The sequence below is a fragment of the Ixodes scapularis genome, unplaced genomic scaffold (genome assembly GCF_016920785.2).
Source record: "Ixodes scapularis isolate PalLabHiFi unplaced genomic scaffold, ASM1692078v2 PGA_scaffold2__306_contigs__length_199485367, whole genome shotgun sequence".
In the NCBI taxonomy this organism is placed as follows: Eukaryota; Metazoa; Arthropoda; class Arachnida; order Ixodida; family Ixodidae; genus Ixodes; species Ixodes scapularis.
This window is the reverse complement of record NW_024609857.1, coordinates 145,987,127-146,988,336: the sequence shown is the minus strand read 5'-3', so window position 1 is coordinate 146,988,336 and position 1,001,210 is coordinate 145,987,127. Positions and strand designations below refer to the sequence as shown.

The window sequence follows — 1,001,210 nt, the reverse complement described above, 5'->3', positions numbered from 1 at the left end:
CCCAGAGATAATTCCCCGCCGACTGCAAAGACATTGATTCCAATAAAGACATGTCTCGCGTGCGCCTGTTGCACGAACAGCACTCCGATCTAAGATCTATCGACGAAGTGGCAGCGGCAATTCGGAAGATACATGAGTCGACACGCCAGTACTTTAAAGATGTAGAGAGTGTCCTCAGGGTCATCCTGGTGATGCCAGTCTCTTCCTGTGAGGCGGAACAATCGTTCAGTGCCCTGAGAAGGTTAAAGACATGGCGGCGGAATACCATGGGGGAGACACGCCTAAGCTGCATGGCACTGGCACATGTTCATCAAGACGTTATAGGCGGCATGAAGTTGTCGCAGCTGATGGGCAGTTTTATCAGCGCATGCAAGAACCTCGCTCTCGTTTTTGAACCTAAACCGGGAAACTTAAGGACCTATTACGAATCCATATTTCAGTATCCCGGGTTGCCATTACGCATGTTACTCGCGAGCAATATTAACTAGAAAATTTCTGTTCACGCACTGCTGTTTTGTTATGATTGTGTTTTGTTTTGTATACATTTTTATTTTGGAATGGAATTGTGTCACTCCTCTTGTGTTTCATGTTTTGCTACCGTTCCTGGCAAAAAGGATGACATGGCCCTGTCAGGCACTTCTGCCTTTAGCCATGTCACCTGAGACATTTCTGTACTGTTCTGTCTCAATTAAAAGTATAAAGAAACAAAAAATGTAACATATAAGTTTCTTTTTTTTTTTCTCGCACTGTTTTTCTACATTTGTCTTGTTTCTGGGGGATAGATCTCATCGGTTCTTTTTTTTAAAATATAATTTGAGTTTGGGGGGGGGGGGGGGGGGCGACAAATCCCCCCCCCCCCCCTCCCGGAAAGTTGCATTATCAGGTTGCCTATCCTACTAGGGTAAGCATGCTGACGGCATGATACCTAAACAAATGTCTGCTTTTGTGACCCTATAGTTTAGCTGTCATTTTAGTTGTGATCAGTGAATTCCGTTGTTCAAGCGCACTGAAAGTAATGAATTGTTTCACCGTTTGGTAAAACAAAATGAGGCTTACAAAGCGTATTATGTCGTCTACTTCCGTAGGCTGCAGGTCCGCTAGAGGTGCCACTGTCGTCGTTCGCAACCACTTCCAATGGCTTTCGAAGGAATTTCCGGCACTAGCCTTTATAGTATTTTCTAATACTACGTAGGGTCTTCGAACAGGACTGTGCGAATAGTCAGAAAAATTCATCCACTCACCAGCTTTGGTGACTAAGTGACCAGAGCTGGTGAGTGGATACATTTTTATTTATCACTGGGCGCCAGCTTTCGATATGTGCGGTCACATAGGCGTACAGATGAGATTAATGAGGTCCACCCAGAGGTTCCGGATGTGATGGTACTTGCTTATCCGAAGAGCTCGGGGGAGAGGGGGGGGGGGGGGGGGGGGGGCCGCCGAGCCCTCCCGTAGTCGGCACCTATGCTTTTCTTCTTAGTGTGTGTTACTGGTCAATATATGTTATGTACTATTTTTTTTTTTGTTTTACTGCTGCACTTCCACACTTTGTGTGCTTCATCGTGAACATTGAACAGTGTCCTTCCTACCTTGGCCGCCCTACGGCTGCCGGTGGTATCAATAGATAAATAAATATTATGCCAATGTTCATCCAATGTTAGCAAGTCAAGGAAACTGACACGCCAACGTTGCCAAGCTTATGCCACTGTTCTTCCAGTGGAGGAGCTGGTTTTCCGATGGGGAAGCTATCCCATCACTGGAAACCTCATACAATGGCACAGCCAATATTGTTAAGCGATTTGCTCCACTGTCTCATCGTTGGTCCCTATTTCGCCAGTGTAATTCGAATATTGGCTCAACACCGTGTGCTGCCTGGGAAGCCGCCCAGTCAACCAGTGCTACGAACGTATCGGGTGACACAATTCCACTCCAAAATAAAAATGTATACAAAACAAATGTATACAAAGTAATTTACATGGGTAAATTACTTCCAACATGTAATTTAATTACAATTACTTTGCTCCAAAAGTAGTCTAAATACAATTACAATTAGTACTACGTAAAAAGTAATTAAATACAGCAACAAATTACTTTTAAAAGTAACGCAATTACTTTACAATTACTTTTGAGAGCGACCTAACTTGGGTTATATAACTTTTGACGAGTTGTTTAGAATGCAACGCATTTGTTCATTCGTTGCCCCAATGTTTGAGGAGACCTAAGCATTGCCGTATAAATGTCTCGTATTGTACTTTATTTTTGTGAATTTCGTTAAAATAATGATAGAACTTGACAGTTTGTCCGACTGAAGTCCTACGTTCTTATAATTTGAGTAAATAATAGTAAATTAATTCATATACTCAAAAACGCCAAACCGCTGAAGTATAATTGGGTTGACACACATTTGTTAGCCAGGCAAATAAAAATGCGACAATTAGTCATATCATATGAATATTTTAATAGCGTTAATATAAAACTACAATCCACACGCGCTAAAACGACCACATTTACATACACTCGTTTTATGTTATTGTAAATGATTTACATTGAGTTGAAATTATAATGTCTCGGAAATATATTGGAACCGAATCGGGACACCCGAACCAATGGTGACAATATTCACAGGTGCGAGGTCAGTCTCCACAAAGCTTATCCAAATAATATCTAAAAAAAAAAAAAAACTTGGAAAATATTACAAAGAAAGAAGCAGACTTTTATGTAACTTAACTACTCCTACTCAAGTTACTGTATCTTAAATACTTTTGTGAGTAGCTTGGTATCTTGCAAATACTTTCGAACGTCAGTATTTAGTACTCTAACTTGAATACTTTTTTCAAGTAAGTTGTACTCATTTTAAAGTTACTTTTAAGTTACTTTCTATATGTTATTTTCTTTAGAGGCGGGAAGCTTGGAAAATATTGAACTCCACTTATTTTGGCTAGGCGCCCTGCCATTGCAGATACATTTCGTGCCACGTAATACAGTGCACTTCCGTGCTTCTGCTGAAAGAGGTGACGCGGAGAAGCAGGTCTCGCAGCCTCAAGCCGAGCGGAAGCATGTTGTGTCTTCTAACTGGGCAAAACTTCAAAGCACATTTTCTTACAATTTGTTTGTGGCCAAACCCAAGAGCAACAGAGATTCCGTAGCAGAAGGGCATGCGGGTGAAAGCATAAGATGTGTACAAGGCTACAAGCCAGAGGGAGGGCACTTGTGTCGGAGAGAGGGTGGGTTCTACAATTGTCTGGTAAGATTCGACAGTAAACCGGAGTTGATTTTTCTATGTTATGGAGTGAAAGCATATGAAAGAAAGCCTTCCAGCTTCAGAAATGCCTTTGCATCCGCACGCAGTCGCACACACGGCTCGTTCGTTCCAGTAGGCTCTCTACGCACACAAGACTCGTAAGACGCGACTACACGGCTCCGATCCGGCGGCCCATCGCTCGCGGCGTACGCAACATTAGCGAGTTTTAGTAGACCGTGTTTCCCCCTCCGCTACGAAGAAATCGACACTGCGCCTGCATGCCTATGGCCTTGGCTGTAGAATTCCGGGTAGCGGAAGGGCTTAGCGGAGTGGGAAACACGGTCTATTAAAACTCGCTATTGTCTTCGGTAGCACGAATGACCGCCGGCGCCCACCGCGCTGGTGCCCGCTCTTCCCTGGCCTGGACTCCCCGACCCCCGACTGCACGGCACCGCCGGTGCACTGACGGGGGAAGCGGAAATGAGCACCTGCCACAAGGGGCGCGTCGGAGGCGAGCCTCTCTGTAGATACTAGATACTCCCTCCGCAGGCGAACGGGCCCCGCGCTGCCCTCGCCTATGTCATCGCTATAGCAAGGGTATAAAAGAAAAACATTTATTTTTGTTTCATTCGTAGTTACTTGGGACCTCCTAGAAGCCTGAGTTGCAGCCAAAGTCTATAGTCGGTTACAAGTCAAGAAGGTAGGAGAAGCTCCTCCCACAAGCGTGATGCGCCCGTTTCAAATCTCTCCGCATTCGAAAGAACAGTTCACTGGAAACGCTCCTTGTTCCGCTTCAATGGATTCCCACTTGTCTCCGATCCCACTTTTTAAGGAAGCGACCTTCGTATTCATCGGAGAGGGAACCAAGCCCCCGAAAGCAGCCTTTGTATCCATCGGGGGGAAGCTAATCCCCGAAAGTCGTATTTGTTTCCGTCGGTGGGGGAGAACTCTAATCTCCCTCTCGTGGCTTCCACAATGCTAAGTCAAAGTCGAAAGATAAAGCAAATATGTACAGAAAGGCAGGACCTCCTCGCGCGTTGTCCGCGACGTCACGGAAACGGTGGGACGCTATTGGATGCAAAGGTGGCGGAGGGATATCTGATTCCCTTTGAGGGGCATTTGCCGCTACCTTCTTAATTTGTAACTGACTATAGCTAAGAGAATTCCAGTAGATTCCATAGTAGCTGGGAGGAAGAATTTTTTCTGACTTCGGTTGTGCTTGACAATGAATTGCAGGGAAAATTGTAACTTGAGAGTATCTTGAAAGGAACGAGTTACTTTTTGGAGTATTTTGTACTTTACTCAATTACTTTCAAATTTGTGTATTTAGTACTCTACTCAGTTTCTATTTTTCGTGGTACTCAGTAACTTAACTTAAATACTTTATTGAGTGCCTTGTACAAGCTTGGAAATGAGTATGTGCCAGTACTGGAAGAGGGACGTACAAAAGTGGCAAAGAAAGAAAAATAACTTCATAAACAATTAAAATCCTCAACCTCGGCTGAAAGCTGAAGCCCAATTTCGTTTCTGTCAATATTTTGGCACGTTTACGCTACTGTTTTCTGCTCGCACCGCAGACGGCGCCACACGGCGACGTTGAGGTAGGCTCCAAAGAGGATTGTCTCTCAATTCGCAGTGTAAGCAACAAAACAACAAACAACGCGACGCTATTTTCGTTGGCCGTGGGTATAAGTGCGTGTCTATGTGTGCGAGTGTGTCACCGAGCGCTAAGCCGCTTGTGCGAGCGCTAAGGCTTTTAGAGAGGTTCCCTCGGCAGCGAGGGATCGATGGCCGAGGGAGTCTGAAGAAGACGACCAGCTGAATGGCCGCGTTGGAAATGGGCTTTGCGAAGGAAATCTCCACGGCTAAGTCTAGCCGGGAATATTCTGAAACCATTCCCGCTTCTGCCCCCCCTGCAGCAAGTACGACGGAGTACAAGATTTCACTGCCACTTATCCCGACGGTAAACTGCTTGAAAACTCACTGATTTTTCATGGGGATCCATCAGCCCGGCCATACCGCATCGGCGATTTCGGTCCTGCTTTGAAGAAACTCATTAGCCCAAACGAGCTTGCTTCGCTTGGTGCCATCCAGTACAATCATCTGTGGCTGCTCCCTGTGCGTCCTGCCAAAGAAAAAGAACGATTGCTGCAGCTCCGAGAGATCCAAGTAAAGAACAAAACATGTTTGATAATGGACGGGAGCAAGACTGCGCTGTCATTGAAGGTGCACTGGGACTGGGTTCCAACTCGCGTCCCAGATGCAAACGTAGCAAGTGCTTTTTCTACGTTTGGAAAAATAAGAAAGCATCGGTCGAGACAAGTGGTGCACTACTTCGGCTTCGAAGTAGTAGAGACGACCAAAGGAATACTGTCAATTGAATTGAACGAAGGGACAACTGCGGACAGCTTGCCGCGCCAGCTCAGAAACCTGGGAACCGCCGTCCTTGTCTCCGTGCCTGGCAGAGCACCGCATGTCTGCGATGCAGGCAAGTCGGACACGTCCGAGGCCAGTGCCGCGCTCCCTGGTGTAGCGCATGCCGAAAATTCGACCACGATCCCGAAGACTATATTTCAACATACGCCGACCGAACAACTGCATTTCTCCAGATTCCTACAGAATACTTGATGGACGCAGAAGAAACAGCACACACAGAGGTTTCGGCAGAGGTCAGCACCGTTGACAGCACATCCCACGTCGAGGCAGCCTCACGGATTGAGAAGTGCGAAGACAGGTCGGCGTCGTCACGCCCTGCAACGAAGGAGACAGTGAGCAATGTTGTCATCACCAACTCATTCAGTGCTCTTGACCCTGAAGACCATGCTGAAGAGCCAATGAATTCAGAGGAAGAGGCGTGGATGAAACCAGGGATAAATAAATGCTCGGGAAAAGAAAGGAAGGAGTTCTGCGCACGTCAAATCCTGGCTCCACATCTTAATGGGAGAGGGCAGAGCCAAAGAGGAGGAGGAAGAGGCGAACGAAATCTTTATCTCCCAAAGCTCCCATCACCGAGCAGGATTCGATCCTGCCCGGCCACGAGGTCCTGCCCAATGTAGCACCTAATGCTGTGCGAACATTCCCTGGATGTTCTGAATGTTGAAGGAACGTTAAAACACCATTCGGAACGTTATGCGAACATTCCCTACAAGGTAAGCTGCTCAACATTCTAGGAGCATTCGTTGGCGAACATTCTTATGCACAATGCTCTCGGAACGTTCCCCTTCGAACATTCATATGCGCAACATTCTTGGATCATTCGCTTGCGAACATTCCTAGAATTTTCGCTGGTGAAGACAACTTTACGGAGCTCTTACGCAACCTGTGGTTCGAAACACCATCCACTATATGCCACTTTGTGCCAAAAATATGCAAATTAAGTGGAGTTTCTGTAAACTTATAACATAATGGATCAGATTTATCTTATATGAGTCTACCGAGAAGTGTGATATAAGGTGTAGGAGAAAAGCAATGGTTTTGAAATCTTGGTAATGAACTTGGCACTCACTACGTATGTAAAGGGGCAGTTTTGAATGGACTAGATTTTTAGTATCTATAGTTTATAACTTTGAAAAAGGCATTTCCCAGTTGAGTGTGGGAACTTTTTTGCCCTTCTTCGCAGAAGTCCGTCCAGCGTCAGCAGCAGCAGCGGCGGGTCCCCGTGGCAACATGATGGCCCCGCCGAAGTCGCACGCCTTCGACGTCACGGTTGCTGCTGGGACACCCGTGGACGCCATCATCGCCGCAGCTGCGGCCATTGTAAGTCTGCCCAAAGTTTATGCGGTCCAACACCTGGGAGGCCCTACCTTCCAAGTGGTAGTGAACTCACGTCAAGCAACTGCCTCAAGCCAGAGAAGTTATTATTGCTGACCAAGCAATCCCGTTGACCCAGTCGGTCCGGTGATTACGTCGATAATATGCATGTTCCTCCCAATGCTCGTCTCGGATGAAACCTTGAAGAGCCTAGAACCTTACGGGCAGATCCTCGAAATTACCCATGGTGTGTACAAAGATAATCCCAGCGTCAAGACCGGAACCCGTTACCTGAAGATGAAAATGAAAGAAGACAACCCAGTCCCCAGTTTCGCACGCATAGCCGATTACCGTGTCACTTTTGACTACAGAGGCCTGGTTCGAGTGTGCCGGCAGTGCAAAAGGGAAGGACATTTTAAAGCACAATGCACGGCGGAATACTGCTCACGGTGCGCCATTTTCGGACACGACGGTTCAACCTGCACCGCATCCTGTCGGCGTTGTAGTGAGGGACACGCCACGGTTGACTGCACGAGTCGTCGAAGCTACGCATCCGTAACTCAAGAAACGATGATGGACTTTCCACCACTAGCAACGAGGCCGTCTTCAAGTGGCATGCGTCAGGAAGGACATGAAGGCGACTCATCAGATGGACCGATGCAGGCACCCCCCGAGAAGGCAACATCGGCGGCGACCTCAGCGAGCGAGCCGGACCAGTCACCGACACAAGCAGCCACCCCCTCACGAGCCACCCTCTAAGGACCAGGGTACGGACCATGCAGCACTGCTGCCGAAGAGTAAGACGGAGCTTCAACGGACAGCGAGGCGCTGGTGATCGACGAGGAGGTGCCGGACGACCGGAAGACTTTTCTGGAATCTTCTAGTTTCTCCTCGACGGTTAGCTCCGACCCCCCCACGGATCAAGATATGCCTGAGATTTCCGAGACGACCAAAAACCTGCCGCCCAGGACACTAAAAGAGGGAGGCCTGACAGCGGTGGCAGCAGTGGCCGTGCGGTAGATCGCCTACCTACCGAAAAGCCTAGAAAAATGATTCCGGGAGGCACGAAGGACACTGGTTCGGTGGAAAGTCCGAACAACTGAAACACGGTATGTGTCAAATTTTTGTTGATGGCTACACTTTTACGTATAGCCTCGTTTAATGTACAGGGCTTTAAGAATGTCAACAAGCAGATTGAAGTGACGCAGTTTTTGCGACAAAACAGATATGGCGTTGCATGCCTCCAGGAAACTAATTTTTCTACACAGCGTGACGTTCAAAACTTCCTGACCCGTTTCGGTGTGCACGGTCGCTTCGCCCTTGCCACTACAGTTTGCGGAGGGGGAGTGAGAATCGTAGTCGTAAATCAGACATTGTTGAACGCCAGCTTCAGCTCGTATGACACTGAGGGCAGAGTGATTTTGTTTGACTTTAGGTATGCAGGGCGCAGGCTTAGACTCGTAAATATCTACGCCACTGCCCGACATAAATTACTGTCAGACCTCTTTCGTGGCCTGGATGGCTTTCTTTTAACAACGCAGCCCTTAATAGTGCTTGGGGATTTCAACTGCGTGTTAGATTCGCGGGAGGTCACAGGGCCAGTCAGCTGCGTACGCGGCGGAATGCGCCAGGATGACAAGCCTCTTTAGCTTATCGGATGCAAGGCTGTTGCTTCACAACGATAGGTTTCAGCCTACTTGGGGTACTGATAGCTGCGGGTCACGCATAGATCGTATCTATGTTTCGCCCCACCTCAAGCCAGACGTTCAGAGGTGCGGTACAAGACATATGACAGCGACGCCAATTTATATCTCCGATCACCACCCATTGGATATTGAATTGAAGATTCCTTGCAACGGGCCTGTAGCCCGTCCTTCGTGAAAATTTGACACCCGTGTGCTGTACGACAAAAAAAAAAAAAAAAAAAAGAATGGCTTTTGGAACAACTGCACGACCTCGCACGACGCACGCCTCCTGACGCTGTTACCTGGGACGAAGTACTGGCGCTCTGGCAGAACCTGTGTAGAGAAGCCGGCCTGCGCCGAAGACGTGCTCGGAACACACAGCTGTGGGAGACTCTCTTGCAAATACGGATAAAATTACGAGGGGGAATAACCACCCAGCTAATGCGTGAATGCCTCGCCAGCCTTCAGACGCGCTACCATCGCCTATTGCTTGCTGAGCCAGCGGCCTCAACCGCACACCGTGCTAGCTATGGAGGCCCAGTGACACCGGGAGTGGTTAGATGGGCTCACCAAACATGGGTATCGAGCATCACCTAATCATCACACGATTTGCGAACCATTTCACCAGTCTGTACAACCCACCACACGAAGACACGCACGATGTCACAGCACAGCACAGTTTTTTTGCCGGACTTCCACAATTGCATACCGGAATGGGAATGGATCTTTACAAGCTGCCCAACAGTCAGGAAATTCGATGGGTATTAGAAAACATCAGGTGAGGCAAAGCAGCTGGACCGCATGGCCTCCCCGCGGAGTTCTTTCAGGCTTTTTGGCCAGCAGTTGGTCCTTTTGTGACCAAGGCAGTCCAGGAAGCCTTTCGCGAGGGCGTACTTACAGAGTCGATTACCACCGGCCGAATTACCTTGCTGCCTAAGAAACAATGAGACCCTGAAAATCCTAGTGCATGGCGCCCCAGAACGCTGCTAAATACATCCTACAAGATGATCACTGCCACCTTAAGCCGTCGCTTCCAAACAGTGTTGCCAGAAATCATCCAACCGGGACAAACCTGTGCTATAGCCTATACCGGGACGGACAACCCACACAATTACAGCTTTCACGCGGGACATTATAGAATACACGAATCACCGAAAGGCAACGGGGATCATCCTGTCCCTCGACCAGGAAAAAGCTTATGATCGAGTGCGGCACTCGTATATATTCGCAGCCCTAGAAGCATTTGGTTTTCCTCCACAGGTGATCAATCTAGTAAAGGGCTTATACACAAATATAGAGGCGAGTTAGTCGTCAACGGTAAAATGGTAACTAGAACAAGGATTTCCCAGGGCGTCAGATAGGGATGCCCGCTATCCCCGGTGCTATTTGTGCTTTCTTTGGAAACTTTCTTGCAGCAGGTTAGGCGGGATACACTAATCCGTGGCCTCCCTCAGCCGGGATTGCCGTCAGCAGTTGTGAACGCCTAAGCCGACGACATCACCGTCTACGTGCAGGACTGTGACAGTCTTCGAAGAGTGTGGAGGATTTTCGACGCTTACGCCGCGATCTCGGGTGCAGCCCTGAATTTTAACAAGTGTCATGGCATATCGCTGGGACAGGTTTCATTGTAGCCCTCGGAGATCACACGAAAACCCACAGTCAAGATCCTCGGCTTATGGTTCAATGCAAACGGTGCGTCCCGGAAAACGTGGCCGAACATATATCATAGGCTATGGAGGCGGAAGTCGAGAAGCTAGAACGGTTCAAGGTACTGTTGTGTCTGGTGATTTGAACCAGAAGAAAGAAGCCGGTTACGTAAACTGATAACCGTCTTTATTCATGGTGCCGGAAAAGTCCCCCTTGGATTCGCTCGCCTTTCTTTGGCTTACAGAACGGCTTGCTAAAATATCGAAACTGAAACCGAAACACAACATTCCCCCCTACCTTAATGACTGAAGCAAACTTAAGAGTGGTGGGAAAAAGAAGGTAAAAATGAAATACTGATATGGTCAAACACTTTCAACAGTTCACTGTCAGTTCCGGCAGCGTGGGGGCTTGAGCCCTCTTGAAGCTCTGGCAGGGTATCGACTGGCTGTCTGCTGACAGTTGTCTTGTACAGCCGTTCCGATGTTTTGTCCTGCTTGCTCTGTGGCGTCTTTAGCTGGAGGATGGAGATCGTCATCTTCATTGTCCTCTTTCTCGTGCAACTTTAGGTCAGCGTTTATCTTCTTAAAGAAACTTGCGTTTCGAGTTATGTCTCTTTCTCGTCGTCTTGCCGTGATCTTCGATCCTTGAACCTTTGTCACCACGTAGGGGTCTGGGTCGAAGTATGGCGTTAGTTTGTGCTGCTTCTTTTGTTTGCACAATACTATATCCCCTTGTTTCAATGAGCGTTGTCGAGTGTGGCGTCGCTCATCACTGTATTGCTTAGGTTTCCTTTTTGCGGCTTCGTCATCTTGACGCACATTGAAGTCCTCGTTCACTCCGTTGTCTGGGGGTCGTGGTAGTATTGTCTGCATCTGTCTGCCAAAGAGAAGTTCGTACGGAGATCTCTTAGTTGTGGCATGTGGGGTTGCTCTGTAGCACATCAAGAAGTCATCCATGCCCTGCGTCCAGTCTCTTCCCTGGACAAGCAGAGCCTTGATGGCCTTGATTAAGGTTTGAACAAAGCGCTCTGCCTCACCGTTGGCTTCGGGCCAGAGTGGTGTCACCCTGTGATGTGCAAATCCCAGTTCAGCTGCAAACTCCTTGAACTCGCTTGAGTTGAAAGGCGGCCCATTGTCGCTCTTGACTTGTTTAGGGATGCCCATTTCAGCGAATGTTCGTCTCAGGAATTGCAGAGTTGAGGTTGCGTTTGTCGAGGATACTTGTCCCACCAATGGGAAGCGCGAGTACTCGTCGATAAGAATGAGCAGGTACTTTCCATTCTGAAACGGTCCTGCGAAGTCGATGCACAGGTTTTCCCATGGCCCATGAGGGAGAGGCGTTGGCTCCACAGGATCGCGATATGATGTGGGTGTAGATGCCTGGCACGGAATACAGTTTTGCACAGCTTGTTCGACCAACGTGTCCATCCTGGGAAACCACACCGAAGTGCGTAGGAGTTGCTTGGTCTTTACGATGCCCATGTGACCTTTGTGCGCGAGCTGAACAGCATGTTGCTGAATACTTGCTGGCAGCACGATCCTTGTGCCTCGAAGAATGATGCCTTCAGGCGTCACGGCAAGCTCTGTCTCCAGGTGTCTGTAGGGTTTGAGTGTGGTAGCACTCCATAGGAGATGTCTCTCTGTACCCTTGGCTTGAATGGCTTGTCGCAGCTGGCAGTATGTTGAGTCTTTTGTGGCTGCCTCGATTACTTGTTTTGTCGTCATCGCCTTTGGTATCGCTGCCTGTGACAGGAACAGAAGGTACTCATCAGGAACCTTATCTGTCCTGTAACCGTTCCGAGTGAACTTCAGGGGGTGGCGTGACATGTAGTCAGATGGGTTCTCAGTGCCTTTTTGATGATGTACTTCAAAGTTGTAAAGCTGAATCCTCAGGCAGAGACGCTCAATTCTTGCAGATGGTCGTGCAGATGGGTTGGTCAGAATGTTGATCAGGGGCTTGTGATCAGTGTGAAGGCTGAACTGAGTCCCGTACAGATACACATTGAAGTGTTCGATTGCACACACGACAGCCAAGGTCTCTTTTTCGATCTGGGAGTAGTTGCGCTCCGGATCCGTCAGACTACGGCTTGCGTAGGCGATCACTTGGAGTTTGTCACCATCTCCCTGAGCTAGTATGGCTCCTAGACCTTGCGGACCCGCGTCCACAGTTAGGTGGGTAGTCTTCTTGCTGTCGAAGTAGGCCAGGGCGTGGCTGCTTGTGAGTGTGTCCTTCAGCTTGTTCAGCGCTGCCTGATGCTCCATGGTCCACTGCCAGTCAACGTCTTTCCTTGTGAGGTTGCGAAGAGGTGCGGTGAGGTCTGCCAGGTTGGGGATGAACCTTCCCGAGTAGGTGATCATGCCCAGGAGGCTCCTCACTTCTGCTGGCCTGTTTGGTGGGGCCATGTCAAGAAACGCTTGGACTTTTGCCGGGTCAGGTTGCATTCCTTTCGCTGAGAAGATGTGCCCAAAGAATGTCAATTCCCGTTGGGAGAAAGAGCACTTCTTCGGGTTGAGTGTGAGTCCACAATCCCTGAGGCGTTGTAGTACAGCTTCCAGCGAGTCATTATGTTCTTGATCTGTTTTTCCATATACTAAGATGTCATCACTGATGTTAATGACTCCTGGGATTCCAGCGAGCACTTGTCGGACCGTGTTCTGGAACAGCTCTGCAGCAGCATTAATTCCAAAGTTCAAACGCTTGTATCGGTAGAGTCCGATGTGGGTAGCAAACGTTGTGATGTGTCTCGAGTCCTCGTGCAATACTAGCTGGTGGTATCCGTCGTTGAGATCTAGTTTCGAGAACACAGACGCGCCATTGAGGCTTGTGACGAGATCATCCAGCGTTGGGGATGCATGCCGCTCTCTGTTGATGGCTTGGTTTGCTCGGCGCATGTCTACGCACATCCGAACAGTGTTTGGTGCATGTGGCTTTGGCACAACGACGATGGGATAGACCCACGTAGTGGGGCCCGAGGCTTTCTCGATCACATCGAGCGCTTCCAGTCGCCGTATCTCTTTTGTGACCAGCTCACGTATGTTGAACGGGATGGGTCGTAGCTTCTGTGCCACTGGTGGAATTGATTGATCAATGTGCAGTTTCACTTCAATTCCTTTGAGCTTTCCTAGTCCTCTGAATAGCTCGGGGTACGTCTCTTGGATGCTCTGCGAGGGAGAAACCTTGTACACGATTGACACAAGTCCCAGAGCTTCGGCTGACTTGAAGCACAACAGTGACTCACTTGGCGTCTTTGTTACCAATATGGTATCCCGCAACTTGGTGTCCTTGTAGCAGAGTTCAGCAGAAAACTTGCCCAATAAAGGAAGTTCTGTTCTTGATCCGTACGCAAACACTTTTGGTACTGGGCCACACAGGGTCGGTATGCCTGGGATCTTGCTGTATGTGTCATGACTGATGACGTTTACCGAAGCTCCTGTGTCTACAATAAAGTCAATGTCACGGTCACCAATGGTCAACGTAACTTTTGGAGCCTTTGAGTTGTTGCGCTGTAGCGTGAAAGCTTGGTCGTCCGAATCGGAGTCCGAACTGTGCTCACTCAGCCTGTGAGCCGTGTTGGGTCCACCTTGGTGGCTCTTTCCTCGACATACGTCTGCAAAGTGTCCTCGCTTTTTGCATGCTTTACAAGTTTTGTTCCTTGCTGGACAGAACTTTCCTTGCTCGTGGGGCCACAGTCCACCACAGTTGAAACACTTTCTTTCAGTTGTAGTTTGTTGCTGCTTTGACGTGTGGGTGGATCTCTGCTTCCAAGACTTCTCCTTGCGCATCAAGTGATTTACCTGGTCGGCCGCAGATGTCTCCATTTCTTTCAACTGCCGCGAGGTGACCTCGTACGTCCGTCCTTGTGTTAGAATCTTCTCGAGCGTCTCGTCGGTCTGGAGTGCGAAACGTCGTAGTTTCGTGGATGAAGTACCGAGCACGATTTGTGATTTTATCTCTGCGTCAGTGTCCGCAAAAGAACAGTGCCTTGCCATCGCACGGAGGCGCGTGTAGAAGGCATCGATGGTCTCACCATCTTGTTGGGTCGTTTTTCGGAAGTTGAAGATTTCGTAGTCTCGGTTAACCCTCGGCGTGAAGTGGTCGTGGAGCAGCTGTTTTGCTTTTTCGTAGTCATCTGGTGATCCAGAAGTGCTTCCCGCTTCGCTTTGACCGGTCTGTCCCGTAGTAGTAACTGTCGTGGTTACGCTGGGTTGCCGTCAACGGTGCGAGTGACGCGTATACGTCGTAGCCTTCCTCGCCGATGTAGTGGAGCAGCAGAGCCTTCTTTTGCTTTGCATCCTTGACCTTGAGCGCCGTCAACAGATTCTCGAATCTGTCGATCCAACGTCGCCACCGATCTCCGAGCGTACGGGTTATTACAACAGAAATATAATGTTTACAAAACATTAAAATAATGTTCTGGTAAACGTTATAGTAACATTCGAAAAACATGTTATTACCACATTATAGTCGGTGACAGGTCAAGAACCAAGTAGAAGCTCCTCCCACCTCTTTCCACTTGAGCAGAGCAAACGCTGGAGAGGAGGTCGCCTCCTCTCCAGCGTTCGCTCTACTAAAGAGGAAAGAGGTGGGAGGAGCTTCCACTTGGTTCTTGACCTGTCACCGACTACAGCAAAATGTATGCAAAATGTTCAGAGGAGTGTTCTGAACCATGAAGATAAATATATACTGTAAAAGTCTGGTTGAGACAGTTGTGTTTGACTGCATTGCCAGGGCTGTTGCCGAGAGACGGTGAATTGCCATGGCAACACCTGTCACGTACGGTAACTCAGTCGTCTTACCAAGGTGCAAGCCCTGCAACACAGTCAAATTAGTGTCTGAAGCAGCCTTAGTTCAGATGTGCCCTACACACAGTATATATATATGCCTTTATGGTTCAGAAGTGTTCCTCCAAACTTTGCAGACATTTCACCAGTGCAGTAACATTCTCTTCTGTTTCACAAGCTTTAACACTCCTTGAAACAATATATGGTGGGCCAAAACAATTCTACACAGCAATGACACCCTAGCTATTATTGAGTATTGTTTACTCAGAAGATGGGGGCTTTGCAATGAGCATAAAAATGTGAGGCACAATCATTATTAGACCTTTTCAAAACAGCAGATTAACACATTTCAATATTCCACACCAGTGAAAAAACTAAATAAAACAGACATGTATGGTTTGTCTTCGTGACTCTTAACAGTCCCTCCAAACATTTTTTCATAAGAGCAATTGCATTTTTTTTATGAACACTAACCAAGCTAGGTGCGCTTTTTGCTAATACAATCGTAAGAAAAAAAAAAAAAACAACAACAACAACAAAGCTACAGTAGGGTGCAACCTCGAACTATGTGTGCGCGTCCTGCCGGTGGCGTGGGGAACTATCCCCTCTAATACTGGCAGATTGCGAGATTAGTGACTATCACCACCCAGTTATATGACCTGCACTGCTGCCGTACTGACAGTCATTTGCCTAAAGTGGCGCACTGTACACTGACATTGAAATGTTTTGTCAGCTGAACAGACAATGCGCTTTTCAAGAACATTATTTGCAACGATGCATGTTTTTGGTTCAATATGGTTGTCGTGATGTGAATCAAAGCTTATTGTGCTTCGCTGGAACTGTAGCGAAAACAAAAAGGAAAGACATTCTGTTGCGTTCCGCAATTCCAAGTACACACGATCAGCTTATTCGATACAGATAACCAGCTTTATCGAGATGCAGTGTAGAGAGTGCCACTCTAGGCGTATGGTCTTTAGTATAGTAGCAGGGCGGCAGAGCAGGTCATCTTAACGGATGCTGACAGCAGCTAATTTCACAGCTAGCTGCAGCAGCCATCGATACTAGTTCTTTTCGCTGCCGTTATGAAGTGCGCGAGTATCTCGAGGCCGCACGCTCCTGTGGCTTCGTTGAATCTTTCCACGTCAGTACATATATGTCAGAAAAAAATTCTACTCCAAATGGCCTTTTAATTTATGATTATTGTAATATCTTTGCACTCTTCACCCAAAGTTTCAAGTGAGATCTAAGCAGAGAATGATAAACAAGCAAACAAAAGTTGATCTATGTTTATCATTCTCCCAAACTTGTCAAATCTGTTAGGCCATATACTGGTTGTCCCAGTAATTGAACGGAGTGTGTTTGTGAGAGGCATAATAATTTAAAATATTGAACACTAAACCATCACAAAGCTTCTTTGTGACAACAGATGTAATCATAAATGTAGAAAGACACTTGTTCTGAACATAAACAGCTGTGTGCGCCCACACTTTCCCGGGGAGGAATAATCAGAAATTCATTTATTCAGCTTAGCCATAATGCCACTCGACACATCACTAATTGAAGAAAAAAGTGTTCCCTTGGTAGAAAGTGTGGGATACAACCATCACCAGATTTAGCACAGCACAAACAAGCTACCATACAGGTGATTAATTTTAGAAGAACTTGTAGTTGGGCTAGTTGGCGAACGTTGGAAATCATAGTGTAAGGCGCAAAAAAGCAATGGACACAAGAGAGAAAACAGACATACAGGTGCCACTCACAACTGTACTTGAAAAGTGCAGAAAGAAAGGAATACATACATTGTCATCTTCATCACGTCCACGCATGCGCTTAGCCATGTGTTAGATGAAGCGTATATTCCATGGCTAAGCGCATGCGTGGACGTGATGAAGATGACGATAGATGTATTCCTGTTTTTCTGAACCTTTCAAATATATATAGTTGTGAGTGGCACCTGTATGTCTGTTTTCTCTCTTATGTCCGTTGTTTTTTTTGCGCCGAACACCATGATTCCCAGGTGATTAATTGCAGTCTACCCCTGCTGTGAAAGAAAACAGTTTGGTACATGTTTATGAGTACATTTATTGACTCTCCAAATTTGGAACATTGAAGTGTACATGAGCAGCGACAATATTGCTAGACTATGCAGTTAAAATTATTTTCCCTCTAAAAAAAAATTAAAGTGAACAATTATGAAAAAAATTCACACTTTCGAAGAAGCTTGAAGGCCTGTAAATTGGGTTTATGAAGCTCACATAATTAAAGAAAGGGGCGAGAAAACTCAACAGTGTTTCTCTACCGCAAAAATAAACTAGACATCACAACGACCTCAAACTCTGGTAGAATGTAGCCCTGGCGATTGGAGTAGGGTGCAAAAGTTTGAAAACACGACATTACATAGATCAAAAGATAATAAAAAAAAATTCTCTATGAGTTGACGTCCATTTTAAGCCCAATTTGCGGTACATAAAAAATAGCACCGAGAATGCTAGCACTAATTTTGGTGGAAAAAGCTTGCCATCATGAAAGAAAGCATAATTATCTTTCCTGCTCACAAACTTTCTCATTAAAATGAATGCTACAAGAACTAAAATGTCATCTTACGGTTTTACAGTGGACTCGCTTCATACCAAAATTGTTTCTCTTTATTATAATTTAATAAATGTTCTCAAAAGTTCACATCCTACTCCAACCGCGAGGGCGTTTCAGAGGAGTTTGAGCTCTCCGCATTCTCATACCGAGCAGCTATAAATGTTCAAGTTGCAAAAGTAAAAATAGAGCTATAAAAAGCTTAAAAACCTGTCTGGAACACATGATTAGGAAAAGGTTTTAAAAGAAATGTCCACAACTGATGACTAGATGAAAGCAAGACAAAAAAAAAAAGAACATTATTGCCATACTGAGCAGGTGGCAAATACTCATGAATAAATTGTTTTTAAATGATAAAATAAAAGTAAACACAGAATGTCGTCTTTCTAGAGCTGAGATTCGCACCAGCACTTCCTGCTTTGGACACGATGCTTAGGACTTCTTTGCCTGCAAACAAAACAACACAATACTAAATGCAAAACACGTAAACTTGTCAATAAGGTGCTATAAAGGAAGCATAGCATGCTTTCCTAAACTTACTTCGCTTAGTTCAATATTCAGCCCTTTGTCAAAGATTTGCAGGGATGACGGAGATAATGTGGGCAGTTGTCGACTAATAGCAAACATTTTTGTTGAAAAAGTAGTGCGAGTTGCACCTGTTTTCAAACAAGCTTCTCGAAAAGTTCTCCTGTCCTCCTTGCCATTGTGCATACCTGTGGGGACTGACATTTTCAGCTTTTGCAACAGGCAAAACAAACAGTCGTGTCTCCATGTGGGACCAGACCTCTCACTAGCATTTGCTCAAATTTCACGAAGAATTTCCAAAATCGCAAAGAAACTGCTGGGCACACCGTCGCACTGATGATCTAGCCCATGTCGCTACTATAGCTCGCTTGCCAAGCTCAAAAGACCTTACGACCGGATTTCAGTACCACCCGACTCTGAATCTGTGTCCACGCAAAGATCACTGAAACCGTTCGGTAGCACTGCTTAAAACCTCTTTCGCTCCGTTGTCGCTGTCCTCTGCTCTGTCGACCATCAAATCCCTATCCGCCGCCACAAAAACTGAGTTCGGAAAAATGTCTGCAAGATGGTCGCGGACGCTCTCGGCAATAATTATTTTTTGCCGGTTGCACAGACGATGTAACGGTTTTCTATGTCATTTCATTTTTCCCCCTCTTGTTACTTTTGAAACAAAGAGAACGACAGGATACCAGTTTACGTCAGATTGTTTTCAAGAAAAGAAGCACGTGCACAGTGGTTATCAAAAAGGTGGTTACTTACGGTTCTCGAGTCCCGCCGTCCAAAAGCTGTTCGGTTGTCCGCTTTATCAGTCAGCAGTCACCGTTGTGGACGCGGCTGGACGTAGCTTAATTGGAAATCAAAGTAACTCAAAGTTCAAACTAGTTCAAGCTATTCAAACTGTCCCAGAAGTTCGCTCGAAGAAATCGAACCGGCGAAACCAGCGGTGGCAGGGGCCACAGTTGCAGTGGCGGGAACGCGGATGGATGAATATTGGCTGTTCCGACTGGTCCCTTTATGGATGGATGGATGGATGAATACGGCTGAGCCCTTTGGATCGGGCGGTAGCTTACGCCACCTAGCCATTTTGTTTTACCATTTAAGCTTAGAATATTTAAATGTGAAATCTATATTCACTCCGCAGTGCAAAGAAAGTGAGGCTATGAAACCCCCTTGCCATCAGTGGATAAGAAAATACCTAGTTTCCTCTCGATTTCTGCCACCATTCACTTAATCTTTGCTTGGTAATCTCTACAGTCTTGAAATCCACTCTCCCTTCGCTGTCTCTAAAACCCAATGACTTTATTAAATCTATGTTGTCTTCGGTAGGCATAGGGTGAAGCACTTTACAGTAGAGTATCAAGTGCTCGGCCGTCTCCTCCTCCTCTCCACAAGCAGTGCACACTGTATCAATTTCCTGGTACTTCACTCTGTATGTTCTGGTTCGCAGAACACCCGTTCTTGCCTCAAACAGCAATGAGCTTCCCCTAGAATTGTCATAAATGCTTTCTTTGGCAATAACTCTTTTGTTTAATCTATAGCTTTCCAGAGCCGTCTTTGTCTGCATTCCCTCTAGCCACCAATCTCTTTCTGTGGCCTTAACTTTCTTCTTAACTGAGACTTGCTCTTCCGTATCTTCGCTATAGCCCAAAAACTTTCCTCTTAATTTCCTAGTGCGCTGTCTCCACTTTGTGTCTACACTCCTCATGTATAAATAGCTGAAAACCTTTCGTGCCCATTGCTCCCCGTTCATTTGCCTCAACCTATCCTCAAATTCTACCTTGCTCACCGCTTCCCTGCTCTCAAATGATGCCCATCCCATGTCTCCTTGTACTCCCTGGTTTGGCGTTTTGCAATGTGCCCCCAAAGCCAGTCTACCTACTCCGCGCTGTTTTATTTCTAGTCTCGCATGCACTTCGGATTTCATGCATAGCACTGCGTTTCCAAAAGTCAAGCCAGGCACCATGACCCCTTTCCAAATCTCTCTCACCACCTCATACCTGTTGTAATTCCAAAGTGCTCTATTTTTCATTACAGCTGCATTTCTGTTGCCCTTACCTATTATATACTTTTCATGGTCTCTGAGATATTCTGCACCATCACATATCCATACTCCTAGATACTTGTATTTACTAGCTCTCTCAACTGTAATATTCTGTATCTTCAGCCTCTCAACTTCATCCTCGTTAAAAATCATGACTGCCGATTTTTCGCTACTGAATTCTAAACCTAATTCCTCTCCTTCCCTACCACAGATGCTCATTAATTCCTGCAACTCTGTCCTGTTGTTAGCCATTAGTACAATATCATCCGCATACATCAATCCCGGTAAGGATTGCTGAATTTTTTGGCCTAGCTTACTGTAAGAAAGGTTGAACCCAAGCCCACTCTTCTCTAGTCTATCCTCCAATCCTCTCAGATACAACATAAACAGCAAAGGCGATAACGGGCACCCCTGCCTAAGGCCTCGTCTTATCTCTATTTTCCCTGTCGCCTTTCCTTCCCATGTTATAATCACATTGTTATCTTTGTAAATGTTCCTTAATAGTGCTGTTAGTCCTTCATCTAGGTTTAAGTTCTCCATTATGTCCCACAGGTTTCTTTGGTTCACATTGTCATAGGCACCCTTGATATCCAGAAATGCCAGCCAGAGCTGTCTGTTTTCTTTTTGCGCTATTTCTATACACTGTGTTAGAGAAAATAAATTGTCCTCCAACCTTCTTTGTTTTCGAAACCCGTTCTGTAATTCGCCCAGTATGCCCTCGCAATCTACCCATTCCTCCAGTCTGTTCTTTATAATCTGCATTACCAACCTGTAAATAACCGGTGTCACGGTTATAGGACGATAATTCCTAATATCAGACTTATCTCCCTTTCCCTTATATATCATACTCATCCTACTAAGCCTCCATTCATCTGGAATATTTCCTTTTGTTATCATGGTACTCACTACCTCCCTTAGTTTTGCCTTAGATTTAGGACCCAAATTCTTCACCAGCTTGATAGGGATACCATCTGTGCCTGTCGACGTGCCACTAGGGACTCTTCGTTCCGCGTTTTCCCATTCTCTTTGTCCAAAATCCGCGATGTCACAAACTGGACTGCTACTTCCTTCGGTTCTCCTATCTTCCACATGTAACCGTTCCCGAAATTTCTCCTCCATCACTGCTCCTATATATTGTATCGCATCATCTCCCTCTAATTGATCTCCCTGATGCGAGAGTATGAACCTCTGTCTAGCTTGCGTTGTTTCACCGAGTGAGTTCAAGTGCTCCCAAAACTTCTTGGCAGCGTTTCTATCTTTCTTACTTACATTACTCATCCATTCCTCACCCTTTCTCTGAATTTTCGCATTGATCAAACTGGATGCCTCTCGGCGACATGTTATAAAATTGTCCCATTTTCTTTTTACTTCCGTTTCGGACTCCCCACTACGCTTGGAATACCTGTGTTCTCTAGAGGCTTCCTGACGTTTTTGTATCGCTTGCTTCACTTCTTTGTCCCACCAGCTTTTTGGTCTATGTCCTTGCTTCCCCTTTCGTTTACTCTTAACTTTGTCTAGTTCTAGAGCAAAAAGCCTAGTTAGGCTCTCATAGGTCCAATCTGTATGCCGTTGCCCTGAAACTGCTGCCTCTATTCTTTCAACAACTATTTCCAACTCTTTGTCGCTGCAGAAAGTTTGCTTTGAATTATGTTGTCTAGTTTCAGCATTTACTTCTCTGGCAAAATTCAGCTTAATACGTTTGTGATCACTACCAAGACTTTTGGAACCTTCTTCATCTATTTTCATTACTTGTAACTTACCATATATTTTGTGTGACATGAGTACGTAATGTATAGTTGAATGCAGATTGCCAGTTTCCCAAGTTATGTGCCCGTCACACTTCTGACTGGTATTACATAAAACTAAGTCATGTTTTTCCACCAGTTCTAGTAATATGCTTCCAGTTGAGTCCGTATACCCATCCAGACCCTCAATATGGGCATTCATGTCTCCCATAATAATTATTTCGGAGCCTTCCCCTAGTTCACTAATGTCTCTTGATATGCAATCAATCATTTTTCTGTTTTCCTCTTTAGCACCTGTCCCTGTCCATAAGTAAACCACTCCAAGGACTGTTGATTCCCCAGCGACTTTTCCTTTCAGCCACAAATGTTCGGCGCACTCCTTTCTGATCCTTTGAAAGTTCATATTCTTCTTAATAAATGCTCCAATTCCACCTCCCTTCCTCGTTCCCTCCATTCTGTTGCATTCTTCCCACACATAGTCAGGGTTGCAAGGTGGCTGCTCCATGTCTCTGAGATGTGTTTCCACAAACCCATACACCATTAAATCCTCCTTTCTTAGTTGCTCCTCTACCTCTTCCCATTTTAACCTATTTCTACCACCCTGCATGTTAATATATCCAATGTCTGACTGTGCTGTTTTTTTATACCTGTTCTTACGTTTTCTCCTCTTTTTAACCCTGGGTGCCTCTCCTGACTTCGTTGGGTTTTCAATTACTTCAGTGCCCCCAGGGCCCTCGGTCCCCCCAAAAAAGCAGTCACCGTGCGGCCCATCCTATCCCCCACCCTGTAACCCGTGGCCTCACTGTAGTGAATGCCATCTGCAAAAGGGCGGGAGCCAGCCTCGTACACCTCTCTGTTTACTTCCATTACGTCGTACCGAAGCTGTCGACTCATACCCTTAATTACTCCGTTGGCTTCGACAACCCTCCTCTCCGTTAACCCGGACTGCCCCCGAACTTCTGGAATGGTGCACACAACCACATGCACATTCTCAGACACGTCCCTCAGCTTACGTATTCCCACGTTTAGCTGCTTTCCGAGGTTCTGGCTCCTACCCTTCAGCACATCATTAAGCCCCGCATGAACTATTACTAGGTTCCTTCCCTCCCGGTTATCCCACACCCCCTCACGTGCTGCGGTCATAGCATCCACCATACACTTCCCTGGCTGGACCTCTACGGTTACCCTCTGGTCTCCCTTCACCCTGTTATGTACACCCCTCCTAACCCGTGCTACGTTAGAGCTCCCCACTACCAGTACCCTAGATCCACCTGGTGCCTGCGCGCCTTTGTCCTGCGACTTATCTCCTGTCACCTGACTGCCCGACGCCTGCTGCTCGAAGGCGCCATTGAGCTGAGTTTCAATCAGCTCTCCAGCGTCGTCGAGCCCGCCTGCCAACAGGCCGGACTCCCGACCACCAGGGACCCCAGCCTGCAGACTGGTGGTTCGTCCCGCTAGAACTGACACTTCCTCCTTTCTTCCCTCGCTACTCTCACTCGCTCGAATTACCCCTTCCAGGCGCTCTACCCTACTGTCACACTCCCTCTTACGCTCCTCTAAACCCGCCTTCCATACTTCCCCCAGCTCTTCCGCCTGCTTCTCGAGGCCGACCCGCTGCTCCCTCTCATGATTAAGCTGCCTAGTCAGCTCCTCTACCTGGGCCTCGAGACCCACCCGCTTCTCTCCTTCTGCCTTAAGCTGGGCCTCAATCTCCCGAACTCTACCCTCCCATTCCCCAGTTACCTGCTGAAGCTTCACACAAAGCCGACACTCGAAACTCACCTCCGCCGCCACCTCCAGGCTCCTGAAACCCGTCTCCTCCAGGTAACACCACCTCCCACACCCCTCGCACTGCACCAACTCGTCCCCACCCTTGCCATGCCGACCCAAATCTAGACCCATGTCTAGACCGGGAACAAACCGTCCCTTCCCGCCAAAAATTCAAACAGAGCCTACTTTGCGAAACTAACGTTAACTGCTGCTGTTCAAACCTAATACTGCTACCGCATAGTCACTTCAAATCAACTCTCAAAAAAAAAAAAAAAGAGAGAGAAAAGAAGAAAAACTGGCACTTAGCTTCGGATGCTCGAGGAGAACCAGGAAACACGTCCGCTCACCGCAACTCCGCAACTCGAGATTATAACGGGCGGTAGCTTGCGCCACCTAGCTTCGAATTAATTAATTGAGAAAAATTTCCTTTTTTCTTCTTTCCGTTTTCTCCCGTACTTAATCCTCTTCCTTCACCTCCTTGCAACTATCACAGGGCAGGTAGAGTACTTTTCAAAAAGACCTTTAAAAAATCGGGCAAAAAAAAAGGAACCGGCGAACATATAGTTTTTACATTATTTTATTGTTTTACAAATAAAGTTATTTGAATGTTTTATTTTCAACATTATTTTATTGTTCTACAAATAAAGTGACATTAGCGTTTTATTATTAACACTGAAATATGTTAGTAATGAATCTTCCAAAATCATTATTTTAAAGTTCTATTTTTAACATTATTTGACAATTACATATGTGATGTTACAATAATGTTTCAATATTAACACAGAAATAACGTTAGTAATAAATGTTCCAAAATCATTATTTGAACGTTCTATTTTTAACGTTATTTCACAGTTACATATGTGATGTTACATTAACGTTTCAATATTAACACAGAAATAACGTTAGTAATAAATGTTCCAAAATCATTATTTGAACGTTCTATTTTTAACGTTATTTCACAGTTACATATGTGATGTTACATTAACGTTTCAATATTAACACAGAAATAACGTTAGTAATAAATGTTCCAAAATCATTATTTGAACGTTCTATTTTTAACGTTATTTCGCAGTTACATATGTGATGTTATATTAACGTTAATAACACAACATATAACATTATATGTTTTACTGGAACGTTATACTAATGTTTCAAATACAACTAAAACGTAATATGTTAAACTTGAACGTTACATTAATGTTCAGGTATAACACATAACGTTATTTAAACATACGCAACAATAAAATAACGTTACTACAATGTTTGGTGCTACCTGGGTTATGTCACGCTAAACGCGCACATAAAGGTTAGGCACAATGTCACTTCATTACTAATGCATGGGTTTTCTTTAATTTAATTTATCGTTGTATTTTAATGTCGTACGCATGCACCAAAGTTGTCCGTACACGTGTTAAGACCAACATGAAATTTTCTGCTGGTGAGCTTTTGTCCGGGTCTGTGAAAAAAATGGGTGAGCTTTTGTCCGGGATTCGCCCCATATACCTAAAACCGCAAGCCATCGGTATGTCGTGAACGAATCCCGGACAAAAGCTCACCGGACAAAAGCTCACCCATTTTTTCACAGACCCGGACAAAAGCTCACCAGGAGAAAATTTAATGTTGGTCTTAACACGTGTGCGGACAACTTTGGTGCATGCGTACGACAATAAAATACAACGATAAATCGTCTGACAGAGCACAAAAGAAACGTAAAGATAAAATCGACTAATTCCGAAATTGCGACACATGTACAAGAATGCAGAAACTGCTCAGCCGAGTTGTCCGGTACAACGGTAGTATGCAAAGAGGTCAATGGCGTCAAAAGGGTTGTAAAAGAGACAGTAAAAATTAGGTCGATCGGCAATTGCATAAGCCAGGCGTCTATGCTTCTTAGTAATAGAGCGAAAGCTTTTCTGCGAGTATGAATTGAACAGGTCTTGTGTTTTTCCACAGAGTTACCTCCTTTGTCATGATATTGTTCCGTTTGTATGCGCACGTAAAAGAAAAAAAAAAGAAGGGAAAAAAAAAAGGTGTAACAGGTTGATGGGTTCGAACTGCAGTCGGTTCCGTGTGGTTCGCTCCTTCGTTTTTTGTAAAGATAAGAGTGGCTGCGAGGTCAAAGAATGTTCCCTTCGGCCGAAGTTTTAATGTGTGTGTAGCTTTTGTTAGTTCAAAGTGGTTCGTTATTTTTTTTTTTTTTTTTTTAAGATTATTGTGGCTGCGAAGTCAAGACGTGTCCCCTTGGTGCCGTTGTTTGGAGTGTTTTTTTATGGTGACGATTTTGGGTTCAGGATGTATAAAAGGAGGGAGAACTGAATAAAATGGTTAGCTGTGTTTGAGACGTCGTCGTGTTTCTTCCACCCAGCCTCAGGTGGTCTAAAAAATGGTCGATACACTCATTTACGCGCCGGATTATCTTGCGCTGAAACCGGCGCTCTGCACTTGCCGGTATCATTGAGCCCTATGTGAATGGTGACATCTTAGCAGTGCGAGAAAGAGAACACTTAGCACGTTCGGAGTCATCTGCCGCTTCCGACACCATCCCCACCGATTGAAAAGGAACACTTACCACTCATTCACACTGAAAGCTGATCCGCGTACGCAAAGCGGTTGCGAACGCGGTTGTATAAAGGGTAACCGGACAAAAGCTCACCGGACAAAAGCTCACCCGTTTTTTCACTGATCCGGACAAAAGCTCACCTCATTTTTTTTTTGTTACCCCGGGTGAAACGCGGGCTGGGATAAAGTATGGACGCGATGGACATTCCAACATTTTTATGAGAACTGGCATCCCATCCCATGCAAAGGTGTCGACAGATAAGCCATTACAGGCAGAGATGCAACGATTTGGGACCAACTTTTAGGTCACTGAAATTGAATGGAGCTGATAAGATCAAGCTTGCTTGACTCAAAGTATGTCGGAGCACCCGTGTGCCACGCCCAAGAAACTTCGTGAACCGAAGTTTTTGAATTCGAAGAGTGACCGGAGAAACGAAGTCACCCTTTCTTGACCTCGCTTTTTCATTGCGCTTGTCACGCTAAACACGCACATAAAGATTGGGCACAATGTCTCTTCATTACGAATGCATGGGTTTAATTTAATTTATCGTTGTATTTTAGTGTCGTACGCATGCACCTAAGTTTTCTGCACACGTGTTAAGACCATCATGAAATTTTCTCCTGGTAAGCTTTTGTCCCGGTTTGTGAAAAAATGGGTGAGCTTTTGTCCGGTGAGCTTCTGTCCGGTGAGCTTTTGTCCGGGATTCGTATAAATATCCAGGACAATCGCACGCGCACTTGATGTCATCGAGTGCGCGTGCAATTGTGCTGAATCTTTATACAACCGCGTTCGCAACCGCTTTGCGAACGCGGATCCGCTTCCAGTGTGAATGAGCGGTTAATGTGCGGCGGTCTTGAATGGAAACAAAACTGCAAAAGAAACTGGCGAAAAAAAAAAAAAACCGAAAAAACGATGCGAACACGAACACCGCGAACACGAACTTTTTTGCGCGGGAAAAGAATTATCTGAGCTTGACCAGCGGCTTGACTTTGGCTGGATAGATGGATGTTACTGGTACACCCTTTCTAGCGGGCGGTAGCTTGTGCCACCTAGCCTAAGGATGCGGCTCGACAAGCACAATGTGGTCAACGTTTACTCAGTCGGAGTCTGAGTTTGCAATACAAAACAGTGCAAGAAAACACGTAGTAAATTATTCGGTTAAAAACAACCAATCGTGCGCTATTTCAATCCGTAATTACAATTTACCTAGACGTTTGACCCCATTTTACGTCTGTTCCGTACCCGCGTGAGTACACGCGCGTAAGTTTGCGTTCGTACGCACCTGGAAATAATAAAAATTCGGGGCACACGTAAGGGACATCCTGAGGACGTTTTGCGTTGTCTGGGATATGTCGCTTTTCCCGAATGGAGTTTATTGTAATTAGTCTTATATTTTGCACCACTATTTCTAAATTGCTCAGCAAATTCCCACAAATTCTGCCTCGCAATGCTCACCTTATCAGAAAAGTCCTCCGATATCCTGATTTGTGGAGACACGTTCTTCAGTTTAAACCGTTTTTAAGAACTTCTTTACTTTGATAGCGCAGGAATTTTATGATTATCAGTCGACTGGATCCTGATCGTTTTCTACCCAATCGGTGAGCTATTTCAATTTCGCCCATTTCTATGCCAAGTATTTCTCGGGCGAAGCCAGTGACGATGGTTTTAGCATCGTTCCATGACTCATCTTTTATTTCGAGAAAGCCTTTGAACATTAGATTGTTTCGTCTCATTTTGTTCTCCATGTCGTCGACAAAACTACTTATTTCAGACAGGTGGTCCCGAAAAGAAACCGAATCGGATTTAATACTATGTACTGTTGCTTCAACTGCGCTCATATTCTCCTGCATATTTGTGATTTCATGCGCTTTGAGTTCAAGATTTGTCACCCGGACTCCAAGAGCCGCGATGCCGCTGTTGATTTGGTTTTCAAGCTGATTCTGGGTGGACGCCGTAACCAAACTGTCAACCGTTCTTCGCAGCTTATCAATTTTTTCGGCATTCGTGGTGGTTCCGGTGTTAACGTCGACGTCACTGGCGGAGGTCAAAAGAATGAACATGACAATAGCCACAGTTAGCAACTTCACTGACCCGAACATACCTCTGACATGAAGGTGTAGAACCTTTGTGTGTAGAAGCGAGGTCGTTCTCTTTAGGTCAGTGTTAAACAAAATACTCAATAAAAGTATGTAAGTTAAGTTACAAAATACCAGCGTCATAAAGTATTTAAAATACTACTCAAGTTACTTTCACTGTACAGTATCTTGAATAAAGTACAAATACTAAGAAATGTATTTCAGTTACTTTTGAAGATACTTCCGCATTGCTTAATTTGTATCGACGTCATTGACAACAACAATTATCCGGCTACGCAAATCTGGGTTACCAGAATGGTTTATTAGCACGCAACAACACAACAAAAAAATTAAGTATCGTAGGGCTATTTTATGCGGTCCGACTATAAAGAGCAAAATATTGTCACGAATGATAAATGATGAGGCGGCGAATAACCGAAGAAATTAAACGTTTAATGGGGCGAACTTGTTCCCAAAACAAAAAGTGAGAAAGGCTAGCGTCGCAGGCGTTGATGTCGACGAAACAGCAGGATCGACCGCTGGGCTGAGATTGACTCCGGACCGCCACATCGGAGCACTTTTTGCACCCGCGTGTGTTTCTGGAACATTCGGCGTCGAAAGTTCGGCGCGCAGAACATTCGTAACTTGACAAAATTCTCGAACTTACCAGAATGTCAAGTTGAAGAAATAAATAAAAGAGAAGTCCGCTTCTCGTATCGAACCCGGAGCCTCCGCGCGAGAGCCTCCGCGCGAGAGCCAAGCGCGGTAACCATCCGGCCCCGCGCTCGCTAGGCAACGCACGTGGCAATATCACTGATAGATGTTACAAAACAGTTCTGCGACAACAAGAAAAAGGTCGCTTTAGCTACTGGGGAGGAGATCGGACCGTAGCGCCCCAAGCGGTTAACTTTAGAACTAGAGGAATGGGGACAACAAATACATTGGCTCAGCGCTCGGCTGACTTAACCGAACGCGGCGTCAGCGTTCGGCTGGAGATCGTGTTCTCCGGTGAGAGGGAGGACGGGCTCTTTTGTTAACACTGCGGCCTTCATGAACGATGCAGCATGCACCCTGCCCCAGCTCAGCACAAAAGCCCAAGTGGGTCAAGTTCGCATCCTCTGACGACTGCTGTCGGGGGAGATCCGGCACTTAACGTCACTTCACTAATTGTTGGTATTTTTTCATTACACTATGCCCCTTCGCTCTATTAAAAAAGTTGACACGAACATGCTCACAAGGCCTGTGGGCATGTGCCTTGTGTTGGGTAAACACCGAGGTGTGGGGGTGACAAACGGGTCAGAGCGCTTCACCAAAAGTGACATCGCTGAATATCACATCCTGCGGCGCACCTTAGACGCATCGTTTAACTACAACCCATATTCCCTATTGGGGAGGAGGACAGACCGTGACGCCCCAAGCGGTTTACTTTACAACTACACGGATGGGGACAACAAATACAATGACTCAGCGCTCGGCCGACATAACCGGACGCGGCTTCAGCGTTCGGCTGGAGTGCGTGTTCTCCGGTAGGGGGGAGGAGGGGCTTTTTTGTTTCCACTACGGCCTGCATGAACAATGCAGCATGCACGGTCCCAGCTCAGCACAAAAGCCGAAGTGGGTCAAGCTCGCCTTCTATAGATCCGGCACTTAACATCGCTTCGTCGATTGTTAGTATTTTTTACATTAAACTTTGTTGGCATTTTGAGAGGTCATCCAGCTCCTAGTTCGTTTCCTCTACTGTTTTCTGCTTATCAATGTTCGCTTACAGACAGTGTTCGCGAGAGCAATAAGTGCCGGACTGACAACACAAAAAAACAACCTCGACGTTTTTGCTTTAGCGGGGTCAAATATACAACAAGGAAAACAAAAATGTCTACTTTTTTGTGTGTGTCCACTTCTCATTTTCTTCTATTTGTTATTTCTTGACACTTAAGCCTGCATTCTTCTCGTAGGTCGTTTCCCGGTCTGCTTGCGCCTCAGGGTGGCATCTTTACTTCCGTAAAACCACACCTTTAATTTCAGGATTTTTTTTTTTTTTTTTTTTTGGGGGGGGGGGGGGGGGGGGTGCTTTATAGAAACAAAAGGCGCCTTTGGGAAGGCGAGGGGAGAACCTTCATTGTACGAAGTTAAAGGGCCCATGAAACGATTTTTGGGTTGAGAGAAATCATTTTAGATTGGGATTTTACTAATAGCGCATCGTTCACTGGGCCAAAAGAAAAAAGGTAGAAAGTCAAAAGCCTGACTTTCAGTGCAAAAATTTGAAAACAGAGCGGACTATTTCGTACCTCCTCCCCTTCGTGACCTCTCTGCCTTTTCACTGTGATACATCCGCGCTCCCAAAAGCGCGTCATCGGGTCCAAACTGACGTCACACGCAACCGGACCTCATTTAGTCCCTTCACCCCTAAGCTGACATTGTGGTGGAAGCTACGCGCTTGCCGGACCAATCAGCCGCCTCCGTTTTATCACCTGACCTCATTCTCTGCAGCCACATTTGCCACGCTCACGTGGCAAAAGTGTGGCTAGTCGCTTCCACAGCACTGTCAGCTTAGGGGTGAACGGGGTAGGGAAAGAAACTTTTGTCCGAGTTGTGAGCAGCGGGCTAATCTTCTAGGGGGACAATGGCTCTGTCCGAGCGAGGGGTGCCTCGCTTCTTTTCGTCTTCTTGAACTGTTTGGTGGAATGCGCGATTTATGAGTTGAGGAGGAAAGTGAAACAGGAAAAAGTTGGAAAAGCGTTTCATGACCCTTTAAAGCGGGAAACACATGTACGACGAAACCTTCCGATCCGACGTGCGGACTGCCGGAATGACCTTGGGGGGAGAGGGTTTTCGTAGCATCGGAGAGCGTTGAAAACCCTCGCCTCCGACGGTCGTATTGCGCGGTCGGACGTCGGATCGGACGGTTTCGTCGTACATGTGTTTCGCGCTTAAGGCTGAAATATGAGTCACAGTCGGCAAAAAAGCGATATTTTCACGAGCTCAGTTAAAGTCACCGTGGCTAATCAGAGCTAGCAACAGGATTCGGTTGCTCGAAAGAATGTTCACGTTTGCCCGTGCCACGCCCACCCGACTTCATACCGAAAAACTCGGAAAATGGCGGAATGTCAAAAATGTATTTAAGATAATGAGTACAAGATACTCGGAATTGTAATTAAAATAGAGTATTAACTACCCTTCATCAAAGGTATTTGCACGATACCAAGATACTCCAAAAAGTATTTAAGATACAGTATCTTGAGTAGAGTATTTGAGATAGGCACAAGTCTGCTTTAGGTACAAAGCGGCCGATACGGGCTCGGTAGGCAACTATGTCAACGGCCATCACAACAACCAGGCGTTAAAGCAGTAACAAAATTTGGGGTATTCACAGCATCTCGCACATGAAGCTTACCGCTCACCTGCGACGATAGAGAGTTTTAGAATAGGGGTCCCCAAAGCTTGGGGGCCCCAAAGAAATAGGGGCTCACCACTGCGCATGCGCAGAACCCAAAATCCGTTTGGGCCTTTGGGTTGGCGCTTGGGGCCGGGTTGCGTCGGCAAACATGGCGGCGCCCTTTCTGCTCGCTTCGGAGCAAATTCGTCATGGTCGCTGCGGTATTAGCCCATTTCAATGCCGATGAATTGTGCAACCGCTTTCGCTTTGCTTTATCTGGCTCAATTCACAAAGAATGAGCGGTGGGCTAACCCCATTTTAAAGACCGTCCCCAATTCTGGCCGTTTCTAAGCCTAAACATACGCGGTAACCGTTGACATGGCAACCGTATTGCTACTCCGTGGCTCCAAGTAGGTTTCGTTCGTGGCACGATACCTGTATTTTGAAAACAAGTATTTCAAGGCTTCAAAGTCGCTCCAGCTCAGATTTAAATAGTGCAGCTGCTCGCGCTCGCGTTCGTCTCAGTCTCGGCATAGTTGAATTCCAAAATCTTCGGCTGCATATGTTCAAAGCGCACACGAACGCCCAAAAAATTTGAGTACTAGCCATACCTAAAACAGCGCGCAAGCAAAGGAGAAGGAAAATAGAACACAGGAAAGAGCGCTGACTCCCAACTTATGTATTGTGAAAGAAAGAGGAAGAGGAAGCTGCAGACATGAAGCCCACGCGCACCCACAAGGTATAAAGAAGAAAGAATAAAAACATATAAATTACTAAGTTGCAGTAGAAAAGGAGAAAACTGACATTATAAGGTCACGACAAAAAAAAAAAAAAGATGCGAAAAAAGAAGAAAGAAAAACAACAACGTGGGCTTCATATCTAAAGCTTCCTCTTTCTCTTTCTTTCACAATACATAAGTTGGGAGTCAGCGCCCCTTCCTGTGTTTTGTTATCTTCCTCCTGTGCTTGTGCGCTGTTTTAGGTATGTCTTCTAAGTACCAGCTAGCTTAACTCTTTATGTTAGTATACGAGAACAAGCGCCAGATTAGAGCGCTACGGATTGGATTGTTTCGGCTGCACCCGAAGCGGGATGGCCGAACGAGTCGAGGCCGATCCAAGGCCAGAAGAAAATGGCGGAAGAGAAGGCTCCCGCGCGCGTTCGCTTCTTGATCGACGAGGGCATTTATGTGCTACGCGAAGTGTACGCCACTAACCCATTTCAGGATTCCAGGAGATGGACTTCAATTGCCGAAAGGGTGTCCGAAGCAATCGGAAGAAATTTCTCCACGCGGGCCATCCGCGATCGGGTCGACCTGCTGCTGGCACAGTTTAATACGAAGCACAGATTTCCCGGTGACTTTTCGTAACGTAAGAAAAAAAACGGGTCTGTGTGAACGAGACTTTTGCCACGGCGTAGCAATACGTCACCTTGTCAACAATTACGACGTATGTTTAGGCTTAGGAACGGCCAGAATCGGGTACGATTTTTAAAATGGGGTGAGCCCACCGCTCATTCTTTGTGACTTGAGCGAGATTAAGCAAAGCGAAAGCCGGTTGCACTATTCATTGGCAATGAAATTGACTAGTACTGCAGCGACCATGACGAATTTGCACCGAAGCGAGCGGAAAGGGCGCCGCCATGTTTGCCGACACAACCCGGCCCCAAGCACTTGGGGGGCCCCACGCTATTTCTCGAATTTCACGTTGGGGGCGCGAGCAAACCCAAAACCCCAAAAGGAGTTTGGGTTCTACGCATGCGCAGTGCTGAGCCCCTATTTCTTTGGGGTCTAAAGCTTTGGGACACCCTATTATAAAACTCTGTATAACTGTCGTGCTGCTTCAACTACAGGATGGGCTAAAAGCAAGCTACACCTACCAGCGTCGTGCCTGTGACCGGGGAATGGCCCCGTCGAGTTCGCAGATAATTCCATTAGGGCATATGATAGCCTGGTATTTGAGGGCGTGCACTCTCTTGTGACTAGGGTGCCCTCATGTGCGCTTTGCTTAGGGTGGAGACATCTGGCCATTTTGTTCCCACTTTTACATTTATTTTTTGTTCAGAAGCGCGTGAAAGAGCGTGTCCCTGCACGCGTCTGTGGCGCTGACTGTGCTATCGCGACATTTTGTTTTCGTCGATTTCTTTGTGTTTTCCCCGTGAGCGCGTGCTGTTGGCATCGGGTACTACAACGGGTGGCATCACCCTAAACAGAAGGTCATTGAGGCACCCTACTTGTGACCAGAGAAGTAAATCTTCTGATTCAGAGACGGTCGGCAGATGGGTCTTGCTGTGCCGTTCCAACTGGTGTTACCGTCCCTATTATTTGAACTGCGAGCCACAATAAAGTGTCGTTTCAGCGCAAATGTTTTGCGTTTTAATAATTTTTCACTGTTAAGAAGTTCGTTCGTTGTCCACAATGGCGCTGCATGCGAAAAAGGCGAGCGTGCCGCGTTGCGTCGTGACAAACCCTATTCTATAAGCACGCTGCGTGAGGTGTCGTTGCGTTGGGTACCCCAAAGCGTTGGGTTCCCCAAAGCGTTGGGGCCCCCTATTCTAAAACTCTCTAATATCGACGGTGCGAGCGTGATAGTGTCAGGGCCGTGAATCCCACGCTGGTTCTTCGCGGCGCTGGCTTATGTATAGTCCCGATCGCTGCAACGACGTCCGTAGCACGTGTCTGGCCACGGGGTTGGCCGACTCGCTGAGTCAGGCTGGTCCAGGCGGTGTTTTCTTCGGAAGGGGTGAATGGGCCGATCGTAAACACAAACTTCTAAGCAGCCCGTTCATGGAAAATCTGCGTCAATATCGACGTTGTGAACGTGACAATGTCAGGGCCGTGAATCCCACGCTGTTCTTCGCGGCGCTGGTTTATGTAGTCCCGATGCTTGCTGCAACGACGTCCGTAGCACGTGTCTGGTCACAGTCTTAAATACTTAAGTGCAGCGAATGAAGTCAAACACACCAACACCGTTGGTTCGATGAAATTTAAGTGATATATATCGGAAAGGCAGCGGAATACACTTTTTTGCATTTGTTAACAACCGCGAAGGATCAGCTTATTCGAAATGATAAAGTGCATACGGCGCACGTTTTCTGAAAAGAACATTGTGTCTAACATCGCATGATATGGTGCGCCAGTCTTCCAATAGTTTCAAGTTCCAAGAACTTGAGAGGCGTACTTCACATCTCAACATACCTGTACTGCACTGAACGCAACCTCCGGCATCATGCTCCGAGCTCAAAACAATTTTCAATAGAAAAGAATTCCGCCCACGTAAAGTCAAAGCAAAGCAGGTTGGACATTGTGAATGTTATACAACGGGATTTTAGGATACATGCTTCAGCATTGCAGACCGACAATTTCAGTCCCTCGCCTCGCGATGGCAAGATTCTCTTTCACGCAGTTCCACAATCCAACGATCTCACTTGGGAAATGTATGTACACCACTAAGCATTTTTACACTCTTAGGGGTGTAACAAGAGGGTTCCAGAGACTCACATCCATGACTCCATCCTTTAGCACCCCTTTTCAATCGCAAAATGGGGTGCCGTTGCATGGAACACTCGTCACTTTTGAAGTGGAAGAAGGGGGTTGAACAGACTCCCTTGTGCTGAGGGAATCCAAACTGATTTGGACTCCCTTAGATGCAAATGTGCTCATTTGACTCCAGTGGCGAGACTGTCACGGTGGCTTCACCAATTTTGGAGGGTCAAGTGACCCCCTCTGGGCCGAAGGGGGTCAGTTGACTGCAGGCATTCAAACATACTCATATGACCTCCGTGCTTTAAGGGAATCTAAACCGCTTTGGACTCCCTTTGGCTGAAAACTGGAGTCAAGCGATGCTGCTATGAATTCAAGGGGAGTCAAAAACGTGTTTGACTCTACCTGACTCCTTTTGTTTTTAGAGCGTAGGGGGGGGGGGGGTCATCGGGGCTCGTGCCCCCCCCCCCCCCCCTCACTTACCATGCCAACGTGACGTGGTCACGTTGGCATGGTAAGTGAGGAGAGTAAGGAGGAAAATGAGAAAGAGGCGAGGCGTCCAGGGAGCATGGCTTGTGGAGGCTACGCGGCTGGCGTCAAGCCCTCTCCTACCCTTCTATCCTCCTTGGGCCCGAGGCCCGGAGGAAGCGGCCTGTCGTCTGCTCCGAAACCAAGCGACTTCGGATGAACGTCCATCGCAGGAACATATCTGTCCGATAGAATAGCGAGCACTTCGGGAACAGTTTGTGACACAACCATACGATCAATTTAACCGCATATTGTGACGGGTGCTAATACCAGGGTAGAAGAGTGCGCTGTGTTGAGCGAGCGGAAATGGCCGATTACACGGCTGCGATCGCCGGCGATCGCCAACGGACACGGCGGATACGGATGAGGCGTACTTTTTTTTTTTGTTTAAATATAATTGAAATTAATAAATATGTGATTATTTATTTTGTTTATTTTTCGTGTCTCCTCGTTATAGACGGATCGCGCGAGTTCGTGATTCGTCTTCGTGATTTATGTTTTTTGTAAACTCACAGCCTTGCCAGTGATATATTTAGATTTGACTTGTTTATAAAACTACTTTGGGCCCTGACCTGATGCGATAAGAATTAAAATGACACAGCCCCGCCAACGTGCTGGCATTTTTAATAGAATTACAACATTTTTTTTAAATAAAACAAGTAGAGCATTTTAATAGAACAAATACACTGTCGTTCCAGCTGATCAATTCACCCAGGAATTAACCAAGCTCAACATGTCGCTAAAAACAATGAGTTAATATGACACTTGTTGCTATCCTGACGATTTTTACAACGACACTCGAACACATAATTCTGTGTTAATGGTAATATATTTTTCAAGGCGAGATTCCCGAGCTCGTAGCTTTACAGCCCGAGATACATTCTTCAACGAATATCTTGCGCTTGCAACCTAGTAGCGGAATCGTCGTACATTACAAAAAGGCTGGGAAGCAAAATTTTAATCAAAAGGCAAATGAAAACAGATAAGTATAAACTATGTGCATATATTAAAAGAGCAGAGTTACTCTTGGAACGAAAAGTAAGCGACGCGATGAGATCACTATGACTCATGCAATTTCTAGCGCTCGAGACACGGGAGCCGGGACTCGTAGCCGCTTGGCCTGTGGGCCACCTCCCAGCGAGTCGCGGGCCGCATACGGCCCGCGGGCTGCGTGTTTGAGACCCCTGGTTGCGGGGCCGCAGCCTCCACAGTTCGCCAAGTTATCATGACCCCACTATCCTTTCAATCAAACCCAATCAGAGCTCGGCGCAGGGTGTAAGATAGACAGGTGGGGAAACGAGAGCCAAATGAGCGACCGGATTGTGTCCCCCTCGGGTTTCTCTTTTTCTGTGGCGCCATCTATGTGGAGCACCGCGAACTCTCACTCCGGGTGGGCGACCGGTGGCGACCGGCTAAACTGACGGAGATGATTTCTCGTGGATTTTCAATGAAGGAATGTTGTGCTCTCGGTTTATTTTGCGCACGCTCCCACAAAGTTCCATGCAAATTCGATTCCGACTTTTTTTTCCTCTCGCCGCAGCGCCATCTGTCGCAAATCGGGTGTACCCGCAAGCAGACGAGTACACAATCCGGTCACGGCGCTGCGGTAGGCTTCTATGGGCCGTTTCCCCACCTGTCTATCTTACACCCTGGCTCGGCGTCGTTTTGATGTCACCGCGACTCCTGCGCACGAAGCAGACTTGCTCTCTCCATTGAAGAGTTGACCCTCGCTCGGGTGAAACACCTCCTGGCCGTGTTACATCACGCAATGGCGACCAGAATTGATCACCGAGGTGCTATATGACTTGACACTGTGCGACTACTTTATTTGGGGGTTAGTGAAATCCCATGGCGAAATTCAGCTACAGTATAATCCGGAAATGTTATCGAGAATTTCGTCAGAAGGGGAAGAGCACAGCAGTAATCTTAGGGGTACGTTTGTCAGAGATTGTGTTTCACAATTAATTGCCGGCAGGTCTGTAGAGATATCTGACATCACAGGCAAAGCATTGCCCAGCTCTACAGGGTGAAACAAGGAGACGCCAGGCTCTTTAAATCGACCGGAAAATTCGGTTTCTTAACCTATCGCGCTACGACTTTGTGCAGCGTTGCCCACAGATGGTGCATTTTTTTTTTGTAAAATTTGCGAAGAGCGAATATACCCGAGGAAAAAGTAAAGAAAGAAAAAGGCTTAGCTCCTAAGAAAACGCAGCGACGCCACCGGTCTGCAAACAACACGGCGCCGTTTCGCACGGGAGACAAGAGATGGCGCAAGCGGTCGCGACGCCAGCTGTCGCTAACGAACGAGCAGACGACGCCGAGAGCCGGCCCTTTTGCAGACAAGGAACTGCAGTTCCTTGCTGTTATCGCGCCTGTCTTTTTTGTTTCTGCGACTGTCGCCGCCTGCGGAACGCGCGCCGCTTTTGAGTCGAAAAGATCGTCTGCTAAAAAGGCCTGCTCTCGGCGCCGTATGCTCGTTCGTTGGCGGCGTTTGTTGCGCCATCTCTTGTCTCCCGTGCGAAACGGCGCCGTGTTGTTTGCAGACCGGTGGCGTCGCTGCGTTTCCATAGGAGCTAAGCCTTTTTCTTTTTTTTTACTTTTTCCTCACGTAAGTTCGCTCTCTGCAAAATTAAAAAAAAAAAAAAAATGCACCATCTGTGGGCAACGCTGCACAAAGTCGTAGCGCGATAGGTTAAGAAACCGAATTTTCCGGTCGATTTAAAGAGCCTGGCGTCTCCTTGTTTCACCCTGTATTTCGTTCACCTAGCTAGTAACCTAATGGCCATTTCACCAAAAACTAAACATCTACATTTTTTGCGGTTTCCACGCCTCTTGGGGTTCGGGCAAGCCAGCGGGCATAGAGAAAGTAATTAAATATCAGTGCGTCATAATTTAACCGGACGACGCGGAAACCCTCCTCCACCTACGGGGGCGATCCGCGGTGCCGAAAGCGCGCGATATGCGACGTCTTTGGTCCTGGGCGTACTACTGGTCAGAGCCGCTAAAAGCTTCTTTTTAGTCTAAATCAGGGTGTAAGATAGACAGGTGGGGAAACGGCCCATAGAAGCCTACCGCAGCGCCGTGACCGGATTGTGTACTCGTCTGCTTGCGGGTACCCCCGATTGGCGATAGATGGCGCCGCGGCAAGAGGAAAAAAAGTCGGAATCGGATAGGCGTGGAACTCTATGGGAGAGTGCGCAAAATAAACTGAGAGCACGACAGTTCTCCATTAAAAATCCACAAGAAACCATCTCCGTCAGTTTAGCTGGTCGCTACCGGTCGCCCACCCGGAGTGAGAGTTCGCGGTGATCCACATAGATGGCGCCACAGAAAAAGAGAAAACCAAGGGGGACACAATCCGGTCGCTCATTTGGCTCTCGTTTCCCCACCTGTCTATCTTACACCCTGGTCTAAATACAAAAATTAAGTGGCGCGAGCCGTTTCAATTATTTATAAAAGTAGTTTTTCTTCAGTATTTTAGATCAGAAAAGAAACAAATGCAGTTTATAAAGTACGGAAACAAGAAATGACCCGTCGACATACCCGCCACCAAGCGGTGGAAAAGGCAGCGCATACTAAAAAGGTGCAGTGGGATCAGGCACCGACGAGCGGCGAGTGTAGAACCCGGATGTACGCGGCGGCGCTGCAGTCGAGGATCCGACCGGTTCCAAGCGTTCCGAAGGCCTTCGGCGAGCAGCTCTGGCTTGCGGTTTGGCCCTTTGGCGGCATGGCAGCGCGAAGTGGCTCCCGTTTGAACTGATCTTTACCCAGTGTTTGTGGCCAATGAAGTGTCATGCCGAATTAGTGTGTAATTACGCAGTAAATGCAATGCGAGCCGCCCTGGCTGCCCGCTTCATACAGCCTATCCAGAACATGCGTTAGTGGCACCCTCTCAAGCCGTCGACACGGAGTGCGGCAGCCGTGAGGGCCTCGCTGAGCTCACTACCCCTCCTCTAGTTCATGGCCACTCAAGCGACCAAAGACGTCATGAAGGAAATTTTTTTGCTTGTCTTTGTAATATTAATTTGCCCATAACTTTTAAAATAAAGCACAATTCGAGAAAAGTTTCATCAAGTTACTACGTTCAGTGCGCTCAGGTTCGGTGCAAATTAAAAACCAGTAAAAAAGTCCTTGCAGGGCCCCCTTAAGGTAATCAGTTGGGTGATTTGATACATTAGACATGATTAAAGTTGTCTGTCCTTGTTTTTTTGTGCACAACTTTAATCATATTTAAGCTGATGTATGTAGGTAGGTATCTTTAGAGAAAAGTAGTCCTTAAACCCCCCCAACCATCTGCACATTACTTGTACAAAAAGCCATACAGTGGAGAATGGTTTTTCGAAACCCAAGAATGTGAGCGATGCTGTTCAAAGTTGGCTTCACCATAATTATAGTTTATAAAGTACTATTTTCTGTGGTCTGCAGTGTTTCCCATATGCAAGATTAACAAAACATAAGAAATATTTTGAGTAAAGGATGCCCTTGCAGTTCTTAGTACTGTATTTCAACAGGCTAGATCTGCAAATAAAATTGTGTTTTTAGAGGTATTTGCAATGAAAGCGCACACACAACAAACTTTTTAAAAATTACAAGGTAATTTTTATTAAAATAAGGTCATCTTGAGAAAAAGAAACATTAGACACAGTGCAGTAACATGTCCCGAAATGTTTGAGGAAAGCTTCAAGAGACACTGCAGCTTTGTTCGTGCCACACGTGAATTAGAAACAAGTGTGAGCAATAACACTTTTTAGAATATCTGGTCATTTTATACACTCTGTTATGTACAGTGCCAAAATAAATTTACAACAGTGCTTGTCAGAACAAAGCATCACAAGAAGCACAGTTCACTCATCGCAAGGCTGACGTCCAAAAAAAATTAATGTCCATACACAGCACAATGTATCGAGTGGTGAAGGCATATGTGAAGAAAAGAAGCAATTTTGTCCACGTGAAGCATTTATAAAAATAAATTATCGAACGATGAGAAACAGTTCATGCTGCTTTTAAGCACTTCCCTCAAATCAACAAAAAACACATGTATATGTATTAGAAAGGTAATTTGCCTTAGCAGCATGCGTTACCCACACAAGCACAGTGTGCCGGTACAACAACATATCGGCGTCTTAAGCGGTGACGTGATAAGCAACTCGATTGCAATGGAATGAACAGCCAACAACAACCGTAGTGCAACAGAGTGCAACAGGCTGGAAAGAGTATGTACAGATTTAACAGCGAGGAAACCATGATTTCTTCAAGCGGTTAGAAAACACTCCTTGACGCCAACTTAAATGCAGTCCATTTTTGATATGCCTTAGAGGGTTGATGTAGCACTTGCTTAGATGTACACCTTGCATCCTTGAGCACAGTTTCATTCACTATGTACACATGTGGCTTTGGCTTCGACGTATCAGGCACCAGACGACCACCCTGCCTCCCTGGTACTAAAACGTTTGGTGGCGCCACTGGAAGCTTGGTACCTCAACCCTTCGTCTAGACCACTCCCAGCGCCGAGGACCCAGTGATTGCTGGCAGTCTTTTCCTTCTGGCAGTAGTAGCTCCCCTCTAGGGATCAGTGGGGACTTCTGTAGACGAGATTGCACCCCTCTCAGCGCTTGGACTGCAGGGTGGGTCGGAGGAGCAAGGATCCGTCGATCCAAAGGTTAGGCCTCTCCAACATGGAGCGCCACAAAGTCAGCTCTTCTCCTTGCGAGTCCATCCAGTCCACGTCACGTCCATAGAGTTTTCCTGGAAAAGTGTTTTTGCGCAGTTGTTGACTCTGTTTTAAATACACAAAACTAGGCTCAGTGGCCGATCAAAAGCTCGATTACACAATTGCACCTGTTTGTATAATACTACTGAAGATATGACAAAAACAGCTTGCTGGTAACCTATGCCCACACTGCTAGCCAGAAAGAAAAGGAATGAGAGGAACCACAGAGCACTGATTGAGTCAGCTGGCTTAACATTACATGTCGTTATTCTGCCATTTCTTGTTTCTACTGGAAGTTGGGACTTAAAGGGGCACTCTGGCAATTTCTTCATGATCCCCGATTCGCTTGAAATTTTGCTAAACTCGCCAACCAACATTGCTAAAATACCGTATTTGCACGAATATAACGCGAGTTTTTTTTCGAAATTACGTGCTCCAAAACGCACCTCGCGTTATATTCGGAATCGAGTTCAGCCACGAGGCGCGCGAGTCTGGAGAAAGCCATCCCTCCGGCTCAATGCAAAATATCCGGTGTGAAAAGAAGTGGGGGTATGGAAGGGAATTTATTCGCTATTGGGCCATGTGAAGGGGCGAATAGAAAACATAAGAAAGCATTTTTATCGCTTTTACAACGCACGGACGCCGCAGAAACTAAGCACGCGCGCGCGCCATGCGGGCACTGGCTAATTCGAGCCAAGCCAAGCCGGGCCAAGTTAAGCCAACACAAGCCAAGCCAAGACCACCAACCGCGTTTACGCAATCGTGCAACACGAGGTATTTGTTTATGCAGAGGGACCAGAACAACAAGTGTGATCAATACGGTGTATCGGATTCAGCAGTCTTTTTTCTGCCTGTGCATTGTTTAGTTTCTGCTCCAGAGTGACCTGGTGTTTAGTGTTGGTGCTTCTAATTCGTGCCTTGTTTCGATTGTGGGCTGCCGAGGAGCTCGCACGGAAGAAAAGGGAGCTACCAGACAAGCAGGTGCCGTGCTGCTGCTTATCTGCGTAGCTGCCAAGTGGATTGTAAACGGAAGGACCTGAGCTAGCTGAGCAGTGAGGATGAGTGCAGTCAAAACAGGAACTGATATTTCTTCTATTTCCATTGACTTTTTACATCTGCTATGCCCCCGAGTGCGAGAAATTGACGCGGCCTCGGTTCGCGTTATAATAGTAATAACATAATTTTTTTCTTCTTGAGGGCATCAAAACCTGCCCTCACGTTATATTCGTGCAAATACGGTAGTATCCCGAATATTAGGTCAAAATAATTTTTTTTCACGAGGTTATTGAATTTACAGTTTTGGTCTTCACCGTATTTTCAAACTGAAAGTCTCTACTGGCAGCAACGAAAAAGTGACGTCAGTGGAAGGCAGGGGTTCACTTTTTGGACTGTAGAATTTGTTTTCAACTGATTCGAAGCAGTTTCATGATGTCAAATGAATGCTTTGGAAGCTCGCTCCAGTCCCCGCACTAAAGCACGGAACTAATGATTAGCATATTATATTTTTTAGACTGCTTGCTTGACTGGCAAGCCTGCCCGCCACTGACGTCACCGCACTGAAAAATGCGGGTATATTTGAATGTTGGTTTTTGCATCATTTTCATTTGCCAATTTCACAATAACTATAAGGAATTTCGCGATACTAAATAGCATACCGGAAAGGGTAAAAGCCGGGAATTCAGAAAATATAGTTAGTTGAAGTAGCTCAGAAAATCGCCGGAGTACCCCTTTAAAGGAGTCATGAAACGCTTTTATAACTTTTCCCTGTTTAGCTTTCCTCTTCAACTCATAAATCACGCATTCCACCAAACAGTTCAAGAAGACGGAAAGGGGGACTCCCCCCTTTCTTGGACTTTCGTTTGTGCACCTGGATACTGCCATTCTCCCCCTAGAAGATTAGCCCGTCGCTCAGAATTCAGACAAAAGTTGCTTTCCCCACCCCGTTCACCCCAGAGCTGACGGTGCTGTGGACGGTACGAAATAGTCCGCTGTTTTTTAAAATTTTCGTACCGAAAGTCAGGCTTTCGACTTTCTACCTTTTTTTTCTTTTGGCCCACTGAACGATGTGCTATTAGTAAATTCCTAATATAAATTGATTTATTCGAGCCCAAAATTCATTCCATGGGCCCTGTAAAGGGTTTGATTTGTCTGGAACTAGTGGTGTGCTTGCCACAAATACACAGACTGTGTTTTCAAATTCTTTTTCCCTTAACTTCACAACTCTGGTCAAATTCTGTGCAACTAGAGGGTGCCCAGAACCCTTGACATCAACAGGATGCAAGACTTCTCAGTTAACCTTTCTGTGAATTAAAATAAAACTGCAAGAAACAAAGGCCACCATTTGAGTCTCTCTTGTGGATTAGTTTTCTGGGCTCAAGACACACCAAATTTGTTTGAGGATTCTAAAAATTGTTCAAAATATCAAAAATTAAGGGAACTTCTTCAATTACTCTTACAACAGTCGGAGAATTTAAAACATTTGGAAGCTAATAAATTGTAGTGCACTTACAAATAAACAGAATTCCACAGTTTTAGTCTCAACGATGAATGCTATGTCTTTATGCAGTGTGTCGAACCAAAACAGGAGTAAACTGATACAGTAAACGAGTTAATTTTTGCGAGAACCTAATTTTTGTGAATTTCGCGAATCGCGTACAATTCACGAAAAATAGGTCCCGCAAACATTTTCGGTAAAAGGTAAACACGTTGGAATCTTTATTGAGATTGCCTCCGTGTCACGAAAATTAGAATCCGAGAATTATTCCAAAACTTCAGCCTTGACCTAAATCGCGAAATATTGAGCCCGCGAAAGAAAGTCGTTTACAGTATATCTTTTCTGCCATCGGAAACAATACACGGGCTGAGCAGTCGGAGCTTGGACATCACAATCCAAGGTAACTTATAGTTACGCTTTGTGGTTTACTGTAACTGTAACTAGATGTGTTTTAAAGACATAACTTTGTATTTTATGGATGTGAGTTCGAGTATACGTGTGACTAAAGATTGGCCTTGAGTAAGTTTGACTCCAAACGAGATCGAACGAGTTTAAATTTGGCTACCTGTACGAGCAAGTTTTATTTGGGTCTATGTGTGAATTTCGATTCGAGGTTCAGCAGCTTCCAGTAAAGCTTGATCATGAGGTTGGCTGTGAATTCAAGTACAGTTTGGCTACAAGTGTGGGACTGAGTAAGTTTGAGTCTGAACATGTTTGCCTGAGTTCTATGGGCATGGACATAAATTTCGGTTACAGCTTCAGTTTACAGCAAACCTTGTTTATGAGGCTGGTTGTGAATTCAAGTACAAGTTCAGCTACAAGTTTGATATTGAAAAAAATTAAACCTGAGCGACTTTGACCGAGTTATATTCAAGTTTAGACATAAATTTCGGCTACAGCTTTCAGTAAAGGCCGATTATAAGTAGGGTTCCATGTTTCTGGATAATGTGAGAAACCCAGAGAAACTCCCGCCGGTAATATTTTTGGCAATTCAGATTTATCCAATAAACTCCAAATTCTAATGTACAAAAAAAAAAACACGATAAAAAAACTATAACAACAACAAAAACAACAACAACAACAACAGTATTTTAAGTTTCGCAAGTGCACAGGGTCAATGTTCCCGAGGAAATTCCACCCCAGTTTTCATTCAAATCTGGGACCATTGACAAAAGGGATCTTGGCGCTTATCTCGTCAAGGTTAATTCAGAACAACAGGTCATTGTACTTTTGGGTCACGACAAAGACCACTGTTCCAGTTTCCAGTTTTGGCCACGCTATTTGCGCCGCTTAGAGGAAGGAGGGGTTGTTTCTGTAACATTGAAAGCAATGATCTATTGAGATTTCATAGAAGGGGGAAGAGGGGGTGGGTAGTTGAAGCTTCTATATTACACCTTCCGCTCCACTCCACAAAGCCGCGGGATAGGTTGATGGATAGGATGGGATAAATACGAGCTTCCCAGCGACTACCTCCAGGATTTTAATAATTTTAAGATGTCGACATGTATTGAAGCAACACTTGTTTGCAACCTTTGTAGTGGGACAAATTAGTACCGCAAATAAAAATGGCGCCCCCGCAAAATCCAGCTGAAGAAATAATGATTCATACAAGAGTGTTCTCTTCAATCGAGCATACATTTACAACCGGATATTATTTATTTTTATTTTTAAAAAGATGAGAAACACAGCAAAATTAAACTCAAAATTTTTGAGAATTGGAAATCAAACAAAAATAAACTCTGATAAACTCCACTTTTAAAATAAAACACCCTCAGAATTTGACAAAAGATAAACTCTGAAAACACGGAATTAGTAAGGTTCCGCGCTTTCCGAATTTAAAAATTTTTTTTTTTCATTTGGAGTTTATTTGAGTTTATTTGTGATAGATTCCCGATTCTCAGAAATTCTGAGTTCACAATTTTGCTGTGCGCACAATTTTCTCAAACTCAATATTGCGGCGCTCAGGGCCCAGCAAACAACGCTGGTCATGGAATTCTAAAAGATTCCTTTTCGTTCTTACTGGGGCACGTCACTTTTATAATTTTGCCTTTGTTTCTTGTTCTAGAAAGCGCCTGTTCATTCTTGCCCGCTCATCCTGAGCCTGCGATGATGATCATCAGGCCTCCTTGCCGAACATTCCAGACGCCCACACACTCCAGATAAGGAGCGGCGGGCGACCTTGTCGAGTCACTCTCGCTCTTTGTTACGCTGCCTGCCGAATCCCCACCTTTCTGCTGCTGCCTCCACGCTCTTTCTTATTTTATTTGGCACAGATTCGCCGATTAAACCTTCATGTTCAGCTCACTGTTCGTCTTCTTGTCAGCTTCATTCCTGGCAATATAAAAATAAATATTATCCAGACACAAATGTGCCCTAAATTCGTAAGAACTCCCGTGTCAAATGATATTTCTTCCGTTGAATTGGGCATGCGCACCCCTGTCAGCGGTAATACAGTGATGTCTCGCTCATATGGACACCTCCGTTCCCACCAAAAATCGTCCATAATGCGAGTTGCCCATAATAATGAGACAAAAATGCACATATTTTCCCAGTTTGTCCCCGAAAGTGGTGTCCATATAGCGGGGCATCCATATTAACGGAGTCCATATTAACGAGACTGACTGTACCAACTCACTGTCCCAGAACAAAACTTGCAAACAAATATTGCTTTATAAATGTCCACACTTTGAAATAATAATTGGGGTTCTGGGGATATTTATACAGCGTGTAGTTGGTCTGCCATTAAAGTTGCGACGAGTCACACGCTGTAGATGAGCAATTTAGCCAGTGCAGTACAACCGCTAGCCTGGGGTCTTTAACGTGCACCACGCAGTAGTGATACACGACCGCACGCCGGTACGATGCTCATCCAGATCGAAACGGGCAGGGGTGGGGCTCGAATCCAGGATCCCTGGGTTCTGCAGCGCGAGCTTTCGCTCCACGCGCGTCGAGCTGGGCGTGCGCTTCAGCCCACTCGGCCACCGATCCCCCCCACACTTTGAAATCATTGAAGTCCTCGACATAGTCTCTGGAAAGCTCGTTTTCTTCCCATCTCATTCCACCACTCCACCCTGCGACTGCTTGGGGTAGGGCGGTGAGATCGAACTAGAGCTGCCCCTCCCTCCTGTGATCATAGCCTTCCCTGTTGGAAAAACACAACCCCACCTTCCTCCAAGAACTGCAAACTGAAGAAAACAGCAGTGACTTTTGTCGTGATCCAAAGTTACAATGACCCATTGCCCTGCACAAAACTTCACAAGATAAACAGTAAAACTCCCTTTCGTCAATAGTCCGAGATCTGAGAGGAAGCTGAAGAGGCCCCTCATCAGGACCACTGGCTTTCTGCTCTGACCAAGCTTATTAATAGAGTAGCATGTTTTTTTATATATATTTTTCTTTTTGCCATTGTGACATTCAAATTTGGAGTTTCACAGACACATTTGGATTGCCAAAATTTTTTTGCTGGCAGTGTTTTTTTTTTGTTTTTTTTTTTATCGGATTGATCAGAAAACACGCAATCCTAAATATACGCTGGCTGTGAAATAAAGTATCTGGATACAAGTTTAGGATTGAGTATGTTTGAGTTGAATGAGTCTGACCGAGTTCTATTTGGGTTTGAACATGAATTTTGGTTAGAGCTTCAGCTTCCAGTAAAACTTCATTATTAGACTGGATATGAATTCAAATATATGAGCTTGGCTACAATTCTGGGATGGAGTAAGTTGAGTATGAATGAGTTCTATTCGGGTTTGGACGTGAATTTCAGTTAGAGCTTCAGCTTCCAGTAAAGCATCATTATGAGACTGGCTGTGAATTCAAAGTATAAGTTGGGCCACAAGTTTGGGATTGAGTAAGTGTGAGCCTGTGTTCCGACCGAGTTCATATGAGCTTGACAGAGTTCTGTTCAGTTTTGGGTGTGAATATTGGTTACAGACTCAGTTTCCAGTAAGGCTTGAACATCAGGCTGGCTGTGAACTGAAGCACGAGTTTGGCTGCAAGTCTGGGAGTGAAAAGGGTCCATTTGGTGAGAAAGTGTGAGAGTGGGGGCTAGAGGCTCACCCGTGCCGAGCCCCAAGCGGACGCCCCCGAGGAAGTCGTTGCTGGTGATCTTGTCATAGTCCCAGACGGTCAGCTCGAGGCACCTGTCCTTCAGTTCCTCCAGCGACACGTCCGGGTAGACAAAGGTGTGGTTCCACTTGGGGTTGCAGCTCTTCTTCACCACGGGGGTCTTCTGCTTGCTGCCCTTGGTACGGTCTGGCAGCAGGTAACTGCAATGGGTGTCCAGGGAGCCGACAGAGAAGGGAGCGTTGCTTTCTTTTGTTACGGCAGAGGTGTCATCTGACAAAATTCCCCCCTTTCTTTTCTTCCCCTTTTCTCCACTTTCTACGCCCTTGTACGACCAGAGCAACGGTGATGAGGCGGGCAGAAAATTGGGAAAAATGGTGAGGAAGAAGGCAAGAGTGGAGTTCTTTCTTTCTTGTTGGAGGTCGGTCTCTAATTACAAATTACAATGGACTGCAATAATTATTTTGACAACTGAAATTTCAGTTTTTCAAAACTGAAAGTAATTTTTTGGGGGAATTTTAATATTTAAGGAATGCTTTTTCCCTCACCAAATTTAAGTATAAAATAAAAGCAGAGTATGTGGAAATCACATCCAGCTTTGCATGCAATAGCTGTAGAGTGCATCTTTTTTATGTCTATAGCAAACGGTTTGTCTTTCCTTAAAACTTCCCAAGGGAATACCTGTTCATGAAAAAAACTTAACTGCTCAGAATTGTGGGACTCTCCCTTGAGCAAGCAAAACACAAATATAATTGCAGCCAGCACTTTTTCCTAGGAGCGAATCAATGGACAGGACTATATGTATGACATAAATTAAAACCGTGCTAGTAAAAAATCGGCGAGACACAGTCATATTGAAAGAATTCTACTTGCTATCTCCAATAGTTAAGTCTTCTAATTCTCAGACTATTGCAGCAATCTAGCTGACTTTTCAAGGTTTTTGCTGTCTATTATGTAGTAGCAATAGCAGCAATTACATAATAACAAAATATATTCACAGTTGCATGGTCCTCGAAAGCTTGATGGCAGACATGGTACATTCTAAAAGTAGAGGACATGTCCTTTCCGTAAGCACCAACACATGTAATAAATTTGCTGCATTTCTAGAAATGTTCCCAGCTTTCCAAATTTGTCAATCGTTCCATGCTCACTAAAATACTCTGACCAAATGTTTTTACAGCTGGTCACCCCCTAAAGGAAGCAGTCCAAATTCAGTAAACTGGACAGGCAAGTTCAAATTGAAGTTGAAGGTATTCGCACGAAGGAGAAATTCGTGAATGGATGTGCACGATGCCAGCAGCCGATCCAACCCCTTCGGCTTACCCATTTAGACGAACGAGACGCCAGCGGGAGGGTAACGGTGTTAGCCGGCGAATCTAACGGTTTTTATTGCCACAACTTTCATGAAACGATGACTGATTCGCTGTCAAACCAGAGATCATATGCACCGTGCGAGTATCCCCTCTGCCATTCCATAACAGAGTCAACGCCACAGCGTTGCATCGCAAAGGCCCGACCCTTTCGTTGAGTGACGCGCAATCATTGGACGAGCGTGACGAATTTCTCCTACATGCGAACGCTGCCCACTGAGCGGGAAAGAGCCTGACCTCTTGCAGAACGGGTCAGAGGTGCCGTTGGAGCGCGTTGCCATGAGGTTGCGTGCCTCCTTGACAAGCACGTGGAGGGAACCTCGGATGGGACCCTGCCTGGACGTGCGGTGCGTCACGTCTGGAGGCATGTACTTCAGTGCCAACACCAGGTCCCCCTTGTAGCTCAGGGGGGTCTCCGGGGACTCAAACTGCAACAAGGGGGACACGAGGCGACGTTTGAGCAGATCTGCGCGGTAGAGCCGTTGAAAAGCAGCTATGCTTAGAGTAGCGACAATGACTTGAATGACATATTCTCGACTACCAAGAGTCTTCCAGACATTGCCACAAGACATTTGGCACTGCTATTTTGTTGCTTAGTGCAGAGTGGGTGCAACCGACAACGTCTACAATACAAAAATGGGACTTCCAGAGCATTATATATGGCGTCAGGAAGCTCGGGTGACGTCGTTTTGCTTTGTTGCAAATTGTTTCAATGTTTCTAGAGGTTAAGTTGAGGCTTGGGCGAGTTGGTACAAACTTCGGAATTAAAAACAGAGCGAAAAGACTAGGACCAGACGAAGAAGTGGTGCGATTTTGAATGACGCTTCGGACAGCTGGCAACAATGGCTCTAAGCAACAAGATGGCTGAAGCGTCACATTACTTCGAAGTATAGCTTATATTTAGCAGCTCTAATGCGTGCCGCTTCCGAAGCGCCCAAGTGTCGCACCCTCCTTGTGGACAATGTGAGCTGCGACGCCCAAGCCAATATTCTGGTATGCTTGTGGTCGGCCCAAGCTACGTAGTCTCTAGATTTTGCTAAACCTTCAGACACTGCGACCTAACCTCTACATTCCAGCTCTAGTCTGAATGAAAACTTCTCCAGAATCTGGCAGGTACTGTGCCAACGATTCACGGCGGGCTGTTCACGCTCACACTGTCTGTGACGGAATGTCTGGTCATTGCCAGGTTAGTCGGGATTTGAGCGGATTGCGCCCCTATGTGATTTCGTGGTTCACTGACGCTAGTTGTGCTTGTGGCTCAATGAGGCCAGAGTAGCAAAATCACTGCACCGGTCAAATTGTTCCTGCTATGAACGGGGCCATCGAGCCTAGCTTTTAAGATAATTAATTGTATGAGGAATGTGCAGTAAAACATGCCGGACAAGGACCACAGCAGTGCATATATCTTGTGCAACTCAAGCTGCTTTGGCCAATAAAAATGTGTTTGGTATGAACAGTTTTCTTGCACTTTCTTCAATTCAATGTCTGGATAATTCAACACAATTTCAAGGTATAATCGAGGTTAAGTTACTAAGTTTACTGCAGTATTTTCTAAAACAAATTTTGTATACTAAGTTACAGAAACTTTTGAGAAGGAAATAAGTGTTTAGGAAACTATGCACAGGGCCTACAAAGATATTAACTGTGCAAGTGAGAAAGCTGAAAATGTTGTGCAAGGTAGCACCAGTGTGATGGCTGAATGCAAAAGCTTGGGCCAATATGTTATCATCTAAATCAAAAGTTACAATTAATTTTCAAAAGATCAGAAAGAAGTTAATCTTTTTTCTGATGTAGATGGAACCATTCTACCTGACATTGTGGCTCATAAATCGTGCCACCACACGCAATGCCAGAAGTCATTATCGTCCGCCTTCACAAAACTAGTTTTTCGTGCGCTGCAGTAGCTCGCAGTTTATTAAAGTTTATAGCACAAACATCTGCAGAGCCCTGCGCGAATAACAGTTTGAGTATCTGCATCCGATCCGCATATTTTGTAATACGCATTCGAACCGCATGCGTAGACTTTTTACATTACTGTGTCCGTATCCGCAATCCGCCAAAATCCGTCTAATCTTTATCCGCATCAGCCAGTTAACTGCAGATATCTGCTGATATCCGCAGATAATCCGTGGATATGAGGGGCTCTAAACATCTGCTAGTATATATGGTATAATATAATACAATCTCAGCTGAGCTAAATACAAAAACACTATTTCAAGACATTCATGAGTTATGAGAGCAGCCACATATGGAAATGCAGGACTTTCCTTTTCATATAAAGAAAATGGCATGTAAAAAAAGTGTGCCAAGCAAAGTTCTAAAATAGGTCTTGAAACAAACCAAAGCTATAAACTATCTTATAGTTATCTTCAGAAGAAGGTCTGAAGATAGAAGGTCCACTAAATTTAGCAGGGAAACTGAATTGAAGGAGGAAAAGGAGGAGTAGAGGGTATGGAGGAAGGCGAATAGCATACTTCCCCCCCTCCTCCTTCTCCTCAAGAGCTGTGCTCTAATTTCGCGTTACAGAAATTTGTAAACATCGTTCGTTTTTTTTTTTTTGGTGTCATTCTTTTCTTACAAAAGCCTCACCTATAATAAATTATATGTTAAAAGAAAACGGAAAAAACCTCAGTTTTAGTCTTTGACAAGATGAGAATGGCAGGGCATCTCTTTCCGATCCCCACCTTCCCAGTGGCGTCACAAAAGGGGGGGGCGGCGTGGGACCGCCCCGGGTGCAGCGCTCAAGGGGGTTGTCGCGGTGGGTTGGGGGTGGGGTGGGGGGGGGAGGGGGAGTCACGGCGGGCCACGCGAGAGCGGGGGAGGGGGGGGGGGGGGGGTCGCAGCAGGCTACCGCCCCGGGTGCTGCTGACCCTCGTGACGCTACTGCGCCTTCCTGTACGCTCTTGTTGCCCTCCACCATGCGCTCGTAGCCTTCTACCATGCTTTGGCTCCACTTGGACGCTCGAGGCTCACAAGAGGTGGAAACACTGTCGAAGGTAGGAAGCTGGATGCGGGACAACTGAAGCGCCTCCCTGCCATTCTCAACCTGTGAGTGACTGTAGTGTGCAGCACTTGGGCAGAGTGCCCAGAAACAAAGAGCGCCAGCACCCACCCTCTCTTGTAGAGAGTAGCACTTGACGTCGGTCTTCTCGAGGGTGTCGTAGGTCAGGGGCAGCATCACCTCGCCCAGGAAGTCATTGCGGCCAAACATGTCGCTGTGCCACACCGAGAGCCACAGGGTCCGGGCCTGCAGCTCACTCATGGTCACCCGGAACTGCAGGGCAACACATTTGTAGGTCACGTTAGGCACACCCCACAAATTCATCTCTTAACGACGCATCCTTAACTCGGGAAAAATATTTTGCATGCCCTCCAGGAGAGCAGTCAATTGCGTATGTGACTTGAACACTTTTTGCCAGTTTATTTGTTCTGTGCTAGTAGTATGACAAGTTTGATTTCAAAGAGTATAGACATTAAAGGGCAACTCCGGTCCATACTTTCGATTTTGCGATTATGACAGTTTTTAGTGCAGTCAGGCGCCCCTGAATTGCAAGGTGTAATTTTTTTCTCGTTATTGTGCGTAGTTTTAAAGATATGATGACTCAAAGTTTTGTTTGGGTCGCCGCCAGCAAAACCAAAACTAGCCACTCGAGGCCCCGGCAACACTGGAAATCTGCCGCAATGTGAACGTGATGTCAGGATCGTTCTCGTTCAACGAGTACGCAGGCCGAGCGGCACCTAACTCTGTTGCGCTAGCCGTCTAAAGATAGGAGGTAAGCTGATTTTATTTTAGTTCTGTATACGTGGTAGTTATTCAGCATATGTAGCAAGGGTTAGTGCGTATACCCAAAAGCTAGCGACGGGAAAACCCGTGAACTTGTTCGGTGCCGTACTCGGCGACCGCCGCCGTGCGTGCGCTATGCCGTACTCGTTGCTTGTATACCCAGAAGCTAGCGACTGGAAAACGAGTGAACTCGTTTGGTGCCGTACTCGGCGGTTGTTGCCGTGCATACGGTCTTCCGTACTCGTTGCTAAGGCTAAATTGTCATCGGGGCTCCGTCGATGGAGCGGCGTTGCTCTACGCCGCGCTGCCAGTGACGCACAGTACTGGGGGCCCTCTCGCTTTCCCGCTGCAGGTCAGTCGACACGAAGCTTTGAGGCTCTCCGGCGTGGGCCGCGGCGCCCAAACACATGTGTGCTGGGCTGTACATGTCTGTTTTTTTGTTAGTTTTTCCTCGGGCGCGTAAAAGCCGAAGTCCAAAGTCCACTCGTCGGACAGCGTTCACCCACACCTTTTCGAATTTCCGGTCCGTTGGAAACTTGTGAAAAAGCACCTCCGGGTTGCGCAGCGGGTTGTGTGAGCAGCCCACAGCGCTACAAGTTGTACTCGGCATCTTTCGAGGAACAGCTGGGCAGTCTTGGGCGCACCGAGTTGCTTGCTAAAACGAGTCTTGGAGTCCTCACAAGCAAATAAACAAAAGGCTATACCGAAGCTACACAGGCTACAGATAAAAGCAACGGCTAAACACGCCAATCACAAGCTGAAGAAGCGGTACTAGCGCCTCAAAAAAGCGGACTCTACGCAACACCCGGGCCGGAGAAAAAAAAAAAAGAGAACAATACGGACGTCACGGCCCAATGTTGCTTTAGCGATCGGCAAACCGCTGGCCGCCCGCTAAGGAGCAGCGGCTCGCGGCGGGTGGCATTTTTATTATCAGCATTAGTTGAGGATGCGGCGTCCCACGGACGTAATATTTTGGCTGGGGTGGTATTTTGTGTTACTACAGCGATACCAGTAATTTATATGACTTTAAAGTTTTGGCCGGAGTTGCCCTTTAAAAAGAAAGACCTTTTTATTTTTTACTTTTCTAAAACTAATCTGCATAAGGCCCTTTACTCTCAGCTCGCCTCACACGAGCTCACCTCTAGCTTGCACAGACACGTTGATGGACAGAGCTTTTTTGGGAGCAATGTGTCGCATTATTATATCACTTAAAACTATGATTTCTCAAATAGATACATCCTTTGCATTACATGTTTGTAGGTGCATGTGTTATGAGTCTTCGACTGTGCTCTAACCTAAGTAAAATAAAACAAACTATATATGATGAGTAGGTGAGTAAAGACACTGTGCAGAATATGTTTATAGCATTTTCCTTTCTTCCTAATTCTCTCAATAATAGGGAGACCAATAACAAAATATTTTTATGTTTTGCTTTACTTAAGCCTATATCGGCGCAGGTTTTGCGCAATTCTTAGCAAAAATGGCATTTTGGCGCAAGATGTAGCAAACTTTATTCATGGCGCAACGCTTCCATCACTGCAGAAAAGCGGAGGAAGCGAGGAGGTCAGTTGTGATGTTTGCTTGGTGGTATTCAAACAGAAATCGGACTGCCGGACTTGAACCGCTAATGACATTGCACAAACTGGGGCATTAAAATGTTAACATCCCAGGTAAAAGGGCCACACACTCTTTTACCATAAAATGAAGAGCCATAAGACACCAGATAAGGCTAAAAATTATAAATAGTGTGTGAAAAACAACCAATACATTTCTACATCCAGTGATACGTTACTGAATCTGAACATTGTGTTGTACTCTAAAGAGGCACTACATTGAACTTTCATTACGAGGAAGCAATAGAACTTCTAGCATGAGATTTATAGTTTCCAAAGAAAAGAGCTTTGGAGACCAAATAGCAAGACTGACTATAAGGTTTCTCACCTTCAGCACCTCTTCAAACACAGGGTTGAGGGTGTGCTTCTTCACTTTGGTTTTGCGCTTGCCACTTTTGGTCTTGTCCGGTAACAGGTACACCTTCACGTACCTGAAGATACAAAAGAGGAACACTTAGCGATAACGGCGACACGCATATAATGGGGGGATTGCACTCAAGTTGTCTATGAAGTGCTCCACTGCTCAATCTGCAGAAGCTGGCCAACCTCACAGAAGGTCTTTTCAACCTCAAAGAAGGCCTGACAGTCTTTATTGCAGATGGAATGCAAAAACCAAATTTACCAAACATTTAAAAAAAACAAAAACAGAAAACTTAAGACAAATGAATAAATATAAGATCATCGCACAACCTACAAAATTGCCCACCTCCTGGTGAAAATTAAACCATTTCCCACTCTTATTTCCTCCAAACCCTCCATGCACTCTTTTCTCCCTTCCCAAAGGGTCAGGCCTCTAAGCTACTCCCTGCCAAAAGGAGGAACGCAACTTTCTTTCTTGCAAACAAAGGAAAAAGCGAGGGTAGCTTTCCTCCTTCTTGGCTGTGTGTCTAACTGTAATAAAGAACTTGAATAAACAAAAAAAAAAAAAAAAAAGACAATGAGGAGACAAGATGTTGCCTGTTGCAAGTTAAGAATAGCGGAACAAGCCCCATGCACAAACCCCTCCACTCTTTTCACTTTAGTAGAGCAAACACTGGAAAGGAGATTAGTGGAAAGCAGGAAACGATCAATCACAAAGATCTTTGTGGGAGGGGCTTGTACTGCCATCCTGAACCTGCCACAGACTATAGATGCTGGAACTGGAAAAGCGTGGAATTCAAAAAGATGATATGCAGAGCCCCAAGGCCAACATAAAGCGAGACAAGAGAAAACGGGCCCTGCTTTCTGTGGGGTTAGCTACAAAACCTGCTGAATTTGGATGAGAAAGAAGCGAGAGTGAGAAGAAATAGTTTTCAATACGGTGTTTCTCTATAAGAAGGTCAACTCTGTTATTGAGTCTCCCTTGCTACCAAGCTCCTTCCACATTCCCCAACAACAAAATAGAGCTGCAACTTTTTTTTTTTTTTTTTCCCAACTTTGAATTGGGCTCTCCATTGACACACATGTAGCTTATGTATGGCAGGTTAGATAACCCCCTGACAAGAACTTCTTCACTAATAATTCTGAGGATTTAAGAGGAGTGTACTACAAATGATTACTCGTCATTTTTTTTGTCTTTTGTCGCATATATCTGCTTCCCTCTTAAAGGACACATGCAAAGAAAAAAAAATTTTTTTTTAGACAGCTTAGATGGAAAAAGGATGTCATAAAACGATTTTACAACGAAGAAACAAAATTTTTAGAGCTATATTTACGGCGCTATACGAATTTGTAGTTGGCGCTCGCGGGAGCCGCTGCTGGTCACGTGGTAGGCCCGCGCGCCGCCGCGCTGCGTCGCCGCCGCACGCTGAGCGTTGTGCGAACGCCGCTTCAACGCGTTTCTCCACGCCGCCGTCGCCGCCGCCGCACAAGTTCGTCTGCTTCGGGGCGCCGCCGCCGTCGTCTGACCGGCGCACAGGTCTATCACGTCTGCTTGCGCTTTTTCAGGAGTTTCCTTTGGGCTCTAAAAGTTACTTATTCGTCTTGGTTTTTTGTTATACTTCAAACAAAGATGAATAAGTTACCTTTAGAGGCCATAGGAAGCTTCCGAAAGAGCACAAGCACCACGTGATAAATAAAGACCAGTCACGTGATAAATACAGACCACTTTTCCGCGGTGCCCGCGGGCGCCAACTACAAATTCGTTTTGCGCCGTAAATATAGCTCTAAAATTTTTTTTTCTTCGTTGTAAAATCGTTTTATGGCGTCCTTTTTCCATCTAAGCCGTTTAAAAAAAATGTTTTTTTCCTTTGCATGTGTCCTTTAAGGCCTGCCAGCTGTCTGGGGACACAATAAACATGAATTGATTGATAGATAAAATGTCATAAGTTGGACTTTAAGAGGTGATGTATTAAACAAAATGAAACATGCCTTAAAAAATTTTTTTAAGTACTTTGTTACAAAGTTTACAACATATTTCATTGAAAAAATAACTTGTAGAGCCCTTCCACTTTACATGAAGATGGAGGACCTGTGAAGCTATTATTTTTACGTCTAGGACGATGTGTAGAGACGGACGTCTAGGACGACCTCAAGGACAACTTCAACCTCAAGGATGACCTCGACGATGACGCCTAGAGGATGACGTCTAGGACGACCTCAAGGACGACGCCTAGAGGACGATATTAGGATGACTTAAAGGACGACTTCTAAGATGACCTCGAAGACTACGCCTCGAAAAACCTCTCGGACGACTCTTAGGACGAAGTCTAGGACGACCTTAATGACGACTTTTAGGACAACCTCTCGGATGACCTCGAGGACAACGCCTAGAGGACGACGCCTATGATAACCTCTCGGGCGACCTCAAGGGTGACTCCTAGGACAACCTCGAGGACGATGCCTACAGACGATAACAAGGGGTCAGGACCTCACTATCTAATTATGCCAAGGAAGGTTGACTTACGCTGGTTGCCCCCTCTTTTTATTTTTATTTATTCATACTTGCCACGACCAATGGTGAGTTTTCTGTCAACATCTGCGGACGCATGTTTCCCAAATCCTAGAGCATAACAGCTTCGCTGTAAAATTTTATTAATGCAATATTTATGCCGTGAGACGCACTACGAGTACCAAGAGATTTCGTCGGATCGCACACTGGCTCAAAAGTGCCCCTTTCAAGGTCAACCTCACAGTGACGTCGAAGTCACGTTGTAAAAATTCCATTGGCTGGATTCAGCACGGAGGAGAGGTACGCCCATTCCTGTTTGCTTGTGTACAACCTCTCCTCTGCGCCTGTGCGTGCTGCAAAAAGACGCTACAAAGAAGCTTGAAAAGGAAGATTGGCTCGCATGCTCCAATCCACAGCTAAGTGTCTTGTGGCACAAAGTTTCTATTCGGGAAAAATGTATTTCGTAATGTGTGTGGCCTTTCAGGTAGCTTAAAAAAAATGCCTCTTGAGCATGCAGTGTGCCTTTGTAACGCACTAGGCCGAAGAACCAGGAACGACAAAGCGGAACAGGTACACAGGGCACGACGTAACTTTCAGCTGGATAATTTAGTAAAGAAAAACAAATACATAAAACGAACGCTTGCTTAGGGAACAGAATTCAGGTAAGCAAATACAAGGGCACCTGACTCCTGCCCTCTGTAGATAATTAAGTTCTTTGCCTGACAATGGCAGCCACCGTGCACTGATGCAGGCTTCACTGCCATGCGATTACATTATCGTAACATACTCAGCAAGTGCCCGCTCAAAATCGGGAGATAATCGTGGAAAACTGTGGGATGGGTGCCTGCTACATCCAAAAGCGAAATTGGAGAAGGAGCACACAATAGGGTGAGCTTTTGCTTGGTCCGACCACTGAACTCAGAACGGCCGTCGTTTGCGTAGATAGACGACCGTGCTAGCGCGTGAAAACAGAACCTCGGCATCCTTTTTCGCCGATGAAAAAGCCCCCTATGACGCTCAACGCAGTTCTCGTGCCATTGGCACTCGGCACAAAATCTGACAGAACCGTCCATAAGCCTAACCACTTTCACAATTTCACCGTCTGAAAACTGAGCACAAAATGTTCGTCGACATAAATATATCCGGCGGACGAAACATGTCCAAGGGCTGGGCAACTCCTTGACCCCAACTTTGTGGGCCATGTGGCATTGCTTCCACAACTTCCCACTTGCAGCCATAACTGGCGCATGTGTGCTGCCACGCTTGGTTTGGCTTGGCGGCTTAAATAACTTGGCGGCTGCTAGGGGAAAAGAAATAAAATGAATACTGACGATCGTTTTAGTTTCGTTATGCGAGACGGTTCGTTGAGAAAAAGTAAAAAGTGATTAGCTACGCACCATCTAGTCTTTGTCACTAAAGTCGCTTCACTCGTGCTATGCATTGGCTACTAAGGTGCTGCTTGCTGGCCGCAGATGTAACAGCTGCCACAGCCGACTGGGTGCTTGATGTGTCTTTTGCAGATTTTCTTAACTTGCTTAAAATAGGGGGTGGGCACTTGGTATGTTTTTTGATGATATTTGAAATGTCTCAAAAAAGTAGGCGGTGAACGCTTATTGTGACGTGGGCACAAGCTCTGTATTTTACGGTAAATGGACTTCCGTGTATTTCTCATACTCTTCATGTTTAAAACTGCCCTTTACATTGCTGTTTTTTGTTTTTTTTAATTTTGGCTCACATTCGTGGCAATTACGGTGCTCTGCTAGGTGGCCAGACAAAGACTGCCTGACTGTCAAAACGTGTTCATTGTTTCCGTCATTAGCACACCTCCTCCTCTGCCCGACGCATGCCCACCGACGCGGAAAGGAGGGATTTCATACATGACACTCCCAGCACACTCGCAGAACTTATTGCAGTGCTGCCTTACAAACACTTCTTCTGACATGGCCGGTTCATTCGTCAGCTTTGTTGGTCAGTCCTCGTCTAGTAATCAAGCAGTTCACCGTGACCATTGTAAATACAACCCAAAATTTAAAGGAAATAAAAACAATGAGAAACACAATGGGCCAATTCTTAGCAAGAAAAAGTATACAGCACGAGAAATATGCAGCCTATTTAATAAAATTGTACAGCAGCGATGCCTGCATCGGAGCACCTTCGCCGTCATTGTCGGACAAAGAGTTCCTGTCTACCTCTTCCTCCGTCTTGTCCGCGTTTTTTCGGTATAGTACGCTAAGGACGAACAACTAACCGCCTTAACTACAGTTGCCGACACGACGGGCACAACAGGGAGATCTTTCGGTAGTCCGGCCTCCAGTGCCAGCTCCCCATCGTCAATTGGGAAGGATGTTCAACCGTTGTGACCCCTACCGGCTAAGTAGGAAACTAAACCCACGGGGGCCACGACACAAATTATTCGTTCGTGTTTTGGACGCAGTCGAATGCCGCGTCAGCATTCGGCTGGAGCTCTAGTTCGATTGGTGGAGGGGGAACACAAGGCAAGGTTGGCTGCGGCGTTTGTGTCTTATCCGTGCGCTCGATTGAGGAAGGTGAAGTAAAGAATCCAGTCCACGAGTCTCGGGTAAACACCGGGCTCCGTGGAAAAGAAGTCAGACAAAGCGCTCTCTGCGGTTGGATCCCCTCGCCAATAGCACTTGGGCGTCTCATCAGCCCCTGGAGCGTGCACACACAGTCAAAGCTCTGCTTAGGGCAAAGAGTGCGTGCTGCAGGCATCTGAAAGAGGTGCCCGTTGCTTTCATCCCATCAGTAACCCCTGGCAAGGAGATCAAACCATAGGGGGTGGTTTGTCCAGATAATTTTTTACAGAGCTCGGTGTTTAACGAACACGAGGCCTGCAGATTGGACCCTTTACGCCATTTTCCTTCATCGATTATGGGACACGCATTGTACACGAGAGCTACGTCAACGGTCAGCTGAAACCCGCGTCGAATGGGCACTGACCGATTGAACGCCAGCATCAGCCGAGCGCCGAGTCAGCGTTCGGCTACGTCGGCCAAGCGCCACGTCGGAAACACAAATAAGTACTTAGCATTGTCGTCCCAACGGGTTCTGTACGTAGCCACGAGGGATGTTACGGTCGAACCTCCTTCCTGATAGCTGTTGCGAGCGTCCCTTTGGCGGAGGCAATCGACGTCAAACTCACGGGTCGGAACGATTTCGCTTGGTGTCGACGGGGGCCAGGTTGCGGCACTCTTTGACGTGCACCTCTAGCAGGCCGGACTTGTAGTTGTACACGATGGCGAAGAGGGCCTCTCCCGTGACGGCCACCGTGCCGTAGCGGCCACCTCCAGCGGCACTGTAGACGCTTGTCATGCTCTCGCTCCGTACCTGTTGGGCAGTCGGGCAACAGAGGAGTGCACGCCGGTCACATAAGAGGGCGGAGTTCTATAGTCAATGACAAGAGTTTGGGGAAAGCTCCTCCCACTTCGGCAGAGTGAACGCTGGAGAGGAGGCAACCTCCTTTCCAGCGTTTGCGCTGCTCAAGTGGAAAAAGGTGGGCGTAGCTTCCCCTCCTAAAGGGGGACTGCAACAAAATTCTAGCAGCTATTTTATCATCTATATGTCAACCATGTTCTGGCCACACCACAGATCACCAAGTTTTTGCTTGAAAGGCACCAAAACAATATTTAAAACGAATAAGCCGGTTACCAGGTTGAACCTGGTGGACGTTCCCAAGGCTACTTCGAATGTCATTACGTCCCACAACTCCCATAAAAGCAGTGCTGTTCCATGAAAGTACAGCACCGAGCTCCAAACGCTCGTAGGCCGTCAAACTTGGCCGAACCGGATTTCCATTCTCTTCTACGCCAATTCAAGTCCTGCAGGAAGCGGGAAGAAGGGTGTTCAAAGCAGAGGCAAATCACTTTTTCGCCTCCTCTTGAGGTGGTTTCCAGCCGTCGGGCACATCGATTGGCCAGGTTGCAAGCTTGGACGCCACCAAGTGGCGAAGCTCACAACCCTGCCAGCTGGCCATAGCCTTGCCCGTGAAGATAAACATGATGCCATGTCGGGAGATCCGATGCCACGGAGACGCCGGATCCCCCGACAGGCATTGCGCTCTCCAACAGCCACTCTTCGAGCGCTCGCTGGAATTGCCCACTTAGACCAAATAAATATAGCAATTCGTTCAAAACACAAATGTGCAGTTGTAATTGGCTGATTTTGTGGGTTGCGTTTAACTTATTGCTGAACGTGAGAGGCACATTTAAATTTAAATTTCAGTATCCTTTTAACCTGTGACCAACTAAAGCGCAGGAGTCCTAAAAGGTTTTAATCTCAAGGAACCGCCATCTTGGTTGACCGAAAGCCGAGGAATCCCTGCTGGTCTCGGCATCAACTTTACAAAATGGCGCAGAAGCCTGCAGACCTTGTACATCACTAGTGTTCCGCGTTTTCGGATAAACCCGAAAAACACTGACAAACACTCGTTGGTAAAATATCCGTCAATTCGGATTTATTAGAAAAACTCAGAATCTCGAGCCCGCAATGGCAAAAATAAAAGCAAAAAGGACGGTATTTTACACATAAATTTTGAGAGAGCACAAATTTGCTGGCTCCAAGGAGAGTTTTCCTTTGAAGTTTCTGACTATTCACAAAAGGGAGCTTCCCGTTTATCTCGTCAAGGTTCGTTCAGAACGACAACATGTTTGTATGGGTCACGCAAAAAGTCACTGTTCCCGTTACCAGTTTGCACCATACTATATATTGGCTTCTTGGAAGAAGGATGGGAATTTTTTAGAGTGGAGCTGTTAAGGGCTAGTGTCCCCAAGATCATGTCCCCCACAAAGAAATGAAGACACCAAACGCTGAACACCTACCGTCATCCATGAGCGACGGCGGCAAGCCACATATCTGGTTGCTGCCGTCGCTCATAGATGGCGGTAGCCTTTCCACTCTAACTTGCCGACTTGAGGCCGGCCATTACTTTCCATTGTACAGCTCCGCTGGTCTTCCTTCTTCACCAAAATAAAAAGGCTGAAAGTTTTTTTTGTTTTTTTTATGACAGTGAAAGCTATGAACTTGTAAATTTCCTAGGAGGGGACAGCATAGCTGAAGCTTCTTTGCTTAGGTGCTTAGTTAGTCAGTCCAGGTGTTTAGTTAGTTCCCAGGTGTAACTCCTGGTGTTTAGTTATTTCAAGTATTGACATTATTTGAAGGGACACTGATTTTCAGGATTTGTTGCGGGATGTTAGTATCGCCAATTGGCAAGGGTGCCAATGCCAAATGCAGCTGCAGACATATCAGTCGATCAGGTAAGTTCTTTTAAATTTTAGGTATGCTTGTGTCCGGATATTAGTTATATTTACATTTTCTTCTGAAAAATTCAAAACAATAAAATTAAACTAAAAACTAAAATAAAATTAAACTAAAAACAAAAATAAAATTAAACTAAAAAAAAAAAAAAAATAAACTAAAAAAAAAGAAAAATCTAAAAAAGAAAACTTCGGTAAAGTTTAAATTTTTGTCGACAAATAAACTCAGAAAAACTCCCCCCCAATTACAGGAAAAATGAACTAAAAAACACGGCATCCTAACCATAAGACACATAGCAGGGATTGTTTGAGGCACAGTAATGCATCAATGGATGGCTCACACATGCCAAAATAGTGCACAAACTGGAAGAACAATTTACTACTGGAAGAACAATTTACTTCAGGATTTTCAGGGAAATTTGGAAGCTCAGGGAGACCTCTAGGTTCCCAGGAACCCCGTTTGGAAAGCGAAGCTCTAGTGAACAACTAAGCCGAGATCATTAGGAAGTTCTCCGGAGCGTCGAAAACATCTCACTTCCTGTCCAAGCGTGCCTTGTGATTAGGGTTCCTCGTTTTCGGTGTTCCACGACAAATCCCAAAGGAGTAAGTGCCTGGAGCCGGTTTGTCGAAATTGGGGAAGAACCGAAAAACCTGGACAGAGACGTCCTGCCATAAGAGAAACCCAGGCTCCACAGGAAGAGATCTTTATCTACTGCTTTACTCTGTGTGGACCCGGAACACAGCCCCACTGAACTGTCCAGGAGGCTGCTCCTTTATCTTGTTTCCTCCTCTTATCTTTGCCGGGACGTTTTACAAGTATTCGGGTCACACGCCCATTCCCCGGAGTTTGCGGAATCTCCCAGCCCGCCCGCAGCATCCCCTGCTCTTCAACGCAGGCTGCCCTGAACGGCAATATGTTGTCAGACACCAAAAATACAGAAAGAAGCCGAATCTGTAAGAAAAATCAGCCCTTAAGAAAAAAAATTAAAAAAGAAACTCCGACAACATGGAACCCTATTTACGATGCAAACATATAGAGCTAGCGCCGAAATAAAGCCAGTTAGTATAGGCTAAAACGATACAGATAACCTTAAAACTAAAATAAGTTTTAAAAAATATCATAAAAAAAAATAATAACGTCCGTTCGTTTTATACTTCCCCATCAGCCCATTGCAAGGTCAAGATAGAAAAGATAAAATGAAAACTGCTTTGACCGAGTATGCATTGGTGGATGATGTGCAAGATCCCTTCAAAACATGTGAACATCAAAAAGGAAGCCAAAACTGGGAAATGATGTCAACAAAGTGCATTTGACCGACTTGACATAACAAGGCTGACCAGTTCACCGGAGGCTAGATTCCCAAAATAATCTTATGACAAGAAAGGTGCTTATTAAAAAACCCTAAGAACAAATCCATATACACAAAGTGAAGTTATTGCACGTTTTGCGTTAGTTACGATGCAATCCTACAACAGCTACAGATGTGTCTTACGCATTTTTTACAATCAAATCCACATGGCCAACAACCTCAACTGCTGACGTCATTGCAACGACCACCGGGCATTTATTTGCCTATGTGATCTCGACGCATGTCCAGACCCCAAGCAGCAAGGGAAAAGTAATAAGTACTTGTAGCTGAACGCCGTGGAAACAAATGCTGGAACCACAGACAGATTGAGGAAGCTACGACGGCAATGATCCCACCGACCAAACGAATGCCAAGGGCTAGCAAGAAACACGTGGCCTAGAAAGTCATCCCTTTGCAACGTTGTTCCAACGTCCCTGGCCATGATTGTCTGGTTTGCTGAATGGAATATGCCCGCACGACCTTTGTTGACCCTTTCCGAATAAATAGTTTGAACCCCGACCTCAATTTTTCAGGTAAGAAGACCAGTATCTTCGTCCCATCGTCCCCTTCTTTTCAGAGGAAGTGGTGGCAGACAATCTTGTCGAAAAGAAACATTCTCATTGAATCTTTTTCCTTGTTATATACAGCTCAAACAAATACCGTATGGATTGCATTATGCAACGTGTGTACATACACTTCTTTTACTTTGCCCCTTTTATTCCGACATGACGGTACACCAACACACCTCAAGTAAGAGCGGTATTTCGGAGCTACGCAATGCTGGTCCAACCTTCCACTGCCGAGCATCACGCTAGCATCGAGTTGTGTTGGAAAAGATTGCTCCCGAGGCGGTTCCCAAGATGCAGTTCAACAGTGCAGTGCCAGCGCGGTTCTGCTCCTAATATAAATAGGTATTTACGCAACTCCTGCTGACACTCGCAGTTCCAACCTATCTCTCTGGACGTCGGCTCCCTCCTGCATCTCCAAAACCACAATAAACGTGGCAGCGATTCGTCTCCATGCACGCTGCTTTGCAAAACCGTGTAGCAGTGCGGGCAGTCTCCTTTAGCAACAATGATAGTTGTGTTGACTCAGTAGAGATTGAGTCCGTAGCAGTCGACTTAAGTGGTTATCCCGTCCTCGGCAGAGCTGGGTATTCGGGCCCGTTTAAATCCAGGTTTCGTAGAGTTGACTTTACACCGCACGGACGCAATCCCCAAACAACCGTTGCCGGAAAGGCAGCCTACCATCATGTCGAGCTCTCCGATTGGCTGCTCGAGTTGCCAAAGGCGCTGTCGCCATAGCAACAGCACGCTCTTGCTGCGATGGGGAGCCTGTGGGAAGCCGGAAGTTCTCGTTTTCCCATAGGAGAACGTCCCTTTCCTCCTCTCACTCAAGAAAGCATTCGTGAATACCAATTTCTCCACTACTTAGAATGTGCGTGACTTACAAACTTCTTGGCTAAATTGTCATAACCTAAGACGTTCTTCGTCAATCTGGCCTCTGATGTCTCTCTCCCCATAGACGATGCAAAGTGAGAGGCTGGGACAGCTTTCGTGATAATTCCTCCAACAATGCTACGCAGACATCTCAGTGTGGACTAGATTTTATTGCAAGGTACTGGTTTTATGCAGACAATCAACAATTTCATTTCAATGCTGTCCAAGCTCCGATGTCTCTACTCTCACAAAGTGACACAAGCATCCCATCTCCCTGTAATGGTACACCAGTATAACTTCCTAAATGTGTAGCATTAGTTATCTTCCACCTGTGTTCCTTAGCAGAGCACGCACATCAACACAGTTTGTAAGTAGTCTCAATAGTTTTGAGGCATTCTCCTTTTCTTTTCTTAGTGTCAACTTTCGTATTTCCTCAGTCTCGGGTTTCTTCAAAATGTTCAATGGAGGTTTGCACACTATATTACCCAGGAAGTTGAGTAAACATATGGAGTGTGAAATGTCTTTAAACCTATTACTCCTGTCCCGCCGTCACCATAATAACTTCAGGTACACAACCAGCTATGTACCTACCAACAACGATGTTCAGCTCGTCTTTAGAAATATGGTGTTTTTGGGTCGCAGGGGAATGGCACTCACGCTTACGCCAATGGAAGACAAGCTTGTCTGGCTGCGGCTGCAGGAGGTGTAAAGACGCTCCAGTTCTTCGTCCCGGTGGCTGCTGTCTCTGTCCGTACTGTCTGCACTGCTCTTCATGGATGAGGTCTGCAAGAGGATTGAGATCAGTACCTGCTGTCGAAACAAATCACGGAAAAGGTGTGCCTACAGTCAATCTACACTCGCGGTGTGACAACCCAAGACTTAACAGCTTCAGGTTGTTGGGCCTCGAGTTCTTATTGACTTCGGAACAGCGGCAAAATCCGCTCCTCACTGTATTCCAAGAAAAACAATTTGCAGGCTATTTTGGTCATGCATGTCTGAGTTTTTGAATGCAGAATACACGCACGAATTTTCTATGCAGAGTCAACGAAACCAGTTTGGCGTGACATTACCTGCACAACCTGGCAGACTTCAGGGGACAGACGAAGGTAAAACATTTGTTTGGTCGTTATACTTTTTTTGGGGGGAAGGGGGGGGGGGGGGTGAAGGGAACCTATTTTACGTCAAAATTAGGTCAAAGCACTTCAAAAGAAAACACATGGAAGCCTCACTCATAGTTGCAGCAGACGTCTCACAAAGAGATTAGCACCTTCAGAGTGAAGCATTTAGTACAGACAAAGAGTCGGTTAACCAACACAAAACAGAGGCTCCACCTTGGCAAGTGTTTGACTCCACTACAAAATTGTCTGGCAACACAATAAAAGCAGCTACTATTTGGTGACCCAAGCAATCTTTGCCAGCGATGCACCTTCACAAAAATGTTCTCCTGTCAATCATTAGCGACTCTCGAAAATAAGAAAAGTTGCTAACCAAAGGTGCATCAGATGGGTGGATGGATGGCAGTGGCTATTCCCTTTATACCGGTTGGCAGCTTGCGCCAATCAGCGTAAGAATATTTACACCAGTCCCCTTTGATTTTTGCCATAGATTCCGCCTCTCGTTAAATAGTCTCACCCATCGTTTGGCATGTTGGTGACCAGTGTTCGTCGTTCAAGTCGAGTGGGTCAGGGTCCTTGCAGCGAGCAGCAACATGCTACGAGAGGTCCTTGACTTTTTTTATCAGTTGGCCTAGTGCTTAGGCCAGCAGACTGCACCCTCCCCCCTAACCTTGGCCATCCTTTTGCTCCACTTCCTCACAGAACGGCACAGCTCTCCCCTCTACTGAAACATTTACCTACCGTCCTGTACACTGCACGAAAGCGTTAGCGCTAACACAACATCAATGCTTTTTTTCATTTGACTTGGAAAAGGCATTGGCGAGCCCCAAATTTTACCACTTAGGTCAGTGCCCTAAATGAGCATGTTTCGTCACACTAGTATTTTTGATGACAGTTCTCCCTTGATTCTCAGGGAAAAAAACGGAAACCGCTTGTTCGCACTAAACAGTGTTGTGCAGTGTACATCCTTACAAGTTAATCACATCCAATTAAGCACTATTATCACCTCAGTGTTATGTTTGCTATGCATACCATATCCAGTAGTGAACTGAAAACCAGCCTGTTGAAACCTGCAAAGTTTTGAGAAGGGCAAGAGGCATCCTGCGAGCGAGCTGTCAATCTGTAGGCTACCGTCGACGATTAGAAAGAGGACAATAAATAGCAAGCATCTCCCCTCCCCCCCCCCCCCCGCCCCTTCAAAAAAAAAAAAAATAGGAGTCTTCTCATAACTGCAGTCTGTTGTAGGTTAAGAATAATAGAACAAGCCCTACCCAGAAAGTTTTATATTTGCTATGATTGGCAGTTTCCTCCTCTCCAGTTTCTCTCTGTAAAAGTGTAGAGTGGAGGGCCTTGTGAGGTTAGCCTGTCCTGCTATCCTTAACCTGCAACAGACTGTAAACCGTAGTTACAAATGGTAAGGTATGACGGTTGTGCAGGAGCAGTTACTGAAACGTCCAGTAGCATAGGGTGGAGGACTGAACAGTGTGGTGAGAAACCCACCCCCTCATTAGCCGCTAAATCTGGCATTCCCTGCATTGCTAAGATCAACAGAAGGTGAGTCACCTCATCGGCACCTACAATGGAGATGGTGGGCAGCAGTCTGTTGGAGTCATCGCTGCCTCCTGACGAGTGTCGATTGCGTCCCCTTAAGCGGTTGCGAGGTGAAGAACGGTGAGAGCCGCTGCTTTCGTCTGCTGAATGAAGATTGCAAACAAAATCACTGTCAGTAGTTTGCTTCAGCCAGCATAACACAACTCCCAAATGCTTAATTGTGCCATTTGGTGCTGCGAGCAGTCGTGCTGCGAGCAGTCGTGCTTGGAACAGCAATTCATGCAGGTTTAAGCTCTGTAATAATTTTATCCAGGTTTTGGATTAAAAAAATATATATACATATATTAAATTTTTGATGATATACAGACACTAACTATAATAAAATAAGAATAAAAAATCCCGGAACATCTTTCTTTAGGATAGCAAGATCAATGGCAAAAATTTTTCTTTCTGGTTTCAGTTATGTGACCTGAATATGTAAAAGGCAAATCCCAGAAAATCCTAATAATGTTAAACTTGGCTCAAGTTGGGTTGAATTGAGGTGCTGCTGCATCAGGTTAGTGAACTTTGCTGGCAAGTATCAGACAATTAAAAAATTAATACAGAGGTTAGAACTGAGTTGTTAATCAACACATTAATTTCTGCACACAAGCCACTCACTCTTTTATTACGTTAAAGGGGCACTAAGTTCTTTCTGTAGAAGCTTGATTTTGATGGTATATTCTTTGTTGTGATTTTCAATAAAAATGACCAGTTCTAGATGGCAAGACGTCCTAGTGAACTCACAGCAATAAAAATAATTACACGAGCACTATCTTCTCTTGGGGGCGCCATCCTAGGGTCTCCACCACCTCCATAAAATTTGACCAATGAAAATAGTTAATTATATGGAGATTCCAGAACATTACTATTATTGCTCTTTCTAGGCGCGTTGTGCATTATATTCTGACGAAAATCTCAAATCTTTGGATGTAGATGTAATACAGCCAAACCCGTTTATAACGTACAGCAGGAAACACTACGATCAGTTCGATATAGCAAGTAATTCGATATAGCAAAAACCATTTACAACGAACTTCCATGATGCGTTCGTTGTAAGGCGCGAGCACCTCTTCCTCTCTCATCTCTTCGCTTCCACCTTGTAACAATGCGCTGGAAAGTTTTTTTGTTTTTTTTTCATGCGTGCAGAGTTTTTTTTTTTTTTTTTTTAGCTATTTCGCTTTTTAAATTGCTTCTCTGGTTGTCTTGGGATGAAGTTTTTTTTCTGTGCGTGCGTACAGTGTAGTTTTTAGCTTTCTTCCCATTCTAAATCGCTTCTCTTCGCCCAATTTCGTTCGCAACTTGAGCTTTTAGAACTTTCTTTCTTTCCCACCTTTTTTTTTTGGTGGGGGGGAGGAACAGTCTAGAAGACGATATTTTGCACATTTTTGGAAGCCTTTCCGGGGCGAAAAGTTCAATATAGCCAATATGTTGTTCGTTATAAAAAGTACTTTTTACATGCATTTTTATTAAAATCTTCCACAAGTTCGATATCGACAATAATTCGCTGTACGTGGGTTCGTTCTAAACGGGTTTCACTGTACAGCAATTATCGTTTGAAAATTCCATCCAACGACACCCCCTGTTGTCTGCTCCAAGGCACAGAAAGAGGGGTGTGTCACAATCTTTGATTACACTTTTTAATAGGGAGATGGAGCACCCACAAGAGTAATTTCGGGTTTTTGAGGATGTTCTGAGCCCGCAGACTGACTTATCACCATAAATAGACAATCTCAAAATCCACTTGAGTGCCCCTTTAACTCGTAAAATGTTAGTCAATGCAGTTTATGTGTGACTCTCAGACTAAAGTAGAACTTGGTTACCAGCCAATAAGGAGTGATTGCCTAGGTCACAGTTAAGAATGAGTATATTTTTAAGAACACAACTTCACCCCTTTACAATATATTCAAATATGTTCTCACTGCTGGTATGAGATTAAGGCATTGCAAACTGTTTCGCAATTCTGTGTTGCACCAGGTTACAGCAAAACAAGAAATAACAATGAGGCATTGGATCGATTGCAGTGGTGGAAAACAAAATGGAAAGCCAAACAATGATGCAAGCAAGCAATGCAGGCAATGAAATTCATGCAGACACCCGCAACAGTGCAATGCCATACATACATGCAAAACCACATGACAACACAGCAGCACCTAGAGTCAACACAATGTCGTAAGAGCTTACGCAGTTCCAGCAAATATGAGTGGCGCTGTTATGATCATGTCTTGACACTGCGGCAGCATTTGAAATGTCATATAGTTTGAGAACTGGGCACAGACACCTAATTAAGCATTCTATTTATTGGGATTAATAAAGTCAGTCTAGATATCTATTATCCCCCTGAAAAATAGGATTTAATTGTCCCTACTATATAAGGGCTATTTTAAAGGTGATTAACTTCCATATTTTTGGAGGGGATAATAGCCTTCACACATTAAGGCTGTCAAGGAGCAAATACATCTATGTATATTTTTGTCTGAGAACTACTTTTTATCATAACACATCTCACTGAAGCTTAAGAGTTCGACATAAGTGAAAGTAAAAGCCAGAAAAGATAACAACTCAAAGCAACACTAGATGAGAACTGTTTAAACTCGATGGGCAAAGCGATAGCCTAGATAGACCAGGATACGCCCATAAACAGGTAGCACCATATATCTTTAAATAACCGCAGCTTGTATGCCTGACAAACACAGGTACAAGTATGACTGTTAAAAAAGTCCTAACCTCAACTGCCCTAAAAAGAGAAGCTGTACAGACTCAAGAAAGAAGAGCATCTGTCCTTTCTCTTTACCTTTAAGCGCCGTCAGCTTGCGCAGTACTCCAGAGGTAGAAAAAAAAGTTGATGAAAAGTGGCGCTGCCTCAAAACCATTGAAGACGAGTGTGGAGTTGGTCGAACAACTTTGCTGCGCAGATTCGACGGAAGCGTACTTGACTTGCAGTCGCTGTTCACGGCGAACACAGAGTCTGGAATGCTGCCCGAGCTTAGCGAGTTAGTTTTGGCCGAAGCAGGCCCCGACGTTCTTGCTGGTCGCACGGGCTCTTCTTCAACCTCAGGAATAGTTTCGGACGACTGGAGTGACTTCTGCTTGGTCAGCGAGCCGGAGGGTGGCCGACTGCCAGGGTCATCCAAGCTAAGGACACTCTCTTCAGACGACTTGAAAGAGTAATACCCCGTGTCACGGAAGCAGGAACTCTTCCCAGGGTTGCCCTCGAGATCTGTAATGTTACCCACGGATTTAGTGCCCAAGAATTTTGAGGTTGTTCGTTCTGTGTCCGGGAAGGTGGCAAGGGATAGGTTGTTCTCACTCGACGACTTTTCCTTGCTGCCAATTCTTTTGGCCAGACCATCGGCAGCTCGATTCGCATCCGAGACGTCCTCTTTGTCTTCGCTGGTTGTTGTGTCGGGTATGGAATGTTCGGATTTCGATGTTCCTCTCGATCGGAAGAGCTGCAGAGCTAGGCGAGACTCCCCGCTTGCCTTCTTGTACGGTGCAAGGCTGTCGCTGCTCCGCGTGACAACGAGCTTCCGCTGGCTGAGCCCCTTCCGTGCCTTAATGTAAAGAGACGATTCTGAACGTGACTTGTCGGCAGAGGTTCCAGTCGGAGAAACGCTGGGCTCAGGAGAGATGCCGCCGGCTTTGGGACAAACTTCCAAGACTGTTTCAACGCTCCCACAGAAGTCTAGATCCGAGCCTGTAGTTAGAGTCGACGAGCTGTCACATTTTCCGGCACCTCCGCTTGCCATACTGTACATACCAGGAAGCTCTAGCTTTTCTTCCACTGTCACTGTGCTTAACTGTGGAAGGTCACAGCTTGGCTCCAGGAACTCCAGCTTAGAGACTGCTGGATCACATGCAGGTATTAATGAGACTTCCTGTCCTGAATGCAACCGGAGGCCTGGAACTTGGAAGGGTGACAAAATGAAGTGGTCTGATGGCTCTTCTCCATCACAGCAGGAGAGCTTTGATAGAGAGATGTTGTCTGCTGGGGCAGCCCCCGACGACTCGAGCAGATTGTACAGTTCATCCATCTCGTTGGACATCTCTGATTCTGTAGCAGTGTGGTCAGAGTCATAGCTTGGAATGCTGATGCTAGTTGAGATTGTCTCTGATCCCGACTCTGATGGAGTTTTGTTCTTACCCATCTTCTTTTTCTTTTCTGAAAGGTTAGGAGAGTCCACATCTGAACACTCACTTGAGCCACCGGTAACGCCCAAAGGTTTGTTTCTTCTCTCTCGAAGTGGAGAGCCGTTACGGCTGGCATTAACAGTATGCATCAAAGCAACAATCTGGTCTTGAATGTATTCCTGAGCCTTCATATAGTCATTGTGGTTGTGGTCTGAAATAATGGGGGAAGCTTTTTTCTGGTCTAAACCAGCATGTTCATCCGAAAGCATCTTGAGTGATTGCATGAGTTGCCTACAGATGAACATGGTCTCTTCAGAGATGGTAGAATCGGTGCTGTGCCCACTTATGTTGTCTGCAAGGTGTCTCTCAGCTTCCTCATTGGAAGCTGGCTGCTTGCCAGAACCCCGAGTGACAGTTTTCTTGTGATGTCGCAGTTTGGGGGATCCTTCTTCATCAGTGGAAGAGTAAGTCCCGGACTCTAAAGTGTCACTTCCATAGTCACTGTTGTTGCTCCCAATGGTGCTGCTGCAACTGCTCTCTCCAGAGAGAGCGGCAGGAGACACCGTCTGCATCAAGCGCGTTATCTGGGACTCCAAGAGGGCCTTCCAGGGGGTGATGTTCTCGTCCATCTTCTCCGCTTCATCACTTGTTCCGGATATGTGAGCAATCACTCTGTTCACAATGTAGGCTGCTTCTTCGTCGGAATAGCCATCTGTGGAGGAAGAGCGGCTATGGATGCTCACAACGTCTTCATCTGTTGCAACACTTATTTTGCCCATCAGGAAGTTGTGGGGCTTGAACGTGGCTTCACTGTTCGAGCTATTACACATGCTTTCGATTCCTGATGTTAGCTCTCCTGCAGAATCCATTAAAGATGGCTGTCTTTCCACTTGCACGTCCCTCATGATTGGACTGATTGATGTTTCAAGGTTGTCAAGTTCAGCTAATGGCAATGAAATATTTGTACTTGAAGCCTCAAAAGGTTTCTCTTCCATGAAGTCTGAGTGATTCACTGTAGAGTCAGACTGGTCTAAAAGGCTGTCATCATCTGCTACTGAGGTGACATCAAGTCCATCAGCTTCCTTTTTCATAGTAATGTTAGTTGGTTCATTTGACTTTGTGTCAGCATTTTCTCTTTTTGTTGCATCCTCGTCCTTTTTTACAGCACCAAGGTCCACAACTTCAGTTGCTGGCACATCACCTGAGCCAACATCATTTTCTTTCTTTCTTTTGATGGTGTTGTATGAACCCTCAACTTCAAAAGCACTCCTCAAGCTGTCTTCTGTAACCTCCTCTTTCGCCTCAGACTTTTTGCCTTCATCCTCACTACTAACCCCTCCACTTTCATCCGTGTATTCGGCATCGTCCGGGTAGTGAAAGAGGCCATTCCCCAAGAGGCCAGATGTGAAATACTTCTCAAGCCTCGACGACGCCAGAACTGCTGGGTCCTCATCCATTACCTCGATGTCATCCACTCCGGATGTCTCAGATACGGAATCACTGAACTCTTCACTCGTAGCCACGGACCACCTTTTGTGGATTTCTTCCAGTGACGCATTGCCAATCGCAAAGCTAAAGTATTTTTCTAATTCTGAAGACGGGTTTTTCGTGATGGGAGTCGTCGCTCTAGAACTGCGCTCGCTCTCCTCACAACTTTCTTCGAGAATGGTGTGCAGAGAATAGGACAGCGGGTTCCCGTACTGCGCGGGATTGAGTCTGGGCATAGGCGAAATATACATCGCGTCGTCGGACGACGTCGACGCATCGCTGAACATGCCTTCTTCTTCTTCTTCCTCGTCGCAGGACGCGTCGCTCGCTTCGTTCGACCGAGGCGCCGTCTCCGAACTTGCGGGGGGTGTCGCGCTCGGAGCTGACGGAACGGCACGAATCTCCGAGTCCCGTATCGAAGGCGCATCACGGTGCACGTCAGACCCGCTGTCGTGACATTCGAACGATTCCGTGAAGTATTTCTCGAGCGTAGAAACTACGAGGCCTTCGAGATCAACGCATTTTTCTCTCATAACGGGGGTATCCAGCACCGAGTCCAACACAGAGTCCGTAACGGCGGCCGAGACGACTGCGTCCACGACGACGCTCACGGAGTCGTTCGACTTCGAACCGCCGGGCGCAAACTCACCGACCGTCGACTCGGAAGCGCTGTCCGCCGTAGTAGCGGGAGCACAAGTTGCCTGGGTCGCATCCTCTGCGTCGAGATCGACGCCCGCTTCGCAATCCGAAACACAAACCGCGGCCACCTGTTGGTGCACAACACACTCGCGCGCAGCTGCTGGCTCGGGGTCCGTCGCTGCGTCCGCGTCGACGGCGATGTCCACCGCAGCTGTGGCGACTCCTTCCGTTCCAGCGGCGGCCGAACTCATCTGCGGGTTGGCGGCAGCGGGGGCGCCGCTCTCTTCAAGCTGTCCCACTTCCCGCACACCTTGCCCGGTGTCCCGAAGAGCGTCGGCCATGTTGGCAATGGCCGTCTCAGGTGCATTGTCCGCCGCCGGCTGCTGTTCCTCGGAGGCGCGTTGGCGGGGGGCCTCCTCTCGCGGGCAGCCATCCGCGGACGGGCCGGCCGCAATCGGTTCGGGTCCCCGGGCCAACGTCAAAGGGACGCGGTCGACCATGATCGCATCGTCCCGAGCGAGCGAGTCTCTCGGCCGTCCCGCGATGGCGTCGTCGTCGGCGCCGCTGCCCTCTCCCGCTTCCGGCGCCGCTGAGTCAACGACAGGTGGAGCAGCGGCCAAGCCAGCAGCGGGGCAAACTTCTTGGCCCGGTTCTCCTACGCCGGCCGTCCCGCCGCCGCGTACGGCGTGCAGATTAGCCGGTAGAGACTCGTCCCGACGATTGTCCGGCACCCGCTGCTCTGCCAGAATAGCAACGACGGCCGAGAAACAGGTTGGGTCTTGGTCGTCGTCGTCACTGGGCGTCCCTTCTGGGCCGACGCGTCCTCCCATTCTGCCGGCGGCGCCCCTTTCGCCGAGCCCTTTCTCGCCTCTCGCCTCCTCGGGCGACCTTTGCTCGGGGTCGACCACCTGCGGTCCCGCGCCGACGCCTTGCCGCTCCTCCGCCGCACAACAGGGCGCCCCACCGCCGGCAACGTACGAGTCAGAACCTCCGTCCGACGAGCAGGACAGCGCCCAATCGTCCTCGTCGGACGCGAACTCCCAGTCAGACGTATCCTCGACGTACACGGAGCCCTCCGGCCCCAGCGCGAGTCTGGACCGTAGCAGGAGCCATACGCGAGACGCTTCGGCTTCGGAGTCTTCCTCCGACGAGTCCGAACTGATGAACACCAGCTTGTAGTCGTCCGGGGAACGGTCCTTGAGCTTCACCTCGCAGTCAGAGTCCTCGAACTGCCAGAGCCGGCTGTCGTAGCTGTTCTGGCTGGCGGGTCGAGACGGCAGCTCGGAGTCCGAGTTCTTGAGCAAGTCTCGGATGCGGAAGGACCTCCGTCGCAGCTGGTCCAGGCGCCGGGCCAGCGGCGAGCACGGTGGACTCGGAGCGTTAGTGGGAACGGAAAGAGGTTCGCCGGTTAGCGTCGCGTGGTTAGGGTCGCCGTGCGCGTCGCGAGAAAAGAGAAAGTCGTCAAAGACAAGCGGAGGGGGCAGGATGGGGAATGGGGGACTGTCGTCGGGGTCAGTGGGGGTGCAAGGGAGGGACTCGCAGGCTGCTCGGTCCATGACGTCGCCATCTGGACAAAGAGGGGGTTCACCCGTTAGGAATGCTCGTTCGTCATTGATTCCGAGGAAGCGCGCTCGCGAAAGCGTGGGCATCTCGAGAACGCTTGCCAAGAACCAGTACGCGTTTGAAAAACGTCCGCGATGAAGTCAGTGAGTGGAGCTCGTGGGCGATTCTATCACCAGGTAGCAAGCACTACCGCGTTTATTAAAGTGGTATAACCAATAAAAGTAGCACGGAGTCACGGACACCTCGGGTCTTTATCTGAACCGTTGCGATTTTGCATTACTCCGGTCCGGTGGACGTTTCTGAAACGTCGAGCTCGGTAATATATTTTAACGTGGCCCTGAGAAATAGTGGAATCATAATCAGAATAACACTTGGTCGGTATTGTGAGGTCGCTTTTTGTTATATACAGGGTGTTTCACGAAAGGTGGACAAATTCGACATTGCAAAAACTACGCGTCAAAAAAAAAAAAAAAAAAAAAAAAAAAAAGGTTTGTGTCGTTCTGGTCCCGGGCCAAGAGCCTAATTTAAGAAAATTATTGAAGTCCGGGATAATTATATTGAGAATTATTCTTGCGTAATTAATTTTTTTTAATATTGCAGGGGTGGAACTCATGAAATGTACTTGGGAGCAGCCACGGGAGCAGCTGAAACAGCTGTTTTGGAGCAGGTTGGGAGCAGCTGAAACTACATTCTGGAGCAGGCTGGGAGCAGTATTCATTGCACTTCAGCTTGTGTCTTAGACAAGCACGGGAGCAATTTCAATTGTGCTTAGCAGCACAGATAAACAGGAGTGGTTAGGGACCTAGGCAGATGGGATAACAGTGTAACAGATGCGAAAACTTGGATCTAAGTGAGCCTTGATATTTTCTGAGTGGCTTTCAGCTGCTTAAAATGCAAACCAGCACTGCTTATCGCACAGCCCACACGTGCTCGACAGAGTGATTATATGTGCGAACCACGTGACGCGTGTAAGCAACATACGTGCAGTTGCGCGGAGGAACATGGCAACAAATTTCTAGTTTCTCATTATGTGCAACTCAATATCGCAACAAAATTGGAGTTTATCTTATTGTGCAACTCAATATCGAAGCAGCAGACTATGATTAACGGGGTCATCCTATTCGAAGCGGTAAGCAGGAGAAAGGTTAATTAGGAAGGTTAAGACACCGAGCAGATATACCGCTTGCGTGAGGGCTGCTGGCCGGCAAGGTTTCGGATCGGACCGCGTCTCAGTTGTATCAAATCACGATTTATGTTGCGGGATTGCGGCTCCAACCTCTAACGATGAAGCGCTAAAAGGAATCTTTTGCTCATTTGTTTTCAACTCACTGCCATCCAGATTCCGGGCCACAGAGCCTTAGATCTGATGCTTAACGACTCGACCTCACCTCGGCCGACTTGCTTAACCGCTGATGGTTGAAGAATAACAATGCACTGGCAGGTGGTGTAGCGCTTGGAATACGACCCCAGAGTTTCTTTTCGCACACTTCCGACTCAGGATACACAGAAAGAATAAAGAGAATAAAGGATTGCAAGGCTGACCAAGCTAAACGCGATCATTGTGGCCAATTGAGTCGATAGAAACCGAAACCAAGACCAAATACAATTTTTTTTTTGGCGCACGTTTTGCGATTTGGTGCGTAATGGCGCGAGGAATTGGCTGTGGCGCAGTTTCCGAAACATGGCGCAGGATGGCGCAGACAAATGCGTCTGGCGCAAAATGGCGCAAATGGCGCAGCCGTTCCACCCCTGTATTGTGTTTAAGGGCGTGGCTTCAATTAGAAAATTGCTCAGCATCATCGAAAAACACTAAATCAACAAATTGCAGAATGATAGAAGGCACCCGCAGCATTTTACGGCTTTCTGAAAAACCGCACAAATTCGGCGGGTTTTAAAGTTTCGGTTTGCAATCTGAGCGCATCTCGGCCACGACGGCACCGCGCCCCGTGGAGAAATAGTGCAACCAGCCTCTGCTGCGTTGCGCGAGGACAGCGCAGCAGTGGTAGCAGTGGTTAGCTGCTCACAGCAGAAACTGTTGAGGTTAGCAGAGGCGCAGCAGAAGTCCTGCTTCCTGGTGGACGCGCCTACACCGTGGTCGCGCCGCAACCACTAGGAAGCAGGACCGCGGACGCATAGATGCGCTCTGATAAGAAACCGAAATCTAGAAACGTGACCAAATGGAGAGTTTCTACAGAACGCCGTAAAATGCTATCCCGGCGTTATAGCCTTATAAAAATAGTTGATTTAGTGGTTTTCGATGATGCTCAGCAAGTTTCTAATTGGAACTATATGTCTCCTTGCATTAATTAGAAAGTTCATTAACAAATTTTACTTAATTAGCCGACTAATAGTTGCAACTATCTCCCTATACTATGTCCTCCTGACCGTATAACTCACCTGCACAAGCCGCATAAGTATAGCTTTCACGGCTTTTTTTAAACAAATCTGAAAGGATAAGTAAAAACACCCTGTATAAACAAAAAGAAAAAGAAAAAATTTTAGCATTGCAAGTTGGCATTACAATTAGTAACCCCGGGGAAAGTTTAAATTTCTGTCACAAACGACGCCAACTTAAATCACACGTTTATCGAACCGGAGACGACGGCCGACAAAGGGTACAAGAAACAAACACGCACGTCTCAACCACGCTCAGGCAACTTTAAGCCTGTGTGTGATATGCAATCCTCCAGAAGACTGCGTGCAACGTGAAATTCCGCAGTAAGCAGTAATTTATCTATACAACACTTTCGCGTCATACGTGGACGCTTTACAGGAAATGCTCTTATTTAACACTCAACATTGTTGTAGTTGGTGCTTTTCTTCTTTAGTGCCATTCTTTTACATGTACTTTGGCCCCTATGTCTTTTGGGTGTAAAAGGATGCTCCGTCAACAACGCCCTAACAGTGCTGCTGGAACACCGTTGGGTGTTAACCCTGAGACAAACTGAAAAACACTCTTGGTGTCGAAAACACGTGTTTTTCAGTGCCGCCAGAGGACAGAAGAAATCTCCATAATCGCAAAAAGATCAATAAGAGGACAAGGTGCTGCTAATCTAAACAAGCGACTTTCCTAAATGCGCATCAAGAGCGCGACCAGAAAACAAGGGAAGAGTTTGGCTGCTGGAAGCTGACAACAGCGTTATCGGAGTATCGGTGCGCACGACCTCCCCTCGATGAAGCGGTTTGTTCCAATAGCGGCAGATAAGGCCTCACGGCAGTTTGTCAATTTGTAGCACGAGACCGCCGCGGTGCCCCTAAAGATAAAATCGCGCGTACGCACAAATTGCTACAGCCCAATTCCGCGCTACGTCGATCACAACAGCATAGATGGTGAGTCAGAGCCGGTGGCCCGCAACAGGCAATCCGCAATATTCGTCAAGGGCGAGTACACTTCGGAGAATTGCAGCTCGGCAATAGCCGTTTGTTCCGTCGAGGTATACAGTAAAAAAAGTCAATTTGGCGCTTTTTAACAGACTTCGTCCACGTGTGAGAGAAAGTAGTGGCCGTGGACTCGTTGTCGATGCAATCAGCCTAATTCAATCAGGTTGTTATTGTCGGGGGTGAGATTGAGAATATAAACTATAATCAGTGGCAGGTTTAGTGCGAACTTTTTGCCCTTGATAGCACCTCGTCGCACGCGCAGTCAGAGCCCAACTGAAAGCCATAGAAGGCAGTGTGCCATAGCCGCGAATAGCCACGAACTTATACTTTATTTTACTATATAAGAATCGCAACCAACTTAGCTATACTTTATTTTATTATAAGTGTCGCCACCAACTTAGCTATATTTTGTTTGGTAAGTACAGTGAACTCCGTAGAATGTATGAAACCGAGAGAGTATGACTTTTACGATATTTTTTTTTTGTTTAAATGTGTGCGCCCTAAACATTTATGATCACAATGATTTTTTTTTTTTTTGGTGAGTGTGTTGTTGCAATGTATTGTTAAGATTACTTTTGTTCACGCCTTTTTTTGTTTTTGTTTTCCTCTTCTGTGAATGCTTTAGCACGATGCTGCATAGTTGCCAATATTAAGGGTCTGTGGACCCGTCAAGCTGCAATGCTCTAGCTTTTTTCCCCAGCTCCTTCATCTTCTTTGTACAAGGTGAAAATAAACTGATTTGATTTGATATACTTTATTTTACTACAAGTCAAAGCGCAGCCGACGCTAAGAGCCAATGGGGTCAATCAAGCAACGTTAAAAGCGCAACGTCGCTATAGACATTTTCCACAGGAGCGCCGCCATCTTGAATTGTCGTCACTTCCAGTATGGGCGACGACAAAATAGTAAAACGTTTCAACCTGTTATTAGTAAAAAAATAGAGGGGAGCCAAAACCAGAATGTGTGGCGGTTAGGCTTATATCCTAAATGTCTTCTATTGGCGTGGTGACGGCAAAGTAATGTTTTCGCCCATACTGGAAGTGACGACAATTCAAGATGGCGGCGCCCTTGTGGAAAAGGTCTATACATCTCTCGTCTTTCCCTAAAACTGTTAATGCACCGTCCCCATCGAGCGCAGTGCACGTGTCGTTATCTTCCGCAGTACGCCTCCGTTTGCGTCGTATGTCTTCTATACCTTTGACTGCGCTCTGACTTGGAGATGAAACAGACACGTAGCCAGGATTTTGTTTCGGGGGGGGGGGGGGGGGGGGTCCGCCCATGACAAAATGCTGCATGAGGGGGAGGGGGGAGAGGAGGGTCCCAGCAAAATCGAAGATTTCGGGGGGGGGGGGGGGGGGGCGGGCCCCATGGGCCACCCCCCTGGCTACGTGCCTGCCATGAAAGATACATGTAATAACTGAACTTTTGGCAGTTACATTTCCTCGGGTCAGGAACAGAGAGAAAAAAAAAAAGTTTTCACCTGTCCTAATTAAATTGTTAAAACCTAGAAAATAAAATGGTCTAAACAACCAGTATCAAACACTTAGGCCGGATCAAACAGTTCGTCAAAAAATTGCAGCCGCCTCAGAGAATCCGCAGGAAAGTGCCTGCCTACAGTTTGGTCTGGATTCCGCGATGTACTGTGGTGAAGGCGCCACCTAGTCGAGATTTCGGTTGCGCCGCGCACTGAAGATCCCCAGAGGATCGAATGAATCCTCAGCACCTCGATGGGGCGTGTCAGATGACTTTCGTCGGTCTGACACGTAAACCTCGCCAAAGGGTATTGATTTCAGTTTTTTGTTGATAAAATTACACAGTAAGAAATTAAACAAGTTCATTAAATTCCTACCAAACCTTTTCTTTTTTTTGTTTCAATGCGCAAGGCGCAGTTCAGTAACCATTTCGCGTGAAAATAAACAAACGTCATCAAGCTCGTCAGCGAAAATCACGAAGGAAGAAATAAGCCGTGGGACGGTGATCGAAGCTGACATCCGAATAGCTAAATGCCGTCTGTAAACTATTAGTCGTCTGGGTGTGATAAAACAACAAAGCTCCATAATAAAGAACACGTAAGACTTCACGAGTAGTTACAACACACGCTCACCGCGTATATATCAACGTACCCATCGAACCGTGCACAACTCGACATAAAAGCCCGTGCCTGGCGACTGCTGCCGTCCCCATTGTTGCGAACTTGCGCAGTGACGCAAGCAGATGATGTTGGCAAGATTCGCCGTCCGAAACCCTGCGACATCTGTCACGTGGTCTCTGGAACGAATCTACACTCCGCTTCGAAACCCCTCCGATGAACCGCAACGGGCGCTACGAGCCGTTCCAGGCCAATCCAGCGCCGCGAACGTACCACGTGACCAGTAACCGTCCTACGCGTCGTTGCGCCCCTCCTGAAGGTCACGTGACACTCACCCGGCATTGGATTGGCATTGGATTGGCTTGGATGGCTCGTAGAAAAGCGTGCGGTCCATCGTATAAGGTGAAACGGAGTGTATCTGTTGCGCGTGAAAGCATGCTCCTCTAGAGGGTCATATCTCTTCGGCGTTCAGGGGCCGTGCGAAGCGGCTGGCGACCGACTGGACCGGAAATATCGGTCGGAAAAACTTGGATCGAGGCGAAATCGCGGAACGCCCACCGGTTGCGAGAGAAGAAAGACCGAAGACTGAGAGGCAAGGGGGGTCAGAAGTATATAGCGACAACGTGGAAAGCGAAAGTGATACGCGACGCCGGAGATTCGATGAATTTGTTTCGATCGAATTCCCTGTTCCGAGTCGCCAGCCGGAAGGTGAAGACGACCGGGGAAGAAAAGATGACGGTAGGAAAAGGCAACCCGAAAATATATTTCGGATTGCGTCAAGATTTTATCGGCTTCGTCAAAACGAAGCACACCGAGTGATCTAAAACCAAACGTTTCTTCGGAAGCTGAATATAATATCTGTTAGCATTCGGAATTCTGAGCTTGAGACTCGAATTCTCATCAACTGATATTTTCGCTTTTGCATACCATTCGGTTGCAAAGGAGAAAAGTGTTGGCACGCCATGCGACGAATACGGGAACTTAGATTCGATGTGCGAAGACCGCGAGTAATGTCAGAATAACGGAGAGGAAAATGGATTACTCTGAGCTTATTTGGAATCACTTCAACCATAGCCTGTCAAGCGTGCAAGTTTCGCTCATAAAACAAAAATATTTTGGTCGTAGTACGTGAGGGGCGATCTCTCCACACTTCCGGAGCAGTTTTGAACGGCATCCCGGACACGGAGAACACTTTTAAAGGAGCTCCATCGGCCGACAGAGGATTCTGATCTTTACAGTCATCTAACAAATAACGACGGGACCGCAGGACATAGAAATTGGCCTCAATAATCCACCAAATAGGCACTTTTGACACTACAAAGTTTGCGTCATGTAGGCTGATTCGATTGGATTCACGATCATGACGCAGAATCAAAGGAAAAGGACGGTACAGGTACGCGCACTGAAAGCGGCAATGAAGCGATAAAATTAATTGTATTGCCGCATGCTCGCGCACGAGTTTCATTCATCTTTACGCCGTTTTGTGACTTTCGTCATCGAAAACGGGCTCGTGCGACGGTTGCTACTGCTGGTCGTGGCTCGATGTTTTTTTCGCATACCGTGAGTCGGGAGGGTTAGAGGGGTACTTCTTTATAGAGCCCCCTGCTGCCCCCGCTCCGGTTTCTCTCGCGCATGCCTGCTTTCGTCGTCTTCGCTTCAAATATGTTTTGTCTCGTATGCCGTTGCTCTTCCTAGGTTCGTGTTCACTTAGGCTACAAGCCTTATATGTCCCGTCACGAGCAAAGGCGTCGGCGCTGTGCCCGAAAGATGGTCACAACAATACGTCATCAAGCACGCGCCGCTCAAGGTCAAGGCGAACGCGCCTCAGAAAGAAAACACAAAGAAAAGCGCAGCAACGCAGTTGCATCGTCACGGAAGCCGTGAGGCCGGAGCGCCGGGTGCGAAAGGAAGACGGGGCGCGCTGCACCCCAGAGGGGACAGGAATCGCTCAGGGAACACGACCAGTGGCGTACCAACTTGTTTTTGAGTGGGGGGGGGGGGGGGGGGGGGGGGGCAAACCAGAACAACCCCCCCCCCCCTATCCGGGGCGGTCCCTTGGTAAGCCTGTGGCACCGCCGGCTAGTGTTCGCCGTGCCCAGTGGCGGCTTTTTGAAGGGGGCAAAACGCATGCCTTACCCCCCCAATATGAGAACTGGGGGGGGGGGGGGGGGGGCAAGCGCTTGCCTCCCGGTTGGTAGGCCCATGAACAAGACCCTGCCCCCTGGAGATCAAACCCGTACGTCCGACCCCCTTCGGCTGCGGAGTCTTCCGCCCGCTATCTCGCCAACTTGGGGACAGGGCTGTGGTCGAGTTCGCTCGCCCGCTGTCTGTGTGGACCCTCGTTTGAGGAGCACCCGCTGATCAAGTAGTCGAGGAGGACGGCGGGGGGAAGACGCCCGGAGATGCAAAATTTCCACCCAAAAGTGTATCATTTTATTTTACGGTCAAAACATTCTCTCCGTCCCCGTTCAAATATAAACGATTATTTATAATTGTCCAGTAAACAAAAGACAACGTACGGTTTGCTTCGTGACGATACGAAGAATGCTGAAATCGTCTAATTACGTTCACCACGTAGTATATATTCCATATCGGTAATTGCGTTACTCGTTAGGTAGTTAATTACATTCGGCACTATCATTACCTCGTGGGAAGTTTGACGGAAGCGACGAATATTTGACAAATAAATATCCGAGCGTCAAAGGCTCAAATTATCGAGGAACACATACCAAAACAGCTCATATGAATAATAATAATAATAATAATAATAATAATAATGGAGCCAATCAACCAGTGCCAAAAGTGCATCATCACGGCACTCGTGATTGGTTTAGTCGGAGACTGCTGTTTGATTGGTTCCTTCGGACCTTAGCGGTTCTTCACGAAGCGAACGCTTGAAACTCGCAACAAAATAACGACAGCGCGAAAAAAATAAATAGAAAAGAAAGCGCGCGAAAGTCGTTGGGCAGCGTCATCGCCTTTGCCCTCCTTCAAACGCGCATTATCTCTTCCGCACGCCACCGGGAACGAAACCGAAATGCGACTCCGCCGCTGCCAGTCCGCCAACTTCGCCGTGTGAGAAACCTGTCGAGTTGAAATCCCCGCGCGCGGTGTTCGAGAGTCGAGAGAGAGAGACAGCAAGCAACCAGAGCGCGCAACAAGCATCAAATTGGTCGAGAGAACGTCTCACGTTCGCTCCTGCAGCGACGGCAACACGTCGACGAGTCAGACGACTCGTCTGGCAGCTCAATTCGACGCTCGCGGTGGTTGGTCGCCGTTCCCTCGGGAACACGAACTACAGCGCGGCGGAAAGAAAGAAAGGAAGAAAGAAAGCGGCGAGAGACGTAACCCGGACTTGGCTTTCTTTTTGTGTATCCCTCCACATTTAAATATAGGTAGAACGTGTAGAGGAAGGCAATGCGAAGATACAGTGTACGACGACACCTCGAGATATATTCTTTTCGTGCATGGCACGTTAATTAAGTAGTACCTGTAATACAACTCTTTAGGGAGGTGTCTTTACGCCAGATCGTACAATGATGGCCAGGTTCTTATTTTCTTTTTTTTAAATTTATGTAAAATAATATACATGAAAGTCTTGTTCTAGGGAGAAGCATTCAGCTGTATTAAAACGTTGTAGATAATTTTGTTCCGAACATATATTTCGAAGTTCGAGGTGTGGAGATTGCCAAGGTTTCACTATGACACTTTTGCACAGCCGTCAGTTTCACACCGAACCATGGACGTACTCATGATTTGTTCTACTTATTTTATGAAAGGTTTACAACCTCTACGCAGAATATTAAAAAAATTACAATACAAATAGAAAAAGAAAAAAAAAGCTACGAAGCACGTTAGGTAAACACGTTTTAGACGCATTTACATATTATTTCCCAACAAACTACTTTATATAAAATGGCGCAAAATATATAAAAATGAGCACGTTTAAATACATTTTACGAATGTATAGAAATATATGCTTAGTAATTATTGGAGTTGCGCTATTAATTCAAAAACGCAGCTGATTTCTCTGCGACAAAACTGCACATAATTAAAAAAAACAATTACATTTTTATCAACTTTTTTTTTAATCGTTTGCAGTATTTTGAACTAACTTGTGACGACAAACATTGAGTAACATATATGACTCCCCTCAAAAGAAAGCAACAACAAACCTTCACTCAAATTGCGCGAGCTTGTCTTCGTTATAGGGTCTTTGCTGCACGACGTCGGCTCCGAATTGAGACATTTTCTAGACCCGACAGAGACTGTACAGCGGCGCTGTTTTATCTCAGGGCGAAGAAAGGTGTGCTGTCCGAAGCTTAGCTTTATATCTGTGTTTCCTTGCGTTGCCACCTAAGAGCCCCCGACCCCGACTCCAATCCCGACCGACAGACCCCAACTCCTCCTCCCCCATTTCCGGGGAGAGGAGGAGAGCCCGCGCACACTCAAAATGGGAGAGGGGACGCGGGCCTCTACCTTCCACTGCATTGCCAAGAAAAGCATGCCTTTTCTGTGCGATCTGTACTTTTCACAGAAACTATTTTGCCCGCGTTTCGTAAAACGCCCTGTGCTGTAGGCGTATACAAATTGGGGTGTGTATGTTTATACAGCCTAGACTCCTAGAGCTTGGTCTGCTTCAGTGGGCATTTGGTGTCTCAGTTGTAGACGAGCAATTCAGCCAGTGCGGTAGTACAACCGCTAGCCTGGGGTCTTTAACGTGCATCACGCAGTACTGATACGCGACCGCACGCCGGTACTACGCACATCCTGATCGGAACGGGCAGGGGCGGGGGGGATTGAACCCGGAATCCCTGGGTTCTGACTTCTGCAGCGCGAGCTTTCGCTTCACGTGCTCCGAGCTGGTGTGCGCTAGCCCGACAACGCTTTCCGGTTCCCCCATAAAGGCGAAGCTTAAGCGACCCCCAAGTTTGTTTTTAGCTTTTTTTTTCTGGTGTATTGCGTTTGTTCAAATATCGACCCTGAACAATCCAGCGTCCACGATAACAAATCGATCACAATCACGGATACTTTAAATCCATAAGCCTGTTTCGGAAGAGGTCGGTCGACAGAATGCGTGCCACGAAAGCTGGAAGGCGCTGTTATTTTCAAAGCGGAATAACTTATCTCTATAGCCTCCCGGAGATATCATAATTCACTGCCTGAACAATGAATGAATCTACGCCGACCTCATGGCGCTTTTACGCCTGTCTCTTCCAATAAATATGTACGGAGAATAAAATATAGAAAAAAAGAAAATAAAATAAAGTTGGCGTCTCGACAGGGAAGTCCGCCAACGAGTTATCAATGATCAGAGCTGGCGGCGTGTGATGCGTCAGAGGACCGCATCCGTGAGCCTTCATTACGGCACGCTCGCGGATTCATTGAGGCCTCTGTAACGACGCCAGATCTATCGCCTCGCTCGTATTCAGCAGCCAACAAACGCGATTGCATTCAACGGCCCGTGTAATGACTCCGCCTAGGCTTCCTTCCGACGACCCGGGATATTTTTTGCCGCGTGATCGTAAGCCCATTCCGTTAGTAAGTTATTAAGAATACTTTGCGCGTATAAATAATAATAAAAACAACCAACCAACCAACCAACCAACCAACCAACCAAACAAACAAACAAACAAACAAACAAACAAACAAACAAACGTTTGTTTGTATGCAGGCAAGGAACGAGAAAACTATTCGACTTCAGCGTTTCAGTATCGTTGCGAGGGTAAACTATCCTACATGTTTCGTTTTTAAACTGTAGCCCGATTAACAGGACATTATGGAATGACATTTTATTCCGTAAGTAATTTCGAGCGAATCATTATAGTGCTCACTTGTACTCCAGTATTCGGTGCGCTAAACGGACATAGAGTTTTGAGTTTGGCACAGTCCTGCTTCTGAGGCAGCCTTTGCAGAGAGACAAAAAAACAATTAAAAATGAAAGACGTTTACACTATTCTTTGTAATGCCGAATCAGAGCGCAGCTCTTGAGGAGGAGGAGGGGAGGGTACGGAGGGGAGTGTTACGCTGAACTTAGCGGGAAAAGCTTCTGCAAAATCTAGCGGGGAAATTTTACCCTCGTGACGTCACGTGACGTGACGCTAAATTTGGCGGAAAAATTTTCCCGTTAAATTTAGCGGAAACAATTCCCCGCCAAACTTAGCGCAACAATTTTCCCGCTAAATTCAGCGGAAAAATTTCCCGGGTTGAGTGGCGTTACGTGTGACGTCACGAAGGTAAAAGTCTCCCGCTAAATTTAGCGGAAAAATTCTGCCCTCGTGAAGTCACACGTGACGTCATCATGGGAACGTCCCATAACGTAACGCGCAGTTACGGCGACGGCGACGCCGCTCAAGCCGGAAATGGGGGCCCAAGAGCTGCGCTCTAAAACAGATGAAAAGTCAATGTTAACTGCCGCGACGATAGTCGAAGTGTGAGGGCGAAGAAAAACACTGGTCACGAGACTGGACCATCGCGAAAAGCGCTTCGTTTTACACCCACCCATAGAGTGTAACGCAGATTTTAAGTAGATCGTTTCTGCGCTCCGGTAAGAAGAAGGTAACTCCGCCGGTGCCATTGCATATGCATAAAGGCGCCGGCGGAGTGTTTGGTAAAGTAACCGAACTTTCGGGGAACGGAATGTGGTCTGTGGCAGGTAAAGAATTCGCTAGAAGTTCCGCCTTCCACCGAGCTTTCGCTTCGCGTGCACCGAAGTGCTATAAAAGGCAGTAAGCTCCTGCTGAAGCCAGGCCATCTACTGTATAGGCCATAATCCGAGCACCAAAGAGCATGCTGCGAATGTAGTTACACGCGCTGCACACGCTGGCGTGTGCAGCAGTAACTGTTGTGAAATAAAAGCCTCAAACAAATGGCATCTTGCACGCGCGTTCGTCGACGCATTAATTTTGGTTATTTACTTGGAATCTTTGATACTGGGAAAGCGAGCGCGCGCGGCGCGCACGCTGAAAGGTCCAGAAAGCGTTGCAATAAGATTTTAAAACTAAGAGTTCGTCAACAAGGTAGAGGGGCTTAGAGCGATAAGCTGGTATCCCGTTCACCAGGCAAAAGTGAACTCCACTAGGCTGCCGCCATGCTGTACAATTTTGACCACTATATATAGACACGTGACCGTACCAAATCCTGATGCTTTTACGCAAAACTGAGCCGAGATTTGTATTCCGATTGCTGCAAAAAGGACAACAACACGACAAAAAAAAACAAAGAAAAAAAAACATTATAAACTATTTTTTCTATACCGTTAGCCCCACAGATAAGTGTCCAGCTCCGATAAAAACCCAAAATACAAAATACAGACGGCAAGTGGCGGAGGCATTGCGAAGCTGCCCGTGCTTTTGTCGTATAAGCACATTTTTGACTTAAAACAAACGAAACATAACTTATCTCGTGGGCGCTGTTATTAAAAATCAATAACCAATTATTTGTGCGCGGTACTTCATTAAAATTTAGACGTAAAACTATAAGGCTAAAAATGGTCAAAGTGGTCAAAAGTGTGCAACATGGCGGCGGCCAATCGGGGGTCACTTTTAGCTGTCAGTGTATCGCTCTCCTCTACCTCGTTGGAGTTCGTGCACATATCGGGTGCCTTCGTGTGTGTTTAAGACATATCCGACCAGTTTGTTTCTGGTGCTTTTTCTTTCCTTTCTTGTTCCGGAGCGCGCGAAAGCGCGTCTCCCTGCACGAGCTCTTGGCATTTACACTGCTACGGCGGCATTTTGTTACCGACTATGTATTTTTCTCGAGGGCGCGTGCTGTCGGCATGGGGTACTACAAAGAATGGCATCGCCCTAAACAGAAGGACATTGAGACAATACGTGCACCCACTGATCTCTATTGTAGTAGTAGTAGTACGTTCGGTCCGCGGGCCGCGCATCACGTTATCTTACGTCACCGTTCTTTGAGGTCCGCCGGCGGTCCGCGGCCCGCGCTTCTGAGAAATGCAAAGCGACTTTCTCGCCCGGACCTTGGCGGCGGACCGCGGCGTTTTTAGTATAATTGAAGCGCTAAGTCTGGCAACAAGCTGACTTTTGTTGTTTGGATTGGAATCCAAATCCAAAGTCGCTTTCTTTTGGCGCCAACTGTTGAAGACGAAGAAGACGAAACTTTTGTTGTGTGACGATGCAACTTTTTACTTCATCGCGCTCATGGAGCAATCCCCGCTCCGTGAGACAATAGTCGCGACGACTACCCAAATAATCATCTAAAGATGTCCCCATGCCTTTTTCGGTTCACTTAAGTCCTCCTCGTTCTCAATGGTCAACGCCAGGGCCACCGCGGCCAAACGTCTCTTTCGTTCAACCTCCATCTTGGCTCCAGCTCGCTGCATGCGTTTGGCGGAGCTGTGAGGTCGAGGGTTAGACCGGCCCGTTCGCTCTGTCGTCTGCTCTTTTGGTCCGCCGTGTGGATGCTCATTGCAGCCGGGCGGCCCGCGGGCCGCGCATCACGTGATCAATCGGTCCGCGGCCCGGTCCGTCGTGTGGATACACCTTAACATACTCAGTGCGGATCACTCCGTCTCTATCTGCTATGTTGACTTGAAGCATGATTTCCTACATGACCGCGTCGACAATGCCACAAAAGCAGCGGTATAATAGAAAAAAGAACCCCAAAAATAATTTATTGTTTATTTTTTTTTAAATTATATTTCAAAGCACAGCGTGGAGCACGCACTTCCGTAGCACGCTCCACGCTATGCATGCGCGTCGTCGCCACGAGCCAATCCAAGACAGCAGTTTGGGCACCGCGCACGCGCACGCAAAGTGGCGCACGCAAGGCTAATGCAAACACACAGTGCTTGCGTTCGTTCGTAGACGCAATACTATACCTAATTTCACCTGGTGATGTACCGGAGGAAAGGCTACAAGCGCGAGCTCCTTGCTCTAGGGCACATCTCGGTGGCACAAGCTCTCGTGCATTAAGGGCAGCTGCTACCAACGCTATGAGCTCGCGCTTCTAGCCTTCGCTGCGGTACAACATAAGGTGAAACGGAGTTTAGAACTCGCTAATAAGATGGCATCTTCTCGAGCGTTTTTGAAATTGTAAAACCGTTAAAAAAAAGAAAAAAGAAAGCAGTCGCAGCTCGGTTTGAAGATCGCGCTAAGCACTCAAACATCGCGAATTCAAGACCCACTCTTTACAGTTTCGAGACAGACAGGCATTTGTACGGATTGCATTTGTGCGCTTCGTATACTGCGTGATGCGCGTCAAACACGGTTAACAGCTGTATACTGCACTTGCCAACAAACTATAGGCAGACGAACTTCCTGCCGCAGTGGACCTCCAGGCAACAAATTTGGATTTTGAATAAACCACGGGTTACGCGTTGTGCGTCGGTATTACAGGCGCGTATCGGCTCGTCGAAATACGCGCAATTTCACCAACCCGTTCCGATGACAGGTTTCGAGCCTGTTGGTATAGTTGTCCGAGATATAGAAGTTCTTGAACGAGGTCTGTCGTTGTCCCTCCATGGGAAACTGCTTTCGTCTCTCGAACATTTAATGGAAAGCCGAAACATTTCACTAGACGAAATAACACTTCACCGCAAGAAAAATGTAAAAATTCGCACATGTTGCGTGAGCGGCGCACAAGTATGTATAATATTCCACAAACGGCGATCTCGACTGCATTTACAGTTTCTTGTTTGATATATATGTGTGTGTGTGTGTGTGTGTGTGTGTAGGGGGCCGGGGTGTCATGTATACCAAAGATGAGAATTAATTTACTAGAAATATGATTCTGACGGGCTTATGGGAACGAATTATCGCCCAACATGTCGGATCTATCCGATCAATTACAAAAAAAAAATGATATGTGTTCTTCTTTAAAAAAAACAAAAACAAAATACATTAGGTTCGTTTTTTTTTTCTTTCTTTTTTTTTTTGTGTGTGTGTGTGGGGGGGGGGGGGGGGCAGGGATGGCGTATAAAACCAACGAAGCTGGAATTGCCTCTGCGAGGGCCCGAGAATCTTTCGACGTGCAACTCTAATCGCAGTCAGGCGGCTCCTTTAACACAAAAGGACTTAAACAAACTGCGGGAACCTCAGTAGATATTCAAACTCACCAGCCGGTGAGTTTGACGAGCGTGTGGGTTACTATTCAACACACTTCGAATTGAGTATTCGTATTGAGTAATCACCTGGAAACGCGTAAACTCTGCTTGCGATTTCGCAGTTGCGACGTGGGGCACCGCCTCCACCACCCTCCTTTCTGCCACAAAAGCGATGTCGCAACCGCCAAACCTAAAGTAAAATCGCGCCATGCGAATCAGGCGCAACCCGGTACTTCGATCGGCGAGCATCGTCGAAACGAAACGAGAAAACAGGGGTGCATTGTTTTTTTTTATGTTCTTACCTACACCCTGTTTTTCCTCTCGCATTTGTTTGCAATTCTTTGTACGCCATTTTTTCGCCATTTTTTACTTGCCTCGAGGTAAAGCTCGCGCAGAACAGACAGCGGGACACACCGAGTGTATGCCAAAGCAATAAACGTCGATTTATTATGCAGATTTCGGGCGTCATTGGTCGTTTCGTCAAACAATATTCACCAGTCGGACGAGGTTTCAGCGCACCTCCGGGTACTCGACCGAAATTTGTGTACACAACCCCGAGGGGCTAAAAACTAAGGATGTGCGGTACACTGGTTCGAATCGAGTAGCACTGCGCCATTCATAGCCTTCACGGGACAAGGGTAAGCCACGAAATGCCAGCTGTCTTTGCAGTGTTCATCGAACTACGCGGGGAGCAAGTTCGTCCGCTTCCTTTGCAGGTTGTTGTGGTGACGTCAGAACGGCGCGCTCTGATTGGCTCTGATTGAAGGATAGGGTGTAGACCTCGAAGCAAGCTGACTCGAGGTCTACCCACTATCCTTCCATCCAATCAGAGCCCACCAGAGCTCGGCGTCTTTGTGACGTCACCACAACCCCTCAAAAAGAAGCAGACGAACTTGCGCTCTGCGAAGGGATGACATTGCGCCATTCAATTCGAAGCTTCCCACACGCCTGCCAAAAGTACGAATCTATCCACAAACACACTGTTTAAAAACAAGCCTGCGTTTGCCCATTTGCCCACATCGGGTGTAAACGTGCGCAGAAACCAGATCCGCGTGACGCCGCGCATGCGCAGTGCCGACAGCAGCGCCACCACAGTGTCGTGACGTCAGAGAGTTGAGTTGGTCCATCGACGCTCGCAAGTGCGGCCTCTTGGCGCCGCCATCTCGCTGCTAATGTGAGTAAAGATCATCTGACAGTCAAGCATTGCTGATGCGTGTCATGGCCTCGGCAATGCTCGACTATCAGACGATCCATCCACCCACACCAGAAGTAAGATGGCGGCGTCAAGCCGACGGTATACGATCTGTCGGAGACAGTCAAGCAGCGACAGAAGAGCACCGTGACGGCGCTCGTGGTCTTTGTGCGTCTGCTACCACCAGCCAGTGTTGTAGGCGTCACAAAGAAAAAAAAAAGAGAGAGAAAAAAGTAACGAAACACGTTGATTTGCAACGAAAAGGAAAGCGTCACCGACATGCGTTACCTTAGAATAAAAGAAACACGATACCGTTACCGATGAAAAATAACGCAGGTTACATTTGCGGTACGAAAACGCGGATGATAATCCCATTATCCGCGCTTTCACAGCTCTAGCGTTGCGCCCGCTGCACGAACAGGTAACTTAAGCGCCCTCCCACGCTTCCCACGTGCCTCAAATGCCTCAAAAACCGACTGAATTAGTTACTTTCGACGGTGATCATTAAGTCTGTAAATTAAATCGTACGTTTATTTTCACTAATAAAAAGTTCATGAACAAATTCGAATTACTTAATTGACATACTGTGACGATTGACCCCCGTATTATGTCACCCCTGGCCGTATAACTCACCTTCACAAACCGCGTTAGAGTACCTTTCACGGACTTTCTTAAATAAACTTCCCCAAATTAAATAACTCTCTTATCAATATCCGACGAGTGCAGGTCCCCCTCAGGCTCCGGAGGAGTGTTCTTTCCTACGTACGCGGAGGCGCTGCGGCGAAGCGACATACACAGAAGCGCGATGCACACCGCGGGTAGCGCTTCTCCACAGTGTGCCAGTGCTTGACAGGAAGCACACGAAAGGAACTTACTAGCCGGTGCGAACAGACACTCGAACGAGTAAGAATATATCGCGGAAATTTGGAGTAATCTCAGCGTATTATTGAATCGAATAGTACGTTATTCGAAGCGACAATCGAAAGTTTCAAAACATCATCCGAAGCGACAATCGAAAGCGCACAAGCCCCAGATGTGGGTACTCCGTCTCATTTTGAGCAGCTCTTTTCGCTTGAGTCTACATCCAATTTCGACGTGACAGCGGAGCATTCACCGACTTCTGCCCATCTGGCTTCTTCGTCATCGCCGTTTTGCTGTACCATGCCGATGATGAGGCGTAAAGAACTTCCACAAATATGTCTTAAGAGTGTATATGGGGATGTAAAAAGTTATTTGAGACAAATATTTTTTTTCTTCTTCTCGATGTTGCGTTCAGTGCGCACACACTAGAGAAACCAGTGGTACCTGAACAGCCGATGGCGTTTCACGAACTCCGTTGGGAATGTCACTTGACGTGAATGGCATTTTTGAGTTTTTTGCATATGGCGCAATGTAGTCGCATTTAAAACAAACGTCATTAGACATAATAGAAAAAAAAAGCTTTAAAGTGTCCATGTGACAGCGGTATAAACGATAATTATAAATTCTCCCCCCCCCAGAAAAAAAAAGAAACAAGAAAAAAAAAAAGTTAATTTGTGGGTGCAGATTTTAATGCTCTTCCATAGGATGAATTCTTCCACTTGTATCTTATGTAGAGAAGTGTGTGTGAATATTCGAGTTTCGAATTCGAATGAATAGTAATTGACCAATATATGAGCGAATAATTCAATTCGGCTTTCGGATTCCTAGTAATAATGTTTCCGAATAATTCGATTAATTGAATATCAGTACTGCTGACTCAAATTCTGGTTTATTCGCGCGGTTGCCATAGTCCTCACAGGCCTGCGCGGGATCATTAAGCCTGCGTTCAGAAGCCTTGGCCAACAGACCATTTCTCGAGAAAATGAGACCCGGCCCTTTTGGCCCGCTTAAATAAACTACGCATCGCAGAAAGCTGGAACTCTGAAAATGTGACGCAAGCAGTGGTGTCAACATGCAAAAATGTGAGCTCGGGACCAGGCACGTAGCCAGTGCATGCCCCCCCCCCCCCCCCCCCCCCCCCGAGATCTTACATTTTGGTGGAACCTCCTCTCCCCCCTCCCCCTCATACAGCATTTTGTCATAAAGTTTCATGACATTGTCATGTCATGAAACAAAATCATGGCTACGTGCCTGCTCGGGACGTTATACGAAACAATAAAAAAAATAATACGAAAACACTCGTTTTCCTTTCTACAGGACAACGTTTACCTAAGCCAGAATTCATCAAAACAGAATTTCAGATTGTGGGCGGCTGTAGCATTTATTTCAATTAAAAAATAGTGTTAGTAAGAAAGACGATATTGTTTTTTGTTTTGCTGACAAGTTTTTTTTTTATTGAAATAAAGGCCACAGGCGCCCACAATTTCAAAGCGTTTCGTGCAAATGGGGTCATGGCCTTCATAAAGCACAGTCAATGCTGAATCATTTACACGCAGAAGTCACCGAAACATCGCAGAAACACAGGCCCACATTTAGTCCTGCAACATTGAGCATTCGGATTCGATTCAACACCCGAAGTTTTGTCCAATATTCGGCACCATTTGATTCGAATTCAATTCGAGTTGAAATTTTACTTTTCGAACTCCTCCAACTTCATGTAGCGACCTCCAACGCAAATTTTACGCAACTCGAATAAACATATAAAGAAAAAAAAAATGCATAAAGAACCAAAAACGAGGATGTTTGCCCAGCCTGCCCACGACGCCGCCGACATCGCATCCAGTTTACGGCGGCCCCCTTCGCACGTGCCGCCGAGTCATATAGGAGCCGAGCGTCCGGGAGCTGCTCGGAGAAGGGATGGCGACGGCGCACCCCCCGAAGCAGTCTCTTTCCAACGGCAACTCGGAGAGACAGGTGCCCGCCGCCCCGTTCCGTCACGGAAGGGGGCAGACACGCAGCCGTACTAGGAACACGAGAACGGGAAAGAAGTCGAGAAAGTCGCTACCGCCGCCGCATGCAGCACGCAGCGCACCCTTCGAAACCCGTTCCATAAAGGCGAGGCGATTATAGAGCGGGCGCTTTTTCACGTCGCCTCCGCGCGCGCTCTCTTTTCTGCTCCGACGGGGCTATCGATGTAACGAAGGCGGCCAGATAAACCCGGAGAGTGCCGAGGTTTCGCAGTGCTTCCAGCAACTCGATAGGGGTCATGTGGTTTATGGGTCGGTAACGTTTGCCACGCGAGCTTCGAGGTGGTGAAGGAAAATCGACGACCGTCCGCGACTGCCTCCACCTTATCCCCAACCTTCTCGGACGTCAACGCCTAGCCAAATGCACTAAAGAGAAATTTTCTTCCGAAGAACAGCAAAATATCGCAATGTTCCCCCGGAACTATTTAAGATGACAGTCATAGAATATTATTAAGCAGTAATTAAACTTTTGGATCCGCGTATAGCTTAAGTATTTCACGGCTCTACAATTTCTCCCCAATGAATCCTATAGGCAACGTTCACAAAATTACCAATTTTCTGCTTTTATTGACAAAATGATCGTTAGCTTCCCTGCGTATCACAGAACGCGAATCGATTATAAAAATTAATATTTCCTCGAAAACGTTTTATTCCACGGACTGCCCCGCACAAGTCGGCCATGCTCTTCGCCCGCTTTTCTCCCCGCTAGGCGACAACGCAACTTGCCACCCATCTACTACTTTGGAATCGTCCGCCATTAACGTGCAAACACGCTCTGTGTGGTCTCAGTCACTCCGTCTCTGAAGTCTAGGCTCTTCCGAATAAACCCAGACGGCTGCTGCGCGGCCCGTACACTATACACTACGGCGCATTCCTGCACGACGAGGGCCAGCCGGACCGATATCGAACGGCGGCCCGGGTAACGAAAGAAAAAAAAAAAAAAAAAAAGAGAAGCAGTCACTGTTGAGCGTAAATAGACCGCGTGGCTCCAAGGCATAAAAATGTGACGGGCCTCCTCCCGCATTAGCACGCCTAGCTCATATGCGTATCCTATACGGTCGTTTCGTCTCATCGCCGCGCTTTCCTTGAACAGAGCCGACCAATGAACCCACAACGGATAAGAGGCAGAAAAACGAACCCGCGTCTGTTTCTGTTCACTCCCTGCGGTCCACTTTCGTCAATCGTATCTCATCCGAACCGCGCGTATTTTTTCTTCCTTTCTCGCGTTACTGGCATATTGTTTACATTATAGTACACGCCCAGGAATGGGTTCCTAAAGTGTTGGCACGAATCAAAAAGTGAATAACTTCTCTATACGGTCCGTCAATGTTTTAGTATTTTGAGCCGTAACAAAGCAATTCACGAGTACATACGTTCATTAAACGTATTAATTAGTGACAACTTCTGCTGGAAGGGAGCGTTTCTCGGAACTTCATATCTTATCTTGACAATGTACCAGGTGTCATACGAGAAGGAAGTCTCGGCGCTCTCGTGCAGCCGAGGTACTTCTTGAGCGCCCGAGCAAGGAGCTACGGCGTTCGCCTACAGTTCGGACGCGCTCGGCGATCCAATCGGTCTCCCTTTCCTCGCCTGACCCCGCACTCCGCGCGTGGGTAGGGGTGGGGAGCGTGATCACGTGGTAAAAGATGGACGTATGCGACCGGTCCAACGGGAGCGTAGCCTCCGTACCACACTGTCAGCTTAGGAATGAGCCGAGCATCGCGCCTGTATATAGACTTCGGGAGGCTACTGAAGGCGCAGCACCAGCATCGCGGTAAAAAGAGGACGGACGGCGTCACGCGACCCGTCCGAATGCGGTCCCTCCAAACCATACGCTCCCACGAAAATTCGAGTTCGCACACTTCGCCGTATCATTAAAAGAAAGAATCGAACGAAGAAAAGTTTCAGTTGGATGGAAGTACCCGCGTGCGGACGATTTACAAACGCCACCATCATTTCCCGCTAGAGCCGCGTCGAGGGAGGACGAAGGCGCGGAGAGAACAACACGCGCGCCCAGAGATGCACTCCAAGTGCGATATTTTCCGCCAAGACCATGAAACCATTACGTTGAAAGTGGGACAAAAAAAAATATAAATAAATACCCAACATAGAACGGTATTTTTAATGGTCGAATAAAAAGTAAATGTAATACATACATTGCTCCGCTGCCGTCAAGGTTTCGGTCATTTTTCGTTTTGTTTTATCAAGAGCGCTTGCGATTATTTCTTCAAAATGTGCAGTTGGCCAGAAAAAAAGAAGAAAAAAAGAACGGACATTATTTAGAGAAAAATACACACGTGTGGACCTTTCTATCGCTTATCACCCGGGCAAAAAGTGCTGAGTCACTGAGCTGTGGACGCATGCGCAGCTTCTGATATACCGCACAACAGAGAAATAACGCGTGCTCAGAAGGCGTTCCACAGCCCAGCAGACAAAGATGGCAGCGCGCAGAAGGCGATTTTTGCAAAGGTCTATACGTGCTGAGGCAATGACACACGTTTCTTGCATTTCGGAGCGTCTCGTCCTAGCTGCTTTCTCAACCTCCATGCAGCAACGGGCAGCATTGAATTCGCGATCGACTGACGGAGAACGAACACTCCGTTCTCCGCTCAGCTCCTCCGACAGAGCAATGGAAAACGAGGCAACTGCGCTCAGAGCGTACCAGTCAAGCAAGACACGACCGCAAAGCCGAAAATCGATTGGTCCAATAAGCCCGTAGCCTCCGCCACGGTGTCCGTCCGGGCCACTCCGCTTAGCCGTGGCACAGTTGAAACCCAGTCGCTCAGATCCAGAGACGGCCGTTCGATTCCGGTCCCGTGCTGGTAAAACCCAAAGCCGCACCCTTGCTCGCAACAATCCGCGTGCTTGCGTCAATGTCATCATCACCGAACCACTCTCGCTAACACAATCACCAATGCTGAGAGATCGTTCCGCCCTTCGAGATGAAAGACGCCAGGGTCAATCCACTCGGGGGGAAAAAAAAAGAAGAAAAACAACAACACGGCTACCGATCGGGGCGCTACGGTTTTAGACGAGCATAAGGAACAAGGAAGAACATAACCGTGTTTGTTTTGCTTCCCTCTCAAAAGCGTTCCCTCTGTGAGCCACCGAACGAAATCGCAGTTTCCAAAAACAACAGCAGCCAAAAATACAAATTCGGCGTTACTTATCCTTGTCGGAGAGAACGCCCTCCTTCAAGATCCCTCCACCGGTCCTTCCCGCGCGCGCGCACCCATGGCCCCCCAAAACCGGAAGCGTTCCGGTCACGTGACGGCGAGCGCGACCAATCGCGTACGCCCGAAACAACAAAACGGGGCGTTGTGCGCGGTTCTTGCACCGACGCGCAGCCGCAATAAAAGCGCGATTCGTCTCGATTAAAGTCACGGGCGTGCTTGACCCCGATCCAACCTGTTCCCCGGGGAGTAAGAGCAGCTGCCGCCGTCAGTGAAAGCGGACATGACGTCACGCAAGGGCAAACTTCCGGTGGCCTACATCCGGTGGTGGCACCCCTCGCCTCTGTCCAAGACCGGCTGATGCAGCGTGGTCCCTCCCGCCTCACCACCGGAACATTTCTCGCCACTCGACGTCTTTTCTTTTTCTTTTAATTCTCAACGCTACGCTGGGCCTCCTAATGCAGCTCGCTGGATCGTGCCGCTCGACCCTGGGACAGCGAGCGGTGCGTTGCGAGCGTGTGCGCAGCAGTAAGGCTAGCGCAATATTTTTTTTTTTTTCATCCGCCACAGCGTGAGTCGTACCAGCAGCACGGAGAAGCATTATCATGCTAATGGCTTCTCTCCCAGGGGGTTTTCATCGCGGGGAGTCATGCGGCGGGGACGATCGTCAGGGCGTGTGCCGCTCCGGCCGTTCCTCACGAAAGCGAAAGGATGCAAGGAGAACAGACATGCCGGTCACCCGGTTGGGAAGGTTCGTGGGTAACGCCATTAATGCGGTGCGCAAGTTCCTCTCCTTCTTTTGCGGGGGTTGTGGTGACGTCAGAACGCGAGCTTTGATTGGCTCTGATAGAAGGATAGTGGGTAGAACTCAAGGCAGCTGGCATTGAAGTCTACCCACAATCCTTCCAATCAGAGACGATCGGAGCTCGGCGTTCCGTGTCACCGCAACCCCTGTAAAAGAAGCAGACGAACTTGCGCTCCGCATAGCAAGACTGCCCGACCTCCAGCCACAAAGAACGACACTTTTTCCTTTCCCTCTCTAACCAATGTCTTCATTGGTTAGAGAGGGAAAGTCTTCAATCTTCAATGTCTTCACTGCTTTACAAGCGTTATCCTCATTACACACACACTACACACACTGGGGAGAAATAAAAATACTTCCACATCATCAATTTTGTTCTAACATTTTCATCCTTTAACGTATAAGAATACGGAGTTCCCTCCAACATCCAGGATGCGGAGAAGCTCGTTTTTACGCTCGCACTCTGATAATAAAAAGTATAACTTCCTGGGAAGGTGCACAGTCTGGATGTGGTGCAGTCAATTCCTGCATTGAAAACAGCAGATCGCAATAACGACACATAAATGGCTGCACCTAATGCTTTGTTATTTCGAACATCTGCTACCAAAGCCAACGGAGCAAACGAGCTTTGACGGCTGTCGGCGCAGAAAGCGGACGACGAGCAGATCACGTGACGTATTTACTCGATTTGATCCGACGTTACCCCCCGATCGAGGAGGGTAGCGTGAGTAATTATTCCGGAGTAAACAACCCGCTTCTTCAACGCGAGTTCTGACGTCCTCGAGTAAGCGCGAGTAAGTTTTGAAACGCCACGGTACGAAACCTTTACTCCGGAGTCGGATCGAGTAAATTTTGGAACAATATCATGGACAACCCGCGCTTGTTTTGCAAACCTCAAATTGTTCCGCGGCCGTACACAAGATGACATCGACCGGTGGATGAAGGGGTCCTAAGGACAAGCAAATATCAAAGGCCGTGAGACCTTTCTCGCTATTTGGGAGTTGGTGAGACGTGCTCACCAAACCTTTAGCTAATTTAGAACACGCGAACGGGTTCGAAATGTCTCATTCGTCAATTACGCGCAAGCTCTGGTGCCACGTCCAATCAGCAGCCGAGGACGCTCCGTTTTCCTAAATAAACATCTCCTCCCGAGATATCAGTCACTTTCCATGTCCAGAGTGCTGAAATTAGTCGCTTATTTAAAAAAAACAATTGACATATTCCCCTCAAACAAAATTTTCGACCAAATGAAAAAAAGAAAAAAAGAGTTTGTGACCTAGGTAAATGACTCCGCGGAAGTTCGGAAATGAACCGCGGGCGTAACCAATTTCTGATATCCAGTTCATCCTTCCCACTTTGTAAGCGCCCCTCCTGTTATCCAATAATATCCTCGTTACACAGAAACCCAACGTTACCACACTATACGTTTGGAAAAAATCGTTCTGTGGCTACGCAGTCAAAGTATACTGTGTTGTCAAAGCTATGGGCGCGCGTGCACTTGAGCCCACCAAACCTGTGCACGCGCGCTCTTTACTATACTTCTGAAATAGCTGTCGGAGAGTATTAGCGGCGAGATGTTTCGGTGGCGGCCTCGTTCGGTTACCTTTCGTGACGCCATTACCTTGTGAACAACGTGTTCGATGGTGTTTGTAATGGGCATGGTGGAAGCCTGAAATCAAAGGGCTCTCAAAGCAACACTGCCAACACCGTCAAAATTGAAGTTTTTACATTCCTCTTATTTGTGTCGATGATACATCCTTTGCTGACGTCATAGTCAGCATTCGGCCAATTCTGGTGGGCCGACCACAGCGACGCTTTCGATCGCTCACGTCGCCAATAGTGTGGTATCTGTGGTGAAGCGAAACTGCAGTTAAGGCTGACTTAACTGCGGCTAGGGGCGCCCATGTAACAAGGGCACAATAAGGGTTTAATTCACACGAGGGAGAAATCCCGGGGATTTCTCCCCGGCACGTGCGCATCACGAGATGAAAACGCGAGGCTTTTGCACATCGCAAAGCCTGACGTTTCCGTCGTGGGATGCGCGTGCCGGGGAGAAATCCCCGAGATTTCTCCCTCGTGCCGGGGAGAAACCCCCGTGAGTTCACAAAAAAAAAAATAAAAAATAAAATAAAAAAGCTAAACCGTATGCATAAAATAGTGAGAAGGAACCGAGAGACGAGGTAGACTTCAAGTTCGCGGCGTGCTCTGAATTTCGTTTGGATGGCCAGCGCCCGCTGCCATGCGCACTCCCTCGAATGAGTTTTTCTGACCTACGCTTCTGTTGCCCGGTTTTTGATAGTAGCAGCTAGAGTGCCTTCATACACACGCGCGCTTTTGCTTGAGTGGTGACATCTCAGCCATTTTTCCGCCCAATGTTTTTTTTATGCATTTTGAAGTGCGCGCAATCCGGTGTCACTCAGCTCGAGCGCGTAGCTTTGGCTAATGCATAGACGCCATATTACCGCCCAAGTCACGCACCGACTGCACGAGAGCGTCACGCGCTGGCACATTCAGTGCAACAATGGATGTCTTCACCCTGAGACAGACAGACATGTAGGCACCCTAGTAGCAGCGTTTCGGTAGCTCCCTCTTACGGCTCCTATGCTCCTATCTATGACGTCACGACTAGAATTATCGATCGCCAGCGACAATTTCGATGGTGAGCATAAAACGCGGTGGAAGCTTGTAGTCACCGCGGGTCCTAAACCAACGCCGTCAAAGTTGATAGTCTGGCGTTCTTCTTACTTCCATTATTGAAAGCAGAATTCATCATATTCAAGACGCCATAGTGGGCGTTCGGCCAATGGTGCAGCGACGCTCTTATACCCCTGTTACACGGGCACACTTAGCTGCAGTTACGCTAAACCACAATTAGCGCACAAGACTTGCCGACAACATTCTGCGGCGACGCCGTCAGAGCTATGGGCGAACGTGCGCTTGAGCATCTTGAGCACCCATCAAAGCAGTGCACGCGCTCTCTTCACTTCTTTTGAAATAGCTGTCCGAGGGTATAGTGCGGCATCTGTGCTGCCACGTTACCGCAGTTAAAGCTGAGTTAACCGCGGTTAAGTGTGCCCGTGTAACAGGGGTATTAGTCGCCCACGTCGCCAATGCAGAGCGCATGTTGGTCTGCTTCTTACACAATGGTTCCGATGATGTCAGAACGTCAAACTCTAAAGGCCCGTTCACACTCTTGCGACCTCTTAAACCTGGGTTCCTTAAAACTTCTTAAACCAGAGAACACACTGGCGCCATCTATTGGGAAGCAGTGTAAACTCGGCTGTCCGGCATATTTTTTTTTTATTTCTCGCGCATTATCCTTTCTTTCTTGGCTCGAAAAACTATTGTCAATGTTATAGACGAGCCTTTCTATGGGTATTACGCACATTTGACCTCGGAAATCCCGCAAAACCTTCGCTCTTGTGAAATGCAGTTCCAGGGTCACCGCATAGATAGCGCCACAATGCCAGTGTGTTCCCTCATTCTAAAAACATTTAAGAAGTTTTAAGAGATCTCGTCTCTCTCAGTCATGGTCGGTTGCAAGAGTGTGAACGGGCCTTTATTGGCTGATCAAAAAACAGAAAAAAACAACAACACATAATTATGGGTAGACCTCGGGGCATCTCGCATTGAGGTCTACCAACTATCCTTCCGATCAAAGTCGACCAGAGCTCGGCATCGTTTATGGCGTCACCGCAACTCTTGCGCGAGAAGCGGACGTCTCGCTCTCCGCTCTGGCGACGAGATTTTTCGGTGGAAGACATCAATTCTCCGTCCAAATTTAGCGGGGAAGGATAACTGGTGTCCAAGTCACGTGACATCAATTTCCCTGCTAATTTTAGAGGTGAAACTGAATTGGTCTGTAGGTGCCGTGACGCCAGGTCACGTGACTTCGCTTATATCCGAGCCACGGGCATTCGCTTCTCGCGCACCCGCCTTCGTCATGCGTCACGAACCCGTGGACGTAACTCCGGCTGCCACAAACAACCCATCTGGGACGAGTGCACAAGGCATGGCCTCTCAGTTATCACATCCCTCTCGTTTCTTGTGCCACCCCCACGTAGTTCTGCGGAAAGTTATGCAGCATAGTACATCTAACCTCCGAGCAATTTTTCGTTATGGTTATTAAAACAAATAAAAACAAAAAACAAAAACAACTGAAACACCTAAAAAAAAAAACGAGTTAGAGATGAGTTTCGGCATATCTTTATCCCGCGAATCCGAATATCACTTTCGTTTTCCCCCGAAGATGTAACTAAATGCGAGAAAACGCGAAAAACCTCCGACCAGTCGTGACTTCGTATACTAGGATCTTTGGGCCGCCAAGCCCGTGTCGCTCGTGTGGGCAGCGCGTGCAATTGCGAGCTTGCCAGGTCTATTTTCCCACACTGACACCAGTCGTGACGTCGCTTTCTGACCCTTTCGAAAATAGCGAGAGTGCGCGTGCATAGCTTTGACAGGCGCTGAAGATGCGCGAGAGCAGAGATCCCGAAAACTCCTAGTGTGACGTGACGTCCCGGGAAGGAGGGGCTTTGGCGGTACTTTAAAAATTAATTTCCGCAGCCACCGTGCACCAAATTGAAAAAAAAAATAATCTCGATATTCGTGATCCTGGAGGCCGAATGAAGGCCACTGAAGTGTACTTTCTCAAATACAGGACCGCTTCAGTTCTTCTTCAAAGAAGTGCACCAGTAAAGAGTCGTCAAACTGTATGTGGAACTCAAAATAAATGAATGAACGAAACAATGTCTCTTGTTGCCTAGTTCGAATTATCATCCCAGCTGGTGAAGGTTCGTAATAAGGTACCTGACATGTCTGTGAACAGTTTTTGTTTGCCGTTCTATAGAGAGACTTGGCCTTAGGAAGGCCAATGTTCACACCGACGCTGATAAAGGATCGGCTCCTTGTCGTCACAATAGGGCAGACTACTTTGAATGCAATCACCGAACGCATCGGCTCGGCTATTATTGGTCTAGCTGAAGAATGAGGAATCGATCATACTCAGAGCATGTGGCAGGGAAGCATTCAAAGGTGTAATCGAGAGTGCTCGCAGGCCCTGTTCTTTCCGGAAGCCCGGGGTCAAGTCCAGTGTTCTCGAACAAATTATACCGCTCGAGTCAACAAACACAAGAGCGCCGAGAAAGCCTGTTCAACCGTTCCAAAGCGCGAATGCCAACGAAGCCAGCCAAGTGGATGATACACTCGAGAAAGGTGGGCCGGACACTGACTCGACGTCTTTACAGCGCTGTAGTAGGTCCGAACAGTTTGAGAGCGTGTGTACGAAGATAGCGGCGGATCGAACAAGTAGGGAACGTTCATCAAAGGGACAAGAAAAAAAAAATGAGTTGGGAATTATTGAAGAAAATTTGTTAATGCCTTCCTCTCAGAGCTGTTGATACAGTCCCAGACGGTCGGGGACCGGCGCTGACGTAGAGTAGTAAAACGTGGACGGAAACTGCCGTGGCGACACAGTCGAACTGTGAAGGCGAGGAAAGGGTATACCTCGGGCACAGTCCTGTCGAATGCACAGGCGCGAGCTTGAATTTGAGAAATGCACTTGCCGCACGTAATGCCACGATAGAGGCACGTGCTGGGTCGCCATCTTTGCATTCGAAGTGTTCCACAACAATCACCCGACTGTGCCGTCACACTCGGCTGATTGTTGTAGAATTACTCAAAGTATGGAGAACAAGAAAACGACGCAAGCATTTGGATTCACTTGGCACCCAAAAACATGCTTTCGACTAAAAAAAAAAAAAAAAAAAAAAACGCGTTTAAAGGTTTTGGAGAAAAATGACGTCGTTTTCGTGATTCTCTTCGTTACAATAAAAACACGTCGCTTACAGAAAAAAAAAAGAAAAGAAAGCACACACACCCGAAAACTTCGTAGTTGTATTCAGTATTCTTATAAAAATGTTTTCTGACTGAAACGCATTCTTTTAATTTGTGTTTTGTGTGGATGTTCATACAGCCTGAAGCTAGTCGGCCTCAACGGGCGACTTTTCTCTCAGCTGTAGATGAGCAATTTAGCCAGTTCAGTATAACCACAAGCCTGGGGTCTTTAACGTGCACCGCACAGTAGTGATACACGACCGTAATCCGGGACGGTACTCGTCCATGTCGAAACAGGCAGGCGTGGGGATTGAACCTAGGATCCCCGGGTTCTTCAGCGCGAGCTTTCACTCCACGTGCTCCGAGCTGGTGTGCGCTAGCCCACTCGGCCACCGATACCCTCCCCCCAACTACGGTACCCTAACTTTTAAAACACACCGCCGTGCGCAGCGCGGCCCGACACAATACGATGTGGCAATGCGGAAAAGATCAATGAACCGAGTAATGACGTTTTCGACACTGACCAGTCACGTCCTGATTCGCAGGTGGGTCATGTGGTCAATGAGATGGACAGTTTTCGCAATCCCGAGATCACTACTGGAACGCGAGCCGCTACGCTGTGAACCGCACTAATGTGATCGTGTGGACTGCCGATTCGACAGTACGGATCAGAAATGAAGTCCACAGGCGACCGAGCTCAACCAGAAAAATCTTACCGAAACCAACAGGAAAAAAAAAAAAAAAAGAAAAGGCTTGTCATTGCTGGAAAGCAAAACGTACAGGAGAAAGGCACACTGCTTTTATTTTTGGTCGTACACGGTGATATATTATCCAAAATTACTTCGAGTCTTGGTCATAAACAGGGAGAGTAGTTTCAATAACGACACGCTTACGAGGCCGCTTTGAAAGCTAAATAATGCTAGCAGTTAATTACTCGTTTTTCTAACTTTTTAAATATTTCTTGCTGGCTAAGTTTCGAAAAACTGTGGGAGGTCTACCACCCGCATATGGATTTTAAAATGTTGACTGGATTTCACTCGTCAAACAAATCATTTCAGCGATGTGCAACAGTATTACACTGCGCGCTTCGAAAATTTTACATCATTGCTCATCAAACAAGTTGAACCGAAAAACCGAAAATCATACCTACCAAACAACTGTTGAAAAAGAAAAGAAAATATTAACAGCTGCTTAAAGGGCAACTCCGCTCAATTCCGAAAAATTTAGGCTTCCATGTGATTCACATTCACAAAGTAATACTCAACAACTCTACGTCTTCGGATTCGCGAAATGTGGAATAATATTTGTGTAATCCTAATTTAAACATCAGCAGATACCGAAACCGAAACTTCGGTTGCGTCAGGCAACACTGGTCTCGGGTCGTCACAGTCATGAGCACCTCACGTCGAACCACGTGGTCTTGTGACGTTCGGGAGGGAGCGAGAAACAGGACACGCAACGCGGACAGGTCCTTTTTTTTTTTTTTTTTTTTTTTTGGACGCGGGCAGGTCGTTTTGCATGGCGTGGACGGTGATGGCCCGGGGGAGAGGGGGAAAGGGAGAAGACGAAAGAGGAGAAGGGGAGCGGAGAAACAGACCGATAAGCGCGCAGGGCAGCGGTGATCACGTGAACGCCCGGTCAGCCAACACCAGGAGGAGAAACTCATGACGTCATCGTTAAATTTCGCTCTGAAAAGTAAAAACAAGCAAAACGTGAGAATGAAGTATGCATGCCTCTGACGTAGTGGTTCAACGTTGGCCGCTCCAACTCCGTGGCATTGACTGCGCTGATGATTGCGCCTCGCGCCGCACGCTAGAGTTGGCAGATTTCGGCGACTTGGCTCGCTTAAAGGCTCGCTGGCCAGTTTATTAAATATATAGACGGAATTAGATCGTAATATTTGACATGGGGTCTTCCTATATGATACTGAAGAGGGCTACATAGTTTGCTAAATATCAAAAATGAAGCGGAGTTGCCCTTTAATAAAAAAAAAAAAAAAAAGATTATTATATCTGAAAGCTGTTAAATGACATACATTATAATCATTTATCATATTCGAGGTCGCCAACAGCGTAAATACAAAATGGCAAATTACTATCTATAGACTATACGTGTAGTACATTGAAATAAAAATAGCCTTTGTTTAATTTTTGACGATTTCGTTTTATTTGAAGGCCACGATAAATTGCTTTTGAGTGCACATGTTTCTGTTACCACGAGTATTTCGCCAGTTTCTCAGCGCACAAGCAAATCCGAAGCCAAAGAATCACACACATTCGAATAAACAATTACACCCAGCGCGCACGCGGGAAATCAGGCAACAAAAAAATGGAGGCGGCTACCTGCCAGCCAACCCAGGAGCATCGACTTTAAAGAGATACTCACGCACACACTGGAACAATATCAAGGTGCGGCCCACACGGCGACAACACCGAACACAGCAAAGCCAAAGAGACACATCACGAACTCGAGCGTGGGTGCAGGTTGAAGGAAAAGGTGAAAGCGGCGCGGACGCAACACAACAGCAGGGACCGCAAACGAGCGAGTCCGCCCAGCATGCAGATGGGAACAAGGAACGCGCAGACAAGGCACAAGTGGGAGCGCCCACTCGACCGGAAGGAGCACAGCTGTGGCCCACTCACCATTGCTGTCCATCCTGACCTTGCTGAGGGTGACCCTCCGGAAGGCCACCTCCTTGGCCCTCTCCAGTCCGGTCAGTTCGGGTGCCGTCGCCTTGCGGACGGGCGCTGGGCGCTCGCCACCGTTCATCGAAGCTCGGGGTGGTCCGTCCTGGACGCACGGTGGACTGCTGTACGTCACCGTCAAGGCACTCCGGGCGCGGGCCCTAAATGCCGGGGACGCGGGCGCCGACAGGGACGCCGCCACGGGCGCCTTGGGCTCTGGAAGACGCTGATGCTGCGGCTCGCATTCGGCGGACTTCTCCTGGACTTTGGCCTGGCGCTGCGGGCTCTGCCGCTTCGTCCTGGGGAACGGCACTGGCGGCGACTCTTCGAGCGCCTCCTTGGTCCGGGGCTCAGCGGAGAGGCTGTCGCTGGACGAAGACAGGGAGCCCTGACGGGGCAGTTTCCGCAGAGGCGCTCTGAGGGGTCCCCTGAGCGGCGCCCAGCGGGCTCCCGTAGGGGACAGGTGGGCGGTGGGCGGCGTAGAAGACGCCGACGTCCGCTCGGAGGCGGCGGTTGGCTTGGACGCTGAGCAGCTGGCCGAGTCGTCGGCCGAGTCGGCCACTTCGGAGGACAGGCTGTCCTGCGCTGTGAGCAAGGACTGCGGCGAGTCCGGGTGCGACGAAGATGCGGCGGCGGTAGCACCGAAGGGGGCGGGGGGTCTCGGGTAGTAGGAGTCGGGGGCGTCACGTGCCCTTCCTGGAGATCCACGCTCTTGTGACGGCTGGCAGTCCCTGGAACACTCCAGGGCCCGGCCCAGAAGGTCTGTCACGGGCGGTCCGTTCAACTTCCGGCGTCGGCTCGACCTGCGGCACAGGTCCTGCATCCATTGGCCGGACGTTGCCTTGAGCTCCCTGCACACACAGGACACAAGGACTATAAGCATAACTGCAGCGCTCAAACTGTCCCGAGATCAAAGAATCTGAGAGAACACGGTCCTCAGAACATGCTCTAAAGTTGCCACACAATATAGTCATCACGGCATCATTTTAATTACGACAGCCTAATTAGATCACCCAAGGGCAGAAACAGTGACTGTGTTGTATCACTCCGTGAGAAGACAAGAAGTGTCCACTAGAAACGAGTGTGCTGTCATACTGGACATGCAGCTTTCTCGTTAAATTTATTCAATTTTTTTCATTTCATTTTTTTCTATGCTCAAACCAATAGTCTTGTGTCCTCTCTCATTTTCTGTTTTAATACAGAAAAGAAGAGAATTATAACGGATGAACAAATATAATTATTCACATTTTCCTTATTCGCACATAATGCCTAAATCTATATGTCCGAACATACTGGTCTAAAAATGCAGAGAACAAGGGGATCCTGAACCCGCGTCACGCAGTTTCTGTGCGAACGGAAAACGTTCGAGGTGCTTAGAACGTGTTGTGTTATTGTCGTTCACTAGACTGTTCATGTTGATTGAAAAAAAGAAAGAACTTGCTGTTTAATATCCTAACGCGTCTGTTGTACTTTTTTTTGTGATTTTAATTACCCGAATATTAATTGGTCTACCTTGCCATCTACTTGCACTTACTCTCAAGACTTTATAGAGCTTTGCATTGATTACAACCTACCAAATATTATCCCCCAGCCCACTGGAATTACTGACTGCTGCAGCAAAATTCTCGATTTGTGCTTAAAGGGGAACTCCGGTCAATAGTTTTGATTTCGGTATTACGACTGTTTTCGGCTAAAGCAGTACCCCTGAATTACAAGGGACAATTCTTTCTTCGATATTGTGTGTAGTGCTATAAATATCACGGCTCAAAGTTTGGTTTCGGGCGTCTGCGGCAAAACCGAAACTATCTGCTAGAGGGATGGCAACACTGATCATCAGCCGCACGGCGGCGACGTGATGTCACAAGGGCGCTGCGCCAGTGCTCCTTGACTAAAAGCTTACTGGTTTGCCGCCCGCTAAAGAACAGCTCTTTAAAATCGGGTTCAGAGGAGAACGCGGCTTCACTTTGACTTTTCGTCAGTGATCATATTCCATGGCAATAAAGCAATATCAGTCCTTTATTATGGTTTCGTTTTTGACCGGAGTTGCCCTTTAAGCAAGGAGCCTCCATTTTTAGCAGCGTCATATATTTACCAGAAATTAGGACAGTCTTGTCATCGACCTAACAAACTTTCTCTCTATATCTTTCTCTCTGTTCCTTGAAAATAACACTGTTGCAAATACATTCGCGATTACGCTACGGCTGACAACGTATCCATCAACTCATGCCTCGAGTACTTTTACCAATCATTCTTTGTTCATTTGGAGGGAAGAAAAATCTATGAAAACTGGACGCTCTGTAAAAATAAGCTAACCCACTTAGTTGAGCGTTTCATTCAACTGACCCGCATCCTATCTGATAACTGTCATCCATGGTATAAAAAAAAAAGTAAAAAGTCCAAAAGCATGCTAACAAGACAAAGAAACGGCTTTAACGAGCGAAGTCGCTTAACAGTTCAGCCTTGTGGGATGCATGTCACGCGTGTACTAGGACATACAAGACCACCAGAACTGATACTATAACCAAATTTTATATTCATGACGTCCCGACCGTTTTAACAAACAAACCCCAAAAAGTTCTGGAAAGTGGTCAATCCAGCTCTATCACTTCAACTGCAGTTCATAAATGACGACGGCATTCCACTTTCAGATTAAAAATAGCGCTCTTTATCTTAAAAAATATTTTTCACATCAATTTTTACTAACGAAGACTTGTTAAACGTTCCCGACTCGTGCACACTGTCTCACCCTCAGATGAATCCTATCATAATTGACCACGCAGGGCGTATGGTAAGCAGTATATAACCCAAAGATATCCTCGAGCTCTGGGGATGACCAAATTAGCTCGAAGGTATTAATAAACACTAAACATATTTCCTCTGTGACATATTCTCGCAGTCTCTCACGCCTTCCATAGTTCCGTGTTACTGGAAAATTGCTAACGTAATCCATGTTCACAAAACTGGTGATTGACAACTGATAAGTAATTACCGTCTCATTTCTCTCACCAGTGTTCCATATAAGCTCATGAAGCATATATATACTTAGCTTAAATATCATAAACTTTCTTTACTCTCACAACCTTTTTACACATCAGAACAAACTTCGACAATCTTTTACTAGGCTGAAACCCAGCTAGCCGCTTTCCTCACTGACATATTCTAGTTTCGATTCGAACGCACAAACTGCCATTTTCGTTGACTTCTCCAAAGCTTTCGACCAAGTTCCTCATCAACGTCGTTTAACGATGCTTAACGATATTAACATTCACCCCTCTGTTGTTAATTTCTGAATTCCTAACTAACCGCAAGCAATTATTCCTCCGTTAACAATGTAAAATATGTCACCTTTACCGTAACGTCAGGCGTCCCCCAGGGAACCGAACTCGGCTTCTGTTCCTGATCTACATTAATAATCTCCACCATAAAACAGCTTCTGTGCGCCCGTTCGCCGACGATTGTGTCATATACCAAACCATCTTTCATACCATGATCATCTAATTCTCGAGGAAGACCTTGCGTCTGTAATTCAGCAGTGCGAAAAATGGCAAATGACGCTAAACTTTGATAAATGTAAATCCCTGCCATTGAAGGAAGGAAGTCAATGCAGATAATATTTAGGAAGAACATGAATGTGAACTTTCTGTCGCTGGGAACAGAATGATTTTTTTTTTTTTTTTTTTTTTTTACGCACTGGTGTTTTTTTTTTTTTTTTTTACTTTGGGGGGATTGTTCTGTTAAAAATGAAGAAAAAAAGGAAAATTTTCCTGTCGCGTGATGGAATGTGGTAGGATTGACTGCGAATCGTCGCAGGGCTTTTTATGCCATTTATGTAAAACAGTAAATATATTGTCTGTTTTGCTGAGTGATCTGATTTCAAGAGGGGGCGGAGGGAGCTGTCGCTTTGTAAACTTCATCCATGCCTTTTGTGACGGTCCCCCAACAACTGTTTTTTATGTTGTCTGACTGGCTGTTCACCTCACCTCTGACCTATTAGAAGGAACTACACCCTCCGTAAAATGACTAGCGTATACTATTCTTATAAGATCCAAGTTAGAATAGGCCTCATCTATGTGGCATCCATGGCAGTCATACGTCACGAATCTCCTAGAATCTCTTCAAAGCGGAGCTGGGAATGAGTGAAGATTGACAAGTGCAGCTGTTGTAATATTGTGAACGAAGAGGGGAGAAAGTGATTATTGAATTTATTGCATTAAAGTTACGGAAAGGGGAAGGGAAAGAGAGCTGGCGAAAAATTGGGCCAGGAGCCCCAGCTCGTGGCCCAAAAATTGAACCCGCAACCTTCGCCTGTCCGGGGCGACGCCTTAACCGATTAGACCATCCCGGCCACTGGTTTCCGCGGACTCAATTTTTGACCAGCTCTCTGTGTACTATTAATTTCGAATTCGCTGAACAAGGTAGACGACAACCGTTGCTGATTTAATGTGCCTGCATATTAGTATTACGCCAATGAGCTAACCTTCATTCGCTTTCCCTTCGCCGCCGAGTGTCACTCCCCTCTCTCCTTCAACCACTTTTCTATTACAATACCACTCTCAGGAGGATCATTACTATCACCTTCCAATCGTATTTTCCCTCGTTCAGATCACACATGTAAATTACGTCCAATTCGATCATCAACTGTTTCTCATCAAACTTCCACACTACCACTGGCTATCGAGGATTGGAACTCACTACCTCACAACATCGTTTCTCTAAATGATACCGCTAAATTGGTTGAATCCATTACCCTCTTTCTACCTAACTTAGATAGCTACCTTACATTGTTATATTTGTGTTTACTGTTCTACTTCTTATTTCACTGCCAACCCACTGTATAATGCCCCACAGGTAATAATAATAATAAAAAAAGACGACGACGACGGCGGCGATGATAATGATGATGACGATTCTCTGGAAATGCCACGCGCTGGTATGTTCCTTCCATACGATGGTATACGCACTATCGTGATCAGGTGGCGAGCAAAACTGGACGTACAATAACTGCTTCTAGACATTCTTAGGTTATTATATATGACACAAGTAAGATAGCTTTCTAGCATGAAATACGCATAAATCAAAACAACTAACTTGATATGGACGACAAATGTAAGATCCAATACCGTACATCATCGCGCAAAGTAGCAAACGGAACCAATTCAAGTTCCGTCCCCCCCCCCCCCCCCCTCATTCCCCCTCTCTCTCTCCGAATACTTTCAAAATAAGCACACATAAAAGCACCTTGATGTATACATATCCATAGTATACTGGAAGCATTTTTGAATTATCGTGATATACGCATTAATCAAAGGGGGGAAAAATGAAACCAAACACTAGAAACTGGTCAGGATTGTGTCTTCAAGGAAGCATGAGAGCAGACGTTGCGTAACAACCTCACTTAAGATCGTGTGAGCCCCCCCCCCCCCCCCCTCCCCCCACCACCGTCAAAAAGATACAAAAAATAGAGGAGGAAGCAGAAGACCCGAGATACAAAGTATTTGCTTATGCACGACAGAGCGAAGAAGACCGAGACGTCATCCGTCTAACGGTTTTCTCCCATTTCTCGATGCAATCTTGGGTTTCCGAGAGCGCAAGGTGTGCGTCCCGGCGAAGATAAGGGACCACGATTTTCTCGGGTGGAGGGAGGCCCGACGCCAGTTCCCCCCAGTCATGCTGCCAAGGCACGTGCAGCTCGACAATCCGTTCAAACAAACCGGTCGGCCGCGGTTCCAGGGGCGCCTTCTCGCCGTCCGCCGCCTTGTAGATGCGACGCATGCAGCCCTCGCAACCTCCGATTGCTAGCCGCCGCGGTTGCACTGTACCGAGTCGTCCCAGACCACGCGCAGGAGAGACGCAAGAAATAAGCAAAGCTATTCGAGCGCAGTGTAACGGATATAGGTAAAGATGTCGCGATCTTTCGCCTTCGATGTTCCAGACAGGTTCGGCGAACCTTCGAATTTTCAGCAAAATTCGAGAAAGTTCGACTTTTGGACAGAGATTTCAAATTTTGGAAAACAAAGAATCTATAAAGTAGTCTGCCTTATGGTTTATAGAATGATTACCGAGGCTTACTAGCAATGTGCGAGTGGTGGTTTAAATATAATAGAACTGCGCCATTCACAGCCTTCCCAGTGCTAGGACACCCACGACATACCGCGGCTCCTTTTGCAGCGTCGGAGCTAGGGGATGATGCTGCCATGTTTGATTCGAATCAGTATTCGGACACCCGAAAAGCCGGGGTCACACTGCTTTTACGATACATCATACAAAAGACAGTCTTCGTACAGATTCGAACACGAGTCACCGCGAGATCCGTGCTTCGAATGCCGCGTGGCAACCAGTTCGAGGAGAAAGCTTGGCACGCGGCATTCGAAGCACAGATGTTGTGGCGACTCGTCTTTGCAGAGTCCCTTTTGTATGATGCATGAGAAGTGTGACCCAGGCTTAATATTTACACATTATAAAAGCAAATATAAACACTTTCGATCCTTTAGTTAGTTTGTTAAAAAAACCTTTGATGCCCAAAACTTTATATACTGGAGACCTAAAAATCGTGACATGGTTTTACAACACACAGAATAAAAAAAATTCTAATCTAAAAAATAAAAAAAATAAAACCTTTTCTTTCTTTTTTTTGTAATTATGTTTTCGAAACGTTGTTTGTGAACAACATTGGACAGTCGCAGCATTATTTTACGTCCAATGACTGGAAGCGCTTACGACCTGCGAATAGGCACAGGTGCACTTCGCATGTCGCACAGTAGCGACACTTGTAATGGGATTTGCAACATTTGCGACTATTTTTCTTCTCAGAGCTTCGAGGTCAGTGGTGCACGCCATCATACCTCGCATCCCCTGTTTGCTTTGGTTTTAAAAGACAAGTGATCTGTTTTGAAGATGCAATTCGATTCTTCGCTGCTAAACGCAGGTATCCTCGCCCTCGCGACAGAGGGCGCTAAATTTATTGAGGCGCGCATGGCGTGTCTAAATAAATTTGGGGAGCGATAACTGCAAGAAAAAAACACAAAAACAAATTTGTCGAATGTTCCAGGTGTGTGGAGTATGACACTCCACTTTCTCGCCCTCAGGCCACTTGGCGGTGCATTGCAATAGATGCGAGTGCACGCCACTTTTTTCTCGTTAAGATCCTCGGAAGGCACATAAATAAAACAAGAGAGATACGGGAAGCCTTTGAAATAAAAACGAGAGGCACGAGCAAGTGTGTCAGCGAGTAATCATTGGCCCTTCTTGCGAGTGAATTTGTATTTTTGCGGAAAAAGTGGGGACAAGGGTAATAACGTGGTGTGCTACGAACCGTATATAAGTGTGTGTTTTTCAAATTTAACTTTCTGTTGCGAGTACGCCCCCAACGTGTTGTCTCTTCTTCCTCTTGTCCTCGCTTTTTAGGCGTTCAGTTCAGATGGCCAATAAAACAGTATTAAAAACTCGGTATCTCCAGAAAAAAAAAAGAAGAAAAAAGAAAACGTTTTTACGTAAAACATTTTTCTTGAGAACAATGATGGTTCTGTAGTTCAACTAACTGAGGCTATTAATACCGTGCTAGAAGAAAGGCGCGCGATAGTCCAAGTTGTCCAGAAAAGCTTTAGATAGGGACTCAAGTTATCGGCGAGAAGATAACGACAGAGGCCCCTTTCAAATGCCTCTGCTCCCCCCAGCGCGCGCTTCCTTTCTTCCATAATAACGCTCCAACGTCTCGCGATCCTCGAGCATGCACGCGCGGCCAAGGCACGGGGACGGCACGAAGCGCGTGCTAGAAGCTGGACACTGGAAAAAAAAAAAAAAAGTACACAGGATGCAAGGGAGAATATTAAGAAGCCAAACACGACTAGGTACACAGTCGTGTCACGATACGAAGTCCGGCGGATAAAACAATCGCAATGTACGCAACGCCATAAGCCTATTCTTGAAAATGATTACGAGTCGCATTTTAAAGTAATGACTACAAAAACGCTTCGTCCGTAAAAGAAAGAAGAAAAAACAAGACTCAATTTGGGAAGCGAGACGCCAAGCGCTTTCCGGATTGCACGATAATTCGATCGTGAACTTAATTCCTTCACGGAAGCAGCCTGCGGGGGTTTCAGAGCCGCGATATTGGTTTATTTCGGAAGGCGCTTTATTGTTACGGTCTATGCGGAACACTTATTTATTTATTTTTTGCTATATCCCCGTGTTGTTATGTCACCCTCTCATAATGAGAGAAAGACCTAGAACAATCTCGCGTCAAACAAAGGCTCTTTCGTTTCGCCTGCGCGCGGCGCCCATTTCGTGGTTAGACAAAAGAAAACAGCCGCGGCTCGGAGGCCAGTGACAAAGGTGCGAAAGGAACGCGTCGCGTCCGAGCTCAAGAAACGAGGAGCTTACCGCGAACAACCAGGTAAGACCCCGTCCCTGTATACTGCCCAGAAAGGGACAGCGTTGCTACGAAGCGCGTCGTTGCTGGAACTTACTGGAAGCAGGCATTGTAAAATAGTTTGTTGTTGGGCGAGTTGGTGAACGTTTGGATACATGGTTTCGCGCAAAAAAGACGAACACAAGACGACTTTTTTGCGCAAAACCTTGTATTCAAAGGAGTCATTTGCCGTCTTATTCGCGGCCCGATATCCAGCGGGAAACGTGCGCGAGTCAGCGTGACGTTCGGTGTACCACCAGAGTAGAATTGCATAGTGTGTATTAGTTTTCTTCTTAAAGAAAGCTTCACTTGTTAGCGCTTGGCCATATAGCTGCGTATTCTGCACGGTGTAAGATATATCTTGCACCGTGGTGTTCTGTGATATCGCCTTCGAGTACTGTGCGTTGCTTCTGCCACGTTCAACGTAAAACCAAGCGTCGACTTTCTGACATGGTTATTTTGGCCCGCGTCACTGCGTCATCCTGCTAGGAAGACAAACGCCATACATTTAAAAGTACGACCAATACCGAAAAAAAAGAGCAAAAAACGAGACCACGCTTTTGGCCGACGAAACAAAATGAGGTCAGTGGCGAGCCTACCGTGTCTTCTGTGGTACCACAACCGGCTGTGCTCCGTTGACCCGTGAGCTGAGAGCAAATCGGAAGCAAGGTGCTCGTTCGAGCAGTCATGCGTCCATCTTCTGCGACGTCATCACGTCCCCGCCCACACCCAGGGAGCCAGGTCACGTGATGAAAGGGAGGCGACTGATTGGTCGGGCGAGCGCGTAGCTTCCACTGCGCTGTCATCTTAGTGTATAAAGCGTCTACAAGACGTTCTACACACGCGCCAGAATTGCAGCCGAAGCCCATCCAAATCCGCATGAGCGTCACGTGGCCTCCGTAAAGGGTCTAGCCACGTGCTCACGCGATACCTTTGGCAGCGCTGCATTGGCTGGGATGGCTTGTACCGTCCACCGCGGTCCACGGTATTCTGAAACCTTGTTTACCAAACAAAAAACGGGTCAAGTCAACCAAGCAGTTTTGTATAAATCACAGCCAATGGTTTGCTGTTCTTGTTTGCCTTCTTTTGTTTCGAGAGGACGTTGGTCCAGTTTGGCCCCAAAAAGACCGCCCCGAAACAAGTTATAATTGCGGTTATAAATTTCGCGATTCAAAAGATTGTGTCTGTTAAAAATACCGAAGGAAACGGTGGAACTGATAACAATGTGTGCCGCTCGCGCGGCTGACACACTAAAACGATCGGGCGCGGGACGGCTATTCCTGGTCCCAGTTTTGTGACTGAGAGACAAACAAAGGAAGTCAGATGGAGCTGAAGGCCTCTCTCCCCCATCTCGTTGCCCCGCCCGGGAGAAGAGAGGAGTAGATATAAACAACGATATATACACTTAAGCAAACAAACACAGACAAAAAAAAAAAAAAAAAAAAACACTCGATCTTAGCGCACGGCGTTGATATACTGCCAAGACCAGTTGCTCTCACTCTTTCCGAGTGTTCTCTCTTTTTTAGTATGCTTTTTCTTTTTAAGTGGCGGCACGTTCAACTCCGGATAAAGCGGGATCATAAAAAGCAGGGTTCCCTCAGCAGAAAAAGGGTACGCAACTCCATCTATCGAGCGCCACGCGAAACGTCCACACATTTCCTCTCCTCCTCGCAACCACCGGGTACAGCTTTCCTTTTCATCGTACCGACAGAGTGAGGGCGAGGGCAGGACGACACGGGAGCTACACGGAAGAGCGTAAGACGCAAAACGAAAGCTCTTTCTTTCTTTTCTTATTCTCTCGCTCCGTCCTCGCAATTCCCATCCCATTACGCATTCATTTCCGACGACATTATCCGCTCCTCCCAGCCTCTTTCCATTTTGGGCTCCGGCTGTTATGCTTTCAGATTTAGAACGCAAAACGGAAACAACGAAAAAAAAAAAAGAGATAAAAATAAAAATAGAAATGAACGATGTTCGACATCCCGCTCTTCAGCCGGGCACTGTTGAGGAGGGCTTGGATCAACTGCTACGACCCCAACCCGGATTACAGCGTGCAACTCGTTATAGAGAACCGGAGCTGCCCCCGAGGCTGTCTTTAATTCATTCAAAAACGCGAAAAAAAACAGGAAAAAAGATGCAGTCATTTTTTGATAAGAAACATGAGATGGCTTACCCGTTTTTCTTCTTCTTGTTTTCTAGCTACTACGGGACAGGATGAGAGAGATTGCCCGCCGTTTCCTGATAAACATTAAACATAACTGGGGCAAATTAAAGGGAATGTCAAACAACGATTTAAATAAAAAGAAAAATAAACGCGAAATTCGTGCTTTGCTTCCCTTCTCCAGTGATTTTTTTCGTCAGTCGAAGAGTATTTTTTGTTCGCGCACCTGGTAATGTTTTTTTTTCCTGACATTCTTTTAATCCCCAACCAAAATTGCCAATATACCGAAAAAAAAAAAAGACTCGCTAATGATTCGCGCCGTCTAAGGAACTAAGAAGAACGAGAATGAGAATCAACAAAAAACCCACGGAGGCGAGTCAAGGGCACAAACGGAGAAATATGGAAGGTAAAAAAGGCCGATGGGTCAAATTATCGGCGGAAAGGTTGAGGGAGTTCCTGCCCTCCGTTTTAAATTAAAAGGTGCCCGGAGGTGCGGTATTTGCAATCCTCGGTACATGTCTATCTGGGTTGACAACTGAACTTGGTTCCCCAGTAAAGTACAACATTGGGACACGAAGTTAGGTGGCCCGGTCCTTAATTGAAAAGGGAGAGAGGGGGACGGGAACATTCCATTCTGATGGAAAATAATTACATCCTCGGCAATTATAGAGGGACCAGGAAAATTCCGGAAAAACTTTAGAGCGTCCTAATAAACATGACTTACATATTGGTAGAAACAAATTATATATATATATTTTTTTTTCTTTTTTTTTTCTTTCGTACTTACATTCTTTTTAAGATACAACTTCTTTTTACTGGAAACATTTTTGTTGCACTGATTTTTTTTTTTTTGCTTTTACGTTTTTCAGAATGCCAAATAAACGTGCAGCTGTTTTGGAGCTGTTTCGTCAGTTTTCGCCAATGTGAAATTGTTCCATTGCTCAGGGTTTCCCGCCAAATCGTGTCTGAGGCCACAGAACGTTTTACGAGCTCGGCCAGGAAGTTGACTGCCACGGAAGAGGAAGAAAGGGTAAAAAGGAACTGAATCTCAAGTGCTACAAGCCTTGAAAACTTAAAAACTACTCGCGGACGAAAACAATCGAGTCCGGCTTGAAAGATGCCGCCAACTTCAATGCCGGACCGCAGGTATACGCGCTGGAAATGTACCCTCTTCACAGACGAAACGTTTTTTACGGATCTTAACTCGATGGATTAGAGCGTGTGGACAATCTTAGAAGGCCAGGGCTCGTGCTAGGCGCCAGGCAAGTTCGGAGTCTCTGAAGCAATCGCTGCGTCGGGAGTGGAGACGGAATCACGCCGGAGGGGCTGCGACCCATCGCCGAATATTTGGACTTAGAAACCTGGTGAGAATGTGCTTACTAAGCTACCATATTATTGTTGATCACTGATCTTAAATCTTAATTTGTTTATTTAAATAAAAGTATGATAAAAATGTTTGTGCGGAGTTTTTTGTATTACCCTGCATATAGTCAACTTCCTCTCCTTCAGGGGGATCGGTGGCCGAGTGCGTTTTAAAGCACCTCAGCTCGGAGTGCCTGAAGCAAAAGCTTCCGATGCAGAACGCCAGGGTTCAATCCCCACCCCTGCCCGTTTCGATCTGGATGAGCATCGTACCGGCGTGCGGTCGTGTATCACTACTGCGTGGTGCACGTTAAAGACCCCAGGCTAGCGGTTGTATTGCAGTGGCTGAATTTCTCATCGACAGCTGAGAAACCAGACGCCCACTTAGGCTAACTTCCGGCTGTCTAAACAAGCACACAACCCAATCATCCTCACCTCCAGTATTTCGGAGACAGTACCTTTAATTTCTTCGTTTCTACAGGATTTGCACGGGACGACGTCGTAAATGAGATGTTTAAATGGATTATAATTTATCAATGATCCATTTCTTCGGAACGAACCCCTTTAAAGGGGCACTGACACATCAAAATCATATTTTTTTTATTGTTTGAAAGGATTGAAAACGATGCGTGGACAGTATACCCTCGAAATTCGAAACTTGGGAATTTAGTATTTGTGAAGTAAAAAGACAATTTCCAAATGCCGAATTTGAAGTTCCCGCGCGATCCGCGCAAGCGGAGTGACGTCGAATTTTGATGGCTCCTGAGAGTCGAGTTTCCTTCGCGCCTCAGCCACCTCCGCTCCGAAACGTGTCAAAAAAAAAAAAAAAAAAAAAGAAAAGCGAGGAGCTGATAGCGGGAGAAGGGCGCCGGCGTCGCGGGAACCACCGACGCGGGAAGCGACGGGAAACCGGTTTCCTGCGTGAGTGCCGTGCTGCCTATCGCTTCGAGCAGACGACGGTGCACCGGCGGTGTCACAACCGAAACTACGATAGACAGACACCAAACCCAGTTGTCTTGACCATTTGACGATTTCCTTTTTGAAGTCGGAGAGGTCGTCAGGCACCTAAAATAGACCACTTTGTCCGATTCCCCGATTCACCGATCACCCTCTGCTACATGCGTCGAGCGCCGCCATGTTTTCCGAGGGAGGATAAAAATCCAGAAGGCGACATTACAACGGACTCCGATTTTTGGTATTTCAAAATGAAGGGCCGTAGTGCGTTCGCAATTGCGTTAAAAAAAAGTTTTACGCTTGCCGTTATTAAATGTTATAGAAATGTCGCCTACAAAGCTTCTAAGTTTCATGATTCTTGACGTCACGAACCAAAAGAAGCGAGGAGGCGAAAAGCGGTGGAGGAAAACGCGAAAAATAAAAAGGCGCGCGCGCACGTGAAAAACATTTTTTTCGCGATGAGATTTCTTTTTTTTTTTTTGTGTTTATGACTACAACGTGCATCGTTTTAGACAATAAAACAAATACGACCTTTGGGGTGTCAGTGATCCTTTAAGGAATTGGTGAATTAGCTCTCGATCTCGACTCTGTCCGTGCCCATCGGCGCGCACTAATTTGCTATTAAAAAAAGAATCGTTCTGAAGGATTCTTAAGTATCCGTAAAACAGTGTCCGCGAACCAGTCGAATTTAAGGTTTGACAAAAGTTCGTGACGTCCTTACTTTTCTACTGTGCTGCCGAGCAGAGTTTCGTTGTTGGTTCACTTAATAAAGACAATGCTCGCTGTTACGTACAAACAAACAAACAAACAAACAAACAAACAATGTTTGAGAATACACGCTGTGGGAGTAAGTTCTCAGAGGATTTGGTTGTCGGACATAAACGATACTTTTCGCGTAAAAAAACGTGTACACGAAAAAACAAACAACTGATTGTAAATGGACTTACGAATACCTTCATTCCCCGCGTAAAGGAGGAAATTAGAAACGCTCCGGTAGAGGCACAGCCTTTTTCGCAGGGATGGGCAAAATACACGCAAATATGTATCGAAATACAAATACAAAACACTTCGTCAAAAATGTATTTAATTACAAATCTAATTACATTTCCAAAAAAGCATTTAAGTACAAGATACAAATACAACCAAATGTATTTGGTCTCCTCCAAATACTCTTCCAAATACATTCTTTAAAATTTGCGTCAGCGACTTCAGGGCACCTGCAATGGGTTTCTGGGTATCTCATTTTAATTTTCCATCGCACACTCGGGAGTTAGTGTGCGGGGCTCTAGTAACGTAATAAAGATATAATCACAAAAAAAAAAAAATGTAATCAGCTTCGACGTAATCCGTGAAAAAAGTACAGAGCTTCAAGCAGCTTTTTTTTGTGGATTACATCTTGGTATAGACCAACAAAGAACCGAGGCCACCAAGACGCGCAGCACTAGGCTAGAGAATTTTTTATTGTTGCAACTCGCACCAGTTACGAAAATCTGGACGACCCGCGCATTTAGGATGTTCCAGGCAAAAATGTGGATGGAAATCAGGCTGGAAAGCATAACAAGTTGTCCCAGGCACTTATTTAGCCAGTCTGCCTGTGAACATCGATTTCGTCACTCTTCTTGCCCTGGACTAGCACCGTAATCACAAAGTCACTAAACGCTCGTGCTTCATTGAGAGACACTGCATTCGGTGCAGAACGTAGTTTTCTTCCTGCTCTAGACAGTGACAATAAATTTGAGGGATGTATTTTCGCTCACAAAACTGTATTTAATTACAATTGTATTTGAAATACCCACGTTTTAGTATTTAAATACACACGTCAATACATTACCCAATTCGTAATTAAATACAAATGCAAAATACACAAAGTATCTGAAATACGTATTTCAAATACTTGTATTTGAAATTCTGCCTATCCCTGCTTTTTCGTTACAGTCACTGTACCGCGGCCCCGCGGCCCCGCGGCTCTTCGCGCAAAACGGTGGCTCGGATTTTCTGTTCTTTCAAACCGCTCCCGCGTTTTCTTCTCCGCGTTGTTCACCCTCTCATTGTCCCCTTTCCATGGGACCGGTCGTTCGGCACGACACTCAAAGATGGCGCTACCCAACCGTAACGGGTGTAACGGGTAGGCAGACTCGTACGCAACGCGTTAAGAGTAATGGATTAGTTGTAATCGATTAGATTTTACTGTAACTTTGGGACGCTTCAATTAATTCCTTTAAAGGGGCTGTGCAACGACATTGGGTAGGAATATTTGTTGCTTTACACCAGCTTCCTGGCACTAGTGGGACCTAAGAATACTCGAACGCAACAACACTGACCAAGAAACGTCTTCGTCGCGGCGGAATTCAAACGATGAAAGCGGAGCTTTTCTTTCAGCCTCTCCTTCCAAAGCCGCCTTTTGCTCCTTCGCGAAATTTGGTGACGGAGCTGTGGGTCAATGGCAACAGTACGATCCCCGGGAATGCGTCATCGAGCTTTGCGGTGACGATATTCAAATGCTGCTCACACAGTGGACGCGAACACTGCGTACGCATTCGATCTGGGCTCGTGACAATCGATGCCTCGACATGCATTCGTGTCGTGGCCCGTGTCCAGTCGCTGCAACGACGACAACGGCCGAGCCATAACAATGTCTGGAACTCAGCGCGTGTCCTGTGCTTTGCCAACCCCAGCGCGTGGCTATGATCAACATTGGCGGCATATAATCGGCTCCAGATCACGTGGCCGCTTCTTCTGGCTGCGAGTTGAGGGGGTGAACGGTGCTCGTTTCTCTTAAATTTTTTTTTCTGGAACTTCTATTGCGTGGGGTGAAAAACGAACGCGTGTTTCATAGGTCATTAACGTCAGGGATCCGTTTTAAGCGGTATTTGCGCAAAGTACAAAAATTGTTGCCTCGCCCTTTTAAGGAGTAACGATCCTTGTAATTGAATTACTTTTTTGCTGTAATCGATTACAAACTTACCCCATTACAACTTTTCTCTCTTTCTTCTTTTTTTTTTTTTTTGGGGGGGGGGGGGGGGGGGGGTAAGATGTGCTGGAGTCACTCAGCCCTGAGCAACGGTAACATTTTTTTTTTTAATTTCTTTTTCGAAACCACTAAGCACGGGACCTCGAGGATTAGTGGGCCACTTCACTATGCTTCGTTTCCTGGGTACGTTCTTTTTTTGGTACACCGGGGACTACGTCCGGGTATGAAAAATGACCTTATCCAGCCTCTTGTGAGTAATGTATTTAAACAGCGCTCTTTTTATTTATTTATTTTTTTCACGAGAGGGGTTGGGTGTGTTGGCGTAACTCACCCAGCTGTAAACAAAAACGGTCAAGGCTCTTTTTTTTTTTCGGAACAACTGAGCCCGAGATTTTAAGGATTAAGCTACCGTAATATAAAATGTTGAATGAAAAGTAACGTGGGAAGTAGTCGATTGCTTTAGAGTAATGTTTCGATTATTTTTTGAGGCTGTAATTGTAATTATAATCTGTTACTTTTTACGCTGAAGTAATTGTAATTGACCTTTTTCAGAGATCGCTGGGCGCATGCGCCGACCCGGAGAGAGAGGGAGGAAAGGGAAAGGCGCCATTTTTGTTGGCTCTCTCGTCCGCTCGGTTGCACAGACAGTGCTGGTTCGGCTTGACTCCTCCGCTATTCTCGCGGCTTGGCTTCATAGTCGTCGCGCCTCACCACCGCGCAGCTGTAGGTTGCACAAATAAAAGCCAAAATGGTTCAAATGGAAGCCTTTATGGAGTTTCAGCAGCCTTTGCGGGTGGTGCACAAAAAGACTCGATGTCAAACACCCCGCCATTTTGCCCTGGTTTCAAAAGCCTAGGACGCGAATCGCCCGTGTCAGCCGGCTGGGTCATCAATGTGACGGCACGACATTCTGATTTTAACTAAAATACAGTAAATCGGAACATGATGGTAAGCCGGAAACGGGTAGGAAAACGAAAACGCAAAAGGAGGCTGAAAAAGGACAGGCAACGTCTCTTGAGACCATGCCTGTTCTTTTTTTGCGTTTTCCTTTTCCTACACCAGCCTCAGGATTAATGCTTAAAAATGAGCGTGTTGGGGAATAGATACGAATACATGAAAGGATAAAAGATCAAGGACACAGGACTTCTTAAAGGAAGTCCTGTTTCCGTCCCTGTCTTCGATGCATATTCGTATATCAAGTTTACCACCATGTTCAACTTACACCAGCTCGCCTACACTCTCGACTATTTTCCCGTTAATAGTAAATGTGCACGCGAGGTTGCGTGACGTAATCACGCCATACACGGCACTCAAGTAAAGAATAACACGATGAAGCTTTCCGTCTTTCAGGCGTGCGCTATAGACATTCGCGCCTTGCCATGTGAAAAGAGAAGAAAAAAACAGACAAAAATATCAGTCGCTGGCAAAACATTTAAAGCGTGGGAAACGAATTTAAGCTTCACGGAGACAGAACTCTGATGGAATGCCTTGGCAACCAACCGTGAACTCCTTTGTTTGCTGGGCTCACTTCGTCGAAGGTTCGTAAACGTGCTGAATTTAAAGAGAGATTGTTTCTAACGTACCTTTCCTTACTTTTTGTTGGTGCAGGCGAGCCTTCGTGATATCAAGACCGCCCGGATTTCACACCGCCCTAGTTTGTTTACAAATTCCCGAATACCGTGATGATCGTGCGTTCGCGCGGTACACAGGACTGCTAAGTGACGGACCCAATAAGCTCGAGTAACTTAGGCGATCAAGGGGAGGAAAATCAGCTGTTTGTAGTGGCCGGGCCTTATAAACGGGGCTCACAAGCTCCGCACAGGGTAGATGGTTGGGTCGGTATCGAAACTGGTCACCATTGCTTTCCTTACATAACACTCTGCGACTCTGCCTTGAAAGCGGACCCCACTTTTAGTAGCCAATTGCAAGACGCGATACCGAAGTGACGATTAAGTGGCTCCGAGTCGATGGTAGAAACTGACGCAGCGTCGGATGTCTATGCACCCTTGAAGGTATAAAAACGAACGAGGTCCTGTGTATCGTAGACAGTAGCTTTCGTTAATCCTCCACGTCGTCCTCAGCCATTTCGAAGAAAATATGCACGCCAAACGAAGACAGAAAGACACATTCAGAATGGGGAAAGACGGAACAACGTCACCAGAGAAGACACGTAAACACATGGACCGGGAGGCACGCCAGGCCTGGAGCGGACGACGGAGAGACGGTGCCAGAGCCACCAAAAGTGTTTCGAGCGATTCCCGCGAGGGCGCGCCACGATCGTGGCCGAACTATGAAAAAGGTCAATTGTAATCGGTTACTTCTTTCAGTAACGCGTACAAGTCTGCGGGTAGGGAAGGGGCTCTGTACTCCGTTCTCTACAGAAGCGAATGTGCTACACACAAAGCGATGGATTTTGCCCGGCGTCCGAGCACCTCCTTGGTCAGAGCCAGAGCCGTAAATTAACGACTTACATATAATTAAGTTACCGTAATTTGTTACATTTTCTGCAACTAAATATTTTTCCAAGTTACAAAAAAATGTTTGTAACTTTCGTGCAACTTGTAACTTGACCACTCTCTGAAGATCTCGAAGGAAGGTAACTAACTGGCTGCCGAACTCCGGATTGTATGAACGAGCTTCTACTTGCAAAGTCCCACTGCTCATACTCATCACACACAAGACAGTCTGCAAAGACGAGTCACCGCAATATCCGTGGTTCGAATGCCGCCGCGTGCCAAGTTTCTCTTTGAATTCATTGCGGTGCGGCATTCCAAGTAGAAACATCGCGGTGACTCGTGTTCTAATTTGTTTGCAGACTGTCTTTTGTATGATGTGTAAGCAGTGGGACCGAAACATTAGGGTTTTTGTTCTCGTTTTTCAGTCTCAACACCAGTCTACTAAACGGAGCTCAGGGCGAGCTTGCGATAAAATCATTTCCCAGTCACACTGCGTATACATCACTCAAAAGCCGTGGAGCTTCTCTGAAGACATGCTGACAGATTTATCCGCGGACAGGCCTCAGGCATATTCCTAGCACGCTTGCTTTCATACATACCTGGAACTTGTCTGCGGAGATGTTTTGTTAGAACAAGAGACAGGACCGCCGTACAAGGAAGAAACACGCTTCACACACTCTCTGCAGACTGTATCCTGCATGGTGTATTACATGCAGCGTGACCAAAGATTTCAACTTCATATTTAGTTATTATGTTTTTTTTTTCGGGGCTTAAACAGGTTTCTGGTTAATTAGTATTGCCGCTTAAATGATGCAGTGAAGATTTTTTGTTGACATACTTTTCTCTCCTGACAGGTACAATTGTTATTTCGCGTTTTGGATCTACTGTAGCGAAGCCAATGTGAGTTTTGTGACGTTTTACCGCAGGTGCTTATGTATTGTAATACGGTATGGTCACACATAAACACATTTATGATTACTGTATTTCAAATCACGAGCTCTACACGTTTGCCTTGAAGTCTGATTCGAGTAGTGAGTCAAACACGACGGGTCTGAAAAGTCACGTTTCTGGGAACTGAACGGCGCGTCCGTAATCATATCACTCAGGGGGTTGTCCGGTGATATCCGGAAGTTACTAAAATTTTGCGGTGGTCACGTAGAGAAGACTTAAATATAGTCATATTGGATAATTATTTCATTAAAAGACGTCCCAATACACCTTAAATCAATTATGAACATCAATACGAAACTTCTCACCAAATTTCACAAGTAGGCATGGCTGATCGCGTTGTGTGACGTCACATCAGGCATAATAACGTCAGAGTCGCGGGCGCTGACTTATTCCCGGTTTTGATCAACATGGTTCATGGTGCGTACAAAGATCATCGTAAAAGAACTGGGCTTAACTGGATACCGTAAATATTGTATTTCTTGGAACGAAGTTATTCTACAGAGACAGCAGTCAAAAGTTGAGGGGGTTCTCTTTCAACGTTGCTGGATTAGATCAGGTGTGGAACTCCCGCGGAAGGGAGTATATCTCCTCACTCACTGTCCGCCTCCCGTCGTTGGAAGCGCCATCCAGATTTTTGCTTCATAACTTTGTGTTCCAGAGAGTATGGTGGAACGCCATCTAGACGTTGTGCCTCAAAACAAACGTATTACACAGAATACGCGGCAGCTATCATAGCATGCCGCCCGGCGCGCCGGACGACGGGAGCGAGTCGCGGTGAGTGAGGGGGGGCACTGCCAATACCCCCTAGAAGACAAGGCCTGCGCATGACGTCGCCGTTAGTGGATCCCCGACCCGTCCCAAGCGGCAGGCAGACTGAAGCTTGGCGAGGGTATGGGCCACATCACAACTAAGTCGCATTCACTGGCGGCCACAGCTGTGCTTCCACAGTTCATTTGCAACGTGCATGCGACACCATCGAGATTGCCGGTCCTAGCAGCCTAGTAATCTGAGCTCGTTCTGAGCATGCGCTCTATACTCCGTTCGCCCTTAAGTTGAGACTGCAGCCAATGCTTCAGGCGCGAGCTAGGACGCGCTCCTGGCTTTGAGACGTGCATTTCTAGCGCGAGCGCTCGTTCTGAGGAAGAACGCTTCAAAGCAGCGACCTCGAGCTCTCGTGCTCGTGGCAGTGGCTGCATTCTCTGCTCAAGAGTAAACCCAGTATAGACGCTTTCAGGCGGCTGTGCATGGGCGCCGCCATAAGCGACCTTCAGTTTTTTGTTTTCTCTTATTCCGTTCGCTTCACTACATCATTGCCACAGCAGGACATGTTATTGCCACTTTATATGCTACTGTGTCCTTCTCCGCAGCATACGCCTTTGTAAAGGCTGGTCAACACCCGCTTCAGTGACTCGGCATCTCAGTAAGACCAGAGAAGGTCGGCAATGGCGGCTCAATCTGGCACGTGTTTAAAGCGTCTAAAACAACGCCCTCAAAAATGGCGTCCAGTGCCAGCGTCTAGCGCAGGACTTTGCAGCCCTTCGCACAGCAGTAAGGCATTTTCACTCATGCATTTGACGCTCCACGTGGAGGTCTAACTTCATCGCATGCTATAGCAACAAACACTCGGCGTGAGCACGTGTTTCATTATTTGCTACACAAACCACCGAAGCAGGCGATGGAGCAGACGATGTAGCAGACGATGTGCTCACCCGGGCTACCTAGGGGGCGCTGAAGAAATCTAAAATAACAGCTTCAGCTAAAAAAAAAACAAAAACAATAAAAAACAACTGAAAATTTTGGGTTTCCTCAGTGCACGCAGAAAAGGAACTGTTTATACAGGGCTTTTTTTTTTTGACGTCAGGGGATTAAAATAAACTTGCCATTTTTAAAAAAAATTTGCAATGAAATAACTGCCGAGCTAAAGAGAGCAAGATCATTATATTACAATCAGACATTTCGTGAGGCCGATCAATTACGCCCTGGTATTGTTTGAAAAAAAAAAAAAAATGAAGCCCTAAATCGCGAAAGAGGGCCCAGAGATAAGGTAAACTAAGCGTAAACAACCAACTTTTGTCTGAAGCCCAACTTGCAGAACATTTTAACCAACATTTTGTGAGTACAATAGCTAGGCTTCACAGTGACAGCGCTTTATGCTTTGTTCGTCATATAAACAGCGTCTTTCTGCAGCCTACAGATGAGCAAGATGTATTTAACATTTTTATGGGACTCAGAAATAGCAATTGCAGAGAAAGTGAACAATTTCAAAACAGACCCATTAAGTTCGTTACAGACATTATTACACCATGCTTAGTTCATGTATTTAACTTATCCTTATCATGTGGTCAATTTTTTTTATTCTTTTATCCCAAGAACTACTAATGACTGGAACCACCTGCCCACCTCCATCGCCACAATCACAGACGCTCCTGCATTCAAGTCTGCCATTGAAAACTATTATGTTAACTAATATGTGTTGAATTCTATTTTTTGTACTTTTGTTTTTCCCCCACTCCCTTCTGTAATGCCGTGTGGCCTTGAAGGTCTTGAAATAAATAAACAAATAAATAAATTTCCCGGAAATATGAAGCGAGCTGAAGTATCAGTTATCTTTGAAGGAGGTAAAAAAAAAAAAAAGCTTAACATAGACCTATATTTGTTCTTCCTATTTTCTCAAAGGGACTCAAAAAACTTATTTTTAAACGTCTCAAAATTTTTTTGTAAAGCATTTTGTGTTAATAAACTTTCAATTTGGTTTGCAAAGAGGCAAATCTACAGAAGCAGCTTTATTATTATAAAAATAGATTATACTTCCAAGTATTGAAAAAATCCTTTTAACACGTGGTGTTTTCATTGATTTTAGTAAAGCTTTTGACCGCCTTAATCACGAAACCTTGCTTGTAAAACTGAATAAATATGGCGTCCGCGGCACACCTTTTATGCTGCTAAAATCGTATTTGTGCAATCGCCAGCAGTGTGTAAATGTTGACGGTCACCAATCTTCGTTTTCGAACATCGTATGTGATGTTCCGCAGGAAAGCATCCTTGGACCTTTATTATTTAAGGTTTGTATAAATGACATTGTTAATAGTGGTGATCAAATCCAGTTTATAATTCATGCGGATGATACCACCTTATTTCTTACTGGCGTCGATGCTGATATCCTTATTAGGATGGCAAATATAGTTTTACACAAATCTTTTGTTTGGTCAGAATAGGAATAAAAATAAACACATTAACGTCTAAAGCAATTTTATCCAGGCCTAAAACTCGGAGCGACGGAATTAGAATTTGTTCTGAGGATATGTCATGAAACTCTCATTTTAATATTTCATTAAAAAGTTGTCCCAGGTAGTTGGTGTGATTACCAGGTGCCGCAATATCTTACCAACCAATATTAAACTGAACATATATTACGCCTTGTTTAATTCCCACTTAAACTACTGTCATTTGGTTTGGGGAACCACCACTAAAACAATCTTATATAAAATTATTTTGCTTAAAAAAGATTTCGCGTTATATTGCAAACGCCCTGTATAATTACTCTTCAGAACCTTTATTTTTGTAAATTTAAAGTAATTCGCGTCGAAAACATGTATAAATATCGTTTACTTTATTCGATTCGTTTTTCGTCTGCACTATTTATAGATTTCTTGTATAGTATTTCAGAAATAAAAAGGCACGCATGTATAATAATTTAGTACTCGTCACCCGGAGAAATGGATGGTCCCCCGAAACCGTACAAATTACAATTTACTATCCCTTCATTATAACCCCCCGACAGTTCTAAATGAATGGGATTAAAATGATAGCGATGTATTTGCATGCACTTTCAAAAGCTGATCTACACGATCATTTCATGTGTTGAACTACTTGCATTTTGTATAATACGTGACTAGACACCTTTTGTTGTTATATTGGATACGCCTTTGCTGTATCTTTTTATTTGTATGTCTTATGATAGCTACTCCTTTGTTACTTACTCCTTTATTGTATTTCGTATGAAGTGTAAACAGACAAATCGACGCTGTCGCCTCTGTAACGGGCTCTCAGACCCCGTCAAGCTGCTATTAGCAGCTTTTTGTCTCAGAGTCCCCCGAGTCTCTGAAAAATAAACTATATAAAGATTGAAAAAAAAAAAAGACGTTTAGAAGAGGAAACGCGCAGGCCTTGTGTTCTAGATGGTATTGGTACTGCTCGTGCAAGCAGCGTCTATGAGCAGTTCCGTAAGTGAGCTAATCTAATAACGTTGCTCTCTTTGCCTGATGTTACAACAGAGCTTCTGCTGTTGCCAACGAAAACGCTCTGTGTTTTGTAGGTGAAATCTCAGCAGTTGGGCTTTGTTTAAAATTGAATTACTCGTGTGGCGGAAGATTAAAGATTCGGATATTGTGCGGATGATATTCTTAAAAAGCAATTATAATACACTATATTTGTTTTCTGAAAGACAAAATTTTACCGGACAATAGCCATTCTTCATGCAATATACTACAAGTAAACGTAATTTGACTGAAACTCTAATAAGTTATAAGTCTTAGCTTGTAACTGTAACTTCATTACATTCCAACACATGCAACTGTAACTGATTTTTTTTTTTTTAATTCGTAATTTTTAAGTTTTGGTTAGAACAGCGACTGTTGCGCTAAGCAGAAAACGAACCTGCCACCATCGGGCGAAGTTCGTTAGTATTTCGCTGTATAATCGACTCACAAAGAAAGGGGCGCTAAAGGTGGATTTTGAGAACGTCTTTTGATAGCGCACACCCAACTCAATTTGTGTATCCTAACTTCTAAGCATCATAGAAAACCGTAAATTAAAATTATGCGTGACTCTTTACTTCTCTTTTCTATTAAAAATGCGACCAAATATTTCGACAGGCCCCTTCGTTTCGAAGATGGCAACACAGACCTTTTCCTCACCCCGTCTGGCCCCGCTCAACTAACAGCGGGGCAGGGATGCCGCGGAGAAAGTGAAACGAACGCAGAACAGCAATGGGCAGACTCGTACAGTACTCATTACAAGTAATCAAATTACTCGTAATCGATTACATTTTGGAGTAATTTTGAAATCGATTGATTATTCTTATCAGGAAGTAATTGCGAGAGTAGTCTGAAAACTTTTGAAAGTACTAAAATTACTTGTATTCCGTTACAGTTTTCCTTTCCCCTTTCTAATGACGCCCTTTGCACTAGTTTTCTACCGAGAAATTGGTGAACCAAATCTCTGACGGGAGAATGTTTTGTTTTTTTAATTGGCTAGTTGAGAATGTAAGTAGCTTATGATTCGGTGATTAGAATCCCATAATGGTTAGCGCGAACAACCCGATTTGAAATCGGCAGAAAAATGTGTCGTTTTGGAAATACAAAGTGATCGGAGAGTTGGGGTATTTTTTTAAGTAAACGCCAATTAGGTTTCTTCTCAATTAATCGAGTAATCTAATTCAATGCATTTTATGAGATAGTAATTGTAATCGTAATACATTACTTTTTTAGAGTAACCTGTACAAGACCGGTAACACAATTTGTACCAACAAGTTGAACGCAGCGTTGTGGGTGGAAGGGGTACGATTATTAGTCTTTATGCAGTGCCTTCCTACTGCAAACAGTTTTGGAAAAAAAGAAAAACGTTTCGGGCGCGATAGGATAAAAAAAAGAAAAGAAAAATACGTTTTCACGGCTGTCTTTCTTAGAGATGGAGCGTTCCTGAGAGGCGTAATCGCGCATCACAAAGGGATGTGAAGAAATGTATGCTGAACACTGTACTCGACGTCACTCTACAGTGCTACATTCCCTTACTGCTGCGCGAACACGGGGCATCGCCTTGCGTCGCATTCTGGCGCGCCATCGTGCAAGTATAGCCTGGACGGCGCTGTGCGAACTACTTTAGCGCATACATCATAGCGGAAGAACGTTGAATATAGACCGATCTCACTAAGCGCTTCACGCATGTGTGACGCCGACATAACTTTAGTCCGCAGTAGGCAGACGCCAGTGCACGCACGTGCTGGCTCGTGCTCTGTTCTCGCAGACCCGCGGGGTTGTCGCGCGTGCAGAAAGAGAGAAGTTCCCCCAATGCACACCGGCAGCGACGGCCTATAACAAAACTGGCGGGAGAAATCGGTCTAGTGCGCAAAAACCAAAACAAGAAAGAGTTCAAAGAATGCGCGTTCATCTCACATTTATTTTAAGAAAAAAAAAAGAGAAAAAGAAATTGGAAGCCATTCTACTCGGCGAAGGTGGATGACTAGCGAAGCTGTTTAGCTCCGCGTGACGCAGAACTTTGAATGAAGGTTCGAACACATGTACTGTCTTCATCGGTGGTCATTATTTCGCGTGGACTATGGCCGCCCCGAGGAGCCGGAGAAAAGTAGACACGCGCGACGGGAACGCCACCACGGGAGAGCGGAAGGAAAGGGAACTAGGCACGCAAGCGCTTGGAACGACGACAAAGATAACGGGGTGCGAGCGTAGAGATGGCAGGCGTGGGTCGCACAGCGGCAAATCATCGAGAAACCTTTATTATCTACCTGAAAGTCTACTGATCAGGAAAATGGTGTCTTTTGATAACTAATCTACTGAATAGACGTATCGCTAAATTATCCAAGCATTAAGGAGTATGCAGGAAACGCACGCCTTCACCGTATAAAAGACTCGAAGTAAATAAGCGAAATAAAGCGTTGACGAACGCGCGAGCAAGATGGCGTTTGTTTTAGGTTTTTGCTTTATAACAGTTACTGCTGCAGACGCCGACATGTGCGGCCCGTGGGTGCGGTCCGGCGTAGAGTTTTTGGTCACGCACACGAAAAAATCCACGGAACCTAAGCCATAAACAGCTTCGCTGTAAAAAAGAGAGAGAGAGAGAGAGAGAGAAAAATACGCGTCAAAATGAGCGCATTCAAATGTGACCGTTGCAGCGGAAATAAACGTCTCGCGCTGTCGGCATATAAGGGGCCGGTCTGTTATGTTTCACCAACAAGCTAGATCGTTCACCACACCTAAGCTGACAACGCGGTGGTAGCTACGTGTTCGTGGGACCAGTCATACGTCAATATTTCTCCACGTGAGCACGCATGCTCGGGCCCATACGCAGGAGCAAAGTGAGAGAGAGAGAGAGGGGGGTCAGCTGACGAAAGGGAGGCGGTACGATTGGTCCGGCGATCGCGCGGCTCCCACCCCACTGTCAGCTTAGGGGTGAGCGGAGTCTACAGAAACGCTTCCCGACAACGCATTCCCGGGTCGTGGAAGAGAAAGGAGCGACGGGCGCGCTCCGCCCCTTCCCGTCGTTTTTCATCTTTCACCTACGCGGGCAGGAAGAACATCCCCAGGTTCGGATCATCCATCAACTCCGTAACGAGTCATTCCGGCCGGGCAGTCACTTACACGCGCGTGGGCCGAGATGTCGTCCTGCCCGCTGACTTTGCAGCAATCCCGGGGTTCATTTACATAATGAGTGCGAAAATAGACCAGAACAGGAGGAAAGAAAATAACGAACTAATTAAGCGGCATTTGTCACGAGGGAATCTGTCACGGGGGAAGGGATGACAGGTCAGTTCGTCACAGCGGGGCACTCGTCCTAGAAATATTCGTCGAGGGAACTACAAGCCGTCTCGCTCTTGCAAAGCCGTTTCGTTTTTCTCGGGGGAAGAGTTAGTAAGGGCCAGTCTTGTACACGTTGCTAAATAAAACAACAACAAAGGTTATCAATTACAAGTAGAAGTACTCCCGGTAAAAAAAAAACAACAACAAACAAACAAAACAATTAAATTAGATTATTTGAGAAGGAAAATAATTGGCCATTACTGGGAAAAGAAACCGTTACTTTTCAATGACATTAGATTCTCTAAACGAGGATTTTTCCTGCCGTTTCGAAAACACTTTTTTTTTTGTTCCTGTCCATTAGTGGGTTAAAATCTTCGAGAAAAGCTATTCAGTTCTTAATTCTCCAATTTCGGTAAACCACCATTCTGTCGTAGACTTGCATCGAAGATTTCTTGGTAGGATACTCGTTGAAGCAAGGGGAGCCATTAGAAAGGGGAGACAAAACTAATAACGAATGACGAATAATTTTAGTACTTCCAAGAATAATCACATTACTCTCGTAATCACTTCCTAATAAATACATTCGAATAATTATAAAATTACTCCATAGGTCATCGATTGGAAGTAATTTTATGACTCGTATTGGGTACCGTACAAATTCGGTAAGGGCAGACTAGGGCAGACTAGGACATAAAAATACGGCGTGTCTTCCCTCGGTTCGAGGTATAATAAAAATCAGGACATCAAAAACCAGAATAGAAACTAAGCAAATCATAACGAGTAAACGAGGGAAAATATCGGTAACTTCATTTTCCCGCCTTACACAGAAACCCAGCAAGGAAGCGTCGAATGGAGTAGTAGCAATAAACGACTGTTACTCGTAAAGCCGCAGTCAGACTGCCTGTACGTTACGCAAGACACTGTGTTCGCTGAGGAAATGAGGACACCATTATGTGCGCTTCGAGTTTGTTGGAATCATGTTTGCTTCATACATCTGTATGCTTGGAACATGGATAGTTCTTGTATGACCGACGTGACAGAAGCTTCGTACAAAGAAGAAACAAGAGAGTGCCTACAGAGTGTCCTTTGTGGGATGTATGAGCAGCGCGACCAAGGCTACGGGTCACATCTTCGACGAGAGCGTTTTCCTGGGAGTTCCCCCGCCCTATCTAAAGAGCGTTTTTCTGGGAGTTTCTCGCCGAAGAAAGTGCACTTCTTAAGCGTACAGTCCCAAGAACAAAAGTTTTAAAAAATACCGAATCTGCTAACTCAGGGTCTTTTGATCCGCGTCCCGCAACAGAGATTACACGAATTCACGTATGTCCCTCCTCAAATCGAAACCTGCGGAAGAGAGCGTTGAACTCATTACATCGGGATTTAAAGAGGGAGCTTTCGGACCCGCGCCCTCTCCAATGAACGTTTCACGGTTTCCTCCGGTTTTCGTGGCACAGAGGAAAGTCGAATCGCGCTACACACAACCTGTACAACGGGGTAGAGAACGGAATGGGCCGCAGAAAACGTGAATGACGAAGAAGTTCTCGAGGCGCATATATTGGAACGGCGTGTAAAGGCTATGCATAGCTTAAGGTCGTCGGCTTCTTCCACATCGGTTACGACGCGATGTCAGAATGCATAATTCTTATTAACTGATTGAAAACAAAAATAGCGGGTGGACCTTAAAGTATTTAGTATTGATGTCCACCCATTATCTTTTCAATCAAAGCCAATCAAAACTCGGCATCGTTCTGACGTCACTGTAACTCCTGCGCAGTAAGCAGACGACTTGCTCTCCCCATACATTAACAGGCGGCTATGACGTCCCGCTGCTGCGGTGGCGCTGCTGTCGGCACGGCGCATGCGTAGACGGTTCAGCTCACGGGAATCTGGGTTCTACGCACGTGGAATGCTCACACCTGATATGCGCGAAGGCGGGCTCGCTTCTAAACAGTCGCCGCAATGTAGCGGATGATGATGATGATGCAGCTGGTGCGACTCTCGCGCCGCCTTTCAGCTAGAAATTTTCTGCCACTCTTTTGGACCGTTGAAACCTGCTCAGCGCGATTCTCCACCTAGATTCTGCGGTTTTGCATTCTAAGTTTTCTGGTCTGTCTCGATATTTGCCACTTAATATTTTTTATGCGTGCTGCGTACCCTTTTTTGTGTTATCTTCCACTGTGAGAAATTGGGCTGGTAAGTGCCTGCCAATCAAGCATTTCTGCTCGACATTCGCGGGAAACGAACGAGGGGAAGGACGCCGAACGGCCCTCGGCGCGATTTTGCGAACAATGACAACTGTTTTCCCCGCCCCAGAGATAATCCGCACAGTCTTCCTCAGTCATTGCCAAAAATAGTTGTTCGGGTTGGGGTGGGGAACGGGCCAGTCTCGTTCGTTCTTTTGCCTCGGTGCTGGTGCGAAAAAAAGGATGCTCTCTTAAAACCGTGCCCCAAAACGAACCCCTCTTGGCTTCTGTCCAATCGTCAAGATGTGACTGTCGTCGACACTATAGTGCTGTGTTATTTGATATCTTTCTCAAGTAAATCATTTTGGGACAACACTGCACCGTGCGGTATGTATACAATACACTGTCCGAATGTTCACACTAGCTAAAATGAATGTCCGAGTCCTGTCCATAGGTAAACACGTTATTTGTGCGCGTGAAATATGCATGCCTTTCGGCTATCTTTTGTCGTAAATTATTTTCGACAGCTAAGCACTCTGTCGTTTGACACGCGGCTGAACTGGCGGCGCTGTCAAAACTTATCGTAAAATAAAACAAACATTCAGTCGCATTCGTTCTGTCTCGAGCGCACCATACAACAATAGCTTATTATTTTATTTTTATGTGGTAGAATGTTAGTTTAGTGTCGTCGAAGAAATAATTTATACAATGAAACGCAAAAACAGCGGGAAAAGACAAGAATTTAGCTGCCAGCAGTGCTTGAAATTGCGCCTATCGAAATCATACTCCACTCGGTTAGGGTTAGCAAAAACGCCGGTGAGAGACTAGCCTCAAACAGAGTGACTGGGTTTGAGGCTAGTTTCTGCAGTGTGAACAGATCACACTGCATGTAATGTAGCGTCATCAAGCTGTGGGGCTAATGGATCCGACCAACCACTTCCAATTTATCACCTCTAGTCTCTCAACAAGACAAAAACGGGGAGACCTGTCGTTCCTTCGTCAAAAAGAACGGCCGAAGTCCTTGTGTACAGAACCGCCACAGCGGACGACGAGGCACGCCGCGAAGGTATTCTGTTACGGTCTTCATAGGCTTAACTGCCGGAGGAGTCGATGCAGTTAGGAAGACGGCGCGAACAGCAGCAGCCTCGGGCGTACGTTGGGACCACCGAGACACGACCCCAGGCACCGGCAGAGCACAAGGTGCAAAAGTATAACTCAGTCAAATGCGGCCGTTCTAATCAAGTCATTCCTTCTAGCATTGTGCGGCTGCGAAAGTACAGCCTTCCCTCCCGGGTGTGTTTGAGGCCTGTGTGTGTCGTCGAATCATCGAGCGAAATCTTACTTTTTCGCACCCGGCCCTTGTACTTCAGTGCAGTGCATCAGAGCGACCCACATATCTCTACACCATCAGCACAAGGCAGAGTGACGAAGGGTGATTTTGAGAGCATTCTTTGTCTGCCCACATTTGTTCTATTGTAGAGTTGTGCCTCTTTCCGAAAAAAAAAGAAAAAAAAGGAAAAAGAAGTTGGGGCTTCAGTTTACGCTGTGAAGCTGGTTGGCCAGCGAGCTGTGGCATCACCTGCAACGATTGGCCACTGCACTATACAAAATGCCGCCGCTGGTCGCAGCACGCCGCCACTGGTCGTATTGTCGTTTTTTTTTTTTTCTCTTTTCCGCTCCTCGTATTCGCGCTGCTCCTCGGGAGTCCCAACTATGCGTGGCCTACCCATAGCGGTGCTGCAAAAACAATGAAATCAGTTGCTAGGCGGGTTCTTCTTTTATATAGAAAATGCTAGTGACGCCACTCCCCACGTCGCAAGTTTCCGTCACCGCAGCAGTTTGCACAAAAGTAACCTTTACCGAGAAACGTATGCGGTGAGCGCTACGTGCTTCGTGTTGTTATAAGGAGCGCCTTATCATCAATGATCGTATTCGGACGCTTGTTTTCTGCTTGTTCTTTATTGAAATAAATGCTGCGCTGTATGTCGTAGAAGTGATGTATGCACTTCTCGCTTCAATCTTCAAAGATTTTTTACAAATTGTTTTTTTTTTTTTCACGAGGATGCCGACACGAAAGGAATCTGACCAACGAGTGATATACAGCTTCGCCGCAACACGTGAGAGGACAGAGAGTATGACGCTACCGGATTGTAGCAGGATCTTCGACAAACGAACTGGACGAACTAAGGAACTGCTACTTCATAACGTTTAAATAGCTTCCGCACTGACGACTCTAGTAGGCCAGCAGGGAGGTATGGCATCGCGTTTCCGTTATACTGTTAACCTTATCGCCACGCAGAACCGAACCCATGTCAGAAGCGTCGTCATATATCGAGGATTCCTTCCGCGGCAGCGCGGTTATTATATAAGTCGCTTGGCTAAACGTTTCCTTCGCGGTAAGCCTCCACTCCAGTTCCCGTTGTCCCGGCATGGTGGTTACGGTGACAGTTAAACAGTAACGGTATGCTAAAGTTTCCTAATATATAAATTTTATCGCCATGCGCCTTGGAGGACAGTAAGCATTTCCAGTTCACTCTAATGCTGCATTCACACCTGTGTTCGAATCGCAACCGCGAAACGAACCCGCTTGTTTTCATTACCAAATGCACGTGAAACTACACTGAATCTTTGAGCAGCCGCGTTTGCAACCGCTTCGCGAATGCCGTTCAACCGCCAGTGTGAATGAGGCATAATGCCGCATACCTACTAGCTGGCAGTTGAACCGCATTCGGATTTCACGACGCAAACGAATGGATCCGCCTCGCGGTTGCGATTCATTCGCGAGTGTGAATGGAGCATAAAGGCCGGTTTAAACAGGCATCTCGGTTCTGAGAGAACAAGCCAGGGCTCCATCAGCACAAATGTTAACCCTGACCTAAGTTCGCTGCATGCGCTGTGTCTATAGCGCCGCGCCAATCCCACCAAATATAACATAACGTTCCCAGCGAACTGAGCGCCAAACATGTTCGCTTACGCAAGCACATACTATGCACAGTGGCGTACCAACTTGTTTTTGAGTGGGGGGGCAAACCCGACCCTCTTCCCCACCCCCCCCCCCCCCTTAATCGAAAATTCGGCGCAACTTTTGTCGAAGTTTTCTAAAGATGTGGCAATGATTCGGCAAAATTACAACGTTACCAGACTTAACATTGATATTTTGTTTTTTCTCACGAAAACAATTTTGCTTCTTCTTCTTAAAATAAATACAACTTGTAGTGCCTATTGAAACAGTTATGATTAAATAAGGTGATATTCTACAAGATAATTGTATCGATGTCGCTTTTGTGTGTTTACTGGCAATTTTAGTGTTTGCTTGTAGAAAGTGGCGTGACAACGAGGTTGGGTAGTAGCCGGAGCAGTCACGAATCACACTACGAGAGTTTTGATTTTGAGGCTTCATCAGCGCACGCCTGCAAGTGTGTTTACATTGTTAAAATAAAGACAATCACTGCGTTCTTACTTTCCCTGGGAGTCACCGTTTCGTGCGCGAAAACGGATGCAACGGTTGTTTAGCCTTCACCAGAAGAGATAACAATACTGTAAATATGCATGTTTTTCGATTTGAGTCACTTGACGTCAACTTTGCATGAAAGTGCGCATTCCATATTCGCAACGTGCCGTTTTTAACCTTTAAAATTCCGGTTTCTGGTGTTAGGACACACACGGACGTTTAGGAAGATGGGGAGAGTTAGGAATGTCGGATGTGCAACGTCGAGCATGATAGTTCTGTGTTTAACGAATACTTTTCATCAGTGTTTACTAACGAGTGCTTGGACTTCGTCCCCACTCTCCCTGAAGAGCTTTACGAGCACATGCATCCTATTAACGTTAACTCCGCTGGTATTAAAACATTGATTGATAAACTTAAACTTACTTCGTCCGCTGGAACCGATAACATCAACCCTAAAATTTAAAAGAAACACCCGTGTTATTTCTAGTGAGTATTTGAAACTCATCTTCATTCAGTCCTCATCTCAAAGCTGCCTTCCATCTGACCAAAAGGTGGGAAGGGTAATTCCCAGTCTTTAAACAGGGCTGCCGCTCTTCCTCATCTAATTATCGCCCTAATTCATTGACTTCAATTTCTTGCAAACTACTTGAGCATATCCTCTACTCCAATATCATGAGGCACCTATCATCCCATTTCTTTTCTTTAAACAGCAGCACGGTTTTCAAAAGGTACTTTCCTGCGAAACGCAACTCTGCGACTTCATCCATGACTTGCACACTAACCTTCAATGTCACGTCCAAACTGACGCAGTTTTTTTTTTTTTTTTTTTCCAAAGCGTTCGGCCGTGTTTTCCATCAACGCCTTCTTTCTAAGCTATCATCTTTTTGCCTCGACCAATAACCGTTTGCATGGATTCGTGACTTTCTTTTTTCCCGTGTACAGGTCACGTCCATGATGATCATGAATCTTCCTTAATAAATGTATCTCCTGGTGTTCCCCTGGGGTTCGTACTTGGGCCCTTACTCTTTTTAATATTTATTAATGACATTCCCATTGGGATTTCTTCAAAAAAAACGCTTTTTCGCCGACGACTGCGTCATCCATAACAAAGTAACTTGTGTGCAAAATAATAACCAGCTTCAGGAAGATCTAGATAAAATTAACAATTGGTGCAAAGAGTGGATTATGTCACCAAACAAGTATAAACACAAACTAATCCACTTCACCAAGAAAAAAACCACTCTGTCATTTAATTACTTCTGGACTCCGATCTGATTGAGACCGCTACTGTGTATAAATACCTTGGTGTAAGACTAACATCTGACCTTCCCTGGAATAACCACATTGAAGTCATTACCGCCGATTCATCTGGAACTCTTAGACTAAGCAGACGTAACTTAAAAAATCGCTCCACCCTTTGTCCCTAAGCTAACCTTTAACACGTACGTCAGACCAAAATAGAATATGCTTCAACCATCTGGAATACCCATCGACTGTACCTCATCAATACGCTGTAGAGGCAGTTCAGAACAGAGCTGCTCGCTTCATTTCATCCACTTATGACTTTTCTTTCAGTGTCTCGGCGCTAAAAACTGAACTAACCATGTCCTCTTTGCAGCTTCGCAGGAAAGTCTCTCAGCTGTGCCTTATTCACAAAATCTACTACCACATTCCCGACCTCAAAACCACTTTGTTATTACCCCTCGACCGAACATCTTCTCGCCTCAACAACGTCTGCACCATCAAACACACTTCTGGCTCTACGAACGCTTTCAATTGGTCATTCCTTTCTCAAGCCATCAGCCACTGGAACAGTCCCCCATCCTCCATTGTCACCATCTTGGACCCTGCTAATTTCTCCTCTGCAGTAAAACTACACCTTTCTTGGCCCATGTGATGGTGTGCGGGGCTAGGCAGATCAGTGAAAACACTTACGCAGAGCGCTTGCCAGGCCAGACTTGTACGTAGTTCAACTACTTTACTCAAGTTACTGTAGTTTAACTACTTTTCTGGGTAGTTTAGTAACTTTTAATTACATTTCTATTATAGTAATCAGTAGTTTACTTTAACTACTTTTCCGAGTGACTTCCACTCAAATTACAAATTACTTTCTAATTTTAGTGGTTGTTTTGCCTATCAACAGAGAACAGAGGTCGGAAGGTCAGCTGATATTTTCAGAGGGGGAAGCATGCGGAGTAGAAAAGGGGGGGATGGGAAGGAAGAAAGTGATTTAGATAGTCCAAAAAACCCCAAAATTTAAACGAGCCCCCCCACTGCAACAACACTGCTACGAGGCGCGGGGAGCGAACAGACACGACGCAAGAGAGGTCGAGTAACTGTGGGATTAGTTCCGAATAGTGGCGTTTCTTTGTATTCCGAAGCTCAAGGAGACTTGACGCATTTGAAGAAAGGGCTTGTCCCCGCTTCTCTCCAATGTAGGAATTCTTGCCCACTACAGGAGGTGCACACACTGCTCCTTTTACGGTGCAGGCGATAGAACCCCTAACAACGACGCTCACGCCGGATGGGCTGCTCGTGTATCACTCGAAGCGCGTTAACCCACCCCCGCGCCTGCGTTCACGCCGCTTCGCGGTGACGGTGTGCGGCTGCTAATTACAAATCTATTAACCCACCTAGCCCCCCCCCCCCACCCCCCCCCCCCCCCCCCCCCGTACACGCCGCTTTGCGGCGTCCGGTCGGCAACCCAAGCCCCGCTGCCCCCTATGCACTTCCGTAAATAGAGTCGATACGATTTAGTTTAGCGATGTTTCGTCAACAACATTCGTTTTTTTTTAGTGTTAATGGTAAAAAAGAAATGGAAATATCGCCAAATGCCTCGACAAAACAAAATGTTCGAGAAAAAAAATAAAAAGAAGTAAGCCGGCCCACACCATAAATAGAACCCGGGTCTGACACGTATGAGGCAGACATCTCACCACTAAGTTACGCTACCTCTTCGGAAACTCGCATTGCATCCGCTGCGTATGTTGACGGCGGCAGCGCCTATCTCCAAGCAAGCAAGCAAAACTTTATTTTGTGTAAGGGCCTACGTCCTGGTCTGGACGGCCCGTCCGGCCCATGTCTCGCGGATGGATTCCGTAAGGTTACCGTGTAGCCTTGTTCGTGGAGCAAGGCTTTACGAACCAGCCAATCCGGCGTGCGTGAGCACCGTTGCTAGGGTTTGTATCGCCTGCGCGTTAAAAATATGCCCGCGCGGGTCGGGGGGCAGTGCCCTTGGTATTCCTTGGGCGCCGCCGGCCTGTGTCTGCTCTGCCCAGTCGCGGCCGTTTCAGGGGGGGCAAAACGCATGCCTTGCCCCCCCACTCTGAGAACTGGGGGGGCAAGTGCCCCCCTTGCCCCCCCGGTTGGTACGCCCATGACTATGCAGACCTGTCAGTGAATCGGCGACTCATTCCACGCCCCTGGAGGTCGCCACCAGTCGCATTCGCGCGAGAACCGATTCCCCGATCGTAAAGGAAGGGCTTGACGGCTGACATTGGTCAAATGAAGCGCTAAACACTGATTCGTTGCCTAATTTGAGCTCGACAATTCTCGTGCCTCAATCAACCACGGCGTACAAAAAAAAAAAAAATTATAAAGGCGATTGTGTTGCATACGTAAAACGTTCAAGCATCACGTAACATTAGGTCACGTGACGTCAATTTACATGCTAAAGTTTGCGGGGAAACTGAATTTGTGTATAGGTTACGTGACATGAAGTCATGTTACATAATTTTCCCCGCTAAATTTCGCGGGGAAACTGAATTGGCGTTGAGGACTCGTGACGTGAATTTTCATGCTAAATTTAGCAAAGAAACTAAATTTGTACATAGGTCATGTGACACGAAGTCATGTGACGTGATTTTTCCTGCTAAATAATATATAATAATGTTTATTTTTCCCTCAAACAACTGATGGAGGGAAACCGAGGAAAAAAGCTGCATCATGCAGCTTGACGAGCACCCCCGGCCCCCCTCTCACGCAAACAGCAGTGGCACAAGAAAAAAATAAACAAGACGCAGTGACATTCAAAAATTAATCAGGCGGCAATATTAACGCTTTTCTTAGTAACATGATGCATACATTGAGAGTTCTATGTAACTATGCATTTATGTAATACATGATACATACCATAGATACTTTGAAAGGATACATACACAGAAAATGTCATACATATATACATTTAGATATATACGCGGAAAACACAAAGTATAATACATCTGAAAGCTTTGGAAAGTACTACTAAAAAACCACACTGGAAAAAAATTCTCGAATATCTTTTCTGGATGACTTAATTGAAGCTAAGAAAATTAAGTAGGTTTGGAAGCGTATAAGATAACATTTGCTCAGCATAGGTCGTTCTAATATTGGTTAACTTCCAGTTTTGCAAACTTCGAGTGGGTTAAGTTGGCACTTTTGGAGCTAGAGAAGCCAGGTCGATCAGGTTAAGATGATTTATTTTTGTACTTCAGATTTAGAAAACACAAACGATATTTATATATACTATTAAGATTAATCAATTTTAAACTTTTAAATAAGGGTTCACTAAGGTGGTCGTATGGGACATGGAAAATGTTTCTTAGCATTTTTTTTTTCTGCAACAGAAGTAGCTTAAGTTTCTACTTGTACTATTACCCCCAAACTATAGGTGGCAGTAGTTAATATAAGAGGAAAATAAAGAGTTATAAATTAAAACTTTGACACTTCTTGGCAAAAGATGGCGGTGTCGATACAAGCCAACAACACGCGATAGTTTGAGCAAAATATAATTAATATGATCGTCCCATCGCATTTGATTCGTGAATACAACACCAAGAGTCTTAAAGCTAGTGAGGACTTCGATTTCAGTCGAATTTAAAACGATATCACAAGTAAAAGTAACATTCTTGTTTTTTGGATGAAATAAAACCGCTTTTGTTTTATTTTCATTGATTTTTAGAACATTGCAGCTACACCACTTAACAAGGTTTTAAGAGTTTCATTTGCGCTATTTATTAGTTCATTACAGTTATTACCTGCAAATAGTAAACTAGTATCGTCCGCGTAAATTACATATTTAATATTTTATTTAAGTTCACGATATCATTGACATATAAATTAAACAAAAAATAACCTAGAATACTTCCTTGGGGAGCTCCAGATTCAATTGGTTTTATATTAGAAGAATAGCCATTTATATGGACGTTTTGCTTACGATATAAAAGATATGACGCAATTAATGTTGATACCTGTCGACGAAAACCATGTTTCTAGTTTTTTTTATTAACAGATTAGGATTTAGATGATCGAACGCTTTACTAAAATCAATAAATATTCCAAGGGTCATTTTTTTCTGCTTAAAGTTTCCCAAAATATATTCTTTTCGTTCTAAAAAAGCAAGCTCGGTAGACCGGCCTTTACGGAAACCAAACTGCGAAGGATTGATTATACTGTGCTTCTCTGAAAACTTCACCATGCGTGAAAGCAATAGTTTTTCAAAGCCTTCCGAAAACACCGGTAAGATAGAAATAGGCCTCTAGTTTGCCATGTTGTTCTTGTCACCCTTTTTATACAATACGCTGACCTTAGCTATCTGGATATTCAGCGTGGAAACTGAATGTGTGTTGTGGTCACGTGACGTAAATTTTCCCGCTAAATCTAACGGGGAAACTGAGGTCATGTGACGTCACAGGCCACGGCTTCACAACATACGCCTTCTGGAAATACGACTTCACGAAATCCGGAGGCAACGAGCCAAATCTTTTTCACGTAAATAAATAAGAAGATTTGACCAAGCTACCGAGCAAAATTCTTCCACTTACGCATAAAAGAAGTAGCCGAGAGTACAGTCCCTCGATGTGGCGTGAATCTTATCAAGAGGCTTTCACCGAGACAAGTCTCGGCGGGAAAAAACTCGTGGGCAAAAACCGGCAGACGTGAGAAATGCGCAGCGATGTCGTTTTCAGTCATGCGATCAAAAAATAAAACGCAAACCTCGCAGCGTACGATTACTTCCGAGCACTTCCTCAGCCTCATGAGGTCAGGGTCCAGGTGGACAGAGTTCACCGGCGTTAACATTGTTCTTAAACTGTAATTGGTTCTGCATAAACGATTTCATTTGCAAACGTGCACGCTAATAACCATACAAACGCGCACACACAAACAAAGTACTTAGAAAGAAAAAAGGAGCAAAGGAAATAATTCATGCATGAGAGGGAGAGAGAGAGAGACAATGCATATATTACATGCGATGTCTCTCGTGCCATTATGAACGAGGCAGCTGGCCAAGATGACGCTGCTACTCTATTTGGAGTGTAGTTCTTTTTTAACTAGTTTTCCTCGCAACGTTTTCTTTTCCATAAACGGTAGCCGCCGTGTTGGACAAATCGTTTTCCAGCCGATTCAGGTTCCAGGGACTTATTCCTCGAAAGACACACCTCGTCGCTCTAAAGCAATCGGCGTCTATACTTCGTTTCACCCGATGGACCACAGCGGACGCTACGAACCATGAGAGCCAATCCACCGCCGTGTAAGTGTCACGTGGTCTTTGGGAGCTGCGCAGCAAGACACGGTGACCAAGCCACGTGGTAAGTTCACGGCGCTGGATCGGCTGGGATGGCTGGCAGCGTCCGCTGAAGTTCTCCGTAAGGTTCAACGGAGTATAGGAAATATCATTAGTTCGCCGAAACGGCCTCGTCAGATTAATACTCGGACGCTGGCAGTCCATCGCCCCGCATTCGGCACATCACTAGCCGTACGCAGAACCAACCTTGTAACAAGGGAACCGACCTTTCAGCGTTGCATAAACGCGCTCGCGCTAACGTATCATTAGCGCTACTTGACGAAAGGTTGCTTGCTACGCAACCTTACGCAACGCAAAAACTGCCTGTCCGGTACCAGCTAACAACCGGCGATCGATGGTTTCTGTTCTCTCCTTCGTTTCGAACGCGACGGACGGGAACAGTAGTGCATTGTTTTTTCTTGGTCTTGGGCTTTTTGTAGACGGCGATTGCTCATGTAAATGAGGCAGGTGTTGTCCTACGCTTAGGCATAGAGGCGCGCTACACCGAAAAAGATAACCATCGCGTTTGTTGTCAAAGCACGAGCGCATGCCTATAGTTAAGAGGCATCACTACAATGGCCATTTGCATACGTGGGCCCCTTCGAAAAATTCCCGCGCAATTCGGCATTCCAGCGTTAATGGCAGTCAGTCCTTGCTACCTCTAGAGCGCATAAAACGAGACAAACGTTTCCGCGAGCACGGTACAAGGACGCGGACATAAGCAAAAAGGGTCAAGTTTGGCTAAACGGTTCGCCAAATCCGAAGGGCGGCAACAGGTGTTCCGTAACATATTTACCTCAAGATGACCGCGAAGACGTCTCTAGGACGTATCGTCAACCACTCTGAAGCTTTCCTTTATTACAGCTTTATTCGGTTTCACTCCTCTAGTTGCGTAGGACAGAAATGTCTATAATGCAAGTGATTCAGATGAATGTTTTCACTTCGCGTGGAATTTCTATAAGATGACTCGCTTGCTTTTATAAACCAACGCGCTGATTACAAACAAGCCCGCACGAAGTGCCATGGGCACTGCGCATGCGCAGTGCCGAGAGCAGCGCCACCGCAGCGGCGTGACGTCAGAGACGCGTGTGGGTGTATGCGGAGCGCAAGTTCGTCTGCTTCCTGCATAGGGGTTGCGATGATGTCAGAACGCCAAACTCTGAAACTAATTGATATATATATATATATATATATATATATATATATATATATATAGTGGGTAGGCCTCGAGGCATCAAGCCTCGAATGTCTACCCACCATCCTCTCAGTCAAGGCCAATCAGGGCTCGGCGTCGTTCTGACGTCACCGCAACTCCTGCGCAGGAAGCAGACGACTTGCTCCCCGCATAGGGAGGAGCTAGAAATTGGTGCTGCAACGTTTGGTTAATGTTTATAGTAAGGGTGTAGTTGGCCTCTCGCATTCCGCAACATTCTGGCTGTCCCTTATCGAAAGAGCCACGAAACGTCTAATGATTGACAGTTGTTTAGGCGAAAGGAGGCGACTGCTCCAGATGTCTGTGAGCGCAGAAACGACGAAAAATTGGTACAGAGTGATTTAAACGAGATCAAAGGATGTGGGTTCTTCAAACTTAGCTGCTTCAAGAGAAAGAAAAGCATGCGAAAAGAGTGAAGATTAGTGTTTCTAATTCTCCGATCGCTCGCAAATCCCTGCCAAAAAATATCATACCCACACAGGTAAAAAAAAAAAAAAAAAAGATTGTTGATTCATTTGTTGGATGAATAGAACGAAGTCAAATTCAAAAGTCCTATTTGGGGTTTTTACGTGCCAAACCAACCAAGGGGATTTGGCACGCGCCAGCGGAGGGTTGATGATTAATTTCTAATACCTGGGGACTTTTTGACGTGCAACCGAAATCTCGGTTACGTGGCGCCTTCTCCGCAATAGGCCTCTATCAGATAGCGGGTACCTTTACCGGGATTCGTCCCCACGACCTGGGGACTCGCAGGCCAACAAACATGAACAAGAAAGAACAAGATATGCCTGCTGTGAAGTCTGTCTTTTGTGTGTAAAGTCACAACGACATTTTTACGGTCTGCAGTGACGTAAGAAACGTCTGTCAGTCTTACGAACCCATGGTAGACAAAGCTTAGAATTGACAGAAATCGGAAAGAGGGCCAAGCATGCATTCTTCTCAATCTCTCCTCCAAAAAATATTATAAAAAAAAAAAATCTTCGGTGACAATTTTTGCGGAGTTTGCCGCGTGTTGTAGTGTGGTCACTTCGGCATCCGGAACGCAAAGGTAATGACGCCCGGGGTTTAGCTAGAACTCAGTGTTGTGATACCGTGGACTATTACAAAAAGAGGGAACTTGCGAGCAAAAGGGAGATGGAAGCGGTGTCGCTGGGCAGGCATCGGAACCCTGGTATCCGACACTACTTTTTTTTTATAAAATAGTAGTGTACAAAATTTGGTGTTGACAACAAGCAATGGGCTAAAGGCAACCTAGGTTAAATGTTGAGAGCTGTCATACATAATGAAACGGCCCCCCCCCCCCCCTTTCCCGGCCTCCCCGCTCTCCCCTCCCCTTTCCCGGTTTATTATAACACGATAATCATTTCCATCTATTCAGCATTTTCCCCCCGCCATAAGATACGTGTGTATGTCTCCAAGGGTAGAGGCCTCGCGTTTGTTATTATACGATAAACTTCGGTGGCTGGAGGACGTAAGCGACGGGAAGAGGTGAGCGCCGGAACGCTTTTCCAAAAACAAGGACACACACGTTGCCGGGCCACCCGCGAGACTACTTTCCATAGAATTTACTGACGGAGTCCACAGGATTTGTTTTCCCGTTCCAACGCCATCCAAAAGAAAGCACCGCAACGTACGAGTGTTCGCCGTCTCAGATGTGTGGGTGGGATGTGGCGCGACAATGACACTTCACGAGGTTCGGCACTAAGAACGCAACCAGAAAAAACGAAACAAAACAAGCTTCCGAACTTCCAATACGACTCGTCTGCCAAGGCAATATACGGGGCGCTTCTCCCTCTTTTCTCAGTACATCTACAAACAAAGAAAGCAACAAACAAACACGAAACGGGAAAGCTGTCAAAGAAATGAGACCACACTGAGGGGAACCAGGCTACGGCCGCTCTATTTCTGAACCCTCTTCAGAGCCTCCTTGGGTCAACTCATTCCAAGTTCCTCGGGCGCTGCAGTCGGGCGCGCCCCAAACAAAGCTCTCTTCGCGGCTCTAAACTACGTACTCGGACAGAGCAATTCCGCAAAACAATCTGCGGACTTCCTTCGAGAGCGCCCACTATAAAAAAAGGCCGGCGCGGAGAACACACGGGACAGCGTCCAGAGAGAGAGAGGCACTTTCTGCCTCGTTCATCTCTCGTTCTGCGGGACCATCTTCGCACGCCCGCCGGGGACAAACCATTGCGAGCGAAAGAAGCACTCGGCTGCTCAGACAAGGAAGGCCCAGAGCGCCTATCACTCGGTGAGGGGCCCGAATGCAATTCGCTTTCGGACAAGTGCGGCACGGTGGCGCCGAAGAAAGGACAGCTCCCGTCTCTTCCGCGATTCATTCGGCGGCAGGCAAAACCGGCGATTGATTGCGGGCGCGACTCGACGGTTTCGCACAAGCCGCGGATGGATGGATCGGCCGCCACTTTCAACCAGCTTATAGAACGAAAGCGAAGAACCCGCCAGCGAACCATTTTCCCAAAGAGACGTACTGTAATAACATGACAAAAAAAAAAGTGGGAATTTAACGGTTAGATATCTCCGAGGGACGCAGGGTGTGCTTCCGAAACCAATCGGTTCTTCCATTTGTAAAAAAAAGAGTAAGATAAACTCGGATTATCAGACCAGCGGCGTGTGTTGTGCTTTCAAGCAAGTTTGCTTTCATGCTAAGTACGCGTCATGTACTTTACAAGACTCTTTTTTTAATTTTAGGGTGTAGACGACATTGAAAATATTTTCTGAACCTTCAACCACTGCCTAATCATGACAACTATCTATTCCCGTGTCCAACCACAAAGGTTTTAAGTGGCACTCGACAGCTTCGAAGTTTTCAAGCACTCGATACTATCCGATCGTCAGGTAAGCGATTGTCGCAGATAGCCACATGGTAAACAAGGGTACGAGGAAAGTTCGTGTCCACAAAAGCCTCGAACTGCCGTGGTACCGGAACGCAACCACGAAAGGAGCAAAGATTTTCAATCGGCAACGCCCAATCGTTCGGTACCTGTCAGGGAGCATACCAAACACTATTTGTATTCTCGACGCCCAAAACGTGACGGCGACAAATCACACTTTCCCCGTTAGGGGCGTGTGCCTGCCGTTGGCGACTTTGTTTGCAGACAGGATGCATGTCGCAAACACCCGAGGCGTGTATGATCGAGATCGAAACTCAGGGTGGCACAATCTAAAATAGAGTCGGCGTGCGTGACACAGAGCAGCTATCGTGCACTGCTCAGGAAGTGTTCCAAAATAATCCTTGACGCTCCGCTAAAAAAAAAAGAAAAAGAAAAAGAAAAAGAAAATCCACCCGCCCACAGGCCCCAAGCGAACTCAACCGCGAACGTTTACACGGTGTACACGAGCGAATCTGAATCGACCGGCTCTGAAAATTTATTTCCGCACCTGCCATCCATGGCTCTCGAGAGATACAATGTGGTTGGGGACAAATCATGGCGGCCATCAAACGTGTCATTTATTATCCACCTTAAGTTAACAGATAATGCAAATGTATAATTGTAGGCAAGATGAAAAAAGGAGATAATCCTCGCGTTTATACTGGCCGCGTGTCGGTCCAGGGAGAAGCGAGAGTGCATGCCTTCCGGTGGACTTTCCAGCGTGTGTCGTATCTCGTTCATCTATTTCGTCTTTTCGTATTTTTTGTAAGCCCTTTACGGTGCATGTTCCCGAAAAAATATACTAGACGAGTCAGCTCCCCCAAAAGCTCCGCTGCACGCTTCAATGTGCAGAGGTAACAAAGGTTTTGGACGGAGGTTTTCCACCGTCCAAAACCTTCGAGGAAACGAACGTGATATTCAGATTCACGGGATACAAATACTCTACAATTTACCTCTAAAGCGTTTTTTTTTTTTTTTCGTTAAGAACCTCTTCGGTTTCTCTTTAATTCTCACCCATCTCACTGCAAACATGTCAAGCTTTATGTTTTAAACTAACCAACAAGAGAAAACTATTTTTTTCTTCGTTTTTTTGCGGTTTAGTATTGCAGAGGGGGCCTAACTACTGTGAAGCGATTCATTAGCGTCCATCGCACTACTACCTGTTTAGTTGCGCTTAAGTAAAAACATCAGACACGTCAAGAAGATTATAGTAACAAAAGCGTTATTTTTTTAATGTAATAGGGCCTAAAGCACAACTTTCTTTTAAAAAGCCTCCTTGTTAATGAAGGTCATAACAGGAATTCCTGTGAATGGTTATTTTCAAGTATGAAATTAAAGTCAGGTCAAACAGCATTTAACCAAAACAGTGTCAAAATGATGATGATGATTAACTTCTTTTTTCATAAGGGTGGCGCCATGGTCTCATTGGGGGAAGGGGAACATAGGGAGGAAAAGTTTACATTCGGCGGTGCACTCATGTATAAAATATTTTGAATACATACTCGGATGTCTTGTTCTAGATCTGAAGGCCGCAAAGATCGTACAATTTTTAACTTGGTTAAAAAAAGAAAAAAAGCTTTTAATCATGAATATGGAATTTTACCCGTAGAATTTTATGATGACGCAAAATCAACATCTGGGCGCTAAGTACGCCGTTTTCAAATATCCAGCTCGAATCCGTAGGGTTATTTCCAGGCTGCTACAGCTAATCTCGTTTTATTTGAGCCTCGCAGACCGTCATCAGGCAATCGCAGTGCATGATACAAAATATCCAATATTTTATTTTGTAAAGTGTATCGCATGAAACAGTTGTTACACTAGCTAAAATCAAGTTATTCTCTTTTTTCCCCCACTACGTGACGCGCGCGCGCGCTCAATTGCACTTTGGAGGGGGGCTTTTCCCCTAAGCAAGCACCGTCGCTGCGGCGAAGCGAGATGCGCAGGAACGCGACGGCTGGCCCCTCGGGTGGTGCTTCTCCGGAGTGCACCAGTGCGTGCCAAGAAGCGCACTCAACGGAGTCAGATGGGATGCCCGAAAACAGACCACGATTCGAACTATGAGATAGACTGCGGAACTTCCGGGCGCTGTCAACGTTCGGTAACAAAATCAGGTCAAAGAGTACGTATTCAAAACGATCATCGAAAATTTTGAAAATCTGCGCAAGCCAGCCGTAGCGATCCGACAGTGTAGGAACTAGTTTTAGTATCGAGAAAGTGAAACAAGCTTTTACGTAATGTTGGCGCCACTTCCTCACATCTTGGAGAAATGCAGCAGGGTGTAGCCGGCTAAGCGCTTTGGCGCAGTTTAGCGCAAATGGCGTCGCGATCACATAACTGAAAAAATTTCGCAATTTTTAAAAATGAATTTTTTTTTTAATACGGAATACTTTAGTGGAAACAGGTTAGCAGGTTTTGGGCCTCATTCTAGGTCATGTCTATCATTGTGATAAAATCATAATGAAACACTTTTTTCAGTTCAGTTTTCAGACGGAACTTACGATATATTCAAATACAGATATGGGCCATTTGCTCTGTCACCATTCCATTAATTATAAAACAAAGGAAACAGGGAATGAAATTTCTTACACGGAAGCAAGTTTTTAATATTTCAACCCGAGCCAAGCAAGAAACCCCCCCCCCCCCCCCCCCAAACACACACACACACACGCACACAGGCTCCAATTCAATCACTAATTTAGTTCACAATCTCGTCTTTATATACGTCTTCGCTGTTCGCAACCACTTCTTCGAGACGGGGGGGGGGGGGGGGGGGGGGGGGGATGTGTGCGTGTGTGCGTGTGTGCGTGTGTGCGCGCGCGCGTGCGTGCGCGCGTGACCGTTGTTCCATTTCTCCCTTATCTCGGATTTCAGCATGGAAGCCATTCACCAGATTGCCTGCTTGTCTACTCTTTCACTTGATTTTTTATTGCTGCACAAAATATGATTTAGGGAATCGACACAGCGTGAGTAAAATACGAACATATCCGGTCATTTCAAAATGCCATGCCAATGTCAATTGAATGAAAAACAAAAATATATAAATAAAAAAATTCCAATCTTGACACAGGCTTTTTTGCTTCCGCTACGAACAGAGTTTAGGACAGCTTCGCGCTTCCGGCTTCCCAATCAAGACAAATTCCCCCCCCCCCCCCCCCCCTCGCCCCTGAATCCCTTGGGAACTCTGAGAGCGCGGACAAGCCGGAGAGACGCTGAGAGCGGCGTCCACTTCGCCGTCCCTCTCTGGGGCCAAATGGGACCGACCCCAAACACTGTTTATCTCCCGTCGGCCCAGGCAACAGTCCATCAGAATCAGACGCCCACTTGGACACCCACAAGTGAGGTAACAAAAGATGATAGCATAAACAGGAAAATGAGGCAACACGAAGATTTTCCAGCATTGTTTTCTGCGGCACACTGGAGGTCCTCGAGCTAATAATGCGCATTACAATGGAGGAGCGATCGTTATGGTCTTTCGGGAAATATATAGCGGGGCGGGAAGAGAGAAAATCCGTGGTGTTAGACAGTTCTGCACTATGGGCACAGTCTACACTGTCGAGACATCATTTCGAGGTGGGAGAGACGTCTGTACCATGCGTGCCCACTATTACACGTGGCTTTCGGCGCAAGGAGGGGTTAATCTAGCCAAGATTGACCTCTACTGGCGCCGAAAGAAACAGGAAATAGTGTTGATAGCTACGGCTCAATACATGACGACTGCATCCACTAGAACTGCAACCTGATGCATACCGCCGTAAAATAATAATGAAAGAAGGTTTATTATGAAATACGGATTATTTTTGCAATGCACTTATACATTTCCGAGCAAATCGATGTTTATAGATGAGAAGCCCTGCTCCCCGGTCAAGCCATCTGAAATCCCAACGTTAATAGACAATAAAAAGCACTTCAGTGCAGCGAAATGTCGCTTTATATATTAACCATGATAAAAAAAAAGAAAAAAAAAACAGCTGTAGCCGATGTTTGCTCGCAAAAGCAGTAAATTAGATGCAACGTTTCCGCTCATGGAATAAGACAGCAGCACAGACCAATAGATCATCAAAATTAAGAGCGAAAACCTTAGATGGCTTAAACAATAAAAAAAAAAAAAAAAGAAAGGAAAACCGCGAACGAAAATCGGGACCGTCGTAGCACCGTCTATCTCTTTATTTAATAATAATAATAATAATAATAATGACCCATTTATTTCCATCACACGATGAAAAATCTGCCTCCAGACAGCTTGGCGAGCCCCTCGGCCCGCCCCTACAGTAGCAGACAATAATCATAAAAAAAAATATGGACATTCATCAAAGAGCGTATCTAAGAAATGAATACAAGCATCAGCTAATTTCACACAAAAATGTCTTTCGACATCCTCTTGTTTGTTTTTCTTTTCTTCACAGAACTCCACGTATTTCTCCACAGGACTCTTCCTCACGTGACCTTTGTTTGCACTTCGACCGGACCTCGAGGCAGACCGGTTGGTGGCGTTACCCTTGGAGATACTATTAAGATCCCCATATGTTTCTCCGTACCACCCGGCCAGCCGGAAGTAACGGTAAGATCGCCGACAACATTAAGAGTCTAAAATATGTGCTCGCGAACAGTGAAGTTATCTCTGATCCTAGTACTATGGCTTCCCAATATAATGTTTTTTTTTTTTTTTTTGTTTTGTTTTTCACTCTGTTTCTTGAGTCACATTGTGATACACAATATCTGGAAAGCGTGCTTGAGGAAGCTTCTCGGGCCGATTTTGATACCTCTGTATCACAAGGTATTCGTTATCTTTTGCTGAACATTGATAGTAATAAGTTTGAAGGGCCCGATAATGTTCCTCACAAACTTTTGAAACGATGTGCGGAATGGGTGTCCAAATAACGGACAATAATATTTCGCGCATCTCTGCGGACCAGCATGTTTTTCCTACCGACTGGATAACGGGAAAAGTGTGCATAAGCCTGCCAGCAAACGTATACTTAAAAATACCGTTCGATTTGCCTTACCTGCGTCTGTTGCAAAATACTGGAGCATGTGTTATAGGGTTAACTCTTCGATTGCTTTGAGAGTTTAAATGCCTATCACCCAAACCAGCACGGGTTCCGGCGGAGGCTATCGACAGTCACACAACTGACAGAAACCATACGCAATTTTGCGACTTCGCAGGATGAGAGGGGATAGACGAATGTAATCTGTCTGGACCTTTCAAAGGCTTTCGATCGCCTTCCCCATGCACAACTCATTAAAAATCAATATACGCCGGTACAAATGAACGAGTACTGAGATGAATCAGAGCCTACCTCACCAATCGTACTCCATTTGTGGAAGTTAACGGTGCTAGATCTGACACACTTCCCGTCGTTTGGAGCGCCATCTAGATGTGCACTTCAAAACTGCGTGTTCCATAGAGTACGGTAAAACGCCATCTTGAAGCTGTGCTTAGAAACATACGTATTCCATAGAATACACTGCAGTTACGATAGCCGCCGTCCCCCCCTAAACGGTGGCGCGTCGAACGACAGGAGGCGAGTCGCGGGGGAAAGAGGGGGCACTGCTCGTGCAAGCGGTGTCTAGGGGCAGTTTCGTAACTTAGCTAATGTAGTAACGCTGGAAGGCACGAAGACACCGAGACGTGGGATCGCGCGGGGACCGACTGGGGAAATACAGAATTCACTGGAAAGCGTGCGACCTCTGCGTACGATACGGCTCTGCCTACGGCAAGACAGTGGCGTCACGGTGCTGATCCTAGCAGAAAAATTTCGCATATAGCATGGCCTCCGAGATTCCGAAGTGTGAATATAGACATCGAGTGAAGCACCCGACCTTAGATTCTAATCAATGTGAGCGTGCATGAGCCCAGCGCTGCACAAAGCGTTCAAAACCATAAACTTTTTTTTTTTTTTTTGCACAAGATTAGGAATTTGAGAACACATCCCTTCCATGCGCTGGCAGAAACAGCCGCGGTCGTTTAAATCTTAGCATACTCGATCCGCCCCAGCGAGCGAAGAGAGCTGTCTGATAATAAGAGGAGCGAGAAATACTTGTCACGTAGATTTGATCCCTTAGTGGCACTGGTGAATGTCGTCTCGTAGCGATTCCTGGGCCGCCATAGACAGGAACGCTTCGTAGAGGCACATACCAGCGCAGATAAACGAAAACCGTGGCGGTGTGTTGCGGTCCTTGCCTCTCAAACAATTGCGAGGGACATGATTGAACTCTATGGCCGAGGAACTCTTACGGGTCGAATGACGATAGAACACATACAGAGCGGCGTTTACGTCTCCGAATGTCAAGGTACCTATTTTTGCTCTGGTTCGAGATGGAGAAATGCGGCCGCGGGAAGGCGCAGACACGGCCAAGACGCCGCGGGTCAAGGCCTGAACGGGCAGACGTATAACGCGGACGCAGCGCTCTTAGATAGAGAAGTTTACGAGAAGCACAGAAGAGCGTTGTTCGAAAATGGTTCTTATCCGTTGCCTGCACGCGAGCAGGTATACGGGCGGAGAGCGTTCCTAGAGCCACCAGCGGCAACACCTCCACGGACAATGGACAAGGACCGTTTTCGAACGACGCTCTTTTCGAGCAACCTTTTGCGTAGACCTTATTGTTACCATGAAAACCGCGATAGAATCATTTGCCCCCGCAGGAAACGTGCATCCAACGTTTCACCGGTCCCGCCGCTTCTACTCGAAAGGGCGGGCTCATAGCCTCACCAAAAGGCGCCAGGCGCTTTATGTTTTCTAAACTGACATTCATCTACAGCGTGTGCACACTAACTCTTCGATCCCAATTCGGTTGTCCGCAGAAAACGGCTTTTTAACGTATAGCGTTAGGATGTACTACAGAGGTGCTCGAATTTCACAGATTTTTCAGTCGTAATAAACGCCACAATGGCTCCAAACAAATTTTCAGGCGAAAAAAAAAAAAAAGCTTAGCGATACATTTGTCATAAAGAAAACCAGATTTTATTTTATTTCTTTTGACTATGGAGCTTTGATGTATTCATTCTCTCGATTAATGAATGCCCCACCTTCGGGCACCTGAGTAGTAAATCCCAGCGCGATACTCTGAAAAACCGATGTTTGCGGACCGTCCAAAAGGGGATCGAAGCGTTGTGTACGCGCTGTATGTAACATTGACGCGGACGCTGTCGTTTGTTCAGCTGGCAAGGCGGATCAGCGCGCACCCTTTAGGTGTCGCACGCTCTCAATAGATTAGCCAATCTGAAGAAAGGTCTGCCACCGTGTTTCAAAAACAGTAATAATAATAATAGAAAAAAAACGAAAAAAAAAATAAACACTGGACGGCTAAAAACGATGGATGTTCCATTCTTTCTTTACGGGTACTCTCAGTTAATGACAGGCTTTCACGCCACTAAAGGACGAACCCAAAAAGTCAACAACAAACAAACAAGGCGGGTGTCGCCGTCGACGCGGCAATGGGCTTCTTAGGGCGTGTGCGCGCGACAATCGGCGGTAAATACAGTATGCATCTAAGCACGAAGCAGGCAACTACTCGGAAGCATCGTGGTTTACGTCTTGTGTTTATTTTTTATATATCTTTTTAGTGATGTAAAATTCGTTTTTGCTGCATCCGGACGCTCTGAGTGTGCCTCTTCGAGGAATACGCAATGGCGGCCTACATTTGCCTACTGTCAGTGTAGACCAATGATCCCGATGTCTCGTTCAGACGCTCGCTCAACGCCATCATATTCTGCGAATGCAAGTGACGCGCTCGATTCTGGCGCATCTCACTGCGCAACGACGAAGAAACGGTCGCTCACCGCCCCAGAGTCTAGTCGGCAACAAGCAGGTGTAGTAAGCAACTATGTCAATTATGAAGGGTAACCGATAATTCAGTGCGCTGTGGCATAGCTGGTCGTAGCATGGGCTGCCTTGCCTTTTCTGTGGCTGTCGTCAAACCACTGATACGGCAGATTAGAACTTTAAAATCGCGTTAAAATAAATAAGAAAATAAAAATAAAAGAGTCGCATTTTTGAAAGAACATGCTTTTCGAGTAAGTTTTTTCAATATATTTGGCGCTGGAGAAAACCAGCCATCTGCGTTAAATCGTTTATTCAAACACGAGCTTTTTTTTTTTACGTTGTGCTTATTGAAAAGCAGGGTGAAAGAGCCGAAGCACGCACCTGATTTTGTCACGCCACTCACGACAAAGTCTGTCTGGTATGGGCACAGTCACCATGACAACAAAGCGTCTGCTGAATGGACGCACATGACAACGCAGAGTCTGAAGACAGCAACTGCTGACGCCATTTTCCGAATACCGCCTGCTTAACGACGACGGAGTAACAGGTCAACAGCGACGGCGATATGGTATTCATGTCGCTGGCCTGAAATAAGGTGGAGTCTCTTCTGGCGTCTTTAATGAGTTTCCTTCATATGCTGGCGTTTCTGGAAACACTGAAGCTGACCGACTAACCGGTGAGGCGCATAATCAAGCTCTCGGAATTCGAAGTCCTGTTAACTTCTAGGTCTCGCCTTGCCTCTCAAGTAGTAATAAAAAGGCTAAAAAAATGTAACATAAAAAGCGGAAAAAAAGAGGAAAAAGACAAGATCCAATTTATTTCAATTATTACCGAGCCTATCAAGCAAATTTCTGCAAGATATGGTAAAATTGACATTAATCATATCGTCCAAACCAAAAATAATCATATAGCACTATTTCGTCGACAGCGCAAGGAGGAGCATTAAACACACCTTACCATATTAGATTTGTTAGTTCATAAAAAAGAAAAACAAACGATGAGGTGACAATGGTTGTTTGCATCCTCTATTCGTCATCAAACTGTTAGCATTGCTCTAAAAGCATAGACCGAATCAGCACCGTTCTGCTATTCAGTACGAGTTGCGCAGCAGTATGGAAATTAATCTAAGAAAAATGTATAAAAGTAAAGTTTCGAACACTTCAAAATCAGACGAGGGATGTGAAAACTTGGTGTTGCCTGAAATCCAGCTTTTTTTTTTTTTTTTTCATCTATCGGATATTTTTCCGGTTAATACCTTGTCACGCCCGCTTAGTCAATAAAAACCACGGGAATTGTTTAGCATGCGACCGAGCCTCCGCTACTGCAACAACATACCCACATATTTTTGTGTGATTTAACATCATGAACGGTGGCTGCAAGCTAACCGTTACAGTGAACCCAATACAGTAATTAGTATGACGATGAAGAGCGTATTGCTATTGCCAGATGCGTGGTCAAATATCTGCTAATTTGACGAAGCTCTCATAAATATTAAAATAAAAAAAAATAATATAAGGTAATAGCACTACCGCAAAAAGTGTCGAAAAACTCTCGCCGTTATTTGATAGATATCGGTATATTTTGAAAGATTGCTGGATTACTCTTGCTGAAACACATTTCCAAACATAAAAAAAAAATACTTTTGGAAATTTTTCATTTCTACTGTCAAAGTGCACATACCAAATCTCGCTCTTACTAACCGAACGGTATATCAGTCTTGCATAACCGGAGGATTTATTCGTAGAAAAAGCAGTCGTTTGATGCGTTTACGCACCAATAGCGTCTTTAGTAGATATTAGACAGTAGACAGTTTTAGTGGATCGTACGCTAAAGCCTTGCGTACGCAATAAAATTGCGGGTCGTGAGTGCGCTTGCGCAGAACGCAATAGAAGGGCTAGCGTATTGCGTACGCACGCAACGCTGGGGATTTTGCGAGGCGGGCTAGCGGGCTTTGCGGGATGCTCTCGAGAGATCTCGGACCCAACGAGAGCGCCAGTTTCAAGATGGCGGTTACCTGGACTGGCGCAGCAAGGGCGACGTGGTGTTTTCGAAGTTCTGTGTCACGTGAAATTGCGTGGTGGTCAGCTCGGCAATTCTTTCTGGAACCTACCGCGGTCAAATCAGATCGTCGTGCAGCTGAAGGAGTGCACAGTGAAAATGTTCGCCGCTCGGAATATGCTACAACGCTGCGATCTGCTGTCAGGTCAGGTCAGGTCAGACAACGTTTATTAAGAATGAAATTCTGCTGGCGGTTTACACTAGGGTAGGGCCAGAGGGGAGGGGGTTATAAGGATGATGGAAGCGCGTAGGGTTGTAATTGTGGCAGCTACAAGTCTCTACCGAGGTTGGCCGTCTTCAGAAAGTCGACCAGCGATCGGAGGATGAGGCTGCGTCGTTCTGAGTCTCCTGCCGGGTTTACCCATTCGTCGAGTGTTGAAGGTTTGTCTTCATGGTTGAGCGCTCCCAGGGCGTCATTGCGTTCTTGGTCGAGCTTTGAACATTCCCAGACCAAGTGTTGAGCGTCTGGTCTGAGATTCTCTAGGCAGTACTTGCACTGGTCTGGTTTTGGTACAAAGTCCGGATTCTTCTTCTTCTTTTTAGCGTCCGCCCATTTCTTCGTTATTGATGGGGTGACTGCAGCTCCTGCTTGGAGTCTTCTTAGCAGGACGGATTCGTGTCTTCGGAATCCCTTGGGAAGGCTTTCCCGTGCCACGTCTTTGTGCTTGTCGATAGTTTTCTTCAGAGCGATCCTGGCTGCTTTAATTTCCCAAAAAGGGTCGTAAAAGCCGTCAGGTTCGCTCTTTGGAGACTCGATTGGTTGTGACATTTGTGGTGGATTTCGATGGGTTCGAGAGGGCGCGGGGGCTTCGGAGTGGCATTCAAGGCAGCGGAGGAAGGAACGAGTTAACTCTCCTGCTGCCTCGTTGGCTATCTCGTTGCCCTCGATCCCTTCGTGACCCGGGATCCAGCGTACCGAGGCTCGGATGTTGCGCATCCTTAGCTTGATGGCCGTAGTCGTAATATTTCGAATCGCCTCGCACGTTTCTTGATGCGTCTTCAGTGAACGGATGGCGTCTTGGGAGTCTGTGAACATGATGATGCTCGTGCCGCATTGGGCTTCTTGTCCTAGTGCATTCAGGGCCTCTTCAATGGCCGTGATCTCAGCCTCTTGCGCTGTTCTGCAGTACGGTGCATGTTTTGTGCAAGTAGTTTTCGTGTTTTCAACGTACCACGCAAGAGCAGCATTTCCTCGTTCACTGAAGGCTGCGTCGGTGTAGCAGACGATGGTATGTGAGTCGTTACATTCGATGATGGCTTTTACTTCCTCGGCGTGCTTCATTGCCTTGTGTCGCCGTCTTTCTTTGTTTTTTTCGCCGTTCATTTTTCGTGGTATAGGGGCCGATTGGGCTATGTCGATTCTCTCCCATGGTGGTAGTTGGTCTGGTATGGGTGTATTGTTCTCGAGTTTCCAACCAAGTAGTTTGGCGATTTCTCTGCCTTGCTTGGTGTGTTGCATCTTGACTCTTTGTGCTTGTTCTTGCGTGGAGGCCAATTCTTTCAGCGACGGAAAGGGCACGCATTTGTGTAGTTCTATCAGTCTTGTTTGTCTCGGAAGGCCCGAAATACATCTTCTCGCGTCGTTCATCAGGGTTTCGAGACGGGCCCAATGATGCAGTGTCAATCTGTAAAAGCGACAGCCATACATGACTTTCGGTATGAGTGCCGCTTGAACTATCGTTCTGGCAATTCCCTCACCTGCTCCGCCGTGTTTATTCGCTATTCTTCTGATAATCGAGGTGCCGTGTCTCCATGTGTCGCGCATTCTTTTGATCCATTTGTCGGGATTGAGTTTGGTGTTGACGTGGATCCCGAGGATGGTGTGTTCGTCACTCTTTTCTATTGTCTGCTCGTCGAATTTTAGAGTGGGGTTGGTGTTGTCTCTTTCTCTACCAAATATCAGGAGTTTAGTCTTCTCTGCTGATGGTTTCATGCCTACTTCTTTTAGGAAGCTCGCTATGATGTGAAGTGCTGCCTGCAGTGTTTCGACCTGTTCCTCTTTCGTGCCTTGTGTCGTCCAGATTGTGATGTCATCTGCGTATATAGTAAAATGGAGTGTCTCTACCTCCTCCAACTTCCAAGCTAGCGGTGCCATCGCTAGATTAAAGAGCGTGGGGGAAAGGACAGAACCCTGCGGCACTCCAATGTCATTGCTCTTTGTGCTACTTTGATCTTTGCCCACTTTGATTACGTATCTTCTATTTTTGAGAAATGTCTTGATTAAGTTAAGGGGTCTTCCTAGGATTCCTTGTGTCTCCATGGTCTTGATTATTACGTCGTGTGGTAGCGAATCAAACGCTTTCTTGATGTCTACAGCCACCAACATTCTCGTACTGTGGGCTTCGGGGGTGAATTTCAATACTGTTTCTCTAAGTAGTATTAGACTGTCGTGCGTTCCTAAGTTCTTTCTGAATCCCGTTTGGGCCGGGTGGTATGTACCATTCTTATCCGTAAACCAATCGATCCTAGCAAGTGTCATCCTTTCGACGAGCTTGCACAGTATCGACGTCAGGGATATTGGTCTTGTGTTTTGAGGTTTGTCTGGGACTTTTCCGGGTTTTGGTATCGGTGTGACCCACGACATCTTCCAGTCCTCTGGCATTTCACCTAACTTCCAGATGATGTTGATCTGCTCCAATAGCGCAGCTCTCGCACATTCTGGTAGGTTCTTTAACATACTGTTGGTTATTTGATCAGGGCCTGGTGCACTTCTAGTCCTGCCGTTTGCAATTGCTGCTTCAAGCTCCCAGACGGTAAAGTCGCAGTTGTAGTGGTGTTGGCCTTCTACTACTGTTGGGGTGTAGATTATTGCGTTCGGCTTGGTTGCAGGTTGAGGGAAGAAAAGTGGGCCCGTTTCTTCAAGTACTTCTTCTAGCGTTTTGTTGCTTCGTAGGGCTATATTGGATGTGATACCCCACTCTTTCTTTTTTCCGAGCATAGAGTTACAAATACTCCACATTCGTGTTATTGACGTATGCTCGTTAAATGATTCGCATAAGTCGTTCCAATTGTCGATACATAGCTTATTGGCGTAAGATTGTGCTTCCTTTGCAAGCTTGTTTGCCTCAGTTAAGTCTTTGCGATTTCTGGATGTTCTATATTTGTCAATGAGTTCCTGTCTGTGTCGCCAGAGTGAGAGAAGGTGTGTGTCAGGATTTGGGCCATCCGCGTTTACTGCTTTCTGAATTGTCGCTTTTACAGATGCTTCTTTCATAGCGTGGGTTAGTTCGTCTATGTTAGTTATGTGGTATTCTTGATTCAAGATTGTTCTGAAATCATCCCAGATGATGGTCTTGCTGTTTCTTTTCAATTTAAGTTTGTTTCCGAGTTCTAGTGTTATGTGTATTGGGAAATGATCGCTTCCCCATGGGTCATTATTATCGCATTTCCAGGTTATTATAGACTTTTGTGATGCAAGGGTTAAATCGGGTGTTGTGTCTTTCTGTTTGGGCCCTTGTCCGAGCCTGGTTTTAATTTCAGGGTCATTCAGTAGGTTGAGCCCTGCTTTTTCATATTCATCTTGAATTTTGACGCCTCTCTCATTGGGTTGGTCTTGTCCCCAGTCCGCGTGCCAGGCGTTGAAATCTCCCCCAATTACGATGTGGTGCTTGGGATACGTGTTAACAAAGTGTGTTAGCCAGCTGTGCTCGTCGTTCGTGAAAAGTGCTGGTCTGTAGTATACCGATATGAGGATGATTTTGATGTCGTTATCTGTTGTGCGGACTGCTACTATTTCTTGGGTTTGGTTGCACCATTGAGTAGTGTCTAATTGCTCATATGGCAGTGGTTTTCTTAGGTACACCGCTACTTGGGCTCGGACCGTTTCTTTCTTGCCTCTTTTGTGGATGATTGAGGGTGATGTGAAGCTTCTGTATCCTCTAAGACCGATGTTGTCCCCATTTATTTCTTGTAATAGTAGTGCATCTTTAGGTTCTTGTTGCAGTCGTAAATTAAGTTCCGCCCTGCGAACTCGGAGGCCCCGGCAGTTCCATTGGAGAAAATCGAGTGTCTTAGTCTTCCGGGAATCCCTAGCTGGTTTGTTCTGCATTGTGGGTCGGGGTGGAGGTGTCCTCTATGCTGCATTGTTGTACTTGCGATTTCTGGAACTGCATAAACATGATTTGAAATTGCTGCATCATCTGCTGCATCTGTTGCTGCTGCTGTATTTGTTGCTGAATTTGTTGGTGTAGCATTTGCTGTGTTTGTTGCGTTTGCTGAGCTTGTGTTTCTACGAAGCGCAGCACTTTCTCTTCCCAATTCCCGCTTTGGGTAGCTTGGGTAACCGCACAGATCGGCGGGTTTTCTGACGGTGTTGGGTTCTTTGTGAAGGAGGGAATTAGCACCATCGTTTGTTCAACACTCTTCTTGATCGCATCTTGCTTCTTTTTTTCCAGTTCTGTTTGTCTGCGTTGCTTGGCACGTTCTTCTTCTTGTTTGTCTTTTTCAATTTCCACTTTGAGCTGGGCCACACGTCTTTCAAGTTCCTTTAATTGATTTTCTTTGGCTTCGATCGATGTCTTGTTCGTTGAAGACGTTCTCTTGGCCATGTTGGCATTGGCGTTTGGTATATCCTGTTTGTATGCCGTGCAGTTGGTGCCGGTGGGGCCCTTCTTGGTACTGCCGGTGTTTTCCAGCGGCGGAAACTCTTCGAGGTCTTGTAGGGTGGAGAAGCGGTTTTGGTAAAAGGATGTTCTTCCTCTAACTGTGCCTTGGTTGTGCAGGGCAGTAGCCATCCTCTTCCATGGAGACGCACTTGCCACATTTGTTGCTTTGCTTTTTGTCTGTGTCATTGCCTGTGCTCTTCTTTGTAGCTTTGCGTCCGTGCTTTTTTTGGTCTCGCAGTTGGGGTCGAAGGCTGTATGTCCCGACACATGGCAGTTAGGGCAATACGTATCTTCACATTGTTCTCCTTCTGGGTGAGGTTCACCACAACGCCTACATCTCTGCTCTCTCGTGCAGACAGCTGCCTTATGCCCGATGCCGTGGCATTTGAGGCACAGGACGGCTGTTGGTTTGTACGTGTATACTCTGAACAATCTTCCGCGATGCGTGATCTTCCTAGGAACTCTATTTCCATCGAACGTAAGAAGAAATGTGCCTCTCCTCCCAATGGGTCTTGCATGTAGGACATTGCAGTAGTCAGAGTCTGAGTAGTCGACAATGTCTTGTGCTGTGAACTCTGCATCCACGTCGTGTATTACTCCTCTGGGCATGAGGCCCGTGGTGGATCTGTATGTTTGGACCCCAACCTCCGTGCCGTCACCCAGCGTCAGAGTGCTCATCTGGAGGATGTCTCCTGCGTGCACCTCACTGTAAACAGTAATGGCTATGGTGTTGTTCCTGTGATTGGGATCGTAGCTAAGTCGGTCTCTGTTGCAAGGAATTGTAAAAAGCTGTTTCAGTTGGTCCATGAGGATCCGCGATGAGATGTTCGATATTCTGGTTTGCGTCGTGGGTTTCACCACAATCACAATCTTTGGTTCGTCAAAGCGCTCAAGGTGGGTTCCCCATTGTGGTTTTTGCTTTTTGTATGTGACTCGCGTCCAACTGTTTGTCGTTTCAGGAGGAGAACTATCGTTGATGTTAGCTATCCTGCTAATCTCGTCGTCGCTGATCTCGAAATTATCGTCCCGGTCCTGACTACGGAATCTTTTCGCCGGAATTATCACCTTTCTTGCGTTGTTCTTGTTGGTTTCTAGCTCCATGCTATTGTTTTCTTCGTTCTCGGTGCACCTTTCGATCGGCGTTGTTTCAGTACTCGCCATGTTCAGAATGCGGGGTGATGGGCAGGCCTAGTTCTGCCTACCCGTGGTCCGGGCCTACGGCGGCCTCTCGAGGTGAGAATTAAAAGAAAGACTCGCCTACATTTGGTTCTGCTGGAAGTCTTTCGATGGGTCGCCGTCCTTAGGTAAAAGATTTGGGTCGGGGGACCCAGTTGATGGCAGGAATTTAGTGGTGTTAGCGGAGCTGAAGCGAACGCTGCTGCTCCTCCCTGCGATCTGCTCAACGATAAGCCTATTCGCACAGTTCATCGCCGACGGACGAGCGACTCTAAAAGAAATCGCCGAAAATCTCGCTATGCACTGGACATCAGGGTCATGAATTACATTCCGCGATAGCATTGATAAAAGGTGCCGTTTCAAAGGGACGATTGACGGGGGCTCCGTGTTCGAATTTGGCTACGCACTGTGAAGCCTGGTTCAGACAGTTGCGTTTGACTGCGTTGCGACAGCGAGAAACCAGGACATCCCTGCTACTTATATCGTGTGCTAAGATGATTCTTTGAATTGGATTGCATGCTTCATACGAAGCACAGATGTGCCGGTGACTCGCTTTCGGTTCTCAATGCAACGCAGTCAAACGCACTCAAACGCAAGTGTCTGAACCGGCCTTTACTCGTAGCCTCTGTACCCCGCAGAAAAGCACGCTTGACGAGGCAGCTGCGGCTTGGTTTAATTTGAAATAAAATGATTGGACACGTTTTCATTTTCAATATTTCTTTCCAGGAGCATGGCTGGGCTATAAGCACGCGGAATTCTGCAGCTCTAGCAAATATTTAAAAAAAAAAATTGGGTTGTGTGTATGTTTATACAGCCTAGAACTTGGTCTGCCTCACAGGGGCGACGAGTCTCCCAGCTGCAGATGAGCAATTTAGCCAGTGCAGTACCACCGCTAGTCTGGGGTCTTTAACGTGCACCACGCAGTAGTGATACACGACCGCACGCCCGTACGATGCTCATCCAGATCGAAACGGGCAGGGGTGGGGATTGAACCCAGGATCCCTGGGTTCTGCAGTGCGAGCTTTCGCTCCACGTGCTCCGAGCTGGTGTGCGCTAACCAAGATCATGCGCGGTGTTCACTCGAAAACGTAACGCACAACTAAATTCGGTCCGAGCAGGTCATTTTTAGCGTACGCTATACTATTGCGTATTGCGTACGCAAGAGCCAGCAACGCTATACTAAAACTGTCTAATTTTAGTGGATCGTACGCTAAAGCCTTGCGTACGCAATAAAATTGCGGGTCGGGAGTGCGCGTGCGCAGAACGCAATAGAAGAGCTAGCGTATTGCGTACGCACGCAACGCTGGGGATTTTGCGTGGCGGGCTAGCGGGCTCTGCGGGACGTTCTCGAGAGATCTCGGACCCAACGAGAGCGCCAGTTTCAAGATGGCGGTTACCTCGACTGGCGCAGCAAAGGCGACGTGGTGTTTTCGAAGTTCTGTGTTGCGTGAAATTGCGTGGTGTTCAGCTCGGCAATTCTTTCCGGGACCTACGGCGGTCGAATCAGATCGCCGTGCAGCTGAAGGAGTGCACAGTGAAAATGTTCGCTGCTTGGAATGTGCGTCAACGCTGCGATCTGCTCAACGCTAAGCCTATTCGCACAGTTCATCGCCGACGGACGAGTGACTCTAAAAGAGATCGCCGAAGTTCTCGCTATGTACTGGACATCAGTAGGTCATGAATTTCATTCCGCGATAGCATTGATAAAAGGTGCCGTTTCACAGGGAAGATTAGCGGAGGCTCCGTGATCGAATTTGGCTACGCACTCTTAAGCCTGGTTCAGACAGTTTCGTTTGACTGCGTTTGACTGCGTTGCGGCAGCGAGAAACCAGGACATCCCTGCTACTTATATCGCGTGCTAAGATGATTCTTTGAATTGGATTGCACGCTTCACACGAAGCACAGAGGTGCCGGTGACTCGCTTTCGGTTCTCAACGCAACGCAGTCAAGCGCACTCAAACGCAAGTGTCTGAACCGGCTTTACTCGTAGCCTCTGTACCCCGCAGAAAAGCGCGCTTGACGAGGCAGCTGCGGCTTGGTTTAATTTGAAATAAAATGATTGGACACGTTTTTATTTTCAATATTTCTTTCCAGGAGCATAGTTCCGCTATAAGCACGCGGAATTCTGCAGCTCTAGCAAATCTAACCAAGATCATGCGCAGTGTTCACTCGAAAACGTAACGCACAACTAAATTCGGTCCGAGCAGGTCATTTTTAGCGTACGCTATACTATTGCGTATTGCGTACGTAAGAGCCAGCAACGCTATACTAAAACTGTCTATTTTCTACACAAAAAAGCTGTGGCCGATAGCCCACTGCGTAAAACGTAGATGTTTCGTAGTTTCTTCCTCGTGGTATACTACGAAGAAAAACGACTCAACATTTAGTTCTTCGTTGTGAGAATTATGAAGTGCTGGAAGTTGAACTCTTCCGCGAGCTGCTGTCACATTCGGCGTCACAACACCGGAAGCCGACGACGTTAGAGTCTATCCCTCTGGATCGACGCGGCGACGTCGTAAACTTCGGCGATTACTCCATTTCCTGACTTCTACGCTCCTGCCCGACAGGCTCCAAAGGCTACTTCACACGCTCGCGTTTGCTCACGACCGAGTTACGGTAATCTCTTATAGAACCAGGGGAGAAGAAATAGACTGGCACGCTGGCGCCATCTATGAGGTGGCCACGGAACCACATTTTTGACAGAGCGAAGGTTTTGCGGCATTTCCGAGATCAAATGTACCCCCTATTTATGAGAAATAGAAGTTTGTAATATTGTCGCGAGATTTTGGAACCAATAAACAAAAATAACGAACGGGGAGGAAATGCGGAAAATACGGAAATTACGAGTGCCGTGCGGCTACCCAATATATGACGGCAGTCTGTCCTCCCGTCGTACACAATTACGAGAGGAGCCAACGCACTTGGTAGTAAGTAGTCACACGCGTGTGAATCAACCTCCAAACTGCTCTTCACGGCAACGATACATCCCGCTAGTAACTGAGGACGCTCTGCCTTGCAAGAGCCAAGTGAGCGCATTTGTGTGCGTGTGTGTGTATATATCTGGCAGAAAACGCACAACGACAACGAGCGCCGTGACGACGCACTATTGGGACTGCTCGATTAGCTCCGTCGGATCGATTCATCGTCGGCAGCGGTCGGACTTAATGTGAAACACAGTGATACGTATAGTCTCTCAAACAGAACACCGAGTCTTCTGTGCTTTGTATGTAGTGCAGCACGAAATGTTTTCTCGTTTTTCCGTATTTGTGAACGTATGTCGAAGTGCTTCTCATAAGGTATGGGCTTTGCGAAGCTGACGCGCGCGCGTTATATTTTTGTTTCATTAAATTAGAGGTAGTATGCCAAACTTCGTTAGCTATGTAAGCGTTTAACGCGCAAAAAGGGGCCTCCCCAAATTGCCAGAGCAATACAAATGGTGAAAAAAGAAGAAGGGTAACGAGATACTTGCTGCCACGGAAGAGAACTCGATTCGTAAGTCACTAATTTATTTTCCTAAAACGTTTACACCTGCGCACGTAATTAAGTGCTTGTTCAGATGAAAGCATTTCAAGAGCACATACAACAAAACAAAAACAAAATTTTTTAAAGTATTTCCGAGAACTTAAATTCTGCAAGAAAATGCGATCTCATCGTCGAAAACACAGCACAACAACAATCTGATATATCCATGCAAAACGGACAATAAAACTTCGCAATCGATCCAAAAGTACACCTCAAGAAAACTGAGGCCCCCTTGAAGGTTACTTTTGAGGGAAACCCCCACAGAGCGTGACATACGGGATAGGGTTATTAAAAAAAAAAAAAAAAAAAGTGGACTTACATGCAGTATCATGTGAATAAAAATAAAATAGAAAAGACAAACAATATTCCGGCAGCAATTTTTCTACGTTCTTGACATGCTAGCGCCGCGACGACCCGTTTCGAGCAACGCAGTTAAGGCAAAGGAAAGACCCCGCGGCAGTTAAGTGAAGGAAATCAAAATGTGTACCTAAATATTCAAAAGTATTTAGATATAAAATATAAATATAAAAGTATTTAAATAAAGCCGTTGGGTTCCTTGGGCATTTGTAAAAACATAAATATATAAAAAATTCAAAATGAAGAGTCAGTATTAAACGGAGCGCGAAGCACTTATACGAAGAATGCACAAAAGAGTCTTCATTCGAATAATGAACATCTACGCGTATCCCGCGTTAGAGCAACACGGTCCTGAATTTCGAGAAGAGACTCGGGAAATTCTGTTCGTTCGAGAGTGAAAGTTTCTCCGCGCAGTATACATTACTTTTATCGTAATAACATCGGAATGGAACGCAATGCAGGCTTTGACAAAGAACGTCGCTTGACTTTTGGCTTGCCGGGTTCATTGGAACAGAAGCGAAAGGGGAAGATATTTATAAATACTGTATGAACGCGGGATAACGAATAAAGGCAGAAGTAGGATATGAGTCCAGTCGCGCTGAGTTAAGTACACCATTGATAAAGAGGAAATAAAAAATTCGTAATGGCGTCTTTATAAAATTTGGCAGACACTTAAGACTGCTCACCTGTAGGAATGCGAAAGTATTCGTACACGCAGCGCATTCCTACAAGCAGCGCGCCACGTCTTAATATGGCACACGGCGCTACGGCGATGACGTCACGCTCCCCCACTGCGCAGGCGCGGCGAAACCCCGCCGGCTCCACGGCTTCCGTGACGATGCATCTGCGTTGCTGCGCTTTTCTTTGTGTTTTATTTCTGAAGGGCGTCCGCTTTGACCTTGAGCGCGCCGCCGGCTTGCGTGACGAAGCATCCGCGTTGCTGCGCTCTGTGTTTTATTGGGAATGGGAATTTAGGTGCGGTTTTCTGCTGCAGATAGTTACAAACCACGCCGGCTTCGCTCCGTGGCAGGGCCAGCCCTAGGGGTGGGCGACCTGGGCGGGCGCCCAGGGCGCCATCAAAAGGGGGGCGCCGCCGCGCCCTCCTTTTGATTTTTTTTGTTGTTTTTTTATTTATTTTAACATGGCGCCCGATAGGACGCTGTATGCTCGATCGCCGTTCGTTTTTGGGATACGCTCCTCGTCTGACAATATTTATAAATAAAAAGCAAACGGGCACAGATTAAACGAGAAGGTGAAAGCAGGAATCTTACGGAAGACATCAAACCCGACCGACAAGGTTCGAGGTCTTTTATGTAGACTTTTCTTTCGATACTGGATATGCGTCCTGACTAGAGAGCAAATAAGCAACGCTATACGCTTGAGTGCAGCGACGCTTTCGACATCTTGGAGTTGAACATCGTGGTTGCAGAAAGCTAAAGCCGCACCGACACCGCTCACACTTAGTACAAAAAGGTATACGACGGTGTTCGCTGCAAACCTGGTGACAAAATTATCCGCGGAAACACCTAAAGCACATTCTAAGCATGCTTACTTCTCTCATAAGTATGCTCGAAATACGTCTACACTCGTTTCCACCTCAAGAAAGAAAAGAACTTTGGCGCATTGCTCATACGTCGCGCCAAGTATATATGTTCTTCCAAGATTTGGATGTCGGAGGAAGAAGCGACGCTTTTTGGCGTTCGAAATGTGTACGTCTTGATAAGCATATCTAATCTAAAATGCACCTACATATAACTTAATTCTCTACATAAAGGGGGAAATTAGTAACGCTCCGTAAAAAGCCGGATTTGTTTTTTATTATTACGGTTTTTGAGGTCAAAACGAGCATAAAGACAGCTTGCGTATGATAAATATAAGAACATCATACAAGAAAGAAACAGGCTGCGGACAGTGTCTAGAGATTGTATTTGGTACGGTGTATTGAGCAATGCGAACGCGGCTTTACGCTTCATCGGAAATCGCAGGAAACGTTTTCGCGTCCTCCAGAAATGTTGAAACGGCCCGCGACAGAGAGGAACGATACCGCCTTAGCTTTCTGCCACAGTGTAGACCAGGGATGACAAAACTACGGCTCGCGAGCCGCATCCGGCCCCTCGCGGGTCCGAGTGCGGCTCGCGGCTCCGTCGTAAGCGCGTGCTCCCCTTCCCCTCCTGTGTCCCCAAGATAAAAGTCAAAACTTAAGAAGAAAAGCTCGCAGTTTTGGCAGTTTTGTACTACACTACGTACATACAGCTGGGCTGCTTCTTGACACACAGATGTGTACAGTGACTCGGTTCCCTTTATTGTTCTAGACAGACTTTTGAGCCGGTACGCATAACGGTCGTCAGGGGCAGTGGCTGGCTAGCGAACAACGCACTCATTTTTGCTTAGCGGTTGAAGAAACGTTTCGCTGCCTGGTGTTATTTGTCGTAGCAGACATAGTACTCCTCCCTATTAGAGAGGACTATTCCCTGCATATCGTTTTTTGATGAAAGTATATCGTTCCTCCCCCTCTTTATTTTTTGTTTCCTGCGGCTTTCTGAGCTTTTGCAGTTTTGTCTGCTGCTCTAACCCCATGCCACTCTGGCCACCCCTGGTCTACATTTTGCTGCATGTTGAGTAAAACAGGACTAGCCCCCTCTCCAGCGTTCGCTCTGCTAAGGTGGAAAAAGTGGGGAGCTTTGCGTGAGGAGTTTGTCCTGCTTTTTTTAACCTGCAACAGAGTATAGGTCCTGGTAATATTCTATATATATATATATATATATATATATATATATATATATATATATATATATATATATATATATATATATATATGGATGCCAATAAGCAACCTTAAGCCACCATTCAGATATTCATATTGCACATCTGACATGTTTACTATATATTTTCTTACTTCTGTTATACACAATTCCTTCAACGTTCGCATGAATTTGAATCAGTCGATGCTAAGGCTGGACTCCATGGGGCAAATATGCTGCGAAAAATCGACGAATTTTGCCCGGCGGCTTTTACTCTGCGTCTGGCATCAGGAAAGTGGCTCTATGTCGCGCGCAAACCGAGAGTGCAGTCGGGCGAAGTTTGCGAGTTTTAACTTTTATGCGTCTCATAATTCGCTCCACGGAGTTCAGCCCTTAGAGTTACCATTTATTAAACAACGCTCGTTGATTTAATATTAAAAGTATTCAAACCAAGCAGTGCAGTAAAAAAAGCGTCTAGATATTGTTTCATTCTTTTGCGAAGATACATCCGCCAGCAATTTTAAACTCGTGCGAGAACGAGCGAGAATCCTGCGGCCACCGAGGTCTCGGAGAATTTTCAGATCTCCAAGCACGTCTTTTCGGGCAGTCACTCCGACAGCCCCATACTTCATCCGCTTAGGGACCAAAGACAATGATACACGAGGAAGGAGCGGCCAAAAGTCCTCGATTGCGTTTGCTTGGTTGGAGACAATGTTAGAAGGACATCTAGGCTTTAATTTGTCCCTGGTTAACTTAGCGAAATCACGCGCGACGCGCAGTTCCTTGGCGTGCAATGAAACATATAAAGCCCATACCAAAGACAGAGAGTTCGTTTTGTTTTCTAATCAAACTGTCGCCCCCCTCCCCGCTTTTCAAATTTTAAAGAAACAGAAGTTTATACAAGCTTGATCATGTTGACAAAGAAAAGTAAGCACATAATGTGCGACAGGTCTTTACGCTTTACTGTCTAAATAGCACACCAAGCAGTTTTTTTTTTTCACTTCCATTTTTGACAACGCCGTAATATGGCACAAAAACGCGGCGCAAAGGAATTCGTTTTTGAGTGCGAGGGTGAGTGAACAGCAGTCGGAAAAGTACTTGACTCACAAACTCAAGGTCGCGTTTTCAAGTTATACCGGCGACTTTCTTTCAAGTCTTCTCTTTGGTTAACGTTTTTGGGCCTGAACTTTTACGATGTCCACGTTATGGAGTGCGATGCAAACATATATGCAACTTAAAGGTATGTTCATGGCTACAATAAGGTAAATATGAACAACCTACGTGAGTGAGGTTTGCTTGACAATAATAGATAGTGAGGTCGAATCCTTAGATCGGGGAATGACTCTTTGGCAGTGTATCACTGATAGCATCGAGTTATTTGTTGCACAGGCGCAATTCCATCCTGAGTATGGTTTTCTTGGTTTCGTGTATAATGTTTCTTGGTTTCTTAAAAAATAAAACCAGTAAGTTGTTACCGTTCCCTTCGCCCAGTTTCTCACTTCGTCTGTGTCCAGTCGCGTTGTTTCAATATGAACATAAAAATAATAAGCCAGAATTTATTTGACCATCTGTTTTTTGCCCTCTCTTCCAAGGAAAACTTCCGCCCTCTAAGAAGACTTCCGCCCCATAGGAAAGCTTCCACCCTTCCACCCAACATGGAACCGGTGACATCTGTCGCATGCTGTCACCGGTTCCAACATGTGACAGCACCCGATCTCGGGAATAATCACGATGTCCGGTTTCCTTTTTTTTCATTTTGGACCACTGCTAACATTACATCTACCTGCGGTCCCCCATCACGAGAGTCAAATGCGGCTCACAGATTGAACCCCCGAGAAACGCGTCATTGCTCCGCTTGCGGAACGGTGCACTCAATTCGTCAGTAGATATTCGGGTTGGCGTTGGTGGTCAATTAGCGCGGTAACAAAAATCGCCACCTCTAGCAAGGCATCTATGCGAGTCTAGATTTACACAGAAACACGACCCATAAAAATCCTACAACAAAAAACACATATCTCCATCTCAAAATCCAGAAAGCCATCGGTCGAGAACCGGACACTCGCGGTTCAGGCAAGTCCAGGGCTTTCCCCAATCTCTTTTCATCAGGCACGGGTGATAACGTCAAAGAACTAGGGACCTTTGAGAAGAAATAAATCGTCTGAGGCCCACCTTAATAACAATGACAAAATCAATGCAACGTGATTTTACGACCATCGAAACGCGCGCGCGCACACACACACAAGGAAAAACACGGCCATTTAAGGAAACTTTCAACGCAACCCACGTGACTTACAGGGCCTCTGACGTCACGCGTCACTTTCTCAGAGCTGCTGCTCTAGATTTGGGTTCGAATTCCCTCGTTTTTCTCAGAAAATACGAGTGGTGCGTTCGCCACTGAGTTGGAAATGAAGTAGCGTCATCTGGAAGGATACATGATGGGAATAGTTATAATCGTACAATAACCTATGTGTAAGACGTAGTCCGGCGTCGCCAATTTCCAACCTTTCTATGAACGAAACTTAGTGACGCATTCTATAGCCACGTTATCAATACGAAGCAGGCACGGAAAAAGCTTAATCATTTACCATTTACCACCCTCGAGGTTGTTTGTCTCGAAAACGGATTTCAGCTTCTTAAGCTAGATGCCGCACTCAAGTTCAGCAGACTAAAGCGCTCGTACACTTTAGAAGAGAGCCCCCGAACGAATTGTGGGATTTAGCCCATGGGAATGGCATCATCCAAGCCGGCAGAATCTGAGAAGTGAATCTGGACAAAGAGGCAGTTAATTTAAAAGCGCATTCACCTGCGCCCGCTCAGAGGGAGTCGAACAAAGCGGATGTGAGGATTTCGAAACGCTTTGTCTAGAACACTTGTATCGTAAGCTTATAAGAGCCCATGGGAGAATTGCGCTTAGGGCATGTTATTTCCGCTCCGCAGCTACAGCTTATCTCGTTACGGACGACTTTGAACAGAAACTAGACACCGCAGCTAGCTGGAAACCAGATGGAAATGCTGAGACGGATGTGACAGTAAATCTGGAATCCTTAATCTTTGAGCCGCTAAAAAGTCACGTCGAAGGACAACATATCGACGACAAACACCTGGACGGTAAACCGGTATTTTTGACCGATCCACTGAGATCGCATCAGTATCGATCTTCTCTCATCCTGCTCTTCGGTCTTCTTTATTCTTCTCCAAACAATCGATGGAGACGGCTTCGCCGTGACCCCGATGTTGTTCCCAAGGCGGCTCGTGTAAGAAGGTGCATCGGTATACTCTCAAATACAAGCTCAATTGGTTGAACCTCTTTCGAAATATTCTATCACATTTCAAAAATGACGAACTTCAGGAGTTGAGTAATACACCTGCCACTCGGGCGTTTCAAATTCCATAACGCCATGTAAAGGCGAAATCTCGGCTGTGGACATTTCACTCGCCTTGTGCTTTTTTATATATTGCTGAACAGCACACTAACCTAATTTCAAACCTTGTTCTTAAAAAAAAAAAAAAATAAATAAAGGCTTTGTTACGAGTGCGAAAAGGAATGGGAAGATAAGTTTGTTTCAAACAATTAAACCTTTTTTTTTTTTTGTTAGTCGGGTATTTTTGCAGACTCGAGATCCAAGAGAAACAAAATATTTGCGGCGCTGTGTTCTTCATCACGCATCTAGTGATTCAACAACAATCAATTCATTGCGACGCACATTCGAGTGATTGCTGTAGATCGTTCATCAAAGCAGGGAGGGCAGCGTGCGCTTCCCGCGCGGAATCGTACTCGTCTCTTTGACAAAAGTGTCTTCACGTTTCAACTGTGCCCCCAGGGCAGTTTCTGGCAGTCGTACTAAAACAGGCAAATTTCTCCCACACAGCGGGCAGCGGTGTCTGACAGACCAAAATCATATTGTTTAATCATGTAAGGTCTAACATCCTTTCTCGCTTTCTTTTCTCATTAAAAAAAAAAAAAAAGAAGGGGGGGGGGGGGGGGGGAGGGGGTCGGGGCCATCACCATCAGCACTGTACTTACTGTTAGGTTGTGTTGGTTTCTGATGCCGCAGAGGCCGTGTCAGCAGCCCTGGCGGCATACCGCAGCAAACTCCATCGTCAATTGCAAACTTCCATGCCTCGAGTGAGAGTGGTGCAAAACAGTGATAGCTCAGCTCGGACAGGCCCGCTAAAGAATAAATGTTTTCAGAGCACGCTACTTTTTTCCATTACAAACGATCTGACGTCTAAACAAATGGGCAACAATTTCGAAGTTTTCTAGACCGCCCAGCCTTCGCAAAGACGTGGAGAAGTGGAAAAAAATTTTTTTTCTCCCCAAAAATGATTAACTTTGGTATACTGAACATGACGTTTGTCATGCTGAGTGTCCCACAGCAGAAGGTTACGCTTCTTCCGTAAATCGCAACAAATTGTTATTTAAAAAAAAAGAAAAAAAAAGAAAAAAAAAAGTTATTTTAGGTGGACACGGAAGACACGACATAGGTGCATTTGATGCACCTATGTCGTGACGTGAGACTAATACTTTTCTTAACACACTCACACGTAGGCTCGTAATATATCACACGTGTGTCTATTTGTACTCATCCTTTGCGATACTCCGAGACACCCGTGTACTTATCGTTCCTTCTTTAGAACTCAAGATATGCATCTGCACAAAAATACGGACGAAGAAACGAAGATTTATTTAACATGTTGGTAGCTGGAATGCAGTGAGGTCTCGAGCGCGCTGCTATGCCGAGCTCGCCACTTTGTAGATTCAAAGAAAAGTTTTCGAACTTTTGTTTTCTCGGTGTTTTAAAATAAAATACCGAGCGTTCAGATCTAGCTTCGAGCCAAAGTTAACACCATTAAAAAAAAAAAAAATGAACGGTTTTCTTTTTTGAAACGTTTAGTATATTGTTCTTTTAGTTTTTACCCGACCGACAACTTGGACAAACATCAGGTGAAAAAAAGAAGCAAAAAGCAACAGAGAGCGGCGGACCACCAACATCTCGGACAAACGTTTCATCAAAACAGGAAAAAAAAAGTTACAAAACAGAAAAAAAAAAACAAAAAACAAAGGTGGGCTTTGGTGTTTTTTTTTTTTCTAGGATAATTGAAAGCGATATTGAGACCTGGGGAAAGTCAAAGCGGCAAACACTTCCAGACTGTCCGATCGAGGGGTTCCTTCGCTCATCGAGCCTTCTGGCCTTTACTCGCGGGCACAAGTGTACGTTTCAAGCGTGACACGCAATCCTAGAGAAGGAGGGAAGGTGAACCTCCGCCAATAATTACGTGTTCGGTAAGTCGCAGTTGCAGTGCTCCTACTTCGCAAGAAAAATACGGTAATCGCTGCAAACAAATTTGATGCATGTTTTTCTCTTTTTTTCTTTCTTATTTTTTTTTTTACAGCAGAGCTGTTAAGGGCTAGTTTCCCCAGTATCGTGCCCGTCAGCAAACAAATGATGACACAAAACTCTGGACAGCTGCCGCCATCCATGAGCGACGGCGGAAACCAGACAACCGACTTGCCGGTTGTCTGCTTGCCGCCGTCACTCATAGATCGCGGCAACCTTTTCAGCCTTTCCACTCTGGCTTGCCGACTTGCGGACGGCCATTACTTCATTCCCACCACAGTACAGCTTCGCTGGTCTTCCTTCTTCACCAAAATAAAAAAGGCTGAAAGATTTTTTTTTATCTATAAGCGTGCTTTAAAACATGGCTGCGGGCAGTTGGAAGAAAAGACAGTCTGCAGGCCTCAGACCTTCAGACTGCCTTTTTGATGATGCGTTAGCGGTGTTGCACACGTTTTTCCAAAAACAGGAACGAAAACTCGCTCCTCGTTCCTTCTCAATCTCGGAACGAGTTACCGTTTCAAGTTCCAGGGGTTCGAAAGGAACCTGCACCCGCTACGTTTTTTAAGGTTGGAGGGTGTCCTTCTTACATTAATGTCACATTTGCGTATTTAATAAATATTGTGCCAAAAAATCCCCAAGCACAAAAAAAAAAAAAAGTCAGCGAGTAAAAATATTTACATCGTACTATACCTGTCGAGTGGCCACGATCGCATTTGTTCCACTTTCTTCGTTTTCGACTATTTTTCGGGCACTTCTCCATCCCTCAAAGTTGGAGGATGAAGAAGTCTCTAATCAATATTCTTAATCCCTACAAAATTCGGGTAAAACTGCAAATAAACAGACGAACAAAGAACGCCGTTGCTCCCGCAGTTCCCTCGTCGTAGGCGAGCTCGGCGGCGGCTATGTTTTGTCCGACTATACGCTGCTCTTCGTTTTCTGGTCTAATGTGTCAAAATCATGTAGGCCAACTTTATAGGCGTTCGCGAGTTTACCCATACCCTTGGTCGTGTGCGAAGACGGTTTAATACGGCAGACATCTTCTCTCGGCTTGTAAACTACATCATGCATTGCCGCGAAACTCTCGATTTTTCCAAGGAATGAAAGTCAGGTGATTCTGCGAAGAAAGTCGTCGAGTGGAAGCGCGGGAACAGAGCATAAAGTGAATCTCGTACATTATCCACGAAGTTCGCCAAGACGGAGAAAGAAGTCGACATGCTGCTGCACGACACAGAGCTCGAACAGAGCCGAGAACGCTGAGTGGTCAGTCTCTCTTTTGGCACACCCGAGTGGTCTGTTGATCGCCACAAGACGTCGGTCAGCTCGCCTGCCTCGCGTCTTTAGCCTGTCCTTTCTGGTGGCGTTCCCAGGCCGAGAACAGCCCCGCGAGAAACGTGCACGACGTCGAATGAATTGCCTTCCAAGGCGCGAAAAGGGGCAAATGTGTAGACGGTGCGAACGAGGTCGACTCGGCGGCGCCGGGGTCCCGCCCAGTGACGGCCAAGGTCCCGTCGTGAACCTACGGGAAACCGCTCGAATTTTTCCCCCCGAGCCAAGACCGATGAGCGCCGCCGGTCAGTCGCCGCGCTCGCAAAAAACCCCAACGTAAAAAAAATAAAAAAAAATAAAAAATAAAAAAAAAAATAAAACGACTGTTTTTTTCCTTTAATTATAAAGCTGTGGTGTACACAATGTGAGCTGCAAGCTTTGCATGCCTGCTATATTTTTATTTATTCCTTCAATTTCCCCATTAAATAAAACGGAGAAATTAAATTGGCGTCTAATTATACACCAAACCAGGTTATCCGGCTAAATTTCGTGCGGAAATCACGCGTTACATTGTAACGTTAAACTTTTTTTTTCTTTGGGAAAGGGTTGGGAGGTGGGGGGGGGGGGGGGTGGGACATTTTTTACAAAACTATACAAAAGTACACCGACATTGGTTAGAATGAACTTGAAGGAGAGTTCGCACCTTAATGTCGACATGTTCGCTGTCGTTACTATCCCCAACCTGAATAAGATTAGGATCGGTGTGTGCGTGTTTGCGAGCGACATAGCGTCGTTTTCAAAGTTGCTATGCAAACATCGAAACGAGGCTGCTTCAGTCGCTAGAAAACTTTCCACGACTTTCGCTTTTTCTTGGCATCGAGGACTAGTCAGACTAGACGAACACGCGACAAACACTGACTGCAGGTGCGCCAAATGTAAGCATGGTAACTGTACTCATTTAAGCCACGGTCACAATGCTCATATATCACAAAAAGACAGGGTGTCGCTGCAGGCATGCGTCAAGGAATTATGTGGAGAGACGACTCAATCATGTTAGGTGCATGTTGTTTTTCATGTGCTTAGAGCACGTCTGTAGACATTTTGTTTTTGTACGACCAACGTTACATGATCGTCATACAAGGAAGGAACACGTTTCAGAGGGTGTTTGGGCACTGCCTTTTGTATGACGTATAAGCAGTGTAACCGAAGCTTTAGGCCCGAAAATCGCCAGACGAGGGAGGGACTCCGGAGTGGCACTCCGCAACACCGGTGCAGGCCCACACTTCCCTGAGCTATCCCTTTGAACTAGAACAACGAGAATTAACGACATAGATAATATCACAAATACAGCGGCAACGCCAACAAGAACAGCAAGTTTTCTGTCAGGAAGGCGGGTGGACCGATGCGTCGGCGTCAGGAACGCACAGAAACGTCGTCTCGTAAATCAGCTCCGCGAGAGAGCAAACTCATAAAATGAAATAGGCTAATAACTTCCGAACCGACCCTCCCGAAGGTGGCTCCTCACATCACGAGCCGACGGAACAAGTGGGTCGACTCCCCGGACGACCTCACTCATTCAACGGTTTTAACGTTATTAAAATGGCGTATCTGGGTCGAAGTCTTTCAAGATTGATTGAGTTCCGATACCACCCAGAAAGCCGGGGGGCCACTTTCTTAATAACCCTACGGTACAGGCAAGGTAATTCACTTTACGACAACGCGGTTCACTGAATGGCACAGCTATAGCTGCGCGCAGCATTCAGTTGGAGGCTAATTAACGTGTACCGAAAAGAAGATACTAATTATCTCATTAGTGTGGCTATGCCCCGTTTTAACTTACGACGCTACGAGCCATCCAGTCCAATCCAGCACTGTGAAAGTGCGGCGCGACCACGCATCCCGCGCGTAGCATACGTTTCTCCCGAAGGTCACGTGACTCGCACATGGCACTGGATTGGATGGGATGGCTCGTAGCGTCCGCTGCGGTCCATCGTGAAGTAAAACTGAGCAGAGTAGATGCCGCAGCTCAGGCTATCGGGTGACGTGGAACGATGGAAAAATGTCCCGAAAGACGAAACTAATCAAAATTAAAAATCAAAAAAAGAAAAAAAAATAATAAAGAAGAGAACACCGAGCTACACGGCAGGCGAAATCCAGTCAATTGGTCCATCGAATGCCTTCCCTGGAATCCGCACATCAGGTCACTCTCCATTATAGACCGACACGCGGCGCGGCTGTGTTCAAGGCCGATTCACACGACGGACTAATCCGCGGAACGATTGATCACGTGACGACATGTCCGCGATTCGTCCGTCTCCCAGGCGAACCCACACGAGGTAGGCAACGAGCAGACGCCAGCGAGAACGGACCGAACCTGTTCGCCACCTGACAGTGCCGCGAAACTCCAACACCGCACCGTACCACCGTTCTCCAAGAAAGAAATCGACGTTCACTACCGCGATAAAAAATCGTACGCCGCTGTTAGACCAAGGCCAAACACATTGATAGGTTTTGCGCGAAGCTCCACTGGCTTTACTAACCCAAGGTATGACAGTGACACAGCCATGGCCCTTCTCGAGAAGGGTTCGGCGTAGGCGACGAAGTTCTAGGCTCGCGGAGAGGCATTTGGAGATGCCTTCACGCACTCCGCGCTCGTGGACAACACTCAAGCACGCCACAACCACAAGAAATGTCTTGCTCGATGAAAGCCTGATTGGACGTGCAAGAATTATCTCGGAGTGCTAGACCAGTTTTGAAGGGAGCTTCTTGACACGGACCCGGAGGAGTACCGGAACCATGCTTCGCGTCAGCCGGACAAAGTTTCTGCAGTGTCTTTCACGCGTGGAACCAAGAATCACGCGACAAAATGAGCCAGAGAACGCACAAAACAGGACGATGCGCAATTTTTGTTTTCATCATCCGGAAAAAAACAAGAAAACATTGTACCGTTGCCACACTAAACGTTTCCCAAGTCAATCTCCCACCAAAAATCTGCCAGTGAAAAGAGGCGCTCTACTTCATCAGTCCGTGCGTCCTCGGACGAGGCGCGGATCGCAGGAATCAGTGACGTGACGGTCACGTGGTACATGGCTCGCGGACGAAAATCGCGTTCGGTCCGTCGTGTGAATCGGCTATTACCAACACGGCCAAAAGACCGCGCATGCGCAGAAGCTATTTGGGCAGAAACGGCCAGGCTCTTTGTGTTTTCGCCATTCCGTTGTGTGGCGTCTGGTGGCATGCGCTCGTTGTTAACCGTTGTAGAGACGCCTCTAGATTGATTTGTGCGTCGTATTTCCTGCCAACGTATGTCGTATGTTATGCCCGACTATTTGAGCTCGCCACTCAAGCCTGAACGGCAGCGGTATACCGATACAAACTGTGCGTGGATGGCGTTGCGTTCGACGACCCGTACGCCGTACACAAAGCCTGCTGTTGTTCCTATGTAAAGTTTCTTCCACCGACGTCGATGGCTCACGTCGTCGTTTATTTAGTTTTTTCGCCAAGCCAGTTCACGGCCAACACGGTGCAGGCGTAAGTCTATCGAGACGGTTTCCGCGATGCCGGTTGGATCAGTAGACTGTAAGTCTGCGGATGTGCATTTATTAATAGATTAAATACACACAGCGTCCTTTGAGTCAAGGTATGATATATTTATTACCCTCATAACCACAAAGCACGAAAAGCGGTAACGCTTTGTCCGTTTTTCCGCCGATCTCCTTCCCCTTGATAGCAAAATTAAGCGTATAGCCACCGACGAGCGCTTGGCCTGTGCTTTGTGCGCGAACACCGCGGGAACAAAATCTGGGTGGTCTCGATTAGACGACGGTTTCCGTGCATATAAGCAAGCCTCGGGACGGAGATTGAAATGGATGCCACACTTGCCTTCAAGAAAGTGCTTGCCACACAGACGGTCGTTCGCGCGAGGCGACCATTCTTTACAATCCGCAGATATTATCCACCTTCTGCGCCTTTCAGGGTGCGCCGGGAACTTGTGGAAACTCACACCGCTACTTTTGCTGTACCTTTCGGTGCAATTAACGGCTACACAGCTTTGCGGCATGCTGAAATGCTATGACGCCCATGCAAAACGTGCGCCCTTCTGCCCACACCACCCGGCTCCGGCGCGATCGCAGCGCCGCCGCAGCTCTGTGACGTTAAGCCCGCGTACGTGCAAACGAATAGACGATTATCTTCCAACTTCGTTACTATGCATGGGCCAGCGTGTTCGAGGACTTCGAACAGGCTGGATGTCGCACCCACGCAATCGCTATTTTCTCTAATGATAGTCTGCCTGTGACGGAAAGTTCCCAACCCTTCATCGCACGGAAAAAAAAAAAAAAAAGGAAATAGAAAAGTAAATATTTTTGCAAAATTAATGGCGATTTCAGAGAATTGTTTTATGTTACAACCGGAACAGATCGTTATCGTTCTTTGCGCAATGTGCTACCGACCTAAGGAACTTGAAGACGATAATAGAGAATGTCTGTCGACCGTACGCAAATGCTTTCTTTGCTAGCGGGAGCTCGTGCAGACCTTGAGCTTGATTAGAGCAAGCGCCCGCAGGGTCCGCAATCCAAAACGGGCGATCTACAAAAGGTCATTATCGAAGAACGATGAAATGATCTCATTTAGTCTCACCGTGTGCAGCGTATTGCCGCGTAAACCCAACGTTGTAGAAGCAGTTTACTAAAAGCTTTTAATAGAGCATATGTACGCGAACCGTCATCGGAGCAAAGATGTCCCTACTGCCCCGCGGAAGTGTAAGCTTCTAAGCAGCCTGAGCAGTTCACAACAACGGTGGTCTAACGTCATTTCACGAAGCACTCGAAAACAGATTCCCTGAAATTCCTTGAAAAAAAAAAGAAAAAAAAGAAAAGCATTTAGTAGCGAGAACGGAAAACGGAAAATCTGTGTTCTATAATAATTGGACCATACGAAGAAACACAAAAAACACACAGAAACTAAAAATTTGGTGTATAGCAAAAAAAAAAAAAAATCGATCCGCCTTGAGGCTGATACACTTTGAACGAACGAAAAGATGAGCAGGTTTTTCTACCACACAAGGTTAAAGAAAAGTGGATTCCATATATCGAAATAAAGCACGAGGAAAGCGATCAATCGCCTTCAGAAGGGCAAGCGACGTCGCACGAAGAAAAGTCATCAAAAATAATGTAAACGGAAAACAAGCTAAAAAAAGTCTAAAAAAACAACAACAAAAAAACGAAGAATTAGATCATTTCTTTCAGGCAACAGTCCGGATATACCCTCAAGAGCGTCTTGGTCCCGTCCATGGAGTTTTGTTTCAAGGCTTCCGAGAGACAACGTGATCGGCGCAGCGTGGATATTCCGAGATCCGTTATCCGCTCCGGAAAGAGGCGACCCCCAAAAGCGACAGTGTATGAAATATGACCAAATGTCAACCAACAGCGAGCGAAAAAATCGAATCCCGTCCGGTCTCTATCGCCCTCGGTCTCTCGCAAGGCGTGAACAATCGGGATTAGGTTGGCGTTGTCCTCCGGTCGGTCTTTTGGAATGTGTGGAGACGGAATGGAAGACGACTCGCGAGTCCATCCTCGGGCCCCGCCACGTCAAGGACGACCGTCGACTCGGCAGGAACAGGGAACACTGACCGAGCCTTGCAGAAGTCGAGGCTCAAAGAACAGCAGCCAGAGCGGACAATGTACCCCCATCCCCACAAGAGAACACGTCGAGAGAGCAAGCCAAGCCCCAGACCAACTCCCTACCATTACACCACGTCTTTCACCCCATTTACAAACGTCCCGATTCCCCGACCTTCTCCAAGTTTGAAGATCCCCCCCATCCCTCACACCTAGTGGTCCTTTAAACGACCTACCCTTCCCACATCCCTCTCTCACACCTCTCTCCCACATCTAATCCTGGGAGGAATGGCTGGCTCCACCCACCGGGCACCGACTTACTCACCGCACTTCAGGCACTCGTCCACCACTCCGGTCCTCTCGCGGAATTCAACCGTGAGACGTGGATCGGACAGGGCCTATGCGAAGTGGACTTTCTCTCGCGAGTCCACTTCGCATAGGCCCAAGGTATTTTCTCGGCTTTTCGACTTCAAGGGAAGAAGAGCAGAGAACAGCGTTCTAGCGTACAGTCGCGATCAATATGGAATGAAACACCCGAAATGGCTTATTTCCGTGTCTGCGGTTCCCACAAGCTCTATTATCTCTCAATTTGTCAGAGTCCGGATTATGGGAACTCAACTTCGCATTCGATTCTCAATTAAAACCACCAATCTAAAAAAAAAAAAAAAAAAAAAAAACTGGCAGGCACGCCAAAGAAGCACGAAAAACTGTTTCAGCTCATATTGAACGCGATAGTACATTCGTTGAAATGTGAAAATAGGCTGTGTGATTCGAAACAATCGTACTCAGTTCACCCGTAAGCCGACAAGCCGGTGGGAGCTACGCGCTCACCGAACCAGTCAACCGAAATCAACCACCAAAAGCCCGTATTTTCAGGAACCACGAAAAGTACATGTTCATGAACCAGCTGACAAAAAATCGACTTCGATGAATATACCCACTTTGACAAACAATGACTGCATACGTGAGAGCATACAGCAAAGACTGCAGTTACTTGAAGGCAGACGGCAAAGACACCCAGACAAGGCACGAACAACCAAAAACATGATCACAAAAGAAAACATCGAGGCTTTTCGCGTTAGCAGTCGTCGTACTATAGCTGCGAGAAGGGTAATCACAGTCGCTGTCTGAACGGCTGCTCAATCTCCGTTACCGAGGCGTGCCGCGTTGTCAACGGCCTAGCAACAACAAAGAATACAATAAAGGAGAAAGGAGAAATGCATGATTAATTCCAAGCACTTTTCTTTTTTCATTCATTTTTTCGGCCGCTTATCACCAGGTGAAAATAACAAGGTGAACAGCATTTGGGAGGAGCAGGGCGTTCTGCCATCTTTCTGGCCCTGAACAAATCACGCGTGACTGCGGGCTTGCCAAAGCCTTTTGCATGCTGCACGTGCTTGCGCCTCGGCTGCAAGAACATACTTGCAGCGGCGGGAACACCAATAGCTGCTGGGTCGAGCTAGCGAGTTCCGGTTTGAACGTTATGCACGCTATCATACACGGGTGGATTACGTTGAAAATGTAATTTATTACAATTACCGATTTCAGTAGTAGTTAACTAAATTAATATTGCTGCAACAGCAAAATATTTAGTTGCAATAGCCCCACCAAGTTCTGGGCATGGCCTCCTATATACTAACAAAGCCTGGCAGATAGCCACGAGAAGCGGCCGCCAAAATGGAAAAGGTGGAGCGGCAGACAACGGATGAGAAGAGAGCCACGTGACTCGCGCACCGCTGCGGCAAGACGCTGCAGCCGGGCGTCTCGCCCTGCTGCGGCGTCTTGCAGCGGACCCGAAGCACAAAAAAGGTGTGCTTCAGGTCCTCGCCGCTGCAAGCGCTGTGGGCTGACTTCCAGATTCCCCGAGAAATGGTTCTTTGATGCTCTGTGCTACCTACCCTCGCGCTCCAAAGCTGCGGCCGGGTACTCTACGGCTCCGTCGTCGAAATGCCAGGCTTTGCGAGTATAGAGGAGGCTATGGTTCGAGGCATGCGTAACACCGCCGTAACTTTAGTCCACAGCAGGCAGGCAGCAGTGCACGAGACGCCTCGTATCGTGCACGCGCACAGCCGCAGCGAGGTTTTCGCACGCGCAGAAAGACTAGACTTCCATCGATGCATCACGGCAGCGGCGTAACATAAAGTAACTGGATCCAGAGCCGTATATGTGGAGAGTTTGGCCATTCATTGGGAAGTATAGACCGTTCCATTAGGGTCATAGCAGAGAGGGTAAAAGAGAAAAAAATGCACTCCCCCTCGCACCCCGCATCTCGTCCGCTCCGCCGAGTGGGCTGTAGCTAGCGTCCGGCTGGCGTGCAAACTCTGTTTAAAATAGCGTCATTTTGGAGCTTTCAAGCGCAGATGCGCAGATTTCGGTATGCCAGTTGTCGTGTAATATTATGCTAGATAAAAAGACTCACAGGGTCCAATTGCGCTGTTACCTGCGTGCAAAAAAAAAAAAAAAAAAAAATAGGGAAAACTGTGTCAGATTGGCCGGTCTCTTTGGCGAAGAGTAAATCCGGTTGTTGTACCTTTTTTACTATACAAAAGTTCGTACTGGTGTGGGCCTTTAACGACCATGAGTGGAAGTCTGAAATAATAAATAAAACGTGCTCTCCTGCCGCAATACAAGCAGTAGTTGAGGGTAGTACTGCCGGCTGACTCAACTGCTATTTAAGCAACGGAAAAAAGATATGCTAGTGGATCATTTAGCAAAATAGAACAACAGAGAGCTATAGGATAATTTTGGAGTAGCCACAACTATTCTAAGAACGCGAACCACTTCACAACGGCAGCCACGAGCGAGAGTTCGATGTTCGGTAGAGCCCGCCGATACAGCCCAAAGATGGAGAACGGCAACCTCCCGGTTTGTCGTCTGCTAGCGGAGTCGGGCGAGTGCCTTCTCTCTCGTTTTACCCCGCCGAACCCGCTGAACTTCCCGGATGTGTGGAGAGGGCGCTGCGGTCGAGCAAAATGGTGCCGCCCAGAGAGCGCTAAATGGAATTGTCTATTCGCGACTCCAGCAAAACGGACGCCGCCAAGCGGGAAAACCGGGAACCAGTCGGTCCAGGTCGCTCCGCGCCCCGCCGCGTCTCTGGTGTCTTTCGCGGACACGTGCTGTCGGCGCGGGGGCGAGCAATGTAATTTGACGAAGGTCCGAAAATTTCTTAAGTTTGCCTGAGTGTTCATTAGTGTGGTGAAGCCTCAGTAGATTGTTTCTTTCCATCACGTGTTTGAAAGCCCGTTTACTCCACAACACAACGTCGCGTGCTTTCAATTTTTTGGATGGGGAGGAATCACGGAAAAACGTTTTGATTTCTTGTCTGTCTCTAATCACATTCAATGTGACGACTGCCGGGTAACTGATAACTGGTTTCTTTATAAGGATGTACAACAGTGGACTGAGGTCGACAGACGAAGTGTTTCACTGGAGGGAACACCAATGTTGCAGTCAAGTGAATGGGAAGGTTCGATAGCTGCTTTTCTCGAGTTTGGTTGTGCTCGATTAGCTTCAAAATGCAGCCACTAACGCCGGCCGGTGCGTTGGCTATTCATCTTGGCTGCTTTTCGCCGAAAAAGACCACACTGAAGGAGTTGGGCTAATTTCGCAATTACTTGATTCAGAAAACCTGCTCGCTGCAAATGATGAATGAGGGAAATTATCTGCTTTCAAAAGGTGGGGGACGCGTCTCGCAAAGTTAGAAGCTGGCAGGACATTGGGATCTGTCGCGCCTCCAATATTTATATCATAATTCAAGTCGAAGCCAGCAGCAATATACGGCTACATTGCTCAGGTTGACCGGCTACAAAAAAAATACTCATTTTATCCGTTCAGGATTCGAAGTCAAGTTCAATGCAGGGAGGTCTGAGTGAATCTCCGATGAAGACTCTGCTCAGTTTGTCCGCATTCGTCTCCGTTCTACCGGCTAGAACCACTTGGCTAAGTTTAAGTAATATCTCTCTGCTTGTCAAATATACTTTTATTCAGCAGTTCACCTAATAGTTAGTCAACTAAGTTAATATTTCAACCCGAAGAATATACTAATATCGCTTTAGCGGGACATAGCACGTAATATAATTCATAATCCGCATATTCGTCAAAATGACTTGTCGATTGCTACTAAAACCTGAATTTAAATACGAGTATCAGCTGCTTAGTGAAGCGCCAGCGGGTTAACATGCTCCTTGGCTCAAAAAGCGCTTGCTTAATTTTCGTAATTTTCCTGCAGCCTGTGTTCTTGACCGAGCACACGACTGGAGCTGTTTCTTGAAACGCGGACACGCACAAAAACTCAATATCGCGGACAGATAAGTCGCATGGTCGAGGCATGCGATTTAGCTAAAAATTTCTCTCGGTGGAACGATTTTGTAGCCATTGCCGCTTTCCTTAGATGATCAAAACTAATTAGAGTCTATTACCGTTTCTCCGGAGCCCATATTTTCGGTTTTGAACGAAGTCGCCGAAACAAAAGTTTGACATGAAAAGAACCAAAAACACCGGGAAAACAAAACTATGCTCGGCAAGTTTATGCGCACCGGCTACACTTAACCGTCTCAGTTCAAATACCCATAAAATTGGGCATTAAACAAAAGAAAATCTGTTAAATTGAATGCGCCACCCATTCAGGCGGCCTGGCCTAGCCGACGCGACCTGGACCCAGCCGCCATGTTTGTTTGGTGGTGGCGCCCCCTATAGGTCGCTGGAGTCGCGAATAGGAGTCATAGGGTGCCTAGATGTCTGTCTGTCTCAGGGTGAAGACATCCATTGTTGTCCGGAATGTACCAGCGCGTGACGCTCTCGCGCACTCGGTGCGTGACTTGGGCGGTAAGATGGCGTCTATGCATCAGCCAAAGCTACGCGCTCGAGCTGAGTGACACCGGATTGCGCGCACTTCAAAATGCACAAAAAAACGATTGGGCGGAAAAATGGCTGAGATGTCACCACTCAAGCAAAAGCGCGCGCGTGTATGAAGGCACTCTAAGGAGTCACGTTCGGAAGCGCCATTGGCCGAAAGCGGGCTGGGCGTGTTCCAGGGCGTCTTCACAAATTCTAATGTGGCCAACCAGAAGCCGGAAATAATACCCTGCGGTGGGCGCAAGAAACAAACTTATTTAAGTGCATCGGAGTAACCCTTAAGCCTAGTTCACATGCAGCGGTTTTGGCCCTAGAGCGGCGCGATTTCTGCCGTCGCGGCGCTCGTGCCGCAGAATTGCTGGTGCTGGCCAGAGCGCCGCGACGGCAGAAATCGCGCCGCTCTAGGGCCAAAACCGCTGCATGTGAACTAGGCTTTAGGTGATTGAAATATGGTACACGTGTTGTTTCAATCACCGTCATCCAAAATCATGGTGGAAGAGTGAGACTAGCGGATCGATCGACATAATCCGTACGCCAGGCGCCGAGGGCCGGGAATCTGCCGTCCGAGCGGTCACACACACTCCGAGCAAAACAGAGTTAAGCTGCACATTCGTTTCTTACATCTTTCTGCATGATCATGATCGAAACATCATGTGCACCCTATTTTCGACCAAGAAGGGTTACTATATTTAACCATATACCTATGATTAAAACTGTTTCTCGCTACCACCGCTAGGGGATTCTTTTCGGCTTCGGGTTGGCCAAGAGAGCATGTCAAACCCTCTTTCTGCGTCTGGTGCACGCCCTGGCTCTGCCCGCGCCTCCCATTGACCAAACTCTCTCTATTAGCGGCGAGATGTTTTGGTGGCGCCCTCGTTTGGTTACGTTTCGTGACGTCATTACCTTGTGAACAACAAGTTCGACGGTGTTTGTAATGGGCATGGTGGAAGCGCTCGAAATGATAGCACTCTCAAAGCAACACTGCCAACACCGTCAAAATTCAAGTTTTTACATTCCTCTTAATTCCGTCGATGAGACATTTTTTTGCTGACGTCATAGTCAGCATTCGGCCACTTGGGGTGGGTCGACCACAGCGACGCTTTCGATCGCTCACGTCGCCAATACACGGTTCTGACTGGATCGTGGGAAAGTAGCGCCAGCCTCCTCGTATGGTCGCCATTTTGGCTCATGAAATTAGCGATTTCCCTATGACCTCTCCATTTTTGGTGAGTCAATCTAACTTCGCTGGTGACGGGTAGCTTTAGAGAGACTTGTGTACCGAGATTCTGCTATCCACACACCGGCGAAACAAGCGTACATCTTTGTACCGCCACCACATGCGGTGTCGGCGCTTGGTGGCATTGAAAAACAATTTTCCTGTTTTCAAATACGCAAGGCGAACCATATAATTGTACGAGATCCGTGGAGATGGCCATTATTGATACGTTGATTGCATACACAGTGCCAAAGACGCTTAGATCGGCGAGGAACGCCTTCAGTACCACGGTGCCCACGGTGATCTTGGTGCGACTCGATTAGAACGACCCTCTCGAAGCTACGAAGATTCGAAGGGGCCGAAATGGCGATTGCCATAGCAACGGAGACCGATTAGCACCTTGTGAGGTTTTGATCGTCTGTATATTAGTATATGTTTGTTTTCGGCTAGCAGGCAGGGAAGACAGTGGCGCTACTTTCCAAGGGTCCAATGACTTTAGTGACAGCCAAAGTGATTGGTCAGATCGGTCGATTATGCATTATTTATAGGAAGTAATTCAATAGAGAGTTTTAGTAGATCGTGTTTTCAGGCCACGTTAATCGTAGCGGGAGCTCGCGCTGCCACTTCGATGCATGCTTTGAAGCGCGCGCTCGTAGCGGTAGCGGGCCTTTGAAAACGATCTACTAAAACTCCCTAATAACCCCCCAATCACATTTGCTACTGTATTGTACAAAGTTTCACAATCACCCAATTTGGTGCCTTCTTTGAACAAGGTTTGCTGATATACAAAGGAAGTCAAGAATACCGGAGAAGTCTTTCTCATTAGCTAAAATACCGCGGAATCACCAACGAAACTAAAACAACGATAGGTGGATGGGGCTTCATACTGCCACGAAATAGACCTTACCGTCAACAAGTTCCAGTGTTCCCGACAAGAGACGAAATCCTCCGCGCAACTGACGACGGTTCTTGTCACTTTGTCTGGGGACGCTCTCAGACAACCCACTCCAATTACCGCCAACGGACTTGAAAAGCTGTCCCCCAAGCGGGCAACCACGCACACACCCACACACTCGCAGGCAACATTTTGAGGAGCATTCGACGTACCCGGAAGCCACTTCTTCAAAAGCCGGTCGGCTGGCCCGCAACAGCGACAACGTCGCGTCCGTCGCCCGCCGTCGTCTCGGACGTCGCCGTCGTCCAGAGCAGCAGCGAGCCAATCCCATCAAATCCTCGACGGGGGCCGCGCGACTAGCCCGACCGAGCAGACAATGCTCGCTTCAGCGGCGGAACAATCACACTTTTCCTTCCCTTATTGTTCTTTGCTTCTCCTAGGAAGGAGAAATAAATGAGATGATAATAAAAAGGGCCAGATGTAGCAAAACATGCTAGCATCACCGTGTCGTTCGCGATTTGGGCCATGGCAAAAAGAAAACAAAAAATAAGAAAAAAATATACCTGCGGAGGAAGCGTGGACGAGCTTCGAGGTTTGTTGTGTAGCGTGTACGCGGTCAAACGGACGAAATCGTCGCACGTTCTTCCTGTTCTCGTGTACGCGCTTTTGATTGAGGTATACGGAGTCCTCGGAGTATAGCGCGGACTTTCGATGGGCTCGATAGGGTCGTGAGGAAAGTGAGGCCGTTGTTGTGCGCGAGGGACCTTGAGCGAAGCGGCACGGAACGGCAGTCGAGGAACTGCATGCGGCTGCTCGAGGAAAGGACGACAATGGTAAAGTCGCGTTAAAGGCTCCCCCATTAGACGGCCGGATGCGCGATTACGCGTCACCGACGTAGCCTCTCACCCGGGCTGCAGGCGAGGTGAGCGGAATGGAGGTAGCGGTATCCCTTCGGTGGCCATAAGTGGAGGGACGTTAGAGATGCGAATGTCGGTAAGATTAGAAGTTCGAATACTGTAAAAAAAGCTCAGGTGGTATAAAAGCGCGAACAGGGCAGAAAATGGTGAAAGGAAACTAAATGGCTGTCATCGAGTTCTGGTTGAAGTCAAATTGCAAACTAAGGTGCTACTTAGAAAACAAGCCTACAGAAGACTCCGAAATTTGAACCGAACACTGAAGTTTTAGAGCGTTAAGCTTTCTTCTGAATATGCGAAGTACATTGAAATCAGAGTATTGACATCCCCGAATAGTACAGCTCCTGATGTTGTGCAATGTAAGGTTTGCACTGTCTTTACGTCACTACTGTAGTACACACGTGAAGCGTTTAACTTGATACGAGAATAATTATGCCACGATTGACCACGTACTCCAACCCTCTGACGCCACAAACTGTGAGCACAAAACAACACGAATCGGTTGAATCGAAGCTCGAAGCTCGAAGTATCTGTGCCGTTTCCTTTCATTTCGTAACTCCGCTAACGCGATTGTCTATTTTCGCATGACGTGACGCAGTGTTTACGCGACACCGACTCATGGGCGCTTCTGCTTCGACAGACAACTGCGCCTGCTTGAAACGAAAGGAAAAAAAAAATCTTTAGGCGAAATATGTCACCACGTACAAAAAGACAGAAAAAAGACTACTGTAAACAACACTACAAACCAAGGCGTAAATAGCAAAGCCGTAAGTTGCGTTATTTTGTAGTGTCTTCAGGTGCGCTCTGTTTAGAGTGGTGCATAGCCTCCTCTATACTTACAAAGCCTGGCAGATCGCCACGAAAGGCGGCCGACTATATTCAAAAGGTATACGAGCGTCAGACAACGGATAAGAGGAGAGCCACGTGACGGGCGCCCCGCTGCGGCGAGACGCCGAAACACAGTTCTCCCGAGCGATTAAATGCCCGCTCGTGATCCTCCCAGTTAAAGTTGTTGTTGTTGTTTCTCCCGGTGGTGTGGGAGGCAGGTTCCGCTTCGATGATCTGGAGCGTGGTGGCACGAACGTCGCTGAGTGACGGGTCGACTCACTGCTTGTAGAGAACTATGTGCATTTATTTACACTTTAGTTACAAGTCCCAACTTGGGAAATCATCCTGCCTCGTCTAAAGTCTCGACCCCCGTCCCATATTTCTCTCCATCAAATCCAAAGTCCGAATCTTTCAAAATCCTCTCCGCGCTCCTTTTGTATAGGCCGGTAGGGGCCTCCTTTCCCCTCAGGAACCGACCAATCTCTTCAAATTCCGCCACTCACACGTGGTACACTGTTCTCCAATGGTCGGCGAGCTGTCATTTTGGCGTCCTAACCGCCAAACCCAAACTCCTTGTAGAGTTGTTCTCTGCTATTTTCCCAGCCTGACTGGCGCCAACCTCTAAATTATTGCATCGGGCAAAAAGGACAATTTTACACTAAGCGGCAAAATCCTCTGCATACGCGCACATTCGGTTATAAGCCACAAGCATCTTCCAGCGCGGGCTCTTTCGGTCCCGGTCCGAGCAGACTCTCGAAACCCGAGACGCTTCTTAACGACCGCGGGGGGACCGCTCCCGCGTCGCGGCCGCTCTGGCCCCGCCGACCCAAACGTAGAAAGCTAAAAAAGAAAAACAATGCCGACTGAACTCTGGAAAGATAAGCTTTCCTAACAAAAGAAAACACCTTAATTAATAAGCATGATTTCTATATACTTAACTCTCCCGTTCCTCGCGGACCGCTTCTTTTCTCGTCGGGTTTGACAACCATGTTTTGGGTCCTCGCCGCTGCAAAAGCTGTGCGCTGACGTCCAGGTTCTCTGAGAAATGCTCTGTGCTACCAGATCCCCACGCTTAAAATCGGCGACCAGGCACTCTATCGCCCCGTCGTCGAACTGCCAAGCTTTGTGAGTATAGAGGAGGCTAATGGACAGTGGTATCATATAGACGTTTTCAGTTTCCTGTTGTTCTCAATCCCGTGAGTTCCGTATCTGGTATGCGGGAGGAAAACAAAAATAATACATTTCAACCTGGAATATGCGAGAAAATAGAGGTGAGGAAAAACAAGAGTGAGACAATCACACAATTTTCGTGAACGCCTTCTAGCGGCGTGGACATATCGATGTTTTACCGCAAACAAGAAGTGACGAAATTCAAGACGGCGGCGCCCTTGTGGAAAAGATGTATAACTTTCGCCGAGACGGTTTTGTTTTATTATTTTCCACAGGAGCGCGTGAAAGCACATTTCCTCGCACGAGCTCAGCATGCCTTTACACTGTGTGTGCCATTAGACTGTGGTACGGATTGGCTACGGCGAAATCATGCCAAACGATGACGCAGGCCTCGTTACATGCTCAAAGTATGTGAGCAAGCGCATTCTCGAAATTTTTAGAACGTTTTGAAACAAGGGTACCTCATACGTTAAAACGTATAAGTGCCAAACATTCTTTAGTCTCTCTCTTTTTCCTGCTTTCGTGCATTCGCGAATAACTTACACGCGTATTTCTTATAAATGTTTCCCTTTAGAGTGTGCAAATTTTCCCGTGTCGACGGCATTACCAGTCGGCGATGGTAAGTCGATGAATATTTGCATAATAACTACTTTCGAAAGACAAAAACAACAACAAAAAATTGATAACGAATTCCAGGCAGTAGAACTAAAGAAAACCCCGTGAACGTGGGAAACATCTCGCGTGTATACTGATAGTACCTCCCCGAGTACGTGGAATCGAGGCCTGCTCCAAATCACCGATGGGCTGTGCAAAGCGCTCAGTCGTACACGAACTCATTTGCATAGCTTATCCCGCTTGTGCTCTGGGTTGCTTCGTTGCTTGCTTTGTTTAGAGGCAAAGCGAGGCCCTCGGCAACCTAGTCCATTTAATCCCTATCGCGCACTGCTCGCGTTTCGCCGGATCGTCGGCAGGGTCGCTGCGATATTCGCTCGCACAAACGCACCGATATGTCTTTTGTGTTTCGGCGTGAGTTCGGCCGGTTTCTGTGGTGACGCACAGCCGAAAGGCGCCAGCGTGTGTATGCACAGCAGAAGATAAAAGTACGGTAACACACTAGCGAAAAACCGTGGCGGAACGCCTCGCGCTGCATGCCGCTTTCCCGCGTTGGAAAGAACACACAGACCTGCGTTTTGCCGCCACGGCAGTCACGGGACAACACACAACATCTTGCTCTCTCTCGAATGTAACGAGCGCCTGCGAGATGCTCCGTGTTTTTAGCACTGATCTCAATAACAATCGCTGGATCGCGCATCCCCGCTTGTTCGCTGCAGCGCGAGTGCAGCCACCGGACGGCCATCGTGCGCGGTAAATTTTTGTCGTTTTGCTGGCGTTTCGCTGAGGTTTTCCAGCGTGGTGTAGACACGTTTTCTACTCGTTCGTCGTCAGTCGCCGAAGAAGTTTTTCACGACTCTGTGTACCGTTGAGACTTGCCGTTGTAAACACGTGGAAAATTTTACGAAAGCGCAGTGTCGCAGGAAAAAGGCACAAGTCGTCGAAAGCAAGTTTCGCCGGTCTGGCGGCGTGTTCAAAGCTTCCTTGGCACGCCAAAGTGCCGTGTCTCTGTGCCTTCGCACGCTTGGATACCGACCAAGAATCGACGCCGTGTGGATGTGTTTTGTGAGTGCAATGTGCGTGAACCCGTATATGAGCCTCTGGATCAGCGTCTTACTTTACTCTGACGACTATGTACTAGAGGCACTCGCGGTCCAGAAACGAGCTTATTCCAGCGTCCAGTAGCGACAACAAAGGACTACAACTATTTTAAGAAGGAGCTTGTTAAGTTGCTTAAATAATCTCTTGTGTAATGATGTTCTTTTTCTCTATCTTTCTTGTTCTCATCTGTGTTTTCCCAATTTTATTATAAGTAATGTTAACTTGATGTCCCCAGCTTACGTAATGCCTCAAAGAAAGTCCTTAAGATAACGAAATAAAAAGTGAATAAATAAAGTTTTTTTTTTTTAATTTTAAAAGGAAAATGGGGCTCGTGACTGCCTGTTTTCGGTAACTGGCACCATTCAGCTTCGCGTATTCCACAGGTCCGTAGGCCACCATCTTCTCTCATTGCAAATCTAAATAAGATAACGGTTAGTTGTGAAACTTTGCCGTGTGGTTCGGATCACTAGCGCTACATTTGAGCGGGGAATGAGCGTTCGGAAACGTGTAATCTATTTTTGCAAAAAACAATTTTTTGTTTTGTGGGAACGTTGGAGCGCGTGGCCTTAGATCCATGCTGCGCTACCTCGAGGCCGATACAACTGGAGTGGAGCGGGGGCTGCGAGAGTGTGCGCTTACTCCGATATGTGCACACCCCACGCAGCCTCGGGTAGCCCAGCCAAGCCAACGCCATCAAGAATAATGAAAGCCTCTGCATGGTCTCCTCTCCCTCTATCAAACGTCATCAGAGCCGGATCGCGCTAACTCGGCTATTGGGCCCGAGGCCGACCTTGGACGCGCTGATTGGATACGAGCCCTAGCCGAACACTGACACAGCACTCGTGCCCAATCTCAAGCCTCGATCGATCTGACTGTGATGACGGTAAGGAGGCCTTCTGCTTATCTAGGTGGTGTTGGCCAAGCCCAGCCAAGCCCAGCACGTATCGAGGACTACGCGCTCCAGAGTTCATGCCCATATACTGTTCGCGATAGTACATCGGGCGGTAGTGACAATGCAGCTGCACGTGCTACAGGAATGTGATACGTTAAGACGCTCGGCAACTTAAATAAGGGCAGTCGGTGTGCTTCCAACTTTTCCGCAGAACACTGGAGGCCAATCACTGCGATGGACGAACGGAGCTTCTGTGCGGAACTTCGGGAAACAGTCACTCTCAAATAATAATAATATTAAAAAAAAAAATAAAATAGGTGGGCACTCTAGTGCCAGACGAATTTGCTGTGAAGTATTTCTGAACCGGAGTGCCGATGCCGGCGACTGGGTGGATTCTTACAAATTGGTGAAACGCCACGCAATACACAAGGGCAGAAAAGGGAGTAGACCGGACGAGCGCTGAGCAGAGCTGGTTCTGTTTATTGCGCGGTCTCATCCATTTGTAATATTTACGAGCTCGGGAAACTGGGGAAGTTCTGATATTTTTAAAGTATTCGTCTATTGAACGTCAAATATTTGTAAAAGAAGTAAGAAAGAAATAACAGAAGATAGGTTTTGTCAGAGGACAAACTAGTCTCTCTTTGTCTCTCTACCTCTATCTAATTTTCGTTCAAATGAAACAAATCCCCGTAAATAGATATGATCATTGCACAGATACGCGATAAAATAACTAACATCCACGAAAACCGCTTTACACCTGGGTGAGAGAGAAAATAGAGGCTGTGTTTGAAAACAAATAAAAAGAAGACAAAAAAAGGAAGACAGCTAAATAAAAAAAAAAACACAAACAAACAAAAAGGAATGTATTTAGAAAAATAATGTACACGGCAAATCTGGGTAGAGCTTATAATATCCTTTTAACCTGCAGATTAAATTCCCCCAAATTAATACGGCACGAGGAGCCGCAAGATCAAGAAGAATGCGTCTCACAATGCTTGCCGACGAGTGATGCTCTCATTTACTGAAACAAATTGAAACCTCAGAATCGGATCAAGTCAAGAAATAGCATTTTATAATAATCTCAAATTCGGCCTCCCTTACACAAAATGCCTAATTAAAAAAAAAAAAAATCCTAAACAAACTTTAGAAAAAAAAAAAAAAAAAGTAAACAAGGAGCGATTTTGTTTGCGCGGACAACTCATCGCGAGGTTTTGATATCCATCTCCTACAATCAAAAAGCTGCCATCAAAACTATAAGTGTTGTTTGCAGCGCTAACATATGATGTCTGCCAGTAGGTTTTCGAAGTGAAATGCAAAAGAAAAAAGCATAATGTCATGTTTGCGTCAACAATGTCGCGCAATTTACATCCTTAACCAGCTAACATTAAAAAACAAAAACAAAAAACAAACGAAAAAAAAAACGAGAATTTAGAGGGAACGTAAATCGTACAATAGGAGTGAAACCAACAATCAAAACATCGTCGCATGTTTCGATTTTATCGTGAAGATTGGGTCAATAACGCTAAACGGACGGGAGCTTCCCCAGGCGGACCTCGGGCAGAGCCGATGGCTTCGATCGAGTCCGGTGGGATGCGCAGCCAACCTTCCGACACGGTGACGCCTCCGAGAAACACAGTAAATACGGTCTGAGAAGAAGGGGAGGGAGAAATCTACCGAGCCGTTCGATGAGAAGCTGGGAAACCAGCGAGAACGAGGCTCAGTCAGTGGAACAGGCGCCTTCGATCTTACTTCCGTTGGAAAACGCACGGACGTCGTTCCAGGCCAGGCGTTGTTCCAGGCGGAGCGAATTAGTCCAGGGTCTTGTAGGAAGGTTGCTACCAATGCTATACTTTCTCGTTCCACCGTAACTCATCCTTCCGTGGGTGTGTAGTGACTGGATTGCCGTCGCCATCGGAACTTCCAAGTGCGCCTTAATTTCGAGGTCTCTAAATGGCCGAGAGGTGTGCCACACGCCGCAGCGCGAAGGCGAGAAATTTACCTTCTCGTCAGCAGGACGCACCGCTCGTATTAAAATATCAACGGTCACGCCTGCTCAAAGAAATGCCGTTTTTTATTGTGGAAAGGCCAAAAAGACTCGGCCACCAAACTGCGCACGCTGGAATTAGTCGAGGCCTGAGGCAAGAAAACAGGGAATTCGGTACAAAAAGAAAAAAGAAAAAAAAAAAGAAAGAAAATACTTGACCAAAGAAAAAAATCAAACGAAAAAAATAAAACAAAAATAAAAAAAATAAAAACCTGAATTCAAAGCAGAGACGTAATCAGCGATGCTGAAACTAAATCCGCATGCAGCCTTGTGTTCCGATGTCGTCCAGGCTTGTACCGAACGAGCCAGCGAACATCCGATTACGCTACGCTTTGTGCTCCCGCTCTAGACTATCCGCATTGCGCAGCTGTCTTAATTAAAGGGGTACGGAAACTAAATTACGTGGCCGTGAGCTCTCCTCGCGCTTCAAAATCGGCCAGCGAAAAGCGCAATGCGCATCGCGCTCGTCACGTCAATGGCTCTTGCAGGGCCAAGGGTACTGCAGTTGCGAGCGTTGCCGCTTGGTGGCGTCAACGCGTGACAATCTCGCCTGGTAGTAGTATCTGAGAACTGTACAGTCTAAGAAAAAGATAGGAAAAAAGGTAGCAACGGCGCATTTTCCCCCCTTCTACTGACGCGCCCCCAAGCGGACACGAGGAGAAGGGAGGAACGAGATGTTTTTCTCCTTCTCCAGGCAGACGAGAGAAAGCTTTCGCCCTCCCGACTTTCGGTTTCAGTTTTTGAGCACGTTGCGCACGTTGTTTATTAAATGTTGTTGAGTTGATTGAGCTTCAGCGTCAGCGAAAGCCGCCTGTAATTCCGTCTCCCAGTCCAAACGTGCAGAACATTTCGGTTGCATTGACATTTTTACCCCTAATTTTATCAAACGAACAAAGGAAGCTGCTAGAAACAGCGAAGTTCCGGAGCAGTGCCAGCAGTGCTACGTACACTGGGTAAGATGGCCGTCTCCGAATTGCGGGACCTATGCGGAACTACGCGGAACAGTGTCGACGTTTTCGACGTTATGGAAATCGCAGAAACTGCGTCCAAGACAGGCAGGTTTTGCTGCCGGGTGCCTGGGTGCCTTCTCTGCTGAGTTCGGTTCTGTTTTCCGATGCCGAGTGGCAACCGGCAATCAACGTGGTTCTGTATTTCTGCGTGTCAGCAACATCGTGATGGAAGAGTTGTGCGTTGTGAACATAATACTAGAATTATCGCCGACGTGACCGTGTGTTCGCATACCAGTGGTGTAACAACAAGATGAGATGATGTAAACTGTCTGGCACTGATGCCGTGATCGGAGGGGGCGGAATGTTGCAGATTGACCTTCCGCTTTACAGTGAAGAGTTGAAGACCCCTTGAGGGATTATGTGTAATCGATAGACGTGCGGGTAGTCATGTTGGAACGCTGGTCTTAACCGTAAGCTCCTATCGTACAGTGGCCAATGTGACTGTCGGTTGTTTCCTCCCCGAGAGCAATTGCGCTCTGGGAATAGGACTAAACAGTACGAAAATATGACGGAAAGTACGTATTTAGCATTAAAAAAGTTTTAGCATTAAAAAGTCATAGGTAAATCGAAGAGAAAAACAAGCTATCCTTTATTTTGCTGTTTAAATATCTACTGTTCCTGGAGAAACTGCCCTCAAAGTGGCGTGCTGGGATGAGCGCTAGAAGTAGAAGTTTTCAAGCTCGCCACGGCGTAGCTTCGTACACTTAACACCTGCCGCAAGTCGCGGCTTTGACTGCATTCAAGTTGATCGAAAAGCGAATTCTTCGCCCGTGAAGCATCACTTCCAGCTGAGTGAATATCCGCTCTACAGAGATTAATTCAAGGCGGCAATTGCAGCCGTGCGCGAGCAGCGCAAATAGAAAAACAAACACTACAATAGAAATACTGGCTACGACGTGCCGTGCGAAAAAGGAAACACATGGTTTGGAACCGCATTAGAGCGGCTTGATTTATCGGCTTTCAAATCATTACGGCATGATCGAGCGTTTACTTCTTACGAAGAGATTCATCCTCTGAGCCATTCAAAATTCTCTCAGAGGTATGACATGGCTGAAAAAAAAAAATCAACATGCTGGGAATATTTTACATTGCATAGGCAGTCACCGAGAAATTCCGTACGTTCAAAACGACCAGTATAAAAGACGGAAACGCAGAGCTCGGATGTTTGTATGTGCCATGTATGTGTATGCGCTCAATCTATGTTCAGCTGATGCTTGTAGTATGCGTAATGTGTCTGCATGTGTGTATAATAAAGGTTCCCGAAAATGCATTGTAAACATAGAAATAAAACAGCGCGAACAAACACAAGGACAAGTAGAAGGAGGGACACAGACACAGCGCTGCTTTCTTTGCAGCGTACCCATATTTATATTTTATTTTTATTTCTATGTTTACAATGCATCACCGACTAGCCCACCTCCAAACATTACTGCGTTCCCGAAGATCCCTACGCGCAATGGTGGCATAAGGAAACGAAAATATTTTTTTGTAGAACATGAATTGGGCGGTACCTAGCGCCCCCTAGCCTAGCTACTTGCAATTAGTCTGCTTGACCCTGCCATCTGGTGGCAAGCGGTTTAACCTTCTTTCGCGCTACGCGGTAAACAGCGGCTTCGAATTTGTTCTTTTGAGAGCGGCTTTTGGTTTCCCGGATTGGTTTGCCCTTCTTCCGTGATGTGCGGTTGACGAAGAAATTGTGACTGGAGGAATAACAAAGGTGAGACGTAAAGTGCGCGAAGTAACTGGGTATCGGTTGTCTACGTTTAACATTGCAGTGCTGACGACGAGAAGACTGCGCAACTGCTTTTGACACGCAAGTTTCTTTACCTGCGGGGGGATCTGGCTTCGGAAATAAACACAGTTCGCGGAAAGCTCGTGTTACGCTTCTATTTGCTGCTCCTCTCGTTCCGTACAGGAGACGTAGCGTAATCGCTAAGCCATATTAAGCTCAATTTGTTCGATTCGGGGCCGCCATAATGACATGCAGGCGACGGAGGAACTTTGCTCCCCTGCTTCAGGGACGAAAGTTTCTCCCCTTCTAAAGGAACATGGATTACAAGACCGGTTTTCCCCTTAGGGAGTACTATCGATACCCTTTTTTCAGAGAGTGTACTCCCTTGCTGGTAACCTTGCTCGTAACGTGATTCACGTTACGACCCCGCAATTGCGACGCATACAAGCTATATATCGAGTATCTCAAATACCGGCCAGGCTCTTTAAATCAAACGCAAAATTCGGTTTCTTAACCTATCGTGCTACGATTTTGCGCAGCGTTGCGCACAGATGGTGCATTTTCCTATAAAATTTGACAGGGGCGGACTTAGTTGAGGAACAAGTAAAGAAAGGAAAAGGCTTAACTCCTATGAAAATCCAGCGAAGCAACCGGTCTTCAATCAATAGGGCGCCCTATTGTTTCCCACAAAAGGTCCCAGGTGAGAAGTGGGACATTTTTTCCCACTTCCCACGTGAGACCTCTTCCTTCGGGGACATTTTGTCCGGGGACTTTTTTTACGGGGACATCTTTTCCGGGGACATTTTTTCCTGCACCCGTCCTCCTCCCCAATAGTTTGATCTTCTTGCCAGTAGCTAAAGCGACCTCTTTATTACTGTCCCAAAAAAATTGCAGTGGCTTAACTCGGCTATACCAGGATATACATAGAGTGAGCTTAAGTTCAGCTGGTTATTCTTAGCTTTCCTGGTTGTCTAGGATTAGCTTGATTATCATGCTTACCGCTGCTTCAACGACACACACACGGTATACGCATTATGTGACACATGTATATTTATTTATTTTTTTTTTTTTGCTCAACGTCTGGTTACTTCTCTATTGCCGCAAAGACGGCTCGGTGGTGAGTGTAGTAACACGCTGCCGTCTCTATGGCCCCAACGCAGTATTTGGAATCGATTGTCTGTCTCTGATACACAAGATCAATGGTAGTTCCCCATTGGGTCGTTTGTACAGTTGGAACACTGGCTAAGTCTAGGTTAAACGTGTCCTTCAAAAGAAGACCAAGAGAGTCTGGAGCACGATTGACGCCACCAGCCACCACACGCAGTTCACTTGCCGCGAGACTAGGTATAGACGTTCCTCCCTTTGCTCCGGTGTCTCCGCAGCACGTCTAGCCTTCTTCTGTTCGTTCCTCCGACGCTCAACCGCTAATCGCCAGGCAACTACCTCGGGATCCGATGAGTTACGCTTCTCCACTCTTCTGAGCCGCTGAGCTGCAATTTCGCTCTCCTTCTCCATGGCTATAGACCGACACGCGGAGCGGCTCTGTTTACCAACACGGCCGGAAGGTCGCGCATGCGCGGTAGCTATGTGGGCAAAAGCGACCCGGCCCTCCGTGTTTTCGCCATTGCGTTGTGTGGCGTGCGCTCGTTGTTGACGTTGTAGGGACGCTTCTAGCTTTATTTCTGTGTCGTGTTTCCTGACAAGGTATGTCGTTTTTTTGTCCCCACTATTTGAGCTCGCTACCCAAGCCTGAACGGCGGCGGTATCGAAACAAACTCTGCGTGGACGGCGTTGCCTACGAGGATTCGTACGCTGTAAACAAGGCGGGCTGGACTTCCGACGTGAAGTTGCTGCCACCGAGGAGGACGGCTGACGTCGCTGTTTATTTAGTTTTTTCGCCAAGCCAGTTCACGGCCGACACGGAGCAGGCGTACAAGTCTCTCGAGGCTTACGATTACTTCGATTCGGTTTCCGCACCGCCGGCGGGATCAGCAGACTGTGGGTCTGCGGAAGTGTATTTATTAATTAGATAAATACACACAGTGTCTTCAAGCAAAGGTATGCTATTTTACCTACTCTCATGACCACAAGGCATGAGGAGCAGTAACGCTTTGTCCGTTCTGCAGTCTTGGCGGTAACACGTTACAAGTAAAGGCGTTACCAGGAACGCGTTACTTTTTTCAGTAACGTAGTAACCTACTCGTTACTTTTTTGACACAGTAATGGGTACCGTACTTACGTTACTTTTCAAGTAACGTAGTTACGTTACTCGTTACTACAATTGCACTTCAATTTTTTCCGTGTTTTAAGCGTCAAGCCATGTTTTCCTTTGCGTTTTTTCTCGTGAGTATTTAGGTGAAACCGTAAAAAGAGATAAAGTAATTATGTTCAGTTTCTGCATGAACATAATGTTTCTTGATATATGAGCTTATGCATACCTGTAGCGTAAAAACCGTAAAAGTTTAAATCATAATTTAAAAAGTAACGCAGAAGTAACGTGCGTTACTTTTTATCGGTAGCGGTAACGCGTTCCTTTTTGTTTAGCAACGTAGCGCAGTAACGCGTACCTCTGATTTGCAAGTAACGAGTAATGTATTTGGCTACATTTTTTCGGTAACGCCTACAACACTACCGTTCTGTCGACGATCCCCTTCAGCTGGGTAGCACGGGCGTAGCGAGCCTCCGACGAGCGCTTGGCCGGTGCTTTGTGCGCGAACACCCTGGGAACGAAATCCGGGTGGTCTCGATCAAACGAAGGTTTCGCTGCACGTAAGCAAGCCTCAGGACGGAGATTGAAATGGAAGCCGCACTTGCCTTCAAGAAAGTGCTTGCCGCACAAACAGTCGTTCGCGCGAGGCGGCCATAATTTTCGATCCACGGATATTATCCACCTTCTATGCCTTTCAGAGGTTGCTGGAAACTTGTAGAAGCTCACTCCGCTACTTTTCTTGTACATTTCGGTGAGATTAACGGCAACATAGCTTCGCGGCATGCTGAAATGCTATGACGCCCATGCGAGACGTGCTCCCTTTTGCCCACACCCCCCCGGCTCCGGCACGAACGCAGCGCCGCCGCAGCGCCGTGACGTCAAGCCCGCGTGTCGGTCTATACCACACTGGCAAACGCCCCGCTATATATATACCCCACTGATACCTCCGCGCATGCGCACAAAATGAGAGGCACTATGAAGCGGCTCCGGTGCAGCGTGAGACTTGGCTACTGCGCAACGGAGGCGCACAGCTGGGCATGCGGCGGCGCCAGTGCGTCTGCAGCGGCTATGACGTCACCTCCGGAATGCGCAGACCGGCGAGGCGCGCGCGGCGGCGGCGGCGGCTTCGGCGCGACACCTGTGCGTCGTGTGACGTCACTGCGCCCCAACCGATGACACAGCCCAATGCAGCCGGGAAGCCAGAAAGCGACGACGACAAGTATATAGCACGGCGGCCGCACCGCATCCGGAATGCGCGTGCCTGCGCAGTTCGCTCGGTGACATTGATCTATCCGCCTTAACTCTACATTCGCCACGAGCATCTGACGTTTTGGCGCCCATCGGAAAGTGACAGTACCGCTATCCCCCAGAACTGCGATTTTGGATCGGAGAAGAAATCAGACCGTCGTTCCGGCGTGTTCTCGGACGGTGGCTCAGACCAACTACCTGTAAATAACAGCATCGTTAAGGTCAGCTCGTAGAACAAATTCGACACGAATGCTCCGTGAGCGTTCGGCTGGGCATGACACATTATGTTCGGAGGGCATGGCACATTATGTTCACGCTCCTAGCTTCGCGATTGGTTCCAAGGGGTTCTTATTGGCTCATGCCGCGATCCCATTGGTCCAGGTACGATAATAAGATGTTCCAGACTCCTCACCACGCCCCGCCTTTTTATTAAGTTGCCAGTGACCATAGTGAGGACCCGAGTTGTAGTAGAACCGGTGTTTTTAAATTCTGTCTCGCGCTGGCCTCCGACGGGTGACGAAGAAAATCGAGCGCTTCGGCCTTGCCACGAAGAAGGTGTTGCGCAGACGCGGCAGCGGGACGCTTATATGCATACGAGGGGGGTCTGGGATGCCCCAGAAATGCGAAAAGGGAAACCAAAAATAAAAATAAAAAGGGAGGCAGACGACTGTATAGCAGTGCACAAACCGGCAGACCGTTGACCCGGCAGTGCAGAGCAGAGCGCAGCAACCTGTTTCTCGGGGGCGACATGGTCGATGGTCGGAGGACGTGGGACTGCTGGGGGGGAGCGCACGGGGACCGGGCCGTCGCGCGACTTCTGCACATTGAAGTGTAATTGACTGCGTTGCAACCAGAACGGTTACCGCTCACGACGAGATAAGACTAGTGTGCCAAGATTTCAGTGCTTTCGACGATCGGGGTCACGTGGTTTATGGGCCGCATTTGCGACACGAGCTGCGAGGAGGCGACGCAAGCGTCGATCAGGCGTCTCCCCGCCTTTCCGCCCGCGCTTTCCTCATAGCCACGCGAAAAGGCAAACGAATGGGTGTTGGCGGCCAACTTCCCCAGCAGGCGTCCACCACAGAACGGCAAACGCACTCTATGGCGAGAGTTGTTCCCTCTCTTAAATCTCGACACTCTAGAGAACACACTGACGCCATCTATTGGTAGCCCTCGAACATTTTCTATCTACGCATAACTGAACTGATGACTTTGCGGTACTTGTGACACCAAATATACGCGCAGTCTGTCAGAATTGGTTGATTATAACACAGTCGGAATTACTTCGAACCCGAAGTGAAAGAGTGATGCGTAAAATATACGCAGAATCAGATTTCTTCCGGGGCAAGTCGGTGCCGTCTCGTCTTGAGGGGTCACAAGGGGCTGCACCGCAGTTCATCTCACTTAAACACAAAGGTGTGAGCTAGCCTTTAGCGACAACGGGCGACGTGCTAGCGAGGCATTAATGGCAACTCTGTTTGGTTTATCCGCCTGTTTGGTTGTGAGAACGAAGGCCATGAGAATTTAAAAAAGTAGGCTTGGAACAATGGCGGGGTGGAGACGGATGGACCGGGAAAAAGGAAGTCACGACAAACATACTATGCATCAGCTGGAAGGCAACGTTGAAAACTGCCATTAGAAGTTACAGTTTAACACAAAGATATATGCGTGACAGGAAACACCACGAACAGATAATAAACTGGTGATAGCTTAAAAGGGGTTGGCAAGAGTTCGATCCAGTTATACAGAATCCACAATGCCAATTTTTAGCACGTATTTCTAAATGTTGTAGCCGAAGAACTCTGTCAAATTTCGCAGCACTCGCGAATTTATACTAGCGAACCAGGCGCACGAAGGTTCTGAAATAAAGCTTCAGATGTAGATGATTTGGCAAATATCGCCAAAAAGAAAGACAATGAAAGCAACAACAGCAACAACAAAAAGGACATTTCGGATGAGCAATTGAAATCTCCTTTATAGCCAAAGTGAAACTTTCGAACACAGTGGAATCGAAGACCATATTGTCACGCATGACAAACGATGAGGCGGCAAATTAACTGAAGAAACTAAACGTTTAATGGGGCGAACTTGTGCCGAAAACAAAATAGAAGAAGGTTAGCGTCGCAGGCGTCGATGTCGGCGAAGCAGCAGTATCAAGCGCTAGGGCGAGACTGACTCCGGTTCGCCACGCGGTGCACCTTTTGATACCCGCGCGTTTTTCTGAAACATTCGGCGTAGAAGGTTCGGCGCGTAGAACTTTCGTAACTCGATCTGACGACAAGGTTCTCGAACTTACAAGAATGTCAAGTTGAAAGAATAAACAAAAGAGGACCCGGACCCGGGTCCTCTTTTGTTTCCGCACGGAAACAAAGCTTCCGCGCGATAGCCAAGCGCGGTAACGATTCGCCCACGCGCTCGCTCGGCAACGGGCGTGGCAATATATAGTTCGCGTAACATATTAACTGGGAATAGGTGGTGGAAATTTTTCACATAGGGTCTTGCTTACTACATTGGTAATCAGCAAGCTTTCCGCGCCATATTACAAATTTGTGTGCAGCGAGGTGTATTAAGAAAATCTCGTAACTAAATAAGAAGTCCATAACAAAACAAAAGCTGCAGCAAAAAAAGAAAACAAACAGAGCAAAGTTGTAACGTTAAAATAGCCCTCTTGTCCTGTCAAGTGACACCAGCTAGTGGTTAATTTTTCTGAACCAAATTAAATTGGACTTCGTGATAACCTCATACCCACCCAATAAAACAAAATATCGTCTCTTAAACATTGCATTTAGTTTAAGTCGACATCCCACGTTATTGTTGCCACAAAGCAATGTGCTCGAATTTATTGTTGATAGATGGGCGTGTGGTAAGGTAGTATACGTGGGCACTGCATATCTGGGAAAAGCTAAATAACGAAAAGGCGCCTATAGAATGTCGGAAAAGCACCATCGCCGCGAATCCGGATGAACATCGTACAGACGTGCGGTCGTGTATCACTACTGCGTAGTGCACGTTAAAGAACCCAGGTTAGGGGTTGTACTGCAATGGCTGAATTTCTCATTTCCTAGTTGACACAACTGACGTCTACTAAGACTGACTAACTACCGGCTGTCTAAACATACACAAATAATTATAATTAAGTGATGTCCCGGATACGAGATCATTTATATAGTCAGAGTAAAGTAAAAACACTAAAAGCTGGCAGGGACACCATTCCATCGCGTCCGATTATGACGTCACTTTGGCGCGATAAGATAAGAAGCAAAGTTGTAGCAGAGTTTGAGAACAGGGGCCCTAATCTGGGCACTTGGCGAAGAAGTCGGCGAGAAATCCGGGGGCTGTGATTGGCCGGATTCCCCCTGTACTGAGTCATGGCGTCATCGTAAACAAAAATGGCGGCGACCATGCCCGGTGGGATCAATGTCGACGGCATTGGGTTCGCTATACAGGGTGTTTTTTTTTTTAGCTGCACCAAATTTTCAAGAAAAGAAGAGCTGCGTTAGTGCACTTTTAGTTATGCCATTAGGATACCGCACCTGGCACCCACTAGGAACCAAGTATTTTGTGCAACTAGGCGACTAATTAACGGAAATCTCTTAATTAACTTTTTAATTGCTTTTAGAGGGCCTATTGCACTTACGAAATTGAAGCCCAACCTTAATATGCTCCAACCCCACAGCAAAATAAAGGCACAAAAAAAATTCTGCGCGCGTTTCTGGTTAAATTATTTCATTCCCGCATGCTCTTTCAAACCGAAACTGACCAGAACAAGAGCGTCAATGGCGTCGATATCTTCGCCCTCGCTTGGCGTCACAGCAGTGACGTCACCTGTGATGCAGGCACTGCCGTCAGCGCTTTTGCAATACGTTGCTCTCTCCGGCAACGTTAGACGAGCTTCCTGCGTTTTATTTGGGAAAAATATTTTTTTCAATGCTGGAGACTTCTGCTATCTATTATTTGCCACCGCAGCTTTATTTGTAAGTTCTTGCTTTTTGATGCATTAAACTAGCCAGGTTCTTTTTAACGAACAAAGTAATCATGCTTGTGTAATATCACTCGTTGGCCCCTCTGGCAGTTAAACTATTGCAGCGTGTAACAAAATAATCTTTGTTGTATGTTTTATGGGCTCTTAATAAATGAGGAAGGAGCCTTGCACCGGCGTCCTGCCTCACGTTACGGTAGTCATGTGCTGTGCGCGGCACAGTGTGAACACGCCATCGGCGCTTTTTCAGGTGTAGCTCAAACAGGGCACTGTTGAGAACTAAGTTTTACTGCCTCACTTAGAGCCCCAATAATACTGAAAGAATAAACAGAGGGACGGACAGAGCAACGCATCTTTCGTGCCTCTGTCCGTCCAGCTCTCTGTTTAGTCCACTGTCCGTCCCTCTGCTTATTATTTCAGTATTATTTAGTTTACCAACACGTTGACGTCTAACTTAGAGCCCCAAATTAGCACTGTTCACAGTACCAGTATTTTCTTCGGAAACCTTTTAGTTCGTCGAGAAAAGCAGGCCAAAATACGCCTTAGCGCATTTTGGTACTTAAAAAGAAAAAAAGAAAGCTTGGCAGCCAAAGTGATTTGGGCACGTGATAAGCCACCCAGCGTCTGCCGCCGCTTGGCCACTTAATGAAGCTGGAAACAGATGCGTTCAAAGCAAGTGCTCGAATTGAAGTCCATCTACAGAAACGCACATCATCAGTCGGCTCCGCATGGAACACAACTCGCGCTCGAGCATTTCAGGCTGAACTGCGGCACAGGCGGCGACGATTCTTTGTTTCAGGTTGTCCACGCTGAGGGGTTCCGTGGCGTAGACTTCATTCTTCACATAACCTCAAAGAAAAAAAATCTAACGGGCTCAGATCTGGTGATCGTGCCGGCCACGGAACTGGACCACTGCGTTCAATCCGCTACTCTGGAAAAGTTCGGTGTAGAAATCGAACAGCACGCGAAGAAGAATGCGCTGGAGCGCCGTCCTGTTGAAACCGCGTCTTCTTCAGCACGCTGAGAGGCAGGCCGGCAATAAACTCTTCCACGACTCCCTCGAGGATTCTCTCCGTGTATAGTTTTCCGTTCAGTGTGCCGTCAAAGAAATACGGGCCAATTATTTTATCATTAAATATTCCACACCATACGTTAATAGACCTTCTCACTTGATGTTTGTGCTGACAGAGTCAACGAGGATTTACGCTTGCCCAGTAATGGGCATTGTGGAGGTTTACCGTTGAATTTCTGCAGAATTGAGCCTCATCACTCCAAACAATTTTTTTCAAGAATCCAGGATCCCGGTCCACTTCAATCTGGGCCCAATTACAAAAGTCCAGCCGTCGTTGGAAGTCACTGCCATGTAGCTCTTGGTGCAAGCTAACGTGAAACGGATGTTGCTTCACAAGCACTTTCCACACTGTAGAGATCGTTGTCCCAGAAGACCTCGCAATTTCGCGCACGCTTGCTTCAGGCTTAGCTGTTACGTACGCGAGAACGTCAGTCTCGAATTTGCGGCTAAGGACATATTTTTTCTGTCTTCGCCCACTCACCACCGTGCCACCTGATGCAAACTTGTTGAAAACTGGTATGAAGGAAGTGTGGGCAGGAACGAAGCGACCTGGGTGCTGAGCGGCATAAAGTTGCGCAGCATGACGAACATTCTTTTGCATAGTTAAATATGCGATCACCATGTCTGTTTTTTCTTCAACCGAAAGCCTTGTCGCAATGAGCGACGCCATTCAGATGTGTTTCCTGCCACAGTCAGAGAAAGAAAGGCACAGCACTATGAATCGCATACCGCCAGTGTTATTTGTAGCCTTCGCCCTTCCAAAGATATGGGTGCAAACCTGCGTCTTTTACAACAGAGGAGCAAGTGACGCAGCGTTCGTCGCTTTGTAGCACCATTGGCACAAGTCTTCAGAGCAGCTTCTATCATATCAACGAAAGGAAAGGGTAGCGTCACGATGCCCGCTGGGACAGGGTGATTTACACCTGCCGCGGTAAGCAAAACACTAAGGGGGAAAACGTATAGCAATAACGCTGACGGCAGTGCCTGCATCGCAGGTGACGTCACTGCTGTGATGCCAAGCGAGGGCGAAGATATGGACGCCATTGACGCTCTTGTTCTGCTCAGTTTCGGTTTGAAAGAGCATGCGGGAATGAAATAATTTAGCCAGTAACGCGCGCAGAAATTTCTTGAGCCTTTATTTCGCTGAGGGGTTGGAGCCTCATTAAGGTTGGGCTTCAATTTCGTAAATGCAATAGGCCCTCTAAAAACAATAATTAAAAAGTTAATTAAGAGATCTCCGTTAATTAGCCGCCTAGTTGCGAAAAATACATTGTTTCAAGTGGGCGCCAGGTCGGGTATGCTAATGGCGTAACTAAAAGTGCCCTAAGGCAGCACATCTTTTTTTGAAAATTTGGTGCAGCTAAAAAAAAAAAAAGAAAAAAACCCTGTATAAGGGCGCACACCGATCCACAAAAGGGATTTTGACAGGTTCCATTTTATGAATAAACTTTTTCCCTCCATAACCGTCGCCAGTTTTTTTCTCTTTTTTTTTTTGACGTTAAGTAGATAGAGGCTACACACGGGACACCATACTGCTAGTCTTTGTTCACAGCGCATGCGCAGAACCGTTTCCAATTTATCGCCTGCCAAGAACAACGATTCCAATTGGGGGGGGGGGGGGGGGGGAGGGATATATGCACGTTGAAAGTGCATTAACGTGCGTGCCTCCTATTCAAAATATATGTTCTTGGCATATAATAATTGGAAACTAGTTCTGAGCACACACTGCAAAAAATGACCAACAATATGGTGTCCAGTGAATAGGCTGCCCTTCATATCCTGGAATGTAATTCGAATCGAGGTATACAAGTAACATATACATGTGTGGGCATCTCCAGCGCCGCAGTTTGATATCATTATGTACAAAAACAGTACATAAAAAAAAGAACTGCCAGCGACCTTGATCTCCACAGTCCCGTAATGCATGGAATGCAGCAAATGTGTTTAGGAATAATTAAGCAGTTGTTTCGGGTATTCAATTGACGTCACGCAGAGTGTCCACGTGATGTGACGGCACGGTGTTAAGTCCGCGGATGTAACGCCATACCATGACATGACGTGACGCTCGCTTCCCAGCTAAATGTAATCGGAAAAATAACGTGTGATGCGACTTGAATTAGTGAATACCAATACACGGATTTAAGAATTGAACTTGTGAATACCAATACACGAATTTAAGAATTTAACTTGTGAATACACAAATTAAGTTCCCCTCTTAAAAGAAAGCATTTAATTTATTTCATATTAAATGAAATAAATAAAATGAAAGAGGTTCTTGAAAAAAAAAGAGTAGAGGTGAATTTCTAAAGTATTTTTATCCCGTTCCCCGAAGATTTCACTAAACGTCAGAAGTGACGAAAAGACTCCGACCAGTCGGTACGTCATAAAAGGATATCTCGGCCACCAAGCGCGTGCGGCTAGTGTGGATAGCGCGTGCATTGCAAGCATACCAGGTGTATTCCCCCGTACTGACACCAGCCGTGACGTTTTTTTCTGACCTTTTTGGAAATAGCAAGAGTGCGCGTGCATAGCTTTGATAGGCGCAGGAGGTGCGCGAGAGCGGAGATTTCGAAAACTCCTTTCATGACGTCACGCTCCGGGAAGGAGGGGCTTCAGCGGGACTTTGAAAATTATCTGCTGCAGCCTCCGTGAGCCAAACTGAAAACTAATCTCGATATTCGTGATCCTGGGGGCCAGTCAAGACGATTTTTAATTTTTGAGGTGTTTTTCCTCAAATGTAAAACAGATTCGATTTCCCTTTAAATTTGGCGGGGAAATGTACACATTTTTGGGAGTGGAAGAAAAACAAAGAAAAAAAAAAAAAAGAAGGAGGAATCGGCAATATGTTAATACGCGCTTTTCCGGTATAGACGACTGAATATTTTTTGAGAGGCGCGTATTTGAGCTGGGATGAATACATCGAGTGTCGTTCGAATGAAATAAATATGGCCGCGTTATTAACAGTCTTTGCAGCGCAAATATGCGAACGCTCCTCGCCTGTTCTCGCCAAAATGACGGAACGCTGCCTGATTAGGCATGCCGTTGCAGCACTCCAACGAACAGAGTCCTCTCGCGCGAGCACTCGATCGCTCAGCTGGCGCTCCTTCGAATCAATGCTCTAAGTCCACAGCGTTCGCGGCAGCGCGCTTTAAATTCCGGGAAAATTCTGAGAGCTGAGAACTCAGGAAAGCGTCTATTTGCTCACCAAGTGCGAGAAAACTTTTTTTCTGGTAAGCGCCGGATAAGTCCATGGATTACTTTCCGGTCCGACGAGTCGGAAGGAGAGTTTCGGAGAGTACGACGACGACGATGACGTGCGAATGTTGATAGAATATCTGCTTTGCCGGATTTCCAAAAGGTCGAGTCCGCTCTCGAATGCTCTAGAACCGCGCCATACTGAGATACCCGGGCTAGCCACGCCCTACGGTTCTCAATTTGTCACGAACTACAACCGTTGCTTTTCCCAGCCAATTCTCAGAAAAAAAAAAAAAAAGAAAAAGACGGAGAAGGCCGCAGTTGGCTAAGTCCTGCCCCGTGCTTACACCGTTCTTTCATCTCTCACAGGCTGGAGAAATGATTGACGTGTAAAATGGTTTGGTTGTAAAATTGTACCTCCGTGACGTAATACTGTTTTAATCGACATTTTTTTAAATGATCTAGATAGAGTCATTATTGCGTTCAAAAGGGTTCTGAGATTGCCTTTTCCGATTTGGGCTAAAAGGATAAAAAAGGTGGCTGTAGACGTCTGCGGAGCCTGAGGAGTGCTCTACGAGCGTCCAGCTGGTCTATTTTTATAAGTGGAACGCCGCGACGACAGCGACACTCGCGTTCACTCGAGCTCTTCGCCAGCCTTTTTAAGTCTTACCGTCAGGATCGCGACATCCGACAGCAGGACACTTCGGTTTCTGTGACGTCATTTGTTGCAACTTCGGCACCACTTCTGATGTGTGGGCGGGATAGGACGCTGAACGCAGCAGTAGGACACGTGCATAGGCACCATACAAGGACGCCGCTTTTCATGGTCGCGTCTTGCAAACGTTGCAAAGGATTTTAAACGGGGACGACGCCGACGCGCCGCTTACATGGCCGCGACTTACGGGTGTTGCACACGACGATAGGGGCTGGTGGAATAGCAGACGATGCCGGAGGCTGCCGTGCGTCTGCTCGCGCGACTAGCAGGCGGTGTCACACGCCAGACTGGAAACACCGGAAGTCGCGACAGGAAGACACTAGGCTTGCGAGCTTGCTCGGCCAGGCAGCGAAGCCAATCCAGTATTAATGGGCACTGCCACTGATCTTTGGGCGGCGCTTAGAACGGGCCGTGACCTCCACGTAAATTGCATCTAACAACGTAAATATCTCGAAACAAAATATACGGTAAAATTGAAGTAAATATTACGTGTCCCATATTAGCAGCGAGATGTCTTGGTGGCATCCTCATATAATTCCCTGTCGTGACGTCATTGCCTCGTGAAGAACAAGTTTGATGGTGTTTGTAATGAGCATGGTTGAAGCTTGAAATCATTGCACTCTAAAACCAACGCTGCCGGCACCGCGATTCTTGAGGTTCTTCCATTCCTCTTACTTCCGCCGTCAAAGCGAAATTCTTTGGTGACGTCCTAGTCAGCATTCGGCCAATCGTGGAAGGCATCGACGCTATCGAAAGGGATGCCGAAGCGAAATTTTTATTTCGCAAAATAACGCCGCAGAAGCGTTGAACGGGAGCTACGAACTCCTAAACACCACTTGTACATCGATATCTCAAACGGATGGCCGTATTTCTGGAAAAGAAGGGCGCGATCAAGCGATGACTGACGTTTCGATCGTCCTGAAGCAGTTGAGAAAGAGGGGGAGAGCCGTGCTTTTCTTCCCCTCGCTTCGGTTTACCTGCCCGAGGCATTGCTCGAAGAGACGAAGCGAAGGGGAGAGAAAACGAGAATCGTGACGTGACATGCCTCGTCGGCCGTGTTCAATCGCGCACTTCTTTTCCAAAAATACAGCCATCCGCTAGAGATATCGCTGTAGGAGTGATGGATGTTCATGGGTTTTGCAGCGTCCCGCCTATCGCTCCTGCCTTGTTTTGTGAGCTCCGAAATTCGGTTTTGTATCCTTTTAAAATGTTTGTTCTCATTTCAGCTTCTTTTTTTTTTCTTTTTTTAACGGCTTCTGGGCGGTGCCAAAATAAGCGTTCATACGTATGACACGTAAGGTGCTCGCTTGTCAAGCGGTGTCCAAACAGGATAGTTCAGAAAGCGTGAAGCGATATTTGCCCGCCCTATGAAGTGAACGTCCGTCTTCCGTTTGGCTATGCACCAGACAAACATCACGGCTTTCCTCCTTGCCTTTTCTGCTTTTCTTTGATGATGGTGCTCGTCAAACTTGACGTCACACGCGACATGCCAATGGTGTGCCTGTTGCCTGTCCGTCTGTTCTGCAGCGCCCTCGTATCCTTCCCTTTCCCCTTTTCGGGGCTTGAACAGCAGCGGAGGCCTTGAGCGATTGACTGACAGCCAACAGAGCGTGTGAGTGGCCGTCCGGACCCATGTGATGAGCACGCTTTAGATCTCCGTAAAAGACGCAAGCGGACGTGAAAAAAAAAAAAAAGAACCATCTTCTTTTCTTTTGCCAAAAAAAAAAAAAAAAAAAGATGGGCGGATGATGACTGCCGCCAAGGAGGTTATAAGTACTAGGAGGGGGCACGTTGCAATATTGGTGAAGCCTAGACATAACAAGTTTAAACGATGTTTTGGCCCAACGTGAACGTAGATCCCTCTGGCAACTGGTGCGCGTGACATGTCACGTGTGAGATGGATGGTTGATTGTAGAATTCCTTGCAGGCTTGCGCGCTCCGTCCGGTAGGGTTTATCAGATCGAAGGCTAGACGAAAGCTAGCTTAGGTCACGTGATGTGGTCACGTTTGCCTGATAAGTGAGGAGAGTAAGGAGGAAAATGAAAAAGAGGCGAGGCGTCGAGGGAGCATGGCTTGTGGAGGCTACGCGGCTGACGTCCATGCCCTCTCCTATACCCTTCTATCCTTCTTGATTACCGGACTTCATATGGCGAAGTGACAGTTGACAGTGCTTTAAGTGTCCTGTTTGGACAGCCCTTTAGGGCATCCTACGCCAGACGTTGCCCTTATAGACCGACACGCGGCGAGGCTCTGTTTATCAACACGGCCGAAGGCCGCGCATGCGCAGCAGCTATGTGGGCAAAAGCGGCCAGGCTCCCCACGTTGTTGCCATTGCGTTCTATTGCGTGCGCTTGTTGTTGCCATTGTAGAGACGCTTCTAGCTTTGTCTGTGCGTCGTATTTTCTGCCAACGTATGTCGTACGTTACGCCCTACTATTTGAGCTCGCTATTCGAGCCTCAACGGCTCGAATAGCGAGCCGTTGAGACAATCAAGACAAACTGTGTGTCGACGGCGTTGCCTTCGAGGATCCGTACGCCGTAAACAAAACCTGATGCAGTTCCGACGCGAAGTTGCTGCCACCGACGTCGACGGCTCACGTCGTCGTTTATTTAGTTTTTTCGCCAAGCCAGTTGACGGCCGACACGGTGCAGGCGTACAAGTCTCTCGAGACCTACGATTACTTCGAGCCGGTTTCCGCACTGCCGGCGGGATCAGCAGACTTTGGGTCTGGTGAAGTGTGTTTATTCATTAATTAAATACACACAGCGTCGTCGAGTCAAGGTATGATATTTTTCCTACCCTCATGACCACAGGGCACGACAAGCCGTAACGCTATGTCGCTATGTCCGTTCTGCAGTCTTGGCGGTAACGCGTTACATGTAACGGCGTTACCGGTAACGCGTTACTTTTTTCGGTAACGTAGTAACGCAGTCGTTACTTTTTCAAAACAGTCACGGGTAACGTATTTACGTTACTATTTCGAGTAACGGGTAACGTAGTTACATTACTCGTTAATTGCTTCTTCTTCCCAAGTCTTAAATGAGTTACGCTTCAATTTTTTCTGTGTTTTTAGGCGTCAAGACACGTGAATTTCTGAGTATTCTGCGTTTTTCTTTGAATTTTTTTTCTCGTGAGTATTTGGGTGAAACCGTAAAAAGAGAAAGTAATTAGATATGTTCAGTTTCTGCATGAACATAATGTTTCTTGAAATATGATTTCATGCATACCTGTATTGTCAAAACATTAAAACGAGTTAAATCATAATTCAAAAAGGTAACGCAAAAGTAACGTGCGTTACTTTTTATCAGTAACGGTAACGCGTTCCTTTTATTTTGGGGTAACGTAGATCGGTAGCGCGTTACTTTTATTTGCAAGTAACGAGTAACGTATCTCGTTACTTTTTTTCGGTAATGCCTATAACACTGACGTTCTGTCGCCGATCTCCATCCGCCTGATAGCGCGGGCGTAGCGAGCCACCGACGAGCGCTTGGCCGGTGCTTTGTACTCGAGCGCCGTGGGAGGAAAATCCCGGAGGTCTCGATCAGACCACGGTTTCCTGTACATAAGCAAGCCTCAGGACGGAGATTAAAATGGAAGCCACACTTGCCTTCAAGAAAGTGCTTGCCGCACGAACGGTCGTCCGCGCGAGGCGACCATTACTTTCGATCAACGGATATTATCCCCCTTCTGCGCCTTTCAGAGTCCACCGGGAACTTGTGAAAACTCACTCCGCTACTTTTGCTGTACCTTTTGGTGAAATTAACGGCTACACAGCTTTGCGGCATGCTGAAATGCTATGACGCCCATGCAAAACCTGCGCCCTTTTTCCCACACCACCCGGCTCCGGCGCGATTCGAAATAGCTATTATATTTGACCGTACTGCCCGTTACTTAAACTTAGTAACGCAAGGGGGTTACTTGTTAGTCCGTCAAAACTTAACGCGTTACTTAGATTCGTTACCGTCCTGCAAATGTAACAAAATGCTTTTACCGTATCTTTCAAACATCTAACGAACGTTACTGTTAGTTACTTTAAATTTCAGTATTTAGCAGCGATAAGCCACAGTTACGAACTTCGACACCGACTGAAATTTTGTAGAGCGATTTGAGAATATTTTTATCCTTCGTTTATCAAATGTGTATAATTCAACGCAGTCCTCGATAGCGGATTGGCTCTTTCAATGAGCTGCAAACGTAACTAGTTTTAACGAAAAGTAACGAGTAACGGGTATTCTAATTTGAGAGACGCAACGAAATTACTCCTCGTTAGTAGTTTCGAATCCTAACGAGTACGTTATTACTTGACTGAAAAAACTAGCGCGTTACCGGTAAATTCGGTACTAGTAGCGTGTTACTTCCTACACTGAGTATATTTTTAGATGTCTTCCCGAAGCGCTGCATGCACCGGAGCTTCCAGACGTAAGATCGTACCCCCAAGCAGTGCTTTGCTTCTGGTTGGTATTCTAACTTATGTGTTCTCGACTGTTCGCGCCATGCTTATACACCTCTTGCAAAATGCGATGTCCTCTCCGTCTGTCCGGAATGAGAACTTGAAGCATAAGCGCGCGGACAGGCGATGACTCCGGCAACGAAAAGCAAGTTTAAGAGAAAAGGCAACAAAGAGGACCCAAAAGTCGGAATGTGCGAGGAATGTTTTGAGCTCGCGGACACATATCGTAACTCCTGGGATTGTCCCAGTAGTCAACAAGAGCAAAACACCGCCCTGAAGTCGCACTCGCCGCATGTAAGACCAAACTGCTTGAATGACTAGATCCTCGAGCAGGCGGCCTCCCCTCCGAACGCCGAAAGGCATTCTTAGATCTTCCGATCGGCAGCATAAAGTGGGCATGGCTTGTAAACTGCCTATACTTCCCTCTTTCGCCTGGCCCCTGTAACCATGCAATAACCATATTTAAGGGCTACGGGCGCGGGTCCATATCACAAAAGCGAATGACATTTTAGCGAACGGCGACATTTGAGCGAATGGTCGTTTTAGGGCGCGCGTTAAGCCATCCGTCGCGCTGCGCTTTACGCCGCTTTGCGGCGACAGCCTGCGGCAGCTCATTACAAAAGTATGAACTCACTTGGCCCACCCGAAAACGCCGCTTTGCGGCGTCCGACTATTCGCTAAAGTGTCGTTCGATGAAACGTGGGCGTTCGCTAAAACGTCATTCGATCAAGTGAGTGCCTCCCTTCTTGCCCAGGGGTTGCGGTGACGTCACAATGCCGAGTTTTGATTGGTTCTCATTGAAGGAGAGGGAGTAGACCTCAAGGCAGCTACACTCTAAGAAAAAATGGAGGAAAAAAGTAGCAACCGCGCGTCTTCCTCCCTTCTACCGACACGCCCCCAAGCGGACACGAGAAACACGGAGGAACGAAACGTTTTTCTCCTTCTCCAGGCAGACGGGAGAAAGCTTTCGCCCTCCCGACTCATCTTCTTACGGTTTCGTTTTTCGAGCAGGCGGCGCACGTTGTTTTATAAATAGCTGTTGAGTTGATTGAGCTTCAGCGGCAGCGAAGGCCGCCTGCAATTCCGTCTTCTACTCTAAACGTGCAGAACATTTCGGTTGCACTGACGTTTTTATCGCTAATTCTATCAAACGAGCAAACGAAGCCGCTAGAAACAGCGAAGTTCCGGAGCAGTGTCAGCAGCGCCACGTACACTGGGGGATGGACGTCTCCGGATTGCGGGACTCGCGCGGCACGGAACTACAGTAGCGAAACCACGCGGAACTGTGTCGACGTTTCCGACGTTATGGAAACCGCAGGAACTGCATCCAAGACAGACAGGTTTTGCTGCCGGCTGCCTGGGTGCCTTCCGTGCTGAGTTCGGTTCTGTTTTCCGATGCCGAGTGCAACCGGCGTTCAACGTGGTTCTGTATTTGTGCGTGTCAGCAACATAGCTACAACATCGTGATGGCAGTGTTGTGGGTTCTGAACAGAAGACTGGAATTATCGCCAATGTGACCGTGTGTTCGCGTATCAGTGGTGTAACAAGAAGATGAGATCGTAAACTGTCGGGCATTGATGCCGTTGGTCGGGCCGTGATCGGAGGGGGTGGGGTGTCGCAGGTTGACATTCCGCTTTACATTAAAAAGTTTAATACCACTTGAGGGATTACGTGCAATCGATCAACGTACGGATAGTCATGTTGGAACGCTGGTCTGAACAGTATATGCTCCTATCGTACAGTGGTCAATGTGACTGTCAGAACTGTCTCGTCCCCGAGAGCGATTGCGCTCTGGGGCAAGGACAACAGTACGAAATCGTGACGGAAAGTACGTATATTTACAATGTGGAATTTTAGCATTAAAAAACAATAGTAGGTAAAATCGAAAAAGAAAGCTACCCTTTATTTTGCTGTTTAAATATACTACGGTTCCTGGAGAAACTGCCCTCCAAGTGACGCGCTGGGATTAGCGCTAGAAGTTTTCGAGCTCGCCACGGCGTAGCTCCGTACATTTAAAACCTGCCGCAAGTCGTGCCTTTGACTGCACTCAAGTTGATCGAAAAGCGATTTCTCAGCCCGTGAAGCACCACTTCCAGCTGAGTAAATATCCGCTCTACAGTGATTAATTCAAGACGGCAATTGCAGCTTTGCGCGAAGAGCACAAATAGAAAAACCAACACTACAATAGAAATACAGGCTACGACGTGCCGTGCGGGGAAACAAACTCATGGCTTCGAACCGCATTGGAGCGGCTTTAATTATTGGCTTTCAAATAATTACGGCAATGATCGAGTGTTTGCTTTTTAATAAGAGATTCATCCCCTGAGCCATTCAAAATACTCTTAGAGGTATGACATTGCTGGAAAAAAATCAACATGCTGGGAATATTTTTTATTGCTTATTCAGTCACCGAAAAATTACGTCCGTTCAAAACGACCAATATAAAAGACGGAAACGCAGAGCACGGGTGTAGTGTTCGGGTCAATGTGGTGTTCCGTTGTATTGATATTTGTGTGTGCCGTGTATGTGCTCAATGTATGTTCACCTGATGCTTCTAATAAGCGTAATGTGTGTATAGACCTTTTTCGTGTACACTCGTCCCCAGCCACCTTATAGGCGTATCCGGTATGGGCGACGAAAAAATAATAAAACGTTTTAGCCTGCAAATAGTAAAAAACAGAGGGGAGGCAAAACAAGAATGTGTGACGGTTACGCTTGTATCGTAAATGTCTTCTATTGGCGAGGCTACGGCAAAACAATGCTTTCGCCCATGCTGGAAGTGATGACAATTCAAGATGGCGGCGCCCTTAGGTCTATAGACCTTTTCATCCTCCTCCGCATGGGCGCCGCCATCTTGGAATCACGTGACGCGGCAGCCATTAGGTTGCTTCAAGTTGCTGCTCCGCTCTCCCCTCCGCGCCTTGGCGGATGCGTTTGTAATCGTGTTTTTCGTCGCGTTTCGCCGCGCTTTCTTGCCTTAGTTCGGAAACTGGAGCCCGATACGTCTACTCGACGACTAAGACATCACGAGGGTTCAAAGGTCCTTGTGACAACTGAGGTTTGTTTACTAATAGTCGTGGAACATTCTCAGTAAGAAGCGCGTATATTTATATCGTGCATTCAGGATCGGAAGGCGTCAAGAATAGTCAGCGCAAGGAGACTATTTGTATTTCATGAAATTATCGTTCTTTGTATTTACAATATATCGAAATCTGTTTCTTTTGATTATCTGAGATAACTCGCGGAGGAGATAGGCAACGAACGTTTAACTTGTATATTATCTGAGGCTAGAAGTACTGCTACGTCAACATCAGGCGATTTGTTTGTTCATAATAAATAATAGCACACCTACATATGTGTATGAGGTTCTCAATCTTTTCTTTTGCGACGTAGTCGTTCGGTTGGTCGGTTTACTTACGAAGTTGAAAAAAATGTATACCGTGCTCGCTCCCACTTCGACAGTCATTTAAGTTATTTATTGATTATATGTAGATAACCAGTTGAGACTTCCCGCGTAAGAAACCGCCACGACAACAGTAGTGAGTTTTGGAATAGCGTGCACAAAGAAATAACTTCGTTTCTATTTGCTAATCCAAAACGCGGTTTGGGTTCAGCGCATGCGCAATGATGACGACACTTTTTTTTTTTTTTTTTTTTTTGCGTACGCTGTTTTAATTTTTGCCAGTATCTAAAATCCGCAAAATTTAACTCCGAAAAAAGAAAGAAAAGAAATAAGAAGCCGTTCGCATAACAATTGCTTGAGTCCAGGATTGTCGATGGCGAATAGAGCTTTACTTTTGGTGGCTGGCGACGCCGAAATTTGCAGAGCGAATCTGTTGAAACAAAGAAATGTTTGTTCACACAAATCTGTGAAGTGTTGCCTAGCGCTAAAACTCAGCCCAACTTTCCGAGGTATTTCTCCTCCTGCAGCCTTTAATTTTATTTGGCCAATTTTACGGAAGACAAATATCAGATTTAATTTGACGGGCCTGTCACTTATATCATTTCTTGAGTAAGCGAATGTTCATATAGAAATCATTTATTTCCAAGGATCAATATTGCGAAATGCTGCTTGTGAGTACTTTTAGCAGGGTTGATAATATAAGAAATTTCCTACTCGGCCTGTCAAAACATGCTGAAGTACTGAATTAAAAAAAAAAGGCCGAGACGATACTGCTTGTTTATATCAAATATCTGCGTCATTACACGATACGTTTTTAGTTTGCAAAGTTCACTAAAAATTGGGTGCCCACAAAAACCAAACAGTGAGTAGTAAACACGCGAGTTCATCTGCTCTGGCTGATTCAGCTCATTGCTAATCAAGCTGTCGACAAGCTTCTTTCTATTTACGTGTTAGTTTCTTCATGTGTTGGTTTTTCTGGAAACTGGTGGTCATCGGGCACGGGCGTAGACGATGGTAATCTTCCCTGTACGTACATCAGTCAGACGTTTCGCAACCGACCATAATCAGATACATCAAAAGAGTTGGTAAAAAAACAGCCCGCAATTTAGGCTCAAATACACCTCGTCATCGTCAAAATGGCTCAATACCAATGTTTCATTGGTTGTGTGCTACAAGGAAAATAATCGTATCAAAAAATTACGCAAAAAGAACGTAAAACGGCAACATAGCCGCGTTCATGTTGAAACCGAAACCAACCAAATTGAAGCAACCTAATGGCGCCGACTGCATCAGCGCCCTCTATCCGCCGGTGGGGCAACTACTAAAATGAAAAGGTCTATAGTAGAGGATCCCCAAGCGCAATAGTGGCCCGAGGAAATCACAGTATTTTTTGTAGAACATAAATTTGGCGGTACCTAGCGCCACCTAGCCTAGCTACTTGCCATTACTCTGCTAGAACCCGCCATCTGGTGGCTAGCGATTTAACCTTCTTTCACGCTACGTGATAAACAGCGACATCGAGTTTGTTCTTTCGAGAGCAGCTTTTGGTTTCGCGGATTGAGTTTGCCCTTCTCCGTGATGTGCGGTTGACGAAGGAATTGTGACTCGAGGAACACCAAAGGTAAGACGCTAAGTGCGCGAAGTAACTGGGTATCGGTTGTCTCCGTTTAACATCGCAGTGCTGTCGACAAGAGAGTAACTGCTTTCGAAACGCAAGTTTCTGTACCTCTGGGGGGAATCTGGCTTCGGAAATAAACACAGTTCGCGGAAAGCTCGTGTTACGCTTTTATTTGCTGCTCCTCTCGTCCCGTACAAGAGACGTAGCGTCCTCGTCAAGCATTATTGGGCTCGATTTGCTCGATTCGGGGCCGCCATATTGAGATGCAAGCGACGAAGGAACTTTGCTCCCCTGCTTCAGGGACGAAAGTTTCTCCCTTTCTAAAGGAACATAGGTTACAAGACCGTTCCTCCCCTAAGGGAAGACTATCCATACTCTTTTTTCTAAGAATTTAGCATTGAGCTTTACCCACTATTCTTCCAACCAAAGCCAATTTAAGCGCGGCGTTCTGGCGTCACTCTAAGCCCGGTGCAAGAAGCAGACGAACTTGCGCTCCGCATACACCAACGGTACTCGGCTCTGACGACACGCCGCTGCGGTGGCGCTGCTATGGGCAGACCGCATGCGCAGACGCTCCACTCCATGCGAACCTGGTTCCTGCGTAAGCGCATTGTCCTAACCTCATGTGGGAACTGGGTGTTTGCCCACACATCGTGTGGGTTTGTTTGTAAAGTGCGTTGTGTATTGCCTGTAGCAGGTTTAGAGTAGCAGAAGACGCCCCTTCTACAAAGTTCTCTGCTTGCCATGATTGGTGGTTTCCCTCTCTCAACTCGCCTCCTCTCCAGCATTCGCTCTGCTAAAAGGGAGTAAGCTGAAGGCTCTGTGGGAGGAGCTTTTGATATTCTTAACCTAAAACAGACTATAGTACTTTTTAAAGGTCGTACCAACACTATTCCAAATGAACCTCAGAGTACACGGATCACATTGCAGCCGTATTGTTTGTGCCATGATCTCCACTTTAATTAGCACGCCTCTTAAGTGCGACAGACGTAACCGTCGTGGACGTCACCTACTTTCGATTCATCTGTATGAGAGATCGCGACATTCGGTAGATGCAGCATATAGCCAACGAAAACATCAAACGGTTCGTTCACCAACGTGATCCTCCGCAAGACTCGCTTCACTTGGACCCGTCCAAGTGAACGTCGTGACCGAGTGCATGTGATGGCTTTTTAAAATGCGGACTATCAATCAACGTAAAGATAAGAAGAAAACAAAAACGAAGGAAGCGAGCAAGGACCGTCACCAATATGCGATCCATGCAGACCATTTCGCTCAGAAACCAGGAAACCGTCGGCGTGCAATCCATGTAAACCACCTCGTTCACAAACAACCAAACCAACGTAAACGAGCAGGAGGTCAGAGCAGCGCTTTGTATCGACAACGACAAGAGATTTATGTTTTCCCAAGGTTTCAGAAACATTCAGGATCGAGAGCACGATGCCGATTCATTCGTTGTTCTTTTTCTGTTGTTATTTTCGTTTCTCAGGACGCTGCGGTTCAGAGATAAGCGCCAAGTGAAACTCCGAGCTTCTTGCCCTAGCAGACATAGAAACGAGTATCGCGGCATATAGCCATAAATATGACAGACGCACGGCGAGCACGCTTTTAAAGTTCTTCTTTTTTTTTTTTTTTATGGCATTAGGCAAGAACGACGCTCGAAATAAACATTCTTCTATTTCGTGTACAGTATGTCTGTTCTGCTGAGGAGCCCTTAGCAAAAAGATACCGTACTTGAAACGAAGTTGAAATATATTGAATATGAATATTTATTTTGTATTCTTGCTGTATTGTTTTGTCCACATTCGAAATACGCGCGTAAGGTATTCAAAATATGTCGTAAATATTGTTCAGTAAAGGTTATAGATATACCAAAAATATAATTCCTTCCCCCTCAAGATGCCATTTGTGTGTAAAAAACCGGCTACACAAATTTTGTTATTTGGGATTTGTTTTAGTAAATGGTGTCCCTGTGGTATCTGAAGGCACTACTCAAAGTTCGACGAGAGCCCAACGGCCGTAGCCGTTAGGTATTGGGTATGGGTCTTCAGGGCGTAGGTTGGAAAGTGAGGTTCTCCGTTCCCGTTTAACAAGTTGAAGGCTATAAGTCTATAGGGTTCAGCGTTAACGCTGAACCCTATAGACTTATAGGCTTCAACTTTTCGATTTCCCCTTATTCCGACAAAAACCGACTCTCGGTAGCTACTTTTCGGGGTTTATAGGTTGCTTTTTTTTCTAAAATTTTAGAAAACAAAACAACAACAACTTATAAACCCCGAGAAGTAGCTACCGAGAGTCGGTTTTTGTCGGAATAGGGGGAAATCGAAAACCCCCGAATTGGAGCTCTGCTTGAATAAGAAAATATTTATCAACATATTTATTTTGTCTATGATCTGGAACCCGCAGGCTGTTTCTTCGCGCAGAGACCACATCCACTGGCCAGCTTTCAACTCTGCTCATCATTTACAGTATGTAGTGTTTTCTTAATACGGCGTGATGGAGATTTAATCGCTCTGACAACATACGCCACGACCAACGCTGATTTATTGCCGACCTGCAAAGTCGATACAGAAAAGCACCGAACCTGCGGGGAAAATAAACACCCAAAAGACGGAATACCCGTTGATTGAAAAGGCGGTGCAAGTGATATTTCCGCCCAGGTCGTATTCGACGTTGAAACAAACAAAACAAACACAAATGGAAGCTACAATAGGGGCGATAGCGTGGTCCACAGCGTTGGCCAGCTGACCTTCGTGCCGCATGAGTCATCTTAGAACTTCTCCTTGATTAAGTTTTTCTGCCTACTGATGTTATATTTTGTCGTTTTGATTCCGGCTCAGAACAATCGAACGAGCTCATCCACAATTTATTCCACACTTTTATCCCCGGCGCCACACGCGGCTCTGGTGGCAACTCTGCCGACGTGGCCATGCCATTCGGCCGAACTCTCTCTATTCAAGCCACTGCCGGATGTACGAATTAATGACACGGCGGCTGCACGAGCGCTCGTGCAGCAAGTGCTCTCGTCAAGGCAGTCAAGGCTGGCCGCTCGCGCTAGCACAGCCTTCGCGGTTAGTCCATGCTAGGGTGAGACGAAGTATACCCCCCCAGCGACGGGCGTAGTGCGTGATGCACAGAAAAAAAAAAGAAAGAAAGAAAGAAAAAAACGAAGGCGATGTCACCACCACGAGAGCACGAGATCGCGGCTTTGAAACGTTCCTCCGGAAAACAAGCGCTCGCGCTAGAAGTACACTGTACACTGTACTAGAAGGTCAATTCTCAAATCTAAGAGCGGGAGCCAACTCGCGCTTGTTGCTTTGGCTACAGTCCCATGGGCGACGGGTGAACGGGCCTTTAACGTGCACCACGCCGCACGCCAGTACGATGCTCTTCCAGATCCAAAGGGACAGGGGGTGGGGATGGAACCCCGGATTCATGGGTTCTGCAGCTCAAACTTTTACTCCACGGGGATCGGCGGTGGTCACGGTGACGAAAGCGTACTAATATCGAGGCCTCTGTGGCCGAGTGTGCAGCGCACCAGAGCTCGGACTGGCTGGAGTGGCTCGTATAGCGCCCTCTGTGGTCCGTCCTAAGAAGAAACGGGGCACGATATACCAGCAGCCAGGCAAAGAGGAACCTCGGCGCCCCGGTGTCTGCGGTGCGGCGACGAGTGGGGGGGCCGAAACCAGTTCAGGCGCGGCCGACAACGCGGCCACCGCCTCGCCAAGCAACGTTCGTCGACGCTCTCGGGCCCATGAGGCGCTCTGACGCCGACGCACGGAGAGCGTCAACCACGCCAAAAGCGCAATAAAAAAAAAAAAGGAAGAAAGGTTATTGAAGTAGGTAGGTCAGAAGACGCCGTTTTCTTGTGCCCGTCTCCCTCTTATAACCGTGAAGCCTCCAGCGTGGTTGTTTTAAACGACGGGTGTTTTGTTTCTAATAATCTTTATTTGTACAAGTTTACAAGTTATTTCGTGGGAGGCGTGCGAGGCAAAGCAGAAAGGCGAAAGCCCCGTACGCGCGTGTGACTTTCAAGGCCCATATTCCGAGAGAAGCCCTTAAAGGAGCTGTGCAACAGTTTCAGTGCTTTGCTTAAATAATTTGGGAGCTGGTGTCTCGACCTTTCTGAAGTAAAGAACAGGAAACCGTTTTTGCCTGCATGTCCTAGTTTTTTTATTTAAAAAAAAATGGACAAAGATTGAGGTTTTCGGCATTTCTCAACTCCTTCACCATCTTCCGAGTCACGTGCGCTGTGACATCAATGGGGTTTGCGCGGGGTTCCGGTGAAGCTCTCTCTCTAGAGCCATCAGTGAGCAGCGAGAACTCATCCGCTCGCGACCGCGTGACCACATGCTGGCGGGAACAGCGCGAACAATATGGTGAAAGGAGGAAAGTATGATCCGAGTCTGGGCATACCGGTCCCGCCCTGTCCCCCTCCCCCTCCGGCTTCTGGCGGCTGTTCGCGGTGGCAGATACAGCTGACGGTTTTGTAAACCTAAAATAGATGGCGCCACTAAAACTCCGTATAATAAGAGTTTTGTCGATGATAATAGGTGTTTGACGCATTTATATTTATGTTGGAACAACGAGATTTATAGAAAAGTTACCTTTTATCGAGCAGGCATTCGTACAACTTGCTATCTTTCTACAAGACCCCCATTGACGTCACGCCGCGTGTTTCTCATGGCCGCCGCTCGCGGCTGCAGGTCGGGGAATATTCTAATTTTTGCCTCGCGATTACGCGGCGGAATCGCAACATTTCGAAGGAAGGAAGTGCGTTTTCTGTACTTTGTGACAATGTGAATAATGTCAAAAGTAGAAGATGTCAATTCTTTCAACGTTAAAATCGTTGCAAAGCTCCTTTAAGCGAATTAATCGTTTAATTACGCAATGTCGCCTAAATTTTTCAGGAACTGTCGTTTTAGGAACTCTCGACAGAAAGATGCTCAAAACTGCTTGATGGCGCCTAAGACCCCGTCAAGCTCGTAGTACGGAGGTCTTTGTACAAAATTTCCTCCAGCGTTCATGGGACACAAATATAGATTTTATTGATTCTAAACGGCCTTGTCACATATTTTATGTTTCCCTTATGTGTTTTTGTTTTTATTACCATTGCATAGACTTCTACGCAACATATCTATTTCTGCCATCTAGATATGAGATGTTCTAGTATTCATCTAGATGGAATGTGAGCGTGCGGGTATAGCGGTTCCAAAGGGGTTGTAGTTACGTAAAAGCTCGAGCCTAAATTATATAACTCTCAATACTACACTTCGCGTAACACGTTGTGCGCAGGGTTAGTAAAGAGGCCGACGCGAAAGAGCGAATCCATATTCGGGTTGCACGCGCTTCCCTCAATGCTGCCAAGAACGTGTGATATTGAGTAGAGACGCGCACGGCGGCGGCGCACTGCCAGCAACTTCACCACAACGCGTTCATGGTCAAAGAAACACTAGAAACGTTTATATATATCGGCCACGAGAAACAGTGCCAACAAGATGCCGGCGTTCCTTTCTCCTCCGCTTTCTACGGGTTTCTGAGGCGATTCTGTCGTGTCAGTATATAGGAGGGCATACGATCGCACCCATGCAGTAAGTAATGACGACACACACAGTTTTTTTTTTTTTTTACGATTTACAAGCAACATTTTTTTTAAATTTCACTTACAAACGCACGATACGGTTGAAGCGCTTAAAGAACGCAGATAAAGAAAAGACACAAACAGGACATCACACTGCTGTGTTCAGTAACGCAGCGGTCATGCTGCACATACGTCATAGAAAAGACAGTTTCCAGACGCTGTATGATCCTATTCAGGTCCCGTTACACCGATCACACAAAAACTGTCCGCAGAGATGTTCGAAGCATACATACGTATAAAGCTAACACCCTTCGAACAGTCTTGAGGCGTCTCCGCGGATAATACTGTCATCAAGTCTGCAACGAATGTATCATGTATTATAAGCAAACAGCATGACTTCGGCCTCAGAAAGTTTCTGAAGATTCTTACGTAGCAGGAACACCGAACATCGAAGCGAATCGAAATATAAGGAGGCGGTCATATTCTCAATAAACAACTAAAAAAAAAAAAAAGAAATGGCGTTATTTTGTTTTTTAATGAAGGTCACAAGTGGTGGAGCTCGATTACTAATGACCAGAGTCCCAGAGGAAGGGGTAGAGCGCGGGGGCAACGAAATCCCCGGGATGTTATACGAAGCGGGAGTCACAACCCTCTCGATGACAACGTTTCCCTAACTCCACGAACCCACGCGATGCTGCATTATCAGGTAAGATGCGGCCGGTGATCGCCGCGATAACGAGTGCCCGTCCAATTTGTCATCGGGTTGAGGGGAAAACGAAGACGCGCGCGTCGGACCAGCCCGTTCCAAATTCTGGCCGAAGACATTTCGAAGATGGGTTTCCCGCGGACGACCCGCGCCTAACGAGGCAACTGGACGTGACCCACCCGCACCGACGACGAGGCTAGGTCACGTACCTGCCCCGTCTCAGTGTGATCTACTCTAGGAACAACCGAGAAACAAGATATCGGTTGTGCGGACTTTCTCGGTGCATTCAATTGTTTTTCTTTAGTTCCACACACGCGAGTTTTTCGATTGCCTCGTCTGACTTCCTTCTTTGTTATATAAGAAAGGCCCTCATGTTTCGCTCAAGGTGATCCAAAATTTGCTGTGTTCTAAGCACAATGAGTTGCAATTTAACTATATATGCGCGTTCTGGGTCGGAGAGCGCGCACATTACGAATCGCAACAATAATAACAGTAACAACTGAACAAAGGATAATTCCGAAAAAAGTACAAAATAGTCCGGCTACATGCGTACTAAAATAATCTACACGTTCGAGACAGATCTGAGAAAAAAAAAAGTCACTTGTTTATCATCTGTGCAGCGCTGCAAAACCTGCGCGAGAGAAAAAGTTGTTTTTTAAAACGCTTCGCCCGCGTCAGGGCTCACAATTCGAAAAGAAAACGCTTCGTAAAGCTCGGCTCTCCCGCTTGTGCTGTTATAAAAGAAAAAAAAAAAAATGCTTGCGAGATTTAGCGTCATTATATATTTTTTATGATCCACGGCAAAGCATTAATTATTGCTATATGAGGCGATTATATCAAATTACCTGCCGTCCTTATATACCCGCTACGAAGTAGCGATTACACGAACCCGCCACTTCTCTAGGTTATAAACTGAGCATAAACAACCTCCCTTCTCCATTTTCTTTTGTGTACGGGGCCCTCTTTGCCAAATAAACCACTTGGATATAAAAACACCGTTTAATTACGCAGATGGCAGCGTCTAAAGCATCTAGGGATAATTATCCAAATTCGGTGGCTCACCGACAGACACTTTCCACCAGAGGGAGCAGGGGTCCCAGGTTCCCACCTCTAAACGCGCTGAAAAGCTACGCGCTCGATGAATGTAGTTTCGTCCATCTCTCTCTCGCCACGTGTTCACGCTCCGCCTGCACACACGGGCAGTGAACGGAGTCGGGTGATGAAAGGAAGGCGGTGGATTGGTGCGAATGGTGAACGGGGTATAGCGTCGTACAGTCTCCAACAATACAAACGACCCATTCGACGAAACAGTTTCAGGAGGTTGTGCGGGATTCGCTTTGGCCAGACCCAGATTGCTTGGGGTGAGGAAATGATTGCACCTTTGTTCTATCCCCCCCGCTTTATACAAATAAAGTGCTTCTGGTCAGCGTGTGCTTAGCGCAGCCGTATAAATGCCTCGGCGAATGGAACTTTCTTATTGTTCACATTATGCAGTTCCAGAGTACGCAATGGAGGTATAGAGGTAGGAGAAAAAGCTGCAATAATGCAGCTTGGCAGGGCCGCGGTCCACCTTGATTTGGCTGCTCGGCGGACAGGAACACAATAAAATATTTCCCAATCAATAATGAACCGCAAACAAAAATAATACCAGCAAGAAAATAAATCTACACAATTTTGTTTACAGGCTCAATGCAAACACGTTGCTTGTAAAAAAGGAAGAAGAGAAGGAAAGTAAAATAATGTGGGTAGTGTGCGCCCAAACTACTGCAGCCCTTAATATGTTCGAGGGTCTGACACTCCAGGAACCTGCGCTCAGCACTCCATATGCAGTGTATCTTTTTTTTTTTTTTTTTTTTTTTTTTTTTTTTTAAGTTAGCAATTTGTTACAAAGAATGATTAGCCAATGTATGACATGCCGCATATACTGTAGCCAGCTTAGATTGCAATATACTTCTATTTCCATGACTCCATGCATACAACAGAGCGGTTGATTGTGCGAGTAACTTATGTATAAACTACCACTCAAGTTGCTCTTAAAAATGTAATATGTGTGTACCTGTTCTAGCTCCCCAGACTAGGTGACAATGAGATAACGAGTATCGAACAATGCATTATGAATTAAACGTTTACACTGGGTGGTAATACATGTCGATGTTTGCGAAGAATGGCCATGATACTTCAAATGTTAGCTTTTATGGTTTTGAATGTGAATGAAGTATCACACCTAATGTTTTCAGAGTAGTTAAAAATTTATTTTCAAAAAGAGTTTAATACCAATTAGACGGTGACGCTGCACAATGTATTCGTTGGCTTGAATATATATTACTTTGGTTTTACATTAATTTATTTCCGAAGAACTTCATACAGCCTACGAACTACGTTTTTGTAAGCAGTTATTTGTAAGCACTTCGTATGCAATCTGCGTCTTCGCTCGATTTCACTGTGATGGCGTAATACTTCTAGTGCGCGGGCTTTGATTACTCTAGGTGGTGTTGTTTGTAGTAGGTGCGCATGGACGCAGGGCATTCAAGGCTTTCGCGTTGCGCTTCATGGACACACGAGCCAGAAATGTCAACGAGGCAGGCCTCGCTTCGATTCGTCATATTTTATGGCAGTGATTCGGCCCATCAACGCGACCCGAAAATTTCAAATGACAGGCCTCGTTTGAAGCTCACCGAAAACATTCGTATTGAGGTATGAGTGGCATAAAACGGAACGCCAAAAATCGTCTTTTTTTTTTTGGTTCCTCAAATGAGAATAAAGAAAAACCGGACAACAAGTACTACACGAACGTCGAGTTCGGCCGGTTCCAACTTCTTGCCCATTTCCCGCTCTGGGACGCCACCCGCTTCACATATTTTTTTTCATTAGGCACTGACTATTTCTTACTCTCTCATCTTAAAAAAACATCCCTCTGTTATCGATTCTTTTTTTTTTTCCCCCACTCACGTCGACTCCCATAACATGTTTTCTGCACTCTACATAATCTTAAGCACGGAGAGCTGATTAATAAAGCTTGGACTTGGGTTTGGGCTAGTTGGTTGTACATTAATTCTTAGTCACGCGTTTGTTCTGTAGAACTTCGCAGCGCAGCACGTCTATCAACGGAGAGCTGACAATACAAGCACCATTCGTTCTTTATTATTTTTGTGGCCTAAGGCTATGTTTTTTTTTTTTTTATTATTTTTTATCTGAACTCTTTATTGTACCTACACCCGCCGCGAGAAAGCGAGAAAAAAAATTAAAATAAAAGTAAACGAAGACGCACCATCCAGCCAATCAGGGTTCTGCGCCACCCCCACGGCACGGCTGCGGCGCACCGAGAAACGCAACACGAACAAAGACACGCGGCGCAGCAGGGAGAAAAAAAGTACGGGGGGAACAGCTGGGTTAGACGTAATCATAGTAGCTCGGGCCGCGACGCTCAAGCCGAGCCGGTTCTCCCTCCGTGCAGCGTGCGTGCTCGCGTCACCAGGCAATTGGCCTTGTTCCCAGTTCGTTTAACGTTACCAGTCGCGATAGCGGCCTTGGTTGTTGGCGACGGGGACTAACGAGACGGACACACACAAAAGCCGGGCTGCCAGCGGCAAACGCGCCGACCAAAAACAAAGGCGAGACGCGCAGAGCCTGGATCAACGGTTCGCAAAGAGCGCACGCCCCCAGATCTGCGCGCGTGCGTCTTACCGAGACAAAGGAGAGTGGCTGCGCCTTCCTCCGAAGAACGAGGGATGAGTATCGACGGCTTGTGCTTCGTGTTCAGGTGGATGCTTCGTTGTCTCACGCCGCCGCCGAGACTACTACCCTAGTACGAAACGACCGACGACGCCTGTTCGAATACGGCGTACGCTGCTGCGCAGCGAGTCACGAGATTCAGGTGCATCGATCCGATCGGTTTGCGTGTCGAGTCTCGCGTGTCTCACGTTTCGGAAGGTCCTTGTAACAGAAGGCGACGTGCGGTAGGTCAGGGCAGAGGATGGTCAAGTTGAAAAAGTGCTTCAGGTGTCTCTCGTCGTACTTTCATGTTTTTGTTTTGTTTTTGTGTTTGTGTGTGTGTGTTTTGTTGTTTTCTGACGAGGAGATTGTTTGAATGGCTTCACATAGAGTTCGAAAACCCTCTCAAAGCTTCGCGGGAGTGACGACGGGTGACTCGAATAGCTGCCTTCAGTGCGGAAGGAGCGATTTGAGCGACCCTGCATATCGAGTCAACGTTTATTTTGAGTGCAAATCTTGAGCTGACAGCGAGGTCTCTAAATTCAAGGATCGCTCACACTAGGCATCGTTTTAATTGCTCAACAATGGCGACATTGATGCACCGTCCGGGCAATACAAAGTAAATGCTTCCTCCGAGCCCGGGGTGCCTGTTTCTGGAATGACCTCATAGACAAGTGAGTACTGTCGATCACTTTGAACCAGTCTTGTACACGTTACTAAAAAAAAGTAATCGATTACAATTACTATTACTCTTGGCTAAAACGTATTCGATTAGATTATTTGATTACTCGACAACAAAAGTAATTGGACATTACTTAAAGAAGTAATCGTTACTTTTCCGATTACTTTATTGTGTGAAGACACATCTTTAGCGCTCATAACAATGAACTACTTCCAACCTATATTTCACATTTTCACAAGTATTGAAGAAGAAAAACTGGCTCTCTCTTCGTGGTCGTTTCACCTTCACAATGCGGACACAAGCATAGAGTTCGTTTGAAGAAGTTTAATGATTTGAGCGTTCGCCAGTGTGTGTGTGTGTGGGAGGGGGGGGGGGGCGGAGGGGGTTCTAGATCTTGTTAAGCTTGAGCAAGGGTTGTCGCTCAAAGTTTGCGTCGCTCATTTTATTATTCACATGTGGATGAGCTCGCATGTTAAACAAAAGAGCAGCAGCTCCAGGATTTGAAACGGATCATGTGTAGTATCCATTAGCGGAAGAGATCGCCCCGACCACTTCTCAACTCGAAACCTTGCTTGTCACAAAGACCACGTAGGGGAAATGGGGAAATATTTCAACTGCCTTTGTTATATTTTGCATCCGCTTTAGGCATTCTTCGGTTCTAGTTCTGTGTCTGTGCGTGAGGGGGCTAGTTTGAACGAAGGACTCACAAAGCTACATTCTGCTTCCTCAAACTTGTCCCTGAATGGCCTTTGTCACGCACTATGGCTTCCCTGGGGCTTTCCACTCCCAGTCCATGCTCGAGGACATTCCACAGAAACTGTACGTAGAAAGAGATTGACCTCGTTTCCTACAGCTCCGCAAAAATCTTTCTCTTTTCCCTTCGAAAAAAAAAAGCAAATTTTATTATTGTGACTTTATAAAAAAAAAAGGCGTGTGCCGGGGGGGGGGGGGGGGGGGGGGTTTGTGCACAAATTGTAACGGTTACAAGTAATTTTATTACTTCAAAATGTAATCATATTACTCTTGTGATTACTGCCTAATAAAAGTAATCAACTCATTACAAAATTACTCCAAAAAGTAATTGATTACAAGTAATTTGATTACTTGTAATGCGTACGGTACAAGTCTGCTTTGAACCCTCCCAATGGTCAGCGAAATTTGAAGAAGCTTTCACCCGACGAGCAGCGAGCGAGTCGTCGGCGGATTCATATTTCCGGCGAGGCGCTTATCGAAGTCGAAAACAATTAATAGCATGGAGTGGACATGGCGTGAGCCAAGCAAACAAGCACTGTCTGGCTACACAAGCGTGTACTGGTACACCCGCCGTCCCCCACTGCGTGGCTCCGAAATTGGCGAAGAGGGACGTCGCCGGTGATCTCCCGTTGCTAAGTGTTACGTCACGGCGTCGCTCCCTATACACCAACTCATGTTTACAAACAAACCGGAGCGCCCCTAGCGGACGCCACCGGCGCCGCGCATGCGCGGTGGATGGTGGGCAAGAAGCCCGCCGTCGCCCATAAACAAACCATTGAACTGCGTTGTTGTCGGCGTCGGTGGGAGTCCCCGTGTTCGTTTTCGCGTTGGAATTGTTGATTCTACGTCCTCCTAACAATGTCTGACTACTTGAGCGGCTTCAGCAAAACTATCGAGCCAAACTTTGCGTGAATAATGTGACGTGCGGCGATTCATTTCACGTGGACGCCGCAGAATGGGCGCTAAAGCCCGACTCCCACGATGAGATTCTGCTCGCTATTTGCGGTCGCGACGTCGTTCGGACTGCAAAAGCGTGGACCGTAGCTGAGATGGTGGACATCGATACTGAAAACCGCAAGTAGAATCGGGCATTACAAGTCGGTGATGGCCACTGGTAACAATAATGATCAACATCTTCTTGTATCTGTTTACACCTTAGCCGACTTACCCCAACCAACCTTCAAAAGTGTTTTGAGGCCTGCACTTAGTTCTTATCGCAATTACCGGGTCAACGTTTGGTTTACGGGCCGCTGTCGTTTGAACGAGCTGACGACAGGAAGCAGCCAAGTTTGAAAGAGCAGACGACAGTTCGAACCCACGCGCAATGGAGTACGGGCAAGAAGCACCGCTTCCCGCGTCAACAAACCAGTCGAATGTCACGTTGTCGGCGTCTGTGTGAGTCTGCATACTCTTTTTCGCGTTGGAGTTGTCGATTCTGCGTCCTCATCGCAGTGTCTTACCACTTTAATCGCCTGAGCGAAATGATCAAGGCTCGTTACACCGCTAAACTTTCCGTAAATAATTTGACGTGCGGCGATTCATTCGCATGAACGCTGCAGAATGGACGCCAAAACCATGATGAGATTCTTGTAGCTATTTTCGGTAGCGACGTCGCTCGTGTTGCAAAAGTGTAGAAGGTAGCGGCGATGATCGACGTCGATACTGAAAATCGGAAGCGGGAACAGACCAAGCGTAACAAGTCGGTGATGGCCACCGGTACCAATGATCAACATCTTGTATCTACTGTTTACACCGAGCCTACTTAAGTCTTTAGAGGCCTGCAATTACTTCTTATTGCAATCACCGGGTCAAATTTTGGTCTACGGGCCGCTTTTGTTTGAAAGAGCAGACGACAAAAGCAGACGTTTGAAAGAGCAGACGAAAGTTCGAACGATCAGGCGGCCGTGTGACTTTGAAGACGCACTGAACCCGTGGGTGGTCCGGGCAACTTGGGGTTTTTCTCTCGTTCATGTTGGAACAAAGCAAATACATCTGGTGACCACAAATTGTGGCCCGCACACGCAATCGTAGTTCGACAGCGTCTGGTTTGCCCTTTTCACGGCTACTATCCACGTTCTCGGACGAACGGAGGGGGCAAAAACACATGAAAACTGATGTTCAAACCTTTCCAGACTCTCTTGGTACAGCCTCCGTCGCAGCATTTTGTCGAGAAGGCAGGTTTTTTGTCTCGTTTCTTCCAAAGGAACACGGGAATGCATGTCTGGCACGGCGACTTCTGCCCACCGCCCCAGACCGGAAGTGCGTCCGGCGCGCCACCACCGCGGCGTGACGTAGGAGAGTTGAGTCGAACTCAACTCTGTGACGTCACGGCGCGGTGGTGGCGCGTCGGTCGCACTTCCGGTGTGGGGCTGTGGGCAGAAGTCCCCATGCCAGACGTGCATTCCTGCGTTGTTTTGAAAGCAACCAGACAAAAACCTGCCTTCTCGCCAAAACGCTGCTACTGGGGCCGTACCAAAAGTGTCCAGAAAGGTTTGAAGGTCAGTTTTCACGTGCTCGGTTGGTCCGAGAATCGGCTGGATATGCGCCGCGAAAAGGGAAAAGCAGACGCTGTCCGACAACGATTGCTTTGGCGGGAAGCACTTTGGGGTTGAATTCACGGATACTTGTGGTCATCAGATTTATTTGTTTTGTTCCAACATGAACGCCAGAAAACCGTCAAGTTGTGCGGACCACCGGCGGACTACGTTCAGTGCGTCTTCAAGTTCAAACGGCCGCCTGATCGTTCGAACTGTCGTCTGCTCTTTCAAACGTTGCTGCTTGTCGTCTGCTCTCTTAGACGACGCCGGCCCGTAGACCAAATTTTGGCCCGGTATACTTGCGATAAGAAGTAAGTTCAGGACTCAAAAGACTTAGATTTGAAGGTTGGTAAGCAGGCTCGATGTAAACAGTAGATACAAAAAGATGTTGATCATTGTTACCAGTGACCATGACCGACTTGTTATCCCTAATTCACTTGGTCCGATTCTGCTTGCGATTTTCAGTACCGACGTCGACTATCTCAGCTACGGTTCACGCTTTTGCAGCCCGAGCGGAGTCGCGACTGAAAATTGCGAGCGAAATCGCATCATGCGAATCAAGCGTTAGCGAACATGCTGCGGCGTCCAGGCGGAATGAATCGCCACATGTCACATTATTCACGCGAAGTTTTGCGGTGGAACGAGCCTCGGTAATTTAGCTGAGGCCGCTCAAGTAGTCAGACATCGCCAGGAAGACGTAGAATCAACAATTCGAACGCGAAAAGGGGTAGGGGGACTCACACCGACGCCGACAACATCGCATTTCAGTGGTTTGCTTATGGGCGATGGCGAGCTTCTTGCCGACACCCCCATCGCGAATGCGCGGCGCCGGTGGCGTCCGCGAGGGCACTCCGGTTTGTTTGTAAACATGAGTTGGTGTATAGACCAGCCAATCCAGTGCGTCCTCCGTTGCTATGCTTCATATCGTAAAGCCTCACGAAACATGCACTTTGGCGCTATCTGTCGGCGCTTGCAGAAGGTGTTTCCTAGCCATTTTCCACAGCCAGTGGGGCAGTGGCGCCATCCCGTGTCGACGTTGCGAACTTTGAATACGTGTGCTCCAAACCAGTCCAAGGTCAGCGCATCTAGCAGGGCACTAATGTTAACGCATTTATTAATTCGCGCGAAAACGTATCCCGTCCTCTTTGTTTTTTTTAGCTTTCCGGTCCCCTCGCCGTGCGCACGAACAAGAAAGAAAGAAAAGGTAACAAGTAGGAAGTTCCTGTTCGTAGAACTATACAACAAATCCAGTACCTGCAGACAATATAATAGAATATAATAAACGCGGCTGAATATCCTGTATAATAAAAACGCGCCATTCACAAAAGTAACACGCCGGAACTCTATAAGGCATAAAGCCTTCGCCACATTGGAAAAACCTAAGCGGACTAGCGAGGACTCAGACTTCGTACGCCATACGCACGGAAACTACATCACAAACTTAACGAATACGCCAATAAACTTGAAAAACTTAGCATCGCCAAGTCACGACGTCGGATCAAAACATTTGTGTCCAAGCTTAAAGTCCAATCCCTCCCAGAGATGAACGGGGCTCCCCGGTCAATCCCCGCAAAGCCGCTCGACAACTCCGAGAGCATCCGCATCGATGAAAGAAACACACACACATATGTTCATTAGCATGAAACTCCCGAATCCTTTGTCGAGATTGTCAGGCAGTAGGCAGAGGGACAAAGGAAGCGCAGTGTCGAGGAAGCGGAAAAACGATGGGAAACAAAGAGAGCCGCAGAGGGCCATACTCCGTCCCAATGTAACTTGGCAAACAGCGGATGCTACGGTTCCAGTGAGCCACTCAGCGCGTTGGAGGGAGATACTTGACTTTACTCTATCGCACTAGTTGCGTGTAGTGCTGTCCAAGCCACGGGTGGGAAAGAGAGGAAAGTAACTTTTGAGCTAATCTCTGAGCGGGATGAAAGCAGCATCTGGTCCACATAGGAGAGGGCCCGGGTGAGAAGGAGTTCCTTATTATTAGTAAGGGCTGTCACGTGCTTCACCTCCATCGCTCTGATTGGCCCGAGCGTGCCGCAGCGTTCCCTCGTTGCCCAGTTGCGGTGGAACGAAGCACACACACACACAACAGCACGGATGGATCTCCACAGAGCCGTCGGTGCATACAGAGAGTGACATCCCGGTCGTGTCGAGTCCTCCTCCCCCCTCCGGAGTCGACGGCTCTATTTCGCAACGAAGCATCTGCCGACATCTCGGTCCTGCATACTGAGCAGATTGTGTCGCCGTTCCCTGCAACATCCCCGTCGTCCGAGGGAAGCAATGCGGCGAAGCGACCCCTTTGGGCCTGCTTCGGGAGCTCTATACGCGACCGTTCGGGACTCCGGATAAAGACGTTTGCAAGCAGCCGGGCTTCGAGAGCTAGTCTGGCCACCGCGGATGGAAATCGCTTTGTTTGGGCGCCGGTCTGGAAACCGTGGGTACGCCTCAGCAATGCTCGACTATCATACGATCTACCCATACCAGCAGCAAGATGGCGGCGCCCAGAGGCTTTACTTACAAACGTCTATCTGCGAAGCGATCAAAGAACAGAGACGCACAAGCAGACGTCGTCGTGCACACTGTTTTGTTTGCAAGCCAAGCTCATGCAGGGAGCATCTTCAATAAATCCACGCAGTCGCGTCCGTCCCTCCCATGACGTTGCACACAGCACACCCTTTTCAAAATCTCATCGAGCAACATCGGAGGTCGCCATTTCTTGGCCACGAAGCGAGTTATTGGATCCGAATCCTTGCCGAATGCTGACGCAGCCTTCGTGTAAAATACACGCTCAAAGTCCGTGCCCAAACAATGGCGGACTCTGGTAACGGGCGCAGCTGCCACTAGATGGCGCGCACGTTTGAAAATAAACTATTTGCGAGTCTTCAAATGAGCGGTTGAAGAGTTCTTTTTTGTTCCGTTTTTTTCGTGCGTGCTTTCATTAGACGAGCACACGTTCGACAGGGAGATTTATATCACACGAAAAGCTCGCATTCGGTCATGCAGAAACCAATGTGTTTGGGGAGAGGGGTCCTACTGGCGATTTCCAGCGGCTCCTTTCAGGCCTCCTGGGGCCTCGTGTTCTGAACGTCAGCTGCTGCTAACAACTGATGCGCTCTCGCATAGGAGAAAGTTTGTACAGTCATAATCACATTTAACTAGAGCACAAAAACAAATTTTCAAGCAGAAAAAAAAAATTAAATATAACAGCACCTCGAGTATTTTCGTGCAAACCGACGATATATCACAGAGGAAATTGAACACGAGGCAGATAAATAACTCGACGCCAGCACAAAAACATGGACCAGTAGGCAGAAGAACAAAAAAAAGTGAAAGCCGTTTACAACTTCCTGTAACGCCGAATTGGAGCGCAGCTCTTGAGGAGGAGGAGTGGAGGGTATATTCCTCCTCCTCCCTCGTGATCATGCCTGCTAGTCCTCCTCCCCTCCTGCTCCCCCTCCCTCTCCTTTACCACCTCCTCGTCCTTCAAGCTCCTCCCCTCCCCTCGCCTCCGCCTCCTCGTCTCTCCTCCCCCCTCCTCCACCTTCGTACTGCTTTCCTCCTTGCCGCTCAAGCCGGACAATGAGGGGAGGAGGAGGAGAAGGAGGGGGAGGAGGAGGAGGGGGAGGAGGAAGAGGGGGAGGAGGAGGGGAGGAGGAGAAGAGGGAGGAGGAGGAGGGGAGGAGGAGGGGGAGAAGGAGAGGGAGGAGGAGGAGAGGGAGGGGCGCGGTTACGCCGACGCCGACGGCGACGGCGACGCCGCTCAGGCTGGAAACGGGCCCCTAAGAGCTGCGCTCTAAAAATACACCAGAGTAAGCTGAGCGTTTGCTCTCGTCAAGTATAACTGTGGCGCTGTACCTGTCACCTGCCTCGACGGCGGTGCTCTGTGCTCCGTGCACCACAAAGCTGATAATGCGGTGGAAGCCATGTGCTCCTTGGACCAGTCAAACGTTTATCTTTCGTCACGTGGTCACACTCTCGCTCATACCCACGCGCGGAGAGCGGGGTCGGGTGATGAAATGAAGGCGGCTGACTCGCCAGGCGAGCGCGTGGCTCCCACCCCACTCTCGACCTAGAAATGAACGGAGCACACACAATTTCCACAAGGGTGCAGCCATTTTGAATGTCGTCACTTCTGGTTTGCGTTAAAACATTAGTTTGATCTCTCCAAGCCGGTGGAGGGTGCTTTAAAAAAAGTCCGTGATTGCGACACATTATTGTTTTGCCTCACCTTAATTTTCTCGCATATTCCAGGTTGAAATACATGTTTTATTATTATTTTTCGTCCCGCGTACCAGACATCGAATCAACATGACTGAAAACGAAAGAAAACAAAAACAAAAAAAAAAACCTCAACGCGAAAAAAAAAAAAAGATTTAAAGATGCCGAATGTTTAGCTTCGAATCCCAATGCCGGACTAATAGGCCTGCCTGGCGGATATCCTTAGCCCCTAAGGAGCTTCTCCCGAAAGAAGGTCGTGCTACAGAGTGCCGTGAATGCCTTTTGCTCTCCAGTGGAATTTTCGGGAAAGGAGCTAGCTAATGGCCTTTACCAGGTTTATCCACGGCAAAAAGGACCTTCGCCAGTAGCGCTGCTGGCATAGACGCATTAAACCTGAGATTGCAAAGCAAATTGTTGTGTGTATGTTTATACAGCCGGAAGTTAGTCTGCCTCAGTGGGCGTCTTTAACGTCTTTAACGTGCACCACGCAGTAGTAATACCCGACCGCACGCCGGTGCGATGCTCATCCAGATCGAAACGGGAAGGGGTGGGGCTCGAACCCAGGATCCCTGGGTTCTGCAGCGCGAGCAAACCTGAGATTGTGTCTTCTAGGTTTCCGCAAGGGGGCAATAACTTCGGAAAACACTGAAATCTGGTAATGACATGAAAATTTCTACTGAATATTGTTATTTGAATAACATGCATATTAGGAATGCGTTAGTAGAATTAACGGGATTAACTTCTAATATTTGAAGCGGGTGCAAAACTGATACTACTATTCTTTTTTTCTTTTTTCGGCATCAACTGCTCCGGTGAGCGCCAAAGCAGTCGACATCACTGGTATATTATCCCTTTGTCGGTGTGTGGCAGCTGTTCGTTTAGAAGAGGAGCCTTTAGTGGAAAAGACATTCAGTGAAAATGAAATTTAGGGAACCTCTACGACGGTGTGTACAAAGCGAGTTAATAAGTAACGACAGTGTGACCAAGTCTCATATTCTATTATCGAGTCTTCTCTTAATAAATAAGCGCTGTTGCGCTACCGACCCGGTGTCTTCCACACAGCGATGGTGACCTCAGCCAGCCGACCGTGGTGATCTCTTTGAAACTAAGCAGTTTTCAACGCATGACATTGTCGAAGAAAAGAGACCAGTCCATGCTGGGAAGGGTGGGAGTGCCAGATTGTCGATTTGAATGACACCGGTTACCGAAGCAGTGCAAGCGACTTCCAAACACCTCATGCCCGTACACACGTCAGTGTGTGTCTGGGTAAGTTTGAACGGCGTGCAGTTAAAGCCACGGCGACATGCATGACGGTCAACAGCGTTCGTGGTATACGTATGCATGCTATCATGTGCATCAGCAACAGGGATCCACATGATTCGTTGTGTATACATGCATCAGCAACTATCGTCCCATCTCGCTCACCAGCGTTTCATGCAAACTCTTGGAGCACATTCTCTATTCTAACATAATAAATTTCCTAGACTCTCATAACCTCCTTTTCAAGCACCAGCACGGATTTCGCAAGTCCTACTCATGCGAAACTCAGCTAACAGCATTTCTAACTGACGTTTACTCAAATTTCGATTCCAATGTTCAAACTGACGCCATCCTTATTGACTTCTCCAAAGCATTTGACAGGGTCCCTCATCAACGTATTTTAATGAAACTAAGAAATATTAATCTTCACCCCTCAGTAGTCAATTGGATTTCTGAATTCCTTACTAATCGCACACAGTACACTTCTATTAACAATAAAAAATCTACCACAAACGCAGTAACGTCTGGCGTCCCTCAGGGAAGCGTTCTTGGCCCCCTTCTCTTTTTAATCTACATTAATGATCTCCACCATGGCATCACTTCTGAAGTACGTTTGTTCGCCGATGACTGTGTCATATATAGACCCATTCATTCACGCCACGATCAGCTAACCTTGCAAAACGATCTCCAACTTATAATTCAGTGGTGTCATAAATGGCAAATGGCTTTAAACTATAATAAATGTAAATCGCTATCTTTTTCCCGCAGTTCACATGTTCTATCCTCCTCTTACCACTTTTCTGGCATCCCAGTAACTGCTTGTTCATCGTATAAATATCTAGGAATTCATCTGACATCTGACCTGTCATGAACCACTCATATAACAACTGTCATCGCCGATGCTAACCGCACTCTCGGATTTCTTCGCCGTAACCTCAGACAAGCTACATCCCCCCGTAAAACAACTAGCTTATACTACCTTGGTCAGAACTAAACTAGAATTCGCTTCTTCCATATGGTCACCGTGGCAGGCATACCTAACTAACAACCTGGAATCCGTTCAAAGTAGGGCCCTCCGTTTTATTTATTCCGACTATTCCCCATACGCAAGCATATCAGGACTTCGCCAATCAGCTAACCTTGACACTCTTTCTCACCGCCGCAGGGTGTCTCGTCTTTCTCTTCTTCATCGGATCTTTTATTACAACAGTCATCTCAGACGAAGTTTGTTATCACCTCCTTACCGCATTTTCCCTCGTCTCGACCATTCTTGTAAACTCCGTCCGATTTCATCGTCAACCGTCACTCACCAAATGTCTACTTTACCATTGGCCATTGACGACTGGAACTCACTGCCTGATGTAATTGTTACCTTATCTGATACTAAGAAATTTTCTGCAGCCATTAGCTTATTTTTTCTAACCCATAACTAGATTAGAGCGTGTTTTCGTAGGTAAATAGTTTTGTTACTTGTTTGTTTTTAAGTGTTCACTCCCTTGTGTAATGCCCCCTGGGCCTTTAAGGAATAATAAATGATGATGATGATGATGCTATCACGCGCACCAGCAATTTGGATAATCTGGTATTTGCTCGGACATGCGTATATGTACCACAGAATCGATTCTGTCCCAAGCAAAGTAGTAAACGTAGAAAAATGAGCGGTTGTATATCACCACATTTCGCACGGTACAGCCCACAGACACGTCTACTCAGATTGGTGCAGCAGAGAGCAGTGCCATGCAGACAGCCGAGAGCTACACATTCTTTACCACAAAGCACGGTAATTAGCGGTCAGTGAAATTGCGCTCTAACCACAGCCGTCAGATTGTGAAGGAAAGTCCGGCCTTATAATAAACGGCCACTTGATGCGTTTCCTTCCCCTTATTTTGACATGGACAACTACCGCTTTGTCGCAGTTGACTCTTGCAACATAAAATAATACATTGCAGCCCTCCTAACTCCAAAGCACAGTCTCAACAAACAGAAAAACAAACTCTTACGTGAGTTCGCCGTCGACACTTACGGCTCGGTCGGTGGCCAATGCATCGCGAAGGAACTGCCCGGTCATCAAGCGATGTGGACTTACCCGGTTATTACACCCATGACCCAACCGCAGTCCCGGTGGGGTAAGCTCGCCGCTGCTCGTACACCGAGAGCGCCGTCGACTCTCCTTTATGGTTTCCATGTCTTTGTAACGTAATGGAGTGGCGCGGCGTCCAAGCGGTGGTGTCGGCAAGCAGGGAGGCAGTCAACAACCTGTCTTCTCTTGGCGCGTTTATACGTCGACATCAGTGAGCCGAGTCACGACGAGCTCGAAATGAAGCCTATTATCGCGCGAAACGTCTTACTTCCGCTGGCCCGACTTTGTCGGCGGGGGGCCGGTGTCATACTATGCTTCATTCTACCCTACGCCGAAAAGTGCCGTGGAAGCGCGATCGTTGGAGTCGTCCATCCTTTGCCACATGATCACGCTCGCTCCTGTTTCGCTTTCATCGGGTGATAAGGGACCCGGTTGATTGATCCGGGAGTGCGAATACCTCTTTCCGCGCTATAAGCTTACACTATCAAGAAGAAAGGGTGTATCATTTCACCCTTTGTTCCATATAAAAATACACCCCAAAGCTTCAATTCGACGTACAGCGCCCTACAGTCAAACAGACGGCCCGAAATTTTACGAGGGGCTTGATAGCCGTGTGGTACAACTGATTAAAATAGCTAATGTACGTTTTACTGAACACGGAAAAAATAATCGGGGTTTTCTTGTCCCTACAGTAAAAACTCGGTGTTTTCTTTCTGTGCTCTTTGGCAGGTACTTTAGGTATTGATAAAGTTATAACACACCGTTATCAAGCCCCTCGTAAAATTTGGGGCCGTCTGTTCGACTATAGGGCTCAGTACGTCCAAATGACGTATTGGGGTGTATTATATAGGACAAAGGGTGTAACAATACACCCTTTTACACTATTTTTTCTTGAGAGTGTACGACGCAGCTCAGCAGTGGTGGACGGAGGACACTGCAACTGGTACCCTCCGTTCACCACTGAGCTGAGACTCCGACGGGAGTTACGTGCCCGCCGGACCAATCAGCCGCCTCCCTCTCATCACCTGACCCGGATCTCTGTGCGTCGGTATGGGCGGGAGCGTGATCACGTGACGACATGGAGGTGTGGTCGAGCGAGGACGTAGCTTCCACCACACTCTCACCTTAGGGGTGACGGGGAATATAGTTTCTCTGCGTTGGTGTAGTGCTGGTGGGACTCAATAATTCGTGGAATACGGTAGACGTCGACAGCCTAGGAACGAGAGGGTACTGGTAATGATGACGTGACGACATCTGTGATTTCCTGATTGGTACAGTTACTATCAGTTGGTACCGTGGCTTCCACGGCTGCTGCCTAGGGATACTATCACAGGCAGAGTGGATGTCAGTGACCATATAACGACGTCCGGGCCGTCGAATACTTGTGCTAATTTAATTTTTTAGCGCCGAGTGTAGAAGGTGTTCCCCCCGAAAAAAATTATTTTGTTTACAGCCCGCCCCCCCCCCCCCCCCCCACACCAAAAAAAAAAAAAAAGCAATGGATCAATAAGCGTTTAATCTCCGCCTAAATGTAGCCCTAGCGGTCCGAACCACACGCTAAAGTTTTAGAACAAACCGTTATCTTATTAAAAAGTTATAGACAATTTTCTTAAATCTTCAATGAAAAAAATGGGGACCATTTTCGCCTGTTTTCGGTAACTGGCCAGCGCCATAGGGCTCCGTCCGTTATAAGAGGTCCATCGGCCGCCATTTTCCTATTAAAATTCCCGAAAATCGGTTATAACATTTGGCTTAGAAACCTGTTAATGTTGAAACTTTGGAATCTGGTTCGGACCTTTAGCGCTACATTTAGGCGGGGTATGAGCGTTCCGTTCAGCATTGCGTAGTGTAATTTTGTTGCTAAAAAAAAAGAGAGAAAAAAAAAACTACATCTGTTTTTTTGTTTGGGGCGGGGGGGGGGGGGGGGGGACCTTGTACAGCGTAACTTCATTTGGCTCCTTTCTCTATATCCTTCATCCCATCGTCATTTCTTGCAACCTCAACAATTGTTCAACGGCTACCGCTTTGGTACATTTCTTGGCCATCACAATGATCGGTCAGGATATTTATCGAAGATTCTGAGAGTCACCGACTTCTCTAAGAAGTCAGGTTCTGCCCTGCCCGAGCTTTGTTCGAAGTGTGACACGCTAAAGACACCATAGGTTAGCTCCGTGTGCGCTGAGGTGATGTCTGTCATCGGTCTGTGTTACGCGAAGAGACAAGACGATCGCGACCCTGTACCCGCCGCGCACCTGTCTTTGAAAATGGGACGCCTACCCCGATTCGAACACCCAACAACAAATCTGTTTCCAAGTCGGAGGTTTTGCAGTTTACGCACTACAGGGCCAGACGCCCACGGTTCGGCCCGAGTGGCAGAAGATTACGGGCTAGGTCCACGTAACCGGGCCAATCGAGCCGAGCCGAGGAGTAAGATCCACACGACCCAGCTCCCCCTTCCTCTATATTTATACGGCACTGCGGCGGCGCGGATCTGATGCCAATCGCCCCCCTTGGGCGACACGATCCATGCCCCGTTTCACCTTACCATGGACCGCCGCGGACGTTGCGAGACATCCTGCAAGCCAATCGAGCACCTCAAACACATCACGTGACTACGCGCCCCGCGCGTCGCTGCGCCCCTCCCGAAGACCACGTGACACGCACGTGGCGTTGGGTTGGCTGGGATGGCTCGTAGCGTCCGTTGCGGTCCATCGTAAGGCGACGTATAGGCGAGCAGCGGCGGGCGTCGCTGAAGAAGGCGCGCATTGTGCGCGGCGCGCTTTCGTCACTGTTCTGGGCCGAGCGAAAGAGGCGCCCGCCGCTGCACGAGAACACGCACAGAGCGCGTGCACGCAAACCTGTTTTGAGATGCGGCGATGGCGAGAGCGACGTTTCGGTCGTCGCCGCGTTCAAACTGTCGTTAAACAACTCGGGGAAGGAACGCTCCGCAGCAAAACACTTCCACGACGACGTTCCCCCCACCATTGCGTGTTCTATACGCTCTTCGGCAACAGAGAGTCGGCCTCCGTGCTTCGTCGCATTTCGGCGGGATTATCCCACGGCATTGGAGAGAGCTTGAGAGATGGTTCTCGAGGGGGCTCGACGCGGAGAATCTCCGAGCAACATCGTGCCGTCTCCGACAAGTTGCGGCATCGGAAGGTTTACATGTGAGCTTAATGGGAGGACCTAACGTCCTGCCGTCCGCCTCCAAAAAAAAAAAAAAAAAAAAAAAAAAGATTGTTTGGGATAGACATTTTGTCAAATGCAACGAAGGAGCGATAACACTTGATGGCGGTGTTAACGAGCAGCGCTTGCGATCGGAATGATATGCAATGTTCCACGTGATGAAGGAATCGTGAATATAAGGCGTTTTCGCCTCCATTTATTCACCCTTTTGGGGGCATTGCATCGTGTCCTCTGAAATGCCGCAGTGCATACAATCTGACCGTGAGAAGCCTCCGCGCCTATCCAGATAACACACAGTTTCTACCCTGGGAGAGGGTCGAAGCACGGGAGAGAGAGACTCAGCCACGAAGCAGCGTCAAGTCGCGAAGAAAGTGTCAGCAACTGAGCTGGGCACCCTTGTTGACGATCACTCCAACAACTTTGCCTGCTAGAAGCGAAAGCTCGCACAGCAGAACTCAGGATCCTGGGTTCAATCTCCACCCCTGCCCAATTCGATCTGGATGAGCACTGTACCGGCGTGCGGTCGTGTATCACTAGTGCGTGATGCACGTTAAAGACCCCAGGCTAGCGGTTGTACTGCACTGGCTAAATTTCTCATCTATAGCTGGGAGACTCGTCGCCCATTGAGGCAGATCAAGTTCAAAGCTGTAGAAACATACGCACGTCAAACGCGAGCAAGGATGGCCCGTGGAGGGTTCTCGTATAAAACTACCTCATTAAAACCGGGAATCCAGAGAACCACTAATCTTGGTCAGGTCTTCTTTTTTGTTTTGCGATCAACTTGTTTTTACGACGCTACTTGGACAGAGGTAATGGCAACAGTGGAAAAAAAAAATTTGGGGGTCTTACGTGCTAAACCTACGACGGGCATCTGGCACGCCCCAGCGGAGGACTGAGGATTAATTTCGACCACCTGGGGATCTTTTGACGTGCAACCGAAAGCTCGGTTATACGGCGCCTCCTCCGCAATAAGCCTCCGTCATACTGCGGGCACCTCGGTCGGGATACGAAGCAACAGTGGAAAACGATGCATAGTAATGCAAAGGCGCGTAATTCTACATAACGTTTTATTCACGCTATTTACAAATATAGGAAACCACTTTGTTCGGAAGCATCGGGCGACGATGCGAATCTAGACCTCATGTGTCTTGTGACCACCATTTTTTTTTTTTTCACTACAGTATGATAGTACGAAGCTTTCCTAACTTTCTCGATCACGGCAGAAGCTTGAACCGCAGAATTTACATGCGCCGGTCTTCAACGAGTTACTTCAAAGTATGGCCAAGTTCTCGAGGGTGACATGTGAGTCAGTGGCATAGCCAGGAGGGAGGCTCATGGGGCTTCAACAACCCCCACCCATCGCCCCCCGCCCTGGGAAACATTTCTGGCTATGCAACTGATGTGAGTCTATAGAAAACAAATTAATCGAAGAAGATAGAATCAACGGTCAGGCTATGCCCACGCACGCGGTGCTACGACGACGGCTTTACACAAAACATAATAAAGAGAGATTAAAAAAAAAGCGGAAACGTATTAAAACGTGTTCGAGTGAACGAAAATGTTTCATAAATAACCTAAACGCGACTGCCTGAAAAGTAACGCGTTGGACAATTCATGTGGAGCAATATTTCACAAAGCTGAGAATGTGACGCCGCACACGCGCTTTTTTGTTAGAGACTATGCATTACTACGATCAAGACAAAATATAACTGAAATATGCAGTGTAACGCTGGGCTTCAAGAAGCTGCAAGGATGTAATATCAACCGAATCGTGATGCTACACCAAACGAAGACATAGGTGAATGAGGTGTATAGCCCAATTTCTCCGCGTGCAGAATACCTGCCGCAAAAGCCCCGTCGTCACTGTACCCGTGCCACCGGCTCCGTGCTTCAACCAGCATAGTTTCATGTCTTAACCTAATCGGTTGAGGGCCTACAAAGGGACTCCGAAGTAAGAAGAACAACAAAATAAGGCTAACTTGAACCGCCGCAAAATTTAGAATGACGTACATGTGGCCAACTGCATCAATCTGCATCACCTGCAGCGATGCCCTCCGCTGTCAGAGAGGTATACTTACACGCAGAATTATAGAGTTTATCTACACACTACAATATATATATTTTTTTAGTACGACATAAGAAAATGGGACTATAGTGTTTGGTGCTTTGATATTTATGGCGCCATAAGCTGCGGGCTAACAGTTTTGACAGAATCCACTTCGTCGGAACTGTGAATCCGCGCATGCTCCAGAGTCAACAAAAGCTTTGCATCGATGCTTATTCATAAAAACTGGCTTTAAATGTTCTCCCAGTGACTGATATTTTTTGTATGCTCTCACTTCTAACGTCACAAGACGTCAATGTCTATAGCGTACGCCTGAAGAACGGGAAGCTTTATCTAGTTATTCCTTACTTTAGTCTGGGGCACGGCATGACTACTTACATAAGGTCGCGTGCACACGAACTGTCTCTTAGTTAAAAGCAGAATGCTCCGCCGTCACGTTGAGGACCCAGCCACCTGACACAGGGGAATCGTGTCATGGGCTTCTGAAACTGAGGCTTATGAAAGCGGGGCAAAAAGGACGTGGCGCTTGCCGGGGGGGCATTTGACACGGGCCTTTTGACATCGGGGGCTTTCATGCACCACCCAGATGAATGTTAGGAGGCGACATTAAACATGCAATGAGATCAGCTAGTAGCTATTCTAGTCAGTGCACCCAACTTGGTCCTCGGGATCTAGGTAGCATTTCAATATGCGAATAACTTCGTCGCCTGACGAGCATCAGCTGGCGGAACTGTAATTCCTTTGTATGTTATCTTGAACTACTTAAAATACTATTACGTGTCAAAAGCCTCGTAATAGAAGAGAAAAAAAAAATACGGTCTGAAGAGATTGCAATTACGCCACCACCCTTGTGACAGCCCTGGTCTTTATCTATTCAGTCTACATATAGTGTAGAATAAATCACGGGACTCCTTGTGAAGCAAACATACATTCTGAAACAACACTAAAGTAACCAGGAAGCTGATAACTGCTTGTCTTTTTCTCTCCCCGAGATTCAAGAATGTCCACAAAAAATGATGAGCCATTCCACTTTGTGAATGTGGATGAGCAGCGAAGCTGTTTAACAGACGACACAGACCCGCCCCGAGGAGCCGGAGGAATCTAGACACGCGCGACGGGACCGCCACCCCGGGAGAGCGGAAGGAAAGGAAACTAGGCATGCAAGCGCTTGCAACGACGACAAAGAGAGGGCGGTGCGAGTGTAGACATGGGCGACGCGGGTCGCATGGCGGCAAATCTTTGAGAAACCTTATTTACCTGAGAGTCTACTGATCTTGAAAATGGTGACTATTCATAACTAATCTACTGAATAGACCTATTTCTAAATTACCGAAGCATCAAGGAGTACGCAGGGAGTGGTGTTCCACGCGCCGCACGTGCCGGCGTCTGCAGTAGTTACTGTTCTAAAGCAAAAGTTTAAAACAAATGGCATCTTAAACGCGCGTTCGTCAACGCTTACTTTTTGGGTTATTTACTTCGAATCTTTTATACGGGGAAGGCGTGCGAGTGCGGCGCGTGCGGCTGTGCGAGCGCAGAGTTTTTGGTCATGCACACGAAAAATCCACAGAACCTTAGCCATAAACAGCTTCGCTGTAAAGAGAAAGTCAAAATCATCTTTTTTCGTGCGCTCCTCGATATCAGGCTATCAACACCAATCCTCCCGCCAGTGGTGGCGGTGGTGGTGGTGGCGGTGGTGGTGGCGGTGGTGGTGGTGTTCGCCTGACGCGAGGTTTTTCTCACTGGCTGTGGAAAAGTTTCACTGGCTAGAGTTTTTGCAGTATTAATGAGAATAAATGCAGGGGTAAGGAGGGGGAACAGATGGTGATGAGAAATACAGGATGATGAAACGCAAGTTAGAAAATTAAAGTAAAATAAAGAGTCGGCAAGAAATCAGTCAAAAGTGAGAAAATGCGCAACAATATGATACTGGCGCAAAACATTTCGTGGACGAAACGAAAGTGGGCTCGAGCGGTTTCACTTAATGTGATCGAAGCTTAAATAGTGACCAATATCACACACACAAAAAAGGATAACATCGGAGTTCAACAAGATGCAGTCTGCAAAGCCGAAGCGCGCAACTCCCTAATGTATAGAGTCCACCGAGTCTATATTTGGGAGAGGCCGTGGCGAACAAGCGCTGCGTGCAGGTGAAGCGTCGCCCCCCAAAGCAATTTCGCGAATCGATCGGTGGAATCAATCGTCAGACGAAACGGTAGAGGCCACGTCCGGGGCCTCCCCAATTACCGCAGCATTCACGCGGGACGCCAAGTCGGTCGTCCGATGAAAGGAACCCCGGAGGGAAACGGTATTCCCTCTCAAGTTGTACGCGAGCCCCCCTTTGTCCCCCCCCCCCCCCCCCCCCCCCCCCCCCCCCCCCTCCCCTGCGGGTGCATCGCCGCCAACTTCATATACTACTACGCGAATAATGGGAACCTTTTCTTTCTATATTTTTTTTTAAATACTTTCTGACCTCGTTGTTGAACAAGAGCATTATTAAGCACGCTGTAGGAGTCTGTGATCCTGTTGTCCGTAGGAGCTAATTTTCTGGGGAGTTCGTTCTTAGGGGCCCTGTCGATGCGCCTTGAATTAGTATTGCATATTTAATACGTGCACGCTTCTTCATCCGTGGATTTCCTTATTAGTCGTTGAGTTTAAACGAGGGAAAGGTTTCTAACGTCGATACTTATGGTGAGCAGAAGCGCTCAAAACTTAACGGTTCTATAGCATTTTTATACTATACGTGTACGGTATACGTATATACTTTTGAAGAATGTTGTAACTATACACGTCGGCGGTTACTTCGAATGCAATGACGACTTAAGGTACCCCCCGCGAACAATATGAGCTAAAACGCCCAATCCCAGCTTTTTCTGCGTCTGCGGTTTCTACGAGCTTCTTCATCTCTCGTATTGTCGACGAGTTCAAAGAATGTGACTTAAACTTTGCCTTCCATCACTAGTTTGGACCAACGTTCTTTCAGAAGCCGAGAGACACGCGAACAAAACACGAAGAACCGTTTCCGTTAATACTGTTCGCGATAATACAGCGCAATGTCTGCTCTGTTCAAGTTCTGTACCGACAAGCAGGGGTGTCATGATTAATTTCTTATTTTTATGTTTCGTCTAAATTGTTCAGCTGTCCATATTAATAAAGGTAAAGTCTATCTTTTATAACGAGTGTACTTAAACTGTATCCAAATTTACCATAAGCACTTGTAAGCGTACTACTTTTTTTTGCGAAAGCGAGGGCCACCATCTAAACGAACAAATTAACAAACAAGAGACATTCATACGGGACAGAGAAAAAGAAAGAAAGAGAAAGAGAGAGAGAGATAGAGAGAAAGACAAAGTGTAATAATTAAAGCTAAGCTTTTTTTTTTTTTTTTTTTTTTTACGAAGAAAATTTGTTTAAAGGAGCTGTGCAACGATATTCAATTGGAATGTTTTTCTCTCTACACGAGCTTACTGGCACACCTGGGACTCAAGGATACTCACACGCAACGCCATTGGCCAAGAAACTCCTTTGTTGCGGTGTAATTTCAAGGACAAAAGCGATCATTTTCATTCAATCTCTCCTTTGCAAAATTTGATGACGTAACTCGGGGATCGCAGAACACCCAAGTGACGATATTTGAATGCGGTTCATAGATTGGACCCGAGCATTGCGTGGGCACTCGACTTGGGCTCGTGACAATTGCTAGCTCGAGAAGCATTCGGGTAGTGACCCGTGTCCAATCGCTGCAACGACGACAACAGCCGAGCCATAACAATGTCTGGAACTCAGCGCGTGTCCTGCGCTTTGCCAACCCCAGCGCGTGGCTATGATCAACACTGGCGGCATATAATCGGCTCCAGATCACGTGGCCGCTTGTTCTGGCTGCGAGTTGAGGGGGTGAACGCTGCTCGTTTTTCTTTAATTTTTTTCTGGGACTTCTATTGCGTGGGGTGAAAAACGAACGCGTGTTTCATAGGTCATTAACGTTAGGGATCCGTTTTAAGCGGTATTTGCGCAGAGTACAAAAATTGTTGCGTAGCTCCTTTAAGCTGGAATTGCGCTCTCGCTAGGGATAATGAATCAACGTCCTTAAGCCATAAATGGGAATAATTACCGTAAGTGACTTACATCCGATAAATAAAGGCCAGTATTTCACTTCCAGCGTTACAAATAATTCCTGCGTTAACTTTAAATGGGGTAGTTCTAAAAAATTTTAAAAACAGAAATTCGATGGTTAATGGAAATTGCGATGATGCGTTACGATTCCACTAGTTTCGAGACTTCAGGCGGAATTCAAGACCAATCATTCAAGTTTCATAGCTCGGCTATAAATGAACAAGTTCAGCCAAAATAAGCCCAGTTAAAATCAAGAGATCTTTGCCGACGCGGAGGAAGTTTGTAAATTTAATTTAGACAAACGTCGATACTTCTAGACTTGACGCAACCTTGGAAGGCGTTTTTGACTTCATTTCGGTTCTCGAGCGTTTCGCTCCTCAGAAATTGATCCATATATTAAAAACACAGGAACCATATCCGTTGAAGCAAGGTTTAGTAGTGAGTATGGTAGATGAATGAAGGTTTTATGTCCCAAAAGTATTCATCTTCTGTGCCGCGATTTATGGAACGTGTCGTAAGCACGCAATGTCTTGCAGGAGCATCGCGCTCTTTTGATTGGTCAAGACCCCATCGACCGCCGAAGTCCCAACTTTATTCAAAATGAAATTTACCATCTTTCATCATGCCGATAAGGAATTGTAACTTAGCTTATTTCGAATAAGTACACTAATTTAAAACCGTGTTGTGAAACTTAACAGATTTGTGTTGGAACTCCGCCAGAACTTTCCGAATGACTCCACAAATTGTACAGACGTCACCGTCTGTACTCCTGTACCGTAGATCCACAAACTTGGAACGTTAAAGTGCTAAACAAAACATCGACTTAAAAGCGCGCTACATTGCGCTGGTAACTAGGCGACGCGACAAAGTATTCCATTCGAGCTACAATAACCATATTCACAACCCCATAATAAGGAGTGTTGGTGGTCGCCGTATTTTCGTCGTCGCTCTCGGTGCGTAAAGTGTGATCGAACCCGAGCCCGAAACCAGGGCCCCACCGAGGCAATGATATGGGATCAAACCCCAAGCCGAACGCTGACGTCAGCACTCGCATCCAATCGCTACTAAAAAGATGGCGGCCTCGGACAATTGGCGCGACAGAATGGCAGACGTCATTCCGAACCGGACTCAGTTACTGTCGCGAAACTGTAACGTAGTAACAGATAAATTTTAGAGAAAGTAACGGATAACAAGTTACTTGAAGGGTGTACTACCTCAAAAGTCTGTTTACGGATTTTTTTTTTTTTTTTTTTTAGAACTGTAAAATTTACACTTATGCGGTTTGTGCGGATGAGTTATACGGCCTGGGGGACATAGTATAGGGGGATAAGGTTAGTTAAGTCTAATTTGGTCATTAGATTTCTAACAAGTAAAAACAGAGATATGCCTTTACTTGGAAACTTGCCGAGCGTCATCGACAAACACTATATTCGTCATTTTCAGAAACACTTCATGCGCGTGAGAAGCGCAGTAGTGCGCTAAAGTCACCACTCGTGCAGCAGGAGCGAGGCTATACCGGGGTGTGATAAGGCGCCCGCGCGATCTACCTGTCTCTTATCATAGCCCCACCTCGTGACAGTTGCACAGCGGTACCTTTAGCGCACTTCTACGCTTCCCACACGCTCAATATAATTACAAAATTATTTATTTAGTGGTCTTGTATGGACGCCTAGCAAGTTTCTTATTGAAACCATACGTCCATTTTCACAAATAAAAATTTAATTAAAAATTTACTTAATTATCCGACTGATTGCTACGATTAGCCCCATACTATGTCCCCCTGGTCGTATAGCTCACCTGCACAAACCGCGTAAGTGTAGCTTTCACTGCTCTTTTTAAACAAATCTGTAAAAAAAAAAAAAAAAAAAAAAAAAAAAAAAAAAACGCTTTGTGTATGTTTGGGTACACAGTGAATGATCTCGTCGGGGCCTGTCCGGCGAAGGCGGCGTCCCGCCAGGCGGCCTAATCACTACAATTATCTCCTGGCACTCGCCGTCAGCCCTGGAAGAATCATGAAGAGGGGCCGCGCCGTGACGTCCTCGGCGACCCCTGTGGTCCCCTCCAGCCCGACGTTTTCGGAAGACCGTTATATATAAAGAGGGTTCAGTGGTTTCGGGGTTTAATACGCTTGGAATTCCGAGGTGTTTATCCGGGGTTTTTGTCTCCGCAGATTCAGTGTTTTTCGATGTCTATTTCCGGTGTCGGAGGAAACGAGGCGTTTATCGCGGCTTATGTCGGAGAAAAAAGTAAAAAATGGCGTAGCATTCTCCATACTCTATAGGAAACATGTGCCATGAGTCGAAGACACGGAAAATGTTCCCGGTTCCCGACGCCTCGCGGACAGCCAACAGCGGGCTGTGTTCGGGGGCTACACAAAATCCTGTAAAGAAAGACAATTCTTCCCACGAAACTTAAGTTCCCCTATAGATCTCGGGGTTTATCGGTGTATACACCAAGAGTGTGCGAATATCGCTTCGAATCGAACAGTGCAGTGTCATTCCTATAGTTTTCGACACTCCATAGAGAGCCGGTAGGCTGCTGCGTTTCCTTGCACTCTAAAGGCCATCACTGACGCAGCGCGTTTTGATTAGAACTATTCTAATACGATAAAGCTGCAGTCGCACTCCTCGTACATGATTCAGAGAGCGCGGCGTTCGCTGCAGCATAGCCTCCTCTATACTGACAAAGCCTGGCAGATCAGCAGACAATGGATGAGAAGAGTGCCCCGTGACTGGCGCTCCGCTGCGGTGAGACGCCGAAACACACTTCTTCCGAGCGAACAAGCGTGTTTCGGGTCCTCGCCGCTGCAAAAGCTGTGCGCTGAGCTCCAGGTTCCCCGAGAAACGGCTCTTTGATGCTCTGTGCTACCGGATCCTCGCGCTCCAAACCTGCGACCGGGCACTCTATGGCTCCGTCGGCGAACTGTCGGGCTTTGTGAGTATTGCGACTCCAGCGAAACCGACGCCGCGTAGCGGTAACGCCGAGGATTTCAGGAGAGGAGGTCGTTTCGACTCTGTCGTCTGCTCTCGCTGCTTAGTTTCCGTAGGCAGCATAGAAACAAACATTGTTTCCAGTAATTATTTTTATGCTTCCGCCGCGTCATTCCTACGCACTGACTAGAAGAAGGTTTTTACCGTCCAAAAATCGCTTTGCTTTCATATGTAACACCGATTCTACGCTGCTGTGCAAGAAATTCACGATGTTCCGCGTGCTGAACGACGAAAACGACCTCCTTTCGTCCGCCATTTCGCCTGACCAGCGCGCCATCTATAGTTCGCTGGAGTCGCGAACAGAAGAGATTATGGCTGCAAACATGATGTCAAAAACACCTGCGCCTTTTCGAAGCATGTGTGCTTCATACAGCTTCGGATATGTCTGCAGACGGTCTTTTTTTAGCCAGTGTGCACATGACCTTTAAGCCCGGTTATGTTCGTACATCACACTAAAGGCAGTCTGGATACAGGTTCGAACGCGAGTCATCGCGAGATTTGTGCTTCGAATGCCGCACGGCAAGGATCGTGCAAGAAGAAACCTGGCACGCGGCATTCGAACCACGGATATTGCGGCCGGTGAGTCGTGTTTGCGGACTTTCTTTCGTATTATGTATGTGCAGCGCGATCGCGCGGCTTTTAGTGTGCCATATATCGAAAACACGGAGCCCCGAATAGTAGAAAGAAGCCGCGACTTGGCGGGACCGTCGCCTCTCTCCTGGAACGGAATTCGCACGCTCCACGGCGGTGACCCGAACGACGGCCAGCCGCGAAGACGAAGAACGATTAAGTGGGAAGAGAGCCACGCAGCAATCTCTCGGTAAAATCTTTACGGCCACAGCGTGTGTCCGCACCGATGACTCGTCGCTCCGCGACGCAGCTGCGGTATGACAACAGCGGCAGGCAGCATGAGTACAGAAGCGCGGGCGACCGACGCACAAAGCCAGAAGCTAGAACTAGTTTTCAAAGGCCTTCGCATTTTTAGACGCCATTAACGTAGCGTTTTTTTTTTTTTTTTTCTTGTTACGCGACGTTCAGACAGGCATTTGGTTTTATGTGTTTTCTTTCCCCGAGGAGACAAAATACGCTCACATACACGGGCACGATTGTTGCCGGCGCCGCATGCCGCGAAAGCCTCGAAGAATGCAGCGCGGAATTGTAGGAAAGTACAGCAGCAGAAGGACGCGGCTAGGAAGGTGAAACGAAAAAAAAAAAAATAATAAAATGGGGCTTTCGAGGCAGCGTTTATTTTACCTGGCTGCTCCGCAGTACTTCCCCCAGATGAACACTTACACGAGTTTGGGGGCCATATCCCTGTCCGATCGTGCTTCCTGGCCATGAGAGTGAAACATACACCCGAGAAATTTCCTCGCGTGAAAGACGTGCGTAACAGAAGGATGCTCTCTACCTTGCTTTATGACTTTGCGCTATCAGTGTGTTCGAGCATAGTTTCGGCTTTTATAGTAAATAACCTGAGATGGTGACGCCACGATGTGGATTAGTATGACGGAGCGTCAGTTCTTAACCTATAACACACAAGCCTTCCAATGACAAGGCAATGTCCCAAGAAGGGTGTTGTAAGTGCTCGACGGGCGGATTCAACCATTCCAGGGTTGACCGATTCGTACAATTAACCGCCCTGTCTTAACAGCGTTTCTTCGTGGCGGCTGCCATGTTGAATTCTCATGTAGCGTAGTTGGGTCAAAATAGCAAATAACTTTATTTGCCGATTGGAAGGCGCTAGAATTCAAGCGGTCTGTGTCAATAGTTCAATTGTTTCTGTTGACTATACTTTTTTTTTTACTGCACTAATGCCTAAACTATTTACTTTAGTGTCTCGCCCAACCCAACTACGTCATATTTTAACATGGCAGAAACCGCCACACGAAAGCGGTCTATACGTCGTGCAAGTGTCCCATAATTCGTCCTTGGTTCACGGGAACGCAACGAGAGGAACGCGAATCGAAGGGCATCGTGGAGAACGTGCAGGGGACGCGTGACGACGAGGCAGAACTCGCGTAAAAGTTGTCACAAAAGCTGTACGGTCACGTTGACCGAGTGTCAAATTTTTGGCTTGGGCCTGAACAGGGGCCCAAATCTGGACACTTGGCGAAAAAGTTTGCGAGAAATCTGGCCACTTTGATTGGCCGGCGCCAAAGGTCAAGGTCGGCGTTGGCCAATCACGGCCGCCAGATTTCTCGCCGAAGTTTCTCGCCAAGTGTCCAGATTAGGGCCCCAGGTCTGAATATAGACAAAATGCATCCTACTTTCATCACAATACCCCAACCTCGACGCGCAGCCTCCAATTATTCCCAAGACTTCATTAAACGTAAAAGGAAGACGAAAAATCATTGTGTGTTTTACCCATTAGCAGACTCATTGGAGGGAACAAGCAGAGATGCTATTTCTGACGCCATTATCACGCGGAGCTTGCGGATTTGGCGAGGAGTAAATCGACGCCAAGCCGGGCGGCGCACTCAACGAGGAAATGCTCCACTTCGTGTGCTACAAGCATACAATCCGTATACTTCCCTCTTAATATCGACGGTTTGTCTCCCTCTTGCGACGGCTCTTTGTCATGCCTTAATGTTGTCAGTTTCTTTCATCATCACGCCTTCCTTTCTTCGGCGGTCACGACAGCCAGTCTTTTTCTTCTTTTTTTTTTTTTTTCTCTCGCGGAGACGTGCGGCGTTGCACACTTTTCCTTTCCCAAGGAGCGCTACTGACAGAAGTTAACAATAATTAAAAAAAAAAAAAAAAAAAACAACGCAGAATTCCGATACACGGAAAGAAAAACACAGTGGTTTAGGATCTTAGGATCGCGGCTCTGAAGGTTGAGAACTTTGTAGCGGGAAATCTCTACGAAGTAGAACCACGAACCAACGACGGAGTGAATCATTTGGATGAATTTTACCCGAGACTGGGGCGAGAAAACTGGAAACATCAACCGTAGATGTCTCGGGCAATTCCTCAAAACGGTAAATATACGCCCGGTCGCCTGCGCTCTTCACAGTAATAACAGAGTGAAATTTTCGAGGAATACGAATAAGGTAGAAATGATAGAGCACCGGTCAGCCCGTTCACAATAAACCCCAGGAACGCTCAGCAGCGTACCATGCACGTCCACCAAGTGTGCTGAAACGCTCAAATCGCTTCAGTAAAGATCACCCATCGCCTGCCGGCACGTTTCGTTGTAATTTCGTGGAACTGGTTATATGTGTAGAAAAAACGTCAAGCGACTCCTATGTCTCGGATGGAATGTCTTTAATCACGCCCGCTCGCGACCACCTCAGCGTTTGTACATGGCGATAATGCTGCTAGCTAAAAGCAAAAAAAAAAAAAAAAAAGAAAGAAAAAAAGCGAAGCGTGTAATACTCGTGCCACACGGGCAACTCGAATGCCATTTACAACGAATGACATTTGAACGATCGGCTAATCAGCGCGCGACACTCCGAGCGTGGGGCGTTCCACGCGCGACAGATCGCGAGCCGATTCGTCGATCACACGACTGTCATTCGTCGTACATAGCATTTGAGTTGCCCGTGTGGCACGGGTGGGCTTCTTCAATATGCTACAGTTAATATTTGGGGTATAGAAGTACTGCTTCGGAGAGTATGCTCATCAGAGAACATTTTCTTCATCACGTTATTTAGAAACAAAACATGCAGTACTGCCAAAGTATCAACGGGTGCGGCGTCAGCAGAAAAAAAAACAAGAAAAAAAAAACAGGAACATGCAAATGTACACGAGCTATAAAGCATACTGTAAAAGCTGTCGTGAAAACTGACTGAAACACAAAAAAGGAAAATACAATTGAGAGTTAAAATCCAGGATTATATATACGAAAGAAAGATTTCAGTAATTATCTCCACTCATTATCGCAAAAACCCACTGAGTCACGCTATGAGAGAATAGTTACTCGCTTTCTCTTGGAATACCCGGCTTCAGACATAGCTAGGATTTTTTTTTTTTTTTAGCAATTTCCCTAATGCTATTAGAGGATGTAAGAATAGGGGGAAAAACACTTCGGGTCTTCCGAGCAGTTTGGGGCGTCGAACGGGGGATGTGCAGAATTTGTGTGCATGCGCAGTGCGACGCCTCATGCTCGCCGCGCGAGTCACGCTAAAACGTTGAAATCTTAAAGACCGTTATTATCCCGTACACGGTCGTAGGCAGCTGTTGCCGTAAGAGCCGCTTTCCGTTTCTACAGTCGAAACGCAAAACACAAGAGGAGTAAAGAAAAAGAAAAGAGTGCGAGGTCGACCGATGCCTCGGGGCGTATATCTGCTGCATCGATGCAAATGTTTGGCGCCCGCGACGTGTGTCTCCGAAGGACCGATACGTCGCCGACGGGAACCTCGGCCACTCCCTCGAGCCCCGTTAGAGAGATTGGCATCGCGCCCTCGTAATCGGCGTCACCCGCGACAGGGAGCACGGATCGTGATCCGCTCGCTGCTCAGTGTCGCGTGAGGCGTCCACGCGTCACTGCGAATCGGGTGCGTCGACGGAGACCGCTGCCAGACGGACCACCCCGTCGGCGACCTTGCCTCACGACGGTACTGTGGCCGTTACGGAGAAACAGTAACGAAACACGTTACTCGTTAACTGCCAATGAATGGAACGCTTTACTGACCTATGTTACTTCAAAAGAAACGGAACGCGTTGCCGTTACCGATAAAAAGTAACGCACGTTTCTTTCTATTTACTGTTTGGACGTTAAAGGCATGCATAATCGCCATATATAAAAAGAAAACGAAAAAAAAAAAAAACATCATGTGAATGTTGGGACTTAACATAATTACCTGATCGTTTTTACGGTTCCATCTGAAACTTACAAGGAAAAACGTGAAAACGCGACAATTCAAGTAACCTAACGCTAAAAGCCTAAAACAAACACACACACACACACACACACACACACACACACACACACACACACACACACACACACACACACACACACACACACACACACACACACACACACACACACACACACACACACACACACACACACACACACACACACACACACACACACACACACACACACACACACACACACACACACACACACACACACACACACACACACACACACACACACACACACGAATAGTGTGTTTTTGTGTAGGTCTTGGAAAGAACTAAGCAGTAACGTAGCTTCATTACCCGCGTTACTTGAAATAAGCATGTAACGTAAGTACATTCCCCGTTTTTTTGACGTATCGACGTTACAGGAAAAGTACCGCCTTACCGTTACCGTCGTTACTTTTAACGTATCGCGGCCAACACTGGCTTACAATCGCCCTGACGGAATCGCACTCTCGATCAGCCATTCCAATCACCGCCTTCTGTCAGCACCGACTATACGAGATACCGGTTCGTCCACTTCTTGCGCCCATCTCGTGCATTTGTCTCCCCTCTCCCCTCCTCCCCCGATTTCAACCAGTGTCGGCGCCAGCTAGTCTGCCTGTCATTGCTCAGTCCCTGGGCGTTCTTTATGTTGACCTCTGATTGGCAGGGCCGCCCTATAGCGTTCCGATGCGCCAGAGACACGTTTTGGAACACTTGCTCACGGTATGCGGAGAGCAAGTCGTCTGCTTCTTGCGAAGGAGTTTCGGTGACGTCACAAAGACGCCGAGCTCCGATTGGCTCTGATGGAAGGATAGTGGGTAGACCTCGAAGCAAGCTGTCTTGAGGTGTTCCCACTATCCTTCATTCAGAGCCAACCAGAGCTCAGCGTTCTGGTGCCACCACAACCCCTGCAAAAGAAGCAGACAAACTTGCTCACCGTATAGTCTCCGACAGCCGAAGAAACGCAGGGTGAAGCGAGCTCCGACGGAGCAAATCAGACAGCACCAAAAAGTGCATCGTCAGCGCGCTCGTCGTCCTTGCGCGTTTGCTGTCATCGGCTACACCAATCACGCGCAAAAGTCGAATGATCGCAACGTGATTAGCGAGTTTCAGAATAGCGTATATATATATACAGTAGCTTCGCGTATGGTATAGAGCCTATTCACATGACGTCAGACCGCCTTTTAATGTCGAGTCACTACACACAAGCATGGCCGCCGAAGGCCATAGCGGTTTGCCGATAGGCGAGTTTGCTTTGCCTTTTTTTATTTTTCACCAAACTCACGAATAAAAGTTCCGCTTTATCGCTCGGCGGCCATGTTTGTGGGTGATGACTCAGCAAGTGAATAGATTCTATAATAGCCTCGTCGTCACTGCGGCGTGCGCGGAGCCCAAACTGTGGTTAGCACGCAAGCGAACGCCAACGTGCAGAGCCAATTGCGTTTGCTCCAATACACAATGCTAAAACTTTCTATTCGTAGTTTAACCGGCGATTACGAACGCGCAAAGATGGCGAAGACGCTGACGATGCACTTTTTGATGTTGATTGGCTCCACTGGATCGGCTGCGCCATGGACAGGTGTTCTGAGTTCCGCAAAGTATCAGACACCGCGCGTTCGTCTGCAAACCAGCGACTCACCTGTTTTCTTTTTTGTTAGCGTGATAAGCGTTGGAAAGGTGTGAATACGGTTTCTCGCGAAGTTCCTTTTCGTATTCTCCAACGGTCGCTATGGTATACCACCTGGAACGTACGAACTCTAAGACGAATAAGCGTCTCCCCCCCCCCCCCCCCCCCCCCCTTTTTTTTTTCTTACCGAAACAGAATTGTGCAAATATGCGCGATGGCCCAATCGGCATTCGATGGAACGTTCTTTTTGGTGGGCCGAGTAGTGTCTTATGCAGTTCTCGTGTTGGGACGTACAGTCACCGACGAATGGATGAGGTGCAGACCCGATCACCTTATAACTGGACAGACCACGAGAGTGCACATCAGCTAATAAGAACAGTCAGGAAGTAATAGCCACACTCTTAATTAGACAGTCCTTTCGTTGTTAATTTGTCAATGACGATAAAATCCTGCGCGTCTTTGTTCAGCACGGGGCCGACACCTATGGAGATAACCTACAGTAAATGACGAAGAGCAAAAAAAAAAAAAAAAAAAATGGCACGGTCCCGAAATGTTATTTCCAGTGGATCACGGAGCAAGTGAAAGAAACATCCTTATCAATGTCCCAGCGCTAATAGCTTTTCCGGGGTCATACCATCATTATTAACTTTTTTTTTTTGTCTTCGTCGTTCCCTAGAGCTATTTTCCAGAGCTATTGCTTTCATGTGTTGTGCACAAAGCTCAAGACGATCTATACTCCCAGTGGAAGGCGCCCTGAACGTAGAGATCGTCTAAATAATTCAGTCTTGAAGCGTATGTTCGGTGTCACTGCATATTGATAGAGCTAGCGAGAAACAAACACCGGACGTAAAAAAGCGACCGACATTAGGCTTACATCGAAAAACGATCGATGAAAGTAGTCTCTTTACGACATGTTCTCTTCGTTAAGCGATTGCTACAACGGACGGGATAATACATCACAATGCCGAGGGTGGGGTGGGGGAGGCACACTATGATGCCTGGAAAAGAAGTCTACCAAATGCATGGAATATATAGTGCCTATATTGCCGGTGATTACTTAGTAGTAAACAAACGGCGCAGACAAACGAAATCGCAGACAAAAAGGATCGATATATCTTCACTCCGCAGTATACCCCTAACGGAGCAACCGGCATTTGCTAACCTCCACAAAAAAAGAAAAAAAGGTAATTTTGCTTACGCATTTTGATGGCAGCTTCGTCGGTATATTATAATAGGGGCGTGCTTACATAGATTTGTCAACAATTCATCATCATCATCCCTATCATCATTTATTATAGATACGATCATTACACGCGGGATCAACATTTGAAAGCAAGACTATAGAACTTGATCATAGGAGTGCTTACATTTCTTTTTTATAACCGAACTGGGCAAAAAAACAATTTGTGCCGTACTTTCCCCAGATCCGATCAATATGTCAGCGAGTTTATAATTTCGTTTGTACTGTACCACACTTGGGTGCGAAGCAGACACGCATTTAAGTTATATACTCATCCTTTCTTTCTTTAATAACTGATAAAAATAAATAAAAAGGAGACATTGGCTGTTGCTATAGCAGACCCGGCTAGTGCTTTGAACTCGAGTGATTAGTGTCCACTTCCTTGAGAGTTCACAGTTGTCACATAAACTAAACACTGCACAGAACACCCTGCAATACACTTCAGGTTATAAAAGTACACTATTTACATGAGTGTGCAATGATTTGGTCATGTTATTTACATATACTCATCCCAAATGCTTGCCGCGGGAACCTCGTAAGCTGACAAAAACTTTGAAATGCGGTATTTAGTGCTCAAATGTATCCGCAAATGAAAAACAAGAATTCTCACGGATTAATTCGCGCTCCTTCATTTGTATGCAGAGGGAAAGCATTGCCAAAACTCTAACCGTCTGTATCTCCAATAGACGTTATCGAGTCCTCCGCAAAATTGTGTCGACGCACCTCACCGGCCGTGAAAGTAACAGTCTTATCAGTAAACGAAATAGGTGCCGTGCCTACAGTAACAAAATTATTACCTAGTTAACTTCGAGGCAACGACACACACTTCTTTGAGTATCGTATACTCTGCTCAGAAACTTGGTCTGATTTGAACGTTCAGTTTTCATTTACCACATCTGCCGTGGTGATTGGCGAATGAACTGTGGTCACTGAGAACTCAAGAAAGCGCAGGGCGTGGAGAGGCATATTATAATCGCTCCCTGCTCAGCCAATGAGAATGCTGCATTGGCCGATAAGAAGATCGAACCATCAATCATGAGGCAAAAAAGCCTAAACCATAACCACACCTTACCTTTCTTACAGTTACGCTGTTACTCTGAGTATTTCTGAGGGTACCGTGTGAGTAAAGTTAGGACGAGCTCTTCCGTGCGTGTCAACAACGCTCACATGTGGTAAGTAAACAAAAGAGCCCCACTGAGCACCAATGTAACAAACACACAAGCGCAGGTTTGCTGAAATCGCGCCACGTCCTGTCGGGGTCGTTCGCACGCCTCCGCAGTAATCCAAGAACACTTTTACCGCTCGCGTTAGGTACCTACCGTCCCTGGAGATTCGAGACCATAACCACGGAGCACAAGACGTAAACCCGGGATCTTTTTCCCTCGCAAGGCATCGATCGGCCAGCGACGGCTTTACGGAGAAATAAAAGAAAAGCGATCCGATGACGAAGACATTAGGGTACTCGTAACTCGCTGCGAACGTTTTATCCGCGTTCCTCTGTCCGCGACGACAGTTACAACACCACCAAACAGGAACCTCGACTGCACGTTTTGGCGCACAAGCAAGGCCAGGCTAACGCCCAAACCACGACTAACGCAGACACAACAATGAAACAATAACAACCGGAACAACAACAACAACAACAAGAACGATGACGACGACACGAGCTCGATGAACCCGCAACAAAACAAACTCTAGGAAGGAAGCAAAACACCCGCGTTCAGAGGTCGCCGACATCACGACGACGGGTTCCGCCGCGTTGTTGTTCCCTTTGAAACAATAAGACCAGTAAGCCGTACACACACCCCAACTCGCCGATATCTTTGCGCGGAGGAACAAGAGCAAGAAGACGTCACTCACGCGTTCGATGCGTGCCGTTGGCCGCGCGGACGGTCCACAAACACCACCACCGACGACGAACGCGGCCGCAACAATCACAAACGCACTCACAACACCAACAACCGACGGCCGGGCTGTAGAGACCAACGGCACGGCAACAACAACAACACAGCACGGAGTCGGAGCGCGGGCGACACGGCGAGGGGCTGCGTCCGCAGCTAAGCTCCCCGGCCAACAGTGCAGCGCGCCAGGCTGACCCCGGCGGCGGCGTGCAACCCCTCTCGGCGCGGCGGCAAACTCACTTGGCAACCTCTCTCGCCGTCGCCTCACTCGCGGGGATACCGCAAAAAAACAAAAACAGGGAGAAATCTAGATAGCGGAGAGCGAGAAAAAAGAAAGAAAAAAGAAAAAGCAGAAATCGAGACCTGGACGGGCACATAAATAAAACTCGATCCTCCCTCGCCGGTCGCTATAGCACGCTGTGTGTACGTACTACGTACGCCTTATCCCCACCATCCAGCGTCGAAACAGCCGAAGTGTTCTCCGGAGACCGGGCAGGTGAAACTAGACTCCGCTTCTTACGGTGGACCGCAGCGGACGCTACGAACTTTTCAACTAATCCAGTGCCGCGAGCGTACCGTGGGACTACGCGCGCCGCTTGCACTGCGCCGTCTTTCTTTAAGATCGCGTGACACCCCGCTGCATTGGGTTGGCTTCCATGACTCGTACAGCGTCTTATTCGGTCAGTCGTAGGGTGCAACGGCGTGCACACGTTCGCTGCCGCGTATACGTGCGTCGAGGCGCTGGCCGGGTTTCCTGAGCGACGTCGCAGCCAACGGAACCGCGGGGCAACGTGTGCGCATTGCGGTCGTTGGTTGCGACGCGGGGGCCCGGCTGGAGAGTCTGCCCGACGTCGCGTCCTGAGAAAGAGCGGTTCTACAGCCAAAGAGAGGACTGATTTCCGAGTTCGACGAGGATTTTGACAACTTAAAGCCGTATAGAAGTATCTGCGTGCTGCATATACTCCTCAAGCAGGCCCCAAGCATGGTTGATTTGTATGCTTCGAACACGTCTGCAGAGAGCTTTTGCATTGTAACGAAGAAACTTGTAACGATCTTCTTACTTCATGGAATAAGTCGCTTTATACATAACGGGGGGGGGGTCCTGTAGTCCTATTTTCTGGCGACTTGTACTGTCGTCCTCTTGACCACAGCCGAACTCGACAAACACGTGTCCGCCCCAAAGCCGGGCGAGCCGAAGAACCTTCAAAGCCCTACAACGGGTCCCGAGTTTGCAACTATAAGCGGGCAAGTCCTTTGGTGGCTGCTCGTATTGAGTTTAGCAGCATTCCGGGGTCAGAAGAGCAGCTATAAACAATACAAAGCGCATTCGAAGACGGAGAAGTTGTACACGGAGGCAAACCACCCCAGAAGTGGAGATCCCCAAAAGCAGACATGCAGGAAACCAAACATGTCCGAGGCGGGGTCCAATAAGCTTAGTGCACGACGCTCAACGAAACGAAATGAAGCAGTGCTGCGCACGGCCTCGCTCGAGCAACCGTGTAGAACTCGCTCGAGGGGAGTAAACAGTTACTCCGACGTATAGAGCCAGCAGTATATACAGTTACTCCAGCCTCTAGAGTAACATAATGAATTCGCCATATGGTCGATTGGGTAATCGGTAGAGTCACTGTATCTGCGCGGCCGGGGCCACGCGCTCTACTGTTCCATTTCTTTTCGTTGAGCACTGTACCTTCACACGTTCAGGTTCGCACCAAATTCGGGGTCTCCCGACTCCGGCGGGCATCACGAGTAGAATCGTGGAGACGACCGCAAGTTCGGAGATCGTAAAAACATAAAGCTAGGCTAAAGACGCGTGCGAGCGCTACTTGGCGACAGTACGGGCAATGTGACAGGATGGCCACACAAGGAACCTGCCTCAGACAGTCTCTGCAGTCTGTCCTTTGCGCGATGTATTCACCGTGTGATTGCGGCTTAAGGGGGAAAGAAGTGACCGGCCTTCTAATATTTCGGTGCTCGGTCCCGATGCTGTAAAACGTACAGGATGATGTAATATGAACTGTTCCAGCGGCGTTCAAGCGGCCAGGGCCATATGCAGGCTATGTTGAAAGCCCTGGACACCTTAACTAAGCGGTTAAAAAAAGACGTTGGAATGCTGCCACATTTCCTCTTGTCGCAATGTGGCAGTCGGTTTCACTGCTTAGAATGCGGCATTTTACCCCTTTCGGCTAGCACTTAACTAGGCCAGCCCATATTGTCGCTGACTTTCATCTACATTCTAAAAAAAATCCCGTGCGTCTACTTTCCCGCACAGCACTCGGAGAGCCAATCACCGCAACTTACGGAGGCAGCTCAGCGAATGACGATTCCGAAACATATGTTTAGACCAAAAAACGCCGTCTGAGTTGTGACATTAAGCAATGCAAAACGTCCCGCTTGCATTGCTTAATGTCACAACTCAGACTGCGTTTTGTGGTCTAAACAAATGTTTCGGCAGTGTCATTCGCTGAGCTGCCTCCGTAAGTTGCGGTGATTGGCTCTCCGAGTGTTGTGCGGGAAAGTAGACGCACGGATTTTTTTTTTTTTTAGAGTGTAGCATTTCTTTACAGAATATGACGCGCAAACCTTACACATGTTCAAACTAGTTGGATTTGCAACAACTGTGACCGGAGCTGTAATGTTTTGCTGTTTACTGACAAGAACGGATTCGACGCAGTGAAGTTATGCCCGCACAAGAAAGGCTATCAGTGACAAAAGAACAAGCATCACCACGGCTCTGATGACCTAAATCCAAGCGACGCATTTGACAAGTTCCAGGAAGACTAATGACTGTTCTCAACCGACTTTCCTGATCCTCCACGCACAATTCAGAACGACAAACCAGCAGAGTATCCAAGGTAAATGCGGTTTTCGAAGAGAAGATGACGGCTATTTGAAGCGACAACGAGACGCCCAAAGTGTAAGGAAAAACCTCCCGTTTGGAGTGTCCCACCCCTTCAGTCAGAGAAATGGCACTCCAATCAAAGAAAGGTGAAGTTTCTTTCGCCGCAAGGAGCTGTCCAGAATCAATAAATGTGGACTTTTAGAGGATCGAGTAGAACGATACTTGGTATTTCGCGCTGCAACTTTGGAGCACACTTTGAACTTGTGTCCTGGAGGATGGTTTGAAATCACGCTTTACTAAACTTCTAGGATGGTCACTCGTGGCAGTAACTGCAGGGTTCAGCGACAGCTTCCAATCAGGGGAGGCCTAACCTACCTACCTCGTGAAGGCAGGTATATAGTTTAGCACTCGTGAAGCAGGTAATAAAGCCAGCATTGGCGAAACGCGGATGATTAGATCGTTATCGCGTTCCGCCACTGCCAGCTTTGCGCCTGCTTCACGATCGAGTGGTAACTTTGGCGCGCCCCCGACTTTCCCACGAGCTTCAAATCGTTCTAAAAAGAGGTGATTTAGTGGTTTTCAATGACGCTCAGTAAGTTACTAATTAAAACCATACGTTTATTTGCACTAATTAAAAGTTAATTAACGAGCTTAGTTAATTACTCACCAAACTGTGACGGTTGTTCGCCCCTCGAGTATCCGAGAAACATAGCGAAAACGGCATTCACGTAGCAATAAAGACGCTTTAAAAAATCTCTTTCGAATAAAATATATTACCCGGTATATTTGCCTAACAAACGCGTTGGCTCTGCGAGCGCGAGAATTGCGTCGGCACGTCCGCGGAGCGCGAGAACTGCGGAGGTATTTTCGTTTTCCACCGCACAACGCATGACGAACGACGCTGCTTAGACCCAGCTCCGCATGGCCCAATTTGATTGCCCAGAGATGCGTCAAAAAAAAAAAAAAAAGGAAATAAAAACAAAAAGATAGTCTGCGGCAGCGGCAGAGCGGCGAAAATCGCTCAAAAGTGCGAGAACGAGATGCTCGCTCCACGAGCAGGCTTGCCGGCACACAGGAGAGCAAAGCCAGTTTGTCCGGATAAACGAGCGAGCACGCGTCCCAAATGAAGAGCAATGCACGATGGAGCCGCGATACACGCCGCTTTGTAATGTCCACTCTAATTGACTCCTTTTCTTGTCGTTTGCACCACCCGTCGTTCGAATGCGCGGTGCAGGGGGACGGACACTGACAGACGAGCTTGAAAGCGGCACGTTTTTGTCAACGCAGCTACGTGTTCGGCAGGCAGGGGGTTATCCACTATCGTCAATTTGTGCGTGTGTGTGTGAGAAGGGAGGGAGGAGGGTCTTAAACATTTTTGATAGGGCACTAAGATTAAAATCGCCAAAAGAAAGGAACAGAGTAAAGACGGCAACAGCACGAGGCGCCTTGGCTTAATTTGCCAGTTAGCCCACAGGGGTTCCGAGGGGAGAAGAGAGAGGGAGGGGAGGTCGACAGCGGTTCTCCAGTGCAGTCATATCGGTGAGTGTTCACCAACGACGCCATTAGTCATGGCCAAAAATAACCGCTTGCAAGACGAAGCTGTCGTGCTACCTGGAAGCCCTACCAGTCGAAGGAGTTCTCCACATAACAGAGGAACACGAAGGACAAAGTGCAAAGACGTCCGTCTATGCGTGTCTACGCGTAGGCGTGTGTGAACAAATGTGTGCGTGCAAAGGTCAAACGTTCGTTTTCTTCAATAAACACATACGCGCGTGTTCACCTGTACATGTGAGTATACATTTGAACTGTACGCATGTGCTTCTCATATTTATATATTCTCGAGTGTAAATGCGGATAATGACGTGAGCGTGCGTCGGTGAACACGCGGACATAATTTGAATGGAGCGTTAGAGGCGATTGTGATTCCCCCTAGAAAGGACCTCAAAATAACCTAGACCTCTTAAAACACTCAACTATAGTAAAATGAATTCTCCCGCGCGTATATTTTTCTGCGCCAAAAGCACAATCAAAACTGCACGAGACCTTCGTCTTCATTGTAGGCTTCAAGCACTCCCTGTCAAGCATAGAGCCGAGCTAAAAGCACATTTGCTGTGCTGCAGTGAACTCGTGTTTGCCGGTTAGTGTCACCCTTTCTTGTTAGTAACACGCTCTGCAAAAACAACATAGAGCTTTTTCTGGGCATTTGTCACTTCCGTCACAAAGCATTATTTCTACCTTTGGTAGAAAAATGTCTGTAGCTCCCTCAGCAATTGCCCCGAAGGCGAATAAAAGTCCAGTCTTTGATATTTCGAGAGAAAAAGCTATCAAGCAAAATTCGAAGCACACAAAGAGGCAGTAAAAATCCTAAATGAAACGTGCCGTTACAAATGAGGTCAGGCCTCCATGATTAACAACAAAGAAATCTTTTAGAGCGCAGCTCTTAGGGGCCCGTTTCCGGCTTGAGCGGCGTCGCCGTCGCCGTCGCCGTCGCCGTCGCCGTCGCCGTCGGCGTAACCGCGCGGTGCATCATGGGAAATGTCCCATAATGCACCGCGCGAGCCCCCCCCCCCCCCCCGGGGTCACGTGACTTCGTGGGGGGGGGCACGTGATCCCCCCCCCCGAGGTCACGTGACCCCCCGAAGTCACGTGACTCCCCTGAGGTCACGTGACCCCCTCCTCGAGGTCACGTGACCCCCGGCGATGTCGCGTGACCCCCCGATGACGTCATCGACACTGATGACGTCACCGGCATCCACATAGTCATCGTCATCATCACTGATGACGTCAACATCAATGATGATGACGATGACGATGCGGATGCCGGTGACGTCATCAGTGATGATGACGATGACGATGTGGATGCCGGTGACATCATCAGTGATGATGACGATGACGATGTGGATGCCGGTGACGTCATCAGTGACGATGACGATGTGGATGCCGGTGACGTCATCAGTGATGATGACGATGACGATGTGGATGCCGGTGACGTCATCAGTGATGATGACGATGACGATGCGGATGCCGGTGACGTCATCACTGATGATGACGATGACGATGTGGATGCCGGTGACGTCATCAGTGATGATGACGATGACGATGTGGATGCCGGTGACGTCATCAGTGATGATGACGATGACGATGTGGATGCCGGTGACGTTAGCAACATCCGCATCGTCATCGTCATCATCACTGATGACGTCATCAGTGGCGTCACTTGATTCGTCACCGGCATCCGCATCGTCATCGTCATCATCACTGATGACGTCGTCAGCGACGTCACTGATGACGTCACCGACATTCGCATCGTCATCGTCATCATCACTGGTGACGTCATCAGTGACGTCACTAATGACGTCATTGGTACCCGCATCGTCATCGAAACTGATAACATCATCAGTGACGTCAGTAATGACATCATCGGCATTGGGGGTCACGTGACCCCCCAAGGTCACGTGACCCCCCCCTGGTTAGTCTAACCCCCCCCCCCAGCGCCCTTCCCTCCTCCTCCTCAAGAGCTGCGCTCCAATTCGGCGTTACAGGGAGTTGTAAGCGGCTTTCACTTTTTAATAATAATAATAATTATAATAATAATAATAATAATAATAATAATAATAATAATAATAATAATAATACGCAGCGATGAAAACCCTACTGGCTTTAGAACACCACAATATTTAAAGGTATAATGCAAAAAAAAAACACCAGCGTAGTCACTTTAGTTTTTTGGGTTTCCTTTTTATTCGTCTTGTCCAGGGAGACATCTTCGAAAGTCAGTATATCGCAATGTCACACTATTTCGCGTTTCTACATGACTCAACAAAATTGGATGGCTTTATGCGAACCTTGTTCGCCACTGTGACATGGCACCGGCGCCAGATTCCTCGCAAATTCTTCCTTGGAAGGAGTTAACAAGCTCACGTGGAAACATTTTTTAGAGCGCAGCTCTTAGGGGCCCGTTTCCGGCTTGAGCGGCGTCGGCGTCGGCGTCGCCGTCGGCGTAACCAAGGTCGCCCCAAGGTCACGTGACCCCCAGGACACGTGACCCCTCCCAAGGTCACGTGACCCCCCGAGATCACGTGGCCCCTCAGGTCACGTGACCCCCCTCCCCGAGGTCACGCGACACCCTCACCCGAGGTCACGTGATCCCCTTCAACCCGAGGTCAGGTGACCCCCCGGAGCATAATAAAGAATGAGGGGAGGAGGAGAAGGAGGAAGAGGAGGAGGGGTCTACCCTCCCCTCAGTACCCTTCCCTCCTCCTCCTCAAGAGCTGCGCTCCAATTCGGCATTACAGGGAGTTGTAAACGGCTTTCACTTTTTTTATCTGAGACATCCTACGTGAGTGATAGATTTCGCAATGCGAAAAGCAAAAAATAAATACATAAATAAACAAGCCTCACTGCAGGTGCATATTTATGGGTCAGGCTTGGCGGGGGCAGTGGGCATGCGGTTGGTGGGTTGTGTGTGGGGGAGTCTGTTGAGATATGACGTTATGGCCGAAACATTGCCCAGATGTGTTTTGTTGACCCAATAGATGCTATGTCACCCAAAAACTAAGCTTTTGGCTGGTGTACGTCAATTTATTCAATAACAAAAAGTAAACCTTGGGGGCTTCGGGGGCGGTCGCTCCCCCCTCCCCATAAATCCTCCCCTGCTTCACACACACACACACACACAAGTTTAGAGCGTAGAGTAACAGAGGAGAAACATTATATCCAGCACGCAAAAGGGACCCAGGTTAAGCAAACAGGAGTAATTTTGTAATAGCAGAAGGGTGAGCTGCACTTGAAAAACCGAATAACTTAGCGGTTTGGAATTTTTGTGTCTTCCATCTGCTTCTCTGGAATATTAGGTTTTGCGTACAACCACCACCATCATTCTGAGTTTCCGCGATAACAAATACACCATCAGGGCGCCCCGATTCCCACGTATCAATCGATCCCGACAAGGTAAATTGATACATTATGTATGAAGGGCCTTCCTAAATCTAGACTTGCTCGTCGAACAAAAGTTCGCTATAGAAAGATAGACGTTAAAATATGAACCGCCGATGCTCAGAATGGCACATTTATATCCGTGGTAAATGCGAAGCCAACGTGGTACGGACTTTCAACATCCAACGTGACAGAAATCTAAAGCTCTCAAACTTGACAGCTCGCAACTTCGACCTAAAAATAACAAACGCCGTCTGTCCCCAGAACGATGCCACGGCAACAAAAATAAATCAACAGAAAAAAAAAAAAAAAAAAAAAAAAAAAAAGGAAGGAAAAGAGTTATAAGTTGGATTCCGTGTTTTCAGAGTTTATTTTTCCTCAAATTCGGAGTGTGTCTTTCGGAGCTTATCTTTCATTGAAAATTGGGGTTTAAGTTTGTTTTTGCTAGATTCCCAATTCTCTGGAATTCTAAGTTTATTTTACCATGTTCCCATTTTTTTAAAATTTAAGGACAACATAAATAAAATCGGGGTACCATGATCCGTTGCGTTGAAGGAAATTTGAGACGCTAAAATGCAGACCCCATTTGTCAGTAGAGACGTGAAAGGAAACAGAAGGGGCATTTCCCGAGGACCTCTGACACGGTGGTGTTACGAAGTTTGTTTGTAAAACGGCGTGTTTTTGTTTTTCGTTTTTTTTTTCCTTGGGTCCTCAACACTGGTAGATGTTCGGATAAATCTGAGTTGATAAAAAATTTACCGGCGAGTGTTTTTTGGATTTCTCCGGATTTATGCAAAAACACAGAACCTTAGTGAACAGCCCGAGCTGAAAACTTCGAAACGCAACTCCCCCAGTGGGCGTTTTCCCGCGTGCACCGAAGCAATGCGGCCAAGCCTCACGTGTCAAAGCGTGCATTGCACAGACCAGAAGAATCGAAAGACAGCTCGCGTATAAACGCGACATATTTTGACACAAACGGGTCAATATATTTCTAGTCAGGCTAACCATTAAACGAGACCAGCCGGCTTGAGTTTTAATAATTCACTGAATTAAACGCGAAGCACGAACAGATCTCTCGATGTGCCAAACCGAGCAGAACGCTTACTCCTGCTGCTCGCCTCTTTCGGGGTCCATCCCTCTTTTTCTGAGTCAGAAAGGTCTGCTTCCACAGGTTCACTTTTTCCTGAAACAAGCTAGATACTACATAATTATAGTCGGTGACAGGTGAAGAGTCGAGGGGAAGCTCCCCCCCCCCCCCCCCCCCTCCCATTTCAGCAGTGCAGATGCTGGAGAGGAGGAGATTTCCTCTCCAGCGTAAAGAGGTGGGAAGAGCTTCCCCTCAACTGTTAACCTGTCACCGACTAGAGGGTTTTTACCGATAAACGCCGAAAGCTAACCCACGAGTAGTTTTTTTTCTTCTTTTTTTAAGTCAAAATCGGGGAAGACCGAGAAACCGCAACATAAAATTGTCTTCAAATAAAAAAGGAAAGAAAAAAAAAAGAATAGTGAAATAAATTTTTATTTACCGTTTTAGTTTGCGCTGACGCTCCCGGCCCGCACTGAACTGTCCGCGAGGCTGGATCGGTCTTCGGGAACCACGCCCCTTATGCCGTTTCCTTCTCTTATCGGTGCGGGGACGACTTTCAAGTAATTCGGGCAACCCCCATTTTCCCCCGGAGGACTGGGAATCGTACGTGTATGTCACGGCTCCTCCGACCCGAGCAGCGATAAACCTCCATTTTGTTTTCCCGACACCGAAAAACACCGAATCTGCGGGAGAAAAAAAAAAGAAGAAAAAAAGGGAAGAATCCCTCACTAAAACAAATCTAAATTCGAAAAAAATTGAAAAAAAAAAAAAACGCGGAGAAAAGCGCGCGGGATGCAACATTAGCGTAGCTCGCTTTAGTTCCGATTATCGAGCCGTCCTTTGTTCTTGGGAGAAGAGAGCAGCGCCTAAGCCCATTACAGAAAACGTTTTTCTCCAATGAGGGGAGGAGAAATGAGTGGATGATAGATGCTGCGGTTCCCCCCAAATCCCCGCCATCATCAAACTGCGGCGCTAAGGAGCTTACCCCTACCTCTCGGCGGCACCTCGCAAACAAAGTCCAAACGAAACAGAAGGAGGAGAACCCTCACGCGGCTTACTCACAAGGGAAAACAGTTTCCCTTTGTAAAACGCGGAGGGTTGAGGCGAAAGCAAATTAAAATGAAGCAAAAGTGCTCGACGCGAAAGGCTGAACATTGTTTTTCGAGGCTCTGACCAATCTACTACACCATTCGCACGACCACAAAGGCACCTTCAGCCAAGGGGCTTTTATTTTCGGCGGCACTTCAATCCACGACCCTCCGCGCGTGGCGTACGTGTGCTCGGGTTTCAAGAGCGCTCGCTGATTAGTCCATCGAAAAAGGGACTTATGTTAAAGGGACACTGACGAGGTATTTGTGCTCGCTCAGGTATTTATTTGTACGTGAACATACGAGAGCCAAACTATACCCGGAACACAATTTGCGGCTTAAAATTTGTTTTCTTTCCGGCCAAAAACCGCCGATTGAGAACTGGCCGATTTGAGTCGCGGTCACTCTCCTCTTTTTAGTCACGAGGCGTTTTCTATGCTTTAGACATAACCAGCCAACATGATCAAACTCGTGAGCCATCGAAGGCACACACTCAATACTAAAAATGGACAAAAAATATGATACCCAGTGTTTGTGGCTTTTAAAAAACTGCAAAAACGTTATATTAAAAAAAGAAAAAAAGTTGCACAGCCATTTGCATTTTGGTATCTTACTCCTGCTCTAGATTTATTCTTCCTCCAGTTTCGGTTTCAAAAAATTTAATTTTTTTACTTTATTGAAAATATACGCGACACTGTAGCAAAATATTGATTGGCTAGTCAGTCTTCTGACACCATAATGCATCGCCTGGCAAGACAAAAAAAATAAAAAAAGGCGGTTGTCAGCGTCCTTTTAAAGGTACCTTTTATGCTGACCATGTGAATGGGGAAATGTGAATGGGAAAATACCCCATTCACAGGGGCCAACATAAAAGCACCTTTAACATCGGTTCTTGCGCTCTTGGGACGCGAGCATATGACACGCGCAGAGGATGGGGAACTCAATCGCCGATGACCATGAAGGTCCCTTATCTAAAGGGACCTTTGTGATCGTGTGAATGGGGTATCACACACACACACACACACACACACACTTAAAAACACACACAGACACACACAACCAAAATCCCGGTTCCTTGTCGCATTCCGCAAACGAACCGCATCGTCAGCGAGGACGCCGCACACTGCTGCACCCATGTGCCGCGTGGAAATGTAGCGGACTTGCGTCCCGTTAGATTTGACGGACGGTATTCATGCGTCACTGCGACGTCGCGTGACACTATGACATGGCGTGACGCCACGTGTCATCATCAGCGGGTGACACTAAGTGCCAGCAAAATTTAGTGGACAAAGTTTCCCGCTAAATTTAGCGGGCCACGACGTGCACCGCTCGACACTAGTAGCGCTAACACGAATTCGGCGCATTGTGAGTCGAAAGGGTACTGACGTGCAGCAAAATGTACCACTTAGGTTAGCATCCCAAGTGATCACTTTATACCCAGTACGTTTGATGACAACCATTTCAACACTGACATAATCAAAACAAAAAAACGATAGCTTGTTCGCACTAACGGCGCCGCGGAGTGTACGTACGAAACGAGACCTCGCTATTAGATAGTTTTAGTACATCGTTCAGAAAACCCCGATAACGAGTAGATGCATGCGCAAAGGTGTCGACCGAGTATCGGGTATAGTTACCGAAGTCATCGGAACGATTTCATCTAAATTCTCTAATAAGGTCTATCGCCGTTAAAAAAAGAAAAAAAAAAAAAAGGATGCCAAAGAACGCCGTCGTAGCGAAATCGAATTCTGGAATACGACCCAACCGCAAATTTCCTTCCTCCTCCTTCAGCCGCAGATGCAGAGGGAAGAAAAAAGGGGGCGAGCAAGAGATCTGTCACAGCCGGCAACACCCCCTTCTCGAGCCACAGGTAAGAAAGAAAACGAGCGAAAAAATGAAACACGGTACGAGGGCTCGTAGCATCGCTCTTGCCGCATTCTCGGCCGCGTGCCCGAACGGATCGTGATGGATGCGGCGGGGATGTTCCCGCTCGACCAGCGGCCACCATTGTTGGGCGGTCGGGGCAGCGGTGACCGTCGCCCAACCAACACAATGCGGTGTGATCCGTTGGCGCTCCATCTTCGCCGACGCGTATACACAAACAATCTCGATAAGCAGAAACAGTACTTGCCGCAGTGTTTCGTGTGCCCCGAGTTTTCTCTTGTGCTCCGATCTCCCCCGAAGATACACCTTTTCGGCGTGGACAGAATGTTTCCAGCGTTTCTGTTCGTGTCGAGCGTTTGCTCCTTTTCTAGCCATTCGTGCCACCATCATTGCTACCTGTTACTTTGTTGTCCGGGGATAGCCGGCTGCTTGTTGTGTTCCTTTCCTTGTTACGAGTGTCTCCGTTCATGCCGTGACTTGGGCTTGCGCCGCATATCCTTCCCTTAGCCATTAGGCAACACTTCGTTTTCTTTTTGGAAAGCGTCTTTTTTGGTGTTTCTTTTTAAAGTTTTTACGCGATCCGATCTGGACGCATCGTTGGAGGGGTCTGCGCGTGCGCAGAGAAGGCATTTGAGAATATAAGGATTGATCATTCAGATTCCCGAGACGATGGATTACGGGGTGAATCCCGTGACACGACGCGCATACGGTGAGCAACCATAGAATAAATTCGGCTGCTAAGACTAATGAAGAACGTCATTGGAGCGCGGTAATTGGACGCGGGTATGAGGTGGGCGGGGGGAGGGAGTGGGAGGGGCGAGATATATGAATGATCAGGGTGTTGGGGGTGTGTTCAAACGATTGGTTGTTGCTGTGTGGAAGAAAAAATAATGAAAGATATGTAGAAGACAAGGTGAACAAGCTATGCACTGGAGTCGGAAAGACAAAACTAAGATTATGTAAATAGGTTATGTCAGTGACCACCCAGATCTTTTTCGATACCATATTACCGGACTGCATCCTGAGCCGTACGAAGCATGACCACACACCACATTAGTAGAAAGCAATATAAATAGTTGTTTGCGCATCAATTTAGAACAGATAACGCTAAAACGAGAAAAAACAAACACCAGATGGACTCAATTAATATACAGACTGGTTCATATCCTTCCAATCAGCGGTATTAAAAATACTGGTGGGACGGTTTTCTATGTATATACTATTATAATAAAAAATCGCACAGTTATATACGGATGCCTCGCGAAGGTGGTCATAGCTGCACCGTTGATGTAAGGCTCGTGCCAAATATTACTTCATTTTGGTTACAAAAACATGCACGCCCGCATACGGAGCAACATTTTGCTTGTCATTTTCTTGCTGCGCCGCCTGCTCACGACAACGCATCCGTGGTGTTCTTCGATAAAACTGCAGTTCGGCGCGCACGCTCTTCGTCGTTCATACTCGCAATGGGCACAGCGATGCAACAATTTTTTTTTTCGCTGAAGCTCACCGTCGAGTAATTAAATCTCAATACAAACCTCATTAAACACGCTAGAATAAAATATCAACCTGAAAATGAACAAGTTTTGCGCGTTCATGGAGAGAAAGTTCAATTAGTATCGGCCCCCTTATAATCGGAAGCAAGTATCCAGATTTCCGGTTGAGTCACTGAACATTCGCGTTACTCCGAAAATGCGCACAAACCACCTCAACAGCAAATACAGAGACTGCGCCCGTTCAGTGCAAAAACACGACTCCAAATCAAAAAGAAATGTTCTATTTATTTTAGCCACGCCTTGCATTTCTTGTTTCTTTCGATAAACTGTTTGAACGCAAACACCGAACGCGAATGCCGAATGCCAAACGCCGTCACGCCGAACGCCAGCTTCTGGCGACCGGCGTTCACGTCCGAACAGTTAGTAGTCTAGAGACCATTGTTGTAAGACGAAGCCAGCAAGCTTTGCGTCTGCCCTACCAACTGGCACAATAGAAGAATGTTGAGCTGACAATCATGGGGTCGTGGGTTCGATTCCTTTTGGGGCACTTTTAGAATTGAGTTCTATTTTCACAGTTTACAACCCTTTTGTACGTTACGTCCTATGGAGTACAGACATTGTCAAAAGAAATACGAACATCGGAGCGCGTGCCTTCCTGAGCATACAGAGCCTTCTGGCGAAACTTACTGGAACTTCTCGGACGAGATTATTATCGGTGCTTCACGCCGTGGTATTATCTTCACGCGATTGGAACGGCTATACGTGTCGCAGCATTCGCCGTTTTGATGTTAGGCGCACCCTTGAATTGCTGCTCTTAATAATCAAAGGGAAGTCAGTGATCGGGTAGATATAAGAGCATTATAAAATGCTCTTATCTGCAGTCCAAAGTGATCTCACAGCCTATTTTTTTTTTTGTTACAGTGAATGAAGGTCGTGTTTTATTGCAACATAATGATCGCATTGATAGCACACGATGTCACAGTGCCACAGGAATATTGGAGAAAAGAACCCCTCCTAAATGCAATTAGAACGGCTTCAACTGAATGACAAAGCGGAATCTGTCAATAAAATAAGCACCTCTTGCGACTGCACGAAAAGTCCCTGCAGTGCCACGAGACTCCTTGGGAAAAAGCGGCAACATTTTGGAAGCCGACCTGTCAAGAGCACAACGTAAAGGCAGCGCCATTGGCGGTGAATCACAACGGTCACAAAATCGGTGGCGGTGAATCGAAAAAAAAAATTGAACCGATCTTTTTTTTTCTTTATGCACTCCCCTCATCTGCCGCGATGTGACACCCTGATCATCGTTCGGTCGCCGCTTCGTTGTTCGTATTTTGTTTAACCATGACTCTACGCGCATTTTGTAACGGTTTCCATGGCGTTCCGCCAAACTTTCTCCGGGCCCCCAGGCTTTAAACACATTATATGTGAAAAGAAGAACTGAAGACGACATTAAACACGAATGCCGCTCCTCCCCTTCTCTTCAGACGGGTCCAGCAAATTATTTCTCATTTTTTTGTTCTCTTCTTCCAGCTTTTGCGGGAAAATTAATTAACTCGGTCGAACCGCGGAGACGTCTCCGCCAGAGACGCGTTATACAGCGGTGTTCGGGACTAATTTCCGCTTGCCCTTTCAGGTGATTTATCGAGCGAGCAGCTCGGAAGCAAAATTCCGATTTCCCCTCGCTTCAAGTTCGGATGTTTGTACCGCGCAATGCCGGCGCCCAATCTGCCCGCCTCCCGTCGCACGATGCTTTCCACCCACACAGCGCCGCGAAACTAAGCCATATCCGAAGGCTACAATTTCCGCGAAGAATGGCTATCAAGCGGTCGAAAGGACATTCCGTGTTCAACCACTGAATGAAGGCCGCGAGTTTTCCGACCCGATATCATCGGGGATGCGATGCTATCGTGGATACAAAAAGCGCTAAATAATAATAAAAAAATAAGCAAAATGAAAATGCTGCGTGTAAAAACATCGACAAACAAACATACAAACGAAGAGAAAAAAAAAAAAAAGGCAAGAGTGTGGTCGGGCACGTAAGTACTACCTACGTTGGAAGAAGAAAGAAGTTTCCGAACGGCACCGCCTCGCCACGGAGCAAGTGTGTCATAGGTTCGCCCGCAGTTCTTGCAAACGCCGTCAGATGCGCAACATGATTGAATTTGGCGACAAATTTTCTTGGCATTGGAGTGGAAGGTACAGGCACGCGTTCTCTCTCCCTGAATAGGCTTCTTGCACATGACGTCATTTCCGATGCCCTCCAGAGAAAAGGGGAAGAAGGAGCTCCCCTCTTATCAGGATCCTCCTTTCTGCCTCCCGGATTTGAACAGGCGTCGCTATTCTCCCCCCAGAAGATTAGAGAAGATTAACCTGTCACTCAAAATTCTTACAAAAGCAATTTCCCTCTCCTCCTTTTCCTTGGTGTTCAAAAGTATGCGATGTGACGTCAGTGCAAGGAGCCTATAAAGCTGTGCGCGGGCTCTCCTTCTCTCCCCGGAAATGCCAAGAAAAAGAAACCGTCCTTATTTGCGCATACCTGTTACAAACCACACGGCGCGTGATTGCACCTGCGCGAAAGACTCTAAACGGTGAGTGCTCCTTGGCAGGAGATGCGCGAAGCCCGAGCGAACTTTTGCCGGTGTGGCTAGTATTGTTTAGACACCCCTCACTTCTTCCACCGTGACTTACACTCTACAAATTTTGTAGTGTCTACTTTCCCGCAAAGCACTTGAAAGAGCAAATTAGCTGCAATCTACGGAAGGAGCGTGGCCAATGACAACGCTAAAAATATAAGGAAAAAAAAAAAACAGTCTGCGCTGTAGAGTAGGGTATAGTGTTGTAAGCGTCAGCGAAAACATTAACAAAATACGTTACTCGTTACTTGCAAATAAAAGGAACGCGTTACTGACTCACGTTACTTAAAAAAGAAAAGCAACACATTATTGTCGCGGATAAAAAGCGACGCACGTTACTTTTGCGTTACTTTTTATTCACGAATTAAAACGTTTTACCCTTTTGACGTTACAGGTACGCATAGGCGCCATATTTCAAGAAACATTATGTTGATGCAGAGACTTAACGTAACCACCTTATAGTTTCTCACGAGGAAAAAAACACAAATGAAACGCGGCAAATGCAAGAACTTATATGACTTGACGCCAAGACAACTCCCCAAGTTTGAAGCGTAAGTTTAGAGCGAAGCTCTATATGGCTAGGGTTCCATGCATTTTTGGTATCCGTGTGCAGAAATTAAATTGCATGTAAAAGCGCTCCATTGCATGGAAATGAATGTACGCGCTGTCGCAGCGATATGCATTTTGATAAGGAAAGACGCCGAAACGTGTAATAAAAGAGATACACCCGAGAACAATGGGCCTTCTGCCGCTCGAGTCGGGTGACGTCACTGCTTTACATACATAAAAGCAGCAGCTTTTATATATGTAAAGCATTATATGTATAAATTTAACTTTAGCAAACAATCTCACCAAAGTTGTAATGGAACCCATTAGTGTATATATAGTGATCACAAAGCCATAATCAGTACCATTTTAAAATGATCAATTCATACCTTAAATAACCAATTGGTGAAGGGTTTTCGTGTGTCTCTTAATGAATCATGTGTGGTGGTGCTCTACAGCTTCGCTGGCCAACCACCTTTACAGAGTGAAATGGCTCACAATTCTTGTTTTTGAAGTCGGAAAGAAGATGTAACAAGTAAGGCAACTATGTTACCAATTACTCAAAATAAGTAGCGTAAGTACGTTAGTGGTTTCCTATTAAAACGTAACCATGACGTTAGAACGTTACAAAAAAAAGTGTCGCATCGCCGGTAATGCCGTTACCCGTAAGGTGTTACTGCCAACACTGCCCTGAGCAGGACATTTCACCATGCTCACTGACACGGCGCACAGGTTTTTGTTTGTTTGTTTAGGTCTTAACATATAGCTCCCTGATTGGCCGAGCTCCTTCCTTAGACTTCATCGATTGGCGCTCCCGCATGCTGTGAAGGAAAGTGAACGCTCCAGATATCTTAGTGTGTACAGCCACTGAGAGCTTAGAAAAAACAGGAAGTGGCAAGTTTCCCAGTATCTTATCATCGCTCCAGAGCCAATGCGATAAGAACGCCTAAGAACGGATTACGAAACAAGAGGCGCAAAAAAGATACGCATCACCTTGCGGATCTCAAGCTATCAGTGGCTACAGCTGAGTGTGAAAGAAACGCTCAAGTATTATTATGTGTTGGTATGGACGCGCAAAAAATAGGAGCAAAAACTGCGTTTTGCAGTTTTTAAGGCTGCTACGAGCGCGCGCAGTTTTGAAACTCTTTCGGAAACTGCTCGGTCGGAAGAGTTTCCCGAGTTCAATGGTACTACGATTCAGAGGATAGAGTAGCCGGAACCATTTTTAAAGCAGCCACCCTTTCCACAGCCATTATTTATTCTCTCCCTCTTTCTCTCTCCCTCTCTATCTCTCAGCAAAAAAATAATTTTTCTTGTTCGCAGCAGCGAGACATCTAGCGCGTTTCAGTGCTGCCAACTTTGGCAGGTTCAGGTGCTCGTAATGTACTGATATTATCAATATCCGGGCTACTTTCAAGCTAGAATATGAGGCTGTCTGGTCAGTTCTGAACTCCTGGTTTCAGCACGAGTGGCCTGCGCCCCAGAACATCGAGTACAAGTGGCCTGCAACTGCGAAAAAAGCCCTCGCTCGAATGAAGACCAAATTTCACCCATGGTTCTTGACCCGTCAACTTAGACAACAGTCCACGCGTACGAGCTTGTGAATGACATTCATAGTAAACCCGAGCGGGTTTAGTATGGATGCCATTGCAGAGAGTGTGTCCTAGTCGGTACCAGGTCTTTTCCAGTACGGACAAATACCTCACATGGCAAGCTTACCGAAGTTACTCTGATGTGCACCAGCCAATGTTTTTACAATAGCAACTCCCCTCCCCCCCCCCCCCCTGGCTGACCTTTATTTGTTTCCGTTTTAACAAACTGGCAAGTGGTGAAAGCGCCTAAGCGAGACGCGTAAGAACGTACTCTCGAACTGCACCCATTCGGTGGATGGTTGTCACGGGCTTGGCTCCATCACTCTGATTAGAGTTTTAGTATATCATACGCTGCGTAAATGAGATACTTATTCAGTAGACCGTATTCTAGAGCTGTGCATTGCTAGCGGGAGCTCGTGCCATCACTTCGAAGCATGCATTGAGCACGCCACCGCTGGACCCGCTTTCCTCAGCGTACAATCTACTAAAACTCTACTAAAAATTTTTAGTATTCCAGAGCTACGGTGGTTAGAAGGGGAGGTGTCGGAATCGCGCAGCTTGCTCAGTGTGCGGCGCCGCGCTAGTGTATCATGACGACGATAGTTGGTGCGCTCATCGACTCTGAAATGCCAAATGCAGACGCCGCCGCGCCAGGAAAGGCTCGTTCGCGTCGCTAGAAGGGCTTGTTTGTGGCGCTCTTCCTGGAAAAGTCCAGATTGCCGCGATGGCAAAACGGCAAACACACTGCTTTGTTTTCAGACGCATTACAGGAAGAGGCGGATCCAGAACTCCGCTTTTTTTTTAGGGGGAGGGGGGGAGGGGCCGAAAAATTTGTAAGGATACTATTCTCCCATTCTTTTGTTGTGCACCGGAGGGTCCCCCCATGTAAAATTGCCCTCCGAGAAGGGGGGAGGGGGGGAGGTCGACTTCATTTGGGGAGGGGGGAGCGGTCGCCCCCGTCGCCCCCCCCCCCCCCCCCCCCCTTTGTATCTACCCCTGATTACAGGATACTTTTCTGAGAGAGAGAGAGAGAGGAAAGCCTCCCTCCTTGCCGTTCCCGACGACGACGACGGCGACAAAAGCGTCGGCAGGTTTATTCTTGTGTTACGTGAACCACAAGTCCAAAATCAACATAGTTTAACTTCGAAAAGTATTTTAAGGAGCGCATATCGCCCGCGATACTTAGCCGTGGAGCAAGAAAGCGGCCGAATCGCAGCGGACGCGAGCGGACGAAGCATCTCAGTGTCGACAGCAGCGCCACCACCGCTGCATCCTGACCGGCTGCTCCGTCTCTCGCGCGCCGATTCTGACATCTCCCTTCTAGCCACCGTACCAGAGCTACGCTTTACCAGCAGGAGCTGTTGTCGTCACTTTGAAGCATGGAGTGAGCACGCACGCGCCCGCTGGACAAGGCTTCCTCAGCGTACGATATACTAAAACTCTCTATTATGGAGGCCGTGGCGTTCTCACTTTGCCAAGGACGAAAGCTACTCAAACTGGCAATGACTGCAATGACGCGTCACCAAAAAAGGGGGATGGGAAAAGGGCAAAGTAGATTAGTTTTCCGTGCTCTCGATTTTTTTCTTTTCCTTACCGGCTCTTTCATGGTGGCTTATGTCCGGGTTTCCATTGGCCCGGACATAAGCCCCAGACAAATAGGGAACGCGCATATTGAAGAAGCAGAGTCTGCCTGGCAGCACGTTGCACCAAACGATTTTACATACGAAAGGAAAGGGAATCAAAACAGAATGGAACGACGAAAAGCTTAACCTGGGCGAAAATATAACGAAGTAAAGCAAAGCCAACAAGCAAACAAACAAATGTTAAGAAGACTAAATTACTCAAAATTGTTGGCACGAAGAAAAAATCAACCTAAAGAGAGATGGAGGCGCAGCTCCTTTGTTCTCATAAATACGATCCGCACGATGAAAAACAAACAAACAAAAGCCACAACAGTAGAACGTAATAATAATAAATATTTAGGTTTTCCTTTGGCCTATGTAGAATCAAAAAGGAGGCGGGTGCGGTGCGGAAGCAACTGCGGGAAGCGTATAATTTCCGCTTAGCGATTTGTAGGAGCCCTGTGTTCCGCATCTTATAGTCACTGTCAAAAACAGAAAGAAATAAAAACGAATGGGACATAAGAAATCAGCGCAGAAACAGCCGACGTTTTTTCGCACCGAAGCTTTTCTGAAATAAAATGGGCTACGTGGTAAATGCGAGCAGGATATACTGCAGTGCGATCAGCGGCTCGTTATTTAGCCTCACTTTCCGCCACACACGTTGACCTCATCGCCATGAAGTCACGTCTCTTGTCTTTGCGCCATAAGGCAGAGCGAATGGCGTCGTTGCCTTACCGACTACGCTTTCGTGGGACCGATTTCGACCATGGAGGGGACTAGCTGGGTCTTGGGAGGTCGGCAGCGCAGTGTACAAAACGCCGCGTCTTCTTGATTCATGTCCTCGGCTCAGAGAGTGTAATAAAATTTGTCGGATGTACAACAGAGCGCCATTTCCTGAGCTACGCTTCGTAACCAACATAACGCATTTGAGGATTGAGAACCGTTTTTATCGTTTCTGCTCACTTTCCGACACGGTAGGCGCGGGCGTCATTTTCCGGCGAGAGCTTTTTATTTTGCTCCGTGATGTTCGCGGTACGGGTTAATTAAGAAAAACAACGCAGGTTCCTTCTCGACCCCTGCTTTTTTGTTATAGTTGAACTTCCAATAAAATATATATAAAAAAAATGATATGACGTTAGTCTCCAAATGAGGGGCCAACTTTTATGCCCTAGGAGGTAAGATGAAGGGAAAGAAAGAAAGAAAGAGAGAGAGAGAGAAAGAAAGAGAGATTTTAAGTTGCTTGGAGTAAGGCAATGAGAGGTGGTGGAACAGGAAACTGTTGCCTTCATTAAAAGAAAACAAAAAGAAAAGTCGACGTTACTTGCTTAGATAGCGTAAGGTTGGTTTCTCCTTGTATGAAATGGCACCGTTAAAAGCTGTAAATGTGACATTTAGTAAGTGCTGTACTAATGCTAGTTTGGCGTTTTTAATCTGCAGCACGGAGTAGTGGCAATGCCCTAGTGCGTGCTGCAGACGCACGCAGTTGAGGCAGGAGCGAAATACGAGCACCCCTCATTTTCCCGGTTTTCTTCTCCCGAAGAATGATGGAAGGGGGGGGGGGGGGGGGGGGGGGGGGGGCAGCATAGAATTAACGGGTGTGCACAATTTTTATAAATATATATAGCGTGACAGAAAATGCGACACATGGAAAGCTTATTCTAAAAAAAATAATTCTTGAAGGAATAAGACACCGCGTGCCGTGCCAACCGAATTTAGTCCGACAGCGCCGGCCCCGCATTTTATTCGGTAAATATTTGATTTCGCAAGGAATCATTCGCAAGGACTGTCATATATATAAAATCAGCACTTTATTACGTTCGAAATGTTGGAAGCGAAAGCTCTTCCATTTTGATTAGTCAAATTTCCGTCGAAGACTCGTAACGTTAAAAACAAAAATGTAAAAAAAAAAAAAAATGTAAAAAAAAAAGAAGCTGAATTTGCACGATATTTAGGCGTGCGATAAATCCGCCATGCTATTTCCGGGAAAAGAAGGGATTCCGAAAATGGCCGCGTTAAAAAAAAAAAAAAAAAACACATTTACGATCTCTGCTTAATATCCCAAATGCTCCACATACGCTAATGACATAAACACTTTTTAATGGAATCTGAAAAATAACTCTACAAATTCAGGCAAATGATTACCTGAGGAAACTTTCAAAATGGCTCGAAAAAAAATCTACTTAAGCTTAATGTGGACAAAACGAATTACATTGTGCTTAGCCAAGTGAATAAGCACGAAAAAACCCCAATACCACTGCCAATTTAATGATATTCCCATATCTCAAGTACAAAAGCAGAAGTTCCTTTGTGTTTGGTTCAGGGAGCAGTTTACCTGGACAACTTATGTAATTAAATTAAATAGTCAATTATCGAAATTGGTCGGTTGCGTGGGTGGAATATGAAATTGAATACCCAACTGGCTTAAGAAAAATCTATATTATGTACCGTTTTACTCGAAATTTTGCTATAACGTTCTAGTCAGGGGAACAACAACAGTAACAAACAACAATAAATTACAGTTACTTCAGGAAAGGGTCCTTCCTAATTTTGAGAATTATCATGGTAATGTTCGCGATTTTCCAAGTAATCCACGCTTAAAAAAAACAAAAAAAAAAAAACATGAATTATTCAAAGCAAGCCAGATTTATTACTTCAAACTGATGCAAGTAATTTACGAGCAAAAGCTTAATTGAAAAGATGAAGCCTTCATACAACAATATGAATTAATAAATACAAAGCGAAAAACGACGGAGGTAAAAACAAATTACGGAAAACAAAAATTTAATTATCAAGTTCCTTCAGTGCCAAATATTTTTAACGAACATTACGACTTTTTAGTGTCGTTTCATCGATATAAGAGCGAAATAAAAGAACACGCACATTCACAACTAAATAGGTTTTGGAAAGCAAAAAATTTTTGAACTTCCGTGATGTCAGATTTTTACACTGAACCTATGCCTAATGCTCTAGTGCCTGCATCATTATTTCTTCCTTTTCGTTTCTCAGTATCAGCGTGTCTAAACAGATCGTTGTGCCCCAATAATAAGACCAGCGTGCTTTTTGTGACCCTATGACGAGTCAGCTATTTATTGTAATTTAAAAACTTATTTCTTGAACATGACATTATTTTCAATAATCGTAGAATTATCGCCTTGTGTCCTATGTTTTTAAAGGTGAAAAAAAATGTGACGGTGACATTTTGTGAAGCATACGTTAAAATATTTTTAAACAAGTGTATGTTTGTTACGCATAATTCTGTCAAGTGTAGCTTTTCTCGTCTCTGTGTGTGTGTATGTTTTTTTTTCTATAATTGTGTACTTCTACTACGAGGTGTGGAGGCATCAGTCAGGCAGGAAAGCATTTTGTTTCCACCTCCCTACCGTGAGATACCCGCAAAGATCCAGTTTTACAATTAAAAAAAAAAAAAAAAATGCCGACGCCTAGTTTCTTATTGAAAAAAGGACACAATGACGGATTTATTTGATTTTATTGTAATTTTACGCAAATTTGGGTTGCTTTTTCGCGCATGTGCTCCGGCCTCGATAAGATCTCACATTAATGTTGGTGTCATTCGCGTTGCACAGGCCACGAAATTCTCCCACTGCATTATCGCTCCCGATCTCCGGTACAGAAGAAGGGCAATACACTTGAAGGTCCCCCTAAGCCACCGACAGCAGGGCCTATTATGTTCACGCTTTGCACTCCCTGATTCGGCGTTGTAATCGGGTAGTACCGAAATCTCATTTATTGCGGTGCAATATTTAGGTGATAGAGACTGGCCCCACCCCGGATTTCTCGAGCTCTCAGCGACCCTAAAAGCCAGCATGGTATCGCGATAAGCCACGCGCTGGCTTTCGGCTGCGTCAATATTTCTGCTCGAAACGTGGTGCGCCCTTGTATTTTCTTTCCCTTTATATTGATACCTAAACTACATCTTCCACTCAAAATACCGAAGTACTGCTACCTATATAATATATCGATCAGTTAATATGGTCCACAGAAACACTAAAAAAATACAGTGCTTCTACTTTCGCGCAGAACACTTGAAAGAACAATTATGTTTAGAACAAAAAACAGTCTGAGCATCGTGCTCAGAGTGTTTCTTTAGGTCTAAACTATATATAGGGTGTGCAAAGTGTAAAAAGTGCAAAAAGTGAACAGCGCAGTGTAATCCCCGGCTTCAACACTGTTCAGATAACCGGTGCTCGCGGCCTTCCCTTGCAGTGCGAAGCCTCTAAATGTCGCAGATTCATTATATTCGAACCACTCTTTGCACACCCCTATAGACCTTTGCCTCGCTTATCACCCAAGCGATAAATGCTGAGTCATCGAGCTGTGAACGCATGCGCAGCGTCCAATATACCGCACAGCAGATCAAAAGCGCATGCTCGGAAGACGTTCCACAGCCCAGCAGACAAAGATGGCGGCACGCAGAAGGCGATTTCCGCAAAGGTCTATGGCCTAAACATGCGTTCAGCGTCGTCACTCCTGTTGACTACAGCGATTGGCTACCTCAATAGTTTCGCTGCTCAGTAGACGCACGGTATCTCCGAGGGTGATTCATAAATTATCCGCACAAACGTTTCAATACCCGTTTTTTGCACAAACGTTTCGAAACCCAAGTCTGTCGCGGAGTATTGCGTGGACAGAAAACCGATTCACGAATGATTTGTCTCATCATCCACCGTCACTCGTCTTTCCGACAGTTTAGGTGCACTCTCAATGTATCATCAGTCGCGGACGGCCTCCTTCTTCCTTGTGCGTCCTTCATTGAAGTTCCGTACCAGCTCAAACGCGCTTCTTTACGACAAGATACTGTGCGCGAAGTATCGGATTCAGACGCACCCTCATACTATACAAGAAACGAGCCACAGCACGCTGCTCTTCTTTCGTACACAAGTGGCGCAGTCAATGTTTCTCGCACCGCGGTCACAACTGAACTGACGCGTTCAAACCTGCACCGCATGTGACTAAAGAGACAGAGGTGTATACGAAAAGCGCCGATAAGACAACAAAAGTTTTAAGATAACCGGAGTAGGGATAATTTTACTCTCATATTTCTTAGAGTGAAACACCAGGGCCGGCTTGCTAGAAGTATAGTGTCTCAGTTGAGACTGCTCAAAGAAAGCGCTGCCAAGGCTAGGGCGCGGGAGCGTCTGAGACTCGGCTTAAGCTCGAGCGCTAGCCTTGACAGCGCTTTCCTTGAGCAGTCTCAACTGAGACACTGCTTTGAGCAAGCCGGCCCAGAAGTTCGTCAATTGCAGTGGTTACAGTACCGTCTTGACGTCACGTGCAAAGAACAAACGGACGTATACGCGAACGGGACGATCAACCGGTGTGGACGCTCGACGGCGGTCGGTATACTGACTCCCAAAAAATGCGGCGCCACTCACATCTGTTTGTGGCAGACGACGCAGAGCCACTGGTCCGAGCCTTCGGCGGCGCCCGGTTCGAAGAGCCGGCAGTCCCTGCAGACCTTCTTTCGGCAGGCCGGGCACGGGGCCCCCCTGTTCAGGATGCGGCCCAGGGCAGCCAGGCAGCGGGCACAGCTGCGCGCCGGGTCCAGGCCCGGTCGCAGGGCGCCTCGCTTGCGGAGACGCTGCAACTCCGCCTTCAGGTGTCTGCGAGAGAAACACGGACCAGGTTCACACACTCCAGTTTGCTCCACGCATTTATGTAAACTCCGTCAAAAATCCGAATGAACACCCAACCACGGTGGAGAGATAAAGGGAAAGAATTATAACGTGGGCGATCTTTCGGGGGCGGATATTTGTTCGGGATTCTAGGGTAATTCCGTTCGAAACTGGCGGTTGCATGTGTTTGATGCTACGAAACGTTCATGTAGTTATGGTGCAGGGGTGAAGACAATCAGTGAGGCAACGCAAGTTATACAGCGTATCTGTCGATTATACACTGAGGAATTAGCTATAGATTGATATGGGCCTACCTAGATGAAGCTCTGCGGATAAAACGTAACGAATCGCAATGCTCAGATGTCTAAAAAGACACCCAAAATGATAAACATTCAGATGATGGATTAGACACGGCCTCTGGATCACTGCTGCTTCGCTCCGGTACGCCTCTTCACTCGGAGATGCATTGAAACAGGGATCCAGCCGACTTTCTAGAGCTCGATGAGCTCGTCGCTGGAAGCGTGGAACAGCGGTCATGGGCAGTGGGGAGTTTTCGTAGACCGCGTTTCCCCCTCCGCTAAGCCCTCCGCAACGAAGAAGCCGCTACTGGGCCTGCGCGCCGATGGCCTTGACCGTAGAGTTCGGGGTATCGTAACGGGTTGCGGAGAGCGTTGCGGGACTGCGAAAACGATCTACGAAAACTCCCGATAGTCGAGCAATATGCTTTTACGCTCCTCGGGCCTCGCGCCGCTCCCGCTCGTTCACCACTACAAACGGTGACCGCTGTTCAGTGTCAACAGGCTGAATACCACTAATACCTTACTTACACGGGCACACTGAACTGCAGTCAGCAAATCTTTGCGTTGCGTTAGAGTTGCGAGCTCCACGCTGCGCATGCGCGTCGTCAGCATGCTCCAATTCGATACCACAACTTTGGACTCCGCCCACGCGCAGCGTGGGACACGCAACGCTAACGCAAACAAATACAGTGCTTGCGTTCGCTTGTACAAGCAGTACTAAAACTCACTAGTGCTTCCCCAGTTTTCCAGCGCCAACGAAACGTGCTGCAGTGAGCAGACGTGCAAGCGGGTAGGCATTCCTTCGAACTGGAAAGGCTGAAATCGGCAAAACGACGACGTGCAAAAATAAAAGAAAAATTCCAATTAAAAAAAAAAGTCTCCGTCGCGTTTTTTTTTTTTTTTTAGGTTTTTTTTTGCGTTTTCTTTTTTTTTTAGAAAAAAAAAAAAAGAAAAAAGGTTTGGAACGATTGGCGGCGACTTTGAAAGCTTTGCCGATTGGCAAAAGTCGCGACTTCGATAGCACCAATCGATTTACCCACAATTAATATCATATTACGTGGATTTTTCCGATTAGTTAGAATTTTTTAATTGCTTTTAGACTATATTCATTTTAGAAATTGTTAACAAAGATCAAGGTAACCTAAGCGTTCCTTGTGGGTTGTGAATGCGAAAGCATGCAAGCCGCTCGTCCGCTCCGTTTTTCGTCTGCTGCGTATACTTCTCGTCGCCGGTTGGCGCGCGTGCTCCCTTGGTGACCTTAAACGCGCGCGCTCTGATGGACACGCAGCGTCATGGGGTGAGCGGTCGTGGAAACTGACGATCGCAGCGGCCAATGGGAGCCCCGTCGACGCGCGCCAGCCAATGGAACCGAAGGAAACAGCCTGCCGTTTTCGCGTTTCAGACTGATGACGTCAGCTCGCTCCATGAAGCAGTTAATAGCGAGTTTTAGTAGACCGTGTTTCCCCCTCCGCTACCCGGAACTCTACAGACAAGGCCATCGGTGCGCAGGCGCAGTGGCGGTTTCTTCGTAATGGAGGGTTAGTGGAGGGGGTAACACGGTCTACTAAAACTCCCTAATTCTTTCGCATTAAAATGCTACAACTGGCACCAGTGATAATAATTTAAACACTCGGGATTGCCATACTTTTTCGCGCGTTTGAAATTAGAGCAAAAGTAGCGAATCATATTTGAACTTGAAAAACTACGTAATAAAATATCTTGGTTGTATTATTATTATTATTATTACAAATTGCGGCAACGTACGCCCCCAATCCGCGCCACGACCACAAATATTACGTAATTTAACCATAATAGTATTTCGAGAAAGGTCTCATTTTGTTTTCTTCTTAGCAGATGAAAAACTCTGGCATCGTTGTCGAGATAGACAAACAGTCAAACACTGGATGTAATGTAAAGTCATAATCGTCACGCGTTGCTTGAAAAAAAAACAGACGAAAAACATACACACTTGAATTGTTTGACTTGAATTCCTTCTTTGGGTTTTTGTAGTTTCTAAATTTATGCGTTTTTTTAATATATTAGAAACTCATCACAGGTGGTGATACTTAGTAAAATTTTGATTGATTCTGTTATTCTTGAGCTGGGAATAATGTTAAAGCAATGAATGATCTAAATATCCGAAAATCCATTAGAAGGCCCGCAGCCCCTTATTTCATATGACAATTATCTCAGCGAGAAAAGGCAGCGAAAATACAAAAATATCAGCACAGATATTTTCAACGAATACAATATTCTATGTTACCACTAAGCTGTATGAAGACCCTGTCTTTAAAGGGACACTGAACACTCCAAAACATTTTAAAGTGCCTGGGTCGGACAGCGTATCTCACAAAATAAAGGTTACGCGAACAAGTTCTTTGGCTCAATAATTACGGTGTGAGACACATCTTGAGTTATGAAAGAATCCGAAATTAACACGTATATAGAGAAATTAAATCCAAAATGGAGGTTAGTTTCGGTTTCGCTCCAGAATTAAAACGTGCCCCCTGGAGTAAATATTACGCTAAAACTAAACATTGTTTTTGTTTCTAGAATGGAGAGGTGACCTGCGCTCATAACATTCTAGTTTCCTCGTATAAGCAGGAATAATTTGTATCGCTCAATGAAACCAGCACACTAGGCAGGACCAGCAAGTGGTGTACCGCACGCATCTCCCACCCTCACAAATACCGCCATTTTGCAAATCGAGTGACGCCACCTATAGTGAATCGGAGTCGCGAATAGGGAGGGTGGGGCACGGGGGTCGTGCTGTTTTTGGACAAGAACTGCTGAACACTCAGTGTGCGGTGCGGGCAGAATGACTGCCCCAGTTGTGGCGACATGACAACGCGCCTGCCCAAACCGCGATGGGTGTTCAGCAGTTCTTAACCAAAAACGGCATGACTTCCCTCAACCTACCCACCCTAAGCACCCAAGAGTGCCCCCGTGGGACCTTCTTTTCTTTGTTTTTGTTTCCGCGGATGAAATAAGATTTCAAAGGCAATGTTTTAGCCGATCTGGTAAAAGTGAAACGAAAAGCGTCAAAAGCGCCGAAACGTGTCAAAATCGTCAAGTGTAATGGCTATTTTGGGCGTTGGGAGAAACGTCTCGACAAGTGTATTGCATTAGGCGAAAAAAAAACAACAACAAAAAAAAAACTTTTGAAGGTGACATTTATTCGACCCGTAAAAATAAATACACAATTTTGTGAAAATAAATTCCGCTTGTTTTCTTTTGGGTCCTCCTCGTACATGCAAAGATCAAGACACAGTTCACAAGTCATATGATATGGTAGTCCTACATTTTCACGATTTACCCTCCAGATGTTAAGTAAAAAATGATATCATTTTGATTGACCTAATTCAAAAAAGCACGCGCCAAAAAAAAAAAAAAAAGAGTATTTGAAGAAAACAATGTTTTTCTGCTATGATGTTAGTGGCTGGCCGTCGCTTCTCCATGTAACTTTGTGTGAACAAACGTAGCAATACGTTAGTTCAAACACTGGCAGCTTACCGTGTAGTTTTATTGTTTAAAAGACTGTTTCATAAAAAAAAAAAAAAAAAAAAATCCATACCACGGGTTATCGATAAGGACAATAAAAATTATTCTATACACTAAACAAACAATTTTCGTTTTGTTTGGAGCTGAAGTAATCGAGTACATAGTTCACGAACCGAATGACTTACATCTGTGCACGACACAAAAATATGGAGAACGTTGCAGTTCTAGCGTTACTGATTTTTGAAAGACGTGAAGTACCACGCCTGAAATCGTTCACAACTTTGCGGGTGACTGTCGATTCACCGGGAACTTTTAGCAAATTGTGTTTCTGCAGTTCACGAGGCTTGATATAAACTGCTGCGCACATGGAGCGGTATCGGGCCTGCAAAAACTAATGACTAAATCTCCCGATTGGCGAAACAGACTCAAGTGAACTAATAACGTCTACTGAACATGTTGAAAGTAGGGTATTTCCCTTTTTGGGAGGAGGAAAATGGGGGAGGGGAGGTGTAAGTAGAAAGAAGGAAAAAAAAAGTTGTTCTAACTGAAGTCGTTGTACCGACTCGTCGTGGAAACAAAAACACCGAGAAAGGATAGAAAAAAGAAGAAAAAAAACTACGAATAACACAAAAGACACAAGCGAGCTGGTGGACGCTCAGAATTATAAAAACTCGAGACCGAGGTACACATAATCCCCCGCAGAGCCGTCCGAAACAATAACAGAGCAAATGAGGACAAACATTCGCCGAAACGCAGCCAGCCAGCAGTGTACAGGCACAACTCGTACGGGAAAACACAAACGCAAAAAAGACAAAACTAAACCTGTTTGCCGGGATCATCACATAAGTCAAGAAGAAGCCGCCACTCCGCTCCGAACGTGAGACCATAAGTAAACACGGGAGCAGATTAAGCAGGATCTTGGTTTTTTTTCTTCGTCGCCCAAGCTCGGCACCATCTAAGATGCGAACCCCTTGGGCGGAAGAGTGGCGTCCTCACGTCGTTCACGGGCACTTTCGCGGAGAAGTGCCTCGCTAATCCGACCTCAGTGTCAGCCGGCTGCTCTTCAACGCCCAAGTGTGCCTAGATTTCAGTGTTTCGAGCTGCAAGATCGGGGTCGGGTCACGTGGCGTATGGGCCGAATTTTAAAAATAATAATATTATTATTAATCATATAGAATATCTACATTTGTACGAAATTATCGGGTAAAGAGGAAATAAGCTTCAATACGGAGCCTCACAACTCCTCCTACCCATAGGCAGTTAAGGTGCCCTAATAGTTTCTATTATGTATGAATACAAAAAAGTCGCTGTACACTAATTAAAGTAACAGCAGAAAATCAAAACTGGAACCAGAAAAAAAAAGTTTCACGTATGTACGTTCAAAAAGTTCAGTTTTGTTAAAACAACAACAACAACAATGGGCAACGTAAATCTGTTGTTGAAATTGTGCTGAGATATATGTCGCTGTTTCTAAAGTGATTTGCAAGCTACCATGGGAGAGGGGGGGGGGGGGGGGGGGGCGAAAGCGTTTATCGACTGCAAGAGCCTCGGTCAGTCTGACTGCTTTCCTTATCTGAACGCGAAAACACAACGCAGGCGTACCGGTGACCAAACCCCCCATGAGCGTCCGCCATTAAATTGCAAACGCTCTGCGCGGCTCGAGTTGCTTCCTCCCATACATCCAGGCGCTTTTCGCCGCCCTCGCGGTGGGCTCAGACCCGAGGCCGAGCAGTGAGCCGGTAGAAACCAAGGGGGTTGGCTCGCAAGCAGGCAACCAGCCCAGCCCGACCCGTCAACCGACTAACGTCATTAATTTTAACGGGGTGGTTTCTCCGCGTCAGGCAGCGAGAAAGACCGTCGAAGCTGCCCGACTCCGGAAGGAACGGGGGCACACGACGACAGGAAGTTAGCCGATGACTCAGGAACATCTAAACACCTTGAGAGCGAAAAAAAAGAAGAAAACATATAAATTTCCTGGCACTTTCTTTGGTGACTTTAAGCGCAGTTACTTCATTACCTGTATTCCAAATATAATTTTTTATTACTAGCCTGTGAGAGGATACTGATTAAGAGTGCAGGGTGGGCTCCTCCCACGAGGCACTATACACTCTTTCCACTTTAGGTGAGCAAACGCTGGGGAGGGGGCGAGCCGACTTGCCTCCTCTCCAGAATTCCCATCGCTGAAATGGAAATAGCCAAAGGCTTTGTGAGAGGAGCTTTTCCAGCTCTTTCGAACTGTCGAAGTGTGGACACGTTTTCACAAAAGGGAGGTTTGTCGGTTCATATCTCGATTAATATTATTTTATAGCGTGAGGTTCAGACCTCATTTAGACTTGGATCTAGTGTCAGCTCTCGTATAATGACCGCGAGATGTTCACGTAAGTGTAACGCTTCAACAGCGAACAGCTAAACGTCCATCTTCATCGCGAAGGCATGCATAAGCCGCTGCTTGCCTGCATGCTCCGTCAATGCCCTCGTTCTCGCCGTTACCATCGCGCCCCTTTTGTCTCACCCTCACCCTCAGATCTCACGTCCTGATCTCGACAGCGAATGTCCAAACGCGTTCGCGGATAGCCCGGAACCCTGACTTTGTCACTGATTTGATCGTAGGAATTTCTGCACAGTGAGGAGTAAAGTTTATATACTATTTCCAACTGGAAGGACCCAGCAGGTGATCTACGCAAAAGTGAGTGAAAACGTGTATTTGCCTAGCGGCACCAAGTAAAAAACAACTACACCAAAGTTAAAAAAAAAGAAGAAAAGATGTATAATTGTGTGTACAGCACTAAGAGTTCCACCACCTTAAAGGTGCCTTGAGAAGGTTACTGAGATCGCCTAAATATGGCGATAACTCACTCTGCTGGCTCTAAGCATTCTAGAAATTCCTAAATCATGAGGATACGCGGCCCATCACCCTATTAAAATCAATCAAATATAGCAACACCGATTGCATCTCCGGCGGTGGGAGGAGCATGTTCCGAAACCAAAAAAAAAAAAAATTGGGTTGTGTGTGTGTTTATACAGCCTAGAACTTGGTCTGCCTCACAGGGGCGACGAGTCTCCCAGCTGTAGATGAGAAATTTAGCCAGTGCGGTACAGCCGCTAGCCTGGGGTCTTTAACGTGCATCACGCAGTAGTGATACACGACCGCACGCCGGTACGATGCTCATCCAGATCGAAACGGGCAGGGGTGGGGCTCGAACCCAGGATCCCTGGGTTCTGCAGCGCGAGCTTTCGCTCCACGTGCTCCGAGCTGGTGTGCGCTAGACCACTCGGCCACCGATCCCCCTTCCGAAACCAGGACCACTAGTCCGTCAATAACAAGCGGAGGATGCTCGCGCTTCCGACCGCTGGAACCGCGGAGGGATATCTCGAATGCGCGCTGCTCGTTGCCCATTAGCAACATGAGCGATCGAAAGCGTCGCTGTGATCAATCTTCCACGATAAGCCGAGTGCTGACTATGACGTCAGCAAAGGATTTCCCATCGACGGAAATAAAAGGAATGGAACAACTTCAATTTTGACGGTGTTGGCAGTGTTGGTTTAAGAGTGCTATGATTTCAAGCTTCCACCACTCTATTTACAAACACCTTCGAACTTGTTGTTCACAAGGTAATGACGCCACGAAAGGTAACCATAGGAGGGCGCCACCGAAACATCTCGCCGCCAATACAGCCCGGATTACGATTCAACAAAGAGAGCGCGCGCTCGAGCGCTCGGGAGCTAACGACCGGACACATCACTCCCACACAAAGAAAAAAAAAGAGGAACAGTCTGTTGTTTTTGAGACTATTATTAGCGCCTCATGAGCGCTGGAAGCAGGGCTCATATGGCACCGACTTGCGCGTGACGTAGCGCTCCTTTAGGGCTTCAGCAGCGCAGTGTAAGCGCTTTCACGCTCCTTGCGTGAAAGCGAGTTTCGCTCCTTCTTGGTCAAACATGAGATACGTATTATGTAAATGTATTATTGGTTTTCACTTCTGCCTGCATATGTTGTTCTTATTGTTTTAAAGGTGAATTATGGGCAAGCAGTTTTTTCCTTCACCATTTTTTATTTGTCACCGTTTTAGATTGTCTTTTTGACTGACGATTGTAGAATATATGGCGTTTTTTAATCGTATAATGCTTTCCATACACAAGCGTTATACTCCTTTTTACACTATGTACTTTATATTATGTACTTCATGCTTATACTCATTTTTACATAGTATACTTTATAGGCCATTCTTTTGCCGTCTTATTTAAAAGATTGCGTTTCTTCTCTCTCACTCCCTGACAATGTCTAATGGCGGGCGATGTGATTTATTGTGCTTCCTGGTGTTATGTGTACGCATATGCAATTTTTTTTACCTTGTATGATGTCTGAATGTTATTACGATATTGTGTTGCTGTAGGCTTGTGTATGCGCGGATTCTTTTTTTTTTTTTTTTTGTATTTGCCACTGGATTTTGCCGTCCTTACCGGCCTCTGGCACCTCGTCAGGGAACTCGTTCGCCTTTTGTGCCAGCGGACCGTTCAAGGTGAATTTGTATTTGACTTGAAAAAAATAAAATGATTGATTGATTGATTGCCCCGTGCTTGCATGCTGCTGCGGAACAGCGCGTGCACTGCGATTTCGTTGTCGTTGTTTCTCCTTTGGTGGTGAAAGAAGAGGAAGTAAAAGAGCCACACTTCAAGCAAACGGACGGGCAGACGATTTAGAGTCATGAACATTGAGCGACTAATTGATTAAGTACGACCTCATCGCTCTCTATTCGACAGGCGTGACCCTGGTTTCAAAGACACGCAGTTAAAAATAATTCACCTTCGAAAGAGCTCTGTGTGTCGGTCCTTCAACCTGGGAACAAGGCTTGAGGGGTACCTGTCGGTATCTCGGTGGCGAAAAATTTCGTGCATCCAGAAGGCTCTGCCGGGCGTTAAGCCGTCCACACAGATATGCACTAATTTCGTATGTAACAGCATTTGTCGCGTTCCTATTTCAGCGTCCCACTTATCCGCCGTGGTGCTGCTGATGCACACCCACGGTGGAAGAAACACATTTAGGTGACGACTCTGGGCGCTCTTCCCACGGGGAGCGAGCGACCAGATCGTGTTCGGAGCTATAGCCTCAAACCAGGAGTATATAGTTCCGCGCCGTCGCGGAGGGCGCTGCGGTATGAGGTCCCTCCTCGGCGGCCATGGTGTCGGCGGCGTAGCGCGCTCGCCTTTTTCGCTGTGCGGTGGTGGTGTACGGCCAGTGGCTGGCCTCGTGTTTTGCTTTTGTGCTGTGTCGATCACAGGTGCCACCATCGTGCACGAAGGTGAGCCATAACCCGAAAAACAAGAAGGAAGAGAACCCAGATCTACGGACTCTGGCGACTTGGTGGCGGCGTGGCGGCGGTAAGGTACAACAAGAAGCGGTGAGCGAGGGAATGCGGGACCACCGCTGGGAGAAACAACCGCAGCGGTCGGTTTGGGAGGGACTCCATACTTGGGCTCCATCTACTCCCGTGCGAGCGAAGCGCGCTCGGTGCGCCGAATATAATGTGGCCTCCGCGTCGGACAGAGAGTCACCACCTACATGTGTTCCTTCCACCGTGCGCACACCCAACCACAAGAACCGGAACCGAAGTGCACGCGCTAATCCGCAGCAGTAACCGCGGTACAAGAAGCGCTAACAAGGCGCTAGTGAAGCGCTAACAAGGAGCTACTAAAGCGCTAATCGCGCGCTATATTAAAACTAAGGCACGCGGTAAGAAGCGCCACGCGGTGCTGACTGATACCCTTGTTACACGGGCAGACTTAACTGCAGTTAAGCTAAGCCACAGTTATACCCCTGTTACACGGGCACACTTAACCGCGGTTAACTCAACTTAACTGCTGTTTCGCAGCACCACAGATACCGCACTATACTCTCTGACAGCTATATCGCGGAAGAAGTGAAGAGCGCGAGCGCACTGCTTCGATAGATGCTCAAGATGCTCGAGGGCACGTTCGCCCATAGCTTTGACTGCATAGCCGCAGAATGTTGTCCGCAGGTATTGTGCGCTATCTGTGGCTTAGCGTAACTGCAGTTAATTGTGCCCGTGTAACAAGGGTATTAGCGCACAATACTTGCCGATAACATTCTGCGGCTATGCAGTCGAAGCTATGGGCGAACGTGCGCTTGAGCATCTTGAGCACCCATCAAAGCAGTGCACGCGCTCTCTTCACTTCTTTTGAAATAGCTGTCCGAGGGCATAGTGCGGCATCTATGCTGCCACGTAACCGCAGTTAAAGCTGAGTTAACCGCGGTTAAGTGTGCCGTGTAACAGGGGTATTAGCGCTCCGCTGTATGCGTGAACAGGTCTTTATGTTCCCTCTCCGCGAAAAATTAACCTTTTCGTCTACTCTCACTTGCTTCTATCATCTACAAAAGTATACACATATTGCAATAACAGCGTTGGCAATCTCAACGAAATGTCGCGTTTTCATTGATCACATGCCGCCCTGGCTGCCGGCGCAATGCTCCTCCCATCGCCGGAGATAATTTCGAACTTCGATTGCTCTTTTAATGGGGAAATCGGCAGCGCATCGTTATGATTTTTGGATTTCTCGGATGCTCAGAGCCGGCAGAGTGAGTTACCCCCTATTCAGGCGATCTCAGAAACCTCCTCGGGACACGGTTTCTGCTGAATAGGAGCGCGTGAATAGTGAAGGTAGCGTAGAGCGACTGCTAACCTAAGTATTTAACGTGCATCGTCACGTTTAGTCGAGAACCGACGGGAAATGAACTCATTAAATTAACTAGCAGTGTGAGGCTTAAATTCCACTTCAAGTCTTTAAAAGTAGCGTCTATGAAACTGCTCCGATTTTTGCCATAACAGCTGTTCTTAAAAGGCAGCATGTGTCACATATCATCTAAGAAGGATGAGGGGGAATATTTTGAAAACGCAGGTGGTATTGAAGTCAAAACTTGTCACTTCAGTTTCAAGATTCGTCTGTTACATTACACCTTTAACATTACAAATTCATATTTTCAGCGCGTCAATTTTTTTCTGATTATTTTCAGGACATTTACAGCAAACATTTCCGGTCTTCTTTTTCTTTTTTAAGGTGTTAGCAAGTCTTGGAGGTAAACGCATGAAACCGGGGCTTGAAAGCAGAGTGCGTTAACTCTACATATGGCTCCATATCACGTGGAGATAATGCCCGCGCTGCAGCCTCTTTAAATTGCCGCCCCTGCCGGTTTCCAAATGAATGTGATATTGTACCGGTGTCCATTCGTACAATAACTGCCCGTCGATGCACCCTATCAAGATCCCAGGTTTTGCTGTCATACTGAGAAGACCAAATTACCCCTGCACAGCAGAGAAAGAAGGAACGGTCTCAAGGCAGGTTGGCCTTCTGATAAGTAGAAACACATTTACCAGACCACAGGCGGTACTTTGAAAAGAGAGTCTTAAACAGAGTTTCATGATGTCCATTAAGTTCTTTACAAATTCGTAAACGAAATGTGCAGGTCTTCGATGAAAAGTTGGTTCTGGGAGGAAATAAATGACCGATCGTTTTCCGTCGCATTCGCATCTCATTGCTTGAACGTTTTCAGCCATGCGACTTGTGGCTCGCCGAGAACAGCAGGGATGGTAATAATACCAGAGTTGGGCGAAAGCGGGCTGTCCGCCCATGCGCTCAGAACCAGACATGTAAAAATTACTCAAAAAAGGTAGTAAGTTACTGAGTATCGACACCAAAAGTAATTGGGGTAGAGTAGAAGTTACACATTTGTAATAGTAATTGAGTAAACTACTAACTACTGTAAAAAAGTAGGGAGATACTTTGAAGTTACTTTCGAAGTTTCTTTTTACATTTTTGTGGTAGCAAAATGTACAGCAGTTTTGATCCGGGAAAAATCTTGCGAACTTAAAATAAATGCAGTAATTTTATGGCTTGCGTTTTCATCAAAATAATTTATTCGCTCGAAGAAGCAATTGAATTTCAAAGTTCTTATCGGAGAGTTTTCCCTTTTTCCTCCTAAAGACGTCCCCAGCCCAGCTAAGCAGATGTTCCACCGACGGGCTGGATGGAACGGCAGCGTTGAATTGCAGAAACAGGCTGTGCAGGGTCCGGTAAGCGAGTGTCGGCATCTTCGGTGTCTATGATGAAACATGTGAGGTTCGCCTTGGCTAGAGGGTCTTTTATAACGAACTCTCTTCCTTTTTTTAATTTTTCTTCGGCAAGTTGAGAATGTTATGACTGGCCCCTCTTTATTCCCACGACGTTCGGAGAGTACGCTGAGCGAGTGCACGTGATCGTCAAGGGTTCAAGTCTCGCACCACGACGATGAGATCGTCCGGACGACTGCGCGTCTCGTTGCAGTGCTAGAGCTACTCTACTGATTTTTTTAAACTAAGTATGCTTTGCCGCTGGCGCCGGGTCCAACAAGAGAATCTCCCAAGTGTGACTCGCAATCCTCGCGGGCGACTACGGTATCCTGACACGCCTGACAAGTAAAACGTTTTCAACAACGAGGAGGTCTTCCTGGCGTAAAAGGTCGGAAGGACGCGAAGGATTACGTCAACAAGCATCGTCGCTCGTACAGTTGCAGCTGGAAGCGGGAACGTGCTCTCATGAACAGATTATCCGTGTCTGCGTTTGTGCGTGGCGGAGTCCGACTTTGCAAGAAAGTATGCGCTGACGACGAGGCGACCATGGGAACAGGCGCCCAGATGCGAGGTCATTCCGGTGGCGTCTCCCGTGGAACCCCCAAACCGCTTGAGTCAGAACGCACTAAAGGCAGACAACATGAACACAACAACCCCTGGAGTGTCCCCGTCTTTCACGGTTGCAGCTGAGGGCGCGGCGCCTGCGTGCATTACCGGATTAGGTCAATACCCCACCAAAAGTTGTTAACCATCTGTTCCTGCGTTCGTGCGCGCCGGGGTTATGTATTTGTTGCTCGTCGCCACCTTGGCAAAAGGACACCTGTGATGCAGATTTTACGGCTGCCGAGTATAAGTGCGTGGGAACGGAATGTGAGGGGCCCCTTGTTCGGGAATGCCACTTCATCTGCCGGCGTCTTATGTATTTCTGCACTCAAACTTTTGTAATGAGCATTATTAGCACTATATTTCGAAGGTAGTTAGTAGTTTGAGTAGAAGCTACCTCAAAAACGTAGTTAAATTAAGCTGCTAATTACCCAAATAAAGTTGTAATTGAAAGTTACCAAGTTACTTGGAAAAGTAGTTAAACTACAGTAGTTTGGGTAGAGTAGTTGAAATACGTCCAAGTCTGCTCAGAACATTAGCGTCAATACCGCAAAAAGTATAATAACGCAAGCGGGCGGGTAATCAGACATACTTAAAACCCCTGCGACAACAAAATGTAGAAGTTCCTTTCTTAATTTTTTTTCATCGGCGTTTTGCGAATATACGGGAAGTGATTCTGCAATTTTCACAACCAACAAGAATTGCGAACACCCAATGAATATTCTCCATGGTCTCTTCAAAGAAACGCTCCCCCTCTTATACAAATGCCAGCCACGCCCTAAAAAAAAAAAAAATTATTGTACATAGTATTTGATTTTTATATAGCAGGTTGAGCTGCAGGTTTCCGGCGTGCAGTAATCGACGAGATGCGACTAATTACCATTAAACGAAAGGGGGCAGGCAGCGTTATTTTGCTCTGTTGGCGGTCGGGTGCAAAGCAGGCACAAACACCCCCGGAAAGAATCTCAGTTAGGCTAATGAGCTACACGCTGTTGCCCGGTGCGGCGCTGCGTTTGGTGTACTTAACTTGAAAAAAAAAGCGAGTCCCAATCTGAAAAGCTTAAACAACACTTTAAAGCGGCCCCACATATTTGATAACGCGGTCAGCCGACAACCTTCTTGGAAGCAATTTTTACCGTGTTATTTATGTTTATTTGTTTTAATTCCTATTTATTGCGTCCCTTTTAGCGCTAGTCGAGGGAGGTTCGGATTTTCAACGAACAGATGGGCGAGAGAAATCTTTGTCACGCGAGCAAAAAAAAGTGTACGTGGCAGAAGAGCACATGGCAGGGTACGCGCACACGCGCACACACACGCACGCACCACGTTTACACACACACGCATAGAGACAGACACGCACACATATAAAAGGGCGAAAAGAGAATCCAGCGCGGAACTGGAGGATCCTTTGCGCGCAAACATCCCTCGCGATGGGCTTATCTTATATTAAAAAAAAAAAAAAAAAAACAAGCAAAGAATAATAAAGAAAACAACCAACGTCACAAAAATTGGGCACGAGAAAAAACAACAAACGGCTTTAAAGAACCCGAGTAGGTCAAAAGGAAACTCACTACAAACATTTCGGAAAAGGTTTTACGCCGCCAAGTGTTCGCAACCAAGACAATATCATTTGCAGCGCAACCCTGCGTCGTGTTTTCAGTTCATCGTCGTCGTGTTCTTGCTTCTATTTCGACGTTCTTCGTATCGGCACGCGCCACAAGATGGAAAACACCAAGAACACGATAAAAGGTTGCCACAAAAGCAACGCTAAAAAGCCCCCCCCCCCCCCCCCCCCCCCCCCCAAAAAAAAAAGAAATATATATATATATATTTTTGAGTCGAAAGAAGAAAAAGAAAAAGACACAACAAGTTACAAAGGAAGGGAAAGAGAAAGAAAGAGGGAGAGAAAATGAAGCAGGTGAGCATTACCAGGGATAGAGGAATAGAAACGCACCGGCATGCAAGATTGGGAAGGAGGGAAAAACCGAAATTCCCGAGCGCGCATCTCTTTTCATCTCCTCCAAGATACAGTGAATAGTGCGTCGACGGAATCTACTTGCGGAAGGGAGAACTCGTTCCAGATTTCGGAAGATAAATTCAGCAGCTGCTTAAACAAAACAAAATAAAGATAACGGAACGAGAGCTTTTAGTTGAAGAGAGTTGGTTCGGCCTGTCAACACCCAATACTTATTTTTGCTGCGCAGTCTATCTATCTCGCTTCATTTCAAGGAAAAAGGGAGGAAGGACCATCACACATTGGGCACAGAAAGCTGCTGCTGGATTCACTGTATGTACACGCCCAAATGTTTGCAGAGTCTTCTCTTTTAAAGCCCACTTAAGAAAAAAAAAAAAAAGAAGAAGTGCGCTTGGGGGTTTTACATACCACGGGTAATTTTGTGCTCGCATTTAAAAGGACAAATGTCGTCGAAGCTCTTCCGCAAAGCGCGAACGTATTTCTTTCCAGGTGTCATGAGACGAGGTGAGGCGTCCTCGCGGTTTTTCATGGCGTACCGCGCGTGGGGAACAATTTGTCTCGGGTTCTATTCAAAGGTCCGACCCAGTTCCGCTGAAAACAACCGGTTTCACGGATCTCGCAGTCGTGACGAGTTACTAGATAAACCTATCTTGCGAATTCAATCGACAGCGATGTGGTGCGCGAGTCAAGCGATAAAGGCCACAGGTGCAAGCGTCATGCTTTAGAACGCCATTTGGCGGCACGAGCGCTCGTTCGGTGGGTGCGGTATACCAAGGCTAGCCACTCACCCTTGTGGCCAAACCAGGCACGTAGTCAAGATTTTGCTTCGGGGGGGGGGGGGGGGGGGGGGGCGCTTATAACAAAACATTGTATGAGGGGGAGGGGGGGAGGGGAGGCCCCCGTTAAAATTTCGGTATTTTAATTAATGCTTTTTATTCCTCGAGACTTTCGAATTCGGCCCGCTTTTTACCCCTGTAAAGTTAGCACTCCGCCGTGCACCAGGAAGCTTGCGGCCACGCTACCTTTACAAAGGCTTATCGAAAAAAAGATTTGTAGGATGCGTTTGTGACAGCATATTGACTAAGAATGTGGCGGTTATTATATGACTATATATTAATTAGATGTTTATAATCAGAATTTGTGCCCTGGATTTCAAATATAGGCAATTGTTATGTAGGGTCAGGAACACTTGCATTGTATACATTTTGCTTTGAATTTGCCTGCGTACGTAAAGTTTTAGCTCGGTTACAGACACAAACTGAACAAAATTCTTTCAGGCGCGTATAACTAGAAATAACTAGAAATATAACTAGAACGACGCGCCGCTGGCCGTTCAATTCTGTGTCTTTTTATCTATCTTATTTTATTTATGCATATATACGCGTATAAATAAAGTACACAACGACGACGACGTTGAGAGGATGACACACAGGGCGACGGCGGTGCCTCAATCTATGCCCTGGTTCCTCGGAAGCGGCAGCTTTGACTTTGTCTGGGCTACCTCCTTGGAGACTGATGCTTCGACCCCAGTGGACCCCAGTGAGAAACAGCGCCATCATGTTCCTGGGGCTCCTTCATGCACCGATCGAACGGCGTGCCAGGGGTGCTATGTTGCGCTTTTTGGACTCCCAGGCGACTAGGGAGAGGGAAGTGACGTCAACGACACAGCAAGCGCAGATTGGGTGTTGATTTCGTTTTCTTCTGTCAACATCCAATCTGCGTTTGCTCTAGTCGTTGACGTCACTTCCCTCTTCCAAGTCTCCTGGGAGTCCAAAAAGCGCAACATAGCACCCCAGATCCCCATTGCTTGCTGCAGACCCGGCCAACCCACCTCCACGAAATCTGGACTTCTGCGAATCGGACTGCCATCCTTCCCAATACCAACAATCCATGTCGTCGTCATCATGCATGTATATACTCATAACATGATCATGTTCACTAGACGCGGCACCCCGGGCCTCCATGGTACGGGCTGCTTGTCGCCTTTCCGCGGTGCCGCGGCTCTCCACAGCCAAATAAATAAAGACTAAAAACTAAAGACTAAAGACAAAATGCTTTGCTGACCAACAGCCGGTAGCACCTTAAAAGAAAGAACAATAGTGTTTCCTCGTTTAGAGAATACAAATTCCAAAACACCATACTATACTCCGTTTCACCTTATTTTGTACCGCAGCGAAGGCTAGAAGCGCGAGCTCATATATGGTTGGCAGCAGCCCTTAGTGCACGAGAGCTTGTGCCGCCGAGACGTGCCCTAGAGCAAGGAGTTCGCGCTTGTAGCCTTCCCTGCGGTACATCATAAGGTGAAACAGAGTATAGTGGCGCACATCACTGAAATAACATACGCAATACAGAAAATAACAGATTGTCTCTTGAACGGAAAACAGCAAAATACAGAACGCCTAAGAGGCTGAGCAAGCACGAGATGGTAGCCTCGACTGCCTTCACAGCGCTCGCACTGAATGAGCGCTCGTGCAACCGCCAAGGCGTGATCCAAAGCAATTAACTGACACTTGTAGAATCTCTGGCTAACAATAGTTCATGCTAAGGGGAGACAAAGTATAGAAAACTGCAGCTCTAGGCACAAAAAAACATACCTGCCAGTAACATTAGAAGAATCTAGGAGTTGGGAGTGGGGGCAATAAGCTTGAATTATGTGGGGATGGAGAATATAGCATCCCTGCCCACCTGTTCTGACGCAACTTCGCATATAACCATAACCCGAGCATGTGTAAAGATCTATATCAGAATCCCACCCGATCTGATTGGCAATCATAATCATAGTTTTATTTTCATGTGTTCAGTGAAAATGCAAGCCAGTTTTCAATACTCTACTTATATAATATTAGCTTTCCGTATTTCTTTTACTGCAACATTTGCATGGCGAGCATACTATTCCCCAGATCACGAGCGCCGCACACAACTATATAAAAAAAAGTTTTTTTTATAGCGAGCCTCAGTTTGGGCATCTAGGACGTAGCGTGTAGCTGATGTGCGTCTCGTACGCAGTGCAAAATCTGCGTAAAATGATCCAAACTTCTTTCAGAAAGCGCTGTGACCCAAGGGGAAATCGGTAGTCGAGGTTGGAGCGCCACAGCTCGTACGGCGAAAGGTCCCGTTGCCAGGGGTCCCCAACCTTACCCGTTTCGATCTGTTGCGAGTCACAAACCCCAGGCTAGCAGTCGTACTGCAGTGGTTAGTGGCTAAATTTTCTCAGCGTAAAACGGTGTCGCCAGAACCTAGACAGGCCGATCGCACGCTATTTAAAATAGCAAAGTCTTATTTTCTTCTGTTGCGTCCAAAATGACGACAGTGCATGTGATCGAAAGACCAACGGACAGGCTACCACTCTTGCCTCCGAATCGCTCGGGCACCTGCATTTGCACCATGATCGAAGAAACAGAAAGAAGCAAATAGAAGCCAGGGCAGCCGCGGAATTGTCCATGGTTGCCTGTCATTTTAACGGGGCTCGTTCTACGCGCATGCAAAATTTTTGCGGTAAACAACGTAGCGATTGACAAAAACGAAGTTCCCTCGCTTTCGAATGAGAGCTCGCCGATTTGCCATATCCTATAAGGTTAGTAAATAACTCAATATCAAAAAGCCGTGCTCTTCCTCGGGGTGATAGTTAATTACAGAGACCAAAAATAATAAATTACGACTCATTTTACCATAGCAGTCACAATTGCCGAACATTAATAATATCCGTCGACCCCACCTAAATATTTGACACACAGACAAAACTTCAAAAACTATAGTTAAACAGCCGCCCGGTATCGCTTTTAAATGACCACATAATTATGTGTTCAGACAATATAGAAATTCCGCGGGACGTAGCGCGGTCCTTCTCGGTTGCGTAACATAATTACAGTAATTTATGTTTAGATTTATTGGTTGCTGACTCCATTCGTAGTATCCCAAACAACTTTAATTGGGAAATAAACAATATATCTAAGTGTAAATCAAGAAATATAGTTTATTTGGTTCAGTGAAAGAAATGCATAATTCAATATACTGTAAACGACTTATTTTTCGCGGAATCAATATTTCGCGATTTAGGTAAAAGCTGGAGTTTTGGAATAATTCGCGGGTTCTAATTTTCGCGACTCAGTGGGATCTCAATATACATTCCAATGTGTTTCCGTGCTGCCGGAATTGTTCGCGGGACCTATTTTTCGCGAATCGTAGGCGATTCGCTATATTCGCGAAAATTAAGTCGTGTACAGTATAGGAGAAACGGGATCAAGCGCACGAATTTATATAAAGGTCACATTCGTGCACTTGTTCCCGGATCAGCTTCTCGTCACTCTAATGAACACAATGGAGTTTCTCATTTTAGTTTTATTATACTAGCTAGGTGACTTTAGAACCACCAGAGACCGGAAAGATAAGGAATGGAAATTTATTTATTAATGCAATACTTTAGAACCGAAGGGCCTTAACATTTCTAAAGGAGCATTGCCGTCCTTTCTCCTCGATATTAATTATAGATCTTCTAATCGATGCCGCACTGTTGTTTTCCTTTTTTTTTTTCTCGCTTGTATGTTTAATACAACACGAACGAATATGTAAACGAATGATCAACATGTTATGACACCAGGTATTGTTGGCTTCACGACGTCCCAAAACTGGTCTTACCGAGAATAAATACTTATATATACATTTTTTTTTTGTAAATATCTTAATAAGGTGTGTTTCCTTTTTAGTTCTATTGTATCAAACCACTAAGTGAGATGTTTCACCTTACGTCCGTACGCAGCGGTCGCTACGAGCTATCCCAGCCAATCCCGTTCTGCGGACGCAGCCTGTGATACGCTTTCCGCACGTCGCGGTGCCTCCTCTCTAAGGTCACGTGACACTCGAACGGCCTTGGATATCTACTATACTGCGTTTCCCCTTACGTCCGAGCGCAGCGGATGCTACGAGTCCTCGGAGCCAATCCAAAGCCGTGGGAGTGACACGTGACATTAGAGAGGAGGCACCGCGAAGTGCGAAAAGCGTACCGCAGGCGTGTATATATATATATATTATATGAACGAATATGTGCAGATGAATGAACCATACTTAATCCAATGAAATAAAGAATCGAAGTTTTCAGAAACCCGCCGAAAGCCAAAAATTGGCGGAGCCAGGATTTGAACTCTGGGCCTCCCAATGTCCGGTCGGGTGTGCTAACCACTACACCACTCCACCTTGGCCTTCTGGCATTTCCTACCTGTCTTATTAATGCACACCCGACCGGACATTGGGAGGCCCAGAGTTCAAATCCTGGCTCCGCCAATTTTTGGCTTTCGGCGGGTTCCTGAAAACTTGGATTCTTTAATTCATTGGATTAAGTACGGTTCATTCATCTGCACATATTCGTTCATATCCTCCTCGGAGACCACGTACGAGGACGTGAAGTGCCCGTGTTGTATATTCAATAACGTGGCTCTTGATTCTCGCAGATGATGATGATACCGTGTCTCTAAAGCTCATAAACAAAGAATACTACTACATGTACACGGGGAGAGACAAACAGTGGGAGGACTTCTGGAGCACAAACGAGCACGTACCACGTGACACTAAGCGTCGTACCGCGTTCCACGCGGCGGCGTGTGTTTCCAGAACACCTCCGATTGGATACATTTCGTTCCTTGTGCATTAATAAGACAGGTAGGAAACGCCAGAAAGCCAAGGTGTAGTGGTTAGCACACCTGACCGGACATTGGGAGGCCCAGAGTTCAAATCCTGGCTCCGCCAATTTTTGGCTTTCGGCGGGTTCCTGAAAACTTGGATTCTTTAATTCATTGGATTAAGTACGGTTCATTCATCTGCACATATTCGTTCATATCCTCCTCGGAGACCACGTACGATGACGTGAAGTGCCCGTGTTGTATATTCAATAACGTGGCTCTTGATTCTCGCAGATGATGATGATACCGTGTCTCTAAAGCTCATAAACAAAGAATACTACTACATGTACACGGGGAGAGACAAACAGTGGGAGGATTTCTGGAGCACAAACGAGCACGTACCACGTGACACTAAGCGTCGTACCGCGTTCCGCGCGGCCGCGTGTGTTTCCAGAACACCTCCGATTGGATACATTTCGTTCCTTGTGCATTAATAAGACAGGTAGGAAACGCCAGAAAGCCAAGGTGGAGTGGTGTAGTGGTTAGCACACCCGACCGGACATTGGGAGGCCCAGAGTTCAAATCCTGGCTCCGCCAATTTTTGGCTTTCGGCGGGTTCCTGAAAACTTGGATTCTTTAATTCATTGGATTAAGTATGGTTCATTCATCTGCACATATTCGTTCATATCCTCCTCGGAGACCACGTACGATGACGTGAAGTGCCCGTGTTGTATATATATTATATATACACGCCTGCGATACGCTTTTCGCACTTCCGGGGCCTCCTCTCTTATGTCACGTATAAAAGGTCATATATATATGACCTTACTATATATGACCTCCTCTCTAAGGTCATATATATATATATATATTTATATATATATATATATATGACCTTAGAGAGGAGGTCATATATAGTAAGGTCATATATATATGACCTTTTATACGTGACATAAGAGAGGAGGCCCCGGAAGTGCGAAATATATATATATATATATATATATATATATATATATATATAGTGTGTGGTGGAATATGCTCAACCTTGACACGTGGTAAAATTAGCTGTTCACCGGAACAGCGTCAGAGCAAAATGTGAAAGAACGTCTCGCTGCACGCAAGCTGTGTGGCTTTCAGCGCAATTGCAATCGACTGTAACCCTGGGGCGGCTGAAAACATCCTGTGTGCATTTCTTGCCGGATGGAGGGTTGAACATACTGTCTAGGTACATGTTTGGAGATCTCCGTTTCACATAAAACCATACTAACGAAATAGTTACCAAATTACTGTCGACCGTCTTTTATGATATATTCTACGGGATAGAAAACACACATCAGTGAACGCGTTCCTCCCGACCGGATGAAGCAAGGGAAAGGAAAGGATATTGAATGTTGTTGCGATTGTTCATATACAATATAATATACAATATATCGGTTCAACAGAGTCCAGTCAGTGTAGTACGGCTGTGTCTGTAACCTAATGCCATCTAGCTGATCACATTTTTTTTAAATTAATTGTATGCTAGAGGAACTGGGTTGGTTCTCTGTAAGGCTGGTTTTGCTGTACTTATATTCAGATTTGTTTTGAAATATTTTTAATCGTGGGACTATTTTCAAGCTCGACTCTGTACGCAAGAAACCGGTTTCAGAGAAGAGGACAACTATGTAAGCAACGATTCTTTAATTAGAGCTTTGGTCTTTCTAATTAAAATCACTTTCTATTATTGTAATGTTTTTAAATCATATAAATTGTCTTAAATATTTATAAAGATCATATTTTGTAGCAGACAGTGCGCACTTGCGCTATCTTTTGAAAGGTGGCTGAAATTTGAGGTTGAGTAGCTCAGGAAAAGTGAGCCTGAGTCTGTCCCTGACGCAGAGGATTCTCGTCTCAAATATTTCCTCACGCTTCTTTCTCGCTCTTGAAGTGAATCAGTTCGTCTGGAGAAAAAAAAAAGAAACGCGTCACAAAGGTCACGAGCAAGTTCTCGAAAACATCTAGTGCCTATAAATAAGCTGTCCAATGCTGCCCGCCATGTTCCGACACCACGAAAGGTGCAAATATTGAACTACATATGATAACGACGACGTAGGGGAGCCTTTTTGGGAGTGTCTATATCCACGCGCGGGGATGTAGCCAAGTCGGGAGGAGATAGGGCTCCATCCACGCACTACGTCACCTCCGGCGCCCTACGTCACTTTCTGCGTGGACGGAGGCAGTTTTCTTTCCGTCTTCTCTCATTTTTTTCCTTGTTTTTTTGGTCAAGGACTTTGACCCTTTGTGTCACGCGTCTGACATGCCTCGAGTTTTGGTTGCCGAGGATTCGATGGTGAAATACTTGTACCAGTATTTCTCATCGAATAACCGGGTGGCTGTCGAAGTGCGGGCGTTTAGTGGCACTACGATTGAGGCTTTCTGCTTGATTTTGATGCTGTAATTTTGTACGTAGGCACAAACAACACCAGCGTCTGTGCCAGCGCGTACATTGACAAGTACAGTCGGCTGGCCGCTCAGATCTCGGGACGCAATACGACGATGCAGATCGCCTTTTCTTCCGTCCTTCCGAGGCGGGAGAGCGTGCAGGTTTTCTTCGTTGAAGTGTCAGCGTAGTCAGAGTGCCGAGATCCAGGCGTTGAATGATCGGTACAGAGACGTGAACTGGCTCCTGCAGGAGTTCTGCCGCACGAAGGGCTTCGTGTTCATTGGTGATCTCGTGGACGAGTAGCATCGGCTACTGTTTTATTTGCCGTGGAATAAACTTTCTCGGGGATATTTTAACCAGTTTCCTCGATTGGAGACTCTCAGTATGTTTGTTATTACTGGCCGGGCCTCATGCATGTTTTCCCTTCTCTCCCAATCTTTGTGAGATTGCGAGCGTGCGCGCAAGTCAAGAACGTACGGAGCGGTGTGCTCGCACTTGTCCCCTTCGATGCACATAAGCTCGCACTAAAACGCCTCGAACCAGGTCAACCACACACACAACGAAGCCTCACTGCCTCGCCTCGGCAGCGATGCACACATGGGCGAAGGCCCCGGAGGCCGCACCCGCACCAAGCCAACCAATCCCGCACCACATTGCTGCACGCCCAAAACGCACGGATGGCACGCACGCCGCCCACACATGTGTGTGACTCCTGGACAACATGACTATAAAGATATCTATTGATACTATTGTTATGACGCATGATATTTGCTACTAGTCTTAGAAAACAGTGAAAAAATTGACCAATTGCCTAAAAATTTGCAAGGTCACGTGACATATTAACTTCAACACAACAATAAAACCTAACCTATTTATTTTTATATCCTATATTTACTCCTAAGAAAGCATAATATGTACATAAAAACGAATGATCTCCTTACATTATAAGTCACGTGACCTTTTGCGTAAATGGAGCCTTAGCTCCTCCCGACCTGGCTACGTCCCCGCGCGGGGATGTAGCCTCGGCCAATTTTTTTCCCTTCACTAAACGAATAGACTAGAATAGACATTTTTCTTCTTCTTCTTTTCTTTTTTTTAAGGTTCCAGCTTTCCACTTACGCTGGTTCTGTTTTGTTCGCCATCGTGCAGGGATTTGAGATTTTCAGTTTTAGCGTTACTCTACTCGCTCTACTCGCAGACAACTCATAGAGAGTGTTATGCCCAAACCGCAGTGACTGGGCCTCACGATAACGCAACGAACAGCTGGGCATCGTGGCTCAAATCCGAGTCTCACAAAAAAAAAGGTTTAGTAAACTCCTTTCCCATGAAGTGAGCAATCAAAAAGCGTGGCACATGGGCGAGACCCTCCCTAGGTCGTCTTTCTTCAGAATACTTTTTATTTCCTTTCTTGAAATAAGAATAATGTCAGACGATCAACTTTCACTGTGTTGGTTTAATAAGGCAACGACTCCCCAATCTTCCACTTTGCGCTTTACACCAACCATGACTCTTGTCCTCTGCAACTTATGATAAGCAGCCAGGGCCGACTTGATAGAAACAGCGTCTCAGCTGAAACTGGGGGAAAGAAAGCACTGCCAAAGCAAGCGCACGAGCTGAGCGGGACTTAAGCCGCGTCTCAAGACACTCGCGCGCCCCACCCTTTGCAGTGCTTTATTTCACTAGTATCAGCTGAGACGCTGTTCTAGCAAGCCGGTCCAGGATCCCAACTCGTGAAGTTTCCTTGCGCTTCCCTTTCGTTTTTGGGAGTCCCCGCAATCAGTATTGCGAAATAAAATCAAGCAAGATGCTTGGTGCTGCCCTGCCATGTTCTTCTGTGACCGGGCTAGAGAGCGGTTTTCCCTAAGGCCTTCACTCGCGCCTAGGAGCAATAATGGGACTTCTTTAGCCGCGTGGGGGTGCGACCGTATACCATGCCCAACACCGCCTGAGCCATCCCGAACAACTGTTCCCCGACCACTGCGATTGAAAATGTGTGCAATTATACTTGCTTGAAATAACTGTAAGGAGCCGATTGAAATACGTTTCGGCTTACGATGATTACATGCTTGTCAATACAAACTCGTTTCTTGAGTCGAAGAGAAATAGGTGCTCCGCATAAGTCCCTGCAGGCAGACGGCCTCATAACCTGCGGGTCTAATAACTCTAGAACCTTCTCCAACTCAACCCCGGAGCAAAGAGGACAACACGGCGAGGAGGGGTGCCTCTCAGAAGGAATGCGCTGTAGGTGCGGTAGGGTTACAGCGACCGATCGAGCTCCCGTCGCAGGGAACAACTACTCTGCGTGGAAAGGCCGTAAGAGATCGCGCCTGTTCACTCTAGCCCGGCCATTGTTCTTCCAACTGCTGAAGGAGGCAAGCGCGTGTTCATAAGCACAATTGACTTCAAACCTAAACACTTCAGGAGAATAACGTGGAGGGAAAACTTGCGCTGCAGAACACTGGAATCGTAGATCCAAACCACGCCGCTGCCCATTTCGATCTGGATGAGCATCGTACCGGCGTGCTAAATTGCCCACCCACGTCGAAGAAACTAGGTGCCTCTTAGGATAGTTTAACTTTCCACTGCCTAAACATTTAACAACAAATTACTTACCGTGTATTTGCAGAAACGTATTCTAAACAGAAATATGCAGACGTTATCGCGTTTCGAAGTTACGCATGTCAGATCATGAATGCTTGCTAATCTTCCTACTACGCCACTTCGCCGAGCTGGGGATTAAAACACCGTTCCGACAAAAAAATAATATCGCATCGAACGAAAATTTGATTTTGTGTATAAAAATAATGGTGGAATTTTGAAGCCGTCACCTTGTTGCACCAACAGCGACAAGGTTGACAATCTGATATTGGGATTAATTTTTCCTTCATTGAAGTAAATAGCAGCACCATCGGACTGTCAACTTCAACGTTGTTTATTGAGAATGCATTAAGCATCCACCATGCTTTTCACAAACATGTCAAGAAAACTAATCGAGCGCATCGTTCGACGCCATCTTACTTTACATGCCGCCGCCATGTTTCGGAACATGCTGCCGCCATGATCCGAAACCACGAATGGTGCAAACCTTGAACTACATATAATAGCTACGACGAAGTTGAATTTTTTTCACTACACTTCAAGATAAATAAACAGGCTTCTTTTTTTTTAAGGTTCCAGCTTTCCAACCACGTCGGTTCTGTTCTGTCCGCCATCGTGCAGGAATTCCTCAGCTTTCAACCTTACTCTACTCGCTGACAACTCGCGGAGAGTGTTACGTCTAAAACACAGTAGCTGGGCGTCACGGTGAGGCAAAAAAAAAAAAAGAAGCCAGTCATCGTGGCTCATATTTGCCACTCAGAAAAAAGGTAGAATAAACCGCTTTCCCGCGACGTGTGCTAAAGATAGGTCAAACGCTTATTGTGCCGTTTTCCTGCTGATTATTTTTTCTTTCTTTGATTTAAATAACCGAAGTATCGCTTTTATAACAGCAATTGCTTCAGAGCAACTTGACCCTCTAGGTCTTGCAAGCGCTGCTTGGTGCTCCCGAAAATTCAATTAAAAAGAAATATCTCGCTGTATACCTGGGTGACTAATTCAATAAACGTTTTCTGAAACTGAACCTCACAGGCATGCCGGTTTGGTGGTTCTAGTAGAACAATATTTATTTGAGTTTAGAAAAGTAATGGATTACTGGTAACTCATCACTCAAAAAAGTTTGAACTAAAGAATCGCTACAACTGAAGAAATGTAATGCAGGCGTTAAAAAAATGTCTATAAAATGTAATTGACTCCATGTAACTTGCAACGCGTTAGGAACAAGTTTGCCCGCAATCCGCACTGCGCGATCTACGAAAAGGCCCTAATAGAGACTTCTCGTAGATCCTAAACTGCGGAACGGGGGCCTAGCGAACGTGTGCTCAATCTGCACTCAATGTTATGGCACGAGCTCCAACTGGCTCCCGCCAGAGCCGTTTATACTGAGAGAGTTTGGCCGATGGGCGGAGCTTGTTGGCCGCTAGAACAAGCGGATTTCGCGATAACACAATATGGCGTTACTTCTTTGTCTTGTTCATTCCTGAGAAATCGCGTAGAGTTCCTATGAGTCAGATCCACAATATGGCGGACGGAAGTAGCCATCCCCCGGTTGCCAGACTACGCTGCTGTGGTTGTCAGACTGTTAAAATCTCCTTAAGAAGGCCAAACTCTCTCAGTATAAACGGCTCTGGCTCCCGCTAGCATCGCATAGCTTTTGTGAATGGCCTGAAGATTTCTAATGGTGATTCTGCTCGCTATTATCAGACGCGAAATCTCTCGTGCTTTGAAATAATTGTAGACGGAAACTGCGGCGCTTGACGTCGAAATTGATCGTTTCAGGCAGAATCGGATTATGTAAATCAGACATAACAAGTCGGCGTTTTCTACCGGATACAATATCCAACATCACCTCATATCTCCTGTTTACACTGAGTCAATTGAGCATGAACACCCATTAAGTTTATAAGTCTTTGGAGGCTTATTATTATTTTATATCGCAATTATTATGAAGACAGCGTGCATATATACCTTCATGTGCTCTACGGTTCGTTGTCCTTTGAAAACAGAAGCCAGTTTACGGTGTTTTGTCATTTTAACTTGGATGGATGTACGCGGATGTAGGCGGCGGCGCTGCGGTCGTATGTATACTGGCTCGAGGATCCGACCGGTTCCGAGCGTTCCAAAGGCCTTCGCGAGCAGATTTGGCTTGCGGTTTGGACGTTTGGAGGTATGGCAGTGCGAAGTGGCTCCCGTTCTGAACTGATCTTTACCCCGTGTTTGCTGTCGTATGTGGCCAATGATGTGTCAAGCCGAATTAGTGTTTAATCGCGCAGCAAATGCAATGCGAGCCGCCCTGGCTGCCCGCTTCATACAGCCTATCCAGAACATGCTTTAGTGGCGCCCTCTCGAGCCGTCGACACGGAGTGCGGCAGCCGTGAGCGCTCGCTGCGCTCACTACCCTTCCTCTAGTTCACGGCCACTCAAGCGACCAAGGACTTAAAGGGAGGTTATTATTTTCGATATAACGACACAGGCCAACGTCGTATGGGCAATATAGTCCCTTAGGGGCTATACTGCATTTTTTATAATTTTGACGTCAGAGGTAACGTCAAGATACCACGTCGCGACGGCGTGACGTTACGACAACGCCACGGCATCATCGCAGACTACAACGTTACGCGACGCCAAGATGCTGTCGTAAGGCCGTCGTGACATCGCGTCGCGTTGAGGACGACGCCGTTACGCGACATCAACTCGCCGTTGAAACCCGGTCCGTCGCGCCGCGTCGAGGGCGACATGGACGTGGTCGCCGATGTCGACGTCGGCGTCGACGCACCACGCAACGTCAAACATCGCTATGACGTCACGTTATACGTCGTCCTGACGTCGTCGTCAACGTCACAACGACGTCACGACGAAGCCTTGACGGCGTGTAAGTCGCAGTCTTCGCCAATATCAACGTCGACGCGCAGTCGCGTCGAAGTCTTGACGTCGTGTAACCACGTTAAGTTGTCGGGACGTCGTCGTGAAGTAGAGTTACTTTATGTCGACAACCTGACACCAATCGTCTTTATGACGTCGCATTGACAAGGACGCCGTCATCTCGACGTGGCGTGACGTCGTCGTCGTCAACGTCAACGTTGACATCGACGTCGTTGTCGACGCAATATGACGTCAGAACGCAGTCCTGATGTATAACGCGCGTTTTCAACGCCGATGACGACGTTTATGTCAAGGCGTTGTCGTCATATCGCATGGCGTTGTGACAAGTCAGGTGGCGGTGACTTTATGTATTGACGTGACGCCTGACGTCTAGGTTGTATAAAAAATATAGCCCGTCGTTTTATTGTTTCTATGACCTTGACCAGTGTGTCTGTCCGAGCTTGGCGTTGGAACGCAACGCGTGTTTTTTAATAAAAAAACAGCTAATCCGAATTACTTCGCTCGTACCGCCCGAGAGGGCGCTGCGAGCGAAGTGGCTTGGATTAGCCGTGTCTTTCCACATGAGGAGGTGCAAAAATAGCACTCCGGTGTCCCCACTCGTCCTTTCTGGTACACTCTGGTCGGGGTCACACTGCCTATTCGCGATGAGAAGCTCGATAGAGGCGCTTCTATGTCTTCCTTACTAGGGTGCCTACATGTCTGTCTGTCTCAGGGTGAAGACATCCATTGTTGCAATGAATGTGCCAGCGCGTGACACTCTCGCGCACTCGGTGCGTGACTTGGGCGATAAAATGGCGCCTATGCATTACCCAAAGCTGCGCGCTCGAGCTGAGTAACACCGTATTGCGCGCACTTCAAAATGCATAAAAAAACGATTGGGCGTGAAAATGGCTGAGATGTCACCACTCAAGCAAAAGCGCGCGTGTGTATGAAGGCACTCTATTCCTTACTAAAGCCCCTCGATGTGTTTGCGCTCGTCTTGCAAATAGCGTCAAATGCGCGAGTGCACGAGGCCAATGTCTCGAGCGGCCCTTGGAAGCAAATGACGGCGCAGCACTGAAATGAGCGGTCCTTGGAAGCGAATGGCGGCGGAGCACCCGCTCATGGCACGTGTCTCGCGCGCTTCCACAACAATGGTTGGCGGTACTTGTAAAAAACGTTTTTGTCAAGGGGCTTTATTCTTTACTAGAGTTCCTGTATACGCTCCCTACGGGAGGCAGAGTTGCGCGTTCGTCCCCGTAGCGCAGTCTTTCCTGCACGGCATGTTGATCCTGCTCCTCACGTGACTGAATTCGGCGAATAGCGGCGCCGTGCGTTCGAGGCACGCGGCGCGCTCAAAAGCAGGGGGACGTACTGTCAGGGCGCGTGCAGCGTCTTTTTCCTGCACGGCATTTTATCCGGATCCTCACGTGATCAGGTCTCGGCGAATAGCGGCGCGGCGGCACGTGGAGAACAGACGCGCAACTCTGGCTCCCGTAGGGAACCTATACAGGAACTATAGACGATTGCAAGCTGGGCGACTGGCCGCCGCCATGTCTCTGCTCGAGCAGGCACGCCCGTGCAATTACGAGCTTGCCAAAGCTACGTTCACCCGCGCGTTGCACGCGCTTGCACGCATGGGGCACCACTTGTGGCGCCATGCTTGCAATTGTCTATATTCCTTACGGCAGTGCACGTGCTACCCACAAGGTTATATTTTATTTTAGAGCTTAGAAGCTAAGCATTGCTCTTGCTTGCACCAGCAGAGGAAATTGAGGTATCGTCGCTCTGGGTTGGGAGAAAGATTCTAGCAGGTGGCGATACTTAAACTTTTCGCCGCGAATACATCATACAAACGACAGTCTGAAACAAAAATTCGAACTCGCGTCACCCAGACATCCATGCTTCGAATGCTGCATGGCAATGAGTTCAATGAGGAAACTTGGTACGCGGCATTTGAACCACTGATATTGCGGTGGTTTGTGTTTGCAGACTGTCGTTTGCATGACGTATGAACAGTGTGATCCCGGCTTTAGGATTCGGCAATTTCCGTCATTGCAGCGATCGAACGAGAGCCAGTACCCGAATGTTTGCCAAGGCATTCATTGTCACGAGCCAGTGCTCATGTCCAATCTGTGGGCCGCATTTACAGTCACACTGGCTGGGTTTACATCGATGTGATCGTAGAGCATCGAATCGAGCAGGGATCAGTCATGCGCACCCTGTCTCTTTACTTCTTCGTTTTCTGCCCATCTACTGCCAATCGAAATAGCCAAACCTCGATGCGATGCGCTACGGTCGCATCCATGTAATTGCAATTCATGTAAATGCAGGCACTGTGAATCCCCACATGGCTATAAACAGTGCCACCGCCATGTTTGCTCGGAAAAGGTCACCATACAGGGACTAATGCAGGAAAAGGCCCCGAGGAACAAAGAAGTATTTATGATAATAGTAAAGTTTTAATTTAGATGCGTGATGTGAGTCCTACGCTATTATCATCCCCGGAAATATTACGTTTCTTCATTGTGGCTAAAAGATATTCAAAATGTTGCAAAAATAAATCCATAAGACTCAATGAAAAAAAAGAAAGTCTGGCCCAGGAACAAAAAGTGCGCGTCCGTACGATTCGAAGTTATATTGATTATTACTGTAATATTGCTGTGTATTGGTATCCCTGGGATTATTATAATGTACAGAAGGTTTTCGACGAATTAAATTTTACAGTGTTTTAGGGAGAGCGGGCGAGAGAGGGCGCAAGGTGCTCATGGACAAGAAAGCTGGGGATCGGATTGCAAACGCACTAAGAAAACAAGTGCCGTGATGACGCACGTTTGGTTTTGCTTGATTGATTCCATCTGGTGTAGCGTTGGTTTCGGTCGGAATCGAACTTAAACGTACTATATGCCATACGCTCGTGCCCATGCCATGCCCCGTATTTTGAAAATACATAAATAAAAGTAAAACCACAAGAAAAAACAAGACTTAGAAAAAAAAAAGTGCGGTTGGTTTTCATGTGATCACTTCTTTATTTCACGCTCCAATGTTAGATATAATATGCACCGTGTATTAGCTTAACGTAATCCGTTAATGGCCATAATATAGGCGTATATTTTTTTAAATGTAACGAGTAATTTAAACACATTTGTTGCAAAAGAAGAGTAATCAATAAGGGCTCTGAAAGGATAACGTGGCCATTACAAAAGTACTCGAAAAAGTATAATGTATTACAAGCAGTCCACCTCTCGTAAAATTACTCTCAAGGTATGATTTTTACAGGAAGTATATTTACAGAAAGCAATCCTTCACCCCGAGTCGTCCACAATCACTGATTGCACACGTCTGTGAAACATATATTTCGCGATGATGGCCGTGAGTCCTAGTTTATCTGGATTTCTTATTTTTTTCCTTCATCATTTTTTAGCGTTTGTCACTATACGTTGTTAGTGTTGAACCGCTGTAGGGAATCGAAAACAGAGCCCCTTTTTGATTGATAATACAGTTAAATGCAAAGGTGCAAGCGAGCAGGACAAGAATGACGAAAATAATTCCTGGAGAAGGGGAACAAGGGGGACAAAGGACAAACACAAATCTCCAAACAGAACTAAATGACTGGTACGCGACCGAAAGAACAAAAAAATTCCGAGGACACCTAAGCACTTCTTATGAGTTGTGAATGCGAAAGCATGCATGTCGGTCTTTTGCTCCCTTAGTTCGTCAACGGTCTACTGGCATGGACGGCCACGTTTCGCTACTGCCCAGGTTGCGGCCGCTGACGATATAGATGGTTCAGGCGCCGCCAGGAAGAGGGCTTCCCCGTGGGCGCGCGCGTCCCAGCCAATGAACATCCAGGGAGCGGTTAGGACTTTCACGTTTCACGCGGTTGCAGCGGTTCCGGCCGCCGACAGGTCCTGGGAATTTCTTGCCGCCGGCTCCTCACGTTGTTCGCGGTTACGGACGTCTCCAGCTCCGCTCTAATGGGACAGTTAATGCTGTCCCATTGAAATCCGCCTGGTCATGGAATCGAACCAAGGACCTCTACATTTTCAGTAGAGCGGTCTACCAACTGAGCTAACCAGAAGCTCGACGTCAGTAGAGCACCAGTCACCTAGCTGTGTTTGGGGATTTGTGTTTGACCTTTTTCCCACTTGTTCCCTTTCTCTAGGGATTATTGCCCCTTTTTTTTCTCGTTTTCGGTTTGGTCTTGTTTTGTCGTGAAGTACTAAGCACTTTTAGCGCAACCTTACCGCAGGCTACCATACGGAGCGGCATTGTTACCGGAAGCTCGCGCTGCCACTTCGAAGCGTAAACACTGGCGCGCATGCCGGGAGTCGTATACCATGCCCGCCTGGTGTAAAGCTCTGTAAAAAAAACCGTTTAATTGTTCCGTACACGCAAAAAAACAAAAACCAAAAAAAACTATAGTTTGTTTTTGAGTGTCTGTTCATTGCAGCTATAGATATCTGATACATCCCACACCGGATGCAGCTAAACTGCGCCGCACAGATGTGAATTTTCGCCTCGTGGAAAGAGCTTCCTTTACGAGTCAACAGACAGAGACAAGCCAGCACTGCTAACAACGAAGCCCTGTCCGACATACGTTTCTTCCCCCCAAAAACGTAAGATGCGTTTCGGTTTTTCGGTGGTTGTGTTTTGCCGCGGATCAGCGCAAACGTGATGATACGTTAACACGCAGTAAACAAAAAAAAAAAAAAAAAAAAACTTGCGTTTGTTAACCCAGGGGAAGGTTCGCTTGTTCAGAGCAGGAAAGCCATCGGAAGGTCCGCTTGTTACTGTACCTACTGACAGCTTGTTCCTGTGGTCATTGTGGTTCGTGACATCTTTTGTGCCTGTATTTTGTGCGGTTCCTGACTGTTCCTGTTCTATACTCCGCGACAACTTTTCTTGGCAATGCAGTGGAAGGTACAGGCCCGCGTCCCCTCTCCCATTTTGAGTGTGCGCGGGCTCTCCTCCTCTCCCAGCAAGTGGGGGAGGAGGAGAGCCTGCGTACACTCAAAATGGGAGAGGGGACGCGGGCCTGTACGTTCCACTGCATTGCCAAGAAAAGTTGTCGCGGAGTATAGTAGTCCCTATAGTTCCTGAGAGCTCAGAAAAAGAAGGGTCCGGCATGTTTACGCTAGGGTGCCTTCATGTGCGCTTTGCTTAGAGTGGTGGCATCTCGCCATTTTGTCCCACACTTTTATTTTTGTTTTTTGTTCAGAAGCGCGTGAAAGAGCGTGTCCCTGCGCGCGTTTGTGGCGCTGACTGTGCTATGGCGACATTTTGTTTTCGTCGATTTCTTTGTATTTTCCCCGTGAGCGCGTGCTGTCGGCATCGGCTACTACAAAGGGTGGCATCACCCTAAACAGAAGGACATTGAGGCACCCTAGTTTACGCTTCTTGCTTCGCGATTCGTTCTTTGGAGTGTTTACATGGCAGTGCTGAAATTTCATTGGGCGCGAAGCGATAATGAGATTTTCGTGTCTCTCTCCAGTTTCTTCAGCTGTCATTGGCTAAAATTGGCCCGATATGAGAGATTGTGACTGGCGCGAAGGGATGATGAAGGCACTTTGGAAATTCTGTTTTTTTACAGGGGCGGGGCAGCGGTTCTTGACCTTTCACTAAATACTTTACGAAAATGAATCTTCGACCTTAAATGGACCATGAAAGGACTTTTGGGCTGGGATAAAAGATTTTAAATTGGGAATTTACTAATCGCAGATCGTTTAGTTGGCCAAAAGAAAGAGGGTAGAAAGTCAAAAGCCAGCTTTTCGGAACGAACATTTGAAAACATAGTTGACTATTTTGTACCTTCTTTCTTCCGAAAGCTCTCCGCCTTTTCACTATGATACATTCGCGGTTCCCAAAGCGCGTCGGCGGTGCCAACCTGACGTCAGCAGAGCCCAGCTCACGCATTGGACACGAGAACTGCGTCACTCGGACGTATGCGCTCGCCAACGATCAATCCGTCGGCGAATATTTGGATTCGCTTTCGTGACCAATGAGTGTCCTGACGGAACGCATCGTCACTGGCGAATGACAAGTTCTAGGGTGTGCATAAAAAGCACGGGGGAAGCTAGGAGTCATCGGACCGAATAACAGGCTGAAGTTGAGCTAGTTGGTACATAATTTAGGTAAATGGTCAGCTAAAACGAGAGGGACAAACTTTCTCCCTGTCTGTGTTTGTCCCTCTCGTTCTAGCTGACCATTTACCTAAATCATCGGACCGGTACCGAAGAATGTCACGACGACGTGATTTCAATATTCGCATTTGAGTTGAGGATTAAAGCTAAGGAGGAAGAAGTAGGAAAATCGTTTCATGACCCCTTTAAAATGGTGCCGATAATAATGCCGCCAGTGCTCACCCTAACCACGAGCCCGTGTTGACTAGTGTTGACAAGGCGCGGGATGGGTGCTGAGCTCGAAACATCGTGAGGGCGCTGCTCCCGCTACCGCGAGGCATTCTTGTATTTTTTGATCCTGTTATCCTGTTTTGGGGCTGTTCCGGGGGTGTAAAGCCGTGTCACACTGCTCATACATAATAAAAAAGACAGGCTGCAAACAGGAATCACCGCAATATCCGTGGTTCGGATGCTGCGTGCCAAGTTTCCTCCTTGAACTCATTGCCTTGCGGCATTCGAAGCACGGATCTCGCGGTGACTCGAGTTCGAATCAGTATGGAGACTGTCTTTTGTATGATGTATAAGCAGTGTGATCCTGGCTTAAGGGCACACATTGATAAGAAAATAAGATCTAACGCGTTTAATAATGAGCAAAAAAAAAACAACAACAACAAAAAAACACAACGTAACGGTACACATGAACACAAACAACTTTACAGCGCATGAACGCTGTGAAGTCGTAAAATGCAAAACCAACTAGCCTAAGCTGCTGTACGAACACAAATCAAAAGCAAGACACTTTCCGACGCACCGTGTAATAAAAAAAGAAAGCAAACACCAACAACAACAACGACATGAGTAGCACAGGATTAGGTTCACTAAACTTATTCAAATAGCATATACATTTATTTTGACAAGTTTGGTGAAGGTAATAAGTGCCACTCTCGGAGTTCCTTAAACTGTCGGTGGCTACACTGCAAATTGCATCGCGATGTATTTGGAACACCAATCACTTTTTATATAAATTTCGCCAGTGATAAAGAAGATCGGTGTTAGGCTCCAATGACTTGCAGTCTCGGTGACAAATGTTTGAACACCTTTGCTACCACAGACACTGCAGTGTACGATCATTAAGTGGCTAGACTGGTTCAAGAAAAGCACCTATTCAGGATTCCGTTTCGCGAGGCCGAAGACAGGCGGGAGCGTCTAAAATTCTATAATCAGCGACTGCTTAAGACACGCAGGGGGCGGCCCATTATGATCAAGCTGCTTGCTCCGTGGTCCGTTGTTCCGCTTTCTCATCAACTGATATCGCAACTTAGTTGGACATGAGGAGCGAAAATAAAATGTACAGGATTCGCCACGCCATGCTTTCATTATGCTGCCAGCAGCTAAAGTCGCAACCTATATGTTATCTGTGCAGGACACGCCATGGCAGAAGAGGTTTACAAGGACATTGAAGGTGTCCCCCTGTGCAGACCTCTAAACGACGAACACCATGTTCTTTCGGCGGTGGCCTACGAGCCGACAGCTGAAGACGTCTTCCTCGTCAGCTACCCGAAATGCGGATCAACGTGGCTGATGAACATCCTCTACAACATCCTCAACGATCGCCCGCCTCCGACCAACTTTGCGGACTGGTCTAGGGAACTGCCCTTGCTCGAGTTCCAGGGCGCGGAGTCTGTAAGAGAAATGCCCAGGCCCGGAGTCATCAGATCCCACCTGCCTTTCTACGTCAAACCGGTCTCGGAGGACGCTAGATACATCTACATCTGCAGGAACCCGTTCGACTGCTGCGTCTCCTATTTCTACCACTGCAAGAGCTTTCCGAGGTACAAGTTTGAAAACGGAACTTTCGACGAGTTTTTCGAAATGTTCATGACCGGAAAGTTAGATTTTGGTGACTACTTTGATCACCTGCTGTCCGGCTACGAGCACCGAAATAACAAAAACGTGCTCTTTCTAACTTACGAAAACCTTCGGAAGGACGTAGCCGCGGGAGTGCTGATGATAGCCGATTTTCTGGGCGAAGAGCACGGTAGAAGACTGCGGGATGATAAAGGACGCCTTGAGAGGGTACTGCTCGCGACGAGTGTGAAAACGATGCAGGAACGCATGAATGGACTGTTCAAGGCGTTCCAGAGGGACGAACGAATTTATATGGGCGAGACAATTGCACAAATCGGCGAGGACCTGCTTGAAAAACAGCCAGAAGCCAGTGGCTTTGTGAGGAAAGGAGCGGTTGGAGACTGGAGGAACCACTTTTCGGCTGATCAAGCGGAACGTCTCAAGAAGAAATTTGCATCTAAGACTGCCGGTAGCGGCGCGGCGAGCTTATGGGAGAACGTTGACATTCCCCAATAGGCCCGGGTCTCTTGCTAGGCCACGGAGCACGACCACATTAGAATGACGAATTAGTCAAGACCAATTGTAATCGTACTCCAAAAACCCGGAAATTCCTCCAGGGTAGATTGCATTAAGATCCATTTGGAGCACTAACCAATGGTTTATTTTTGTCAGTTCACACCAAACGGTAACAGAGATCTGTATTATTGTACATGTGAAGTGGCAACCTGAGTAAAGAAATATTGAACACTGAGGCCACCGGCTTATTTTTTCTCTTTAACGTGAAAGCGAGGCAATATACAGGCAGCGGTGTTTGTGACCATCATGTGCTTTGTTCCTTTCTTTGTACCTCCAGTCTTCGCTTCGTTTTTTTCCTATAAAAATCGATCGCGGTCTCAAAAATCGACAAATGGAAGACCTATAGCGATACCTCCTTCCCGTGTCATAAGAAGTTTGCTGTCTTTATCAACATCTCTTGAGATATTCAATATTTCATCTTCAATTTTGTGTGACCCTCAATATGTGCCACGCGGTTCGTTGAATTTATCTTAAGCTGACTTGATTTTCAAAACTGCTAGCCAGATAGACCTGTTACTTCCTTCTTTTTTTTTTTTTTGCGATTCTAATGCACCTAGGGATAATATAGGATCTTAAATTGCTTGGTCTGTAAACTATTTAGTAACGTTCACAAGGTACACGCTTGATCTTCATTCATTTCTGTAACCTGATTTTCAATGATGTAAACAAATAGATGCAAATGTTCTAGGAATGCTATTTCCCCCATTAACATTATATTCATTTTTTTTACATATGAAGCCTATTATACCTAGTTTGCATTCATCTGAAGCATTGCTTTAATGCTTTCTTAGATTGTGAGTCTAATTATACTTTACCATCGCTATTTAAATGCAACCTTAAATGGTTTATGTGGCACTTGAAGCACTTTGTTTCGTCCTTTCCGAAAGCAGCAATTTCACTGACTCGACTATCGGCTCTTATAAGCCCCCCCTTCATTTTGTTTGGCGCATTATGGCCACCGTTGCCGCTGCGCCATTAAAATTTTAATCCTTGACCTTATCAGCCCCGATGGGAAGGATAGTGGGTGGGGCTCAAGGAGGCTAGCATTGAGGTCTGCCCACCATTCTTCCACTCCGAGCCATTCAGAGCTCGGCGTTCCGATGCCACTGCAACTTCCGCGCATGAAACGGACAACTTGCACTTCGCCTATAGCAGAACAATTTGTGTAAGGGGCCACACAGGGACCCTTTATACGTCAAAAAAAGGAAAAAGAAAAGAAAACGTTTTTGTGTCAGGAAGGAAGCTAAAACGATTTTATTGAAACGCGTAATTACTGCCGTTTGATAAATATGACTTCCTCTTTAATTAGTCGATTCCGCACTACGGTACGTCCCATTGCACTACCTTACGCCTTGGAACGGATGACGTGAAATGTGACCTATTTACGGCATGGCGCCTTTTTCAGACGCCTCGCCGTGCCTTCCCAGCACGTATACGCTCAACGCTAACGAGACGCCAAAGGGTTATATAATCAACAACAACAATAATTATTCAATCAATCAATCAATCAATCAGCGTTCATTATAGTGTCCAGGAACAACCTATCGGTCTTAGTCCTGGCAAACGTTAAAAAAAAACACACATCCACACGAGTGCAGAAGGGCAACGTAGTTCACCTGTCTGAGACTAAGTAATAACAACTAAAAATAAATAATAACTAAATAATAATCATAATAATAATAACCTGTTCATTCACACAACGCTTTAGGTATGTCAAATGACGGGTCCGTCTTACCCGACAATGGCTTGCAGAACTGGACCCCGCAAGTTCGGATAGGGGAAAAATAGTACACATAAATAAACAAACACGTAAACAAAGCTCCGACTAACCGGCCTCTCAAGTCAAATCAAAATTAGGTACGCATAAGCGAGAGCTTAGCCAGTGCTTTTTAGCAATTTAGCCAGTGCAGCACAACCGCTAGCCTGGGGTCTCTAACGTGCACCACGCAGTAGTGATACACATCACTACTGCGTGGTGCACGTTAGAGACCCCATGGCTAGCGGTTGTACTGCACTGGCTAAATTGCTCATCTACAGCGAGTGACTCGTCGCAACTTTAATGGCCGACCAACTACACGCTGTTTAAATATCCCCATAACCCAATTTGCTTTTTTTTTTTGCACAATAATGAGCTTGCACAACCACAATAACAAAGCCACTTTTTCAACTGTCCTTTGCCAGTAATAATGAAAATGTCTTCAGGAAGGGGTATTAAAAATATCTGAGACGTAAAACAATCGCATCCCTTTTCCATACCATAGTGACATCTCTGTACTTCATACCGAAAAGTAGCTCTGAGGAGTCGGGAATGTTTATGATGCGTTTTAAAATTTTCAGTCCAAGAGCGACGTAGCACTAGAGTTTCAGTATACAAAGTACGTATTCTTGGCATCCGGAAATCTCTAAAAAAATCTTCACTGGATGAGAAACTAGAGTTGTACGCCACACTTCGCAAAGTTCCTTTCCAAATGCTTTCAATCATATGACATATTTACGGCATGGCCATGACATTATATGGTCCTGACATATAATATTACATAATTACGGCGTTTCAGATGCAGCGATATTGCTCACCCCCCTCGTTCCCCTGCCCCCATAGTACCGATACAGCTAGCCTTGGACCTGTGCTTGCAAAGTTAAAGTCCCCATTTCCTCTTCCCTTTTGTATCAGAACCTCTCCATGTTGGTGTGGTGTCTATATTGCCGGAATGGAACGACCACACACAAGCGCGGGTGACAAGGGACGGATCAGTTTAATCTTTAGTAAAGAATAATATTAATAATACATTAATAGTTTTATTAACCATTTAATTATGGTGGGATCTGGGGAAAAAAGCTGTCCCAGCAGCTTGACTGGTCCTCAGCCCCCTTACAGGTACACAGCGGTTGCAAAAGCTTACGGAAGAAATTATATAAAGCAAAAAAACAAAAAAAAAAAAACAATAAAGCAAATAGCAAACGAAAACACCTACTAAGGAATAAGTGTGATAACATAATTACTTTGACAGAAATTATCTCCTAATATCACAAATGCTAAAGGATTCTATATCAAGATTAGACCGGATAATTTTGTTCAGAAACGTCGGCAGTGTTCTCTAAACCATAGTCAGTACGAGATGCATCTACTACCCAGAAATCAGAATGGCAAGTGGAATATGTTATAGGTTTGTTTCAGAGAGATGCGAGGCGTATCAAAACGCTGTTCATACCTCGATAATCCTGTTTATATTTCACACACAGTCTAAAATCATAGTATTGAAATACATTCAGAACAGCCAGCCCAAAAAAATTTGATTAGTACGAAAGTTATACGGCAAGTTGCATATGGTCCTTAACACTCTTTCTGTAGTAAAAATAGTTTTTGCAGATTAGTTTCTTTGGTGGTACCCCAGACTAAATGACAGTAGTTCAGGTGAGATAAAAATAATGAGTTATGTAAATCAGCTTAACTCCAATAGGAAGAACATGACGATGTCTATGTAACATACCAGTTATACTGGCAAGTTTAGAAATTTAGAAATTGTGTAGTCCACATGTTCGGTCCAAGACACGTGCTTTAAGAAAATTACCCCGAAGTTTTAAATCTGTCTACTATTGCCATTGGTGAGGAGTCTAGGAAAATGTCTCCTTTTCAGGATAATATTCCTATTTCTGGGGCTTAAAAAAAGTCGCCTTAGTTTTTTTTTTATTATTTATGATAAGATTATTCGAACTAGCCTAGGTTTCTATACTTTTTTATGGTTTTATTAGTGAGACAAGAAATATCATTGTAATTTTCAGCTGAAAAAAAAGAGGCCGGTGTCATCTGCTTAAATGATTGATAAACATTACGCTTTCTGCTATGTTAACGATATCATTGGTGTATAGGGTGACCCAAGTCATCAGGCTCGATCTAAAATGGACCATAAAAATCGACGCCTGCACGTAGCAGTCTAAACTTTTCGTCAGAAGTGTATTTCACAGGTCGGATTATTCTTGTAAAATTACAAAGCGTAGCTTTCTTTCTGTAAAAAATAGGGTCAAGAAACTTGCCAGGGTCTACGGCGGGCGGCGACGCAGACGACCAAGTCCAGTAGCGGCCGGGTGTTTTCTGCGTTCGTATTGATAGATGGCGCTACCTCGTTATCGCGACTAGAATTCCTGTATAGCTCCCCCTGCGGGAGCCAGAGTTGCGCTTTCATCTCCGTAGCGCCGTCTTTCCTGCACGGCATGTTGATCCCCCTCGTCACGTGACTGAATTCGGCGAATAGCGGCGCCGCGCGTTCGAGGGCAATTGATCCGGCTCCTCACGTGATCGCGCAACTTTGACTCCGATACCGCTCATTAGGGAGTTTTCGTAGATCGTTTTCGCCGTCCCGCAAGGCCCTCCGCAACCCGCTACGATAGCGGGAACTCCACAGTCAAGGCTATCGGCGCGCAGGCGCAGTAGCAACTTCTTCGCTGCGGAACGCTTAGCGGAGGGGGCAACGCGGTCTACGAAAACTCCCTATTCACACTGGAAGCGGATCCGCGTTCGCAAAGCGGTTGTGAACGCGGTTGTATAAAGATCCAGTAATGTACCTTTAGTTACAAAATAAATGCGGACAATAAAAACAAAACTTAAAGAAACAAAAGACGTGTTTGCATAACGACGGCACTTTTGCTGCCAACGGATTTCGTCTGCGTGTTGTCTGCATTCTTTCGCTGGTCGCTGCACCTTCGGACGCTGCTCCCAACGCCATCTATCAAAACGAACGCCAAGGACACCCCGCTACTGGACTTGGTCGTTTGTGTCGCCGCCCGCCGTAGACTCTAGAAGGTTTCTTGGCCTTACTTTTTTACAGAAAAAGTGGTACGCTTTGTAATTTTACAAGAAGAAACTAACCTGTGAAATACATTTTTGACGAAAAGTTGAGAATGCTACGTGCAGGCGTCGGTTTTTACGGTCCATTTTAGATCGAGCCTGGTGACTTGGGTCACCCTCTATATATATATATTAAAGAGTAGTGACCCCAGTATACTGCCTTGTGGTACTCCAGATTTAATTGATTTTGTATCGGAAAAGTGACAGGTAATATTAACGAACTGTTGGCGAATTTCTAAGTATGATTTAATGAGGAGTGCTGATACTTCTGATACCACAAATCTCAAGTTTTTGAATAAGTAACTCGTGGTTAATATAATCAAATGCTTTTGCAAGGTCTATGAAAATGCCTAGGGCTACATTCCTATCTTCCATGTTGCGTAAAATATATTCTTTCTGGTCCAGTAAAGCTAGTTACGTATAAAGTTTCTTTCGAAACCCGAACTGGGATTTTGTAATGATGTTATGCTTTTCTATAAAAAGAGTAAGCCGATTATGTCTTTTTTTTTTCTTTTTCTAATCCTTTCGAGAACACTCGGCGAAGTGACACAGGCCTTTAGTTATTTATGTAATTTCTATCCCCTTTCTTAGCTATCTGCATTTTGGGGGGAATGTGGTGGTTTCTAAACAAAGATTAAAGATATATACGAGATAGCGACCAAAAATGTCCAGAACGTGCAGAACTGGACGTATCTGTATACCATCGGCGTCGCAGCTATGACTAATGTTGACGGTGTGGAATACTGAGGCCACCTCTTCTTCAGTTACTGGGTTTAAATAGATCGTTTCATCTACGTTTTGGCGGATATAAGAACAAGCTTCGGCCATGTTTGGATTCCCTCCTAAATTGCTAGAGAAATAATTGAACACATTTACCAGAGAACGAACGGTCAGTTCAACGTCATTATGAATTATTGATTCGATGCTACTCTGAGTTACGTTGCAATTCCAAACAGAGTTCAACTTTCTCCACATTACATCGGTGTGGTGAGATACCGCATTAAACAAATTGTGATAGTAGATAACTTTTACTTTCTTCAGTTCCTTGTTCAAACTATTCCTGTATGCGTTGAAAATAATAAGTTTCTCGGGGTCTTTTGTTTTGATCAAAATATTAATATAGTTTGTTCTTTTGTTTGAACCTTTGCAATTATTTATGATGTTATCCATGGTTTGCGAGCTTTCTGGAAGCACTTAATGTTTACATAAAATGAGTTTATCATAAATGGCTTTGAAAATTCGAAGATATACCTCATAAGCTTGATTCGCATCACCTTCATTCAAAACCTCAGTACAATCAGCACAGTTCAAACGATATCTGAAACGACTTAGGCTGTCGCTAATAATTCTTTGTACCCGAGTGTGAGACTTAGGATATTTCTGTTTGCTTATATTTTTAACTAAACAAAAGAAAGTTGCAAAGTGGTCACTGATATCGCAAGCTATCACACCTAGGGTGCCTTCATGTGCGCTTCACATAGAGTGATGCCAACTGCCTGTTTCCCTTTCCATCGCCGCCATTTTGTTCCTCATTGTTTCCCCGTGCGTTTCCCGTGCGCCGGAAAGTGGCCTTTGTGTCCATCGGTCACACGATCCGAGGGGGGAAATGCTAATCCTCCCCCCGTGGGTTCCACAACGCTGCTCCGAACTTGTGAGATAAGGTGCTTGTTTCCGGGAGGGTTATAAGCCCCACGGATTATCGCCGAGACCAAATTGGCTGCTGGTTTGTCGGCGAGTGGTATTACAAAGGGTGGCACCACCCTAGCAAAGCGCACATGAAGGCTCCCTAATCACACCTAGTTTTATTTTACGTAGCTCAATATTGGAAATGAATAAATCAATTACCATTTCTGACGTGGTAGTAATAGGTGTTGGTTGATTTATATAACGTTCACAGACCCATTTACCTTAAAAAGCGAAGTAATATCCTTTTCTGAACTACTATCGCTTAACATGTCAATATTGAAATCTCCTCCTGAAATTGCGCAGTACTTTGTTTCTTCTATAAACACAAAAAAAGAAATATCAAAAAATTTACAAAACTTCAAAAAATTTCCATTTGGGGGACGATAAAATACTGACACAACATGTGCATCTATTTTTGTCCAGACTACTTCATAGCCATCGGTAGAGAGACAATACTCAGATAGAAGTTCGTAACTTACTAATTTACCAATCAACATGGCAACACCATCACCACGCTGAGATGGCCCCTTTACGTAATAGGTATTGTAATCAGGAAGTTTGAAAAGATCACTATCACATTTATACCAAGTTTTCGAAAACAGGATTACGTCGAAAGAGACATCTAGCTCACCCAAAAAAGTTCCAAAGCAGCAGATTTATTTTTTGCAGATCTTGCCTTTAGATGAAAACATTTCAGTGAGAACGCGCATTTTACGCTCTAGCATAATTGAAGTTCTCGCGGTAATATAATGTTGGCGGTCGCCATCTCACGAAGATGACCTGACGTAACATATTAGACAAACAAGGATGTTGAATTATCGAACCCTTGTAAGGAGTTAAGTATTTAGGAGTCCTGCTTATTAATTAACGTGTTTTCTTTTGGTTAGGAAAGTTGATCTTTCCAGAGTTGCGTCGGCATTGTGTTTTTTTAGCTTTCTACGTTTGGGTCGGCGGGGCCAGAGCGGCCGCGACGCGGGAGCGGTCCCCCCCGCGGTCGTTAGGAAGCGTCTCGGGTTTCGGGGGTCTGCTCGGACCGGGACCGAAAGAGCCCGCGCTGGAAGATGCTTGTGGCTTATAGCCGAATGTTCGTGTATGCAGAGGGTTTTGCCGCTTTGTATAAAATTGTCGCTTTTTGTCCGATGCAATAACTTAGCGGTTGGCGCCAGTCAGGCTGGGAAAATTGCAGAGAACAACTCTACGAGGAATTTAGGTTTGACCGTTAGGGCGCCAGGATGACAGCTCGCCGACCATTGGAGAACAGTGTACCACGTGTGAGTGGCGGAATTTGAAGAGATTGGTCGGTTCCTGAGGGGAAAGGAGGCCCCTACGGACCTACAAAAAGAGCGCGGAGAGGATTTTGAGGGATTCGGACTTTGGATTTGATGGAGAGAAATTGGGGACGGGGGTCGAGACTTCAGACGAGGCAGGATGGTTTCCCAAATTGGGACTTGTAACTAGAGTGTAAATAAATGCACATAGTTCTATTAAGCAGTGAGTCGACCCGTCACTCAGCGACGTTCGTGCCACCACGCTCCAGACCATCGAAGCGGAACCTGCCTCCCACACCACCGGGAGGAACAACTTTAACTGGCGCAGTCGACAGGATGGTGGCGCAATTTCCGGTGAGACGACGTGGCGGCGACCTGCGGGCAAGTACGTGAGGTTCGGCTCAACGGTGGACGAGGCAGCATCCCTGTGAGAAGCCTCGTGGGCTCCGACCCGAAGTGACCAAGACGACATCTACGTGAGAGGTCTTGGGGGTTTCGACCCGACGTCAACGGTGGACGAGGCAACATCCACGTGAGAAGCCTCGTGGGCTCCGGCCCGAAGTGACCAGGACGACATCCACGTGAGAGGTCCTGGTGGGTTTCGACCCGAAAAGAAGAAGGCGACATCCCCGTGAGAGGCCTCGCGGGTTTCGACCCGATGTGAACAAGGCGACATCCTCGTGAGAGGCCTTGTGGGTTACGACCCGAAGAGAACGAGTGGACGGAGCAACATCCACGTGAGAAGCTTCGTGGGTTACGGCCCAAAATACAGCGACGACGCAGCATCGTCTACGTGAGAGGTTGCGTGGTGTTGCGACCCGAAGAGCGGACCAGCCGGGCCCGAACCCAAGACCGACTCCGGTGGGTGACGTCCAGCGACACCGGAGAGGCATCGCCTCAGGAGCGGCGCACTGACACAGGTATAGGACTCATTTCTGTTTCCTCCGGGTTTCGCATGTCAGTGGTGTCGCGGTCGATGACTAAAAGAGCTCGACGTACAATGAGTTAGAACGGTGATAAGAGCCGGGCGATGTTGGATGACGTATCAAAAGGGGGAGGGAGTGAAAGGGAGAACGCTCTCCAGCTAAAAATTGCATCTTTAAGACTCAAACTCGAGATAGCCAAATTTTACGCTAATCAGGACGAGGAGAATTGGCGCCGCGGTGGGAAAGATGAGGGCCAGGTTGGAGCGAACGGAAAATTCGAGGTGGTCGTCAAGACGGGCGAACAACACCTAGTGGAGTGGGAAAGTATCCTGCTGCCGTGGACGACATGCCCGGAACAGGTGAACATCGAGGCCCGCTGCGAAAGCGTGAGCGATGGTGACAGCGGCGAAGGGAGTGAGGGCGACAACGCGTTTGAGCTAAAAATTGCAGCTCTAAAAGCCAGGCTCGAGATCGCCCAATTTAATCTGAAGCAGGCAGAAGAGAAGTCACGCCGCGGTAGGAAAGACGAGGGCCGGGTCGGAGCGGGCGGCGCATCCGATGCGGTTGTCAAAACGGACAACGTACACTCCAAACCCACCGAGAAGATAGACGCGGACAGCGATGACTGCGGCGACATCGAGGTCGAGCCGGCGGTCCGGACGGGCAAAGGGCACCAGAAGCCCACCGGGAAAACGGACGACGCCGACGGGTTGCCCGAAATTTTGAATGAGTGGCAGAAGCTTAAAAATCCGGAAGAAGACCGCGAGGACAACGCGTATGGCGAGGACCGCGGCGGCCGCGAGGCGAAGCACGTTCAGAGGAGAGCTGGCGCCGACGAGGCAGATGCACCCGCCGGTGATCCGGTGACGCAAGGAGGCGAAAGCGAGAGCGGGAGCGATGGTGACGGCGGCGACGAGGGGACGAACCCGGTTGGCGACATCGAGCGCCGGGATCCAGGGAACCCCGGCGCACCGGTCACCGCAGCTCTGGGGATGCAAGGGCCGTCCCGGGCTGGAACGAAGCAGCCGCGCAAGAGGCGGATCGACAGGTCGGGGTCGGCGGTCGAGGGGTGCTCCGGGTCCGACCCTGCGTCGGCTCCGGGTTACGACGCAGACGGCCACGGTGAGAACCTGGACGACGGCGAGGTGACGGCGGAAAGGGTCGTGATCCCTCCGATCCAGGCGTCGAGACGGAGGCTTCGACTGTGGAGAGGCACCGACTTCGGGACCGCGGCCATGTCGTCGCCGAAGGTCAAGACGGCGGTGCATCGCAGGACGACTCCCGGGAAGAAGGTTGAGTCGAGCTACTACAGAAGGAGGAGTCTGGACGCAAGGGGCCGCGGGAACGGCAGGCGCGGAATGAGCACAAGGGAGAGGAGGAAGCCAAACCGGTCGGTGCCCGGGGCTCGCACGCTTGAACAGCAGACTTCAGGCTTGGGCTCGGGATCGGCGAGTGCCGCGGAAGCGACTGACTGCGTGCCGCCCAGGGCAGTCCTCAGAACGTCTTTAACGGCGACGAGGTGGACGACAAAACGGTCACGATTAGGGGGGTAGCTAGCCAGGCTACTAGATTTTTATTTCGACCTTAGTCTACTTTTATTTCACTGCCCTCCTGATTCATTTTTCTTTTGCTTTTCGGTTGGCCACTCGATGATTTATATGCTACGAAATATATATTTTTGTGTTCCGTCTTTATTCTCTGCGGGAGAAGTTTGAGTGTCTGCTCGTATTCGAAACGGTTTCGTAGCTTTACCGTTACTAAGCATGTCGCGGCCAGACAGGCATGGTTAGGGCGTGGTCATTATGCCACAGTTTTGAGAGCTCCCACCACTGATTTTGCGGGACCCTGGAATGTACAGGAGTGGGTCCAACTTGTGTGTGATCGTGGGTGGCAGTTTGACTTTGAACATGACAGCTATCACGGAAATTTTTCTTTTGTGTGCCCAGTCTGGTGTGTGTTGGACGTTTTGCCTGCGGCAGCCGTTTTAGTGTTTCTGGTTTTGGAATTGTAACCATTTTTCTTATTTTTATCGGTGCCGTTTGATTGTGTTCACATTTACGGATGATCAGTTGGTGAACTTTTAGAGCGTGATGTTGACGTTGTTGTTTTTAGTTAACTGTGGGCCAAGTAGTTGGTTCGAATATTTGCCAGTGCGATATTCGGGGAAGGAATTTATGTTGCGCTTACATCAAGTGTCAACGCAACAGTCTTGGTGGGGAGGACTTAAGTATTTAGGAGTCCTGCTTATTAATTAACGTGTTTTCTTTTGGTTAGGAAAGTTTATCTTTCCAGAGTTGCGTCGGCATTGTGTTTTTTTTAGCTTTCTACGTTTGGGTCGGCGGGGTCAGAGCGGCCGCGACGCGGGAGCGGTCCCCCCCGCGGTCGTTAGGAAGCGTCTCGGGTTTCGGGGGTCTGCTCGGACCGGGACCGAAAGAGCCCGCGCTGGAAGATGCTTGTGGCTTATAGCCGAATGTTCGTGTATGCAGAGGGTTTTGCCGCTTTGTATAAAATTGTCGCTTTTTGTCCGATGCAATAACTTAGCGGTTGGCGCCAGTCAGGCTGGGAAAATTGCAGAGAACAACTCTACGAGGAATTTAGGTTTGACCGTTAGGGCGCCAGGATGACAGCTCGCCGACCATTGGAGAACAGTGTACCACGTGTGAGTGGCGGAATTTGAAGAGATTGGTCGGTTCCTGAGGGGAAAGGAGGCCCCTACGGACCTACAAAAAGAGCGCGGAGAGGATTTTGAGGGATTCGGACTTTGGATTTGATGGAGAGAAATTGGGGACGGGGGTCGAGACTTTAGACGAGGCAGGATGGTTTCCCAAGTTGGGAATTGTAACTAGTGTGTAAATAAATGCACATAGTTCTCTGCAAGCAGTGAGTCGACCCGTCACTCAGCGACGTTCGTGCCACCACGCTCCAGACCATCGAAGAGGAACCTGCCTCCCACACCACCGGGAGGACTTTAACTTAAGGTAATCCAAACTCTTAGCAACAAAAGGTCGATTCCATCTCTTTCGCGGACAAGGATTTTTCAGTTTTCGCTCCATACATACTGGAATCGGTTGACACTCGCCCAGTCTTTCGCGGCGCGAAGGAGTTCCCTGTTATGCCGGGTCATGTATCTTGGATGTAGGTCTCACACCGATGCTTTCTTAGTTCATTATTTCTACTGAGCCATAGGTCTCGAGTTTGCTGTCTTGCAAAGCGAACAATGACTGCTGGAACTTTTCCAGGTTTCGGAGGGAGCCGGTGTGCTGACACTACCTTTGGTTCTGAGAGATCTGGTACACCTATCTTAGCTGCTACATCGCTTAACTTCTGGAGAAAGTCTGTCTGCATAGTCGTTCTGTATCGCTGTCTGCCTGCATAGCTACAAAAGGACTATGCAGACAGACAGAGATACAGACAGACAACAAGGCTATTCAGACAGACAGACAGAAAGACTATTCAGACAGACAGACAGACAGACAGATAGACAGATAGATAGGGAGTATTCACTACCGGCCAATGCTCTGTGCGCGATTGCTGAGCGCGTGCTGACAGCGAGTTTCCGAACTTCTTTTGTAACGTGCATTCCGCACCATGAAGAATGCCGGTCTTAGCAGCCAAGTAACCTGAGCTCGTTCTGAGCATGCGCTCTAAACATCGCCCTAAAATATGACGTCCAGACTCCAGACTCTCTCTTTAGCCAACTCGAGCTCAGTCCGAAAGTAATTTTGGTGTCTGGCTCCCAACGGCCAGTCTGCCGACCTCAAGCTTCTGCTTTCCAGGACATTCCTTTGGTAACTTTGCACTGAGCTTCGCATTCCCCGCTCGTCCGCTCTTTGTGCTCTTCGGGTCGCGGAGGCAGCACTCAGCCGGACCTCCCTTCGTACCGGTTGCTGTGGTTACGGCGAACCTGCAGCGCCCGTTCAGTCGAGATCTTAGTTTCCCCGGAAAGGTCAGTGTTACATTACCGACCCGGGTAAACTCGGTACTGCTTTTAGAGGACGGATATGTTTATGACTCGCTAATTTTATAATAAAAAAACAACTATAAATTAGCTAGCCCCAAACCAGATACTAGGCAATGTTAGTTAAAAGTGTGTACACAATTAAATTCATGTCCACCTTGGCGCTCAATAACCACGAGCTCACTACTATTATCTTCATTAAAAACCGTAATAGTAAGATTATTACTGTAGTGGGCGCTACTGAAGTGATGGTGTTTTTTCTTATTGCTCACCAGAGGACACCATCATTTATAGAGGATTATATAAGGAGCGGCGCGTGAGATTAAAGGGCTTTTTTTGGTTGTGGTCACGAGCTGAGCTGCTGTCACTTGGCCGTCGTCCGTTCCGAACGTTCCGAACATGGTGTCAGAAGTGAAGAAGTCAGAAGACGTCACCCTCACCTGCGGAAAGATTGCCCAGCGCGTAAATCGTCTTGCCATTTCTGCAAGAAGCAGGGCCATTTTGCAGAAGTTTGCAAAGCTAAGAAGAGAAAAGAACTCTCGGGCTCCGTGGAGCTTCACGCAGTCAGCACACGGCATGCAAGATACACCGAGGTGCGCGTGAATGGTCATCTTTCCAAGTTCAAAATTGACTCGGGTGCGGAGGTCACCGTTGTTTCACCCTCTTTTCCGGGGCTTCCTATTGTCCTGGACGAAGCCGACGGCGAGGTGTCGGGTCCCGGCAACCTACGTCTGAACGTTCTGGGGACTTTCAAGGCTACCTTGGAGTGGCGTGGCAAGTTCACGGTCCAGCGTTTCTACGTCGTGCAAAATCAGCACACGTCTCTTCTCGGACTGCCTGCCATTGAAGCTCTGGGCGTTATTCAGTTCCTGGACTCGACGGAATACGTTCCATCAACTCAAGCCAAGATTTTTCAAGGCTTGGGGGAACTCCAAGAGGAGTATCACATCCGTCTCCAGCCGAATGTTCGTCCATTTTCTCTGAGCGTTCCAAGACGGATTCCAATCCCTCTGCTAGGTGTCGTGAAAAAGGAACTGGATGACATGAAGGCCCAAGGTGTCATTCGAAAAATCGACACGCCAACTCAGTGGTGTTCCGGTCTAGTCGTTGTTCCCAAACCATCAGGCGGGTACAGACTGTGCGTGGACTTGACAAAGCTGAATCAAGTGATTCAGCGAGAACGTTACGTCTTGCCCACTGTCGAATACATACTGGGTCAGTTGGGTGAAGCTCAGATATTTTCCAAGCTCGATGCTAGGTCCAGCTTCCATCAGGTGAAACTTAGTCGTGACAGTGAAGAGCTCACGACGTTCATCACTCCCTTCGGCCGGTATTGCTACAAGCGTCTTCCATTTGGCATCGCATCGGCACCGGAGTACTTTCAACGCCTGATGTCAAGACTTCTTGAAGGTCTCTCGGGTGTCGTCAACATGATTGACGACATTCTAATCTTTGGGAGGGATCGTCGCGAACACGATCAACGTCTGGCCGATGTCTTGAGTCGCCTGGAACAAGCTGGGGTTACACTGAACGAGAAAAAGTGTGAATTCCGCGTCACCTCTGTCAAGTTCCTAGGCGTTGTAGTGGATGCCGAAGGAATTTCGCCAGATCCAGACAAAATCAAAGCCATCAAGAATTTGATGCCACCAGGAGATATCAGCGGTGTACGCCGGTTGCTTGGGATGGCTAATCACATCGGACGGTTCATTCCACACCTTGCTGACGTTACCACACCAATTCGCTCTCTGTTAAACAAGAACAGCGTCTGGATGTGGGGTCCTAGCCAAGAGGAGGCTTTCGCCCGCCTCAAGTCACTGCTTAGCTCTGAAACATGCATGGCAAAGTACCACCCGCGCTACCCTACCGTAGTATCTGCAGATGCCAGTTCTTATGGTTTGGGAGCCGTGCTGCTTCAAGAGCAACCTTCGGGGACTCGGCGGGCTGTCGCCATTGCTTCCAGATCCCTCACTCCCACGGAGGGTCGCTACAGTCAAACGGAGAAGGAGTCTCTAGCCGTAACGTGGGCCGTCTTACGGTTCGACCAGTATATTCGTGGTCTGAACTTCGAGGTCGAGACAGATCACCTTCCTCTCGTCGCCCTTCTCGGAGGAAAAGACCTGGAGCTTTTGCCACCGCGGGTGCAACGCATGCGAATCAAGCTGATGCGTTATCAGTACAACATGAAGTATGTACCGGGAAAGCTCTTGGCGACTGCCGACACACTCTCACGAGCACCTTGTGACGCGCCAGCTTCGAAAGAAGTAGGGAGTGTGGAACTCTTCATTGGCGAAGTCTTCAAAGACCTGCCGCCAGCGGTGACGAGTCGACTGAAAGAAGTCCGCCAGCACCAAACGCAAGATGGGGAGTGTTCCATGGTAGTAACTTACTGTGGAAGAGGTTGGCCCAGCAAAAACAAAGTGCCAGCTCACATTGCTCCGTATTGGAAGGAGAGAGAACGATTGAGCGTCTACAAAGGCGTACTACTTCTAGATCGCCGCATCGTCATTCCGTCCGCTCTCCGACAGAGTATCCTGGCCTTACTGCACGAAGGGCACCAGGACGTTCGCCGCTGTCAAGAACGCGCCAGAGAAAGCGTTTGGTGGCCGAACTGCAATTTACACATCGAACATCTTGTAGCCGAGTGTGCCAAATGCGTCGAAACTCGTGTGGTACACTCTGAGCCGATGATGCAGACTCCAACGCCAGAAAGACCGTGGCAGCGCCTCGGGATAGACCTTTTCCAGCTAAAAGGACGTGATTACGTTCTAATTGTAGACTACTACTCAAGGTTTCCTGAGGTCATCTCTCTCGGATCTACATCTGCGCAAGCAGTCATCTCGGCTGTCAAGAGTTGCATGGCTCGCTATGGGATCCCGGACGTCGTGCGGTCAGATAACGGACCGCAGTTTGCATCTCACGAGTTTGCAAACTTTGCTCAGGCGTACGGATTTCGCCATGAGACTAGCAGCCCGCGGTACCCCCAGAGTAACGGCGAAGTAGAGCGTATGGTGCGTACCGTGAAGGACTTGTTCGCAAAAAGTTCTGATCCGTACCTGGCCCTCCTAGCGTACCGAGACACGCCTGGTGTCAATGGCGTGTCTCCTGCACAGTTGTTAATGGGGAGAAAACTCCAAACTCGACTTCCTGGTTTACCCGAACGACTTGAGCCAGCATTGCCCAGCCATCAGAACTTTAAGGCGAGAGATGCCGCAAACAAGTTACAGCAGGCAAAGAACTACAATCGCCGGCATAGTTCAAGTCCTCTGACTCCCTTGAAGTTGGGGGAGGACGTGTGGGTTAAGGACGTCAATTGCCGAGGCCGTATACTCAGCCCCGCTCAGCGACCACGGTCATATGTGGTGGAAACGCCCAGGGGCACTCTCCAGCGAAACCGTTAGCATCTTGTCCCCTTCTCAAACGGCCAAGCAGAAGAAGAACCGTCGGCTAGTTCACAGCAGTCTATGTCTGTTGAGGGTCAACGAGTATCATCGCAAGAGCCTCAGCATGAAGGACTTCGGCTGAGGCGCACACGTTGCGGTCGTGAGATTCGACCGCCAAGGCGATTGGACTTATAGATCTTAAGAGGGGAGATGTAGTGGGCGCTAGTGAAGTGATGGTGTTTTTTCTTATTGCTCACCAGAGGACACCATCATTTATAGAGGATTATATAAGGAGCGGCGCGTGAGATTAAAGGGCTTTTTTTAGTTGTGGTCACGAGCTGAGCTGCTGTCACTTGGCCGTCGTCCGTTCCGAACAATTACTATTACTAATAGCGTTATTTACACACCCTCTTTTTCCGCGAAAGTGCTGAAGCATCTTGGCAGAATTGTTTGTCGCGTACGTATTACAAGATAGACCGCATCAATCTATGAAGTAATTTTTGTAATCATTTTATGACCTTGCATAAAGAGAAGAAAAATAATGGACGAGTAGGAGCTAACACACACTCGCGTATACATGAATGCACAATCAAACGACAACACGCCAAGATGTAAGGTCAGCATTAACTTGATCTGAAAAGCAACACACATTTTAGGCGTAATAATATGCTACGTTATTAAGAGCTGAGTAAACGCTTGCTTATACAACTTCGTTTGTATAAGCAAGATACCATTTAGAGTGAATCCTTGACGTTCTAACATCTGAAACACGCGCTAAGCCGGGGGCTCACTGCTTATGCCGGAGTCCCGCTAGAGCGACCAACAGATACAACAGACACCGAACAGCCTCAAACCCAAGCATCATGCACACAAAGGCATCTTTGGCAGGCTTGTATCCACTCCTGACCACTCCACGAACACGAAGACTGCAAGCCTACGAAAGGTACCATCGCGTGCATTCTGCACATGTTTCAGCTATTGTTTGAAGCTTATCGGTGCCGTTTGTTTCTGTTTGTCGCTCTAGTGGGACTCGGGCACAATACATCATACAAAAGACAGTCTGAATACATATTAGAACGCGAGGCAGACCAAGTTCTAGGCTGTATAAACACACACACAACCCAATTTTTAGAACGCGAGTCACCGCGAGACCCGTGCTTTGAACGCCGCATGGCAATGAGTTCAAGGAGAAAACTTGGCACGCGGCATTCGAACCACGGATATTGCGGTGACTCGTCTTTGTAAACTGCCGTTTGTATTATGTATGAGCAGTGCGACCCCGGCTTTAGTGTCTCTTCTCGTGCATTAGTATTCACAAAAGCCCCCCCCCCCCCCAAAAAAAAAAAAATAATAATAAAAAAAAATAAAAAAGAAGAGTAGCGTTCTTTTTTTCAACTCGCAGCCGGAACACGCGGCCACGTGATATGGAGGAGACTATTCGCTGCCTTCGGCGGGATTTGGTACCACGAGGGCGCCACAATATTTGGTGCCCCAGTAGACTTCCGGTAGTGTATTTATTTATTCGTCAGAAACGCACAATGATTGGTTAAGAAGAGTTTCCTTATGAGAAGTACCTGTAATACGTTTTCAAGAACAGGCGCGCATTATAGAACGTAATTCAAATAACAAAAGGATGTGATACAAAAGGAAAAGAAGAGGAAAACCGGAAGCGCGCAAGGGTCCGCCGATAGCTGGCGGCAGCGAGCTTGTTTGCAAACAAACATCGGTGAATATGCAGCCATTGTTTATCATAGCCACGCGCTAGGGTTGGCCAAGCAAAGGACACGCGATTAGTTTCAGACATTGTTAGGGTTCGGCTATTGTCCTCATTGCAGCGATTGGACACGAGCCACTACCCGACGGCTTGTCGAGCTATTGATTGTCGCGATCCAAAATCGAATGTTCACGTAAGGCTCGGATCCAACCTATGAGCCGCATTCAAATACTGCCACTGGGGGATACTAGTGCCACTAAATAAGCTAGGGTCATTTAGTGGCTCTAGGGGATACTATGCCGACACTGCGACCTCAAAACCACGTCATCAAATTCTGCAAAAAAAATAAAATAATAGTAAACAAATAAAAGAAACTCGCTTTTATTTTTGATTTTACTCCTCAACAAATAAGTTTCTTGGTCAATGGCGTTAAGTGCGAGTATACTTGAGTCTCAATAAGTTCGTGTAAAGTGAAAAAAAAAAAATTTCAATTCAATATTGTTGCGCCGCACCTTTACTATCCTCTTACTTCCACATCAGAAAAGTCTAAGTAAGCTCCATCCACGAAAGGGAAGGGCGACCCTCACGCCATGGTACCACCATCGCTGAAAATGGCGAACAGTGCTGTGAGAGTATGACTCCTGGCTGACACTGACAGGATGACAAGATAAGAACTTGGGAAACAACACGCCCACGAGGGTTTCCCGGGCCGTCATGCCACGGAACGAGCCCAAGGTGTACGGAACCAGGCAGAGCATGATTTGCAACCATACATATTTATGGCGACGGAGCCCGCATCAATATATTTCCTCTCTGGCAGGTCAATTTCGAGGCGTCGCCGCTCGCCACGCCTCATTGTCGCCCCAAAAAGCGTCTTGCCCGCATCACCCACGTTCTAATTTAAAACGACTGCCAAAGCTCTTTGAGTCTGCAAACACTTGGTTTTCTTTCGAATGCACTCACAATGAAAGCCACTGTCTAAGTACGACAACCTTGGGTGCCTTCATGTTCCCTTTGCTTAGGGTGGTGACATGTAATACCCGATGCCGACAGCACGCTGCCTCGAGAAAAACACAAAAAATATCCGCCAACAAAAAGCCGCCGTAAAACTGTTGATGCCAGGAGCTGAAGCCGGAAGACGCGCTTGCTCGCGATCAGGAACAGAAAAAGAAACAAAGGCATCAGGAACAAAATGGTCAGATGTCGTCACCCTAAGCAAAGCGCGCATGAAGGTATGTACCCTACGAAAACCACGGGGGGTGAACGTAATAACTTCATTTTGTATAAAGGGACGATGGGATTGACCACGACACAAACCGCTCGCGACTGACGCTCGGAATTTCTTGGCGTCGTAAATCGGTATCTGTGGGAAAGCTGTGAAGCCAAAGAACATTCTAGTCACGCTCACGCTGCACCCTTTGGTACTCATCGCGCCGAACAACCGCAGGCAACGCAGTAATACCTCATAAAGCGTAGATTTTCGGAAATGTTACCATGGTAGAAAGAAGTGATTCTGAGCTAACTCACGCACGGCGCACTATGCTTTGAATAGACGCGACGGGTCACGCAACAGTGTCTAGGCCTATGCGCTCGTATACCCTTTCCTGTTGCACGCCACATATGCTGGCTAAAGCCGCTAAATAAGCTGCGCTTAGAGTATCGGCACTATGTTCCCCGACATCGTTGTGGGCGCCGCCATTTCGGTTCGTATGCAGAACAGACGCAACTGCATATCGTCATTATTCAAAAGTGCGACTTCCTCAGCATTAGATTCGGTGTTAGGAAGCTCATGTAATACTGCTTTGCTCGTTTGAAAACTGTTTAAACACTTGTGGAGGACGGAAAAGCGACTCCTGTGATTTCAGATAAAGCTTCAGTAAAGCTGACAACCATCATTTTGAGCCACAATATGGGCGAGTGCCGTTACTCTGAAGCTTAGGTTGTTTAGTGGCATTAACGATGGCGATGAACCGGATAGAATCTTTATAAAGCGCCTCGTCTGCACGAAACGCACGCGCCGTGGCAGCACCTTTCCACTCGCGCTTGCACCATTTGGTGCAGTCCAAGAGAGATATTAAACGCGCTGTTTTCATTTCGCGGATAGGCAGCGGTTGTGGCAAGTACGAAGGCCATAAAGCGTGATGCTCGTCCGGACAAATTTCCGCCTCACACAGCCACTTGGGGTCAGACAACAATGTGGGGAGGGCACGGAAAAGGAAAAGAGACGGAGTACGCCGTTTTAAGAGGCGTGTCTGGAGCGACGAGGCACGTTTCGACTTTTATTACGTGAACGTGGGGAGAAACGGCCAAGCTACGTGGCACAGGCGCCCCGGACTGACGTCAAAGTCTGACCCGGATCCGGACGACATACACGACAAAAACAAACCGGGGCACGTCGTTCCAGGTGGGACGCTACACCTGGCCCGAGTGTATAGTGCAGCTATGGCCGCGTGGGAGTGCACTGCTCGATTAAAGTGCCTCCAGTTCGCCAGGAAGTGCACTCGCTTTTAAGAACGTAGGCGAGCGAGGCTTTCAGCGTCCTCTGCCAAGCCCGTAATCTCTTGGAGTTCAAGAGTCGGGCAGGGCTAAAGTAACTCAGGCCAACATGCTCGTGCCTGTAGCTTCAGACTCGCTCGCACATAAAGTGCAACATATAGTCCAACTTGAGCGATAAACAGTAACAACCGACAACGACCAATCTCAAGCGCGTACGAAGTTATCTTTGGAAGGCTTATACCCTTCTTACACGGGCAGACTTAACTGCAGTTACGCTAAGCCACAGTTAGCGCACAATATTTGCCGACAACATTCTGCGGCTATGCAGTCAAAGCTATGGGTGAACGTGCGCTTGAGCATCTTGATCATCCATCGAAGCAGTGCATGCGCGCTCTTCACTTCTGAAATAGCTGTTTGAGAGTATAGTGCGGTATCAGTGGTGCCGCGTAACAGCAGTTAAGCTGAGTTAACCGCGGTTAAGTGTGCCCGTGTAACAGGGGTATTACAATCTTTCGGTATTGGTGATGTACGCCGGCCAAGTTACCTTTGCGTGCCTGCTGAACGTGTCTGAGGTTGGTCGTTGTCAGTTATTGCTGTCTGTCGCTTTACTTTAGATCGCTAATGGAATGTCGAAAGGCTGGTGCTGTTTTTGTAATGTCGGGTACTTATTCCCGTGGAGACGGAAAACCACTGTGTATACCATCCACAAGCATTAACCTGAAAGTGAAGTTGATGGCACGAGCGTGGGCACCTTGGCTAATACCCTATAGTTACACGAGCGCTCTCAATGAACACTGAGCAAACGATCGTTGGTGTGTCCCGACTGTCATTGAGCTCAACGAAGTTGTCCGGTTTTACACTGCATATAGGCCTAACAACCCCAACGTTCGATTCCAGTTGAAACCGAAACGAAACCAAATTTGATTTTCAAATAACAATTTTTGTTTTCTAAAAGGTTTAAGAAATAAATTATATGCACGCTTTTCGTTCATTATAAACGTTTAACAGAAATTATAATTAACTTATTTTTAATTCTTAAGTAAACAAACGGTAATCCGAACGTTTCATGCGAATTCAAGCAAGAGAGACATAACCAACGTCTTATCGGCACCGACATCGCAATGGACGTGCTCGCCAGGTGTGGGTTTCTATGACATGCCATGGTCGTTTTAGCGGCAGCTCTGGCCCCAAATCATATTTCTTCGGACAAGATTTGCTGCCAGGATACTTTCGAGATACTTCCCCCTATCTTGGGCAATAGTAAGTGCTTCGCTGGCGCTGACCATCGGCGTGCGCCGATGGTCGCTGACGACGTATACAAAACGCAAGCTGAAGCGTTTTGTATAAAATGTACCAGTGAAACACACAATCTATCGAAAACCACCAGAAACTTCCTGACGAAAACAAATAAAGAATAAAATCGAACGATTTTATTCACACACACACACACACACACGCACACACACACACACACACGCACACACACACACACACACACACACACACACACACACACACACACACACACACACACGCACGCACGCACGCACGCACGCACGCACGCACGCACGCGCGCACACACGCACACACGCACGCGCACACACACACACACACACACACACAGAGAGAGAGAGAGAGAGAGAGAGACAGAAAGACAGAGCGCGCGTTTTTATTTCTTCTTACTGCTTTTTTAACGAAACGCCTAAAATGTTTGAAACTTTAAATCTGCAGGTATTGAGTACGACAATAAAAAATGAAATCAATTAATTCCACCTGTTCTGACCTTGTGCTCCAGTTACGGCAAATGTTGAAGGCCACTGCGGCCGGCTAATGAACAAGTGCTGAAAGTGTTTTTCGCGGAACCAAGTTCTGAATTTTGACAAGGAAATCACGGGCACAGTGTTCAGACGACTCCATTAGCGGGTCATGCCAAGATCACTGTCTCAAAGCTGTCTACTCAGACTACGTAAATACAATGAAGGCGCTTCGCTCAAGTCATAAAATTTGTCCCAAGGACCCCTGGGTCGTGCTCAGCGCAGTGTATCCTATATATCCGCGATAGTTCATGCTATTAGATCCTAATCATTTTGGAACGCTCGAAAAACATTTGGTCAAAGCGTAATAAATTAATACAGTAATTTAATGAATCCACTATAACCTTAACGTTCGTATCCTAAATATATTAGAAAACAGTTTTTGGCAGTTCTGTAACGCGTCTTTTTTTGTTTGTTTTGCTTTTCTATCGCCTGATTGCCGACTTTCTGAACTTAATTCTTACTCGATAGATTTGTGCAGAATATAGTGAACTGCTGCAACTCCTTCAAGGAACGTTCGCTAAATTGTTGAGTCGGTATGTTGCGAATTATCCTTATAAATTGGAGATCATTTTAGCCATTTTTTAATTGGGTAGTTCGAACGAAGCTGAGCCTAATTGCTTACTTTTTCTCCGCTTCCTTGTTTTGCTGAAAGCCGTCTGGACACCCGGACGATGCTCCTCTCTGTTATAGTCGACAAAGATAAGGTCGTATTCGTACGTCCTTAACGGAAGCAATCCATCTCTCCCAAAAAATATGCTCGTCCCGAATCTAGCAAGTGTCAGCGATAGCGTCCCAATCCTTATTATATAAGGCCGCGTTCACACCTGCGGAAAACTCTCTTTCCGCCCACCGAATTTACTGGGCGGAAAAAGACTGCGCCGTTCCCATCTGTTGCCACCCGCGCCGCGTTCGCGAGGCTCCGGTCTCTGGCGGATATCAGAGTAGACTGCACGGATTAAGCGCGACGATGTGACGACGGACAAACAGGATGGTGAGGCGACGCTCCTGACGCCCAACTCCTTCTATTTCTATCTCCTCCCCCACGCACCCCCACCATTCTCCCCTCACCCTACCGCAAGAGTCAGCGACAAAAGCGCACAGCGCGCGTACACGATTGACCCTATTTCCCCCCCTAATTTCACTTCAACGCCTACAACAACACCCCTGGCTCGAATGGTGGTCGAAAAGAATGCTCACGCATACTCCCCCTTGCAGTTAACGTTAACCCCGCAGCGCGGAGAAAATGCCCAACGTTCTGTCGGCGATACGAGAAGGCAAGAATAAAATAACGATCAAACCGAGACAACGTGTGTATCCGTATACCACTCACGCCAACCTTATTCGACGGGTCTTCTTTGTGGGCACTGTATTCGTCACTAAGATGCCTCCCGTCGAACGGGGTTGAATCATTTAGTCTAGATCAGCCTTCCTGACGAAAACGATACCAGCGAAACGGCGCCATTTTTACAAGTTGGGAACTCCGACAACTCCGGCGGCAACCCCTAAAACTCGGGCGACTCGACCGGGACGTGGCGACGGGAAGCGCCACTTCCTCCGTGCGTTCTGATTGGTTGCGGCGGCGCGGAAACATTTTCTGCGTGGGAAAAATCGGTCCCGGACCGATTGCTCCCGCCGTCGAATATTCCCTCGCCGGCGGCGAGGAAAGTCCCCATCCCGGCGCCAATTTCCCCGCGGATTCGCCGGCGAATTTGCAACTGACCGAGCCGTTATAGGTGGCCTAACCCGACATCCTAAAAGAAACACAGATTCGGGAGCAGGAATGCGCGAACGCGCTTCAAGCCCCCCGCGCCCGACACCAAATTCCTCCAGAGAGATGTCAAGATTAAAGTCACTCAAAACCAAAAAAAAAAAGAGTAAAAAAAAAAAAAAAAAGCAAAACACCAAATAGAGCCGCCGCCGCCACGCATGGCTGCCTCGCAGTGCCGCTTATGCACGCACCACATTTTCGCCGTCGAAATCAGTGACCCCGGCAAAACTTCGTTACAAGTTGGATTTTAAGTACGCCGCACGCGCACGCCAGCGACACACTCCACGCGAGACGGAGCAAGCGACCGGCTTCGGACTGACATCTGAGGCAGAACCGAGTTAGCGCCTCGGCGTGATTTATGCACGCGCACAGGTGAAGAGCGCGCGCGTGCATGCATGCTGCGTTCCGAGTCTCGTGCTCGTCGCGCTGGACATGTCGTTACCCGTCTCTTTCCGCCGAGGTTTATACGAAGGCCACGGCTCTTGCCGCTCACGGAACGAAGCCGAGCGCAGCGGAGCGCGTGACTCATTCGTGTGACAAACTGCAAATATATAAATAAAATAATGTACAATAACGTTTTAAGTTTTCCCGCTCTCAGCTAAATGTTTCTTGAGAAAGTTACGTGGTGGGTGTTACGAACGCTAATACTCGGAACATCGGGCGTGCTACTAAATTGTTTCGGTGGATGGCAGAGGGAAGGAATGTGCTTCGTTGGTATCTGGTTATTACGCCTTCTTGGAGCCGGCTGTTGCGTGATGCTCGTATGAAGTTACGCGGCGTGCCTAAAAAGAAGGCTACGAGCGCAGAACGGACGTGGTAAATTGGTATTGTGTGGCCGCTGCGAGCCTCGACGTTCTGTCAAGTGCGATTTTAATGGACGAATTGTCATGTTTCCAGCATCGGGTTACGGAAACTCAAAACATAAAAAAAAGCGAATATTTCGACAGCGACTGGCAGATCACGCACTGTTTGAGTAAGTCAAAGGACTGGAAAAGCGCCACCCATATTGGCGCTTTTCATCGCGTGTCCTTGAGCCTACGTACTTTCACAGCTTTCTCTTCAGACCGCCAGGCGCTGTGAATATCTTCGCTCGGTACGGCTGGCAAACAAACCTGAAGCTAGATACTTTTGTTCTAGCCGCAAGGTGCCGTCGATTTCGCCAAAGTCGAAATACGTCAAATAAAAAGGAGAAAAAAAAACTCGTTTGTAAATATTTTTGTATTTATTTGGTGACAAATGAGAGCACGACCGATGACCTATATCCCTTTCTGAGAAAGACAAAAAAGGAAACCAGAAAAAGAAAGCCAAATAGGTTAACCTGGGTTAGTCCTGATTAGCCACTCTGCGTGCGCAAAGGTAGACGGAGAAAACAAATAACTTATGATACGCAAATAAGAAAATAATTCATGCGCGCAGACATCACTGGTACACTGATATGGGCTGTTCTGCCAAACGGAATATTCGATTTTCGCCTCACATTTTCGACACGAAACGTTTGGTATTGGGTAGGCACACTGCACATTCCAGAGAAGCTTCGGACTGCAATGCCCAGACGTAGATTGTTTCAGTCTCGTTGCAAGAGACGGAGAAGCCTCAAGCTACATCACCGCTAACACTCTTTCAGCGAACGAGGTTCCCCATGACCGAACGTGAATAATCGCAGAATTAAGGAAGACATAAAAACGAAGTCTGCACGACGGCCGTCGCCGTCACCCGTTCCCGTTATACGGAACGGGTGACGGCGTTTCCCGTTATACGGGAAATATATATTTTTCTTTTGCAACGCGATAAATTAATTTTAATTTGTAACTCTATCAACGCTATGATAAAATTCGCGGGCATGGCGAAACACACTCTCAACAGAGCGATGTGTACCATTCGGCAGTAAAGACGAAAATTTAAAAAAAAAAAAAAAATGCAGCCGTTTTGTCAATTTTATTTTTTGATAAGAAATGCGCAACTCAATGATAAATTATTTGGAATCTCGTTTAGCTCACGTGATGGTGCAATGCTGTATAGGGTAAGTTTCTTTATCTATTTATTTCTATTACACACGTATTTTAAAAATAGGTCTTCAAAGTAAGCAAAAATAAATATGAATAAAGAGCGGTTAAAAACAAAAATACATCGCGGTGTCATTTTTGAAAAGGCGAAGAAGCTGAAAAGCCTGTTGTATCGCGCATGACAAAGGTGGCCAAACTGCGGCTCGCGAGCCGCATGCGGCTCCTTGCTGGTCCAAGTGCGGCTCGCGGCTCCCTGGCAAGCTTGCCCTCCTTCTCCACCCGTGTCCCCAAAACGAAAATTGTTGTAAAATTAAAAAGGAAGTACAATCTTGGTAGATTTGTATTACACTACGTATAAACAACTGGACTTCTTTTTGACACATAGATGTGTTTAGTGACCGTATCCGTTATTGTTCTAAAAAGCATTTCGAACCGTATACAGATAACGGGCGTCAGGGGCTCATATAGCTAGCGACCCATGCATTCATTTTTCCTTAGCGGAAAAAGAGACGTTCTGCTCCATGGTGTTATTTCTTGTAGTCGACAATTAAACTTGTCCCCTTTGAAAGGACTGTTCCCTCCAGGCCATTTTTGTTACAAGTAGCCCTTCCCCCCTTTTCTTTTTCCTGCGGCTCTCTGAACTTTTGTGGTTTGGCGTGCGGCTTTAATCCCATGTCACTCTGGCCACCCGTGGCATATGATATTCCAGAAAAAAAAATATTGTTGATTATAAAAACAAAAGCTGATTGTTGTGAATTTAGGGGAACAAGTTTCCCCCTAAATTTAGCGGGAAATTTAGCGGGGAATATTTTTTCGCTAAATTAAAGCGGGGACACTTTCCCGCTAAATCTAGCCGGAATTTTTCCCACTAAATTTATCGGGGAATTTTTCCCGCTAAATGTAGCGGGAAATTTTTTCCTCTAAATATAGCGGGAACTTTTTCTGCTAAATTTAGCGAGGAATGTTTTCATATATTTTCTGCGGGGAAATGTTTCCGCTAAATGTAGTGGAGAATGTTTCCCACAAAATTGAGCGGGGAATATATTTGCACTAAATTTAGGGGGGAAATTTCCCTCCTAAAGTTAGCGGGGAATTGATTCCACTAAATTTAGTGGGAAACTTCTGCCACTAAGTTTAGCGGGGAATTTTTTCTGGTAAATTTAGCGGGAAAAATTTTCCGTCAAATTTAGCGGGGAATTTTGTCGCTATATTTAGCGGGAAGACTTTCCCCCTACATTAACCGGGGAATTTTTTCGGCTAAGTTTAGCGGGGAATTTTTCCAGCAAAATTTAGCGGGGAAACTTTTCAGCCAAGTTTAGCGGGAAAATGTTTCCGCTGAATTTAGCGCGAAATTTTTTCCGCTAAGTTGAGCGGGGAATTTTTTCGATAAATTTAGCGGGGAAGTTTACCCATAATGCAACGCGCGGCAACGTCACGAGTTACGTCACTCGTGACCCTCGTGACGTCCTACGTGACGTCATTATGGGAAACGTCTCATAATGCAACGCGCGGTGACGGCGACGGCGACACACTCAAGCCGCAAACGGGCGCCTAAGAGCTGCGCTCTAAAAGGAAGCCCCCCCCCCCCCCCCTTTCCCCCCCCCCCCCCCCCCCTTCCCCCGGTGTCGTCCGCGTTAGGGACACCCCGCTCCCGAGAGAACGCACGCGCGTCGCACTGGCTGCGCTGTCGCGCTTTTGAGTTGCGTCGGGGTAGGGGGCAGCCGGGATACCGGATTTGCCAAGACAGCAGAGACGGCTGTTTCCGCTGTCTCGACGGCTGTTCACGACGACAGATGGTGGCAGCCACCACTCACAAATAAATGGGGAAAGCCCCGAGGCTGAGCGTGTCCTGCCGTTTTAACCACACAAAAGCTGTGGGCTAACACTCAATTCTATCCTCTCCCCCTCCTCCCCCCCCGTTTCCTCCCTGCCCCTCTCCCTGACACTGTGCGACCAACGCGAGCAAGCAAGGTCCATGGAAGGTTAACCCCATGGACATAAAGCTGCCGCTTTAAAAACGGAACCATTAGTTACGCCACTGTTGTTCCAAACCCAGAGATCAACGTTACACCGGCAACATTTTTACATGTACAGGTGCAGTCGCCACTCGGAAGAGGCGCCAGCAGCGAATAGAAAACCTTGTTTACAAAGTGCGACTCCGCGTAGAAGTAAAACGCGGTTTACGACGACCGCCCCTCCCAAACAGCTTGGAACGTAAAGCGAAACAAAAAAGAAGAAAAAAAACACAGCCGGGAAGCCCATTTGAGCCGTTATGGGATCTACACTACAACGACACAGAGATTCGCGCAACATAGCGAGGAACAACACCACGGCTCCAACACGACCACGAAAAACAAGCGGATAGGCTACGTTGGAGAGCTAAGTTCGGGCGAGAGAGTATAGGGTGAAATAAAGGAGATAAGGTCGTTAACATGAAGCTACTTTATACCTCCCCGTAAAGCGCACTTGTCATATATCAACGCACCCCTGCAGTGCGAGAGCGCCGTAAAGGGCCAGCACGTAGAACGCTTCCCAAAAACGTAAAAACACGAGAGAAAAAAAGGAGCTTCTCATCTCGACCCGCAAGGCGTTGTTCTATCAAATTAATTTTTTTTTTCTTTCTTTTCCTACGGTGTATTTGGGAGAAAACGCGAAATCTTGCTCCTAGTTCCACCTTTTCGTAACTGTTTTCTTGAGCGCCACTCGGGCGAACAAATGGGATGTTCATAATCCGGATACAAACGCGCGTCCCCCTCTACGACGCGAGCAGGGAAGTAGATACCAAATTGAAAATAATGTTATTCAAGAGCTCCCTTCAGGCCTTACGGGGTAACTGAAGCGGTTGTGCATTTCAGAAAAAAGCTTGGATCGTTACGATCATAATGATATTTAATGCAAAGGTGCAAGCGAGCTGGGGAAGTTGGTGTCGCGCTCCACTGGAAATGGAGAGGTCCCTAGTTCGATACCTGAACCAGGCGAATTTTTTCGGTCGCGCACCAGTCACCTAGCTGTGTTTGGAGGTTTGTGTCTGTCCTTTGTCCCTCTTACTCCCCTTCTCTAGGGATTATTGTCGTCTTACTTAGATCGCCTTCATTTGCCCTTCAGCTGACAACGAATATCAAGATTAGTTTTAAATTTGGCGCACGGAGGCTGCAGAAGATCAGTTTTAAAGTACCGCTCAAGTTCTCCTTCCCGGAGTGTGACGTCATACCCAGAGTTTGTAAAATTTCCGCTATCGCGCATCTTCAGCGCCCATCAAAGCTATGCACGCGCACTATTTTCAAAAAGCTGAAGAAAAAATACGTGACGACTGGTGTCAGTGCGGGGGATATACCTGTACAGTGTACTTAGTATTCTATAGTACACTGTAATACCTGTCAAGCTCGCAATCGCACGCGCTGCTCACACGAGCGACATCCGCTTGGCGATCGAAAAATCATAGTATGACGTAATGACTAGTCGGAGGTTTTTCGTGTTTTCCCGCGTTTAGTTACATCTTCCAGGAAAACGAACGTGATATTCAAACTCACGGGATTAAAAAAAATTAAAATTCACCTCAATTTTTTTTAAGAACCTTTTTAGCTTTTTTAAAAGATACTGGCGGTATTACCGTTGCAAATGTTGCCGTGGAACGGCGCTTCAAGTTCAGTAGCCATTTAAGTAGCCACAACTGGCCGTAACGGCTTCATAACAACGCTTCGAAGACTTCAGTATCAACATACCTTTACGAAAATATCTGGCGCCCACGCCGTCTGCTTGACGAACTGTGACGTTCCGATGTAAGGCACGTGAGATTAGTGTTGTGCCCGTTACCGAAAAAAAGTAACGAAATAGCGTTACTCGTTAGTTTGGTAAAAAGTAACGCGTTATCGAGCCACGTTCCTCTTTTACAAACGTAACGATATACCGTTACCGTTACTTTTGAAAAATAACGAACGTTACTTTTCTGTTCGAGTACATATGTTTGGCAGAGATGTATGATAAGCCTCCTTAGCAAACGAGAAGGCAAACAGCGCACAGTAAACGAAGACTAAAGGAAGTGCAAACAGGACAAGCGGTGACTCTCAACTGAAATTTAATCACACGAAAACAAAACAAACAGCAACTCCGTCCACATTAGATGATACATTCACCACGTGTCAAAAAAAAAACAAAAAAACATCTCTTTACTACTCAAGCCCAGTGACGTTTGGCTTACGCAGATAAAGATAAAAATTTACAGAGTGGTTTCATAGTGTTTTGATGCGCGAAGCAGCTTAATTTTCGGCATGTAGATTAGGCATTGAAACTGTAAATTACCTGATTCTGTCTCCTTTAGTTGATACATTTCATTCAGACCTGCTGGCCATGGCGACGGACTTTCGTTATTCACGCCCATCTCACGCGCAGAATGAGTCGGAGATGTTAGTCAATCGGCTTTTATAAACTACAGCATGCGAACGAGGATTGCTGGAACACACCCAGCCAACCAACACCCCTCATCTGTACGCCGGTTTTAGTAACAGTCCGGTTCATACTATTACCAGAGACTGATTTACTTCACTATCTGGAACAGGACACCGGTTACCACCACACTGACTATAATCACTTGCTGCCTCTTACCAGCAGTGGCTCTTAGTTTTTCTGTGAAAAAAAAAAAAAAAAAGGTTCCGTGTTTGTAATTTTTTTTTATTTTTTTATCATGACTTTAGGGAATTAAAGACTAATCAAGCGAAAGATTCTTCTGTCTACAAAAATGGGTCAGGAACTTTCAGGCAGCGAGGAGGAGAGCGAGGGTAAAAACATTCCACAGTGGGTTGTTTTTTTGTTGTTTTTTTAAACTAGAAAAATGAGCGAATCGCTTCGTCACTAGTTGTCCACTGCTTTAAACAGATGTCTCTCCACGGCTTCCCCCCCCCCCCCCCCCCCCCCCCTCCGCTGTCCACTTCTGCTGCACAAAGCAGGGTGGGGGGGGGGGGGGGAAGAGGAGGGAGGGGAGGAGGCTGTAACGCAGTCGTTCGTTCAAGATTAAAGATTAAAACAGCGCAAGGACACGGACAAGAACAAGAAGGTAGACAAACAAGGCGCTGACTTACAACTGAAGTTTATTCGTTTTAACAGCGAGTATAAATACTGTATTGTCACAACAAACAAACATGAATAAAAAGCTTGACCTGGATGCCACGTGCTCACTTTAATCAAGTTTAATCTTTACAACTGCTACTTTAATTAATACTACTGTTTTAATTAATTAATTAACTACTGCTACTCTAATTAAACTGCTACTTTAATCAAGTTCGTTCAAGCCTTGTGGGTGGTGACACTATAAAAAAAGAAAAAAAAGAAAGGAGGATGAAAGGATTAAGCTGGTAGCCGAAGGTTTTTTTCGCGTTCGAGAAGTGAGTTTTTTTAATATTTTTTAACTTTACTGGTGGAGGATGCTGGTTCCGTGCAACGATAAGCTGGTGCAGGATTTTGAGATAATGTCATGCAGGATTTCACCAGCTTTGGTCAAAAGTAACGAGTAACGAGTAACGAAATTTGACAGCCGATACCATAAAAAAGTAACGGAAATACTTTACTCGTTAGTCATTCAGAATACTAACGAGTATGTTACTGCGTTAGCGAAAAATGTAACGCGTTACCAGTAACGTCGTTACTAGTAACGCGTTACCTCCAACACTGCGTGAGATTGACCGCGAGTGGAAGACGAAGGTGACGTTGGTTTAACATTTTGTGATTCCAGAACGCCCAGAAGAAAGCAGGAAAGCCAAACAAACTTACAATGACCTAGTTTTGTAAAACAAATACGAAAAAAAAAGACGCAGGAAAATTTGTGATTTATTTTCATAATGATAAACCCGAGGCTGGTACAAATAAAAACAGACACGACCACACACACTGATGGTGTGTGGTTTTCCGTTTTTTTAGTTGTTCCTAGTCTCGGGTTTATCATCACATCCGCAACGTACTTCGCAATGTTCCCAGGGAACATTTTCGATGACAGTCACAAAATATCAATAAACATTAATTAAACGTTTGGACCCGTATGGTTTTTATTCCGCGGCTCTACAGTTTGTTCGTAGTAAATACTATAGGGCACATTCACAAAATTATCAATTTCTGCCTTTTTTGACAAGAAATCGTAGTGATCCCGAGGCCAGAATTTGCTTTGCTATCATAGAACTCAAATCGATTATAATCTTGTTAATTGAAAACTTCCTATTCCACAAAATGCCCCAGGAAGTTGGCTACGTAATCTCACTCTGTATTTTTTTTTTTTTTTTTTTGCGTTTTGAGTTTTAGTGATAACGAAGAATGAACCGTGACGCTTCTAGGATTTACGATACCTTCGAGTCGGTACGAGCGTCCATCGGAAACGCCCCACAATTCCCATCGCGCCGCGAGGTCTCCTCGAATTTTCCAGAAACGCCTATTGAGGTTCAATCAGATTGTGGGAAAGGAGGGGGGAGGGGGAGAGAAACCATTGACCGAGCGTGTTAAAACGCACCCCAGCTCGAAGCACGAGGAGCGAAAGCTAGTTCTGCAGAATCCAGGGAAGCTGGGCTCAATGACCCTAAAGTCTGGATGAGCACCGTACCGGCGTGCGGTCGTGGAATCACTACCTGCAATGCACGCAAGAAGCCTCAGGCTTGCAGCGGTACTGCACTGGCTAAACTTCTCAGCTACCGGGGGAACACTAGACGACAATATGGGCTGACTAACTTCTCGCTGCCTAAACATATGCCCAACACAATTACTTTTCTTTTTTTTTTTATCACGAAGGACAATAGAGAATTGCTTTAGTGGTTGTCCTCTTCAAACAACCACCGCCAACATCCTCGTGTGTCCAAAGATGTCCGCGAGTTCGTAGAAAGAAATTACCGGAAGAAACTTGAGCGGGTACAGTATGCAGTGGTGGTCCAGCCAGCTTCGAGTTTAAAGCAATTTTGGAGCAAAAAAAAAAAAAAAAAATCTCGTTATGGAGCACGTTTGTATAAAAAAAAAAGTTGCTTTTTTGAGCGGTATTGGAGCAGCACACAAGTAAGTTTGTAGCAACGTTACTAGAACCACTCAGTTGGAAAACTGCCATACAGACTGTTCTGAAAAAGTGGCACCGATCCGTACTCGAGAACCGAGCTAATGGTGATCACAACGCCGCCATTTCTCCCGCAGCGGTCACTCAAGGAAGTGCACGTGACATCCAATTTGGCTTTAATCGGCCATTTTGACACCGAAACAGATACGGTGGAAGGGGTTTCAGGGGCGACACCCAAGCGGACGCGCCGCGAATTACTATCGAAGTTAGGATGCACGTATAGGTCGGCACGCGCTACCTGAAGTCACCGCTACGGCATGGTTGTATAAAAACAATAGTAATTGCGCCAAAAAACCTTCCACACTAAAGATTTAAAAAACGTCACGTGCCCTTCATTTTGCACTAAACTCCAATAAAGGTTACTACAAAAAGAGTTTTTGCCGTTCGTTTTTACGCAAAAACACGCTTTCTAAGAACTCAAGGTGATCACAGTAAAGAAAAATGATAAAGAGTGGCGCTGTTGTCATATTTAGCTCGGTCTCGGTGGACGCCAGTGGCCCAGATTTCAACGGTGAGTTTCCCAACTGAGTGTTTTAGTAACGTTGGTTAATTTGGAGCAACATGCATGCCGGTATTCCCATTAGTGATACCGGCGTGCATTCATGAAATCTGTTACGTGATGCCCATTAAAAAGCCAAATTTAGCAGTTATGCTGTACTATAGTTCGTGACAGGTTAAGAGTAAAGTAGAAGCTCCTCCCTCCTCTTTCCACTTTTGCAGAGCAAACGCTGAAGAGGGCCTCCTCTCCCGCGAACTTTCCAGTAATGCCCAGCCGCGAGCCGGGCATCACTGGGAGGTTCGCGGCCATTTGCGGGCCGGGCGGAGCGCGTCCGCCGCTCGGGGTTTCGAGAGCCCTGCTCTAGATAGAGAGGTCAATTAGCACTATATAAAGTCTTATCACGTGAAACGAGCAAATAATCAGTAAAAATATTCTGGGTCTTCTCTAATGTATAGACATTTTAACGAGTTGTACGAGCAAGGATTCAGATCATTTGACGTGAAGAAAGGGCGACAATTCGTAACCAAGCAGTCCCGACCGAGCATGCTAACGAAAAAGAAACCATATGCGAGCACATTCGTATAAGAAAGGGTCACGCTTCTGAATATAAGCACGCGGGAAAAAAAAAATCTTGTGATTGTTAATTTTCAGTAGTAGGCTTCGAAATGCAACTAAAACTGCTAAAAGACCGGTGCGTTAGGAATGTCCGTAAAATAGGTGCGAACCCGGTGAAAGAATGCTGCGGAGCCGGAAACCGAGATTGGATTGTGATGGCCAAACCCCACTGGATTCCCACAGTTGCCAGACGAAAACGAAACCTCTTCCGAAAACCAATTCGTTCGCAGAGCTGTTCGCCTTGGCGCAGTTTGGCGCAATTATTCCCTTTGGGCGCAGCAAGGCGCAGGCAAGCGGGAATTTATCCGAATGGCACAAATGGCGCAACTAAACCACCCCTGAGTACGCGGTTTCACTCGCCGTTGAGAAGGTTTAACGGTAACGCGCATGCAACCGCACTTATCTTCTACAGCCACAGCGAAACAAAAATTCGGCCGAGGTAACCAAAACCTCGAAGTTTCGCAGCGGGCACGTCGACCGACGAGCCGGTGTAGTTTCAACCAGAGCCACTGAATCGGCCGCGCTTCAGAGTAACGACCGTCGAGCCATCTCGGTGCTTCAAAATCATTGTTGCCATTTATTAGAAGCTTTACTCGAAATCGCATGGAACAGCTTTCTGACCTCCAGAAAAGTTATCAGAGTTCGCGACAAAGAACAGGGAGATCACCCGCAATTCCCGACACCGTACGTAAGACTCAGGAAGCCGCGTGCTCGAATCGTATCATCGCTAATAGACCCTTTTCAAAAGTCGGCGCCAACGCCTGTCCGCCATTGCTTGATTACGTACTCGGAGCAAGTATTGGACAGGAGCGTTACGTCAGCGTTCGGCGTGAACTCGGATCCAGTCACGAGCTTTATGTCCAGGCAATGGGGACCGCCAATGTTGCCCGATGGACTTTTGGAAAGGGTATATCGCACCCGCTCTGCACAAGCACCGAGATGGCGGCGCACAACCGGGGAGTTGTGTGTCGAATGAAACTCTAACCGTAGCCTATTCGGTGGTTCTTGTTTCAACGCCCCTAAACACACCTACACACACACATACACAAGCACGCACGCACGCACATCCATCCATCCAAACACACATACACCTATTAGAAGCATGGGCCGGGATTGTAAAGGTTAGGTTCTCACATGTCAACAGAAATCTCTGCATTGGTCGTGGGGAGTATGAATAAATAAAAATAAAAAGAGGGAGCAACCAGCGTGATTCAGCCTTCCTCGGTATTATTAGATAGTGAGGTCATGATCCCTCGTTATCGTATCTAGGCATCGTCCTCGGGGTCTTCCTTGTGGTCGCCCTAGGCGTCGTCCTGTAGGCGTCGTCTTCGAGGTCTCCTAGAAGTCGTCCTTGGTCACCCTCGAGGCCGCCCTAAAGGTCGTCCTCGAGGTCGTCCTTAAGGCCGTCCTCGAGGTCGTCCTTAAGGCCGTCCTAGAGGTCGTCCTCTAGGGATCGTCTTTGAGGTCGTCCTAGAAGTCGTCCTTGAAGCTCTCCTTGAGGTCGCCCTAGACGTCGTCCACAAGGAATCGTACTCGAGGCTCACGAGAAGACGGGGGACCAGCTTCGCTGGCCCTCCTATTCACGTGAAGTTTAAGTACGATTCTTAGATCCATCTTCACGTGAAGTGGATGGGCTCTACAATTTTTTTTTCTTAATGAAAGCAATAAATTAAGTTATTTGAGACGAGTCAAAATGCGTGGAGCACGGTGCTGGCAGACAGGAATCCATAGCATGGCGACTTTGTTATGGTAAGGCCTCGTTCTTTCGTCAATCATTCCCAGCAATTACACAGTGGCTTAGAATATAGTGAATCATAATAATGCTGCCGCAATGATGAACACTTCATGATGTAAATATAATCTTTAATTTGATTCCCGTTTTTTTTTTTTTAAGTTGGGTTTCTGGATTTATACATTGTAAGGATGCTCGCTTTTCATGATACCCACTGAGTAAGTGTGTAGCTTTATGATGATAATGCAGTTAATGCAAACGCGCAAGCGAGCTGGACAAGAATAGCGATAATAATGTTTGGAGAAGACGAACACGGAGGAACAAAGGACAAACACAAATCTCCAACACAGACAGCTAAGTGACTTTCTCCCCTTCTCCAGGGATTATTGTTCTTGTCCAGGTCGCTGTCACCTTTGCATTAATTGCATTATCATCATAACCTTAAAATGCAGGCAGTTCAGCCTTGTTGGTAATAGAGTGGTGGCGGCTGTTACAACCCATCTGCTCCACTGGCGTCTAACTCCTGGTTAGCCCATTTGGAAGAGCGCTCCGCTGGAAATGGAGAGGTCCGTGGCTCCATATCAGGACCAGGCACATATTTTTCAGTCGCGCACCTGTCACCCAGCTCTGTTAGAGATTTGTGTCTGTCCTTTGTCCCCTTTGTTCCCCTTCTCTAATGACCAATTTGTCTGGTTCCGCATTGCACCGGTGCGGTGCGGTTCGTGGTACACCGAAGGCTAGAGGGGAGAGGGAAACTTCCTTCTCTCCTCGACAGCCTTTCGTGTATTAAAGTGGAAAGAGTTTACTGCACTGGACGGGTGCTGGGTGCCCCAGAGGAATAGGCTATGAGCTTTATCTTATCGAGCTTGCCACATGTCCCATTAACTTGGAGATGCGCAGTATGTGTCTCAAATAAGCTGTTCACAAGCTCCGTTCGTGGGACGCCACATGACGTCGTGAGGTCACATAACTCTGACGTCACGTGACAACCTGAAGTCAAGATTATGTGGCAAAACATTCTAGCGCTCTGTTTACAAACGACCCCTGATTTGCCAACCCCAGGTGTGGGAAACTGAGCATACGCACAAACCAGAGAGGTGCGAAGAGAAGCGTCTGCGCATGTGCCGTGTTGACAGCAGCGCCACCGCAGCAGCGCGACGTCAGAGCCGCGTGGCCTCCATACTACTTATACGACCTTGACCTGTGTGCCGTTAGAGCGTAAAGTCACACTTCCCACGCATGATACAAAAGACGCGGTGTTTGCTGCATACATGGTGACAGATTTTTCCGTGGATACGCCTCAGGCATGTTCAAAGTATGCTTTGCTTCGTACATACGTATGCTTCCAAGATGTCTGCAGAGAGCTTTTGATTCACCGACATGATACGATGGTGATACGACGAAGAAACACAGCCCAGACAGCGTCTACAGACTGTGTTTTGTATGGTGTGTTTGGTTGAGATTGCGGCTTAACGGTCGAGCGTATCGCGCCGCTTTTCTCGAGAGACCCCATCCCTATAACTCATGCAGTGCTAACAGAGTTTACGCACTGAATAACTAAAATATGAATAAACGTTAGAGAACCATTATACGCCTCCCACAGTAGGCCTCCTGGCAGTTTTCAATAGACCTATGTAGTATCCATCACTTTGTGTGCGGCGTGCTGGTATTCCATTGAAAGCGACACCGTGGAACTACCTAAAATATCGTTTCTAGATACACGCCCTAAGAATCGATACTTTCGTTATTCTCTATCAGTTGAGTAAAAATGAAGCGTGGCTTGCGACATACTTGTTCACGGTAACCGACCGAACATGGTGGGCCAATATCCCGCGTCGAGTAGCGCCGAGCTTCCGGTCTTGGTACCGTCATCGATTTGGCCTTTCTTTATGCAACGCCATAGTGTAGAATAGCAAGATTTCGAAACCCCATGGAAGTCCTCCAAGATGGATTGGTTCGCAGCAAGAATCTTGAAATTCGAAGTCTCACACGACGCGAAGTGCACGAATCCATCGTGCAGAGTGGTTCGGAATAAGAACGTGTTCTCATTCCTTTCACATGTTTTTCTTTTTTTATGTTTTGTATATTTGTTTTATGTTTTGCAATTAACTTGCAGCGAAGCTGCAATTTCGTCACGGTGTAGAAAGCAATTATTGCAAGAGGGTGCCCTAGGATGCGATGCGCTGGACGGAAACGCTAAAGCATACACTAGATCTAACAAACATTTGTGGTGCTGGCGAAGTTACGGGTGCCAGCGCGTCGCTCTAGAGTGCCTTGTATGCTCGAGTTCTTGCACAAATAAAATCATTCATCTGAACTAGGTTCACGCGACAGCGGCTTCGTCTGCATTGTAGACGTCTGGGAGATAAAAAAAAAGTAAAAAAAACAACAACAAAAAAAACACGACAATCTTTTTAATTAAAAAAGAAAAAAAAGAAAAGGGTTGAGGAGGGAGGGGTGGGGGCTCAACATTCTGAGGATTGCTTTCACCCCGTTGCCCATGCAAGCATATCGTCGTGAAGGCTCCTGGTCACCTCGTAACTCTTGGCACCCATCACCAGTTTACCCTTCAGTAGTCGTTATTTTTATTGGTGTTTCTTTTAGGGCGGACCGACAGTTATGTGCTGCATGCCTTGAGATTTGGAGCTCTACCTCGGTTTAAAGCGTGCCGCAATATACCAACAGATAGAAATTCCTTCCCCAAGGCTCGTGGATTGTAACGGAAGTTCGGCGTGAATTTAAGCATACTGACTCTCGTGAACAGCCCGTACATGTAACCCCAGAAAGTCTATCGAGAGGACGACGACTTGCTGCCCATTCAGTTTTTAATATATTGCACGATATTCAAATAATAGCTAGGCCCGGGAAAAGAGGTGTTTGTACTCGAAGAAAGTCCTGTGTATTCTCCATATTCTGTTTACTCACGCCTATTACGACAGATCCTTAGTGAGACTGGGAATGCCGCCCGAATAAGGGGGCTTTATACGCGACCGATTTTCGTCGTGGAAGCTAGCGCCATCTCCCGTTGTGGCGTCGCTCTAATAACTCTGTCTCCCGCAGACGAGGCTAGTGTCCAGCGTTCTCCACATTACAATATTTTTAAAGGTACAAACTACAAATGTTCAAGCTCTGAAGGGTGAAATTCACTTAGTCTCTAGGTTAATGTGTGTGTGTTTTTTTTTGTTTATCACCCTAATTATAGTATATATTGGAGGTCCAAACTGCTTTCTGGACGTATTTTGTGATTCCCATAGGCTGCACTTCATACGTCAACATACAATGTACAAGCCGCAGCCACCACGTACATACACAGAGACAACGAATACGAACGCCTTGAAGTATGCACGAAACTTGTACCACAACCTCTGTAACTGCTCCACGTCGCCTATATGCTCGATAAGGAAAAGACGCTGATTCGCCGGCGACCGCCTCAGCAATTCAGGTTACGAGTGTATTGCTTTTCGTTTTTTCTCGTCAATACTTCCCATAACTTGTAATTCCTCGAAGTTCAGAGAATTTACTTCCTGGTAAAAAGCAGAGACACAACTGCAATGGTTGTTTGACACGGTCGCTAAAACAACCTTTGATAATGCAGCTGGAAGCGTCCATATTGTCGCTTAACCACACTACACCGCAACACCCATTTCCAGACCCCTTTACAACCTGTCACAATTGAAGGGTGTTCTCTGCAAAAACAGTTTACAATTATAAAAAAAAAAATAACGCTTTGAAATGGTATATAGACATGGGCTTAAGTCTTTCTAAACAACCTTCACACAGCTTAAGATGTGTAAACAATGTCCATTGCTCACTGAGGCCAGTGTGTGCGCATAAGTGAGTTATTTATTTGTTCGCTGCAATACTTTCACGGCCCAACTAGAGTTACAGATGGGGAGCTATACGACATAAACGGAATATTATATGGCCCCCGCCTCCTATACTCTTTCCATTTACATACATACACCCTAAAAGGCAAAAAAAAGGAATTTTAACAGATTGGCTTCTCGTAGAACGATAGTGGAACCGTTAACGGCAGTGTCCCATCGAAGCCTGCATTAAATCTCGCCGACCGCAACGATACCGGGACATCCGTGAACTATTCGCTAAACCTCCCTAGGTACGTAATACACGGAAACGCACTTTATGCTTACAATCTCAGCGGCCATGTCGCCCTCTCGTCGTCGCACGCCAAGCCCCAGTTCCCAGACGCAGCGACTCTACAGCGTCGCGTCGGCGTTGCTCGGCCTTGCGGCAGGGCGACCACCCACGTGTCAAGGGGCCATCCGCGCAGTCCCAATTCGTTCCCGGTGTCGAGAGCGGCCGCCCACGCCGCCAGACGCTCGTAACCGGTGATTCAACCGCACCGCAGCGCGCCCCAACGTTCCCCCGGCGGACGCGCGCTCGCCTCTATCTGACAATGGTGCCGGCGCAAGATGAGGTCCGCAGGCGGCGTCGGTGGAAAAGGAGAGGCCGCGACGCCCACACAGAGACGTGCAAGCCGCCTTTTTCTTTTTTCTCTCTCCTTTGACCCAAGAAAGAAAACAAGAAAACCGGAGTTCTATACTACATCTATATTCTGCAAATCTCACGTGCCGTTGCAATTTGTGCCGCTAAATTTAGCGAGGAAACGCCTCACGTGACTGTTACAGTGTTAGTCGATGTCGCGTCATATGACGTCGCCATTTCCGCCCGCTAAGTTTAGCGGGGAAAATGTTTTCGTGGTCACGCGACGTCTTTAGCGGAACAATTTCTCCGCCAAGTTGAGCATGGAGCCGAGGTACTGGACGTTATGACCCCCCCGATGTCACAATAACCCCTAGATTTAGCGGCAAATAATCGCTTCGTGTAACGTTACAGTGTCACGTGGTGCTGTGATTCTCCACTACACTTAGCGGACCAGGCCGCACACCATGTACGCACCGGGAACCACCGCGAAACCTCGCCAGTAATAACTGTAGCCGTAAAAAATGAAGTAAAACTAGGGAAGCCCGAGTTCTATATGCTTATTGATGATAATGTCGATGAAGAGGCGAGCTCGTTTAAGTTACACAGTTGAAACAGGAGACGTCGGAAATAAAGGGACAAAACGACACGTCTCAATTCAGACGTGTTGCTGCGCTGTCCTTTTATTCCCGTCGTTTCCGCTTTTAACTATATGTTCTGTATGCCGCCTAGATAGCAAAGCGGTTGTGCTGTAGTTTGTCCATCACGCATGCACCACGGGCCAGCACAGGGCACAGATTTGCGGGCCGAGCTCTGGTCCTCGGGAAGGTGATGTGCGGCAGCGTTCGGACGGAAGTCGCACTCTAAGAAAATGTATATATGTGTTCACTCTCCCGCAGTACACGATGCAACCAATCACTGCGAACAGTAAAAAAAGCCAAGCAAATGATTAGAAAAAAAGAATCGATGTTCGTGAAATGTCAGCTCACTGTCCCTTCGACAGTAAAAGTGGCAATTCACTTCCTCGCTGTCCCTACGCCCATGCATCCCAATTTTCAGATGTAATCGTATTATTAGCTTTGTGATTTTATGGGGTTCCTTTATGGTTCGCCTTGATTGGCAGTTTCCGGGTTCTGCAATAAAGTAAACTCAGACATTTCTTTTTCACTGTGTGTATAAAGAATATTTGAATCAATTGCCGGGCTAGTAGGTAAACCAGCATATACACAATAGCGCAAGAGGACAGGAACATAACAGGGACAGGACAAGCGCTAAAAAGGTCCTTGAATTAAAAAAAAATAAAAAAAGTGCTTGGAAATGTGTTTGTATAGGCACCTTAAAAATAATGTCTTAAATTTTCTTTCGATCTCACTAGTAGGAGCGTCGTAATCTCAAATTAAAATGTCGACGACATGGCGACGCACCGACAGCAGGAGAGTGCGTGAGCGGAGAGAAATACTAGCGAAAGTGACGTCACCCGCGGGGTCAAATGAGCCTCGCTCGCCACTAAGCGGGTTGGGGGCTGCGGGCAGAGAACAGGCGGGGCTTGCGGCACGCCCAGCGAAAATTCCTGCGCGTACTTCTTTTTTTTTTTTTTTTAATGAATGCGGTTTAGGATTACACCTGCCCAAGTGCGTTAACTGAATTCACGGGACAAAAAGCTATACAAATCCGCTCCCTACTCAGATTTATTGAAAGAGTGCTTCCCTTTGGTCAGTGGGGACCCGAGCCCTAGCTGAACGCGGACGCACCACTCGCGGCCATGTGTTACCCGCTTATGACGTAGAAACTCCAACGGCCTTGCTACGTAGGAAGTGTTGGTTCTACTTTTTGGTTGGTAAAAACTTTATTGAATGCCTGCAGAGCTTTCGCTGACCGGGCCTAAGTCACCCGCTTGGGGGCGTTGCCGCTGGCCTTCTTCGCCCGTCTAGGGGCGTCGAAGTCCTGCCGCTTCACCGCCTCACAGGCCTGCTGGACGGCCCAGAGTTGATCGTCGAGGCTGGGGCTGCACAGGGCAGCGGACAGCCGCGGCGGGAGGGTTCCGGAGTGGGGCAAAAAGTCCACATATCTAGTAGTAGTACGTACCCAGTTGGAAAGGTGTGAGCTGTGTGACATCTGTGAGCACAGACATGTAATGAGCCCTGCAGCGAGCCCTGCAGCTTCATTTCCGATACGAAATGCCCGAAATAGGAGCGAATTTAGTTTTGCTTTGTGTAGCACGCGGGCCGTGGGTTAACTTCGCATTCGCTGTTCTTTAAAGGAGCTGTGCAACGATATTTAAAGGAGCTGTGCAACGATATTCAATTGGAATGTTTTTCTCTCTACACGAGCTTACTGGCACACCTGGGACTCAAGGACACTCACACGCAACGCCATTGGCCAAGAAAGTCCTTTGTTGCGGTGTAATTTCAAGGACAAAAGCGATCATTTTCATTCAATCTCTCCTTTGCAAAATTTGATGACGTAACTCGGGGATTGTAGTACACCCAAGTGACGATATTTGAATGCGGTTCATAGATTGGACCCGAGCATTGCATGGGCACTCGACTTGGGCTCGTGACAATTGCTAGCTCGAGAAGCATTCGGGTTGCGACCCGTGTCCAATCGCTGCAACGACGACAACAGCCGGACCATAACAATGTCTGGAACTCAGAGGGGGGATCGGTGGCCGAGTGGTCTAGCGCACACCAGCTCGGAGCACGTGGAGCGAAAGCTCGCGCTGCAGAACCCAGGGATCCTGGGTTCGAGCCCCACCCCTGCCCGTTTCGATCTGGATGAGCATCGTACCGGCGTGCGGTCGTGTATCACTACTGCGTGATGCACGTTAAAGACCCCAGGCTAGCGGCTGTACCGCACTGGCTAAATTTCTCATCTACAGCTGGGAGACTCGTCGCCCCTGTGAGGCAGACCAAGTTCTAGGCTGTATAAACACACACACAACCCAATTATTATTTATTATTATTTCTGGAACTCAGCGCGTGTCCTGCGCTTTGCCAACCTCAGCGCGTGGCTATGATCAACATTGGCGGCATATAATCGGCTCCAGATCACGTGGCCGCTTGTTCTGGCTGCGAGTTGAGGGGGTGAACGCTGCTCGTTTTTTTAAATTTTTTTCTGGGACTTCAATTGCGTGGGGTGAAGAACGAACGCGTGTTTCATAGGTCATTTGCGTTATGGATCCGTTTTAAGCGGTATTTGCGCAAAGTACAAAAATTGTTGCGTCGCTCCTTTAATTGGAATGTTTTTCACTATACACGAGCTTACTGGCACACCTGGGACTCAAGGATACTCACACGCAACGCCACTGGCCAAGAAACTCCTTTGTTGCGGTGTAATTTCAAGGACAAAAGCGATCATTTTCATTCAATCTCTCCTTTGCGAAATTTGATGACGTAACGTGGGGATCGCAGTACACCCAAGTGACGATATTTGAATGCGGTTCATAGATCGGACCCCAGCATTGCGTGGGCACTCGACTTGGGCTCGTGATAATTGCTAGCTCGAGAAGCATTCGGGTAGTGACCCGTGTCCAATCGCTGCAACGACGACAACAGCCGAGCCATAACAATGTCTGGAACTCAGCGCGTGTCCTGCGCTTTGCCGACCCCAGCGCGTGGCTATGATCAAGACTGGCGGCATATAATCGGCTCCAGATCACGTGGCCGCTTGTTCTGGCTGCGAGTTGAGGGGGTGAACGCTGCTCGATTTTCTTTAATTTTTTTTCTGGGACTTCTATTGCGTGGGGTGAAAAACGAACGCGTGTTTCATAGGTCATTAACGTTAGGGATCCGTTTTAAACGGTATTTGCGCAAAGTACAAAAATTGTTGCATAGCTCCTTTAAAGGGAAACTCCACTCCATTTTTACGATTTTTGGTTTATGATCTGTCTAGTCGAAGTCGGCGAGCCTGAATTACGAGATATAATTTGTTTTTCTGTAGTGAGTATATAGTTTCGTAGATATCGCGTATCCCAAGTTTCGTTCCGGCGGCACGATGAAACCGAAACTACCGGCTCGAACTGCTTGGCAACACTGATGATCAGTTGCGCGTAGACGGAATGACGTAGATCTCGTCCCGCGCTTCCGAGCCGATGCACTGACACGGCCTGCTCAGTCGCACGTGGAGTTCAAAAACAGAAGCTAAGTTGCACATTTTCTTTTTTACCGCTGCACTTCGTAAATCTGCACCAAATATAGTCAGTTTTAGTCTGTATTTATAAATTTGTCAGCCGAAAAGCGTATATGACTGCTATAAATAATATGACGCGGTCAGTGCGGGCGGCGTGACTGTATTTGTTTCTTGCTCGCGGACCAAGAGAAAAGGAAATAATGGGAGACAGATGTCTAAGTTGTTAAAGCTAAGGTGCCCTTATGTGTACGCTTGTTTAATCTGCTGCCACCTGCTGCGACCGGCCGCTCGTCCTGGAGTAGCCGGCTGACGGTACTCGAGCAGCGACGGCACCGCATCGTTCTTCAAATTCTCATATTCCATCAATAAAAGTTTTTTTCTCCCAAAAACGCATCTTTCGTGGAGAAACCCGCATCAGTCAGCAGCCGTAGATCCCGTTTGTAGCTGTCTGGCGTAAAGTGCTTGAAGCAAAGGTTCGCGTTGGAGCTTGGAGTCCACGGTCTTCCGAAGTCTATCCGGCGAACGGCACCGACCCACACCTTGTGCCTCTTCCGGTCTCTTGAGAACTGGTGGAACAGCAACTCCGGGTTGCGCACCGGACTGTTGGTGCAACCCATAGCACTACACGTCGTGCTCGGCATTGCCCAACGCAAGTCCGGCAAGTCTCGCCGGCTCGGCGACACGCGCGTGAGCGAGCAGCACCGCTTCGCCGTCAGCAGAATCGCAGAATGCCATGGGAAACGAAGCGTCCGCGGCGTCCGTACGAGGGCATAGGGCGAAACCTAGGTCATCGCCCAGTGTTGCTTCACTAGCTCAACCGGTGCCAGCGTTGCTCACCCGCTGTCCTGCCGCTAACCCAGATGGTAAAACAGTTTTAATATTGCTTTTAATCGAGAATGCGGCGTCGGTGTGACGTAATATTTTGGATATGACCGTATTTTGACCCCCTAAAGCGATATCAGACCTTTCCATAGGGTCGACTTTTAAAGTGGGGTTGCCCTTTAACCGTGTAAAGCGCGGCCACACACTAATACGTCACGCAGACGGCCACTTTTTCAAAACAGGCTCTATAGCAGTTTCTCAACTGAGTTGTTCTCCAGCAACGTTGGCTACAGCCCAGTAAATAAAGGCGGCGTCTCGGAGGAGGCGATTATTGGAAGAGTCTATGACTAGTCACAGCTGCCCGAAGAGTGGAACCGAGAACGAGATGTCCGAACAATCGAATTACATGCACCGGCATAAAAAAGAGTAGGCGCTCTAGCTTCCTTAGGTTTGGCTACGTGGGCTTTAGTTACAAAAGTGACGAGCGAAAGGCGAACGCCGGAAACGTCGAAACAGATTTATTTATATGTATACCCTCGGGGCCATTCAGGCGTTGCGGATACGACTGGGCTAGATCGAATCAGCTTTGTTTTGTATAGTTGTACCGGCTAGATTCTCTCGGATCTTGTCATATCTGTCAGTTGTCGATACGCACGAACGACCCCGGCGTTAGCGTAAGTGAAAGGGAGAAAGTTTGATAAAAGTAACGCAAAGAGATATGCAGTAAACGCGAATCGACGAGAGACGTGCGAGGCGAGCCCTGTCTATCCTTCTTCCAGTATGATAACTTTTTATTTTTTATTAAAGCTTTCAGTTTAGTGCTGTATTATTTGCAAATTATAAGTTTATTTTGCTCTTTAAGGTTGCAGCTCTTTAAACGAGAGAAAATAGCGAAATCATCGAGACATCAGCCAAAATCCAAACGTACATATGGCGATTTTCATCGCGTGTTTTAGAGCATACATTTACGGCTTCGTCATTAGACCCGCCAGGCGCCGTAAATATCCGATTCACTCGAGACGGCTGGCGAACGAACCTGCTGCGTAAGCTTTCTGCTCTAGCCGGTAGGTGCCGTCGATTTCGCCGGAGTCGCCATTACAATTGCGTCTCGTTATTGTATGGACCCCGTTAACAAGTCATGTATCGTTATGACGGACCTCGTTAATCGAGACTATCAAATCACTACCATCCGCAATTTTATTACTATCTTTCCTCTCTAACTAAGTCTTGCGTCAAGGATTTCTTCGCGGAGTATTTGTGTCGTACACATATGAGTGGTTACATGTCTGTATCAGCTACTCCCATGTATACTTTTTTACAATTACACTTACTGTAGTAAGTAAGCTGTGGGGGGGTTCGGGGTTTAAGCAAAAATATTGTCAACCGCAATTTAAACTAAAAAGACGCAATGCGTAGCGAGTTTTCAGCTTATTATCGCTTTACAGCCAATCAGAATGCGGCATTTTCCGACAAGAACGCCAAAGGACCAATCGCAATGCAAGAGGCGTGAACAACAATAAAACGCGCCCTGCCTTCCTTGACCTGCCAGCGACTATAACAATATAATGCACCTTTGGCCACCATTTCTTTACCCGGATCTGTCCGTTCTAAACTTTGAACATTCTAGATAAAAAGTTAAAAACGGGGCGAATTATTATTATTAATCTTTCTTGTGTTTTTGGTTACAATTCGCACCGAGCGGCCGGTGCTGTGAAAGCAGCGCCAACATCTCGCACGTTTCTTTCCACATACTAAACAAGAGCGGCTTAATTATGAAAGCAGCGGCCTTGCTTTTGCCCGATCGATGCCGAACCAATTTTCCCGAGGCCTCCCACCCGCTTACGGTCCACGCCCCCGAGGAGAAAGATTCGGGAGTTTTCGTGGACCGTTTTTCCACGTCCTCCACGCTCTTTGCAGCGAAGACGCCACAACTGCGCGTGCGCGGCGCTAGACTTGCCTGCAGAGTTCCGGTTCTCGCAGCAGAGAACGTGGCAGGACAGCAGAACCGATCAACGAAACCAGCCTATTAATGCGCTCGGAGGAAGATGCGCCGAGCCCAAATCTGCATCTCGAACGAACTTGACCACGGTTGTTCCTGCGTCGGCCTCGGCGCTCAAACGCCTCCCGCGGGGGCGAAGGCGCGGAAAGACCGGAGGCGAGCTAATCGACCCAACGCGATGAAATCTCGCGCAGGCCTCGGACAAGTTTCTTATAGGGATAAATCGAACCTCTCAAGAAGTTCGACAAAGTTCGACGAAGTTTGATGAGAAGTTCGACGAAGGTTCGACTATCTGGTGCCCGGAACGCGTCTTTGGCTGGTGTGTTTAGCATGCATGTTGTTTTCCCTAACACATAAGAAGTCCACCCTAAATGGCCAAAAATGGTGTCTCAGGAGACGGAGTATCATGCTTTTGAATGTCGCCATCGTGGCGGTTGTCCCGGCAAAAGGTACCAGCGAACCCGAGTGTTGCTGTCGTCGCGGTCTGTGAAGATGGAAGCGACCCGCAGCAGTAGAACAGGTGACTGCCTCATCCGCCGCCGCTGCTGGGACACCGCCAGGTTCGAGGCCGGCGACAGCATGACAACTCTTTGACGTCATCAGGCGGAAATCGAGGCATCGATTTTCACGACGCGGTAAACACACGAGTCAGAGACGCGTTCCGAGCAACATATAGTTCGACTAAAATTGTAAATTTGCGCGTGTGCAAAAAAAAAGAAAAAAAAAAAAAGAGCGTCACCCGCCCCGATCGCGACATCCCACGCCGGCTTGTACGACTTCATTCGTTGCCACTTTGGTACTCCGTTCCCATTTGATGCGTGGACGGGACAGGACGCTAAACACGCCAGTCGAATACTCGCGCTGCAGGCACTGTAGTAAAAGTTCGAAGGCTCACTCTGCCAGTCGAATCTCAGCGAACCTCGGGTTAAATAAAAGTTCGCGAAATCGTCAAGGAGCCGCGGAGGGCGCGAAAGTTTCGGGGTCGAAATCTCGGTCGTTCGATCGACGCGTCTTCCGGAGCATGCAGTTCCTCGAACAACCTTATCAGGCCCCGGGCATCAATGATGCATGAACCCGCGCCCAGAGTTTGCTCAGAGGCAACGCCGGAAAGGGAGGGCTTCACGCCAGCACACTCGAGCGACGGCCCGGCAATATGCGGCGGCGGTCGCGAGACTGTGCATCGACGCGGGGAGCAGCTTCCCGACGATAATATGACCGAATTGGAAGCGGCGTCTTTTCCACCGCAGTGCGAAAGAAACCCGGAGAGTGTACTTTCATTCCAAGCATTCGGGAGAGACATTTGCTGCAATTTAAGGAGATTGAGCTAGACATACCCAAACATGTTCAGGCGTACAATACAGTTTGCGCGGTAGCACTGAGCACGACCTTTCACAATGCTCAGCGCTACGGCGCAGTGTCTATTTTAAGTCTAAACATATTTTTGTATGTCAAGCTCAATCTCCGTAGATTGCAGCGAATGGCTTTTCCAATGGCTTTGCGGGCAAGTCCGCGCTCCAGATCCCTCGGAGCGCGCCTTACTTTTTGCATTTCGGTTTATTATGGTATAAAAATGCTACTGATCCCGAGAAACAAAGTGGGAGCTGCACTGGACACGCTTATTTCATACTACGAAGGATAAAAAATGCACCCCTTGAAACTATATATATATATATATATAATGCTAAACAACAGTGGCATTATTATTTTAGATAAAGAAACTCGCGGGTGCGTTTGCGGAAGTCGTGAGACAAACGAAACAATAAGAACGTAAAAGAAGGGGAGGAAATACGTGTTTCTGTCGTCCGTTGTCTTTCGTGGACCTTAAATCGAGAAGTTGAGCTAAGCGTAATAGTGAAACATAGGCGCTTGTAATATTGAAGTAAAACAAACAATAAAACTGGGAAGTAATATAATTAAGGAACCAATAATTAAACATTTTAAAGCAAAGATTTCGTGAGACGTTGACGACATTTTCGCCTCAATAAAACGCCCACCACGTAGTTCAAAAAATAATATATATGAGCACTCAGCAAAAAAGAACAAAGTAAAACTAAGGGGGCCAATTGAAGCGTTCATATACAATGACCGCGAACCGCGAAAAAAGAGGAACATAGTATAAATCAGTATCACATGTCGAACAAAACGAGACGGCAAAACATATGAACCCATTTTTCAAATTGGATCTCACATTATTCTGAAAATATTTTCGCTATAACACCGCCTAACGCTCCGTCAACTCAGAAGTATTAGCTTCCTAGAAAGCTTTGCCCTAAGCTTTGCCCTTTAAAGAAAAGTTCTACCCGGTGTAAGATGTAGAACCGATACAGTGAGAGACCTAACGAAGGGAGGCAGAGAGGAAAAAGCAATTTGAACACGGCTTCCAGAACCATTTGACCACTGGAAACCCCCCAACACACAGCCAGACACATGCACCTGTTATTGCTTTTGAAATTCGGACGGAGAAGCGGCTCGGAGAGTGAAAAGGCAGCTTAATGCGAATCGTGTTGTGATCCATAAAAGACACGAGAGACCAATGTTTACCAAACGCAAACAGTGGAAAGACCAGACTGAGAATTTGACTGACGGCAGTGAGCAGTGATAGTTTGACTTACGGTATCTGCAGCTAATACTGTGCGATGGCGAAGCGGAGCTACTTTTCCTGTTAGCGTTGTTGGGACGAAGGCTGACATGAATTAGGCGCGGTAGCAGTTTTATCAAATGCAAGTGAAAAGCGCGACGTAACAAATACTCGGCCTCTCGCTCGTTTCAAGATCTCCAGGAGTCGGAATACCGGCGGAAAGGAGCAAGTTTACATTTCGAACGTTGCAAACATCGGAGCACCAATGCGTTTCTTCCTGAGACCGTCCTTCGGGAATATCGCTACGAACAAAACTCTCTTTCGCAGTAAGGACGAAAACGTGGGCAAGCTAGTAAAGAAGGTGTTTATAATATATATATCGAGAGAAAGATGCAGAGTGACGGTAGAAAACAAACCAGGAGGATTTTATTCGACGGTTCGACTTGAGGCGGGTCTTCGTAAGGAATATATATATTCCGTTTTAAGTAAATTATTGAACTTTTTTTTTTCTGCTACCAGAGAGTATAAATATATACAATCCAAGTTAAAACGTAAAGAAGAAGCCAAAAACAATAACACACGGCATGTTTCAAAGCTCACGGAGGCTAGAAACACGGAGAATGCGATTTCCGTGGCTCAAAACTCCCGTTCTGATGAAACTTTTACGAAAACCTCAATGCGCAAACGTAACAGTAACCTCCCGTGGAGCGAAATCGTTTCCCGATTCACAATGCGGAAAACACGGGCCAATTCAGATTTCTTACATCGAATCTTCATGCTGCCGCAATCAACTTCAGGTGGCCCCCAACACAACCCAAACCTGCACCTCCAAAAAGAAGAAAAGAAACATAATAAAACAAAAAAGCGAAAAAAAAAAAAAACAGCCGAGGACAAACGAGACAGCGACCACTGCTGCGCAAAAGTCGGCTCAACTACACTCTGCGCGCCTTCATTCAATTATAGCGCCGTAATAAGGAAAGACCGGAGCGACGCCATTGATTAACATCACACCAAACAATGGGTTAACTATAGCCGCTCAAATCGATACCTCAGGAACGCCGGCAGCATCAAGAGCCACGGCAAAGCGGCGCCGAGGCGCATTCAGCGGTAAACCAGAGCTGACTAGCCTTCTCTGCAAGAGCGCCTGGGCTGGACAAGATTAATGCGTTTAGAGAAAGGGGGGGGGGGGGAGGTACCTAAATTGGAGCCCTTCCGGAAAGCGGCAGCCGGCAACAGGAGAAAGACCGCTTCCTATATTTCGCGTCAGCTTAAGATGGACCACAGACGACGCCACGAACCATTGCTAAGCCAATCCAATGCCACGCGTGTGTCACGTGATCTTCGGAAGGCGCGCCGCAGCGACATTAGAGTCAATACACTCAGAAATAGGAGGTGTAGTACTTACACCCCTTCTCCCATATGAAACACGCCAAGGTTATGTTGGCCCTGCTGGAAAACCTCAGTGGTTTTCTTTTTTGTAGTCCCTGGTACGTACATCATGAGCTATTTAGTAGGTTATATCACACATCTATGGAGCCGGTCGTAAAAATCGGTATCGTCAGTTCGACGTCGATGAACTGAATGTCGAAATGTAGTTTTGGGGTGCTATATATGGGACAAGGGGTTAAGTACTATACCCCTCTTATTTCTGAGTTTAGGAAGTTTTAGGGGGATCGTTCCGATAACTCCCATAACGATACTCTGCCGGCATCTATTGCGTATGCATGCTATCATTATCGGAGGTATCGGAAGAATGTCGTGAAGCTCGCCAATATATAGGGAGCAAGGTACCATGCATTCTGGCCGCTTCGGAACAACGGGGCACATAAGCGGGCATCGGTAGTTCCGATACGCCAATTTAGATGGCGATGCCTCAACATACGCAAAAATGCAGCGAAAACTCATCTGTAAGGTCTGTACCGAGCTCTTTTTCGAGCTTACTTTGCAGAAAAACACCGGCGTCGCGCCGTGTATACAAAACAAAAAATGAATAAGGTTGCCAAGTATTCGAACGACTTCAGCTCCTCGCGGCAAAACGAACACGTCCAACCTATCGTCTGCTTTCTTTTTCCGCTCTCCTGTCGCCCTCCGTCTCGTTCTTTCTTTCGCTACTATCAATGTCAGCGCTTACGATATGCCACGTTCTGCTCCGGCATTTACCCCCCCCCCCCCCCCCCCCCCCCTTGCTGCGCAGCGAGGTACGGGACGCGAAGTCACGTGACGAGTCCACAACGCTGGACCGGCTGCGATGGCTCGAATATGCGTCCGCTCCAGTCTGTAGAAGTGTGCAGAAAGGAGAGTCCCTCCCCGGTCAACGTACCTCGCCGCAGATCGATACCGGCGGCGTGGGCAACAGGTGGAGACGAAAAAGAGGGACCCCGGGCCCCGACATACTGCTCTCCTTCGATAAGCACGATTGTTGCGGGGTTTGTCATTAGGTTTCGTTCGGTGACGTGCGGTATCGGTTACCGGGGTTTCGATAGCAAACGTGTAAGAATATCGTTGGCCAACAAGGGGGCTAAAGTACGAAGGAGCGAGAACAGTCTATCAGGGGAAGGGTGCGCGAGAGTCATGCGCTGCTCTATGATAGACAACACGCGCTTGTTTTGTTTGTTTGTTGCTCTCCCTGTCACTGTATATGATGAGAGCCAGAGGATGGTCTCGGCGTTCATTGGGCGCGAAGCAAATTGGTGCTGAGTGGTCGGCCAATTTGTGATAAGCGAATAAGGCTGATCTGGCATATGACAAGATGAACACGACACAATGAACATTAATCGCATGAAAGTTACCGTAAAGAGGAATTTTGTTGAAATGCTCAAAGAACTGCAATAGATGTTTCAAGGCGCTTCGAAAGGGGCAAATTTAATCGTTAAAATGTTTCTGTTACGCTATGAGCTTAGAAAGCAGATGACATAAAGAAAGGGGTCACCGCGGTGAAAGGACGAATGAAACATATCCACGCCACTTATCTCTACTAATCACGTGGTCGCAATCACCGTTTGATTAAATAATGACTCGAGGAAGGACAATTGTGTTCTCCTTAGGAATGGGCCGTTTAGAACCTGACTCGGCGCGGTGATGGAGATAGGGCGACACAGTTAGCCCTAGCACTACATAAAGACCTTTTTTTTTTTTTTTTTTCGGATGGGGTATGAAAGATTACCGAAACTTTCCTGGTATTACGTGCGAGTGACCAAAATCCATCACACAAGCATCTAGTGTTGGTGGCAAAATTTCAGTTGTAAGAGAAAAGCAAAACCAAAAGACCACGACGGCCGGTCCGTGTTAACTCTGTCGCACTCAGTACGACGACGGAACTCTTTGACATTATTTGTTAAGCCTTAAAGTAAAATACCCTCCTTTCTTTCTCTCTTCCTCCCTGTATATTAGGTGATCTAGAAATACTCCACAATTGTTTTCAGGATTACCACAAAACTGCCAGGCTGACGTGTAGATATCTGAAGCAGTGATCAAAACAGAAACACGAAAAAATGATAATTAAAACAAAAACAAATGTAAAAAGCAGAATAACAAGTTTTAGAGACAGTAAAACACAAATGAAGGCAAACAGTTAAGTTACAAAAACCAAGGTCTCTGCATCTGCTCATTAAAAAGAAAGTTTTTTTTTTTGTACCGGTTAAAGGCTATGGATCGTAGAATACGTCTACGGTTTCTTTTGCTTCGCTGCCATCCTGCATGACATTCCCTTGAACAGCGTCCACAAAACCAGAATTGGACTTTCTTCTACTGTTAAAAGCATAAACAGCGCAACGATACGATTTTTTTTTTTAGTTTTTGTTTTATTGTGTTGTTAGTACTTTTTAGAATGAACTACAAGCTAGCCCAATTGTCAACAAGGCTCATCTATTGTTTTGTCAGTGAGATAGAGACACTGAAAATGTTTTCGAACACAACTTGCTAAGTCTAGCGGGGAAGTTTTGTCACTCAATTTAGGGGGAAAAGGTCAAAGGTCAAGGGCACACCGCTTCGCCGCGTAAGTCTCGCAGAAACTTGCCAAATTCACATAAACGTTTTTTGTTTTGTTTTGTTTTTTACGCTAAATATTTGTTTTTACTTTTATCCGGCCCCTTGAGGCTTGCACAGTACCTCGTAACCATCATCCGACCGAATTACATGAAAACTGCCGTAACACGTAGACTAACAGACACAAAGTATGACGAGGCCCAAGCTTGCGTGACCACAAAGAAAAGCAACAGAACTATCACATTTAAAATATCCTAAAGAATAGACCCTTTTCAAAATTCCATCGAGCAACATTGGCGGCCGCCATTGCTCGGGCACGTAGCGTGTGATTTCGCCCGAGTCCTCGATGAACGCCGACCCAGCCCTCGTTTTCAAAACCAGATGAGCAGAGTTCACGGCGCATGTTCACGCAATCCTCGTGTCCAATACATGCTCATAAGAAGTGATCAAGCAATGGCAGACAGGTGATGGTGCGGACTTTAAAATGGTCTATTACCGAAGAACATCGGCCGCCTAAACGTTATCGACTATCCGAAGCCCTCGCAAGGAAATTGCGAGGTTCGAGTTCTGCGAAGCCCCGCCCACGAGCTGTCTTCGGCCTACCTCATTTATCTTCGTCAGCCACCCCACGACCTTCCTGTTCCGCCGTAGAACATCATTTTCCTCGCCGAGCGACGCATGTTAGCTTGGTTCGCTGCGGGTCTGCGATCAATGCGCCTCGTACTGTCACGGGATGCGATTTTACAACCACGAGAGATCCCCCGCTTCTGCGTTCTGTTTTTAAAGCTGCAAATGTCTTCAAGCACTCAGATCGCAGTCAGTGAACGAGAGTAAAACTGACGGGTCTTTTTACATATTTCTTTTTTCTCCAATCGGAGGAGCAATTATAATGACTCGCGCCGACTGTAGCGAAGACAAATAGAACAAAGAAAACCAACCTTTTGAGACGACCCATGACAGGCCTTAAATATCGGGCCAGCAACTCGCACCGCGCGCGTGGATGGACATAGACTGCTTTGTTTGGGGCTCGTTGTTGGAGAGACAAAAAGAAAAGGTAATTGTGCTTGATTTAACTACGCAATGAATCACTCGAAAGCTGCAGCGTCCCTGCTGTTTGTATGCCTTCAATCGTCTCTGCCATTTTGTGCGCTGTGTAGTTAGGTGTAAAAGATAACAAGCTCTAGATCAAGAGATCTCGTGGAACAAACCGCGTTGCCTTACTCAAAAGCCAAGAATTGAAACAAAACATAAAAAAACACAGACGTAAACTCAGCTTACTAGCTCCGAAAAAGAAAATTTCGCGAAGAAACGTAACGTCAAATAAAAACACACACGCAAAAAAAATTAAAAAATGACAGTTTAAGTTTTGTGACCAGACACAGGCAGACACTCACAAAAACATGAAGGAACACTCGGTCAACTCGCAGAGTCCCCGGGGATGCCAGCAGAGACGGCATGGACGCCCTCGGAGCACGAACGTGCGAACGTGGGACAAACCAATATAACCAGGCTACCGCCCGAGTAAGATAAACATAACCTCCTGCGAGGAAAAGAGCCAGATCCGATCGGAAGCAATAGCTGTCTGGCAGGAGCTCTGCATTCTGGGGTCCCTTAGGTCAACAGGCCTCGCAAGACAGTGCCGTGCCTCGCGAATGTTGCGGGATGCCCGGAAGGCACCGGAAGTTTCCATTTTCCTGCACTTGACGTCGGAACGAAGACGGGAACCTGGACCGATTCTGCCGACCTGTTGCGATGAAACGGACGAGAGGGAAATAGGAACGGGTGGAAGTAGGGCCGGGGCGAAGCGAATCGGTAAAGGGAGGAAACCGAGAGAAAGGTCGAGTGGGCGTAAGAATCGTGACAAACGCGCTTGGTCCGTTCGGACTTTATTCGTGGTGTCCTTCACCGCCTCCTCCGATAAACGGGCCTTCTCGAGGTTTGTTACGGCAATGGCTGTTATTGGCGCTACATTTGGCGGGAAAATTGTTCCGCTAAATTTATCTGGGAATAACAGTGTCACGTATGACGTCACAATTTTCCCGCCGAATGTAGAAAAAATGTAGGGGAAATATGTAACGCCAACTTTTGCTGGAAATGTCGGTGTTACGTGACGTCATGGGCCACGTGACGTCATGGTGTTTCGTGATGTCACATTTTCAAGTGACGTCACAGAATCGCGTGACAACCGTCCGCTTGTCCAGCGCCTTGACCGTCCCCGCATTCAATTTATGGGAATCATTTTTATTCTCTAATTTGGAGGAATAAATGCTGCTTATTTTAGATGGCGCCGAATAACTCTTGGACGGCCGTTATTCCTCATGATCATTGACACCAGTTGCCAAGATCATGCCGAGAGAGCGGAGGTATGCAAATTGCCATGATATAGACGTGCAAAAGCGCTTTCTGAACACAAGTGTCTCTCAGTACATCCCTCGACGCTGTATGAACATCCTGCCAGGAACGCTGAATCGCTTGACAGACCAGATAGTGCGAACCAACGATAATCTAGCGCGAGCCAAGAGTACTTGGTGTTTAGAATAGCTCTAGAAGTCACGGGTGGGCTTCCCCTGCTGAACAGGTGAGACTATTTAGACAAATATTGACAGCTCCTCGATCTTGGACCATGGTTCTCTTAAAGCCTGTTCCAAAATTATCAAAAAAAATCATGTTTTTCTCCTAATGTTTTTTACGCACGTTTTTTTTAAAAATATAGATCGGAGTAATATAATTTAAATTACAGTAGCTAGAAAAATTCAATTTTATCACTAGACATATGTTTAAACATTACAAATTGAACATGATGGGAAACCTGGGACTGGGGTAGGAAAAGGAAAGCACAAAGGAAGACAGAAAAAGAACACGCAACGTCTCAAATCCGTCTTCCTTTGACTTTTTCTTTTCCTACCACAGTATCAGGTTCACATATCATGTCTTACTTGTAAACACCAGCTCGACTGCACTCTGACTCTTTTTACAAAATGAATTTTCAATCCGTATATATATACACTAAAGCTAAAACAAATGCAACTTGATTTTTTTTTTTTTTTTGTTAAAGTGCTGTTTTTGCGTTTTGATTTTCTTGCAATATGTCACCATTCTCTTAGTACTTGTTCCTTCCTTTTACTTTCTGAATTTCTTGCAGCAGGACATTACCTAACTCACGAATGAGGTGGAAGGCAAAGAGAAAGCTCAATCTATACGCCGATTTGCCCAGAACACCGCTTTTTACTCATTTTCAGCACGCTATAAATATTTCTTGCTCGATGAATATTTGATTTAAATACAAAACAAATACGCGTGGAAAGCATCAAACGACTAACAAAATCTTGATGAAAATTATTTCGGGGATTATTTCTGCACGAAAGGATTGATTAAATCATCACTGGAGACCGGTGTAACTTTAAATCAAGGTTTAAACCATGATAGAAATCATGCATCAAATCAACTTGATTTTTATTGTCCACCCTGGCCTGTTCACAAATTCGACCCAGAGCTCTTAGTCCGCGATGAAAATAAAGCTGACCTTGCTGATGCAGCGCTGACTTCGTATTAGTGCTGCACTAGCGCTGCAGCAATACGGCACCAGGGTTGCACCAGCGCTGCACCAGTGATGCACCAGCGCTGCAGCGTCGCTCTTCCTAGTGTTATTTAGGGCTGCGATGTATGTGTGAACCGGTCTTTATGATGCATGTAGACAGCACTCTAGGACTAAACAAGAGCGAATAACCCTCAGAAAAAGAAAGATAATACTTACAAAAGATAAAGGCAAATTTGACGTAAAGTTTTTGTACCTTCTAGGTAAGAGAGGCACGAAAATTAACAAAGTTGTACTTGATTCCTTAAATTCACACACTACTACCATGTTCTCTTATTTACAACTAAAAGAAATAAAAATTTCGCGGGTGTCTTTGTTATCTCACTGCGGAGCACGAGTGAAACAAATCGTTGAAACTGAATACGACTGCGGCGTTACGTAGTCTACAAAGAAACCAAATGATACAGTCCATCGTTTATCTGAGTAGACTGCGCGGACTCAACGGCTGAAACTCTTGCATTTCGAGGTAAACGAAAAATTCAAACTGAGAACAACGAACAGGCATGAGTACAACTCCCGCTAGACATTTTGTGCAAACACCTCGTCCGTTTGGCCTCTACGGGCGTTTGCAAATAAAATATCTCCTATTTTGAACAGAAAGGCGCGCCGCGCGCTGCTCTGCGAAGGACGTCTAGGAGGTCCGCCGGCAGCCGCTTTACGCTTTCTAAACGCAGCCAACTGCTCCTTTGGAGCCTTCGCCCTACCTCAGTGGCACGCCAATGTGTTCGGCGAAAAAGGACTTCTCAAAAATATGTTTGAATAGATTTTATAAATCTTCACCAGATACACTTCGACAAGGCAAATGATCGGCGTTTAGAAGTTTTAAATCGGCTCAAAAACGGCGAAATAAAGATATAATACTAATAATTATAATAATAATAATAATATCCTTGCTCAACCCTGGAGGGTTGCAGCACCACATATAGGCCACTGGCCCGTATTTGAGACCTGTGGCGCCGCACTACTACAAAATGTACTTTTAAACTTAAGAAAAAAAAAAAAAAAAAAGAATGACAATGACATGTCGAAGACACACACAGACAGCTCTGTTTGTGCGTTCCTTTGTTCGAACTTATTCTGCCCGTGGCAGGGGAGAGATCGATTCAAGGAAAACAAGACCAATCGTCGCCAGTTTGAGGCCGCTGACCAGAAGTCCTTTAAGCCGATTTTACATTCGTTCCACATTTTCACCGCAACGGTTTCATGGATATTATTCCCATGTTACAGCCCTAGATGGTGTCGCATAAAAAATATACTGAGGACCCGTGAAAGAGAAACTCACCGGCAACACAGAGACAGATCCACACTGCGTCCGGCTACGGCGCCGGCACCGCGATGCCCCGCGCCATTGCCGCGGAAGAACACGCAGCGCACCTCGCAAGCCCACCACCAACAACACAAGGAGCCGGGCTTCATGATGGTCAAAGTCGCGAGTCACCAGGGTAGCCAACACCGTCCACAGGGACGGCACGACGCGATCCAGAAGAGAGAGAGCAACACACGCACGCGACTGTCCACCGGATGACCGATACCCGGTGAACTGGGCTCAGCGAAGAAGAGCCCAAGTCGAGCAGAGGCGGAGCGTCGGAGGGGACGGCATGGCGCGCAGCTAACGGGAACTGCCGTTCCTCTGCGGCGGCGGCGAACTTTGGAGCGACGACGCTGCACGGAGGAAGAGACGTCGTGACCTCGGCCTCAACGCCCTCCCGCCCGCGACCGCCGGTCCGTGTGCGCGTACGCCCGCGCTCGGTCCCCGGATGCCAGTCGACGACGGAGACGCCCACCGAGTCGTGGAGGAAACGGCCGCACAGCAAGAAATAATAAAATACAGAAATTAGTAACAGAGGAGGATACAGAAATGAAGAAAAGGAATCGAGGTAAAAGTGTCGATTGTAGACCGTGTTAAGTTACGCAAGGACACTTGATATAGCTTCGCGGGGAAAGAATGACGGACACGTGGAAACGACCGCTACAAAGGAAAAAAACAAATATGTATTTGCTTATTTATTTATTAAGATTGTGCCCACGTCGCCACTGAAAACGTGTATGGAAGACGAAACGTGGAAACGCACTTTCGTGCCGTTCATCAATCTTGCCGAGAGAGAAAGAATAAATTACGTTCCGGAGTAGTTTCGCTGACGGATAATGAGGGGTGCACGGGTCAGATAACACCCAGGTAGCTCTAACGATGCGTTTTGCCAGTCGCCGGAGTCGCCGTCTCCGCATGACATCGTTCGTTCTATTCAAAGTTGACGAGCAGACGAAAAAGAAAGAGGAAAAAAAAAAGCTTTAAGACTCAGTCCTGTTTTTCCTAGGGAACATCTCTGCGCGCACACACACACGGTGCCGTAATAGGCCATATGCAAAATGCTTGCCAGCTATCATCATCATGCCATTCAAAGGCACCATTTTTGTTTTAATCTTCCAGCTGTGTAGGAGGCGCATCTGTATTTGACTCGGTTTTCAAGACATTGAGACAATGTATTAGTACATTACATGGGCTGCTATTTAGTTTTGGTACAAAGAAAAACGGCGGCGGAATTCCGGAAAAGGAATGGTCAGCAACGACGTCGCAAGACCCGTTGCTCAAGCGGTGAGCTGGGTCATCCAGGTCAGTGAACGGTCATTATCGAAGACATTGTGCGAAGAATTCGCACTGGACTTGCATACGTGATAATATTTTAGATCTACGACTCCTAATTTTCCGGTACCATTGTAGGTCGGGCAAAACTATCGGTACGAACCATCAATACGGCAGGAATTGTGATACTTGATTATGAGTACACTAGATATCACTTTCCTTTTCTAAAAATAATATATTATCTTCAAAAAAAATTGCGCACTCTATCAAATATAATTGGGAAAATCTAAATAGGAATCTTCTGGAAACGTTTGGGTGGTTGGTAGCCGACGCTTTGCTAAGAGACGCTACTTCTTCCGCCGAAAAACCGAAGTTTGCAGGCGGTACTTTCTAATTTCCTTTAATAATAATGTAAAAAAAAAAAAAAAAAAGGAAGAGCCGCCGCGATTCATGAATTTCAGCTATGTTTTCGGGCTCCGTGTTTGATTATGATCAGACAGAAAAAAACGACATCGGGTGGAAGAGGAAAGGAAACACGTCTTACGTCTTCGGCTCTCAGCGACCCGCAGTAAAAAATGCGCGTCACACACGCATGGTTCGTTACGCAAAACACCGCAAATGCGACGCTGTGTTTTCTTCGATGAGTACGGATTTCTCCCATTTCCTGGTCGTAAACGATATTTCTCCTCATATTGATGAATGGCCCTGTACCCAACTAAAAATTTTTAAAACTCAAACGCAGTAAAAAAAAGGGTTGTGTAGATGTTCAGATGGCTTGAATTGAGTCAACTACCTAAAGGTGGTTGACTTCAATCCTCTTTCAATGAGAAATTTGCCCAGTGCAGCGCAACTGCTAGCCTGGGGCTTTTCACGTGAACCTTGGAGTAGTAATTGAATGAAAGGAGGTTGGTACTATGCTCACCCAGGTCCTAACAGAAGTCATTAATCGCATGGCGAACAGGAAAAAAACTAGGCCTCGCGGCGATATAAATCTTGGGCTTACAAAGTTAGCGTAACACGACTGGACTGCGAATCACTCCGTTTACCGACCTTGACACGGAGTACGAAATAATAAAACAATACGAGAAAACCAAGAACGGACTAGAATAAAGCAATAGAGGAGCAATGAGGAAGTCAAAGAGGGACACAAGGCGGAGTTTGTAGCGAGCAATCAAACAAACTTGTAAAGCTAACAAATAGAAAGCAGACAACCGTGGGAAAAAGAGAAGAGCACAGCACTTTGCAGAGACCATTTCGAGGACCGACTTTCACTCGTAGGAGATCGCCCACCCGTTCGTAGCGGGATCACGGTACCGAGCGATCCGCCCTACGAGGGCAGAAAAATGGCGCGCCCACGTCGCCGCCTCACTTCCGTCACGGCAGTATGCCGTCTACGTCTCCTCGCTCATCATCCGCCGGCCGTCTCTCTCCCCGCACTCCCCCGTCGCCGCAAATTTCGAATAATAAAACTAGAGGAAAATGTCAGCCATTTTCCCCGTAAAAAGCAAACACCTCTGAACGGCGGGGCATCGGTGGGCCCAATCTACTTTCAATACGAAAGCATTAACTGTTTCATGGAGCGAGCTGACATCATCAGTCTGAAGCGCCAAAAAAGGCAGATAGTTTCCTTCGGTTTCATTGGCTGGAGCGCGTCGACGGGGCTTCCATTGGCCGCTGCGCTCGTCAGTTTCCACGACCGCTCACTCCACGGCGCTGCGTGTCCATCAGCGCGCAGCGTCCAAGGTCACCAGGGGAGCACGCACGCTGACCAGCGACGAAAAATACGCAGCAGACGAAAAAGGGAGCAGAGAGCGGCTTGCTTGCACTCGCATTCACAACTCACAAGGAACGCTTAGGTGTACTTCGATCTTTTATTAAGCATGAAACGGCAGCGGAATATCACTTGCAAGGCCGGTACCTAGGGCCACTGACAGAGTGAAAACGGCAGTCATTCAAACGCCCGCCCTGCAGCACGCGCCCCGTGCCTTGCGCCGAGCTTTGGCTGCACGAGGTGCACGAGACGGTGAAGCGTTGTCGAAGGTTTAGGAAGCTCGCGCTGGACGCGGTATAACTGAAACTCCTCCCTCCTTTCTCACCTACTCAGTGACTACGGCCGCTTTTAGCTGAATCTTGCAAGATTACACCTCCGTCGTGCTCGCTATAAAGAACAATCTAAACATATCTCGAATCTTATCCTATAAACGCAGAGGCGCATAGGACCTGTTGTGAATCAGCTGGACAGGAAAACTTTTCCTTACGCACGACACGAGGTGTCCTTATACTTATAGTGCAATTAAAATGCGTCCTTATACGTGGCTTGCACGTGACGTCATCGCGCCACGCCGGCGGCCCATCCTACTTGTCCCTGCCAAGTAAACGACCTCCATAGGGCGCAATGTATGCGGCAGAAGGTATGCGCTCAGCAGCAAGGCCTAAACAATGTCAGCAGATATGACGCCAATGCAAGTTACGTGTACTCTTAAAAATGGGGGACATCCAACCAAGTCCTACTTGCGAACCTTACGTTTCGACGCCTACTCGGCTTTTCTTCAGCGGTAACTATGTAAAAGAAGACTTTCGTCTTCTTTTACAGTGGTGCATCTCTTCTTGAGTTGGTCACGTCTCGAAGACCGTGGACGTACGTGGATGGTAAAGCGCCCATAGATGTATTCATCATGTTGAAATTAACCTGAGACTGGGGTAGAGAAGATATAGTCATGTTTTCGTGCGCAGTTTGTATGAGTAAAGGCTGAACTCCATGGGACGAATATGCTGCGAAAAATCGACAAATCTTGCCCCGCGGCTATTGCTCTGCGCGTGAAATCAGCACAGTGGCTGCTACGTCACGCGCAAAGCGAGCATGCCGTCGGGCGACGTTCGTCAGTTATTCGTCTCATAATTCGCTCCATGGAGTTCAGCCTTAACGACACCAGGAAAAGTAACTGTCGGTGGTTGGTTTTGACGTCGAGAATGCGGTGTTCTTAAATTCAAACATGGTTGCTGAACACTGCGACGTCAAAGAACACCGCATATACATTAAGAACACCCGCATTCTTCGTCGACGTTAAAATCAACCACCGACAGTTACTTCTCTTGGAGTCGTGGCACACACAAACTACGTCAGAAAACATACATAGATCTATCGGCGCTTTACCATCTGCGTACGTCCACGGGCTTGAGACGTGACCAATTCAAAAGGAAATGCACCACCGTAAAAAAAGAGACGAAAACACAGCTTCTGAACGGCCATCGCCGCAGTCACCCCCGAAGAAGAGTCGAGTAGGCACCGAAACGTAGGGTCCCCAATTAGCGCTTGGTTGGACGTCCCCCATTTTTAACTATTCCACCCAACCAGACCTCTCTCAGTCGAATGTTCCCGTTCAAGTCTTCACGTGTGGTCCGTTTCGTTGTAAGATGGCCAGTAGCGAACGATACGAGCTATCTTAGCCAATGCAGCGTCGTGAACTTATCACGTGATTACGCGCCATTCGTGTCGTGGCGCCGTCTCGCGAAGGTCACGTGACACCCACACGGCGTTGCATTGGCTTGAATGGCCTCTAGCCACAAGCCCGCATTTACCCCTACTAGGTGTGGGCCTGCACCTGGGGAGAAGCCAGATTCGCGGGAGGTGAAGCTACAGTTTGAAGGGTTTGCACATGCGCCGTCACGACAGCATTGACACAACAGCGCCGTGACGCCAGAACCGCGCGTCGCTCCATAGATGCACCAAATACGCGGCTTCAGAGGCCAGGACCGGTTATCGGGTGAACGCGGACATCTCTGCCGGTGGTATAAATAGCCACAAGAGATGTCTCGAGGTCACGTGACCGGCTTTGTAAGGACAAGGAGCTAGAGGTACCTAGCGTTCCAAGCAAATGGCTGCCAACGTCCGTCCTCACTTCGATTATTGGAGTCCAATTTTGCGCGCAGAAAGAGGGTGGACAGGCTCGAAATGTAGGTAAAGCGAATCGCATGAGTGTACTTTAGGAGCGAAGTAAACTTATTTCTGGGGAAGGTTAAGCGGGAGGCAAAGAAAACGACAGACGAGGCTTTTGTCTGCTGAGTGCCATCGACTGGAACGCTATACTCGTTGTCAGACGAAGAAGAAAGGAAGTTTTGCGCATTGTTCATACGCTCCGCGAAGTAGCTCTTAGAAGATTTGGTTGTCGGGGGAAGAAACGATGCTTCTTGGCGTTCAAACATGTACGACTTGGTGAAAGAACACATAGCTAGTCTGAAATGCCCCTACATACATCTGAATTGATCGTTGATTAGGGGGCAAACTAGTCACGTCCCGCGAGGAGACGGACTTTCATGTAAGTTTTCCCCGCCGGTCACGTGATATCCAAAATCCCTCTTGCTGCTATTTTATCTGCATTCACCAGCAAACCGGCCCAGGGCAGCACGCAAATGACGGGAGTAGACGGAGGAGTCGGCGCTCACTCACACGCGGGGTCTAACGTCGGAAGTGGGCGAGAAGGCAGTGCCGTCCACCCTCGTAGAGGACACGGCAGACAGGCATGAGGGAAGACAGGAGACGAGGACAAGCGGAACGAAACAGGAAGGCTCAAAACGCGAGCGCGATGGCGGGAAGTTGAGGCTCAAAAGTTTTGTCCGCTTCCGCACCCACCGAAACTTCACTTTCAAGGGGTAAAGTGCTTTGCCAACAAAACTGAAATCGTACCAGGAAAAAAAAAATTGAGTAAAACTCTATAGCAGTGTCGGCGCGCCCACACGGGTCAATGTAGAGCGATAACATCTCAGTCACCCCCTCTCCCCCTCGATCAATTCTCTTCTTTAGCACCAACTACAGTCGGTGTTTCAAAGAAAACTCTCCCCATCCCTTTCCACTTTAGCAGAGCGAACACTGGAGACGAGGCGACCTCCTCTCCACCATTTGCTCTGCTAAAGTTTAAACAGGTAGTAAACAGGTAGGAGGAGTTACCCCCACACTCTTAACCTGTCATTGACAACAGTTCCGTGCACCGTTCTACACCGTTTTACTCAAAGGAAAGACGACGTCGGCTACGTTAAGCCGAAAGCACGCCTATAATGCAGTTCACGTTAGGGTCAATGAGTATAAAGAAGCTGTCGAACCAGCTACATTCTAGAGTAATCGAAATCTCCATTTATCTTATATTTCTTATATACTGAAGAAGCGGACGTCCTTCGAATAGGTCCGAGGAGGCCGGCCTGGTCCGAAGCCACGAATAGTAGGACGACAAAACCGGTCGACTCAATGAAAGCACGAACCATTTCTCCGACCACTTTTTCCGATTTCCATGGCGAGAAAATAACCCCTAGTGACGACGGGCTCCTTACATCCTTTACTTCGGCATTCCACTAGCACACACCGTTCTACAAGAGGCCTTCTGGCAGCTGCCATTCTCGATGTTGGTGCTTCTGACGCATGCTTCTCTCGCCTGACAAAGTCGAAAGCCCGAGCCTCTGGACTGTTATTTTTGGTAAGTAGTATAGAATGGTTTCTAGGCTATTCTCCATTCTTGGGCGCAGTATGTATATATTCACTGACATGTTAAAAAATTTAGAGGGTCCTTTAATATGCTCACCAGTCTTTCTATGTAATTTGGCGTTCTAATGCCGCGATTTCATCGGCAGCGAAGTGACATTTAGATGCTCGGAAATTGCCACGTCCTGTGTAGCCGTCGGTAACAGTGTCTGTCATACGCCTTCGCGGCCGCTGCAAGATCCCAGATGTGTAGCTCTAACGTCGAATGTCTGTGACGATGCTTTTACAGCGGTTACTCTCTATGTTCGCCCGTATGCGAAATTAGAAAGTTGTGCGTTTCAAATATTTTGTTGAACACTGAAAGTCGCCTTTGATTCGCAAGTGTCACTCTGCATATAACGCTGAAAAAGAAAAAAAAAAAAAGGTCGAAGGGAAGTTTGTTTTTGTACTGACCCACGGCCACAACTACGGCCCTGTACTGGGCGGGACGTTAGAAAGAGAGAGAGAGAGAAAAATTGGTTTATTGGAAAGGAGAAGAGGTTATCCCGCGAAGATTGGCAGGATGGCTACTTCACACTTAGGGGAGGGAAAGAGGGGAGGTATAGATTATAGAGAGAGAGAGAGAGAGAGAGAAGAAAAAAAGAAAGAAAAAGGTATGTACACATATGTATACATACTTATATACATTCATCTATGCACCTATATACATGTATATACATATACACATGTATACACACACACACACCTATGTGCATATATATACATACAGACTTGTACGTAATCCGTTACAAGTAACGAAATTACTTGTAATCCGTTACATTTATCGGTAATTTAGTAACGAAATAATTACATATTTTCTAGAGTAATTTTAAAGTAATTCCCTTACATATTTTGCGTAACGGATTCCTTGTAATTCGTTACATTTTTTTAAGACCAGTCCCCCCCCCCCCCCCCCCCCCCCCCCTTCTAAAGAAAAAGTCGTTTTCATTTTGGTAAAGTTGAGCGCAGTGACACCGGGGAGGCTTGGCACTCTTCAGTTCCGCAAAGCCTTTATTTTTTTTTTTTTTTTTTGCAGCACCAAGTTTTTTATTCTACTTTTTTTTTAGACCCTAACAACAATGTCACAAGATCCGAATAAACATTTCTACAAAAAAAAAAAAAGGGGGGGGGGGCAAGTTATATTCGCTTTTTTTAGCGTCTGTTTTTTCTTTGCGATCGAAGGCAGGGAGAGGAGGACACCAAGTGATTGTGTGCCTCTTTGAGAAGCTCGAGGCCGTTAGTGCACAAACAAGAATTAGCAATGTCCTTCTCAGTTATAGTGACTAGGACAATTTTCATAATGTCACAAGAGAAGACAACGTGCCGTCTACCCAAAAATCTACTAAAAGAGATGTGATAATATGTGGAGGTGTTATTGCCACAAGCATCCTCGCTCGTCGATGCACACTTATCATCTCTAGAAAACAGGATGTATTTTTTTCCTGCCTCTTTCACCTTATTTGACCCTGTTTTAAAAGAAGTTTACTTTTTTTTGTAGTCCAACTTTTAGGATTGGCCCACTTTATTTGTGAATTGCAGCCAGGTTATCTGCATCTCAGTTACCCTTTTTGTGAGTCAGCTTTTTACGAGCACTTCGAAAAAGGTAATAGTCTTCCTTTTTTTTTTTTTCTTCCTGTTTTTACCCCAGCAGGACGCATCTTATCTCAAGCAGATAGTTTTACAAATAAAACATAATGGTGACTAACGTAGATTTGATATTCTGGACTTGAGGAGAGAGTAAAACTCGCGAGCGAGGCCATTGCGCGGCTTACTTAGTTCTCTGCCCTTCGCTGCCCACGACATCAGCGAACGTCTATTTGGAGAACACCGGAGTAAACTGCAGTCGGTCCGTGCTCCGTGCGTTTATGAACGGCACCAAGAAAGGTACACATGGCAAACGTGCGTTCACATTTCCTTGTTTTAACTAACGTTCTAATTAATTGTTGTTATGAGTGTCCTGTTTTGTTTTTATCGATTACTTATATTTAAATATTGGGAACTTTTTTTTCTGATTCACCAACGTCTCAACCGAGGCTCGACCTGTTCAGAACCAAAAAAATAAGAATATCGAGCCAAACCTTATTTATTGAAATTATCACTTTACTGTTACCAACTGTACTAAAACTATCAAACATCAGGCAACGGCTGCAACGACGAAGCTTAGCTCTATCTTCGAGGTAAATAGCACCTACCTTGCTTCGATGAAAAAGCCCAATGCAGAGCATGAAACATTCGTGAGGCACAATATGGCACTCCCACCCAGTGCCTCAGTTCAAATGGCGTTCAGCGTAGCAATCGACATATTGAGTAAGGAATAACGCAAAATGTCTGACGAGACATTCGAGAGTCAGGTATTGCTCAAAATACTCAAGGTCATTAAATGGAACAGGTGGCAACAATAAGAACTTGAACAACCTTCTTCCCTTTGTTTCTTAATTGAGGAAAATATTGTTGAAAGTAACGCCACGAAAGTAACGGATTACTTCTTGGGGTAACGGTCAGTTACTTTTATGGGAGGGTAATTGTAATTGTAATAAATTACAATTTAGCCTTGAGTAATTGTAACTGTAATTCCTTACTATTTTTCAGTAACGTGTACAAGTCTGTATACATATATATACATACACACATACATATACATAAATGTGCATAAAGGAAAAGAAAATTCTGTCCGTTATTGTTTGTTCATGTAAAAGTATGTTCTGGATTTAGAGTATTCGGTCCAGTTTTGTTTTCTGAAGAAAGCGGATGAAGGAGGTCGTTGATTTGACCCTTTCCGATGCGGAGTCCCATGGTCCGAGCAGGTGAGTCAGGGAAAGTGGTTCTCCGTTGGGAAGATGGAGAGAGTTTGCCAGTTCATTTCGTTGACTTGTGTATAGGCTACACTGGCACAGGACATGTTCGAGTGTGTCTGTGACGGCACAATGCTCACAGAGAGGAGAGTCTAGCTGGCCGATGAGGTTGAGATAGAATCCCGTTGAAGCTACGTTGAGTCGTATTCGGTGGAGCGTAGTTTCAGTCCGGCGTTTAAGGCCGCGGGGTGAACGAAAGACAAGGAAAGGGTCAATGCTGTGCAGGTGTCTGTAATAATAAAGCGGATTAGCCCAGAGGGAACTTATCATAGTTTTAGTAACACAGTCGATTCTGGCCCTATCATCTGTTCGTGAAAATGAGATTTTCAAACGAGAATTACGTCGGTGAGCATCCTTGGCAGCTAAATCAGCACTTTCACTGCCTTGGATACCACAGTGGCTTGGAATCCATTGAAGTATCAGACTATGCCCATTTTAGATAGCCTCCTGGTGAAGTTTCAAAATTTGATGAACGAGCTGTGCATTACTAATACCCGTGCCACGCGGGCAACTCGAATGCCATTTACAACGAATGACATTCGTGTGATCAACGAATCGGCTCGCGATCCCACGCGCGTGGAACGCCCCACGCTCGGAGTGTCGCGCCCTGATTGGCCGTCCGCTCAAATATCATTCGTAGTAAATGGCATTCGAGTTGCCCGTGTGGCTCGGGTATAAGTAAACCCCCAACCCCAGTCACATCGTTGCATTGGTCAGAAGTGCACGGTCCTTGAGGTGATTGTATTCTCGCTCACGCTTGTCCGGAGAAAGGGGCTTAGGTCATCACTGTGATATTTATTGAGCCGATGTTCCGGTGTTTGTCGGCTGACGCCGCCCATGGCTAGACTGTCCTCTTCCACCGTCACGCGCTCGTGCCCCGTGCCCTGGCCCCGCGCTTGCCCTTCGCACGCCCGCTGCATCGCAACCAGAGTTCTGTGTCCAAAATCCCTACAAGGTTAAGAAAATATCTAAGCACCGCAGCTTGGAACAGGTGTGGCGAAAGATCTCGCTGCAGAACTCAATGTCTGGGTTCGATCCCCACCTTTGCTTGTTTCGATCGGGATGAACATCGTACCTGCGTATGTTCGTGTATCATTACCGCGTGGTGTACGTTAAAGACCACAGGCTTGTGGTTGCACTACACCAAGAAAATTCCTGATATACAGCAAATGCACGAGCTGTCCATCGGGGCTGATTAACTTACAGATGTCTAAACATACAGACGAAACAATTAGAACTGTTCTAAACACGCAGAAGAATCCAGTACATGCGGCGAAGGGCAGCGAAATATTGTGGGATGAAAAAAAAAAATCAAAGTAAACGAACACCTACAGAAAGATCAAAAAGCGAGTTGGGTAAGAATGGCTTACGAACGGCTTGAGGGCATTAAGGGACTGGACACGCTAATCCGAAACTAATTATCATGTTTTCAAAAAGAAGATTATCCTCAAGAGCCGTTCGGCCCCAGTGAACCACTCAACGCAGTCATCTACGACGAACTTTCTTCATTGCTGCTCATTAAAACACACCCAGCGGAACCGCCGCCTTACGGCGCACGAAAAGGAACAACAAGCAGCCGCTAAGATATTTCCCGAGGGAACGAGGAGTTTGTCGAGCTTCTACACGGGAAAGTATGTGTGTTGTTTTCATATGAGTGAACCCTCAGTTTTCAAACTCGGAGGAGGAAAGTCTGAGTGCACGGGCGATTTTAATTACGCGAAATATAGTGATTAACGATCGCGTGAAACTGGACACCGCGGGGCAAGTTAACAAACAGTTGTTTTTTTTTCGCAGAGGCGGGGTTTAGTTTGTGTTTAATCTTCATATTACGTGATTATATATAAAAAAAAGAAAACGGTGGGGGTGGTAGCATGAATAAGAAGGCGCAATTTGCGCACAGTATGTCGTAATACGAGTAGAGTGTCAATCCACATACGCTTAAAAAAATATATCAGCAAAAATCAAAAGAAACATAGAAACAAAGTGACTTTCAAGCCCGTGAACATTCTAACGAAATCTTAATGACCTTTTAGCGACGTCACTTTGATCTCTCTTTTTATTTTTACACGCCGGGACGCTATAGTCCCCGACAGGAAGAACAATCAGAAATACAAAAAAGGCTGTCAATGCGACAAACAAATTAGAAAACAATATTTCATCAAGTTCAATTAAGAAACCTGGTTCACACTCTGCGCGGTACAAACATTATAATAAAAAAAAAGCAAGTGAGTGCATAAAAACAATATAAAATAAATCGCCACTCAAACAAAAATCGACAGTGGTGCAAAAATAAGCAAAATCACGAAACCTAAATTACATCTCGCATGCCAAAAAAAAGAAAAAAAAAAGTCATGTAAGTTGGAAGATACCTAATAGTTTGAAAATCCCTGATTAAGCACCCAGAAGTTAATGTCACGGAGACGGTATGCAAAACTCCCTTCGTTCACCAGTCGCACGAGAGGCCTTTCTAGAAGAACGCGCTCTACAGCAAAGCCGCTTCCCCGCACGGCATCTGCGTGAGGCGGGGAAGGGGATTTGACGACCGCAACGCGCGGCAGGGAGCCGTTCGCCACGCGCGTTCGATCGGTGATCAGCGGATCCACCGCCAACTACGCCGGTCACGTTCAACGCATACGCGCTCTTGGCGGTGCCAACGGTGCCGGGGTGTACACCCACGACCCGGCCATTTCTACGGAAGCCATGTTTACTCTTGCCCCAAGACAAACCAAAAACGACTTAATACCCAACAAATGCTTAAAAAAAAGACACTGGGAACAGATAAAGGAACGGACAAGCGCACAAATCGCCTCGCAACGCAGCTACTGATAATATGTCACAGTTATACAATCGTCCACCCTCCCCGAAGGTTACAAAATTCTCCGAAACAAGATAAGGAGGAAAAACATCCACTGCCGCGAGGTAACCCCGAACCATAAGCATGAACAACAAAGGAATGGACCCTCAGAACACTGACCGTTCACTGAAACCCATTGGTCAACCGCAGGAACATTTCCATTTTTATATTCATTGATAAGAACGACTGACTTGCACATTTTCCAGGGCCAAGAATCTGCATGGTTTCTTTTACAATTCGACTACTACACTATTCTCTTATGACACTCGTGTTTTTCCCAACCCGGTTTGTACCCATTACATTCTTCAACACGCTTTGCTAGCTCCGAAGCTAGTTCCTTGTTGTTAACCGCTTTTTTATGCTCCAAACGAAGACGCTACGAGCTATCTAGGTCAATTCAATGCTCTCTGAGTGTCACGCGACCTTGGGGAGGGGCGCGTAGACGCGTGACGCGGTCACGTCACTGGTTTGGCTGCAATGGCTCGTAGCGCCCACTGCAGTCCATCATACGGTGAAAAGGGGAGTGTAGCCACGGCCGCGGTGGCCCACGGAAGAGTGTGTGGTTGACAGGAAGACGTTTGCTGTTTTAAGAACAAAACATCCTTTATTCCCAGAATTAAAAAAAAAAAAAAAAAACTAAACGAAGCAGTTTGTTCGAAATAACCGTCCTGCTGCCAAGCTGGGCGTATCGGTGGCCGAGTGGGCCATAACTCCTGAGGAGGTTTCTGAGATCGTTTAAATATGGCGATAACTCACTGCGCGGCCGATTTCGCTACTAAAAAAGTTATCAAAGATCGAAAGTATTTCCGGCGATGGGAGGAGCATTGTGCCGGCAGCCGGGACAGCATCTGATCAATGAAAATGCGACATTTCGTTGATATTGCAAATGTTATGACAAAATCTGTACGCTTTTGTAGATGAAAGAAGCAAGTAAGAGTAGTTGAAAAATGTTAACTTTTCGTGGAGAGGGAACAGAAAACTGCAATAACTGTCTCAAATACAGCAAACTAAAATATATATTGTAACGGACAAGGAAAAGGAAGAAAAGGAAAAGAAGAAGACGAGGTCGTGTGGAGAATGGGGGACTGAATTCTGGGTTGCCCGTTTAGCCCATGAACTGAGACGCCCGCAACATTTGGTGGCAGCGGTGGGATCGGAACCCACGCCTCCGAAGAGACTGGTGTTCAAACGTCCAACTCTCCCTATCGTTTCGAGGAGGTGAACATTGTTTGTCAGCCGTACCAACTTTCAGCACTGGCGATCAGTCCAGTTGTTCTGCGACAGAGTTGCCCCAAGGAGATAGCGGGGGAAGCAAAGAAGCAATTTCCTGGAATTTTGAGAACTTATTCGATGGATTTATCCTAGCGTGGTCCAGCTTGAAAAACCTGACGAAGACCGCGGCAGCCCAAGTGTGTTCTACCGTCGCAACTGCTACGACATTTGTGTCTACACTAATGGCACCGATGGTCAATCGAAAACCACAGAAGGTCTTCCGTATGGTCGCAGCCTCGGACATTGTTGTACCTAAGTTATCTGCAGTTTGGGCTACAGCAATAATTCCAGGTTCAATGACGTCAAGAGATATCCTAGTTGAATCACTGCTACAATCTCGTCCGGGGATGGAGTTTGCTATACCTCGCTGCCTTGTTTCCTGCGAGAAGGGGAGTTTGATGCTTCCAGTTTTAAACCTGACGAATGGTGACCTGCTCCTGAAATCCGGTGAAGACTTCGGACCTGTGACATTTGCCCTGTCACATGCCACTGTCGCAACAATTAGTGCGGCACCAGCAATGTCTGTCCCGCAAGATTGCCTTGAAAAAGCTAGTGACCTTCCATGGTCGGAATTTAATTTCGGCCACAACTTAACAGAACAACAAAAGGCACAGATACAAGAACTGCTCTTGGACTTTCGGCAGTGCATTGCTATTACACCAGAAGAGCTAGGGTGCACACCACTTGTGCGCCACACCATCAATACTGGTGATCACGCTCCAGTACATCACAATCCAAGACGTGTTTCGATGAGAGAACGGGAGGAGATAAACCACCAGGTAGACGACATGCTTCAAAGGGACATTATAACTAGCTCCAACAGTCCTTGGTCGTCACCAGTTGTCCTGGTTAGGAAAAAAGACGGTTCTACAAGATTCTGCGTGGACTATCGGAAACTTAACAGCATAACAAAACCAGACGTGTATCCTTTGCCACGACTTGATGATGCCCTTGATCGCCTTCATGGTGCCAGCTACTTTACTACTCTGGATCTCATGTCCGGATATTGGCAAGTGGAGCTGGAGCCGAAAGATTCCGAAAAAAACTGCCTTTGTGACTCCTGACGGATTGTTCCAGTTTAACCGTCTTCCATTCGGACTGTGCAATGCACCTGCGACCTTCCAACGCCTTATGGATAGGGTGCTTGGACACATGAAGTGGACGATGGCGTTAGTTTATCTTGATGATGTCATCGTATATGCTGACACTTTTGAAGAACACCAGCACCGTCTGCGTCTAGTGCTGAATGCCCTCACCAATGCGCATCTCCGTCTGAAACCATCGAAATGCTTCTTCGGATGCGACACAGTCATTTACTTAGGGCATGTTGTCAACAAAGAGGGTATTCGCCCGGATCCAACGAAGCTGGCAGCGCTAGCCAATATTCCTGAGCCTACTACCACAAAGCAGTTGAAAAGCTTTTTAGGCTTTGCGTCCTATTTTCGTCGATTTGTAAGAAACTTCTCTCTAAGAGCTGCTCCACTGACTGAGCTTCTTAAAAAAGACACCAAGTGGCGTTGGTCCGCAAAAGAACAAGCTTCTTTTGCTGATATCAAAAGAGCACTTCTTGAACCACCAACCCTGGCTCATTTTTCAGAAGAAGCACCGACGTTCATTCACACTGATGCCAGTGGCGAAGGGCTTGGCGCTGTTCTTCTCCAGAGAGACAATGCAGGAGTAGAACATCCCGTATTATACGCAAGCCGCAAACTTAGCGAACCAGAAAGTCGATGCCATTCTTCAGAACTCGAGTGCCTCGCTGTTGTTTGGGCAGTGGAAAAGTTCCGTCCATACATCTACGGAAAGCATTTTACAGTCGTGACAGATAACTCTGCTCTCCGTTGGCTTCAGTCAAAAAACGATCTAACTCCAAAATTGACTCGGTGGGCAATGAAACTGCAAGAGTTGGACTTCTCGATCGTTCATAGAAGTGGGAAACAGCACCAAGACGCCGACTTCCTCTCACGGCACCCCATCGAAGACGCCAGAGTTGCTCCTGTACTCGCACTCCTAGATTTGCAGTCAGCGCAAGCAGAAGGATGTGACACATACAACATAATCCAGTTGCTTTCTGACGAAGTGAACGGGAGACCGCGACTTTCAGAACGTCGCTTACGGCGTCTACGAACGTACTACCAGCTTCGGGACGGTCTGCTGTGTCATCGAGCACATCCCTCAGGAGCGTGGCTCCCCGTAGTTCCCCCCAAAATGCGTCGGAACGTTCTTGAGATGTGCCACGATGCTCCAACTGCAGGTCACCTCGGGCAACACCGGACGCTCGACAAAGTCGCCAAGAGATTTTGGTGGCCGCACCTCAGGACGGATGTCCGACAGTACGTCGCGTCTTGCGCAACATGCCAACTGCGGAAAACACCACCGCACCCGGCGAAGATCGAACTACAGCAAATACCACCTCCAGGCAGCCCGTTTGAGGTAGTTGGAATCGATCACCTGGGGCCCTTTCCAAAATCTGATGATGGAAACAAGTACGTCATTGTCGCAACAGACTACCTGACGAAGTGGGTCGAAGTGGAGGCGGTCCCCGACACTTCAGCTGTGCATCTCGTCGCCTTCGTCAACAAACACCTTGTATTGAGGCATGGCACACCCCGCCGGATAATATCTGACAGGGGAACGTCATTTATGTCCCATACTTTCAGTTGTGCTCTGCGAGATTACGGAATTGAACATGCGGCCGCTTCACCCTACCATCCTCAAACGAATGGCCTAGTAGAGCGCACCAACCGCAGCATGGGAGATATATTAGCTGCGTTCGTCAATAAATCTCACAAGAACTGGGACACATTCATTGGTACAGCGGCGTTCGCTTTGAACACTTCCCAACAGGAAGTGACCGCCAAATCTCCATTTGAGCTTGTTTACGGAAGACTCCCGACGCTTCCGCAGGAATCATCGATGGGCGCTGCGTGGACCCGTCGGGCGCGAGAGTATGAAGAGAACTTCGCTGAACGACTAAGTGAAGCCAGAAAACTGGCTCGGCTGGCTATTCTAAATAAGCAATCAAAGTTGGCCGAACGTCACAACAGGGAAACCTCATTGCCGTCGTTTTCACCAGGTGATGTGGTGCTTCTTCGAAGGAACCTAAGATGTCCACAGCACTCGGAAAAGCTTTTGCCCAGGTACTGTGGACCTTTCAAGATTAGCAGGCAACTTGGACCCGTAACATACCGTCTCGAACACCTTGACAGCCTGCCTCAGCGTGGGCGACGCCGCACTTTGACAGCCCATTCAAGCCATCTGAAACTTTATGTCACACGTGGTGACTATCTTAGCATCGTCCGGGACGGACTTCCGAACGGGGAGGGGCGAGTGTAACGGACAAGGAAAAGAAAGAAAAGGAAAAGAAGAAGACGAGGTCGTGTGGAGAATGGGGGACTGAATTCTGGGTTGCCCGTTTAGCCCATGAACTGAGACGCCCGCAACAATATATATATATATATATATATATATATATATATATATATATATATATATATATATATATATATATATATATTGTGACGTGTATACTTCACGATGTTCCCTTCATCGTGAAGTATACACGTCACAATATATATACAAGGCTGGGGCTAGATAAGAGGCGGAAAAATCGCGCGGGCGCCTTACCGCAACCGCTAGCCTTGCACCTGCTCCACGAGTGGTAACTTTAGTGCGCCACTACTCGTCTCACGCGCTCAAAGTCATACTGAAAATGACTGATTTAGTGGTTTTCGATAACGCTCAGCAACTTTCTAATTGGAACCAAATGTCTATTTCCCCTAATTAAAAAGTTAATTAACAAGTTTTAATTAATTATCTGGCTAATTAATAGGTTTTTGGCAATTCCTGACGTCCGCCGTGGCTGGTAGTTTGTTCCCGAAGAGAGTTTCTTCTTTTTTCAATCGCCCTAATTTTTAGGATTTGTGAAAGTATCCGCAAAGACACCCGGTATATATATATATATATATATATATATATATATATATATATATATATATATATATATATATATGGTGGCGGGAAGCCGAAGGCGTGGGTATATAACTTAGAAGAAAAAACCCTCGGTGCAAACAGCAACAACGGACGATTTATACTTCGACGTTTCGGCCGCAGTCCGGCCTTCGTCAGGAAGATGACGAAGGCCGGACTCCGGCCGAAACGTCGAAGTATAAATCGTCCGGTGTTGCTGTTTTCACCGAGGGTTTTTTCTTCACAGTTATATATATATATATATATATATATATATATACACAACACGGGCACTTCACACCATCGTACGTGGTCTCCGAGGAGGATATAAACGAATATGTGCAGATGAATGATTCTTTGATTAATTGGATTCAGTACGGTTCATTCATCTGCACATATTTGTTTATATATATATATATATATATATATATATATACTTTTTTTTTTTTTTCGAGGGAGCGATGTGCGCGGTCGTTAGCTTTCGAACGCGCGCTCGCTGGGTTGAGTCATAGTCCGGGCTGTATGGGCAAGGAGCCACGCGCATTCGAGATATTACTCCGAGCTTCCACCGGTCGGAAGCGCGAGGATCCTTCGCTTGTTATTGACTGACAGTGGTCCCGGTTTTGGAACATGTTCCTCCCACCGCCGGAGATGAGATCGGTGTGTTACAAAATTTTTTTTTTTTTTTTTTTTTTTTTTTAAATAGTGAAGTCGGCCGCGTATCGACATGATTTATAGATTTCTAGGATGCTTAGAACCAGCAGAGTGAGTTCTCGTCATACTTAGGCGATCTTAAAATCCTCCTCAGGGCACCTTTAAGACACACTGTACTAAAGCTGAGACTGGAAGCTCCGCCTTCAGCGCGAGCTCGCTGGGTTGCGCAGTAATTTGGTTGCGCGTGTTTGCGCGTTCACACTTGGGTTAGCAAGGACAGGAAGCTCGTGCTGAAGGCGGAGCTTCTGGTCTTAACTTGAGGGTGAACGGCGTATTAGTACAGTGCACTAGAATACTGGGGTAGTGTTGGGACCGTAGCGGCTCGGCAACGGGAACTCGTGAAGGCGCGTGTATTGACAGTTTGTGGCAGCGCTGTAGTCGAGTTACCCGGAAAAGACCGCGCAGCCCGCCACGTTTGGCGGAAAATGCGTTTGGAGTCGACGACGTTATTGATTTTTTTTTGTCACTTTGAGCGGTGCGTGCGTCGGTAAGCCGACCTCGATTTCATAGTTCCGTGTGTTCGATCGAAAGATGTTTTGAATCTTGTGTGTTTTGATTTTCCGGACGGTGAACGCGCAAGTGTAGCGCCGAAATGCCGTCGTCGAAACGGCGACAGAACTTCTGCTGCGCATCTGGCTGCCAAACGGGCTACATCCGAGTAAAAGGCGTGAAAACGGCGTCTCTTTTCGGCGTTCCACAGGAAACAGACCCAGAAAAGATCTTCGGGAAACGAATCTGCAACGATCGGACAAGCGCCTTGAAGAAACAAGCGCTGTCCGCAAGCTGCACTTCGAGCCCCGCTTCATCCTTCGAGACTACGTCCACATAATCGGCGGAACGGAAGTGAGGATTCCTTGTGCACACCCCGCGCTTACGCCAGACGCGCTGCCGACTCTGCTGCCAAGTGTACCCCAAAACCTCAATGGTGACCCTCCCGCAATACGAAAGAAACCGGAAGGCAAATCCATCAGAGCTCATCGTTGCAAAGCGTTCAGGGCTGGCTTGGGAAACTCACCCGTTGTCACCAGCGGTGAACAGCGAAGCTCCTGCCGCGATCTCACAAGGCATCGATCGCAACGTACTAAGCTCCCTGAATGTGCTATCTCCCTACTGGGCTGTTCACAAGTTCAGCAACTTCAACGGTGTTGCTTCTTTGGAGACTGCCCTTGAGCCGGTCTCACAAGATCCGCATCGAAAGGGAGGTGTTCTTTTATCTTGATAACTTACCTGATGTGGTATGCCCGCCAAGTTTACCTCAAAACGACTACGTGGTATACCAGGCACACCTCAAGACGGCTACGTCACTATTCTGCGTATCATTATCATCACGCGGTTTCTGAATCATGCGAAGAAAGGCAAACTTTTAAAGATGAATTTCGCGAACTTCGTTGCCTTTTCGCGAATTGTCGAAATTTCGTTAGCCTTTAATAATGACTTGATTTAAAACTGCAATTGCAGCATGGCCAATTAAACCGTTAATGAACAAGTTAACTAACAAATTTTGGTTAATTATTAAACACTGCAACGTTCAATTGCCCATTTATTGTCCACCGAGCCCTACAAATATAAGTAAAGACGGCGTCCATGTATCTGCCACCTTCTTTTATGTAAGATCTGTAAAGTTCTGTAAATAATAAAACAAAAACACCCTGTATGTCTGCGTGAACCAGATACGACCCCTGTGGAACCATGGGTATTTCACTTCGAGTACCCAGCTCAGGCGAGACTTACCTGGCTGTTAGAAAGCAGCTGCCGGTTAGATGTATTGTTATGAGCGTGTGGGTTTCAGATGGTTTACCCTCAAGAGGATGCGCTACACATTGTAACTTTGCATGCGCTGCAGATTGTAACCATGTATTTCAATGCCGTGCTGTAAACTATTACAACTTTTACCTTGCCTGATTTACGTGTGTTGTTGTTTCTTGCTCTAAATGATCTGAAATTGTTGCTGGTTTTCTTCTTTGAATTTTATAAAGCATTACTTGTTCAGCCCACGCTGTCTCACTTTCTGGACTTAAGCTCAATGTTAAAACGCGTGATAAAAATTGTCACGGCTTATAAGCCATTTCTTACAAGTGAACGTCGGGTGGTCCTCGGATGATCGTGGCTGCCACGCAGAAATATAAGATTCTCATCTCTTTGCGACCGTCGCTTGGGTGGTTTGTCGCGTAAATGAACACAAATTGAGTGAAGTGAAGCGAGCTCATTAAGGACAAGAAGAAAAAGACTGTCAGAAAAGAAGACAGAGAAGTTAACCTGGGGTACTTAAAACATACTAAAAGAATCTCGGGCTTCAGTATATGCCGTTTTGTTCCACCATAAAATTAAAAAAAAAAACTGCTTTTCAGTTTTAGATATTCCCGCACAATATCGTTTGCCCTTTTAAAACAAGGAAATGAGCACTTTATTTAAAATACTCACCATCCGACGAACCGAAAATCGCAGCTAATTCTACGCGGAAGCAACTTGCAATCCCCTTTTTGAAAGTTGAAATTGTTTTTATGAGAAGGCAGACCAGAGTAATGTAGCTAGTACCGTCCAATACATTGAAGCATCATGTTGCTAACGATCGTGCCGCAGCGTAATTGATGCCGCGGTACGACCGCTGGCAGGTCGAAGCTGTACAAGAAATCCTATGTGCACTCAACGAAAGCGGCACCAAAGATTCATAATTTCGCGCCTGCAGCCGCGCATGCGCACAGCTTCTGGGCAACGCGCCGGTGTCGACACCTGTCGCGATCAATACAACGCGCCTCAGGCGATCCGCTCCGGTCCCAACACTACTTAAGTATTCTAGAACACTGTAGTATTAGCGGCGAGATGTTTTGGTGGCGCCATCCTATGGTTCCCTCTCGAGACGTCATTACCTTGTCAACAACATGTTCGATGGTGTTTGTAATGAGCACGGTGGAAGTTTGAAATCATTGCGCTCTGAAACCAACGCTGCCAACACCGCCAAAATTAAAGTTCTTCCATTCCTCTTATTTCCGTTAAAGAGAAATCCTTTGCTGACATCATAGTCACCATTCAGCCAATCGTGGAAGGCCGATCAGAGCGGCGCTTTCGATCGCGCACGTCGATAATAGCGCAAGCCAGCTCGGAGCTCGTGGAGCGAACGCTCACGCTGCAGAACCTAGGGATCCAGGGACGCTAAACTCGTCAAACACAAAGTTCGGGTCAATGTTCGCAGAGCGCGCTGATTGGACTCTCGTGACAATGGCGTCACACGGGACGAGATGTCAATCATCCAAACTCTCTCGGTGCTCAAATTCCAGCAAGAATGTGAAACACAAAGTTGTTGCAAGCTTCATCGGAGCGCGCGCGAGCAATACCGTGGGGTCAGTCGATTGAACGGCTGCACCGATGACGTTGCGCCTCTCAGAACTTCCTCGTCGCAAGATTGTCGTTTGCGGAAGGTATTGGTAACGACTAAGTGACATTTCACAACTTTGGGAAGGAGTTATTTGAGGCCAAAATCCTCGCTTCGGAATCGACGCAGATTGAACTTTGTGATGTTGTGGAGCCGTGCTCGGCGTACGCGGCTTTAGAGCTCATCTTTCGCCACTATCAACAACGCCACCGGGGTCACCCACAGGCGGTGTGTGCAGAGATGTCGGTAATGTCTAAAAGATGAGGGGGCGACGGAGGTATGGTAAAAAAAAGCCGAGGAAAGGGAAATAATTTTTTAAGACGTTTACAAATCTCTGTAATGCGAACTTAGAGCGCAGCTCTTGAGGAGGGGGAGGGGAGGGTATACCCCTCTTCCTCTACTTCTTTCCCCTCCTCCTCCCATTCAGTTTCCCCGCTAAATTTAGCGCGAAAAATGACATCACATGACAATCTAACGGGGAAGTGAATTGGTGTTGAAGTCACGTAGCGTGGAATTGAATTGGTGTTGAGATCCCGTGATGTCAATTTTCCCGCTAAATTTAACGGCCCGGTTACGCCGATGGCGACGCCGACTCCGCGAAACCCGGAAATGGGCGCCGAAGAGCTGTGCTTTAAAGAAAGGTACGACCAACACACACACACACACACACACACACACACACACACACACACACACACACACACACGCACGCACGCATGCAGGAACGGTCGTGGAAATCGCTGGGGAGAGAGAGAGAGAGAGAGGGAAGCTGATGGTAGTGAAGAAGGGCCTTTTCCCGAATGTTTTATTATAACTCTCTGGAATGCTATGGTTCGACGCTAGAGCGATACAACCCCCCCCCCCCCCCCTACAGCTCTATGCTCCTGCCCCCTCTTTCGACGCCCCTGCGGGAGGGGAGTAAATCCCCCCCCCCCCCCCCCCCCGGTCCGTCCCTCTGTTTCTACGACCCTGCTTAGAGGCGTTCCAACTGAGCAATGACGAGGAACAGCACAGCGTTCAATTGTCTAAATAACGGTTCTAGAGATTCTGGAATTAAAACTGTTCGCGTCTCGTGAACTCGCGAGCGGCCATGAGAAACCTTCAAGCGAGAGGTACGTGCCAGGGATCGTAGTGTGCGGGCGTGTTCAGTGACGTTCTTTAATAGTTCATACCTTTGACGTCAGGGTCAGGATTATCAGTTGTGAACGACAAATTTGATGGTGCGTGTTCAAATCGATGGTGACAAGTTTGGTTGTGTACGATGGGAGATTGGTGTCCTCGCGTTCTTGAAACATCACCGGAAATATTGACAACCTGACGTTTATTTCCGTTGATGAACACAGAATTAATCCCTGCTTGGCTAATCTTCGAATGTCTACCCTAAAATGATTTTATCCCGCCGATAAGGGGACAAGAGCCCCGAGGCGAAATCCGCCCCAAAAGTGGACAATGCTACTCGGAAGGTTGTGACCTAGCCACGTCGGACTACACTTTGGTCAGATCGATAAATAGAGAGAACGGCCGGAACGCTTTTTAGTAAATTCTGCTTTACCGGTGGAAATAAAAACGATACCAGACTATCAGCTCCGAAGGTGTTGATTTTTAAAATGCGATTCCCAAGCTTCCATCGTGTTCTTTCGAGACCATCATACATGTCGGTGGCAGCTGGTAATCTTTGTCGTGACGTCACACGTATGAACCCGGGTCGTCTCCACGCGCTCTCTCGTGCTGCTCTTGTTTGGCGCTTAAAGAGTGCTAGGGAGGTTTCGCCCCTTTAATGAAAAACGTCACGATGATAAACAAATTTGCAGGTTTGTGAGAAAACTTAGCTGCAATCTTTCGGCTCCTCCCCCCACTATGTCATAACTCACACAAAAAAAGAATCTTCAAGTTTGACGAGTTTAACGATCCTGGGTAGCTAAACTCGTGGAGCAAAACATTCTTCGCTTTCTGACGTAGCGGGGGGGAGTGACCAAAAGAACTCCGCAAAGTTTCCTCCTCCCTGCGCGCGCTCAGCTTCGAAACTTTTGACGAAAAATCCCCCGCAATCCCTAGGCGGTGCGGTGCACGAAAGCACGCGACAGCGCGGGGAGGCGAGTGTTCACGCCGCTCGCTGTACGGTGTCTTCGAGCTCTCTGGCGCCGACAATCCCGTCATGCCTCGCCCGGGCGAGGAGCGAGAGCAGACGACGAGAGTTCGTCTGCTACGATGCGGCATTCGCACAGCGGAACTGAAAGAAAAAGTTTGTTTTCTGCTCAAAATCGCGTCCCGCGGGCCGCAAACTCAAACGCGAGCTTGAATTGTAAGCGTCTGATATTTCACGAAGGGAGGAATCGACGACCCGTGTTTTATTTGCAAAATTTGAGTCGCTTTGTTGCCGTACAGACGCTGAAACATACCGGTGTGTAATAAAGGCTCAGGACCAACACAGAGGCCGCGAGATCTTGCATCATCTGTGTGCGGGTGAAAAGTGGAACATTTTTCGACAAAGCTCCCACAGCAGAAACCTGTGACGCATTCACTCAGCGTCCGGGAAGGCTAAACATGGAGACGTTGCCCGAGACTCAAGCAAAGTCACGGCAGCTATCTTCCCCCGTCGTATTTTGTTTGAGAAAGCTCTCGTTCTTAATGCCCTCACCAGGGAAATAAAAAGTCTTACGAAACGTATTCCTAGATGTTTCAAAGAACTAGATTTAAGCCGTATCCTTTCAGTGGTTCACTCATATTACTAAGCTTAAAACGAAGCAAGGTCTTGCGCGTACAGTGCCATCAATTTCCTCAAGTGTATACTGTTTTGTAGTCAGCTGGTTTCGGGAACTTACGCCGTCTGTAGATGTCTCTGACAGCCGAGTTCCTTAATTGGAAGTCATCGCAAATATAAGTTACACGTTGTAGCAACCAACGTTTATAGATAAACGATGGCAGCGACTGGCGCTCTCACATTCCCACCCATCACGTCGAACAAAAAGGCGCTAGTTTCGGTTTGAGGTCGGTACTTTTCTACAACATCTACGGCGACAGCATCAGTCTGCACTCGGTGCATTTGGCACGTTCGTTCGGGGCCTGTTCTCCGTGCAGCATTCCGCGGGTGCAGTGCATTAGAACTATCACAGTGCAAGTCTGGATCGCGGATCGGGAGCCCGCCACTGGCCTCACCAACGGCCATTGCTTGACAACAGGCAATACGCCGCGTCCTGTCTAGATCTCACTTCATTTTCGTCCTTATTGTTTTGGCGTATTACACTATGAGGCAATACACGCAAGTCTAAGGGAGAAACACGCAAAAAGAGGTAGCTTGTACGCGGTGCTCGAGGGCGAGTATTTTGTGACGTGCGGCGATGATTATATCTGGAGCTTGGAGATCAAATAGACATTCGTCAAACGTTCGAACATCGATTAAAAACAAAATGGGACAGAGGACCACCGACTTTAGCGACGTCGCTTACTTCGGTTGCAAAATAAATGGCACGTACAGCGACTGAATGGCACGCTCCGAGTTTCAATTTGTCCCGGAAGCCCTCACAGCAGTTCAAAGAAAAAGCTTTCACCATGAATGTACAAGCGGTTAAAACGATGCGAATGTCCCCAGTAAAGGCCTTCTAACTTATCGTTTGCTGAGCTTTGATGACTCCGGAATCACGGATGACTCCACAATAACTCTCGGTAGCCCTTGTCTCATTAAACACATCACAGTTAACGCCCAACAAAGTCGCCCTCGACCCTCAACCACACAACATTTAGTTAAACAAGATTGGTATTCTAACGTGTTTAATATTCTTGCCCACAATATTAACTGTTATTTGCGGAAACACGATAGAAGTTTCATGGTAGAGAACAACCTACTAACGTAAAAAAATTGAGTTTTCTCGTTTCTCCTACAGCATGCATGAGATCGTGTCAAGCGATGACTGCCGGTGGTGCCGCTCGACCCCAGCAATACAGGCCTCTATCCGCGATCTAGCCTCCTAAGAAATCAGTGGTGCCAGTGCTATTAGACATAAATCGTTTATTTGCATCGGTACACCCATACCTGCCAGATGTCGGGACGAGGCGTAAAACCGCACATCCGGCCAATATTGAAGCCGGTTTTCGGCCGAAATTGCCTCGACACCAGGGTGTAAGATAGACAGGTGGGGAAACGAGAGCCAAATGAGCGACCGGATTGTGTCCCCCACGGTTTTCTCTTTTTCTGTGGCGCCATCTATCTGGAGCACCGTGAACTCTCACTCCGGGTGGGCGAACGGTGGCGACCGGCTAAACTGACGGAGAAGGTTTCTCGTGGATTTTCAATGGAGGATTGTCGTGTTCTCGGTTTATTCTGCGCACTCTCACATAAAGTTTCATGCAAATTCGATTCCAATTTTTTCTTCTCGCTGCAGCGCCCTCTGTCGCAAATCGGGGGTACCCCCAAGCAGACGAGTACACAATCCGGTCACGGCGCTGCGGTAGGTTTCTATGGGCCGTTTCCCCACCTGTCTATCTTACACCCTGCTCGACACTCGCCAAGAAGCAACGTGCTCTTTCGGCGACCCGTTTGTGTAATTTATTTGTTCAGTCATATTATTGGGTCCCGGGCCACTGTGTACACCCCAAAAAAGAAAGTACTGTGCTAATTACACCTTGACGAAAAGCAGGCACGTAGCCAGAATTTTGTTTAAGGGGGGGGGGGGCGCGCCCATAACAAAGTGCTCTATGAGGGGGAGGGGGGAGAGGAGGTCCCAACAAAATGGAAGATTTTGGGGGGGGGGGGGGCCTTATGCCCCCCCTCCCCCTCCCCGGGCTACGTGCCTGACGACAAGGGGTATTGTACGTTTCCATCTTTATAAAAAGGTGTAGTGCATTATCACACGTTTTTAAAAAATCACACATTTTCGAAGGTGTGAGGTTTACATTTTTTTATAGCCTCTATAGCTACACATATTAGGGTGTTAGTTATTGGGCACCCCACTTAAATGCATAGCCTGGCGAGAAGGGTATTGTAGTTTTACATCTTTATAAAAAGCTGTAGTGCATTATCACACGTTTTAAGAAACGTGTTTAAAAATCACACATTTTTAGAGGTGTGAGGTTTACATTTCTTTTGTAAGGTCCATCGCTACACTTATTAGGGTGTTATTTAAGGGACACCCCACTTACATGCATAAAGGTTTGAAAATGTTTAATGTGTATATACCTCTAACGAAAGAAAATCTCTTATGTGATTACATCGCGTGCCGATGAAACGATCTGTCGATGAGACGTCGTTCGATGAACTGATTTGACCACCAATGAGTGACGACTGCCAGTAGAATTTCGGGGAAATAATTCTGCCGGCTGCCGGGAGACTCGACACTACCCAAGAACTACCCCGGTCCTTCTTTGTTTCCCAACATTCTGAATTGTATACCGACTTATTAGTACCTCTTCGGATATTACAAAAAAAAAACAATAGCAGCCGCAGAAACTCTGACAGCCCGGCTCACAGTCATGTGGGAGACTGACAGGTGCTCGTCAGTCGCCTGTCACCATGCCTTGAAAGCTACCGGTTCCGAAGAACCGGAGCGCGAAGAGAACTTGTTGTTCGACGGTCATGGTAGACGCGATTTTCCGCCGCCTCGAAGTCCGGGCGCCGAACGAAGCTCGTCGCAGTCAACGCACAACGGCTTTCGATAGCCGCTACTGTCGCCGAAAGTCGTCGTCGGGGTGTTCAAAGGCGTCCCCGGTGGTTTCAGTAGTGACGCCGACGGTGGCGGAAGATAAGCTCGGCCGCAGTGTACGGCACCGCCATGTTGACAAAGTTTAACTTCGCCTCGATCCGAAGCGAAGATCTCGAGCTCAAACCACGGCTCTCGCAAAGTTCGGAAACGTCACTTTGACGTCAGCGACAACTTCGACAAACGAGGTTTCTCTGTCACACAAACTTCGGAGAGATTTTGAGCGTCAGCAGGTCGCCTAGGGACAATCTGCAAAGCATTAATTTTAGCTTGGCGTAGGGATGTAGGGACAAATGGGCGCTACGTCATCGGCGAAGCCGTTCAATCAGCGGGCTCCTCGCGCCCCTCACGCGCCGCACGCGCGCCTCGATGAACTTTGCTACATTCTGCCTCTCTCAAAGAAATCAGCGTTCGAATGATTGACACCTCGCTCGGCGCGACGTCAGCGTCGCGAGAGTCCAATTAGCGCGTTCCGCAAACTTCGGGCACAAAGTTGTGTTTGACGAGTTTAGCGACCCTGGTTTCAATCCCCACCACTGCCCGTTTCGATCTGGATGAACACCGTACCGGCGTGCAGCCGTGTATCACTACTGCGTGGTAGACCCTAAGCTAATGGTTGTACCGCACTGGCTAAATTGTTCATCAACAATCGAGATACGAGACCCTTAGAAAGGTAGACTAACTTCCGGCTGTATACACATACACACAACAATATGCTTTGCATATAAACATACAATAGTTTGCTTTGCTACCAAACTGGTCACCGCTGTTCTCGAGCTGCTCGGTCTGTGTTCGAGACCGTTTGTCGCTTGAGCGCCGCGCATGGCACGCGGTGATGCGTTACATCTATGTGACTTCCCGGGCCAGACATGAGGCCGCCTAATGCTTGGTCGCTGCAAGGGACGTACAGTCTGCATCAGTCTGAAAGACACATTCGAAGATGCAGTTTCAAGCGGATGTTTGGGATTCGCTTCGAGTTGGCCTAGAGCCACTAAATGAGCTATGCTTAGAGTATCGGCACTCCGTTCCCCGACATTGTTGTGGGCGCCGCCATTTTGGCTCGTATGCAGAGCAGACGCAACTGCCGATCGTCATGATTCAAAAGTGCGACTTCCTCGGCATTCGGTTCGGTGTTAGAAAGGTTATGTAACATTGCTTTGCTCTGCCGCGAACTGTTTGAACATTTGTAGAGGGAGGAAAAGCGCTTCCTGTGATTTCAGATAAAGCTTCAGATAACTGGCAACCATGATTTTAAGACACAATATGGCCAAGTGACGTTACTCTGAAGCGTAGCTTATTTAGTGGCACTAAGTTGGCCCACATTGCTCGTGATGATAAAGTAAATCAGCATTTGTTATCTGTCTCTCTTAATATAGATTATGCCACTGGCCAACGCGTGCTCGGCACCGCCACATAAACTGTCAAGGCTAATGGGTTTTTCATAGTCAGGGAGACTGTACTCATTCTGAGCACCTCGTTATTATGTCGGCAGCCTGCCGAGTAACAACGGCAGCCCGCCGGAATCCAGGGTTCAATCCCCACCCGCGCCCGTTTCGATCTGTCTGTCTATGGTGGAAAAAGCGATGGAGAAACTGCATCGTGAAGTCGCCGTAGGGGAGGAGCCTAATCTCCATCGCCAACAAACTACATCGGAAGAGAACTGCACCGTGACGTGTCCGGTGACGTCGCCGAACTGTGGTGATTGAGTTGCAACTACATCGTTTTTTTTTCTCCCTACTGGAAATTTCGGAGAATCGCAAAACTCGGCAGTGAAGGGTTTTAGAAGGCAATACTCTTAGGTATCCGAAACGTATAGTGCAGAGCAATTCAATTAAACTATATTTTGTTGAAATTTGTCGCATGAAATATTTAGTTTACTTAAGTTACACAAAAACTATTAGCATTAGCTGCAGCCCTTTACTGTAATAAAGTAGAAAGTTGAGCTAGTTGGTTTTGGTTATACATAATGACAAATACACTGTGTATTTGTCATTATGTACAGCCCTTTACGTTACTAGGGGCAGGCAGTCATGGCCGACAACACGAAGAAGCGGGAGTAAAGTCCTCGCGTGTCGGTCCACCAATTAGCCTTTTGAACGACTTTTTGACAGAAAACCAAGCCTTAGTGAGGGCCGCCACTGAGAGTACTCTGACCAAGCCTGAGCGGGATGAGTAAAGGGACAGAATTGTGGACAAGCTGAACGCCCAAGGCCGGTCCATCGAAACAAGAGCAGAATGGAAAGGCCACTGGAATACTCGTGTGTGCCCGGGCACGGGATTTGGATATAGCGTGTGCTGCTCGGCCGTGTATCACTACTGCGTGGTGCACGTTAAAAACCTCAGGCTAGCAGTCGTAGCCTGCGGTTTTTAACGGGCACTACGCTAAATTTCTTATCTACAGTGGGTAACAATGTCGCCGTGTTCAGGCAGACTAACCTCCTGCTGTAGAAACAACTAACGACAAATTGGACTTTTTGAGTTTGTTCGACTGCGTTGGTGCAACTTCTCGTGCTGCACGAGAAAGAAAAAATGTTCCCTCGGGAGTTAAATTTTCAGTGAAGTAGGAAGCAAAAAAGAAGGAAAGAGAATATTTCCCTCAAGTGGGCTTCGAAGTAGAAGAGGAGGAAAAAGGGAACCAGCTGTTAGTCCCACGGTGTGTATGGTCTTTTCTTTATGTGTATGTTGATTTCAGTTCAGCTGGCCTTACCTGACGTAGTTGCTTTAAAATAAAGTATATATATATATATATATATATATATATATATATATATATATATATACCTGAAGTATGAACCAACTAGCTGAACTTAAGCCCGTTACTGTTGCTTGGCTTTTCGCTCAGCCAAATCGCTTATATGGGGTGCACTCAAATGAAAACACAATCTTGTTGAATCGTGTACGAGTATTTAAAACGTTTATCTATCACGCCGCTGAACTTGCATCGCTCGAAGAACTTACTTTTTGTGAGCGCCTTCTGCTTGAGTTTGCTGGAAACAGCCACTTCGCCCGAGACAATCGATGATAGCGTTGGTAACATCAACAAGTACGTGACTCACAGAGCACTGGTGAACACCAATGTATTCGTTGCTCCCGACGGTTCCGTGGAAGCCGCCAGCGACGTAGAAGCGTAGAGCTGCGAGGACTTGTTGTTCGACTGTCAGCACACGGGGCCCTTCGCGACGCCGCTGGAGCTTTCCGCGAAGCTGGTCGCACAGCCAGCGAGTCACCACTTTGGTCAGCCGTTATCCGCCCACAAACCTCGCATCGCTCGTGTCGAAAGCATCCCGGTGATTTCTAAAAACTCGATCCGCTGGCGAACCCAATAGTAGAGATGCATATGTTAGGATCGCAATCTTTTATGATGCAGAACGATCTCCGGCTTCGTCTCGACCACTCAGTTAACTACATCGTCAAAGTGCATCGTGACGACATCTTGACGTCACCGCTAACTGCATCATTTTACGAGCATGGCTTGAACTGCGCAGGGTAAAACTACATTTCAACGTCATGTCCCATGACCCAAGAGAATAGCCAATCAGTGCCCGATCCAGTTTTCTACATAATTTAGTTTGCGCTCCAGCATAGATAGACAGGATGAGCATCGTACCGGCGTGTGGTCGTGTATCACTACTGCGTGGTGCACGTTAAAGGTCCCGGGCTAGCGGTTGTACTCCACTGGGAAATTGCTCATCTACAGCTGGGAGACAAGTCGCCCGTTGAGGCGGACAAACTTCAGGCTGCATAAGCATAGATGGAACACAATTCAAATCCAAAGAGACAACAAAAACGCCAAAACTAATCGATGAATATTTTAAAATATATTACCTCTTCGCAAATTGTTTCAATTGGTCTAGTTTCTGATAATAACTGTCTTTAAAACTGCCATTATAACATTACCATAAATCAAATAATAAAAATATACTCCACAGACATTTGTTACTCTGACAACTTCTATTTACGGTTCTCCCGCATCTTATGTCCGCCGAGCCCTACAGAACCACAATGAAGACGGCACTCATGTCATTTCAATGGAACCCATTGTTAAAATATTATGTTTAAGTTAAAAACAAACAAGCAACCGGTGTTTCTTTTCAATGTGTATAACACCTTAGCTAGCAGGCACGGAGCCAGGATTTTGTTTCGGGGTGGGGTGGGGGGGGGTGGGGTGGGGGGGGGGGGCGCCGATGACAAAATGCTAGCAAAAAGCGCCGAAAAAATACAGGGACACAGACGAAGGGAAACAGGACAATGCTGTATGAGGGGGAGGGGAGGTCCCAGCAAAATGGAAGATTTCAAGGGGGGGGGGGGGGCGGGCCCCATGGCCCTCCCCCTCCTGGCTACGTGCCTGTTAGCTAGTATATTATCCCTCTATGTAAAATGGCCTCAAAGCCCATCTGGCCACACATTGACAACTATAAAAGAAATTTAATCTATTCATGTGAACTTTACTGAGACAAGCGAATAAAAATTTAGTCGAACACTACGTCCAACAGGGAAGCTCCACGCAAAGTATTTGAGGCCTTTGTTAGACGGGCTAATGAAGTGCACTTCAACCGATTGCATCTCAGCTTACCGAACGTCACTTGAAGTGTTTTGGTGCCACACTGGAAAAATTGGTGTCACTCGTAAATGATGGCCATAATGATGGGTAATGTACTATTAGGGACGTAAAATGTTAAATCAAAGGCATAAATGTCTCAGCGATATCTTGTCTATTTAATGAAGGCCCATTTCCAAGCAATGTTACATTAATTAACGATTTTTACGCCAACTGGATGATTCTGATCAATGATCGCAAGTCAAGACAAGGAAGAAGATCCAACCTTGAAGTTTCGCTTCGTCCCACGGAGGTCTACGAGGAGGCCCTGACACCGCCTTATTAGATCTTGATTATCATGTCGTCTCGTACAGCTACATGCTGAAACAAATCTAGGCTCTACCCTTTTCTGTTAACCAAGATAGCATTAGAATTACTGACTTTGATGTCGTCTTTTATCGATTCTCATGGCGCTCATCGTTCAGTCAAATACGATATAACTTCGCCGATACTGGAAACTCCTCGGAAAACCTATGGGAGCGGTGGCGAACGTGACAGTGGCGCCTCTAGCGGACTCGGAGTCTTCGGAAGCAGACGACAAAATAAAAAAGTCTAGGCTCTGCGACGTCCTCGAGCTTTGCGAGCCCCGTTTCTTCACCCCAACGGCTGAAACAATTAATTATGGTCAGTTCATTTGCAAAGCGGAATCCACTGATCGCAACTGCACCAACAAACAAATAACAACCCGCGCATAAACATAGGTGGAGCAGTTTATTTAGAGGTCTCAAACGCCACTTAGGGGGATCACACGCGTTTGAAGCGCATCTGGGAAGCAGAAAAAAAGGCGTTTAGCTACTCGAACTACGTCGTAAGAAGTTACTGTTTATCCGTTACAAACTGCGTTATCACAGTTTCTTATCTGAATAGGTGAATATTAAAACGTGAGCAAACAATACATTAAAATTACCAGAGCAAGCGCACCAGCCTCTGCAGCATTGCAAAAACAAAAAGTAACGAGAAAAATGACCGTGCAAACACTTTCCGAACTTTGCAGAAAAGATAGAGTCCACATGGCAGATGAAAATAAAAAGAAATGGAGCACAGTCGCGAACAACGGCGAATGAAACGAAGAAGTTATCAGACGATACAAAGATACAAATCACCCAGCAAAGACCTCCTTGAACGACGACGATCACACGGGGCGTCGGTAGGAGCATTGAAAATTAGCAGGTGGTGTTCGCCGTTGCGTTGAGCCCATAACAAACACAGCAAAAGCAACACAACAAAACTAAAAAAAATTTTGTTTCTTTTTTTAGTTGCACGTTACACGTTTGTTTATTTTCTTTCGCGGCGTTGGTAGGAACTAAGGGCAAAAGAGACGAAAGGAACAACTATAGTCCAGCTCACACTGCCCGGTAAATAAGAGTCGAACGCTGCAATCTGCTTCGTGCTAGCAGTGTGTGACCTGTTTTTGCTTTCGCATTTCTTTTCCCACTGACTATGGCAGGATGTTTGTTTGCTCGCTTGGCGCAGCAGTTCAAAAGTACATTTCAGTACTTGTTGGCGTACATGTCCAGGCACACCTTGGACACTGTGCCTTTGTTTTGAGTGTCGATCAGCGGTCTCAAGTGCGTTTTCAGCTGAACTTTTGCTTGGTGAAATATTCGTCTGTTGAGGTGTCAGTGGCGATTTTGAAGCCAGACTTGGATAGCTCTTCCAGTTTTATTTGAAGTAACTTAATTACTCACAAAAAAATAGTCAGAGTGCAGGCCAGCTGGTGTAAGTTGAACATGATTGTAAACCTGAGACTGGGGCAGAAAAGAGAACACAACAGAAGGTAGTATCTTCTACTACCTTCTGTTGTGTTCTCTTTTCTGCCCCAGTCTCAGGTTTACAATCATGTTCTAATTACTCACGTTTGTTTTGTCTTCGCGAAGCGGACGAAGGATTTTCCACCACATCAAAAAAAACTTGTTTTTGCAGTGGAGATGGCAGGCACACGGCATGCGTTCTATCTCCAAGTATGCGCTGGTGTACGCCCCAAGGCGGCTGGTTGATCAACCAACGATGACTCATAGCAGACGTGACCGCGTACTCAAATAAAATCCGAATAGATATGCATAACGAGCTTACACTTCTTAATATTATGTTTATATTAATAATATTAATTAATAATTAATTAAATAATAACTTAATTAATATTTAGTATTAAAAAGTGCATATGAAGATTTCGGATCAGAAACTCAATCGAAGGCGAACATAGGAAGTTATCAGAGACGACAGTGGAAACAACAACAACAACAACAAAGTTGCAGATGGCCCTCCAAATGTCCGGGCATAGCATAGCAGACGAACCAATGGAAGTGAGCGACGAAACAAAGGAAAACAAGAAAAACTAAGCCAAACAAGACAAAGCGAAAAAAAACGTGATGGCTTGAACGTCAAGTAAGCACAAGAAAGAAAGGAGGAAGAAAGACCGCAGCGGCGTAACGTCGCCTCAAACATAAAAAAAAAAAAATTAGACTTTGAAAAATGGAAAAAGATGCATAGACCGTCCACCGTTTTTTTGTTTTTTTTTTGTAACTCCGTTTTCATTAGTTTCAATAATAGCGTCAGATTTGCATGTGCACAATCGTCTTCTTCCAGAGCGTACTGACATCGCAGTAACGTACGGGGTTCGAAATTGCCTTTTGCTTCTACATCTGGAGACGATCGGGATTAGCCAGCTCGCCTATTTGACGAAACGGTTTTAAGCAATACATTCCTGAGAAATTGAAATTGTAACAGCCAAACGAAGTGATCGATATGAACAGTAAAGTTGAAACGTAGAAATGTTCTAAAAATATTTTACATTGCCCTTTTCAAAGAAACAGGGAGAAGGTACATTCGTGTTTTGCCTGGCTTACGCAAGTTCCGAGTGTGTTTTCTTCGGGAGAGCCCGAAAATTGCACCCTACAAGCTGTAACATCTTTCCCACGCGAAGAAAATGTCCTTGACTCAATGAGGAGGAGCCTACATTTTAACATTCAAAGCTGCGAACACCCGTGACAATTTTTTTTTCATTGGTCACCTCGCACGGAGATAGGCAAAACCAATGCGTTGTGGAGAATTCGTCTGCTAGCGGAGACTCCGAGCTCGCCAGGGGCGCTGTGATCACTTTTCGCCTAAGGGACTTTATTTTCGCCGCGATTCGCGAAAGTATTGGCTTACATGGCATTTGGTTCAGTCCACTCTTTCACAAATTTGTAATTCTTTTTATCATAGCATGACGCCAAATTTTTGGTATAAATAACAATAAAAAAAAAAAAAACGTTTTCGGTTCAAAATTGTCGAAAAACTGCCATCGAGGCCACGATGGCAGTGAAGGGAGTTTGTCAAACTCAATTGAAGCCAAGTGTTTTCTTCGGAACGAAACCGTGTGACACATTACAGAATTGCCATTAAAGCCCGGGTCACACTGGCCGTGTTCCAAAATTTACTCGATCATACTCCAGGGTAAAGGTTTTGTACCCTTGGCGTTCTGAAACCTACCCGCGTCCAGCGTTTTTCAATCTGTGCTGTCACGTGACACAATCCGCCGGAGTAACTCGGATCCATTAGGGTAAGATTTGGAACACAGCCACTGTTTATACATCATACAAAAGACAGTCCGATACAGATCCGAACGCGAGTCACCGCCAGATCCCTGCTTCGAATGCCGCATGGCAATCAGTTCAAGGAGAAACTTGGGCACCCGGCATTCCAACCACGGATACTGCGGTGACTCGTGTCTAAAGACCGTTCTTTGTATGACATATGCACAGTGTGGCCCCGGCTTAAAAGTGAATTGCACTTGATTGAAGTGCACTAGATTAGCCCGTCAGACACAGGGATATAAATCTATTGGCTTCTCCAGCCGCGAAGACAGCATCAAGAATGAAGCCTACGAAGTTGTCAAGTGAGGATCTCGTACTCCTTGGTTCTATACTGCATTAAATTCTTTGGTCGGCTGGCAGATAAAGCAGGAAGCAGCCAATTGAGTACGTGTTCAGAGCAAAGCTCCCAAGTCACGTCCGACGCACAGAGGTGGGAATTACGTTTGTGCACTGATACAAACAGCAAAAAAGTTATTTGAATGCCCTCACGCGGGATTTTAACGGACGCGTTTCAATGTATGGTTTTAATTATTCCGCCTTACACGCACGTCTGCCCCAAGACAAACAGAAAAGGCGCGAACAGCGTTTGCGCGGCCTAGTTAGCGACACGCCACTGTAGCAAACTGAACACGCTCGGCAGAGCTGCGCCCTCCATATCCTGTCGGCTGACGTAGGTAAACTATCAACCGCACATAGGGGCGGCACCCTCATAACGTGTATCGAACGCTTTTTCCTGTGCGCCAACCTGCCGCGCAGTAGGAAAAGAAACAACAACAAAGAGACCGGGTCTTCCTATTAACCCAGTTGATACCGCTCGATCGTGTCAGGGTTCGGCGTCTCGCTCCAGAAGACGGCCACAAGAGAGTCGAGGCAGCCCAGACTTCCGTCCTTTTCTCGGCGGCGGCCGCATTAGGGCAGACTGATTAAAGCGAGACGGAATTATTGCGTAGTAGCGATCGAAGATGATGATCGTCATAAGCGAGGATAACGACGCAAGAGTATAGAGGTATGTCGGCGGAGAGTCGCCGGTTAGAGAGAAATGAGTGAGGTTTCAGGGTCCGTATTCTGGAATTATGAAAGGGTAATAAGCCTCTAGTGCGTGAGTTTGCTGAATGGGATGAAAAGGATTATGGACGATCCCAATCTTACGTTGGTGCTCCCCGAAAGTCTTCTTGAGTTTTCATTTATTCTACGAAAGTGTGTGTGATGATACAGTGAGGTATTACGATCCCAGTCTGGACTCGTAAGTAATCGAAAGCTTAGGGAATTGCTTCGCAATTGAAGACATAAGTGCGAGGATATACCCAATCGAGTAATTTCACCCTTTTTAACGAAAGTTTAACAAATGATCAATGACTTTCAATTGACTTTCTATGGTGTTTCTAAAAAGTTAATTGAAACTCAATATAAACTCAATGTCTAATGAATTTGAGCATTAGAAACTCAATATCGATTCTATTGAATTTCCTCGTTAGGAATGCGATTCAGTTTGATCATTAGAAACTCAACACCGATTCTAATGAATTCACTAATTAGGAATGAAAAAGAGTTTGATCATAAGAAAGTCAATATCGATTCTATTGAATTTATTAATTAGAAATGGAATTGAGTTTGGTCATAAGAAACTCAATATCGATTCTATTGAATTTACTCATTAGGAATACAATTGAGTTTGGTCATTAAGAACTCAATATATAGTCTTTTGAATTCGCTCATTTAGAATGAAATCGGATTTTCTCATTAGAAATGCAACATGTATTCTTTTGAATTTACTCATTAATAAAGCCATTGAGTTCACTCATTATTAACTCGAAATATATTATTTTGAATTTAGTCAATAAGAATGCAATTGCGTTTGCTTACTTAGAACTCAATATCCATTCGTTTGAATTTTCTTATAAAGAATGCAATCGAGTTTGCTGATTATGAACTCAGTATCTATTCAATCGAAATTACTCATTATATATGGAAACAAGTTTTATTATCAAGAACTTAATGTCGACTATTTTGAACTTATTACATTTGCAAATGAGTTTCATTATTAAGAGCTCAATACTGATTATTTTAACCCTTTGCCTACCGCGAAAATTTTGAAAAAAAAAAAACCGATTTTGAAAATACCGCATTTTTTATGTGCCTTATAAATTTAGTGTGCAATACAAAGGCCAAAACAAATGCCAAAATATTTATTTGATGAGAAATCTTTGAACAGACTGCAAAAGAAAAAGGAATTAAAGTTCCGCTTCACTACATTACCGCAGACAGTTCACGTCACCTCGCACATGGACGTTCAAGCCGTAGCAGTACTGCAGACAGTTCACATCACCTTGCACGCAAAGTGAACGCAAAACGTGGAGGGGCTGGAGGGGGATTTTCTACATTGCTTCTAGTCTAATGCCGACAAGCCGACACGATGTCCTCATTGAAATCGGAGTCGTCTGAGCTAAAATCCAATAACTCAGCTGCATCGCTTTCGCTGTTAGATAAAAGTTTCATTTCCTCGTCTTCTGAACCTAAAAAGACGACACAATATCTTCGTTTTCGCCCCAATTTCGAGGCAAGATCGTCACTACGAACGCAGCGACCAGAAGTTGACGCCGCCATTTTTAAATCCCCTGTTGTCTGCGTTGGAACAATTTTCCGCCAAATAAATGGCATTCGTTGTAAATGGCATTCAAGTTGCCCGTGTGGCACGGGTACAATACCCGTGCCACACGGGCAACTCGAATGCCATTTACAAATGACATTCGCCCCAAATGTCATTCGACTGGTGCTACACGGCCTGCACGAATGGCATTCGCTGCAAATGTCGTTTGCCACCGAAGGGGTTCGGCGGAACTCATTCGCTTTCGGTCACGGGCCAAATGTGTAGCCTCTACCCCAGGCCCCAAGCAAAAAAAACGCCAATGTGACTACGTTAATCAAAGTATACCCGAACCAAAAATTATTTATTTGTGTTTGTTTTTGTGTATGCATTCTTATATGCTAGATTTGAAGCGCGGCTTGTCACATAATTGCTAGCTGCTACTCTCTAACCCAGCAGATACAGCCACTTCGCCAGCGTTGCCATCTTTATCGCGTTTCTTCTCGGTTTTGTTACGTTTTGTTCGAACTTCCAAGTTTCTTCCGATGGAGCCGCAAGCGCCGCAAGAAACCACCTTTGGTTTCGGGTACCGCCGACGCGATCGGTGCACTGGGCGGTGCGCAGCGAAAGCAGCAGCCAGAGCCACGGAGTTCGAGAGCAGCTGCTCTTCGACTTCACGAACGCGAGAGTGAGCGCCCTCAGCTTCGGCTTCGAGCCTCTGCTGCTCGGCACGGTGCTTGGCGCGTAAATAAATGAGGGCGCTCATTATCGTCGCGCCCGTTTACCGTCCTCCGGTGCAAGGACCGACACTCGCGACTGTACAGGCGCCATTTCCTTTCGCTTTGGTCAGCTCCTGTCCTTGGCTTTGGCTTATTGCGGCTAGAGCAACTAGAGCGTCACCAACAAATGAATTACAGCGGAAACAGAAAAACATAAAGTAATTGAGTGAAAACTTTGTTCAAGACTACCTATAGACACTTTTTAGAGACCATAACCTTGAACAAACGTATTTAGCTTACAAAAAACTTTATAATAGACCGATCTCCCCAGCCAGTTTGACTACGCCACCGCTGCCGCAATGCACCGAGGGAACTTCAGTCTTTTTGCACGTGCGACAACCTCGCTGGAGCTCTTCGCGTGTAGAGCACAAGAAGGCACGAGCCCTCGCGTGCACGGCCGTCTGCCTCCTGTGAACTAAGGTTATGGCTGCTTTACGCATGCGTCCAACGTTTAGTGAGATCGGTCTATTAGTTTTCTTCAGAGAGCAGGCGCTATCATCATCATGGCGCAAAATGACATTCGAAATGTACGTGTAGCACGGGCTTGAAATGTAATGTCATTCAGCGGCCGAATGAGATTCGCCCTGAATGGCACTTGCCATGTCCGTGCGGCACGGGTATAAGTTTACTCATTAGATATATAAATAAGTTTTATCATTGATTACATTGACCTTAGTCACTGACATGCACCTGAGTTTTAATACTTGACAGACATTTCTTTGTCTCCTCATTACATACTTAACCGAGTTTTTGTCATTGAATATAGTTGACATCAGCTGGCTTGCGCCCTTTGCTATTGACGAACCCAGCAAGGGCACAGCTGCAAATAACCATGAGTACACTTACTTTCACCGTAAACATATTTGCTCAGATTCATTTAATGGAATTCATAACTTTCGACACCTCCGAGAGCGTAGGGTAGATTACAGTAACTCTAAGGTCACTGACAAGGTGAGAACAACGGGGAGGAGCTTCACTTATCTCCCCTCAAGCTTGAGTCGCCCCCTCGAACACGCTTCAACGTCTCGTGCACATCAAGCGCGCGCGCTGTCAAAACACGGTGGAATGCATGAAGCGCGTGCTCGCTTCATGTGTTCGAAAGACACACCATGCCGTTTTCACTCTGTCAGATGATTATACAGTGACATCACTGAGCCTATTATACTAGTCACTTCGTACGAAAAAGATGCAATAAAATATTTTAAAGCGAGCAACTACCGTGCCTCGTCTCGTGCTGCGTGGTGCTATGCAGAGAAGCGAACATATCGGCTAGGAATCGCTTTTGTGGATTACAGCACAGAACAATTATTGCTCGTACCAATGTTTTTCAATTTAAGAGATGGAGACAAATGGCTTCGAAACACTGTTTATCGTTTATGAGACTTGCGAGGAGGAAATAGAAAACTGGGAACCTTAATAAATGTTGAGGTGGTAACCGACCAAATGAATACCTTTCTTATGGAGGGTATATAAGGCGGTGGGGTAGTCAAGGGGAGTACGATTAGTGTGTTGTTAGTGCTGAGTTCTTATGTTTGTGTTCGCTTCCTCCATGTGCTTTGCTTCCTTCATGTTGATGCTGCAAGGAATTATACAAAAAAAAATCTCAACAAATTACACAGATTTTTAAACGCAGTTGCAATAAATTCTATTGAAACACGTTGCAAAAATTCAATTGAAACTCAAGTGCAAAAATTCTATTGAAACACTATTGCCAAATTCAATAAAAATGCAATTGCTAAAACTTCAATTAAGTCTCAGCGGCCAATATCCTGTGACGGTTCAATTGTAACTCAATAATAAAAGTCTATCGAGTTTCAATCGAGACTGAATGCGGTGTATTGAGTGAATAGTATACACTTTCAATTGAAACTCGATTCATTTTTCGTAGGGGCTATGAAAAGCCGTTTTGCGAGCTTCAATGATACGCGACACATTTATAACGGGAGGGCTTGATGCTAGAGCAACCACCTCACAAAATAGGTGTCACGTGAACGTGCAGCAAAAGCTCCTCTTAAAAGTACGGTCTTCTATCTTAGTGCGCCTACATCTCAATGACGAATGGGCAGAATTCTGACCCGGTTGCTTCCAAATATATTACGAACGTTAGCCTCCAGATAGAAAGGAAGGAACGTACACAGAGAGGAAGAGACTCTACGCAGAGCTATGTTTACGGATAGTAATTTGTGCAGCACCTCGAAAAAACGGGAAATATTCCCCTCACCTCCCCCCCCCCCCCCCCCCCCCCAAAAGAAAAAACAAACAAAAAAACAGTTTTGATGTAGAAACCTGTTTCCTCCATCAGTGGAGAAAGTACCGAATAGGCCGTCCACGGCAGCAACCGACAAAAGGCACCGTTCTAATGCCTCGCCTCTTTTTGTATGTAGCTAGGACGCCGTCACTGTCTTTCGAGATGAGGCGCGGCCTCCTATCTCCCAAGTTGTCAGCTGTCGCAGGAGAACACCTCCTAGAGCGACCTCATAAACAGCTATCCCCTGTCCGCTGTAAGTAAATAATACCATAAGTAATAAAACGAGCAAAGAATAGAAGCAGCGCTAACGTGTCGTTCCTTTTACAAGATGAAAGGAGGTGACAAAGCTCGCTGTCACTCAAACGTTGGCTAGGAACCCGAAAACGGGCGCCCCAAATTGAGCCTCGTTCGCCAAGGAAAATTGTTTCAAAATGAAGATAAAGCAGTTCACCGCCTGTACGGATACCACCGAGTTCGCTCGAGTTAAACTGATCGTTTTATTATTTATTCTATAGCTGCCAGTCAAGATTAGCCACGCCAACAGGGTAGGTGTGGGTTTCTTCATACGAACGGTTATAGACACGCTTGAACCAGTCTCGGGGGAAAAAAAGGCGTGTGTACGTATTCGAAAGTAGCCTTTTCTTTAATACAGAGATCGATCGAAGAAAGGAAACAGGAATTTTCAACACGCAAAAATCGACTACGCTACGCAGAAAGCTAAAACTCCGCGAGAACGTAACGCAAGCAGTGGCGACAAAATGCGAAAATTTAACAACATGACGCTGCCTAGATAAAAAGATACAAGATAAAGAAATTTCTTTTACAGCAGCTAAAGTCCACTTTAATGCTCTTGAAACCAAGAAACGACATTGTGGGCGCCTGTCACATATAATTTACTTTCGGGAATTTACTTGTCAGAAAGAAAGGAAACAAGATCAACTTTCGCGTTTCATACAGGCGCCCACGTTGCAATTTTTTTATTTTTTTTTTTTTGTCTCGATGAATATTACGCTCAAGCGGAAGTCGGCTGATGGAGAAAGGCTGTTTTTCACTCGTATCTTTTGGTCTCGGTAACGTCATGCTCTCAAACTTTCGCATTTTGTCACCACCGATAGCGTCGTGTTTTCAAGGAGCTTCAGCTTTCTGCGATGCGTAGTTTGTTTTTGCGTGCCAAAAAATATCGTTTTGTTTTCTCGATTGTGCCTTGTAGAATAACAAAGCAGCGTATGTTCCGGATGCCCTCTGGCCCTCAACTTGGGAAAACTTTTTCGCTAAATTAGGCTAGAATGCTTATTAAGAATTCACTCTAGCTACTATGGTGGGTACGACCAAGCTGCATTGGGCCTCTATCTTTTAAGCTTAGTTTGTGACAGGATGAAAAATCAAGATCAAGATTACTAAAATCGCGAATTGAATCTAGAATCAAATTGTCATTCAAGTCGGACCAGTTTTACTACGATAACTTAAATCATACATTCACCAAGAAACTAATCCCGGAAATAGTTTTAGAGCGCAGCTCTTAGGCGCCCGTATCCGGCTTGAGCGGCGTCGCCGTCGGCGTAACCAAGGTCATCCCAAGGTCACGTGACCCCCAAAGTCACGTGACCCCCGAAGTCACGTGACCTCCAGAGGTCACGTGACCCCTCCCAAGGTCACCTCATGGTCACGTGACCCCCAAGGTGACCCCTCCGAGGTCACGTGATTTTCGAGGTCACGCGGTCCCCTCCCCAAGGTCACGTGACCTCCCGAGGTCACGTGACCCCTCCAGGTCACGTGACCCCCAAGGTCACCTCAAGGGCACGTGACCCCCAAGGTTACCCCCCAAGGTCACGCGAGGAGGAGGAGAAGGAGGATGGCTCTACCCTCCCCTCAGTACCGTTCACTCCTCCTCCTCAAGAGCTGCGCTCCAATTTGGCGTTACAGGGATTTGTAAACGGCTTTCACTTTTTTTGCTTATTTGCAGTTTGTCTATCATTTTATGCTTTCTATGCGCAGTTGTTTTGCATTTCAATCAAATAGCAATTCGAGCAAGTAAGGTTTATATTAGGCTGACGTCACAAGTTCGTCTTTTCTTAAAAGGACTGCTGACCGGACGCTTGGTCCGCGGCCTGGTGAAGTCTAGCCAATGAAGGGAACACAACACAGGCTTGCAAAAACAAAATTTTAGTTGAAATAGAAAATCGAATAGGTTAAAAATACCGGAACAGGCTCAAAAGTGCCGACCGGCGTTCACAACTGGTTCATGCAACACTTCACCCGGCCGGTGCGCGGGCGGAAAAAGAAAACGAAAAACAAAACAAGGAACTAAACACACAGTCACTCAAGCTTATACAAACGCTTAAATATTGCTCAAATTACACGACAATGCGAAAAGAAAGGCCAAGTTTCATCTGTCAGGCTCGGGAGCGTGCGCGACCTCTTGGGATGCAACGTCCAAGGAAGGAAGGGTGGTCCACCTGGCACCACGGTGGGCTAGCAGATGGCTCGATGCGGCCGATCACGCACGCATACATTCTAACAAATAGGGGGTGTATAGGGGTACATCCCTTGTCCCATATGTAACACCCCAAAGCAACAATTCGACGTTCAGTCCACAGGCGTGGAACCGACGACACCAGCTTTCAAGAACGGCTTGATAGTCGACCGATACAACTTATTAATATAGATAATGTACACATTAAAGGCTACAGTAAGACAATCAAGGATTTTATTTTTGGCCCTGCTGCAAAACCTGTGGTTTTTTTTTCGTTTTTTTTTTTACAGCGGAGCTGTTAAGGGCTAGGTTCCCCAGGATCGTGTCCGGTATGTCGACACAAATCTTCCTTGACAGCTACCGCCATCTATAAGCGACGGCGGCAAGCACACAACCAGTATGGCTTCCGCCGTCGCTCGTAGATGGCGCCAACCTTTCCAGCTCTAATAGAAGAATGGATAGTTGGGCACGTTAGTGGGAATTCATAGTAGCAAACAGCGCAAAAAACAGACGACGACGAAGAAAAGCACACAGTGTATCGAGTACAGCTTCGCTGGTCTTTCGTCTTCACGAAAATGGAAAGACTGAACTTTTTTTTTCGAGTTTTTGATACGCATATTAGCTATTTAGTACGTTATAACCAACCGCTATCAAGCCGCTCGTAAAATTTGGTATCGCCAGCTCAACGCCAGTGAACTGAACGTTCCAATGTGGTTTTTGGGTGTTACACATGGGACAGGGGGCCCCCATACACTTCCTATTTCTAAGGGTGTACACACACTTCTTGGTTGGCTTCCCTTGCCTGGACTTCGTTCGTAATTGCCGCGTTTCCCGGGCAGTAGGTGACAGTTTAGCGTCTTCCGTCCTCAGAGACTTCGCACACAGTGCCGCTTGCCCCGCATTCCGCGTACGAGCTGACCCGGTCGCCGGCTCGCCTATTACCCCCTGAGCCCCCACGACGATCTTCGGCCCGGACCTTCGGTTTCAACGGGTCCGTTTTTCTGAGAATCGGGAAGTGTAAGCGAAGAAGCAGCCCCGAGGCTGTCGATGGCCACCCCAACATTGCGTGCGAGCAATGTTGGGGTGGCCATCGACCGGACGTCCCCTCTAAGTTGGATACTGTAACAGTGCAGGCGGATTCTGTAACAGTGCAGGCGGATTTTGTGACAGCTGAACACGAGCAAAAACCAGTTGCTCTTTTGAGCAGATCGAAGCTTGATTTCTACTTTACACTTCGTTAGTCAGTTACGTAACTTCCTATAACAAGGAAATCAAAACGCGAAATCAAAACCAAATGCAATTTTTTTTAACAAGCTAAACAATGCAGGCGGTTTTTGTTTTGGTATGGTTGTATTTATATCACTAAAAGTTTCTAATCACACTGCACTTTAGATCACAGCAATCTCTTTCTTCCGGATTGATTTCAGTGATCGGAAGGACTGATTAATGAATCAATCAATCTGCCGAGTTTAAAAAGGGTCTAGGAGAACTCGTCCCAAGCCAACTCACCGCAGCCAACTCGTCATAGGCAAACTCGTCAAATAGGGCAAGTCGTCACAGGGCATCTCGTACACAGGGAAGTCGTAACAGAGGGCAACTGACCACTTGTCCTCTTCGTCACAATTTACCTTCTTCGCCGATCTTGCGTTTGCAATTCGGCGTCGATAACTGATGACAAGTAATAATAAAGCTGGCAGCTTGAAAGTTCGTGCGTATGGCGCGTGCTTTGCTTGCTTTCCGAAGCGACGAACACGCACGTGATGGTCAATAAATATTGCACACTGGTCCGTATCCTGAGAGTGGTGTATTGTCGGCGACAAGTAAATAACGCGCATGTTAGCATCCGTCATGCTTTGGTTGGGCGTGCCCCTTCGTGCTACCAAGGAAAGCAAACTCATTAGCCCATGACCGACTATAACAACCACTCTGAAACATGAGAATATTGGATTAGGAGCACTCGTCACAAGCCAACTCGTCACAGGTAAACTCGTCAAGTAGGGCAAGTCGTCATAGGGCATCTGAGGGTGGTTACTTTAACCTTGCAATGCTTTCTATCTCTACACACCCAGTACAGAGCGTCGGGGTATTCTCGGCTACGCGTATACGAATACCCTTCGCAAGGAAGCATTGGAGCGCCACGCTGGGTTTTAGTTAGCTCTATCTTACGAAACGCAGTCGTGCTATCTAAAGGTCCGCGCATTGCGGCCCTATTTACTATATACGTATTTGAAGCCGCCTCAAAGGAAAAAATACCCTTTGGAGTAGAGATAGAGAACAGAGAAGACGGCCCAAAAGACGAAACCTAACATACCCGTTTTAGCATCCCGGTGTGGAGGTCTGCATACCGCAGGGTGACCCTTGTTTTCTCATTGAGCAGTAAGTTCCCACCTAGCGAAGCTTCCAAAAAGGGTCTAATAACAAAGGGACGTCGAAAGTAAAGATAACACCGAAAAGCCGACCACAACCGCCTCCTACAAACAAACGAAGGGAGGGCCACGTTTGAGACTGAGACAAGTTCGATGCGACCACTTTTCAGGTTGAAACCACCCGCCACACCCCCCTCTAAAAAAACGCCTCTGACGAACTTTCCAAGAACGAGAAGGCCACTGCGACCGCTTTCCCTACTACGAGTTCACCTAGAACGAGACTTGGACGTAGTTCAACTACTCTACTCAAACTACTGTAGTTTAACTACTTTTTTGAGTAACTTGGTAACTTTCAATTACAACTTGATTTGGGTAATTAGTAGTTTAATTTAACTACTTTTTTCAGGTAACTTCTATTCAAATTACTAACTACTTTCGAAATTATATAGTGCTAATTTTGCCCATCACGAAAGTTTGAGCGCAGAAATGAATAAGACGCCGGCAGATGAAGTGGCATTCCCGAACAAGGGGCCCCGTTGTTCGGGAAGGCGTCCATGGGCCAAGGTGGCGACGAGCAGCCAAAACATAACACCGGCACGCACGAACGCAGGAAGAGATGCTAAACAAGCCTTGGTCGGGTATTGACCTAATCCGGTAATGCACGCAGGCACCGCGTTTCCAGCTGCAACCGTGAAAGACGGGGGCACTCTGAGAGTTGTTGTTTTCGAGCTGTCTGTCTTTAGTGAGTTCTAACTCAAGCGGTAACCATGTTGAAATAACCTGAGACTGGGGTAGAGAAGAAACATCAAAGCGTAGAAGGGACAGAAAATAGACAGGACGACGTCTCAAACTCAGCTAACTTCATTTATTTTGTCCACCTCCTGAGTTTGAGACGTCGTCCTGTCTATTTTCTGTCCCTTCTACGATTTGATGGTTCTTCTCTACCCCAGTCTCAGGTTATTTCAACATGGTTAATATTCACCAGCTCGCCTGCACCCTTACGATTTTTTTCTATCAAGCGGTAGGTTCCACGGGAGGCGCCATTGGAATGACCTCGCAGCTGGGCGCCTTGTCGTCGGCGCATACGCCTTTGCAAAGCTGGACTCCCCCGCGCACAAACCCTGGTGCGGATAATCCGTTCATGGGAGCACGTTCCCGCTTACAGCTGCAACTGTATACGAGCGACGATCCTTGTTCACGTAATCCTTCACGTCTTTCCGACCATCCATGCCTGGAAGACCTCCTCTTTGTTAAAAATGATTCAGGCGCGTCAGAATATTGTAGTCGCCGGCGAGGATTGCGTGTTACCCTTGGGAGATCCTTTTGTTGGACCCGGCGTCAGCGCCGAAGTATACTTCGATTCATTATCTGTTTAACCAAAACAATTTTTTTTTTTCAGTAGCGTGGCACTAGCACTACAACGGGACGCGCAGTCGTCCGGATGATCTCATCGTCGTGGCGCGAGACTTGAACCCTTGACGGTCTGGTGCACTCGCTCAGCATACTCTAAGAACTACGTCGGAATGAAGAGGTGCCAGTCATCACAATCTCAACTTGACGAAGAAAAAAAAAAAAAGGAGGAAAGTTTGTTATAAAAGACCCTCTACCCGAGGAAAACCTCACAAGTTTCGTCATGGACACCTAAGATGCCGACACTCGCTTACCCGTGCTTGCACAGCCTGTTTCTCAAATTCAACGCTGCCGTTCCATCCAGCCCGTCGGTGGAACGTCTATTTAGGTGGGCCGGGGACGTCTTTAGAAGGAAAAGGGGAAAACGCTCCTATCAAGAACTTTGAAAGTCAATTGCTTCTGCGAGCGAGTAAACTATTTTGGCGAAAACGCAAGCCATAAATAGACTGCATTTATTTTAGGCTCGCAGGGTTTTTCATTGATCAAAACTGCTGTTAATTTTGCTACCACAAATATATAAAAAAGTAACTTCGAAAGTAGCTTCAAAGTAACTCGCTACTTTTTACAGTAGTTAGTAGTTTACTCAATTACTATTACGAATGCGTAATTTCTACTCTACTCCAATTACGTTTGGCGTCGATACTCAGTAACTTAACTTAACTACCTTTTTTGAGTAATTTGTACATGTCTGCCTAGAACCAGATGCCTTCTTTGACTAGTTCACCAGTGACCAGTTTCCCTATGACAACTTGACTGTGACGAGTGGGCCTGTTTCCGTTTAGAAATATATGTAGCGGTAAATAATCACTTGTAACTATCTACAGTAATTTAAATCAAATTAATATCCAAATAAAATATATTTGAATAAATCAAATAACTGTGATTTAAATCAAATACATAATTTTAAAAATCCTCATTTATATGAATTTTAGTTTGTCGGAGCTTAACGAAAGCGCGGATAAAAAGTTAATAATAAGTTAGGTTTTAACAGCGTGAGTTTAGTCAGCCACTGTTTTACGACACAGTTAAATGCGATAGAAGATAAATTTAGTCAGTCGCAGTACGACTCCTGGTGCCTTTATCGCGCACCACGCAGATGAACGCTCGCACGCCGGTACGATTCTCATCCAGATCTAAAAATGCAGGGATGCGGATTGAATCAAGGCTCACTGGGCATTGCAGCATATCGAATCACCTTGAAGGCTTCTTCTCACAAACAGCGCAGCGCTACTTTAGGGAAATTAATCAGCGCCGAAAATAGCGCTGACCGATGCATGGTCCGACTTTGCGCAACATCAACGGTACACCGCTGCTTCAGTTGTAACCAACTTTCAATATAGCGCTGCCTAAGCGCTTAACTCAATATCAAAATGAGAAATCACGTGGTCGTGGCGTAGTATGTCACCCAATGCGGTGACTCTAAGCTTCCACCCTGTTCTTTAAGCACGTCATGAAACTTGTCATTTGTAAGTGATGATAAGTACCGTCACGGCACTCTGGCCACGAACGCGAATCCAAATATTCGTCGACGGATTGATTGTTGACGAGCGCATACGTCCGAGTTACGCTATTCTCGTGTGCAATACGTGAGCTGGGGTCTGGTGACGTGGTTTGGGTTCCGCGGACGTATCACAGTGAAAAGGCGGAGAGCTCTCGAAGGAAAAAATGAACAAAAGAGTCCGCAAAACTTTCAGATTTTCCTACCGAAAAGCAGGCTTTTGACTTGGTACCCTCGCCTGTTTGATAAACGATATGCGATTAGTAATATCCCAATCTAAAACCCTTAATCCGAGCCACGTCAGGTGACCCCGCGACCGTGCCGAAACGTCTCCATGCCGAAACGTCGCCGCGGTTACGCCGACAGCGACGCCGCTCAAGCCGGAAACGGGCGCCTAAGAGCTGCGCTCTAAAACTAAGGACTTTGTTGTGTCGTCCTTCGTTTTTTTCCCCTGTCTCGATGTTTTGTCTAAGAATACCGTTTCGCAGGAAGGCGCTGCGTGGTTGTTAAATAAAGTGCCCAGATAAAAGCTGGGCCTAAAGGGAACGGTATTTTTCAAACTGCCGACTAACCGCTCATTCACACTGAAAGCGGATCCGTGTTCGCAAAGCGGTTGCGAACGCGGTTGTATAAAGGTCCAGTACAATTGCACGCGCACTCGATGACATCAAGTGCGCGTGCAATTGTACTGGAACTTTATACAACCGCGTTCGCAACCGCTTTGCGAACGCGGATCTGCTTCCAGTGTAAATGAGCGATAATACCCCTGTCAGACGGGAAAGCAATCCCCGTGCCACACGGGCAACTCGAATGACATTTACAACGCATGCCATTCGCCCCAAATGTCATTCGACTGGTGCTACACGGCCTGCACGAATGGCATTCTCTGCAAATGTCATTTGCAACCGAAGGGGTTCGGGGGAACTCATTCGCTTTCGGTCACGGGCCAAATGTGTAGCCTCTACCCCAGGCCCCAAGCAAAAAAAACCCAATGTGATTACGTTAATCAAAGTATACCCGAACAAAAAGTTATTTATTTGTGTTTGTTTTTATGTATGCATTCTTTTTTACGCTAGATTTGAAGCGCGGCTTGTCACATAATTGCAAGCGGTTTGGACGTATCACTCTCCGTAAGTTGTCTACGAGCAACGTTAAAACTGAAAATCTCAAATCTCTGCACTATGGCGGACAGGACAGAACTGGCGCGGTTGGAAAGCTGGAACCTTAAACAAATGTCGGTTCGTTTATTTCGGTGTGAAGAGAACTAAATTCCACTTCGCCGTCGTCATCATATACAGTTCAATATTTGCACCCTTCGTGGTGTCGGAACATGGCGGGCAGCATTGAATAGCATATTATAGGCACTAGGTGTTTTCGAGAACTTGCTCGTGACCATTATAACGCGGTACTCGCTTTTTTTTCCACAAGATTAGTTGTGAGTTACTGAAAGAACGACGAAGAAGCGCGAGAAAATATTCGAGACAAGAATCCTCTGCGTCTGGGACAGGATCACCGCCACTTTTCCTAAACTTCTCAACCCCGCATTTCAGCCAACTTTCAAAAGACGGCGCAAGTGCGCGCCACAACATAGTCATTTTTGACAGTTACAACAATTAGTACGCTTGAAAAAAATTACAATAATGAAAAGTGATTTTAAATGGAACGAGAAAAGCTCTAATTAAAGAATCGTTGCTTAAATAGCTTTCCTTTTCCCTGAAACTGTTTTTTTTTTTTTTTTTTTTTTTTGCGCACAGACTTGAGCTTTGATATAGTCCCATGATTTTAAATTATTTTAAACAAATCTGAATATGAATACACTAAAGTCAGCCCCAAAGAGAACCAGCCTAGTTCCTCTAACATGCAATAATAAAAAATAAAAAAAAGATAAGATGCTAGATTGCTATTTGAGAAAACAAAAATCGCGCAAAGGAAATTCTTTTAAATTTTATCATAATCAAATAGCGTTTACAAAAAAAAAAAGAAAAAAAAAGACCTGCTGGCGATGGACTTTTAATATTTTTTATACTGAGTTTCTATGTTTACCAGGAGCATGCCCTTAAATGCCGTTGCTGCGTTATGATGTGCAACTGAGTTACGACACTTCAAAATGGGATAAAACAAAGAAAACACGTTTTGAACAAATATACAAACAAAAAATAAGTGTACTACTTAAGAAAGAAACGCAAGCACAGAACCACCCGAGTCCTTAATATACTTATTAAAAACTTAAGAACGCGACTTCGATGCATTACAAATCGAGAAACTTGAAATGCGTAGAGACATGTTCTTGAAACCATCAAAACTTGCACGTTTTGTTTCTTATTGTTCCTCCAGTTTTGACAAATACGTGTCATGTTCTGCACCAAGACACTAATGATGAAAATGCCTTTTATTTGCAAAAAGAACGAAATACGTGGCACGCGCTCAGAGGCGACATTTGCACCGGAAACAGGAGCGTTAGCACAGCTGCCACCGGCATCATGGTTGGGGCCGTGGGACCGCCACCTTACGAGCGTCTGCATGCGAGCGAACGAAGTGTTTATGTTTGTTGTTATGCTCCGTTTCAAGCACAGTAAAAATCTAGCATGCAATCACACAAGCACGAATACGCAGACATAACGTACGTTCTGAACGGCACAATTTCCGAGCTTATTCGATTATCGGCACCCCTCGATTGCTGACGTCGACCCGCAGCATTCGCTGCCCACAGACAGAAAATAAAACCGGGTATTCGCAACTCCATCCGAATTTTCCGTACACCACCAGATGGCGTCGGCGCATTTTGATTTGCTCTACACTCGCTAGATGGCGCAAGCCGCCACTCGATTCGGAGAGCTGAGCGGTATTCACCCAGAAGTAACGTTGCCCAGAAGTCAGTGGCTCACGGAACTTCGAGCTCGAAAGAAGCAAGTAACCGCGCAGACATGCAATAAGCGGAGTTGTCGTTTTAAAGCGGCGCAGAAGTCCGTTGTACACACATTGTTTTCGTTGTGTTTCGGATTGAACGCACGATCTGCAGTTCGTGCAACTCAAATCGAGGATGTTGTTCTTGCCAGACATAGTCGTGCCCTGTCAGTTTCGGGCGGCTATACGGCGGCCCAGTGCTCTTGGGTGAAGGTCTCCGCACCGCGTGTGGAGTCACGCCGGCGGCACCGCTTTGGAGTTTGACGGATTAAGCGGGATTAAAAGTACACGTTCCGCGCGGGTGGGTCGCTGCTCCCCCTTCCAGTCGCGTATACACAACTCTTTCCTTCACTTACAATTCCCGACTTATAATTCCCAAGTGAGCTTTAACAACATTCTTCGTTCTCAAGAGGTTATACAAGATCGGGTTAAGAGCTTGTACAATACTAAACCTCTCCGCGTTTCGATATTTTTTCCTCTTCTTTGTGTGTGTTTTGTTTTACGTAAAACAACTGACTTTGTTGTGGGCTGAATTCGGCAATGCAGCTGCTCCTTTCTTTCTTTTTGTTTTTCCTGGGGGGGGGGGGGGGGAGGGGGGGGGGAGGGGGGGGGGGAACTCCTGTTTGGAGTCGAACGCTTTCTTCGTTCAAAACCATGCGCTATAATAAATTCGCACCTCCCGTTTAAACAGATTCCAAGAGGCAGCAGCTTGTCTGGAGAAACCAATCGATCTGAAAGCGTTCGGTACAATGCGTTACTCGTCGCAATATTACAGTACAATATATAATTTCCGTTTTCCCCGGTAGTAGCTTGTATTTTCGGACAGGAACACACGCCCCACATTCATAATTGTTTGTTCTTTGTAGCTCAGAGACAAAGGAATATCCGGAAAAAATGTCGATCTTCCCTGCGGGGCAAGTCAACATCCGTCCAGATAATGGAGAAACCGACGATGGTTACTGAAACAAAGCAGCTCTTGCTGCCTTGATTCATTGTTTTATCCCATATTCATATTTATTTACTTGTCTGGTGCGTGGATGTACAGACGCATGTACTCGGCGTTCTAGGAATCGATCCCTTGAGGGATGATATCGGGTTGGGATTATTTCTCTTCGCAAAGGGGGAATGAAATGTGGCATTTATCGCGGATTTAGCCTTCTTCCCCTATTATTTGGTTCTTGCGCAGGTAAAAGTTCGCCGTCTTGGGTTCATGTTTTCCTTTCAGTTCTATCGTGCTAGCGCAGTTAAACTGACACACTGTATTGCGGTGCCACAATACGTTTGGAAGACGAGTTTGAAGCGAACAGAGATTAGTTCGAAATAGGGTACGCGTAAGGGGTCCTAGCACTCACATGTTCGTTTGTGCACTTGCATTTCTGTTTATGGTTATAAGGATAGTATTTCTGCAGAAATTTTTTTATTTTTTTTTTCGACATGTATGCCATACAGGTATGCATGTCGCATACCCGTCCATGTACGGCATGCCGTCAGCGTAAGGCATGCCGTATAGGCTGGCGGTTTTTTTTTTTTTTTTTTTTTTTTTACTTTGGACAATATATTTGCTGTACTCTCTTGTTATGGATTGTTTGTTCATATTGCGCACGCCGTGGACTAAAATACGCGCAGAATCTCTAATGAATGAACAAATACGCATAAGTCAATGAATATATAACTAAAATAGTGTGTGCGTTTCTCTCTCTGTCTGTGTATGCGTGTGTATGTGTGTATAGAGGTATACACGTGTATGCCCCAGTGTATGCATGTGTGCGCGTATTGTAAAACGTGTTTATGCGGCTGAGTGTTATTGTGTCCGTGTGCACCTTTCCCAAGTTACATATTAAAGCATACGAGCGCGCGATCGCCTGCTTTCGTGCGCACGTTTCAATGAGCTTTCGATACGTTAGACCACATCTCCCACGCTCAAGTACACAAGACTCCATTATTCATCACTACAATAAACAAACAACGATCTAACCTGAAACATGACCGCGCAGCTACAGTAAGCGCAGCCATGATGTCTCGCCAATTGATATCTTGTCGGGTGATGTTCACCTAAAACTCCCCGATTGACGTAGGTATACGAACATCAGACAACCATTCGCCCGAGGCTAACCCGTAGGTATATTTCATTTCATTATATCAGAAGTCAGAACGCAGACAAGGTCCAAACAACAAGCGACCATGGACAGACTTCCTAAAAGGGCGAGGTCACAGCACATTTCCCGCACTTCAGTTTCTTACCCGATCATATAACACCCACAGAAAGATTGTAAACGCCACGACCTTGTGCTTTTGGCGCTGTTTCATTGACCCTATCCGCTCGCAGCGTGTACCTCACCCTGACTTGGAGGTGCGCTAAAACACTTTCTGCGACAGTCAATTTAGCGTCATAACTCAGCCATGGGTTCTAAAACCAATCGCAAAAAAAGAACATCAGACTTATGCTTGGCCGATTTCTCTGTTTAACTGCTCGATTAGAGTCACGTGGTTTATAGGCCTCGTCGCGGTCGAGCCTCGGTCGTCTGCAAACGCTTCCGCCTTTCCGTCTACTCTCCTCCTCGCCACGCGGCAACGCAGCCCACGTGCACTTGCGACCAATCTTCGCAGGAGGCGACCGCCATTAAACTGCAAACGCTCCGAATGGTCTTAGATGGGCCCTCTCTACGATCTAGGCTCTCTCGGGAAGCCCTTCCCGCCCGACGGCGCTCTTCTATGCCTGCGATACTTCCGAGGTAATCGATCTCAGAACCCGATCGGAATAAAGAAATCGGGCACACATCAACGTTATGTTTGTTATTGTTATGTTTTTACGATGCTTAGAGCCCATAGATTGAGATATGACCCTAAATGGAGTATCGGAGAAAGCGGTTTATGCTCATTTAAGATGATACGAAGTGCAGTTGAAAACGGCTACACTTCATTGTGTTTAACGTAGCCTTGAGCTGATTAATGGTTGACTTTGTATCCTGTATATTTTGTTGTTTGAGCGCTTGTTCACTGATTTGTTTACTTGCTTTAATTCATTCAACATACACTCATACACGTGAATTTAATTCTGTATACTAGGTTTCGTTCTTGTTTATTTTTTTTATCCCCTTCTACTTGGGCTTTTAAGGGGTCCTTAAACTATGTCCGGTTGGAATGTTTAGGACTTTACAGAGGCGTACGGGTCCTAGTCTAGCCCAAGTATATTCGCACAGACCGCCACTAATTCAGAAGCTTCTTGGTCCCTGTGAAATTGCGAGGATAAAATGAGACTATTTCTTTCAGTCTTGCCTTCGCAAAGCTTGATGACGTAATTGTGGGACCGAAACCACCCGCCTGACGACAATCGAGCGCGGCTCATGGGTTGGACCCGAGGACTGCGTGAGCATTCGACTTCGGCTCGTAACAATCAATGCCTCGGCGGACACTCGGGTATAGTGGCTCGTGGCCAATCACAGCGGTGATGAGAATAGCCCAACTCCAAAAATGCCTGGAGCCCAGCATACGTTTTCTACTTTGCCGACCCCCGCGTGTGACTATGATTAATGCTGGCGGCATATTGTAGAGAAGAGGCCACGCGGCCGATTGTTCAGGCCCCGAGTTGAGGAGGTGGACGACGCTCATATTTCTCGCATTTCTTTACCGACTGACATTGCTTAGAAAGAAAAACTACGGCAAGTTTATTCGGCCATTAACTTTAGGGAGTGATTCCGGGTAGTATTTAGCAAAAGTAGAAAAATCATCTCATAGCCCCTTTAAATGGTCTTAATATCCCCTACATAAACCATCGTGCCATAACTTCTGGAAAGGTTGGGAATGCAAATAGATAACAAGCACATCTAAAAACGGAAAACTAAAGGTTCGTTCACAAACATATCTTTGCTTAGGACCGAACTCTCTCAAACTCTAACGACTGGAGAAAAACACTGGCACGCTTGCCCCATCTATTCGGGAGATTCTGAAACTTAATTCTACCAGAGGGACGGTTTTGCCATAGTTGCGATATCAAATGTCCACACTCCTAGCTATACGAAATGTCATTCATAAAATTGTGGAAAGCTTTTTAAGCCCAAGAAAAAACAACGATGCGAAAACAAAAACAGGAACATTTAAGAAAACTGCAAGTGTTCCACTTCTACCGACAGATGGCGCCAGTGTGTTGTCTCGTCGTAAAAGGTTTTAAGGGTTTTAGGGTGGACGGTCGTAAGCAGTCGCAACTGCGTGAACCAGCGTCAGGTTACGCGGGTCCACCGAAGCCAAGGCAGCTGACACGTTTTCCGCCGCCAGGCACAGCCCAGACCTGTGCACCAGCGAAACTCGAGAACCAGTTCGTGTCTGGCCCGGCTTCGAGAGGCGAGCATGGGAGTTCCATGTTCTTGCCTTTCCTGGGTTGCACCCGATCGTCCCACATGGACGCAGAAAGTCGACTTCCTGGACCCGGCCACGGGAGGTCGCCACCTTCGGTTTGAAAGCTCATTTGGTTTTCGCCCCGCCAAGCCGTGCAGAACGCATATTTAGTGCCGCGCTGTTTAGCATACCAAACCACTTTGTTAAAAGGAAAGCCGCCTTGCAACTGATCCGCTTCAAGAATGTAGATCTAAACAGTGCTTGCTGCGGTGACAAGGCGAGTACAGCGAACCAGAATGTTCCTCAACTCAGCCTCATGCATGCAGGGCATGGCATAGTTTATATGATGGCAGACCCGAGCTGAGTAGAGCTAATAACCACATATTCAATATGACCGCTTCTCGGTTCCAGGACTCAAGTTCAAGGATGCTCCCGCACACTTTTTTTTCTTTATTTAGCTACTCAAATTAGACGGATTTTCGAAATATTTAAGCTGCGCATTTTCCGACATGCTATTTATTATCTCTAGATTCAAAATAGCAAGTGCGAAAACGGCAAATGAGGGTCATGTCAGAAACCAAAGTTCAAATTTTTCCGCGCTATAAAATGGGATAAACGTGTTGTAGAACTTGCAAATCGAACAAACAGTCTAAAAAACACACACACGAAAACACACAAACACACACACACAATATTTTGCGTTCTTGTTTTCTCGTTTTGCCGGCACAAGCTTCGTCAGCGTTCATTTTACACGATCAAACTTCATTTAACCAGACGGGAACAAGCGGTACCACCACCGTATACATTACACCTGACATTATGTGCTCAGTGTTACCAGTACAACATAGACAGGCATACACATGAGTCATTGAAGAGATCTGGTTCTTAATAACCTGACGACAATATAGCTGAGAAAATGAGCAGGGAAGTCATATGAGACATTTCAAGGGTGGAGTAGTTAGACCTTGGTCCGACTGTACACGATACGTTTCGTGCGAGATCGGCCAAAGAAGAGCAGTGAATGAATTTCGAAATCAGCGAGAGGCTTTAAAGAGATGAGATGCACCTTCAACTTGTTCGGATTATTATATTCCGTGCATCCATTCTCTGCCCCTTTATTTCAAATTATGGCACCCGGAATATAATCTTGGGAGATTTCCCCAAGTCTGAATTTTTCATATTCTGGCGTGACCTCGACGCAAGCGGAAAGGCTCGCAAACGAGTCGTCCACAAGGCAGGTACTACGTTGAAACCGCTCGCACACTGCGCTTGAACTTCAAAGCCGGGAGAGACCCGCGAAACACGACTTATTTTTCTTTTTTCTTGGTGTGTGTTGTTGTTTTCTGGACGCGAAGAATTAGTTTCTAAATCCGATCGTGCGTCGCAATGGGCCCGGAAGATTATACTGTTTCCAAACTCCTGCTGCTCCCTTCCCGCGAATACCTGCTGCCGTGTTTGTTCGCTACTCAACCCCTCCGTGGCTTTAGAGTCTTGGTCCATATATAGGGTGTCGCAAGTCACTAGGCTCGATCTAAAATGGACCGTAAAAATCGACGCGTGCACGTACGAATCTAAGCTTTTTTGTCAAAGATGTATTTCACGGGTCGGTTTTTTCTTGCAAAATTACAAAGAGTAGCTCCCTTTCTGTAATAAATAGGGCCAAGAAACTTGCAAAGGTCAACGGCGGGCGGCGACACAGACGACCAAGTCCAGTAGAGGGGTGTGTTTGGCGCGGATGGCGTCGGGAGCAGCGTCCGAAGGTGTAGCCGACCAGCGAAAGAAAGCAGACGACACGCAGACGAAATCCGTATGCAGCAAAAATGCCGTCGTTATGCAAACGCGTTTCTTTTTACTTTAAGATTTGCTTTTGTCGTTTGCATTTATTTTTAAACCAAAGGTACATTACAAAACAGTTACTATCATTTTAATAAACCATGGTGGTCGCGAGTAGTCTCGATAAAGAGGTAGCGCCATCTATCTTTATGCGCGCCAAACACATCCCGCAACTCGACTTGGTCGTTTGCGTCGCCGCCCGCCGTTGACCCTGGCCAGTTTCTTGGCTTTATTTTTTACAGAAAGAGAGCTACGCTTTGTAATTTTGCAAGAAAAAAACCGACCTGTGAAATACATCTTTGGCGAAAAGCTTAGATTGATACGTGCAGGCGTCGATTCTTACGGTCCATTTTAGATCGGGCCTGGTGACTTGGGACACCCTATATTCCTTTATAAAGGAAAGAACGCTCTTGTCGCCTATAGGCTATGATCCATGAGAAACTGAGCAGCGTTGGTCCCTGCACACGGGAAAGCAAGGTTCCTCCATCGTCTGCGAAGCAATTTGGCGGCTCCGAATAGCGTGACTCGAGCTCCGTACAGCTCGATCCAAACCAAGGCGTTTTTTGTGCGCGCGTAGGCCGTGCGCTTCCCGGAAATGGCGTATTTCGTGTCGTCGCGCTCATTCCTTGCGCCTTCCGGGCCCGCGTAAGAAAGTTGGATGATTTCAACTTTTCTGAAGGCGCAGGAAAACGCGCTGTGACGTAGTAGAGCGCTCCTGCTCCCGGCCAATCGGTGGAGGGCACAAGTTCCGGCTCCGCGTTTCTTCGACGTCTGGCGCGCATTCACCTATTGGCCCTCTCCTCCCCCCATTTTCATTCACCACGCTTAGTAGTAGTAGACGCGTGGCGCAGATGACCTCCGCTCGCCCGAAGGCACACTGTCCTAACCAACGCGCATGAATGCGACTCAGAAAGCGCCCCGGAAACAGCAAAAACGTCACGAAATACGCAGTTTCCGAGAAGCGCACGGCCTACGCGCGTACATAAACGCGTTGGTTTGGATCGCGTTTAAGGCTTGACGAGGACGCCAGGACGCTACGGGTATCGTCGGTGTTTTACGCGGAACGCTGCCGCGATTCAATCGAAAAAAACTATACTAGGTTTCAGCTTAACTAAAAACGCAGTCGACATTGCAAATGGGACACACAAAGCAGCGTCAGAAGCGCAAGTCACTGGGTCTTTTCTGCTTATGATTGGTTCAGCAATGATAGAATACGTACAGGAACGTGACGAACGCCGTGATGGTGCCCTTTTGACGCTGTCTGATCGGTCCCATCAGCTCGTAGCGTCGGCTCCGTCTGGACTTAAGATGAAACGAAGCCTAGCATAGTTTTCGAACTGCCAGATATCTCGCGAACCTATAGCGGCACTTCAGGCCTGCTAAGCAGCTGTAGCAAAGAAACGCAGTTGACAGCTTCGCACACATCCACACAAGTCTCTGCTTTCGGAGCGAGAACTGTAGCAAATGAAAACATAAGGCCCACTTTTCACGAACTGTTTTTATTGCCGAAGCCGGCTTCCCGGGCAGGTACGGATGAATCTCCTGGTCAAAACTAAACATTCAAGCTCTAACTACTTGCGGCAGCTAATAAAACAACACGCTCAACCGCGGTTTCTACTTCTAGCGGGCAAGTGTTCGCTTCCCCGCAGGGCACGTCATAGACTGGCCCGAGGGATGCCAGTTTTACATCGTAGTATTAATTTTTATTTTTGCTCTGTTCGTCTGTGGCGGCAGTGGTCGTCGTGAATGAACACCCGTAAGGGGGTATTCACTCGGCAGCTAGAAGAGAGGTTTCACGGACAGAGAAATCGCTTTTCGACCAACATGAATCCGGTCGAAGTCACGATTTGCTGTAGGAGTTGTGCACGGTTAGCAAAGCCATGGTGCGTGCGAAAACAGGCAAATGGTGGGCATAACTTGCGTAAATAAGTGACTATGTCGAACACATACATCGTTAACGGAAGAAAAAAAAATATATTGGCCGGTTGTTGTGCCGGCGAATCAACGGAGCGACATCGATGACGCGGGCCACTCGGTGTTTAGAAGTCAACACTTTCTGACCGATGGTCAGAGCGTTATGTTTACGGTTAGCCTTATACGGTCAGGGCTAATAAATTTGGCATCGACGAGACGAAATGCACATTCGAAACTGAAGCGCGCTTTGAGCTCGATCAAGCAATCCGGAGTTCAACCTAATTGAAATTCATATCACAAGCGCAGTTTTGCTCCAAGAAAGAGACTGAACAGCCTGAGGTAGCTAAATACATGTATCATTAATCAGTGACGTGTAAATTGTGGATCGGTAAAGCACAAAAATCAAAAAGAAAAAGCTAGAACAGTAGCAGGTAAGTAGTCAACAGTCGACTACAAGCCGACTCTGGACTAAGACTATCCGGCTATAAGAGAAAACAAATTTACCTAGCATCACATCGGTAGTTCTGTCTGATTTCATTTAATTTTAATATTCAGAACTGTAAATACACGCACCTGCTTCCTTTTTCAAGCCTGTTCGGCCCTTTCCCGAGAGCCCAATCGTACTCGAGGGGACAGCAGGGCATTGTAGACGACAGTTACAGTGGTCAATGGACGATAGGAGCTACTTTTCAGGTCAGCGTTCCAACATGACTATCTGTAGGTCTACCGATTGCACCATAATCGCTTAAGCGGTCTTGTTAAACTATTTAATGTAAAGCAGAGTGTCAACCTGCGACCGTACACATAACCTTGTCTCGCCATTGCACCACTGGCACGCGAAACTCATGGAGACGTCCACGACGATTCCAGATTTCATTCACAACGCACAACATTGTCATGGCGATATTGGTAACTCACGAAAATACAAAACCACGTAGATCGTCTGATGTCACTCGGTAACAGAAAACAGACCCAAACCTAGCGCAAACGTGGACGAAAAGTAGCGGAGACGGCCATTTTAGCCCAGTGTACAGTTCACACTGAAAGAATAAAAACACACAAAATATACACGAGGGACAGACACACACAGTTCTTTCAACGAGCAACTACATTTAAATGATGTTCATTACACTATGATGAACCACCTAGGATATGAAGAAAATTAAGTGAAGACGAAAATACTAGAAGGTACTAGAAAAAGATAAAGAAAAAGAAAAAGAAGAAGAAAAAGAAAAAGGTAAAGATGGCGGAAATTTAACTTCCTGAAAAGGAAGAAGAAGAAGAAGAAACGGGAGATGTTTTCTATGACAATTCCGGCGCTAGGAAATCCATCTCTGCTGTCGATAACGACAGTGAGGGCTCGGAAACATTGTCTGTGGCAGTTTTGATCTTAAAGGCTTCGATGATCTCTCGCCCATACTTGTCGTTGTGTGAGCCTAGCACAGTAGTGTTTGCATAGCTAGGAGAGCAATCTTGGCAGGTGCGGGCGTGGACAACAATCGGATGGTAGGAGTCGGATGGCGCCTTGTTGGTTTGAAGAAAGTGTTCTCTAAGGCGAACGTTCAGGCGTCGTCCCGTCTGGCCAATGTATTGACTGCCGCAACTGAGCGGAATAGAATAAATTGGCTTCTCTTGGCATTTGACGTATTTGTTGACTTGTTTGATGGTGCATTCTGGTGGACGACTTTCGTTCTTTACCCTTTGGCACATTTGTTTTAGCTTCATCCGACATGTGAATACAACCTTCGTATCGAAGCGGGCAGCGAGACTCCTCAGGCGGTGGGAAGTATTATGCACATATGGAACACAAGCCGGGCTGTGTGGCTGCGTCCATTGTTGTTAGATTATCGGCGGTTGGGCCCTGTAATGAGACGCTGAAGGGTAGTACGGAGGAGGTCTGCTGGATACCCGGCTCGGAGAAGCCGGTCATGCTGACGTTGGACGCTTGTTGATGAGAGATGGGGACAGGATTTTGAACGGGAAGAGGCAAACAGGGTTCGAATAATTCCAAGCTTTACCAATTTAGAGTGGTTGCTGCAGAAAGGGAGGACCGGTTTTTTTGGAACGTTGCTGGAAACTCCAGCATATGCCTTGGGGATGAAGCCTCTGTATCTGGATTTAAGGCTCCATCTTCATCCCCAAGGCATATGCTGGAGTTTCCAGCAACGTTCCAAAAAACCGGTCCTCCCTTTCTGCAGCAACCACTCTAAATTGGTAAAGCTTAGAATTATTCGAACCCTGTTTGCCTCTTCCCGTTCAAAATCCTGTCCCCATCTCTCATCAACAAGCGTCCAACGTCAGCATGACCGGCTTCTCCGAGCCGAGTATCCAGCAGACGTCCTCCGTACTACCCTTCAGCGTCTCATTACAGGGCCCAACCGCCGATCATCTAACAACAATGGACGCAGCCACACACGCCCGGCTTGTGTTCCATATGTGCATAATACTTCCCACTGCCTGAGGAGTCTCGCTGCCCGCTTCGATACGAAGGTTGTATTCACATGTCGGATGAAGCTAAAACAAATGTGCCAAAGGGTAAAGAACGAAAGTCGTCCACCAGAATGCACCATCAAACACGTCAACAAATACGTCAAATGCCAAGAGAAGCCAATTTATTCTATTCCGCTCAGTTGTGGCAGTCAATACATTGGCCAGACGGGACGATGCCTGAACGTTCGCCTTAGAGAACACTTTCTTCAAACCAACAAGGCGTCATCCGACTCCTACCATCCGATTGTTGTCCACGCCCGCACCGGCCAAGATTGCTCTCCTAGCTATGCAAACACTACTGTGCTAGGCTCACACAACGACAAGTATGGGCGAGAGATCATCGAAGCCTTTAAGATCAAAACTGCCACAGACAATGTTTCCGAGCCCTCACTGTCGTTATCGACAGCAGAGATGGATTTCCTAGCACCGGAATTGTCATAGAAAACATCTACCGTTTCTTCTTCTTCTTCTTCCTTTTCAGGAAGTTAAATTTCCGCCATTTTTACCTTTTCCTTTTTCTTCTTCTTTTTCTTTTTCTTTATCTTTTTCTAGTACCTTCTAGTATTTTCGTCTTCACTTAATTTTCTTCATATCCTAGGTGGTTCATCATAGTGTAATGGGCATCATTTAAATGTAGTTGCTCGTTGAAAAACCTGTGTGTGCCTGTCCCTCGTGTATATTTTGTGTGTTTTTATTCTTTCAGTGTGAACTGTACTCTATCCAACGCGCTCTGCTATGTGTAGCCCAGTGTACGCAGCGCTGCTGGCACTGGCCTGTAACTTCGCTGTTTCTAACGGATTCCATGGCTCCTTTGTCAAAATTAGCGTTATAAGCGTGAATGCAACCGAGGTGCTCTGCGTGTTATACCCCTGTTACACGGGCACACTTAACTGCAGTTAGGCTAAGCTGCAGCTAGCGCACAATACTTGCCGACAACATTCTGCGGCTATGCAGTCAAAGCTATGGGCGAACGTGCGCTTGAGCATCTTGAGCATCTAGCAAAGCAGTGCACGCGCGCTCTTCACTTCCTCTGAAATAGCTGTCAGAGAGTATAGTGCGGTAACTGTGGTGCCGCGCAACAGCAGTTAAGCTGAGTTAACCGCGGTTAAGTGTGCCCGTGTAACAGGGGTATTAGAGCTGGGAGACTGATTTACAGGTAGCCTTCGTTGCCGCAGACGCACAATCAGTTCGATAACAAAAAACCTGTGCGACGTGTTTGAAAAACAAAACCGAAAGCAGATGAAGCGGGGGGGGGGGGGGGGGGGGCGGAACTTTCCTCCAGCGTCTCTGGAGAAGAAGAATAACAGCTCTTTCCTCCCTTCTCGTGGTGGGTTCGGGGCGCGTCAGCACAAGGAAGGAAAATGCAGCATTGCATTTCCTTTACGTTTCCATTATATAGGATGCATACAGTGATAGCGGCAAGGTTTTCGTAAAGGGGATGACTCGTAGGCACTAAAACCCCTCGATATAATTCAGGCCTCACGTTTCTTACAAGTACCGAGCCTCGAGGCATTGTTGCGCAAACGCGCGATACACGCGCCACGAGCGAGTGCTCCGCCGCCCTTTGCTTCCAAGGGCCGCTCACTTCAGTGCTGCGCCACGATTTGCTTCCGAGGGCCGCACGAGGCATGGGCCTCGGGCACTGGCGCATTTGACGCTACTCGCGAGACAAACACAACCAGCGCATCAGGGGGCTTTAGTGGGCCCGACTCGGCAGTGCGCATCAAAGTCGGATTTAGAACTAAGGCGCGAACGAGTACCATCGCTTCTGCCCGCTGGCTTGGCGGAACACACACATGCACTGCGCTCTCACACAAAGCTCCGTTTCACCTCGCGCTGGACCGCGGCGGACGCTACACGAGCCGTGCCCGCCAATCCAGCGTTGCCAACTTACCCCGTGACTACTCACCCCGAGCGAATTTGCGCTCCTCCTGAAGGGCACGTGACACTCTCACGGCCCTGGATTGGCTTCGACGGCTCGCATCGTCCGCTGCGGTCCATCGTGAAGTGAAACGAGGTGTATATAGTCCCTCCCACGAAGCCGTTATTCTGTCGCAACGAAGTTTCCGACAACGTATCCCGCCTAGCTTGTTTTATCTTTTTTTTTCTTATATATATATCTTTTTTTTTTTTTTTTTGCTGTTGTATTATACTTTAATCTATCTCACTTCGGGCGAATTAAAGGAGTTCGGTGATGAATAATCGAATGGACCTCCCCGGGAGCGAAATGAAAGGCTCGTCGTTGAGATGGGCAAGCTGGATGGATTCGCTCGTCATTTGAGTTGGGAACGGGCGGCACGGAATTGAAATCGAGGGGACCGCCGAATATATGCGCAGAGCCGGCGACTGAAAGTATATGTCGTAGCGTGTACTTTTTTTTTTTTTACTTGATTAGCTTAACATAGCGAGCACGGCGGTCGACTCATAAATAATGTCCTAGCACATAATTTTTTTTCTTTTTTTCATTTGAACATAGTTTTGAGACGGTGGGTCGTATTGGGCCGAAAATCGGCATGCACCGTGGCGTACGGGGTATTAACGCCGCGAATATTAATTTTCCTTGGGTACCTGCCAGAAGGGACGCATCCGGAAATGGGAAGTCGGTGAGGAGTGAGACTTCGGCGGACACGGCTGTGATTTTACGTTGGAGGGCAGTGCGTCACGTCTTCGTGCAGACCGCGGCAGTACTCATAATTCGAGAGTTTGAGAACTTGCAGAGGCCGAGTGCGACCAGGTTCGACTTGTTTGAACTCTTAACGCAAAGTTCGACACAGGTGTCGACTCAGGTTCGACTCAAGTTCGACTATTATGTGCACGCGCGGAAAATTAAGAACAAGCTCCGCCACCTGGCGGAGGATGGTTACAAACTAACAAAATAATGAAAGTATTGTATGGTTGCTGCTTTGATATAGCGCAAACATTGGTAATCATGCCCTAACGTTAGAACTAAACTACCGTTTAACTACACTGTTTTTGCAAAATATAAATACTTTTTTTTTTTTTTGCGTGTGCAAGTCGAGCGATACTGTTGAATGGCCGAACTTTGTCGTTATTTTACCAAGAGGTGCAAGGTTCGGCGAACCAGCCAAACACCGAGCTTAAGACTTCAAACTTGACGTTCCACAAAAGTTCGGGGCGTGCCTAGTCTTAATGGACTGCGAAAGCGAATCAACGATAAAACGAAGGCCGAAAAAAAAAACAATTAGCTGTTTTCGGCAGCGGCCCCACTCTGCTAATGCATCCTGCGAAAGGCGGTCTGCGTACACTGACTGAGGCTCTTTCTCGTATAAGTGTCAGATACGTCGTACAGAAACCACCTGCAGCAGACATGTTCGAAACAAACGAATGTACGAAGCAGACACGCTTGGAACATGATTGAGAATTGTGCGCAGTCAGTGCCTGCAACGAACACCGTCTGCTTTGTATCATGTATGAGCAAAGTGACTACGGCTTTAAGTTACACTCGCAACGCAACACGTACTCATGACTGCTCTCATGAGCGTCGCTGTTCTTGTCACTCGTTTTCCCACGAGTAACATAAAAGTCGCGGATCTTAAAGGGACGCTGAATTTTAAAAGGTCTACGCTCCATTATGAAGAATAGACCTTTTAAAATTCCTTAATGGAGAATAGACCTTTCCAGAAATACGTGCGGCCCCCAGCGTCTGCTCTACGCATTGCGACGTTCAGATGTACGGTACCTGAAATTCTCCAAGAAGCGAAGACGAAGTTTACGTCGGTCTAATAGTTCGTGATATCAGAACACAGGGAAGGCAGAAGGAAAACAAAACAGAATATGTGACGGTCTTCTTTCGCTTTATTTGTCTGTGAGTTAGGCGCTCCTAATGATAAGAAAGAACGCATCGTGCCGCTACTAGGATGTACGAAGCGTTCGAGCGGGCCCGAGCGTACATCCGAACAGCCCAACAATACCCCTCGTTGCAAGGTCTCCCGAGATTTTACGAGAATGTATATTGTATTCTTACCGAAGCGAACTCAAATTTTGCGTGCGTTCGTCGTGCATCGTGGCTTAGCACAAAGGAAGCTAGGAGAGTAGGCCCAGTCGGTCAGCCAAAAAACTCCCGCGCCGCGAACCAACTGCGCGTCTTGACGACACGTTACTGGTCGCCCCACACGTTGCAAGCTTCGTCTGAGTGCGTGCGTGCTCGGTGTGGACGCAAGAAAGCAGAGGAAAAACGACGAGGCCACCTTTCGAAAACACGCGGAAGCCCTAGCCGGGAAGACGGATACTGAACTGGAGCCAGCGTACTGGAGGGTCGGCTGCGTTTCTCGTAAAACACTTGACCATTTGATTCGTAGATTGAGATACAGCTGCAAATGTCTTACAGAGGTAGCTGTTGGCGCTCTTTTCGGGCCAAATACGGCGGGATCCGTACGCAAAAACCTACGTCATCGGGGGGAGAGAGTGCTAAAGCCGGCTGCCAGGCTTTCACTCTCTCAATCGCCGTCAAGCCTCGCGTTGCTCTCGCACAACCAAGTCATCTATGGCAGGGCATTAAGCTACTTTGCCTCTCTTTCCCTACTTCTCTTCTCTCTCTCTCTCTCTTTCTCCCCTCCCCTCCTCCCTCCCTCCCCCCCCCCCCCCCCCCTCCAAGAAACTCCTCACCGCCACCACCTAAGAGTTCTCGGAGATTCTTCAGCGCGTCAATACAACGCTCGATCGCTCAGTTCTCCCGACAGCCGAGATGGCCAGACCGGGCAGGATCATGCTCTTTCTTTGTGCGCGAAGCGGGAACAAGTGCGCCGTGCTGAGCCAACACCCCTTATAATAATCAAGGCCAGCGAACGACTTCTTCCTCCATCGAACGTCGTCGGGTGGCGCCCACTCGGCAATTGGACTCGAGCCCGATGCCGAGCGTTCTTCGACGCGTTGATTAAATACGAGGCCCAGTCGAGCAGTGAAGCAGCTCTCGTGTCGAATCAGCGTCTGCGCTCGATCTCCCTGCGATGACGTCACAATTCTGGCGCCTAGGCTTTGGTTATTCGAGGTGGCGCGTTGGCTGAGCAAAGGAAGGCCGCGGAGCGCCACGAGAACAGCAAAGGGCACAGGACCCCGACTTCCACGCACGAGGGACAGCGAGGAAGCGCCCTTTTACACACCTCCTAATACACATTTCTGACAACTATTCAACTACTAGCAAAGCTATTAGAGCAAATATCTCGAGGCATACCTTTTAACAGACGCAACAGACTTCCTATCAATAGCAGCACTCTTTCTAACGCCGTTTAGATTTCTTTTTTTAAAGCGATTAATAAAGCGACTAGCTTTCTTGGGATCTACAAGCCACTTTGAGGTATGTTTTTTGCCGGTTTAATTCCCCGCTAAATTTAGCGGAAAAGTGATGAAACATGACTATGTGACGTGACCTATACACAAATTCAGTTTCCCCGCTAAATTTAGCGGGGATAATAACGTCATATGGGTTGATGGCACCTGACCTATAAACAAATTCAGTTTCCCCGCTAAACTTCGCAGGAAAATTGACACGTGACCTGTCGCGGTCAGACTTGTGATGTAATCCGTTACTTTTTAAAGTTATTCGTATTTGCCATGTTACTTTTTTACGTCAGTAATTTTCAATGTCGTTTTGGTACTCGCTACTTTTTTAAAGATATGAGCATAATACAGAAACTGGAGTAATATGAGCAGGCAATTCAGCAGCACAAAAATAGCAACTTCAAGAGAATAGAAAACATTTTGAAGCGAAGAATAACCGAAAAGAAAACACAATTTCTTTCTTGTATAACCGGTTAATACAATCACTAGAACAACGTGCAATATATATACAAATGTGCAAAAAACAAAGATTAAGAGGACAGCGTTGAGGAGACGTTGCCTTCTTGATCTCCTAGCGGGGGTCGACGCTGCGACTGAGCATGCGCGCCACTAGCTTTGTCTGCAGAATTCAAGAAATCATTTCCAGTTGCCGTAAGCTAGCGGGATGGCGGGTGTGGTTTCAGCTTTCGCTACCCTAACAGCTTACAGGTACGTTCTTCTTCTAATGAAATAGAATATTTTATTTTTACAAGCACGACCATAATGCGGGCGTATAAAATGTGGAAAGTTGTGTCGCAGAACATTTTTGAAAACATAAAAATTTTCCCTATTGTCTTCTTGGTAAGTGAACGGGGAAAGTAAGGTAAAAGTAATTTGTAACGTAACAACTAAAGTAACCTCTTACGTTTCAGCGAAAGCAATTTGTAACGGTAATCCATTACAGTTGGGGTGCGGTAATTTGTAATTGTAATCTATTACATTTCTCAAGTAGCGGGCACAAGTCTGATCGCGGCTCCTTAATTTATGTCTGCAGCTAGTAACTTACTTAGACAAGAACATAGTTGGTTCTGCCCTTATATTGATTTGAAGCTATTCTTATTTTTTTCTCGTTGGCGTTCACGAGAAAACTTCGACCCTTTTCACGTTTCTGACAAGGTGTCCGCCGACTCCTCGCTTCTCGTCCCTGCAACCAAGCACCAATCGGAGAAAAAGTCCACTCCAAGCTATACGGCGCCCGTAGAGGAGCGTAAGACCGCGGCGACCACATGACGCCCTCCAACGCAGACCGTCGGATTCCCGAAGACGTTGCAGCTGATAACCTCAGCTCGTAAACGCCCGGCGGCCGTAAACAGCGGCAGAAGCGGAACACTAGGCGGCAGCGGCGGTCGAAATGACGCCATTTGCAGAGGCCCTCGAGCGTGGCCGTACGAAAACAGTCCAAATTAAGGGGCGTTGGGGCGAAAGGCGACTACATGCTTCTGCGGCGGTGAAAGTGGCCAGAGAAACGATAGACTCCGGAAGACGATTCTCCCCTGTCCGTTCTTGGTCACTCGCGTGACTGCAACCTCTCTCCGTTTGCCGCCGCCGGTTGGCGAGCTATAGTCGCCTGCATCCGCGGGCAGCGTTTTTTGTTCGTTTTTTCGCGTCTTTATGCGCCGAGAAACAGAGGGAGACGAGAGAGCGTGAGGACTTCAGAACACCGACCTCTGATTGGAAGGATTAGTGGGTAGATCTGAAGCTATAACGGCCTTTGTCTCCACTGCACTCATCGAAAACGTTAGAACGCAGAGCGCTGGCGTCCGGCGTTTGGCGCTCTCACTCGAACGCGTTCGATGAGTGCAGTGGAGACAAAGGTGGCTAGCTTCAGGTCTACCCACTAATCCTTCCAATTAAAGCTCGGCGTTCTGACGTCCTCTCTCGTCTCTCCTCTCTCTCAGCTTCTCGGCGGTTGCTAACTGCGTCCTGGGCCAGCTTCCAGTTCTTTTTCAACGTACGTTACGCATAATCGAAATTGTCGGCCTTAGCGCTTTATAAACATATCAGCTCATTCTGAGCACGCGATGTGAACAGCGCACTCCAAATAGGGCGTCTAGTAAATACATGTTCGTAGCAGTGTACAGATGCTTTCAGTGAGCCTAAAATTTGCGTCGTCCGTAGTGATCTTCCAATGTCTCAGTGAGCTAACCAGCCACTGGAAGTGGCAATAATAAAGACGCTCTCGCTGCGGTACCGACCTATAATTATTTTGCGTGTTTGTTTATACGGCCGGAAGTTAGCCTCAGTGGGCGTCTGGTGTCTCAGCTGTACATGAGAAATTTAGCCAGTGCAGTATCACTGCTAGCCTGGGGTGCTTAACGTGCATCTCACAGTAGCGTTGCACCACCGCACGCCGGTACGATTCCAATCCAGATAGAAACTGCTATTGGGGTTCGAAATTAGTATTTCACTGGTTGTGGAGGGCAAGGTGGTGCTCCCCGTGTTTTTATCGGTTTTGCGCTCACACGCCCTACACTAGGGTCATTGGACTCGGACATAACTGCCTAAAAGGCTGTATAGGTCCAGGGTAGTTCCATTTGTACGTAAAATTAAGCTTTGTTAAATGGGCGATGCTACTGAATAACCGTCGGAATCGACACTTTTTTTTTTTTTCTAGCAACTTTGCTTTTGCGATGCGTACAAACGTTTACGGAGTGACACATTGCCGGCTTGTAAACGAAGACAGCATATTTAATATTTCGCAATTCGTTATTAATAAAACTTAATTTGTCTCGCTTGACCGTATAGATAGTTATTGTACGTACAGAATAATGATCTAGCTTCCACATCACTTATCAGAATAGTTTCAATTCCCCATGGGTGCGCTACATTTCTGCTATGAGACAATAACTATATTTTTAACGGAAATGTTAGACCATCACACTGTTTGTGATAACAACGCACACACCCTCTATACTTGCATTGATTCTGCTTTTCGTTTCCGAACGCTTCGCAGTGAACGCTAGCCAGACTCGTTATATGTTCCACCTTAAAGGGAAACTGAAGCGGTTCTGTATTTCAGAAAATACACCTAAATCTTCTTCCTTTCGGATCACGAATATCGAGATAATTTTTTTCAATTTGGTGCGCAGAGGCTGCAGAAATTAAGTACCGCTTTAAAACCTCCTTCCCGGGGCGTGACGTCGCACAAGGAGTTTTCGGAATCTCCGCTCTCGCGCATCTTCAGCGCCTGTCAAAGCTATGCACGCCCACACTTGCTATTTTCAAGAAAAGGTCGTCAAAGCGGGGGAATACACCTGTCAAGCTTGCAATCGCACGCGCTGCCCACACGAGCGACACGCGCTTGGCGACCCAAAGATCCTAAGACGTCACGACTGTTCGGAGGTGGTTCGTGTTTTCTCGCGTTTAGTTACACCTTCGGGCAAAACGAAGGTGACATTCAGATCTGGGATAAAAATACCTCTATCTAGTTTATTTTTCAAAAAGTGCTCAGCTTCCATTTAAGCCCAGACGCAGTCGACATTACTAGATAATGGAAACAATTATACATCGTTAAAAACGCACACACATGGTGTTCGTCATGTTTCCACACGTCTTCTATAATCTCTGAACCAATCACGTATAGGGAATGCTTAATCACTCGCGCTCTCGCCACAGTTTGATTGGTCCCATCAGCTCGTAGCGTCGGCTGTGTGTGGACGTTAAGGTCAAACGAAGTATAGCCTAAGTATTGCGCGGACCACCAAGCAATTAAGAAAATTACTTTCCTTTATCCTCTCCCAAAAGTCTCATGGCAGTTGTCGTTCTTGTATAGTCAAAGCGAGCTCACTCCCCAATTCCGAAAGAAGGTCGGAACGCGATGAGAAAGTAAGCGCCGTTACCCCAGGTCCCGAAACTGAAGCGTCCCTTCGTGGCGTCCACGCGAGAGGAAGAGATTGAAAGATCGGGCCCATCGAACTCCCAAGGCGGCGTGTTGTCCATTAACGAAAGCAAGCCCAATTACCGCCCAAATGGAATCGGGAGGGAAAAAAACGGGGCTCCCAACGCGTCCCAACGTCGGATGACTAGGGTCGGGTGTGCCTCGACGCTCCGAGTCCCTCCGATACTGCACGGTGCAGTGCATGCGGTAACCCCTTACAAGGAACGGCGTTGTTGCTAACGCGTTACTTATTCGGTAACGTGGTAACGTACTCGCTAGTGTTTTTTAAAAGTGCGACGAATAACATACTTACGTTACATATCTCGAGTAACGTAGTTACTCTAATCGTTACATCTCCTCCTTCCCAAAACAACAAAAAAAATTGCACATAATGTTTTTTTTTTTTTTGTTTTTTTCTTGGCACCAAATTAGTCAAATTCTTGCGTTTTTTTTTTTTTTTTTTTTTTGTTGCTTTTTTTGCATATTCGCATTTTTGCTTGTGAATATTCAGAGGAACAGTAAATAAAAGATAAGGTAATTATGTAAAATTTTTGCACGGATACACCAATGCTCGGATAACAAGCAATTCAATCACAGTTACAACCTAAGTCCTTCGATACCTTCCTTCACAAGTAACAACACACACCACGAAGTACGTTTTGAAGGAATAAAATCACAATGTATTTCATTCTGCGGGTATCAGCCGCCATTCGCTTCCCAAAAAACTTAATCGTCAAGCAGTCGGGCTTCAAAGTAGGTCGCCGCTTTTTTATTCCTTATTCAGGTACCCACTTCGCCATCTGGCATTACAATAGGGGGAATACAAACAAAAACACAGGATCAAACTTCTAAGACTGGCCAAATGCTCTTTTCGTCTGGGAGCTTTACTTATACTACTACGTTTGGAAATGTAATAGTACTGCATCACTGAAAGAAAACCTGAGACTGGGACAAATAAGAAAAAAAAACGGATAGTTCTATCTGAGAGAATAAGCTTAAGAACAGAGCCTACACTTCACATAACCCTTATTATTGGAGGTCGCCGTCTCCTTGAGGTGTATCCAAAATTTCCCAGTGCTAGGGATGTTGGGAACCTGCTCAGCTTAGAGAATCATCGGGTTCGACTTTATCGAACATTTAACGCTAAGTTCGTCAAAAAGTCCACTAAAGTTTTACGGAAGAACAAAACAAGCTAACGTCGTCTGAATGAGGAGGAGTGGCCTATATATCGGGCATACTGCTTGACATAAAAAAACTAACTATATCCTTAAAAGTTAGCACGTTTTTTTTTTCGTAAACATCGGTAATTACCCTCAAATATAAAACAAACGGACACGCATTAGTATTATTTAATGTTGTTATGATTACATCTTTGTACAGATCTTTTTCGTGTACTCTCGCCCCCAGCCGGTATGGGCGACAAAAAAAAAAATAAAACCTTTCAATTTGTACATAGTAAAAAAAAATAGAGGGGAGACAAAACGAGAACGTGAGACGGTGGCGCTTATATCCTAAATGTCTTCTATTGGCATGGCGACGGCAAGCGAATATTTTCACCCATACTGGAAGTGACGACAATTCAAGATGGCGGCGCCCTCGTGAAAAAAAAATCTTTAGGAAGTCGAACCTTGTCAGCTTTTGAAAAAAGTTTCTAAAGTTCACGGAACCAGTCCAACTTTAGGTTCGACAAACGTTCGCGATATCCCTTCTTAGCACCTCTTTCTGGGGAGAGTGGTACGCATGCGGCAACTTTCGGCTTCTTTGCATGTCTCACACACGAAAAGCCGCGTCCTTACAGAAAAAAATAAAAAGACACGCATAGCTACCCTGAAAATAGCGCGCCAGAAATCAAGCCCCAAGAGCATTCTACCATCGCCTTCTCTATACTGACAAAGCCTGCTGGACGAGAAACGTCCATTTTTCCTCCACTCTCTTCTATTTGCTGCTTAAACAACACTACAGGAAAATCCTCGCCGTGAAAGGTAATTTGAGAACTGTCTCACCAATCCGCGACCGCGAGCAAGAGATCTGCTCCGCAGATACAATCGTGTCCCAACATCAACGGGCAAAACAAGGCGGTGGAGGCTCGTCTCCCCCTCCATGGCGTTTGCCAACCACATTTACTACGATCACCTCAATTGATTCTTCCAGCTGGTTGTTCAGCCCCTACACGTCAAGCAATGGAGGACTCTGGAGAAACACCAGAGAAGAAACTATGCCTTCCGTCAAAAGGAGCAAGCACTTCCGACTACTCAATAGGAGACCAAATTGACGTTGATCTTGATGAGACACCTTTCACAACAGTGACATACCGCAAAAAGCGCTCGAAAGGCATCCCCATCGTCTTCAAGTCAACGAAGGCGCAGTCCTTCTGGAAAGTGAACCCTAACCGAATCGCCAACGAAATTGTCACCACAGCACAAGAGAAAGTGAGCTCACATAACATCACCAAAGATGGAAGCCTTGTAATAAGTGTTGCCTCTTTGTCATCAGCAAATAAGCTTCTAGAATTGAAAACAGTTGCTGGAATTGATGTCGCGGCCAATGTGCCGCAGTCTTACTCAAGGAATCTTGGCAAGATAAAAAATGTCCCAAACGAGTACACAGAGGAACAACTCCTGGAGTATCTCACTGACATAGGGGTTACGTCTGTCAAACGGCAAATTGCCTACGTACCTCAAGGTGACGGAAGTGTCGTTAAGCAGCCACGGGACAGCGTCATCCTACAATTTAGAGAAGACTGCCCAATGCCCACACGCGTTTTCCTGGGATTCACCAGTCATCCGGTGGAGGAATACTTTGGACAGGCGGTACGCTGTTTCCGCTGCCAAAGGCATGGACACGTGGCTAATACGTGTCGCGGACAACAGCGATGTAAGGTGTGCGCAGGCCCACATAGCTATAAAGAGTGCAGCTCCAGAAACCACCCCAAGTGCGCAAACTGTGGTGGACCACATGCGGCGTCATTCGCGGGTTGTGTGCGAAACAAAGAAATAGGAGCATTACGTAAAGACAAACTGATTCACGGCAAGACGACTAAGCGTCATTCGCCATCACCAAATCCAGAGGGAGTGAGATCTGTCTCCTGCGCCTCCAAACCCAATACAGAAAAGATCAAGATATACCTACGCTGAAGCCATCGGAGCTGCCGGACCTAGGGCACCACCACCAGAGGCACCACCGGCACCGCCTCCACCACCGATACCTCCTCGACTTCCTCCACGGGTTCCTCCACGCAAGCCAGCAATACGTGACTCGACGCAGACGCCAACGCCTCTGACCACAAGAACAGTTGAGGCACAGACTGCCGACACCAACCCATATTCAACGTCTCTCCGACAAAACACAACTGCCCGATCCGAAAAGCTGGAAAAGCTGCTGCTCCCGATTTTGTTTGCTGCATTGAAGGCAATTGTTACAACACTACCGGAGGCTAGAGACCTTCCTGAAGTGCAAATGCTACTTTCAATGGAGCATATCCTTGCACGTTCGAGTGCTCCGATCAACTCAAATTCTACAAATAAATGATCGGTACCGACAGGCCTTTTTGTTCCAATGGCACGCCAATGGTTTGCGATCAAAGAGCGGCGACTTTCGGCAGTTTGTTGCCCTCCATCAGTTCCCAATTCTCGCCATCGCACGAGTCACAGCCCAATTCCGACTGCCCAACTATGTGACCTATCAAACGACACGACCTTCAGGCCCTAGTCGGGCAATGTTGTGTGTGCGAAAGGACCTGCCATCAACTGTCGTATCTACATCGAAAGAGGATGCACCGGAATATGTGGCGTGCAAAGTGAACATCGGTAAGATATGCATAGTCATTGTAAGTGTGTACTTTGAACCCCTTACACCCATCACTCTTACACAGTTTTCCCGTATGATCCGGAAGCTTGGGAAAACATTCGTAGTTGCTGGTGACTTTAACGCCCACAATCCTCTCTGGGGAAGTGATCGATGCGATATTCGTGGGGATATGATCTCCAACGCAGCTGAAAATCTTGACCTAACGGTATTGAATGATGGATCCGCAACATTCTTGCGCGGTCCTACTTATTCTAGTTGTTTAGACCTAAACACTCTGCTCCCACATCTTATCTTCTGGAATGGATTGGCGCACAGATGTCGAGACAAGGGGAAGTGATCATTTTCCTATCCTCGTGTGTCAACCTAAACTTTTGCAGTCTCCTCAGAAACGTAGAACTCAACTAACTAATTGGAAAGTTTATCGACACTTAAATACTAAAACCATAAATACAATTGGCTGCACACTTGAAAATCTTGTTACAAGCATTCGCACAAATATGGAACGCTCCACGCGGGTAATATCAGTTCCTCAAAGATGTATTGGAGTAGATGCCGAATATGAGAGGCTACGGGCTATCCGACGAAGGGCTGAACGGAAATACAATCGATCAGGGCAAGTTGAGCACTACTTAGAGGCTCAACGGACGCATGCCCTCATGCGTCGACAACTGAAAAAGCTTGCCAAAAAACGCTGGCGCAGTAACTGCGATTCTGTTTCGCCTTTTACACCAATACCCAAAATCTGGAACATACTCCGAGCACTTACAACTCCTGTCACTCAGATTCACCCATTCCGGGCTTTGGCATTACATCGGGATATCTCTGTTGCCCTCGTTGCGGACGAGTTTTGCCAACTGCTCACGCGGCCGGGCGCTGCGACATGTACTAAAGAATTCACAACATCATGCAACGCAGTAAAACAAAAAATAGATGCACAATTTTGGTCAACTCATTCAGAGTTGGATCTCCCATTCACAATGCCCGAACTAGAGACTGCTTTACAAACAATTTCCGGTAGAAAAACAGCGCCAGGACCAGATGGCATAACATACGGAGCCCTTTCGAACTTGGGACCTAAAGTAACCACGCTTCTTCTTCAACTGTTTAATAACATATGGCAACAAGAACGTCTACCAGAGGACTGGAAACTAGCGAAAGTTGTCCCTCTTCTGAAACCAGGAAAATCGCCCATGTCACTGGAGTCATTCCGCCCCGTGAGTCTAACAAGCTGCATTGGTAAATTTATGGAGAAATTAATTAACGAGCGATTGCAATGGTGGGTTGAAGAAAACAACGCACTTTCACCGCACCTTGCTGGCTTTAGAAGACGACGATGCACAATGGATTGTATACTGAACCTAGTAACGCATGTAGAACACGAAAGAAGCCGAGGTAACATTACCATAGCCGTATTTCTTGGCATCAAACGGGCTTTTGACACCGTTAATCATAGTCATGTTTTACATGGACTTCTTGAACTCGGTGTTCGCGGTCGCACCCTACGTTGGATAGCAGACTTCCTCAATGAACGCAAGATTTTTGTAGACGCAAACAAAGGCAAAAGCCAGGAACATACTCTTCGCAACGGGGTTCCTCAGGGCAGAGTATTGAGCCCCACTCTCTTCAACGCGGTTATGAATCAGCTGTCACGTCTCCTTCCATCAGAGCTAGAGTATTCCATCTACGCAGACGACATATGCATCTGGGCGTCAGCACTCTTTATAGATACTGTTAAAGCATCATTGCAGAACGGTCTAGACATTATTGTGTCATTCTTAAAAGAGCATGGAATGGACCTCTCTGCGACCAAATCGGCAGTTCTCCCTTTCACCTTAAAACGACTAAAAGACTTCAGACTCTCTGTAGACGGAGAACAACTAGAAATTGTCAAGACCAACCGATTTTTGGGTATAGTTATAGACCGAACCCTTACGCGGAACACGCACGTGACTGCGATGGAACAAAAAGTTAATAGGATAATTAATGCCTTACGCTGCATTGCGGGAACCAAATGGGGAGGCTCAACATCATCCCTCCTCCACCTGCACGTAGCGCTAGTACGTCAAACACTAGCCTATTCTATACCAGTGCTCCATGGCCTCTCGCGCACTGCCGAGACTCGTCTACATTACTTATTGGCTCGTAGTCTAAGAGTTTGCCTGGGAGTGCCTCGCGCAACATCCGGTACTCTAGTCTTTGCAGAGGCACGGGAGCCGCCAGTCTCGGTCCTTCGAATACAAGAAACCTGCAGGCATTTTTTTCGGTTAAAGACACAACATATCGACCATCCTATTTTTTATAACCTTATGAGCAGAACAGGCGCACGAGTACATAACGTTCTTTTAGAACATCAGCGCCACCTACCAAGTTACACACAATGGGAAGTACCGGCCTCACCTGCTCCCTGGACGTTGACGATGCCTAAAGTTCAGACCACAATAAATGGAATGGAGAAGAAAAGCTCAGTGAGCAGTATGGTGGCGGCACAACTGGCTCTCTTCCATGTATACAATCAGTACCCCAGTTTCACTCAAGTGTACACAGACGGATCTACCGACGATCAAGGATCAGCTTCTGCTTTTGTTATACCATCTTTAGACACACATCGTTCATTCCGGCTATCACATCGATCATCCTCTACTGCAGCTGAGTTACATGCCATACTGTCAGCATTACAATATATTCGGCATGGAAGCATGATAAAGAAATGGGTCATATGCAGTGACTCGCAAGTGGCTCTCATATCCATACAATCAATGAACTATAAAAGTAACAACGGCGGATACATTTACAAAATTCTGATTGAAATGACGGCGGCAATGAAGGCAGGCCACGACATTGCACTTCAGTGGGTCCCAGGACACTGTGGCCTCACGGGCAATGAAGCGGCAGACTGCCTCGCCAAAAAGGCACACTGGGACGGGCAATACCAACGAGTTCCCCTTTCCCGTGGAGACACTCGGGAAATATTAAGGACAATGGTAAGCACAGCAGGGTTGGGCAGCAATACTCAAAAATGTATTTTGAAATACAAATACTGGGATACATTGAAATAGTAGCTAAAATACTGATACTAAGATACATCTGTAAAAATGTATCGCGATACGTATCGGAAATACATTTTAAAAAGAGGCAAAAAGTATTTGGAAATACAAATACAGGAATACATTTTAGGGAGGCCAGAAATACAACTACAGAAATACTGATACTGCAATACATTTTCCAAATTTTTTGAGACGCCAACTGAGATGAAGCTTGAATTTGGAAGTGGATCTTTTCGATCCCGAAATTACTTTCCTGTAGGCTTGGCACTTTGCCTTGAAGATAGTGGTTTCGGACGACAAGGTGTCTTCAATGGGCCCAAAAAAACGTTATAACAATGGCTGACCGCGGTCCCTTCCATGACATCCTGTCTGTCTGACGAGAGAATCCTGTCAACATTGATCACTTTATGTCACGGCGGAATGAACTAGAATTCTTTATCTGTAGGTGTGGCCTTGAACATGAAACTTTACCACGCGGCTGTATGAAAGCACAATACGTACTTTCGTTATAGGCTACCTAGCTGAAGACCGTGCATGCAGTGTCATTTGGAATTTTTGAGAATAGTGGACCACCTGAAGCATCTTGGAATAGATGTCTTATCTTCTGTTTTACAGTTGAAAAAACGATACGGTAGCAACCCTGTTCTGAAGGTCCTTACTACCGACCCTCCGCCACCGACGCACGGATTGCAGTCCTCAAGTTTTGCCTAGCATTATCCAAACAGAGACCTCGTGGATTACGAGCTGATATTGCCGGCACAGGTGCGAGCTGTCCAACAAACAGCGGTCTCGAGACTAGTCGTGGGAGTACGTAGTCTGGGATGGCACAGCGATGCCACTTCTGGCCTCCTCCTGGGTTTCGGATCACCAGAGCAGCGGGTCACGTTCACGTTGGCTTATGACGTACCCTTGAGCCGTGCAATATTACGGGCGCAGCCGCAGATGCATTCGGATATGTGTTGAACTTCACAGCGTGAGTCTTCCTACTATTTCAAGTCAACCACCGCCTGGCTCGTGCTGCAACGGAATGTGACTCAGCTTTGCCGGCAGGGTGTACTCTGTACGTTAAGGCGAGAGAGACGGTTAGCAGCGGGCATTGGATGCCAGGAAACAATGACTCAAGGAATCCCTACCTAACGACCTGCGGCAGAAGATGCTCTGACTCCACTCCTGGCACGCCACCTGGTTCGAGTCACCAACTACGCAACACTTCTCAGAAGAGAGAAGAGGACGTATAGAAAAATAGTTTGCAGAATTAAAAGGAACGTTGGTCAGCATAGTAACAACACCCCAGAATCTCCTTGACTCCGGTGCCCTTAGAAGTAAAAAAAAAAAAAATGTGTTCGAACTTGTTTTTTCTTTTTTTTTTCGGAGGAGGGGGGGGAGTATTCTCAAGAAATGTAACGACATACATTTTATCGTGATTGTATCGCGATACAAAGCAACATTCAAAATGTATTTCGATACAGGCATACAGATACTGGTGAAAAAATTGTATCGCGATACAGAAATACAGATACGAAATGTATTTCTGAAATACTATCGCGATACATTTGTATCGCGATACTGCTTAACCCTGGCACAAAGTGTAGTTTCACGTGGTTTGACGAACAATCTAAACGCTCCATTCTTTTTGAAATCGACCCTCAGATAAAATTCCGCGTACCCATTTCTCTCCCACGCAGCATAGAAACATTACTACATAGACTTCGTCTCAATGTTGCTTATACCGCTAGTTTTTTATACCGCATCCATCGCGCAGAATCTCCAGATTGTGCGTGTGGAGAGTCGGTCGAAGATGAAACTCATCTCCTACTAAAATGCTCGAGATTCGTAAAGTGTCGAGAAGAGCTCAATGTACGGCTCATGGTACTTGACGACCGCCCCTTGTCACTAAAGAAGATGCTAGGACCTTGGCCTACGCCAGTTCTACAAAAGAGGGCTCTGTTTGCCTTACGCGATTTAATCTTGGAAACTAAAATAGTGGACAGTTATTGAGAGTTATACATCTTCAACAAGAACAACAGAAACGCAACACCAAAGTGGAAACATCATTATATGATAAATTTACGTTACATACATCCTTCAACTGTGAAATTCTGTATATAATACACCTTGGTTCTATACTATCGCGCTAAATTAAGCTTTTAATGTAAAAAGTGTTTGAATAATTTAATGTGCATACCGCCCTTTTTAATGTATATATAATGTACAGTGCACCACGTACGTTTGAGTGTAGGAATATATATAAATAGCATGACCAATCATTGCACCCTGATGTAAATAGTTTACTTTTATAACTTGGAGTGTATTGCAGGGTGTTCTGTGCAGTGTTTAGTTTATGTGACAACTGTGAACTCTCAAGGAAATGAACACTAAACACTCAAGTTCAAAGGAGTAGCCGGCGCTGCTATAGCAGCGGCCAATGTCTTCTTTTCATTTATTTTGATCAGTTATTAAAGAAAAGAAGAAAGACAAAGCCTGGCAGATCACCGCGAGACGCGGCCGCCGAAAGTGAAAAGGTAGAGCGGCAGACAAGAGTCATGTAACGGGCGCCCCGGTGCGGCGAGACGCCGAAACACACTTGTTCCGAGCGATGGAATGTCCTTCCGTGCTTCTCGCGTTCCTGGGCTACCGCTTCTTTTCTCGTCGGGTTTGAAAAGCATGTTTCGGGTCCTTGCCACTGCAGACGCTGTGCGCTGACGACCAGGTTCCCAGAGAAATGTTCTGTGCTACAAGGATCCTCGCACTCCTAATCTGCGACCGGGCACTCTATGGCTCCGTCATCGAACTGCCAGGCTTTGTGAGTATAGAGGAGGCTATGATCCTCAGAATGGCTCGCCACGAGCCACGGATCTCTCGAGACGATGGACCCCACATACCTTGCCTGTAGCCGCCATAGCAAAGCCGCTGCCAAGCTGCTCGTATGCATCCAAAACAATTTTTATTCGTGTGGAATAACAATATGAAAATAAATCAATGAATGAATGAACGAATAAAAGAGACACGGCGTTCGCATCAAACACGATGACAGAATTGTCTGCGGTCAAGCCTCAAGCTTGTTCGAAGCACGTTTGCTTTCATACATACGAATGTTCGGAAAATGTCTGCACACTGCCTTTCGTACGATGTATTACAGTGGAACCACAGCTTAAGAATGTACGGAACTCGCGGTCACGATCGAGCCTGACGAGAACGATACTACTGAAACGTGGAAGAAAGTTCAGAACCGGAAAGGCCTTCAGAGTGAGAGTAACCAGATGCACCTTGTCGCTCTGATAACAAAACAGTCTTAGAAGCACAAACTAAAAACAGAATTATAATTTAAAAAAAACTCAGTGCAAAGCCTGATCAAAAAATAAAATCACTTTTTTTTTTGTTGAGCGCCTTTAAAGTGTCAGGGACCGAGGAACGGCCGTGTCCTGGCTGTATCCACTAAGCAGATGGCAATGGAGGACCCAACATTATCGCGGTGGACGCAAGAAACGAATAATCGCCCCAAACAAAACTGCATCAGATCGATACACCCTGTCGCATACCTAAAATGTAAAACACTCGAATAAATCCGGACCGTCTACTTTCCCGCAAAGCATTTGAGAGAACCAACTGCCGCAATCAACGGAGGGAGCTCGGCCGATGGCGAGGCTCAACATATATTGCGACGCCGAAAGTACAGACCTTCGCGTCGCTTATCACCCGGGCGAAAAATGCTGAGTCACCGAGCTGTGGACGCATGCGCAGCGTCTGCTATACCACACAGCAGAGCAGCAGCGCGTGCTCCGAAGGCTTTCCAGAGCCCAGCAGACAAAGATGGCAGCGCGCAGAAGGAGATTCTTGCAAAGGTCTATACGCGCTCCAAACCCTTCAAGTCGCGATCGCACCGCTCTATATCACGCAAAAGACAGTGAGCAAACATTGTCCGAGGTGTTCCTCGTATGACGATGCTGTCCCATTGGTCATACAAACATCGTCTGCAAACACGTTGGAAGCATGCGTGTGTATGAAGCAGACATGCTCCCAACATGGCTGAGGCGTGTCCTAGCCATGTTGTCTGCCATCGTGTCAGCAGTCAATACCGTGTTTTTTGTATCACGTATGAGCGCTGCGTCTGCGTCTTTAAAGCCGGGGTCCCATCATATAAAAGACAGTCTTCGTACAGGTTCGAACGCGAGTCACCGCGAGATCTGTCCTTCGAATGCCGTGTGGCAATGAGTTCGAGGAGAGAACTTGGCACGCGGCATTCGAACCGCGATTAGCGTGGTGACTCGTGTTTCTCAGGCTGTCTTTTGTATGGTGTAGGAGCAGCCTCACCCCGGCCTCAGAGAGCATGCTCAGATTCCCGACTACCGGAGTTATCCAAGGCGGTGATAAAAGTAATAATAATGATAAATGAGAAAACTCGCTACGCCAACGCGACTTCCCCAAAACAAAAATTTGGTAAAGACGTCGTTCTTGACACAAGTTCGCGCGATGCTCGCTGGAGCGAGAGGAGAAGCGTATACCCCAAACGCTATTCCTGACATCAAAGCGCCCCGGAGAAACGAAAAAAAAAAAAATACGACCTTTAGTTTTGCGTAGCTTATTTTTGTACCCATTCGCTTCTTTCGCCACCGCGCACACGAAGGAGGGCGGGTGCATGGAGGCTCGCTAAGTAACGAACGTGTTGTCGGCGGGTTCACAAAGACGCTTCCATCAAACGTCTTTGTGAACTCGAGCGTGCAGTGTAGCTCCGTCAGGACGACGAAGCTGAACTGACTAAAGGGTGAGAGAAAAATGAGAACGCGAGGAGCTGAAGGCCCGTACGTCATCTCGAAAGGAGACCTGATTACACCAACGCTCGTCTGAACGTGCCGCCGCCATTTCAGAGACCTCCTGACGGAGCTACAACTCCTCAAGTTGTCCAGTCACGTGACCCGCGTCTTTCTTTCATCATAATTTTAAGGATTATGGTATAGGGACGATCACGTGACCATTGCCTAGAATCAAAAGACGCATGTGTCTGGTTTCTTATGTTTCCGCTTCTCGCTTTGTGATTACTCCTGGGCGTTGTTATCCGCTACTGTAGCCTGTTTGGGTCCTATGGTATACTAGATTATACAGTGGGTGAAATGGATCGAACTCAATTTAAACAGGCCGCATAAATCGGTTTCTTAACCTATCGCGCTATTATTTATTACAGGGGTGCTCGAAGCTGGTGCAGTTGTTCATTGAGAGCATGAATACATAAAACCTCCGGTGTCAAAAGAAATAAAATAAACATTGGTCTTGGTCTATGGAAAAATTACCGCTAGCCTTTTATCTCGAAATCACCAGAAAATCGTTCTGAGCTATTCTGGCGTCCACGAAAAATTTGTGGAATGGAAAGAAAATATAATTCGTCCATCTATTCTTCATTTTTTTTTTAGCCCAGAAAGCGCCACAGTAACACACATTGGTTTTAGAGTACATGCAGAGTATAAAGAAAACATGTTTTTTTTTTTCATTTTTCTTGATTTACTCAAGTGAGTTAATATTTCCACAATTTGAGCTAAAGCTTTCACTAACTTCAGGCACCTCTGTAGTAAATCCCAGCGCGATAAGTTAAGAAACCTATTTACGTGGTCAGTTAAAAGTGCGTTCAATCCATTTCGCCCACGCTGTAATTAGGGTCCTTCGTTTTCGGGTAAAACCGGATATTTTCCGATATTTACACCCCGAACGCGTTTCTCGAAAATCGGCTTAAAACCCAAGTTTTTCCCCGAACTGCGAAATTGGATTCCATTATTTTCCAAATAACTCTCCTCCGAAATTGTTTACTAAGAAACAAGATGTTAGTTTTAGGAACATGTGCGCTAGCTCCAGCTCTCGTAAACGAACCTATATAGGTTCTGCTGGCTTCAGTAAACCGCAGCCACATAGCTCAAGCCTCAAAATATCGCTTTTATGTCTACTGGGAAGCATATTTTGCCCTTTTCTTTCCGTTTCAACACGCGAAAAAAAAAAAAAAGAAAAGAGGAAGAAACTAAAACACTGAGAAACTACTCTGAACATTGTTTCGAAAGAAACAGGAGGTATTTTGTTTTTCTCGAACTGGGCGCGACATTGTGCATTGTAAATGTATGCGTAAGCTCTCAATTCAGAGATGCGTAAAGACCAAACAGGACTAAAGGTGGAGGAAGAGACGCCGCACATGCGGAAGAGTTGCATAAGCAAACTAAGAAAAATTAAAAAAAAATCCCAAGTCAGCTTTTATACCACGTTCCAATGTTATATCTTGCGTACTTTAATTCCCTGATTTTGTAAAAAGAAAAAAATATGTTCCATACATAAAAAAACTGATCAGCGCTCTTTATTTTTTTTTATACTTATATATTTATAAGTATAACTTAAAAGAACCCGAATTCCACAGAAAGCTCTTGGAAAACCAGGTTTGCCCATAATCACCAGCTTGGAGCAAAACGCGGTATATTTTACCCCCCGAATTAAAATAGAATGAAACCCGAAAACAAAGGTTCCTAATTATAATCAGTGGCAGATTAAAAAACGCTCCTCGCTTCATGAATACTTCTTCAACGTTCTTATCGGCTCATGGCGTAATCTCTTTGGCCGAGAGCGATAACGGGATTCCTGGGACTCGCCCAGCTCTGAAGTTTAACTTGTCAATGACCATATATTGTCAGCCAAGTGAGAATACGGCCTATACTCTTAACGAGCATCCATCAATTCCCGTACACACGCAAAATTGCGGATAAATTTGGAGCGATGCTTTTAGAGCTATCCAAAACTACCGATAAAGTACCTTATCAGCAAGCTACCAAGCGAGTTGCAGCGTACAGGCGTACCGCTTCTCCTTGGGTGTGACCTGCAATGGCCCCCTAAGTAGACAATTTGCAGAAATCAGCACCCATCCATTTTTATTCCGGATCCAATGCTACGATTATGGATTTCAATGAATCTTCGTAGACAGTATATTCCTCGAAAGTCACAAAATCCGTTCGCAGTCACTTCAAAGGAAGGCGCAGTGAGGCGAAGCGACTCTAAGCCCAAATACTTGTATCCGCACTTTCTAGAATGCCAAATTATTGCACCGGTGTATTTTCTTTTTTTCTTTTCACGGCACACACTTCTCCCTCGCCCGACGCGCGAAAACGGATCCAGAAAAACGAGCGTGGCCCCGGGGAGCGAATGATGGAAGGCCACTTCACCGCAGGGCCTGACTTAGCACCGGGGAGAAAACAAGCGGCAAACAAAAGAGAGTGCCGAACGCCGGGCATCGTGTTTGTCGGAACGCGAAGTCGTCGTCGATAGACGACGCCCGTGATCCATCACCGCTAAAATCACTGCCCCAGTCAACGCCTCGGCGCAGAAATCGAAGGGGGTGCTAGGAGGCTCCCACTCCCACGCCAAGAGGATACTTCTCCAAGCTGCAACCTTTCCACGAAAGCAAACCGATCGCGAACGCAGGAGTCAACAGCTAGCCCACGGTTTTAGGAACGCGTAGGCGTTTTTCTCGCGAGCCTTTATTTGTTTACTTGTACATCTCGAAGACAAGTTTCCTGGTATGACACAGGGAAGGATTTATATACGATTCAATCATTCCAAAACATATTGAAAAAAAAAGTAAGGATAAAGTACGGTAAAGGCCTACCATAGCCTCCTCTATATTCACAAAGCCTGGCAGTTTGACGACGGAGCCATGTCGAGTGCCCGGTCGCAGATTAGGAGCGCGAGGATCTGGTAGCACAGAGCATTTCTCGGGGAGCCTGTAGTCAGCGCGCAGCTTTTGCAGCGGCGAGGACCCCAAACATGGTTTTCAAACCCGACGAGAAAAGAAGCGGTAGCCCGCAGACCGCGAGGAGCACGAACGGACATACCATCGCTCGGAACAAGTGTGTTTCGGCGTGTCGCCGCAGTGGGGCGCCCGTTACGTGCCTCTAGGGAAGGAGAGGAATTAGTTTTAGAATTCAGTAGTGAAAAACCAGCAGTCATGATTTTTAACAGCGATGAAGTTGAGAGGCTGAAAATACAGAATATTACAGTTGAGAGAGCTAGTAAATACAAGTATCTTTTACTTTACTTTTAAAGTATCTAGGAGTATGGACATGTGATGGTGCAGAATATCTCAGTGAGCATGAAAAGTATATAATAGGTAAGGGCAACAGAAATGCATGCTGTAATGAAAAACAGAGCACTTTGGAATTACAACAGGCATGAGGTGGTGAGAGAGATTTGGAAAGGGGTCATGGTGCCTGGCTTGACTTTTGGAAACGCAGTGCTATGCATGAAATCCGAAGTGCATGCGAGACTAGAAATAATACAGCGCGGAGTGGGTAGACAGGCTTTGGGGGCACATTGCAAAACGCCAAACCAGGGAGTACAAGGAGACATGAGATGGGCGTCATTTGAGAGCAGGGAAGCGGTGAGCAATATAGAATTTGAGGATAGGTTGAGGCAAATGGATAGGGAGCAATGGGCACGAAAGGTTTTCAGCTATTTATACATGAGGAGTGTAGACACAAAGTGGAGACAGCGCACTAGGAAATTAAGAGGAAAGTTTTTAGGCTATAGTGAAGATACGGAAGAGCTAGTCTCAGTTAAGAAGAAAGTTAAGGCCACAGAAAGAGATCGGTGGCTAGAGGGAATGCAGACAAAGACGGCTCTGGAAAGCTATAGATTAAACAAAACAGTTATTGCCAAAGAAAGCATTTATGACAATTCTAGAGGAAGCTCATCGTTGTTTGAGGCGAGGACGGGTGTTCTGCGAACCAGAACGTACAGAGTGAAGTACCAGGAAATGGATACAGTGTGCACTTCGTGTGGAGAGGAGGACGAGACGGCTGAACACTTGATACTCTACTGTAAAGGGCTTCACCCTTTGCCTACCGAAGACAACATAGATTTAATAAAGTCATTGGGTTTTAGAGACAGCGAAGGGAGAGTGGATTTCAAGACTGAAGAGATTACCAAGCAAAGATTAAGGTGCAACCCCACCGTGCATGACGTTTTGGTCTTTTTTTAACGGCTTATAACTTTCGTTCTATGTATCTTACAATTATAAAATTAATGGCACATTAAAGAGCTGTTTTTCGACAATCCTTTAATGTCTCAAAATTACGATTATTTTTAGTTGTTAGTTAATTATTTATCTTTTAACAGACCACAGTCTCTAATGTTGAAAAAATTATTTCTCGAGTTATAACGTCCCATTGTCCACGATAATTTACGTGAGAGTTTGGTTGGATGTAATAAATGAAAAAGTAAGCAACGAACTGTACAGATAATGCATATTTTAAAATAAAAAATAAAGTTTAAAATAGCATTATTTTATGGCGCTATAAAAACGGAATTACGTCAACTAGTCCAAATAACGAGACATTAAATTATGAAGCATCCTTCGATATAACATTTTCCAGAACTTCCATATTGATATATTACACGCTAAAAATGTTATAAGACCTCCAACATTTCCCATTCAGTTACGGCAGATTGTAGTTTCTTAATATAAAGTACAGATGGCGACACACGTTCAAGAACAGCTTGATGTGCGCCTTCCGTCGTGTGCCGCTTGGAACGCCACGTGAGAGACAGAAAAAGCGCCAGATGTCAGGGTGTCAGATGCCTGGATGCCCGCAGTGGGCGTGCCAGAGATGTCAAAAACACAAGCGCGAGGCTGCGGGTGCACCACGGCTACTTTTGCGCGTGTTGTACTGTGCGTCGGTACACATTACCGACGGGATCCAAATGAAATAGGCGCCATGAAATGCATTCTGCCATTTCAGATTCCGCCACGTATGCGAAAACATTTTAATGGTTTTATTACTTGGAGACACCATTTTCGCAATCAAACTATGCTTGTCGGAATGGTTTGACTATATTTTGGTTCAAGAACCACCTCGGTGGCCCTTAAGTGGCAGTGATATTAAAACAAAACATAAAACATTAAATCGTCCCAGTGTCTCTGAGCCAACGCGCTGGCCCATGAATCCATATTTATTGGGTTTAAATATCGGCCGAGGTGCCCGCAATCCGACGGAGGCCAAACTGAGATTTCGGTTGCACGTCAAAAGATATCCAATTAGTCAAAATAAACCCGCAATTTTGTTATTTTTTTATTGGAGCGTGTTAAGTGATTTTTGTTGGTTTGGCTTGTGAAACTTTAAGATCTGAATATTTGCTTTGCTTTACCTTAGTTCGGAGCGCAGCCAACGCTACAGGCTGATAAAGCCACCGAAGCAGCGCCAAGCGCTCGAGGTCAAGTTGTTTGTTCTCTTTCTGTGCCTATGCGGTCGGGCTAAACTAGAACAACTAAGTAAGCTACGCTTCATATACATCTTGGTGCTTAAAATAGTGGTTTTCAGTTATCTGAAGCCTTTAAAATCATAAAAAACGCCTTTTAGTCCTCCACAAATGTTTAAACAGCTCGCGACAAAGCAAAGCAATATTACGCGAGCTGCCTGACACAGGAACTAATGCTGAGGAGGTCGCACTTTTGAATCATGACGATCGGCAGTTGCGTTTGATGGATTACTAACCACCAAGATGGCGGCGCCCATAATATCGAGGGAAAAAGTGCCGATACTCTAAGCGTAGCTCATTTGGTTTAGCTCACAAGCTAAACCAAGTGCGGCGGGGGATCGCTGGCCGAGTGTGGCATCGCAGATCAGAGCACGTGGAGAAATGCTCGAGCGTGAGCTCCGTTCAAAGCTCAGAGCAACGGAGCTCACGCTGCGCAACCTAACGTTTACGGAACCTGTAGGAACTAGGGTGCCTCAATGCCCTTCTGTTTAGGGTGATGCCACCCTTTGTAGTACCCGATGCCGACAGCACGCGCTCACCGGTAAAATACAAAGAAATCGACGAAAACAAAATGTCGCCATAGCACAGTCAGCGCCACAAACGCGTGCAGAGACACACTCTTTCACGCGCTTCTGAACAAAAAATAAAAATAAAAGCGTGAGACAAAATGGCCTGATGTCTCCACCCCAAGCAAAGCGCACATGAAGGCACCCTAGTAGGGACTAAATCCCCTCGATGTGTTTTCGTTGGTCTTTCATGTAACCTCAAAGGTGCCAGTGCACGAGGCCCGTGTCTAAAGCGGCCCTTGGAGGCAAATGGCGGCGCAGCACTAAAATGACTGGCCCTTGAAACGGAATGGCGGCGGAGCACCCGCTCGTGGCACGTGTCTTGCGCGTTTCTACAACAATGGTTGGCGGTACTTGTAAGAAACGCCTTTATCAAGGGGCTTTAGCAGGGACCCTGGGTTCAGTCGCCCATCTGTATCCTACCGTCGTGCGATCGTGTGCCACATATACTGCGTAATGCACGTTAAAGACCCCGAGCTAACAGTTGTACTGCACTTTTTATAACCTTCAATGGGTAACAATGTCGCCCTACGAAACTGCTGCTTTCTAAAAAAACTAACGACTAGTTTTGAATGTGCCGTTACATCGCATTTTTAATGTGCGTTCGCTTGTTCGCGTTTTTTGTTTTTTTGTCTACATTATGCGGCCCTTACTTATGATGAACCAGACTATAGGTGTCGGACTTCTGGAAAATATTATATTACTAAGAAAATGACACGTGAACGCAACAGACAAAAAAAAAACACATAGGCGCACTTAATAAAAGTAATTAAAATAATATAATTGATTATAATTGTGTTTTCAAAGGTTTGAGCGTACCAAGAGCTATAAAAACAAACTCGATGCTTTGGATGGTGCGTGGTTCTGGTCAAAATAAACACCCAGCTACCTAAATGAGACACCTGACCGCCCAAAAGATAGTTTTTTTTTTTTTTTTTAGGTGGTTAATTCCTAAAGCTAGAATTTTGGAAACCCAAGTATATTCCGTCATCTCGTTTTCCTGGAAATCCACAAAGAGCTAAACACATGCGCGACAAAAGACCGGCCCGTCATATTGCCGCCTCCGAGCCGAGAAAGCAACGCTCCGTCACGGGCTTCTATACTTCGTTTCAGCATCGGTCCGAGCGCGGCCGATGTTATGAGCCGAAGGGTCAATCAAACAGCGAAAGAGGCACAACGTCATGGCGTGCTCTCTGCAGTTGATAGGACCAGCCGGTATTTGCCGTCTCTCTGTGCGTGCTCCTCCGCCGGCTAGTCTTATCAAGCGCAGAGAGCATGCCATGACGCTGCGCTTTTTGCGGTGTTTGATTGGCCCTTCGGATCATAACATCGGCCGCGCTCGGACCGAAGCTGAAACGAAGTATGTACTCTGTCTCATCCTACGATGGACTAAAAACCAAAGCCACAGGCCGCCAGGCCCAATCACCGTTCCACGCTATACTATGACACGCTTAACATTGATTAGGGGTTCACGAATAATGCTCCGAATACAAAAGCGCCGCATCATTTCTATAGCTTCGACGCTGCAACGAGCCTGTATGTCCTGCCTTTCTTTGCGATGTAAAATTGTCGAGTCACTCAGTGCTCTTCGATTTGACTGTCCACCCGTCCCCTCATCAGTGATCCGAGACGCGGGCACCGATACGTGTATCTAAGTGGAATACCGCGCGATTTCTAAGTGGCTCGTGATTGGAACTGGCGGTTCGAAGCTTTTGCCTTTAGTCCATCGTAGGGTGAGACGAAGTATAGAAGATTCGCGTTCATTCTTGCACCAGACGTAACTTTCGCTCTGTTTTCTTGTTCTCGAAAGTGCCACTTCATCCTCGCCCCGAGCGCGCGACGCTCGAACCTTCTTTGCCGAACTTTCGAGATGGTGACGCACTGTAGAAAAGCAGCTGCCAGCGACCTTGTTGAATCACTCTCACCCTCGCTCTCTGTTACGCTGCCGAATCGCCGCCTGCTTTTCTGCTGCCTCGACGCTCTTTCCTTACTTTTTTTGTTTGGCACAAGTTCGCCGATTGAACCTTTATTTTTGAGTTCACTATTCGTCCTCTCGTCACCTTCATTCGTGTCAACACAAATCTGATCATATTAAAATATGTGTAATTGGCCTCTGAAATCTCCGATAACGGCGCACAGGCAATGGACCTATTCCGAGAAGCGTTCTGCGCACGCGCGAGCGCCCGATGCCAAGCGGCGGAAGTCGGAACGAAAAATCGAGGAAATTCGGAAGGAGGCTGTATATCAGCGAGTAAAACACGTAGCTGCAGCATATATATAATTGTGTTAAGCAAAAAAAAGAACGTCGACGGAAAGGAAAACACGACGTTTGGGTGGACGCCAGTCTTTAAAGTCGCGTTGGGCAGGCGCCGCTGCTCAGAGAGCGAAGAAACTGGTAGCGTAGCTCCCATTGTCGATTGGTAGCGCAGCTAGGTCTCTTCCTCGATTTTTAGTTCGTGCAGCCACCGCCTGGTGCCGTCGGTATGTGAAAAAGGTCCATTTTATATATTTCAAAGCGTCGGTGGTTTGGTTGCGCATGCGTCTCGTCATTTGGCTGAGGACGATTTTCGCTTTTTGTTCTATACACATTTACTAGAGACGTGAGCTCGGATCATAGGCAACTGGCCCCCTTGCACGAGAACTGGCGCAACCGTGCGCGTTCCAAAGAAAGCTCGTGCAGAGAAAAACAAGCAAGGGACCAGGGATGTCAAATTCAGGATATAGAAAAATACCCCACTGTGTCGAAGCGCCACCGCATACGATATCTCGGATTGATGTACAGGCCTGGAAGGCGATCCCACCGCCATCTGTTGGTCCAGAATCACACTAACCAAGGGTGGGGTTGCACCTTAAGTGAATGGTGGCAGAAATCGAGAGAAAACTAGGTATTTTCTGATTAACTGATGGCAAGGAATTTTTAAAGTCTCACTTTCTTTGCAGTGCGGAGTGAATATAGATTTCACTTGTAAATATTCTAAGCTTAAATGGTAAAACAAAATGGCTAGGTGGCGTAAGCTACCGCCCGATCCAAAGAGCTCAGCCGGATTCATCCATCCATCCATCCATACTCTCATCCGTTGTCTGCCGCTCTACCTTTTCACTTCCGGCGGCCGCGTCTCGTGGCAATCTGCCTGTCTTTGTCAGCATAGAGGAGACTATGGGCATACAATAGACACATTTCAAAGGTGCGCTTCGTCTCGCAATTGCTAATGCAATTATCCGTCTTCGACATCGTTTCGCCGCATACTCCGAGTCTCTGAGCCTGTATTGGACAAGAGGTCTGCGCCAGTATTCCGCGAGTATTCGGATCCAAACACACGCTTCGAGCGCAAGAAATGTCGACGGTCAATCTTGCTTGATGGGGTTTTGAAAAAGGGTATTATGAGACAATGACATTATTACGGCTCTTAATACCATTGCAAGCCTCATTACTACGATAAGCAAAGGCACTCAGCGTATCTCGAAATTTAGCGGTGTTAGTTTCTGTAACATTTTCATTTGGCAACGGGTTCCATTTCGTAGCTGCAAGCGGTATACTGCGGAATTTGCGAGAGAAACGAGGATGAGGCATAGAAAAAAAATTGATTTTGAACGCATTTCAACTTTGGCGTAAACTCGCCGAGTGGAACAAGTACTCGAGCACTTGGGTGTCAGTCAGCGGACGTCTTGTTTGCGTGCGTTTTCCTCGCGTCTTGTAAGGGCTCGACTTTACGGAGAGAATACGCTGCCTAAAAAGCGACGAATTGCACTTTCTGGCGTTTCCTCTACGCATGGCGGCAAAACACACCGCACGCAAAAACGACGAACGTGCCGATAGCCTCCTCTACACTGACAAAGCCTGGCAGATCACCACGAGAAGCGGCCACCGAAATGGACAAGGTGGAGCGGCAGACAACGGATGAGAGGAGAGCCACGTGACTGGCGCCCCGCTTCGGCGAGACGCCGAAACCCACTTCTCCTGAGCGAACAAGTGTGTTTCGGGTCCTCGCCTGCGCTGACATCCAGGTTGCCCGAAAAATGGCTCTTTGATGCTATATGCTATCAGATCCTCGCACTCCAAATCTGAGACCGAGCACTCCGTGGCTCCGTCGTCGAACTGCCAGGCTTTGTGAGTATAGAGGAGGCTATGACGTGCCTCCGGACGAATTTCGCCGGTTGTTCGCCACGTGTGTTTGCTCCATGTAGCCGTGTAGCCTCCACAAGCCATGCTCCCTTGTCGCCTTGCCTCTTTCTCATTTTCCTGCTTACGTTCCTCACTGATCGGGCCAACGAGACGCAGTAACCACGTGTTGCCGCGCTCCTATCGGCGCCTCCAGCGACCTAGGGGACGCCCCTATCGGGCAAATATAGCGGTCTAAAACAGGTCGTGCCGTGCCATATGCCAGCTCAGCGCACAACGCTCGGTTTTCAGCAGGCAACCAGCCGCCGACCACATGCAACCACGGAAGCCACAGGAGACGAGCAGAAATCGAGAAAGGACCTCTTCCATCCAGTTTTCTCGCTAGGTGCCGTCCGACTTGCTCGTGTCGCGAATAGCCACGCGGCTCGCCTCGTCTGCAAGATGATTGGCGAATCTAAAGACAGACGTTTTCGGCGGCGAAGGCGTCCATTGTTCGCGGCGCTTGTTCCGACGCCAGGCCGACACGGCGGGCCACGGTCCCACGCGTTCAATTAAACGGGCCTTCCCGCGACAGCCGTCGGCGGCAATTTCGTTCCGGTGCATAACAACGAGCCGAGAGACGCGCGGACCGACGCGCCTGAGACGGGATTTGGCAGGAGTTGGGTTCCACTCGCGTTCCGACGGCGAAATTAAAAAAAAAAAAAAAAAGTCGAGTTCGAGGTGAATTTTAGGGTATTTTTATTTCGTGAATCTGAATATTACGTTCGTTTTCCCGAAAGATGCAGATAAACGCAAAGGAACACGAAAAACTTCCGATCAGTCGTTCCGTCATAAAAGGGTCTTTCTGCCGCCAAGCGCGTGCCGCTCGTTTGGGCAGCGCGTGCGATTGCAAGCGTGCCAGGTATTGGCGACGTGAGCGATCGAAAGCGTCGCTGTAGTCGGCCTTCCACGAGTGGCCGAATGCTGACTATGACGTCAGCAAAGGATCTCTCATCGACGAAAATAAGAGGTATGTAAGAACTTCTATTTTGATGGTGTTGGAACTTGGAAGTGTTGGTTTCAAAGCGCAACAATTTCAAGCATGCAACATACTAATTACAAACACCCTCGATCTTGTTGTTCGCCAAGCAATGACGTCAGGTGAAGGAAACATAGGAGCGCGCCACCAAAATATCTCGCCGCTTTAAATTTCCCCCGCACTGACACCAACCGTAACACCTTTTCGTTTCTTTTTTCCTTTTTTTTAATAGCGAGAGTACGCGTGCATAGGTTTGACAGGAGCTGAAGATGCGCGAGAACGGAAATTCCGAAAACTCGTTTTATGACGTAACGCTTCGCGAAGGGGCTTCAGCGGTACTTTGAAAATAATTTTCTGCAGCCTCTGTGCACTAAATTGAAAAATAATCTCAATAATCGTGATCCTGGAGGCCAAGTGAAGACGATTTAAGTGTTTTTACTCAAACACCGAACTGCTTCAGCTTCTCTTTAAATCCGGTCTAACGTTGAACTGGTAAGCATTGGTATGTGCGTGATCCCTAGGCACCGGTCGGATGAAGCCAGAATAATGGTCCCGAATAATTGTGCTAGCCTCACAAAAGCCGATAAATAGACAATTCAATAAAATCTAATACGTCTCTAAAAAAAAACTTGGTTAGCTTGAGTAAGTTTTACTGATTCATTATAAGCAACACTCAAGAAATATAAAATAAAAAGGACCAGTGAAACAGCGGAGACAGACACAGAAGAGCCTTGATAGACTACTTCGAAAAATCCCTGCACGCAACATTGCGCGCGTTGCACTATGGGACCTCTTTGGTCATGAGAGGAGTGACATGGTTTTGGTTTCGATTACCCCGTTGACGAAGTACTGCATCTAAGGACTTCAAACAAATAAATTGTCAGAAGGTAGAGAGTGCAGGCGAGCTGGTTAGAAAACGACATACTTGTAATTTTCAGCCCTGAGACTGAGAGCCCCCGTTGAAACACGGACTTCTGCAACAGCCGTAGGTGCCTAGCGAGCTGTAGGAGCACGGCGGCGTCCGCGTCCCATGCCCTTCTGGCGTCCTGGCTACCAGTGCGAAGTGCAGCACACCTTACCGGCTTACAGAACATTAAAGAAGCTTAGGATATTAAGGAGACGATGGAACCGGAGGATCGACCTAGTATAACTTATTTTACCATGAGAAATCGTTGCCCTGCTTTTACATGCGCGCAAACTCGGGCACATCGGGAGTCCCCTCAAAACATTCTACACATATCTATGAGCAACCCCCACAGTAATACAAAATTAAAGACAGTCACATATTTTAAAACGCAAGCACTGTATTTGGTCGTGAAGAGATGCCGTGAAGTGAGGGTGGGAAATGGAAACCGAAACTTTGTGCCAAGGGGGTTCCCAGGATGCCTTGCGCGGCATTCCGCCGCTAGGATCGCTTCGATTTTGCAAAGAGGTCTATTGTTTGCCTTTATGTGTCTGCTCTGCTGCCCTGGTTTTCCTTACGCTGTTGGTGCCCATAACTTGTTACAGTATCGTGTTAGATGAAAATGTTTACGTGTATATTTCTCCCGGGCATCGAAAGCTCGACCTCCGCGCTACGCGGCTTTGGTCGGACCGGCAAAAGCCGGTGCATTTTGTTTTGAAACAATGCCGAAATTGGATGTAGACCAAAGCGAAACCAATACCCCTTTTTTCACTGGCATTTCGAAGGTCTTTAAACAAAACGCCTTTATGAAATCGGCGAATCATCTCGCGAACCCTAATCTGCGCGTGCCCCTCGGCGCGCGCTGCTTCGCCGATCTTATTGTCGACATGGATATTATCTTAAATACCTGCGAGAACCAGGCAAAAATAAGCGAATACAGCGAAAAAAGACGGCTGTGCCTTCCGTTCTGAGCATAGCTAAGCTGTACTTGCGATGAACGCATCAGGATCAACGCGTTCAGTCGCCAGCATCGATCAGGGGCCCTCAGCTGACGGCCACTCGGCGAGAAAGTCGGCGAGGTTTCCGACAGCCGTGGCGGCTCGCTAGCGCCGGCGCTGGCCCATCGCGGCGGCCAGAAATCTAGGCCGACATTCTCGCCGAGCGTCCAACTTAGGGCCCAACGAAGCGTAGCTCTGATCGACTCTTTTGAGACGCTTCGTCAAGATCAAACGTGAATTAGCGGGAGTGAGAGAGCCAAGTTGCGTATATTTGTCTGTAGAAAAGGTGCTGCGGTTTTACCATATCCAGCTCTAGAAATATCAATACCAAAATTCTTCGTATAACCAAATGCAATTCCGCCACTATCACGCCAGCAGTGACTCACTATGTTCCATTTCGAACTAATCGAGAGTAGACAGAGGCGCTGATATGTACAGTCTCCGGCAATATGAAAGACCCACTGGGAGCGCGTGGCCGAGGCGGTGGCTGGCGCGGGCGCTGCGAGCGCTCCGGGCAGTTCCATTCTGCTTCCAGGGGAGGACGCTCACTCGGGCTCAGCTAAAGCGAAACGCGCTTCTCAGTTTGTGCTGAGCCCCGAGTGAGCGTCCTCCCCTCGAAGCAGAATGGAACTGCCCGGAGCGCTCGCAGCACCCCCGCCAGCCACCGCTTCGGCCACGCGCTAACAGTGGGTCTCTCATATTGCCGGAGACTGTACACAGTGAAGGACGATGATGACGACTATTAATATTATTATTACTATTATTAAATCAAAGCCAACCGGGCATCCTGGGTACGAAGGAGCCATTAACCGATACATTATTGCTCAACACCGGAGAATTACCCCCTCTATAGTAATTACTTGAACGCAGACCGCCATCGTCACTGTCAATGCCAGTCATATGCATACACAGTATTATCACAAACGACAACTCCAGTTAGTTTCTAGGCCCTACATATATCTATAATGCTCTGCCTTCAAGTAAAAAATTACTTCATAGATTTAAAAAAAAATTATCAGAGTAACGCTAAATGCTGAATTAAAGCTACAAGGCGTTCCTGCCCGTAAACCAGTGTTGGCGGTAATGCGTTACATGTAACGTCGTTAACGGTAACGCACAACTTTTTCTGAAAACGTGGTAACGTACTCATTACTTTAACAAAACAGTAGCGGTAACGTGCTTACGTTACTTATTTCGAGTAACGGTTAACGTGGTTACGTTACTCGTTACATGTTCTTCCCAAAACCTAAAAAAAGTACGCTTAAATCTGTTTTTGTTTCTATACTTCGTGTCACCTTAACTACATACGCAGCCGACGCTAGGAGCTGATGACAGCAATTATGCACCGTCTAAAGAGCACCATCGTGGTACGTGTTCGCCATGTTTGTGTACATGTATCATCACTGAACCAATCATAAAGAGAAAAGGCCCACTGACTTGCGCTTTTCACGCTGCTTGATTCGTCCGATTAGCTCGTAGCGTCGGCTGCGTCTGTACTTAAGCTAAAACAAAGCATAGGCTCTAAGTCATTCATTATTGCACTCATTCCACATACCTTCAAAATTTTGCCCGTTGTTTCCCACGCAAAAAGTTCCATTTCAGATGAACCCTAACTCCCACGCCCATTGTCCCAATGTAAAAAAAAAGAAAAGAAAAAAAAAAGCGCTGTAGCACATAAAAACAAAAACACGCTGTTACCGTTAAGTTGTAGATAAGCAAGAGTAACGTGCATTACCTTTCATCGGTAACGCTAACGCGTTCCTTTTATTTTGAGGTGACGTAAGTCCCTAAAGCGTTCCTTTATTTTTCAAGTAACGAGTAACGTACTTCGTTACTTTTTTTTTTCGGTAGAGCCTGCACCACAAATCTAAGCCAAAAACGCAAATACAATACACATTTTCTCAATGCACACTACAAAAGAAACTAGAAAAAAAAAAAAGAAGCACATCGTAAGCATGCACGTCCTTTTTACCCAATTCATGCGAGCGGACCGCGTTAATCCTGTATTAAAAGAAAAAGGAAATAAAGAAGAGATAGTTGGACTTCTCCGGGGCCTTCATTCGAGGCAGACAGCGGAAGCGAACGAGGCAGAAAGAAGCGACGAAGACCGTCAGACACCCGTCCAACCTTCACATTTTGTTTGCGTGCCCGCGCCACGAAGCAAAATCACTCGGCTCCAAACGCGTTCCTGGCTCCATGTTTTTCCTTTTTTTTTTCCCCGACACCCGCTCAAACCGCGAGGGCTGCACAGCGTGTGTGGGAAGTACGAAAGACAAAAGGATAAAGAGACAGAGTGTGAGAGAGAAACAGAGAGTAAGTTTCAAAACAAACTAATTAAAATCGATGAAGGGGGCAAGAAAGACTGCCGTAAATCCTCATTAACCGCTGGCGAGGCACAATAGAATGGCACAGAAGGTGAAGTAATTAGTTGTCGTTTCTGTCTTTCATTCGTTTTTTTTTTTTTTTTTTTTTTTTTTTTTTTTTATTCTCGGCGCGGGCTGGGGCTCGGGCGAATGCATTAGAAAACCGCGCGTACGCGCGGATTTCTCAAGAACTAGAATTAATTACGCGTCGCAGACCCAACCGCGTACAACGACGACCATCCAGATATAGCAGCCATTTTGGTAGGGACAAGTGAGCCGCCAAGTTGCAAATAATCGAAGGGCTGACAACAAAACAGCTATAGTCAGCGAGAGAATTAGAACGGCAGAGAGGTGCTTCTGTTCTGTCGCCTGCAACGCAAGCTTCCTATCTTCGGTAACGCTTCGGTAACGCTTCGGTAAGCTTCCAGCGTGCGCGCGCAGTAGAAGCACGACGGAAGGCAGCGAAAGCGTGCTGAAGGCCGGGCCTCGGAAAAAGAAGCTTCGTCGTTCTCATCCCGTAGGTAAAAAGTGCTTCTTTGAAGCCCTAACCTAGAAAGTAAAATTTCATGCCCGCCATTAACTTCTCCACGATGGATGGATGGATGGATCAGGCTGAACCCTTCGAATCGGGCGGCGGCTTGCGCCACCTAGCAAGTGTTTTTTTTTTTTTTTTTGTTTCATAACATTTATTTAACATAGATATATATCTAGATAATTATTCTTCAAAGTTATACACGATTCATACGACGGAGGCACCCCTATATGCAACCGGGTGCACACACCTTCCGCCGTCGCCCGGAAGGGAATAAGAAAATAATCATCCTTCCCTCGAGCTACGCCACCGGTCAAATAATAGTTTCTTGGCTATCTCCACCTTACCTACGACTATTTTTCCCTCAATACCTCTAAATCCCAGTGCGTTTGTTAAATCAGTCGCCTCGTCAGCTACTAGAGCGCGAAGCCCTTAGAATGAAGTATCAAGTGTTCAGCCGCCTCCTCCTCCTACTCTCCAGCTCCGCACACCGTATCTACGTCCTCAAATCTAGCTCCCTATGTCTTAGTCCACGTAAAATCTGGAAAGGCGCTGATGTTCTATTCGCGCAGTACAATGCCTAAATCACAATCACTCGACAAAAAAAAAAAAAAAAATTTTTATGCAGCGGAAGAAGGTATTTTTATTAACCCCAAGTGTTTTTGGCCCTGCCTCATACTTCTTTCAAAAAACAATAAATTGGCTATATTTTATGAAGTATGCACGAAAGCACACGAATCAGCTGTAGTAGGGTTTTGTGAGAGAAACACAAACTACGCATCGTCGCCAGACGTTCAGTCACCATTCAAATGATCGTGTAGCGGTTGGAACCAGATGTTAAAAGTTTCCGAGCTCATCATTATGTGATTAAAAAAAAAAAGGATAAGCGACTTTCGGCGATCTTTCCGGAGAGAAAATGGGTCCCGTTCCCGGTGGCAGACGTCATTCATCTGCGAGTATTCGCGGGCTTCGGTGGCCGCCATTTTCTCGAGGAAAATTTCCGAAAATTTGCTTACAAATAGAGTTCCGTGTATTCGGGAAATACCGATAAACCCGGATAAATAACGAGCCAAATGATTTCCTCGGATTCGGGGAAAACCGAACAATCCCGTTGGGGCTTCCCTTACAATAAAAGAAAATCCCCACGTTAAACAAAAAAAAAAAAACATTTCTTTGTTTGGCCCATTATTATTTTTGTGTGAACCTGGACACAAATTGTTCTATAATCGTTTTCACGTTAAGAAACAAATTGAGTATTGTGCATTGTTCATACGCCGCGCGAACTAGTCGTAAAAGATTTGGTTGTCGAAGGAAGAAGCGGGTATGCTTTCGGCGTTTAAAGCCTGCACGTGTTGATAAGACAACATCTGTCTAACCTAAAATAGACCTTAATTCTCTACATAAAAGGAGAAATTAGTAATGGCCCGCGAGGAGCCGGACCCTTTTTTCTACTAGGGTTCTTGAGGTGCAAACGACCATAGCTGTATTTGAGGTTGCGTCTTTCTTGGGAACCACGTCCCTTGCAGCGTCTGCAACTGTTCTCCGTACATCGATGTTTTTCGAGTATTTGGGGCCATGGGCGGAAGTTCGATGGACGCCGGAAGAAAATGAAGACACGTAGGAAAGGGAGGCGGGCATTTGGGGTCACAAATTTATAAATTTTCAGTTGTTTTCTTTTATAGCATTAGCCCCGATAAACTGAGATTTCTTGCCAGGCACCGAAAATAAACGTCGAAAGTCACCTATTCAAAACAACCCCCCCCCCCTTTTCTTTTCCAAAAAAAAAAAAGAAGAAAACGAGGTGCAAGTAAAATGCATTGCAAAAACAAGGAACAAAACTTGGTTACAACGTCTGATTCAAATAACGATAAGGTCGGAAACGTTGGCATCTTGCCCCAAGAACTAGCGCTATACTTATGGGCAGAGTGCGAGAGTTCGGCAAAACGTAATTTATTTTGCGGGGAAAAAAAAAAGAAACAGGTTTTCTTTTCTTTAAAACACCCAGTATACCTAGCACATCATGCCACAAATTGAATATATAATCAGAAAAAAAATAAAATAAACAAACGAAAATGCACAGACCGGTTCAAGCGACGCAGATAGGAGCGCGTTGGCTGATCACGTTCAGCTATTTTAACGATAGACGCGTCTATCGTCTTCTATATTGAATATTTCTCCACGCCGTCGTGAAAGGAACTTCCAAACAAGATCACGTGAGTCGTGGCACGCACGATAGATGTCCCTATAATACAACACACATTTTGCTATACGCATCTTTACATATTGAACCGAATAAGTTTGCATTCAATACTAGACACGCGCGCTATTACGCGGATGCAGGCACCCGCAAAGTCGAGTGCTTCGCTCGCGGGCCATATGCCGTAAACTATGTTAATGGGTGTGAGACGGAACCGAGACGCACGCTGTGGTGAAAAGAAGAACTACAGTAAGGTCGAGAAACGGGTTAGTTGGCACGCGTTAGACGTAATTCAAGCGAGGGATATCCATCAGCGCCCATCGTGCCTCGTGTGTATTTTCGTAGTTCTTGAGCACTGTTCGGTTTTGTATGTTGGCTGGAAAACATTCCAAATAAATTCAACCGAAAATTGCACGAAATTCATTAACACGAGTTGCGCACCATAACCATAAACATTCAACAGGCGTGGTCATTTATCGTGAGGAAATCGCGACTATGCTTTTAAACAAGCCGTATTTGTAATTTAAGTGGAGTTAATACCCTTATTTCTCGAGAATAGCATGTAACGATACGTGAAATCGTACCATAACAAATTGTTCTAACAGGAAAAAATCCAGCGAGGGGCCGACCGTTTCCTCTTCAATAAATATCGCCGCGTTGACTCGCCCAACAAACTATGTGAACTTGCCAACCTTCCTTCATTTGAGTCTAGAACTAAGCTTGATAGGTTAAAATAATTTACCAAGTTATCTCTAATAACGTTAAAATGAATAAATTCGACTACTTTAAAATCCGCAAAAATGAATCAAGGCATCGCCATACCATGTTTAATCCAAGCCTATCTGTCCGTAATGATTGTTTTAAATTCAGTTTCGTCTCTAGAGCAATCAAAGAGTGGAATGCTTTACCCGATAGAGCTGCGCCATGTACATCTCAGTGAATTTTTAATATGGGTCGAAAAATTGTTTGATGACCAATACATGTCTCAATTTGGCAGTGATATCTTTTTGTCTAGGAAAATAAATGTGATATTTTTTTTTTAGTTTTTTGATGAATACTTCGATTATTCATGGCAGAATGTTGGCGTTTTTTATTTGGCAACTGTTTAGTTGTGATTTATTTATTTATGTTAAAGGCTATGTTTGTTTGTTTTTTTACATTGTGATTTTTATCTTTAAAATAGACCTGATGGGCCGACAGTGTCAATAAATGAAATGAAATTATGGAATTCCGTGCGACCTTCGGTCGGTTTTTCGCACACATGTTTCAGCTTTTAGAGGAGTGACGCGGCGTTCTAAGCTTTGAAGCGCAATGCAGCCTATGGGCGCGATGTGAGAGCCTTAAAGGTTCCCTGCAAAGCGTTTCTGGCCATTTTTTAATTTGCAACGTGTTCGCTGGAACTAGTGTGTGGGACTCTAGCAAAACATTAGAAATATAATAAAGAAGAAATCTGATGTATTTTAAACATTATATACGAAATAAGTTTAGAATTTTGAGCACATTTTTCATCGTTGATGACGTCCTTGGTCTGAACCAATGGAGAACCGAAACGACAAGAGCGTGCAAACACCATGCGCGATCTTCCAAACTGTTGAAATTAACATCCAGTTTTGAACATGCCCACGCCCTGCCGATTCACGGGTGTTCCAAGAAAACCATTTGAGTCACGCGTTTGAAAGCATCAGAAAGGGCCACGTGCACCATATTCATGCAGTCCTACCTCTAGAACTCTATGTCGTCATTATCCGACACTCCACAGCAATGTAGTAACGGAACGCTCGTGTATGACACTGAGAGACACGCCGCTCGCAGCAGCATTTGGTTTTCTCCGTCCCTCTGCAGTGCCCCTTTAACGCCTTTCTCGTGTGAGAGGGGGAGTATTCACAGGCTATTGGCGACGTGCGCGATCGAAAGCGCCCCTGTAGTTGGCCTTCCGCGATTGGACGAATGCTGACTGTAACGTCAGCAAAGGATTTCTCATTGAGAAACACTATTCTCTTTTATCTTAAAAGAGAAATTTATTGACGAGAACCACGAAAGTACAAAGATATTTGTTTAATTTCCTTTCAAGTCTCCTTTATCTATTTCGATGTCGGAAATAAGAAGAATGTAAGAAATTCAATTTTGACGGTGTTTGCAGTGTTGGTTTCGGAACGCCATGATTTCAAGCTTCCACCATGCTCATTACACACACAACCGAACTTGTTGTTCGGTAGGTAATGACGTCACAAGAAATAAACATGAGAGGGCGTCACCAAAACATCTCGCCGCTAATAGTTGTGTGCTCTTTGGTCGAGCAAATGCTGGTAGCGAGACTTCAGATTTCTTTCACACTGCCAAGACTGTTTGTTGTTCGTGGCAGACGACAATACGCTAGACCCATACGTCGTGCTAATGACATCTGAATACTTTCTACTGTATGTAAATATGTATGGGTGTATATCGCCGCGAGCACCGCATTCTTTCTCTCATCGCAGTTCAGAGCGCAGTCGTCAAGTGGGGATCGGGGTTATGCCCCGAAGCGGTTCAACACCTACACTGAACTAGCTTTCAGGGTACGGCAAATAAAATACCTTCCGCTCTCACCACGGATTCGGGCAGCAGTGCGGACTGACAGCCGGACGGACAACCGGTAAAAGGCCGGCATTGGAAATCGAAGAGGCGCAGAAGTGCCGAAAATGGCACTCACTTTGTGAGCCCCGGACGAGCAGACGCCGCACTCAGGGTCTGAATGTTTTCTCTTTAAACATGACGGTTCTCAAGCGCTCTGCATACCTTTACCAGATATACACATACACAATGACCAGGCGAGAAATTGATATTATCGTGCTCCTTTCAACGTAACAGGAAGAAAAATAAAATTGTCTCGCTGATTCACATAATCCCCAGCAGCACAGAACGTTTGGTGGATGCATTATACGAGTCCAATAATTTGCTATGTTTAACTAGGAAATGCTTCTGGTGGTTACAGATGAGCCGCACGCACGACACACTCATGTACTCCCCAGGTCTATCAGAATGGCCGAGACAAGTCCAAATTTATTCAGAACTCGTGACGTTGCGCGAACATGCCAGGCTTGATCATTCGGAAGTCAACCATGCGCGCCGACAGTTTCCCACTACCACAAGCTCCCTTGAGTGATGCTCAGTTCACCCTCTTGTTCTCCCGTTCACCTCCTGCTCATGGCACCGAGCAAAGGAGTCGGGTTGCAGATCGCATGGTCCAAGGTTCGATTCCAGTTGCGCTGCCTGGTAAATCTCGCTAATTTTGGCTAAGTAATATTCATTACGACTAAATATGCTTCTATATGATTATGCGTTACCTGCTACGAGCTATGCGTGCTTTATGTTGCCGTTGCCTGCCTGTAACGGCTTTCCGCTATACGTTCGAGCGTAACACTTTTGGCACAAAATCTATACCCATAAACATATTCTGCGTTAAGACACGCACGGTTAAGGAGGCCGCAGACAGATTTCTTTATACGACGTGTCAGCGGTGGCCAGTACTTTACTCTTTTGTCTTGTCTTCAAGTACGGTATGGGAACTTCTCACGACTGACATAACTCGCGTCAGCTATCGATCTCGTGCTCCTGCAAAAGCCATAAAACCGGACCCGCGAGTAAAAGGAAGATGGACAAGTCGGCGGACAAACCGAATTACCCGTTTATAAGCAGCGGCGAGTACGCACTCCCCTGCAGACAGTCGGACGAACCCAGAGTTTGCGACACTCATCCCGGCGAAACATCCGAAGAAAAGGACAACCTTGTGCATACTTTAGATGTACGCGCGGGCCTGTCTCCAGGAGGAAAGACGCCTTCTCGCGAGTTCCAAGGAGGCTAACTTAATAAGAGCCATTCTTAATTAAGAAAAAAGGACGGGGCTCTCAGTGGCGCGGCAGAGTCGGCCGAGCGCGCCCCTCGCGTCGCGAGCTCGAGCGGCCAGCGCCGGAACGAAGCAGCGACCTCGCAATCAACGTTACTCGATCAGTGATTTGACAAGCTTCCTAGAAGATCTGGTGCCTTTTCATGGCGCAGGTGCTCGGTGGCGCTCGCTATGCCATTAGCCCACCCTAAGGAAAGAAGTGACAGAACCGGTGGAAAGTTGAATCGCCTGCGATGTAAAGTGATTATATTGTGATTTTTACTTTAACTTTGCGAAAACTTCTGCGCAAAAATAGCGTCGTTTGAAAACGGTCCTTCTGCGTTGCCCGTAGATGCCTCGTTGCTGGTGGCGCTAGGAACGCTATTCGCCCGCACTTGTTCGCGCGCAGGCAACAGAGAAGGACCGTTTATCGTGGAGCTTGACGGCTGATAGATCTAAGAACGTTTCTCGCGATCTTCGCGGTGCTATGGAAACCATCGTGTGGGTAATGCCATGGCCACCGAGATTCTTGGCGCGCCAAGTTCTCCTCCGGCTGCTCCAAACGTTCGTTTGCCACAAGAAGGAACGTACAGCACAGCTTCTCAGGAGCTTTGCAAGACGGTGCTGATAAAGAGCCGTCCATGATGCTGATACCAGCAACATAGATGATAAGAAGCAATCCTGGGTGACCGCTGCACTGTTTCAAGCGCTGAACATGAATGTCTTGGGTGTGGAAGCCGTTTATTTTAACTGGGTGACCTCCTCCAGCCCGATTCCTCCACTGAAGTAAGCGACTACACAACCAGACCGACCGGACCATACGAGGCGTAAGCATCCGAAACCTCCATTAAACAGCCCGCAAGGTCACCTCAGCACGCTGGGTGACTCGCCTTAACCGTCCAAGAACTTTACTTTAGTTAACACTGCGAAGTCTGAGGCGCCCGAGCTCGTATACAAGTTGCTTTTTTTTTTTTTTTATTGAGTACAGGCATTAGAAGACAAGCCGTGAAAGTTACACAAATGCAGTCTCTCCAAGTGAGTTATACGACCAGGCGGACATTACGTTCAGCAGAAGACTCAAGTTCACGTAATGCACTACCGCCAGTCAATTTTGGACTGGTCGCTGTCTGCTTCAACTTGCAGCAGAGCACTAGCACTAGCACCAGCTGAGCCCCTAGCGTACATTATAATAATCCTATGGTAAAGCCCACTAACGCCCGAGTCCCACTAGAGCGACAAACAGAAACAAACGACGGCGACAAGCCCCCCACCCCTTGCAGCATGCTCGCGATGGCATCTTTGGCAGGCGTTTAGTCGTCCAGTGCTCGTGAAGTAAGCACGAGTGATTGCAAGCCTGCCAAAGATACCCTCGCGTGCATGATGTTCGTGTTTGAGCATAGCCTCTTTTATTCCGCAAAGCCGGCCAAATCGTGAAAGACTGGTTTGAGGCTTGCCGCTGTCGTTTGTTTCTGTTTTTGTTGCTCTCGTGGGACTCAGGGATTAGAAGGCGGACTGACAAAAGAAGTATAGCCGGCGCCATACAATCCGATATAGCCAATCAGGCAGCGCCGAAAGTGCACCATCACGGCGCTTGTTGTCTTTGTGCGTTAGCTATCACCGGCAAAATCTATCATTCACAGCGAATGCGTATCGACCCTGCGCCTTTACTGTGCCTGATTGGCTTTGCCGGTAGCAGCGCCATGACGACGCACTTTTGGGGCTGCTTGATTGGCTCGGTCGGGTGGCAGCGTCGGCTGCAGCCGGATTTATAATCTAAATCACAGCATACGATTCCCCGTATTCAGGGTTTGTTCGCAACATCACGGCATATAGAGGGCGCACTGGTGCCTACCAAGATAACTGCCATCTGGATGATTGTCGTAGAACAGCTACACTCTATTTCACCCAACGTCACTAAAACACTCAGTTGAGAAACTCACCATCGAAACCCGGACTGCTCGCATCCACCGAGACCCAGAGGAGTATGTAGAGAAAGTTTGGTCATTCACTGGGAAGTACAGGAGGCAAATGATTAGGCGCCATTGGCCGAAAGCGGGCTGGGCGTGTTTCAGAGCGTCTTCATAAATTCGAATGTGGCCGACCAGGAGCCGGAAATAATATCCTGGCGGTGGTCGCGAGAAACGGACTTAATAAGTGCGTCGGAGTACCCCAGGCTAGCGGTTGAACTGCACTGGCTCAATTTCTCATCTACAGCTGGGAGACTCGTCGCCCGTTGAGGCAGACCAAGTTCTAGGCTGTATAAACATACACACAACCCAATCTTTTCTCGAAAAAGCAAACCATACCGTTGAACTCGGCTCATGCCCCCTGTGCCTCTTTTCACCTTATACAGAGTAGTGCGACTCTTGTTCACACTACTAGACTCCGACAGACTCGTGTATAGAGTGTAAACTAAAAGTTGTACGTATTGTCATTCAAGCAACTTTTTTTTTTTTTTTTTTTTTTTTTTTTTTTTTTTTTTTTAAGGAAATGACATTTATTCTTTCCATATGCGACTATATAGCGTCCTGTCCATACAAAGCCACCTGCTACTCTTTCATTTCGAATTTATAGAGTACCACGAGAACAGTGCGCATGAATTCTATAATTAATTTAAAAGCCTATATCAAACTACAAAGCGCCCCCCCTCCCCCCCCCCCCCCCCCTTCCCCCAGAAAAAAAAAAAAAAAGACTGTGTGACATGAACAAAAAATTGGAAGCGGGCTCACATATTCGCGTGCAGATGAAACCGAAATGGCGTAGTTTTTATTTTGGCGGCAGTCCGTGTCCGCGGTGTCAGAAACGGCTTCCTAAAGTATTCCCTATGAACAGAATATATCGGTTGCAGAAAAGCTATTACGACGCTAGAAACATTTTTTGAGCCTCAAGAACTCTCCGATTTTCTTTCCCGCCATAAACATTGCATAAACAAATCGGTTTTTGAGAGCAGGGCAATACCATAACAACAGAACAGAGAAGCAGGAACACAGGGGGGATTGGGTGACAGCCATTAAATCGAATACCGATCTGAAACGAGTCCTGAGTAAATTCAGATGTCGGATACACGGCCAATGACAACTTGCAAAAAATTAAATGCACAAAAAAACTATTGGTGTACAATTTTTAGTATGCGTCGGGCGTAGGGACTTGCACGCCGTCTATCCACACGGCGTGTAAGTTTGTCTGCTCTATGCTCACGTCGTGCCCTTGTTTACCCGCCCAATGCGCCGCCCTGTCCCCCCCTCCCCTCCCCCCCTGATCAGAAAAGCGAGCGCTGGAGCAGAAGCCGGTCAGTGTTGCCAATTTAGCGGTTTTCCCGCTAAATTTACCGGTTTTCTACATTGTCTAACGGGGGAAATCAGGGAGTTTTAGTAGACCGTGTTTCCCCCTCAGCTAAGCCCCTCCGCTGCCCGGAACTCTACAGCCAAGGCCATCGGCACGCAGGCGCAGTGGCGGTTTCTTCGTTGCGGAGGGCTTAGGGGAAGCACGGTCTACTAAAACTCCCTATTGTCGCTTCCCGAGCGGTGGAATGTATTTTATTGGTTTTCAAATCATGTAAGCGTGTAGATTTTTTTTTTCTTCTCGCGGTCTAATTTGTACTTGAGGTTAAAGTCATAAGGGGAGGGGGATTTTTTTTTTTTTTTTTTTTACTCTTAGCAATATTATTGCCAGTTCAAGTAAACACTTTCCACGCCACTGAGATTTCACACTGGCCAACTTTGGAATGAACATTCAAATAATTTCTGCGTCAACGTATAAATTTGTTTTACAAGTCTGCCAGATGAAATAGGCTGAACTGCGCACAAAAAATTCAGAAGATATTGGGGTTAAATGATTCTGAACTTCGAGACCAGTCCCTAAAAGTTGAATGAGCACCGAAAGACGATTCGTATACCTCTACCGGAAAATAGAATGCTTATCAATGCATGTCAATTTGGTGACCGAAGCTTTGAGCTGCAACCAAATATTGTGCAAATTTTGGAACGATGGAGGTGCACGCCAGCAGGGATGGCAAGACAACAACACACATAGTAACAGTAATTTTTATGCAGTGTACATTGTTCTTTGAATGGAAGCGATCTGAACCAAAGAACTCCCTTCTAAGAGTTATTTTATTTACTTTACTCTTTAAACTGTGCTAAAAAGCATACTTGCCCTCTGCTAAAAAATGTAGCGCGTGTAGAGGTGTTTCGGGATACCTATTGCTGTTTTTTTTTTTGTGTTTCTTTTTTTGACAACAGTGTTTGTGGTCTTATATAGCTGTGCGCATGCGCCGGCACAACAGACTGATGACGTCAAAGTTTTTGTGGCGTGTTCACACTAACAGCTGTCGCTGTGGAAATGATAAGACCATAGAATCATAGTGTTCGGGGACACCAAGCTCGATGTGATAATCCTTAAATCCTAAGCCGCAATGCTTTGTTCGGTATAGACACCTTCAAACATTACGCCCTCTCACGGCCGGTCTGAAAAGACTGCAAAATGGCGTGCGCAAAAAAACACCGAGAAATCTGGCACGTCTATAACTGATAAGATACTCACTTCCAAGAGCTCGTATACAACTGGTAGACTTGCCGTTCCTACGGTGTCTTCTGCGGACGCCACTTTGCAATAGTTTTGGACCGACCGCAGGAGGACGTGATTATTGAGGGGGTCTATCGCGTAACTCACGGAGCTCCCTCCGCAGTTCGCAGTGACTGCCTATACACGAAGTATACTCTGACGTGGAACAGGAGACGTATGTGCATTTCTTTAATTAGCGGCAAAATAAAATAAAAAAACATAAAAAATTAAAATAAAAAAGTCGCCACTTTTTTTTTTGGATTATCGGCAAGAACACCAATTGAATAATCACTACCAATTGGAGCAAACGAGCGGACCAAATTGAGACCACGCTCAAAGAGAAAGCGAGTGGGCCCAGTGATAACATAGAGATAATTGACCGCCGCAATTAGCTGTACGGAAGCCGCACCTAGCAGCCCACGCCTGAACAGCAAACAAAAAACTGCCATCTGATTAAACATACCTCGGCAGACGGTCCCGACGTCGGTGGAGGCCGGAGGCAGGTGAAAGCGATACACCCCGATCTTCGATTAAGCGTTTCCTCCTTCGCTAACACTTATCGGGCACTGCTCCGATCACGGGAACTATTTCGGGAAGCCGCGTTCAACTATCGGCAACAGACGCCACTTACACACGACGTCAAATGCGTTCAGCTGCTGACGACTTCTGGACGCACACACAACTTCTAGAACTTCTAGGTCGAGGAAATGAACCGGATGAAACTCACGAAGAAAGATAAGCTAGTGTGCTCGACGAAATTGCCGTTGAGATAAAATCTACTGCCACTCCCACGATCGTTATTAGGCTATGCGTAGAAGTGGTAGCATCGAAGCTCAACGCTCTCGTTCCTTTTTGTCACTATTAAAGAAACATTCCCACACATCTTAGGGTCAAAGCCACGTGAAAAAGACCTCACGCTTTTCTTGGCGGCTTTTGTGAGATGGATCTGACTGGGAAAAGATGCACTCAGTTATATCTCAAACAATAAAATGATACTTTTTTTTTTTTTTTTTTGCATTTATGGCATTGCGAGCAAGAATCTCGCCGAAGGAGATATGCCGAGTCCCAAGCTGATGTTGGCGACTCGTTCCTTGTTCCCACCAGAAGGTTTTGCTAGAAAGCGCCGTAGGACCTCGGCTGTGCCAAACTAACGGTTGACCTTCCCGCCAAAAACCTCGGGAAGCAAGAATCCATTCACATTTCCGCAAAACTGCGCGCCTGAAAAAAGAAAGTAATCAAGCTGCTAATTGATTATGGGTCAATCGATATCTCTCCTGGTCTGGAAAGCTCGCGAAACTTGAACGCCTCAGTTAAAGGCCGCGGGCGGCGGGAGAGAGGCGTTAAACTTTACCGAATCACCGGTGCTCCGATCCCACGGCCCGGCCGCAGCGGGACCAAGCGGCGCAGAGAGACGGTTCCACGATCGTAAAAGCACTCGTCGACACGGCGACCCCTCCCCACCGCAGGTGGGCAAGTGGTTTTCTTATCGGGCGCAGCAGGTTAGCGGCCTGTCTGGCCGCGGCGAAGATGTATGGCCGGCGTCCCCGGTTCCGACGCGTTTAAGGAGGCGTGCCGGAAAGGGCGCCGATTAAGGCCCCGCAGATCCCGTTAACGACACGACACCCAGCTTGGCCGCCGCCGGAGTCCGTTACACTTTTGCGGCCATCGATTAAAGAGCGCCTCCTCCCTCGGAAGAGGGCGCACGGAAAAAGTGCCGCTGCGTTTTCGGAAGGTTGCCCGCGACGGCTCGCTCTCGGCGCCCCGACGAGTTTCACTCCATAGCGTCGCAACTGTTCCCGTCGTTTCCCGGTCTTCAACGTATCGCCCGGAGGGGTGGGTCCGCGAGTGCTAGCGCGGAGCACGTGGAGGCAGAGCTCGCACTGCACAAGTCGAGGTGCGCTGGGCTAGAAGGGCATGCGTGGCGATCGTTATCTTTGTAGCGACCAGACTTGGACGTAGTTAAACTACTCTACTCAAGCTACTGTAGTTTAACTACTTTTCCGAGTAACTTGGTAACTTTCAATCACAACTTTATCTGGGTAACTAGTAGTTTAATTTAACTACGTTTTCAGGTAACGTCTACTAAAATTACTAACTACTTTCGAAATTTAATCCTGTTTTCTTTTTCATCACAAAAGTTTGAGTGCAGAAATAAATAAGACGCTGGCAGATTAAGTGGTATTCACGAACAAGGGGCCCCCTCACATTCCGTTCCCACGCACTTACACTCGGCAGCCCTAGAAGCTGCATCACAGGCGTCCTTGGGCCAAGGTGGCGACGAGCAGCCAAAACATAACACCGGCGCGCACGAACGTTTGCAGAGATGCTTAACAGCCTTGGTCGGGTGTTGACCTAATCCGTTAATGCACGCAAGCGCCGCGCCTCCAGCTGCAACCGTGAAAGGCGGGGACACTCCGAGGGTTGTTGTTGTTGTTTTCATGTTGTGCCTTTAGTGAGTTCTGACTCAAGTGGTAGGATCCACGGTAGGCGCCACTGGAATGACCTCGCAGCTGGGCGCCTGTTTCCATCGTCGCCTCGTCGTCAGCGCATACTCCCTTGCAAAGCCGGACTCCCCCGGGCACAAACGCAGACACGGATAATCCGTTCATGGGAGCGCGTTCCCGCTTCCAGCTGCAACTGTACGAGCGCCTATGCTTGCTCACGTAATCCTTCACGTCCTTCCGACCTTCCACGCCAGGGAGACCTCCTCTTTGTTGAAAATGTTTTACTTGTCAGGCGTGTCAGGCGTGTCAGGCGCGTCAGGATACCATAGTCGCCGGCGAGTATTTCGAGTCACCTTTGGAAGATCCTTTCGTTGGACCCAACGTCAACGGCGAAAAACAATTTTTTTTTTCAGTGAAGTAGCTATAACACTGCAACGAGACGCGCAGTGGTCCGGATGATCTCATCGTCGTGGCGCGAGACTTGATCCCTTGACGGTCAGGTGCACTCGCTCGGCGAAATCTCCGAACGCCGTGAGAATAAAGAAGGGCCAGTCATAACAATCTCAACTTGCCGAAGAAAAAAGAAAAAAAAAGGAGAGTTTGTTATAAAAGACCCTCTAGCCCAGGCAAGCCTCACATGTTTCGTCATGGCATCTTTGGTGTACACCAAAGATTCCGACACTCGCTTACCCGACCCTGGACAGCCTGCTTCTAAAATTGAACGCTGTCTTTGCATCCAGCGCCACGGTGGAACGTCTCTTTAGCTTGACCGAGGACGTCATTAAAGGGAAAAGAGGAAAACACTCCGTTAACAACTTTGAAAGACAACTGTTTCGGCGAGCGAATAAACTATTTTGGAAGTCATAAAATGACTGCATTTATTTCCGGCTCGCAGGGTTTTTCACTGATCAAAACTTCTCTTCATTTTGCTGCCACAAAAAACATAAAAAGTAACTTCGAAAGTAACTTCAAAGTAATTCGCTACTTTTTTACAGTAGTTAGTAGTTTACTCAATTACTATTACAAATGCGTAATTTCTACTCTACTCCTACTACTTTTGGCGTCGATACTCAGTAACTTAACTTAACTACCTTTTTTGAGTAATTTGTACATGTCTGGTAGCGACCGGCATTGTTGCATGTGGAGGCGCACCGACCGCCAGGTTGCTCATGCATCACGGAGTGAAGTTGGAGCCCCAACACGCGCGCACAGAACGAATACGACGATCAGCATCAGTAGCTACGGCTCGGCGCTCCATGGACCGGCCCACATCTCAAGTAATCTTGTACACATGTAAATAAATAGTTAATTTGGTTAGGAATCAAAAAGGCTTCGACGACTACAGCTTCCTCTAGCGGCCAAGAGCGATCCCACGCGGACGCCTCATTTATCCGCAAAATCGTTGTACCCTCTGCATACTATACACCTTTCCAAAAAAGACTCGACCCCAGGGGCAACAAACCGTTTTCGATCCCAGTCACTGAGTTTGAGGCTAGACTCTCACCGGCGTCCCTCCTAACCCTAACCGAGTGGACTGTGATTTCAATAGGTGCAGCCTGCGTAGGCGCAGTTTCAAACGCTGCTGGCGGCTAAATTCTCGTCATTTCCGGCTATATTTTGTGTTTCATGGTACATGTATTTTCCCGAGTACATTAAGAAAGCATTGTGCCACATTTAAAAAAACAAAAAAGCAAAAAAAAACTGTAAACTATTTTTGTTGGGTACGCGCGCGACAGAACGAATGCGACTGTTAGTTTTTTTTTTTTTTTTTTTTTTTTTTAGGATAAGTTTTGACGGCGCCGCGGGATTTGCCGCAAATGAAACGACAAGGCGCTTTGCTGACAAAAATAAATTGCAAAAGAAGAGGGCCGAAAGGCGTGCATTTTTCACGCTCACAAATAACGTGTTTACCGATGGACAGGACACGGACATACAATTGAGGAAGTGTTAACATTCGAACAATATATCGTATGTACCACACGATGCAGCGTTATCCGAAAAGAATTTATATGAGAAAGATCTCAAATCACACAGTCACAGTCAACGACAGTCACATCTTGACGATCGGACGGAATCCGAGACGACTTCGTTTTGGGGCACGTTTTGGGGAGAGCTTTCTTTTTTCACAACCGCACCAAGGCAAAGAAACAAACGCGACTGACCCGTTTCCCACCCCAACCCGGACAACTATTTTTGGAGATGACTGAGGATTCTACGCGGATTATCTCTGGGAGGGGGTAGAACAATGTTCGCAAAATCGCGTCGAGGGTCGTTCGACGTCCTTCACCTCCTTCGCTTCCCATGAACGTCGAGCAGAAAAGTTTGAATGGCAGGCGCTTACCAGCCTTCTTTTTCACAATGGAAGCTAACACAAAAAGGGTACGCAGCACGCATAAAAAAAATTAAGTGGAAACTTTCAAAAGGGGCGAGGAAACGTCGAATACAAAACCGCAAAAATGCATGTAGAGAACCGCGCTGAGCGGGTCTTCACAGTCCCAGAGAGTGGCAGAAAATTTCTAGCTGATAGAGGGCGCGACAGTCGCACCAGCCGCATCAGCATCAGCAACATGGCGCCGGCCTAGGAGCGTTTTTTGGAAAGGTGTATAGCAGCAGCGCCAGAATGGAAAAAGATAAATTAATTCTTTGGAATTTGGGTTCCAAATAAAAACGGATCAGGCAAAATATATAAAAACATGAGGGGTCACGTTCCCATTTATGGCTAAACAATGCCTCTACAGAGGGGGATAAAACATTTAATGTGCTCATTTTCGTCAGCATTTTTTTTTCTTCTAGCCTCGGAGTGCAAGGTGATGCTGCTCTCTATGGATATGAATCGCGGGACCGCTCTCGCCTGTGTCTTTGCCATACCTCCCCTCTTAGCCCACCATATCCAGGAATCCTTGGCTCGATCCCCGCCCCGACCCGTTTCGATCTGGATCAGCATGGTACCGACATGCGTTCTTGTATCAAGGGCTAGGCGTCGATTAAAATATATACTCCAATTAATCGCCACCCTCTAATCGATTAATCAATTGGTTAGTTTGTCGCTTTGATTTCCAGAGATAATATGCCAACAGGGCAAAAATAAGTTTTTAGAGCGCAGCTCTTAGGCGCCCGTTTCCGGCTTGAGCGGCGTCGGCGTAACCATGCGGTGCATTATGGGTAAATTACCCCGCTAAATTTTGCGGAAAATTTTCCCCGTTAAAATTAGCGGAAAAACTTCCCCGTGAAATTTAGCGAAAAAAATTGCCTGCTAAATTTATCGGGAAAACTTCCCCGCTAAATTTATCGGGAAAACTTCCCCGCTAAATTTATCAGAAAACTTTCCCCCTTAAAATTAGGGGGAAAATATCCCTGCTAAATTTATCGGGAAAAATTCACCGCTAAAATTAACCAAGAAATTCCCTGCTGTATTTAGCGGAAGAAGTTTAGCGAAAAAATTTCTCGCTAAATTTAGCGGGAAAAATTCCCCTCTAAATTTAGCGAAAAAAATTCCGCGCTAAATTTAGCGGGAAAATGTTTCCTAATTGGCAGGCGAGCAGGAGAAAATGAGGGGCAAGGCCTCCTCTCCGTACCGTCCCCTCCTCCTCCTCCACAAGAGCTGCGCTCTAATTCGGCGTTAGAGGGGATTTTAAACGTCTTTCATTTTTTTTTTTCTTTCCGTGGAAAACGTTACATAGTACAATTTCAGTTCTGGATAAACATCTGCAATAAAATAATAGAAACAAAAAATTCTTTATTTATTAAGATAATTAAGATTTAAGATTATTACACCACTTGCGAAATCATAACGAGTTTTGTTGTTGTTTTGGGCATAAGGGAGTTTCTCGCGTCTTCACAATCATCCTTGCAGCTTGTTGCACTTCAGACAAACGCTCGAGCGACGTTTCAACCAGGAAAGACATTACTTTTCTCGCGACCGACACTGTCTGAGTACCGAGGAAGCACTATGATCGCCACCGCAGTTCACCGTTCGTCACGTCTGCTGTGTGGAAAGATGCAGCGGCACACACCCATGCCTCTCCGTTGCCCGTTCGACACCGTGTCCTGTCGCCCCTGAGCGGCGCGACAAGCGGTTGGAGTTGTGAAAGTGGCTGCTTTGAGAGGATCGACAAGGTCGGTAATACCAAACGAACATTTCACTGGGGTAATCATGGTGGAACCGACCTCAATGAGGAATCAGTGAAAATGTGTCCGCGGCCGTCGACGCCAGAGGAGCGGGGGAAGAAGCCCCAAACCTTCACAGGTGTGCATATGACTAGGTGCGCTACTAGTAAAAGTAAAGCTGCCAGACTGGAGCATTTTGTCCCGCTTGGGGAATTTTAGCGTGCAGGGAACATGCTGTCCTTGAGCCTAATGAGCTGTACTCTCCGCGCGCCTCGTGTCGTAAACAGGTCGTGGACGCTGTCGGCTTGTAACGCCAAGAAACGCGAGATGGGCTTTTTCTAAATTCGACACGGCCTTCGAGTTGGAAGCAGCTTTGGCTTAACCATGACGAATGATGCAGTGATGTCGTTAATTGTTAGTTTCTCACCGACGAACAGAATTCCGTTTGCGTTTTTTGAAGATGCCCTTACAAACATGGTCAATGAGTTTCAATTGAGTTTCTATATAATTGAATGACTTTCAATTGAAACTCGTTTCATATTTTTGTAAGGGTGGAGAGCACGTCAGTAAGAAAAACACAAAAATAAGTTTTATTTTTGTCTGTTAAATCGATTAACCAGTTAAAAAGCAGTTAAGCGCGATTAACGCATTCATTAATTAATCGAAAGGTTAATCGTTCGATCGCCCAGCACCACCATTGCGTGACACACGTCATAGCCCCCAGGCAAGCAGCTGTACTGCACTGGCTAAATTTCTCATCTGCATCATAGCATCTGCATCTTTGTCTTCTTACGTTGATCTGATTTAAGAAGACGAAAAAGAGAGTAAGTCCTGACTCAGCGCTGTGTCTGTGACCCTTCTTCTACTTGTCCTTGTGTTCGTTTGCGCTGTTTTGTTTACATGTTTACAATGCAGCACCGACTAGCCACCTCCATACATTACCACATGTTCACACTTTAGCATCCGGGCGCTGAAAACGTTTGCTGAACGTGCACGGTAACGTGGAACGTGGGTTTAAATAACACCTCCGTGTTAAAATCGTGCGAGAGCACCCGCAGCTAGTTCCTCTCGAAGTTTGGCCGCGACGCTGATAGAGAGAACAGGACGCCAGATTTTTAGCTGAAGGAAACTGTTCAGAAAACTGTTCAAATTTTAGAAATTACTTAGAATCGAATCACGCGCAGAAGCTTTATCGTTCTGAAAATCAGTTACTACGCGGCCAACGCTCTCCCTTTTAGGCTTCTCATACGGAGAGGTACCTGCAAAAGAATGCATCCCTTCTGCACGATTCCGCGCCGCCAGACACACGACAACACCGAGCGAGAATGGAGACGAACTTCATGTATCCAGACAGCATGTCTGGTGGAGAAAATATTACTGTCGAACTCGGGCCAGGCGCACGAGTGCAATAAAGGAAAAGTGTTGGTGACTGGCGTAGTCGGTAATTTTTAGTTGTAAAACAAAGCGCACTGGACACAAAAACAAAAATCGAGGAAAAAGAAACAGGTATGGCAAACGAGCGGTCGTTTCTCATACGTGCCTTTTTCTTTGTCTTGTTTCGCGTTCTGTTTATGAATAAAACAAAATAATTTTAGAATAATTTGACATTAAAAATAGTTTACTTGTTTTTTTGTTTTTATTGGTGCAATAAAATAAAATTTTAGTATTACAATATAATAGAAGCTGAACTACAGTCTGTAGCTAAACTTTTAGACCGCGAGGTGTACCACATTCGAAGCGTCCAAATGACGTGCTCCAGCGCACATCTGAAGTAATGCATATTTCGCCTAAACGAAACGTAGCCTGTATCATGTTTCCCTTCGTCAACGTAAACACCAATGTGTGCGAATAACAAACTAAATAAAGTGCCGTGTATAAAAAAAAAGTCTACACACCGTTGCACTTTTTAAAGCGTCTAGTCAAAGAAAGTTATTACACTGCATATCACCAACCGACAGTTTCAAATCGTGATCGAAGTGCCCGTGATTTCAGAAAAATAACTGTGGCGACTGCTCAAGTAAACGAGATATCGGTCGCACGCAAGTTTGCCACATCGGTCCCCAGAATTTCATTTCCAAGTTATTGCGAGTGCTCTGAACTTTTCGGATTCTTTCGGCGTTAGCTTCACTTCTGCGCACACAACCTGTTACTGCATCGTGCGAGAGAAAGGAAGGATAGTTGTTGCAGGAGCGAAGCGCTCGCTCGGTCCGGTCACGGTTTCCCCCGACAAGGTCGTGACTGTGACGACAGCCGGCTCGCTCCGGGCACACGCGTCTTCCTCCTCCAGTTTCCTGAAGTAGCAGGCAGCCTTCCTTGCCTCCCCCTTCCGCCGGTCCGGCAGGGACCCCGAGAGAAGCTGTTGTCATATAACAGCAGCAGCCAGGACTGTCGTGACACTCCCTGCCACCTCTGACCACGCGTTCGGGTTGAGCTCACGACTCAAATCGCCAGAAAAACACGTCCAGATGGCACCCCGTACCCTTCGAGAAGTACATCCCCCGACAATATGAGCTGAGACACTCGAGCTGGACTCTTGCTACACTTATACTTTCTCACAAATGTCCATTCTCTCTTAAACAGTCAAAAAGTTAAGAGACTGAGATCTAAGCTTACGCAAGTTCAAACCAAACATTTCCTTAAAAAAAAAACGACATCTAAGTTGTAGATTTATAGAGGGCTGTTTCAGCTCTTATTGCCCGCGCTAGTACACTGGCACATTGACCTCCGCGACAATGGGCACGTGAATCTGCAGCAGGCTTATCCAGCAAAAGTTCTGCAGGCTGTACAGTCCTTGTCGCACTTTATAGTCCGAGCGCGTCGCCGACGTTGCGAGTCGATTGGCCCTTCAATGAACCAGCGTCAAAAGAGCAACGTCACGTCGTTGGTCGTCTTTCTGGCTGTGCGTGCTCATCCGTCGCGTCGGCTCGTTCGTTCAATCAAGCCCATAGAGAAGAGTACGTTCAAATAAACAAATAAGGAGAGTCCCTTTTCGCCCGGCGCTTATCGCCCAGGTGATAAATGCTGACTCATGGAGCTATGGGCGCACGCTCAGCGTCCGATATACCGCACAACAGAGCTACAGCGCCTGTTCAGAAGGAGTTCCACAGCCCCAGCAGATGCAGATGAAAGCGTGCGGGGAGGTGATTTTTCGAAAGCCCTATGGCGCGCCGTCGTGATGTGGTGCGTACTTTTAGTCTGTGTACACGCGTCTGTGTGGCTTTGACAGTGCTCCGACTGCAGGTGGAACGTAGTAGTACAACTCGTGCTTCGATGCACCTGCCTCCCTTGCTACGGTTCTCAATACGGTAGGCCAGGGTCCCGTGTTTTCGGTAAATATTGATAAACCACGAAAGTTAAGCCGCAAAGTGGTTTTATAAAAATAAAAAAAAAAACGAGAGAGAAAAAAATAACGAATTAGTGCTGTCCACAACGAGAAAAACCTAGGCTTTCTAAAGAAAAAAATAATTTCAACTACATTTTTTTTGTTTTGTATTTACCTGGAACACAGCCGCACTAAACAGTCCGCGAGGCCGTGTCTTCGTTCAGGACCGAAATCATTATGTCGGTTATTTATTTTATAGATACGAGGTCGTTTATAAAGTGTTCGAGCCGCGATCGAGCATGATGCCTGGAGGCAGTGTTAATTCTACGCGTCCCTCGGAACGAGTTCCCGTCACAAGCTTCAGAGGTTCGAAAGAAACGGGTGCTCGCTAGCTCTCTAGAATATAGACGGGTTATTACATTAACGCTGGATTTGCGTATTTTAACGAAATATTGTACCGGATAATCTGTCGATAAGATAAAGGGAGCAAGTTAAAGTCATCGAACTATGTGTCGAGTCGCCACGAGGACATTTGTTTCCAGTTCTTTGTTTTCGACCAGATCTCTCGGACACTTCCCCACCCCTTGAAGTCGAAAGTTGAAACAGTCGATAATAAAATAGCCCAAAATGCCTTCTAAATCCGGGTGAAATTGCGGAAAAATAGACAAAAATAGAAGAAACGCCGTTCTTTACGCGTTCTCTCGAAAGCATAACGACTTTCGATTCCATTCCCAGAGATGCAAGATGGAACGGCAGCGTCCCTCCTAAAAGGAACGCGTTTCAGGAACGTCGTTCCATGAAACACCGTTTTTGTGCTACAATGTCTGGGGGTCAAGGAATCAAGCACACGTGCCCAAATTTCTTCCAACATAAGCACCGTTAAACGCCGATTTTTTCGTGCGACATTGAAAAATGACACCGAAAAACGCCGAATCTTTGAGAAATAATAAAGCCCAAGAAACACCCCAGAATTCCAAGAAACAAAAGAGAGTGAGTGAAAAAAAAAACAAAAAAAAATACGGGACTCTAACAATAAGCCGCGATGAACTCCCGATTTTTTCTCCTCACCCCAAAAATTTATACCGAAAAATTCCTAATCTGCCGGCCGAATATAAACCCCGAAAACACCGAACCATAGCTTTAACGAAGAGGGTCAACATTTTCGGTATTTATACTAAGAAATAAAAAACACTGCCCGACGGATATCTTTTCGTGCACACGAGGCTTTTGCCTAAATACTGTAAAATCACGAGTACCGGAAGAAACAAATGAAGCAACGACTGATGTTTCAAACTTCGTCACTCAGCAGGGGCTGCAGGGATGCTTGAAATCCAAGTGAAGCCAAACCCGTACCAAAGCGGGAGAGAGAGGGAGGAGGTGATCCAGTTCGTGCTCGATGAGATTTCGATAAGATCTGTATAAAGACGGTATCAGAGACCCTATGCTCTCTTTTCGGCAGACACGTTTTACTCGTCCGATAGAGATCTCGTTTCTGATACGCCCTTCTCGTGATTCGTCGTGGGAAGCCCTTCCGAAATGGAACGATGTCGAGGTGCGCGATAATGGCGTTTCAGGAAACGCCATGCTCGTTTTGATGAATGGGTCTCGACGCAAAATTCTCGAGTGGATTTCTTTTTTTCTTTTTCGGGACGTACATAGTGAGGTAGCTTGACAAATGGCACTCTCCGGCTTAAACTTGTCGTACGAGATGCACCTCAACGGATATCCGAGCCCATTCTGGTTTAAAGGCGGGAATTCTGAACCCGACCCTGAAACACTGTGCTTTCGCAAGATTCCGGTTCGTACAAAATCAATATTATCAAGTCTTTTAACATTTTTTTTTATGCGACAGTGACACCTTTTAGGACCCTGGGGCATGCGTCAAAAACGTACGTGTCAGAGGCGAATTTATGGGCCAGGTTCGGGGAAGAGGGGAGGGGGGTGCTTTGCAAAGTTACGTACGTGACGTCCCAGACGATTATAATTGCTCATTTCACGAAGAACGAGACATATCTTCCTAAAAAGCGGCGTGTTCTTTTCATTCCATTAAACAAAAAAATGGTCCTTAAGGGTTCAAGGGCGGGAAGGGGAAAGGGGAGGGGGCTTTCTGGAAGAGGCAGGTGCTGTATTACGCTTTCAAGAAGAGTCACCTGTCTGACTGAGCGCGGTTGTCTTATGCTGCGGTCACACTACGAATACGCATCATACAAAAGAGAGTCCGCAAACACACTCTGGGCTGTGCGTTTCTGTTTCTCCCTTATATGACGATGCGGTTATATTGGTCATACACAAATTACCTAGCGACATCTTCGAGGCCTACTCATGTATGAAACAATCGTGCTTAGAACATTCGAAATTTCGCGCGTTCGCGCGTAATTCAGTCATCACGTCTGTACCTAACACCGCGTCTTTTGTATTTTAATACATTTTTTTTATTTCCAGATTTTGTCACCGTGAGACCAAGGCAAGAATGGTACATATAATACAAAAACACCATCAACGTGATGAACAAAATAACATTATAAAAACGCTGGTTACTCATATGGACTATGCGGTCCAAATTGTTTTGTAGATGATGTGACATTTTTATAATTGACAATTATGCAGGAAGCGCGTTCCACTCATCTATACAAGGAACAAAAAAGAAATTGTTGAAACGATCTGTGGAGTACCAGTGGCGTTGATTATACAGATAGCTTTTAGTTCTATGTAGTAAAGCTTCGCGAAATGTAACGTATCTGAAAGTGTTCATCTTATTGTAACCTCGAGATACCTGCAAGAAAAGTTTTATCCTATCTATGGTCGTTCTTGTTTCAACACTGTTCAGGCATGCTCTGAACTTGAGATTAGCGACGGAGACTGTTGAGTTAGAACTGTCGTAAATACATACGACTGTTTGTTTTGTATTTTTTTCCAGACTACAGAAATTCTTACCGGTAAACGACTCCCATACTGGACTCGCGTAGTGGACGCTTGGGAAAAGTAGACACTTAAAAGCCATTAATTCGACACCTGGACTCGCATGGTATAACTTTCTTTTTAACGTCCACAAGTATTTAAACTTTTTTTTATACATGTTGAACGGGGGTGTTTAATGATCTATGAGCAGAGCGGCTAAGGCTTTAGGCGTGGTGTACTGAACATCATGTCCCTTCCGGTCCTGAGTCAGAGTGCCAGGATAACGTTTTCGCAGTTCTGAATACATTAGGAAAAAGGTCAACAAGTCGACAGACGAAAAGGATGGAATATCCCCGTGCTCAATCCCTAGGGGCGAACGGAGCACAGAACGAGATGTGCGGTTTCATCAGTTCACCTACGACGAGCTTTCCTGCGATAATTTTTTTTCCCCGACGAAGAGATATTTTGCGAAGAGTGGGCTCATTCTCACTACTAATGGGCCTTGCGAATTTCTGATTTGCGTATACGATGTTACCACACCAAGTTTCGTTTTTGCTCGTTACATTACCCCCCCCCCCCCCCCCTCCCCCAAAACTGGGACTCTCCCCATAATGACCCGAGGAAACCAAACATCTAAAACATAAAAAAAAAAAGACGCGAGCTCGCATATCAGGAGTAGGCAATTGCCATATGGCCATGACCAATGTCAAAAAAAAAAAAAAAAAGGAAAAAAGATAACGGGCAGAGAGTGTGCAGCTTTGAGGAAGACTAACGACAGCCATTTCCACTCAGGCAACGGCGGGGGCAACGACAAACTGAAAGGAAAGCGAGGGAAAAATAAGGGACAGAAGGGAGGCGTCAATCCCGAGTGGAGAGAGGGGCACTGGGTCGTTTCCATGACAACGCCGCAGCGTCCGGCCCCGGTCCTGCCGCGCCGGTACACTCTGTTTGCTTCAAAAAAACGAAAAAGAAAAAAATGCAGTCCACGTTGTTGACTTCGCAACCTCCGCGCATAACCGAGCCGCCCAAAAATAAAACCAACCTCGTCTCGCAATAAGTGCGCACGTATTAACGACGGTTAGTGCGCATGCAGTCAAGTCGGTAAACGCTTCCCTCGGGAAAATAGCCGCAATACGACGAGCTGCCGCGTCGGTTGGTCGACTTCCCGACTTCGTCGTCGGCCGCTCACGACGCGCACGGGAGGCGCAGGGTTTGGAGCTGCACGCTGCACTCTACTTACCCCTAAGCCGACAGTACGCTGGAAGATATATACGTGCTCGTGGGACCGGTCGTACGCTTATCTTCCACCGCGTGGTACCACACTCCAGGCTGCCAATCGTAATTGCGTTCTGTGTTTTGTTGTTTAGACAGCGAGAAGTTGGTGAGCCACAACGAGCGCCTTTTACCTCCGCTGTAGCAGAGAAACCTAGGCAGTACACTACGAATGCTAGCCTGGGGGGTCTCCTTCAACGCGCATCCCACAGCATTGGCTATATACAAATATACGCCGGCTGCTCATCCGGGTCGAAAAGGGCCGGGCTGGGGATCGAAGCACCACCGCCTAGAAGAATCAAAGCCTATGCACTTGAATTTCGGTGTCATCGCAGCGAGATCGTGCGGAGACACAAACGGGACGCGAGCGCTTCGTCAGCATTCGGTGGGTAATCGTGTTCAGTCAACGCTTCAGACGACGCTCGGCGTCGGGCTGGGACCCAATTGCTGAGTTGGCGCCGCCCGAGTTTGATGACGCTCCGTGGAAGAGGTCGTTCACGAGCTTCGATTATTCCCTGGATTCTCCAGCCATAGCCTCCTAAATACTGACAAAGCCTGGCAGATGGCCACGAAAAGCGGCCGCCGAAATGGAAAAGGTGGAGTGGCAGACAACGGATAAGAGGAGAGCCACGTGACTAGCGCCCCGCTGCGGCGAGACGCCGAAACACACTTCTCCCGAGCGAACAAGTATGTTTCGGGTCCTCGCCGATGCAAAAGCTGTGCGCTGACGTCCAGGGCCCCCGAGAAATGGCTCTTTGGTGCTCTGTGCTACCAGATCCCTGCGCTCCAAATCTCTGCGACCGGGCACTCCATGGCTCCGTCGTCAAACTGCCAGGCTTTGTGACTATAGAGGAGGCAGCGAAAGCTTTCGACCCACGTACTCCGAGCTGCCGTGTGTTAGCGCGCGCAGAGAGTGGGGTCACGTGATAAAAGGGGTGCGGTTGATTGGTCCAGCGAGCGCGTAGCTCCCACCGCGCTGTCAGTTTAGGAGCGAACCAAGTGTCCGCATTAGGCGCGTTTAATGAGCGAGCACAGCTTCGGCGAGAGCGAGATCGTCGGGCGTCCTCCGAAATGGGCGATCGCTCGGAATCTGGTGGGCGACGCGAAACGTGAGGTTGTTTACGAGGAACGTCAGGGCATTAGGCGTGTAGTTAGGCTTGCGCGGCCCGAAGCATCGCCCGGAGAGGCTCGTCCTCCCGACGGGTCGCCGGATAAACGACTCCAAAACCAATAAAACTAATTGGCACAGTTGTCGGATGTTTCGGCGAACCGGGGAAAGGCTAGACGGCCTTAACTGCAGCGTTATCTCTTTCACAGCGAAAATCTAGTCGACGTAGCGACTGATACTTTAGTTTAACTTCCTCGACGTCTTGAGAAAAAGAATAACAAAGAGAAGTAGTTTAAAGATGAATTTGATAGATATAAAGTAGAACATCGGAAGTATAAACGAAATTAATCGCCTAACCGGTGTGCGTTGGTACGGGGGACAATACATGGCTTGCACGTGACATCATTGCACTGTGCTGGTGGTCAGTCTTGCTCTTGCCGAGAAAAACTAATTGTACTGGAGGGAAATATATGCCGGAGAAGGCACACGCTCAACAGCGAAGCCACCACAATGGCCGATGGTATCACGTCAATGCGAGCCATGATAGGCACCAGCGGGAGAGATTGGAGCGCTGTCAGAATTCGCGCGTTGCTGGGAGGACACTGAAAAACAGGTCAGCACGTTTACTTTCCCTCAGAGCACGCAAAGTATTGAGGAGAAGCAGCTGCCCCAGAGCTTCGCGCTTATTCACCCCACGACAATAAATTGCAGTGTTTGGCTCACGGCGTGCTTTGCCCGAAAGCAGAGAAGTTACTGGTCACCCTTAGTAGAAACCTCCCCACTTACCGCCCCCCCCCTCTCTTACAGCGGTAGCTGTTAGTGGGACACTCGGCGGTTTCGCGTCGTCGATAGCACTCCGCCAAAACATTCCACGGGCTGCTGATAACAAGATAACGAGCAAACGAGATAACGTGCAAGGTCATGCATGGTAGGAAGATAACATGCATGGTAACCGGACAAAAGCTCACCGGACAAAAGCTCACAGGACAAAAGCTCATCAGTTTTTTCACAGACCCGGACAAAAGCTCACCTGATATTTTTTCGTCACCCGGGCGGAACACTGGCTGAAATAAAATGCGGAAGCGATGGACATTGCACCATTTTTAGGTGAACTTGTACCTCGTCCCACGCAAGGGTTTACTACGGTTGATCGAATGCCATTTTGTCGAAACATGTTTTAGAGAACGGGCACGTTTTATTGGAGCCCGGTTTAGAAAAAGCAGAGCCTCAGTTTAGAGATATGCCGTTTATCGAAAAGGGGACGCTATTTAAAAAAGGCTTTTCTACTTCGCGCGTGAATCACTGGCGCGCGTGTTAACCCATTCCCCGGCCGCATTCGCTAAAAGGAGGCTCATCGCCTTTTTTTCTAAACTTGGTTTCTCTATAAAACCAACATTAAATTTTCTCCTGGTGAGCTTTTGTCCGGATCTGTTAAAAAATGGGTGAGCTTTTGTCCGGTGAGCTTTTGTCCGGGATTCAACATGCATGGTCACTAAAACAGTCCCCGCCGGGCAATCTTTCAATGCACTGGGAGGTGCCCACGTGACCCCGAATTAGCGCAAACAAGAATTCTTGGGAGATACGCGAATTAAACTGCCTTAGAATTTTACAATGCATTGTGTATCAGGTAGCAAGGGGAAAACAAGTGCATTAGTGTTTTGTCGACGAACCTGACGGATGCAGAGTTTTACTTTCTAAACAAATAGGCAGAAATATGGTATTAATAGTGCGTGTTTGTTTCAATAAACTTTCATCTAAGAGCGCACTTCTTGTCTACTTCCTTGTCCCCGTTTATTTGACGCTTTCCGTTTAGCACGTGCGACTATTTGCACCAAAGTGAGGTACGAAAACACGCTCCCTTCTTACGCAGACAGCTGAAATGCTCTTAATACACCCTCCATTGTTTCCAAAACGCTATTGCATTTTCGTCCGGCGTGTCGCTCGGTTTAATACGAAACGCCTATGTCGACTCTATGGTGAACACTCGCACGTTTACCGTTCATTCAGTCCATCTGCTCCGAAATGACACTTTAGTGGCTCCGACGTTACACCTCAGCTGTCGCCGTGTTTCACCTTACGGGTTGCGAAATAATTTTTAGAAGTTTTTGTTTCTTTCGCACGCAAAAATGGGGATTTCCGATAAATAAATGCCTTGACAAAATTATTATTGTGTATTCTAATGCCGTTGCAAACCGAGAATTTCGGCTGTCCCAACCTCGGTACGACTAACAATCGTGCTATCTCCGAAACCGAACCGCAATACAGATATTGAAGAAAGGAGCGATTCAATCGAGGAGAGGCATCGCGGGTTGGCGGTGTCGTTTGCAGCCAACTGACATTTCCGGAAAATCCCAGGAGATCTTGCAACGAGGTAAATTGACCGATCTCACAAAGCGTTCGGCGTATGCGTGGAGCCGCCATAACTTTAGTTCTCGGGAGGCAGGCGGCAGTGTCCGAGACGTCTCGTACTCTGCACGCGCAGAGCTCCAGCAAGGTTGTGGCAAGAGCAGAAAGACTAAAGTTCCCTCGATGCATTGCGGTAGCAATGGCGTAACCAAACTGTCCGGTGAGATCGGTCGATTGTGGGGCTGTTCTGTTGTACGCGCGTGACGGCTCGAACGCTCCGTATATTCTGGTAGTGGCACAATTAATTATTTTTATCGCTAGGAGCTCCAAACACACAAAAAATTAAGCGAACGGAAAAGAGGGTCATTACACACTCTCTTTTGTTTGTTTACCTTGCCTTCCCTGCCTTCTGATATCACGAACTGTTAAACCAACGTCAACTTCGTGTTCGCTTCTGAGATAGTTTCACGTGCCGTATACATCTGAACGTCGCAATGCGTAAAGCAGACGCTGGGGGCACCACATATTTCCGGAAAGGTACATTTATCTTCCGAACCTTTCGCACGCAACCCTCGAAGAATCCAGCTATATATCTCGGTCGTGAACGGGTTAGTGTTCTTGCCTAACCACGGCGGTTTAAACCTCGCAACACACCATCGTACATCACAGAAGGAACAAAAAAAAAAAAAAAATCGGAATTCACTTTTTTTTTATTTATTTATTTCCAATACTACTAACCCCATTCGGGGTTGTTGTTGTAGGGTGGTACAGTTTGAGATATTACAAGCAGAAAAATAATATTCAACACACAATTTGCAGGTAAATATTCAAAGCAAATATAGAAGTCGCGAATGAAAAATTAGTAAACAACTTCAATGCAATAGATACACTGCACTTTTAAAAACAGCATAAAATATTAGTTTATGATGAAATGTGGGCATCTACGTAATCGAGGAAGATTTCAATAGAAGAGGAATGAACAACCTTTTGAGGCAGGTGGTTCCATTCGTTAATGGTTCGGGGAAAAAAAGAGAATTTAAAGCAGTTATTATGAGCGACGTCTTCCTCGTAAAGCTTGCCATGGTTGTACCGTGTTAATCGTTTGCTTGTATGGATAAGATCATTTTCTTTTGGTAGGTTGAAATGATCGTTGGCTAATTCGTATAGAAATTTAAGTCTAGCTGTTTTTGCTCTTTTTTCTAAAGAGGAGAGACCCAGTTGCCTGCAAAGTTCAGAGGGAGAGACGTGCCTACTATACTTATTGCAAATAAACCTCGCGGCCATTCTCTGAACTCTTTCTATCTTATTGATGCCGGAGACTGTGTGGGGAAACCAGACGACGTTGGCGTACTCGAGCATAGGACGTATTAAAGTTTTGTAGGCTAGTAATTTAGTGGCAGGAGATGCAAATTTTAAGACTCGTTTAAGGAAACTCAGTTTGTTTAGAGCTTTATTAGTTGTGGAGTGAATGTGTGAGTCCCAACGTAAATTTTGACTTATATTGAGGCCGAGGTATTTGTATTCACCGACTTGTTCCAAGAGGTTATTGCCTATCTGGTAAGGAAAGGAGTAGTGTTGTCTTTTATTGGTTATGGTCATAAATACAGTTTTATTCGAATTTATTTCCATCTGGCACCAATTTATGATGTGTTGAAGCGCATTATTTAGGTTAATCAGGTCATTTGGGTTATTTATTTGTGAGTAAAGTATGCAATCATCAGCAAAGAGGCGAATTTTTACGTTCACATCTTTGACCAGGTCATTTATGTATATTAGGAACAAAAAAGGTGCCAGTACTGATCCCTGTGGGACTCCCGATGAAACTTTGCCTTTGAATGATGAGTGCGCATTAAGTGCTACGTACTGGTAGCGATCTGAAAGGTAGTCTTCAATCCACCTGAGAATTTTTCCTGCTCCTAGTATAGATTCTAGCTTAAACAATAGCTTTGGGTGAGATACCTTGTCGAAGGCTTTTGACAGATCGATGAATATGGCGTCAACCTGTCCTCTATTGTTTATGACAGTGGAAAAATCGTGAATGCTTTCAACAAGTTGCGTCACTGTTGAAAGGTGACGTCTGAAACCGTGCTGATATGGAGTAAGTATTTGATTATTCTCGATGTGGGTGGAGACATGGTTCAGAACAATGTGTTCGAGCAATTTACAGCAAGTTGAGGTAAGGAGATGGGCCTGTAGTTCGCGAATTCGTTTTTGTTTCCAAACTTATGAATGGGGATGACTTTCGCTAACTTCCAGTCTTTAGGAAGTTGCCCTTTGTTAAGTGATTGTGTAAATATTATAACAAGATATTTTGTTACCCATTCGGCGTATCCTTTTAGAAATTCATTTGGTATATCGTCCGGCCCAGCACTTTTTTTGTGTGTTCAGGTTGAGTAGAAGAGATAAGATACCCTGTTCGGTAATTTCAACATCATTTACAGCCAAGACTGGAGAATTGGACGCGAATGAGGGTGCATTACCATTATCTGTTGTAAAGACCGAAAGAAAATAATCATTGAAGGCTTTTGCAAGATTTGCTTTGTCACCGAAGAGCGTTTCTAGACTCGATTTGTTTTTTGGGTTGACATAGTTCCAGAATTTGACGGGTGAAGATTGAATAAACGATTGGAGAGTGATATTGAAAAAATTGTATTTAGCCGACTTGATTTTTTGTCCAAGATCGCTGTTGAGTAATGCCATTTTGTTCTTATTTAGAAGAGTTCTGGTTTTCTTTGCCTTCTTACGAAGCCTATTTATTTTGCGCTTTACATGGATGATTTCTCGCGTTATCCAAGGGTTTTTCTTAATTCGTTTAGTTCGCTGTGGAATAAAACATGAGACACACGTGTTAACTGCCGTTTTGAATTCGTTCCAAAGCATATCTACAGTGTTACGGTCGCTCTTGGACAGTAGAAGAAAGTTATCGAAGTGTGTATCAAAGAAGTCGAGCACGCCAACGTCATCTGCTCTGTCAAAGTTCAGAACCTTACAAGTCTGGGGATTGCCAGAAGTTGGGATGTTCGTTTTGAAGCAGCACAAAACCATCTCATGATCAGATATACCATTTAAAACTTCTACGCTGTGTTCATCTTTCAGGAAATGATCGGTGACAAAGACGAGATCGAGCACTGATTGCGACGTTCCCTGAATACGGGTATTTTCAGTAACTATTTGGGTGAGGTTATAATGAAAACATAGATCTGTAAGGATATCTGCGCCGAGAGATGATTCTGTACATTTCGATAGAGAGGACCATTCAACGTTACTAAAACACTCAGTTGGGAAACTCGCCGTCGAAACCTGGGCCGCTGGCGTCCACCGAGACCGAGCTAAATGCGACAACAGCGCCACTCTTTTTCGTTTGTCTGTACTATGGTCACCTCGAGCTTTTTGAAAGCCTGTTTTTTGCGTAAAAACAAACGGAAAAGACTCTTTTTGTATGAAATTTATTGGAGTTTAGTACCAAATGATGGGCGCGTGATGTTTTTATCATCTTCAGTTCGCAAGGTTTTACGGAACAATTAATATTGTTTTTATAAAACCATGCCTCAGCGGGCCTTTCAGGTAGCGCGTCCCGACCTAGGTGCATTTTAACTTCAGTAGTTCAACGCGGCGCGTCAGCCGTGGAGACGGGGGCTCACCCCTGTCAAAGCCAAAAATAGAAGTCACGTGCAGTTTCTCGAGTGGCCGCTGCGCGAGAAATGGTGGCGTTGTGTTCGTCATTAGCTCGGTGCTCGGAGACAGATGGGGGCCATATTTTTAGGGCTGTCTCTATGGGAGTTTCCCAACTGAGTGTTTTAGTAACGTTGGGACCATTCTAAGGAAGGTCTATGTTTGCGGGAACAAGCGAACAGCGCAGATTGGAACATCATCAGATCAAAATTATCTCGTGTGCGCAGGAACGATAGGCATGGCGTTTCACTCGCACAATGTCTTCATGGCATTTCAGTTTCGTTGTTCTCTGGAATCCTTGGTTTGTTCGCCGTGATGGACAGTCTCCGTGGCCTGGAGAAAAGGAAACTCGCGGATTGTTTTTAGAGTGATAGTTGCTACAACAAACAAGGAATATACGACGACGCGATGACCTCATTCTACTTATGTCGCACGGTGAAGTGAATGCCAGCCATATAGAACGACAATTTTGTGGTCGGCGATTCTACTCGCGATCCTGACTCTACGGGTAGGAACTCAGGGAAAGAAGGACGAGAGCGCGCGGGTACGTCAGAACGCCGAGCTCCAGTAGGAAAGATTAACGAGTGAAAGCAGAAAGATAACTACCAATGTCTCTACTCCCTTTTTGAACGCGTTCATTTGCCGGCATCCGGCGTTCGTGTTCCAACGAATTCGAAAAGTGAGTAGAGACACAGACAGCTAGATTTGCGTCCACCTATGCTATACATTTCACCTAACCCTACAACGGACAAAAGGGGAAAGCTACAGACCGCCAAATACAATCGCGAGTGACTTAGAAATTGCGTGGTATTTCGCTTCGATGCACGTATTGGTGCCCGCGTCTCGGATCACTGAGGGATGGGCGGACGGTGGTTCCAATCGAATAGCACCGAGTGACTCGTGAACCTCGCATTGCAAAGAACTTTGCAGTGTCGAAACTGTAAAAGTGATGCCGCGCTTTTTTTATTCCGAGCAGTATTCGTCCACCCCTAATCAGTGTTAAAGGTCGACGTACACTTGGCGCTTTCCGCTTCTGCCCGCCTCCCCCTTTCCTATCTGCTCTGCACTTTTTACCTTGCCCCAACTTGGCTCCCCCTCGCAGCGTAGGAAAGAGGAGCGCTAAGAGGATTATCTTCCCTGCAAAAAGCCGAGGTTGTACGTCGGCCTTTAAGTATGTCGTATTTAAAGTGTGGAACGTGATTGGACCTTGCGGCCTTCGACTTCGTCGTTTAGTCCATCGTAAGATGAGACAAAGTCTAGCGAGTCTTTAAAGGAGCAATGCAACAATTTTTGTACTTTGCGTAAATACCGCTTAAAACGGATCCCTAACGTTAATGACCTATGAAACACGTGTTCGTTTTTCACCCCACGCAATAGAAGTCCCAGAAAAAAATTAAAGAAAAACGAGCAGCGTTCACCCCCTCAACTCGCAGCCAGAACAAGCGGCCACGTGATCTGGAGCCGATTATATGCCGCCAGTGTTGATCATGGGGGTTGGCAAAGCGCAGGACACGCGCTCAGTTCCAGACATTGTTATGGCTCGGCTGTTGTCGTCGTTGCAGCGATTGGACACGGGTCACAACCCGAATGCTTCTCGAGCTAGCAATTTTCACGAGCCCAAGTCGAGTGCCCACGCAATGCTCGGGTCCAATCTATGAACCGCATTCAAATATCGTCACTTGGGTGTACTGCGATCCCCGAGTTACGTCATCAAATTTTGCAAAGGAGAGATTGAATGAAAACGCCCGCTTTTGTCCTTGAAATTACACCGCAACAAAGGAGTTTCTTGGCCAATGGCGTTGCGTGTGAGTATCCTTGAGTCCCAGGTGTGCCAGTAAGCCCGTGTAGAGAGAAAAACATTCCAATTGAATATCGTTGCACAGCTCCTTTAATAGCGGCCAGGCTCATTTAATCGACCGTAATATTCGGTCTCTTAAACTATCGCGCTACGATTTTCTGCAGCGTTGCCCACAGGTGGTGCATTTTTTACATAAACTTTAGAAAGAGTGAACTTACCTGAGGAAAAGGCAAAGAAGAAAAAAAAACTACTATGAAAACCCAGCGAAGCCACCACCCTTCAATCAATAGGAACCCCTATTGATTGAAGACCGGTGACTTCGCCGGGTTTCCATAAGAGTTAAGCCTTTTTGTTTTTCTACTTTTTCCTCGGGCAAGTTCCCTCTTTGCAAAATTTATAGATAAAAATGCACCACCTGTGGGCAACGCTGCAGAAAATCGTAACAGGATAGGTAAAGAAACCGAATTTCGCGGTCGATTTGAAGAGCCTGGCCACTACTTGAGACACCCGGTACAATCTGTCCAGTTCAAGCCAAGCGTTCTGACGCGCCAGCGCGCTCTCCGCGACTCCTCCTCTCCCTCACTTTATACCCGTGTACGAGCGACGCCAGGAGTGGCGCGCGCTCATACTGGCCGATCGCTTAAAGGGAAACTGAAGCGAATCTGTATTTGAGTAAACACGCTTCATCGTCTTCATTGGGTCTTCAGGATCACGAATATCGAGATTATTTTTTCAATTTGGTGCACGGAGGCTGAAGCAAATCATTTTCAAAGTATCTTTGATGCTCCTCCTTCCCAGAGCGTGACGTCATAAAAGGCGTTTTCGGAATCTCAGCTCCCGTGCATCTTGAACGCGTATCGAAGCTATGCACGAGCACTCTCGCTATTTTCAAAAAGCTCCAAAAAAAGACGTTATGGCTGGTGTCAGTGCGGGGAAATATACCTGGGAAACTTGCAATTGCACGCACTGCCCAGAAGAGCGACACGCGCTTGGCGGTCGAAAGGTCGTAATGACTGGTCGGAGATTTTTCGTGTTTTCTCGCTTTTAGTTACATCTTCGGGGAAAACGAACGTGATTATCAGATTCACGGGATAAGAATACTCTAAAATTCACCTCTAACTCGTTTTTTTTTTTTCCTCAAAAAACGTTTTTTGTTGTTTTTGAAAGGGATTGTCCGGTAAAACGGTGTCTTTCAGAAAACAATTAAATTATATTGTCATTGCTTTGAGGAATATCATCCGCACAATATCTAAATTTTTAATCCTCCATTACACGACTAGTTCAGTTTTAGATAGAGTCCATCTGCTCACAATGCAGCTAAAAAGGCTCGAGGTATACACCTAAAGGCCCTGTCACACTGAGGCAACAGTTGGACAACTCTAGCCGGCAACACGAGGAAATCGTGTTGCCAGCGACCCTGTCACATCGCGGCAACAACAACAGTCCGGCAACATGTTGCTGCCACCCGGCAACCGTGTTGCCCGATTTGTTGTCCGACAACCCTGTCACACCGCGCTGACGGCGGGGACAACACGGGGAACATTTCGCCGCCTCGATTGTTTACCTTCGTTCGTGTGCGGCGCGGAGTCGCAGGAAATGTGACTCTACAAAGTGTTAGTGCGTTCGAAAAGCCGGAAATTACCACGAGACGACATTAACCAGTGACTGTGATTAGAAAACTTGACACGGGGAGTCTTTTCCGCTCTTTATTTTATCGAAATGTTCTTCATTCGCTGACAAAGCGGATAGCCCTAACCGAACGAAACCGCACGAAGTGTTTCTGTACGGTTCTTTCCTGCATGCAATTCCTGTTTCTACTGTAAAATTGAGTTAGCACCGGCAGTACCCCAAAGCGTATTTTGTAGCGCAGTGTTGATCGGCCTTCATAACAATCGGTGGAATAAATATTTTTCAACGCTGTCTATTTGCCTACCGCCTGCTTTTTGATCGCTTCATTCCCCAAAACGTCCTGGGTATTATTGAAATAAATCAGGTGTCTGGTGGCGGCAGTTTCCAAGTTCTAAGTATCAACAATCATGATCATAGTGGGCATTTAAATGCTTCAGTTTTTAAATCTTTGCGTTCCCGGATTATTTTTATTGTAATTTTATCACGTGACCAGGCATGCCATTTTATTTCACTAGCAGTAATGTGAGTCTCTACTCTCTAGGCAGTTCTAATTTCACCACCAGTCTGAACGTTCAAAACCGTAGCTGTGACCAATTCCACAATCACTTTCCGTAATTGCACAGTAAAAACCATCATGAAATTATTTTAGTAGCACGCCAGCCTTAATTATTGTTAAATAACGTTTTCGAAGCCTTTATTTGGGTAAGACGTTATTGATAGGGAACTAGCTCTGCCATCGAAGCTATCTTTGTTGTCGTGTTGCAGGCCCGAAATTAGATCAGCCAGCGATCAGGGCAACACACGTTGTCCAACACAAGAATTGCTACTGTTTTTGTTGTCATACCGAGGCAACAATTTTGTTGTCGTCCATGTTGTCCTGCTGTTGCCGTGATGTGACAGGTTTGTCGGACAACACGGGGAGTGAGCGACAAGTTGCTCGACGGTTGCCTCAGTGTGACAAGGCCTTAAGCACTTTTTATGACTTGTGAATGCGAAAGCATGCAAGTCATTCTTCCGTTCCTTTATTTCGTCTGCAGCGTATTTGTGTCTACGGCAGAGCGCGCCCTCTCCTCGCCGCTCTGACCTTGGACGTTTCGTGCTACTGGCACGCTGACGGACACGCAGCACCATCGGATGGCGGTCGTTGAAACTGACGCGCAGCGGCCAATGGGAGCCTCGTCAACGCGCGCCAGCCAATGAGGCCGAAGCCGAAATCCATCAGCTTTACTCCGCTCCTTTGGGACCGGGGAAACTAGGTGCCGTTTTGCTAGGCTTTTCGCGTGGTTTCATAGCTGGGAGCTGGCTTCACTTGGAGGAAGGATTTAAAGTGCCGTTTGGCGCGGCTTCAAAAATGAATGACGTCGGCTCACTCCATGGGACCAGCTAATGCTTTCGCATTAAAACACAGCGTTTTCGGTGGTAACGGCGGAAGCTCTGGCGTACCGTCAATCAAACAGAGCCACCTCAGCTTTTCGCTGCTGCCTCGGTAGAATAACCTCGTTCTAAGAAAGACAATATTTACGGCATTGAAAGAAGCTCAGTTCTTCGACGACGATCTTTGTACACACGATCAACCATGTTGATGAAAACCGGGAATAAGTCAATGCCCGCGACTCTGACGTTACCGTGCCTGATGTGACGTCACGACACGACCAGCCATGCTTCGGCGTGAGCTTTCGTATTGAAATTCATAATTGATTTAACGAATCTTGTGGCGTCTTTTAATGAAAGGAATCTAACATATGACTACATTTAGGCCCCCTCTACGTGACGAATGCAAAAACTTGGTAACTTCCGGATATCACCGGACAATCTCTTTAAGCTCGATGGAACTGGCATAATTTGCCGTGCAATAGGGCTATCAACACCCACTCTCGCTCAGTAGTTCCGTAAATGGGGAACTGATATGATACGATTTAATGTATTTATTTTAGTTTAGGAGAGCCGCAGTGCCGCAGAAAGGCAAATCACCCATACCTCGAAGGCCTGCGACGCCGCTTCTAATGATGATGAAATGGTATCGTACAAATGAATCGTGCGGATGACGACGATGATATCGTGCGGATGACGGCGATGATGATGATGGGATGGTGAAGAAGAAGAGGGGGCAAAAAGCGTCAGGCCTAGCAGCGGCCTTTGAATGCCATACGTGCCCACACAGATGAAAATCACTTGGCTGCACCTCACTCCTAGATTCGCAGACATGATGCGCATGACAGGGCGTCCCTTTCGGATGTTTCCTACAGCACGCGCGCATTGCCTTCCGTCGTGCCCTGGCGTCGTGCCCCGAGATGGAATAAAGAATCCCGTTTCATTAATCCGGTTCTGAGGAATCGTCCCCGCTTCCCAAGTCCTCGATCCCTTTAAATCCCCGCACGCAAAAAAAAAACAAAAAAAACTCCCGTTCTTTTTTTTTTAGTTTGTTTTTACGCACAAGTTCCGCACACGTTTCGATGAACAGCCAATAAAGGACCGACGGATTTCCCACGATTCCATCAAGTAAAACAACAAACAGAAAATAATAAAAGAAATTGACTTGCTTGTTGTTTTTTTTCTTGTTTTTTTTTTTAAGTTTTACTAACCAGATCATACTGAGCCATTTAACGTGACAAAGGCGTTTACTGTAAGTGACCCCGAATACAAGCGGAGTAGCATATTCCCCCAAATCCCCGCGACATTTTTTTTTTTTTTTTTTTAGGAAAGCGTTTTTTGGGGGATTTATTGGGAAAACTAATAAGCAGAGAGTGTGAGGAAATGTTTGTCAGATTCAATCCCGTGTACGAAAAAAAGTGTGAGATATAATTTTATTATCCTCGTAATTCGTTATCAAAACAGAAGCAATTTACCGTATACTTGAAACGCTGCTTTTTCAAGTATAGGGACAACGACCATTGCGCTTCTGAGTAACGAACCCGAAACGACAACAAGGTAGTAGTATACAACGCACTCTCTTAAGTTGAGAACGGTGTTAAAGAAATAAACAGTTTTCTCGAAAACAAAAACAACAAAACCTAAACACGTGGTTTGTTCGAGAGAAGACTCGTGCGACGCTTAACTATTTCACTTCCCGTCCGCAAGACTGTTTCACTTAGGGACTCAACCCAGAATCGACAACCTGAACCGAAAACGACTTAGGAGCAATAGTTTTCTAGAAACCGTGATTGCCATTTAGAATTGACGAATCAGAATACACCGAAACCGGAATCTAAATACCAAAACTCGGGAGAAAAATAGGCCGGGAACCAATGTATGATAGCGGTTATGCAGATACGAGGTAACCGCCTTAACTAACACGCCGTGGGCGAGAGGTATACCTCTAATAAGCTTCTCATACCCAACTATCCCGAACTTTCTACGCCTTTTTTTTTTCTCATAAATGTAAACCCAAAAGAGGAAGCGACCTCAAACCTCGCACTCGGTTAGCAAGTGGTTAAATCCAAATAATCCCAATTGTTTCATCGATTATAAATGCGTACTCACAAACGTTTCGTGCGATGAGCTTAATGGACTAAACATTTTAGGAGGCGTCCACACGGGATCGAATAACGGTGGGCTAGAAGAAGAGGTGTGATTACCGCACGGCCTACCACCTCACAAGGACTGTTTTTCGCTGTGACTCCTCTTTTCCATTGTGAGCACTCTTTAGAGTTCCTTTTAGAAGGCAGCCATTTGTAAGGGGGATGTTAAGGTTCAAAAGAAGAAATGTTTTTGTTGAACTGATTAAGGCGAGCGCGTTGAAGTGTAGAAACTTAAATTTTAAAGAATAAAAACACGAAGGACGAGGACGAGACAACAACATTCTTTCATTCAGCAACGACGTCAGATTATGTATACGAAAATTCGCGCTGTGCCCGAGACCACGGGCACAGCGCGTGATCTGGTACGGGGGCGTTAAAGAGGGGGCGAAATGGGGGAGGCAAACCGTGATAAGTCAACATTTCCTAGATAAGAAAGCCTTAGTGCTGAATCTTGCGTCACTAAAGGAGGCCACCGTTGGGCAGAGATTGGACTCGACTATACGTGAGCGTTCGCTACGAGTCGTGTCCAATCAAAGAGAACACGACCAATAGCCTACGATTTTTTTGCATAGTCGATGAGGAATGACCCCATGATTTCGAGTCCATACCGCTCTCGGTGTCCCCCCCTCTATCTTAGTACCGGCAAAGTTAGGTGGGCATTCGAGGCACTCTTCTGCGTGAACCTTCGTGTGTTTATTCTTTCCAATTGTAGGAATTTTTTTTTTCTATGGAAAACGCAAATGCGTTTTTTTTTTTTCGCGCTCGATTAAGAGGACAAATATTGCTTAGTGTTGCGATAGAACTAAAAGTTAGGAACGTTTTACAATCGGATGTACAAACATATGTGTCAATGCGTTCTTCTCTATAATTCATGGCGTCGAACACTGCGCTAGAACAGCCCAATACGCAGGTATAATACCTGTTGACATTGCAGGCTGCTATTATAGGGCACGTGTTTACGCATATAGTCAATGCTACGAACCACACGGAGTGAATCAGCTTGACAGAATGCCAAAAGGATGTAATATATGCCAAATCAAACAATCAAAACAGACGACAAGAACGAAGCCTGGAGTTATGGAACAAAGAACACGTACTGGGTTAGTAACAAACTGTGCATTAGTAACAAACTGCGTTTCCGTCATCTGAATGCTATTACAGCTTGAATAAACCCGACGCACTTTTTAATTGTTCTTTTTGCTTGAAATGACAGCTTGTATTGAAATGTCATGCTTTATAACATAGACCTGGACGTCAATATTTGCTAACTTAAACATCGCTCAGTAATTAAAAAAAAGCCATTAACTAAAAAAATTACACCTTTATAATGTGAACAAAGCTACATAGTACCCGTTACAAGTAAAGAAACTACGCTGATTTCTATTATTTCCTGGCGACGAGAAAAATATCACGTACGTTGTCCCATAGGAATACAGAGGAAGACTGGAAAAGTAGACTGGTTGCTGTCTGCTTCAATTTGAAACCGGAAGTCCCGTAGACACTGGCGGCAGCTGAGCCTCTAGCGTTTATTGTAATGAATCTACGGACCAACCCTCCCAGGGTACTTGAGACAACGCTCTGGCCCCTCATTGTCCAACACGTTCAAAACCTATTTGGCGAAGAGTGGGAGGCTACCACATCGGAACTCCGGACACGGGTCTAAAAAATTCTCTCTCCCACTTTCTATTTTCTCTCTCTGCTCATAACCTTTGTTCAAATAAGCCGCCAAAGAAGACAAGGAGAAAATAGAAACACAACAAATTCGTTAACAAACGCGCTAATTATGTACCCTACGAAATTTCTCCAAGCCTTGCGTTTGTGCGGGAAATACACGAAAAAAAAAAAACATAGAAAAGCGCGTGTCATTTGAAGCATGTGACGTGGATCAACTACAAAAACAGTCGCGGTCTATGCGAAGGCTTCCCATATGTATTACAAACGAAGCACCGGAAAGAGCGGAAATGCGAAAAAACAATCTAACCATGCCGTCTTTTTTTTTATTATTTATTTTTAAATCAAATTTGCGCGTATATCGCTTGTATGAACTGTATAAGCTCAATTAGCGAGGACGCAGGAGTGAATCCCCAACAAAGGGTCTAGTGACCGAAATGGAAAGCTACCATTACATCGGACAAATAACCTGCGCTGTCTACGCGCACGTATATACGGCGAGCAAGTGTCCTAAAACGCGTCTTTGGCGTACTGGAAAGCACAGAGGGGCACACCAATCGAATGGCAACGTAGATAACACGTAGAGAAGGTGCGATGACAAGGCAGCCAAGCTCGCTCCTTCGAATGGCTGAAGTCGGGGGTAAACAAACACACGAAGTACGCAAGGACCAAACGAACTTGCCCGCCGTATATATATAGGTCCAAAGTTCTCACTATCGAAACGCAAAAAAAAAAAAGCAAAAAATACAGGAGGACGCTTAAGCTTCACCTTTAAGAGTGAAACGCGATAGCGAAACGTATAAACATATGACCTCCCGCTCGTTCACAAACCATGCAAGCGTGACTTGCGTGGCATAGCCAGTAGCGTGTCTGGCTCGCAACAGAAGGGTCCTGGGTTCGAATTCCACCCAAAAGTTCTTCAGATGTTTCTTTAAGGGAAATGAATTACTTTATAATGAGAAATCACTTGAGACATGCGGCGACCTTTATTTCGCATTACATGTCACGGTTTTTAATCGCGTTCATTCCACGCGTTCCGTCCCGTCACATTTCACGTGAGCGTTGTGGGTTGTTTGAAATTACCGCGCGTTGTCATGTGGCTGTGACGTCATGACCCTATCGACCAATCAGGATTTTCGCGGCACGCCATCGATTTTCTGCGACACGAGCTCATTATAGCCGATTCACACGACGGACCGAATCACGATTTTCGTCCGCACCATGTACCATGTGACCGTTACGTCACCAAATCCCGCAATCCGCGCCTCGTCCCCAGGCGCGCACTGATAAAGTCGAGCGCCTTTTCACTCGCGGATAGAAGGCGGGAGATTAACTTGAAAAGCGTTCAGTCTGGCAACGGTACAATGTTTTCTTGCGTTTTGTTTTGTTTTTCGGACGAGTAAAACAAAAGTGGCGCATCGTTGTGTTTTGAGCGTTCGCTGGTTTATTTTGTCACGCGATTCTTGGTTCCACGCGTTAAAGACACTGCAGAAACTTTGTCCGACTGACGCAGGTTCCGGTACTCCTCCGGGTCCGTGTTAAAAAGCTTCCGTCAAAACCTGTCTAGCACGTCGTGATAATTCTTTCACGTCCAATCAGGCTTTCACCGAGAAGATCTTTCTTGTGGCTGTGGTGTAAGTACTTGAGAGTTGTGCACGAGCGCGGAGTGCGTGTAGACATCTCCAAACGCCGTTCTGCGAGCCCAGGATTTCGCCGCTTCTACGCCAAAGCCTTCTCGAGCAGGACCATGCCTGTGTCATTGTCATGCCTTGAGATAGTAAAGCTAGTGGCACTTCGCACGAAGCCTATCACGGTGTTCCGTGTCCATCTGTACGTATAAAAGCGGCGTACAGTTCTTTAACGCGATAGCAAACGCCGATTTCTCTCTTGGACAACGGTGTCACGGCACGACGTTAGAATTTCGCGGCACTGTGGTGTGCCGAACAGGTTCGGTCCGTCCTCGTTGGCGTCTGCTCGTCCTTTCCCTCGTGTGGATCGATGCTCATGAGTGACGGACGAATCACGGACATGTCGTCACGTGATCAATTCGCCCGCGGGTTAGTCCGTCGTGTGAATCGGCCATTAACGCTATCGCGTTGAAAAGGAGGGTGGCAGAGACCCGAAAATAAATCGAATAAAACGATTGTTCGCTATACGTGTTTTTCATTTGATCAATATAACCACGGCGCTGCGCTGCGCACAGTCAAACATTCTGGATCGCAGCTTTTATGACTAGGCAGTGTTGTAGGTGTTACCGAAAAATGTAACGAATTAAGTAACACGTTACTTACAAAGAAAAGGAACGCGTTACCAACCTACGTTACCTCAAAGTAAAACGAACGCTCTACTTTGAGGTGACGCGCGTTATTTTAAATTTACAAATAAATTATAACAATGTTTTTGGTGTTTCTTTTTTTTTTTTTTTTTTTTTTGCGAGTGCGCTTTTTGATTTTGGGACAAAGGCCGTGGGCATTTGGGCTTTTCTGAACTGGGACATTTAGCGCGGAGAAAATACTAGCAAAATTACGGAGGTGCGTGGAATGAGTGCCATGATTAACGACTTGGCGCCTATAGTTCGTTTCAGCCGAAGTCCAGAGGCTACCGACGCTACGAGCTAATCGGATTGATCAAGCAGCGCGAAAAGCGCAACTCACTGGGCCTTTTTCTATTTTTGATTATTTGAGCTATGATACAACAAATAGAGAAACATGACTAACACCATGATGGGTGCGCTTCTGATGCTCTCCGATTGGTCTCATTAGCTCGATAGCGTCGGCTGCCTCTGGACTTAAGGCGAAACGAAGTCTAGAAACGCGAACAAAAATTGAAGTACTTTTCTTTTTCTTCAGATCTTTGGAAGAATATGTAACGAGGAACCTAAGTACGCTACTCGCTCCTAGAAATAAGTAACGTAAGCACGTTGCCGTTAGTGTTTCGTAAATGTAACGAGTACGTTACTACGTTACCGAAAAAATGAACTCGTTACCTGAAACGTCATTTACTTGTAACGGGTTACCGCAAACGCTGCGACTATACGTAACGCGACGGATATATTACGGTATACGGTTCTATTTGCAGGCGAAAGTTATATAGATATCATCACCCAAGTTTTGTTCTTTTTCATTCGCCGAATAACGCCAGGCAATAATCGCCGGTTATGGCGCCCCGCGTTCAAAATGCCACCATTTTTCTTTTTGTGTGTGTGTTTTTTTTTTGTTTTTTTTTTTCTTCTTTCTTTTAGAACTCTAGTAAACAACGTTAAGGAACTGCTGAATTTGCCCGGAAATACAGGAAGAACAATCTTAGCCTCACTATACGTGAAATTGGAAATGTCCGGCTGTCTGAATGCCACCGACGAACACGGCAGTCATTTCAGTTGCTGGAATTTATTTCACTAATTCTATAGACACGCTCGCGACATTTCTAAAACTACATGAATGGATGGTAAAGTTGGCATATCTTGTTCCAATCTTAGTTAATAACTGCCCAATTATGAACTATTTTTTCTGTTCAATATTCTAGCTACCAAGACGTGCTCTTCGTGAGCACAAAAGAAATGAGAAAAAAATGTTGAAGTAACTGAATATTAACGTAGAATACTTTATAAAAGGCTAAGGGTTTTTCTTTCTTTATTTTTTAACACGACAGATATAGTGTTACGATATATATATATATATATATATATATATATATATATATATATATATATATATATATATATATATATATATATATATATATATATATATATATATATATATATATATATATATATATCAGTGTATCGAACCGAAAAAAATACGGGTTCGGTTACGGTTCAGGTTCAGGTAAATTTATTTTGTTCCGGTTCAGTTCCGGTTCGATTAATTCGATCCGCGAACCGGTTCGCGAACCGGTTCGGAAATTATAAATGACAAATTGCAACATCAAAATAACAAAATCAAAATAACATCAAAATAAAAAAAAAATTGCAACATCACGTTCTAGAAACGTGTTATGAAATGAGCACACATCAGCATTTAGGATTTACGAGATTGTAGAAATATGAAATCCGGTGACGCGATTTTTTTTTTTTTTTGCACAGCCTTCCAATTCTTTTTCTTCCGTGCAAGCCGCGACCAGCGCAATACTGGTTCCTATGTCAAGATTCATGGATGCAGCGTTTATATTCCTAAGACTGAGTGGAGACGAAAAATATGTAAACGAGGTATGTGTCAGTTGACGGCACTTAAAGGAGCTGTGCAACGATATTCAATTGGAATGTTTTTCTCTCTACACTAGCTTACTGGCACACCTCGGACTCAAGGATACTCACACGCAACACCATTGGCCAAGAAACTCCTTTGCTGTGGTGTAATTTCAAGGACAAAAGCGATCATTTTCATTCAATCTCTCCTTTGCAAAATTTGATGACGTGACTCGGGGATCGCAGTACACCCAAGTGACGATATTTGAATGCGGTTCACAGATTGGACCCGAGCATTGCGTGGGCACTCGACTTGGGCTCGTGACAATTGCTAGCTCGAGAAGCATTCGATTTGTGACCCGTGTCCAATCGCTGCAACGACGACAACAGCCGAGCCATAACAATGTCTGGAACTCAGCGCGTGTCCTGCGCTTTGCCAACCCCTGCGCGTGGCTATGATCCACACTGGCGGCATATAATCGGCTCCAGATCACGTGGCCGCTTGTTCTGGCTGCGAGTTGAGGGGGTGAACGCCGCTCGTTTTTCTTAAATTTTTTTTTGGGACTTCTATTGCGTGGGGTGAAAAACGAACGCGTGTTTCATAGGTCATTAACGTTAGGGATCCGATTTAAGCGGTATTTGTGCACAGTACAAAAATTGTTGCATCGCTCCTTTAAAAAACAAATGGCATTGATAGCACATTCATTGTCAACAGCGCGTGGCCGAACCGTTTTGACATGAGCCGGTAACCGTTATTTTTTTCCGGTTCAGTTCCTGTTCGGGTTCATCGCGATAACAATATAACGGTTCGGGTTCGGGTTCAGTTGCGGAAAAAATACCGGTTCGGTTCCGGTTTTCGGTTCGACACCCTGATATATATATATATATATAACGTAAGCGTTCCTGGGCAACGGCTAAAGTTATCTGGCCAACGTAAGCAATCTGATGACCACAGCGACAACCAATGGCGTTCTTATATTAAATTGCAGTATGACTATCGGCACATAAACGACAGCACCGAGATTTACCAACCCCCCAAAAATGTGTTTTAACTGCTACACTTTTGTCACGTGTCAACAAAGTGCTTTCGTAAATTAGTTTTCACGTGTTTTATATCACAATTATTAAAAATACGACACCTCAAGGTGTCTTAGTTGTACGCATTTCTAGCGGCATTTTGGTATTTTCATTTTCAATAAAGTATTCACACCGAGTGACCTTCGTTGGCACTTCAACTAAACAACATGCAGTTATTAGCCCTGGACACATATGTGACGCTGTATAGATAGATCCTGCCGGTCACAATCTTTTTTTTTTTTTTATTCTTTTTTTTTTTTTTTTTAGGCTCGAGAAAGAAAGAAGAATAAAAAATGGAAGCCGGGAGAGGAATTCGAGGAAACGTCAAACCGAATATTTTTGATGTCTACTAGGAGCGTATATGACGAAATCCGGCATTATTATGAAGCGCCCCACCTGTCTATTGTGAAATAAAATATCGGTGGATAATAAGAAAATTATCCGCGGAATTCCAAGACCGAAAATTTGAAAAATATATTCATTAAAAGTTATGAAATGATGCGCAATGATAACAATTGTTTACATGTACACAATCACAGTTACTCAAAACCTCCATCAATTCTGCTCACGTTCATTCGGCACTGCTATAACACGCGCACAGGAAACTGTGTACCCAATACGGGAGGGAGCCTTCGACGGACTTCATAATGTATACGGTATTCCGGGCAACCGCTCAGATTGTCAGATTATCCAAAGGTGACAAAGAACGACGTATTTAAACACGCGCGCAAACACACAGGCGCACGCACTTACGCACATGGGTGCACGCACAATCAGCAGGCAGGCGCCCGTACACACACACGCACACACACGCCCACACACGCAGGGACGTGAGTGCATTAAACAGCGCTCCACGGTTTTTTAATTCTCGAAAGTTCCAGCCCAATGGTGGATTTGATAAGCTTAAGTGCAAAGAGCCAACAAACGAACGAACGGAAAAAGGAAAGAAATCAAGTAAAAAACAGGAGACTTCGGACCGCGAAAGTCACTCGCACGACGAGCTAGCTAATTTGTTCTGGACAACGTTGAAACAAGTATGCGAGTGAAAACGACAGGACCACCGGCTAAGGGAGTGAAACGTTAAAAGGCAGACATATAACAAAAGAACTTCGCACCTCCAGGAAAAAAAGAAAACCCCACGAGCACGAACAAACAAATTTATTTTGCATCTCCCTATTTCGACTAGTAAAATGGGATATTAAAAGTTTCTATGGTATTCAAGTGCTGTTGAATCAAAGCAATGACCATAACAGCGCCCGAACTCCGGCTTTAAACATACGCGGATACGAGACCGAAAAACCGGTGTCGATCTAACAATGGATAAAGGTCAGACGAACGCAAGCGCAGAATTTTCCTCGGCAGCGCTTACGCACTTCGAGCGATACAAGATCGGGCCATTTTGGTTTGGTTTTTGCCACGCATCGTTACGTGATTAAGCGTAATAAGCGTTAGATAATCATATCTGCGGGGAGTCCCAAAACGCTTATGTAAATAGGAGAATGTGTTCAGGTACCAATATGGTACAGAAAAAAAAAACAAAAAAAAAATATTTCAATGATAATGCAATTAATGCAAACGTGCCAGCGAGCGAGCTGGACAAGAATCACGATAATAATCCCCGAATAAAGGGAACAATGGCGACGAAGGACAAACACAAATCTCCAAACACAGCTATACTTGGTTTCAGCTTCCGTCCGAGCGCAGCCGAAGCTACGTGTGGCCGGAGCCAATCACACGCCGGTAATAGGTCACGCGATCTCGCCTGCACTTTAGTATCACTCCGCTGCGCCGCTGGTCGTCCGTGCCGCCCGCGCTCGCCGAGTATTTCGTCTGCTACGGGTGTATCAACTGTATCGTCTGCAACGATTTAAAAAGGGCCCTTTCACGTTCTGAAATTTAGTAACAGGGGATGTCAATACGTAGGCTGGCCGCTGGCGTCTGTGTCCGAGCTTTCCTCCTGTTCGGCATTTCGGCATAGTTTCGAGATGTAAGTACACATTGCAAGGTGTCCGATGACCCGGCCGTTGATGTTTCCTTGTGTTGCCTGGATATACAGGGCTCGAGGCGCAGTACTCTCCACCAGCTTCTCGGCGTTCAATGTGATCGGCAGGTAAAGGGGTGCCCTGTTTTCGCCGAGTATCAATGCATTGTAGTGACCCGGACGCTTTTCTTGTTTACAACGCATTCGCGGTACGACGCGACCGGAGTCTCGTGCCGAATTTGAAAGTAGGCATTCTTCACGACCTCTCGCGCCTGACGAGCAAGCGTGCTTTAGCGAAAGCAGGTTTCGAAGCGACTCGGCGAGGAAAGCAACGAAGCACATGATTTGGCCATTACGGGAACAAATTCACACAGAAAAACCGAGCGCTGTAGCCGTGTTGCCAGCGGATGTACGTTTTACACCAAAACACATGCATTTACATATATTAATAAAAACATAAACTTCAGATATCTAATTCCTTTAGTTGCAAGTCATTCTCAGCAGTACACATCTGGAATATTGGGTAATGTTTAAGCACAAAACAGTTACTTAAAAAAAAAAAAAAAAAACTTTTGTGGACTACTTTGTGGTGCGTAGGAATGCTCTTCTCGAAGTTGCGAACAGTCCCTCAGCCTTTGGCTGCGCTCGGACGGAAGCTGAAACGAAGTATAGGTGTCTGGTCCGGGTATCGAACTTCGGAACTTCAGGGAAACAAGGAAAAGCTGTATGAGTGAGTGCACATACAGCTCACCTGCTGTATTTGGAGATTTGTGTTTTTCCTTTGCCCGATTTATTCCCCTTCTCTAGGAATTATTTTCGTCATTCTTGTCCAGCTGCCTCGCACCTTTGCATTTAACTGCATTGTCATCATAACCTTAAAATGCAGGCCGTTCACCCTTGTTGGTGCTAGACTGGTGGCAGCTGATAAAACCCATCTGCTCTACTTACGTCTAACTCCTGGTTAGCTCAGTTGGTAGAGCGTTCCACTAGAAATATAGAGGTCCCTGGTTCGATACCATGACCAGGCGGATTTTTTCGGCTGCGCAATAATCACCTAGTTGGGTTTGGAGATTTGCGTTTGTCCTTCGTACGCCTAGTTCCCCTTAAATTATTATTTTCATTTCAATGTTTACAAATTTGTGGCATAGCGAGTGCTCATAGAGCTCTTAGAACGCAAGCAGATCATGTGCGTTTATTGCGAGCACAAACTCAGAAGAAAAAAAAAAAAAAGCAGCGACCAGATTATCTCTTTTATAAAGGTCTCCATGAGTACAACGCTAATGTTCTTTCGTTGTTCATTTATTGTTCAGCCATATTCTCAAGTGTCGACCTCTTGTAGAGGGCAATGGAAACATGAGCGGGCTTTGAAATCTTTAGCAGAGGCCAAGAAACCATACTCGGTTTGAAATATACAGACATAGAGCCATCACGTGTGATGCAAGTACGGGTGACGCGTCTAAGCCATGGAGAACAAACGCGAAAAAACACATAAGCGTGGCACTTCTGGGTTCCCCTCAACCAAGCATGTCAACGTCGTCACGGGGATCAGCCCAGGGCGATGACAACTGAATGCGGCTTATGGGTCGGATTCGACCAAGCGTTCGACTTCGTCTCGAGTCCAATCAATGCCTCGGCGGGGCTCGTGTGCAGCTGGTGCAATGACAGAAATCCCCGAGTTCCAGGAATGTGCGGGGCACAGCGCCTGCCCTCAACACTGTCAACCGCAGCTTGTGAATTTGATCAACACTGCTGGCACATAGCCAAAAAAATTAGTTGACTGCATTTTTTTTTTAGCTATGGCGTTTAATTTGTTTTTGTATCCAAGCAATTTTTTTCCTTTTTTTACACAAGATCTTAGTCAGTAAATAGTTGGAGCATGTACATCTGACGGCCACAAGTTTCTGTCATTAATCGTCCGCAAAAAAAAAAAAAAAAAATGTTTATTTTTTAGCTTTTTATTCTTAGGATCATTTCGTGTGTCAATTTTCGAGTGATCTAGCATTGCTGAGCGCTGATAACATTGCGTGGGGGTTGTGAAGATGGGATGTCTAAGCTCCACACGTACCTCTGGTATCTTGTACAACTATTAACAGGTGTAAACAAATGACTGAAGCGCGCTCCTACACAGTTTTTCTATGCCTTACAGATTTGTTTGGAAAAGGCCGTAAAGTTACAGTTGTGGGGTGTTTGCAGGTGAGTTATACGGACAGGGGGACAGAATATACGGGATATTCATCACGGGAAGTCGGATAATGTATCAGTTATCTTTTTCATTTGGGAAAATAAACATATGGTTGAAATACGAAACAGGCTGAGCGTCATCAAAGATCACTAAATGGGTAAATTTCAGAAAGATGTGGGGCACGTGGGAAGCGCGATGGTGCGCTAAAGCACAGCCTCCTCTATACTCACAACGCCTGGCAGTCCGACGACGGAGCCATAGAGTGCCCGGTCGCAGATTTGGAGCGCGAGGATCTGGTAGCACAAAGCATTTCTCGGGGAGCCTGTAGTCAGCGCACAGCTTTTGCAGCGGCGAGGACCCGAAACATGGTTTTGCAAAATCGCCGAGAAAAGAAGCGGCAGCCCGATGAACGCGAGGAGCACGAGAGAGCATTCCATCGCTCGGTAGAAGTGTGTTTCGGCGTCTCGCCGCAGCGGAGCGCCCGTCACGTGCCTCTCCTCTCATCCGTAGTCTTCCGCTCTACCTTTTCACTTTTGGCTGCCGTGTCTCGTGGCGATTAGTGGCGATCCGTCAGGCTTTGTCAGTATAGAGGAGGCTATGGCTGAAGTCACCGCTCGTGCAATGGACGCAAGGCTAGCGGCGAAAAAACGCGCCCCAATTTTTTTTTTTTTTTTCCCCGCCTTGCGTTTCCGCATTGCCAGCGTCGGGATTACGACACGAATTATAACCTTAGCGCAGACGTGAAGTTTTTTCACATGTACTTATTTAGTGGTTTTCAATGAGGCTCAGGGTGCTTCAACTTAGATCCGTACTCGTACGTTTATTTTCAACAACTAGGAAGTTAACACATTCATCTTACTTAATTCTCCGAGGTATTGTGACGATAGGTCTTCACGGATTTTCTTAAATACAAATTTGTAAAGCATTAAAAACATAAAAAATAACCTTTTATATGACCAATAGGTATTCATCATAAAAGCTATTTGGCAAAGCCTCTAAAGAAATATCATTGCAATTTTAAAAAGAAGTAACGGCGGAGCGTTTTTCTTAAATTTCCCAGCCGCATAGTGGATTTAGCGATCCAGATATTTTATATTGTCTTTCATTTAAGAGAGTAGAAGAAAACAAACAATAACAATTTACATATTTTACCTCCGAGAAAATATTCAGTATTCACTGAAAATAGAGCTCCAGGAACTCCAAGAATTTAAAAATATGGTCCACTAAAATGCTCTCTTTTGAATTAAATAGCGAGTTCGTTTCACGGCACTCGTGCCCACGCGTGCCCACTCGCAGCGTGGAACGGATTCGTTTCGGCCGGCACTCCACGAGTGGTTGCACTCTCCGAGTTCGTTTCAGCGCGGACACCACACGCGTGCATGCACTCGCTGCACCGAGAAAATCGGGAGTGCGCCAAAATGCAATCCCGTCATGCCTCGCTCCGGTGGGGCCGGCGAGGAGCGGGAGCAGACGACGATGGTTCGTCTGCTACGATGTGTCGCGGAACCGAACGGAAAAAAAAAAAAAAGTAGATTTTCTGATAGAAATCGCGTCCCGCGGGCAACGAAATCAAACGCAAGCTTGGATTGTGAGCGTTTGCTGTTTCACGAAGGAAGCAATCGACAACCCCTGATTTATTTGCAGGTTTTAAATCGCTTTGTCGCCGTACAGACGCTGAAATAAAGTGTAAAGAAATGCTCAGAACAAACGCAACAGCGGCCCCCGAGATGTCTATCACCATCCGTGTGCGGGTGAAAAATTTAACATTTGTCGACAAAACTCCTCCAGCAGAAACCTCTGACTGCCCAATAAGCATCAGAGAAAGCTAAAGATGGAGACTTTACCCGAGGATTGGGCAACATCATCATGTTTAACATTTACCTACGTCAGCTAACTTGTCCCGTCGTATTTTGTTCGACGCCGTACCGTTTCAGTGGTCTTCTTCATAATACCATGCTGAAACGGATCAAGCTTCTGCTCGGACAGCAGCATCAGTTTTCTTCAGTGTAAACGGTTATAAGAATTGAAAGATCGCAACCAGTTGCTTTGCAGACGGCTGGTAGCGGAAATTTACGCCGTCTGTAATTTTCTCTACATCAGCCTAGCTGCTTGAAGTCATCGCAACTATAAACTACAGGTTGCCGCGACCAACGTTTGTAGATAAACGTTGGTAGCGACTGCATTCTCGCATTCCCACGCATCACTCCGAACAGAAAGGCGCTAGTTTCGGTTTGAAGTCAGTACCTTTTCTAGAACATAGATGGCGGCAGCATCAGTCTTCTGCACTCGGTGCATTTGGCGTGTTCGTTTGAGTCCAGTTTTCCGTGCAACACTCTGTGAGTGCGATGCATTCTGGGAGAGAACTCGAACGGTGCCAGTGCGTGTGAAACGAACTCGCTAAAAGAGAGTCGTAAAGAACTGCACAATTTGGTCAAAAGCTGCATCGCTTCAAAAATTCCTATAAAAATGCAAAGGAAGGCAACAGCCTGAACCAGTGGCGTGGGGAGGGGAGGGGGGGGGGGGGGTGGGGGGGACTCGGGCACCAGGAGTCCCAGTCACGGGGGGAGAGGGAGCTACCTCTAACAGCACGTACCCCGCGCCGCGCCGCGCCGCGCCCCGCCGCACCGCTCCGCCCCCCCCCCTGCTCTCCCACCCCCCTGCCCCCTACACGCTTTAGTGGTTGGTTGCGATCTCGCGGAGTGAATTAGGGATGGGGGGTTATTGGGGCGACACTACGCCACTGACCTGAACCCGTGACGAAGTTTCGAAACGCCCGGCCGCGGGCCATTGTAGTCGCACGCGAGCCACTCGTCAACACTGCGATCGACGGGGTGTACGCGCTCACACCTTTCTAGAGGTTTGTGTCGAGAAACCAATAAAAAGGGAATTGTAAGATCTCGAAAATGACAGGCGATGCCGAGAGCTTTCAAACACTACATTCGAGGTGAAGGTTGGCATCACCGGGCTGCCTTCCTTCGAGGCAAAGAGTCCTCTGACTTTTTGGCGGGCATGGCAGTTTAGCCGGAAGGAAGTGATGTCATTCAGTCGTTTTCGGCCGCTTTGAAGCTCTTTTCTTAGCGTCCAACATCTTGGGAACTTTTACACCTGCTCTTGGATGTGCCTTATAACGAAGGTAACGGAACTTCATCCCCACGAAATAGTTTTACAAAGGCACGAAGCGGTCAAATGTCCTTTATGCAAAGGAGCCGTGCACGGCAAAAGCCGGAGGCCCGCTTGTATGCGAGCGAGGACAGTCCTTTAGATGCCTTCACTTCAAGCTGATCTTCATTAAAACATTCATAGACTTATACACTAACACTGAAGAAGACCTACTGGCCTCCGCGCTATAGAATTTCTTCAAATTTCACCCTTATATTTACCTATCTTATAGAGCAACACGCTGCTTGCCAGCAGGGTTGTCAGGTCTTGGAGGAAAAAACAAGCTAAAAAATTGCCAAGAGTAGTAAAAAAAGCAGCCAACATGAGCCGAGGGTGTTTTTTGTAGCCAAACAGTAGCCAACACGCGAACACACGCAAAAACGTCGGGTATTATTTCTGATACGCGCAAAAAAGAGAGCAACATTGTTTTCGCTTTTCTTGCTGGAGTAACAATATAAAAGTAGTAGTATATATCACAGGAAGTTGTACATAAAATATATAAGTAAAAATGAAGTTCAGTAGCTCCGAAAGTTCACGCAGGCGCTTTATGGGCAAGTGGCAGGCGGAGAATAGAGCAATCTTCAGAGCTAACTTTTTGTTGTATTTTGTTTCAGTCGAATAGCAGGCTCGACGACACCACCCTCCCGCTGCTGATCGTTGGGTGTTACTCTATTGCGATGCATCCTTATTTCCGCATGCTTTATGAGATTGGCTGATTTGGATGAAGCTATAACACGGTTTCGCTTTACTGCACAGGGCGGAACAAACTGCGATCCGCGGTTCACGAACAACATCCCGCCCAACTGCTATTTAGATTCTTCAAAACACTCAAATCGTTTATGCAAAAGTGTCATGGCGTTACAAATTCAGGCTGGGATTCAGCGTTAAAAAGTAGCCAGAAATTAGCTAAGTAGCCAACCTGAATCTTTAGTAGCCGTGGACCTCAAAAAGTGGTCCATTAGGCGCAAAGTAGCCAAACCTGGCAACCCTGCTTGCAAACATGTCCGCGAATGCCCATACCAGATGTAGGCGTGAAGTCAAGCGCCTGCGCACATGCGCCGCGCCGACAGCAGCGCCACCGTTGAGGCTTGACGCGAGACTTGTTCGATGATGTACACGAATGGCGTCCGAACGGCACAGCAGCGACAAAGTACCAGCAGGCAAGTGCGCTCAACCGTACTCACAGGATGCGCCGTTCCTCCATCTTTCGCAGGGCCTCGTCGCGCTTGATGACGCGCAGGATGGCCTCTTTCTCGGCCAGGGTCAGCTGACTCAGGTCCAGATCCATGCCTCTTTCCGGCGGCCCCCGGGCCACTCCGGGCGTCATGAAGAAGCGGCCCGCCAGGTGCATTCTGGCGGCGCGGGGCCACAGCGCGCCTTCCTGCTGACCTCGACGCTGGTCGCCATGGCCGGGGCCTCCGCGGCACTCTGGCACGGCCGTCGGAGCGGGTCGTGCCCTCGACGCGCACTCGAGCACCACCACCTCCTGGCTAGACTCGCTCACGAGGAGACCACCGGCACAGACAACTTCCCGCACTCAGCAAGAGCCCGCACCCGGTAAGGGCCCGCACTCAGCAGGAATCGCTTCAGCAAGGGTCCGCACTCACTAGGAATTGCTTCCTCAAGGGAGAGCACTCGGCAGAAACCCACTCAGCAAGGACCACACTTAGAAGGAGTCGCTTCACAATGGCTTACATTCAGCAGGAGGGCCCAAACAGAGCAGGAATTCATTCAACAGAGGTGAAACTCTGGAGGAACTGCTGTAAAGAGGGAACACACCCGGCAGAAATCCATTCAGCAAGAGACACACGCAGCAGGAATCGCCTCAGCAAGAGGCTACACTCAGAAGGAGTCGCTTCGGTAAGGGCCCGCACTCAGCAGGACGGCGCTAGCAGGGCGCTTGAAGAGGCACAATCCCTTCGGTCACGACGTGTCTTGGCGACACTCCTCGGAATGTCCTTCCGTTTCGCTACACAATCGGCACTTTTGGAGGGTCAAGCTACTCGGAGACGAAGACCAGTGGGAAGGGGATTTTCGTATCCACGCTGCAGATAGAATTGACACTGATACCTGGCGAACTGCGCGTCTGGCCGTTAGATCCCCCCGTGGACCTCGCAGCGGCTCTTCGGGCTTTTCTCCCGATACACTTCGCGCACAATTCACACACACTCATACACGGAACGACCGACTTGAGAACACTCGAGATCGATCAGCGACAGGTGGGCGGGTGCCCAGGTAGTGAAGTTTCTCGTTCGTTTCTTTTTTCTCTCTCCCTCTCTCCCTCTCTCTGCGAAGCTCGTTTTGTTTCCGCAGCTCCGTCAAACACTAGCCGGCGGGAAGATTCGTCGAAGTTTCTCTCACAACCTTTCGAGCTTCAGGCTTGCGTATGTCGACGTCGTAAAGTGCCTACCTCCGTCTCTCAGAGTGACGTACTTCCGTTTCTGCTTAGGGAGAGAATCTCTTCTCCCCGCCTTTTCGGTTTTGTATATATGTGCGCGCCGACGATTCGTAAAGGCGTTCCGGTGCTCCCAGTTGCGTTCTCGGAGGGTGTCCCCCGGGAGGTCGCTCAAGGCACGGCCGTGCTAGAAGAAGAAGGCAGGGTGGCAGCTGTGCGCTGCGTTGCCGTCCACGGGGCCTGGAGGTGCGTCGTTCGCTCGATCCATTGTCACTGGCCCCGGCGTCTCATGTTGGCTCGATCTGTCACCTGAGGAGAAAAGATGACGCAAGCGTCACGTCACATATTCAACAAATGGTGAACAAAAAAAAATCCTTTAAAATAAATATTGTTTAATTTTTTTCTTCTTTTTTTTTTAAGCAGCTGCAGGTTTTGACGATATCCGACACATAGCTAGCTCAGCGAGAAACATACGGTTTTTTAAATGTTCACGTATCGCGCTCGGTTTTCTTCTTTTTTCCCTTTTCTTTTCACTTGCGATTCTGCAGCAGCTGCGCGCGTGTGCATGTATGTGCTGCAGATGCCGCGTTCGAATGTCTCTGCGAAACATTCAGTGCACACAAAACAAACAAAATGAAAAAAAAAGTCAAATTTACTTATCGCGGGTGAACTTTATATGACCTGGTGTTATATGCGAATGCTTTCAACGGGGCAGAGAAATCGCACGCGATATCTCTCAGTTTCATATTCAGTGTGACGAACCGTATAATAAGCGGTAACGAACTTTACCGCGATAATCAGTCGTCACGAGGTACCGCACAGACTCCGTGTGCTAAGCTCGCTTTCGTTTTTCTCCCCTCCAAATCGCTCGAAAGCAGTGTTTCCGCGGGTCGAGCATTATGAAATGTACCTTTAAGACAGCGATCACGCCACTCGTATACTTCACACAGGAGACACGGTGTCGCTGCAGACATGTATATATGACAATTATTTTCGGGCACACCTCAATCACCTTAGTTTTGTTTAACCCGCCTAACAAAACTATGGTTAACTTCCACCAGCTCGCCTGCACCCTTACAATTTTTTCACTCTCAATCACCTGTTTGCCTCATGCTTATGTGCATAATGCATGTTTCGAACATGTCTACACACAGTTCTTTTTATTCACCTATATGACGGGACCGACATTTAAGGAAGAAACACGCCTAAGAGAGTATATCTGTATACTATCTTTTCGTATAATGTATTTAGGGCTTGTTCAGACATCTCCGTTCGAGCGTTACCGACTGTGTTACGGCCGCTTGTATGATTGCTTTAGAGGAGATTTTGTTGCTATTGGCAAACGAGGTTCTCGCAGCAACGCTTCGTATACTGCAACGCAAGTAATCGTAACACAGCCGGTCACACGCAAAACACAACTGTGCGAACCAGCCTTCACGGTGTGGATAAAAGATGGAAAAAGCGCTAAAGGGCTGAACTACAAAACCACATTGCTCGGGGGCGGGGGGACGGCGAAAGTAGACCAGCAGGACATGGTATCCGGGTCCCACCAATCGCTCCCGCAATTCTCGGACCGTCGAAAACTTTTTCACATTTCGGTCACCAATAACGCGGCGTAGGTCACGCTGGTTCCCTTTTTACTCGAGTCTTCTGAAAGGCATATACGCAGTTCGCGCGCTGCGCCAATAACGTCAAAAAAAAAGAAAAGAAGAAAAAAGAATCGAGGCTTAAAACGCATTGAAAACGTATTGTCCGCGCATTTAAAGTTCGAGTTCTACCGACGCTCTACGTGATTTACTCTATGGCGTCGATGCAATTTGATGCGGACCGCACGCCACGTTTCCGCTACAAAAGTGCTCTAACACACCGCTCAAACCAGGTCACTCCATTTCTGCGAGAATGCAGTTCTGCAAAAACCAAAATAAAAAATTATAAAAAACACAAAAAACCCAATGCAATAAGGCAATAAAGATAAATAGTACGAGAACTTAATACGAGTGGGAAAAAGGTTTTGTAATAAGACTAGAGTAGGAACGAGGACGCCTGAAAAATCTCGTCATACGGAGGCTCTGAATAGGAAACACCTTGTTTGCACCTATGCAAAACGTTGGAAGAATCTGAAAGAGAAATATGGATCGCTCTATATTTATTTATTCGAGTAGCTTACAACGCATATTAAAAATTGTTGAGCTACGCAGTGTCTGACATGAGTCATCGATTCGTCATGAAGGTTTTAATATAAAATCAAACCCATGTTCATTCAGCGAAGCCAATTGGTACGAATGAAATATGTTTAAACAAATTTTACTATCTGAAAAAGTACATTTCCGTCGCACTCGCACAGCTGGCACCGGGAACAAGAAATTATTTTGAGACCGTTTTTCTACTTCTATTCTAGTGTATCGTCCCATAACCACGTCTTGCCGCTGACATCCCTTCATTCGATTCTGACATCACATATACGCGCAAGGTCTATTTCAACGTATGTACGAAGAAACTGAGGCAGAAAAAGTCACCGGGGGAGTACGAACGAAGATGTTAGCGCACTAAATGACTTCCACACGCTGCAGGCACAGCTTGGGATGAACCAGTGGTCGCATATTTATATGTACGGAGATGGGCGAAAGCGAGACATAAAAATTCAAATAAAGTGCACGGCTCAACCGCTCGAAACTACGTGTGAACACACTTCGGAGCGAGCAAACGCAGGACAAAACAAACGAGCAAACGCAAAGCGAGAAACCATTGGCAAACTGTCTTCCGCAGTATTTCACCCATGCACCACACGTGATACCTGTCGCTTCATTGCAGCGCGCAACACAAAAAAGGCTGCACAACTGACGAAACAACCATCCTCTCCCCGGAACGCAAAATATCACAAGGAATCGCTAACGACGCACACACCGAGAGCAAACTTTCCCCGACCTTCACTTTCAATCCAGGCAAAAAAGAATCCGCAAGAATGCTTCCCGGAAGCCTCACACACCCCAAAGCGCACGGCGACTGTCCGCCCGACCACTCAGCTAAGCAAACAAGTGGGTAGCTAAAGCGAGCCAATCCTCAGGGCAGGCGACGCGCCCGCGCCGTACTACTCACTCGAACGCTGCACCGGCCCTGGACGTGAAACGACGAACGAAGGCGAGCCACGGCAGGCGCAGGTCCGCTTCCCGGGGGTGGCTGGCTCGTTCCCACCGCGATCAGGGCGGCAACAAGCCCGTCGGCCGGAAAAGCAACACGAAGCGCAAGAGGCGGAGAAACGGAAGCCACGGTAGCGCCACCTGCCGAAGTTAAATGCAGCCCGGCGGCACCGGCGAATAGAACCGAGGTGGTGAGCTGCTCAGAGGCAACGACAGAGGGCAGTAGTTGATACGAACCAATAAATATCGTTTCGCTCAACAGGCACTCGGATCGAAAAGCTGGGGTGGCGAGAATTGAGGGTGTTTTACGAGCTTTTTTCTCTTCCGGCGTCTTTGCTGCGAGGACGAGAGGGATGAATGGAAGTAGCCCCCGACCGTTCCCCTGCTTCCACTTCGATCCGGGCTGAAGACCGAAGAGCGGGATGAAGGAAAGCGCATCAAATAATACCGGGTCCTCTTCTATGCCGCCAGCCACTTCGATTTTGGGAGCACGAGAGGGCATTTCTGGCCCGCATCAAGGAGCATAGCGGTCTTCCGTCTTTCATTCCACCCACTCTGTTACTTCCGTGCCGATTTTCTGCGAGTCGGACGGAGAAACGGGCTGTTTAGTCGTTCTCTGTATGTCGCCTACAGACAGGGAAAGCGAACAAGTGTCTTCAGAAAGCGATATCGACCGCAACTACTTACAGGGTGTTCTATGATTTATTCTCTCTAGGTCACGTGGGTACTCTGAACTTAATAATAAATAAACTTTTCTCTTTTTTTCTCTCTCTCTCTCTCGTATTTTGTGTACGCGCCAAGCCCGACCACGAGCGCATAGTATGTTCCCGCAGAGGACGTAAGATTAACAATATAATTGACGTCACCGGGTTACCTCAAGTGTGCGACGTAAAAGAGCACTAAAGTATATTTTGAGGTTGCTTCTTTATTGGTGATGACTCAAACTACGTGCCCTGAGCGTCATAAAGAAAAAAAAAATAACCTAATTACTTTCATGCGTGGCTTTTTCATTAATTAAAATACGCGACCAAACATCAGGACACCAATATTTCCTTAGATATATCGGGGAAATCGGCTGCGTTGTCGAAATCCACTCTAGTGCTGCCCTTTAAACCTTAATGACACGGCGCCAACTCGCCAACCCTGCGGTAACCCCGCCTCATGCCGGCACCTTGATCAGCCGGTCTTCGAACGGGCCCACTGGAAATGGCAGTGGCCCCGGTGGTCACGTTTATTTGATGACAGAATATTTTGCACGCCGTTTTAATTATACATTTCTTGCCATTTTCATAATCGTCTATCCTCCCTCACAATAGTGTCCCTTTTGAACATACATGATTGAAACAACAAAAGGAATGAGATCGACTTTTGTGCGCATTCAATTCAATGTTTTTTTTCTGAAGTGAAGAACATGTTCCCACTAAGGTGACCGGCTAGATTATACTATAGGATACTATGTATAATAAAAATGACTTAGAATTATGAAATATGTACGCGATGAATAATGCATTGAACTACGCACTTACCCTGAACTACGCACGTACCCTTGTAAATCATAAGAACGTACACAATTACACAATTAGTGGTTATGCGATAACGGCATATATGCACGCTCAATTAAAATAATCTAAAAGCTGACACAAGAGCGGAAATAAAGGTCATACTGAGCATTTCAGAATAACACACGCTTATGTTTTCCTCATTATTTTATTTAATAAATATCGATACTTTCCTAGAAAAGAAATTGGAGACGTGAGATTTAGAATTGGATATAACAATAGAGAGAGAGAGGGGAGAGAGAGGAAGAGGAAGAAAAGAGTGAAATAAAATGCGTCTGAATGGAAGTTTAGCCGCGCATTTAGTTCGGGGGCCACGAACCGCATTCGCGAAATAGCGAGAGTTCCTTTGTAGACACGCTCAGGTAGTACCAAGGAGGGGAAAAAAAAAAAGAGGCAACCGAAACAAGGAAACGTCGGCCTTCGGTCGAAACACTTCGCGCAAAGACGCTCCGCAAAACCTCCAAGAATATATATCTATAAAGAAAACCAGTAAACCGCGGTGAGGAAAAAAATAGAGAAAGGAAGGTTCCACCAGCGCCCATTCCAGACACTCCGATCCGTGCGAGCGAGGGTTGCACAGAAAGCAGCGGCGGTCATTAGCGAAAAGCAGACCGGTCAGGCTCTCTTTGTGTGCTCGGGTTCGAACGTTTTTTTACTCGCTGCTCCGCAAACCACCCCCGCCATTTTCAGAGCCCGCGAAACAACTTGGACAAAAACTGCTAAATCACCGTCATTACGCTTGCACCGACGCCCCGCAACCTTGGCGACGCGGTGGACTCAGTGGCATATACGACGCGAGAGATTTTGGGACGCCTGGCGTGTCCCACATTCGGATAATTTTCAATTCAAACCCGAAACGCTTTCCTGGGCGCGAGATTACGGAGGCGGGCATATGTATGACCCCGTGACTGTGTATGAAGAGGAAAAAAAAATATAGAGATATAGACGGATTGACGCAACTGGATATCTTGAGTAAAGAATCAAAAATGTATTTTATGATTTTTAGGTGTTTGCGGATCGTTCGACCCTTTCTTCATTGTGTACGGAATGCATAATTCTGAAAACAACAACAGAAAACTTAGGGCATCCTATTTTTCTTTGAGTTTGAAAGCGGGCGATCCCAAGATATCGGAACAAATTGTTCATTTCATCAGCAACACTTCTGCCTAGAATCATTTATCATCCAGTGCAAAATCTCGAATAAAAACTAATTGCTCCACACTAAAAAAAAAAAAAAAGTTTAAAGTTTTTTTTTTTGACAATGTTTGGTTTGAGTTGTCGAGAAGAATTTGTTAACCATTTGGAACTTTTCACAACTTCTTGACTTGACTTGCTCTTTCCTATTCTTGCACCTATCCGCGGGGGCAAAGTGTGCAGTCATTAATTGGCTCATAACAAATTTGCACGTGCTGGCTGAGGCATACTTATATGAAATATTGAATATCGCGAAAAACGACAAAAACAACAATTTTAGCAATTTAGACGAAAAGCTTACAAGTAGCACTCAATACAACTATAAAAACACTGTCAGGCCAGTTCCGGTCTCACAGATCAGTCGGGCTTATACTGCCGAGCATTAGGGATTGCCACTGCGACAGCTAGCCACGCAGGACATTGCTGCTTTCCACAACAGTACTCCAAAGAGGATAGAGCATTTTGGTAAAACCATTTATGACTTTAAATTTTTTTTTTTTCGTTGGCATTAGTAGGTGTCGAGAACTCGCGCTGCCACCTCGAAACAAATTATACGAGACGCGAATCCGAAGCGGATTAGTGCCTGCGGAAACCGGCGTGAGAAACAATTTGCGAAAACTTTCTCTCGTCCACGCCAGACGCATACAGGTGGTCTCATTTTCGGCACGCGGCCGAACATGCCGTTTACGGTTTGCGCCTTAGCAGCACACTTAGTTCTGTGAACATCCTTAGGATGTCCCTAGGACGTCCTAACGTTCGGGGATGCCCCACGAACGTCCTCAGGACATCCCCAGAACGTTAGGTTAGGACATCATAAAGGCATCCTAAGGAACTCACATAACCATACTCGGTTTCCCATCAAGATAATAGGCAATTTTGCGCATTGTTCATACGCCGGGCAAAGTGGTGTCTACAAGATTTTGTTGTCGAATGAAAAAGCGATGCTTTTGACGTTTAATACCTGTACGTCTCAATAACATATATCTCACATAAAATACACCTACATATATCTTGCTTCTCCACGTAAAAGGGTAAGTTAATCATGCTCCACTAAAAGCCGGATGTTTTTTTTACTACAGTTTCCGAGGTAAAAATGAGTGTAAGTGTGCTACAGGTGCGCACCTTGCACACTGCATGTCGGGCCCCGGGCTTATACCACGCGCGGAAACCTTTCTCAGGCTCCGCAAGTCTGCAGCCCCATGACTCGAGGCGAGAGTTTTCCAGACACTGTAATCCACCAGGGATGCATCCGTCAACGAGTGTCAGGGCGTTTCGCAACCTAGCGAAACCGCCCCCGTCTGTTGACCCCACAGACCCCTCGCTATGCTTGCGGGCCAATCATATACGCGGGGCTTTTGTGCACGTCTCGCGCCTGCTATTTTAAAGGGGCCCTGCAATCATATTTAAGCGTCTACCTTTTTGCGGTTTCCACGTCTCTCGGGGTTCGGGCAAGCCAGCGGGCACGGAGAGAGTAACTAAGTATCAGTGCGTCATTTTTTATCCGGACGGCGCAGAAACCTCCTCCACCGACGAGGGCGACCCGCGTTGCCGAAAGCGCGCAAAATGTGACGTCTTTGGTCCTGGGCTTACTACTGGTCAGAGCCGCTAAAAGCTTTCTTTTTCAGTCGAAATACAAAATATAAGTGTCGCGAACCGTTTCAATTATGTATGAAAGTAGTTTTTGTTCGGTATTTTATAGATCAGAAAAGAAACAAATGCAGTTTATAAAGTACGGAACCAAGAAAAGACTCGTCGACAAACCCGCCACCAAGCGGCGGAAAAAACGGCGCATACTCGAAAAGGCTAGTGGGGTGAGGCTCTGACGAACAGCGAGCTTAGAAAGGTCCCGGATCTACGCGGCGACGCCGCGGTCGTATAGGCTCCTTGCACATGACGTCATTTCCGATACCCTCCAGAGAAGAGGGGGAGAAGGAGCTCCCCTCTTATCAGGACCCTCCTTTGTGCCTTCCGGATTTGCACAGGCGTCGCTATTCTCCTCCCAGAAGATTATAGAAGATTAACCCGTCACTCAAAATTCTTACAAAAGCAGCTTCCCTCTCCTCCTTTTACTTGGTGTGCAAATGTGTGCGATGTGACGTCAATGCAAGGAGCCTATACACCATCTCATCTCTGTGACGTCACGGCGCGGTGGTGGCGCGTCGGTCGCACTTCCGGTCTGGGGCTGTGGGCAGAAGTCCCCATGCCAGACGTGTATTCCTGCGTTGTTTTGAAAGGAACCAGACAAAAACCTGCCTTCTCGTCAAAACGCCGCGACTGGGGCCGTACCAAAAGTGCCGAGAAAGGTTTAAAGGTCAATTTTCACGTGCTCGGTTCGTCCGAGAATCTGGATATGTGCCGTGAAAAGGGAAAAGCAGACGCCGTCGGACAACGATTGCTTGGGCGGGAAGCACTTTGGGTTGAATTCACGGACACTTGTGGTCATCAGATTTATTTGTTTTGTTCCTACATGAACGCCAGAAAACTGTTAAGTTGTGCGGACAACCTGTGGACTACGTTCAGTGCGTCTTCAAGCTCAAACGGCCGCCTGATCGTTCGAACTGTCGTCTGCTCTTTCAAACGTTTCTGCGTGTCGTCTGCTCTCTTAGACGACGCCGGCCGTTGATTAAATGTTGGCCCGGTACTTGCTATACGAAGTAAGTGCAGGCCTCAAAAGACTTAAGTTTGAAGGTTGGTAAGCAGGCTCGATGTAAACAGTAAATACAAGGAGATGATCATTGTAACGAGTGACCATCACTGACTTGCTATGCCTAATTGACTTAGTCCGATTCTACTTGCGATTTTCAGTATCAACGTCGACTATCTCAGCTACGGTACAAGCTTTTGCAGCCCGAGCGGCGTCGCGACTGAAAATTGCGAGCGAAATCTCATCATGCGAATCAAGTTTTATCGTACATACTGCGGCGTCCACGCGGAATGAATCGCCACATGTCACATTATTCACGCGAAGTTTCGCGGTGTAACGAGCCTCGGTAATTTCGCTAACACAGCTCAAGTAGTCAGAGATCGCTGCAGGAAGACGTAGAATCAACAATTCGAACGCGAAAAAGGGCAGGGGGACTCACACCGACGCCGACAACATCGCATTTCAATGGTTTGTTTATGGGCGACGGCGAGCTTTTTGCCCACACCCCCATCGCGCATGCGCGGCGCCGGTGGCGTCCGCTAGGGGCGCTCCGGTTTGTTTGTAAACATGAGTTGGTGTATACCGGCTCAAGGATCCGACCGGTTCCGAGCGTTCCGAAGGCTTTCGGCGCGGGCTTGGCTGGCGATTTGGCCCTTTGGCGGTATGGCAGCGCGAAGTGGCTACCATTCTGAACTGATCTTTACACCGTGTTTGCTGTCGTTTGTGGCCGATGAAGTGTTATGCCAAATTAGTCCTTAATCGCGCAGCGAATGCAACGCGAGCCGCCCTGGCCGCCCGCTTCACTCAGCCTATCCAACACGTGCTTTAGTGGCGCCCTCGCGAACCGTCAACACGGAGTGCGGCAGCCGTGAGCGCTCGATGAGCTCACTACTCCTACTCTAGTTCAAGGCCACTCAAGCCAGGACCTAAGACGTCATGAAGGAGGTTATGTTTTGCTTGTTTTTGTAATTCTAATTTGCCTATAACTTTTAAAAAAGCAAAAGTTGAGAAAAGAAATGTTTCTTTAAGTTACTACGTTCAGTGCACTCAGGTTCGGTGCAAATTAAAAAAAACAGTCAGAAAGTTGTTGCAGGGCCCCATTAAGCTGCGCTCAGGCTACAATAGTCCGTTGCAACCCAAGTAGCCCAACTACAAGCTCTTCTACTGTAGTCCGTTGCAACTCAAGAAGGTAGGGTGAGGGTAAGATGGGCCGGGGAGGAGGAAGCAGACGGAACGCTAAAGAGAGAAGGAGGTTTTTCCCTCTCTTCTCCAGCGTTCCGTCTATTTCCACCTCCCCGGCCCGTCTTACCCTCGCCCTACCTTCTTGAATTGCAACGGACAGTAGTGCATTACGCAAAAGACAGTCTGCGGGCAATGTCGGAGGCGTGTCTAACTGCGGAGACCGGTTCTCCAATGCAGCGAAGCGCTGATGTAGCGTTGCTCACGCGTCGTCAGCTACTTATCGTCTGCCAGGAGCAACAGTTCTGACGCTGCGATACAAAAGCTGGTGCGATACAAAAGCAAAAGCGCGAGGTCAGCGCTACGCTTGCGGCGCTCCACTACATGCGGGAACAGGCCTTTAGAGTTCCCTACTGTACCCTCGTCCACGCGTTGTGGCCCGGCGAGGCAGCCTACTTCGTGTTCCTGGTCGAGGTTCTGAACAGCGAAGTAGGTTGAGTGCGTTCGCTACTTAAGGTCTGGTTCTGATCCCGGGATTCTGAACCGTTGAGGCTGTTATCTGTAGCTTGTGACATGAGCCTCGATTTTTTTTTTTTGTTGTTGTTTTTATTGGTTAATGGGTGTCAATACTAAGGTCCAACGAGATCTATAGACAATTGCAAGCATGGCGCCACAAGTGGTGCCCCATGCGTGCAAGCGCGTGCAACGCGCGGGTGAACGTAGCTTTGGCAAGCACGTAATCGCACGGGCGTGCCTGCTCGAGCAGAGACATGGCGGCGGCCAGTCGCCCAGCTTGCAATCGTCTATACCAACAGGCCTGATCAGACAGGAGAGTTGTGGACGAGCGATCTGGAGGCCTTGGTGTTAACCCGTGAACGAGCAAAAAATCGTTGAGTTAGAATGGGTCTTGGAAGAGAATGGAGCTTGAAAGTCAAACGCGTTACCTGTGCGATGCATCGTGAGCACTACTTTTATTCAGTAGCCACTAGAGAGCCGGTATTACAGAAAAACTTCTCGATCGGGGTCATATGGTTCACGGGCCCCGCATTTGCATTACGAGCTGCGAGAAGGTGGCCCAAGCGTTGATGGTCTGCTAACGCCGTTTCCCCTGCTTTCCTCCAGCAGCAGTCTAACAAGCGTCGCTTTCAAACTGTTGTGACTATATGTGAGACGTGCTTGGCAGCCGGTTATTGTTTGTTTTATCTTCACCGTATTTATGTAATTGCCCTCTTGCATCATTAAAGTATGTGTTCGTGGTGTTAAACACCCAACCTCAGCGCAGTTGGTAACTCTCCGCTGTAGGCAAGAAGAAGCGAGGCTCCCTCAACAATTCCATCAGCGACCCACATCGTTTTCCGCGATTCAATCGGGCCCTCGGCGGCAATCGAAAAACGTCCCCATCCGTGTCCGGGGGAAAACGAAATATGAAACGCCACTCCACAGAAAATCGATCCAGTATTATGGCGCTAATAACATCCACAGCGGACATCCGCCCACGCTACTTCTCTCTCTTTTCTTTTATCATTTTTTTTTCGGGAAAACAGAAGTGTCCAGTTTACTCCTGGCACTAGCCTCCGACTGATGACGTAGGAAATAAAGTACTTCGATCGCAGACCCCTCTCCTTCTTCTCCCCCCTCCCCCCCCAAAAAAGAAACAAACAAACAGGCTTACACACGCATGCCGGCGTGCACACATACGCACGCGCACACTCACACAGACACGCACACACACAGGTACAGACAGAGACGCGCACACAATCACACATACAGCTCGCACGCACGCACGCACATACACGCGTGCACGCGCGCACATACACGCGTGCACACCCTCTTCGAGAAAATATTGGAAGACTTATGACAAATGGTATCGACAACTGAAAAATCGCTTCGACACGAATCACGCGACTCCTCAGCGTCGAGTCGAGACAAGCCACTTCCCGGAAGCGCTGATCGACGCTTCGATGCCTTGCGACGACGTCGACGTCTCTTTCCGGCGCATTTATTATTCGGAGCGACGAACGTCGATATTTGTCGAAACGACGACTCTTTTATCTACGACATACAGACCCGCGACATACAAGAACGCACTTCATTATTGAACAGACGCTTGCCCTTTGAGTCGTTCTATATACCCAACAGTAGGGAACGCGTCGTCACCGCAGGTGGCCCGCTCTACGATGGTCCAGATTAAAAAAATTAATACTATTTCCCGTAAAGATCGTTCGACGCCGGCGTTCAGGATATCCCTCTCAATGCGCATTTGCGAGCTCACAAAAAAACATACTTTCGCGAAGTCAGGCATTAAAATTACGTCAACATCGATTATAAAGCTGTTAAAAAGACACACTGATTGAAAGGAGTTCAAGATGTGATATGCAGAAATTAACTACACATGTATTCTTATTCATCAGATATATTTTTATATGCTAATGGCACAATCCCATTTTCTCTTTCTTTTTCTGGAATAAGCCTAGCAGTACTTGATCGCGAAACCAACGCGTGGCCGGAAAATTTATCATCCTTGCTCATAGTAAACCAACTTCCATTGAGCACAAAAAAAAAAAAAGTATAATATATTTCGGCCACGGAATAAATGTATTCAAGAAAATTTCAATTCGATTTCAAGGTAAAATCATCGGACGTATTTTATCACATAAGTTCCTATCTGTTTTGTTTCAGGAAACTCTAAATTGGTCTTTCCATGTGCAGAGAGAAAGAATGGAAATCTCACGATCTATCGGGATTATCTCTAGATTTAGAAATTTACTGCCTCACGGGTACAAAAAAGCATCTATGTATTATACTTGAGTTCATTCACTTCTTCACTACTGTCTTCTTGTATGGAAAACCAGAGCAAAGACAGATATGGAAACAATGCACATAATCCAAAAAAAGGCATTGGGCTTAATTGAAAATGCCCCTTACCAGAGGGAGTCACTCTGCTCCGCTCTTTAGAGAGCACCGAATATTAACTATTCAGGATGTTGTAAAGAATAAGTTATCTTTATTTATTTATAATCAGATTCAATTAGGACCAACTGCGTTTTTCATCCTTGGAAAGGTCATCCATACAATTTTCGGCTCACGAGCTACACAAAGCCAAAAATACGCAGATTAAATTGTCAAATACCGGACTTCGAGATGACTACCCTGATCTCCTGTCCATTATTCAGGGAGGTATATGTCTGTGCAAGCTTTAAAAAGGAACATAAATGTGCATTTGTTATCACGTCAAAAGTAACAACTTTTTAGTGTTTTGTTTCGTGCGCGAGTGCAGTCTCGTTTGTGCAGCATCTTCTGCATGTCTAGGGATTTTTTTGTTTTGTTTTCTGTAGAGATGGCTGGTTGACTTACGTTTTGCGGACGTAATTTTTCTCTGCTATATGTTGTTGCGCATGGCCGCATCGCTCGCCCTGTTTGTGCAGGCTTAAAGAAAAAAGAAATGAATATGCGTCGTTGTTTTTGATATGTCGTGGAGGACAGCCTGGATTTATTTCAGTGGTTTTGTCTTTTTATGCAGTGTTTGTTACTGCTAATCGGTTTTTATACTTGATTTGCCCTGATCAAGTAGTTTTTGTACTCTTTCAGACATTCATTATCTCTGGGCACGCTGGATGCTCTGCCAGTTAAAAAGAAAGGGAGGGGGCTGTCGCCTTTTTAGGCATGTCAATGCCTTTTGTGACGGCCCCCTAGAGAACTGTATTTCTAGACGGTTGTCTCAATAAACTTTGACCCTTGAACTTGAATAGTCGTGTCTTGATTTTATATCCACATCATAAAGCCCCCCCCCCCCCCCCCTCTTTCTCCCCCTCCCCCTTTCCCGACACACACGCTCCCTTCTGTGTACTGTACGTGAAGGAAACATGATTAGATAAATAAATAAAACAATCAGTTCTTCGACCCTATTATACGTAAAAGAGATGTGAACAAAAACCGCGTTCCATCGCATCGTCGAGTGGCGTAACCGAAGCAACCGCCACTGAAGCTATGGCGTGCGGCGCGGCACTGGGCGCGACGTCATCGCGTCCGCGGCGGTTGCAGTGGATGCACCGCGATTTTTGCTCAGATGTTCGTCATGATCAACGCTGCGATGATTACGCGGCTTGTTTGATGAAATATACCTTAAGAGGAAACAATGCATAATAGACCAATCGCTTCTTCAGTTTTGGCCAGGCGTGATCACGCGATAATATAGTAAGGGTGCAGGCGAGCTAGCGAATGTTAACCATGTTGAATAAACCTGAGACTGGGGCTGAGTTTAAGACGTCGTCCTGTCCTTCTCTGTTCCTTCGACCTGTATGTTAATTTCTGCCCCAGTCTCAGGTTCATCCAACTTGGTGATCACGTATGTACTTAAAACTGTCCTTTACAAAAGAAAAAAAAAATGTTACATAGAGTTTGCTCACAGCGAGCATCAGGTTGTATTTTATTCAAGTCCCTCCTGTAAGAATATGAAATTAACTCCTCTTTCGTCCACAAACCTTTCCGAAGTTGGAGACATAGCTATATATGACGTCACGACAATATTGATTCGTATAATCGCGTTTGGGCCGCAAGAACCACCGATGTTATTGTTCAACTGCTTCGATACGCTGAACTTACGCCACTTAGGAATAAGAACTTCTTTGGAACGGAAGCTGTGCTCCTCGGGAGCTATGTACTCCAAAATTCTATCGTTAAATGACAACCGGAAATTAGCTACTTCTAAATTTGTTTGGAAGCGTTGACAACTATGTGTCAAACAAGTAAGAAATGAAAACAACAGATTTTGGGCACTCGATTCATTGTGGACTAAAATACTCAAAATATCGCGTGATGCCAGCCCAGACATTTCTCTTCGTACATCATCACCGTTAGAGTTGCGGAAGGCACAGTAAAAAGCAAAATTATCAAACCGCAACGCATTATGTATACGCTACTAGTAACTATAGACCTGCGTGCCAGGGTAATACTAGACCGCGCGAAAATTGGACAAGCGACCGAAGCACGCTAGGAGCACCATTTCCGGGAGATTTGAAAAGTCTAAGCCCAAAACAGTGAATGCTTTCATTCTTTTATATTTTCATTTCCTATAAGGAACACAAAATAAGAAAAATTACCTCTAGCTTGTCAATATATCATTTATGCAAGATTCCATCCATTATTTGTTTTTTTTTTTATTTAAAAGGTATTATGCTTTGGTAACCGAATTCTTATAAAACAAATTTAAGAAGACAAAAAGAAATACAAGTTTGTCACAGCACAGTAAAACCCGTTTACTTTGCGCAAACTCTTTCGCACGCGGCATCACGCTTAATAAAAAAAAAAAAAAAAAAAGGGAGGCGGGCGACAGGCAAGTCGTTGACGGGAGTTTCACAAGGTTCTTCAGCATTCGTGACAAGTGACGGAAACGTGTGGCGAAGCGAGGACACAAACATAGCCCGGAATCCGTTTACTCCCACGTTCTGTAACTGCTCTCCATACTGCGCGTCCTGTTTTTTTTTTATTTTTTCATCTTTTTTAGCTATTTTTTTTTTCACTGCGAGCATCCTCCAAACAAACCGGAGCGCCCCTAGCGGACGTCACCGGCGCCGCGCATGCGCCGTGGATGGTGGGCAAGAAGCCCGCCGTCGCCCATAAACAAACCATTGAATTGCGTTGTTGTCGGCGTCGGTGGGAGTCCCCGTGCTCTTTTTCGCGTTGGAATTGTTGATTATACGTCCTCCTAACAATGTCTGACTACTTGAGCGGCTTCAGCAAAACTATCGAGGCAAAACGTTTCGTGAATAATGTGACTTGCGGCGATTCATTTCACGTGGACGCCGCAGAATGGGCGCTAAAGCCTGACTCCCACGTCGAGATTCTGCTCGCTATTTTCAGTCGCGACGTCGCTTGGACTGCAAAAGCGTGGACCGTAGCTGAGATGGTGGACATCGATACTGAAAACCTCAAGTAGAATCGGGCATTACAAGTCGGTGATGGCCACTGGTAACAATGATCAACAACTTCTTGTATCTGTTTACACTTAGCCGACTTACCCCAACCAACCTTCAAAAGTGTTTTGAGGCCTGCACTTAGTTCTTATCGCAATTACCGGGTCAATGTTTGGTTTACGAGCCGCTGTCGTTTGAACGAACTGGCGACAAAAGCAGCCAAGTTTGAAAGAGCAGACGACAGTTGGAACGCACGCGCAATTGAGTACGGGCAAGAAGCACCGCGTCCCGCGTCAACAAACCATTCGAATGTCACGTTGTCGGCGTCTGTGTGAGTCTGCATACTCTTTTTCGCGTTGGAGTTGTCAATTCTACGTCCTGATCGCAATGTCTTACCACTTTAATCGCCTGAGCGAAATCATCAGGGCTCGTTACGCTGCTAAACATTGCATAAATAATTTGACGTGCGGCGATGTATTTGCATGACCGCCGCAGAATGGACGTACAAAACCATGATGAGACTCTTCTAGCTATTTTCGGTCGCGACGACCCTCGTGCTGCAAAAGTGTAGAAGGTAGCGGCGATGATCGACGTCGATACTGAAAATCGGAAGCGGGAACAGACAAAGCGTAACAAGTAGGTGATGGCCACCGGTACCAATGATCAACATCGTGTATCTACTGCTTACACCGAGCCTAGTCTTTTGAGGCCTGCAATCACTTCTTATTGCAATCACCGGGTCAAAGTTTGGTCTACGGGCCGCTTTTTTTTTGAACGAGCAGACGACAAAAAGCAGACAACTTTGAAAGAGCAGACGAAAGTTCGAACGATCAGCCGGCCGTGTGAATTTGAAGACGCACTGAATCCGTGGGTGGTCCGGACAACTTGGGGGTTTTCTCTCGGTCATGTTGGAACAAAGCAAATACATCTGGCGACTACAAATTGTGGCCCGCACACGCAATCGTAGTTCGACAGCGTCAGGTTTGCCCTTTTCACGGCTGCTATCGACGTTCTCGGACGAACGGAGGGTGCAAAGCACATGAAGACTGATCTTCAAACCTTCCCAGACTCTCATTGTAAAGCCCCCATCGCAGCATTTTGACGAGAAGGCAGGTTTTTTGTCTCGTTTCTTCCGAAGGAACACAGGAATGCATGTCTGGCACGGCGACTTCTGCCCACCGCCCCAGACCGGAAGTGCGTCCGGCGCGCCACCACCGCGGCGTGACGTAGGAGAGTTGAGTTGGTGTATAGATCGGCGTGTCATCCGGGGTCCAACGCGCTAGAGAATTGCAGTATAAATTGTCCCGATGACTCCGATAACGATACCCGATACTCAGTCGCCGACTATGCGCATGCATCGTATCGTTATCGGGTGTCGTTATCGTGGGTATCCGAGGTATCGAAAGGATATTTACTAAAACTAGAGACCGCACGGTGAACGGTATACGATCCGTCCCAGCCAAGACAGTGCTGCAAACGCATCCCGTGTAGAGTTATATCCGTATACCCTAAACACGTGACCACGTGCCCGCATGCACCTCGTTGCGCCCCTCCAGAAGGTCACGTGACATTCATTCAGCACCGGATTGGCTCCGGTGGCTCGCAGCGTCCACTGCGGTCCATCGTAATGCAAAACGGAGTACGGTACTGCTGACCCCTGAGTGTGGCTTTAAAGAGGGCCCAGACCGGTTCGTGATAAGAAAGCGTCCCACCGTCATAGCTGGGCACGGTTTGGGAGCTACTTAAACGGTCGAAGAACAAGGATGAACTCGAAGAGCGCGAACTGTTATTTTACGCTCCCTGTTCTTATCTTGTTTTATTTTTTCAAAGCGAGCTTTCGATATTACCCAAAAGGAAAACGGAACTACGGTAACAGAGAACAGACCTAAAACTTGTCCAAACCTAACTTAAAAAAGAAAAACAAAACAGGTTTGTGGGTAATGAATGGGGCACTTGTAATTCGTTTCTTTTTCTCTTCAGTTGGAATTATCTGTCGCAGCAACCACCCGGACAGAAGTGTATACAGGATACAAACGTTAATGACAGGGATAAGTTAGTGCAGCCCGGCACAGCAAAGTTGCGAAGACGGCAAATAGTCCTCTTGCAGTCGCTGTAATGATGATACGCGAGAAAGGTTCGCTAAGAGCTGCGAGGCGATTCATTTACTATAGATTCTAATAAATAATACGGAGATAAACGCTTATGTGCCTGCAAATGTATGCTCACGGAAACGTGGATGAGTACGTCAGGAGACATGTTTTGCATCCGATCTCCGGCGAGAAAATACGCATGCAACCAGTATATTGAGTTGTGAACTACTATACTAACACAACTTCCCGTAAGTCATCAATTTTTTGACAGCTGCGTGACCATTTGTTTCCTCATTTGTATGGCATTTACTTTATAAAAACACAATAATTAGCATTTCAGCTGATCATAACCCAATTTTAATCCAGCCTTTCTGTTTTGGTTCGATTACGATCATCAGTCATTCAGATTTGAAAGTATTTTGCATTCTTGAACCTATTTTCAGTGACGCGTAAAAAAAGTTGCGCAAAAATCAAGTATATACACCAAAAAATAGAATGACTCGTAACAAGCACGTTACCTAGTAATACCGAACGGAACAAAGTAACGATTACTCTCGAATTACTGTTTCATTTAGTTTCGGGGTGTATAAAAATTTAGCAATTTAATGAAGCACTTTCCGATCCCTCAAAGAACGTGACCTTAGTTTATTCACTAAATTTATTCCACTAACACGTAAACAAAAAAAAGTACCAACAAAAATATTTTAGGCTACGATTGAGAATCGGACCGTCGAAGCGACCAGGATCACAGGCTTTACCGCACTCCGGATCCCGCATGATCCTTCCTTACCTCACACTTCCAACGCGGAACAAAGGGACGACGAGAACGTGAACACGCGCGCATTAGCGGGCTTCGTTCGCCGCACCCGCATCCATAACGCGTCGGCACGACCGTCGTCAAGCAGCCCGGTCCCGACTCGCACAGGAGGTACACGACACAGCTCATGTCCGCCCTTATTATATCGTCCATCGCGAGGGCCGCAGAGGCAGATACCTTTCCGTGCAGTTGCTAGATGGCAAACGACCAATTAGCGTGCCGCCGACGGTTCATTTGTCCTGTGCAGCTACCGCGAAATCAAAGGCCGTCTTCTAGGACTGCGGTGGATGAGACGGCTGCACCCGTCACCCCACAGACAGTGCTGGGGCAATAAAGTTGTATTCGTCTTCTTCTCCCAAAACAGCCTCGACGAAGGTACGCGTGAGCGCGCGGATGCTTAGATAATACGAAGCGCCAGTCTTCGGTGCACTCTGTGATCGCGCACGAAGAAGTGCGCCATTGTCCGACGACGCTGCCATCGCTGTGCAGCTCTATAGCGAAAAGATCCGTGTTGCTACCGTGCTGTACTTCAGAGCGCAGTCAAAGCATCGAACACGGATACACATACGAAACGCTAAAGTCACGAGGTATTCACTGTACTTGCTTAATTTATCGGATGATGCAACACGCGCAGAAAGATGACGAACGGCACGACGTCGCGCTTTTGGCGCTGTTTGACTGGTTCTATATTGGCTCGTGGCGTCGGCTCGGCTCGAACTTAGGCTGAATCTAAGTATAGGGTGTATTCACGGGACGCCATATTGTTGGACGTTGCTCGGAGCTAGCTCCCATCTATTGTCTTCCAAGAACAACGATTCCAATTGTCTGGAAAGGACGTTGAACGCGCGTCCTCTTCCATTCGTCGCGGTCAGTCAAGCACAAGCCAAAGCTATAGGGGTATCCCCGTGCGCTGGCGGAACGTGTGCGCCGATAAGAGCTGTAGTCACGCGATGCTCGCTTCTTCTGAAATGCCACAGAAAGTCGTCCTGGAGCATCCTTCTGAAAATGCGCTGCGAACAATGTCCTACAAAATGGTGTCCCGTGCAGCAGCTGCGCATGGGCGGCGCCACAACCGACCTTCAGTTTTTGTTTCCTCTTATTTCGATCACTTCGCACCATCACAGCAGAGCAGGTTATTGCCATTTTAGATCAGACTGTGTCCTTCTCCCCAGCATTCGACTTTGTGAAGGCTCGTCAAACCCCGCTTCAGTGGCTCGGTATCTCGGTAAGACAAGAGAGGGTCAGCAATGGCGGCTGTAATCCAGCGCGTGTGCAAAACGTCTACAAGACTCGGAAACCAGTCACTCCCAGCTTTCAGAGTCGGCGTTTTCGCTCTTATTCTGGCAGCCATAAAACCTTCCTATAATGACTCACCGGATGTCCATAACTTTACGAGAGATTTGGTGGACCGGAAACTATTCGTCATATTCACCTTTATTTTTCTTTTTTTCGTATGTCAGCGAGTAAATTTGCCGGGTCTGTCCATCGGCCTGGATGCGTTTCTACACTTTTTAAGCACGCTTCCAGCGCCACGGCGATTACAGGGTTCGGGGCAATGTTAAACTCCGTTTCACTCCGTCCTCAACCAATGATCTGATGAATTCAAGCAGCGTCAAGAGTGCGCCGTCAGGACGCTCGTCGTTTTTATGCATTTGCTATTTCCGGCTAAACGAATCACGCACAGACAAACGCGCAATTATCTCGCATGAACGAAACAAACACGATTAAATGGGGACTTGATCCCCAGTTATACTATACTGACGAAAACACGGCCAGCGAGAACAGTTTGATGCTGCAGGTTACTGAACTTGCGAGTAAGTGCTGATACATCGAATAGTTATTTTCATCGAGTTAAATTGAGGCGCGGCTCTGCCACATCAACCTCCGGTGTTCCACGACGTCCGGACTATTTGAGCAAGACCAGTAACAAAACACTCACTCACAGGTCCTCCCTTGTTCAGAAAAAGCAATCCCGAGGCTCGCAATGTAGTTCAAAGAAGGCTCTCGACCAGAGAACTCGGCTGTTTCCAGCAAAGTGCTCGGGCCCCGCGACACAATCGGACAATCTGCAAAAGCATCTGAGGCTTTGATACTGTTTCTCGCCGGTTCCGAACTCTCAACGAGACTTTCGGTTTCTTTTGTGTATGCGCGCGAGGGCGTAAGTGTGCGTGCGGGTGCGTATGCGTGTGTGTTTCTGCGTAATATTTAGCTTAATCTTCACAGTTTTTCATATCTTCATCTCAATCTTTTCATTATACTCCCTCATCCCTCTATCTCCCTTCTCCTTCTTCCCTTACACACCAGTGCAGAGTAGCCAGGGACAAACACTCAGATTAACCTTTCCGTCCATCTGACACCAGCCCACCAATCAGTCTCGTCAGGCGGAGGTGTTCCCTCGGTTCTGAAAGACTTGACCACGAACGCCGACAGTACGCACTCATCGCGAGCGGTCAACTGCCGCCGGACGACAGACCATCGTGTGGAGTGGCAGCAAAGTGCGTGGGAGGAGAACCGTATCGCTTATCAGCAGGGGTGGCAACGGAGACTTCCAGTGTGCACACATGAGTCCCGTGCCGCGTCCGAGAGCGGGCCTCCGCAGACGCCGAGGCATCCGGCGCCTCGCTCTCTAATGATCCCTTTTGTGCTCCCGCCATTGCCTCTTCCCCTCGATAAGAGGGAGAAGGAAAGAGAGGAAGTCGTTACAGCCGGGAATGTATGTGCGGGTGCATCGAACATTTCCGCTCTGCTCGAAGACTGTAACAGCTGCGGAGAACATAGTTTGAGATCCCACCCGCGCCATTAAACGCATACCTGTGCGGCACGTGCGGCGATCGTGTGCACTCCGGTTATTTCAGTGTTATCTGTCATTCTATGTAGTTATAATACAACAATTGTATCTCGGTTTTTTGGAAGCATCGAGCCCGAAATCCGATTGCTCTCACAGGTGACTATATCATCTTTGATCGTGACTTTGCAGGGTACCTAGAGGGCTTCTTCCAGCGCGGTGAGACAGATGGAAAGTTATTGAGACCCTTTCAGCCTCCGTCGCATGGGCGCTGCCATCTTAAAATCACGTGACACGGCGGCCTTTAGTTTTGCTTCAACTCGTCGCTCTGCTCACCTCTTCGCGCTTTATGCATTCTGTCATTATGCGCACAACTAATAATAATAATAACCTTTATTTGGACTTCTTGAGTCACGGGGAGAGGGCAAAAGGTAAACAGACTTTACCTAACAAGCCCCCCCCCCCCCCCCCCCCCTTATACCTCGCACAGCAGAAAAAAAGGAAATGGTGATAACACAAACAGACCAACCAGTTGCAAGCATAGAAACATTTGATTAACATATGCACATTAAACAGAAAAACATGTTTTACAATCAGGTTCAACTTGAATACAAAGAAATATAACGGATGGCGTATGGCTAGACGCTTCTCACAAAACTACAAATACAAATACAGAATACAAAATACACATCATTCATACATACATATCATTCATACATACATGCATTCATACACAAATACAAAACTATTCAGAGGCGTCCAAAAGGTAGTGTTTGATGGTCTTCTTAAATCTAGGTGATGAAGTAGGAGATTTTAATGCAGTTCGTTTTCTAGTGTGTTTTGACCGCTTTCCCCGTCGGCGTATCGAATGCTCGTAAGGATGAGGCACAGATATCAACGTTATCACTGAGTCACATTGAGTATGTAGATATGACTAAGCTAACACCAGGGTTCAAAATCCAGTTACTTATTACAACTCGGGTTTGCTTACTAATAGCGGCGAAACATTCGCTATAGCAAGCGCATATATTTATAGACAAGAAATAGCAAACGTAAAGAGACTATGTGTGTTTCTTGAAAGCACTGTTATTTCCATTCATAATAGGTCAAAAACAGTTGCTTTTGACTATATGGGAGAACTCGTGGATAAGATAGGTAGCACACGTTTTACTTGCTTTTTATTCCATGCTAAGAAGAATGGATACGTCAACATGAGGCGATTTGTTTTTTCGTAATATCACACCTATATTTGTGCCACGCTCTCTATTGTTTTTTTGCGATATAAACATTCGCTTGGCCGGTTTATTCATGATTTATTAAAATTAAAAAAAAAAATTATATATTTTTGGTTTTATGCTTGCAGCCTTTAAAGTGATTTGATGTTCTTAATTGGATAACCACCTCAATTAACTTAATTTATTTCACACTAAAGCGAGAAATTCATGCATAAGAAACTTTTCCCGACAGCTTGAAGGCTTCCAAGGACCACAATCAGCAAAAAAAACCTAAAAGAAAAGAAAACAAAAGAGGCCGTCTACATGAAAATTACCTGAGTGCAGCGTTGTCGATGGTGAATCAAGAAATACTTTCAGTGTCTGGCGACAACGCAATCTATAAAGAGGATATGTTCCAACAAATAAAAATCTGCATACTCAGGTTCATGATGTGCTGTCTTACGTTAGACTCAAGCCAAACTTGCCGATCTGTCTTTTCTTATGCCCTTTAATTTTGCTTGGCAAAACGAAAAACAAATGCCAGGCATTTACTGGTCTGTAACTTTTTCAATATCTTAAATACTAAGTGAATATTCATTTAACAAATAGCTTATTCTCCAAGGACATTATTGTAAAATTTCCTCAATGAGTACATTAACGGGCCAATAATAAACAGGCCTGATAAACAAATTTGCTACCAGGCCTAAGTCGGACTGTCGCATTATTTATCGAGTTCAAAAGAGGGCGAGACGATAGAACTTTTTTTTTTTAGATATCTACGTCATTATACGAGGCTTTTACAGTGTGCCAGGTTCACAAAAACTCGGTGTCCAGGAAACATCAGTGAGTAGTACACTTACGAGTTGATCCGTTCTTCGCTATTCAGCAGATTGTTCATCATTCTGTTGACCTGTTTCTTCACTGCGCGTTTATGTAATAAGTCTATTCATTTATTTGATGAAATCTAGTATCATCGGGTGCGGCCTAGATGATGGTAAATCTCTCCGTGCATCGGTGCATTCGCTTAACCGCCGAACATGGCCGAAATTAACGATGAACGTAATCAGATGCATCAAAGGCGTTCGTATAAAAGCTCGAAATTTAGACTGGAAACCATCTCGTGCTTCTCGAAGTGGCTCAGTGCCACTGTTTCATTGTTTCTGTGCTACAAGAAACACTTTATATCACAAAATGAAGGAAACACGACCTAACACGATCGCGTGCATGTTGAAACCGAAATTATCAAAACTGAAGCAAACTAGTAACATCGAGTGCGTCAGCGCACTGAAAAGAAAAAAGGTGTATAGTTTTCAATATTTAGCTCCATAGCGCAAAAACGAGAGAGAAAAAAAAAAAAAAAAGAAACAAAGTCTGGCACCGGCAACCAAAATGCACATAAAACGGCGTAACGGTGAACAAACACGAAATCTTAAGCCGCGAGGTATCACCGCTCATACATCATACAAGCACGAGTCACCCTAATATCCGTGGTTCGAATGCCGCGTGCTGAGTTTCTCCTTGAAATCGTTGCCATGCCGCATTCGAAGCACAGACCCCCGGTGACTCGCGTTCGAACCTGTGTGAAGACTGTCTTTTGTACGATGTATAAGCAGTGTGACGCCGGCTTTACGCGCAGACACGCATGCCTATGTAATGCAATTTGTGAAAAACATTTATTCACGATTGAACGTTACCCATTGGTAAGTCGCTTTCGGTATATCGGCAAGCGGTGTCGACTGGTTGCTTCTCTTGTGTTACTTGGTAATTAAACGAGCGTAGAAAATACACGCAAGCTACAATAATCAACCAACCTAAAAAATATCGAAAAGAGTCAGACTCCCCCCCCCCCCCCCCCCCCCCCCCCCCCGCCCATATTTTCGTATAGTACCCTCCAAATTCGAAACTTGAAAAGGAAACGCACCGTCGCGCTTCTTTTCAAACCAAGAAGCGATGAAAAGCCATCCTCCTTCCAAAACGGTAGCATCGCATTTTGCATGCCGTGAAAGGAACGTTGCAAGCTACATTGGGTCTGAAATAATTGGGAACTGGTGGGAACGTAAATATAAGCTTTACGGAGACTTTGCATATTAACAGGAATCGATGAATTTTGACCAACAGAGCCTTAGCCTGACTCAGATATTACGGAACGAAAGGTTGGCCAGGCTTCTTCGCAGCTTGAACGAAGGTTTCTATTATCATCCGTGAGTTTAATTGAGGAAATGTAAGTAAGGGTTTTGGCGAGGGAAGAGTATGCTATACATTAAGCGCACGGGGCTTCCCGCTACTTCTTTCTTTTTTTTTTAATGGTTCATTTTTGGAAGTACGGTCGTTTTGACCAACACTACAGCCAAGCGACGTTAACAACAAGTCCCGAGACCTTGACCTTCCGACGTCTTCCGTTTCCGGCACAGCAGAAGAGAGCACTGCACGCTGCTCGCGACTTCCTTATCAAGACGGATATTGCCGCGCGCAGAGCCGAACAAACGAACAAACAACGCACGCCCACGGAATTCTAGAAGATTCGCATTTATTAAAGCGAAAGCCTTAGATGTCTCATCGGTCAGTCGACCTTCAGAAAACACGTCGGTGACACGAAAGGTACCAATGAAACGGCGCCAAAAGTGCTTCGTCAGAGAGCGCGCTGCCTTCGGAGGTTCGCTATCACGTTTACGTGACCACTCAAGCGAATCCGAGGCAATGCAATTAAGGAGGATGAAAAAGCGAATTAAAAGAAATCAAAGGGAATTAAGTAAATCATGTGTACGTCTTTAATGCATTGGCGATTAAGCTTTCGCCTTCAAGTCATCTTAGGGATAACATAAGAGACCCTGTGAATTTTTCTTACTCGGCCGGGACGTAACTTTTATTATTTCGTCCAAGTTTCTTGTCCTCTAAAGTGCCTGTTCATTCTGATCCCCCCCTTGCTCGATGCTCGAATCATCTGGGCCAAAGTTTCGCGATGCCGACGCCCTCTAGGTAAGGATGCTCGATGCTCGAACCATCCGCGGCCTTCTCGAATCAGTCTCGCTTTGGCCTCCTGTTACGCCGCCCGCTTTTCTGCTGCCTCGACGGTCGATCTTCATTTTGTTTGGCACAAGGTCGCCGATTCAGCCCTTATTTTCAGTTCATAATTTATCGTCTCTTTGCCTTACTCCGTGACAATATCGCGCAGAACTATTGGAGGTGTGGGACAAGAACTGGTCTACAGGAATATCTGTAGCTATGATTGTGTATCCGTGTTCGATTGGGTGTATTACATGCGTGGTATATCGAAAGATTATCATTGTTTTATCCTTCCCTTTAAGTACATACACTTTTAGGATATTTATTTGTTTTTGTTACAGTTGGTGTGGTGTGGCCGTTACTGTGAAGGATGCGCCATTATCTCTATTTGTGCTCCTATACAAAAAAAAAATCCATGAAGTTCTTTTTTTTTAAGATGGGCGATTAATATAATGCTAAATCCTACAGGCAAGTGTATAGCAATGAACGGTAGGTGTTTGAATTACTTCGGGTTTCTTACAATCACAATTAGCAAAAGATAAGAACCATGTACGGGCGAGTACGTGCAGCAAAACGGTTTTTCTTTCCCTGTACAATCCCTCTACATCGGTTCCTATACCAGTTCGCTCAGTCATAGCTAATGTAGAGTTGGCAGGCAATCGATATTTATTACAGAATCTGCGTAGATTCCCGCCACACAAAGCAGGACAGTAATGAAAATATATGAATAAATAAAAACTTCAAAATGCCGAAGCTATAGCGTAGTTCCGAGCAACCCATCTTAAGAGCACTGCACACGGACATGTTCGGACCTTGCAGGAACGTGTAATATAATTACCTCGGCGCACGCTTTGTCTTCGTTGAGCTACCGTCTCATACAGTGCAGCGATGCATTTTATTTGAAAGCAACGAACACTCGAAAAGAAGTATATCCAAGGGATTATATATGCCCCCAGTACAACGTAGAAAGAAATGGTTATGTATCTTGTATAATATAAAAAAAGTAATATCTGGACCAGAAGAAAAGAGCAGAATTCGAGATATTTTTGGTTTTGTTTCATTTAATGTTGTTTTGATTTTAGTACCGCTATTTTGGAGACGCCAACCACATATTCGTGAAAGCCCTGCTAGGATGAGGCGTCATTTCAGCATGGTTGAAAAAACCCCGAGACTGCGGGTAAACGACACCAGCTCGTTTGCGCCCTTACTTTTTGTCATTTTAGCGCGTTTTAGTATACTGTACCCAAACAACTTTGCGTGCGCGAAGAAATCACGTCATCACCATGCGCCCATCCAGGACGGGGTTCGAGCTTGCCACACGCGCAGTGGCGACGACGCTATTTCTTTGCGTATGCAAAACATTTGGATACTCTAAAACTCGCCATTGATCGAACACAATTGCTAAAGTTCCGGAGAACAGCTCTGTCCAAACTACGTGTTCCTTTTAAGCCTGGTTCAGACAGCTGCGTTTGACTGCGTTTGACTGCGTTGCGGCTGCGAGAAACCAGGATATCCCTGCTGCTTATATCGCGTGCCAAGATGACACCTTGAATTGAATTTCACGCTTCATACGAAGCGCAAATGTGCCGGTGACTCGCTTTCTGTCCTCGACGCAACGCTGTCAAACGCACTCAAACGCAAGTGTCTGAACCGGCCTTTACCCGCGTTTGACGCCATGTCTTGCGGTTCAAACAATAAGCTTCCACTAGATAAGTTTTAAGGACCGTTTACACAGCAGCGTTTCCTTACGTTTGCTTACATTACGTTATGAATCACCGGTGCATCTACGCTACGAATCTCGCATGCAAAGCTATAGTTCTTGCATTGGCTGCCCGCTGATACGAAGCCCGGGGATGTCCCGTTGATTCTCGGTGTAAACAAGTTCCCGTAACAAAAACGCAACGTAAGGCACCGGTACGGTATGAACCGGCCTTTGAAACGTAATTTTTGCTGTTCATAACATACAGATGTGCAATATCTTTTTGTTCTGCATGGTGACTGTTACCAAAGACACCGGAGGACACCGCTAGGCTTGTCCTCAACTCGCAGTCAAAAGAAGCTGCTTACTTGTTACATTTTTGTGACCCGTTCTTGCTGATATTAAACAGTTGTAGCATAGCGTTTCCGCGACAAATTTTGGAATACTTGTTCGCCGTTTACGTCTTATTATAGTGGAATCCGAAACACGACTCTTTTTGAGTCGGCGCATCGTATTCGCCGAACGCGCAACCAGAGAGGTACAATGTGCAGCCGCACGAATGCGCACACACGCGCCAATGTGTACAGACATACGCACGTAAGATAAAACTTACTCGCATGCACGACTAGGAACGCAGGTACGAAACGCGGCTGGAAATACGAGCATCCATTTACAAACGGTGACGAAAGAAAAAATGGCAGGAGAGACGAGCGTCTGGATTGAATGGGCATGTGTAGCCCAGCGGTAGACCGTTTCCAAATGGACCGCGTAATCGGTTCTTCTCTCGTAACCAGCACTCTTGTCGTCCCGGTTTCCTTTGTTGCGGTAGTGGGCAAGAAATGATAACACGAATAAAATAATAAAATGCGACAATCAGCGCGCAGTCTAGAGTTTGGTTGGAGAGTGAACTCTCCATGATACACGAACGCTTCCGCTTGGCTAATGGAACCAGAATCCCAGCGCGGCACGTGCAGGAAGTGAAAGATCCGCGCATGCGTATTGTGACACACAAATCAATGTTCGCAAAAAAAGAAGAGAGGGATAATGTATTTAAATATTGCATCGACATAAAATCTGCTGTGCGAGGAGTAGGCCTGTCGTATTGGATATTGTCGGCTAGAGTCAAGCAAACAGAAAGCAACGAAAAAATGAGAACCAAGTATTATGTGTGTTAGATGTCATTCATTCCATATAATTACAGGGAGTGAAAATCACTCCTCTCTAGCGCCCGCGGAAAAATACTATTCCTTGCACATATTGCCATATTTCGTCAGTTATTGCCGTATGCGTTATAACAAAAGTAGGTGTTATATCTTTTTATGTCCAATTTTTTTTTCTTTGGACGTGGATAGTCGTAGATAATCAAAAACAAATTAGGCACTCAAGCATTCTAACAAAAGCCAACGGAGATTTCGTGTTCGTCCGTAGTGTTAACGTCCGTGGTGTCAACAGCGTGATTGGATCTAGTAAGGTTATGTGTCAAGTCGAGTAGTAACGATACGTCACGGTCTATCGGGACACTGTGTGACATGACGTAGCGTAACTTGACCTACGACTTGACCTCGTTACGTGAGGTCACGTGACGTCACGTAATTAATCGGTTTGTCAAGGAAAAAAGAAACGTCACGAAAACGCATTTTTTATACGTCTTAATTCTCCACATGTCAGAGTAACTGACAGATAATTGTTTTCCACAGAACCATCAACATGCTTTTTTTGTCACAAGCGTAATGATCGATAGATATCAGCGTAAAAAAATATAGCAAGAAAATGTACACTTCACAAAGAATGTTTTCCCGCAATACAGATGTGTATTGCGTGAAAGAAAACCTCGGACACTTTGGCGACATCGACGGGGGCTAGGTGGCAGGTTAAGAAAAACAGGACAAGCTCTTCCCCGGAGAGCCCTCCCCTCTTTCCCCTTCAGCAGAGCGAACGCTGGTGAAGAGGTGGAAGGGCTCGCCCCCCCTCCCACCTCCCCTCCGGCTTCCGCTTTGCTAAAGTAAAAAGAGTGGGACGCTCCGTAGCAGGAGCTGGCCCTGCTTTTCTGAACCTGCCACAGGATATATTGGCTATACTTTGCTTCTCTGATCACGGGCGTAGCGGAAGCTCTTCACTTGTACTGCGGAGCCAAGATGGCATCCCCGGCACATTGAAACACCATGCCATTTCGGTTCTGCGCCGCGATAATCGCGGGCGCGATCTTCCTGCTCGTTGTGGACTCCTTTCTTCTCTGATCCATGCAGCTCTAAACACACCCATGAACTTTGGGCAGTGTTGGAAGTAATGCGCAACAAGTAACGTGCAGCGCGTGATTTGTTTTTTTATTAACGCAGTAACGTACTCGCTAGATTTGTTAATGAGTATCGAATAAAGTATTTTCGTTACAATTTTACGGTATCGTCTATCAAATTACATTACTTGTTTCTCTCGACTAATATTGTTCTTATTTGAATGTAAATTCAAATTAATTCGCACTCCCAAAATGGGAATTATGACATATTCTTATGCGTCGTAACGTTTTCCCCAATTTGATTAAAAAACAATACTCTACAAATTGAATTAGGAAATGTAATGAACACTATGCTATTACTCCGTAAAATTTATAAAACGGTTCTTGAAGTTCATGTCCATGGCTCGTTTTTGCCAATTAATACCGATATCGAAATTAATGAAAGAATGACGTTGGTTAGGTTTTAAAAGTAAGGGTAAAAGCATTTCGCTACCATTGCAACAATGCGGTGACGAATCTCAGTAATGAGTTGATTTTTCACGAATTACCGAGCAACGCTGATTCGTTACTTATTTTCAGCAACGGGCACAACACTGATGTTTAAAAAAAACAAAAAAAAAACAGTGCATATATGAGACGTGAAAACTTGTCGAGAAATATTTCTCCTTCTGTCCTCGTGTTTATCATTCTCCCAGAACGCCAAGTATCGACTTGCAGCTGACTGGAGGCCCGGATATCTCCTCGCCTCTCCCTTTCTTATCACCCAAAAAATACGAGAACGAGCAGCGTCCCTGGAAGCACGCGCGCTCGTGCAGTCTAGGTATCTTGCAGGACCACCCTCTAGTGCTTGTAGCTTTGTTTTCACTCGTACATAAAGTGGTACAGATGACAGGGCACAAGGGTGTCACCGAAAGTTCACCCGCCGGTGTGTACGATCGAACGCGTCGAATATTTGTAGCGCCTGTCTCTCACAAAGCCACACCCCTATTGGCGGCGTGCGCGAACTACAGGGGGCGCTTCTCTAGCTATCATTATCATCGTTTGTGGTGTCACGGTTAAGACAGACTAGGACAAACCGCGCAGATCTTGGATCCCTCGACCCGTCAGCGCGCTTGATGCGCTGTTGGTTTTAACGCGCGGCAAAGCCTGTTTCACACATTGCGTGGTAGGACATTTTCTTAAAGCTTGAAACCGTGGTACGCGTAGTCGTGCTAACAAACACTTTTGACGCTGAAGTGTCAAAGCGCTGGGATGGTGGTGTGTTGTTTTCTACCCCAGTAGAAAAATGCTGGATGATGAACATAGATTATCCAGCACTTTACCCCACTACAAAATATACCACGGCAAACAGGATGTATTTTTTTATTTTATGATTCGGACAAAGTAAAACTAAGAAAGGAATGTCTCATCAAATTGAAAATACGAAGGCGATATTCGAGAAGTTCTTATGTGTGTAGTAAACACTTTTGTGAAAGCGACTCCGTGTATCACGTTGGTTACAATGTGTTCTGAGAGTACTGGTCTCTTATTAGTTCCAAGTTTAGTCCTTCTTTTAAATTTTGTAAACCACTAAACAAAAATTTCATCAAAAATAACTGGCAGGAAGAAGCAGGGACTGGCTTCCGGAGTCGTTTAATTAAATCCCTGCTTAGTCACCCGGTCGACGCGAAACTTGCGAGAGACCCCGGCGATCGATCGACGTCTTAAATCTTGTAAGTCGGTGACACTTCTGCGTCCCAAAATGACTACTACATCAAATGATGACGACTAAACATACTCTTCGTATGTTTAAAATTTTAGATTTAATAAGTGATACGCTTGTTAGCCAGTGATTTTAAATTTGTAAACAATTATTAGTAAAGATCAATCGCCTGATTTTGCCGGGCCATCTCTGAGAATTTAAGAATTTATATAAAAAAAATGTCTGCTTCTTTTCTGAGCAGAAGTCGCGATGTGACAAACTTCTTGGCCACGCATTCGATGCGGGAGGAGCTAAGCGCCAGTTGCTGACGAGCATTTGTTCGTCAGCAACTGCCGAGTCACAATCGTACAGAAGCGTTTCTATCGGCAAGCTCAATGTAGCTAAAACAAGTGTGCGACGCTTAGCAACGCAACTGTGCGCGCGTGCGTAACTAAGAAGGCAGCACGTCATTGACTTTGATGATTGTAAAAACGTTTTGTACAGCAGCGGTCACAGATCCGAAAACACAAGAATCAGAGAGGTTGTGAATGGACCGGGCGCACGCAGTGCAAGCTGTAATGTGAAGTTCCAGGCTTGTTTTTCAACATTTGAACGTTTTTTTAATATACAAACCGACTTTGAGACACTGTTATTCATTAGAAAGATCACTCACATAAATGACATACGCGTTTCTTTGATAGATAAAGCATTCTTAACCAGTATAGAGGCGAACTAACATGCACCACTCCGTGCTTTAGCATAGCGCGTCGTCTGCTCGCATCCTACCAGCTCCGTCGCAGGAGGGCGCCCGCGTGGTGGCGCTACCAACACATTTCGTCGCCAATAAGCAGGATTAAAACCACGTGCTTAAAATTGGCAATACCGATGAAAGAAAGGTTGAATCTTTCACATAGCATGGGGCGGAAGTTGCGTCTTTATTTTTTTACTCATTTCAAATTTGTTGGGTTCAAATGTTTATGTATGCTGAGAAGAAAGTGTAACCATTACAAATTTTTGTATTCTTCGTAGTCTTTCGGGTTTTCTAACTTATTTTTGACAACATCATCATCCAATTACTTTAGTGAGCATCTATTAAAAAATGAACGGTTGGTAAATACAACAATGTGATCACACGTTTAATGGGCCTAGATTCACAAAGACAGAAGTCCTGGTGAAGTTAGGCACCAATATTTAATTGCAACGGCCTACATCAACGTTGTTTTTTTTTCATATTATTCCCCGGATCAAGAAGAGTACGAGCCAGACAGTACACAATTGTCTGGCTTGTATAGAAATTTGCATGCAACGCGACGGACGGATTCCGTAACGGCTCGTGGCCATTGGCACTGCGCGCCTGTCACGCGAATATTAAAACCGGATTTTAGGTTATTCCAAAGATCTAAAGCATGGTGACCTAAACTTCGTAGCGACCGAATGACACGGTAATCCACAGCTGTGCCGTTTCCCGTACGGTGCCAGATGTCAGCTGTGGTTTTGTGCCTGGCACTGAACCGATCTTTCTGGTCGCATGGTCAATCTAAAGCCTCCATCACAGTTCTTGTACACCAAACGAACAACTATTCAATTGTTCTATCGCTTTCTCTTCTTCCGATTCTTGACGACACCGTATATAGAGATAGCTGAGTCAATGAAGGAAGCAAGGTAACTACAGTGCTATCCATGCTCCACTTTGGAGGTGACGCAAACTCCAAAACCGCCCCAAATCCGTTGGTGGATTTGGGGCGGTTTGCGAGCGCTTCTTATTAATATCTTCTCAGGTGTGCAAGCGTGCCCTCGTATCTACCGTACTAAAGGCGTGAGCACGGAGTGCTTATGGATCACCTTACGTCCACCAAGGCAATTCCACTTAAGTTAGAGCTTCATAAAACAATTCACTTTAGCGATAAAAACGAGAGACGATGCAAGGTGGACGGAAGAAAACAAGCAGAAACCAACTCGCAACATCGTAGCCAGGGCGGACGAAGACTGCAGCCCCGAAGACACTGTCACGACCACGATGTAATTTCGGTGGCTTAAGTGGGTTTAGAAAACCCTTCAACTACTGCCTTCCAAACACCAAGAGTTACGAGGATCAACTCCCGTAACACTTGAACCAAATAATCCAATTTGTCCTAAATAGCTCGCCGCCGCTGGCAAAGATTGGTCTACGAGTATTTGATTTGAAGCAACATCGGCTTCACGTTCGCAAAAATGGCGTTGTTAGAGCTTTTTCGAGCAACGAGTGACGTCCGGGGAGCTGTTTGCGGTGCGAACTACAAAGGGACATTCTAAGATATCTCCACCCGTCAGAACAATCGGTACTTTGCCGTTGAATCGGTTTTCATGGCTTTTCATGCTCACTATACTACCAATGCAATAAAAAAAGAGCGCGAACATGGGTGTTGACAATAGGCACTTTTAGCAAACCGTTAACATGTTCCGCACTACCGGATCCTTTGAAGTATGTTTTTTAAGCGCGCGCCCGGGTCATACTGTGACCGCGGGGCGCGCGCTTAAAAGCATGCTTCAAAGGTACCGGTAGTGTGCCACGCGGAACACGGTAACGGTTTGCTAAAAGTCCCTAAGAGAGAATTTTAGCAGGTCGTTTCCTCACGAACGGTTCGCCCTCGAACGCATCGGCGACGCCACTGCGCATGCGCGCGCGAGTCCTTGGGGCGTCGGGAGGCTCTTCTCGTTCGTTTCTCCCATTCCGGCCGCTGGAGTCGTAACCGAAACGCAGCCAGCACCGTTCACGACTCGTGTGAAAAAAAAAAATATATACATATATATATATATATATATATATATATATATATATATATATATATATATATATATATATATATATATATATATATATATATATATATATATATATATATATATATATATATATATATGGCGGTCGGTTTAGCGATTGACTTCGCCGACTCAGCCGAGCGTTAGGCTTAGGACAGCGGGAGGAAATTTGCCATCCTGTTAGTCTGCTACATTTGAGAGGTTGAATCAAACCATTTCGAGGACTGCTCAAATGGTAAGCGATCGTGAATGCTGTAGACCGCGCATGCTAGTAAATTCTCGCGATCTGCGGGCAGACTAGGTGCTCTGGCGACCGCGAGCAGACGAATAGATTTGGTTCGACGGCACACAATGTGAGCGATCGTTACTGTTCAAGATGACGGAGACACACCACATACCTTAACGGTCGTTCAGATACTTTTTATACTTTATCTAGCTTCGCAGCTCTTGAAATTCCAACCGGCAAATGTTACGTCGGCCATCTTGTTTACATCAGTCGTACGCCGGAAACACGAGCAGCCACGGATTTCTACGTTGTAGAATGTTTCACATGTTTCCTAGAAGATGGCACCACCGGTCAAACACAATCATCATCACCGTTTACACGGTTGCGCCAGTTTCACGATTCGCTAAAATATGCCAAATTTCACGTACGGTTTCACGGAACAGAGCAGCTGCAACGTTCGTGATTCCGGAACCGTGGGCTTGAAAAACGACTCGCTAAAACTCCCCAATGTTGCTCGTATGGGACGGTGCCTTCCGAAAACCGCGACGTCGGGAAGCAAGGTAAGGGGAAAGGGAGTACGCACGCAAAGGGGTTCGCAAGAAAAAAAAAAAGTTCAGGTTGCCGTGCAGCGACTTTAATAAATTTATGAAACCTCCTTATGATTGCGTGGATTTGACTCGGGAACGTTCTACCCTCGCCCAACTTGCGGTCTCTCTAATTTGTGAATCTTATTTTCAGCGCAAGGACACCTAATTCTATGGCATCGTCTAAAATGACGCGTTACCGCTCAATGCTCCGAATGGCTGTCAGCAGAACACTCCGCTGAACACGGATCGCGCACAACCACATCGCACACATGTATTTTCCAGTTAGACTTAGCGAATATAAATTTTACAGTTAAACATAGCGGATATATTTTCCTCACTTAATTAAGCGAAAAATGTTTTCCGCTAAACGGCACGCTGTCACGTGATGTCACAAAATCACGCGATACCATGACACCGTCAAGTGACGGGGTGAGGTCACGTGATGCGGTAGCGTGACGTCATGCTGTGAACCAAAGCCAGTGTCACACGATGTCACAATGTCACGTGACTTCATGGTGACAGCACGCGACGTTGTGACGTCACTTGACGAAATGACGTCGCGAGAGGTGATCACATGGCACCCTGACGTCATGTGACATCAAGTGACACTGTACCATCATAGCGTCACGTGGCATTGTGACGTCATCGGAGGTGGTGACGTGACACCATGACCTCATATGACGCTGACGCTGCGTGCTACGACCATCCCACGAGAACCACCCGGGGATCAGCGCCTACAACGGCTGTCGCCGTAAAAAACAAACATGCACCAAACGGACATTGCTCTAAACACGCGGATGAACGAATACAAACAGCTGCCACGGAAAATCAGGCAAAGGGGGGCGGCCAACACTATTTCACAAATCCTCGACTGATAATGCTCACAAAAGCCAGTGTTTTCACGTCGCAGCTCAGACAAACAAACAAAAACAAAATCTAAGCAAAACAAAAAGGTGTTATGAGAATACGCGACGATCGCATACACCCACCCAAAAGGACATCGGCGTCGATACATCCGGCCGGTTCAGCAAGGGACCAGGGATTCGATCGAACGGCTCGATTTTTTCTCGGGGCTGAGACTAAAAGCGTCGGGGGACTGGCTACACGGCAATAAACGCCGCTTGTACGATACTCACAGGGAGGGTGGGAGGAGGGAGGCGAACGGAAAGAGGGAAGCACTAACTAAAGAGAGAAGAGAACAACAGAGAGAGAGAGAGAAACAAAGGAGAGGAAACAACGGCTGCGGAGTAGCAAGGAGTATGCGGAGTACGTTGGCTCGTGACGCTCGTGGAAGCGTGGCGTCTGCGGGGAATTCATTGCACCTCGCGGGAGAAATGACGAGAGCGAGCACCTGCTCGGTATCGTGATTGTCGTTTCGCGAAGCTCGACAACGTCATAAAATGGGCATAAAAGATACGCGTCGCGTAAACGCCCGCGAAATCTGGCCGACGGCGTCGGTTCGACGAGAAGTTCGTTGTTGCCGACGTAAAACGTTGAAAAAATCGGGCTCTCTTTTCCTTATTTTCTTCTCTATTCTGCGGAGGTACCAAAAGAAGTGACGCATCTATGAAACGCGGCAGGCAGCACCGGTCCATCGCATGACGCGAAAATCTGCTCCTACGTGTAAATCGAGACACGAGATTTTCCTCGCAATAACGCCCCCAGCAAACACAGCTCGCTGCACGTCACCGTTGGATCAGGTTCGGCAAAAGACACTACATGTTCGATAAAGTCACTACATAATTTTGATGAGTTTTCGGAGCGCTCCGTCGAAACAAACTCGACCCTTTTTAAGCAAATGATTCGTTCTCATTCTCAGTATATTCCTTCTAAAACCATAATTGCTAAATCCTGTTCACCCTGGTTCAACTAAATGCTCCTAAAGCTTTCTAAGAAAGAACACAAAAAACAGGAACCCTTTTAAATAAATACGCCTACGCTGCTGTTGCTTACGAGAACGCTATTAAAAACGCTAAGCTGATTATTTTATAACCAGACCTTGCCATCAATGGTACTATATAACCTTCGACATTTTTGGAATAATGTGTCTGGCCGCGATAAGTTCGCTTCACTTCACTCAATTCACTCAAAACAATAGATGAATTTCGCATTGAAGAATCTTTGTGGGCTTCAATTTGTGGGCAAAATTAACTCAAAATTTCTAAAAGCAGCAAGTAATTACACTTCTCTAATATTTAGACGTATATTTCAACAATCACTCTGCTTTGCAGTTTTACCTAATGACTAGAAAATTGGAAAGGTCATCTGTTCAAAGTTGGCGATAAGCACTCCCCTAATAATCACAGGCCAATCTCACTAACTAGCATTTCTTGTAAGGTTTTTGAACACAAAATGTTCTCACAACTTCTAAACTTGCCTCAATCCAACTTATTTCTCCACAGCTCAACATAGTTTTAGAAATAATTTTTGGTACGTGAAAAACAATTGGTTCGTATCACTAATAGCCGCTTCCCACTAGAGCGACAGACAGCGACAAACGACAGCGACACACGACAACGAGCGACAGACGACACCGACAGACAGCCTGTTTGTCGAAGTCCGCCGTCCCACTTGGCGGGCACGACGCAGAACACAGGGACAAGGAAACTTGTTTCCTAGTGGGACTGGAGTTGTCAAGAAAACACTTCGAAATACACAGACAAACTGAGTCTGGCGACGCGGTTTTCGTGTTTTGCTCTTTGGGCATAAAACGCTCCGACAAACACGGTGTAAGAGGAGACGGTTACTTTATTTCTTGATTAAACGCTTGAAAATAATAAAGTAGCCCTTGTCTTCTTTTGGGCTTATCCTAGGCATTTGATACAATTAAAGCATTCACTTGTCTTCATTTGCCGTTGGCGACCTTTCGCAAACAGTCGTGACAATCGACACCAAGCTTTTTCCGAGCTAGAATACCCGAATCGTTCCTTTCTTGAGTCGTTCGAGGAATTCTAGGTGAGCGCCAAGGAACTTCACGCCGATTTCGAGGATGTTTATAACCTCGTATCCGAATGATCAAGGGCAGGCGTTTTTTTGGAGGACAATAATTCATCCCGATTATCCCAGAACGTAATGACAAGTCTCTCGTCTGCCGGAATGGCTTGCCGCAGAACGTGGTGTCCTACTTCGTGTTGAGAGGTCTTACTTTGGTTAGTCCTCGAACATGAGTGGTATCCAGTGGCGTAGCCAGGATTTTATTTCGGGAGGGGTTCAACGGCACCCCCCCCCCTCAATGACGGAGGGTGAGCTCACCGACACGGACGCACCGGCAAAGATTAGGGAGGCGCTGTTAAGATAAAACGGGCAACGCTGCATTGTCATTTTTCAAAACGGAGCAGGCTCCATTTACAGGAATACCGGCGGGGTGGCTCACTGTTCTAATGTCGTCGTAATTGCGGCCCACCAACTTTAAAAGCTTCCTCACAACACACAACTCCCTCCGCTTTTCGAAGTAGCACTGCAATACCAACGCGTGAAGGCCAGACAAAACACAAGGATAGATCTACTCTCATAAAAAAATAAAAAAATTAAACAGCAAAAAACAATTTTTTTGACACTGAAGAATTGGAGCAACTGACCACGCACAAACACCAGGGGCCCATATTTAGGGCGAAGGTAATTCTGAACAATCACAAAACCAAAATCTATTATCTATTAAAAGTTTAACATATTCGTGCCACAAAACCAGATGCCGAAGGAAAGAGAGTGTTATCTTTGCTAGGCCGTTTTATCTTGCAGCATGATCCAAAGGCAGCAGCAGCATATCTTCGGGGTAAGGAGAAGTCATCAGTCCGAACTCGTCGTTCCGTCACTCGGAGAAATGACTTGACGCACCACACAGAAACTACACGCCGAACGTGGAAAGGAACTTGACTAGCCTTGTGCCTGTTGGTAGTGAGAATATGAAGGCTTGTCTCTTCAAGTTTCTGATGTTCCCTGCAACGAAGAGATTATGCTAATAGTAATAAGGAATTGCTGCCACCTTGACATACAAAGCAGAAAGCAAGACGGACTTTATCGCATCCGTGAGGGACGATTTTCGCAGTCAGGGAAACTTCGCCAAAAATAGGGTAATTTTAGGCGTCCAATGCAAGAGGGAGGAACGTGAAGCGCCCGTCACGTCTGCGGTATACAGGCGGTCGCCCTCTGTCCGGAGGCCCTATTTCAGAACGTCCATCGTCTCCTCAACATCCTATAAGGAGTATTCACTGGGCGCCATATTTGTGGGTGTTGTCTAGAGCGCATGCTCAGAACGAGCCCACATTAATAGGCTGCTAAGACCGGCAATCTTGAGGGTGCGAAATGCACGTTACAAAAGAACTGTGGAAGCTCGCCATCAGCACGTGCTGAGCAGTCGCGCACACAGCTACGGCCGCCAGTGAATACTTCCTATAGACGCTTTCAGGCAGCTCTACATGGGCGCCGCCATAACCGACCTTCAGTTTTTGTTTCCTCTTATTCCGTTCCCTCCACTTAATCATTACCAGAGCAGGACACTTCATTGCCATTTTAGATTCTACTGTGTCCTTCTTCCCAGCATAGGCCCTTGTGGAGACTCGTCAACGCCCGCTTCAGTGGCTCGGCGTCTTGGTAAGACAAGAGAAGGGCGGCTATGGCGGCTCAATTTGGCGCGTGCTGAAAGCGTCTATAGTAAGTATTCACTGGCGGCCATAGTCGTGTGCGCGACTGCTGAGCGCGTGCTACTGGCTAGCTTCCAGGGTTCTTTTGCAACGTGCATTTCACACCGTCAAAATGGCCGGTCTTAGCATCCTATTAATGGGGGCTCGTTCTGAGCATGCGCTCTAGACAGCACCCACAAATATGGCGCCCAGTGAATACTCCTTATAGTGGCTCTGCCTTTCACAACGGAGGAAGCTGAGCGCTCGTTTTCTTCACTACGACGGTTGAAAACATACCTCAGAGCGTCCACTTCGAGTGAGCGACGCAGCCGATGCTACAGGCGCGAGCATGTGGCCCAGAACAGTGTTTGCACTGCACGAGCGCGCGTGCTTGGCACGGATGCTGAAAGCCCGGAGCTCGCGCTTGTAGCATCGACTACGTCTGGACCTAAGCTGAAACGAATTGTAGCGTTTTTGAATGTTAACCGCGACATTAAATTTCAAGCGGAGGACGTCCGGGATTTTTTTTTTTTTTCCGTGAACGCAGGCGGCTTCATTTTAATGTGTAGGCGCTTGGCATAAATAAGATGATGGAGAGAACCTGTAAATTGCATTCTAATATAACTAGACACAGTTACCTTTTTATTCGCGGTAATTTCTAGTCGAAAGCACGTAATTCTGGTCCCAAAAGGTGTGCGTGAGCGCAGCGCCACCCGTTGCTTACAGTGCGATTGTTTTTTTACAATTAATTTATTATTCCTTACATCACAGACATTGCTTTACATTATCACCGTGTGTTTTTTTTATTTTTTTTTATTTTCACACTGGTTTGATGGAACTGTGTATCTCAGTGAGGAAAGTTTGTTATTCTTTGCTTGGAAATTGCCATCCTTCACCGCACAAATGTTTCGAAATATCCATTCTCTATATATCTGAGATCAAGTTCCGCATCCCATCGAATAAACATGAATTAAGCAATATTCCATATTTTATAAATTTGAGCTTTCTCTACCCCACAAACAATTTCAAACAATTTTTCGGAAATCCTATAAGTTGGAGGTCGTCCGTGCTCCTCCGTTGCTCCGTGCCTCGTGCAAAACCGACTGCTTGAGCAGGGGAGCGAGCGGGCCCCGTTGGGGAAGGGCGGGGGGGGGGGGGGAGGTAGCTTTGGCAGTTCGGGAGGGGTTTCAACCCCCCCCCCCCCCCCCCCCCCCCCCCTCTGCCTACGCCACTGGTGGTATCCATCCTGATGCAGGGCCGTAGACCTCGGCGACTTGAAGCACCACCTCACGCACCAAGTTTTCGCGAGCAAAACCAACCACAGCAAATTCCCTTTCGCAACCCGACCGCCCGGCGCAAGCAAGCAAGCCGCGCCCGCGACCACTACGAGCAATCGAGGGGCCGGAACTGCGGGAACGAGGAGTGGCCGCCAAGGGCTTCTCTGAAGGTCGAGCGGCGAAGCGAGCCACGGGAGGGTGGGAGGAAGGGTAGAAGGGTGGGAAGGGAGGCAACAGAAGGCACAACCGGGCGAGGAGGATACGTTTGTCTCCGAGACATGTTCCTCAGTGGGACTGCTTGCTGCGTTTCAAGTCCAACGACAGACAAGGACTCGTCCGTCGTCGATCGTTTGTCGGCGCGTGTCGGCGATTGTCGCGGGCGTTGGTCGTTGTAGTGGGACAGCATCGGCGACACGGAACTTTGTGGTGTCGTCGGACAAAAATCGGTGTTTGTCCCTCTATTGGGACGAGGCTATAACGATTTTCATACTGTTTATGGTCAGGGATTCCAGGTGGACTCTATATTCCTTGATTTTTCAAGAGCAGTTGACAAGGTATCTCACAGACTTCGTCTTTATAAACAAGGTAAACTAAACATTTATCTTAACGAGAGTAACTGGCTGGCTGTATTTTTAGCAGATCGTTCTCAGTTTGTAACCTGCAATAATATTGGGAACCGGCCCACTCGTCACAATCCCATTCGTCACAGGACATCTCGTCATAGGCCAACTGGTCGCACCGGCCTTCTGGTTCTAGGTCATGTCGTCATAGGAACACTCGTCGCAAGATGACCGTATTTCGATAGAAACCCAGTCCGCCTTGCTTTTTCCAAAAGAACTGACTTCCTTTCTTTCGGTAATTTTGTTTTGTTCAACACTTCTAGCCCGAATTTGTGATACGGTTAGGACGGTATATATACTGACCACGCACGCCGCCTACAAAACGCAGAATACTCGTTGGAATTTCTCGTCTTCGCAAGTACAACATCCAGGTATGGAGGTCATGAAAGCTCAGCTTGGTGCCCCGATGCTACTCTACCAAGAATATTCGTATACTATTAGCGGAAATTGCCGTTCCAGCATGTATTATATATGTAGAGATACAAAACCCGGCAAGGCGAAAGTGACAACCGATCAGTCCATAAGCATTGTGATGGTCGAAACTGGAACTTACAGGTGTTTTTTTTTTTTCTTCTTTTAAGCTTTACAGATTTGTTTAAAAAAAGGCGAGAAAAGTTACGCTTATGCGGTTTGTCCAGGTGAGTTACACGGTTGAGGGAACATTATGTGGGTGGATAATCTTTGCGATAAGTTGGCTAATTCATTAAAATTTGTTAAATAACTTTTTATCTAGTGAAAATAGACATAGGGCTTCATTTTGAAACATGTTGAGCATAATCGAAAGCCACAATATCCGTCAATTTTAGAACGACTTGAGGCTCGGGTGAAACTTGGGGTCGCACCAAAGTTACCAGCCTTGCAGCGGGCTCGAAGCTAACAGTGGCTGAACGCGGATGATTAGATTATCATCGCGTTCTGTCACTGCTAGCTTCGCACCTGCTGCACGACTGGTGACTTTGGTGCGCCCCCGACTTTCCCACAAGACTCAAGTCCTTCTAAAATTGACGGATATGGTGGCTTTCGATTATGCTCAGTAAGTTTCTAATTGGAACTATATGTGTGTTTTCACTAATTAAAAAAGTTCATTAACTAATTGTTATTAATTAGCTGACTTATCGTAAATATTAGCCACCCATATAATGTCCCCCTGGCCGTATAGCTCACCTGCACAAACCGCATACGAGTAACTTTCCCGGCTTTTCTTAAAACAAAACTGTATAGCTTAAAGAAAAAAATTAAAAAAATCTCTGTATAAAGAAAACTGCGGGGGTGCGGGGTTCCCAACCCAAAGCAGAGTTTGCGGCCTAATGGCGTGAAAACATGAGGGAGGTTCTACACATCGTTAACAATATACCTGTTATATTTATTTCACATTCAGCTCTAACTATATTCACGATAAGTAACTATTAGCTATTTTCTGCTTTATTTTAAGACGCTCTGAGATTTCCGGGAATGTATGTCAAAATAATTATTTTGCTAGCAATTCAAATTGTGGGTATTACTGTTCCAAATATTAACTATTCCTATGCCGAAATCAAACTAAATTGATTTTTTATTTGCGAGAAAAAATAGTACTCGTGACCTTCGTATAAGAAATCAAGTCCTAATACGAGCATTCCGTGTGACGAGTATTCCCGCATAACAAAAATTCCTTGTACCAGGAGCTCTTTGACGGGTTGATTTACCGAACGAGTTCAGCAATGACCACTTGACCCGTGACGGGTCGGCTTGTGACGAGTTTCCCTAGAACCAATGGTATTAACTCTACTTTGGCACCCGTTTTTTATGGAGTGCCTCAGGGGTTTGTCTTAGGTCCATGAATCATGTCGTTTAACACCTGAGACTGTGGTGAAGAAAATTAAGAACTTTTAGTCGAAGGAGTAGACACAGAATGGAACATCTCAAACTCAGCTGACTGGTTTATTTCTCAAGCAACCTCTATGTACCCAAACAGGCATTCTTACCCACCTTCTACAAAGAGATCTCCTTTGGTGAAATCATTCTCAAATACAAAGGCAATACACATTCACAAGAGACCAAAGCGTTCAAACCCACAATACCATCATTGTCAACCACTTTCTACGCAGATATCATTTTCAAATACAAAGTACATATACAAGCGACCACGCAGCCAAACCCATAATACAATGCCCTTGTCATCAAGGACGGCGGGAGAGGGTTTCCTGGACCTGCATCTGGGTGACTTCCACAACATGGCGACTGCTGCGCTTTGCACCCCAACCAGGGCAAAGCTTCCCAAACATTAACACCACTCCAAATATCTTTCCTGTCTATAAAAATAATTGCCGTTTATAATCTCAGGAACTTTTAGCCATGGCTTTTAAGCTGCATCGAGGCTTGGCTTATGCAGTTTCTGATAGACCTTATCCTTATTGTTTCTTTCATAACTCTCTTTATATCATTCCGCTCTCTATGAAGAACTTCCGTCCCTGACCATTACGCAGTACAATTGTTGTATTTCTGAATGTCCTTTTCGATTTCTGAGTTCGACGCATTTGTGCATACATTTTTATTGTGTTCTAATGCCCTGTCGTTTACGCATCTCGAGGTTTGTCCGACGTACATGAACGCGCATGCTGACAGTACCTCATACACCACACTCTCTACGCAAGAAACTGAAGGTTCCCGATGAGCCTTCTGGTAGCCTCTATTGTTTGACTGAAGTGGCGTCGACCTGCTCATTTTGAAATCCGAAGGAAATACTATGTCTACTCCAAACTTCTTGGCGCAAGCCTTTAGCCTTTAGGTCTGTGGTTCTCAACCACTGATGTTTCGCGGACGCCTTGTGGATCGGCGGAAATGATGAAGGAGCCCGTTCGTGGCGAGGGGAAGGAAACGTTATTGGTTATTTATAATTGTAATTAAATAAATGAATATAACTAAGGGATAGTGTGAAGAAGACTTCGCTTATTGACATACTCAGAAGAGAACTCACCCGAAGATGGGAACATTTCTTATCAGTCTGAATGAATACAACTTTTATTGCCGGGCTGGACTGATGACGCAGGGCTACGTGGACCTCTAGAATTCCTTCGCGGACCCAGAGGACCCGCGCACCCCTATTTGAGAACCACTGCTTTAGGTTTTGGGAAACCCTGTGGAAATACGTGATCACTGCTATCTTCTTGTTTCATTTATTAATTTATTTACACCTTAAGGGCCCGTGAAGGGCATTATTTCAAGATTTATACAATACGGAAAACGCAAATACATAAAAAAAACACAAAGGAAAAAGAACACACTTAACACACTCAGGTCTGCTCATAATTACACAAATCATAAAACTAGTAAGAAGAAAAATGAAGTTTAATACATGATAGAAAATTATTCGGGTTCATAGTGGTGACAATGGATGATAGGAGGTTATTTCAGTCGCTGATGGCCTGAGGAAGGAATGATCGATTAAATGCGTTCGTCGAGCCTGAAATACGTTTGATGGGACGTGTGTTGCTAAGGCGGGATGATGTTCGGTCGGGGGGTGATAGCAGCTCATTTTTAAGGTCTGGAATATGGTAGTAGATTTTATGAAGAAGGCAGAGCTGAGAGACTTTCCTGCGGAGCTGCACAAAGTTTGCTTCTTTTGTTGATGGCAATTTAAACGTCGATTCTGATTGCCTTTTTATGAATTCCTCTTTCTATGTTGATAGAATAGACAGACTAATGAATAACACTTTTCAAGATGAAACAAGAAATTTTCGTGTCATAATCGCTGCCGTGAGGGAACTAGAAAGAAGATCGCTTCAGTTAATGCAACCTGACAAAAGTGGCATGTTTGCATTCTTCCGGAGGCAGTGTTTAAAAAAAAAAAAAGGTCAAAGGAAGCCCTCCGCACACTTTTTGTTAAATGAAGAGGGGACATGGGAAGGTAAGTAGACAAATTATTACAATCCTTAAGGACTATGAGATGGTATCTCTAGCAAGACAAGTAATGAGCCAAACAAAGTCTTTGTTAAGTCTAAGTGACTGAAGAAAGACTTAATAAAAGGCCGAGTGGGCTAACGCGTCTCAGCATGGAGCGAGGAGCGAAAGCACTGGGAACCTCTCGGGATCGATCCCCAACGCCCCGCCTGTTTCGATCTGGATGAGTTTCGTACCGGCACGCGTTCGTGTAATCACTACCGCGTTATGCACGTTAAAGATCCCAGGTTAGCGGTTGTACCGCAGTGGCTAAATTTCTCATCTCCAGCTAAGCGACCGGTCACCCGTTGAGGCGTACCAACATTAAGGCTGGATAAACATACAAAGCAAGACAATGGTAGCTCAGTTTGAGACGTTCCATTCTGTGTCTGTTTCCTCGACTAAGAGGTCTTAATTTTCATCACCACTGTCTCAGGTGTTAAACGACATGATTAGCTACCACCAGCTCGCCTGCGCACTCAGTCGTTTCACTATTAGGTCCGTTACTTTTTTTAAAATTTATATTATTACTTGCTAAGTATTCTTTCCTCCTCATAAAATTATTCAGTGATGAATGTGCCATATATTGAATAATTTTTAATGATTCTGATTCGAAACAATTACAGCATGATCTAAGTTCTATAACTATACTTCGTTTCAGCTTCGGTCCAGACGCAGCCAAAGCTACAAGCGCGAGCTCTGGGCTTTCAGCATCCCTGCCAAGCACGCGCGCTCGTGCAGTGCAAGCACTGTTCTGGGCCACATGCTCGCGCTTGTAGCATCGGCTGCGTCTGGACCGAAGCTGGAACGAAGTATAAATGGTGTGAAATGTGGTCAGTGAAACTAAATCTGAATGAATGTAAATTATTGCGTGTCGCTAGTACACCGGCCTTTACTACTGCTTATAACCTCAATAACACAACATTATAGCTTGTGGACTCGTAACAATATCTGTGACCTCTGATCTCCCCCGGAACGCACATGTTACGTACGTGAGTAATAACACCAGTCGCCATATTTGGTTATCTCAAACTTAAGTTATTCTTAGCTCCGTCATCGATAAAGCTCTTTTTTTTTTCTTTTGTAAAATATTGGTGCGTCTAACCTTGAATATGCAGTTTCCATCTCGAATCGCGGTGCTACTTACCTTATTAGAGAGTTTTAGAATAGGGGCCCCCAAAGCTTGGGGGCCCCAAAGAAATAGGGGCTCACCACTGCGCATGCGCAGAACCCAAAGTCCGTTTGGGGCTTTGGGTTGGCGCTTGGGGCCGGGTTGCGTCGGCAAACATGGCGGCGCCCTTTCTGCTCGCTTAGCAAATTCGTCAAGATCGCTCCAGTATTAGCCTATTTCAATGCCAATGAATAGTGCAACCGGCTTTCGCTTTGCTTTATCTGGCTCAAATCAAAAAGAATGAGCGGCGGGCTCGCCCCATTTTAAATATCGTCCCTGATTCTGGCCGCTTCTAAGCCTAAACATACGCGGTAACCGTTGACATGGCAACGTACTGCTACTCCGTGGCTCCGAGTAGATTTCGTTCGTGGCACGATACCTGCATCTTGAAAACAAGTATTTTAAGGCTTCAAAGTCGCTCCAGCTCAGATCTAGATAGTGCAGCTGCTCGCAGAGTATGCGCGCTCGCGTTCGTCTCAGTCTCGGCATAGTTGAAGGCCAAAATCTTCGGCTGGATATGGTCAAAGCGCACACGAACGCCCAAAAATTCGAGAACGAGCCATACCTAAAACAGCGCGCAAGCAAAGGAGGAAGAAAATAGAACATAGGAAAGAGCGCTGACTCCCAACTTATGTATTGTGAAAGAAAGAGAAAGAGGAAGCTTCAGACATGAAGCCCACATGCACCCACAAGGTATAAAGAAGAAAGCGTAAAAACATATAAGTTACTAAGTTGCAGTAGAACAGGAGAAAACTGACATGATAAGGTCACGACGAAAAAAAAGATGAGAAAAAAGAAGAAGGGAAACAACAACATGGGCTTCATATCTGAAGCTTCCTCTTTCTCTTTTTTTCACAATTTATAAGTTGAGAGTCGGCGCCCCTTCCTGTGTTTTGTTATCTTCCTCCTGTGGTTGTGCGCTGTTTTAGGTATGTCTTCTAAGTAGCAGCTAGCTCAACTCTCTATGTTACTACGACAACAAGCGCCAAATTAGAGCGCTACGGATTGGATTGTTTCGGCTACACCCGAAGCGGGATGGCCGAACGAGTCGAGGCCGACCCAAGGCCAGAAGAAAATGGCGGAAGAGAAGGCTCCCGCGCGCGTTCGGTTCTCGATCGACGATGACATTTATGTGCTACGCGAAGTGTACGCCACTAACCCATTCCAGGATTCCAGGAGATGTACTTCAACTGCCGAAAGGGTCTCCGAAGCAATCGGAAGAAATTTCCCCACGCGGGCCATCCGCCACCGGGTCGACGTGCTGCTGGCACAGTTTAATGCGAAGCACAGATTTCCCGGTGACTTTTCGTAACGTAACGTAAAAAAAAAAGGAAAAAAAAAAAAACGGGTGTGTGAACGAGCCTTTAGCCACGGAGTAGAAATGCGTCACCATGTCAACAGTTACGGCGTATGTTTAGGCTTAGGAACGGCCAGAATCAGGTACGATCTTTAAAATGGGGCGAGCCCACCACTCATGCTTTGTGACTTGAGCGAGATTAAGCAAAGCGAAAGCCGGTTGCACTATTCATTGGCAATGAAATTAGCTAATACTGCAGCGACCATGACGAATTTGCACCGAAGCGAGCGGATAGGGCGCCGCCATGTTTGCCGATACAACCCGGCCCAAAGCAATTGGGGGCCCCACGCTATTTCTCGAATTTCACGTTGGGGACGCGAGCCAACCCAAAACCCCAAACGGAGTTTGGGTTCTACGCATGCGCAGTGCTGAGCCCCTATTTCTTTGGGGCCCCAAAGCTTTGGGACGCCCGATTATAAAACTCTCTATAACTGTCGTGCTGCTTCAGCTACAGGATGGGCTAAAAGCAAGCTACACCTACCAGCGTCGTGCCTGTGACCGGGGAATGGCCCCGTCGAGTTCGCAGAGAATTCCATTTGCGCACATGGTAGCCTGGTATTTGAGGGCGTGCACTCTCTTGTGACCAGAGAAGTAAATCTTCTGATTCAGAGACGGTCGGCAGGTGAGTCTTGCTGTGCCGTTCCAACTGGTGTTACCCTCCCTATTATTTGAACCGCAAGCCACAATAAAGTGTCGTTTCAGCGAAAATGTTTTGCGTTTTAATAATTTTTCGCTGTTAAGAAGTTCGTTCGTTGTCCACAATGGCGCTGCATGCGGAAAAGGCGAGCGTGCCGCGTTGCGTCGCCAGAAACCCTATTCTATAAGCACGCTGCGTGAGGTGTCGTTGCGTTGGGTGCCCCAAAGCGTTGGGTTCCCCAAAGCGTTGGGGCCCCCTATTCTAAAACTCTCTATTGACTCACTTGAATCTATCCAGAACAAATCCGTACGTTTCATAATGGCTACATTGATGTTGTACGCTCAGAACGAGCTCACAATAGATAGTTTTAGTAGACCGTGTTTCCCTCTCCGCTACGCCCCTCCGCTACCCGGAACTCTACAGCCAAAGCCATCGGCGCGCAGGCACAGTGGCGGTTTCTTCGTAGCGGAGGGTTAGCGGAGGGGAAAACACGGCCTACTAAAACTCCCTGTAAATAGCCCGCTAAGACCGGCACTCTTGATGGTGCGGAATGCACGCTGCAAAAGAACTGTGGAAGCTCGCCATCAGCACGCAGTCAGCATTCGCGCACACAGCTATGGCCGCCAGCGAATATTCACTGGCGACCAGAGCTGTGTGCACGACTGCTGAGCGCGTGCTTATGGCAAGCTTCCACAGTCTTTTACAACGTGCCTTCCACACCATCATGATTGCCGGTCTTGTCAGCCTATTAATGTGAGCTCGTTCTGAGCGTGCGCTCTTAACAGTGAGTGAGTGAGTTTATTGAGCAAAAGAAAAGAGGGTAATGCGGAAAGAGAGATTAGTCTCCCAATACCGGGGTCAGCTTTCTCGTTCCGCTTGGGGAAAGGGAAACCAAGAGTGGTTAAGAGGAGGAGGATGGCTGACGCCCGTCAGTACAGCCTAGAGGCGTGTTGAGAGGCCAGTCTTTTGGAGGAAAAGAAGGATGACTTTGAATGTTTGCACCCTTAGTGCTTGTGGTCCTGCGGGAAAAAGAAGACTTCGGGTATCCTGGTTACTGCCGTTCGCAATAGATTTTTTCAGGACGTTTCTTGAATTGGCGTTTTGTGGGCATGTCCAAAAGATGTGGTCCAGATCTTCTCTTTCATCACATGCGGGACAGTTTGGGCTAGACGCTTGTCTCATGAGATGTAGACGAGAGTAGGTGTTTGCACAGTTGACTCGTAGTCTATGTAGCAACAATTGTTGCGGTCTCGGGAATTTGGTTTTAGGAATGGTTGGAGGAGGTAGTCCAGAAGCCGTTCCTGGGTGGGGGTGATTAGTTTGTGCTTCATTATGGATTATGATTCGATAGTTGTTGTATGGATGTATTTCTATTACTTGGGATACATTATTGTGGGCTTCATTTGCAAGGGCATCTGCTCTTTCATTTCCATGTATACCCACATGCGAAGGGATCCACTGAAAGTAGATGATTGATCCTTCTTTACCCATGTGGTGTACGAGTTGAACAATGGATCTTGCCAAAGGAGTTCCCCTTCTCAAGTTTTGGAGCTGTCGTAAGGCTCCTTTCGAGTCCGTGAAAATAGCCACTTTTTCATTTTCCGAAAGTGTTATTAACTCGGAGAGCGCGAGCCATATCGCAGCAAGTTCTGCTGTGGTCGTGTCGGTACAGTAGCTCAATTTGGCTGTAGAAGATTGATTAGATTCTGGTATGATGTAAGCAGCTGTGGTGGATAAGTCTTTCCTGCTTCCATCGGTATATATGTGCTTCATGTTGCAATAGGACTGGATGACGTCATTTGCGATGTCGCGTGCCATGATATCGGCGACGTGGCCTCGTCGTGGGAGGTCCATGATCTCTGTTGTTATGTGGCGGTGATCGTTCTGCCGGTGTGGAGGGGGGAGGGGAGGGATGTTCTCTGGGTAGCCGACGTGGTCAATGAAGCGTTTCATGGTCTTACTGAGGTAGGAGTGATGGCGTAGTAGTATGCTGTCAATGAGTGTCTCGTATGAGGGTACTCTGAGCAGTCTGGCTGCGTGAAGTAGTGTTCTCTCTTGTGATTGTGTTTTTAGTGGTGAGTCACCTGCCTCGACTATAGTGGAGACGTTATGTGACGAGCGTGGCAGTCCGAGACAAATCCTGAGTGCGTTGCGGTGAAATGTCTCGAGAGTTTTCCATTGAGAGTCCAGAATCTCCAGCAGGGGGAGGGAATATAATATTCGGTTGACGATAAGGCCGCGATACAGCGTAAGCATGACTTGTTGATTGGCACCCCAGTTGCGGCCTCCTATTCTTCGGATAGCGCCAAGTAATTTGCGGGCCTCATTTAGTGTATGTTTGACGGCTGGGCGCCAATTTCCTCGGTCGTCAATGATTGCACCAAGATATCGCACCTCAGTGCTTCTGCGAATCCGTTTGCGATCTACGCGTAGCGAGCTGAATTTTCCTTTAAGTCTAGCTCTTGGCCGATAGCTCAGCGCCGATGTCTTTGTTACTGACAGCGTGAGACCCGCGTGGTAGAGAAATGCGGCTGTTGTGTTCAAGGACTGTTGGAGTTTGGCTTGTATTGTAGTCGAGATGCGCGTTGGCCCCGTACACCAGAGCGCAACATCGTCTGCATAGATAGCGCAGTTGACTGCGATTGTGTCACCTTTAGGAAGCGCAGAAGGTAGGCCGGCCATCACGATGTTAAATAGCAAGGGACTTAAGACGCTTCCCTGTGGTACTCCCTGGGAAGAGTCGCGGGGCGAACTTGTATGCCCAGCTATTTTTACATGGAAGGTTCTTCGTTGTAAAAACGACGCAATAAACTTGTACGTTCTCCCTCTGACACCGATATGACGAAGGCGCTCCATTATCACGTTGTGTGGAAGTGCATCAAATGCTCGGTGAATGTCTAGAAAGACAGCATGAAGAACGTGTTTTTGTGCCTTGGCTTGCTCTAGTGATGATGTCAGATTTCCAATCGAGTCCGCTGTTGAGCAGCCCGCGCGAAACCCTGATAGCTGTGGTGGTAGCGCTTGTGCGTCTTCAAGTTGCCAGCTGAGCCGTCGGTGGATCATCCGCTCTAAAAGCTTGCAGACACAGGAGGTTAAGGAGATTGGACGGTAAGATGTTATGATGGCTTTCGACTTGCCTGCTTTTGGGACGGCTACTACAGTAGAATGTAGCCAGGAGGAAGGAAGTTCGCCGGATCACCAAATCACGTTGAGGTACTCTAGAAGAAGGGCGCCAATTTCCTCGGTCGTCCGTAGCGTCAATGTTTTTGAGGGCTTGGTTTGTAATGCCGTCGGCTCCTGGGGCACCCTTGCGGCGACAGCGAGTCAGGGCATAGTCTAGCTCTGGGTTTGTGAAGTCGTCGTTTATAGTGGCTAGGGTGAAATTTGGGACTGGAGGCTTCGGCGCTGGAGGTTTTCCTTGCGGTGGAGATACAGGCCTTGAGAATTCGTCAGCGAATTTTTCTGCGAGGTTAGCCATAGTAACGTTGTCTTTTATCGCTATCTCAGCAAAAGGATATGCTTGAGATACAGGCTCAAGTAAGCATCTCACAGTGGTCCAAGGTAGCCTCGACCCCGAATCAGTTTTAAGCGATTCGCTTCGAAGTTGCCATTGTTGTCTGCCTAGGCGTCTGGTATGACGACATAGTTTTGCGTCTATTCGCCTTGATTTTGTCCAGTCGGCGGGGGCATTTGTGCGTCTCGCAATCCGCTGAGCTCGTCGAGAGGCAGCGCGGATTTCGAGATATATAAGGTCAGGAACTGGGTTGTTCGCGGGTAGGGTGACTGTTTTGGTGGCTTTAGAGATAGCTACACATATTGCATCTTCCAATGGGATGCTACCCGTGCCAGTGGTTTTAAAGAGTTTTGCTAGTATTTGTCGATACATATCCCAATTCGTTACTGTATGTACACGATGTTTTGGTGCGAGGCCGCAGCGGGGAGTGAGGTGAATTGGAATATGATCTGAGCCCCATGTGTCGGGCTCGAGACTCCAGACTATCTCTATTTCAGGCGATACCAAAGTGAGGTCTAGGACGCTTGCTTTTTCAAGGTTGGGCCGTACTAGTGTAGGGTCTCCGGTGTTTATGCAGCGGAGGTTCAAATCAGCGATGATGTCCAAAAGTATGGTGCCTCGTCGCGTAGTGCTGTCGCTTCCCCATGCTGGATGGTTTGCGTTGAAGTCGCCACACCAGATGATGGGTCCAGAATAGCGTGCACGAAGTTTCCGGATTGCGTTAGGATTCCAAGGTGTATTTGGTCGAACATAGGTGGATATGACAGTAACTTCCTGCTTGGCTATTCGTATGATTGCCGCGACGTGTTCGTCATATGTAGAGTTGAAGTCTTTCAAAGGTATTTCTTTTTGACAGATTGATTTTTTTATGAATAAGGATGCACGAGATTTTCCATCGGGGTGAATTGTATCACTGTGGTACTGGACATATGGGGAGAATCGGTGAAGCCCTTTAGGTAAGTAAGTCTCTTGTAGTGCGAGAACATATGTTTGCAGTGTAAGGAGGCGGCGCCGAAGTTCAGGTAGGCGAGGATGAAGGCTGTTTACATTCCATTGTAGTATAGTTGGCAAAGGTTTTATGCTCTTGGCCTTTTTCGTTGATTGTCGTTTAGCTATTGGAGCAGAAAAATGAAAGCACTGGGCTTCGTGGAGGAGTTATAGACCTTTTAGTGCGAGTATGGCATGCTTGAGAATAGTTCAGAACGCCATTGAAATAATGGACTCTAATGAAAGGACTGCTGTGATCACTTGGTGGAGCGTTGATGATGGTGGTATTGTGTCCAATATTTTTCGAAGGACGGAGAAAATTAACGGCACTATCACTTTAATCAGTGAGGTAGGTGCTCTTCCATTCGTCTGGTTGGGAGTCGACGCATGTGTATGAGGAGACGAGTGTGAGAGAATGTCTTTGATGTGTTGTTTTTCCCAAAAGGATGGTTTCTGAGAATTTCCTAGTGTGTCTGATGATGTGGATGCCGCGGTGGGGTCATCTTCAGCCGTTTTCCCCGAGCTGCTCAAAGGAGGGAACGCCTCATCAGTCAAAGGTGGCGCTGCCGTACTGGCTATGTTAGGTCTCTGTATATGTTTTTCATTCACTTGCTTGTTGGTTTGACGTTTCGCGTACACAGCACTCCTTGCCTCACGAAGTGTCGTGTTATTTTCGTGTTGGTATCTCATAATTTCTGTTTCCCTTTGCTTGACCGGGCATTCTGTTGCATTCGAGGTGTGATTTCCTCGACAATTCACGCAGCTCGGGGTGGCCTCACATGCGCCTTCATGACTTTGCCCACACTGATAGCAAATTTGGAACTCTGCAGCGCATGCAACTGCAATGTGACCAAATTTATGGCATTTGTAGCATTGCAGGGGTCGTGCTCGATAAGGAATTACTGTAGTCCTCACAAGGCCCACTTAGACATGCTGGGGTGCCATTTTACCTGCAAATGCAACTCGCACAACAGGCGATGCTTTGCCTAGTCGCTTCACTTCTGGTACTCCAATGGAGGACTGTAGCTGCGCCTTGACGTCTTGTTCGGTATAGTCGGGATCAATATCTCGAAGTACGCCGAAACAGTTGGAGCGTTCTCGAGGTATAAAAGCTCTTACAGGCACGTCACAGAGTTTTGTTATCTTTAGAAGTTCGGCCTTGTAGAGAGGTCGTTTCACATCTACTGCAACGATGTTACGTGCTGCGTTCACTCGAACTACACTGACCATGCCTGGAGCAACGTTGTTGAGGAAGTCCGTGAGCTTTAATTTGCTGAGAGATCCCACTTTGTCGTTTGCTGCCGGGATGAACAGTACTGTGTATCCGACCTGTAAGTTGGTTTCGTTCGTAGGTGGTGATGCAGGGCTCTGGCTTGTCTTGCGTCTTTTCTTTCCATGCACTAGTTCGTACTGTGCGTCATCGGAGAGCATGTCGTCGTCGTCACGTAGGGATACAATTGTCGATGAGGAACTACTGTGTGAGTCATTTATGGAATCAGTAGGTGGAAGGTCACCTATGGGGCCCGTAGCCTGGTCTTCGTCCTCTTCCATGTGGAGTTGGTTCGGTGGGGTCAGAGGCTCAGTTGTCATTTCCGAGATTTTTCCGGCCTCCCAAAAGGAGGCCCTTTGAACACAAAGGTCAGGTACTTTTCTCTAGTGGTAGTCACAGAATTGGAGGTTACTCAAAACGAAAAACAGTAGTTTCTTACGATTACTTCGGAGAGCACAAAATGGGTTACCAGAGATAGGATCGTCGTCCGTTCATAACAGCGTTCTCAAATAGACGACAAGTTAATACTTCGGCAGATGCTCGAGAGTGAGTTCAACCCAGCTGTGTCCTCAAGCAAGGAGCTCACCCTTGTTGCCTTCGCATTCAGCTGAGTTAAGACTTCGAAAGATGTAATGCTAAAGCTCCCGACAGCACAAGAACGGCACGGCGTCTCTTTCGGGTGCCCGGCGTTCTCCTTACGTTGCCTTCTACCGTGCTTTGGCCCCACGCGTATGCGCGTTCGAAGCTCACAAGACGCCCACACGTTTTGGAAGGTAGGAATGCGCGCAATGGAGGAAGGGATGGCTAAAAGACCTCCCCGCCATTCTCATTTTGGCTGCAGTTTCATACTCGTATATTCACCTCGACAACCGTACTAAGAAATGTCCGGCTGCTCGTGGAACGTTACTGATTCCCCCTTTCATGCGTGAAATAAGGTGGAATTAATATGCGACTAGGATTAGTTTCAGGTTATTTTGTTAATGCGTACTCATTTCAAACGCCAAAAACATCGTTTCCTCCTTCGACAATCAAAACTTGTAATACCTAGTTCGCACAACGAATAAATAATGCGCAGAACTTCATTTCTTTTTTTAATGTGACAACGACTATAGCGGTTCTTACACGACGGGACAACATTTTGGGACTTTGTCTCATTCAAAAGTCAGAAACCATTTTTATATCTGGTGAATCGTCTGTGCAAGTGGGCACCATTTGAAGTTTAAAATTTTTCCAAAACAAATGTTGTTTAATATTTGAAACTGCACCGAAGTAAAGGAGGACTGGATGGTTGAGTTCATACGTCGGAGGCTATGTGTCTTACATAATTTATTAGCATGGCGTTGTCAGCCTCTAGCGTCATTGGCAACGCACCTCGAAAAAGGAACATCTTGAATCGATATAGGGGCAACCTTTTTTATAGAGAGTAGTTTTGTGCGCACGTATTTCGCCTCGCTTTTATTCGTGTATACATCTTCAATAATATCGAAGTAACCGGCTAGATTTCGAGGTGGCCTACGTGCCAATTTATTATACCATAGACACGGCGTGAGCGGGTCGATGTGCCCCTGTGGAGGCCTATATCGTTTTCTTTTTTGTTTACGTATACTAAATTATTCCGACACCTGAATGTCACTTCTACAGCACAGGGCTCCGCGTCGCGTCCCTCACCTAAAAGCAAAAAGCAGCGCCTGCGTCGAGAAACTCCGGACAAGCAATTGCCACGTTGTATATTCTATAAAGATACCAATCTTCGTGTACGTCCGCTATCTGATTCCAAAATCATCTTTCCTTTTCGAATTTCATGATCCTGTATCTCGCTACTTCGCGTTACTAAAATAAAACGCTTCGCAGAAAAAAATAATAAAAATACAGCGACGTCAATCATGTATGTAGGCACGCGCCACTGTGTGCAATTACGCACAAGGCTAGCATACGGCGGACGGGATACGCCTAGCAATATAAAGGCAAGTCTAGAGAAAATGGACGTTCAAAAAACAGTAGCGCAGCACGTAAGCCTCTGCAGCCAAGGGTGAGCCCTTTAACTGCTACAAGCAACGAGCAAAGCACGCGCAATGCGGACGGACGACAAGAATTGAGCGACGCTCGTTTAATCCTGAATATTGAGGTGTGCGCCCTGGTAGACGTCTCAAAACGTCGGAGGGAAAATTAAGAAGACTGTGGGACTCTCGAGACATTCCAAAGATGAAAATAAGTAGAAATTTTTTTGCTAGTTTTCAGCTCAATAAAGACTGTAAAAAACAAATACAAAAAAGGGTTTGGTTTTTTGCGGAGCACAATAAATTTACTTCTTTACCTAGTGAATCAAAAATCGTTATTAGTTAACAGTTCGACAGGGCTGCGGAACGCGTGGTTTTTCACTTTAGCTGCTCCATCTGGATGACCTCTGGGAGACTCGAGGGTCTTCCAGGTGGCATAGCGTGTAACAGAAGCATAGAGCAAATGTATACACTCCGCTTGTGGAGCGGCAGAGTATCGCAACGGTCTCAAATTTTAATCCGAAAACATGAACTGTCTCATGAAGCGAACCGGCGTTACAGCTTTCGAAGCCGTGGCAAACGGCACGTTCCACGTGCCACGCTGTCAGATGGAGCGAAGCCTGTAGCCTGTAGAAGCCGCCCCATTGGCTGGCCGCACAATGTAATTCCAAAAAACGCCCCCCCCCCCCCCCCCCCACACACACACACACACGCACAGAGAAGCCCTCTCTGTGGCGCAGCGGCCCGTCCGCCGGTAAGAGGGAACGGCCGGCTGCTGAGCCAGCAGAGCCCGGGAAGATTCCGGAGAGGCTGTACGGCCGAGCTCACCGGAGAGCGCAGCTTGTAGGAACACGCTACGTATATGAATGCATTCCAACACGTTAGCAGTCTTAAGTGCCTTTGTAATTCTTTTTAAAACTCCAAGTATTGTGGGAAAAAGAGCCGTCGTCCTTGTACCAGACGCAATAGGCAACACGACACGAAGTGATGATTCACCGCGCAGGCGACGTCGCGTATCTCCCGGGTCTCTGGAAGCATGGGCGCGTTGGCTTGGTCGTCATGGTTGTCATGCCTCCTCCTTGCCCTCGGTAACCTTTGAAACGGCGCCCGCGTTATAAAAAAGAACAGAATCACCGATATCGAAGTGACAAGCACAATGCCCGAAGGTTCATGAAGCTTCCTGCCACAATGAAAGAAACATATTCAGGTGATAAATCACTCGATCCGACGGAGCGTCAGGATTACGTTCCGCGCGCCTGGCGCTTCTCATAAACGCGGATAGGTGGCGCCCGAATCAGGGGCCCATGTATCTGCTTGATCCACATTATATCGGCACTTTTTTCCCATTATATCGGCATAGATATTTCTTCCTAGAGGTCTGATGACCTTTGTGGCATCACCGTAAATATATATATGTAAAAATCGTTCGCGAATGTGGGCCTCTTCTGCCTTTGCTTTTATTTCACTGTGTGTGTGTCTGTATGTGTGTGTGTGCGTGCATGTTTTCAGAGGACTCTCTTTGAAACAAGAATCTGTATGTATACGTATCAAAATCTGGAGAAATAATAACAAATTAAAGAAAAAAAAAGAGGTTTGCACGTGTGTTCAATTATCTTGTCTACGAATGGTGATTTGGTGGACAAGTGGGCCCCTTGGTTGGAGCGCCCTCTAGATCGGTGTGAAACGAACCAGTGCCGGTAAGAGTCTAGCACCGAACACAATCTTACCGCGCCTCCTCCCCGGACAGAGTAACGAGTGACATCACCTAAATGTGTTCGTTGCACCGCGCTTGCTGCTCCACGCAATATCTAAATTTCGCGAGCGGAATACGAAACATATGTCCTCCCTACCCAAACCCGGCGGCTTCGCATGGTCACTTCCCCGTAAGCGTCGTAGTCAAATTTGGTGCATGTGACCCAATCTCCGCTAAAGAGGAGTTTCCGGTGAAAGGAAAAAAAAGTCGATACAATGGCTCCACCATTTAGCCGTCACCCTCGGGATGATGATTCTAGATCTGCCATCATATGTTTAGAGAGAAAAAAAAAGCGAAAAAAGCGAACGTTAAAATATTTGTCAATATAATACATGTTCAGGATGTGGTGGAAGCATTTTATCGATTCATTATTTATCTTGCAGTTGTGGAGGAATTTAAATGGGACTCGCATCGACATCGCATCGCCTAGCATTGCGGGGTGCTGCTATTGATACGTTTTAACATACACAACATATTTTTGCACCTGAGATTTTGATTTTGATTTCTCCTCAAGAAAAAGTGGGAATGTCTCCCAGCACGGTACGATGACGTCAGAGTTCTAGCAGTAAGGTGGGAGCTATGGCGGAACGAGAGCTACCGCCAGTGACAAACAGGAGTTTTGAGCCATGTGTCGTACTTTCGCTACATGAAGTCGATCTCCCACCAGACGCCCGATTCATCCGTTTCAATCGACGACTTCAGCGAAAGCTAGATTAAGGAGACACCACCAATCATTTCGGGTCTTGGTGAGGCATGTAGCACTTTTCACTTGCGTTACGTGAAGTTCCTAGATAACAGCTTCCTGCAAGCAGCGACATATTCTTTGAAGCTCCGACTGCGTGACGGTGCAAATTTTAGGAAGTGAGTGGCGGCGCACAACAGAAGACTAACCTAAATAACGCCATTTTGTTCCAGCGGAATGTGCTTCGTCATTTGTATCGGTTGTCGTCACTTGCAAAGAGAAGCTTCAAGGGACTTTAGTGTTGGGAGCAAGTGTTTTGAGCGGTACCTAGGAAGAAAACTTTTTGAGTGGCCACGAGATGAAGTAAATCGACCTGAAAGAAAGAAACAATTACTGTCGCGTCTACGCCCCTAGAGCCGTCAATCTACTAAAGTATTAACGCAACAATACGTAAGTGTAAATCGCAGCTATGACTGTTATTCCTCAAGTATATAACATGTGAAACAAAGTATGGATACTACTCGGACGTTGTTACCCAAGACTAAGTAGAACTTTTGTAAGCTAAACTAATAAAACAAATGTTTATTAACGTGCTTTCTTATTTTTGCTGCACTTCGTGAAAATACACGGTAAAACCTGAATGCATTCGCACTTCAAATATGCACGTGCTATATCGCACCTCAACGCCATTGTGGGAGGATATATTTATGCGCGGACATTTCCTCTTTTCACGTCAAATTAATACAACAATAAAACAACATTGGATCAGAGGAAATAGCTCAGTGGAATCGAAAACAACCTTCACAGCCGTCGAGGGGCAATAACAAGGACGGTACTCAAGCGACTCCACCATAATCTCGGAAAGGAAATCCCATCCGAACAATTTCTGATGGAGTAAGGCATCTTAAACACTTTAGGCCCCCCCCCCCCCCCCCCCCCCCCCCCCCCACCGTTTTACCAAAGAGTTTTTCAGCCGCCATTCTTGACGCTGTTCCACTACCACCCTGAATTAACGATGCAGTCTTACCTTTTGCAAAAGTTCGTGTGCAGTTCCACTGTTTCGAGAAAGCGACTGTTCAGCGTCCAATACAAAAACAAGTCAGCGGCGTGAGAGAGAGAGAGAGAAAAAATATTTATTTTAACACGCCTAGTCCGGCGCTCCCAATATAGCTTTACCACTCTTCCCCAAGTACGTTGTGGACGTGCTGGATCAGTAGTGGCAGTAGGAGGTGTTGGTGATCTTTAGGTGGAGTGATCCAGCTCTCCCAGGAGTTTGGGTGTAGGTCGGGGGGCAGTTGGTGTAAGGTTGCAGATATGAGGGGTTTTACGTGTGGGCAATCCCACATCATGTGTATGTTGGAAGGGTGGCTTCCGCAATGGGGACAGTAGGGGCGTCCAGGGAGTCCTTGTATGTAGTGTTTGTAATGAGGGGTCATTAGAGTGTGAGTTTGAGCACGGCGTAAGATGGCACCCTCCTCGCGAGTGAAATGTGGAGGCGGATGGGGGAGAGTCGAGACGGTCATACGCAGTTCTTTGAGGATAGCCGTTCGAGCTTTGTGGAGTTGCTTGCGGTGTTCACGTGGGTCGTAGAACTCAGGCCAGAGGGTAGGAGGCCCCGGATTTCCTTCAGCGCGGGAGAGCGCGTGCGCTCTTGTATTTCCTCCCATTCCCTGATGGCCTGGTATCCATTGGATGGTGACGTTCAGATGAGGGTGAGTAGTTAGGTGTTGTTGGATGAGGGCGTGTATATGGGGAGGAAGCGTGTTGTCCCGAAACTGTCGACAAGCTCCTTGACTGTCGGTGCGTATGAGAATCCGATCGCGATGATGTGTGGGGATGATGATGGCCTCGGCGATGGCAAGTGTTTCGGCAGCCGTAGGAGAGGGTACACCTTCATGCAGAGTGGTATGGGAGTAGGTATTGTTAGTCACTGCCGTGCGACATCGGTCAGGGTAATAGCTGGCATCAGTGAAGTAAAGGTCTGTACCCGGCGGTTCCCCTTGCTTCGTGAGACGTTTGACACGATCTTCCCTTCGAGAAGAGTGGGCCTCCGGACACATGTTTCGCGGTAGAGGAAGGACATGTAGACGTGGCAGTGAGTCCCATGGTGGGGAGGTTGGAGGGATGGAGGGGAGCTGGGAGGTATCATAGTGCTGGTGGTCTAGTATTCGGCGGCCTTGTCGCGATGTACCTAGGCGCTCATGTTGAGCGTGGCGATGCATGGTAATGCGCTCGTCCAAGGTGTTGAAGATGCCAGTTAGAGGTAATAGGTGGTTGGGTGCGAACCGTGGAACGCCAAGTGTGAGTCGGGTGCACTTACGGAGCGCGGTTTCGAGTTTGCGGATTTGTGTAGTGGTGAGGGTGACATAAGGTAGGTTGTACATGACTCGGGTGTATACCAGGGCTTCGACCGTTTTACGCATCTCATGTTCTTTTAGACCTCGGTTGCGCCTGGATACTCTAGTGAGCATATGGTGAATTTCGTTTATCTGCTTTGTGATGAGTGATAACCACTCGTCCGCTTTGCCGTCCTGTTGGAGGAGGAAGCCTAGCACCCGTATGGTGCGGCGGCGAGGGATGAGGGTGCCATTTATATGTAGTTGAATGAGTGCGCGGTAGTCGTCTGCCTTCTGTCCCGTAGCGTTAGAGACAACAATGTATTCTGTTTTTGTGGGGGAGCACGTGAGGCCAAGTTGCGTTATGTGGGTGTGGATTGTGTCAAGTCCGGCCTGCACCGTGGCCTCCTGGTCTGCTGGGGAGCCGGTGCAGCACCACACGGTGATGTCGTCCGCATAGATATTGTGCTGTAGGTGCGGGGTTTCGTGAAGTTTACCCGGGAGATCCTTCAAGGCTAGATTGAATAATGTGGGAGAGAGAATAGCCCCCTGTGGTACTCCAGCTGTTAAGGTATGGTCAGGGGATATGAAGTCATTGACCTGTATCTGTACTGTTCGATCGGTTAGAAAGGCTTTGACATAATTATACATTCTAGAGCCGGGAGCCGTGTCCAAGAGGTTATCTAGTATTGTGTGGTGCGCTACAGAGTCAAACGCTTTGTGAATGTCTACGCTTGCTATGGTACGCAGTTGTGTAGTACTGGCATTCTGGTATATATCTTCGTATATACGAAGCATGGCATCTTGTGTGCTAACATGTGATTGAAAGCCCGTCATAGTGTATGCTAAGGAATCTGTGGTCTCTAGATGCCATTGAAGGCGATTTAGAGCCATTCTCTCCATAAGTTTGCCAACACAAGAGGTGAGTGAAATAGGTCGGAGGTTGTTGATCTGGTTGGGAGGTTTTCCGGGTTTCGGGATGGGTATGATGAGGGCCGTTTTCCACTCATGAGGGAGGATTCCAGTCTCCCATGCCTGATTGATTTGGTCGAGGAGAGGTTCGAGGAAGTGCTCGGGTAGGTTGCGTAGTGTGGTGTAGGTGATTCCATCCATACCTGGGGTTGTGTTCCTTTTCAGGTTGTGAAGAGCTGCTTGTATCTCGTTCATGCTGAAAAGGGAATTGATCCCGGTGGAAAGAGAGTCGGGAGATTCGGGAGGATGGTCGGGCAGTGGAGAAAGGTTTGGTTTGTGTGGATAAAAGAGTTTTTGTATGTCTCGTGCAAGGGATTCAGGGTCTGTTCCTGCATGCATGAGAAGCTTTGTTAGTGTGTGCTTAGGTTTAGCCTGTCCCAGGAGGGAGCGAAGGATCTGCCACACTCGAGGTGTGTGTAGTTGTCCGTTAAGCTGATCGCATGTCTGGAGCCAGTTTTCGGTAGTAAGGGTGCATGCATATTCCTGCGCCTCCTCAGTGATAGCCTGTATAGCTTTCTTGAGGGTGCGATTGGTCTTGCTCTTTTTCCAGCGTTGTATCATGCGGTGTCGTTTGTCCCACAAGGAGAGGAGGTGTGAGTCTACATGTTCCTGGTCTGGGGTGTTTATTATGTGCTTTGTGTGTTTGCGGTATGTGGAGTGTAGAATGTCTACCCACTCTTGGTAGGAGGAGGGGGTGGGTAGTTCGTCCAGTTCCGTTCGGAGTTTATCCCATTTGGTCATTTTAGTACGCAGTCCTCCCTGGGAGCTCTTTCGGCGTGTTTGAAGGTAAGTGAGCGAGGTCTGTAGGATGCAATGGTCGCTCCCCAAAGTTTCCTGGAGGTTATCCCATGTCGCTGGCACTGGTCCGTTGTACCATGTGAGGTCTGGTGAGCTGTCGTGTTCTACGCTGTTTCCTGTACGTGTGGGCAGGGTGGTGTCATTAAGAAGGGTATATTGATGAACTTCCATGGCCTGCGCTAGCTTGCGGCCATTCGAAGTGGTGCGTTTATATCCCCAGGAGGTGTTGTGGCTGTTAAAGTCCCCTGCTATGAGGACCGGATGAGACTGGTATCCTTCTGAGTGTTTAGCTAGCCATCCTAGGTTTGCGTTAGGGTGTTTAGGTAGCCAGTAGGCGTTCGTGATGATAGTGTCCTTGGTGTTGTGCCCTAGACGACATTGGACAGTGACATATTCATTGGATGGTGTGTTCAGGTGGGAGGTGTCAATTTGCGTAGCAGCTATGTGTTTTGATACATAGGTGGCGGTCATGATGGGGACTGAAACGCCCGTGGGTGACCGTTTGTCTTTGTGCGTGATGCTAGGTTGTGTGAATAATTCATATCCAGGAATAGTGATTGATCCGTTTGTTTCTTGAAGGAGAATAATGTCAGGTTTGGGGTCAGCCACCTTCATGTACTGAGTAAGGAGGCCCTTTTTGCGACGTACGCCTCTACAATTCCATTGCCATATGGTGTACGCTGCTTGTGGCTTGTTCAGAGAAGAGTTCAATGCGGTGGGTGGTGGCGGTGGAGAATTAGACATCTTGGTTCATATCCATATCTATCTTTGCTGCGCCGTGGGATGTTTCTCCTTGGCTGCTTCTAGTTTGTCGTTTGCGTGGTAGCTCCAAGGCATTTATGGCCTGTTCTAGTTTTAATATAGTGGCGGCTTCGTTATCGAGGCGACTAGCCAAGTGTTTGTTGTGTTCGATGATTTGCTCTATGAGTGCGTCTCGCCTTTGGTTGGCCTGTTGCATCTGCTGTGTGGTGGACTGAAGCGCCGAAATGGCGTTTACCAGTTTGTCTACTTTAGTCACAAGGGCATCTAGCTTCTCCTCTATCGGCGAGGAAGCGGCTGTGAGTGATGAGTGAGGTAGCAAGGGCTGTGGGATTTGCGTATAGGACGGGTGTAATGTGACTGATTTTGACACGTTAGGGGTTGGGAGAATAGGGGAGGAGTAGGGGGGTCCCTGGAGAGCTGGCTCGCTCACATTGGTGGAAGGAATGGTGGTTCTTTGGGCCGACCCTGGTAACTTGGGGTTTGGTGTCTTGGGTGGTGGTGGTGTCTTGGGTGGTGGTGGCGTCTTGGGTGGTGGTGTTGTCTTGGGCGGTGTGGTGGACAGCTCTCTTGATGTTTCGTCCCGGGTTCGGCTCTTGCTTCTGCTCCTTTGCGAGGTTTGAAGGGCTTCGAACCGGTTGTGGGTGGGTAATTCTGGCCACGCTTGAGGGGTCAGTGGTGCCAGAGATTGGAGTTGATGTCGTCGTTTCTGTAGGGCTTGCGTCTGAGCTGCTTGGTTTGCCTGCAGTCGGGCGGCGCAATTAGGGGAAGTGGGCGGGTGGTCTTCTCCGCAGTTTACGCAGTGTGGCTCGCATTCATGAGGAGTTGCAGGAGTTTGACCCACGGGGAACTGTTTGCTGCAGTTGAGGCATGTGGTGAATTGAGTTTTGTTGGGACAGACGTCGGCGCGGTGTCCGATCACACAGCAGAGCGTGCAAAGGATGCTTCGCGGCTGGTAAGGGTGCAGTCTTATGGCGACGCGGTTCATAAAGGCGTAGCGCGGTAGCCGTGGTCCCTCAACTGTGACCAGGATAGTGTTCGACGTGCCGATGCGGCGAAGGTGCAGGAGCTTGGCGTGTTCCACTTCGAGGGTGTTGCGGATGTCTTCTTCTGATAATGTCGCGGGGATTCCATGCACAACTCCGCGTGCGTTTGCTGGATCATTGGCCTTGTATGTCCTGATTTCATGCTGTTTGCCTTGGATATGTACGGTTTTCAGAGCAAGTAATTTGGTCTCGGCTGAAGGTCTGTAAGTGTCGATTGCGAGGAGGTTCTGGATTGTTCGTACTTTTATATAGGTATCTTTTCGCTCGATGGTGTTGAGGCCAGCGGCATGAAGCACGTCGGCTCCAAGCATATGCGTGTCCACGCTGCCCAGGTTGATGTTGTCGGATAGTTTCACAATAATGGTCGTGGTGTGGGGCTGCCGTGGCGCCGTGCCGACAGTCTGCCATTCATGGGAGTTTACTCGGTCAATATCCATGACGTCGGTGTTGTCGGAAAGTGTTGTTGGACCCTGGCCGAGCGGACGGCGGCCGGGCCGAGTGCAGGGTCGAGTCGGCTGTCTCACCGAATGTCAGGCTTAGCGAGTCGGTTCCCGCAGGGGGGTGAAGTTGACCTTGGGCGATAAAGTCAGGTCTAATAGGTCCGGGATATTGCTGCTCGAAGGTCCAGGTGAGGTATACTGACCTTTTGGTGCAGCTTGAAAGGTCACTGGTGAAGTATTCCGGGATTTTCGGCAAAAATTTGCGGAGCTCGGAATGCATCAGAGAGCACTGGTCGGTGCTTCGTCTTCTTTTTGCAGCGGCGTGAGCTTGGTACAGCAGCCAGCGAGGCAAGGCGCCGTTTGGAACGCGAGATACACGAGGCATTCATGATAAGGGCCCATGGCACGAATGAGTGTATAGGGAGTATTCACTGGACGCCATATTTGAGGGCGATGTTTAGAGCGCATGCTCGGAACGAGCTCACGTTAATAGGCTGCTAGGACCGGCAATCTTGGTGGTGCAGAATACACGTGGCGAAAGAACTGTGGAAGCTCGCCGTCAGCACGCGCTCAGCACTCGCCCACACAGCTATGGCCGCCAGTGAATACTCCCTATGAGTGCTCCTTCTGCTGCCTTAACCGATAAAAAGCAGGCTTTTGTAGGTCACTCAACAGTGACGGCAGGCTTTCCAGGGGGTTAAGGAAAGCCCATCATCTTTGCCCATGTGCGGTTTTCTTCTTCTTCCATGTGTTCTCTTCAGTAAAGTTCAGTTGCAAGTTACGCCTCGGGGGAGGAGAAGGGTGGCCCTGTGTGCTTCTTTCTTTGTCCGTGTTTTGAGGCGTATTTTCCACCATGCATAAGTACCAACTAGCCCAACTCGCAGTTTTAATACATTTAAACTATCTTTCGTGCCACAATGTTCACATATTTTTCTTCCGTTTCTCGTGTACAATTGGCAGTATGTATGTGTTTTTGCGTGTGCGTGATTGTGTCAGTGAGCGTGTGTGTGTGTGTATGTGTGTGTGCACGTGTATGTAAGTGTAGGTGTGTGTGCGTGTGTGTGTGCGGGCTTGCGTGAGTTTATGTGTGAAAGTGAGTGCGAGTGTTCGCGTATTTGTCTGTGAGAGTGTTTGTGAGATTGCGGGTGAGAGTTTGCGCGAGACTGTGTGTTAGTGTATGAGCGTGGATGTGTGCACGCGTGGGACCGCGTGCACGCGTAACTACCAAAAAACATGTTATAATCTACTGCGATTAAACGAAATACCCCCGCGCCGTTTATAAAAAAACAAAAAAAAAAAAAATAATCGAGACCTTAGCAGTAACAAAATCTGTTCGCCTCACCATGTGCTCGATTACGCCAGCGTTACCCAGGTTAACGAAACTCTCCAACTGTTCAAGGCATCCAGGAGCCTTCGCGTAATCGAATCTGACGTGTCGTAACGGCAGCAACGACATCTCGCCGCAGATATAAAAAGGGAAAGCATTTATCGATTTGGAGACGATAATTTGAACCGAAAACGTGCGCATAACCGTACGATTCAACCCAGGCAAAGAACGAACGCGACAGATGCCAGGAATCCCGTGGGAACCCTGATAGGGGATCCCTTTCTTCCGCGAGCGAACAGCGGACTGACGCAGCCGCCGCGTTTCCGTGCATTCTTCTCAGGTGAAGTAATTTCAATCCCCTGATACCCACCCCGACCCAGGGGCCCCTCTAACGCGAAAGACAGAAGAAAAAAAATTAACCACAGGTCGACAACGGCGGATGAGGGGAAATCAGCACGTATCGGCGTCACGTGAAGTGCTCGAAAGAAACCGTTGTTAAAGGGACCATGAAATGATTTTAAAATCGAATTTCATCCACCGCACGTCGTAAAAGGTGTGAAAATAAACACAAAAACACAAAAATAGGGAGCAAAAAAAATTATTTGCTATAGAACTTTTAAAAGAAAACTGGACTCTTTTGCGCCTTCTTCCCTTCGCCTTTTCACTACGATGCATCCGCGGAAACGGGGCACGTCAGCCGAATCCACGTCGCCTATTGCGTTAGAGCCTACCTCACCAGCACCGCGATCGTAAACAATAAATAGCCGGCGAATGTTTCCTAAAAGTTTTGTTAAATAATATTCAGATCCACATTTTGTAGCATAATTAGAGATGTGTGGCGAAAATTGCCAAATTTGATAATGCTGAGAGCCAAGCGCCATCTATCGTGTGGTAAACGAAGCAACTACTGCGCGTGCGCAGTAGGGCAGGGCCGAGTTTAGTTACTTGGGTTACAGCGTTCTAGAGGGTGTAGTGGCAAGAGCGGCGCCCGCTTACAATGAAGCGCGTGAAGACGGCCGACGTAGATACCGCGAGTGGCGCTAGAGTTCCGTGCCCTAGGAGAATTCATGGCCCGTGTGCGATGAACGAAGACGGCGAGGTTGACGCGGTACCCTTCTCCAAAATGTACCACCGTAGAACTTCTTTCGCAGCTATTAAGCCTGCGGCCCAAGTGATAGCGTTGCTGAACGGTGTGTCGGTACTGGGGGGGGGGGGGGGGGGGGGGGGTCATATTAATGAAATAATCTCCCTCAAAACACGCGAATATTTCAAGTATTCAAGTAGAGGATAGCACCCACTCTAGAGGCATTAGTCCAAAGGCAGAACTACAATTTACTATACTTAGTTTCACCTTACGTTGTACCGCAGCGAAGGCTAGAAGGGCGAGCTCACAGCGTTGGCAGCTGCTCTTAATTCACGAGAGCTTGTGCCGCCGAGATGTGCCCCAGAGCAAGGAGCTCGCGCTTGTAGCCTTTCCCGCGGTACATCATAGAGTATACGAAACAACATTAGCAGTTGTTTCGCACCGCGAAAAGCTCCAGTCAAACCACAGTAGTGAGCGCCAAACAGCGCTAATGATGGGGCTGACGGGGGCGCGCTCCTAGGGCACAGAACAGCAGCGCCATGGTGTCGTCTACGCGCAAAATCTTCACAAAGCGGCCGCCGTTCTTGCCACTACAACCCCCTCTAGAACACTGTACTTGGGTCGTGACGGCCGTCGAACGTTTTTTTCCTTTGATTTCCTTCCTCTCAAAACTCTGACTGACTGAACGTTTACTTTTCTACGTGTTCTTCTCGCGCGTGCCGACTTCAAGCAGCAAGAAAAAAGTACTTAAAACAGACCATGACGAACAAGAACGCTGGCCACGAATCTACCGTAGGGTGCCTGCGTGTCTGTCTGTCTCAGGGTGAAGACATCCATTGTTGCCCTGAATGTGCCAACGCGTGACGCTCTCGCGCACTCGATGCGTGACCTGGGCGGTAAAATGGCGTCTATGCATTAGCCAAAGCTACTCGCTCGAGCTGAGTGACACCGGATGCCGCGCGCTTCAAAGTGCATAAAAAAACGATTGGGCGGAAAAATGGCTGAGATGTCACCACTCAAGAAACGCGCGCGTGTGTATGAAGGCACTCTAATCTACCGACTCCGACGAAGCGAGCTGCTCAGAATATAGGCCTAGCAGGCACTCCGACTCGGCGCAGCGTTGCTTCGTCGCAAGACCGTCTGCCTAAGACCGGCTGGCGTGCTGAATGGAATATGCCCGCTCCACCCTTGTGGACCCTTCCCGCATTATAGTTTGATCGCTGACCTCAATTTTAGATTAAGAGGTGAGGTCAATCTCTTCCCCTTGTTTTCCGAGGCAGTGTTGACGAACACTCGTCAAAAAGGGACTCTCGTCGATTCTATCTTCTTGTTTTGTGTGATATAGAGCTGAAATAAACGCCGTATGGATTACCTTCGTAACACGGTATGTAGATTTTGTTATTGGTATGCCATTTTTTTTTCTGACAGACTGCACGTCACTGTTGAGCTATAACAGTTCGTGGGAGGTATACGTGCAATGCCGGTCCAACCTTTCTTTGCCGAGTGTCGCGTCAGTATCGAGTTGCAATTGTAAAAGATCGGTCCCGAAGTGCTTACCAACAGCGCGAATACAGCACTTCCATCAAACGCGCGCGTCCGCTCCGAGTGTGAACAGGTATTCACGTGGCTCTTGCTGACACTCGTAGTTCAAACGTATCTTTTTTAACGTCGGCTCGCTCCTGCATCTCCGAGGCCGCGAAAAACGCCGCGGCAATTTGTTTCCATCTGCGTCGCTTTGCAAACGACTGACACGGGCCGCCTTTTACCAACAATGACAGTTGGGTTGACTTCTGGAGTCTTCACCGGAAGACTCGCTGCACTTCCCAACAGGCATACCGGCGTATGGTACTAGTCCCATGCTGTCGCTGTAGCGGAAAATATCTCGTTGAATTTCGCTCAGCTGCGATGCGGCGATGAGAGGCGCCAATTCAGAAAATACGTCGGTGACATCAGCGCAGTAAAACCTACCGGCGCACCCCAACTCGTCGCCGCTAACGCTCCCATTCTCCTACTGCCGAGAGAACTTCCGGTCCCGGAAACAGCGTACGTCACGGCTTGTTTTGCGGTCAGTTGGAGAGAAACAAAAAGTCGATATTTCATTAATTTTTTGTGCAGAAGTTAATAAACCGAGACGAAAACGGATGCCTGTTCGGCATTCAGTGAACATTGACGGTTTAATGTAAAAGTTATCTGGAAAAAGTAAAAAGGTCATTTCATGGTCCCTTTAACTCCGTTCACCGCTAACCTGATAGTGCGGAGGAAGCTACGTGCTCAATGCGTCGGTCATATAGGCCTATCTTTCGCCACGTAATCATTCTCCATCATACCAGTGTGCAAGGAGGGGGTGGGGTGTCTGCATGAAAGGAAAGCGGTTGATTTGTCCTACGTGCGCATAGCTTCAACCGCCCTGTCAGCTCTGGCTCAAACACTTGCGACTGCTTACAACCCAAGAGGCTAACAAAAATGGTTGTAGCGTATTTGGTCGTACTTAAACTCGAGTGTGTGAACCAGCCTTCCGAATAAGGTTTTAAACATATTGTGACTGCTTCTTACTACTGGCTGCGGTGCTGCGCAGACGGTCGTAAGCAGTCACAATTAGTCGAGCCATATCCTTATGCATTCAGTGAACGTTTCCTCGATCATCTTCGGGTCATTAAGATATTTATCACGTAGTTCTGGGAATCACTAACGGCCAGAACCATTTTACAGCTACATATCCCATGTTTTCCTCATTTGTATTCAGGAACAAACGATGGAAATGACGAATTGAGCGTGCTAATGAGGCCACTTCTGTAACACTAAATAACGCCGGTTCGCTTCATGAGACCAGTTAATTCTTTTGCATTAAAAAAAAAAGCGGCAGACTCACGACCTGTTGGTAACTTCTCTTTTTTTTATATATAGGAATACGGTGGGCGGGCCTTCATGCTAAAGCCTTAGCATAAACGCCCGCCACCGCATTCATAGAAAAGAAAAAAAAAAAGACAAGAAGCTACAAACGAATTATGAATCTGCCGCATTTTGTTTTTTTAATGCGAACCATTAACTGTCCCAAAGAGCGAATCGGCGTTGTCAGCTTTTGAAGCCGTGCCAAACGGCACATAAACTCCTCTGTTCCGAAGAAGCGAAGCCTGTCGTCTGTAGCAGCGATTTGATGGATAGGCTCCCATTGGCTGACGCGCGTCATAGTTTTAAGGAGCGAGGCCCCCATTGGCTGGCGCGCGTCATAGTTTCAAGGAACGCCACCCCGTGGCGCTGCGGGCCCCGCGCCGGTAAAAGGAACACGATGGCGCGCGCTCGGCCGCTTCTGCTCCTCTCGACGTCGACCAACATGGCAGTGCCTCAAGCATCTACATCGTCGGCGGCCGCTATCTCGGCAGAAGCGAATCCTGCCCGTCCACGCAAGTAGACCGCAGACGAACTAAGAGAGCGGAACAATGCGGCACAACGAGCGAAGAAGCAGACAGCGAAATCCACCATCGTTGTCAAGTCTCTGAATACACGGCGGGCGGAACAAGGAACGGCGCAACGCGCTAGGAAACAGAACAAAGCCATTCGAAAGCGCGAGGCGCAAGCGGATCGCGATTCAAAGCGTCTCCGAAGCCCTTCGACAACGCGAGGCGGAAGCAATACGTCGCAGGCGGCATGCTTCCGCATTCAGAACTCACGAGAGGTGCTTAGGCGTCCTCGGACTTCTTTTTTATATCCGTCTTCACTCTAGCATTATGCCCAAGCACGCTTGTTGTCACATTAAGAAAAAGATAAGTTTTGCGTACATTAGTCATGCGCTTCGCGAAGTAGTTCTTACAAGATTTGGTTGTTGAAGGGAGAAACGATGCATTTGGCGTTCGAAACGCGTACGTCTTGATAAAATAACGTAAGGTTGATCCAACATGGAGTTTCTGATGTCTTAATTCCTAAAAAAAGAGAGCGAAAGGAGTAACGTTCCGCGAGAAGCCGGACTTTCTTTTTTCTATTACCGCTCTTGAGGTGAATGCCGGTACAAGTAGACGCAGTGCTGTAGGTAAAATATAATAGTTAAAGGCCCTTCCTGCTCGGCACCTGTCTGTATGTCGTGGATCCGGCGCCCGGCATCAATCATTTACGACAATACAACATTCCGCTTTCCACTTCGATGCGCGCATCTTAGGCGCGAAAGCAACGACGACCTTCTCCGCTTGCGGGCGGCGTTAGCAGAAAACGAAGGAGAAGACAATCTGAGCGCTGTGCTTCGCCTGTTGTTAGGTGCCACGTCCATTCGCCGCCAAGAAGGCGGCGGCCCGTCACAACAGTAGGCGATTGTGCTCCAACCAGAGCTCCACCATCTGGATACTGACAGTCTTGAACAACAACAAACAGGACATTCACAAGTGGCGCGTTAAAACAGACTAACTTCAGGCTGTATAAACATACACAAAACACATTTTTTTTAAACATGACATTGGAACAATACTTGGCCGTTTGGAAGACAGGTTTACGCGGCTCACCGTCGTACATCGATATGCGGTGATTAAGACTCTAATAACATTAAATTAAAAGAAAAGTAATATGTTCGATAGACATGTGGGAAGCAGTACCCTTGCCCCTTGCTGACCTTGCTGGGCGGCGGAGAAAAGCTCACCGGAGAAAACCTCACCGGAGAAAAGCTCACCGGAGATAAGCTCACCGGAGAAAAGCTCACCTCAAAACCGGCAGATGCGGAGAAAGGCTCACCGGCCTCTAAGCGGATGCGGAGAAAAGCTCACCAATTCTTTTTTTTAACTTAGCGGATTCTGCGTCATACGTTGCCATTCAACATAATTCGCATTCGTCACTTCATTAAAAATATGTCCACTTTTTTGCAATATTCTTGAAGTTCAATGGGAATATTTACTAATTCATCAGAATTTAGTAATCACCCATTCTGTATATTAATGAAGCCGCAAGTACAAAACCAGAACATCGTACACCGGTGAAAAAGAACAAAGTATTGACAACTGGCAGTGTGCCGCCGGTGGCTCTGTCAATTATAAAGCTGTTTGTTCTTTGCGAGCTAATATGAATAGCGGTGTGTGGACTATTTCAGTTCCAAATATTGTTTAGTGCCTCATAGATAAGTAGGTGTTTGTTAATGTAATCAGTGTCGGCTACGCTGTTTTTTTTCTGTTAATTTCACTAACAAAACTTTAGTTGCGAGAACAGATTCGTCCTGTCGTGTTTGTTGTTTTCACTCCGTTTTCGTTTGAGCGGTTTTCATCAAGTATAACATTTACCAACTCGCCCAATTCACAGAAGACTACTTCTTATAGAGGTCACGAGTAACAACGGTGCCAGTGTGCAGCTCTGATGGTCGTGGGTAACTCGTCGTAGAAGGGCACCATCACACGAAGGGAACGTCTGGAAACACCAGCACGAACGGCTACGATACGTGCATGTCCGTGGAAGAAAGAAACCTCAATATCCTACTGCCCGTTCTATCCTGTTTTTAAAGGTTAACAAAAACTTCAAAGAGGAATTCAGGTACCGCGTTGCTGCGCATGCACTTTCGGAAGTTCGCCATCGACAGTTCGGCTTTTTAGGGTTTATATAGACATCATTAAATTTTCAAACTTTTTCCTGTTCTCCAAGTGCATAAACTTTTGAGTTGGGCTTTCGTTGCCTACAGAGTATACCACAGAAAACACTCGCCCGCAATTATTAATTTGGGAGCAATATACCCCAATAAGCTTAACAAATAATACAAAAAGAGACATTTACTTTTTTACAAAGCTGACAAATTTTAATGATAATAAATTGATATATGTTACGCATGATCCAACAGCCTTCATATAAAGAGAAGAAGAAAAATCGGTCGTAATTCGTAAGAGTCATTCAGGGTGAAGGGGAGGGAGAGGCAAGACGGAGGGTGTACTCTTATTTGTGCTTTCGTAGAGAAGGCAAGACGGACGGAATCGTCGCTTTTGTGCGTTTCAGGCGCGCGTACAACGCAAAAAGATGCCCTTGCCTGCTTGACTTCACTGAAATTGCACGTTCAATTTGTTCCGCCTCTTCTCCGTCTAGGGTTGTCTCAACCTATCGGGGAAGGCATCTACTAAAACACATTACTCTAGAATCACACAACCAAACACACATTAAGGTTCATAAGTCTAGCGTTTGATACATTTTGAAGACAGCTGTTAACACAACTCTCGAAGTGGAAACAAAAACGCATCACGCAATCACCGCAGGCGGCGCTGCCGGTTTTAGTTTTCCCAGTGTTGCCTCATTTGGCCATGGCGTTGGTGATGAACCGACAGTGGCGCGTTCTGGAACCCTGCCCAGCACCTATATTGTGTGATCAAATCAGAAAAAAAAATAATCGCTCCTCCTCGTTCTAATAAATGCGCATAAAGTAGACGTAACGAAGTGGACAGGAAAGTGTTCAAGAATTGACCTATTCGCTAAATTTATTGCCGAAGTGAGCGAACAATTAAAAGCGAAAGCCTCAAGACGCCCATGCTCGAAAGCAAATATTAAGCTTCAATACGGAGGGTGTTGCACAACGCCCTCCGTCTCTACGACGGAATGTAAGGCCTTCTGTCGTAGTGTTGAATGTAGCGTCACGCAAACTGAAGGTCTGTCACGAAGTTAGCATTCCCGGAAGGTTTATTACTGGGGCAGAAACCATACGGTAAAAACAGTCGAAAGGGTAGCCACCCGGAAGGCGGTGCTCATCAAGGACTCACCGAGCGCCTCTCTGTCACCTCAATAGAACTGCATGACGCTTTTCTTTCTGGTGCACTACAGAGAAAAAACGACACAAAAACCCACGCGCTATCAGCAACAACGCCCTTCGCAAAAAAACAACCCCTACACCCCCCCCCCCCCCCCCCCCCTTCCAAAAAGAAAAAAAAAGGCGAACGAGTTTTTTAATAGAAACATAATCGAGCACTGAACATTTCTTCGCTTGTAAAAACAAAACAAAATAAATAGTAAAAAAAAAAAGCAGTAATGATTATAACAATCCTGACGGCTAGGAGGAAACAAACCGGCAATTCGTTCCTCGCATCAAAGTGATAATGGCGGAAAGATTTCTTTTCTATTAAGGACGCATCATGGGCGAGGACTATACTCACGGGACAAAAGTGTCCGAAGATCACAAGCAGCTTGCCGCCAAGAAGTCGAGATCTACTAATGTCCAGGGCGTACGTCCTCGGCGAACACCAACGCTGTCCGCGACTGCGACGTCTTCACGGTTCACAGAGATGAAGTCGATAAACGGCGAGAAACGAGCGACCATCAAAGACCCTTCAGTGTTTGCTCCCCTGCAGTTGGCGCATCACTGCAAGCACCGACCTCCACCTCATCTTAGGACCGTCTTCGAGCGACTCTTCGGGCGTGTCTGCTCACACAAAGGGGACGTGCACCAATCATTTAGTACTCCGTTGTAGACGTTCTTCGTATTTAGCTGCGGCTAATTGGAGCGTGCAAACGACGAGTTCTGATTTATTTTTCCCTGCAGCCTACAAGTATACAGACAGCCTTGACACATTTAAAAGTTAAAGACAGCACGCAGGAAATACGGGACCCAAAATCAATGTGCGTATCGAAAAAAAAATAAAAAAAGGCTATCGAGACTGGTAAGCTGGAACTGCTTACGTTTCACGAAATAACTTGCCTGCCAAATCGTGAACTATCTGTGAATGGAAAGAGGATGTCATGGGCGTAGATTTAAAGTCCCCCCCCCCCCCCCCCCCCCCCCAACCACTTCGAGCCGTGGGCAGTGAGCCAGTTGCGAAGCAGTACGCGGGTGCACATATCACACACGCGTGCGCGCACACCCGCTCGTAAATACTCACGAGCCAGTGTGCCGTTTTCTCGGCCCGTAATTGCTTCAGTTGGCCCCGGCGAGCGCAGCTCGGCCGCGGTCCCCTTTCCGAACAGTATACGTACAATAATAACGCACGAGAAAGGACGGATCAAAAACTTGTGACTCTATTCCTGGGTTATACAGACTTGTCCCTCCTTTAGATGACGTGCTGATGGCTAATTAAGTGGCTTTAATTTTTAAATATATATATTCTTTGCTACCTGCTCGCAGCGCCCAATGAGCCTTATTGCCAAATAATAACGAGCAAAAAAGACGATCTAGATAGTACTATCTAACTATCTTTCAATACGTGAACCGGATTAGAGCTAATACTGACATTGGAAATGGCGACAAACAATAAAAACACTGAAAAATGTAAAAAAAAAAGAGATCGCAAAACAATTCGCGAAGCAAGGTGTCAAAATGACGCCATTAGTTCTTAGACATCAAATGACAACAAACGGTAAAAAAATATTGAAGGCCTAATATGTCAGACTACGGAAATACTAAAAATAAATTGCAGACCCATTGAATTTGTGCCATACGTCGCCGGGCAATATACCTTATGTGGGGAAAGCATATTTCTCCTCTCCAAGGGTTCCTATCGTGAAACACTCCTTTCGATTGTCCTCATCGCAGCCGCAAACAGACCGCGCTTCGCTCAAAGGCGTAGCCCGGAGATAGCGCCATAAAGATTGGCGGCCTCAATGCTGTTTTCAAACAGCAGCTGCGAAGCATCACGCAGCTCACATCTGGGGAGATCCCGGACGCCACCGCCTCTGCGTATACCCTAAATGAGCAGCGCCGATGAAGAGAGGTATTAGGCGAAACACTCCCTGCGCCAGAAACGGGATGCGCGCTCTTGGCTGCCGCGATAGCCCAAGCTCCGTTTCACGGCCCGCAATGGGCGCTATCATCTCACGGAGCGAATCCATGGCTCGGGGCCATGTCACCTGACCTTCCGGTTTGGCCGAACAACGCGCAGAGAGCATAGTCACGTGGCCCGCGTGCAGGACTGGATTGGCTGGCATAAATCGTAGTGTCCGTTGTGGTTCATCGCAATGTGAAACGGAGTATAAGTGGATACACGCCATCACAGACTCTCCGGCGTTCGTTTCATCTCACAATAAAACGAAAAAAAAAAAAGGCCGCATATTTGAAGTTTTTGAAAATGTATAAGCATCCCCTCCTCGTAATAATGCCTTTTAGGCACTGCGAGGTAGCCCAAATAAATAGATAACGAAATATGTAAAATTATATAAATAAAGAAAAAACAGCAAGGGGCAATAACGTACGTGAAGAAAACAGAAAGCGCGGGTGACTCCACAGCTCGTGCGAACACCCGATCGGCTTGGCCGGATCGAGATCGGGCGCGTACTCGGCTGTTAATTGCTTCATCCGCTCGAGCAGCCCAGCAACAAAACACATCTACGCATTTTAGGATGTAGACTTCGCTGTGGTTCAAGCTCAAAATAAAAGCTGAGCGCACGGCAGCGCGCGCGAGCGACTCCCCCGCCTGCAGGAGCGCTACCGGCGGCAGTCACTTGCAGACTCAACGCCTCGCTTAGATTATTCTCCTTTTTTGTTATTTATTTTGAATCGACCTACTTCGACCGCAGCAACCGCAAGAGTCGAGCAAAAGAAAAAGAGGCGCCCAATGCGTTGCTCTAGATTTGGGGTCAAATGGGACGCCGAAAACAGCCTGGCTACTCCCCTGGGAGAGGCGTCCTGTTTTGGAGCTTCGAACGGGTTAAAATGATGCGCTTGTCGGGCGCAGTGCAGCCGCCATCAGCTGAAGGCTGAAGGCTGGAATTCCTCTATACATAGGTAGATTTATTCGGCTTTCTCAAACCCCCTGTACACTCCAAGAAAATCTGGAGCGTCCGCTTTCCCCGCCAAGCTCTTGGGAGAGCCGATCAATCTGAACGGAGAGAGCTTGGGCAATGACGATCTCGAAAATATGTCCACCTGAAAACAGCCTACGCTGTGGTACTGTGAATACTGTAACGTTATGCCCAGTGCCACAACGCGGACTGCTTTTATACGCGATAGCGTCGAAATGGCGCAGCCAATAGCTATCCATTCATTAATTATACGATACAAGGCACACTCTTGCCGGACGGAAGCGGCGGTCCATCGAGGAACAGTGAAGTAAGGTGGGTTCGTTCCGCTTCAACCTAGGGCTGAGTAATGTAAAGAGGTTCGTTTCTGTTTCCTCAGCGGAATATAACCTTAATGAAAAAAAGACAAAAAAACTTCGATATTTCATATTAATGAAGTTGCGTGTGTGTTCACACAAAGTTAGCCGGAAGTTAGCCAGCTTCAATGGGCGTATGGTGTCTCTGCTCTAGGTGAGAAATTTAGACAGTACAGTACAACCGCTAGCCTCGGGTCTTTAAAGGGACACTCTCAGGGTATTTATGCTCGCCGAGGTTTCTATTTGAACATGATTTATAAGAGCCCAGCTACCCAGAACAGAATTAGCGGCTCGAAATTTCTTTTCTACCCGCCCGAAAACAGTCGTTCGAGAATTGGCCTGTTTCAGTCGCTCTCGTTCTCGTTTGCAGGGTCACGTTGCTTTCGAACTATACGTGTACCTAATGTGTTCAAATTCGTGGGTAATCTAAGGCACACATTTAATATCAAAAATTGTAAAGATTATGCCCCATTTTTTGTGGCCTCCAAAACAACAAATGCGTTGAACGAAAAAAAGAAAAAGTCACACAGATCGCGAGAAGTACATGTACCACGTCATTCTCCATGTGGCGACGTACCGCGGGCTGGACGACACGATGGTAGTGCACGACGGATCAGCATTGAGATGGACGTGGGCCGCTACTTCCGAACTGTCGTTCGTGGTACCGGCCAATCGAGCTTCAAGCGCTGAACATCGATTAGAAATTCCCGGCTGAGCTCCCTCCGTAGATTGCAGCGATTGGTTTGCACTACCCGGGAAAGTAGGTGATCCAGATCTCTCAGGGTGCAAGCGTCAAAATGCCGACAAAATGTAAAAAAAAGAAAACCTATGGTTTGTTAAGAAGCTTTCTTTTTTAGGATATTCCTTCTTTCTAGTGCACATTTTATGTGACATATTTGTCACATAGCCCACATTTGTCACAGCTTCCGTTAAGCGCGAACAGAATTTATAAATATTTATGAAATGAAAATATGTTCTCTCATAGACAGTACGGCCTATTTAGGATTTTTATCCGTATATATCTACCATTAATGTATTTAATCCAAACAGACATATGACGAACTTCATTTCTGCTATCGTTTTATATTCAATAGGAAACCTTGTAATAATAGCAATACAAAGTTTTTTCATAACCCAAGTACTTTATACTTTACGGTTTGAGTGTTTTTAGCTACTCTTAAAGGTGCACGACGGAGTAATTATCATAAAGTGACAGGAGGAGCCTATTAGCAATATTTAAGTGTCACCGGAATGCTGGCGAACCTTGAACACTCTCTACATTCTTTTCGATTGTTATTTTTCTCAGAATCGCTCGTTGCAGCTCCTCTATATTTAGGGCCCAAACCTTTGTTCCATAGCAGGTTACACACCTGCTATGGAACAAAGGTTTGGGACTTAAATATAGTGAAATTTAACATCGTTCAGAGGTGAAAAAAAGATACTGCAACTAAAGCAATTACATTTTTACAATGACAATAAAGGTACATACTACTTGGAACTACCAAAATAATAAAAGTGATCCATGTTCTTTCCCGGCAAAGAGACAAAATGAACGCTCGTTTTCACATAGGAATGAACAGGAGCACCTCAAAAGTAGACTGGTTGCTGTCTGCGTTTAATTTGTATCCCATAGACACTAGCGCCGGTTGAACCTATAGCGTACATTATCATACCTCTATGGTAAGAATGTCGCCAACCGGTCGAGATTTCGGTTCGATGTTCGACTTTTGTGAAGTTTCCGCTCGAAGGTTCAACAGGAGTTCAACTATTTAATGCATACGCGTAAAAAAAAAAAAAAAAAAAAAAAAAGGTTTTGTGTATTCAGGATAGTCACAGCGATAGCCGCGATATGTCACGGCCAAGTTTTTGTGTATCGGCGTTCCGTTCACGCATCGTGGAGTGCGTGAACAAAAGCGTTAAATACGAAATAGACATGTAAGCATTTTGTTCCGAAGGCTTTTATTTCTTTGTTTGTTCCGTAGCGCGTGAAAGCGCGTCTCCCGGCACAAGCAGTTCCTACATACTGACAAAGCCTGGAAGATCGCCACGAGAAGAGGCCACCGAAGGTGAAAAGGTAGTGCGGCAGACGACGAATGAGAGGAGAGGCATGTAACGGGCGCCCCGCTGCGGCGAGACGCCGAAACACACTTTTCCCGAGCGAACAAGTGTGTTTCGGGTTTTCGCCGCTGCAAAAGCTGCGCGCTGACGTCCAGGTTCACCGAAAAATGGCTCTTTGATGCTCTTTGCTACGATATCGTCGGGCTCCAAATCTGCGACCGGGCACTCCATGGCTCCGTCGTCGAACTGTCAGGCTTTGTGAGCACAGAGGAGGCAAAAGCAGTAAGCATCGGATACTTAAAAAAAAAAAAAAAAAATTCTGTTAATTTTTGGTACTGTCACAGCAAGAGCTGCGGCATGTCACGGTGAAGTCGTTGGGCATCGGTGTAACGCTCACGCATCGTGAAGTGCGTGAACAAAAGCGTTCAGTACAAAATAGACATGCCTTCTTTCGAACACTTTTGTTTTGCTCCATTTAGTTCCGAACGCTTTTGTTTGTTTTGTTCTGGAAGGCGTGAAAGCGCGTCTCCCGGCACGATATCTCTTGCATTGGCAGGCTATTAGCGGCGAGATGTTTCGGTGGCGCCCTCCTATGGTTCCCCTTTGTGACGTCATTACCTTGCGAACAACAAGTTCGATGGTGTTTGTAAATAGCATGGTGGAAGCCTGAAATCATTGCGTTCTCAAAGCAACACGGCCAACACCGTCGAAATGAAAGTTCTTTCATTCCTCTTATTTCCGTCGATGGTATACCCTTTTTGACGTCATAGTCAGCTTTTGGGCCAATCGTGGAAGGCCGACCACAGCTACGCTTTCGGTCGCGCACGTCGCCAATTGTTTCCAATGATAGCTCTTATGGGCTCTTCCTACCACTGTAAGTGACGTTCGTTGCTGATGTTGTAGGTGTTAAAGGTGTAGTAGTTGTTGTAGTTGTAGATGTTGTAATTGTTGATTGTGTAGTAGTTGTATTAGTTGTCGTTGCCGATGTTGTAGTCAGTGGTTGTTTAGTTGGGGATGTAGGGCGTCCGTCGTCGCTGATATAAGTAATTCCGTTCACATTAGGCGACAGCTTGCGCCTGCTAGCCCGTCGTGACTAACTTCAATTTTGGTTTTAGGTAGGAACAGATGGCTCAAACTCATGCGTAAGTCGTAACTTTCAGAGCAGACTGGAAAGCATGCACAATGCAGTATAAGATTAGAGTAAAACAACTCCACTGAACAAAAAAAAAAAGAAAAAGAAAAGGAGGGTACAACCGAATAAGAAAATTGAGTAATGCACAAATATTTATTGCGACCACAAAAACAACCATAACAAAAATAACTGCTCTGCGGGTGTTCGTAGAACTGTGTACTGCACTTCACCATAAGTGCGAGCAAAGGAGTACCTAAGATTGAGCTCGACGTTTTAAACGAATCGATAATGCACGCACGCTCGTGAAGTGAAAATATCGTTCAAGACAAAACGGTCGTGTTTGTACCGTCACCTGCCTTGAATTTGTGGGAAACAGACGAGAGTTTTTCGACGACGGAGCTGGCGCTCAATAGACGCTCGAAACGCTTTTCACGTGGTTGCAGCTTCGACCGTCTTACCTTCGCCACAAAGGAAGAACGACGAGAAATCCACAGGAGAGCAAAAGCACGTCGCATCCGCATCCTCACCCCGCCAGACCACCACATGGGCTGCCGTTATGGCGGCTGCCAAGTTCTCCGTCTTGCCAAAGACCCAGGTGCAGGCGATGTAATAATTTTGAAAACGTTCGAAGCTACTAATAATTTTAGAAACATGCGAATTAAAATGAAGCTCTTTCTTAATGGTACAAGTATTACGAATGTATAAATAATTAGGCACCACTGCGTCAGGTAGCGGGTGTTGTGAATACTGACAGCTGGGTTGCGATAGGGTTTTCGTGGCCACTCTTCAAGTATCACAACATTACCTATGATCGTTAGCAATCAGAATGCAGTGTGTTAACCAGCCTTTACGGCTTCCCTCGTTCGGCTGACAGACCTATCTTTCGCCGTTTGGGGGCAAAAATACCGCCTTGTCCTGCGGTTTTTCTATGTGCGTCTTCTAAGGGCCGAGGGCAGAAGGCCACACTTTAACGCTGCTTGTGACCCGGTAACTCTACGTGAGACCTTGAATAGTTTGAAAGCGTTGCCCCTCTCGCTCAGCCGCAGCCACAAATACGGTTCTAAAGGAGCTAGACGTTACAAGGAAAATGTGCATCCACCAAAACACTTTCGCAAATCGAGGGTGCTGTGGTTCGCACGGTTCAAAGAATACATAACGGACTTAAAAACCGTAATGTTTGATCTTTAAACGCGAGGACAAGTTGCGGCTCAGACTTTCTTTGTTTATCGTCATATGAGTCGAAATAAAATTTAAAGAAGAAAATGCGTTCGTTTGTTTTTTAGTTTTATAAAGTGTATCATTTTAATTGCGCAAACGTTTTAGACTTTTTCGTACCGATAATAATTCATTTCTTTGTTTAATACTTTCACAAATATCTGATGCAAATGTTTTAGACTTGGTCGTACCACGATTAATTCATTTGTTTGTTTAACACTTTCACAAATATCTGATGCATTCGTTGTAATGCGCAAGAAGTAGCTACAGATTAGCCATGAATAACTTAGGCGCCCAATTTCTAGGCAAAAGCAGAACCCTGAATACCCCATGAACGAATAAGCACGATCAGTTTTGGAAAAAGAAGGCTTTGGGAGGAGCGGCACCAGACAAGATACTAAAGAAGCAATGTTACTTGCCGAACTCTGCCGGTATATCGCATGAATTTCTCTACGTCATATGCGCCAGCCCAGCCCTCCAGGATTGCTGTCGGTTATATTTTACATAAGCCGCGGTTCCACTGCTAATACATAAAAAAAGCACTCTGCAGACGCTTTCCGAGGGGTGTTTCTTAGTTGAATGACTGTCTTGTCTAATTCGCCACACACACACAAACAAAAACAACTTTCTACAGACATGTACGAAGCATTTCTATGTATAAATAAAACGTGATTTAAACATACTTGAGGCGTGTCCGGATAATTCTACCGTCATGTCGGCAGCCACCACCGGGTCTTTTGAGTGGCGTGTGAGCAGTGCAACTGTGGTTTCAGTCTCTCTTCCAGCCTTGCACGTTGGAAACCTTGCATGCTCACAAACCCAGTGTTCCTATGAGACTGGTAGATTCCAGGTAAACAGCCTATGTGTGTTCCGGTTATATATACATAAAAACAACAACAAATGTCCCAGAGAGAGAGAGAGAGAGGGAGAGAAAGCAGAATGCACCAGGACTGCCTAGAGAATAATAGCTTTTTCTCGATGAATAACTGACCGTCAGTCGATGGTTTAATCGGTTAATCTGCATCGCGTACAGGTTAATAGAATTGTTGAAGAATCGGGACATGATCAATATACCATTATACATATGTACACATCGCGACACTGTTAGCGCGAACAGTCGACAGGCGTCAGATTCGTACCGGTGGCGCCACCTAGCGGCCTCTGATGGCGAACCTCGCGCATGCGCAGAAACGTCATAGGGTTCGAGAGTATAACGACCTACTTCAAAACAATGTTCAGACCGGCTCATTTGACGAACTCGAGTTTGTTTTTCTCGCGATTTTGTATTTTTATAGCGGCGCGCCATCTGCATTTAATAGACTGTCTCGTCTGCTTCCACGTTCTTCGTCCGCGCGCCCACCACGTCTGCGTTGTCCGTGTTTCCGTTCTGTGCGTCCTTACGAACGTCTGCTTCGGGTTCCGCCGCACTACTCCAAGGTGAATTTCGTCGAGGTGCCCGCGTCGGCTAGCGGGCGTAGGGGTTCTTTTGGCGTCCGCATCAGCATTTTCGGCTTGTCGGCGCAGTTTCTTGACGTCGCGTCTCTCCGAAGGAAATGTCGTCGAAGTGCTCGCGTCGGCCAGCGGTCGTAGGGGGCTTTTTGGCGTCCTGTTCGGCGTGTTCGATTTATCGGCGCAGTTTCTTGACGTCGCGTCTCTCCGAAGGGAATGTCGTCGAAGTGCTCGCGTCGGCCAGCGGTCGTAGGTTTTTTTTTTTTGGCGTCCGCATCGGGCCTGTTCGGTTTATCGGCGCAGTTTCTTGACGTCGCGTCTCTCCGAAGGGAATGTCGTCGAAGTGCTCGCGTCGGCCAGCGGTCGTAGGGGTTTTTTTGGCGTCCGCATAGGGCCTGTTCGGTTTATCGGCGCAGTTTCTTGACGTCGCGTCTCTCCGAAGGGAATGTCGTCGAAGTGCTCGCGTCGGCCAGCGGTCGTAGGTTTTTTTTTTTTGGCGTCCGCATAGGGCCTGTTCGGTTTATCGGCGCAGTTTCTTGACGTCGCGTCTCTCCGAAGGGAATGTCGTCGAAGTGCTCGCGTCGGCCAGCGGTCGTAGGTTTTTTTTTTTTGGCGTCCGCATAGGGCCTGTTCGGTTTATCGGCGCAGTTTCTTGACGTCGCGTCTCTCCGAAGGGAATGTCGTCGAAGTGCTCGCGTCGGCCAGCGGTCGTAGGTTTTTTTTTTTTGGCGTCCGCATAGGGCCTGTTCGGTTTATCGGCGCAGTTTCTTGACGTCGCGTCTCTCCGAAGGGAATGTCGTCGAAGTGCTCGCGTCGGCCAGCGGTCGTAGGGGTTTTTTTGGCGTCCGCATAGGGCCTGTTCGGTTTATCGGCGCAGTTTCTTGACGTCGCGTCTCTCCGAAGGGAATGTCGTCGAAGTGCTCGCGTCGGCCAGCGGTCGTAGGTTTTTTTTTTTTGGCGTCCGCATAGGGCCTGTTCGGTTTATCGGCGCAGTTTCTTGACGTCGCGTCTCTCCGAAGGGAATGTCGTCGAAGTGCTCGCGTCGGCCAGCGGTCGTAGGGGACTTTTTGGCGTCCGCATAGGGCCTGTTCGGTTTATCGGCGCAGTTTCTTGACGTCGCGTCTCTCCGAAGGGAATGTCGTCGAAGTGCTCGCGTCGGCCAGCGGTCGTAGGGGTTTTTTTGGCGTCCGCATAGGGCCTGTTCGGTTTATCGGCGCAGTTTCTTGACGTCGCGTCTCTCCGAAGGGAATGTCGTCGAAGTGCTCGCGTCGGCCAGCGGTCGTAGGGGTTTTTTTGGCGTCCGCATAGGGCCTGTTCGGTTTATCGGCGCAGTTTCTTGACGTCGCGTCTCTCCGAAGGGAATGTCGTCGAAGTGCTCGCGTCGGCCAGCGGTCGTAGGGGTTTTTTTGGCGTCCGCATAGGGCCTGTTCGGTTTATCGGCGCAGTTTCTTGACGTCGCGTCTCTCCGAAGGGAATGTCGTCGAAGTGCTCGCGTCGGCCAGCGGTCGTAGGGGTTTTTTTGGCGTCCGCATAGGGCCTGTTCGGTTTATCGGCGCAGTTTCTTGACGTCGCGTCTCTCCGAAGGGAATGTCGTCGAAGTGCTCGCGTCGGCCAGCGGTCGTAGGGGTTTTTTTGGCGTCCGCATAGGGCCTGTTCGGTTTATCGGCGCAGTTTCTTGACGTCGCGTCTCTCCGAAGGGAATGTCGTCGAAGTGCTCGCGTCGGCCAGCGGTCGTAGGGGTTTTTTTGGCGTCCGCATAGGGCCTGTTCGGTTTATCGGCGCAGTTTCTTGACGTCGCGTCTCTCCGAAGGGAATGTCGTCGAAGTGCTCGCGTCGGCCAGCGGTCGTAGGGGTTTTTTTGGCGTCCGCATAGGGCCTGTTCGGTTTATCGGCGCAGTTTCTTGACGTCGCGTCTCTCCGAAGGGAATGTCGTCGAAGTGCTCGCGTCGGCCAGCGGTCGTAGGGGTTTTTTTGGCGTCCGCATAGGGCCTGTTCGGTTTATCGGCGCAGTTTCTTGACGTCGCGTCTCTCCGAAGGGAATGTCGTCGAAGTGCTCGCGTCGGCCAGCGGTCGTAGGGGTTTTTTTGGCGTCCGCATAGGGCCTGTTCGGTTTATCGGCGCAGTTTCTTGACGTCGCGTCTCTCCGAAGGGAATGTCGTCGAAGTGCTCGCGTCGGCCAGCGGTCGTAGGGGTTTTTTTGGCGTCCGCATAGGGCCTGTTCGGTTTATCGGCGCAGTTTCTTGACGTCGCGTCTCTCCGAAGGGAATGTCGTCGAAGTGCTCGCGTCGGCCAGCGGTCGTAGGGGTTTTTTTGGCGTCCGCATAGGGCCTGTTCGGTTTATCGGCGCAGTTTCTTGACGTCGCGTCTCTCCGAAGGGAATGTCGTCGAAGTGCTCGCGTCGGCCAGCGGTCGTAGGGGGCTTTTTGGCGTCCTGTTCGGCGTGTTCGATTTATCGGCGCAGTTTCTTGACGTCGCGTCTCTCCGAAGGGAATGTCGTCGAAGTGCTCGCGTCGGCCAGCGGTCGTAGGTTTTTTTTTTTTGGCGTCCGCATCGGGCCTGTTCGGTTTATCGGCGCAGTTTCTTGACGTCGCGTCTCTCCGAAGGAAATGTCGTCGAAGTGCTCGCGTCGGCCAGCGGTCGTAGGTTTTTTTTTTTTGGCGTCCGCATCGGGCCTGTTCGGTTTATCGGCGCAGTTTCTTGACGTCGCGTCTCTCCGAAGGGAATGTCGTCGAAGTGCTCGCGTCGGCCAGCGGTCGTAGGGGGCTTTTTGGCGTCCTGTTCGGCGTGTTCGATTTATCGGCGCAGTTTCTTGACGTCGCGTCTCTCCGAAGGGAATGTCGTCGAAGTGCTCGCGTCGGCCAGCGGTCGTAGGGGGCTTTTTGGCGTCCTGTTCGGCGTGTTCGGTTTATCGGCGCAGTTTCTTGACGTCGCGTCTCTCCGAAGGGAATGTCGTCGAAGTGCTCGCGTCGGCCAGCGGTCGTAGGGGTTTTTTTGGCGTCCGCATCGGGCCTGTTCGGTTTATCGGCGCAGTTTCTTGACGTCGCGTCTCTCCGAAGGGAATGTCGTCGAAGTGCTCGCGTCGGCCAGCGGTCGTAGGGGTTTTTTTGGCGTCCGCATAGGGCCTGTTCGGTTTATCGGCGCAGTTTCTTGACGTCGCGTCTCTCCGAAGGGAATGTCGTCGAAGTGCTCGCGTCGGCCAGCGGTCGTAGGGGTTTTTTTGGCGTCCGCATAGGGCCTGTTCGGTTTATCGGCGCAGTTTCTTGACGTCGCGTCTCTCCGAAGGGAATGTCGTCGAAGTGCTCGCGTCGGCCAGCGGTCGTAGGGGGCTTTTTGGCGTCCTGTTCGGCGTGTTCGGTTTATCGGCGCAGTTTCTTGACGTCGCGTCTCTCCGAAGGGAATGTCGTCGAAGTGCTCGCGTCGGCCAGCGGTCGTAGGGGTTTTTTTGGCGTCCGCATCGGGCCTGTTCGGTTTATCGGCGCAGTTTCTTGACGTCGCGTCTCTCCGAAGGGAATGTCGTCGAAGTGCTCGCGTCGGCCAGCGGTCGTAGGGGTTTTTTTGGCGTCCGCATAGGGCCTGTTCGGTTTATCGGCGCAGTTTCTTGACGTCGCGTCTCTCCGAAGGGAATGTCGTCGAAGTGCTCGCGTCGGCCAGCGGTCGTAGGGGTTTTTTTGGCGTCCGCATAGGGCCTGTTCGGTTTATCGGCGCAGTTTCTTGACGTCGCGTCTCTCCGAAGGGAATGTCGTCGAAGTGCTCGCGTCGGCCAGCGGTCGTAGGGGGCTTTTTGGCGTCCTGTTCGGCGTGTTCGATTTATCGGCGCAGTTTCTTGACGTCGCGTCTCTCCGAAGGGAATGTCGTCGAAGTGCTCGCGTCGGCCAGCGGTCGTAGGGGGTTTTTTGGCGTCCTGTTCGGCGTGTTCGGTTTATCGGCGCAGTTTCTTGACGTCGCGTCTCTCCGAAGGGAATGTCGTCGAAGTGCTCGCGTCGGCCAGCGGTCGTAGGGGTTTTTTTGGCGTCCGCATCGGGCCTGTTCGGTTTATCGGCGCAGTTTCTTGACGTCGCGTCTCTCCGAAGGGAATGTCGTCGAAGTGCTCGCGTCGGCCAGCGGTCGTAGGGGTTTTTTTGGCGTCCGCATCGGGCCTGTTCGGTTTATCGGCGCAGTTTCTTGACGTCGCGTCTCTCCGAAGGGAATGTCGTCGAAGTGCTCGCGTCGGCCAGCGGTCGTAGGGGTTTTTTTGGCGTCCGCATCGGGCCTGTTCGGTTTATCGGCGCAGTTTCTTGACGTCGCGTCTCTCCGAAGGGAATGTCGTCGAAGTGCTCGCGTCGGCCAGCGGTCGTAGGGGTTTTTTTGGCGTCCGCATCGGGCCTGTTCGGTTTATCGGCGCAGTTTCTTGACGTCGCGTCTCTCCGAAGGGAATGTCGTCGAAGTGCTCGCGTCGGCCAGCGGTCGTAGGGGTTTTTTTGGCGTCCGCATCGGGCCTGTTCGGTTTATCGGCGCAGTTTCTTGACGTCGCGTCTCTCCGAAGGGAATGTCGTCGAAGTGCTCGCGTCGGCCAGCGGTCGTAGGGTTTTTTTTGGCGTCCGCATCGGGCCTGTTCGGTTTATCGGCGCAGTTTCTTGACGTCGCGTCTCTCCGAAGGGAATGTCGTCGAAGTGCTCGCGTCGGCCAGCGGTCGTAGGGGGCTTTTTGGCGTCCTGTTCGGCGTGTTCGGTTTATCGGCGCAGTTTCTTGACGTCGCGTCTCTCCGAAGGGAATGTCGTCGAAGTGCTCGCGTCGGCCAGCGGTCGTAGGGGTTTTTTTGGCGTCCGCATCGGGCCTGTTCGGTTTATCGGCGCAGTTTCTTGACGTCGCGTCTCTCCGAAGGGAATGTCGTCGAAGTGCTCGCGTCGGCCAGCGGTCGTAGGGGGCTTTTTGGCGTCCTGTTCGGCGTGTTCGGTTTATCGGCGCAGTTTCTTGACGTCGCGTCTCTCCGAAGGGAATGTCGTCGAAGTGCTCGCGTCGGCCAGCGGTCGTAGGGGTTTTTTTGGCGTCCGCATCGGGCCTGTTCGGTTTATCGGCGCAGTTTCTTGACGTCGCGTCTCTCCGAAGGGAATGTCGTCGAAGTGCTCGCGTCGGCCAGCGGTCGTAGGGGTTTTTTTGGCGTCCGCATCGGGCCTGTTCGGTTTATCGGCGCAGTTTCTTGACGTCGCGTCTCTCCGAAGGGAATGTCGTCGAAGTGCTCGCGTCGGCCAGCGGTCGTAGGGGTTTTTTTGGCGTCCGCATCGGGCCTGTTCGGTTTATCGGCGCAGTTTCTTGACGTCGCGTCTCTCCGAAGGGAATGTCGTCGAAGTGCTCGCGTCGGCCAGCGGTCGTAGGGGTTTCTTTGGCGTCCGCATCGGGCCTGTTCGGTTTATCGGCGCAGTTTCTTGACGTCGCGTCTCTCCGAAGGGAATGTCGTCGAAGTGCTCGCGTCGGCCAGCGGTCGTAGGGGTTTTTTTGGCGTCCGCATCGGGCCTGTTCGGTTTATCGGCGCAGTTTCTTGACGTCGCGTCTCTCCGAAGGGAATGTCGTCGAAGCGCTCGCGTCGGCCAGCGGTCGTAGGGTTTTTTTTGGCGTCCGCATAGGGCCTGTTCGGTTTATCGGCGCAGTTTCTTGACGTCGCGTCTCTCCGAAGGGAATGTCGTCGAAGTGCTCGCGTCGGCCAGCGGTCGTAGGGGGCTTTTTGGCGTCCTGTTCGGCGTGTTCGATTTATCGGCGCAGTTTCTTGACGTCGCGTCTCTCCGAAGGGAATGTCGTCGAAGTGCTCGCGTCGGCCAGCGGTCGTAGGGGGCTTTTTGGCGTCCTGTTCGGCGTGTTCGGTTTATCGGCGCAGTTTCTTGACGTCGCGTCTCTCCGAAGGGAATGTCGTCGAAGTGCTCGCGTCGGCCAGCGGTCGTAGGGGTTTTTTTGGCGTCCGCATCGGGCCTGTTCGGTTTATCGGCGCAGTTTCTTGACGTCGCGTCTCTCCGAAGGGAATGTCGTCGAAGTGCTCGCGTCGGCCAGCGGTCGTAGGGGTTTTTTTGGCGTCCGCATCGGGCCTGTTCGGTTTATCGGCGCAGTTTCTTGACGTCGCGTCTCTCCGAAGGGAATGTCGTCGAAGTGCTCGCGTCGGCCAGCGGTCGTAGGGGTTTTTTTGGCGTCCGCATCGGGCCTGTTCGGTTTATCGGCGCAGTTTCTTGACGTCGCGTCTCTCCGAAGGGAATGTCGTCGAAGTGCTCGCGTCGGCCAGCGGTCGTAGGGGTTTCTTTGGCGTCCGCATCGGGCCTGTTCGGTTTATCGGCGCAGTTTCTTGACGTCGCGTCTCTCCGAAGGGAATGTCGTCGAAGTGCTCGCGTCGGCCAGCGGTCGTAGGGGTTTTTTTGGCGTCCGCATCGGGCCTGTTCGGTTTATCAGCGCAGTTTCTTGACGTCGCGTCTCTCCGAAGGGAATGTCGTCGAAGTGCTCGCGTCGGCCAGCGGTCGTAGGGTTTTTTTTGGCGTCCGCATCGGGCCTGTTCGGTTTATCGGCGCAGTTTCTTGACGTCGCGTCTCTCCGAAGGGAATGTCGTCGAAGTGCTCGCGTCGGCCAGCGGTCGTAGGGGGCTTTTTGGCGTCCTGTTCGGCGTGTTCGGTTTATCGGCGCAGTTTCTTGACGTCGCGTCTCTCCGAAGGGAATGTCGTCGAAGTGCTCGCGTCGGCCAGCGGTCGTAGGGGTTTTTTTGGCGTCCGCATCGGGCCTGTTCGGTTTATCGGCGCAGTTTCTTGACGTCGCGTCTCTCCGAAGGGAATGTCGTCGAAGTGCTCGCGTCGGCCAGCGGTCGTAGGGGGCTTTTTGGCGTCCTGTTCGGCGTGTTCGGTTTATCGGCGCAGTTTCTTGACGTCGCGTCTCTCCGAAGGGAATGTCGTCGAAGTGCTCGCGTCGGCCAGCGGTCGTAGGGGTTTTTTTGGCGTCCGCATCGGGCCTGTTCGGTTTATCGGCGCAGTTTCTTGACGTCGCGTCTCTCCGAAGGGAATGTCGTCGAAGTGCTCGCGTCGGCCAGCGGTCGTAGGGGTTTTTTTGGCGTCCGCATCGGGCCTGTTCGGTTTATCGGCGCAGTTTCTTGACGTCGCGTCTCTCCGAAGGGAATGTCGTCGAAGTGCTCGCGTCGGCCAGCGGTCGTAGGGGTTTTTTTGGCGTCCGCATCGGGCCTGTTCGGTTTATCGGCGCAGTTTCTTGACGTCGCGTCTCTCCGAAGGGAATGTCGTCGAAGTGCTCGCGTCGGCCAGCGGTCGTAGGGGTTTTTTTGGCGTCCGCATAGGGCCTGTTCGGTTTATCGGCGCAGTTTCTTGACGTCGCGTCTCTCCGAAGGGAATGTCGTCGAAGTGCTCGCGTCGGCCAGCGGTCGTAGGGGGCTTTTTGGCGTCCTGTTCGGCGTGTTCGATTTATCGGCGCAGTTTCTTGACGTCGCGTCTCTCCGAAGGGAATGTCGTCGAAGTGCTCGCGTCGGCCAGCGGTCGTAGGGGGTTTTTTGGCGTCCTGTTCGGCGTGTTCGGTTTATCGGCGCAGTTTCTTGACGTCGCGTCTCTCCGAAGGGAATGTCGTCGAAGTGCTCGCGTCGGCCAGCGGTCGTAGGGGTTTTTTTGGCGTCCGCATCGGGCCTGTTCGGTTTATCGGCGCAGTTTCTTGACGTCGCGTCTCTCCGAAGGGAATGTCGTCGAAGTGCTCGCGTCGGCCAGCGGTCGTAGGGGTTTTTTTGGCGTCCGCATCGGGCCTGTTCGGTTTATCGGCGCAGTTTCTTGACGTCGCGTCTCTCCGAAGGGAATGTCGTCGAAGTGCTCGCGTCGGCCAGCGGTCGTAGGGGTTTTTTTGGCGTCCGCATCGGGCCTGTTCGGTTTATCGGCGCAGTTTCTTGACGTCGCGTCTCTCCGAAGGGAATGTCGTCGAAGTGCTCGCGTCGGCCAGCGGTCGTAGGGGTTTTTTTGGCGTCCGCATCGGGCCTGTTCGGTTTATCGGCGCAGTTTCTTGACGTCGCGTCTCTCCGAAGGGAATGTCGTCGAAGTGCTCGCGTCGGCCAGCGGTCGTAGGGGTTTTTTTGGCGTCCGCATCGGGCCTGTTCGGTTTATCGGCGCAGTTTCTTGACGTCGCGTCTCTCCGAAGGGAATGTCGTCGAAGTGCTCGCGTCGGCCAGCGGTCGTAGGGTTTTTTTTGGCGTCCGCATCGGGCCTGTTCGGTTTATCGGCGCAGTTTCTTGACGTCGCGTCTCTCCGAAGGGAATGTCGTCGAAGTGCTCGCGTCGGCCAGCGGTCGTAGGGGGCTTTTTGGCGTCCTGTTCGGCGTGTTCGGTTTATCGGCGCAGTTTCTTGACGTCGCGTCTCTCCGAAGGGAATGTCGTCGAAGTGCTCGCGTCGGCCAGCGGTCGTAGGGGTTTTTTTGGCGTCCGCATCGGGCCTGTTCGGTTTATCGGCGCAGTTTCTTGACGTCGCGTCTCTCCGAAGGGAATGTCGTCGAAGTGCTCGCGTCGGCCAGCGGTCGTAGGGGGCTTTTTGGCGTCCTGTTCGGCGTGTTCGGTTTATCGGCGCAGTTTCTTGACGTCGCGTCTCTCCGAAGGGAATGTCGTCGAAGTGCTCGCGTCGGCCAGCGGTCGTAGGGGTTTTTTTGGCGTCCGCATCGGGCCTGTTCGGTTTATCGGCGCAGTTTCTTGACGTCGCGTCTCTCCGAAGGGAATGTCGTCGAAGTGCTCGCGTCGGCCAGCGGTCGTAGGGGTTTTTTTGGCGTCCGCATCGGGCCTGTTCGGTTTATCGGCGCAGTTTCTTGACGTCGCGTCTCTCCGAAGGGAATGTCGTCGAAGTGCTCGCGTCGGCCAGCGGTCGTAGGGGTTTTTTTGGCGTCCGCATCGGGCCTGTTCGGTTTATCGGCGCAGTTTCTTGACGTCGCGTCTCTCCGAAGGGAATGTCGTCGAAGTGCTCGCGTCGGCCAGCGGTCGTAGGGGTTTCTTTGGCGTCCGCATCGGGCCTGTTCGGTTTATCGGCGCAGTTTCTTGACGTCGCGTCTCTCCGAAGGGAATGTCGTCGAAGTGCTCGCGTCGGCCAGCGGTCGTAGGGGGCTTTTTGGCGTCCTGTTCGGCGTGTTCGATTTATCGGCGCAGTTTCTTGACGTCGCGTCTCTCCGAAGGGAATGTCGTCGAAGTGCTCGCGTCGGCCAGCGGTCGTAGGGGGCTTTTTGGCGTCCTGTTCGGCGTGTTCGGTTTATCGGCGCAGTTTCTTGACGTCGCGTCTCTCCGAAGGGAATGTCGTCGAAGTGCTCGCGTCGGCCAGCGGTCGTAGGGGTTTTTTTGGCGTCCGCATCGGGCCTGTTCGGTTTATCGGCGCAGTTTCTTGACGTCGCGTCTCTCCGAAGGGAATGTCGTCGAAGTGCTCGCGTCGGCCAGCGGTCGTAGGGGTTTTTTTGGCGTCCGCATCGGGCCTGTTCGGTTTATCGGCGCAGTTTCTTGACGTCGCGTCTCTCCGAAGGGAATGTCGTCGAAGTGCTCGCGTCGGCCAGCGGTCGTAGGGGTTTTTTTGGCGTCCGCATCGGGCCTGTTCGGTTTATCGGCGCAGTTTCTTGACGTCGCGTCTCTCCGAAGGGAATGTCGTCGAAGTGCTCGCGTCGGCCAGCGGTCGTAGGGGTTTCTTTGGCGTCCGCATCGGGCCTGTTCGGTTTATCGGCGCAGTTTCTTGACGTCGCGTCTCTCCGAAGGGAATGTCGTCGAAGTGCTCGCGTCGGCCAGCGGTCGTAGGGGTTTTTTTGGCGTCCGCATCGGGCCTGTTCGGTTTATCAGCGCAGTTTCTTGACGTCGCGTCTCTCCGAAGGGAATGTCGTCGAAGTGCTCGCGTCGGCCAGCGGTCGTAGGGTTTTTTTTGGCGTCCGCATCGGGCCTGTTCGGTTTATCGGCGCAGTTTCTTGACGTCGCGTCTCTCCGAAGGGAATGTCGTCGAAGTGCTCGCGTCGGCCAGCGGTCGTAGGGGGCTTTTTGGCGTCCTGTTCGGCGTGTTCGGTTTATCGGCGCAGTTTCTTGACGTCGCGTCTCTCCGAAGGGAATGTCGTCGAAGTGCTCGCGTCGGCCAGCGGTCGTAGGGGTTTTTTTGGCGTCCGCATCGGGCCTGTTCGGTTTATCGGCGCAGTTTCTTGACGTCGCGTCTCTCCGAAGGGAATGTCGTCGAAGTGCTCGCGTCGGCCAGCGGTCGTAGGGGGCTTTTTGGCGTCCTGTTCGGCGTGTTCGATTTATCGGCGCAGTTTCTTGACGTCGCGTCTCTCCGAAGGGAATGTCGTCGAAGTGCTCGCGTCGGCCAGCGGTCGTAGGGGGCTTTTTGGCGTCCTGTTCGGCGTGTTCGGTTTATCGGCGCAGTTTCTTGACGTCGCGTCTCTCCGAAGGGAATGTCGTCGAAGTGCTCGCGTCGGCCAGCGGTCGTAGGGGTTTTTTTGGCGTCCGCATCGGGCCTGTTCGGTTTATCGGCGCAGTTTCTTGACGTCGCGTCTCTCCGAAGGGAATGTCGTCGAAGTGCTCGCGTCGGCCAGCGGTCGTAGGGGTTTTTTTGGCGCCCGCATCGGGCCTGTTCGGTTTATCGGCGCAGTTTCTTGACGTCGCGTCTCTCCGAAGGGAATGTCGTCGAAGTGCTCGCGTCGGCCAGCGGTCGTAGGGGGCTTTTTGGCGTCCTGTTCGGCGTGTTCGGTTTATCGGCGCAGTTTCTTGACGTCGCGTCTCTCCGAAGGGAATGTCGTCGAAGTGCTCGCGTCGGCCAGCGGTCGTAGGGGTTTTTTTGGCGTCCGCATCGGGCCTGTTCGGTTTATCGGCGCAGTTTCTTGACGTCGCGTCTCTCCGAAGGGAATGTCGTCGAAGTGCTCGCGTCGGCCAGCGGTCGTAGGGGTTTTTTTGGCGTCCGCATCGGGCCTGTTCGGTTTATCGGCGCAGTTTCTTGACGTCGCGTCTCTCCGAAGGGAATGTCGTCGAAGTGCTCGCGTCGGCCAGCGGTCGTAGGGGGCTTTTTGGCGTCCGCATCGGGCCTGTTCGGTTTATCGGCGCAGTTTCTTGACGTCGCGTCTCTCCGAAGGGAATGTCGTCGAAGTGCTCGCGTCGGCCAGCGGTCGTAGGGGACTTTTTGGCGTCCTGTTCGGCGTGTTCGGTTTATCGGCGCAGTTTCTTGACGTCGCGTCTCTCCGAAGGGAATGTCGTCGAAGTGCTCGCGTCGGCCAGCGGTCGTAGGGGGCTTTTTGGCGTCCTGTTCGGCGTGTTCGGTTTATCGGCGCAGTTTCTTGACGTCGCGTCTCTCCGAAGGGAATGTCGTCGAAGTGCTCGCGTCGGCCAGCGGTCGTAGGGGGCTTTTTGGCGTCCTGTTCGGCGTGTTCGGTTTATCGGCGCAGTTTCTTGACGTCGCGTCTCTCCGAAGGGAATGTCGTCGAAGTGCTCGCGTCGGCCAGCGGTCGTAGGGGGCTTTTTGGCGTCCTGTTCGGCGTGTTCGGTTTATCGGCGCAGTTTCTTGACGTCGCGTCTCTCCGAAGGGAATGTCGTCGAAGTGCTCGCGTCGGCCAGCGGTCGTAGGGGACTTTTTGGCGTCCGCATCGGGCCTGTTCGGTTTATCGGCGCAGTTTCTTGACGTCGCGTCTCTCCGAAGGGAATGTCGTCGAAGTGCTCGCGTCGGCCAGCGGTCGTAGGGGACTTTTTGGCGTCCGCATAGGGCCTGTTCGGTTTATCGGCGCAGTTTCTTGACGTCGCGTCTCTCCGAAGGGAATGTCGTCGAAGTGCTCGCGTCGGCCAGCGGTCGTAGGGGTTTTTTTGGCGTCCGCATCGGGCCTGTTCGGTTTATCGGCGCAGTTTCTTGACGTCGCGTCTCTCCGAAGGGAATGTCGTCGAAGTGCTCGCGTCGGCCAGCGGTCGTAGGGGACTTTTTGGCGTCCGCATCGGGCCTGTTCGGTTTATCGGCGCAGTTTCTTGACGTCGCGTCTCTCCGAAGGGAATGTCGTCGAAGTGCTCGCGTCGGCCAGCGGTCGTAGGGGGCTTTTTGGCGTCCTGTTCGGCGTGTTCGGTTTATCGGCGCAGTTTCTTGACGTCGCGTCTCTCCGAAGGGAATGTCGTCGAAGTGCTCGCGTCGGCCAGCGGTCGTAGGGGACTTTTTGGCGTCCGCATCGGGCCTGTTCGGTTTATCGGCGCAGTTTCTTGACGTCGCGTCTCTCCGAAGGGAATGTCGTCGAAGTGCTCGCGTCGGCCAGCGGTCGTAGGGGACTTTTTGGCGTCCGCATAGGGCCTGTTCGGTTTATCGGCGCAGTTTCTTGACGTCGCGTCTCTCCGAAGGGAATGTCGTCGAAGTGCTCGCGTCGGCCAGCGGTCGTAGGGGGCTTTTTGGCGTCCGCATCGGGCCTGTTCGGTTTATCGGCGCAGTTTCTTGACGTCGCGTCTCTCCGAAGGGAATGTCGTCGAAGTGCTCGCGTCGGCCAGCGGTCGTAGGGGTTTTTTTGGCGTCCGCATCGGGCCTGTTCGGTTTATCGGCGCAGTTTCTTGACGTCGCGTCTCTCCGAAGGGAATGTCGTCGAAGTGCTCGCGTCGGCCAGCGGTCGTAGGGGACTTTTTGGCGTCCGCATCGGGCCTGTTCGGTTTATCGGCGCAGTTTCTTGACGTCGCGTCTCTCCGAAGGGAATGTCGTCGAAGTGCTCGCGTCGGCCAGCGGTCGTAGGGGTTTTTTTGGCGTCCGCATCGGGCCTGTTCGGTTTATCGGCGCAGTTTCTTGACGTCGCGTCTCTCCGAAGGGAATGTCGTCGAAGTGCTCGCGTCGGCCAGCGGTCGTAGGGGACTTTTTGGCGTCCGCATCGGGCCTGTTCGGTTTATCGGCGCAGTTTCTTGACGTCGCGTCTCTCCGAAGGGAATGTCGTCGAAGTGCTCGCGTCGGCCAGCGGTCGTAGGGGACTTTTTGGCGTCCGCATCGGGCCTGTTCGGTTTATCGGCGCAGTTTCTTGACGTCGCGTCTCTCCGAAGGGAATGTCGTCGAAGTGCTCGCGTCGGCCAGCGGTCGTAGGGGGCTTTTTGGCGTCCGCATCGGGCCTGTTCGGTTTATCGGCGCAGTTTCTTGACGTCGCGTCTCTCCGAAGGGAATGTCGTCGAAGTGCTCGCGTCGGCCAGCGGTCGTAGGGGACTTTTTGGCGTCCGCATCGGGCCTGTTCGGTTTATCGGCGCAGTTTCTTGACGTCGCGTCTCTCCGAAGGGAATGTCGTCGAAGTGCTCGCGTCGGCCAGCGGTCGTAGGGGTTTTTTTGGCGTCCGCATCGGGCCTGTTCGGTTTATCGGCGCAGTTTCTTGACGTCGCGTCTCTCCGAAGGGAATGTCGTCGAAGTGCTCGCGTCGGCCAGCGGTCGTAGGGGTTTTTTTGGCGTCCGCATCGGGCCTGTTCGGTTTATCGGCGCAGTTTCTTGACGTCGCGTCTCTCCGAAGGGAATGTCGTCGAAGTGCTCGCGTCGGCCAGCGGTCGTAGGGGACTTTTTGGCGTCCGCATCGGGCCTGTTCGGTTTATCGGCGCAGTTTCTTGACGTCGCGTCTCTCCGAAGGGAATGTCGTCGAAGTGCTCGCGTCGGCCAGCGGTCGTAGGGGACTTTTTGGCGTCCGCATCGGGCCTGTTCGGTTTATCGGCGCAGTTTCTTGACGTCGCGTCTCTCCGAAGGGAATGTCGTCGAAGTGCTCGCGTCGGCCAGCGGTCGTAGGGGACTTTTTGGCGTCCGCATCGGGCCTGTTCGGTTTATCGGCGCAGTTTCTTGACGTCGCGTCTCTCCGAAGGGAATGTCGTCGAAGTGCTCGCGTCGGCCAGCGGTCGTAGGGGTTTTTTTGGCGTCCGCATCGGGCCTGTTCGGTTTATCGGCGCAGTTTCTTGACGTCGCGTCTCTCCGAAGGGAATGTCGTCGAAGTGCTCGCGTCGGCCAGCGGTCGTAGGGGTTTTTTTGGCGTCCGCATCGGGCCTGTTCTGTTTATCGGCGCAGTTTCTTGACGTCGCGTCTCTCCGAAGGGAATGTCGTCGAAGTGCTCGCGTCGGCCAGCGGTCGTAGGGGTTTTTTTGGCGTCCGCATCGGGCCTGTTCGGTTTATCGGCGCAGTTTCTTGACGTCGCGTCTCTCCGAAGGGAATGTCGTCGAAGTGCTCGCGTCGGCCAGCGGTCGTAGGGGACTTTTTGGCGTCCGCATCGGGCCTGTTCGGTTTATCGGCGCAGTTTCTTGACGTCGCGTCTCTCCGAAGGGAATGTCGTCGAAGTGCTCGCGTCGGCCAGCGGTCGTAGGGGACTTTTTGGCGTCCGCATCGGGCCTGTTCGGTTTATCGGCGCAGTTTCTTGACGTCGCGTCTCTCCGAAGGGAATGTCGTCGAAGTGCTCGCGTCGGCCAGCGGTCGTAGGGGACTTTTTGGCGTCCGCATCGGGCCTGTTCGGTTTATCGGCGCAGTTTCTTGACGTCGCGTCTCTCCGAAGGGAATGTCGTCGAAGTGCTGGCGTCGGCCAGCGGTCGTAGGGGTTTTTTTGGCGTCCGCATCGGGCCTGTTCGGTTTATCGGCGCAGTTTCTTGACGTCGCGTCTCTCCGAAGGGAATGTCGTCGAAGTGCTCGCGTCGGCCAGCGGTCGTAGGGGACTTTTTGGCGTCCGCATCGGGCCTGTTCGGTTTATCGGCGCAGTTTCTTGACGTCGCGTCTCTCCGAAGGGAATGTCGTCGAAGTGCTCGCGTCGGCCAGCGGTCGTAGGGGTTTTTTTGGCGTCCGCATCGGGCCTGTTCGGTTTATCGGCGCAGTTTCTTGACGTCGCGTCTCTCCGAAGGGAATGTCGTCGAAGTGCTCGCGTCGGCCAGCGGTCGTAGGGGTTTTTTTGGCGTCCGCATCGGGCCTGTTCTGTTTATCGGCGCAGTTTCTTGACGTCGCGTCTCTCCGAAGGGAATGTCGTCGAAGTGCTCGCGTCGGCCAGCGGTCGTAGGGGTTTTTTTGGCGTCCGCATCGGGCCTGTTCGGTTTATCGGCGCAGTTTCTTGACGTCGCGTCTCTCCGAAGGGAATGTCGTCGAAGTGCTCGCGTCGGCCAGCGGTCGTAGGGGACTTTTTGGCGTCCGCATCGGGCCTGTTCGGTTTATCGGCGCAGTTTCTTGACGTCGCGTCTCTCCGAAGGGAATGTCGTCGAAGTGCTCGCGTCGGCCAGCGGTCGTAGGGGACTTTTTGGCGTCCGCATCGGGCCTGTTCGGTTTATCGGCGCAGTTTCTTGACGTCGCGTCTCTCCGAAGGGAATGTCGTCGAAGTGCTCGCGTCGGCCAGCGGTCGTAGGGGACTTTTTGGCGTCCGCATCGGGCCTGTTCGGTTTATCGGCGCAGTTTCTTGACGTCGCGTCTCTCCGAAGGGAATGTCGTCGAAGTGCTGGCGTCGGCCAGCGGTCGTAGGGGTTTTTTTGGCGTCCGCATCGGGCCTGTTCGGTTTATCGGCGCAGTTTCTTGACGTCGCGTCTCTCCGAAGGGAATGTCGTCGAAGTGCTCGCGTCGGCCAGCGGTCGTAGGGGACTTTTTGGCGTCCGCATCGGGCCTGTTCGGTTTATCGGCGCAGTTTCTTGACGTCGCGTCTCTCCGAAGGGAATGTCGTCGAAGTGCTCGCGTCGGCCAGCGGTCGTAGGGGTTTTTTTGGCGTCCGCATCGGGCCTGTTCGGTTTATCGGCGCAGTTTCTTGACGTCGCGTCTCTCCGAAGGGAATGTCGTCGAAGTGCTCGCGTCGGCCAGCGGTCGTAGGGGTTTTTTTGGCGTCCGCATCGGGCCTGTTCGGTTTATCGGCGCAGTTTCTTGACGTCGCGTCTCTCCGAAGGGAATGTCGTCGAAGTGCTCGCGTCGGCCAGCGGTCGTAGGGGACTTTTTGGCGTCCGCATCGGGCCTGTTCGGTTTATCGGCGCAGTTTCTTGACGTCGCGTCTCTCCGAAGGGAATGTCGTCGAAGTGCTCGCGTCGGCCAGCGGTCGTAGGGGTTTTTTTGGCGTCCGCATCGGGCCTGTTCGGTTTATCGGCGCAGTTTCTTGACGTCGCGTCTCTCCGAAGGGAATGTCGTCGAAGTGCTCGCGTCGGCCAGCGGTCGTAGGGGTTTTTTTGGCGTCCGCATCGGGCCTGTTCGGTTTATCGGCGCAGTTTCTTGACGTCGCGTCTCTCCGAAGGGAATGTCGTCGAAGTGCTCGCGTCGGCCAGCGGTCGTAGGGGTTTTTTTGGCGTCCGCATCGGGCCTGTTCGGTTTATCGGCGCAGTTTCTTGACGTCGCGTCTCTCCGAAGGGAATGTCGTCGAAGTGCTCGCGTCGGCCAGCGGTCGTAGGGGACTTTTTGGCGTCCGCATCGGGCCTGTTCGGTTTATCGGCGCAGTTTCTTGACGTCGCGTCTCTCCGAAGGGAATGTCGTCGAAGTGCTCGCGTCGGCCAGCGGTCGTAGGGGACTTTTTGGCGTCCGCATCGGGCCTGTTCGGTTTATCGGCGCAGTTTCTTGACGTCGCGTCTCTCCGAAGGGAATGTCGTCGAAGTGCTCGCGTCGGCCAGCGGTCGTAGGGGTTTTTTTGGCGTCCGCATCGGGCCTGTTCGGTTTATCGGCGCAGTTTCTTGACGTCGCGTCTCTCCGAAGGGAATGTCGTCGAAGTGCTCGCGTCGGCCAGCGGTCGTAGGGGTTTTTTTGGCGTCCGCATCGGGCCTGTTCGGTTTATCGGCGCAGTTTCTTGACGTCGCGTCTCTCCGAAGGGAATGTCGTCGAAGTGCTGGCGTCGGCCAGCGGTCGTAGGGGTTTTTTTGGCGTCCGCATCGGGCCTGTTCGGTTTATCGGCGCTGTTTCTTGACGTCGCGTCTCTCCGAAGGGAATGTCGTCGAAGTGCTCGCGTCGGCCAGCGGTCGTAGGGGACTTTTTGGCGTCCGCATCGGGCCTGTTCGGTTTATCGGCGCAGTTTCTTGACGTCGCGTCTCTCCGAAGGGAATGTCGTCGAAGTGCTCGCGTCGGCCAGCGGTCGTAGGGGACTTTTTGGCGTCCGCATCGGGCCTGTTCGGTTTATCGGCGCAGTTTCTTGACGTCGCGTCTCTCCGAAGGGAATGTCGTCGAAGTGCTCGCGTCGGCCAGCGGTCGTAGGGGTTTTTTTGGCGTCCGCATCGGGCCTGTTCGGTTTATCGGCGCAGTTTCTTGACGTCGCGTCTCTCCGAAGGGAATGTCGTCGAAGTGCTCGCGTCGGCCAGCGGTCGTAGGGGACTTTTTGGCGTCCGCATCGGGCCTGTTCGGTTTATCGGCGCAGTTTCTTCACGTCGCGTCTCTCCGAAGGGAATGTCGTCGAAGTGCTCGCGTCGGCCAGCGGTCGTAGGGGACTTTTTGGCGTCCGCATCGGGCCTGTTCGGTTTATCGGCGCTGTTTCTTGACGTCGCGTCTCTCCGAAGGGAATGTCGTCGAAGTGCTCGCGTCGGCCAGCGGTCGTAGGGGACTTTTTGGCGTCCGCATCGGGCCTGTTCGGTTTATCGGCGCAGTTTCTTGACGTCGCGTCTCTCCGAAGGGAATGTCGTCGAAGTGCTCGCGTCGGCCAGCGGTCGTAGGGGTTTTTTTGGCGTCCGAATCGGGCCTGTTCGGTTTATCGGCGCAGTTTCTTGACGTCGCGTCTCTCCGAAGGGAATGTCGTCGAAGTGCTCGCGTCGGCCAGCGGTCGTAGGGGACTTTTTGGCGTCCGCATCGGGCCTGTTCGGTTTATCGGCGCAGTTTCTTGACGTCGCGTCTCTCCGAAGGGAATGTCGTCGAAGTGCTCGCGTCGGCCAGCGGTCGTAGGGGTTTTTTTGGCGTCCGCATCGGGCCTGTTCGGTTTATCGGCGCAGTTTCTTGACGTCGCGTCTCTCCGAAGGGAATGTCGTCGAAGTGCTCGCGTCGGCCAGCGGTCGTAGGGGTTTTTTTGGCGTCCGCATCGGGCCTGTTCGGTTTATCGGCGCAGTTTCTTGACGTCGCGTCTCTCCGAAGGGAATGTCGTCGAAGTGCTCGCGTCGGCCAGCGGTCGTAGGGGACTTTTTGGCGTCCGCATCGGGACTGTTCGGTTTATCGGCGCAGTTTCTTGACGTCGCGTCTCTCCGAAGGGAATGTCGTCGAAGTGCTCGCGTCGGCCAGCGGTCGTAGGGGACTTTTTGGCGTCCGCATCGGGCCTGTTCGGTTTATCGGCGCAGTTTCTTGACGTCGCGTCTCTCCGAAGGGAATGTCGTCGAAGTGCTCGCGTCGGCCAGCGGTCGTAGGGGTTTTTTTGGCGTCCGCATCGGGCCTGTTCGGTTTATCGGCGCAGTTTCTTGACGTCGCGTCTCTCCGAAGGGAATGTCGTCGAAGTGCTCGCGTCGGCCAGCGGTCGTAGGGGACTTTTTGGCGTCCGCATCGGGCCTGTTCGGTTTATCGGCGCAGTTTCTTGACGTCGCGTCTCTCCGAAGGGAATGTCGTCGAAGTGCTCGCGTCGGCCAGCGGTCGTAGGGGTTTTTTTGGCGTCCGCATCGGGCCTGTTCGGTTTATCGGCGCAGTTTCTTGACGTCGCGTCTCTCCGAAGGGAATGTCGTCGAAGTGCTCGCGTCGGCCAGCGGTCGTAGGGGTTTTTTTGGCGTCCGCATCGGGCCTGTTCGGTTTATCGGCGCAGTTTCTTGACGTCGCGTCTCTCCGAAGGGAATGTCGTCGAAGTGCTCGCGTCGGCCAGCGGTCGTAGGGGTTTTTTTGGCGTCCGCATCGGGCCTGTTCGGTTTATCGGCGCAGTTTCTTGACGTCGCGTCTCTCCGAAGGGAATGTCGTCGAAGTGCTCGCGTCGGCCAGCGGTCGTAGGGTTTTTTTTGGCGTCCGCATCGGGCCTGTTCGGTTTATCGGCGCAGTTTCTTGACGTCGCGTCTCTCCGAAGGGAATGTCGTCGAAGTGCTCGCGTCGGCCAGCGGTCGTAGGGGTTTTTTTGGCGTCCGCATAGGGCCTGTTCGGTTTATCGGCGCAGTTTCTTGACGTCGCGTCTCTCCGAAGGGAATGTCGTCGAAGTGCTCGCGTCGGGCAGCGGTCGTAGGGGTTTTTTTGGCGTCCGCATCGGGCCTGTTCGGTTTATCGGCGCAGTTTCTTGACGTCGCGTCTCTCCGAAGGGAATGTCGTCGAAGTGCTCGCGTCGGCCAGCGGTCGTAGGGGTTTTTTTGGCGTCCGCATCGGGCCTGTTCGGTTTATCGGCGCAGTTTCTTGACGTCGCGTCTCTCCGAAGGGAATGTCGTCGAAGCGCTCGCGTCGGCCAGCGGTCGTAGGGGACTTTTTGGCGTCCGCATCGGGCCTGTTCGGTTTATCGGCGCAGTTTCTTGACGTCGCGTCTCTCCGAAGGGAATGTCGTCGAAGTGCTCGCGTCGGCCAGCGGTCGTAGGGGTTTTTTTGGCGTCCGCATCGGGCCTGTTCGGTTTATCGGCGCAGTTTCTTGACGTCGCGTCTCTCCGAAGGGAATGTCGTCGAAGTGATCGCGTCGGCCAGCGGTCGTAGGGGTTTTTTTGGCGTCCGCATCGGGCCTGTTCGGTTTATCGGCGCAGTTTCTTGACGTCGCGTCTCTCCGAAGGGAATGTCGTCGAAGTGCTCGCGTCGGCCAGCGGTCGTAGGGGTTTTTTTGGCGTCCGCATCGGGCCTGTTCGGTTTATCGGCGCAGTTTCTTGACGTCGCGTCTCTCCGAAGGGAATGTCGTCGAAGTGCTCGCGTCGGCCAGCGGTCGTAGGGGACTTTTTGGCGTCCGCATCGGGCCTGTTCGGTTTATCGGCGCAGTTTCTTGACGTCGCGTCTCTCCGAAGGGAATGTCGTCGAAGTGCTCGCGTCGGCCAGCGGTCGTAGGGGACTTTTTGGCGTCCGCATCGGGCCTGTTCGGTTTATCGGCGCAGTTTCTTGACGTCGCGTCTCTCCGAAGGGAATGTCGTCGAAGTGCTCGCGTCGGCCAGCGGTCGTAGGGGACTTTTTGGCGTCCGCATCGGGCCTGTTCGGTTTATCGGCGCAGTTTCTTGACGTCGCGTCTCTCCGAAGGGAATGTCGTCGAAGTGCTGGCGTCGGCCAGCGGTCGTAGGGGTTTTTTTGGCGTCCGCATCGGGCCTGTTCGGTTTATCGGCGCAGTTTCTTGACGTCGCGTCTCTCCGAAGGGAATGTCGTCGAAGTGCTCGCGTCGGCCAGCGGTCGTAGGGGACTTTTTGGCGTCCGCATCGGGCCTGTTCGGTTTATCGGCGCAGTTTCTTGACGTCGCGTCTCTCCGAAGGGAATGTCGTCGAAGTGCTCGCGTCGGCCAGCGGTCGTAGGGGTTTTTTTGGCGTCCGCATCGGGCCTGTTCGGTTTATCGGCGCAGTTTCTTGACGTCGCGTCTCTCCGAAGGGAATGTCGTCGAAGTGCTCGCGTCGGCCAGCGGTCGTAGGGGTTTTTTTGGCGTCCGCATCGGGCCTGTTCGGTTTATCGGCGCAGTTTCTTGACGTCGCGTCTCTCCGAAGGGAATGTCGTCGAAGTGCTCGCGTCGGCCAGCGGTCGTAGGGGACTTTTTGGCGTCCGCATCGGGCCTGTTCGGTTTATCGGCGCAGTTTCTTGACGTCGCGTCTCTCCGAAGGGAATGTCGTCGAAGTGCTCGCGTCGGCCAGCGGTCGTAGGGGTTTTTTTGGCGTCCGCATCGGGCCTGTTCGGTTTATCGGCGCAGTTTCTTGACGTCGCGTCTCTCCGAAGGGAATGTCGTCGAAGTGCTGGCGTCGGCCAGCGGTCGTAGGGGTTTTTTTGGCGTCCGCATCGGGCCTGTTCGGTTTATCGGCGCAGTTTCTTGACGTCGCGTCTCTCCGAAGGGAATGTCGTCGAAGTGCTGGCGTCGGCCAGCGGTCGTAGGGGTTTTTTTGGCGTCCGCATCGGGCCTGTTCGGTTTATCGGCGCAGTTTCTTGACGTCGCGTCTCTCCGAAGGGAATGTCGTCGAAGTGCTCGCGTCGGCCAGCGGTCGTAGGGGACTTTTTGGCGTCCGCATCGGGCCTGTTCGGTTTATCGGCGCAGTTTCTTGACGTCGCGTCTCTCCGAAGGGAATGTCGTCGAAGTGCTCGCGTCGGCCAGCGGTCGTAGGGGTTTTTTTGGCGTCCGCATCGGGCCTGTTCGGTTTATCGGCGCAGTTTCTTGACGTCGCGTCTCTCCGAAGGGAATGTCGTCGAAGTGCTCGCGTCGGCCAGCGGTCGTAGGGGACTTTTTGGCGTCCGCATCGGGCCTGTTCGGTTTATCGGCGCAGTTTCTTGACGTCGCGTCTCTCCGAAGGGAATGTCGTCGAAGTGCTCGCGTCGGCCAGCGGTCGTAGGGGTTTTTTGGCGTCCGCATCGGGCCTGTTCGGTTTATCGGCGCAGTTTCTTGACGTCGCGTCTCTCCGAAGGGAATGTCGTCGAAGTGCTCGCGTCGGCCAGCGGTCGTAGGGGTTTTTTTGGCGTCCGCATCGGGCCTGTTCGGTTTATCGGCGCAGTTTCTTGACGTCGCGTCTCTCCGAAGGGAATGTCGTCGAAGTGCTCGCGTCGGCCAGCGGTCGTAGGGGACTTTTTGGCGTCCGCATCGGGCCTGTTCGGTTTATCGGCGCAGTTTCTTGACGTCGCGTCTCTCCGAAGGGAATGTCGTCGAAGTGCTCGCGTCGGCCAGCGGTCGTAGGGGACTTTTTGGCGTCCGCATCGGGCCTGTTCGGTTTATCGGCGCAGTTTCTTGACGTCGCGTCTCTCCGAAGGGAATGTCGTCGAAGTGCTCGCGTCGGCCAGCGGTCGTAGGGGTTTTTTTGGCGTCCGCATCGGGCCTGTTCGGTTTATCGGCGCAGTTTCTTGACGTCGCGTCTCTCCGAAGGGAATGTCGTCGAAGTGCTCGCGTCGGCCAGCGGTCGTAGGGGACTTTTTGGCGTCCGCATCGGGCCTGTTCGGTTTGTCGGCGCAGTTTCTTGACGTCGCGTCTCTCCGAAGGGAATGTCGTCGAAGTGCTCGCGTCGGCCAGCGGTCGTAGGGGTTTTTTTGGCGTCCGCATCGGGCCTGTTCGGTTTATCGGCGCAGTTTCTTGACGTCGCGTCTCTCCGAAGGGAATGTCGTCGAAGTGCTCGCGTCGGCCAGCGGTCGTAGGGGTTTTTTTGGCGTCCGCATCGGGCCTGTTCGGTTTATCGGCGCAGTTTCTTGACGTCGCGTCTCTCCGAAGGGAATGTCGTCGAAGTGCTCGCGTCGGCCAGCGGTCGTAAGGGTTTTTTTGGCGTCCGCATCGGGCCTGTTCGGTTTATCGGCGCAGTTTCTTGACGTCGCGTCTCTCCGAAGGGAATGTCGTCGAAGTGCTCGCGTCGGCCAGCGGTCGTAGGGTTTTTTTTGGCGTCCGCATCGGGCCTGTTCGGTTTATCGGCGCAGTTTCTTGACGTCGCGTCTCTCCGAAGGGAATGTCGTCGAAGTGCTCGCGTCGGCCAGCGGTCGTAGGGGTTTTTTTGGCGTCCGCATAGGGCCTGTTCGGTTTATCGGCGCAGTTTCTTGACGTCGCGTCTCTCCGAAGGGAATGTCGTCGAAGTGCTCGCGTCGGCCAGCGGTCGTAGGGGACTTTTTGGCGTCCGCATCGGGCCTGTTCGGTTTATCGGCGCAGTTTCTTGACGTCGCGTCTCTCCGAAGGGAATGTCGTCGAAGTGCTCGCGTCGGCCAGCGGTCGTAGGGGTTTTTTTGGCGTCCGCATCGGGCCTGTTCGGTTTATCGGCGCAGTTTCTTGACGTCGCGTCTCTCCGAAGGGAATGTCGTCGAAGTGCTCGCGTCGGCCAGCGGTCGTAGGGGTTTTTTTGGCGTCCGCATCGGGCCTGTTCGGTTTATCGGCGCAGTTTCTTGACGTCGCGTCTCTCCGAAGGGAATGTCGTCGAAGTGCTCGCGTCGGCCAGCGGTCGTAGGGTTTTTTTTGGCGTCCGCATCGGGCCTGTTCGGTTTATCGGCGCAGTTTCTTGACGTCGCGTCTCTCCGAAGGGAATGTCGTCGAAGTGCTCGCGTCGGCCAGCGGTCGTAGGGGTTTTTTTTGGCGTCCGCATAGGGCCTGTTCGGTTTATCGGCGCAGTTTCTTGACGTCGCGTCTCTCCGAAGGGAATGTCGTCGAAGTGCTCGCGTCGGCCAGCGGTCGTAGGGTTTTTTTTGGCGTCCGCATCGGGCCTGTTCGGTTTATCGGCGCAGTTTCTTGACGTCGCGTCTCTCCGAAGGGAATGTCGTCGAAGTGCTCGCGTCGGCCAGCGGTCGTAGGGGTTTTTTTTGGCGTCCGCATAGGGCCTGTTCGGTTTATCGGCGCAGTTTCTTGACGTCGCGTCTCTCCGAAGGGAATGTCGTCGAAGTGCTCGCGTCGGCCAGCGGTCGTAGGGGTTTTTTTGGCGTCCGCATCGGGCCTGTTCGGTTTATCGGCGCAGTTTCTTGACGTCGCGTCTCTCCGAAGGGAATGTCGTCGAAGTGCTCGCGTCGGCCAGCGGTCGTAGGGGTTTTTTTGGCGTCCGCATAGGGCCTGTTCGGTTTATCGGCGCAGTTTCTTGACGTCGCGTCTCTCCGAAGGGAATGTCGTCGAAGTGCTCGCGTCGGCCAGCGGTCGTAGGGGGCGTTTTGGCGTCCGCATCGGAGTTTTCGGCTTCTCGGCGTGGTTTCTTCACGTCGCGTCTCTAAGGGGAATGTCGTCGAAATGCTCACGACGGCTAGCGGTCGAAGCGGCCCTTTGGCGTCCGCTTCGTCATTTTCGGCTCGTCGGTGCTATGTTTGTTTACGTCGCGCCTCTCCAAGTGGAATGCCATCGAAGTGCTCGCGATGGCTAGAGGTCATAGCGGTCTTCGTCACGTGTGCTTCGGCGTTTTCGGCTCGTCGGTATGTTTCTTGACGTCGCTTCCCTCCGAGGGGAATGTCGTCGAAGTGCTCGCATCGCCTAGCGGTAGAAGTGGTCTTCGTGAAGTCCCCTTCGGCGTCTTCGGGTTGCTGGCGCTGCATATCTTGACGTCTTTTCCTCCGCGGCGAATGTCGTCAACGTGCTCGTGCTGTCTTTGTTCCCCGCCATTGTGTTTGCGTTCGGCTGGCAGCTTAATTTGTCCCTCCAGACAATACATGTGTATTGTCCGGAGGGACAAAGTTAATTTGTGTGATCATCGAATGTAGATAATGCAACGTCAACACGAAAAATAACGCAAAAAGTGTCTGTGCGCTGTTTTTTAATTTTTTTTTTAATATAGGGGAGGCCCTCCTTATCGCTTTAGTACAGTTGTAGCTTCCACGACGGTGTACGAAACTTCTGAGTTCGGTCAAAATAAAGAGCACGGGAGTTGAAACAGTTATGTATTTGTATTTAGCCACGCACTATGCGCTTATACGGGGTTCGCTTTGTATCTAGTGTATCTAATGACGCTGTTAACTACAGCGTGAGCGAAACATGCAGTTTCACGTATATGTTTATTACATAAAGGAACCAGGTGACGATCTACCCGTGCATTTTATTTTTCACTTTTATTGAATAAATTTCACGAGCAGTTCTAAACCTGTCTCGCAATTTCTTTGAGTTTTTACATTTCACATGTACTGTCTGGAGGGACAAAGCTGCCAGCCGAACGCAAACACAATGGCGGGGAACAAAGACAGCACGAGCACGTTGACGACATTCGCCGCGGAGGAAAAGACGTCAAGATATGCAGCGCCAGCAACCCGAAGACGCCGAAGGGGACTTCACGAAGACCACTTCGACCGCTAGGCGATGCGAGCACTTCGACGACATTCCCCTCGGAGGGAAGCGACGTCAAGAAACATACCGACGAGCCGAAAACGCCGAAGCACACGTGACGAAGACCGCTATGACCTCTAGCCATTGCAAGCGCTTCGATGGCATTCCACTTGGAGAGGCGCGACGTAAACAAACATAGCACCGACGAGTCGAAAATGACGAAGCGGACGCCAAAGGGCCGCTTCGACCGCTAGCCGTCGTGAGCATTTCGACGACATTCCCCTCAGAGAGACGCGACGTGAAGAAACCACGCCGAGAAGCCGAAAACTCCGATGCGGACGCCAAAAGGCCCCCTACGACCGCTGGCCGACGCGAGCACTTCGACGACATTCCCTTCGGAGAGACGCGACGTCAAGAAACTGCGCCGACAAGCCGAAAACGCCGATGCGGACCGCTGGCCGACGCGATCACTTCGACGACATTCCCTTCGGAGAGACGCGACGTCAAGAAACTGCGCCGACAAACCGAAAACGCCGATGCGGACGCCAAAAAGTCCCCTACGACCGCTGGCCGACGCGAGCACTTCGACGACATTCCCTTCGGAGAGACGCGACGTCAAGAAACTGCACCGACAAGCCGAAAATGCCGATGCGGACGCCAAAAAGCCCCGTACGACCGCTGGCCGACGCGAGCACTTCGACGACATTCCCTTCGGAGAGACGCGACGTCAAGAAACGGCACCGACAAGCCGAAAATGCCGATGCGGACGCCAAAAAGCCCCGTACGACCGCTGGCCGACGCGAGCACTTCGACGACATTCCCTTCGGAGAGACGCGACGTCAAGAAACTGCGCCGATAAACCGAACACGCCGAACAGGACGCCAAAAAGCCCCCTACGACCGCTGGCCGACGCGAGCACTTCGACGACATTCCCTTCGGAGAGACGCGACGTCAAGAAACTGCGCCGACAAACCGAAAACGCCGATGCGGACGCCAAAAAGTCCCCTACGACCGCTGGCCGACGCGAGCACTTCGACGACATTCCCTTCGGAGAGACGCGACGTCAAGAAACTGCACCGACAAGCCGAAAATGCCGATGCGGACGCCAAAAAGCCCCGTACGACCGCTGGCCGACGCGAGCACTTCGACGACATTCCCTTCGGAGAGACGCGACGTCAAGAAACGGCACCGACAAGCCGAAAATGCCGATGCGGACACCAAAAAGCCCCGTACGACCGCTGGCCGACGCGAGCACTTCGACGACATTCCCTTCGGAGAGACGCGACGTCAAGAAACTGCGCCGATAAACCGAACACGCCGAACAGGACGCCAAAAAGCCCCCTACGATGCTGGCCGACGCGAGCACTTCGACGACATTCCCTTCGGAGAGACGCGACGTCAAGAAACTGCGCCGACAAGCCGAAAACGCCGATGCGGACCGCTGGCCGACGCGATCACTTCGACGATATTCCCTTCGGAGAGACGCGACGTCAAGAAACTGCGCCGACAAACCGAAAACGCCGATGCGGACGCCAAAAAGTCCCCTACGACCGCTGGCCGACGCGAGCACTTCGACGACATTCCCTTCGGAGAGACGCGACGTCAAGAAACTGCACCGACAAGCCGAAAATGCCGATGCGGACGCCAAAAAGCCCCGTACGACCGCTGGCCGACGCGAGCACTTCGACGACATTCCCTTCGGAGAGACGCGACGTCAAGAAACGGCACCGACAAGCCGAAAATGCCGATGCGGACGCCAAAAAGTCCCCTACGACCGCTGGCCGACGCGAGCACTTCGACGACATTGTTATGGAGTCGCCGACGCGCCGACGCCAGCGAGCTCCAAAGTCCGAAGCGACCGAGCGAGAGCAACCGTTCGCGCGCGGAGCCCGAGATATAAACATCTGTCCCGCCGCTTCGCGCGTAACCTGAGCGCCCCGTACCAGAGGCGCCTTTCTTTTATTTCGTTTTAGATTTAATAAACGAGACGTCAGTCTTCAGCCTGACTCCGGCACGAAAGGTTGTCCATGTGTGCCCTTCGTTAAAAGAACGTAAAACGAAACATGGTGTCAGAAGTGGGATCGCTCCGCGAGTCTACTAATGATTGGTAAAGCGCAGGATCGCTCCGCGAGTCTACTAATAATTAGTAAAGCGCAGGATCGACTTCAAACGAAGGAACAATGGACAAGTCCTCAACTTCTGCTGACAACGGTGCTACCGAACAAACGGTAACGGCAACTTTTCGCATCTCGCCACCCGAAGCCTTCAGTTTTACAACACCTAACGAATGGCCGGCGTGGAAGAAGAGATTCAAGCGCTTTCACAGTGCATCAGGACTGGCATCTCAACCATCATCACACCAAGTCGACGCTCTTATTTACATCATGGGACCACAAGCTGAAGACGTCTTACAAACCTTCAAGCTGTCCGACACCGAGGCTCAAGACTTCGACATGGTGATGGAGAACTTCGAACGTTACTTCATTCCTCGTCGAAACGTGGTGTATGAGAGAGCCATGTTCAACACAAGATCGCAACTGGAGACGGAAACCGTCGAGGAGTACGTCACTGCTCTCCATGGATTAGCCACTACGTGCAACTATGGACCACTGAAGGAAGAATTGATCCGCGACAGGCTGATTGTTGGTCTTCGGGACAGCAGGACTTCAGAAAAACTTCAACTGGATCCTGATCTGGACCTCCAGAAGGCCATCGCTGCTGCGCGACAATCGGAAGTGATTAAGAAGCAACAAGTGGAACTCCGACCGACAAAAGAAAAGGATGCCAACGTTGACCGTATAGCAGCCAAAAATGGGACAGCAGCAGGACCTGCTCAGCGAGGAATTGAACGTTTAAATGTTCGAACTCCTACTAAGAAGACCGCGACACCCAAACCAAAAGGCAAACTGTGCCGTTGGTGTGGTCGAGAAGCTCACCCGAGGAGTGTGTGTCCGGCGAAAAACGCAGGCTGCAACAGGTGTAAGAAAAAGGGACATTTTGCAACAGTCTGCAAATCTTCAACTACCGTGAACTCCCTCGTACACGAACAAGGATTCGTAGGAGCTGCAGCTTCTCCTCAAACAGCAAAATGGGACATCGAGATATTCGTCGACGAAACTCCTGTTGTTTTCCGAATAGACACTGGAGCAGACGAAACGGTGTTACCAGCTGCCACCTTTCAAAAGGTCTTCGCAAAGTGCCACAAGCTCTCCGAGCCCCAACGCCGACTTCATGGTCCAGACGGACGACCCCTTAAAGTCATGGGATCAGCTTGGATGAAGCTCAACTGCCGTGGGAAACAAGCACTCGAAGAAGTTTACATCGTGAAAGGACTTCGCAAACCTCTCTTGGGTAAGCCAGCTATCGAAAAATTTCGGCTTTGCCCTCAAATCTGCATGACTGCGAACAAAGCTTGCGAACCGAAGAAAGAGTTCTCTCACCTGTTTCAAGGACTGGGATCTCTCGAAGGTGCTCACGTTCTGAAGCTGAAACCTAACGCGACGCCGTTTGCTATCGCATCACCGAGAAGAGTACCGCTTTCGCTGTATCGAGAAACGCAGAAAGAGCTAGAAAGCATGCAGTCGCAAGGTGTCATCTCTCCAGTAGAAGAACCTACTGAATGGTGCGCGCCGATGGTCATCGTCCCCAAACCGTCTGGCAAAATTCGCATTTGTGTTGATCTCACACAACTGAACAAACACATTCAGCGCGAATATCACCCTATCCCATCAGTGGAGCACACGCTGGGAAGGCTAGCGGGAGCCAAGATCTTCTCAAAGCTGGACGCGAATTCTGGGTTCTGGCAGATCCCTTTAGACGAGAAGTCACGACTCCTGACGACATTCATCACTCCGTTTGGAAGATATTGTTTTAATCGCCTACCATTCGGAATCACGTCAGCACCGGAACACTTCCAGAGACGTATCACACAACTTCTCCAAGGAATGGAAGGAGTACTTTGCCATATGGACGATATCTTGATATGGGCGTCATCGTCCGAGCAACACGAGCAACGTCTGCGAGAAGTCCTCAGGCGACTCTCATCAGCAGGACTCACGCTCAACGAGGATAAATGCGTCTTTCGAGTGACAAGTATCAAGTTCCTAGGTCATCAAGTAGACAGCGATGGTGTCCGTCCAGACGAGACAATCGTCAACGCAGTGAAACAGATGCCCATACCGACTTCAAAGCAAGAAGTCAAGCGCATCATGGGTATGGCGACATACCTAGGACGATTCGTGCCACACCTGTCTGACCTACTGCATCCACTATCGTCACTGCTCAGTTCCAAAGTGGACTTCGTGTGGGATCATCCTCAGCAGAAAGCCTTCACCAAGTGGAAGGAAATCCTCTCAACCTGCCCCGTTCTCGGAATTTACGACGCCAACAAGCGATCGATTGTATCGGCAGATGCGTCATCCTACGGCCTGGGAGCAGTGCTGCGTCAAGAGCAGGAGGATGGATCATATCGCGTCATCGCCTATGCGTCCAGAACACTCACCGAAACAGAGAAGAGGTACGCCCAAATCGAAAAAGAAGGTTTGGCACTCACGTGGGCATGCGAAAAATTCCGAGATTACATCGTGGGAACGCACTTTGTACTGGAAACTGACCACAAACCACTCATTTCTCTGTTCGGATCACATTGGACGACCTAACCCCACGGCTGCAGAGACTGCGCATGCGTTTAATGCGCTACTCATTCGAAGTTGTCCACGTTCCGGGCAAGGAACTCCAAGCAGCTGACTCGTTGTCAAGAAGCCCTCTGCCACAGCGGCAAGACAGAGAGATGCAAGAAGAAATCGATTGCTTCATTCGACACATAGAGACGTCCCTACCAGCAACGCAAACGAGTCTCCAATGGATAACGGCAGAACAAAACAAAGACCCTGTTTGCCAATGACTCGCCAGCTACAGCCACAAAGGTTGGCCAAATCGTCGAGATCTCGGAACAGACCTCAAAGAGTACTACGAGTACCGTCATCACATTGCCGTGCAAAACAGCCTTCTCATGAATGGTTCTAGAATAGTGGTACCAGAATCCTGCCGTCCACATATCCTGCAACAACTTCATGAAGGACACATGGGCATAGGCAAATGCAAAGCACGGGCAAATGTATCGGTATGGTGGCCGAGGATAAACGATCATATCGAGCGCCTGGTCAAGAACTGCGAAAAATGCATTAAAACTGGCCAGAACCGAAAGCTCCCCCTCATCCCGTCAGAGTTTCCTAGTCGACCGTGGGAGAGAGTGGCGATGGACCTCTTCTTCATTCACGAGAAATGGTGGCTGGTCGTCGTCGACTACTACTCTCGCTACCCCGAAATCGCCCGACTGGAAAGCCTCACAGCAGCGTGCGTAATAATGCACTGCAAATCGATATTTGCCAGGCATGGCATCCCGGAAGTAGTGGTATCTGATAATGGTCCTCAGTTTGCGGGAACCACAGGTTCAGCATTCACCAAGTTCTCACAAACCTACGGATTTAAGCACATCACATCAAGCCCTCGCTACGCGCAGAGCAATGGGATGGCGGAGGCTGCGGTGAAGATCATAAAGAGATCACTCAGCAAAACGGAAGATCCGTACGAGACACTCATGATCTACCGTTCAACGCCTCTGCCCAACGGATACAGTCCGACAGAACTTCTCATGGGGAGAAGGATGCGTACAACCGTACCGATCGCCACTCAGCTCCTGGAACCAAAGCTACCCGACCAAAAAGAACTGCGTCGCTATGAGCAAGAAAACAGGAACCGACAAAAGCAATACTTCGACCGGCGACACGGAGTGCGTCAACTCGATCCACTCGGCTCTGGACAGCGAGTTTGGGTCATTGACCTAAAGCGAACCGGAGTTGTTCAGAACAAGGCCCATACTCCACGATCTTACTGGATAACGTCCGAGGGTCAAGAGATCCGAAGAAATCGCACGCATTTAATTCCTTTCCCCGGCGAACAAGATAAACAACGCATCGAAGAGTTCCCCGAAACAACCACGAGGCCCGAAGAAATGTGTGCCGACACCTCCCACAAACATTCTCGGCACGGCCGATGTCTAAAAGAGCCAGACCGTTTCGGCACTTCTTCGAAGCTCCCTTAGAAAGAGGGATGTTATGGAGTCGCCGACGCGCCGACGCCAGCGAGCTCCAAAGTCCGAAGCGACCGAGCGAGAGCAACCGTTCGCGCGCGGAGCCCGAGATATAAACATCTGTCCCGCCGCTTCGCGCGTAACCTGAGCGCCCCGTACCAGAGGCGCCTTTCTTTTATTTCGTTTTAGATTTAATAAACGAGACGTCAGTCTTCAGCCTGACTCCGGCACGAAAGGTTGTCCATGTGTGCCCTTCGTTAAAAGAACGTAAAACGAAACAGACATTCCCTTCGGAGAGACGCGACGTCAAGAAACGGCACCGACAAACCGAAAACGCCGATGCGGACGCCAAAAAGTCCCCTACGACCGCTGGCCGACGCGAGCACTTCGACGACATTCCCTTCGGAGAGACGCGACGTCAAGAAACGGCACCGACAAGCCGAAAATGCCGATGCGGACGCCAAAAAGCCCCCTACGACCGCTGGCCGACGCGAGCACTTCGACGACATTCCCTTCGGAGAGACGCGACGTCAAGAAACGGCACCGACAAACCGAAAACGCCGATGCGGACGCCAAAAAGTCCTCTACTACCGCTGGCCGACGCGAGCACTTCGACGACATTCCCTTCGGAGAGACGCGACGTCAAGAAACTGCACCGACAAGCCGAAAATGCCGATGCGGACGCCAAAAAGCCCCGTACGACCGCTGGCCGACGCGAGCACTTCGACGACATTCCCTTCGGAGAGACGCGACGTCAAGAAACTGCGCCGATAAACCGAACAGGCCCTATGCGGACGCCAAAAAAACCCCTACGACCGCTGGCCGACGCGAGCACTTCGACGACATTCCCTTCGGAGAGACGCGACGTCAAGAAACTGCGCCGATAAACCGAACAGGCCCGATGCGGACGCCAAAAAAACCCCTACGACTGCTGGCCGACGCGAGCACTTCGACGACATTCCCTTCGGAGAGACGCGACGTCAAGAAACTGCGCCGATAAACCGAACAGGCCCGATGCGGACGCCAAAAAGTCCCCTACGACCGCTGGCCGACGCGAGCACTTCGACGACATTCCCTTCGGAGAGACGCGACGTCAAGAAACTGCGCCGATAAACCGAACAGGCCCGATGCGGACGCCAAAAAAACCCCTACGACCGCTGGCCGACGCGAGCACTTCGACGACATTCCCTTCGGAGAGACGCGACGTCAAGAAACTGCGCCGATAAACCGAACAGGCCCGATGCGGACGCCAAAAAAACCCCTACGACCGCTGGCCGACGCGAGCACTTCGACGACATTCCCTTCGGAGAGACGCGACGTCAAGAAACTGCGCCGATAAACCGAACAGGCCCTATGCGGACGCCAAAAAAACCCCTACGACCGCTGGCCGACGCGAGCACTTCGACGACATTCCCTTCGGAGAGACGCGACGTCAAGAAACTGCGCCGATAAACCGAACAGGCCCGATGCGGACGCCAAAAAAACCCCTACGACCGCTGGCCGACGCGAGCACTTCGACGACATTCCCTTCGGAGAGACGCGACGTCAAGAAACTGCGCCGATAAACCGAACAGGCCCGATGCGGACGCCAAAAAAACCCCTACGACCGCTGGCCGACGCGAGCACTTCGACGACATTCCCTTCGGAGAGACGCGACGTCAAGAAACTGCGCCGATAAACCGAACAGGCCCGATGCGGACGCCAAAAAAACCCCTACGACCGCTGGCCGACGCGAGCACTTCGACGACATTCCCTTCGGAGAGACGCGACGTCAAGAAACTGCGCCGATAAACCGAACAGGCCCGATGCGGACGCCAAAAAAACCCCTACGACCGCTGGCCGACGCGAGCACTTCGACGACATTCCCTTCGGAGAGACGCGACGTCAAGAAACTGCGCCGATAAACCGAACAGGCCCTATGCGGACGCCAAAAAAACCCCTACGACCGCTGGCCGACGCGAGCACTTCGACGACATTCCCTTCGGAGAGACGCGACGTCAAGAAACTGCGCCGATAAACCGAACAGGCCCTATGCGGACGCCAAAAAAACCCCTACGACCGCTGGCCGACGCGAGCACTTCGACGACATTCCCTTCGGAGAGACGCGACGTCAAGAAACTGCGCCGATAAACCGAACAGGCCCGATGCGGACGCCAAAAAGCACCCTACGACCGCTATCCGACGCGAGCACTTCGACGACATTCCCTTCGGAGAGACGCGACGTCAAGAAACTGCGCCGATAAACCGAACAGGCCCGATGCGGACGCCAAAAAAACCCCTACGACCGCTGGCCGACGCGAGCACTTCGACGACATTCCCTTCGGAGAGACGCGACGTCAAGAAACTGCGCCGATAAACCGAACAGGCCCTATGCGGACGCCAAAAAAACCCCTACGACCGCTGGCCGACGCGAGCACTTCGACGACATTCCCTTCGGAGAGACGCGACGTCAAGAAACTGCGCCGATAAACCGAACAGGCCCGATGCGGACGCCAAAAAAACCCCTACGACCGCTGGCCGACGCGAGCACTTCGACGACATTCCCTTCGGAGAGACGCGACGTCAAGAAACTGCGCCGATAAACCGAACAGGCCCTATGCGGACGCCAAAAAAACCCCTACGACCGCTGGCCGACGCGAGCACTTCGACGACATTCCCTTCGGAGAGACGCGACGTCAAGAAACTGCGCCGATAAACCGAACAGGCCCTATGCGGACGCCAAAAAAACCCCTACGACCGCTGGCCGACGCGAGCACTTCGACGACATTCCCTTCGGAGAGACGCGACGTCAAGAAACTGCGCCGATAAACCGAACAGGCCCGATGCGGACGCCAAAAAAACCCCTACGACCGCTGGCCGACGCGAGCACTTCGACGACATTCCCTTCGGAGAGACGCGACGTCAAGAAACTGCGCCGATAAACCGAACAGGCCCTATGCGGACGCCAAAAAAACCCCTACGACCGCTGGCCGACGCGAGCACTTCGACGACATTCCCTTCGGAGAGACGCGACGTCAAGAAACTGCGCCGATAAACCGAACAGGCCCGATGCGGACGCCAAAAAAACCCCTACGACCACTGGCCGACGCGAGCATTTCGACGACATTCCCTTCGGAGAGACGCGACGTCAAGAAACTGCGCCGATAAACCGAACAGGCCCTATGCGGACGCCAAAAAAACCCCTACGACCGCTGGCCGACGCGAGCACTTCGACGACATTCCCTTCGGAGAGACGCGACGTCAAGAAACTGCGCCGATAAACCGAACAGGCCCGATGCGGACGCCAAAAAAACCCCTACGACCGCTGGCCGACGCGAGCACTTCGACGACATTCCCTTCGGAGAGACGCGACGTCAAGAAACTGCGCCGATAAACCGAACAGGCCCGATGCGGACGCCAAAAAGTCCCCTACGACCGCTGGCCGACGCGAGCACTTCGACGACATTCCCTTCGGAGAGACGCGACGTCAAGAAACTGCGCCGATAAACCGAACAGGCCCGATGCGGACGCCAAAAAAACCCCTACGACCGCTGGCCGACGCGAGCACTTCGACGACATTCCCATCGGATAGACGCGACGTCAAGAAACTGCGCCGATAAACCGAACAGGCCCGATGCGGACGCCAAAAAAACCCCTACGACCGCTGGCCGACGCGAGCACTTCGACGACATTCCCTTCGGAGAGACGCGACGTCAAGAAACTGCGCCGATAAACCGAACAGGCCCGATGCGGACGCCAAAAAGTCCCCTACGACCGCTGGCCGACGCGAGCACTTCGACGACATTCCCTTCGGAGAGACGCGACGTCAAGAAACTGCGCCGATAAACCGAACAGGCCCGATGCGGACGCCAAAAAAACCCCTACGACCGCTGGCCGACGCCAGCACTTCGACGACATTCCCTTCGGAGAGACGCGACGTCAAGAAACTGCGCCGATAAACCGAACAGGCCCTATGCGGACGCCAAAAAAACCCCTACGACCGCTGGCCGACGCGAGCACTTCGACGACATTCCCTTCGGAGAGACGCGACGTCAAGAAACTGCGCCGATAAACCGAACAGGCCCTATGCGGACGCCAAAAAGCCCCCTACGACCGCTGGCCGACGCGAGCACTTCGACGACATTCCCTTCGGAGAGACGCGACGTCAAGAAACTGCGCCGATAAACCGAACAGGCCCGATGCGGACGCCAAAAAAACCCCTACGACCGCTGGCCGACGCGAGCACTTCGACGACATTCCCTTCGGAGAGACGCGACGTCAAGAAACTGCGCCGATAAACCGAACAGGCCCGATGCGGACGCCAAAAAAACCCCTACGACCGCTGGCCGACGCGAGCACTTCGACGACATTCCCTTCGGAGAGACGCGACGTCAAGAAACTGCGCCGATAAACCGAACAGGCCCGATGCGGACGCCAAAAAGTCCCCTACGACCGCTGGCCGACGCGAGCACTTCGACGACATTCCCTTCGGAGAGACGCGACGTCAAGAAACTGCGCCGATAAACCGAACAGGCCCGATGCGGACGCCAAAAAAACCCCTACGACCGCTGGCCGACGCGAGCACTTCGACGACATTCCCTTCGGAGAGACGCGACGTCAAGAAACTGCGCCGATAAACCGAACAGGCCCGATGCGGACGCCAAAAAGTCCCCTACGACCGCTGGCCGACGCGAGCACTTCGACGACATTCCCTTCGGAGAGACGCGACGTCAAGAAACTGCGCCGATAAACCGAACAGGCCCGATGCGGACGCCAAAAAAACCCCTACGACCGCTGGCCGACGCGAGCACTTCGACGACATTCCCTTCGGAGAGACGCGACGTCAAGAAACTGCGCCGATAAACCGAACAGGCCCGATGCGGACGCCAAAAAAACCCCTACGACCGCTGGCCGACGCGAGCACTTCGACGACATTCCCTTCGGAGAGACGCGACGTCAAGAAACTGCGCCGATAAACCGAACAGGCCCGATGCGGACGCCAAAAAGTCCCCTACGACCGCTGGCCGACGCGAGCACTTCGACGACATTCCCTTCGGAGAGACGCGACGTCAAGAAACTGCGCCGATAAACCGAACAGGCCCGATGCGGACGCCAAAAAAACCCCTACGACCGCTGGCCGACGCGAGCACTTCGACGACATTCCCTTCGGAGAGACGCGACGTCAAGAAACTGCGCCGATAAACCGAACAGGCCCGATGCGGACGCCAAAAAAACCCCTACGACCGCTGGCCGACGCGAGCACTTCGACGACATTCCCTTCGGAGAGACGCGACGTCAAGAAACTGCGCCGATAAACCGAACAGGCCCGATGCGGACGCCAAAAAAACCCCTACGACCGCTGGCCGACGCGAGCACTTCGACGACATTCCCTTCGGAGAGACGCGACGTCAAGAAACTGCGCCGATAAACCGAACAGGCCCGATGCGGACGCCAAAAAAACCCCTACGACCGCTGGCCGACGCGAGCACTTCGACGACATTCCCTTCGGAGAGACGCGACGTCAAGAAACTGCGCCGATAAACCGAACAGGCCCGATGCGGACGCCAAAAAAACCCCTACGACCGCTGGCCGACGCGAGCACTTCGACGACATTCCCTTCGGAGAGACGCGACGTCAAGAAACTGCGCCGATAAACCGAACAGGCCCGATGCGGACGCCAAAAAGTCCCCTACGACCGCTGGCCGACGCGAGCACTTCGACGACATTCCCTTCGGAGAGACGCGACGTCAAGAAACTGCGCCGATAAACCGAACAGGCCCGATGCGGACGCCAAAAAAACCCCTACGACCGCTGGCCGACGCCAGCACTTCGACGACATTCCCTTCGGAGAGACGCGACGTCAAGAAACTGCGCCGATAAACCGAACAGGCCCGATGCGGACGCCAAAAAAACCCCTACGACCGCTGGCCGACGCGAGCACTTCGACGACATTCCCTTCGGAGAGACGCGACGTCAAGAAACTGCGCCGATAAACCGAACAGGCCCGATGCGGACGCCAAAAAAACCCCTACGACCGCTGGCCGACGCCAGCACTTCGACGACATTCCCTTCGGAGAGACGCGACGTCAAGAAACTGCGCCGATAAACCGAACAGGCCCGATGCGGACGCCAAAAAAACCCCTACGACCGCTGGCCGACGCGAGCACTTCGACGACATTCCCTTCGGAGAGACGCGACGTCAAGAAACTGCGCCGATAAACCGAACAGGCCCGATGCGGACGCCAAAAAGTCCCCTACGACCGCTGGCCGACGCGAGCACTTCGACGACATTCCCTTCGGAGAGACGCGACGTCAAGAAACTGCGCCGATAAACCGAACAGGCCCGATGCGGACGCCAAAAAGTCCCCTACGACCGCTGGCCGACGCGAGCACTTCGACGACATTCCCTTCGGAGAGACGCGACGTCAAGAAACTGCGCCGATAAACCGAACAGGCCCTATGCGGACGCCAAAAAAACCCCTACGACCGCTGGCCGACGCGAGCACTTCGACGACATTCCCTTCGGAGAGACGCGACGTCAAGAAACTGCGCCGATAAACCGAACAGGCCCGATGCGGACGCCAAAAAAACCCCTACGACCGCTGGCCGACGCGAGCACTTCGACGACATTCCCTTCGGAGAGACGCGACGTCAAGAAACTGCGCCGATAAACCGAACAGGCCCGATGCGGACGCCAAAAAAACCCCTACGACCGCTGGCCGACGCGAGCACTTCGACGACATTCCCTTCGGAGAGACGCGACGTCAAGAAACTGCGCCGATAAACCGAACACGCCGAACAGGACGCCAAAAAGCCCCCTACGACCGCTGGCCGACGCGAGCACTTCGACGACATTCCCTTCGGAGAGACGCGACGTCAAGAAACTGCGCCGATAAATCGAACACGCCGAACAGGACGCCAAAAAGCACCCTACGACCGCTGGCCGACGCGAGCACTTCGACGACATTCCCTTCGGAGAGACGCGACGTCAAGAAACTGCGCCGATAAACCGAACAGGCCCGATGCGGACGCCAAAAAAACCCCTACGACCGCTGGCCGACGCGAGCACTTCGACGACATTCCCTTCGGAGAGACGCGACGTCAAGAAACTGCGCCGATAAACCGAACACGCCGAACAGGACGCCAAAAAGCCCCCTACGACCGCTGGCCGACGCGAGCACTTCGACGACATTCCCTTCGGAGAGACGCGACGTCAAGAAACTGCGCCGATAAACCGAACAGGCCCGATGCGGACGCCAAAAAAACCCCTACGACCGCTGGCCGACGCGAGCACTTCGACGACATTCCCTTCGGAGAGACGCGACGTCAAGAAACTGCGCCGATAAACCGAACAGGCCCGATGCGGACGCCAAAAAGTCCCCTACGACCGCTGGCCGACGCGAGCACTTCGACGACATTCCCTTCGGAGAGACGCGACGTCAAGAAACTGCGCCGATAAACCGAACAGGCCCGATGCGGACGCCAAAAAGTCCCCTACGACCGCTGGCCGACGCGAGCACTTCGACGACATTCCCTTCGGAGAGACGCGACGTCAAGAAACTGCGCCGATAAACCGAACAGGCCCTATGCGGACGCCAAAAAAACCCTTACGACCGCTGGCCGACGCGAGCACTTCGACGACATTCCCTTCGGAGAGACGCGACGTCAAGAAACTGCGCCGATTAACCGAACAGGCCCGATGCGGACGCCAAAAAAACCCCTACGACCGCTGGCCGACGCGAGCACTTCGACGACATTCCCTTCGGAGAGACGCGACGTCAAGAAACTGCGCCGATAAACCGAACACGCCGAACAGGACGCCAAAAAGCCCCCTACGACCGCTGGCCGACGCGAGCACTTCGACGACATTCCCTTCGGAGAGACGCGACGTCAAGAAACTGCGCCGATAAATCGAACACGCCGAACAGGACGCCAAAAAGCACCCTACGACCGCTATCCGACGCGAGCACTTCGACGACATTCCCTTCGGAGAGACGCGACGTCAAGAAACTGCGCCGATAAACCGAACAGGCCCGATGCGGACGCCAAAAAAACCCCTACGACCGCTGGCCGACGCGAGCACTTCGACGACATTCCCTTCGGAGAGACGCGACGTCAAGAAACTGCGCCGATAAACCGAACACGCCGAACAGGACGCCAAAAAGCCCCCTACGACCGCTGGCCGACGCGAGCACTTCGACGACATTCCCTTCGGAGAGACGCGACGTCAAGAAACTGCGCCGATAAACCGAACAGGCCCGATGCGGACGCCAAAAAAACCCCTACGACCGCTGGCCGACGCGAGCACTTCGACGACATTCCCTTCGGAGAGACGCGACGTCAAGAAACTGCGCCGATAAACCGAACAGGCCCGATGCGGACGCCAAAAAAACCCCTACGACCGCTGGCCGACGCGAGCACTTCGACGACATTCCCTTCGGAGAGACGCGACGTCAAGAAACTGCGCCGATAAACCGAACAGGCCCGATGCGGACGCCAAAAAAACCCCTACGACCGCTGGCCGACGCGAGCACTTCGACGACATTCCCTTCGGAGAGACGCGACGTCAAGAAACTGCGCCGATAAACCGAACAGGCCCGATGCGGACGCCAAAAAGTCCCCTACGACCGCTGGCCGACGCGAGCACTTCGACGACATTCCCTTCGGAGAGACGCGACGTCAAGAAACTGCGCCGATAAACCGAACAGGCCCGATGCGGACGCCAAAAAAACCCCTACGACCGCTGGCCGACGCGAGCACTTCGACGACATTCCCTTCGGAGAGACGCGACGTCAAGAAACTGCGCCGATAAACCGAACAGGCCCGATGCGGACGCCAAAAAAACCCCTACGACCGCTGGCCGACGCGAGCACTTCGACGACATTCCCTTCGGAGAGACGCGACGTCAAGAAACTGCGCCGATAAACCGAACAGGCCCGATGCGGACGCCAAAAAGTCCCCTACGACCGCTGGCCGACGCGAGCACTTCGACGACATTCCCTTCGGAGAGACGCGACGTCAAGAAACTGCGCCGATAAACCGAACAGGCCCGATGCGGACGCCAAAAAAACCCCTACGACCGCTGGCCGACGCGAGCACTTCGACGACATTCCCTTCGGAGAGACGCGACGTCAAGAAACTGCGCCGATAAACCGAACAGGCCCGATGCGGACGCCAAAAAAACCCCTACGACCGCTGGCCGACGCGAGCACTTCGACGACATTCCCTTCGGAGAGACGCGACGTCAAGAAACTGCGCCGATAAACCGAACAGGCCCGATGCGGACGCCAAAAAAACCCCTACGACCGCTGGCCGACGCGAGCACTTCGACGACATTCCCTTCGGAGAGACGCGACGTCAAGAAACTGCGCCGATAAACCGAACAGGCCCGATGCGGACGCCAAAAAGTCCCCTACGACCGCTGGCCGACGCGAGCACTTCGACGACATTCCCTTCGGAGAGACGCGACGTCAAGAAACTGCGCCGATAAACCGAACAGGCCCGATGCGGACGCCAAAAAAACCCCTACGACCGCTGGCCGACGCGAGCACTTCGACGACATTCCCTTCGGAGAGACGCGACGTCAAGAAACTGCGCCGATAAACCGAACAGGCCCGATGCGGACGCCAAAAAAACCCCTACGACCGCTGGCCGACGCGAGCACTTCGACGACATTCCCTTCGGAGAGACGCGACGTCAAGAAACTGCGCCGATAAACCGAACAGGCCCGATGCGGACGCCAAAAAGTCCCCTACGACCGCTGGCCGACGCGAGCACTTCGACGACATTCCCTTCGGAGAGACGCGACGTCAAGAAACTGCGCCGATAAACCGAACAGGCCCGATGCGGACGCCAAAAAAACCCCTACGACCGCTGGCCGACGCGAGCACTTCGACGACATTCCCTTCGGAGAGACGCGACGTCAAGAAACTGCGCCGATAAACCGAACAGGCCCGATGCGGACGCCAAAAAAACCCCTACGACCGCTGGCCGACGCGAGCACTTCGACGACATTCCCTTCGGAGAGACGCGACGTCAAGAAACTGCGCCGATAAACCGAACAGGCCCGATGCGGACGCCAAAAAGTCCCCTACGACCGCTGGCCGACGCGAGCACTTCGACGACATTCCCTTCGGAGAGACGCGACGTCAAGAAACTGCGCCGATAAACCGAACAGGCCCGATGCGGACGCCAAAAAAACCCCTACGACCGCTGGCCGACGCCAGCACTTCGACGACATTCCCTTCGGAGAGACGCGACGTCAAGAAACTGCGCCGATAAACCGAACAGGCCCTATGCGGACGCCAAAAAAACCCCTACGACCGCTGGCCGACGCGAGCACTTCGACGACATTCCCTTCGGAGAGACGCGACGTCAAGAAACTGCGCCGATAAACCGAACAGGCCCGATGCGGACGCCAAAAAAACCCCTACGACCGCTGGCCGACGCGAGCACTTCGACGACATTCCCTTCGGAGAGACGCGACGTCAAGAAACTGCGCCGATAAACCGAACAGGCCCGATGCGGACGCCAAAAAGTCCCCTACGACCGCTGGCCGACGCGAGCACTTCGACGACATTCCCTTCGGAGAGACGCGACGTCAAGAAACTGCGCCGATAAACCGAACAGGCCCGATGCGGACGCCAAAAAGTCCCCTACGACCGCTGGCCGACGCGAGCACTTCGACGACATTCCCTTCGGAGAGACGCGACGTCAAGAAACTGCGCCGATAAACCGAACAGGCCCTATGCGGACGCCAAAAAAACCCCTACGACCGCTGGCCGACGCGAGCACTTCGACGACATTCCCTTCGGAGAGACGCGACGTCAAGAAACTGCGCCGATAAACCGAACAGGCCCGATGCGGACGCCAAAAAAACCCCTACGACCGCTGGCCGACGCGAGCACTTCGACGACATTCCCTTCGGAGAGACGCGACGTCAAGAAACTGCGCCGATAAACCGAACAGGCCCGATGCGGACGCCAAAAAAACCCCTACGACCGCTGGCCGACGCGAGCACTTCGACGACATTCCCTTCGGAGAGACGCGACGTCAAGAAACTGCGCCGATAAACCGAACAGGCCCTATGCGGACGCCAAAAAAACCCCTACGACCGCTGGCCGACGCGAGCACTTCGACGACATTCCCTTCGGAGAGACGCGACGTCAAGAAACTGCGCCGATAAACCGAACAGGCCCGATGCGGACGCCAAAAAGTCCCCTACGACCGCTGGCCGACGCGAGCACTTCGACGACATTCCCTTCGGAGAGACGCGACGTCAAGAAACTGCGCCGATAAACCGAACAGGCCCTATGCGGACGCCAAAAAAACCCCTACGACCGCTGGCCGACGCGAGCACTTCGACGACATTCCCTTCGGAGAGACGCGACGTCAAGAAACTGCGCCGATAAACCGAACAGGCCCGATGCGGACGCCAAAAAGTCCCCTACGACCGCTGGCCGACGCGAGCACTTCGACGACATTCCCTTCGGAGAGACGCGACGTCAAGAAACTGCGCCGATAAACCGAACAGGCCCGATGCGGACGCCAAAAAGTCCCCTACGACCGCTGGCCGACGCGAGCACTTCGACGACATTCCCTTCGGAGAGACGCGACGTCAAGAAACTGCGCCGATAAACCGAACAGGCCCTATGCGGACGCCAAAAAAACCCCTACGACCGCTGGCCGACGCGAGCACTTCGACGACATTCCCTTCGGAGAGACGCGACGTCAAGAAACTGCGCCGATAAACCGAACAGGCCCGATGCGGACGCCAAAAAAACCCCTACGACCGCTGGCCGACGCGAGCACTTCGACGACATTCCCTTCGGAGAGACGCGACGTCAAGAAACTGCGCCGATAAACCGAACAGGCCCGATGCGGACGCCAAAAAAACCCCTACGACCGCTGGCCGACGCGAGCACTTCGACGACATTCCCTTCGGAGAGACGCGACGTCAAGAAACTGCGCCGATAAACCGAACACGCCGAACAGGACGCCAAAAAGCCCCCTACGACCGCTGGCCGACGCGAGCACTTCGACGACATTCCCTTCGGAGAGACGCGACGTCAAGAAACTGCGCCGATAAATCGAACACGCCGAACAGGACGCCAAAAAGCACCCTACGACCGCTGGCCGACGCGAGCACTTCGACGACATTCCCTTCGGAGAGACGCGACGTCAAGAAACTGCGCCGATAAACCGAACAGGCCCGATGCGGACGCCAAAAAAACCCCTACGACCGCTGGCCGACGCGAGCACTTCGACGACATTCCCTTCGGAGAGACGCGACGTCAAGAAACTGCGCCGATAAACCGAACACGCCGAACAGGACGCCAAAAAGCCCCCTACGACCGCTGGCCGACGCGAGCACTTCGACGACATTCCCTTCGGAGAGACGCGACGTCAAGAAACTGCGCCGATAAACCGAACAGGCCCGATGCGGACGCCAAAAAAACCCCTACGACCGCTGGCCGACGCGAGCACTTCGACGACATTCCCTGCGGAGAGACGCGACGTCAAGAAACTGCGCCGATAAACCGAACAGGCCCGATGCGGACGCCAAAAAGTCCCCTACGACCGCTGGCCGACGCGAGCACTTCGACGACATTCCCTTCGGAGAGACGCGACGTCAAGAAACTGCGCCGATAAACCGAACAGGCCCGATGCGGACGCCAAAAAGTCCCCTACGACCGCTGGCCGACGCGAGCACTTCGACGACATTCCCTTCGGAGAGACGCGACGTCAAGAAACTGCGCCGATAAACCGAACAGGCCCTATGCGGACGCCAAAAAAACCCTTACGACCGCTGGCCGACGCGAGCACTTCGACGACATTCCCTTCGGAGAGACGCGACGTCAAGAAACTGCGCCGATAAACCGAACAGGCCCGATGCGGACGCCAAAAAAACCCCTACGACCGCTGGCCGACGCGAGCACTTCGACGACATTCCCTTCGGAGAGACGCGACGTCAAGAAACTGCGCCGATAAACCGAACACGCCGAACAGGACGCCAAAAAGCCCCCTACGACCGCTGGCCGACGCGAGCACTTCGACGACATTCCCTTCGGAGAGACGCGACGTCAAGAAACTGCGCCGATAAATCGAACACGCCGAACAGGACGCCAAAAAGCACCCTACGACCGCTGGCCGACGCGAGCACTTCGACGACATTCCCTTCGGAGAGACGCGACGTCAAGAAACTGCGCCGATAAACCGAACAGGCCCGATGCGGACGCCAAAAAAACCCCTACGACCGCTGGCCGACGCGAGCACTTCGACGACATTCCCTTCGGAGAGACGCGACGTCAAGAAACTGCGCCGATAAACCGAACACGCCGAACAGGACGCCAAAAAGCCCCCTACGACCGCTGGCCGACGCGAGCACTTCGACGACATTCCCTTCGGAGAGACGCGACGTCAAGAAACTGCGCCGATAAACCGAACAGGCCCGATGCGGACGCCAAAAAAACCCCTACGACCGCTGGCCGACGCGAGCACTTCGACGACATTCCCTTCGGAGAGACGCGACGTCAAGAAACTGCGCCGATAAACCGAACAGGCCCGATGCGGACGCCAAAAAAACCCCTACGACCGCTGGCCGACGCGAGCACTTCGACGACATTCCCTTCGGAGAGACGCGACGTCAAGAAACTGCGCCGATAAACCGAACAGGCCCGATGCGGACGCCAAAAAAACCCCTACGACCGCTGGCCGACGCGAGCACTTCGACGACATTCCCTTCGGAGAGACGCGACGTCAAGAAACTGCGCCGATAAACCGAACAGGCCCGATGCGGACGCCAAAAAGTCCCCTACGACCGCTGGCCGACGCGAGCACTTCGACGACATTCCCTTCGGAGAGACGCGACGTCAAGAAACTGCGCCGATAAACCGAACAGGCCCGATGCGGACGCCAAAAAGTCCCCTACGACCGCTGGCCGACGCGAGCACTTCGACGACATTCCCTTCGGAGAGACGCGACGTCAAGAAACTGCGCCGATAAACCGAACAGGCCCGATGCGGACGCCAAAAAGTCCCCTACGACCGCTGGCCGACGCGAGCACTTCGACGACATTCCCTTCGGAGAGACGCGACGTCAAGAAACTGCGCCGATAAACCGAACAGGCCCGATGCGGACGCCAAAAAGTCCCCTACGACCGCTGGCCGACGCGAGCACTTCGACGACATTCCCTTCGGAGAGACGCGACGTCAAGAAACTGCGCCGATAAACCGAACAGGCCCGATGCGGACGCCAAAAAAACCCCTACGACCGCTGGCCGACGCGAGCACTTCGACGACATTCCCTTCGGAGAGACGCGACGTCAAGAAACTGCGCCGATAAACCGAACAGGCCCGATGCGGACGCCCAAAAAACCCCTACGACCGCTGGCCGACGCGAGCACTTCGACGACATTCCCTTCGGAGAGACGCGACGTCAAGAAACTGCGCCGATAAACCGAACAGGCCCGATGCGGACGCCAAAAAAACCCCTACGACCGCTGGCCGACGCGAGCACTTCGACGACATTCCCTTCGGAGAGACGCGACGTCAAGAAACTGCGCCGATAAACCGAACAGGCCCGATGCGGACGCCAAAAAAACCCCTACGACCGCTGGCCGACGCGAGCACTTCGACGACATTCCCTTCGGAGAGACGCGACGTCAAGAAACTGCGCCGATAAACCGAACAGGCCCGATGCGGACGCCAAAAAGTCCCCTACGACCGCTGGCCGACGCGAGCACTTCGACGACATTCCCTTCGGAGAGACGCGACGTCAAGAAACTGCGCCGATAAACCGAACAGGCCCGATGCGGACGCCAAAAAAACCCCTACGACCGCTGGCCGACGCGAGCACTTCGACGACATTCCCTTCGGAGAGACGCGACGTCAAGAAACTGCGCCGATAAACCGAACAGGCCCGATGCGGACGCCAAAAAAACCCCTACGACCGCTGGCCGACGCGAGCACTTCGACGACATTCCCTTCGGAGAGACGCGACGTCAAGAAACTGCGCCGATAAACCGAACAGGCCCGATGCGGACGCCAAAAAGTCCCCTACGACCGCTGGCCGACGCGAGCACTTCGACGACATTCCCTTCGGAGAGACGCGACGTCAAGAAACTGCGCCGATAAACCGAACAGGCCCGATGCGGACGCCAAAAAAACCCCTACGACCGCTGGCCGACGCGAGCACTTCGACGACATTCCCTTCGGAGAGACGCGACGTCAAGAAACTGCGCCGATAAACCGAACAGGCCCGATGCGGACGCCAAAAAGTCCCCTACGACCGCTGGCCGACGCGAGCACTTCGACGACATTCCCTTCGGAGAGACGCGACGTCAAGAAACTGCGCCGATAAACCGAACAGGCCCGATGCGGACGCCAAAAAGTCCCCTACGACCGCTGGCCGACGCGAGCACTTCGACGACATTCCCTTCGGAGAGACGCGACGTCAAGAAACTGCGCCGATAAACCGAACAGGCCCGATGCGGACGCCAAAAAAACCCCTACGACCGCTGGCCGACGCGAGCACTTCGACGACATTCCCTTCGGAGAGACGCGACGTCAAGAAACTGCGCCGATAAACCGAACAGGCCCGATGCGGACGCCAAAAAAACCCCTACGACCGCTGGCCGACGCGAGCACTTCGACGACATTCCCTTCGGAGAGACGCGACGTCAAGAAACTGCGCCGATAAACCGAACACGCCGAACAGGACGCCAAAAAGCCCCCTACGACCGCTGGCCGTCGCGAGCACTTCGACGACATTCCCTTCGGAGAGACGCGACGTCAAGAAACTGCGCCGATAAATCGAACACGCCGAACAGGACGCCAAAAAGCACCCTACGACCGCTGGCCGACGCGAGCACTTCGACGACATTCCCTTCGGAGAGACGCGACGTCAAGAAACTGCGCCGATAAACCGAACAGGCCCGATGCGGACGCCAAAAAAACCCCTACGACCGCTGGCCGACGCGAGCACTTCGACGACATTCCCTTCGGAGAGACGCGACGTCAAGAAACTGCGCCGATAAACCGAACAGGCCCTATGCGGACGCCAAAAAAACCCCTACGACCGCTGGCCGACGCGAGCACTTCGACGACATTCCCTTCGGAGAGACGCGACGTCAAGAAACTGCGCCGATAAACCGAACAGGCCCGATGCGGACGCCAAAAAAACCCCTACGACCGCTGGCCGACGCGAGCACTTCGACGACATTCCCTTCGGAGAGACGCGACGTCAAGAAACTGCGCCGATAAACCGAACAGGCCCTATGCGGACGCCAAAAAGCCCCCTACGACCGCTGGCCGACGCGAGCACTTCGACGACATTCCCTTCGGAGAGACGCGACGTCAAGAAACTGCGCCGATAAACCGAACAGGCCCGATGCGGACGCCAAAAAAACCCCTACGACCGCTGGCCGACGCGAGCACTTCGACGACATTCCCTTCGGAGAGACGCGACGTCAAGAAACTGCGCCGATAAACCGAACAGGCCCGATGCGGACGCCAAAAAGTCCCCTACGACCGCTGGCCGACGCGAGCACTTCGACGACATTCCCTTCGGAGAGACGCGACGTCAAGAAACTGCGCCGATAAACCGAACACGCCGAACAGGACGCCAAAAAGCCCCCTACGACCGCTGGCCGACGCGAGCACTTCGACGACATTCCCTTCGGAGAGACGCGACGTCAAGAAACTGCGCCGATAAATCGAACACGCCGAACAGGACGCCAAAAAGCACCCTACGACCGCTGGCCGACGCGAGCACTTCGACGACATTCCCTTCGGAGAGACGCGACGTCAAGAAACTGCGCCGATAAACCGAACAGGCCCGATGCGGACGCCAAAAAAACCCCTACGACCGCTGGCCGACGCGAGCACTTCGACGACATTCCCTTCGGAGAGACGCGACGTCAAGAAACTGCGCCGATAAACCGAACAGGCCCGATGCGGACGCCAAAAAAAACCCTACGACCGCTGGCCGACGCGAGCACTTCGACGACATTCCCTTCGGAGAGACGCGACGTCAAGAAACTGCGCCGATAAACCGAACAGGCCCGATGCGGCCGCCAAAAAAACCCCTACGACCGCTGGCCGACGCGAGCACTTCGACGACATTCCCTTCGGAGAGACGCGACGTCAAGAAACTGCGCCGATAAACCGAACAGGCCCGATGCGGACGCCAAAAAAACCCCTACGACCGCTGGCCGACGCGAGCACTTCGACGACATTCCCTTCGGAGAGACGCGACGTCAAGAAACTGCGCCGATAAACCGAACAGGCCCGATGCGGACGCCAAAAAGTCCCCTACGACCGCTGGCCGACGCGAGCACTTCGACGACATTCCCTTCGGAGAGACGCGACGTCAAGAAACTGCGCCGATAAACCGAACAGGCCCGATGCGGACGCCAAAAAGTCCCCTACGACCGCTGGCCGACGCGAGCACTTCGACGACATTCCCTTCGGAGAGACGCGACGTCAAGAAACTGCGCCGATAAACCGAACAGGCCCGATGCGGACGCCAAAAAGTCCCCTACGACCGCTGGCCGACGCGAGCACTTCGACGACATTCCCTTCGGAGAGACGCGACGTCAAGAAACTGCGCCGATAAACCGAACAGGCCCGATGCGGACGCCAAAAAGTCCCCTACGACCGCTGGCCGACGCGAGCACTTTGACGACATTCCCTTCGGAGAGACGCGACGTCAAGAAACTGCGCCGATAAACCGAACAGGCCCGATGCGGACGCCAAAAAAACCCCTACGACCGCTGGCCGACGCGAGCACTTCGACGACATTCCCTTCGGAGAGACGCGACGTCAAGAAACTGCGCCGATAAACCGAACAGGCCCGATGCGGACGCCAAAAAAACCCCTACGACCGCTGGCCGACGCGAGCACTTCGACGACATTCCCTTCGGAGAGACGCGACGTCAAGAAACTGCGCCGATAAACCGAACAGGCCCGATGCGGACGCCAAAAAAACCCCTACGACCGCTGGCCGACGCGAGCACTTCGACGACATTCCCTTCGGAGAGACGCGACGTCAAGAAACTGCGCCGATAAACCGAACAGGCCCGATGCGGACGCCAAAAAAACCCCTACGACCGCTGGCCGACGCGAGCACTTCGACGACATTCCCTTCGGAGAGACGCGACGTCAAGAAACTGCGCCGATAAACCGAACAGGCCCGATGCGGACGCCAAAAAAACCCCTACGACCGCTGGCCGACGCGAGCACTTCGACGACATTCCCTTCGGAGAGACGCGACGTCAAGAAACTGCGCCGATAAACCGAACAGGCCCGATGCGGACGCCAAAAAGTCCCCTACGACCGCTGGCCGACGCGAGCACTTCGACGACATTCCCTTCGGAGAGACGCGACGTCAAGAAACTGCGCCGATAAACCGAACAGGCCCGATGCGGACGCCAAAAAGTCCCCTACGACCGCTGGCCGACGCGAGCACTTCGACGACATTCCCTTCGGAGAGACGCGACGTCAAGAAACTGCGCCGATAAACCGAACGGGCCCGATGCGGACGCCAAAAAGTCCCCTACGACCGCTGGCCGACGCGAGCACTTCGACGACATTCCCTTCGGAGAGACGCGACGTCAAGAAACTGCGCCGATAAACCGAACAGGCCCGATGCGGACGCCAAAAAGTCCCCTACGACCGCTGGCCGACGCGAGCACTTCGACGACATTCCCTTCGGAGAGACGCGACGTCAAGAAACTGCGCCGATAAACCGAACAGGCCCGATGCGGACGCCAAAAAAACCCCTACGACCGCTGGCCGACGCGAGCACTTCGACGACATTCCCTTCGGAGAGACGCGACGTCAAGAAACTGCGCCGATAAACCGAACAGGCCCGATGCGGACGCCAAAAAAACCCCTACGACCGCTGGCCGACGCGAGCACTTCGACGACATTCCCTTTGGAGAGACGCGACGTCAAGAAACTGCGCCGATAAATCGAACACGCCGAACAGGACGCCAAAAAGCACCCTACGACCGCTGGCCGACGCGAGCACTTCGACGACATTCCCTTCGGAGAGACGCGACGTCAAGAAACTGCGCCGATAAACCGAACAGGCCCGATGCGGCCGCCAAAAAAACCCCTACGACCGCTGGCCGACGCGAGCACTTCGACGACATTCCCTTCGGAGAGACGCGACGTCAAGAAACTGCGCCGATAAACCGAACAGGCCCGATGCGGACGCCAAAAAAACCCCTACGACCGCTGGCCGACGCGAGCACTTCGACGACATTCCCTTCGGAGAGACGCGACGTCAAGAAACTGCGCCGATAAATCGAACACGCCGAACAGGACGCCAAAAAGCACCCTACGACCGCTGGCCGACGCGAGCACTTCGACGACATTCCCTTCGGAGAGACGCGACGTCAAGAAACTGCGCCGATAAACCGAACAGGCCCGATGCGGACGCCAAAAAAACCCCTACGACCGCTGGCCGACGCGAGCACTTCGACGACATTCCCTTCGGAGAGACGCGACGTCAAGAAACTGCGCCGATAAACCGAACAGGCCCGATGCGGACGCCAAAAAAACCCCTACGACCGCTGGCCGACGCGAGCACTTCGACGACATTCCCTTCGGAGAGACGCGACGTCAAGAAACTGCGCCGATAAACCGAACAGGCCCGATGCGGACGCCAAAAAAACCCCTACGACCGCTGGCCGACGCGAGCACTTCGACGACATTCCCTTCGGAGAGACGCGACGTCAAGAAACTGCGCCGATAATCCGAACAGGCCCGATGCGGCCGCCAAAAAAACCCCTACGACCGCTGGCCGACGCGAGCACTTCGACGACATTCCCTTCGGAGAGACGCGACGTCAAGAAACTGCGCCGATAAACCGAACAGGCCCGATGCGGACGCCAAAAAAACCCCTACGACCGCTGGCCGACGCGAGCACTTCGACGACATTCCCTTCGGAGAGACGCGACGTCAAGAAACTGCGCCGATAAACCGAACAGGCCCGATGCGGACGCCAAAAAGTCCCCTACGACCGCTGGCCGACGCGAGCACTTCGACGACATTCCCTTCGGAGAGACGCGACGTCAAGAAACTGCGCCGATAAACCGAACAGGCCCGATGCGGACGCCAAAAAGTCCCCTACGACCGCTGGCCGACGCGAGCACTTCGACGACATTCCCTTCGGAGAGACGCGACGTCAAGAAACTGCGCCGATAAACCGAACAGGCCCGATGCGGACGCCAAAAAGTCCCCTACGACCGCTGGCCGACGCGAGCACTTCGACGACATTCCCTTCGGAGAGACGCGACGTCAAGAAACTGCGCCGATAAACCGAACAGGCCCGATGCGGACGCCAAAAAGTCCCCTACGACCGCTGGCCGACGCGAGCACTTTGACGACATTCCCTTCGGAGAGACGCGACGTCAAGAAACTGCGCCGATAAACCGAACAGGCCCGATGCGGACGCCAAAAAAACCCCTACGACCGCTGGCCGACGCGAGCACTTCGACGACATTCCCTTCGGAGAGACGCGACGTCAAGAAACTGCGCCGATAAACCGAACAGGCCCGATGCGGACGCCAAAAAAACCCCTACGACCGCTGGCCGACGCGAGCACTTCGACGACATTCCCTTCGGAGAGACGCGACGTCAAGAAACTGCGCCGATAAACCGAACAGGCCCGATGCGGACGCCAAAAAAACCCCTACGACCGCTGGCCGACGCGAGCACTTCGACGACATTCCCTTCGGAGAGACGCGACGTCAAGAAACTGCGCCGATAAACCGATCAGGCCCGATGCGGACGCCAAAAAAACCCCTACGACCGCTGGCCGACGCGAGCACTTCGACGACATTCCCTTCGGAGAGACGCGACGTCAAGAAACTGCGCCGATAAACCGAACAGGCCCGATGCGGACGCCAAAAAAACCCCTACGACCGCTGGCCGACGCGAGCACTTCGACGACATTCCCTTCGGAGAGACGCGACGTCAAGAAACTGCGCCGATAAACCGAACAGGCCCGATGCGGACGCCAAAAAGTCCCCTACGACCGCTGGCCGACGCGAGCACTTCGACGACATTCCCTTCGGAGAGACGCGACGTCAAGAAACTGCGCCGATAAACCGAACAGGCCCGATGCGGACGCCAAAAAGTCCCCTACGACCGCTGGCCGACGCGAGCACTTCGACGACATTCCCTTCGGAGAGACGCGACGTCAAGAAACTGCGCCGATAAACCGAACGGGCCCGATGCGGACGCCAAAAAGTCCCCTACGACCGCTGGCCGACGCGAGCACTTCGACGACATTCCCTTCGGAGAGACGCGACGTCAAGAAACTGCGCCGATAAACCGAACAGGCCCGATGCGGACGCCAAAAAGTCCCCTACGACCGCTGGCCGACGCGAGCACTTCGACGACATTCCCTTCGGAGAGACGCGACGTCAAGAAACTGCGCCGATAAACCGAACAGGCCCGATGCGGACGCCAAAAAAACCCCTACGACCGCTGGCCGACGCGAGCACTTCGACGACATTCCCTTCGGAGAGACGCGACGTCAAGAAACTGCGCCGATAAACCGAACAGGCCCGATGCGGACGCCAAAAAAACCCCTACGACCGCTGGCCGACGCGAGCACTTCGACGACATTCCCTTTGGAGAGACGCGACGTCAAGAAACTGCGCCGATAAACCGAACAGGCCCGATGCGGACGCCAAAAAAACCCCTACGACCGCTGGCCGACGCGAGCACTTCGACGACATTCCCTTCGGAGAGACGCGACGTCAAGAAACTGCGCCGATAAACCGAACAGGCCCGATGCGGACGCCAAAAAAACCCCTACGACCGCTGGCCGACGCGAGCACTTCGACGACATTCCCTTCGGAGAGACGCGACGTCAAGAAACTGCGCCGATAAACCGAACAGGCCCGATGCGGACGCCAAAAAAACCCCTACGACCGCTGGCCGACGCGAGCACTTCGACGACATTCCCTTCGGAGAGACGCGACGTCAAGAAACTGCGCCGATAAACCGAACAGGCCCGATGCGGACGCCAAAAAAACCCCTACGACCGCTGGCCGACGCGAGCACTTCGACGACATTCCCTTCGGAGAGACGCGACGTCAAGAAACTGCGCCGATAAACCGAACAGGCCCGATGCGGACGCCAAAAAAACCCCTACGACCGCTGGCCGACGCGAGCACTTCGACGACATTCCCTTCGGAGAGACGCGACGTCAAGAAACTGCGCCGATAAACCGAACAGGCCCGATGCGGACGCCAAAAAAACCCCTACGACCGCTGGCCGACGCGAGCACTTCGACGACATTCCCTTCGGAGAGACGCGACGTCAAGAAACTGCGCCGATAAACCGAACAGGCCCGATGCGGACGCCAAAAAAACCCCTACGACCGCTGGCCGACGCGAGCACTTCGACGACATTCCCTTCGGAGAGACGCGACGTCAAGAAACTGCGCCGATAAACCGAACAGGCCCGATGCGGACGCCAAAAAAACCCCTACGACCGCTGGCCGACGCGAGCACTTCGACGACATTCCCTTCGGAGAGACGCGACGTCAAGAAACTGCGCCGATAAACCGAACACGCCGAACAGGACGCCAAAAAGCCCCCTACGACCGCTGGCCGACGCGAGCACTTCGACGACATTCCCTTCGGAGAGACGCGACGTCAAGAAACTGCGCCGATAAACCGAACAGGCCCGATGCGGACGCCAAAAAAACCCTACGACCGCTGGCCGACGCGAGCACTTCGACGACATTCCCTTCGGAGAGACGCGACGTCAAGAAACTGCGCCGATAAACCGAACAGGCCCGATGCGGACGCCAAAAAAACCCCTACGACCGCTGGCCGACGCGAGCACTTCGACGACATTCCCTTCGGAGAGACGCGACGTCAAGAAACTGCGCCGATAAACCGAACAGGCCCGATGCGGACGCCAAAAAAACCCCTACGACCGCTGGCCGACGCGAGCACTTCGACGACATTCCCTTCGGAGAGACGCGACGTCAAGAAACTGCGCCGATAAACCGAACAGGCCCGATGCGGACGCCAAAAAAACCCTACGACCGCTGGCCGACGCGAGCACTTCGACGACATTCCCTTCGGAGAGACGCGACGTCAAGAAACTGCGCCGATAAACCGAACAGGCCCGATGCGGACGCCAAAAAAACCCCTACGACCGCTGGCCGACGCGAGCACTTCGACGACATTCCCTTCGGAGAGACGCGACGTCAAGAAACTGCGCCGATAAACCGAACAGGCCCGATGCGGACGCCAAAAAGCCCCCTACGACCGCTGGCCGACGCGAGCACTTCGACGACATTCCCTTCGGAGAGACGCGACGTCAAGAAACTGCGCCGATAAACCGAACAGGCCCGATGCGGACGCCAAAAAAACCCTACGACCGCTGGCCGACGCGAGCACTTCGACGACATTCCCTTCGGAGAGACGCGACGTCAAGAAACTGCGCCGATAAACCGAACAGGCCCGATGCGGACGCCAAAAAAACCCCTACGACCGCTGGCCGACGCGAGCACTTCGACGACATTCCCTTCGGAGAGACGCGACGTCAAGAAACTGCGCCGATAAACCGAACAGGCCCGATGCGGACGCCAAAAAAACCCCTACGACCGCTGGCCGACGCGAGCACTTCGACGACATTCCCTTCGGAGAGACGCGACGTCAAGAAACTGCGCCGATAAACCGAACACGCCGAACAGGACGCCAAAAAGCCCCCTACGACCGCTGGCCGACGCGAGCACTTCGACGACATTCCCTTCGGAGAGACGCGACGTCAAGAAACTGCGCCGATAAATCGAACACGCCGAACAGGACGCCAAAAAGCCCCCTACGACCGCTGGCCGACGCGAGCACTTCGACGACATTCCCTTCGGAGAGACGCGACGTCAAGAAACTGCGCCGATAAATCGAACACGCCGAACAGGACGCCAAAAAGCCCCCTACGACCGCTGGCCGACGCGAGCACTTCGACGACATTCCCTTCGGAGAGACGCGACGTCAAGAAACTGCGCCAATAAACCGAACAGGCCCTATGCGGACGCCAAAAAAACCCCTACGACCGCTGGCCGACGCGAGCACTTCGACGACATTCCCTTCGGAGAGACGCGACGTCAAGAAACTGCGCCGATAAACCGAACAGGCCCGATGCGGACGCCAAAAAAAAAAACCTACGACCGCTGGCCGACGCGAGCACTTCGACGACATTTCCTTCGGAGAGACGCGACGTCAAGAAACTGCGCCGACAAGCCGAAAATGCTGATGCGGACGCCAAAAGAACCCCTACGCCCGCTAGCCGACGCGGGCACCTCGACGAAATTCACCTTGGAGTAGTGCGGCGGAACCCGAAGCAGACGTTCGTAAGGACGCACAGAACGGAAACACGGACAACGCAGACGTGGTGGGCGCGCGGACGAAGAACGTGGAAGCAGACGAGACAGTCTATTAAATGCAGATGGCGCGCCGCTATAAAAATACAAAATCGCGAGAAAAACAAACTCGAGTTCGTCAAATGAGCCGGTCGGAACATTGTTTTGAAGTAGGTCGTTATACTCTCGAACCCTATGACGTTTCTGCGCATGCGCGAGGTTCGCCATCAGAGGCCGCTAGGTGGCGCCACCGGTACGAATCTGACGCCTGTCGACTGTTCGCGCTAACAGTGTCGCGATGTGTACATCTAGAAAACAGAACTGCTGGAATTCGTATGCGCCATTCCCAAGAAAGAGCCCCACCCCTACCCCTGAGGTCACGTGACCTCAGGGGGTAACCCTCATGACCCCCGTGAGGGTAACCCTCGTGACCCTCGAGAGGGTAACCCTCGTGACCCTCGTGAGGGTAACCATCGTGACCCTCGTGAGGGTAACCCTCGTGACCCTCGTGAGGGTAACCCTCGTGACCCTCGTTACGGTAACCATCTTGACCCTCGTGAGCGTAACCCTCGTGGGGATAACCCTAGTAAGCCTCGTGAGGGTAACTCTCGTGACCCTCCTGAGGGTAACTATCATAACCTTCGTGAGGGTAACTCTCATAACCCTCGTGACCCTCGTGAGAGTAACCCTTTTGAGGGTAACTAACCCTCGTAACCCTCGTGAGGGTTACGAGGGTTACTAGGGTTACTCTCACGAGTGTTACGAGGGTAACCCTCGTGTTCCTCGTGAGGGTAACCCTCGTGAGAGTAATTCTCGTAACCCTCGTAACCCTCACGAGGGTTACGAGGGTTACGCGTGGTTACGCCGACGCCGACGCCGACGCCAACGGCGACGCCGCTCAAGCCGGAAACGGGCGCCTAAAAGTTGCGCTTTGAAAAATTAAAAAAAAGGCCATTGTAGGCGCGTGAGGTCGTGTAAATGCGCGCCACTGCACTGGCTGAATTTCTCATCTACCGCGGAAACACCGGACGCCCATTAGGGGCTGACTTCCCGGTGTACAAACGTGCACAGCAGAATTACAATAGGGACCTTTAGCAAACCGTTGTCGTGCTCGGCGTGCCGCACTACCGCAGCCTTCGAAGCATGGTTTTAAGCGCGCGACCCGCGGTCGCGGTACCACCCGGGCGCGCGCTTAAAAGCATGCTTCAAAGGCTCCGGTAGTGCGGTACGCGGAGCACGGCAACGGTTTGCTAAAGGGCCGCCCACACTAGCGAGAAAACGCGCGTGGCACGCCGATCGCGGCAAGTAACAAAATGTCGCCGAAGGACAGTCAGCGCCACGAGCGCGTGCAGAGACACGCCCTTTATCTTCCCGCTTAACCGATTTATCGGCGCGCCGGGCGCGTTTTCTCGCTAGTGTGGGCGGCCCTTAACGGTCCCTATTGACAAATATGGCGCGGCCGGGCGGCTGAAATGTGAAACGCAGAAAAGGGGGCATTATGCGTACGCCGTAGAGTTCAGAATATCATTAGCAATGTATAAAAAGTGCCCTTTAATTAACCTATTTAATTCCGGATGTTTATTTAGCATACATTTAAATGGCACGGACTGGGGCAGGAGTAGTGGAGAGAGCAGAAAGTAATGTACATGCCTTTTTGCTGACGTTAGGCTGCGAGCTGCAAAGTAATATTTAAGTGTTATTTACCTATAGACATATTTGTTTGATGAAAATGTGAAACAGTGAGCTTAAAAAAAAAAAAAGAGCAATAATCAACCCGGTAGTTTACATGTCGACCTTGAGCCCCTTATCGACCCCGGTAATTAGTAAATTGATGCACAACCTAAGCTATGATTGAAATAAAAAAGTTCGCATTTCAGTACTTTAAGACATGGTGTTTCTCAGCAAAAGTAATCTAGACGGCGATTAAATTCTTTATGTTAATTCTAACGGGGACGAACAAAGTCCCCCTGAAAGTCCTATTATAGGGTCAACCTTTGAACAATTAATCGTTTAAAAATCAAAGATCAATAGCTAAATTATTGACTTAATTTGTTCTCTCATCGTTTAATTTCATGTCTATGCAATAAAAGTTGTCATCGCGACATTTCAGTCATATCTAGGAGCAGAAGTGTTCAATATCGACGTATGCGGCCTCGGACATGTCTGAATTTACTCGATAGAGAGAAACAAGACACAAGCGGAAGCACACACAAAAACAAAGGCACGGATGCCAGGATATACCCTCCGCTGAAACAAGAAAAAGAGGAAAAAGAAGACAAGAGGAAAAGTAGAGGAGGAGAAAACAGAGAGGATAACAAACTAGCCAGAGTGAACGACCGAAGAAAGATACTACAAACGGACGCCATTTTCGGTCCTCCACAAAGGAGTCAAGACTGCCACGTTATATACTGTTACGTTACACCAGATATCTGTCATTTTGTCGTAATTTATCAATGAGAGTGTCCTTCCGCGAACCGTGCAGTCCGTCGCTTCCTTTTCTGGCGAACAAATTACTAGCCACCGCGTGCCTTACAGAATTACGTCTCTAGGCCATTTGACCAGGGGGATATCGGCACTCGAGAGCTCGGCTTAGTGCACTATACATAGTCCTGGATATCAGATATACGTGCAAGCCGGTATGCACCGTGACCGATAGGGATTGAGTGTCCACCTGCTTTCGTTATTTTTATGGTCTCTTAGAAGCAGTGCTGTCCAGACAAGTCCGGAGGCGCACTACTTTTATAAGAGCTATTTCGTTTGGACCCTGGCGAGAGAAACTACACATACTCGCATGAGATATCAGAAGGTTAAAGAGGCGGAACATCGTAAGCACGAAGCAAGGAAACTATGCACGAAGCAAAGACAGTCATTGCGGGTAACAAAATTGATCTCTCTTATGTATCTACTTTTTTCCTATTCTTCCTCTATAGTTACTGACGGAGTGAGAACAGCAGGGCATGTTTGTCGAGCGTCCGGCCTTCAGCACTCCTTTGGCTGTACTTTGGCTGTGTGTGTACGCGCGCGCTCAGCTCGAGGTTCACGAGAGGCCGCGGCGTTCTCGAATGTATAGGGAGCTCGCGCAGGAGGTTGGACAATTCTGAAGCTCCTCCCTGCCGTTTTCCCCTTGGCAGGGACTATTAGCGGCGAGATGTTTTCATGGCGCCCTCCTGTGGTTCCCTCTCGTGACGTCATTACCTTGCGAACAGCATGTTCGATGGTGTTTGTAATGAGCATGGTGGAAGCTTGAAATCATTGCGCTCTGAAAGCAACGCTGCAAACACCGTCGAAATTGAAGTTCTTACATTACGCTTATTTCCGTCAAAAAAAAAAAAAAAGCCCTTGCTGACGTCATAGTCAGCATTCGCCAATCGTGAAAGGCCGACCACGGCGACCGCCTTCGATCGCGCACGTCTCCAATACATGTCCTTCAGGGTATGAATCAGCCGGCGCCGGTTTCAAGGCTGGCCACGCTCCACAGCTTTTATTTATTTTTATTTTTACCTTTCAACGATTGCAAGTTCGGCTTCAGGGCGCTACCATCTTGCTCGGCTGGGGTGCGCTTGGATGCGTCCTAATCCGATTACGAAGCCCTGCTAAGGCGTCGTAATCGGATTATGGCCGCGCCCGAGCGCACCCCACTGAGCAAGATGGCGGCGCCCTGAGACCGGACTTGAAAACGTGTATACTCCGCTCCTGTTTCCAACAAATTTAATGACTACAGCTACATCGTATATGTTTCTATTAGTTCCTATGCTTGTTCACACATCGGCGCTATGCACTCAACAGCAGTTAGATCCTTATCCATTCACCGGTGTTTCCGAGAGGCGATGACAGCGATCAAGTTGTGTCTATACTGTAAGTGTGCTACATTCAAGGGCCTGTCAAAGCCACGCGTGTGCATACGTGCGTACGCGAGCGTGTGCGTTCGAGTTTTAGTGTCATCGTATACACCTTTCTTAAAAACACTCGACCCCAGGGGCAACAAACCGTTTTCGAGCCCAGTCACTGAGTTTGAGGCTAGACTCTCACCGGCGTCCCTCCTAACCCTAACCGAGTGGACTGTGATTTCAATAGGCGTAGCCTGCGTAGGCGCAGTTTCAAGCGCTGCTGGAGGCTAAATTCTCGTCTTTTCCCGCTATGTTTTGTGTTTCATGGTACATATATATTCCCGAGGATATTAAGAAAGCATTGAAAAAACAAAGAAAAAGCGAAAAAAAAAAATTGTAAACTATTTCTGTTGGGTACGCGCGCGACAGAACGAATGCGACTGGAATGTTATTTGTTTTTTTCTTACGATAAGCTTTGACAGCGCCGCGGGATTCGCCGCATGTGAAACGAGAAAGCACTTTGCTGTCAAAAATACATTGCAACAGAAGAGGGCCGAAAGGCGTGCATTTTTCACGCTCACAAATAACGTGTTTACCGATGGACAGGACACGGACATACAATTGAGGAAGTGTTAACATGTGAATAATTTATCGTACGTACCACACGATGCAGCGTTATCCGAAAAGAATTTATTTGAGAAAGATCTCAAATAACACAGTCACAGACGACGACAGTCACATCTTGACGATCGGACGGAATCCGAGATGACTTCGTTTTGGGGCACGTTTTGGGAAGAGCTTCCTTTTTTCACAACCGCACCAAGGCAAAGAAACAAACGCGGCTGACCCGTTTCTCACCCCAACCCGGACAACTATTTTTGGAGATGACTGAGGATTCCACGCGGATTATCTCCGGGAGGGGGGAGAACAATGTTCGCAAAATCGCGTCGAGGGTCGTTCGACGTCCTTCACCTCCTTCGTTTCCCGTGAATGTCAAGCAGAAACGCTTGTATGGCAGGCACTTACCAGCCTTATTTCTCACAATGGAAGATAACACAAAAAGGGTACGCAGCACGCATAAAAAAAAATTAAATGGAAACTTTCAAGAGGGGCGAGAAAACGTTGATTGCAAAAACGCAGGTAGAGATCCGCGCTGAGCGGCTCTTCACAGTCCCAGAGAGTGGCAGAAAATTTCTAGCTGATAGAGGGCGCGAGAGTCGCACCAGCCGCATCAGCATCAGCAATATGGCGGCGGCCTAGGAGCGTTTTTTGGAAAGGTGTATAGATCGGCATTTTTTTTGCAAACAATTCGTCGCATTTTTCAAGATATTTCCCCCTAGTTCTTCGCTACGTTTTATTTTTGTTTTAGAGCGCAGCTCTTAGGGGCCCGTTCCCGGCTTGAGCGGCGTCGCCGTCGGCGTTGGCGTCGCCGTCGCCGTCGGCGTCGGCGTCGGCGTCGGCGTAACCAAGGTCATCCCAAGGTCACGTGACCCCCAAGGTCACGTGACCCCTCCCAAGGTCATCTCAAGGTCACGTGACCCCAAGATGACCCCACGTGACCCTTTGAAGATCACGTGACCCCCAAGTCACGTGACCCCTCTGAGGTCACGTGACCCCCGAGGTCACGTGGTCGCCTCCCCAAGGTCACGTGACCCCCGAGGTCACGTGACCCCCAAGGTCACGTGACCCCTTCCAAGGTCATCTCAAGGTCACGTGACCCCACGTGACCCCTCTGAGGTCACGTGACCCCTCTGAGGTCACGTGACCCCCCGAGGTCACGTGACCCCTCCAGGTCACGTGACCCCAAGGTCACGTGGGGGTCACCTTTGGGGTCACGTGGCCTTGAGGTCACCCCCAGGTCACGCCTCCCCGAGGTCACGTGACCCCCTCCCCGAAGTCACGTGACACCCCCCCCGGAGCATATTAAAGAATGAGGGGAGGAGGAGGAGAAGGGGGAGGGGTCTACCCTCCCCTCAGTACCCTTCACTCCTCCTCCTCAAGATCTGCGCTCCAATTCGGCGTTACAGGGATTTGTAAACGGCTTTCACTTTTTTCTCTCGAAGAAACAGTTTAGCGACACAGAGAAAACACAGCCACCCTCTCTTTCTCCTCCTCAACCTACTTCATCTAATCATGGAAGCAGGCGTGTCACACACAACACAAAACGAGCAAAGTGAGGTGTTGAGAAAATCCAGCTCAAACACCAACGCGCACTCTCTTTTTTTTTGCCTTCGCTTGGCATAGAAATACCTGACAAACTTGGCATTGCACCGGCTGAAGGTATATTTTTATAACGGGTAAACGCGCAGAAGTTGATCCTCTTATTTTCAGACAAAGCGCCGCTGGCGCATCATTTGAAATGTAAATCGTGGGTCTTGCCTGCTAATCCTAAAATAAAAGAACGACGAAAATAACACCTTCGCAGACTCTTTTGTTCGGTCTCGTACTCAATGAACAAGTTTTGTGGTTCAATGGCACATACTAGCGACTATAAAGCCATATGATGTAACAAGAATCTGATGAATATATTAGGATATGCTAAGAATTAACGTTCAATCTTGCTAAGGTAAGCCTATTTACGTCATACTTTTAACTGCATGACTGTTTTAGATCATCTTCGTTCGAAAGGTTTCGTCTTTTGAACATGTACACTAGCACGCTCAAGAAATGTTTTTGTTATGAAACATCTACTTTTTGTTTTACACAAAAAATTGTGCACAAAGAAAGGTGCATCTCCGACCAAAAGAGTAAGGTGGAACCGAACGTGTTCATGTTATTCCTCGGCCATCGGACAATCTATAAAATGACGTGAACAATCGTTAGAGCTTCAAAGCAATGTTCACACAGTAGCTTTTTCTCCCGTCGTAGAAAAAATGAGCATGGGCGTTCGTATATGCCCAATTATCAACGTGTGAGACAAGGTCCTAAAACACCCAAGAAAGGATAGACAGGACCAAGTGCGGTACGTAGGGGAGGGGGGGGGGGGGGGCGGAGGTAGGGGGGAGAGAGAGTCCCACACCTCCTGCAATGTATATATATATATTTTTTACAAAGTTGTTTACTTTCATCGGCTGTGAAATCGGCATCAGGAATGCGGCGGATCTAACCTAGTTCTTTCTAAGGACATTTGCTGCTTGGTCGGCTTCCTCAGCACCATCAATTACAAGATGGCTAGGGACCTGAAAAATCTTAATTTTAAGCACCCCTTTTAGCTGCCTTTTTATCTTTGTAGAAAAAAATGATAATAAGAGGGTTCTTCCTTCTGGTAGCAAAGCTCAAAAAAGAAAAAGAAGAAAAGCTAAAGGCGTCGCGTCATAAAAAACAAACGCACTTGCGATGCCCCCTCTCCGAAATATGGTCTTCCGAGGTAAGTAAAAAAATTAATCTCTAGATAAAGAATATTTGCTTCGCTAATCTGGACTACCTTTGATACGCCAAGAATAGATGCAGCATTTGTATGGAAAATCTCCAAGTTTACAATGACGGGCTTCCAACCGGAAGGAAGGACAAACAGGAGAATTGCAGCAAGAGGTTTAAAGGGCTGAGACATACGCAAGAGTGGTTGTTGCATTATGAGATAACAAATGTTTAACTAAAACGTTTCAAAATGGCGAAAAACAAATTCAGAAGTGGCTAGATAAGAAAGCAAGTAGCTGGAAGTCTAGATACGTTGGGTCTCGTGTATTGAGCCGATTTCCTGCTCTAAAAATAGGAGCCGCTCGATCATAAAATTTACACTCCCAGGTCGCTAGCTTCAAAGAGCGGGTTGTGGCTGTCAGGGGTCACGTCTCCAAGAGAATAACTTTGGTCGTGTTTGTGATGAAGTTTTGAGAGCATTAAATAAGCAAATGGAGGTATACATAGAACTGTGACAAACGGTTATGAGCTGATTTAGCAAGAAATGCATCCCGACACCCTTGAATGGAATGTCGCAGGATTAATAGTGAAGGTCAGACGATCCTTTAGATTGGTTTACCTCCTGTTTCTCCTGAAAACAGAACGCAGAAGGTGGACACTTTTACAACAGGTAGTGCATCTCATCCAAGTTTCGGGAAAGCATTCTGCAGTTTTGTGCCACACTAAATGACCGTCACGAAAGCTAGTTAAAAGGTAAAAACTTAAAGGAACGTCGCTTTTGTTTGTGGGCATTTCTAAAGCAGTAAAAGAGGTTAGATAATTATACATAAAAGTAATAAAAGTTGTATATACATGCTGTGTGCCGCACACTACATGCAGTGATTGTGAGGGCGAAATAATACGTTTTCTATTAATATATATGTTTGTTTTTGTGTCTGCCACGTACCCTAAACCTAATCGCGTTATCGATACAGGTGTGTATGGGTTGGTAAACTCAAGTTCCCACGCCACCTGAGGACCGCAGACTTGAGACCATTTGAGATCACGCTCTGGCCCCTCCATGTGTGAAACGGTAAGAACCTACTCAGCGAAGAGTGATACGTGCCACAACGGACCACAGCGGAGCTCCGGACACGGGAGTAACAAACGTTTTCTTTCTCTCCGGAGGCAGACCTGAATGCTATAAGTTGGAGGTGCAGGATGTCAGTCTACGGTCGCGGCTGAACACTTGAGCCGGGGTGACAGATGTACTGGGGAGAGGTTCATCTTCGTTCACTCGCTCCACATTTTTCTGTCACAAGAGCCTTATGGGACCCATGCAACACCAAGGATGATGACGTTTTCTCGTCCAGGGAGTGAGATCAGGGACTCTTGAGAAATACTTCAGATGCCAGTCGGTCCCGGGGGGGGGGGGGGGGGGGGGGGGGTTGGAGAAAACGCTTGCGCTGCAGAACCCAGGGATACTGGGCTCAATCTCCACACCCGCCCGTCGCGTTGAGTATGAGCATCGTGCCGGCGTGTATCACAACTACGAGACGCAAGTTAAAGACGCCTTGCTGACAGTGCACTGGCTAAATTTATCATCTACAGCGGAGACACCAGGCACCTAATGGGGCTGACTAAATTCCCGTTGTATTAAGTTATTAACCTACACTCAACACAACTACAAAGACACCGTGTCCCGAATAGGGGAACGGCCCGAGCGCATCATCCATGAAGGGGTGGAACCTTCCGCTCCGGTGGTAAATTTTGGACCATGAGTGAGTCAACCAGGTTCCAGGGTGATACATGGATGTAGATCTCGAGTGTTGACTCTTGTGCGTGCTACAGGGCCCCGGTGCGTACATCGGCACGCGAACCTTGGGCAAGGAACGACCATCATCATCTGGCCTCAGTAATGGAAAAGTTGTTTAATCCTGCAAATGAAAAAGACGGGAGTAGGACGCATGGTTTGCAAATAGAAGAGTATGGTGAATGTCCATATACATCTCCGACATGTTCGCTGTTGCCAGGCAGTGCAAATCTCTCTCCACGACCGCTCTTTGACCCGTGGCCAAAACTCTAGGAAACCTAAAACACTTGCTTGAGTGTAGCAGAGGTATAGACGCTTTGCAGCAGCTGTGCATGGACGCCGCCATAACTGACCTTCAGTTTTTGTTTCCTCTTATTTCGTCTATTTCACTTCATCTTTACCATAGCAGGCCAGGTTATTGCCACATTAGATTCAACTGAGTTCTTTTCTAAAGCATCAGCCTTTGTAGAGGATCGTCAACTACCGTTTCAGTTGCTCGGCATCTCGGTAAGGCAAGAGAAGGTCAGCAATGGCGGCTGTAATTTGGCGCGTGTGTAGAGCGTCTATAGTGTGAAATTCGCTTAAAGGGAAGCTACGGAGCTTCTTGGAAAAAATGAGTTAGAAGTGAATTCTAGTGTATTTTTACCCCGTGAACCCGAATACCCGAACCATTTGCTGCGTAAGTATTGTTAAACGCGAGAAAAACGCGAAAGACAGTCGCTGTCTGTGACGTCATCGACGGCTCTTTTGGCTGCCCAAGGCTAGGGAGGCGGGGCTTCAGTCCTATTTTGAAATTGCTCGTAAGGCTCTCCGGCGCGTCGCATTGAAATACAATTTTGATATCTGTTAATCTAAAGGCCAAATGAACGCAATTCAAGTGTTTTTTCTCAAATGTAGAAGTGCCCCATCTTCCCTTTAAGGAGATTCCGTGACCAGAGCGCCGAAACACGATCCACTTTATGGCAGTCAATGAGAGCCTTCAAAGATATTCTCCTTACTCACGCAAACGTTTTCGAATATAAGTCCTCCCACCGCGTAAAATACCCGCTGTTATTTTTCGTCATACACAAGTGCAAAAAAGAAGAGAAATTAATAAATAGTTTGTTTTTTCGCAAGATCACGAGATCGCCAACAGAATTCCCGTGCGAATTTATTTACGAAAACAAAACATTTCCTTTCGTTTTGTTAATCCTTTAGGGGCAAGCTGCGAGAAGCCGGTTAGAGAGTGCCACGTCCGTCACACGGATCATAATTAGGCTCTGTGCTGTTTCTAAAAACACTGTCTAGGTGGCGTAGGCCGCCACCTGATTTAAAAGGTCGAGCCGTATGCATTCATTCACCGATTTACCCATCCATAAAAAAACATAAAAACACAATATGAGTCAAGCACGCAATTGGATCCCGGAGAGCCCATGAGCTCGAGAACAGTTGAACAAATAACGAACAGACGATGACTGGCGTCCTTCGCCTCGACTCAGCGCAGTCTTCTCCAGCTTTCAATTATTTCGGTTTATCTAATTTCGCCCATAGTTGACGACATTTTCAACGTGAAAATTCGCCGTCGAAGGCTGTTGGGTTGGCCTACGATTCATGACTATTGCCGTCAATACCCGCCCCCCCCCCCCCCCCCCCCCCGCCCTTTGCCCCCAAGCTTGAAAAAAAGAAAAAGAAGCATCCCATAAGAATAGTGAAGACTGTTGTTATAGGAATTTGAAGTCAAACAAATTTTATTTTAAATAGTGGGTGAGGGTGCATTTATGCTAAGTTTACTAATTCACTAAATTCAGTTAATTACTTTTTAATGATATTTTGCCATTGCAGTGTTGACGGCAATTACTACTAGAGTCTAAACCAAGTTAAAGAATTTGCGAAAAGGTAACGGTTCTTAAAATATTAATGAAACAATTTCTTGCGTAATTTTGCCAGATTTAAAGATAGCGCTCAAAAACAGCGTTGCAAGCCTTGCCCACAATGACGATTGGAAGACAGACGTGGTAGTTCAGTCACCACGAACACGCTTCCGAGATAGTGCCAACATGAATAAAACGACTACGTACCCTTTCGCAGGCGTCCCTAGTTTGATTTACCCGCACATCTTGCACCGGTGCCGAAACGTCTAGGGCAGTGTACTTCCGGCATGTTTATTGAGACACGACCGGAAGTACACTGCCCTACACTTTTCTGCACCGGTGCAGGAGGGGAAAGTAGATCGAACGAGCCTTTTATGTGCAGGGCTTATATATTAATAAATGTGATCCAAGTACCAAAATAAAAATTGAATAAGAAACAAGGGAAGACCCTCTTTCATCTTCTTTCTCTCTCTCCATATATACATATATATATATAAATATATATTACATCAAGGAGTCGAAGCAAGGAATTTCAGAACTCCCCTCGCGGCCCGCGTGACTCGGCCAAGGAAGTCAAAAAGACTTTGAATTTTTAAAGATCTCCCCACCAAATTTTTCCGTCCTTTCGGGTTACGACGGAACAGGCATGGAATGTTTTAAAATGCAGCCACTCTTGTTGGCTGTCTTTTATAATGTAAGAAATATCCAAAATGTGTGAACAAACCGCGTATACAAGGTCAGGCGTTGACGAGACGTGCGCCTCCGAGAGATCGAAATTCAAATACGTTCTATACGCATACGCTCAAAACGAAATCAAACATAAACAAGCAGTTGCAAAAAAAGATTTCAGATGTAAAGGGCAGATTCGTGTTTCCATATTGTATCAGGATGCGTACATCTTAGCCATTTTTATTCACAAACTACAGGTCTCATTTCCGACTGCCGAGAAAGAGAGCCATTATGAAGCGCATACAGCGTTGATTTCGCGAGAGATTTTCACGACGGCGCCTGATTAGGTACACTCGACTTCCTCATTGTGAATCGGCAAAGACGGCAAAGCAGCGTCGAACAGCGAGGCGCTTTGAGAAACAGGGAACTCGCACAAAGCGAACAAAAAGAGGAGAGCCGAACAAGAGACACGTCAATTAGCCACAGTCCCAGCAGACAGCATACGGCGTTTCAGCCTAACGTACACGCACGGACATACGAGGACATAATTTCGCTGCAGAAGACCTTCCTTCGAGTGCTCGTTGCGGCTCTTCTTTCTTCGGGTATTCCCGCGACCCGGCCTTATTTGTAAACCAAAACAGAGTTCGCGCCGAACTAGGCTCACATTACTCTGCGGGGTCGTCGATAGTAGAAACGCAGAAACGACGTCCAAACCAATTAAAAGAAGTCTAAAGACTCCATTGTGGTCTCAGACTCAGGAGTAGCTTTGAATAGAGCCAAGGAATATTAGAACGTACTTAAGAAGAGCGGGGAGTGTAACCACTATCGACAGGTCGCTGAGCACATGGTAATGACGCGTCACATACAACTACGGTTGGCGACAGTTTAATAGTGAGTCGTTAATAAACTACCTTAAAAAAGTAATTCGATACAGATACTATCACTTTTAGAAAAAAAGAAATAAGCTCGCAAAATTACGGTTGCAACTAGTCAGTCTTGGGTAAGTTTCTTTTAAAAATTAATTCGTTACCGTTACTTTCAGAAAAAAAGTAGAGAAGTTACCGTTACAGTTACCGCAACAAAAGAGTAACTTGTTGCAGTTACAGTTACTTTTAAAAAGTAACTTCGTTACTTTTCAGTTACTTTTCTATAACACAAAAAATAGAAAAAATCTAGAAAACGGCCCCCACAACGTTTTATTGCATAAAATTAAAAAGTACGCTTTTTACTTCATATTGTAACTTAATTAGCAGCAGTTACTCTTCGAAGTTAGTGTTTGAAAGTTTCCTCACCAGAGCAGTGGCGCAAATCAAAATACGAAACATGCACAGTGCAGAGTAGTGGCGCTAATCAAAATACAAGACATGCGGAGTGCCCTTCACGTGTATTGTTGTTTCACGGTTGATTCACCCGATTAAAAAGCGTTTGCACAGAAAAAAGAAAAACCACAACATAGATAGTGCTTCAAGACACTACGATGTAAGTGTTCAGTCACAAAGTACAAGCGCGTGCGTAAAGATAACTAGATATTTTTTTCATAAAATCTACACGTGGCTATATTCGGGTCGTGACTCGCGAGAAAGAACGTATTCACAACTTTGTGCAAGGCCAACTTGACACTCGAAATGTCGGAATAGACGATTTGGAAAGTGCAAGGGAATGGCTAAAATGCACCTCCGTTCTGTGATATATTATTCATAAAACACTGGAAAGTAACGACAAAAGTAACGTCGTTACTTTCATCGTTACCTCAAAAAAAGTAATAGAACTACAGTTACAAGCTACATTTTTAAAAAATAACTTGTTACAGTTACAAGTTACCAAAAAAGTAACGAAGTTACAGTAACGCGTTACTAGTAACACGTTACTACCCAAGACTGCAACTAGTAGAACGAAAATGTAACTCGTTACAGTTACTTACTCTTAAAATTAGCGGAATTAATTTTAGTTATTTTTTCTTAACGACCAGCGACCAGTTCGCGCGTTCCCCTTTTCCCTCCCTTCCTCCTCTCCCTCTTTTACCTTGTCCGCCGTGGCCCGTTTCCCTCTCCCCTACCGTGAGGAGGATCTCGTGTTTGGTCGTCGGCTTTTAACACAGGTTATCAAGAATGGTCACTGTGCATGTGCCGTTTCGCGGCTGATGTGACCACAAAGCGATTACCTTGAAACAATGCGAAGAGAAACCGAGGGAGAGGAGGAAACGTCAGAACGCCTGGTTGGAAGGAGTAGTGGGTCGACCCAAAGCTAGCAGCCTTTTTTCTCCTTGCTCTTCGACCGCGATCGATCTCCGAACGCCGGCATCTGGCGTTTGGCGTTCGCGTTCGAACACCGAGTAGAGACCAGAACCTTTGAGCCTACCCACTAATCCGTCCACTCAAAGCTCGGCGATCCGACGCCCCAGCTCGCTCTTGTCTACTCTTTTCCCTCAGTTGCTCGTCGTATAACAAATGGCAGCAAAAGAAGGTGCTTCACGCGATCATAGCGTCAGTGTTCAGTCACGCATGCTGGGTTTTTTGGGTTTTACGCATCACCTTCACGCGTGACCATAGCCGTGTCGTGGCTCGTAGGAAACGTTTTCACAAGCTGTCGCCGGGTGAACATATGACGCTCGCAATGAACACACCGCATGGAAAGTGGAAGGAATGACTTGTTTCTACTCGTTTAATAATAACTCAGTCCTTAAGGAACTGCCAAGAGTAATGACATAAGCAACGTCCTTACTTTCATCGCTATTTCACAAAGAAGTAACAGAACTACAGTTACAAATTACTTTTCGAAAAAAAGTGACGGGTTACAATTTATGGTTACCAAAACACTTAAGAAGAATAAAGTAACGCGTTACTTTAGTGCGCGTTACTACCTAATTGCTCTCAAATGGACAGTGACGCCCACAGAATTTTGTTCTTTTACACGATTTATTATGGTGTCGGAAAACCTCCCAATCAATATTTTGTTACAGCATCACGTATATATTTTTAATAAAGTAAAAAAAAAAAAACGCAACTGCTCGAAGCCGAAACCGAAACTCAACTGGGGGGGGGAAGAAGAAATATAGAGGAGGAGAGAGTTGGCGGAGGTCACATGACTGTGCAACCTTTTTCTTTCCAGTCAACGTATTTGCAGCTCTTTAAAAGCCACACAAAATAAGTATCATAATTATTTTCTATTTTTAGTATTGAGTTTGACAGTGTGTTGTGCCTTCGATGACTCACGACTTTGATTATATTTGGTAGTGTCCAAAACATAAAAAAAATGGCACATGACCACAGAGAAGAGAGTGAGCGCGATTCGAAACGGCCAGTTCTCAATCGGCGGTTTTCGGGCGGAAAGGAAACAAATTTCAAGCTGTGAATCGTTTTTTGGGTAGTTGGGCTTCCATATGTCATGTACAAATAAAAACCTCGATGAGCATAAATACAATGTCAGTGTTCCTTTAAGACTTCAGGGTAAGCTCCTCCCACCTCTTTCCACTCTAGCAGAGCGAATGCTGTAGAGCAGGCGAGCTCTTATTCGACGTTCCATCGCTCTCCCAAAGTGGAAAAAGGAAGGGAGGTGCTTCCCCAGAACTCTTACTTAACCTATCATCGACAATAGTATCTCTTTACATAAAACGCGACAGTGACGCCATCTTTCGCGTCTGTTTGTAGACAAGCATTAGCTCCATGATATCGCAGAAATCAGCACCACACCTACGCGCATAGTGTCTTGTAAGTGGGCGCACTTACGAATCATGAATCGACCTTATCTTATATTGGATCCTTTAATGTAGCGTTGCTTACTGGTTCCTTTACAAATCGAAGGAAGCGACGTAGCTACTTTGGAAGCCTCATTTCCTTTCCGCTTTTAAGACGGCGACGTTGTGGGTTAATCGCGATTTTTCCCACGTCGTTGATTACTAGAACAGTGTGTAGGAATAGGGCAGTGTATTCAGTGGAGCGCGCGTTCGATGGTCGTCAACACCAGCGGCGAAAGAAGCGACCGCGTTGCTTGCGTCTAGCCTTCAACGAGTCTGCTGAGGGTACGGTTGGGCATGTATTTCGGTCTCGTGTCGAGTTGGGTTATGGGCCCCGTTGCTTGAACCAGTGAGATTTGAATCTGTGCATCGAAGTACTTTCGCGTTAACGAATCCCAAGAAACCTCTGACCTAAAACAAAACTGCAATGCAAAGCGCAAATTCGTCTGCTTCTTCTGCAGTGGTTGTGGGGACGTCAGAACGCCGAGTTCTGATTGGCTCTAATTGAAGGATAGTGGGTAGACCTCAAAGCAAGCTGCCTTGAGGTCTACCCACTATCCTTCAATCAGAGCCAATCAGAACTCGGCGTTGTGACATCACCACCACCCCTGCGCAAAAGAAGCAGACGAAAGTGCGCTCCGCATAGAGTCTGATCTGGCAGTTAGACTGTGCTCACCAAATCAGCGGTGGGTAAGGCCAGTAATGCCAACATTAGTAAAATAGCGCAAAACAACAAGGAAGAAAGGGCGAGATAGACAAGAAGGGCGCTAACTGACAACTGACATTTAATACAGTCTATAAAAGAGGAGAAGAAAGAAGCAAGATGTTACTGATGCTGTTGCTTAAAAGAAAAAAACGTACACCCTCAAAGTTGTTATACGTAAAAATATAAAATGTATGAAAAAGTGAGTTGCTGATGACATCTGTGATTGAAAAAAACCGTATGAAATAAGAGAGAAAGAAAGAAGGAAGCAATAATTTTGAAACAAATGGAGAAAATTGCAAAGGTGCACGATCGGTAATCGTAGATGATAAAAAAGATGAAGTTTGAGACCAAAAAGGAACCTAAGGTAGCAGGCTGAATACTTGTAGTCAAGTCCTATGATTAAGGTAGTAAAGCTCCTTAGGAGATAAGGCGATCGATGGGGCGCTGACGCACACCGCCCCGCGAGACACGATTGTTTGAGCTTCATACAACTCTCGTGTTCTTTTGGACCTAAAACGTCTTAGGATTTTGGTTTGGCTAAACACTGCTGAGCACATACAGTCCCTTGCATTAATTAAAATATGGCAACCAACCAATTCCTAAACATGTAGGGGCCCTACGTTTCGAACCGACTCGGTTCTTCGTCAGGGGCGACTGTGGCCGTTGAGGAGCGACGTTTTTCGATCTTCTTTTTCTTTTCTCAGGGATGTGGCGCATTTCTCGATCTTCTTTCATGAATATGGCGAAGCCCGTTCACATACACTGTTGGTAAAGCACCAAGGCACCTATTTATGTTTCCTGGCGTCGTTTGAATATGCCAGGACTCGACGAAAAGCCTATGTCGGTTGTTAGTCTCTGCGTCGATAATGCTGGTGTTGTCGAAGTCAATCCGGTGGTCTTTGACTTCGCAGTGCTCGGCGACTGCGCTGCGCTCGTGGTCGAGCTTGCGAACGTCGTTTTTGTGTTGGCGTATTCTTTCATTAAAATTCTTTGTCTCGCCGATGTAAGTGGCTGGACAATCTGCACAAGGGATCTTATAAACCACGCCCTGCGTTTTTTCTTTCGGAGGGCGATCTTTTGGACGGGGCATGAGTAATCCAAGCGTGGACATCGGCTTGTGGGCTACGCGGATTCCTTCTTTGGCTAGCACGCGTGCAAGCGCCTCGCTTGTTCCTCTGATGTAGGGTACGCAGATGCGCGAGGTTGGGCGTGGCTGCGTACAGGCTTGTGGTTGCTGTTGTCTTTGACCTCGAGCTTGACGACGGGCAACGCGTTGGATGAAGGTGCTCGTGTATCCGTTCTTTTTCAGATCAGCACGGACGGTTTTTTCTTCCTTTCTTCTGTCATCCTCAGAGGAGCATATAGCCTTCGTCCTAGACAGCAGTGTCCTAACCACCGATGCTTTGTGGCAGGCTGGGTGATAGGAATCAAACTGGAGATAACGTCCAGTGTGCGTGGGCTTCCTGTAGACTGAAAACTTCAAATTTTCTTTTTCTCTTCTCACGAGCACGTCCAAAAAAGGCAATGAATTGTCTTTTTCAAGTTCCGCTGTAAATTGGATAGCCGGTTCGATGGAGTTGAGGTGTGAGAGGAATCTGTCCACTTCAGATCTTTGAAGGATGCAGAAGCAGTCGTCCACATACCGCACAAATATTTTGGGCGCAGTGGCGAATGACTGCAGGGCCTCTTCCTCAATGGCTTCCATGCACAGGTTAGCCGTGGTAACGGAGACAGATGCGCCCATGGCGGTTCCGCTGGCTTTTTTAAAATACTCTCCCTTGACGCTAAAGTAGGTGTTGCTGAGGCAGAACTCAAGGAGGCGGCACAGTTCCTCTACACTAAGGGCGGTCCTGTTGTTCAGGTCTTTGTCTTTTTCGAGAGCCTTCCTGGCAGCTGTAACTGCCAGGGGAACCGGCACACTTGTGAAAAGTGAGATGACGTCAAAAGAGACTAGGCTTTCCTCAGCGCTCACCTTCAATTTCGAGATGCGCTCCACGAAGTCGCTGGAGTTGCTGATATAAGTCGTCGTTTTTCCGACGAGAGGAGAGAGGGTGTGGTGAAGATAGTTCGACACGGCTCGAAGTGGTGAGGTTCTAAAGTCCACAATGGGCCGGAGAGCAAGGCTACACACTTAACTTTTTACACCCTTTAAGGGTGCTGCAGCACCCTTTAGGGGTGCTGCAAGGGGTTTGCACCCTTGACTTAGCCGTCCAGCACCCTTTTTTTCGTAGGGTTAGCACCCGTCAAGACGAGCGCGAGGGTGCTTGGGCGCGAGCACCCTTCCGATACAATGTGAGGGGTGCTGAGTGTTGGAAGGGTGTTGGAAGGGTGCTCAATTATTCGGACAAGGGTGAAGATCTTTATTTTTAACAGAATAATTTGAAAAAAAGGGAAGCGATAGATATCTGTATGTCGTCTTCAGTGTATATAAGTGGGGTCAGCGTACATCAGATGAATTGATAAACGCCACAGTATATTTTTATTTAGTTTATTTTTATTTTATTTTATTTTTATTTATGACTAATTAACCAAAATTTGATATTTTTTTATTAGTTTAATGGCCGATATTGCAATTGCAGCTTCAAATGAAGCCATTCTTAAAGTCTAACTAATTTGAAACAATGCGTGAAAATGCAACAAGTTTTGAAATAGCCATCGGCCTTTCGATCACAATTCAAAAACTGGAGCGTCTGATGTTGTGCTGATATACGTATGTGACGTAGTCGTTTTCTGTCTCACCGTCATCCCCCTAGTGAAAAAGAGCGGAATAAAAGTATACTTGACATACACTTGTAGTGTATTGTATGGCAGGGAGTGTAAAAGAATATTACAAAAAGTAGGGTAGTAGTATGTGGCATGCGGGAGCCGTTCCATGATCCAAGTATACTTGCCAAGTATGTTTACATCATGTAACTACTAGCCTACTCGAAGTACGCTCTAAGCATAATTAAGTATAATTTTGGCGCGCCATTAGTATTATTTAGGATTATAGAAGTGGTTTATAGAACTGCTGAAATGGCGACAATCAAGGCGTCGGACTCCTCGAGGTACGTTCAAAGCGCGATATTTAGGAGGGCCACGGATGTTCGCCCCATTCGCGGAAGTGGCCGATTGGCATCTGTCTCAAATTACGACCAGCAAAAATAAAGCTCAATCAATCAATCAACTAGTGTTTACTGCAGAGTTAAGGAAGAAACACTGGACTTCACGTTGGCATATTTCAATAATAACAATAATAATAAAATCATTTAGTGTTTTTACAGTGTCCAGGGACATCCAATTGGTTTTCTCGCTGGCGTAGTTCAATAGAACGCATAAACAGATATGCTTGCGCGAGCGCAGACACACACATACACGCGCGCACGCAAGCATGCACACGCGAAAATGCACGCAGACGCAGATGCACGCATAAACAACCACGCGGACGTATTCACACGCGCATACGAACAGGGCGCATGCACGCACGCACGCACGGAAACGAATACGACGAACGAAACGTGCTTGAGCTATAGTTTCGGTTTCGTATTGAAAAAGAAAACCTAAAGTTTAGATAACATCTAAGATAGACCAAATTTTTGTCAACTTTCTACAACATTATAGTGACACTATTAATAGTAATATAATACTAATTTGCTTAGTTTTGTTTTCAAAAACAAAAAGGAAGAGCCTTTTGAAGACTGCGCAAGGACAATCGCTATTGCAATCAGCTACCGTTGGCACTGGCCGTTACGCAGGCTTCGAGAATCGCTTCCTTTTTACGTTTTAGCCGCTTTAGCAGATATTTTAGATATGTTTCTTACGAATACCGTGTTCAAGAATAGCAAGCGACGACTGAGAGCTGGGAAACGCTGCCTCTTACCAACGCAAGTTGCGGACAGTCCATCAACACTGCTGCAAGCGCCGGTGAGCTATTTTGTTTCTGCGAAGTGCGTGGCTGTTTCAAACTGTGTCGTGTACGTGTACCATGTGCTTGCTAAGCTATGCTTGATTCTAACAATGCTTCTGGCCGGTGTTATTTCGTTATTTGAAAAGAGCGTGCGTTCTTCAAAACCTGTGGCTCGCTCCGCAGAGCGAGAAAGATTCGTGTGCGACGAAAGATTCGTGTGCGGCGGAGCCGAGAGGCTGCTCTGGGCGCCGTTCTACGACGTTCGTCCGACGACCCTTTTGCGGAGCGTTCAAGTGCAGTCTGACGGCAGTTCAAGTAATCACAGGTGATGCTAGTTCTGCCGTGTGGTCTCAACAGCCGCTCGCCACCGATTCGTTTCGTAAAGCGGGAGCGAGAAAAGGCGTTACAAGAGCGAGCAGCATGATTTCTTGCCTATGCTTATGCCTGTGCCGCAGAGAAGCGCGGTCTCTTCGCGTATGCCGAAGCGGCACGTTTCGAAGTTTACGATTGTGTGATGTAAATAAAGTGAGTTTGGATGTCGCGTTTTTAAGTGGCAGCGAAAGCCGCTACAAAAAGCAGAGCAGCTAGAAAAAATAAAAGTATAAAAAAACGCGAAAAGATCCTGAATATTTGATGGTGTTAAAAGAGTATACCAACGTACCGACTCGCCCAGTTATTCTTTCTGTCAAAAAATAATAGCCAATAGTAATAAATGAGATAAATGCCAACTTTTAGTTGGTTATAAATTTCTAATTCACGCAGTACAGCCTTCCCTGCTGTGTTGCTTTCATGATATCAGGTAATCTGTAAATTTATAGGATAGTTCACCGGAACAATTTATGTCCGACCCATTATATTGTATATTTTTTCTAAATGCTCGAAGTTATATAAAAAAATGCTCATCATGAATTAAGCCGTACCATTGAATGTACAATAGCTTGTGACTTTTATGTATGTTCCCAGCAAAAGAAAAAGATGCATTCAAGAAGGGCCAATAGGTGACCGGCGTTTGGCAGCAGCCTCAAAGAACTCTGGGTAATATTCACTTCCGGTTCGTAGCTAGCAGCCGACGCAGCCCCATGGCGGCTACAGAAGCGTGTGCGGGTGTTGAAACCCGATCAATCCGGGCCACCTTCCTCTGCTGCTGGGTGACTTACACACTTCTAAACGTCTCAATTTACTTCTACGGATATGTTAAGTACTAATCGGTACGCAGAAGCATCGAGAACGGCCACGAAAGCGCAGAGCGAGTGCGGCCAGCGGCAAGCTGCACTCGCACCGCGCTTTCCGTATCTTCGCATGAAAACTCAGGTTGGTTGTTTCGTTTTCCTTTTGAGCCAGCGTTTTTCATTTGGGTTCTGTTTATGTTTGGTGGTTGCGTTAGATCACATCACCGACTGAAATAGGCACGAATGTAAGCCGTAAGAGACGGCCAGCTGAAATGCCCGGTCGGAGGTCTGGCATACTTTTCTCACTTTGTTAGAACACCTAAGCCTGGGTAAGAAAATCTTCAGGCAATCAAAAGTTTAAGACTGGGAAAGAAGTCGGTCAGACGGCGTTTCAAACTCAGCTAGTATGTTTTCTCGCGCGATTAAAACGCCACTTCCGTGCGAAAGTTAGTTTCGTCGACATCTGACTACGTGACAATCCTTGCTTTTTAACACTCACGCGTTTTTGGTACTTCAACTAAGTTGTCCCCCGTGAACTACAATAACCCTCCGTCCCCCTTCCCCCTTCCCGCACGTTTTTTTTTAATGATGTCGAGTAAGAAAGCATACACAAACGAGCACCGATTTTGATATGAGCTACGCAGGGTCGTGCTACTGCTTTATTATCCGTCAATAGGAAGGTGCTGCCCATTTGCTTTTGTTTCTTTATATTACAAAAAGCTAACCTGTCCTTTTGTTTACTTATATTATAGCAAGCCACCCATCCACGCCGCTTCCCGGGAACAGTCTGCGGGGGCTCATCACAGAAAATGTTAATCCGAGCTGTCGATGTAACGATTAAACGGCCTGGCAATGGCACTGTATGTTGACGAAACGTCGTGCCATGAACTGATTGCCTGCGAGATCGCATCCCGCGTTCTCGCAGATGCCTTGTACGACAAGCAATGCTCACCCCTTCGTGGAATAATCGAGACGCTTTTGGTGGGTGCCAAAAGACTGTTAGAGATCGTTATTTCCCGCTGGTCCTACCCGAAGAAAGAGAGAACACGTTGTACTGGCCTGTAACAATATTGGCCGCGCATAAACGGTCACCGACGTTTGCCTGTCACAGGTGATCTCGCTCTTTCACTCGCATAACAGCGACGGCCCATCGTTGCTTCCATGCTTTGTTACACGGGAACTGGAACATCTTATGCCCTCTATGGCTTGCGTTAGAACAACGTACCGCGGAACTGTAAGCCATTTTCACCGCGAATACAGCACGGCCACTACGCCTAGAAGGGCTCTTGATGCAGCTGGACGAACCGGAAGCGTGAAGTCACGTGGTGCCTCGCTTCGAATGACGAAACTTCCGGCTCAAACGCCGGTCACCTATTATTGCGTTTCCTCTCTGTTAAAGCTTTTTTTTTTTAGGTAAACGCAAAATGTGGGTGTCTACGTCTAAAAGAGTGGAATTGGCATCCCCCGCAGGGCTGGCAGGCTTGACGCAGTTTGGCTGGCAGCTTGCAACCTATGGGAACCTGGGGAACTGCACCACAAGAGTCAGAGTGACACCCACCCTGCACTCCTTCAACGCTGGCTCCATAAGGAAGGGGGAGCTGCCCCCAAAGTGAACGCAATGGCAGGTGGGTTGTTACAGTGAACTCCCATACAGATGATATTAAACAGAATATCATTAAAAATGAATTATTAAAAACAAAGAATAGGAGTCGCACAGGCAAGGAGGAGGAGAGGAACCCAGTGCTGTGTCGTGTCCGTGTGCGCTGTTCCCATATTCTTCACAATTTCTTTTTAATAATTGTCTACCAACTGGTCCAATCATCAGCACTAGCCAACAAGAGTATGCTGCTATTTCTTACTCTGCATTAACCCTGTGCTTACAGTTGAATCCTATAGTAATGAACAAACAAAAAAATGGGTGCAAGCCAGGCACGTAGCCAAAATTTTGATTCGGCGGTGCCCATGACAAAATGCTGTATGAGGGGAATGGGGGAGAGGAGGCCCCAGCAAAATGGAAGATTTAGGGAGAAGGAGAGAGGAGAGAGCGGAGAGGGGGATGGGCTTTCATTATCTTTTGAGTGGGCAGGCTCTGGCAATGCCTCTGTGCCACTGGAAAAGCTGAGGTTCATATCCTTCAAATTAATTGGTTCCAAAAATCTATAATATGTATTAGTGGCCAAGAAATTGCCCTGGAGGAATGCAGGCAGAGGATAACAAAATTGAATGCCAACACGACAGAACAATAATACAGAAAAACAAGACGGACAGAATAATCCACTACCCATGGAGTTGCCATGCAGTTGCCTTCATTTTGTGCGTTGTGACGTCGTTGAGCTTCTGAAGCAATTAGCTAGACATGTCAGTTTGTACTGGGCAAAAGACGATAAAGGAGCTTTTTTTTTTGTTACATTTTATGACCTTTCATTTCAGCTTCTTCACATAAAAGGAATCCTTAGAATTCCTGTATTGGTGGTTTGGGCAACCTAGGCAATAAGGAGAGAATTAGGTTACTAGTGCATTATGTTTTAACTGAACAAGGCAGAAACAGCTTGTGTTGCAGTGGCGTCACATAATGCCGAATGCACGTGACTTGCGACGCACTCGCGATGCCTCATGAAGCAACTACGATGGGTTAGACCCGCTATGTCTTTTTTAAAGCAAAGTGAATATTATAATCAGGGAGCTGCACCAGTTATTATTAAGGTACTTTTTATTTAATATTGCAGATAAGCAAGGAACATCTGAAGTTATAATTATAAAGTATGGAATCATTAAGCAACGAAAACATCACATCATCAACACACCCGCCATGAAGCGGTGGAACAGGGTGCGCACTAGTGCACGGCCGGTGGCAGTAGCTCTCAGCAGTAAAAGCACCCTTGAGCAGTTGTCACAGCTGTGCAGTGGCTGCAATTACACCTGTGTGATTGCAGGAAACATTGCTTAGAACCCAGCTCCTTAATTTTGTGCAGCAGGTGGTTATGGGACTAACTGCAACAAATGCTTGCCAATCTGTGCCTTCAGCTCGCCGGGCGCTGTAAGTAGGCATGCTCGGAACATTAGTGTGGTCTTGGTCGTCTTCTGCTGCCCCTGATACCGGCTGGAGTCAAGAGTCTGCCAGTGCGCTTTAGACGCTTACAAGAAGTATGCTTGTACAGCACTATATCCAGCTCCACACTCCTTTTAGTACCCAAAGCTCCAACTTTGATGGACCTTGCAATATCATGTGGGCAAGCGCCGTGGAGGGCTCGCCCTCCACGGCGCCAAGGGCATTAAAACTGCAGAGAATTTCTACTAATCTTATACTGGAACGGTGCTACTATTTTTCAGACATCTTGGCAGTAGCGGCTACGATGATCGTGCTTTACAATGTCAAGGAAACCATTGCACTGTCACATCTGCTTTTGCTGGAGAGGAGGTAAGCTCTCAACTATCTTTCCTAGCATAGGTTGCAGAATGTAACCTAGCACTTTTATGAATTCCCTTGCGCACAATCTTTCTAAGCAAATGTTTAGGTAACATTGGTGCACATATGCAATTTTGAATGTATCCATCTTATTAAAGTTTTTCATTTTCTTTTTTTTAATGGCAGCCAACCATGTGGTACATTACAAACTAGCACCTTTCTTGCACAACAGATAGAGCCATGTTCCATGCTTGTACATAGTTTAGCCTTTATCTAGATCAGAGTTTAGCAAAGTTATGCAGTTGGAGGTGAGGTTTAGGAGTCACTTGGGTCTCAGGGGAGCCAACCCATACAAAAATGATCTATGGACGTCTATAGAAAATCCTATGGTGAACTATCACCTTCTATGGCCCTCTATGGTCAGCCATTAGAAACCATAAAACACGCTATAGCCACCTATAGGAAAATGTATGTCTTCAAAGCTTTAGAATCTCGACCATTCCGATTTCTATACCTGGCTATAGAATAATTTATGACTACGCAGCTATAGACTCGCGACTATTCAATATTCTTTAGCGAGCTATAGAAATATGTATGTCCTTGATGGTATAGATTCGCGACTATTGAATATGCTTTAGCCGGCTATAGAGTGGTGTATGTCCCTAAATCTACAGAATCGCGACCGTTGGATTTTCTTTAGCCTACTCTATAGCGTTTTATGTCACCAAAGCTATAGGCCTTTGACATTTCAATGTTCTTTAGCCGGCTATAGAGTGGTGTATGTCCTTAAATCTATAGACTCGCGACCATCGAACTTTCTTTAGCCGTCTCTATAGCGTTTTATGTCACCAAAGCTATAGGCCTCCCTACTGAAAAAAACCATTTGGCGCCCATATGAAAATAAACGGGTCCATACCGGTAACCGTTTAACCATACTGGTCACCAGTTTGTCAAAGGGGTCGCCCGTATGGCTCAAAGGGGTCCCCCGTATGAGCCATAACGGTCACCTATTTGGCAAACGGGTCGCTCGTCTGGGCAAATGGGCGACTCGTTTGGGCAAAGTTGTCGCACGTTTGCTCAAACCGGCGACCATCTTGCAAACTGCACCGGTTTAATCAAACGGCTCTCCGGAGCCCGTTTGATATTGAACGCACAGATCGGCGGCGTGGGCACGCCTAGCGTTTCAGCCGTAGCAGCCAATGTTTTCCGGAAGGCTGGGAGCGCCGGTTCATCGATTTCAGATCGTAATTATATTTATATTTCAATTGCGCTGATTTTCGATTATACTGCAAATAAAACTAACACCTTTTTTTTTTTGTTTTACGTAAACGCGCGACGTTGGTGAGCCGATATTTTTGACAGACCTTTAATACTTTGTCCATCTTTGTTGCCTCAATTTACTTATTCAGCTCGAATCTCTCTCGCAGAAGACGCGACCGCGTGAAAGAATGTACGTCTAGACTCCGTTTCACTTTAATTCAAGACGCAGCGAAGGTAGCACGCGTACACGCGGCTGCAAGAACATCGAGCATTGCAAGAGCACGCCCGCCGTTGCAGCACTCAAACTACGAGCTTGCGCTGAGTTCTTTCTTCGCTCGGGCGCAAGCCGAGCTTCTGGCAGCCCCGCCGCCATTTCCACAGTTCGAGCGCGCGCGCGCGCGCGCGTTTGTTCTTCGGGACTACAAAAACGCATCTCCCTGGAATGCCTGGGGAGAGGGAGAGGGGCTGTCCCGGTGGTCCCAGCGCCTTGACCTCGCCCCCTCCCTCCTCTCTTGTCACCCCTGTTACGTGACCCACAGCAGCGCGCGAGCTACACGCTGATAAGCATCGAGATCCGGAAGGGCGCGCCTTGCAGCCGCTTTTTTCTTTGTCTGCTTGTTGTCAGTTGCTGCTCGAAGTTCGCTCGTCCTACCTGCTTCAATCTGTCGCCTAACCCTGCGGTCTTATTGGGATGTCTCTCGACAACGTATTGGATGTGCACCAAAGCTATCAGTGTTCGAAAAGACCCACGTGTATGTCGGCAACGAGCGATTCTTCAAAGAAGTCGCAAATTCTCGCGGTTTGGTTGGGTTCGGCAAGTGACAGCTTGTGCGCCGCATCGTGTTGAAACTTCCAAGGAGCCGTTCCCTCTCGTTTGTGTTTGTGTGGTTGTCCTGCTTTGACCGTGTCGACAAATATCACGGATTACCTCTTTCAAGTCCGCTATTGTTATGGTAAGTGCACTGCAACCTACGTGTTGGCAACGATTGACCGTTCTTCTACGCGTACTCTTCTAAATTATCTAAAGAATTATGCAGCGCCTATTCGCGCGGCAGCCAGGAGAATAATTTCCCCGAAAGTCTACCTGTATAGTGTTCACAGATCGCTTGCACGTTTGTACTTGTCTACAGAAGAGGTAATAAACTTCGAGGAGAATTGAAAACAATCATTTGTGTCGGTTTTCCTGTCCACTTACAAGCACCTACGCGAGTGCATTTGTTCTACGTGTTTTCTCCATGTTATAAATACGTTTATGAGTTTCGGGACGTCTTAAATATGTTTAAGATAACCAACCTCCCAGACGATACCCATTTAGGGATAGCGCATAATTTGCCATTTCGAAGTGCACGTTCAAACGTGTGGTCACGTGCCATGTCGAACGGGTACTCGTACCATACGGCACCCGTATCAAACGGGCACCTGTATCAAACGGGTACCGTTTCGAACGGGTACCGTTTCCAAACGGGTACCCGTATCCCATAATCACGTTTGATCCAAACGGATCGACAGGTTTGATTCAAACGGGCGACCAGTTTGCCACCCGTTTGAATTTCAAATGGTTTTTTTCAGTAGGGCTCCGACCATTCAATGTGCTTTAGCCGACTATAGAGTGGTGTATGTCCCTATATCTATAGAATCGCGACCATTGAATTTTCTTTAGCCGACTCAAAAGTGTTCTATGTCACCAATGCTATAGCCTCCGACCTTACAATGTACTTTAGCCGGCTATAGAGGGATGTATGTCTCCCGAGCTATAGACTCGCGACCATCCAATTTTTTTAGTCGGCTCACTGGTTTGCTTAGGCTATAGGCCCGCGACCCTCTTCTTTATTTTATTTTTTTTTTACTGCAGATGTACGAAAGTGGAAGAGAGTCATTCATGCGCTCGATCGGGGCGAGAATTTTCTTCAGCCAGGTTAACAGGTTATACGCCCGCGATCACAAAAGCGTCCATAGCTGCCTATAGGGCTATTGCAGTTTTGCCGGCTGCTTTCCCTGCGCATTGCCTTATTTCGGCGTTGACGTCATCTCAATCTTCCGTTTTTTAGCTCTAATTATCTGTCGTTTCCAGTGTATTTTGTAAGTATATGTATTTCGTAGCGCGCCTTCTACGTTGTCCGTGTCCCTGCCATGTTTGTATGTCTTTCTGCCTGCTGTGTTAAATATATTTAATGTTTTTTTTTGTGTATATTTCGTCGTTCTCGACGCGGCGTCAAGAACGCTGCTTACGCCACTACAGAGGTGAGCTTTACTCTTGTCACGACGGTTTATCGCGCTATAAAGCCGTCTATTGGACTCGTATAAAGTCTCGAGAGGGCGGTTTCGAATGCCGGTGCACATGTCATCGGTGTAGGCAGAGCAACGACGTAGCAATCGCGACGCGAGTGCTGACTGCGCCTCGATCTGGCCGGCCGCGCTCGTTCTGTGGAAATGTAAGCTTGGGACTCTCGAGCCCCGTTAGCTTACTGAAGATGCAAGACACTACTTGGTCGTCGCGAATCCTTTGCCCTTCGAATGGCTTCGAAGCCGTTCCAGCGCCCGGCGTATACCCTACGCAGCGTCCTCCAACAACCGTTCGCACAGCATCGGAACCCTCCGTCTGCGAGCGCCGGCGGTTCGCTGTCGCGGGAATTATGTTCGCGGGAGTTCATGTTCGCGGTATTTCATGTTCACCGCAGGAGTTCATAAAATGCTTCCATTCAAGTCGCAACGATAAATCGTCGGCGCTCGCAGACTGCCAGTAGGCTCCAGAAAGGTTGCGATGCTGCGCGGGCGGTCGCTGACAGGCGCTGCTGCCTAGGGTACGCCGAGCACTGGAACGTTTTCGCCGGCGTTCGCAGGACAAAGAATCTCAACGACAAAGCAGCGCCCTGCATCATCAGCAAGTTAACGCTGCTCGAGAGTCCCACGCTCGAGAGTCCCACGCAGTCGTCTCTCATTTCGCGATTGCTGCGTCGTTGCTCTGACTAAACAATTCACAGTTCTCTCGAGACTTCATGAGCGTTAAATCGACGCGCCTATAGCGCGATAGAGTGTCGTGACAACAAAAAAGCTTACCCCGGCAGGGGCGTAAGCAGCGGTGCAATGTCCGTCAACGCCCATGTCGAGAATGGCGAAATATACACAAATAACAGCCGAAAAAAAAATTAATATCATTAGGCACGCGCTACCCTAGGTGCGTCCTATTATCTTTCTGTTCTGCGAATTCAACAAATCAGCAAGCGCTGTGGCTAATTTTTCTTCTTTTTCTTTAAATTATGAGACATTAAACTCATTGGAGCTTCTTGGAGCACACATCCCCACCATGAGTCATCATGGTGCTCAGAGATTGTAATTGATGGCAGTGATATAGACTGAACTCACGGATGAAAAACGTATTACGGCACAAATTTCTTAAACCACTCAATCATAGATGCCACAACGATGCAAAGATTCCCAAAATTGACGTTTAAAAAGCGAACCTAACAGTGTACACATAATTCAAAAGTGCTTGGTAAAAAAAAAATATATATATATATATATATATATTTATATACATATATATTTATTTATTTATTTATTTGTTTGTGGACATCCTGCGCAAAGAGAAAGTGTTCGCCATTAATTATTCATTTTGAATTAGAATGTGGGCTAAAAGGCGTAAAATATGATATCTTCAAACATGCCTCGTTTTTGGTCACTTCTGGGAAGTGCAGCTTTAGAAAGAAGTCCAAAAGCTGGGGGGCCTTCATGGAGCTGTCCTGTTCACTCGGTAGTGACAGCAGAGTAGACGCTATGCGTGTTTAAGGCCAATCATGTCTCCGGTTAGGGTCCCGTGACAACTGTCTCGAAGCTGGTGATAACGCTGGACACGGCACCTGCCTTAAGCCCAAGGCCACACATAGCATCCACTGCACTATCAACCTTGGCTCGAACTGTCAACAGGATATAAGTGACACATTCTCTCGCTGTGTTCATTGTTAGTATGCCCCTGAGGATTAGTCTTTGTGATCGCACCCCCGTCCTGGCCTTGAAGGAGCTCTGCTTTTCAATTTTTCTGTTTTCTCTCTCTCCCTAAGCTAAAAGCATTGTAGAAGGTGCGTACTCGGCAAACCAATCAACCGTAGACTTTCTATCGCTTCACTGAGTTCACTCCGCTCTCTGTGCGCATGTAACGGAAGGAGCGTGATCACGTGGTTTGACGGATGACGTAATAGCCGCTGCCAATCCCGGAAGGAGGCTGCTTGCGGACCTAGTTTCGCGTGTCGTGCGGTCTGCGGGGCTGCTGTGGATTTCGCTTCTATGTCAAAAGGTATCCCGATCGAAAAGTCCTACCCGTATGTCGGCAACAAGCGATTTCTTCAAAGAAGCCCAAGACATTCTTGTGATGCGTTCAGTGTTCGGTTCGGCAAATGACAGCTTGTGCTACATCGTGGTGAATCTTCACGGATCCCTTCCTTCTCGGTTTTGTGTTTGAGTGGTTGGTCTGCAGTGCCCGTGTCGACGTATATTTCGGATTACATATTTCAAGCCCGGTATTTTGAACGTAAGTGCGCTGCAACCTACTCGGCGACAATTCACCGTTCTGTAGTGTCTATCTCCTGGCAGTGCCTATCTTCTGACAGCTGGGAGAATAATTTCCCCGTAATTCTACCGCAGTCGCCTGCCATTAGCTCTCTGAAATCATGTGAAAATTGTAGTTAGAATACTGACATTCTTATTCTCTCTGCGTTTTGTGAAAAGACATTTCATGGACACCTTTTCGTGGATAGACGCTTCATGGACACACGTTTAGTCGGCACTCGTTACGCGAATTGCACGCTGCAGGGACATTTCGTCGCGCCTGTATTCCTGAGGCGCGTGCTCACCGACTCAGCCCACCCGTTCACGCCACTTCTTGGCAAATCATTACAAAAAAACAAACAAAAAAAACATATTTTGAGTTGTTTATAAACGTCACGTGTTGATGAAATGATCTCGATGAAACGTCTTTTGATAAACTGATTGCAGCGCCAGTGAGTGGCGACTGGCATTAGAACATTGGGGGGAGAAAGGGGGGGGGGGGAATTCGGCCAGCTGCCGGGGGACCAGACACTACCCAGGAATTGCCTTTGGTTCTTGTTTGCTTTACAATATTCTCAGTTGTATAACAGCTCAGTAGTACCTCTTCACATAGTAGAGATAGCTTAGTGTGTGCTTGTCTACAGAATGGGCTGTGTGTAATAAACTTCTAGGAGATTTGAAAACAATGCCTTGTGTCTGTTTACCTGTGCTTTTGCAAACACCTGAGTGAGTGCATTTGTTTTTTGTTGTTGTTTTGTTGAAATGTTAGCTCTTTGTTTTAAATGGGGCTATGAAGTTCGGCACGTCTCACATGGCTTTTTTTTAAAGATGTCCAGTGACAACAAATAATTTGTTTCACATTTCATACGATTGCGGTAAAAAGAAAAACTACAGGCAGCTATGGCACGATGGTAAAGAGACTCATAAGACGAGCTATAGAATGAGCTATAGCGGACCATGCAAAGAGCCATAGGCGGCTAAAGAAATCATAGAAAAAGCCATAGGCAGCTATTGCACGGTGTCTAAAAAGATCCATAGAGTAAGGCATAGAGATTTCTACAGCACACCATACAAGATGCTATAGGTGGCTAAAGGAACCATAAAAAATTCTATAGGCAGCTGTAGCACAGTGGGTATAGAGAACCATAAGACGAACTTTAGAATAAGCTTTAGCGGACCATACAAACAGCAATAGGCGGCTAAAGAAAAAAGAAAACATAGGAAAAGCCACAGGCAGCTATAGCACGGTGTCTAAAAAGATCCATAGAGTAAGCCATAGAGATCTCTATAGCAAACCATACAATATGCTATAGGCGGCTAAAGGGACCATATGAAATGCTATAGAAAGCTGTAGCACGATGGGTATAGAGAACCATAAGGCGAGCTATAGAATGAGCTATAGCGGACCATACAAAGGGCAATAGACGGCTAAAGAAACCGTAGGAAAAGCCATAGGCAGCTATAGCACGGTGTCTAAAAAGATCCATAGAGTAAGTCATAGAGATCTCTATAGCAAACCATACAATATGCTATAGGCGGCTAAAGGGACCATATGAAATGCTATAGAAAGCTGTAGCACGATGGGTATAGAGAACCATAAACGAGCTATAGAATGAGCTATAACGGACCATACAAAGGGCAATAGACGGCTAAAGAAACCGTAGGAAAAGCCATAGGCAGCTATAGCATCCTTTCTAAAGAGACCCATAGACTAAACCATACCGAATTCGATAGCGAAATTTCCATTGAAAAAGCTATAGACAACTATAGGGGAGACCATAGGGAAAGCTATAGACAGCCATAGAAACGGCTATAGCTAATTGGGCCAATTTGCTATAGCCGGCCATACAAAGGATTTTCTATAGACGACCATAGACCATTTTTGTATGGGAATACTGTGGTGATGGCACTGCTTCACATGTTTGGCTACAACTTCGACAAGCAAGCTTTCTATTCACTGCATGGCGCACTTTTCTAGAAAGGTACAAAAGATCCAGTGGCTGTCTTTCCTGGCCCACTGATGGTTGGGAATATCATGGCCAAAAGTAGTTTCCTCGAAGATTTCTAACCATCTAAAGCAAAATATATTGGCCCAGATGTACATGGGAGGTGAAGTCATCACACAAGTAGAATATGGGCTGCTGTTGACTGATTTTGACTTTTTTGCAATGAGCAAGTCAAAGCAACATTTACGTCTCTATGTGGAACCAGACTTCTGGCTAGCATTGCCGAAATTTAACCAATCGCAGAGATAATGCAGGTGTCCCTGTTGCGCTGATGATCTTGGATATTTTTCAGTTCTGGGAAAGTGTGATTTACTGCCACTTGTCTAAGTTGCGTTCTGCACAAGTATAATCAGGCCTGCAGGGGGTGGGGGCATTACATATTACACATAGATAAGTAACTATAGCAAATAACACTGGACCAGCTCGCTGGTAGATAGTGATATGTTAACTGTGATGATTTAGAAAAGACTATTACACATGGTTCCTGCGTTACATTGCATTGATTTTGTTTGCTAACACAGGAGCAAGACATCCCGGCAATGTCGTGCGTCGTGTACTCTGGAAATGACGCCGAGGGGGCTGACTTTTTGTACCTCGCTGTCGATAGGCAGCGGTTCCTGTCCGTGAAGAATGCAGAGGATGGCATCGCTGCCATCATGGTGGCTTACTGGCTTTTTAATATAAAGTGCTCGAAAAAGGCAGCAAACACAGTTGCTGTACTAGAACTGTTGTTTTTCGGCCTCAGCAGCACTACTCCGAGGCCAGTTGGGACGAAATTCCTGAACAAGGTCGCAAGAGAGTAAAATCAGTGAGGCCAACAAACAACCGTTCTAGTACCAAAGGGATGCTGAACCGAGATTTGAATAGCACGAAACCAGGCAGGAGCACTAGGTGGGATGCTGCAAACCTTAAAACATAACTCATAAGACGGTATCTTGTACGGGTGGCAGTACTTTTTGGAAAATATGAGCATGATTGAACAAAGCTTGCGACATCTCTGTTCTCCTCTTCCCTTCTTTTTCGAAAATATGGCCATCCAGTTGAGATACTTCTGCATGAGTGATGTTTTGGGGTTTGTAGCATCCCACTGTGTGCTTCTGATGCCTTGTTTTGTGAAGCCAAATTTCAGTACAGCACCCATTCAACTTTTAAGGGGGGACACTACCCAGAAAAAACAATTTCTGCAAAAAAAAGTTGATTTTGAAAAATGTCACATTCAAATCCACCAACATCTAGAGAGTATTCCCAGAAATTTTCACTAGTTTACACTGCATAGTTAATTTTTTATAAATTATTTTCGGTCCACCGATGCTAAAGAAAAGGTACGGGTTGGAGCACTTAGAACGCATTTTTCTCTAATCCACGATTTAGCATCAATTTCCCTTTAGGAAAACTAGCGTTTTGTTATTACATAACTTGGATTCATTTTTATAAGTTTTTCTGGGGTGAAATTTTAAGGGGAAGATATAGCTATGAGCTTGAATTTTTTTTTGTCATTTTTCATGCTCAAGAACTAGCATTTTGGACAAAGAATGGAGATCTAAAAAAAAAAAAAAAAACAGCATTTGTGTTTAGTGGCATTTTTGTCATGAAAGATGCTATAAAATAGAAAAATAGCTCCATAGCTATCTGCTTTGAACTGTTCTAAAGCAACATAACACATGAAAACGACAAATTTATAAGTAATTTCAAAACGATAGTTTTCCTACGCAGACACGCCCACTTCCATCTTTGAACGTTAGCAATTCTTATTGTACTTTACCAAGGTTAACAAAATTTGGCACAAATGTTCTCAACATCAATAGAAACAAGCCCTGTAAATGTCATTTAAATCAGACAAGTGGTTAAAAAATTCCCTTTTTTGGGTAGTGTCCACCCTTAACTTTCTAACTCCAAACTAAAATAAATGTACCATACTTACCAGACTATAGTGCACAAACTATACATGTCTAAATGTTGATATTTTATACCGTACGGTCTGTCTACAGGTGTGGAATCTACAACTTTTGTTTCAAGATTGTTCATTATTACGAAACTGGTTAGGCCAGATTGCCATGTTTTAGATATTTTATGCTGAGATAAAGTAATCGAGACAGTCTCTTACCGTCAGTCTGTTTCCCAGGCTTTCGATACCTCGCATCTGACATGGTGTTGCTTGGAGGCCCGCACGCAACCAACTTGAGTCAAGCTTAACCTTGAGGAGCTCTGCGATTGGCTGACGAGCGGATCACGGAAGCCCTCCGACATTCATCCGCAGATATCTCTTTTGTGGAGTTCTCCAGCCTGAAGTTTTCCCTGAGGACTATACACCGAGTGCGGACTGTTTAAGAAAATACTTTTTCTTTTTAGCCGAAATTTTCCCTTGCACATTATACACCGGATTGTGGACTCTAGTCTGGAAAATATGGTAGCTTGTTTTAATGTTTTAAGCCCTAAACTGAAAGAAGTGTAGCTTGATTTTTATGCAACTTTAGGGTCTTAAATGAAAGTCGCATGTGCTATGGAACAAAAAGTATACGCTCGAACCGGAAGGCATCTAAATTGTTCTTTTGTTCTAGTCATTTTATCAAGAAACATTCTCATGTACTGAGGTAATCTGTATTGATTTTTTTGCTAGCATCTTAAGCCTACGGCGTGATATTAAAAAAATATATATATTTAGTTATTTGTATGGAGGACATACCTGGTTATTTTGTTGTGCTCACATAATAGTTCAATAAACGATTATTCATTTAGTCTGGCTTTTATTGACTCAAACTCCCCAATGTTTTCTCGATTTTTACTAGCATCGAGGCCTATATAGGCTGCGATATTTGATAGAATGCCACAAGTATTGTATTTTGATATGTGTGTGGAGGACATACCTCATTATTTTTTTTGTGGTCACATAATAGCTCAATAAATAGTTATTTATTTTTCCTTTCAGTTTTTTTTCTCATTTTATAACTTTTATTTACTTGCAGCTCAATCACATGCTGTTTGTATGCAGCTGATGCCACTCGCCATGCCCTGGGCGAAAGTGTAAAGGCACTACGGCATACCAAGTATGACGACTCGTAACCACTTCATATGCAAGGCAAATGACCGACGAGCCAGAGCAGGATGCAAGGACCAAGTATCGGGATTGAACAAGCTAAGCTCCTCGTTGTTTATGTTTGTACCATACACTTTCTCACATTGCATAGTTTGCATAAGCAAGTGCTCATTATGCATGTGATGCATATCACACTTCAGTTTTGGTAGTTTGACAATTGGACACTTAATGACACATTGAGAGTGGTGGCAGACTTCTTTAAAATGATGTTTGAGAATGTCTCCCACTGATCTATTCTAGTATACGAGTATTAAGACCATCGAGCAATTAATAGATTCAGAAGCTTTAGGCATGGAACAAATTCTGTGATATTTTTTTTATTTTCCTTCCAAATTTTGTGGGAAGTAAAACTTAAATCATGCAAGATTTTTCTGTAACTTCCGTTTGCACACAGGTTAAGCTTCACATTGAAATATTACCCTTTCTGCCATGCACATCTTGCCTTCATTATCGGACGATGCATCTATGCACAGCTGCTTCAAGCAGCATGTGTGCCGATGCATTGCACACATATCAAATAATGAATCCAGTTTCTGTAACGAGGTCCTATGCTGGTACTTTACTTTAGCATCTCCTATTTCTTCACTTAATTGGTCGGCATACTTCGTGGTTTTCTGGTTGTCATACCTGGTATACTGAACCCGCTTTGACAAGTGCTGAGATACCGGTGTGATTCATTCTCATCGGAACAGATTCTTGTAAAATAAAACTTCTGTTTTATGCAAATTATCTTTTTACAGTTGAGTTATAGTTGTCCTGGCAGACACTTTATACAGGCAAGATGGCAGCTAAAAGTGGCCTTATTGTTTAAAAGCCATGAATTTGCTTTTTAGTTACTGGTTTGATGGCACCCGCACATATTGTGAAAATGGAGGCAGTCACCTTCTTAGACCAGCTTATTTTTCGTGAAATGAGCACTAACCTAAGAAAAAACGATTGAGAAAGATTTGTGCACACAAAACGGGTTGCGGGATACAATACTTTCTGGACCGCTACAATACCGCTGCCTTTGGTGAAATGATATTTTCTCCTTTTTTTTATCTGTGTGCTCATTTCAAGATTTATTAAAAATTGACTGGTTTAAGGAGGTGATTGTCTTTAATTCGCAACAACTGTCGAACCAGCAATTGAAAAAGTTAATCAACTAATTTTAGATAATAGTCCACTTTTGGTGCCAGCCTGCCTGTACAAAGTTCGGCTTGGCTAAGTGCTCACTGTAACGAGATCATCTGTGTAAATAAGATAAGTTTTGTTCTACAAGAGCCTATTTCGATTAGAATGAATCGTCCTCGAGCACGCATTAAAATAAGCATCAGCACCCTATGCTACTCCACACCCCTATAGGGTGCTTTGGCACAGGGGTGCTCGTTTGCACCCTCAAAGGGTGCTCGTCCTGGGACAAGTGCTTTACACCCCTAAGGGGTGTAAAAAAGTTTAGTGTGTAGGCTTGTGGATCTTGGGAAGGCCGTAAAAACCAGGCGCAGATCCATTACTACAAAGGAGGTGCAGGTGGAGGCTCCTCGAGTCTAGATGTTTCTTGAAAATTTCAGTTAGGATCTTGCTCAGCGTTGCCTGGATTCGCGGTGTCGGATCCTTTTTTAGTCTTTCATAAGCAGAGGTGTCAAGCAGGTCGTGTATCTTCCGGTCGTAGACATCCCGGTCGAGGACAACGGTCGAATTGCCCTTATCTGCTGGAAGAAGCACAATCTTTTCATCATCGTGAAGCGCCCGGAGCGCACTTCCTTCTTCTCTTGAGAGATTGTGTCGTTGAAGCTGCGGGATGTTTGATAAAATACCGATCACCTTCTGTCGCACCCGCTCACGATCGCTAGGATTCAGGTGCGCGATGCCGTCCTCCAGGGCTGCGACCATTTTCGGCAGAGGCGGTCTCGTGGTAGTCATGTTAAATCCGTGGCCTTTGGCTAAAACCTTGGTCTCGCAAGAAGAGAGATTCCTGGACGAGAGGTTTATGACAAACCTGGTGGTATCGGTTTCGTGTTTAGTATTTTCTCTCTCCATCAGCTTCGAGAATTTCTTACTCTGAGAAACTCTTTGCTTTTCTGCAGAGGTGGAGGCAATGCTTTCAGCAAAAGAGTGTAAGTGAGGGAGCATAGCTGGCATGCGGTGTTCTAGTTGCCTGCGGATGAAATACAGATCCAGTTCTTTTTTCTTTATGGTGGTCTGGCACTGGTGAATGCGGGCTTTGACCAAACGGTGCTCCGCTTGCTCGAAGATCTTGTGTCCCTCCGGCGTATGAACGAGCCGTTTAAGACGAAGGCTTTGGGGAACCAGGTTGTGGTCCCGGCAGGCTTTCGTAAAGTCCAGGTGTGCCTTGAACGTGGAGATACTTCGAGTGGCATTCACATACCTTTTTGAGAGTTGTACGGTCTCCTCTCCGAAGTCATCGCGTAAAGACTTGAAACTAAACATTTGAGAGAAATCTCTCTGGTTGGGGAATACAATAATTAAAATATGGCAACCAACCAATTCCTAAATATGTAGGGGCCCTACGTTTCGAACCGACTCGGTTCTTCGTCAGGGGCGACTGTGGCCGTTGAGGAGCGACGTTTTTCGATCTTCTTTTTCTTTTCTCAGGGATGTGGCGCATTTCTCGATCTTCTTCTTTCATGAATATGGCGAAGCCCGTTCACATACACTGTTGGTAAAGCACCAAGGCACCTATTTATGTTGCCTGGCGTCGTTTGAATATGCCAGGACTCGACGAAAAGCCTATGTCGGTTGTTAGTCTCTGCGTCGATAATGCTGGTGTTGTCGAAGTCAATCCGGTGGTCTTTGACTTCGCAGTGCTCGGCGACTGCGCTGCGCTCGTGGTCGAGCTTGCGAACGTCGTTTTTGTGTTGGCGTATTCTTTCATTAAAATTCTTTGTCTCGCCGATGTAAGTGGCTGGACAATCTGCACAAGGGATCTTATAAACCACGCCCTGCGTTTTTTCTTTCGGAGGGCGATCTTTTGGACGGGGCATGAGTAATCCAAGCGTGGACATCGGCTTGTGGGCTACGCGGATTCCTTCTTTGGCTAGCACGTGTGCAAGCGCCTCGCTTGTTCCTCTGATGTAGGGTACGCAGATGCGCGAGGTTGGGCGTGGCTGCGTACAGGCTTGTGGTTGCTGTTGTCTTTGACCTCGAGCTTGACGACGGGCAACGCGTTGGATGAAGGTGCTCGTGTATCCGTTCTTTTTCAGATCAGCACGGACGGTTTTTTCTTCCTTTCTTCTGTCATCCTCAGAGGAGCATATAGCCTTCGTCCTAGACAGCAGTGTCCTAACCACCGATGCTTTGTGGCAGGCTGGGTGATAGGAATCAAACTGGAGATAACGTCCAGTGTGCGTGGGCTTCCTGTAGACTGAAAACTTCAAATTTTCTTTTTCTCTTCTCACGAGCATGTCCAAAAAAGGCAATGAATTGTCTTTTTCAAGTTCCGCTGTAAATTGGATAGCCGGTTCGATGGAGTTGAGGTGTGAGAGGAATCTGTCCACTTCAGATCTTTGAAGGATGCAGAAGCAGTCGTCCACATACCGCACAAATATTTTGGGCGCAGTGGCGAGTTGAGAGTTGTACGGTCTCCTCTCCGAAGTCATCGCGTAAAGACTTGAAACTAAACATTTGAGAGAAATCTCTCTGGTTGGGGAATACAATAAATCCGTGGCCAAAGGCCACGGATTTAACATGACTACCACGAGACCGCCTCTGCCGAAAATGGTCGCAGCCCTGGAGGACGGCATCGCGCACCTGAATCCTAGCGATCGTGAGCGGGTGCGACAGAAGGTGATCGGTATTTTATCAAACATCCCACAGCATCAACGACACAATCTCTCAAGAGAAGAAGGAAGTGCGCTCCGGGCGCTTCACGATGATGAAAAGATTGTGCTTCTTCCAGCAGATAAGGGCAATTTGACCGTTGTCCTCGACCGGGATGTCTACGACCGGAAGATACACGACCTGCTTGACACCTCTGCTTATGAAAGACTAAAAAGGATCCGACACCGCGAATCCAGGCAACGCTGAGCAAGATCCTAACTGAAATTTTCAAGAAACATCTAGACTCGAGGAGCCTCCACCTGCACCTCCTTTGTAGGAATGGATCTGCGCCTGGTTTTTACGGCCTTCCCAAGATCCACAAGCCTAGCCTTGCTCTCCGGCCCATTGTGGACTTTAGAACCTCACCACTTCGAGCCGTGTCGAACTATCTTCACCACACCTTCTCTCCTCTCGTCGGAAAAACGACGACTTATATCAGCAACTCCAGCGACTTCGTGGAGCGCATCTCGAAATTGAAGGTGAGCGCTGAGGAAAGCCTAGTCTCTTTTGACGTCATCTCACTTTTCACAAGTGTGCCGGTTCCCCTGGCAGTTACAGCTGCCAGGAAGGCTCTCGAAAAAGACAAAGACCTGCACAACAGGACCGCCCTTAGTGTGGAGAAACTGTGCCGCCTCCTTGAGTTCTGCCTCAGCAACACCTACTTTAGCGTCAAGGGAGAGTATTTTAAACAAGCCAGCGGAACCGCCATGGGCGCATCTGTCTCCGTTACCACGGCTAACCTGTGCATGGAAGCCATTGAGGAAGAGGCCCTGCAGTCATTCGCCACTGCGCCCAAAATATTTGTGCGGTATGTGGACGACTGCTTCTGCATCCTTCAAAGATCTGAAGTGGACAGATTCCTCTCACACCTCAACTCCATCGAACCGGCTATCCAATTTACAGCGGAACTTGAAAAAGACAATTCATTGCCTTTTTTGGACGTGCTCGTGAGAAGAGAAAAAGAAAATTTGAAGTTTTTAGTCTACAGGAAGCCCACGCACACTGGACGTTATCTCCAGTTTGATTCCTATCACCCAGCCTGCCACAAAGCATCGGTGGTTAGGACACTGCTGTCTAGGACGAAGGCTATATGCTCCTCTGAGGATGACAGAAGAAAGGAAGAAAAAACCGTCCGTGCTGATCTGAAAAAGAACGGATACACGAGCACCTTCATCCAACGCGTTGCCCGTCGTCAAGCTCGAGGTCAAAGACAACAGCAACCACAAGCCTGTACGCAGCCACGCCCAACCTCGCGCATCTGCGTACCCTACATCAGAGGAACAAGCGAGGCGCTTGCACGCGTGCTAGCCAAAGAAGGAATCCGCGTAGCCCACAAGCCGATGTCCACGCTTGGATTACTCATGCCCCGTCCAAAAGATCGCCCTCCGAAAGAAAAAACGCAGGGCGTGGTTTATAAGATCCCTTGTGCAGATTGTCCAGCCACTTACATCGGTGAGACAAAGAATTTTAATGAAAGAATACGCCAACACAAAAACGACGTTCGCAAGCTCGACCACGAGCGCAGCGCAGTCGCCGAGCACTGCGAAGTCAAAGACCACCGGATTGACTTCGACAACACCAGCATTATCGACGCAGAGACTAACAACCGACATAGGCTTTTCGTCGAGTCCTGGCATATTCAAACGACGCCAGGCAACATAAATAGGTGCCTTGGTGCTTTACCAACAGTGTATGTGAACGGGCTTCGCCATATTCATGAAAGAAGAAGATCGAGAAATGCGCCACCAGGGTTGGGCAGTATCGCGATACAAATGTATCGCGATAGTATTTCAGAAATACATTTCGTATCTGTATTTCTGTATCGCGATACATTTTTTTCACCAGTATCTCTATTCCTGTATCGAAATACATTTGGAATGTTCCTTTGTATCGCGATACAATCAGGATGAAATGTATTTCGTTACATTTCTTGCGAAATACTCTCCCCCCCCCCCCCCCCCCCCAAAGAAAAAAAAAAGGATTAGGTCCGAACGCATTTTTTTTTTTTTTTTACTTCTAAGGGCACCAGAGTTAAGGAGATTCTGGGGTATTGTTACTATGCTGACCAAGGTTCCTTTTGATTCTGCTTTAATTTTTTTATACGTCTTCTTCTCTCTTCTGAGAAGTGTTGCGTAGTCGGGGACTCGAACCAGGTGGCGTGCCAGGAGTGGAGTCAGAGCATCTTCTGCCGCAGGTCCTTAGGTAGGGATTTCCTGAGTCATTGTTTGCTGGCATCCAATGCCCGCTGCTAACCGTCTCTCTCGCCTTAGCGCACAGAGGACACTCAGCCGGCAAAGCTGAGTCACATTCCGTTGCAGCACGAGCCTGGCGGTGGTTGACTTGAAATAGTAGGAAGACTCACGCTGTAAAGTTCAACACATATTCGAATGCATCTGCGGCTGCGCCCGTAACATTGCACAGCTCAAGGGTACGTCATCAGCCGACGTGAACGTGACCCGCTGCTCTGGTGATCCGAAACCCAGAAGGAGGCCAGAAGTGGCCTCGCTGTGCCATCCCAGATTACGTACTCCAGCGACTAGTCTCGAGACCGCTGTTTCTCGGACAGCTCGCACCTGTGCCGGCAATATCAGCTCGCAATCCACGAGGTCTCTGTTTGGATAATGTTAGGCAAAACTCGAGGACTGCAATCCGTGCGTCGGTGGCGGAGGGTCGGTAGTAAGAACCTTCAGAACAGGGATGCTACCGTATCGTTTTTCAACTGTAAAACAGAAGATAAGACATGTATTCCAAGATGCTTCAGGTGGTCCACTATTCTCGAAAATTCCAAATGACACTGCATGCACGATCTTCAGCTAGGTAGCCTACAACAAAAGTACGCATTGTCCTTTCATACAGCAGCGTGGTAAAGTTTCATGTTCAAGGCCCACACCTACATATAAAGAATTCTAGTTCATTCCACCGTGGCATAACGTGATCAATATGGACAGGATTCCCTTGTCAGACGGACAGGATGTCATGGAATGGACCGCGGTCAGCAATTGTTGGAACGTTTCTTTTGGGCTCATTGAAGACTCCTTGTCGTCCGAAAACACTACCTTCAAGGCAAAGTGCCAAGCCTACAGGAAAGTAATTTCGGGATCGAAAACATCCCCTTCAAACTTCAAGCTTCATCTCAGTTGGCGTCTCAAAAAATTTGGAAAATGTATTGCAGTATCAGTATTTCTGTATTTGTATTTCTGCCCTCCCTAAAATGTATTCCTGTATTTGTATTTCCAAATACTTTTTGCCTCTTTTTAAAATGTATTTCCGATACGTATCGCGATACATTTCTACAGATGTATCTTAGTATCAGTATTTTAGCTACTATTTCAATGTATCCCAGTATTTGTATTTCCAAATACATTTTTGAGTATTTCTGCCCAACCCTGTGCGCCACATCCCTGAAAAAAGAAAAAGAAGATCGAAAAACGTCGCTCCTCAACGGCCACAGTCGCCCCTGACAAAGAACCGAGTCGGTTCGAAACGTAGGGCCCCTACATGTTTAGGAATTGGTTGGTTGCCATATTTTAATTATTGTATTCCCCAACCAGAGAGATTTCTCTCAAATGTTTAGTTTCAAGTCCCTTGCATGTATTGTAAGATGGCCGGCTGGTGACGATCTCAAGGCTAAGGCATGTTCTCGCAAGCGTTCATTGATGCATCGGCCTGTTTGTCCCACATATATTTTGCCGCAGGTGAAAGGTATTTCGTACACCACTCCTCGTTGGCAGTCAGTGCAGCGCCTCAAGACATCTGGGTTCCCGTGTTCGATTTTGTTTGAAGTCGCCGAATCATTACTCACCAACAGTGGACAACGAGTGCGCGCACGAGAGACGAACCAACGACCAGCAGTGCTGCCTTACATTCATCAGATTACACACAACTTAAAAAAGATTGCTTCGCAATATCAAGTCCAAGTGGCACTCTCTGCACCAGATAAACTTAGGCGGTTGTGTCCGAGAATTAACCATCTCCAACCACAGCAAGCTGAGTGCAAAGTAAGACATCAGCAACAATACGTCGACTGCCAACGAGGAGTGGTGTACGAAATACCTTTCACCTGCGGCAAAATATATGTGGGACAAACAGGCCGATGCATCAATGAACGCTTGCGAGAACATGCCTTAGCCTTGAGATCGTCACCAGCCGGCCATCTTACAATACATGCAAGGGACTGTATGTGCTCAGCAGTGTTTAGCCAAACCAAAATCCTAAGACGTTTTAGGTCCAAAAGAACACGAGAGTTGTATGAAGCTCAAACAATCGTGTCTCGCGGGGCGGTGTGCGTCAGCGCCCCATCGATCGCCTTATCTCCTAAGGAGCTTTACTACCTTAATCATAGGACTTGACTACAAGTATTCAGCCTGCTACCTCAGGTTCCTTTTTGGTCTCAAACTTCATCTTTTTTATCATCTACGATTACCGATCGTGCACCTTTGCAATTTTCTCCTTTTGTATCAAAATTATTGCTTCCATCTTTCTTTCTCTCTTATTTCATACGGTTTTTTTCAATCACAGATGTCATCAGCAACTCACTTTTTCATACATTTTATATTTTTACGTATAACAACTTTGAGGGTGTACGTTTTTTTCTTTTAAGCAACAGCATCAGTAACTTCTTGCTTCTTTCTTCTCCTCCTTTATAGACTGTATTAAATGTCAGTTGTAGTTAGCGCCCTTCCTGTCTATCTCGCCCTTTCTTCCTTGTTGTTTTGCGCTATTTTACTAATGATGAACGACCAACTAGCCCGCCAGCTCACCTTATTGCAGTAATGCCAAAATTGAACCTGGACGCTGTCCGCCACATTTACCGAACGTCCCTGCTCGTTTAAGCGATAGTCTCTGGAGAAGTCTAGGAAACGAAGAACGAAACTCTCGTTCCAGCAAGGGAGGTACCATTGTTGACTGCAGGTAAACCTGATGTAAACTGTGGATTAGGGGTCGCAAGCGTCACCGCATTGAGGGAGATCAATCGGCGTAACAAGCATCGGGCGCTTTCCGACGCCGAAGGACTGTATTTTACTCCGTGTTCCCCAACCGCTTGACAGCACAGGTGAAGTGAGCGTAGAAGAGGCAGATGTTGTTCATTGAATGCCGGCGTTTTTTACCCCGAAGATGCTCCTGCCAGGTAAGCTGGTGGCAAACGTGGCAGGGCAAAGCAAAAAGATACAGAAAACGTATGGCAGCAGGGCGCGGCAGCACTCAACGAGGTCTCCCAATAAACACAATCCCAGAATAAACTTGCAAAAAAAGAAGCCCAAGTTTTTACTTGTTTTTGGCATTAACCGCGAAAAGAGAACAACAAGGAAGAAAACCGTTTGCTTTGCTTGCATATACCTAAGAAAGCCCTCCTCATATGGCAATCACACCCCAAACGACGCAAAAACGAGTGCGTAATACACTTTTAAAACGTATCAACTACTTTATTTTATTTTAGCTCCTCTGTGATCTTTTTACTGGTTGGACATTTTGGCTCATCGTGGATCTCTTAACTCGTTTAGCCTTTTAATCAGCCCCGGCCGTTTCTCGACGAGTGCTCGCAGGGTGGTACGCAGTAGCGTGCGGCGTTGCCGTACTTGCGGTGATACCAGCATACCTTCTGCTGCTGTTGGGGTCGCGGCTTGGTACTCTGGTTAGACAGGTGGGGAACATACCCCTGCAGTGCCGCTACTGCGACGGCTAGGTGCAATATTTAATCTCGGATGTCTTGCAACTGGTCAGAAGTAGCCGGCTCCACTTGAACGGCTAAGACGGAGAAAAAGGGTACGGCCATTAGCCAGTCGGCGAGCTCAGCCAACTTGGGCAGGTTCGTTACCTCGGCGGAGATGAGTACCATGCGCACGTTTGTAGGAAGCCGCTGGAGGAAGAGTTCTCGAAGCATATTATACTGTCGAGATCCATCGTCCTGGTGCCGAGCAGTTGTTGCATTTGACGGCGTAGCAGACTCGGTGTGCGGTCTCCGAGCTCCGTTTCGCGAAGAAGTTGCTGAAACCTCTGGGGCTTTGAAAGGGTAACCCTTCAAATGAGGACCTATTTGAGCGTCTTGTACGCATCCTCCGCGAGTGGTGCACACAACAAATCCCGGATGTCACAGGCTGTATGTAGCGGGCGGCAGACTACTCGCCGGTGACCACGTGGCGGTATTAGGGGCGAAGTTCCTTAGGGTCTAGCCTTGTCCGTCCGTCCGTCCGTCCGGCCGGCGTCCGTGCTCACATAAAAAGAAAAACATGTTTGCGCAGTCGAAAGGATTATAACCTGTGCGGGGAGACCCCAATGGATTCCTAGTCCATCGCCTTAACCACTCGGTCACGACTGCGGGAAGAATAGGGGGCTTTGAAATGTGGTAGTAACTAAAGTCCCTTGATAAAATTCACGTTTTCAAGTACCGCCAACCATTGTTGTAGGAACGCGCGGGACACGTGCCACGAGCGAGTGCTCTGCCGCCATTCGCTTCCAAGAGCCGTTCATTTCAGTGCTGCGCCACCATTTGCTTCCAAGGGCCGCTCGAGACACGAGCCTCGTGCATTGGCGCATTTGACGCTACTTGCAATACAAACACGAACACATCGAGGGGCTTTAGTAGTAACTCAAGAGCTGGCGTTTCTGTCAAGGATGAAACGTTGCATGTAGCCGCTCAACGTCTATACAGGAGAGGGCGCAGAGGTCAAATACGTATATAATCGCGTTAAACTTTGCATGCATTCGCTCAACGTTTATAGACGAGAGGGCACTGGGGTCAAAAGCTCAAATGCGTATATAACCACGTTCCATACCACACGTCCTCTTTCTGACATGGACCATTGACTTAAGCGGTGGAGATACGTTCCCACAGCTTATAGCGGATCCATGCTGATCCGCTAGAAGAACCACTGGCTCTGCATTTCACCGACCATAAAGCAGTAATAATGAAGTCGAAACACAACCCAGAACTCAGCACAAGCTATGAGCAATAAAAAAAATCAGCACCATCAGCACTACCTATGAACAATAAAATCAGTATCATCAGCACCACCAGAGCTTCGCCCCCATCAGCATCATTCACCACGTGGATAAGGATGTCGTGTCCCAGCGAGGGACAACGGCAGGGACGTCGTGACTGAACCACCGTCATCAGGCCAATGATGTTTATTCAGGGCGCAAGGACCCAGCTCGAGAAAGAGAGAAAGACGAAGTGGCATCTAGTGGCCGAGAATTATAGATGTGGCAAAGAAGTGGCAATGAAAGAAGAAGTGAGAATACAACATTTTCCCCCCCGTTAAGAAAAGAAGAGAAAGAGGAGAGAAGAAGACACAAAACAAGCAACACAAATTACATAGGACTCAATGCAATATACAAAGTACGATAGACAAGAATAAATAAATGTACAATAACCACAATAGGAATCAGCACGGTTTGTACATAATAATATACACGGAGTAATTACAAGCTTTGTACAAAAATTGACACACACAAAAGATACGAAACGTTTTAAACATTAGGCATTTGTAAATCATACTATCAAAAATAAATTCCGGGCCCGGTTCTAAGAATCTATTGGATACGCGAGTGACCAATAGCAATACATAATCGCACACAGTGATACAAAACATTAACATGCCTAACATTCACACAGCATCTCCAAACCTCACAGGTTTCCGCCGCTCACGTCTAGAGCGTCTAACAGTCTCGTTTGCTGGCGCTGTTGCGGCGGTGTTAGATGCAGCCGTTGCACCTATGTTCCCCTGCACAGTCCTGTTACCGGTGGATCTTCGATCGGAAGTGTCCTGATCACCGTTAGGCTGAACCGGTGGATCCCGTGCAACAACGCCTGATGGCGTACACTGGGCAGGAACCTGACTGTCATACGCGACAGGTGGCGATTCAGGAACCCAGTGAACTGTCAGGCCTCCTGATGGCCGATGCTGAAACGTGTTTAAGGGCGTCGGCTGTTTCTCGGGTGGAAGGGCAGCGGTCAACTTGGATGCGTTCCAGACTCTTCCGTCCTCTAGGCGGAATGTCCAACGTCCAACTCGTTCCACTATTTTCAACGGCTCGCTGAACTTGGATTTATCGTAGCGCGTTTTCTTTGGAAGCCGGTAGCGAACGAATTGACCAACAACAAATGTCGGTCGTTTGGCTCCTCGTCGCTGGTCAATGTATTTCTTGCTTGACTGTTGCCGATGGCACACCCGTTCTCGTAGACGTTTCATCTCCTTTACTGGGTTGCGAAGAAATTCCCGAGGTGACAGACCCAGGATATGGAGACGCGTCTTCGGTTTCCTTCCGTGGAGAAGGAGCGCTGGCGACAGGCCTGTTGTGGCATGTGGGGTACACCGGTACACCCCTAGGTAGTCGGTGACTGCTTCTTGTAACCGACGCTTTTCAGCGGTAGCGAGCTGAATGAAGCTCTTCAGCACTCGATTGAACCTTTCGACGAGCCCATTGGCTTGCGGATAGTACACCGACGAGTAGACGTGGTTTATGCCTCGGTCTTTTAGGAAGTCGTTAAACTGTAAGGACGTGAACTGTGGCCCGTTGTCTGACACGAGACAACCTGGATAACCTTCCCGAGCGAAGACTGATGACAGAAATGTCATCACTCGAGAGGTTGTCACGTCGTGGCAAAACTGAACTTCTGGCCATTTAGAAAAATAATCAACAAGAGTGATGGCATACCGGCATGCTGGCTCTGCTCGTTCAAATGGACCGACAATGTCGATGGCGACTTTGGCCCATGGCCGCTCCGGAAGTGGAACTGGCTGCAAGGGTGTTGGTGAAGCTTTTACAGGCTTGTCTGTCGCTTGGCACACCGGGCAGCTTCTGATCACACTTTCGGTTTGACGATCCATGGCAGGCCACCAGTAGAGGTCTCGGAGCCGACTCTTGGTCCTGACGATTCCTGGATGGCCTTCGTGAGCAATCTCAATCAGTGTATTTCTCAGTGTCGTAGGAATTACAACATTTTCTCCTCTCATCAGCATGTCATCTACGACTGAGAGTTCGTCACGAACATGAAAAAAGGGAACAATGTCGTTGGACAAAAACTTCTGCGACGGCCAGGATGAAACTACATAATCCATCACTTGACTTAGGATGACGTCATCTGTCGTGGCTTGCTGCAGCTGTTCTTTTGTCACGCAAGGAGTGACGAACGACACGATCTCCTCTTCAAATGATGTCCCACCTTCCGTGTCATCTACTGGCAAGCGTGACAGAGCATCCGCCACACGGTTGTCAGATCCTCGCTGATACTCAACCGTGAAGTGATACATCAGCAGACGTGAGGACCATCGCGTGATGCGCAACGGACGATGTCCTGTACCGCGTGTTGACAGAAGAGCAATCAGTGCCTGGTGGTCGGTACGTAATGTAAAGTGGCGACCCCATAGGTAGTTATGCCATCGCTCACATGCCCAGAGACATGCCAGGGCTTCTTTTTCCCCAACAGAATACTTCCGTTCTGTTGGAGTGAGCGTACGAGAGGCAAAAGCAATAGTATGGACTTGTTTCCCCGCTCGTTGCTGGAGGACAGCCCCAAGCCCATATGCGGACGCATCTGTTGCGACGATTATCGGCAGGGCGGGGTCGAACATCCGAAGCACTTGACTGGACGACAAGAGAAATTTCAACCGTTTAAAACTTTCGTTGGCCTCTGGGTCCCAAATGAATGGAACGTCTTTGCGCAGGAACCGGCGAAGTGGTTCCACTTCGGTCGCAAGTCTGGGAATAAATCTGGAATAGTATTCCACCAGTCCCAGGAATGACCTGAGCTGGCTAATGTCCGTTGGCACTGGTGTCTGGTTGATGGTGTCCACTTTTTGTTTGAGAGGAGCAATTCCCTGGCTGCTAACTTGGTGACCCAAGAAAGAGAGTTCTCTGACATCAAAGACGCACTTGTCATTCAAGCGTAGCCCCGCACTGGAGATACGCTGAAGAACGGCTCGGAGGTTAGCAAGATGCTCCTCGCTGGATCTGCCAAAGACAATGATGTCGTCTATGTAGAATAGCACACCTTCACAGCCATGTAAAATTCTAGACATCATTTGTTGGAATGTGGCAGGAGCAGAGGCCAGGCCAAAACATACTCTCTTAAATCGGAACAGGCCTTCATGTGTTACAAAGGCTGTCAGGTCTCTGCTATCTGGGTGTAGTTCTACCTGATGGTATGCAGAAGCCAGATCTAGTTTTGAGAAGTGGGTTGCACCAACCAGGGAATTAAGCAGTTCCTCTGTGTGTGGTAGAGGAAAGCTGTCGATAACAACTGCCTTGTTTGGCTCCCTGAGATCTACACACATCCTAATTTTTCCATCCTTCTTCTGGACTACGACGATTGGCGACACCCATTCAGACGCGTCAATACGTTCAATCACGTCATTTGCTTCAAGGCGCTTAAGCTCGTCTGAAACTTGCTTGCGAACCGTAAACGGAAGCCGTCGCAATTTGCATTGTACTGGTGTAACAGAGAGACGGACTTTTACCTTGTGTACATAGCCTTTGGCGTGACCAAGCTCGGAAACAAAAAGATGCTTGTAGTCAGCACTCAGGGATTTTGGAAGGCGTCCCACTGTAGGTGTTTCAGGTGTCGCTATTCCAGCAGCAACTTGTCGATATCCGATATGAGGAGGACCACTCTTCGGAGACAGCCGTGATGCGGAACTTGGTTCCCCTACAGCAGCACGTAGACGATCCTCCCACGACGACGGCGGTTGCTGGAGTTTTTCTGGAGGGCTGTGTGCTACCCCGGCACCATCTGGTACTTCGTTGGTCAATGAATCTTGCCCCGATGAGGAATCTAGGCCTTTGACCTGAGTGTGAAGACAGCGCAACGCTGTCCCTAGGATGTGAAGATCTAAGGCTTGTGTAGCATCAAGACACAAGAGAGACGTGCCAATGTTTGTAACATAAAATAATATAAACGCTGTCTTTTCCTGGTAGGAGACATCTGCGTAAAACGCTCCCAGGACTGTTATTTTCTCGTGTGAATAGTTCAGAAGAGCCGTTGGTGGTGAGAAAAGCTCGATGGTCCTTTTCTCTTTGAGGCTCTTGAAAACCGCATCCGAAACGATGGAAACGGACGATCCGGTGTCCACGAGAAAGTTGACAGCATGATGGAAGACGATGACGTCTATGTAAATGGCCGATCGACGACCACCAGGAGTAACGTTCATCACAACTCCATAATCGTCTTCGTCGTCGTCGGAAAATATCTCTTGGATATGAACGGAGTTCTGTCGACGGTTGGAGCTCCTGCAGACTCGCGCGTAATATCCGCGCTTACCGCACCCATAGCACGTGGCATTTTTCGCTGGGCAGGCTGCGGCGGTTAGACATTTGTGCAAACCACAGTTTCGGCATTCTGGCAAGGTCTCCTGATGCGATCTAGGTGCCCAAGGCCCGGATGTACGCCTCTTGTACTGGACCAACTCCCGGTTATTACGTACGTGGTACTGATCCTGATTGGTCATGAGTGGACGTCCGGGAGAGACTTCGATTTGAGGCTCGACGAGGCAGAGGCTGGTCGTGTTGTGGTGCATGGGAGGTAGTCGATCGTTCCGACGTAGGCGGACGCCATGACACCTGGCGCGAGGAAGAACATCCTTTCTTACCTCGCTGCTGTCGATGGGAGGGTCTACGACGTTCTGCATTGACCTCGCATGCTATTGAAGGCCCGTCGGCATATGGCTGTGATCGCAACGCGCTTGCTTCTTGTGCGACCTTCTCTAGGTGAAGAGCGACGTCGACGGCGCGCTCGAACGTTAAGGCTTTGTCGTAGAGCAGTCGTTCACGAAGAGAAGTCGAAGATATTCCCGCTATGAGCTGCTCGCGAAGGTCTTCGTCAACCCGGGTTCCAAAATCGCATGTGGTCGCTAATTGACGTAAAGCCGCGATATACTCTGCGAGCGACTCGTTGGCTTGTTGATAGCGGCGGCGAAACCGATATCGCTCTACAATGGCGCTCGTGGTTGCAGAGAAATGGTTGGCTAAGGCTGCGACCGTTTTTACGTAGCAATCATGAGAGGGACTTTCCACAATGACAGACTGACTTGACGTCGTAGCTTCTCCAGCCGCGTTTACAGCTGGCCCCGTTGCTGGCGGAAGCGTAGCGGTAGCGGGTGGTGGAAGACGACTCACTATTACGGCATCATAGATACGTTGACCTTCATCACCCAAGTTGTGGATGAGGATGGATTGACGGCGAACGGCAGAAAACTCGGCAGCACCAGCTGCATCCATGTAGCGCTGGAACCGCTTGAACCATTCGTCCCAAGGTACCAGAGGTCGTCCAGGCGCATCCAGAAGTGGCTTTGGTGGCGCGATGTTTGAAAAAGCCATCTTCGGGTAAGAGCGGATCAGCTTGCGGCAATCTGACGTCCTGGTGCGATCTATCAGGAGGCTGCGTCAACGTTCTCGGAGCGAGGCCTATGTCCGAACGCTGCGGTAAGGCCTAACTGCGCTGAGTCCAGAATTGAGCTGCGGCAGGATCGCAGATCGGCGGACCAAGGTAGGCGAGGACGCTCAGTCCCCCGACGAACTTGGAGGCTAGCAGGGACCGTCAAGCATCCTCGTCGCCAAAAGGATGTCGTGTCCCAGCGAGGGACAACGGCAGGGACGTCGTGACTGAACCACCGTCATCAGGCCAATGATGTTTATTCAGGGCGCAAGGACCCAGCTCGAGAAAGAGAGAAAGACGAAGTGGCATCTAGTGGCCGAGAATTATAGATGTGGAAAAGAAGTGGCAATGAAAGAAGAAGTGAGAATACAACAATGCGGTCATTTTTTTTGTGAGATCTGCCGTGACGCGTCGTGCGGCAAATTGTGACTCCACTTGACTAAACCACAGCTCTGGATCAGAGGTCCAGAAGGGCGGTAACGTGATGATGACAGTGGAAACCGACAGGAGATAGTGTCCTTGATGCGAGGTCATGGCGCTGCTGCCAAGTTCCGGGTCACCAATGTTGAGGTGGGGAGTGAGGTCCGAGAAAGAACGACCTGAAAGCTTGCGTGCCAGATCTCAACTACCTTTATTCTTCTTCTTCGTCGATCTCCTTTTTTTTTTGTCTCCCCTAGCAATAGTGAAACTCAATCATCTCTAATGAAAAAGAAGTGGCCATGGTCGGTGTCGCGTGTGGGGCGCTGTGTGGCTTTGGTAAAGTGTACTGTAGCTTTGGGTCACTTACCACTGATCTCTCTTCCGACCACCAGAAATAGAGATCAGTGGTCGGAATAGAGATCAATTCCAACCACTAGAAATATAGACAGAATAGAAATATAAATCAAGGACCACCAGAAATAGAAATCGGTGGCCACTACAGACCTCTCGGCCCACATTTGATCTCTTGATTCATGTTTAACAAGTTAAGAGGCATAACGAGTCAGCCGAGATCCAATATTACCTCTCAGCTCCTCTTCACATTTAAAACGCAGCTTATATAGACCATTCCATTTAGTGCTTTCAGGGCGGCGCCATTTTGTTAGACCGCAGCGTCCTCTCCACACACCCGGGAAGTTTAGCAGGTTCGGCGGAGTAAAACGAGGGAGAGGGCACGCGTCCGACTCTGCTAGCAGACGACGAACCGGGAGGTTGCCGTTCTCCATCTTTGGGCTGTACCGGTGGGCTGTACCGAACATCGAACTCTCGCTCGGGGATGCCGTTATGAAGTGGTTCACGCTCTTAGAGTATTTATGACTACTTAGCGCTCTGTTCTTTTATTTCAGTAAATGATAAACTAGCATATCTTTGTTCCGTTACTTCATTAGCGGTGGAGTCAGCCGCAACTCAACCACTGCGTCTATTCAGCCATGGGGGCACGTTTTTATTTATTATTCCAGACTTTCACTCATTGCCGCTAAATGCCTGCACTGGTACGAACTTAGTATAGTAAAATAGGTACAGCAACCGGATTTACTTTTCGCCGGAGCGACCAACCACTCTGACACAGTTATTTTTTTAATTTCTTTTTTTATTTGCACGCAGGTAACCGAGTCTAATTGCGATGTGCAATTAGACTCGGTTAGTAGTTTTATCGAGCATAGCATTGCACGATAACTTGCATATCAAAATCCGCGCATCTGCGCTTGAAATTTCCAAGATGGCGTGATATTAAACCTAGTTTGAACGCCAGCCGGGTGTTAGGTACAGCCCACTCGGCGGAGCAGAGGACGCGCGGGGTCAGAGCGGGAGGGAATTTTTTCTCTCTCGGCTCTTCCTGGTGGAACGGTCAATCGGCTCTACAAATATATTCTAGGTCTCGTGATGACAAAGTGCAGTGTTACACTATACTAATACAAAAACCTCGATGGAGGACTCAAGACACCGTCTTAAAACAAACCTATTTCTTTTGATCTAAAAAAAAAGATCTTGGGCGGATATGATTTTTATTAGCCCACTTAGCTAATAGTGAACTTGCTTCAGGTAAACCAAATCAACTGTGGAATTCAGTTTGAACTAGTCATAGACATCTTCAATAGTTGGTCTTTGGAGCCGTTGTATCTCTTGACTCGTTAGAACTTTCGACTTGTTGGACCCCTTGACTTATATTGAATCTCTTGACGCGTTTGATTTCTTGGCTCGTTATATATTTTGACTCGTTGAATCTGTTCGGAACGTTCGGAACGGATGACGGCCAAGTGACAGCAGCCCAGCTCGTGACCACTACCATAAAGCCTCTTTTAATCTCACGCGCCGCCCCTTATATAATCCTCTATAAATGATGGTGTCCTCTGGTGAGCAGTAAGAAAAAACACCATCTCTTCAGTAGCGCCCACTACATCTCCCCTCTTAAGATCTGTAAGTCCAATCGCCTTGGCGGTCGAATCTCACGACCGCAACGTGTGCGTCTCAGCCGAAGTCCTTCTTGCTGAGGCTCTTGCGATGATACTCGTTGACTTTCAACAGGCATAGACTGCTGTGAACCAGCCGACGGTTCTTCTTCTGCTTGGCCGTTTGAGAAGGGGACAAGATGCTGACGGTTTCGCTGCAGAGTGCCCCTGGGCGTTTCCACCACATATGAACGTGGTCTCTGAGCGGGGCTGAGTATACGGCCTCGGCAATCGACTTCCTTAACCCACACGTCCTCCCCCAACTTCAAGGGAGTCAGAGGACTTGAACTATGCCGGCGATTGTAGTTCTTTGCCTGCTGTAACTTGTTTGCGGCATCTCGTGCCTTGAAGTTCTGATGGCTGGGCAATGCTGGCTCAAGTCGTTCGGGTAAACCAGGAAGTCGAGTTTGGAGTTTTCTCCCCATTAACAACTGTGCAGGAGACACGCCATTGACACCAGGTGTGTCTCGGTACGCTAGGAGAGCCAGGTACGGATCAGAACTTTTTGCAAACAAGTCCTTCACGGTACGCACCATACGCTCTACTTCGCCGTTACTCTGGGGGTACCGCGGGCTGCTAGTCTCATGGCGAAATACATACGCCTGAGCAAAGTTTGCAAACTCGTGAGATGCAAACTGCGGTCCGTTATCTGACCGCACGACGTCCGGGATCCCATAGCGAGCCATGCAACTCTTGACAGCCGAGATGACCGCTTGCGCAGATGTAGATCCGAGAGAGATGACCTCAGGAAACCTTGAGTAGTAGTCTACAATCAGAACGTAATCACATCCTTTAGCTGGAAAAGGTTTACCCCGAGGCGCTGCCACGGTCTTTCTGGCGTTGGAGTCTGCATCATCGGCTCAGAGTGTACCACACGAGTTTCGGCGCATTTGGCACATTTGGCTACAAGATGTTCAATGCGTAAATTGCAGTTCGGCCACCAAACGCTTTCTCTGGCGCGTTCTTGACAGCGGCGAACGCCCTCGTGCCCTTCTTGCAGTAAGGCCAGGATGCTCTGTCGGAGAGCGGACGGAATGACGATGCGGCGATCCAGAAGTAGTACGCCTTTGTAGACGCTCAATCGTTCTCTCTCCTTCCAATACGGAGCAATGTGAGCTGGCACTTTGTTTTTGCTGGGCCAACCTCTTCCACAGTAAGTTACTACCATGGAACACTCCCCATCTTGCGTTTGGTGCTGGCGGACGTCTTCCAGTCGGCTCGCCACCGCTGGCGGCAGGTCTTTGAAGACTTCGCCAATGAAGAGTTCCACACTCCCTACTTCTTGCGAAGCTGGCGCGTCACAAGGTGCTCGTGAGAGTGTGTCGGCAGTCGCCAAGAGCTTTCCCGGTACATACTTCACGTTGTACTGATAACGCATCAGCTTGGTTCGCATGCGTTGCACCCGCGGAGGCAAAAGCTCCAGGTTCTTTCCCCCGAGAAGGAAGACAAGAGGAAGGTGATCTGCCTCGACCTCGAAGTTCAGACCACGAATATACTGGTCGAACCGTAGGACGGCCCACGTTACGGCTAGAGACTCCTTCTCCGTTTGACTGTAGCGACCCTCCGTGGGAGTGAGGGATCTGGAAGCAAAGGCGACCGCCCGCCGAGTCCCCGAATGTTGCTCTTGAAGCAGCACGGCTCCCAAACCATAAGAACTGGCATCTGCAGATACTACGGTAGGGTAGCGCGGGTGGTACTTTGCCATGCATGTTTCAGAGCTAAGCAGTGACTTGAGGCGGGCGAAAGCCTCCTCTTGGCTAGGACCCCACATCCAGACGCTGTTCTTGTTTAACAGAGAGAGAATTGGTGTGTTAACGTCAGCAAGGTGTGGAATGAATCGTCCGATGTGATTAGCCATCCCGAGCAACCGGCGTACACCGCTGATATCTTCTAACGGCATCAAATTCTTGATGGCTTTGATCTTGTCTGGATCTGGCGAAATCCCTTCGGCATCCACGACAACGCCTAGGAACTTGACAGAGGTGACGCGGAATTCACACTTTTTCTCGTTCAGTGTAACCCCAGCTTGTTCCAGGCGACTCAAAACATCGGCCAGACGTTGATCGTGTTCGCGACGATCCCTCCCAAAGATTAGAATGTCGTCAATCATGTTGACGACACCCGAGAGACCTTCAAGACGTCTTGACATCAGGCGTTGAAAGTACTCCCGTGCCGATGCGATGCCAAATGGAAGACGCTTGTAGCAATACCAGCCGAAGGGAGTGATGAACGTCGTGAGCTCTTCACTGTCACGACTAAGTTTCACCTGATGGAAGCTAGACCTAGCATCGAGCTTGGAAAATATCTGAGCTTCACCCAACTGACCCAGTAGTATGTATTCGACAGTGGGCAAGACGTAACGTTCTCGCTGAATCACTTGATTCAGCTTTGTCAAGTCCACGCACAGTCTGTGCCCGCCTGATGGTTTGGGAACAACGACTAGACCGGAACACCACTGAGTTGGCGAGTCGATTTTTCGAATGACACCTTGGGCCTCCATGGCATTCAGTTCCTTTTTCACGACACCTAGCAGTGGGATTGGAATCCGTCTTGGAACGCTCAGAGAAAATGGACGAACATTTGAATTGAATTTGAATTTGAATTTATTTATCTCTCAACTTTACATTGTGACATTCGGCTGGAGACGGATGTGATACTCCTCTTGGAGTTCCCCCAAGCCTTGAAAAATCTTGGCTTGAGTTGATGGAACGTATTCCGTCGAGTCCAGGAACTGAATAACGCCCAGAGCTTCAATGGCAGGCGGTCCGAGAAGAGACGTATGCTGATTTTGCATGACGTAGAGACGCTGGACCGTGAACTTGCCACGCCACTCCAAGGTAGCCTTGAAAGTCCCCAGAACGTTCAGACGTAGGTTGCCGGGGCCCGACACCTCGCCGTCGGCTTCGTCCAGGACAATAGGAAGCCCCGGAAAAGAGGGTGAAACAACGGTGACCTCCGCTCCCGAGTCAATTTTGAACTTGGAAAGATGACCATTCACGCGCACCTTGGTGTATCTTGCATGCCGTGTGCTGACTGCGTGAAGCTCCACGGAGCCCAAGAGTTCTTTTCTCTTCTTAGCTTTGCAAACTTCTGCAAAATGGCCCTGCTTCTTGCAGAAATGGCAAGACGATTTCCGCGCTGGGCAATCTTTCCGCAGGTGAGGGTGACGTCCGCAATACTCACAAGCTGAACTGGCGGACTGCTCAGATTTGCCGTGATAGCGTGCCGATTGACTGGCCGCTATCTTCTTGCGTCTCGCGGTGTCGACGTTCAGGTTTTCGGGGGCGGTATTCCCGCGGGCAACGCTGGAGCGTGACAGCCGCTCTTTTTCGGCGTCCTCATGAACACGAGCCTGACAGAGCGCTTCTTCCGCAGAGAGCCTCGCAGAACGACACAACTGGTCAGAGAGCTTGTCATCCCGCAACCCCACGACGAATTTGTCACGTACCAGGCGGTATTCGACGTCCGCACTGTTTTAACCGCAGCGCTTGACCAGGTTACGAAGCGACGTGAAGAAGCCGTCGACAGACTCGCCTTGCTCCTGCGTCTGACGGTGGAACCGGCGACTCTCGTATATTTCGTTGACGGGATGCACGAAGTGCCCGGCCAACTTCTCTTTGACGACCGCGAACGACAGGGTCTCTGGAGTTGGCGCTCCCAACGATGACAGGACGCTTCGAGCTTGCGGTCCCATGCAGTACAAGAGCGTGCGTACCTGCACCTCGTCGCTGGCAGTATCGAGACCGGCTGCGAAGGCGTAGTCCTGATAAGTCGCGATCCATGTCGGCCATTCCGCCGGGCTGGTGGAAGTGAATGAAGCCGGAGGATGAAGTCCCGACGCTCCGACGCGAACCACTTGAATACGGGGTTCACCTTCCGCCATAGTGACGGCGTTAACCAGCTTCTGACACCATGTTCGGAACGTTCGGAACGGACGACGGCCAAGTGACAGCAGCCCAGCTCGTGGCCACAACCAAAAAGCCCCTTTTAATCTCACGCGCCGCTCCTTATATAATCCTCTATAAATGATGTTGTCCTCTGGTGAGCAATAAGAAAAAACACCATCTCTTCAGTAGCGCCCACTACAGAATCTCTTGACTCGATCCGAACCACTGGAAGCCGATGACACCTTTGATTTATACTTCGTTTCGCTATTGGTGTGAGCAGAAGAAGAGATACAGGAGCGAGCGCAACGCTTACACCGGGCTTTCTACGCACGCCCGCTCGTAGAGTGAATGCGCCATTCAACACAAAATGCTTGCGCTTGTAATATCGGCTTTGCTCAAACTTCTGCTAATACAAAAAAGCTCTTGGTGACACGTTCACAACTCGTCGTCTTTTTAAATCCCCTTTAGCGCCGACTTTAAAAATAAACGTGCGAGCAAATCGCGTGTTGTTGCCAGACCAGAAAAGGGTGCACGTAATGCACGGTCAAAATATGCACGTTATTGATGCTCCACCACTCAGTTTTTTTCAAATTAAGATGTTTGGTTTCCGAAAGCACCTTAGATGTCAAAATGAATGCTAAAATACTTGAGTTTAGTACTTGTTGAGCAGCGCTGAGACCAAACTGTAGGATTATCTCGACCCCAGATAATTTCATGCTTTCATCCTTTTCTTGATCAACGAAAGCGTCTTTCGTCTGCTCCTCACCTAAGAACAGGATGAGGTGGGTTTCTGAAACGAAATGACGCCTTTCCTTAAGTGAAGCAATTTTAATGCGAAAACGTTAACTGCACCATAGAGCGAGCAGATGTCATCAGTTAGAAGCACGAAAACGGCCCCTAGTTTCCTTCGGTTCCATTGGCTAACGCGCGTCGACGGGGCTCCCATTGGCCGCTGCGCTCGTCAGTTTCCACGACCGCTCACCCCATGGCGCTGCGTGTCTATCAGCGCGCCCAGTAAAGCACGCGCGCTGACCGGCGACGAAAAGTACGTAGCAGACGACAAAGGGAGCGGACGAGAGGCTTGCATGCTTTCGCATTCAGAACTCACAAGAAATGCTTAGGTGTTCCGTTCATGAATTCGGAGGTCCGTTCATGAATTCGGAGGCAAGTCATCAGCAGGTACTAAGCTGCCTCTTGTTGGATGATGAAGGAATAATTTGAAGACAGGCACTGGTGCGGGGCCTTAACCTTCGAGACGCTCATCCGCTGTATTGCTGTTCGGTGAAGTGACGAAATTTATAAGCTTCTGTACGCTCCACATTGGAGTGGATCACGTAAAGCCCTACAATATTCGGCTTCGGTACGCCCCAGACAGCACATGATAATAAAATGTGGTGAATTCTATCGAGACATTTGCTAAAGTAAGCTCCTTGTACTATCGCGGACAATATGAGCTGAAACAGCGCCCCGGCCGGCGCACGGTAATACCTGCGCCGCCTGTGTCGCCTTGCTCCGCACACACGGCGCGCCCTGAGGCCAAGATAAATCCTCACTTGCGCTCACTGCGCCGCTCCGCTCACCCGGCCGTCTGCTAGCGAGGCGGTGGGTGCGACAGCGGGCATGTGTGTGGTAGGGCGGCAAAATATTACACTTGTCGTTCTTCTTTTGGAACTGATTTACTTTACTCTATCGCAGAGAATCACGTAGAGAAACACTGACTGGTGAAGAAAAAAGTGTTGAAGTATCTTCCCTAAAAAAAAAATGAAAGCCATTTACAACTCCCTGTAACGTCGAATTAGAGCGCAGCTCTTGAGGAGGAGGAGGGAAGGGTACTGAGGTTCACGTGTCCTCGGGGGGAGGGGTGGTCACGTGACCTTGGAGGGGTCACATGACCTCCCCGCCAAGGTCACGTGGGGGTCACGTGACCTGGGGGTGTCACGTGACCACGGGGGTCACGTGACCTCGGGAAGTCACCTGACCTGAAGAGAAATTTTTCCGCTAGATTTAGCGGGGAAATTTTTCCACTAGATTTAGCGGGGAAACTTTTCGCTAGATTTAGCGGGGAAATGTTTCCGCTAGATTTAGCGGGGAAATTTTTCCGCTGGATTTAGCGGGGAAATTTTTCCGCTATAGCGGGGAAAGTATTCCGCTAGATTTAGCGGGAAAAATTTTCCGCTAGACAGCGGGGAAATTATTCCGCTAGATTTAGCGGGGAAATTTTTTCGCTAGACAGTGGGGAAATTATTCCGCTAGATTTAGCGGGAAAAGTTTTCTGCTATATTTAGCGGGAAAATTTTTCCGCTAGATTTAGCGGGGAAAGTTTTCCGCTAAATCTAGCGGGAAAATTTTTCCGCTAGATTTAGCGTGGAAATATTTCGCTAGATTTAGCGGGGAAATTTTTCCGCTAGATTTAGAGGGGAAAATACCGCTAGATTTAGTGGGAAAATTTTCCGCTAGATTTAGCGGGGAAAATTTTCCGCTAGATTTCGCGGGGAAAATATTCCGCTAAATTTAGCGGGGAAATTTTTCCGCTGGATTTAGCGGGGAATATTTTCCGCTATATTAAGCGGGGAGGCTAGATTTAGCGGGGAAAATATTCCGCTAGATTTAGCGGGGAAATTTTTCCGCTAAATTTAGCGGAATATTTTCCCCGCTAAATCTAGCGGAAAAATTTCCCCGCTAAATCTAGCGAAAAAATTTCCACGCTAAATCTAGCGGAAGAATTTTCCCGCTAGATTTAGCGGAAAAATTTCCCCGCTAAATCTAGCGGAAAAGTTTCCCGCTAAATATAGCAGAAAAATTTTCCCGCTAAATCTAGCGGAATAATTTCCCCGCTAGATCTAGCGGAATAATTTCCCCGCTAAATCTAGCGGAATAATTTCCCCGCTAAATCTAGCGGAAAAATTTTTCCGCTAAATCTAGCGGAATACTTTCCCCGCTATACCTAGCGGAAAAATTTCCCCGCTAAATCTGGTGGAATAATTTCCCTGCTAAATCTAGCGGAAAAATTTCCCTAGATTTAGCGGAGAAATTTTTCCGCTAAATTTAGCGGGGAAATTTTTCCGCTAGATTTAGCGGGGAAATTTACCCATAATGCACCGCTCGGTTACACCGACGGCGACGGCGACGGCGACGCCGACGCCGCTCAAGCCGGAAACGGGCGCCTAAGAGCTGCGCTCTAAAACAGCAAGAACGTCAAGCTGGTTTAGCTGTTTTTAAGCTGGTTCGAGCTGGTTGGAGCTGGTCTACGTGGTAATCAAGCTGGTTCGAGCTGGTCAAGCTGGTTCAAGATGGGTCGAGCTGGCACTGCAGATGGGCAAGCTGTTACTTGAGCTGGTTCGGTACTGAAGCTGGTTCAAGCTTGTGAAGCTGGTACGAGCTGGTGCTGAAGCTGGCCCAAGCGTGTTCGAGCTTGTCAAGCTGGTCTTGCTGGGAGCGCGCACGCCAAGGTCGGATAGAGGTGGTCGAGCTGGCATTGCTGGGAGTGCGCGCGCCAAGGCCGGCTTGGGCTGGGGCCAGGCCACGTCCTGTTCTTTGTCATCTCGTTTTTAGTAGACGACCGGGCACTTCTTGCGCGTTGCGAGCTTCCTTTGTGTGCGAGAAGAAATAGAGAAAGGTAGGAACGGAGACGTTGAGACAAGTTTGGCTATCTTGGGCAGATTTTCGAAGGGATAGCTGTGCACAGCTGTCCCTTCGAAAATCTGGCCAAGATAACCAAACAACGGACACATGTGCGCGTTGTTTGGAGACTAGTTGAACGGCGGTGCAAGCGAAGCGGGATTTAAGAAGACAGCGAGTGGCAGTTTTTTCAGCGCGGGAGGAAGTCGGACGCGCCGACTGAGGCGTCGTTTCGTGTCTTCGAACATGTGTGTGCTCGTGAATGATGGTGGTGCCGAGGAGTATCGCGAATGCCATTCAAGCCACATGGATTACATCGCCCCTGCCAACTACGCAAGAGGCCGCTTCGCCCCCATTACTGGTGGGACCCTGGTTCGCTTCTCTCATCCATGTAGTATTCTTTTTATTGCCTGTTTTTGGCATATGTCTAGTATTTTTCGTGTTGAGAGATAAGCAATCTAGTTTTAATGACATTGTTTTGCACCGAAAACCACTGTCTGCGTCGGTTTGTACTGAGTCAGCGCCGTGGATGTGTAGCATCGGAGCTCATGTGAGCAGGAAGCGAGTACGAAAATAATAAATTGGATGCCGAGATGGCTTTTCTGAAGAGTTTGACTTATTTATCCTGTGTATTAATTTAAACTGGTTAAACTGGTGGGGAAGTCCACCGGCCTAACCAGCATGCCAAACTGGGCATGCTGGAGCAATAACCAAGCTTGAAGCTGGGACCAGATCGACCATCATGACCAGTATGACCGGATTATCCAGCATGCCAAATTTGGCATGCTGGAGCAATAACCAAGCTTGAAGCTAGGACCAGCTTAAGCTGGTTTTTTAATAGGGTTAAGTGGCAAGTGCGATTAACGTTTTTGAAAGTCAGATCAAAAAACGTTGCAGGTTGTTTTTGTTTGATTAAGTGCATGCACAATGTAGGACATCGTAAAATATGCGCCAAAATTTGTACACCGGATTTAGTCCGGCTCCAAGCTAGTCACTTTTAGAGCGCAGCTCTTAGGCGCACGTTTCCGGCTTGAGCGGCGTCGGCTTCGGCGTCGGCGTCGCCGTCGATCGGCGTAACCGTGAGGTCACGTGTGGCCACGCGCCACTATCACATCTCTAGAAAAAGAAGAGAAGGTCGAAGCGCGAGGGGATTAGAATAAAAAGCCCAGTTGGATTTCGGACATCAACCTGGTCGGTCGTCTCTATAGATTTGGTGACCCGGACGTGATCAACCGAACTACTCTATCATGACCGACGAAGGACAACCGGGCACTAGCGGCACGACCGGCCGCCAACCTGGCAACACCGGTCCACCCACCCTTCAACCACACGGCGACATTGACGAAGCAAGCGGGACTCAAGTGACCGGAACTCTGCCTCTGCGGTTACCACCATTCTGGCCAAAAAACCCTCAGGTTTGGTTTACCCAGGTGGAGGCGCACTTCCATCTGCGAAAAATCACTACGCAGATATCCCGTTTTTACCATGTCGTCGCCAGCCTACCACCCCAGGTTGCAGACGAAATAGACGACGTGCTGTCGCAAACACCACCCGACAACGCGTACGACCATCTAAAGTCTGTCCTCCTGACTCGGACAATGGCAACAGAGCGCTCACGGATCCAACAGCTGCTGACCGCACAAGAGCTTGGTGATCGCCGGCCGTCGCAGCTCCTCCATCAGATGCGTCAACTGCTCGGCTCACATAATCACGACGGTCATGACGCAATCCTGCGTGAGCTCTTCTTACGAAAGCTACCAGAAGGCATGAGAATGATCCTAGCCGCTGCAGACGACATGTCGCTGGATCGTCTCGCAATACTAGCAGACCGAACCGCTGACTACTCCGCTCCGGCTGTTCGTGCAGTCACAACACCTGCTTCACAATCCTGGGAAACGGCCGCCGCCAAAATTGAATCGAAAATCGAGCAATTGGCTGCTGCCATTGCCGCCTTCGGACCTGCCCAGGACCGACCAGATCGATCAAGGCCGCGCAGTTCTTCTTGTGGCCGATCGCCCTCTCGCCGCACTACCAACTCCGGTGGCCGGTTCATCTGCTGGTACCATCGCACCTTTGGTGACCAAGCAAGACGCTGCACCCACCCCTGTTCATGGACGGGAAATGCCGAGGCCCGACACTAACGGCGGCGAGTGATCCTGGCCAACCCAGCAGCCGCCTGTTCTATGTTCGCGACACTCTCTCAGGCATCCTGTTCCTCGTGGATACTGGCGCGGAGGTCAGCGTGTTACCTGCTTCCCCTGCTGACCGCAAGCTACAACCGACTAGACCGTCTCTTCGGGCAGTCAACAGCTCCGCAATAGCCACATACGGTCAACGTTCCCTGACGATTAACATTGGGCTCAGGCGGACGTTCAGATGGGTATTCGTCATCGCGGACCTACAACAGGCCATAATAGGCGCTGATTTCCTGGATCAATTCGGAATTACAGTAAACATTAGCAGCCGCACACTGACTGATACCACCCCAACGTTGTCTGTTCAGGGTATCATATCAAACCTGACAGTTTCCCCAATACGACGTTCTTCGGCTCCATCAGCGTATGAAGCCATCCTTGCCCAGTTCCCATCTATCACAAGACCATGTAACATGGAGTCTTCTGTAAAACATGGAGTCATGCACCATATCACCACAACAGGTGCGCCCGTGTCTGCGCGACCTCGTCGACTCGCTGGTGAGCGTCTGCAGATCGCGAGGAGAGAGTTTGAACACATGTTACAGTTAGGCATCATCCGGCCATCTTCTAGCAACTGGGCATCACCACTTCACATGGTCCCGAAAAAGGATCCAAATGACTGGCGCCCGTGCGGAGACTATCGGGCACTCAATGCTTCCACAGTGCCCGACCGATATCCTCTCCCACATATACAGGATTTTTCTGCTAACCTCTCTGGAACCATCATTTATTCCAAGATAGACTTAGTCAAGGCGTACCATCAAATTCCTGTGGCGCCCAGTGATATCCCTAAAACAGCTATCACCACCCCATTCGGCCTTTTCGAATATATCAGAATGCCCTTCGGTCTGAGGAATTCGGCCCAGACATTTCAAAGGTTCATTGACGAAGTCACCAGAGGGCTCCATTTCATATTCGCCTATGTCGATGACATCCTCGTAGCCAGTTCAACCCCGGCCGAGCACGAACGACACCTCCACCTGCTTTTCGATCGACTTCAAAAAGCAGGCATTGTCGTCAACCCAAGCAAATGCCAATTTGGGGTCAACGACTTGGAATTTTTAGGTCACCGCGTCACGCCCCAAGGAATCTTGCCTCTTCCAGAAAAAGTTAAGGCAATCCGTGAATTTCCTCGCCCCACTTCTCTCCGAAAACTTCAGGAATTTCTGGGCCTGGTCAACTTTCACCGCAGGTTTATACCTAACTGCGCCGGCCTCCTGCAACCACTAACGGATCTTCTAAAGACCACAAAGGGCCCCCAAGCGCCTCTACCATGGAGCGAACACGCTGAATCAGCATTTTCATCGGTAAGGGACGCTCTGGCAAGTGCAACGCTTCTTGTTCATCCGCGGCCAGACGCTAATACTCGCGTTATAACTGATGCGTCAGACACTGCTGTAGGCGCGGTGCTACAGCAATATCTGGACCGCGAGTGGAAGCCCATAGGTTTTTTCTCCCAGAAGTTAAAGCCAGCAGAAACACGCTACAGTACATTCGGGCGAGAGCTGCTAGCCATATACCTAACTCTGAGGCATTACCGATACTTTCTCGAAGGAAGACAGTTCTATGTCCTAACAGACCACAAGCCGCTGACGTTTGCATTTAAAGGTAACCACAACGCCTATTCTGCACGGGAAATTCGTCACCTAGCTTTCATCTCAGAATATACCGTCGACCTTCGTCATATCAAAGGACAAGATAACGCAGCGGCTGATGCCCTGTCACGCGTCGGGGCTATGTCCTCGCCCTGCCTAGACCTCGACCTGGAGACACTGACTGCAGCGCAAAAGGAAGACTCTGAACTTCAGCATCTCCGAGACACATCCCCGTCTCTGCAGCTGAAAGAGATACTCTTCCCACAATGTCCCACAAAAGTCATCTGCGACATATCCATCGGGACCAACCGACCCTACATTCCTCCCAAATTACGTCGACAAATTTTCGAACAACTCCATGGCCTCAGCCACCCGGGCGTGCGAGCTACGCAACGCCTTATTGGTGCACGTTACGTGTGGCCACGGATGAACACTGACGTTCGAGGTTGGACTAAACAGTGTCTCTCGTGCCAGCGATCAAAAATTACTCGACATACCAACACACCTCTCATGCCATTTCGCACCCCAGATGCCCGCTTCGATCATATCCACGTTGACATTGTGGGACCTCTTCCTCCATCCCGCGGTTTCACCTACATTCTAACATGTGTCGACCGCTACACTCGTTGGCCGGAAGCAGCGCCGATTCCAGACATTACGGCACAGACAGTTGCGGCGACCTTTGTTAACATATGGGTCAGCCGTTTCGGGTGTCCATCCATTGTCACAACAGACAGAGGTCAACAATTCCAGTCCGCTTTATTCTCATCATTAACACAGTTGCTAGGAACTCGCCACATCCATACAACGGCCTGCCACCCCTCTGCCAACGGCATGGTGGAACGCCTACATCGGCAGCTGAAAACCGCCATCGTAGCACGTGAAGGCCGAGCTAACTGGGTAGACCACATACCCATGGTGCTCCTAGGTCTACGCTCTTCATTCAAAGAGGACCTCAGCTCTACATCAGCAGAGCTGGTGTATGGCTCACCATTACGTCTACCGGGCGAGTTCTTTATTCCCATACCGGACCACGGCAACGCCCCTACCCCTCACCAGTATCTCGATGAGTTACGAAACTTCATTCGTCGCTTGCAACCTGTGCCACCACGCCAACCAGCTCATCCAAAGGTTTTCACCAGCCAAAACCTTACCACTTGTACCCATGCATTCTTACGCAAGGAAGGAATTAAGAAGGGCCTCACTCCACCGTACAATGGTCCCTACAAAGTTCTGACGCGGACTTCCAAAACATTCACGCTGGACATCAACGGTCGCGAAGAAGTTGTAGCGGCCGACCGCATAAAACCTGCGTTTATGGATTGCGCTGGCCCCACACTCGCCAACAGCGTACCAGATCTTCCTGGTCGACCCATCAAGCAGGTTTCGTGGCATTTATAGCATCGCTTCTTTAGCTCGCAACTTTGGGACTCCATCCTTCATAGCCCACGACATGGATTCCCCCTAAACACCATGCGCACCTCCCTCGCGCCATCTTCGCCAGAACTGTCCTGCCTTCATCAGAATACAAGCCTATTAGCCTTGATTCCTGGGGGGGAATCCTGTGGCCACGGGCCACTATGACATCTCTAGAAAAAGAAGAGAAGGTCGAAGCGCGAGGGGATTAGAATAAAAAGCCCAGTTGGATTTCGGACATCAACCTGGTCGGTCGTCTCTATATCACGTGACCCCCCCCCCCAGGTCACGTGACCCCCCCCTTCCCTCCTCTTCCTCAAGAGCTGCACTCCAATTTGGCGTTACAGGGAGTTGTAAACGGCTTTCCTTTATTTTTTTTAGAGCGCAGCTCTTAGGGGCCCGTTCCCGGCTTGAGCGGCGTCGGCGTCGGCGTAACCAAGGTCACCCCAAGGTCACGTGACCCCCAAGGTCATCCAAGGTCACCCCAAGGTCACGTGACCCCCCGAAGTCACGTGACCCCCCGCCCCCGAAGTCACGTGACACTCCCCCCCCGAGGTCACGTGACCACCCCCAGGGTCACGTGACCCCCCGCCGAGGTTACGTGACCTCCCCGATGACGTCATCGTCACTGATGACGTCACCGGCATCCGCATCGTCATCGTCATCATCACTGATGACGTCATCAGTGACGTCACTGATGACCTCACTGGCATCCGCATCGTCATCGTCATCATCACTGATGACGTCATCAGTGACGTCACTGATGACGTCACCGACATCCGCATCGTCATCGTCATCATCGCTGATGACGTCATCGGAGTTCGCATCGTCATCGTCACTGATGACATCATCGGCATCGTCACGTGACCCCCAGGTCACTTCACCCCCCCCCCAGTAGCGTTCCCTCCTCCTCCTCAAGAGCTGCGCTCTAATTCGGTGTTACAGGGAGTTGTAAACGGATTTTTTATATTGATCACAGCTGTTTAAAAAAACAAAACGGTAAGCATACATGATACTGAGGTTTTGTAACCTTGATTGGTATGAAAAGGTTCCAAAATGGTATTTTTTTATTACTGGGCCCACGTGTTTGTTTCAAACAAAACAAGTTGCTGACAAGACACCAGATTTTTGTTTACAAATTCCTAGTCTTAATAAAGTGGGATAAACAGTCATATATTTGCCAGGTGAAGGAGCTTGAAACTTAATTGAAAGAATATTGGCAGAGGGCAACGTCAGACACAAAAGATTAATAGTCGGCGTGGAAGTTCAACTGCACTTACTAGAAGATCGGGATCAAGGAGCCACTACACAAAATTATGCGCTGGTTAACGGCGTCAAACAATGTGTCGCAACCGTAGCATCAAGCTTTGTTCCAATCGGCAAAAGTCCGGTTCAGGGGGTCCTGATACGTAGGAAAACTTACAAAATAAATTAATACCGTGTCATTCTCCCCTGACCCGCGACCACGGCTCTCATACTGTATGGTAAGAAATCATAAAGCGCAGCCACGAAGTCTGGCCCGGCCCGAAGCCACTCCCATTCACCTCCCATTGATTTTTACAATTTGGGGGCAGTGGCGCGGTGGAGAGGACGCCGTGACATGGCCTCGATGCGCCTCCAAATGTGCTCGATAATGTTCAGATCAGCTCCTTTTGGGGGCCAAGGCAGCTTCGTCAGGCAGCGCTCCTCGAGGAGATACGAGCGTGACACCCCATTTTTCACTTCGGCGCTTTCTTGAAAGGCACTGAAATGCATGTTACCTGAAAACGTGGACATTGGGCTACACGGCACACGCATCGTGATGGTGGTTCCGTCGGCCAGTGTTTTCGCTAGCAGGCGGCCGGAAGAGGGCAGCGGCGCAGTGAGCGCAAGTGAGAATTTATCTCGGCCTCAGTGTGCGCCGCGTTAACGGAGCGATGCGACAGGCGGCGCAGGTAGTACCGTGCACAGGCCGGAGCGCTATTTCAGCTCATATTGTGCGCGATAGTACAGCCTGATAAATTCTTGACACCATTCAAACAAAAACGAATAGGGCAAAAAAGATAAATGTACAGCAAAGAGCATCGCACGTTTTCTCTTGACCAACAGATACTAAATTTTAACCGCTATTTGTATACAAATATTCAGGCTGATATTGGAGCCACTAGATGGCGCTGAATTTCTGAAAGGGTCTATTGATGCCCAATAGACCTGCTACGTGATACGAATGATGCAGCGAATAGCACATACAAATTAACGGCAACGACGACACTTGTTTCCGCACAAGCAGCTTCGTACCTTCCCATAGTAACGTTGTTTCGAGACAACACCTCCTATCTCAAGCAGTCTTGTGTAAGTTACTTTTAAAAGTAATTCATTACAGTTACAGCTTCTTTCAGAAAAACGTAGCGAAGTTACCGTTACAGTTATTGCAACAAAAGAGTAACTCGTTACAGTTACAGCAACTTTTAAAAAGTATCGACGTTACTTTTCAGTTACTTTTTATAACACGAAAAATTTAGGAAACACTAAAAACCTCATTAAGTTTTATTGCATAACATACGGTTTTTACTTCATATTGCGTAACGTACGGTTTTTACTTCATATTCTGACTTACCAGCAGTTGCTTCTCGATATTTGTGTCTGAAAGTTTCCCTCGTTTGATGGCGAACACGTCCCTGCACATGCTAAACACACCCCGCGTAACCAGAGCAACGCGCAAACTCCGCGCAAACAGCAGTAAATTTTGCCTTGACTGTTGACGCCACGCCGGAGTAGTGGCGCTAATCAAAATACGAAATATTCGCAATGCCCACCGAGTCTATTGGTGTTTAACGGTTGATTCACCCGATTAAAAAGCGTTTGCGCAAAAAAAATGAACAGCCGCAACATAGATATATATTGTATTCGTTCGGTGATATATTATTCATGAAAAACTGGAAAGTAACAAAAACAAGTAAGGTCATTACTTTCATCGTTAGCTGAGAAAAAGCAAAAGATCTACAGTTACAAGTTACATCTTTCAAAAGTGACTCGTTAGAGTTGCAAGTTACCAAGAAAGTAACGAAATTACAGTAACGCGTTCCGAGTAACGCGGTACTACCGAAGACTGATTCACAAGGCCACATGTGCTGGAGTTTTCACGTCACATACAGGAGGCCAGATTAGATGTCGGTGATACGTCAGCATTCGGTTGATAAACCAGCACTACGTCCTCGTGATAGCAGGTGCTGGTCTCGGCCACAACACTCGCCCCCCCCCCCCCCCCCCCCTTCTAGTGCATTCTAGTAATGCGGCTTATTCGATTAAAGACTCGTTCACACATACCTGTTTTCTTACGTTACGTTACGAAAAGTCACCAGGAAATCTGTGCTTTGCATTAAGCGGTGGCTACCAATTCAAGGGGATAGCCTGGCACGCGACATTCGAGACACGAACGTTTCGGTGACTTAAACGTAACGTAAGAAAACGGTGCTGTGTGAAAAGTTGAACCAAGCTCAAGTTCTTAAGTTACGACGAGCCTTGTGTCCCTGGTTGCCACTCTAACTACCCGTCCTAGCTCGTCATCACCGAAACATTCGTGCTCGAATGTCGCGTGTCAGGCTATCTTCTTGAATTGGTAGCCACGCTTAATACGAAGCACAGACTTCCCGGTGACTTTTCGTAACGTAACGTAAGAAAACGGGTCTGTGTGAACGGGCCTTAACAGAAGACGGCTCAATAACGTCTCGTTGGGAATGGAGAGAGAGAGGTGGGTGCACCACTTGTCACAGGTAATTGTGAGGTATACCTGACACGCCGTTACACGGAGAGCCCTTAGATCATTAGCAAGCTGTATTGGGATCGATGCTTTATACAAAGATATTTTTTTTTAATCCACAAAAAAGCAGCTGCTGTCGCAGTAACCTCAGGTCCTTTTCTTCTCATTGGCACTGTGCCATTGTGACGTCAGCGTATTGTTCCGGTGGTGCACCCAGCACTACAACAGGCTACTAGCACTACAACAGGCTACTAGAAGTTCCGCAACCGCTACACACTAAATGCCCATTCGCACAGGAGCAGTTCCTTACGTTTCTTTTTTTTTTTTTTAGGTTACGTTATAAGTTACCGGAAAATCCGTGATTCCAATGTCGCGTGCAAGGCTATTGCTTGAACTAGATGACAGGTTTCATACGAAGCGGCGATGTCCCGGTGACTGTCGACGTAAGCAGACGTGAGCTTTCGTAACACAACGCGGGTTCACACAGCCCCGTTTCCTCGCGTTACTTTACGTTATGAAAGTTTACGTCTGCTTACGCCACAACTCACCGGGAAATCTGCGCTTCATATTAATCGTAAAAACCAGTTCAGGGAGATAGCCTGACACGCGAAATTCTAGACACGAATGTTTTGGCGACTAATGCGTAACATAGGAAAACGTAAGAAAACGATGGCGAGTGAACCAGTCTGAAAGCATGCGGTGCTTTCTGTTAAAGAAAAACTAAACAGGTCCTTGAAAAAAAAAAAAAAAAACGGGTTACAGGTTTATACAGTATTTTTATCTCGTGCATCTGAATACCACGTTCGTTTCTTCACAAATGTAACTAAACGCAAAAAGAAAACACGAAGATTCTTTGATTAGTTGTTACGTCGTACTAGTATTGTTCAGCTGCCAAGCCCGTGTCGCTCGTACGGGCACCATGTGCAATTGCATGCTTGTCAGGTATATTCCCCCGAGCTGACAGCAGTCGTGATGTCGTTTTCTGCCCGGTTTGAAAATAGCAAGAGTGCGCGTGCGCAGCTTTGAGAGGCGCTGAGGACGCGCAAGAGCAGGGATCCCGAAGACTCATTATATGACGTCACGCTCTGGGAAAGAAGGGCTTCAGCGGTACTTTGTAAAAAAAATTTCTGCGGCCTCCGTGCACCATATTCAAAAGTAACATTGATATTCGTGACCCTGGAGGACAAATGAGGACGATTTCAGTGCTATTCCTCAAATACGGAACTGCTTTAGTCTCCCTTTGAGCTTGTTAGCATCGCTAAAGAATCCACCTGATTGCTTAGCTGACGTGTACTATGAGTCGCCCTTCGAGACGAAGTTAAAAGGGCAACCAGTCAACACCGTTCCGTGTCCAGTGCAATTGGCCTCGACGACCTGCGCTGTGTCCTAGCACGCCAAGGCCGTTTACTTTGGGTAGACCTAAGGGCTAGCTAATAACCACGTTCTTCCGTTCGCCTCGCCGAGGTTACGTCTGGCACGTTATGCAAGTCAGAGTTATTCCAGGAAAACCGTAAATAGCGCCGGATCGTCGAGATTCGAAGAAACCGCGAGCGGCTCTTAACCCCTCTAACCGCTCATTCACACTGGAAGCTGATCCGCGTTCGCAAAGCGGTTGCGAACGCGGTTGTATAAAGATTCAGTATAATTGCACGCGCACTTGATGTCATCGAGTGCACGTGCAATTGCACTGGATATTTATACAACAGCGTTCGCAACCGCTTCGCGTACGCGGATCTGCTTTCAGTGTGAATGAGCGGTAACGCCGCATTCACACCGGCGGTTGAACCGCGTTCGTAAACCGATTGCGAGAGGGATACCGAATTAATGGGGGGGGGCTAGCTGGTTGGCCCGACACCATTTTACGCACTTTTGGCGATGAAAACGAGCGAATCCCCATGGCAGTTCCGATTCGAATGCCAGCGGGAATGCACTTTAACTGCGGCTGCATGCCTGTTGTTTGTCGCGCACTCGAAAAAAAATAAATAAGGAGGTTATGGAAGCCTCGACAAAAACAACAACAACCAAAGACATAGCAAAGACGTCGTCAGGGGGAGGACTGATTCGGGACCCACAATGATCCCTGTCAGTGTTCTAAGCCAAAGTCAAGCTGCTCAAACATCGCACAAAAGACACGGTCTGCAGGCACGATGACCGGATTATCTGCGTATACTCCTCAAGCATATTCGAAGCATATTTGTTTCATCCTAGCTATGCTTCGAAGATATGTAAATACTAGCTTTCGTATGACCACTGTGAGAGGACCCTCGTACAAGTTAGACATAGGCTAGGTGGCGCAAGCTAACGCCCGTTACAAAGGGCATAGCCATTAACCTCCATCCATCCGAGAAATACGCCTTCTGCATACGTAGGATGTTAAGCACCGTGACTGAAGCTTAGGTTACGCTCTTAATCTTGCAAAAAAAGACGCGTAGTCAGCTCTATAGTCACTGAGAAGATGAGAGCGGCACGCTCTTTCGGATGCTTCCAGCACGCGCTAGTTGCCTTCCGTCGTGCTTTTGGCTGCGCCTGCACGCTCGAGGTTCACAACACGCCGAAGCCTTTTCGGGGCTAGGAAGTTCACGGTGAAGGTGGGACAACCGAGCGACCTCCGTTCGGTACTATAGCTTCCGGCGACTTTTAACGATTCTAAAGCGGAAGCTCAGAAAACACCGAACGCGCTGTGCAGCGAACCTACAAGTCAAGCGAATAGCATTTAAAGCGAAGTACGTATACACCTCGCAGAGTTCACTCCCAACGGGCAGTCACCGCCAGTCACGTAACCCGTACGTCCTCTATGTAGGAAGACCCATTAAATTTGAGCAAAGGGAACTCGACGGTAATCCTCGTTCGTTCGCCGGGACGGGGGCCTTGGGGTTATATATGTATATGCGGGCATAGCGAACCACATGCGTGCATTTCGTTCTCTTCCAACACTTCGCTGTCGTGTAGGATGGAAAGCCGTACGGGAGTCGTGTAGCACAGGCGCTTATGGGCCTTGTAGAGCGAGGTTACAAGCGCAAGGTGTTATAGCCTCACATTCATTTGCCTACGGTCCACTTTCATATAGAACAAAGTGTAAATAGACGAAAATATATAACCCTCTTACGAAGAGACGATGAAGCGTCAAGCAATAACGACGTTTGCATGTCTTCGCATTTGGTTTCCTCACGAACTGAATGCGAGGAATTACACTTTCGTGCGTGCATTCCGAGGAAAGCTGACGCGAAAGTGAGCGCGTCCGCGCACCTCATCTGAGCCAAGCGACCAACGCGGACGTCTAATCCACGCGGCGCTTTTGGAAATAATTGAATACTACGCGCAAGCAGGGCGCTCAGTCTGCACGTGGAAAGTATGTATACCTTGTACTTATGCATCGCGCCGTCAGAAAAGGGTTTTTCCGTGGCTTGGCCGCGCACGACGTTTGCGCAAATGTGGTCAAAAGGAAAATCCCTCTTGAGCGCCATATCAATGGACACCCTGCAAACGGACACGTTTTATTATTTACGCCCGACGCGTAAAGCAACAGAGACTCCTGCACTTTTGATTTTTAATGAATATAGGGCGGCTGCAATAGTGAGGCCGGCTTAAAATGAGTCAGAAAACTTGGCGACTGCAAGAAGAGAGCTTGCTAAAATTTTTGTATTAAATGTTTATTTTAGCAGTACATGGTACCTTCTAAAATTTAAGACGAAGCTCCGTTTCTGAGAAAAACGATGTTAGCCTTGAAAATTTCAACGGCGGCCGCCGACGCAAACGGCCGAATCGCGCCGGCGGGAGTTTGGTGCGGTCATGCAGAGGTGGCGAAACAAGTAGCATTTTCAAAATGCCGCGACAGCGGTGGATGATCGGATTTAAGACACAATCATTCATGCATTTTTTAAATTTTTTTTGTGCTCATGAACAGCTGATGCTCTTCATGCTATTGGACGTTAGGCACATCGGTAGTTTAGCCTCACGTTGCAATACAAGAAACTTCGTACAAACTGCGAGCTAAAGACGTACGTTTCATGTATATTAGGCACTAAAAAAAAATTAGCCCTCTGCTTTAAGTCCTTATTTCAAACTAAAAATTTCGAAAAAAAGAGCCCAAGTACGCACCTGATCTCGCCACCCAGTCGTTTCCTTCCATACGATAATGTCCGTCTGCTGTAGTTTTAGCTATAGTCAGCGTCACCTTGGCAACAAAGCACGGAGGTAGGAATCTTCTAGAGGCGATATGACGCCACCGAAGGTGAATCCGGGGAGACTTTCGGTTTGGGGGGCACGTCTCCAACGATGACCAAAAACGAACAAAACCAAAGGACGCCATTGGACGAAAAGGACAGCTGATTTGCCGCCAACAGCTTTTTTTTGGTCACCCTTGGGAGTGTTCCCACCGACCGCAACGTCTGCTTGCGGCTTCACCTGAAAGTTTCTTGTTTGGCTGGCTTGAGCCGCGGTATGTCGCCTCCTCTTCCTACTTCCATGCAACAAAGCGTCTTCTTTATAGAGAAACACGTGAACGCAGCGTCTGAAGCCAGCAAACATGTAGACGCGCTCCGACTGCGGTGTTTACCGCGTCCAAAAAAGTGGCCCCTCGATTTCCGCCTGGTGACGTCATAAGGGTGTCATGCTGTCGCTGGCCGACATCTGGTGGTGTCACGGCAGCGCTGGTGTCTCTGGTTGATGCCCTTTCTGCCGCTTATCGCTTCCCAGCTTGGAAGTCCACGGAAGCTTCGGCAGCCGGTAGTTCGGACGCTGCGACGACAGCGACACTCAAGTTCGCTCGTGCTTTTTTTTTTCAGAGCGTTTACGGCCAACCGCCAGGAACGCGATATCCGACAGCGTGACAAGAGCTTGTATTACAGAGTGTCCAACTGCTCGGTCGGGGTCACGTGGTTTATAGGCCGCATTTGCAGTACGCGAGCTGCGAGGAGGTGCCGAAAGCGTCGATCGTCTGCAAATGACTCCGCCTTTCCGCCTGCTTTCCTGTTCGCCACGTGAAAAAGCCGCGCATGCGCTGTTTCGACTAATCTCCGCAGGAGACATCCGCCATTAGGCTGCAAACGCTCGCCTTAGTTTGAGATCGATCCTCTCTACAGTCTAGGCTTTCTAGCATGACACCCCGACTTCTGTGACGACATTTGCTGCCACTTCGGAACCACTTTTGATACGCGGGCGGAATAGGATGCCAAACACACCAACCGAAGACGCGGTCCTGGCACCGTAGTATCAGGAGGCATTCGAAAGATGGCGCGGCATTCGGTGGCTTCAGACGCCTCATTTCCGTGAGCGTCTATGCGGAGAGCAAGTCGTCTGCTTCTTGCCCAGGGATCGCGGTGACGTCAGAACGACACCAAGGCTCTGATTGGTTTTAATTGGAAGGATAGCTGGCCAATAAGAGGTCCGCGCTCTGACATCAACGCTACCCTTGTTCAAGAAGTAGACAATCTGGTGCTCCGCATTGACATTCGTTTACCATAGCAGACGGACATGATTGTGCGAAAGGAGACGGTGCTATACCGACATCAGGTACATACTTGGGCTTTTTTGGGCTGTTTATTTAATAGGCGAAACTTGAACCAAAATAGTTCAAAATAAGAACCTAGCACAGGTGGCTCATTTTCTACAGCGCTTAATATTTTGACAAGCATTACAACATTATACAAAAAGCGTTTTTTGTTTCTTTGTTTTTGCTATTCGCCGGTTGACTTTTTTTTTTCACGAACATGGGGTTAAGGTATCAAACTGCTGGACATTATGTTGCATAAAGGTAATCTTCGTGAAATATAACTTTCCCCTAAGATTAATCATTTGGTAAAATTCGGAATTGAAAGTAAAAGAAAAACGTCAGACATTGAGAAATCCTGTCGCAGAGCAGACGTATTTAAATACGCGCATGCGCCTGCAGCATCATAGCTTCCGAAGGCAGGAGAGTGCATTGCTAAACAACAAATACGATTAATCGCCCACCCGCCGGGCGCGTCTGTAAGGGGGGTGGCGCCGATGCATGCGGCTTAATTAAGAAAATAAGTCTGGCATCGCGTAAGGAAGAAAGCCGAACATTCTGCAAAGTGAGATTTTGTCGTGATAAACAGTGTTCAATTAAGCGCGCGAGAAATCCAATACAAGAGAGGAAAACACTGTTAGCCCGGTTCTACGGGCGTGGCAAATTTTAACATTTTTACGAATCACTGCGGGGCAGCGACGAAGTGAGCTGGTCATTATTTTATACTTACACGGATATACATATGTATTGTTTTCATTCGCCGCCAGCTCATTATCGATTTTGTTAATTATCCCGGCAAGCCAAGTGCTCGATAACGTATCTCTGGAGACCGGTAATCGCTTGAGGTTCCGCGTCTCTCCAAATGGGTCATATTGAATTACTAAACTGCCGTGTGTCAACTATAACTTATACATCCGTTTAAACCCGCACTGTTGCTTGGCTGAAACTTTCTTTTCCAAGCAAAATCAAAAGAGGGACAAATTGCAATTAACGCCAGTGGAACTCTTATACGTTTTCCGTTGCGGAAGGCTTAGCGGAGGGGGAAACACGGTCTACGAAAAATCCCTATTAGCGAGTTCTGGAATAGCGTAAGACAAAGCTTTGCTAATGCAACGAAGAAGCGTCGTCGCCATGCGGCAATCCCAAACCCGGTCTGAGCTCGCGGTATATGTAGAGTGGCGACGACTCTAGTTTTTTTACGTAAGATATTCTAAAATGAGCTAATAGGGAGTTTTCGTAGATAATTTTTAGCGTCCCGCAACGCCCTCCGCAACCCGCTACGATACCCGGATCTCTACAGTTAAGGTTATCGCGCAGAAACTTCTCCGTTGCGGAGGGCTTAACGGAGGGGGAAACACGGTCAACGAAAACTTCCTAGTAAGGAGCTCTAGTACATCGTTCCGGTACCCCCGATACCACCGATGACGATACCCGATAGCAATACGGTGCGTGCGCCCACACGGTGACGTAGTGTCGGCTGTTGTTATCGGAGGCACCGGAACGATACTAAAACTCTCTAATGAAATAGCGTGCACTGGGGGACAGGAAACCACAGATTTTATAATGACCTTGAGTAGCGGTGATACGAGTTTATAATATCTTGGCTTCGGTGTTCCGAGCTGTCAGTTCTGTATACGATGACTGTGACCATTGTGATTTGGGCAGGGTTTGGGCTCGACGCTGTCGTGTTCATCGAAAAGGAGGTAACAACTGTCCGTTCACTCCAGAAGGGACCTCAGCGTATCCGCTTGCAGTCTTAACTAGAGCAGATAACTCCTGACCACGGTGGAAGAAATACATTTAGGTGGTGACTCTGGCCGCTCTTCCCGCGGGGAGCGAGCGACCAGATCGTGTTCGGAGCTAGCCTCGAACAAGGAGTATACTCTGTTTTACCTTATGATGTACCGCAGGAAAGGCTACAAGCGCGAGCTCTTTGCTCTGGGGCACATCCCGGCGGCACAAGCTCTCGTGACTTAAGAGCAGCTGCCAACGCTATGAGCTCGCGCTTCTAGCCTTCGCTGCGGTGCAACATAAGGTGAAACGAAGTGTAGTTGTTCCGCGCCTGCCGCGGAGGGCGCTGAGGTGTGAGCACCGTTAGTGTTCCTTGATATGCTCCCCACCGTAGGTAGCTATATACAGGAACTCTAAGCACCGTGGGAATGAGGTCTCTCCTCGGCGGCCACGGTGTTGGGGGCGTAGCTTGCTCGCATTTTTCGCGGTGTGGTGGGCGTGCGCGGCCAGTGGCTGGCCTCATGTTTTGCTCTGGAGCTGTGTCAATCACCGGTGCCGCCATCGTGCACGAAGATGAGCCTTAACCCGAAGAAGGAGTTATGCTATACGGATGGGAAAGACGTGCTTCGTTCCCTACTCCAATTCGGGGTACCGGAACTGCGCAGAGCGGGTGTCCTTGTTTAAAGCTCTATCGAATGACGCTCGCCTGGAGCAGTATCGTCGTGCAATCCCGAAGGCCGATCGCAAATTACTACCTAGTCTCCTCATCTCGTTGACAAAGTGAAGACCAAGCTTGACAGTCTAATTTCTGTCGAAGACTGGGAATGCGAAGATGTCTGGAAAGAAAAGGCTCAAGAAACAAGGCTGTGGACAGCATACTATATTATGTAACTGGGTTTTTGAGCGTAAAAATAAAAAGAAAGCTATACGCTGCCCTGCATGCCGATCCGCTTTCAGCATCGAATAGAACACTTCTACTGAAGCAGCACTGACAAACGTGAAGAGCAGAGGAGGCCTTATACACACCAACAAGAACCTTTTCCAGCTACTGAAGAAAGCGGAACAGTTCTTCGTTGAAAATAAAAGCCACCAGACTGTCTACTGGGAAACAATTGACAGTGTTCTTGACACATGCACAATAACGTTTCCATGCGCTGAACACAAAGAGGAAACAATTGCCCAGTTGCTCCACTACTACTTCAGCATGCGAATGCGACAACACTGTAAGCATATTACGATGAGTAGGAACAAACAAGCTCAAGAAAGAAAGAAATCAGCAAAGCAGCGCTCGTCTTAGTTTAAGGGCATGGGCGAGAAACAGGATTTAAGAGATGGCGTTCTTTGGTGGTATGCAGCGAATTCAGCTTCTATGTACATTTTAAAGCAAACATATTTGTCAGGTATATTTTTACCTGTAAGACGGGGTGACACCATATTGTGAGAGTATAGATGAAAAGTGATTTATGTCATAACCGCTACTATTGTTTGAACCTCAGTCACTGTGTCATCATGTCAGTCAGTATGTCATCATACTGTGTCATCGTTTCAGTCACTATGTCATCATAAATATGATTTTTTTCTGCTCACAAGGTTTGTATGTTCCACAGTACGAGTTGACATTGTATGTATAAACCATTTGTAATGCTAAAACCTTTGTGCGCATGTAAAGGATTATTTAGGCTCCACTATGTAACATTATTAGCATTTATTTTTTTCAATAAGGCAGGAGCAGGGTGGAAAAAATCACCCGACCTCAGATAAAGCCACACAATGTATGTAGCAATTTACGGAACTGCTACCAAACATGTTGTTTGACAAAACATACGAGCACAACCCAGGTGTTTATTCTAAATTACTCTAAGTTATAGAAGGCCCAGTAGATTATTCCGGGAAGTTTTATATTTATACGAGTATTTTTGTCACGTTGAATCATCATCGAAATGTTCTCGTTAAAAAAAAAAAAAAAAAAAAAAAAAAACAGGAACCGCACGGGGGAAAAGGCAATCAGTGCCAGCGCGCCAACATAAATCCATAATTTCACTACGCAGTACACAGGGACCGAGTATAGAATGCGTAATTTTCTTCACAAGCCCTCTATGCAGGCCTTCACAAGCCCCTCTATACGTGGGCGCAATCTATCCCCGTGCAAAAATATTCCAAAAGCCGGGAATCATAATGATCAAAAAAATTGCTCCGACTTTACTCAACAAGATTAACAATTTAATCAAACGTTTCGTCTCCCATCCGGGAAACATCGTCAGTGAAACCTACAAGCAGCAAACATTGATTAAATTGTTAATCTTGTTGAGTAAAGTCGGAGCAATTTTTTTGATCATCTATCCCCGTGCGCGTGAAGCGCGCTCGGTGCGCCGAACATAATGTGGTCGCCGCGCGAGACAGAGAGTCATCACCTAAATGTATTTCTTCCACCGTGCTCCTGACTCACGATTTCGGGGGATCGGTGGCCTGCTGTGTTAGCGCACCGTAGCTCGGAGCAGGCGCTGCATAACCCAGGGACCCAGGGTATAATATATGCATCCCCTGTTGCGAAAGGCCCCCGGAGACGACCTTGCCGTTCCATACCGACCGGCACGGGTGAACGCCCTGGAGCATCGTCGCCAGGTGGCTACGGTCAGCTGCGCCCGGAGACAGAGCGAGAGGCGCCTTTGAGTCGCCAACGCACCTTGGTTAGTGGGGACGACGTGACCTTCTCCGAGGGATCATCGGGCTGACCCACGCCAGTGTCATCTAGCCGACTTTGCCGTCCGGCCCCTCTCCTGGCTTCTCCTACCTGACCTCGACGCACGGCGACCCGACAGCCTTGGGACGTCCTCGACAAGGGAGGGGGCTTAATTCAATTTCCCAAGCTTAGATCGCCCATGGGATTATCCCCTAACACACGGAAGCCAGGACGCCTGAAATTATGAATGTCTTCCGCCTTCCTCGACTTCGATGGCACCATTGTCCGCCGACATTGACCGGCGACACCGCGGCCAAGGATGTCTGGCCGTTCCGTGTGCGTGTCGCGTGTTGCAGTGCGAGAGAGAGGGAGATGGCGCGCATGGACGTTACGAACAATGAACCCTGGGGATTCCCTACTAGGGATGTAGGGAAAGGGGACGTTATAAAAGTAGCAGCCAGCGGCTGCTACAGTGCGTTCTCTTCTGTTCTTGACAGTGTTCTCAAGTGTTCTTGAGATGATGTAACCTGTTAATATGTATATATAAAGAGTGATATTATACGAGAGACACCCCTCCTGCTCCCTGGTCCTTCGCGAGTCCGCCCTCTACATGAGTTCCTGCCCTGGCTCGGCTCCCGGCCTTACCCAGAGTCCCCGGACAACAGCTCGGTCCCAACACCCCAGAGCCCTACGTTCTGGGAGAGTTTGGCCAATGGGCTGAGCCTGTCGCCCGCTAGAACAAGCGAACTTAACGGTAGCACAGAATGGATTGATTGATTGATTGATTGATTGAAACGTTTAATATGTGAACCATACCCTGGCCTATTGGGCCTTATTTGGCACGGGGGAGGGGAAAGGGAGGTTTAGCGATGACGATGGGTTAGATGTACCGTCCAGTCGCGGAGGACCGGAGGTAGGAGATGATTGATGAAAATACTAGTGTTCGGTCAGCAGGTGCTGACGTCGTCGGGTGGGTCCATTCCCGTAGGGTCGTCGGTCGGAGGGTCGTCGGTCGGTGATCACCGCCACCCGTTCACGAGATGTCCCCGGACGGGACCATACCAGGTGATGGCAAGTCACGGAAACGCCACAGTGCGTGCAATCCGGGTCAGGGCCTGTGTCCTGCTGGTTCGTTGGTCTGTGGAACCTGGCACGCTAAACGGGGGTCACCATGCTGCGACTCTGTAGTCTGTGCAAGGGTTGTGTGTATGTTTATACAGCCTAGAACTTGGTCTGCCTCAAGGGGCGACGAATCTCCCAGCTGTAGATGAGAAATTTAGCCAGTGCAGTACAACCGCTAGCCTGGGGTCTTTAACGTGCACCACACAGTGGTGATACACGACTGCACGCCGGAACGATGCTCATCCAGATCGAAACGGGCAGGGGTGGGGATTGAACCCAGGATCCCTGGGTTCTGCGGCGCGAGCTTTCGCTCCACGTGCTCCGCGTGCTGGCGTGCTCGAGCCCACTCGGCCACCGATCCCATCGTGGAAGCCCTCGTGGGATTGGGTGGGGGTTGGAGGGTAGGAGCGCCGAGAGACATTCTTTTTGGACTTTCTTTTCCTCCTTCGACTCAGATGGGTTATAGTCTTCGTCGGGTGGAACATCCCGTTGAACGGGCGAGGGGACCGGGTCTTGTGAGGGCTGAATACTTGCCTGTAGCAGTGCCCTCGCGGCCCCGTCCGCCCTCTCGTTCCCCGGGATGTCTGCGTGGCCTGATGATCTTCTGTCAGGCCCCTGCCTGGCGAACAAGTTCTTCGATTTGCGCAACTGTAGCGTTGCATGTGCTCGAGCGCCTAAGTGCGCGCACCGCTTCTTGAGAGTTGGTGTATATACGTGTTTCTCTTATTTCTGGTCTTAAGGTGGTCGTGGCAGTCTCAACGGCGAACATAATAGCAAAGAGTTCCGCCGTGCAAGTGCTCTTTGTGTATGATGTGAGTTGATGGCTCGTCTCGTTGCGAATAGGAGAGTGCCATGCAATCGCAGTGCGACCGCTATCGTCTGTTGCCGCGTCGGTGTAGAAGACTTCTACATGAGCGGCAATCTTGCTGATTTCACTCCGGTGAATAGCTGCTTGCGTGGCTTGTCGTCCGGGGTCGACAGTTGGACGTCAGTTCGCTGTGCGTTGAACTCAAATCTTGGCGTGTATTATATGGGACCAAAAGGGTGTAAGATCACACCCTTTTTTTCGAGGGTGTGTTAGAGGAGCTCCCGATCGCGGGTGCAGCGCAGTGTGCTGTTGTGGCGCTGTTGTCGGCTTACGGACGATAATCCGCTCCGTGGGACTAAATCACGGGACCACACTTAAAGGGGCGACGCAACAATTTTTGTACTTTGCGCATATACCGCTTAGAACGGGTCCCTGACGTTAATGACCTATGAAACACGCGTTCGTTTTTCACCCCACGCAATAGAAGTCCCAGAAAAAAAATTAAAGAAAAACGAGCAGCTTTCGCCCCCTCAACTCGCAGCCAGAACAAGCGGCCACGTGATCAGGAGCCGATTATGTGCCGCCAATGTTGATCATAACCACGCACTGGGGTTGGCAACGCACAGGACACGCGGTTAGTTCCAGACATTTTCATGGCTCGGCTTTGTCGTCGTTGCAGCGAGTGGACACGGGCCACTACCCGAATGCTTCCCGAGCTGGTAATTATCGCGAGCCCAAATCGAGTGCCCACGCAATGCACGGGTCCAATCTATGAACCGCATTCAAATATCGTTATTGGGGTGTACTGCGATCCCCACGTTACGTCATCAAATTTTGCAAAGGCGAGATTGAATGAAAATTATCGCTTTTGTCCTAGGAATTACACTGCAACAAAGGAGTTTCTTGGCCAGTGGCGTTGCGTGCGAGTATCCTTGAGTCCCACCCGTGCCAGCAAGCTCGTGTAAAGTGAAAAAACATTCCAATTGAATATCGTTGCACCGCCCCTTTAATCATTGGACAAACCGACCTCCCCCTTTTAGCCCACTGCTGTAGGAACTTCAGTGTCGGAAATGAGCCTGTGCCAACATCACAAACAGAAAACAAGCAACAACACGGTGGCTGCTGATGGCTTTATTCGTTCATAATAAGTGTAGTTGTTAACAAATTAAGAGTTCAAGGGAATCTCCTCTCACCTTTTGCCATTTTAGCGTAGCGCGAACGCTGGAAAGGGGGTCGCCTCCAGCGTTCGCTCCGCTAATGTGGAGAGGGAGGGACGAGCTTCCCCTGATCTCTTAACTTTTCACCAAGTGTAGTTGAAAACACCGTGAGAGTTGCCTTCTGGTATCTGGTAGACCCCCTAATGGGTACAAAAAAACAAAAGAAATCCGCGGTTTAGTGAATTGCCATTCCAATTACCTAGGCAGGTACTTTCAAAACGCGGGTTAGAATACCAGCATGTTCCATCTTTTCTGAAAATGCTACGTGAGAGACGCTTCTCATCGGCATCCACCGGTAAATAGTGAGGAGTTTTCGTGGACCGCGTTTACCCCTCCGCAACGAAGAGGCCGCTACTGCGCCTGCGCGCCGGTGGCCTTGACGGTAGAGTTCAGGGTATCGTAGCGGGTTGAGGAGAGCGTTGGGGACGGCGAAAACTGCCCACGAAAATGCACCAATAAAACCACATGAGTCCGCAGAGTTCACGTTACGTTAGTTGTTTAATAAATAAAAAAAATGTGGAAGCCGTTTACAAATCCCTGTAACGCCGAATTGGAGCGCAGCTCTTGAGGAGGAGGAGTGAAGGGTACTGAGGGGAGGGTAGACCCCTCCCCCTTCGCTCCTCCTCCCCTCATTCTTTAATATGCTCCGGGGGGGGTGTCACGTGACTTCGGGGAGGGGGTCACGTGACCTCGGGGAGGCGTGACCTGGGGGTGACCTCAAGGCCACGTGACCCCAAAGGTGACCCCCACGTGACCTTGGGGGTCACGTGACCTCAGAGGGGTCACGTGACCTCAGAGGGGTCACGTGACCTGGGGGTCACGTGGGGTCACGTGACCTTGAGATGACCTTGGAAGGGGTCACGTGACCTTGGGAGTCACGTGACCTTGGGGAGGCGACCATGTGACCTCGGGGGTCACGTGACCTCAGAGGGGTCACGTGACTTGGGGGTCACGTGACCTTCAAAGGGTCACGTGGGGTCATGTTGGGGTCACGTGACCTTGAGATGACCTTGGAAGGGGTCACGTGACCTCGAGGGGTCACGTGACCTTCAGGGGGTCACGTGGGGTCACGTGACCTTGAGATGACCTTGGGAGGGGTCACGTGACCTTGGGGGGTCACGTGACCTTGGGGGGTCACGTGACCTTGGGATGACCTTGGTTACGCCGACGCCGACGGCGACGGCGACGCCGACGCCGACGGCGACGCCGCTCAAGCCGGGAACGGGCCCCTAAGAGCTGCGCTCTAAAAAAATAAGTACGAAGGTTGCGGAAATGCCGAGAGGGTAGTGGGTACACCGCCTATACAGCAGAAGTGGCCCACACAAAGTTGCAGACGTTAAATTGTAGAGCGGAAGGGCGCCCGACTCAAATGGGGATTCTCAGTCAGGAGTCATCAAAAGTTGGGTGGCGCGTCATCTTTGTACATTTGACAGAATATACGAATTACATTCAGCGGGGAAGCGAAAGCTCTCGCTGCAGAACCAATTTATCCTGGGCTCAGTCCAACCCCCCTGCACGTTTCGATCTGGATGAGCATCGTACCGGTTTGAGGTCGTGTATTACGACTGCGTGATGCACGTTAAAGACGGGAACGTGACAGAACAGCACACGACAAAGCAGCAGGCGACAAAGCAGCACGGCCAAAACAGCACGCGTCAAAACAGCACAGCGTCAAAACAGCACGGCGACAAAACAGCGCGCGTCGAAATAGCACGCGACAAAACAGCACAGCGTCAAAACGGCTCAGCGACAGAAGAGCACGCGCCAAAACAGCAAGGCGTCAAAACAGCACAGCGACAAAACAGCGCACAAGTAGCAACTTCCAGCGTGCGCTGCAGCGGCTCGTTCGCCTCACGCGAGTAGCTAGAGTTTTTACACGACGGTGGAAGTAAACTGTCACTTTTTCGCAAGCTGGTCGGCACTTCGTTACCAATTTCTTCCATATTCTTATGAACGAAGAAAGTTTAACGTTCGTCGTGACGAGTAATGAATTTAGTTTACAGGCTCAATTTCGGAACTAATGTTCGTTTGGCAGCATCGTCGTGACAAGTTCCCAACTCGTGTAGCAACTTTTTTTTTCTCATATATTACACCTTGCCTCAAATAAAAAATGCTCTTTTCTTTTTAATTGCTGCGTTTAGATTTTTGTGTAAAAGAAGAAAACGAGGTCGAAATTCGCAGAATTGATTGATATACCGGTTTCTTTGAAAACTTCGTTTGGCACTATTAGGTTAACTTCGTTAATTCTTCTCCTTAATACCTGTGATTGCTGTAATTCATACTGACCAATTTGGTGCAAAAGGCGGTAATTGTCTTGATCCTTCAGTGTTGAGCGTTAAAAAGGGTGTAATAAGTAGCGTTTTGTGAAAACAAAACAGAACGTAAAGGAAAAGGGTTGGCCATTGCATGACATCATTCAACAGCTAGTCAATAAAAAGAAATGTACGTTGGTTGCGACAGGAACGCACTCAGGTCAGTGTCCTGAGTGCTGCCGCTGTGGGAATACTAAATACAAATAAAGTTAGCAGTAGTTACTACTAAATTACGCCGATCTCTGAAGAGATTGTGTAGTTAAGAGATGATATCTTCAAGTCGATGTTGGCCGCGTTGTGTGGTCTTTTTTGTACAACCAGCGAAAGAAGAAAAGTTATTGGGACAAATAAATCCATAAGTTCAATTTCTGAACCGTCCGGTTTGTGACGGTCCGGTGCGGTTCCGTAGTTTTCGTCGTTTCGTAATTACCGCATAAGCGTAGAACGTCCCCCCCCCCCCCCCAAAAAAAAAAAAAAAAGAAAAAAAAAAGCGGGAGTTGCGTTGATTACAGATGCAGTGATATAACCGTAGCGTATTCAAGGTGTACAATGGGGTTTGGTTCTGCGGGTTCATTCGCCGTGAATAAAATGTCCTGGAAACACGCGGCTGCAGCTTGCAGGCGAGAAGTTATTTTGAGTTAACTTCACAGATTATTGCCGACGAAGACCTCGATCGTGTGGAAACCGGTGAAGCAGAAACATGCCACAGCCTCAATGCTGTCCGTACAGCATGGGCGGAGCACACTGTTGCCGCACACGCTTTCAGTTTTTTTTTTAACAACTGACGACAACACATTGCCGTGCAATTGATTCGTTTATTGTAGACGACATTGCCAGCAAACTCGCGCGTCAAAATTAGCAGAACTGCTCGAGAAATAGCCAGAATACGCACCAGCGGGGGCTTCGGTACTGCCCAGTGAGCAATTCATGTGCGCATCGAGTATACTCCCACTCCGAACTTGCTCCCAAGAGAACGGATTCGACAAATTGGTCTAGACCCTCCAGTCCTTTACAGTACCTACTTTGAGACATGGATTTGGTGACTCTATGCGCTCTATTTAAGGTTCAGCGTTTTCGGCTTAAACCAAATAAAACCGTAAAAGTACGCCAAATTCATTTTTCCAAATTCGGTTTGAACTGAAAAAGGTCAGCATTTTCGAGGACGTTTGGAGGGGATTAGGGGGAGGGGGATGTGACTCAATACTGACAGTAAGAACACTTCCTTTCGCAGTTTTCACTTTGTCTTCGAGATCGGTTCAACTTTCAACAAAAGCTCCGGGGGCGCAGGGGTCTTCAGGACGAAATTTGGGTTTTTCACCTGGTTGTGTGCTGAGTACTTTTTTTCAAAAAAGAGAGTCTAATCATGAACTGAACAATGAAAATCAAGGGCGTGCGTAACAGCCGCACATTTTTCAACACCCCCAGCTTCCGTCTACCAGAGGGGGGCTTAAATACAATTGTTTTATCGTCGTTTCTGTGGTCAGCGCGAATTTATACCACGTCTCGCAGTCGTGAAATGGGGGAAAAAAAACGCACTGAGTACAATGCTTGCAAATTTCTGGATTTTGATATTTGCTTCTCCGACCGAAGTGGCAGTGAAGCTCATGCTAGCCCTGTGTACAAACGCGAGCACACGACGATGTCAGATCACGATAGGGCCCCAGTGCGTCTTGCAGAAAAGGTCGCGTCGGCTGCCACAGACTGCAACAAATAAGAAAACCGGTACCTGGTTTACTCACTATACATTTTGAACAAACGCTTTTAAATGTTGCGTTTTTGTCAGTATACCGGTTTTCGTCAGTAAACCGAAAAGAACCCAGAAGTTTCTGAGTCTACAAATATTCACCTCAATAAACCGAAAACTTCTGTTTCGAATAAAAACAAAAAAAAAGTACGCCGAATTTCAAACTTATAACAAACTCAAAACGCCAAATCCTAGCTCTATTGTCAATGTCATGTTTTGACGCCGTGTTCTTTTGTCGCGGTGCTGTTTTGACCCGGTTAATTCTCTTCGGTCGATGCGCCCTTTTGACGCTGTGCTGTTTTATGGCTGTGCTGTTTTGACGCCGTGCTGTTTTGGCACGTGCTCTTCTGTCGTTGTGCTGTTTTGATGCTGTGCTGTTTTGTCACGTGCTCTTTTGACCGTGCTGTTTTGTCGCCGTGCTGTTTTGATGCTGTGCTGTTTTGACGCGTGCTCTTTTGACCGTGCTGTTTTGTCGCGTGCTGTTTTGTCGTGTGCTGTTCTGTCGTGGTGCCGTTAAAGACCCCCAGTGTAGCGGTTGTACCGCGCGAGCTAAATTTCTCATCTATATCTGGGAGACTCGTCGCACGTTGTAGCAGACCAAGTTCTAGTTTGTATAAGCATACACAGAACCCAATTTTTTACAGGGGGAATGTGGACGGGGCTTGTGCATTCTCCACCCACTAAACCTCCGGCTGCGGTGACATTGCGATAACGCAAAATTCCATCGGCCCATTGTGACATCTGTCATCGAGAGAGAGAGAGAGGAGTCAACATTTGCTTCACAGCCTGTAGTTTTTAAGCAGCAGCCACAAGGCTCATTCGAGACACAAAAGACACGGTGTTCGCTGGAGACATCATGAGAGAATCATCTGCAGACATGCCTGACGCATGTTTGACGCATATTTGCATCGTACAAAATGTCAGCACATTCTCTTTGGTTTGATGTATTAAGACTATGGCCCCGGTTTCAGGTATCGCGATAGAGAACGGTCTCCCGTGGCGCAACCAGAGAAGGTGTTTTTCCCGATGTCACGGTCCTCACGAATAAACCAGACCGGCTCCACATCCCCGTGCAAACTGCGACCGACGAAGAAGTGACATCCGAAACCTAAAGAATTTGTCGAAGAGGCCAGACAGTCTCGGGCGGAAGAAACGGTGCAAGAAAAGACAAGAAGGAAATCCCAGACGTCGCGTATGCTAATGGCACGCGACCCGTCGCTGCGGGCTCGAGTGGGGTTTCCCCGCACAGTTCAATCAGATGCCGCCCAGACAGGACCGGAAATATGGGCGTGGGTAGTCAACGGAAGTACGACACCGGTGCGTTTGAGCGTTGCTCACTTAGATGACCTCGGTTTCGTACACTCGAAAAAGGCAATCGATTACAAATACAGGTTCGCTTGCTTAAAAATATTCAATTCGAATATTTGATCACTTGAGACGAAAGGTAGCAAGGTGGTTAATAGAGCCAGTTGATTTAATGGCACCGTTACTAGAACAGCTGAGTTCGGAAACTGCCTTAAAGCCTCCTGTGAAAAAAAAAAAAAAAATGGCACCAATCCGTACTCGAGAACCGAGCTATGGCGAACGCAACGCCGCCTTTTCTCCCGCAGTGGCCACTCGGGAAACTGCACGGCTGCTTGTACTGGTTCGGGAGTATCGCATTCGACAGCGTCCGCTGTGACTGTTCTATTTTGGCGCCGAAACATGTACGGCGGAAGGGGTTTGAAGGATGCCAACCCCCGTCTACCAAGCGGACGTGCCGCGATTACTACCGAAGTTAGGACGCGCCCAGGTCGGTACGCGCTAACTGAAATCATCGGGGAGACATGGTAGCATAAAAACAATTTTAATTGGCCCGTGAAACCTTGTGAACTAAAAATTTTAGAAAACATCACGCGTGTGTTATTTTGTACTAATCTCCAATAAACATTCATAAAAAAAGATTTTTTTTTTCTGTCTGTTTTTTCCGCAAAAACATGATTTCTGAAAGCTCAAGGTGACCACGGAGGAGAAAAGATTGAGCCGCCACCTCGGCACATCAAGCGTGGGTGTTTCAGTGCTCTGGGTAAATTCAGTGACTCTACACTGTAAATTAATTTACACCCTTAAGGATATTTCGCAGTGTCCATAACTCACACCCTAACACCCCTAGAAAAGGGTGTTTTGGACACAATAATACCCCCGTAATGGTTGTTCAAGCCAGAATTACACGCCCTACATAAGAGTGGAAAGGTGTAAGGTGTACTGGTTCACATATTCCCGTTTGAACGTGAGCGACTGTGTTAGGACCGCTTGTTACTGCTTCAGTCAAAAAGGCATATAGAACACTTCCGACGCGCGTAAAACCAAACTGTAGGTTTTGTAGTACAAGACTAAATCTGCGAAGGTCTCTTGTAAGATTATCACATTTATTTTATGCCCATGCTGAAATTAGTAAAGTTATGCAGGTCGGAAGTGTATAAAGACTTCTCATTAGATGGCGCCAATGGGTTATTCTCATAATAAGCAGTAAGAAGCAGTCGCAACGCAGTCGGCCACAATCAACTGAAAATGTGCGAAAAAGCCAAGCTTTTTACTATCGATTGTAGACCATAAAGTGCCTGCAATAATAATCTCTTTTTGCTCTTGAGAATATCAACAAGAGAGATGCTCGAAGTGGTTGCTGCATGCTTGCATCCGTTCATGCATAAAACACAGAAAGGGAGGATAAAGTTGGAACTCAATTAATTTTTGCAACCTTGACATATTGCCCTTTGGCTGCGGATGATGCCTTGTATGTTGCCATATAACGTTCTGCGATGAACTTAGGTCTTTAAATAGTAATATATAAAAAAATGTATCCTAATATGTTGCAAGCATTAAATGTGTTTAAAAAAGTTTACTGTGTACTGCTATAGCGGTATATAGCCATATAAGGCAACTTTTATGTTTGAACTCGTCGCTAAAGGGTGGCGCTATTATCGTATTTAGCTCAGTCTCGGTTGACGCCAGCGGCCCAGATTTCGAAGGTGAGTTTCCAAATTGAGTGTTCTAGTAACGTTAATTTATGGCCTTAAAAGGTATAAAAGCGCTGAAAACAAGGACCAAGACAAAGTACGAGAGACACAAGGCGCCAGCAGTGTGAGACCAGCAGTTATCCCATACTTACACTCAGTGTCACACAATTTAAAGAAAGTGAGCCAGTGCTACAGCGTTTTTGTTGTGTTGTCGGCGCCGAATAAGATGGCTCGGCTCTGCCGAATCAATACCCCCGAGCAGTCTTCTAAGTCTTGCAGCACGAAACACAAGACTAAATTTGCCAAGTGTGCCTAAAGGCTCGTTCACACTCTTGCAACCGAGTACGACCGAGAGAGACAAGACCAGTTTTTAATCCTCTTACGACGTCTTAGGACCAGCTCCGCAGCAGCGCGCCTGGTTCTAAGAAGTTGTAAGGGGATTAAAAACCGGTCTTGTCTCTCTCGGTCGTACTCGGTTGCAAGAGTGTGAACGAGCCTTCAGGCGTTGTGTTTCAGATTCCATTGTCCTGCGGGGAGAAAGGAGGGGGGGGGGGGGGCGTATATTGTCACATCAAGAAAACAAAAGGAACGCTTGCGTATTCTTCGTGCTCTATACGAAGTTCAGAGCACGAAGAATACGCAAATGACGCTGCTGATGCTTTAAAGCATCAGCAGCGGCAAAAAAAAAAAAAAAAAAAAAAAACATACACGCAGCACAGTTGCACCTAAGAGCGGCCGACGGCCGTTTCACTGTGGGGCGCTGCAAAACGTCGCCAAACGCTCCAAACCGCGACCAAGCGATGGAATTATTGAAAGGAGTTCGCAGTCACCGATGGCCATCGGGGCAAGAGCCCCGACCGCTGGTCCGCCGTCCGCGTAGAAGAAGCTGCAGGGCTGATTTCACAGGAGCCGCACTGTAGACGGCGGCTTGTCTTGTGGGATCACCCAGTCCTCAAAGGTGTTAGGTTGGTCTGCTACCGGGATGCCAGCCAAGGCCTCGAAGCGAGCCGCAGCGTGCTGGGGGCACTCTCAGATAACGTGCTGCGCAGGGCCGGCAGCATAAGCGTGTTCGTGGCGGTACGGCGGACGAGAGTCTGGGCCTTGCGGCTCACTCCTGCTGGCATAGGGGTGACATTCTGTTGTCCCTGTTGAAAAGGGAGGCCGCAGTCCTCAGGTTGCGGAGTATTTTCTACCGCTCCACCTTGGTAAGCGCGGCTCTCTCAGTGAGGTCCGGCTGACTGTCGTCGGGTTGCGGAGAATCGAAATGGGGCCGCTGTAGATAGTGAGTACTAGGGTGCCTCAATGTCCTTCTGTCTAGGGTGATGCCACCCTTTGTAGTACCCGATGCCGACAGCACGCGCTCACGGGTAAAATACAAAGAAATCAACGAAAACAAAATGTCGCCATAGCACAGTCAGCGCCATGAGCGCGTGGAGTGACACGTTCGTTCACGCGCTTCTGAACAAAAAATAAAAATAAAAGTGTGAGACAAAATGGCCAGATGTCTCCACCCTAAGCAAAGCGCACATGAAGGCACCCTAGTGAGTACGATTGGCGCGGAAGGTTTGCTCAGTGCTGCACGCGCCTCGTTATGAGCCCATTCGTTTCCCCGAATACCCGAGTGGGCGGGTACCCAGGCGACACAAAGTTGAGTCTGGTGGTTAATATGCAGGCGGGACGCGATGCCGTAGATTTTGTGCACGCGGTCGCTGGTCGACTTGGATGCGTGGCGGCACTCGGAGTATGCCACTTGCGGGTCTGTGTAGATGGTGATGTTTGTGGTTGATGTTTCGGAGTGGTTGTGTTCAGCATGATGGGGCGGCTTGTACAATGGCTTCTAACTCGGCGCCCTTAATACTCACTCCTGTGGCGAGTCGGTGGGACCACAGATCAGGATGGGTAATGTTAACCCATGCAGCCGACGTTGGGGGTGCTCCCTGGGCAGGAACGAGGCCGCTAGCAGCGTCCGTGTAGTAGACGACGTGTCGTCCTGGGTCCAAGGCGGAAACGTGCCGCTCGTGCGCCCTGGCATGATATGCTCGTCGCTCTGGATGGTCGGCGTCCATGCGTCGTGGTAAGGGAGCGACAGCTGTTAAGATGCCGTTCCTCTCCAAGGGTGGAGGTGGCAGCGGCGGAGGTTTTGGTGCAGACGATGGTAGACGCCCGATCTCTTGGAGAATGGCCTGGCCTGCCTTGGTACCCAACAACCAAGTGAGCTGCGCAGACATGAGTTCAGCTACATCCTCCAGCTTGTAGTTCTTACGAGATTTGCTTGTCGGAGGAAAAAAACATGCTTTTGGCGTTTGGAACATGTATACGCCTTGATAATATAAAATTAATCAGCGCATAGTTTAATTTACCACACAAAAGAGTCAATTACTAGTGCTCCGCGAAAAGCCGGTGTTTTTTTTTTACAATCGTTCTTGAGGTAAACACTAGTACAGGTGGTGTTGACCAAGGTCGGATGCAGTATGCCGCCGCGTCTCCTGCAAGAGAGACGGTTGCTTCTCGCAATATTTAGAGGACGTTTCGGCAGTAACACGTTACAACTAACGGCGTTGCCGGTAACGCGTGCCTTTTTCGCTAACGTAGTAACTTTACATTTTCAAAACAGTAACAGATAACGCATTTACGTTATTTATTCGAGTAATGGGTACTGGTTATGCGTTACCTCTTCTTCCCAAAACTTAAATATACATATATACGTCAATCTTGTTGTTTCTAGGCGCCAAGTGATATGATGTCTTGCATTCATCACGTATACCTTCAAATTTTATCTATTTTTTTTTTATTTCTCGTGCAAACACTTTCACTTTAGTAAAAACCCAACGCCAACGCCCTTTGTCCATGTGTCAAAAACACTGTCGCCGTCAAAGGCGGGCAGAGTGTAGGTAGACGCAATTCAAAAGTAACGCAACAAATACCGCTTGTTACTTTTCATTTGTAACGTGTTCCTTTTATTTGCAAGTACCCAATAACGTATTTCATTACTTTTTTTAGGTAACGCCTACAGCTCTCTGCTTGGAGCGTCACACACGGAGGCCATTGTGCTACTCTGCTCCGCGAGCGGTGTTTAAAACCGTATTTAAGATACTTGGGCATTTAGTGTATTTTGTATTTAATTCCATATTATACTCCATTTCATAAACATCGGCAGTGCAGATAAAGACATGGGTACGAGCGCGTGGTTCGGGAGTTCTCGTACAGATAAAATGATTTTGCCGAATTAGGTTCACGCATTTTTGCCGTTGTTTTTACTCAATTTACATACTCGATCTCACATTTGTGACATACAGTACATGGAATGTATTTGTTGATGATATTTACATACAGAAAATCGAGTATTTGAAACACTTGCATTTCTAATACTGCGCAAATACAATATTGCGCACTATTCTTCGCAATCAAATACGAGTTTGGGCACTCGTATTTGCGATAAAAGTGGTAGAAAAAAAAAACAGATAAAACTTGCTGCACGTTGCGCACCGTAAACATAGAATGAAAAAAAAAAAAAAGAGGACAAGGAGTTAACGGGAGGGGTGGAATTTCACAATATTTGGTTCAGTTCTTACATTTTTTTAATGGCGTCCCATTGGCAACATGCCTTGTGAAAAGCCTCTGGTGCTTCGATTAAACCTTTTAATATACTATGACACTGAATACAATGAATTTCCTAATGTTGCACCGGCCCATCATATGCCAAATAACGTTAATTTTGAAAGCTGGCACTTAATATTTAAGCACCTCATCGTTGCTACACATAGGCTCCACTCTTCATTTGAGCGCGGTCTTTTCATCTGTGGTTAAAGGGGCCCTCCAACAGTATTTGAGCGTCGACTTTTTTTTTGCAGTTTCTACACGCTAGTGGTCCCGGAAACCCAGTGGACAACGAAAGAGTTTGAAAATATTAGCGCATCGTATTTTAATTTGACAACTCGCAAACACCTCCTCCGACGGTGGCGCCGTGAGGTGCCGAATGCGCGCGCTTAACGGCGCTCCCTTTCACTATACGTCACATTCTCGGGGTTTCGTGATTGGCGAGAGCCGTCCCAGGAATTTTGAAGCGAAATAAAGTATATCACACGTTAACCGTCATTATTTCTCTAACAAGTCATTTTTATAGAGCTAATAAAGTTGCAAAGTAAACCACAAACTTTTAAGTGCAATAAAGTACTATCACTATCACTATCACTTCAAAAAGGGCGAAAACAACGCCTCGTACCCCTCGTCAGAGCGCCATGCGCGCCTCCCAGCGGCGTCCGCGACGTACCATCGCGAGCAGACGACAAGTGATCCGTGCAGACAGCGCGCATTGTATTTTTCCTTGTGCGCCCCCGGTCCCGGTCAACTAAAAGCAGTAAGAGGAGCCAGGAGAACCCTTATTTTCTTTTAGTGCTGTGACAGTCTTTTCACTGTTCGAGTGAAGTGCGGCGACGGGACCCAGCTTATATGGTACCCAACGGTGCCGCTCACCAGTTTGTACCTCCTACTCGCCGAGGTGGCTCCGGTGGTGGAGTTGCGGGAGACGAGTCTTCCGCGGCTGTCGAAGCGGACTGAGGCAGAGACGCGGCGCTTGCGTGAAGTGTCCTCGTACGGCGCGACGCCCAGATCCGCACTCAAAATCTGATAAGCCCGCTAAATTCATCGATGATGTCAACCCGATCCCAAAGCTACGATGGTTGCAGCTAGGCCTAATGGCCGACGAGCCGACCGGGCCGACAGGCTATCAACCAAACTCGCGTCCAATTGGCGAACCACTTTGCTCCAATCGCCAAACTGTTTCATTTTACGTCATGAAGCGCAATGTTTTGCTTATTTAAAGTTGCTTTCTGCAATATTTAATTTGCTAATAACTCACAAAATATCGCGAATTTCTGTAATATTTTTTTTCCTCGGTGTTCCTGCTTTCATGGAGCTCCGTTTAAGCGCGAACTTCTAACCGGTCAAAAAACTGTTGGAGGGCCCCTTTAAATGTATCTGTAAACGTATTCAAAGATAATCAAATATCCCTCGTATTCGTACCTTGTACTGAAATACGTCTGTGTAAAGCGGAATTGAATACGTAACAAAATACATTTTAGAGCGCAGCTCTTAGGCGCCCGGTTCCGGCTTGAGCGGCGGCGCCGTCCCCGGCGCCGTAACCGCGCGTGTTACATTTTGAAAAATTTCCCGCTAAATTTAACGGAAAGGTTTTTGATAAATTTGCCACCAAATTTAGCAGGAAAATTTTCGCTAAAATTCTTCGTGAAATTTAGCGGAAAAATTTCCGCGTTATATTTATGAGAAAAAAAATTCCACGCTAAATTTAGCGGGAAATTTAAAGGAAACCTTTTCCCGCTAAATTTAGCTGAAAAATATCCCCGTTAATTTTAGCGGTAAATATTTCCCGCTAAATATAGCGGAGCAGTTTTCGCGCTAAATTTAGCAGAAATATTTCTCTCTAAATGTAGCGGTAAAATTTTCTCGCTATAGGTTTAGCCTGAAATTTTCCCACTAAATTTTGCGTAAAACATTCACCGCTAAATTTAGCGAGAAATTCGGGGAAAATTTCCCGCTAAATTGGAGGGAATCAGGAGAGTAGAAGGGGAGGGTACGGAGGGGGAGGAGGGGCATACCCTTCCCTCCTCCTCCTCAAGAGCTGCGCTTTAATTCGGCATAATAGATAATTGTAAACGTCTTTCATTTTTTTCTCAAAATGTTTTGCATTTTTATTGTGATATATTTTTGCATTTATTTTCCCCAGAGATGGCAAAATTACTTTCAAAAAGTAATCAAATTAATTATCTTTATTTGAAAACTGCTAAAATGTAATTACATTACCTTACAAATTACCGCAGACTAAAAGTAATGAGATTACATTTCGGTTACTTTCCAGATGTAATGGAATTACTTTGACATTACGTTTCGATACCTTGAGACAGTTATTCGTGCTCATTTTATTTAAAGTAGATGTACCAAAACTCCGATCTTCCTGTCTACAGCAAAACTGTGTTTGCACCTCAAAGCGAACCATACTGCACAGTCGTTTTGCTGATGCACACGGCACAAATACCAAAACATGATGAATAGCTTCTTCTTTACATGTGACCCGAAAACACTCCACCCACCCGTATCACTGTTCATTCAACGGAGAAGGTCCTTAGTTAAAGGGTTATACGTGAAACATTTCCCTTCCACTTCGGACGCAATATAGTCCTATTCTTCCAAGAGCACTAGTTGACATATTCCCGGTCATTCCTCTCCATGTGTATTGTTTCTAAAAACCCGAAAATCCCTAGCTATTGCGCGTTGTCACACAAGGGGGCTGAATATTTGCTAGACAGAAGTGTCGCCAGTTGAGGAAACTCAGGAAAGGGATGGCGCGAGCTTCCTAAAATGTGTACTTTTCTAGCAAACGGGTGGCGTACCTGCTCGTAGACTTATTCCAGAATAAACTTACCAAGGAAAGGTAGCGAGGCATACAGCGAGCGGCACCTGCATTGCTCGATTCCCGTCTTTTCCGACTACAAATTCACATTTACTTTGAAACGACGCGCAGGATACGCACGAAACATTGTGGAGCATGAACAAGGCATTTTAGATTGTCTATTTATTTCGGTCGTCTGTTTTCACAATGGTCGAAGCTTACAGTTTGACGTTGCTTGACAAAAAAGAAAAAAGGCTTGGGATCGGTTTGTTCTGCCCTCTTGGGATTTAAAATCTGTTGATCTCACTGGAGATAGGCCCTTCGCCTTGTAGCCTATAAGCCGCTCATCTTTAAGATGACAGTGGGTGGAAGTTACGTGCTCGTTGGAACAGTAACAAGTCTATCTTTCGCCACGTAACCACCGTCTCGCTCATAACCACGCGCAGAAAAAGGGACCGGTTAGCTGAACAAAGGAAGGCGGTAGATTGGTACTGGTGATCTCGTACTCCCACCGCACTGTCAGCTTAGAGATGAACGAAATCTAGTATCGCTGTGATGACGTGACGCCGTGAATGTGTCTCGCCTGGAGTTCGTGAGTCATACTGAAAAGTCGTTTTGCTGGCTCACATCTTTTATCCTTTCAGCGATGTCTTTACCATGTAAGCTTTTCTCCTTCGCCTTTCCAACCCAAATTTATGCGTCTGTCCAGTTCTTCGTACCAGGCTTTGCGCTGAGATGGCCGTCGTTTATCTGCTCTGATGGCCCTTTCACGATATTTCACAATGCAATATTTATTTATTTTAATTTTTTAAAGCTCGCAAACGCACTTTCGTATTTGGGACAAGAGTAATTACAAAAGTAATCAGTAATGTTTTCGAAATTACTGCCTGTAAGTAAGCCAGTACATCACTAAATTACCGCCTATAGAAAATCATTCATTATATTACTCATTACCACGAAAAAATAATTTAAGTACCGAAATTTCATTAGCATAATGTCATTACTGTCATTTCTGATTTTGTCCGTCGCTGGAAAAGTGTATAGAGTTACGCTACAGCCGTGGCTGACAGCAGCACCATCGCAGCTACGCGACGTTGAAGTCGTGCTCTAGGAAAGACGTCTTCTTTAAGGAAGAAAACAATGCTAGACAATCCCAAGAGAATAAGCCCTTGTTTTCGCGTGCACAAAACCCCCTTTACTTCTCCCGCAAAAGCCGCATCCTCCGCGAGAATCCCCCCGAGGAATACCGCTCTTTGGTCGTCGCCATATCCCGCCAAAGTGATCTTCCGCGTATCTACGAGGGAATCGCCTTAGAGCGGGGCTCCTCGACCTGCATACTCAAGCAGCCTCCCTAATTCCCGGACCTTTTTTTTTCCCACCGGGCGCCCGAGGTCACTCAGAAATATGCGGGGACGTGTCGAGAAAGCTTATCCCCTCCGGTGACCCGAAGCCGGCTTGACGTGGCAGTAAACGCCCAGGGAAGGCTTTTTTGGCTTTTCGACGGACAAGCCGAGGCCAAACAGCGGAGCTTTAAGCGAGAGCTTATGTCTGCACTGCAGATATGCTCACTGAATGCGCCCAATCGCAGGATCGCGCGGTACGCTCGTAGCGCTGGAGTAGTTTGAAAGACACGTAGCATTGGCCAGGGTCCGCTTTGGTGCAAACTAGCGCCACTAAGTAGTATCGGCACACTATTCCTTGATTTGTTTGACGGGGCCGCCATCTCGGTGCTTAGTACGAAGCGGGCGCAATAGCTACCCTTTTCAAAATTCAGCGCCATCTGGTGGCTCAAAAAGCAGTTTCTCCTACGACAAACTAAGGCAGTCATGAAACCGTCACCGTCACGTCCCTTTCGGACGCCAATAGCATGTGAGAACTGGACATCCGATCCCCTCATAATGCTTTCTTGATTTGTTTCAGTTTTTATGGTGTGAACAGAACTGACCAGCGTTAGCCTCTTAATTAAATCTTCGCCATCAAACGGTTTTAGAGCCAAACTCTCGCCAAAGGGAGTGATTGGACCACACTTTGAGATAAACACTTACACAACCGTTGTATCTAATACTCGCGTCGTGTTGTAATGACATCTAGAAAGTACAGGGTATATATATCCTCCACTTGGCAGTATCTTCAACTTCTTTCTTAATCAGCCCCAAGAAGGCCGCCATTAGTTTTGCACAGATGCCAGAGCCATACAAGAGGCCATGGACCTGCACTGAATTGATAGTAGTGATTAGAGTTCCCAGACTGAATTTCGAAGAGGGTCAGTAGACCACTTCCAGAAATGCACCGATTGCAGCACTACGCGCGCTGCATTATGGGATCTCTTCCGCCATGGAGAGAAGCGGCATGGTTTCAATTCCGATTGCCCCCTTGACGAAGTCGTGCATCTCATCACTGCGTGAAAGGAAAGTCTGCGGTCGCTTACAATGAACGCACACTCTCAGAAAAAAAGGGTGTATGTGGGTGTATCGCGCACCCTTACACCCCCCTTCGACTGCATGGAGACACCCGGCGAGCGTAATCGCACTCCCATCACGCGAATCCTCCTCTCCCAAAGGAATCGGCGGGCGAGGCGAGGGAGTTGCTAGGTGCACCATTACACCCTCCCCCCCCCTTTCCTTTTTCAAAAAGGGGAGAGCGAGTGCTATCAGGAGAGCGCAAGAAAACAAACAAAATGCGCACGGTAATAGAGTAGAGCGCGCGTCCTGATTAGCAGTTACTGGTTACACGTCATCCGACTGACAACCTATCGCGATACCGATCGCGTTTCGCGCGTTATCTGGCCTTCGTGTTGCTAAGAGGCTTGACCTCCTGCATTCCATGTCGGCGTGCTTCGGCGGCCATACTTTTGCTTCGGTTGGCGGGTGACGTCGCCTTTGTTCATTCGCGCTATTTTGAATTGCGTGTTTTTTTATAAGGTGGTTGGACAAAGCGGATCGTGTTCACGAAGCGATGCTTGGCACGTAGCTGCAGTCACAAACCAAGATGTGCACGCCCGATAAAGGTAAGTCTGTCGTTTACATGCACTCGTTGGATGCTGCGTTTTGCGAGGCATGGGGCCTGCTGGCTGAGACGTGCTTTCCTTTTTCTCCTGTTTATGTCAGAGTTTCTTCGCTTTTGTATTTGTGGCATGTGTGCGCGGTGGCGGTGCCCGGTTCTCTGAGTGTACAAACGAGCACGACATCGCAGCTTCGAGACATTATTCTTCCGTGTAGAGCTGGCGTCATTCAGAGCAACGGGTCTCTATCGGTTCGCCAAAAAACACGATTTGTGGACAGATGTTTCATGGACTCTCGTTCGTCGACACTACCGTTTCATCGACACTCGTTACGCGGATTTAGCGTTGTAGGGACATTTCGTCGCGGGTGTATCCTACACGTACTATCCGCTTCGTGGCAACAGTGTGAGGCGGCTCCTTACAGAAAAAAAGGTAGTTTGTGCTGTCGATCAAGCATTCTGGCGATGAATCATCGCCTATCTATAAAACGATCTGTCGGTGAAACGTATAGTTCGATTGCAGAGCAACATGCTCGCGCTTGTTACCGGCTTCGCTCGCACGTATGGTTATGCAATGCGATGTTCCGTGCGGATGATGGAACTAAGGTGGCGCTTCGGGACAAGGCAGTTAGAGTTCTTGTATCGGTTCCCTACGGGAGTCAGAGTTCCGCGTTCATCTTTGTAGCGCCGTTTTTCCTGCACGGCATGTTGATCCAGCTCCTCACGCGACTTTTGGACCTCTTGGCGAATATGTGCTGCCACCTCGACACGAGGCTAAATGTCGAGAAAACAACGCGCGCGCAAGGCCTCTCCCACCCGTTCCACACCCAAAACGTCAGCTACATCCTGTTCAACCATTGAGGCGCTGTGACCTAGATACTGCTCCCCCAAACTCGCCTTTGTCCCCGTAATCTTCCGCCCCCGAGGTCGACACAACGAAACCATATTCCCTCCCTGCTCTGCCACTACGAAGAGGGAGAGGGTACTGGAACCATTGACTCTCGAACCGACGAGGCGCGCGGCGCGCTCAAAAGCAGGGTGCGTACGGCGGGGCGCGTGCAACGTTACTTTCTTGCACGGTACGTGGTCGGATCTCGGCAAATAGCGGCGCGGCGGCACGTAGAGAAAAGACGCGCAACTCTGGCTCCCATAGGGGGCCTATGCAGGAACTCTAGGACAGCATTCACCAGCTTCGCTGTGTGTGGTGCTCAGTTTGGCGTTACTTTGAGAGCTCTATTCGGAAACATGTGCAGTGGCTGTACCCGCGGATGCTAACTTTTGCGAAGCTCGAGATTGGCTAACTTTGAATTGTCATGTTGGTACCCTACTTGTCAGAATCTTTCTTGGGCAAAATTTGTAAAATTAGACTACACGTTTTATTGCATTTTTCATTTGTGAAGCATACACTTTGTCACACTACAGCAACAATTAGGTGTTGAAGTGTTAATGGTTCAAAAACGCGAGTGTCTCCTTGTGCTTGTAGTATGCAAGTCATCTCACGCACCTGTGAAGTGTGCGATAACATAAAATGCTTGGTTAGATCACGTGTACTAATGACTCGAATCTCTAACGCACAGGAGTGAAGCTCTGCTGCTAGCACACATGTCGCCATAGTCCCGAGGCACCGTCTGGCAAGGTAAGCGATCAACTATCCTGCTGATTTTTGCTTTCTTGTCAGATTGTTAAGCATATATTGTGAAATTAGGCTAAGTGCTTGCTTAGATCACGTGTACTAATGACTTTCATCTCTACTGCACAGGCGAGAGGCTCTGCTTGTAGCACAGTCGCTACCATAGTCCTGATGCCCTTTCTGGGTAGGTAAGCAACCAACTATCCTGCACTGTTTTTTTTTTTAGGTTGTAATGCATGTATTGTGAAATTGGGCTTGGTGCCTAGCTAGGTCACGTTTACTAATGACTACTCTGATGCACAGGCCAGAAGCTTTGCACCTAGCAGTGATGCCATCATTGTCCCGAGGTACGTTCTTGCAAGGTAAGCAATTCACTACCCTGCGGACCCTATTTTATTTTTTTCTTCTTTACTTGTCAGGCTGCTAAGTAAAATTGTGTGACTAGGCTAGGTGCTTGTCTAGATCACGTATACTAATGAGTAATCTAATGCACAGGCGAGAGGCTCTGCTTGTAGCACAGACGCTACCATAGTCCCGAGGCTCTGTCTGGCTGTATCGGCAATCGGCTAGCAACATCATCGTCTGCAGGTGCGCAGGCACCAGGCAGCACGTGCCAATAAATGGAACGTCGGCCCAGGGCTCGGGCGTCGAGACGTGTCAGCAATCATGCCTGTCTCCTCTTTGTGCTAATCACCCACCGTTACATGGTGTCAGAAGTGGGATGACAATCTTCCACTTTGAGGTGAGCGAAACGCGAGATTTGGCATGGCTGAGCTGAAGCCACCAGGAGGACTCCGGCTATCGGAAGACACGGCCGAGAACTAGAAACGCTTCAAGCAACGAATGGAACTGTACTTCATAGCCACAGCGACTAAGGAACCGAGAACGAAGCAGCAGAACCCTGTTGGAAAATATCGATGATGGAAAGATGATGGAAAAGGCTCATACAAGCGTAACCGTAATATGGGACATCCTATACAAGCGAAAAGGCAGCTCCAGTATAGTGGATTACGGCGGAACGATACAGGTAGGCGGAACCATACAAGCGTGTCGTATTATGGGACATCCTATACCGGCGTAGTGGATTATGGCGGAACCATGTAGGCGGACGGAACCATACATGGATAACGTAATATGGGACATCCTATACCAGCGAAAAGGCGATACCGGCATGTTGGAGCCATATGGCTCCAACATGGTGGTTTCGCCTTTTCACTGTTGTACACGGCAATTTAGTTTTAAGCTTTACATATATGTTTAGAAAGGCCGTGAAAGCTAAATTAATGCGATTTGTGCAGGAGTGTTATATGGCCAGGCGTACGTAGTATAGGGACCTAGTCGTAACGATCAGTCAGATAATTAAATACAATTTGTTAATTAACTTTTTAATTAGTGAAAATGAAACTATGGTTTCTATTGGAAACTTGCTGAGTCACTGAAAACCACAAAATCAACTCTTTTTAGAAGGATATAATGCAGGGGTAGCATTTTACGCGTTCTGTAAAAATGCTTTATTTGGACGAGTTTCTAGGTTTCAGTTTCTTATCAGAGCTCATCTTTGCGCCCACGGTCCTGTTCCCCAGGGGCTTAGACGCGCAACACACGTGCGCCTTGCTTCCCTCCATCCTACGAGGGAGGCGAGGGGGCGGCTTCGCACTGCGGCCACCGGGCAGCAGGACCGTAGGTGCAAAGATGCGCTCTGGTAAGAAACCGAAGTCTGGAAACGCGTCCAAATTGACCATTCTTTTAGAACACCATAAAATGCTGCTCTTGTCTTATATCTTCACAAAGAAAATTGATTTAGTGTGTTTTGATGATGCTTAGAAGTTTCTAATTGGAACCATGGGTCTATTTTCACTGATTAAAAATTTTAGGAACATACTATACTTAGAGAGAGGCTGAAGCGGTTTTGTATTTGAGAAAACACTTTTAAATCTTCTTAATTTGACCTCCAGAATCTCAAATATCAAAATTATTTGCTAATTTAATTAATCGAGGCTGCATAGAGTCATTTTTAAAGCGCTTTGAAAGCACTTCCCTAGAGAGGGACGTCACAAGAGCAGCTTTCAAAATCTTTGTTCACGCATCTTCAGTGCCTATGAAAGCTATGCACGCACATGCTATTTTTTAAAGGGGCAGAAAAATGTGTCACGACTGGTGCCAATGCGGGAGAATATACCTAGAAAACTTGCGACTGGACGCGCGGCCCTTAAGCGACATGCACTTGGCGGCTGAAAGGTCTTCTTACGATGTCACTATTGGTAGGATGTTTTTTTTGTGTTTTCTCACGTTTAGTTACATCTTTGTGGAAAACGAACGGGATATTCAGATTCGCGGGATAAAACCACGCGAGAATGAACCTCCATCTAGTTTTCTGAAAGAAGTCTGGCACATCTCTGTAATAAGCCGACTGATCATTACAAATTAGCCTTTTATACTATGCCGCCCTGGCCATATAATTCACGTGTACAGACTGCGTAAATGTAGCTTTTACGGCTTTTTTTAAAAAAATCTGTAAAATATACAAAAAAACACTCTGTAGAATGTCCCCCAATACAATATGATTGTATGGTTCCTTTCCCGCTTGCATTGTTCAAGAAAGACTTGTGGATATCCAGCGTTTCATTGGAATGCTGGATGTCAATAAGTCTCTACATCAGTGAGTGGTTTCAAACAATTATGATGTTTGCACCCCAGTAAGCTCTCATCCGAGGCTCACCAGGAGCACTAAGAGCAGAGGCAAAATGTCGTGACCTGGTAAATTTGGTTGCAGGTATTTATTTTTAGAAGAACTGCATGCAGCAAAGCTTAACTTTGCTCAAAAGAAGATAATTAAAAATTCAATACTGAACAATGGTGTCCCTTGAGCTGTCAGACCAAACTCCCACTCTTGTCACTCAGGAGTTCCTAACTTGTGCGTAGAGGATCAGCACAACCCAGATTTGTGCTGCAAGCGCACCTGCAATATAAAAGTTGAAAAAACATGAGATGAAATATGAGACGTTTACAATTCTCTGTAATGAGAAAATACAGTACAGCTCTCGAAGAGGAAGATGGGAGGGTATGCCCCTCCTTCCCCTCCCCTCCTCCTCTTCTGCTCCCTCCCATTTAGGGGGAAATTTCCCCACTAAATTTAGCGGGTTAAGTTTCCCAATAAATTTAGCGCGGAAATTGATGTCACATGACCTCAACACAAATGCAGTTTTTCCGCTAAAAGTAGCGGGGAAAATGACGTCGCATGACCGTGTCACGTCATCCATAAAAACACTCAGTTTCTCAGCTAGACTTAGCGGAAATATTAACGTCACATGACCACCACATTAATTCAATTTCCTGCCAAGTTTAGTTGGGCGGTTACGCCGACAGCGACGCCGCGAAACGCGGAAACGGGTGCTAACAGCTGCGCTAGAAACTAAATGCATCAGGTGAAATAAAGTGAACATTAGATATACTGTAAGAAAAAGGAGAATCTAAGATACCGTTCTCAGATCCTTCCTTTTGTCCGTTCTCAAATGTTTTGATATCAAGAAATGTTTATCTCTTTATTCATACCCAGAGAATTCCTCCCAGTTTCAGCATGAATGCAATAAATCAATGCAGACTAGACCTAGTAAACTATAATGCACATGAAAATGAATGTTTGCCACATAGTCATGTATCAGTCAGTGGCTCAGATCTCAAAATACATTTGTATTGAGGAACATTCTTGAATAAAACTTCTGGGCTTCGAATTCAACAGTTTGTACTTCCATAAGGAACACTGTATGGCACTGATTTTTTTTGTTTTTTGTGACACATCAGAAACAGCACAACACTGTCATCCTTGCATACCTAACAAGAATTTGTATTTTTTTTTTTAGCATGGCATGTGCTATTCTAATGCCCATACAGCCTCCTTTAACAAAATTTCCTTTGTATAGCTTTTTATTGGTTCTTATTTAGCTCGCACGACAGATTCGGTACCTTGAATTCTCACTCGGCATCAACAGTTTTATATATTAATGTAATAGCGAAAGACAAGATGTATGGACTTGAGTATGGTTCAACAAGCACAGATGTTGAGAAAAGTACTGAGGAAAACTCAAATGTCAAAATAAAAATAAGCTGGAATGTGGATACAATTATGGACATGGTCATGAATACACTTAGCAGATTCAATATAAAGAATATGTGTTAGACGCACGCTCAAAGAAACCTGTTGCATCATTATTCATTCAAATTACTTTGCAGAACCCAGCGCTGCAGTCTCAGGTGGGAGTTCGCTGGATGAGTCTACTGAAAATGAGTGTAGACAGAAAAAGCAGTTTGATCTGCGATAATGAGCATTACATAAGTGACATGTCATTATTACTGTTACAGTGCCGAATGTTCCAAACTGTCAGTCGCATCATTCTGTGAATTCCCTCCGTACATTACAGGGTTTGGCTCTTTCGAATGCTTTGCGAGAAAAATGATGAACTGGAAATATCTAGAGTAGTTCTAGAAAAACAATTTCCAGAATCTTATCTCAGCATCGCAAAGAATATAAAAAGTTTCTAAAGACAAGGTTAGTGCAGGAGTTGAATAAACTAAATACTTTGTTTTTCGAAACCATCTTGCCGTAGTAAACGTATGAAGTTCCCCTAGGTAGAGCTAGTCATTACGGATAATTGTGCCCATTGCATACCATAAAAATTTAATTTGCGACCTACAATATTTACAAACTCAATTAACTCTGAATAAGTGGACCACTTGGGATTAAAGATTGGCCTCACCATGACTGTCTGCCAACATCTACATAATAATTTTCATGAACCTATGTATTTCAAGAAAATATTTGGTGCGAGCTGCTTAAAACACAATAGCACTTTTTAACAAGTGCTGATTGTTGGGCAAGTTTGTACGGTACGTTAGAAAACATAATTGCGCTTTAAAGACGGGGACATAGGAAGGACAGACACCACCGAGTGCTAACTTTCAACTGATTTAATTCAAGAACCTCAGCGTAAAAACACACCGCGTCACCGCACCACATCTCAACCAATCCGTGGCCCTGCCACGGACCGCAAGTACGCCAACTCCTTATCCGCCAAGTCAATTGACGCCACACTGACACAACACGTGCCAGAACTATTTATAGCATCAGCCTCCATAATCTCTCTAACAGTCATATCTTTGTGCCTAGCAAGAACAGTAGACAAAGCAAATAATGGTTTGCACTCGCAGTGATGATCTGTCGTGTCACTGTCATGACTGCGGGTGCAAACAATTATTTGCTTCGTCTACTGTTCTTGAGAGGCACAAAGATAGGACTGTTAGCGAGATTATGGAGGCTGACACTATAAATAGTTCCGGCACAAGTTGTGTCAGTATGGCGTCAATTGACTTGGCGGATAAGGAGTTGGCGTACTTGCGGTCCGTGGCAGAACGGATTGGTTGAGATGTGGTGCGGTGACAAAGTCCGTTTCTACGCTGAGGTTCTTGAATTAAATCAGTTGAATGTTAGCGCTCTGTTGTGTCTGTCCTTCCTATGTCCCCGTCTTCCAAGCGCAATCTTGTTTTCTACCACACTTTTTAACACTAATAGAAAGCCTGTAGTGGGCCACAACTTAAGCAGTTTTCCCTTCATTATGAAGAGCAATTACACATATGTGAACCATGAATAAAGGCCTGCACTGAATTTTTTTCTTAAGCTGAACGTGCTATGCTCTGTTTACTGTATAAATCTTTGCAGAGCTGACAATGTGCAAGTTCCTGTTTTTTTATATTTCACATGTCCCGACTGCTGGGTGTGGTAGGGACATAAGATTGATGACACCAACGAAACACAATAATTATTTTAAGAATTTGTTTGGGTATAGCACGAGCAAAGCGATCTGCGGGAAGTTTTTTCTGTGACACCGTCGAACCTACATCCACGGGCTTTAAGTTCACATGTTAAACATGTCTGCAGACTCCTTTTTGTAATTGGAACTCCATCCAACCTAAGATTTGAATATTCTTTTTGCATTTTAGGCTTAGTAGTGCTTTTGCTGTTCTAGTAATAGGTAAGAAAAATGCTTATTTCAAGTGGCATACCTAACACCTGGTGGCACGAGGACTCCCCTGTCGTGACGCTGATCGAAAGTCATAGGCAGGGAGATACTGCGATGCTCTTGTTGCTGGGATTATCTCCCCCATGGTCCTGGCCAGACCACAGAAAAAGATTGAGTCCAAGCTTGTGGCCACTAGGATCTCCAGATCTTGAGGCACCCAAGTAGCTGAAAATAAAAACAAATCACAATCACGTACTTGGCAGAGCTACATTAGAATGGCTAGCATATTCTTTCGTGATCAGCACATAGATCCTCTTATTTTAGTCATAGTCACCCCCCACGACAAGGCCACGTAGGCGTTAAAATGATGGGTACCGAATTAAGGCGAATGATCAAATGCATTCATTTAACCCTCTTTCGCCCCAACCTGAGAGACTTCTGTCAAATATTCACCTTCAACTGTAAAGACTACAAATAAAACTACTACTGCAATGCAGAGCCGTATAGTCTGTTCTCAAATGTTTTGATTTTAAGAAATGTTTATATCTTTATTCATACCCAGAGAACCCCTCCCAGTTTCAGCATGAATGCAATAAATCAATGCAGACTAGACCTTGTAAACTATAATGCACATGAAAATGAATGTTCGCCACATAGTCATGTATGAGTCAGTGGCTCAGATCTCTAAATACATTTGTATTGAGGAACATTCTTGAATAAAACTTCTGGGCTTTGAATTCGACAGTTTGTACTTCCATAAGGAACACTGTATGGCACTGATTTTTGTTGTGACACATCAGAAACAGCACAGCAGTGTCATCCTTGCATACCTAACAAGAATTTGTATCTTTTTTTTTTAGCATGGCATGTGCTATTCTAGTGCTTATACAGCCTCCTTTAACAAAATTTCCTTTGTAGAGCTTTTTATTGGTTCTTATTTAACTCGCACGACAGATTCGGTACCTTGAATTCTCACTCGGCATCAACAGTTTTATATATTGATGTATTAGTGAAAGACAAGATGTATGGTCTTGAGTACGGCCCAACAAGCACAGATGTTGAGAAAAGTACTGAAGAAAACTCAAATGTCAAAATAAAAATAAGCTGGAATGTGGATACAATTAAGGAGATGGTCATGAATACAGTAGCAGATTCAATATGAAGAATACGTGTTAGACGCACGCTCAAAGAAACCTGTTGCATCTATATTCATGCAAATTACTTCGCAGAACCCAGCGCTGCAGTCCCGGGTGCGAGTTCGCTGAATGAGTCCACTGAAAATGAGCGCAGACAGAAAAAGCAGTTTGATCTGCGACAATGAGCATTACATAGGCAAGTGACATGTCATTGTTACTGTTACAGTGCCGAATGTTTCAAACTGCCAGTCGCATCATTCTGGAATTCCATCCGTATATTACAGGGTTTGGCTCTCTCGAATGCTTTGCGAGAAAAATTATCAACTGGAAATGTCTAGCGTAGTTCTAGAAAAACTACTTCCAGAATCCTAACTCAGCATCGTACAGAATATAAAAAGTTTCTAGAGATAAGGTTAGTGCAGGAGTTGAATAAACTAAATACTTAGTTTTGCGAAACCATCTTGCCGTAGTAAATGTATGAAGTTCCCCTAGGTAGAGCTAGTCATTACGGATGATTGTGCCCATTGCATACTATAAAAATTTAATTTGCGACCTACAATATTTACAGACTCAACCAACTCTGAATAAGTGGAACACTTGGCACTAAAGATTGGTCTCACCATGACTGTCTGCAAACATCCACATAATAATTTCCATAAACCTATGCATTTCAAGAAAATATTTGGAGCGAGCTGTTTAAACTGACTTAACACTTTTTAACACTAATAGAAAGCCTGTAGTGGGCCACAACTTAAGCAGTTTTTACTTCATTATGAAGGGCAATAACAAATATGTGAAGCTTAAAACTAGGCCTGCACTGAATCGCTTTCTTAAGTTGAACGTGCTATGCTCAGTTCAATATATTATCTTTGCAGAGCTGACAATGTGCAAGTTCCCATTTTTTTATATTTCACATCTCCCGACTGCTGGGTGGGGTAGGTACATAAGATTGATGACACCAACGTAACACAATGATTATTTTAAGAATTTGTTTGTGTATAGCACTAGCGAAGCCATCTGCGGGAAGTTATTTCTGTGACTCTGTCGAACCTACATCCGTGGGCTTTAAGTTCACATGTGAATCATGTCTGCAGACGCCTTTTTGTAATTGGAACTCCATCCAACCCTAGATTTGAATGTTTTTTGCATTTTAGGCTTAGTAGTGCTTTTGCTGTTTCACTTCAAGAAGAGGTAAGAATGCTTATTTCGAGTAGCATACCTAACACTTGGTGGCATGAGGACTCCCTTGTCGTGATGCTAATCGAAAGTCACAGGCAGGGAGATACTGTGATGCTCTTGTTGCTGGGATTACCTCCCCCATGGTCCTGGCCGGACCACAGAAGAAGATTGAGTCCAAGCTTGTGGCCACTAGGATCTCCAGATCTTGAGGCAACCAAGTAGCTGGAAATAAAAACAAATCACAATCAAGTACTTGGCAGAGCTACATTAGAATGGCTAGCATATTCTTTCGTGATCAGCACATAGATCCTTTTGTTTTTATACTTTGTACGTGCACCTATTAAAAAACTGCTCCTTCACAGCCACAGTCATAGACACACCCCAGGACAAGGCCACACAGGCCTTGAAATGATGGGTACCGAATTAAGGCGAATGATCAAATGCATTCATTTAACCCTCTTTCACCCCAACCAGGGAGATTTCTGTCAAATATTCACATTTAACTCTAAAGACTATAAAAAAAACTACTACTGCAATGCAGAGCCGTATAGTGGGAGAGTTTAACCAGTGGGTGTGGTGACAAACGTGACGGAGAGGAGGAAAAGGAGGAGAGCGCCGAAGGAGGGAGAGAGAAGGCAGCAAAAAGGAGACGACCGCTATTTTGACGCAACGCTGTTGGCGCGAAGCACTGCTGAGGCTATGTGTCGTCTGCTACTGGCTTAATTGATTTTTGCCTTTATAAAACTTTGCGTTTAAACATGAAGAAACTTCTTTCTTTAGGTTTTTAAGCCACCGAGGAATAACACTGTACTATTTTATTGCCAAAGCCTGCCAAATAAAAGCAAAGGGCAGGTGTCTGGATAGAAAGAGTTTAGTTGGCGCACCAAGAGGCTAACCAATAAAAATGGGTACCACTCTGCGCAAAACGCCTAAAAAGCGTGCATCTCTACTTGACACTAACAGCAGCACACACTATCTATTTTACTGACTAAAGGGTACCAGATCATTATTTTCAGCTAACTAGTCAAAACAGACAACGGCTAAAAAAAAAAGCAATGGCAAAACCAACAATCGAATTCGCCTGCTCTCCAGTAGCACGACATCTATAGAAGGCAGACCTGCAGAATGAACAAGCAGTCTAAAGAAAAGTATGTCCCATGTATAATTTGTTTCCATGCTGCAAAGCAAGTGCTGGAAAGAGGTTTCACGACATTAACACAAAATTTCTTTCAATCAGTTGAGAACAAGTTAGAGCAGTGAACTTGTCCTTGCCCTTGGCATAACGTTGTTGCCCATGGAAACTCAAATAAATTTGTGAATAAAAACAAAAAAAGACTAACCTTCATAAAAAAAAATCTAACTTTCGCAAAGAAAAGTTATCTTGAACAAAATATGCGGGATACAGTTGTACAGCATCCATTTTTGTGCTGAACCAATTTTGAGGCAAATCTGCGACAATGAAAAGAAAACGCCCGAGTACAATTAAGGGAAAGACAGAAAGGATGCATACCTACAACAAAAAAATTTAGAACGACCACGGGCAGGAACCTCTGGTGAGGCTCTCGGAGTGACTCCCTGCAATGGGCCTGCGAAGACCAGAGAACAAGATCGGTCAGAGCTTGCAGCCATAAGGTGCTTCATACCATGAAGTTTCAGAAGTAGCTGCACTTGGAAGCAAAGTGCATTTCATTTCTCTGCAGAATGGAGAGTTTAATAGCTAGTATGCATTCATAAGGTGATACAGTCACGAATGCAGATTTTTCAATGCAGCACTATATCACCAAATTGTTAACCGTGCCGGGCAACACTAAAAACCGGGAGCATTATTCCAAACTATCTCAGTTTAAAGTTAACCACGGCAGAAGCTGCAAGCCATGTGACCTTCTAGTTGGATGCCATGGTACGTCGAGCTTATAATCATGTCTCGCACTGTTTTTGCTGCAATGGCTTGTAGTGTCAAAAGTGGTCCAGCTTAAAAGAGATGCAAAGTATAGACGTTTGTGAGTGGGGCCCTGACCTAGTCTTCAGCTACATTGCGAGGTAGGATGTTCCAACCGGGATGTTTGCTGCCTGTAACCACACGACCAGCTTGTGCACAGCGATCGCTCGAGCCGAGTACATGTCCTCGACAGTGCCATTATTTGACAAGCAGTTTTATTAATGTTAAACATGACTGACTTGCAGAGAGACTGCATCTCAACGACTAATGACTTGGGATACCTAACTGAATACTGATATATTAACTGAATGCAAAACAAATTACCTGGCAGGCATTAAATTTATCAACAGGGTGGGTTGACTCCGCATTAAGTTGGAGTCGATGCGTCAGGCACGTAGCCAGGATTTTGTTTCAGGGGGGGGCCCCCTCATGACAAAACGCTGTATGAGGGGGAGGGGGGAGAGGAGGACCCATGCAAAATGGAAGATATCGGGGGGGGGGGGGGGGCCTCATAAGCTTCCCCCTGGCTACGTGCCTGCGATGCGTAATAGGACAATACAAACAAAGATATGCCTTACAATTCCTTTTGCACCCCCAAAATGATGTGTTTTTGAAGGTAAGATACACAATGTTCTTGATTCAGAAAGTGCCCCAGCTGTACCTCGGCTATTCTACCTCAGCATATGCAGTAAGGGCACTCGCCAAGCCTATTCTCCTCAGCTCTGTGCAGGTTAAGCTAAGTTAGAGTATAGAAGTACACGCTCACTGACAGCATGAGAAAGGCAGGGAGAAGTCTCCGTTGTTCCACCACCAGCCCGTCTGCTACCTTCGATGACGTTTCAGCGCCTCATGAGCCTGGAGCAAGCACATCTGTCCAAAGTGGGGTGAAAAGCACAAGCACGTGCTGGAGGACGCCCAGCCATTCTCTTTTTGTCATCGGCTATTCTACATATTTTAGTATGACATATTTTTAAGTGAGAAAAAGTATTGCAAATATGCAGTCCAACTTTGACCATAATACAGAAGTCTGATAAAGATAACAGTTGCCATTCACCATTTTCCAAATAAGTGCTCCCACCTATCGGAACATCTACACATGTGGTGCGTGAGTGGGTTCAGGACTGAGACGCTAGAAAATGAAGCGCTCACAAGGCTTGTCTGGCCCTTCCAACCATGCGGGTACATTCATCGCAAATCCCAGATTTTTAGACAAAATGATTTAGAATAAGCAAATCTTGTCTACGCCCGAGGTAGAACATTGAATTGTGATTCCCCCATATTGTGCCAACCATCCTTCAACCTGCGGTACCACCTGCAAATGAACTATGTTGTGCTGCGGCACGCGTCCATGCTGCCTGCTTGAGAAGAAAACCACTGCTCGTGTTGAAGACGACATCCCACAATGTACAGGCAACAATGTTTAACGAACTAAAACAAAATTGATATCATTCAATAGACACAGATAGGCTTACAAAGTGTCGACACCATGATTGTTGTTGTTGGTTTTACTCCTGCATACAAACATAAGTGACTTCCTCTTTCCTCCGATGTACAGTAAAACCCCCTTATCTTCGTGGCCCCTATTTCTTCTCGAATCGGTCACAGAGGACATAATCGCAGCCACTGAATTCTGCAAAATTAAAGGCCGCGAAAATTAAAGGTTCGCCAACATTAAAGAGTTTACTGTTCTTCCGTGTGTCACATAATGTTAACATTTCAAGGAGGCTGAAGGTATTGGTTTAAGGAAAAATTGACCTATGAAAAAAAATGCCCTTCTCCAGGTTAGGCACGCGAGGTTCTTTTGCAGTACCTATAAGGCGGCAAGTTTGTTTCGGCAGAGCTTTTGGTTAAACGGAGTCACAAAAGTAGCTATACTTGGAGTCAACCATTTTGTGCTGCATTATAAAGCTAGAGTAAATTCCACTGTGCTTCTGCACAGCACTGTTTGTTGCGAGAGCATATGTGGTTTAGTGTTGCACCCCATTTGCATGATCTAGAGAAACTAGCGCTGACAAAGTTAGAGCACTAAAAAAAAAAACAAAAAAAACAGCCGACTGTGGAAACATTGAGAGATGCACACATGCGAACTGTGCATTTCTTAAAAGTGGATTCGAGCAAAGGTAAAAACAATATCTATAATTACGGCGGCCATACTTGCCTTGCCCAAGCACGACCACTTTTCCCTCGGTAGCACCATCCAGTAAGCACCAGCAACACGCCCATGAGACGCCGCCGACTCATGGATTGAATGACGACCCGCCTGAGGTCTTGGAAGGAGATCCGGAACACTGCTTTAGGCCAGATGTTGTATCTGGAGGGGGCAGGGACTAAAAGTAAAAATTAACAAATTTATCTGAAGCGCTACATTCCTATAGCATAAACTCTAGGATAGCAGTATTTTTTTTTTTAGGTCAGTGATGCATTTTAATTAAACACAAATGGTTGGTTTATAACTTTATATGATGAACCAGCAGCCCCTATTTTTTCTAAGTGTAACGGAGTGTCTAACGTTACGTCCGACGGAACCCGAAATAAAAATTAAAGTTACGCCCAACGTAACAGTCAAGCATTCGAGTTGCGTCCGACGTAACCCAAAATAAAAATTAAAGTTACCGTATTTACTCGAAAATAGGTCGAACCCTATTTATTGGATCCACCCAGAACAAAAAAAAAAAAAAAGAATTGAAATATAGGTCGATCTTTTTTTTATTTTTAAAAACAGGGGAAATTTTGGGCAAAAGAAAGAAAAAAAACCTTTATTTGCATCACTCTCAGCTAAATCACGGGGCGATGCCAAACACTTCATCACCGTCAGAACTTCTGGACATGTTATCATCGTCCCAAGCTTCGTCAGCTGGGTAGACATCCTCGCAAATTCGCAGCAATACTTCACTGACACCGTTGTAAAATGACGACAAGAAACGAAAAAAGGTGCGAAGCGACGGAAGACAAACTACAAAGACGCAAGCAAAGCCGCCGTGTCGCCATGAGCAACACGCGAGCCGAGCCGCCTCAAGCAACTAACAAAAATAACATTTTTTTTTTTTTTTTTTTTGTGCGCGTTTGCGAGGATGGAGGGTAAAGTGCATGGCGCATCGCGTTCCTCTCCTTACCCGTTGCCCAGCAAGGGGAACGCTAGAGGCGCGATGTCGAAATCCGACTCGCAACCGGCCACCGCGGGCGGCGAGCCATTTCGGCAGCCAAAAGCTTTTTGAAACAAGAAGCGGCGCGGCTCTACGGCAACGCCGGCTCGGTGACTCGATAGCTTCATGCCTCCGGTAGGGTCGCAAAATTTGGTCGCGAATGTAGGTGTCGAAATTCTTTAGTCACAATTTCCGAAAAAAAAAAGAAAAAAAAAAAAAAAAAGGTCGATTTATATTGAATAAACACGGCAGTCAGCCGCGCGACGAGACACACATTATGAAAGCGATTGGTGCGAGCGACCGAGGCGATGAGCGACGTTTTCTAGAAGCCCAAGAACCGAGCGGCGCAAGCAGCGAGAGTGAGAAATCTTCGGCGCTCGGCGCCGGCTCTCGTAGCTTCTCGCCGTCGCTCGTCTCGTTGATCGCTATATTGCTAACATGCCGTTCAAAAAGGCGCTCTAAGTGCTTACCATTGCATTGGGACCAGCCTCGCTTCCAACCGTAACCAGTCTTTTTTTTTTCTTAGCCGCCCAGGTAGAAGTTAACATCGTACATACACCGTTTTCAAGCATGGCTTCTCGTTCATTGCTCGATTTACATTTTCGGCAAATGACCGCAATGAAGCACAATTATTCTAGTTCAAAATTGTCACGAACACTTGGCACGCATGCTTATACTGTAGCGCACCTAACGTAATTTAAAAGTAGAACGAAAACGGGACGAGATTCGCTTACCGTTTCACGGATCCTAGGCCTAACGGCCGTACTTGGAAGTCGCCTGCGGTCCGGCGATCGGACGAGTCGAGCCGGCCTGACGCAGGCTGACCACGCCTGGTTGAACTATGAGAGGTGCCGTCCAGCTGAGAGCCAGAGACGCAGTAGAAACGGACCGCAAAACATCTGTCCCGTAACCGTAAACGAGCCAACGAACCCCCACACCGCTCTATCTTCGCCATCTCCGCGACGACCGGAAGTGGAAGCCGCGAAGCTAGAAAACCCGCGGGAGCGGAAGCCACTGGGCGGAAGCTTTAAGTTTCGGTTTCGCTTTTCTCCAACGCAGGCTACGGTCGCTACGGTTTCGGGCTGGTGGGTTTGTCGGGTTTGTGGCTGGCTGCGACGACGCGAGGGGCCACAAAAAGACGCCAAGTTGGCCGAGTACGAGTCACGGCCCACGATACGAGCAACGGGCCGTTTGCCGCTGTCGACCGGCGATGAGGTATCCGCGGCTTGGTGTCACGATCGGTTTGTTGCCGTGCACGTTGACTCAAAGCTCGAAGTTATGCAGTTCCGTTCCGGCACCAGCCGCACCACGTTTTCCGGTGCATCGCACGTGGAGGCCTTTCGACGCATTCAGTGAACGTAAAGATCGTGCCCGCTGTCTTCGGTGCTGTGGAAGAAGTTGGGAGACGGAAGGCGTTTAGGACTCCAGGCCGGGCCGCCGGTTCACTCTGAACGAGAGGCGACGTGTGTGTGCACGCTTTGAGGAATCCTCCGCGTTTCGCCGCGCTAGACCTCGCCGATCGCGACCAGACCAACCGGACCCCGAGTCCGAGAGGCTCTTGCGGAGCCAGGAACTGCACCGAGGTAGGAGCTGCTCGTTCTGCGCTACCATGCAGTGCTCTACAGTGCTCGGAGCTCTCGGTGTCATTCGTGCTTGCACCGAAGCCTTTGTGATCCCTTCGGACGCGCAAGTCGTACTTCGCAAAGGTTTGGACGGGGCCGCCCTCACCGAGCAGCTCCGCTATATTCCGCTTACTTATGATCGCAATAAAAGCTTGCGTTCTCGGGAAAAAAATTGCGGGACCGCTCTCCGCGCCGCCGACGAGGTTGGCCGCCGCCATGTTCTGGGTCCATATCACAAGAGCGAATGACATTTTAGCGAACGGCGACATTTGAGCGAATGGTCGTTTTAGCGAATAACGGGGGCGCGCGTTAACCCATCCGTCGCGCTGCGCTTTACGTCGCTTCGCGGCGACAGTCTGCGGCAACTCATTACAAAGATATAAACTCATTTGGCCCACCCGAAAACGCCGCTTCGCGGCGTCCGACTATTCGCTAAAGTGTCGTTCGATGAAACGTGGGCGTTCGCTAAAACGTCATTCGATCAAGTGAGTGCCTCCCCCATTTTCTCAGCTGTTCACTCGCTCCCGCAGCGAGCGCCTTCCAATAATCCTCCCCGTTCCAAAATGCGATGCGCTTTGCGCATTATGCCGTTTACATGACCGCATATTGAATGCAGCAACTGGATTCAATACGACTAAGTCGCATTCGTGTAAACGTGGCTTATGTTCTTTTTCGACATGTATGGTGTATGTAACGATAGCGGTGGTGAACGATGGACGTTTTCGTTGGAAGATGGCGGTCGTCTTTCTGCATGTATGATTTGGTTATACCGGTGGTCCCGTGGTATAAGCGTTTTGTTGGAACGACGGCAGTCGCCTACGTCATCGGACGCAAAATCATACCAGCCACACCGAATCATATCGGCAAGCAAAGTGGCTGCCAGTATAGACAGACCCGGAGCCATAGCGGTGCCGGTATCTCCAGTTATGCAGAACGCCAAACCAAACTAGCTGCATGCGTAACACAAAGAAATTACGGTGGTGTCATACCAGAACTGTACAAGCAGCAGGTTTGTTTCTTGTACGTTTTTCCAATAGGGAAGGCTGCGATTTTCCTCCATGCAGCCGGACAGGAAGCGATAGACGTGTTCAATACGTTCCAGTTGACAGCCGACGAAAAAGAAGACTACGATGTGCTAGTGCAGCAGTTCGAGGACTACAGTCTCCCGAGGGTCAACGAGACCTACGAGCGATACGTATTCAGGACCAGAGTGCAGGAGCCTGGGGAAGCCTTCGAGCTCTTCTTCCGTGACCTGCAGCTCAAGGCAAGGACTTGCAACTTCGGGGACTTGTCGGAATCGATGCTGCGCGACCAGATCGTTTACGGCACCGCCAGCAAGAAACTGCGGGAAAGACTCCTGCGTGAAAAAGACCTCACCCTGAGTAAGGCTGTAGATTTCAGCAAATCCGCAGAAATCTCGGAGCGCCAAAACAAGACATTCGAGCACGTGGAAGAAACCGTTGACCCCGTAGCTAGCAGAATGAAATGCAAGTATTGCACCTATGTTCACGAGCCCCGCTTGTGCCCAGCATTTGGTAAGGCATGCAAGAAATGCGGCAAAAAGAACCACTCTGCTAAAGTCTGCAATAGCGCAAAAAAGTCCGTGGACAACGTGATCAACCAAACAACGGGTTCTCGCACGGACACCGACGATTTTGACATTCTGTCAGTCAACGGAGAAAGAGGAAAAGAAAAGCGCGACTGGATGGTCACCGCGAAGAGAGGCAGTCACGAAGCCCGTCTGAAAGTCGACACTGGAGCACAAGCAAATCTGCTGCCCCTGTCTATGTACAAAAGACTTCGTCTGTCAACGCCGCTCGAGCCGAGTTCCACAACCCTGCGGTCCTACGGCGGAGCGACGCTTGAACACATGGGAAAAGTGTGTCTCGACGTTCAGATACACGGACAAAGGGGTCGGTTGAACTTCTTTATTATGAAGAAAGGAAGGCAAGCCCTTCTTGGCCTTGAGGCCTGCGAGAAATTTGGCTTGGTCAACAGAGTTGATTCCATAGAAAACAAGAGTGACCTGGTGCAGCAATTGACATCCGAATTCCCAGGTTTGTTCAAGGGTCTGGGAAAAACCAAGACTGAATACAGGATGGTGCTCAAAGACGATGCACAACCGGTAGTAATACCGGCCCGACGTGTCCCTCATGCTCTCCGGGGCCCCTTGAAAGCAGAGCTTGACAGGATGGTTGCAGGCGGCATCATCGCGAAAGTTCAGGAGCCGACCGATTGGGTGAGCCCTTTGGTTGTGGTTAGAAAGAAAACGGGGAAGATTCGTGTTTGTATGGATCCTAAGCACGTAAATGCCGCCTTGAAAAGGGAACATTTTCAGTTGCCGCGAAGGGAAGACATTGAAGCAGAGCTAGCTGACGCAAAATATTTCAGCAAGCTAGATGCCAACAACGGGTTCCATCAAATCCCGCTTGACAATTACACATCCAAGATATGCACGTTCGCCACCCCCTTTGGCCGCTATCGTTATTTAAGGCTCCCTTTCGGCATCGCTTCTGCGCCTGAAGTTTTTCAGAAAACCATGAGCCAAATATTTGATGATCTTCCAGGCGTCAGAGTTTACATTGACGCCGTTCTGGTTTGGGGAACTTCACGCGAAGAACATGATTTGCGGCTAAGAGCAGCATTGAGGGCAGCCCAGTTAAGTGGCATCACTCTAAACGCTGAGAAATGCACGTTTGGAGTAGACGAGATACGGTACTTAGGGGACAAGATCAGCCGGAGCGGAATCAAGCCGGACCCCGAGCTAGTACAATGTCTTCGCGAGATGCCACTGCCGACGTCCAAAAAGGAGGTTCAACGCCTGTTAGGAGCCGTAAACTACTTCGGCAAGTTCCTTCCTAATTTGTCATCAAAGACAGCCATGCTTAGAGACTTGATTAAGGAAGACTCACTATTCGAATGGAGCGATGTCCACACGCGTGAGTGGTGTTCACTTCAGCAAATGTTAACAGAAGGTCCAGTTCTAGCCATTTTTGATCCCTCAAAGCCAATTAAACTGTCAACGGATGCATCAAAAGGTGCTCTAGGAGCGGCTCTGTTTCAACAGCACGGAAAAGAATGGCGTCCAGTAGGCTACGCGTCACGGGTGCTGACAGACAGTGAGGGCAGGTACTCACAGATTGAAAAAGAAAATCTAGGCATAGTATTCGGATGCGAAAAATTCCACGACTTCGTGTATGGCCAATCCATCATGATCGAAACAGACCACCGCCCGTTACTAGCTATTGCACAAAAAGCTATTGGTGATATGCCACCACGGCTCCAGAGACTATTTTTGCGTCTAATGCGGTACGAATTTACGTTACAGTTCGTCCCAGGCAAGCAACTGATACTGGCGGATGCACTGTCTCGCATAAGAACCGGGAGCAGCGCTCCAACTACTGACGATGTCGACGTCCACGCAACAGGTGTTCTATCCACACTAGTGAGTGACAAGACCAAAGCACGTCTTGTCAAAGAAACAGCACAAGACAGTGAACTCCAAGACGTCATCCATGGCCTGATGAGAAAGGCGCCACTGCAAGGCAAGTTTAAGCCGTTCCGGTCGGAGCTCTCCTTCATTGATGGTGTACTACTCAAGGGCTCCAAAGTAGTCATACCACGAAGCTTAAGACTAGAGATGTTACAGCGCGTGCATTGCGGGCACCTAGGACTGGGAAAATGTCAATCTCGCGCAAGACAATTAATGTTCTGGCCAGGAATGACCGCAGACATAACTGCGTGGATCAGCAAGTGTTCCACCTGCAAACACTTTACATATCGTCATCCCGATGAACCGCTCTTGCTCCGAGAGACGCCCAGGCAGCCCTGGGCAAGAGTTGGAGCAGACCTTTGTCATTTTGCGGGAAAAAACTATCTGGTCATCTATGACTCTTATTCAAATTTTCCGGAAGTTGCGGAACTGCAGGACACGATAAGGTAAGCAATCAACTATGCTGCAGGCTGTTTTTCTTTTTCTCAGGTTGTTAGCGTATCTTGTGAAACTAGGCTTGGTGCTTGGATAGATCATGTTTGCTAATGCCTATTTTCTGATGCACAGACCAGAAGCTCTGCACCTAGCAGATGCCGCCATAGTCCCGAGGCACCTTCTGGCAAGGTGCCTCCAGTGGACCCTGTTTTCTTTTCTTCTTTACTTGTCAGACTGCTAGGCTTATATTGTGTGATTAGGCTTGGTACTTGGTTAGATTACATGTACTGATGACTAAAATCTCTGATGCACAGGCTGCCCTCATGGCAAAACAGGTTTAATTTTTGCAGACGCCTTTTGTCAAGCATGGTACCATTTTGTAACTTTTTGTTCAACGGGGGCGACATGTTTTCTTTAGCGGCATTAATTTGAAACATTTTTGAAACATTTCTTTATTTCCATCAACGATGGGGGAAAACCAAAGGAAAAAAGCTGCTATTTGCAGCTTGACCGGCCCTTTGGTACCCCTACAAGGCAAGCAACACTAACACAGAAAAAAAAAAAAAACAAAAAAACAATAGAAGGTATGTTTTAAGTATTATACAATGCAAGAGATATCATTTCTGCCCACTGACATAACATCAATTCCTAATGATGCGATATGATTTAGTAGCTCGGGAAGTGCATGTTTAATTCTTTGACGTCCAAAGTTAGTTCGTGATTGTGGTATATGCCATGGATGTATCTGACGTGTTTGACGAATGGAATCGTGCAAATGAAGGTCCGCAATAGCGAGAAAAGTATCATATTTACCTTTCATGGCAGACTGGAATGTTAATATTAATCGTTGTGGATACATTTTTGAAACGTCAAGTATGGAGTACTTCTCAAACAGTGGCAAGGATGGAGAGGTTGAAGAGACATTAGCTATGGCTCGTAGAGCTTTTTTTTGCAATATTCGAAGCAAGTTTAAGTTCGTTGTGCCGGTAGACCCCCACACTAGGTGCGCGTAGCATAAGATGGGATAGAATAGTGATTTAAAAAGTTGAATTTTGACACTTGTGGGTAAAATGTTTCTATATTTATTTAACACACCCACTATTCTAGAAAGTTTAGTGCGAACGTGTCTAATATGGTCGTTCCAAGACATGTTATAAGAAAAAAATACACCAAGAGTTTTTACATTTTCAACATATTGAATAATATCAGTGCCATATTTCAGAAGAGAGGATGAGGTTGCTTGAGTTCTGGAATGTAGTTGGAATATTATAGCCTTGCTCTTGCTAGCATTTATATGAAGGGAATTGTTTATGCACCAGGTTTTTAATTTTGAAAGGACATTATTTGTTTTGCTGATAAGACGTTCACTATTTGAATCAGAGATGATCATACTTGTATCATCTGCATAAATAATAAAATCTACATCAGAGTCAATAGCAACTATATCGTTTATATAAAAAAGAAATAAAAGGGGACCTAGAATGCTTCCTTGGGGAACACCGCAATTAATGTTAAGCAAAGAGGACCTATGCTCGTTTATGGAAACATATTGGCAACGGTTCTCAAAATATGACCTTAACAATGAAAATGAAACTCCCCGAAAGCCATACGAAAATAGCTTGTCTAAAAGTATACCATGGTTGATGCAATCAAACGCTTTACTAAAGTCAAGGAAAACGCCAATCGTTGTTAACTTTTTTTCTAAAGTATCTAAAATAATTTCTTTTTGGTGCAAAAGGGCAGACTCGGTAGACCTAAATTTTCTAAACCCAAACTGAGATTCTATTAATACATTATGATGATCTGAGAAATTTGTGATCCTTGAGTGCATAAGCTTTTCTAAGGCTTTTGAAAAAATAGGAAGAATGGATATTGGACGATAGTTCCCCATACTATTTCTATCTCCTGCCTTAAACAGTACTGTTACTTTTGCTGTTTTCATGCCTGTGGGAAACACACCCGACGAAAGAGCAAGGTTATAAATATGTGTTAAACAAGGCACAATGAGGTCGACAACAAATTTCACGGGTTTAATGTTTATACTATCAGCATCGCAACTGTGATTGTTGCGTAAATTATTTATCGTCGAAAAAACTTCATATTCATCGGTAGGATAAAAAAATATAGTATCACAAACTCTAGGTATATTTTGTGCTGCATCACTGCAGTAGGTACTAGACCCAACGTTCACAAAATAACGATTAAAAGCATCTGATAGTTCAGAACCGCACTTTTCCATCCCATCAATAACTAATTTTTCTATTCTATCATTGTTAGTATTTTTGCCCAAGAGAGCATTAAGTCTTTTCCAAAGCAAGTCAGAATGCTTCATACATTCAAAATCAAAAAGTTGGTTATAATAGTTTCGCTTTGCACGCCTCAAATCTGCGTTCAGGTGGTTTCTCAGTAACTTAAATTCTGCTAGTTTGACCAAGTCTCGCGATTTTAAAAATGCTTTATATAAGCGATCTTTGGCACGCATTGATTTTAAGTGATCTTTAGTAACCCAGGGTTTCCGGGCACGTCTATCGGTTCTAACCAATCTTAATGGAAATGAGGACGTATAAATACTTTTAAAAACCTCAATAAATTTGTCGTAAGCTTTATTTATATCCTTTATGCCTATTATACTGCTCCAGTTCGCGCTCTCAACGTTTCTTCTAAACGCCTGCAACGTTTTATCGTTAATGCTTCTAATGTATCTGGTGGGTTGAAGTTTATTGACCTTCGTTTTAGCTGTAGCGTTATGTTTATGAATCAGCATGAATATGGGCAAATGATCACTCAAATCTAAACACATTACTCCAGCAGTAATATTTGAGCTATCGTGATTGGTAATAAACATGTCAAGCAAGGAGGAACATGACGCTGTTATACGCGTGGGAAGAGATATGACATTCTGAAGATTATGTGCAGACAGTAATAAAGATAACTCCGACTGATTACGTGATAGATCAAGAAAATCAATATTTAGGTCGCCTCCAAGGATGAAATTGCATTTAACTTCAGTCATAGAGCTAAACAACTTTTCTAGAAATTCAAAGAACTGGGACACATTTCCATTTGGTGGGCGGTAAACAACACAATACACTTCAAGGTTTTTACGTATGCATAGTACTTCATAATGATCTGTAATGGCTGAGTATTCGGATACAATCTCAAAACCTGTGTTTGATATCAATATGGATACACCACCACCACGGTTTTGTTTGCGGTTCAGATAAAAGTGTTCATATCCCGGTAAAAGAAAAACATCGCTGTCATCGCTGTACCAGGTTTCAGTGAGCATGATGATATCGAACATTGGTTCAAACGTGTTAAAAAGTAAAAAGAGGTCATCGGTTTTAGATCGCGCTGACCTAACGTTAAGGTGAAAAAATTTGAGACATTTCTTATCAGTTTTTCCAAACAACGCATTCACTTCGTGAGGGTGGTAAAAGCAATTTTGCACCGCCATCGAGAATTATGAAGTTATACAAAAATACAGCAGTCATCGAAATATTCTACGCTAATTCCTAATTTTTTCAACATCACCCAGGCAAGTAATTTTAAGTACATCTGACGTCGTATCTTTACGCGCAAATATTTTGCCACCAGAGCACCACACAAACTTCCACCCAACCCTTCTTTTCTGCGCGATAGCCGTTCCCAGCAGTTTTTTGTTCAAGCCTGTCAAGTGTTCGTTTACATAAACCGGTGACTCGGCTCCGCCAAACTCGAGGGATGCAGTAGTGATCCGTTTTTTTTTGGCCTTTTCCAAAATTGTGTTCCTTTTTGAGCGCTGGACGAAGCGAACAATTATGTTCTTTTGATCTGGCATAAAAGTGGCGACGCGGTGGCAGATGTCAATGTCCGCATCCGCCACTGGTTCATCAAGAAGGGCGCCGATTCTCTTGATAACATCAGTCACATCGCCCTCGCTTGGTACCCCCTTGATTTCGAGATTGTTCGATCTTTGGTACTGCTCTAATTCTTCTACTCTGGCGCCTAGCCTGCAGTTTTCAGCATCGAGTTCCTGGTTCCGTTTCGTAAGGTCTAGTATTTCTTTACGCAGTTCTTTCATGTCGTCCCTTATGACCTTCACTCCATCGCACGTGTCACTACAGAACTTCACGCTTTCTTTCAAACTGCGCAAGTCTGCACGCAGCTCGCGGCGAAGATCCTCCAGCGCCTTAGCTAGTTCTTTGGTTTCGTTGCCCGTGTCGGGCCGAGCAAAAAATCGGTAGAGCGCAACGGAAAACACACAGAGGAAAAACAAGAAATAAGTTAGTCCGTAAAAAAAAAAATGCAAACAAAAACGATTTACAGGCAGCAGCAACGGCGTTTTGGCGTAATTTTGATTGATTAACAAAAAGGAATGAGCGCAAACCTGTAATATATGAAGGTACGAAGAATAAGCGATGGGCCGATGTGGTGCCGCGCTGCTGCCAAGTGCCGCTGACTTGAGATGGCCCGCTCTTCTAAATGCTGGTCCCTGGCGACGAACAGAGGCAGGACCAGTCACCAGCCGGAAAGGTGATGACGTATCTGAAGCAGGGGCACGTGCGGTTGAATAGCTGAGTCGTCGAAGAGCAGGGCCCGACGGCGATGAAACTGTAATATATGAAGGTACGAAGAATAAGCGATGGGCCGATGTGGTGCCGCGCTGCTGCCAAGTGCCGCTGACTTGAGATGGCCCGCTCTTCTAAATGCTGGTCCCTGGCGACGAACAGAGGCAGGACCAGTCACCAGCCGGAAAGGTGATGACGTATCTGAAGCAGGGGCACGTGCGGTTGAATAGCTGAGTCGTCGAAGAGCAGGGCCCGACGGCGATGAAACTGTAATATATGAAGGTACGAAGAATAAGCGATGGGCCGATGTGGTGCCTCGCTGCTGCCAAGTGCCGCTGACTTGAGATGGCCCGCTCTTCTAAATGCTGGTCCCTGGCGACGAACAGAGGCAGGACCAGTCACCAGCCGGAAAGGTGATGACGTATCTGAAGCAGGGGCACGTGCGGTTGAATAGCTGAGTCGTCGAAGAGCAGGGCCCGACGGCGATGAAACTGTAATATATGAAGGTACGAAGAATAAGCGATGGGCCGATGTGGTGCCGCGCTGCTGCCAATGATAAAGAAAGAGTTTGAAGTAAGAAGAACAGCATATAAAATGGCACAAAAAAGGAGCAAAGCATAGATACCATTCACATGGGCGTACCAACCGGGGAGGGGGGGGGGGGGGGGGAAGGGGGGCGCAAGGCATGTGTTGGACCCCCCCCTGCCACCCCCTAAAACAGCCGCCACTGGGCAGGTTAAAGACTGGCCGGCGGCGCCCAAGGGATGCCAAGCGCACTCCCCCCCCTCCTGACTCGAAAACAAGTTGGAACGCCACTGACCGTACATATTCCCCACGAACTACACCCTCTAAAATACAGATACAACTACACATTGTATCTGTATTCCTGGATACTTTTTCACCAGTTTCGCAGAAGTGTCTCGGGGATATAGCATTGCATAAAAGAAAATGTATCTCAGTATCTGTATCTTCGGCCTTAAAGCAGATGTATCTCAGTATTCCCGAATACTTTTTGGAGTGTGTCTGCCCAGCCCTGGTTTATGGCGCATTAATTTATTCTATCATTCTTATTATTTTCCAGGTACCTCGGGCAAATCAACCCATCTGAAGTGCGATACAAAAGTGCAACCAGTGGCATTGCACCGAAGTTGCGAACTCTTCAAGTGCTTTGACATCTGTGAGTGAACCGTCCTTCAATTATACTCCGTGTCACTAGTTGTGCGTAGTGCAGGTGAATGCAACGGCCATGCGAAGAGAGAAAAGGCAAGCACTAGGAAGGCATATGGGAGGGGAGGGCAGGGCTGGGGGAGAGGGGGAAAGCACTACGAACGTTAGATAGGAGAGGAGGTTACTGTCCTCACCCGCCTTTCAAGCGCTTGCCCTTTCCCCTCTTCGGGCATTGCCTTAGCCTGTGCTGCGCGCAAGTAGTAACTCGGAATATATTCACCATTGTACAGATTATGATGCACTGGCAGGTAATAGATAACTGGGTAAAATTAATCTGCTCAGTGCTTGGAGACGCAGCTCGCGACTTGCTTGAACACTGCATTATGATATGTCGCTAATAGACCGATCTCACCAGCTAGTTTGAGTACGCCACCGCTGCCGATATCCATCGTGGGAGCTGTAGTCTTTCTACACGCGCGACAACCATGCTGGAGATTTGCGCGAGCAGACCACGAGGCAGCATGAGCTGCCGCCTGAACTGGAGTCTGCCTCCTACGAACTACAGTTATGGCGGCGTCACGCAGGCGTGGAACGCTTGGTGGGATCGGTCTATTCATTTTCGCTGGAAACGTAGCTATGCTCTTATAACATATCCACATAGTTAATGTAGTTTCGTTTTTATTTTTCAGGTGTTTAGTCCCTATTTTTCCTTCCCGTCTTTTTTAGTATTTAGCACCTGCACGACAATTCCGCTGGTAGGCTGCAACCACGAGCTCTTTGCTCAAGGATGCACCTCAACTGCATGAACTCTCGCTTGTCAGAAGCAACCACCAAAGATAAATTCATGAGCTCTGGATTCTCGCCCTCAGAAAATATCACCATTAAAATACCAGTATTCGCTCAAACTGGTGCTATCAGAAATTCTCAGAAAAGCAAAAGACATTCTTTCGAGACATGTTCAGCTTGAATATATCCTGAATGAAATAAGCAACGGCAACAACAGTGTACTTGTTCTCTTGTCCTCTTACAAAATGCCAGTATGTTGGCAGCACTACCAATTTAATTCTTGTGATTGCACCAGGAAAGGGATAAGGGGAGCACTACAAATGAATCACGGCTAAAAATGTTACTGTCAAAATTGCAAGTGACAAAATGTGGAGAGCGCAAGGTCCCTTTAACAAATTTCTTGACCCCTATGCCTTACAGAAGCCCTCGACCTTTTGGGGGTGGGCTATCTGGCCTCTACACTCAAATGTGTTTGAGAGCACTGTTTTAGATGGCCAAAATTTTGTTAAAGGAAGCTTGCATTAGGACACCTCTGATGTTGGCATTCGTTTATCTGGTTAGGCGGCCACTGAGTACAAGGTTGCTTATGGCATTTTTCGGCTAATTGTGCATTTTATTAGTAAAAAATAAACACAGTTGCAATAAGAAACATCCTGGCATTGTTGAAAACCGCCAAAATCAGTTGTTTAAATATATTGAAAACACATGCTTTTTATCTGTGTTTTCGGTTTTCCAGCCTTCCACCTGTATCTAAAGTGGTAAACTTTCCACCCCACTATTCTTCAATGGTGTGCAAAATATTTATGAAGATGGCTGAGTTCCTGGTTTTTGGTAATGCTCATTAAGTAAGGTGTGGGGCCTTGACAGTATCCTATATGTATCTAATCATGGTATACAACTGGGTTTTGCTTTTCAGGAATACTCCATGGCTCTTTTTGGTGGTCAACACCCAAAGCACAAGACTAAAAGATACGACATGAAAAAAGAAGAAGAAAAGGAACAAGCGAACGTTTCTGGTGCATGCGTTCAATGCGTATTTTTGTAGTATATGTTTCACCCAGTGTTTATGATCAATAAATATGTAAGAACAGATACCAGTTTTCGTAGCTTATTTTATAAAATATTGCATGATCCTGAAAATGTTATATTCGCAGGAGTGACACAAAAGCTCTCAATTGTATTTCAGGTTGACAGTTAGGACGTCAAAATGATGCCAGGCCATATAATAAAATGACGATAGAATGTGGGATTGGCAGCTTAATTATTTTCGGGTTGACAAATGGGACATTAAATTGACACAAAACACCGTCGTTTGGCGGTTAAAAGCTTGGAAAAGAGCTGCAAAGACATTTCCTGTCAATTTGATGGAAAATGTTCTAGTGTTAGTTTTGTTGACTTTGCACATGTACACCTAAGAGGGGTTTATCGGTTCCCAGTAAGTGAGAAGGGTGTGGAAAACGGTATATAAGTACACCTAAGAATGGGGTGTAACTGCATTCTCAGTAAGTAAGAAACGGAATATCTGTGCACCTAAGAATGGGGTGTATCAGTATTCCCAGTAAGTGAGAAATGGAATATATGTACACCTAAGAATGGGGTGTATGAATATTCCCAGTAAGTGATAAACGGAATATATGTGCACCTAAAAGAGGGGTGTATCGGTATTCCCAGTAAGTGAGAAACGGAATATACGTACACCTAAGAATTGGGTGTATCGGTATTTCCAGTAAGTGAGAAACGGAATATACGTACACCTAAGAATTGGGTGTATCGGTATTCCCAGTATGTGAGAAACGGAATATACGTACACCTAAGAATGGGTTGTATCAGTATTCCCAGCAAGTGAGAAACGGAATATATGTACACCTAAAAATTGGGTGTATCAGTATTCCCAGTAAGTGAGAAACGGAATATATGTACACCCCGGGGTGGGGTGTGTCTTATGCACCCGCTGAGGTGCATGTATGCACCCCTTTTTGGGGTGTCGCATATATACCCATGGGGGTGTCGTATATGGGACAAGTCACGTACACCCCACTGGGTGTAAGTACTACACCCTTTTTTTTAGAGTGCATTCATCTTCGTGGGAGCCCCTACAAAACACGGACCTATAACGGCTGTAAGGACCTGCCTGGACTTATCGAAAAAGGGGGGGGGGGGTACGGACGCCCGCGTCCCATATTTTTCTGACAGCGTGGCTACAACTCGAGAGTGCGGCATGACCCTCCAGCGCCACGGATCATTTAAAGAGAAGGTGAAGCGGTTCTGTAGTTGAGTAAGACCACTTAAATCGTGTTCATTCGGCCTTCACGATCACGAATATCGAGTTAATATTTTCAGTTTGGTGCATGCGAGGATGCATAAAATTATTTTCAAAGTGCCGCTGAGGCCCCTCCTTCTTGGAGCGTTACGTTGTAATAGAAGTTTTCGGAATCTCCATTCTCACGCACCTTCAGCGCCTATCAAAACTATGCACGCGCACCCTTGCTATTTTCAAAAAAGGTCATAAAAAGACGCAATGACTGGTGTCAGTAAGGCGAAATATACCTGACATGCTTACAATTGCACGCGCTGCCCACACGAGCGACACGCCGTTGGCAGCCGAGAATCCGGGGGATTTCTCCCTGGCGCGCGCGCATCACGAGACGAAAACGCGAGGCTTTTGCACATCGCAAAGCCTGACGTTTTCGTCGCGGGATGCGCGTGCCTTGGAGTAATCCCCGGGATTTCTCCCTCGTTCCCCTTTAGTGAAGTGACGACTAGTAGGAGGTTCTTCGTGTTTTTTTTTTTTTTTGCGTTTAGTTACACCTTCGGTGAAAACGAACGTGATATTGCCACAGATGAGAAAGGGCTCGACAAATGTAAACTGAAATAAAGGTTTAATCGGCAAACTTGTATCAGCAAAATAAAGAACGAACGTCGAGACAGCAAAAAAGCGGGTGGCGATTTGGCGGTGTAACAGCAAGCGAAAGCGAGACTGACTCGACAAGATCGCGCGCGGCTCCTTATCTAGTGTGTGTCACTATTTCGAAAATTCGGCAAAGAAGGTTCGAGCGTCGCGCGCTCGGGGCGAGAATGAACAGGCACTTTTGAGAACAAGAAAGGAGGACGAAATGAGAAAAGTTACAACCGGAGCAAGAAAAGGCTCGAGGTACACCTAAGCACTTATGAGTTATGAATGCGATAGCATGAATGTCGTTCATCGCGCCGCCACCGCGTCTGATCCTCTCGGCACCGAGGCCGCTTCTGATTTTCTTGGCGCCGCTTCCGCTGCTGATGCTGTCGTTGCTCTCAGCACCTCGGGCGTTTCTGCTCCGGCGCGGGTACGCAGCGCCTTGGGGTGGCGCTAATTGAAACTGACGCGCGGCGGCTTCATTTCACTGCCGGTTTGCGTGGGTTTTTGCGTGGTTCTGGAGCTGGCATGCCTAAGATCGCGGCGTCGGGAATTTATCTGCCGTTTGGCGCGGCTGATGACGTCGGCTCACTCCATGGAACGGTTAATGCTTTCGCATTAATAAACGCGAATCTTCTAGAAGTACGTGACCGAGTCTTGCTTTCTCGACCCTGCGGGCTGCAATATTCCGATTTCACAGGATAAAAATACGGCATCTAGAATTAATATTTAATTACTTATTTTAGGAACCTGTTAAGCTTCCCTTAAGAAGCTTAGGAGATTGAGACGATGGAGCAGGATGGGTTCAGTACATCTCTTTTGCGTATACATGCATACACTTTGGTACGTCGCGAAAGCTCCGCCTGCCCCCCCCCCCCCCTTTTCCACAAAAAAAGTGCTTTATTACTTTATCCGTATTGGATAATACGGATAAAACATCCTGTATTATATATTTAAGGATAGTCAGATATTTGTTTTTAATGCAAGCACTTTATTTGGGGGGGGGGGGGGGGAGTGTGGTGTATAAAACGGGAATGGGGGTTTAATAGCTATGCGAAATGTTATTCTCTAGGCAGGGAAAAGACTCGCATAGCCAAAGGGGAGAGGGAAGGAAAGATGTGGATTGGAGATGGGCTGAATAAAATATATTGGCAGTTACTAGGGGAAAGGGCCAATCAAATCATTTGTAGGGTAGAAGGAGGGGGGGGGGGGGGAGGGGCAAAGCGTTGCTAACACACGGCTAAAACATGGTTCAAAGTAAACGTTCAATAAAACGCAAAAGTGCCAACAATCGCTCAATCGCTGCCAACATGGCCATCGCTGGATGTCGTGAATTGATGGTTGGCAAACCGAAACTGAAACTTAGTTACCAATCTGTTCCCAAGATGCTTTGCTCGGCCTTACGATGCATGGGATCACTTTGGTTTTGCTAAAAGTCTATTGACGATCGTTGCGATCATAAAATACTACAATCGTATGCTCTGCTTCGGTCTGTTTTAAAAGTTCCGGAGGACGGAAATCCCTTTCCTGAAACCTCAACAATGAATTTCAGAACAAAGATGGCTGAAATGTGATTACTCTGATTCGTATCAATGATGTAGGGGCTCTACACTTTAAAAAAAATACGGTCATAAAAGCACTGTTAGGTTTTTTTTTCGGCTTGTCCATATTTTACACCCTATAAAGTTCTTTTCAGCACCCCATAGAATGGTTCTTTGTGAAATGCCTATAAGGGTTCTTTTAAGCTCATTTGTTTTAGGCGAAAATGTTCTACATCGCCCAGTTCCTTTTCTAGTGCGCCAGGGGGCGATAGTGCTTGAGGCAAAACCTTTTTTCACGAGCTGAAGGAATCCTTGTGGCGCCGAAGAACCTTTGAAGGATTTTTTTAGAGTGTGGGCTACGCTTAAAGGAACCATGAAACAATTTTGAAATAAAATTTTATCCACAGCAGGTCATAAAAGGGGTGAAAAGAAAACCAAAACACAAATATAGAGAACGAAAATAATTTTTCGGTATAAAAGTTTAGAAGAAAAGCGGACTATTTTCTATCTTTTTTTTCTTCGAAAGCTGTCTTTTCTCTGCGATGCACCCGTGGTGCCAAAACACGTCAGCGGAATCCACGTCGCCTATTGGATAGGACCCTGCCTCACCAGTACCGCGATCATAAACAGTGAATAGCCGGCGAACGTTTCTTAAACATTTCATTAAAGAATATTTTGATTCACATTTTGTAGCTTAATTAACAATGTGACGGAAATTGCCGAATTTTATAATGCTCGGAGCCATGCCCCACATATATCATGTGGTAAATGAAGCAAGAGAAAATCCCACTGCGCCTGCGCTGTCAACAGAGGAGCGTCGCCTGCTGAACGGGTTTGCTCTTGGCCGCACTTTTTTCACGGAGTAGCGTTTCGAGAGTCTTGTTTTTTGGTTGCTTGAGTAGTGTTTAAGGCCCGTTCACACATTTGCGTTCAGAGCAACCGCTACGCATACGAACGAATGCAACCGGTTGGAACGACGAGTTGCTATAGCAACGAAGCGCCAAACGACCGTTTTGTTCGTGTTCATTGGCAACGCAAACCACTAAAATAATCTGATGGGCTAGTGGGTTATACATAGTACACACTACAGCGCAAAGGACAAGGACAAGAACAAGACGTAGACAGGACAAGCGCAACGCAAAGAGTTGATTGGAGCCGGGCTGCTATCTGCTGAAAAACATGGCGTCGATGGGGATCGTCGACGTGGTCGGCGTGGTGGAAGTTCATCGTTCCGCGTACGGCGCTGTCCTTGACTGTGGATTCTCGTCATGTGCCGCGATGATAAATCAGCACGTCCTGCAAGGGAAGATAATTCATCCTTAAGCTGAGACTGCGGTGGAAGCTACGTCCTCAATGGACCAGTCATACATCCCTCCTTCGCCACGTGATCACGCTCCCACTCATACCCACAGGCTATGGTGCATAGCCTTTTCTATACTCAGAAAGCATGGCAGCTCGACGACGGAGCCATAAAGTGCCCAGTCGCAGATTTGGAGCGCGAGGATCTGGTCGCACATAACATTTCTCAGGGAGCCTCTAGCCAGCGCACAGTTTTTGCAGCGGCGAGGACCCGAAACATGGTTTTAAAACCCGACGAGAAAAGGGGGGGGGGGGGGGGGGATCAGAATTCGTTAGCGTTCAGGGAGAAGGACAGGAAGGCCGGGAAGGAGGAAGCAGGCAAAATGGTGGAGAGAGGGAATGTCTCCTCATCCTCTATCTAGCGATCCATCTGCTTCCTCCTCCTGAGCTTCCCTTTCCCTCCCGCTGAACTCATTAACCAGTCACCGACTATAGAACAACCAAGACATTAGACACAAGCAGCGATCGAGTTCGCACGCTTCAGTGAGAGTTCCGCTAGCTACTTACGTGCCGCAATGACGTACATAAAAGTGGTCTGCCCTGATGCCCGAGCCTGCAGGTGTAACTGCGTGAGATAATAGGAGCTTTCAATGCACCCGCGTGTATGAGAAGCACTTTCACAGTGCAGAGCTCCCGCGCGTGTGGTTTTGACACAGCCACGATCAACATGCCGGATGTAGATGTAGCTTCAGCTGTTCAAAGTCGCGTCATGTGTACCGGAGTGCAGAATGTAATATTGCCACGCGCGTCACGGTGCAAGCACGTGCGTGGCCGAATGGTTACCAAGCTTGACTGTCGCACGGAAGGTCTAGGTTTGATTCTAGTCAGCGGAATGTCCTTTAATTCATTCGTTCGGGAGATCGATCGCCGAGTAGTCTAGCGCATACCAGCTCGGAGCACGTGGAGCGAAAGCTCGCACTGCAGAACCCAGGATAATGGGCTCAATCCCCGCCCCTGCCTGTTTCGATCTGGATGAGCATCGTACCGGCGTGCGGTCGTGTATCACTATTGCGTGATGCTTGTCAAAGACCCCAGGCTAGCGGTTGCTCATCTACGGCTGAGACACCAGACGCCCACTGAGGCAGACTAACTTCCGGCTGTATAAACATACACACAACAATCTGCTTTACTTGAATTTATTCTTTCAACTTGACATTCTCGTAAAGTTGAGAAGATTCTCGTCTGATCTAGTTCCAAATGTTCTACGCGCCGTAAGTTCTGCGCCAAATGTTCTAGAAACCCACGCGGGTACATAAGGGACTCCGCATGCCAAGCGGAGTCAGTTTCGACCCAGCGCTCGATCCTAGTGTTTTGCCGACATCGACGCCTGCGACGCTAGTGCTTTTACAGCGGAGCTGTTAAGGGCCAGTTTCCCCAGGATCATGTCCCTTGCAAAGAAATGAAGACACCGAACTCTGGACACCTACCGCCATCTATGAGCGACGGCGGCCAGCCACGTATCTGGTCGCCGCCGCCGCTCATAGATGGCGGCAGCCTTTCCACTCTGGCTTGGCGAGTTGCGGCCGGCCATTACTTTCCATCGTACAGCTCCGCTGGTCTGCCTTCTTTACCAGAGTGGAAAGACTGTAAGTCTTTCTATCTTGTTTTTGGGCGCCAAGTTCGTCCCATTAAACGCTTAGTGTGCTTCAGTTTTCGTCGCCTCATCACTTGTCATTCGTGACAATATCTGCCAGCCAGATTCACCCGAAAAGTAGAAAAACCGACACTGTTTGCAAAAGTTTTTCGCGCTTCACTCGTAGTGTTGATTTCTTAACTTCACCACCTAAATGAATTCTCGATATAAACACGTTCAACTTCATTGTTCATTTTCAGGCTTTTGCAAAAAACACAGCGATAATTGCGAAAATGTATCGAGATATGTAGTGCACAAAAAAAGGAGAATTTTCAGAAACAACAAATGTTGCTGCTTATTCATTTTGTTTTGTAATTATTCACCAGATATGATGAAAGTAGAGCTAGACGAGGCGTCATACTCCACGAACATTTAAAAACGCCTTTACATACCCAGCATTTCAGAGGTACTAAAATGCAAGTCAAAGCTCATCAGCCACAGGGGAATGCTGAATACATTCACCTTATAAAGTTTCACGATGTATTTGCGTTTGTCTTTCAAGCGTCAAATGCGCGAGTGCACGAGGCCCGTGTCTCGACCCGCCCTTGGAAGCAAATGGCGGCGCAGCACTGCGATGAGCGGCCCAAGCGAAAGGCGGCGGAGCAGCCGCTCGTATAGCACGCATCTCGCGCGTTTCTACAACATTGGTTGGCGGTACTTGTAAATAACGGCTTTATCAAAGAGCTTTAGCACTTTATTTTCTTAAAGTGGAGAGCCGAAAGACAATCGAGAAAGAGGAAAGAAAAAAAAAGGTACGTGGAGCATATGAAACGAACTCTGCTTTTTTACGGACTATTGAGCGGCAGAAGAGAACTCTTGTCTTCAAAGATAACAAATCTCCAGCAATAGAAATGCGGGGAACGAAATATTTTTTTAATTATGAAAAGAGCGCCTAAATGAAGGAAAAAAAACAAAAGAAGAGGGCTGTCTTCTTGGCATTTTGTGAAGCCGAGCTAAATGCTTAGCAATTATACACTCCGTGAGACGCGACCGGTGCGCCGCCGCGCGGCCGTTACCGAAGTTAGCCAGTGCTAATCCCAGCGAAAATAGACCACTCCGCGTACATTGGCTCGGTTACGCTGGGTTGGCAGAATGAACTGCTGCGGCGTTAAGTATCCCAATCATTATGCGTCGTGTTAAAGGGGACCAAGTTCAAAAGTTTTTCAACTCGCCTATGTTTATCGGGACAGCGACAACAATGGACCCCGTGCCGTACGACACGCGAAATTCGGTCTCTCGATCATGGCTACCACCGGGTCGACAAGGTTGGCATATTCTACACTGCCGCTTTGCGCTCTGCGTTTGGTTTGGTACCAGTAACGTCTACATGTGTTATCGCCGATGGGACGAACTGAAATACCATCCCACGCTCGCGGGTATGCAGTGCTGATTTTGTTGGAGGAAAATCCTCCAAAGAAGTTTCGTCTCCATCGTACGTGTCAATGATATTTCATAACCAGTATGGCACGCAGTCTGTACATGATGAAGAAAGATTCGGACGGTACAAAAGGTGACGAGTATAAATCTAGTGAAAATTACAATGAAACTTGTAATTACTGGACCATCAACGTTTGAGTATGGCAGTTTATCTGGGGTGCTTCTGTTTTCGCCAGCCTCCTTTCAGACGTAGAAATCGCCTTTCTTCACATATGGGAATTCGTCTTCCCAGTATAGCAGTAAGCGACTGCAAAACAAAACGCCGGAATTGTTTTTGGTCAAAATAATGAAAAATAATTAGTATGTCCTAATAACAAAAAAATATAATTATAATTTTAGAAAGGTTAAGTAAAATATAGATTTTCCTTAAGTTCAAATTAAACGTATATATATGTATATATATATATATATATATACACGGTGAGAAGGTTTGACGTCAAACGAGAGTTGAGGAGTTCCAGGAAAGGCCTTTACTTTACCATTCACCAACGTTTCAAGCGGGGACCGCTTTTCTTCAGGGTGGGATGGTGTCACTTATTATATCTGGGCATGGGAACAGCCATACGATGCGGACGGCTAACGTTTTTCGCTGCTTCTGTGCGCAGTTGATGTTCAGCAAATGCCTCCTCCCAACAGTGGATTCAAGTTCTGCAGATCTACTCGCAAAACCTGCCACAGCGGTGGGTAAACTGCCAGTCATCAACAAGAACACGCCACTTCGTCTCCCACCGGATACGCCCACCATCCTGGCAAAAACGTTCGAGAGGCCAGCCTCATCATCAGCGACATCAGCAGCGCCACACGATAAGAGGGACCGGCCCATCGCCTTCGCTTTGACTGGGCATGGGAAAAACCATACGATGCGGACGGCTAACGTTTTTCGCTTCTTCTGTACGCAGGTTAGTAACATCGATTCTTTGTACAGTAAAAAATCAAGCGACGTTTTTCTTTTGGTGTTCCAATGCCCACGGGAGTTGTTCTCGATCGTCAGTCAGAGTATAGATGTTGTAAAATTGCCGATGCTATGCGGCGACTGATTACGTGTAACAAGCAGCTTGACGAAATGTGCAAACTGCTTCAAGATGGTCAGTCTAAACTACTAAAGGTTATAAATGAAATCAAAACAAATCAACAGCAGTTGGAAGACAAAATCACTGACATCTCTAACCGACTCCAGAATGTGGAAACGAAGACTAATGCTCTTGATAGACTGGATTGTGAAGTACGCACTAAACATCAGGTTCTAGAAGAAGTCAAAAAAGAAAATGCATTCTTGCGTGCTAGACTTGACGACCTCGGAGATCGGTCTCGGCGAGACAATCTAATCTTTCATGGCATAGATGACTCGCCCTCAGAGGCCTGGTCCCAACCTGAGCAAAAAGTACACTCGCTGCTTTCTAATGTCCCTGAGCTGAGCATGTCTGATGAGGTAATCACTCGCGCGCACCGACTTGGGACGTTTTCTCGAAATAATTGTCGACCAGTAATAGTAAAATTTGTGTCATCCAAAACTAAAGAGAGTATCATCTTAGAAAAAGCTGAACTAAAAACATGGAACGTCTCCGTCAATGAAGACTTCGCACCAGCCACACGTCATGCTCGCAAGAAGTTGTTTGATTTCGCAAAATGTCAGAGTCCCGATAGTATATTTAAAATAAGGTACAACAGGCTTCACCTAAACAAGAAGTGTTACGCCTACTGCAGTACGAGTGACGAAGTTTATGGAATTTCTAGTGCTACTAGTACTACTAATAGAGGTGCCGAGTCACTCCAACCTCAACACGTGCAAGAATCAGCAACGTCATAACAATCGTGCACTTTTCCAGTCAAAGATTGGACGGTAAAAAATGTTTCTGTTTCCTTTACAAATATCCGAAGCGTAATAAAGAAACGCGATGAATTGTGCTCCGCTCTTGATTCTGCTTCTGCCGACGTCATTGTGTTGACCGAAACGTGGCTGTCTAGTAAAATACGTAACGATGAATTTTTTTCTTTTTTTTTTGTGATAAGCAGTACAAAGTCTATCGGCATGATAGGGATTCGCGGACGGGCGGAGGCGTGCTAGTTGCAGTTGCTGATTACATTGAGTTATATCATATTAACTTAGCATCTAGCTTAGAAATTGTATGTGTACGTTTCCAACTAAGTCACAGAAACATTGTTGTCTGTGCATGTTACCGCCCACCTACCTTTACTACGAATTTTGTGGAGTTATTACATGAGACACTTAGCAGGATTGTATCGAGGTTTCCCAACTCGCAGCTATTTATTTTTGGCGATTTTAACTACCAAAATATTAACTGGTCCCAAGATATTCCTATTTGCGAGCCTTATTCTTCTGAAAGCAACGATTTCCTAAATCTCTGTGCAGATTTTAATCTTTCGCAATTATATAGTAACCGAGCCCACGAGAATTACGTCCTCAGCAGCCAACGTTCTTGATCTTAATTTAACTACGTCTAAGGACCTCGTAGAGCCGATCTCTTATCTTCCAGGTCTTAGTGACCATTTAGCCTTGCATTTTTTCCTGAAAATTTCCAAGAACAATTCTGCTGGGTGTGTCAAACACACCCGTGATTACGCCAGAGCCGACTTTGAATCCATAAACCGCGAGCTATGTACATTCATGGACTCTTATATGCAGAATTTTTCAGAGCGATCGGTTGAAGGCAATCGGTGTCTGCTCAAAGATAAAATTACTTAATTGATCAAAAACTACATTCCCTCTCGTGTTGTCAAATCAAACTCTAAATCACCTTGGTATGATACGACTTTAAAAAGGCTGTCTAATAAGAAAAAGCGCTTGTTTCGAACAGCTAAATCATCAATGTCTCCTGATCGCTGGGCCGCGTACAATTCGGCAGCTGAAGTATACAAATTGGCCGTCGATGAAACTAAAAATAACTTCTTCAGCATTAAATTACCTTCAATGCTCACTAACAACCCGAGGCAGTTTTGGAACTTAGTCAACCCTGCCTGACAAACATTTATTACAACTAAAAAATTCAGGCGGAGAGGTGATTTCCGGTGAAGATTGAGCTATGACTTTCAACGAATGTTTCATCAGTGTCTTTAGTGATCTCTTAAGTGCCAACCATCCCATACTACCATCTTCTGATTTTTTGACCAAGTTACCAATTTTGTTTGATCGACCCTTTATTGTTAAAATTATTGAAAACCTCAAGCTGTCGTCGGCATCAGGTGTCGACGAGATAAACGCGAACTTTCTAAAAAATGCCAAAATGTACTGCTCGATCATCTTGTCATCTTTGTTTCAACAATCACTTGATCATGGCGTCTTACCTAAAGACTGGAAAGTAGGGAAGATTGTTCCAATTCGCAAAGCTGGTGACCATTTCTCCCCTTTAAATTACAGGCCAATATCTCTTACTAGAGTACCCTGCAAAATTATGGAGCACATAATTTCGTCACAGCTCTCGCGTTTCCTGGAGTGCAATTCCTTCTTTAGCCCATTTCAACATGGATTCCGTAAATCTTTCTCATGCGATACTCATCTCTTGGTTTTCACCCACAACCTCCACTCGGCCCTAGACCGTGGATCTCAGACTGACTGCATCTTTCAGGACTTTGCAAAGGCTTTCGATAAGGTAACGCATAAACTACTACTATACAAACTTAGCCTACTCAGTATTGATTCATATATATTATCTTGGTTAGAGTGTTTCCTCACTAACAGATCGCGATTTGTAACTGTCAATAACAAAAACTCGTCATCGTTCCTCGTTGAGCCCGGTGTACCACAGGGTTCTGTCCTAGGCCCCTTCTTATTCTTAATATATATAAATGACCTACCTACTAGCATTTCCTCCTCCATAAGCGTATTTGCGGATGATTCCGTTGTTTACCGTGAAATTACTAATGACTCTGACGTACACATAATTCAATCTGATTTAAATGCAATTTTTTCCTGGTGTGATGCTTGGCAGATGAAACTAAACATTATGAAATGTAAGACAATGAGGATTTCCCGCAAAGCAGCACTCTGTCCTAACTACTTCCTATCAAATAACCTCCTTAAAAGCGTATCAACTTACAAATATCTAGCTGTTCATATCTCTTCTGACCTATCATGAAAAACTCACACCGAATATATTGTTAATAACAGTAACCGCATGCTTGGATATTTAAGACGCAACTTTTCTCTAGCTCCATCATCATTAAAACTTTATAAAACATTGGTGCGACCAAAGCTTGAATATGCAGGCTCGGTCTGGGATCCCGGTGCAGAAAGCCTCATATCAGCGCTTGAAGCCATCCAAAACCGGTCAGCACGTTTTATATTATCAAACTACCATCGTACGTCAAGCGTCACATCCATGAAAGCTAGTCTCTCACTGCCTCTTCTTTCCACTCGTCGCACTATCTCCCGTCTCTGTTTATTTCATAAAATTTGCTATGCCAATTCACTCTTGAAAGAGTAACTCATCAGTGCCCCCATCTACGTATCATCTCGCCTGGATCACTGCTGCAAAGTTGGTATACCCACTTCCATCTCAAACTCTTTTTTTCAAAACTTTCATCCCAAAAACATCTCGTGAATGGAACGGCCTTCCCTCACCCATTGCGTCCATTGGCGATTTTGTTCTCTTTAAAGAAGCACTAACAAGTTACTATTCATGATCTGTGCCGGACTGACCATTTTCAGCGTTTTTGTACTTCCGTTGCCAACCACTCTGTAATGCTTCGGCCCTGAGGGTATAATAAATAAAAAAATAAATAAATATGTGTCATAAATACATGGCGCACCATATATATATATATATATATATATATATATATATATATATATATATATTGTCTCTCTGTCGTTCCTGTTGTCCTTGTAGCTCGGGGGCTACAATAATATATATATATATATATATATATATATATATATATATATATATATATATATATATATATATATATATATATATATATATATATATACCTACATACACGGTGAGAAGGCTTAACGGGCCGGTTCGACGTTAAACGAGAGTTGAGGAGTTCCAGGAAAGGCCTTTACTTCACCATTCACCAACGTTTCAAGCGATGACCACTTTTCTTCAGGGTGAAATGGTGTCACTTATTATATGTGTCATATATACGTACCATATATATGTATATATATATGGCGCGCCACTCGCGTCACATCGTCGTCTTTCCTAACAATATATATATATATATATATGGTGCGATGTATTTATGACACATATTTATTAATTTTTTTATTTATTATACCGTGTTGTATATTCAATAACGTGGCTCTTGATTCTCGCAGATGATGATGATACCGTGTCTCTAAAAGCTCATAAACAAAGAATACTACATGTACACGGGGCGAGACAAACAGTGGGAGTATTTCTGGAGCACAAACGAGCACGTACCACGTGACACTAAGCGTCGTACCGCGTTCCACGCGGCGGCGTGTGTTTCTAGAACACCTCCGATTGGACACATTTCGTTTCTTGTGCATTAATAAGACAGGTGGGAAACGCCAGAAAGCTAAGGTGGAGTGGTGTAGAGGTTAGCACACCCGACCGGACATTGGGAGGCCCAGAGGTCAAATCCTGGCTCCGCCAATTTTTGGCTTTCGGCGGGTTCCTGAAAAACTTTGATTCTTTGATTCATTGGATTAAGTACGGTTCATTCATCTGCACATATTCGTTTATATATATATATATATATATATATCGACCAACACATTGTTTACAAACAAGCCCGCGTTTGCCCACCAGGCGAGGGCACTGCGCGCGCGCAGAAACCAGATTCGGCCTAGGTGAATCACCTGCGCATGCCCAGCGCCGACAGCAGCGCCACCGCAGCGGCGTGACGTCAGAAAGTTGAGTTGGTCTATATATATATATATATATATATATATATATATATATATATATTCCAACAAATATTTGCCCTTAAGGTGCAATCCCACCGTGCAGGACATTTTGGTGCTTTTTTGACGGCTTATAACTTTCGTTCTATGTAACTTAAAATTATAAAGTTAATGTCAAATTAAAGAGTTGTTTTTCGACAATTGTTTAATGTCTCAAAATTACGATTACTTTTAGATGTTAGTTAATAATTTATCTTTTAATAGACCGCAGTCTCTAATGTTGAAAAAATTATTTCTCGAGTTATAACGTCCCATTGTCCACGATAATTTACGTGAGAGTTTGGTTGCATGTAATAAATTAAAAAAGTATGCAACGAGTTGTACAGATAGTGTATATTTTAAAATAAAAAATAAAGTTTAAAATGGCATCATTTTAAGGCGCTATAAAAACGGAATCACGTTAACTAATCAAAATAACGAGAGATTAAATTATGAAGCATCCTTTAATATTACATTTTCCAGAACTTCCATACTGACATATTACACGTTAAAATGTTATAAGACCTCAAACTTTTCCCATTCAGTTACGGCAAATTGTAGTTTCTTAATATAAAGTACAGATGGCGACACGTGTTCAAGAACAGCTTGGTGTGCATCTTCCGTCGTGTGCCGCTTGGAACGCCACGTGAAAGACAGAAAAATCGCCAGATGTCACGGTGTCAGATGCCTGGATGCCCGCAGTGAGCGAGCCAGAGATATCAGAAACACAAGCGCGAGGCTGCGGGTGCACCACAGCTACTTTTACGCGCGTTCTACTGTGCGTCGGTACGCATTCCCGACGCGATCCAAATGAAATGGGCGTTATGAAATGCATTCTGCCATTTCAGATTCCGCCACGTATGCAAAAATATCTATAATGTTTTTATCACATGGAAACACCATTTTCGCAATCAAACTATGCTTGTCGGAATGTTATGTTTCAAAAACCACCTCGGTGGCTCTTAAGTGGCAATGATATTAAAACAAAACACAAAACATTAAGTCGTCTCAGCTCTCTGAGCCAACGCGCTGGCCCATAAATCTATATTTGTTGGGTTTAAATATCGGCCGAGGTGCCCGCAATCCGACGAAGGACAATCTGAGATTTCGGTTGCACGTCAAAAGATCTCCTATTGGTCAAAATAAACCCGGAATTTTTTTATTGGGGTGTGTTAAGTGATTTTTGTTGGTTTGTCTTGTGAAACCCTAAGATCTGAATATTTGCTTCGCTTTGCCTAAGTTCGGAACGCAGCCAACGCTACGGGCTGACAAAGCCACTGAAGCAGCGCCAAGAGTGCAAGGTCAAGCTGTTTGTTCTCTTTCTATGCCTATGCGGTCGGGCTAAACTAGAACAACTAAGTAAGTTACGCTTCATAGACATCTTGGTGCTTAAAATAATGGTTGTCAGTTATCTGAAGCTTTTAAAATCACAGGAAACGCCTTTCCGTCCTCCACAAATGTTCAAACAGTTCGTGACAACGCAAAGCAATATTACGCGAGCTGCCTGACACCGAAACTTTTGAATCATGACGATTGGCGGTTGCGTTTGATTGGTTACTAACCACCAAGATGGCGGCACCCAGAATAATTTTTGGGGAAAAAGTGCCGAGACTCTAAGCATAGCTCATTTGGTTTAGCACACAGGCTAAACCTAGGGTGCCTTCATGTGCGCTTTGCTTAGGGTGGAGACATCTCGCCATTTTGTCCCACACATTTATTTTTCTTTTTTGTTCAAAAGCGCGTGAAAGAGCGGGTCCCTGCACGCGTTTGTGGCGCTGACTGTGCTATGGCAACATTTTATTTTCGTCAATTTCTTTGTATTTTACCCGTGAGCGCGTGCTGTCGGCATCGGGTACTACAAAAGGTGGCATCACCCTTAACAGAAGGACATTGAGGCACCCTAGCTAAACCAAGTGCGGCGGGGGACCGTTGGCCGAGTGTGGTGTGGCACCGCAGATCAGAGCACGTGGAGAAATGCTCGAGCGCGAGCTCCGTTCAAAGCACGGAGCTCACGCTTCGGAACCCACCGTTGGCGGAACGTGTAGGGACTAAATCCCCTCGATGTGTTTGCCTTAGTTTTTCAAACAACCTCAAAGGTGCCAGTGCACGAAGCCCGTGTCTCAAGTGGCCCTTGGAGGCAAATGGCGGCGCAGCACTAGAATGACTGGCCCTTGAAAGCGAATAGCGGCGGAGCACCCGCTCGTGGCACGTGTCTTGCGCGTTTCCCCAACAATGGTTGGCGGTACTTGTAAAAAACGCCTTTATCAAGGGGCTTTAGCAGGGACGCTGGGTTCAGTCGCCCATCTGCATCCTAACGTCGTGCGATCGTGTACCACTTATACTGCGTAATGCACGTTAAAGACGCCGAGCGAACAGTTGAACTGCACGTTTTATAACCTTCAACGGGTAACAATGCCGCCCTACGAAACTGCTGCTCTCTAAAACACTAACGACTAGTTTTAAATGTGCCGTTACATTGCATTTTTAATGTGTGTTCGCTTGTTCACGTTCTCTGTTTTTTTTCTACATATTTGATTATTCGGCCATTACTTATGATGAACCAGACTATAGGTGTCGAAATTCTCGAAAAATATTATATATCTAAGAAAATGGCACGTGAACGCAACAGACAAAAAAAAAAAAAACACATAGGCGCACTTAATAAAAATAATTAAAATAATAGAATTGATTATAATTGTGTTTCTAAAGGTTTGAGCCTACCAAGAGCTATAAAAACGAACTCGATGCTTTGTATGGTGCGTTTGTTCACTGGAAGTATAGTTTAGGGAAGTATGCTCGCACTTGTATGTTCCGCTTCGCTCGCAGGGTAAAAACAAATAATTTACTGGTAATGTATTTAGTGAAACAAAGCTTATCTTCTGTATATTTGCAATACCCTCAGTCTTCGCGTGACTACACGCTTGTTTATCATAATTTATTTTTGTTTCCCACTGCAATTCAGTTCGTGTTCTTTTGTGTGCTACATGCATTAGCGACCAAGGTAACCCAGAAGCCTTCTATTTCGCGGATTGTAAAAAAGCCTATGCAACTTGCCACGTGTGCCACAATCAATACAAAATATTATAAGCTTCACATATGCCCGCTTGCCTGAGTAAACATTGTTGTTTGTCAAGAACAATTGTGATTCTATGAAATCACGTGGGAAAAAAACTCGTTCTAAGCACGCGACCGTCGGCATGCAGTGAATACTCATAATCGGCGCCGAGATGATTGGTAGCTGTCAGCAGGTGGAGTTTTTATATCAACCCAAGCTTAGAAAGTTTCCTTTTTTTTCTTGTAAGCAATGAGGAGAGGACTTGCACCAAATCTGAGGGTAATAAAGTACTATGAGCTTTCAAACATAATGGCCTGAGCAGTATATGTGTACAAGCTTTAGCCTTTGATGCACCCTTAACTTTCGATACACTCAACGCTAGTGCAAAATGTAGGGCTGTTTCATTCTTGGGTTCTTACACTACATTTTATACAATGTCAAACTGTACCCGTTTGCATCTTTTTTTCATTTTTGCACACCACTACTTGCGCGCATAAATCACCAAATCACCAAATTAAGACTGGTACAGGATGCTACAAAAAAAATACAGTTTTTTTTTTACCTCGAAAATAAACTACGCATCGTTTAACTCTCATTTTCCGCCAAAAGGTAGCGCTAGCTTACTACCAGATGCCAAAGTTTCATCCCAAACGGACACCTTATTCAAAAGTTATAAGTGATTTTCTGAAAATTTCAATGGGAAAATGAAGCCCATTTTTGCCCGTTTTCGGTTTCTGGTGCCATAGAGCCGCATGTATTCGAAAGCTCCGCCGGCCGCCATTTTCCCAATGAACGTTTCAGAAAATAACTTAAATTTTGAATAAAGTATCGGATCGGGCTGAACTTTGACATCTGGTTGTGACCTCTAGCGCTGCCTTCGGGCGGAAAATGAGCGTTCGGCGATGCCTAGTTTATTCTTGCGGTAAAAAAACAGACTCTGTAATTTTTTTTTTAACATCCTGTACTATGCTTAAACTGGAAAAGCTATCCACAGACCAAGAATATTTGCCTGGCCAGTCATTGCATTTATCACTGAATTCCTTATTTATTATAATAACGAATTAATGATAATTAATTATCATTTATTGCTGTGAGTTAATTTTTAACCTCGGAATTTTTTTTTATTGTGACTCCCACACCAGCCTACTTTGGGTTTACCAAACTCAACATCCAAACCTGAGTGTCATTTTTTTGTGTTTTTCAGTCTCGTGGTTTTGGTCAAAATGAACACCCAGCTACCTAAATGAGACACCTAACCACACAAAAATAGTTTTTTTTTTTTTTTTAATTTTTCAGGTGATACTCGCGTACATCCGGGACATTCCTTAGGCTAGAATTTTGGACACTCAAGCCTATTCCGTCAGCTCGTTTTCCTAGAAATCCACAAAGAGCCAAACACGTGCACGACAAAAGCACCGGCCCGTCATGTTGCCGCCCGCCGAGCCGAGAAAGCAACGCTCAGTCACGGACTTCTAGAAAGAAGATTTGCGTTCATTCTTTCACCAGGCGTAACTTTCGCCCTGTTTTCTTGTTCTCGAAAGTGCCAGTTCATCCTCGCCCCGAGCGCGCGACGCTCGAACCTTCTTTGCCGAACTTTCGAGATGGTGACGCACTGTAGATAAGTAGCTGCCGGCGACCCCGTCGAGTCGCTCTTGCTCTGTCGCACTGCCGAATCGCCGCCTGCTTTTCTGCTACCTCGACGCTCTTTCCTTACTTTTTTTTTTTGTTTGGCACAAGTTCGCCGATTAAGCCTTTATTTTTTAGTTCACTATTCGTCCTCTTGTCACCTTCATTCGTGTCAACATAAATCTGATCATATTGAAATATGTGTAATTAGCCTCTGAAATCTCCGGTAACAGCGCACAGGCAATTTTATATATTCCAGCGCGTCGGTGGTTTGGTTGTGCATGTGTCTCGCCATTTGGCTCAGGACGATTTCCGCGTTTTGTTCTGCCCACACTTGCTGAAGACGTGAGCTCGGAGCGTAGCACCCTTGCACGAGAACGGGCGCAGACGTGCGCGTTCCAAAGAAAGCTCGTGCAGAAAAAAACAAGCAAGGGACCAGGGAAGTCAAATTCAGGATATAGAAAAATATCCCACTGTATCGAAGGCGCCACCACACACGATTTCTCGCCTTGATGTACAGGCCTGATAGGCGATCCCACCGCCATCTGTTGGTTCAGAATCACACTAACCAAGGGTGGGGTTGCACCTTAAAGGGGCCCTGCAAGGACTTTTTACTGGTTTTTAATTTGCGCCGAACCTGAGCGCACTGGACGTAGTAACTTAGTGACATTTATATTTTCTCGATATTCGCTTTATTTTAAAAGTTATAGGCAAATTAGAATTACAAAAATAAGCAAAAAATAACCTCCCCTATGACGTCCTTGGTTGCTTGAGCGGCCGTGAATTAGAGGAGGGGTAAAGCGCGATCCAAACCAACGCTTCTTTTTGCGCCTGTAGGTCGTGCGGCTGCGGATGTGACGTATTTTCGTGACGTCGCGCCGCTTCTTCGCTCCTTCCGGGCGCGCACAAGAAAGTTGGTTGATTTCAACTTCTTCCTCAACGCGCACAAAAAAGCGCGGTGACGTATAGGGCGCTCCTGTGTCCCGGCCAATCGGTGGAGGGCAAGCTAGTTCCGGCTCCACGTTTCTCGCCGTCTGGCTGCCCTCTCCCCCCCCCCCCCCCCCTTTTATTCTCTTCCAACATGACAACGCGATCTCTCTCTCTCTCCCTTTCTCTCGCCGTCTGGCCGGCCAGTCTGTCGCAGTTGCACCTTGCTTGCGCGCTCGTGCCTGCGTGCACGCTCGTCCGAAGTTTCGCCCGTCCAAACCAAAGCGCACGGTTCTGACTCAGAAAGCGCGCCCGGAAACAGCAAAATCGCCACGAAATGCGTCACATCCGCAGCCGCACGACCTACAGGCGCAAAAAGAAGCGTTGGTTTGGATCGCGCTGTAGTGGGCTCATCGCGAGCGCTCACGGCTGCCGCACTCCGTGTCGACAGCGCGAGAGGGCGCCACTAACTCATGTTCTGGATAGGCTGTATGCGACGGGCAGCCAGAGCGGCTCTCATTGCATTTGCTGCGCGATTAAAGACTAATTCGGCATGACAATTCATTGGCCACAAACGACAGCAAACACGGGGTAAAGATCAGTTCAGAATGGGAGCCACTTCGCGCTGCCATAGCGCGAAACGGCCAAACCGCAAGGCAAAACTTATCGCCGAAGGCTTTCGGAACGCTCGGAGCCGGTAGGATCCTCCAGTCCATAAACGACCGCAGCGCCGCCGCGTACATCCGGGACCTTTCCGTGTCGGCGGCTGATCCCACTACTCTTTTCTAGTATGCGTCGCCTTTTCGACCGCTTGGTGGCGAGTATGTCGACGGGTCATTTCTTGTTTCCGTACTTTATAAACTGCATTCGTTTCTTTTCGGATCTAAAATACTAAATAAAAACTACTTTTATAAATAATTGAAACAGTTCGCGCCGCTTATATTTCGTATTTCGACTAAAATGAAGCTTTTAGCGGCTCTGACCAGTAGTAAGCCCAGGACCTAAGACGTCACATTTTGCGCGCTTTCGGTACCGCGGGTCGCCCCCGTCGGCGAAGGAGGTTTCCGCCTCGTCCGGTTAAAATATGACGCACTAATATTTAGTTACTCTCTCCGTGCCCGCGGGCTTGCCCGAACCCCAAGAAGCGTGGAAACCGCAAAAAAGGTAGACGCTTAAAGGGGCCCTGCAATCATATTTAAGCATCTACCTTTTTTGCGGTTTCCACGTCTCTTGGGGTTCGGGCAAGCCAGCGGGCACGGAGAGAGTAACTAAATATCATTGCGTCATATTTTAACCGGACGACGCGGAAACCTCCTCCACCGACGAGGGCGACCTACGGTACCGAAAGCGCGCAAAATGTGACGCCTTTGGTCCTGCGCTTGCCACTGGTCAAAGCCGCTAAGAGCTTTTTTTTAGTCGAGATACAAAATAAAAGTGTCGCGAACCGTTTCAATTATGTATGCAAGTAGTTTTTGTTCTTTTTGTTCACTATTTTAGATCAGAAAAGAAACAAATGCAGTTTAGAAAGTACGGAAAGGAGAAATGACCCGTCGACATACCCGCCACTAAGGGGCGAAAAAAAACGGCGCATACTAGAAAAGGCTAGTGGGATGAGGCTACGACGAAGAAAGGTCCCGGATGTACGCGGCGGCGCTGTGGTCGTATACCGGCTCAAGAATCCGACCGGTTCCGAGCGTTCCGAAGGCCTTCGGCGCGGGCCCTGCTGGCGAATTGGCCATTTGGCGGTGCGTCAGCGCGAAGTGGCTCCAGTTCTAAACTGATCTTTACCGCGTGTTTGCTGTCGTTTGTGGCCAATGAAGTGTTATGCCGAATTAGTGATTAGTCGCGCAGCAAATTCAATGCGAGCTGCCCTGGCTGCCCGCTTCATACAGCGTATCCAACACGTGCTTTAGTGGCGCCCTCTCGAGCCGTTGACACGGAGTGCGGCAGCTCTGTGCACTCGATGAGCTCACTACTCCTCCTCTAGTTCAAGGCCACTAAAGCCAGGACCTACGACGTCATGAAGGAGGTTATTTTTTGCTTGTTTTTGTAATTCTTATTTGCCTATAACTTTTAAAATAAAGCGAAATTTGAGAAAAGAAAAGTTGGATTAAGTTACTACGTTCAGTACGCTCAGGTTCAGTGCAAATTAAAAACCAGTCAAAAAGTCATTGCAGGGCCCCTTTAAATATGATTGCAGGGCCCTTTTAAGGAGATGGTCTTCCGAATCGAGGAGAGTCGCCAAAAAGTTGTGTAACGGATATGTTTCGAGCCTGGTAGGCTCTGCGTCAGTCCAAACAAATTCAGTTCATTTCAGAAAGCGTTTATTGGCCTTTTGGGGAGGGAGAGTGGGGCTGAGATCGGTGGCTTACAAGCCTGGATCTATGGCCAAGGGAAGGGGTTGAGGGGGGTTATAGATAGGCGGTCAGCCCCGCATCGTGGATAAAATCCACCAGCGTGGTCATAACCGCCCGACGTTTGTCGGGAGGGCCCTGAGGATGGACCCATTCCTCAATGCTGAAGACGTCTGGTGGTATGTGTTTTCGACGAATCTCTTCCAGATCCGGGCAGTCCCAGAGTAAGTGGTTTGGTCGGCAAGAAGGCTGGGGTCTTGACAGAAGCTGCAATGGGGTGATGTGGGTGGCGTGGTCCAATGCGTCCTGCGTGCCGGTGTACATGTGGTGTTTGTGATTATCCTCCGGAGTAACACCGTTGATCCCCTGCCCATTCCGCTCGGGAGCGGATTCACGCAGGGGGTCAGGGCTGCCCTCAGAGTCTGTCTTGAGGCTTCTTTAACAAGTTGTTTTGCCTCCTCAGGGTCGTAGTCGGGGTCTTCGCCATCGTCACCAAGCTCAGGCGGGAGCGAGTACCCGTGTTCTTGTAGGTGACTTGGCACACTACTTGGCTCGCGGGGGAAATCCGAATGCGCGCGGGCCATGCAGTGAGCTTGAATGTTGCCCTGAATGTCTGCGTGCGCAGGTATCCAGGACACATTGATGGTTGTACCGGCTGCAAGTAGGTCGGAGGCCATCCGTCGAATTGCCTTACCAGGATTTGCGACACCCATATGGGTGTCGCAAATCCTGGTTGAGCTGGTGGCTGGGCTAAGGACTGGCGTAGAACTGCAGCAAATGTGGCTGCAAATTTGTCGACCATGATCGACTTGGGCGCGCTGGGTTGGGTTGCGGAGCTTCGAAAGGACACGTCCCTCCTAGTCCGCGGTCAAGCGCGCGCTCCGCCAGTCCAAACAAGAACACTTCGTTTTCCTTTTGCCTTTTCTTCCAATCAAAGAAAAACGGCCGAAAAAAAAAAGTAATTGGGAAAATGCTTACCGTTTATCGGGTATCCACTCAACTAAATTCTAGCTTAAAAGTTTAATATATCCCGATAAAGAAGCAGTAAATAGTATTGAAGTAATTAAATATAATATTATTAACACCATTGTTATCACAAAACCAGTTTTTGGGACATGTGGTTGGACATAAGCCTGGTGTCATGTGAATCCAATGAGAGCAATAAGCATTTGCTCGTGTCACATTAAACGATGAAGCGAGGAAAAAAGAGCAACAGTGCGGCACCGATTAAAGATCTCAATTAAATGTCCATAAAAAAAGACGGCAACGACCCTTTCGAACTGTTAAGGCCCTTCGGTTCTAAAGTATTAAATTTATAAATAAATTCAGATTCTTTATTTTTTTCGATCTCTGGTATAATAAAATTAAGATCAGAAGGTCCGTTATGTCCTGCGGAGTTTAAGTGACGAGAAACTGATCCGGCAACGTGTTTACGTACGTGACTTTTACGTAGATTCATGCGTTTTCTTATGCTTGTTTTAGTTTCTCCTATGTATTGAATTAGACTTTTTTTTTTACATTGAATCAAATAAATAAGATTTTCCGAATTACATTCAAAGGTACCATTTATTTTCCAAGTAAAGTTATTTGCTCTGCTACGAACAGAGTTAGCTATAATTATATCCACACATAAACTGCGTTGGTTATTATTGCATTTTATGCGACCAAGAGGGACCAGGCGACGTCCGATGGAGTTTCGGGACTGCCTAAAAAAATCCAATAAATTACGTGGTCTCTTAAACGCTATATCAGGTGGTCGAGGGATAACAGCCTTTAAAGCAGTGTCCACGAGTAAAATATTCATATGTCGTCTAAGAATATTGTTTATGTTTGGAAGTTTTGACTGGTAAGGTAAGATTACACGTAATTCATGGTTATTTCTTTTCGGTCGCTCTACTAAACACGCGTTCCGAGAGATCGCTCGACTTTTTTATATCGAATTATTTATCAACGGCAAGGACTATCCACGGTTAATGAAATCCTCTTCGAGTGCTCTAGCTTTTATATCAAAATCCTTATCTTCTGAACATAAGCGTCTTAATCGTAGCATTTGGTTGTATCATATACCTTTTTTGTTTTGTACTGGATGATAGCTTTTATAATGTAGAAATTGACGTCTATCTGTTGGTTTTCGATATAAGGTTGTTTTCAAACCATTTTCAGTAGAGCTTATCTTAATATCTAGAAACTCTATTTCTGTCTCGGAGTATTTATATGTAAATTTAATATATGGATTAAATTTTTTTGCAAAAGTAATAAACTCAAAGAGTTTATCTTCCCCATCATTCCAAATTATAAATATGTCGTCGAGGAAACGTTTATAAAAAAGGGGTTTATGCGGGAAGGAGTTAAGTAGCCGCTGCTCTAAAGACATCATATATATATTCATAGGAGGGAGAGAAACGTGATACCATTGCTGCGCCATGTATTTGTAAATAGTGCTCATTCATAAATGTGAAGGTATTAAGCTCTAAAGCTAAGTGCATAAAAATATTTAAGACGCTTTTACTAACAGTGTGGTCGTTTTCATTAACAATATTCAGAACTGCTTGGATACCTTCATCATGCGGTATATTAGTGTAAAGAGACACTACGTCCAATATAACCAGCAAGGTACTATTAGCCCTCAAATCGATTTGGATGTCATTAATCAAATTGAGAAAATGGGAGGAGTCTTTTACGTAGGACGGGGCACCGGCTTGAGTACTTTTAATTTGTTTTTCAATAAAGTCTGAAATGTTCTCTGTATTTGTACCTATTCCAGAAATAATTGGTCTACGTGTGTGATTTTGCTTGTGTACTTTCATTAACATATAGAACTGTCCTGGTCTCGGATTTTCTTGAATGAGATACCTAGAAATGTTTTTCTCTATTTTAATATTATCTAATAGGTAGTTTAATTGGTTTTTATTGTCTCTCGAAACTTAAGTGTTGAATCCTAACCTAGTTTTTATAGAACTTAGTGTCGTTCAGTTGTTTACTTGCTTCCGACACATAGTCGGCTGTGTTAACTATACATATACCTTCACCTTTGTCAGTCTGGGCTGTTATGTTATATCTGTTATCAGTGAGGTTTTTTAAGCATTGTCGATCTTTATAAGTTAGATTATTTGTAAGTGGTCTTTGTTTTTATAAGCCGATAAAACATCTTTCTGAACCATTTCTATGTATTTTATAACATTAACATCTTGTTTATTCAACGGTGGAATCCAATAGGATTTGTGTTTATATAAAGGCTCTTGATAAGGAGCTCCTCTGAAAAATCCTTACACTGCAATTGCCGTGCAAATTCATTTAATCCTTTGCGCAAGTCGAAATCATCACTATTGTTGCGAGGAGTCGGGCAAAACTTTAATCCCTTGTTGAGAACTAACTCTTCGTGTTTAGAAATAACATAGGAAGAATAATTGAATATTTCGGACTTTTCTCCACCCATGTCTGTAGAATGTTCTCAGTTACATGTGTTAGCACGCTGTGTTCTATTAATTAGGCGTGAAAAAAAGTTCTTCCATTTTTCTATTAGGGGCGAGAAAAAAATCCAAGAGCACATTAGCTCTAAGCGCCTTACGTCGTTTAGTATTAGTTACTTCTCGCTCCTTTTTGTGTATGTAATGCTGCAATTCTTTTAATATTATTGAGGGCAAACCAGGGGAAGTTTTTAAAATAATATCTATCTGGGACTCTAAAGCACGAATGTTTTCGATTTACTGCTGTATGGTACTGTTCAGTAAAAACGTTCTTAAATTAAAAATGGCGCAATCCCATGTTTGTACATTGACATGGGACAACTGAATGGTTGGAGCTGTATATGCGTTATAAAAACCCTTTGGAACCTTTTTTGTGTGTGGCAGTTTTGCAAAAAATATGTTATAGGATTAAAATCGAATTAATTTATCAAAACAAACGCGAAGATTAAAAAAGGGTTGGAGAAAAGACTGTGGGAGTCAATTTGAATCCGACGAACGTCGACGCTTATTTTGTGGGGCGCGTCGAAAACGACCCGCTAAGGGATTTCTATTTCGTACGGAGCCATAGCTCACACTTTGCCGTGAAAGTTGTGGGAATGACACCGGCAACGATAATAGAACAGGATCTGAAGACGTGCCCACCGAAAGAGGAACATCCCCTGATACCTGCCCACTAGGTACCCTCTTTCTTTGGGCAACATCTTCAAAGTCAGGGGACCTATGTATAAAAGGACACTTGCAAAGCAAGTGGGTAACAAAAAATCTTTAAAATGGATGGCCAATTCAGCTATACCCTCCCTACTGAGGTGTAACCCATCGAAAGAGAAAAAACGATGAGTGTCTGGTGTGAGATTGATTTTTCCTGCGCTGTCACCGTCAAGCATGGTTCACCAACTCGCCCAAGCTTCCATCCTATCAAGCTACATCTTCGTAAATAAAAGAAAACTCCCTCAGAAAGAAGTTTAATTCAAAGATTTTTTCGTTAATCCATCGGATATAGCCTGGTCCACGGGGCCTAAAATTATCCTCCAACCGGGGAGGAACGCTAGAGATAATTATAGTCACGTCCGGTCGTTTTTGCCGAATGTGTAAAATAAGATTATTAAATAAAATGGCGCACTGGAAAGGCGGTAAGCGGCAAATATCATTTGACCCGATTTGTAAAAAAATAGAATTGAAGTGACGGAGGAGACTGTCTACGATAGAAAAAAAAATCCGAAATTACACCATCAGACTTCGAAACTACCGTCGGGCCACTATCGTTAAAAATAACAAGAGTGTGCAAATACTTAGTAATGGAGGTTCCCACATGGAAACCCTCTCCAGGCCTAGGAAGGCAGGGCACGTCCCGAGGCCATGATCAAAGGAACAACACCTGGGATAAAAAAAAGGCACTCGAGAGAAATAAATAAAAAAAAGAAATGTGCCTTTAAGGAGATGGTCTTCCGAATCGCGGAGAGAGTCGCCAAAAAGTTGTGTAAAGGAAACGCTTCGAGCCTGGTAGGCTCTTCGTCATTCATTCATTCATTCATTTAATGATCAGAAAAAAACAGAGAAATTAACCGAGGTCCAAACGCTTCGTTTTCCTTGTCTTTCAATCAAAGAAAAAATGGCCGAAAAGAAGAAGTAATTGGAAAAATGCTTACCGTTTATCGGGTATCCACTCAAATAAATTCTCGCTTAAAAGTTTAATATATCCCGATAAAAAAAGCAGTAAATAGTATTGAAGTAATTAAATATAATATTATTAACGCCATTGTTATCACAAAACCAGTTATTGGGACATCTGGTTGGACATAAGCCAACTATACCTGGTGTCATGTGAAGCCAATGAGAGGCGGGGGATTCAACCGCTGTTTATTTATACCCTTTCCCTCATAGATGGCGCAGAATTTTTGCGGAACAAACCAGTTGCATGCTCGCAGCTGCGGGCATGCAACTGGCTGTTCGCCGTCCGATCTCGAGCTAGATCTTCGCTCTGCGTCCGCCGCTGCAGGAAGCGGCCAACGGGCGGCGCGAGATACGAGCCAGCATAGACGTAAGTTATAGTGGCTTTCATAACGTAGAATAAGCTCTGATTTCCGACTGGATTCGAAGCTCCAACCACGTTCGAATTTATCGAAAGTTCAGAGTGCGGCGGTGCGGCCATTCGGACCACCACATTTGGCACCAAAGCCGATTTGCAAAAAAAAAGAAAAAAGTTTATTTTGGAGCTTAATTTAAAGCTAGAAAAAAAAAAAGAAAAAAAAAAGAAATAAAGTCGCAGTTTTGCACTTCCTATGTCATATATCGGCATGCTCTTCGTCTGAATACTGGTTTGCAAACCCGCTCCCAGGTTGTGTGGAGTAAAGCCCATCTATCGTGGGACAAGTGGCGCCAATCATTTTTTTGGAAATGCTCGAGACACGCGCCGCGCGCCACTTCTGGGAAGAACTAGATCCACAAAATGAGCTGCGCTTAGAGTATCGGCACTCTGTTCTCCAAAATTCTTGTGGGCGCCGACATTTTGGTGAATGTGCAGAGTAGACGCAAGTGCCGATCGTCATGAGTGAAAAGTGCGACTTCCTCAGCATTAGTCGCGATGTTAGGGAGCTCACGTATTTTTGTTTTGCTTACGTTACGTTAAGAAAAGTCACCGGAAAATGTGTGCTTCGTACTAAGCGTGGCTACCAAGTTAAGGAGATAGCCTGGCACGCGACATTCGAGACACGAATGTTTGGGTGACTTAGACGTAACGTAACAAAACGGTTCTGTGTGAAAAGTTGAACCGAGCTCGATTCCTTACGTTACGTTACGACGAGCCTTGTGTCCTTGGCTGCCATGGTAACTCAGAGTCCTAGCTCGTCGTCCCCGAAACATTCGTGTCTCGATTGTCGCGTGACAGGCTATCTCCTTGAATTGGTAGCCGCGCTTAATATGAAGCACAGATTTCCCAGTAACTTTTCGTAAGGTAACGTAACGAAATGGGTCTGTGTGAACGAGCCTTGAAGCGTAGCTTGTTTAGTGGCACTATATATGGAGGAACATGGCGTCTGAAATCTAGCTCAGTGCTGCGCTGTTCCGCCATGATCTTCCCTAGTGCCACTAAATAGGCTACGGTTGAGGGTAACGACACTTGTCCATATTGTGGCTTAAAATCATGGCTGCCAGGTATCTAAAAATTGATCTGCAATCACAGGAAACGCTTTTATGTCCTTCACAAATGTTTAAACGCTTCGCGACAGCGCAAAGCAATATTAAATGAGCCTCCTAACACCGAATCAAATGTCGAGGAAGTCTCACTTTTGAATCATGACGATCGGCAGTTGCGTCTGCTCTGTAGAAGCACCAAGATGGCGGCGCCCACAGAAATCTTGGGGAACAGAGTGTCGACCCTAAGCATAGCTCCTTTAGTGGCGAGGTCCACACTTCTGCGCGGCGAGGTCAACACTTCTGCACGTCCAGGGGTGTGAACCCCGTCAACAAGAAGCGACCGTTTCCCACCCGTGAACTGTACCAAGGAGTTCTCTGTCCAAGCAAGTGGCGCGGCTCTACTACTCGTCCACAATGGCGCGCCCAGTGCACAGCAGCTGACAAGATTGGCAACGGGTATGGCAAGGAAGGACACTTTCCGTCTGTCTGCCTGTCAGCGAAAAAGAACCACTCAAATACACAAAGCCATGTTGCACTCGAGTTATCCTCGTAAATTCCATAAGTTGAAGGCGCTGCCGGCAAGTGCAGACTAAATTCATTTGATAAAATTCACCCTTAAGAGTACCGCCAACCATTGTTGTGGAAACGCGCAAGACACGTGCGAGGAGCGGGAGCTCCGCTGCCATTCGCTTCCAAGGGCCGCTCATTTCAGTACTGTGCCGACAACTCCTTCGAAGGGCCGCTCGAGACACGGGCCTCGTGCACTGGCGCATTTGACATCACTTGCAAGACAAACGCAAACACATCGAAGGGCTTTAGTCCAGACAGATAAAGAGGGATCGGTGGCCAAGTGTAATAAAAAAAAAAAGGATCGGTGGCCGAGTAGGCTAGAGGACACCAGCTCGGAGCACGTGGAGCGAAAGCTCGCGCTGTATAACATAGGGATCCTGGGTTCAATCCCCACCCCTGCCCGTTTCGATCTGGAAGAGCATCGTACCGGCGTGCGGTCGTGTATCACTATTGCGTGATGCACGTTAAAGACTCCAGGCTACCGGTTGTACTGCACTGGCTAAATTGCTCACCTACAGCTGGGAGGCAAGTGGCCCGTTGAGGCAGACTATGTTCTAGGTTGTATAAACATACACACACCCCAAGTTGTTTCAAGACAGGTAAGGTAGCACCGCTTCATTCCACCGTGACATAGTAAGATCACTGTCGAAAGAGGTGTTCATAACGAACAATACAATAGTGAATTCCCGAGGGGATTTATGAAGACAGTAAAGTTATTTAGAGGTTCATTTGATTTTGCCTAAAAATTAAAAGGTTGAAGAGAGAAAAAAAAAGAAAAGAAAAAAGAAACGTACCTAAGGAAAACCTCAGGTAGAAACGTAATTTCTACTTATTGGTGGCCCGTTTGGTTTTTTTAGTAATCCGCAAAACGGTAAGTGTTAAATTTAGAAAAAAAAAATGTTTCGGGCGCCAAAACGTTAACGTCAAATTTCAATTTGCATCTCATAGTAAGCACGTGTTTGTTGGTTAAGAAAATATATTGTAATTGTTCAAAATAATAGAAATCATGCTTCTTTTTTTATATCCACTAGCCACCATAGATTCATTATAATAACGCTAGAGGCACAGCTGGCGCTAGTGTCTATGAGACTTCCGGCTGCAAATTGAAGCAGACAGAATGCAGTCTACTTTTCCAGTTTGCTTGTGTATTCCTATGGAAAAACGCGCGTGAATTTTGTCTCGTCACCGAAAAATAACATTAATAACTTTTGTCATTTCGGTTGTACCGGATAGTATGTACCTTTATTAATATTGCGAAAGTGTAATTGCTTTAGTTACAGCATTTTTCTTTACCACCGAACGATGTTAAACTTCGCTATATTTCAGGCCCAAACCTCTGTTTCATGGCAGGTATGTAGAAACGAGCGACGGTTCTAAGCAAAATAACGATCGAAAGGAATGTAGGGTGTGTTCAAAGTTCGCAAGCATTCCGTTGGTGCTTATATATTGCTAATATGCCTGTCCTCTCACTATATGAAAATGCCCCCGTCATGCATCACTACGAGTTGGTAAAAAGACGTTCGAAACGTAAAGATAAAAAATGTGGGCTTCGAAAGGTGTATTTTCTTATTATTTCCTTTGTCTGGCAGTTTTTATCGCGCACCTGTTCTCTGGCTTCCCCCTATTTGCAAAGATTTGGAGCGTGCGGGTGATGATTTGAACACAGAACAAGCATCTTCGCATGTATTCATGAGCAGAAAGAATAAAGCAGTACTTATTTATTGCAAATCTGACTATATTACGTGACTTTCAATTTATTTTGATCGTCTGCAAGCACAAGGAGTTACTTATTCAGTGTTACTGCGTAGTTCTTGCCGTCTCTCTTGGTTTTCCACATGTCCCCCCATGCTGGAAAGCGCCGGTGCCGTGTTCGCACTAACAGTGTCCGACAGTGCACATAAATACATGTACGAAGCGCTTTTAGCACCGTTTTGCATGCCACGATTTTAAGATAAAAACGCCGTAACTGACCAATTATTTCATCTGCGTGTCTGGGAAGTGTTCCAATGTGCCTAGTAGGTACAATTATTCGTGATATTTGCTCTTATAATCGAGCGCAGGGAGGAAATGCACTCGTTTTTTTCCGTAGAAATCCATTACCGGAAGTCAATTTCGGACTGCTTGCTGTCTGCTTCAATTTGCAACAGCACACTAGCGCCAGTTGAACCTCTAGCGTACATTATAATAACTCTATGCTAGCCACCAAACAAGGTTTACAGAAAATGAAAATATCTGAAATAATGTTTCATAAAATAAATGTTGTACGGAATAAGCATTTTAGCCTTCTTTGCAACTCATTCAACTATTTTTTTTTTAAATTTCCAAATACATATTAGTAGGGTGCCTTCATCATGTGCGCTTTGCTTAGGGTGCAGCCATCTGGCCATTTTGTTCCACACTTTTATTTTTATTTTTTTGTTCAGAAGCGCGTGAAAGAGCGTGTCCCGGCACGCGTTTGTGGCGCTGACTGTGCTCTGGCGACATTTTGTTTTCGTCGATTTCTTTGTATTCTAACCGTGAGCGCGTGCTGTCGGCATCGGGTACTACAAAGGGTGGCATCACCCTAAGCAGAAGGACATTGAGGCACCCTACATATAGGGAGTATTCACTGGACGCCATATTTGAGGGCGATGTTTAGAGCGGATGCTCGGAACGAGCTCACGTTAATAGGCTGCTAAAGGTCTGTTCACACGATGCATCTTTTAGGCGCGCAACAGTTTCGCGACACTCAAGTTTCGCGAAATGTGCTCGTTCACACGTACCGCTTCACGTGCAACAACGATGACGTTTAGACTCGCGAAAATAGTTTGGGTGTTGACCATAAAGTGGCGCTTCAGTTGAAAGCCAACATCATCGTCATCACCATTAACCATTCAGCGTCGTGTTCTCCATCTCCCGCAACATTCTAAAAACCGCCAGCATTGCCGGCAGCTCCGCCGCCGCTGGTTCGAACACTCCTCTGTCCCCGCACCGTCCCGTTTTCGGCACGGCGCCCAGGGCGCTTTCGCCGGGACGGGGCGAGACGCCGGCTGTGTGAATGAGGCCTAATTGTCTTCGTCCATCGCTGGATTTTTTTTCCGATATGCTACTCACTTATCCTTCAGTGGTGCTTGACGTGCTTGCGGAAGCGCCGGCAGTATCCATCGTTCCTGGTTTCGTTTTTTTTTTCGGATTTGGCTCGGCTACAACACTGGCAGCGAAGTGGTCTTCTCAAACAGCTCGCTCCCCCCTCAAAGGCCACGTGAGAGCGTTTCTGAGCGGCCATTGGCGGCGCCCTCAGAGTGATTGACAGGACTCGGCAAAGTTTCAGCAAAAGCTCGCTCCAGAAGCGAGGTGTGCGCGCAACCTTTTTTAGATGCGCGCGTCCTTTTCGGACTCGTTCAGACGGCGCAACCATTTCGCGAAACTACGTTTCGCGACACTAGATGCGCGAGAAAAATGCATCGTGTGAACGGGCCATAAGACCGGCAATCTTGGTGGTGCGGAATGCACGTGGCGAAAGAACCGTGGAAGCTCGCCGTCAGCACGCGCTCAGCAGTCGCGCACGCAGCTATGGCCGCCAGTGAATACTCCCTATTAGGATATCAAAATGGTGGATACTTGGGCTAGTTGGTGGTTGCTATACATAATTAAACAGCGCACAAGGAGAGGGACAGAAAAGAACAGGCACAGCGCTTGCCTGTTCTGTCTTCCTTTTCTGTCCCTCTCCTTGTGCGCTGTTTAATTATGTATCCCTATTAGGATATCCTAGAGCCACTCTATGTGGCAGCGAAGCTGCCAGAGTAGCGCCACGCTTTTCCCTGTGCCGCCTCTCACCGTGATTGGTCACACGCAGTACCATAGCAACGAGCTGAGCTGGCTCGGTTTCCGTAGCAACCGAGTGACGACTCGTCACGTGACCTCTCGAGAGCCGTGATGTCATCGGTAAAGGTGTATCCACACGACGGACCAAATTGCTGTTTCGGTCCGCGGGCCGCGCATCACGTGATCTTACGTCACCGGTTTTCGAGGTCCGCCGGTGGTCCGCGGCCCGCGCTTCTGAGAAATGCCAAGCACCTTTTCTCGCCCGGACCTTGGCGGCGGACCGCGGCGTTTTTAGTATAATTGAAGTGCTAAGTCTGGCAACAAGCTGACTTTTGTTGTTTGGATTGGAAACCAAATCCAAAGTCGTTTTCTTTTGGCGCCAACTGTTGAAGACGAAGAAGACGAACCTTTTGTTGTGCGATGATGCAACGTTTTACCTCATCGCGCTCGTGGAGCAATTCCCCGCTCTGCGGAACAATAGTCGCGACGACTACTCAAATAATCATCTAAAGATGTCCCCATGCCTTTTTCGGTTCACTTAAGTCCTCCTCGTCCTCAATAGTCAACGCCAGGGCCAGCGCGGCCAAACGTCTCTTTCGTTCTTTCGTTCAACCTCCATCTCGGCTCCTTACAAATAGCCTCAACGCAACTCGCTGCATGCGTTTGGCCGAGCTGTGAGGTCGAGGGTTAGACCGGCCCGTTCACTCTGTCGTCTGCTCTTTTGGTCCGCCGTGTGGATGCTCATTGCAGCCGGGCGGCCCGCGGGCCGTGCATCACGTGATCAATCGGTCCGCGGCCCGGTCCGTCGTGTGGATACACCTTAAAGGTGCATCCACACGACGGACCAAATTGCTGTTTCGGTCCGCGGGCCGCGCATCACGTGATCCTACGTCACCGCTTTTCGAGGTCCGCCGGCGGTCCGCGGCCCGCGCTTGTGAGAAATGCCAAGCACTTTTCTCGCCCGGACCTTGGCGGCGGACCGCGGCGTTTTTAGTATAATTGAAGCGCTAAGTCTGGCAACAAGCTGACTTTTGTTGTTTGAATTGGAATCCAAATCCAAAGTCGTGTTCTTTTGGCGCCAACTGTTGAAGACGAAAAAGACGAACCTTTTGTTGTGCGACGATGGCGGCATGTTACGACGATGCAACTGTTTACTGCATCGCGCTTGTGGAGCAATTCCGCGCTGTGTGGGACAATAGATGCATGCCCTTTTCGATTCAGTTAAGTCCTCCTCGTCCTCAATAGTCAACGCCAGGGCCACCGCGGCCAAACGTCTCTTTCGTACAACCTCCATCTTGGCTCCTTACAAATAGCCTCGAAGCAGCTCGCTGCATGCGTTTGGCGGAGCTGTGAGGTCGAGGGTTAGACCAGCCCGTTCGTTCTGTCGTCTGCTCTTTTGGTCCGCCGTGTGAATGCTCATTGTAGCCGGGCGGCCCGCGGGCCGCGCATCACGTGATCAATCGGTCCGCGGCCCGGTCCGTCGTGTGGATACACCTTAAGATGGCAGCGCCCAGAGCTGGTGGATGCGAGTTCCGGAAACGAAAGCAGTATTTTTTTACATGCAACCGACAGTGTAGAGGTATGTTCAACCTTTCTTGGACTCAAGAACTCTTGCAGCCGTGATGCTGACGGTATTCAGATAAGACCTGTCAAGTACGTAATTAATGAAATCGTCCATGTCTTGGTTCATATATACAACTTATGTATTTCCACAGGAACCTTTCCAGACAAAATGAAAGTTGCCAAAGTTACAGCACTATATAAAAAAGGTGATAGGTTAGACATAAAGAACTATCGCCCAATTTCTATCCTTCCAATTTTCTCGAAATGCTTAGAAAAAGTTATTTTAAATCAAATATCGTCATTTTGTGCAAAATATCAGCTAATAACTAAAGCTCAGTATGGATTCCAAAAAAATAAGTTTGTGGAGCTGGCTCTTCTTGAGCAAAAAGAATATATTTTACAAAACTTCGAGCAGAAGCTTCTGACTTTGGGCATTTTTGTTGATTTTACCCAGGCCTTTGATCATATCGATCACAATATTCTAGTTAAAAAGCTTGAGCGGTATGGCATAAGGGGTCTGCCACTTGAGTTCATAAAATCCTATCTCGGCAGAAGGCGACAATTCGTTTTTCTGAATGGCTTAACATCTAAAAGCAAAGAAATAATCTCTGGTGTGCCTCAGGGTAGCATTCTTGGCCCGTTGCTTTTTAACTTATACGTCAATGATATCGTAGATATATGTCAACAGGCGAAGTTTATAATCTATGCGGACGATACTAGCATATTTCTATCGTCCAGCTCCTACGCCGAGATAACCAATATGGCAAATGATGTTCTACGTAAATTAAGCTCTTGGTCAAAACAGAACCGTTTAAAAGTTAATTCTAATAAAACTAAAGCCGTTTTCTTCTATACAAGAGGAACGCCTATCCCATTGCATCATAACATAGCGTTTAATCACACAAACATCGAAGTTTTGGCCACTATAAAAGTGCTTGGCACGTACTTCTCCAGTAACATGCAATGGGACGAGCATGTTAACTTTGTACTAGTCAAACTTAGTCAAATAGCTGGTATACTGAATCGAAATAGGTATATTCTTCCGGAATCAGTTAAATTATTAATCTACAATACGCTATTTGTATCTCATATTAACTATTGCCATCTTGTATGGGGCACAACAACAAAATCTAACCTCCATAAATTACACTTAATGCAAAAGAGAATGATACGCGTTATTGCCAATGTCTCATACACCGAACATACTGACTACCTTTTCAAGAAATATAACATTCCAAAAGTTCATGACATATACCGAAGGAGGCTTATGCGAGATTTTTATTACAGCATTAGGAAAAATACCTCTACACTCTTAGAAATAGGAAACTTAGAAAAAAGGCAACCTTCGCATAAAACACGAACTCCAGAACCATGGATAGTTCCTCGTTCTCGGACAAATTATGGTGACCAAATGCTTAGGAATACTTTGCCTCGACTACTAAATTCATTTGAGGAGGCTGGCACCGATATATCCTCTATAACCCCTTCTGAACTGAGATATCTTTTATGTTCATTTTCTGATACCGGTGCCCTTAGAACTGCCTGAGATGAAAACGAGCTATTTCCTAGAATTGTTTTGTGTTCCTTACCCGACCTAATCATGTTAAATTGCAACTGTATACTAATGTGTGGAGCTGTATCGAATGAGTGAATCTGATTGACCAGGAAGTGTTTTGTTACTGTGTGTGAGTGTTTTGTGAGTCCGATGCTGCCATCATTTAAAGGGGGCCGAGGGCCCCACAAGCTGCGTTTGTAGCTTTTTTCCTCGGCCTCCTCCATTCAGTATGAAATGGAAAACCAATAAAGAAAGAAAGAAAGTTTGTTCGGTGCGCGGAGTCGTGATGTGCCGCAGCTTGCCGACGATTTAGGGCTTCTTCGTGCTCTCTGACGTAGGTATAATGTGAAGATTCTGAAAGAATGATACTTTATACCCTTTCTGTGCAAGATCGCTCTGTATATTAGCACCTGTGCGACAGCATCAGCAATGCGGTGCTAGGGTTTCCGGATGTGTTTGAGGATCCATAAGACATTTAGCATGCAATTTTCGCATTCTCTTAGCTTTATTTGAACGTTGGAGAGTCTGAGAATCGATGCGAAATCTATGCGTCGCATGTTGGGCCTTGGGGAATTTGTTTTTGCCCCAGGTAACCGCATGATCACAAACTTCTAGCGAGGAAGCTCCTGCGATGCTTACGTTTTGTACTAATCAATGAGGGAGCCTGGGTTCAATCACCACCCATGCCCGTTTCGATCTGGATGAGCATCGTACCGGCCTGCGGTTGTGTATCACTACTGCGTGGTGCACGTTAAAGACCCATAGACCCCAGGCTAGCGGTTATACTGCATTGGCTAAATTGCTCATCTACAGCGAGCGACTCGTCGCAACTTCGAAATGGCTGACCAACTACACGCTGTATAAATATTAACACAGCTCCGAAGCATACTAATCAACGATTTTACGATATGCGCAGCGCAAGTTTGTCTGCTTCTTTTAGTAGGGGTTGTGGTGACGTCAGAACGCCGAGCTCTGGTTGGTTCTGAATAAAGGATAGTGGGTAGGCCTTAGGGTGCCTCAATGTCCTTCTGTTTAGGGTGATGCCACCCTTTGTAGTACCAGATGCCGACAGCACGCGCTCACGGGAAAAATACAAAGAAATCGACGAAAACAAAATGTCGCCATAGCACAGTCAGCGCCACAAGCGCATGCAGGGACACGCTCTTTCAGGCGCTTTTGAACAAAAAATAAAAATAAAAGTGTGTGACAAAATGGCGAGATGCCACCACCCTAAGCAAAGCGCACATGAAGGCACCCTAGTAGGCCTCAAGACAGCTTGCTTTTAGGTCTACCCACTATCCTTCAATCGGTGTCACTCAGATCTCGGCGTTCTGACGTCACCACAGCCCCTGCAAAAAGAAGCAGACGAACTTGCGCTCCACATAGCTTTTGGGATAAAATTTTCGCATTTTTCGAGCTTCCTTTGAAAGTCTTAATTTCTGAGAATCATAACGAAAGGTATACGGCGCTTATAGGGCCTAGGGGAAATTGTTTTAGCCCTGGGTCACCGAATAATCACAGCAATTCTTAGCGAGGAAGCTCCGGCGATCTTTAACCTTTTTTACTAATCGCCAATTTTACGAATTGGCAGTTCTGAAGATTTTGATATAACTTGCTTTCGTTGCAATAGCTTGCATTTGATCGCAGTGTTTTTTGGTTTGTTTTTCAAGTGAAAAACTGGCGTTTGCTCAAGTGACGTATTTGAAATGTCCTGCTATATAACAGTGCATCAACACATACTATTAAACTTAGATGCTCAGGGGTGCGTTCGTCGTTGTAACTAAAATGTTACAGACGTATTTATTTCTTACGAGTGTAATATTTATTTTCTGTAGCTGGGCCCGTTTTGTGCTCCTACATGTCAGTGTGCTTGGTTCCAAATATCCTCTTTACAATGCCTACAAAGGCCAAAATGACGTCAGCCGACCCCAACTCACGCATTGGACACAAAAACTGAGTCACTGGGATGTATGCGCTCGTCAGCAATCAATTCGTCCATGGATATTTGAATTCGCTTTCCTGGCCAATGAGTGTCCTCACAAAACTTATCATCACTTGCAAGTTCTACGGTGTGCTTAAAAAACACGGTGAAAGCTTGGGGTCATCGCAGCGGTGCCCTACCATGTCACGACTGCGTGATTTCACAGTTTTCTTTTGAGTTGAGGATTACAGGTAAGGAAGAAGAAGTTTAAAAATAATTTCGTGGCCCCTTTAACATGGATATGTGTGCTACACCAGATAAAAATATTGACTTTTTGAATGCCGGCAAACTTCCGAACGACCATTTAGCGTGTCGGCAAGAACATTTCATATCCGGCGTCCGTCTCTTTTGATGGCGTCAACGATTTTTTAGAGACAACCATGCCGTCCTTCCTTGGTTGAACCCCGTCGACGTCGCTCCTCACCAGTCGGTAAGAAAATCTCATCTTGAGAAATGATTGGGTCTTGAAGAAGTATGATGCTAAACATATACTCGCTCACTACGGGGCAGTCGAGCAGCAGTCATGTCCCGAGCCAATCGTCCTGTCGTGGCCGGCGTAATCGGATTTTGTTCCATCGGAGCGAAGTCCGAAAGTACTAGGACGGTACGTTCGTCCCACGAAGCGGCCGCCATCCCGGCGGCGCCGAAAACCACTCGCCTTGTCCGTGCAGGTACGATACCATAGCAGCACTCGTCGCCCGACAGTCCCCGGGCTGCAAATCGTCTCACTTTTCCGAAAAAAACAGGCACCATTCCTCCAGAGGTTCTTGCCGTAACGCGATGCCAAGCGTCTTATACCACTTTTCAATGAACGAATGGAGATATCAACTAGACTACAAAGGTTGCCGCCCGGCGTCGCTATAGAAACACGGTTACCATGGCAACCTCCCAGGCCCAAAATGGAGATTACCATCAGCGCTTCTGACGTCGTGCATCTAGATAATTTTGCGTCGTGTCGCTACTCTGGCAGCTACGCTGCCATATAGAGTGGCTCTAGGATATCCCTGTTCAAACCTGCACGATCTTAGGGTGCTTACATGCCACGCTTGTAGCGTGTGCAAGCGTTTGACCACGCGCGCTAACATAGCACACACAAAAAATAAAATAAACAAAAGTATCGCCTTCAAAGCCTTATCAGGCCTTTCACTAGGAGTCTGCTGATGATACACTTTTTTCCAACGCTCAAAAAGTGCCGACCAACGGAGCAATAATTGTAATTATGTCGTGTCTATGTTTATACAGCGGGAAGTTAGTCAGCTCTGAGGGCATCTGGTGTCTTCGTTGGAGATAAAATACAGTGCAGTATACCGCTGCCTATCTGACGTCTTTAGCGTGCATCACGCAATAGTGATACATGACAGCACGCCGGTACCATTCTCATCCAGATTGAAACGGACAGAGGCGGTAGATTTTTTTTTTTTTTAATAATAATTTGGGAAAATGCAAGAGAGGTTAGCCAGAAAATGCATTCCGGCTGGCTACTCAGCATGGGAAGGGGAGAAGGAAGAAAGATAGCACTAGAAAGGCATACGTTATGGGTTGCTATACAAAAGTCAAAGTTCCGGTGTAGAACAATCAAGGTACAGCACGAGACTTGTACAGTAACAGGAGAGGACACTCATACATCACCGCACAGGAAGGTTCTAATCACATTGTATGTTCAACACATTCAGTCTTAGCATAAATCGTAGAAGTATTGAACAGATTCCTTATACAGTCTGTACATTGAAAAGGTGAACGAATGTGTGTTCATATTCTGTCGAGGTCAGCTCACGTTTCGTGATTGTATTTCTTTTTGTTATGTCACAAGATTATTTACAATCGATATCTTACAAGATTATTTACAGTCGGCATGTTACAAGATTAAAGTCAGTGTGTTACAAGATTATTTACAATCGGTCAATCAAATTGGTCGTGTGAAGAAATGTTATTAATGCATCTAACACCCTTCGTTGATGCGGTTGTTGTTCCCAGGCACCTAAGGCCTTCTCAAAACTGTATGGTTCGCTGGTAAGTTGTTGGATCCTGGTCAATAGTATCAAGCGCTCTTCATTATATTTGGGACAACTAGTAAAAATATGGTTTAGATCTTCTTCCACGAGACACTGCTGGCAATTCGGGCTTGAAATCTGTCCATACTTATATCTTTGTTTATTCGTGTAGGCGACGTTCAAACGGATGCGGTGGTAGAGCGTTTCTATGTTTCTTGGTAAATTTCGTGGAGATATATTTCGGAGGCACGGGTCGATTTTAAAAAGAGGTTTGTAGTGGTATGTTGAGGATATCCAGAGCTTCTTGAATTCCTCTTTTCCAAACAACCTAATATGGGATCGAGCGTCAGTTTTTGTAAATGGGACGACCTCCGTAGTATCCATATAATGTCCTCTAGGAGCAGCAGCATCTGCGGTCTCATTTCCAGTTACGCCAATGTGCCCTGGTATCCACTGTAACACTACATGATGTCCATTTCTTTTGATAGTTCCATAAGTAAATAAAACTTCAAAACACAACTGAGGATTTGATGAAGTGGCAGGTGAATGCCTTAAGGATTGCAGAGCAGCGCGTGAATCAGTCAGAATGACCCATTTTTGTGAGTCCGCTTGCGAGTTAATAAACTGGAGTGCCATCTTTATTCCGTGCAATTCCGCAGTTGTTGAAGGAACACTATGGGAAAGTTTGTAACTACGAGTTGTCTTGAGTACAGGAATTACTATTGCAGAGGATGATGTGGCGGTATACGAAGATCCGTCCGTGTATACGTGTATGTAGTCGAAATACGTGTAGTGAATATGGCTTAGTGTGTGTTGCAGCTTAACGGTTTGCGGTTGTACTGTTTTTTGGGTGAGGCCTGGTACATTAATATAAATTTCTGGCATTGGTATCGTCCAGGCAGGACAAGATGATGTTGCATAATATTTTGTCGAAACTGGTATGTCGGAACACAGCGCTTCGATGGCTTTACCGTATCCCGAAGCTGGTCTTTTGTGGTTCAAATTTACGAGAAAATGCCTTTTGTTTCGTGATTTATGTCTTAAATGCACTCGTAGTGTCTCCTGCGTACGCATGATTGCCAGGGGAACTGTTCCTGCTTCTGCTGTTGTACCATTAACTGATGTTCCCTCAGGCACACCAAGACAGATTCTTAAGGATTTGTTTATTTCTGCTTGAAGACTTTTCGTGCTCGTGATCGAGATGTTTTGTAGGACAGGCAAGCTATACCTGAGAAGGGAATTGATCAAGGTGTTCTGGAGTTTTAACATGGATGAGCATGACTTGCCCCATGTTTTCCCCGTCAGACAGCGAAGCACATTGCACGCGGAACCAAGCTTTGACTTAAGGTATTTTATATGCGGAGTCCAAGTTAAGTTTTTATCAAGTATATAACCGAGAAACTTGTGTGTTGGCTTGTATGGGATGGTATTCCCAGCCAAGACCAGAGGGAAACGTTTTACAGACATTCGTGTGAAAGCCATTGCCACTGTTTTCTCTGGAGATAAGCACATGCCACGTTCTCGTAGGAATCGGCTAACGTCGGCAAGAGCCTGTTGAAGTCTTCTTTGACTGACAAATCGATTTGAATGTGTTGACCAGATACATATGTCGTCTGCGTAGATTGATAGGTGTATTTGCTTCGAAAGTTTCTGTCGCAAAGACATTAGTGTGATATTAAAGAGCGTAGGACTTAGGACGCCTCCTTGTGGAACCCCTCGTTCTATGATATGGTCTTTTGTGTTTCCTTCAATTGTTTGCATGAAAATAGTTCGCTGTGTTAGATACTCTTTCACCCAGTTAAATATTTTTCCGCCGAATCCATGCTCAGCCATTGCAGTCAGAATTGCTTCATGTGTGATGGAATCAAATGCCTTTTGAATGTCTAAAAATATGGCGAGAGTCTTTTCCCCATTGGCAATGCCTTGCTCAACCGAACTAACGAGATCGATTACACTGTCTGTTGTGGAACGTCCTGCGCGAAACCCTGACATTTCTTCTGGATATAAGTTTGAGTTTTCGATATACCATGTCATTCTGGTCAGAATCATACGCTCGATTATCTTACATACGCAACTGGTGAGCACGATTGGTCGAAACGACCCTAGTTCGAAGGGAGATCGTCCAGGTTTTAGAATAGGGATAACTTTGCCCCGCTTCCAGTCATGTGGGAGCACACCGTTAGCGAATGATTCGTTATAGTATTCGAGGAGTCTGCGTCTTGAGTGTTCATTCAATCGTGTGAGTGCAGAGTACGTTACGGCATCTGGACCAGGGGATGACCTTTTTTTGGAGTCCTGCAAGGCGTGTCCCAGTTCCTCAAGAGTAAAAGGCATGTCTAGGGCTATCTCTTTTGCCGTCACCGAAACAACTGCTGGATGTTTTTGAGTGCTGGGGTAGGAGGAGTTCTGGGCAATGAGACTGCAAAACGCCTCAGCAATCTCTATATCGGCACAACCTTGGCGCAATGCAAGGGCTCTGAATGGGTACATCTGTTGAGGAGGTGTTCTGATCCCACGTATAACTTTCCAGAGCAGAGAGAGGTGTTTTTTTGCATCCAGAGACGCGCAAAGTTCTCTCCATCGACGCCTGCTGAGTGCATCAAGATAGTTGCGTACCTTTTTTTGTGTCCTTCGTACATTGCGATAATCTTCCGGATCCTTTGTTCGTCTGGCTTTTCTTTCTGCTTGCCTGCGTATTGCACGCAGCCTTTCATATTCCACATCAATCTCTGTGCGGTTGAAGGGCAGCGTTATTTTTCGTGTTGCTAACTTGATGCATTGCGATATAGATGGTATCAACTCAGCATTCGTGGTTGCTGCAGTAATGCAATCTTTTGCGAGCATAGAAAACTTGTCCCAATCGGTGACGGATATCGCATGCCGTTTCCTGTTGGTATCAAACCCACGGACAAATGTTAGGACTGGTAGATGGTCACTCCCCCTTGCTTCCAGATCAGTTGACCAAGCAACATGTTTTATATAGCTAGCTGAGACGAACGTCAAATCAAGAACGCTACTCACAGATTCCCCGCGGTGAAATGTCGGACTTCCATCATTCAACAATACTAAATTCAAGCCACCTGTCACATCATTAATAAGGCGTCCTCGCTTGTCGTTTTTGGTGCTGCCCCAAAACTCATGGTGGGCATTAAAGTCTCCACACAAAAAATGTGGGGAGGGAGTACTTTGTACAATAGACTCGAGTCGTTTGGAGTCGAAAGGTGCCCGTGTCTCGATGTAAGCGGAGATGACTGTGATACGACGCGATTTGTTTTTAATAGTTGCACAAACGTATTCATTAGTATCATTGGGGGCTACATCAACTACGTCATAAATAAGATCTTTTCGTACACCTAATAACGCGCGGCTAATCCCGGATGCCTTTCTTGAGGCTATAAATGTATAGCCCGAAATTTTGAATTTTGAATAATCACTAATGTTAGGTTCTGTAATTGCAAGTACAGGAAAGCGGTATTTCCAAACAAGTTGTTTAAAATCAGAAAGTTTTGACCGGAGGCCATTTGCATTCCACTGAAACACAGTCGTTGAGCTCAAACTATCGTGAAAACATTCTACTTTATCCAATTAAAAATAAAAGGAGTGAGCAGATCAAGACCTTTCTGGATTATTGTGGCCCATTCTGACTGTTGAGTATTCAGAAAACGGCGCACCATGTCAACAAACATTCTGAGTGCTGAGCTCCAGAAGGATTCGTCGGTTTTTCCAAAATTAGGTTCCGAGGTGTCTGATGTCCTCGATGTTGTATTTTGACGTACTTGGGAATGTTCTTTTTCTGCTGTTATGTCTGGTACTAGTTTTCTGACCGACGGTGAATTCTCTGATTTCTTAGCGTCGTTCTCTAAAGTAGGCGACTGCCGAAAGTTGGTGGCTTTGAGAGATTCACTGTATGTGCGGTAGATTGAATTCACGATCAGTGAGCTCTACAGCGTGAGCTTTCGCTACACGTGCTACCGATCCACGAGCAACAAGACATCGCGGTCGAATTCGAGCTCAAGAGAAAAACAACAACAGCAACAGCAAGAACATCTCCGTTTTGAGGCGTTTAGTACTAGTGTCGCCATCTCGTTTAACAAGTTGTAAATAAAATTAACAGGATGATTTTATTTACACAAATGCGCAGACTGGGAAAGACGACGAAGTGATCTGAGCCGGAACGCAAAAGCTTCTATCTCTGGAATTTGCTATTCTACGCGACTTCGTCGGTCCCTTGGACTTTGGGGGTCTACTCGGACGGCAGGAGCTAGGGCAGCTCCCTGCACAGCAAGAAAAGGGATGCATGCTGGTATGTCTCTTTCCGAAAACGACATATCCATCACGGCAGCACAACACCAGGCCAGCAGCGCACTCGATGAATCCCAGGACTGCAATCGATCTGTCTGCTCAGAGACCGCCAACATGGAGAGCGAAGATTCCGGAGGCGAATGGCGCAGATCCGGCAGAAAGCGCTGTCGTCCAAAGAACAGCGACTCGTCTCCAGACGTTCCGCAACAACCAAAGAAGCAAGATAACACCAGCCTCACTGTCATCTTCGTTCCTGTGAAAGAAGAGACTAGACTTACAGCGCTCAACAGCCTGAAAATTTCCGAAGCCCTTGAGAAGCTCTGCCAAGAGTGCATCATCCAAGTGCGCCCCAACGATCGGCTGAACCTGATCGCTGTTGATGTTCGCAACGGGCAGGCAGCGAAAACTCTACTGAACACTGCAATACTCTGCGGTGTTCCAGTAAGAACCTACTCCCCACTGTCAGGGCCCATTTCGTACGGTGTCATCCAAGGCGTCGACGTTGAAATCACAGAAGACGATATTGCGCGCAATCTTCGCGCTGAAGACGCATGCTGCAAGATTGCCAACGTTCGGAGACTTGGACGCTCCCGCGTCGTGAAGGTCGCCTTCTCCAGCACTAAGCTGCCAAGCTACGTGCTTCTAGGGCACGTTCGCTATCCAGTCTCACCGTTCACAGACAGACCGTTACAATGTCACAATTGTAACGGATTTGGCCATAAGAAAATCGCCTGCCAACGTCCGAAGGCCTGCTGCCGTTGTGGGCAACACCATGACGGGACGGGTGCTGAATGTCAGTCCACGACAGTGAAATGCGCCAACTGCAGTGGAAAGCACCAAGCCACATCACATGACTGTCCAAAATGGATTAAAGAGCGTGACATTATAGTGTACTCAAAAAAGAATTCAGTGGGATTCCGCGAAGCGAAGTCAGCCTTAGATCCCCAAAAGAGACAAAAAACTGGCACCGCTGAGATCATAATGCAAGACGAATCAGAGCCAACAATCTCTAATGCAGGCGCCAAAAGCTACGCTTCTGTCGTAGCTGAGGACTGCCAGAAAAAAACCGTTATCAACAAAGTACCACCGAATGATGTCCCAAGTGATGAAAGGCCAACGTCGTCCACGCAGCAACCTTCCTCGCAGGCGCCTCCAAGGCGTCAGGCAACAAAACGAAGCACTGAAAGGAAAGAAAGCGACGAGACTCCAGGCTTACCCATCGCAACAACACCCGCCTGGGTCTCCATTATCAAGACAGTTGTAAACATATCCCTGGCAATATTGTCCAAATTTGAAGCCTCGTGGGCCCGGGCAATTGTTACAATTTTGCAGGCAATGCTTCCCCTTCTGGGGGCATGCTAGGGGGACCAAGTAACTCAAATGCGCGACACCATGGGCAGAAGACCCTGAACAGACAAAGAGCTCCAATATCTCGCCAAAAGAATAGCACTCGTCAACAAAGGCGCAGTCCATTGTTTCCTTCCATTCTTCAATGGAACGTAAATGGGCTGCGCACGCGCCTACCAGGGATGCGCGAATCTTTGAAAACTGAGCGTGCTGACGTCTTGGCTCTTCAAGAAACGAATGTCGTACCTGGAGAAGAGCGCCTTTCTCCATATGTGTTTTACCACAGTGCCCCCATAAATCCAAATGATAGGTCACGAGTGGCGATACTTGTACGTGACGATGTATATCATAACCCCATAGACCTTTCGGACTTGAATTCGGCCATGGAGGAGTACTCCGGCGTAATTGTTAGAATAAAAGGATGCGAAACAACGATTGTTTCAGCTTACATCACGCCACACGGAGTCTGGAACACAAAAGTGTTGGAAGAGATTAAAAAGAGAAGCCGCGGTCAGCTTATCATCTGCGGAGATTTTAATGCTCACAACGAGGCGTGGGGTGGTAGACGAACGGACGCCAGAGGACGACAGCTAGAGGCTACCATGGCAGAGATTAAACTCCGAGCTCTAAACGATGGATCCTCCACGTTTCGTAGGAAGGGGCTCAGCCCCACTACTATCGACCTGACTTTGGTGTCCTCCGAAATATTTGGGTTATGGACGGCTCGACCCGACACAGAGGGAAGTGACCACGTGCCTATCAGAGTGACACATCCAACTACAAGCCCCAAAAATGTAAAAACCTGTAAGGTTACGAACTGGGATTTATTTCGTCAGTATGTTGCTACCGCCATTGAAAGTGGCAACTATGAAGATCTAACATCTTGTATTGCGGAGTGCCTGCGACTTGCCACGCGCTCTGTCACGGTGCCCGTTACATGCCCTGCACCTGACTTGGAATGGCTAAATCTCCGCGCAGCGCGAAGACAGGCACAGCGAAGGGCACTTAGCACGGACGCCTCATGGGACTGGACGCGCTACAACCGGATCGACGCTAAATTTAGACGACATACGAAAAAACTTCAAAGATGGCAATGGAGACACGGATGCGCATCGCTCGGCGGTGCTGGTGGTGGTAGACGTGCTTGGAGACTCGCTCGAGCCCTCGCCCGCGCGAAAATTCCGCGTCATCCTATTGCAGCTCTTGCAATCGAGTCCGGTTGGCCCATGACAGTGGTGGCGGAAGTATTAGCGGACGAATTTTCGCGGCAGTCATCCACTCCGTTACAGTACCGGGAACAGTTAGGACGACTACCTCCAGTTCCACTCACCGAAGATCAAAATAACGAGGCAATGTTGGCGAGCCAATCCGATTTCACTCTGGCGGAGCTCACTGAAGCCCTTCACAAGTGTAACAAAAAGAGCGCTCCAGGACCGGATGGTATAACCTACCAAGCGCTCCGAAACGTCGATCCTGCCTACCACCTTGATGTTCTTGAAAAACTGAACCTCGTATGGACAACCGGCATCATTCCTGACGCATGGGAGTCAACTATCGTCCCAATACTCAAACAAGGAAAACCTGCCGCGCTGCCGTCGTCCTACAGACCAGTGTCACTTACAAGTTGTGTAGGCAAACTACTTGAACGGATGGTCCTTCGCCGTCTCACCTGGTTATTGGATAGGATGAAAGCGTTTCCACCAGAACTAGCAGGCTTTCGAGCAAAAAGGTGCACCGGCGATGCCATTGGAGATATTGCGTCAACCCTCGAGGAGGCAAAAGCAACAGGGAAGATGGTACACTGTGTGTTTTTAGACATCAGTCGAGCATTTGACACTCTCCCTCACTTCACCATCATCCACCGGCTGAAGCAACTCGGAATTGGTGGACGGATTCTTTCCTTTATCAAGGCGTTCCTTTCTGGACGAACCATCCGCGTCAAAGTGCCTGAAGCTGTTAGCTCACCACGTCCAACAGACCGAGGAGTTCCTCAAGGCAGCGTGTTGAGCCCCATGCTTTTCAACATAGCGATGGCTACCCTCCCTGGTTGCTTACCAACAGGACACTCCAATCTCCGTACAAGAATGGCCATATACGCGGATGATGTTGCAATTTGGTGCGTCGGACCCTCGAAGAACGCGATCGCGATTCGCAATCGCCTTCAAGTGGCCGTTGATGCCACGGCGCTAATGATATCGAGATTGGGCCTTACCCTCTCAGCTGAAAAAACAGCTTCACTTCTATACCGGCCTGCAGGTCGAGCACCACAAAACGCACTGCAGCTGAAACTTGCTGGGATGCCACTCAGAAGGGTTAGACAGCACACCTATCTCGGAGTTGTCTTGGATGACCGCGTGACTTGGAGGCCCGAAGTTCGTAGGACACTGGGTCGATGCCGACGGCTCTTGCGAGTCATACGACACCTTGGTGGATGCTCTTGGGGCGCTCCACAACGCGCTCTTCTCCAACTTTATAAGGGTCTCATAATGTCCAGGCTCCTGTACTCGCTCCCTCTTTTAGCCATAGGAAGAGCCCAAATTAGAGAACTTGACACATTCCACCGAATCGCTCTTCGCAGCTGCTTGGGGCTCCCCCCTTCGGCGGAAAATATTGCAACACTTGTGTCTTCCGAGGAATGGCCGCTTTCCCTAAGACTGGAAGAGAGAGCCATGCGCAACATTAGTCGCATGAGTGCTGTACCCAATGAGTCTAGCATCCGATCTCACCTTCGGGCTAGACGAAACTCTCACCTGGGGCATCTGATAGTGCAATTCGATCGACAGATTGGAGGACCTGGAGAGTTCCTTCCTTCTTTGCCTCCGTATTCGACACGTCCACCACTGGTGATATGCGAAAGTCTACCTCTTCCGCAGCGAAAAGCAAATATACTGACAACTGTTGCAAAGTCAGCTGCTCTAGAACGCTTGGATGACGACTACAAGGACTGGCTTCAGGTATATACAGACGCATCCATCAACAAGGCCAAGAAGACAGCAACAGTTGCAATCACAATTCCAGAAATGGACTTTGATGTTGCTGGACGACTCAACTTTGTGACGTCATCAACAACGGCAGAGCTGGTGGCAATTTGGGGAGCACTTGAGTCTATCAAGAACATTACGTTGCCCACTAAGGCTGTAATTTTAACCGACTCTAAATGTGCACTCCAACAGCTCCAACGAACAGATAAACGCACGCCACTACTGGCAAGAGTTGCATTAGAGGCTCGAACAGTGGAGGATCTAGGGTGGACCCTCGCCATGCAGTGGATCCCCTCTCACGTTGGAATTTCCGGCAATGAGCGAGCAGACACATTGGCTGCAAGGGCCCATGATGATCAGGCGCCGACGTTTCTCTTGGACCGATTCAACGAGGCGCATCGATTAATTCATGTTGAACTTCAGCAATTTCATCCACATCCTGGAGTGGCGATTGGCAAGCCGCCTCCAACGATTCCTCGGAACCTTCTACGTGCCGACGCCTCGCTGCTACACAGACTCTGGGCTGGGTGTCCATACACGGGAAAGCGGCTTCACAAGATGGGCCGCAAAAAAGACCCCAACTGCCCAGACTGTGGGGATCCAGAAGATTCGGAGCACGCGCTCCTGTTGTGCCCTGCTCATGAAGAACCCAGAAGAACGCTCCTTCAGAGATACGCCCAAGCAGGACTTGTACATGCCACTGTCAGCGACATATTGAATCCTGAGGGTCACCGGGGGGCGACAGAAAGAGCGTTCCGTGCACTTCTGAGATTCCTTCGAGAAACAGGTCTTGAAGACAGGCTTTGACTTTACTAGGGAGTCGGCCAGACGCCGGTAATTGATCACGTATCCAGCGAATCAGTGACTAGAGAGTTTTAACATAGCGGTGCCGCGGTGCCGTTTCTGTTGCTGCGTTGCCGGGGCAGGGCTGGGGCCGCACCGGAGAACGAGGAGGGGCGACGTTTTGGCCGGCCGTCATGTGGGTACCGAACTGGAACAAAAACTCCCGGGCAGTAGGGCACGGAGGAAGGATGGAGCGTTTCCTTGCGGTCGGTTCAAGGTCTGCTCCCGGCGTGGCGGGGACGGTGACATTATTGCGGTGGCGCTTTGCTGAACATTTTATGTCCCTTCTTGAGCCTCTCTGCATAGCACTCACAGTATGCAAAGATTGCCCTTTTTCTCATTCTTTTACTCTCTCCTATTCCCCTTTTCATCCCCTTCCCTAATCCACCAGGTAGTGACTCGCCCCATCAACGGAGGCCCACAATCTCCTGGTGTCCACCCTTTCCCGTCACCCCAGAAATAAACAAACAAACAAACAAACAAACAACAAATGCGCAAATACAACAATATTTTGCTTTCTCGTTATGGTCTTAAAATTAAGACTAGACGCACCCCTAGTACGTACGGCAAAGCGTTTCGTCGCGTTTGTCTTCTAAATAATTGTATTTTCAAAAATGCCTCAAAACGCGCTAAAAACAGTCAAAATGGTGATAATTCTGGATTTTATTAAATTATTATTATTTTCTTCTCTTTAGCGCTCTAAAAGAAAAAATCCAAGGGCCGCACAACCTTCACTACGTTATCATAAGTAACCTCCAAAATAATTAATACTACCGTGCATTCCTGAAACTCAGGTTTGTGTAGCGACATTTGCCCATTGAGTGACGAGAGGTTGGATCCCCCTTAATCTAGGGCTGCGACATCGCCGCACGGGGGGATTCGACTATGTTTCCATGACGTCCAGCTTTGTTACCGCGACATACAAGACTACAGGATCACAGTCGAGGATAACGCAACACGTGCCAGATGCACTTCCACCGCCCGACGTCCGACTACGCATGCTATGCGCGCCAGGAAGTCACGGGTCCAGAGATCGGCATCCGGCGCAGTCCGTGGATATCGGCAGAGGGTGATTCGGGCGATCCGATTCGAGATCTGGAGTGGGCGCTGCATCACAACAACGAGGGAAGGACATCCGGGTTAAAGCACCTCGATTTGTTTGCGTTTGTCTTGCCAGTAGCGTCAAATGAGCCAGTGCAAGAGGCCCGTGTCTCGAGCGGTCCTTGGGAACAAATGGCGGCGCAGCACTGAAATGAACTGCCCTCGGAAGCGAATCGCACTCACTCGTGGCAGGTGTCTTGCGCGTTCCACAACAATTGTTGGCGTTCCTTGTAAGAAACGTCTTTATCAAGGGGCATTAATCCGAGATGATTCCCAACGCCCAGTGGCGGACGCGCACTCCTAAAAAGTCGATCCCGGAGGGCGCCGAAATGGCGAGTTGAATCATACCCTCCTCTATACTGACAAAGCCTGGCAGTTCGACGACGGAGCAACAGAGTGCCGGGTCGCAGATTTAGTATAGCGGAAAAAATTTCTCCGCTAAGTCTAGCGGAAAAAAGTTTCCCCGCTAAATCTAGTGGAAAAAATTTCCCCGCTAAATCTAGCGGGGAAATTTTGGTCACGTGACCTGCGGAGTCACGTGATACCCCGAGGTCACGTGACCCCTCCCGAGGTCACGTGACCTCGTAAGGGGGCACGTGACTCCCCCACGTGACCCCCCCCCCCCCCCGAGAACACGTGGCCCTCAGTACCCTTCCCTCCTCCCCCTCAAGAGCTGCGCTCCAATTCGGCATTACAGGGAGTTGTAAACGGCTTTCACTTTTTATCTCTCTCTTTCCTCCCTATTCCTCCCATTCCCCAAAAGCTAGGTAGCGACTTGCCCCTGTACGGAGGCCCACATTTCTCCTAGCTCCCCCCCTTCCCGACACCCCACAATAAACAAACAAACAAACAACAAATACGCAAATACAACAATATTTTGATTTCTCGTCATGGTCTTAAAATTAAGACTAGACGCACACCTAGTACGTACGGCCAAGCGTTTTGTCGCGTTTGTCTTCTAAATAATTGTATTTTCAAAAATGCCTCAAAATGCTCTAAAACAGTCAAAATGGTGATATTTCAGGATTTTATTAAAAATCTTTAGCGCTCTAAAAAAAAATTCAAGGGCCGCACAACCTTCACTACGTTATCATAAGTAACCTCCAAAAGAATTAATACTACTGTGTATTCCTGAAACTCAGGTTTGTGTAGCGACATTTGCCCATTGAGTGACGAGAGGTTGGATCCCCCTTAATCTAGGGCTGCGACATCGCCGCACGGGGGGATTCGACTACGTTTCCATGACGTCCACCTTTGTTACTGCGACATACAAGAATACAGGGTCACAGTCGAGGATGACGCTCCACGTGCCAGATGCACTTCCACCGCCCAACGTCCGTCTCCGCACGCTATGCGCGCCAGGAAGTCACGTGTCCAGAGATCGGCTTCCGGCGCAGTCCGTGGATATCGGCAGAGGGGGATTCGGGCGATCCGATTCGAGATCTGGAGTGAGCGCTGCTTCACAACAACGAGGGAAGGACATCCGGGTTAAAGCACCTCGGTTTGTTTGCGTTTGTCTTGCCAGTAGCGTCAAATGAGCCAGTGCAAGAGGCCCGTGTCTCGAGCGGTCCTTGGGAACAAATGGCGGCGCAGCACTGAAATGAACTGCCCTCGGAAGCGAATCGCACTCACTCGTGGCAGGTGTCTTGCGCGCTCCACAACAATTGTTGGCGTTCCTTGTAAGAAACGTCTTTATCAAGGGGCATTAATCCGAGATGAACCCCAACGCCCAGTGGCGGACGCGCACTCCAAAAAAGTCGATCCCGGAGGGCGCCGAAATGACGAGTTGAATCATACCCTCTGTTAAAGAAAGGACTAGAACCGCTCCGTACCGTTTGCGTCCATTTTATCTACAAGAATAACTCGATCGCCGGTGCGCGGGCTCGCGAGCCCGCGCTGTAGCCGGGCTCTCCTCTTCTTCTGATATTCAACATCCTCCCCCCGGCGGCGTTGCGGATGGTGTTCCCGCCTCGAGGAGATAGAGGCGCTGAACAGGGCGGCGCAGTTGCGAGCCGTTAGAAAGGCGTAGCGCGCATGCTCGAGTTACGCCGTCCCTGCCCGGGAACGTAGTCGTCACCCGACCAAGTTTCCATAGCAGAGGAGGTGTGTTGTCGTCCTCTACGATGACCACGTCGCCGATCTGTAGTCGAGGCGGTGATGTTGTGGTGCTGATGTGGGCGGAGCGTAACTGCAGCAGATATTCTCTTCTCCACCGCTTCCAAAGGTGTTCCAAAGTCCGCTTCCACACTTGAGCACGGCGGCGAAGGTCCACAGGTGCCGAGCTCAGCGATGTATACGCTCTACTTCCAACGGTAGACTGATAGCGCGTTTTCCTAGGAGGAAGTGCAAAGGTGTCAATGCCTGAAGATCGTCGGGTTCGGAACTTAGATAAGTCAGTGGGCGTGAATTTAAAACGGCTTCAACTTCAAGGAGCACGGTGGTCAGTTCCTCGTATGACAGACTGTTGCGACCCAGACATCGTTTCAAGCAGTCCTTTACAGAGCGGATGACGCGCTCCCACCATCCTCCCCACCAAGGGGCTCGCTCCACGTTGAAGCGCCATTGAATTCGGAGTCCGCTTGTGTAGTCTTGTACTTCAGGAGAGGAGGCGAGGTTGAGGAGTTTCGCGGATTGGTGGAATGTTCGAGCGTTGTCCGAGTAGACTATAGATGGCAGACCTCTGCGAGAGACAAAACGACGAAAGGCGAACAAAAAGGCTTGAGACGTCGTGCGCGAAGTAAGTTCGAGGTGCATGGCTCGGGTGACCGCGCAAGAAAAAACTGCGATGTAGGCCTTCGTATCGACCGCGGTGTTACGAACATATAGGGGTCCACAGAAATCGATGCCGACGACATTAAACGGACCTGTTTCTGTGATTCGCTCACGCGGGAGAGGAGCCATGGGTGCAGTTTCTGGTACGAGCCTCCGGCGCTTGCATGGTAAGCAGGTGTGCAAGACCCTTTTGACGATCTGCCGTCCCCTCGGTACCCAAAATCTTTCCCGTACCTCAGTCAGGGTATCTTGTATTCCACCATGAAGCAGTCGGTTGTGTGCGTCCAACACTAATAGGTGTGTAAATCTGTGCTTGGGCGGTAACAAATAAGGGTGCTTCAACTCTTGTGATGCATTCAGCTCCAGTAGGCGGCCTTCAACACGCATTGTACCTTGTGGTCCGATGAACGGAAGTAGACGACGGATGCCTGAGCTGGAAGGCAGGGGTCGATTCTCTTGTAGCGCTGCGACTTCAAGTGGAAAGGCTTCGATTTGGACGACGCGAATCCAGTAAGTCTCAGCAGATATCAGTTCTGTAGAAGTTAAGGGTCCCGAGACAGAAATACGACTGGGCGACGCATTGTTCATGAAGCGCCGAATCCACGCAGTGAGACGGATGACGCGAGATAGCGATCCGTAATTAGACAACTCGAGTAACGGGCTCGTGTTGTTTGACGTCGTGACCGGAGCGATCGTGCTCGACGATGCTACCGTCTCTGGAAGAATGGTGTGTTGGGTGCGAGTTTCTTCGACGGGCCAATCTGTCGACGACTGGGTTAACCAGAGGGGTCCACTTCACCATTTCTGACTTTTGAGTAGAAAGGTAGCTGATACCCCTCGTGTGAGTAGATCTGCGGGGTTGTCGTGACTCGGGCAGTGGGACCAAGGGAATCCTTCGGTGAGACGCTGGATTTCGGTCACGCGGTTGCGGACGAACTGTTGCCATCTTGCTGCGTCACCGGCGATCCAGCATAAAGCAATCTCGGAGTCCGTCCAAAATTGGACTTGCAGGTGGGCAATTCTTGTTGTCTTCTTTACGTAGTCGAAGAGGCGAGCGCCTAACAAGCAAGCTAACAATTCCAAGCGGGGCAGCGTCACTGGTTTAAAGGGGTACGGAAACGAAGTGACGTGAGCGCGAGCTCTCTTCCTTTCGCTTCAAAGTCGGCCAGCGAGAAGCGCAATGCGTATCGCGCCGGTGACGTCAACAGTTCCTGCACTGCCAAGGGTACCGTAGTTGCGAGCGTTGCCGCTTGATGGCGTCAACGTGTGACGATCTCGCTTAGTAGTAATATCCGAGGACTGTACGATCTAGCTTGTCCATAACGTCCTTCGCGACCATACCCGTATTTTATGTGCCACGAGCGTTCGGTTCACCGTGTTAGTTTCACACCGCAAAAGTAGTAGCTCGAGGGAACCTGTAAGTAGAAATAACCGTTAGCACCCAGCAATGGCGAGGGGGAGAGTGAACTATCCTCATGAATTATACTATTTACTGGAATTCTTCTTTTTTATCTACCCTCATGAATTATACTATTGAGTTTCCAGGGGTAACTAACTCTTTGGTATGATATTTGGTGGCTAGCGTTCACATGTTCCTGACAAGGTTTCTCAATCATGTCGTATTACACCGACATGATTAGCTACCACCAGCTCGCCTGCACTCTCACCGTCTTTTCACTAAGGTTTCTCACTTGGGGCGCTCCCAGAAGACACAGTTTTTCTTTCGGAAATGGCGTAATGGAGGCGGCACTCGCGCAGTCATCCCCGTGCTAGAGTGTACCCGTGCGCCTCAATAGCCAGAGACTCCAGGATTTCCCTTGTAAGCTGGTTTTTCTGTTTCCGCTATTTCAGAAAGAAAAACTGTATCTCCTGGGAGCACCTCAAGTGAGAAACCTTGTCAGGAACATGTGAACGCTAGCCACCAAATATTATACCGAAGAAGAAGAAGTTACGCCTGGGAATACAATAGTATAATTTATGAGGGTAGATGAAAAAGAAGAACTTTAGTAAATAGTATAATTCATGAGGCTAGATGAAAAAGAAGAATTTCAGTAAGTGGTTGATAGTCCAGCAGCGTGTCTCTCTTTTTATTGCGGAATTGAGATCATAACCGAGGGTATCATCTCACTCCTTGGTTTTTTCCCTCTACGTTCAGCTGGAAACCTTCAGAACCAGAAGCGTGCTCGCGTCGTGTCGTGCAAAGAGCCTCAACAAGAACGAGCTCACTGTGGCCAACTACGCTTTGGCTTTCTCAGCTAAGGCTTCGCAAACGCGTTCAGGCCTAGGCTAATTCTGCCGGCACGCCGTATTTCCGGAGAACGGCGCTGCTCCTATGCCACAAGTGATGTCACGAGAACTTTCACACCATCCACCAGATGTGACTTTGAAATCGTTTCATTAGATTTAAAATTAGTTCTCTTGTGTTTTACAGCGTGATATTGATATTTCCGAGGTGCTACCTGTCCCTAGCCCATATTTACGCAGAAGAATCGGCGCTAAGATTTCGTTTCCATACCCCTTTAAACTTCACGACAAAGACACGCGCACCAAACCTGAGAACAACCGAAGCACGCGTTTGCACGTCGCGCGAGAGCTGAAACCAAGGTGGCTCACTTCGTTTTGGCTCTTTCCACCAAGACGCCTCGGTATTGCGTTCAGGCCTAGGCAATCTATACCAGTGAGCGGACATACCGCTGTGGCGCTGCTTTCAGAGGCATGTTGTCGTCACGACATTCCATTGAAGCTTCATAACCAACTACCAGGTAGTTTTTGATTATCGTTTAATTCACTTTAAAATATGTTTTCTTGCGTTTTCTAGCGCAATATTTATGTTTCTGTGGTTGTGCTGCTACCTGCGTCGTGTTGAAACAAAGAAATGAGCTCCAGAATTTGGTTTCCGTACCCCTTAAATGGGCGCGATGCGGGAGCGGCTGATTAGGATGTTTGTCGTGAACGAGCCCTGCTTGACGGGTGTTCGCAGATAGATTGCTGCACCGTAAGCGCGGGGGCTAGCATCGACAAAGATGTGCATCTCCACCGGCGTATCTCTCTCGATTGCTAAGGGTACGGCGTTTCGTGGTAGACGCAGAGAGGAGAGCGACGGAAGCTCGGAATACCAAGATTCCCATTCCCCTTGTTCCTTGGGGGTAAGGACCTTGTCCCATGCGTGGTTGATAATCCAAAGTGTTTGAAACACAAGTCGTGCACGGATCACGAATGGCGCGAGGTATCCTAGGGGATCGAAAATTCGTGAAAATGCCTGAAGGAGTGTGCGTTTTGTCGCTCGATGCGGTGGGAATGAGGCTCCATTTATGCTGATAAGGACCTCGTCAGCTGTGCGGTCCCATTCCAGACCTAGCACCTTTATCGTGTCTGTTTCCGTTGTCGCATTGTCGTACGAAACACCATCCTGCAGGAACAAACTCTGGAGGCGAGAAGAATTCGATGACCACTTACAGAGTTTCATCCCAGCCTTCGCCAGGATGGACGTGGCATCGCGGTAAATGTGAAGGGCCTCCGTTTCTGACGCAGCACCCACAACGAGGTCGTCGACGTAGAATGAGGTCTGTAGCTCGGAAACGACTGAGGGGTAGTAATTCTTCATTGATTCAAGGTGATAACAGAGCGTTGCTGCCAGAAGGAACGGACTCGATGACGCTCCAAATGGAACACGAGTCATCCGCCATTCGACAATGGGAGGTGGAAGCCCATCTTCTGGTGGCAAGTGTTCGATCCAAAGAAATCTAAGGGCGTCACGGTCTTGTGCTCGGATGCCGATTTGAAGAAAGGCCTTGTGAATGTCAGCCGTCAGGATGACTGGACTGCTGCGGAACGAGAGGAGTTGTACCAGGTCCGTGTCCAGTTTGGGGCCCTTGTCCAGAACACTATTCAATGACGGCATGTTCAGAGCGTGGGACGAAGCGTCAAAGACTACGCGAAGCTTAGTTGTGACTGCCGCCTTGCGCACCACGGCGTGATGGGGTAAGTAGTATACACTTTCAGAAGGAGTGGAAGAGGCTGGAATTTGCTCAGCGTGCCCTTCGTGAAAATACTGTCGGATAGCGTCGTCGTACTGTATCAGAAGTCCTGGATTGTGCTGAAATCGCCGAAGTTGAGCATGTAATCGAGTGACAGCTGTCAGGCGATTGTTGTAACTGATACCAAGTTCTGGGTGCTTGAACATCAGAGGTACTTCATAGCGGTCCCCCTTTTTAATGATCTGTTCTCTGAATTGAAGCAACGCTGGGTGAGTTGCCGGGTCAGTGGAGGGAAGGTCAGAGATTCTGATTGCATCCAGTGCCACATCTCGGATGGATCAAGAAACGGTCCGGTGTTCGCTATTTCGTAGCTGATTAATGAAAGGGCTGTTGTGTTACTCCGACAATCAGTTGAGCAATTGTAGCGACCTTGTACCATCCACCCAAAAAGGGTATGGACTGCTGTCAGTTGTTCGGTCAGACGACGGATTTGTCCAGTTACTACCTTCCAGTAGAGGTCGGAGCCGACAAGTACGCTTATCTCTGTGTCGGCCTGTAAACTCGGGGGAGCGACGTCAGCCACAATCAGCCCTTCGGAATGTAGCTGATTCAAGATTTCATTGTCGAGGCGAGGTGTTCGTACGGTACAGAGGTCGGGTACTTCGAGCGCCTCCATGGTAACCTTGCTCGTACTGTACTGACTCTGTAGCGTCAAGCTCACACGGCGGCAACGATAATTTGTCGGGTGTCTAGTGTTTCCGAATGTGTAGACTGTGAGCTCTTCGGTACCGAGGACTTCGCATTGAAGCCTCTCGGCGGTGTTTCGCCTTATGAATGTCCGTTGGCTTCCGGTGTCCAGGAGAACTCTTACCAGGGTACTGTCAGTGGTGCCCGTAGCCCATGCCTTCGCGGTTTGGAGCAAAACCGATGAAGCTCCCGTGCTGCTAGTGGGAGCGCTGGTCACGTGGTTATCGGAGTCTCCTCTGTTCTCGTCTCTACGTGATTCGCTGAGCGGCGCAGCGAGGTTTGGTCTGGACTCGTCTTGAGGGAAGCGCCATATGTCGCAGAGGATAGTTATATGACGTCCGTTGCAAGTACCGCAAACCAGTCGTGTCGATGTACGGCAATTACGGGCTACGTGGTTAATCTTGCCGCATTTGAAGCAACACCTTGCAGCCCTCAGTCGGTTCCGTTTCATATCTGGCGATATATTAGAATCGCAGTCCTGGAGTTGGTGTCCCACGTTGCTACAAAGTAAGCATGACCCAGGCCCTGGCGTTATCGACGCAGTCGGCAGGGCGAGAGCCGATGGAGAACTGGGATGGGCGATTGAAGGTCGTGTCCCCCTTCGGTCTTCTTGTGGTGGCACAGACGAAGACCATTGACTCCCTCCTTGACTCTCCTCGCGACTTTCTATTTGTATTCGAAGAAACTTCAAAATCGTGGCAACTTCGGTTGTATCTGGGATGCTGATACCGGTCTGGTAATTGCCCGAGTCGTTCGGTGACTCCCTTTCCTTCAGGTTCAGTCTAAAGAGAATAGCGAGGTTATTGGGGAGCGATCTCATAAGAACGCGCTTGAGGACGACTGCGTACTGAGTAGATGGGACGCCTAAGCCTTCAAGAGAGCTTGTGCGGAACTGTGTAGAGTCATACAGATGTCGCAGCTGCGCGATGTTGTTGGAGCTGTGGACGGGTGCCAACGCTAGCAGTTGGTCGATATGCTCGTCTACCAGAATGCTGTTCCGTCCAAATCTTTTAAGAAGGCTTTTGATAGCGAGCTCGTACCCTTCGTCCGATAGCCTCACCCATTCAATTGCTTGTTTCGCTGGCCCAGTCAGATAAGTCTGTAAATATTTGAATTTTTCTATGCGTGGAAGGTCGACGTTGTCGTGAATCGTCGCTCGAAAATGATCCCAAAACCCTTGCCAGTCCCGGAGGTTCCCCGAGAAAGGAGGTATTTGCAGCTTCGGTAGAGCGACGGTACGCGGTGTTCGTTAAACGGGTGAGTGAGAGGGGCCTCCTGCTCCGGCAGAAACTTGACCCTGGTCGCCGATGACGGTAGCGTTGTCCGTGACTTGGGATGGATCGCTGGCGATATGGTTTCGAGCTAGAGCACAACGAACTCGGGTGACGGTGTGACTGATGTTCATGTTGTACTCTAGCGTGCCGGCAACCTCGTTCTCCAGGCCGTCGTCGTCCACCAGATCGCTGATCCGCTTGTCCAGGTCTATCAGCTGCGCTTCTTTTTGGAGGAGGAAATCGAGGTGTACTTGCAGGTCGGTGGAGTCGGGATCAGGGCCTCGTAGTAGATCGGTGAGCATGTTCAGGGTACGGGTAACGGCTGAACGGACGACGGCGCGTGTCCTCTTCATGCGGTCCATGAACGTCGGTGTTCGCGGTGAGGCCGAAGCGGTCCTTCAAAGCCTTCCCGGGTTTCGGCACCAGATGTTAAAGAAAGGACTAAAACCGCTCCGTACCGTTTGCGTCCATTTTATCTACAAGAACAACTCGATCGCCGGTGCGCGGGCTCGCGAGCCCGAGCTGTAGCCGGGCTCTCCTCTTCTTCTAATATTCAACACCCTCCTCTATACTGACAAAGCCTGGCAGTTCGACGACGGAGCCACAGAGTGCCGGGTCGCAGATTTGGAACGCGAGGATATGGTAACAGAGAGCATTTCTTGGGGAGTTTGGTCGTCAGCAAACAGCTATTGCAGCGGCGAAAACGCGAGAGGAACGCGAGGAGCACGAGCGGACATTCAATCGCTCGGGAGAAATATGTTTCGGCGTCTCGCCGCCGCTGGGCGCCCTTTTTATGACTCTGCTAGAGTGCCTTCATACACACGCACGCTATGTAGGCACCCTAGACTCTGCTCTCATCCGTTCTCTGCCGCTCTATCTTTTCACTTTCGGCGGCCGCGTCTCGTGGCTATTTGCCACGCTTTGTCAGTATAGAGGAGGCTATGGTAGAATTCTAAATATAAAAATCGAGAATTCATCCTAGCGATATATTTGCAATATATATAAATGTAAGGTTGTTGAATATTACAAAAATGTAGAAAAACAAAATTGCCTTCATTTTTTCTCAACATCACTTGGCATTATTTAACTTCAGATATAAAGCTAAAGCAACTCACTCTTCCACTAACTTTTTCTTCGACAAACAGGAGGGCTGGTTATTGTCTGCTCGTGCCCCACAATTAAAAGAACTGAGAAAGATGAAAAACGGGCTCGCGAGTCGCGAGAGATCCAACAGATTCACGAGACAGCCGATGTCCTTTGGTGACAGCAGAGGAACACCGCACGACGTCGGAACCCCGAGAGTTTTTCTTCTCATCATGCACAACCAAGGCAAACCGGCAGCACCGCCGCAGTCGCGGGCGTCCGATTCAGTGGAGTGCGAGAGGAAGACGACCATCTTCTTCATCATCATTGTATCCGTGCCCCTGGCCATCCTCGCCTCACAGGCGCTATTCAAATTGATCGTGGATTCAAGAGACACGGTCCTAAAGAGACCGCCGACCTGCTGCCCAAAACTCGTTGACATGCTCCTGCGATCGGCCAACACCAGCCTGAACCCCTGCTCACACTTTAACCGCTACGCGTGCTTTGCTTGGAACTATTCTGAAAACTCCTTGCAATCCTATATCGAAACCAACGTCCGGGATCCAGTCATTCAGGGAAGACAGCCCACTCGCGCTGGTCAAACAATCTTCAAATTCCACAAGGCGTGCCTTAGCGCGACTTTCGAGCCATCTGCAATGGTAGACCAGGCAGTTCACGCAGTCGTCGACGTTACGAGGCATTATCATCCTTCTAATCCACGTGACGCACTAAGGCTCTTGCTGACCATCTCTGTTTTGTACGGCCTCTCCGCGCCTGTGCAGGTGAATATAGTACCGGGAAACCTGACAATTATCGAGACACATTGGCCCCAAGAAAACTTCATCGTGACGCAATTTACTCTTAAGTACGGGTACGAAGCTCTGCGTGTCTTTAATCTCATCTTAAGTACAAATGTCACTCTAAACGAATTAAAAGACGCGCAAGAGAAGCTTTTTGTTGAAACGAGCCCCTGCAAGGACAAGGCTTCATTGCCCAACGTTATGAAATACCTGATTCCCGGCCTTGAAGAATCCGACTGGAGAAGGACCTTGGCGGAGCTTTACCACTGGCCGCTTCCCAACTTCACGTGTCACACAAGCCTCACCGGTCTTCGGCAGAACCTCGATGTCCTGATGACCAACAAATACATCCGCACAGAGGCCCGAGTGGCCCTGCTGACCGTGCAGGCTGTGGCCATTCTAACGGCCGAACAAATAGGCGACCTAGTTGATCGGCCTAATCAATTTAACTTCTGTTTCCTAAAAACGACTGTGTTGCACTTTCTTTGGCTCAAAGTAACGGCTGAGAGGCTGACGAATCCCAAGCAAGACGCCGTCGTCCGAGTCATCTTCGACTCAATTGTGAAGGCCGTAGCAGCCGACGCCACGAACCATCTTGAGGCAACAGACAAAGATGAAGTCCACCAACGCCTGGGCAGCATTCGGCTTTTCCTGTGGAAGGACATCGTAACCAGCGACGTCCCGGAACCCCAGCTAGCGGAGAACATTTTCCAGAACTACTTTTCAATATTAAGGTATCAGAACACCATAGGGAAGAAGCATTCCACCTTAGGCGTTACTCAGGTTGAACCAATAGGATCCCCGTTCACATCCTTAATTGAATTCGTTGGGCCGAGCATCCTGATGATCCCGCCGCACTTCTATCTCGCGCTTCACTTTGACGGCGACAGCGAGTTTGGGATCAACACTGCGGCCTTCGGACTCCTCATTGCCATACAACTCTGGTCAAAGCTCGTATGCGATCCGACATGGGGAGAAGCAAGTCGTAAGAGCTACGAACGGCAAATGGCGTGCGTTAGTAGCGACCCTACTCGCAAAGATCTGCAGAACCGGGTGATTTTCGGAATGGCCTTGAACTCCGTGCGCAGGGCTCTTCCCTCATCTCAGACGCACAAGTGGCACGAAAAGGTTTTTGTGTGGAGTATCGTCAGACTTTCTCCGAGCCAGATCTTTTACATGAACATTTACTTTACTAGATTATGTGATAGTCGCCAAAATGAAGACGCAGAATTTATGGATGAGATATTGTTAAGCTTACGAGACTTTAGACAAGCATTTGGATGTCCTGAAGCTAAACACAATTGTTTTGATTTCTAGCGCTTCTTTCTTGTTCGGCCCTTGTGTGGAATTTTTAACGGCTAGCTGTTGTCCTGTACGCAAAGCAAAACACGAATATAACAGAAACTGGCAGCAAGAGTTTGATAAGTATCCTACTGAAGGCTCAGCATAGCAGCTGAAGTTCCGCTAAAAACAGTTCCTTCAGAGTCCCACAGCAGCTAAGCTTCTCATAGAATCATTGGTTGCCGCTATGAGGCTCCAAGTGACGTTTTTTTTCGACTAGTTCCAGTCAGCAAAGTCTGATGTCCTCGTTAACGTACTACGTTATTTGGTTGCATATGTAGATGCTTCATGGCACGAACAATACATGTCTTTACACAACTGTTCCTGTTAATTATATATTGTGCGTTATAATTCAGTCCATATAAACAGCGCTCGGCAAGTTCACTCGGAGCACGCGAATGGTGTCTTGCCTCCTGGAAGTGCTGTTCTAGTAGAAGCACGATGTGCACACTCAAGGTCAGCATTCTGCGGTACTCATTGCAAGTAATCTAGTCACTTGTAACCAATTTCTTTTTCTAGTCATTGTCTAAAAACTTGATTATATTTAGGAGGGAGTAATCACAAGAGTAATCCGATTACTATTGGATCTACTAAAATTACTTGTAACCGTTCCTACTCCCCCCTCATCTTTATAATGGCACCCATTGCTTGCATAAAGTTTCCTACAAAACAATCCTCGAACCAAGCTTCCTACAGAAGAATGGCCCACCAAAATGTGTTCATTAAAAAAATAATTGTTGTTTACAATTAGGTGATTCTAATCCATTAGTGGCCACTACTGAGAACCAGTCTACAAGGCGGCAGAAAATCTGTCGTTTTGCAAATCTGAAGTACTCGGGAAAGAAACAGTTACTATTTCAAGTTACGTCAAACTACTTTTCTCCTCAAGTAATTAGGTAATCTCATTGAATACATTTTAACCAAGAGTAACTGTAGTTTTAACTGATTATACTTTTTTCGAGTAACGTGTACTATTTATAATTATTTTTTTTATTTTTATAATTATTTATAATTATTATTATTATTAATCCCCACCCGCGCCCGTTCCGATCTGTCGGTCTATGCTGGAAAAAGCGGTGGAGAAACTGCATCGTGACGTCGCCGGTGGGAGGAGCCTAATCTCCATCGCCAACCAACTACATCGGAAGGGAACTGCACCGTGACGTGTCCGGTGACGTCGCCGAACAGTGGCGATTGAGTTGAAACTACATCGTTCTTTTTTTCCCTACAGGGAATTTCGGAGAAACGCCGAGTAGGCTAGCGCACACTAGAGCCACTCTATATGGCAGCGTAGCTGCCAGAGTAGCGACACGACGCAAAATTATCTAGATACACGACGTCAGAAGCGCCTATAGTGATCTCCATTTTGGGCCTGGGAGGTTTCTATGGTTACCGTACTACTAGCGACGCCGAGCGGCAACCTTTATCTAGTTGATATCTCCATTCGTTAATTGAAAAGTGGTAAAAGACCTAAAGGACGCTTTGCATGGCGGTACGGCACGGGCCTCTGGAGGAGCGGTGCCTGTTTCTTCTGTGAAATGAGACGATTTGCAGCGTGCGCGGACAAGGAGAGTGGTTTTCTGCGCCGCCGGGATGGCGGCGGCTTCGTGGGACGAACGTACCGTCCTTGTACTTTCGGACTTCGCTCCTATGGAACAAAATCCGATTACACCGGCCACGACAGGACGATTGCCTTGGGACATGACTGCTGCTCGACTGCCCCATAGTAAGACAATGTATGCTTAGCACTATAATTCTTCAAGACCCAATCATTCAATCAAGATAAGATTATTTCACCGACTGGCGGGGAGCGACGTCGACGACGGTATCAACCTCGTTTTGCGCGATGAACAGTCGACGGGGTTAAACCAAGAAGGACAGCACGGTGGTCTACAGAGGATTGTTAACGCTATCAAAAGAGACGGACGCCGGATATGAGGTGTTCTTGCCGATAGGCCAAGTGGTCGTCCGGAAGTTTACCGGCATGCAAAATGTCAATATTTTTATCTGGTGTAGCACGCATACCCGTGTTAAAGAGCCATGAAATGATTCTTTAACTTCTTCTTCTTAGCTTTAATCCTCAACTCAAAAAAGAACAGTGGAATCACGCGGTCGTGACATGCAGGGCACCGGTGCGATGAACCCAAGCTTCCACCGTGCTTTTTAAGTACACCATAGAACTTGTCATTCGCAAGTGCACTCAAGTGCACTCATTGGCCACGAACGCGAATTCAAATATTCATCGACGAATTGATTGCTGACGACCGCATACGTCCGAGTGAAGGGCCGCCCACACTAGCGAGAAAACGCGCGTGGCACGCCGATCGCGGCAAGTAACAAAATGTCGCCGAAGCACAGTCAGCGCCACGAGCGCGTGCAGAGACACGCCCTTTATCTTCCCGCTTAACCGATTTATCGGCGCGCCGGGCGCGTTTTCTCGCTAGTGTGGGTGGCCCTTGAAGCAGTTTTCGTTTCAAATGTGTGAGCTGGGGTCGGCTGACGTCATTTTAGGTTTTGTAGGCATTGCAAAAAGGATATTTAGAACCATACACACATGATGATAGCATCATAGCACACAGACATTAATGAGTACCAAAGGGGCCCAGCTACAGAAAATAAATATTACACTGGTAAAAAAGAATTGTCTGTAACTTGCTAATTACAAAGACGAACACACCTCTGAGCATATAAATTTAATAGTGTGTGTTGACTCATTCTTATAGAGCAGGTCATTTCATATACGTCATTTGAGCAAACGCCAGCTTGTCACTTGAAAAAAAAACAAAAAAAAAACACTGCTATCAAATGCAAGCTATTGCAACGAAAGGACGTTTATCAAAGTCTTCAGATCTGTCAATTCGTAAAATCGTCGATTAGTACAAAAGGTTAAAGGTCGCAGGCGCTTCCTCGCTTAAAGTTGCTGTGATTATTCGGTGACCCAGGGCTGAAACAACTTCCCCTAGGCCCTACACACGACGTATACCTTTCGTTTCGATTCTCAGAAATTCCAACATTCAAAGGGAGCTAGAAAATGCAAAAATTTGATCCTAACAGCTATATCGTAAGATCGGTGATTAGTACAAAACGTAAAGATCGCAGAAGCTTCCTCGCTGAAAGTTTGTGATTACGCGGTTACCTGGGGCTGAAACAACTTCCCCAAGGTCCAACATACGACGCATAGAATTAGCATTGATTCTCAGACATTCCAACGTTCAAACAAGGCTAGGCGTATGCGAAAATTGCATGCAAAATGTCATCGATCCTCCAACACATCCAGGAATACGAGCACTGCTACGGCGATATGACTGATCTTGTCGCACAGGTGCTAATATCCAGAGCGATCTTGCACAGAAAAGGTATAAAGTCACATTCTTTCAGATCTTCACGTCATACCTGCGTCAGAGAGCACGAAGAAGTCCGAAATCGTCGGCTAGCAGCGGCACATTACGACTACCGCGCACCGAACACACTCGTATCCACCAGCTCTGGACGCTGTCATCTTACCGGTGACATCACGGTTCTTGCGAGGTCACGTGACGAGTAGTCACTCGGTTGCTAAGGAAACCGAGCCAGCTCAGCTCGTTGCTAAGGTACCGCGTGTGACCAATCACGGTGAGAGGCGGCACAGGGAAAAGCGTGGCGCTACTCTGGCAGCTACGCTGCCATATCGAGTGGCTCTAGCGTAGACCAGCTCGGAGCACGTGGAGCGAAAGCTCGCGCTGCAGAATCCGGGGATCGTGGGTTCAATCCCCGCCCCTGCCCGTTTCGATCTGCTGGATGAGCATCGTACCGGCATGCGGTCGTGTACTGCGTGATGCACGTTAAAAACCCCGGGCTAGCAGTCGTACTGCACTGTCTAAATTGCTTATCTACAGGGGGTAACAATATTGCCATGTTCAGGCAGACTAACCTCCTGCTGTATAAACAATTAACGACAAATTTTACTTTTTGACTATGTTTGACTGCGTTAGTGCAACTTCTCTCGTGCTGCACGAGAAAGAAAAAAATGTTCCTTCGGGGGTTAAATTTTCGGTGAAATAGGAAGCAAAAAAGAAGAAAAGAGAATATTTCCCTCAAGTTGAGTTTGTAGTAGAAGAGGGGGAAGAAGAAAATCAGTTGTTAGTCCCACGGTGTGTATGGTCTTTTCTTTATGTGTATGTTTATTCTAGTTCAGCTGGGGTGCTATTCTGGTCGCAAACGGGTACCTTTCGAGTTGTGACGTATCGAGAAAGAAGGGGCGGAGCCTCAAACTAGAATGATTCTTGTTTGAGGCTCCGCCCCAACGTTCGGGTTCACGCACGCGGTCAGCTAGAATCTGACGATGCCCTACGTCGCGGTGACGTGTCCACGCAGTTGGGGCGCAGAAATCCCCGCATTTCCCCCTGTTCTTTTTGTTATCTTCTTTCTTTCCTCCGGGAGTTAAAACGAGCGAATAACGGAGAAAAGGCTTCCTCCCGGAAAATGGAAGGAAACAGAGAAAAATGTTATTATATATTTGTAAAATACGAAATATTATTTCGATAATTATGACGTAAAGTAAATTTAGCTAAGATATCTCAGCTTGTTTTCTCGAAGTCTTTCGCTGCGGTCTTTGAAAACAAACATGGCGAAAACCGCGGTAACGACCTTGAGGTGTTTGTGTCTCGTTTGCGTCGTTGCTTTCCCTGCTTCTGCACGACACGGATGGCATAACGAGAAAAAAAAAAATATTACGTGAAGGTACGCTGCGACACCGATCATCCTTTGTGAAGCCGCCGTGAACATAAGCTGCAAATGAAATTTCCTGTTTGCCTGTGAAGGAGACTTCAAATGGATACAGAGCTGACGATGACTCTGTGGTAGTATATGACAAGTCATGAGATCGACGCAGAGTGCAACGGTTGTGAGCATTCTGTGGATGATGCAGGAAAGTTTCTTCGGGCAGTTTTAATAATGCTTTGCTCCTTTGCTCACTGTAGAGTCACTAAATGAGCTTATTTAGTTTATTTAGCTTATTTATTTAGCTTATTTAGTGGCACTAGCTCACTGCAGTGATTATGCCGGTATAGTCTCCATAAGCCATGCTCTTCTCTTTCGGCGCTGAAGAAATGAACGCGACGGCATAATCTCGGGCAGTCTTTTTTATTTATTTTTATTTGCAGAATAGCTCGTGCAGAAACAAAAACGGCTTTTACGTTTTTACACGTCCCTACATAGGTACCTCGCTTTCCCATTGGCTTCATTGCGCGTGACGATTCAACGCCATTTGCCATGGAAACGTTCGTGAAACTAGAAAGCCTCTGTTTGCCGCTAACAGTCATTTTTCGAGTTCGGGTTGTGACGACAAAATGACGTAAGAACAAGAATGCACGGGACTATTTTCATTGTTTTAACTCGACAACCGTACCCTTGGCGAGTTAAACTCGAAAAAACATGGCCGCGATGCTCGTCGGATCGACCGCGGCTGGGGTTGGACATGCGATCGGTCACTTGATCAACGCGCACACGAATACTTTCGTGCTGTTAGATGAGCCCATTCGGCGGCAGGACCGGGTCGAAGAGCACAGTGAGCTGGCGTTTAACGTCTCCGATGTAACGCTTGGCGAGATGCAAGATTTGGCTTCTATTTGTGCCAGTGTTATGAAGCTTGAAAGTGGTGGTGTTGTTGTGGCTCGTACGGTAGCGTTGCTGAGATTATGAAGACGGTAATAGACCTGTATTCAGCGTTGCCGTGCATTAAGATTCAAAACCTCACCTTGACACAAAGGGAACCACGTTTCCGCGAGCACGGAGGCAGCAGCCAACGGTCTGAGAAAGAATTGTGCCGCCGCCACGACCGCCACCCAAGCAGCACGTTGTGAATGGGCCATCGCTGGCAAGTGTACTATGGCCAACCAGATTTTCGATGGCCCAAGCTTGGCCAAAGTGCTCGGCAATAGCAGTGTTTTTGTCCTCGTCTGGTGACTTGCCATTCACTTTATGCCAGTCGCTGGCCATTCACTTTAGGCCAGTGACTGGCCATTCACTTTAGGCCAGTGACTGGCCATTCACTTTAGGCCAGTGACTGGCTATTCACTTTAGGCCAGTGACTGGCCATTCACCTTTGTCCAGTGGCTGGCCATTCACTTTAGGCCAGAGAATGGCCATTCAGCTTTGGCCAGTCACTTTCGGCCAGCCACTGGCCATTCACGTTTGGCCAGCCACTAGCCATTGACTTCCGGCCAGTCACTGGCCAAAAGTGGCTGTAGTTATACACTTAATACATAATTTATCACAGACTGCCAGGAAATTTGGGTGTTCCTCAGAAGACTGTCAAGAGTTTCGGGAGGTCAAGTTTGAGAACTCAACCCCAGAAACTTTTACATAGTAATGACACGCGAAGCTGCTGCAAGTCTGCTCAATATTTATTGGACCTTTTTGAGTACTAAGTCTTACGACGCTGGTTGCGACCACCATTCCAGTCGTCGTGGGTTCAGGGATGGTATGTTGTCCCACCATTAAGATCCCCCGGTAGTGCAGCAGTAAAAAATAAAAAATAAAAAGAAGTAACTTTAGGTGAAGGGATAGTGCAACAATAGAGAGTTTTAGTAGATCGTTCCGATACCTCCGATAGCCCCGATAACGATACTATGCATGCGCAAGGGAGGCGGTGGCGGAGTATCGGGTATCGTTATCGGAGTCATGGGAGCGATCTACTAAAACTCTCTACTCTTCAGTTACAATATTTTTCAGTTTACACAAGCTTACTGGCACTAATGGGAAAGAGAAGCCTTGAGTACACAGTAAACGTTTTTACACATTTAAGGGTGTAAATCAGTTTGTCTCTGGGCTAACACCCTTATGGCGTTCAGGCAAGCACCCTTCATAAAGGGTGCTTGCTAACACCCTTGGTAAAGGGTGCTTGGCATCAAATGGGCACCTGCTGGGGTGGCCCAGTGGATGCTGGGCCACCCCAGCCAATCTGTCGCCGGGAGAGTATCATGCGACGTTTTGGTTATGTGGAGTACAAGGTCACATGACGCTCTCCCGACACTGGATTGGCTGGTAGCGTCCGCCGCGCTCGGACGAAGGGTGAAATGAAGTATAGACCCCAGTGAACATTCCATTGGAATGTGTCCAATACACATAACAGAACTTGTAAATTGTACAAAAATCATATATGGTATTGCATATTCTTATATTATTATTACATGATTTACAGCTTATCATGTTTACTGAACACATTTACACTTTTTTCACTTAGAGGGATTGCCACATCACCACATACGAGGCATGTGATAAAGAAATAATGAGTCACACTAAACACAACTCACTTCATGAAGAAGTAATACAAAAGAGCTCCTTGCAAGCCACATCACAACCCCGTGGGCAATTGGGAAGTGCTACGGCAACCCCCTTTCTCGAACTCTAAGTGAGCAAGCAGTGGCCCCAAGCATCGCACTGCACGGCTGAACCATTGTGAACATCATGGTCTGCCACAAACGAAGCATGTAAAGCTTTCCTGTTTGGAGATCAAGTGACATGTTTTGTTTGTCTCAGGGGATTGCAGGCAACCCACGCTTCGCTTATCACTTGTCTCCTACGCGCATCTGGCTCAACTCACAAATCGCGCATTGTACCAAACGGTCCAAGAAGACGGAAAGGAAGGACTCCCCTCATTCTCGGACCCTCGTTCGTGCAACCGGAAACAGCCATTCTCCCCCTAGAAGATTAGCCCGTCGCTTAAAACTCGAACAAAAGTTGCTTTCCCCATCCCGTTGAGCCCTAAGCTGACAGTGTTGTGGAAGCTACGTGCTCCTTGGGCCAGCCCACGTGGGCCAGCCACACGCTCGTCACGCCACGGGTACTTCGAACGGCTCGGTTGTAACGCGCTGACGCTATGGACACCACCACAACGCTGCCAGCGCCACCAAGGGCAAAGCTGATAACCACGCCTGCCTTGCTACTCCACGAACGCGGGGAATCTTTTCTTTCTGCTTTTGTTTGCGCCGGATATCCCCTGACGCATCGCGCTCTCCGTTCGCTTCTCTTCGAGCGCTTGCTGGAGTGCACCGTCTGGAACGCAAAATATAGCCAGCCGTTCAAAATACAAACGTGCGATTATCATTTACGGTTATTATCCCTCATACTTGAGTCCCTTCCAAACGAAACTTGAATATTTCGATTTTTGTTTCCGTACCCCTTTAAAGAACACAACTGTGATGATGATTTAATGAATGATGATGATGAAACAATTTTGACTAAAGAGAGTGACCACAAGGGTATACTGAAAGAATCACTAACAATGATGAAACCTAGAAATATATTAGTGCCTTCCCTGTGTTTTGCCATTGAGTGGAAGAAGCTTCTTGGCCTATATTTTTGTTAGAAACAGGTGTGATGCGTCCGTCTGTTTTTTTTTAATCTTGATGTTGTGCAATTTTTTATTTCCTAGGTTGAAAGCTCAAGGCATTCCCTGTTGTTTGTTCAACCACATTTACCCAAATGTTTGTAGGTTGCTTTTTTATGTTTACTGTCCTTGGGTATGTCAGGGGTTGTGAACAGTAAAACGTTGTAAGGCCCAGGAAGGAATTCCCTTTGTAAAGTGGTGGCAAGCAGAAGAGGAATTGTAAAAACTGACTTCATGTCTTCTCCTGCGTTTTCTTTTTTGGGTCGCCTATTCATTTTTTGCCCATTAATACTCAGCTGTGTTTGATACTTCTCTGCGTTTGTGTCATCCTTCAGAGAACCCGTCTTTAATAAATTATGTGTTTAGCCTGTTTAGCTAGCTTGCACCCTCCTTTTTGTTTTTGACCATTAATAAATGACTGTACGATTCAACTGCAAGCACAGTGTTAATGCATAGTAATAAATAGCAGCATACTTTTATTGATTAGTGGTGATGATTGTACTAGTTAGTAGCCAATTATTGAAAAGAAATCATGAAGAATATGGGAACAGAGGATCTGAACACAACACAGCGCTGTGTTGATCTCCTCTTTCTTGTCCGTGCCATTCACATTCCATGTTTTTAATAACACATTTATTAATAATTCTCTGCTTGGTATCATCTGTATAGGGGTTCACTGGAACGACCCATCTGCTATTGCATTCACTTTAGGGCAGCTCCCCCTTCCTCATGGTGCCATCGCTCAGGAAGTGCAAGGCGGGTGTCACTCTCACTCTTGTGGTTCAGTTCCCCAGGTTCCCATAGGTTTCAAGCTGCTAGCCAAACTGAGTCAGGCCTTCCAGCCCTGCAGGAAATGTCAATTCCACTCTTTTAGGCGTAGACACCCACATTTTGCGTGTACGTGAAAGAAGCTCTAACAGAGAGGAAACAAAATGATTGGCCTTTTTTTAATGCATCCTTTTCTTTCGCTGAGAACATACATAAACGTTACACGCTATTGTACATTCAGTGGTGCGGCTTAATTTAGGAAGAGCACTTTTTTCATATAACTTTTATATAAAGAAAAAACTCAATATAATAGGTCGGACATAAATGGTTGCTATGAACTGGCCTACACATTTACACATTACCTGATATCATCAGAAGAGTAGAGTAGCGTAGGGCTGCACTGCACCAATTACGTCTTTGTAACCAATTAATGGTTGGCATTTATTTGTTTATTACTATTGGCTATTATTCTTTGACAGAAAGAATAACCGGGCGAGTTGGTACGGTGGTAGTCTTTGAACTCCATCAAATATTCAGGTTTGACATTAGTTAAAGGGGCCCTCCGGATCGTTATGCGATGATCTATTTATGGCGGTAACTCAATCTACAGGCCCTAAGGATCCTAAAAATCATAAAATTACGGTCATGCGCGGCGGATTTCTCTACTAAAATTGCTATCAAAGTCCACGGCACGCCCCCCTTTCTGAGATGAGCCCGGAAAACGGGAGGGGCATCTCTTTACGCGTCAGCCAATAGCAAGCGAAGGATTCCGGCGTCACTGCGCGTCACCAACGCGGCCGACCGCCGACCCGCGGAGGAATCTCTTGAACACGCGCGGACCGTCGTCAAAGGGCCCGGACTTTGTGCTCGGCAGTCGTCGTTCGTCCTACCGCACCGTCGCGCTGCTACTGCAATACGCAGTCGCATTCCACAGATGACATGGAAAAGTTTGACTCGTTGACGTGGAAGGATCGCAAAGCTGGCTTCGGAGTCGGGATCCACGGAAAGGAGGAACATGTGTCCCGCAAACGCACGCCTGCAGACGCCCCGGGAAGCAGACGAGCCGACGCGCCGACGCATCGCCCACTAGCAACAAGCTTGCGGGGAGAAAACATAGTTGGCTGGTATTGGAGCGATAATTGCGGACTATGTTTCCCGCACCACAATCAGTTTACGTTTTTCTCAAACTCTAATTTACAACAAGCTTAAAAAGTGTTGCAATAATAACGTTCGCATTCACCGCGAGATGCAGCATTTCCATTGGTCAAGTTTTAGCGATGGGCAGGGAATGGGGGATCGTCTTCCAAGAGAAAATAGTCCCGATATATTACTTCTGCCACCTGCTTAATAAACGGTTTTGTAATCTAAAACTTTGTATACATATTAACTTGCACCTACTATGCAATATAACAACATAAACAGACGATCACAGAAAGCTTCGAAGAGCCCCTTTAATTTTTTCCGCCTTTTTTCATGTTTTTGTTTTTTCTAGCTGCTCTGATTTTTGTAAGGGCTTTCGCCATTACTAAAAAACGTGACATCTAAACTTCTTTTATTTTTTGCATCACACAATCGTAAACTTAAAAAGTGTGCCGGTTCGGTAAACGCGAAGAGACCTAATTTCCGAGGGTGAAACCTCTAAAATCAACGGACAAGTAAAAGAAACAAACAACACAGGGCGTTGTTTGTCCGTTGTTTTTAGCGCTTTTACCCTCGGAATAATGACGAAGCGACCGCGCGTCTCTACGCACAGGCATTAGCTTATGCAAAAAATCATGCTGCATGCTCGCTCTTTTAACGTTTTTCTCGCTCCCGCTTTATGAAACAAATCGGTGGCGAGCGGCTGTTAGGACAAGATATAAGAACTAGCATGACCTGTGATTAACACTTTGGGACGGCGACTGAATGCTTGAACTGCCGTCAGACGGCACTTGAACGCTCCGCACAAGCGTCGTCGGACGAGCGCCGCACAACGGCGCAAAGAACATGCTCAAGGTTCCGCCGCGCGGGAATCTTTCTCACACTGCGGAGCGAGCCACAGGTTTTGAAGAAGATACGCCCTTTTCAAATAACGAAATAACACAGGGCAGAAGCATAGTTAGAATCAAGCATAGCTTAGCAAGCACACGGTACACGACAAAGTTTGAAACAGCAGCCCACTTCGCAGAAACAAAAGAAAGTTGCTAACCGGCGTTTGCACGAGTCGTGCATGGGCGGTTGTGAACTTACGGGCGTTGCCAAGACGCAGCGTCTCCCAGCTCTCAGTCATCGATTGTTATTCTTGAACACGGTATTCGCAAGGAAGATATTTAAAATATCCACTAAAACGGCTAAAACGTAAAAAAAGGAGATTTCCGAAGCTTCTGGAATTTCAACGACCATTCAAACGAGCCCAACGGAAGCTGATTGCGATAGCGATGGTCTTGCGCAGTCTTCAAGAGTCTCTTTTCCTTTTTATTTATTGCTATTTTTTTAGAACTATACTAAGCAAAATAAATTATATTACTAACAATAAGAATTTCACTAAAATAATAATGTAAAACATTACAAAAAGTGAGTAAATCTTAGGTTTTATTTAAACTTTAGGTTTTTTCTTTTTTGTGTAAACCGAAACCGAAACTAACTCAAGCAACGCTTCCTTCGTCGTAATTGTTTGCGTGTGCGTGTGTGCGGGCGCGTGCGTGTGTTTGTGCGCACGCTTGTGGATGCGTCCACGTGCATGCGCGTGTGCGCTTCCGGTTGTGCGTGCGTGTGCGTCTGCGCGCGGGCGTGGGTTTGCGCGTGTGCATGCGTGTGTACGTGCGCGCGCGCGTGTATGTGTGCGACTGCGAGCGCGCGTGTATGTGTGCGACTGCGAGCGCGCAAGCGTCTGTTTGTTCGTTCTATTGCACTGCGCCCGCAAGAACAATTGGATGTCCCTGGACACTGTTAAAACACTAATTTATTGATTATTATTATTATTATTGTTGTTGTTGTTGTTGTTATTGAAACATAGCCCTGAGACTTTAGACACAGGGCCCTAAACTTTTCTATAGCTGGCTGTAGCTGTATCTATAGATTTTTAAGGCCGACCATGCGAAGCTACAGGGGGTGATAGCCTCCCATTGAATTTCCCATAGACGACCATAGGCCATTTTTTTATGGTATGTCTCGGCCTGGTTTATTATGGGATTTGCCTCTTTCTGTGTGTTAGTTTTTGTGCATGTCACCATATTCTCAAATGAATATTTTACTCGGGTTGACATGGTCATGAGACAGGTTCTAGCAGCATGTCATGAATATTTGTCAAACATTTTCACAATATTTTGATTTCATGTTGCCAGATATGAACTCAAGACTAACTGATTTTCTTACTGTACACTTCCATCAATCAATATTTGTAAAAAATGCTAGTATAGAGCATTTCACCCTACTTTCCGATTTCTGAGCATGGAGTGATTTGTAAGAAAATTAAATATGAACTCATATATAAAATTTTGTTTTCAAACATAAAAATTGTATGCAAAAGAGGCACTTAATTATCAGCTATTTGCATGAATTACAGCTGACATTATAAGAAACTAGACTGCTAACAACTGTTGCTTTTCAAGCAGAAATCTTACCTGTACATTATGTACAGAGCCATATATAAGCTTTCCAAAACCATTTCACATTATTTATTTAGCACCCTCTTCTACACCCTTCTCACGTTCTTCACTAAATGTAGGGTGTAACACGAAACAGCACCTTTTCCGGTAAAATTATGAGGTTGTATTCCTAGTTTTAGGTTGTTAAAAAGGTGTAGCCGAGGGTGTAGGTTGCTACAACACCCATTTTACACCCTTAAAGGTGTAAATACTTTTACTGTGTAGTACGGCCGAGCATCACTGGCGTCAATCACCACGATAGCGTCAATAGCGTCACGGCGTTGCCCACCACCCGCCAACAATCACGTTGTTAACAACAAAACCAGCGTCCTGCACATCTAGGTCGAGATGTTCATTTTCTTTTTCTTTTACGTGTGGCTCGATTTATAACATTTCCGTTGCGGTTTTAACCGAAGCTTTTAGCTTTCCTTGGCTCAGGAAATCAGTATCCTAGCACCTATATGAAACATTACTGAGACTAGCTTAAGTTTAATCAATATATGAGAGACGTCTTGTTTAGGCTCTTCCAAAACACAAAGTCTGAAATATCCAATCTTATCCGATTCAAGCACAAGCTGATCGGGGTGCATGGCTAGCGTGGCGGTTTACTAAGCTGAGTGCATTGATACACCTATAGGAAGCGAGCAAGCCGACCGTGTCGCGGCGGTCGCCTATTGTTCGCCGCGACCTGGCGGTAGCCGCCGCAGGAGCATCGGGCAGCAATGGCGACGAACAGCACAGCGGACAGCGTCCCCGTCGTGATTACGACGGAATTTAAGGCAGTTACGAGTTCGGAAAGTTCCTTCGGAAGCCGGTGCCGCCGGCTCAGAATCATCGCGAAGTAATAGCAACGAACAGCACAGAGGACGGTGGGCGACTACGAATCCGGAAAGCTTCTTCGGTAGCCGGTGCAGAATCATCGGGGGGAAGCAGTGGCGATTAGCAGCACAGCGGACAGGTTCCCGGCGTGATTACGACGGGGTTTAAGGCGGTTACGAATCCAGAAAGCTTCTTCCGTGGTGCCAATATGACGAAGAGAAAACTTTTTCATGAATCTGGCCGCGTGTACGACGTGAAGGAGGTCCGTTTCGACGGACAAGTGGATGCCACGGAGCGCCGTACTCTGCAAACAAAATTAAGCGCGCCCGCAAAAAAACTTAGTTGGCGTTGAGGGGACTGTGGTAATTATGTACGTTTATTTCTGAATCAGCTTGACAATAACTGGGCGATTTTTTTTCGCGCCGTTCCGCGATTCTCTTTATTATCTTCCTGTTGGCTGATGGAAACATCGAAGGGTAGGCTTAGGAGGGCGACCGCATTCCGCTTCTCGATTCCGGTGAAGTATTCGCTGCATAGAGTTTGCCGTCGGTGTCGATGCTGTTCTATCGTCGCTAGAAGAGAAAAAAATGTAACTGTATTATACCGGGTGAAACAAGGAGACGGTAGGCTCTTTAAATCGACCGGAAAATTCGGTTTCTAAACCTATCGCGCTACGACTTTGTGCAGCGTCGCCCACAGATGGTGCATTTTTTTTTTGTAAAATTTGCAAAGAGCGAACTTACCTGAGGAAAAAGTAAAGAAAGATAAAGGCTTAGCTCCTATGGAAACGCAGCGACGCCACCGGTCTGCAATCAACACGGCGCCGTTTTGCACGGTAGACAAGAGATGGCGCAACGAACGCCGCCAACGAATGAGCATACGGCGCCGAGGGCCAGCGTTTTTAGCAGACGATCTTTTCGAATCAAAAGCGGCACGCGTTCCGCAAACGGCGACAGTTGCAGAAATAAAAACAGGCGCGGTAACAACAAGCAACTGCAGTTCCTTGTCTGCTAAAAACGCCGGTTCTCGGCGTCGTCTGCTCGTTCGGTGGCGGCAGTTGGCGTCGCGACCGCTTGCGCCATCTCTTGTCTACCGTGCGAAACGGCGCCGTGTTGATTGCAGACCGGTGGCGTCGCTGCGTTTCCATAGGAGCTAAGCCTTTTTCTTTCTTTACTTTTTCCTCAGGTAAGTTCGCTCTTTCCAAATTTTACGAAAAAAATGCACCATCTGTGGGCAACGCTGCACAAAGTCGTAGCGCGATAGGTTAAGAAACCGAATTTTCCGGTCGATTTAAAGAGCCTACCGTCTCCTTGTTTCACCCGGTACATCAGCAGCTTAAACAAAGCACGAACTGGAAGGTAAGAAACACCATTAACCTGTATGGACGCACAAGTCGTACCCAGGTCGCGCAGTACTCCGCCTCGTACGGCTTCGAAGGGACGATGTAGTACTTCGTGCCGTGCGCTATCTTCGACGTACTGTTTCAGCCGACCAGGCAGCACTTGTTGCGGCTTTCTTGGTGCGGAATAGTCATCCAGAAATCACAGCGCTAACCCACTACAACGCACAACCAACGCAGCGACTGCCAGAAGATGCCCGATGCGACGGACCCGTTTGCCGCTAGGGGCGCCCTGGTCGGGGCTTGAATTAGATCCGCACGGTTCCTATAGACGCTTTGCACACGCGCCAAATTACAGCCGCCATTGCTGACCTTCTCTTGTCTTACCGAGATGCCGAGCAACTGAAACGGTAGTTGACGATCCTCTACAAAGGCCGATGCTTTAGAAAAGGACACAGTTGAATCTAATATGGATATAACCTGGCCTGCTATGGCAATGATGAAGTGAAATAAACGGAATAAGAGGAAAGCAAAAACTGAAGGTCAGTTATGGCGGCGTCCATGCACAGCTGCTGCAAAGCGTCTATAGGTTTTTAAGGCAGAGAAGGGGGCTTATGGTCGGTATACAGGTACACTGGCTGGGTAACGGAGGGAGCGTCTTCCAGGAAAGGGGAGCACGTGCGCCCGATGCACCGGACTACAACTTTTTTTTCTTCGAGTGCAGTTGGGAAGTAAATATGTGGAGCGGTAACCGAAAAATCGCGGATGTGGCATTCGCACTAAGAGTGCCGCGCGGCGACAGAGCGGTATAGTTAACGCGAAGATGACGTCGGCGCTGCTTTCGTATTTTATTTTCATAGAACGACGGGCACAATATTTTCCCACTTCTAGTATAATGTTCCAAATGAACATATCACACGACAGTGCTAGTTAAGACAATAGCCTTTCAAGTCTAACGAAAAAAAAAAACTGAATAAAACGGTGATCGTTTGCTTGCGCTAACAGTGTTCGCGCGATGCACGCACTAATATTCTGCCAACCACTCGCTCGTGATGCTTCTCTCGCTGCCCGTCGTTATAACAAAGTTTCGTCAACGCGATGAAAGTTTAGATTATGGGTGTCCCTGCGTCGAAACTGAAAATCAGCACTTTTGGCAGTACACTTGTCGACCATGTTTATGTCCACGGCGGCCAAGCTGAGAATCAGCACTTCTGGCCAAACACTCGCCGGCCGTGTTTATGTTTCCGGCGGCCAAGGTGGAAATCAGCACAGGTGGCCAAACACTTGCCGGCCGTGTTTATGTCTCCGGCGGCCAAGCTGAAAATCAGCACTGCTGGCCAAACACTCGCCGGCCGTGTTTATGTTTCCGGCGGCCAAGCTGAAAACCAGCACTACTGGCCAAACACTTGCCGGCCGTGTTTATGTCTCCGGCGGCCAAGCTGAAAATCAGCACTTGTGGCCAAACACTTGCCGGGCGTGTCTATGTCCCCGGCGGCCAAGCTCAAAATCACCACTGCTGGCCAAACACTTGCCGACCGTGTTTATGTCCCCGGCGGCCAAGCTGAAAATCACCACTGCTGGCCGAACACTTGCCGGCCGTGTTTATGTCTCCGGCGTCCAAGCTGAAAATGAGCACTTCTGGCCAGGCGCTTGCCGGCAGTGTTTATGTCTCCGGCAGCCAAGCTAAAAACAGCTAGTTTGTGGCCGGACCCTTGCCGGCCTTGTTTATGTCTCCGGTGGCCAAGCACTTAAAGTGGCCAAGCTGTCCAGACACTGGCCAACCGTCGGCCGATCGAAATTCACTTTCTGGTGCTGCTTGGGCAGCGATCGCCCCAACGGCAAGAAAACAAACGACAAGCTCATTGAGGTTTGTGTAGTCCTGACTACTGATTCATCGGACGACAAAGGTGAATGATGTAAAACGCAACGTAAGTTTGCCAGCGTTTTGCAAAACGAATTCGTTTCGTTGAAAATTTAATTTGTGGAATTCGTTAACGCCTTGAAAGTTTGACGGGGACCGCATTGTGAACGCAGGCTTCACACAAGTGTTTTCTACAGCGTGTGCTTTGGCTGCATGCATATAAAGACAAAAACACTGCCTATATGGTGCATAAAATAAAAGAAATGTCGTTCATCTTGATAATGTTGACTATCTATTGAGTGCTGTTGATAGTAGTGGCGTAGCCAGGAACTTCTAAGAGGGTGAGGATGGAGCGCTTCTGGTCAAGAGATCCAACGAGTCAAAAGATCCAACGAGTCAAAAGGTCCAATAATGGATCTCTTGACTCGTTGGATCTTTTGACTCGCCAGACCCGAGTCAAAAGATCCAAGGTGGGTCAAGAGATCCAACGAGCCAAGAGATCCAACGAGTCAAAAGATCCACGGCGAGTCAATAGGTCCAACGAGTCAAAACGTCCAACGAGTCAGAAGGTCCAATAATGAATCTTTACGCGTTAAATAACTTAACTCGGCAGACACGAGTCAAGAGATCCATTGTATGTCGAGAGCTACAATTACTCGAGAACTGCCGCTTTGGAGTTGCACAATTAATAAGGATCCGTAAACGATTTTTGACTTGGCGCCTTAGTTTTGGTTAAAAAAAAAAAAGCGAAACAGATTTAAGTTTGATGCGCCGCTGAAATACGCACCGTTCTCTGGTTTGCGGCCGAAAAACCGACTCAAGGGGGGTACCCACGGAAACATCCAGTTTCGTGTCGCTGGCTATGGGAACTAGGGAGGGAGCGCTTTTCTTCGCTTCGGGTACATCACGCCATAAAACTTTGCGTAAAAAAAATCAAGACTATCAGGCTTTTGACGCGTCTCTTCACGTTTTCACGACAACATTTGAAAAAATTAGCCTCAAATCGAGCAGACACTTACTGAGCTTGCTAGTTCAATACACTTTCAACCAGTTCACGTCACGCGCGTAGTTTTCTCGGCCGGCATAAGCGGCTGCGGGATGGAAAATAGTCCCCTTTCCTCTTCGCGATTTCTCCGCGCACTCGCGACATTTAGGAAACTCAAAACGTGCTGTCTTTCTTTCTTTTTTTTTTCTTTTGTTTTACTAACCGAAAGTTAAGCGAAAGTGGCACGCACCAGGTTCTTTGATCATTAGAGTCATTCCACGGCCCCTTTGAAGGGGTCACGAAACGTCATCGGGTTGGAACGTTCCTGACCTTGCCGGTTCGTACTGGTCCCAGCCTGGCACAAGTATGCTCGCACAGACCGCCACTGATTCAGAAATTTCTTTCTCGTTGTGAAATTGTGAAATTGCGAAGATAAAAGGGGACTATTTTCTTTCAGTCTCGCCTTTGGAAAGCTGAATGACGTGACTGGTGGAATCGGAACCACTTGACTGACGACACTCGAGCGCTGCTCATGCATGGATTGCGCACGAGAACTGCGTGAGCACTCGACTTCAGCTCGTAACAATGAATGCCTCGGCGGACACTCGGGTAGTGGCTCGTGTCCAACCACTGCTGTGATGAGGATAGCTGAACTCTAACAATGCCCGGAGCTCAGCACGCGTTTTCTACTTTGTCAACCCCAGCACGTGGGCATGCCACCTGGCCGCTTGTTCTGGCTCCGAGCTGAGGGGATAAACGATGCTCATATTTCTCGAATTTTATTGGCGACTGCCATTGCCTAGGAAAAACTACTAAGGCAAGTTTATTCAGTTATTAACCTTAGGGAGCGATTCTAAGTAGTATTAAAGGGATACTTCAACGAAATTTGAATATTCCCGTTGTGTTCAAAAATAGGTTGAATAGGATCCACAATATCCGTAAATGACAATCGCACGTTTGTATTTTTAGCCTGGTGGCTGTATTTTTCGTTATAAACGGCCCACTCTGGCAAGCGCTCGGAGAAGGCCCAGCGGAGACCACGTGACATCCAACGCAATCGTGACGTAGGTCGTCTCAAGACGTGCAAAGCTGCGGCGAGGCTGACGTCGAGAGGATGGCCTAGTCGTTCCAGCAACCGAAGCGGCTGCTTTTGTATGAATTTTGAGTGACGGGTTGATCTTCTGTAATCTTGTAGGGGGACAATAGCGATTTCTGCGACGCACAAAAGGCATTCTCGGGAAGAGGGGAGTTCCTCCTGCCCCTCTTCTCTCGTCGTGGCCGGAGACGAGACAACCTCCGTCACTAGCTGTCAAGGTTCCTAGACGGGCATTACAAGCGAGGCGTTAGCGACATCCACCAGGTGCTCTTTGCTAATCGTTTAGTTCGTTTTAAAATTCATTTTCGTGACTTTTCTTAACAAGACATTGGTATGTTCGATGTGATGCTGTTTCTTTGAACACATATAAACCAAAAAATGAGCGCCGAAATTTTGTTGTAGTATCCCTTTAAGCAAAAGTAAAAAAAATTGTTAGATTTTTTTACTTCGAAGAGAAACATCTCTTCAAAGTGACCTTAGATGGCCACTTCGAAGAAAGTAACGCTCGATAATTCACCGGTTCTTTTCGTGCAGGTAAGGTATCGAACTTGGCCAATGGGACGACAGTATGACAAAAAATAATTTAAAAAATATTAAAAAAAAAAAATATATATATTTGTATTTATTTAAGGCGGGTTGATATTATGGTAAACTTTTTCCTTCTAATGAACTCTCAGGTTCGATATAAGATATATCGAAATTTAATTTAGCATTTGATAAGCGGTTGCAGTAATGGATCATGGGATGCAAAGTTCCAAATATGTCGCGAAAATATGGAAGGTACAATGTATTTTTTTCTCGGCTTTATTACGTGCGAATACAATAATTCAGTTTGCACGGACAAAATTGACAAGGTGCCGTATATGAAAAGGAGAAGTAATATATGATTTACGTGTTTATGCAAACCAAAAAATAAAATAATTTGTAACACGTAGTATCGCGATACATCGAAAGACGAATAAAAGTGTGCATTTCTTTTGATCAATGCTGCTCAACCTGGACACGAGCCAATGAAGCGTGTGCATGCACAAGACAAGGGGTACTAGGGTTTTTCTTCTCCTCTAAAATTCCTCGAACACAAAGGTGTTCAAGGCGTCGCGCGGAGCGAGATGTCCCATGACGCTCTCGGCTTCTAGCAAGGCTGCGGTGAATCCTTAGGTGAAAAGGAGTATAGCCTGGGGTCTTTAGGTGCACCACGCCGTAGTGGTTATACGATCGCAGGCCGATGCTGGTTCTCCGTACAGATGCTGCTACATGTTGACCCTCTGGATGGCTGCCAAACATTATGCTGTCCAAATGATTCACATAACTCTTCCTCCCAGTTGAGCTCATGCTGCGTATAAGAACAGTGCGCTGTTTCCATACAAGCCCTCGCGAGCTGTGGGGAAATGCGCAGTTTCTGCACGAGGTGTGGGTACTGCACGCGAGCAGGAAGCGCGTCAAGTGGACCGTTCGTGTGTGCGCGATACCGATAGCAGCACCACCGCAGGGGCGGGACGTCAGCACCGCTTGTTGGTCTATACGTGCCTCGTAATTCAGTCACCGATTAACAGTTCGTTGATTTCTAAATTCGAGAAACAATCTGCGTTCCTACGACCGTGTAGCGTGCATAACTCTCGGGAATTTCCTGAGTTAGTCAAGCATACCGCAAGAATAAATGGCGTTGGCCATTAGCCGATTGAAATGGAAAATGCACAACGCCGTGACACAGTCAGCCATTCAATATCCCAAAATCTGTCGTCCCCGAGGCCTCTCTATCCTCTTCTCTTATCTCCCTCTTTTTTGTTGCTTTGTTATTAGTCGCGGGATCCGACCCCGCTGCAGTGCAGTGACCGTCACGCCCCTCTTTGCTATTCGAAAGTCGTCATTCATCGTAGTTTTTCGTTTTTTTCTTTCCTGCTTTGCTTCAAAGTCCTTGCTCCCCTTTCCGGGTTATCGGTCACGGAGTCAAGAGGTTCAACGAGTCAAAAGGTCCAATAATGGATCTTTTGACTCGTTGGATCTTTTGACTCGCCAAACAAGAGTCAAGAGATCCAATGTGGGTCAAGAGGTCCAACGAGTCAAGAGATCCATCGAGTCAAAAGATCCACGGCGAGTCAAGAGGTCCAACGAGTCAAAGGGTCCAACGAGTCAGAAGGTCCAATAATGGATCTTTTGACGCGTTGGATCTTTTGACTCGTTGGACCACTTGACTCGGAATCAGGATGGAGGGGGGTTGAGGTGGCTGGGATGTTCATGACTTGGGGTGCGGGGGGGATGTTATCGGAATTTGTGTGTATATTCTAGGGCCCGCCGGATTTGGGGAGGGAAGGAGCGAAGCCCCATAAACCCCCCCCCCCCCCTCCCTGGCTTTGCCACATAAGGGGAGCATCCTACATTCACAGGCTGCTATAAGCATGTGCATAGCCACTGAGCTCGTACCACAATGGCAAGATAGTTGCTGACATTCTTCACGTTACGTAGCAGTTCTTTCTTGAGTACATATGCTCACTTTTCCTTCACACATCTACTCTGCCTCCGCTTGTCGTTTATGCTTGATGGTGATAAACCAACAGTGCGTATTTGCTCTGCATCACAGGCAAATTTAAAAAAACCAGCTCACACTACTCTTTAATTTCAATGAGTTACTGTCACGTTTGAAACAAAATCTATTTAATTGCTATAATAACCTTTACATTAAACACACCTGTGTTGAATGTAGGACAATTCTATTTTTATTGTTTTTTTTTTTTTTTTTGTCACGAAGATGACAACCATCCACAAGACACTGGCTAAATTTCTCGTCTACAGTGGGTAACAATGTTACCATACTCTGTCAGACTAAACTGCTGCTGTCTAGACAAGTAACGATTCATTTTAGGACAGACGTGTTCGTAGTTTATTGCAGGGCATCGAAAAGTGTTCTTATGACTTTCCGATGACTGACTTGCAATTCCAGCAGCTTGGCGTGAAAAGGTAAAATATCTAATTGATACAACAAAATGCCATCAGCAACCCATCCAGATTTTATTGCGTGATTGACAGCAGCTACAGACCGCAACAAATTGTCAACTGAAGACATAGGTACTAAGCGTGCACTAACTTCGAAGCGGTAGAAACCCTGAAGTTTAAACGTCAACTTACCACCATGTTGTTAATGGCAAAATGGTGTTTGCGGCAAAGTGCTGGAGTCCTTCAAAATGGTGACGGTCTCCTTCAGACTGATGATGACGGTGACGAAGGTTTAAGTTTAGTCAACGCACCCGACGACGTCGGTGTGCTTGTCATGGCGGCGACGAAAGCCTTCTTTCGCACATGCCTCAGCTGCCTCGGTCCGGGGTTTTGTCGACCCAACCGTCTCTTCCCAGCCGGTTGACAGCGATACTCACGACGGCCGTCACGGCTCTGATCACCATCCACTGGGGATTAGCTATGTGATCATCGGGGGCAACCGCGCCCTTGTAGTTCCCCGTTGCGAAAAATCTCAGTGCGATTCAATTAGTAGCTGCTGCTCGACGGTCATCATCTCTCATCGTCGCCGTCTCTCGTTGTCACACTGCGATCACACGGTGCTTTTCGACAAGCGGTATTGTCGTCAGAAACAGTCGTCGTGCATCGCGAAGGCAACCGGGTGCTCGCGGAAAACCTGTCATTGTACGCGTTGGTCGAGCCATCGTTGAGCAACAAGCATCGCCGCCATTTTCTACGCTCTAGAATCCTGCCCAAAGCTTGTTCCCCTTCGTGCAATAGAAACAAAAGTTAAAAGCACGAGCACATCACCCCAAACGATGTTTGCACGAACGTTGGCTTGCACTGCGCAAGCGCGCCTGCTCGACAGGGCCGTTGAAAGCCCGGAGCACGTTCTTGTAGCTCCTACACCCGCACTAGCTCGCACTCATAGTGAAACAGAGAGTAGGGTGTGTCGAGTAATACCGCAGTTAATCTAGTTACGCGACTTTCGCTATGTGCTACGTAGGTCGGACGTGGTCATACGTCACTTTGTCGTCACGGTCCGAGTTCGAAGAGTGACAGTTACGGCAAACAGTTGCTTTCGTGTTTCGCGAACGTTCCCATGGGAACCGCGTGGAATTATCACGCGATCTGCGGCCAATAGGAGCGAGCGGTTCGTAGGGGGGAGGAGTTTTCGAGAAACACGAACGTGACCGTTTGTGACCAGAATAGCACCCCTGGCCTGACCTGAAGTAGTTGCTTTAAAATAAAGCCATATCTCTCTCTCTCTCTCTACCCGAAGTATGAACGAACTAGCTCAACTTAAAGGAGCGATGCAACAATTTTTGTACTTTGCGCAAATACCGCTTAAAAAGGATCCCTAATGTTAATGACCTATGAAACACGCGTTCGTTTTTCACCCCACGCAATAAAAGTCCCAGAAAAAAATTAAAGAAAAACGAGCAGCGTTCATCCCCTCAACTCGCAGCCAGAACAAGCGGCCACGTGATCTGGAGCCGATTATATGCCGCCAATGTTGATCATAGCCACGCGCTGGGGTTGGCAAAGCACAGGACACGCGCCGAGTTCCAGACATAGTTATGGCTCGGCTGTTGTCGTCGTTGCAGCGATTGGACACGGGCCACTACCCGAATGCTTCTCGAGCTAGTAATTATCACGAGCCCAAGCCGAGTGCCCACGCAATGCTCGGGTCCAATCTATGAACCGCATTCAAATATCGTCACTTGGGTGTGCTGCGATACCCACGTTACGTCATCAAATTTTGCAAAGGAGAGATTGAACGAAAATGATCGCTTTTGTCCTTGAAATTACACCGCAACAAAGGAGTTTCTTGGCCAATGGCGTTGCGTGTGAGTATCCTTGAGTCCCACTAGTGCCGGTAAGCTCGCGTATAGTGAAAAACATTTCAATTGAATATCATTGCACCGCTCCTTTAAGCCTGTTACCATTGCTTGCTTGGCTTTTCGCTCAGCCAAATCGCTTATATGGGGTGCACTCAAATGAAAACACAATCGTGTTAATTCGTGTAAGAGTATTTAGAATATTTATCGATAATGCAGCTGAACTTGCATCGCCCGAAGAACTTCCTTTTTGTGAGCGCCTTCTCTGCTTGAGTTTGTTGGAAACACAGCCACATCGAGCCGAGGCAATCGATGATAGCTTTGGTGACATCACCAAGAACGCGACTCACAGAGCACTGGAGAACACCAATGTTTTCGCCGCTCCCGACGGTTCCCTGGATGCCGCCAGCGGCGTAAAAGCGTAGAGCTGCGAGGACTTGTTGTTCGACCGTCAGAACACGGGGCCCTTCAAGATAACGCTAGAGCTTTCCGCGAAGCTGGTCACACAGCCAGCGAGTCACTTCTTTGGTAAGCCGGTTTTCGCCCACAAACCTCGCATCGCTCGTCTCTAAAGCATCTCGGTGATCTCTAAAAACTCGATCCGCTGGCGAACCCAACAGTAGAGATGCATATGTTAGGGTCGCCATCTTTTACGATGCAGATTGATCTCTGACTTCGTCTCGACCACTCAGTTAACTGCATCGTCAAAGTGCATCGTGACGACATTTTGACGTCACCGCCAACTGCATTATTTTACGAGCATAGCTCGAACGGCATAGGGAAAAACTACATTTCAACGTCATGTCACGTGACCCGAGAGAATAGCCAATCAGTGCCCAATGCAGTTTTCTACATCATTCAGTTTGCGTTCCAGCATAGATAGACTGGTATCACCTGACCAGGGGAGCCCGTTCGTTCAAAGTATCGAAATTTCACTAGATCGCGGACAACGCGTTTTGGGCAGTCAACTACGTATCACAGCGTGAGCAGAGCCGTTTTTGGGAGAGTTTGGCCATACATTGGTTTGAATAGGCGAGCATCTCGGGGCCGACCACAGGCCGCGAAACAGCCCCTAGCGGTGGTCGTGTGCTCTAAATATGTGACACGGCTAATTTAAGCCGTTTTAGCGTCGCTAGAGTGAGAAGGTTTAGCTCTCGGCGATTGGGGAAAACTTTGCCCATGTGAGGTTTTCGACACGCATATATTCAAGTATAGAATAAACGAACGTGGGCTTCAAACCAAGGCCGACTTGCTAGAAACAGTGCCTCAGCTGAGACGGGGAAAGAAAGCACTGCCAAAGCCAGCGCACGAGCCGAGCGAGACTCTCAAGACGCTCGCGCCCCACCCTTTGCACTGTTTTTCTTCAGCTAGCCTCAGCTTAGACGCTGTTCCAGCAAGCCGGCCCAGAGCAAACTGTCACCGATACTCCATCGGCACAAACATCAGCAGTGCAGACAAAGGCATGGGCACGAGCGCGTGGCTTTGGAAAGTGCCTCCTAGTGCTCTAGTGCCTCCTACGTACGAGTTCTCGTACAAACAAAAACATTTCGCTGAGCTAGGCTCACGCGCCTGTGCCCTTTTCTTTACTGCAGACATTTGTGACATGGAGAGAGGCCGAGATTGAACGCCTCTATTTCACGCTTTAAATGTCGTTGGCAATATTGTGACGTCGTGGTCTCCTGATTGGGCGATGCTCTGTCGTACCTTTAGTTTACGCGGGGAGAGTTTTCGGCGCTAGCGGCGGCCTTTGCTCCGCCCATTGTCAGAGCTCTCTTAAAGGGATACTACAACGAAATTTCGGCGCTCAATTTTTGGTCTATATATGTTCAAAGGAGCAGCATCACATCGAACATACCAATACCCGAAGGAAAAATCCATCAATGTAACCCTGTTTGGCAGTCAATGTTTTCTAGTGGACCGCTAACTGTGCCTGACTGTACGTCAAGCATGTCTGATTGGCCAACAAGTTACTCTGACCGACAGTCAAACTCCAGTCAGACTCTGCTTGTCGGCTTTCTGATGGTTTCCTGGTGGCAGTCGGCCGCCGCGAAATTCCATCAGGATGTCTTGGTGGCGATTCTGACTGTACATCGATTGTCTCTGACTGTACGTCAGAAAGCTTTGACGTGCAGACAGACGTACGGTCAAAGGACGTAAAGCTCGTTCGGACACCACTATTTCGTCAAATCTATGAATACGAAAAGTAATCTATGCACGAGAAAACGATTTCGGGACGTGAGCCCATAAAACCGCTGACGTTAGATATTTGACACGCAACCGACCGACAACCTTGATCAGAAGCCCGCCGAAGCGCCAAAAACGACACTTCGCTTCGCCTATAGAGGCTTCGCCGCTTCGCCGAGCTTTCATGAACGATCGCTCTCGACTCGTTTTGTTTGCCCGCTTGCTCCAACCTGTCGATCCTGCCAGGGTTCTACAATGACTTATGTTTTAGCAGAATTTCTACCCGACAAGACCCAGCCTATTGTGAGTTCCGACGATGTAAGGGACTTTAGCGGTGTAGTTGAAGACGACAAGGTGCACCAGGTCTACTGGGCCGGTGACGCGCGAACAAAAGGATCGTTCTACGACGCGAAAGTACTCTACATGGCAGGTGAGTAGAACTGAAGTACGGCGAGTGATGTACGAGTGATGTACGAGTGCTTTGCATAACATACTGACGGCTTAACTGCATTTGCAGCCGAAGCATCTCGTATAAAACGATTAGTGAAATCGAGTTTTAAAAACGGTTCCATAGCATAGGAAACCGTCCATAGCATAGGGAAGAAGAAGTGCTCGCCATTGAACGCCCGAATTTTCGCCTTCCGATTTTAAGTCACTTACTGGGGCCCTTGTGGCCCTGGGACCTGCTGCAAAGAAGGCAGCGATTTAGCAAGACGCAAGATGAGCTCCAAGGAGAGCAGCATGACGGTCCTCGTTGACCGGGTAAATGAACAGGCAGTGGAATGCTCCAAGCAGTCCAAGGAATATCGTATCATTCTTCCACGTCTACCGACAGGTATGCTAGTTACAAACTCTCTCTTTCTGCATGCGGACATGTCCGGAAGGCCCTACAAGGCGACAGACTTCAAGGAAGTTCTGTTTTCGATGATTGAACGAACCGATCTAATAGCATTGGGCCCATATCAAATGAGCCATGTCTGGATGGCTGTCTTCGCCAACGGAGCCGCAAAATGCAAAATCAAGGCATGCGAAGAGCTTGAGATCAAGCAAAAAAGGTGCCTCGTGATTGATCCAACCAAGGACGAAATCAAGATGAAGCTTCTGTGGCTACCACCTCAGCTTCCAGACAGTGAAATCAAGAAGGTGTTGGAACCGTTTGGAACGGTCAAAGATATAACAAGAGAGAAGTGGAGATTTTCAGATCTCGAAGAAACAGACACCCTGACCCGAATAGTGACCCTCGCCCTCAAAGACCATCTCACGGTTGACAAGGTCCCACACACGCTGAACATCTACGGAGTGAACACCCTGGTGGTCATTCCCGGACGACCTCCGCTCTGCCTGCGCTGCAAAGCGATTGGCCATATCCGCAGGCAGTGCTCGACCCCCCGCTGCACGCAGTGCTGGCGATTTGGCCATTCGACCGAGGAATGCATTGTTACCTATGCATCTAAGCTACAAGGTAACGCCTCTCCAGTGGCTGATGTGAGCGAGCACATCATGGACGTCGATGAGATGTTCACGAAAGACTTGGAACCAATGGGCGAGTCTCAGGAATCCCACGAAAATACCTCCAGTTCAGGTGAAGGGCCCTCGGGTCAACATGATGAAGCACCCAAGCCTAGTCGGGAAGAGGTCTTAACGCAAGAAACGCTAACTAGAACCAAGGACGACAGCTCAACCAACAAAGCCAAGGAGGCAAGAAAGTTGTCCATCCAATCAACTTCGCCTACTTCGAATGAGGGAAAAGACGAGAGGACGACAAAGAAGGCGAAGGTGGACACAAGTGAAGCCCTCCTGAATGAGGAACCTTGCTGCTCTAAAGATGCCCTCGTCGTTAGCGAAGATGAACGAGGGCGCGTGGACTTGCAAGAACAGCGGGGAAAGTCGAAGTTTAAGGAACGGAAAAAGACAACCTAACCCGATCAGAAGCCAACGTGTAAATGACCACAGTCAACCTTGGCACCACCCAGACGAGTACTTTCACCATATGCTCACTTAACGTTCGAGGTATAAATTCGCGCAAAAAACAATATCAGCTGTTTCGGTTTTTAGAACCGCACAACATCGACATAGTAGCACTCCAAGAGACAAAAGTTTCTGAAGGAAATGTTCTGTTCTCGGCAAACACCCTATGGGCAAGCTCATACGACATCTACCACTGCCCAGCAATTGATTATTCTGCTGGATGTGCGCTCTTGTTTCGAAAAGGTTTTGACTATCGAATGTGCAGTTTAATCGAAGGTGCGGATGCAGGAAGGCTCCTAGTTGCTAATGCCCTTATACAAGGAAACCCCTGCCGCATAGTCGTTGTTTACGCGTACAATGACCAAGCGCAAAGAGAAAACTTATTTAATCAAGTAAGGATACATGCTGATACCAGATTCGATGTTATTATGCTCGGAGATTTTAACTGTGTTTTGCATGTCAAGGACAGAATTCCGAACAAGAAAATTATGGACCCAAGTGTAGACGTTCTCCAAACTCTGGTTAGGGATTGCGACCTTATAGATGTTTGCACAACACAGAACGTTCTTCAATACACACACTTTCAGGGTTCATCACATGCGCGTTTGGACCGAATCTACGTACCTGGTTCGGCTAGTAGAGCACTTAGTAACTACAATGTGATCCCTACATATTTTTCAGATCATTGCCTGGTCATTGTCAGTGTAGGTTCGGATCGAAAAAGAAGAAAGGAAAGACCACAGTCATGGGAATGTTGGAAAATGAATGAAACATTGTTAGGAGATAATGAATTTCAAAATGCAGTAGAAGGTCTCATACATGACCTTGAACAAGTCAAAACCGGGTGGTGCCAAAGTTGGGATCTGTTTAAAATGAGGATACGGGAACAAGCGATTGAGAGGTCATCGATAATTAGGTATTATGAAAAAAAAAGAAGAGAAGCGCTTAAATGGAGACCTCTTATACCTATACAATCTTGAATGCCAGCAGCCAGGGATGTATAAGAATGAAATCAAAAACATTAAGAAACAAATCGAAGATTACGACAAGAAGCGCTATGAAGGAGCTGCTGTGAGGACTCGCACCCTACAACTAATTGAAGGTGAACAGCCCACGAAGAGAAACATTCATGCTGAACGAGAGTACGTCCGAAAAAAGTCAGTGTCAGTGATAAAACTAAATGGTCAAGAATTGACAAACGAAAACGATATTCAGAATGCATTCGTCTCTCATTACGCCGATCTTTTTGCAACAAGTAATAAGTCTCCCCATCCACGGCTGCGTGAAATAATAGCAAAATTGCCCAGCTTAGAAAATGAAACGAAGGAAAAACTAAATTCTCCCCTTGATATACAGGAGATTACGCAAAACATCACCGAAATGAAAAGTAATAAAGCTCCCGGTCCTGATGGATTGCCTGCAAGCTTTTATAAAAAATGGAAGGAAAGACTAGCACCAATTCTTTGCAACGTTTTCAAAGAATCTTACGCCGAGGATACCTTGCCACTGTCGTTTCGGAAGGCACATACCATACTTATTCCGAAATTCAAGGACCCAATCAAGCTGCAAAGAGTTGAAGGCTACCGACCTATCAGTCTCCTGAACTGTGACTACAAGATTTTGGCTCGAGTGCTGGCTGGAAGACTTCAAACAGTAATAAGTCGAGTCGTCGGTGATCATCAGACATGTTCCATCAAGGGAAGAAACATACAAACTAATCTCCACACCGTACGATCAATGTTGGAGATATGCCAACGTACACAAGACTCTGCAGCTATATTGCAACTTGACCTCGCAAAAGCGTTCGACAGAGTGGACCACTATTTTCTTTTTGCGCTCTTAAAGCACCTAAATATTGGCGAAATTATTGAAAAAGGCGTAAAGCTTTGTTACAAGGACATATCGACAAGATTACTTCTAAACGGATCTCTGACAAAATCTATACTAGTTCGAAGGTCGGTACGCCAAGGTTGTCCACTCTCGCCGCTACTCTTCAATATCTACCTAGAGCCTCTCTGCAGAAACATCATCAATGACAAAGACATACAAGGGTTTCGCCTTCATGCGTGCGAAGTCAAACTCCTGGCTTACGCGGACGACTTGGTCCTGATCTGCTCCAACAAACCAAGCATCGTAACAGCGATGTCACATGTCGACGACTACTGCCCAGTGTCTGGTGCTTTGGTGAATAAGGATAAAAGTAGTGGTTCGTGGTGCGGGGAGTGGGGTACAACACCTGCCAAGTTCGTCGACATCGAGTGGACAACGAGCAAGCCGCAGCTTTTAGGTGTGCCACTGAATGTCATGGACAATCCGAAACCCATGTGGGATTCTTTAGAAACCAAAGTCAAGTCCGCCGTTCGTATATGGAAGCTAAGATACCTTTCCACGTTTGGCAAAGTTGCCGTTTGCAATATATTTCTTTTGTCAAAATTAACATACATTCTTCAGGTCATGCACTGTTCTAGACTTACAGTTAACAGGTTTAACAGGATTTTTGCAATGTTTATTTGGAATTCAACGTACGAGCCCATGCGGAGATCAAACCTCTTCCGACGAACGGAGGACGGCGGCCTAGGTCTTGGGCATATCTTTGTTAGGCAGCTAATGGCGAGATGGAAATTTTATCGAACACCACAGCACCCGTTTCTAGAAACATGTAAAACATATTTCTTATCAAAGTACACAGGAACAGCAGTAAATACAGAGTCATCGAGCAAAACGATCACTTTACGCGGCTTCTACAAAGAGGTAGCAGACACCATTGACTTCCTGAGAGCACGGTTTACCGGTGACTTCTTAGAGACATGTTCCAAGAAGAAGTTACTTAAATGTCTACTAACTTCTTTGTTTCCAGACCCACTGTACCGATTGGGTGTATTTGCTGCTCCCCCTAACTGCGAAACTGATGTTTTAAAAAGAGTCAAACGCTTGCCCATTCCACCGAAGTGCAAGTCGTTCTTTTTTCGCTTTCACTCGCGGACAATACCTGTAAAGGAGTGGCGAGAGTCACGGGGTTTTGACGTATTTTGGAGCACAAACTGCAGGCTCTGCAAAACAACTGAGACATTCACCCATGCATTTGTGCTCTGTGTTGATGCAGTCTTCTTCTGGGACGTTTTCAAGAGGACAGTGAAAAAAGACTTTGAAGTCGAAGAAAGTAATTTCCGTTACCTACATTTTGGAGACCAGTTAGATACGGTTCTCGACACATTAGTTGTGATAGGTTTATATAGCCTGTGGAAGACACGGAAAGTTGATACGGACGGAGGGGTTGCCAAACCGTCTTGGGTGAACTTTAAGAATATTGCCACATTCGTTTGTCAGAGCATGCTAGCGTGCTGCGAAGATAATGAAGAATGGAAACAAGCCATAGAAGGCATCAGTCGTTCGCCTGACGTCATATGAGTCCGTGTCACTAGACCAGGATTTTAACACTTTAGGGCCCTCTTTGCCAACTCCCTGTAGTGGAAAACTGAAGTGTGCTGTACATCCTTTGTTTCCAACTATTTCCGAGCTTTCTAATATTACTAGTAACACTCTCTTTGTGTAGGTTGACAACCGTTCAATTCTTTTGTGTCTTTGACGCTTTGTACATAATGTAAATTGTATATAGTGTTCTCGTGTAGATACCCATGTAAATAAACACTTTTGAAAAAAAAAACAAAAAAAAAAAACGGTTCCATAGCATAGCGGTTAGGGTGTGCGATTTGTACGCAAGTGGTCGCGGGTTCGAATCCGCGGTTGTCCTGCTTTTTTTTTTCTTTTTTTTTTCGAACATTTTGTTTTATCGAGGCATTTGGCGATATTTATGAGTGCGTATAGCTTTACTCTTATAGAAATGCTGCCCTTGTTGATGAAATTTCCTTGGCAGTGGCAGTCAGACGTCATCTGATGGACCATCAGATGACGTCTGATGGTCCATCACGTTCCACCAAGGCTGCTGACTGGCAGTCAGTGTCCCAAATTACGTACCTTGATGGAATTTTCAATAGGGTATCTTGTTAAAAAAGTCACGAAAAGAAATTTTAAAACGAATTAAACGATTAGTGACGGAGGTTGTCTCGCCTCCGGCCACGACGAGAGAAGAGGGGCAGGAGGAACTCCCCTCTTCCTGAGAACGCCTTTTGTTTGTCGCAGAAGTCGCTATTGTCCCCCTACAAGATTACAGAAGATTATCCCGTGACTCAAAATTCGTAGGAAAGCAGCCGCATCGGTGGCTGGAACGACTAGGCCATCCTCTCGACGTCAGCCTCGCCGTAGCTTTGCTCGTCCCGAGACGACCTACGTCACGATTGCGTTGGATGTCACGTGGTCTCCGCTGGGCCTTCTCCGAGCGCTTGCCAGAGTGGGCCGTTTATAACGAAAAATACAGCCAGCAGGCTCAAAATACAGACGTGCGATTGTCATTTACGGATATTGTGGATCATATTCAACCTAGTTTTGAACACGATGAATATATTTCAAATTTCGTTGAAGTATCCCTTTAATACACGGCTCTGAGTGTAAGGTGGTGCCGAAAACCAACAGAAGGTTCAGCCTGGAATTTGGCTTTGAGTGAGCGCCCCCCCCCCCTTTCCTGCTCGGGTTGTTCCATTAAACGCAACGTCATGAAAGGGTTTTTCGGCTGCCGCCAGAATAGCGCTCGGATAAAACAGTTCGCGCGTTCCGCATAAGCTTGGTAAGCATCAACGTTGACGAGCCCCCTCCGCTGAGCGCACGTGACCTCATATCTTTTTTTTTTATGGAAGCTACCCCTGGAGACTTGGTTACGCTACTTTACATATGGTCTTTAAAGGGAACATAGAGCCGATTTGGAAGGTCAATTGAACGATTGAAATAGATATAATGCGCATTTCAGGTAACGTTGACGAAGTTTTTGCCTTTATAGCGCTTGCTCGACGCACAAATTAATTTAACATATCCAGCAATAATCACACCGGGCCAATAACAATGAAACCCGATGTTGCAAAAACAATATACAGCTTTGTGACGTAAAGCGTTACATCAATGGACCTCTTGCAAAAGCGAAGCGAACGTAAAGGCGTAGTGCCGCGCAAAGCATCTTGGTATACCACTGACAACAATGTCGGTTTTAATTTTCCAATCTGCCTTCGCGACATCCCGTCATGAGCGAATACAGTGCTTTTTTTCAAATATCTGACTTTCCTTAAGTGTATAATATTGTTGTTGTCGCCTAAAACACGGATAGAATGCTAGGGCAGGCTTTCGGGGCTCCCGATGGGCCAGAGTTTGTGCGCAGGTAAACACAAAACGACGATAGCATGCAGATGGAAGAAATACACTGGATCGATCATCCTGTTTCATTATCTTCGGGTTGTCCTATGCCTCTTCAATGATCCATGAGCAGGGAGGGTTATGCTGCGCTCTGGAGTGGTAGCCAGGACGCCAAAAAGGCATGACACGTGACCCGCCGTACTCCTACAACTCGCTAAGGATAGACAGGTCCATGCGGCCGATGGAGGTCCGCGTCTCAACGGGGGCTTTAACGAAAACGAATGGGTGTAAAGCAAGCGATCGCCGACTTGATATTCTTGCAGTCCTGAGATGCAATACTTCGTCAACGAGTAATCGAAATTGAACTCACGCCACTCCTCTCCATGGCCAAAGTTGGTGAATAATGCAACGCGCAGAGTGTTGCACTATAATTCGTCAAGCGATTAGTTCAAGTAAGTGTTACTGATGATGATGTAAACTTTTATTTAAATATCGAAATATCCAAAGATGGGTGGGGCCCCTAGTGCTGGGCTTCAGTGCTGGCCGCTGCTGCTTGGCCCGCTCAACTAGACGACGTTGGTCGTCCGGGTGCGAGCTGAGCAACGCACCTTCTCAACCCTCCGGGAAAAGGGAGGAGATAGGGGGAAGGGATGGGTGGGAATCGCAGGCCTACGTGACGTGGTATAGGGAGAGGTACTCCGAGCAATGTGGGCAGCTAGCAGGGCACATGGTGGGATAAAACTTGTGGAGGAGTGTCAAAGGTTTGCTGATATTCTCTGCTTAAACACAAAGAACTGCCGACCAGGCGATAGGTTTATGCCTTGGTGGAGTCTTGCCAACGAAGGGGAGACCCACAGCTTTATAACAAAACAAATTTTAATACCACAAAAAAGGTTAACAAGTGCCGAGCTGCGAAAACAACAGAACTCCAACACATTTCACCCGACCGGTGCACGGGCGGCGAAGACAAAAAACACTCAAGACAGAACGAATTAGTCAAAAACCAAAGTTTGCATCTTAGTACAATGCATTAACCATCTCTCACGCGGGAGCTTCCCCGAACATGAAACAAATAACAACTTAGAAGCTTAAATGTTATCAAATAATAAAATCGGACACCCGGCAGAATAAAAACCAACTCCGGAAATACCGCTACCTCAATTATTTAAAAAAAAAATGCGACTGGGAGGGAAATCTCGTCTCACAGTGACCGGGAGTGACGGTCTTGCGAGGCGCTGTCCGAAGGCGCAAGGAATGGTCCCGGTGGTACCACGGTGGATTGGGCGGCTTCAATTGGCCACAAAATCATACACACACACTTCCTCATCGAAGTCTTCACCAGTCCGGACAAAGCCCGCTACCGTTGAGCTCAACGGACTCGACGTTACGATTCTCCGTCTGTTGCTTCCGAGTTTCCCACTCACACTGCCCGCCTTTGCTCCAAAAAGCCCCCCTCAACGGGCCCCCGCATTCAAGCACGCAAATGTGAAAAAAAAAAAAAAAAATAAATAAATAAAAAGAAAATTCAGGATGCTGGCCTGCTCGTCCCTTCTTCCTCCCCCAAAGGCAACATCGCTTCGGTTTCGTGGAAGTTGGGTCCCAGCCCTCACACCCCGCGAATTTCTTGGAAGGACGCGTCGGGCCGGGAGGATGGATAATGTAACACAGCCGGATTTCGTGTCAAGGAGGACGAGGTGTCTAGAGGTTTGGGATTAGAGTTGTCGCGATATCACTGCCTCTTCCCGCGTTAGGCTCCGATGTGGAGGGCGGTACCTATATCTCTCACCTCGTTGATGAGTGAGGATCACAGAGGATTATTTTGGTAGGGGAATAAATTTCAAAATTTTGTTTTGTTCATCTGTGTGTGGCACTCAGTGTGTACGGGCCCGGGCGTCGGCATGGGCTAGCCGATTTCCATCTACAAATTCGTGGACATGAGTCCAGATGAGCTTCGTTCCTGGAAGCAGGGTCTTGAGGTCTGTTAAGATGCGTAGAGACCATAGTAAGATCCTGCCGGCTCGGAATAGCCGCACTGCGGTTTGAGAATCGGAGAGGATAGTGAGGTCTTCCTTGCCGGAATAATAATAGGGGTTTGGGGGGGGGGGGGGGGGGGGGGATTGTTAAGTAACGAAGGATTTTGTTAGAAATAAGTAAGATTTGTTTTAGGACAGTCTATCTTTCTACAGTTGCATCGGCATCGTTTTTTTTTAGCTTTCTTTGTGAGTGTCGGCGTTTTGGAGGGAGCATTTGCGTGGGCAGAGCGGCCGGGAGGGGGGAGTGGTTTCCCCGCGGTCTCTAAGAAACGTCTCGGGTTTCGGGAGTCTGCTCGGACAGACCACTTCTTGCAGCTGGTTGTGGCTTTTAGCCGAATGTGCCTGTATATAGAGGGTTTTGCCGCTTAGTGTAAAATTGTCGCTTTTTGCCCGATGCAATAACTTAGCGGTTGGCGCCAGTCAGACTGGAAAAATAGCAGAGAACAACTGTACAAGGAATTTAGGTTTGGCGGTTGGGAAGCCAGGATGACAGCTCGCCGACCATTGGACGACAGTGTACCACGTGGGAGTGGTAAAATTTGAAGTGATTAGTCCTTCTCTGGAGGGAAAGGAGGCCTCTACGAGGCTACAAAAGGGCTGCCGAGAGGATTCTTGGAGGAATTCGGCTCTTGAGACTGGGGACTAAAGTATGGGGTTTTAATATTGGAAGTTTTGGTATTACCGTTGACTTGTCGTTTTGTTTTGAAAATAAACGTGGCCACACTGGCCACCGTAAACCTACCAACGTCGTAATGTGTCCAGCGAGATCGAACAACTTGTAGTTTTTTCTTTTCTTATTCGACTTCCCGGGGGACTACCATCGGGCGAACACCATCATCGGTCGTCACCGCCCTGACCGGGCCCCTCCTCCCTCGGAAAGTTGACTGTGAGGGTTGGGGGGATATTTATACAGAGTGTAGTTGGTCAGCCATTTCAAAGTTGCGACGAGTCACTCGCTCTAGATGAGCAAAATAGCCTGTGCAGTACAACCGCTAGCCTGTGGTTTTTAACATGCACCACGCAGTGGTGATACACGACCGCACGCCGGTACGATGTTCCTCCAGATCGAGCCTGGCAGGGGTGGGGATTGAACCCAAGATGTCTGGGTTCTGCGGCTGGAGCTTTCGCTCCACGTGCTCCAAAGTGCTTTGCGCTAGTCCACTGAACCACCGATCCCCTTTCCTTGCCGGAGACGATTGCCTGGGCGATGGCCGCTTCTTCTGCCTCCATTGGATTGGTAGTGCGGACGGACGCTGTAGCTACCGTCTTTAGGTGCTGATCTATCTCGCTGACTGCGGCCGCTGGTTGATTCGAGTACATAGCAGCGTCAGTGAACCGGGTGTCGGCCTTGCAGCCATATTAGTGCTGCAGGACCCGAACTCGGACAATACGGCGACCAGAGTGAAGGATGGGATGCATGTTCTCGGGGATCGTGGCCGCTTGAATGTGGTCCCGTATTGCCGTTGGTGGGGGGCCGTGTCCTGCACCGTGCTGAATATCGGGAAATGTAAGTTCTGGAGGACTGTGCAGCCGGTGGCGGTGAGAGCCAGCCGTTCTTCCTGGCTGTCTACGTGTGCTTGTATGAGCCCTAGGGAGGTGTTATGTACGCCCGTGGCTACAAGCTTATTTGTGGCGGCGTAAGTGGTAGGCTCTGAACGATCTTGAAGGCTTTGCGGATGAGGATATTATGTTCTTCTCACCCTGGTTGAGGTACAGGTATGGTGTGGAATAGGTGATACGGCAGGTGATGAGAGCCTGGATGAGCCGGATCACGTCGGCCCCCTTGATCCCGTGTTTGCGGTTTGTGAAGCGTCCTATACCATGCGCATGATTTCGGTTACAGTGTTTTAAAGGGTTTGTATGATGTAGTTTGCCCTACCGTCTGCCTGCAGATGGAGGCCAAGTACCCGCGACCTTCGATTTTGCTCGATGAACTTTCAAAAAAGTTTTGATAGTAAAAGTCAGAGATTTGATTTCAAGATGAGAGAGACAAAGTAAGCGATCAGGGCTCTTAACACAAACCATCCTACCTCGCTGAGATGGAAACGCAAACAACCGTGTCTTTCGGACACCACTATAAAAAAGCACGCACCAGCAAGAGCTTGACCGAGAGTGCCTTCATACACACGCGCACTTCCAAGCTTGAGCGGTTCCAAGCACAAAGAGCGCAACAAATTAAAAACAAAAAATTAGGATGTGCGAGGGAAGGACATCCGGGTTAAAGCCCTTGGATTTGTTTGCGTTTTTCTCGCCAGTAGCGTCAGATGAGCCAGTGCACGAAGCCCGTGTCTCGAGCGGTGCTTGGAAACAAATGGCGGCGCAGCACTGAAATGACCTGCCCTCGGAAGCGAATGACACTCACTCGTGGCAAGTGTCTTGAGCGTTTCCACAACAACTGTTGGCGTTCCTTGTAAAAAACGTCGTTATCAAGGGGATTTAACCCTTTCCCTACCTTGAACGACCTGGGTTCGTTAAACACCGTTTGTACCGCAACCCCCGAAGACGAGCATTAATAATAATTGGGGTTGTGGGGATATTTATACAGCGTGTAGTTGGTCAGCCATTAAAGTTGCGACGAGTCACACGCTGTAGATGAGCAATTTAGCCAGTGCGGTAGCCGCTAGCCTGGGGTCTTTAACGTGCACCACGCAGTATTGATACACGACCGCACGCCGGTACGATGCTCATCCAGATCGAAACGGGCAGGGGTGGGGCTCGTACCCAGGATCCCTGGGTTCTGCAGCGCGAGCTTTCGCTCCACGTGCGTCGAGCTGGGTGTGCGCTTTAGCCCACTCGGCCACCGATCCCCCCCGAAGACGAGCAGGAGGGCTATGTTGCGCTTTTTGCACTCCCAGGAGACTTGGAAGAGGGAAGTGACGTCAACGATACAGCAAACGCAGATTGGATGTTGACAGAGAAAACAAAATCAACATCCAATCTGCATTTGCTGCGTTGTTGACGTCACTTCCCTCTTCCAAGTCTCCTGGGAGTGCAGAAAGCGCAACATAACCCCCCAGGGCTCGTCCACGTTTATTCGGGCTCCAATACGCTACCATGGACGAACCTGGGCTAGTCCACGTGTTTCTAGTGAGCTTTGCCGTAGATAGATGGCGCTTCCCGGAAAATAAAAACCTGGTAAATTTCTGAATTGAAGATAAAGTAAGATGTGGGAGAGATGCTATATAAACGACTGTTCAAATAAAATTTAGTAGCTGCGTTTGAGACGTTTTGTGTGTTGTCCCCTTCTTCGTCCGTCGTCTCCGGTTTTCAAAAATGTGTAAATTTCTGAATTTGGCTGAAAATTGTTCCAACGCAGGTGACAGGGAATTTAAAAATGCCTGCGTCAACTTCTCGTCGCTGCGTTCGTAGTGACGATCTTGCCTTAAAGTTGGTCGAAAACGAAGATACTGTGACGTCTCTTCAGATTTAGAAGACCAGGAAATGAATCTTTTATCGAACAGTGAGAGTGATGCAACTCAGTTGTTGGATTTTAGCTCAGACAACTCCGATTTCGATGAGGACATCGAAATCGATGAATCAATATAGAAAATCCCCCTCCAGCTCCTGCACGTTTTTTGTACACTTCGCGTGCAAGGTGATGTGAACTGTCTGCAGTTCTGCTACGCCCGGCCTGAACATCCATGTGCAGGCGATGTCAACTGTCTGCAGTAATACAGTGAAGCGGAACTTCAGTCTCTTTTTCTTCTGCAGTGTGTTCAAAGATTTCTCATATAATAAATATTTTGGCATTTGTTTTCGGCCTTAGTATTGCATATTAAATTTACAGGGCACATAAAAAATTCGGTATTTTCAAATTGTTTCTTTCAAAAGTTTTGCCGTAGGCAAAGGGTTGATCCGAGTTGATCCCCAACGCCCAGTGGCGGACGCACGCTCCAAAAAAGTCGATCCCGGAGGGCGCCGATATGACGAGTGGAGTCATAGCCTCCTCTATATTGACAAAGCCTGGCAGTTCGACGACGGAGCCATATAGAGTGCCAAGTCGCAGATTCGGAGTGCGAGGATCTGGTAACGCAGAGCATTTCTTGGGGAGTCTGGTCGTCAGCGCACAGCTATTGCAGCGGCGAATACGCGCGAGAAACGCGAGGAGCACGAGCGGGTATTCAATCGCTCGGGAAAAATGTGTTTCAGCGTCTCGCCGCCGCTGGGCCCCCTTTTTATGACTCTTATCTCATACGTTGTCTGCCGCTCTACCTTTTCACTTCCGGCGCCCGCATCTCGCGGCGATCTCCCAGGCATTGTCAGTATAGAGGAGGCTATGGTGGAATTCGCCATATGAAAATCGAGAATTCATTCCAGCGATATATCTGCAATATATATATATTTAAGGTTGTTCAATGTAAAAAAATGTAGAAAAACGAAATTGCCTGGATTTTTTTTTTAACATCACTTGGCATTGTTTAACTTCAGATATAAAGCTAAAGTAACTCATTCTTCCACTAACCTCTTCTTCGACAAACAGGACGGCTGATTGCTCGTGCCCCACAATGAAAATAACTGAGAAAGATGAAGAACGGCCTCGCGAGTCGCAACAGATCCAACAGATCTACGAGACAGCCGATCTCCTTTGGCGACAGCAGAGAAACACAGCACGACCTCGGAACCCCGAGAGTTTTTCTTCTCATCATGCACAACCAAGGCAACCGCCGACCTGCTGCCCAAGACTCGTTGACAAGCTCCTGCGACCGGCCAACACCAGCCTGAATCCCTGCTCACACTTTAACGGGCACGCGTGCTTTGGCTGGAACTATCTGGAAACCTCCTGGAAATCCTCTTTCCACACCAACGTCCGGGAATCGGTCATTCAGGGAAGACAGCGCACTCACGCGGGTCAAACAATTTTAAAATTCAACAAGGCCTGCCTTAGCGCGACTTTCGAGCCATCTGCGATGGTAGACCAGGCAATTCAAGCAGTCGTCGACGTTACGAGGCATTATCATCCTTCCGATCCAAGTGATGCGCTAGGGCTCTTGCTGACCATCCCCGTTTTGTACGGCCTCTCCAACCCTGTACAGGTGAAAATAGTCCCGGAAAACCGGACAATTATCGAGACATATTGGCCCCACGAAAACTTGACCGTGACCCAATTTATTGACAATTATGGGTAGGAAGCTCTGCGTGTCTTTAATCTGATGTTAAGTACAAATGTCACTCTAAACGAATTAAAAGGCGCGCAAGAAAAGCTTTTTGTTGAGAACCCCTGCAATGACAATGCTTCATTGCCCAACGTTATGAAATACCTGATTCCCGGCCTTGAAGAATCCGACTGGAAAATTACGTTGGCGGAGCTTTATCACTGGCCGCTTCCCAACTTCACGTGTCACAGTAGCCTCACCGGTCTTCAGCAGAACCTTGATGTCCTGATAACTAACAAATACATCCGCACAGAGACCTGAGTAGCCCTGCTGAGCATGCAGGCTGTGGCCATTCTAACGGCCGAACAGATAGGCGACCTAGTTGAACGATACCAATTTGACTTCTGTTTCCTAAAAACGACTGTTTTGCACTTTCTTTGGCTCAAAGTAACGGCTGAGAGGCTGACGAATCCGAAGCAAGACGCCGTCGTCCGAGTCATCTTCGACTCAATTGTGAAGACCGTAGCAGCCGACGCCACGAACCATCTTGAGGCAACAGACAAAGACGAGGTGCGCCAACGCCTGGGCAGCATTCGGCATTTCCTGTGGGAGGACATCGTAACCAGCGACGTCCTCAAACCCCAGTTAGCGGACAACATTTTCCAGAACTACTTTTCGATATTTGTTTTTCTCGTAACGAGGAAAGGTCCCTTCCACTGCAGCAGAAGTTTATTTATTTATTTATTTAGTTAAAATACCCTCAAGGTCATCGGCATTAAAGAAAAAAGTGGGGGTTAGTGGCATTAGTACACTTTGAAGCTCAATCTGAGCAGTGTATATTATTAATGCAGCACTAAATAAGTGGTCAGGAACAATTGTTGCGATAGATGCGGGAAGGTGGTTCCAATCCACTGAAGTTTTCGGAGTGAAAAACTCTCGGAGTGCGTTAGTGTTACATTTTAGAACGTCTACTTTATACATATGATCAATGCGCGACGAAATATAAGACGGATGATTCACCAGTCGGTTGTGAAGTATTATGTTTGTATGGTATATCTTATGAAAGAGACATAAGCGAGCTATTTTGCGACGTAAATAGGGGCTGGGCAACGATAGGCTAGTTTTCATGGAGCTCACACTTGCGGTGCAATGGAAGTTATTAAGAATAAAACGAGCAGAGCGATTCTGAACTGATTCCAGGGCGTTAGCTAGTTTGGAATGACCGGGGTTCCAGATATAAGAAGCATATTGTAATTTAGAGCGTACAAGCGTTTTGTACAGGGTTAGTTTCAAAGATGAAGGGGCAAGTGAAAAGTTTCGTTTTAGGTAACCCAGCATACGATTAGCGCTATTAATAATGTGCTCAACATGCATTTGCCAGGAAATATCTGAGGTTATATACACACCTAAGTATTTATAAGAGACAGAAAGTAAGGGGACATCTTTGAGAAAATAAGAAGGAAAATTACATTTACGCGATACTCTCATGGCCTTGCACTTAGCCGTGTTAAGTTCCATCCCCCATAATTAACAGCATCTTGAAACATGGCTAATGTCAGTTTGTAAACTCAGAACATCCGAGGCGTTAGTAACTTCTCTGTAAAAAACAAAATCATCAGTGAATAAACTAATTGAAGAGATCGAATTCGGCAGATCGTTAATATAGATAAGGAGCAATACCGGACTTAATACAGAACCTTGTGGTACTTAAGAATTGACGGAAGCGAGGGGGGATGTTTCATCGTTAGCGGTTACAAACTGGGAATGATTAGTGAGAAAACAAGTTATCCAGAACAGAACATTTGCGTTAATGTTAATACTGTTAAGTATTAATAGCAGCAGCTTGTGTGAAACTTTATCGAATGCTTTGGAAAAGTCCGAATAAATGCAGTCTGCCTGGGACCCTCGCTCAAGCGCTAGGTGCAAATCATGGGTGAAAGACAAGAGCTGCGTTTCGCATGAGAAGGATTTACGGAAGCCATGCTGAGCGGTGCTGAGGAAAAGCTTAGATTCTAAAAATTGAACTACCCGTGAGTAGATGATATGTTCAAGTATCTTGCATGGAATGCTAGTAAGCGAAATTGGTCGATAGTTATTCGGGCAATATTTATCACATCCTTTGTGGAGTGGCACTACCTTCCCTATCTTCCAATCAGCAGGCAACTCTCCAAGTGAAAGCGACTGGTAAAAAGTTTAAGATAATATCAAAGAGCAATACATTTTGTGTTTTTGAGGAACTTTGAGTTAATGCTGTCTGTGCCAGCAGAGGAAGAAAGTTTTAAGTTATCGATTATTTTAACAATACCAATAGGATCGACAAGAACGGGTCCCATAGGCAAAAAATCGCTCGCGTCAAATCTACAAGTAGGCGTGTTAATAACAGTTTGAAAGGATTTAATAAAAACATCATTAAAAACGCAAGCACATTAATCGCTAGAAATTACATCTCTGTTCGCAGCCTTGAGTGAAATTACGAATTTTTCTTTTTTACTGGCAACATTCCAAAACTGCTTTGGGTTAGTGGCGCTAACATAGACGGTAGCTTTACGGTAAAATACTCGTATTTCGCATCTTGAATTGCATTTTTGTAAACTGCATTGGCGTTGTGATAATATTCCCACCGGTTACAGGTACTGGAAGATTTACCGGCACGAAACAATCTCTTTTTCTGTTCAATAGCCTTCTCAGTGATTGGTTATACCAAGGTGATTAAGGGTGAGACGCTACAGATCGCAGTGGAATGTACTTGTCCGTGAAGACGGCGACTTGACCTTTAAACATATTCCAGTTCTGCTCAACGGAACGCTTGGAGCAGTTAACAAAATAGTGATCAACGAACTGACTCAGGGCATCGTTTATAGCGTCGAAATTAGCTTTTCGGTAGTCTCGAATAAGTTTTATCTTTTTTCTACTATTACAATTTGGTATGCTTAGAGAGATAAGTAACGAGCAGTGATCACTTAGTCCTGGTAGGTGAGATATTCGGAATACAAGGTAAGGTGTGGAGGTTAGAAAAAGGTCAAGAACATTTGCTGACGTGGCTGCAATTCTTGTAGGTTCTGTAACTAGCTGGGATAAGTTAAAATCGGAACCCAGGTTCAAGAAATCAAAACACTCCGACGAAAATTAATTAGGAAACGGACTCTCTTGTGACCAACAGATGTTTGTGTAATTAAAATTGCATATAAGAAATATTGGACTGTTTGGAAACCTTGTTACAACCATATTAAGAGCATCATGAAGTTCGTTTACAAAACTAGAGGTACACTTCGGCGGACTATAGCAAACACAAAGAATAACTTTTTCTTATAATTCAACTCAAAACAAACGCAGAGAAACTCAGTATTTAACGCAAAGTTTACACGATAGGAAACAATACCGTCAGCTACTGCAATTAGTACACAGGCTCCAGATCCAAACAGCCTATGGGAACGATACAGGTTAAACCGCTTTTGACAGTCGAATATTTCACTGTTCCGTACTCTAGCGGAAAGCCACGTCTCGGTGAGTACCACAACGTCAGCCGATGACGAGTCAAGGGCAGCGCATAACTCATATCGTTTTTTTTAGCACGCTCCTTATGATAGTAAAAAAGATAAACATATTTTCGAAAGAATGACAGTGATCGTTTCTCGGTTGCTATGACGGAGGGGGTTCCCTCGCTGACTCAGCAAGGGCGCCAGTGGCTGTATCGGCGAGGCTCAACTCAGAAGGAGCCCCGAGCTCACGCACACTATCGGTTTCGGAGTAGTAAACATAAACCTTCTTAACCAAAATGAAGCTTTTTGTACCGTAATTTAAAGTTAATATCAGGATTTAATGCCTTTGCAAATTCGATTAATTTCTTTCGAGCCTGACGTGTAGCTGGTGAAAAATCCTCACTAATAGAAACGCCACTGCCCCTTGCCTTTGTCCTCAACAACAAGATGCTCTCTCTAGATTTAGATTTCGCAAAATTTACAATAATTGGTCGGCACTTGTTCCCCCAAAACAGGTCTGTCCTGTGCGCTCGAGCTATGGCGTCATCTGTGACCTGCATATTCATTACCCGTGAAAGTACCGCTCTAACCTTCCCCTCAGACTGACTCAACGTTTGTGACGGGACGTCCTCGATTCTGTGGAAAATTAAATTATCACGTCTAGACTGGTCCTCTATCTCGTCTATGCGCTCACGCAGGAGAGAATTCTCTTTCCTGGCGTCATCAGCAATGCACTGTGCAGCATGTAGTTGCTTCTGCCATTCGTTAGTCTTTGCAGCCTCCTTCTCTACGCTTGTGAGCCTACTGTCGACTGAGGTAAGTCTATTTTCTATCAGTTCTTGGTCTTTTTTCATTTCACTTACGGAACCCATTAGCATTTCCTGCCCAGATTCAAAGCGTACAGGCCGCTCGCTGACATCCTGCAGAAGCCTCAACATTTCTTTAAACTCTTTGATCTGTGCCTCTGACATAGGTCCCGGACAGTGGCGTCACGAGGGTCAGCGGCACCCGGGGCCGCCACGACCCCCGGGTTCAACTCCGTCGTCTACCGGTTGTGGTGTCTTCCCGTTCTCGAAGCAAAGTTTGCGAAGACGCGAGTGATTACGTTACACCGGGCAAAAAAACGACCACCGAGGACCTCCTCCACATTCCTCGTTTCTATGCGGACAACTTGGAGGCATTCGCCAGCGGTGACCGTAGTTGTGGACGCCATCAGTCTGCTGTACCCACGCTTCTGCTTTCCGTCGCCGACGGGACCGAGCGAGGAACCCGCGAAAAAGTCCTGGTTAGTGTTTCGGTGATCTTTGCGAGTTTCATGAACGTCGCATTTGGCAGCAGTCTGCGCGATATACGTGTTCGGAACTGACGGTATTAGGTAGAAGAGAGAGCCGTGTTTTTCGACCCGCGTAAGTAAACTACGCGCCGTAGAAAACTGAGTATCGCTGAGACGGTAGTGGTGGCGACAAAATGCGAAAGTTTGCGAGCATGACGTTACCTGAATTAAATGGATACTAACGATGCTAATACTTTATTTGTACTCAGTGGGGTAGGATAAGCCGCGCGTACAGGGTCCTAAAAGGCAATGCTGCCCATACCGGAATGAAGCCGATGTCCACCTAAGCCTGATAACGTCACGATCTTTTTTTTTTTTTTTTTCTAGGACCTAGGTTTTCTCTCATTTACCATAGACTCGGGTAATTTTGAACCTGATCAGCATCCACCAGCTCACCTGCACACTCATTGTCGTCGTATTCTGCGGTGCAGTTTATTTACTTTGGCCGGAATGCACGGCTCTGTTTTTACAAACAGCTGCCACATCTCGCAAGTCACCGGCAGGAATTCTTTTTTTTTTTTCTGGCCTCCCGGTTCGAGCTTCATAACTAAAAACACGCTTCGTTCGCGAGCTTGGAGCGTGTGTGCGCAGCTAAAGCACGGCGAAACGAGCGAATGTGGAAACCGGTCATCCAAATGAGACGCCCTGTGATCTGCCCGTGCTCGTCGTGCCGGTTCCCACGAGTGGATCGCGCACTGAACGGCCAGTGCGCGAGCCACACGGGACGAGCGCAGCGCTCGTCCCGTGTGATTCTTCTACGTCCTCGTCTGTTTTTGCTGTTTCCTACGATGAATTCCCACCAACTCGCCCAACTCTTCATTCTTCTAAGTGTTAGAAACTATCGATAGCCCAAATCGCATCATTCAGGCATTGTGCAAAACATCGTAGTATAAAAGTGCTATTTGCAGGCCCTAGTCCCAGCAGCTTGGTGCTGCATCCTGCAAGGCAGAAAGGATCCTGAAGGACTGCACTGTCGAGATGAATCTCCCAGGTCGTGGAGGAGCCAGTACCGTTGGATACTTTCGACTGTACGTCCCCCACTGCAGCAGCGAGTTGCCATACAACTGCATATTTCCTGCTCCCAGCAGCATGCCAGATTGATGCGACATACTGTCCATCCCACTCTGCCAACGGTTTCGAGAGGTAAGCTATGCGTATGTGCGCCTAGAACTTACGAGTTTGTCTGATCTTTGCACGCCTTGTGCACTTGTTTACCCTCCCTCCGCATGCTTCCACATGCTTGTGTCCCCTTTAATTTTGCCCATAAACAGTGCTTGCTTGCTTCGTCATTGTGCGTTCCTCGTGCTTTTTATGCTATCCATTGCTTATGTGCCTCGCCTTGTGTTTCGATGCGCCACAGACGAGTATTGAAATACATGCTCTCCACATATTTTTTTATGTCCCTCACACGTATTACTGCATTGACTTTTCTTTTCATGTGCTGTTACAGACATCCTGAAGAGGCTACACCTTGGCAAAACAGCTCTCCTGTTGGTCATTAATAAATGAGGCTTTCATCGAGGATGGTAGACTGGAACTGTATAAACCAAACCTGGGCAACTGTGAATGACAGCACAAACATTCAACACAAGTTCAATACCATTCAGACTTACAAAGCTAAACATATTTTCCAGTCTACACTACGGTTTCCCCTCCCATCTGCAACATTGTCTCTTCTCGATTATTCACTGGTTCACAAAGATACAACCTTTTATAATAACATATCGATTATGCATTGCTAACCTTTGAGGAAACAAATGAAAATAGTTTTAGCCAAAGCCGAACGATCATGCACAGGTTTGTTCAGACAGTAGAACTTTTGCCAAGCAACAAGGAGCATGCTGGAAGTGCATTTACACACGGCATCTGCAAGAGTAACTGTTGCAGATGCCAAGACATGCACACTCAGCATTCGCCTATGTCCCCCCATTCGCCTTTGTGCCTTGGCAAAAAGGTTTGATTTTAATCACTGAAAGGAATGTCAGTTATTCATCTACTGGGTAACTCGTATGTGCATTGAAGGAGCAAGAGCAAGCCTTGTTCCAAAACAGCGTAGTGTACGAGCCTTCCCAGCCAATGTGGCTCTGCGAACAAAGCCATTGACTAGGATTTACATGCAACATAATCTGTCGGCACTCGTGTTTTGGCCAGTCTTTCTCTCTGTCAGTATCTAGTAGTGACGGACCGAATCTGCCAAACTTCACATTCAGATAGGCCCATGATCTCGAAGACGGTTCGGCAGCCGGCCTTCGCCGTGGGGGGAATGCAGCCGGCCGCTTGAGAAGGTCTGCAGCACCTGCGGCACAATTTTGCTCTGGTTTGGGCGCTCGGGGAAAGGGGGGGGGGGCAATCCCAGCTGCCTGGGGCTTCCCTGGATTAGGAATTTAGACTCTTGATGACCTAGCTTGATGTAAAAACATTGGACCTCCCGACGACATCTCGACTGCAGTCAAGGGGGTCCAGGGTGTGGTGCAAGTAGGCGAGGTTGGCACAGACCCTTTCAGGAAGGCGTCGAGTCGGAGTTGCTCGTTCTTGGTCGACGCGTGTGGGGGGTACCCGCGCACAGGACGGTTCGGAGGCTCCTGCAGCTGGGGGCAGGAGGCCAGTCGTCCGCGCAAGCCAGGATGGTTTCCTACGCGATGTCTTCAATGGTGTCGTAGTTGGACCGATGAAGATAAACGTTGTAACAGGGGTGATTTACGAACAATGCGAGTAACTCTCTCCGACTTGGGAGCAACTTGCACTGCTCGGTGGAGCAGTTCCTGCATGACCCGAATATACTCCACGAGGCCTTCTTCTGGGTGCTATGTGCGACGCTCGATTTCCCGCCGGACTCGGAACTCCTCTCGGAAGCTGCGGCGGAACACCTCAAGAGATGGAAATAGAATGACTAAGGCTTTTCGCACGACGTCGTGCACCATAGCCGGAAGTGGCTATACGCATGACTTGGAGAGCTCTTGCTGGACAGAGCGTGTATTAGAGCACTGCACGGGCCGGAATATCTAGGCCCGGCCCGACCCGGCTCGGTAGAGACACGACCCGGGCCCGGCCCGAGCCCGACAGAATTTTTAATTTCTAGGCCCGGCCAGACCCGGCCCGGAAGAGACACGGCCCGGGCCCGGTCCGAGCCCGACAGAATTTTTAATTTCTAGGCCCCGCCCGACCCGGCCCGATGGCTGTAGCCCGAAACAACCCATTCCCGTTTGAACCCGTCCCGTTTCGACCCGTTCCCGAAACGAGCTCCCCATTTGAACCTCGTCCTGTTTCGACCCATTCTTTAAACGCCCTTCCCATATGAACCCGTCCCGTTTCGACCAGTTCCCTAAACGCCCTTCTCGTTTGAATTTGTCCTGTTTCGACCCATTCCCTAAACGTCCTTCTTATTTGAACCAGTTTCCGAAACACCCTTTGCGTTTCAACGCGTCCCGTTTCAACCTACTTTTATAAGGCCCTGCACATCGCAACCTCTTCGCAAAAAGTCTCCATCGTTCTAAGCCTGGTCTGCGCACCTTTTCTGTTTAAGAATATGTTCTGATGTAGCTTTACATGTCAACGCGTTCTTAAAATATACAACCCTTTCAGGCAAGCTTAAGTTTAATATATTCTTACTTAACCCCTTAAAACGTTTTTTTTTTTTTCAAGATGGTTTCCAAAACGTGGAAGCGCGGAACGGACTCCACTGCGCGACACTGATACCGCGAACACGACGTTGGCTCTTTTTTCGAATTTTACTTCAAAATGGTGTTAGTAGGCACCAAAGTATACCGCTTAGGTCTGTGGCTCAGATGAGCACTTCTAAAGACACTAATAGTTTTGAAAACAGCGTTTTGATTCTATGAGATAAACATAAAAACACGACGATCGCTTGTTAGCGCTAATATTGTGTCGCGCTCTGTGCAATAAGGGAGTCTTAGAATAACGTACTCAAGCACTTTGGGCAAGCTAAAATTAACATCGCCATAGGTTTTACATCGCAACGCTATTTTTACGGTACCCTAAGCGCTTGCGTACGTTTTTCTAAACCTTCCTAATAGTGAACTAGATATTTTTGAGAGCGATGAATCAGACAGGTTGACAAGCATATGACTGGGCCTTTATTTTGTTTACAATTTATAACACTGAACCCTCGCTCACACGGAAAAAGCTTGAAGGCTTTCTAGCTTCAAGACGTCTTTTAGTTATTATTTTTAACGACGCTGTAGTGAATTTGCACTTCGTTTTTTTTTTGTATTTATTGAACCTAAAAGATTAATGAGCAAACTTCTTGCTATCAACAACAATTTGATTTACGGCAGAGGATTGCCCGGGCCGGCCCGGGCCGGCGCGGCCCGAGAACTTTTTTGTTCAAGCCCGAGCCCGGCCCGGGCCCGAGAAAATACGTGCTACCCGGCCCGAGCCGGGCCGGGCTCGGGCTGGCCTGGGCCCGTGCAGTGCTCTAGCGTGTACCACTGGGAGCTCGTTACCCTCCTCCTCCTCCTCCTCCTCCTCCTCCTCCTCCTCCTCCTCCTCCCCCCCCCCCCCCCGGCCTGCGTTCACGTTGCTTCGCTGCGAGAGTATGCGGCTGCTAGTTACGAAACTAACGTATTTACTCAAGTAATAGCCGCACTGTTTATGAAGAAAACCTGAGGGTTCGCTTTTCCGCGGAGCACGCAAATTGTCAATCACCGCGATCGACAGCATGATTCCAGCTGTTTACAAGACAGAGATAATGTTTTCGTGCGAAGATACCATCTGTGAAGATTGCATTTGTATAGAGAATCGTGTTCTCGATCTGGTTATTCGCTAAGTTATTTATGCGCAACGCACTGATTGGCTCTATATGTGTTATGTGGGAAATTAGACGGGAGGGCCTTGTTCATAAATAGTGTGGCTATTACTCGAGTAAATACGGTATTAACCATTTGCCCCCCCCCCCCCCCCCCCTCCTCCTCTTTGCGGCGTCCAGTCGGCAACCAAAGCTCCGCTGTGCCCCACGCACCTCCGGAAAGGGAGGACCATACCATTTAGTTGAGCGAAGTTTCGTCGAAAACATTCATTCTTTTCACTGATAATCACAGAAAAGAGATGTAAATATTGCCAAAGGCCTCAACAAAAGAAATTGTTTGAGAAAAAAAAAAGAAAAAAGTTAAACCCCCATAAGAAGGGTCGAACCCTGGTCTGCTGCGTACGAGGCAGACGCGTTACCACTATGCTACTTTACAACTTCGGAAATTTCGTTTTGAAAGTTTGTTTTATACGAGAACGAAAATGTTTCGCGTCGTGCGTATAGCAGTGCAGTCAATAAGAATCTGCAACACCCATCATCGTCTTGCACTCGCCGGCAAGGCAAAGGGGAAGATCCGCTTCAGCACGTAGGCATCCGAGGCGCTGGAGGCTCTTGCGTAGACGCCCAGCACCGCCATGAAGTCGGCGACGGACTTGCGGTCGTCGAGCCCCTCGGGCTTGCGCTGCCGCTGACCGCCGGTCCCGCCCGTGACGGCTGCTAAATGCTCCGTCACCAACTCGAGGGCGGCGGACATGCGGTCATTGAGGGCCAGGACAGTGCCCGGTCACTGCTATAGACCCTAGTGGAGTCGATCTCTGAGTAAACTGGGAGCTCAGCAGCGGTTCCGTGGTCGAAGGTACTGCAACGAATCGGCCTCTTATTGCTGTATCGATAAATTTTGAAACTAAAATAAGAAGCAAACATTATATTCATAAAATGGAAAAGTGACGTTTTAGTTGTGACTTTTGACGCCGTCCAGCTACGTGCAGCGGCTTCCTAACCGTTTGCGAAGACGAAGCCGCTCAAAATCCAACATGGCGCCGGCCCTCAGCCACGTACTGCCGCAGCTTCCCAGCGGGCCCTATGCTACACGGTGGAACTAAGCGGAACTGGAAGTCCAGGACATCGCCGCCGTCGGCGGCGATGTCGCGGACTCCCTGTCCCGCTTTGTTCCGCCGTGTGGCATATGGCCACAGTTGGTCATGCTGCTCCATACCACGGTACCGCAAGTACCACTCCTGCGGTAGGTTTTGCTTAAAAATTTGCGGTTCGCGCGTTCCGTGTTACTTTTCATGACGAAGAATTGTAAGTTCTGCCCTTACCTACCTTTTGGACTTTTCGTGTGTCGCGGATTTCCTGCGCCCAGCAGCTGACAGCCCGTATCCTGACGGAGCTGTCATCGGCGTCTTTCAGGGAATCGAAAAAAATGCAGCATTGTCTCGATGTTTATTTAAGTATTCAGATGGCAATATGATAATCATGCACAAGATCACACTGACGACGCAGTCCTATTGCAATATACATAAACTATATACATCACAGTGATATGCACACACACTGTATATATATCACACTGAAATGCACACACAAACTATACATATATCACTCTGAGGTGTGCACAAACAGTACATATAGTACATTAAAATGTGCAGATACTGTACATAGATCGAAACACATACACATATGTGTGCATTTGAATACATTGTATTCAAATGCACTTGTATTAAAATATGCATATGCTATACATATAATTTACAAGTGACATTAAAAGGTTCTGATTAGTATTGCCAAAGGTTTCACTTAAATATGCTCGTTCTTTTTAGGAGGGGGGGTCGGTAGTTACACAGGTGCCACATAAAAAGGTGACTTCAGTTGCAAGCATTTTCCTAATATGAAAACCTTCATACCGTGAAGCTTCAAAGACAAGTGAAGCGTAATGCAGCGTAAAACTATATGGACAAGAAAAAAGCGGTTCTTTGAATTAAAAGACAGGTGTTGGGCCTGGGTCACTGCTTTCCTGTTGACGAACTATAACCTGGCTCTTTATAAATAGACGACATTGCGTGAAAAACCAGGTAAAAATCAGTCCACCTGCCGCTAGATTATGGAACTGGTGCCAACTGGCACCAGTTCCATAATTTAGCTGCAGGTGGACCGATTTTTAGCTCCAGAGTGCCTCGACAACTTTCAGGGCGCCGAAAATACACAAGGACAAGATACAAGAAAGGAGACGTGAACAAGGCGCACTCGCAACTAGCGTTTATGAAAAAACCACTCTCTTATATACTCATGGAAAACAACACAGTCATACTACACAGTCATACTAGAGCACTGCACGGGCTCGGGCCGGCCCGAAAGCCCGGGCCCGGCCCGGCCCGCGGGCCGGGCTCGGGCCGGGTAGCACGTATTTTTTAGGGCCCGGGCCGGGCTCGGGCTTGAAAAAAAATTTTCCGGGCCGTGTCGGCCCGGGCCGGCCGGGGCCGTGCCTGGTCAGTCGTGTGCCGTAAATTTTAAATTGTTAACAACGATAGAGGAGTATCTACACGGCAAGAAAGACTACTCGGTCTGAGCTTTGTGACTTATGGAGAGCGCGCGAGAAAGAATTCCCGAAACTGTCCATTCCAAACGCATCCTTTGCATTCCTGCTACAAGTGCTAGCAGCGAACGGAACTTCAGCGCGGCGGGCTACATTATGCAAGCAAGAGGGACCTGCCTGAAGAGAGAGTCCATGGACAATTTATTGTTTCTCCACAAAAATATGTAGGAAGGAAATTTCTCTTAAGCGAATTGAATAGAACAACGAAAAGTACAATATCTCTTCAATAATGTCATAAATAAAAAATTCCCCACTTGTGTCTCAACGATTGTCGGTGTGCCATGAGTTCAAAGACTGTCGCAAATGATGCGCATATTTCACCCATACTCTCCACAATACATATTCTAAGTCGACATATTTATGGTATAAAAAACTCGGTCCCAGTTTTTCGACTCGGGCCGGGCTCGGGCTCATATTTGAAAATGTTATCGGGCTCGGGCCGGGCCGGGCCCGGGCCGTGTCTCTACCGGGCCGGGTCGGGCCGGGCCTAGAAATAAAATATTCTGTCGGGCTCGGGCCGGGCCCGGGCCGTGTCTCTACCGGGCCGGGTCGGGCCGGGCCTAGAAATTCCGGCCCGTGCAGTGCTCTAAGTCATACAGTCGACAGAAGTGTATGTGCAGCAGCTAGCAAACCCATGCTTCTGCAGCACAGCTAGTCATGTTTTCAAAACAGATGGAAAGTGACGGATGTATTGAAAATTGAAAATGAACACTTATTAAACCCAACTTGTGCCTACAAACTAAAAAGAACAAATACCAAGCATATTGCGCAGCGACTGTCACGAAATAGCGCATTACCGTCGCTTTTATACATGCAATATGTGGAGGAATGTTCTGAATCAGAACACACAATGACAGCTGAGAATGAGCTAGGACCTCCCGGCAGAGTACAGATATTAAAGAAAGGACCGAGTTATGCAAGGTTTCAGACTCGTTCCTCCGCGTGGCAGCCAACTGCGTAGCCAAGTCTGCCACACGTGCGGCGATATTGCCTTGATTACTTAATTGCAGAATGGGAACTGTAAGGAGCGAAAGTAAGCAGGCAAGGTGGTTAGGAAACATAATCTGAACCCTGACAAAGGTGTCTTGTCTTTTATTTCATTTCTCCTCGTCTCGGGGTGGGAACTGTATGTTTTTTAATTGTGTCTCCTATGCTCATAGTGGATGAAATGTTTGCTAGTGCAGTATGACGACAAACCTGGGGTCTTTAACATGAATCATGTTTTATCCTCATTAACAAAAATTGAGTGATACGTATACATATTTTATTTTCTGCACAAAGTTCTTTTTAAAGCTTATCAGAAAAAGAATATATGCTTTTGCATAGGAAATGTGTATGGTTTATTAAAATCACAAATATGTGATTTTAACTGCAGATACAAGCACCTAAATTCACCCGATAAAAGGGGAAATTAGCGGTGCTTTGTAAGAAGCCAAACTTTTCTATGGTTCTTGAGGTGAAAATCACTATGGTAGCTGTGCAGGTGGGATTTGCATGGAACAATTTTCCATTATTCCTATTTTATATTACGTAGCAGAACAAAACACACAATTAATCCTCAATGCTTTGCTGTGGTGCTGCACGTGGCAAAGAATACTGGTGAAATACACATCGAGCCTAGTGAGCCAGTTTCCTCATTTCCTTCGCTCCGACAGAGTGCTTAGATTTTTGTTCATGAAATGACTGGTTACGAAATTTCAAATACCACCCAAGACGTGTGTTAGCAAACATATTAACAAACCGCTCATGACACTCTTTACTACAGAACACAGCAGTCTCACTTGAGATGGTTTTAGAGATGGTCTGACATACCTCACCAAGGTGTATCAGAGAGTCAATCTTCTTTGGGAACCGAGCTTCTAGCTGCTGCATATACTCATAACATGCATCGGAAGGTGCAGTGAGGTCCCCAAAAAGGCTCTCTCGAACTTTGTTCGCCGCCAGCATGCTGTAGAACTGCTGTGAACCGTGAAGCTGTTCAGATCCTTCGTCTGTCTGGAAACGCTCACAGACGCAGTCTGCGGATTTGCTTCGAAGGAATGACTTAACCAGGGAACCACTGACATAGTAGACAACATTGTCCTTTACTATGTCAGGGACCTCTGGAGAAGTGTCACTGACAGACGGATAGACCTGAACAGCTTCATAACCTGACGCCTGGCTGAGTTGGGCAGCTCCTGTTGTAAGGACAGACACAGGAAAAGTGCTCAACTCGGCCAGGAGAAAGCTGGTGTCGTCCTCACAGTTCGTACTCTCGGATAACTTAAACAACTTCCCAAGCATAATGTGCTTCAGCCCGGCAATGAACTGGAACACAGTTGGGTTGTCGTTACAGCCGTGCTGCTGGCGAACAATTCCAAAAAGGTTCTCGAGCGGGTCCTGCTGCAATCTGCGGGTCAAGAGGGAGTCAAAGCCAAGATCTTGGTGGAGTTCGCCCCATAGGAGGAGAACAGCCCTGATTGTAACCTGCCATCCTTTGATAGTGTGGGGTTGCCGTTTATTTGCAGAACCAAACCTCCAGCCTTCTATCCAAGGCAGGCACTGTTCAAGAAAGGATGCATGTTCGGACTGCTCTTTGATTGCATGACGCAGCTTGTCTCCCGGTTGCTTGACAACCGAGCTGTTTAAGCAATCGAAGAGCTTGTCCATCCTTTCGAGGAAGTCAGCTGTTGGTTTGGCTGCAGCTGGCAATTCCCCGATGGCAAGGAGAGTCAAGATTGCCACATCAACTGACTCACTCATCACCTGTGTGGCATACTTGATTCTCATGTCACTGAAAGGCTTCCGATAAATGTGTCTTTCCGTTAGTTTTTTTGCCAATCTGAATTTTAGATGATAATTAGGTGCACCAGTGCTGTCAGCAGAAGTGTCATGAGTCACTTTGAACAGTGTTTCAATGTAAGTCCAATCTATAGTTTCTCATCCGATTTGCAATTTGTGAACACGAAGGTTATTTCTAGTGCACTTCATCAGGTGTGGCGTGTCATAGAAGAAATAAACTTTCGTGCCTTTAACTTCAAAGAATGGTTCATCGGTCGACACATTTAGTAGACCAGCCAAGCTGACATTGTTTGTCCCTTGATAGCAGATTACAGCTTTGACAGTAATACCTGCTTTTTGCAGCTGTTCTATGATGCCAATCAAGAGTGTCCGAATAGCAGATGAATTTGTCTGCCTTTTCGAGATGGCAAAAACCACAGGCTGCACCCAGTTCCTCACAATACCAGCGAGGAGTATCACGAGTGCTGTACTGCCCACATCTTTGGTCCTTCTGGTGCCGTCATCTTCGAAGCCAATTACGACATCATGTTCAATGTCATACTGCAAATGCCGCCTCAGTGAAATTTCGTCAAACATTAAAAAACATACCCGATCAGTCGACTGCCAATTCTCAGTTATACTTTTGATCTTAGTTAGGACACAAGTCATTATTCCTGGTTTCATGGAGATGGATGACAGCCATTTTCTGAGGGACCTTTCCGTGAGCAGCTCAAGTACTCGAGATAGGACCCTGTAGGCCTTTGGCCCGTGAAAGTAAAGGTTCAGAGCGAACTGCTTTATCTCCTTGGACCACCTCCTCCCTTTTTTGTTCGGAGATCTGGGCTGCACCTGGGCCGATAGCAATTTAAAAAGCTATTTTGCGACATAGTCCTTAATGCTCCTTAGGGCTTCCTGTCTCGACACTTTTTTGGAACCTTTCATTCCTCTTAGCCTATTGAGGGCCTTCCGATACCTGCCGCTTGCACTCCGAAGTTTTGTCAGGCGTCGCTGTGTTTGGGGGGTGACGACCCGCCCCCTCCGCCCAGCCTTCTTTGGAGTTACCACGGGAGTCCTATGGCCCCCGTGGGAAGGACCAAGCACCTCGTTGTCCGCACTGTGCGGACAACGAGGTGCAGATCCGGGGGATCTGCATAAAATAACATAAATGTTGGTTTCCCTAATCACGACACACTAACAGAGGAGATAAGTGCCTAAAAGATCTGGTTGAAAAAAATCATCAGTAAGGTACGTCCTAAGCTTTAGACTCTTGTTTTAACCCCACACCACAGTCAGTTTTCTTGGGAGCTTACCACATGCAATGTAGCTTACACCACTAGAGTTTGTTGATCATGTTAGATGCAAGCCTGACTGGCAGGAGGGAGCACTGTGCCTAAGGATACCATACCTTGTGTTTCTGGAGCTCCTTGTTCTTGGGGCACGTCAGAGCTAGTCTCCATAAGTTTAGGATCTGCATAGAAAACAAAAGTTCATGTAACACAACAGCTTTTATGTCCCTGGTCACAACACACTAACAAAGAAATAGCCCTAAAAAAATTTAGATTAAAAAATGCGGTATGATTTCCTCTAAGCGTAGGACCCCCCTCCTTATTTCTCCTCAGCCAAGCCCATGCCATAGCTGTTTTCAATAAAAGCTTACCACGGGCAAGATTGCCTATATCACTACCGTAGAATACCACGCATCCGCCCATTCCACATTTAAGTGCCCATATACAAATTTCTAAGATATGAAAAAAATATGCACAGTACATTTATATGTAAAATTGACGACCGGACAAGCGCCCATCCCTCATTTTTTCGCGATTATCTCTAAATTTAGAGTCGGTGCTTGCCAGGTATTTTATGGTACTGTAGAGTACCATGCATCCGCCCATTCCGCACTAGGTGCCCACCCCCAAAACTTGAAATATCTAAAAAAAATATGCACAGTGCATATATAGTATGTCCAATTGATGACCTCACATGCACCCATCCCCTATTTTTTCGCGATTATCTTCAAATTTTGAGTGGGCGCTTGCTCGGTATATTACGGTAGATTTTGTTGGCCGTGCACTGTGCCAATAGTCACTTTACCTTGTGTTTCTGGCGTTTTCGGTTCTTGTGGGACACTTAAGTCCATGTCCATCATGTGAGGATCTGCATGGATACACAAAATAGAGCATATGAAGTGTGACTATCCCATTTGGGGTAAAACTAGTTGTAATGAGCATATTGCCGAGTAAAGCTCACCATCAACTGTTGTGTCAAGCAGTGAGCACTCCATGCCAGCTTCCATTTCCGGTGCAGTCCCTTCTTCCTCCAGGGCATGAAGTGAGGAAGGAGTGCCTGTGCAAGGAACAATGATAGTTTCATTTAATTGAGGTCTCAATGGTTTTTGAGAGAATTAGGCTTTCTCCCTTATTTATTTGGCTGAAATAGGATGGCAAATAAAATAATATTTTTTTTAAACCAAGGCTAGGACTCCCCATATCTGTTACGATTTTTTTTTTTCATCACTGCCCTCCCTCTCCTTTCTGCATGCATCGGTATAGTAAATGAAAGTACTTACCCTTGCTTGGGCCAGCAACATGCTCGGGCACGTCACTGCGTGGATCCCTGAAGTAGCCTAAATTATAACAAAAGAGTCGTCAGCTCAAGCAGCAGATTGCTTAAGTCAGAAAACATACCAGGGGTGACAAGGGCCCGGACTCTGATATTCGTGACAACAACAGAGGGTGTTGCATCTGCCTTCAATCTGGTTTTTCCATTGCAGAAGTTGTCACTTGAGAAGTGTTCTGAACAAAGCCGGAAAGCTTCATTTACCTCTTTCCTAGGCTTCTCCAGGACGTCGGGTCTGTTGGCGTAAGAGAGCCACCTTTCAAATCTGTAAATTTTAATTGATATTAGTAACATAACAATATATTTACCCTGCTAAAATGTCGTCAAACTCTTGATAAACAAAATAATTCATATAGTGGGGAATTTTATTTGAATTCAGGCTGTAAGGTATATTCATGTTATTTTTATCTTTATTAAATTTTTGATATGCTAATTGTGGCATATACTGCACAAAGGCAACACTTCTTTTTGAACAATCAGACATCTTTCGTTTCAAGGAAATAAAGTCTCAGTAAAATTGGAAAGGACGGCGGGTTTGGATAATTATCCACGTTATCTTTAAATCACACTCGATCCCAAGCTTTTGGCGACAGATACTAATTTTTAGGGTATTTATTTATTTATTTATTTAAATACCTTACACGCCCTCAAGGGGCATTATGTGAGGGGGGGAGGGAGGGGTTACAAAGCAAAATATATCAAAAGTATAGAGCACAAAAACAACAAAATCAACCACACTTAATAAGGCATGCGACAAGGGTCCCAAAAAGTAGTCAAGTCTCGGCGAAACAGAACTTGATCACGTTGACAAACAATGTTATCGGGCAAGTCGTTCCAGTCAGCAATGGCAGATGGCAAAAATGAGCAGAAAAACAAGGATGACTTACAAGAAATAAGTTTAATCTTACGTGAGTTATCGACACGGGCTGAAACATAAAACGGTTGAGAGAGAAGTGATGAGTGAAGTGATGGCGAGTAGTACATTTTATGCAGAAGACATAGCTTTGATACCCTGTGGCGTATCTCAAGTGAATGAAGGTCAGCACGAGTTTTAAGGTTAGTTACACTGGTATGACGTGAGTAATCAGAAAAAAAATGAAACGAACGGCTCGGTTTTGAAGTGCTTCCAGTGAGGCAGCTAAGTAATGATAATGAGGGTTCCAAATGCTGCAAGCATATTCTAGGATCGGTCGAACAAGCGTGACGTATGTTAGTCCTTTAAGAGAAGATGGGGCAGAATTAAGGTTAAGTTTTAAATAACCGAGACTACGGTTAGCTTTTGAAAGAATGTAATTAATATGCATATTCCATGATTGATCCGAGGTTAGGTGAACTCCTAGGTATTTGTAAGATTGGACTAATTCCAACGGGGTATTTTGAATGTGATATTGACTGGGGTACGAACAAGAATTATTAGGACGAATGAAACGAACGTGCTTGCATTTAGAAGAGTTTAAAAGCATGAGCCAGTTAGTACACCATGAGGTGATATTTAGTAAGTAGTCTTGAAGGGCAGTAAAATCTGATGGGTTACTGATCCGACGATAAATAACGCAGTCATCGGCGAAAGGACGAATTTGTGAGGTCAAGGAGTTAGGCAAATCGTTCATATAGATAGAAAAAAAAAGCGGACCCAGCACACTACCCTGAGGAATACCGGAGGTGACGGGAACAGTATTTGAACGATGGTTGTTAGCGATAGTGTACTGGGTCGTGTTATGTAAAAAGTCTTTAATCCATTTGAATACATGCGGGTCAATATTTAGTGCAGATAATTTCGAGAACAAAGGCTGATGAGGAACGCGATCAAATGCCTTAGAAAAGTCGAGAAAGATAGCATCAGTAACCTCATTGCTGTCCAAATTAGCGTGAATATGATGCAAGAAACCAGCTAGCTGTGTCTTACAAGACAGTCCTTTTCTAAAACCATGTTGATGAGGTGAAAAGAAATGATTGTTCTCAAGAAAAGTAACGAGGTTAGTATAGATTATATGTTCAAGTAATTTACATGACACACTGGTTATAGATATTGGCCTGTAGTCATTAGCAGATAATTTATCACCACCCTTGAAGACAAGAACGACCCGCCTGATTTTCCAATCATTGGGCAGCCTACTCCTCTAGCAATGACTGGGAAAAGATTTCAGAAAGTAAGACACAGCTAATGTCCCTAGTACACTTCAGTAATTTCGAGCTAATGCCGTCTTCACCAGCGGATGTAGAAAGTTTAGAGCTGTTAATAAGGTTAAGAACACCGTCCGGTGTAATGTTTACGTTAGGCATGTTATTGCTTAAATACGAAGGAAAGGAAGGGATTGCCCCCAGTGGTTCCTGAGTAAACACGGCACCAAAAGTCATATTCAACAGCGAAGCACACCCTTCCTCAGATACAATGTTTCCGTTATCAGTTAAGTGAAGTGCGGCATTAGCTTTTGGATTCACCACCTTCCAAAATTTTCTTGGGTTACTCAAGAGAAGTGACGGCAAATCTTGAGTAAAATATTTTCTACGGGCTTTCCGACTCTTTTCCTTGTACAAACGATGGCACTCTTTATAACTCGCCCAGTCAGAATCGGAGCGGTTTCGCTTGGCTTTCCTGAAGCGACGCTTTTTTTTTTTTTATTTAGTATTAAGGTCCGTTCACACTCTTGCGACCGAGTGCGACCGAGTACGACTGAGAGAGACGAGTTCTCTTAAAACTTGTTAAATGTTTTTAAAATGAGGGAACAAACTGGCATTGTGGCGCCATCTATGCGGTGACCCTGGAACTGCATTTCACAAGAGCGAAGGTTTTGCGGGATTTCCGAGGTCAAATGTGCGTAATACCCATAGAAAGGCTCGTTTATAACATTGACAAAAGTTTTTCGAGCCAAAAAAGAAAAGATAATGCGCGAGAAATAAAAAAAAATACGCCGGACCGCCGAGTTTACACTGCTTCCCAATATATGGCGCCAGTGTGTTTTCTGGTTTAAGAAGTTGTATAAAGGCCCGTTCACACTCTCGCGACCGACTACGACTGAGTGAGACGAGATCTCTTACAACTTCTTAAATGTTTCTAGAATGAGGGAACACACTGACATTGTGGCGCCATCTATGCGGTGACCCTAGAACTGCATTTCACAAAAGCGAAGGTTTTGCGGGATTTCCGAGGTCAAATGTGCGTAATACCCATAGAAAGGCTCGTTTATAACATTGACAAAAGTTTTTCGAGCCAAAAAAGAAAGGATATTGCGCGAGAAATAAAAAAAAATATGCCGGACCGCCGAGTTTACACTGCTTCCCAATAGATGGCGCCAGTGTGTTCTCTGGTTTAAGAAGTTTTAAGGAACCCAGGTTTAAGAGATCGCAAGCAGTCGCAAGAGTGTGAACGGGCCTTAAGAGGTCGCAAGAGTGTGAACGGGCCTTTAGCATCAGGTCCCGGTTAAACCAGGGCGCAGCATGATTTGTTTTTATGCTGATTACGGGAACAAAATTTTCAACTAGGTCAAGCATTGTATTTTTAAACAGTAGCCAGTTCTGTTCCACAGTACGAGAAGAAAAATCGAGAAGAAAATCTTGAGCGAACACTGTCAGATTAGCATTAATTGCATCATAGTTACCCTTTGCATAATTTCTGATAACTTTTCGTGAAGTGACATTAGTAGGCACTGGGAACATGGCATGAAGGTGAACAAGCTTATGGTCGCCTAGGCCATCGAGGCATGATATATCTGAAAACACGTCGGGGAGGGTAATCAAAAGAAGGTCTAAAATATCGCTACAATCCGTGGTAATTCTGGTCGGACTTTTAATGAGTTGGGTAAGATTAAATTCAAGGCACAACTCAAGAAACCGTCCCGGTTTTGATCTTTGTAGCAGAGGAGGATTAGTCCAGTCAGTGGTAGGAAAATTAAAGTCACCGAAAAGTGTGATAGATGCATTGGGATAATTTGGCAACGAGCCCGGCAAGCGCATCATGCAGCGCATCAACGAAAGAGGCATCGCAATTCGGCGGGCGGTGGCACACTCCGACAAGATGGCGCGACTCTTTGGTATTTATACATATAAAAAGCAATTCCAGGTTAGTGGCTATGTTAACTAAAGCAGATGCGATGGTCTTTCTGATTGTTATCAAGACGCCTCCTCCGCGCCGACCAATCCTATCGCAACGATAAATGTTAAAAGTTGGAACGCAGTCAAAAAGTTCTCTGTCATCAATAGAATCATGTAGCCATGTTTCCGTGATAACAATCATATCAGCACTGGTGGAATCAATTAAACTTTGTAATTCATCGCGCTTGTGCATGAGGCTTCTTATGTTAGTAAATAAGACAGAAATGGGTTTTTCAGAGATACGTGAAGGTGCTGCGCATAGTTATTCAATCTCAGGCACAACAGTTTTGCTCACAGGATCACAAACGAAAGCGTTATTACCAATGGAAAGTTTATTATAACGAAGCTTAAATCTTTCACTTTGAGCTTTCGCAAAGGTGAGCAAAACTCGTCGCGCTTCACGCACTGCTGGGAAAAAATCCTCATTTACAGAGTGTGCCGCACCTTTTAACTTGCGGCCATCGTTGAGAATCAAATCCTTGCGCTTAGTAGACAACATTTTTACTATTACTGGGCGGCTTTTGTTCGGACCAAAACGACCCAATCTGTGGGCACGTTCAATCCAGCTTTGATCTAAACTAAGGCCAAGCTTCTCTGAACACATTTTTAGGACCACTTGTTCGGTGATCGCCCACGTTTCATTATCTGTATCAGGTAAGCCATGAATAATCAAGTTGTTACGCCTTTGTCTATTTTCGGCATCTTCGCAACGAGCCTCAAGAACAGAAAGACGCCCCGTCACCCCAGATAGCACTGTCCCAGATGTCACAATCTCTCCACGCAAATCTTTTAGTGTTGAAGCGCTAGCGGACGCTTGCGGTTCAATAACTGTGACTCTAGAGGACAGCTCGGTAACCGATTTATTTGTACTTTGCAGATCTTTTTTGAGTGTCTTTAATTCTTCGATTACGTTCCTTTGCCCTATTTGCAGCTGCTGGGCAATAGCGAAAACGGAAGCCAACTGTTCCGCCTGTTCCTTAGTCATTGGACCCGGATTGCATTCAATATCACCGCTAACGAGAAGCAGGAGGCGCATGTACAGTACAAGGAACAGACAAAGGTGCGAATCCTATGGCACAAAAAAACGCAAATGGGTCGGGCACGACACCGCGATCAAGAACAGGTCATCACTTTTGAAACATGTTTGTGAATGTAGGCCTACCTGTATCAGAAGTACACGTATGAACATCGTTCCGGACCCGGTGTCGTGCCCCAAGTGGCGTAGCGAAGACAGCTGTTTAAATAGTCCCGAGTTTCGTCACAGTGCTGCGATGTTGCCAGACGAGCCACGTTGAAGTGTCCGAAGTTGACGGTGCAGAAATGTTCGCGCCCGGCGTAATCACATTCGGCAGCAGGGAGAAGGCGGGAAACGAATCCAGGCGCCTGTGTTCCACCGAAGACGTTGAACGCGGTAGGCGCAGGTCCACGGGCAGTAGGGACATCGAAAGGCCCAGCAAGACCTGTATCAGAGGTAAACGTATGAACATCGTTCCGGACCCGGTGTCGTGCCGGTGTTGCTGATGCTGATGCGGCTGATCCGACTCTGCATCTAATCTAGTCAGGCAAGTTCTCTAATTATATTGAGTAGAATTTGGTAGAAATTTCTAGACGCTTGGGGCTCATCCAAAATTGACAGGTTGCAAATATCAAAAACCGGCTGTCATAAGTTACTGGTTTATAGCATACTTTAAGGCTCAGCACTACATTACTCGTCGCTTCGCTCGTCATATCTAAGGGCTGATGTAAACACATAAAAAGAATGCAAACAAAAAATTCAACAAAACCGTTTACTTTTTTTTAACAGTGCGTCGAACACGACATCTAAAAAAAAATTTTTTATTTATTTTTCAGTGTGAATAATCCATTAAAACATATGTTATGTAATGTCGCATGCCATAAGTGAGAATCGCCAAACGGCTCCCTCCGTCCTTTCCCGGTTTGGTATTTTTTGAACATATTTTGCGTTCAAAAAATAAGAAATGTCTACATGTAAAAATTTGAAGAATGTTTATGTCCACATGTAAAAATTTTAAGAATGTTTTAAATATCGTGAAATTAAATCCCTTTTCCTCCCTGTTGAACTGAGGCCCCGTTCACTCCTGTCTAAATCCCGCAGTCATTTTTTTAAATATCTTCTTGTGTATTTAATGCTGAAGGCGGGTGACGAACGCAAGTTTAATGTTTTCCAATACACACATCTTCCTTGGATGTAAATGCCTTCCCATAAGGAGAACACAAAGTAAGCAATCCAATGTCTAACGAAAAAGAATACGTAGTGTCTAGAGTATATAACTGCATCGTATATTCACGCTTTGCGCGTGTTGATCTGTGCGCGAATGCATGAATCTAAATAAAATCATAAATTTGATGTTCAAATATGTGAAGCAAAGCAAACACGAACTAGCAGCACAGGAATCTGTGCCTGCAAAGTTAGTTTAGTTTCTGATACAAACTTTCCGACTCACCTGTCGTCCGCGGGTATTCGAAAGAAACGGTGCATCTTGTCCCTTGCACTGTTCAGGCACCATTTCGCGCAACACACAGAATGACCCCCCTTCGACATGGCGAATTCGTGGAAAGGAAACCAAATTGAGTTTGACTTTACGAATTTCACCCCAAAAAGCACGGAACGCCTCACGCGTCGCGCGGAGCGGTGGATATAAATCTGTTTGTTTTTAACTCTCTTTTTTTTTTCTTTTTTTTTGGGAGAGGGGCGAGGGGGAGCCGGCGCGCCGGCGCTTGAGCCCGGGCGAAACGGCCGCGGGCTTGCGTCGCGCAGGCGCATAAGCGCGCAAGCGTGCGGGCAACGGTTTCGGTTTAAACTCGACAACACAAGAAAACCACGCAAAGTCGGAGAAAAATATTTTACAGTTTTAATTATACTCATTTGATTTTGTGTGAAGTAATAAGTGACTATTATGGAAACTAACAGTAAGCTTCAATTATCATTGTTTTGTTTATTTTTTAGTAATGAGCGCCTCCGACCACGCGAGCGCTACTGTACACCTCGATGGTGGTGCCTACCCTGTTGCGGCCGCGCAACTCGCTTTTTGTCCGGAGGTTGGCCAGGATCTCAACCGACGACGGACCGGAGCCCAAGTCCGACTCCGTGTCGCTGGCTGAGTCCTCACCCTCGGCTCGCAGCTTGGGAGGTATGGGCATGAAAACAAAAACGCACGGCCAACAAGAAAAAAAAAAAAAAAGACGCGTTAAGCGAACATTATCAAAAGCAATCGATCGCTAAGTGGTTTCTATCGAAAGGCATCCCGTGCGGACGTCCGGCAAGAAAAACGGGCGCCGATGATTGGAACGGTATCGACGCCGATCGTAAGTTTCACGATCGGTAAGTCGTACTCACTTGTTCCTTGTCGCCCCGCATTTTCTTCTGCCCATAGTGGCGTCTATTGTGTAAAACGAGTCCTAGCACACCCGGGCTGAGGCACAGCGAGTCGAAATCCAAGTGGCTCGTCAGGCAGGGCGCCTGCTTGCGTATGGCGGCAGGGTACTCCCGGCGGCAGACAACGTGACGACGATCTCCATCGGCATGCAACAACCGCATTGGCACCTTAAAACAGAAAACCGGCATCAACTATACATGTGAGTTTTACAATAAAGAGCGTATCACCTATCAGTCTGTGTTGCGGAGCCGCTGGGTTTCGTCGCCGAGTGCGCTCTTCTCTTTTGTATCCGGAGTCCGGTGTCGATGCCGAAGGCGATTCGATGGCTTCGCAGCGCCGTGGAATGCCGTCCTCTACGCTTGCGGCGCGTTCGAAGCGGCGCGCGTAGAAGCGGCGTCGTACGGGATGGACCTGATATCTGCCGTCCGCCGAAGAATTTCCATACGACGACACCAACGACACCACATTCAATGAACGTTTTAATGAGTCCGTCGAATACGCACACATTCGAAAAAATCAGTGTGCCAAATACGTGCGCATTTCAAAATCAGTCCGCCGGGACTCGTGATTGCCTGGCGCACGCCCTTCCCATGCTGCCTTCTCGTCCGGCAGCGCTTCTGACGGCGTACGCCTAGGCGCAGAACACCGATCTTTGATTGGATTTTAATAGAGAAATCGGCCGCCCTTGAATGTAATTTTAGGATTCTTAGGATGCTTAGAGCCGGTGGATTGCGTTGTGACAATAAATAGACGATCTCAAAATCCACTTGAGTGCCCCTTTAAGGGCTCCCATCCAGTGGGATGCGAGGGACCTTTACCTTCGGTATTGTTCGATGGCACACGTCACACGATAGCACGAACCACCGCACGTCCCAGCCCAATCCCGTCCAGAAGAACTCTTCCAGGATACGGCTCTTCGTTTTCGCCAGCCCCAGGTGTCCCGCCATAATGCTTTCATGGGCAACCTGTCGCACATTTTTTCATGGGCCTGAGGCACCACGAGCTGGCGCGTCTTTCTCCCTGACCGCTCCCGGTATACACCAACTCATGTTTACAAACAAACCGGAGCACCCCTAGCGGACGCCACCGATGCCACGCATGCGCGATGGGGGTGTAGGCAAGAAGCTCGCCGTCGCCCATAAGCAAAACATTGGAATGGGATGTTGTCGGCGTCGGTGTGAGTCCCCGCGCTCTTTTTCGCGTTGGAATTGTTAATTCTACGTCTTGCTGGCAATGCCTGACTATTTCAGCGGCCTTCATCGAAATTAATGAGGCTGGTTACACCGCAAAACTTCGCGTGAATAATGTAACATGCGGCGATTCATTCCGCGTGGACGCCGCAGAATGGACGCTAAAGCCTGATTCACATAATGAAGTTCTGCTGGCTATTTTCAGTCCTGACGTCGCTCGGGCTGCAGAAGCCTGAACCGTAGCTGAGATGTCGACGTCGATACTGAAAATCGCAAGCAGAATCGGACCGAGTGAATCAGGCATAACAAGTCGGTGATGGCCACTGGTAACAATTATTAATATCTCCTTATATCTACTGCTTACACCGAGCCTACTTACCCGAAGCAACCTCCAAACTTAAACGTCCTTTGAGGTCTGCACTTCTTATCGCAATTACCGGGTCAACGTTTGGTCTATACGGGCCACTGTCGTTTGAACGAACCGACGACAAGCAGAGGCTTTTGAAAGAGCAGACGATAGCTCGAACGATGAGGCGGCCGTTTGAACGTGATGTCGCACTGAACGTTGTCCGCAGGTGGTTCGTGCAACTTGACGGTTTTCCCGCGTTCATATTGGAACAAAACGAATAAATCTGACGACCACAAGTATCCGTGAATTCAATCCGCAGTGCTTTCTGCCCAAGCAATCGTGGTCCGACGGCGTCCGACGGCACCTGTTCACGTTCTCGGACGAACCGAGCAGGGAGAAAACGCATGAGAACTGACCTTGAAACTTTTCCCGACATTTTTGGTAAAGCCCCAGTCGCGGCGTTTTGACGAAAAGGCAGGTTTTTGTCCCGTTTCTTCCGAAGTAACACAGGAATGCACGTGCCCCATGGCGGCTTCTGCCCACAGCCCCAGACCGGAAGTGCGCCCGACGCGCCACCACCGCGCCGTGACGTAACAGAGATGAGTTCGTGTATACTCGATAAAGAAGCCCTGCCCCTCTCCGGTTGTATAAGTGATCGTGGACGTCTTTCCCCTGGCCTTCTACCCAATCCGCTTGAAGCAGGGGCGCAGGATGTCATTCTCTTTTTGCTGCTTTGCAAAATTCGGCTTGTCGATGGTCAGCTTTTCGATTTGAGGCACGTGTAGTTTCTTCAATCCAGTTTGTTGTTTCTTTCTCTGGGTCCTGCTTTCCACGGCACACGCCAGAATTGTGGTATCTTTCACTTCCCCCCGGGTTCCGCGCCCTGGCTCTCTTCTCTGGCACGTTCCGCCGCCTCCTCCCGCATTCGCTCTGTCGGTATCGGGTCGTCCCCCACCTCCACATCAGTCGCGGGGTCGTCCAGTTCTCTAGCGCCGGGAATATTGTCACGAATGACGATGTGACAAAGAAGGAATTACTGAACAAACTGAAACGTTTAATGGGGCGAACTTGTGCCCAAAATAAAAAGGAAACAAGATAACAGCAGAACCTCGCGGGCGTCGAAGTCGGCGTAAAAGTAGAGTCGAACGCTGGGGCGAGACTGACTCCGGCTCACCACGCGGGGCCCCTTTTGTACACGCGTGGACTTCTGGAACAATCGGCCTAGAAGATTCGGCGCGTAGATAATTCTAACCTAGAAAAACAACACGGTTCTCGAAATTACCAGAAATCTAAATTGAATGAATAAATAAAAGACTCGGCGCTCCCAGGAATCGAACTCTGGGCTACCGCACGGGAGTCAAGTGCGGTAACCACTCGGCCACGCACGCACTCGCTCGGTGACGCGCGTGGCATTACTCCCCCCTTTAAAGAGGCATCGTCTCGATATCACATAAAAGACAACAAAACAGAGCAAGACGAACAAAAGAATGGGAAGATGAAAAGCTGGCAGAACACAATCCTATCAAGCATTGCACAACATCACACTTCACAGTCTTATCGCACGTAGTACGGCTTGAGGCGCACGACGTGGACGACTTCCGGTCGTAGAGGGCGGCGTGACGAAGTCCGTGTTCCGTCGGGCATCACCTCGTAGTTCAGATCCCCGAGTTATGGTGTACTAGAAGACTGGGCAGTGTAGCGAGCGCCGGCGGAGGGGGGGCTCTTTCAGCGATGACCGGATCGGTGGCCGCGAGAGGGCGCAACGTGTAGTAGGCGTGCTGCCGGAGTGCGGAGCGCAGGCAGCGGTAGCGCTTGGCTGGCTTGGCGTTCCGCACATGTTCGATTGTTTCGCATTGTTTGGCTAACTCTTTACGGTATTCTTTATTTCTGCTGTTTCACATATTATTTATCACACTAATTTGTTGCCAAATGCTTTGCCCGAGACGTGCATCTTCGGGCAGGACGCCACAGTACACATCGCGACACTGCTAGCGCGAACAAGACATTGGCGCTTTCTCGGATTTACTTCGAAAGAGTATTAGTGAGGACGAACTTTTATCACCTGCATTATAGACCCGAATGAGCTTTTCCCTCAGCAATTCGAACTTTGCTGAGATCCTTTGGTTTCTCATAGAAAAACCGGCGATCGCTTGTTCGCGCTGACAATGTTGCGTTCTGAATAGCTGCGGGAAATCCATCCCCCAGGGAAACGTTGGGGAAGTCTCTTGAAAGAGACGTCCCAAACGTGTGTAATCCCCTGGATAACGTAGGATAAGCATGCTGATGGCGTGATACCTAAACAAATGTGTGCTTTTGTGACCCTATAATTTCGCTGTCACTGTAGTTGTGATCAATGAATTCCGTGGTTGAAGCTCACTACCCTAATGAATTATTTCAATGTTTGGGAAAACAAAATGGGGCTTACAAAACGGGCTATATCGTCTACTTCCGTAGGCTGCATGGAGGTACGCCACTGCCGACTCACGCAACTACTTCCACGGGCTTTCGAAGGAATTTCCAGTACTAGCCTTTATCGTATTTGCTGTTACTACGTGGGGTCTTCAAACAGGATTGTGCGAATAGTTAGAAAAATGTATCCACTCACCAGCTCTGGTAGTAACCACAGTGTATATATTCTTATTTATCCACTGAGCACCAGCTATATTGATATGTGTGGGCACCAGGGCACACAGATAAATTTTTAATTATGCACTGGGCGCCAGCGCACAGATGAGATTAATGAGGTGCACCCAAGGATTCCGGAGGCGATGGTACTTGCTTTTCCCAAGAGCTCGGGAGAGGGGGGCTCCCGAGCTCCCCCGTAGTCGGCGCCTATGGCGTTTTGTAGCTCTGCATTCTCCAACGTGAGGTCATGATCTTGATGAGCTTCGACATCTTCAGGATAAATGACTCAGTATCTTCCGCTGGGCCATAAGACCCTTCAAGTTTCTTGCGGTAAAAAAAAAAAAAAAGAGAAAAAAGAGGCCTTTTAGCACCTGCTCATTGAAGAGACGGAGTGCTGGGCCAACCCTCATATTTTTAAAGCCGTTAGGAAAAAACAATAATTTGCTCATGTGAGGCCATAACCTTTAACGTCATATTTTCACAGTCACTTCTCCAAGCCTTTCTAATGCAGTCAGCGTGCGCAGGACCCTTCGGTGTGCCCAAACCAGTGTCTATAAAACCGATTTAGCAGATACTTTAGAGTGCAAAAAGTCCGGAAAAAAAAATGTAGAGGACGATTGTCATGACAGCCTGCATTACATGAAGCAGAGTCTCCCTGTCACTCCTTTTAATGTTGCGGGACGACGACTGACGCCGATCGAACTCGAGAGGGGCACGAAAAAGGGAACGGGCTTCTTTGCAGGACCGGTAGCCACTGTTGCAACCCGGCACGGGCCCCAGGAATTGAGGTTAGGGAGGGTGTTCGGGGGGGCATTGAGAATATAAGAGTCGTTGCGAATTAAAGGGGTGCTTTCGGAAAAACAAGGGGGGAGTACACCCCCGCTGAGGGGTGTAGGGAAATCACTGCCCCGTCACAAAACACGTCCCGTCTCTCTTGCCCCGCCGTTTTTCCGTCATTGCACGCGTTGTCTACACCCTACTGAACGGCACCGATCACAATCCATTTCACTCAACCATTAAAAAAAAAAAAACTGCAGCAAAACAAGGCGACGACGCGAACCACGCGATCACAAGCAGTACGACCACACGGCAATCCGAGCGGGAAGGAGCACGCCTGTTACCCGCAGCGCCCCCTGGCCTCCTCGCGCGCCGTCATCGCTGCGCCGACCTCCTCCCTCCGTTGCTTCTCGGCGCGGACGGCACACTGCCCAGTTCTAGTACACCATACCCGAGTCGACGAAGCATTTTGTAGGGTCCGAAGTAGCGCTTCAGGAGTTTCTCGCTTAGACCGCGTCGTCGTATCGGGGTCCAAACCCACACACGGTCTCCGGGCTTGAAGCGAACGTCGACCTGGCGAAGGTTGTACCGGGTAGCGTCGACACGTTGTTTATCTTGAATCCGTAGTCGGGCGAGCTGGCAAACTTCTTCGGCTCGTTGAGCAACCACCTGGCCGTCGGGGATCCCATCGTCAGCTGGTTCGTGGGGCAGCATCGCGTCGGGCATGGTCGTTACTTTTCTGCCATGCACCAGCTGAAACGGAGTTACTCCTGTTGTCTCTTGCACCGCCGTGGTGCAAGCAAACGTAACGTAGGGTAACACCTCGTCCCAAGTATGTGTTCTACGCCGACATACATGGAGATCATGTCGGCGATATTTTTGTTTAGCCGTTTTGTTAGTCCATTCGTCTGCGGATGGTACGCAGTGCTTCGACAGTGACCGGTACCACTGAGACGAAGGATCTCCTGCGTCAGCTGGGCCATGAACGATGATCCACGGTCTGTAATCAGGACTTCGGGGGCACCGTGCCGGAGGACAATGAACTCGATGAAAAACTTGGCGACTTGTACAGGCGTACCTTATGGAAGGGCTTTCGTCTCGGCGTACCGTGTGAGATAATCTGTGGCGATGATTATCCAGCGGTTTCCCGACGTTGACGGCGGGAAAGGGCCAAGTAAATCCATTGCGATCTGCTGGAACGGCCTGGACGGGGGAGAAATCGGATGCAGAAGTCCTGACGGCTTCGTCGTCGCTTTCTTGCGTCGCTGACACTCGTGGCATGATCGAATGTAGAGGTGAACGGTCTTGGGTAGCATCGGCCAGTAGTATTTTTCTCGAATGCTGGCGAGCGTCCTGCTGTAGCCAAGGTGTCCAGCTGTTTGGTCGTCATGGCATCCTTGGAAGATTTCGTCTCGAAGGCTAGCAGTAATAACCAACAGCCATGCTGTGTTGTTGTTGACGAATTTCTCCTTGTACCAGTACCCCTTGCCGCATGGAGGAGGTATGCACGATTCTTAAGAAAGCACGGTGAACCGTACTCGCTTGTCCCTCTAAGTGCTCGATGAGCGCTCGCAGTTCAGGGTCGTCTCGTTGGAGTGCAGCCATGTCGCTGACGTCCAAAGCGCCAAGGAAACACTCATCGTCGTCGTCTTTGATAAAAGCAGGACCTGCCTCGATAGGAGCTCTTGACAGGCAGTCGGCGTCATTGTGATTCCGGGCGGACTTGTACACAACGGTCATGTCGAACTCCTGCAGTCGTAGGCTTCACCGGGCGAGGCGTCCCGAGGGGTCTTTTGGATTTGCGAGCCAGCAGAGCAAGTGGCGGTCCGTGACCACGCGAAAAGGAGTTCCATACAAATATGGGCGAAACTTTGTTATTGCCTAAACGACAGCCAGGCACACCTTTTCAGTTGTAGAGCAGTTCCTCTCCGCCTTAGACAGCGTCCGACCCGCGTATGCGATGACTCGCTCTGCCCCGTCCTGCCTTTGAACTAGCACCGCGCCAAGTCCGGTGTTACTCGCGTCCGTGTGGATCTCCGTATCAGCGAACTGGTCGAAATGGCCAAGAATCGGGGGCGTCTGCAGTTTTCGTTACAGCTCATCGAATGACCGCTGGTGTTCTTCAGTCCATTAGAGCTCTACGGCGTCCTTCGTGAGGTGCGTTAGCGGTGCGGACAGCTTGGCGAAGTCTCGCACAAATCGTCTGTAGTAGGCACATAGTCCGAGGAACCTTCTCATGGCCTTCTTGTCAGACGGCGGCGTAAATGCAGCTACGGCGCGGGTTTTCTCGGGGTCAGGGGAACATTTTTCTTGTTCACGACGTGGCCAAGAAACTTAAGTTCACCATAGGCAAATCGACACTTTGTTGGCTTAAGTGACAGGCTGGCGGTCTTGATGGCTTGAAGCACGGCTCGAAGTCGTTCCAGGTGCTCGTCGAAATCTCGTGAAAATACCACGACATCGTCGAGGCAGACGAGGCAGCTCTGTCATTTCATACATGCCAGCACGGTGTCCATGACACGCTGGAAGGTGGCTGGCGCTGTACAAAGTCCGAACGGCATCACTTTGAATTCGCACAGTCCATTGGGAGTGACGAAGGCAGTTTTCTTCCGGTCGCGTTCGTCGACTTCAATCTGCCAGTAACTACTCTTCAGATCCATCGACGAAAAATATCGGGAGTGGCGCAGTCGGTCTAACGTATTGTCGATGCGGGGGAGCGGATAAACGTGTTTCTTCGTCACAGCGTTCAGTCGACGATAGTCCACGCAGAACCGCAGGGTTCCGTCCTTCTTCTTTACAAGGACGACTGGGGACACCCATGGACTTCTTGAGGGCTGAATTATGTCGTCGTCGAGCATTTCCTGGACTTGATCTTAACAACTTTTGTGAAAAAAATTCGATATTTACTGATTTTCAATATGGCTTTCGGAAAGGTCGCTCTACTGAACTAGCTCTTCTACAGCAAAAAGAAATTATTCTAAATAATATAGAAAACAAACTCTTAACGTTGGGGATATTTATCGATTTTTCAAAAGCTTTCGACCGGATAAATCATAAAATTCTATTTAAAAAATTAAATTTCTATGGCATTCGAGGGCATTCTCTTGTTTTAATTGAAAGTTACTTAAGCGGTCCGATGCAAACAGTTGAAATTAATGGTCTTTCTTCTATGCTGAAAGCAGTCCGAACAGGCGTACCTCAAGGTAGTGTCTTGGGGCCACTGCTTTTAGAGCGCATCTCTTAGGGGCCCGTTCCCAACTTGAGCGGCGTCGGCGTCGGCGTAACCAAGGTCATCCCAAGGTCACGTGGCCCCCCAAGGTCATCTCAAGGTCACGTGACCCCCAAGGTCACGTGACCCCTCCCCCAGGGTCACGTGACCCCCAGGGTCACGTGACACCCAAAGTCACGTGACCCCTGAAGTCACGTGACCCCTGAGGTCACGTGACCCCCCTCCCCCGAGGTCACGTGTCACGTGACACCCCCAGGTCACGTGACCCCCGCCGAGGTCACGTGACCCTGAGGGTGGTCACGTGACCTGGGGGTGTCACGTGACTTCGGGGGGGGCATCCGCATCGTCATCGTCATCATCACAGATGACGTCATCAGTGACGTCACTGATGACGTCACCGACATCCGCACCGTCATCGTCACTGATGACGTCATCGGAGTCCGCATCGTCATCGTCACTGATGACGTCATCAGTGACGTCACGGATGACATCATCGGCATCGTCACGTGACCCCCCAAGGTCACGCGACCCCCCCCAGGTCACTTCACCCCCCCAGTACCCTTCCCTTCTCCTCCTCAAGAGCTGCGCTCTAATTCGGTGTTACAGGGAGTTGTAAACGGCTTTCACTTTTTAATTTATTTATAGATGATATAGTCGCTATTGCAAGTAACGCCTCATTTGTCATGTATGCCGACGATACTAGTATATTTTTTTTCAGGGAACAATATTGATATAATGATAGCCGATGCAAACACATGTCTGCAAAAGCTTAGTTCATGGACTGTCTCAAATTCCCTAAAACTAAATGAAACCAAAACAAAAGCCGTTATCTTTAAATCAAAAATGGTAGAGTGTGCAATCCTAATGTAAAGTTAATGTTGAATTCTTCGGAAATTGAATTTGCAAGCACTGTTAAAACTTTAGGCATAATGTTTCATGAACATATGTTATGGGACTCCTATATTCAAAGTCTTACACTTAAGCTTTCAAATATCGTAGGAATTCTATATAAGCATCGCCATACATTACCATCTAGCATTAAACTCTTAATTTATAATGCATTGTTCAATTCTCGTATATCCTACTGTAACCTGGTGTGGGCAACCAGGACCAGTACAAACCTTAATAAACTTTTTTTATTGCAGAAGAGAGCAATTCGAGTCGTAGCCAATGCGTCGTATTACGCACACACCGATCCACTCTTCTGTAAGCATAAAGTAATAAAAATACAAGAATATTACAAATATAAGCTTGCGACAGTATACGCGGCATCCCTTAAGTATTTTAACCACCCATTACTGCGGTTTTCTAGACTAAGTGTTAAAAATACGGTATACGGAGTACGTAGCGCCGGGTCCCTGAGAGTACCTCGTCCTAGAACAAATTATGGGCTTCAAATGTTACAGCATACATTGCCAACATTACTGAACTTTTTAAGAGACCACCATGTCTGTCTTGATGCACTAAATAAGAAAACAATACGCACAATATTCACTTCTAACTTTTAAACTTTTTTCTCCTGCATAAAACTGCCTGTTTTGTTTTTTCGCCTTTAAAATGTTTCTGTTAACGTTTCCTGTCTGCCGGTCTGCCAATAGGGGGCAGGGGCTTTGTCAAGCTGCACATTTTGCAGCTTTTTTCCCTGTCTCCGTCACCCATATGTACAAATGGGAGTAAATAAATGAATTGAATCACCTTCCTTTCCTTTAAGGAGACTCGATACGGCGACTGGTGGACAGGGAGCGCGTCGTCGTCGGTATTAATGCGATGTTTCGCCATTGGTGTTTTGCGAACTTTTGACGACGTGGCAAAACAGTCACTGTTTTCGGCGAGGAGATCAACCAGTTGCCGGCGCTTAAGAGCTGGGAGCTCGGGGTCGATGTCGATCGGCGGCGGCGACGTGCTGTTCTGCTGTGACGACGAAGTTTCTTCGGAGATCGCGGTGACCACGGCTGGCGCCTGAGGCTCCTCGATGTGGCCCACGGTGGTACCCTTCGTTAGGTGCTGCGGCTCCTCTCGGAAGTTTCTCACAAGAACAGTTGTACGTACTTCTTGGAGATCCGTTACGCCTCGTGCGACGCCAGTTCCTTTCTCAAGGAGCTGTTGGGCGCTGCCTTCCAGGAGAGCTTCACCGTTCATGGCTGCGTCGGTTATGACGGTGACGAAAACACTCGACCGCGGCGGTAAGTTCACATGGTCGGCGATAACTCGAATCGCGGTTGACGTCGTGTTGGTCTCCACCGGCGGTAAAACAGGCTTTCGCAGCGTCAGCTGGTTTGCCCCGAGGTCGATGAAGGGGCCATACTCGCAGAGAAAGTCCATTCCGAGGATGACGTCCCTCGAACAGTCTATCAGAACGACGAACTTCACAGGGCGCGTCTCACCGTGGATCTCGACGCGAGCAGTGCATCTTTCCGACTGGTGTGATAAAGTGCCCCCCGGCGGTTCGTATTTCAGGTCCATCCCACGGCGTGGGGACTTTTCGAAGGCTGCGGGAGAGCCTCCCACTCAAGACTGAGTAGTCTGCTCCGGTGTCGACGAGTGCTGATGCGCCAAGGCCGTCGATAACGACGTTTAGGTTGTTGGACACCGTTTCAGGAGCGTCCCTTCAGTCTCTGGTAGTGTTCGAGTGGGGGCCCTCCGAAGATCGTGGAGGATCTTGGCGTCGGTCGTCTTCGGCAACTCCACCTCCAGGGGTTGCCGCGCCTAGTTTCCCCGACGTGGAGCGAGGGGACACAGGCTTTCACGTCGGGGTCGGTGCATCGGCGAAGCTGGACGTCGTGGCGAAGGCGACCCTCGGCGGGACGCAGCCTCGGGGGACTGAGGTCGACGCAGGTACTCGTCGATCTCCCGAAAGCGTTCACCATACCGGGGGCGCGGGTCGTTTGGGTGGAATCCGCGCAGCCCGAGTCGTCGGTATGGGCATCGGCGGTACACATGGTCAGCTTTCCCGCAGTGGTAACACAGCGGCCGTCGGTCGGCCGTCCTCCAGACGTCTGTCTTCCTCGGCGCAGGTTGCTCTGGGTGAACGTGCGCCTGACCTTCGTGTCGTCGGGGATACTGCGGCGTTAAGGCGTCTTTTCGGGGTGGCGTCGTGGCTTTGCGGGGAGCTTGCAGCGGGCGTCGGGCCATGGCGGCGTAGCTCAACGTCGGTTCCTCCGGTGCCACCGTGGTGACGGGAACCTCTGGTTGGAGCGCCCGATGCACTTCTTCTTGGACAGCGTCGGCGATGGAAAGGGTTGGCGGACGGCTGGTGGTTGGCAGCAACCATGGGTGTACCAACCGGGGGGGGGGGGGGGGCACTTGCCCCCTGTTGTGTACGAAGTGACTGGCGCATCGGCACGAGCAGGGAGCGCGCACCAGCCACGAGCAGAGCGTTTGGACACTGCCATCTGGAGACATTCCAGTGAACCCGCTGTCGTGCAGGCTCCGTTTTGGATCTATTAAATGAAGTATGTAACAACTGGCGACGAGTAAGACAACGGACCTTCTACCTCAGTAGACATGACTACTCACGACTTTCTCCGGCAAGGGCTGGTCGTCATGGGCAGAGCGGCTACAATATTACTTCGAAGCCAACAGCATCGGGACGATGCCAGGAAACGTGCTGTTTTGCTGACGCCGTGTGGCCCGACCATGTTCAAAACAGTGAAAGCACTGGCAGCACCGAAAACGCTAAGTGAGTTTTCTTTCGGTGAAATCGTCGCCATGCTTCAAGCCCATTTCGATCCGCGCCCCTCGGAACTCTTCAGCCGGTGCAGATTTCAACGCAGAGATCAGCTACCGTACGAGACTGTCACTGCATACGTCGCAGCCTTCAAGAAGCTTGCGGCGGACTGCAATTTCGGAACGATTCAGCCTGTCGCGACCACCACCGCTACGACTGTCACGTCCAGGGTCTCCGGTTTGGATGGATCAGTTGGAACGTCCAGCGGTTCCGGTTCGGATGGATCAGTTGGAACCTTTGGCAGCGGTTGAACACCATCTATAGTGAACATGACTATGCTGCAAATGGACATCATGCTCCGAGACCGTTTCGTCTGCGGACTTCGAGACGACCATCTGCAGCAGCGTCTTTTCGCCGAAAGGGACCTGACGTTTTGTAAGGCTTTCGACATAGCCGTGCGAGGGGAAAGCGCCAAGGACCATCAGCGTCAAATCAAAGAAGACTTCAAAGAAGTGAACAAAGCAGAAACGTCTCGTCTGCCAGATCGACGGCGTGAAGAGACCCCAGTGACAACAGTAACACCTTGTTACCGCTGCGAGGAGCCTTACAGTCCTAACTCATGTAGATTTAAGAGTTCGACGTGCAGATACTGCAAGAAGGTGGGACATATAGCAAAAGCTTGCTTGAAGAAAAAAAAAGTCCGCTGTCAGCAGCACTGTTCACGATGTCAATACAAATCAAACGAGCGATTCGACTGCTCATGAACCAAGTCATGCAAGCTCACTTCATGACCTTAACTCCCTGAACAATCGACGGCAGTCGACAAACAAACTCATGGTGAACCTACGGGTTGAAGATGTTCCTTTTCGTTTCGAGGTGGACTCGGGGGCAGCGTTTTCACTTATCAGTGAAGAAACGTTTCGATCGGCGTGGCCCACACAACCTCTCCAGTTCACAAAAGAGGACATAGCCCTGCGCACCTGGTCAGGTGAAAATCTACAATCGCTGGGCACGATCCAGGTTACGGTGCAGTTCAAGAGCTTCAGAGCGCAGTTACCACTCCTGGTGATGAAGCGTCCCGGCTGCAATCTACTCGGACGGAACTCGTTTGAACCTCTTGGTATTGGATTAAGTGGCGTTCATCAGATCGGGCTCGACAAAAGCTTGCTGGATGTCATCGGCAAACACGCTCCACTCTTCGATGGTGACCTGAACCAGTTCAAAGGCCCGGAAGTCAGTCTGGAGCTTCAAGAGAAGGCTGCGCCAAAGTTCCTGAGAGCACGAACGGTGCCATTTGCGCTGAAACCAGCAGTTGAAACCGAGTTGCAGCGTCTCACGAACCAGGGCATCCTAGAGCAGACACAACACTCGGAGTGGGCCACACCCGTCGTTTTAGTATGAAAAAAAGACGGTGGAATACGACTTTGCGGAGACTACAGCAGCACCATCAGCGCTGTCACACGCAAGGCGGCGTATCCTCTACCTACCGTTGTAGAGGTGCTGGCGAAGCTCCGTGGAGGAAAAGTATTTTCAACGTCGGATCTTGCGCAAGTCTATCAGCAACTGAAGGTAACTGAGAGAACAGCTGATATACTCACGATCAATACTATCAAAGGGCTCTATCGGGTTAAACGCCTACCTTTTGGAGTGTCACCAGCACCAGCCATTTTGCAGCGGTGCATTGAAACAACGTTGGCGGGACTACCTGGAGTCAGTGCCTACCTAGACGATATCATCGTCACTGGCGCAACACCGAAAGAACACGCGCAACGTCTAGACGCCGTCCTGACACGGCTCCAAGAGGTTGGCCTACGTGTTCAGAAGACCGAGTGTCGTTTTGGCGTTGCAGAGGTGACCTACTTGGGACACAGAATCAACGCAGTAGGGGTTCATGCTAGAGACGACAAGCTAAAGGCAATCAAGGATTTACCAGAGCCAACCTCCAAGGCCACTCTCCAGTCATTCCTTGGAATGCTGACTGTAGGGGCTCCGTGCTTCGTTGTTTTCTGTTTTCCCTTTTAAGCTTACAGCACCATCGCCAACCACAAACGGTGATGTGGTCGCGAGCGCGCGTCATTAAAAGACATTTCATCCGAGACATCGGAGTCGCTTGACGTGTTTCCTACACTGGCTTTCTACGATCGGTTCATGGAGAACAGGGCAACAGTGGCTTGTGACCTATACAAGCTGCTAGATAAAAACGCACCATGGAGATGGGAGAAAGAGCACTCCGATGCTTTTAAAAGACTTAAGGAGATTTTGCTACGCAAAACAACTCTTGTCCACTACGATGAATCGAAGCCGCTTGCGACGGTTCGCCATATGGCATTGGAGCAGTGCTCGCCCAAGTGGACCCAAACGGCACAGAAGCTTCCATCGCGTTCGCGTCGAGAACACTAGGTGAAGCTGAGAGTAACTACTCCCAGTTGGACCGAGAAGGGCTGGCAGTGGTATTTGGAGCGGTCCACTTCCATCAATACATCGCTGGACGCAGTGGTCATCGCCACTGACCACCAACCTTTACTTGGGATCCTAGGTTCCCAGAAACCGGTACCCCAGGTTCTGTCTCCCAGAATGCGACGCTGGTGTGTCAAGCTCTCAGCTTACGACTACCAGCTGGTCTACAGACCAGGAAAAAAGCACCAAAACGCGGATGCGTTAAGCCGCTTACCTTTGCCTGTGAGCTAGGACGAACCATGTCCTCCAGGAGACGATCTCATGATTGAGACACCGATAGATACACCGCTCACTGCCGAGCGGATCGCAGAAATGACGCAAGCCGATCCAGTACTGTCACGTCTCTTTCAAGCTGTGCAGCAAGGGAATCTCCATCAGCTAAAGGAGGCAACGTTCCAGCCTTTTTTGAAGAAGCACACCGAGCTGTCGACACAGCGAGGATGTTTGATCTGGGGATCAAGGGTGGTTATAGCATGGAGCTGCTGCACGCAGGACACAAAGGAATTGTAGCCATGAAGATGACAGCCCGTATTCACCTGTGGTGGCCAGCCGGCGACAAGGAAATTGAGAAGGCGGTAAAAAGCTGCGCTGCCTGTCAGGAGTCTAGACCGGTTCCCAACAAGGCTCCCCTTCCAACGTGGGTTCATCCATCCAAGCCCTGGGACACAATTCATCTGGACTTCGCGGGTCCCTTGGAAGGGCAGATGTTCCTAGTCGTCGTAGACGCCTTTACAAAGTGGCTGGAAGTGCGCTATATGACAACGGCCACGACCGCAGGAGTTATCAGAGAGCTGAGGGCTCTGTTTGCGACTTTCGGACTACTTCGAAAGATCGTGACTGACAACGGGACAGTTTTTGTTTCAAAGGAAATGATGGATTTTTATCATAACAGTGGAATACATGCAGTGACGAGCGCACCATATCATCCTGCGACGAATGGCTAAGCCGAGCGGATGGTATATGAACTCAAGCAAGGGCTAGCAAAGGACAAGAAGGGACTTTTGTCGTTGCGAATAGCGAGGCCACTCTGCAAACAACAGACGACAGTTTCTAACTCGACCGGGAAGACACCCGCTTTTATGATGTTTGGACGAGAACTCGCTACAAACATCAGCCGACTGATGCCCTCTCCAGAGAGGGAAAAGAAACAAGTGGATGAAAAGTTGCCTGCATCCAGAATTTTCAAGGAGGGACAACATGTGGTTGTCCTTAATTTCAGAGGGACTCTCAAGTGGATACACGGCAGGTTGATAAAAAAAAAAAAAACTCGCCGTCGCTCTTGGCTCGTTTAAACAGCTGGGGGAAATATCCGGCGACACCTAAACCACATAAGAAAATGCTCGTCTCCGTTGACTCCGCCTGCAGCCTGGTCGATTGGTGGTCACGACTGCACACCGGGTTGTCCTACAGAACAGAACATACCGCCTCAAGCAGCCACAACGAATGGAAATTTCGGCAATGTGGGTGTATCGCCTAGCAGTGCCTACCCGCCGAGAACCAGACGTCCACCCGATCGTTATGGCGACTGGGTCTAAGGAGGAAGGGATGTTGTGAACGAGGTGATCGGCGCATCGGCACGAGCAGGGAGCGCGCACCAGCCACGAGCAGAGCGTTCGGACACTGCCCTCTTGGAGACATTCCAGTGAACCCACTGTCGCAGAGGCTCCGTTTTGGATCTATTAAATGAAGTATGTAACACCCCCCCTAGTTCTCAGGGTGGGGGGGGGGGGCAAGGCATGTGTTTTGCCCCCCCCCCCCCCCTGAAACAGACGCCGCTGTGCAGGGCAAACACTGGCCGGCGGCGCCCAAGGGGTACCAAGGGCGCCGTCACCCGGCCCTGGGGGGGGGGGGTGTCAGGTTTGCCCCCCCCCCCCCCGCCCCACTCAAAAGCGAGTTGGTACGCCACTGGCAGCAACCTTCGCAGTTCCTCCCGGATGACCTCCCGGATAATTTCCCGGATGTCCGGCGTACCCGGAGTGCTTCCGCCGTTAAGCAGCGTGGGTGCAGCAACGCCTGGATGTCGGTCGTACTGGGAAGCGCGCGCTTGGAGGGCGCGCTCGATGTTGGTTACCTCCGTGACGAAGGCTTCGACGGTGGTCGGCGGGTTGCGGACGAGGCCTCCGAAGATGTCATCCCTTACACCTCGCATCAGGATCCGCCAATTCTTTTCTTCCGTGGCTTGGGGATCGGTGCGGTTGCGGAGTCGCAGGACATCTTCCACGAAGCTAACGACGCTCTCGTTAGGGCCTTGGATCCTCGCTTGAAGAAGCTCTTCCGCGCGTTCTCTTCGATGTTGGTTCGTGAATGTTCTTCGCAACTCAGCCTTGAGTTGCTCCCAGGAGGTGATCGATGCTTCGTGGTTCTCGAACCAGTTCCGGGCGATTGCTTCCAAGGCGAAGTAAGTATTCTGAAGACACTGTTCCGGTGTCCACCCGTTATGACGGGCCACTCGTTCGTACTTTTGGACCCAGTCGTCGATGTCTTCGTGGTTTTCGCCGTGGAAGGGAGCCGGTGTCCAAGGAACGACGGGCAGATAGACGACGGCAGAAGTGGTGGGGGTCTGTGGCTGGTTGGCCATCGTCGTCTTCTTCCGCTTGGACTTGTCCGGCAGCAAACCCAATTCAGGAGACCGGCCTCTAATACGACGGCTTCTCCGGGCTTCGGTGTCTTCGGCGAAGGTTAGCCTTCCGGTGCTGAGCACGTCGCTTGGCCGGGATGTCTTTGAAGGGGTACGCTCCACGGGCATAGAATACGTAACCCAGCACCTCCACCAAAATGTCACGAATGACGATATGACAAACAAGAAATAACTGAAGAAACTGAGATGTTTAATGGAGCGAACTTGTGCCCAAAATAAAAAGGAAACAGAAGATAACATCAGAGCGTCGCGGCCGTCGAAGTCGGCGTAAAAGCAGAGTCGAACGCTGGGGCGAGACTGACTCCGGCTCACCACGCGGGGCCCTTTCTGTACACGCGAGGACTTCTGGAACAATCGGCCTAGAAGATTCGGCGCGTAGATCATTCTAACCTAGAACAAGGAACACGGTTCTCGAAATTACCAGAAATCTAAAATTGAAAAAATAAATAAAAGACTCGGCGCAGGAATCGAACCCGGGGCTACCGCACGAGAGTCAAATGCGGTAACCACTCGGCCACGCACGCGCTCGCCTGCCGGCGCGCGTGGCAATATTGCCTAGCATGAGGTCGTACAGGGGCCCGTCCATGCACAGGGATTTGAGTCCTCCGTCGAAGTAGGACGTTTTAACGTGGATGCCGCCTTTGCGAAGAATTTTCACGGTTCCATCGACGAAATACACAGGCTTTTTTCTTCTAGTGAGTAGGTCGTCGTCGACCAATCCTGTTCGAACGATAACCGTGTTGCTCCCCGTGTCGCGTAGAACCGTGATCGCTTTCTGCCCTATTTTGCCCTCAACGACTGGCATTCCCTCGACCAGAAACTTATGTCGCGGGGCCATTACTGCGTTGACGACCGGAATTTTCGCCCCATCCTTCAGCTCCAAGAAACCATCTTTGACGTTTCCGTCCTTTCCGTCTTCTCGGGGCACATAAATGCCCGACGCCTGAGGTTTCGTCTGGCCCCGACGGACCTCCGTCTTAGGTCTTTTCCTGCTACACCTTTTACATGTGGGCATTTGTCCGGTGTTGCAGAGGCTGCGACATTGCGCAGCTTTGTGTCCCGTCTTGTTACAAAGGTAGCACCTCAACACAGGCCTCGGTGGTCCGCCCCCTCGCTGCTTTTGTTCGCTGATGGTTCGGCTTCGTTTTTCCCGGCTTTCCCTTAGTATCTATGACCTTGCGCGTCCAAGAATTGGTCCGCCATCTCCAACAGTCCATCCAAATGTGGCTGTTTTCTTTCCTTCAGGTAGATGGCCAGTGCTAGGTGACAACCCTCTAAGAGCTGCTCTTTGATAACCAGATCCCGGAGACCTTCAAAATCCTTGGTCACCGCAGCCAGCTCGACCCACCCGTAGAAGTAGTGGCCGATCCTGGCGGCGTATTGAGTCGGCGTCTCTTCATCTACTGGCTTCTCAACCCGGAATTTATAGCGAAAGCCTTCAACGATAAACCGGAACCTCTTGAGCATTGAGGCTTTCACTTTACCGTAATCGGTGGCATCTGCGGGCGGCAATCGCCCATACAAACTTAAGGCTTCCCCCGTGAGGTGTGTGCTTAAGGCAGTGGCCTATTGACTCTCTGGCCACTTTTGGCTTAATGCGATTCCCTCGAACCTTCTCATATAAGCGTAGAGGTCGTCCTTCCTTTTGTCGAACGCGAGTAAGAGCTTGTTAGGACTCAACCTCAATTCACTCGGACCCTTGCCGTCAGTTCCTGCTCCGGATAAGCGGTTCCCCTCCTCCTTATTTCCAAGCTCTAGCCTCAGTCTCAATATCTCAAGCTCCTTCTCGGCCGGCTGCTTTTGTCGCCTCTTGTTCCTGATAGGTAGCCTCCCTAATAGCTTCTCGCTCTAAGGCTCTCTCCTCTCTTTGTTTGGCGGCCTCTTCCTCTATCCACCCTTTTAGTTCGGCTCCCGAGAGGTCTAGCTTGGTTCCCAGGGCCACGAGTTTTTCTAAATCTATTCCTGGGTTACCCACGCTCGCCGCCGGGTGAACTACGGAACTACACTTCCTTCAAACCTCGCGGTTTCTACTCACAGCCCTCCACGTGCCATACCCTTCGGGCTGTAGCCCTCCAAAGGCAAGTCTCCCACATGGTCAGCCAGGTCCTGTCGCGGACACCAGTTCTGTCACAGCTTTGCTGATGTTTTCTGCTTAAACGCAAAGGACTGGTGACCAGGCGATATGTCCACGCCTCAGTGGAGTCTTGCCGATGAAGGGGAGACCCACAGCTTTGCAACAAAACAAATTTTAGTACTACAAAAAAAAAAAGGTTAACAAGTGCCGAGCTGCGAAAGCAACAGGACTCCAACACACGTCAACCGACTAGTGCACGGCCGGCAAAGACAAAAAAAAAAAAAAAAAAACTGAAGACACAACGAGTTAGTCAACAACCAAAGTCTGCAGCTTAGTAGAGTACATTAACCATCTCTTGCGCGGGAGCTTCCCCAAACATAGGAAAAAATAACAACTTAGGAGCTTAAAGGCCTGTTCACACATGCAGCGGAGCGCTACAAGCATAGCGCTGACCTAGCGTTAAGCGCGTGCTGACGGGACCGTTCACTAGCTTCGTATCGCACCGTCAAAACTGTTGCTCATGGCAGATAATAAGTAGCTGACGACACGTGAGTAGCGCTACATCAGCGCTTCGCTGCATGGGAGAACCGGTTTTAAATGTTATCCAATAATAAAATCGGACACCAGTCAGAAACCAACTGCGGAAATACCGCTACCTTAATTAGTATAAAAAAATGCGACTGGAAGGGAAATCTCGTCTCACAGTGTCCGGGAGTGACGGTCTTGCGAGGCGCTGTCCGAAGGCGCAAGGAATGGTCCCGGTGGTACCACGGTAGGCTGGGTGGCTTCAAGTGGGCACACAATCATACACACATACTTCGTCATCGAAGTCTTCACCAGTCCGGACCTAGCCCGCTACCGTTGAGCTCCACGGACTCGGCGTCAAGATTCTCCGTCTGTTGCTTCCGAGTTTCCCGCTCACACTGCTCGCCTTTGCTCCAAAGAGTCCCCCTCAACGGGACCCCGCATTCCAGCACGCAAACGTGGAAAAAAAAAAAAACCAGGACGCTGGCCCGCTCGTCCCTTCATCCTCCTCGAAAGGCAACATCGCTTCGTTTTCATGGAAGCTGGGTCCCAGCCCGCACACCCCGCGAAATTCTTGGAAGGACGCGTCAAGCCTGATTCACATGGTGCGATTTCCTTCTGCGAAATCGGTGGAGCGATGAACTGCACATGCGAAATTTCGCGTTTCCTTTCACATTGATTGAGAACATATGCGATTTTCCGCACTTGCGAAGCACATGGTTGGAACCCTTGAATTTGTTTGAGGATACTAATTTCGATATTTAACAAAATTATAAAATTTTCAGACTTATATATTAGCCTCTGGTAAAACGTACGCGGTATACTTATATTTAGGGTCAATTCAGACGTTTGCATCGACTGCATTCGCATCAACGAAAACGACGAAAACAACAAGTACGACTAAATCGACAAGAACACCGGGAGAGTCACACTTCATTAGACAGTTTTAGTATAGCGTTGCTGGATCTTACGTACGCAACACGCAATAGTATAGCGTACGCTAAAAATGCCCTGCTCGGACCGAATTTAGTTGTGCGTTACGTTTTCGAGTGAACACCGCGCATGATCTTGGTTAAATTTGCTAGAGCCGTAGAATTCCGCGTGCTTATAGCGCAACCATGCTCCTGAGAAGAAATATTGAAAAAGAAAAAGTGTCCAAACATTTTATTTCAGATTAAACCAAGCCACAGCTGCCTCGTCAAGCGCGCTTTTCTGCGGGGTACAGAGGCTACGAGTACGAGTGCTTAGCCAAATTCGATCGCGGAGCCTCCGTCAGTCGTCCCGTGGAAACGGCACCTTTTATCAATGCTATCGGGGAATGAAATTCATGACCCTGATGTCCAGTGCATAGCGAGAACTTCGGCGATTTCTTTTAGAGTCGTTCGTCCGTCGGCGATGAACTGTGGGAATAGGCTTAGCGTTGAGCAGATCGCAGCGTCGACGCACACTGCGAGCGGCGAACCTTTCCACTGTGCACTCCTTCAGCTGCAGGGCGATCTGATTCGACCGCGGTAGATCGCAGAAAGAATCGCCGAGCTGAACACCACGCAATTTTACGTAACACAGAACTTCGAAAACACCACGTCGCCCTTGCTGCGCCAGTCGAGGCAACCGCCATCTTGAAACTGGCGCTCTCGTTGGGTCCGAGATCTCTCGAGAGCGTCCCGCAAGGCCCGCTAGCCAGCAACGCAAAATCCCCAGCGTTGCGTGCGTACGCAATACGCTAGCCCTTCTATTGCGTTCTGCGCATGCGCACTCACGACCCGCAATCTCCTTGCGTACGCAAAGCTATAGCGTACGGTCTACTAAAACTGTCTATTACTGCTTGAGCAAGCTAGTTGTTGCGTTGCTTGGCATGTCGCGCAAGGCGAACAGTTGTCCCGGTGACTTCGTCACGTGGTCGATATTCCATATTGAAAGAGGGCAAGTAGCAGCGCGTCTTGACTTTCATAGAGCATGACGGCCGCTACTCTAGATGACGACGAGTTCAGACTGCTCTGTAAAAAGGATATTCAGTGGTGGTCTATTTACATATTATTTACAGGAGAAGCCTGCCGAGATCGGAGGTGAGCTACGAGCCCTGCGAACATGTCGCTAGCTCAATCAGGAACAGTGCGTGAGGCGTGGCCCGTGCTGAGGCCGCGCGTCTTGCCTATTGCAAAATGAAGACGACGAAGTCCCATCGTAACACTTCCCCCTTCTCGATAAAACTAATCAGTTTCTCGAAAACGCACTGGTTTGTTTGTAACGCGCTCGGGGCGTGTTTTGGGTGGAGGAACCGGAACAGACGAGGAGGATGGTCCAGGAGAACTTTCTGATGTCCGTTCAGTATTCGGCATAACAGAGCCCTGTCCCTTGATGATCGGTGTAGGCTCTGGAAGTGAAAACGCACCAGATGTGTTCGCTGTTGAGAATTCCGTCTCTGAAGATGCCTGGCCTGAGGCACATACACCTTTTTGTTCATCGGGATCCGAGTCGAAAAGTGGATAACTTGAAATTCGAGACAATGTTGAACTGCATTGTTCCGAATGTTGGGCTAACCGACTTCGCATGTCGTCGATGTGTCTTCTTTGTATTCTTCCATCTGAAGTCGTTACTTCAAATGATCGGGAACCAACCTGACGGAGCACCTTAGCTTCTATCCATTTCGGTTGTCCCGCGAATCCCTTAATAAAGACGGCTTGGGAATTGCTGAACTTAGCGTCTTTGTAGCCTTCTTCACCTTCCTTACCCCGCGGATGAATATAATCCAAAGGGCAAAGCAATTGTCGTCCGAACATCAACTCTGCTGGTGTTTTCCCAGTTGTTGAGCTTGGTGTTGTATGTTGCTTATACAAGAACCGAGCCAATCGGCAGTTCAGACTTCCTTCTGAAAGTTTGCGGAGCGACTGCTTTGTTTCCCGAACCATTCGTTCGGCTTGGCCGTTGGTTGCTGGGTGATAGGGGGCGCTTGTGATGTGCCGGATGTTATTGGCTTGCAGGAATTGATTGGTGTCCTTGGCTAAAAATGGCGTGCCATTGTCGCTGCAGACGACTTTCGGGATGCCAAAAAAAGGGCGTCAATGACGGTGGCAGCAGTTGCTGACGCGCAGATGTGGACTTGCAACCATTTAGAATATGTGTCAACAACTATCAGAAGCATTTTTCCTTCAAAAAGACCGGCGAAGTCCATGTGAAGTAGACTGCATGGCTCCTGAGGGAGTTCCCAAGTTGGACTTGGAGCTGGAACAGGAGCGCGTACTTGTTGCAGGAGCTGGAACAGGAGCGCGTACTTTGAGTAGAGTTGGACGCACCTGTCGATTTCTTTGTCGAGGTCAAGCCACCAAAGATGACTTCGTGCACAGCGTTTCATGGCTGTTACTCCTGAATGGTTTACGTGCAGGAGTTTCATGGCTGCTGGCTGTGCCTCCGTCGGAATAACCACACGTGATCCCCATAAGACGCATCCCTTGTGGGTCGATAGTTCGGTAAATTGCCTTATATAGCTTGCGAACTGTTTTCCGGTCATGCATATGGAGGCTCCGGACTGGACGGCTTGGTAGACCTTCGCCAGGAGGGGGTCCTTTGCCGTAAGACGGGCTATGTCCTTTGCTGAGAGGGATGGTGTCTCGAGCGCCTCAATCATAAGGATGTCTGCTGGACCGTGTGGTTCGTCCACGTTGCTGGGCAGTGGAAGACAGCTCAGGGCATCCGCATTTTGATGGAGCGCACCGGGTCGGTAAACCAGGTTATAGTCATAGGTTTGGAGATGCAGGCACCAGCGTAGCATCCTCGGGGACAGTACCAGTGGCATCTGCCTGTCTGAGTTGAGGATGCCTAGCAGGGGCTTGTGGTCAGTGTATATTGTGACGGACCTTCCAGCAATATACTGATTAAAGTGTTTAACTCCGAACACTATCGCCAACCCTTCTTTGTCAAGCTGGGCATAGTTCCTTTCACTCTTACCGAGCGTTCTAGAGCCGTAAGCAATGGGAGCTTCGCGGCCTTGGTTGTCTGGCTGGGCAAGTACGGCTCCTACACCGTAGGGAGAGGCATCGCAAGACAAGAAGAGCGGCTTATCAGTATTGTAGTGCGCCAGGACCTCTGCTGACGAGAGCAGGTCCTTCAGCGCTGGGTAGTCCTTCTTATGTCGGGACTCCCATTTCCATGGCACATTTTTGTCGAGCAAGCGATGCAAGCTTTCGGCCAGAGTTGCTCGATGTCTGAGGAACCGATTGTAGAAGGCAATCATTCTAAGAAATGATTGTAGTTCCGACTTGTCTTTTGGCTCTGGCGCTTCTACAATCGCCTTGACTTTTTCTAGTGTCGGCCGGATGCCTGCAGCATCAACTCGGTATCCGAGGAATTCAACCTCCGACATGTCGAAATGGCACTTTTCTTTCTTGACCTTGAGGTTAGCTTGACTCAAACGTCGTAGAACTGCTTCGAGTCGCTCTAAGTGCTGGTCCTTGGTGGAGCCAGTGATGAGGATGTCGTCAAGGTATGTGGCGACGCCCGGTAGCCCAGCAAGACATACGTCCATACATTTTTGAAAGATAGCCGGGGCTACAGATACGCCGAAAGGTAAACGCTTGACGCGGTACAGTCCCTTGATCGTATTGATGCACAATACCTCAGACGTAGCTTCATCGAGTCGAAGCTGCTGGTAGGCTTGCGCCAAGTCAATCTTTGAAAAGTGCTTTCCTCCACTGATTGTGGTAAGGAGCTCTGGTACAGTCGGCAGTGGGTAGGTCCCAGGCTTGACAGATGCGTTTACTGTGCTACGATAATCACCGCAAAGTCTTAGCGATCCATCCTTCTTCCTCGCTACCACTACTGGAGTTGTCCACTGAGAAGATAGGACAGGTTCTATTATTCCTTGTTCTTCCAAGCGATCCAGCTCCTTCAGCACAGAATCCCGGATAGCGAATGGAACTGGGCGGCACTTCAGGAACTTGGGTGGTGCGTCCGGCTGCATTGGAATAGATATGGGCGACCCTTTGTGACCGTTCTGTAGTTCAGCGAAAACATCTTGGTATCTATCCAAGACGTTCTGCAGTGAGGTGGAGGTCACGGCGTTCACTCCAGAACGGGAAATTCCCAACGGTGCAAGCCAGTCCCTGCCGAGGAGTCTTGCTCCTTGTCCTTTTACAACACGCAGAGTGAGTAGGACTGGCTGCGTTCTTGCAGCGGTTGTTTTCAGGACGTTTACCTGAATTTTTTCGAGAACTGGCAGCTTTTGCCCTGACCAGGTTTACAGTTGCTTCTCTTCAGACTGAAGTTTCGCTGTTCCTTTAGACCATAGTCTGCGAAAGGTTACTTCACTGATGAGCGTGATTGCAGCTCCCGAGTCAACTTCCATTTGCAAAGTGTTACCGTCGATGGTGAGGGTAATCTGAAAATGGGGTCGACTTGGTGATTCCTTACACGTTTTGTAGAGGGTGTAAAGTTCTGCATCATGGTCAGCACTCGACTCACTCACTTGATGAGTCTTCTTGCTTTCTCCTCGTCTTTTCTTTGAGATATAAGCCTTCTCAAGATGTCCAATCTTTTTATAGTAATTGCAGGTGCTCTTGCGATAGCGACAGTCCTCCGGTCGATGATTATCGTTGTTGCAGCTGTAGCAGCGATTTTGGGCCCGATTTTTTGGCTTTGCCGTTGATCCAGAATCGCGTTGTTTGGAGGAGTTTTGATGGATCTTGTCGACATCGTCTCTCATTTTCGACTGATGAGTTGTCGTTGATTCCATTGCCTTAGCCAAATCAAACGCTTTCTGGAAAGTAACGGCTCTTTCAGAGAGTAATCGCTGCTGGAGGTGAACGTCTCGAAGGCCACATATGAAGCGGTCGCGTAGCATAACTTCCAGTGGAAGAACTGTAGATGTTACTAACTGGTCCACCGACGCTTGCTGCATGGTGCTCCCGGCGCCACTTGCCGATTGTTGGGTAATGGAGCCGCTCGGCGCTTGTGCGGTTGTCGTGGCAGATGCCACGGTCGTGACAGTTGTTGTGCCGAAGTTGTAATCTTTTGCAAGAGCTCGCAGAGCATCGACGTATTCGGGAATGGTTTCGTGAGGCTCCTGATCACGCTTGTGAGATCGCCATCTCCCGAGTAGTTCCGATGGACCAGACTCGAAATGGCGTGATAGACGTTGCATAACGTCGTCGTAGGAGACCCCAGATGGCCCTCGTGGGTGAAGTATATCCCGAACCTTGCCGTAGGTTTCCTCCCCACAGAGGCTGAAGGGTAGCGCTCGCTTCTTTGCCGGGTCTGTCACGTCGTTGGCCTCGAAATAAAATTCGAGCCGTTCCTTCCAGGACGTCCAACTCGTACCGAAAGTGTAGTCCGGAATTCGACCTTGCGCCATCCTCGCTGAACCATTCAGGTTTATCCTCGTCGCCAGTATTCAGTGGTGGTCTATTTACATATTATTTACAGGAGAAGACTGCCGAGATCGGAGGTGAGCTACGAGCCCTGCGAACATGTCGCTAGCTCAATCAGGAACAGTGCGTGAGGCGTGGCCCGTGCTGAGGCCGCGCGTCTTGCCTATTGTAAAATGAAGACGACAAAGTCCCATCGTAACAAAGGAATACCTACTTCTGCGGAAAAAAAAACTGCTGCTCCTAGACGGAAGCCAGCGGCGATGGTGGGTCAGGCCGTGCTGGCAAAACAGAGCCAAAGAATCGGAGTTTTACTCATCGGTAAGTCGACTTGTGCTTTTCTGCGAGCAGGTTTCTGGAATACCTTTTCTCTGCAGACCCTCTTTATGCTGCACAGGGACCCGGAGCAGCTTCAAAGATATTACCGGATAATGCCGAACACTTTTGAAAGACCCCACGCTCGCCTGGAAACAAGCTTACGAAGCAATATGTCGTCAGAGAGCCCATTTCGTCGCGGGTGCGGCTTGCTATCACTTTGAGGTAAAATGGTATTCTCGTTAAACTGCACTGTTTGGAGTGGATACGAGGTGCAATTAAACTGGTTTATATGGCGAGCTCATTACTAGTTTCTCGGCTTCCAGACATTAATATACACAGCAATGTTTTGTTTTTATTCAGGTACCTGTCATCGGCAACGTCAATACAGGATATTGCACTGCAATTCAAGGTTGGAGTGTCAACAGTGGCATTCATCGTGCATGAGAGATGTCCGCATATATGGAAGGTGCTTCGCCCAAAACACATGAAGGTAAGCAAAGAAATATGATTTCGTTTTTGGTAACTTCTGGAAAAGAGGACGGTTTCACATGGAGCGATTTTAGTTGCGATTTCGCAGTTGCGACGGCGCTGTTGCAGCAAACAGTTAGGTTCAATGCGATTATGAAATAATCGGAGCTGCGTCAATTGTCAAACATCTTTCGTGAACTCACCAGCGCCGCTACGACGGTACGGAAAGACAGCCAATAAAAACGCGCCTCGTCCAAAACCAACCGTATCCTTAATGTCGCATGCATGCTGTGAAAGAGTCGCTGGCGTCAAGTAATGAAAAAAATGCTTCAAATAGATGTGGTATTCCGGTCGTGTGGTATTCACTGGCGGCTATAGCTTGCGCCGGTTACTGTTGATAGCACGTGCTGTTAGTGAATTTCCACAACGCTTCTGCAACTTATATTTCACACCGTCAAGATTGCTTATCTTCGCCAGCAGTACGTAGCAGTTCTTTTGAGCTCTAGCTGCGAACAATGCGCGCCAATACAGCGTCCACTAAATGGCGCCTTTAAAGATGTAGATCATTACGAACACCAAGACTCACAGTGGGGGTCTTGGGAAAGTGATAAATTCAAGTTCCCCCCCCCCCTCCCCCTGCCACGGTGTACTCTTTTCACACACTACCAAACCACGGAATCATCCAGAATTCTAAATCAGGGGGTGTTGCAATTATTGGGGGGGGGGGGGGGGAGTGGGGGCTGTTGCGAGGGGGTGACCTTAGGTCTAGATGCATTGGTCAAGAAATTCTGGGGGTGTCGCCCCCAACCTGGAGATAAATAGGCGGGTGTTGGAAGGGGCTGGCCTTAGGTTTATGTACATTGCTTAAGACATCCTTTGGGGGGGGGGGGGGGGGGGCGGAAGGGGGTGTCACACCCAACCTGGAGATAAATATGGGAGTCAGATGTACAAATCACTGCAGCAAACTCGTTCTTTGCAGCTGCTCCTAACTAGACGGGATCGCAAATATTGAGGCAAATTCTTCGGTTCCATAGGTTTATATGCGCAGCCGAAACATCTAAATGAATCATGTTGAAAGCTGTACTGTCAAAAATGGTTTCTCAAAAAGTTTACACAACAGAGAGCCATTGATTTATGATCATAGGGACGAACTTGGGAAGGGAGGGCTGCAGACCTAAGGATGTTGAGGGCCCCAATGCTGTCACTGCGCCACCTTCGAAAGACGGGGTCACATATTACGCATCCTACGAATACAGTTTGCAGATAAATAGTAATTTGAGGCACCACAGCATCACTGCTTTGTATGTCGCACGGCAACCAATGAAAGGAGCAGCCTGGCACGCGGCTTATGAAACACGGATGCGCCAGTGAGTCGCGTTCGATCGATGTCTGCAGACTGGTTTTTGTCTCTTGTATAAGCAGTCTGACACCGGCCTTACTTGGGCATAGTATGATAGTTTACAAAAGTAAGTTGTGAGTTCCTGGAGCTGGGCTAGTTGGTTAAACATGCTTCTGAAAGTTTCCAGCTGAACGTAGAAAAAACGGAGCGAGGGAGAAAAAAAAACACACACACAGCTTTTTAGATTCAGTTACAAAAGTATTCCCAATTGTTAAGCGTCAACAAGTATTTCTCATATTTGAGGATGCATTTATTACCAGTATTACTATAGGTAAAGTAAGATTACATGAACTGCTTTTAAATAACAACGTAAAACCATGTGTGAACTTTATGCTGTACTTCTAGCTCCCATCAAGAATCACAGACTGGGAGGAAATGGCCGAGGGCTTTGAGACAGGGCGGAATTTTCCTCATTGTGTGGAGCCGTTTACGGAAAACACGGACATATCGAGGACCTTGCCGAATCTGGAAGCCTGTACTATAACTACAAGGTGCTGTATATGGGTCCACAAATTTACTTTAACATATATCATGTTTTGCAAGAGCGCATGACGTGACGTAACATTCGGCTTTTCAGGGTAACCTACTCTATACTGCTGATGGCCGTCGTGGACAGCAAGTTGAGGTTTGTGGCCGCAGACGGCTGCAGCATGTGGCCACCAAAGTGATGGTGGCGTCTTCAAGGCATCAAGGATAGGACAGTGCCTCAGTCAAGGTGCCTTGAATTGTCCACCACCAAATCTGCTCCCATCTTTCCATGTTATCGCCGCGTACGTCTTCGTTGGAGACGAGGCGTTTCAACCGAGGCCGGACTTTCTGAGGCCCTGTCCTGGTTGATACCTCAGCGATTATCTAAAAATATTCAACTATCGACTGTGTAGAGCGAGGTAACCTTTAGAATTTTTGCACTTGCATTATAATAACAAAAATCACAGTGTTGTCTTTGTCCCATTTCCAGAAGGTTCGTCGAGAACGCATTCGAAATTTTGGCTACTAGATTTTGCAACTTCCGCAGGCCAATCGACCTCCTCCCAGACCACGCCACTGGAGTCGTCCGCGCAGCTTGTGTACTGCACAACTAGACTACAAGACGACAAGTTGCACATGCTAAATGCCTATGCTGATTGAAGTCGACCACTTCGGCAACATCGTTGATGGCCAGCGGCTCAAGGAGGTCTCTCAACAGACAAACGCATTGCTCCACCTACCGAGGCTGAGATGGCGGCACGTCGACCAATCTGCCCGAAAATGCAACACAATGGCCACCGCAGTGAGAGACCTGCGCTGCAGGTACTTTGTAAGGGAAGCTGCAGTGTCATGGCGAAGAAACCGGGCTGCACTGAAATCCTAAGTAGTGTCAGTGGTATGGTGACGAATCACGAAGTTTTCAAGTTTTTGTGTGTGAGGATCGTCTGCCCTATTTCCGGTGGAACAGGGAGCTGAGGCCACCGTTGCAACAATATTTTGCCGCTGCGAGTTAGCTACTTTTGAACGGGCGCTCTGGTGTGAGGCGGCTTCCCTGTGAGGCCCACTAGGACTTTGAACAGAGAAAGTGAAACATCTGTATTGTACCAAGACCGGTGCTACTGGAGGGAGATGAAATTAGGGACTCTCCCTGTTCATGTACGCTCTTAATGTGCTTAACTAGGAGTGGACGTAATTTATAATCTGACGCCCGTGGAGGAGTGACCCAGTCCTCTCAGATCCTTGATTGGATAAGTGGGACGGGTGTTTTCAGTGCACGTTCTGCAAGATCCTGAACTGACGCGCAGTCCCTAAAGGGAAGCCGGAACACTTCTTAAAAAAAAAAAGAGATAGAGGTTGACTCTAGCGTAGTTTTATCCCGTGGATATGAATATCGCGTTCGTTTTCCCCGAAGATGTAACTAAACGGGAAAAAACGAGAAAAACACCCGACCCGTCGTGGTGTCGTAAGAGGGCCTTTCGACCGCAAAGCTCGTGTCGCTCGAGGACCGCGCATGCAATCCCTAGCTTGCCAGGTGTATTCCCCCGTACTGGCACAAGTGTTAACATCTTTTTCTGCCCTTCTTAAAAAAATAGCAAGAGTACGCGTGCATAGCTTGGATGGACGTTGCTGGAAGGAAGATTTCAAAAACTCCTTTTGTGACGTCACGCTCCTGGTAGGATGGCCTTCGGCGGTACTTTGAATATGATTTTCTGCAACCTCCATGTACCGAATTATAAAAGAAATAATTTCGATATTCGAGATCCTGGAGGTGAAATGAAGACGATTTAAGTGTGTTTCTTCAAATACAAAACCGCTTCAGCTTCCCTTTAACTTGGTGTGTGAGAGTTATTTGAGTAGTCTCCGAAGTATGTGCATTTAGGTGGTTCAGGTAGATCTGCAACGTGCTGGAGGTAGTGTAGTGCTGAGAGGGAGTGTGTTTGTACACGCCGAAGAAGCGTAGCATCTGCCCTCTCTGCAGTGTAGGGTGGGCTGTAGGGGGTTTTCTGGTTATGACGAAACTATAACACAAGGCACGGCGAGTTTCCTTCTCGTCGTGCCTTGCGTTGTAGCTTCCGGGTCACGTAGGGGTCGATTTCGTCTGGCCATTGACAAGAGGTACCCGGATCGTCGGCGGCGTGCGTAGATGAGTGGGCGGCCTTGCAGCACCGGCGCACAATGCAAATATTTGCCTTTTGGCGACGGTGCACCCCATGGCTCCAGCAACGTGCTATGTTCCTCTTTATTCATATTGGATGTCTGCGAAAAAGGTGTGCCTGTACTTGATTTTTTTTTCTTTTGTAATTGCAACTTCTTTTGTCTTTTGCTAGTTGTTATCTATCAACATTTAAAGCGAGTAATAAAAGTTTATTCCTGGACCACCCCTGCCTCATGTCACCTCTCTAGTTCATTTCCACCCCGGACCTGTTGCCTGCAAATCAGTCAATTTTTTTTTTGTAGAAAATGGGTTGTGGTCTTTGCCTCTTTTACGGACAAATTGGCGGACACTTTTTGTGGCAGGTATAGCCCAAAGTAGATCGACAGGGTATCGGCTGATTCCCCACAGAGTGAGGTGCTATTTTACTGTTTTTGTTGCACTTACGCTGCCCAATCAGGTCTTTACTTAACACGGAATGCGTTTTGTCGGCCGATTTTCATGAAATGAACGACACGCTGGACCACACGCACAACGTGTGTGTGAGTGAAAGTGCAAATAACATTCTGTACTTCCTCAGTGTCGGTCAGCATGAACAAGCTTACGTAAATGTTTAGCTTTTTTTTTAATTCAAGACAATATTAGCGATTGCGAACATGACAAAAACACTGAAGATAAAGGAAACGACATCAATTAAAAGGAAAACAGGTTTCCAGATGCAAAGAAAGCCAAAACAATCATGTTGGTGAAATAATCGTAAACTATGTACGAAACCAAATTCTCGCAGGATTTCTATGACAAATGTCACGCGTGGCACGTTTGACATTTGCGTAGGGGACTCATTGAATAGTAGAAAGACCCTTTCTTGAAATCTGTTAACAGATCTGACACGAAGGTTTAACCAGAAACCGAGAATCGCTGATCGGCACCTTGTAATTAAAGACATTTTACACGCGTGTCACTCGCGTAGCACGCGTCCAGCGCGTTTACATATCAATAGTTGTTGGCACTTCGTAAAAATGTGAAGCTCGATTTTTATCAAATGGCTTTAATAACAAGGTGCTGTTCAGCGTTTCTCGGTTTCTAGACAGACCTTCGCGTCATCTGCAAGCAGATTTGAAGAAAATATATTTCTACTATGCAACGAGTCCCTTACACAAAGTGATCGAACAGAAGCGTCAATTGTTATCGCCTGCAATTTTACAAAGGAAGCAACCACAACCCTCGCGTGGTACGCAAACGCCAGTTCGTTTTAATGCCGAACTCAAGCTTACATCCCCAGGCGGAAAATATTCACTTGGGAGAAGCACATCCGCCGCCCCACCCCCACGGCGAATTTTGAAGACGACGACGTAGGTGACGCATTTTTTGTATTTTTGATTCCCACGTTGCTATGACCACCGCGACGTCTTTCATGAGCCGCGTTTGATTGGCTGTCCGTCCCCTTCGCAAGAGCGGCAGTTCGCAAGGAAAGTTTGGCAAAATACGGAGTCGCGAATTAGTCGAATTCGCACCGCAACTGCGTTGTGCCGCAAGAACGGCGTCGCAATGGCGAAATCGCAGGCAAATTCGCGCCATGTGAATCAGGCATTAGGCCGGGAGGATGGATAATGTAACACAGCCTGATTTTGTGTCAAAGTGGGCGAGGTGTCTAGAGCTTTGGAATTAGAGTTGTCGCGATTTCACTGCTTCTTCCCGCGTTAGGCTCCGATGTAGAGGGCGGTATCTATATATCTCACGTCGTTGATGAGTGAGGATTTCAGAGGATTAAATGGGTATGGGAATAAATTTGAAAATTTTGTTTTATTCATCTGTGTGTGGCACCCAGTGTGTACGGGCCCGGGCGTCGGCATGGGCTTGCCGATTTCCATCTACAAATTCGTGGCCATGAGCCCAGATGAGCTTTGTTCCTGGAAGCAGGGTCTTGAGGTCTGTTAAGATGTGTAGAGTGCATAGTAAGATACTAGAGAGTTTTAGTAGATCGTTCCCACGACTCCGATAAAGATACCCGATACTCCGCCACCACCTTCCTTGCGCATGCATAGTATCGTTATCGGGGCTATCGTAGGTATCGGAACGATCTACTAAAACTCTCTACTGCCGGCTCGGAATCGCCGCAGGGCGGTTAGAGAATCGGAGAGGATAGTGAGGTCTTCCTTGCTGGAATAATAATTGTGGTGGGGGCGGGGGCGGAGGGTTGTGGGGATATTTATACAGAGTGTAGTTGATCAGCCGTTTCAAAGTTGCGACGACTGACCCGCTGTATATGAGCAATTTAGCCTGTGCAGTACAACCGCTAGCCTGTGGTCTTTAACATGCACCACGCAGTAGTGATACACGACCGCACGCCGGTACGATGCTCCTCCAGATCGAAACGGGCAGGGGTGGGGATTGAACCCAGGATCGCAGGGTTCTGCAACGCGAACTTTCGCTCCACGTGCTCCGATCTGCTGTGCGCTAGTCCACTCAGCCACCGATCCCCCTTCCTTGCCGGAGACGATTGCCAGCGCGCTTGCCGTTTCTTCTCCCTCCACTCGATTGGTAGTGCGGATGGACGCTATAGCTACCGTCTTTAGGTGGTGATCTATCACGCTGACTGCGGCCGCTGGTTGATCCGAGTACATGGCAGCGTCAGCGAACTGGGTGTCGGCCTTGCAGCCATATTTGTGCTGGAGGCCCCGAACTCGGACAATACGGCGACCAGAGTGAAGGATGGGGTGGGTGTTATCGGGGATCTTGGCCACTTAAATGTGGTCCCGTATTGCCGTTGGTAGGGGGACCGTGTCCAGCACCGTGCTGGATATCGGGAAGTGTAAGTTCTGGAGAACTGTGCAGCCGGTGGGGGTGAGAGCCAGTCGTTCTTGCTGGTTGTCTAGGTGTGCTTGTATGAGCCTTAGGGAGGTGTTATGTACGCCCATGGCTACAAGCTTATCTGTGGTGGCGTAAAGTGGTAGGCCCTCAGCGATCTTGAAGACTTTGCGGATGAGGATATTATATTCTTCTCACCCTGGTTGAGGTTGAGGTATGGGTGGAATACGTGATACGGCTGGTGACGAGAGCCGGGATGAGCCGGATCACGTCGGCCTCCTTGATCCCGTGTTTGCGGTTTGTGAAGTGTCCTATACCATGCGCATGATTTCGGTTACAGTGTTTTGAAGGGTTTTTATGGTGTAGTTTGCCCTACCGTCAGCCTGCAGATAGAGGCCAAGTACCCGCGACCTTCGATGTTGCTCGATGAACTTTAAAAAAAGGTTTGATAGTAAAACTCAGAGATTTGATTTCAAGATGAGAGAAACAAAGTAAGTGATCAGTCTATCTATGCTGGAACGCAAACTGAATGATGTAGATAACTGCATCGGGCACTGATTGGCTCTTCTCTCGGGTCACGTGACATGACGTTGAAATGTAGTTTTTCCCTATGCAGTTCGGGCTATGCTCGTAAAATGATGCAGTTGGTGGTGACGTCAAAATGTCGTCACGATGCACTTTGACGATGCAGTTAACTGAGTGGCCGATGCGAAGCCAAAGATCCATCTGCATCGTAAAACAATGGCGCCCTAACATATGCATCTCTACTGTTGGGTTCGCCAGCGGATCGAGTTTTTAGAGATCACCGGGATGCTTTCGAGACGAGCGATGTGAGGTTTGTGGGCGAATACCGGCTGACCAAAGGGGTGACTCGCTGGCTGTGTGACCAGCTTCGCGGAAAGCTCCAGCGTTGTCTTGAAGGGCCCCGTGTGGTGACGGTCGAACAACAAGTCCTCGCAGCTCTACGCTTTTACGCCGCTGGTGGCTTCTAGGGAACCACCGCGAGCGACGGAAACATTGGTGTTCTCCAGTGCTCTGTGAGTCGCGTACTTGTTGATGTCACCAAAGCTATCATCGATTGCGTCGGATCGAAGTGGCTCTGTTTCCAACAAACTCAAGCAGAGAAGGCGCTCACAAAAAGGAAGTCCTTCGAGCGATGCAAGTTCAGCGGCGTCATCGATAAATATTCTAAATACTCTTACACGATTTAACACGATTGTGTTTTCATTTGAGTGCACTCCATATAAGCGATTTGGCTGAGCAAAATGCCAGCAAGCAACGGTAACAGGCTTAAGTTGAGTTAGGTCGTTCATACTTCAGGTGGATAGAGAGAGAGATATGCTTTATTTTAAAGCAACTACTTCAGGTCAGGCCAGCTGAACTAGAATAAACATACACATAAAGAAAAGACCATACACACCGTGGGACTAACAACTGATTTTCTTCTTCCCCCTCTTCTACTACGAACCAAACTTGAGGGAAATATTCTCTTTTCTTCTTTTTTGCTTACTACTTCACCGAAAATTTAACCCCCGAAGGAACATTTTTTCTTTCTCGTGCAGCACGAGAGAAGTTGCACTAACGCACTCAAACATAGTCAACAAGTAAAATTTGTCGTTAGTTGTTTAAACAGCAGGAGGTTAGTCTGCCTGAACATGGCGACATTGTTACCCACTGTAGATAAGCAATTTAGCCAGTGCAGTACGACTGCCAGCCCGGGGTCTTTAACGTGCATCACGCAGTACACGACCGCACGCCGGTACGATGCTTATCCAGCAGATCGGAACGGGCAGGAGCGGGGATTGAACCCACGATCCCGGGGTTCTGCAGCGCGAGCTTTCGCTCCACGTGCTCCGAGCTGGTGTGCGCTAGCCTACTCGGCGATTCTCCGAAATTCCCTGTAGGGAAAAATAAAACGATGTAGTTTCAACTCAATCGCCACTGTTCGGCGACGTCAGCGGACACGTCACAGTGCAGTTCTCTTCCGATGTAGTTTGTTGGAGATGGAGATTAGGCTCCTCCCACCGGCGACGTCACGATGCAGTTTCTCCACCGCTTTTTCCAGCATAGACAGACAGGACTGCTAACACAAACCATCTCACTTCGCTTAGATGGAAACGCGAACAACCATATCATTCGGACACCACTATAAAAAAGCACGCACCAGCAAGAGCTTGAGCGAGAGTGCCTTTATACACAGGCGCACCTCCAAGCTTGAGCGCTTCCAAGCACAAAGAGCGCAACAAATTAAAAAGAAGTCCGACGGTTGAATTTGCATACGCTGGAACAGCACCAATGGTGATTTTTCCGAGGGGGTAAACAAAGACTGCAGCGAGCGATTTTGCTGTTTTTCATCTACGGCTGCGACATGGCCGCATTAGGGTGTTCGACATCTTTTATATGACATCCAGCTTTATTACCGCGACATATAAGACTGCAGGGTCACAGTCGAGGATAACCCTTCACGTGCCAGATTCACTTCCACCTACCGACGTCCGTCTCCGCTGCCATGCTTGTCAGTGATTCTATGACGGGTCGCGAGGTCGCGGCCGGCATGCTATGCGCGCCAGGAAGTCACGGGTCCAGAGATCGACTTCCGGCGGATTCCATGGATTTGGGATTTGGGATTTGGGACCGGGATTTGGGCGATCCGAATCGAGATCTCGTGTGGGTGCTGCGTCAAAACAACGAGTGAAGGACATCCGGGTTAACGCCCCTCGATTTGTTTGCGTTTGTCTTGCCAGTAGCGCCAAATGAGCCAGTACACGAGGCCCGTGTCTCGAGCGCTCCTTGGAAACAAATGGCGGCGCAGCACTGAAATTAACCGCCCTCGGAAGCGAATGGCACTCACTCGTGGCAGGTGTCTTGCGTGTTTTCATAACAATTGTTGGCGTTCCTTGAAAAAAACCGTCTTTATCAAGGGGTTTTAATCCGAGTTGATCCCCAACGCCCAGTGGCGGACGCGCGCCCCAAAAAAGTCGATCCCGGAGGGCGCCGAAATGACGAGTGGAATCATAGCCTCCTCTATACTGACAAAGCCTGGCAATTCGACGACGGAGCCACAGAGTGCCGGGTCGCAGATTTGGAACGCGAGGATATATGGTAACAGAGAGCATTTCTTGGGGAGTCTGGTCATAAGCGAACAGCTATTACAGCGGCGAGGACGCGCGAGGAGAACGAGGAGCACGAGCGGACATTCAATCGCGCGGGAGAAATGTGTTTCGGCGTCTCGCCACCGCTGGGCGCCCGTTACATGACTCCGTAAGAGCGCGTGTGTATGAAGGCATTCTAGATTCCGTTGTCTGCCGCTCTACCTTTTCACTTTCGGCGGCCGCGTCTCATGGCGATCTGCCAGGCTTTCTCAGCATAGAGGAGGCCTATGGTAGAATTCTAAATATAAAAATCGAGGATTCATTCCAGCGATATATTTGGAATATATATAAATTTAAGGTTATTGAATATACAAAAATGTAGAAAAACAAAATTGCCTCCATTTTTCTTTTACAAACATCATTTGGCATTGTTTAACTTCAGATATAAAGCTAAAGTAACTCACTCTTCCACTACCGTTTTCTTCGACAAACAGGAGGGCTGGTTATTGCCTGCTCGTGCCCCACAATTAAAAGAACTGAGAAAGATGAAAAACGGGCTCGCGAGTCGCGACAGATCCAACAGATCCGCGAGACAGCCGATCTCCTTTGGTGACAGCAGAGGAACACCGCACAACTTCGGAACCCCGAGAGTTTTTCTTCTCATCATGCACAACCAAGGCAAACCGGCAGCACCACCGCAGTCGCGGGCGTCCGATTCAGTGGAGTGCGAAAGGAAGACGACCATCTTTTTCATCATCATTGTGTCCGTGCCTCTGGCCATCCTCGCCTCGCAGGCGCTATTCAAGTTGATCGTGGATTCAAGAGACAGAGTCCTAAAGAAACCGCCGACCTGCTGCCCAAAGCTCGTTGACAAGCTCCTGCGATCGGCCAACACCAGCTTGAACCCCTGCTCACACTTTAACCGCTACGCGTGCTTTCGCTGGAACTATTGGGAAAACTCCGATGAATCCGCTTTCGAAACCAACGTCAGGGATCCGGTCATTCAGGGAAGACAGCGCACTCAGGCTGGTCAAGCAATCTTCAAATTCCACAAGGCCTGCCTTAGCGCGACTTTCGAGCCATTTGCAATGGTAAACCAGGCAATTCACGCAGTCGTCGACATTACGAGGCATTATCATCCTTCTAATCGACGTGATGCACTAAGGCTCCTGCTGACCATCTCCGTTTTGTACGGCCTCTCCGCGCCTGTGCAGGTGAATATAGTACCGGGAAACCGGACAATTATCGAGACACATTGGCCCCAAGAAAACTTCATCGTGACGCAATTTACTCTCAAGTACGGGTACGAAGCTCTGCGTGTCTTTAATCTCATCTTAAATTCAAATGTCAGTCTAAACGAATTAAAAGGCGCGCAAGAGAAGCTTTTTGTTGAAACGAGCCCCTGCAACGACAAGGCTTCATTGCCCAACGTTATGAAAAACCTGATTCCCGGCCTTGAAGAATCCGACTGGAGAATGACCTTGGCAGAGCTTTATCACTGGCCGCTTCCCAACTTCACATGTCACAGAAGCCTCACCGGTCTTCAGCAAAACCTTGATCTCCTGATGACTAACAAATACATCCGCACAGAGACCCGAGTAGCCCTGCTGACCATGCAGGCTGTGGCCATTCTAACGGCCGAACAAATAGATGTCCTAGTTGAACGGAATCAATTTGACTTCTGTTTCTTAAAAACGACTGTTTTGCACTTCCTTTGGGTCAAAGTAACGGCCGAGACACTGACGGATCCCAAGCAAGACGCCGTCGTCCGAGTCATCTTCGACTCAATTGTCAAGGCCGTAGCAGCCGACGCCACGAACCATCTTGAGGCAACAGACTAAGACGAGGTTCGCCAACGCCTGGGCAGCATTCGGCTTTTCCTGTGGAAGGACATCGTAACCAGCGACATCCCCGAACCCCAGTTAGGGGATAACATTTTCCAGAACTACTTTTCAATATTAAGGTATCAGAACGCCATGGGGAGGAAGCATTCCGCCTTAGGCGTTACTCACGCTAAACCAATAGGATCCCCGTTCACATCCTCCGTTGAATTCGTTGGGCCGAGCGTCCTGATGATCCCGCCGCACTTCTATCTCGCGCTTCACTTTGACGACGACAAGGAGTTTGGGATCAACACTGCAGCCTTCGGACTCCTCATTGCCGTACAACTGTGGTCAAAGCTCGTACGGGATCCGACATGGGAAGAAGCAATTCGTAAGAACTACGAACGCCAAATGGTGTGCGTTAGTAGCGACCCTACTCGCGGAAAGTTGCAGCTCCGGGTGATTTTTGGAATGGCCTTGAACTCCGTGCGCAGGGCTCTTCCTTCATCTCAGACACACAAGTGGCACGAAAAGGTTTTTGTGTGGAGTATCGTGAGGCTTTCTCCGAGCCAGATCTTTTACATGAACATTTACTTTACTAGATTATGTGATCGTCGCCAAAATGAAGACGCGGAATTTATGGATGAGATATTGTTAAGCTTACGAGACTTTAGACGAGCATTTGGATGTCCTGAAGCTAAACACAATTGCTTTGATTTCTAGCGGTTCTTTTTTTGGTCGGCCCATGTGTGGAATTTTTAATGGCTAGCTGCTGTCCTTTATGCAAAGCGAAACACGAATATAACAGAAGTTGGCAGCAAGAGTTTGTTTTAAGTATCCTACGGAAGGCTCAGCATAGCAGCTAAAATATCGCTAAAAAACAGTTCCTTCAAGGCCCCACAGCAGCTAAGCTTCTGATAGAATCATTGGTTGCAGCTATGACGCTCCAAGTGACGTGTTTTTTTTTCGTCTACTTCCAGTCAGCAAATTCGGATGTCCTCGTTAAAGTACTACGTTATTTACTTGCATATGTAGATGCTTCTTGGCACGAACAATACATGTCTTTACAGAACGGTTCTTGTTAATTATATATTGTGCGGTATAATTCAGGTCAATATAAACAGCGCTCGGCAAGTTCATCCGGAGCACGCGAATGGTGTCTTACCTCCTGGGCCGGTTTTCTCGAAGCGATGGTAAACCCATTTTGGTAAACCACGGTGCCTAGGAAGGAAAAAGTACCTAGGTACTGTGATAAACGGCTGCAGTGGATATAGAACAACAAGAATTATTTTTGATTGTGCAGTAAGATGCGCCATCTATCGGTGAAACAAGCCAGTCATTTTGTTTATCCTCTTTTTCCGCTGGTTGTTATCGGTCTAGTATGGTATTTTAAGTCAAAATATAATAATGTTGTACTTGAAGACCAATTTATTTGCTTCAGATGGTACGAAGAAATTTTAGCTACAATGCTAGAGTTTACCGACGAATATTCGAAAATGTAAGAAACATATCCTTCAATAGGTTTCGCCATAAACAACGCATAACTTTCCCATGTGCCTTCCAGTCTGGCAACACCGGTGATGTAGTCTCGTTTTTGTTCCTTGCGACGCACGTTTCTGCGATTTCTGCTGATCTCAACTGTTTGCCCCTTTTTCCTTTTGCCCAACCGATCCACCGGTGACGAGGAGTTAAGCTTCTCGTCACCGTTGAATTGGTGGCCACCGGGGATATCTAGAAACCTCGATGCTGTCGGCATACTGTCGGCGCACTGCGAACAATAAAGCAGTACAATGTCCCAGCTGTTCACCCTGAACGAAGACTTTATCGAGGATAACCCCCTTTCTTCCCTAAGTAATCGCTGCTCATGTGTTGTCGTGCATAGTGTAACAAATTAAATGTGTTATTATAAATATATACCAACACTCGTTCGCAAAACATTTTTTTTACTCACCATAAAAACACTTGCAAGGCTTATGTGCCGCCATATGTCTTAGATCCCGGACTGCTGAAAAGTGATGCGTTCGCGGAATGCTGCCGTCGGTTAGTTTAGTAGTCCCTCTGAACTACTGCTTTGCTTGACGTGCTAATAGGTTGATGGTGCGTCATTAATATAACAGCCGGATCGAAATGAATGTTCAGCAGAACCAAGAACTATTAGCCCTCATTGAGCGACGTCGCGGCCATTTTGCTTGTAGGTACTGCTCCTCCCTCGGCGCCCCTGCTCTCCCAATCACGTGACCTAAAATTCCCTCTTCTAGGGACAATAGTTAACTTTAACCCACGGTTCGCGTTCGAGAAAACGGGCCCTGGAAGTGCTGTTCTAGTAGAAGCACAATGTGTACACTCAAGGGCAGACTTGTGCGGTACTCATTGCAAGTAATCCAGTCACTTGAAACCGATTTCTTTTTTTAGCCATTTTCTAAAAATTTTATTATATTTAGCAGGGAGTAATCACAAGGGTAATCCAATTACTATTGCATCTATTAAAATTACTTGTAACCGTTCCTACTTCCCCCTCATCTTTCTAATGGCACCCTTTGCTTGCATAAAGTTTCCTAACAAAGAATCCTCGAACCAAGCTTCCTACAGAAGGATGACCTACCAAAATGTGTTCATTAAGAAGATAATTGTTGTTTACAATTAGGTGATTCTAATCCATTAATGGTCACTACAGAAAACCAGTCTACAAGGCGGCAGAAAATTTGTCATTTTGCAAATCTAAAGTAATCGGAAAAGTAAAAGTTACTAGTTCGAGTTACGCCAAACTACTTTTCTCCTTAAGTAATTAGGTAATCTGATTGAATACGCTTTAACCAAGAGTAACTGTACTTTTAACTGATTAAACCTTTTTTTCCGGTAACGTGTACAGTACCGCAGATTAGGTATCGCCTGACCGGGGGGCCCGTTCGTTCAAAGTATCGAAATTCCACTCGATCGCGCACAACTCGTTATGGGCAGCAACTACGTATCACAGTGTGAAAAGAGGTGGTGGCGAAAACCAACAGAAGGTTCAGCCTAGATTTTGGCTTTTAACGAGCGCCCCCCCCCCCCCCCAAAAGACCCTTTCATGACGCAATGTCATGAAAGGGTCTTTCGGCTGCCGCCAGGATAGCGCTCGCATAAGACAGTTCGCGCGTTCCATATAAGTTTGGTAAGCATTAGAGTCACTAAATAAGCTACGCTTTCAGAGTAGCGCATTCCATTTCTTTGGCATTTTCCCGGCAATACGGTCGCTCTATCCAACAATATTCTGGTTCGCTGCGGCGTCATTGGATAGCGGCAGTCACGTGAGTCGCTATCATTATCATCGCGTTTTCACAACGCCACCATCTTGGGGCCAGCGGTCCTCTGCCTGCTGGTGTTTACTTTTTACTGCGCGCGCACGCAAAAGTCCGTCGCTCAGCACGGGCATTTTCCGTGTTACGTCGAGATACGAACAACACAAACTTGATTCGCTGGCACAGCTGCGGCTGCGGCAGCTGGCACAGGCGACGGCTACAGCTCGGCTTGGCTCGGCTAGAGTCACTCCTCCATCTGCGGGTAGACCCAAGATGGCGGCGCCTGACGCGCTTCAGACGCGCAGTTTGGGAGTGGCGGTACTCTGAAAGCGTAGCTTTATTTAGTGACTCTATAGTAAGCATCAACGTTGACGAGCATCTCAGCTGAGCGCACCTGACCTCAGATCTCTTTCTTTTTATGGAACCTACCAACACTGTAACCTACTCTGGAGATTTGATTACGCCACTTTATATACCGTCCTTAAAGGGAACAAGGAGACGATTTGGAGGTTCAGTTGAACGATTGAAATAGACATAATGTGTATTCCAGGTAATGTTGACGAAGTTTTAGCCTTAAGTAGTGCTTGCTCGCCGAACAAATTAATTTAACATATCCAGCAATAATCACACCGGGGCCAATAACAATGACACCCGATGTTGCAAAAAATATATACAGCTTTGTGACGTAAAGCGTTACATCAATGGACCTGTTGCAAAGGCGAAGCGAACGTAGAGGCGTAGTGCCGCGCAAAGCATCTTGGTATACCACTGACAATAATGTCGGTTTTGATTTTCCAATCTGCCTTCGCGACATCCCGTCATGAGTGAATACAGTGCTTTTTTTCAAATATCTGACTTTCCTTAAGTGTATAATATTGTTGTTGTCGCCTAAAATACGGATAGAATGCTAGGCCAGGCTTTCGGGGCTCCCGATGGGCCAGAGTTCGTGCGCAGGTAAACACAAAACGACGATAGCATGCAGATGCAAGAAATACACTGGATCGATCATCCTGTTTCATTGTCTTCTCAATGTTCTAAGCCTTTTCAATGATCCATGAGCAGGGAGGATTATGCTGTGCTCTGGAGTGGTAGACAGGACGCCAAACAGGCATGAAACGCGGCCGGCCGTACTCCTACAACTCGCTAAGCATCGGCCGTTGGAGGCCCGCGTGCCTCAACGGGGCTCTCACGAAGACGAATGGGTGCATTGCAAGCGAGCGCTGACTTTATTTTCATGCAGTGCTGAGATGCAATACTTTGTCAACGGAACGATCGAAATCACACCACTCCTTTCCACGGCCAAAGATGACCGATAATGCAACGCGCACACTGTTGAATTATATCTCGTCAGACGATTAGTTCAAGTTAGTGTCACTGAATACTGGGTCGGAGAACCGCCTCCCATCCCTCAACGCTTTGCCACCAAGAGAATCACTCTGGCCGAATATGTCACGACTTTCTGCGGCATCATTGGAGGGCAGCAGTCACGTAAGACGTGTGCCGTCACAATCAACGTCACTGGTTTCGAATCGCAGCCATGGGCCACCATATCGTTGCCGGCCAGCTTCTGCTGCAATCCTCCGGGTCGCGTCTTAGCCACTTAGTGTCGTGACGCGCGTATTTTCATTGAATCGCATCCTAACGTTCCGTATTGCGTGGCTCATACATGCCCGCTTGCTGTGCTTTCGGGTGCAAAAGCAGGTCAGAGAACGGTAAAAGACTCTTCTGCTTCCCGTCAGGAAAGAACGCTACTGCGAAGTAATTGGCTGGCCATTCCGAAACGAAATAATTTTAAGCTCAATGCAGGAAGCAAGCTTTGGGAGGTGAGTGTATTTCACTGGCCTTCTCCGCGTATCGCTAATCACCTCGCCGCCGATCAGGCTGCCTCGACTGAGTATGGTGATGCTTGAAAGAACGGCTGCTTCTAAATAAGAATTCGATTGCAGTACTTTTAATTAAAATTGCTTCGCTTCGTATGAACCGTAAAAACCAATGTAAGGAGTACCTTTGCATTTGAAATTGGAATCACAAATATCCGGGTGACTCACAACGGAATTTGAACGAACACTATCGTGTGAATGGGCAGTCAGACGGTTGCCATTTTCCTTTCTTTTTATGATTAAAGTGCTGTTTTCCTGCCTGGTGGCACAAAAAAAAAACATGAATGAAGCCATGACAGCGCGGTCTTAGGTATGTAACTTCATGTCCCGATTGAAAAAGATGCATCTTGCTGCTCAGGTTGCACTGCACGGGGTGCGAAGGAGTTCTAGTGACGAAGCGTACGGGTTAAAAGGGGCTGCAGTCTACCAGAGCGGGTACGCCGCAGGGGGGAGGCAAAAGGAAGCGAGGAGTCCGGTAGCTGAAAAGTGGCTAGGAGCCCCGTGGTCGTACTTAAGGACGATGTTGAAGCGGGTCCCTGCCGACTGAACGGAGGAGTTGCAGTGCTTCATAGGATGGTGTTCAGGGGCCAAGTTGCGCCATATTAATGGTATATTCGGCTGGTCGTTTTTCGGCCTCTTGGAGCGCTCTGAAAAGCCGGTGTGCATTCGGTGGTCGATGCCAGGCGCTCCAAGTATATTCGCCTGGTTCTTTCGGAGCGCTCTCGAAGCTCCGACTCTCGCCGGCCTCCAAATCGGAGCGGTTTGAGGCGCTCTGACTTGGAAGTGGGAGCGCGCGAGAGATCTGGCTGCCGACCGGTCACGTGACTCCAGCCATTCCGCCGTTTTGCTTTTGTGTTGGAAGCGGATGCCGAGAACGCAGCTACTCCGCAAAAAGAGGGCGAAAAAACAGCCGTCAGTCTCGACGCCGTCACCGTTGTGTTGTGCTCCCCGAATTGAGGTGAAATGTCGTTGAAACGAAGACGTTTAATGTTAGTGGTGGCACCGCCAGTGCTGCCGGCGAAGCTAGCAGACAGCGACAACACCAGCAGCTCGGACTACGACGACGAGGACCGTGTTTGCGAAGCGAAGTTTGCCGAGTTGTTTGACGCACCTTGTACCTAACGTTGCCTTGTACCAACGTTGCCTTGTACGGTGCCCAAGGACAAGGCCCATGTTTTTATAGTGCGAACCTACTCGGACAAAGCGGTAAGTACAAAAGTACGAGTTTTCAAGCTGTAATGGGAGACGACGACGAAGATCGTCCATGAAGGACGTGTTTTCTTAGCGCTCTGATAAGCCTAACAATTCGGCCTTACAGGTCAGTTTTACCGGCACTCGTTGCCCCGAGGGGCCCTTCCAGGACTTGACACCCTGGAGAAGACACCAGAAAGCCAACCCGCACCGCCCACGGGCCCGGACGCCAAACCATCAGTATTTTCGGAGATCGTTTTGACGACGCCAGCTGGCAAAAGACGCTCTGGCACGAAGGCCCTCTCCATGGAGCAGACGAACGCGAGCCCCTACCCGGCTCCAAGCAACACCACAGGACACCCTACCCAACAAGGTCAGTTGGATTTTTCAACACTCTCACCACAGGACAGCCAGTTTTTAGTGGCATGTACCCAAGAACGCCAAGCGATCGAAGAATTTATGCAGAATCGAGTATCTATCGAGTTCTACATAAGGAATAAAGAACTCATTGAGTCGCTCCGCTCCAACAGTGGAGCCTACGAAGAAATGGTCACGAATGGTGTCGCTTTTCAAGAGTACTTCACGCACAAGAACGAATTCGAGATTTTCCGAGCTCAGCGAAATTCCCAGACACCACCCCAACAAGGCGAAACGGGTGAGAAAGAATCGCTGACTCGGTCCACCATGACGACAACGCATAACATGCCTTCCACATCAACCAACTCGAATGAGAATTCATTGAGAGAAGTCGAGAACATGGAAGATGATGGATTTCAATTTCAAGGTTCACAAAAAAGACAAGAAAGACAACGTGCCAATTTTACTTACCATCAGCAGAAAATCACGCAAGCAACGCAGAGAACACCCAGGCACACGGTCGTTCTGAAACCAACGTGCAAAGAGCGCGTAGACAACTTCACCGGCAGAGACATTGTTGGGGCGATGGAAAAGGCAGGAATTCAAAACAAAGATGACTTCTCCGTCCACCGCAACCAGAAATCTAACACTATTGCGATCACAACAAAGAACCCCCTCCTTACGAATAAACTACTCAACATCAACCAAATCGTCAAGGGCGAACAAAGCTACGAGATGAAACCCTACATGGCGGTTTCAAATGATCAAATCCGCGGAGTTATCTACCTTTCTGGACACGACGTGCAAGAAACTCCTGAAACCCTCATAGAAAGTCTTGACTGCAGAACACACACGATCGTCGCAGCTCGTCCCATTGGGCGGTCGGGCAGGACCATCTTGATCACTTTCGATGGGAAATCTATTCCAAAGCACGTTCGTTTCCTCTGCGAAATATTCAGAGTAACCGACTATCGACCAAGACCTCTCGTCTGTTACTCATGCCATGAAATAGGCCACAAATCGGACGTCTGCCCCAGCGGCATCAAGAGCTGTGACCGATGCGGACACACTCATGATAGCGAGTCCGGATGTGAACTACAGCCTAAATGCATAAACTGCGGTGGTCCCCACATTGCCACAAGTAACGACTGCCCCAAGCGAAAAATTCCTCCAAAAAGACTCCCGGCTCAGACACTCCAGGGAAAAAGACCCCTTTTCAATATGACAAAAATGGACCTAGCACCCCCCGGATCAAACTCTTCACAATCATGGACTAACCCACCCCCACAAGGAGCATGGGCAACACCTCGCAATGTCAATCCATACGTTCCACCCATGGTATTCGGAAAAGTTTCAGATGTCACCTCATCAACCGTGCAAAACCTGCAAATTTCTCCAGCCACAAATTGCGGAAACTCAAACTGGCAAGAACAACATAATCACACCAGCTGCGAGCAACGTCTAACGGCAATGGAACAACGCATGGACAGAGTCGAAAAATCCCTCAAAAACATCTCGCAAACCCTACGAGATATCCTCAAACGACTAAATGATTAACTTGCCCAAACACAACAAAGAAAACAAACCCAAACGTAAGGCGATATTTCCTTGGGTTCTACAATGGAACTGCAGGGGATTTAATAACAAGGCAGCGGAACTTAAAGAAAGATTAGAGAAAATGAGGGAAAACAAACCACACGTCATCCTCCTACAGGAAGCAAACGTCGAAAACCTCAATATTCGAGGGTACACTACATATATTCATCCCACCATCGTCCGACGATCCCGCAACTACCAAAGCCAACAATCCACTGGTACAACCTATGGCCAAGCAACCACCCTCGTCTTGAACAGTACAACACAATCACAAATAGATACCTCGCAAATATGTAACGGAGCCAGAGAAGTTGTGGGAGTTAAGTTACGCATAGGCAATCAACCATTCGACATCTACAACGTCTACATTAGACCGGGACAGAAAGAAGGAGACAACGCAGACTGGTTCGATGCCACAGTGCAAGGCACCACACCCACACTCATCGCTGGGGATATGAACGCCCAACACCCACAGTGGGGGTACAAAAAAGCTAACAAACGAGGACGGAATATAACCAGCAAATGCAAGCAACTGAGGCTGGTCCTTCTTAACGAGCCCGACACCCCTACAAGGATCGCAACAAGCACCAGGCACAACGACACAACCCCGGACCTCACCTGGGCCACGAAGAACTTCAAAGCCTCCTGGCATACGTTGCCAGATCCGATGGTGAGCGACCATCTGCCCATAGTCATTCAACTTAAAACAACGACTCCAGCCAAACATCAGGCGAAATTCATTAAATGGGATGTCTTCCGCACCGCCATAGCCGCAAGCAAGGAAGGACACCTTGCCACCCGTATCCAGCGGGCCCTTAAGGTCGCAAAGACAGTATACCAGATTAAAGAAGATTCTCCTATACCCGACCTTCATCTCCTCAATCTCTGGGCTAGCCGCCTCCAAGCGCTCCAGAAATACCGAAAAAATAAACAAAATCGAGCACTTCGGACCAAACTTAACTTAGCCACGGCAAGGGCCAAAAGGTACACTCTCGAACTTAGACGAAACAGATGGTGGGCACACTGCAGCTCCTTCGGTGAAAAGACTGGACTAAAGAAGGTATGGAACACATATCGAGGAATGAACTGCAAAACCAAAAGCAAAAACACCGGTTCCAACCTCGCATTACGGCTAAACATAACAGAAGAAGAGCTAGCAAAAGCAGCGGGAGAGAGTTTCTTCCCTCAACCAGCCAAGGAACCACCGGATACTTGCTATGCGCCGGAACCCATAAACGCATTAATGCCAGAAGACTCCCCCTTCACCATGGGTGAGCTCTTGGACGCTCTAGCAAAAGCAAAAAGCAACACAGCTCCAGGCCCGGACCACATTACCATCACAGCACTCCGAAACCTTCCGGATGAAGAAATGCGTGAGCTATTAGACAAATACAACGAGATATGGGAATCCGGTCAACTTCCCGATGACTGGAAGATATCCACCGTAATTCCCATTCCGAAATCGGGCAAACCCAACAATGACATCCAGAACCTCCGACCCATCTCGCTAACCTCCAACTTATGTAAAGTAATGGAACGTATGGTCCTGGCCAGAATAACCTGGATCCTAGAGTCACACAACAGGCTACACCCAATGCAAACTGGATTCCGTCCACACCTGTCCACACAAGACAGTCTAGCCATGATTCACCATGACATAACCAAATTACAACCTACAGTTCAGCCTCGTACAATAGTGGCGATCGACATCAAAAAAGCTTTCGACTCCATCCCACATGAAACAGTCATTCGAGGAGCAAAAAATCGAGGCCTACGTGGACGAATACTAAACTTCATCAAATCCTTCCTTCATCGACGCAAATTTCAAGTTCACATTGGAGGCACCACGAGCCCCCTCACAAGAAACACGGTAGGAGTTCCCCAAGGAGCGGTCATCTCCCCAGTACTATTTAACATGGCCATGGCTGACCTAGCATTCCACCTGGAGGCAATTCGAGACGTACGTTACACTATATACGCTGACGACGTCACCTTATGGATCAACAAAGGCACACCCAACATTCAAGAAAGGCGACTTCAAGAAGCCCTGGATGTTACCATGAACTTTATGCATGAAACAAATATGATAATCTCAGCCGAAAAGACCACCTACACAGTCGTCGCCTCAAAGAGGGCTAGAAAGAAAAACATCGGAGACACCATTAATTTGTACGTTGATGGCACCAAAATTCAAAGACAACCAAGTGTAAAGATCCTCGGTCTCACAATCGACGAGGATGGGGGAGCACGGAGCTGGCTGAACCAGATTAAGATACAATGGAGACGCGGCCTTAACCTTATCAAGAGAACAACAACCAAAGCTTGGGGGGCAGAAGAAAAACCTTTAAAACTATTGGTACGATCACTGCTCGTCTCCAAAGCCATTTACGGTTATAACTACCTTCGTCTTACCAAGACCCGGCAAGATCAAGTTGAAACCCTTAACAAGGCAGCTATGAGAGTTATCACGGGTTTGCCCAAGATAACCCGCATTCCCGACCTACACAAAGCGGCTCAAATAAACACAATCAAAGAACTAGCAAAAGAAGCACAAAACAGTCAGAGAGACCGCCTCAAAAGAACCGAACCGGGAAGAATCATCCTTAAGCACCTCGGAATAACGGACTTTGAAATTCCAGCTATAGCCACTTCTCCTCCTCCATGGGAAGACGAATGCATAACAGAGATCAAGCCTATACCCCAAAATCAGAGCAAAGAGCACTGTAATAGAAGAAAAAATGTTGCTAAAAGACACATAAAAGAGATAGAACATCTCCTTCAATGTAAGACCAATAAAGTCATTTACACAGACGCGTCGCGAAACGAGGACGGTAGGACTTGTTTCGCTTGCAGCAGACTGCAATTTTGGGAACGTTCAAGTGACTCCGACGACTAGCACAGCTAGCCTTCCCGTCTCAGCACTAGCTGCTGGGGCAGCCGACGGCACGGTCAGCACGGTCACAACAGCGGTTTCCAGCAACGCGACGATGTTACCCATGGACATAATGTTGCGCGATCGTTTTATTTGCGGTCTTCAAAATGAAAATCTCCAGCAGCGGCTATTTGCGGAGCGGGACCTTACGTTTCTCAAGGCGTTCGACATTGCCGTACGAGCCGAGAGCGCCAAGGACCACCAGCGGCAAATAAAAGCAGATTTTCAAGAAATAAACAAAGCGGAAAAAACGCGTCCGGCGCATCATCGCCAGGAGAAGACGACGCCATCGTCCACGCCCTGCTATCGCTGCGAAGAACTCCACAGTCCTAGTTCTTGCAAGTTCCGAACATCGCAGTGTCGGTACTGCAAAAAGACGGGACACATCGCGAAAGCTTGCTTCAAGAGAAAGAAAAACAGCCAAAACTCCGTACAGGCACTCGAACCACAGGAAAATCATGCCCCCTTTACAGAACCGTCAGGCACGCTGGGTGACTTCTACGCCGTAACACCGCGGCGGGAGCCGGCAGAGAAGGTTATGATAAGCCTGGAGGTTCAGGGTGTTCCTCTCAGATTTGAGGTGGACTCGGGAGCGGCGTTTTCTTTGATCAGCGAACAAACGTTCCGAGCAGCGTGGCCGAGGAACCCTCCAGAATTTACAGACGATAACATCGCTCTGCGTACCTGGTCTGGGGAAGGCATCGAATCTCTGGGAACAATTCACGTCATGGTCCAGTTCAAGAAACTGAAAGTGAATTTGCCTCTTCTTGTGATGAAGCACCCCGGATGTAACCTTCTTGGGCGGAATTGGTTTGCAGCCCTGGGAATTGGCCTCAGCGGCGTGCACCAGGTGGTGTTGGACGGCAGCCTGACAGCCACCATCGAAAGGTACGGGTCAGTTTTTGACGGAAACCTGAACGGCTACAACGGACCAGCGGTAAGCCTAGAACTGGAAGACAACGCGTCACCCAAGTTTCTACGAGCTCGCACTGTGCCATTCGCGCTCAAACCAGCGGTGGAAGCCGAGCTGCAACGTCTCACGGAACAAGGCATCCTTGAACAGACTCAGCACTCGAATTGGGCAACACCCGTTGTAGTAGTAAGGAAGAAAAACGGCAGCATCAGACTTTGTGGTGACTACCGCAGCACCGTGAACGCTGTGACGCTCAAAGCGTCATATCCACTGCCGACAGTGACAGAGGTGCTCGCAAAGCTGCGGGGAGGGAGAATTTTCTCCACCATCGACCTGGCTCAAGCATACCAGCAGTTACGAGTCACCGAGAACACAGCTGACGTTCTTACCATCAACACGATAAAGGGCCTTTATCGTGTCAAGCGACTTCCTTTCGGCGTCTCGGCAGCACCAGCCATTTTCCAGAAATGCATGGAGACAACACTTGCAGGAATATCCGGTGTCAGCGTGTATCTGGACGACATCATTGTCAGCGGTGCCACAACCGCGGAACACGCCCAGCGCCTGAACCTTGTCCTGTCAAGACTCCAAGAAGCTGGCCTGCGAGCAAACCGTGAGAAGTGCCTATTTGGCGTTCCTGAGGTCACTTACCTGGGCCACACGATCGATGCGGTTGGTGTTCATCCAACCAACGACAAGATCAAGGCGTTCAGGGAGTTGCCAGAACCTACGTCAAAAGCCACGCTGCAGTCGTTCCTCGGAATGCTCGCATTCTACGACAGGTTCTTAGAAAACCGAGCGACTGTAGCCTGCGATCTCTACAGACTACTAGCCAAGAACGTCCCTTGGCACTGGGAAGAGCGCCATGCCCTCGCTTTCCGGAAGTTGAAAGAGTTGGTACTCCGCAAGACAACGTTGGCTCACTACGATGAGTCAAAACCACTGCTTCTGTCCTGTGATGCGTCACCATATGGCGTCGGCGCAGTTCTTGCGCAGGTCGACCACGAGGGCAGGGAAGCTCCAATCGCATTCGCGTCAAGAACTCTAGGGGATGCCGAGAAAAATTACTCGCAGCTTGATCGAGAAGGATTAGCAGTGGTGTTTGGGGCGATGCACTTTCACCAATACATCGCCGGACGAAGTGTCGTTATTATCACCGATCACCAACCACTGCTTGGCATCTTGGGACCGCAGAAGCCGGTACCACAAGTCTTGTCACCCCGAATGCGGCGATGGTGCGTCAAACTATCGGCGTACGATTACAAACTCGTGTACAGGCCTGGAAAACGACACCAGAACGCGGATGTTCTAAGCCGTCTGCCCCTACCTGACAGTGACGACGAGCCTTGCTCACCGGGAGACGTCCTGATGATTGAAGCCTTGACAAGTTCTCCGCTGACAGCAGAGAAGATAGCAGCCATGACATGCGCGGATCCGATTCTGTCCCGCGTCTACGAGGCTGTGCAGCAAGGCAAGCTTCATGAGCTCACGGAGAAGGACTTTACCGCGTACAGAAAAAAAGGCGCAGAGATGTCCACTCAAAGAGGATGTGTCATATGGGGATCCCGGGTGGTCATACCAGCCTTGGCACGACCTGAAGCCATGAATTTAGTGCATGCTGGACACAAGGGAATTGTGGCCATGAAGTCATCTGCACGCAGCTATGTGTGGTGGCCTGGCATCGACCGCGACATAGAGGACGCTGTTGGCAGCTGCCCCATCTGCCAAGAGTCCAGGAAGATACCAAGCAAGGCACCGCTTCCTACGTGGGATCACGCATCACTTCCTTGGGACACGCTGCATTTGGACTTTGCAGGCCCCCTGGAAGGAAACATGTTCCTTGTCGTTGTAGATGCCTACACGAAGTGGCTAGAAGTGCGAAGCATGACTAGTGCCACATCTGCAGCGGTCATCAAAGAACTCCGAGGTATGTTCGCAACTTTTGGACTGCCTCGCAAGATTGTTTCCGACAACGGAAGCGTCTTCGTATCGAAGGAGATAACAGACTTTTATGAAAAGAATGGCGTGAAGTTTGTGACCAGCGCTCCGTACCATCCAGCGACAAATGGCCAAGCCGAGCGCATGGTTTACGAACTTAAGCAAAGTTTGTCAAGAGAGAAAACGGGATCGCTCTCACTGAGAATTGCTAGATTCCTGTACAAACAACACAACTCAGTTTGCAGCTCGACAGGAAAAACACCAGCATTTTTAATGTTCAACAGGGAGCTTGCTACTAACATCAGTAGACTCCTTCCTCGTCGAGAAAGTAGTCACAAGGAACGAGATATGGAAAAGACACCGCCTTCCAGGGTATTTCAAGAGGGACAGGCAGTCTATGTCCTAAACTTCAAAGGAACCCCCAAGTGGATCCAAGGAAAGTTGACCAAAAGACTTGGAATTCGCTCCTGGCTGGTAGAGACAGCAACTGGATCAACCCGCCGCCACGTGGATCAAATAAGGCGTCGATTTACGACATCGACTCCATCGGCTGAGTGGTCTGTTCCTGCTCCTGTTTCGGACTCTCAACACGATCACCCTACCGAGAGATCGTCATTTCAAGATAATTCCGAGACAACGCCGGAACATACGACAGACGCCGGAAGCGGAAGAAGGGAGCAACCTCCAAGAAATAGGCACCCTCCAGAACGCTATGGGAGCTACATCTGAGGGGGAAGAGGTGTTATGTACCGGCGCCACCGGCAGGTGGACTAAGCAGCCGATGCCGCGAGCCTCGTGACAATCGCGTGCTAGTGAGAGCTCGGGCACTTGTTCCTGGACCGAGAACCGCGATGGATGCACCGTCCACACTCTAAAGCTGACAGTAAAGCTTGTATTTATCAGACAGCCATTGCTTGGTACTCCTTCCGCACCGGCGAAACAAGCGCTAAAATCCTCCCTTATACCCCCAGTGCCAAAACCGCTGAACTCCAAGCAATCTTTTGGACATTAGAAAATGCCCAAGAGGATGAGCACCCCACAGAAATCTTCATCTACACTGACTCCCAAGAGGCTGTTAGAGAATGCAGGAAAGCCAGCAGCCGTAACAAGACTGTGAATGACATCAAAGCCGCAGCCCGCTATCTCCGAACTAAAGGAATCACCCTCAAAATTTCATGGATTCCGGGACACCAAGATATCCCGGGAAACGAAGAAGCCCATGAGGCCGCGCGGAGCACGCTACAAGCAACCTGCTCCGCACAAGGCCTCCTGGACTCCTCCGCCACAATACCCACCGAGGACCTCGATCCCGATGAAATAAAGACACTCGCAAGACAAGAGCGGAAAGCGAGGTTGACTGCTCTACTGCCAACGGAGGAACACCCGCTCCCATCAAAATACTCACGGTGGGAGCGGGTGTGCCTCCGGCGCCTCGCTACCAACACGGCCATTACACCAGTTCTACGAAAGCGTTTTTACAAACGAACATCAGAGGACGACCCGGGCCCTGACCCTAACTGCACAGAATGCCATGTACCGGCTACCTGTAGACACCTTATCTGGGACTGTCAAGCGACAGCAAGAAAACGACAGGAAGCGATCTCAAGACTTGCCGCCGAACTCACACCACAAAACTACGAAGACTGGGTTACCCCCAACAGAGGTCCTCCAGAGAGGAAGCTAATCCTCGACACCCTTCTTGACTTCGTCAAGAAGGCGGGGCTAGCCCAATATATATAACCCCTTCCCTTTTTCCCTTTTTCCCAACCCCTACCCTCTACATCCCCCACCGGATAAGATGACTTTCGTCAAGGTATCCGGTGTCCCCTTTCTGAAATAAACGTATTCTCACTCCCAAGCTGTAATGTTTCTTTTTTTGATAGTTTCGCAGGAACTTCCGCTTGGCACGGCTGGCTTGCGATGACCTTATCAACGTCCGCGTTGACGGTTGCCATTTTTCAAGGATTTACAGATGGATGGATAACTGAATAGTGCTCAACCCTTTGAATCCAAAGAGCAAAAGTTCCGCTAGAGGGCGGCTCACGCCGTCCTCTAGTGGCGCACGCCACCCTCTATCCGCTCGGCTTGCCGCTCTGAAAGGTTGAGGAGCGTTCGGCTGGGCGCGCCGACTCTCTCGCTCCGATGCGGAGGCGCTCCGGGATCTGGTAGCTACGACTCGGATGATTGGAGTGCTCGAAAGTGACCAGCCGAATATACCATAAGGTAGGAAGCGCGGTGTTGCACCGACTCAAGGGGGGCAACAAGTTGCCTGGTAGCCGAATCCCACACCATGCAGCAAAACTTCAGGATAGGCAACACCAGTGCTGTAAACAGCAACCTGGGCATATCGCGACTGGCTCTTCTTGTGGACCGAATGATGAAGCCAAGGAGTCACCTTTCACCCGGACTCGACGCTTTGGACGTAGCGATGGAAATCGAAATGCTGGTCGATGATGACACCTAGGAGGTGGATATGCGTTTTTCTTGGGATCTCCACTCGGTTCAGGAAAAGTGGTTGTGGTGTCCTTAGGGACACGGCAGAGAACAGGAACAGGACCAGCCCAGTCAACGTTCCAAATCAGACTGACTTTTATCGACAAAGAAGAAAATGAAGTACAGATCATATGGTGATGTTGATGATTTGTACATATGTTGCTAACACAACGCAGTTATACAAATCAGAACACAACAGTGATGGAGGGGTCGAATGTTGGCGCGAGGCAGGGATGTGCATGGTAGCACATTTGGTTTAAATTTAGGGGAAGTTTGTTATATTTTGACCAAAGAAGAATGCGATCTAGATCAGCTTGTGGCTCTTTACCGAACGTACAATCGCAATAACGACGAGAAAAGTCCTTAAAATTCAGCCGATTATCGTCAAAACGTCGCCGGTCGGGGAGCGGATACAGATACACAAGCGAAAGCGTTTGCTAGTGTGGTGAGCTACGGTGCCAGTAAACGCGATGGCGGTTCAGCGAACCAGAGAAAGTACTGAATAAGCAAAAGCAAATGCGGCGCGCTCGCGCTGCCTCGGGTGACCTGGTCGCCTCTATAAAGCCGGTCGTGGTACAGATAGGGTGCCTTCATGTGCGCTTTGCTTAGGGTGGTGGCATCTCGCCATTTTGTCCCACACGTTTATTTTTATTTTTTGTTCAGAAGGCGATGCAGCAGAGAAGAACGCCATGGCTACTAGCAGTACAGCCGTAATGGGCTCAGCATCTCGTCGCCAAAAATGTGGTGTCCTTAGGGACACGGCAGAGAACAGAAACAGGACCATCCCAGTCAACGTTCCAAATCAGACTGACTTTTATCGACAAAGAAGAAAATGAAGTACAGATCATATGGTGATGATGATGGTTTGTACATATGTTGCTAACACAACGCAGTTATACAAATCAGAACACAACATTACCTTCCCGTAAAAAAAAAAAAAAAGAAGAAACATTATTTCAGTTACACGAAGCGAAACAAAGTATCCGTGTCTGATGTGTGTCCTTCATTGCTTCACATGTTATGTGACATAATCCCGTAACCAGCTTGGTGGTTTACGTGATCGTGTTAAGGGCTGCCGCACGTTAGTGTCCGGTTGCGACATTTGCTGGGAAGCTGGGAGAGGCGCGGAGGTAGACTCCTCCGGTCCAGGCGGTGTCCTCTGCTCTGCCGCAGCAAGTTCAGGCAGCTGCTCGTCTTGCAACGATCGCAGGCGAGGTAGAACTGACTGCGTTTCCATCGGTGCCCCTGAATTCAACGGTAACCATCCTGGCCAACCTGGTTCTTTTTCTTTTCCCACTTGAGGGGCGAGAACTAATTTTGAAACGTTCCACGTCCGTCCGTCTTCCAGCAGAAACGTGCCTGGTCCTTTTCTTTGAAGGATCTTCAACGGTGTCGTATACCTAAGGTCTCCTTTCGTGCCACCAGGCGGCTTCCGTACTCTGACGAAATCGCCTTGCTTAAACTTGGCAGCTTTTGCACCACGTTTCTCGTCAGTGTAGCCTTGCTTTTGCTCTGCCGCTCCTTGACTCTCTTCCGAAGAGATTTCATTCCGGCTTCTGGTCGTTGAAAAAAGTCCTTGGATGGCAGTCCTATTATATCTAACCTTGTTCTTGGCTGCCGACCGTGCAGTAGAACGGCAGGGGATATTCCATTCGTGCCGTGTGGGGTACATCTGTAAACGCCCAGATAGTCGGTGACCGCAGACTGCAGAGGGCGATTCTCGAGGATAGCAAGCTGGATGAAGTCCTTTAAGACACGATTGAACCTTTCAATCAATCCATTCGCTTGCGGATAGTATACTGAAGACAGGCAGTGCCGGATTCCCCTTTCTTGAAGAAAATCCTCGAACTCTTTGGATTTAAATTGTGTACCATTATCTGTTACCATCTCATCGGGATACCCTTCCCTACTGAACACCGAGCGGAGAAACTCAATGACCGTTTGCGAGGTCACATGGCTTGTAAAGTAGAGCTCAGGCCATTTTGAGTGATAGTCTATCAGTGTTATGACAAACTTTTTGTCTAACGGTGCTCGAGCCAGGGGTCCGACAATATCCATGGCCAACTTCTGCCATGGCCGATCCGGTAAAGCAACCGGCTGCAGGGGAGCGGGCACAGGCTTTGCAGACTTGTCTGCTTCCTGGCAAATGTGGCAGCTTCTAACTTCTAACTCCACTTGACGGTCCATGCGAGGCCACCAAAACCGGTTCCTGAGCCTTTGCTTTGTCCGCACAATACCAGGGTGGGCTTCATGTGCATAGCGTACCATCAACGGCGTCGGAGCATCAGGTATGACCACTTTCTTCTCCCGCAGCACAAGCTTGTCAACCACCGACAGTTCTTCCTAACGTGGTAAAATGGAACCTGTTTAGTGTCCAACGACTTCTTTGAGGGCCATCCCTCGTGGACGAAACGCACAACTTCCCGCAGAGTAGCATCTGCTGCGGTTGCTTCTTGCAGCTGGCCCTTGGTTACATATGATGTAACAATGGAAACTATCTCCTCCTCTTTCTCTTGACCTGTAAGATCTTCCGCTGGTAATCGTGACAAGGCATCAGCCACGCAATGGTCTGCGCCCCGCTGGTACTCAATGTCGAAGTTGTAATACAGCAACCGCGCAGACCATCTTGATATTCGCAATGGCCGACGTCCCGATCCCTTGGATGCTAGCAAAGTCACCAGTGCTTGGTGGTCTGTTCTCAGTACAAAACGACGTCCCCACAGGTATACGTGCCAGTGCTCACACGCAAGAACACAAGCCAACGCCTCTCTCTCCCCCACAGAGTACCTTCTCTCAGCAGGAGACAGGGTTCGTGAAGCAAAAGCTACGGTGTGGAGCTCGCTGCCATACCGCTGCTGTAGCACTGCGCCCAGCCCCTTGTTTGACGCATCAGTCGTCACCACGACCGGTAGATCAGGCTGAAACATCCGTATCACTCGCCCAGATGACAGGACAGCTTTCACTTAAACAAAACAGTGCTGTGTAGCGTCATCCCATACAAATGGCTGACCTTGACGCAGCAACTTTCGCAGTGGTTCAACGACGTCAGCATAATGAGGCACGAACCGTGCGTAATAGCCTGCCAGGCCAAGGAAGGACCGTAATTCTTTTACGTCCTCTGGAACAGGTGCGTGAACAATTGAGTCCACTTTCGAGCGTAACGGTTCCAAGCCTTTATCGCTCACAACATGCCCAAGGAACGAAAGTTCGTTGACATTGAAAAGGCACTTGTCGTTAAGCTGGAGGCCTGATGCTTTGATACGACGCGGAACCTCATGTAAGTTAGCTGCATGATCTTCACTTGTCTTGCCCCAAATGATGATATCATCAATACAGCACAAGACGCCTTCGAAGCCTTTCAAAATCTGCGCCATCATCTTCTGGAAAGCAGCGGGGGCGGACGCCAGACCAAAACAGATTCTCCGAAAACGAAAAAGACCCTCGTGAGTAATGAAGGTGGTTAACTCACGGCTGTCTGTAGCCAGTGGGACTTGGTGGTAGGCGGAGGCCAAGTCCAGTTTTGAGAAACAGGTGCCGCCCGCCAACTGGTGAAGCAACTCCTCCGTGCGAGGAAGCGGAAATCCATCGATGACGATGGCCTTGTTGGGTTCACGTAGGTCGACGCATAGGCGAAGAGAACCGTCCTTCTTGCGTACTACCACGATAGGGGACACCCACTGAGATGCGTCCACGCGTTCAATTATTCCTGACGATTCCAGTCGTCGCAACTCCTCGGAGACTTGATTCCGAAGAGACAGTGGCAGACTTCGAAGTTTAGCCGTAACCGCCTGCACGGACGTACGTCGCTGAACTTGGTGCACGAAGTCTTTAGCAAGACCGAGCTCTTTGGTAAAAAGTTGTCCAAACTCCTCCCGTAGACTCGGCGGTAGCAACGTGGACGCCGGTGAAGTAGCAGCCTGAAAACAGCTGAGTGTTTCTCCTTCAATGTTGATACGAAGGTTACGGTTGGCGTCGAGTCCCAGCAGCGAAATTCCTCTTTTGGTCACGTAGAACATGACGCAGGCGTCCTTGTTTCTGTAGGTTACCTCGGCCAGAAAACATCCGACGCTTGGGATTTCCTCCTTCGTGTAGTTTTGCAATACGACTGACGTCGCACTCAGAGGATACCTTTCAGCGAAGTTCTTGCGGTAGTCTTCTTCGCTCAACAGGGAAACCGTGGCCCCTGTATCCACAAAAAAACGAATGGGAACGTTACCGATGAGCACCTCCGTAGATATTTCCCGTGCACGTGTGTAATCGTCGCCGATATGCAGAACGGTGACGACGTTAGCTTCCGCCGACTTCGGATCCTTGACGGCTTGAACACTGAACATCTCGCTAGACTTGCACACTGCTTCGAAGTGGCCAATCTTCTTGCAGCGGCGACAACGCTTATTCTTCGCCGGGCATTTTTCGCAGTTTGCCTTGTGAGTTGGTGACCCGCAGCGGTAGCAACATCCTTTTGCCGAAGAAGGTTTCTCAGTTTTCTTCGGTGCAACGCGCTGCACAGAAGCGTCACCATCAAACTCGTGAATCTCCCGTTGAATTTGTTCAATATGTCTGCCAATATCAAGCGCTCTCTGGAGTGTGAGGGTAGAACCTTCGTAGAGCAGGCGTTCTCGGATTTGACGAGAGGTAGTGCCTTCGAGGAGCTGATCTCTAATGACGTTGTCGACGCCGTCACCGTAGTCACAGGAAGAAGCAAGTTCCCGCAGACTGGCTGCGTAGGCCTCGAACGCCTCATTAGGCGCCTGACGCCTTTGTCGGAGCCGGTGACGGTCTACGAGCACACTCGTAGTCGTGGCAAAATGAGCGTCCAGCACTGTCATTGCAGATTGGAACGCGTCTTCAGTTGATGGCATTCCTTCGGACTCGCCATCCTTCGATGTTTTGTCGCTGCCCTCGCGAGGCTTCTCAGTAGAAGGTGACTAACCGGTCCGTGCCCCGGCGATGCTGTAGAACACCCGCTGTCCTTCAACGCCCAGGGCATTCAGCAGAATTGCTTTCCGACAATTCGGCTGCAATTCGTCGCCGCCAGCAGCTCCCAGGAAATTCAGGAACACCCCCTTCCACTGCTCCCACGGAATTGCAGGCTGTCCCGGCGTAGGCAGGAACGGGGGCGGCGATGCAGCAGAGAAGAACGCCATGGCTACTAGCAGTACAGCCGTAATGGGCTCAGTATCTCGTCGCCAAAAATGTAGTGTCCTTAGGGACACGGCAGAGAACAGAAACAGGACCATCCCAGTCAACGTTCCAAATCAGACTGACTTTTATCGACAAAGAAGAAAATGAAGTACAGATCATATGGTGCTGATGATGATTTGTACATATGTTGCTAACACAACGCAGTTATACAAATCAGAACACAACAGTGATGGAGGGGTCGAATGTTGGCGCGAGGCAGGGATGTGCATGGTAGCACATTTAGTTTAAGTTTAGGGGAAGTTTGTTATCTTTTGACCAAAGAAGAATGCGATCTAGATCAGCTTGTGGCTATTTACCGAACGTACAATCGCAATAACGACGAGAAAAGTCCTTAACATTCAGCCGATTATCGTCACAACGTCGCCGGTCGGGGAGCGGATACAGATACACAAGCGAAAGCGTCTGCTAGTGTGGTGAGCTACGGTGCCAGTAAACGCGATGGCGGTTCAGCGAACCAGAGAAAGTACTGAATAAGCAAAAGCAAATGCGGCGCGCTCGCGTTGCTTCGGGTGACCTGGTCGCCTCTATAAAGCCGGTCGTGGTACAGATAGGGTGCCTTCATGTGCGCTTTGCTTAGGGTGGTGGCATCTCGCCATTTTGTCCCGCACGTTTATTTTTATTTTTTGTTCAGAAGCGCGTGAAAGAGCGTGCCCCAATAATTGGGTTGTGTGTGTGTTTATACAGCCTAGAACGTGGTCTGCCTCACAGGGGCGACGAGTCTCCCAGCTGTAGATGAGAAATTTAGCCAGTGCGGTACAGCCGCTAGCCTGGGCTCTTTAACGTGCATCACGCAGTAGTGATACACGACCGCACTCCGGTACGATGCTCATCCAGATCGAAACGGGCAGGGGTGGGGCTCGAACCCAGGATCCCTGGGTTCTGCAGCGCGAGCTTTCGCTCCACGTGCTCCGAGCTGGTGTGCGCTAGACCACTCGGCCACCGATCCCAGCACCCGTTCGTGGCGCTGGCTGTGCTATGGCGACATTTTGTTTTCGTCGATTTCTTTGTATTTTCCTTGTGACCGCGTGCTGTCGGCATCGGGTACTACAAAGGCTGGCATCACCCTAAACAGAAGGGCATTGAGGCACCCTAGGTACAGACATCCTTCGTGTTTTTACTTTAGAGTGTTACCGATTTCATGTCAAGCCATTCTCGTAACACACCGGCGGCTCCATTTGTCTGTATTAACCATTTGCAGATATCGCATCAAATGCCAACTACCTCGAGACTCGTCATGCCCGAGTCCCACTATTTTTTTTTTAATGACAAACAGAAACAAATGGCACCGACGAACCTCCTACACGCGCAGCTTGCACGCAATGATATCATTGGCAGGCTTGTATAGTGTCTCGATGCTCGTGAATTAAGCGCGAGTGATTGCAAGCTTGTCAAAGGTAGCTTCGCGTGTATACTGAGGGTGGTTGAGGGTTGTCGATGTCGGTTCTTTCTGTTTTTTATTATACACCTTTTCCACAAGGGCGCAGCCATCTTGAATGTCGTCACTTCTGGTATGCGGTAAAACGTCGTTTCGATCTCTCCGCGCCGCTGGAAGGTGCTTACGAAAAATGCGTGATTGTGACACATTCATGTTTTGCCTGACCTATATTTTCTCCTATATTCCAGGTTGAAATGTTTTGATTATTTTTTCGTCCCGCGTACCAGATACGGAACCCACGTGACCGAGAACGACAGGAAACAGAAAACGCCTATAGTTGAACTCGTGCATCATGGGGAAATCATTGCTGAACCTCGCTGCAAGCTTCATCTTTCCAGCAAATCAATTGTCAAACTACCGTAAGACTAAAGTATCAGAAAGAGTAAACAAAAAGACTGACAAGACGAGACATCTTTCGTTTAATCTTTCTGTTTGCTATTCTTGTTTATTTGTGTATTGTTTCTCATAATTTAATCATCATCAACGAGCTCACCATGACTTTTTTTTATCGTAAGAGCTTGAGGCTTTTATTAAATTTTGTTGCTGTACAGTCCTGAACATATCAGTTGCAGTTCTGAATAAATCGATGAAATACTGTGGCGTTGTACGGCAATCTTTTGAATGCTCAAAAACGTTATAAAGATGCCAGCAGCTAAGATCTAAGAGACAAAGTTCTTCCTTCGCTATCACGGCACAGACCACCCTCGTCGAATAAACTATAGGTCTGTCTGGATATTTAGACAACGAGAGGGACTAATCTCTTTAACGTAAACCACGATGTAATAATTACACGAGTGCAGCTAGACTGGAATGTAAATAATTTATGGTGGCTATCCACAGCGCCACACACTCACCTGAAAAACCTGTCGCCAACGCCAACGGCGCACGTTGCGTACAGTTATCGTACAGGTGCACTATGCAAGGCTCCAAAATTGCGGCGCGGAAATGAATGAATTTGAGCACTTACAGCGCGGAGCTTGGGAGTTTCGGTAATCTGGAAACCATTTCAGGTGACTCTGCGAAGTTTATGGAATCCGCTCGTCTTCGTTTACAATCGTTAGTTATTCATATTTAGTTTTTGTTTTTAATTTAAGAAGAACGAAAACCACATAAATTTGTCAGAAAGGGTTACTGCAATGGAAATCAAATACTATTGCAGTCCGCGTACGCGTGGACTGAAATAGCCCAGGGCCTTTCACTCGCAAATTTTGGGCGGGGACTGCTTTACAAGCGTTTAGAGTGGCAACAATATAAAATGTTTGTCCTGATTTTAAAAAAAAAAACAAAAAAACGCATCATTGTGCTTTGTTTCTTTTGTCGCACGATCCTTGGTTCCACACGTGAAGGAAGCCGCAGGAACTAGGAAGTTTCAGAATAGGGGGGGGCCACAAAGTTAGGGGGTCCCTAAACCTCAGGGGCCGCAGGGGGACACTAGTGCAGCGATACAAGGGTGTAGATAGGCAGGTGGGGAAACGTCCACTGAAACCTGCCGCAGCGGTGCGACCGGAGAGCGTACACATGGCGGCTCCCACTCGGCAGGTACCTCCGCCTTACGATAGACGGCGTGGCGGCATGCGGAAGGCGATGGACTCGGGTTTGTATGAAACCCTGCGGGGGAACGCACCGTGTCGATGATATTCTTTAATTTCAAGTAAACTTTACTGAATACTGGCGAAATAAAATTACCACACGCTTTATTTTTACTTATTCTTTTAAAGTTTGGTGCATTTTTTTTTTTTTCAAACCGCGTGAGCGGCAGGCAATGAGCAACATGCAAAATAGCAGCGCTTCTAGCGGGTCAGTTACGCTCTGGGAGCAGGAGACTGCCAACGGGCAGTTTCAGTTTCGGTTTCGCCAGGTTATTAATCTGTTCTCTGCCACGTAGCTTTCCCAAATCATCCTCCCGTGTCGCTTGCCTATTTTTCATCCTCCCGGC

General features: G+C 47.6%; 3 protein-coding genes, 2 long non-coding RNA genes, 1 other non-coding gene and 1 pseudogene across 13 annotated transcripts; 3 read left to right on the top strand and 4 right to left on the bottom strand.

The window, feature by feature from the left end:
- Nucleotides 1–40,361: 40,361 nt before the first annotated feature.
- LOC8038847 lies at nt 40,362–547,055 on the bottom strand. 7 transcript variants are annotated; one of them, XM_040221860.3, is made up of 13 exons: nt 546,936–547,055; nt 542,629–544,148; nt 293,685–293,912; nt 108,340–109,232; nt 71,248–76,278; nt 68,427–68,557; nt 66,406–66,531; nt 60,851–61,035; nt 55,150–55,252; nt 52,537–52,698; nt 49,662–49,852; nt 48,049–48,257; nt 40,362–41,530 (listed from the first exon to the last, which is right to left on the bottom strand). In XM_040221860.3, the coding sequence occupies exons 2-13, from the start codon at nt 542,793–542,795 to the stop codon at nt 41,391–41,393; spliced, it is 7,566 nt and encodes a 2,521-aa protein (XP_040077794.2). In that variant the 5' UTR covers nt 542,796–544,148; nt 546,936–547,055; the 3' UTR covers nt 40,362–41,390. The 7 variants fall into 7 exon arrangements, with proteins under 7 accessions (XP_040077794.2, XP_040361004.2, XP_029850619.3 ...); XM_040505070.2 differs by having other exon boundaries at nt 66,412–66,531; nt 68,442–68,557; nt 546,936–547,033; XM_029994759.4 differs by having other exon boundaries at nt 66,412–66,531; nt 546,936–547,032.
- Nucleotides 547,056–727,487: 180,432 nt separating this feature from the next.
- Trnap-agg lies at nt 727,488–727,569 on the bottom strand. Its single transcript has one exon. It is a non-coding gene; the product is annotated as a tRNA-Pro (tRNA).
- Nucleotides 727,570–781,972: 54,403 nt separating this feature from the next.
- LOC115324283 lies at nt 781,973–784,034 on the top strand. 2 transcript variants are annotated; one of them, XR_005715070.3, is made up of 4 exons: nt 781,973–782,013; nt 783,584–783,642; nt 783,766–783,820; nt 783,940–784,034. It is a non-coding gene; the product is annotated as an uncharacterized LOC115324283 (long non-coding RNA). The 2 variants fall into 2 exon arrangements; XR_005715069.3 differs by having other exon boundaries at nt 783,766–783,824; nt 783,940–784,018.
- Nucleotides 784,035–818,553: 34,519 nt separating this feature from the next.
- Nucleotides 818,554–819,770, top strand: LOC120838302 (annotated as a pseudogene).
- Nucleotides 819,771–854,279: 34,509 nt separating this feature from the next.
- Nucleotides 854,280–855,527, top strand: LOC120838301. Its single transcript, XM_040208162.1, has one exon. It carries the CDS (start codon nt 854,280–854,282, stop codon nt 855,525–855,527), a length of 1,248 nt encoding a protein of 415 aa, XP_040064096.1.
- Nucleotides 855,528–886,422: 30,895 nt separating this feature from the next.
- On the bottom strand, nt 886,423–887,421 carry LOC121836399. Its single transcript, XR_006077915.1, has 2 exons — nt 887,389–887,421; nt 886,423–886,584 (listed from the first exon to the last, which is right to left on the bottom strand). It is a non-coding gene; the product is annotated as an uncharacterized LOC121836399 (long non-coding RNA).
- Nucleotides 887,422–987,160: 99,739 nt separating this feature from the next.
- LOC121836625 lies at nt 987,161–997,781 on the bottom strand. Its single transcript, XM_042291582.1, has 3 exons — nt 997,568–997,781; nt 996,502–997,456; nt 987,161–987,215 (listed from the first exon to the last, which is right to left on the bottom strand). Exons 1-3 carry the CDS (start codon nt 997,779–997,781, stop codon nt 987,161–987,163), a joined length of 1,224 nt encoding a protein of 407 aa, XP_042147516.1.
- Nucleotides 997,782–1,001,210: the final 3,429 nt, after the last annotated feature.

What these genes read in the sequence shown, in the direction of transcription:
- LOC8038847 (XM_040221860.3), bottom strand. Translation starts at nt 542,795, where the DNA reads ATGCACCTGGCGGGCCGCTTCTTCATGACGCCCGGAGTGGCCCGGGGG. An exon ending in GTCGTCTGCCACAAACAGAT is followed by an intron (nt 109,233 to 293,684) that starts GTGAGTGGCGCC and finishes CTGTGTGTGCAG; the next exon opens with GGAGCTCAAGGCAACGTCCG. An exon ending in GCTACTCTCTACAAGAGAGG is followed by an intron (nt 49,853 to 52,536) that starts GTGGGTGCTGGC and finishes CCCTTGTTGCAG; the next exon opens with TTTGAGTCCCCGGAGACCCC.
- LOC120838301 (XM_040208162.1), top strand. Translation starts at nt 854,280, where the DNA reads ATGGAGAGCGAAGATTCCGGAGGCGAATGGCGCAGATCCGGCAGAAAG.
- LOC121836625 (XM_042291582.1), bottom strand. Translation starts at nt 997,781, where the DNA reads ATGGCGTTCTTCTCTGCTGCATCGCCGCCCCCGTTCCTGCCTACGCCG. An exon ending in CATCGCCGGGGCACGGACCG is followed by an intron (nt 997,457 to 997,567) that starts GTTAGTCACCTT and finishes CTGCAATGACAG; the next exon opens with TGCTGGACGCTCATTTTGCC. An exon ending in CCGCCGAGTCTACGGGAGGA is followed by an intron (nt 987,216 to 996,501) that starts GTTTGGACAACT and finishes CCAAAATTGCAG; the next exon opens with TCTGCTGCAAGCGAAACAAG.